Source organism: Triturus cristatus, chromosome 4_1 (assembly GCF_964204655.1).
Source record: "Triturus cristatus chromosome 4_1, aTriCri1.1, whole genome shotgun sequence".
Taxonomy (NCBI): domain Eukaryota; kingdom Metazoa; phylum Chordata; class Amphibia; order Caudata; family Salamandridae; genus Triturus; species Triturus cristatus.
Genome location: NC_140585.1, coordinates 94,067,913 through 95,105,048, shown reverse-complemented (window position 1 = coordinate 95,105,048; position 1,037,136 = coordinate 94,067,913). Strand labels below are relative to the sequence as shown.

At 46.2% G+C, this 1,037,136-nt stretch overlaps 1 protein-coding gene across 2 annotated transcripts; it reads right to left on the bottom strand.

The window, feature by feature from the left end:
- Positions 1 to 316,739: 316,739 nt before the first annotated feature.
- On the bottom strand, positions 316,740 to 906,910 carry LOC146839637 (uncharacterized). Of its 2 annotated transcripts, XM_085650371.1 has the most exons (13): positions 906,565 to 906,910; positions 819,537 to 819,566; positions 803,375 to 803,445; positions 746,652 to 746,747; positions 686,228 to 686,332; positions 671,460 to 671,555; positions 631,631 to 631,729; positions 597,482 to 597,580; positions 536,263 to 536,367; positions 499,844 to 499,876; positions 491,147 to 491,206; positions 464,449 to 464,512; positions 316,740 to 317,015 (listed from the first exon to the last, which is right to left on the bottom strand). In XM_085650371.1, the coding sequence occupies exons 1-13, from the start codon at positions 906,627 to 906,629 to the stop codon at positions 316,982 to 316,984; spliced, it is 957 nt and encodes a 318-aa protein (XP_085506497.1). In that variant the 5' UTR covers positions 906,630 to 906,910; the 3' UTR covers positions 316,740 to 316,981. The 2 variants fall into 2 exon arrangements, with proteins under 2 accessions (XP_085506497.1, XP_085506498.1); XM_085650372.1 differs by lacking the exon at positions 631,631 to 631,729.
- Positions 906,911 to 1,037,136: the final 130,226 nt, after the last annotated feature.

The window sequence follows — 1,037,136 nt, the reverse complement described above, 5'->3', positions numbered from 1 at the left end:
GTTTGGTGCTTGTGGTATCTTGGCTCTAAAGACGTCCCCTGCCAGCATGAATCTAGCTGAAGGGTTTGATGAGGGAGATGCTATTCGTGCCGCTTGTGGTAAAGTGATAGCGGGTACTGCTGGGTGACATTCCGCTCACAAATGACGGAGATAATCCCCTTTGTCGCCTAGGGTGCACCTAAAAACCATATTTCCGTGAGAGTCAATTAGTTATGCGGATTCTTTTCAGGGTGTTCCCAGACTCAAACATATCAGACACAATGTTGTTAAAGATTTCTAGTTTACACGAAACACATATTTAAATACACTCATTACTACCATGTACAGACAGATATAATGTGATTTAATTGAAACAAAATACTTATTATGTGTAGAATTGACTGTGCATCATATTAAAGAAAAAACTAATTTTAGCTGAATTAATTTTTTTGGTTGCTTTGGTTTATGGGTCCTTAATGGTTTTCCGGCTTTGTCTACCTCCAGGTTTCTTGAGTGGGGGTTATGTGTGCGTTGTGTGAAGAATGATGGCATACTCCACTAATAGAAGTTATTGTTGCGGCCTGGCTTGCTCCTGTTTGGTGAGATCAATCAATCATGGCATTTATATCGCGCACTACTCACCCAGAAGGGTCTCAAGGCGCTTGGGGAGGGGGGTCTGCTACTGCTCGAACAGCCAGGTCTTGAGCTGTTTCCTGAAGGCGAGGTGGTCCTGGGTCAGCCGCAGGTGGATGGGCAGGGAGTTCCATGTCTTAGCCGCTAGGTAGGAGAAGGATCTTCCTCCGGCAGTGGCTCTCTGGATGCGAGGCACGACGGCGAGGGCGAGGTTCGCCGATCGTAGCTGGCGGGTGGGCGTGTAGAAGGTCAGGCGGTCGTTGAGGTACCTTGGGCCCAGGTCGTGGAGGGATTTGTGTGCGTTGAGGAAATATGAATTTTGTGATCAGTTATGTCCCCTATCTTAGACCCCAACGGCTCCATGTATATGCTACAAGTACATGTATGTTCCCTCCAGTTCCAGTTATGAAGACGCAAACACATGTGCGTCCACCGTCAACATGTCCTCTTTCAGATCCGCCATGAATGGGCCGGATATTCCATTCCTAAGTATGAAAGGCCACCGACTTTATATGGTTCATTTACTCCATTTTGCAGTTCAGGCGAGTAGGCCCTGAATTCTGCCATCAAGCCTTTTCCTGCCTTTTACCTTCGACAGCTCCAGTCTGAGCTCGCATCTGTATCCATGAACTTTGTCCTACTCCCTGCGCGGCTAACGGTGCCTGACTCGGCCTGTTTGCCTGCCAAAAACTGTATTTCACCTTCAAGATTATCTGCTCCGCTCCTCATCCAATGCATTCCTGTCTAGTAGTTTAGGTAAACATTCTTCCAGCTACCGAGCAAGGGGCCCGGCTTCTCTGTCCTCATGCAAGTAATTCATAGCCCTGTTACCATGGAAGATTTCTGCTCCCCTCGCATCTCATGTAGACACTTAGACGCTTGTACACGCACTAACAGTCAGTATAGAATAGATTTCGTCTGAGAGACCTTTCCTTTTGGATAACACAGTTCTTTAAACATAAGATATTAGATATGATTTAGGATTTAGGTTGACTTGACCCCCCAGACTTCTGTCTCCACATGTAGAGCTAAATTTCAAGTTCCCTTCACCCTCTAGTTGCACGTCAATCACACGTCATGCGTCTGTGCGCGCATCTCTGCCAAGTATTTCTGCTGACATTGCAGGATTCTCTTATGGATCCGCCCACTTGTGACATCATGTATAATGACGTTTCTAGTTACGCCTATATGTCCGCCTTTTCTCATTACGTATGTATATTTTTATCTGTCTTATCAACTGTTACGCCTCCTGCATCTGTTTCACTGTAATGCATTTCTTATAAAAATGATTACCTGTCAATAATGTATTGCCTTCCCTTCCTGAACCCCCGTGGTGATGGAATATGATGCCTGCAGTTCGAACTGTAATTCCTTTGTAGAGGAATAAAGCCCTTTCAGAACCTCTAATACCACGGATTCTGCCTCTTATTTTACTGAGTTATTCTTACTAGATTTACCGCATCAAAAATAGTACAGGTAATTAAAATATTTACCACATAAATTGGCGCCCGAATAGGGACACTTTCTCATCTCACGCGCCGGAGGTGCGTTGCAGGCCCGGTCTCCTGCCACAGCTGGACGGACAACAACGCGTACCCGCAGGATTTCCTGTATCTCCCTCCTGCCAAGCGGGGGTGACTGAGGCTGCGATCAACACCCCGACGAGGCGGTGAGAAGTGCGAAGAATCCCGACCAGAGCCTAGCTGAGAGAGCAAGATCCGAGGTATACAGAGGCCCACCAGGTTCCGAAGTTCCGAGTCGAGTCCAGTCCAGTCCGGTCCAGTTCAGTTCAGTTCCGAGGCCTTCCGTTCCGAGCTACCCGGTGAGTACCGTTGCCGGGGAGGCATTTAAACGTGCACATAGTCTGTGCCGGTCAAGACGGGTTTGGGTACACAAATCCGGTCTGCACTGTTTCAGCAGTGTATCTGTACTGTTTAGCAGTATATCTAGTATGTCTTGTATATAATTCAGTATCATCTAGTGTTAAGTATTATGCCAGTAACCAGTTTCTTATTAGTTATCATTGTTCGTTAAATGTTAAATGTTAAATGTTTTAAATACGTTCTATACATTGTGGTGTGAATGATTGTTCATTATTGTGTTTATTGTATTAAGTGTGTTCAAGATTAAGTAACCAGATCTAAAAATGCCGCTCTTTTCGAAATTAAGACAGATCAAAACTAGAAAAGGGGTACTCGAAGAAGCTGTTCCCATTCCACCTAGGGACACTCCAGGGTACTTCATGTATCATAAACATGGCCTAGACGCCGTATTATTTCTTGATTTATGGGTGGACTACACCAAGGATTTACCAGAAAGTCAGAGGTGGCCCGCAGCTGGGACCTGGGATGCAGATTGCATCATGAGAGTAGAAGAAGAATTATGGAAAAAGAAAGCTAGACAGTCACAGAAAGATGCCATTGAATTATGGCGTAAAGAATCATATAGACGTACAGAAAAAGCACTAAGACAGGAGGAGAAAAGTAGGGAGAATTCAAATAAAGCACGAGAAAATATATTAATTGAGGAAGGTACCCGAGTAAAAACAGAACAAATAGATAGACAAAGAAGCACCCTTGTGAATGGTATGTATCCTCTTTTGGCCGAAGGGTTACCTAAGGCTACCCCGGAAATACCGAAAGACTTGCCACCTCCATTGCTCCCGATAAAAGCACATCCCAAAACAGCAAAAGACGTTTTCCTTTCCTCCTATTTAGATGACGTAGCTCCCGAGTATGCTAATACCATACCACACACACCGCTTGCCGATGGTGTTCAACACCAAGAGCATCCGTCTGTATCTCCGCAACAACAAACTCCTACACAAGTTCCAATAGGTCCGACCGTTTCTACCATTTTTCCCGCATCTACAATTTCTATCTTACGTCCAACAAATCCTTTCTTGCCCAGCACCTCAGATGGTGCTACAGGAGGTACAACAGACATTTTTGCCACGCCACCGCGAGGAAATAAATTGACCCTTAGAGAGTTAGCACTCCAACGTACACCCCAACTAGCGACACCCGACATGTTTAAAGAACATCTTGTGGATTGTAGATACGATCCAGTGCCAGGTAAGCAGGACAGACTGCTACTATCATCACTACGTATACGACGAGCTACATTGTATTTAATGACGATACCAGGAATGGTTGAACACCTAGACAATATATATCACTTTGTCCAAACAGGGCGAGGCCCTGAAAGTATTAACGAAGCTATGGAATACCAGAAAGTGGATGTACAAAGACAACTACTACGTTTTTTCATAAACTGCGTGATCAGGAACCAAGACAGGCCTGGGGCAGATCATGATACCATGCAAAAACTTGCCAAATGGGGTCAGAATATATCAGACGAGAAACATGATAGACAGGCGTGTATAATCGCCATGTACCGAAAGATCCGCAAGGAAGTAGAACGAATACATAAAGAAAGACGAGAAGCGGACAGAATTGAATCAGAGGGAGAGGAGGAGCAAGAATCAGAAATAGCCGCAGGACAATTAGAAACGATAGCTTATGTAGGTAGAGGAAGACCTCATAATAATACCAGATGCTTTAATGATCCGATACGTCCGATACGCCCAGAAAGTAACAGAAATATCCAGACCCCTATAATAAATATAAGGTCTCCTGAACACTTATTCCAAGCCGCTGATAAATTACTCCGAGACCGAAGGGGGTATCATATGCTCGATTCTATGGATGAACAAGAATTAGCCAGGTCAGCAGTCCTATGGGCTGACAGTCCTGGAAGATACAGTGATGATGTACTAGCACACACATTTTTAAACCTTACCCCAGACGAACAGCGTTTAGCTGGTATATACATGATTCAGCAACTCCTTATATTATATAAAAGCCAACACTCCGATCCTGGTCCCCTACCCGACATATTGACAGAATTACTGACGAATAGATGGAGAGGTTCAGGTACTGATTTAATTAAAGAAATTCTAGAATTTCGAAACCAGTATATTCTTTTCGTATGCCCAGAACATGTCTCAGTTCCCATCAAGGAAAGAACAACGTATTACATGGACAGACAGAATCCCTTACGCGAAGTGCACCCAATTAGAGGTGACGACAATAGTTTCCAACGAGTATTTGTGTACACACCTATAACTAAAATTGAATTATTAGAAATGAAGAAAGTAGTACCTAGCCATGACAAAGACCCAGCGGGTTTCCACCGTGAGATAAAAGACATGTTACTCATGGGAGAGTATACCTACCCTGACATTATGAAAATATTAAAAGTACTAATGCCTGCTGGTGTCTACGAAAAACTCAAAGAAAAAGATTGGGAGGTGGGAGACCAAAAGATAAATTGGACAGCATTAGAAACCGAAGAAAAAGCCCGAGCTGCAGGTTCAGGGCTTGGGGACAAGACTACAGTATTACCAGGATTACTAGTGCAGGTACTGCCACGTTTATTAAGCACGAAAAAGGAAGACTGGGGTGCAATCTCAGCCTGTAAACAAAAGCAAGATGAAGAAACTAGTGATTTCTATTCCCGATTTGAAAAATGTTTTGGTATAAATAGTGGTATAAAAGCAAGTAGCGAGTCATATCCACATCTGTTTGTGACAAAATTAGTTGAAAATTCCCTGCCCCAAGTCAAGAATAGAGTATTGAAATTCGAGAGTACCTGGCAAGGTAACACCCCGTCACAGATGTTACAAATGTTGCAATATCACCACAATAGAATTAGAGAGGAACAAGAACATGAACATAGACGTATGAAAGACACGAAAATGAAAATGCTTGTGGCTCAGTCAGTTCCAGCTGACGGCCATAAAAAGGGTGATTCCGCAGGTCCTGTAAAAGGGACATGCAACTATTGTAAACAGTCAGGTCATTATATACACGATTGTGCAGTTCTAAAACATAATATCGCCACAGGTAAAACACAGGAAAGACCATGTCCACCTAGACAGGATCAGAACCAACAACAAATTCCTCAGCATGCACAATCTAGGCCAGCTCCGCAACAGGCAGCTCCACAACAGATCGTAGTTACATCACAGCAGCAACCTATTGCTGCCACACAAGCAACAACGCAACAGATGTATCAGTATGCACAAGCAGATTATCCCGATTATCAGCGATACACATGAAATAGCCTAGAGAGGGAAGTTGGCTTACCCCTTATCGAGGTTCCTGTAGACCAAGAGGGACCTTATGTACATAGTGAACTATTAGGCCAAGACAGAAAGTTTTTACTTGATACAGGGGCAAGCAGAACAACCATACGACGCAGTGAAGTTCCAGGGGCACCCCTCTCAGGCTCACAGAATATTTCCCTTGGATTCTCAGGAAAGCCTATCATTAATGAAGTATCACAACCGCTTCCACTCACGGTTGGTCCATTGACACGAACTACAGATCTATTGCTTACCAAATCATGTCCAGAAAACCTGTTAGGTATAAAAACTTTGAAAGCTCTAGGAGCTATAATATGTTGTTCTCCGGAAGGAGTAAGATTATTTTTACGTGACTTCAAAGGTCACTACGTGTCCAGAGACATGGATCACCGGCTGCAGAATTTACCTACACATTTATGGGCACAAGGCCCCACTGATGTTGGTTGCATGAACATTACACCATATCGAGTCACACTAAAAGCAGGAGTGGTACTACCACGAATACGACAATACAAATTACCGCCAGATGCTGTAGTGGCTTTACTGCAAATCATTGACGAGCTCATTGCACAAGGAGTGGTTGTGGAAACCGACTCAAATGTATGTAATTCCCCGATAATTCCGATTCTTAAAAGAACAGATCCAAAAGCTCCGCCAGTATATCGATTAGTTATTGATCTGCGCGAATTAAATAAATGCATTGTACCACAATACCCTGTGGTCCCAGATATCTCTTCATTATTAACAGCTATTGATTCAAGAGCAACGTTCTTTACTGTAATTGATCTGAAGAATGCCTTCTTTAGCGTCCCAATAGATCCGGAAAGCCAATACTTGTTCGGATTCAGTTTAAATGGCCGAAGTTTTAAATTCACACGCGCACCTCAAGGATTCACAGAAAGCCCCAGCATCTATAGCCAAGCACTGAAACGAGAACTTGACAGTATCCACATGCCAGTTAACACTGCCCTGCTTCAATATGTCGATGATCTGCTGATCACCGCTCGAAGCGAGCCTGAATGTGAAAAAGCATCACTGACGGTTTTACAGTTTCTGGCCGAAAAGGGGCACAAGGTGTCCCCTTCTAAGCTGCAATTTTGTGTCCAGCAAGTTGTTTATCTTGGGCACTCGCTGTCCAAGGAGGGAAGACAGCTTACACCCGATCGCATCCAGTTAATTGCTAACATGCCACCACCCAAGACACAAAAGGAGGTGCGGGCTTTTATAGGCCTCACTTCATACTGTAGGCAGTGGATCCCTCAATATGCATTTCTAGCAAAACCACTCATTCAGTTGACAACACAGGAGGCAGCCACATCGACTGTCCTCCCTTGGACTCAAGAACATACACAAGCCTTTGAAAGCTTAAAGAAAGCTTTATGTCAAGCACCTGTTTTAGCAACACCATGTTACAGTAAACATTTTACACTTTTCGTCACAGAACGCGAAGGTACTGCCTTGTCAGTACTCACACAGGAACAAGCAGGATCACACAAACCATGTGCTTATTTCTCTAGTACATTAGATCCCGTAGCTCAGGCTCTTCCTGCGTGCCTGAAATCAGTGGCCGCAACAGCTTTAGCAATCAGACAAAGCGATGCCATAGTATTAGGACATCCATTGACAGTACAAGTACCACATGCAGTAGAGGTTCTTTTGAACCGAACGCAAACACAACACTTGACTATAGCAAGACTTACTGGGTACGAATTGACATTGTTCCAGCCACACATAGAAATTAGACGTTGTAATACATTAAATCCTGCCACACTTTTGCCAGTAAACGGAACAGACCCATTAGCACATGATTGTATTGAAGTTATTACTATCACGACGAAACCCAGACAAGACTTAACAGACGTCCCATTGTCAGATCCAGACCTGACGTTGTATGTAGATGGTTCATGCATGAGAACAAGTACAGGAGAGTTAGTGGCCGCTTATGCAGTCACAACAGACACTGAAGTCATTGAAATGAATTGTATTAACACTTTGTCAGCTCAAGCAGCAGAGCTCATCGCTCTGACACAAGCCTGTATTCAAGCCACAAATAAGAAAGTCAACATATACACAGATTCACGTTATGCATTCGGAGTCGTCCATGACTTCGGCGTGCTGTGGCGAGAGAGAGGTTATTTAACTTCTCACGGTGCCCACATCCAACACGGACCTCTCATTCACGCTTTATTAGATGCAATTCATCTACCCACGGCAATATCGATTATGAAATGCAAAGCCCATACGAAAGTTACCGATATCATTTCTCAAGGTAATGACCTAGCTGACAGAACAGCTAAACAGACTGCTCAAACTCACACAACTGACACGACAAAGACAATAGTCCCGACACCGACACATTGCATGACAGTTAAGGATCCCGCACTTGATGTAATTGACATACAGACACATGCTACACCAGAAGAAATAAAGAAATGGACTGAATTAGGAGGGATCCAAACGGATCAAGGATGGATGACGAAGGAAAAATCTATATGGTTTCTTCCTGACTCCATGGTTCAAGTTATCATTAACACAATACATAGTCCAGCGCACCTAGGAGAAAAAGCTATGCTAGACAGCATTCAACACATCTGGTTCAACAAACATTTACGAGCTGCAGCTAAACAAAAGGTTCGTACCTGTATGATATGTTGTCAGTTTAACCCAGGTAAAAGCATCCCCGTAGAACAGGGTGGATTTCAACCTCCTGATCACCCTTTTGAAGTCCTCCAGATGGATTATATCCAGATGGAACGATGTCGAGGATTCAAATATGTTCTCGTAGTTGTCTGTGCTCTTTCCCGTTGGACAGAAGCCTACCCGGTTTCAGATTACACTGCCCCGACTACTGCCAAACAGTTAGTTTGAGAATTCTTCCCACGGTACGGTTTACCACGTGTTGTCTACTCAGATAACGGCCAGCCGTTCTCATCCGAACTGATGAAACACGTTTCACTTTTGTTAGGTTACCAATGGAAATTCCACTGTGTCCGACATCCCGAGGCAGCAGGTCTTGTGGAACGCCATAATCAAACTCTGAAAATTAGATTGTCCAAAATATGTAGAGAAAAAGGTGTTGATTGGGTAGTAGCCTTACCAGTTGCACTCTTTTACATGAGAATGGTAGCACATTCTCGAACAGGGCTATCCCCGTATGAGGTGATCTTCGGTAGACCACCAAATATGTGGGGGACGCCTATACCTCGTAAAATAACTGATGTTGACTGTAATATGCTGACAGATTACCTGGCTTCCTTGATGTCTGCACTACAATCTTGTCGTTCACAGGTAGCTGCAGCTTTTCCCGATAACACAGAGGTAAAGCCCCATGACGTGGTTCCAGGTGACCTGGTTCTGGTGCGGAATTTCGACCGGAAGACCCAACTGGAGCCTAGGTGGCAATCGCCTAAACTCGTTCTGCTAACAACAAGGACAGCCGTGAAGATCGAGGGACGTAAAGGGTGGTTACACTCGAGTCATATCAAGAAATTTTATGGACTACCGTCCGATGTGAACACTCAGCCTTGCATTCCTTCACAGACTGATTCAAAGCTCCCCTTGGTTGAACCAACGGAAAAAGAACTTTATAAACTGAAATTAAGGTCTAGCAAGTCAGACAATTTGATTGTTTAAGTCCTCTCCAAGGTGAATCGGTTGAATTTGTCCCTGACATGTATCCTCTAGACCGGAATAGAGAAAGAAATCGACAGATGCAGCTTAAAAAGCATGCATATTGTAAATCACTTCGTAGTCATTGCACAGTAACATTATTAATTTTGTTTTTTCTAAGTCTTCTGATCATCATAACTAGTGTATTGCTTCATATGTATTACCCTATTTCTAAACGTGCTTACAATGTTACTGCTGAACATTCTTTTAGCGAATTACCCCCGCATGAGTTGTCCTATAGATTTGCGCTGCGCAATAACACTTTCATTAGTATGTTACATCATTCCCATCAGACCAGCAATGCTACCAATTGTTGGATATGTGGCCGACTCCCTCCCTATCAGAACTATAAGGGAGTTCTGCCTCTCTTTCCATATCCGTTTACACACAATGGCTCCTGTGGAGCATGGTTTAGTTTGATTAATTCCTTAGATTCAAATTCAGTAGTTTATCAAGACAATTGGGTATGGGGAAACCTGAACCTAGTTTTACTTAAAGTCTGCTACCCTAACAAGGAGGGACTTCCCAAAAGAACAGGAACTGATCTAGAAAATGAAGTATATGGATTAGGTAATTTTACACTTAACCTCATGATCCTGAATGTTGAATCCGAAGCTACACCAATCTTGCCCGCTATGTCAGTATTTCCAGTTAAAGGTGAACTATGTGTAAGAAAGAATGGTTCAATACATATGGGCCATAGTAAATGTACCACTGTAATAGAATTCAGTGATCAAGGCAAGTCTACATTTAGAGCTTCCCGTCATTCCTACTTTGTATGTGGTCAGACTGCATATATACGTTTGCCTCTAGATTGGGATGGTACCTGTTATATCGCATTCCTTCTGCCACCTGTTTTTCTAGCCCCTCCTGATTATCACAGAAATACCCATTTAGTACACAATAGAGAACGGAGAGATCTCCCAATTGTCGATTACACTGAAACGGCATGGGAAAAATATACAGATTTCAATAAAGGTTTCTTTCCCTATATAGGTACGGTCACTAATAGTAAGCTGATACGTAGATTAACTAGAACCCTTGAAGCAGTAGTAAATGAAACTACTTCCGCCTTAGGCAACTTAACAGAGGAGCAGTCTGCGATGCGGATTGTTGTTCTTCAAAATCGTCTTGTCCTTGACGTCATCCTGGCCGATAGGGGCGGAGCCTGTAGGGTCATCGGATCAAGTTGCTGTGTTTTCATACCAGAAAATTCGCCATCTGTATATAAAGCCATAACTCGTCTTCATAAGATTGTAAGCCAGATACACCAGAGTCCAGGCACCTGGACTTGGTCCGGTTGGTTCTGGAGCGTGTTGTCAGCCTGGGGATGGAGGATCCTATCCTTCCTAGGTATTGGCTTTCTCATACTATTCAGTTGCTGCTTATGTCTACAATGTGGGCCAGCGATTTGTGGTCTGTGTGCCACATCGTGTATTCCACATCCAAGTTTTCGCTCAAGATCCCGGAAGAAGAAAGAAGAACAAATGATGCTATATGAACAGATCGATGGATTGATGAAGATTGATATCTCCTGAGGGTCCGTAGGGGACAAGGAGGGAATGAGGAAATATGAATTTTGTGATCAGTTATGTCCCCTATCTTAGACCCCAACGGCTCCATGTATATGCTACAAGTACATGTATGTTCCCTCCAGTTCCAGTTATGAAGACGCAAACACATGTGCGTCCACCGTCAACATGTCCTCTTTCAGATCCGCCATGAATGGGCCGGATATTCCATTCCTAAGTATGAAAGGCCACCGACTTTATATGGTTCATTTACTCCATTTTGCAGTTCAGGCGAGTAGGCCCTGAATTCTGCCATCAAGCCTTTTCCTGCCTTTTACCTTCGACAGCTCCAGTCTGAGCTCGCATCTGTATCCATGAACTTTGTCCTACTCCCTGCGCGGCTAACGGTGCCTGACTCGGCCTGTTTGCCTGCCAAAAACTGTATTTCACCTTCAAGATTATCTGCTCCGCTCATCATCCAATGCATTCCTGTTGGACAGGCCACACGAAGGGCTTGCTCCCTCCCCGCACGACAGGGCCCGAGCTCCAGCCCACCAGGCATAACCCACGAAAAGCACCTGTACCCCGTCTCCCGACGGATCTTCTGCCCTCGGACCTCTACTCATCACGGGGCCCAGCCCCACCGGCTCCCCCGGCCAGTTCAAACCGCCATCTTGGGCCCTGCACCACGAGGCCGCGTGGCCTCGGCCCGACCCTAACCCCGGGCCTGGCCGGCCCCGACATCCCGGCACCACCCTCCACCCAGGAGGTGAGCGGACCACTTGGCAGGTCAATGGGAGAACGAAGTGTCAAGCGCTCTTCCCCCGCCAGGTGCCGATCGCCGCCAGCTCCCCCAGGCGCTGGCTCCAACCCCTGCTGGGTGTCTGGACACCTTCATCCCGGGCCCTCCGACCTCCAAGTGCGAGGGTCCGGACATCAAAGGGCGCCTGCCCTATAACTGGGGCAACTCCGGAGCAGGAAGGCAGTTGTATCCTGGAGTCGAGAGACACCGAGAGAACTCAGCCCTGACGGACTACTGGCGCTGCCGTAGCCCGCTCTTGTGAACCATCGTCCTGCCTGCTGGCGCTGCCGCGGCCTTCTGCAACATCCATCCTCGTCGGGACCTGCTGGCGCTGCCGCGGTCCGTTGTAACGACCATCCTCGTCGGGACCTGCTGGCGCTGCCGCGGCCCGTTGTAACGACCATCCTCACCGGGACCTGCTGGCGCTGCCGCGGACCGTACATCGACCATCTTTCCGGGACCTGCTGGCGCTGCCGCGGACCGTGTACCGACCATCTCAACCGGGACCTGCTGGCGCTGCCGCGGCCCATACCAACTAAACCACCAAGCTCGAGGATTGTGAGCTAGTCATCATCTCATCCGAACTACCTGACTGGTAGACAGACTGTCCCGCTACCCCTTACCCTGCTTTGAGAGACTTGAATCGAGGGGACCCCTGAGTCCAGACCTCCTTGTATCATTCAACCGTACCTTAAGAAGTGCTTATAAAGAACACTGAACCTTATCCGTGTGTGGTATCTGTCTGTGGGGGGGAAGTTACTTGTCTGTACGATCGCTGGAGACGGCTCTCCCCGGAGACCTCTCCTCCTGACCCCGGCCGACCCTCCCGGTCCGTCTACCCTTTCTAACATTGGTGGCCAGCGGCGCGATCCGAATCAACGCGTAATCGTACAGAGAGTAGCTCACCCCACGACAAAAACACGATGTCAGCCAAAGATAGCAGCTCCACCGAGAAATTCCAAATGGATAAATTAGAAGAATACAACCACCGCGAACTAAGACAATTCTGCATAGAACTTGGCATTGCTACCACCGGCCTGAGTACCAAGGAGGATCTAAAGCACGCCCTAGAGTCGTGGACAGAAACTGGGGTCGCCGGACCCTCCGACCAAAGCAGCATCACACCAGAGGGGAACGCCACGGCTCCCGAGGAGCGGGGAACGGGCCTCTCGCAGGAGGAGATCCGAGAAAGAGAAAGAACCAGATTGCACGAGTTGGAAATGGCACGACTCAAGATGGATGGGGAACTCAAGTTAGCTGAACAGAAACTCAACCTCGAGCATATGCGGCTCCGAGATGAACGAGAAGAGAAGCAGAGACAGAGAGAGCTTGAGGAAAAGAAAATAACACTCGAACACGAGCGCAAACTGGCGGAGATAGAACTTCGGAAACAGAATAAAGAACTGGGGGTGCCTGAGCGACCACACACCCCGGGGCCAATCGAGAAAAAAGTCCACATCCCCAAGGATGTTGTCCGCGAGTATGTCCGAGAAGACGACATACAACAGTGGTTTAAAGCCTACGAGGTCGCCATGACCTCCCACCGGATCGACCGGAGTGATTGGGGAGCCGGACTTTGGGGGAGGTTTATCAACGAGGGTCGCGATGCCCTACTGCAGCTCCCAGATCACCAAATGTCATCCTACGACCACATGAAGGCTGCCCTCCTCACCCGCTACGGCCTCACACCTGAGATGTACCGCCAGAGGTTCAGAGATTGCACCCGGATCCCGGGTACAACTTGGGTAGAATACGTGAACTATTTCAGCCGTGCCTTCGAGGGTTGGATAAAGGGGAGCCATGTCACCACCTACGAACAACTCTTTAACCTTATGGTATGGGAACACCTGTCGAACAACTGTTTCGTCGAGCTCAGGCAGCACCTCCTCGACAGTAAGCTGACTGACCCCCGGCAGCTCGCCGCCGAAGCTGACCGATGGGAAAGCACCCGAGTGGGCCGGAGGGGGCCACACGAACAGAACAGAAGCAACCAAGGCCAGCACCGTCCTCGGGGAGGAGGAGGGGGCCAGGGGCGAGGGAGAGACGCCTTGCCAGCAACACCCGTGGCCAGCACCCCGCCTCCGGCCGGCCGGGGCAACCCCCCGTGGCGTCCTGGGGTCCGAGCCAACGCCACGTGCCACCGATGCCAGCGAGTCGGCCACTACGCCAATGACCCGAGCTGCCCGCAGAACCAAACACCCAAGCCCCGCCAGGTAGCTGCCGCCGCCGTGGGGGAAGAGCGATCATCGGAGGAACCAGAGGAGTATGAGCCGGCCCAGCAAGAGTGGGAACCGGCCGCCATGGTCCTGGCGTGCTTAGGAGGAAGAGACATGGTCCCGCGGGCTCCCCTACCCGCTAACACCAGGAAATACGGTCAGTGGGTGACCATTAATGGACAGCGAGCCGAGGCCTTGTGGGACACAGGCGCCAGTGTGACGGCCGTCCGCTGTCACCTGGTGAAGCCCGAGCAGATCCTGCCGAACATTCTCTGCCCCGTCCGCTCGGCAGACAACTCTGAAAGTATGTGTCAAATGGCCTGCGTCCCATTCGAATGGGGAGGGGTCTCCGGCCTGTTGAAGGTGACGGTCCGGGACGATGCCCCCGTGGACTGCCTCCTGGGGAATGACCTCGAGAGTTCCCCGTGGGCCACCGTTGAGAGAAGAGAGCACCTGGGGATGCTGGGCCTCCTGGACTGGGCCTGCATAACCACCCGGTCCATGGCCGCCCGTGCCGTCCCTCGATCAGAAGAACCGGAATGGCCAGCACCTCCGCCCCCAGTCGCCCCAGTAGAAGACAACGACGAGGCCAGCCTCCCAGACCCGACGACCAAAGGGGACGCGCAACCCCAGGACCTTCCTGACCTGGCTCAGTGGCGTCAAGAAGGGGGGCCCACCCAAGAACAGTTCCGCCAGGAACAAAAGACCTGTCCCTCCCTCGAGGGACTCCGCCAACAAGCCAGCGCCCAGAACGCAGGGGACTCCACCGGAACTCACTGGGTCTACTGGGATAACGACCTGCTATACAGCGAGCAAAGAATCGCCGAGCTGGGGGCCGGTCGGGTACTGGTGGTACCTCTCCGCTTCAGAGACTTTCTGCTCAACCTGGCCCACGATGTCCCCCTGGCTGGACACCTGGGCCAGGACAAAACGTACAGCCGCCTAGTGACCCACTTTTTCTGGCCGAAAATGAGGAACGACGTCCTGAACCACTGCCGATCTTGCCCCACATGCCAAGCCAGCGGGAAGAGTGGTCGGAAGCTGAAAGCCCCTCTGCAACCCTTCCCTGTGGTCACCACCCTGTTCGAGAGGGTGGGGATAGACATTGTGGGGCCTCTGGACCCCCGCACGGCACAAGGACATAGGTTCATCTTAGTACTGGTGGACCATGCCACCCGCTACCCCGAGGCGGTGCCCCTACGGACCGTGACAGCTCCGGTGGTTGGCCGGGCCCTAATGGGGATCTTCTCCCGGGTAGGCTTCCCCCGAGAAGTCGTCAGCGACCGAGGCACGAACTTTATATCCAAATACATGAAGTCCCTCTGGCAACAATGCGGGGTCACCTACAGATTCACGACCCCCTATCACCCCCAAGGGAACGGACTAGTGGAGCGTTTTAACCGCACTCTCAAGGGGATGATTGGGGGATTGGAAGAGCCCCTCCGTCGCCAGTGGGATGTACTACTCCCGTGCCTCCTCTTCGCCTACCGAGAAGTTCCCCAGAAGTCCCTCGGTTTTAGCCCTTTCGAACTCCTGTACGGGCACCCTGTGCGAGGGCCCCTCAGCCTAGTAAAAGAAGGTTGGGAGATGGCCCCCCTAAAGACCCCTCCAGACGTCTTCAAATACATCCTGGCCCTACGCAATCAGACCCGGCGCTTCAGAGAGATGGCCAAGGCGAACCTCGAGGCCAGCCAGGAGGACATGAAGAGGTGGTATGATCACAATGCCTCCTCCGTTGAGTTCGAGCCTGGGCAACAAGTATGGGTGATGTCCCCCACCGAACCATGTGCCTTGCAAGATAAGTGGACGGGGCCCTTCAAAGTGGTCGAGCGCAAAAGCCCCGTCACTTACCTCATCGACCTGGGGACCTCCCGGAACCCCCTCCGGGTCCTCCACACCAACCGACTCAAACCACACTTTGTGCGCTCAGAACTCAGCCTCCTGATGGCTACGGACAGTGGGGCAGAGGAAGACTCCGAACCCCTCCCGGATCTTCTGAAGACTCAGGAGAATGACGGCTCCGTGGACGGGGTCCGGCTCTCTGACGCCCTCACTTCGGAGCAACGCCAGGGCTGCCGGAACCTCCTGCTGCAGTTCGCTACCCTGTTCTCCCTCACCCCCGGGGTCACCCCTTGGTGTTTGCACGACGTGGACACCGGGGACAGTCCCCCTGTCCGACACCGGGCCTACCGCGTACCAGATCGGGTACGGGCCTGCATACAGGAGGAAGTGGCCAAGATGCTCACAATCGGGGTCATCGAGCCCTCGGACAGTCCCTGGGCCAGTCCGGTTGTATTGGTTCCCAAAGCCGCTGCCCCCGGCACCGCACCTGAACTAAGATTCTGCGTCGACTACCGGGGCTTGAACGCTGTCACCCGGACCGACGCTCATCCGATTCCCCGAGCAGACGAGCTGATCGACCGGCTGGGGGCCGCCCGCTACCTTAGTATCTTCGACCTAACAGCGGGCTACTGGCAGATCGGCCTCACACCCAGGGCTCAGGAACGGTCAGCCTTCTCTACCCCCGATGGCCACTACCAATTCAAGGTCATGCCCTTCGGCATGAAGAATTCCCCCGCCACGTTTCAACGCCTCGTGAACCAGGTCTTGGCGGGGCTCGAAGAGTTCAGCGCTGCCTACCTGGACGATATCGCTGTATACAGCCGCCACTGGCCCGACCACCTCCGTCACCTCCAAGAGGTCCTACAGGCCCTCCAGCGGGCCGGCCTCACAATTAAGGCTGGCAAGTGCCAAATTGGCCAAGGGTCTGTGACCTACCTTGGGCACCAAGTGGGAAGCGGGCTGGTGGCCCCGATACAACTTAAGATTGCTGCCATCCAGTCCTGGCAGCCCCCCGTCACCCAGACCGAGGTCCGAGCCTTCTTGGGGCTCACCGGCTACTACCGGCGGTTCGTGAAAGACTACGGCAGCATCGTGGGGCCCCTCACGGGTCTCACGTCCAAGAACCAGCCGAAGCGGATTAACTGGACCCCCGATTGTCAAGCGGCCTTCGAGAAGCTGAAGGCCGCCCTGTGCACCGCCCCTGTGCTCCAGGCCCCCGATTACAGTCGGGAATTCGTGGTACAGACCGACGCCTCCGACCACGGCATCGGAGCCGTCCTTTCTCAGTTAAACCCCGAGGGTCATGACCAGCCGGTGGCCTTCATCAGTCGACGTCTCCTGGCCCGAGAACAGCGCTGGAGCACCATCGAGAGGGAGGCCTTCGCAGTGGTGTGGGCCCTCAAAAAGCTCCGGCCCTATCTCTTCGGTACCCACTTCGGTACCGTACAAACCGACCATCGACCCCTGCAGTGGCTGATGCAGATGCGGGGGGAGAACCCAAAACTCTTGCGCTGGTCCATTTCCCTGCAGGGAATGGACTTCACTGTGGAGCACCGACCAGGCCAAGACCACGCCAACGCGGATGGCCTGTCCCGCTTTTTCCGCCTCGACGAAGAGAGTCCCCAAGGAGATGGGTGACTCTCCCCGCCTTCAGCTGGGGGGGACGCATGTTGGACAGGCCACACGAAGGGCTTGCTCCCTCCCCGCACGACAGGGCCCGAGCTCCGGCCCACCAGGCATAACCCACGAAAAGCACCTGTACCCCGTCTCCCGACGGATCTTCTGCCCTCGGACCTCTACTCATCACGGGGCCCAGCCCCACCGGCTCCCCCGGCTGGTTCAAACCGCCATCTTGGGCCCTGCACCACGAGGCCGCGTGGCCTCGGCCCGACCCTAACCCCGGGCCTGGCCGGCCCGACATCCCGGCACCACCCTCCACCCAGGAGGTGAGCGGACCACTTGGCAGGTCAATGGGAGAACGAAGTGTCAAGCGCTCTTCCCCCGCCAGGTGCCGATCGCCGCCAGCTCCCCCAGGCGCTGGCTCCAACCCCTGCTGGGTGTCTGGACACCTTCATCCCGGGCCCTCCGACCTCCAAGTGCGAGGGTCCGGACATCAAAGGGCGCCTGCCCTATAACTGGGGCAACTCCGGAGCAGGAAGGCAGTTGTATCCTGGAGTCGAGAGACACCGAGAGAACTCAGCCCTGACGGACTACTGGCGCTGCCGTAGCCCGCTCTTGTGAACCATCGTCCTGCCTGCTGGCGCTGCCGCGGCCTTCTGCAACATCCATCCTCGTCGGGACCTGCTGGCGCTGCCGCGGTCCGTTGTAACGACCATCCTCACCGGGACCTGCTGGCGCTGCCGCGGACCGTACATCGACCATCTTTCCGGGACCTGCTGGCGCTGCCGCGGACCGTGTACCGACCATCTCAACCGGGACCTGCTGGCGCTGCCGCGGCCCGTACCAACTAAACCACCAAGCTCGAGGATTGTGAGCTAGTCATCATCTCATCCGAACTACCTGACTGGTAGACAGACTGTCCCGCTACCCCTTACCCTGCTTTGAGAGACTTGAATCGAGGGGACCCCTGAGTCCAGACCTCCTTGTATCATTCAACCGTACCTTAAGAAGTGCTTATAAAGAACACTGAACCTTATCCGTGTGTGGTATCTGTCTGTGGGGGGGAAGTTACTTGTCTGTACGATCGCTGGAGACGGCTCTCCCCGGAGACCTCTCCTCCTGACCCCGGCCGACCCTCCCGGTCCGTCTACCCTTTCTAACAATTCCTGTCTAGTAGTTTAGGTAAACATTCTTCCAGCTACCGAGCAAGGGGCCCGGCTTCTCTGTCCTCATGCAAGTAATTCATAGCCCTGTTACCATGGAAGATTTCTGCTCCCCTCGCATCTCATGTAGACACTTAGACGCTTGTACACGCACTAACAGTCAGTATAGAATAGATTTCGTCTGAGAGACCTTTCCTTTTGGATAACACAGTTCTTTAAACATAAGATATTAGATATGATTTAGGATTTAGGTTGACTTGACCCCCCAGACTTCTGTCTCCACATGTAGAGCTAAATGTCAAGTTCCCTTCACCCTCTAGTTGCACGTCAATCACACGTCATGCGTCTGTGCGCGCATCTCTGCCAAGTATTTCTGCTGACATTGCAGGATTCTCTTATGGATCCGCCCACTTGTGACATCATGTATAATGACGTTTCTAGTTACGCCTATATGTCCGCCTTTTCTCATTACGTATGTATATTTTTATCTGTCTTATCAACTGTTACGCCTCCTGCATCTGTTTCACTGTAATGCATTTCTTATAAAAATGATTACCTGTCAATAATGTATTGCCTTCCCTTCCTGAACCCCCGTGGTGATGGAATATGATGCCTGCAGTTCGAACTGTAATTCCTTTGTAGAGGAATAAAGCCCTTTCAGAACCTCTAATACCACGGATTCTGCCTCTTATTTTACTGAGTTATTCTTACTAGATTTACCGCATCAAAAATAGTACAGGTAATTAAAATATTTACCACAGCGTGGGTGAGGAGTCTGAACGTGATCCTCTGGTTGACAGGGAGCCAGTGTAGGTCTCTCAGGTGGCTCGAGATGTGGCTGCGTTGGGGGACGTCCAGGATGATTCGGGCGGAGGCGTTCTGGATGCGCTGGAGTCTCTTCTGAAGCTTGGCTGTTGTTCCGGCGTAGAGGGTGTTTCCATAGTCCAGTCTGCTGGTGATGAGGGCCTGGGTGACCGTCTTCCTCGTCTCGGTCGGAATCCATTGGAAGATCTTGCGGAGCATGCGGAGTGTGTGGAAGCAAGATGAGGAGACGGCGTTGACTTGTCTGGTCATCGATAGGGAGGAGTCCAGGATGACGCCCAAGTTGCGTGCGTGGTCTGTTGGCTTGGGTGCGGTGCCTAGGGCTGGGGGCCACCAGGAGTCGTCCCATGCGGAGGGCGATGGTCCCAGGATGAGGACTTCTGTCTTGTCCGTGTTCAACTTTAGGCGGCTGTTGTTCATCCATTCGGCGACGTCTTTCATCCCTTCGTGGAGGCTCGCTTTGGCGGTGTCGGGGTCTTTGTTGAGGGAGAGGATCAGCTGGGTGTCATCGGCGTAGGAAATGATGTTCAGGTTGTGATTGCGAGCGATGGCAGCTAGTGGTTTCATGTAGATGTTGAAGTGAGTGGGGCTGAGCGATGATCCTTGCGGAACGCCGCAGATGACTTCGGTGGCCTCCGAGCGGAACGGCGGGAGGCGTACTCTCTGTGTTCTTCCGGAGAGGTGATCCAGTCCAGGGCCTTCCCTTGGATGCCGGTGTCGTTGAGGCGTTGGACTAGGGTGCGGTGGCAGACAGTATTGAATGCAGCGGAGAGGTCTAGGAGGATGAGTGCCGCTGTTTCACCGTTGTCGAGCAGGGCTCGGATGTCGTCAGTGGCTGCGATGAGGGCGGTCTCGGTGCTGTGATTGGCTCTGAATCCGGACTGCGATGGGTCGAGGGATCCGTTTGTCTCGAGGAAGGCGGCCAGTTGCTTGTTGACGACCTTTTCGATGACTTTGGCCGGGAAGGGAAGGAGCGAGATGGGGCGGAAGTTCTTGAGGTCGGTCGGGTCCGCTGTTGGTTTCTTCAGTAGTGCGCTGAGCTCGGCGTGCTTCCAGCTCTCCGGGAAGGTGGCTGTGTTGAAGGAGGTGTTGATGATGTCTCGGAGGTGGGGTGCGATGGTGGGGGCCGCTTTGTTGAAGACGTGGTGGGAGCACGGGTCGGTCGGAGATCCGGAGTGGATGGTGTTCATCATGCTTGTCGTGTCTTCGGGGGTCACCTCGGTCCATGTCTGGAGGATGGCGGCTGGGTGCGTAGGTTCGATCGATGGGTGCGGGGGTTGAGCGCCGAAACTGTTGTGAATGTCGGCGATCTTGCGGTGGAGTACGAGGCGAGGGAGTCGTAGAGGTCCTGTGAGGGGGTGATGTCGTTGTTGCCGGTGCTGGGGTTGGAGAATTCCTTGACGATGTTGAAGAGCTCCTTGCTGTCATGGGCGTTCTTGTCCAGCCGTTCCTTCAGAGATTTCTTCTTTGTGGTGCGGATGAGCTGGTGATGTCTGCGGGTGGCGAGTTTGAGGGCGGTCATGTTGTCGGCGGTCTTGTCGAGGAGCCAGGCCTTCTCGAGGGTGCGGCAGGCCTTCTTGGAGACCTTGAGTTCGTCGGTGAACCAGGGAGCCTTCTTGCTTCTGGGCCTGGTGAGTGGGTCCTTCAGTGGGGCGAGGTCATCAGCACTTGTGGTCAGCCACTGCGTGAGGTTGCAGGCTGCTGTGTTAGGGTCCGTTGTCCAGACGGGTGGGTTCTGGCTGTGGGAGGTGGCGAGCTGGTCGGCGGTGATCTTGCTCCAGTTCCTGTGGGGAACCTGCTTCGGGTGGTGGTGGACCGTGTTCTTTGCGAAGCTGAAATGGATGCAGCTGTGGTCGGTCCAGTGGAGTCCGGTGGAGTGACTGAAGGAGACGTGCTTGCTGGAGGAGAAGATAGGATCGAGCGTGTGGCCGGCGTAGTGGGTGGGGGTGTTGACCAGCTGCTTGAGTCCGAGGTTGGCGAGGTTGTCCAGCAGGGCGGTGGTGTTGCGGTCGTTGTTGTTCTCCAGGTGGAAGTTGAGGTCCCCGAGGAGGATGTAGTCGGTGAAGGGGAGGGCGTGTGCGCTGATGAAGTCCGTGATGTCATCGCAGAACTGTGCGTGCGGTCCCGAGGGTCTGTAGATGAGGGTGCCTCTGAGGGTCGTCTTGGGGTCGGTGTGGATCTGGAAGTGGAGGTATTCGGCGGCGCTGAATGTGTTGATGGAGTGAGTCGAGATGCGAATGGTGCTCTTGTGTACGATGGCGATGCCTCCTCCGGTCTGGTTGATGCGGTCCCTCCTGATGATCTTGTAGCCGTCCGGGATGGCTATGGCGATGTCGGGGGCTGAGGAGGCGTTCATCCAGGTTTCCGTGAGGAAGGCGACGTCTGGGGATGCGGTGTCGAGGAGGTTCCAGAGTTCCACGGCGTGGCGATGGATGGAGCGGGTGTTGAGCATGATGCACTTGAGGTGGTTGTTGCTTCCAGTCTTGGCGGGTGCGGTGCAGGTTCGGAGGCAGGACAAGTTGCAGGATCGGCAGACGAAGGGTCCATGGATGCGTCGCGGGGATGCTCGGTAGCATCCGGGGGCTCGGGCGGTGTTGAGTGCGATGAGTGTGGCGAAGTTGTAGGTCCTGCGGGGGGGCTGGCGGGCGCGGGTGTTGAAAATTTAAACAGCGATGTGATTAAGCATTCACTAAAGACATGAATTCCCCTTAGGACCGAGTTTCTTCCCTTATGTTGACTAATGTTTGGACTCCATTTTGCATTGTCGTATCTCCACGTGCTCAGCACGAGACGAGTCCTATCTCTGTATCAGTTGCTCTTTATCAAATCTGCCCAGTAACAGTCTATAAATAGCTCCTTTGTCCGTCTGGTGCATGCCCAGACTTGACCACATCTGTTATCAGTTAGTCCTTGCTTGACCATGTTTTCGCGGGCTCAGGAAATTAGTTACTCCGCCCACATATTGATTCTGTATCGAAAATGCCCATAAAAGGTAATGAATTCTGCTTCATGTTGTATCCACCCACTTATGAGCCCCTCTTTTGTGTATAAAAGGGGACTGTTGGAAAACCACTCCCACACTAGAAAGGGTGGTGGTGGTCTTCCGGACACACTGTGGTAGCTTGGCTCGAGTGGTCAGGAAACAGGCGCAGTGCTAAGCATACAATATACCCATACAATAACCATGCGTGCATCCGTTCCAAAAACGACTCTACACCGTAAAAATTATGAAAATATTCTTCTTTATCTTTTTCTCTTAGTTGCTGATTGGAAAAATAAATAGGTCAATCACAATATACAAGTTTCAATTAGTGCAGGTCAAATAAATATGGGCTGTTTGATGAAATAAATAGGGGTGATCATAAATAACAGGGCATAAATACAAGTGCAATATATACAGACAATTAAATACTTTGAGGCAATAAATACTGTACCAATAAATAGTGTACACCAACAAGTCCTGTGGACCTATAAATATAGTGCAGCAATAAATAGATAAAAATTCAATAAATACAGTATCCCCAATAAATAATTACAAGTATACAGCACCCCTCATATAATCAGATGACACTTCACTTCTTAAGGGCTGATTTGGCCCAGGCACAGCTTGTAGGGTTGTGGAAGGCTTGAGGGGGGGAGGCTACTCCCTGGCTGGGACAAGGCTGAGGCCTAAACTGAGGTAGATCAAAAGGGGGGAAATACCAATGCCCTGGCTTTCCTTCTCCACACAACCTCTCTAGGTTAGTCCCAGTTCACCCCAGGCACAGTCAGATGGGTTTCAGCACCTCCCTAGCCCCTTAGAGCAGTCTCTCAGGTCTCCACAGGGCCTTAGGCGCCCTCTACTCCACTTACTGCCCTTTTTCTGATGTTCCGACGCCGCTGGAGTCGGGTCGACGCCGTGAGGCGGTTCCGGTTCGGTCTCGGCGGCCTCGGCACAATGTCAGTTCTTTGACGACGCCGGTAGGCGGTTCCGGTCCGATGTCGGCGGCCTCGGTTCGATCTCTACCTCCGATTTGACGACGTCGGGCAGTCTCTTCACGATGTCGACTTCGGGCGGCTCCGGTCCGATGGCGCTCTCGGCTCCGATGACGTCGGCCGGCCTGGCCTCGATGTCGACTTCCGGCGACTCCGGGGTGCGATCCTCACCCCCGACCTCCGGTGCTCCTCCTCACAGGCTCCGGGCGACTCCGGAGTGCGATCCTCACTCCCGACCTCCGGTGCTCCTCTACCTCGGTCTCCGACGACTCCGGAGGGCGGACTTCACTCCTCCGATGACGCCGCTCGCTCGACCTCGGTTCACTTCCTCCTCGACCTCTGGTATTCCTCACGACCTCCGTCGGCGCCCTCTCACGACCTCAGGCGGCTCCGGGTACGACGTCTGCTACTTCAGTCAGCGCCGCTTCTCCACCTCGGGCTCCAGGTCTTCAGGCTACTCGACGCCGGACTCCAGGGAAACCAGTTCTCAGGTCAGGATCTTGCTGCTTTCTGCTTCTAAGGCCTGTTCCTGCTGTTCAGGTCCTTAGGATGAGTTTTTCTGTCTTCTTCCCACACAGGGCTATAGGCTGGGATCCATCAGTAGGGACAAGTATCAAGGGTGGGTTTATGGACCCCACTCCAGGCACAAGTTTCCACCCCTGCTGCTTCACTCCTTCCTCCTTCACTGTTGTGCTCCTCTCTCTTCACCAGTCAGGTGCCAACTGCCAGCTCCAACTGCCAACTGCCTCTCTTATCCTCCCAACATTCTAAACGGTCTCCAACTGTCACAGAGTTCTGGAATCTCCTGGAATGTTCTGGAAGGTGCTGGTAGGTTCCAGTGGATGCTGGTGATGTCACAGGTGGCCACCATTTTGTGCTCCAGGCCCTCAGACAGAAGTTTCAGGGGTAGCTAAAATGGCTCCCTGAATCTGTAGCAACACGAAAAAGTCTGGTGGTTCCCAAAAAGGAAAAATTCAAACAGGGTTTGAGGCAAAAGTGGGACAAAATAAATAATGATGAGGAGGGACCACCCAAAGGGCTGACAGGTCTAACACGCGTCCCCCCCAGCTGAAAGTGGGGAGAGCTACCCAACCCCTTGGGAGTTCTCATCACTAAGGCGGAAATACCTTGAGAGACCGTCTGCATTGGCGTGGTCCACTCCAGGCCGATGTTCCACCTGAAAGTCCATCCCCTGTAGGGAAATAGACCACCTCAACAACTTGGGATTCTCCCCCTTCATTTGCATCAGCTAACGAAGGGGTCTGTGGTCGGTCTGAACTAGGAAGTGCGAGCCAAACAGGTATGGCCGCAACTTCTTCAGAGCCCATACCACTGCAAAGGCTTCACGCTCTATTGCACTCCACTTCTGTTCCCTGGGAAGTAGTCTCCTGGATAGGAAGACCACGGGTTGATCCAGACCCTCTTCGTTGAGTTGCGATAACACTGCCCCAATGCCATGTTCTGATGCATCTGTCTGGACAATGAACTTCTTGGAAAAGTCTGGGGCCCTTAAGACCGGGGCCTCGCACATGGCTTTCTTCAATTTCTCAAAGGCTTGCTGACAAGCCTCCGTCCAGACTACCCGTCGAGGTTGTTTCTTGGACGTGAGCTCCGTGAGAGGGGCTACGATGGTACCGTACCCCTTCACGAAGCGGCGATAGTATCCCGTGAGGCCCAAAAATGCTCGGACCTCAGTCTGTGTCTTGGGGGGTTCCCAGGCCATGATGGCCTCGATCTTCGCCTGAAGGGGTTGCACCGTTCCCCTACCCACCAAGTGTCCAAGGTACACTACCGACCCCTGCCCGATCTGGCACTTACTGGCCTTGATCGTCAATCCAGCTTGTCTCAGGGCCTGGAGAACAGCTTGCAGGTGACGCAAGTGATCCTCCCAGCTGTTACTGAAGACGGCTATGTCATCCAGATAAGCAGCAGAGAAACTCTCCATTCCGGTGAGGATCTGGTTTACCAGGCGCTGAAACGTGGCAGGTGCGTTCTTGAGCCCAAAGGGCATCACACAGAACTGGTAGTGGCCATTGGGCGTGGAGAAGGCTGACCTTTCCCTTGCTCCATCAGTCAAAGAGATCTGCCAGTACCCCGAAGTAAGGTCAAAGGTACTTAGATATTGGGCAGCTCCCAGCCGGTCAATTAATTCATCCGCCCTAGGGATCGGATGTGCATCAGTCTTTGTCACTGAATTCAGTCCCCGGTAGTCCACACAGAACCTCAGTTCTGGTTGGGCACCCGGTGGTGCAGCTTTCGGTACTAACACCACCGGACTAGACCAGGGGCTGCTAGAAGGTTCAATCACTCCTAGCTCCAGCATCTTAGTGACTTCACTATGAATGCTGGCCTTCACCTTGTCTGACATCCGGTAGATCTTGGACTTCACAGGTGGGCTGTCTCCTGTGTCCCCGTCATGGACGCACAGGTGAGTCCTACCCGGGACAAGGGAGAACAACGAAGAGTACTGCCCCAGGACCTGGCGACAGTCCTCCTGCTGTTCAGGAGTTAGAGATGGGGAGAGAATCACTCCCTCCACCGACCCATCCTTTTCTTGAGACGCAAACAGATCAGGGAGAGGCTCGCTTTCCACGTCCTCTCCTCCGTCAGTCACCATCATCAAGATGACTTCGGGCCTCTCGTGGTGGGGTTTGAGGCGGTTGGCATGCAGCACCCGCAGGGGCTGACGAGGGGTCTTCAGGTCCACCAAGTAGGTAGCCTTACCCTTCTTCTCCAACACCTCAAAGGGTCCTGACCAGCGATCCTGAAGGGCACTAAGCTCTCCTGGTTCGATCACCCACACCTTCTGGCCAGGCTCCAACTCCACCGGGTGAGCGTTGTGGTCATACCACGCCTTCATCACTGCTTGGCTGGCTTCCAAGTTGTCAGAAGCTTGCTTCCACAACTTAGCCATTTGGCTCCGGAAGGCCAGCATGTACCTCACCACATCCTGGGGAAGCTTTCTGGGAGTTCTTTCCCATCCGTCTCTCACCAGGTTAAGAGGTCCACGTACAGGGTGCCCATACAGAAGCTCGAAGGGGCTGAAGCCCACTCCCTTCTGTGGCACTTCCCTGTATGAAAAAAGTAAACAGGGTAGGAGGACGTCCCATTTCCTCCGCAGGCTTTCAGGCAGACTTCTGATCATGCCCTTCAAGGTTTTGTTAAACCTTTCCACCAGACCATTTGTCTGGGGGTGGTAAGGAGTGGTGAACCGGTATGTCACTCCACACTCCTTCCACATTGCCCGCATATACGCTGACATGAAGTTGGTCCCCCTGTCGGACACAACTTCCTTGGGAAAACCCACTCGGGTAAAGATTCCCATCAGGGCCCTTGCCACAACAGGTGCTGTTATGGTCCTCAGAGGTATTGCCTCTGGGTACCGTGTGGCATGATCCACCAGAACCAGGATAAACCTGTGACCAGCTGTAGTCGGTGGATCTAATGGACCCACAATGTCGATGCCCACCCTTTCAAAGGGGGTGCTAACGACAGGAAGTGGTTCCAGGGGAGCTTTCAGCTTCACCCCTGTTTTCCCACTGGCTTGGCAAGACACACATGTCCGGCAGTAGGTATCGGACGACACTTTCATCTGAGGCCAATAAAAGTGTGGGACAAGACGGGCGAAGGTCTTGTCTTGCCCCAGGTGTCCTGCCAATGGTATCTCGTGAGCCAACTCTAAAAGGAAGGCTCGATAACGTTGAGGAACTACCAAGGCTCGTGACGATCCATGTAGGGGTGCCTTGGGTTCACTGTAGAGGAGGCCATCCTCCCAATAAACACTGTAGTTCCCTTCAACGTTCCCTGCTGCCTGGGCTTCGGCCTGTCGCCTCAGCCCCTCAAGGGTAGGGCACTCCCTCTGGCCCTGGCAGAATTCCTCCCTGGACGGGCCTCCCTCCACGTGCCACTCGGCCGGGATGGGCAGGTCCTCCAGGTTGGTAACGTCCCCCTCCGCAGACTCCTGGTCCACCACCTCCGGTGGCCTATCCGTCCTACGGGGTGGAGACGCCGAGGCAGGCTCCTCCTGTCCTCGGTTCTTCCCTTGACTGGCAGCTGGCTGGGCCTTTGTTCCAGGCTCCAGCCGGAATGAACTCCCTCTTCGGGTAGTCTCGGACCTTGTGCTAACACAGGCCCAGTCAGGTGTACCCAGCATCTCGGTGTGAGTCCGGTATTCCACCTCCTTCCAAGCGTTGTGCTCCATGTCATTGCCCAGCAGACAATCGACTGGCACGGCAGGGCTTACGGCAACTCGAAGTGAACCTGCAACCCCCCCCCATTCAAAGGGAACCTCGGCCACTGGATAGTGACCTGTTCTGCCGTCAGCCATCGCGGCTGGGTGGAGTACATCGGGAATTACCTGCTCTGGAGACACCAGTTGACTACGCACCATAGTCATACTGGCTCCTGTGTCTCTCAGAGCCTCCCCTCTTTGGCCGTTGATGGTGATCCACTGCCCATACTTTGCGGTATTTGCGGGCACCTGGATCTTAGGAACCATCTCCCGTTCTCCCAGGGACACTAAAGTGACACCCGCCCACTCCCTTCCCTTAGTTAAGGGCATCTCCTCCCCGAGCACTACACTAGCTACTCCGGGGGGCTTTCCTCCAGTGGGAGGGGGTGATCGTTTCTGACACTTCGGATCTCCTTTATAGTGTCCAACGCCACCGCACTCGTAGCAATGGACAACCCTTGGCTGCTGACTCTGGCCAGGATTAGGGTTTCTGGGTGGGTTAGCCTTAGAGGTGAATCCTGTTCCCTTCCCTTGGAAGTTATTTTGGGGGCCTTTGGAGAACTCCTTTTTCTTTTCCCCTCCCTCTTTCTTCTGGGGGGCGCCCTGTCCGGCCTTTTGAGTATCCCCTCCAGTCCCCCTTGTGGACACCCGGGTACTAGCCCAAATGTCCGCCTCCTCAGCAAGCTTCCGGGGACTGGTCAGCTTGCTATCCACCAGGTGTTGCCGCAGTTCAGGGAAACATTTCTCGAGTAGGTGTTCCTTCAGTACTAGGTCAAACAGCTCCTCGTAGTTCCTTACTTCACTGCCCTGAATCCAACCTTCCAGTGCCTTCTTTGCATAGTCCAGGAAGTCCACCCAATTCTGTGTGCCCAGTTTGTGACTACCCCTGAACTTCTGTCTGTACTTTTCAGGTGTTAGTCCAAACTTTCTGATGAGCGCCAGTTTCATGGTGGGGTAGTGGGTCTGCTCATCCTCTTCGAGGGCCAATAAAGCATCCCTACCAGCTGGAGGCATGTACCTATACAATCCTCCTCCCCAATACTTCACTGGAACCCCATGGGCCCTCAACGAGACCTCATAGGCTGCTAGCCACTTGGCGATGTCGTCACCCGCCCCATAGCTAGCTACTATGTCCTTTGGCAGGTAAGGTTTGGATTCCCTGGTGATTTCTTGGTCTTGGCTGCCACCATTAGGAACAGTTGGTGCTCCAATTCTTAGGATCTGAAGCTCTATCTCTTTCAGTCTTATCTCATGAGCCATCCTCTCTTTCTCCGTCTCATGAGCCAACCTCTGTTCCTCCTTCTCCTTCTCCAGCTTTGCTAAATCCCATGTGAGCTGTCTTTTCTCTCTCCGATCTGCTAACTCCACGCTGGATAAGCCCCCGCTAGAGACAGTGCTGCCCTTCCTAGAAAGTGTCCTGGGCCCTGCTGACAGGTTCCCCACCTCAGGTTGGTACATCTCAGCCCCCTCGGGGTCAGGCTCTCCATCCCTGTCTTCCTCCTCAGCCTTGCTTTCTCGGCGTGCCTCCCCCCAAGCCCTTAAGCTGGTTTGGAGTGCACCCTTCTTTGCTCCTGGGGGACAGTACACCCCCTCCCGCTGGCAAAACTCCCTGAGTTGGGCCACAGTGTACGTTTCTAGATTCTCTAGTACAAACTCCATCTTGCCCACTCAGGTTAGAGGACAGGTTTTGTGCAGTAACAATGCAGGGGGGTACCTTTAATAATACCTCCTCCCACCACCAGAGTAAATTTGGAAAAAACAAAAACCCACAATTAGGAAGGCCGCTGTGAGAAAACTCCCGGTGTAGGCCTATGGACTACCCACAGTTATTGTTGAGTATATGTAGGCACAGCTCTATCCCACCACTGAACACCAATTTATGTTGGAAAACCACTCCCACACTAGAAAGGGTGGTGGTGGTCTTCCGGACACACTGTGGTAGCTTGGCTCGAGTGGTCAGGAAACAGGCGCAGTGCTAAGCATACAATATACCCATACAATAACCATGCGTGCATCCGTTCCAAAAACGACTCTACACCGTAAAAATTATGAAAATATTCTTCTTTATCTTTTTCTCTTAGTTGCTGATTGGAAAAATAAATAGGTCAATCACAATATACAAGTTTCAATTAGTGCAGGTCAAATAAATATGGGCTGTTTGATGAAATAAATAGGGGTGATCATAAATAACAGGGCATAAATACAAGTGCAATATATACAGACAATTAAATACTTTGAGGCAATAAATACTGTACCAATAAATAGTGTACACCAACAAGTCCTGTGGACCTATAAATATAGTGCAGCAATAAATAGATAAAAATTCAATAAATACAGTATCCTCAATAAATAATTACAAGTATACAGCACCCCTCATATAATCAGATGACACTTCACTTCTTAAGGGCTGATTTGGCCCAGGCACAGCTTGTAGGGTTGTGGAAGGCTTGAGGGGGGGAGGCTACTCCCTGGCTGGGACAAGGCTGAGGCCTAAACTGAGGTAGATCAAAAGGGGGGAAATACCAATGCCCTGGCTTTCCTTCTCCACACAACCTCTCTAGGTTAGTCCCAGTTCACCCCAGGCACAGTCAGATGGGTTTCAGCACCTCCCTAGCCCCTTAGAGCAGTCTCTCAGGTCTCCACAGGGCCTTAGGCGCCCTCTACTCCACTTACTGCCCTTTTTCTGATGTTCCGACGCCGCTGGAGTCGGGTCGACGCCGTGAGGCGGTTCCGGTTCGGTCTCGGCGGCCTCGGCACAATGTCAGTTCTTTGACGACGCCGGTAGGCGGTTCCGGTCCGATGTCGGCGGCCTCGGTTCGATCTCTACCTCCGATTTGACGACGTCGGGCAGTCTCTTCACGATGTCGACTTCGGGCGGCTCCGGTCCGATGGCGCTCTCGGCTCCGATGACGTCGGCCGGCCTGGCCTCGATGTCGACTTCCGGCGACTCCGGGGTGCGATCCTCACCCCCGACCTCCGGTGCTCCTCCTCACAGGCTCCGGGCGACTCCGGAGTGCGATCCTCACTCCCGACCTCCGGTGCTCCTCTACCTCGGTCTCCGACGACTCCGGAGGGCGGACTTCACTCCTCCGATGACGCCGCTCGCTCGACCTCGGTTCACTTCCTCCTCGACCTCTGGTATTCCTCACGACCTCCGTCGGCGCCCTCTCACGACCTCAGGCGGCTCCGGGTACGACGTCTGCTACTTCAGTCAGCGCCGCTTCTCCACCTCGGGCTCCAGGTCTTCAGGCTACTCGACGCCGGACTCCAGGGAAACCAGTTCTCAGGTCAGGATCTTGCTGCTTTCTGCTTCTAAGGCCTGTTCCTGCTGTTCAGGTCCTTAGGATGAGTTTTTCTGTCTTCTTCCCACACAGGGCTATAGGCTGGGATCCATCAGTAGGGACAAGTATCAAGGGTGGGTTTATGGACCCCACTCCAGGCACAAGTTTCCACCCCTGCTGCTTCACTCCTTCCTCCTTCACTGTTGTGCTCCTCTCTCTTCACCAGTCAGGTGCCAACTGCCAGCTCCAACTGCCAACTGCCTCTCTTATCCTCCCAACATTCTAAACGGTCTCCAACTGTCACAGAGTTCTGGAATCTCCTGGAATGTTCTGGAAGGTGCTGGTAGGTTCCAGTGGATGCTGGTGATGTCACAGGTGGCCACCATTTTGTGCTCCAGGCCCTCAGACAGAAGTTTCAGGGGTAGCTAAAATGGCTCCCTGAATCTGTAGCAACACGAAAAAGTCTGGTGGTTCCCAAAAAGGAAAAATTCAAACAGGGTTTGAGGCAAAAGTGGGACAAAATAAATAATGATGAGGAGGGACCACCCAAAGGGCTGACAGGTCTAACAGGGACTATGTACGCAAGTTCTTTGTGCTACTCTATGCAATACTGAAGAGTGTTGTATAGGTTGTAGGACCACCCTTAAGGGTTAATAAACTTTGTCTTTGTACTTTGCAGTTTCCGTGCCAACTTCCTTGTAGCTTCCATTACAGGAGAGCGAACCCTTGTATGCTGCGGGCCTAGCTAGGGCCTGTATTCATCAATTGGCGCCCGTCACGTGGGGCTCATCGGCGACTCGGATGCTCGAAGGACTGGTCGTGACGAAGGTGAGGAATTTGGCCGGGGATGTGATCACTGCCAGTGGCGTCTTTTAGCCCTGGCATCCCGAGGTTTTCTTCCTCCCCTTCCGAACTGACCTTCTGGGTGGCGCCGGTCCTCGACTGAGACCTCTTCTGTCGGTTTTACCGTGACAGCCGTTTGGGCGAATTTTGGAGCTTCGCAGTTGGAATCTGGACACTCTTGATTGGTAAGAACCATTGTACGGTACTTGCTCCGAGTTTTGAAGCCTGGGTTGGCTATTTGAGTTTGGTTTTGTGATGACCGGTCATGCTTTGTATTGATTACTGTGAGAATATATGCATTGCAACACATATAGGCAGGTAATGTGGAGATATTTCTCCGGAGCTGTGTAAATTTGAACGGCACAACGTTTAAGTGCCATTTTTGATAATACTGCATATTTTGCATTATTTTTGAGCATGCCTGCTTTTAGCGCACTCCGTAAGTGGTGCTGCTGCTTTGGAAACCGGTTAAACCTCGAGGAATCTGCTCCAGCCCCCCCAGAGGGGACTCCTAATAGGGATATGTATGTGAAGCATGGTCTTTATTCTATAATGTACAGCACAGTATGGAGGAAATATACCAAAAAGGATCCTGAGTTGCGCTGGCCTTTGTATGGATCATTTGATATGCGTAAGATTGAGTATGTGGAACAGTGTATGTGTAAACGGCGTGCTCGGCAAGACATGTTTGAATGTGTACGGTTATGGGTGAAGGAAGTGCGTGAGCGAGAGAAACGTGAGAAAGCGCTGTTTGATAAAGAGCAACGGAAGAATGATCATGTGCGAGCACAGGAAGCGAAGCGTCGGGAGGAAAGAGAACTGGCGGAGAGGCAAGAGAAAGAGCGTAGGTTGCAAGTCTCGGGTCAATATGCTGTCCGCCAGCCACTTTATCCTGTCCTTACTAATCTTGAAGATGATTTTTATTTATTAGATCGTTCTCCGCCTCCTTATGCTGGCGCGTCGGCCCCGAGATCACAGGATTCTGGATTGGGTTCGGATAAGGTAGACACGCGGTCCATGTTATCAGTTGACCGAATGGGTGAGCTTCGGAAAGTTTCTTTTCGTGCGCTTAAGGGCAAGTTATCCCTCACTGAATCGTTGGACTCTTGGGAAAAGTGGCAGGATAGAGAGAAGTTGTATTTTTTGGGACACTTTTCTGATGAAGTGATCACTGCCTTTCGGAAATATTCAGAAGTTTTTGAGCCTGATGATGTAGTTTTAGATGCTAAAGCATTGCGTAACGGTGTTTTTTCTCCCTCTAAGGCACCTGATGCGGTTCGACGGCTGTTTGCATTACGGGACGCGGCGAGTGACCTTAAGGAGAGAGCGCACCAAAAGGCAGGGGAACAGGAGCAGTCGAATCCACGTGTCGGCGATGACCAGTCATCTACCTCCCACTCAGATAAGAGCGAACTAGTGCATGCTAAACCGATGCGAGAGGCAGCACCTTTGTATGTTCCTCCTAAAGGAGCGGGAACTAGTTCGGATATTACTTCCGCCGATGCTAAGGGATATTTTGTGTATAATTGGGTCTATACTCCCTGGCATAGGGCTGATGTTATGGCATTAAAGAATGCTTTACCTGACCCCCGCAAAAACCCAGCGGCCTTTTATGAAGAGGTCGAAGGGGCCTTGAATTCTTGTACTATGACTTTAGCAGATATAGATTTGTTCTTTGGGCCCATATTACCACCGGATATGTGGAGATCTGTGCGGAAGGTGGATGATGTTCCCGCTTTTAAGGCTAGGTGGTCTGAAATTGAGGATGAGGATAGGGAGAGAAAACCCGCGCAAAAAACACCGCAGATTATTTTAGATCTTCCCGCTGCTATCTTGACTAAGTTGAAAACGATTATTCCCCCTAAAAAGATTGACTGGAATATGTTAGCATCGTGTAAACAGAAGGTTGATGAATCAGTCTCAGATTTCTTTACGCGTTTTGAGGAGACATTTCACGATTTTAGTGGTCAGTCACTTACGGATGATACGGGTAGACATATTTTTGTGGATAAATATGTGGCGAATTTATTACCGGGAATAGCAGCTCGTTTAAAAGCGAGTGAAAGTTCCTGGTCCACTTTGTCTCCGGCATCCCTCCTGACTATGGCTCAGTATTATGAGCGTCAGGAACAAGAAGCGAAGGGGCAGGAGGAGAAGAAATCGAAAGATTTGAAAACAAAGGTGATGTTAGCGCAAGTGTATGGTCCGCCTCGTCGGGGTGTCGATAGAGGTAGGGGAGGATTCTATGGTCCCCCTTCGGGTCCGTCAGATGTAAATAGGAATCAATGTGCATATTGTAAACAGTCGGGTCATTGGACCAGAGATTGTCCAGCGTTGTATGCATCTCATCAGGGACGTGGTCAAGGTCCAGCGAGAGGTAGAGGGGGTTTTTCGAATTTCAGAGGGAATTCTAATGATCGTGCTCGCTTTGAACCTAACGCGCAGCAGCGAGATAGACCCAATGTATTTGATCGACAGCACCAGTATCAAATGTCAGGGATTAACAGCTCTGGGTACCATGATTCGCGGCATGCATAGGAATGCGTTGGATGGGGGTTGGAATCAGTTGAAGTGCCGGTTGATCAGAAGGGTCCTTATGTTTCAGCAAAGGTTTTGGGTTCTACTGATCGGTTCCTAGTTGATACAGGAGCGACCCGCAGTGCGCTGTCCAAACAATTGGTTCCAAGGGCTCCCCCATCTGGCTTAATGGTTACATCGGTAGGGTTTGATGGTACACTCTCTCGAAGCCCTCTTTCCCGACCCCTTGCATTCCACGTTGATCCCTTTTCTGCACCCTGTCCGTTTCTGCTTGCCCCGAACACGCCTGACAACATTATGGGTCTTGATATGCTCAAGCACTTCCGAGCTACGATCCGCTGCTCCCCTGCTGGAGTGCGTGTGATATTAAATGATAATCACCCGATGGCAGACCGGATGTGTGTGGTCATGGAGGATTCTGTGTTAGCTTCCCTCCCTCATTCTTTGTGGGCTACTTCAGATACCGATGTGGGACGGATGGTGATTCCACCTGTCCATATTAGTGTCCAGGAGGGTGCGGTGTTACCGCGCCTCCCTCAGTATCGCATTTCCCAGGAGGGGGAGGAGGCACTTATTCAGATTGTGCAGGATTTGATTAAGGTGGGGGTAGTGGAAGAAGTTCCCTATAATGTTTGCAACAGTCCTATTTTACCCATCTTGAAGAAAGACACGGATGCTAAAGTTTATTGGTTTATCATTGATTTAAGAGAAGTGAACAAGATCGTGATACCTCAGTATCCGGTGGTTTCTGATATCACGACGTTGCTCACTTTGGTCCCGCCAACGGCGACCACGTTTTCAGTTATTGATTTGAAAAATGCCTTCTTCTCGATCCCTATTCATCCCGATAGCCGATACCTTTTTGGTTTTACTTTGAATAATAGGTCTTATAGATTTTGTAGAGTTCCTCAGGGCTACACAGAAAGCCCTAGCATTTACAGTCAAGCATTGAAAAGGCAATTGGATTCCTTTGTTCTGCCCGAGGGTGTCGCCCTTATACAATATGTCGATGACATCTTGTTGGCGGCTGACACTCCTGAGCTGTGTGAGAAGAGTACGTTGTCCTTGCTTTCCTTTTTGGCATCTCACAATTACAAAGTGTCGAAGAAGAAATTGCAATTCTGTAGACCAAAGGTGACTTATTTGGGTCACCTTTTGTCTAAGGAGGGGCGCGCACTCACACTAGATCGTATTCAAGCAATTTTGGACACGCCAGTGCCTTCCACACAGAAGGACGTGCATGCATTTTTGGGTCTTGTTTCTTTTTGTAGGCAATGGATATTGGGGTTTTCACACATAGCTAAACCATTGTTAGCCCTTTTGACAAAGGACACACCAATTCCTCTTCCCTGGTCAAACGAGTGTGAAATTGCATTTCAGCAATTGCGACAGGCCCTTTGTTCAGCACCAGTGTTAGGGACCCCTGATTATACGAAGCCCTTTTCACTGTATGTGCATGAGAAAGATGGATGTGCATTATCAGTTTTAGTGCAGATGCACGGCGACAAGCAGCGCCCTTGTGCATATTTTTCAGCCGTACTTGATCCTGTTGCCCGAGCATTGCCTGGTTGTTTTCGCTCGGTTGCGGCGACAGCTGTGTCAATACGTCAATGTGAGGGAATTGTGTTATCTCACAAACTGTTGGTATTAGTCCCCCATGCTGTTAATGCCCTGCTTAATCAGACAAAGACGCAGCATTTGACCAGTGCCCGTTTAACGGGATATGAGTTGACGCTTTTGGCTCCTCATATTACGTTAAAGAGGTGTGTAACGTTAAACCTGGCCACATTGTTGCCGTTCCTGGAAACTCAGTCTGAAGCACGGAAGGCACACGACTGTATTCTTGTGACTGAGGAACAGACAAAGGGTCGTGTTGATCTCCAGGATACGCCCTTTACAGATGTAGATGGAGAACTGTGGGTGGACGGATCATGCCTGAAGCTACCAGATGGTACGACTTCAGCAGCGTATGCAATCACCACACTGCAAACAATAGTGGAGACAGCACGCATACCACAGAAATCAGCTCAAGCAGCGGAACTGATAGCATTAACACGAGCATGTGAGCTCAGTGCAGGATTGTGTGTGAATGTTTATACAGATAGCCGCTATGCCTTCGGAGTAGCGCACGATTTCGGCCTACTCTGGAAGGAGAGAGGGTTTCTAACGTCACATGGAGCGCAGATAATGTACGGGGAGTTAGTCCACAACCTCTTGACTGCATTAACATATCCAAAGAAGATTGCTATAATTAAATGTAGTGCCCATAAGAAAGTGGTTGATAAAGTTGGAGAAGGGAATGCTTTGGCAGACCGGGTGGCACGAGAGACTGCGATGCAGCCTAGTGCTACTGCAATGTATGTTGTGAAGTCACAGGCAGAAAGATGGCACGATGCTAGGAGAGAGGTGCTGGAAATACAGAGGACCGCTTCCGATAAGGAACGGAGCAATGGTCCAATGATGGAGAATTAGATGACGAAGGATGTTGGAGAAATAAGCAGATGGATAAATGGAAGTTACCCACAGCCTTTGTACAACCGATGGTTCAGATGGCACATGGACTAGCGCATGTCGGAGCTTCCGCAATTGTTAAATTACTCACTCGAGTTTGGGAGCATCCGGAGATCGCTAGTACGGCAAAGAGGGTAGTGCCGACTTGCATGATTTGCTTGAGATATAACCCGGGAAAGGGTACCAGAACTCCAGCAGGAGGATTTGCGGTACCTACTGCACCTTTTGAGGTTTTTGCAGATGGATTACATCCAGCTTAAACGCTGTAACAATCTGAAGTATGTTCTAGTAGTGGTTTGTGCCTTCAGTAAATGGGTTGAGGCATACCCTACGAAAGACAATACTGCAATGACTACAGCCAAGATGCTATTGAAGGAGTTCTTCCCTCGATATGGTGTTTGCAGATTGTTGTGGAGTGATAACGGACCTCATTTTATAGCAGACGTTATAAAGTATGTCCTGAAGGGTCTGGGCATTACCCAGAAGTTCCATGCAGTATTTCACCCTCAGTCTGCAGGATTGGTTGAGAAGTATAACGGTACTCTGAAGCTCAAGATCGCTAAGATCCAAGCTTCGACTTCTTTGACTTGGCCAGACGCTTTGCCGCTGGCATTATTGTCAATTAGATCGATACCGCATTCTCGAACCGGTCTCACACCTTATGAGATCGTCTTTGGGCGCCCAATGAATATTTGGGGTCCACCAAAACCTAAGTCCGTGTATGATGTACCTTGTGTAATGATGAATGATTATCTGGCACAGTTAACGGATAATTTGGTTTCTATTCATCAACAGGTCCGAGAGGCGCTCCCTGATCGGTCCACAGGTGAAGGTCATAATCTCCGACCTGGAGACTATGTTATGCTGAAGATTTTTGAAAGGACGAACAGTTTGGAGCCGAGATGGGTTGGTCCTGAGCAAGTCTTACTTGCAACGAGGACGGCTGTGCGGGTTTCCAATCGAAAGAACTGGATCCATTCCTTGCACTGTCGCAAAGTGCCGCCCGGATTGGTGGAGCCTGCTGTATTGACCGACCATCGAGAAATTCTGACTGCGGAGAAAGGCCGTGCTGTGGAACTGAACGACACTGAGGAGCTCTTTCCGGACTAAGCGATTCCTGGAGGAAGAAGATATCACCTCAGACCGTGGAAGTGACTGCTGTATCCAAAGTTGTCAGAACGGCCCTTAGGTTAGTGAAACGGAGAACCAATGTGGCAAGGGGGGGGGATCAGCCCTGAATTAGTGTAGCGACACCCGTCTTGGCCCGCTGGTGAAGAAATCAACCGCTGCCTAAGGGGAAGAGTTCTGACAACCTTTTAGTTTCAGGAAGATATTGACTATTTACTCTAAGATGGAGAAGAAGAAGATTCTTTGCGCAACAGGTTTTATTATTACAGTAGCTATTGTTGGTATAACCACATGGTTTGTTGAGGATGTGACTCCTGCCCGGGAGTTGCTTGTTTTGACTACTCCAGTGCCTGAGGAGCACTACTTTTATACACTTCCGTATCAAGAACTGAAGCATCGTCAGTCTTATTTAAATAACACTTTCATCCAGATGTTGCATCATACCACGTTGCCACGAATGCTACGAACTGTTGGATATTTGGTATGATGCCAGCTCATCAGAAGAAAGGAGGAACGCCATTCATACCTCTTCCTTTTTCTCATCATGGCTCCTGTAGAGCATGGTACACTTTGCTGTTTGCCACACGGAAACCTACAGTGGGACGATTACTTTTCAGACTTAATAGGGAGTGTCATCAAGATAAGGATGGCTATCCACAAGCAAATGGGACAATATGGGAATGGGAAGAGTATCGACCGGACAATGAATCGATTCCCTACATCTTCACGAACACCAGAGACACTACAGGACAAGAGCGCTTTGTGATTCAGGTGGCACAAGCTCAAGCGGACCTGTGTGTCCAGAGTGTGGGTCATATTCCTGTCGGTGTTAGTGATTGTATCATCGTGCTGAATATAGACGGGCTAAATAACAGTACTTTCTTAGCCTCCCATAATACATACTTTGTGTGTGGGAATAAGGGTTATTATCGCTTACCGGCCGGTTGGTCCGGAGTATGTTATGTAGCATTCTTATTACCTCCTGTATTCTTGGCACCTGCATCTTATCATAAAGATTTGAAGTTGTTGAATAATGTGACTGTAAATAGGTATAAACGTACTCTATCTATTGATGACGTTGATCAAACTGATACTATCTTACAGCAGAATATTGATTTTAATTTAGGATTGTTTTTCTTTGTTGGGGCTGCTCTAAATAGTAGGAAAGTTCGAAGATTAACAAGAGTTGTAGAGGCTGTGACAAATCAGACCGCTGCTGCTCTTGGGAATCTCACGGAAGAATTACAAATTACTAGAATTGTTGCATTACAGAATCGTATGGTATTAGATGTAATGTTAGCTGACCGAGGTGGAGCATGTAAAATTATTGGAAGTAGTTGTTGTGTGTTTATTCCTGACCACACGCCATCAGTTTATAATGCTATCAATAAATTGCATAAAATTGCAGCTGAAATCCATACAGAAAATGGCACTTGGACCTTTTCTGGATGGTTTTGGGCATTGATCACTGCATGGGGATGGAAGGTTCTAACTGGTCTCTGTATTATCGTAGCAATTCTGTTTTCTTGTTGCATTTGTGTCCAATGTGGTCCTTTACTCTGTTCCCTATGTGTGTCATTCTGTATTCCTGATAAGAAAGCTATTGCCAATGTCACCTATCAGAAACATTTAACTAAGGAAGTAGAAGAAATGATGAAAATTGACATATATGATGATTATTCTAATAAACCGGATGTCTTCAGTAAATGCTGAAAGGGTCGTCTGTTGAAAATTGAAACAGCGATGTGATTAAGCATTCACTAAAGACATGAATTCCCCTTAGGACCGAGTTTCTTCCCTTATGTTGACTAATGTTTGGACTCCATTTTGCATTGTCGTATCTCCACGTGCTCAGCACGAGAAGAGTCCTATCTCTGTATCAGTTGCTCTTTATCAAATCTGCCCAGTAACAGTCTATAAATAGCTCCTTTGTCCGTCTGGTGCATGCCCAGACTTGACCACATCTGTTATCAGTTAGTCCTTGCTTGACCATGTTTTCGCGGGCTCAGGAAATTAGTTACTCCGCCCACATATTGATTCTGTATCGAAAATGCCCATAAAAGGTAATGAATTCTGCTTCATGTTGTATCCACCCACTTATGAGCCCCTCTTTTGTGTATAAAAGGGGACTATGTACGCAAGTTCTTTGTGCTACTCTATGCAATACTGAAGAGTGTTGTATAGGTTGTAGGACCACCCTTAAGGGTTAATAAACTTTGTCTTTGTACTTTGCAGTTCCCGTGCCAACTTCCTTAGCTTCCATTACAGGAGAGCGAACCCATGTATGCTGTGGGCCTAGCTGGGGCCTGTATTCATCACGGGGGCCAGGGGGTCTGGCGCTGGGCGCGGTCCAGGCACGGACGGGCGCAGACGGGCTTACCTTTGGCGCACCTTCGGCGCTCAATCGGCGCTCCCGCTGCGCGCGTCCGTTGCGCGGTCGCTGAGGGGGCGTCATAAATAAGGAGCTGGGAGGGAGGGTCAGCTGGGAGGCGGGAGCGGGGTGGCCAATGGGCAGGGAGGGGAGGCGGAAGCAGGAAGGAGGAGACCGGGGCAGCGGCGGCGGGAAAAACGGAGGGGAAGTGACCGGGACAGCGGCGGCGGTCAGTGGGCGAGGAAGGGGCAGCAGCGGCAGGCAAAGAGCGGCAGGCGGTACCTACGAGGCAGCAGGCAGAAGGCAGCGGCGTGGAGGAGGTAAGTGGCATCAGTCAGCAGTCACAGCGGTAGCCAGGCGCCAGGCAGCGGCAGGCAGGCAGGCGGCAGAGCAGTGGAGGAGGAGCGACCGGCTGTGGGGGCACAGGGGGTCACACTGACCAGCCCGCCACGGTCCCCTTAAATAAGGAGCCGGGAGGGAGGGTCAGCTGGGAGGCGGGAGCGGGGTGGCTAATGGGCAGGGAGGGGAGGCGGGACTGCAGGCAGAGGCGGGAGCAGGAAGGAGGAGACCGGGGCAGCGGCGGCGGGAAAAACAGAGGGGAAGTGACCGGGACAGCGGCGGCGGTCAGCGGGCGAGGAAGGGGCAGCAGCGGCAGGCAAAGAGCGTCAGGCGGTACCTACGAGGCAGCAGGCAGCAGGCAGAAGGCAGCGGCGTGGAGGAGGTAAGTGGCGTCAGTCAGCAGTCACAGCGGTAGGCAGGCGCCAGGCAGTGGCAGGCAGGCAGGCGGCAGAGCAGTGGAGGAGGAGCGACCGGATGTGGGGGCACAGGGGGTCACACTGACCAGCCCGCCACGGTCCCCTTAAATAAGGAGCCGGGAGGGAGGGTCAGCTGGGAGGCGGGAGCGGGGTGGCCAATGGGCAGGGAGGGGAGGCGGGACTGCAGGCGGAGGCGGGAGCAGGAAGGAGGAGACCAGGGCAGCGGCGGCGGGAAAAACGGAGGGGAAATGACCGGGACAGCGGCGGCAGTCAGTGGGCGAGGAAGGGGCAGCAGCGGCAGGCAAAGAGCGGCAGGCAGTACCTACGAGGCAGCAGGCAGCAGGCAGAAGGCAGCGGCGTGGAGGAGGTAAGTGGCGTCAGTCAGCAGTCACAGCGGTAGGCAGGCGCCAGGCAGCGGCAGGCAGGCAGGCGGCAGAGCAGTGGAGGAGGAGCGACCGGCTGTGGGGGCACAGGGGGTCACACTGACCAGCCTGCCACGGTCCCCTTAAATAAGGAGCCGGGAGGGAGGGTCAGCTGGGAGGCGGGAGCGGGGTGGCCAATGGGCAGGGAGGGGAGGTGGGACTGCAGGCGGAGGCGGGAGCAGGAAGGAGGAGACCGGGGCAGCGGCGGCGGGAAAAACGGAGGGGAAGTGACCGGGACAGCGGCGGCGGTCAGCGGGCGAGGAAGGGGCAGCAGCGGCAGGCAAAGAGCGGCAGGCGGTACCTACGAGGCAGCAGGCAGCAGGCAGAAGGCAGCGGCGTGGAGGAGGTAAGTGGCGTCAGTCAGCAGTCACAGCGGTAGGCAGGCGCCAGGCAGTGGCAGGCAGGCAGGCGGCAGAGCAGTGGAGGAGGAGCGACCGGATGTGGGGGCACAGGGGGTCACACTGACCAGCCCACCACGGTCCCCTTAAATAAGGAGCCGGGAGGGAGGGTCAGCTGGGAGGCGGAAGCGGGGTGGCCAATGGGCAGGGAGGGGAGGCGGGACTGCAGGCGGAGGCGGGAGCAGGAAGGAGGAGACCGGGGCAGCGGCGGCGGGAAAAACGGAGGGGAAGTGACCGGGACAGCGGCGGCGGTCAGCGGGCGAGGAAGGGGCAGCAGCGGCAGGCAAAGAGCGGCAGGCGGTACCTACGAGGCAGCAGGCAGCAGGCAGAAGGCAGCGGCGTGGAGGAGGTAAGTGGCGTCAGTCAGCAGTCACAGAGGTAGGCAGGCGCCAGGCAGCGGCAGGCAGGCAGGCGGCAGAGCAGTGGAGGAGGAGCGACCGGCTGTGGGGGCACAGGGGGTCACACTGACCAGCCCGCCACGGTATCCTCTTGGGCTGGTTGTTATTTTAAGCACTTGTGACTTCATTGTGACGATGTTTGAGCCTGTATCAGCTAAACTTGAAGCAGAACTTCACTGCCTGCCTACAGGACCTAATGCCTTTTTGTTTGAGGATAGGGTGGAGCAGTGCTCGCCTGACGTCCAGTAGGCTTGGGCAGATGCAGATTATATGCACAAGAACCTCACTTACATTTCTGCATAGGCTTGGGCAGATGCAGATTATATGCACAAGAACCGCCCTTCCATTTCCGCGTAGGCTTGGGCAGATGCAGATTGTATGCACAAGAACCGCCCTTCCATTTACGCGTAGGCTTGGGCAGATGCAGATTATATCTGCACAAGAACCACATTTCCATTTCCTCGTAGGCTTGGGCAGATGCAGATTATATGCACAAGAACCGCACCTCAATTTCCGCGTAGGCTTGGGCAGATGCAGATTATATGCACAAGAACCGCCCTTCCATTTCCACGTAGGTTTGGGCAGATGCAGATTATATGCACAAGAACCGCACTTCCATTTCCGCGTAGGCTTGGGCAGATGCAGATTATATGCACAAGAACCGCACTTCCATTTCCGCGTAGGCTTGGGCAGATGCAGATTATATGCACAAGAACCGCACTTCCATTTCCACGTAGGCTTGGGCAGATGCAGATTATATGCACAAGAACCGCACTTCCATTTCCGCGTAGGCTTGGGCAGATGCAGATTATATGCACAAGAAACGCACTTCCATTTCCGTGTAGGCTTGGGCAGATGCAGATTATATGCACAAGAACCTCACTTCCATTTCCGCGTAGGCTTGGGCAGATGCAGATTATATGCACAAGAACCACATTTACATTTCCACATAGGCGGCAGCTGTGCTCTTGGAGTTTCCTTTCCAAGGAGGTAGGTGCAGGAGTATCGAAAGGATGCCAAGGCGGTATCTTAAAAATGTCTCCTGCGTCATGAATTTGAATCCTGCGCTCAAGTATGGTTATGGTTTAAGGACTTTACAGAGGTTGAGAACAGATTAACTGTGTGCCATGTTCGCCAGAGTTTCTTTGTCTTCGATTATGGATTCCTCTTTTGTTGCTTTCATTACTGCGTTCTTGAAGTTCAGGATGATTGCAGGAGTGTCACACAAATTATTTAAATCTAGTTTCGATCGGCTACCCCGATTTTATGTCAGCATTTTATGAACGCCCCCCTTCTAGCCAAAGTCTTTTTCTGTAGACCAAATTCTAGCCGAATGTGGGCTGGGGAAGCATAGATCGGGAGGTGGAAGATCGCTCTTTCGGCACGGATGATGATTTTGTCCAAATGGATCTTGTCCCTTCCTTGCATTAACTTGCTTCTGTGAGTTAACATTGATTGTTGCTTGGCTTCTAAGACCTGTAGTAGTGGGTCTAAGGTCAGGCCTGGCAGTGCTTCCTTTAAGGCCACCTTTGATATTGTAGTGATGCCTTTCTGACCCACAACCTCCATCTGGGGTGTGTAAGTGCCTTTGAAGGCTTTTAAGACTCCAAGGTATTTGTATTCAGTTGCTGGTTCTCGGTGATGCCCGTCCAGATGCAAGTGCAGCGATTTCTTTCTAGTGTAGTTTATTGCCCTTGTGTTTATTTTGCTTAAATTGATGTGTAGAGCGTTTGCTTGAGAAAAGTCTTTGGTGGTATCCAGTAGGTGCTGTAATCCGATTGGCGTCCTGCTATTTAAGTCCAGGTTATCTGCATATAGGAGGTTGGAAAGGGACATATTTCCTAGTTTCCAGGTGTGTGATATGCTTTTGTCCAGTTTCACCAGAAGGTCAGCCATGAAGGGGTTGAGGAGGGAGGGAGCTAGGACACACCTGTGTTTTAGCCCTTTGGTTGTGTTAATGCACCTGGAGAGGTGCATCCCAGCTTGAGTTTGACCCAGGTGTCCATGTGTAGTAAGGTCAGCTGGTTAAACAGGGATGATTGAATACCCCGTTTTTCCAGTTTCTGCCATAGTTTTACATGATCGAAAGCTGAGCTATAGTCTATGAAGCATATAGATAGTGTTTGTTCTGCCTCTTTAACTGCGTCAATCAGCAGTGCCAGGGTCATGATGTTGGTGGTGATTCCCATTTGTCTACAGAAGCCTGTCTGGTTTACTGGAACAATGGATTTTGATGAGGCCCGGGATGTACGTTCTTCCAGGATCACTCCTGCATAGCATTCAGCCTCATAATTGATCAGGGCAACAAGACGATAGTTTGCGTTGGCCTTGTCGGTCAGCTTGCAGGTGGGAGAGATCGTGGATACCTTCCGTGATTCCGGGATGGTTTCTCTATCAAGTGCCTCATTGGAAACCGGTGCCAGGGCTTTACTTCAGTACTCTGGGTCATATTTTTCAAGGATGGATGGCATTCTGTTGGGGCCTGGAGCACCTTCTGACCTCCCTTTGGCTATGTGCCTCCTGATTTGTTGCACTGATATGCCTTGGGGTTCATCACTCATTTCAAGTGCTTCAAAGTCCACTACTCCTACTCCTGCATTGAATTGGGTGTCATTCAGTGTGGTGCCTGATTGAGTGCCCCCATCCGATTTGTCACAGAGCTCTTCCCCGGTCTTTCCCCACCTTGATTCAGGCTATTGAAGTAGTGGTGCTGTGTGGTACCTGGGTATATACCATCACCTGGTTTGGCACAGGGTTCTTCCCCGGTCTTTTCTTCCCCTTGGTCCCAGGTGATGAAAATGGTGGTGCAGGTGTTTTAACCAGTCTTCCTCTGAAATGTGGGAGTTTATTAATTGGGGGCCGGGCTGCTGGAGGGTGTTGATAGTCCACCAGAACCAGGTGAAGTTTTTGCTTTTTAAATCATGTAGCAGGCTTGCCCACAGTAATTATTTTCTTGCTTTTTTTGTCCCATTTTGTTCTTTTCAGGATTGCCTTTATTTTCCTCAATTCTCCTTGCAGAGTAGAGTTTTGAGGGTTCCTGCGTAGTTGCCTTAATATTTGATCTATGGAGTGTTTGAGTCTTCTGGCCTGGGCAGGGATTGTGTTTGAGGAGGGATTTCTTGCGGTTTCCCCCTTTTTCATTCATTCATGCCTTGGTGGCGAATGTATCCATGAGGGCCCTCGTGAAGTTCTGCCATGTGGTTAAGGGGTGTGTCATCGTGCCAAGTTCTTGGTGAAGGAGGCTTTTTGCAGATTCTGAGAACTTTTCTACTGAACTGATCTGCATCCTACCCACTTGTAGTCAGTGGTGTTTTCTGTGCCATATGTTTTTCTGGCCTAGTTTAAAGATTTGGCTTTTCCTTCGAGTGTCCCTTCTTGTTGTGGTGGTCGCTTCGCTTGTTGTCTCTCAATTGGTAAGTGGAGATTTTATGAAACAGAGAGAGTGTGACGAATTATAGTTAAGCTGAGAAGTAGTTGTTGAGTGAAACGTGGGTACTGGAGGATTATCCTCTATGAAGCGGCCATTCAGGGCCCTTAGATTGAGATGTTTAAGCTCTCGTGGTAAATGAGTTGGTGATCTGGTTTGCCTGTTTAGGTGAGTTGGACCCTGGCATGGAATTTTCCACTCCTCAGATAGTTCCCGAAGCAGGTCCTTGTTGCTTGAGGTGCCCAAAAGGTGAAGATTGAAATCTCAAGGTGGTGTAACATTCTCTGTGTGACTTTCTTCTGAGGTTCTTGTAAGTTCTTTGATCAGTTGTTTGCCACCTTTAAGCCTATGCCTTTAGTGTAAGTAGGTATTTATGATTATGATTGGCCATATTTCTTCATTGAAAGTGATTGTTCCTGCCTGCATTTCACTTGGGGCCGATTGTAGTAGTTAGTGTAACAGGCAATTCTTTGGCAGGTACTGTTCGGTACTGAGTACCTGTGCTTCTTTAATTTGACAGGAAGAGTACCTGCACTTCTCATTGCCATTACAATGCATTCAATTGAGAGCACCGGCACTTCTCAGGAGCATGAATGTACTCTAATTAGTAAGTGCCTGCACTAATATATTCACATTCAAAGCACTGGTAACAGGTACCAATCATTGTTCTCCCCTGATTTTAAATGCATCACAAACTGAGTTTCAATACCCTATATCGTGTTTACTTTGTCATCCATCTTGCTCCAACGTCACAGTAGATGACGTAATGATTCCTGTTGTTCTTCTTGTGCTAAATAAAGCATTACTAGGGTCCAGACTACTAAACAGAGAGGGCCCGATTCACAGAACTAACTTAAGACTACATCCTAAACTTACTACCATTTTGGTATTCACAGAAGGCACTTACTCATTTTGGTATTCACAGAACGAACTTACTCATTTCGGTATTCACAGAAGTTAGGAGTCCTAACTTTAGGACTCCTAAATGCCTTCTGTGAATACCGAAAGCCTTAAAATTAGGATTTTTCTCAGTTTAGTAGTAGTATAGTTAGGACTCCTAACTTTAGGACTCCTAAATGCCTTCTGTGAATACCAAAAGTCTCAAAATTAGGATTTTTCTCAATTTAGTAGTAGTAAAGTTAGGACTCCTAACTTTAGGACTCCTAAATTCCTTCTGTGAATACCGAAAGCCTTAAAATTAGGATTTTTCTCAGTTTAGTAGTAGTAAAGTTAGGAGTCCTAACTTTAGGACTCCTAAACTGAGAAAAATCCTAATTTTAAGACTTTCGGTATTCACAGAAGGCATTTAGGAGTCCTAAAGTTAGGACTCCTAACTTCTGTGAATACCGAAATAAGTAAGTGCCTTCTGTGAATACCAAAATGGTAGTAAGTTTAGGATTTTGTCTTAAGTTAGTTCTGTGAATCGGGCCCTCCGTGTTCCCAGAAACCTTCTCTCACTCTACCTAACCAAGAGCATTTCAATTGTCCTAGGCTGTCACTATACAATGCATCAATTGAACTGCTTGAGTGAATTGTGAGCATGACTAGAATCCATTGTGTTACTGCCATGAGAGAATCTTCTAATGTATTCTATAGTGAAATATTTCTTCCTGCTTGTTGTCGGTGTTTCAGTGCATATTCTGGGAACCATGTACTCATGTAGAATGTATGAATGTCTTTGTCTAAAGCCCTCTAAAAGGACATGTGGATTTCTGTATTCAAGAGATCCTTTCCCCCCACCTACTAGAATGTGAATATATGCCAGATTTCACTTAGACCTGTGCTGAGTTCTGTGCACTCATGATTTGTATGCTTTGCTGCTCAATTTACTTCTGGCATGTCCTATGTCACCTGCCAAAGTATTCTATATATAAATCTTTGAAATAGTTGCCCTTGTCTGTCATTCTTACGAGTATGTTTCAGCTCCTGCTATTGTACTTTATCTAATAGAAAAGGGATGGCTCAAGTCGAAGAGCACCAAAGCCTGTACCAAGTCTACGTGGCTCACAGTCCTAGCCGTTGGCATGGCCTAATGAGTTGGATTGTTTTGATAAATTTGCTCCAGCAAAAGTTTAGAAGCAGCAATTACATTGCTGAATAAAGTAATCTTCGACACCGATTTCATTTCTTTCATAACCAGCAAAAATCTCCAACCTCAAACCCCTTCCCTTTGCTTTTTACTAGAGACATCTCAAGTCCAGTTAATTTAGCTGATATCTGAAAACTGCTTATTTGTTTTTATCAAAGCATGTGATAACGGGTCAAAAGGAGCCAAGATAAAGGGTAAGAGAAAATGGCAGTGGAATTAAAAAGCAAAAGTGACTCTGGTGAGAATTCTTTGTTAGATGCAGATCTCTTTCACATGGAGAAATCTAATATGACCAGTTAACAGTATTTTTCCTTTATAAACTGCCTTCTAAAAGCTGGAAGTTTCCAAATGCACGTTATGGCCCAGTTGAAAGACATTCCATATTCCATAAATAAATGGAAAAAAGATAATCATTGAAACCGCACGGACAAGGTCAGATCTTTTCCTCATTTTTACCAGATTTGTAATTAAAAAAACGACCAGGCATTTTGCACAATGGCAGACAGGGCATTAACATGAATACAAATTACAATTCCAACCTGAATTCTTTCTTCATATTCTCCACATGTTTTGCACATAAAATGTACGTATAAATTAGGCTATCTGTGCTATTCCCGCCCCACCCCTCTGTGCACATCCTCTCCTCATAGGTTCTGCACAGCCAAAAGCAAGATTTAATGAATTTAGTTAATTTTTAATTGTTATTGTTCTGCTCAGAAATATCTTCTCCAGTTCAATTGTAATTTCTAACATGTCGCAAAGTCTTCTGCTTTTTCACTGAGACCTATTCATTCACATTAAGGGCCTTATTCCAATGAGGCTCGGAAAGCCTCTGACCACAAGTCCGAGGCTTTCTAAGCCTCATCGACGGTTTAACTTCCAACCACCTAATTACAACAAGGTGGTCGGGATTGAAACCGGCCAGTCTTTCTGGCTGGATTCCAAGGAGCCCATCGGCCAGTCAGAGACCGGCCCATAATCCCTATGGATGACATTTCTGCCATAGGCATTATAATGCTCGGTTTCTGACATGCTTTCCTTGCCGGTCTTTCCAACATGGAAAGCCTATCGGAAAGCGAGTTTGGGACCCCTTCTCCTTGCGCCTCCAGTTGGAGGTCGAGGGGGCACCTATGGTGTCCACCTGTCATCTCTGCACCCTTGAGATGCCTGCCACAGGTTGCAGGGATTAACACAATGTCTCATTTCTCTATGGGAGCTTGTGTTAAGGTCAGTTTAAGGCTGTAAAACAAGCTTTCATAGAGAAATGGGATTTTGGGACAGCACAGTGTTGGTACCGCCGACCGGACATCGGTCGGTCGCGAGACCATGACAGTGTCAGGTGGAGGAGACTCCGACCAATATCGTAATTGAGCCCTAAATGTTATGCTCCCACAGGAAAATGTAGGTATGCGACTGAACAGTGTTCCTAAAGAGGTCGGTCAGTCCCAGGACCGTAATTAGGCCCTAAATATTATAGTTAGTTTTCATATATTAGAGCATTTCTAGATGACATTAGCATAGAGTATGTTTAATAATCACTCATGTAGTGGGTTAGTGCTTAGGTGTTAAGGCACTATGACGTTTACATTTTATGTGCTCTTATTGCTAAAGAAATTATATATTTCCTCACACTCCCATGAATCTTAAGACATTTTGATTTTATATACAAGATATTGTATGAGATCCTTCTTTTTTTGGGGGCGGGGGGGAGAGCAGAAGACTTTTATGGAGACTTAGATGCTGCTAGGAATGCTGTCTGTGTTTCTATTGATTATGTTGCCCATTTCATCCTCAGAATAAATTCTGATCTTTGCATACTCTTTCTAACTCTCCATTGAAAGTCGATCTCTGTTTTATAATTTTGTAATTAAACCCTTTAACATTTTTTGATCCCTAACTCCATTATTGAGCTGTCCCAATAAATCTCAATTTAGAATTATTTAATCAATGAAATTGTTTTCTAATTCTGATGTTTTTGTTGGTGTTTTATTGCAGGGACAAATTGCCTCATGCACTTGAGGTTTAAACACTGTTTCTGTTCCAGTGAAATGTGGGACACTGAGGTACATTTTGGGGTGTTTTTATTGGGGGGGGGGGCACTGTGTTTAGCCTCCCTAAACCTTTGGTAGCACAAGATGGTTTCATGTTAAAATCTTTTCTGTGTATAATTTCTTTTCCTGCCCTATTTATATAAATAGTGCGGTTTCTATTGTGGATTATCCTGGTGGATTTTCTGAGAAACCTGGCTTGCAGTTCTGTTTTTGAGCACATTTTGTTGGAAGTATGAAGAGGGTGGAATAATTCTAATGATCTGAGCGTATGATGGAGGAGTTTCTGTACAGTTGAGATTTAGAAGGTTGTGCTGGGAGATGGATTTTTATAGTGCATATGAAGAGATGCTGATTCTGGGTTCAATTGGTGGTCCATGTGTGTTGTTTTGATGTATTGTTCGTGTTTGTGATTTATATTCAAGAGGATTTTGTTTTATTTTTGGTTGTTATTGGTTATTACATTCAGCAAAATTAAAGATCACAAGATACTGTGGTTTTACCTGCCTGCATATGCTACTGTATTTGCGAGGTGCCACATACACACATATTGGGTTTCTGAATTAATGAGTCTTCCTTCCACAAAACTGTGTCTAATCTGGGTTGGTTTCCTTGTTCCTAGTCAGACAGTGCGAATTGTGGTTTAAAAGGTGCTGGCAAAGAGTGCTCTTGTTTCTAAGGTTTGCAAGGCTTGTATTACTCTAACGTGCTGATATCTTTTCTCTTTAGTTTGAGCAGACAAGATAATTACGTATATTTTAGAGTAAGTGTATTGAGAAAGGCTTTTTAGTGTCTTTCCTTATCTTCTACCCTTGTCAAGTGGAACTTCCTGAGCGCTGGCCTTAGAATATTGAAAGTTAGAAATGACAGTTAGAGTTTGGTGATTGAAGGTTGGTCTTCCTACCAAGCTGTGGCTGGGGTGTCATCAATACAAATTGAAGCTTCCTGCATTTCAGCCTCTTGTGGTGTTTGGCCCATCTCTCACTAGCAACGAGGATGGGATGCACCGAAGGACACCCCAACACACTGTGAAGTGACCTTTACCTTGTAAGGAGTGTTGGGAAGTGGGGTACTGTGATATTGTTCTGTCAACCTCATCTTAGTGCCTGGTAAAAAACCTTGTTGGGAGAGAAAGTATTGTAATTTCAGCCGACTATGTGGATCGCAGGTGATATTGTATTTTAATTTTGAGATGAAGGGGATGTTTGAGCTTCAACTGCTGACCTACGTGTTAAGGTGATGAGTAGATTTTGCTCTGCTTATTGCTTCATTGCCCTGGGCGAGGGATTCATTTAAATGGTTGTATCCACCACTGATTTAGTTTTGGTGGCACAGTGGAAAGGAAGCTGTTCCCGACTAGGAGAAATAATTGCTAGATTTACACAATGAAAAGCCATTAAAAAGTGCAGCTCAGTTATTGACTATGGGCACCCTGAGTTCTTAGAAATCCCACAAACCCTATATCTACTCTCAACCAGTAGGGTCCAGCAGAGGTAATGGTATAAAGCTTTTGTGAATCAGCCATCGTGATAAAAAGTTACAAATAAAAATGTTGCCACAAACACCCATTTTTTTCCTATTACACATCTTGAACATTTATTTATTTTCACATTTGGTTCCCGATTATGAGTCTAGCGGCCCTAATATAACTAGAGCAGTCAACCACAATGGTACCGCCTTCTCTGTCAGGGAACCACCGTTCCCTGACATTGGCTCGGTGATGTAGAGGCAGCAATTTGGTTGGAGGGACCGCCATGGTCCTGCCAAACATATTACAAGTTGCATCTCAGCCACGGGTTTCGTAGCGGTTCCTCTTCCATGGAAACCGTTGCGTGGAGGAAACAAACATGTGCCTCTGGGACCTGGTGTGCATGCAGGAGGGGCATGCACCCCAGTTCCTGCACAGCATGTACTTCACAGTCCATGCCGTGCAGGAACAATTGTGGGCGTTCCCATTGCTGTGGCCATTTTCAGAAGCACCTCCAAGGGACCGCCAAAAAAAGCCTGCCAGACACGAGAAACACTCATGAGCTGGCAGGCCACCCAACCATGGTTTGACTGTGTGGGAACGGGCTGACTGCAATGCAGGCCTTTGGGAAAGCCTTGAATGATCTTCACAAATTACATCTTTCTGAATTCAGAATTTTGGCTAGTTTTTCAGAAATGTATCGTTTTCTGGGATCCACAATGGGTTTTATACCCATCTCACCACAAACTGGTAGACGGATAAAAGCACAAACAAAAGGAAAAATGCACTCTCTCCCAGTAAACTGCCCAAACGGTTTTTTGATCAAGGTTGCCAGTTCATGAAAGCTGGTTAGATGGCATTTTAGCAGTGCAAACCTTTCCTTAATGCCATTTACAGGAAATAAAGAGACACTTTGTGCTGCAGGATTTCTTTCAATTTTTTTCATAAAAAATCAAAATGTGCCTATGTTTGGGCTACTTTCTCAGTCACCTCTAGGAGAATCCAGAAACCCTGACTACTTTTAGAATACCTACCATATTTGAAAAGAAGGATGCAAATTCAGCATGGATACCTTAAGTGAACATAATGTTATAGAGACCTAAGAGCAAATTACCCCAAATAGCAAATAAATCGATGGATAATATATATATAGATATATATAACCAAAACATTCACTCTACTTCTAAATCTGGCCCATAGAGTTGATCAGCAGCCTAAGATTTACCACTTCTTCATGCCATTTTCCAAGAGATTGTGGAGGTGAATTGTTTAAAATGGTACAGCATGAGTAGATTGTAATATTCAGAGCATATTCCGAGTTTCAGTAAGCAATTTGGCCATCAGTGAGTTCAACCTTGATCTCATTTGTCATAGGCAAAGATAATCACAAATATATTTTACAACATAAGTACATCCTTTTATTAAATTGTGTGGATAAAGGGAATCACCTCCCCATCGGGCGACTGAACCCTGGTCTCCCGACTGACAGGCAGGGATACTGACCAATATTCTAACAAGGACATATTAGCATCAGTTTAACAATGCTCACCTCATTGAGGTTAGGGCATGTACTCTAGCAATTCACAGTATTGTAATGGGCAGCTTTGTTGCTTTTGATTAGGACATGTCATTTTTTTTCATAAATAATTATATTACAGAATTTCCTAGCCAATCAGCTGTATCAAGACATATTTTCATTGAAATAAATATCTATGACCCATAGGTTGTATAGCTGTGCAAATTTGCTTGTCTTTTCTTCAAGACTTTCATGAGTAATTTATATGACAAGGTTAGTTTAGAAGCTATTTTCGATGGTTACAGGGGTGTGGTTTAATAGGTTATGATTGATAGGGGTGCACAAGGATGGGAGAAAAAAATCAAGAGAACCAGTGAGGATGTAATGATTTTTGTGTATCTATTTTCAGATTGCTTATTAGTTTGTTTAACTGTTGGTATGGGTAGAATGTCTATCTGATCAATAAACATTGGTGGTCCTAACAACAAGGTAAAACGCCGCAGGGTTGGAGACGTATTAAGATCCCTGGGGTGTGACATAATATGTCAACAAGAAACCCACATTCTGTGGGATAGGAGAGGATCTATTTCAGTTCCAAGATATACACTGGTGGCCTGCTCTACTCAGACTTCCACAATCAGAGGGGTTGCAATCCGTGTGTCAAATAATCTGGCTCCATCCAGGTGAGTCCTGGAAGATAAATGAGGATGATGGGCAATAGTAACACTGTCTATAGGGCTGACGATATGTACTATTTATTGTTCTAATCAAGATGATCCCAGGGTACTGGAGGAACTCGAGATAGAATTAGCCTCCCGGTCAGATTCCCTAATTATATGCGGGGACTTGAACATTCATCTGGCTGTTAGCCGAACCCCTATCAATAAAGCCACAAGTGCATAAGGCATTAACAACTAGCCAATGTTTTGTGGATGTCTGGGCCATGAGGCATCCCTTGAATCCTGGCTACACATACTACTCATTTCCCCACAAGAAGTATGTGAGGCTAGACTACTTCTTCAAGTCCGCCACTACTTGATGGTGGAAACATCAGGAAATTGCCCAAAATACTCTCAGACTACAATCCTTTGGTTCTTGACATCATGGTACAAGGGCACTTGAAACTCCAATAGAAATGGACATTCGACAGGAAACATTTGCTACTGACCTCTTCATAGAGCTTATCAGGGGCTGGGCTCAACATTTCTTTGATACAAATATATACAGTGACTCGAGTGAAGTAGTCTGGGACACTTCTGAGGCAGGATTAAGGGGCGAGTTTGCTAGTTTCATAGGACACCACAGAAAAAAGCAGCAGGATGAGATGCACCAGCAGACTAAACAACTTACCGCACTCGAGGAGAAACACACCACTGCAATAGCCCACAGACAGGAAGAGCTACAGAAAGAATGTATTCGGATCAAAGCTGAGATTGATAATTATTATAATAAAAAAGTAGCTGAAGCCTACCAAGCCTATAATAGAAATAATTCTGAGTATGCACAGACCACTGGTAAACACTTAGGTTTGAGTATGAGACAGAATTCAAATAGAAATAACATTGCTAAGATTCGAAGAAAGCATGAGGCAAATGCAACTGACTCAAATGAGGTTCGTAGGGTCTTCACAGAGTTTTATGGGGAATTATACTGGGCAGAAACACAGGATACCGCCTCAGCGATAGGAGGACTAAGCACTGATGGGGGGAAAGTAGGAGCTGCTCCCGTTGTACTGCAAGAATTGGAGGCTAATATTGCAATGGGGAAGTTACAGAGGCAATCCAGATGACCGCCTAAGGGAAAGCCGCTGGCCCGGATAGAATCCCCATGGAAGTTTACAAGATGCTTCATACAGTGGGTGGGAAGTAAACTAATTTTGCATTTTTTATAATAAAATTATTCAACATATATTTTAATTTATTTACTTTTTAAAATTATTTTCATTTTGTTTGAGACATCCTATTTTCTTTTTATTTTGCGCTGACTGGAGTGGGAAAAATAAATGTGACCCCACCGTAATCTAACACTTTTCCTACTGTTGCACTGACTGGTGTGGAAATAGTAAATTTTACCCCTCCACAATCCAAAACTTTCTCTACCATAACACTGACTGGAGTTGTAATAGTACATTGTATCCCTCAATAATTCAACGCTCACCCTACTATTTTACTGACTGGACTGGGAATAGTAAATTTTGCCCCTTTGTGAACAAGACCCAAAATAGGGTATCAGAGCGCTTCCCAGAAATGAGAAAACAAATTCAAGACAGTTTAGTAGGGTCCTAATAGATGGAGATCAGGTATAAATGAAGGAAAGATAAGTGCAATTCGATAACAAACATGCTAAGTAGACATAGGTATTTCAGTTCGGTGCATTCGTATAAGTTTAAGTACAAACAAATCATATTTGGTAAGGCAGTCTTCATATGGTATCAAAGAGACGAGTTTGGAATAGCAGAATAGGTAAGATGTAAGCAGGGATGTAATCGAAGGTAGAACTTCCTCAGGAAACACGTTTAGTGATTGAAGAAGTGGGGAGAGTCACTCTAAGAGAGGGGCAAGTTGAACAATATCTGTTGAAGATTAATGAGGCAAGGTGGGTGAGGAATGGTGAGGATTTAAGGGAGAAATTTGCTCATCAGAAAGGTTTTAGCTGCGGTTTTGAAAATTGTCATTGAAGAGATTCTTCTGATGTTCGAGGGGAGAGAGTTCCAGCATCTTGGTGCAGCTCCAGAGAATGCTCTATCACTTGTTTTTTTCTTGCTGAAGCATGAACATTTTAGGAGCAGATTGTTAGAGCTCCTAGTGAGTCTGTTTCCTCCTGATTTTATAAGATTCTGGGCTAGGTATTGGGGGGTTTCGTAGTGTAAGGCTTTATGTGTGATGCAGACTATTTTCAGATGTATTCTCGCTTCGAAGGGCAGCCAGTTGAGTGCCTTCAGGTGTGGCGAGATGTGGTCAAATTTTCTAGAACCTGTTAAGAGTCCTCCGGCTGTGTGGAGGCAAGCTTTTAAAGGAGTTGTTGAGACCTTGGGAAGGCTCGATAATGTTGTACATCCGTATTCCAGCATCGTGATGACTAATGCCTGAACTGCAATTTTGAGGTCCGGATTCTCGATTAATGTTTTATTTTTCTGAGATAGCTGCAGTGAAAACGGGCATTTTTAGTTAGCATGTTGATGTGTGTTTGCATATTAAGGTTCTTGCCCAGTGTGATTCTAAGTGATTTGGTGGAGTCCACAAGGATCGGGGTACAGTTTAGAGCAGTGATCATCTTGTTTCAATCCTTTATCACAGAAGTGTTTTTAGGGGGGGAATGAGAGGGAATTCTGTTTTTTGCAAGTTTAGCTTAAGGTAGTTGGTGGTTAGCCAGTGGACGGTCTTTTAAAGAGCTTGACACATCAACTTGATCTCTTCAAGTGAGGTGACCTTAATGTACAACTGTGTGTCATCTGCGTACATATGGAAGGAGAAATTCACCTGCTGTAATAAATCTGTTAGGGGCTCAACATACCCCGGCACCCGAGATTCTTACTCACCTCGCCGTTCGCACAATGCTACTAAGGATTGTTTTTTACAATGGTTTTTACATTGTTTTATTCAAAATGTATTTTCTGTCTGTTGTTTTTTTCCCAAGCTTTCATTGTTTCGTAGGCCATATGTATCTCAGGCATGCATTAATTTTGTCCTGATGATGATCCTATTATTTCCATAAAAGGATCGAAACACCGTTGACTCACTTTACACCATAAACACAATTTTATTTTGAAATATAAGTGTAACGGTGTCTGTTCTTATTCTACTTGTTTCACTGCTTTCACCACATACAAGCTCATCTGCCTTGCCTGCATGTTTGTGTTTGTTTCCTTATGTTCAATGGAATGTGCAGGATGCAGGACTGTGTCCCACTTTATTTGTTCTCACAGATTCATAATTTATAATCATTACAATCTCACTGTCCGTCTGTACGGTACAAATATAGAACAGATTCAAGTCTATATTGGTTGTTTTCTTTGTACTAAGTTTCTGTCAAGGACCACTGTTCCTAAAAATATATATATTTTTTTTTAATGTCAATCTCTATGTGGCACCCCTGGCTAGGGTGATTAGATTGCATGGCTTCAATACAGTGTCGTACGCAGACGACACACAACTATTGCTCACTTGGACCAGATACAACTGACACTAAACTTAGATTCATAAACTGCATGACCTACATTAACATCTGGATGCAAACCAACCACCTTTAACTCAATGCCAGTAAGACGGAGATTATTTTCTTCTGGAAGGCCCAAGAACTCTGGTCCAGTGAATGGTGGCCTCCAAATCTTGGCTCTTGTCCTTCCCCTAAACTTGTGGCTCGTAACCTTGAAGTGAAGATCGATAAAAAATTGTCCATGAAAGATCATGTTAACCATGGGACGGGCATCTGCTATGGATTAATGCAAAGCCTAGATAAGATCTTCCAATGGATCACAGTCAAATCAAGAAAGCCGCTGGACCAGGGTCCAAATATCAGTCGGCTTGATTACGGAAACGCCCTGATGGCATCCATCAATTTATTTATTTATTTGTGTCTTTTGTAAAGCGCAACAGCTGCCCCAACGGGGCGTCCCGGCGCTGATAAATCATGGAACTTAGAAGCTAGGCACCAATGGGGCATTATATGGGGAAGAGATGTGTTTTCAGGGACTTTCGGAATGCTAATTCGGTTTGGCAGGCTCGTAATGCAACCGGGAGGTTATTCCAACACCGAGTGGCACAGACCTCGAATGTTTTCCCTCCGGCGCGAGTACGTTTAAATCTGGGGGTTTCCAGCAGAAGTAGGGAATTTGAACGTAATGTCCTGATGTTGACATACGGTTTCAGAGTGCTTCTCAGATGGGCCGAGCCTTTGCCCTTGGAGGCCCGGAAAGCCAAGGTCAGGGCCTTAAAAATACATCTCTTGGAAATGGGGAGCCAGTGGAGTTTACGGAGGTGTGGGGAGATGTGATGTCTGGCTGGAATTCTCTCCACCAGCCGAGCAGCAGCATTCTGGACAGTCTGTAGCTTGTGGCATAGGCCTGCTGTGATGCCAAGGTATAGTGCGTTGGCGTAGTCCAGGTGAGATATTATCAGGGCTTGTACCACAGTCTTACGGCAGTCCATCGGTAGGTAATTGATGAGCCGTCTAATTGTCTTGATCTAAGCAAAACAGGATGCTGCTACTGTTTGAACCTGGGCGTTAAAACTGAGATGATTATCCCAGCGCACTCCCAGGTTTCTCACCGAGTCTTTAGGCGTGGGGGCATGGCTGAGATCATCCGGCCACCATAAATTAGAATCAAGAGGGGATGATGAGTTAAAAAACAGAATCTCTGTCTTTCCAGCGTTGAGTCGGAGGGAATTGGAGTCCATCCAGCTAGAGATGTCTCTAAGACAGTTTTTCAATGGGTCGAAGGCAGAGGCAGTGGGGGTATCAAAAGTAAAGAGTAACTGAATGTCATCAGCGTAGGAGGTGGATTTAATCCCAGTTTGCGCAATCAGTTTAGCCAAGGGGGAGAAGTAAACATTGAACAAGAGCGGGCTCAGGGAGGAGCCCTGTGGAACTCCCCATTTTAGTGGTCTAGCGGTGGAGGTGTAGGGAGGGGTGTATACCTGCTGAGTACGGTCGCCCAGGTAGGAAGAGAGCCATCTCAACACTGTACCGCCGAAACCCAGGTCTCTCAGCCTTCTCAGCAGGATCTTATGAGAGACGGTGTCAAATGCTGCTGAGAGATCCAGCAGCACTAACACCGCCCTCGATCCTCGATCCAGCGTCCATCTCACAGAGTCAGCCATTTCGACAAGGGCCGACTCCGTGCTGTGGCCCGACCGAAAGCCGTGCTGAGAGTCATGCAGGAGCCCATGGGTTTCGATGTAATTGGCAAGCTGGGCGTGCACCAGTTTTTCCAGAATCTTAGCTGGGGCAGGCAGGAGAGAGATGGGCCTGTAGTTACTAGGGTTATCTGGGTCAAGATCAGGCTTCTTAAGGATGGGGACTAGGGACGCATGCTTCCATTTTGCGGGAAAAATGCCCGTTCTCATGGATTTGTTCCAGATATGGTTAAGGAATGGATTGAGCAGGGGTGCCAGTTTTTTATATTGTTTGGCTGGCAAAGGGTCCTTGGGGGAGCCAGATTTACAATTGAGTAATTCTACCAGTGTGTCAGCCTCAGAGATATCTGCAAATTCTAGCAATGAGGGGGACTGTAACGGGTCCGTAGTAGATTCCTCAACCGACCCTTCACTACTGGTGATGGGAAAGGATGAGTAAATAGCCTGGATTTTTTCCTCAAAGAATTGTGAAAGTTTATCACACAGAGACTGGGAGGCTGGTTGAGTTCGAGTCAGAGCGCTGGGGTCCGTGAAGGATCTGACTATGTTGAAGATCTCCCTGGCGCCATTACTGGCATGTTTAATTCTGGAAGCCAGGAAGTCCCTTTTATGATCCTCAATCATTCTGCGGTATTCTTTGAGAGCTGTTTTATAGGTGATTTTACTGACGAGGGAATACTTCTGCCTCCAGGAGCGTTCGAGGGCTTTGCATGATGCCTTTTTCTGGCGAAGCATGTCAGAGTACCAGGGTGCGGATGGTGTGGCCCTGTAGGTTTTGATGGGTTTGAGAGGGGCCAAAGCCTCTAGGGCTTGGCCGAACCAGGCGTCGAAATGGTCAATACCACCATCAGGATCAGATGATGGGGAGGGTAGAAAATTATTATGGTGTTCCTGGAGCGTTTCAAGGGTGATACGACTCCAGTTTCTGCCTGATACTTTGGGGGTGATGGTAGGTCTGATAGAGCGGGAGATGACGATCTCGAAAGGGATGAAAAAGTGGTCTGACCAGGTGACCGGGATGGGAGAGGCTACCAGAATGCTTGGTAGGTTGGAACAAATCAGGTCAAGGGTATGTCCCGCTTTGTGAGTGGGGGAATCTATTTTTTGCTCTAGATTGCAGGTCGCCAGTGTAGAAATAAAATTATTGCTGTGCGAACATGATTCATCGGTTACGTGAAGGTTAAAATCTCCTAAAGCAGTGAAATTGGTATAGCGAGTGCTGAGCTGAATGATGTAATCCGTCAAGGCCGGCAGGTAGGAGAGATTGGAATGGGGAGGGCGGTAGATAAGTATTCCAGAGCAGGAGGTGGACGAGGAAAAATGGATAGTAAAAGGTAGACCCTCTATGCAGTCAATAGGGTCATATGGAGAATATGGGTCAATGAAGAGCTTCTTACCAAACGACTGATATTAAATCTATCTTCACAGTCTCCACTGGCACCAAGTTTGAGAGCTCTCCATTGGCTCCCCATCAGGAAACAAATTTGCTTCAAGATCATCTGTCTTGTAGTCTTGTACATAAAACCATGCACAGGAACGGGTTATCTTGAGAAAACACCCATCTGGTACCCACCTAGTAGAACCCTTAGGTCATCTTCTCACTCCTCACATGATTTGTACTGCCAGGATTGGCGGTAGATCCTTTTCATATCTCGCCCCTACTTTGTGAAACTCGCTTCCATTGCAGCTGCATATGGTTACTGATCCTAGTCAGTTTCGGAAAAGGCTAAATACCTGGCTCTTCTGATCATTCTTTTTCCTGCTGTTGACTTTCCATCCCTTCTCTGGTTATGACTAGCTCTTTGAGAGCCTCAGGAGATATGTGCGCTTAATAAAATCCTATGACTATGAATATTTTTTCCTGTATTTTGATATTACTTGTTCTATTGATACATTGATCTTTTAAAATTTCTTCATGAACATCTCTAAACCTGGAGGTCTCTGCTGATGTTCTTAATATGAAAAATATCTGTGCCATTTTGTTACTAGTCTGTTTTTTTCCAAAGTTTTCCTCTAAGGCTTTCACTACTTCCATATATTCATCAGTACCATTTCCCCCGAGATCCTTGCCTTCTTTGCCTTTTTTTTACCCTTATGATTGGTAGAGTTTACATGTGTGGGTATAGGCGAGCTTTTCAAAACCTTCCTGCCTTCAATTCCTAAATTGTTTTAACAAAGCCACCTCATGAGATTCTATGAAATCTTCCCCACCAGTTCCCTCTTAATACATTTCGAAAGGTTCTCGCCAATCCCCCCACAGCACCCCAGGCACCCCAGGATCTTGCAAAAAGTTTGGGGAGCTATAATTGATGATACATGCCTTACCGTAGAATTAGCGAAAGAGGATTTTCAAAGCAGTTCACACTGTTACGACAAGAAAGTCATGTAATGCACAATAGTAAAACTTCAAGCAACAAAACAAGTTAAAACAAATCAGATAGTCACCACTGATCGGGTAATATGCAAAAAATATGGAAGAAATGCTCATCCCCAGCACGCCGCATCTTTGTGTTGCTAGCTGACACGGCTCAATGTCGGCTCAATGTCTGGCTGCTCGGCGGGATGTTGCATGCAGAGACAGCGTATGCCGCTTAAGCATGCTTGTGAGGCAAGGCAGTTGTCAAGGCAACAACTTCTGCACAACACTAGTCGGTCCTGCACGCGAGTTAGGGGGGACAATGGAATTCTCTGTGTGCGTCAGTTCCTGGAATTGACTCCTGCACATGCGTCAGAATGCTTTTACTCCAGTAAGCCGCACAGCCTTTCAAATCACAAAAAAGATGCACCTAAACTGTCGAGGTCTGACCCTGACCCCGAGCGGAAGTACTTTGGCCTTCAAGGTATCCCTAATAAAAACACCAAATTAAAGATCCTGTCCAAACGGCACAATTTAAAATGGGCTCAAATTGGCACTTGCCTCTATCCGACATTTATCTTGCATGACGGGGCCTTAATTTCTCCTGGCAAGCCAAATACTGATACCTTCGAGCATCAACGCATCGGGCTGATTCCACAGCTGCAACCACCTGTTGTTCGCTCCGCCGGCACTCTGTGGCTCACTGAAAACCAGGGGTTGTTTGGTTAACAAAACACAACACTTCTGCTCCAAACAAATGCAGTGTCCATGGAGCCTGATCCCATAGTTGGTGCTACTTTTAAGACACTTAGGGCCAGATGTAGGTAGAAAAATAGCGCTCGCAAACACAGAAAATTGCAGAATTCCCACATTTGCGATCACTAAATGCCCATGTGAAATGTTGAGGCAGAAACACGGAATCGCTAAATAAAGAATCGCTAAAACATAAAGGGAAAAAGTTAGCGATTCCTTAATTAACGAATATGCCTCACTATTTAGCGATTCGCTAAATAAGGAATCGCAAAATAAATTCGCAAAACAATGCACATAAAATTGCTAATACCAATCTCACAAAAAATCGCTAATTTAGAGTTGCAAATTAACACTAACTCAAATCAGGTGGTAACCAGGTGCACAGCGTATTATCAGCCCCAGAATGCATCTGCGTGAACACAATGACGGCCCTCTATGTCATTGCAAGGCGGCAGCACCAAGGATCTAGAGACGACAGGAACACGTATACAGATTGTGCATCACATTATTCCAACTCACAGAGGCAGACATCCATGAGAGGTACAGGCTTCACCCAACAACCATCCTTGACCTGATACATGACCTGCAGCCAATTCTGGGGCACCAGACACCAAGGGCGCACGCAATACCTACATATGTACAGGTCCTCTGTTGCCTGCACCTACTGGCATCCGGCAGTTACCAGGGGGCAATAGCTGTGTCTGGTGGTGTCTCACAGAGTTGCCTGTCACGCTTTTTCAACACATTCCTGGATGCCATGATGCAAAGAATGCACCACTATATCTGGTTCCCCAGCACACAGGCGGAACTGCATAAGACAAAGATGGACTTTTATCAGAAGGTCCAGTTCCCACATGTAATAGGGTGCATTGACAGGACACATATACCAATCTGCCCCCCCTCTGCTACTGAGTACATTTACTGGAACCGCAAATCGATACACTTAATCAATGTACAGGTCATATGTGATGCGTCTCACATCATTACCGACATCGTTGCGAAATTTCCTGGGAGCACGCATGATTCCTACATCTTCAGGAATAGTGGGATCTATACCCGTCTTGCTGGGGGTGAATTTGGAGAAGGATACCTGCTAGGTAAATCTATGTGACACACCCTGATGTATATCTTTGATGTATCTATTGCTTACTGCGAATAATCTTTCTTTCTTTAACACATAGGTGATAGCGCATATGCGGTGCGTGCATTTATCCTGACTCCATACCTCAACCCATCTACCCCAAGTGAAAGGAGATTTAATGTTGCCCATAAATCTACGGGGAATGTGGTGAAGCGTACATTCGGACTCCTGAAAATTAGGTTCCGCTGCCTCCACAAAAGTGGAGGTGCACAGCAGTACAGGCCTCTGATCTGCTGCAAAATAATAGCTACATGTGCCATGCTGCATAACCTAGTCGGCCACAAAAAAGGGAACACCTGTGGAACTCACTGAATTAGAGGATGAGGGTGAGGATTGTCCACAATCACAGCACAGCGCAGCAGGTGTTGCAGCAGCACCAGATGGGAGAAACAGACGGGCTGAGATCACACACAACTATTTCTAAATAAGTAATGAGACAAAGCCAGTAACTGCAATTGTGTTACGGTGTTTTATTGACCTTCAGTCCGGCAATAGGACAGCACACCGCCACACCATGATGACCTCACAGTGCTTCAACAAACCCAGCATAGCATAGATACTCCCCATGCAATATTCCAAATCCCATCATTTGGTCAAATGGGTTACTTCACCCATCGCCCAAAGTCAGGTGATGCCTGGTTTAATTTTCTGCGCCAACGTGCAGCATTGCTGCGTTCACTAGGCACACTGTTCTCCCTAGAGGTCTGTCCTGATGCTGGTCCGTGCCTTCCACTGCACCTCATAGACTCTTATATTGGGAGAGTGATACTGCTGTGGCTTGTTGCCTCCTTACTTTCAGCCCCATCCCCCGATCCTGTGGCAGCGATTTGTGTGGTCTGGAGCACTTCCAAGGCACTGGTGACTGTGACCAAAACCCTTGTGACGTCACGGCTGCAGTTGGCCATCTCTAACTGCATGGCCATTGAGCGCATGCTAAGGACATGGGTGGCATTGCATAGCCGGTTCACGACCTTAGTGTACCCATCCTTTCTCTGTCTGTCCCTGCGCCTTGCCACACGTTTGTTTTCCACCTTGCTGCATATGAGTCTTACAGCCTCTGACATGTCCTGCATGCCCTCAGCCACGGTGTTGTTAAGGCAGTTTATGTCCTCCTTCATGTCACGCATGTTTTTGTTGATGGCCACCATCTCGCATTGCATTGCCCTCATTGGTTTGCCTTGCAGACGCTGCACCTTCAGCATCTTCCCCTCCAGACCTGCAAAGACACTGGACTCCTCTACCTGTGCATCAGGACTGTGTGCCCGTAGTCGGCGTCGTCAGGCACCTGTGTGGCCAAGCTCCATGGAGGACTGTGTTCCTGCTGTGTGTACATCCTCTTCCTGCATGGTCTGTTGGGCTCCCATGCACTCCTCCTCTGACCCCTTCATCGCCTGGAGGCTACCCACTGTATACCTCCTGGCTCTCGGTGGTGGTGGTCGTGGTGAAGGTGGTGTGACCTCAGCAGGTGACAGGACCTCCTCATCCTGTGTGTTGATCTCCCTGGGTACTTCTTCTGTCTCCCCTTCTGCAGCCTGGCATGCTGGCTTGCCTGTGGATACAGAATGTCCATTTACTCACTTGTCTAGCAGCATTAGCCTTTCAATAAATTTCATGACTGCCAATCAAACTGAATGTCCCTCGCTTGCTTATTTACTGATGTGTGTGACATGCATTTTGGTTCAGTGGACTAACTGATATGCTATGTGTTAATTGGGACTACATCTCCCATGATGCATTGCTGTTTTTTTGCAAATCATGGACTGGAGTGGAATTCATACTGGGTCATTGGGGATTGGGGTTGGGGGGGCACATCATGCTGTGCGTGCATCTTGCCTTGTATGTTGGCTCCTCTGGCTGAGCTGTCTGCGTTTCCGATGCCAATCACGCTCTCCGGCTGGGAGTTGGTGCAGGCACAGTAGATGTCCCGCCACCTGTCTTTTTGGCTTGTTTGATCCGGTCAGCCACCCACTCATTGGCACATTTGCGGAGGTCGTACCAGTGCTTCTTCAGCTCGTCTATCGAGCGCTGGGTGACACCAATGAAATTAATTTTTTCCTGGATCACAAGCCAAATGTTTATTTTCTGTGATTCAGGAACGTGCAGGGATTTTTTGCCGAAGAGCTGGTCATGATCCTTCACCACCTCCTCAATTAGTAACTCCAACTCCCTCTCACAAAATTTGCATTTCCTCTTCCTCTCATTGGCCTCCTTTCCCTTCTCCTGTGTGTCCATGGTTGTTTTGGGGGTCTGCAAGGTGGTTGCTGTGCAGCTCCTGGGTGTTTGGTTCTGCTCCCTGCCTCTCCCACAGCTTCAGGCTCAGTGTAACAGCATTTGTCAGCCCACTTCCTGGTTGTGAGGTCATCAGAATGCAGCGGATTGGCTGATTCATTAATTACTGATTTTTTGAAATAGCGGATTCGTTTATACCGATTCGGTAATGCGAAATTGCTAATACCGATTCGGTAATGCAAATTCGGTATTTATTTTAGCGATTTTTACCGATATCCCAATCTTTTATCTACATCGGACTTTGCGAGTTCTTAATAGCGATTCGGTAAAAATAGCTATTAAAAACTCGCAATTGGGGTTTTACCTACATATGGCCCCTAGGGCCCTATTCCTATCTTGTGCAGAAAGCAAACCGTACGACTCGTGTCCCGATTGCTTTCTGTACAACTCGTGTCAGGGGAGTCCGACCAAACAAGTACAATGCATTTGAATGCATCCAGATGCGATTCGGTTGCACTCCCATTGACTTCAATTGGTGCATGTGTACTGAACGCGTACACAGGCTCCCATTGACAAAAGGGATGATTGGGGATCATCGTGCACCCTGTGGCAGGCACCCATTGGGTGCCACACTGTGCATGGTCTAAAAGGGGGTACCCATGGGTAGCCCCACAGGCACAAATCGGAGGGCCCTGGGTGAAGGTGGGACTGCTATGGGCCTCCCAAAGATAAATTCCGGAAGCTTTTCCGATCCTGGCAAAATAAATCATAAAGGCTGTCCAAATTGTTTAACATACTTGCTCGCTTGGAAAACCTACTCCATAAAGCTGTACGATTTGGCACCGGATGGATCTATATCTCCTTATGCCTTCCAGAAAAGATTCGGTCGGTGCTAAGGGTTTCCAGGCATCATACTTGGTCGTTCGGAATTAGGAATGAGTCGATTGGAAACAAGGTCTCAGAATCTGTTTAGGTAAAACCAAATCCGATTCGGAGCCCTTCCCGCCAAGATCGGAATTGGGCCTTAGGGTTGGAGATGCTGGAGTGTTTATTTAAAATAGTAGGAACAACCCCTGTACACGTCCTCTCTCTTCAGCAACTGATTCCAACTTCCCCACTGGAATAATCATTCTAGAATCCAGTGAGGTTAGCAACCAGTTGCTAAGACACGACACTCAGATTATGATGTCTTTCAATAAGCTGCCCGTATATGCATGTGTGTTCTCTAACTCAGTGGTTCCCAACCTTTTGACTTCTGCGGACCCCCACTTTATCGATATACGGAACCTGGGGACCTCCACTGAATCATTATTGGAATCCGTGGACCCCTCACTGACTCATTACTGGAAGCCAGGGACCCAGTCCTAAATGCACAAAAAATACAGAAAGAGGCATCCATCAACACGCGTGTGTGTTATCTTCCTTCTTACATTGCACGTGCTTCATTGACAATCAATCCTCCATTCTTCTATGTGCCTCCTTCCTTATTCATTTTTTCCGTAACATCTCTGCGCCCATCAGTGTTTTCTTCCCATTGGCCTCTTTTATTGTCCATTCCTGTAATCATTTTCCATCCTTCCTCTTGTTCAGCATGAGTTGTACAACTTCATTCCTTTCAGTTTCACTTGGTGTTTGCGTGCTTGTGGGATATTATCGCTGCAGACATCCCCTGCCAGCATGAAGCTAGCTGAAGGGCTCGATGACTAAAATGCTGTACGTGCAGCTTGAGGTGAAGTGATGGAAGTTAATGCCTAGTGACATCCTGCTCACATATGACAGAAATAATCTCCGCTGTCGCCTAGGGGGCACCTAAAAAACATATTTCAATGAGAGTCAGTAAAATTGTTACAAGTTCGTTTTCAGGGTGTTTTTATACTCAAATATCCCAGACATAATGTTGTTAAAGACTTTTATAAGTTTACGTTTTCGTGCATCATTATTAGCACAAAACAAATATTTAAATAGACAAATTATTTCTATGCGTAGACTGATATATTATGATTTTCGATTAAGCAAATTTGTTCGGATGTGTACAATTGACTGTGTTGCATAAAAAAACTATATCTTTGCTAAAAGATGCAGTTTTCCAGGCCTTTTTAAGTCTGCACCCTCATGCGCTGAATTGGGGGATATTGCCCACAATAATCCCATGAAACATAGAAAGTGCTCAATCTTCACTGTTTCTTATTTTTATTTCGGCCGATGGAAGCCGGAAGATAGTGTAACAGGCAGTGCTTTAACTGAGCAGGAACTGTCCTGTATTGAGTACCTGCACTGCTGCAGTTTAAAAGTGCACCTCTCAGCACCACTGCAATGCATTTAATGGGAGTGTACCTGCACGTCTCAAGAGCAAACAGGTGCTTGAACTAGTAAGTACTTGCACCTCTATATTTCCATTTAAGGCACTGGTAACTGGTATCGATCATTTTATTTCCCTCATTTTAAAAGCTACCCCAGATCATGTTTACTTTGTCGTCCATCTTGCTCTGATGTCACAGTAGATCACGTGATGACAACTGTTCTTCTTGTGCTAAATAAAGCATTGCTAGGGTCCACAATAGTAAACAGAGAGTGTTGCCAGAGACTTTCTCTCATTGTACCTGACTAAAGGCATATTCAATTGTTCCAGGCTGTCACTACACAATGTACTAGTGGAACTGCTTGAGTATACTGTGAGAATTACTTGATTCCAATGTATTACTCCCAAGAGAAAATCTTCAAGTGCATTCTATGGTAAAATGTATCTTCCTGCTTATTTCTTCTTGGTGCTTATTCATACTCATGTTGAATGAATGAATGTCTTTGTCTAAAGCCCTCTAAAAGGACATGTGGAGTTTTGTATTCAAGAGACCCTTTTTCTACGCCTATTAGAAGGCGAATCGATACTAGATTTTACTTAGAACTGTACTGAGTTCTCTGCACTTATGATTTGTATGCTTTGCTACTAAATTTACTTATGGCATGTTCAATGTCACCTGCCTATTAATTCTTGATAAAAGGCTTTGAAACAGCAACTCTTGTCTGTCATTCTTACGAGAATGTTTCAGCTCCTGCTATTGCGCTTAAACTAATAGAAAAGGGACGTCTCAAATCAGGGAGCCACAAAGTCTGTATCAAGACTACTCCACTCCCAGTCCTAGCAGATGGCGTGCTCCATGAGTTGAATTTTTTGGGATGTGTTTGGGTGCAAACAAAAGTTTAAATGCAACAATCACACTGTCCCATGGAGTTATCTTCGACACCAATGTCATTCCTTCCATATCCATCAAAACCCCCTCCCTTTGCTTGTTACCAGAGTCCTCTCAAATCCAGTATTTTAGATGACATGCTGATATCTGTTGTTTTTGCATTTGTCACCCCAAGTGGGACGGGTATGCCCAGACGTGGGTCCCTTGCTCACATTGTCACTGGATTCAAGCTAGCCTGGCTGATGACGGGTATTACCCAGAAACCGGTCACAGGATGCTTGGTTCCGGTTCACAGAAGACCTGGCTTAGCAGTTCAGGCTAGACTGTTCCCATGATGCACAGGGTCAAGACTGATTTGCATATAGCTGGGTCTGAACTGAGGTGGCGAAGTGAGCTAAAGATTGATGATGTATTCAACCCAGATCCTTGACTTGGGGTGAGAGTCTGAAAAGTTTCAGCACTCCATCCATCATCTCCTTGTGTTTGCTTTGAAGGATACGAGAACATGGCAGTGAAATAATAAAGCAAGAGTGACTGCTGGCATTCAGAATGCAAACCGGCTAGTGCAGGTAAGAGTGGTAGGGTGATGAGGCCGGGTGAGGGGGTATTTCAATGGACGATGACAAGGGAAAGTTAATTATTTCATTAATTTTCCCTGTCATTGTCTCTCGAAATTCCCCCCACCCGACCCCACCACTCTTACCTGTACGGGACATGGCTGCCGGCCAGTAATAATTCCGGCTGGTTTCCAATGGGCTCAAAAAGCACAATAGTAAGTCGGAACCAGCTTGTAATTCCAAAGGACGAGTCTTTCTGCCTTTGGGATTATAATGCACGGATACTGGCATGGTTTCAATGCCTGCCCTGTCTAACATGGAAACCATGTTGGAAAGCATGTTTGGGGGCCCCTTGGGTGTGCTTCCTCCATTTGGGGGCCAATGGTGTTACGACTGCCAGTCACCTGTGCTACAGGTTGTTCTGCTTTGGCGATGATGAGTCCCCAAGTCCTCTGTTGCAAATGGAAAGACAATAAGCAGACACACACCTCCAATCTGGGAGACCCCAGGGGGAAAGGGGATAGGAACGAGAAAGAGAGGGAAGAAAAGATGACGATACCATAGGCCACACTGTTCCGGATGTGCTCTGTTTGGGGGGCCTGGAGATGCAGTGGCTCTTGTGTAATCGGAATAGTATGATTTAGGTGTTCAATATTTGCGTGCAGAAAACAGCTCTTCAAATCGTCAATTCACTAAATGCAAACAGAGAGAAAACATATATAAGAGCAATTACAATTAAAGTAACAAGTATAGTTCTCGACTGCTCTGTATTCTTAATGCTTCATACCTAAACACCTCCAGTGTTCCAACTTAATTTTAATTGTTACTTTTTGAGTGAAATCTTTCTCAACATCAGTGAATATGTTTTCCTAGAAAATAAAATTTTGAACTTTAACTCCAACATACATTCCTGCCTTAAAAAGCAACTCTTGGTGTGTCAAAAAATGCAGTCCAATTTATAGTGTTATTTATCCTCTGCTCATCCACATTTACAAGTGTTCTAACACATGAGAGCAGCACACATATAAATATCTATGTAGTCTCCAGAACAAAGGTCCTTAACTAATGTCTCTTGTTTACAGACTCCAGTTCTGCTGCTGTTAACCTCACCGCAATCAATCCTTATATAAATGTTGCCAAACATGAGAATATAGTCTTAAATTCTTCAGGTTTATTGCCTAGCACGAAAACCGTTTTATTGCTTCTTTGGAATGCAGGTGCTCAGAAATCGAGCAATCTGATTTTTTTTTTCTAAAGTATTTTTTATTTGGAGATAGTTCTTAAATCGTAAATACAAAAGACATTAAAAGAAAAGAATACATTTATGCCACAAGCAGGATACCCACATAGTGAGAATCAATGTTTAAAACCATATAGAGTGGGGGTGTGGCCAACCGCCGAGAGACATGGCTGCTTCCTAAGGGAGCTCCAACCGAGCGCACCTGTTCCTGAGTAAATCCGACCAAATATCCGCTTCTCAACTGGTTTTCAAAATCCCTATACGGCACCGGAATGTGTCGCGGACCGATTGAGCCGAGAGACCACTGATTCCAGCTAGCGGCCCGACGACACACGCCACGGCCTGGCAGGGCTGCTGCTGGGACCACACACGAGAGTCATCCGTACTGCTGCTTGAGGCTCCATCCCGGGCAAACGTGCTAGTCGGGGACAGATGAGTTTCTGCTTCTGTGAGAAGGGGGCCGGGGACGAACTGAAGACTGAACGGTGGCCCCGAGATGAAAGTTGTGCCGAGCGGGGTCCGGCTGCATCCAGTGCCACACCGCTGCTTCGCTCGACATTGAGAGGGCCTCAGGGCTCCCGTTGCGCGACACCATTGACAAGGCCCAGTGCGGCGCTCACTTGCACGCCGAGTATAACGGACACCAGGTGGTGAGGGCGCTCGTGTACACGGAGGGAGCGTTGAAGCCTGCCACATAGGTGCTCTGGGGGAGCCCCGAGATCTACTGAGTTTTACATTGACTGCTCCGGGACGGCTTGAACCAGCACTACACACTACCTGCTGTTTGGAGCGGAAGCAGGGAAGAGGTACGCGGCCATGGTTGTCCTTCAGCACCTGGGCCCCACGGGCGGCCTGCCTGGCTGTTCGTGGCTCCTGCCTGGGGCTGCCATGAGACGCAGGTGCGGCCATTGGATGCTGCGCAGACAACGGGTTCGCCCCCCCGAGGCACCGAGGTAAGCAGCCAGAAAGCCTTGCAGACGATTTGGGTTCTGAATAGCTGGAGGGAACTCACGACAGAGCCATTGCGAGCTGTAGCCCGGCTGCCACCACTATTTCTGGGCAAGTGTCGCGCCCGGCTCCTTACGCACAGTCGGAGTGTTGTCCTGGGGACTGAAGGAGGACATACCATCTTGTCCCCAGGGGTCTGGTTTAGTGGCCTGGTAACATTGCCTGTTCCTCGACGGCACCCAGCTCACATCACTATCCATAGCCCAGCAGAAGGAGCTCCATTGATGTTTGGTAGTGCTTGCTGGAGGCGCTGAGCTGGTCCACTCCCCATTCTCCTGGATCACACTCGGACCAAGGAGGCATGGTCATCATGGCTGGGGGTCGTGGTACAAAAACGGCGGTCCAGGCCAAGCTGAATAAGTTTGCATGGGACAAGGCCCCTGGTGCGAGCCCGAAGGCGGGAGCAGCTGCAATGGAGAAGCAGCAGTCCGGAGAAGAGGTGAGAGAACCTACACTGCAGGACATTCTTACAGCTATCACTACTGTCCGTACTTCGTTGGAGTCACGGATTGACTCCGTGTCCTCTGAAGTCTCCCTCATTCAGGTGGATATGCGTTCCATGACCACAGGACTGAAGGAAGTGGAAGCCAAAGCGAGCTCCTTGGTCGAAGACACCTCTGAGCTGCAGCGCAGGATGGATGACCTTCAGGCCCACACTACCAAGCTAGAAGGGCAGCTGGATGATTATGAAGGATGCTCTAGATGCAACAATGTCCACCTATTGAGGGTCTCAGAGAGGGCCGAGGGGCCGGCAGCAGACCTGTTCGCAGAGGAATTGATCACCACTTACCTCAAACCAAGCCGTCTCTCCAACTTCCTCTCAATGGAAAGGGCGCATCGGGTGCCAGGCAGCAGGCCAAAGCCGGGTGCCCCTCCACGGTCTTTGCTGGCTAGGATTTTTAACTTCAGAGATAGGGACATCATCCTTCAAACTGCCAGATCTGCGCCCCCACTAAACTTCCAGAACAGTCAAGTTACCTTTTTTCCAGACTTCACCCTTAAAGTGCAACTTCCTTGACGTCAAAAAAGCACTTTGCGAGAAGGATCTGAAATATGCTATGCTCTTCCAAGCCAAGCTGCTTGGGTGGAATCGAACGGGAAAGCTTGGTTCTTCATTACCACTTGAGGAGGCCTGGGACTGGTTGGATGTATGGTACACTGTGGGCCGGAAGGGCAGTCGTGCTCGAGGAGCGAGGGGCGAGAAGGGCGCTGATGAATCCGACAGAGGCACCCTGCCTGGCGAACTGGAAGCGACGACTGGAGGGTCTTAATGACTGGTCTGTGTGCTATACTCTTTGTGGGTTGGGAAACTCTCCACTAACCGCTGGACTGAGCTGCGGTCAGGACCCTTTCAGTGACCTAACAAATACTGATCGGTGGTTACCAAACTCCACCATAATGTGTTTTGGTTATTGACTGGTGGTCTAATAATTATCTTTGCCTAAAATGTATGTTTACCAGTTGCTCAAGTCTCTGGGATGGGTGCCCGGTTGGTCTTACGCACCCATAAGTTTGAGGGGTGGGCTATAGGCACTCTGCAAGTTCGGGTGGGCAGAAGGTTCTGACACCGCCATGCAGGGAGGCAGGGGGGTTCCGTTTTATGTTTTCAGGGCTCTTGCAAGGGCTGGGGGGGATTGTTTTAGTTTGTGTTGTTGTCTCTTTGTGATTCAGGTATGAGATATATGATTGGCTTCGTGTAGTTACAGTTACAGGTTGCATGCTTTTGTTATATCCATTTGTGAAGGGGAAGTGGTCTACTGGAGTGTCCCCTCCTGAGGGCCCTTCTGGGTGGTTCCCCTCCGTGACTGAGTGCATTCATAATGAGGAGTGATGGGCACGATGACTAGACAAGGGCTTAAGCTACTGTCGTGGAATGTCAATGTACTGGGAGATAAGACTAAACGGGGCATAGTTCTCCAATTTTTAAAACGACACTCCCCGGATGTTGTCCTCTTATAGGAGACCCACCTGCTTGGGAATGCATGCAAGGTCCTGTCGCTCAGGGGTTTCCAGCTGGTGGCACACTCGACCTTTGGTTCTGGCGCTCGGGGAGTGGGTATACTGGTCCGAAAACCATTCCCCATGACTATTGACTCGATCCGCACTGATGTCCTGGGTGGATTTGTTGTTGCCTCCGAGACCTGCGAGGGGCACATACTCAATCTTCTTTCTGTCTACATACCGCCGGAACTACACACTCATAGATCTTGGAGATCTCCTTTTAGACTTGCCGGATGGCAGATTGTTGATTGGGGTGATTTCAATTCTATTGTCTCTGATTCCCTCGACCGCTGGCCCCAGAGGACCTTGCCGCCCTCCCGCAGGAGGATCAACAGCTTTCTGGGAGCGATGGGCCTAGTGGATGACTGGGGGTGACTGCACCTGGCCGAACTACAATACACCTACTTCATCGGCCCTCATCGCAGTATGTTCCGTATAGACTATGTGTTGACGCTAGCACATCACCTCCATACCGTCAAAGACATACAGCACCTGGCCAGGTGGATCTCCGACCATTCACCCATACAGTGTCGCCTAGAGCTGGGTGAGCCACAGCCGGCCGTATAGCCCCTATTAACTCCTGGTACCTCACGACTCCCCAAATCAGGGATAAGGTCTTGAGTGAGTAAGACCTTTACTTTCAGGAGAACGAAGGGTCGGTTGACCCGATGAATACGCTTTGGGAGGTCTACAAGGTTGTTATACAGGGGATGGTCTTGACCCAGATCGCGGGACAGCGTAGAGAGAAGGGGGCAGACATGACTCACAGAGGGGGAAATCTTAGACTTAGAGAATACAGTCCGGACACATTACTTGGCGCAAGTGCGTCAGAAAGTGCGTATTAAAATCAAGGAATTCACCGACCTGCCTACGGAGGCTGCCAAGACGCATTATAGGGCCATGCTCAGTAAAATCTACGACATAGGCGATAAGGCCAGCAAATTACTGGCTTGGCTAGATCGCAGGGATAGGGGTCATTGCGTCGTGGTTGAGATAGAAACAGACTCCCATTCCCACCTCACTGTGTCCCAAGATATAGCAGACGCATTGTGCAAACACTATCAGATGCTTTATACATCCCATACGCTGCATATGGAGGAAGAGGATTCCTCTCTTTTATGTGATATTTCGATGCCGTCAGTCAATCAATCAATCAATCAATCAATCAGTATACTTATAAAGCGCACTACTCACCCGTTAGGGTCTCAAGGTGCTGGGAGAGGGGATGCTACTGGTCGAAGAGCCATGTTTTGAGGCGTTTCCTGAAAGTTAGGAGGTCCTGGGTCTGGCGTAGCTGGAGTGGTAGAGAGTTCCAGGTTTTGGCAGCGAGGTGTGAGAAGGATCTTCCTCCGGCGGTGGTGCGGTGGATGCAGGGGATGGTGGCGAGAGCATGGTTGGCGGAGCGGAAATGGCGTGTGGGGGCGTGGAAGGAAAGTCTGTCGTTGAGGTAGGCTGGACCGGTGTTGTAGAGAGCCTTGTGTGCATGGGTCAGGAGCTTGAAGGTGATCCTTTTCGGTACGGGTAGCCAGTGTAGGTCTCTGAGGTGGGGGGAGATGTGGTTGCGGCGTGGGACGCCAAGGATGAGGCAGGCGGATGCGTTCTGGATACGTTGTAGCTTGGTTTGTAGCTTGGTCATTGTTCCTGCATATAGGGCGTTGCCGTAATCCAATCTGCTGCTGACCAGGGCATGGGTGACGGTTTTCCTGGTCTCGACGGGGATCCACTTGAAGATCTTGCAGAGCATGCGGAGAATGTTGTAGCAGGAGGAGGAGATTGCGTTGACCTGCTGAGTCATGCTGAGAGTGGAGTCCAAGATGAAGCCCAGGTTGCGAGCGTGGGTGGTGGGTGAGGGTGCGGTGCCTAAGGAGTTGAGCCACTAGGAGTCGTTCCATGCTGAGGAGTTGGAGCCGAAGATGACGATCTCTGTTTTATCGGTGTTTAGCTTGAAGCGGCTTGATTCCATCCAGTTGGAGATGGCGTGTAGTCCGTTGTGTAGGTTGTTTTTGGCATTAGTGGGGTCTTTCGTGAGGGAGAGGATCAGCTAGGTGTCATCTGCGTATGACTCTCTGGGTTCTGCCAGTGAGAAATGATGAGATCCAGTTGAGAGCCTTGTCGCGGATTCCGGCGTTGTGGAGTCGTGTGCGGAGGGTGTGATGGCATACCATGTCAAATGCGGCAGAGAGCTCCAGCAGGATGAGTGCTGCGGTTTCTCCTTTGTCGAGCATGATCCTTATGTCGTCTGTGGCAGCGATGAGTGCGGTCTCGGTGCTGTGATTTTTTCGGAATCCGGATTGGGAGGTATCGAGCGCCTTGCTGTCTTCTAGGAAGCGGGAGACCTGGGTGTTGACTACTTTTTCGATGACCTTGGCCGGGAAGGGGAGGAGGGAGATCGGCCGGTAGTTCTTTGGGTCGTCTGGGTCCGCCTTGGGTTTCTTCAGTAGTGCGTTGACTTCTGGGTGTTTCCAAATTTTCGGGAAGGTGGCTGACTCAAAGGAGCTGTTGATGGTGTTGCAGAGGTGGGGAGCGATGATGTTGCTAGCTTTATTGAAAATGTGGTGAGGGCAGGGGTCCGATGGGGATCCGGAGTGGATGGACGCCATGGTGTGAGTGACGTCTTCTTCGTTGACGAGGGTCCAGGTGTGGAGGAGGTTGGTGTTGCTCGGGGCGTCGGGTTCGTGGGTGTATGCGGTCTGTTTGGGGCTGAAGCTGTTGTGAATTTCTTCTATCTTGCTGCGGAAGTGGGTGGCGAGGGAGTTGCAGAGCTCTTGTGACGGAGGGGGTTTGTTGGAGCAGGTCCTGGGGTTTGGGAGTTCTTTGACGATGCCGAAGAGTTCTTTACTGTTGTGGGCGTTGTTGTCTAGGCGGTTTTTGAAGTGGGTTCTTTTGGTGGTGCAGATCAGTTGGTGATGCTTGCGGATAGACTCTTTGAGTGCGATGTGGTTGGGTTCGGTAGGATCCATGCGCCAGGCCTTCTCTCTTTTGAGGTGTTCTCGTTTGGAGTTCTGTAGATCAGGGGTGAACCAGCTGGCCTTGGTGCTGTGCAGGGTGTTTGAGGACTTTGAGTGGCGCGAGGGTGTTGGCGCATTCTGCTAACCAGTGATGCAGGTCGGTGGCGGCTGAGTCGGGGTCCAAGGTTCCTGGCGGTGGGGTCTGGGCGAGGGTGGAGATCAGTTGTTCTGTTGAGACTTTGCTCCAGTTGCATCGGGGGGGTTGTGTGCAGTGGTGGTGAGTAGGTGGTTTCTGGTAGGAGAAGTGGATGCAGTGATGGTCTGTCCAGTCAAGTTCAGGGGTGTGGCTGAAGGAGACGTGGCTGTTGGCAGCGAAGATGGGGTCGAGTGTGTGGTCTGCGGTGTGAGTGGGCAAAGTGACGAGTTGTTTGAAGCCGAAGTTAGCGAGGTTGTCCAGCAGGTGGTTGGTGTTGATGTCGTTGTTGTTTTCTAGGTGGAAGTTCAGATCGCAGAGGAGGATGTAATCCACTGAGGCAAGGGCCTGGGCGCTGACGTTGTCGGCGATGGTGTTGCAGAATTGTGCTCGGGGGCCTGGGGGTCTGTAGATCAGTGTTCCTTTGAGGGTGGTGTTGGCGTTGACGTAGATGTTGAAGTGGAGGTGTTCGGCGGAGTTGAGGGTGTCGTGGGTGCTGGTCGAGACTTTGATGGTGCTTTTGTGGACTATGGCGATTCCTCCTCCTGGTTTATTGGTGCGGTCTCTCCTCGTGATCTTGTAGCCTTCAGGGATGGCAATGGCAAAGTCGGGTTCAGAGGTCGAGCTTGTCCAGGTTTCGGTGAGGATGGCGATGTCTGGTGACGTGGAGGTCAGCTGGTCCCAAAGTTCGATGGCGTGTTTGTGGATGGAGCGGGTGTTGAGTAGAATGCAGCTCAGGTGGTTGTTGGCAGGTCTGTCGTGGTGCTTTAAGATGCAGGTGAAGTGGCAGGCTTGGCAGGCGAAGGGTCCTTTGGTGGTCCTGGGGGAGGACTGGAAACAGGTGGAAGAGTGTCCTGGGTTGAGGGCGTGGAGGTCGCTGGTGGTGTAATGGAGTCTTGGGGCGTGGGTGGCCACGGGCCAGGGGGACTGGCGCTGTGCGCGGTCCAGGCGTGGACGGGCGCAGATGGGCTTGCCTCTGGTGCGTCACTCTCGGAGGAGGAGTGTTCTGACCTCGATCTTGACATCACAGTCGCAGAGGTTGAAAAAGCCATCCAAGATTTGCGTGGGGAGGAAAGCATCGGGCCTTAATGGTCTGCCCATCGAGTTGTTCAAGCTTACGGCGGGTAGGACGGCACCCTATCTCACCGAAATGTTCCGCGAAAGTAAGAAAGAGGGTATCCTTGCTGAAGATCAGAGACTCGCCAATATTGTTGTCATTCATAAAGGGAGCAAACCGGCCAACTAGTGTTCATCCTATAGGCCCATTTTGTTGCTTAACTGCGAAGCGAAAATCCTAGCGAAGTTTCTTGCCACTCGACTGCTCAGGGTTCTTACCCGCTTGGTCCATCCGGACCAATCGGGATTTATGCCTGCTAGAAATACCTCCCTCAACTTGCGCAGGCTCCATGGAGTGCTGTGCCGGGTGGACACAATCAGGGAAGACGCCGTCATGGTATCCCTTGATGCCGCTTCAGCATTCGACACTATCGAATGGTCCTATATATTCGCAGTTCTTCATAAATTGGTTTTTGGCCTCGAATTTATCAACAGGGTGCAGCTTCTATACCATCAACTGCCTGCCCAAGTAGTCGTCAACAATAGGAAGTCTCCCGTTTTCATTCTTGGCAGGGGTACCAGACAGGATTGCCCCTTGTCTCCGCTTCTCTTCGCCTTGGCCCTCGAGCCTCTGGCAACGTTGGTCCGCCAGAACCCCGTCATAAGATGCCTTAAATGGATGTCCGGGTGGGAGGACCGCATCTCGCTATATGCGGATGATATGTTGCTCTACTTGGCCTCCCTGGCTGCATCCCTCAATGTTGTCCTGGACATATTTCATGTGTTTGGTAGGTTTGCGGGAAATTCGATAAATTGATCTAAATCAATGCTTTATGTCCTTTATGGCAAGTGGCCTTCGCTCCCTCGAGGCTGCCAATTGACGGAACCAACCGATGGTTTTAAATATCCGGGGATCAGGGTCTCTAAAGATCTATCTAGATTTTACAATTGTAATCTCCTGCCGCCTCTAGTGCGTCTTAAATCAGATATCCAACACTGAAAGATTGCTTCCGCTGTCCCTTTTGGGGCTCGCGGCCCTATTCAAAATGATGTCCCTTCCCAGATTCTTATATGCGCTACAGAACACTTCGCTTCCTGTCGCTCCTCGCATTTTAAGGAACTAGACGGTATTGTGAGGGACTTGCTGTGGGAGGGTAAGCCACCTCGTATTGCAATGCACAAACTCATGCTAGGGTGGTTTGATGGGGGCATCGGACTTCTGGATATCAGGAAGTACTACTGGGCATCGCAACTCACAGCAACCAACCAATGTCTGTACAGGCCGCAGGGTGACCCGGCCTTTCAGATCAACATATGGCTCCTCCTGGCTGGCAGATTTGAGGGTGCTCTATATGTACGTTCTTTGAAGCCTGCCCTGGCTGGTCCGACTGGGCATGCGATGCATGTGTGGAAAATAGCTACCAAAAGCTTGGGATGGGAAGGAAAACTCACACAGGCCACACCGATCTGGCATAGTGACAATTAGGTAGACTGATCCGCTCGAAGGGTTTCGATGGATGGGACCTCATAGGTATCTCCAAGGTGGGTGATTTATGGAAATCGGGTGAGGTGGTCCCTTTTTCCCGGTTACAGCAAGAATACGAACTAGCACAGTCAGATATCTCCAAATCAGGCACACCTTGCTTGCGGTTCTTCCCAAGGGTTGTGAACTCCCTGAATCCTCCCCACTCGAAGACAGAATTTTGGACGGTGACCTACCGGAGAAGGCCATATCACTCATTTATAGAAAGCTCATAAATACCTTGACAGATCCCCTGACCCGCTTGAGAGCCAATTGGGACCATGATGTGGCTGGTAGGATGATGAGGAGTGGCAGGCAGCAGTGGTCTCCCCCCAGGAGGTGGCCATCTCCTCCAGGCTCCATCTGGTGCAGGTAAAGCTTCTCTATAGATCCTACCTGTCAGGGCCCCTGATGGCTAGCATGGGTTACATTCCAGATGGTGGCTGTGTGCGGCAATGTAGGCAGGAGGGAACTTTCATTCATACTCTCTGGGAGTGCACAGTGATCCGGAGTTATGGGAGGCGGTTGTGCACCTGAAGGAGGAAGCGTTAGGGCAACAATATTAATTGGAATATTAAATGGGCTTTGTTGAACATATGGGACCCTACTGACTTGAACTCCAGGGAACGTACATGGGTTACCTTGGGGCTGATGGTTGCCAAAAGGAATATTGCCCGATTGTGGAGGGCTCATACCCCACCGAGTACAACAGAATGGGGCAAAGATATGGACTGGTGTATGGTCATGGAGAAGCCCATTTACGAAGCCAGGGGTGCCCGAACAAATGGGCGCAAATATGGGGGCAATGGAATGTCCACAGGGGGAGATCTGTGAACCTCCGAAGTCCAGAGAGGATATTATCAGTGGGACCTAAATCTGTACAATTGGAATTGTCACTTTCATTTTGAGACACTTATGATTCAATGAACCACTTGTAACCTAACATTTATTGCCAACTTGCATGTAACTGTATTATCTATGTGCCATGCCTTATTTTCAATAAAAAAGGAGTTAATAAAAAAATAAAACCATATACAGTAAAACCCACAATGATTATAACGTGCAATAATTCACATCCTTATTTATACAGTCTGATTTAACAGCATGGTAGCAACCCCAAACTGCTTTTACCCCGAGTTCTCCCAAAGAGCCCTAAACATTTTATAGGAGCCTGGTCTTAGAGCATACTTTCTTTTGTGCTCCTTAATCCTGACCAATTTACTTAATAACTGTGTAAATTTGGAATATCCACCAATCTCCACCTCTGCAGAATCAGCAACCGAGCAGCCAGGACCAAGATGAATATCTGTTTTTTTGTAGGATAGCTGCTGTTAAATCTGCAGAGTATCCCAAGACCATTGTCTGAGTATATAAAATCTGTGGGACTTGGCAATATTTGTTAATACTTTCCCAGAATCCATCTAATTTTGGGCACCCATAGATAATATGGGTCCAATTGCCCCCTCCCTCTAAGTTACATCGCAAACAATTTGATGAAATCTGGGGATTCATTTTCTGCTAAAAAATCCAGCGTACGGTACAACAGCCATTTAGTATAACATTGTGTCTGCTTAAAATTAGCTGCTTTCAACAAGAAGCTATTAAACGTATTGATCTGATGCCAATCTATACTAGAAATATATAGCCCTTCTTGATTTTACCACTTTCTCTGTGCCTTCTGACAAAGTTTATCTTCTCCTTGATTCCAAAATAGGGAGACCCAGCCACTTATTGAAATGCAGTGTGTATGGTTTACTAAACACCCTGCGAGATCACTAACATCTCCGATAAGTGTGGGGTTAAGTTCCAACAAAAAACCTTTAATCCTAATGAATGACTATTGCATAATAATTTGACTATGTTTAAGCAACGGTTCTATTTCAGACCAGGTTTTCCACTCTCCCTGCAAGAAGTCTCCTATTTTACTAAAACCCTGACAACCCTGACTTCTCCAGTTTGTCATAATTGCTGTGTCTAGTAATAAATCTTGACCTTTGTAAATGTCGGAAAGATAGGTTTCTGCATTAAACGAGGGGATCGAGAAATACCTAAACAGCAGTTTTTTCTGTTTAATGCTCCTTTGGAGGGTTTTATATCTTACTTTTGTTTTTTTTATTAAATGCATAAAATCTCAGATTAAATATTCCTTATAAATCAAATCTAAAATGAAATTATCATACCTCTTGATGTTTAAAACCTTCATTGATCTGTATATGGTGTGTGCAAAATTAGTATAATAATACTATTTTAAATCAGGAAGAGCTAGTCCGCCTTCTGATACTGGCCTGAGGAGCGTTTCCAGTGAAAGCCTTGACGCCTTATTTGCCCATATAAATGTGGAAAAGAGGCTTTGAACTTCCTTGAAAAAATTAATTTGGACCGCATTAGAATGGCCAAAAACAGAAAATTGCATAGTGGGAGAATCATCATGCGAATTATAGCTACATGGCCTATTATCAAAACTGGGAGTTCTTTCCATTTTAACAATTTATTCTTTCTTTTAATAATTAGGGGAATATAATTTAGGGCGTAAAGATCATTAATGTTTTCCATTACAGATATCCCTAAATACCTCTTAGGCCATGTATTAATTAATAAAAACTAAATCTGACAATAGTGATTCAGCTGTGCAATTGCAAAGCATGTCTTGGATTTATTGATTGTATAGCCCCCAATAGATTGAAATTCCTGGAACAAGTTAAAAATTTGCAATTGCACTTCTCTTTCAGGCTTTAAAAAAAGGGCAATATCATCCCCTTATTGTTTAATATTAGTCATGCAGAGCATTGGAGATGCTGTGCTACTTAAAGAATGGATGGCTATTGCTAGGGGTTCTATAAAACAGGGAAAGAGCAGGGAGGAGAGCGGGCAACCTTGTCTTGTCCCCCTAACTACTCATCAAGCACTGACCCTCTAAGCATTCACTATTATGTTAGCCATGGCCCCCTCGTAGAATTTTTAAATAACTGTGATCAGTTCGGAGGGAAAACCGAATTTAGCAATTGAGTAAAATAGGCTTTCCCAACAAACAAGGTCAAAGGTCTTTTCTGCATCTAAAAGCATGATCTGGGATGGTATGTTGTTCTGTTTAAAATAATCAAGAGCTTCAATTAGAAAAGTCGTGTTAAAAGGTAGTTGTAGCCCTGTAACAAAGCCACATTGATTCTTGTGGTTTAAAGACCCTATACAGTTGCTAATTCTTATAATTTGGTTATAATATTGTAATCTGAAGTCAGTAAACTGATGGGGCTGTAGAAGTTTATAGCTTCCTTATCTTTATCTTTTTTTAAATAGCTAACAACAACAGCTGTTCTAAAATATGATTGGCCAATAGCACAAGTTCCTTATTCACACTTGGACTAAACTTTTTTAGACCGTCTTACCCAAATGCTTTGCCATTGGCCATTGCTTGGACCACTCCTTCTATTTCTTGTATTGAGACGTCGGCCATTAAGCTTGTGGATTGACCTGTGGTTAAAAAAGAATCCCATTTCATAGTATCCACTTCTTGTCTAATGGAATAAGTAGACTCATAATATCTGACAAACTCGCTCTGTATTATGTTTTCATCTGAAATACAGTTCTTAGTGAGCTTATCGCTTAGTGCATGAACTCTATTCTGAGCTTGTTTATCTCTTGTTGGCCAGGCTAAAAACTTGCCTCTGAACTCGCTCTCTTCATAAACTTTCTGTAGATAGGCAGAATTAGCAGTATAAACTTTAGAGTAATAATAATCTTGCTTCTCATGGTGCGCCTGACCCAATGCCAGTTTATTCTTGTTGTTTTTATCGCACAGATACAGCTCATTTGTATGCTTAACCTTAGCCTCAAGGTGGTTTCTCTCTATAATCTGTGCCTTTCTCGTGACTATCTGCTTAGATGATATAACCATCATGTATTGTGGCTTTAAAAGCCTCCCAAACATTATCCAGTGAAGCTGTATCCCTGTTAATCTGAAAGAAGCCCTCTATCTCCCCATGAATTTTCTCACACCAGTCTTTGTCCTCCAAGATAGTTCTATTGAATATCCATTTCGAGGTATTTGGAATTCTGCCAATACTAACTAATTCTAGTTTAAGCAATGCATGGTCTAAAAAATATTTTGTATATATGCACCATTAGCCTGTGATAGTTCCCTAGGAATCAAGAAGTAATCCAGTCCGCAGCCCAGTTATATTTTGCTGAATAGCATGAATATTATTTTTTCTCTGGATATTTTGACTGCCACGGTTCTATCAAATTTAAATTTGTTATGTGATCCTTTAATGCTCCTCCTACCTGTGTTTTTTTTTGTTTCCTCAACCCTGGTGAAGAATCGAAACCTGGATTCTGCAAATAATTAGAATCCCCACCCAGAATGATTGAGCCAGGTAATAGCAGCAAGGGGCGTGGGATTATCCTCTATTGGGGCGTAGATCTTTGCTATAGTCATTACAGTGTTGTTAATTATGCCATTAACTAGTCCCCAGAAGAATGTGACCTGAAAGGGAAAGAATTTGCTGGAAAAAAATGCTACCCACTTCAAAGGTGATTGCCAATGCCAAAATTTGTTTAGGAAAGCTCTAAGGTACCTGAAATTGGAAGTTTCGTAGCCTTTTTTTAAAAAAAATAACAGAGCGCACGGGGCTCGAAGTCCATTAATGTGTTACACTAACGGACTGCCGAGGACAAGGGTTGCCCGCCGCTCGGTTATAGGAGGAATCAATCTTTCTTTAGTTCCAAAGGCGATTGTGGAGCCTTTGCAGTGAAGAAAATAGGCCTGGGGAGGCGAAGTGAAACCCCCGTGAGCCGCCTTCTCAAATCCACTTGTAGCCCCGTGCGCTTGACGCCGGAGGAATGCTTTACCTAAAATACCCATGAAGAATATATATGGCACATGAGTAGGATTGCAGTGCCCTTAAAACATCCCATAAAGGCAACACACAGATTTTTGCAGCCAGTCCCGAAGAAGACCCCACCACGACGGTTTAACTATCACGTTCGTTCAGCGGTCGAAACGTCGATGCTTTAATGACAAGTGTAGATGATCACCCAGGATACCAAATTAATTATTAGAGTAATCTCACACTGGGTTGATAATCCTTTTCCTTTCTTTTTGCAATGTGTTCAAATATAATTTTTCTATGTAATATATGTTTATGTATTCTGTGGAACGTTTTTGTGACATGTAAATATTTCAATGTATGTGCACTTTGTAGTCTTAAATGTAAGTCAAAAAAGAGATTCTGTGTGTATGAAAAATAAATGTAATGTGATAAATATCCACTATTCTTCTTAAAACAGATAAAATATCATTGGATATAACTTACGAGTACTGCGTTTTGTGGTTTGGACAAAAGGCCCTCCCTTTTTTCTCATTTGTTGATTGCTCTCATTTACTTAAAGAGACATAATTTCCAAAAATGTCCTTTGAATTTTAAGAGTGGCAGAACCACTGTTTCACTTATAGAATTATCGTCAGCAAGAATATAATTGTCAAGAATATCGATTTTAAGGTACGTGATATTGAGGTGCCGATCACGATCCTGTAAAAACCGGATACGAGCCGTCGGACGGAGCATATTCTCAGTCCGACGCGTACCCGGTCGTAACAATATACAAAAATGGAAGTACGATTCGCACGGAAATACTATTTCCGTACGAATCGTACAAAACCCCGACCGACGAAAATAAACATACAAATGTGATCCGGGAAAGCGCCGACGTGACGTCGGGACGCACGCGGCCTGCCATTCACGAACCAGGAAGTACGATTCGCACCGACGTCATCCCGCACGGACAATATTTTCCGACAGCCAAAAACTGCCGGGAAATCAGGACGACGCGAACAAGGAGTACCTGCACGCGACGGACAGACATGGATCCGAACCTACGTGTCATCCCGGCCCTCATAGCAGTCAACCTCCTCTACAGGTTACGACGCAGACACCGCAGAAGGTCAGAACAACAAAGGGAGGGGGGAAAGGGGGGGGGCAGGAGCTGGGGCAGGCCACAAAACCCCCACCAAAGTCACACAGCACACATGCCCTGGACATACCTGACTCCCAGGCCCTGGTCACTACGAGGGGGTGGGGGCGTGTCCAGCAAAGCCAGCGTCCGCCACAACGGAAGTGCTTGACGACGCGAACCGGCAACACAACAATACAGGTACGTCCCGTACCCACGCCTTAAGAGCGTGGGTACGAGTCGTACCACGCCCACACCTACGTCACCCCAACAATGGCGGGACGACTGTACCCACGTGGCAAAGGCCTGGGTACGGCCCGCACAAGCATTCCATAGCGTGGGTACGGATATGTACGGACCGTACCCCCACCCCCGTATGCATGGAGCGTACCCCCCACCCCAACAGTGTAAGTACGACCCGTACCCTCACCCGCATACGTATGGAGCGTACCCCCCACCCCAACAGTGTAAGTACGACCCGTACCCTCACCCGCGTACGTATGGAGCGTACCCCCCACCCCAACAGTGTAAGTACGACCCGTACCCTCACCCGCGTACGTATGGAGCGTACCCCCCACCCCAACAGTGTAAGTATGACCCGTACCCCCACCCGCGTACGTATGGAGCGTACCCCCCACCCCAACAGTGTAAGTACGACCCGTACCCCCACCCACGTACGTATGGAGCATACCCCCCACCCCAACAGTGTAAGTACGACCCGTACCCCCACCCGCGTACGTATGGAGCGTACCCCCCACCCCAACAGTGTAAGTACGACCCGTATCCCCCACCCGCGTACGTATGGAGCGTACCCCCCACCCCAACAGTGTAAGTACGACCCGTACCCCCACCCGCGTACGTATGGAGCGTACCCCCCACCCCAACAGTGTAAGTACGACCCGTACCCTCACCCGCGTACGTATGGAGCGTACCCCCCACCCCAACAGTGTAAGTACGACCCGTACCCCCACCCGCGTACGTATGGAGCGTACCCCCCACCCCAACAGTGTAAGTACGATCCCTACCCTCCCCCGCGTATGTATGGAGCGTACCCCCATGCCAACAGTGTACGTACGGACCGTACCCCCACCTCGTATGCATGGAGCGAACCCACACCCGTGTATGTTCTAAGCGTACATATCCTGATATATGAGGGTTGGGTGCAGAGTCCTCCCAGCAGTGCCCAGACACAGGAGGGGTGTGTGCAGAGTCCTCCCAGCAGTGCCCAGACACAGGAGGGGTGTGTGCAGAGTCCTCCCAGCAGTGCCCAGACACAGGAGGGGTGTGTGCAGAGTCCTCCCAGCAGTGCCCAGACACAGGAGGGGTGGGTGCCTAACACTCCCAGCAGTGCCCAGTCACAGGAGGGGTGTGTGCAGAGTCCTCCCAGCAGTGCCCAGACACAGGAGGGGTGGGTGCCTAACACTCCCAGCAGTGCCCAGTCACAGGAGGGGTGTGTGCAGAGTCCTCCCAGCAGTGCCCAGACACAGGAGGGGTGGGTGTCTAACACTCCCAGCAGTGCCCAGTCACAAGAGGGGTGTGTGCAGAGTCCTCCCAGCTGTGCCCAGACACAGGAGGGGTGGGTGCCTAACACTCCCAGCAGTGCCCAGTCACAGGAGGGGTGTGTGCAGAGTCCTCCCAGCAGCGCCCAGACACAGGAGGGGTGGGTGCCTAACACTCCCAGCAGTGCCCAGTCACAAGAGGGGTGTGTGCAGAGTCCTCCCAGCAGTGCACAGACACAGGAGGGGTGTGTGCAGAGTCCTCCCAGCAGTGCCCAGACACAGGAGGGGTGGATGCCTAACACTCCCAGCAGTGCCCAGTCACAGGAGGGGTGTGTGCAGAGTCCTCCCAGCAGTGCTCAGACACAGGAGGGGTGGGTGCAGAGTCCTCCCAGCAGTGCCCAGACACAGGAGGGCTGGGTGCCCAACACTCACAGCAGTGCCCCTGCAAAGTAAGGGGGGAGTACCCACAGATCCAATGCCCACAAATGTCAGTCAGGTGCACAAAGATCCTGCAGTACATGTACCACATGTGTGCGAGGCTGGGAGTATACACATGCATAGCGCCAAAAAGAAAACATGTACACATGAAGTCATGACAACAGTCTACATACACAAGTACAGTGACCACCAAGGACGCCACGAATGATGCAGGTGGAGACATCGCTCAGCATGCATGGCCCAAGTCTAACGAGTCCATCACACACCCAGCCAATGTAGACACAGCTCAGCACCACATATTGGAAAGACCCTGCAGGGAAGATGTCAGGTTACACAGAGGAAGGAACACACCTTGGGGCGATGTCACCATGCAGTAACTGCTTACATGAACAAAGTTATGTAGCCAACAGCTTGTGATGGCACACAGATACCAGGATCCACCCTATGACCAGCACAAGACTACAATTCCCACACACCCAACACATTATCACCACCCAAAATAATGGGGCAGGTCGACCAACAGCAGTACCAGACAGACAGTAGTGTACTAAGGAAAAATAAATTGCTTTATTCAGCATCCAAAAATCAGTTTGTCCCTTGAAAGTTCAAAATGTACAATGCCCATAGGGCAATCCAAAGTTCAAATCTAGGTGGGGGACACAGTGGGACGCGTGTCCCCTAGCTTGCCTGCACAGTCAGACTCCTTCGTCTTCCAGAGCGGGGAGGGCATCATGTGGGGGGGGGGGGAAGGACCAGGCACCGCAGGGACATGAGGGCGAAGGGTAGGCGTCGTGGGTGCAGGGATGGAGGACTCCACCACAGGGGGTGGGGCAGGGCCAAAGGCGGAGGCCAGGATGTCGCTGCACACCTTAGCAAGGTCCTCCAGCGACTCCCCTGCACCCGAAGGAACCACAGGCCCCAAGGAGGGGGGGGGGCAGAGGGATGGGTCGCAGCACCACTGGGGGAGGGTGTGGACAGGGGGGGGGACTCAACCACCCTGACCGGGGACTCCCTTGACCGCTTGCGGGGTGGTGTCACAGTGGGGCTCAGGGACAGAGCGGCCATGAAGGAGTCTTTTCCGGATATGTGGCCAGGAGAGCTGAGGGGAGGGGATTTGGAGGGAGTGGATTTGGTTGAATGCGGACTCCCACTCTGGCTGCGTGTCTTACGTTTGCCCCCCGACCCAGTGGGTGTGCCTACTTCACCCTGTGTGTGCGTGCCAGGAGATGTGCGTATGACCTTCCCTGCTGGTGTGGTGCCTGTGTCTGTTGTGGTGGGTGCATGCTGACGTCTGGGTGTACGTGGGACAGGCATGGGAGTGGGAAGTGTGGATGGGTCAGGGGTAGGGGGTTGGACGTAGCGCTGCAGGAGACCCACTGCTGCAGTCAGTGTCGAGTCAATGGACCTCAGCAAGTTGCGTTGGTCAGCCTGCGATGAGAAAATGCCCTCCAAGTATGCCTCCATGTTGTTCAGCACTTGGCTGTGGCCATGGAGGACATTAAGCATCGCAGCCTGACCAACCTGCAACTGCCGCTGGATGTCCACAGACTCGGCATTGGCGGCAGCAGTGGAGACAGGGGCAGGGGGTGCGGTGCCTGGCAGGAAGGAGAAATGTGGAGACCGGGCACGCTGGGAAGGGACACGAGCAAGTGGGAGGCGGCTGATGGCAATGGAGGGGGCGGGGAGAGATGTTGTGCCGCTGTCAGCTGCTGGTGCAGCCTCCGTCCACTCGGAGAGATCATCCTCGGACCCGTCAGCTTCATATTCTGTTGTGCCAGTGGACAGGTCCTCGGCCTCACTCTCCTCCGCCTCAGTTCCACTCGATGTGCCAGCCACGATGTCAATGCTGGCACTGGTGCTCGGTCCCTCCGCTCCGTCTGTGCTCATGTCTCCTTCCGTGTCCCCCGACGATGCTGTGGGCAAGGTGAAGAGACAGCATTTAATCATACATCTGTATACATATGTCACATGAGTCCAATCTACATAGGTTACAGTGCATAGCCTGAAAAGAAAGATCAGTAACATCTACAAAACAAGGTACAGATGTAGGGCATGCAACACACAGTTGGTTGACCCACCATGCCACTGAAAAACCATGGAGAGTATGACACAATAGCAAATGACATGAAATGGAGTTTGACAGAGGAGCCAGGCCCTGGGGACAATCCAGCACTGCATCTGCACCACAAAGCGTTGCCGAAAATAGGGATGAGCAGGGACCATATCCATGAACTTGAGGCACATGCTGCATAGGTAATACTGAAAACATGCCCACCATGACTGACTCACTGCACCTTCAGTGTATGTCCAGACAAACATCACACACTGGCCAGACCTAGCAAGGAGACATCAGGTTTTGACATGTAGGCTTTGCCCGCACCAACCACCCCCTACATGAGACAATATGTTGAGACACAGGAAGCACTGACATCTCTTAGTCTGGGTGAAACACACATGGGCTGCATAAATGCAAGATTGGACACCAAATACCCAAGGTGCGCCTGTCCAAATAATCATGTACAAATGGTCATCATCAGATGATTGTAACAAGAGACACAGGCACTGGCCACCGTGAGTATGAACAAGGAAAATCAGGTCAGGCTGTACAGTGGACACTTGTACTACATATTACGTCAATATACATGGTGCCAGGGGACAATGGCACAGAGCACAACCTATGCTGTAGACACTGAGAGTGTCCACATTTTGTGATGACACACATGACACCTAGGAAAATATGCCCCAGGGGACAGTAGTGGCCACACAACTCCATGGTCCTGAATGGGAATGACTGCAACACACGCCACCATCCCTGCACTATGCGTATCGCACACTCATGCACATCATGTCACAGGCCACAACATAGGACATGCGTGCTGTAAGGCATGACACTTGAGAGACTAACTCCCATGTCTGGACTCAGCATCAGTGCCAACTGACATGGAACCAACAAGTACCGAACTGGAGAGGGCACAGGCAAGGTCCCAAAACCTGTTACACACCACCCCCACACATGATGCTACAGGCATAGTTCACGTGGAGAAAGTGCCAGCCTACATAACCTTGTGAAGGAGTGACTACACACAGACCAGGGAACACATTGCAAGGAGGGGAAGGGAGGCAGGAGAGCACCGCTATACTGTGGGTAACAGGACCTGCACAGCACCTTTAAACCCTGGCAGTGTATCCATGCAACTGTGCACTTACAAATGCTGGTGACACACAACAAACACACATGTACCCACCCCCTTCCTGCTGCTTCTCCTGTAAGCGCCTCTCCAAGTCTGGAAATACCACCGCCAGCACACACTTGTGGATGTGGGTCAGACGGCGGCGCCCGCGGTTCTTATGGGTCTCAGGTGAGTCCCCCAGCAGGACCCATGCGATCCTCCGCGTCCAGCACCGGATATCCTGCCAGCGTTTCCTCACCTGGGCCAGGCGCCGCTTGCGACCCTCCGTCCTCCTCACGGCACTGACGGCATTAATCCAGATCTGCTTCTTGGCAGAGGCGCCTACCTGTGAAGATGAACAAGTGACACTACATCAATACACCTGGCACATGTTACAGAGACACATATTAGAACAAATGTTCTGTGTACAACAAGGCATTGTATGCATCCAACGCATTGCACCATTGTCATAGGGACATGATCCTCTGGGGAAGGGCAAAAGCAGTATGTGCCATTGAAAGTACACAGGTGGAATGAGGGCAACGACACAATCAATGATCCAGGCTCACACTGTGCATCACAAGCTACACCAGGATAATGTGCAGCACCTCTAAGCAGTCACATGCCACAGGCCACTGACGCTACCTCAGCAGAGTACACAGACACACACAGGCACAGGACATTCACCTGCCATTGCCAAATGCAGCGACAAACCTCACTCTGCACATGTGCCACTAGACGGGGGGGGCTCACAGGTGTGGGGCTGGCTCTGCATGTCAGACACACAGCACTGCTCGCTGCTCACATCACATGGGCAGGGTATATCTATCCCTCATGCAGCCCGGGTGCCACACTCCACATATGCACCCACCCACATGACAGGGGACTTACACACACACCGATGTCCAGGGTACGAACACATCATGTGGACACTCTCAGCACAGGTACACAGAACTAACACACATCTGTGGGTACAGTCACCTGTCACACTGGGCTGACCACATAATCACATGAGGACTGTAGAGGCTACATTCCCAGGAGGACAAGACAGGCAGAATGTGGCATGCACCATGCAGTGATTGTCACAGTAAACACAATGCAAGTGAGGACGGCAGACATGCACCACAGCATGCTCTGGCTGGGAGACATCAGGCATTCCCCCCCCCTGGTACCCCCCCTACAGTACATAGCATGTGTGTCACACATGGACACAATGCCAGAAGTCACAGTCACAAACAAGGGACACAATCTGTGCTAGTAGACTCTGCACTCACCTGATACCCTGGTCGCCTATACAGCAGGGGGTACTGTGGGAGGATCACATCCAGCAATGCCAGGTTCTCCTCCAGGGTGAAAGGCTGTGACCTCTCCACAGACCTTGACATGGTTCCAGGGAATCAGTAGCAGCAGCTGGGTCGTAGAATCCAAAGATGTGCAGGCAAGTGCTGCCTCATGGGACCTGGCTGCCTTATATCTGCCTTGCTGGCCTGTTTCATGCACAGGAGTACAGAGTGATTGGTCACTCACATTTGCATCCTATGTTTCCTCCAATCCCTTCAAACCCAGCACAGTCAGTGTGTTCTGATTGTGTTTTTTTCTTGAGCATGATGTCTACTCCAGAACCACATTGCAACAAAGTAGATTTATTCAAACTGACTTCTGCTGTGCACCTGCTGAAAAAAATTCAAACTTTAAACTTGGTCTCCATGACAACCAGCTTGCATGTAGGCCTTTATACTTGTCCCTCATGTGTCCCCTATGTAATTTGGAGTTTCACACACATGTACGGTGCGTACCGGGGCCCTAGGGCACCCCAAAAGCATAGCAACGGCCCGTACAGGCGTGTGTACGGTCCGTATCACTATGGGTGTGCTCGCGTATGCGTACCCATAGTGATAGTGAGCGTACAGGCGTGTGTACGGTCTGTATCACTATGGGTGTGCTCGCGTATGCGTACCCATAGTGATAGTGAGCGTACAGGCGTGTGTACGGTCCGTATCACTATGGGTGTGCTCGCGTATGCGTACCCATAGTGATAGTGAGCGTACAGGCGTGTGTACGGTCCCTATCAGTATGGGTGTGCTCGCGTATGCGTACCCATAGTGATAGTGAGCATACAGGCGTGTGTGCGGTCCGTATCACTATGGGTGTGCTCGCGTATGCGTACCCACAGTGATAGTGAGCGTACAGGCGTGTGTATGGTCCGTATCACTATGGGTGTGCTCGCGAATGCGTACCCATAGTGATAGTGAGCGTACAGGCGTGAGTACGGTCCGTATCACTATGGGTGTGCTCGCGTATGCGTACCCATAGTGATAGTGAGCGTACAGGCGTATGTACGGTCCGTATCACTATGGGTGTGCTCGCGTATGCGTACCCACGCATACGCGAGCACACCCATAGTGATAGGGAACGTACACAGGCCCTCTGAGCTAATGTACGGTGCCTTTCACACATCACAGTGGTGACAGGCAGCACGCAGGAAGGAATAGAGCTGAAGTACTTATCCATGGATGGACATCAAGGCATTGTCTGGCCATTACTACATGTGTGGGGCACAGGTCTGAAAGTCTGTGATGTAGCACATGACTCCTGAGTCGAGGATGCAACAGATGTATGATGAGATGTGTACAGATGTTATGTGTGACGGTGCAATGTGTGCCAGCCATGCCCTTAACTCCCTTGACATGTGTGCATGTCGTACTGCACACTTGGGATGAGCATCACTGGCATGGCACAGTCAACAACACACGCAAGTGTCCCCTGATGCCCGCTACAGGGGTTACCACACCAGACATGTCACTACCCACGGTGCACGATGTGTCTATGTCATGTATGTGTGGTGTGTTCCCATTAGCTTGATGTAGGTGCTCCCTCAAAAGCATCAGCTGTTGCAGCAACCAACATGTGTCTGTGTGTAGATGGACATGGCACACTGTTACGCACACCAGGCCACATGTGGTATCGGATGTGAGGTGCGTATGTATGCATGGAACACGGAGTAGCGTAACAAGGACATGTCTGCATCCTCTCAATGTATGTGTGGTGAGTCATTACATGTACACCTTATTGGCAAGGTGTGTGGGCTGTCCTAGTGTAATGTCATGTGACCTGTGGCTCCAGTGTTCCGCTACCTGTCTCTGAAATCGACATCATACTTCTGCTGATGTGTTGATGTCTGTCACTCCTGTGTTGCGTCTGGCTGTTCACTTACACTGGGACACAGCTAATCCCATGCCATGGGATGTGGAGGTTCACAATCTCCGTTTGTAGCTGGGTCTTGGTAGGAGTGTCACTTGGCAGCCATACGTGTCCAGGGCATGTGGCACATACCTGACTCCGTATGTAGCATATGTGTATTGACAGATTAACATGTGCTCAGTACAAATAAATTGTTGTTGTAGTGCACTCACTCTTCCTTGTCCCTTCCAAATTAATGCAGAGCGCCGCCTCTTCCCCGACCAATTCCGGACTTGGCTGACATGCGGGAGAATGACTGTATCCGGTGCTACCGCTTCCCCCCAACCGTTGATTGAGGAGTTGACGGCAAGGCTGGCACCACACCTGCAACCGCTGCACAGGTATCCTACGGCACTGACACCCAAGCTGAAGGTAATGGCAGCCCTACATTTTCTTGCCACGGGTACCTTTCAATATACCATAGCTCATGTTGGTGGCATGTCCCAGAGCATGTTCAGCCGTGTGCTGCATGATTTCTTAGAGGCCATGTTGCTTCACCTGGATGAGTTCATCCATTTCCCCACTCCTGAACTGTTGACTGGGGTCAAGCGTGGATTCTATGCCCTGGGAGGGATGCCCCATGTCATTGGGTCCATATATGGCACACATGTGGCTTTGGTACCACCACAGGCACAGGAGGTAGCGTACAGGAATCGCAAACACTACCACTCCATCAATGCCCTTGTGGTGTGTCTGTCCAACATGGTGATTTCACATGTCTGTGCTCGTTTTCTAGGATCAGCACACGATGCCTACATAATGAGGCGTAGCAGGGTGCCTGAAATGATGACGCAGCTGTGCATCGAACGAGCATGTGTTGTTGGTGGGTACACTCTGTCTGTCCTGTATTTTGTGTAGACTTCCAGCACGACCGCTTCTCCTGTCCTACTCATGTACATGTGGTTTCCATGTAGGGGACGCTGGCTATCCCAACATGCCATGGCTGATCACACCTCTCCGCAACCCCATCACGCCGGCCCAGCTCCGCTACAACACCGCCCATGGCCGGACAAGGCGAGTGATTGAGAGGACATTTGGCCTCCTGAAGAGCCGATTCAGATGCCTCCACAAGACAGGCGGCGCCCTCCCATATGCCCCGGCGAAGGTCTGCAAAATCTTCATGGTCTGCAGCATGCTGCACAACATGGCAGTTGAGAAAGCTGTGCCACTCATCCTGGATCAAGATGATCAGGACCATCCACCCGTGGAGGACAAATGGCTTGGCAATGGGGCTAGTGATGTGGAGGATGTGGTTCCGCAAGAGGGCATCCGGAGTCGGCTCATAAGCGACTTCTTTGCTTAGTGGTGAGTACCAGTGTCTGTGTGTGCACGCATTGGTCCCCGTGTGGCATGTGTTGCGATGTGTGTGTCCATCTGCATGTATGCCACGTGAGTCAGAGGTGTGTGTGGATGTGTCACTGGAGTGATGGTGCCAGTGATGAGTGTATTTCCCCAGTCATAATTGTGAGCTAGCATGTTGTCATCCTTACATGTGTCGAGTACATGCACATGCAAGTGGCTGTGCTTTTTGTGGCTGACTTCTTGTGTGTCTCTCATCCCCAGGTACTTGCGCATGCCGTCTGCTGGTTGCATTGTTGTGGCACAGCTATTCCTCATGGACACGTCATCGTGTGCTGACTCAGCATTACACGCACGGACAAGTTTGGAAGTCTCCTTACGGTAAGGGGTGTATTGGGTGTGGCTGTTGTTTCTGATGTGTGCACACTGCCCCTGTCGATGTTTGGTTCCTCTGCAGACATGTCGCATCACCATGGGACACATTACATGTAGCTGGGTACACCTGAATAGATGGTCAGACTTGTTGACAGTCATCTGTGATGGGATAGTGGATTGTGATGATGGCATCAATGTGTGTGACACTGCCCTCGGACACATACGGTTTGCATTGGCTTGACATGGTGTGGGACTTCCACATCAGAGGATCAATGGTGTATGGCAGCCTCTCCGTGAGCAGCAGGGGGTGTTTAGCTGTTGGCCGACACTTGTGTGCCCGTTCCATGGCTATCACGCATTTGTGCAGCAGAAGGGGGGTTCCAGTGTTGGACCCACATGTTACTCCACATGACCTGTTTATGTGTACTCTGAGTTGCCTCTGCATTCCGGAATACATGAATAATAAAGGTGTCCCTATGCCTCCAAGGTGCCTATTCTCAGTCAATGCTGGTGTGTTGCCACGGTGCATACAGCATGTCTGGCATGGTTTTCCGTGATAGTGGCTATGTGTCTATGTGTCGAGTAGCAAGATGCAAGCAGTTTGTGTGGGATTAGACTGTGTATTGTGCATGATGTCCATGACTGTGTGGGTATTGTGACATGTGCCATCCCCATGCATCCAACGTTGGCCAGGCCACCATTCTCTGCATCCACCTGACTCAAGCTTGCAGGACATGGTCCTGCCACCTGTCCACACGTACCTGGGTGCCCCCCAGGACACTCCACATGATCCCTGACCTCTGCGCATGGCTGTCGCTGTACTCAATATGTCTGTCGGCACGGTTGTGCGGCCACCCCCTCAGCTGGTTGGGCCCATCACGGGTGTGTATGGTGCTCCATGTGTGTCTTGCCTAATACATTGTGACCCATGTGTGTCCTGTGCCAGACTCAGGCCCTAGGGTGTGGATGGTTGGAGTCATATGAGAACTCTGGCATGGTTAGACTTAACAAGACACATGTAAGGTAATAATGCAAAATGAAGGCATCATCTCTTTATCGTGTAACTTTTATTTTTGTTGGGGTACGTGGGGGGGGTATGACATGAGGGGCTTTCCGGGTGTGTGGAATCCAAAGTTCACTAGGGGAGTTGGTGTCCTTGCCATTGGAAATCCTCAGAGTCCATGCCACAGTCTTTGTCAACATTGGTCAGACAGTGACCAGCAAGTCCATGTGGCAGAGAATGTCTTTTGCTGATGAGCTGCTGTTGGTCCAGTGGGCCAGGTGTCCTGGGAGATGGTGCTGTTGCGCCGACCCTCACGGTCTTTTCCGTGGACGACCCGCCCTCCTGTGGGAACCCTCAGAAGCAGGCCGTGACGATGTTTGGGATGCTCCGTCGGATGTCTCAACCTCCTCCTGATCCCTCCCTGTGGGTGGTGATGTTCTACGCCTGGCGGCACAGGGAGGGTTGCCCATGCTGTCGGCTATCCGACGGAGTGTACTGTGAATTCCCGTGAACACTGTCACGAGCTCAGCCTGTCTGTCCTCCATCCGCCCTTGGTGTCGCAGTAGACAGGCATGTTGCTCCGCATGTTGCTGGGCCTGCTGGGTCTTGATCTCCTCGAGGATGGACACAACCTGGGCCATGCCCGTGGTGTCCTGCCGGTATGTGTCCAGGATGTTTCTGACATGGGCATATACCGGTTCCGCAGCCAACTGGTTAGGCTCGTGCCTCCGCCGTCCTCCACTCCCACCACCCCTGCCCACTTGCACCTGGCCTGCCCTTGTGGGCACATCGGGTCTCCGGGACCCCTGAGGGGTGGCATTAGCGTTGTCGCCTGCCTCCTCCTGGGTGCCCGGTACACCGTGTCCCTCCTGGTGAGCCTGGCTGCATTGTGGTGTTGGGGCAGGGATCCTGGGTGTCTCCTGGGATGTGGCAGGAGTGGGGGTGGTGGTTGGCCCAGTTGTACGTGACGCAGGTGCTGCAGGTGGTTGGACACCAGAGGGGCCAGGTTGGTCGGGGTCATCCACAGAGTGGTGAGAGTCGTCGCTGCCGGTGGGATCGGCATCCTGCAGAGCCGGGTCCTGTGAGTCTTCCCCCCAGTGTTGGGGGGTGATCCACGACGTTGACCTGTGTGTGAGAGAGACAATGTTATTCATGTTCCATGCAACATCCATGTTTCATTCTTTTCAAAGTTGGCACATTTCCTCTGGGAATTTGGATATGTCTTGCATTCCATTCACAGTGCACTTGTGCATGGGTATGTCCCTTGGCCACAGCTTTTGAGACGTTACCTATGTGTGGCACAGTCTTACTTGCTTTGTCAATTGTGACTGCAGTCAGCAGTGGAGTGAGCAGGTGTGGCGAGCCATGCATTGGCGCCTTCCGTGTTGCACTATACGTGGGCACATGGAGTTGTTCCACACACTTATATTATGCAGGTAGCTGGCGTTGTGCTCGTGCACAGGTTGAGACAAGGCCCTGTGTTTGGCCATGGAGAAGAGAGGGGGATTGAGGCACTGGCCACCCTTGTCTACATGCACGCAGTCCACCTGCTGACGGGCAGACATTCCCACACCCCACAAGGCTGAATTGGTCTCCCTGTGTGTCCCTTTCTCACTCCCTCTCTGTCCCCCTCTCCCTCCCTCCCTGTGTCAGCCTCCTCCCTCTGTCCGTCTCCCTGTGTCTCCCTCCCTCTCTCTCCCCCTCTCCCTCCCTCTGTGTGTCACCCTCTGTCACCTCAGCCCAGCTTCCTAGGCACACACTTTTAGCAGATCTTTGAATGGCCCTTGGCTTGTTGATGTGAGTTTGTTTCTGATCTCCAGGCACTCATTGGGTGTAGTATGTGTGTCTGCGCTGCTGCTGTGGTGGTGTGTGCTGCCACTCTTTCACAGTGTTGGCTGTTCATTAGCTGCTGTCATGTGCAAAAAGTGCCTTGACCCCCATGTCTTAATGCAAGGCGTCCGCCATTTGCTGGCAAGTCTTTCCTGTGTGGGGACACACTGCTTGTCTGGCTGTGACCTAGGCCATATGGGCAGAGGGCATTGTTGTCTGCTTCTGAGTTGCACTATGTGATTTTTGGGGCCCACACTCCCGCCATCCGGCTTACCGTGTCTTGTGTTGCTGTTTTCTGTGGCCTGTGACTTGGCATTGTCCAGCTGGGTGCATGGGGCATGGTGGCGCTAGTGGCATGTGCGTGTTCATGGAGTGTGGTTGAGTCATGCGATAGCTTGGGGTGGTTGCGTGACTGATTGTGAGTTTGGTTGTGGATGACGTTCCCTCCATGTGAGGTGAGTTGTTTGTGTACTCACCCGGGTCTCGGAGTCCTTCTAATCCGTCCACTACCACCACCGGCAGTATGGCCATTACCCTCTCCTCCCAGGGATGGTATTGTATGGGTCTGCGGGGCGGCCCTCCTCCTGTGATGTTGGCCTGGTTGTGGTCGTCGGTCATTTTGGCTCGGACCCTCCTCCGCAGATCGTACCACCTGGCTTGGCATTCATGCCTGGTCCTTCTGGTGAACGCAACAGCATTGACAGCATCGACAATCCTCTGCCACATGGCTGTTTTGTCGGAAATGCTGGTCTGTCTGACCAATGTTCCAAAGAGGTGTGGCTCGACTCTGAGGATTTTGTCGACAAGGACCTCCAACTCTTGGCTAGTGAACTTTGGATTCTTGTTAGTGGGCATGGTGAGGGGTGTGGGTGTGGATGGTTGTGGGGGTGTGGGTGTGGATGGTTGTGGGTGTGGTTGTGCAGGTGTGTTTGAATGTGATGAGGGGGTGTTTGTGAAGGTGTGTGTGAAGGTGTGCAAGTGTAAGGTGTAGTAAAGGTTCAAGTATGGTGCTGTAGGTTGTCTGTGGGGTCTGGCAGCAGTGAGTCTGTGGCAAAGGCTCATGGTTTGTGTGTGTGGGCCCTTTTTATTGGTCCATTGGTGGGTGTGGCTGTGTTTGAACTTTGGGTGGGTGTGTTATAAGGAGTGGTTGTGTTTTGGGCCTCTGTTTGGGATTTTGGCAGTTGCAGGTCAGTGAATGTGTTGTATTTGTGCTTGTTGGACATGTTTTGTGGCTTTGTGCCATTCGAATAGTGTATTCTTGTGTTGTTGTGCTTTGTCCTGGTTGTGTACGTGCGTTTTTAGCGTGTGTACGGTGTGTACTTCGGCAATTTTGTTGTACAGTGCTGTCCTTGTGTCTGGCCTCGTACGACTCATACATGTGCGATGTTGGGTGAAGGTGCTGGCGTTGGGGCCTGAGGTGCGCTCCGTACTTAGAATGTTGGGGTGGGGGTACGCTCCATACATACGCGGGTGAGGGTACGGGTCGTACATACACGGTTGGGGTGGGGGTACGGGTCGGACATACACGGTTGGGGTTGGGGTACGCTCCATACATACGCGGGTGAGGGTTCCGGTCATACATCCACGGTTGGGGTGGGGGTACGCTCCATACATACGCGGGTGAGGGTACGGGTCGTACATACACGGTTGGGGTGGGGGTACGGTCCGTACATACACGGTTGGGGTGGGGGTACGCTCCATACATACGCGGGTGAGGGTACGGTCCGTACATACACGGTTGGGGTGGGGGTACGCTCCATACATACGCGGGTGAGGGTACGGTCCGTACATCCACGGTTGGGGTGGGGGTACGGTCCGTACATATATGGTTGGGGTGGGGATACGCTCCATACATACACGGGTGAGGGTACGGGCCGTAAATACACGGTTGGGGTGAGGGTACGCTCCATACATACGCGGGTGAGGGTACGGGTCGTACATACACGGTTGGGGTGGGGGTACGGTCCGTACATACATGGTTGGGGTGGGGGTACGCTCCATACATATGCGGGTGAGGGTACGGGTCGTACATCCACGGTTGGGGTGGGGGTACGCTCCATACATATGCGGGTGAGGGTACGGGTCGTACATCCACGGTTGGGGTGGGGGTACGGTCCGTACACACACGGTTGGGGTGGGGGTACGGTCCATACATACGCGGGTGAGGGTACGGTCCGTACATACACGGTTGGGGTGGGGGTACGCTCCATACATACGCGGGTGAGGGTACGGTCCATACATCCACGGTTAGGGTGGGGGTACGGTCCGTACATACACGGTTGGGGTGGGGGTACGGTCCGTACATACACGGTTGGGGTGGGGGTATGCTCCATACATACGCGGGTGAGGGTACGGGTCGTACATACACGGTTGGGGTGGGGGTACACTCCATACATACGCGGGGGAGGGTACGGGTCGTACATACACGGTTGGGGTGGGGGTACGGTCCGTACACACACGGTTGGGGTGGGGGTACGCTCCATACATACGTGTGTGAGGGTACGGGTCATACATCCACGGTTGGGGTGGGGGTACGGTCCGTACATACACGGTTGGGGTGGGGGTACGCTCCATACATACGCGGGTGAGGGTACGGGTCGTACATCCACGGTTGGGGTGGGGGTACGGTCCGTACAGACACAGTTGGGGTGGGGGTACGCTCCATACATACGCGGGTGAGGGTACGGGTCGTACATCCACGGTTGGGGTGGGGGTACGGTCCGTACATACACGGTTGGGGAGGGGGTACGCTCCATACATACACGGGTGAGGGTATGGGTCGTACATACACGGTTGGGGTGGAGGTACGCTCCATACATACGCGGGTGAGGGTACGGGTCGTACATCCACGGTTGGGGTGGGAGTACGGTCCTTACATACACGGATGGGGTGGGGGTACGATCCATACATCCGCGGGTGAGGGTATGGGTCGTACATCCACAGTTGGGGTGGGGGTACGGTCCGTACATACACGGTTGGGGTGGGGGTATGCTCCATACATACGCGGGTGAGGGTACCGGTCGTACATCCACGGTTGGGGTGGGGGTACGGTCCGTACATACACGGTTGGGGTGGGGGTACGCTCCATACATACGCAGGTGAGGGTACGGGTCGTACATCCACGGTTGGGGTGAGGGTACGGTCCGTACATACACAGTTGGGGTGGGGGTACGCTCCATACATACGCGGGTGAGGGTACGGTCCGCACATACACGGTTGGGGTGGGGGTACGCTCCATACATACGCGGGTGGGGGTACGTCTCATACATATACGGGTGTACATACACGGGTGTACATTCAGGGGTGGGGGTACGTCTCGTACATACACGGGTGTACATACACGGGTGGGGATTCGACTCGTACATAGGAGGGCTGGGGGGAGTGTTGAGCGCGTATGCGGGCACATGTCTCCATGGTTGCTATGGGAGTTCGGTGCGGACGGTGTTTTTTCCATCCGGTTGTAACATCGGACGCACGGAATGGATCGTACTAGCGCGGTCGGACTTCACTTTTCACATTTGTACGGTAAATCGTCTGAGGATGTGTCGGACACATTTTCCGACCCGAGGACGTGTGGGGAATAATTCCCAATGCGATTCGTATGGTCTTTTTCCCATGCGAATCGTACTTGGCAGTTTGTACGGCACTTGTACGATTCGTACGGTAAAAAGACCGGATACGAGTCGTACGGGGAATTTTTTTACAGGATCGTAATTGGCACCCGAGTGTTAAAAACATAACAATAATTAAAAAATGATACATTTTAAGTATATATTTTAAATGTATGTGATGTTATTTTTTGTTTAATGATTAGTTTGTTTCTTTCTATATTAGTTAAATTTTTAGTAGTTATGAAATGTAACTTAATTGTATTTTGTGTTGTTTAGCTCTATAGCTGGTTGTGGGTTTATAGGGAAATAGGGTGGGAAGTAATTTAATCATAATAAATTCATGATTGTTTTTATTCAATCACGTATTTAATTGATATATAATTATGTTAATTAAGTAATACTTTTTTTTAAGATAAATAGATTGTGCGGGCTATGGGGTTTATAAGGGTAAAGGGTAGGAAGTAATTTATCTTTAGTTAGTTTATAATTAGTTGTAGAATATTATGAATTAATTGATAATTAAGTATGTTAATTTTGAAATTACATTTTTAGTTGCGGGTTGTAGGGTTTTTAGGGGTAAAGTGTGGGAAGTAATTTATTTTTGAATACTTAACAATTAATTGTTAACTAATAAATCATTAATTGACAATTATTATGTTAATTTTTCAAAGAAATGTTTTTTTAGATTTGCGTTGTGGGGTTTATCGGAGTTAAGGGTGGGGCGTACATTATTTTTAATTAGTTAATAATTACTTGTTAAATACTATTAATCAGTTAATAGTAAATTATTTATATTAATTGTCTTATTAATTGTTCTTATTTTTTTAGATTATGTTTTGGTGAGGTTGTTGGGTTCATGTGGGTAAAGGGTCGAACGTTATTTCATTTTAATCAATTTATATTTTGTTTTTCATAAATAATATGTGTTTAATTGATAAAAACGTATGCTAATTGTGCTTGTGGTTTTTTTTATTTAGATGTGTGTTGTGGGTTTTGTAGGGGTTGGAAGTAAACTCATTTTACTTTTTTAAGATTAAATATATTTAGATTTTTTATTCAAATAATTTTTAATTTATTTACTTTTTTTAAATGATCTTCATTTTGTTTAAGAGAACTTATTTGTTTTTAATGTTGCACAGACTGGAGTGGGAATAGTATATTTTACCCCTCCACAATCCAACACTTTCCCTAGTGTTATTTTGAGTGTAGTTGGACTTGTAAATTTTACACCTCCTGAGTATGACACTTTGGGGCTCATTACAATGTCGGTCGGACTTATGTCCATAGGAAAATGGGAGGCTGTGTTCATCCCTGTGCCATTTGGCAGGCACCTCAGGGAACAATGATCAATAGTTAGGTTTCTTAAGCCACTCCCCTTTTATTGAACACAGTGTGATAATGTAACTATCAAAAGATGACTATGCACAGAGCTTTGTCCTTTACAAATAATATGACTGTATTGCAGGCTGTCAGGTGAAAAGGCTGGATTGACATCCTGGCCTCCAGCCTAGGCTAAGTCATGGACTCCTCGGTCAACAGCTTTGCATCTATTTATCTCATTGCCCATAACTCTCTATTTTATGAACTTGTGAGTAAATCAGGCCAGAGTTTGCCCTGCACTAAAATAAAGATTTCCTTTCAGTTTTTAAGAGGTCTTTTGATTTTTTCAAATGTTGTCTATGTGCAATTTACATGATATGCCTATCCAGCCTTTAAGAGGAAGGGTTTCCTCTGGATCTCAGATCCGGTAGTAATTACAAATGAACATTGAAACTGGTCCATATTGGCCAATGTATCCATGTCTTTGACTCTACTGGAGAAAACACAAATTGATTTCTGAACAATTAAAGCAACAAGCATTGGTAATGCCAATTGGTCAGGCTTATGAATGCACTATGAAGCCAGAAATACAAATCTTCTTAGGTCAATGAATGCCTTTCTCCCATCTGTGCTGCTGCCAGATAAAAATGGAATACATTATCTAGTTATCTAAGACACTTTAATAATTCGCAATGCTGGTGTGTGCCACTGAAAGTTCAAACTCAAGCAGTGGAATAAATAAACACAATGATCACAGCTGTGTGGAGAGCAAGCTCTTTTTTAATGGAAGTGCACAATGCCTGCCCAATATGAACATGTACTTCTGACTTCCAATATGTGGTTGGAGCCAAAGCACCTCTCCTAAGGATACTCACATAATTGCCTGGTGACAGCTACATTTCAAGCCAAGCCGTAAAAAACATTAAGTTAATCTATTTCAGCAATTGATATGCATTTCCTGTTTATATTTCACATGGCTCACTCTCTTAGAGAATTCAAGAGATAATTAGAGGATGTTGTGTTTCTGTAATCTTTTTAATCTAGCATATTACTCTTATATAGTTCATACTTTGAGCTGAGCTTCCACCGAGGGTTGAGAGCTCTGGAGTTGAGGCTGAAGGCAGAGTGAGTTTCTCACAGAATCTTGCAGTGAGTCAAAAAGATATTCAGAGTATATGGTCATCAATCCTTGGTCTATCGGCAGACCACATAAAGCAATAGTCACCTATTCTTGTAGCAATTGTGATTCTATGCAACTGTTTTTAAAGGAGCTACACAGTTGTATAAATATTGTCAAGATGCAGGAGAAAGATGAAGCAGTGTTTACAGGTGAGTGTTTAGTAATTATGTAGTGAAAGAGATGTCAAGAAGTACATTAAGCAGAGAGGGGAAACAGTGTGCTGAAGAGGAAAGAGATGAGGTGTAAGATCTGCAGATAGACGACATGTGGAAACAATAAGAGCATATATGTCTAACATGAGTGAACATAACAGGGGTGATTCCAAAACTCTGAAGGTCACTCTCCCTTCCACAGGCCTCAGTAATGCTTAATTCACGGTCTCAGTTTCAGTATTTAAATATTTTCAATGTTATTTACAACTAAGTCATTGTATGTCTGTCATTGTGTTATATATCTAGATGCAATAACAGAAATCTCATAAAGGCACCAAAATACCAATCTGGTAGCACACAATGGAAATCAAAGAAAAGTAGTTTGCACATTTCAGCCACGCTCCCAATTACTTGAGTCACGTACCATTTTTAGACCCCCACTAATTTACATTCCACTTAAAGCTCTCTGCCTATCAATAGCTTGTTTCCTGCCTCTTTGAGTGAGGAGAAACCAGGGGGTCAGCTCTGGCTTGGCTGTTCTCTTGCCTTAACCTCCTCTAGCTCACAGAAAGGAGATAATACCCCAACATTCCTGGTCAGAATAACCCCGGGCAGCAGGGAGGCTGATAATATCAGCAGGGCCACTGTAATTATGCAATTGAGCTTCTGTGGATTTTTTTCATGATTATGGATCCAACACATTTGGCACATTATCTGCTGCATAATGTGCAGATATTAACAGAAAAATAGTTTCTAGCTCAAATGGTACAAAGGTTCCTAAACCTGCATCAAGTTGTGTTCCCACACTGTGGAAGGCCGTAGTCACCTTTCTTTTGCCTAATGCTATGTTTGTGTGTTAAACTGGCTCTAATGAGGTGTAACCTATGCCCAGACAGTATTAGCAAAAAATAAAAAATCTAAATAATGTAGTAAAAATATGTTAAATATCTTAAAGTGTGCCATATGCTGCTTAAGTTGCCATTTCTTAGGCATAATTTAGTCGACCATGCTGCATAATTTGGCCCTTCGCTGCTGCATAATTCCAGTAGCCCTAAAAATCAGCAAGCAGAAGTAATTTAGCGTAAGCTCCCTGCACCGAGGTAAATGTGAAGCACAAGAGTTCTTTGGGCCTCATCTTATATAGTTATAGTTGTATCACACAATAGCGTCAGTAACACAAAGCAGGGAAGAAAGGTTCCTTGAATATCACACTCACCACAGTCCGGTGAGCATGAGGATTTAGCAGACACTTCCTGAAGGTGACAGCCAGTCCACATCCATATCAGTGTGTTGTGGTGTCTGTGTGTGCTTCTTTCACCCCCTGGGCAGATGCTTTCTCATTCCTCTGTGACTCTGTGTGTTCACAAAAGTCTGCGTGGTCCTCAGGGTATGATGTCTTTCTCTCATCTGCCTGTGTGTGCGCGTGTGTTCTCTAACTCAGTGGTTCCCAACATTTTGACTTCGGTGGACCCCCACTTTATCAATACTGGAACCCAAGGACCACCAATGAATCATTATTGGAATTCAGGGGCCCATCACTTAGTCATTACTGGAAGCCAGGGACCCCGACCTAAAGATTGTTGATGATTTGAAACGCAAAACAATACACAAAAAATACAGAAACAAGTATTCATCAACACATAGACAAATGATAATAAGTTTTATTTCATCTGCAATCAAAAAAAATCAACAACATCAAATATATATATATATATATATATATATGCAGTTCGGCGCAGCAATATGGCTTGAGGTACCGCGCTGCATAATTGTTTTGTAAATGAGGCCCTGTTTGTTTGCATGTTATCTTCCTTCTTTCATTCCTCGTGCTTCATTGACAATCAATCCTCCATTCTTTTATGTGCCTCCTTCCTTATTCTTTTTTTCTGTGACTTTTTGTTCAGTGTTTTGTTCCCATTAGCCTCTCTTATTGTGCATTATTGTAATTATTTTTTGCCCTTTCTCTTGTTCAGCATGAGTTGTACAACTTCATTCCTTTCTGCTTTATTTGGTGTTTGCGTGCTTGTGGTGTCTTAGTGCCAAAGTCGTTCCCTGCCATCATGAAGTTAGCTGAAGGGCTCGATGAGAAAGATGCTGTACGTTCAGCTTGTGGTAAACTGAAGGCAGTTCCTGCTGAGTGACATTCCGCGCACATATGTTAGAAATAATCCCCTTTGCTGCCAATGGGGCCCCTAAAAACATCTTTCCGTGAGAGTCAGTTTTTCAGGGTGTTCCTAGACTCAAATTTCCCAGACACAATGTTGTAAAAGAGGTTTATGTTTTTACCTTTTAGTGCATCATTACTAGCATAAAACACATATTTAAATATAAACATTATTAACATGTGCAGACTGATATAATATAATTTTCTATGAAACAAAAGTCTTATGATGTGAAGCAATGACTGTGGCACATTAAAGAAAGCCATATCTTTGATGAAAGACGCAGTTTTCCAGGACATTTTCGCTGGCACCTGTTGGGTCTTAACTTGGTAGCTTGGCAACATATCAGTATTCCTTCCATGGTAACCAGAATGCTTGGTTCTGAATTAACCAGGGAGTGAAGAGCTGACAGTTGCAGAGAGAGAGGACATATCTAGGGGTTGTTCCTGTGAACTTAATAAAGTTCTTCTTTACAATAAATTGTATGTGCCTCTTAAAAGTGGCAACAAGGATGGGATGTAAGTCTCCTGAGGACAGACTGAGAAGCATAAACCCCTAGATGAATATTGGCTAATTGGATTGTCACACGCAGGGCCGGCTTTAGCGCTGGTGGCGCCCAGTACGACAATGTTAGTTGGCGCCCCCCAGTGACCACCTCCACCACGGGTATCTCTCACTAGCACCCTTTAACAGTGACCAAGTCTCCATAACCACTCTCTTAGATTAATTGAATTAGTTATATAGCGCCACTCATACCAGTAAAGGGTGTCAGAGCTCTTTGCATCACACACACATTACACAAAAACAATTAAACAAAGGTTTGTAAATCAGCTTTTAGGAACTGTTACATAAGCCAAAGGACTAAAAGTGTAGGATTCACATGTCATCCATACTGGTAGGCCATATAATTTAGGAGTGCTTGGTGTGGAGAAGCACAAACTCAGAGTCGAAAAAGAAACAGCATAGTTGTGAGTTTTCTAAAAAGAATCGATTTCTACCAAAAGTAACCCTTTTTGCAACATCAATTGATGCTCTAATGTATACTTTGAAGTGTGTATGCAGCTCTATGATGAAAGTTAATAACTCATTGTGCTATATTAGGACTTTAAGTTATCAATTGCAAGGAACAAAATGATGTCTCTTTTAAAAGCAGTAACCTGCTGATCTATTTACATTATATGCACTCTTTAATCTACATGGTACATGTTTTTTGCAGCAGGCATATTAACCCTCTGCACTACCTACACAACAATCAAAACACCAACTATACCAAACTCGAATCTATCTCCACGAAGAACATTAATTACAAGTGTTAACTTTACATTTTTGTGAGGCCTGGTAATTGCCGAAGGAAAGGAACACGACAGCAGGCGCTTTAAAAACATAATAAACTTGAAAGCACGGCGCCCCCAGGAAGCCAGCACCTGATGCGGTGGCACCGGTCGCACCGCCATAAAGCCGGCCCTGGTCACACGACGTGGATTCATGATGAATTAGAGCTGGAAACATCCAAAGGATTCAAAGATAGAAAGGCTGGATTGGACAGTTCTATCGGCTCATATTCTTTGGTAAGAGTTAATTTACACTATTTCAACAACGTTACTCGTACCGTGATCTTAGGCCTGACTACATTAAAAAGAAATAAGAGTAATTGGCACTGTCAATGCATTTTCGTGAACTGAAGTTGCGAAATGAAGCTTGACTGCATTCAAAAGAAGTGAGATTAGCTGTGTACACAGGAATGGAGAGTAATTGACGTTATCCATATAGTGCCATGAATTGAAGATTTCCTGCATTCTAAGGAAGTGAGGGTAATTAGCGCTGTCCAGGATATGTTGTACCTGAATACATTCAAAGGAATTGAGGATAAATGACATTGTCCGTGTGACAGAATCGGTCTGTGTTGAAACTGATGAGGCGCTGCACATTAACAATATTCTAATTAATGAAGCTCTGAGTTAATTGCAAAGAAGTGAGCGTGTAATAGCATCAACGAGCTATAGTTACCGCATGAAAAAGTCTTAAATAAAAAAAAAAATCATTGAACTCTTGGCAACAACGGGTAATTTTCATCGTTACAACATCGCTGTGTTGACTTTCAAAAAGTTAATCTCACCGGCGAGCGCTCGAACCTCTCTGCACAGCGCGCCATCAAGATTCTGTGAAGAGATTCCAAGTTTGCCCCACGTCACAAGCGCAATGCAATATGGGAATGGCTTTGCGTGATGACGTGCAATGTGAAGGAGCCTGAATTGGTGTTTAGTTACCGTGGCAACGCAAGCGCACGAATAAATGGAGTGCAGAACATGATATCGCTCAATGCCTTTTAAATAGAGGAAAGTGAAGAGCGTGTCACCATCGTACTTCAATTTAGGAACAATTATACAAGTTGAAAGGAACAATTTACACAAGTGAGTGCAATTGTGAACTGTGTACAGATTGCTGCATATACACTGGAAGTGTTTAGCTTATTAAGTATTAACTTGTTTTCCTTTCAGATACCTTAACTGGTCATCATTAGTGTATGTTTCATCTTGGCATGTCTTCCATTACAGCTCCACCAAACTTTTTACAAAATCCAGGTGAAGCCCCCTTACCTTGGGAGGATTTGATAGAATCCTTTGAAACTTATTTAGAGGTTATTGGTGGGGAGGATTTTATTGCTTCGCGCAAAGTAGCCTTACTTAAACATAATATAGGTATAGAAGGTAGGAAGGTGCTAAAAACATTACCTATCAACATAATTAAGAGTCAAGATGTTATTAGCGAAAAAAACGAAGGATACTGAAAATAAAGATGAACGTGTAGATGTAGAGGAAGTAGTAGAGGTACACTATGACGAAATAGCTTCTACTGATGGGTACATTGAGGTAGTAAAGGCATTAGAAGAAAACTACGGCAAAAAGATTAGCATTGTAGTAGATAGACATACATTGTTTTCTCGTTCACAATTACCTGGGGAGTCAGTGGAGCAATATATTTCTGTATTGAGAACACTTGCCGCCACCTGTAAATTTAGAGACCTTCATGAAGAAATTATAAGAGATCAATTCATTAACAGAACAAAAAACACCAAAATTCAAGAGAGACTACTAGACATGAAGGATTCTTCCCTATTAAGAACCATACAAGTAGCAAGGCGAATTGAGAATACTTCCAAGTACGTCAAGGAGTTAAGTACAGAGAAACCTCTCACTAACAAAGTGTGTACTATAGAAAAAAATTATGTCAAAAAGAAGGAAAGTAATAGCAAAAATATTTCCAATTTCAAAAATAACAAAGCATGTTACAGATGTGGCAGCATAAGACACACAGCTGATTCTGACAAATGTTTCGCCGTCAAAGAGAAATGTTACAAATGTAAAAAGATTGGTCACTTAGCACGCATATGCAAGGCTGGGACTTTACCTAATACAAAATGGAAGCCACCCGTAAATACTATAAGAGAAAATAGTGAGGAAGATCATTTAGACAATGATGGAGAAGTTGAAGTAATGGTCATTTGGGATAATGCCATAAATGAGATATCTGAGGGTTACAATCCACCAAAATGTGACTTAGGTATCGATGGGATTAAAATAACAGTACGGGCAGATTCATGCTTCCCCTATACAATTATAAATAAGAATATGCGGGAGAAAGTAGGAAGTCACCAATTGAGTCCACCTGATGTAGAACCAGTGGGGCATTGCGGTGTTAAACTCCCATTGTTGGGTTTTTTCAAGTGCACCTTGACTCATAAAGGAAAGGTGGCTACCAGCAAAGTGTATGTTGTGGAAAAGGGCAGAGCATTACTTGGGTGGTGTGAACAAAAAATGTTGGGTATCACTCTTGACCCTAACCATCCACAACAAGTGTTATTTACTGATGAAGACGAAACAACTAAATGGAGTACTAAGTTTCCTAAATTGTTTGAAGGAAAGCTAGGTTGCTTAGAAAAATTTGAACGCCGCATTATTCTCAAACAAAATAATGTTCCATGTGTGCACAAAGCTAGAAATGTGCCTTTTACGCTTAGAGAGAAATTAAAATCAGAATTACAAAGGTTATGCAAGGCACAGGTTATAGAATCTATTGAATCGTCTGAATGGCTTAGTGTTACATCTTAGCTTGCGAGCCATTGCGTGTTGATGTTCGGTCTCGTGGGGGGAGCTCGTGGGGTTTGTGTGACGAGTGATAGATGCGTGATTCGAGTGTGGAAGGGCAGTTGGTGTGCGGTGGATGTTGGAGGAACAGACCGATGGGGCTTGTACATTGTACTTTCTTCTTCTGGAAATAAACATGAACTAATTCAAATGGATTGCTAAGCCGTCTTCTTTAACTACCACTCTTATAAAAGTGGCGACGATTAGATTTGAACTCGGCGTGCAGATTGTTACGGTTCATCTATTCTAAGGTACGTGGATACCTAATCGATTAACTCTTTAAATCGGGGGCAAAACATCGAGCCTCATTTAACTCTTTAAATCGGGGGCAAAACATCGAGCCTCATTTAACGCACCGCTAAATCAAACATTGAGTGCCCCATCGGACATTTATTTATATCGGTTTATTTTGAAGATTACTTGCCGTTGTTTCATCGTAAACCAAATTGTTACATGTGAGTCACAAACGGTTCCTTTTCATAGTAGGAAAAAGGAAATACCACCCGGTATACAAATTGTCGTACCGTTAACTTGGAGTCAAGGACTAGTTTCAAACAGGCACAGCGTTTCGTGAGCTTGACTGCGCGCGACGTCCATTCGTGCTCTTAAAGCAAACGTGCAGTGTTCTATGGTGAAACAGGAAGCAATTCTCGGAAGACAGCGTGAAACGCGCATCGTCATCACGTCACATTATTCTGTTCCCTAGCAACGGCATTTCACGGCATTTCACTCACGAAGGAGTTTTATGCGCTCAAACTAATCAAGAGTTCAAGAAGCTGGTATAACAAAGAAACGACAATGGAGACAGTGGATTTTATCATTTAATTTCAACACAGCAACAGTTAATAGAAACGCTTCTGGTGGTAAACATCTGACGACGGAGACTACTTTCTTTATGTTAATTTATTGTGTTTGTCTAAGTTGACTCATATTGACATTAGTTTTAATGTTCTTAATTCTCTTATTAAGATAGGAAGGTTATTATGGTAGAATCTCACGAGTACAGTTGACCATACCTTTGGAATTTTTTTTTTAATTTGCGTTTTTATGATTAATATAATTAACACAGTTGTTAGTCAATATGGAAACAAATGCAATATTAGCCCCTCCCAAATTTCTACAAAATCCAGGGTTACCTCCCATGGTTTGGGAAGATTGGAAAGAATCATTTGAGACCTATCTAGAAGCAATAGGTGGCGAAACCTTTTTATCTTCACGAAAGTTAGCTCTCTTAAAACATAATCTGGGAGTGGAAGGTAGAAAAGTATTAAAAACCTTACCTAAACAGACTGATATTAAAGCATCACTAAATAGTGTAGTATTGGGAGATGATGGTGGAAACTCCACCGATGAAGAAACAGTATTTGATAGTTCCAAAATACAATCTTTTGATATTGATGAGTACATTGTGGCATTAAATGCATTAGAGGAAAACTACGGGAAGAAAACTAGCATTGTAGTCGAAAGACACAAATTTTTTTCAAGGGTTCAGCTACCTGGAGAAACGGTAGAACAGTATTAAGGCCGTTTTAAGGACATTAGCAGCAACCTGTAAATTTAAAGATCTACACGAAGAAATCATTAGAGACCAATTTATTAACAGAACCAACAATCCGAAAATTCAAGAGAAATTACTAGATTTAAAAGATCCTAACCTACAGAAAACAATCAGTGTAGCTAAAAGAATTGAAAATACCTCACGGTATGTTAAGGAATTAAAAGGGGAAAATCCTAAGAGTGAAATCAATCTTTTAGACAACCGTGCATCCAAGACCACATTTAATACACCCAAAGATCACAACAACACGTACAAATTCAAACCAAAAACTAAGTCAGACGTAGAGAAACAAAATGAATCTCGCATGCACACTAACAAGGGAAAAGTACAAATGTCTGGGTTTAAACGTTTTTGTTTCAGATGCGGTAGCAACATGCACACAGCCAGCAATCCACGATGCCCAGCTATCAACGTCACTTGTTTTAAATGCAGTAAGACAGGTCATTTTTCCAAAATGTGCAAAACGGGAGATCGTGAATTTTGGAAACAATCCGTAAACACTGTTAATTACTCTAATGATTCTCCTTTAAGTGACAGGGACAGTGATATTGAGGTTATGGTAATTTGGGATTTGGTAGTAAACGAAGTGTCAGACATGTATCAACCACCCAAATGTACGGTTTTAATTAATCTAGTAGAGTTAACTATGTGGGCTGATTCATGTTCACCGTTCACCATCATAGACAAACACATGTGGTCATCCGTTGGCAGAATGGATCTGTTTCCACCTGATGTTGAACCTGTTGGATATGCGGGTAACAAACTCCCTGTTTTAGGATATTTTGTTAGCAACTTATCTTACAAAGACAGGAACACTCAAGCTAAAATTTATGTGGTCGATAAAGGTAGAGCTTTGTTAGGATGGAAAGAACAAAGGAGTTTGGGAATAATTCTTGATCCCAATCATCCAAACCAGGTTTTACTTACAAGTGATCCCCACATGTCATGTTGGGGAGTAAAATTTCCCGAATTATTTAAAGTCAAATTAGGCTGTTTAAATAAGTTTGAGCATCGCATTATACTGAAATCTGATGCAAAGCCTGTAGTCCACAAGGCTCGCAATGTTCCTATGATACTAAGACCACAATTGAAGTTAGAACTGGACAGATTATGTAAAGAAAAGATTATAGAACCTATTGAATCATCCGAATGGCTTAGTCCAGTGGTTTTGGCACGAAAACCCAATGGAAATTTGCGCATGTGTGTGGACTTAAGGGACTTAAATAAGAACATTTGGATAGATCGTCATCCTCTCCCACGCATCAATGAAATGATAGCTTGTGTTAAGAATGCGAAATATTTCTCGACAATCGATTTATCTAACGCGTATCACCAGATAAAATTGCACCATACATCGCGCCATCTCACATCTTTCATCACTCCCGAGGGGGCATTCCAGTTTCTTAGAATGCCTTTCGGTCTGGCTTCGGCAGCGGCAGTATTTCAAAGAATTATGTGTAATATTCTCAAAGGTATAAACAACATGTTGGTTTTTCAAGATGATGTGCTTGTATGGGGTAAGGATATGGCTGCTCATGATGCAATTTTAGATGATGTCTTATGTAAACTTCAACAAGCTGGTTTGACGCTTTCAGCTGAAAAATGTAAATTTGCCATGACCCAGATTGATTATTTGGGCCACACTTTGTCAGCTGATGGTGTCAAACCTAAGAAGAACCTTTTAGATGCCATTAATAATGCTCCTTCTCCTGTGGATAAAGAACAACTGCGCTCTTTTTTGGGTTTAGTAGAGTATTACTCTAAATTTGTAAAAAATTTTGCATCTAAAGTACATTGTTTGAGATTGTTAATGAAGAAAGGTGCAAACTTTGAGTGGAGTTCTGACTGTCAACTAGCTTTTGATGACCTCAAAAAAGACATCAGTCAAGCAGTTGCCCTTAAACCATATGATCCCCACAACAAATCCATTATTGTGGTTGACGCCAGTGCGTATGGATTGGGTGCTGTTCTAATGCAGAAAGATGGTACCAAAGAGTGGGTAGTTGCATTTGCTTCCCGCACTTTAAAGGGTGCGGAATCAACTTACTCTGTAATTGAAAAAGAAGCCCTTGCGTGTTTTTGGGGCATTAACCATTTCAGAGCTTATGTATGGGGCACACATTTTGAATTAAGAACAGATCACAAGCCCTTAATCGATATTTGCACAACCAAAGGAGCTGGGAAGGCCACCCCCAGAATTGCCAAGTGGTTGTACAAACTTCAAGAATATGACTTTCAAGCAGTATATGTACCAGGGCTTAAGAATGTGAATGCTGATTGCTTATCACGGTTACCTCTACCATTAGTTGCTGAGGAGGATTTTCCTGTTAAGGATCTTGATGATGATTTTTTGATAGCTTCAGTTGAGGAGGTGTGCAAGGGTGCAATCAGTTTAGAAGAATGGCAACAGGCAACCTTAACCGACCCGATTTTACAACGAATTGTATCATGTTTAGGTAAGAGTTGTAATCATCAGGATTTAGATAACATGGAATTATCTGATTACAAAATGGTTTGGCCAGAATTTTGTGTGGAATCATCAACTGGTATAGTAAGAAGATCTGATAAATTGGTAGTTCCTGAGAGTCTGCACCATAGATTACTGGAACTATTACATGAAGGACATCCTGGTATGTCCAGCATGAAAAAGAGGGCAAGATGTGATTTTTGGTGGTCTGGAATTGATAAGGACATTGACAGATTTGTAAGGAATTGTGTAGCCTGCATGTGTAGTGACAAATCTCACTTATCTCAAGACACTACTATTGCACCTACTGTTTTTCCGGATAGACCATGGCAAAAGCTTGCAATGGACATTTGTGGTCCGTTCAGTACAGGCTATATAACGGGCAAATTCGCTTTGGTGTTGATGGACTATTACAGCAAATGGCCTGAAGTTGCTTTTGTTAGGGAAATTAAGGCATCTAATGTCATGAATTTTTGTGAGGAAATATTTCTCAGAGAGGGTTACCCGGAAAGCATAATTACAGACAATGGTCCACAATTCATTGCCAATGAATTCCAGGAATATATGAAGGTGCATGGTATTAAACATATTACCACGGCAGTGTACAACCCTAGGAGTAATGGGATGGTAGAAAGATTTAACAGAGTATTGAAAGAATGTATACAGTTGGCTGAAACAGAGGGAGAGGATTGCAGAGTTTCGGTAAAGAGAATGTTGTGGAACTACCGCAACACTCCTCATTCAGCCACTATGGAGACTCCTTTCAGTCTTCTCAAGGGGAGATAAGCATGCAGCAAGATCACTCCTGCTTGGATGTTTAAGGGTAACGTGAGGGAGGTTCATAAGGAAACAATAAGGCAAAGAGTTGAAGATTATCAATACAAATATGCTTTGAGACATAACAGCAAAATCAAGGGACAAATTAGATCAATCAGTGTAGGTGATTGGGTGAGAACTTCTCTTGAGGGATTACCCAGAATAGGAATGTCCAGATGGTCTAAACCCAAGGTGGTTTTGGAAACTAGAGGTAATTGTATTAAATTGAGTGATTGAAGATGGTGGAATCTCAGGAAGGTAACGTTATGTAATGAGCTTGAATCTAGAGTTTGGACTAATAGGGAGGACTGTGCCCATTTGCCAAAGCTGGATTCTCCCAATTTGGTTCCCTCTAATGATGAGGGTAAGCCAAGTGTTGCACAGAAAACTGGTCTGAGGAGATTATCAGGACGAATCATTCATAAACCAATGTGGCAAAAGGATTATATGTGTTCCTAATATGGATGAGGATGTGTTAGTGGGTTTTGGAAACATTGTGTTTAGTATGAGTAGTTTGGCCATCACAACGAAAGCTTTCATATCATTTTAGTTTTATATTTTCTTTCATGTGTATTCTTTCATTTATGTCGTTAGTTTGCTATTGTTATTAATGTAAATAGTTGTGCACTTTTGTTTTGTTTTGAAGGAGGGAGATGTGTTACATCTTAGCTTGCGAGCCATTGCGTGTTGATGTTCGGTCTCGTGGGGGGAGCTCGTGGGGTTTGTGTGACGAGTGATAGATGCGTGATTCGAGTGTGGAAGGGCAGTTGGTGTGCGGTGGATGTTGGAGGAACAGACCGATGGGGCTTGTACATTGTACTTTCTTCTTCTGGAAATAAACATGAACTAATTCAAATGGATTGCTAAGCCGTCTTCTTTAACAACCACTCTTATAAAACTTAGTCCGGTGGTTTTGGCACAAAAACCGGACGGCAACCTATGCATGTGTATTGTCTTGAGAGACCTCAACCGAAATATTTTAGTTGACAGATGCTCACTACCCAACATCTGGTTCAGAAACCATTGGGTCGAAGTGGTCTCCTCTGTAAATAATGCTAAATACTTTTCCTTGATTGACCTGTCTAATGCATACCATCAGATCAAATTGCATTCATCCTCAAGACACCTGACTTCTTTCATCACACCGGAAGGGGCCTTCCAGTTCATCAGAATGCCATTTGGTCTGGCATCTGCGTCAGCGGTTTTCCAAAGAGTAATGAGTAGAATATTGGGAGAGCTATCTAATGTACTAGTGTTCCAAGACGATGTATTGGTGTGGGGATCTAATCTTGTCGAACATGATGCAATGTTAACAAAAACATTAGAGAAATTACAAATTGCAGGATTAACAGTTGGAGTTAAGAAGTGTAAATTTGGTGTTAAGCAAATTGATTATTTAGGGCACACATTATCCAAGGAGGGAGTTAAACCTAAGTAAAAATTACTTGATGCTATCACAAATGCTCCATCTCCGCAAGACACAGAACAATTACGCTCCTTCTTGGGTCTTGCGGAATCTTATTCCAAATTTGTTCAGCATTTTGCTGACAAAGTTCACAGGTTCAGAATTGTAATGAAAAAGGGAGTCAAATTTGACTGGACGGATGAATGTTAAAAGGATTTTAAGGCCATCAAGGAACACATTGTCAAGGCTGTTTCTTTGAAACCATACAATCCTTCACATCAAATCATAATAGTTGTGGATGCCAGTGCCTATGGTCTAGGAGCAGTGTTAATGCAGAAGCACTTGGGACATGAGAGGGTAGTGGCATTCGCATCTCGTACCCTTAAGGGTGCGGAGGCCTCATAGAAAAAGAAGCATTTGCATGCTGGTGGGGAGTAAACTATTTCAAGAATTACATATGGGGCACACGTTTTGAGATTATATCTGACCATAGACCACTTATAGACCACTTATAGAGTTGTTTACCACTAGAGGAGCTGCAAAGGCAACTCCTAGGATTGCCAAATGGTTATTCAGACTTCAGGGGTATAATTTCTCTCTACAACTCATCCCTGGCATTCGTAATGTTAATGCTGATTGCTTATCACGCATACCGTTAGATTGTGATGATGATGACGTAGAATCCAAGACGATTGTGTTGTAGCAAGTGTAATGGAGTCATGTAATGGTGCCATATAGTGATGAGTGGAAAGAAGCAGTAACAAATGACAAGGTGTTCAAGGAACTAATAATTGAGTTGGCCAATCCATCAGGATCTAATTTTATCATCAAGTGGAAATTTGGAGAATTTTGGACAGTATGGTCAGAACTTTCAGTTGTGGATGGTGTGTTACGTAGAAGTGGTAAACTGGTAGTTCCAGAAAGTTATTGCATGAAGGACACTGTGGTATGTCGGCTATGAAGAGGAAAGCTAGAGAAACTTTTTGGTGGCCAGGGATGGACAAAATTATAAAGGAACATGTACGTGAATGCATGGAGTGCATGTGCTTTGATAAAACGCATAGAGTAGAGGAATCACCTATTTCTTCAACCAAATTCCCCAGCGGACCATGGGAAAACGTAGCCATGGACATTTGTGGTTCATTTTCGGCTAAAGGAATTGTTAATAAGTATGCATTGGTGTTAATGGATTTCCACTCCAAATGGCCGGAAGTGGCATTTACAGGGGACATTAAAACTTACAACATTATTGAATTTTGTGACCAAATTTTTGGCAGAGAAGGCTGTCCAGATACATTAATTACAGACAATGGTCCACAGTTGATTTCTAATGAGTTTAAGACATATCTAACTAGAATGGGTATTATTCACCACACCACAGCTGTTTATAATCCCAGGGAAAACGGTCTTGTGGAGAGTTTTAACAGGGCATTAAAAGAATGTATACAATTGTCTGAACAATCTGGTGAAGATTGCAAAGAGACAGTGAAGGAAATGTTATGGAGTTATCGCACCACGCCTCATTCAGTTACTAAAGAATCCCCATTTAAACTTCTCAAAGGTAGGCAACCTGGCACGAAGGCTGCCCCGGTGTGGATGTTCAAGGACTTTTCACATTCTGTTTGCAAGAGGGGTGTAGAGAGTAGGGTAAAAGACTATCAAGACAAATATGTGCACAGACACAATGACAAATTAACAACAGTCGAAAATCTACTGTGGGAGATTGGATGAGGACATACAGCATGGGTTTACAGGAAAGAGGTCTATCAAATGTGTTGTGTCTTAACTTGGTAGCTTGGCAACATGTCAGTATTCCTTCCATGGTAACCAGGATACTTGGTTCTGAATTAACCAGGGAGTGAAGAGCTGACAGTTGCAGAGAGAGAGGACGTATCTAGGGGTTGTTCCTGTGAACTTAATGAAGTTATTCTTTACAATAAATTGTCTGTGCCTCTTAAAAGCATCCTCATGTGCAGAATGGGGGAATATTGTTCCCACAATCTCATGAAACATACAAGTGTGCAAGCTTCACTGTTTCTTTTTTTTATTTCGGCCTATGGAAGTAGGAAGATAGTGTAACAAGCAGTGCTTTAAATGGGCAGGTACTGTCTGGTACTGAGTACCGGTGCTGCTGCAATTGCACTTCACAGCACAGCTGCAATGCATTTTCCATTTAAAGCACTGGCTAGAGTTATCAATAATTGTATTCCCCTCATTTTAAAAGCTACCCTACAGTAGAAATGTGACTGTACCCGAGAGGGAGAAAGATTTGCTATTTTTACACAATGAAAACCATTGCAAGGTGCAGCTCGCTCAGTTATTAGCTGTTGGCACCCTGGGGTCTTAGAAAACCCACAAACCCTAAATATCCTCAACCAGAAGGGTCTAGCAGAGGTAATGGTATAAAGCTTTTGTGAATCGCCCATCGTGATGAGAAGTTTCAAATGAAAACGTTTTCACAAATAGCCATTTTTTTCTACTAATCTTCAATATTTTTTTAGTTTTACATTTGGGTCCCGATTAGAAGTCTGGAGGTCCACCCACCGCTGCACCGGCACTCCAACCACCCTATTACAACTAGAGCGGTCGACCGCAATGGTGCTGCCACCGCTGCAAGGGAAACGCTGTTCCCTGGCAATGGATTGGCAATGTAGAGGCAGCAATATGCTTGGCGTGACCGCCACGGTCCTGCAAACATATTACAAGTTTCCTCTTTGTCACAGTTTTCGTGGCGGTCCCCCCTCCAATGAAACCCTGGGAGAGAGGAAACAAAAGGTGCCCCACAGGACCCCCTTGTGCATCTGGGACCTGGAGTGCAGGCAGGGGGGCACAACATGTCCCATCCTATGTGCAGGTACCCCAGTTCATGCACAGCATGGACTGTGAAGCTTTTTTGGGCTTTCCCATTGCAGTGCCCATTACCAGAGGCCCCGCTGTGGGACCCCCAAAATAAGCCTGCCTTACACGAGAAACACTCATGAACTGGCAGGCGGCCCAACCATGGTATGGCGGTGTGGAAGCGGGCTGCGGGCAGTGCGGTCCTTTGGAAAAACTTTGAAGGATCGACACAAATGACATCTTTCTGAAATTAGAATTTTGTCTAGTTTTCAGAAAAGTTTAGCTTTTCACATCCACATTGTGTTTCATACCCAATTCCACCACAAAGTAGAAGTGAGGTTAAAAGCACAGAAATAGGGGAAATGGGTTAGCTCCAAGTAAAATGTCAAAACTGTGTTAGAAAATGTATTTTTTTAATCAAGGTTGCCAGTTCCTGAATGTTGGTTATATGGCGATTTTAGCACTGCAAACCTTTCCTTGATGCCTTTTGCAGGAAAGAAACAGACACTATGTGCTGCAGCGCCTTTTTCACATTTGTAAAAAAAAACTAAATTTACCCAATATTTGGGCTCTTTCCCTGTCCCCTCTAGGGGAATCCTCAAACCATGGGTACTTTTAGAATCCCTACCGTGTTTGAAAAGAAGAACTCAAATTTGGCATGGATAGCTTGTGTGGACAAAATGTTATAGAGGCCTACGTGTGAATTCCCCCAAAAAGCAAAAGAAAAGGCTTAGCACTGGGGGGGGGGTTGAGGGCTGACCTAGTAGCGAAAATGTTAACAAAATATCGAACAAGAAAGGGAAAGTATGTAAACTAGATTGCTGCCAGTTGCATTTGGCATTACCGCCTGGTAATCGGGGAGCAAACACTGTGCCACATACTCTGACCCTATGTATTTTGTTCTAAATATCCCCCCTGGTGCTTTGCAGCCAGACTCTTATCTATGTCTGGTTTAGACTGACAGGGGCCTGTTATATGCATTTACTTTAGACAGTCACAAAGGGAGCTGAGGTGTGCCCCACATATCCTGGTGGATCTTCCTGAGCTGGAGTTGTGGGAGGAGTTGTCACTGACACCTGAATAGGACGGTGCTTGTCCTTTAACAATGCTGTCTTCTCTTCCCTCTGGTGTGTCTAGAACCAGGGCTCAGGATTGAATGGGGGTGTTGTGCACTTCTAAGGCTTGTTTAAAGTTACTATCACATCAAAGACATTTTGAGTATAATTACAGGGGCTTTGACCCCATGATTTTAAGCACTGCTTGGCACTTGTAATCAGAACCTGCAGGCTCTATATACTGCACCAGAGACTTGCTGCACTTCAAGGTGGAACCCCCATATGGATTGCTTGCCTTGTTGGACCGGTCTGCTGCCTACTGATTGTTGGGCTGCAGAAGGGACTGCCATATTGCACTTGTTGCCTCATGTGCTGGCCTGCTGCCTGCCCTCTGCTTGTGCTCCCCATGTTCTCTGAGGGATTGCTTACTGTTTTCCCCCGGAGGTCTCATGGTTTACAAACGACCTTGTGACCCCATGATCTAAACTTTTGCTGTGGATCTAGTGCTGCTTGAGTTCTGTGGGCCATGCACACTCTATGTACTGCAGAAGAGTCCTCATGGTGTCTATTTGTATTGTTGAGGCCGTTTTTAAGTTTGGTGCTGAGTAGCGCCCCACAGCTGCACCCTAGGCTTGAGTGGTGGCAGAGTGGTAGCAATTCAACCTGTGCTGGAAATCTACTGGCATTTTTTTGCCTCTGTTCTCAGAACAGAACCCCCTCAGTGCGACCCCTGCAACAGCAAGGCTGCCAAGACAACACAAGCGAGTCCGAGTGCAACGTTGTGCCTGGTGCTTCACCCCTCGGCAACATCAAGCTCAACAACGCGGGCCAGTGACTGTAAACAGGGCCCTTGAGTGACATTGGTACTGAGCTCCTCAAGGTACTTAGAGTGGTGGAGGCCCACAGTGGGAATCGGGCCCTCATTCCACACTTTTCTCCCAGGCAGCCCCGGCCTAGTCATCAATAAGGGCTGCCCTGGGGGTATTTACCAGGTACACTGCACAATTGTGGATAGCTGAATGGGCCGCTGTATTTCCTCACATGCGGGGAGACTAAACAGGGTCTCTCCATGGATCACTGTGTGTGTGTGTGCCGTCCCACTTCTGCACATACTGTGGAGGCACTGAATCTTGTGGATGTATGACTGGTGAGTCCTCTGGTGATAATTTTGTCATTGGCATGTGCATCCTATCCAAGCTACTGCATTTCATGCATTGGTGCGTTTGATATATTGGTCTCGCCCTGCATTTGTAATAATTATCTGATGCATTACACGACCTGAATATATTGACATGACATTTTAATCCTTGCACTAAAAGGATAGTGAGCATTATTTCAGGAGTTACCTTTATATGCACAGTAATGGTGTTGTGATGACAATGTGCGACAGAAACCTCTCTTTTATTGCACTCATTGTGATGTTGTGACAATTGCCTAGCTGGCAAATTGATTATTGATTCATGTTGTTTTGGTCTATGTTCATATTCCATTCAGATACATATTTTTATATACTACTGTGTGTTGTCTCTTTTGTGGTGTATTATTGTGCCACTGGAGTGTGTGAGTGTTTCACAAAGCCTTTACTCATTGCCTGACTGCTCATGCCAAGCTACCAAGGGGTTGAGCAGGATATGTCTTGGGTGTGTAACTCTCTTACCCTGACTAGAGTTGTGGGTCCAGCCTGGCATAGGTGCATACCGTAGCCAACCAGAAAGCCTATTTCTAACAGTAACCCGTACTTCCAACATGTGAGCGGAGCCAAGGCCCCTCTCCTGGTGATACTTACACAATTGTCTGGCGAAAGCTACACTGTCAAGCCAAACCATAAAATCCATTAAAGTAATTTACCAGGATGTTGTGTAGCATATTACTCTTGCATAGTTTCTCCTTTGAACTCAGCCGCCTTTTTGGATTGAGAACTCTGGAGTTACGGCTAAAGGAAATTCAGGTTTCTCATAGTGCTTGTCAATGTCAAAAAGATATTCGGAATACAAGGTCATTCAATCCTTGGTCTATCTGTTGAGCACATATAGTAATGGTCACCTATTCTAGTTGCAATTGTGATTCTATGCAAATGTGTGTGAAGGAGCTACACACTTGTAGATATATTGACCAGATGAAGTAAAAAGTAGATGCAGTGCTCATAGGTGAGTGTTTAGTTAGTGTGTAGTGAAAGAGATGTGAGGAAGTACATTAAGGAACGAGGGGAAAAAAAGGTGCTGAGAAGAAAAAAAATGAGGTGTAATATGTGCAACACTCCGAAGGACACTACCCCTGTACATACACCAGTACTGTTTAATTCACCGTCTCATTTTCAGAATTTAAATATTTTCAACATTATTTACAAAAAAATAGTTATTAATTTAGCTAACAACCATTTTTGGTGCATTTAGCTATATGTGTGTTGTGTTATATATCTGAATGCAATAACAGAAAGGTCAGTAAATGCATCAAATTACTGATCTAGTGGCACACTATTGAATTCAAAGCAATTTAGTTTATATATTTAAGCCACGCTTCCCATTACTTGATTCACGTCCCATATACAGACCCCCACTTTTTTTCATCCCACTTAAAGTTCTGAGCCTCTCCGTAGCTCCACTCCTGTCTCTTTGCTTCATGAGAAACCAATTGCCGAGCTCTGGCTAGGCTATCCTCTTGTGTTCACTGCCTTTTTTGCATAATTATGACTGCTGTAAATGGCTGGGTCCAAACTGGGGCAGCGAAGTTAGCTAAAGAACGATGATAGATTCAACCCAGATCTGTGACTGAGGTGAGTGTCTGAAAAGTTTCAGCACTCTGTCCATCATCTCCTTGTGTTTGCTTTGTTCACCCTAAGTTGGCAGGGTATGACCAGACATGGGTCCCTTGCACACTTTGCCACTCAAACCAAGCTAGCCTGGCTGATGAGGGGTGTTACCTGAAACCGGTCCTAAATTGCTTGTTTCCAGTCCAGGGATGACCTGGCTTGGCAGTTTGGGCTGGACTGTTCCCATGAGGCAAAGGGTCAAGGCTGTTTTGCAGATGGCTGGGTTCAATCTGGGGTGGTGAAGTTAGGTTAAGTATGATGAGGGATTCAACCCAGATCTGTGACTGGGGGTTAGTTTCTTAAACGTTTCAGCACTCCGACCATCATCTCCTTTTGTTTGCTCTGCTGCATTTGCCACATAATCCATTCTCTAATGCACGATCAACAGATTATAACAAAACAAATTTGTTTCTAGCTTAAATGGTTCAAATGTTACTAAAACTGCAGCAGCGGAAGGCCGTTTGCTAAGTTTGAATATTCACCCTTCTATTGCTTATTGCCAGGTTTGGGTATTAAACTGGTACTAACGAGTTGTAACTTATGCCCAGACAGTGTTAACAAGTGGAAAAAATCAAAATAGTGATGTTAAGATTTGCCACATTAACCTCCACAATTTGCCTTTTCTAGCCACATAATTTAGTCAACCCTGCTGCATAATTTGGTCCTCTCATATCACATAATCCCAGTGGCCCTTACTAACAGCAAGCAGGAGTAACTTTGCTGTAAGCTTCCTGTGGCAAGGTAAAGGTGAGGTGTGAGAGTTCTTTGGGTTTCAACAGTAGTTCAGTAACAAGAAAAAGCTGGGAAAGGTAATTTGACAATCACACTCACCACAGACTGGCCAGCATGAGCATCCAGCTGGCCCTTCCTGAAGGTGACAGCCTGCCCATATCCGTATTGGTGTGTTGTGGTGTTTGTGATTGCTTCTTTCACCACCTGTGCGCACGTCTCCTCATTCCTGTGTGACACCCTCTTTGTGTTCACAATTGTATGTGTTTGCCTCTGGGGATCATGTCTTTCTCTCCATCTGCCTGTGTGTGCACATGTGTTCTCTAGCTCAGTGGTTCCCAAATGTTTTTCTTCTGTTTACCCCCAGTTTATTATTACTGGAACTTGGGGATCCCCACTGAATTATTATTGGAATCCGGGGACCCCTCATTGAGTCATTACTGGAAGCCAGGGACCTTGGCCTAAACATTGTTGATGATTTGAAATGCAAAACAATGCACATAAAGTACAGACACAAGCATTTATCAACACATACACAAAAGGTAACACATTTTATTTAATGTGCAAACAAATATAATTACAAAATAATAAAAAATGAATTTCAATAGACAGGTTGGAACTTTTCTGTTTCAATGGAAGCCACACATCATCCATTCTATTGTCTGTTTTTCTGGCACCTGCACTGCTCCCACGAATCAATCTAAGGATATTATTTTAATTTATAGCCTCCAATTTCAGTTCCTTGACATTTACAGTTTTGATATTAGAAAAATCAATGTCGATGTACACAATGACACACTCATGTATAAAAATAAAATCGCATCAGTTCAAATTCGCCTGTCATGAACATTCTATCAACCCGACTAAAAAATATGGGGCCAAACAAACTCTGATAGCTAGGCCTACAATCACAGATTGACAGGTCACAGGTAGGGCAGCAAGTAGCCAGTAGACAAATGCGCAAACAAGAAACTCAGATTTTTGCACAAATAGGTCCAGGCACATTAGCCCTATTAAAGCACACATGGCCGGAGGGATGCGCACATTCCCAAAACACCATAAAGTTAGATGCCACTTGTAGTTAGGGACACTGAGCTATTCAAAATGTAGCACACACAGTACACACAACAAATACGCACCCTTCATGCAGGACATCTGGACATTTCACCTACTGGCTAATATTGTGTCCACGTAAGGTCGAGCCCCACCTGAATTTGTTATTAGGAACAGTATTTCTGACTCCAAGAAAACTGCCCACATTCTTTTATCTAAAAAGGAATGCTCATCGTGTTTTATGATGTTTCTTGATGCTTTGGAAAATGTATAAAACCGTTTCCAAAATAATTGTACTTTGAGACAGCTGCAAACCCCGTTTCTGTAGTGGTCCCATGCTGCAGTGTTCAATTAAACCAAACTGTTCCTGTTTTGCCAAACTCCTCTTGTCTTTAATTTTTTCAATGTAAATTCTCATTTGAGCAGCAACAGGATGTTTTAAAATTTTCTATTGTACATTTTCCACTTTATTTCTGCACACTTTGTTAATCTGTTAATATTATTTAGTTTTTTAAACAGCCGTGGACTACTGAGGAGGCTTTGTGGGCCCACAGGGGTCCTCAGACCACAGGTTGGGTACACTGCTCTATCTTGTGCTGAAGAACCAGAACCTTTTGGGTCTGGCGGCGCAGGGCACGCCCTAGTCTCCTGAGTTCTCCTGCTTAGCTACACAGAGACACGGGACACTCTGTCGGCGTTAGAAGATCAGATTTATTTAGCTGCAGCCAGTACAGTTATCCTAGAAGTACACAAAGTAGGTTCTCATGAGACTGCCACTTCACTCTGTGGCGCATCAGGTTAAATACTATACAATGTTATAATCATTAATAAAAGGTACTCCCAGAGCATACAAGGAGCCAATAAGGATAGTTGGAAAACAAAGTGGAACCAATAAGAAAGATTTGAAAACAGAAGTGTCGGATAACTCGGAAAGACCTCTCCTCCAACTATGTTTGTCACCCCTCCCTCAAGCTAATTTATTAACAGATTCATAACTAACTTGCAGGTGGCGAGATACGTTTGTGTGTGTGGGAGGACAGTTGTGAAACGAGAGAATGCTAGCAGGAGACAGTGAAGACCAGTCGATAAGATAAGGTCAGGAAAGAATAGTGTGAGCCAACAGATAGTTGAGACGCGGATTAGAAGAGCCAGACAGGGATTAGTGTACTCGGCTAGTTCTAACACCAGCTTTGCAAATAGAGGCCGAAGGTGTATTTCGACACCAGGCTACAGAAAAGGCAGAAATAGACTTTGTTCGCCGTGCTGCCTGAGTGATGGCAACACAAAATGGCGGCGGGCCACAAAATGGCGGGTCGATTCGATCGTGATCGAAAATCGAAGTTCCTCAGTGCTGTGTCTCATGTCTCTAGTCAGCGTATGTGTGCATGTTATTTTTCTTATTTCATTCCTCGTGTTTCATTGACAGTCAATCCTCCATGTGCCTCCTGTCACCTTTTTGTACTGTATGAAACACAAATCTAAACACACAAAATATTAACGTTTATTAAGCATTAGTGGGTAAAAGACTTGTGATTCAGGTTCATGACGTTTTTAAGGAGTCGTGGTACAGGTCCGTCATTGTCAATGAGTCGTTGTACAGGGTGTTTCCCATTATCAACATATTCAGGAAGAGGTGAAAGAGGTGTGGTGCAGCGGCCAGGGTGACTGACTCCGGAACCGGGGGCTCATGGTTCGATCCCTGGAGCTGGCGGCAGATCAGCCCAGCACCATGTGATTCTGGGCAATAGCTTGCTTAATCTTCCAGACAGCCCCAACCCTTCCCACCTTCTGGTAATTGTTCGCGCTTTACAAATACTGGACATTTACAAACAGATATAGTGTGATTTGCTTTGAAATGATATACACATGATGTGTAAAGATGACTGTGCAACATATTAAAGAAAACCACACCTTTGCTGAAAGGCACATTTTTTCAGGGCTCTTTTGGCCTCCTCATGCACTGAATCCTGGGATATTGTCTGCACTGTTCCCATGAAACATACAAGTCTGAATGCTTCATAGTTTCTATTCAGGTCGACTCTAGACGGCGTGCATGCTGTACCTACATTGTGGGCTTCTGCCCACCTACAGGCTTGTCATTGGCTGGCAGCATCGTCGCTCCATTTTGCTTACTCCCCATGCATACGTTGTGCCTCTTCTGTTGTTTAGCCCTCCCCGAGATCACCGGCCAACCACCGCTAAACATGCGCAGCACCCACCATCAGGCTTGATTGAGGACTATTTTTTTCCTCCTCTCCCGAAACCCTTATGAACAACAGGTCATAAAGGCTAGCTGGCAGTACAGTCTGCCCTACCATCAGCTAAGCAGCATCATATTCTGAATGACTGCTTTTCTCACACCGGGGTTTGACACTCCGTCATCAGCAGCAACCTAAACATGGTTTCCATTTATATGCGGTTTTATGAGCACCATCGGCCCATGAAGCAGCATTCATAAACCTAGATTTATATGCACCATAGTTTCCCTTCTACAAACCACAGATTCCTGCTCCCCTACTGCTGACCAAATCCCTGGCTAGAAAACATTATTTCATATACAGAACTTGAACAGAAGACAAGATAGCAGAAATTCAGGGCTGCCTGGGGAACTGTGCCCCAAAGCCCTCTGAGCAGGGATGCTAGAAGATGCGCCATCTTAAGCTGCTGAGTCGATACCACAAGTAAGTATTTTGCCCAGGAACATGCAGAGAATGCAGCAAATGCTCCATTGTCTCTACTGGGGCAGTCTCTGTTTGTAATATCCAGTGAGTTGGAATTCTGAGAGCCCAGCAACCCCCCAATACTGGTAAAGTGGAATTCTGACAGCCCAGCAAAGTACTGCACGTAACTGTAACTACAAGCAGCTGCATGTGTTTGGACGACAGGTATATCTCATTCAATCACCCTGATGCAGGACGACAAGGGGGGCCTACAAATTTCATAAAGTGTAGAGTGAGGTAAATTATGCCAATCAAGCTGTAGTTAAAAACACAGTTGGAATTTAGTGTTCAAGGTTGGTCTTTCTACCAAGATGTAGCTGAGTTGCAATCAATAAAAATTGAAGCTTCCTACATTTCAGCCTCTTGTGGTGTTTCGCTCATCCCATACTACCAAGGAGGATAGAATGTGCAGCAGGACACCCCAACACACGATTGAGGGACTGTTTGGGTGTTAGGAGTTTGGGTAATTGAGGGACTATGATCTTGGCCTGTCAACACCGTCTTAGTACCTGGTAAATCCCTGTTGGAAAGGAAATTATCCTCATGTTAGCTGATTTTATGTATCACTGGCGATATGGCAATTTAATTTTTAGATGAAGGGGATTCTTGGGCTTCAACTGCTGATCTAAGTGTTAAGGTGCAGAGGAGATTTTCGTCTGCATATTGCTCTGTTGCCTTCAGCGAGTGATTCATTCAAGTGGTTGTATCAACAACAGTTTTAGTCTTGGTGACACAGTATAAAGGCAACTGTGCCCAACCAAGAAAAATATTTGCCAGGTTTACACATTGAAAAACCATTACAAGGCACAGCTCAGCTATTGGCGAAGGGTACCGTGAATTCTTGGAAAACCTACAAACCCTATATGTCCTCTTAACCAGAAGAGTCTAGCTGAGGTGATAGTATATATATATATTTTGTGAATCGGCCATTGTGATGAGAAGTTACACTTGAAAATGTTGTCATAAAAGCCTGTTTTTTCCCACTAATATTCAATATTTTTTTATTTCAACACTTAGGGTCTGATGACGATGGTTGTCAGAGAGCGGGGTCCTTGATTCTGTCGGAGGCGACAGTCCCACCGACAGTCAAATAAGGCCCGAAGTCTAAGAAAATGGAAACCTTGAAGGATCTACACAAATTAACGCTTTCTGATTTCAGAATTTTGTCTAGTTTTCAGAAATGTACAGCTTTCTGGGATCAACAATGGGTTTCATACCAGTTTCCACCACAAACAGGAAGGAGGTTGAAAGCACACATAATAGGAAAAAGGGGCTATCTCCTGGTAAAATGGCAAAACGTTCTTAGAAAATACATTTTTTTAATCAAGTCTACCAGTTCCTGAAAACGAGTAAGATGGTGATTTTAGCACTGCAAACCTGTCCTTGATTCCATTTGCAGAAACAATACAGACACTTTGTTCTGCAGCATTTTTTCTAAAAACACTTAATGTACCTATGTTTTGGTTAATTCCTCTGCCCCCTCCTAGGGAATCCACAAACCCTGGTTACCTTTCGAATCTCTACAATGTGGACAAAAAGTTATTGAGGCCTAAGTGTGGGCTGCCCCACATAGCCAAAAAAAGGCTTAACAGCAGAAGGGGGCGGCATAGCAGCAAAAGGGGCAACAAAATATAGAACAAGAAAGTGAAAGTATGTTAACCAGATTGCCTCCAGTTGCACTTGGCATCACCACTTGGTAATCTGAGAGCAAACATTGTGCCACATACTTTGACCCTCTGTATTTTCAGTCTAGGTTAATGTCTCTAATGAAGACAAGGACCTGTGAAATAATACATTATTGGGAGATTTAGCAAGCTGGATTTTAAGAGGGCTGGGTCTGACTTTGAAACGCATCCCAATCTGACCTTATGTTAATGTCCTTAAATTCATTGGCAAAACACTGATCTATTTCACAAAAGTGACTTTAAGATCTAATACCGTAATTCATGTCAGAGACGCTGTCCCTGTTTTTCACTTCATGCTTTATGTCATTTTGCATCCCATAAGAGTGTTTTTTCCAGAAGGTTGAGTTTCTGCAGTTTTTTTCCACGCAAAATAGGGCTCTTGTGTAGTGTATACCATGATCAGAGTTACCTACTCATATACGGGGAGGTTAGATCCAGGGTCGGTGCTTATGATGGGGCACTAGGAGTGTGATATTCTCAATAACTTTCAGTGAGCCATTAATTCATAGGACAGTGTGAAGGTGATACTCAGCTGCTGACCAACTACTCAAGAGAAAGGAAAAGAAAAAGCATGGCAGTGAGTGTGTTGTGTGTGTTTGGGGAGGATTGTGCAGTGAAGCAGATGAAAGTATGAATGTGCAGATGGAGAAAGTGTAAAGATGGCACTGAAGAGGAAAGAGGTGATGGCAGGTGGCTCACTGTATGAAGAACAGTATATTAGTTCATACATTATAAGTCATGCCTTTAATGACGTAAGCCAGTCCTCTTGGAAAGGATCAGTAGATACTCTTCTTAGGCCACTCTCCTTTGAAGGCTCCCCACCTTTTTTCATTCCACTTAAAGCACTATTATGATGCCGGGGCTCTTAGAAGGGGTGAAACAGTAAGGCCTCAATAACGTGCAAATGGGCTTTTAAATACCTCTGAAGTGCTCGGGTGAAGTCTCATTCCGGGCTGAGGGCCGACACACACAACGGGAGTACAATGGGTGTTACGCGACATTTATGTGAGGCCTAGTAATTGCCGGCGGAAAGAAACGCTGCAGCAGGTGCTTCTAATGTCTAAAAAGCATAAAAAACTTTCAAAAACGGACCCAGGAAGCCAGCGGCCGGTGGGCTTTAGGGCGGTGCGACCGGTGCCACCGCACCGGCCGCTGGCTTCCTGGGTCCGTGTTTGAAAGTTTATTATGCTTTTTAGATTAGAAGCACCTGCTGCAGCGTTTATTTCCGCCGGCAATTACCAGGCCTCACATAAATGTCAAGAAAACTCCTGTGATTAATTATCTTCCTGGAGAGAGATGAGCATTTTGTATAGTTGAGGTTTTGTCTTCTGTGAAGTTAGTGCAGACGAGGGTTAATATGCCTGCTGCAAAGAACGTGTGCCAAGTAGATTACAGAGTGGGTATGATAAACAGATCAAATATTACTGCTTTCAAAAGAGACATCCTTTTGTTACTTGCAATTTATAACTTAAATTCCTAACATAGAATAGTGAGCTTTTAACTTTCACCCTGCACTGCATACACACTGCAAAGTATACAATATTAGAACATTGATTAATGTTGCAAAAAGGGTTAATTTGGCTAGAAATCGATTCTTATTATTAAAGAAAACTCCCAACTATGCTGTTTATTTTTCGACTCTGAGTTTGTGCTTCTCCACACCAAGCACTCTTAAACTATACTGCCTACCAGTATGGATGACATGTGACTCCTACACTTTCAGTCCTTTGGCTCTTATGTAATATTTCCTATACACTGATTTACACACGTATGATTGATTGTCTCTGTGTAATGTGTGTGTGATGGAAAGTGCTCGGACACCCGGGCCTACACTCGTATTAATTCAATGCATCTGAGAGTGTGTGGTTATGGAGACTTGGTCACTGTTAAAGGGTGCTGGTGAGAGAATCCGTGGTGGAGGTGGTCATTGGGGGGGCGTCAACAAACATTGTCGCACAGGGCGCCACCAGCACTAAAGCCGGCCCTGTGCAGCTCCACTCTGCCGTTTGCTTAAACTAGATTCAGCCACCCCCCCCCCCCCAAATCAGCCCCACTCTGCCTATGTCGTGTGTGTCAGCCCTCAGCCCGGGATGAGACCGCAGCCGAGCACTTCACATGTCTTTAAAAGACCATTTGCACGTTAATGAGGCCTTACTGTTGTTTCACCCCTTCTAAGAGCCCCTGCAGCTCCACTCTGACTTTTGCTTAAACTAGATTCAGCCACCCCCAAATCAGCTCCACTCTGCCTATGTCCTGTGTGTGTCAGCCTGGGATGCGACAGCACCTGAGCACTTGACAGGTCTTTAAAAGACTATTTGCACGTTAATGAGGCCTTACTGTTGTTTCACCCCTTCTAATAGACCCTGCAGCTCCACTCTGCCTTTTGCTTAACATTCAGCCCCCCACCGAAATGTTTTCTTAGCCCCCTGCCCTCCACGAAATTTGGCTCCAGTTGCGCCTCTGTTATGTTGCCGATTTTATTGAACACAGTGTGATAAAGTAACTATCAAAAATAACTATGCCTAAAGCATTGTCCTTTACAAATAACATGACTGTCTTGCAGGCTGTGAGGTGAAAAGCCTGGATTGACATCCTGACTTTCAGCCAAGGTGGAATTATGCGCTCCAAGCTCCTAGCTTTGCGTCTATTTACCTCATTGCCCTTTACTGGCTACATTGTGAAATCCTAAGTAAATCCGGCCAGAGTTCATCCTGCACTGAAATAGATTTATATTCAAATTGTAAGAAGTCCTTGATATTTTAAAATACTGCTATGTACATTTTACATGATATGCCGATTCAGGGCTTTAAGAGGAAGGGTTCCCTCTAGTTTTCAGACATGGTAATAAATACAAATTTACATTGGAACGGGTCCATATTGGCCAATTTATCCATGCCCTTAGTTTTACTGGCGAAAACGCAAATCGATTTCTGAACAATGAATGAAACAAGCATTGGCAATGCCAGTGGGTTAGGTTTATGAACACACTGCGAAGCCAGACCGAAAAATCCACGAAGGTTATTGCGTACCTTCCTTGCATCTGTGCTGCTGCCAGAGAAAAATGTCATACATTATCTAGTTATCTAAGACACTTTAATAGTATTGCAATGGCAGGTGTGTGCACTGAAAGTTCAAACTCAATCAGCGGAAAAAATAAACAAAATTATCATAGCTGTGTGAAAGGGCAAGCACTTTGTTACTGGAAGTGCACAATGCCTGCCCAATCAAAACGTGTACTTCTGACTTTCAATATTCGGGAAGAGTCAGGCCCCCTGTCCTGGTGATACTCAAAAAATTGTCTGGCTACACTGTTAAGCCAAACCATAAAACCACTAAGGTAATCCATTTCAGCGATGTTTATATATTTCCTGTTTATATTTCTTATGGCTGATTCTCTTTGTAAAATCAAGAGTAAGTAAGCTATGTCCAGGATGTTGTGTTTTTGTATTTTTTTCATGTGGTATTCTACTCTTGCATAGTTCATACTTTGAACTGAGCCGCCTCTGGTTGTTTATAATGGGCCACGAATCAGAGCTCTGGAGTTGAGGCTGAAGGCAGTGCGAGTTTCTCACAGCGCCTGTCTGTGGGTCAAAAAGATCATCAGAATACATGGCCATCCAATCCTTGGTCTATCTGTAGAGCACATACAGCAAAGATCAACTATATAGTTGCAATTGTGATTGTGTGGGAAGGAGCTAGACAACTTTCAAAATAATGCTGAGGCAAAATAGAAAGAAAATGCAGTACCTACAGCTGAGTGTTTAGTAGGCGGTGAAATGTAGGAGATGCAAGTAAGTACATTATGGAGAGGGGGAGAAGGGGTGCTGAAGAGGAAAGCGATGAAGTGTGAGATATACAGGTAGACTAGATGTGGAGAGAAAAAAGGCATATATGACTAACATGGAGTGAATATAACAAGGGGGTGATTCCAACACCCTGAAGGCCTTCCACAGGCCCCAGTAATCTTTAATTCACTGCCTCAGTTTCAGAATTTTAATATTTTAAATGTTATACACAACAAAGTCATTGTTACTCATTTATCTTAAACAGATAACAGCCAAGTTGTGTTATAAATCTGAATGCAACAACAGAAACCTCAAAAAGGCACCAAAATACAGATTTGGTGGCACACTATGGAAAACAAGGTAATTTAGGGCCCTATTACAATGTTGAGCAGTTTCCTCCGCCCGACATCATCTCGGCTCAAGCTCCGAGCCTATCGGGCTCGGCTCCTCTCTCTTCGCGTTAGGAGAAAAAAGTGGCTCAGCTCTGGCTTGGCTGCCCTCTTGCATTCACCGACTCCTCCTCCAGCTCAAAGGAGGGAGAGAGTACTTCAGCATCCCTGGTCTGGGTGACCCTGGGCGGCAATGAGGCTGTACTATCAGCAAGCAGGAGTAAGGGTATTCTCAATAAACTCCCTGTGCTGAGTTAAAGGTGAGAGAGTTATTTGGGTCTCAGCTTGTAGTTCTATCACACAGTAGGGTCATTACCATGAAGCAGTGGAGAAAGGTCACTTGAAGGTCACACTCACCACAGTCTGGCCAGCACCAGGTTCCAAAAGGCCCTTCCTGAAGGTGAAAGCATGGCCACATCCATATTGGTGCGCTTTAGTGCTTGTGTGTGCTTCTTTGAGACACTGAGTGCACACTTCCTTGTTCCTCTGTATCAACGGTCTGCGTGTTCACAAATGTGTGCAGTATCATGTATTTCTTCCCTTTGGCCTCTGTGTGAGCGTGTGTTCTCTAGCTTGCGTCTGAGTCTGTTTTGTGTCTATTCTTAGTTTGTGCTTGTGTGTTACCTTCTTTCTTTCTTGTCTCCTTTGCCATTGACCGTCAATCCACCTGCTATGTGACTCTTCCCTCATATCTTCTTTCTTTCACATCTCTTTGCCTTTCAGTGTTTTGTTCCCACCAGTCTCTCTCAGCGCTTTAAATTGGAAAAAAAATGAGTTTAGGTACTCATTTTTGAACTAGGGGCATGGCTATTTGGGGGGAAGTTGAGTCAAGTGAGACATGATGTAAACATTTCTATTAAGTATTCATTTTGCCATTGATAGTTGTGTCAAACATTCCATATGTGTAGATTAACAGCCTCATATGGCAATAAAGTGTGCTGTCTCGGAATAATGAGAGGGGCTTCTAAACCCTGAATGCAGTCAATCCATCAACAGTACTATTAGCACTTTTAGGCTAATAATCAATGTGCCCTAAGACCAGAGAGAGACTCTGGCATTTACACCAGTTGTAGGACATACCATAACATGTGATAAATGTATCAATATAAACAAAATGTGTTAACTTGTTACACAAAATGAAGGCCAAATACCAAATATTAATGTTTTGTAATATTTGCAGATTCTTGCTGTCATACTGTTCCTACTTGATTGCAATTGGGCAATCCTTATATATTCATGAGTGCACACACATACACACAGAAAATAGCATTCCTCTCTGATTTTGTTTCTCTGTCATGGACAAACCGGCAAGCAAACACACAAACAAGCAAATAAACACTCTCTATCAGTCTTCACATCTATAACCTCTCGATCCCTCTCCCACTCACTTCTCCGATTTGTATCTATTTTTCTTACTGTCCTCATCATAGCTAAAATGAACATGGTATATTTAGAATCCATCACCCCATGTGACTGGACAGGCCATTATAGCATTCTCTTCTCCATCAATATCCTGGTAACTCCTAAAAGGGGTTAACCCACAAAAACAAAACAATGGAAAAGTAACATACAAAATATCAATCCCATCGATCTGGTAAACCGATGCAACTCCGCCCTGATCCCCTCGACAGACATGACTGACGTCCATGAACTTGCAGTCTTTTACAATTCCACAATGGTTGAAATTCTTGACTCTGCAGCGCCCTTCCAGGAAAAAAACGTTTCCTCCAAACTCTCCAAACCATGGTTCAATACGAACCTGAATTCGGATCAGCTAACGCTAAGATCAGCGGAGCTACTATGGAAATCGGCACCCTCCTTTGAACACTTATATCAACTCAGAGTGCTGAGGAATTCATACAATAGGAAGATCCTAAAGGCTAAAGCAGACTTTTTCAAATCCCAGCTGAACCAAACCATCAACCGTCCCAAAAAACTATTAGAAATAGTCAAACAACAAGCGCGCAACAAGCCAAACTCCCCGGAACCAAGCGACACTGTTACACCTAACTGCAATGAGCTAGCCAACTTCTTCCTAAAAAAACAAACCATAGAACTCAACATCCAATCTAAGGCCTTCACTGAAAACATGGCCCTTGATGATAAATCTCACTCTCAGAACAAGGTCCATTTTATTACTCAGCCGGAAATCCCCAAAAACAATGCCTCTTGGCACACCTTCTCGCCCATCCCTGAACAAGAAATCTATAACACTCTTCTAACGATTAACCCCTCAAATCACTTCTCAGACCCCTTACATCATTCTTTATTCAAAATGATAAAAACCTCTATTCTTCCCCTATGGTCAAAGATCGTAAACACCTCCCTGAGACAAGGGTCCATACCGGACTGTCTCAAAATAGAGCAGGTCACACCTATACTAAAGAAGTCTGACTCCCTCCCCACTGATCTCCAATACTACCACCCTATATCTAACATCCCCACTCTGGTGAAATTGCTGGTAAAATGTATTCAAATACAACTATGCAACCACATTGAGAATTACAACCTCCTAGACAAACACCAATCTGGCTTCCGCCATGGTCACAGCAAGGAATCTGCACTCACCCACATAATGCACAACATCCTAAAAATGCTTGACCACAATGAATCATGCCTATTGAAACTTCTTGACTTATCCTCCGCTTTTGATGCGGCTAAGCATGACAACCTACTGTCCTTACTGGAACGAAGGATGGGCCTAACTGGCCCAGTGCCACAATGGCTCACCTCCTTCCTAAATAACAGAACACAAAGAATTAAAACTAAGAATTCACCCCCTCAACCCTCCATGGTAACCATAGGGGTTTCACAGGGCTCAGCACTCTCACCCATCCTTTTCAATTTACTCATGGAACCCCTGACAAACGCACTGAACCCTGCGAACGTTCTATATCACCCATATGTGGACGACACCCAACTGTATATGAAAATCTCCCAACCAGAAGACTTCATCTCCCTCAACGCTATTCTACAGAATACTCAAAGTTAGCTCACTGACAACCACCACATGCTTAACATTTAAAAAATTGAATTCCTTCTCATCTCCCCTCCCAATCACACACCCAAGATAGACTTATGGTTAAAGCATCTTACTGCCTTTGACCGTGCTCCCCACATCATTGACTCTGCGAAATCCTTGCGAGTCACAATAGACAAACACTTGAACTTGCAGGCGCAAATCAATATTGCCACCAAGGGAGGTAATCATCAGATGAGCATAATAAGGAAACTCAAGCCCTTCCTCCCTGAGAACAATTTAAAAATGGCGGTAAAAGCCCCAGTGCTACCAAGATTGGACTATGGAAGCACCACCCCATGCGGTCTTCCCAAATATAAGCTTGCCCCTCTGAGGGCTTGGCTTAACGCTGCGGCCAGACTGGTCTCAGGAACAAAAAGAAATAATCACATTTCACCAACCTTGAAAGCTTTGAACTGGCTACCCTATGAGGCTAGAATACACCTAAAGATCACCTGCATGACCCACAAAGCCCTGCATAGCAATACCCCCAGCTGCTTAGCACAAAAGCTTGAGCATTCAGGAGGATCGCTCCGAAGATTTGGAACTCCCTATCTCCAGTGGTTCGCGGAATAACTTCCTTTACCTCTTTCAAAAAAGAAGTAAAAGCTGCTCCTAATGAACAAAATCACATCCTAATACTGTAATTCTATGATGACTACCAGAATCCTATGCTACCCTTATACCACTGTCTACCTCTTTTGTATTGTATGACGTATATCGAATGTATTGTAAAGCACTCTGATTCCCTCTTGGATCATTCCTTAATAACTACTACTCTCCTATATACTCCTATCTACCTCTTTTGTACTGTATGGTGCAACAACTGTATTTTGTAAAGCGCTCTGATACCCCCGTGGGTCATGTTCACGCTATATAAATCTTTATAAATAAATAATTAAATAAAATATCATTCTCTACTATCACTCTCTCTATTTATAATCTGTTGTGTCCGTGCCTCTCCTACTCTTTTCATAGCAGTCTCAATCTCTTTCCCATCTCTATCTGCGCTTAACCCTACTGTCTCTATCTTTTTTCCCTTTCAACTCTCCTCTGCCCCTTCTTTCTCCTGTTCTCTCAGCAGGAGGCCCCAGGGCCAGTAAGCTTTTAGTGGTAGACAGTGAGCATTGCAGGGTACTGAGCATTTGCAAAAGTTGCACGACACACCATAACAAGTCAGAAATGTATCAATTTAAACAAAATGTGTTAACCTGTTTTAAAAAATGAAGGCCAAACACCAAAGGGCCTATTATGATGAGGTGTGGAAAGGCTCCAAACGAAGTTTGGAGGCTTTATGCACCGCATCACGGCTTCAAGACCGACAGCATCATTTCAATGGAGGCTGTCGTTTTGAAAACAGCCGAACATTCTGGCTGGCTACCGATGGTATTAAGAAGCTGGATTGCAATGTCGGTTTGCGGTAGACTTTCCATGTTAGGCTTTCTGACATGGAATGCCTGTCGGAAAGCGACTTTTGCAGCTCCAGGTTTGGGGCCCTGTTCATCCCTGCACCGTGTGGCAGGCACCCTGAGGTGCCTGCTATGCGGTGCAAGGATGAAAACAAACTCCCTTTTTTCAAAGAGAGATTGTGTTGTGGGTAGTTTCCAACCACAGCACTTGCTCCCATTGAAAAAAGGGAGTTTGCGACTGAACCATGTGTGGTCGCATCAAAATGTTGCGGTTGGGATGCACAGCATTGTAATAAGGTCCCAAATGTTAATGTTTACTTGTTTTGTAATATTTGCAGCTTCTTAGTGTCATGCTGTTCCTACCTGCTTGCATTTGGCGCAGTTCTTATATATTAAGAGCGCACACACACACACAGAAACAAGCAATCCACTCTGATTTTGTTTCTCTCTCACACACAAAGATACACACAAGTAGGCAAGTGCACATGCACACACAAACAAGCAGACAAACACTCTCTAGCAGTCTTCACATCTCTAACCTCTCGATCCCTCTCCCACTCACTTCTCTCCCATTTGTATCTATTTTCCTCGCTGTCCCACTCTCTTTACCCAAATTGTATCATATCATTCTTTACTATCACTCTTTCTTTTTCTTCTCTGTCGTGTCCGTTCCTCTCTTACACTTTCCATAGCTGTCTCAATATCTTGCACATCTCTATCTGTGTTTACCCCTTCTTTCTATTTATCTTTTTCCCTTTCAACTCTCCTCTGTTCCTTCTATCTCTGCCCTCTCACACTTCATCTTATCTCACCCCATTCTCCCTCCTGTTCCCTCAGCAGCAGGCTCCAGGGCCAGTACGCTTTCAGTAGTAGACTGTGAGCACTGCAGGGATGTGAGCCAGTGCAGAGTCTAGCAGGGTGGAGGCCAGGGGAAGAACAATACTGGCCTCTGATGGGAAGGTCAGTAGAACTCCCCCACCTCACCTGGACTCCAGGAAGGCTGCTTAGGCCATCTCCACCACCTCATTCCCACCCTTCATGGACTCAATGTCCCAGCAGGTGGGCAGGGTGGGTATGTATTTGCACGAGCAAGTGAGTCAGGGAAAAGACAGTCAGACTGCGGTGGGAAGCCAAGGGATGAAAATGGCCCTTCTTATCTGGGCCTACATAGCTACTCATGCGGAGGCCCTCTCACCTCCCACTCATTCAGTCTGCACATGTGACTGTGCCCCAGGCAGCCAATGTCCCATACACTAGCAATAATCCCAGCATGGAGGCCCAGCCGGGGGCTATTGAGCACAATGAGAGTTTCCACATGGATGGGGAAGGGGCAAAGGGCCATTTGCCCCTGTGGCAAGCCTCCAGTAGGTAATTCAGCCCCATTGGGCTGCTTGCCACAGGTGAATGATATTGACAGATGTCAAAACGGCCTACATGTTGCCACAAACCATCACAGAAAGCTGAGCCTCGGGCACCAGCCCAGTACCCACCTTTTCAATCCAGCCCTAAGTACCAGTGCTCTCCTTGGCAGTGGAGAAGTGCCAGGAAGTGGTTTGGTAAAAATAATAAGTGTGGTGCTCAGTACCTGTGAGTACCAGCCCATTTAGAGCACTGGCCTCTCTGGTTTTCCATTCCCATCGTGTTGTGCCCTTCCTGCTGCTCAGCATTAATTGTACACGTTCATTTCTTTCTGAGCTTTGGACTCTTAATACTTACAACTACCTTTCACTCGAACGAAAATTCTTGTGACAATGAACAAACAAATGAAGCGCAAAGCCCCTGGCCCTGATACCGGCTTTAAAAATGTGATTCTGCCCTCGAAGAATATATGTCGTTACTACGCATTCCGTTGCAACGCATGCCTTTACCACGCATGCGTTACAACGGAATGTGTTTTCCACGCTTTCCCCTTACCCCGATTTTACCTGTACTCCGCTTTTTCTTTTTTGGGGGGGAGACCCCCCCAAGCCCCCTTTCTTCTTTTTTTTTCCTTTTTCCGCAGGTCTCCGCCGACACTGAAAACGGACTGATGCTTTTTTTTGGATTAGGATGACGTTGTTCCGGGATGACGTTGCTTGCGTGGTGAAGATGGTCGTTGAAGCATTACGCGTTGTGAAGACGTTTACGAGGTAAGTGTATCGTTGTAAACGTATTGCGTAGAAAATGCTTCGTGGTAAAGGCTGTTTCCCGCCCTCGAAGGACCGCACAACCTTTGTGAGTACCTCATACTGGGCAGGGCCCCAGGCTCTCATCTTGGCTTCACACGGAAATAATGCTAATTTATAGTAGGTGACAAATATGACCAGCCAACAATTGCCCAATTAGTTTGTTTGATAATCTAAGAATACATTTGCTTTAATAGTGCTGTCCTGACAAGGAGCCCAGGCGGACACTAATACAATTGTGTCCCTGAATCCTAGAAAATGTTGTTAGACTAAAGGAGTACATGTAGGTGATTTCTGTGGATCTGTGATACACATTCGACAACATACCAAGGCACAGGAAAACAGAGGAACAAAGGTAGAAAACAATAGAAGGGGGCAGAGTAGAAACACCCTGTCCCCCTAGGCCTGGTTAGGGGATCCCAGAAGGCCCCCAAAAATTATTATTATTATTTTTTTAAATCGGTGTAATTTGCGCTGGGGTCGCTGGTTCCCGTGTTTTATTTTAATGAGACCCAGGGGTGGGTAGGTCCCGGGGGGGCATTTCTTAAAAAATAATAGGGGTGTCTCACTGGGGCTGCGGGTGCCCGCTGTGGTCCCCGTAGTCTCGGGGCTTCACTCATGTTGGGACGGGGGTTGCACGGCCCCTCTCCTGGAGCTCTCCATCTGCTTATAACTTTGGCGTTGTTTGACGATTCTTTATGAAATTTCCAAAAAGTTTCTCCTTTTTGATCAGCTCCTATCTTGAAAGTTTAGGGGTGATTGGTCAAGGGGTGGCTGTGAAAAAAGGGGTGTGTGAAAACGTGTTTTATTAATGGACTTTACATAGGAAACTCTAGACAAGGCTACAGGTCAAAGTGCTGAATGTAATTACGCCAAAGTTGGCAGGGAGAAAGGTCTTGGTCCAGAAAGCGCGGTTTTGTTGAAATGGTATGAATCCGTTCAGTAGTTTTTGAGATATTAAAGGAAAAAATATATATATATCTGGTTGGTGCCTTACTCCTGAGCACAAGCTTGCCTCTGATTGGCTGCTTACTCTTCAAAGCAGGAAGTGTCCTCTGATTGGCTGCTAACACTTGAAACCAGCAAGTGTTAGCAGACATCTTGTGCCTAGCATCGAGTGAAAATTTAAAAGGAAGGTTCTGGGGGCATTTTAATATAGCGGAGCTCTGTGTAATGATGATTTGGACGCAGTGAAGGTTTAAGATGTATTAACAATAAAGGAGAAACAGGTGAGTGCCAGGCAGCACGACTTCAACTCTAGGACACTAATAGGAAGATATCCCTTTCACACTCCCTGTGCCTAACATCACCACTTCAGAGGTATGCCTTTAGAAGCCAATCCATCGGCTAGCATCTGTTTTTTGCGAGCTAGTACTCTGCTGTGCCTGTACCTCTGCGAGCTACTACGCTGCTATTTCTTTGGGAGCGGACGGCTCGTAGTTCTGCCTCTGTGAGTCAAGCGGACGGGCCGCAGTTGTCCCTCTGCGTGCCCGGGTATGAACTGTTCATAAGTCTTACTACATGAGCATTGAAAAGCCATTTTGTGATTCAGTCCATCAGCTGGCATCTGGATGGAGTTTTTTTTGGGGAGAATTTCGCAAAGATTCATCAAATGACTCCAAAGTTATTAGCAAATCAAAAAATGCTTTTCCTACGGAAACAGGGTTGTAACTATAACTACCTACTGGCAACCACCAGTAGGTAATATATATATATATTATCTACTGGCGGTCGTCAGTAGATAGTTTTAGTTAGGACCTAGTTTCCATAGGAAAAGCGTTTTTCTTTTCCCAATAACTTTGGCGCCGGTTGATGAATCTTCGCACATTTTTTAAAACTTGTGGCCCGCTACGGTCAGCTCCTATCCTGTTAGTTTCGGGGTCCCAAAACATGTTTTCTCCATGCTATTTTCCATAGGAAACTTTAGACATGGCTACAGCCTGAACTGCTGAACGGAATTACACCAAATTTGGCAAAAAGGTAGCCCTTGGTTAAGAATGAGAGCGTTTTGTTAAATGGTGTAAATCTGTACAGTAGTTTCTGAGAAATTAAAAAAAGAGGTCAGAAAATCCATTTCCCATAGGAAACTTTAGACAAGGCTACAGCTCGAACTGCTGAACGGATTTACACCAAATTTGGTAAAAGGGTACTGCTTGGTTCAGAAAGAGCCCTTTTTTAAATGGTGTAAATCCGTTCAGTAGTTGCTGAAAAAATCCCAAAATAAAAGTTTCGATATTTGGAGGCACGGAGGATCCGCGGATACGTGCGGTGGATCCGGGCACCCTCCCGACCATGAGCTTTATTCTAATTGGCTGTTAACACTCCAAACCAGGAAGTGTTGGCAGCCATCTTGTGACTTGGTAGAACCGAGTCAGAAGAAAACAGGGAAACAAAGGTGAGAAAGAAGAAAAGGGGGCAGGGTAGAAACACCCTGAACCCCTAGGCCTGCTCAGGGAGTCCCACAAGGATCCCCAGGGCCAAAAAAGCATTTTTTTAAACGGCGAGATTCGCACACCCACCGCGAATTTCGACCTAAAATTTTAAAAAATGAAGCGCGGGCGCGTTAATATTTAGCCCCCGGGTGGGCCAAGTCCCGGGGGCATGTAATATTGTAATTGCGGGGTCCCAGGGAGGCCCCGGCAGCCCTGGGGCCCGTCACCCCAGGGGATTTTCTTAAGTATTTGCGGGGGGCACCCGGACCCCCTTAGCCCTGGGGACCGCCACCCCCGGGGCTTTTCTTATGTAAAAATAAAAAACCTGTGCGGGGGGCTCGAGCTCCCCCACCTGCCTTGGGGTCCGCCACCTCCCTGGGGCACTAGGTACTTAAATTCGGGGGTCCGTAACGGACCCCCAAACCCCGGGGACCACCACCTCCCCGGGGCTTTGCCAATGTTGGGAGGGGGGCCGCGTGGCCCCCCCAAGAGCCCTTGATGGCCCTGAGGACCGCCACCCCCCACCAACACTGGGGTCCGCCAGCTCCCTGGGGCACTAAGTATTTGGATGCCGGGGTCCGTAATGGACCCCCGAGCCCTGGGGACCACCACCTCCCCGGGGCTTTGCCAATGTTGGGAGGGGGGCCGCGCGGGCCCCCAAGAGCCCTTGATGGCCCTGGGGACCGCCACCCCCCAGGGCTGGTTCCTGCAGTGTCCTGGGATGCCCATCCCCGGGACACTGCTGTTTGCAATGTCAGGGCGGGAGCCGCGCAGCAAAAATAAAGCAAAGCAGATTGCTTTTCCACACGGCAGCTGCATGTCAGCAGCTCCCCATGTGGAAAAGCAATGCCAGCTCCTGCAGGACGTGGGGAGCCGATGGGACCGTGGGGGCATTGGAACTCCCCCCACGGTCCTCAACCAAGTGTTTAGGCCCCGGGGATGGGGTCCCCGGGGCGAATGTAAATTAATGGTAGGGGCTGTTTTTTTTCCGTAAATTTTGGAGTCGCGACACTAGCACGGTGCTCAGGTCGGCCCCCTGGTGTGAACGCGAGAGGTGTGCAGTTCCCAGCACGGGCCCCTGGTGTGAACACAAGGGGTGTGCGGTTCCCAGTGTGGGTCCCTGGTGTGAATGTGAGGGGTGCGTGGTTCCCAGTGCGGCCACCTGGGGTGAATGCGGGGGTGAGCGGCTCCCAGCGCGGCCCCCTGGTGTGAACGCAAGGGGTGTGTGGCCCCCAGCACGACCCCTGGTGTGAACGCGATGGGTGCGTGGTTCCCAGCACGGCTCCCTGGTGTGAACACAAGGGGTGCGCGGCTTCCAGCGCGGCCCCCTGGTGTGAACTTGAGGGGTGCGTGGTTCCCAGCATGGCCCCCTGGTGTGAACGCAAGAGGTGCGCAGCTCCCAGCGCGGTCCCCTGGTGTGAACGCAATAGGTGCGCGACTCCTAGTCATGCTGGGTACGTGTCTCCCATCAAAAATATTTAAGATATTTTTATTATCAACTTAGGTTATATGTTAAGATATTGGGTGGCTCTAAAAAGAGCCCTTTTGTTTATTGGGAGATTAGTGTAGCTACATGTAAGTGCCGATGCAGAGGCTTAAGTTGTTGAGAAGGAGTCTGTTTCCCTCTTCTGTGAAATGTGCACCATCACTCCTGTAGATGCCATCCATATCAAAACGAAGATTGTTGTTGTATATGGAGCCTATTCTATGGTCTCTGAGATAAGCAGAAACAGCTTTATTGACATTTTTTCTAGCTTTCTCAATCTGTGGACAAAATTGATTGGACCATTTCCATTTCTGTCTTTGGCAAATGTTAGAGTAGACAAAGGCAGTTTGGGGGAAAAGCACCATCAATTCTGCAAAGGTGTCCTTTATTAGCATTTCCATACCTACCCCAGTCAATGTGCCTAGGTCATTGCCACCACAGTGCACAATCATGAGGTCAGGGGGTTGGAGATGCATAAAGGTTTTAACCAATGGCATCAATTGGTGCCACTTTAATACTCTCTGTCCAATCCATTTAATGTCTACGTTTTGCAAAGCTAGGTCTTTGTCAACACCTCTGCTTTCAGCATACCTTTTGCACCAGAAAACATAGATGTGCCCAACAATCCACCCTGAAAGCGTCTTAAAGGGATCTCTGTAGGTAATCAAAAGATGTCTGTAGCTTAGGTAGGCAGGTGGTAGAATGAAATCTATCTAAAATGGTGGACACCATGCTGTTTATAAGAAAGTAGAGATTTGATTGGCTGATTGAGAACACTCTACAATCAAATATAGGGTGCATTTTACTTAAGAAAGCATGTTTCTTATTGGTTAATAACAAATGTTGGAAAGGTACAGCATAAAAGGATAAGGGCATGTTTTGTAAAGCCAACCACACCAACTGTTGTCATTTGCAACATTGTGTGGTAAACTTGTGACCTAGCTGCTATTTTGAATGTTGCATGACCTGTTGCTATGGAAACTGACATTAAGGACAAGGGGTGAAGATGTCAGTTGAAAAGTATTATTCTCTATGACCAATGGAAATTCGTTTTTCAATTTGAAAAACTCTGGGAAGCAATGCCATTTGTGGCGTATGTGTATATGTATGGAACAATAGAGGGAAAGTTTGCCAATACTGGTTTGACTTTAAAAAGACTGGTGTTCTTCATTGACTGTGTGTTAAACAAAATCCTGTCTGAGTGTGTGGGATTTTTTAGTCAACAGATTTATTTCAAAAGTGAGTTCTATATTTTTGAGGTTTATTTAAAATAGAATTGACATGAATTGAAACGGTGTTGTTTGAATTAAAATGTACAGATGTATATTGGGATAAGTTATGTTGTATTTGGAGTTTGATTAACAAACAGCATGTACAGTAATATATATATTTACGTGTGTTGAAAGGTATAGTTGAATGATGCCTCTTATGTAATATTAATTGGTTAAATATGCCCTAAGAATGTGTATTTTGTCAAATGTGCATGTAAGGTGTTGTTTATTAGGCATGATTATTTCTTCTCTGTAAAAAGGTATAGTTTGATAGTATTAGATAGTTTGATAAAATGAGGTACAACTGTGCTGTTTCCAAGATGATCATAAAAGGTGTTAATAATTACGATTCTGTTATTAGTTTATGCAGTTTCTGCAGTTTCACAAATCCTCATAAAAAAGGTGTTGTTTATTACTCTTCTTCATTAAGTCTGTTGAGAGGTACAGTTTGATAATGTTGCATATTTCTAGATTTAATGGACAATATGTAGCTCAAAAGAAAAGCAGTACATTTTATTCTTTCTGGTATGTAGTAGTTATATACATAAGTAGATAATATGTTATGACTTATGTATTTGTTTAGATTGTGTTTAAATAGTTGTATGTATATTTACTGAATTAATGAGAGTTGCCTAACAGATTAGAGGACTGCAAAGGTAGTTATTATGTGATTTTATAAGTACATGAGAAGTGATTTACTGGTTCTATATTGTCCAATCTCGTAGTTAGGCATTAAGACACGCAGTGCTACAGTCAAATGTGCACATTCTATGTGGTTCCCTAACCCCCTGCAGAGTACTGATTCACTCATGCAGGGCCTCAATCACACTGTCAATCTCTGTTCACTCTTGCAATCACCCTGACAGAACCATGTCCTTATCTAATCTCTGTACCAAAACACAAGCACGTATAAACTCACCCTGCTATCAACTACCAGCACTCTAAGTATATAGTCACTATACATGCACTTGTACAATGACTCAGGCATTAAGACACGCAGTGCTATAGTCAAACGTGCACAATCTATGCAGTTCCCTAACCCCTTGCAGATTACTGATTCACTCCTGCAATAATCTAGGTAGTACTCATGCAGTGCCCCAATCACACTGTCACTCTCTGTCCACTCCTGGAAGCATCCCGTCAGAAGCTTGTCTTTATCGAATCACAATGCTGAAATACAAGCACTTATAAACTCACCGTGCTGTCAGCTATCAGCACTCTAACTATCCAGTCAGTATCCATGCACTTGTACAATGACTCAGGCATTAACACACGCAGTGCTACAGTCAAATGTGCACACTCTTTCCAGTCCCCTAACCCCCTGCAGATTACTGATTCACCCCTGCAATAACCCAGGTAGTATCCATGCAGTCCACCAATCACACTGTCACTCTCTGTCCACTCCTGGAATCATCCTGTCAGAAGCTTGTCTTTATCTAATCACTGTGCTGAAAAACAAACACTTATAAACTCACCCTGCTGTCAACTACCAGCATTCTAAATATCCAGTTCCTATGCATGCACTCAGGGGCGTGACACAGGCCCCCGCTGCCTCTGCGGTGCGAGGGGTCCCCCGAGCTGCAGGGGGCCCTCTCAGGTTGTGTGTGATCCGTCGCGCTGAGTAGAGTTGCGCTGCATGAGCCTGCACCCCAGTGGCCGGGCGGGCACACCTTCGCTGCTCTTATTTATCTTGTATTCGTGTTTGCATGAAGTAAATACTGCAGTTTGCACCTCTTTCCTGGAATGCACTCTGCACTGGCAAAGTTACGGAGTTTGCATAGGCACACGCCGCAAGACGTTACGTTACATGACGGATTTTACACCCAAACCCTGAATATTTACAGACTGAACGGTGGGACGTGCGCATTTCCACAGAGAACATGTATAGTTAGACAACAAAGTTAAGCTGATCAGCGTCATTGCTCTGTACGGAAAGCATTAAGCATTAGCTTCAAGCCCCTCCCACTGCTGTACAACATTTTGGAATTCTTAAATTGTTACCATCTGAATGGCAGCATATTTTTTTCCCTCTTTTTGTAAATTATTTAAATAGTCTAACGCTTGTTTTGCCCATGTTCAATGCCCGGGTAATCTAATCTGCATCATGGACAATCAAGAGTTTGCACTGAGCATGTCCCTTTCACCACAAAGTAAACTGGCTCCAGTACATGCCTACCTATAATGTTTTACATTTTATTTCTACTAGCCGGAGGTACTATTTAAAAATGGAAATATTGGAATTTTGCAACCTTTAAATGCCTTTTTAATAAACTTAAAAATAGTTTTGACGGATCTAACACAGATCTAACCTGTCACTAAAACAGCCATAAAAACTCCGTAGTTAGCCTGCCAACCCCCTTTTTCTCATTTTCTCCCACCCCATGCTGTCAGGGGTTACAAGAACCCAAGCTTCCCTACCACACCCACACTCTTTACTTCCCTCTCCATGCCATAGATGTTCTGCAGTGAGCTCAGGGGTTCTGCTAACTCAGACTGATCACAGCGCTGTCATAATATCTATAACTGCTCTCTTTTCTTTCTTTTGTGTCTGATGATAGTGCTTAGAATCAAGCACTCTGGGTCATATGCATTGTCCATGCTGCTCACTCTTTCCACAAGGGAGGTGGAATGCTTCTTTCTCACTCAGCATGCCCCGTGCCACCACTTTACTTCCTAAGTGCCCTTCCATTTTTGGTGCTTTGTAGCACTTTTAAAATCTTCTTACAGTTTCTCATGGCTCAAATGGGTGTAATTTCTGATATTTATATGTTTCCACTTCTTCATTGCCTGATTTTGCTCGTGAGAAAATGTCACTCATAGTCGTTCAAATGTCACTCATAATTACACTGAAATTATGAAAATGTCACACATCGCACTCTGAAACCTTGGCAGCTGTGTTTGCCTGGCCGCAAGATGGCCACTTTGAGAGGAGGCTCTATCTGTTGGAACGGACATCTGACATTTATTTGCAGCCGGATGCAACATTGGGGCACATATTTATTGCTGCCTCTACCAGATGCCCCGCTGAGCCTGGTGTGGCCACCCATTGGTAGTTTTGATGCTGGAGTGACCGAATTGTGGCCCACATCCTGGCGGACTGCAGCTGCTGCTAGGAGCGTTGGTGTGGGGAAAGAGACGCCTGCTGCTGAACCTCGCTCTGTGGATGCCCTTGAGCGGTGGGCCCACTGGTGGTGCCTCTGCAGAGGCAGGATACCTTTGCTGGCTTCTGAACTGCCCCGGGGCGCGATCTGAGGGAGAGAGGCTTTGTGTCGCCTGGGAATATGTCCTTCCCCCCACCCTCCCCGGACAACAATGAGCCGCAGTGACATACAGGGCCCCCCTCCCGCCCATTGTTGCCTGCCGTGCCTGGGCCCCCGTTGCCTCCTGCTGATTCCTGTGGTGCTGGGCCCAGCCACCCAGGACTTCAGCTGTAATTGTGGCTGGGCCTGATTCTTCCTTGGCATTGTCGGGCCCTCGGCTGGGCTATTTGAACTGGACTGTGTGGAGCTCTCTACTCCTACTAGATTGTTGACTGCCTGGGGCTGCTGTGGGCTTGCCTTCCTCTCCCGCGGGCCTCTGTGGTGCTGCTGGACACTTCCTGTTTACCTTTGGCTTCCCTATGGGGCTCGCTACCAGCCTTGTTGGAGAACTCTTGGATGTCGTGGCATGGACACTTGGGGCAGCGAGCTGGAGTGAGGTGATCCAGCATGCTGCCTCCACCCACCACCACTACCCCCACGGCCATCTCCACCTCGAGGATCCCTCCAGACCCAAGACCACCACCAAGAGTGCAACAGTACCTGAAGGCCAGACTGAACACGGCAAGAATATCATGCTCTGTAAATATGTAGTATATAATTGTCCAACTCTAATCTCTTTTTAAAATGTAATCTTGAGTGAATTTCCAACTTGTGTGTGTATATATATATATATATATATATATATATATATATATATATATATATATATATATATATATATATTGATTCCAATGGTGCCCTTCAGCTTTGAGAACGCACTCGGCAACTGCCTCCCGTGGGGTTTAAACATCAGCTTGTGTCAGCATTCCTGGAATTAAATCATCGCCCGACGCGTTTCAGGGTACTTCACCCCTTAATCATGGGCTGCTTAAACAAAGTTAGTACACGAATGTTCTCCTTTTAAAGACGTTGTTTAATTGGCTCATTATCCTCAGTGGGTTGTGCTTAGTGCTTAGAGCATGTTGGGACTCGTAGTCCTAAGGAGAAAAATAGTACCTTTCCCACAGTGGGTTCGTGCACTCTTTGTATAGTAAAAGTCCATTATTTTCCTCTTGTAGGCTCCCAAACACTGGCACAAGTTCTTTTCATCTGGCAGAATGCGCTGAAAGTGGTTTGAACACAGTTTTCAATCCTCAGCCTCTTAATATTGAAAGATGGTGCTGTTCTCCACGACGCAGGCCGCCGTGACATTAATTGATTCCAATGGTGCCCTTCAGCTTTGAGAACGCACTCGGCAACTGCCTCCCGTGGGGTTTAAACATCAGCTTGTGTCAGCATTCCTGGAATTAAATCATCGCCCGACGCGTTTCAGGGTACTTCACCCCTTAATCATGGGCTGCTTAAACAAAGTTAGTACACGAATGTTCTCCTTTTAAAGACGTTGTTTAATTGGCTCATTATCCTCAGTGGGTTGTGCTTAGTGCTTAGAGCATGTTGGGACTCGTAGTCCTAAGGAGAAAAATAGTACCTTTCCCACAGTGGGTTCGTGCACTCTTTGTATAGTAAAAGTCCATTATTTTCCTCTTGTAGGCTCCCAAACACTGGCACAAGTTCTTTTCATCTGGCAGAATGCGCTGAAAGTGGTTTGAACACAGTTTTCAATCCTCAGCCTCTTAATATTGAAAGATGGTGCTGTTCTCCACGACGCAGGCCGCCGTGACATTAATTGATTCCAATGGTGCCCTTCAGCTTTGAGAACGCACTCGGCAACTGCCTCCCGTGGGGTTTAAACATCAGCTTGTGTCAGCATTCCTGGAATTAAATCATCGCCCGACGCGTTTCAGGGTACTTCACCCCTTAATCATGGGCTGCTTAAACAAAGTTAGTACACGAATGTTCTCCTTTTAAAGACGTTGTTTAATTGGCTCATTATCCTCAGTGGGTTGTGCTTAGTGCTTAGAGCATGTTGGGACTCGTAGTCCTAAGGAGAAAAATAGTACCTTTCCCACAGTGGGTTCGTGCACTCTTTGTATAGTAAAAGTCCATTATTTTCCTCTTGTAGGCTCCCAAACACTGGCACAAGTTCTTTTCATCTGGCAGAATGCGCTGAAAGTGGTTTGAACACAGTTTTCAATCCTCAGCCTCTTAATATTGAAAGATGGTGCTGTTCTCCACGACGCAGGCCGCCGTGACATTAATTGATTCCAATGGTGCCCTTCAGCTTTGAGAACGCACTCGGCAACTGCCTCCCGTGGGGTTTAAACATCAGCTTGTGTCAGCATTCCTGGAATTAAATCATCGCCCGACGCGTTTCAGGGTACTTCACCCCTTAATCATGGGCTGCTTAAACAAAGTTAGTACACGAATGTTCTCCTTTTAAAGACGTTGTTTAATTGGCTCATTATCCTCAGTGGGTTGTGCTTAGTGCTTAGAGCATGTTGGGACTCGTAGTCCTAAGGAGAAAAATAGTACCTTTCCCACAGTGGGTTCGTGCACTCTTTGTATAGTAAAAGTCCATTATTTTCCTCTTGTAGGCTCCCAAACACTGGCACAAGTTCTTTTCATCTGGCAGAATGCGCTGAAAGTGGTTTGAACACAGTTTTCAATCCTCAGCCTCTTAATATTGAAAGATGGTGCTGTTCTCCACGACGCAGGCCGCCGTGACATTAATTGATTCCAATGGTGCCCTTCAGCTTTGAGAACGCACTCGGCAACTGCCTCCCGTGGGGTTTAAACATCAGCTTGTGTCAGCATTCCTGGAATTAAATCATCGCCCGACGCGTTTCAGGGTACTTCACCCCTTAATCATGGGCTGCTTAAACAAAGTTAGTACACGAATGTTCTCCTTTTAAAGACGTTGTTTAATTGGCTCATTATCCTCAGTGGGTTGTGCTTAGTGCTTAGAGCATGTTGGGACTCGTAGTCCTAAGGAGAAAAATAGTACCTTTCCCACAGTGGGTTCGTGCACTCTTTGTATAGTAAAAGTCCATTATTTTCCTCTTGTAGGCTCCCAAACACTGGCACAAGTTCTTTTCATCTGGCAGAATGCGCTGAAAGTGGTTTGAACACAGTTTTCAATCCTCAGCCTCTTAATATTGAAAGATGGTGCTGTTCTCCACGACGCAGGCCGCCGTGACATTAATTGATTCCAATGGTGCCCTTCAGCTTTGAGAACGCACTCGGCAACTGCCTCCCGTGGGGTTTAAACATCAGCTTGTGTCAGCATTCCTGGAATTAAATCATCGCCCGACGCGTTTCAGGGTACTTCACCCCTTAATCATGGGCTGCTTAAACAAAGTTAGTACACGAATGTTCTCCTTTTAAAGACGTTGTTTAATTGGCTCATTATCCTCAGTGGGTTGTGCTTAGTGCTTAGAGCATGTTGGGACTCGTAGTCCTAAGGAGAAAAATAGTACCTTTCCCACAGTGGGTTCGTGCACTCTTTGTATAGTAAAAGTCCATTATTTTCCTCTTGTAGGCTCCCAAACACTGGCACAAGTTCTTTTCATCTGGCAGAATGCGCTGAAAGTGGTTTGAACACAGTTTTCAATCCTCAGCCTCTTAATATTGAAAGATGGTGCTGTTCTCCACGACGCAGGCCGCCGTGACATTAATTGATTCCAATGGTGCCCTTCAGCTTTGAGAACGCACTCGGCAACTGCCTCCCGTGGGGTTTAAACATCAGCTTGTGTCAGCATTCCTGGAATTAAATCATCGCCCGACGCGTTTCAGGGTACTTCACCCCTTAATCATGGGCTGCTTAAACAAAGTTAGTACACGAATGTTCTCCTTTTAAAGACGTTGTTTAATTGGCTCATTATCCTCAGTGGGTTGTGCTTAGTGCTTAGAGCATGTTGGGACTCGTAGTCCTAAGGAGAAAAATAGTACCTTTCCCACAGTGGGTTCGTGCACTCTTTGTATAGTAAAAGTCCATTATTTTCCTCTTGTAGGCTCCCAAACACTGGCACAAGTTCTTTTCATCTGGCAGAATGCGCTGAAAGTGGTTTGAACACAGTTTTCAATCCTCAGCCTCTTAATATTGAAAGATGGTGCTGTTCTCCACGACGCAGGCCGCCGTGACATTAATTGATTCCAATGGTGCCCTTCAGCTTTGAGAACGCACTCGGCAACTGCCTCCCGTGGGGTTTAAACATCAGCTTGTGTCAGCATTCCTGGAATTAAATCATCGCCCGACGCGTTTCAGGGTACTTCACCCCTTAATCATGGGCTGCTTAAACAAAGTTAGTACACGAATGTTCTCCTTTTAAAGACGTTGTTTAATTGGCTCATTATCCTCAGTGGGTTGTGCTTAGTGCTTAGAGCATGTTGGGACTCGTAGTCCTAAGGAGAAAAATAGTACCTTTCCCACAGTGGGTTCGTGCACTCTTTGTATAGTAAAAGTCCATTATTTTCCTCTTGTAGGCTCCCAAACACTGGCACAAGTTCTTTTCATCTGGCAGAATGCGCTGAAAGTGGTTTGAACACAGTTTTCAATCCTCAGCCTCTTAATATTGAAAGATGGTGCTGTTCTCCACGACGCAGGCCGCCGTGACATTAATTGATTCCAATGGTGCCCTTCAGCTTTGAGAACGCACTCGGCAACTGCCTCCCGTGGGGTTTAAACATCAGCTTGTGTCAGCATTCCTGGAATTAAATCATCGCCCGACGCGTTTCAGGGTACTTCACCCCTTAATCATGGGCTGCTTAAACAAAGTTAGTACACGAATGTTCTCCTTTTAAAGACGTTGTTTAATTGGCTCATTATCCTCAGTGGGTTGTGCTTAGTGCTTAGAGCATGTTGGGACTCGTAGTCCTAAGGAGAAAAATAGTACCTTTCCCACAGTGGGTTCGTGCACTCTTTGTATAGTAAAAGTCCATTATTTTCCTCTTGTAGGCTCCCAAACACTGGCACAAGTTCTTTTCATCTGGCAGAATGCGCTGAAAGTGGTTTGAACACAGTTTTCAATCCTCAGCCTCTTAATATTGAAAGATGGTGCTGTTCTCCACGACGCAGGCCGCCGTGACATTAATTGATTCCAATGGTGCCCTTCAGCTTTGAGAACGCACTCGGCAACTGCCTCCCGTGGGGTTTAAACATCAGCTTGTGTCAGCATTCCTGGAATTAAATCATCGCCCGACGCGTTTCAGGGTACTTCACCCCTTAATCATGGGCTGCTTAAACAAAGTTAGTACACGAATGTTCTCCTTTTAAAGACGTTGTTTAATTGGCTCATTATCCTCAGTGGGTTGTGCTTAGTGCTTAGAGCATGTTGGGACTCGTAGTCCTAAGGAGAAAAATAGTACCTTTCCCACAGTGGGTTCGTGCACTCTTTGTATAGTAAAAGTCCATTATTTTCCTCTTGTAGGCTCCCAAACACTGGCACAAGTTCTTTTCATCTGGCAGAATGCGCTGAAAGTGGTTTGAACACAGTTTTCAATCCTCAGCCTCTTAATATTGAAAGATGGTGCTGTTCTCCACGACGCAGGCCGCCGTGACATTAATTGATTCCAATGGTGCCCTTCAGCTTTGAGAACGCACTCGGCAACTGCCTCCCGTGGGGTTTAAACATCAGCTTGTGTCAGCATTCCTGGAATTAAATCATCGCCCGACGCGTTTCAGGGTACTTCACCCCTTAATCATGGGCTGCTTAAACAAAGTTAGTACACGAATGTTCTCCTTTTAAAGACGTTGTTTAATTGGCTCATTATCCTCAGTGGGTTGTGCTTAGTGCTTAGAGCATGTTGGGACTCGTAGTCCTAAGGAGAAAAATAGTACCTTTCCCACAGTGGGTTCGTGCACTCTTTGTATAGTAAAAGTCCATTATTTTCCTCTTGTAGGCTCCCAAACACTGGCACAAGTTCTTTTCATCTGGCAGAATGCGCTGAAAGTGGTTTGAACACAGTTTTCAATCCTCAGCCTCTTAATATTGAAAGATGGTGCTGTTCTCCACGACGCAGGCCGCCGTGACATTAATTGATTCCAATGGTGCCCTTCAGCTTTGAGAACGCACTCGGCAACTGCCTCCCGTGGGGTTTAAACATCAGCTTGTGTCAGCATTCCTGGAATTAAATCATCGCCCGACGCGTTTCAGGGTACTTCACCCCTTAATCATGGGCTGCTTAAACAAAGTTAGTACACGAATGTTCTCCTTTTAAAGACGTTGTTTAATTGGCTCATTATCCTCAGTGGGTTGTGCTTAGTGCTTAGAGCATGTTGGGACTCGTAGTCCTAAGGAGAAAAATAGTACCTTTCCCACAGTGGGTTCGTGCACTCTTTGTATAGTAAAAGTCCATTATTTTCCTCTTGTAGGCTCCCAAACACTGGCACAAGTTCTTTTCATCTGGCAGAATGCGCTGAAAGTGGTTTGAACACAGTTTTCAATCCTCAGCCTCTTAATATTGAAAGATGGTGCTGTTCTCCACGACGCAGGCCGCCGTGACATTAATTGATTCCAATGGTGCCCTTCAGCTTTGAGAACGCACTCGGCAACTGCCTCCCGTGGGGTTTAAACATCAGCTTGTGTCAGCATTCCTGGAATTAAATCATCGCCCGACGCGTTTCAGGGTACTTCACCCCTTAATCATGGGCTGCTTAAACAAAGTTAGTACACGAATGTTCTCCTTTTAAAGACGTTGTTTAATTGGCTCATTATCCTCAGTGGGTTGTGCTTAGTGCTTAGAGCATGTTGGGACTCGTAGTCCTAAGGAGAAAAATAGTACCTTTCCCACAGTGGGTTCGTGCACTCTTTGTATAGTAAAAGTCCATTATTTTCCTCTTGTAGGCTCCCAAACACTGGCACAAGTTCTTTTCATCTGGCAGAATGCGCTGAAAGTGGTTTGAACACAGTTTTCAATCCTCAGCCTCTTAATATTGAAAGATGGTGCTGTTCTCCACGACGCAGGCCGCCGTGACATTAATTGATTCCAATGGTGCCCTTCAGCTTTGAGAACGCACTCGGCAACTGCCTCCCGTGGGGTTTAAACATCAGCTTGTGTCAGCATTCCTGGAATTAAATCATCGCCCGACGCGTTTCAGGGTACTTCACCCCTTAATCATGGGCTGCTTAAACAAAGTTAGTACACGAATGTTCTCCTTTTAAAGACGTTGTTTAATTGGCTCATTATCCTCAGTGGGTTGTGCTTAGTGCTTAGAGCATGTTGGGACTCGTAGTCCTAAGGAGAAAAATAGTACCTTTCCCACAGTGGGTTCGTGCACTCTTTGTATAGTAAAAGTCCATTATTTTCCTCTTGTAGGCTCCCAAACACTGGCACAAGTTCTTTTCATCTGGCAGAATGCGCTGAAAGTGGTTTGAACACAGTTTTCAATCCTCAGCCTCTTAATATTGAAAGATGGTGCTGTTCTCCACGACGCAGGCCGCCGTGACATTAATTGATTCCAATGGTGCCCTTCAGCTTTGAGAACGCACTCGGCAACTGCCTCCCGTGGGGTTTAAACATCAGCTTGTGTCAGCATTCCTGGAATTAAATCATCGCCCGACGCGTTTCAGGGTACTTCACCCCTTAATCATGGGCTGCTTAAACAAAGTTAGTACACGAATGTTCTCCTTTTAAAGACGTTGTTTAATTGGCTCATTATCCTCAGTGGGTTGTGCTTAGTGCTTAGAGCATGTTGGGACTCGTAGTCCTAAGGAGAAAAATAGTACCTTTCCCACAGTGGGTTCGTGCACTCTTTGTATAGTAAAAGTCCATTATTTTCCTCTTGTAGGCTCCCAAACACTGGCACAAGTTCTTTTCATCTGGCAGAATGCGCTGAAAGTGGTTTGAACACAGTTTTCAATCCTCAGCCTCTTAATATTGAAAGATGGTGCTGTTCTCCACGACGCAGGCCGCCGTGACATTAATTGATTCCAATGGTGCCCTTCAGCTTTGAGAACGCACTCGGCAACTGCCTCCCGTGGGGTTTAAACATCAGCTTGTGTCAGCATTCCTGGAATTAAATCATCGCCCGACGCGTTTCAGGGTACTTCACCCCTTAATCATGGGCTGCTTAAACAAAGTTAGTACACGAATGTTCTCCTTTTAAAGACGTTGTTTAATTGGCTCATTATCCTCAGTGGGTTGTGCTTAGTGCTTAGAGCATGTTGGGACTCGTAGTCCTAAGGAGAAAAATAGTACCTTTCCCACAGTGGGTTCGTGCACTCTTTGTATAGTAAAAGTCCATTATTTTCCTCTTGTAGGCTCCCAAACACTGGCACAAGTTCTTTTCATCTGGCAGAATGCGCTGAAAGTGGTTTGAACACAGTTTTCAATCCTCAGCCTCTTAATATTGAAAGATGGTGCTGTTCTCCACGACGCAGGCCGCCGTGACATTAATTGATTCCAATGGTGCCCTTCAGCTTTGAGAACGCACTCGGCAACTGCCTCCCGTGGGGTTTAAACATCAGCTTGTGTCAGCATTCCTGGAATTAAATCATCGCCCGACGCGTTTCAGGGTACTTCACCCCTTAATCATGGGCTGCTTAAACAAAGTTAGTACACGAATGTTCTCCTTTTAAAGACGTTGTTTAATTGGCTCATTATCCTCAGTGGGTTGTGCTTAGTGCTTAGAGCATGTTGGGACTCGTAGTCCTAAGGAGAAAAATAGTACCTTTCCCACAGTGGGTTCGTGCACTCTTTGTATAGTAAAAGTCCATTATTTTCCTCTTGTAGGCTCCCAAACACTGGCACAAGTTCTTTTCATCTGGCAGAATGCGCTGAAAGTGGTTTGAACACAGTTTTCAATCCTCAGCCTCTTAATATTGAAAGATGGTGCTGTTCTCCACGACGCAGGCCGCCGTGACATTAATTGATTCCAATGGTGCCCTTCAGCTTTGAGAACGCACTCGGCAACTGCCTCCCGTGGGGTTTAAACATCAGCTTGTGTCAGCATTCCTGGAATTAAATCATCGCCCGACGCGTTTCAGGGTACTTCACCCCTTAATCATGGGCTGCTTAAACAAAGTTAGTACACGAATGTTCTCCTTTTAAAGACGTTGTTTAATTGGCTCATTATCCTCAGTGGGTTGTGCTTAGTGCTTAGAGCATGTTGGGACTCGTAGTCCTAAGGAGAAAAATAGTACCTTTCCCACAGTGGGTTCGTGCACTCTTTGTATAGTAAAAGTCCATTATTTTCCTCTTGTAGGCTCCCAAACACTGGCACAAGTTCTTTTCATCTGGCAGAATGCGCTGAAAGTGGTTTGAACACAGTTTTCAATCCTCAGCCTCTTAATATTGAAAGATGGTGCTGTTCTCCACGACGCAGGCCGCCGTGACATTAATTGATTCCAATGGTGCCCTTCAGCTTTGAGAACGCACTCGGCAACTGCCTCCCGTGGGGTTTAAACATCAGCTTGTGTCAGCATTCCTGGAATTAAATCATCGCCCGACGCGTTTCAGGGTACTTCACCCCTTAATCATGGGCTGCTTAAACAAAGTTAGTACACGAATGTTCTCCTTTTAAAGACGTTGTTTAATTGGCTCATTATCCTCAGTGGGTTGTGCTTAGTGCTTAGAGCATGTTGGGACTCGTAGTCCTAAGGAGAAAAATAGTACCTTTCCCACAGTGGGTTCGTGCACTCTTTGTATAGTAAAAGTCCATTATTTTCCTCTTGTAGGCTCCCAAACACTGGCACAAGTTCTTTTCATCTGGCAGAATGCGCTGAAAGTGGTTTGAACACAGTTTTCAATCCTCAGCCTCTTAATATTGAAAGATGGTGCTGTTCTCCACGACGCAGGCCGCCGTGACATTAATTGATTCCAATGGTGCCCTTCAGCTTTGAGAACGCACTCGGCAACTGCCTCCCGTGGGGTTTAAACATCAGCTTGTGTCAGCATTCCTGGAATTAAATCATCGCCCGACGCGTTTCAGGGTACTTCACCCCTTAATCATGGGCTGCTTAAACAAAGTTAGTACACGAATGTTCTCCTTTTAAAGACGTTGTTTAATTGGCTCATTATCCTCAGTGGGTTGTGCTTAGTGCTTAGAGCATGTTGGGACTCGTAGTCCTAAGGAGAAAAATAGTACCTTTCCCACAGTGGGTTCGTGCACTCTTTGTATAGTAAAAGTCCATTATTTTCCTCTTGTAGGCTCCCAAACACTGGCACAAGTTCTTTTCATCTGGCAGAATGCGCTGAAAGTGGTTTGAACACAGTTTTCAATCCTCAGCCTCTTAATATTGAAAGATGGTGCTGTTCTCCACGACGCAGGCCGCCGTGACATTAATTGATTCCAATGGTGCCCTTCAGCTTTGAGAACGCACTCGGCAACTGCCTCCCGTGGGGTTTAAACATCAGCTTGTGTCAGCATTCCTGGAATTAAATCATCGCCCGACGCGTTTCAGGGTACTTCACCCCTTAATCATGGGCTGCTTAAACAAAGTTAGTACACGAATGTTCTCCTTTTAAAGACGTTGTTTAATTGGCTCATTATCCTCAGTGGGTTGTGCTTAGTGCTTAGAGCATGTTGGGACTCGTAGTCCTAAGGAGAAAAATAGTACCTTTCCCACAGTGGGTTCGTGCACTCTTTGTATAGTAAAAGTCCATTATTTTCCTCTTGTAGGCTCCCAAACACTGGCACAAGTTCTTTTCATCTGGCAGAATGCGCTGAAAGTGGTTTGAACACAGTTTTCAATCCTCAGCCTCTTAATATTGAAAGATGGTGCTGTTCTCCACGACGCAGGCCGCCGTGACATTAATTGATTCCAATGGTGCCCTTCAGCTTTGAGAACGCACTCGGCAACTGCCTCCCGTGGGGTTTAAACATCAGCTTGTGTCAGCATTCCTGGAATTAAATCATCGCCCGACGCGTTTCAGGGTACTTCACCCCTTAATCATGGGCTGCTTAAACAAAGTTAGTACACGAATGTTCTCCTTTTAAAGACGTTGTTTAATTGGCTCATTATCCTCAGTGGGTTGTGCTTAGTGCTTAGAGCATGTTGGGACTCGTAGTCCTAAGGAGAAAAATAGTACCTTTCCCACAGTGGGTTCGTGCACTCTTTGTATAGTAAAAGTCCATTATTTTCCTCTTGTAGGCTCCCAAACACTGGCACAAGTTCTTTTCATCTGGCAGAATGCGCTGAAAGTGGTTTGAACACAGTTTTCAATCCTCAGCCTCTTAATATTGAAAGATGGTGCTGTTCTCCACGACGCAGGCCGCCGTGACATTAATTGATTCCAATGGTGCCCTTCAGCTTTGAGAACGCACTCGGCAACTGCCTCCCGTGGGGTTTAAACATCAGCTTGTGTCAGCATTCCTGGAATTAAATCATCGCCCGACGCGTTTCAGGGTACTATATATATATATATACTGAAAAAAACATTGGTTTCAAGGATATTATATTTAGAAATTAGCATTTAAAAAACTTTAGAAATTCACTGAAAAAACCATCAGTTTCAGAGACGTTATAGTTATTTGGACATTTGACTCATATAAAACCAGAGAAATTTGCCTGTTATAGTTAGTTGAGCTAACTATAACTCACGTGCTCGCAATGCACTGCTGATGACGTCACATATTACATCACTCATGACATGGTCAGTGACATCACTCATGACATCACTGATGACATCTCAAATGACATCACTGATGACATCATACAGTGAATGTGTTTTTCTGGAAACTGTAAATATTTTTCTTATATATCTATGCCAAGGTCTATTGAAGAATGAGTCGATGTATAAGTGCGTGAATTGATTATTTAGTAGATGCATGACTGACTCTATAAGTCACTGATTGAAAGTATGTTACTGAATGCATGGATTAGTGACTAAACTGTGTGAATGTCTCTATTAGTCTCTCAGTTGGTGTATAAGCAGGTGCATGGATTGGTGAGTAGCTACATCAGTGTCTATATGGGTTATTTATTGTTTGTATGAGTATCTGTATGGATGTCTGAGTGTCTATCTGGGTGGAAGGGGGGTGTCTGACTCTGTGCATACATGTCTGAATAGCTGTTTCACTGGTTCTATACATTCAAAACTGCATCTCGGAAGGGCTGTAAGGGTAGCTAACTGTGTGCACAGGTGTTTGATTAGTAAATTGATGTCTCAGTTGTATATATTTGAGTAACTATATATGTTTTTAGACAGTATATGTGAGTGTTGGGGTGTATAATTGACAATACGTGAGAGAGAGTGATTGCAAGAGTGTCTACCTACACAAATGTGTACTTGCATTAGTGATTGTATAAGAGAGTAAGTATGTGATAGTATCTATATAAATAATGGAAGTGGTGTGTGTATAAATAAGTCAGGTGGTGTGTATATATCTGCATAGGTGAGTACATGGATGTGTGATTGATTTTTGGCATGACTGAGTAGATGTGTAAGTAACTCTATGGATCAGTAGCACTGTGTGAATGTAGATATAGGTGTATGAGTGGATATTATACTGATGTAATGATGAGTGACAGCATGTATGAGTGACTGTATCAGTGTATGTCCGGCTCACAATATATAGATAGGAATCAGTGGATGGTATCTAGTATCTGGTATTGGTGTATTTATGGTTTCGAAAATGGTAGTCTGTATTTTAGAGTGGTTGTATTAAAGGTTATATTAGAGTGTGAAGAGGTGTGTCAGACTATCACGTGGAAGATGTCATCAGTGATGTCATCAGTGATGTCATTTGAGATGTCATCAGTGATGTCATGAGTGATGTCACTGACCATGTCATGAGTGATGTAATATGTGAGGTCATCAGCAGTGCATTGCGAGCACACAAGTTATAGTTAGCTCAACTAACTATAGCAGGCAAATTTCTCTTGTTTTATACGAGTCAAATGTCCAACTAACTATAACGTCTCTGAAACCTATATTTTTTTCAGTGAATTTCTAAGGTTTTTTAAATGCTAATTTCTAACTATAATGTCCCTGAAACCTATGTTTTTTTTCAGAGAATTTCTAAGGTTGTTTAAATGCAAATTTCTAACTATAACTTCTGTAAAACCTATGTTTTTATCTGTGAATTTCAAAGGTTTTTTAAATATCGAACTACTATTGTGCTATTTGTCATCACTACTGTTTTTTCTAACTTTTCAACTACATAAAATAAACTGCAAAACTACTATGTAATGTAATATATTTTCCAAATTACAGTGAGTTTTTAAATAATACAAAATAATTTAACATTCAGAAATCATTTTTTCTTCCTTTTTTTGCTGTCATCAGCTACTACTTAACTTCACTATTCACAGTGATGTCAGAGTAGTTTCATCATAAACAGCATGGAAAAAAAAAATCAACTAGATTTCCTAATACACCAAATAATGTATCAAAAATTTTGCTTTGGAAGCATCCAGTATGGATTCCTTAAAGTATCTTTACACCTTCCCACAAAGCCGAATGGTGTATCTAAAATCTTTGTTTCAGAAATATCAAGTATGAATTGGGTATTTCATAAGGCAATCTTGGTTTCATTTCCAAGTGTGTATCGTTTTAGGGACACCAACCATTATTACACTGTAAATAAACTGCATATGTCCACTTGTGGTAGTACTTCCAGCATGGAAAACAATGGCAACTGTTGCAAAAGTTCTTCCAGAAATAGATTCTTGACTAGCAACAACATTTTTAATTTTGGTTTCCACTTTTCTTCCATTTGGTCTACAGCGTTGTAGCATTATAATCAAATATTTTCCATATCTTTGTAGGCATAATGTAGATAGCATTGTTGCTTTACAACGAGAACAGAACATCTCGTGATCTGCTTCTTTTAGTAATTTGAAAAATGGTACAGATTTGCAGTCAGGTATTGTGAAATATAGAAATCGTTCTCTGTCAACTATAGTGCTTGAAATTCACGAACACTGTTCACATTTATGGTCCCAGTTGTAACTGAGTCCAAATGAACTCTCACTCTGAATTCCTTCATCTTCTAGTACTTCAAGCATAACTACCAAAAATTCTTGTGAATCTTGTTGTATATTAGCACTGAAGGTTAAAGATCCAGTACATGTATCCAACAGTTGGCGAATACCAGAAGCAGAATGGCTCTTACTTCTATCAGTTCTCAATTCTTGAAATAAGGTATAAAGTGCCAAACATAATCTTTTTTCCTGACTTTCCATAATTTCACCATAAACATCTTCAAAATAAAATATAAAGGTTAGAATAACATTACCATAGCAGTTGACACCAGAAGCATTTTCTAATTGGAATTCGACAACATCATCACTTGTTTGTATTTTCTGCTTCTTTACATCTTTTCTTTTCTCTTGATTTTGTTTCTGCTTTCCAACCATAGTTGATTCTTCACCATGTTTGCGTTTTGAACACTCAACACATTTCTCATAATTAGGATATTCACCTAAACGTGGAGCATAAAGCCTTCTCAAATGATTATATTCTTTTACAAAATTAACATCAGCACTAACCTTGTTCTCATCAAAATCAATTAAATAAAAACCAGGCAACGTTCTAACTCAAGATAATGCAACATATGCCATTCCCTCTTTAAACACAGTTCTTCCTACATTTATCAAAGCATTATCTACACTTAAACCTTGAGATTTATGAATAGTTATTGCATATGCTAAACAGAAGGGAAACTGTTTTCTAAGAACATACAAGTCTTTTACAAGCAAAAAACGTACAGCACAACGCACAATCTGTATTACCTCTGTAATCTGATCAAATGTAACTTTCAAGAATTCAATTCCATTTCTATTTTGATATTTCACAAAATCAACAACTCTCCCCATTGCTCCATTCACTAAACTTTCTTCTACATTCAGATTACCCCTCAAAATTACCCGACAGTTTAAACATACATCTCATTTTTTTTCTAAGCCAGCAGTTTTTGATACAGACTTTTCCAAAGAATCTAATTTAGTCTGTAGTTTTTCTGAAAGAAGAATTGTTATTCCTTGATGCTCGATTTTATCAATAGCTTCAATATGAACTATTTCTTCATTTTCTAATTTCATAAGCTCTCTATTAAATGTAGAACACTCTTCCACTGTTGGCATTAAGCAAACTATAGACTTTTTTTCTTTAATTTTCTTGTACATTACTTCTGCTGGTGTGTTTTCATTTGTAAACAAGTTCTTTAGTAGACGACTTTGAAACGCTTCTTTACCATGGTTGCTTAGAACACCAATTCTTACATCTTTTAGAATATTTCCATAATCTTCATCTCTTGCTTGTTGCATATTCTGAGTGAGTTCTTTATATTCAAAATGTAACCACAGATTCACATTTCAAATACTTCCCAGAGATTTCTTTGTGTCTTCATGTAGAAGAGTTTTAAACACTGGTTCTCCTTTTACAGGTGTTAGTTGTAGTAGCTCTCGAAATACAATTAAATGTTTTCCTCTAAAGAGAACGTCATAATCTGTTTTAAATACCGGTTGCAATCTTAAGTGTACAAAAGCAAGCATTAAGTTTGAGACCATGCTCACCTCATCAATAATTAATAGTTTCATTTTCTTCAGCACTCTTGACACTTCATGAGAAGCTTCTCCAGACAACTTCTGATATTGTAATTTACTATCATGCTCAACTGGTAACATCAGTAATCTATGCAAAGTAACTCCTTTAACATTGTGTGCAGCTAATCCAGTTGGAGCTGTTACCATAGAACATTAATGTGGACCAGTAGTTTTTTTAAGATAACTTGTCCAAACTTTTATTAAAAAACTTTTACCTGTCCCAGCTTGACCACTGATGTACATCAGAAGAGGTTTAAAAGATGAACCCACACATTCTTTTTGTCATGCAACACACCATGTTCTATCTGTTCTCTCACTTGTACTTATATTTCTTTCTGTTCAACATTTAGTTGTTCTTCTAACTTTTCCAATGTAATATTCTCCTCGTGTGCTTGTTGCATTGCAATTTTGATTTCATGCATAGCAATCGCTGCTTCATTTTCCAGTATTGGTTGTCCAAGAGGATCTTGACTACATTGACACTACTTTGACTATCTTGAGAACTTTCTTTAGCTATTTCAGCTGTAATAGTCTTTCACTGTTCAACTTCATCATTCAACATTTTTAAATATGTAGGGAAAATTGTACATGCAATGCTATCTTTACATGCATTAAAAGAATCTTCATAGCAGTCAAACTCTCCAAATATTTCACTTTCGCTACGCCATGGTTTAAAGAGTTGGAGAAGCGCTAAATAGTAAAATTCTTGCTTATCTGGAGATCCACAACTGGGTTTCTTGTGGTTTATAAGATTACCCTTTGCATGTTTTACTAAACAACCATGACATCCAACTACTGCATATTTTCCTTCTTTTAAATTCTGTTTAAGATTTCTTTTGAAGCTGTAATGTTGAAGTACTTCATACAGATATAGCTGTACCAGATGTCGACTTTTTGGATAGTATGTGTCCAATATATTAGTTTTAAGAAATTCTGTACTGTCTGGTTCATTTGCTGCTAAGTATTCAATTTCTTCTAATGATTTCAACACTTTATTCTGTGAGCAGGTAAGACCTAAACTTACCCAAATGATTCCTCGAGACTTTGAATATAAACTTGAAGAGCACAAGTGGTCTGAACATTCATAGGATCCAATTTCTCGGTGGGAAAGCATTTTCAAAGTAAAACTGTACAATTTTTTGCTGACGCTTTTCTCTTGGGCAATTTCTTCCCACATTTGTTTCATCTCTGTTTTTTCTGATCTTGTTGTGTATGATGAAACATACCCTAAGTGGCTAAGGGTATGCCCAGATGTGGGTCCCTTGCTCGCTGTGCCACTGGATTCAAGCCAGCCTGGCTGATGAGGGGTGGTGCCCCGAAACCTGTCCCAGGATGCTTGTTTCTGGTCCAGGGGGGACCTGGCTTGGTAGTTTGGATTGGACTGTTTCCATGAGGAACAGGGTCAGAACTGATTTGCATATCGCTAGGTCCAAACTGGGGGGACAAGTGAGCAGAAGAACAATGGTTTAAATCCAGATGTTTTGACGAGGGGTGAGTGGTTGAAAGGTTTCAGCACTCCGTCCATCATCTTGTTGTATTTGCTACCTCCAGGGAGTTGGACACCATGCTGGAAGAGTTGACCTGCAAGAGGTGCAGGATGAGCGTGGCTCTGTGGAGGCTGCAGCTGCTGGTGTGAAACCCATGGCCTGCCCATCATGGGTGGAGGTACGAGACTGGTGACCTTGTGTTTTAATGACTTTGCACACACGAAGACTGACCTACTGTCACCCATTTGCTGGCTATGAGACACTGATATAGGACAAGCCCTCACTGCCACGTAATGGGAATGGCCTAGGCACTACTGTTGTACAGTATCTCGTGATGCAACTAACTTCAGTCCATTCAATTTGACATTCAGCACAGGACATGTCTCAGTTAGACCTGGGTGGTAAATTCTGTTCCGCTCACGGAATTTGCGGAGTTTGGGCAATTCTGCGTTCCGCGGAGAACACGGAATTGCCCAAAATTCCATGGTCTGCCGCGTTGTGGAATTTTTCCCTTGTTTGCGCTTTCAAAATGCGTTTTAGCGCACGTGGGAGCAACTGCATTCGCCGACGAGGTACGCCACGAGATTTTGGCAGCTGGCCGTGCGATCCCGCAAGAGTGTGCGTTCGCGAGCATGTCATTTGGACGTGCCCGTGCCCGCAAAAAAGAAACACACATCGAGAGCGGGCAGGACAAGTGAAAGAAGATGGCCACGCCAATTGGCTACCGGATTGGCAAGTTCGCGAGATATTTCCCCCCGAGCAAACAGCATTCATGAACAGGAAAAATGCATTGCGAATGGGCGGAACAAGCGTGCTCGCGGTGATTTTTCATAATTTCACTGAGATTTGCGTAGCGCGACTACGCAAATTCCGCCCACCCCTAGTCTCAACCCAGCTATCCTACCTAAAAAGTTTCTTTCCTATCCTCTGTGCCCACGATGTCATGCACCTAATTTAGATTTGATCCATGTGTTCTAGGAATGGCTGTATGCTGCACACTTGTGGTCCAGAGTCACATAAGTACTTGACCCATTCAAGGGGATGCTGCTGGGGATATTCAAGCAGATGAGGTTTTGAAAGGTATCCAATGAAAGGATGGATTGGTAATGCTCCTAGCACACCGTGCCATTAGTATCCATTGTTAGGCCACTGCACTCCAAACTATGCAACACTTGGTTGCAGCAATTCTGTAATGGGGTAGGGCTGAGGCAACTAGGTTGCTCAGGGATTAGGTTGTGTGCCCCCTCAGGATTGCAATAGCTAAGCTGTAGGACAACATGTTACAGGACTTACAGGATACACAAGAAGAGCCACTGGATGGGTGAAGGACTTTGAAGGGACAGGCTCGCGTATACGTGGTCATGGACCTATCAGAGGTGGTCCTGACATGGCTAGATGAAGCAGCTGCTCTGTCAAATGATTCCTCGAGACTTTGAATATAAACTTGAAGAGCACAAGTGGTCTGAACATTCATAGGATCCAATTTCTCGGTGGGAAAGCATTTTCAAAGTAAAACTGTACAATTTTTTGCTGACGCTTTTCTCTTGGGCAATTTCTTCCCACATTTGTTTCATCTCTGTTTTTTCTGATCTTGTTGTGTATGATGAAACATACCCTAAGTGGCTAAGGGTATGCCCAGATGTGGGTCCCTTGCTCGCTGTGCCACTGGATTCAAGCCAGCCTGGCTGATGAGGGGTGGTGCCCCGAAACCTGTCCCAGGATGCTTGTTTCTGGTCCAGGGGGGACCTGGCTTGGTAGTTTGGATTGGACTGTTTCCATGAGGAACAGGGTCAGAACTGATTTGCATATCGCTAGGTCCAAACTGGGGGGACAAGTGAGCAGAAGAACAATGGTTTAAATCCAGATGTTTTGACGAGGGGTGAGTGGTTGAAAGGTTTCAGCACTCCGTCCATCATCTTGTTGTATTTGCTACCTCCAGGGAGTTGGACACCATGCTGGAAGAGTTGACCTGCAAGAGGTGCAGGATGAGCGTGGCTCTGTGGAGGCTGCAGCTGCTGGTGTGAAACCCATGGCCTGCCCATCATGGGTGGAGGTACGAGACTGGTGACCTTGTGTTTTAATGACTTTGCACACACGAAGACTGACCTACTGTCACCCATTTGCTGGCTATGAGACACTGATATAGGACAAGCCCTCACTCCCACGTAATGGGAATGGCCTAGGCACTACTGTTGTACAGTATCTCGTGATGCAACTAACTTCAGTCCATTCAATTTGACATTCAGCACAGGACATGTCTCAGTTAGACCTGGGTGGTAAATTCTGTTCCGCTCACGGAATTTGCGGAGTTTGGGCAATTCTGCGTTCCGCGGAGAACACGGAATTGCCCAAAATTCCATGGTCTGCCGCGTTGTGGAATTTTTCCCTTGTTTGCGCTTTCAAAATGCGTTTTAGCGCACGTGGGAGCAACTGCATTCGCCGACGAGGTACGCCACGAGATTTTGGCAGCTGGCCGTGCGATCCCGCAAGAGTGTGCGTTCGCGAGCATGTCATTTGGACGTGCCCGTGTCCGCAAAAAAGAAACACACATCGAGAGCGGGCAGGACAAGTGAAAGAAGATGGCCACGCCAATTGGCTACCGGATTGGCAAGTTCGCGAGATATTTCCCCCCGAGCAAACAGCATTCATGAACAGGAAAAAATGCATTGCGAATGGGCGGAACAAGCGTGCTCGCGGTGATTTTTCATAATTTCACTGAGATTTGCGTAGCGCGACTACGCAAATTCCGCCCACCCCTAGTCTCAACCCAGCTATCCTACCTAAAAAGTTTCTTTCCTATCCTCTGTGCCCACGATGTCATGCACCTAATTTAGATTTGATCCATGTGTTCTAGGAATGGCTGTATGCTGCTCACTTGTGGTCCAGAGTCACATAAGTACTTGACCCATTCAAGGGGATGCTGCTGGGGATATTCAAGCAGATGAGGTTTTGAAAGGTGTCCAATGAAAGGATGGATTGGTAATGCTCCTAGCACACCGTGCCATTAGTATCCATTGTTAGGCCACTGCACTCCAAACTATGCAACACTTGGTTGCAGCAATTCTGTAATGGGGTAGGGCTGAGGCAACTAGGTTGCTCAGGGATTAGGTTGTGTGCCCCCTCAGGATTGCAATAGCTAAGCTGTAGGACAACATGTTACAGGACTTACAGGATACACAAGAAGAGCCACTGGATGGGTGAAGGACTTTGAAGGGCCAGGCTCGCGTACACGTGGTCATGGACCTATCAGAGGTGGTCCTGACATGGCTAGATGAAGCAGCTGCTCTGTCATGTGAGGCAGATTGGGTTCATGACATCTCCTCCTTCAATCACGTGGAAGGGGGTCTCTTAGAATCCACATATGTTATTATGTCAACTGTTAACAATGGCTGTTGTACTGGATGCCACGGTCTCACCCCTCATGTCTGGACTGGGAGGTATGTGGAATGCTGACCTCCAAAATCCCATGATCCATCTGTCCTCATCTATCTTGTTATTGTTATTGTGTTTTTGAAGTTGTTCAATATTGTACCATAGGCTCCTTTTGTGGTATACTTGACTCAAAGATGAAAGTTTGTTATGCACAGCTGGCCAGATCTGCACTGCCTGCTTAACGAAAGCTGATTTACATTCATCCCATTTTGCTCCCAAAACATGATCATGAGATGAAATTAAGAGATTTGTTTGAATGTTGAAATGTCTTGTGACTCGTGTGCAGCTACATGCATTGACCCATATGCCACCAAACGCCATTCCCTGTTATTTTATCTTGTATGTGTAAAATTGCCTGATTTTTTAGATGTGTGTCTTTCTTTCCAAGGTTTTGGATCATGAACCATCCTTTATGTGCCTGCAGATTTCAAAGGTTCTCTGTTGTGGACTCTTATGAGTCTAGACGTTTTTGATACATGCAGCACCAAGTGGGACATTTTAGGAACTTGCCCTGACTGTACAGATAGGGTCCGTGCTCATGCCCTGCTGGGTGGCCTCAGTGAGCAGTGGTAGAAGAATGCCACAGGTCCACCAGGGACATGTAACCTGGCCTGACAAAGCATAATGGGCCCCAGGATAGTTGCGGCCCAACGTATTGGAGTGAGTTGTGCATGTTGTGAATTGTTTGGAAGGAATTCATATGTCTGAGTCCTGTTCCGGGTAAGTGCTGCAACCTTCACATTTTGTTATTACTGACACATACAACATCCCATGCTGGTTGTGACTCCAAATAGTGAGCTGGCTACCAGCCCTGCGGTGAGGCTGGGATCATGGAGAGCGGAGGCTCTGGTGGATGCCTGCTCCGACAATGCTGTACTAATCAGAACACAGGATGTGGGACTGTGCGACTGGGTTGATGAGGGAGTGGCAGGCCAGGTTGCACTATATTCGTCAGTTTAGTGTTTAGAGTTATGCATTGATTTGTCAACATTTTGTGCATCAGGTTAGCTAAAATGTGAGGTTGGAAACGAGCTAGGCATAGCTTTTCTATCCAATTGGGTGGATGTACTGTATTGCAACTTGATAGATCAGCCATATATTTTGACATCATTTTACGGTGGGCTTTATACATATTGTTGGCTAATTTTTAGATATCCACACTGGATATAGTGCTTCTTGCAAAGCTGGTAAACAATGACAGGGTAATTATGGTATCTTGATGTCACTTCCTACAATGTGACTTCCTATGACATAACATCTTACAGTATTTATATTTGTTTCATATATTCTGGTACTGCCCTGGGAAATACTGTTTCTAGGAACGGGCCTGGTGCCACTAGATATGTTTCTGTGGACATACTTTTGTGAGTTCATTGATGTTCTGTTGCCATGTATTATTGCTTTTTGTGCTGTGGTGTAGTCACCCACACATTAGGTAAACATAAATGTATGTAGCTATAGCCGTTCCTGTTAAAACCTTAAATGTGTGTCTCTTTCTACCAGAATTTACTGGTCAGACTGTAGATGCCTGATGATGACATTATTTATTTTGCCTTGGTCAACATGCTATGGGACACTTTAAACTCTATTGACTTTCGCTTGGTAGTTGCATTAATGTGTAGAGGTAGGTGTCTCACTTACCGGGGGCGACGGTTCGGATTGTCATATTCATGGATGATGCATAGTAGAGGGTTGGCATGCGCGACGGACTCAATAGCTGCAAAGCAGAGGTCACAGGAAGCATGTTGTCACGAAATTTGGACTTAAAATACTCCCATTCCACCTGCTCTGACTAGGTGAATGGGCCGACAGAGATGTTGCATCGAAAATACGCATCGTACTGGGGCAGGCAGTTCTGGGGTCCGAATGGTTTCATTTGATGTTTCCGATGGCTTCACGTTCAGAATTTGCAATCGGAGACAGAAAAACTGAGTCGGTCGGTAAACAATGGGTTTTAGGCATCATAATACAGCAGTCGGAGCGAATGCATCCGAAGCTTGATTGGTCTGTCTGACCGTCTCGACAGGCACCTGGAGGCACTTCTGACCAACATCGTAATCGGCCTCTGAGACAGGGTTAGAGAGGTTGAAGAGTTTATTTAAGATAGTAGGAACAACCCCTGTACACGTCCTCTCTCTTCAGGAACTGACTCCAACTTCCCCACTGGAATCACCATTCTAAAATCTAGTGAGGTTAGCAACCAGTTGCCAAGACACAACACTCAGAGTATGATGTCTTTCTCTCAACTGTCTGTGTATGTACGTCTGTTCTCTAAGTCAGTGGTTCCCAACCTTTTGACTTCTATGGATTCCCACTTTATCAATATTGGAACCTGGAGACCCCACTGAATCATTGTTGGAACAATGAGTCAGTAATGGTAGCCAGGGACCCCGGCCTAAAGTTTTGAAAAGCAAATCAATACACCAAAAAAACAGAAACAAGCATTAATCAACATGTACACAAACAATAATACACTGTATTTCATTTGCAAACAAATATAAATAAAAAAATAGATATATATTTTGTAGGATGGATTAAGCCACGCCCTATTTACAACACTAAGTTAGCATAACCGAGATAATTGTTAGCAAGCCAGCTTGTCCTTTCTGCTGCGCTGCACACGACACTGTTGTTATGTGTTATTCATTTTAGAAATGCTGACTCGACTTTGCCTTACAGGATAACAAACTGTTGTTTCACATTCTTAACAGTGAAATGTGCCCTTGGTCTGTACATCATGTAAAGAACGAGTCTGGGTCACTAGAAGGTACAGAGTGTTGTGATTAGATTGATCGTACCACTTTTTAGACATATCATACATGCAGCTGCCAATATCTGAAGGACAAGCGTCTTTAATATTGCAGAACAGTTTGGGTTTGCACACATTCGAACAGAAGAGCTGATGCATGAGAGAGCTAGCTGATCCTTTGATGTGATTCTACTAAGCTGATCTATACGGTATGGGGTCCCCCCTGTTAACCTAAGAGACCTTCTAATAGTCTAATAATAATGTATTAGATTCTAGAGAAAGGAGTGTGGCTGTATACCACTGTCATTAATAGTATGATTGCTCCTTTCATTTTATATGGTATTGTAACAATGCTTATGGTTCTGATCTGTACTGTTAGTCTGCTAGTGATAGCCAAAGTACTGCATCTTAGGACGCGAGATTTATAAAATAAACTCTTTAAACTTTACCGTGTCTGTATTATTCTGTTGTGGACTAACAAATAGATACGAACAGGTATTTTGGATTCCCACCACTCCTGAGAAATATCTAAGTCGCTTGTTCTGGTTTGTCTATACATTGGGACCGCCTAGCTAGATCTAGGCTAACGAATGGCATACTAAGCTAGTCGGATAAGGGGTTCTTGGTTCTGAGGGGAGTTTCTGGTACACCACAATTCTCTGAGGTCCTGGTCTCCTGCGCATAGTTCTGTGCATAAGCAGAATCCCTGCAACATGGCGCACCTAACGTTTGGTCTTATGATCTGAGACGCTTTAGTAGTACTTGTGTTAGTCCACAACTACCCTCACTCTTGTTTCCGGATAACAGGAGTGACGGGTTAACCTACCTAGGTTTTGACTAAAGGTTCATTCAAGCTTGATAATTAAAAAGGTTACAACTTTTGAGCCCAAGTGCTACTGTAGATATCGTTGTTGCTCTTTAGTGTGTCCTTATGGCGGTTAATATTCCCGCTCATAGTAGGGTTCCTCTGCGCGCTCATTTGAGGGCTTATGGGGTACCTGATGACGGGATGGCCGTGGTCTTTGTGGTCAGTGCTGATGCCACCTACCCTTATGAGTTGTTTTACTCTTGGGTGACCTTTGAGGAGGTGGATACGGACGGTAATTTGTTCCATGAATATACAGCCACGCCTGTGCCTGCGGTTTATGCCCCATATAGGACGCTAGAAATACCTATTTCTGCTTGGCAGCATACTATTTGGTTTAATGGCGCCCCCCCCCATGAGGTCGTACCTGCGAGAATGGGCCCGTTGTCCATTGCAGAGGCCACTTGGCCGGTACTGGCCGGATATACTCCACACCCACGCTACCTGACGGTGGGAGTGGGTGAATTACGAACGCTACACACAGCCCTGATTACGGTCCATAGGGCTTTAGTGCAGTATGTGTCACGCGCAGTACAGGTGGGAGCACCTGCGGTTGCTGGGCACGGGACAGATCACCATCACGCGGTGGTGATAAGCCCTGTTATGGTTAATGCGGTTGTCGGCAAGCGCCCCCTCAGTGAGGATGAATTTCCTTACTGGCTTGCAGAAAAATTTGATCAATTGGAAGCCGTATTTCCAAACACTACACCTGTGGATAAACACAGGATACTCACCATTACTTTGCCGAAGGACCTGGTCCCTGATATTATTGATTGTGACAATTGGGGCAAAGTCTTTGCTGCAACCTATTCGAAGTGCTACGGCACTCCGTCTATGTCTGTACTACCCTCCGTCATCAAGAAAGTCCAGGACAGTCATGGTGCGGAGGCAGCTATTGAGTTAGGATTAAGGCTTGTCGACAGTTTCGATGTGGTTTGTTCCATGGTAATGGGCAACCTCAAAGGAGATGCCATGCAGTTCCAAGTTGGTAATATGCTGGAACTTGTGTATGATGCCGATAAACCCAGGGAGTTCGCAAAAATAATTGCAAAAGCCTACAGGATGGTTGGACGTAGTGCCTTAGGCGTGAAACCCACCATCAAAATTCCTGATGTAGTACAGCAAACTAAGGTGAGTTCGTCTACAAAAGACGAAAAGCCCAACTTTCCTAAACAAAGTTGGCGAGCCAAAAAACAAGAAAAACAGCAACAGAAACAGGTTTCTCGTTCTGCCTCACCCGTACAGTCGTATAGTGAGCGCACTTATGATTTGCGCGATCGTACTCGTATTAAGTCACCTGATAGGTTTCAGGTTTCTGAACAACGCTCTCCTCGTTCTTCACAGGAAACATCGACTTCGCACACTGGTGGTGGAGAGCGTGGGAGAGGACGGGGTGCTCAAGGTCGAGACCAGCCCCGCCAGACTGACGGTAAAGGCAAGCAGGAAGACACTGCCAGACAACGTCCACCGTTTCAGAAAAAAAAAGTTGCTGCTATCTCAGCGAGATATGCCTCAGATGGTACGGACACAGCTTCGGAACCTGACATGGGCACTAACGCTGCTAGACAGCGCGGCGGAAGTTACAGTAGTGCGGCAAGCATTGCGTCCATTTCTGGAGGCGACAGCAACTGACATTTATGTGACAGTTGAAACTGCTGCTACTCGCGTAGCTCCCCCAGAAAGATTATTTGAAATAGTCCTTAATATTGAGGGTGACATACAACGCAAAATTAAAGTGGTTTTTTGGGACAATCTTACGACCACCTATGATATTCTTTTGGCGGAGAAAGATTGGCCTCTGGCTTTCATTTTGGACGCTCCAAGGGGAGAGGAAGTCATTCTTCCTTCCTTTGGGCACGCGGTGCCCACGGATGAGTCTATTAGGTTAGCCGGGGAGTGGGCACAGGTGCTTGCACCTGCGTTATATCGTAATCAGGTTGGCTGGGATAAAAGTTCTCCCAATCATGAGATTCCATTGCGGTCCGATCCCCAGCCTCAACCCCAATACCCCATGTGTCGCGAGGCAAGATCTCATGTCGCGTCCATCCTTGAACAATTGGAATATCAAGGAGTGATTGAGACATGTGTGTCACCCATGAATAATCCTTTATTCACTGTGACGAAGCCTGACGGGTCGTACCGCCTAGTTTTGGATTACCGGCATTTAAACTCGCATTGCCGGACGTGTGCGGTACAAAATACTCATAGTTCGGCTCTCGTCGATAGTCTTGTGAGAAAACGTTTCAAAACCACGCTCGACTTATCAAATGGCTTTTATTGCCATAACCTAGCCCCTCATAGTTATGAGTGGACGGCATTTACCTCGGGTGGAAGACAAAAATTGTTTAAGGGGCTCCCGATGGGCTATAAAAACAGCCCTGGAGTTTTTTCTGCTCGAGTGGTCTCTCTCTTGGAGATGGTAGACCCGGAGGCATACTCGTATGTTGATGACATCTATCTGACTGACGACGAGTTGCTTCCACACCTTGCTCGTGTGGATAACATAGTGACTATGTTTGCATACTTCGGTTACAAGTTTAACTTTAAGAAGTCCCACATTGCTGAGTTCACAGTGTTGTTCTTGGGGTACGAACTCAATAATGAGGGTCGAGGCTTGGCACCGCACTTCCTTGAGAAATGTGCACGCCTTCGTATCCCTACGACACTGAAAAAACTACAATCATTACTGGGATTTCTGAATTTCGGTCGTTCCTACATTCCTGATTATGCCCAGCGTATCAAGACGCTTTATGCCGTGGTACAACCAACTTTTACCAGATCTTGCTGGCTGCCAGAGCATTCATCTGCATTGTATTCTTTGCAGACTGATCTTCTTACTGCTAAATATTTAAAAACTCGTGATAACCACACCAACCTGGTCATTAGAATTGTTCCAGGCGCGGAAGGTTTCACGTACTTAACGTTCAATGAGGGCGACACAGTCCCCATTGCTTTCAAATCTCATCTGTACACTTCGGCTGAGCTGCGATTTTCCACTGTTGAAAAAGTTTTGACAGCAGTTCAGATGGCGATCCTGAAAGAACGAGCGCTATCACAAGGAAAGCGCATGCTAGTGGTAACACCGTTTCCTGCTCTCGAAGCAGTCACTAAAGATAGTGTACCGAATTCTAAGGCTTTGCATCCAAGGTGGATACAATGGGCGACCTCCTTAGCTTCGCCTGACGTCGAACACATCTTTGACGCTGCGTTGCAGACTCAGGAGAGTTTGGAGTATGAATTTGTTCATCCTGCTCCTCTGTCATTGCGCCCTATCGAGGAATACCATTGTGTCATATACACTGACGGGTCGGCGCAACCCGCAACTGGATCAAGGCACGCTTATTCAGCGGCTTGCGCAATTGTAGTCGGTACTTTCGTAAATGGAGAATTCCAATCTGATGCAGTGCATACGGAGTCATTGGGTGATTGTACCGCGCAGTTGGCGGAGCTTCATGCTCTAGTGCTTGCACTTGAATTTGCTGATCACAGGGTCACTACTCTTATAGTGAGTGATTCATACTATTGTGTTCAATCTTACAACGACAATTTGCTTTTTTGGATTCTGAATGGTTTTAGTGATTCCAAAGGTGGCACAGTGAAGCATAAAACGCTTTGGGCTCGGGTGGCAGAACTTAAAGGGAGTCTGCCACTTGTGAATGTAATTCACACTCTTGGTCACCAACGAGTTGGTGTCCATGCTGTCAGTAACAGTTTGGCTGACGAGGCAGCTAAAACCGCAGTGGCGACATATTTAGTAGCAGCAGTTACAAGATCAAAATCTAAGATTGATGCTGACATCTTGGCAGCTATTGCTGCTTCTGAGACAGGGACAGGCTTCCCTAGAGGTTTCCCTTCTCGATACCATTATCACTTAAGTCCTGATAACGTCCCGTTAGTGAGGATTAACGACGTTGGTGATAGATTGATTCCCAACGCGGACTGCAGACCAAATTTGATAACGGCTGCCCACGAAGGTGTTGCGTCTGCGCATGCTGGAGTGTCAGCAACTGTGTCTCTTTTACAGCAACGTTACTGGTGGTACGGTTTGTATAAACAAGCGCGGGCTTATGTACTTAGTTGTGACATTTGCCAGCAGATTAAACCTTCTTCTGTTGCGCGTCCACCTCCAACGCAGCTGCATATATCTAATCAACCACTTGCGTGTGTTTATTTAGATCACTGCGGTCCTTTTACCTCTGATACTGCGTACAAGTACATCTTGGTTGCAGTGGATTCGTGCACACGTTTTCTGTGGGTGTGGCCACAAAGGAGTGCTGATGCCAGGACTGTCATCAAAGCATTGCGTGTCTTTATAGGGAGTTTTGCATGTGGTACCCTTCACTCTGATCAGGGCCCGGCGTTCGCCTCTAAGGCGTACAAAGAAGCAATGAGAAGTTTGGGGGTCCAAGTCAAATTTTCGTCTCCATACCGGCCTGAGGGCAATAGTGTTGTGGAACGGATGAACCGTGACCTAAAGCAATCGTTGACAGCCAAGGTGTTAGGTACAGGCCGGAACTGGCTTGCCCACTTGTATGACGTCCAACGTGCACTTAATAACCTCCCTAGAAGGTCTCTGGGTGGGAGGACCCCTTACATGATCCTCTTTGGAGTGAGAATGTTTGTTCCGGACCTTGACGGTCTAGACATGGCGGCGGCTGCCGCGCCTTTTGACCTAGATGACCACTGTGCTGTATTGCAGAATCTACAAGAAGCAAGAGACACTCTAGCAAAGGAACACGTGCCCTCTACATCCGAAGAAGCGCTCCAGATTCCGGTAGTCGGCTGGCTACCTCGAGTTGATGACCTGGTCCGTGAGAAGGTGGAGAACAAGAAGGAGTTTGGCCCCTCTTCTCGTGCACCAGTCCCGGTGCTTGGAGTATTGGGTACACGTACAGTTGTTTTACCCCCACTTCCTGGTCGCAAGCGTAACAGGTACATTTCAATTGAGAATGTCAAGCTACACAGGGTGGCCGATTCTCCATAGTATGACACCTTCGGTTTCCTGCCCTTCGATGCTGAGAAACTCTGTTGTGATGCCACCCTCTATCATCGTGCCTGAGGTTTCCATTGAGATGCTTACAGTTACTGATCCGCCTGTGCCACCTACTGCTGGTGGTTTGCCTGATGATCCTGAGTATGCTTATCCTGCAGAAGTCCCTTTGCCCCTATTACATACAACAACACTTACCCAGTCCCATTCTTCTTTGAAACTGAATCATTGACTTCCACTGCCCCTTCCAAAATTTCTATATTTTTTGCCTGGTTCAAGAGACATTTTTTGGTTGCACCTTGGACTTACATCTGGCTGGTGCTGATTTGTATTTTTTTATTCATGACAATTGGCTTTGTGGTAGTGTTTTTTAGACTTATCAATGGACACTACCTGAATGAGCGTTCTACAATTCAATTAATTGATGGAACTTTGGCCCCCCATTCCTCATCACACATCATGAAAAGAGACCAGACGTTTGTGAACATCACCGCCTGGCCTGTACGTGATGGGATTGCTTGGGATGCATTGAAGTTTCAAATTCATGGTCCCACCGAAGTTATTAATGTGCCAACTGTTTTTCGTGTTTCTATGGGTGATGTAGTTAAACAAAACATCCGCTCAGATGATTGGGATGTACAAGCAATAGAAGCACTGTTTTCTGATTTAAAATATTATGATGCATTTGATACTGAAGATCTGTATTTAAATACTGCAAACTACGATGAGCAATTTTGTTTTCAACATTATGGCACACATTTCCTACACAGAGCAAATACTTTTCGAAATTTTGTTAATTTCACTCAGTGGGAACATTGTCCTGTCCCTATGCCTGGCAGCTCTGCCACTTTATTGAGAAAATTCACATACTTTTCAGATTTTAGTGTGTCAGACCCTGCTTCTTTTTATTTTAAGGTGGCGATAGAACCCACTTCTAAGGTTAGATTGACACACACAAAATTATTATATTCCAAATCCTTTATGGATGAATTGGCTATTGGAGGTTATGACGTATGGAAAGCTACTATCAATCTTAAATCGGTATGGGGAACTATACCGTGGCAGGTACAAGGAACAGAAGCTTTGCATCGTGCCTGTCTTATCCCAAACCATATATTATTTTTGAATTTGTCTATTTTTCAGACCACTTGTTTTGGATCGGCTATATCTAAAAAATTAATTTCCCCCTCGATCCCGGATCTGGGTGCTTATCCTGGTTGGGAGAATCACTCAGATCTGTCCCTTACTATGTTGCAGTCCCTTGTTTCCAATGGCACCTTCAATATGTCAACATTGAATCCTGAGGGTTGGTTGGTATGGCAAACAAGCTCAGATTCCTGTCAACGTCGGTTTCTGGATTTGGCTCCAGGGTATACACAACTTAGGGTTGACCCTCGTTTTACATCTTCACACACAGTGACTACCTACTCTGTAGGTAAGTTATGTCAGTCGTGGCTGCAACATTCCACGTTAACTTCAGTTAAGCTTCATTTATCACGATTAAATGACAAAATAGATTTGAATGATTTTATTAAGGGTCCTGCAAATGGCAGGTCTAAACGATGGGCTTATGCTATTTACAATGAAATTTGGAAATTGTCGCAAATTGAAGCTGCTTCTAGACTACGTGCTATTGACCAGGCCAATATGGAAAAAGTATTGGCTGTGATAGATAATAGTATTAATACTTTGTCTTCTAGAATTTATACATTAGATAATATGGTTTCTTCTGTCGTAGACATTGTGCAAGATGATGTATCTGTGTTGTATCATGGTCAAAATCAGTTGCGTTCAATTATGCAGTTTGCATGGACATTACAAACGTTAAAGGCAGGGAAAGTCCCTTGGGACTACATGAATATTTCATCGTTGTTCCTTCCTTTTAATTTGACAGCAAAACAGCAGTTCATGTCCATGAAAGACGCAACTTACGCATTACTGCACATTGGAAAATTAGAACCTTTACCTTTTTCTGTTGCTGAGTTGAATTTAACCGTGTGGCTTATACACGGATTGGTCACTTTACCTTTTAGTCTGTTTAAATTTAGTTCGTGCATGAAGCATTATGCCATTGGCAGATATGAACAACTTGGTGATGCGTTCCTGCACGAAGTTTGGTCACTTCCGTTCACTTACAGATGCATAAGGGATGGCAAGGAGGTTTACTTAAAAGATGAAGAATGCACTTCCGCTCCTGATCATTCTGTGGTTTGTAGACATATACAATTACATGGCGCTTGCAATATACACGCTCATAATTTGGCTTGGGTCCTAAAGGGGATTCCAATGCCAGTTATAACGTCTTCTTTTAAGCTGCTTGCCAACGGTAGTTATTTGCTTTTAAATAGTGAAGCTTGCTGTGGGATGCTAGTGGGTATTCCTTACATAGTCACTGTTTCGCAAAAAGTGGTTTGCTGTAATAATGTCCTTTTCCCACCCCCGCAAAGCCGACTCGATATATCTATCTGGCTGGCGATTCCAACCTTGAACGCAGAGTTCAATAGGATGAGCAGAATAAGGGCTCTTTTGTCTAAGAAAGAAGTTGCGTTGACTTCGTCCCGTGAAACATTTCTTCTAAATGTGGCGAACACACGCACTGAGGTACAAGCTCTTTTAAATACTGACCTCCCCCTCCATTTTGGAACCTTGATTCAAACTATCTTTAATGCCTCGTCTTCGACTGGCCTTGTTCATTTTTTTAAGATTGTGGGCTCGGGCCTCGTGACATCTTTCCAGACTGTTTTTGGTGTGATCCCCGCATTTTTACATTCTATTTTTTCGAGTGTCTTCGGAGGGTTCCCCTTGCTCCTCGCTTTGGTGGCTGGGATCCTCTTGTTGATTTGCGCACTTCGATATGGTTGCACACCAGGAGTTGCAAGACAGCATGCTCCGCCTGCTCCATCTTCGTAGCCGGATGCTTGATTATTACGGCACTTTCCCTCTGGCGGTCTTAAGCATCAAGTATGGATTGTCTTTCCGGTTCCCCTATTTTACTTGTGTGCAACCCGTCTTTCATTGCCTAGATTGTCCCTTCCAGTGGGCTCTGGACTTGTGCCTGTCAAACTTGGCGTCACCTGACCCGGATTTTGATGAACTAATGTGTCCCTCAGTGGCTCATGATTTTGATTGTTCTGGTGTTGGGTTTATGGCTTTGGGTGCTGCACAAGGAGTCCTTGGTAACTGGGATATCGGAGAGGCGGCAATTGAATTCCTTGAAAGGAGTTATATCGAGGATGCTGACAGTTGTCCTATTGTGGTGTTGGATGCTCCGATAATTGATGAACACGTGTGTTCCTTTCCCTTGCTAAATTGGATGGCAGATACTTTTGCGGAACGCTCCAATGATTTCCTCTTGGAAGCTGTTGCAACTTACGGTGCATATACCTTTATAGATTGACTGATTGACATTGTCGCTCCAGGGTGCATCCAGGGCTGTTCATTTTTCATCGATACATTTTTTTAACTATTTTTTTAATTCTCGGACTTTACACTTACCTTATATGGACTTATAGTTCATGCCCTTGGTTCCGTTCTATATCACTTGAACTCTGCGTTCTTGATAAGTGTATCCCTATTGGTTCGTGCTCCGATCATGGGGGGGTGTAGGATGGATTAAGCCACGCCCTATTTACAACACTAAGTTAGCATAACTGAGATAGTTGTTAGCAAGCCAGCTTGTCGTTTCTGCTGCGCTGCACACGACACTGTTGTTATGTGTTATTCATTTTAGAAATGCTGACTCGACTTTGCCTTACAGGATAACAAACTGTTGTTTCACATTCTTAACAGTGAAATGTGCCCTTGGTCTGTACATCATGTAAAGAACGAGTCTGGGTCACTAGAAGGTACAGAGTGTTGTGATTAGATTGATTGTACCACTTTTTAGACATATCATACATGCAGCTGCCAATATCTGAAGGACAAGCGTCTTTCATATTGCAGAACAGTTTGGGTTTGCACACATTCGAACAGAAGAGCTGATGCATGAGATAGCTAGCTGATCCTTTGATGTGATTCTACTAAGCTGATCTATACGGTATGGGGTCCCCCCTGTTAACCTAAGCGACCTTCTAATAGTCTAATAATAATGTATTAGATTCTAGAGAAAGGAGTGTGGCTGTATACCACTGTCATTATTAGTATGATTGCTCCTTTAATTTTATATGGTATTGTAACAATGCTTATGGTTCTGATCTGTACTGTTAGTCTGCTAGTGTTAGCCAAAGTACTGCATCTTATAAAATAAACTCTTTAAACTTTACCGTGTCTGTATTATTCTGTTGTGGACTAACAAATAGATACGAACAGGTATTTTGGATTCCCACCACTCCTGAGAAATATCTAAGTCGCTTGTTCTGGTTTGTCTATACATTGGGACCGCCTAGCTAGATCTAGGCTAATGAATGGGATACTAAGCAAGTCGGATAAGGGGTTCTTGGTTCTGAGGGGAGTTTCTGGTACACCACAATTCTCTGAGGTCCTGGTCTCCTGCGCATAGTTCTGTGCATAAGCAGAATCCCTGCAACAATTTTAAAATGACAAAGCTCATTGCATTATTTTAAAATACATGGCTTGTGGTACTGCGTAGCATATTCTTTTTGTAAATGAGGCCCTCTGAATTTTTGTGTGTTATCTTCCTACTTTCATTCCTCATGCTTCATTGACAATCAATTCTCTATTCTTCTATGTGCCTCCTTCCTTATTCTTTTTTTCTGAGACTTCTCTGCGCCCCTCAGTGTTTTGTTCCCATTAGCCTCTTTCAACTGTCTGTGTGTGCACGTGTGTTCTCTAAGTCAGTGGTTCCCAACCTTTTGACTTCTATGGATTCCCACTTTATCAATACTGGAACACAGGGACACCCACTGAATCATTAATGGAATCCAGGGCCCCCACAATGAGTCAGTAATGGTAGCCAGGGACCCCGGCCTAAAGTTTTGAAACGCAAAACAATACAAAACAATACACACAAAAAACAGAAACAAGCATTCAGCAACACATACACAAACGATAATACATTTTATTTAATTTGCAAACAAATATAAATAAAAAAATAGATATATCTTTTAAAATGACAAAGCTCATCGCATAATTTTAAAATATATGGCTTGTGGTGCTGTGTAGCATATCTTTTATGTAAATGAGGCCCTGTGTGTTTGTGTGTTATTTTCCTACTTTCATTCTTTGTGCTTCATTGACAATCAATCCTCCATTCTTCAATGTGCCTCCTTCCTTATTCTTTTTTCTGTGGCTGGGGTATACTCAATAAAAATTGATGCTTCCTGCATTTCAGCCTCTTGTGGTGTTTCGCCCATCTCACACTAGCAAGGAGGATGGGATGCACCGAAGGACACCCCAACACGCTGTGAAGTGACCTTTTCATTGTTAGGAGTTTGGGGAAGTGAAGTACTGTGATATTGTTCTGTCAACCTCATCTTAATGTCTTGAAAAACACTGTCGGGAGAGAAAGTATTGTCGGTTCAGCTGACTATATGCATCGCAGGTGATATGGTAATTTAATTTTGTGATGAAGGGGATGTTTGAGCTTTAACTGCTGACCTAAGTGTTACTGTGATGAGTAGATTTTCGTCTGCATATTGCTCTAATGCCCTGGGGCAGTGATTCATTTAAATGGTTGTATCCACAACAGTTTTAGTCTTGGTAACACAGTGGAAAAGTGACTGTACCCAAGAGGGAGAAAGATTTGCTAGTTTACACAATGAAAAACCATTGTAAAGTGCAGCTCAGTTATTGTCTATGGGCACTCTGAGTTCTTAGACAACCCACAAATCCTATATATCTCCTCAACCAAAAGGGTCTAACAGAGGTAATGGTATAAAGCTTTTGTGAATCAGCCATCGTGATGAGAAGTTACAAATAAAAACATTGTCACAAATACCCATTTTTCCCTACTAATCTTCAATATTTTTTTATTTTCACATTTGTGTCCCGATTATGAGTCTGGTGGTCTAGCCACCACTGCACCTGCGCTCTGACCTCCCTATTACAACTAGAGCAGTTGACCGCAATGGGACAATCACCGCTGCCAGGGAACCACTGTTCCCAAGTGATGGCGCAGCGATGTAGTCAGCAATATTCTTGGCGGAACCACCATGGTTCTGCAAAACATATAACAAGTTGCCTCTCAGCCACAGTTTTCATGGCGGTTCCTCCTTCATGAAATCTGTGGCAGAGAGGAAACAAAGCCCTTTGTGCCTCTGGGACCTGGTGTGCATGCAGGGGGCATAACATGTGGCCCCCTGTGTAAATTAACCCCAGTTTGTGTAACGGGATGGACTTCACAGTCCATGCTGTGCAGGAACTTTTATTTGGCATTCCTATTGCAGTCACCATTTTCAGAGGCACCGCCGTTACACCGCCCAAAAATTCCCGACAGAAACGAGAAACACTCATAAGCTGGCAGGCAGCCCAACCACAGGTTTGGTGGTGTGGGAGCGGGCCACCGGCATTGCGGTCCACTCCCGCACTGCCCAACTCGTAATCAAGCGCTAAGTGTCTTACTTCACTCATAACTTCACTTTTAACTCCTCTAGAGTCACGTGCCCCGCCCTCTTGCACCTCCCAGCTTGCTCTGGCCTCTATTTTAACAGCCGGATGCAAGCGCGCATTGTGTAGGTAATGTACTTGTTACTTGCTTAAAGCCGCCCGTGTGTTGACTCTGTGTTGTTTTAAAAAAAATTACTGTTTAGCCTTTGTAGTTACTCGTGCTTTCGGAGTAATCTTCTTAACCTCTTAAACTTTTTAAACTATCTTGCTTACTTGCACATTAAAAAGGAAAAAATACCGGAACGCTTTGTTCCCGACTTTGACTGCTACTTTCTAATATTGCTATTTGCACATCACCTCTCCAATATGGCGCTCCCATAACTTCACTTTTAACTCCTCTAGAGTCACGTGCCCCGCCCTCTTGCACCTCCCAGCTTGCTCCGGCCTCTATTTTAACAGCCGGATGCAAGCGCGCATTTTGTAGGTAATGTACTTGTTACTTGCTTAAAGCCGCCCGTGTGTTGACTCTGTGTTGTTTTTTAAAAAAATTTTGTTTAGCCTTTGTAGTTACTCGTGCTTTCGGAGTAATCTTCTTAACCTCTTAAACTTTTTAAACTATCTTGCTTACTTGCACATTAAAAAGGAAAAAATACCGGAAAGCTTTGTTCCCGACTTTGGCTGCTACTTTCTAATATTGCTATTTGCACATCACCTCTCCAATATGGCGCTCTCATAACTTCACTTTTAACTCCTCTAGAGTCACATGCCCCGCCCTCTTGCACCTCCCAGCTTGCTCCGGCCTCTATTTTAACAGCCGGATGCAAGCCCTTCTGCGCCCTGACGCGCACTGACGCGCCCAGCACCCAGCAAGGTCTGTTCACTAGCTGCTCCTATTCCTAATTTTTTTAAATATTCAGCTGACGATCTGAGGTCCCTGCGAGGCTTGATCTCGCCTCTCTGTGTTGTAGCCAAACTTCAATCAGATAGGTTTGTTTGCCCTAATTGTCATTTTGCTTGGGGTCGGGGCTCTAGATCACATCGAAAGTCCTCTGACCTCCCCTGCCCAAAGGAGAAGTAACTTTCAGGAGCAGGCAATTCCCTCCATTTCTGGAGCCTTAACTGTCGTTCGCTCCCGAAAAAAACCCGATGCCTTATTTGTTACTGAAACTTGGCTTCATGCCAGCTCTGGTCCAGATATTGCTTGCGCTCTCCCCCCCGGCTATGTCATTGTTAGGTGTGACAGAAGCACGGGGAGGGGCGGCGGGATAGGGATCATTTTCAAATCAAAGTATTCCTGTAAGTTTGAACCCCAATCCTTTTTAGGCTGTGAGGCCGCTCTGTTCAAACTTACTATTTCATCTCAAATGACTATATCTGGAATGCTTATTTATCGCCCCCCTGGCCACGCGAAACATTGGTCCTCCTCTTTACCAGATCTAATTGCTCCTTTTATTCTACAAGCAGCTAATTTCATGATTCTGGGCGATCTAAACCTTCATTTGGAAGATCCTGTGAGCTTGGATAGCTCTTTCTTTTTAGCTGATTTAGAAGCCCTTGGCTTGACTCTTCATAACAAGGGATCGACTCATCAGGCAGGGCATCTACTGGACCCTATCTTTTCGAACCTCTCTTTAATCTGCAATCAGCCTGCCCTTCCCTTGGTCAGATCATTTTGCGGTCCATTTCCAACTCACTGTTCCCAGTTTCCCTCTATCTCTGCCTACTTACAGTACTGGGACTAAGAGATCTTGGCACAAGTTAAATCTAGATCAATTAAATAGCCTTCTTGAAGTAAACCCTCCGAATCTGGAACTTTCACTTAATTCTCTAAATTCAGCGGTGTTTCAGTGGTTATCTTCATCAATCAATTTTTGCTTGCCTTTCACACCGAAAATCTCCTCCTCCCACCGCACTCCGGTTCCGTGGTTTAACGACGATTTGAAGAGTTTGAAAACAAAATGTAAATCCTTGGAAAGAAAATGGCGCAAATCATACGCTCCCAGCTGCAAAATTGATTATAAGGCAGCTCTTCACATTTATCACTCTGCTTGTAAAGCAGCAAGGGTGTCATATGTCTCTAACACTATTAATAACTCATTGAATCATCCTCAAGTTCTGTTCTCAATGGTGAAAAAATTGGCTGGTGCAAATACTCTTCCCCTACCTCCTGCTCTTGATTCCACCAAATGTAACAACCTGGCCAATTTCTTCATCAATAAGGTGAAGACGATCCACAATAATCTAACTTCCACTGCCCCTAATGCTTCAAACAAGTTCTGTTCAGATACTACACATGTGGATTCTCTCTCTGATGTAGAAAACATTTCACAATGGCCCCTCTTCGATGAGATACCGTTTGAGAACTGCTTAACTAGGGTAAAATCAGGTTCCCCTTTGGATCCCCTACCGTCTAACATTCTAAAACAACTTTCCCCCATTGCGCTAGAAACCTGTAGAGGGCTCCTGAATTCCTCTTTATGTGAGTCCTCCGTTCCATCTGTCTGGAAACATGCGATGGTGGTTCCTTTAATGAAAAAGCCCAATGCCGACCCTTCGATCTTAGCTAACTACCGCCCAATTTCGCTTCTGCCAGTGTTTTCCAAAATTTTGGAAAAAAACACGTTAATTTCCATCTAACTACTCACATTGAAAATTCTGGATTTTTACACCCTTCTCAATCAGGTTTCAGAACACAGTTTTCAACTGAAACTACACTTTTGGGAGTTACTGAACAACTACGCTCCCGCCTTGATCAGGGTGAGACCATGGCACTCATCTTATTGGATTTGAGTGCAGCATTTGATACTGTGTCTCACCCTATCTTGTTGAAATCTCTTCAATTAGCAGGTGTAGAAGGTCCAGCCCTGTTGTGGCTGTGCTCTTTCCTTGGTGATCGTACATTTCAGGTTTTTTCCTCTGGCTCCTCATCCACTTCCCGTTGATCGGCATTTGGAGTCCCCCAGGGCTCCATCTTGAGCCCTATGCTTTTTAACATCTATGTACGACCCCTTGCTACCATCGTTGAGGACGCAGGCCTTACGTTATACTCCTATGCCGATGATACCCAAATCATCTTTTCTCTATCTTCTTCTAAAAACACTCCTGTATTTTCTTTACAGAGCGGCCTACGCCGAGTCTCGGAATGGATGAATGCCAACTGCCTGAAATTAAATGGGGACAAAACAGAGGTCATTATCTTGGGCAAAGATAAACATCTTTGGAATTCTTCGCACTGGCCTCAAGAAATGGGTCCGTTCCCTCAAGCTCGAAATCTGGGGTTTATCATTGACAGCCAACTCTCCATGCGGCAACAAGCAGCTAATACCGCTGGCACCTGTTTTTCCATATTGAGATGGCTGCGGAAGATACTTTGGATGCTCCCTCTTTCTACACAGAGAACCGTAGTCCAGTCCCTCGTCATCTCTCGTCTGGACTAAGGGAATGTACTTAATTTAGGAAGCAACAAGGAACTTCTGAATAAGCTCCAGGTGGTCCAAAATTCTGCGGCGCGCCTTCTTTGTCATGTCCCTAGAAAAACTTCCATCACTCCTTTTTTCTACAGTCTCCATTGGCTCCGTATTGGCAATCGAATTAAATTTAAGACCCTCTGCCACATTTTTGAAATAAAGCAAGGTGAAGCACCAACGTACTTACAGAAACGTATTTGCCCCTACACGCTGTTTCGCGTCCTACGTTCTTCTATACTAGGAAATATGGCACTTCCTAGATTTAAATTGACCAGAATGGGTGGACGCTCTTTTTCATTCCTTGGACCTAGACTCTGGAACTCCCTTCCTAATTGCTTGAAACAGGAATCCTCCTACCCTAAATTTCGACGTGACCTCAAGACCTGGCTCTTTACTCAGTAATTGGCTCAGTTACCTAGTCTAGTTTTGTCTTTTAGACTCTTTGCGCCGGGAAACCCTGAATAGGGTAGCTGTCCGCCTAATAAATTTAATGATAATAATAATAAGAATAAAGTGGGCACCTTGTACCAGTCCAAACAACCCCTTATGGTGATAGGTCAAAGACAACCTTTATTAAAAGCTATCCAGTTGTAGCTGTGGAGAGCAGCCTTCAGACTAAGTCTTGAAGGAATGTAAAGCAGCTTATTTTACCAGTCTATAATCTCTTGAATGACCAAATGAAAGGACAGCCACACCAGGTATATATTCAAAATATATGTATTTAAGATAAAACACACCCCTCTTGTCTCTTTATGAGGCTAGAGTTCGAAGTACTTAAGTTACAAGTCAGTATTCAAGAGTAAAAGCACAAATACACGTTTGAGCCCTAGGGGTGTACCAAACCATATACCAATAAAGTGGTAGTAGAACCACAACTGAGTTAGACACAAGGCCTAGAGCCTTTAGAAGTGCTTGGGCCCCAAGGAACCACCCAAGGTAGGGACGTAGGGGACCCACGGGGGACGCGTGCAGTGTTAGAACACAGGCGCGAATCGCCGTTAACTTCTAGGGGGAAAATCGCGGTTGGAAAATTACAAGTTAAAGACACTTAGAGGATGACTACAAGCAAACCCTTTTGGACTTAGAGGTGTCTAGGGCCAACACCCACGGGAACACCGGAGTACTCGAGTTACCTCACCCAGGGAAGACGGGTGCATAGGTGTCTTTTGGTGTCGGGTCACGGCGTCGTTTTCAATGGAAGCTGGCAAAGAAGTGCTGCTGCCGTGAAGAGGAGAAGTGTCCAAAGAGATCCAAGCCTGGATTGGAGATGGAAGGAATCTGAAAGCAGAGGGGACAGAGTCTGGGTCACTTACCAGTGACCAGGGTCACGATATTCCAATGTCCACCGATGTTGGGTGCTTCAGGTGAGTTGACAGGTGTCTTGACTCTTCAGCCACGAGATCCAGGAGGCATTGACAATGGCCAGGAGCTGGATTCGAGCTGTCCCACAAAGTCTGTCGAGTGCTGCGGTGTGGGCGACCAGAATGAACCCAACAAGCCTTGGCAATGGCAAGTCAAGTGGAAATAGAAGAAAGACGTTGGTGCAGACCAGCAAGGACTGGGGGACTCACCCAGCAAGGGTAAGTCTAGGCACGTCTAGAGCAACCTGGAATGCCCAAGCAGAAAAGGAGTTGCCTTCGTGGGGACCCACTAGCCAACGGGCTAGTGATCATGAAGGAGCCTCGAATGGTTGCACTTGAAACTGGCCCACGGGTCACTCATGGAGTGGAGGCCAGAGATCTTCGTTGCAGGAGGTGCCCAATGCTGGGGCTACTTGGAGCTCAAAGCACAACTTCAAGGAGGACCAGGAAGATGATGGAGCTGCAAAAGTTCACTGTGTCCAGGGGTCACGGTTCCACGTCACCCACGATAGCCACGGGCCTCAGCTTTGCTGTGGACTCAGGCTGGCCTCGGGGAAGTCTGGGAATGCACCTCTGGTGATGCAAAGACTTCAGCATCCGGCGGGAGCTTCAGAGTTGCAGACCGGACAGTTGCTTCTTTGGTACCTGCCAAGCAGGGGAGTCACTCCTTGACCCCAAGGGAGATTTCTTCAGTCAACTAGTGAAAATAGAAAGTCGGAGGTTCAGGATATATGTTGCAGAGTTCCGTCCAGGGTAATCTAAAGTCTCAAGGACTGGGTTCTCATACTTATACTAAGTTTGGGGGTTGGACATACTTTAGGGACCCACCTATGAAAGGGTTTGGAAAGAGGGGTGATTACACCCATTTCCTTTGTCCAGTTCCAAGCCAGAGCAGGGGCAGGTAGCCCCTGCAACCAGTTTGAACTGGACTATACACAAGGACACCAAGTGTGCCCCCAGTGCAGGACTTCAAAGCACCAGAGAGTGCTCCCGCCCAGCCCCAATACACATCTGCCTGTCTGGGGAGATGTGACAGGAAACCTATTGTGCAGGCCTCCCCTGCAGGAGTTTCGGTCAGCAGCAGGAGGCCAGACCCGTGTCTGTGGCACTGGACTTCATTTTGTGATGCCAGGGCTTTAGAAAGTCTTTACCGGGTAGACCAGTGTGAACATGTCTCTCCCTCTAGAAGGGTGGCATGCTACCCCCTCCGCCAGAACTGGCGGGGGGTAGTATTCCAAAATGTTTGACACCAAACACGACATGTTTCCATGCAGCCAGTCCAAAGTTAGCATTTACCGCGAGGTTATAATGCACTTAAGAGTATATGGTCCGGCTGCACCACAAACAGCATCAGAGGAGGTACTCTGAACGCTGCAGAGGGGCTCTGCTCATGCAGGGGCACCCTCTCACATAAAACCAAGCACTCTGCCTTCAGGATTGTTAAGGCCTGCCATAGGAGTGACTTGTAGGTTTTCTATTTGTGTGCAATGGTAGTGATATAGGTAGCCTATACCACAGTAAGGGGTGCAGGCACCACCTTACCCAGGCTGCAGTAGCAGACCTGTGGTGTCATTTTGGAGTGCATCCCAGGGGTGGCATAATACATGCTTCAGTCCCTAGTAGGCCTCTGAGGTACCTATGCCCTAGGTACATAGTATACCATATACTAGGGGCTAATAAGGCACTCCAGAATCCAATTAGAGATGTACCTAATGTACATGGAAACCATTTTAGAGAAGAAGCAGCTAGGCTGGGGTCCTGATTAGCAGGGACACAGCCAGACTAAGGTCGAAAAACAGTGAAACACCAGCAAAAAGTGGGGGTACCCATGTGAAGCAGATCCTACTCTCCTACAAAAGGCTTTACACAGTGACTCTGAGATACGCCTGACTACACGTCCCAAGCTACAAAGGGTGTGATCACGGGTTATCTCGGGTGTGTAACTCTCTTACCTGACTAGAGTGGTGAGTTCTGCTAGGCATTGGAGCATACCCTGACCAAGCTGAAAACCCATTTTTAGCAGTACCTCTGAATTCCCACATGTGACAGAAGTCAAGGCCCCTCTCCTGGTGATACTCACATCAATGTCTGGCGATCACTGCTATGTCAAGCCAAACCATAAAAACCAATAAGGTAAACTACTTTAGCTAGTTATATACAATTCCTGTTTATATTTCACTCTGATTGTCTTAGGGTATTCTAGAGATACTTCTAGGATGTTGGGTAGCACATTGCTCTTGTATAGTTTATACTTTGAACTAAGCCGCCTTTTGGGATTGGGAACTCTTTAGTTGAGGCTAAAGGAAGTGCAGGTTTCTCACAGTGGTTTGTGGTTTTTGATTTTGCTGTCCGCTGGACACGCCGGGGCTTTGCAGGAGCAGGTTCGAGGGGAGACAGGCCTGTAGGGCTGGGGCCAAGTCAGTGGGCGTCGTCCTCTTGTTAGCTCTGCATGACTTCTCGTCCTTCTTCTCCTCTTTTTCTTGCGGTTGCTGGATCTGAGGAAGGAAGGTTCAGGGTGCCCCTAAATACTAAATTTAGGGACGTTGCATCGAGGTAAAGGGCAGGGACCAATGGGTCCCTTCCCTGGGGTGGGTAGCCCCCTATTCTGTCACTCTCCGGTGGGAGGGGGGCAGGAGCCTGTCCCTGGTTGGCTGAGTCCCCCCATACTCAAGATGGCGGGGACACAAGGTTGTGCTTCACCTTGCCTCCCCCAACTGAGCGGTGGGGTTGGCAGAGGTGGGCACACCTCTTTTCCTCACTTGTTTTTTCCGCCGTTTCTCCCACCCAAAGTGGGGGGTAGAACCAGTGGGGACCAGTTGCTGAAAGCAGCAAATGGTCTGGAGAGGCTCACAAAGGGGGCATGCTTTTGAAGATTCCCCTTTGTGAACCCTGCCCATCCTGGGGGAGAAGGCTTGGCACCTTGTCCCAGGATGTGCATTGTTTCAGGCCCCCGAGAGCAGCAAGCTCTCAACCCAGGGATCCAGAAACATGTCTGGTGGTGGCAGCCTAAGCAGCCACTCAGTCAGGTCACTAGGAGTTGATCGAATTTCAGGGGGCATCTCTAAGATGCCCTCTGTTGTGCATTTTACATTAACTCCCACACTGGCATCAGTGTGAGTTTAATGATCTGAAAAGTTTGATACCAAACTTCCCAGTCTTCAGTGTAGCCATTATGGTGCTGTAGAGTTCGTAATGACAAACTCCCAGCACCAGATACGCTTAATGGCAGCACTGCACTTACAGTGCCCATGAATGGACTTGGGCACTGTAGGGGTACAGGGCTCATGCACCTGTACCCTCACCACTGGCATAGGGCACCCAGCTAGAGGGGTGACTGATGTATGCCAGGGCAGTTATTTGTGTGCATGGCACACAGGGATTTGTGCCATGTTGAATCTTCACTTTGTTCTGCACCAAGACACGCAGCCTGCAAAGGCAGTGTGTGAGTGTCAGGGTACAGGGCCTCTAAAGGTGGCACAATAAGCGCTGCAGCCCTTAGAGATCCTCCCTGGTCTCAGTACCCTGTGTACCTGTGGCACCATTTACCAGGGGCTGACCTGTGGCCAGAAATGCCAATTGGGTTAGTTTTGGGGAAAGAACACATGCCCTGGGAACCTGATTGGCAGGGACCCAGGACACACCAAGAAAAAGTGCTTCAGTAGTCTGGCAAAAAGTGTGGGGGGGGTTACTGCAACAGAAACCCACTTTCCTACAGGGGTTATTCCAACACTCTGAAGGCCATTAATCCTTTCACATAGTCCAGTAATGTTTAATTCACAGTCTCAGTTTCGGAATTTTAATATTTTAAATATTATTTACAAAAAAAACATTGCTTCTAATTCGTCTTAAACAGCTAACAACCATTTTAGGTACATTCAGGTGTATGTCTGTTGTTGTGTTATATATTTGAATGCAATAACAGAAAGCTCAGAAAGGCACCGAAATACCGATCATTAAAATCAAAGCAATTTAGTTTACATATTTGAGCCACGTTTCCCATTACTTGAGTCACATCCCATTTTTAGACCACCCAAAACTCTGGCCCTATCCGAAGCATGGCTCTTATCTCTTTGTTTAAGGAGAAACCAATGGCTGCGCCAAGGCTTGGCTGTCCTCTTGCATTCACTGCCTTTTTTTGCATAATTATGACTCTGCCGCATTTGACACATAATCGATTAAGTGCTGCATAATCAACAGATTTTAACAAAAAAGTGTGTTTCTAGCTTAAATGGTTCAAACGTTACTAAAATTGCAGCAACTCATGTTCCCGTGCAGTAGAAGGCCATTTGCTAAGTTTGACTGGTCACCTTTCTATTACTCATTGCTATGTCTGGGTATTAAACTGGTACTAATGAGGTGTACCCTATGCCCAGACAGTGTTAACAAATTCAAATTAATAAAGCCAAATAATCTTAAGGTTTGCCACATTAAGCTCCACAATTTGCCTTTTCTTAGCACATAATCCAGTCAACCCTGCTGCATAATTAGGCCCTCTCATGCCACATAATTCTAGTGGCCCCTACTATCAGCAAGCTGAAGTAACTTTGCCATTTGCTTCTTGTGACAAGGTAAAGGTGAGGTGCGAGAGTTATTTAGGTCTCAGCATGTAGTTCTATTACACAGTAGTTTAGTAACAAGAAAGGTCATTTGATGATCACACTCACCACAGACTGGCCAGCATGAGGATTTCTTGAGGAACAGGGTCAAGACTGATTTGCATATATGGCTGGGTCCAATCTGGGGCGGCATGGTGAGCAAAAGAACGAAAGATTTAACCCAGATCTCCTGGCTGTGGGTGAATGTTTGATTTGCTTTGCATTCCGTCCATCATATGTATGTCTTTTGCTTTCTCGCAACATGAGGATCCAGAAGGCCCTTCCTGAAGGAGCCTGCCCATATCCATATTGATTTGTTTTGGTGTCTGTCTGTGCTTCTTTCACCACCTGCGCGGCGAGCGCACGTCTCCTCGTTCCTCTGTGACACCTTCTGTGTGTTCACAAATGTATGTGTTTGCCTCTGGGTATAATGTTTTTCGCTCCATCTGCCTGTGTGTGCATGGGTACTCTAGCTCAGAGGATCCCAAACTTTTGACTTCTGTTGACCCCCATTACTGGAACTTGGGGATCTCCACTGAATTATTTTTGGAATTCGGGTACCCCTTCGTGAGTCATTGCTAGAAACCAGGGACCCCGGCCTAAATTGTTGTTGACAATTTGAAACGCAAAACAATACACGAAAAATACAGAAACAAGTATTCATCAACACTTACACAAATGGTAACACATTTTATTTAATTTGCAAACAAATATTTCAAAAATGAATTTCAATGGGAATGTTGGAGCTTTTCTATTTCAATGGAATCCGCACATCATCCATACTATATTCTGTTTGGTGGCCCTGCACTGCTCCCACGAATCAATCTAAAGATACTATTTTAAGTTTTTGCCGCCAAATTCAATTCCTTGGCATTTACAGTGTTGATATTAGAAAAATCAATGTCGATGTGCACAATGATACACTGATGTGTAAAAATGAAACCGCATCACTTCAAGTTTGCCCGTCATGACCTCTCCATAAAGCGACTCAGGGTCAAACAAGCTCTGAGACCTAGGCCTACGATTACAGATTGACAGGTCACAGGGTGGGCCGCACGTAGCCAGCAGACAAATGCGCAAACAGGAAACTCAGATCAGTCCCACAGATAGGCGCACCAACACCACAGTGTTCCGGGGAGATTAGCCCCAATAAAGCACACAGGGCCGGAGGGGTGGGCGTATTCCCAAAACACTATGACGTTAGATGCCACTTGTAGTTAGGGACGCTGAGCTATTCAGAACATAGCACACACAGGACATACAGCAAAGAACGCGCCCTTCATGCAGGACAACTGGACACTTTACCTACTGGCTAACATTGTGTCCACGCAAGGTTAAGCCCCACCTGCATTTGTTATCAGGAACGTATTTTTGAAACCAAGACAACTGCCCACATTCTTTTAGCTAAAAAGGAATGCTTCTATTGTTTTATGATGTTTCATGATTCCTTGGAAAATGTATAAAACAGTGTCCAAAATCATTGTAATTTAAGAGAGCTGCAAACCACGTTTCTGTAGTTGTCTCCTGACTGCAGTGTTAAATTAAACCGAACTGTTCCTCTTTTGCCAAACGCCTCTTGTCTTTAATTTTTTCAATGTAAATTCACATTTGAGCAACAGCAATACTTTTTAAAATTTTCTTTTGTACATTTTGCAATTTTATTTATGTACACTTTGTTACTCTGCTAATAATATTTAATTATTTAAGCTGGCGCAGATCCCCTGAGGAGGCTTTGCAGGCCCAAAGGGGTCCCCAGACCACAGGTTGGGTACACTGCTCTAGCCTGTGTCTGTGCTGTGTCTCATGTCTATAGTCAGTGTATGCGTGCGTGTCATTTTCAATATTTCATTCCTCTTGTTTCATAGTCAGTCAGTCCTCCACACATCTATGTGCTCTGTGTCACCTTTGTGTACCCCATGAAACACAAATTTAAACACACAAATTATTAGCATGTATAACCTAATATAATGTGATGTTCTTAGAAATGAAATACACATGATGTGTAGAAATGACTGTGCATCATATTAAAGAACATCACATCTTTGCTGAAAGGTGCGTTTTTCCACTGCTTTTTTGGCCTCCTCATGCACTGAATCCTGGGATATTGTCCACACAGCTCCCATGAAACATACAAGTGCGCATGCTTCACAGTTTATATTTCGGTGTCGGCTCTAGACTGCACGCATGAGTTGTCTCAAACCGAAACGTGCTGTACCTACATTGCTTCTGCCTGCCTCTGGGCTTGCTATTGGCTAGCACCATCGTCGCTCCATTTTACGTACTGCCCTTTTGTCAAGGTGTACTGAGGTAGTTGTTACTATGGGGTTATTTGGTATCACGCGCCAAGTTTAGATTGTTAGGCACGTGATACCTAGCATGTGTTTGCTTACCTGTATACCTTTGAATTGTGTCTCGGGGCATGGCGCTCTGTTGGAAGGACGTTTGAATGGCATTCCCCAGTTGGATCTAAACCATGCCACTTCATCAATGGGGTAGCAACCCAGGTCTAGTAACAGGGGTTTCAAGGGACTAGATTGGGGCAGGCCAATAAGATTACGTAAAATTTTATTTTGGACTTTAACCAGGGAAAACAAGTCTGAAGAGCCCCAAAGATCTGCACCATATAGGATTGCTGAGCTTATCTTAGCATTATAAATTCTTAACGCAGGGCCAATCCTTTTGGAGATGGAGGTTCTTTGTTCCTTGATTAAAGTACCAGATAGTTGGGCAAATTTCAGAGACAGGACATCAACCTGTGGTTTCCATCTTAACTTGTTTTCGAGTACAATCCCTAGATATATCATAACTTCCACCTGCTCTAGTTCAACGTCATTCATCCTGACATGACCCTTCTGTGGCTTATTTCTAGTAAACACCATACATTTTGTTTTGCTGACATTGACTTGAAGGTCGTTGACTTTACAAAACTCCTCAAACTTATTTATGGCGAGTTGAAGCCCCTTTTGAGTCTTAGATAGGATGAGGGTATCATCCGCAAAGATGAGAAGTGGAAAGTTAGTACCACCTAAAGTAGGGGCATCAGTAGGAGTGTCTACAAAGTACTGCACGACCCTGTTAATAAATAACAGAAACAGTGTCGGTGCAAGGACACATCCCTGGCGAACGCCGCGGGTGACTGGAAACCTCTTTGTTATCTGTCCTTGCCTGCCCCATCTCACCTGGGCAAAATTAGCCTCATGTAATCTTATTATTATATCCAGTAGTGCTGGCGGCATTCCCATGTTTCTTAGGGCAGCCCATAACTTTTCTCTTGGTACGAGATCGAATGCAGACTTTAAGTCTACAAATGCTGCGTAAATAATTCCTCCGCCCAATGTCACCACCTTCCAATAAATAAGAAGGAATCTGAACACCTGATCAATTGTACTGACACTAGGTCTAAACCCTGCCTGCATAGGAGAGAATATATTCTCAATCTCCATCCATTCAAGGATTTTAACCAACACCATCCTAGCTACAACTTTCTGTATTGAGTCTATTAGACTTATAGGTCGATAATTTTCCGGGGCCGAGCGTTCCCCCTTCTTAAATATAGGTAAAATTTCTGCCCCACGCCATGAATCCGGAATTTGTGCACCACTTGCAATGGCATTAGCCATAAAGGTGATGTAAGGGACCCAATTCATTAAATCAAATTGAAATAAGTCGGCCGGGATACAGTCTATACCAGGGGCTTTACCTGCTTTGATCAAACCCAGTGCAAACTCTGCATCTGTGTTCTCAAAAACTATAGGTTGACAGAACAGTGGTTCACTTAGAGGAAAAACAGATAAACCACACACAGTTTCTGGTTCACTACTCCTGAACTGGTGCTCAAAATATTCTACCCACACTACAGGAGAGACAAAATTCGTCGGGATCTGCCAGTCCTGGTTATTACCCCATTTGACTATCTGCCAAAACTTGGTCTGGTCCTTTAACTTACTGGCTTCACTCATTTCCAAGGGATTTGCAGGAATTCTAGGACATCTATTAATATTCAATGTATAGAAACAGAAGTCAATGCATGTTCCAATTCATTGAACAATGTCATTGTAACGTTGGATTGTGGAAGTTATTGTATCAAGGGTCCTTTATGTGCTGCTTCAATTGATAACAATACTTTACAGGTTATGGCTGATTCGGGGTCTCCAATAACCATATTAAGGGACACAACATTTTATGAATTTTGGAAGGATAAAAAGTTGTTTAAGTCTGACGTATACCCCAAAGCATTTGGTGAGAAAGACATGGATAAGTTAGGATATTTTTCAGGAGTTAAACAATGTCTCAAAGTTGAAGGAGACAATTACAAAAATGTACGCGGCAGAAAAAGGTAAAGACATAATTGGTTGGAAAGACCTAGCACTCATGGGGTTATACTTAGTCCCGGGGGATGAGAATCCAATTAAGCTGGGGGAATTACCCAGATTGAGACAAGGATAGGTTGAATGACGTCATGAATGAATTTAAACCTGTATTTAGTGAAAAGGTAGGAAAAGTTAAAGGGGTGGAGCATCACATTAAACTCATACCCGGAGCACATCCAACTTCTCATAAGGTTCGCACGGTTCCCATGAGTGTTCGTGAGGACCTTAAACTCACCTTAAAAAATGTATGTGAACAAGGGATTATAATACTACGAATTCTTCACAGTGGGTGGCCCACATTGTGGTCGCCCGGAAAAAATCCGCCGAGATCAGGCTTTGCACACTCAACAAGAACATAGTTGTGGATTGCCACCCACAGCCCAGAATTCACGAACTGCTGGCAAACCTAGGGGGGTCCAAATGGTTCTCTTTGATTGACCTAAGGTCAGCACACCACCAAGTTCCATTATTAAAGGAATCACAAGACTTAACTACATTTGTGACTCCATTTGGAGCGTATAAGTTTCTCCGCCTACCATTTGGGTTAGCATCAGCAGGGAGCGTGTTCCAAAAATGAATGGATACAGTTTTCGATGGAATTGTTGGGGTCCAGGCATATTTGGATGACATCCTAATATATGCTACATCTCTCGAAGAACACAATAAGATTTTAAAACGTGTCCTTAACATATTGAAGTCTAGAGAAATTACTGTGAGGACGGACAAGTGCAAGTTTGCGGTGCAGGAACTTGAATATTTAGGACATACTGTGTCCGAGAAAGGTATTAAACCGAAATTCTTGGTGATTAGAGTAATCAAAGAGGCAAAAGCCCCAATCAATAAGGACGGATTGCGTTCATTTCTCGGTTTGGTAGAATACTACACCAGGTTCGTACCTAATTACGCACAGTCCGTAGAACCTCTGCACGAACTGTTAAAAAACGGACATAGTTTCAAATGGAATGACGAGCTGGAGTCAGCATTTAAGAATGTCAAGTAGCTGATCGTATCCGCTCAAGCTTTATGTGCATTTAGAGATGACTGTATGTCCCTTATAACAGTAGATGCAAGTATGTCCGGTTGGGAGCAGTTCTGAGCCAAAGAGTGGATGGACGTGAACAGACTGTGGCATTTGCTTCCAGGTCCCTGAAACAATGTGAGAAACAGTACAGTACAATTGAGAGGGAAGCGCTAGCGTGTGTATGGGCCGTCCATAAATTCTGGATGTACATTTGGGTACGAAGGTTCGAGTTAGTAACGGCTTGTGTATATTTTTAACAATGTTAATACTACCAGTATGTCTGCTAGACTCATGCGCCTAGTTTCGAAAGTCCAAGAATTTAATTTTTCTGTGAGACACATTCCGGGAGGGAAGAATTTCAGAGCGGATTGCTTGTCTAGAATACTTATGGATAAGGACGACGTAGAAGATGCTATGATGGACGATATTGAATGTGTTGCGGTGGTGGATGCTGATCAGGTGTATGATTCAGTATTGTCAGAAAGCGATTGGAGAGACGCATGTAGCAAGGAGTGATAAAGAAGGTAATCGAGTATTCAACTAGCGTATGGCCCGAACCAAGGTGTTTAGATGGAGACCTAAGAATCTTTGCTCAAGTGGCAAGCGAATTGTCAGTCGAGAATGGGGTTGTCCGCCGGGGAGACAGGTTTATTCCCCCGGTCGGTTTACGCCCTGTAATTATAAACAATGCCCATTTAGGACCTCTAGGGTCCACTAAAACGGCAATAAAAATCAAGCTATATTATTGGTGGCCAGCGATAGATTTACAGGTTAAGTCCACTATTGACAATTGTCCGGAATGCCTATTGTCGGAAAAGCATTGGCGTACCTTGAAAACCCCCCTACATCCCACTGAATTTCCGAATACTCCATGGGAAAAAATTGGCCTGGATTTTTCCGGACCTTACTCTGTACTTAATCATGACAAAAGATTTATTATATTGGCTGTTGATTATTTTTCCAAATGGATGTACCACAGTTTCGTCAACTTTAACTTTCTTAGGAATTTTTTTTTCAATGGAAGGTGCCCCGAAGGTTATTGTGACTGACAATGGCACACATTTTGTCTCAGAAAAAATGTGTACATTTTTGAAACAGCCAGATGTGAAACATCTTAAGGTAGCATTGTACTCCCCAACTTCCAACGGGTTGGTAGAAAGAGGTAATAAAATTGTGAAGGAGGGCATTCAGACTGCTCTGGCTGCAGGTCTTGATGTGAACGCCTTCTTGGAAGAGAAATTGTGGAGCTATAATACCTCTCCTCACTGTACAACTGGAGTATCTCCCTTCACGTTATTAAGAGGTAGGGAAGCTCACACATCTTTGTTTCCATCTTGGTTAAAAGAAAAATCTAACGAAGTGAAAATTAACGTTAAAGATGTTTCTAATAGAGTTTGTTCTAAGCAATTACTCATGAAAGAAAATTGTGACAAGAAATGCCACGTTATGAAGGAAGATGTATTGGTGGGATATTGGGTTTTGATTAGAAAGACTGCAAAAGTAAGGAAAGGGGAATCGAAGTTTTTAATGCCAGAAAGAGTACGCAAAGTCAGCAAAGGGGCTGCTTTTGTTGGAAGTAGGGGATGGTGGAACAAAAGACAACTAGTTAAGGTTTCCGATGTTCAAGCTAAGATTTTATTACACAGACAGAAGAAAGTGTGTGATGAACTTCATTGGGGACATTAGTTGGAGATAGATGGGTCTGCTGATTTTTCAAGTCCACACACACAGAGTCCTGTACCGAATAAGTAACCTCTACATACAAGTGTTAATAAACCTTCATTACAGTATGATGGGAGCACGATCAGCGGCCACACTTCTAGAGGACGTACCTCTAAGGCTCCAAAAAGATTCAAAGATTTTGTTAGGTATTAAGGAAGTACTAATTTAAGTACAAACTCCGAATGTTGTTTTTAAAATGTTGCTTTATCGAATGTACATTGAATTTCATTTTTGCTTTCTGTAAGGGGGAAGGTGATGTAGTGAGGTAGTTGGTACTAGGGGGTTATTAGGTATCACGTGCCAAGTTTAGATTGTTAGGCGCGTGATACCTAGCATGTGTTTGCTTACCTGTATACCTTTGAATTGTGTCTCGGGGCATGGCACTCTGTTGGAAGGAAATTCGAATGGCATTCAACAGTTGCCGTTCGGACATCCGACCAGGAGGACGCTCTGTGCCGTGAGTGGAGTTAATTCAACTTTCTGAATAAACCAAGTTTAACTTACATTGGATGTTTCCATTCTTCATTTCACAAGGGCATGCACACGTCATGCAGTGGCATAGCAAGGGGGGGCGGCACTATTTTGGGGGCAGACAAAGGCATTCAGATAAGGCTCGGCTTGCTTTCGTGGACGTACAGGACAGGCAGAGAAGGAATAGGACTCGGGCAATGTCCTCTTCTTTTTTGTGCTGGCAGCTGTCCCCCCATCTTCCTATTATTCCCTCTCTTTCTGTCTTGCTCCTCACTTACTGAAGACCATAACTTGAAGAAACGGTTCACAACCTCTCTTTCCTTCTTTCATTTAGTTGGTTCTCTGTGAAATGGATCCAAAAAAGAAAAACACTCTTGCGGGAAATGCCCTTTTTCTGACATTTTTCTATTCCAAAGTGCAGCGGGATGGAGAGAAATAGAAGGTGTTAAATATGAAAAATAAATACATAACTAAATAAAGCAAGACAGAGTGGTTGCAAAGTGGCCAGATTGGTTTTATTCACATCCAAGTACATCAGCCTCACTTTACTGAGTTTGCCAGTGAAGCGCTACTTTTCTTTTCTAGTCCTTCTTTGAGCAGCATTGTTGTCCCCAGGTGGGAAAGTGTACCATTCCTGGAGGGACTGCAATACCTGGTTGATGGGTGGATTGGAAAACAAAATGTGTACCATGGCTCTGTGTTTATGGATGTGGTCTTTTTAAACCACACTGCTTACGTTTTGTAAGGATATAAGCAATGGACATTGAAACGGTTCCCTTCAGGGGCCTTTAGTCATGTCCTTAACTATTCAGTTAAAACCACTCGATGATTTCTGAATAGTGAGTGAGAGATCGTTAAGGTAACCATGTTGTTTCTGCTTACATTTCACATGCTTTACTTAATCTTGCATTCCCTATGAGTGTTTGCTTTTACTTTTTTTTTTAGGCAGCATATTACTCTTATCAAGTGCATAATTTGAATTGAGCCACATCCAAGTGTTTATAGCGGGCACAATGAGGTTGTAGCTGAATACAGTGCGAGTTTCTCTCAGTGGGGCAGTATGGTGTTCAGTGGGGGAGAGGATGTGGCACTATGGCCAGAGCTGTCGATTTTTGAACTGGGGAACTGGGTTCAGCCTTCATGACCAGTCCACCAGACCACTCTACTGAGGGAGCATATTCCCATGCTAGACCTTAGAAGGCCCCACTAGACCTTAGAAGGCTTGATGTCTTAGCACAAGCAGGTGTACCCTAGTGGTGTCAATTGTGAGTTAACCTTGAAGGCCTGTCCACCACAATCCATACTGAAGTTCATCTCCAGTCTTGCGGGCAGGCCTACGAAGCAGCACACCGTAGAGCAACAGTGATCCAGTCACTGTGACTCTGTCACTGAGGTCACATGAACCTTGAGCAGGATAGGGCGGTGCGAACGGTGTGACAGTGTCGTACTTTAATCTCTGTGACCGCGTAGGGGACAGGGCCCCACCCCTGTCTATCCTGGTATTAGCAAACCGCAAATGGTTAATGCGGTATGTACGAGTGCTTTATATATCGTTCTAGCTATGAATGCACTGTGTACACGTTATTCTGCTTCACTACGCGGGTTCCATTTTGGAGGCAGTGGCCATCTTGTGATTGCCCTCACATAGGCTATAATGAAGCAACTACGGGCCTTGCAATCCATGTGCCTTTCTATGACTCTTCTGTGACCTGGGCGGCTCGGTTCTACTGCCCCAGGTCAAACTGGTCTCACGAGCTCCCCTTCCTCCGGCCACCTGTGATTAGCATCAGGGCTCAGTGCACCATAAAGTCCTTTCATCACACACAAGCCTCCGGCTAATCGCTTTCGCACCTGCTTGTTCCTGCTTTATGGCTTGTTTCCCAAAACAGGAGATGCTCATGTTTATTGGGGCCTATCAATTATCTAATGTGGGATCTGAACCTTGCTGTGTAAATAATGGTGGGCTGGCTTAACTGGAATGTGGGATGGTCATCATGACTCTGCTCTTTCGTTTGAACTGTACACTTGTTTATTGCCGTATCATAAACCTAGGAATGTATGCCTGAGGCAGGGAAAACTGTATTTAAGATGAAGTCCGTTTCTATGATTTTCAGCAGTCTCCTGAGAACATACACGCTGTTGTACTTCTAGGATACCTGTAATTGGTCTGCAGCCAATAAATGAATCTTTGACTTCACCTAGAAGACTCTGTGTTTCTGTAGGTCTGGAACAGGGTGAACCCAGAAGTCATAGGGTGTGTGCCCCTGCACCGCTGGGTCTAAAATACCCAGTACTTCAGTTTGGCGCCCAACTCGGGACGATTTCAGCGGTACCAGTCCAAGCCAGAGGTTCGTGAGGAGCTTCGTGTGGAAATTCTGGAGGAAGGCCGCCACTTCATCGACCCCTGCATGTCGACGTGGTCCGAAAGTCTTTTCTGCGAGGTTCTCCGCGTCCCGACGGCTACGAAGGACTGCTGCCCTGATTAATCGACCTGTTTTGGACCCTTGACGAGTTTTGAGAGAGCGAAACAATCGAGAGAGTCTTCTGGTGACGCCATCGATCAGCAATATTCAGTTAAGTATAAGTGGAGCGTCTCCCATTTGTTTGGTATACCTCGGGATCGTTTTGATTTGGAAATTTGGAGTTTGCAAACGCCAAAGCCAGAGGACTCGTGTATTCACGAGACTATCGTAATCGATAATCCTCTGACGTTTAGATCTAGACTAGTGAGCGAAGATGCCTGGTTCTAGAATATTTGGTAGAATATTTTGTTTGGGTTGTGGAAGAGATTTCCAGCTGGAGGAATCATGTCCGGTTCCTCCGGTTGGAACTCCAACTTATGAGCTCTATGTAAAACATGGCGTAGGCCCTATTGCATATAACGAAGTGTGGATCCACTACACCAGAAAAGACGGTGTTTTAAAATGGCCCCAAAATGGTAGTTTCGATACCGATATTTTAGAATAATTTGGAAATTAAATTGTTTAAAAAGAAAGCCCGGCCGGCGATGTTTGATTCTTTCCGCTTGTGGCGAAAGGAAGCCAAACAGAAGGAAATTAAGCTAGCGAAAAAGAATAAAAGGGAGAGAGGTATGACAGTAATGCAAGCAGCTGTACAATTCAAAGACAATGAGGAGGAGCAGATGAATGAGCAATTGCACAGGCAGCGTAAGTTAGGGATCGACAAATGTTACCCAGCTTTACCGCACTCTAAACAGAATGAGTTAGAAGAAAAGGAGAAAGATCCCCTGATGTCGCATTTGTTGAGTTCGCCACCCCCGTATGCTCAAAATGCCACGCGCCTCCCCAGCTTGTGAATATGCCACCTCCAGTCAATATACTGCAAGCCTTGCCGCTACCGCCAGCTGCTTTGCAGCCGGCTCCTATCCCTATAGCGCAGCCTTCTCAAGGGCCGCCAGTTGTGTTTCCAACTGCCCCCGCGCTTCCTGCGACTTTGCCTAGCATATTGACTGCCTCCCCTGATACTCTTCCTTGCACCACTCCAGTACCTGTTTCTGCATCCTCTTTTCTCCCCTCTGTTTATCCCCCTGTTTTCGCCTCAGCTTCTCCTTCAGCGCGACAGCGCTTAGCTAATGTGGTTACTACATTAATGTCTCCTCTCTTTGAGTCATCTGGTGCGACTCCTGGTTTACAGCGTAAGCAATTGCGCAGTCAATTGCCTAACCCCGATGAGAAAAAGGTAATAGATCGCATGGCGCGTAGATGGATTGTTTTCCCTTCACTGTATGATGTGGAATCAGTTGTCAACGTTTTCCATCAATGGGATGCCCCAAAACAGAGATATGTGTTTGAGAAAATGTGCGAAATTCTCTGTGAAGAATTGGAGGATAGCGGTAAAGACCCGAGCCCGCAGGAGTTGTGTAGAGTGAGGTTTGATTTTGGAACTGGTACAATTGTGGATCGCGAGGTAGATAAAGCAGTTGCGGTTGTATTGTCCTTCAGGAATGATGATTGTCAACAGTCATTGTTTGAACAAGATGTCCTTGTGGGGAAAAAGGTAAAAGCGCGACAATACCCCATGAGAGAAGTTCCCCCGGTATGGAAGGAAGCAGTTGCAGCTGATGCCGGTGCCGGTATCGCTGCTGTGCCAGCGCATTTCCAGCGTGTTTGGGTGCATGTTCCATGGAAGCGTTCTGAGGTGCTAGCGCTTAAGCAGACATTGCCTGATCCCCGTAAAAACCCTGCAGGATATTATAAAGAGTTGTCACAGACGGCAGGGTCATGCGTTATGAATCTGGCCGACATAGACATGTTGTTCCACAGCCCCTATGGGGATCAATTCGTAATGCAGATCACGATGCAGAACTAGGTGCTACATGGGCTGACATTATTGCCGCTGACGCTAGACAAACTGGTGGCGCGAAACCTGAGCCATTAATAGCAGAACTCCCTGGTAGAATCATCACGTATATGTAGACAATAATGCCCGCGATGCGCGTAAATTGGGACAAGCTATCTGCATGCAAGCAGAAGAAAGATGAAACAGTGTCAGACTTCTTTACCAGGTTTGAAGAAACGTTTATTGATCACAGTGGGCAAGATATGAGTACTGAGGGTGGCCAACGGTTATTTGTGGATAAATTTGTGCAGAATTTACTTCCTGACCTGTGTAAAAAGTTAAAAGATTCAGAAAGTTCTTGGGCTGTTTCCTCTTCAGCGCAAATACTGGCTACTGCACAGTATTATGAAAACAGAGATAAAGATGAAAAAGATAGAACAGATAAGAAAACGAAGGAACTAAAGACAAAGGTCCTTTTGCAGCAGGCCTATCCGCCACGTGGAGGTCAGAATAATTATAGGCAACCCCAAGGTGTCTATCACCAACCCCAACAATTTCAGAACAATCAGCAAATGAATGGGTATTATCAACCACGTGTCCCTGTAGGTCCCAACCAATGTTCATACTGCAAAGAGGAAGGTCATTTTAAATATAGTTGCCCTAAATTAATGCAGCGGAACGGTAATGCGTATGGCGCAAGAGGTAGGGGTGGTCAGCAAGCTCCTAGAGACAGAGGGTGTGGAAATGCTCCCCAGAACGCGCGTCCTCTGCCGCCTCAAAATACCATCAATAGTTTTGACCAGCAAGCTAACACAACTAGTAATACAGCTCAGTATTACAATAATGATTATTACGCAGAGGACGGCGATGCAGAAAATAATGATTACTAGGACAGCCGTAGGCAGAGAGAGGGAGTTGTTTCAGTGCCAGTGGATCAGAGCGGACCGTATGTTGAGGTGACTACAGCAAATGTAACGGAGCCCTTTCTGCTAGACACTGGTGCTGCAAAGAGTTCAATCATGCATTCAAAACTCCCTGGCGCACCTTTGTCTGGCGATATAAATGTTTCAGTAGGTTTTTCTGGCGCCCCAGTTAGAAACCCGATTTCTAGTCCCATGTCACTTTCTATTGGACCTTGCGAGCTGAAAGCACCCCTGATTCTAACAACAGGTTGTGGTGAGAATTTGCTAGGGTTAGATTTGTTGAAAAGATTACATGCTACACTGTATTGTTCACCGTCAGGGGTACGACTTACATTAGGCAGGAAAGTGATTTCCCCGATGTACTTGTCTAAAAATACAATGCCGCCTGAATTGTCATCCCTTCCGGATGTTCTTTGGGCTACTGGTCCCAATGATGTGGGCCTCTTGGAGATACCGCCATACGTGGTAACTTTAAAGGCTAATGTCAGACTGCCACGTATTCCCCAGTACAAGATCTCTAATGAAGGCCAGAAAGCATTGTTAGACATTGTCAGCGATTTGATTAATAAGGGTGTAATTGAAGAGACAAGAGGCAACGTTTGCAACAGCCCCGATTTTACCTGTTTTAAAACGAACGGACCCTTCACAGCCACCTGTTTACAGATTTGTGATTGATCTTAGAGAGGTTAATAAGATTGTTGTGCCACAGTTTCCAGTTGTCCCTGATATAACTGCCTTGTTAACGATGATTCCAGCCTCTGCTGCATGGTTTTCAGTGATCGATTTAAAGAATGCTTTCTTTAGCATCCCAATTGCAGAAGAGAGCAGAGACATTTTTGGCTTTAGTCTGGGAGGCCGAAGCTTCCGCTTCAAACGCGCTCCCCAGGGCTACTGTGAGAGTCCATCCATATACAGTCAAGCTTTGAAAGCGCAGCTTGATGCACTTGTTTTACCTAGTGGCGCTATTCTGATTCAGTACGTGGACGATTTACTAATCGCCGCGGATACTGAAAAGATCTGCAAAGAAGCCACATTGTCATTGTTGCGCCATTTATCTGCTTTCCATCATAAAGTGTCTCTCTCCAAGCTGCAATATTGTCGACAAGAAGTGACCTACTTAGGTCATCTCTTATCGAAGGAGGGAAGGAAACTGACCCCAGAAAGAATTCAAGCCATTGCGCAGTTGAGTGTGCCAAGAACACAGAGAGAAGTGCGTGCTTTCTTGGGCATTACCTCATACTGTAGGCACTGGATCCCAAATTTTTCCTTGTTGGCAAAACCTTTGTTAGCCTTAACATGCAAAGACACACCGAATCCTATCCCATGGTCTGAAGAGTGCCAGAAAAGTTTTGTGGAATTGCGCAATGCATTGTGTTCAGCACCTGTGTTGGGTACTCCTGACTACAGCAAGCCTTTTACATTGTATGTTCACGAGAAAGATGGTTGCGCATTATCAGTGTTAACACAGCCTTTTGGTGACAGACCGCGCCCATGCGCATATTTTTCATCAACCTTGGACCCTGTAGCGAGGGCATTGCCAAGCTGTCTGAGAGCGACAGCTGCTGCAGCTATGTCTATCCGACAATCTGCTGGTTTGGTAATGGACAACACATTGATCGTTATGGTTCCACATGCTGTAGACACATTATTAAACAGAACCAAGACACAACACTTGACTAGTGCGCGATTATCAGGCTATGAGCTCACACTGTTAGCAAATCACATACACATAAAGAGATGCAACACGCTGAATCCAGCTACGTTATTGCCAAATCCAGCAGACCTAGATGAGAATGAGCAACATGACTGTCTGTTCAGAACAGAAGAAGAGACGAAAGGGAGAGTAGATCTAAAAGATACTCCCCTGGCTGAGTGTGATGGTACTTTATGGGTGGATGGTTCGTGTTTCAAGCTCCCTAATGGTGATACGACTGCTGCATATGCTATCACGACGTTACACACGGTCGTGGAAACTGCACGAGTGCCACATAATTCGGCCCAAGCAGCAGAATTAATCGCCCTCACGAGAGCGTGCGTGTTGTCTGAAGGAATGAGAGTGAATATATACACCGATAGCCAGTACGCCTTTGGCGTGGCTCACAATTTTGGACGACTGTGGAAAGAACGTGGGTTCCTGACGTCCCATGGAGCTAAAATTCAGAATGGCAAGTTGGTGAATGATCTCCTTGAATCACTGACCCTACCATTACAAGTTGCGATTATGAAATGCAGTGCGCACAGGAAAATCACAGATGATGTTGGACGTGGGAATGCGTTTGCTGATGAGATCGCGAAAGAAACAGCACAGAATGTAAAGACTAGAATGTATATTGCAGGCCCCACAAGATGGGTTGATGATGTTGGGATGTGTGAAAACACAATAGAGAGTGTGAAGTCGCTTCAAGCTGAAGCTACAGAGAAAGAATTAAGCAAGTGGAGAGAAAGTGTGGGTAAGTTAGATGAGAATGGTTGTTGGATTGATCTGACAGAACATAGGCGATGGTTGTTGCCCGATGCATATGTGCTTCCAGTAGTTACAATGGCACATGGGATGGCACATATCAGTACGAAAGGAATTTGTAAGTTGTTGGCTCCAGTATGGCAGAATGCTGGGATTCCCAAGTGTGCAGAGAATGTGGTCAAGAATTGCATGGTATGCTTGAAATACAACCCTGGTAGGGGAACCCCAACTCCAGCTGGTCATTTTGCACCCCCATCATACCCATTTGAAGTTTTGCAGCTGGACTTTATCCACATGGAAAGGTGCAACAACCTGAAATATGTACTGGTGGTTGTTTGTGCTTTCTCGAAGTGGATAGAGGCTTATCCTCTGAAAGATAACACTGCCCTGTCCACAGCCAAAGCTCTTGTGAAGGAGTTTTTTCCCAGGTTTGGAATGCCAAGAATGGTGTGGTGTGATAATGGAAGTGAGTTTGTGGGTAAAGTAATGAAGAATGTGTGTGAGGGTTTAGGCATCAAGCAAAAGTTCCACGCTGCAAATCACCCCCAATCAGCTGGATTAGTAGAGCGCTACAACGGTGCTCTAAAACTTAAGCTGGCCAAAATCCAGGCGAGCACCGGTCTTAAATTGCCTGATGCTCTGCCTTTAGCACTCCTGTCCACCAGAATGACCATACACTCACGAGTGGGACTTAGTCCCTATGAGGTCGTCTTTGGCCGCCCGGCTAATGTATGGGGCGTGCCAACACCGGCGAAATTCAGTGAGATCGAGCATCCAGTACTACTCGATTACTTGTATGATTTGACTGTTAAACTGCGTGTTTTACATCAACAGGTGCATGATACTCTTCCTCAAGCTTCTGAAACTCCTGGACACCCTATCGACCCTGGCACATGGGTGCTGATTAGAAACTTCCAGCGCAAGAGCAACGACGAGCCTCGCTGGATCGGCCCTCACCTTGTACTTTTATCAACAAGATCAGCGGTGCGAGTGAAGGGGAAGAAACACTGGATCCACGGCACCCACTGCAAGGTAGTTCCCTTGCCCCTGCCATATGACCGGTGGGTCCAGGAGGGTATCGCCGACTCTGAGACAGACACTGTACCTCGTTTTGTATCATTCAGTGATGCACGCATAAAAGGCACAGTTTCAGACCAAGAGAGTGACAATATTCTGCAAGAGGCTGTGCCACTGTCAAATCGATTGGACACCACAGAGCCTGAACTTTTGTTCCAAGACCAAACAGCACCTGGCCGTCTCCGCTATAATTTGAGACCAAGGCCTATGGACAAATAAAGATTTCCTTACTATTTCCTTTTTGACATTTTAGCTCTCCCATCTGAAGGACTTTCTTGATTTTTGTTTTTCGAACCACCATCCGGGTTCAGCCGCAGGGTCGCGGTGCCAAGACTCTGGGGTACAGGCCGAAGACGTTAGGTCAACGGTTCTGGTTGGTCTAGGGCGTTTCCCTGGACTGACAGGCATACTCCTTAGCAGAAGAAACTCATCCGCCGCGAGCGGCCCGATTAGAGGATGGAGTTTTTTAAGATGGAGAGACCCGTTGAGGAAATGAACTTTAAAGCAAAGATATGTAAAATTATGAGAAGTAAATGTTTTGTATTTCTGTGCCTATTCATACTGTGTAGTATGATAATGTTTACTGTGGGATTTGTGTTTTTCTCCTCCCAGGAGCCCATTGCACCCACTGTACAGCCTATACCTCTTTCTACTGCCTCCTCACACTCTTTTCACCCTCTGCCTGAACATGAACAAACCAGACGATCAGAATTTGTAAATAACTCGTTTATTCAGCTCTTGCACCAACACCAACTAGTAATGAATACAACCAATTGCTGGGTCTGTGGGTTAATGCCACATACCATTAACAAGGGTATTCCCTATTTGGTGCTGCCCTTTAGTTACAATGGATCGTCATGGGCATTCCAGACCATGTTCCTCTACGCTCTAGATGCCTACTCCCCGCGACAACCGCGTTACATCAGACACAGTACAAATAATAAAGCCTTACTGAGAGGAATTGCCGATATGAGTAGGGATATTGATGCATACTCATCCATTCCCAAAGAAGAGCTGAGAGCTTATGTAGGGTGGAACGCGACGGGGTATAGTATTAGTTTGGGTGAAAGACAGCGAAAAATCTCATCTCCAATCTGGGTCGTACCCCACATAGGTCGGTTCTGCTTACAGGGTAATGGTCAGAATCCTAGAGCCCAACTGGGAAGAAGTGACTGTACTGAGACGTACACTTTCCCGTCACAGTTTTCCCCTGCGTTTTTGGCTGCCAAGGGTACATATTTCATCTGCAATGACCGAGCATACACATGGTTGCCCCCTGATTTCTCGGGCACATGTTATATTGCGAACTTGCTACCGCCAACATTTACTGCTGCCGCTGAATATCACAAGACCAGAGTTGTGAGGGGCGTGATTAGTAAGGAGGATACTGCCGGTCAGGAAGCAGGAGACTTCTTCTTGGGTTTCCTGCCGTTTTGGGGACCTATGGTAAATAGTAGGAACCTGAGACAACTGACTCGTGTGGTTGAATCCACTGTCAATGTAACGGCTGGTGCCCTTGGTAATCTGACCGCTGAGCTCCAAGCGGATCGCCTTATGACTTTGCAGAACCGCATGGTTCTAGACGTTATTCTTGCAGACCGCGGTGGGGTATGTAAGGTTATCCAATCCAGTTGTTGCATTTTCATACCAGATAACGCTCCAACGGTCTATCAAGCCATCTCCAAACTCCATAAAATATCTGAATCCATACACGTGGATAAGGGAGACTGGTCACTGGTGGGGTGGTTCTGGGAACTGATATCTGCCTGGGGTTGGAAAGTTCTAATGGTCATTGGAATGATCTTAGCCATTCTTTTCCTGTTCTGTCTGTGCATACAGTGTGCTCCTGCGATATGTGGCCTCTGTGCTACCTTATGTGTAAGGAAACCTGTATCGAGGGACGAGCTAAGTAATAGGATGATGCTACAGCAACATCTCCATGACTTTGTGAACATTGACCTAGACTCGGATTAAGATGAGTATAGTGATTGCCTATGTAAGGGCAAAAGGAGGGTCTGTCGTACTTTAATCTCTGTGACCGCGTAGGGGACAGGGCCCCACCCCTGTCTATCCTGGTATTAGCAAACCGCAAATGGTTAATGCGGTATGTACGAGAGCTTTATATATCGTTCTAGCTATGAATGCACTGTGTACACGTTATTCTGCTTCACTACGCGGGTTCCATTTTGGAGGCAGTGGCCATCTTGTGATTGCCCTCACATAGGCTATAATGAAGCAACTACGGGCCTTGCAATCCATGTGCCTTTCCATGACTCTTCTGTGACCTGGGCGGCTCGGTTCTACTGCCCCAGGTCAAACTGGTCTCACGAGCTCCCCTTCCTCCGGCCACCTGTGATTAGCATCAGGGCTCAGCGCACCATAAAGTCCTTTCATCACACACAAGCCTCCGGCTAATCGCTTTCGCACCTGCTTGTTCCTGCTTTATGGCTTGTTTCCCAAAACAGGAGATGCTCATGTTTATTGGGGCCTATCAATTATCTAATGTGGGATCTGAACCTTGCTGTGTAAATAATGGTGGGCTGGCTTAACTGGAATGTGGGATGGTCATCATGACTCTGCTCTTTCGTTTGAACTGTACACTTGTTTATTGCCGTATCATAAACCTAGGAATGTATGCCTGAGGCAGGGAAAACTGTATTTAAGATGAAGTCCGTTTCTATGATTTTCAGCAGTCTCCTGAGAACATACACGCTGTTGTACTTCTAGGATACCTGTAATTGGTCTGCAGCCAATAAATGAATCTTTGACTTCACCTAGAAGACTCTGTGTTTCTGTAGGTCTGGAACAGGGTGAACCCAGAAGTCATAGGGTGTGTGCCCCTGCACCGCTGGGTCTAAAATACCCAGTACTTCAACAGCACTGGGTACCTATTTCGGGTGGGTGTGTAGTGTTTGCAAGTATCTTATGCCTCCTTCCTGGCCTCCAGCAATTTTCAGAAACAATAAAAATGTCATGATAACTTCAGTGATTAATGTTCTTCCTAGAGAGAGATCCGAGTTTTGTCTAGTGGAAGGGTTGACTCCTGGAAAGGGAGCACAGAGGCTTAATGTGCCTGCTGCAAAGAACATGTACCATGCAGATCACAAAGTGCACTGCTTTAATGGGGGGGCCATGATGAATGGTCATTTAATGTGAGCTCTAGATGATGGATCCCTGAACAGTGTCATGTATGTGCATGTTTGCATTGTGCTGAGGGGATTACCAGGTAATTGTTCACGCAGCTCTCTGATGGGTGTATTCAACTGTGTAGCCTTGGACTGTGTCATGTATGTGCATGTAACTTGCATGATTGAGGTAACTATTAGCGGTGATACCACGTGTCTCTCGGTCCCCTTTCAAGTGCTTGCCGTCCTTTTTCCCCAGCAAACCCCCCCCCAGGGGCGGCAATCTGAGGGATAGCCTCTGACATCATGCCCCCGGGTGCTCCAGCCAGCCACAGCTAAACATACGCAGCGGCCCTTATCATGCTTGGATTCTGGACTTTTTTTTGCCTCTCCCGAAACCCCCATGAACAACAGGTCGTAAAGACTAGCTGGCAGCACAGTCCGCCCTACCCTCAGCTAAGCAGTATCATACTCTGAAAGACTGCTTGTCTCCCACTGGGATCGACACTCCCTCATCAAAAGCAACCTAAACATTGTTTTCATTTCTTTACGGTTTTGTGAGCATGGGTGCATGAAGCAACATTCATAAACCTAGGTTTATTTGCACCATATTTTTCCTTCAGCAAACGACAGAGCCCTGCTTCCCTATGTCCGACCACAGCCCTGGCTAGAATTTTTTTTCTATGCACAGACCATGAACATAATACAAGATAGCAGAACGTCATGGCTCCTAGAGTTACTGTGCCCCAACGCCCTCTGAGCAGTCTGCTGGGTCTATGCCACAAGTGAGAACTTGCCCAGATCGCAGCAAATGTTTCACTTTCTCTTCTGGGGCAGTCACTGTTTGTAATAACCGGTTAAGTGGCATTCTGAGAGTCCAGCAAAGCCCTAGTACCGGTAAGGTGACTTTCTGACAGCCCAGCAATGTGCTGCACGTAACTACTCCCAAGCAGCGGCATGTTTTTGGATGACAACGTTTTAAGCTGTGAAACTTTGCTGAGCCTATTCTGCCACCTAGGCTGATATGTAAAAACTGCCAGACTGAGAATTTTTTGTCAGGTTAAAGTGGCTAAAGGAGCGCAAGGGAAGACGTTCTACCCACATCTAAATATAGTAGAAAATTAAGCAAAAAGGATGGAATCGTTGGTGCCTGCTGATCAGAGTCCTAAGATAATATTATTAATGAGTAAGGTTAGTTTGTTTTACACTTGTTGATTTTGTTTGTTAATATAGTTGTTGTAGTTTTTTAATGTTGTTAAATTATTCTATTGTGAAAATGACGCTTTACTCCACACGTGTTTACAACACATGCCGATACCCTGCATTTTTTACTCCGCAAAATATTTTACAGCGCAGGGCTTTACAACACTATCCATTACAATGCATTGTCCATTACAACGCAATTTACTATTCTAACTCCACCGGGGCATTGTAATGAGGAATGCGTTGTAATGGTTTGCGATGTAATGCCCTGCTTTGTCAAAGATTTCATAGGGTAAAAAATGCAGGCTAATGGACTGCGTTGTAACGTAGTCGTTGTAAAGAATGTTTACCTTTTATTGTACTAAAAATGTTTAATTCACTACTGATTTCTTTGCTTCTTAGTCATTTCAGACTTCAATATTATTATAGTATTGCAATGTTGCCTTACACTGTAGTTCCATCATCAGGGACTGTAAATGTGCTGCTGTATGTCTATGTATCTATACGGTACTATGTACATCTTCTATGCTGCAGAGACTTGGTAATGGAAAAGCCAATTATATGAATAGCCAACTATGGTGACTTGTCATGCAACAGTGAGGTTTCACTAGAGGATCAGTCCTTGTCCACACTGCAGTACAGAGACCTCTCATACAAGAGAGAGGTCTTGGCAGAGAGCCCAGTGGAACTTCACACTCTGCTACACACTGCTGTCAGCTGGTGGAGATGTGATAGTGGAGATTGAAGGTTTTTTGCACATCTTACTGTATATGTTTGTGATTCTGGAGATACATTTCAGTGGAGAGGTCTGTTTTTACACTCTACTACACACGCCTGTCTTCGTAGAGAGATGATTGAGGGAAAGAAGAGTGTGTTTTCAGATTCAAATATCGACACAAGTTGTCTAAGGCAACGTTGTCAACCGAGAGGATACTCCATTTTTTACCATAGCAATGGGTTTCTTTCTGTCTCTCGCACTTTGGCCGCACGCTGGGGAGCACTTCTCCCTAGTGCTGCTTCACAGTGGAAACAGACGTGTTCTCTCACTTATTTGAGACATGCTTTATCACGGCCCGGTTCCTGAGCAGATCTCCTCAAGTGGTAAAGAACACATTTACCTACCTGGCTTACCGTATCTTCTTTTTGGGTCTTTTTGGGTCCCTGCCGGACCTTCCTTCTGCATGTCTGCTGAGAACGGCTGCCCTTCACTCCAGTCGTTTTGAAGGAGACGTGGCCTATGTGTGGCCGTGCACTGCAAGCTGCTGGAGCGCTAACTGCTTGTCATTCTGGTATTCTTGGCGGCTCCATTGGGGATGTGTCTCTATTTCCAGCCTAACTGCAGTGATACACACACTTTCAAACTTCCTGGCATGTCCTTCAATTTACATATTTTCAGTGACATGCTCAATTTTCTCTCTTGTTCAATTGCAGTGACACGCTCACTTTTCACCCTTGTTCAATTGCAGTGGCACACACACTGTCCTGCTCAAGTGAAGGTTATGCGTGCTCTGCATTGCTTTTTATCGCAGTGACATGCATACTGGCGTTCCTGGTGTGTCCTGCAATTTGCGTATTTTCAGTGACAAGCTCACTTGTTTGATCTTATTTAATTGCGCTGATACGCTCATCTGTTTGGTCTGCACACTTCTACAATGTTCTGTGGGCATACGTATAATTTGCAGTAGTGTGTAATGCTACTGTTCTTGTGAGCAGTGGTACGCCTCTTCAGTGTGCAAATCTCCAGCCTGAGAGGCTGAATAAAGTACTCACAGACATGAGGTATGGTCAAATTCAATTAATTGAACTGGAGAAGAGAGGTACTTAAAAATATAGAAATGAACAGATTCACACTCCAGAGTACCACAGGGAAAACCCCTTTTTATCTATTGAAAGGGAGGCTTCTCAACACTACACTGGAACCTCCCTGGGAGTTTGTCCAGTACTGTAAAATATGTGTGAATGACACTTTGTGTCACGCCCGAGGCCTTTGCTGTTTTCTGGCGCTCGAGTTGACATTCTACTCAAGCGACAGCTTACTCAATGTAAATGACAGATTTCTCGACGCGAGCAGTTGCGACCTTCGCCGCTGCCAGAGTTCATAAATCTCGCAGCAGGTAGGTCTAGCATTTGATTTTTTCTCGTGAGCGCTCACCAACTTATTGTTGGCGAGCCATGCGAGAGAAAAAACTCCCTTCCACTTCACTTTGCGGAGTTTTTAGAACTCCGTGAGGAGTGTGGGGTGAGCAAAACTCAGTTGGTGGAGTGGAATTTTTCGCCCAACCCTAGTCTTATCTATGGACAGGGATCTATCAGGCCACCCATAAATTTACATCGTCTTACGATAAGACATTGGATTGGATTATGACACAGTGCTCATCATGTGTTCACATACAAGATCTGTGTGTGTGTGTTGCTAATGCAACAGGCCTTAGAGGGATTTTGTGTTCAAAATCATTTGCCCAATCAGTAGGTTTTTGGACTCATACACTGGGAAACTAACCGACTCCGCTACTTGTTTGTTTGCCGCCGCCGCCGCTGAGGGAAACGCCTGGACACCTTCACGCCAGTTGGCGCTATAGCCTGGGGCACTCTTCGCTGTTTGTCTCCCCCGCCGCCGCCATCATCACACTTGCGGCCGAGAGCAGGGGGGAGACTACAGCTCCCAAGCACCCCTGCGGCTGCTGACGCCGCCAATCGCGCCCGGAGGCGCTTCAAAAAGCCGCGCCTCCCATTGAGGAGCTGGGAAACTAACCGACTCCGCTACTTGTTTGTTTGCCGCCGCCGCCGCTGAGGGAAACGCCTGGACACCTTCACGCCAGTTGGCGCTATAGCCTGGGGCACTCTTCGCTGTTTGTCTCCCCCGCCGCCGCCATCATCACACTTGCGGCCGAGAGCGGGGGGAGACTACAGCTCCCAAGCACCCCTGCGGCTGCTGACGCCGCCAATCGCGCCCGGAGGCGCTTCAAAAAGCCGCGCCTTCCTCCGCGTCGCGGGACGCGCGCGGGCGGCGCCGGGCTGAGCCCGGGCAGAGGGCGGGCCGTCTGTGGCCGTCAGGGGCAGACAGAGGCAGGGCAGGGCCGCCTCCCCTTCGCTATTGATTGCACAGGTAAAAATATTCATAATGGGGAAACGCACGACCATGCCTGCTCATATAGACCCTGTCATACCGATTGAGCAGCCTACTTCGTTTGATACTTTGTTGGCTAATGCTTTAACCATGGTAACCAATGAAATTGCTGACACCGAAAGAAGGATGTCCATAGGATTACCAAATAGTACTCCCCTATGTTCTCAATCCCCTAAGATTGCACCAAATTCGGGGCTCCCGCTCTCCCCCACAGTAATGGTTATTAAACCCACACTTCAAACTGATATACTAACTTCTATTACTGGAGTCATTAGTTCGGTTACTAACCTTGTGACTGACCGTTTAGTGGAACCTGAAATGGATAAAGCACCATGCACTAACAAAACAACAAGGGAAAAACGCAAGAGAGGCCCTGTGAAAAGCGCTATAAACAAAAGAAAGCAACCAAGCCGTCGTATAAACCAACCTACTCCACAGAGTATGTGGAATAAAGTTAAAGACTGCGAAATAGTCGCACCAATTGTCATTGAGGATTTTCCGTCTCCACCATTACCAGTGAACGATGGTGTTGAGAAACTCTCTGTTTATACTTGCCGAACACAGTCTTCAGCTTTGGATAAAGCCACCTGTGAGGATTTTATGTTGCAACCTGAGGGCACTGATAATGCTACTAGTACACAGACTGAGTTCTTTGATAGAAATATTCAACCTAAACCCAATGGCAATTTGATCGAAACTATCGTGGACACAATTTTTAAACAAGTTGAAGTTCAAATAGCCAAACAATTTAATATCATTTTTAAGAGACTTGATAAAATCGAAAATCTTGTAAAAAAAGAGGAAACTAAAAGGAAAGGTATTATTAGTATAGACACCATCCGGGGAGAGAAACTCATGGATAAGCTAGAATCACTATGTAATGACCTGAGGGAGAGGGGTTCGGCAGTCATCACAGACCCTGGCCATAGTAAGTTTAAAGGCCCTATCATAGCTAAAACTGCGTCCTCCAATAGCAGCCTAGCCAATATCCCACCTGTACGGACTATTGCTCCAACACATGACCCCTCCGAGGTGGCAGGATCAGTAACGGCCAGAACTGTAAGTTCAAATGTTATGGCCACTACTGCTCCTTTAGCTACCCCATTGACTAGGACAGGTAATATCCTGGATGGTGTAACTAATAAAGGAGGCGTACTTGAAAGAAATAGAGCTATTAATAATTTAGGGCCGCCGCTCCACCTACCCCCAGAAGCCTGCCCATATGTTTTGGTTTTAGCAGGTGTCCCCGCCCTTAAAGAAGGTCAAAGTGAGTCATGGGCACAACTACACAACAAATGCATAGATTGGCTGACCAAACACAAAGGAGCAAGATGGGACATTTCTAATGAGATTATATCAACCCGTCGGGTGAGCTGGGTGGGCCAACAACACAAAAATATCAGTGGAGACTGTATTGTGATCAATTTTAGACATCCAAACTCTGTAAGATTCTTTATGGATACACATAATACTCACGCCAGCCTGTCCACTGCCATAACCCTTCTCCCATTGGGTTATTTTTATAGGCCCCCCCATAGACTACCCCAAATAGTTTCTACAACCTTTCCTCTATCTAATAGATTTTCCGCCCTATCTGATTTGGGAAGTCTAGATTGACCACCACCAACATCTCTCATTATACCGGATGAGGCCATTAGCACAGCCCCACTGGAAATGGCAAATCCTATTTGTATCCCAAAATTATGCCCAGGTAGATTAGTACCCCCACATGCAGAATGCCCCGACCATCCTGTAGCCCCCCTTTTTTCTGTCAATGTTCTACCGGCTGATACTTTAAGTGTCATTAGCTGGAATATTGCTGGGCTTACAGGCAAGATGAAAATTAAAGAATGGGTCACATGGATAAGTGATTTTGATGTGGTAATGTTGCAGGAAACATGGAGTACACGTGCTCAACTACTGGAGGGCTTTTTCTGTCATAATTTTACTGTACCACGCCCTGCCATGGGGCGCCCCAGTGGCGGTCTATCTATCTGGGCAAAAATTTCCAAGGATGTGAAAATCGAACCACTACATGTGGTTAGTAAATATTTGATAGCTGTAAAATATGTTGCAAGGTTAAAGATTTGTTTTATAAACTTTTATAATAATGATTTCGTTAAACATCCTAACCCCACATTTTTAGAATTGTTTAATTTTATTGATGAAATTGCGGATGGAGAAAAGTATGGCCGATTTGATGGTATTTGCGTAGGTGGAGATTTTAATGCTCACATTCATCCCACATCCCCACCCTGCAGACGAGGCTCTGAATTATTGGACTTACTTTATAGTAGGGATCTGGATGATGTAATGGGTTATAGTGGAATTCCTAAGGAAAATGCACCGGTTCCCACTTACATTGGCCGTGGTTGTTCTACAACTATTGACTATATGTTCACCTCTTCCCTCCTTAGTGGAGTGTTATTTAATTCTGAGGTTGTCAGTAGTCCATATAGTGACCATCTGCCAATTGTAATCTACCTTAAATCCATCAAAAGACCCATAGGCCCGCACGAGGTTGGAGCCTCAAACATTACTGTATCTACAGATAGGCTCAGGATCGTATGGAGAGGGATCGACAACAAAGAGATTTTAGCTAACGTGATTAGGAATAACCCTCTATTGATCTCTAATTGCCTAACACTCGATGGCCCCGATATAATTAAGTCCTTTTGTGATTTATGCGCAGCTATAAAAAGGGCAATTTCCAAACCTCTGAAGGAACAGAACATAAGCAACCATAGATGGTTTGACACTAACTGCTCAAGGGCTAATAGAGAACTTAGAAAGGCCTTGGAAGCCAAACCTCGAGATGTGCCCCTTGTCAGATCATTACGCCTCAGATATAAGCATGCATTAAAAGCAAGATCTGAGGAGCTATTAATAAGTCATTGGGACAATCTGACAAAAACTGCTGCCCTAAAAGACTCGACAGGGTTCTGGAGAGAAGTAAAGAATCTAAGAGCCCTGGGCAGCAACATTACCCCGATAAACTGCAACATCACAGGTGACCTATGGGTCACTCACTTTTCAAAGCTTTATGCTGCAGTCGGAGACCCAACTGAGGATATTTTTCCCGATGGTACTATAGCGATAACACTAGAGGAGGTGGAGGAGGCCATTGCCAATAGTGCTGGTAATAAGGCCCCTGGGCCGGACGGTCTGTCCATCGACCAGATTAAATCGAATACTTGCTTTTGGGCCCCCTTACTCTGCAATCTTTTTAATAACTTGAGTAAGAAGTCCATCCCCTCGACATGGTCTAGTAGTACCATTGTACCTATTTTTAAAAAAGGAAATAGGATGGATCCGGGGTGTTATCGACCAATATCACTGATCGATAACACCCTGAAGGTCCTCGGAAGGGTTTTATTTAATAAAATTAGCTCCTGGGCCGACGAGAACTCCATTATCCACCGTTGTCAGTTGGGTTTTAGGAGCAAACTAGGCACGGTGGAACAATGTCTGAACCTTAATCTCCTTATGGCCAAGTATACACGGGCTAAACAATCCCCTTTATATTTTGGCTTTATGGACTTAAGCTCAGCATTTGATTTTGTAAACCGTTCTCGCTTATGGTCCATCCTTTTAAATTATGGTTTGGATGAAGCCTTAGTCCATTTTTTGGCCAACCTCCATCGCAATTTGAAAGCCCGCGTACGAATAAACAATGAAGGCGAGGTCTCAAATGATATTTTAATTGGCAAGGGGGTGAGACAGGGCTGCGTCTTGGCCCCCCTGCTTTTTATATTATATATTAATGAACTGTCCAATTCTCTATGCAATCTGACCAAGGATGTTCCCATTATTAACAAGAAACTCATCCCGGCGTTACTCTACGCAGATGATGCGGTCCTTATGGGCCGCACCCCGAATGCTCTGCGTATTTTAATTTCGGGATTTGTTAACTATATGGCCGATTTAGGTTTGTGCACTAATTTTAATAAATCTTTTATTATGACCTGCGGCCCCAAGAATTATAAAATTTCAAAGATTACGATAGGTCAAAACACTCTAAAAAGCACTTGCACTTTCCCCTATTTGGGTCTGTTATTTTCTAATAGCGGCTCATGGCAACCCCATGTTGCAATGGGGAGAAATAAACTTTCTAAATCTATTAACTCTGTTACCTCTCTTCACCAACCCCGTCAGGCCGATGTTGTTTCAAGCTTATTACAAGTTTACCGGACTCAATGTCTCCCAACTGGAACGTATGGAGCAGAAGTCTGGGGATTTTCAAATTGCTCAGAATTACAAAGAGAAGAGAATAGATTTTGCCGGAAGATCCTGGGGGGAGTTATTAGTGCACCGACCTTCGTATGCCACAATGAATTAAAATTGCACTACATTGAGGATTTTATAAGAGCCAGACCTGCATTATTTTGGTTAAGGATTTGGCAAAACCCAGCAGCCTCCCTTTCCCGTGAGATCATTATGGATTGCCTGCAAAGTGAGAATTCGAGTCTAATCCCATGGATAAATGCGGTAGAAAGGAGCCTTGTGAGCATCAATTATGGTCATCTATTCTCAAACCCCGACCAGATTGACTGCTCCCATAAAAATTTAGTGAGAAGGGCACTCTACCAATATTTCCATAATGAGAGGGAAAGAGTGGACTCACTGAAACAATCCACAATAAATTACTTAATGATCCGGGAATTACATACTGAATCTCTGATGTTACCCCAGCCCTATTTACGAAAAAAAATGGGCAGGTGGAACAGGATCTTATTATTTAGATTCAGGGACAGGAGCATTGTAAATCTTATCTGCTTCCCACTGGGCTACACTAAAAATCTGTCAAAATTAAACTGCCCTTGTGACCTTGGTGGTACTCAGAGTATGCTCCATTTTATTTTTGGCTGCGGGTTTTACAAAAGTATTACCTAATCCCTTATTGCAGGAAATACAATCTGACTGATCACAATCATGCTTTTAGACACTTTTTAATGCTTGAATCAGATGAATTAATTTTTAGAGTTACTGGCTTCCTCAATGCAATTGTACGTTCACGCAGGTCTTTGAAAATCGAGTAATTTTATTTTGTATCTTGCACATAAAAACCTAATTTACACACATTTAATGCTTTGCATCTGTTTACATATGCATTTTTGCACTTTGAAGCCTAATTTGCACAAACTTAACGTACTATATTAGTTTACATATGCATTCTGCACTTTAAGGCCTAATATGTATAAACATAATGCAATATGTCTGCCTTGCTCCTATAAAACCAGAGGTTACATCTCAGCATATTTTTATATTTTGTATGTATATGCATAGCTTAGTAAGAAAGTATATTTGTATTTTATTTGTTGTTTTTGTAAGTCATATTTTTTGTTACCTATCATAAATAGTGGCCCGGAATTGAAATATCAAACTGTGTATTTTAATTTGGATCTTGTGCTTTTATGGATGATTTTTTGAAATCCGAATAAAGTCTATTTGAATTGAATTGACTCATACACTGACGGCTGCACCATACCCACTCACACTTACCCTGTATGCTTACTAGTAAGCATGGATGGAACCAGCACTTGTGGGGTGGCTTAATTCACCATTCACATTGACTGCATTACACTAGTTGAACCTAATGCTTGCAACCTTGAGTAAGCACTTACTAGTCATCACACAAATAGTGATTACGAAATATGTTACACTCTCACTGCCTAGCATTGCACCAGACTCCACAAAACACATGTTCCTTTGGCAAGTAGTTGATGTGGTTGCCTCTCAGAATGTAGAACAATATAAGGGGGTAGGTGCGGACCTACAGCCCCTAAAGGGTAGAGAGACCCTCTGGAGTTTAAGTTAATGTTAATTGGGATTTGTAACGCACCTAATCACCGGCAGGTCTCTAAGTGCTGAGTGAGGATGAAGAGATACAGCTTCCCTTTTGTGTCTCAGAATGGTCAATCGTCAACCTGGTCCTGACTCCTAAACACATGTAATTCACAGGTAGTTCTAAGAGCATTTATTAACATGTGCAAATTTTGAAGGGGCTCACAGGTAAAGTTCATTGGACAACAACCCCAAAGGATGTTTAGAGACAGGGAATGTCCAGCGAGAGTTCATGTGGGGAATGTGTCATGGGACACGTTGAGGAGAGGAGTGCTTCAGTCAGGAGGGTGACCACAATGTCATTAGGGAGGATATGCCACATTGAAAATCCACAACTGGTCATAGTGAACAGGCCGAAGTCAAAATGAGGACAGTGAGATCAGATGTTCCCTGGCATGTTAATCAGCACAGGGCTCAGGAGAAACTGCATATGTGGCACAGATTTATACTACCGCAGACTTCTTCATTGGAAAGATATACCGTCAACATCTTTCTCCTCTGATGTGTGCAGTGTCTTCCGTGAGGTTAGTGTTCTTGATGACGCAGCAGAGGGAGGCACACACATATATCTGGGGCAAAAGATGCCTGCAGCAGCATTCATCTGTGGCAATACATGAGTCAGCACAGCTGCGAGGATGCTCTGCTGGTTTTGCAACACAGCGGCAACATCGCAGTGGTAGGCAGCCATGGCAGCAAAGTGGGAGTCCTGCTTCCACTCCATGGTCTCCAAGATGGTTCTGATTGCCCTCCACCTGGTTGGCCAACTCACTGGTGCCACTTTGGCAGGGCAGTTGTTGATGCCTCTCCCTCATAACACCAGTGATGTCAGCCAGAGACTGCTGGAGGCCACTGAGCTGAGAGAAGGTGCCTCTGATGTTGGCAGTGTTGGACCTATTGGGACTGAGATACCCATCTCAGTCCGATACCTTGGGTGGCCGTCACGGTCTCCATCCCTGCCTGCACCTGCTCTGCCAACATTTGCTGCACTCCTATTACAGTATTTTGGAAGGTAATCTGTGGGTCTTTGGAGTGCAGGGGTCTGAGTGGGGTGGGAGGTAGTGCCTGTTGGTTGCTAGGCGGGTATGTGGAGACGCCACAACACTGCTGACCTTACCTGTGCCCGAAGATAGTGTCCCAATGGAGTACAGGAGGTCATCTGCATTTATGCTTTGTAGATTTAACAAGTATATTTGACCTGGTTAACAACACAAAACTGTGGCTGACATTGGATAAGATGGGTGCCCCTAGTGAGATTATTATTTACTTATCACAACTATATAATCACTTATCTGCCAGAGTGGGATATGGGTTTGATAGCAAGTGTGCTTCCCGCTTCAGAGTAACACGTGGGGTTAGACAAGGCTGTGTCCTTGCCCTGCTATTGTTCTCCCGCTACATTAATGAAGTTGACCAATTTCTACAAAATCTGAATGTCGAATCCCCCAAAAATCGGCAAACGCATAACCCCTGTATTATTGTATGCGGACGACGCAGTCTTGTTATCTACAACTGCAAATGTGGTCCAATGTCTGATTGAGAACTTCGCCCTGCATATGGAAGAAAGGGACCTAAAAGTAATCTTAAAAAGACTTTCACAATGGTATGCGGGAAGGGGGAAGCCTAAAACCAGAATACACCATGTAAAGGGGGCACCGACAGCTGAAACACCTACTTTCCTGTATCTTGGCATGTTATTTACATCTACTGGCCACTGGGGGCCACAGATCGAATTATGTAAATCAAAATTTCTACTTTCAACAGAGGTCATTTTACATTCTCTGCCAAGATAGGGAATAAACCAGTAAGAGAGATATTGACCCTTTACAAGAGTAAATGCATCACTTGGTCTTGCTACGGTGACACCTTATGGGTAATGATGATCAACTGTGCCCCACTTCAGACCCAGGAGAATATACTTCTATGGAGAATATTGTCTGTTCCTAATTCTACCCCTCCTATATAGTACATAAAGAGCTTTCAGTTTTTGATGATTATATTAGTATAGCCCCATTAATTGCCTGGCATGGGATATGGAGTAAAATTGTAACTAGATTTACTCAGGATATTATAACTGATTGCCTGGGTCTTGAATACAATAATAATATCCCAAGGCTGGCATATATTAACAAACTCCTAAAAGAGGTTGAGAAGGATCTTGACATCAATGATCTTGCAAAAATCCTATATTATAGTTAAAAAGAATTAAAAATGGGGCTTTTGGGGCCTAAGGAACTTTTGAGTGAATCTAGTGAGAATATAAAATCGACAATCAGGGAATACAGCGAGGGACCACGAGAAATATGTATACAACTATATCTGCTCTGGGTTCCAAATTTGCAACATAGATTCCATTTTACTGAATTAAGATTGGGTACCCTTCAGTTTTTGTTGGCCTTTCCTGACATGGGCAAATGGAAACAAAAACTACCATGTTGCCCCTGTGATGGATCAAAACAGACAACTTTGCACTTTATACTCTTTTGTAACTTTTATAAATAAATAAGGAAAAGTATTTTACGTCCCTTTTTCCATAGTAAAATATTATATTTCTATAACGCAGCCTAATATTTTATTCGCAGCCTGGAAAATGAGAGTGTGTGTTACGCTGTGGTTTCATATGTACAGTTAACGATCAAAAGAAGGAAGGTGAATTCATATCTTGAGGCCTTACAATATGAAACTATTTAGGACATACATTTCCAGGACGATTATAATATTGAATGGCCAACATTATTTCACGACCAATTTAAAAATATCATATGCACCTTATTATTTACACCATTATGGGAACCAAACTACTATAAAGCTGCTATTTCCCATGCACTTTATCGTTTAGTTTAGGGTAGACAACTATATACGTATAAAGCTGCTTCTAATTTGTTGAGAGAATACATTATGTTGTGTTGCCTCCCATATAACTACGACATGAAATTAAATATGTTACATATCTACAGGATGATTTAAATTTTGCTGCACCCTATATTATTTCTAGAATAACTTAAAAACATTATGCGCTTCTATCGATATGTACTTATCTGCTCACTTTTATTTCAAGTTATTGAAATTGTTTTAAAAATACTTTTGCGCTACTTTTAAATTTGATTGTTAGTTTTAATTATGACATTGAGAACTGTTGCTTTTATGGTTATATGTCAACTGAATAAAGCTGAATTGAATTGAGTCCATGAGTTCCTGGAGGGAGTCCTGGTCGATGGTTGTCATCATCACCATCATCACTGATGTCCAGGACAGGGTGCTGGCCAGGAGGTGAAGGTCCATCCTCTGAAATGAGATGGGGAAATGCTATTCTCTTCTACATGTTTACATGGGCAAAGCAGTTTACAAACAAAGTGCAACATATATCACTTTCGGTTCCTCATTGATGCACAGGACAGCTGTAAAGAAAGGGTGTGGATTGCAAATAACACTGTATTCCCCTTTCTGATGACTGGATCTCAGTATTGTTGTCACTACTACTGTGTGCCTACTCTGAGTGGATGGGCCCAGTCTTAGTAGTCAGATTCCAATCACTGACATGCATGCCATTTCATCATGACCATAGTAGGCTATCGGCAAGGTGTCACATCGTTCTCATTAGACCCATGCACTTATTTCTGTACATGGCTGCTCTGGCTATACAAAATTTGGCCCTGGCGGCTAACTTACTGCCACACAGTGATGGCACCTTGAGCATAGATTGACTCGCATTTGCCTACAACACTTACATTATTACATTATCCGTGACCATCTCCAATGGACTGAGATGGCAGGCTGTTCTAGAGTGTCACGCAGCACCCCAGATGGTATTAATGCTGGGAATGGTTACACGTACCTACCGAGGGGCATGTTCACAGAAAAATGGCACAACACAGTGGTACAAGCACTTTGGCTGTGCCACACTGCATCATACCAAATGTGGATTATTATACCAAAAACACAGGAAAGCACCATATTGACAGGACACAACACACCCCATGTCTTTTCCCTTGCACTGGCACCTATAAAAATAGCCAAGCACTAACACAGACACCATTGCATCATGGTTTAAGGGTGCCTGCATTGGCACATGGCTGTTCTTTTTGCAGCCGCGCAGAGGTGAGCAGAGGCGTGGCACATATTCCAGTAGATACAGCCCTTCCATGCCCTTGTGAAATGATGCAGCTTGGCACTGCAGATTTGTTTGCATCAACGCCCTGCATCTTTTCACATTAAATGTGGCCAATAGGCTGCTGGTGTACATAACTTGCATTTACCTCCACACCCAGTCATAAATATGTAGATGAAAAGAGGTAGGGGGTGGTCCCTACCATGGCAGCTGACACCTATGTGGTCTGAGCCAGCATGCAAGGACAGCTGCATATTATACAGTTTAATCTAGGCTAGTATGAATGTGACTCTTGAAATTTCTCTATGTGTAGGTAGTACCCATAGCCCATGTATCTACCATCCCAACCAGTTGTATGCTAGGGATTTGGAAGCTTGGTTAATGTGCATGGGCCCATGTGAGACAGAGGGGCATCTTTCATGTGGTGCAGCGCATCGCAAGAAACCATCTTGCTGCGCCAAGCTGTGTGAATAGGAAAGTGTAGGCGTGTACTATGTTTGGGATAGTAAAATGCATCCCTGTGCCTTTATGCTGGTGCACATTCAGCCGGCTAGCACAATGCAGATACCCTTGACCCATGTTGCAGGGGTGCCTGCTTTGGTGAACATCTGCAGTTCGTGTACCAACGTAGGCAGTTAAGACAGGAAATCGCCAAATCTTGTGGAAAAGGGACACTACTGCCCTTTCCTTTTGATGTAGGATAGCACAACTAGATGGCTTGTGACGCTGCACTACGCACATATGATCAAAAAATGCCTGTGAGCCTTCCATTGATGTCATTACTAACCATAGATGAGCCTGGTGCCTACCATTCGGCCTGCAGACAGTTCAGCAGAACACTGGGGCATAGCTGCCTGCACTGGATATCATTACGTAGTTCCCAACATTGGCCCTTGTTGGGACTTACCCTGTTGCTGACGTAGTTTGTTATAGGCAGCACTGTCCTGTCTCACAACTCCGACCACTGACTCCTCAGAGATGACTACGGACACCTGTTCCTCCAAGGGATCCAGCTCCTCCTGAAGCGCTGGACTATCACCTCTGGTCTGCATTGCTGCCTGGAGATTTGTTGCCAGTTTCTCCTTAGTTTTGTGCTTAGCTTCATCACTGTCCTCTTGACATCAACAACACTGTTCATCTTGTTTACTATGGACTGCCACATGGTCTTTTTCCTCTCCAATAACACTTTGGAGTTGATGAAGAGCTGGTGTTGGTGCTCAGTCACCTCCGCAATCAAGATCTCATTCTCATCCTGACTGAACTTCAGTGGCGGCTGGTGACCTTTGAAAGTGGTGCGGCATAAGATAATTTGGTACTGCACTGTGGCGAGCGAGCGTAGTGAGGGAGCCCGAACAACATACACAGGGTTCAGGGGTTCTCCACCCGAGAAAGTTTTGTAAAAAGAGTGGACAAATGGTGCATATTCAAGCAAATTTGAGGTCACAGAAACCCCCCTTGACTAATTTGCAAATGTCCACTTTCACCTCGCCTATGTTAATACCAATGAGTGGCTGAACAAAGTGCTGCGCCTGACCTGCACAATGACGCCATCAGAGCAGGCATCCTGTCTTCCGTGGTTTTACTGCTTCCATAAGCACAACATTTCAAGTGCTCAGTGACGAAGGCTTGCCAGAAGTGCTCCATCTTCTACAGATAAGTGTCTTATAAAGTAATCAGAAACACTCCACCTTGTGACTAACATAACTGAACATGTTGGTATTGTTACTAATTGCAACCTAACCGCACTGTCCAGTGTTTCACATACTGTTTTCAATAAACATTATTCTGCGGAAGACACGTACATTATTAAATCTAATAGCACCTAAAATAAACATGCAGTATAACAAATACAAAAAGCCGTCTTTGTGTACTTTGTCACCAGAACCCCTACCGTGACAGAGCTTACATATCATTGAAAAAATATAATTTCTCTCTCTCTCCACACTCTCACACACAGACACACAAGCAAACACACACACACCACACGCACAAACACCACACACACACACCCGAAAGATAATACAATAATCGGTTCTATTGAGGGTAGTGATGTAAGTGTACATAAATCGGGGGAAGGCACCCCTTGTACACAATTAACTATGTCGGTATGAAAGGCGACCACTGCGCACCACGCAGCCCAGCTGGCAGTGCTATCTTTTTTCATATGGTGTTTAAACAACAGAAGGAACAGAAAAATAATAACTATTAAACGCATATGGGGGAATGAATAATGCATACGTTCTTCCTGCATGACGTAAAAAGATATGGAAAAGATGTACTGCCTTTATGTGGAGAGGTGTGTGTGTGTGTGTGTGCACGGGGTGATGGAGGGATTCCAAACCTGGGGGGCTCTTGCTGAAATTAGGAGTTTTAGTGGTTTTGCAAAGGGGGGGCAGCCGGAGGTTGTCGACGGGTCTAACTCCCCAACAGGCGCTCATCGGTTCTTACTCTCCGAGGAGCTGCTTGCATTATAGCTCTCTGTATGCAAAACACAGAGACCTAGTTGCGTGGTATTAAGCGACAGTTTCTTTAATAAATGGGATGCTTCGCTCAAACCAGGGCGACGTGGAATTCATTTATGTCTGTGCCTAGGAGTAAAAGCACGTTCCCTTTCTAGAGGAGAAACACTGGTGACAGCGCCTGGTGGGATGGGATATTGGTCAACCTGGACTACGTCTGCTTCTCTGCCTGGTTCAGAGGGGGGGTTTTACTTGCCTAGCTGGAAAATGCCATATTCCCCCAGTGGCGGTAAGAGGGTGGTCGAGTTACAGGGGTTTGAGATTTAGTGTCCTGGCTGCGTCGAGTGGTGTTATTCTAAGTGTGGTTCACTTCCTGAGAGAGGACTGGTTGAGATGTCTAGGTGGGATGAGAGGTGGGGGTGAACTGGTTTCCAGCATGAGCAGAGTGTGTGGTTCTCTGCATGGGAGAAGAAGCACAAGTGGTTTGTTAAAACAAAGCTTTTTTATCGGGGAGGCATAAAAGTGTCTGTCTGGAAAAGATGCTCGGTTCTCAGACTGGAAGGGCGTGGTCCCTGCTGTCCTTCCGCGCAGGCCTTCCCCAATTCAGTATGGGGGCGCCGCTCTCCCTGAAGCAGCACTGCAGTTTCATGACTGGGGCAAAAAGTGGGCATTGAGCGGTCCTGGTAAAGAATACAACTCATAAACCAAACAGCTTCCGGTCTACGATAGAATCCTCAAAACCAGTGATGCAGTGAACTCAGCTAAAGCCGAATAGTCCTATTAATATCAGAATGAGCACTATAAAAATACGGGTAGTGAAACAGAAAATGACTTTGACCAAGGAGGAGGGGTTGCATTAACCAGGTTTTTAGGTGGCACCACTGACTGAACTGTTAAATGAATTGCAAAGCGTCAGTTTGCTCATTCACATGCAGCACACATACCAGGATGTACCGAGCACAACTTTCAAACAAAGTATTAATTTACACTTCACCTTAAAGAGCACAACAGATTCTGGGGCATATTATCAAAGGCCAGCGATAATTATCGCTGGCCGTGCTTAGCGATAATATTATTATCGCAGGCTATCTCTTGAATTTATCGCCCTGGTAGCGCGTTATTAACAACGCGTTTCTCCAGGGCGATAAAAATTCCAGAGATAGCGATGTCATCGCCCTTTTGCAGGGAACAACGCTGGTTTTCCAGCGATGTTCCCTGCAAAACGGCGATAGCCTTGCTGATACGACCCACGGGGTCGTATCAGCATAATCCACCCCCTATGTTAGGGATGGCTAAGTCAGGATTTTAGCAGACGTTAGATTTTGGCAAAAATGTCCGTTTTCACCAAAATGTTATGTCTGCTAAAATCATGTGGGCTGCCTTGTAAAATTTGTAAATATTGCGATGTAAACATCAGCGATATGTGCAAGGTACTCCATCCTCCCTTTGCATCTCATTGGAGATACAAAGGGAGGCGTTGGGAAAAAGGGTGCTAACATGTGATTATGCATGTTAGCACCCTCTTTTAAATAGGGCGCTGGTTTTATCTCCGCTTTTTTGGCTTTATAAAGCCCTTGTAAATATGCCCGCCGTACTTTAAAGTGTAATTAAGAAAAGTCACCAACTCATAAAGCACTGGAGTGTTCCTTATGTTACCTGTTTCCTTCCGAAGTTTTCCCCAAAGCAGAGACTTTCCGCATGCTGTGGGAGGGGCCTACCAAAGCACGTGCCATTCTCAAGTGCCACACTGCGCACAGCGCTGACTGGTTCAACAGGGTGTGCAACATTTTAATCGTTAGCTGCTCATAAGAAGAGTCAGGTTACTTGACAAACTGCCCATCCTGTCACAGGTCCTGTGTACTTGTAAAATCCAATAAGTGCAAAACGTAGTCTGCCTTCGCCCCGAGCATGCCTTATGGCCTGACAGCTGAGTAGTGCCCTGCCCAGAGACACTCATCACATAGGGGGTGGCATGCCTGCCACCCAACGTGCCTCATGAGGACTTTGAACTTTGTTTTGGATGAATACTTTGACAATAGACATTTTGTAGAATCTAAAGGATCTTGCTTAAACTACTCATTAAAAACATGCGATTTGTATATCAGTGTGCAAGTATTTACCAACTCTTTTTCTGTACATTGTGGTTTTTGCAGGGCTGGTCTCATAACTGTTCATGATCACTCGCCGCATTAACCTTGAAGCGTGACTCAGCACTTGGGGCCATATTATCAAGGAACGGCGATAACATTATCGCAGCTTTAGCGGCAGGAACCTGCCGCTAAAGCGGCGATAATGGGCTTGATAATATGCCCTTGTGAATTCGCATAGAAGCCCAGGTTCACACAAGAACATGGGCTTCTATAGGAGTTCTCAAGGGCATATTATCAAGCCCATTATCACCGCTTTAGCGGCAGTTTTCTGCCGCTAAAGCGGCGATAATGTTATCGCCTTTCCTTGATAATGTAGCCCTTGGTCTCATAGGGGCAGATTTATGTTAGACTTGCGCCACTTTTACGCCGCCGTTGCGTCACTTTTGTGACGCAGCGGGGGCGTAAACCCTGCGCCACGTTGCACCTCATTTACATTGTGACGCATCTATGGAGATGCGTCATGGTGTAAAGCCCTGCGCCACATTAAACCTGCGTCAGGTTTAATGTATGCAGGGTGGGCGTTCCATCGGAAAAAGCCTCGTAAAAGTGACGCAGTGAAATCTACAAGATTTCACTCAGCATGTTAGGTATGGGCAGCCCCTAAACATTGCTGGAGTTGCGTCGTGCTTGCGACATGACTCCAGCAATGCGCCGCCCTTACGCCATCAGATGCGTCACGCATCTGTTTATCCTTGCCGCCACGATGCGCTGCATTGTAAATGTGGCACATCTGTGGTGGCGCAAGGGTAAACTTGCGTGACACATCTCCTGGCGCATCCCTGCTGATTTGCAGGGATGCGCCAGGGAACATAAATCTGCCCCATAGTTCTTCATCATGGCTTGGGCAATAACCTCAAATGGTGGCACAAACCATGTCCCATGGTGCATAGGTAGTGCTTGAAAAGATCAGCACTTTATATGGATATCTGACGCGCACAGGGTCAAGGCCTGGAGTGCAGCTGAGATGTCTGTCCACGAGCGTCTGGATGGTGCAAACAGACATGTGCTATGAGCCCAGCTGGGAGCACTTGTCTGTGTGCTCAGTAGTAGTCCCAATGTATTCCATAATTAATTCATCTTGCTCCTAATGAAGATGTTGTGAAGACCTCATGATTTGTCTGCACCTGGCACTTTAATAGATGTGGACTCTGTCCCTGGGCTCCATACATGGGATGGAAGAGGGTTGTCACGAGCCTGAACTGGAGTGACCCCGGCAGGTCTAAATGTGGCCATGCGACATTGACATCCATCCCTCTGGGGTGATGAAGGGAAGTGACAGAGGCCTGTCTCTTCTCCAGCCGCTAGGCCAGGGTGATGCCTTGTCTGCCGACACTGGGTGAGCGATGGCTCCAGCAGTCTATCATTTATGACAGAAACCAAAGTGCCCGTCTCAAAAGTAAAAGCACGACTGAATAGGTTATCCGGGAAGCACGCTGGTGTCTTTCCAGGCCAGCATTTCATCCACAGATGTGAAAAGCCATTGCTGCGGAGGCTCATCGCATCCTGTTCAACTCGAGTCAGAACGACGGCACTGAGGGGCAGATTTACAATAACTGGCGCATCCCTGCAGGTCAGCAGGGATGCGGCAGGTATTTTGCGTGACGTTAGGGACCCCGTGCACCACCATGGCCCAAGGAGAGACAGATGTGTGATGTATATATATATAGGTGATGCAGTGCTGGAGTCGTGTCGCAAGCGGGACGCAACTCCAGCACTGCTCAGGGGCGGCACATACCCATAGTGCTGTGTCACTCCTTACGCCTGCTACAAGCAGGTGGAAGGCTTTCACGCAGCGAGGACGTAAAAGTGTCACTTTTACTAGGCTTTCTTGCGACGGAACGCTCACCCTGCATACATTATACCTGATGCAGGTATAAAGTAGCGCAGGTCTTTACAACGTGACGCATCTAGTGAGATGCGTCACGTTGTAAATCTGTCACATGGTGGCGCATTGTTTACGACGCCACTGCATCACAGAAGTGGCACAACGGTGTCGTAAACATTTTGCAAGGGCCTTGTGTATCTGCTCCTGAGTGCGTATGTGCGATAACTATAAAGAGGAGGGGCTTGTGCTTCTGCACTAAGCTGGGCTAATGGGGGGACTGGGAAGAGCAGATGGAGGGACTGATTCAATTTCTAAACTCTGAGGGACATGCCGCTTCCAGCAGAGGTAGCCCACCACCCAATCTGCCGCGACAGCACAGCCCTTACTTACCCAGGAGTGCTCTTCCTGTGCTAGCACCAACCTAGAACCTCTGGCTGCTTAGCACCAGATACATCAGTGCAAAGCATGGGAGGGGTCTCTGTAACAGATGGCAACTCCTGCTATTTGATGGGAACACACAGACGCACACAAACCCCCCTTCGCTCCCCTGCGAGAAGTACACATTGTCCATAGCCATGCGGTGTATGACGCCAAGTGAGGGAGCAGGAAACATTAAAGTAAAATGTTCACCGCCCACATTTAAATCTACGGTCTCAAAACACCATGAATAAGACGAAAGAGCAGAGGCGGGAGGGGTTTAATTAAATAAAATAATTATTTTCATCCTGGGACTCCGGCTGGTCGTGCTGGCTGGTGGTGGGGTTGGTGGAATTTTTGCCTGTGCTCACTCCGGATAAGTTAAAAAAATAAATTTCACTTAGCTGTGTATTTTTTCCCTGCTAGGCACACAAATGTGATGCTAGAACGGCTAGCGTGGATTTTCCAGGTTGCTAATAGGCCAAACAATCAAACATCACTTTTTCTATGTTACCTTGCATTTTGTCTGGTGCTGAGATCAGCATAGGTTTTTCCGACCCTGAGCTCCTCCTAACTCCATGGAGCACCATATTGTAAATACGACGCTAACATGGCATTTTAAACTGTTGTACTGCAGCACTAAAATATTTGACGCTCCGCTGGGCAAAACAACGGAGCTCCATTTCTTGTAAATATACCCCCCCTGTATGGGGGGTGTATCATCTCCTCCCCTACAGACCCTTTGTATGCTTTCCAGGGAGTCGTTTACTCTTCACCCCAGGAGGTCAGAAATCATTCTTGAGGACAGACCTTTGTGTGCAACAGTTAATGAGGCACTGGAAATGTTTGGCAACAAAATGGCAATTTACTAAAAGTTACATTTTGCCTACCAGTGACAATACATTTGATTTCACCATTAAATATGATTTACTGAACTGATTCTTTTGATACTTTGAAGTACCAACATTAGTAGTCCCATTCAGAAGTTAGCAGAGATGAGATGTCAGGCTGTAACTTAACAAATGGGGCTACTAGCCTTACAGCAGTAAAACTGACAATGTTTGTTTTTAATGTTTGGACCTTAAAATCATGAAACCACAGGTTTAGCCTTTTAATATAATGCTCCCTGCCTTTAGGGCTCAGTGGGTTAGGGTTGACTGACAAACATTAAAAAGGAAGGCTGGGGCTTTGTCATGGCATGCAATGGCAAAATATCGTTAGCAGTGTAAAGCTGCTTTGCCTGGTCACACTCGTGGTGGCACAGTGCCGTCAATGAGAGACACTTTAACTTACAGGCTCTAGGTACCCTTGGTACTATGAAACAGTGACTTACAAATAAGTCAAGTTATGCCAATTGGGAGCAGGTTAATGAAGCATGTACCTTTTTAAGGGTTGTCTACTTAATCCTGATTAGCAGGGCTCAGAGCATTTCAGAGCCATTTCACCAATGCCTATTAGTGAAAATGGGCATTAAGGATAATGGGGTAACCCAGTAGCCCTCAGAACCTGGGCACTATAGTGAAAGCAAAAAAACATTGGTTCTGTCGGGAAACAAGCAAACTTATTTGGATATGTACTTAATACAATGGGGAACAGCAGAGAACACACACAAAACCAGAATAACAGAAATGAATTCGTTTTACTGGATGGAATTATATCAAATATCATATAGAAACACCAAAGTGTTTACAGGGTGACCCAACCAGAAAACACATACAAAATTAAACAATTAGTGAAACACTGTGTACTTGAACAAACCAAAAAACATCACATGTCACAAGTATGTACAAAGGACAATACATAAAAATAAACAGTCAGATCCAGCTTGAAGTACATAAACCACAATAGGCTGTAATTTCCTAATTCTGTATGTGGATTTGCATGGAAGCATAGGACAAGTAACGTCGACGTTTCGACCCTATATGGTGGTGCCAATTAGTATGCATCAAAAGTGGGTCTTCATCAGGACAGAAGGTAGGTTGGGAACCTGTAAGCGCAAAGAATTAGGTGTCAGGGTAATGTGTGTGTCACATGTCAAGGAAATAATGTAAATTCCCTTGTGCGGCAAGGTAGCTCACCTGGGAAACAATTTAGTCTATTGGAAATAGATTCCTCGTGTCGCGTACGTAGTCAGCCGGCATCTATTTTGATAATGAATTCTGCAACAATTAGAGAGTAGGGGCTGCAGCAATATTAAAACAGACTCCGTATCAAAGTAATTAAGATATAACTGATTTTAAAAGGAGGGCACGTACCTGAAGAACGGTAATTTCATTTAGAAAAGGAGAGTGGTGCTGTCATAACAATCGCCACGTACTGCGAACAGAAAGGCACCATGATTAGGGTCGCCAGAGGATGTTGAATAAATTGAAATTAATTAACAAGAGCATAATTACCGCTCACGGGATATCAAAGAACATATGTATAGAATTATACAAGGAAAACGACAAAAACAGGCCAAAAGTGCACTGTTCCTAGGACATATAGGTAACTGTTAAGGAACCAATATTGCAACTTTTTAAAACAAGACGGGTGAAAGAAAGCACCTCACGGCGGTTGGACAATTGTAGCAAAGTCTTTTTCCAAACAAACAAATCAGAGGGAAACTAAGTGAAAAATGCCAATGCCGGTAGTGCAGCACCTTACATGGCAAGTGTGGCACGGCCGTTTTTCAGAATCGAAGGGAAACTAAGTGAAAAATATCCATGGCATTAGTGCAACAACTTACATAGTGTCCGTGTACTGGACGTCTTTATCCGTCAAAGCCCCAGCTGCTACTGACAGCGAGCGCGCGGCGAGGCTGCCTATATGACGTAGTCATTGAGGCCGTGTACGTGCGGAAACCTCGCTAGTAGGATGATCTGTAAAACCCGGGGTGGAATAATCCGGGATGTACTCGTGACGAGTGGAACACCTTTTTCATGTATACAGTGAAGAAATACCGGGATGTACTCGTAACAAATGTAGGACATTTTCCATGTATATTATAAAGTAATACCGGACAGTCTTTCACAAAATGAGCAAAGGCCCTCTTGATGATATCACAATCGTGCACTTATATGGGGATACAAATGTATCAATTATAAAAATTATTTTGCCAATCAATTGTAAATATATTCTCAAATCCAAACATTTCAAATGCAAAATTTTGACAGTGAGGATAAAATGCCATGAAGGTCAACGCGGAATTTCTTCCCAATGTGCAATGCGGCTTTAGAGTAACAATAGTGTCAAACAATACATATTACACGGATTAGTGTCAGATAACTCATGAACAGGTACTTTCACATGGAGGAAAGTGAATCATAATGGATCAAAACAGTATATATAATAGTTTCATGGTGTTGCCTATTTCTATTATATCAAGATGTTCATATCGTAGGACATATAAAACTCATACAATGTCACCATATTATGATATGTCAAGCGCACATACATACTGGAAACACATGGGGGAAAGGATCCATGTAATGCATTCTAAACCAAACGACAGACAAGATGGATGCAGAGGTTAGAATGTGTGACCTGCAGTAGTATTACAGTTTACTCATTTGTAAATAAGTCTCCTCATGTTCATTCAGGCCCGAATTGGTTGCATCAAGGAGATGAATCCAACGACACTCTTTATAGTTAAGAGAAGTGCCAACATTACCACCCCTCCTGTGCAATGTGATTTTATCCAAAACCCACCACTCCAGTTGTTCGTGTGTGTGTCGTGTGTTTGTGTAATGTTCAACTAATGGCGCTCCTAGTGACTTGCATTTGATTCTGCTCTGATGTTGCTGGATCCTATTCTTAACTTTCTGGGTAGTTTGGCCGACATATATCATTTGGCAAGGGCATCTGATGGCATAAATCACGTTTTGACTGTTACAGTTGGTAAAGTGATTAAGAGAATAGGTCTTTCCACAGTGACTGAAGCTGGTTCCAATCATGGTATATTGGCAAACCTTACAATGACTACATTTGTGATGTCCTAGGATCTGTGGTAAGTTTAGCAGTGATCTTATGTTTGGTGTTGGAGAAGGTTCTAGATATGAAGATACCACAAAGTCCTTGATATTGTTTGCACGCTTGAAAGCGAATAAAGGAGCTTCAGTGAAACTAATGTCAGATCCAACCAGATTCCAATATTTCTTAATAACATTTTTTATTTCGTTACTTCTGGTATTGAATGTTGTAACACATATAAGTTTTTCCATTCCTTGATCCTTAGGTTGTACTTCCAGTAAGGTTTCTCTTGGTCTGTACCAAGCCCTTTTACGGGATCTATTGAGGAGTCCCTTTGGGTATCCTCTCTCCCTTAGTTTGCCAATGAGTATATCTGTTTCCTTGAAGTAGTCTTTTCTTCTGGAACAGTTGCGCCGCAGTCTTAAAAACTGTCCATACGGCAGGTTGTCCCTGAGGTTTCTCAGGTGATGGGAATTATATTGGAGCAAGGTGTTTCGGTTCGTAGGTTTTTTGTATAAGGACATCAGAATACTTCCGTCATCCACTTCTAATGTAAGATCCAAAAAGGGAATGGATTTATCATTGTGTGCCATAGTGAATTGGATGTTCAAGTTGCGGGAATTCAACCACGCGACGAATGACATTAGTTGATCTTCTGAACCTGTCCATAGCATGAGGATATCATCAATGTATCTCTTCCACGCAGTGATGTTGTCAATGAAAGGGTTCAGGTCAGAGTAGATACTTCTGTCTTCAAAATAATCCATATACAAATTCGCTAGACTCGGCGCGAATCCGGCCCCTATGGCTACTCCTCTACATTGATAATAGAACGTGTTTTGGAAGATGAAGTAGTTTTTCTCCATTGCGATTTGTAATAGTTGTACGAGAAAATCTGTGGGAACCCATTGTGGTTTTGGACGGGAGTCTAGTACGTTCCTGATGACTTCTATGGCTTCATTTTGTGGTATACTGGTGTATAATGAGCATACATCCAGAGTAACAAACAATTGCAAAGTCCTGTCAAAGGGTTGGCCTTCAAACAATTGAATGGTGTGCATGGTATCTCTAATGAATGATCTAGTTTCCAAAACAAACGGCTGTAAAAAACTGTCGAGATATTGATTCAAAGGTTCCAGGATGGAACCGCAGCCTGATACTATTGGTCTTCCTGGAGGTTTCAGTAGGTTCTTATGCACTTTAGGGATGGTATAGATGGTAGGGATCCTAGGATTTGTTTTATTTAGGAACTTGCTTTCAGGTTCTGAGAGGAATCCTTGTTCTATACCAGAAGTGGTAAGGTCTCTAATCAGCTTCGCAATTTCCTTGGTTGGATCACATGGAATCTTGGTGTAACTCTCTGTAAAGCTGAGTTGTTGATTGATCTCATTTATATAGTCTTCTGTATCTTGTACCACTACGGCTCCACCCTTGTCTGCAGTCTTGATTATAATGGATTTGTTATTGTTCAATGTGGAAAGTGCAAGTCTTTCTTCTTTGGTGATGTTGTATTTAATATACTTGGTGTTACTCAGCAATTTCATAACTTCACTCATCACTATCTTCTCAAAGGCCAAGATCTTTTCATTCATCAAGTGAGAGGCCGGTGTAAAAGTAGACGGAGGGTGAAATTCTGTAGCTGTCATCTTTTTTTTGTAGCTCTCATTTTTCACAAAGAAGTATTTTAGGCGGATCTTTCTAAAGAAATTTTGCAATTCCAGCTTGATGTTGAAAGAGTTAGGAATGGAGGTGGGAACAAAGGACAGGCCTCTTGACAAGATATCGTGCTCAGCTTTATTCAAAGCATATTTCGAGATGTTCAATATAGGGTCCTTCATATTCATATCCATCTCTGTTATTCCTTGGCGTGTGGTTGGGACTTCCATATTCAGATTGGAGGTATTGTCTGGTATATAGGTTACCATCGGTACGTCTGGCGCCTGGTGCGAATTTCCCCATGGTTCTGTTGTGGTTGGGTTTGAAACCGCACCCTGGAGTGAAAATGGGGGCAAAAAGTGTGAGTGATCCTGAATGTTAGAAAGGGTAGATAGACCGGGAGGGTCGGCCGGGGTCAGGAGGAGAGGTCTCCGGGGAGAGCCGTCTCCAGCGATCGTACAGACAAGTAACTTCCCCCTCACAGACAGATACCACACACAGATAAGGTTCAGTGTTCTTTATAAGCACTTCTTAAGGTACGGTTGAATGGTACAAGGAGGTCTGGACTCAGGGGTCCCCTCGATTCAAGTCTCTCAAAGCAGGGTAAGGGGTAGCGGGACAGTCTGTCTACCAGTCAGGTAGTTCGGATGAGATGATGACTAGCTCACAATCCTCGAGCTTGGTGGCTTCGTTGGTACGGGCCGCGGCAGCGCCAGCAGGTCCCGGTTGAGATGGTCGGTACACGGTCCGCGGCAGCGCCAGCAGGTCCCGGAAAGATGGTCGATATACGGTCCGCGGCAGCGCCAGCAGGTCCCGGTGAGGATGGTCGTTACAACGGGCCGCGGCAGCGCCAGCAGGTCCCCACGAGGATGGTCGTTACAACGGGCCGCGGCAGCGCCAGCAGGTCCCGACGGGGATGGATGTTGCAGAAGGCCGCGGCAGCGCCAGCAGGCAGGACGATGGTTCACAAGAGCGGGCTACGGCAGCGCCAGTAGTCCGTCAAGGCTGAGTTCTCTCGGTGTCTCTCGACTCCAGGATACAACTGCCTTCCTGCTCCGGAGTTGCCCCAGTTATAGGGCAGGCGCCCTTTGATGTCCGGACCCTCGCACTTGGAGGTCGGAGGGCCCGGGATGAAGGTGTCCAGACACCCAGCAGGGGGTGGAGCCAGCGCCTGGGGGGAGCTGGAGGCGATCGGCACCTGGCGGGGGGAAGAGCTCTTGACACTTCGTTCTCCCATTGACCTGCCAAGTGGTCCGCTCACCTCCTGGGTGGAGGGTGGTGCCGGGATGTCGGGGCCGGCCAGGCCCGGGGTTAGGGTCGGGCCGAGGCCACGCGGCCTCGGGGTGCAGGGCCCAAGATGGCGGCTTGAACCGGCCGGGGGAGCCGGTGGGGCTGGGCCCCGTGATGAGTAGAGGTCCGAGGGCCGAAGATCCGTCGGGAGACGGGGTACAGGTGCTTTCCGTGGGTTATGCCTGGTGGGCCGGAGCTCGGGCCCTGTCGTGCGGGGAGGGAGCAAGCCCTTCGTGTGGCCTGTCCAACATGCGTCCCCCCCAGCTGAAGGCGGGGAGAGTCACCCATCTCCTTGGGGACTCTCTTCGTCGAGGCGGAAAAAGCGGGACAGGCCGTCCGCGTTGGCGTGGTCTTGACCTGGTCGGTGCTCCACAGTGAAGTCCATTCCCTGCAGGGAAATGGACCAGCGCAAGAGTTTTGGGTTCTCCCCCCGCATCTGCATCAGCCACTGCAGGGGTCGATGGTCGGTTTGTACCCGGAAGTGGGTACCGAAGAGATAGGGCCGGAGCTTTTTGAGGGCCCACACCACTGCGAATGCCTCCCTCTCGATGGTGCTCCAGCGCTGTTCTCGGGCCAGGAGACGTCGACTGATGAAGGCCACCGGCTGGTCATGACCCTCGGGGTTTAGCTGAGAAAGGACGGCCCCGATGCCGTGGTCGGAGGCGTCGGTCTGTACCACGAATTCCTGACTGTAATCGGGGGCCTGGAGCACAGGGGCGGTGCACAGGGCGGCCTTCAGTTTCTCGAAGGCCGCTTGACAATCGGGGGTCCAGTTAATCCGCTTCGGCTGGTTCTTGGACGTGAGACCCGTGAGGGGCCCCACGATGCTGCCGTAGTCTTTCACGAACCGCCGGTAGTAGCCGGTGAGCCCCAAGAAGGCTCGGACCTCGGTCTGGGTGACGGGGGGCTGCCAGGACTGGATGGCAGCAATCTTAAGTTGTAGCGGGGCCACCAGCCCGCTTCCCACTTGGTGCCCAAGGTAGGTCACAGACCCTTGGCCAATTTGGCACTTGCCGGCCTTAATTGTGAGACCGGCCCGCTGGAGGGCCTGTAGGACCTCTTGGAGGTGACGGAGGTGGTCGGGCCAGTGGCGGCTGTATACAGCTATATCGTCCAGGTAGGCAGCGCTGAACTCTTCGAGCCCCGCCAAGACCTGGTTCACGAGGCGTTGAAACGTGGCGGGGGCATTCTTCATGCCGAAGGGCATGACCTTGAATTGGTAGTGGCCATCGGGGGTAGAGAAGGCTGACCGTTCCTGAGCCCTGGGTGTGAGGCCGATCTGCCAGTAGCCCGCTGTTAGGTCGAAGATACTGAGGTAGCGGGCGGCCCCCAGCCGGTCGATCAGCTCGTCTGCTCGGGGAATCGGATGAGCGTCGGTCCGGGTGACAGCGTTCAAGCCCCGGTAGTCGACGCAGAATCTCAGTTCAGGTGCGGTGCCGGGGGCAGCGGCTTTGGGAACCAATACAACCGGACTGGCCCAGGGACTGTCCGAGGGCTCGATGACCCCGATTGTGAGCATCTTGGCCACTTCCTCCTGTATGCAGGCCCGTACCCGATCTGGTACGCGGTAGGCCCGGTGTCGGACAGGGGGACTGTCCCCGGTGTCCACGTCGTGCAGACACCAAGGGGTGACCCCGGGGGTGAGGGAGAACAGGGTAGCGAACCGCAGCAGGAGGTTCCGGCAGCCCTGGCGTTGCTCCGAAGTGAGGGCGTCAGAGAGCCGGACCCCGTCCACGGAGCCGTCATTCTCCTGAGTTTTCAGAAGATCCGGGAGGGGTTCGGAGTCTTCCTCTGCCCCACTGTCCGTAGCCATCAGGAGGCTGAGTTCTGAGCGCACAAAGTGTGGTTTGAGTCGGTTGGTGTGGAGGACCCGGAGGGGGTTCCGGGAGGTCCCCAGGTCGATGAGGTAAGTGACGGGGCTTTTGCGCTCGACCACTTTGAAGGGCCCCGTCCACTTATCTTGCAAGGCACATGGTTCGGTGGGGGACATCACCCATACTTGTTGTCCAGGCTCGAACTCAACGGAGGAGGCATTGTGATCATACCACCTCTTCATGTCCTCCTGGCTGGCCTCGAGGTTCGCCTTGGCCATCTGTCTGAAGCGCCGGGTCTGATTGCGTAGGGCCAGGAGGTATTTGAAGACGTCTGGAGGGGTCTTTAGGGGGGCCATCTCCCAACCTTCTTTTACTAGGCTGAGGGGCCCTCGCACAGGGTGCCCGTACAGGAGTTCGAAAGGGCTAAAACCGAGGGACTTCTGGGGAACTTCTCGGTAAGCGAAGAGGAGGCACGGGAGTAGTACATCCCACTGGCGACGGAGGGGCTCTTCCAATCCCCCAATCATCCCCTTGAGAGTGCGGTTAAACCGCTCCACTAGTCCGTTCCCTTGGGGGTGATAGGGGGTCGTGAATCTGTAGGTGACCCCGCATTGTTGCCAGAGGGACTTCATGTATTTGGATATAAAGTTCGTGCCTCGGTCGCTGACGACTTCTCGGGGGAAGCCTACCCGGGAGAAGATCCCCATTAGGGCCCGGCCAACCACCGGAGCTGTCACGGTCCGTAGAGGCACCGCCTCGGGGTAGCGGGTGGCATGGTCCACCAGTACTAAGATGAACCTGTGTCCTTGTGCCGTGCGGGGGTCCAGAGGCCCCACAATGTCTATCCCCACCCTCTCGAACGGGGTGGTGACCACAGGGAAGGGTTGCAGAGGGGCTTTCAGCTTCTGACCACTCTTCCCGCTGGCTTGGCATGTGGGGCAAGATCGGCAGTGGTTCAGGACGTCGTTCCTCATTTTCGGCCAGAAAAAGTGGGTCACTAGGCGGCTGTACGTTTTGTCCTGGCCCAGGTGTCCAGCCAGGGGGACATCGTGTGCCAGGTTGAGCAGAAAGTCTCTGAAGCGGAGAGGTACCACCAGTACTCGACCGGCCCCCAGCTCGGCGATTCTCTGCTCGCTGTATAGCAGGTCGTTATCCCAGTAGACCCAGTGAGTTCCGGTGGAGTCCCCTGCGTTCTGGGCGCTGGCTTGTTGGCGGAGTCCCTCGAGGGAGGGACAGGTCTTTTGTTCCTGGCGGAACTGTTCCTGGGTGGGCCCCCCTTCTTGACGCCACTGAGCCAGGTCAGGAAGGTCCTGGGATTGTGCGTCCCCTTCGGTCGTCGGGTCTGGGAGGCTGGCCTTGTCGTTGTCTTCTACTGGGGCGACCGGGGGCGGAGGTGCCGGCCATTCCGGTTCTTCTGATCGAGGGACGGCACGGGCGGCCATGGACCGGGTGGTTATGCAGGCCCAGTCCGGGAGGCCCAGCATCCCCAGGTGCTCCCTTCTCTCAACGGTGGCCCACGGGGAACTCTTGAGGTCATTCCCCAGGAGGCAGTCCACGGGGGCATCGTCCCGGACCGTCACCTTCAACAGGCCGGAGACCCCTCCCCATTCGAATGGGACGCAGGCCATTTGACACATACTTTCAGAGTTGTCTGCCGAGCGGACGGGGCAGAGAATGTTCGGCAGGATCTGCTCGGGCTTCACCAGGTGACAGTGGACGGCCGTCACACTGGCGCCTGTGTCACGCAAGGCCTCGGCTCGCTGTCCATTAATGGTCACCCACTGACCGTATTTCCTGGTGTTAGCGGGTAGGGGAGCCCGCGGGACCATGTCTCTTCCCCCTAAGCACGCCAGGACCATGGCGGCCGGCTCCCACTCTTGCTGGGCCGGCTCATACTCTTCTGGTTCCTCCGATGATCGCTCTTCCCCCAGGGCGGCGGCAGCTACCTGGCGGGGCTTGGGTGCTTGGTTCTGCGGGCAGCTCGGGTCATTGGCGTAGTGGCCGACTCGCTGGCATCGGTGGCACGTGACGTTGGCTCGGGCCCCAGGACGCCACGGGGGGTTGCCCTGGCCGGCCGGAGGCGGGGTGCTGGCCACGGGTGTTGTTGGCAAGGCGTCTCTCCCTCGCCCCTGGCCCCCTCCTCCTCCCCGAGGACGGTGCTGGCCTGGGTTGCTTCTGTTCTGTTCGTGTGGCCCCCTCCGGCCCACTCGGGTGCTTTCCCATCGGTCAGCTTCGGCGGCGAGCTGCCGGGGGTCAGTCAGCTTACTGTCGAGGAGGTGCTGCCTGAGCTCGACGAAACAGTTGTTCGACAGGTGCTCCCATACCATAAGGTTAAAGAGTTGTTCGTAAGTGGTGACATGGCTCCCCTTTATCCAACCCTCGAAGGCACGGCTGAAATAGTTCACGTATTCTACCCAAGTTGTACCTGGGATCCGGGTGCAATCTCTGAACCTCTGGCGGTACATCTCGGGTGTGAGGCCGTAGCGGGTGAGGAGGGCAGCCTTCATGTGGTCGTAGGACGACATTTGGTGATCTGGGAGCTGCAGTAGGGCATCGCGACCCTCGTTGATAAACCTCCCCCAAAGTCCGGCTCCCCAATCACTCCGGTCGATCCGGTGGGAGGTCATGGCGATCTCGTAGGCTTTAAACCACTGTTGTATGTCGTCTTCTCGGACATACTCGCGGACAACATCCTTGGGGATGTGGACTTTTTTCTCGATTGGCCCCGGGGTGTGTGGTCGCTCAGGCACCCCCAGTTCTTTATTTTGTTTCCGAAGTTCTATCTCCGCTAGTTGGCGCTCGTGCTCGAGCGTTATTTTTTTCTCCTCCAGCTCTCTCTGTCTCTGCTTCTCTTCTCGTTCGTCTCGGAGCCGCATATGCTCGAGGTTGAGTTTCTGTTCAGCTAACTTGAGTTCCCCATCCATCTTGAGTCGTGCCATTTCCAACTCGTGCAATCTGGTTCTTTCTCTTTCTCGGATCTCCTCCTGCGAGAGGCCCGTTCCCCGCTCCTCGGGAGCCGTGGCGTTCCCCTCTGGTGTGATGCTGCTTTGGTCGGAGGGTCCGGCGACCCCAGTTTCTGTCCACGACTCTAGGGCGTGCTTTAGATCATCCTTGGTACTCAGGCCGGTGGTAGCAATGCCAAGTTCTATGCAGAATTGTCTCAGTTCGCGGTGGTTGTATTCTTCTAATTTATCCATTTGGAAATTCTCGGTGGAGCTGCTATCTTTGGCTGACATCGTGTTTTTGTCGTGGGGTGAGCTACTCTCTGTACGATTACGCGTTGATTCGGATCGCGCCGCTGGCCACCAATGTTAGAAAGGGTAGATAGACCGGGAGGGTCGGCCGGGGTCAGGAGGAGAGGTCTCCGGGGAGAGCCGTCTCCAGCGATCGTACAGACAAGTAACTTCCCCCTCACAGACAGATACCACACACAGATAAGGTTCAGTGTTCTTTATAAGCACTTCTTAAGGTACGGTTGAATGGTACAAGGAGGTCTGGACTCAGGGGTCCCCTCGATTCAAGTCTCTCAAAGCAGGGTAAGGGGTAGCGGGACAGTCTGTCTACCAGTCAGGTAGTTCGGATGAGATGATGACTAGCTCACAATCCTCGAGCTTGGTGGCTTCGTTGGTACGGGCCGCGGCAGCGCCAGCAGGTCCCGGTTGAGATGGTCGGTACACGGTCCGCGGCAGCGCCAGCAGGTCCCGGAAAGATGGTCGATATACGGTCCGCGGCAGCGCCAGCAGGTCCCGGTGAGGATGGTCGTTACAACGGGCCGCGGCAGCGCCAGCAGGTCCCCACGAGGATGGTTGTTACAACGGGCCGCGGCAGCGCCAGCAGGTCCCGACGGGGATGGATGTTGCAGAAGGCCGCGGCAGCGCCAGCAGGCAGGACGATGGTTCACAAGAGCGGGCTACGGCAGCGCCAGTAGTCCGTCAAGGCTGAGTTCTCTCGGTGTCTCTCGACTCCAGGATACAACTGCCTTCCTGCTCCGGAGTTGCCCCAGTTATAGGGCAGGCGCCCTTTGATGTCCGGACCCTCGCACTTGGAGGTCGGAGGGCCCGGGATGAAGGTGTCCAGACACCCAGCAGGGGGTGGAGCCAGCGCCTGGGGGGAGCTGGAGGCGATCGGCACCTGGCGGGGGGAAGAGCTCTTGACACTTCGTTCTCCCATTGACCTGCCAAGTGGTCCGCTCACCTCCTGGGTGGAGGGTGGTGCCGGGATGTCGGGGCCGGCCAGGCCCGGGGTTAGGGTCGGGCCGAGGCCACGCGGCCTCGGGGTGCAGGGCCCAAGATGGCGGCTTGAACCGGCCGGGGGAGCCGGTGGGGCTGGGCCCCGTGATGAGTAGAGGTCCGAGGGCCGAAGATCCGTCGGGAGACGGGGTACAGGTGCTTTCCATGGGTTATGCCTGGTGGGCCGGAGCTCGGGCCCTGTCGTGCGGGGAGGGAGCAAGCCCTTCGTGTGGCCTGTCCAACACTGAAAAAAAGCCTATTTCCTTACACTTAGCGTGTCCCTCCTCTGAACTCAAGCATAGTTGCCCTCTAAGACTTCTGACAATCAAGAGAGTCTTCTTGGTGGCCATCACATCGGTCAGGAGGGTCAGCAAGCTATGGGTTTTTTCTATTCACCCTCTGGCAACAGTTTCTTCTCAGACACTGTGGTTCTCCGTATTCTTACCACTTTTCTGCTGAAGGTGTTGACACCTTCACAGATCAGCCGAAGCATCATGCTGCCACCTTCTTTGATTTCCCCCATCCCTCAAAGAGCAGGGGAGACTTGGAGCCCAAAAGAGTATTGCCATTGTATTGATCGCACCAAAGAACACTGAGTGAACTATCAGCTCTGTGTTGAGTTTACTTGAGTGAAGAAGGGGAAATCAGTTCAGAAACAGACCAGCTCCAGATGGATTGTCCTTAGCCTAAAAATAAGCTATGCATAAGCCAAAAAGCACCCCCGAGGACCTGCAGACTCATTTCACCATAGGCACAGCTGCATCTACTACATTAGCTCATGAAGTTCCTTTCCTGAACATCTGTCAGGCTGGTACGTGGGCATCCTTGCACATGTTCAACAAACACTATTGCCTTGACCGCCAAGACAGTTTGCCCGTTTTGTCTTCTAGGACATTTTTATATGAGCCAGTTCACTAGCCCACCTCCATGGACATATTGGTGTAGCCCCTATTCTAAGGTAAGGAATCTGCATCTAGGAGTCTCTTTAAGATGAACAACTTTCTTACTTTCGATAATGCCTAATCTGTTAGATACACTATTAAGCAGCAGATTTATTACTGACCATGGTGAGTAGACAAAATATCGGAAATGTAATATCGAAATACAGAAATATCGAAGTAAATATATCGATGGGATAAAATATCTCTGTTTTTAAATCGATGTAAAAAATGTCGATAATGTTATGTGTAGTAAAATATCGAGGTATAGTATATCGAAAGACATAATATCGTGTTGTGAAAATATCGAAAAAGGATAGTATTCTGTGATTTTGTTATTAGTTAAAATTTATTGTTTATAAGTGTTAGAAAATGTTTATTTAAGTGTATTAAAAATAATAATTTTGTTTATATTAATATTATTTTTTTAATTTTGATATATAATTTTAGGAGCAGGATGTTGGGTTTATAGGGGATAAGGGTGGGGAGTGTTTTAAAAATATATATTTTAAATAAAATATTTTAAGAAATATTTGTTGAATTCGAATTTAATTTGTGAACAAAATTGCTATATTTACATTATAATTAGGAAATACATTTTATTAGTGGGATGTTGTGTATATAGGGGATACGGGTGGGGAGTGTTTTAGAAATAAATATTGAATTTAATTTTTTATGAAATAATTTTAAAAATAAATGATGGAATAAAATTTAAATGAAAAAAAATTAATAATAAAATAAATTTAATAATTGGGATTTTGGGTTTATAGGGGATAAGGTTGTGGAGTGTTTTAGAAATATATATAAAATTTTATATTTAAAAAAAAAATATCCAAATTTCAAATTTGGTATTAAAATTGAAATTTTACAATTTTAATAAGAAAAAAAATGTAATAAGTGGGATTTTGTGTTTATAGGGGATAAGGGTGTGGAGTGTTTTAAAAATATATATAAAATGTAATATTTATGATGAAAAATTTACATTTATAATTGTTTTTTCAATTAAAATACAACATTTGTAAGAAGATAATTATTTTAATAAGAGGGATTTAGGATTTATAGGGCACAAGGGTGGGTAGTGTTTTGAAAAAATAGTAAAATAGTAAATTTAGGCAAAAATTCAAAAAAATTCAAATTTAATATTCAAAATTGATTATAATATTTTATTTTAGAAGTGTGATGGTGGGTTTATAGGGTTAAGGATGGGTAGCGTTTGTAAAGTTAGTTTTGAAAACAAAATAATAAGAAAAATTAATTAAAAAAGAGAAATTAATTGAAAATAAATACTACATTTATGTGGGTTGAGGGTGGAGAGCTATTAAAAATAAATATTTGTAGGGGCATATTATTGCTAATGTTGAGTAATGAGGTTTTCATGATTGCAATTTATATAGTAGTGGTAAAAGAAAAATATGTATGTTTAGGTGCCGATTACGATCCGGTAAAAATTTTCCCCGTACGACTCGTATCCGGTCGTTTTACCGTACGAATCGTACAAGTGCCGTACAAACTGCCAATTACGATTCGCATGGGAAAAAGACCATACGATTCGCATTCGGAATAGTTCCCCACACGTCCACGGGTCGGAAAATGTGTCCGACACGACCTCGGACGATTTACCGTACAAATGTGAAAAGTGAAGTCCGACCGCGGAATCACGATCCATCCCGTGCATCCGATGTTACAACCGTATGGAAAAAACACCGTCCGCACCGAACTCCCATAGCAACCATGGAGACATGTGCCCGCATACGCGCCCAACACTCCCCCCAGCCCCCGTACGTTCGAGTCGTACCCCCCGTGTATGTACACCCCCACCCATGTATGTACACCCATGTACGTGTCGTACCCCCTGTGTATGTACACCCGTGTACGTGTCGTACCCCCGTGTATGTACACCCGTGTACGTGTCGTACCCAAGTGCATGTACACCCGTTTACGTGTCGTACCCCCGTGTATGTACACCCATGTACGTGTCGTACCCCCCCTGTACGCCCGTGTCGTACCCCCCGTATTTACACCCATGTACGTTCGTGTCGTACCCCCGTGCATGTACACCCGTGTATGTGTCGTACCCCCCGTGTATGTACACCCGTGTACGTGTCGTACCCCCCGTGAATGTACACCCGTGTACGTGTCATACCCCCGTGCATGTACACCCGTGTACGTGTCGTACCCCCCGTGTATGTACACCCGTGTACGTGTCCTACCCCCCTGTATGTCCGTGTCGTACCCCCCGTATTTACACCCGTGTACGTTCATGTCGTACCCCCGTGCATGTACACCCGTGTACGTGTCATACCCCCGTGTATGTACACCCGTGTATGTGTCGTACCCCCCCCTGTACGTCCGTGTCGTACCCCCCCCGTATTTACACCCGTGTACGTTCGTGTCGTACCCCCGTGCATGTACACCCGTGTACGTGTCGTACCCCCGTGTATGTACACCCGTGTATGTGTCGTACCCCCCGTGTATGTACACCCGTGTACGTGTGGTACCCCCCGTGTATGTACACCCGTGTACGTGTCGTACCCCTGTGTATGTACACCCGTGTACGTGTCGTACCCCCCGTGTATGTACACCCGTGTACGTGTCGTACCCCCCGTGTATGTACACCCGTGTACGTGTCGTACCCCCCCTGTACGTCCGTGTCGTACCCCCCCGTATTTACACCCATGTACGTTCGTGTCGTACCCCCGTGCATGTACACCCGTGTATGTGTCGTACCCCCCCGTGTATGTACACCTGTGTACGTGTCGTACCCCCGTGTATGTACACCCGTGTACGTGTCATACCCCCGTGCATGTACACCCGTGTACGTGTCGTACCCCCCATGTATGTACACCCGTGTACGTGTCGTACCCCCCTGTATGTCCGTGTCATACCCCCCCGTATTTACACCCGTGTACGTTCGTGTCGTACCCCCGTGCATGTACACCCGTGTACGTGTCGTACCCCCCCGTGTATGTACACCAGTGTACGTGTCGTACCCCCCCCTGTACGTCCGTGTCGTACCCCCCGAATTTACACCTGTGTATGTTCATGTCGTACCCCCGTGCATGTACACCCGTGTACGTGTCGTACCCCCGTGTATGTACACCCGTGTATGTGTCGTACCCCCCGTGTATGTACACCCGTGTACGTGTGGTACCCCCCGTGTATGTACACCCGTGTACGTGTCGTACCCGCGTGTATGTACACCCATGTACGTGTCGTACCCCCGTGCATGTACACCCGTGTACGTGTCGTACCCCCGTGTATGTACATCCGTGTACGTGTCATACCCCCCGTGCATGTACACCCGTGTACGTATCGTACCCCCGTGTATGTACACCCGTGTACGTGTCGTACCCCCCGTGTATGTACACCCGTGTACGTGTCGTACCCCCCCTGTATGTACACCCGTGTACGTGACGTACCCCCGTGTATGTACACCCGTGTACGTGTCGTACCCCCCCGTGCATGTACACCCGTGTACGTGTCGTACCCCCGTGTATGTACACCCGTGTACGTGTCGTACCCCCCCTGTATGTACACCCGTGTACGTGTCATACCCCCCCGTGTATGTACACCCGTGTACATGTTGTACCCCCGTGTATGTACACCCGTGTACGTGTCCTACCCCCCCTACGTTCGTGTCGTACCCCCATGTATCTACACCCGTGTACGTTAGAGTCGTACCCCCACCCGCCTATGCATGGAGCGTACCCCCACCACAACATTCTAAGTACGGAGCGCACCCCAGGCCCCAACATCACAACCACATGTACGAGTCGTACCAAGCCACACACAAGGACAGCACTGTACAGCAAAATGGCCCATGTACACACCGTACACACGCAAAAAACGCACGTACACAACCAGGACTAACCAAAACGACACAAGAATACACCATTCGAATGGCACTAAGCCACAAAACATGTCCAACAACCACTAAAACAACACATTCACTGACCTGCAACTGCCAAAAACAAACAGAGGCCCAAAACACAACCACTCCTTTTAACACACCCACCCAAAGTTCAAACACAGCCACACCCACCAATGGACCAATAAAAAGGGCCCACAAACACAAACCATGAGCCTTTGCAACAGACTCACTGCTGCCAGACCCCACAGACAACCTACAGCACCATACTAGAAGCTTTACCACACCTTACACTTGCACACCTTCACACACACACCTTCACAAACACCCCCTCATCACATTCACACACACACCTGCACAACCACATCCACACACCCACAACCATCCACACACCCCCCCCACCATCCACACCCACACTCCTCACCATGCCCACTAACAAGAATCCAAAGTTCACTAGCCGAGAGTTGGAGGTCCTTGTCGATTAAATCCTCAGAGTCGAGCCACACCTCTTTGGAACATTGGTCAGACAGACCAGCCCTTCAGCAAAAACAGCCATGTGGCAGACCATCGTCGATGCTGTGAATGCTGTTGCGGACACCAGAAGGAACAAGCAGGAATGCCAAGCCAGGTGGTGCGATCTGCGGAGGAGGGTCCGAGCCAAGATGACGGATGAACACAACCAGGCCAACGTCACTGGAGGAGGGCCGTCCCGCAGACCCGTACACTACCATCCCTGGGAGGAGAGGGTGATGGCCATACTGCCGGTGGAGGCAGTCGAAGGATTAGGAGGACTCCGAGACCCGGGTGAGTACACAAACAACGCACCTCACATGGGGGGAACGTCATCCACAACCAAACTCACAAACAGGCACGCAACCACCCCAAGCTATCGCATGACTCAACCACACTCCATGAACACGCACATGCCACTGGCGCCACCATGCCCCATGCACCCAGCTGGACAATGTCAAGTCACAGGCCACAGAAGACACCAACACATGACACAGTAAGCCGGATGGCGGGAGGGTGGGCCCCAAAAATCACATAGTGCAACTCAGAAGCAGACAACAATGCCCTCTGCCCATATGGCCTAGGTCACAGCCAGACAAACAGTGTGTCCCCACACAGGAAAGACTTGCCAGCAAATGGCGGACGCCTTGCATTAAGACATGGGGGTGAAGGCACGTTTTTGCACATGACAGCAGCTAATGAACAGCCAACACTGTGAAAGAGTGGCAGCACACACCACCACAGCAGCAGTGCAGACACAGACACTACACCCAATGGGTGCCTGGAGATCAGAAACAAACTCACATCAACAATCCAAGGGCCATTCAAAGATCTGCTAACAGTGTGTGCCCAGGAAGCTGGGCTGAGGTGACAGAGGGAGGGAGAGGGGGACAGAGAGGGAGGGAGACACAGGGAGACGGACAGAGGGAGGAGGCCGACACACAAATCAGCCTTGTGGTGTGTGGGAATGTCTGCTCGTCAGCAGGTGGACTGCGTGAATGTAGACAAGGGTGGCCAGTGCCAGCACCCCCCCTCTCCTCCATGGCCAAACACAGGGCCATGTCACAACCTGTGCACGAGCACAACGACAGCTACCTGCATCATATAAGTGTGTGGAACAACTCCATGTGCCCACGTACAGTGCTACACGGAATGCGCCAATGCATGGCTCGCCACACCTGCCCACTCCACTGCTGACTGCAGTCACACTTGACGCAGCAAGTAAGACTGTGCCACACATAGGTAAAGTCGCAAAAGCTGTGCCCAAGGGACATACCCATGCACAAGTGCACTGTGAGTGGAATGCAAGACATATCCAAATTGCCAGAGGAAATGTGCCAACTTTGAAACGAATGAAACATGGATGTTGCATGGAACAAAATTAACATTGTCTCTCTCACACACAGGTCAACGTCGTGGATCACCCCCCAACACTGGGAGGGAAGACTCACAGGACCCGGCTCGGCGGGATGACGGACCCACCGGCAGCGACGACTCTCACCACTCTGTGGACGAACCCGACCCGACCAACCTGGCCCCTCTGGTGTCCAACGACCTGCAGCACCTGCGTCAGGTACAACTGGGCCAACCACCACCCCCACTCCTGCCACATCCCAGGAGACACCCAGGATCCCTGCCCCACCACCACAATGCAGCCAGGCTGGCCAGGAGGGACACGGTGTCCCGGGCACCCAGGAGGAGGCAGGCGACAACGACAATGCCACCCCTCAGGGGTCCCGGAGACCCGATGTGCCCACAAGGGCATGCCAGGTGCAAGTGGGCAGGGGTGGTGGGAGTGGAGGACGGCGGAGGCGCGAGCCTGACCAGTTGGCTGGGGAACCGGTATATTCCCATGTCCGAAACATCCTGGACACATACCGGCAGGACACCACGGGCACGGCCCAGGTTGTGTCCATCCTCGAGGGGATCAAGACCCAGCAGGCCCAGCAACATGCGGAGCAACATGCCTGTCTACTGCAACACCAACGGAGGATGGAGGACAGACAGGCTGAGCTCGTGACGGTGTTCACGGGAATTCACAGTACACTCCGTCGGATGGCCGACAACATGGGCAACCCTCCCTGTGCCAGAAGGCGTAGAACATCACCACCCACAGGGAGGGATCAGGAGGAGGAGGAGGAAACATCCGATGGAGCATCTCAAACATCGTCATGGCCTGCTTCTGAGGGTCCCCGCAGGAGGGCGGGTCGTCCACGTAAAAGAACGTGAGGGTCGGCGCTACAGCACCATCTCCCAGGACACCTGGCCTGGCACCTGGCCCACTGGAGCAACAGCAGCACAGCATCAAAAGACATTCTCTGCCACATGGCCTTGCTGGTCACTGTCTGACCAATGTTGACAAAGACTGTGGCATGGACTCTGAGGATTTCTAATGGCAAGGACACCAACTCCCCTAGTGAACTTTGGATTCCACACACCCGGAAAGCCCCTCATGTCAAACCACCCCCCCCACTAAAATAAAAAGTCAAACCATGAAGAGAAGATGCCTGCTGGTTGCATTATCACCTTACATGTGTCTTGTAAAGTCTAAACATGCCTGAGTTCTCATTTGACTTCAACCATCCACACCCTGGGGCCTGAGTCTGGCACAGGACACACGGGTCACAGTGTATTAGGCAAGACAGACATGGAGCACCATACACACCCGTGATGGGCCCAACCAGCTGAGGGGGTGGCCGCACAACCGTGCCGACAGACATATTGAGTACAGCAACAGTCATGCGCAGAGGTCAGGGATCATGTGGAGTGTCCTGGAGGGCACCCAGGAATGTGTAGACAGGTGGCAGAACCATGTCCTGCAAGCTTGAGTCAGGTGGATGCAGAGAATGGTGGCCTGGCCAACGTTGGATGCATGGGGATGGCACATGTCACAATACCCACACAGTAATGGACATCATGCACAATACACGGTCTAATCCCACACAAACAGCTTGCATCTTGCTACTCTACACATAGACACATAGCCACTATCACGGAAAACCATGCCAGACATGCTGGATGCACCGTGGCAACACACCAGCATTGACAGAGAAGAGGCACCTTGGAGGCATAGGGACACCTTTATTAGTCATGTATTTGGGATTGCAGAGGCAAGTCGGAGTACACATGAACGGGTCATGTGGACTAACATGTGGGTCCAACACTGGCACCCCCCTTCTGCAGCACAAATGCATGATATCCATGGAACTGGCACACAAGTGTCGGCTAACAGCTAAACACCCCCTGCTGCTCACGGAGAGCCTGCCATACACCATTGATCCGCTGATGTGGAAGTCCCACACCATGTCAAGCCAATGCAAACCGTATGTGTCCGAGGGCAGTGTTAAACACATTGATGCCATCATCACATTCCACAATCCCATCACTGATGACTGTCAACAAGTTTGACCATCTATTCAGGTGTACCCATCTGCATGTCATGTGTACCATGGTGATGCAACATGTCTGCAGAGGAACCAAACATTGACAGGGGCAGTGTGCATACATCGTGAACTACTGCCACACCCAATACACCCCTGATGCATCCCTTACCCTAAGGAGACTTCCAAACTTGTCCGTGCGTGTAACGCTGAGTCAGCACACGATGACGTGTCCATGAGGAATAGCAGTGCCACAACAATGCAAGCAGCAGACGGCATGCGCAAGTACCTGGGGAAGAGAGACACACAAGAAGTCAGCCACAAAAAGCACAGCCACTTGCATGTGCATGTACTCGACACATGTATCGATGACAACATGCTAGGTCACAATTATGACTGGGGAAATACACTCATCACTGGCACCATCACTCCAGTGACACATCCACACACACCTCTGACTCACGTGCCATACATGCAGATGGAGACACACATCGCAACACATGCCACACGGGGACCAATGCGTGCACACTCAGACACTGGTACTCACCACTAAGCAAAGAAGTCGCGTATGAGCCGAGTCCGGATGTCCTCTTGCGGCTCCACATCCTCCACCTCACTAGCCCCATTGCCAAGCCCTTCGTCCTCCACGGGTGGATGGTCCTGGTCATCTTGATCCAGGATGAGTGGCACAGCTTTCTCAACTGAGATGTTGTGCAGCATGCAGCAGACCATGAAGATTTTGCAAACATTCGCCGGGGCATATGGGAGGGCGCCGCCGGTCTTGTGGAGGCATCGGAATCGGCTCTTCAGGAGGCCAAACGTCCTCTCTATCACTCGTCTTGTCCGGCCATGGGTGGTGTTGTAGCGGAGCTGGGCCGGCGTGATGGGGTTGCGGAGAGGTGTGATCAGCCATGGCATGTTGGGATAGCCAGCGTCCCCTACATGGAAAGCACATGGACATAAGTAGGACAGGAGAAGCGGTCGTGCTGGAAGTCTACGCAAAATACAGGACAGACAGACTGTACCCACCAACAACATATGCTCGTTCGTTGCGCAGTTGCGTCATCATTTCAGGCACCCTGCTACGCCTCATGATGTAGGCATCGTGTGCTGATCCTGGAAATCGAGCACAGACATGTGAAATCACCATGTTGGACAGACACACCACAAGGGCATTGATGGAGTGGTAGTGCTTGCGATTCCTGTACGCTACCTCCTGTGCCTGTGGTGGTACCAAAGCCACATGTGTCCCATCTATGGACCCAATGACATGGGGCATCCCTCCCAGGGCATAGAATCCACGCTTGACCCCAGTCAACATTTCAGGGGTTGGGAAATGGATGAAGTCATCCAGGTGAATCAACATGGCCTCTAAGAAATCATGCAGCACACGGCAGAACATGCTCTGGGACATGCCACCAACATGAGCTATGGTATTTTGAAAGGTACCCGTGGCTAGAAAATGTAGGGCTGCCATTACCTTCAGCTTGGGTTTCAGTGCCGTAAGATACCTGTGCAGCGGTTGCTGGTGTGGTGCCAGCCTCGCCGTCAACTCCAGAATCAACCGTTGGGGGAAGCGGTAGCACCGGATACAGTCATTCTCCCGCATGGCAGCCAAGTCCGGAATTGGTCGGGGAACAGGCGGCGCTTTGCAGTAATTTGGAAGTGACAAGGAAGAGTGAGTGCACCACAACAACAAGTTATTTGTACTGAGCACATGTTAATCTGTCTATACGCATATGCTACATACGGAGTCAGGTATGTGCCACATGCCCTGGATACGTATGGCTGCCAGGTGACACTCCTACCAAGACCCAGCTACACACGGAGATTGTGAACCTCCACATGCCATGGCATGGGATTAGCTGTGTCCCAGTGTAATTGAACGGCCAGACGCAACACAGGAGTGACATACATCCACACATCAGCAGAAGTAGGATGTCGATTGCAGAGACTGGTAGCGGAACACTAGAGCCACAGGCCACATGACATTTCTCTAGGACAGCCCACACACCTTGCCATTAAGGTGTACATGTGATGACTCACCACACATTCATAGAGAGGATGCAGACATGTCCTTGTTACGCTACTCCGTGTCCCATGCATACATACGCACCTCACATCCGATACCACATGTGGCATGGTGTGCGGAACAGTGTGCCCTGTCCATCTACATACAGACACATGTTGGTTGCTGCAACAGCTGCAGCTTTTGAGGGAGCTCCAACATCAAGCTAATGGAAATCCCCCACACATACATGATATAGTCACATCGTGCACCGTGGGTAGTGACATGTCAGGTGTGGTAACCCCTGTACCGGGCCTCATGGGACACTTACGTGTGTTGTTGTCCGTGCCATGCCAGTGACGCTCATCCCAAGTGTGCAGTACGACATGCACACATGTCAAAGGAGTCAAGGGCATGCCTGGCACACATTGCACCGTCACACTTTACATGTGTACACATCTCATCATACATCTGGTGCCTTCTCGACTCTGGAGTAATGTGCCACATCACAGCCTTTCACACCTGTGCCCCACACATGTAGTACTGCCCAGACAATGCCTTGATGTCCATCCATGGACAAGTATGTCAGCCCTATTCCTTCCTGTGTGCTGCCTGTCACCACTGTGATGTGTGAAAACCACCGTGCTTTCGCTAAGAGGGCCTGTGTACGTTCCCGTATCACTATGGGAGTGCTGCCGTATGCGTACCCATAGTGATAGTGAGCGTACAGGCGTGTGTACGGTCCGTACCACCATGAGTACGCATACGCGAGCACACCCATAGTGGTACAGACTGTACACGCGTGCGTACGTTCACTGTCACTATGGGAGTGCTGCCGTATGCGTACCCATAGTGATAGTGAGCGTACAGGCGTGTGTATGGTCCGTACCACCATGAGTACGCATACGCGAGCACACCCATAGTGGTACGGACCGTACACGCATGCGTACGTTCACTGTCACTATGGGAGTGCTGCCGTATGCGTACCCATAGTGATAGTGAGCGTACAGGCTTGTGTACGGTCCGTACCACCATGAGTACGCATACGCGAGAACACCCATAGTGGTACTGCCCGTACACGCGTGCGTACGTTCACTATCACTATGGGTGTCCTCGCGTATGCGTACTCGTAGTGGTACGGCCCGTACACACGCCTGTACGTTCACTATCACTATGGGTGTCCTCGCGTATGCGTACTCGTAGTGGTACGGCCCGTACACACGCCTGTACGTTCACTATCACTATGGGTGTTCTTGCGTATGCATACTCGTAGTGATAGTGAACGTACAGGCGTGTGTACGGGCCGTACCACTACGAGTACGCATATGCGAGGACACCCATAGTGATAGTGAACTTACAGGCGTGTGTACGGGCCGTACCACTACGAGTACGCATACGCGAGGACACCCATAGTGATAGTGAACGTACGCACGCGTGTACGGTCCGTACCACTATGCGTGTTCTTGCGTATGCGTACTCATAGTGTTACGGCCCGTACACACGCCTGTACGGGCCGTTGCTATGCATTTGGGTTGCCCTAGGGCCCCGGAACGCACCGTACCTGTGTGTGAAGCTCAAAATTACATAGGGGACACATGAGGGACAAGTATTAAGGCCTACATGCTTGCTGGTTGTCATGGAGACCAAGTTTAAAGTTTGAATTTGTTCTGGAAGGTGCACAGCAGAAGTCAGTTGGAATGAATCTACTTTGTTGCAATGTGTTTGTGGGGTTGACATCATGCTGAAGAAAAAAACACAATAAGAACCCACTGACTGTGCTAGGTTTGAAGGGATTGGAGGAAACATAGGATGCAAATGTGAGTGACCAATCACTCTGTACTCCTGTGCATGAAACAGGCCAGCAAGGCAGATATAAGGCAGCCAGGTCCCATGAGGGAGCACTTGCCTGCACATCTCTGTATTCCACGACCCAGCTGCTGCTACTGATTCCCTGGAACCATGTCAAGGTCTGTGGAGAGGTCACAGCCCTTCACCCTGGAGGAGACCATGGCTTTTCTGGATGTGATCCTCCCACAGTACCCCATGCTGTATGGGCGATCAGGGTATCAGGTGAGTGCTGAGTCCACGAGCACAGACTGTGTCCCTTTTTTGTGACTGTGACTTCTGCCATTGTGTCCAGGTGTCTCACACATGCTAAGTACTGTAGGGGGGGTTCCAGGGGGGGGAATGTCTGATGTCTCCCAGCCAGAGCATGCAGTGGTGCATGTCTGCCGTCCTCACTTGCATCGTGTTTACTGTGACAATCACTGCATGGTGCATGCTACATTCTGCCTGTCTTATCCTCCTGGGAATGTTGCCTCTACAGTCCTCATGTGATTATGTGGTCAGCCCAGTATGACAGGTGACTGTACCCACAGATGTGTGTTAGTTCTGTGTACCTGTGCTGAGAGTGTCCACATGATGTGTTCGTACCCTGGACATGGGTGTGTGTGTAAGTCCCCTGTCATGTGGGTGGGTGCATATGTAGAGTGTAGCACCTCAGCTGCATGAGGGATGGATATACCCTGGCCATGTGATGTGAACAGGGAGCAGTGCTGTGTGTCTGACGTGCAGAGCCAGCCCCACACCTGTGAGCCCCCCGTCTAGTGGCACATGTGCAGAGTGAGGTTTGTCGCTGCATTTGGCAATGGCAGGTGAATGTCCTGTGCCTGTGTGTGTCTGTGTACTCTGCTGCGGTAGCATCAGTGGCCTGTGGCATGTGACTGCTCAGAGGTGCTGCACATTATCCTGGTGTACCTTATGATGCACAGTGTGAGCCTGGATCATTGATTGTGTAGTTGCCCTCATTCCACCTGTGTCCTTTCAATGGCACGTACTGCTTTTGCCCTTCCCCAGAGGATCATGTCCCTATGACAAAGGTGCAATGCGTAGGATGCATACTATGCCTTGATGTAAACAGCAAATGTGTTCTAATATGTGTCTCTGTGACATGTGCCAGGTGTATTGATGTAGTGTCACTTGTTCATCCTCACAGGTAGGCGCCTCTGCCAAGGAGCAGATATGGCTGACCGCCGTCAGCGCCGTGAGGAGTGCGGATGGTCGGAAGCGGCTCCTGTCCCAGGTGAGGTAACGCTGGCAGGATATCCGGTGCTGGACGTGGAGGATCGCACGGGTCCTGCTGGGGGACTCACCTGAGAGCCATAAGAACCGCGGGCGCCGCCAACTGAGCCACATCCACCAGCGTGTGCTGCCGGTGGTCTTTCCAGACTTGGAGAGGCGCTTACAGGAGATGCAGCAGCAGGAAGGGGGTAGGTACATGTGTGCTTGTTGTGTTTCACCAGCATTTGTAAGTGCACAGTTGCATGGATGTGATTAAGCATTTACTGAAAACATTAATGCTTCCCCTTTTTGATCATGTTTTCTTCGTTATGTTGACCGAAGTCCGGACTCCATTTTGTATTGGCATGCTGCCATGTGTTCACCACGAGGAGAGTCCGACCTCTGTGTTAGTTGCTCTTGTAATCTGCCTAGCAACAGTTTATAAATAGCTCTCTCTTGTCCGTCTGGCGCATGCCCAGACTTGACCACATCTGTTATAATTAGCTTTGCTTGACCATGTGTTTTCGCGGGCTCAAAGAGTGTGTTGGCTCCGCCCATGTATTGATTCAGTATCGAGAATGACCATAAATGGTAATGTTCTTCGGCCTCATGTTGTATCCACCCACTTATGAGCCCCTCTGTTGTGTATAAAAGGGGACTGTGTACGAATGTTTTGTGTGCTACTCCATGCAATACTGAAGAGTGTTGTGTGGATTGTAGGACCACCCTTAAGGGTTAATAAACGTTGTTTTGTACTTTGCAGTTTCCGTGCCAACTTCCTTATAGATTCCGTTACAGGAGAGCGAACCCTTGTGTCTTGCGGGCCTAGCTGGGGCCTGTATTCATCAATTGGCGCCCGTCACGTGGGGCTCATCGGCGACTCGGATGCTCGAAGGACTGGTCGCAACGAAGGTGAGGAGTTTGGCCGGGGACGTGATCACTGCCAGTGGCGTCTTAGCCCTGGCATCCCGAGGTTTTTCTCCCTTCCCTTCCGAGCTGACCGTCTGGGTGGCGCCGGTCATCGACTGAGACCTCTTCTGTCGGTCCTGCCGTGAGAGCCGTTTGGGCGATTGTGGAGCTTGGCAGTTGGAACCTGGACTCTTGATTGGTAAGAACCGTTGTACGGTACTTGCTCCGAGTTTTGAAGCCTGGGTTGGCTATTTGAGTTTTGATTGATGATGACTAGTCATATTTTGAATTTGTCTTTGTGAAAATATATGCGTTGCAACACATATAGGCAGGTAATGTGGAGAAATTTCTCCAGGAGCTGTGTAAACTTTGAACGGCGCAACGATTAAGTGCCATTTTTCCTTATAATATTGCATATTTTGCACTATTTCTGAGCATGCCTGCTTTTAGCGCACTCCGTAAGTGGTGCTGCTGTTTGGGTAACCGGTTGAACCTCGAGGAATCTGCTCCAGCTCCCCCAGAGGGGACTCCTAATAGGGATATGTATGTGAAGCATGGTCTTTCTTCCATAATGTACAGCACGCTATGGAGGAAATACACGAGGAAGGATCCTGAGTTGCGATGGCCTTTGTATGGATCGTTTGATATACGTAAGATTGAGTATGTGGAACAGTGTATGTGTAAGCGACGTGCTCGTCAGGATATGTTTGAGTGTGTGCGATTATGGGTGAAGGAAGTGCGTGAGCGAGAGAAACGTGAGAAAGCGCTGTTTGATAAAGAGCAACGGAAGAATGACCATGTGCGAGCGCAGGAAGCGAAGCGTCGGGAGGACAAAGAGCATACGGACAGACAAGAGAAAGAGCATAGGCTACAGGTCTCGGGTCAATATGTTGTTCGCCAGCCGCTTTATCCTGTCCTTAATAATCCTGATGATGATTTTTATTTACTAGATCGCTCTCCGCCCCCTTATGTTGGCGCATCTGCTCCGCGGCCGCAAGATTCTGGCCCGGCTCCGGGTAAGGTCGACACACGGTCCATGTTATCGGCCGAGCATATGGCTGAGCTTCGGAAACTTTCCCTCCGTGCACTTAAGGGCAAGATGTCTAAGGAGGAGTTGTTCCATACTTGGGGGTCGTGGCAAGATAGAGAGAGGGTGTATTTTCTGTCTCATTTCGCGGATGAAGTAATTGCTGCTTTCCGAAAATATTCTAGTGTCCTTGAGCCTGACGAAGTGTCTTCGGATGCCGGAGCATTACGTAATGGTGTTTTTTCTCCCCCTAAGGCTCCTGAGGCGGCTCGGCGGCTGTTCGCTTTACGGGACGAGGTGCTGGCCCTTAGAGAGAAAGCACGCCAACAAACGGAGGAGGGGAAGCAGTTGGATTCGTCTGCAGCAGGGGGCCACCCATCCGCCTCCCAGTCAGATAAGGATGACATAGTGCATGCTAAACCAATGCGAGAGGCGGCGCCTTTGTATGTTCCTCCTAAGGGAGCAGGGACTAGCTCGGATATTAACTCCGCCGATGCAAGGGGATATTTTGTATATAACTGGGTTTACACTCCATGGCATAGGGCCGATGTTATGGCACTAAAGAATGCGTTGCCTGACCCCCGCAAGAATCCAGCGGCCTTCTATGAAGAAGTCGAGGGGGCCTTGAATTCTTGCATTATGACCTTAGCGGATATAGACCTGTTCTTTGGCCTTATCCTACCGCCGGATACGTGGCGCTCTGTCCGAAAGGTAGATGATGCGGTTGCCTTCAAGGCCCGGTGGTCCGACCTCGAGGATGAGGATAGGGAACGGAAGCCTGCACAGAAACCACCCCAGAATATTTTAGATCTCCCTGCGGCTATTGTGGCTAAGTTGAAGACGATTATCCCCCCTAAAAAGATTGACTGGAATATGTTAACTGCATGTAAGCAGAAAGTTGACGAGTCAGTTGCGGACTTCTTTACGCGCTTTGAGGAGACGTTTCATGATTTTAGTGGCCAGTCGCTTACTGACGACACGGGCCGCCACCTTTTCGCGGACAAATATGTGGCTAATCTGCTACCGGCAGTTGCGGCCCGGTTAAAAGCGAGCGAGAGTTCCTGGTCCTCCGCGACGCCGACGGCCCTTCTGACTATCGCTCAGTATTATGAGCGTCAGGAGCACGAGGCGCAGGGCCAGGAGGAGAAGAAATCGAAAGATCTCAAAACCAAGGTGATGTTAGCACAAGTATATGGCCCGCCCCGACGGGGTAATAATAATAGAGGAAGGGGCGGATCTTATGGTCCCCCTTCGGGCCGATCTGATTTGAATAGGAACCAGTGTGCGTACTGCAAGCAGTTGGGCCATTGGGCCAGGGATTGCCCAGCGTTGCGTGCTTCGCGTCAGGGGCACACTCCGGGTGGCCCGAGAGGTAGAGGGGGCTTCTCGAACTTTCGAGGGAATTCTAACGATAATGTCCGTTTCGATACTGCCGGGCGGCACCGAGATGGCTCAAATGTTTTTGATCGCCAGCACCAGTATCATGTATCGGACATCGATCAATCGGGATATCATGATTCTCAGCATGCATAGGAATGCGTTGGATGGGGGTCCGAATCAGTTGAGGTGCCGGTCGATCAGACGGGTCCTTATGTATCGGCTGAGGTTTTAGGTTCTACTGATCAGTTCCTAGTGGATACAGGAGCGACACGTAGTGCATTGTCTAGGTACTTGGTTCCGGGGGCTCCCCCATCCGGCTCAATAGTTACATCGGTAGGGTTTGACGGTACACTCTCCCGAAGCCCTCTTTCACAGCCCCTTGCATTTAAAGTTGATTGTTTTTCTGCGCCCTGTCCGTTTCTGCTTGCTCCATATACACCGGATAACATTATGGGCCTTGATATGTTAAAGTACTTTAGGGCTACAATCCGCTGCTCCCCTGAGGGTGTGAGGGTGATCTTGAATGACAACTACCCCCGGTCTGGGAGGATGTGTACGATATCAGAGGATGCATTGTTGGCTACCCTCCCCCGAGCTTTATGGGCAACTTCGGACACAGATGTGGGACAAATGGTGATTCCTCCGGTCCACATTAGTGTCCAGGAGGGGGCGGTGCTACCACGCCTCCCGCAGTATCGTATTTCCCAGGAGGGCGAGGAGGCTCTCATACAGATTGTGCAAGACTTGATAGCAGTAGGGGTGGTGGAAGAAGTTCCCTATAATATCTGTAACAGTCCGATTCTCCCAATTTTGAAAAAGGACACGGATGCAAAGGTCTATCGGTTCATAATTGATTTGAGGGAGGTAAACAAGATCGTGATACCTCAGTACCCGGTGGTTTCCGATATCACGACGTTGCTTACCTTGGTCCCGCCTACGGCGACCATGTTCTCAGTGATTGATTTGAAAAATGCCTTCTTTTCTATTCCCATTCACCCTGATAGCCGATTTCTTTTTGGGTTCACATTAAACAATAGATCTTATCGTTTTTGTAGAATTCCCCAAGGCTATACAGAAAGCCCTAGTATTTACAGTCAGGCTTTGAAACGACAGTTGGATTCCTTTGTTCTACTCGAGGGGGTCGCCCTCATTCAATATGTCGACGACATCTTGTTGGCGGCTAACACCCTGGAGTTGTGTGAAAAGAGCACGTTATCCCTCCTTTCCTTTTTAGCCTCCCACAATCATAAAGTATCTAGGAAGAAATTGCAATTCTGTAGACCAAAGGTGACTTATTTAGGTCACCTTTTGTCTAAGGAGGGGCGTGCACTCACACCAGATCGTATCCAAGTAATTTTGGACACACCGAGACCATCCACGCAGAAGGATGTGCGTGCATTTTTGGGTCTTGTTTCTTTTTGTAGACAGTGGATATTGGGGTTTTCACACATAGCTAAGCCATTACTAGCTCTTTTGACAAAAGACACGCCCATTCCGATCCCCTGGTCAGATGAGTGTGATGCTGCGTTTCAGCAATTGAGACAGGCCCTTTGTTCAGCACCAGTGTTAGGGACCCCTGATTATGCAAAACCCTTTTCGTTGTATGTGCATGAGAAAGATGGATGTGCATTGTCAGTCTTAGTACAGATGCACGGCGACAAGCAGCGCCCTTGTGCATACTTTTCGGCTGTGCTTGATCCTGTCGCCCGAGCATTACCAGGGTGTTTTCGCTCGGTAGCGGCGACAGCTGTGTCAATACGCCAAAGTGAAGGAATTGTGTTGTCCCATAAATTGTTGGTGTTAGTTCCCCATGCTGTGGATGCCCTGCTTAATCAAACAAAGACGCAGCATTTGACCAGTGCCCGTTTAACGGGATATGAGCTGACGCTTTTGGCTCCTCATATTACGTTAAAGAGGTGCGTGACATTAAACCCGGCCACATTGTTGCCATACCCCGAGACCCAGCCTGAGGCGCAGAAAGCGCATGATTGTATTCTTGTGACTGAGGAACAAACAAAGGGTCGTATTGATCTCCAGGATACGCCCCTTTCAGAGGTAGATGGAGAGTTGTGGGTAGACGGATCATGCCTGAAGCTACCAGATGGTACGACTTCAGCAGCGTATGCAATTACCACATTACACACGATAGTGGAGACAGCACGCATACCACAGAAATCAGCTCAAGCAGCGGAACTGATAGCCTTAACACGAGCATGTGAGCTCAGTACAGGATTGTGTGTGAATGTTTACACAGATAGCCGCTATGCCTTCGGAGTAGCGCACGATTTCGGCCTACTCTGGAAGGAGAGAGGGTTCTTAACGTCACATGGGGTACAGATAATGCATGGGGAGTTAGTCCACAATCTCTTAACCGCATTGACATACCCGAAGAAAATTGCCATTGTTAAGTGTAGTGCCCATAGGAAAGTAGTTGATAAAGTTGGAGAAGGGAATGCGTTAGCAGACCGAGTAGCACGGGAGACTGCGATGCAGCCCGGCGCTACTGCCATGTATGTAGTAAAGTCACAGGTGGAAAGATGGCGTGATGCGAAGGAGGAAGTGCGAGAAATGCAAAGGACCGCTTCTGATAAAGAGCGGGAGCAATGGGCTAGCGAGGGAGAGTTGGATGATGAGGGCTGTTGGAGAAATAAGCAGATGGATAGATGGAAGTTACCCACGGCTTTCGTACAACCTATGGTTCAAATGGCACATGGGCTAGCACATATTGGAGCTTCCGCAATTGTGAAATTGCTTACCCAAGTCTGGGAGCATCCAGAGATTGCTAGCACAGCAAAGAGGGTGGTGCAGACCTGTATGATTTGTCTGAAGTATAACCCAGGGAAAGGCACTCGAACTCCAGCAGGAGGATTTGCGACGCCCACTGCACCCTTTGAGGTTCTGCAGATGGACTACATCCAGCTTGAGCGCTGTAACAATTTGAAGTATGTTCTAGTAGTGGTTTGCGCCTTCAGCAAATGGGTTGAGGCGTACCCTACGAAAGACAATACTGCAATGACCACGGCGAAGCTGCTGCTAAAAGAGTTTTTCCCTCGATACGGCGTCTGTAGACTTCTGTGGAGTGATAATGGCCCTCACTTTGTAGCGGATGTTATAAAGTATGTCTTGAAGGGTCTAGGCATCACTCAGAAGTTTCATGCCGTGTTCCACCCTCAGTCTGCAGGACTAGTCGAGAAGTATAATGGTACACTGAAGCTTAAGATCGCCAAAATCCAAGCTTCAACATCTTTGACTTGGCCAGACGCCCTGCCACTGGCGTTATTGTCAATTAGGTCGGTGCCACACTCTCGAACTGGCCTTACGCCATATGAAATCGTATTTGGACGCCCAATGAATATTTGGGGTCCACCAAGGCCTAAGGCTGTGTATGATGTACCTTGTGTAATGATGAGCGATTATCTGGCACAGTTAACGGATAATTTGGTTTCTATTCATCAACAGGTCCGAGAGGCGCTCCCTGATCGGTCTACCGGTGAAGGACATGGTCTCCGGCCTGGAGATCATGTTATGGTGAAGGTTTTCGACAGAACGAACAGTTTGGAGCCGAGATGGGTAGGACCTGAACAAGTCCTCCTTGCAACGAGGACGGCAGTGCGAGTCTCGAACAGGAAGAATTGGATCCATTCCTTGCACTGCCGAAAGGTACCGCCCGGATTGGTGGAGTCTGCCGTGCTGACCGATCAACGAGAAATCCTAGCAGCAGAGACAGGCCGTGCTGCGAAGCCGAATGACACTGAGGAGCTCTTTCCGGACCACACGACTTCTGGAGGAAGGCGATATCATCTTCGACCAAGGAAGTAAGGTTTCCAGTGCCGGGACATACTGTCAGAACGGCCCTTGGGTTAGTGAAACGGAGAGCCGATGAGGCAAGGGGGGGGGATCAGCCCTGCATTAGTGTAGTGACACCCGTCTTGGCCCGCTGGTGAAGAAATCAACCGCTGCCCAAGGGGAAGAGTTCTGACAGACTTTTTAGTTTCAGGAAGATATCAGGGTATTGTTTTTTTGACATGGAGAAGAAGAAAATCCTTTGTGCGTTGGGGTTCATGCTAACAGTAGCTATTGTTGGGATAACCACATGGTTTGTGGAGGAGGCAACTCCTGCTCGAAAGACACTTGTGTTGACGACTCCAGTGCCTGCGGAGCACTACTTTTATACATTACCGTATCAAGAGTTGAAGCATCGACAGTCCTATTTGAATAACACTTTCATTCAGATGCTGCATCACACCCACGTTGCTACGAACGCTACGAACTGTTGGATATGTGGGATGATGCCAGCCCATCAGAAGAAAGGAGGAACGCCATTCATACCACTTCCTTTCTCTCATAATGGCTCTTGTAGAGCATGGTACACTTTGCTGTTTGCCACTCGGAAACCGACAGTGGGACGATTGCTTTTTAGACTTAACAGAGAATGCCATCAAGACAAGAATGGGTATCCACAAGCGAATGGGACAATTTGGGAATGGGAAGAGTACCGGCCAGACAATGAATCCATTCCCTATATCTTCACGAACACAAGAGACACTGTGGGGAAGGACAAATTCGTAATCCAAGTAGCACAAGCTCAAGCGGATTTGTGTGTCCAGAGTGTGGGTTTTATCCCTGTTGGTGTCAGTGATTGTATAACTGTACTGAACATCGACGGGCTGAACAACAGTACCTTCCTAGCGTCCCATAATACCTATTTTGTATGTGGAAATAAAGGTTATTACCGTTTGCCGGCAGGGTGGTCCGGGGTATGCTATGTATCATTCCTATTACCTCCTGTATTCTTAGCACCTGCGTCATATCATAAGGATTTGAAACTGTTGAATAATGTGACTGTAAATAGATATAAACGTACTCTATCAATTGATGATGTGGATCAGACCGACACCAGCTTGCAACAGTATATTGATTTTAACTTAGGACTGTTCTTCTTTGTTGGAGCTGCTTTGAACAGTAGGAAGATCCGAAGATTGACAAGAGTGGTAGAAGCTGTGACAAATCAGACTGCTGCCGCTCTTGGGAATCTTACGGAAGAATTACAAATAACTAGGATTGTTGCATTGCAGAATCGTATGGTACTAGATGTAATGTTAGCTGATCGAGGTGGAGCCTGTAAAATTATTGGAAGTAGCTGCTGTGTGTTCATCCCTGATCATACGCCATCCGTTTATAACGCCATTAACAAGCTGCATAAAATAGCAGCTGAAATCCACACAGAAAACGGCACTTGGTCCTTTTCTGGATGGTTTTGGGCGTTGGTTACTGCCTGGGGATGGAAGGTCTTAACTGGTCTCTGCATTATTATAGCAGTTCTGTTCCTTTTCTGTATGTGTATTCAATGTGGACCATTGTGCTGTTCCGTATGCATTTCATTCTGCATTCCAGATAAGAAAGCTATTGCCGATGTTGCTCGACAGAAGGGTCTAGCTAAAGAGGTTAAGGGAATGATGATAATTGATATATATGATGATTATTCTTGGAAACCGGATGTCTTCAGTAAATGCTGAAAGGGTCGTCTGTTGTAAATTAAGGCAGAATGTGATTAAGCATTTACTGAAAACATTAATGCTTCCCCTTTTTGATCATGTTTTCTTCGTTATGTTGACCGAAGTCCGGACTCCATTTTGTATTGGCATGCTGCCATGTGTTCACCACGAGGAGAGTCCGACCTCTGTGTTAGTTGCTCTTGTAATCTGCCTAGCAACAGTTTATAAATAGCTCTCTCTTGTCCGTCTGGCGCATGCCCAGACTTGACCACATCTGTTATAATTAGCTTTGCTTGACCATGTGTTTTCGCGGGCTCAAAGAGTGTGTTGGCTCCGCCCATGTATTGATTCAGTATCGAGAATGACCATAAATGGTAATGTTCTTCGGCCTCATGTTGTATCCACCCACTTATGAGCCCCTCTGTTGTGTATAAAAGGGGACTGTGTACGAATGTTTTGTGTGCTACTCCATGCAATACTGAAGAGTGTTGTGTGGATTGTAGGACCACCCTTAAGGGTTAATAAACGTTGTTTTGTACTTTGCAGTTTCCGTGCCAACTTCCTTATAGATTCCGTTACAGGAGAGCGAACCCTTGTGTCTTGCGGGCCTAGCTGGGGCCTGTATTCATCACACTGCCAGGGTTTAAAGGTGCTGTGCAGATCCAGTTACCCACTGTATAGCTGTGCTCTCCTGCCTCCCTTCCCCTCCTTGCAATGTGTTCCCTGGTCTGTGTGTAGTCACTCCTTCACAAGGTTATCTAGGCTGGCACTTCCTCCACGTGAACTATGCCTGTAGCATCATGTGTGGGGGTGGTGTGTAACAGGTTTTGGGACCTTGCCTGTGCCCTGTCCAGTTCAGTACATGTGGGTTCCATGTCAGTTGGCACTGATGCAGAGTACAGACATGGGAGTTAGTCTCACAAGTGTCATGCCTTACAGTGCGCATGTCCTATGTTGTGGCCTGTGACATGATGTGCATGAGTGTGCGATATGCATAGTACAGGGATGGTGGCGTGTGTTGCAGTCATTCCCATTCAGGACCATGGAGCTGTGTTGCCACTACTGTCCCCTGGGTCATATTTTCCTAGGTGTCATGTGTGTCATCACAAAACGTGGACACTCTCAGTGTCTACAGCATAGGTTGTGCTCTGTGCCATTGTCCCCTGGCACCATGTATATTGACGTGAAATGTAGTACAAGTGTCCACTGTACAGCCTGACCTGATTTTCCTTGTTCATAGTCACAGTGGCCAGTGCCTGTGTGTCTTGTTACAATCATCTGATGCTGGCCATTTGTATAAGATTATTTGGACAGGCGCACCTCGGGTATTTGGCGTCCAATCTTGCATTTATGCAGCCCCTGTGTATTTCACCCAGACTAAGAGATGTAAGTGCCACCTGTGTCTCAACAAATTGTCTCATGTAGGGGGTGGTTGGTGCGGGGCAAGCCTACATGTCAAAACCTTAAATCTCCTTGCTAGTTCTGGCCAGTGTGTGATGTTTGGCTGGACATACACTGAAGGTGCAGTGAGCCAGTCATGTTGGGCATGTTCTGAGTATTACCTATGCAGCATGTGCCTCAAGCTCATGGATTTGGTCCCTCCTCATCCCTATTGTCGGCAACGCTGTGTGGTGCAGATGCAGTGCTGGATTGTCCCAAGGGCCTGGCTCCTATGTCAAACTCCATTTCATGTCATTTGCTATTGTGTCATGCTCTCCATGGATTTTCATTGGCATGGTGGGTCAACCAACTGTGTGTTGCATGCCCTACATCTGTACCTTGTTTTGTAGATGTTACTGATCTTTCTTTTCAGGCTATGCACTGTAACCTATGTAGATTGGACTCATGTGACATATGTACACAGGTGTGTGATTAATTGCTCTCTCTTCACCTTGCCCACAGCATCGTCGGGGGACACGGAGGGAGACATGAGCACAGACGGAGCGGAGGGACCGAGCACCAGTGCCAGCGTTGACATCGTGGCTGGCACATTGAGTGGTACAGAGGCGGAGGAGAGTGAGGCCGAGGACCTGTCCACTGGCACCACCGAATATGAAGCCGACGGGTCCGAGGATGATCTCTCCGAGTGGGCGGAGGCTGCACCACCAGCTGACAGCGGCACGACATCGCACCCCGCCCCCTCCATTGCCATCAGCCGCCTCCCACTTGCTCGTGTCCCTTCCCAATGTGCCCGGTCACCACATGTCTCCTTCCTGCCAGGCACCGCACCCCCTGCCCCTGTCTCCACTGCTGCCGCCAATGCCGACTCTGTGGACATCCAGCGGCAGTTGCAGATTGGTCAGGCTGCGATCCTTAATGTCCTCCATGGCCACAGCCAGGTCCTCAATAACATGGAGGCATACTTGTGGGGCATTCACTCATCGCAGGCTGACCAACGCAGCTTGCTGAGGTCGATAGACTCGACACTGACTGCAGCAGTGGGTCTCCAGCAGTGCTACGTCCAACCCCCTACCCCTGCCCCATCCACACCTCCCACTCCCATGCCTGTCCCACGTACACCCAGACGTCAGCATGCACCCACCACGACGGACACAGGCACCACACCAGCAGGGAAGGTCACCCGCACACCTCCTGGCACGCACACACAGGGTGAAGTAGGCACACCCACTGGGTCGGGGGGCAAACGTAAGACACGCAGCCAGAGTGGGAGTCCGCATTCCACCAAATCCACTCCCTCCAACTCCCCTCCCCTCAGCTCTCCTGGCCACATATCACACAAAGACTCCTTCATGGCCGCTCTGTCCCTGAGCCCCACAGTGACACCACCCCGCAAGCGGTCAAGGGAGTCCCCGGTCAGGGTGGTTGATTCCCCCCACCCTGTCTACACCCTCCCCCAGTGGCGCTGCGACCCATCCCTCTGACCCCCCCCCCTCCTTGGGGCCTGTGGTTCCTTCGGGTGCAGGGGATTCCCTGGAGGACCTTGCTAAGGTGTGCAGCGAGATCCTGGCCTCCGCCTTTGGCCCTGCCCCACCCCCTGTGGGGGAGTCCTCCATCCCTGCACCCACGACGCCTACCCTTCACCCTCCTGTCCCTGCGGTGCCTGGTTCTTCCCCCCCAAATGATGCCCTCACCCCTGTGGAAGACGACGGAATCTAACTGTGCAGGCAAGCTAGGGGACATGCATCCCACTGTGTCCCCCACCCAGCTGTGACTTCTGGACTGCCCTATGGGCTTTAAAAATATTGAACTTCCTACAAACTAGATTTTTTGGTTCATGCTGAATAAAGCAATTTATTTTTTTCCCCTTGGAACACTACTGCTTTGCTGGTATTGCTGTTGGTGGGGCTGCTACATGGTTTTGGGTGGTGTTCATGTGTTGGGTGTGTGGGAAATGTAGTAGTGTGCTGGTCATAGGGGGGACCCTGGGATCTGTGTGCCATCACACGGTATTAGCTAGGTTTCTCTGTTCATGTAAGCAGTTGCTGCATGGTGAAATTGTCCAAAGGTGTATTCCTTCCTCTGTGTACCCTGACATCTTCCCTGCAGGGTGTTCCCAATATTTAGCGCTGAGCTGTGTGTACATTAGCTGGGTGTGTGACGGACTCCTTCAACTTTGCACATGCATGCTGAGCGATGTCTCCACCTGCATCATTCGTGGCATCCTTGGTAGTCATTGTACTTGTGTATGTGGACTATTGACATGACTTCATGTGGACATGTTTTCTTTTCTGAGCTATGCATGCGTATACTCCCAGCCTCGCACACATATGGTACATGTACTGCAGGGTCTTTGTGCACCTGACTGAAATTTGTTGGCATGGTATCTGTGGCTACTCCACCCTTTGCATTCCATGGGCACTGCTGTGAGTGTTAGGCACACACCCCTCTTGTGACTGGGCACTGCTGGGAGGACTCTGCACACACCCCTCCTGTGTCTGGGCACTGCTGGGAGGACTCTGCACACACCCCTCCTGTCTCTGGGCACTGCTGGGAGTGATAGGCACACACCCCTCCTGCGTCTGGGCACTGCTGTGAGGACTCTGCACACACCCCTCCTATTTAACAATATGTATGCTTAGAACATACACATGTGTGGGTTCGCTCCATGGGGGTATGGGTCGTACTTACACTGTTGGGGTGGGAGTACGCTCCATACGTACGTGGGTGGGGTACGGTTCGTACTTACACTGTTGGGGTGGGGGTACGCTCCATACGTACGCGGGTGGGGTACGGTTTGTACTTACACTGTTGGGGTGGGGGGTACGCTCCATACGTCCGGGGGTGAGGGTACGGGTCGTTCTTACACTGTTGGGGTAGAAGTATGCTCCATACGTATGCGGGTGAGGGTACGGGTCGTACATACACGGTTGGGGTGGGGGTACGTGTCGTACATACACGGTTGGGGTGGGGGTACGCTCCATGCATATGCTGGTGAGGGTACGGGTCGTACTTACACTGTTGGGGTGGGGGGTACGCTCCATACGTACGCGGGTGGGGTACGGTTCGTACTTACACTGTTGGGGTGGAGGGTACGCTCCATACGTCCGCGGGTGAGGGTACGGGTCGTACTTACACTGTTGGGGTGGGAGTACGCTCCATACGTACGCGGGTGAGGGTATGGGTCGTACATACACGGTTGGGGTGGGGGTGCGCTCCATACATACGCGGGTGAGGGTACGGGTCGTACATACACGGTTGGGGTGGGGGTACGCTCCATGCATATGCGGGTGAGGGTACGGGTTGTACATACACTGTTGGGGTGGGGGTATGCTCCATACGTACACGGGTGAGGGTACGGGTCGTACATACACGGTTGGGGTGGGGGTACGGTACGTACATACACGGTTGGGGTGGGGGTACGCTCCATGCATACGCTGGTGAGGGTACGGGTCATACTCACACTGTTGGGGTGGGGGGTACGCTCCATACATCCGCAGGTGAGTGTACGGGTCATACTTACACTGTTGGGGTGGGAGTACGCTCCATACGTACGCGGGTGAGGGTACGGGTCGTACATACACGGTTGGGGTGGCGGTACGTGTCGTACATACACGGTTGGGGCGGGGGTACGCTCCATGCATACGCTGGTGAGGGTACGGGTCGTACTTACACTGTTGGGGTGGGAGGTACGCTCCATACGTACGCGGGTGGGGTACGGTTTGTACTTACACTGTTGGGGTGGGGGGGTACGCTCCATACGTACGCGGGTGAGGGTACGGGTCATACTTACACTGTTGGGGTGGGAGTACGCTCCATACGTACGCGGGTGAGGGTACAGGTCATACATACACGGTTGGGGTGGGGGTACGTGTCGTACATACACGGTTGGGGTGGGGGTACACTCCATGCATACGCTGGTGAGGGTACGGGTCATACTTACACTGTTGGGGTGGGGGGTACGCTCCATACGTACGCGGGTGGGGTACGGTTCGTACTTACACTGTTGGGGTGGGGGGTACGCTCCATACGTCCGCGGGTGAGGGTACGGGTCATACTTACACTGTTGGGGTGGGAGTACGCTCCATACGTACGTGGGTGGGGTATGGGTCGTACTTACACTGTTGGGGTGGGGGTACGGTACGTACATACACGGTTGGGGTGGGGGTACGCTCCATGCATACGCGGGTGGGGGTACGGTCCGTACATATCCGTACCCACACTGTGGAATGCTTGTGCGGGCCGTACCCAGGCCTTTGCCACGTGGGTACAGCCGTCCTGCCATTGTTGGGGTGACGTAGGTGTGGGCATGGTACAACTCGTACCCACGCTCTTAAGGCGTGGGTACGGGACATACCTGTATTGTTGTGTTGCCGGTTCGCGTCGTCAGGCACTTCCGTTGTGGCGGACGCTGGCTTTGCTGGACACGCCCCCACCCCCTCGTAGTGACCAGGGCCTGGGGGTTAGGTATGTCCAGGGCATGTGTGCTGTGTGTCTTTGGTGGGGGTTTTGTGGCCTGCCCCTGGTCCTGCCCCCCCCCTTCCCCCCTCCCTTAGTTGTTCTGACCTTCTGCGGCGTCTGCGTCCGAACCTGTAGAGGAGGTCGACTGCTATGAGGGCCGGGATGACACGTAGGTTCGGGTCCATGTCTGTCCATCGCGTACAGGTACTCCTTGTTCGCGTCGTCCTGATTTCCCGGCAGTTTTTGGCAGCCGGAAAATATTGTCCCTGCGGGATGACGTCAGTGCGAATCGTAATTCCTGGTTCGTGAATGGCAGGCTGCTTGCGTCCCGACGTCACGTCGGTGCTTTCCCGGTTCGCATTTGTATGTTTATTTTCGTCGGTCGGGGTTTTGTACGATTCGTACGGAAATGGAGTTTCCGTGCGAATCGTAATTCCATGTTTGTATATTTTGACGACCGGGTACGCGTCGGACGGAGAATATGCTCCGTCCGACGGTTCGTACCCAGTTTTTACAGGATCATAATCGGCACCAAAGTATTACCTATTTCCACTCTAATCTACAATAAATTGTAGTAGATAGATGCTGGACAGTAAACATAAATAATTTCCTATTCCCACTCCACTGTACAATAGGATACAATAGCTGCTGGTCAGTAAACGTAAACAATTTATTATTCCCACTCCCATCTATAATAAATTTAAGTAGATGCTGGACACTGACCATAAATAATTTACTATTCCCACTCCAGTCTATAATAAATTAGAGTAGGTGCTGGACAGTGACCATAAATAATTTACTATTCCCACTCTAGTCATGTGCCACTAGACGGGGGGCTCACAGGTGTGGGGCTGGCTCTGCACGTCAGATACACAGCACTGCTCCCTGCTCACATCACATGGGCAGGGCATATCCATCCCTCATGCAGCCCGGGTGCTACACTCCACATATGCACCCACCCACATGACAGGGGACTTACACACACACCGATGTCCAGGGTACGAACACATCATGTGGACACTCTCAGCACAGGTACACAGAACTAACACACATCTGTGGGTACAGTCACCTGTCACACTGGGCTGACCACATAAACACATGAGGACTGTAGAGGCTACATTCCCAGGAGGACAGGACAGGCAGAATGTGGCATGCACCATGCAGTGATTGTCACAGTAAACACAATGCAAGTGAGGACGGCAGACATGCACCACAGCATGCTCTGGCTGGGAGACATCAGGCATTCCCCCCCTGTGACCCCCCCTACAGTACATAGCATGTGTGTCACACCTGGACACAATGCCAGAAGTCACAGTCACAAAAAAGGGACACAGTCTGTGCTAGTAGACTCTGCACTCACCTGATACCATGGTCGCCCATACAGCAGGGGGTACTGTGGGAGGATCACATCCAGCAAAGCCAGGTTCTCCTCCAGGGTGAAAGGCTCTGACCTCTCCACAGACCTTGACATGGTTCCAGGGAATCAGTAGCAGCAGCTGGGTCATCGAATACAAAGATGTGCAGGCAAGTGCTCCCTCATTGGACCTGGCTGCCTTATATCTGCCTTGCTGGCCTGTTTCATGCACAGGAGTACAGAGTGATTGGTCGCTCACATTTGCATCCTATGTTTCCTCCAATCTCTTCAAACCTAGCACAGTCAGTGGGTTCTTATTGTGTTTTTTTCTTCAGCATGATGTCACCTCCAGAACCACATTGCAACAAAGTAGATTCATTCAAACTGACTACTGCTGTGCACCTGCTTAAAAAAATTCAAACTTTAAACTGGGTCTCCATGACAACCAGCATGCATGTAGGCCTTAATACTTGTCCCTCATGTGTCCCCTATGTAATTTGGAGCTGCACACACAGGTACGGTGCATCCCGGGGCCCTAGGGTCCCCAAATGCATATCAACGGCCCGTACAGGCGTGTGTACGGTCCGTCTCACTATGGGTGTGCTCGCGTATGCGTACTCATAGTGATAGTGAGCGTACAGGCGTGTGTACAGTCCGCACCACTATGAGTACGCATATGCGAGAACACCCATAGTGATAGTGAGCGTACAAGCGTGTGTACGGTCCGTCTCACTATGGGTGTGCTCACGTATGCGTACTCATAGTGATAGTGAGCGTACAGGCGTGTGTACGGTCCATACCACTATGAGTACGCATACACGAGAACACCCATAGTGATAGTGAGCTTACAGGCGTGTGTATGGTCCGTCTCACTATGGGTGTGCTCGCGTATGCGTACTCATAGTGATAGTGAGCGTACAGGCGTGTGTACGGTCCGTACCACTATGAGTACGCATACGCGAGAACACCCATAGTGATAGTGAGCGTACAGGCGTGTGTAAGGTCTGTACCACTATGGGTGTTCTCGCGTATGCGTACTCATAGTGGTACGGACCGTACACACGCCTGTACGCTCACTATCACTATGAGTACGCATACGCGAGCACACCCATAGTGAGACAGACCGTACACACGCCTGTACGCTCACTATCACTATGGGTGTTCTCGCGTATGCGTACTCATAGTGGTTCGGACCGTACACACGCCTGTACGCTCACTATTACTATGGGTACACATACGGCAGCACTCCCATAGTGATAGGGAACATACACAGGCCCTCTTAGCGAAAGTACGGTGCCTTTCACACATCACAGTGGTGACAGGCAGCACACAGGAACGAATAGGGCTGACATACTTGACCATGGATGGACATCAAGGCATTGTCTGGCCAGTACTACATGTGTGGGGCACAGGTGTGAAAGGCTGTGATGTGGCACATTACTCCTGAGTGGAGAAGGCACCAGATGTATGATGAGATGTGTACAGATGTTATGTGTGACGGTGCCATGTGTGCCAGGCATGCCCTTAACTCCTTTGACATGTGTGCATGTCGTACTGCACACTTGGGATGAGCGTCACTGGCATGGCACGGTCAACAACACACGCAAGTGTCCCCTGATGCCCGGTACAGGGGTTACCACATCAGACATGTCACTACGCACGGTGCACAATGTGACTATGTCATGTATGTGTGGGGGGTTCCCATTAGTTTGATGTTGGAGCTCCCTCAAAAGCATCAGCTGTTGCAGCAACCAACATGTGTCTGTGTGTAGATGGACATGGCACACTGTTCCGCACACCATGCCACATGTGGTATCGGATGTGAGGTGCGTATGTATGCATGGGACACGGAGTAGCTGTTCTGCTCGATTTTCCCGGCCTTCTTGTGTTAAAAAGTGATTGAATGTGACTTCCGTCTCTTACCATTCAAGCCTAAGGGTTAGAGTAGTGAATGGAGCCTATTTACTAGGCACTTCGATATGATTCTGTGCTCTTCCCCATAGATCAGGGCGTGCACACATAGCCTAGGGGATAGATTCGTTAGTATTAGGGATAACCTGTCCTGTAGTGAGGGTATTTCATGGAGCCGTGCTGAATTCAGGCCTGGTAGGCCTCAAACGGGAGAGACTCCATCTTTCTTTCTGCTCCGGCAGCTTGGGATGCTTCTAGGTCAAATGTAATGTTTTAGTTATGAGGTGTTATTCGCTTGGAGAGAACCGGTTCAGGCCGGCCCTTATCGAAGGATTGTATTTTTCTTCATGCCGAAGACACTACATCAGGCCGGCCGGCTGGGAACGTGTCCTTGGTACGGGGAGGTACAAGAATTTGGTGGGCGGCAGGTTACGGGCCGGAATTTTCCATGAGGAAACGCACCTCTATATTAGTGAAAGTCTGAGGCAGTTACATGTTCAGTCCGTAGGCGGCATCTAGCCGTTAGCAGTAAAGCTACTACTTATTCCAGGGAAGACAGACGCCATCTTGAAGGCAGAGAAGAACCGAGAGACAGATACTCTCCTAGCAGAATAGCCAGAGAGGAGAGAGTAGCCGATAAGGAAGAGGTCCCAGTGACTCGGAGAAGGGTGATCCGTGACTGCGGAGGTGTGACTTCCAGGCGAGCCGAGGCACAGACGAGAAGGGAACCTAGATGACCACTGAGTGCAGGCTACATACTACTAAGGTGATGTCGACCCTTTCTTATTAGAGTGTACAACTTAATCTTTCACTTTTCTTTGCAGGTTATGTGTTATATTGTAATGTTATGTGATTGCGTATGTAATGAGTAATAAAGTATCCAGTTTGTAGTGAACCAACATATGCTACGTGTTCTTGTATGAGAGGGTAGCCTATTCTTCTAGTCAGCTGCGGCTACATGAACAGATGTTAACCCTGATCAGGTAAGTGGTAACTGAATAAGGGAAAGAGGAGCCCCTCGAACCGGAGAACAGGCTATGCTCGAACTGGCAGTCCTTGTGTGATCTGATGAATAGTGAGACTGATTCCCTTTTTGTATGTTATGGTGATCATAGGATGAACTGTCGTGTGAGACTGCCGTCTGGGTAGAGAGGTCTGGATTCGTATGGGATCGCGAGGCCGCCACTTGTGATACTGCCGTCTGGGTAGAGAGGTCTGGATTCGTATGGGATCGCGAGGCCGCCACTTGTGATACTGTCGTATGGGCAGAGAGGTCTGGATTCGTATGGGATCGCGAGGCCGCCGATTGTGCTGAGACTGCCGTCTGGGTAGAGAGGTCTGGATTCGTATGGGATCGCGAGGCCGCCACTTGTGATACTGCCGTCTGGGTAGAGAGGTCCGGATTTGTATGGGATCGCGAGGCCGCCACTTGTGATACTGTCGTATGGGCAGAGAGGTCTGGATTCGTATGGGATCGCGAGGCCGCCGATTGTGCTGAGACTGCCGTCTGGGTAGAGAGGTCTGGATTCGTATGGGATCGCGAGGCCGCCACTTGTGATACTGCCGTCTGGGTAGAGAGGTCTGGATTCGTATGGGATCGCGAGGCCGCCACTTGTGATACTGTCGTATGGGCAGAGAGGTCTGGATTCGTATGGGATCGCGAGGCCGCCACTTGTGATACTGTCGTATGGGCAGAGAGGTCTGGATTCGTATGGGATCGCGAGGCCGCCACTTGTGATACTGTCGTATGGGCAGAGAGGTCTGGATCCGTATGGGATCGCGAGGCCGCCGATTGTGCTGAGACTGCCGTCTGGGTAGAGAGGTCTGGATTCGTATGGGATCGCGAGGCCGCCACTTGTGATACTGCCGTCTGGGTAGAGAGGTCTGGATTCGTATGGGATCGCGAGGCCGCCACTTGTGATACTGTCGCATGGGCAGAGAGGTCTGGATCCGTATGGGATCGCGAGGCCGCCGATTGTAAGAGGTCTTGGTATGTATAGTAGGAATTCCCTGTCCTTAGGTGGTAAGATATATGTGGTTACCTATTGTAGATAGGCCCTAGGGAGAGGGAGGGGGTAACGTTCTGGCTGGGTTAGTGAGGCTCTGCTGAGCGGGTTCTATCTGATCCGAAAACCCAAGCAGAACATTTGGCGTCACGAACCGTTTACGAAACCTGTGTGCGTTGTGGTTGTATCGTGTTTGCTTTTGGCGCGTGCGTGGTTTCGTTTGTATATTATTTGTATATACTTGTGTGTAGTTTTCTTTTCTCTTTCTTCTTTTTCTTTTTCTCTTTTTCTTTCTTTTCCGAGATGTTTTCTAGAAAGTCGAAATCTACCTTTAAGTTGCCCGTTGATATTCCCGGTTGGGATTCAACGCCTTATGAAGCCTTAGCCCGTGAGTGGGCTGATTCTACTGGTTTGAGTGAGAATTGGAATTCTTTTTTGGAGCTGGCGGAGCCGGCTAATGTGATTACTTGTTTACAGAAGGCGCCGGTATCTAAGGGTGATGAGCTTCCCGTTTTGGGACGCAGAGGTTGGATTGTTCTGTCTGCGTACAGAATTCTGCATGAGAGGTTGTTGAAGTTACAGAACTTGCATAAGGATTTGGAAGCGAACTTTGTTGAGATTCAGAATGCTCATACTTTGTTGCGGTGTCAAAATAAGTTGCTTGCTGACAAACTTGAGACGTACCAAACTATTGCCGAAAGGGCGGCTGTGCGAATTGCTCGTTATAAATACAAGAATCGGCGTGGTCGGGTTTCGACGCGAAAGGTGCGTCTGGTCGTGGCGAAAGCCGGACTGGATTGGAATCCTGATGAATGGGATGGTAATATCTGGAACTCGAGTGATTCTCCTTCCTCGGGTGAGGAGTCTGCCAAGCGCGAGTCCTCTCGCTCCGGCCGTGATTGTAAGTCTGCTTCTTGCGCCTCTGATGGTGCACCCCGTGATTGCACTCGTCCTTCGAGCGGAGTCGATGCTTCTTACACTGATTGTTCCTCTACGTGTCCTGGTCGAGCTCCTTGTGATGCTCGTCCCGCGGTCTCGGTGCATCCAGTTTTTCGGCGGAAGTTGCAGCAGGCTCCCGGTGCTCCGAATGGTATTGCTTTAGACTCTTTGGAGGATTTTACTCAACAAGAAATTAGTGATATTTTGCAGCGATTTCGGCAGCGAGCTGGTGAGACCTTACTCACATGGATGGTGCGCCTTTATGAACTGGGCGCTGCTGGCATTATGTTGGATGCTGGCGATTGTTTGAAGTTTTGTTCCTTGAGTTCGGATTCTACTGTACAGGATCATTCTCGTAACTTTAATGTTGGTGGTCAAATTTCTTTGCTTCAATTGGCGACTGAGGGTTGTAATCAAAAATATCCTACTGAGTCTGACTGGCCTGTGAATGACAAACCGTGGTATACTTTGCGCGATGCTGCACAACGTCTCAAAGAGGAGGTGATGAAAACGGCAATTTTTCTAAATACTGCTGACAGGTTGCTTGATGGTTTCTTGACATCTTCTGTGCGGAATCGTATTATTCGTTCTTCCCCTGTTGCTTATAAGCAGGTCAGGATGACTTTATTGATTAATCAGACTGGTAACATGTTATCTGTGGTGCTGGAATCGGTACGCCAACTCGGTGAGTTGGGTGAGTGGTTTAAACCTGAACGGCAGTCCCGGCCTGACACTCGTACTCCTGGTGACAATAAACTTACTAGACGTGATATGTTTTTTGGTCTTATGGCCGATGGTGTGCGGAAGGAGGACATTGACGGTGAGACTACTTCTCGTTTGTGGGAAATGTTTCGCAAACGTGGCTTGGATCGAAAGGAGGGTGCCCGGCGTGTTCGGACGACTGAGTGTGATCGTGGTTTTTCTGACGGTAGCGGTGATGACGACCGCCATGGGCGCTCTGATCGTCGTGATGATCGACGTTATGTACGTGATTTGTCCCCCCGTCGTGAGAGAGACAGGGAGAGAGAGGGGGAAAGAGAGAGGGGGAGAGATGATTATGTTAACAGCAGACGTAGAGATGATAGGGATCAATCCCCTGAGTTGAGAAGGAGAGAGGATCGACACAGATTGGCCGATCGAAACCCGCAGTACAATGCAGAGAACAGGAATCCATTTCGTAATGGAGATGGATATGAACAGGAGGTATCGATACCTGGGAAACGTGAGAGTCTTTATCCTGATTTATCCTGGTACACAGAACGCAGTAAAAATGACTAGGAAATAGGTCAAGCTCCAGTACACAGATGGGCTCACAGAGATAATAGACCCTATGTAGATATTGATATTTATTGGAGACATCGTAATGTCCAAAGGGCCCGAGCATTGGTAGATACAGGAGCGGAGGCCACTCTTATTCATGGAAAATCAAAGAAGTTTAAAGGTCAGCCTTTTACAATTACCGGATTAGGTGGAAAGGAAACTCCCGCAGTTGAAACTTTACTTGAAATGAGAATAGGTAGAATTCCTAGAAAAGAATACTCTGTATTAGTGGTGCCACTCTTAGAATTCATAATTGGAATTGATATTTTGAAAGGAATGACTTTGCACTTAGATGATGGATGTTACCAATTTGGAACTAAACATTATATATCGTCCAGGCCTGTACGGGTTGGTCGTTTAAGAATGCCCCCCATAAAAGTTCCCCAGGCGACAAAAGTGGTTCGTCAGAAGCAGTATCGTATTCCAGGTGGTCATGAAGAGATTAGTACCACTATTCAGGAGTTGGTGGATGCAGGAGTTATAACCCCAGTTACTTCTGCTTGGAATAATCCTGTTTGGCCTGTACGTAAGAGTGATAATTCTTGGCGCATGACTGTTGATTATCGAGAATTGAATAGACACACACCCTCTTTGACTGTTGCAGTACCGGATGTTATTACCCTAATTGAAAGAATCCAAAAACATCCAGGTACATGGTATGCGTCCATTGATATTGCTAATGCTTTCTTTTCGATTCCGATTGCCCCTGAGTGTCAGGAACAATTCAGTTTTACGTGGAACGGGCGTCAGATGACGTTTAGAAGTCTTCCCCAGGGCTATGTGCATAGTCCTACGATATGTCACCGGCTGGTGGCAGAGCATTTGGCTGAGGTACCGGTTCATCCGCAAATTCAGATATGTCACTATATTGATGATATTTTGATCCAAGGCGAACCACAAGAGGAAGTTCAGACCCAATTGGACAGAGTCATTGAGTGCCTGCGTGAGAAAGGTTGGGAAATCAACCCGGATAAGTTACAAGGTCCGTCCCAGGCTGTGAAATTTTTGGTTATTAATTGGCATGAGGGGCACCGAGAAGTGATCCCTCAGGTTAAACAGAAAATTCTTGATTTTGCAGTTCCGAGGAATAGGAAAGAAGCCCAAAGCTTCATTGGTTTATTTGGTTTTTGGCGCCAGCATATTCCTCATTTGAGTCAAATATTGGCCCCTTTGTACCAGGTCACTCGTAAAAAGAATGCATTTGAATGGGGTAAACCACAGCAAGATGCGTTCAGTCTGGCAAAAGAAGCAATTCAGCATGCTCTGGATTTATGGCCTGTATGTGATGGTGATGTGGATTTGAATGTGTCTGTACAAGGCCTTTATGCGAATTGGAGTTTGTGGCAGAAACAAGGCAAGAGTAGAGTACCGCTAGGTTTCTGGACCAAAAAGTTACCTGATGCTGGTGAGCGTTATACACCTTTTGAGAAACAGTTACTTGCATGTTATTGGGCTCTGGTGGATACCGAGCAATTGACTTTGGGACATGATATAGTTTTGCGACCTGAAATTCCTATCATGCAGTGGGTTATGAGTTCGCCGAAAACTCACCGAATTGGACACGCTCAAGAGGCGAGTGTGATTAAATGGAAATGGTATATACAAGACAGGGCACGTGTGGGACAAAAAGGAGTTGCATCTTTGCATGAGCAGGTGGCGCGGGTGCCATCGACTGAGACTGAGAGTGAATGTTCCGTACCTTTAGTACAGGAGTCTCCTGTTAAGTGGGGTAGACCTTTTGATGATTTGTCGGCGGAGGACAGAAACCATGTCTGATTTACGGATGGTTCAGCAAGGTTCATAGGGACGAAACGGCATTGGAAGGCGGTGTCCTATAATCCGATCACACAAAAATTGCTGAGCACAACTGGTGAGGGTAAGAGCAGTCAATTTGCTGAACTCTATACTGTTTATCAAGTTCTGAAACAAGAGTTACCTGGCACATGTCATATTTTCACCGATTCTTGGTCCACTGCCAATAGACTGGCAGTTTGGTTGCCGACTTGGCATTCCCATAGTTGGAAAATCCATTCAAAAGAACTGTGGGGAAAAGAATTATGGCAGGAGATTTGGGAAATGCTCCCACAGAGTACTGTTACAATCTTCCATGTGGATGCTCATACCCCGATAGACTCTCTTGACAAATTCTTTCATAATATTGCAGATGAGAAATCTAAAATTGCTGAGGCAGTGGTGGACAGGCAAGATTCTGATATTGCGGGATTGGCGAAATGGGCCCACCAGAAAGCAGGACACTTTGGAGAGAAAGCCACTAGCAGGTGGGCTGCTGATAGAGGAATTTATATTCCCCTAGATTTAATCAAAAATGTTATTCTACATTGTCCCATTTGTCAGCATATCAGGCAGCGCAAAGTGCCCCAAATTGTTAAAGGTCATTTACATCGCGGGAAATTGCCCGCTCAAAATCGGCAGATTGATTACATTGGTCCACTTCCTATGAGTAGGAATTGTCAATATGTTTGCACTATTGTTGATACATACAGTGGCCTGTTGGTGGCCCTTCCCTGTAAGCAAGCTACCCAATTGAATACTATTAAAACATTGGAAGTGATTATGATGTATTATGGTGTGCCATCCCAAATTCAATCTGATAATGCATCCCATTTTCGTGGAAGATTGGTACAGGAATTCTGTGTGGAAAACAATATTGAATGGGTGTTTCATATACCATATTATCCTCAGGCCTCGGGTCTTGTGGAGAGGTTGAATGGCCTGCTGAAAGATCAGTTACGCAAATTAACAGATGACAAGTATAAGAATTGGCGAGACTTTTTGCCTCAAGCGCTATTAATTTTGAATAACCGTCCTTTTCTAAATGCTGAATCCCCACTTATGCGTTTGTTTCCTCCGAATGTTGATGCTAAGCCCAATGAATTCAGAGAGACTGTGATGTACTGGGAAACTACTCCCGGAGCTTTAGCTCCATGTAGAGCGACCCCAGGGTCGGCAGGTTTAGACTTGCATGCCATGGATGACACCGTTATAAAAAGTAAGGATCGAGTCATCATTGAAACTGGTGTTGGTGTTCATATACCAACTGGGAATTTCGGATTAATTGCCCCTAGATCGGGGCTGGCTGTAAAAGGCATTCAGGTGCTTGGAGGAATCATTGATAGTGATTATCAGGGAGAGATTAAGGTGCTCCTGCTGAATAGCAGTGAGGTTGACTTACTGATACATCAAACTGACCGAGTGGCTCAATTGCTAATAATGCCTGTTTTCAGTGGTGAGATCACAAAAGGCACTGCCCCAACGTTGCTAACTGTACGAGGCCAGAAAGGTTTTGGCTCCACAGATAATCCTGGGGCCAGAGTTTGGGTGCAGTCGCCTAAGAATCCCCCGGAACAAGCAGAAGTCATTGCAACCGGTCAAGACAACACCATTTTAGTTATGAGACCAGGGAAAGATAGCTGGGAAGCAGTCCCGGCTGACAAATGTTACTTACGAGAATGAATAATGCCTGTATTTGATTCTCTTTCAGATCATTCTTTGGACTGTTGCTGCAGGATGTGTCGGCGTTGGACTCCTTTTGGGCTGGTACGATGAGAGAGGAGGGATCCCATCAACCCGGGCTGAGTTGAGAACCCGAGTGTCGCGTTCCTTCACTGCGTGGGATTCGTCGTCGAACTTTTGGACTACGTTAGCCAAACGAGTTACTAAAGCCCCTCATTTCTGCTTGACACCGATGAGATCGGTGACTGACATTCTAGCGACTTGTTTAGTTGCTGTCCCTGCTTCATTGGAGACTTTGACTCATATTTTCAATTTATCGTATGCTCGCCCCAATGTTCTTCTGGGCGATTTTGCTACCCACGAGTATTGCCCCTTGTGTACTGTACTGTCAGACCCGATACCCCCCATCCAGTCCCAAATAGTTACCTATAATATCACACAGGGTGATTTGTGTTTTTTCCTTACTTGTGATCCTAGTGCGATTTCTGAATGTATGCGTTTAAGATTGAAAGGTGCCACTTCATTCACCGCTCATGAACGAACTTTGTGCCTTCAAAGGACACCGAAAACATGTACTTCTGTTCAGAATGACATGACTTGCAAGAGTATGGTAGTTACCCCCAGTCACTATCGCACGATGTTACTACCTGCCGGATGGCTTTTCTCATGTGGTAATACTTCCTGGCCATATATCCCCGCAAATATTTCTGGAGGCCCTTGTGCCATTACTAGACTGAGCTTGTTAATGTTTTCATCACATCCGAATGCCAACTCTCGTGTGATTCGAGATACATTGAGGTTACAGGAGGATTGTGACTCATCTTTGCATTTATATTCCAAGTCTGAATACCTTAGCCTGGCTGTTTCAATTGTTGGTGTTCCTGCTTTGGCAGTTTATAATGCCAAATCTATTGGGAAAATGGCCTGCTGGATGGTAAAATCCATTAACCATACTTCTACAGTCCTGTCTGACATGCTATTAGACGCCCAGGGTGAACGTAGAGCTATCTTGCAAAATCGAGCGGCCATTGATTATCTTTTGCTTAAACATGGACACGATTGTTCTGATTTTGAGGGTCTTTGTTGTTTTAACTTGTCTGATCATACAAAATCCATTCAAGCTCACATTGATAAACTACATGACTTGACAGAAGAAGTTAGAAAACACATTGACCAGGGCTGGTTTGACTGGCTCTTTAATTGGTTACCTGATTTGCATATGTTGCGTCAGATATTAGGAGGTATTCTGATTACTATCGGCATTTTGATTTCTATCTGTTGCTTTATTCAGTGTATTCCTTCACTACTTCAATTCTGCACACCTGGTACTAGACATAGATCAGTTAGTCTTGTTTCATATTATTCTTCCACAGATATTAGTTCTGTTTAATGAATGTATAATAGACTGAAGTCAAGGGTGAAATGTTCTGCTCGATTTTCCCGGCCTTCTTGTGTTAAAAAGTGATTGAATGTGACTTCAGTCTCTTACCATTCAAGCCTAAGGGTTAGAGTAGTGAATGGAGCCTATTTACTAGGCACTTCGATATGATTCTGTGCTCTTCCCCATAGATCAGGGCTTGCACACATAGCCTAGGGGATAGATTCGTTAGTATTAGGGATAACCTGTCCTGTAGTGAGGGTATTTCATGGAGCCGTGCTGAATTCAGGCCTGGTAGGCCTCAAACGGGAGAGACTCCATCTTTCTTTCTGCTCCGGCAGCTTGGGATGCTTCTAGGTCAAATGTAATGTTTTAGTTATGAGGTGTTATTCGCTTGGAGAGAACCGGTTCAGGCCGGCCCTTATCGAAGGATTGTATTTTTCTTCATGCCGAAGACACTACATCAGGCTGGCCGGCTGGGAACGTGTCCTTGGTACGGGGAGGTACAAGAATTTGGTGGGCGGCAGGTTACGGGCCGGAATTTTCCATGAGGAAACGCACCTCTATATTAGTGAAAGTCTGAGGCAGTTACATGTTCAGTCCGTAGGCGGCATCTAGCCGTTAGCAGTAAAGCTACTACTTATTCCAGGGAAGACAGACGCCATCTTGAAGGCGGAGAAGAACCGAGAGACAGATACTCTCCTAGCAGAATAGCCAGAGAGGAGAGAGTAGCCGATAAGGAAGAGGTCCCAGTGACTCGGAGAAGGGTGATCCGTGACTGCGGAGGTGTGACTTCCAGGCGAGCCGAGGCACAGACGAGAAGGGAACCTAGATGACCACTGAGTGCAGGCTACATACTACTAAGGTGATGTCGACCCTTTCTTATTAGAGTGTACAACTTAATCTTTCACTTTTCTTTGCAGGTTATGTGTTATATTGTAATGTTATGTGATTGCGTATGTAATGAGTAATAAAGTATCCAGTTTGTAGTGAACCAACATGTGCTACGTGTTCTTGTATGAGAGGGTAGCCTATTCTTCTAGTCAGCTGCGGCTACATGAACAGATGTTAACACTGATCAGGTAAGTGGTAACTGAATAAGGGAAAGAGGAGCCCCTCGAACCGGAGAACAGGCTATGCTCGAACTGGCAGTCCTTGTGTGATCTGATGAATAGTGAGACTGATTCCCTTTTTGTATGTTATGGTGATCATAGGATGAACTGTCGTATGAGACTGCCGTCTGGGTAGAGAGGTCTGGATTCGTATGGGATCGCGAGGCCGCCACTTGTGATACTGCCGTCTGGGTAGAGAGGTCTGGATTCGTATGGGATCGTGAGGCCGCCACTTGTGATACTGTCGTATGGGCAGAGAGGTCTGGATTCGTATGGGATCGCGAGGCCGCCGATTGTGCTGAGACTGCCGTCTGGGTAGAAAGGTCTGGATTCGTATGGGATCGCGAGGCCGCCACTTGTGATACTGCCGTCTGGGTAGAGAGGTCTGGATTCGTATGGGATCGCGAGGCCGCCACTTGTGATACTGTCGTATGGGCAGAGAGGTCTGGATTCGTATGGGATCGCGAGGCCGCCGATTGTGCTGAGACTGCCGTCTGGGTAGAGAGGTCTGGATTCGTATGGGATCGCGAGGCCGCCACTTGTGATACTGCCGTCTGGGTAGAGAGGTCTGGATTCGTATGGGATCGCGAGGCCGCCACTTGTGATACTGTCGTATGGGCAGAGAGGTCTGGATTCGTATGGGATCGCGAGGCTGCCACTTGTGATACTGTCGTATGGGCAGAGAGGTCTGGATTCGTATGGGATCGCGAGGCCGCCACTTGTGATACTGTCGTATGGGCAGAGAGGTCTGGATCCGTATGGGATCGCGAGGCCGCCGATTGTGCTGAGACTGCTGTCTGGGTAGAGAGGTCTGGATTCGTATGGGATCGCGAGGCCGCCACTTGTGATACTGCCGTCTGGGTAGAGAGGTCTGGATTCGTATGGGATCGCGAGGCCGCCACTTGTGATACTGTCGTATGGGCAGAGAGGTCTGGATTCGTATGGGATCGCGAGGCCGCCGATTGTGCTGAGACTGCCGTCTGGGTAGAGAGGTCTGGATTCGTATGGGATCGCGAGGCCGCCACTTGTGATACTGCCGTCTGGGTAGAGAGGTCTGGATTCGTATGGGATCGCGAGGCCGCCACTTGTGATACTGTCGTATGGGCAGAGAGGTCTGGATTCGTATGGGATCGCGAGGCTGCCACTTGTGATACTGTCATATGGGCAGAGAGGTCTGGATTCGTATGGGATCGCGAGGCCGCCACTTGTGATACTGTCGTATGGGCAGAGAGGTCTGGATCCGTATGGGATCGCGAGGCCGCCGATTGTGCTGAGACTGCTGTCTGGGTAGAGAGGTCTGGATTCGTATGGGATCGCGAGGCCGCCACTTGTGATACTGCCGTCTGGGTAGAGAGGTCTGGATTCGTATGGGATCGCGAGGCCGCCACTTGTGATACTGTCGCATGGGCAGAGAGGTCTGGATCCGTATGGGATCGCGAGGCCGCCGATTGTAAGAGGTCTTGGTATGTATAGTAGGAATTCCCTGTCCTTAGGTGGTAAGATATATGTGGTTACCTATTGTAGATAGGCCCTAGGGAGAGGGAGGGGGTAACGTTCTGGCTGGGTTAGTGAGGCTCTGCTGAGCGGGTTCTATCTGATCCGAAAACCCAAGCAGAACAGTAGCCTAACAAGGACATGTCTGCATCCTCTCTATGAATGTGTGGTGAGTCATTACATGTACACCTTCATGGCAAGGTGTGTGGGCTGTCCTAGTGTAATGTCATGTGACCTGTGGCTCTAGTGTTCCGCTACCAGTCTCTGAAATTGACATCCTACTTCTGCTGATGTGTTGATGTATGTCACTCCTGTGTTGCGTCTGGCTGTTCACTTACACTGGGACACAGCTAATCCCATGCCATGGCATGTGGAGGTTCACAATCTCCATGTGTAGCTGGGTCTTGGTAGGAGTGTCACCTGGCAGCCATACGTGTCCAGGGCATGTGGCACATACCTGACTCCGTATGTCGCATATGTGTATTGACAGATTAACATGTGCTCAGCACCAAAACATTTTTGTTGTAGTGCACTCACTCTTCCTGGTCACTTCCAAATTACTGCAGGGCGCCGCCTCTTCCCCGAGCAATTCCGGACTTGGCTGACATGCGGGAGAATGACTGTATCCGGTGCTACCGCTTCCCCCAACCATTGATTCTGGAGTTGACGGCGAGGCTGGCACCACACCTGCAACCACTGCACAGGTATCCTACGGCACTGACACCCAAGCTGAAGGTAATGGCAGCCCTACATTTTCTTGCCACGGGTACCTTTAAAAATACCATAGCTCATGTTGGTGGCATGTCCCAGAGCATGTTCTGCTGTGTGCTGCATGATTTCTTAGAGGCCATGTTGCTTCACCTGGATGAGTTCATCCATTTCCCAACCCCTGAAATGTTGACTGGGGTCAAGCGTGGATTCTATGCCCTGGGAGGGATGCCCCATGTCATTGGGTCCATAGATGGGACACATGTGGCTTTGGTACCACCACAGGCACAGGAGGTAGCGTACAGGAATCGCAAGCACTACCACTCCATCAATGCCCTTGTGGTGTGTCTGTCCAACATGGTGATTTCACATGTCTGTGCTCGTTTTCTAGGATCAGCACACGATGCCTACATCATGAGGCGTAGCAGGGTGCCTGAAATGATGACGCAGCTGCGCAACGAACGAGCATGTGTTGTTGGTGGGTACACTCTGTCTGTCCAGTATTTTGCGTAGACTTCCAGCACGACCGCTTCTCCTGTCCTACTTATGTCCATGTGCTTTCCATGTAGGGGACGCTGGCTATCCCAACATGCCATGGCTGATCACACCTCTCCGCAACCCCATCACGCCGGCCCAGCTCCGCTACAACACCGCCCATGGCCGGACAAGGTGAGTGATAGAGAGGACATTTGGCCTCCTGAAGAGCCGATTCCGATGCCTCCACAAGACCGGCGGCGCCCTCCCATATGCCCCGGCAAAGGTCTGCAAAATCTTCATGGTCTGCTGCATGCTGCACAACATGGCAGTTGAGAAAGCTGTGCCACTCATCCTGGATCAAGATGATCAGGACCATCCACCCGTGGAGGACGAAGGTCTTGGCAATGGGGCTAGTGATGTGGAGGATGTGGTTCCGCAAGAGGACATCCGGACTCGGCTCATACGCGACTTCTTTGCTTAGTTGTGAGTACCAGTGTCTGTGTGTGCACGCATTGGTTCCCGTGTGGCATGTGTTGCGATGTGTGTGTCCATCTGCATGTATGCCATGTGAGTCAGAGGTGTGTGTGGATGTGTCACTGGAGTGATGGTGCCAGTGATGTGTATTTCCCCAGTCATAATTGTGACCTGGCATGTTGTCATCCTTACATGTGTCGAGTACATGCACATGCAAGTGGCTGTGCTTTTTGTGGCTGACTTCTTGTGTGTCTCTCATCCCCAGGTACTTGCACATGCCGTCTGCTAGTTGCATTGTTGTGGCACTGCTATTCCTCATGGACACGTCATCGTGTGCTGACTCAGCGTTACACGCACGGACAAGTTTGGAAGTCTCCTTAGGGTAAGGGATGCAAAAGGGGTGTATTGGGTGTGTCAGTTGTTTACGATGTATGCACACTGCCCCTGTCGATGTTTGGTTCCTCTGCAGACATGTCGCATCACCATGGTACACATGACATGCAGCTGGGTACACCTGAATAGATGGTCAGACTTGTTGACAGTCATCAGTGATGGGATTGTGGAATGTGATGATGGCATCAATGTGTGTTACACTGCCCTCGGACACATACGGTTTGCATTGGCTTGACATGGTGTGGGACTTCCACATCAGTGGATCAATGATGTATGGCAGTCTCTCCGTGAGCAGCAGGGGGTGTTTAGCTGTTACCCGACACTTGTGTGCCAGTTCCATGGCTATCACGCATTTGTGCTGCAGAAGGGGGGTGCCAGTGTTGGACCCACATGTTACTCCACATGACCCGTTCATGTGTACTCCGAGTTTCCTCTGCAATCCCGAATACATGACTAATAAAGGTGTCCCTATGCCTCCAAGGTGCCTCTTCTCAGTCAATGCTGGTGTGTTGCCACGGTGCATCCGGCATGTCTGGCATGGTTTTCCGTGATAGTGGCTATGTGTCTATGTGTAGAGTAGCAAGATGCAAGCTGTTTGTGTGGGATTAGACTGTGTATTGTGCATGATGTCCATGACTGTGTGGGTATTGTGACATGTGCCATCCCCATGCATCCAACGTTGGCCAGGCCACCATTCTCTGCATCCACCTGACTCAAGCTTGCAGGACATGGTTCTGCCACCTGTCCACACATACCTGGGTGCCCCCCAGGACACTCCACATGATCCCTGACCTCTGCGCATGGCTGTCGCTGTACTCAATATGTCTGTCGGCACGGTTTTGCGGCCACCCCCTCAGCTGGTTGGGCCCATCACGGGTGTGTATGGTGCTCCATGTCTGTCTTGCCTAATACAATGTGACTCATGTGTGTCCGGTGCCAGACTCAGGCCCCAGGGTGTGGATGGTTGAAGTCAAATGAGAACTCAGGCATGGTTAGACTTTACAAGACACATGTAAGGTAATAATGCAATCAGTAGGCATCTTCTCTTTATGGTGTGACTTTTTATTTTGGTTGGGGTGGGGTGGGGGTTTGACATGAGGGGCTTTCCGGGTGTGTGGAATCCAAAGTGCACTAGGGGAGTTGCTGTACCTTGCTATTTGAAATCCTCAGAGTCCATGCCACAGTCTTTGTCAACATTGGTCAGACAGTGACCAGCAAGTCCATGTGGCAGAAACTGTCTTTTGCTGCTGTGCTGCTGTTGCTCCAGTGGGCCAGGTGCCAGGCCAGGTGTCCTGGGAGATGGTGCTGTAGCGCCGACCCTCACGGTCTTTTACGTGGACGACCCGCCCTCCTGCGGGGACCCTCAGAAGCAGGCCGTGACGATGTTTGGGATGCTCCATCGGATGTCTCCTCCTCCTCCTCCTGATCCCTCCCTGTGGGTGGTGATATTCTATGCCTGATGGCACATGGAGGGTTGCCCATGTTGTCAGCCATCCGACGGAGTGTACTGTGAATTCCCGTGAACACCGTCACGAGCTCAGCCTGTCTGTCCTCCATCCGCCGTTGGTGTCGCAGTAGACAGGCATGTTGCTCCGCATGTTGCTGGGCCTGCTGGGTCTTGATCTCCTCGAGGATGGACACAACCTGGGCCATGCCCGTGGTGTCCTGCCGGTATGTGTCCAGGATGTTTCGGACATGGGAATATACCGGTTCCCCAGCCAACCGGTCAGGCTCGCGCCTCCGCCGTCCTCCACTCCGACCACCCCTGCCCACTTGCACCTGGCCTGCCCTTGTGGGCACATCGGGTCTCCGGGACCCCTGAGGGGTGGCATTGGCGTTGTCGCCTGCCTCCTCCTGGGTGCCCGGGACTAGGGGTGGGCGGAATTGGCGGAAGGCACTTCCGCCAATTCTCGCGAGAATGCAAGCAATTTCCGCGATCACGCGATATTTCCGTGATCGCGGAAATTGGTGCTTCCGGCCTGCCGCTGCCGCCCGCTACAGTTTGTGTACGTTGCCAGCCACGGCGCCGACGTCCCTGGGGTCCCTCGAGTCAGCTGTCCATCGTAGTGGGGGAAAGGGCGGAAGACGTTGCCCACCGCTGGTGTGTGGGGCGGGGCTTCCATGCAGTTCACATGCCGTGGGCCAGAGACGCCGCGGGCCAGAGACCGATCAGAGCAGCTGGTGTCAGGAACTACACGGGGATTGCGCGACAGGTAAGGACCACAGCTAGTTTTTGATGGTAGATATGGGGAGAACAGCACACCTGCCCAGCCTCGACCTAGCTCCCGAATGTATTGTGCCGATGAATGCGTTACTGAATTTGAGCTTCAACTCGGGCACCTGCTTTATTTATATCTGTAAGTGCTTGGCCAGGCAACAATTTCCGTTCCCTCCCGGAAATTGCGACAATTCGGCATTTCCGCGTTCCGGTCGGAACGCGGAAATGTCGAATTGTCGCAATTTCCGGGAGCGGAACGGAAATTGTCGCCCACCCCTACCCGGGACACCGTGTCCCTCCTGGCCAGCCTGGCTGCATTGTGGTGGTGGGGCAGGGATCCTGGGTGTCTCCTGGGATGTGGCAGGAGTGGGGGTGGTGGTTGGCCCAGTTGTACCTGACGCACGTGCTGCAGGTCGTTGGACACCAGAGGGGCCAGGTTGGTCGGGGTCGGCTTCGTCCACAGAGTGGTGGCTCCGTCATCCCGCCGAGCTGGGTCCTGTGAGTCTTCCCCCCCAGTGTTGGGGGGTGATCCACGACGTTGACCTGTGTGTGAGAGAGACAATGTTAATTTTGTTCCATGCAACATCCATGTTTCATTGGTTTCAAAGTTGGCACATTTCCTCTGGGAATTTGGATATGTCTTGCATTCCACTCACAGTGCACTTGTGCATGGGTATGTCCCTTGGGCACAGCTTTTGCGACTTTACCTATGTGTGGCACAGTCTTACTTGCTACGTCAATTGTGACTGCAGTCAGCAGTGGAGTGGGCAGGTGTGGCGAGCCATGCATTGGCGCCTTCCGTGTAGCACTGTACGTGGGCACATGGAGTTGTTCCACGCACTTATATGATGCAGGTAGCTGTCGTTGTGCTCATGCACAGGTTGTGACATGGCCCTGTATTTTGCCATGGAGAAGAGGGGGGGTTCAGGCACTGGCCACCCTTGTCTACATGCACGCAGTCCACCTGCTGACGAGCAGACATTCCCACACACCACAAGGCTGATTTGCTCTCCCTGTGTCTCCCTGTGTCTCCCTCCCTCTCTGTCCCCCTCTCCCTCCCTCTGTGTGTCAGCCTCCTCCCTCTGTCCGTCTCCCTGTGTCTCCCTCCCTCTCTGTCCCCCTCTCCCTCCCTCTGTGTGTCAGCCTCCTCCCTCTGTCCGTCTCCCTGTGTCTCCCTCCCTCTCTGTCCCCCTCTCCCTCCCTCTGTGTGTCAGCCTCCTCCCTCTGTCCGTCTCCCTGTGTCTCCCTCCCTCTCTGTCCTCCTCTCCCTCCCTCCGTGTGTCACCCTCTGTCACCTCAGCTCAGCTTCCTGGGCACACACTGTTAACAGATCTTTGAATGGCCCTTGGATTGTTGATGTGAGTTTGTTTCTGATCTCCAGGCACCCATTGGGTGTATTGTCTGTGTCTGCACTGCTGCTGTGGTGGTGTGTGCTGCCACTCTTTCACAGTGTTGGCTGTTCATTAGCTGCTGTCATGTGCAAGAACGTGCCGTCACCCCCATGTGTTGATGCAAGGCGTCCGCCATTTGCTGGCAAGTCATTCCTGTGTGGGGACACACTGTTTGTCTGGCTGTGACCTAGGCCATATGGGCAGGGGGCATTGTTGTCTGCTTCTGATTTGCACTATGTGATTTTTGTGGCCCACCCTCCCGCCATCCGGCTTACCGTGTCATGTGTTGGTGTTTTCTGTGGCCTGTGACTTGACATTGTCCAGCTGGGTGCATGGGGCATGGTGGCGCCAGTGGCATGTGCGTGTTCATGGAGTGTGGTTGAGTCATGCGATAGCTTGGGGTGGTTGCGTGCCTGTTTGTGAGTTTGGTTGTGGATGACATTCCCCCCATGTGAGGTGAGTTGTTTGTGTACTCACCCGGGTCTTGGAGTCCTTCTAATCCGTCGACTGCCACCACCGGCAGTATGGCCATCACCCTCTCCTCCCAGGGATGGTAGTGTACGGGTCTGCGGGGCGGCCCTCCTCCAGTGACGTTGGCCTGGTTGTGGTCGTCGGTCATTTTGGCTCGGACCCTTCTCCGCAGATCGTACCACCTGGCTTGGCATCCATGCCTGGTCCTCCTGGTGTCCGCAACAGCATTCACAGCATCGACGATCGTCTGCCACATGGCTGTTTTTTCTGAAATGCTGGTCTGTCTGACCAATGTTCCAAAGAGGTGTGGATCAACTCTGAGTATTTCATCGACAAGGACCTCCAACTCTCGGCTAGTGAACTTTGGATTCTTGTTAGTGGGCATGGTGAGGGGTGTGGGTGTGGATGGTGGGGGGGGTGTGTGGATGGTTGTGGGTGTGTGGGTGTGGTTGTGCAGGTGTGTGTGTGAATGTGATGAGGGGGTGTTTGTGAAGGTGTGTGTGTGAAGGTGTGCAAGTGTAAGGTGTAGTAAAGGTTCTAGTATGGTGCTGTAGGTTGTCTGTGGGGTCTGGCAGCAGTGAGTCTGTTGCAAAGGCTCATGGTTTGTGTGTGTGGGCCCTTTTTATTGGTCCATTGGTGGGTGTGGCTGTGTTTGAACTTTGGGTGTGTGTGTTATAAGGAGTGGTTGTGTTTTGGGCCTCTGTTTTGGATTTTGGCAGTTGCAGGTCAGTGAATGTGTTGTTTTTGTGGTTGTTGGACATGTTTTGTGGCTTTGTGCCATTCGAATGGTGTATTCTTGTGTTGTTTTGCTTTGTCCTGGTTGTGTACGTGCGTTTTTAGCGTGTGTACGGTGTGTACATGGGCCATTTTGTTGTACAGTGCTGTCCTTGTGTCTGGCTTGGTACGACTCGTACATGCGCGATGTTGTGTGAAGGTGGTGATGTTGGGGCCTGGGGTGCACTCCGTACTTAGAATGTTGGGGTGGGGGTACGCTCCATGCATACGCGGGTGGGGGTACGGGTCGTACATACACGGGTGGGGGTACGACTCTAACGTACACGGGTGTACATACACGGGGGGGGTATGACACGTACCCGGGTGTACATACACGGGTGGGAGTATGACTCGAACGTACACGGGGGGTACGACACGTACACGGGTGTACATACACGGGTGGGGGTACGACTCGTACGTACACGGGTGTACATACACGGGTGGGGGTGTACATACACGGGGGGTTCGACTCTAACGTACACGGGTGTACATACACGGGGGTACGACATGTACACGGGTGTACATGCACGGGTGGGGGTACGACTCTAACGTACACGGGTGTACATACACGGGGGGTACAACATGTACACGGGTGTACATACACAGGGGGGACGACTCTAACGTACACGGGTGTACATACACGGGGGTACGACACGTACACGGGTGTACATACACGGGTGGGGGTACGACTTGTACATACACGGGTGTACATACACGGGTGGGGGTGTACATACACGGGGGTTCGACTCTAACATACACGGGTGTACATACACGGGGGTACGACACGTACACGGGTGTACATACACGCGTGGGGGTATGACTCAAACGTACACGGGTGTACATACACGGGGGGGTACGACACGTACACGGGTGTACATACACGGGGGTACGACTCGAACGTACACGGGTGTACATACACGGGGGGTACGACTTGTACACGGGTGTACATACACGGGGGGACGACTCTAACGTACACGGGTGTACATACACGGGGGTACGACACGTACACGGGTGTACATACACGGGTGGGGGTACGACTCGTACGTACACGGGTGTACATACACGGGTGGGGGTGTACATACACGGGGCTACGACTCTAACGTACATGGGTGTACATACACGGGGGTACGACACGTACACGGGTGTACATACACGGGTGGGGGTACGACTCGAACATACACGGGTGTACATACACGGGGGTACGACACGTACACGGGTGTACATGCATGGGTGGGGGTACGACTCTAACGTACATGGGTGTACATACACGGGGGTACGACACGTACACGGGTGTACATACACGGGTGGGTGTACGAGTCTAACATACACGGGTGTACATACACGGGGGGTACGACCCGTACACGGGTGTACATACACGGGTGGGGGTGCGACTCTAACGTACACAGGTGTACATACACAGGGGGGTACGACACGTACACGGGTGTACATACACGGGGGGTACGACTCGTACGTACACGGGTGTACATACACGGGTGGGGGTGTACATACACGGGCGGTACGACTCGAACGTACGGGGACTGGGGGGGGTCGGCGCGTATGCGGGTACATGTCTCCATGGTTGCTATGGGAGTTCGGTGCGGACGGTGTTTTTTCCATACGGTTGTAACATCGGACGCACGGGATGGATCGTGATTCCGCGGTCGGACTTCACTTTTCACATTTGTATGGTAAATCGTCCGGGGACGTGTCGGACACATTTTCCGACCCGAGGACGTGTGGGGAATTATTCCCAATGCGATTCGTATGGTCTTTTTCCAATGCGAATCGTAATTGGCAGTTTGTACGGCACTTGTACGATTCGTACGGTAAAAAGACCGGATACGAGTCGTACGGGGAATTTTTTTACCGGATCGTAATCGGCACCTTTATGTTTATTTTTTAAAGTATTTATCATGTTTTGTTATAGTTTGTAGTGATAATAGTATGTAAATTGTGTATATTTGTTATTATTGATTTAATTAATTTAAATAGCATTGGAAGTGTAGAATTAGTTGTTTTTACTTTGGAACATCTAATGTAATTATTGTTAAGTGCAGTGGTTATAGTATATTTTGAGGTGTAATGTCTTGTATTTCATTAAATTAAATTAAATTGATATAGCAATAGTAAAAAATAATTTAAGTGTATATTAATTGTATTATATTATTATATATTGGATTTGTACTACTTAATTAAATATTTATAGTTTAGGATAATAAATACACTTAAAGTTTTAATGTGATATGTTTATTGATATATTTAATGTTATTAGTAGGAAAAAAATGTGAATATTTTGTATTGGAATAATGGGTAATGGTATTTTGTAATTTTATAATATTTATTATTTTTTTATTTTTGTAAAAACTATTTTTATATATGTTAAATATTGATAATAGAAGGTAAATATAAATAATCAGAGAACCACAATTAATAAGACAAGAACATGGTTTTTATAGTAGTTTTTGTAAATTTTTATTGTTTATTCATTTGAGTAGAATCATTCAGAAATATCATTATTTACATTGTAATTCAATTCAAACATATTGAATATAGGTCAGAAAAAATGTTATGTACATTTACTATATTTTGTACAATTTTTTAGTACATTCAAATTATTTATAATGTAGTACAATTGTGTGTTTTAAATTAAATTTAACATAGCAATAGGTTTTGTAAATATTTATACAAAACTTTTGGCAAATATGTTCATATATAAACATTTTTAACATTTTAATATTTGTAGTACAAACATGTTATAAGTTTTTTATTAATATTAATATGTAAAATATTAATATTTTTTTTACAATGTTTTCAAAACAAACACATTTTTAACATAATTTTTTTTTATAATTCATGCAAAATATTTGTAACAATTTTTCATACATTGTTTTGTTGTTTTTTCTTTTTAGAAATTATAATAATAAATATTTTATTTGTTGTAATATTTATTTTTATAATTTTATACATGATGAAAAGTTTTTGACAATTTTTAGGTACATGAAAAAAAGAGGTCTATTTTAGCTAAATAATAAATATTAGAAAATATTTGTGTGTGAATTTATATTTTACCTGATTTAATTAGGGTTTTTTTTTATAGTTAAATGTTTTATTATGTTTTGGGCGCTCTATTTTGTAACCCGGTAATGTTGTTTTGGGTCATTTGGGTTGAAGGGAAGCTCGCGGTTGGGAGTTACTTCGCGTCGTGAAAAGTAAGGTTTGTTTTGTATGTTTTACATGGTTAAAAATTTATTTTGAGCCTAGTTAGATACTGTTTAGTGTAGCTGTATATATATTAGTTATATTTGGAAATGTTATGTGTTAGAGTTGCGTGTTGTGTTATTACGTGTTTTTAACGTTGTGTAGGCATGTTTCGAGAATTAGGTTTAAGGTGTTTATTTAGAACTCTTTTAAATGTAGTACTATTGTTAATAAGTGTGTATGTGTTGTTTTATGTGGGTGGGAATGTATGTTGCTTTGTTTTTATACTTTCTTTTCTAGGTTCTTCGTTTCAGATGGAGTCGTTTTTGTTTTTTAAAGAAGTGTGTGTTCGTTTTATTGAACAATATGTTTTTTACACTTCTTTAAATGTTTCGGTTTTCATGGAGCGTTTTTTACTATTTTTATCTATTTTCGGGTTTTTTATGGTTTTCCGATGGATATTTGGTGCATGGATTATGGATTTAATCGACAGTTGTATTTTTGCATTTTTTTTTGGGAACCTTTTTTTTTTATGTTTGGATTGTGTAAGCAGGAAATGGATTTTTAAGAGTTTGGAATAAACTTGGTAAGTTAATTTATTATTATTTATTGTGGGTGGGTATTGTTTAATATTATTGTTTATTTTTATTTTATTACAAATATTATTAATGTGTGTTAATATATTTTTGACAATATGTATAAATATGTTACACACAGTAATTATTTTTGTGATAAGATAAATATATTTTATGTGTTTGATATGATTGAAAATGTGTAATCAGTTATTTATTTGTATTGGTCTTTTAAAGAAGTGTTTTAGCTATGATGTTTAGGTATTCTAGGCCTTTGGTAGTAGGGTACAATTTTACTTGTTGCTCTAGATATTTATACATTTGTGTAGTTTGTTTTGAGGTTTTTGGAGTTAGCTGAGTTATGGATTGTTCCATTCGGAACTCTTGATAACTCTGTTCTTTTTGTAGGCATGATATAAATCTTTCTAGTGTTGGTTTTGTTCTGCCTGTTGATTGCAGGAAGGCGTTATGCCATCCTTCAACTGCGTTATTAGTTTTTGATTCTCCATTTAATGTGCTTCTGTATACGTTCCACCAGGGAATTAAGAATTTAGGGTTTCTTCTGTGGCCAGATCTATGTAGTCTGCCGACCCATGTATCTTCGAAATAGTCCAATAGTGGACTTAGTTTTTCTTCATTTTGTTTGTAGAAGGCGCTGTCTATTAAAATGTTGTAATGTTCTGTTACGTCTGTGTCAGGTACATAAGCTAGTGCTATTAGTTTTTTTATTTGATATGCAAAAGCTGAATTAGTTGCATATTCAATGCTTAGGGCTGATTTTTGCATGTGTCTCCATAGGCACTGATTAAAATGATAGTAACAGCCTTGAATGGAGGTATGGGGGTGTGTTTTTAATATAGTATTAATCATTGCATGTTCAAAATCTAGGATGATTTTTTGTGGGGAAAAGTTATTTATTTTTTGTTTTATTGTATTTAATAGTTCAGTGTATGTGGAGTTATGTTTGTTTGGTAATAATGTGTAAATTAATGGTATATTGCAATTGTGATATAGGACGTGTATTGTATATAGTTGGAAAAAGGGTTTGGAACATATGGTAAAAGTCCCATCCATCATCCAGTTTTGTGATTCTTGTAGTTTACAGAGATTATTAGCTGTTCCAAATATTATTATTCTTTTGTCATTGTTTTTATTATCAAAAATGACAAATGGTTCTTTGTTTAAAGTTATACTTTGTTCTGGACTTAGAATAACTTCACTATATGTGTGAGGAATTGGGGTTGAAGTAGTAGTGGTTTTTTTAGTACGTGCTATAGTTCTTTTGAGTGAAGTTACAGATGGCATTTGTGTTGTAGCAGTTTTAGGAATTTTGGGAAGCTGCTCTTTTAAAATTACACTTGTAGGTTTTTGAGAACTTGTGCTAGCTTCCTTTATAGTTTCCAATGCAGATCTGACTTCTATTTCAGTAATGTTTGGTGGATGGTTATGTTCTCTAGTGTACAGTACTGTTGTTTGTCGTGTTGTAGCACGCCCATAGCACTTATTAGAGTAGTATTTAGTGCATTTCCAGTTAACGTTTAAACCATACACTTTTTCCTGTGTGTAAGTGTATCCCATATAGCATAGTAACATTTTTCCCTTCTGGCTTGTTATGAATTCTGCTCCTTCAGTCATTTTGATGTAGCTTTATCTATGAAAAATATATATTATAGTTATTATATATGCTCTTGTATGAATTTCAGTAGAAAAAAAACAAGATTTAGTTACAATATACTTACAAAGTTGGTTTTGATGTGTTTGATTAGAATTCTTTTTATTCTTTATTTGTGGAGTTTTCTTCCAGTATTTTCTTTCTCTGGAAAATAAAAGTACATTTGTTTTAAGATTTGTTTCTATATTTTTATAGGGAATGGTTAGGGGATTTGTATTTGGGATTTAATTTGGGTGGTTTTTAATCTATTAGTTGATTTTTGGTTGTGAAAAACGTACTTTGTTAGTTGTAGATTTTTTGGTGCTGTTCTGTATTTTCTTAGTTTCTTTTGGAGCTCCTGTAGTGAAAACATGAAATAGAAAGAATACATTTATTTATTTATAGTGTATGTATATTGTAATTACAATTAATTAGCTTTGAGTCTTAATGAATATAATATAGTTAACTTACTTGTGATAGTTTTAAATATTTGCTGTATGTTGATTTCCTTATATCTGCAGTTGCAATCCAGTAGACTTTCTTCTTCATTTAATTTCTTTTTTTTGGTTCTGGACTGTGAATGAAGTAGAACTTCTTTTTATAGTGCTTTGGAGGTTGTAATTTGTGTTTTATTGGTCAGTTTGAATTTGGAGTGTTTTTATTGGTTAGTTCGATTTTTTTTTACTTTAATTCTGGTAGTTAGTTTCCTAATAAGGAAAACGCTAATTAGTGGTTTTGTGGTGTATTATTCTATATGTATTTTTCTAAACATTATATTATGTATTGTATGCATGAATTGATAAAGTATAATTCAATAATATTGTTGTTTAATGTAGGAAGGTTGTTAATAATGTTTTAGTAAATAGTTACGTTTTGTAATATATTTTTAAATGTAGTAAATATATTATTGTTTAATATTAATTTGGTGTAGAGTTAAAAGACATTATTTGGTGTTTATGTTGTTTGATTTTAGTATTTAATTTAATTTTATATAGTCGATATTCGTAAAATGGAGATAGTTTAGTGGTCGATATTTTAGTTTACGATATTTTGTAATGAAGTATATGTGTATTAATGACCGTCGATATTTCAGGATTTCGATAACTGTGTTTGCGATATTTTGTGCATCTATATTTATGTAGTTCGATATTGCGTGTTTGATATTTTTGTAATGTTTTAAATAAGTATGTGATGTCGATAATAATGTGATAGATAATTTTGTATCGATATATTTGTACGTCGATTTTGTGTCTTTCGATATTTTGTCAGTGATTCCTGACCATCCCATACTCCCTGTTCTGCGAACTGGTTTCTCTACCTAAAAAAGGTCCCTATAGACCCGTATTATCTGCACAGTGGTCAATCAGCCTTATGACATAGCTCTGTGCTACTGACATGGAAATCGTTATGTAAAGAAACTAATTTCAGCGCGCAGGGGTGGTGTCTAGATAGACACTGTGCAAGTCACATATGATGTGGTCGATGCCTCGGACACCAGTGAAGAGTCATTCAATAACACCTATTGGTACAAAGGGATACCGCTCAGGATTTGCTGGTTCCTCTTAGCTGCAACTTCTGCTAAATGATGCTGTTCATTGGCTTGCACTCCAGCTGTCCCTGATGGGTATGGCACCAGTTGTACGTGCTACAAAATGCCCCTTACAAATTACCTCCAGACTTTTTCAGGGAAGTTGACAGTGAAGTGCGCAAATTTGTAAAGGACGGAGGTAGCTCTAAAATCGCCCTTGCTATGCTATGGAGAGGTGTGTTTGAGGAGGGACTGACAGTCCCAGGTGTGTGCAAGTACTACTGGGCTGCCCAGTTGGTCGCAATCAATTACTGGTTGTTTACAGACAGCTATGAACCATCATATAAAGTGGCCCAAATCCAACTCTGCTCTACGGGAAAAGACAGAAAGAGGTGCTGACGACCCATACTCAGATTGTGGTTAGGGTATGTGGGAGGCCACCAGGTTTCTGAGATAGGTGGGCAAGCTGACCAATCGGACTGTGCTATGGGATTGTGATCTCCTTTTTTAATTTTTTTATTGAGAGTACGATTAAATGTATGACATACATATCCAAAATAAAGTGCTTAGTGCTTACGGTGCTCAATTTCAATCTCGGTTAACATCTTTACCACATACATAATCCATTCTAGATCGCACCAGTGTCAAAACATTGATTAAAAATACATAGAACACAAAATAAAAAAAGGGAGTTGTAATTTAAACAATTTTTTTCCCCTTCCCTCCTCCTTTTCTTTTCCCTTTTTTTTTACCAAATCACAGATTAATGTCCTATGGAATTCCAGCGTTTCTCAAATTTTGTAAAAGACCCTGATCTTAAATCATAGTATCCAACTCTTTGACTTTATGCAGTTTAGCTCTCCGGGCTTGAAATGTGGGTATAATATCGCTGCACCAATTTTGCAGAATTAAAGATCTTGCTTCTAGGGCTACTAGGGCTGAGATAAATAAACATTCCTCATGTACTTTATCTATCAATAGTTAAAACTTGCCCTGTAGTCATTCTGAGGTATTTCTCAATTTCTTCCAATAGGTGCTTGATCTTTGGGCAATCCCAGACAATATGAGGCCAAGTACCTCTTCCCTCCCTACAACAGCGAAAACATATATTATGGAGAAACACTGGGGACTCATATATTAAACATTTTATGTAAAATTGCATTCTTCTAAAATTGGCGCCTCTGATTGTTGTTACATTGCATTTGTTCATTCTAACCCAGAATGCTCTAGAGATCTGAAGCCCTTCTTTTTTTCTGTCATTCATCTTGAGCTTTTTTATAAACAATGGAGAATTTCTTTTCATTAAAGATTTTCACCCAAGTGCTTACTGACCGCTTATCTGTTTTTTCATGTAATGCTTCGCTTAATTCTGTTCTTTTTCTTAGCGATCTAAGATTGATACTTTCTAAAAAATGCTTGATTTGGATAAATGACCACTTGAGCATATCCCTGGAATGAAGCAGCCAATTTCTATCACTGGCCACTTTTTCAAAGAATCTGGGTTAAGAAAGTCTCCCACTTGTCTGTTCCAATTCTCTTCCCATTTATTTAATACACCGGTTTGCAACAGCCTGTCCTCCCTAATGTATTGGTCGGCCAGTTTGTAGAGCTATTTATCCAAGGAATATCATAAAAGTTTAACAATTGTTTTTTTTGTTTTAAAACCCATTGAAGAACCTTGTACCACACTTTCTTCGGAGATTGTAGTTATCCTCATTGGGTCTGAGATTTTATATATGCATCTAATATTTTTTCCATAATTTTTTTTCCATATCTGGAGAGTTGAGCTGGGTATAAAATCTGTGACTATTATGCGCAAAGTTTGCGTGGTAGTACTCCCTTATGTTTGGGAGGGACAACTCTCCCTTCTCAGTCGGGTAGTATACAGAAGCTAGAGCTAGTCTTGGTACCTTGTTGGACCATAGAAAGGATGTAAAGAAGCTATCTAGCTCTCTAAAAAAAGATGTTTGTAGTGCACAGGGTGCTGCTGCAATTAGAAAGTTAAATAATGGAAAGCACCACCCGGTCTATTATTGATATAAGAAGTTGATTCCATTTTGCATGTAAAAGTTTAACTTTTTGCACCAGCGACACATAATTTAAACTATACAACTCCTTTACTCTTTCCGACACATGTATCCCCAGGTACCTCTTAGGCCGGGAGTTATATATTAGCCTAAAACTTGGTACTAGTGTATCAACCAAACATTTACAAAGCAAAATTTCTGTTTTGGCCCTATTTATTGTATAGCCACTTATCGCCTGAAACTCTGAAAAGATCCCTAATATTTTTTTCTGGATACTTTCCATGGGTTTTGGAAATAAAACAAAGTCATCAGCGTATGGTTTTATATTATTCATGCCCTGTAGGGGTAAAGTATATAGTGCTTTATGCCTAATGGCTATTGCCAGGGGTTCTATAAATACGGCAAAAACAATCGGGGATAAGGGGCACCCTTACCTTGTTCTCCTACTTATTCTGCAGGTACCCACATTTCTAAAATTAATTTTTATTTGTGCCTGTGAGCCCTTATATAAACTTCTTACTACTTGTATAAAACGTTCTGGAAAACCACATTTATCAAGAATTTAAAAAAGGCAGTCCCAGGACACCAGATCAAAAGCTTTTTCAGCATCTAAAAAACATACCTGTGCCGCTATATTTTTTAAATTAAAATAGTCCAATGCTTCTATTAAAATTTTGTGTTGGCTGATAGTTGTATACCAGCTACAAAACCACATTGGTCCATGTGAATCAAAGATCCCACAATTTTGTTGAGCCTATTGGTAAGAAACTTTGTAAAAATCTTATAGTCAACATTGATCTATTGTAGTTGATATTTTCCATATGATTATCCTTCTTCAGAATGCTAACTACCACCGCTGTATGAAAAGAGGACGGAGGTGTGCCCCCTTTTAGTATATAGTTAATTAGTTGGAGGAGTTGGACATTCAATATTGAGGCAAACCTTTTGTATAGTTCTACTGCCGATCCATCCTCCCCAGTCACTTTGCAGTTGGCCATTGAACTTATTGCTGTTTATAATTCTTCAACAGTTAATTTTGTCGTTGTTGATCCTTTATGTTCACTGCTCAGGGATGGAATGGTAACTTATCTAGTAAGCTTACAATATGGTCAGACTGTGTTTGTTTGTCTATCTGATATATTTTTTTATAGAGTCTATCAAAATTCTCCCCAGTGTCCGAGGACCTGGTTAATTGTGCCTTAGATTCCTCATCCATCAGGGATTCAATTCTGTTTTGACCCCGTTTCTCTTTTTCGTACCACGCTAGTAATCTCCCTGTGCATTCGCTCACCTCATATGTCTTTTGGAGGCATGCTATGTTAGCTGTATCACCTACGCGGTAATAATACTCCTCCATTTCTTGTTTTGCTTGAAACAGCTCTTGGTTGGTTGATGAGTTTCTAACTTTATTATACTCTCTATTTTCTTTTGCAAGCATTAACTCAATCTGTATTTTTTTTTACCTGTATGGCCCTTTGTTGGGGGATTACCTTAGATGTAATTATCCCTCGCAGTGCAGCCTTAAACGCGTCTCATACCGTGCCTATCAAGGCGTTATCTGTATTGTTAATAAAAAAGCTACTAATTTAATTTGCTACCTCTGTGCACCAGTTCTCTCTTTCTAAGTTGATTTTATTAAAATACCACCTCCTAGGCGTTTTTTCGGGCCCTGCCTCTGCTATTACCATTTTAACTAATGCATGGTCTGAGAACTCGTTGGGGATGTTATTGTGCATGTTCATTATGAGACCATGCAAAACCAGAAAGAAGTCTAACCTGGAGGCTGTGTTAGATTTTGTTGAGAAGCATGAAAAGGCATGTTACCATAGATTTCTGAGGTGCCACAGATCCACCATGTCTAAATCCTTTTTGCAACTTGCAACAGCAATGGCGAACTGAGGTTTATTTTGTTTTGGGCCACTCTTGGAAGAGTCAACTGGTGGATCCTGAATAAAGTTCAAATCAGCCTTCCATATGATAAGGCCAGGGATGCTAGTTTAAGCTTGTTTAAGCTGGAGATGGGGTAGAGGGTTATCGAGAACTGGTGCATAAATTGTAGGTAAGGTAAGCTTTGACTGATTCAGCTTTCTGTGTACGAAAACCCATCTCCCTCCTGGTTCTGTCTGCGTGGCTTTTGCTTGGAATTGTACATGTTTACCTACGTACATTTCCACCCTCTTCTGTGCACAACCTGCATTTGACGAACAACGGAAGCCAGCCCATTACTGGAGGATCTTACACGCATCCAATTGATTCCTAAAGTGGGTCTCTTGTAGGAATATAATGTCTGGGTAGTGACATCACAGCCAGCTTCCTATTGGCCTGGCTTTACGTTTATTACTCAATCTGTTGGCATTAAAATAGAGTACTGTGAGGTCTTTACTACTTATTACCTACTAGTAATTAAGCTTAAGAAAAGTGGCGCGCACTGTTCTAAAAACCAAATACTGTAAACATATACTCTCCGACCTCTCGAAAAGTGCAGTGTGCAAACACGGCTTCCTAGTATATCTAAAGTCTTTCAAGGTAGGTGTCAAATGACTTGAATGCATTAGAGCTCATATTAGCCAGAAATGTACCAAAAATGTATAAAGTGATTTATGTATAGCCATTTCCTTTAGGATACATTTCATTCAGTTGGATACCGTATCAACTTGGTAAGAGGGTTGTGCTAGCAAAAAAAGTGCATCAAAGTGTGTAAAGTGACACGTGCTCATAAAAAAGGGACAAAAATAGGCCTCCCATCTATTGAAAGATTGTTGCCCACATACCTCACATCTCAATATGATCAAAAAGATCCCTCCAATTGGAACCTTAGCAGCTGAGATTCTAAAGGGCATCTAAGGAGCATCCGAAGTGCATAAGTGCATAAAGTGACTTGTGTTATGTAAACACATACTGTAAAGAGAAAGTATGGCTAAAGTGCATAAAGAGGCTGGTACTTTCAAAAACAAATACCATTAACATAGAATATAGTCAATCAATCAATCAATCAATCAAAATCCTTTATTCGATCAATTACAAAATGATCATAAAAGTACATGTATAAAAAAAAACAATTTTCGATATTCAATTTCATTTAAGATCCAAAATACAATAGTTCATTTTAATCTTACAAAAAATGTTAAAATTAAACCTATAAAGGATTGTCCGTTTCCATGGTTTTAGTCCTATTACATACTTTTTATCTAGTGATTGGTTCTAGTGCTGGATTTTTCCTTTTTTTCATGCACGCCCATAGAAACGAAGATAATGTAAAACAAGTCAGAGGAACTGATAGACACTTTAAAAATATAGTGCCACCCTACATTGTTTAAAATTCATCTTCTGCAATATCGGTTTTAAGTAACTATTCCTCTCCTTCCTATACAATTTGCAGAATAAAACAAGGTGCAGATCAGTTTGTCTTGACAAGCCATCCCAGGGGCACAAAGTTAAATCAGCATGGTTATAAGCTTTACCAGGGTAACCTAACATAAGAGGGATCATATTCAGACGAAACCTAATCAATATGAATCTGTAATGTGCATTTGTAACGTCTGATAGATAAAAGAAATATCCTCTCTCTATCACTGGGGGGATGGATCTATAGTTCACCATTGCCTGCTTTTTACCATAAGGTCCCTTCTCTCAAACTCTACCCTCATCCTAAATACATTTTTGTTCTTTTCTTTGGAGATCTTTCTACATTCATCTGGATCTTGAAACAGTTCGGGTAACCCAATATTGTTTAGGAGTTTTTCTATGTAACACAACCATCTGGATCTCCTCCACTTATCCATATTTAAGCAATTCTTAATTATTGTGTGTGTCAGGGGGAGTGTGTCCCTTCTCCAGATTGCGTGCCACAAAAGGACAGGGGCCAATTGTATTGAGTCGATGATATAGGGGAGTCCCAGTTCTAATTGCAAAATGTAGTTAGGGGTTGAGGTGGGGAGGCCAACTATAGACTATAGTCATATATCCCTTGAGCTTTCCTAGCAGGCACTGTAAACAGACAATGTAAATGGAATATCCCATTGAATACCATAGCAGCTGGAGTCTGAAAGTATGGCTAATGTGCATAAAGAGGCTGATACCTTCCAAACAAATACCATTACCATAGACTATAGTCATATCCCCCAAGCTTTCCTAGCAGGCACTGTGCACAATCAAAACATCTTAATTGATTGCCTTTCATCAGTTTGCCTACTATATTAGTTAGGATATAGTCAATATGAAAAAAAAATGCATCTACTTTTTAAAATGGACATGACCCTCTTAATGTACTGACCCCCAAATGTATATGTCACCCCAAACTTGAGCCTATACATCCTAAAATGATCCATCCGGCAGGATTTTTGAGCACTTATAACTGAACTCTCTTTTTTGTGATCGCTTCACCCCCTCCACCTTCCCCTCTGCCCCCCCTGAAAGACAGAATTGCCCACCATTCCCTCTCCCCCTCCTTTTGGCTGGATGCCATTTTGTTGCATCCTTTTGCGTCCTTTGACTCTCCTACCTTCCCACCTCCTGTACAATATTAATTAGGCACACTTTTATGAGCTGAGATAGTGGTTGGGCTATTAAATTTACTATCCTGGCTTTTAGCCCCCTTCAGGGCAATAGCTGAGCCTCACTCCCCTCTATCCATCAGTTTTGATAGAAGTGTTTGAGCTTCCTGGATATCTGAAAAAACTTAAAATTTCCCTTTGGCTAATACCTTTAGTCTTGCTTGTTGAACTATCGAAGCCTGAGCTCCCTTCCCTTCAAACAAGTCAATCAACTTAACAAAATCCTTACGTCTCTGCGCGGAGGCTGCTGACATATCAGAGTATATTTTAAACTGAGGCATTTCTGTGGTAGAGAAGGATCTCTTCGCTATAGCACCACGTAATATTTTTTCCTTAACTATGAAATCTACGAAGTTAAGTAGTTTTGTCTGTGGAAATCTAATTTGATTGTCTCTGTGCTGGGACTCTATGGGCTCTAGTGATTGTAAGGCCCGCTTCCAGCTCCGGCATTACCTTCTTCAGCAGTGAGCCAGTCGATTTGACCACCTCCATACCTCCACTCCCTTCTGGGGTTCCTACTAGGTGAAGTTTTGAACGCCTATTATAATTTTCTAAATCCTAGAGCTTTAGTTCCATCTGTCTTCTACTTTTGTTTAGAACTAGCATATCCTGCTGTATGTCAGACAGTGTGTCCTCTAGGTCAGAGATGCGACTCTCTACCTCCTCTAGTCTGTGCGGTGCGCTAGACATGCTCTCTTCCAGTTCAGCCAGTCTTTCGTGCAATTGGGCAATTTCTATTGCCTGGGGCTTTTTTAAATCTCTAATTTCATTCAATATAGTTGAGAGCATTTTTTGAAGAGATGATTCTCCACTCTTCCCTCTCTCCAGAATTTTACCGGCTAATGCCATCGGGTTTACAATGATTTCTTAGTTTTCCCATGGGGTCCTGTCTAACCGCTGAGTGGCTTGGGAGGGGGGGGCGAACCTGCAATGAAATCTTGAGAGACGTTGACCTTTTCTTGCGAGTGTGTTAAACTGCCTTTTTCCCCTGCTTCCCCTTGAACGTGGTCTATAACTTTCATTGTAGTGGGTTCTTTTGGTGCTTTTGAAAGAGAGGCTATTGTTTAGTGCAAAGCGAAGCCTCCTCATTTGCGCTCAGCAACGCCTTGCTCAAGTCTTGCTCCATATCGTTCTTTGTTCCTGGTCGAGGATCAGGTGGAGGATTGCAGGCACCTTGCACAAATTCCAAATCTGATGCACTCTCAGCATCTGAGGGACTGTCTGGCTGAGCTTGCTCAGTCTGCTTTTCCTTTTCTGCTAGTGCTTTAGCTCTCAGTTCCATCCGTTGCTGTGCATTTCTTTGGCCTCTTCGTATCCATTTGGGAGCTGGGAAGAGGTAGACTGATCCGGCATCTCGAAGTTATCCTTTCTTGCTACTTTGGACTGCTTTGTACGCATTCACATACTCGCTCCGTGTAATGAAGGGAGAGGAAGAGCGACGGCTCCGTGATTATGCCCCGGTGCTTTCTGCCCTGGGCCTAGGGCCTTGTGACTGCGTAGCAGAACTCCTCCTCCTCCGCCATCTTCCCAGCTCTAGTCTCAATGTAATAGAGGACAGAGGCAAGGCTCAAGTCGGCGATACCAAACGTCTCAGGCCCACAGGCAACACGGGGAGACCTTTCGTACCCTGCCGCAATCAAGTAGCTCTCTTTGGGGATGCAAGTGGCCAATACTGGAAGAAAAAAGACCCCAGGGTCTAGGTCTGGGTGTAGCAGGGCCCTGATTCACCTGACCAGCATTGTCTTACTCCTGCGTTGCAGAGGCCTCCCGGTCTACAGGGTGGGGGGGGGAGGGTCATGTTGAACCTTCTGTAACTTTCTTTGTTCCATGGGGTTTTCTCCTGCAGTTGCTACCAAACGTTTCTTTTCCCGAGCTTACATTGCCCCCTACAGTCACCACCTGGCTTACTTGCATAAAGTTGCTGTTAGCCTCTTCTTTCCCCAGTTTGGCAAGACTTGCCGGGTGCCAGTCTCACACCCACTGTGTTTCGTCTGTATTTTGCCAGCAGCTGCACCTAGTGGTGCTACGTGGAGAGGAGTCAGCCGTAAATACCAGCCGCCGCTGCCGCCATCATCCTTTCATAAATATCTCCAGCAGCCTGTGTATTTTCAGTGGGGATCTGTCACTACTGACACCACTGCCAGCACCCCACAGGAAGGGAGAGAAGAGTTACAGAGTGCCTAACTCGGCAAAGGAGTCTCCATGCTCATTCGGCATTCATGCCACTTCCACCATTGCCACAGAGCTGGGTACAGGAAGAGGGTGGAGTAAGGAGAAGAGTCGGGGACGCGAGCGGCTACATGTGTGGGTCATGCCTGCCGCCATCCCCTCATAGGATTATGTAGCACTTCGACTGAGAGGGAATAGTGATCTCCTATGGGAGGTCAGAAAATGGGAGGGTTTCCAGAGATGGGGGCTCCTAGGCACTGATTAGCTGGGGGACACATGGAGAAGCCAGGCTCTGATTGCCTTTAAAGAGCTGCAGATGGAGTTTGAGATGGCAGAATTCAAAAGGTTCCAGTATCTACAGTTAGGGCACGCACTTGGACAACACATATTGGAGGGAGAGCAACTGCCTGAGTCAACTCTACTGGCGGATCGACTGGTATCAGATCCTCTCCCGCTAATGTGACCTTCATGATCTATCAGAAATGAATGAACAGTTCCCCTTACCCCTTTTGAAGCTAAGGGAAGTGTGGGAGAGAGAATTGGTATTGATTGAAGACGATGACTGGACTGAGGCAATCCAAAGCCCTAGGGAGGGGGCAAACCGTGCCCGCTTCTGTTTGGTGCAATTGAGGCTTTTGCATAGATCGTATCATTGTAGAGCCTTCCTGCACAGGTTGCAGAGATGCAATAGGGCACTGGGTACTGGAGACTGTGGCATGATGGTTTCCTTCTTTCATGTACTGTGGGAATGCTCCAAAATCCAGCGATACTAGAGCAGAGTGGAGCAGGTCATGTTTCAGGTTGTGGGCCGCAATGTACCGGCAGAGGCTAGGTGGCTTCTCCGACACATAACGGGGGTGGAAGTGTGCCCCAGGTACCTGAAAATATGGCGCATGTTGGCAGCCGGGGGTCAAAAAGAGATATAGTGAGAACCTTGCAGCAGAGTAGGCCACCACGCTTAGCGGACTGGGAAAATGACCTAGACTGGTGCCAGGTGGCGGAGGAGGTAGTGTACCTAAGTCAGGGCTGCCCCGGAAAATAGAGGAAGGTTTGGGACCACTGGCGCACATACACGAGATAACGCAAGTCACCAAGTAGAGGATGATTGCAGCTAGACTACTCAGATGCACGATGGGAAACAATATTTACAACGCAGTCATTACATCGCAGTACCTTTACAACGCAGTCATTACATCGCAACATCCTTTACATCGCATGTCATTAAAACGCAGCCATTACTTTGCATGTCACTACAACGCATATCATTGCAACACATGTCACTACAATGCAGGCATTACATCACTAGTCATTACAATGCATACCATTACAAAGTATAGCACCTTTACACTATCCAACACCTACCCCACTGTTGCACTCACTGGAGTTAGAATAGTAATTTTTACCCCTACACTATCCAACAGTTACCCTTCTGTTGCACTCACTGGAATTAGAATAATAATTTTTACCCCTACACCATCCAACACTTACCCTACTGTTGCACTCACTGGAGTTAGAATAGTAATTATTACCACTACACTATCAAACACTTACCTTAAATGCGATGTAATGGTATGCGTTGTAATAGCATGTGTGCTTAATGTATGCGTTGTGATGTCATACATTCATGTACGATATATATTAACCTGTCTGGTATGGTATTTATGATGTATATGGATAACACAGACCAATTCTGAAAACCTTCAACTGATTTTTATGCACTATGTCTTTCCATCTGTACTATTTCTCCAGCCAATGGTCCATCCCTGCCGTTATTGTGTACTAAGCGATTGTTTAATAAAAAAGAGTTGAAAAAAAAAAGATTTTCTGGATCCAGTCTGACCCCTGGGGAATATTCTAAGATAAGGAATCTGCAGCAACGCAAGACCTATATTTGATGTTACCTGTCACTCTTAGCCCACCTCCTAGATAAAAGCCCGCCTCCTAGATTCAAATTAGTAAGCACTGGCAACGCTAGAAGGTTAGGTCTAGGTTAATTTGCTAGTGCATGGCAAATATCATTTGTGCGTGCCTGTTATACATTTATTAACATAATAAAGTCAGACATGTTGGTATGACCAATGCTTGTTTCATAGGGAGCTGCATATAATTCTGAAAAGCTATTATACTTAGGCTACCTCTTTCCTGGGTAGCTCTTGTTAAATGATCCTGACTCAGATTACAGCAGGGTTTCCCAAACTGTGGGTCGCAACCCTTTGGGGATTTGCCAGCTGATATTTGGTGGATCAGGAAATTGGCAGTAATAAATAAAGATGCCTTTAAATTCCGTGTTTAACTTCAAAGACAGTGGTGCTTCAAAGACAGCGGTCAGATGTCAGGCTATATCTTCTGATAAATTGCTGCAGGATTGCTATTTACTTATTTCTCTGACTTCAAAGTGAGAGGAGTTTATAAAATGAATTATGTGACAACCCAGCTGGAGTCCATTGAATTTGAAGCAAAGGCTCTGTCTTCACTTGTTTTTGCAACACACAACAAAATGTAAATACCTGCAAATGAACTGTTTGCATTCAGCAGTTAGTAAAGGAAAATTTAAGCAAATGTTTATGTAATTCAGAAGTGTACTGGATGTAGAGATTTTAATAGGATCAAAACAAATTAGGGCACTTCTCTTGGTGATGCACAAATGATACATATTCACACCTCCACACGTCATTTGTGTGCTGTATAGTTTTCTCAGTAAGACTGTATGTCTGCGCAAAGTAAGTGTCTATTTCAATGGAAAATGTGCTGCACGTGAATGACAATGCACTACCACACAAAGCTTTCTTTATATAAAAAAAATCGCCTCTTCTCATGTCCATTAAAGGTAGGTGGGTTGAAAAAAAAGTCATTCTAAAAAGTAGGTCATGGTTCTGAAACGTTTAGGAACCACTGCATTACAATGAAAGATCCCTCTAAAGCTGGACTGACGGTCACTCAAGGGAGGAACAAGGTGCATAATTACAGGACTGCAAAAGACCTGTGTCTCAGAAACTAAAAACTCATTTGACCACATGCCATATTTAACAATATCTACAACTAAAGATACTAAGGTGGTGTAGGGCACCTGTGTACAAGAATATTATTTGATTTGCAGCCTCTTCCTGCTGACACATGGCAAGGAGATAAGTAGGAAAGGCAGCAAACGGAGGCAGCAGATCACTTGCTAATGAAGGCGAATGGGTCCATGGCTTTGTTCATTTATGCACAGAGAGATCCACATCGCTCTGAACTTGTACATTTCTAGGGGCATTGAAAAATGGAGCCATAAGGGATGCTCCAGCTCAAAAGTTCAAAGTTTACTTTAGTATGGATCACCCGGTAAATGATGTCATAATATACCCTTAGAGCCCGAAGTAGTGATATCTATCGGCCATTAACGGTTCGACTCGGGCCTTTATCAAGGGAGCAGGCCCTTTATGGCCAGTAGAGCCAGCCATGGAGGGCTCTAAGGCTATTGAAACATTCCTCCCCTAGAGGGCAGAAATTTGTAATTTGTAAAAGTACAGCCTCACAGAGTCCCAGGGGGTTGAACACACATTGGAATGTTTCTGCTCTGGGCTTCTACCAGCCATTAGAATCCTGGAGCACTCCATTGCACTCAACATTCTAATGTTCTAGTATGTATCGTAATATGTCTTCACACCCTCTCAGATCATATGACTGAACTTTCTATAATTCTTACTGGGTAAAGAGAACTCGCTTTTCACTGAATGCCCCTATAAAAGATGTAGGTGCGGTCCAGGTGGACTCCATTTTGCCGAGACCGGAACACAGTTATGGGAAAATGCCAAGTTTATTATCTGCCAAGCATTGTTTATTTGTTTGGCATGGAAAAAAGTGAGGGTTTGGAAATGTAGTAGCATTACAAAATGATTTAAAATAATCACAGAATCTTTGCATGAAAGTTATGAACATGCACTCAAGAATACAGATTATGGGTCACTGGTCCAGCTCCTGGGTTTTCTTCACCTCCCTTGTAAGTTTGTAGAACAGCATCTATTCATTCGTTCATCTGTGATTTCCTAGAACCATGTGTTGCTCGCACTCCTTGGGAACCTTTAAGGATAAATGACATGGAGAACATATTAACAGACACATTCATACACAGAACTGAGGAAATGAGCTTTGAGAGAAAGCTGCGAGGTTGTCAAGGCTCATAGGATGTCATCTTCTCCTAATTCACAAAACCTTAAGTTTGAACTTTGCTAATTTTTGCCTGATTGTGATTCAGAAAGCCTGTCGAGAGTACTCCTGGAGAGCTGAACTAAGACTTGAATAACCATGACAACTAAAATGTTCTTTTTGTAGAATCACAGTAAATGCACTTTTTTGCAGTTGGAACGTGACACAACTAGTGTTTTTTTACCCATGGTTCTTCCTTTTTTCTGTAAGATGAGGAACACATTATTCTCTGCGGAGAAGCATCTTCCTCTCCTATTTTGACCTTTTCAGTTTCAATCCTGAAAAACACTGCTGCCTTTGCCCTGAGAAAACATTTTTTTAAACATGCAGAAATTCCTGAAAACGAGTGTGGGTATCCACCATTTTTTGGACTGGTTTGACAGTGCAGCTGTCGCCTGACAATTATGTGAGAATCACCAGGAGAGGGGCTTTGGCTCGTGCAAATGTTGTGAGCCTGGAATACATGTTTGATGGGGCAGAATTTGTGAGCTTTCTTGAAAAAAATGTTTTGCTCTCCACAGAGGGGTTGTCATTTTGATCATTTATGCAACTGACAGATCTTGAACTTTCAGGGGCAAACACATGACACTGCAATGTTATTAAAGTGTTCTGGATAACTAGATGAATTATGGTGTTTTTCTCCGGCAGCAGCACAGATAGAAGAAGGGAAGTCATTTACTTGCATAGAGTTTCAGGTCTAGCATGACGGTGCAACTTTCACCTGTCATATGAACCTATACCAATTTATTCTACTGTTCCTTACTTACATACATGTCAATTCTGATACTAACTACGTGTAATGCTGCACACTACCATGCAAAATTCCTTTAAAACCTGTCCTACTGACTGATCAAATGCTTGTTAATGATGGGCCCACATGAGAGCACCAACAAAATCAGCCATTCTACATACATGCCTTCCTGATTCATTTCATACTACATACATGCCTTCCTGATTCAGGTGGGAGACTACCGATTTCAAGGCTGGTATCCTGCCTAATGATCAAGGCTAGTCTCCCGTCTCCCAAATCCTGCATGCAGAAACCCGATTTGGAGTTTTGTAAAACTGCCAAAAATAAAATGTTGATGCCTGTCACACACCTTCCAATATCCCCCTTCGAGAAATTACCTCTCCCAACAAATGTTAACATTTTGTCCTTAATACTTGGACAGGGTAAGAAGAACATAGAAAAGCCTTTACATTTTACTTCTGGCAGTCTTACATAGCACAAACAAAAATAGAATTTACAGCTCTACTTTTGTTTGGCAGATTATAGAACACTGTCTTTGTTTGCGCTATGGTATTACATTGCCAAAAATGAAATGCTGTTTGTCTGTCACCATACATACCAATAGACCTGATTCAGGTAGATTGCCACTGCATAAATACAAAGAGGGAAAAACGAGGAGAAATAATGTTGTTTCTCCCTGTTGCGCCTCCCCTATGCCACCCCTGTGAAGGCGGAGGCTTTTGAAACATTCACAGGTTTATGAAATCTCATAAATCTGAGAATGTGTCAAATGCCTTGGGTCTTACATGGGAACACTCACCTTAATGCCCATGGCATACCTCCCTATCACAGGGTGAGACAATGCAGCGGCTTGTGCTGCGTTGCCCCAGTCCATATTTACAAGGTCATGAAAAGTCAAGCAGGGTGGCTATATCTGGCCTTGTAGATATGGCCCTGCAGTGCACGCCTCTGGAATATCATGATGTTCCAGCGGCGCAGGGGTCTTGTAAATGAGGCCCATAGTGTGCTAAATTAAACCCCGGGATCCAGGCCCTGAAGAAAGCCCTAGACCGCACAGGGGCTAAGAAAATAGATGAAACAACTAAACCTATTTGGCAGCGGGATTAATAAATACCTTTTAAATCCCTTTATACATTTTTTTTTATTTCATCATAAAAACTTCTAACAAATGCTGCTTGGGCTATCTAGACAGATTTTAACTGTCCGTTGGATGCCAGGACCATAATCAGTAACTCCATCATAAGCAACCCCATAAACCTTTGGGAGCACAAATATCCACATAAAAATGCTGGATGGATTGGAGACAAACTCAATGATGTAGCATGCCACATCAGATTGGTTGGTGAGGGTTTGCCTCCAATTTATTTTCCGAAAATCCCACACCATATCTCTGTAAGCTCTCACTAGTTAACTCCAGTACCTCAGTAGTCACCTCTACCTTCAAATTGACATTTGTTGATTTTGTAGGTAGTGTTTTTGAAGCGCAGTCTGTACATACTGTTTTTGCATTCAGAAAGATTTTTCAAAGAAGCCTCTGTTGTGAATGGTCGGAGCACTCTCTGCTCACATCTGCTTCAGTTAAAACATTCAGATGTCAGCAAGTATGTATAGTTGCCATGGACTACAACCCTTGTATTACTCCTGGCTTGGAGACCCTGACACTAGCGCTTTGGGACACCTTTGACTGTTCTTGCTATGCTTGGTCTCAGTAGTCATGAAGGCAAAGCAAAATCAGGAAATTAATATTAATTACTCACTAAGCCCTGATTACATTCTGTAGTTTCTACTTTTTGCCCATTTCCCTTGCAACCTGTTAGAAATGGGGGACAATGGTTTGCACCTTTGTCCAAGTAGGGACCATTCTTCCGAGTCAAGGTAAGGGGGATACACTTCTTAAATAACCCCTGCTCACCCCATTGGTAGCTTGGCACGAGCAGACAGGTTTATCCCAGAGACATTTGTTCATGCATACAGTAACTCAATGAAAACACTACAAATGGACATCACACCAGTTTTAAAAAATAAGCAAAACTTTAAACCAACAAGACCAATCAAACATACAATACTGCAAAAATAGTTAATTTCAAAGATAACCTTAAAATTGTAGAAATATCTACAAAGCACACTTCTTCCGAGTCAGTAGCTCCGTCTGGGGCTACCGAGTTGCTGAAAACAACAGAGGCTAACAGTTCCAGATGAACTGCGTCAGTACGGGCCAGCTGAAGCGTTGACAGACTCTTGAACAGTACCTTTGTCATTGCAGCAGACGCGTTGGTGCGAGTCGGTCCGGGCAACCGTTGTGGTTAGGTTTCAAAATAGAAGAGGTGCAGGGTGCAGTACCCTCATGACACAGTGAAGGCTGCGGCTCCATGACGATTGTCCAGACGGCGTCGGTGAGACCAAGGCTTACGGTGCAGGGTGAGGCAATGCTCGATGCGGTGCTGGCAGGTTGCAGTGCAGGCGACGGAGCGGGTCGATGTTGGGGTCGTGCGACGGTGTCAGTGAGGTCCAGGCAGGGTGAGGCGAGGCGGTGCCCACAGGTTGTGGTGCAAGCAACAGCTCGGTGACGATTGTCCAGACGTCAATGAGGCCAAGGATGTGGTGAGAAGTGCATTGGGGCCTTCTGAGGTGCCTTCTTGCATGAAACCATGCAACGGACTCAGTGACAGAGTTGGCTGCTTCTTTCTTCTGCAGCGGCTGAAACCAGCGGTTCCAGAGACGGTGCCCAGAAGGATTGTGAGGTCTTTGCTGTTCAAGAGACCTCTTGAACAGAGTGCAAGCTCCACTTCCAAGCCCTTGGAAATACTTTTTCAAGCAGGATACACACACAGCTACTGCTGGCCAACTCCAGACAGCACACAGCAAAGGGGCAGTACTCCTCCTCCAGTGTCTTCCAGCTCTTCTCCTTGGCAGAGGTTCCTTCTTGAAGTACAAATGTGATTTAAAATTCAGGGATCTGGGCCCCACTTATTATAGCACACATGTCTTTGTTCTCTGGTGGCAGAGAAGCTCTTTGCCCAGCCAAAACCAGTTCTGTCCTCTCTGGTGCAGCTGACCGGCAGGAGGTGGAGACTACATTGTCCAAGGCAGACCAGGCCCATTCAGATGTGAAAGAAATCTCCTCCCCCTACTCTGAATGCATCCCAGGCCTGTTCAGCCCAGCCCTGACTCATTCAGGAAAGGCAGGAAACAACGACAACAACACCACCACCCTGCTGGACAACCTCGCCAACCTCGGACTCAAGCAACTGGTGAACACCCCCACCCACTACGCCGGACACACGCTTGACCCAGTCTTCTCCTCCAGCAAGTACATCTCCTTCAGCCACTCCACCGGACTCCATTGGACAGACCACAGCTGCGTCCACTTCAGCTTCAAAAAGACCACGACCCACCACCACCCGCAACAGGTTCCGCGCAGGAGCTGGAACAAGATCACCACCGACCAGCTCACCACATCACTGAGCCAGAACCCTCCCGCCAGCTCAACGGACCCCAACCAAGCAGCAAATAACCTCACACAGTGGATCACCAACTGCGCTGACGACCTCGCACCTCTGAAAAACCATCCCAGCAGGCCCGGCAGCAAGAAAGCCTCCTGGTTCAACGACGACCTCTAGAAATCCAAGAAGAACTGCCGTACCCTCAAGAAATCCTGGTGAAAAAACCCGACTACAGACAACATGACCGCCCTCAAGCACGCCACCCGCAGACACCACCAGCTGATCCACACCACCAAGAAGACAGCATTCTAGGAACGACTAGACAACAACGCACACAACAGCAAGGAACTCTTCAGCATCGTCAAAGAGCTCTCCAACCCCAGCGCCGGAAACAACAACATCACTCCCTCACAGGACCTCTGCGACTCACTCACCTCGTTCTTCCACAGGAAGATCGCCAACATACGCAACAGCTTCAGCGCACAGACCACGCACCCAACCACCGAGCCGAAGCCCCCCACCACCACCCTACGCCCCTGGACCCCGGTCAGCACCGAAGACACCATCCACACGATGAACACCATCCACTCCAGATCACCAACCGACCCATGCCCGCACCACGTCTTCAACAAGGCCGACTCTTCATCGCACCCCAACTCCGGGACATTATCAACTGCTCCTTCAACACCGCCACGTTCCCGGAGAGCTGGAAGCATGCCGAACTCAGCGCCCTCCTGAAGAAACCATTAGCAGACCCCACTGACCTCAAGAACTACCGCCCCATCTCGCTCCTCCCTTTTCCTGACAAAGTCATCGAGAAGACCGTCAACAGACAGCTTGCCGCCTTCCTCGAGACGAACGGATCCCTCGACCACTCGCAGTCCGGCTTCCGAGCCAACCACAGCACCGAGACTGCCCTCATCGCGGCCACTGACGGCATCCGAGCCTTGCTCGACAATGGGGAAACAGCGGCCCTCATCCTCCTGGACCTCTCCGCAGCGTTCGACACTGTCTGCCACCACACCCTAGTGCAGCGCCTCAGCAACATCGGAATCCAAGAGAAGGCACTAGAGTGGATCAGCTCGTTCCTCGCCGGAAGAACCCAGAGAGTCCGCCTCCCCCCGTTCAGATCCGAGGCCACCAAAGTCATCTGCGGCGTACCACAAGGATCATCACTCAGCCCCACCCTCTTCAACGTCTACATGAACCCCCTCGCACGCCAACACAACCTCAACATCATCTCATACGCCGACGACACCAAGCTGATCCTTTCCCTCACCAACGACCCAGCCACCGCCAGAACCAACCTACACGAAGGGATGAATGACGTAGCCGAGTGGATGATGAAGAGCCGCCTGAAACTGAACTCAGACAAGACAGAAGTCCTCATCCTTGGATCATCACCCTCCGCCTGGGAGGCCTCCTGGTGGCCCCCTGCCCTGGGCAGCGCACCCAAACCAATGGACCACGCACGCAACCTGGGCGTCATCCTGGACTCCTCCCTCTCGATGACCAGACAAGTCAACGCCGTCTCATCATCATGTTTCAACATCCTACGCATGCTCCGTAAGGTCTTCCGATGGATCCCCACCGAAACCAGGAAGACGGTCACCTAGGCACTCGTCACTAGCCGACTGGACTACGGAAACACCCTCTACACCGGAACCAAAGCCAAACTACAGAAAAGACTCCAATGCATCCAGAACGCCTCCGCACGACTCATCCTGGACATCCCCCGACACAGCCACATCTCCGGACACCTGAGAGACCTGCACTGGCTCCCAGTCAGCAAGAGAATCACGTTCCGACTCCTCACCCACGCACACAAGGCCCTCCACGACCTGGGCCCCAGGTACCTCAACAACCGCCTGACCTTCTACACTCCCACCCACCAGCTACGATTGACCAGCCACGCCCTCGCCGCCGTTCCACGCATTCGAAGAGCCACCATGGGAGGAAGATCTTTCTCCTACCTGGCAGCCAAGACGTGGAACACCATCCCCATCCACCTCCGTCTGACCCAAGACCACCTCTCCTTCAGGAAGCAACTCAAGACCTGGCTGTTCGAGCAGTAGCGGACCCCCCTCCCCCAAGCACCTTGAGACCCTCCGGGTGAGTAGCGCGCTATACAAATATCTTGATTGATTGATTGATTGACACACATGAACACCCCCCAGTGGCTGGCTGAGAGAATGCACATCCCCAGTCTCTGTCACACCAAAGCCGGACAGTCAATACACAAACCTAACAGAAGCACACTGGATGGCTAAGCAAGAAAATACCGCCTTTCTAAAAGTGGTATTTTCAAACCCAGAATGTAAAAATCATCATTACCAAAAAATGCATCTTAGATTCTGAGTTCAGGCATACTAAACTCCATTTTCCTATCTTCTTCCCATGGGAATTTATACTTATAAGATGTTATAATAAACTCACCATTCTATCCTATGGGATAGATGGCCTTTCAGTAGTGAAAACCAAAATTGGCAGTATTTCACTATCAGGACATGCCGCACACATCAGGGCATGTCCTACCTTTCCCATTTACTGCACCCTACTCACAGGGATACCTTGGACCTACCTTAGGGGTACTTTACATATAAGAAAGGGAAGGTTGGGCGTGGCAAATTAGTGCACTTGCCAAGTCGACATGGCAGTACCAGACTGAATGAATGAATGAATATAACATTTGTAGAGCGCGGACTTAGCCCAAGGGCGTCATGGCGTTGTATGCAGAAACTGGGGCTGCAGACAGAAAGACATGCTCATACCGAGGTGTGAGAAAAAAGCCAGGTCTTTAAGGCTTTGCGGAAAAGCAAATGGGACACCTGGCTCGAAAGCTCATCTAGGAGGGAGTTCCACAGTTTAGAAGCAGCCATGGCGAAGGCTCTCCCTCCCTATTTGGCCTTCTTGAACCTCGGTACTGTTAGCAGATTTTTGTCTGAGGACCAGAGCAGCCTACTGGGAACATAGTGATGGACAATAGCCTCAATCCCCTCTGGGCCTGAGCCATTATAGGCCTCATGAGTCAGGCACAGGGTCTTGAAGAGGATCCTACGGTCCACAGGAAGCCAGTGCAGCAGCTTAATAGAGGCTGTGACTGAGTGATATTTTGGAAGGTTCAGCACCAGCCTGAAAACTACACTAACAGAAGGTCTTAAGTCCAACAATAACGAACACAAAGTCACGTGATGCTGCAAACACCGTGCAAACCTCTTCAGATAGTTAATACATCACTGAGCCAGAAGATTAAGAGTCCATCAGCCCACCCTTGTTGGCGGAGCTTCGTCATCTGAGACTCTCAGGGGTCGAGGTCTGGGCCCCCAAATTCGAGCCAGCCGGCCCTATTGGGTGCCCTAGCCAAAGATCCCAAGATAGAAAAATCTCCTGCCACAGTGTGACATATAACTTTTGAAGACTCAAAAAAACATATGCAGTGCTCTAAAGTGAAAGTGCTTTAAAATGATTACGTGGTCAAAAAATATGCTTATTAGGAATTGACCAGGTGTCATATCTAAAAACCAAAATAGTCATAAACAACTCCGACTATTTCCTGACTTGGTCTCGTGAGGTCGACATGTTTCAGCCGATAAGGTCGACTGACCCGGATTTCTTCAGGACCTAATTTCGATAGTATTCAAGGCTACTGCAGGATATATTTTAGTGAAAATAGTGTAAAGAAACAGTGTAGAAAATAGTGTAAAAAGACAACGATTATCGAAGATAATTATGATATTATCATAAAATGAGTGTGTGGCTGGAGCCACCCTACCAGACTAGCAAAGTTTTTGCTTAGGTACTGTCACTTTATCTTCTTTCCCAGCTTTCTGTGGGAGGAAAGCCTCACCTCACCCGGCTGACTGCTCGGTGAAGGAGGCACAGCTCTGTCCGTCGATTCCTCGAGCTTGACAGCACCAGCCTGGCCACTGCATTCTGCACCAACTGCAGACGCCGCACTAGACCCTTATTAATGCCCAGATAAAGTGCATTACAATAGTCCAATCTGGATGTTACTGCACACAGACCCTGCAGTCACAGGTCTGAGTTACATTTACAGGCTGCTCATGTGGGTGGCACAATCAGTGCTGCAGGCCCAGTAGCAGCATTTGATTTACAGGCCCCGGGCACACACAGTGCACTGTACTAGGGACTTACCAGTAAATCATATATGTCAATCATAGAATCACCAATCCATAACAATAATTTACAGAGGGAACACTTGCACTTTGGCACTGAATTGCAGCGACAAAGTGCCCAAAGCATCTAGACCAGCAAAAACGAAGTCCAACACACAACAAAATAACAGGAGGCAAAGGCAAATAATACAGGGGAAACCCACCCCAATGATGCCAGGTCTAACACAACCATTAGATAATAGTAGGCCGATTAGGGGTTAACTACGGGATAAGGGGATTACCCTTATGTGATATCACTGTATGGTCAAAGGGCACGTGATGTCACTCGCAGTGCCCCTGGTATGTTTTTTTCTTAATCTGCTGCCATGATAGCTGCTGACAGGCCCAGCTCCTGAATGTAGTTTTGGGTGATGCTGAGAATGGACAATGTCTTGGCAGTGAGCTAAGTAAGCAAGATGATTGATTGATCAAACTTTAGTAGATTTGGTGAAGATGTTTTGGGGAATTGTTCCCCAAAGGGGTATGTGGCTCAAGTGGAGCATCCAAGGTTGAGGAACAGTGTAGCACATTGTTTTTTTTGTAATTTTCAAGCTTCAAGTAATTGGACGTTGGACAGGTTAGTGTTTATGAGAATTCAATAGAAGTGGGAAATGTTTAGATTGGATGTCCTTGCAAACAGGCTGAAGACGTAGGTTTGGAAAATCTTTGGTCAATTTTTGCATTAACAGGGATAAATGCATTTCTTGAGGTTTGGAGGGGTTGGAGGGTGTGGTTCATTAACCTTTCCTTCCATTTGCCGTTATATTAAGGATGATGTTAAGGGTTTGCTGATGGAGGAAACTGGCTGCAGTAGTCTCAGGTCTTTGGTGGTCTCAGGCATGGTTCAGAGTCATGATGAAGATGTGTTTGGATAGTCACCTTCTTCTGTCGTTCCCAGAGTTTTTCAAAAGAACTGCCTGCAAGGTGCATGAACTTGTGTCATTATGACAGTTGTTGGTCGCTTGGACAACTTTGCAAGAGGCGCTACTAAGCGATACTTAGATTTCTGGATTTTAGGACTAAAAGAGCATATAGGCTGGTTTTGCCAAAATGGTTATGCTGTGTATTTGAAAACAGACATTGATCCACTTTCCTTTGTATGTTGTTATTGTATAAATTGATTGATATGTACACATCTGCTATTGCAGTGGGGCACCAGGAAGCGAATGGAATGTTTGTAGGACAGAATGTTCTAGTGAGCAGATTGTTAAGAAGTGTGAGGGTTGCAGAGCCATGAACTTCAAGATGTACTTCTGTATCTGATGAAAATTGTATGTTGGATCTCTTAGAAAGTTAGAATATTAATGAGAGGTTATTATGTTGTTTGCCTTTGTTGAAGATTGCTATTTTGTTATATTTGGTATCATATAGGAAGGTGTTCGATATTGCAGTTTTGGGTATTTCTTGTAGTGTAGTGAAGGAGTCTGTTTTGCAAATAACTAACCGTTGTGTATGAATATTTTTATCCGATGTTTTAGTGGAATGAGAAGTTGTGTGTGATGGGCTATATGGGAGTACAAAAGATAGATGCAGAAAGTTAGCTATTTAGGAGTAATGACGTTGGAGATTCCCACAGCAGAGGGCTAAGAAATCAGGTTTTTTCTCTGCTTGGAGAAGGCAGATGGTTTTGCATTAATTGTTTTTATGGTATTGCTGAATTATTGCATAGTTCCAAGTCAATTATTTTGCTGTTGCTGTGAGTGGATCTATCGAGGAAGATTGTAAAATTTAACACACATGCTTTCAATAAAATCAAAATTTTCCCCGCATCTGGCTGTGCAAAATATACTTTAGCAAATGTTTATACCTACACTGTATACACAAAGAGATTATTGGCAGATGTAAACGCATTTACAAGGATGTAGTTCTGCACAACAAGTGGAAAAACACCCTTCTACCCCACTCAAAGGGAGACAGTTTAAAGCATGATTTTCCTTGAATGTTTGGGAACACCCTCATCTATGGTCGTTTCTCAGCATTATAACCAATGGGTGACAGCGGAAAAATCCACTGGCACCACAGGGGGTAAGAAAGGTAGATGTATGGATACCTCCTCCCAAGTATAGACTTCTCTTCAAACAATTGTATCCAAACCCAACATGTTATGTTATGTTATACCTGACTTATATAGCGCACGTACACCGGATTGGTTTCTTGGCGCTGCTCGGGTAGGTGATAGGTAATAAGTTTATTCAAGTGATTACTCGAATGCCTGTTTAAAGAGCCATGTTTTTTTAAGTTTGCGGAAGGTCGTGAGATCTGTACAGGATCTGATCTCTAGGGGCATAGAGTTCCAGTACCTAGGATCAAATGTGGCGAACCTGGATCCGCCAAATCGTTTCTGTTTAAAGGAGGGTGTTGCCAGGAGGTGCATGTGGGTGGATCTCGGGTTACGGGTTGGAATATATCTGTTAATCAGGCTGTTAATGAATTTGGGGTTTCTGCCATTCAGGGATTTAAAGATGATGCAGCCCATCTGAAGGCGCATCTCTGTGATATAGGGAGCCAGTGTAGTTTCTTCAGGAGGGGAGAGACGTGTTGGCCTCCTGTTGTTTTCCTGCAGAATCATTCTGGTCGCCTGGCTCTGTATCAGTTGGAGATGCTGGATAAGATAGGCCGGGATGCCAAAGTAGTTAGCATTGTCAATATGCAAGATCACCATGGCGAGGATTGCCTGCAATTTTGCTTCCTGAGTTAGGAACCTGCTGATTTTCTTTATTTTCCTCAATTTGAAAAAGCATGTAGAAGTTACAGATCCAATTTGGGTTTTCATGGTGAGGTCATTACTGACTGTGACTCCCAAGGTTTTGGCATGTTTGGATGGAGTCGGTGGTTGTCCCAGTTCTTTAGGCCAGAATTGGCAGCTCCAGGGGTTAAGTGAGCCTCCCGTGAGGATCAGTTCTGTTTTATCCGGGTTTAATTTCAGTTGGTTGCTGTTCATCCAGTCACGGATGAACAGCATTGTCGACTGGCATTCGTGGATGGAGGCCGGAGACTTATTGATAGGGAGTACCAGTTGGAAAGATGGCTCCTAAAGCCTCTAAAACTCCTACTGGTGGTATATGCCACAGTTGCGGAAAGGAAATAATTCCTTTTGTTGTTTAACCCTCACACACCCTATTGGTGTCATGCTTCATCATCGGGTTCACCCAGACTCCTAAAGGTCTGGGTGGGCTCAACCGTTTTTCAGGGAGCTCTTAGGAGATGTAGGCCAGGGGGATTTAAAGATTAAAAATCCTACTACTGCCCCAGGTATCCATTTAATAGGGGGGATGTAGTGGATATTTAAAATTATTAAAAGCGGGTCTTATCAGAGATTATGGTCCTAAGACCCTTCAGATTTGCCAACAAAAGTGCCACTTTTTTCAAATCTAGACTCAAGAAATATTTCCCAAACTGGATACTTCTTCCCTGAACCTCTTGTCTATTCCTAAATATAACAAGAAAGGAATGAGCAGCATTACATTTTCTGTACAGGCACCGACTACTTGGAACTCTTTCCCTCTTACTACTCGGCAGGGTCCTATTACCTGAAGTTTAGACAGGCATTAAAGACCTTGCTATTTCAGCAAGCATAGCAGTTAGTGTAATTTCCCATTATAGCTTCTAATTGTGCTACCTCTTTTGTAACCCAGCACCAAAAAAATACATAGGGTTTGTACGCGCTACAAATTATTTTTAACATAACATAGCAAGGTAAATTTCAGCAGGGCAAGGCAGCCAGCTGAATCTGAAAGGAGGAGGTGTCGTCATCTGGAAGCTGCTGGACAGAGTTGCGGTGAAGATTTCAACATTCAGGCTTAGGGCCAGATGTACGACCATAGCATTTTGCGACTCGCAAATTGCGATAAATTGCGAGTCGCAATTTGTGAGTCGCTAAATGCTATGTACAACAGTGTCTGAGACACTGTTTGTGATTCCCAATGGGGTCGCAAATAGCAGGCCTCATGAATACTAATGAGGCTGTCGCAATTTGCAACCCCATTGGGAATGGATAGCACTCCCAGGGATTGTGGCCTTCTGGGGTCAGCAGACCACCTAGTGTGGGATTGCTTTTAAATAAAGCAGGATTTTTTTTTTTAATGCAGCTTGTTTTCCAAGGAAAACAGGATCTTTTAAAAAAATTAAAATGAAACTTTTCAGTTGTAGTTTTTAAGGACAGGCAGTGGTCCCTCGGAACTTAAAAAATGTTGTGCATACATTCCCAGAGGGGATGGGGTCCCCTGTAGACCCTTTCCCGTTTGCAAGTGCTTTACCACCCTTCTAGGCTGTTTGTATTTTTTTTATGTATTTCATTGGGTTTCCAAAGTACAGGTGTTGCATTAACAATTACATCAGAATTTACAGTTCCGTTTCATTTATGCAAGTTTTGTATACAGTATTGTGCAATAAAACAGATCCGTCTACAGAGTTAAGGCAAAGTCAGATATTATATGCAAGTATGAACTGTTACAAAGTAAAAGAAACTTTCCAAAACAAGAAACCAACTCCTAACCTCCTTCCAGAAGCTAGCATAAGAGTACGTGTCCTGTTTAAGTGTGTACATGCGGTTGAGGGTGCACAAGGGACCTTGGAATGGCAATGCATTGGAAAGTGCACAATGTGCTTGACACTTAGGTGGAAAGAATAGGTGTTCCTTTATACCTTTCAGGCTAGGGTATGTGCACAGAATTGCTCCAGCAGGTGAGCCCAATCCAATGATTGGCTTCTTAGAGAGCCCTCTATATTCCTCTAGCCTCAGTGCCTCGCCATCCGCGGAGGCCCAACGAAAAACCTCCTCACCCCAGGTCCCCCTCCCTAGGAGCTCATTGTGACTTCCAGCATTGGGTTATCATTCTTTTCGCTAGTAGTAATGAAAGGTCGGTAAAGTGCCAGAGCACTTTAGTTGTTTTAGGCACCGGAGTCAGACCCAATATACAGGTGTCTAAGGATGAGCAGGAATGTAATCCAGATAGGTGAGAGAGGCTCTCTGAGACTTCGCCCCAAAATCTTGAAAGTGATGGGCATAATCAGTTGAATGTATGACATTACAACCCATACATTTACAACGCATGCTTTACAACACAGTTTTTACATCGCAACATCCTTTACAACACATTTGTTTACATCCAATGCCATTAAATTGCATTTTTAGAAAGCACCTTTACAACGCATTCCATTACATCGCATTATACCATTACAACTCATACCATTACAACACATACCATTACATCGTATTTAGGGTAAGTGTTGGATAGTGTAGGGGTAATAATTACTATTCTAACTCCAGTGAGTGCAACAGTTGGGTAAGTTTTGGATAGTGTAGGGGTAATAATTACTATTCAAACTCCAGTGAGTGCAACAGTAGGGTAAGTGTCGGATAGTGTAAGGGTACTATGCGTTGTAATGTTATGCGTTGTAATGACTTGCGATGTAACGCCAGCTTTGTAGTGACATGCGATGTAATGACATGCATTGTAGTGACATGCAATGTAATGGCTGCGCTGTAATGACATGCGATGTAAAGGATTTTGCGATGTAATGACTGCGTTGTAAAGGTTGTTTCCCTAATCAGATCATATGGATAAATTCCACATTGGGTGTGTGACAACATCAGCATTCTGAAGAGGCCGCATGGTACATAGTATGTAAGTTGTGGGAGTTAAATATGCTCTATGTAATATTGAAAACTGTACAAACTTAAACTGGGTGTTACATGAAATTTGTTTTGGGTATTCAAGAATAGTGGCAATTCCTTGTCAGACAGGTCCCTTGCCAAGTCAGAATCCCAATTCTGTTTGAGGGGAAGTAGTGAAATAAGAAGATGGTCTCTCAGCACACGACATAGCCAGAGTACTAAAAATGGGGTAAACAGCCATTCCAACGTGGCTGCTACCCTGCAAGTCATTACATCGCATGCGTTACAACGCCTGCGATATAATAACGTGTAGTCACTACTACGCATACCATTACATCGCATGCGCTTTTACAATGCATGCGATGTAATGGCTAGCCACATAATTGTGAGGAAACTGAGGCTGTTCCGTTTCCTCACAACAACGTGCACCGCCCCTCAGATGATGCTGGAACCAGGAGAGAGGAACCACGAGGAGAGAGAGGTAAGGGGGATTGCACTTGGGGTGGGGGGTACTTTTTTAGGGTTTAGGGTAGTGTCGAAGTAGTCTTGTGATGTTTGTGTAGTGTAGGGCTGTGTTTTAGGATTTAGGGTAGTGACGGGGGGTCGTGCACGGTAGTGTTAGTGTGTAGGGACCGGACTGGGGGTAGTGGGAGGGTTGTGCTGTGGGTAGTGTTTTAGGGCTTAAGGTAGTGTTATGTTGTTTGTGTAGTGTAGGGTAGTGTTTTAGGGTTTAGGGTAGTGTCAGGGTCATGCAGGGTAGTGATAGAGTGTAGGGACTGGACTGGGGGTAGTGGGAGGGTCGTGCTGTGGGTAGTGTTTTAGGGCTTAGAGTAGTGTTGTGATGTTTGTGTAGTGTAGGGTAGTGTTTTAGGGTTTAGGGTAGTGTCAGGGTCATGCAGGGTAGTGTTTGAGTGTAGGGACCAGACTGGGAGTAGGGGAGGTTCATGCTGGGGGTAAAGTTTTAAGTTTTAGGGTAGTGTTGTGGTGTTTGTGTAGTATAGCATAGTGTTTTAGGGTTTAGGGTAGTGTCGGGGGTGGTGCAGGGTAGTGTTTCAGTGTAGGGACCGGACTGTGGGTGGAGGAGGGTCATGCTGGAGGTAGAGTCGGGAGTCGTGCAGAGTAGTGTAGTATTATTGTAGGGAGAGGTCTAGGGGTCAGTGGAGGGTCGTGCAGTGGTACTACATTAGGGTTTAGGGTAGGGTAGGGTGGAGTCACTTACCTTGCAAACATTTACCATGAGTATACCTTTACCACGCATGCCTTTGAGTTGTAATGGCATGAGTGGTAAAGGCACAGTCATGGTAAAAGTTTGCCTTGTAATGGTATCTTGTAGTAATTGACATTGCGTAGTAATACCCGCGTTATAATGGCATGCGTGGTATTGCTATGCGATGTAATGAGTCATGTTCTAAAAATGGCTCCCATGACCTAATGTGTGAAGTGCATGAAGTAGTATATATGTGGGAGGTTCCTTGTTCTCTACTAACCAGTGTTGCGGACATAGTGGAGAATGCTAGCGTGGGTTAGAAATAATGTGTCAGGTACCCCGTCGGTGTGCACAAACTTAGCGTGAGGCATGACAGCTCCATCTGCAGACAGGGATACGACTGTCGTCTCTAAAGTCCGCTCCCAGGGGGCTAGTCTGTGAGTCGTCAATGTGCCTGTAGCTATTGGTAGCCCACAGAGTGGAATATTTGGTGCATATGGGGTGGACGTGTTAGTGTATTTTAGTGCCATTTTCCTGTAGTGTTTAGCGTTTCTTAACAACAGTGAGTCTATATGCGGTATTGTGGACTCGGGGCATTGTAATGTATATAATTTCCCTTGCTGTAGTTGCAAGGGTGTATAACCAATCTCAAATAAGTTGTGACCAGCCAGCCAGTGCGATAACCATTGTAGTAACCCAGCTATACAATACGCTTTAAAATCTGAGCCTGTTAGAACTGGGGGTCTCTAGTTGGCAGAGGTAGGTACCTTTGACCAAATAGGGACCCTTGCTTCTAGTTAGGGTAAGGGGGATCCACACTATAGATAACCCCTGCTCACACCCTTGGTAGCTTGGCATGAACAGACAACGTATCCCAAAGGCAATGTGTAAAGTATTTGTACCAACACTCACAGTAACACAGTGAAAACACCACAAATGGACATCACACAAGTTCAGAAAAATAAAGTATCTTTATTTAAACTAAACAAGACCAAAACAAACAAAAGTCCAACATACACAGTTTAAAAAATTAGTTCTAGAACTTGTACTATAGAAATCTATGGATGCGTGACTTTGCACCAAAGTACCTGTAGATGCGACAAAAGTTCCCAAGCCAAACAGCTGCAGTGTCGGAAACCAAAGAGATACAACACTCCTGAGACCCTGAGGAGGCGATGCGACAGCCCCGTTGTACGCAGTGAATGGGTTGCGCCGAGTCTGGTCTGTAGAGGGAGCGATGCGTCAAGTCTTCGTGCTAGTTCCGGTTTGCGTTATGCGTCAGGAAAGCGTCTCGCCCAGGTGGGATTCATAGGTCTTCAGGATACGACAGCGATCGGTGCAGTGGCGTTGCGCGGCGTCAGTCCTCTTCAGCCATGATCCCTCGATGCATCGGTTTTTGCAGCAGCGACAGGCGCTGCGACGATCTTCGCCTGCGGCATGGCGATCCGATGGAAATCTTCTCCCGCTGTCGAGATTCACCGGTGAAACGTGCTGCAAGAAGAGCGGTGCGACGGGTTCTGCAGTTCTTTTCACGCTTCTTCTTCTTCCAGCTGCCAAACAGCAGCAAACAACCTCCAGAGGCCCTACCACTGGGTCAGGCACTCTAGGCAGGTCAGAACTCACACAGCAGGGTACAGGGGAGCGGGGGTGAAGTCCTTTTGTTCCTGGGACTTCAAAACAGGAGGCCAGCTCTCCTCAGGCCCTTGGAGATCTTCTTCAAGCAGGGGACACAGCACACAGCAAAGTCCTTCTCCTTTCCTTGGCAGAATAGCACCTGCAGGTTAGCCCCAGAACACACAGCAAGGGCAGACCTTCTCTTCAGTTTCTCTAGCTCTTCTCCTCAGCAAAGGTTCCCCTTACATTCTAGAATGATCTAAAGTTCAGGGGTTTCAGCCCTCATATTTATACTCCAAAAGTCTTTGTTCTCTAGGTGTAAAGGGTTCTGGACCCAGTCCAAACCAGTTCTGGGTGCACTCTGCCAGTGACAACTTCTTCCTTTTTTAGTGTGGGCCAGGGTAATCAGACACACCGCAGGGGATGGAGCCAGCATTGTGGAAGGCAGGCACAGCCCTATTCAGACCCAGGTGCTACTCCTCCCACCACTCCAAATACAGATCAGCCTACTCAGCCTAGTGCTGAGTCACCCAGACTCCTGGAGCCACCCCAGCCCCTGTCACTCTGAAGCCAGACAGTCAATCCACAAACAGGCAGAGGCACACAGAAAGGTTGAACACGAAAATAGCCACTTTCTAAAAGTGCTATTTTCAAACACAGATATAAGAACCATCCTTCCTAAAAGATGTGTTATTAAATTATGAGTTCTGGGATACCAGACTCTAATTTCTTATCTTACTCCTATGGGAAGATATACTTGTAAAACTGTTACACAACATTCCTCACTCTGTCCGATGGGCAGGATAGCCTTTCAATAGTGAAAAACAAAATTGGCAGTATTTCACTATCAGGACATGTTACACACACCAGTACATGTCCTACCTTTCACATACACTGCACCTTGCCATGGGGGGTACCTTGGGCCTACCATAGGGGTGTCCTATGTGTAAGAAAAGGGAAGGGTAAGGCCTGGCAAGTGGGTGCACTGGCCAGGTCGACATGGCAGTTAACAAAGTGCACACAGGCACTGAGGTGGCAGGCCTGAGACCTCTTTTAGGGCTACTCATGTGGGTGTCACAATTAGTGCATTTGAGTTACCAGCCCTGGCACATTCAGTGCACTTTACTAGGGACATACTGGTAAGACAAATATGCCAATCATGGATAACCAATCACAATACCAATTTACTCAGGGGACACTTGCACTTTGGCACTGATCAGCAGTGGCAAAGTGCCCAAAGCATCTAAACTAGCAAAAAAATAAATCCAGCATAGTACCAAAAACACAGGAGGTAGAGGCGAAAACTCAGGGATAATCACGCAAAGGATGCCACGTCTAACAGGGCACCCTATTCCTCTTTGTTGGCAATTGGAGTTTAGACTGGCTAATCCTACGGCATCCTTCCCCCTAGATCAGGTGGGAGAAGGAGGAGGACGGATTAAAGGAGCCAGCATTATACCTGACCTATCTACTTTTGACTGTACCTGTTGTGCATAAGAACTCTGGTCAGTTAGCCACAATCACTCCAAGAGTTCTGCATTCCGAACTCTGGCCTCACTCAGCTCTGCCGCCATTGCTACATTATTCTGGTCTGCTACCTCTAGAGATTGCAATTTATTCTCCTGCTCTGCTACATTTCGGGTGACCTCCCGCCTGCTTCTCAGTACCGCGCTCTTTGAGACTCCGCGGATCACCACTTTAAAGGCCTCACATTCTATTGAATGTGGGGAGGCTGTGGCCACAATTTCAGACAAACAATAAGTGATTGTGGAGGACAAAGTATTCCTGAATACAGAGTCTTCTAGTAGTTGGGGCTGTATGCGCCCAATTGGAATCGGGAAGGAACACGACCCCAATTAAGCGTATTTTCAAGCAGGTTGTGGTCTGATATAGTTTTACCTAGAGCATGGGGATGCGGATAAAAAGAGTATTTTAGCATACCATTGTTATTGACTTACTATGCATTTACCAGGTCCCACCCAGACACCCATCGCCACAGTAATTTGGCTTTGTGTATTATAGCTGTGCTCGGGAGAGGCAGGTGAGAGCGGTCCAGGCTAATATCAAGTACTGCGTTAAAATCCCAACCCAGTAGCTAGGGATATTGTGCCCATCCCACCAATTCAATGGACAGGCGGGCTAAAAAGGCATCCTGGTCCAGGTTAGGTGTGTATATACATCCTAGTACAATTTGTCTCCCATTAACTGTGCCTCTGAGCAGCACATACCTTCCTTGTTGTCAATCTTTCATTCTAATACTGCAAACTGGACCCCAGCCCATATCTAGACTGCTGCGCCTCTTGACAATGCAGAATAGGAAGTGTAATGTAGTTGCCCTCTCCACCGTTTACTCAGTTTGAGGGCCTCAGTAGTCACCAAGTGGGTGTCCTGGAGGTCTACTATTTGTGTGCTGCATCTATGTAACTCTGCCAGTATTCTATGCCATTTGTGGATTGAGCCCAAACCCCGTACATTCCAGGTAATGAAGGTGTATGATTTAGTAACTGTCGACATGAGGAGACTGCAATAGTAGAAAATAATTGCACAAACCATCAGGAGGCCTACCCCTAATGTTACCATATTACATGACCACTACAAACACTAACAACCAAGCAAATCCCCAATACTCGGTCAAGCGATTCATCGGCGCTCGCCCAAACATTACAAAATCCAGGAACCATTTTAACTGTGATCTAAGAAGTGAATTCTCCTTAGGGGTGGGAAAAGAGCTCCTATGAAGCATGAGATTGTGAGTTTCATACAGGTGATGATGCTGTACAACACTGTCTAGACCCAGGGTTGCATACAATAAAGCCTTAAACACAATCTCTTAATCCAGATACATTATTAAAGTAGAAAGAGGGGACGCTGACATGACATGTAAGATAGGGAGCATTCAGCTGCAGTAACCTTTGTAACACTCGATTTACAACTGTAGTGTGTATTCATTCAAACACTAATTTCCACCAGGACTAACCAACCTTGACCCAAACAACTGGTGGTGGACGGTAGTAAAAGGATATCTCCGATATCATTAGTTCAGGGGATCATTACTTGGTTGAGGGGACTCCGAGGGGAACAGAGCCATGCTTCCCCAGTGCATTAGTTTATGAGGAACTGGAGCTGATGGGCGGGCGGGTGGAATGTAACATCGATGTAGAGCGGAGCTCTTCCTGTCGACCCTCCAGGGCCAGCCTTAGAGAGAGAACTCAGCTGACACTGTCCTGTGAAACAAGCCCTCTTCTACGTCTGCGCGGGGAATGTTGCGACATTGGTGGTGCCTGTGCGCGGCATCTGCCAACCCCCACCCTCAAGGAGTTGGGAAATTGCTGTTCCAACCAGTCCTAAGCACTCTCGGGAGTATCAAAGAAGTGGGAGTGTTGATCATGGAGTACTTTTAATTTAGCCAGGAAGAGAAGCTCAAGAGTGAGCCCTCCTGCCCGAAGGTGGGTTTTAATTTTCTGCGCTGCACCGCCATGGTGCAGTCAGGAAATATTGAAACTTTGATGTTGGTAACCATTTTGGGGCCTCTGTCACAGGCAGACTGTAAAAGCAGGTCTCAGTCTCTGAAGTTACACATTTTTGCTATGATTGGGTGTACATTTGTGCTGGGGATTGGTTTCCTAGAAAGGCTCACAGTGCGCCCTCTCCACTGTTAATAGATCCAAGAGTCCTGTATGGGCCACGCTGACTTAAGCCATTCTACCATGAAGAGTGGTGTGCGGGGGAGCCTCCAACCCCTCAGGGAGGCCCATTATGCGCAGGTTATTCTGTTGGGACCTCTCTTCTGCATCATCTGCACAGGCCTTTGGTAATTCCACCTGGTGGTGTAGCTGTGAGAGTTAGACAGAATGTTCTTTGGAGTAAGGGGTCACCTTATCCAATGCTGCTTCATTAGCCTTGACTCGATCTGATAACTTGCGACTGTCGTCCTTCAATAGGTTAAGCTCAGTAGTTATCACTCACAGCTGTTGTGCTATGGCTGTTCTGGACTCATGAATCTCTTGAAGGATCATATCCAATTTGTCCATAGTGGGGGAGGAGAGGCAGCTCCTTAAGGCATTGAGAGGGTGGAAGAACCCTCTGACGGGGAGGAGTGAGAGTGAGCTCTTGTCATGGGTGTACCCGTCCTGAGTTTTGTACGCCCCATGGTTGAGGTAAGGCTGACTTCAATGTGTAGACTCAGTGAAAGAAGACCATGAGAAAGGTGCAGAAGAGGGGATGGACTTGGTGAGCTGTTTTCTCAGGATGGTGCAGGCCAGCATAAGCTGCTAGCGTGGTGGCTCTGGTGGGAGAGATGAGATAGTAAGCGCTGATGATCGCTGCTGGGTCAAATCCCATGGTAGCGCTGTGGCAGGGTAGGAGGTCCCCCCTTTCGATCAGTGTCTTTGTCTGAAGGGCAATTTAACCTTGTGGTGGTGGTAATGAACAAGAGGCCACTCTGCTTAAAGTGGACCAAGTGGACCATCCCATTGAAGTCCAGTAAGTGGTGGCTTTCAAGAATGTCACAAGTTAGAGTTTCTATGGATATTGATAATGTTAAGCGGCCCGGTCTGGCACAGGCCTCTGGCTTGGAGTTTCTCCAGGCCTGTAGATTGAGCAACCCTGGGAGAGCCACCCTCAATGTCTGCAGGGATGTGGAGGTGTGCAGCAGAGTAGTGTAGGTTCCTCCTCTCGGGCAGCCCCCCTTCTGAGATGCAGATCACAGTCTTTCAATTTCGAAGCTGGGGCCTTCCAATGCGCCACAGGTCGAAGCAGTGCCTTTTCACTGCCTTTGTCTGAGGGCCTGGTACCCCCCTGGCTCCCAGGCCAGTCACTTCCCACAATCTCACTCAGTGTCCCAAGCTCTGCTTACACCACACCGCGGAGGGGGGCTCCCGACTCTCAGGCCGCCTTCTCCAGCAGCTCGTCGACATCGAAGCCGGAGGCCAGAGCCATGGATGTAATCCCAGGAGAGGGGGGGGCCTGTCACAGTACATGCATGGTGCGCTGGAAGGCGAAAGGTGGAACGCCCTCAGTCATCCTCCAAGTCTGCAGCCGGGGCCTCGGCTTTCGATCACTGTGGCTCAGCACTATCAGTTGGGTGGACCTCAGTAAGTTTGCTACGGCTTGAGCAGCACGCCCACCCACCCATAATATTGACAATGGCAGGGGTCATCGCCAGGTAGCTGCTCAAGACCGCAGAGAGCTGCCTACAGTTTTTAGCAGCAGTCGGATGCCGCAATGCGGGGGAATTGTTTCATAGGCCTCTGCATACCAGATGGCTTTTGGGCACCACAGCTTAGCTCTTCTTCTGTTGTCTGGCCTCGATCCAGTTCCTGGCTTGCACTTGCCAATGCCTCTATCCCTGGTGGACACTCCAGGGCGTTTTCCATGTCCTGATCACCCAGGATTACGTGGGAGTTGGACAGGATTTTGTTCCTGGGTCGGGGAGAGTGTTTCTAGGATAGTGTTGCTAATGCGAGCACCATGTTAAGCTTCCCGCCATGCCCCCGTCTAGGCTGTTTGTAAATGAGGCGAGCTGCTTGATTCTGAAATGTATGAAGTTTAGTGAGTAAATACTTCCTGATAGAATTGTGAATTTGGTTGGATGAGAGGCAATATATAGGAACAGGCACTTAGGTACACAAGAACACATAATAACAAGCATTTACAGATGAGTGTATTTTTGGTCTTTTTATTCTTTGTTGCGCTTCAAATGATACATTCAGCCAACACGTTTCGGCCAAACATGGGCTTCTTCAGGGCAGTATGATATTGCCACAGACGTGTTCTTTGACGCGTATGTCCAAGAAGATTAAAGTGAATCCTAGTGCAAATAGGCGAAGCTCACGGTAGAGCGAAGTTATACGGGTATTTTAGAGTTTGGTGTTCTTCTAAGCGGTATTAGCCGCAAATGAAACCCGGAACCATATCTGTAAACGATGTCCTCAGGCTAGCACGGTAGAAGCTTCTACCGTGCTGGCCTGAGGACGTCGTTTTAATCTTCTGTAAATGCTTGTTATTACTAGTTCTTGTGTACCTAAGTTCCTGTGCCTATATACAGGCTCTCATCCAATCCAAATTCACATAGTTATTTTTGTGATCTACAAGCAGCAGATCATTTGAGGTAGGCAATACGATACACAATTTGTGACTAGTTCTGGTGGTGCAGTCATCTATGACCCGTCTGCTTCCGAATCTTTCCCTTCACTCCCTGATAGACTAATACAGAGTGAGTTGGCATGATTAAATCGGGAGATAACCAATGCCATAACAACTTAGATCAGACCTTTGAGGGTGAGAAATCTGGCTATTTTTTTATCCTTCAAAAATGTAAAAAACAGAACGCAATTACTGACCCTAACTAAGGTCTTAAACAAATCTCATTGTTGATAATGACTCCCAGACTTTTAGTTATTTTATTAGCATCCTCTCCTATGTTGACAACACACAACTCATACTCTCAATCGCAGACAAGACCCCCAACACAAGGATCAAATTCACCACCTGCACGACGCAAGTTGCCTACAGGATGAAGTCCAACTGGCTGAAGCTCAACACCAATAAGATAGATGTAATGGCTTTCATTAAGAACACATCACCTTGGGACTCTGCCTTGTGGATATCTGGCCTTTGGTCTACCCCACCACCCAGACCAGGAACCTCAGGACCATTATGGATAGCAGACTGGACTGGACCAATCAAGGTAATACGGTCACAGCATCGTGCTTACACAACCTAAAGATGCTGAGGAAAATTGTTAAATTGCGCACTTACAAAACCCACAAAAACATCACACTCGCCTTCATAACAAGCAAGCTGAACTATAGGAATGCCCTCCATTACAGAATACGTTAGGCAAATTACCAGATGACTTTAAACCACAAAGAACGCTGCAACCAGACTCACCCTGATCCTCTGAAGAATAACACAACTCACAGCACACCTCAGGGAGCTCTGCTGGCTCCTGAAACACAAACGCACACAGTTCATACTTCTCAAGTAAATCTTCAAGGCACTACAAAACCTAGCCCAGGCGAACCTGAACAGTCACATCTGCTTCCACCATTCCCGTAAAACATCTGTTTTACTAGACTCCTACTCACACACATCCTGTGCAGACAGAGTCACAGACCCAGAGTTCAAGGCTTCCCCTATATTGCTCCTAATGTATGAATTAATCTCCCACTTCACATTAGAGCCCCCTTCTCTTTTCTACGGTTTCATAAGAAGCTGAAAACCTGGCTATTCCCTAGGTGGGTCTACACACACAGACAATCTCAGCGCCAGGATACCGTCTCAGCTGATAATGCACTCAACAAATATGCATAACATAAGATTACTGAATAGCTATTGGGGCAGGGGCAGAGGTTCCTTAAACTCAAAGTGAGGAACAAAGACATCAATATACCTCACTAACAAGTAGTGACGGAGGCCTACAAGTGTCCGAGTGAGGCCTTGAGTGTGTTCTCACCCAATGTGTGTGATGTCATATTTGTGATCAGGCTAGCCAGATAACCATGGTTATGTGGGTATTTTTGGATCGTGCTTCCCTGTAACTAATGGCTCAAATTTCAAGACGCCTCCTTATCCACTTGTATGTGAATAATGACCAGTCAGTATAAACAGTTTCTTGTAGTACGGCACACGTGGGGTTCCTGGTCCTGAAAAACCATACAACGTATTGTGTAAGGGCTGGGTGTCCCCAAAGAGAATAACCAGGTATATAAGGTGATTAAGTGTAGGAAAGCCAAAACAACAAGAAAAGGGCCACAAAGAACATAGCAAAACCTAGAAATTGAGAGGAAAATAGTGGTTGCAGAAGAGGGATTGGAACAAGGGGGAGCCTGTGAGGGGCATGTCCACTAATGAAAGAAGTGTGGTTATAATAATAATAATGCCTATTTTTGAAAAGCGCAAACATATCACCCATTAAGGTTTCAAGACGCTGGGGGCTGTCAGGGAGACTAAGTGAGCTACTGCCAAGAGTCACAAGATAATGAGCTGAGCTGCCGGCGGCACCAGGAATCGAACCACACTCTGAAGTCAGCCGCTCTGCCACACCTCTCCCAATGGTTAAGTGCAAAAAAATTAAAGCTGATAGAATTAAATGTATTCATTGAGACAGGTCAGGTAGCACATATTCTACTCAATTTAAACAGATATGGAGAGTGTGAAAATATGGAAGGTATGTGTATGTGCATGCGCACAAAAAATCATTTTCAGGAAAAAACCTCTTTCCTGGGTGTCTCAGTTAGGTTCGGAGGACAAAGTGAGAAGAACTGCGAGGTAGTTCTTTCTAGAGTATCAATTAAAGAAACAGAAACTGTAATATTGAAAGCACTTCAAAAGTTGGAGGCAGGGAAGACTGGCAGATATTATGCCTCCCAATTAAAGTGAACATCCAAGATGTGTAAAACTTAGAGACATTGGGCCCGATTCACAGAACTAACTTAAGACAAAATCCTAAACTTACTACCATTTTGATATTCACAGAAGGCACTTACTCATTTTGGTATTCACAGAAGGCACTTACTCATTTCAGTATTCACAGAAGTTAGGAATCCTAACATTAGGACTCCTAAATGCCTTCTGTGAATACCGAAAGTCTTAAAATTAGGATTTTTCTCAGTTTAGTAATAGTATAGTTAGGACTCCTAACTTTAGGACTCCTAAATGCCTTCTGTGAATACCGAAAGTCTTAAAATTAGGAATTTTCCCAATTTAGTAGTAGTATAGTTAGGACTCCTAACTTTAGGACTCCTAAATGCCTTCTGTGAATACCGAAAGTCTTAAAATTAGGAATTTTCCCAATTTAGTAGTAGTAAAGTTAGGACTCCTAACTTTATGACTCCTAAATGCCTTCTGTGAATACCGAAAGTCTTAAAATTAGGATTTTTCTCAGTTTAGTAATAGTATAGTTAGGACTCCTAACTTTAGGACTCCTAAATGCCTTCTGTGAATACCGAAAGTCTTAAAATTAGGAATTTTCCCAATTTAGTAGTAGTAAAGTTAGGACTCCTAACTTTATGACTCCTAAATGCCTTCTGTGAATACCGAAAGCCTTAAAATTAGGATTTTTCTCAGTTTAGTAGTAGTATAGTTAGGACTCCTAACTTTAGGACTCCTAAATGACTTCTGTGAATACCAAAAGTCTTAAAATTAGGATGTTTCTCAATTTAGTAGTAGTAAAGTTAGGACTCCTAACTTTAGGACTACTAAAGTGAGAAAAATCCTAATTTTCAGACTTTCGGTATTCACAGACGGTATTTAGGAGTCCTAAAGTTAGGACTCCTAACTTCTGTGAATACCGAAGTGAGTGTCTTCTGTGAATACCAAAATGAGTAAGTGTCTTCTGTGAATACGAAAATGGTAGTAAGTTTAGGATTTTGTCTTAAGTTAGTTCTGTGAATCGGGCCCTCGGAACCTGCAGCAAAAACTATGCCATCATACGTGTGTGCTGTCACTGTGGGATGCACGTGTATATCATACTGTATCTAAGATAGCGCTGGATCTGGCTCTCTCTGCAGGGTCACTCCAAAACCTTTTTTTGGCCTTAAAAACCTGTGCATTTTACCACCGCTAACTAATGCTAAAGTGGTTGTGCTCACTCTCTTAAACAACTTTTGATTGACTTATACCAGAGTGGCATATTTAGTTGACTTGTATGTTCCTTGTAGACTGGGATACCATAAACCCAGGGCCTGTAAATTACCAGTGGGCCTGCAGCACTTATTGTTTCACCAACTCAAGTAGAACCTAGTAGACAGTAACCGTGGATTGGAGTTGGGAAATTCCACTCATTTCAAAGAAACTTTCTAGAAGCTTCTCCCACCCTCCAGTGGAAGGGTATCAGGTATAAATATAGGACCCTCAGATCCACTCTTTAGTTCAGTTCTGGACCTGTGGAAAGGACTCTCAGAGGACTGCCTGCTGCTGTGACCTGCTGTGAACTCTGCAAGACTGTCTTGCTGTTGTTGGAAGGACTGCTGGTAGAACCTGGTTTTCTGGTTGGCAGAGGGATGCACCTTGTCCAAGCAGTAAGCACAATCCTAGCCAGAGTAAGTCATGTACACACTAAAGGATAACTGTGCTCACCCTCTGGTAGCTTGACACAGAGTAGTCAGGTTAAAATGAAGAGGCAATGCGTAAAGTATTTGTGCAACGCTTCAAATAGTAACACAGTCCCTGTGGCAATCACAAAAAGACTCCACACCAGTTTAGAAAAGCCCATAATGACAAACAACTACAGTAGAAGTCAAACTATTTGCATGGCTTACTTACCCTGTATACCCCCTCACGCCAGCTCAGATCAGCCTGGACCTATCTGGTCAAAGTCCCTAAGCTACATAAAGCCAGAATGGGGGCTCGGTCTTTCAGATATCTGGCAGCAAAGAATTGGAATGCTCTCCCACTTTCTCTTCGATCGGAATCTTCCGAGGCTTTCTTCCGGAGAAAATTGGAAACATGGCTGTTCCAGGTATAGGTCTTTTCTCTGCCCTCTCGCTATATAGAGTTCTGCTTAGCGTGGGGACACACTATTGTAGTGTAACCATGCACTTTATAAGTGTCATTATTATTATTATTATTAAGATCTGAAATTTAGAAGAATAAAAGTGCCAATAGTGCTTAGAAGCAATGAGCACTTATTGTGGGTTATCTATCCATGCTAGACCGGGGAAGTTAAAAGTACAGGCTGACCATGATGAAACTCAGGCCAGATGGAGGAGCCACGCAGGCTTGCTGAACAAAGTAACTTGGCTCTGGTCACAACAACAAGATGTTGGTGGCATATTGAGCCCGCAGAGGAGGTGATGCATCAATTTTCCTCATGCAGTGCCTGTGATGTATCAATTTCGAAGGTCAAACACCAAAGCCCAGAATCGTTTGCTCTGGGTGTGATGTGCGGGGTTTCTCAGCTCAATCAAGGGGATGATTTCATCATCCCACACTGCTTTGGCGGTCGTGCGTGGTGCTGATGCATCGGTTTCTGGAGGTGATGCTCTGGTTTTGAGTGCAGTGCACCATTTCTGCTCTCACACCAGAGTTAATGCACCCAGTTCTGTAACACACAGACTGGAGATGCGTTGATTTTTCTGGAGCAGGTATCTTGGTCCACTTCCAATGAACAAGGCACAGGATCAGGTTCAGAGACTTTGATATCCCTGAGCCTCAAGCAACAAGAGGCAAGCCAAGAAGCCCATGGAGGTCATTACAGGTTCAAGGCAGAGTCCAGCCGTCCCTTAGCAGGGTCAGAAAGCATTGGTCAGGAGGGGAGCACAGCAGAGAAGCAACCCTTCCAGGGCAGCAGTCCTGAAGTATTAAAGTCCTTGAAGCAGCTCAGCAGTCCCTCTGACAGAGGTTCGTTACAGGTCCAGAAGTGTCTGATTATGGTGGTTTCAGAGACCCAGTACTTATACCAGGTTTTGCCTTTAAAGTGGGGGTTATTTCAAAGAAGGGTCTTTGAAGTGTAAAGAAGTCCTTTATTCCCATCCCTGGCTTCAGACTATCTGAAAGAGATATTCAGTTCTTTACATGGTGACAGGACACTGCTTATTCAGGTGTAAATGTGAACTCTTCCCTCCCATCCGGCCGAGGATGAGCCATCATGATGCTGATGGGCACTCATGCACACCTACCCTCTCTTTGATTGTGGTTATCTAGAAGGAATGCACAAAGTCAAGATGTCATCCACCCCAGACCTGTACTGGAGATAGGCTGCAGGCATACAACGCATTAAGAGCAGGAAAATGCAAACTTTATAAAAAGTGGTATTTCTAAAATAGTAATGTTAAATTCAACTGTTCTAATAAAGAGGATTTATTATTACCATTCAAAGATATAAAGCATAATATAGCTATTCCTTCACAATCAGGAATTACAGCTTAAAAGTGTAATAAGGAATTTACAATGTTAACCTATGATAGGAGTACAGGTCACAGTAGTGGAAACGAATGTAAGTGTTTTTCACTGCTAGGACATGCAAAACTTAAAACTACATGTCCTATCTATTAATTACACAACATTACCCCTATGGGCTACAGAGGCCCTACCTTATGGGTGGCTTATGTGTAATAATGGCGGAGTTCAAGGCCTGTCAAGGGTTTTAACTGCCAAGTCGAAATGGCAGTAACTGCACACACGGGCCTTGCAGTGGCAGCACTGAGGCTTGTTTTAAGGTCTACTTGTGTGGGTGGCACAATCAGCACTTCAGGGCCACTAGTAGCATCTAATGTATAGGCCCTAGGTATATGGTATACCACTATATAATGGACTTACAAGTAAATTAAATATACCCTTGTGGATAAACCCATGTTACCATGATTGAGGGAGAAGCACATGCACGTTAACACTGGTCAGCAGTGATAACGTGCTCAGTGTCCTAAAACCAAAAAAAAATGACAGAAAAAGAGGAGGAGAAAGGCAAAAGGTTAGGGGTGACTCTTCAGAGAGGATCATTTTCCAATAACTGCTTTGCTGCCTGGAGCCTGCCTTAAACCCTCCTGCCTCTTCATCTGCACACAGGACTGCCAGAGTGAATCCATGGACTAGTTTTCTGGACTCTTGTTTAGAATTCTAGGGACACAAAAAGCTACCACCATCTCTAAACTGCACATGGACCCAGCTTGAGTGAGCCCTGTGCCCTCTAGTGGTGTCCTACCAGTTCTGGACCCTGGACTGTAGTGCTAAAGGTGCCCAGTTAGCCAAAATTTAAAACTGTGGGCTCAGAACATTTTTTGCTAAAAACTGCTCGGAGAACCAGGAGGAGACTGGGATCAAACTGCTCGTCTTTCTGCCTAAGGTTCTTGGGTGGTCAGACTGACTTTGAGGCTGCTCCCGCTACGTTCTTCTATGCAGCAGCAAATGCTGTTCAGCGGTCCTTCGCCAAAGGGGTATCCGGCCTTGTGGAATTGTCTTCAGATACAGACTTCTGCCTTATCCCACTTGAGATTTTCAACTCTCATTAAAACGACTATGTCAAAACATAAATATCTTCACCACAGCTTAGACCCAAGGCTCCAGAAAACAACACTCCCTCATGGGACACAGCCTAAAAGCTTGCTTCACTGAACTTTACCTGCTTAGAACATTTTTCTCAAAATGTTTTTTAAGCCCGAAAGTAAGTGCTGACAGGGCCCAATCTGCTTCTTGAATCCTACCCGCACATCATCGTGGTCGGAAATATTTTTTTACTGTGGCCTGGTCTTGCGTGAATAGATGTATGTGGTTGGTGCATTGATCTTTTAGTTGCTAGTGTTTACTAAAAATTCATTCCTCCAATTCTATTTGGATTTTTGTTATTTATTACAAATATTTTATTAAAATGTACTCTATCTTTCTAACTTGGTGTGGGATTTTCCTTGTGTTGTGTCTTCACTGTATTATTGTTTGTGTGCTGCATAAATACTTTACACATTGTTTCTAAGTTAAGCCTGACTGCTTTTGTGCTAAGCTACCCAGGGATAAGCACCGGTTAATGGAGTGACTTTTTGTGGTTCACCTTGCAAGGGACTGTGGCTGTTGCTTGATCTAAGTTCATACCCCACTCAGCCAACAACCTAATTTATCACAGATAGGAACACCAAAATAAGTCATGGTGGTCATGTTACTGCAGTCGTTCCGAGGTGGGACAAGGTGAGACAGGGTGCTGTCCGAACTCAACTGGTTTCATCAAGCGGACCAAGGGGGGTGCCTCTGTAGCCACTGTGGCAAAAGAAGATGCAGGGCACCCGTGGATTGTGGTCATCGGAGCACCGCCTGAGACCCATGGGACAGTTTTGCAGTAGCCTCGTTTCCCCACGCATCCAAGCCTCCTTGCTGTAAGTGTACGCCTCGGCTCGACTGACCCTCGACGTCCCCCGCCGCAACCACATCACCCCCCACCTGAGAGGCCTGCACTGGCTCCCCGTCAACAAGAGGATCATCTTCAAACTCCTCATCCACGCACACAAAGCACTACACAACACCGGACCCACCACCTCAACAACCGACTCAGCTTCCACACCCCCTCCCGAAACCTCCGCTCAGCCAACCTCGCCCTTGCCACAGTCCCTCGGATCCGGAAAACCACAGCCGGCGGAAGATCCTTCTCCTACCTCGCCGCCAAGACCTGGAACACTCTCCCAACCAACCTACGACAGACTCAGGACCTGCTGGCCTTCAGAAGACTCCTCAAGACCTGGCTCTTCGATCAGTAGCGCCCCCCCCCAGCGCCTTGAGACCCTCACGGGTATGTAGCGCGCTACATAAATTGTAATGATTGATTGATTGATTGATTGATTTTGGGCTGAGCAGAGAAGCACAGAGCAGCGTGTCAGTGAAGCACCAGCAAGGGGAGTCTCAGGCCCTGTGCACTCCGAGGGTAGAGTTTAAGCTCTGCCCTGAGCCTCAAGGGGTCTATAAGGGTGATACATAGGGCCCTCGACCACCTGTTAGGTCCAATGAAGTCTGTATAGGCCCCTGGTGTCTGGGGGCCTTTGCTTGTCTGTTACCTGCAGCTGTCTGTTGCGCTGGACACTGCAGGTGGGGACTTGGTCAGTTGTTGAGTGATAAAGAGGAGCTAATTAGAGGCCATAGGAGGCCAAAGGGGGGTCATTGGAGACTCACCAGCCCATGGGGCTGCTTTGACTATTTACTCACCTAAGCCACATCACCCTTGAAGCTAAATTGGAGGCTGAGGTCGTTCATGGCCTCCTCTAGCACCCAGGGTCCAGAAGCCTGCTGACAAATGTTCTGCGCCCCCAACCTGCCCCTGCCTGCTTTTCTCACTGCAGCTATTATGATGTCTAAGCACTGCTGCAGGAGAGTTGGCAGGTATTTGAGGTTAGCAGTGAGAGGTTAAATGCCAAGGGGAGAAGAGTGCCTGGCTAGGAGTGAAAACCGGCAGTGTGTAGATCACAGAGTGGGCTACAGATTAGAGGACAGTGGACAGAGGCCGAAGGGTGGCACTAGAACAGATGAACAGTCAGCAAGCGTGAGGTGAGCAATGGAGCTGGTGTGGTGGCCAGTAGGGCTACCGCTGCATGGGTATATATCAGTGTGTGGTGGAAGCAGCCACTATAGGGTGTGGTGCAGTTTGCTGTCCCACTACTCCCTGCGCGCTGCTGCTGCCACCTCCAGTCACCGGTTATCTGCTGTCTGTTGCAATTTTCTATTTGTCTCCTGTAACAACCATGTAACAGCCCTGCAATGGACTAGTCGTTTTCACACCTGAGGGGCGCCCGAGCAGAAAGAGTGTTCACGTAGTGTGTGTTGTTTATGGTAGCGCACAAAAGCGAATAAACCCCTAACTGGGAGGAACAGCAGATTGACAAAGCATACAACCCTCCTGGGCTCCTAAAACACCAGTACCATCTAGGTTCGTGCAAAGACCTCCTCGCAAACCATATATAAGAGAGAGGCAGAGACCATAGGATCTTGAAGTTCCTGAGAAGGACAATGACTGCGAAAGAGTTGCGATCTGGCCATCTGCTTCAGAGAAGGGCTTGTAAGAAAATCAAATTTGATCCACATCCACTACGATGTTGAAAGCAAAGAGCCAAATATTCACCCTCTGGGAAAAGGAAAAGCCTTGGAGTCATTTGGGGGTCAAATGGAAATGTGCGGCCCGAAAGCCCAGGCGGGCCTGTCTCCAAAGGGGATAGGTCATCCTTCATACAGCCTCAGAGGGCGATGTCAAGCTCAAGTCTTATGTGGTCCTCCTCAAAAGGATGTCTTAGAGTCATATAATGGTACGTCCACTTATGAGAGATAGTAGATACATCACAAAGCAAAAAGGGCACAACACATATTTCTCAATCAGTTCAACAAACTATGGATCCTGTCCATGGCTCCTCTGTTGTGTTGAGTGGGAGGACTGGAGCAGTCACAGCAGAGGCTCTCGCGACTCCACCTCTGTGAATACCAGTTTATCTGAATCCAATGGCTGGACCATTTATGGACTCTGGTTACAAAGGTGGGTCCTTTGAAGTCAGAAGGGAAAAGTACTTTACGGTGTAATGCAGACACTTGCATATTGGATTTTATTATTCTCTTTGATGTAGATTTAATTTTAAACAGGTCCTCGTTGCTCAAATGACTTTTGGAGAATGATAATTTGAAGCTAATTCAAAGTAGTGACATCAGTTTGGGTTCCCTAGTGCTCTTAGGGTCTAGTTTTAAATCAAGAGTGACTGTTTACTCTAAAGTCATGGTAAATATGTTGCAAAAAAATTCTGAATGGTTTCAATGTAGGGGGATTGATGTCATCCCAATATTAGAAGGGAATGGGAGGCGTGATGTTGGCATGGATTCCCACTGGAATGATGGTGTGGGCCGTAAGCAGCCCCCCACCTCTGTCTCCTAGCGGAGGGTCTCTGGTTGACTATAAGGGGATAAAAGTTAATCTAGGTAAATACGGTAGACAACCCTGTTTCCTCTGCCCAAGCAATACACGAGGGTGAGCTGTTCAGATGGAACTGGTTACGAAGTGCACTAACCAGTCCTTCCAAGAGTAGCCATCTGCAATGACTGTCAGGATTTAGACACTGTAGAGCCTGCAAAGTATGTGACAACACCTACGTTTATGTGAGAGTACCAGGAAAGTGACCACAAAAATACAATGGCCATTCTTTTGATTTATACTTTTAATGGCCCACGGGTCCCATAATGCCTGGAGCAAAGAGTGAAGGGTCATGACTTTTTAAGGTGGGGTCAACACACAGTTCAGCATGCGTAATTCCATTACCTGGGTCTGGCATTGGACTTGTACCATTTGGGGGGAGATGCTCTTGTCTCATTTTTGGTTCTGAGCGACTTCGGAACTTTGTATTTTGTCTTCGAGTCCCTCTGAGGTAGGAGCTTCCGGCTTTCAAAGATCGGAGACGGTTCTCACCGAGGACAGATTATGTCCCTGAGAGGAATACTGTGGTGCTTTTATTAACAAGCATTTACCATGCAATAGGTCTAGCAATGACATTCTTTTGAGCTATTGACATTGTAAATGATATTGCCATTTCTTTTTGCTTTTGTTTTTAAAAACATAAATAAAACGCATTGTCATTTACAATGCCAATAGCATTAGCGAGAGTTGAAGCTATTGGCATTATAAATTACAATGCCTTTTATCTATCTATTTTGATAATTAACACATAAATAAATGGCATTATGAATTACAATGACAATAGCTGAAAGTCTTGATCATTTCTTCAATTTCTGTCAGAAACACAGAACAACCTCGACCTTCAGTGAATAGTACTCAAGTCTTACTCCACTCTGCCAAGCACATCGATAGTAACTTGACTATTTTAAATTAGCCGATGTGGCCTCCTTACTCATAAACACACACATCTTTCCGTTCGCTGTGCAGGAGTGCACAACCCCGCGTGCAGAGGTGCACAGCCTCACGCTCGAACACCGTCTGCTGACGACCAATTGATATACACACTAAGCCATTCTTTATTCTGTTTTGGTAAAAATAAAGGAACATATAGGCGCTTAAATTCTGCCTCAAATTGGGCGAAAATGTGAAATCCTTCATAAGCACTATTTGTGCCTTGAAATTAGATACAACATAACGTGGTAGAACTGTTACCACAATTCATGCAAACACCAGGGCAAGCGACGACTGTACCTATGTCAGAGTTATTTTATTGCTGAAATAAGGAAATAAGACGTCCTCAATTAAGGCTGGTAGCTGTTTTTTTAAAAACTGAACATTTTTCTGAAAGGTGGGTGCGTAATATAAAAACACCCGTGTGTTTAGACAACAATACCAACGGCAGTGCTTTCATGGAAAACGTGGTTTAGTTGTCAATATTTGCTAAATACCTCTTGAATTTACAGAATACTCCAAATTTGGAGGACTGGGGTTGCAAATGTAATCTATAAAATGACATTTGTGTAATTATTTATTCAGGGCTGGCGATAAACTACACGCGCATATTTTGTTGAAAATAGATTTTGTGAAAGGCCGTCGAATGCTCTCCACAGGCTGTGATAAAGTTGGTCAATTGATGCACTTTCCCCTCCCCCTCCCTCGGACAGCCCACCGCTCCACTCCCCATTGGCATTCACACTGCCCGTCTAATTGTTTCACTAGCGACACCCCCAGCCTCATGTCTAAGCTGTGAAGATGATGGCTTGAATTCTGTGTACCATGTGCACAAACACAAGCACTTGTGTGGGGCGCTTCCTGCTCCGCCACCCCGCTCGAAGCACAGGGATGCCGGCCGCAGCCCAGGGCATGGAAGTGTAAGCCAACAAAGTCTGCTCCAGAAAATAATCCAGGGAGCAGAGGGTGTTGGGGGCCCTACCTTTAGGGGCTCCTGTTTGCACTGCGTCCCGAGCAGGCCCTGTGCACACTGCAAAGAGCTTCACAGCACTTCAGAGGCCGCTCACTGCTGGGGGGGGTGAGGGAAGGGGTGCGAGCCCTGCAACTACACACTCCTCATTGTCTGTGAAGGGAACACAGTAGGGACGTGCGCATGTGTGCGCGTACCCGCGTGCGTGTACACACTTGTGAGTAGTCGTTAACATAACGATATGTCCATGCCAATGTGTTCTTGTATAACATAATTGGTACTAATGTAAAGCGTTCGCATATATTCGGGTCGAGTTCGTGCTATATAAAATTTATATAAATACACACAGACAGCAGCCTGGTGTGTCTCAAAGCAAATGCACACACAGCAGCAAAGTGCTTCACAGTACTTCAGAGGCCGCTCACTGCTGGGGGTGGGGGAAGGGGTGCGAGCCCTGCAACCACACACTCCTCATTGTCTGTGAAGGGAACACAGTAGGGACGTGCGCATGTGTGCGCGTACCCGCCTGCGTGTACACACTTTTGAGTAGCTGTTAACATAACGATATATCCATGCCAATGTGTTCTTGTATAACGTAATCAGTGCTAATGTAAAGCGCTTGCATATATTTGGGTCGAGTTCGCGCTATATAAAATATATATAAATACACACACACAGCAGCCTGGCATGTCTCAAAACAAACGCACACACAGCAGCAAAGTGCTTCACAGCACTTCAGAGGCCGCTCACTGCTGAGGGGGTGGGGGGAGGGGTGCGAGCCCTGCAACCACACACTCCTTATTGTCTGTGAAGGGAACGCAGTAGGGGCAAGACCTAAAAATGTGTTTCTGTCTGCCCAGAAAGCACCCGATCACAAGGAGAAATAACAAGCATTTGCAATGCAATAGGTCTCGCATTTATAGGAGTTTGAGCTATTGACATTGCAAATAACAATGCCTATTGGCATTGTCATTTACAATGCCAATAGCTTTAACTCGTGTAACTGCGAGACCTATTGCATTGCAAATGCTTGTTGTTAACGGCTTCCCTCACAATGCTTTGTAGGTGACTCGTGCTTCCCGCACTCGGTAGATAATTACTGTGCAAGTTCCGGGCTCTGAAGGACGCACAGAGATTAGAGCTGCCTCAAAAGTTTCCAGAGGCGTCAGAAGCAGACATGCTGGCTGAGACCCTCTTGGTTACTTAGCGAGTCTGTTTCATTTTTGCAACATTTTGTCTTTCAGCCTGTTAATTCGTAAATGCATGAAGACAAGGGGGGAGGTAAGATTCTTCTTGTTTCTAATACCGTGGCCGGTTCTAACCCTCCCCCTCCTCCAATGTCCGGCCCATGGCTTACTAGAGAAACAGAAAGAATCTTACCTTCCCCCTGTCTTCATGCATTTACAAATTAACAGGCTGGCGGAAGAAATGTTTCAAAAATGAAACAGACTCCCTGAGTAACCAAGAGGATCTCAGCCAGCAGGTCTGCTTCTGACACCTAGAAAAAATGTACAGGACGGGGCTGCTTTCAGCTGCATGAAATCTCACAGAACAAGAGCCCCAAAGAACATTAAATACTATCCTCACGGGGGGGAGGAGCCAAGATGGCGACCGGAGCAGACGCTTGAGCGCCCGGCTCCGTCGGCCCTTGGCCTCAGACTATTATCCTGGTTTCTATCCTTGCTGATTTTCGAGGTGCACCGTGTGTGACGACGCGCTGACTACACCGCCGCTCTCCCGGAGTCTTAGCTCGCCCGGACGCCGGAGTTCTTGGTGCCTTTGTTCCCCGTGCGGGACCTCTGCTCCACTGTGGTCGCGGCCGGCCCCCTGGAAGCGTCGCAGTTACCGGACCCGCTGGTACAATTCTGAGCCCCCGCGGTCCCGATCCAGCCTCACGCCACGGACTGTCGCCAGAAGAGCCTGGGGAGAGACGTCCGGACACCTCCTGCACCCTGTACCTGGAGCTGGAGGGTAAGCCCCGGCGTGGCGGGTCTCCTACCCCGCTCCGTTGACCACGCTGTGGAGGGCTGCAGACCCCCTTCTTCTATGGCCTAGTCGGCCGCAGCGAGAGCCCGAGGGAGGGGAATCGACTGTTGGCTTTCACCTGTTGCGGCGCGGACCCAGTGGGAAATGCCTCCTGGTCACGACCCCCCCCCTGATCACGGTACCGTTCAGCGGTACAACATGGCGCTGTTTGCTTGCTCGCTGCTGGGGGGTCACGCTTCGGTCTCGCCCGCTGCCCGCTTCGCCCTCCCTCTACCAGGCTCCAGCTCCCCAGAGCCGTCCCGGATTGCCGCCGCTGGAGGGGCGCAGCCTCCGCTGACATACGGCTCCGTTCTGGCTGCCCTGCGGGACTTTCGGCTGCAATTGTGTGCCGGCTTGCAAACGCTAAGTGAGCGGTTCGACACCATGCTGTCTGCTGCGGGTCGTGTGCGCCCCGTTTGTGATCAACGAGAGGTGAGTCTGCCAGTGCTTTGGTCCTCCTGCGGGGAAGCGACGACTGGGTATAACGGTGCTACATTGGTGTCTGCATTTGGCTTTCCCGGCACCCAGGATCACTCGCCCTCCTGTTCAGTGGCGGATACTTTGTTTCCCCGGTTGTTGCTGCCTGCTTTGTTGTTGCCTGCCTCACCGTGCCCGCAGGAGTCTCCAGCTGAGCTACACCTGACGTCCACGAAGAAACGTGCACGGTGGCCTACGGCTCCTTTTATATGGAACTCATGTACTTTACAAGCCAGGTCTGGATTTCATATGGTGTGCAAGGGGACTTCATTAGAGGATCGGCGGCCATTTTGTGACTTTACTTCTCCTTCTTCTTCCACGCGGCCATATTGTCTTTGTTTGTTTGGGATGCGGGGCCTTCACGAGGGGGCGGGTCTACTCGTAAGCCCGCGAACGGGCCAGGGCTAGACTACTTGATATCACCATGGTTTCACGGACGGGCTGGACTGGGACTGGAATTGTTTGCACATGTTGTACGCATTGGTTGTGATTTGTCTGCCTTCATTTCCTCATTATCACATGCCATCATCATACGACCGCCTGTGGGGGTAGTGGGGTTTCAGTGTGTGGAGGCTTGGTTGGCCGGTGGTGTCGGGCGCTCCGAGATTACGTGGGCTCCTCCCCGCCTTCTTCCTTCTTTCTTCCCTTAGTTTCTTTACTCTATTCCTACTCTCTCTCTCGTCTATATTTCGGGTTCATTGGGCGACAGGCACTATGCTGGGGGGGGGGCAGGCCGTAGCCTCCGCATTGGTGTAGGGTGGGGGGGTAATTTACTGTTTTCTTTTAGTTCTATGGGCCTCTTTCTTCATCTCTCTGCGCTATACTTGTTTCGATTCGGGGTCCGGGTGTGGGGTGGATTGAGAGGGGGCGGCGTCTAGGGGGTGTGTATTCACTGATGTTATGATCCTGTTCTCTAACTACATTGCCTTACTGTATGTGATTTCTATGGCTGTTTTATCGATGCTGCTGCTTTCCAGTGTATGAAGATATCTCGCGGACTCGAATCTCCTTTTTTCTATCCTTTACTGACTTTGTTCTCGGAAAATTTTTGAAAACCTTAAAATTAACCTGCACTTCTCCTGCCCCTGGTGTCAAGGATCCCTCCAGTGTAATCCTGATTTGTTGCTAACCTTGACCATTGATGCACAGGGGATGTACCGATTGTTTCTGTGCTCCACGTATTGTGGCCGGCCTGATGGTTGTAGGCCCGTATTTGTTCCTTTACTGTGCACAAATAAAGGTTTTAAAAAAAAAAAAAAAAAAAAAAATACTATCCTCACGCCTGTTTTCCAGTGCACACGAGAAGGAGAGGCAGCAAAACAGTAACAAGAGTAATATGCTGCCTGACAAAAAATGAGCACACATTGTATGCTTTACAAATAAACACTCCTGTAGGGGAACTGCTTTCAGCCATGCACACAGAGACCATGCAGGGGTACGCAAAAATACATAATGCAATCCCCTAAAACAATCCCACTGAAGGAGCCTGAAAGGTACATGAATACTTAACACTTGGTAGACACACACCTTGAATTACTTTTGCTGTGAAATACACAAACTTAGAGGCAAGCACACCAACTACATTTCCTGAAAACACACACATAATAGCACATCAATCAACGTGTGTTGTCAATGAAGCATTTACACTGTGTGATCGTCCTTTGTATCAGGAACACAGACAAAGGATATTGTTGCTCAGAAATGTACACCAACTGTGTTAAAAGAGAATGCAACCCTGGTCCGCAATGTGATACGAACAGAAGAGCATTCCTTTTGAAATGCAAGTCCTACTTTTGTCCTCTCGTTGTGACAAGAAACACCTTGATGCGCTCTGGCAATAAATAATAGCGCTATCTGTTTGAAAAGTGATGGAAAAAAGTCCGCACAAATTTCCAGAACTGTAACTGAGCCACCATGGGAAAGTACGGAAGTGACGTACTCTGTATTATGGCAAAGCAATGATATGTGAGGTATTCTGCTAATTTCAGGAGCCCTCTTCTAGAAATGCTACTTTTAAACGTTTCTCCCAAGAAGTTGAAAAATCACCCATTAAAAATATAAAAAGGCATTTATTACACAATCACAAAAGGAAAACTGAGCTACAGCAGGTTTCCAGACAGTCTTATTCCGTGGAAAATAATTGCACTCACACTAATCAGTTGAAAATAATATAACAGAGAGGGAATACACACGTCTTCTGTCTAACCAGCACTCTCTAGTTCCATGATCTAAATGGCTGTGCTAACAAAGGCTGGGTAAGAACATACCACAACTATCAGAGCAAGAAATCTAAATCCCCAGGCTTAAAGTTTCTGAACAAATCTCATCCACCGAGAAGACGTGGTTCTTGTACCCTCCAAAACATCAGTGCTAAAATGAGTAATTATAACCTACTGGAATCCGGTTTAAAGTAAACAAATGCATTAATAAATGCATATAGAGCGGACAGTTCCCTGGCACTGTGAACTGATAAGCAGGAGAAATATTGAAAAAAATCCAAGAGTCGCTGATAAGACTTTACAAACACACGCAGCGCCCGACAGTGACATTTGTACATTATATTATACTGTAATTTGGTTATGCAGGCTACAGGATGTTGGTACGATCGGGCTGCAGTATATTCCGACTCCCTGTTCGTGCACTTAGTTAAAAGTAGGCAAAATCGTTGAACAAAACTGAAAATACTGTGAGCTGATACAAACGTAATGAAATGGAGAGCTTGGAACTGCAGCACCTCGCTAAACCATGCATCTGCATTCCTGGCCGCTGTGAAAAAGAACGTATGGGGGGGGGCAGGACAGGAAGCCACACTAGGAACGAGTGTTTGAGGGCTGCTGGGACCAACATTTGCATTGCCATATTTTATACATGAACATGAAATAAACCGAGGGACACTCAGATCGATAATGGCAAAATTATGAATAATGTAATTCATTTAATAATACAAGAACGTAAAATAAATCTGTATGTTCCAGCCACACTCGTCCCATGGAGCAGAAGTGCAGTCAAAGATACATACCTCATAGCAGTATTTCTCAAAAAAGAGAAATTAACTACTCTGATCGCTTGTACAATAAACAGCCGGAAGACATCCATCACCCCAGTGGATTGGAAAGGTTTGCTTCCTTCTGAAATGTGATTATCAGCCACACAAATATGTTCCCACGGTATTTTTTTATTTCATATAGCAAAAAGGATTCTGTATATTCAGAATTTAAACTGCTGTTCTGCAACACATAAAGAACGTATGGATTTTGTATTTTTAAGAAGGTGAATTTTATTATTTCGATCACAAACACACAAAGAATGACACATTCTGAAAAAATAGCCTTTTTTATTTGAGTCCTACGACAGAGGACCTGTGACTGTGCTTGAACCATGCAACAAACCTAATTAAATAATTTAACACGAAGCCAAGCCTAGCATGCGTTTTGAAAGTAACAAAGGCAAACATAGTCGGAGGGGAGCGCAACACAGAGCAGGCAGAGTAACAAGCAGAGGGAAGGGTAAAGCAGCACGAAGGAGCCAGAGGGCATGGAGAGTGTAAGCCCAAACAAGAGCGCACTGAAGCTGACGAGGAGGGAGCGGGAGGGGGGAGTGGGGGCGGGCACAGTGGTGCGGGCCGCAGTTGTAAAAGGCAGGGAGAGGGTGAGATTGAGAAAGGGAAAGATAGGGATCAAAGGAAAAGAAGGGGGTGGCAAATGGTGTGCACTTTGATGTCCTCAGTGGCCGCGCGACTCACTGAGGACATCAAAGCAAGTGCTTTTCAGGCTGCCAAATGGTGCGCGTGCCCAGCGCACATGCACTGTATTTGGAGGCCTGAAAAGCCACTGTTTGCACTTCCAAAACTCGCTTACTATAAGTCTTGCCAGTGCAGCGCTAAAGCGCTGTCTCAGGCGAGACCTAAAAACGCAAAACGAAAATAAAGTACTCAGTGCATCTTTAAAATAAGCTGTTGCCGTTGTTCCCCACATAGCACTTGAGAGAGGGGGAGGAACAGCAGAAAGAGTGGGGTGGCGGTGGAGAAGGGAGGGGAGGGAAAGAGAAAACACATGTGGCGGCCTGGAAAGCAGATGCCTTGCTGAACTCTCTCTGAACCTTCCCTTGACACGCCTCCTCAGATAACAGAACAACCATAAAACTGAGAGACGCCGTAGACTTGGTGTCCCAAGAGTGTGTACAAAAAAGCCACAGGGCGATAGCGAAAAACCCTGCAGAGCAATCAGAACACAGGGTTCTAAATAAATACTGACATTGCCCAATAGAAAGCATGGGCGCTTAAAATACTTTTACCCCAATATGTCACACTACGCGTGCAACTCATGCTCACTGCAACGCTAGGCGAGACCTAAAAAGGAGAAGGAATGGACTGAAGACCCGCCTGAAGAGAGAGGTGTGGGATAGGCTTTGGATTAATCTAAGGGAAGCTGCAGTAAAAGGTCAGACTAGGTCGTTTTGGACGCTGGTTGTAGAAGGATGTGGAACAAGAGTCAGATACTGTTGCTAGTCTATAGAGGAATCCAGATGGGTTAACGTCAGCAAAGGTCTATACGTAGCATATGAGGGAGAGGTTAATAGACCGATTGCAAAAGGCGGTATTCATCTGTATGGTCCCCCTTCTGAAAAACGGTTTGAGAGACTCATTTATGAAAAGTGACGCTTTGCTGGGCAAAAACAGTGATGCGTATTTACAATATGCCGCTCCATGGCGCAAAGATTTTCAAATGCAGCAGAAATTCTGACATATCTGGTGGTGCAAAAATGGAGTGAGTCTCATGTGGAAAGACCTGTGTCAATCCTTATGCTTGCTTGAAGCAGGCATAAGGATTTTGACGCTGTCAAGTCATTGGAATGGCATAGGGATTTTACATACATTTGACTGCACCTCTCCTACAAGGCTTTTTTACGGAGGGGAAAATCCACCCTACATACATTATACCTGAAGCAGGTATAATGCAGTGCAGGCCTTTACAAAGTGACGCATCTGCCTAGATGTATCACTTTGTAAAAAGGGAGCAGCGTGGTGCATTGATTATGCCGCCTCACTGTCCCAAAAAAGTGATGAAACGGTAGAGTACGTCCTTCATAAATAAAAGCATGAGTTAGCAATACGAGGAATGCGGGAAACAACCTTTACAACGCAGTAAATACATCGCACTACCTTTACAACGCAGTCATTACATAGTAACATCCTTTACATCGCATGTCACTACAATGTAGGCATTACATCGCAAGTCATTACAACGCATACCATTACAATGTATAGTACCCTTACACTATCCGACACTTACCCTACTGTTGCACTCACTGGAGTTAGAATAGTAATTTTTACCCCTACACTATCCAACACTTACCCTACTGTTGCACTCACTGGAGTTAGAATAGTAATTATTACCCCTACACTATCCAACACTTACCTTAAATGCGATGTAATGGTAGGCGTTGGTATGGTATACGTTGTAATGGTATGATGCGATGTAATGGAATGCGTTATAAAGGTGGTTTAAAAAAATGCGATTTAATGGCATGCGATGTAAAAGAATGCACTGTAAAGGGGGTTGCGATGTAAAAACTGCATTATAAAGGCATGCATTGTAAATGTATGCATTGTAACGTCATACATTCAAGGAATGCGCACCTCGGCTGCGATGGAGGCAGATGAAATTCCAATTTCTGTAATAAAACAAAAAATTACCCATTTGGAGTAAAATCCTTTGCCTGCTTTTTAAAAGTTGTTATGAAAACATAAAAAACCGCCCCTCGTGGAGGGGAAGTATCATAGTTCTGCTTTTTATGACGGGAGATCGTAATTTGCCAGAAAAGTACAGTCTGATCACCCTTCTAGATGCCGTCTTCCCCAATTGTTTAATAATCCAGATTAATGAATGGGTAGAAGGAAATGAAATCATCCCCATGGAGCAAGCAGGGTCTAGGAGTAAACATGGAACTATTGACAATAAAAGTGCTCTTCAGGTGTTTAATTAGAAATATGTTTTTATGAGAAGAGAAGTGATTTATGCAGCTTTTATAGAGATCTCCACAGCATTTGATAAAGTAGATCATCCTTTGGGCAGAGAGATGGGTCTTTCACATGCTAACCCGACTCTAAGGGCATCATTAGACTATCAGACGGGGGGCCTCTGAATGCTTGTCGGAGACCTATAGACTGACACCTTAGGTTTAGTCTGACCACCGAATTTTGATTTGAGTGTAAACGGGCCTGTCAATCCGATTAAGTTCAGAAACCTATCATAACTATGGGTGGGCGGAGCTGGCGTAGTGCCTCTACGCGTAGTTCCACAGAGTTTGGAAAAACTCAGTGGAACTACGATATGCTCCACTCCGTTCCCTCCCCCCTCCCAAATTAATTTAAAAAGAAGACACTTACCTGTGTGGCTGCCTCCTCCTCTGCCTGGCCGCTGTCCTTCTTGCTCCTCGCCGTCCTTCTTCAATGAAAAACTCCTACATTGTACGTCTTGCGCATGCGCAAGACGCACAACGTAGGTTTTTTTCAGTCTTATGCCTGCTGTGAATCAGGCGTAAGTTTGACACAGTGGCGTCCTAGAAGTGGCGCAGTGAAACCTGATAGATTTCACTGTGCCACTTCTGCGAGGCTTTTTGCTGAAGAATGCCCACCCTGCCTACATTATACCTGACACAGTATAATGTAGCTCATGGATTTACAAAGTGAAGCATCTCTTCGTAAATTTGTAAATAGGGCGCAATGTGGAACATTTCTTTCGCTGCAGGTACATCATAAAAAGTGACACAATGCAGCGTAAAGGGCTCATAAATAAGCCCCAAGTATTTTTTGTCTACCCCGCTTTTTCATTTTGTCACTGAAAATGGCTGAGGCCTATATGTTTGCAACAGCTTCAGTCACTCTACAGTCAATTTATGCCCACCAAATTAAATGTGTTGCTATAGAGTTTTGCTAAAGAGTTTTAAACTTTTTAAGTGCTTTTTAAAGTTTGATTAATCAGATCCTCCAGCATTTTGCGATTTGCAAAATAATAGTGAAATCAGCTGTTTGGCAGCATAAAAAGGTCAACGTCAGACAGGAATAAAATGGTGCCATCTTTTTGGCTGCAGCACACACACGTCAGTACATGACACGTAACAGCCATAATAGTTGCCTACTTCCTCCTGCCACTTTAGGGATTGCAGAAACAAACGATTGTGGACGTTCAGAAGTTTGAGTGTGACTAAAACAAATCTAGCCACTTTGCCGCTACTTTTTATAGTTTGAGCATTTTTTTCCCTTTCTTTTGTTTCTCTGTCCTGAGCCTGAACTTTGCAAGGGAAAAATATCTGAAAAAGACCACCTTTCTGCAATCGCTGTTTCTTGAAGTCACGGTTTTCAGCAGGTGAGGAGGAGTGAGATAAAGACAGAATGGGGAAAGAGAGTGAGAGAGGAGAGGAAAGAGCAGAGAGACAATGAGAGGGGAGAGAACCTGCAAAAATAAGCGAGCAGCGAGGTGCATTTTTAGGTTTTGTCTGCACAGCGCTTGTGCTGTGCTACAGAAATCTATTGTTTTTAATATAAACTAATAGGGGTTTACATCCTGCCTCTTCTCTTTCCTGGCTTCTCATTAGTTCCTGTGCGTGCCACTTACTTTTCCTCCATTTCTATTGGAGGTAGCATATTTTCCTGCATTTACTAATGCTGGTTCCTCCTCTGCCTCTCTTATCAGTTTCCCGTTGCCGAAATACTGTTAACATCCACTTTGGAACAACTTTTTCATAACTTTTTGCCTCTTTTTGCGAGTCAGCAGCTCTGGCAGCTGCGCCACATCTGCACTATTTGTCAAGGAGCTCTTTCCTTCGTCCCGGGCGATGACACAGACAACAGCCGAAATGCGTCTGTTTTTGCACGAGTTATTAATAAATACTCAAATGCAAAATGAACAATTGATGGACAGAATGCAGAACAATGTCATACATTCACCCCAGTACAGAGAACTGGGCCAAAATCCATCGTTTTGTTGCTCACCATGCCATTCCAGTTTGGACCCAGCCATATGCAAATCAGTCTTGACTCTGCACCCAATGGGAACAGTCCAGCCCGAACTGCCAGGCCATGTCCTACCTGGGCTGGAAACAAGCATCCTAGGACTGGTTTCGGGCTTTCAGCCCTCATCAGCGAGGATAGCTTGACTCCAGTGGAATAGAGAGCACAGGACCCACGTCCAGGCATACCCATCCCACTCTGGGTGACAAATGCAAAAAGAACAATTGATGGACAGAATGCAGAACAATGTCATACATTCACCCCAGTACAAAGATCTAGACCTAAATCCATAGATTTTTTGCTCACCATGCCATTCAAGGGTAATACCCAGAAACCAGTCCCAGGACGCTTGTTTCCGGTCCAGGGAGGACCTGGCTTTGCAGTTTTTGTCTGGCCTGTTCCCATGAGGCACAGGGTCAAGACTGACTTGCATATGGCTGGGTCTAAACTGGGGTGAACCAAGTCCTACACAATACTGACCAGCATACCAGAACAGCTGCTTTCACAGGCCTGCCAGACATCTATGCTCTGCCGCACACTCACTTGCACCCTCCCCAAATTCACTAAAGTAGAACAGGAGGCCTCTAATTCTCCTAAGTCACTCCCAAAACATGGAATGGCCTCCCTAAATCACATTCAAGTCTTCTTCTCAATTTTGTAGTTATTCAAGAGGCTGCATGCCTGGCTTTTCAATTAAACCTGCAGGGACTCACTACCTACAGAACTCCTGAAGCTCCTGGTTACCCTCCTGGGTTTTACTATATAAAACAACATAGCATTATGTAATGTAACATAATAGAACATAACATCAGACCAATTTTATCATGATCTTGAATAAATTGGAACATGATCCAAGTAAACTAGAATAACAAAGAAAAGAACTCCAGGTGGAGACCTGGGAGGTAGCAATCTCAGTAAATCAGTGTCATACTGTTCATACTGTTCAACTATCAGCACAAAACACACTATATTAGAGAAATGCATTATATGATGATACACAGTGATTCCCTGATTACCTGATGTTTTCTTCCGGGGGTGGGGTGGTTGGGGGTAACAAGATGTTGTGTATTTAGATTTGGGTCGCAGAGTTGTATGAAAATTCTGGAATTAAGGTACAGGGGTGCTGTCACGTGTTCTTGGTAGGCAATAATAAAATAGATCTAAATTAAAAAAAGATTTCAGGGTTGGCCCTTGGGTTGTTCAGTAAGGGAACGCTAGAGCTGGTTTCCAGGAGTTTGGGACCAATCCAGTAGACAGAAAAGAGTTACATTTTTCTGTAAACAAGAGGTCACCAATATGACTTACTGCTTTCAGATAAACAACTAGGCTTAGATGAGAAATCTTGTCACCAAACTTATAATGTCCTATGTCTCTCCAGCTGCTTACAGAGATGTTTAACACTAGCAAGATTAGAAGTAGACAAAGTAGAGAGCCCTCCACACCAGGAAGTGCTCATTTTCATAGAGATGAACGCATCTAAAGAATTGGCAAGCTAATTGTTAGCATTTCGGAACTAGGCTCAGGATCGTCGTGCTGCAGAGTTGGTGACTAATGAAGTACAGTACAATGGTCAGGGACTAACTTAGACTATGTTGCCTGTCTTATGGAGAACAAGTTTGCTGAAGTTATAAGAATAGAAAGAAGCAGCCAACTATTCAGTCAAACCAAATCAGCTTCCTTGTGGCCAGAATGCAGAAAAGTGGAAAATCAAGTTAGTTAAGTGACTAGCCCTGTGGGTGGGTCCGGTACTTAAAAGATCAAGATTTGATTTCTGGCCAATACTTTGAGTTACCAGGTCAGATGAGTTAGTAATGTGTAAGTTAAAATTTCCTAAGCCACCTCAGATAGAGATGTGGTAAACCTTTCACTGCCCCAGGAGACCTATAAGAATGCATTTAAAGAAAGTAGTGGCATTGATGTTGATTACTAAAGTTCAATTCAGCATCCTTAACCTTAATTACACCAGTAGAGTAAAGGGAAACTTTACTTTAGATATAAAAAATGCAGGCAGCCCCACCTCCCAACTGATGAGGCCTGACAATATGTTTAATAGAATAACTTTTTATAATTGCCGGAACTAGGAAAGGAGCCAAATATTCTCATAATTATGATATGGTAACTGAAGAAATTTTACCCAAGAGCCAGTTATTAGATTCCAAATTTCCACAGCACGATACGAGACTGCATGTTTAATATTATGCAGCTTAGAAATCCATTCCAACGAGCCTTAGCTCCTTAGTGGGAGCCAGAGTGTGAAAATGTAAATCATGCCTGTACCATGTTCATATACTCATATGAAGTATAGTGTTAATATTCACATGTAAAACCCAGAATCATATTCTGTTGTCCTTTTCCTTCTTCCTCCATGGCATGAGCTGCAGGGGCAAGGCTTGCTGACCCTTCCTCTGTTACTGATCGTGAGTGAACTATAAGGAATCGTGATGGGGCTGGAAAATGTATAAGTTGTAAGTCCCCATCCCAATGGGCTCCTGCTCATAATATGTACCAAAAATGATAAATATGTGTGCAAATATTTATGCGACTAGGTGAGAACTCACTAATGAGGCTGGGAAGAAGTCCTTTATTGAAACAGGATACCTTTTCTATCGAAAGATTAGCTAATCTAAGGAAGAAGCTGAAAATCCCCTAACTATAGAATATATAATATAATATAGATTGGCATGAGGAGGCACACAATCATGAGTACCAAGTGTGGAGTATATTAGATACTCAGGAGTAATTAAAATATCAAACTAGCCACCTTAGGGACAGACGTAGGCTGGTGCTCCAACTGTTATGCCTCCTCCCAATCAATTTCCCCAGATCACTGAACCATGAGAGAAAGAGAAGGACAGCGAAAGCACAGGGGGAGAAGAATTTGTTGCCCATGTTCCCTCTACAGGGTGATAGGCCTGGCGTTGCAACTGATAATGCACATAGAAATGGAGCCACGCCTGTGGAACCATCAGCTGCTGGAAGTCAAAGATGTAATGTATAAGCAAGCATTGCTATGTGATTGGCTGGCAAAAAAAGCAACACTGTCAGAGGATGATTAAACTACTGTAGATCAGTTTAAAGTATGCATGCAGTCCGCCCTGGGGTGTAGACAGTGATTAGAACAAATTCTTACAATCACTCTGAAAAGCTTGTCCCAGTTCGCAGGATGACTGTCAAAATGGCCTCTTTTCTAGTTCCATCCAAGTGAATCGGATGATGAAAATGCATCTCTTCCACCATTCGTCCTTCAAAGGACCACGCAGCGGCTGGGCTAGAGATGTGGTACATATTCATTGCACCCCATCCTGATATAATGAGCATAGAAAAATAATTCCATACAATTGAGAAAATCTAACCCAGTTTCAGGAAGAACTACTAAGTGTGTTTGAGGTATATAGACTCAACTACTGGGCAGACATGAATCAGATATTGCAAAGGAAGGTGCCAAGTGAGGTGAGGGAAAGACTGGTGGAGAAAGCTCTGTTACCGCGATGTGCTGTTCACTGTGATTCCATAGGTATGTCCTGGGAAAACTGATTTGACTAAGAATTTGAATTGCAAACAAAATATCAGAATAACGGTGAGGCACAAGATGATTATTTGGACAGGCTTAAGCATCTGCTTCAATTTTATTCTTGTACAACCCATCTGCTGGAGATGACTCCAGCAGCTGTCTGTGTTGCTTTTGTGCTGAGAATTGTTACCGAATGCTAAGAGTCAATTGACCACCATATGTATTTGAGTGCAATCTAAGACGCTAGCAGAATTAGTTGTGACCGTCGCCAACCAGTTTGTGTTTTCATAGAAGAAAAAAAAAGAGAATGTTGAATCTACATTCATGTCTTTGAAACTGCAAAATATGCAGTAAATGATTAAATGAATGGGACAAGCAGCCCTACAAGAAGGATAGAGAGGTGGAAGAATTGGAAGAAGAAACAGAAGTGGCAGAGTAGAGACCAAGATGTTAGGAGTTTCTTGATTTCTATGTTTACAGCTGGGACATTGGAAGTGAGATTGTCTCAATGTTGCCTTCAATGCAGTAGGTGTTCTGTACAGAAAAATTTCTCAGAGTTCCTACACCAAATTTTAGAACAACTCTATAGGTTACATCTGTGCTGTGTATACCCTAATACCAGTTGAAAAGAAGGGCCTTTATGTGAATTGTATCATTGATGCTAAATGCATCACTATCCATCTTGACATGGGCACAAGCCAATCGACTCTCAAAACCTCCAAATTCCCTTCTCTGCCTCTCTTGAGCATGCCCATAGACTCAGTCAGAATTTCTAGTCAGAAGGTTTCCCATCATAATACTGACCCAGTGAATATTTCTGTAGGGCTTATTAGTGATAAGCATTCCTTTATGCTTAGTCCAATTTCTAAACTTGTTATTGATAGTGTAGTGGTAGTGTAAATTGAACAGTTTTGCGCTTTTCCTGTACCTCAACAACAAGAAAGTAATGTACTTGCAATGCTATGTCAAAGTTTGAACTGTTCAGGTGAGGCAGACACAATTGCAACATCCCCCAATTTAGCAGATTAAGTTTCAAAGATACCGTCTGCATAGCGGTCCACAGGGGCAAATAGTGCGGGCTTCCTTTCATGGATGAAACTCAAAAGGTGAAGGTTGACCCTGCTGAAGAAGATATCCAGGACACCTCAGTGCCTGTCAAACCTCAAAGTAGTGGAAGAAATCCACCCTTTAATAACAGATTTGATTAATCAAGGGGTTGTAGTACCTATTGTTAGTAGATTTAATACCCCGATTCTCCTAGTAAATAATGCAGGGAAAGCCAACGTGTACAGGTTGGACTACGATCTTAGGGCTACTAATAATGCAGTGATCCCAAGTTTCACTGTGGTCCCCAAACCACCTGCCATTCTCTCCAGGCTCTCTGTTAGCGCCCAATAGTTTGTCATGGTTGATCTTTGTTTTGCCGTCTTTTCCATCATTATACAAGAGGAGAGTCAGTGTCTTTTCTTGTTGACATTCCGAGGGTCTTTGGTTTTGTGGACCCAACTCCTTCAGTGATTTACATGGGTCTCTCTCTTTCAATCTCTCAAGCCCTAAAGAAGGAATTGCACATGCTGGTTTTCCCCAGGCTGTCTACTTTAATGTAATATGTTGACAATTTATTGTTGAAATTCATTACTCTAGATCAGTCCACACTCTTCTCCAAATTCATTAAGAAAGAGCACAAGGCTTCACAAGAAAAATTGTAGTTCTGTCTTCCCCGAATGCAATATTTTGGCCAGGAATTTTCTGTGGGTAAGCATCAAATGTCCTCTAAATGATATGGAGCCATATGTATGTTGCCCTGCCCTGTAACAGACTTCCTAGTATACACCTTTTAGATCTGGCGGGGTATTGCAGTCCATAGATTCTGGGTTATGCTTCAATAGGCAAACCTTTACTAGAATATATTCAAAAAGATACCCTTGGACCTTTGAAGGGGTCTATTGAAGCCGAAAAAGCATTTGTAAAAATCAAACAGGAGGTCCCTTCTGCAGCCTCTTTAGGGATACCTGATTATATCACACCCTTTTCATTTTATTGTCATGAATGAAATGGATTTGCAATTAGGGTGTTGGTTCAAAAAATGGGGACCAGAAAAAGCTGATAGCTTATTATTCCTCAGTTTTGAGCTCCCACCACCTTTATGAACTAAGCCGGCTTCCGCAAATCTTGTTGAAGCTTTGAAAATATTGGGATAGATGTGTGAAACTATTTAGAGTACGCAAATAATGCGAATCGCAAAATTTGTCTGTTTGCAAATGCAAAATGGCCTTTTTTTATGTATGGATGGCTTTGCATTCACAATTTACGGAATCACAATGTTTTGCGATCACCTAAATAGGAATATATGATGTTATAACACAGTTTTTTCATCACAACTACCATTACATCACATGATTTTACAACGCAAGCCATTACAACACATAATACTTTTAGGACAACAGTAGGGTAAGTGTTGGATACTCTTTTCAACAGGGTACTATCCTGGCACTCCAAGTATCAAAATCAAGTATCACACAGTGAAGTGAAAGGTGAACCGTCTGGCCTGATTAGAAGATCGCACCTTGGATTCCATTGGTATCTTTCCTTTACTCACTCTACGGCTTATTGAATTCTTGGCTCATTTTACTTATCACGACGGGTGACATGGTGCTTTGGATCTATTTCTCCTGCTCCTTGGTTAAACCCTAGTATTAGGGCCTTTTGTGAACATTGCTGTAGCCATGCATGTTTGTTTATTTTACCACTCTTGGACTAATGGGCCCCTTTTTTTGAGACCAATTTTGGGACTTTGAATTAGAAAGATTACAAGGAGTGCTTATGCTTAAATGGTTTTCTGGTTTTACTTCAACAGCCTTGAAGAAGTTACATCAGTAACGAAACACGTGTCGAAATCACTACATTGATGTACTTTACATATGTGTATACCTACATGTGTTATTTGGGCTGTTCTGAAATCACTACATTGTTACACTTTACATATGTTTGTAACTTACATGTGTTATTTGAAGATTAATGGCACTATGTTTATTTCTTTTCTGCTCAAACAATTGTTATACGCTGTTACATGCTGACTTCAAAACGTGTATGTTGACTATATTTGCTAATTAAACTATGTATGTATTATGACTGAACTGTATTGGTGCGGCATTGCTTTTTTCCGGAATAACTGTGGGGAAAGTTGTAACTGCCAATTCTAATCAGGCCAGACGGTTCACCTTTCACTTCACTGTGTGATACTTGATTTTGATACTTGGAGTGCCAGGATAGTACCCTGTTGAAAAGATTGTTCTAGCCACTAGTACCATATCCTGGGCCTAGTGGACTTTCGCATCCTAGGTAGTGGGATGCTCTTCTATCCGGATGGGCACCTTGAATAAATTGTTCTAGCAACTAGGGAACAGATGTGCGACCTAATTCCATCACTACCTTGTTCTCAATTATTGTATAAGTGTTGGATACTGTAGGGGTACCAATTACTATTCCCACTTCAGTGAGTGCAACAGTAGAGAAAGTGTTGGATAGTGTAGGGGTAAAAATTACTATTACAGTTGTGGTGCGCCATTCACTAGTTGCCCTCCTCCTCCTCACTACAAAAACTCACCTCATCTCTACAGCTTGATCAGCTCAGTATAAAATACTGTTGTTGTTCGGCTCTCGTATTATTTTGATAGAGTTTTCTGCTTTGAACTCTGCTTCCTTAATGCCCACTAGTGAGGGTGGAAATCTACGTGAAAGTATTCTGGCCACTGCCCATGTTACTAAAGCCTTCCCTGATTTGCCTCTCAGTGACTATGGAGCAACCTGTGGAATCATATCTCAGGAATGATGAATGCACCCTAGTCGCTGGTAATGCTGTCTGCACTGTATGCCAAATTGTGGTTAGCTGTCATTTACCACTGCAGAATCAGCAGAAGTCACAGAGCTCATCACTGTCGCTTAATGTTATATCTTAGTCTAAGAAGACTCTTATTGTACACGGGCTGAGAGTTTGTATTTGAAGTGATGCGTGACCATGGTCTTTTATAGATGCAAAGCAGTTTCTTGACCTCAACAGTACTCCTATTAAGAATGTGCAATGTGTTCTGAACCTCTTAAATGCCTTGCAGTTACCAGACGGTAGCAGTGGTGAAATGTTCTGCTCTGTAGCACCCTAAAAAAGTTGTATGAAGGGGCAATGTCCAGGCAAATTCAACTGCCAAGAACATCACAATGCCTACAAATGTTTAGCTATGTAAGTTATAGGAATCAATTTCTATAACCCACTTTGAAGGATTTTTTGTAATTACAGGAGAAAACTCTGAAAATGGAAAAACAATTCTTGATCAAGGTAAAGAGACTCTCAGTGGGTGTGGAGACAGGGTTGGGCATGTGGTCAAATCACAATTTCGACTCCCCAACCTTGTCAGGTTGCATCATGAAGCAGCCCATATTGCTAGAGGCGGTAAGACATTGGCCTCTGCAAACTATTGTGTGCACCCTCTTTTACCTCTGCAGCCAAAAGCTATTGCCAATCCTGTGCCATATGCCTGTCACACAATATTGAAAAGGGATTTTGCCCACCCTTGGTGCTACCAATCCTACTTGTGGCCCCTTGGTGCCCAAATTTGTAAATTATTCCTACATCTTTGTATGTTTTAAGGTTGGGAAAAGTGTACTTGTACATAAGTGCCTTTTTTTTGCATGATCACCCCTAAGGTTTTAGACTTATGCTGCTGGTTTGACGACTCTGAGAATGCAAAGAGGTCTGCTAAGCCAGTGCCAGATCTAGATCTATGTATCAGTGCCAGTGCTCTGACCTTTAAAAGCTTATGTTTAATTGGTTTACACCCAATTGGCATAAGTCATCTTACTTATAAGTCCCTAGTATATGATACAAGGTGTAACCAGGGACCTTAAGTGTTCCCCAGTGACTAAAAAGTGTCTCTCAGCCTGGAAGAGCAGCTTTAACTTGACTTTGGAATATAAACCCATAACAATATCCAGCGCTCCCTTTTCATATATGTTGGAAACCGGGCAACCGGGTTAGCAGTCACCAGGTTCCCAGCACTGTGGTAGCTTGGCTCGAGCGGTTGGGGGTCAGGCACCGTGTTAAGCGTACGTCACACCCTCACAATAACCATGCGTTCATCCGTTCCAAAAACGACACTACACCGTAAAAATTATGGGAGACAAGTTGAAAATATATATGTCTTTATCTTATTTTCTCTTAGTTGCAGATTTCATAACATAAATACAATACAATAGGATTTTTCTACAAAAGAGCAGGTCAAATAAATAATGCTACATTGGAATTTCAATAAATAGGTTCAGGTCCTCATTAAGCAAAGAATAAATAGATGTGCAATAAATACAGACGGCAAATAAATACAGTCAGACAATAAATACAGTGCAAGAATAAATTAGTGGAAGACAATAAATAAAGCACCCTCAATAAATAAGGAAAAGCAATCAATGACAGTTACAGATCAGATCACTTTCATGAGGTAACTTGGTCTTACTTTGCCCATACACAGCTTGTGGTCATTTGGGTGGCATGGGGGTGTCCCACCTAGATTGGTCAAGGCTGGGGCCTAAGCTGAGGCAGAACAAGGGTAACCTAAAGATCTGGCCCTCCAAACTACACAGCCCCTCACAGATGTCACTGCACCAGTCTTAGTTCACCCCTGGCACTCCCAGGCTGGTTCTAACACCCCTCTAGCCCCTAGAATGGTCTTTTAGGGCTCCACGGGGCCTCAGACGTCCCCTCTACCACTTACTGCCCTTTTCACAATGATCGGCTCCGCTCGGCACCGTGTCGACGCCGTGAGGCGGCTCCGGATCGATGTCGCTGGGCGGCCTCGACTCGATGTCGCTGGGCAGTCTCGACTCGATGTCGCTGGGCGGTCTCGACTCGATGTCGCTGGACGGTCTCGACTCGATGTCGCTGGGCAGTCTCGACTCAATGTCGCCTTCCGGCGTCGCAGGGACACGGTCTCCCCGCTTCCGGGTGTCTCCAGAGTGTGATCTCCACTCCCGACCTCCGGCGCGCTTCACCTCAGTTTCCGGCGACTCCGGTGGGCGGACTTGAATCCCCCGTCGACGCCTCACCTCGACCTCGGGTGAATCTCCACTCGACCTCCGGCACCTCTCCACGACCTCCGTCGGCGCCCTCACCTCAACCTCGGGTGAATCTCCACTCGACCTCCGGCGCCTCTCCACGACCTCCGTCGGCGCCCTCACTCGACCTCTGGCGGCTCCGGGTACGACCTCTGCTTTCTGTCAGCGCCGCTTCTCGACCTCGGGCCCCAGGTCTCCAGGCTTCTCGACGTCAGGACTTCAGGAGGACACTGCTAAACAGGTCAGGAGCTTGCTGTTCTTCCTCTTTAAGGCCTGTTCCAAATATTCATGTCCTTAAGATGGTTCTTCTGGTCTTGGTCCCACACAGGGCTTTAGGCTGGGCTTGGTCAGTAGGGACTAGCATCAAGGGTGGGTTTCTGGACCCCACTCCAAGCACTGGTTTCCACCCCTGCTGCCTTACTCCGACCTCCTTCTATCTCTGTCTTCTCTCTTCTCCAGTCAGATGCCAACTGCCACTCTGAGATGGCCTCCCAACATTCTAAACTGCCTTCCACTGTCACAGGGTTCTAGAATGTTACAGAAGGTTCTAGAAACCTCCAGTGGGTTCTGGTGATGTCACAGGTGACAATGGGTGGCCACCATTTTGTGTCTCAGGCCCTCAGACAGAAGTTCCAGGGGTAGGGAAAATGGCTCCCTGACCCTGCATCAACACTAAAAAGTCTGGTGGTTCCCAAAAAGGAAAAATTATAACAGGGTTTGAGGCAAAAGTGGGACAAAATAAATAATGATGAGGAGGGACCACCCAAAGGACTGACAGGTCTAACACGCATCCCCCCCAGCTGAAAGTGGGGAGTGCTACCCAACCCCTTGGGAGTTCTCATCACTAAGGCGGAAATACCTTGAGAGACCGTCTGCATTGGCGTGGTCCACTCCAGGCCGATGTTCCACCTGAAAGTCCATTCCCTGTAGGGAGATAGACCACCTTAGCAACTTGGGATTCTCCCCCTTCATTTGCATCAGCCACCGAAGGGGTCTGTGGTCGGTCTGAACTAGGAAGTGCGAGCCAAACAGGTATGGCCGCAACTTCTTCAGAGCCCATACCACTGCGAAGGCTTCACGCTCTATTGCACTCCACTTCGTTTCCCTGGGAAGTAGTCTCCGGGATAGGAAGACCACGGGTTGATCCAGACCCTCTTCATTGAGTTGCGATAACACTGCCCCAATGCCATGTTCCGATGCATCCGTCTGGACAATGAACTCCTTGGAAAAGTCTGGGGCCCTTAAGACCGGGGCCTCGCACATGGCTTGCTTCAGTTTCACAAAGGCCTGCTGACAAGCCTCCGTCCAGACTACCCGTCGAGGTTGCTTCTTGGACGTAAGCTCCGTGAGGGGGGCCACAATGGTACCATACCCCTTCACGAAGCGGCGGTAATATCCGGTGAGGCCCAGAAAAGCTCGGACCTCAGTCTGAGTCTTGGGGGGTTCCCAGGCCATGATAGCCTCGATTTTCGCCTGGAGGGGTTGCACCGCTCCCCTACCCACCAAGTGTCCAAGGTACACTACCGACCCCTGCCCGATCTGGCATTTACTGGCCTTGATCGTTAACCCAGCTTGCTTCAGGGCCTGGAGAACAGTTTGCAGGTGACGCAAGTGATCCTCCCAGCTGTTACTGAAGATGGCAATGTCGTCCAGATAAGCAGCAGAGAAACTCTCCATTCCAGTGAGGATCTGGTTCACCAGACGCTGAAACGTGGCAGGTGCGTTCTTGAGCCCAAAGGGCATCACGCAGAACTGGTAGTGGCCCTTGGGCGTGGAGAAGGCTGACCTTTCCTTAGCTCCATCAGTCAGAGAGATCTGCCAGTACCCGGAAGTAAGGTCAAAGGTACTCAGATATTGGGCAGCTCCCAGCCAGTCAATCAGTTCATCCGCCCTTGGAATCGGATGAGCATCAGTCTTGGTTACTGAGTTCAGTCCCCGGTAGTCCACACAGAACCTCAGTTCCGGTTGGGCACCCGGTGGTACAGCTTTTGGTACTAATACCACCGGACTGGACCAGGGGCTGCTGGAAGGTTCAATCACTCCTAGCTCCAGCATCTTAGTGACTTCACTGTGAATGCTGGCCTTCACCTTGTCTGTCATCCGGTAGATCTTTGACTTCACAGGTGGGCTGTCTCCTGTGTCCACGTCATGGACGCACAGGTGAGTCCTACCCGGAACAAGGGAGAACAACGAAGAGTACTGCCCCAGGACCTGGCGGCAGTCCTCCTGCTGTTCAGGAGTTAGGGATGGGGAGAGAATCACTCCCTCCACCAACCCATCCTTCTCTTGAGACGCAAATAAGTCGGGGAGAGGCTCGCTTTCCACGTCCTCTGCTCCGTCAGTCACCATCAGCAATATGACTTCGGGCCTCTCATGGTGGGGTTTGAGGCGGTTGGCATGCAGCACCCGTAGGGGCTGGCGAGGGGTCTTCAGATCCACCAAGTAGGTAGCCTTACCCTTCTTCTCCAACACCTCAAATGGTCCTGACCAGCGATCCTGGAGGGCGCTAAGCTCTCCTGGTTCGATCACCCACACCTTCTGGCCAGGCTCCAATTCCACCGGGTGAGCATTGTGGTCATACCACGCCTTCATCACTGCTTGGCTGGCTTCCAAGTTGTCAGAAGCTTGCTTCCACAACTTAGCCATTTGGCTCCGGAAGGCCAGCATGTAGCTCACCACGTCCTGGGGAAGCTTTCTGGGAGTTCTTTCCCATCCGTCTCTCACCAGGCCGAGAGGTCCACGCACAGGGTGCCCATACAAAAGTTAGAAGGGGCTGAAGCCCACTCCCTTCTGTGGCACTTCCCTGTAAGAAAACAATAGACAGGGTAGGAGGACGTCCCATTTCCTCCGCAGGCTTTCAGGCAGACTTCTGATCATGCCTTTCAAGGTTTTATTGAACCTCTCCACCAGACCATTGGTCTGGGGGTGGTAAGGAGTGGTGAACCGGTAGGTCACTCCACACTCCTTCCACATGGCCCGCATGTATGCTGACATGAAGTTGGTCCCCCTGTCAGACACAACTTCCTTGGGAAAACCCACTCGGGTAAAGATTCCCATCAGGGCCCTAGCCACAACAGGTGCAGTAATGGTCCTCAGAGGTTTAGCCTCTGGGTACCGTGTGGCATGATCCACCAAAACCAGGATAAACCTGTGACCAGCTGTAGTAGGCAGATCTAACGGACCCACAATGTCGATGCCCACCCTTTCAAAGGGGGTGCTAACGACAGGAAGTGGTTCCAGGGGAGCTTTCAGCTTCACCCCTGTTTTCCCACTGGCTTGACAAGACACACACGTCCGGCAATAGGTGTCGGACGACACTTTCATTTGAGGCCAATAAAAGTGTGGGACAAGCCGGGCAAAGGTCTTGTCTTGCCCCAGGTGTCCTGCCAAGGGGATCTCATGAGCCAATTCCAGGAGAAAGGCTCGGTAACGTTGAGGGACAACCAAGGCTCGTGACGATCCGTGCATGGGTGCCTTGGGTTCACTGTAGAGGAGGCCATCCTCCCAGTAAATGTGGTAGTTCCCCTCAACGTTCCCTGCTGCCTGGGCTTCGGCCTGTCGCCTCAGTCCCTCAAGGGTAGGACACTCCCTCTGGCCCTTGTAGAATTCCTCCCTGGTCGGCCCTCCCTCCACGTGCCACTCGGCCGGGATGGGTAGGTTCTCCAGTTCGGTAACATCCCCCTCCGCGGACTCCTGGTCCACCACCTCCGGTGGCCTATCCGTCACACAGGGCGCGGATGCCGAGGCAGGCTCCTCCTGCCCTCGGTTCTTCCCTTGGTCGGCAGCCGGCGGTGCCTTTATTCCAGGCTCCCGCCTAAACGAACTCCCCCTCCGGGTAGTCGCAGACCCTGTGCTGACACAGGCCCAGTCAGGTGTACCCAGCATCTCAGCATGAGTCCGGTATTCCACCTCCTTCCAAGCATTATGCTCCATGTCATTCCCCAGCAGACAATCGACTGGCACGGCAGGGCTTACGGCAACTCGAAGCAAACCTGCAACCCCTTCCCATTCAAATGGAACCTCTGCCACCGGATCGTGGCCCATTCTGCCGTCAGCCATCGCGGCAGGGTGGAGCTCATCGGGAATCACCTGCTCTGGAGACACCAGTTGGCTACGTACCATAGTCATACTGGCTCCTGTGTCTCTCAGAGCCTCCCCTCTTTGGCCGTTGATGGTGACCCACTGCCCATACTTTGTGGTATTTGCGGGCACCTGGATCTTAGGAACCATCTCCCGTTCTCCCAGGGACACTAAAGTGACACCCGCCCACTCAAGTCCTTCCCTTATCTAAGGGCATCTCCTCCCCGAGCACTACACTAGCTACTCCGGGGGCCTTTCCTCCGATGGGAGGGGGTGGTCTTTTCGGGCACTTCACATCTCCCTTATAGTGTCCGACACCACCGCACTCATAGCAATGGACAACCCTTGGCTGCTGACTCTGGCCAGGATTAGGGTTTCTGGGTGGGTTAGCCCAAGGGGTGAATCCCGTTCCCTTCCCTTGGAAACTATTTTGGGGGCCTTTAGAGAACTCCGTTTTCTTTTCCCCTCCCTCTTTCTTCTGGGGGGCGCCCTGTCCGGTCTTTTGAGAGTCCCCTCCAGTCCCCCTTGTGGACACCCGGGTACTAGCCCAAATGTCCGCCTCCTCAGCAAGCTTCCGGGGTTTGGTCAGCTTGCTATCCACCAGGTGTTGACGCAGTTCGGGGAAACATTTTTCGAGCAGGTGTTCCTTCAACATCAAATCAAACAACCCCTCGTAGTCCCTCACCTCGCTGCCCTGTATCCAACCCTCTAATGCCTTCTTTGCATAGTCCAGGAAATCCACCCAATTCTGTGTGCCCAGTTTGTGGCTACCCCGGAACTTCTGTCTGTACTTCTCGGGTGTTAGTCCAAACTTCCTCACGAGCGCCACTTTCATGGTGGGGTAGTGGGTCTGCTCATCCTGCTCTAGGGCCAATAATGTATCCCTGCCAGCTGGAGGCATGTATTTGTACAATCCCCCTCCCCAATATTTCTCTGGAACCCCATGGACTCTTAAAGAGACCTCATAGGCCGCTAGCCACTTGGCGATGTCATCTCCCGCACTATAGCTGGCTACCATGTCTTTTGGCAAATAAGGTTTAGGTTCCCTGGTGATTTCTCTTTCTTCGCTGCCACCATTAGGAACAGTGTGTGCCCCGACCCGTAGGATCTGGAGATCTATCTCCCTGAGCCTCAACTCGTGAGCCATCCTCCGTTCCTCCTTTTCTTTCTCCAGCTTCGCCAACTCCCATGTGAGCTGTCTTTTCTCCCTCCGGTCAGTTAACTCTGCTTCTAATAAGCCGTTGCTAGAGACACTGCTGCCCTTTCTTGAAAGTGTTCTGGGCCCCGCTAATAGGTTCCCCACCTCAGTTTGGTACAAACCAGCCCCCTCGCTGTCAGGCTCTCCATCCCTGTCCTCCTTCTCAACCTTACTTTCTCGTCGTGCCTCCCCCCAAGCCCTCGAGCTGGTCTGGAGCTCACCCTTCTTTGCACCTTGGGGACAAAACACCCCCTCTCGCTGACAAAACTCTCTGAGTTGGGCCACAGTGTAAGTTTCCACATCCTCCAATACAAACTCCATTTTGCCCACTCAGGATAGAAGACAGTTGCTTGCAGAAGCTATAAAGGGGGGTACCTTTTGTAATACCTCCTCCCACCACCAGAAGTAAATTTTGAAAAAACAAAACTCAAAATTAGGAAGTCCGCTTGGAGAAAACTCCCGGTGTAGGCCTATGGACTACCCAAAGTTATTGTCGAGTAGACGCAAGCACAGCTCTATCCCACCGCTGAACACCAATTTTATGTTGGAAACCGGGCAACCGGGTTAGCAGTCACCAGGTTCCCAGCACCGTGGTAGCTTGGCTCGAGCGGTTGGGGGTCAGGCACTGTGTTAAGCGTACGTCACACCCTCACAATAACCATGCGTTCATCCGTTCCAAAAACGACACTACACCGTAAAAATTATGGGAGACAGGTTGAAAATATATATGTCTTTATCTTATTTTCTCTTAGTTGCAGATTTCATAACATAAATACAATACAATAGGATTTTTCTACAAAAGAGCAGGTCAAATAAATAATGCTACATTGGAATTTCAATAAATAGGTTCAAGTCCTCATTAAGCAAAGAATAAATAGATGTGCAATAAATACAGACGGCAAATAAATACAGTCAGACAATAAATACAGTGCAAGAATAAATTAGTGGAAGACAATAAATAAAGCACCCTCAATAAATAAGGAAAAGCAATCAATGACAGTTACAGATCAGATCACTTTCATGAGGTAACTTGGTCTTACTTTGCCCATACACAGCTTGTGGTCATTTGGGTGGCATGGGGGTGTCCCACCTAGATTGGTCAAGGCTGGGGCCTAAGCTGAGGCAGAACAAGGGTAACCTAAAGATCTGGCCCTCCAAACTACACAGCCCCTCACAGATGTCACTGCACCAGTCTTAGTTCACCCCTGGCACTCCCAGGCTGGTTCTAACACCCCTCTAGCCCCTAGAATGGTCTTTTAGGGCTCCACGGGGCCTCATACGCCCCCTCTACCACTTACTGCCCTTTTCACGATGATCGGCTCCGCTCGGCACCGTGGCGACGCCGTGAGGCGGCTCCGGATCGATGTCGCTGGGCGGCCTCGACTCGATGTCGCTGGGCGGTCTCGACTCGATGTCGCTGGGCGGTCTCGACTCAATGTCGCTGGACGGTCTCGACTCGATGTCGCTGGGCGGTCTCGACTCGATGTCGCCTTCCGGCGTCGCAGGGACACGGTCTCCCCGCTTCCGGGTGTCTCCGGAGTGCGATCTCCACTCCCGACCTCCGGCGCGCTTCACCTCAGTTTCCGGCGACTCCGGTGGACGGACTTCACTCCCCCGTCGACGCCTCACCTCGACCTCGGGTGAATCTCCACTCGACCTCCGGCGCCTCTCCACGACCTCCGTCGGCGCCCTCACCTCGACCTCGGGTGAATCTCCACTCGACCTCCGGCGCCTCTCCACGACCTCCGTCGGCGCCCTCACTCGACCTCTGGCGGCTCCGGGTACGACATCTGCTTTCTGTCAGCGCCGCTTCTCGACCTCGGGCCCCAGGTCTACAGGCTTCTCGACGTCAGGACTTCAGGAGGACACTGCTAAACAGGTCAGGAGCTTGCTGTTCTTCCTCTTTAAGGCCTGTTCCAAATATTCAGGTCCTTAAGATGGTTCTTCTGGTCTTGGTCCCACACAGGGCTTTAGGCTGGGCTTGGTCAGTAGGGACTAGCATCAAGGGTGGGTTTCTGGACCCCACTCCAAGCACTGGTTTCCACCCCTGCTGCCTTACTCCGACCTCCTTCTATCTCTGTCTTCTCTCTTCTCCAGTCAGATGCCAACTGCCACTCTGAGATGGCCTCCACACATTCTAATCTGCCTTCCACTGTCACAGGGTTCTAGAATGTTACAGAAGGTTCTAGAAACCTCCAGTGGGTTCTGGTGATGTCACAGGTGACAATGGGTGGCCACCATTTTGTGTCTCAGGCCCTCAGACAGAAGTTCCAGGGGTAGGGAAAATGGCTCCCTGACCCTACATCAACACTAAAAAGTCTGGTGGTTCCCAAAAAGGAAAAATTATAACAGGGTTTGAGGCAAAAGTGGGACAAAATAAATAATGATGAGGAGGGACCACCCAAAGGGCTGACAGGTCTAACAATATACATATAAGTCAGCCCTAAGGTACGCCTAGCAGGTCCTAATGCATAGTGCTGTATACTAAAAGCAGGATATTTTTATATGTCTTAAGAGTAAAGTCCCCAAATAGTTTTATTTTCACTTTTGAAAGCTAATAGCCCAATTGGCAAGGACAGGGTTGCATGCTGACAACTCAGCTGAACTAGCTTCTGAATGGGAACACTAAGACTAGGGGCAAATGAACAAAATATCATGCAGCGCAGCAAGCCATCTTACTGCAGTGCACTGCATGACAAGGAAAAGGCAGGAATGCACCATATTTACCATAATACTCTGCATTTCTGTCTTTACCCAGTGCTGGTGCACAATTTGCTGCCTAGAGCACCATCACAGACTCTCATGATGCTAGGGTACAGGCATTGTAAGCAGGATGGTTTTGTGTCCTGCACAAAAGCAATCCCCTGAGGAAAAGCGCGGAGAAATAAAGATATTTCTACTTGCTATGCCTCGCCTAGGGAAGCCAGCTTTTTAACACATTTGCAGGTCTACCAGAAATGGTAAATCTGGGAATGCACCAAAATCCATTGGTGGAACACTGACGCACCACCCATGGAATCCCTCCCTCGGTCAGAAATGCAGTGATTTGCACTGCCTTACATTACTCTAGATTTATCAAGCCACTCAGGGCCACACAAGGGAGCTTTGTGTGGCTTACTAATCTAAATTATGAGTTGTATTGCTCTTGTGCCGTGTTGCGTGGCTCAAGGGTGACACAACTCATTGAAAAATTTGTTCTTGGTATTTCAAGGGGTCAAATTACTTTAGTCATTGCATGAAATCCAACATGATCACCAAATTGAATTTAATGTAACTTTTGAGTATATGTTACTTTTAGAAAGTTGCCACTCTGTTGCCACGGGTATCTTGTATGTGTTGCTGCACTTTCTGATGGATATGAACAGGCATGCCTGTCGAGAGAGATAGCATTCCCTTGATTGGAGTACTCATCAGTTTTACTGACACTAGCCTTCATCTTTTCCACTTCGGGCACAGACTGCCATAGTGTGCTAGCATCTCCTTCTCTTCCTTCCTCTGCACTACAAAAGTATAACAGTCCTTCGACCGTTGACCATGGCCATGGCAGATATGTCTCAACTTGCAATGACTGAGTGATTATTTATTTGAAGCAGAAAGAGCAAATATGTCTATTGATTTTGTTGGACAAAGGAAATATGATTTAACAATGTAAAACCTTTTTTTTAAGTTACCTTCCATTGAATAGCACCTTCTCGATGGATTGTTGTTTCTCAAGAGCCACCCAGAATCATAAGCCAGCATATGGCTGACCTAAGATTGGAGTAGAACTTGGTATCCAAGGTAAATTGTTCGGGATATCAGACACTTCGAAGATCATGAAAAACAGATAGATGTACTGTTTCAACTACCTCTAACTTCTAATTCCAAGTATAAAATGACAAGGAGATGAGAAAAAATCTATAATCTTTAGAAGAAATATCAGATTCGAAAGCAAACTGATCCTAATGAAAATGGCTTTACATTATCTCTTATCAGCAGCAGAGGTGATATGTGCAATTGTAGGGACTAAATGTTGCACTCATCTTCCAAAACTTCTATTAGCATTCACAAGCAGATAGATAACATTAAGGAGAGTGTTAAGAAATGATACGAGATTCAGCGAATTGGCGCATCTGTATAGCGCCCTCCACCTTGTGACACTGGGCCCAAGATGGGCTCCATCAATGCTCGAAAGGTGCTTGGACTCGACAGCAGAGCTGAAGACGCCCCATTCCGGGACCATCAGATGCTGCTCCCACCGTTGAGTCCTCTGTGCAAGCGAGTGGTGCTGGGACCTGGCCGTGGAGTTGATAACACCCACTGCCTAAGGGCCGTCTGAATCTACTCCCGGAAGTCCAGCAGCACTCCAGAGCTAGAGGGCGTACTCCGGCTGCATCTGTGAACCCTCTTTGCATGCCGCATCGGCTCAGGAAAACACTGACGAGCTGCTAGAGCCTGCCTGCCTCGCATCTGCATAGCGGCCTCTACACCGTGACACCTGGCCCAAAACGGAAGGCGGAATGCGAGCTGAGCCCGCCCAGAAACCAGCCCCTGGTTGTTCTCTTTCTCAAGCTGGCTTCCTGCTGATCCGACCTCTCAGGAGTAGGAAGACGGACGCAGCACCCAGGCAGGTCAGTCCTGGGTCTAATTTCAATTTTAATTTGACACAAAGGAGACTGTTGATCAGCTGGATAAATCAATGGGCATTGAGGCGCAGTTATGGGACACGACACAGTGAGATACATTGTCCACATCAGGCTGGGGCTCAGATCATAGCGCCCAAAATGTAAAAATGATGGATTTAGTCCCAGGTCACTGAAATAGGGTGAATGCATGACATTGTTCTACATTCTTTCCATCAATTGTTCTTTTTACATTTGTCCCCCCAAGTGGGACAGGTATGCCCAGACGTTGGTCCCATGATCTTAATGCCACTGGAGTCAAGCTATCCTAGCTGAGTAGGGGGAAACTCCGAAACCGGTCCTAGGATGCTTGTTTCCAGTCCCGGGAAGACCTGGCCTGGCGGTTCCGGCTGGACTGTCCCATAGGGCTCAGGGTCAAGACTGATTTTCATATGGCTGGGTTCAAACTGGAGGGGCATGGTGAGCAACAAAACGATGGATTTAGGCCCAGATCAATGTAGTAGGGTGAATGCATGACAGTGTTCTGCATTCTGCCCTTCAATTGTTCTTTTTGCATTCAGTCAAGCTATCCTGGCTGAGGAGGGGTAAAACCCCAAAACCAGTCCTGGGATGCTTGTTTCCAGTCCAGGGAGGACCTGGCCTGGCAGTTCGGGCTGGACTGTTCCCATTGGGGGCAGTGTCAAGTCTGATTTGCATATGGCAGGTTTCAAACTGGAATGGCATGGGGAGCAAAAAAACTATGGATTCAGGGCCACATCACTGTACTGGGGTGAATGCATGACAGTGTTCTGTATTCTGTCCATAAATTGTTCTTTTTGAATCCCCTATTTGCTCCCTCAATCTGAGATGGAGGCCCTCTCAAACTAAAGCGAAAGAGGACTGGCCCATCCCACACCAGGAGGAGGACTTAAGCAGGAAAATAAGAAGGGAAATAGGACTGCCAGCACCCCACCTAAGCAGAAACTTCTTAGGCTAATGTGTCAGCCATCTTTGTAAGGTACTGACTGCTCCCACTCTGAATATACTATCTACAATAAACTTGTAAGCATGATGTACCCCCCTACAACAAAGTAGGTCCCAAATCGCAAACTAACTGCAACACATTTGAATCATACCTCCTTAAAAAAATCTAAAAAGATAGAAAAAGAGCTCCAAACAGCAAAGGAACAACTCATATTGTTACCTCCACCTTGCCTCCATGCGCTGCCGGCAGTACAAATCCCTGACCAACAAGGACTTACCCTCAAAAAGAAAGCATCTTGGAACACTTTCTAAAGTATTGACGAAAAATGACATCCTTAAGTTAGTAACAGCACTTAAACCATCAAATCAGTTCTGCAATCCTCTTCTAACCACCATCTTCATCAAGATCAAAGTGACTCTTATACACCTCTGGTTAAAGATAGTGAATGCATCACTACTGCAAGAAACCCTTCCGAACTGCCTACTAACAGGACAGGTAACACCCATTCTAAAAAACCTACAGCAGACCACACATATCCCAGATAACCACCGTCCAATCTCCACTACTCCTTCCCTAGCAAAACTACTTGAGAATTGCATCCATTTGCAACTATGCAACCATATAGCTCAATTCCACCCCAATGACCAGTACCAATCAGGCTTCAGGCAGAATCATAGCCTAGAAACTGCCCTGACACACACTGTTGATGATACGCTCAGAATTTTAGATCAAATCGAATCCTGCCTCCTAATCCTCCTAGACCTATCATCAGCCTTTGATGCGGTCAAACATAAGAGTCTCCGGGACTTACTTAAACACTGAATATGTTTATCCGGGGCTGTCCTAAAGAGGTTCACCTCTTTTCCAGACAACCGAACTCAAAGAATCAAGATTAACCAATCGCTGTCCATGGCCAAGCCGGTCACTCTGGGAGTCCTTCAAGGATCCTTGTTATCACCTACCATCTTCACTCTATTCATGGAACCCTTAACCGAAACTCTAAAACTCTCCAATGTTCATTACCACATGTATGTGAATGACACCCAACTACACCTAAAAATATCATCCCTGGATGATATCTGTCTACTCAACACAACTTTGCAAAAAACCCACAACCAACGGGAAAAAAACACCTCAAACTCAATGCACTAAAAATCGACTTTTTCTTCATTTCCGCAACAAAAGGACATGGCGACATAGAAAAATGGTTGAAACACTTATCAGCCTTCAACTGCACACCACACATCCTAGATTTCACAAAATCACTGGGAATAACACTCGACAAGAATCTAACTATGCAGCAACACTTCAGCACAGCCACGAGAAGAGCAAACATTCATATGAACATTCTTAAAAAACTAAAACCCTTAATCAACAACGATGACCTAAAAACAGCCGTACAAGCTCTAGTGAGACCCAGACTAGAGTTTGTCTATACAAACCTATGTGGTTTACTGGCATCCACTAAGAGCCTCACTCAACGGGGTTGCAAGACTCATCTCTGGGCCCAAAAAGTATAACCACTTCAACCCTGATCTAAAGGCACTGAACTGGCTCCCTTATGAGTCAAGATCACAGCAAAAAATTGCCTGCATGACACACAAAGCCCTGCACTTCAACACACCATCTAGCCAATAAACTGGAATTATCAGGAGGTAGCAGAACTATGAGAAAGCACCACCTTGCTACAGAAACCTCAAGAATTTTGAAAAAATAAAACCTATAACCCCACCTTTTCTGGCATAGCACCTAGGATCTGGAACACCCTGCCCCCGGCAATCAGAATGAACCCTTCAATCTCCTTCTTCAAGAAAGAAGTGAATCCACGTCTAATAAACACATCTCACCCCTGATCCCACTTCTGGAGCAAGCTGGGTACTAACCAGACTCAGCTCACCTACCAGGATCTGTGCTGAAATCTAAGCGAGAATGGCTAACGCACTCCTGAATACCTCCGACCTACAATGATTACTGTCAACATTTATGATCTCCTGTTAGCTACTCATATCTATGTTCCAAGCCTTCACTTTTCTTTTTCCTGTAACATTTGTAAAGTGCTCTGATACCCTCACTGGGTATAGTTTGTGCTGTATAAAACTTTATAATTAAATATTCAAATCTATTAATGGTATTGTTCGAATTGCGGTTCAGCAGCTGTTTGTGTGAAGCATTAATTAGTGCTATTTTTTTAAAAGGAAACTTGTCCTTATGTCAAAAAAGGAAGCAAGGACACATTTTGAGCTAAATGTCGGGTTTGCATACTTTTGCATACGTTCACATCACTTCACTGAAATGTCCCAGAATTACGCAAAAGGGAAAAAACTAAAATGTTGCATAATCCTACTTTAAAGCAGAGCTTCCATAGCTTTAATATGATGGCACCCCTGGACCTGGCCCACCTGGGGGTCATACAGTAAACAAGTGCGGCAACCCGATCTTGTGCTCGAATTCTGTTCACTCACATTACATCCATGCTCCCGGAATGAGATTTTTCCCAGAACAGACCGAAAATGACATGATATGGCATAATCAATTTACCATTTGAACCATAACACCTAATGGCACAAATTAAGCGAAATTATATTGGTGTTTCACCCACGCCTTCCTAAAAGAGGAAACATCCTTTACAATGTGGCGGTTACCACGTAATACCTTTACAATGCAGCCTTTATAAAGCATATGCCTTTACCCCGCATGTCTTTCTTTACCACCCAAAATTTTACCATGCATATGCCTTTACCACACATGTCTTTACAATGAAGATGTGCGTATTTCATTGGTAAGTGTATAATATACCACTAGGTAGTTATAGTTTGGACCAAGTTATCATAGCACTTTGGCGTCATTTGACTAATCTTTATGACTTTTCCCAAAAAAGTGTCAAAGTAGGTTCTGTGTGATCTGAGCAGTGAGGACCGAGATATAGGGGCATGAAATAAGGGTGCGTCTTGTAATGTTAAATCCTATAGGAACCCCTTTGCGAACCTACATCTCGAACTGCTGGATGGAATTACACCAAATTTGGCAGAAAGGTAGATATTGTTACGCAGAATGTGTTTTTTGTTATTTGGTGTAAATCCGTTCAGTTATTTTTCAGAAATGTAAATTAAAAATGATAGTGGTATCTCTGGTCGTGAAGCCTTCATGAAAAAGATGACCTTGTGCAGGGAAATGCACCACTCTGATTGGCTGCCAACACTTCAACCAGGAAGTGTTGGCATCCATCTTGTGACTCGGCTTCACTGAGTCCAAAAAACTGTGTAAATAAAGAAAAGGGGGCAGGGTAGGAATACCCTGATCCACAAGACATGGTTTTGGGGTCCCAGGCCGACATGGCATCTACGCATTTTTTCTTTTTAAATGATGCAAAATCATTTATTTGTGGATTTTTTTTTTAAAAGCAAGTGCCAGCTCCAGCGCTTGCTTTTAAATGTCTCCTGGGTGGGTCAGGTCATGGGGGTATATAATAAATATAGGAGGGAGGACACGGACCCCCGCCTTAGACTTTTCAAAGCCCTGGGGACCTCCACCTCACCGAGGCAGTATTTAATATGAATGTGGGCAGGCACACTGGGCCCAGCCACAGCCTTGGGGAACAGCCACCTCCCAAGAGCTATTTCCAATGATGTGTAGGCGCCTTGTGGACCCCCCTTGCCCCCGGGACCGCCACCTCCTTAGGGCTAATTTCAATATTATGGGCAGACCTATTGGACCCTCTCTGCCCTGGGGACTGCCACCACCTTGGGGTAATTCATGCATATGTGGGTGGCCACGTAGTCCCAGGGACCACTGCCCCCCAGGGCCGGCTTCAGAAATGTCGAAGGGTGCCCACCCCGGGGATATCGCAGTTTGCTATATCTTGGCAGGAGCATTGCTCCCGCCAAACCATAGCAAACACAGCTCCGCTCTCTGCTTCGTGGCCCCCATTCCTTTTTTAAAAAAAAAAACAATCTAACAAAAATGGGATTGCCCCGGTGGATTGGGACCCCTGGGCTGAAAATGGTCCGGGAGAGGGGTCACTCGCCCCCTCCCCAATGAACTACAAAAAAAACAAAAATAAAGGTTGGCCCCAGCCGATGGGGTCTCTAGGGCCCAAAATTGTGCAGGGAAGCCCCACCCTTCCTAAAAAAGTCCAGGGAAGCCCCCACCCTTCCTAAAAAAGAAAAAAAAGCACAAAGAAAGCCAGCAACTCACAGGAGGCCTAGCCCCCTTTCTCCACTACTCTGCAAATGCACCTTCTGTTGTGCTCCTGGCTGGAGGATGAAGTCCCCTTAGCTGCTGAGGGTCCTTAGGAGCCAACATGAACTCCTGTAATCTCAAGTATGCCCCTCAAAGTGGGATTGCTGAGAGGTGGTCAGAGGCCATGCCCCCTTTCTCTGCTCCCCCACAAACATGCTTCTCACCGCACTGCTGGTGGAGTGGTAAAAAGGTTCTTCCATTTTCCAGCTCTGCATGGATAGCACAGTGCTAATTCTATGCTTAAAAATGGCTGTAGAAATGGCAAAATCCTTTGTCCTTTTCTATTTCGGCTTAAAGTAATTTGAGGTGCCCATATTTAGAGTGTCACTGGTGTTAAGGGTGATCTATTCAAGAGCTGCTCTCCACCTAAACTTGGGAACTACCCAGAGTTCTCTGCATCTTTTTTGCATAATTTATGAGTTACTCTATGCCTGAAAGTGTATTGTTTTGCTATATATACATATGTATGAATATATATATTGACTGAAAAAAACAGAGGTTACAAGGACGTTCTAGTAAGGAAATGGAATTAAATACAAACTTAAAAATTCACTGAACAAACCAGAGGTTACAGAGACATTATAGTTAGGCTCAAGATTCACTTGTACAAAACTAGAGAAATTCAGCAATTATAGTTAGTGAGCTAACAATAACTTGTGTCCCTGCAATGTACTGCTTATGACCTCACATATCACATCACTCATGACATGGTCAGTGACATCACTGATGACATCAGACAGACATAGAATGGGGAAAATGCATTTTGGGACACCTTTTTATATATATTTATACATATATATATATATATATATATATATATATATATATATATATATATATATATAAAAACGCAAGTTGCCCACAAGAGAAGCCACACACTGCGGGGTTACAGCACTCCACTCAGCAGGCGGCAGTGAGGTCAACAGAGCGCACACAGTCCAAGCGCCAAACGCGTTTCGAGCTCCCTCGAGCTCTTGATCACTGGCAATACGGAGGCAGGAAACAGTGTTAAGAACAGCTGACTTTATTTAAATGCAGAGTCCCGCCCCAATGGGTGTTACATACCGTGGCATGCTGGTCCTGGTGGTCCAATAATGTAGCCACATTAAGACTCAAGAGTTCTTTAACCAAGTGGATACTGTCCCTGCCCCACATTAAAATAATACATCCATTTACGGTGGAGTGCGTGCAGATGCTATTTACCGCTGCCTGTACTTCTGAAAGCGAGGCCCCCGCTGTCCCAACGTGTGCTCGTGTTTGCCAGCACACAGGATCCGCCTTCAGGCGTCGGGGCTTCTCGCGGCCAGACCAGCCGCTATCATACAAAAACGCAAGTTGCCCAAAAGAGAAGCCACACACTGCGGGGTTACAGCACTCCACTCAGCAGGCGGCAGTGAGGTCAACAGAGCGCACACAGTCCAAGCGCCAAACGCGTTTCGAGCTCCCTCGAGCTCTTGATCATTGGCAATACGGAGGCAGGAAACAGTGTTAAGAACAGCTGACTTTATTTAAATGCAGAGTCCCGCCCCAATGGGCGTTACATACCGTGGCATGCTGGTCCTGGTAGTCCAATAATGTAGCCACATTAAGACTCAAGAGTTCCTTAACCAAGTGGATACTGTCCCTGCCCCACATTAAAATAATACATCCATTTACGGTGGAGTGCGTGCAGATGCTCTTTACCGCTGCCTGTACTTCTGCGAGCGAGGCCTCCGCTGTCCCAACGTGTGCTCGTGTTTGCCAGCACACAGGATCCGCCTTCAGGCGTCGGGGCTTCTCGCGGCCGGACCAGCCGCTATCATACAAAAACGCAAGTTGCCCACAAGAGAAGCCACACACTGCGGGGTTACAGCACTCCACTCAGCAGGCGGCAGTGAGGTCAACAGAGCGCACACAGTCCAAGCGCCAAACGCGTTTCGAGCTCCCTCGAGCTCTTGATCACTGGCAATATGGAGGAAGGAAACAGTGTTAAGAACAGCTGACTTTATTTAAATGCAGAGTCCCGCCCCAATGGGTGTTACATACCGTGGCATGCTGGTCCTGGTAGTCCAATAATGTAGCCACATTAAGACTCAAGAGTTCTTTAACCAAGTGGATACTGTCCCTGCCCCACATTTAAATAATACATCCATTTACGGTGGAGTGCGTGCAGATGCTATTTACCACTGCCTGTACTTCTGCGAGCGAGGCCCCCGCTGTCCCAACGTGTGCTCGTGTTTGCCAGCACACAGGATCCGCCTTCAGGCGTCGGGGCTTCTCGCGGCCGGACCAGCCGCTATCATACAAAAATGCAAGTTGCCCACAAGAGAAGCCACACACTGCGGGGTTACAGCACTCCACTCAGCAGGCGGCAGTGAGGTCAACAGAGCGCACACAGTCCAAGCGCCAAACGCGTTTCGAGCTCCCTCGAGCTCTTGATCACTGGCAATACGGAGGCAGGGAACAGTGTTAAGAACAGCTGACTTTATTTAAATGCAGAGTCCCGCCCCAATGGGCGTTACATACCGTGGCATGCTGGTCCTGGTAGTCCAATAATGTAGCCACATTAAGACTCAAGAGTTCTTTAACCAAGTGGATACTGTCCCTGCCCCACATTAAAATAATACATCCATTTACGGTGGAGTGCGTGCAGATGCTATTTACCGCTGCCTGTACTTCTGCGAGCGAGGCCCCCGCTGTCCCAACGTGTGCTCGTGTTTGCCAGCACACAGGATCCGCCTTCAGGCGTCGGGGCTTCTCGCGGCCGGACCAGCCGCTATCATACAAAAACGCAAGTTGCCCACAAGAGAAGCCACACACTGCGGGGTTACAGCACTCCACTCAGCAGGCGGCAGTGAGGTCAACAGAGCGCACACAGTCCAAGCGCCAAACGCGTTTCGAGCTCCCTCGAGCTCTTGATCACTGGCAATACGGAGGCAGGAAACAGTGTTGAGAGCAGCTGACTTTATTGGTGGTTAGCCAAAATATCGAGTTTTAAATTTCGACCTACAATAATATCGTGTTTTTAATATCGTAGGTACAGAATATCGAAGTCAAGAATATCGATGGACAGAATATCGATCCCAAGGTAAGTAATATCGAAGTAAATAATATCGAAGTAATTAATATCGATGTAAGTAATATCGTAAGTAAAAATTTCGATGTCAATAATATCGATATTTATTTAGTGTAATGTCATTTAATATGTATTTTATTTGTATGTGAAAGATTATTGTAATGTATTTTAATACATTTAAAAATAAATGTTTAGAGATTTATAATTATTTTACATTTAATTTAGCGTTTTAGTATCAGAGCGGGTTGTGGGTTTATAGGGGAATAGGGTGGGAAGTAATTTAATTATAATTAATGAATTAATATGTATTGTTTAATTGGTATTTATGATTAATTAATTGGTAATTAATTAATAATTGGTAATTAATTGATTAATTAATTGTTAATTAATTATTAATTGTACAATTATTTTATTAATTGGTTAATTATATACATTATAATTAGTTTATTATTAATATTTATTTATTGTTAATTAATTAATTGTTAATTAGTAATTAATTGGTGATTTAAATTTATTAAGTGATTAATTGATAATTAAATTAATTATGTGAATTTTAATGTGTAGTGGGTTGTGGGTTTATAGGGGAATAGGGTGGGAAGTAATGTAATTATAATTAATGAATTAATATGTATTGTTTCATTGGTATTTATGATTAATTAATTTGTAATCAATTAATAATTGGTAATTAATGTGATTAATAGATTAATTAATTTTTAATTAATTATTAATTGTAAAATTACTTTATTATTTTGTTAATTATATAAATTATAATTAGTTTATTAATAATATTTCTTTATTGTTATAGTTAATTATTAATTGTTAATTAGTAATTAATTGGTGATTTAATTTTATTAAGTGATTAATTCATAATTAAATTAATTATGTGAATTTTTATGTGTAGTGTGTTGTGTGTTAAAGGGGGAATAGTGTGGGATGTAATTAAAATTTATTTATTTAAATATTTATTTTACATAATTGGTATTTAATAATATATTTTTTTTTAAAACATTGTTAACATGCAATTTTTTTATAAGAAATTATTAAATTGGTTATAATGTTAATAGAATCACTATGCTATCTAGTGCTTTCCCAACTGTTTTACTATCTGGAGTGGGAATAGTAATTTTTACCCCTACGCTATCCAGCGCTTTCCCTACTGTTGCACTCTCTGGAGTTGGAATAGTAATTTTTACCCCTACGCTATCCAGCGCTTTCCCTACTGTTGCACTCTTTGGAGTTGGAATAGTAATTTTTACCCCTACGCTATCCAACCTTTTCTCTACTGTTGCACTGTCTGGAGTGGGAATAGTAATTTTTACCCTTACGCTATCCAACACTTTCCCTACTATTGCACTCTCTGGAGTGGGAATAGTAATTTTTACCCCTACGCTATCCAACGTTTTCCCTACTGTTGCACTCTCTGGAGTTGGAATAGTAATTTTTACCCTTACGCTATCCAACACTTTCCCTACTATTGCATTCTCTGGAGTGGGAATAGTAAATTTGACCCTTACGCTATCCAACACTTTCCCTACTATTGCACTCTCTGGAGTTGGAATAGTAATTTTTACCCCTACGCTATCCAATGTTTTCCCTACTGTTGCACTCTTTGGAGTTGGAATAGTTATTTTTACCCCTACGCTATCCAACGTTTTCTATACTGTTGCACTCTCTGGAGTGGGAATAGTAAATGTTACCCTTACGCTATCCAACACTTTCCCTACTATTGCACTCTCTGGAGTGGGAATAGTAAATTTTACGCTTACGCTATCCAACACTTTCCCTACTATTGCACTCTCTGGAGTTGGAATAGTAATTTTTACCCCTATGCTATCCAACGTTTTCCCTACTGTTGCACTCTTTGGAGTTGGAATAGTTATTTGTACCCCTACGCTATCCAACGTTTTCCCTACTGTTGCACTGTCTGGAGTGGGAATAGTAATTTTTACCCTTACGCTATCCAACACTTTCCCTACTATTGCACTCTCTGGAGTGGGAATAGTAATTTTTACCATTACGCTATCCAACATTTTCCCTACTATTGCACTCTCTGGAGTTGGAATAGTAATTTTTACCCCTACGCTATCCAACACTTTCCCTACTGTTGCACTCTTTGGAGTTGGAATAGTAATTTTTACTCCTACGCTATCCAATGTTTTCCCTACTGTTGCACTCTCGGGAGTTGGAATAGATATTTTTACCCCTACGCTATCCAACATTTTCCTTACTGTTGTTTTTGTTGAAGTTGGACTAGTAGTTTTATTGTGTCTGATATTAAATATGTTTTGTAATATTTTAGCTATTGTAATATATAATTAATAATAAAAATTATTCAAATTAAAATTATTGATTATTATTTGCTATATGTAATTATTTAATATTTATTAATGTTATTGTTTTATGTGTATAGATGTATTGGTAATTTAAATAAATATTTAATAATTTATATGTTATAGAAATTATTATTAAAAGTAATTATTAAGTAAGTGTATATATTATATATTATATATATGTTTAATTAAAGTTTCATTTAATTATATATATTTATTATAAATTTTACATATTATACAATATATTTAATTATGTTTCTTTGATTTATAAGTATTATTTGGTTTATTTTACATATATTTTTAAACTAAAAAAAAACCGATATTTTTGAATTACGATATTTTTGACATCGATATTAAATTATCGATATTTTTGTACTTACCATGTTGTAGATAGGATGTCGATATTCTTGACCACGATATTTTTGTTGCGATATTTTTGTAGGTCGAATTTTTGTCTTTCGAAATTATGTCATACAATCGACTTTATTTAAATGCAGAGTCCCGCCCCAATGGGCGTTACATGCCGTAGCATGCTGGTCCTGGTAGTCCAATAATGTAGCCACATTAAGACTCAAGAGTTCTTTAACCAAGTGGATACTGTCCCTGCCCCACATTAAAATAATACATCCATTTACGGTGGAGTGCGTGCAGATGCTATTTACCGCTGCCTATACTTCTGCGAGCGAGGCCCCCGCTGTCCCAACATGTGCTCGTGTTTGCCAGCACACAGGATCCGCCTTCAGGCGTCGGGGCTTCTCGCGGCCGGACCAGCCGCTATCATACAAAAACACAAGTTGCCCACAAGAGAAGCCACACACTGCGGGGTTACAGCACTCCACTCAGCAGGCGGCAGTGAGGTCAACAGAGCGCACACAGTCCAAGCGCCAAACGCGTTTCGAGCTCCCTCGAGCTCTTGATCACTGGCAATACGGAGGCAGGAAACAGTGTTAAGAACAGCTGACTTTATTTAAATGCAGAGTCCCGCCCCAATGGGCGTTACATACCGTGGCATGCTGGTCCTGGTAGTACAATAATGTAGCCACATTAAGACTCAAGAGTTCTTTAACCAAGTGGATATTGTCCCTGCCCCACATTAAAATAATACATCCATTTACGGTGGAGTGCGTGCAGATGCTATTTACCGCTGCCTGTACTTCTGCGAGCGAGGCCCCCGCTGTCCCAACGTGTGCTCGTGTTTGCCAGCACACAGGATCAGCCTTCAGGCGTCGGGGCTTCTCGCGGCCGGACCAGCCGCTATCATACAAAAACGCAAGTTGCCCACAAGAGAAGCCACACACTGCGGGGTTACAGCACTCCACTCAGCAGGCGGCAGTGAGGTCAACAGAGCGCACAAAGTCCAAGCGCCAAACGCGTTTCGAGCTCCCTCGAGCTCTTGATCACTGGCAATACGGAGGAAGGAAACAGTGTTAAGAACAGCTGACTTTATTTAAATGCAGAGTCCCGCCACAATGGGCGTTACATACCGTGGCATGCTGGTCCTGGTAGTCCAATAATGTAGCCACATTAAGACTCAAGAGTTCTTTAACCAAGTGGATACTGTCCCTGCCCCACATTTAAATAATACATCCATTTACGGTGGAGTGCGTGCAGATGCTATTTACCACTGCCTGTACTTCTGCGAGCGAGGCCCCCGCTGTCCCAACGTGTGCTCGTGTTTGCCAGCACACAGGATCCGCCTTCAGGCATCGGGGCTTCTCGCGGCCGGACCAGCCGCTATCATACAAAAATGCAAGTTGCCCACAAGAGAAGCCACACACTGCGGGGTTACAGCACTCCACTCAGCAGGCGGCAGTGAGGTCAACAGAGCGCACACAGTCCAAGCGCCAAACGCGTTTCGAGCTCCCTCGAGCTCTTGATCACTGGCAATACGGAGGCAGGAAACAGTGTTAAGAACAGCTGACTTTATTTAAATGCAGAGTCCCGCCCCAATGGGCGTTACATACCGTGGCATGCTGGTCCTGGTAGTCCAATAATGTAGCCACATTAAGACTCAAGAGTTCTTTAACCAAGTGGATACTGTCCCTGCCCCACATTAAAATAATACATCCATTTACGGTGGAGTGCGTGCAGATGCTATTTACCGCTGCCTGTACTTCTGCGAGCGAGGCCCCCGCTGTCCCAACGTGTGCTCGTGTTTGCCAGCACAAAGGATCCGCCTTCAGGCGTCGGGGCTTCTCGCGGCCGGACCAGCCGCTATCATACAAAAACGCAAGTTGCCCACAAGAGAAGCCACACACTGCGGGGTTACAGCACTCCACTCAGCAGGCGGCAGTGAGGTCAACAGAGCGCACACAGTCCAAGCGCCAAACGCGTTTCGAGCTCCCTCGAGCTCTTGATCACTGGCAATACGGAGGCAGGAAACAGTGTTGAGAACAGCTGACTTTATTTAAATGCAGAGTCCCGCCCCAATGGGCGTTACATACCGTAGCATGCTGGTCCTGGTAGTCCAATAATGTAGCCACATTAAGACTCAAGAGTTCTTTAACCAAGTGGATACTGTCCCTGCCCCACATTAAAATAATACATCCATTTACGGTGGAGTGCGTGCAGATGCTATTTACCGCTGCCTATACTTCTGCGAGCAAGGCCCCCGCTGTCCCAACGTGTGCTCGTGTTTGCCAGCACACAGGATCCGCCTTCAGGCGTCGGGGCTTCTCGCGGCCGGACCAGCCGCTATCATACAAAAACACAAGTTGCCCACAAGAGAAGCCACACACTGCGGGGTTACAGCACTCCACTCAGCAGGCGGCAGTGAGGTCAACAGAGCGCACACAGTCCAAGCGCCAAACGCGTTTCGAGCTCCCTCGAGCTCTTGATCACTGGCAATACGGAGGCAGGAAACAGTGTTAAGAACAGCTGACTTTATTTAAATGCAGAGTCCCGCCCCAATGGGCGTTACATACCGTGGCATGCTGGTCCTGGTAGTCCAATAATGTAGCCACATTAAGACTCAAGAGTTCTTTAACCAAGTGGATACTGTCCCTGCCCCACATTAAAATAATACATCCATTTACGGTGGAGTGCGTGCAGATGCTATTTACCGCTGCCTGTACTTCTGCGAGCGAGGCCCCCGCTGTCCCAACGTGTGCTCGTGTTTGCCAGCACACAGGATCCGCCTTCAGGCGTCGGGGCTTCTCGCGGCCGGACCAGCCGCTATCATACAAAAACGCAAGTTGCCCACAAGAGAAGCCACACACTGCGGGGTTACAGCACTCCACTCAGCAGGCGGCAGTGAGGTCAACAGAGCGCACACAGTCCAAGCGCCAAACGCGTTTCGAGCTCCCTCGAGCTCTTGATCACTGGCAATACGAAGGCAGGAAACAGTGTTAAGAACAGCTGATTTTATTTAAATGCAGAGTCCCGCCCCAATGGGCGTTACATACCGTGGCATGCTGGTCCTGGTAGTCCAATAATGTAGCCACATTAAGACTCAAGAGTTCTTTAACCAAGTGGATACTGTCCCTGCCCCACATTAAAATAATACATCCATTTACGGTGGAGTGCGTGCAGATGCTATTTACCGCTGCCTGTACTTCTGCGAGCGAGGCCCCCGCTGTCCCAACGTGTGCTCGTGTTTGCCAGCACACAGGATCCGCCTTCAGGCGTCGGGGCTTCTCGCGGCCGGACCAGCCGCTATCATACAAAAACGCAAGTTGCCCACAAGAGAAGCCACACACTGCGGGGTTACAGCACTCCACTCAGCAGGCGGCAGTGAGGTCAACAGAGCGCACACAGTCCAAGCGCCAAATGCGTTTCGAGCTCCCTCGAGCTCTTGATCACTGGCAATACGGAGGCAGGAAACAGTGTTAAGAACAGCTGACTTTATTTAAATGCAGAGTCCCGCCCCAATGGGCGTTACATACCGTGGCATGCTGGTCCTGGTAGTCCAATAATGTAGCCACATTAAGACTCAAGAGTTCTTTAACCAAGTGGATACTGTCCCTGCCCCACATTAAAATAATACATCCATTTACGGTGGAGTGCGTGCAGATGCTATTTACCACTGCCTGTACTTCTGCGAGCGAGGCCCCCGCTGTCCCAACGTGTGCTCGTGTTTGCCAGCACACAGGATCCGCCTTCAGGCGTCGGGGCTTCTCGCGGCCGGACCAGCCGCTATCATACAAAAACGCAAGTTGCCCACAAGAGAAGCCACACACTGCGGGGTTACAGCACTCCACTCAGCAGGCGGCAGTGAGGTCAACAGAGCGCACACAGTCCAAGCGCCAAACGCGTTTCGAGCTCCCTCGAGCTCTTGATCACTGGCAATACGAAGGCAGGAAACAGTGTTAAGAACAGCTGACTTTATTTAAATGCAGAGTCCCGCCCCAATGGGCGTTACATACCGTGGCATGCTGGTCCTGGTAGTCCAATAATGTAGCCACATTAAGACTCAAGAGTTCTTTAACCAAGTGGATACTGTCCCTGCCCCACATTAAAATAATACATCCATTTACGGTGGAGTGCGTGCAGATGCTATTTACCGCTGCCTGTACTTCTGCGAGCGAGGCCCCCGCTGTCCCAACGTGTGCTCGTGTTTGCCAGCACACAGGATCCGCCTTCAGGCGTCGGGGCTTCTCGCGGCCGGACCAGCCGCTATCATACAAAAACGCAAGTTGCCCACAAGAGAAGCCACACACTGCGGGGTTACAGCACTCCACTCAGCAGGCGGCAGTGAGGTCAACAGAGCGCACACAGTCCAAGCGCCAAACGCGTTTCGAGCTCCCTCGAGCTCTTGATCACTGGCAATACGAAGGCAGGAAACAGTGTTAAGAACAGCTGACTTTATTTAAATGCAGAGTCCCGCCCCAATGGGCGTTACATACCGTGGCATGCTGGTCCTGGTAGTCCAATAATGTAGCCACATTAAGACTCAAGAGTTCTTTAACCAAGTGGATACTGTCCCTGCCCCACATTAAAATAATACATCCATTTACGGTGGAGTGCGTTCAGATGCTATTTACCGCTGCCTGTACTTCTGAGAGCGAGGCCCCCGCTGTCCCAACGTGTGCTCGTGTTTGCCAGCACACAGGATCCGCCTTCAGGCGTCGGGGCTTCTCGCGGCCGGACCAGCCGCTATCATACAAAAACGCAAGTTGCCCACAAGAGAAGCCACACACTGCGGGGTTACAGCACTCCACTCAGCAGGCGGCAGTGAGGTCAATAGAGCGCACACAGTCCAAGCGCCAAACGCGTTTCGAGCTCCCTCGAGCTCTTGATCACTGGCAATACGGAGGCAGGAAACAGTGTTAAGCACACAAGCGGCTCGAAACGCGTATGGCTGATCGAGGAGCCTGCTGGAGTCATTGCTGCCTGTGGTGGTTTGTGTTTATACCTCTCCGTGTGAAGCGCTTCTTTGGGGACAACCTGGCGTATGGATATATATATATATATATATATATATATATATATATATATATATATATACATATTACCTGAAAAAAACAAAGGTTACAGGGCTGTTATAGTTAGGAAATTGGATTTAAAAAACCTTAGCTATTCACTGAAAAAAATCAAAGGTTAAAGGGACATTATAGTTAGGCTGATGTTTCACAAAACCAGAGAAATTCAGCAGTTATAGTTAGCCGAGCTAACTATAATTCTCGCCCCCCCAATGTACTGCTTATGACCTCACATATTAAATCACTCATGACATGGTCAGTGACAACACTCATGGCATCTCAGATAACATCACTGATGACATCACTGACAACATCATCTGGTCACTGTGAGTGTTCCTAAAAATTGTATGAGTGTTAAATATATATACACCAAGGTGTATGGATGAATCAGTGAGTGTATGAGTGCCTGTATGGATGATGTAGTGTAGGCGTGACTGACTGTACAAGTGAGTGATTATACATGTCTCAGTGAATGTATGGGTGAGTGACTAATTTGTGTGAATGTCTGTATCAGTCTGTCAGTATGGGTTGGTGAGTAGGTACATGAGTGGCTGTATGGGTTTTTGATTGGTTGTCTGAGTACCTGTTAGGGTGTATTAGTGTCTGTGTGGGTGGGTGAGGGTGTGTGCGACTCCCTGCATGGGTGAGTGAATGGGTGAGTGAGTGGATGACAGGATGCCAAGTTGCTGATCATGTCGTTGTCAAGAATATCAAACGCAATTAAACAAATCAATTTTGGACATAAAACTTGTGTTACCAACACCTCCATTTCTCAACTATGGGGTCAGAAAATCTCCACCTCAACCCCTTATGTGGGCTTTCACACAGACTTTCAGCCCCAGGAACCGTTTCCAACAAATAAAATGGTGGCTACAACTTTCTATTCAGGTTGCATCCAGCCAATCAGAGCATTTCCGTCAGCATGTGCATTCGTAATTCATCGCGAAATATCCACGGCCAGAGATATCATTATAAATTTAAACTTACATTTCTATAAAACTACCAAATGGATTTACACCAAATAAGCAAAAGGTACTTTCTTCAACCAACATCTACCTTCCTGCCTAATTTGGTGTAAGTACTTTCAGCAGTTCGGGCTGTAGAGGTGACTAAAGGTCCCTATGGGAATTAACATTTCAAACGCAACCTTATTTTGCATCCCAAATTATCGGTCCCCACTGCACAGATCACCCCCAAAAATCACCTATCAATAGTACCCGCCGTGACACTTTTTGGGCAAATTTCATGCGGATTGGACAAATGACGCCAAAATTAAAGTCAAGCCAAGAAATGATTTTCCTATGGAAACTAGGTCCTAACTATTACTACCTACTGGCAAATGGAAGTAGGATATATAAATATATATATATATATATATATATATATATATATATATATATGTATAGATAGATAGATAGATAGATAGATAGATAGATAGATAGATAGATAGATAGATAGATAGATAGATAGATAGATAGATAGATAGATAGATAGATAGATAGATAGATAGATAGATAGATAGATAGATAGATAGATAGATAGATAGATAGATAGATATATTCACTGAAAAAACCATAGGTTTCACACATGTTATAGTTAGCTGGACATTTCACTCGTAAAAAACCAATGATGAAATTCCCCCATTATAGTTAGTTCGGCTAACTATAACTCGCGCGCCCGCAATCCACTGCTGATGACGTCACATATTACATCACTCATGACATGGTCAGTGACATCACTCATGACATCACTGATGACATCTCAAATGACATCACTTTTCTCAGGAACTACTGAACAGATTGAAACCATACATGCAAAAGGCACATCCCTGACCTGAGGACTACCTCTTTGCCAAATTTTAAGTAATTCTGTTCAGCCGTTCGGGCTGTACCTTCGACTAAATGTCCTATGGGAAAATGCATGAGGAAAACGCGTTTTGGGACCCCCCTTTTTTGTCAGCCCCCGCTTGACGAATCACCCCGAGACTTCCAGGGTAGGAGCTGAGCGGAGCGCCCCATTAGTTTTGAAAATTTCGCGAGGATCCGTCAACCGGCGCCAAAGTTAATCAAAATAGAATTTTCAGATTTCCTATAGAAACACGGTCCTAACTATAACTATATATATATATATTCACTGAAAAAAACATAGGTTTCAGGGTGTTATAGTTAGCTGGACTTTTCACTCTTACAAAACCATTGAAATTCCCCCGTTATAGTTAGTTCAGCTAACTATAACTCGCGCGCCCACAATGCACTGCTGATGACGTCACATATTACATCACTCATGACATGGTCAGTGATATCACTCATGACATCACTGATGACATCTCAAATTACATCACTGATAACATCATCCAGTGAATGTGTGTTTTTCTGAAAATTACATATGTTTTATATATGTATATCTCAAGGTCGATGGAAGAATAAATGGGTATATAAGTGTCTAAATGGACGATTTGTTTTTGAAAAATTGATTGTATAACTGACTGATTAAGTGTATCTTAGTGAATAGATGGCTTAGTGAGTAATGTTTAAATATGTAAATATCTGTATCAGTCTTTCACTTTGTGTATAAGTGGCTGCATTGGTTGGTGAGTACCTACATGAGTGTCTATATAAGTTATTAGTTGGTTTTTTGAGTATCAGTATGAGTGTCTGAGTGGCTGTATGGTTCGGTGGGGGGTATTACGTAGTGCATAGGTGCATGAATGAGTGACTCACTGTTTGTATGTGTTGAAGACAGCATGTGTGCAGGACTGTATGGGTGGAGGAGTGTGTGCATGGGTGTGTTAGTGAGTGAATGACTGTCTCAATAGTGTCTTTATGAGTAACTACATATGTTTTAAACTAGTATATGTGACTATTGGTGTATATACGTGAGTAAATGTGAGAGTGAGAGATTGAAAGAGTTCCTGTATGAATAAGTATGTGTTTCTATAAGTGATTGTTTAAAAGACTGTGTAAGTATGTGTAAGTTTTTGTAGAAGTAAGTGTGGTGGTGTGTGTATAACTGTATATGCAAGTAAATTGATGTTTGATACTTTATTAGCATGAGTGACTATGTGGGTGAGTAAATCTATGGATGATTGGCATTGTGTAACAGGATGTATAGGTGTATGAGTACATATGATGAGTGAGTACATGTATGAGTGACTGTATAGGACTGTTGTTGAATGAGTGGATGTGTATGTGGATCTTCGAATTACTGAATAGGTTGTTGTAACTGGTATTGGTATGTCTATTGTTTTGAAAATGTTAGTTTCTATTTTTGAATGTGTGTATCAAAGGTTATATTAGGGCAGAGGTCTTCAAACTTTTGATGGCCGAGCCCCCCCATCTAAACCTTTTTACACGTCGAGCCCCCCCACCACCATCTGATAAAAAAGTTCTGGAAGCTGGTACTCTGCATCATTGATGGCCATTCCCTCCTGCAGAGACCAGGTTGTATAGGGCAAATAATATTAAATAAAGTAAGAGTGTTTAGTAAACTGAAGTTTTTGTAGTACATGTGCTTATTCTATAGTTCAAATAAAAAGAAAACAATTAGCACAAAAAATTTCATTGGTGCTTTATTTTAAACATAAAACACAAAATTTAGAATAGATTAGCAAAATACTCCCAAAACTCAGGTGTGGGAGTGCATGTTTTTCTCCACAGTGACAATGTGTGGATGGATTCTTGCTTCTGCCATCCTTAGGTTGTGCTCCACTTCCAGTCTTGAGCAGTGCCTGGAAACGGGAGTGCTCACAAAATGTTGTAATATATTTTTTTCAGTTTTATATAGCGTGAACATGACCCAAATGTATTGGAGCGCTTTGCAGGAGCATCTTTTACATTACACAAGCACACATTCATTTTTTGTAAGCACAGGGAGATTTAGTGATTTGCCCAGAATCACAGAATGTTGAGCAGACATCAAGAATTGAACCTGGCTCCCCAGCTCCACAGTCTTCCGCTCTGGCTGTTGCGCCACATCCTTGCCCCTATACAAGATATCAGAAAAAGAAGTTCCACAAAACATGCTTTCTGACACAATTAAAAAATCCATGATTATGTGGAGTATGGCCAGGTGTTGCCATGTCAGTAGGAGGCCAGCCACAGTTTTCCAAGAAGGCGTAGGGGACATTTACATCATACACAAGTGATATTAGTGATTCAAAAGGATATATACATCTTTATTCTCTAGCAGCATCAAGAGTCAATTTGTTAGCATAGTTGGGTTATAAAGAAGATCGCCTTCCAAAGCTTCAGAAATAGCTGCACAAGAAAGCATTTAAATTTGGTCTATGAAAGAAGCGAGGACAGATGGTAGGCATACTTGACAATATTTGTTATATTAGGCTTGTGGACTCCGCATAGGGATTGGAGCATGTTAAACAAGCACCAGTGACTTTAATCAAGGTCAAACTCATTTTTCGTAAGTCACTGGTCAATTAAGTGATTTTGCCCAGGATCACAAGATGTTGACCCGATACCAGGACTCGAACCCAGGTCCCCAGAACCAAAGTCAGCACCTATGGCATTAATGCCAAATCCGCTCCTCCTTGAAACATCCAACATTCCCACTAGTATTGGGACGAAGGGTAAAGGAGCAAGGCTTTAAAAAAATAATACAAAAAGCTCTTCACTCTTACCTGCCAGAGAATGGAATCTTCAGGAAGGTTCAAAAGCAGTAGCCCACTGACCTATTTACATTATGTGCACTTTGTGATCTGCATGGTACATGTTCTTTGCAGCAGGCACATTAACCCTCTGTGCTACCTATCCATGAGTCAAAACTTCCACTAGACAAAACTCTGATCTCTCTCTAGGAAGAACATTAAACACCAGAGTCATCATGACATTTTTATTGTTGCCGAAAATTGCTGGAGGCCAGGAAGGAGGCAGCAAGCACTTTTAAAAGCTTAATATACTTGCAAACATAATGCCTCCACCCAAAGTCAGCACCCGGTCACACCGGTTGCACTGCTCTAGAGCTGGCCCTTCTCAAGGGTCCTGTGACCTCAGTGACAGAGTCACTGTTGTTCTTGGCTGTGCTGCTTCATAGGCCTGCCCGCAAGACTGGAGGTGAACTTCAGTATGGATTGTGGTGGACAAACCTTGAAGGTTAACCCAGACTTGCCAGTGCTAGGGTCCACCTGCTGGTGCCAGGACATCAGTGCTTCTAAGGTCTTGCGAAGCCTTCTAAGGTCTAGCATGGGATTGTGCTCTCTCAGGAGAGTGGTCTGGTGGACTGGTTATTAAGGCTGAACCTGGTTCCCCAGTTCCAAATTCAGCAGCTCTGGCCATAGTGCCACATCCTCTCCCCCACTGAACACCATACTGTCCCACTGAGAAAAACTCACACTGCCTTCAACTACAACCCAATTGCTGCCAACTATAAACACCTGGATGAGGCTCAATTTAAATGACGCAATAGACAAGAGCAATATACGGCCTACAAAAAAAGTAACATCCTGGAAAAAGCAAGCACTCATAGGGAATGCAAAATTTAGCAAGCCATGTGAAATTTAAGCAGGAACAACATGGTTACCTTAACGCTTTTACACTCACTATTCAGAAATCAGTGAGTTCTTTTGCTCCAAAAGTTAAAGACAAGACTACAGGGCCCTGAATGGACCCATTTCAATGTCAATTGTTTATATCCTTACAAAACTTAAGCAGTATGGTAAAAAGACCACATCCCTGGACGCAGAGCCGCAGTACACATTTTGTTTTCCAATCCACACTTTGCAGTACCTCCAGGATTGGTGCACTAGTTGCAAGCCCAGGGAAAACAAAGACAAAAAAACAAAAATAGCGCTTCACCGGCAAACTCTGTAAAAGTGGCGCTAATGTGAAACAAAATCAATATGGCCAGTTTGCTACCACTCTGTCTTACTTTATTTAGTTATTTTTCATATTTTTAACCTTTTATTCAATTAAAATAGGACATTTCCAGCAAAAATTATTTTCTTTTTTGGATCCATTTCACAGGGGAGGGAGCAAATAAAAGAAAGGAGAGGAAAGAGAGTTGTTAGAACCCAATCTTGAAGTCACGTTTTCAGTAAGAGAAGAACTGCTAGACAGAAAGAGAGGGAAGAATGAAAGAGTGTGGGGGGGCAGCTGAAGCGGCAGAGCAGAAGTGGACACTGTATTTTTCTTCTCTGAGCAAGAAGGAAAAGTCATGTTACTTCTCTGCCGCCCGTCCTCGAACGCCAGGAAAGGCTGACCTTTATTTAAAGGTGATGGTGATTTCTTGTCCTGGGACGCATTTTCAGAATAAAAAAGTAGGCGAAACGAATCCTAAGAATTGAAGCAGGAGGGGCACGCTGTGCCCTTCCGCTCCCGCCCACTTCGACCACTGGGCTTCTGACTAAGACCCGGGGATACAATTGCCTTCACATCAGGTGCGCAACGCCCATAGGGCTCAAAGGGCTTCAGCGCCCTCACCCCCCTGGGCCCCAAACCCACCCGTAGTGTGTGTCAGCCCCGGCTGAGACAGCTTCTGGGGCAAACACGCACAGACAGTTTTGGTGCTGCCAGCCGCACCCGTTCTTCACAGGTCTTTAAAAGACCATTTACTCGTTAATGAGGCTTTGTGTTTTTCACCCCTTCTTAGAGCCCCTGCATCTCCACTCTTCCTATTGCTGGAAAAATTAGCCCCCTTCCACACCCCACCACCTCCGAAATCGTTGCGCCTCTGGCCTTTAAAGACCTGTGACTCCAGACACTCTCAGCCGAGCCCCCAGCAGCTGGAGCTGCAGCGGCCCGGGCTGAGTTACAGGACTGGCGCCTGACTGCAACAATAGAAGGTGAAGTGCGCGCCCCCCCTGGAGGGATGCTGCGCCCCCCCAGGTGGGCGCGCCCCACAGTTTGAAGACCTATGTATTAGGGGGAGAGGAGGTCTGCCACTCTATCACAAGGATGATGCTATCAGTGATGTCATCAGTGATGTTATTTGAGATGTCATCAGTGATGTTATTTGAGATGTCATCAGTGATGTCATGAGTGATGTCACTGACCATGTCATGAGTGATGTAATATGTGATGTCATCAGCAGTGCATTGCGGGCACGCGAGATATAGTTAGCTGAACTAACTATAACGGGGGAATTTCAATGGTTTTGTACGAGTGAAAAGTCCAGCTAACTATAACGCCCCTGAAACCTATGGTTTTTTCACTGAATTTCTAAGGCTTTTTAAATGCTAATTCCTAACTATAACGTGCCTGAAACCTATGGTTTTTCATTGAATTTCAAAGGTTTTTTAAATGCTAATTTCTAACTATGCCTACAGAGGTAGGACAAGTGAAGATAGAAGAAAAAACGCACAGAAAGAAAAAAAAGAAATGCAGAAAGAAGCAACAGAAGTCCTCAAAGATGAAGACAAGTGCAGGAAGAAGGATAATGTGCAGAAAGAACAAACAGAAGAGCAGAAAGAAGCCTTGTTGCAAAATCATCCTGTACCCTCAACTTTTTCAGATGGATACTGATGGTAAAGGAGTCTGACTAACCACTCCTAGAGACAGTGCTATGTTAAAAGACACTCAGAATACAGTGAAAACACCTACATACACTAGGGAACACTATGCGTTGGGGTCCCCCTGTGAATAGCATGACCTCCTCTGTAAGGCCCTAGTATATAATAGGGCAGGGGATTAAAACTACCTCTTAAAACGCGCCACAGGGCGTGTTTGCAGACGTCACCTCAGGCCCCGTCCCCTCCCTTCCCCACTGTGTAAACACGCCCTGTGGCCGTTCTAAGTTGGGAGATTAAGTCCCCTTGAATCCTGAGGGTCCCTAGGGTCCAACTAGACCACTAGGTACCTCCAGTAAGCGCCACAGAGCTGCGTTGCAGAGAGATGTAAAAAGGGGCACGGCCTAGACCACCTCTCTGCAACGCAGCACAGTGGCGCTTACCGGAAGCACCTGGTGGGCTAGTTGGCCCAAAGGGTTCCTCAGGATTGAAAGGGGATTATTTCCCCAACTTACAACTGGCCAGGGGGCGTGTTTGCAGAATGCTGCAAGGAGGGGGCGTGGCCTCCGGCGCGATGCCGATCTTTTATTTATTTTATTTTTTTAAGAAGGAGGGCTGTGTGGCCTGCTTCTTTTTCTAATTTATTGGCCCTGGGGACCGCATCCCCCAGGGCCTGCACCCTAATATATTTTGTTGAAAAAAATAAATTTGGCCCTCCCAAGGCCTTAATCGGCCCCGGGGACCCCAACCCCCGGCTCATGGCCTTTTTTTTAAAATTCTTTAGGAGGGGGGCTGCGTTGCCCCCCTCCTCAGGCCACTTATGGCCCCGGGTGGGTACTCTCCAAGTAGACACCCTTGTCGTTTATTTATACCAACATGGGTAGCTATTGACGGGCACATTTAATACACACGCACACCAAGCCATTCAAAGGGGATTCGACAAAAATTCAACTAAACTATGCAAGAAACCCCCCTCATGGTTAATAAAACACACATCCACCGCCGGATGCATAATACTTTTTATTTTACTATCCGGAAAGGAGAAGAACCTCACTTGAGAGTCACAGCGTGCTCCTGGCTGAGCCCAATGCTGTGTTACACCCACCAGTATCCGCCGAGTGCCACACACCTCTGTATTCCACCAGCTAGTGCGTAGGCTATGACACTCTCTAGCCCATGTACACTGTAATACCACCCCGTGAATATGTCATGCCACACTTGCCTTCGCACGAGTTATATTGCCCCATCTAACGTGCCTTGCTCAATGCCTATGTTATAACGCACAGCGCTATGCCATACATATTACAATCTGGTATCCATATCTTTGTCACAGTGCATATGCAACGTTACACTCCCCAGCACATATTTTATATTACAACTTTAGAGACTAGTTAGGTTACACAACTCTGCCCTGTGCATATTACACTCCAAGGCGCATATCGCATAGCACGCGCTAGTGCCTGTGCTATCTCGCGCTCTCCAATGAATCTGTCATTGCGCACAATGTATTGCATATTATATTTCACGCCCGGTTCATCTTATATCACACTTTTTGGTGCATAGTTTATACCATATACTATATCTAGTTTTCATTTTCAATCGTGCTCTCAGGACGATGTTCTATATAACACTGTGTCCACCTATCCTTTTCACGGGCATTACATTTTTAAATGGGGGGTGGAGGGTCACGGGGTGTTTCTGCCAAGTGAGCCCGGAGTCACAGTCACAAACATCCTCTTCCTGAATAAAAGTGAGATTATGCTGCATACTTGTTCATATTTTAAGTAGTTCGCACAGACACACATTTTAAAAACAATAAAGTTCCTAATACCCACCTTCTCGGAACAGTTAGCGTGCTGCCCCATCCACCTCCTCCCTATCCTCTGTTGTCTGAATCCATGGACTAGCCTCCTCCCTCCTGCCATGCATGGTCTGATGTGCTGCCACTGCCCTCCATTTAGCATGATGTACCAGTCCACTCCTCCGGCCCTCCATTGCCCAATTCTATGGCCCATCATTGACCTCCTGCTTAGCCTCTGTGCTTAGCTTGCTGCCCCTATTCTCCTTCCCCCTGCCCTCCGATGTCTTTTTGCATGCCCCTGCTCCATCCTTTTTGCCCACCATGTTCCATGGACCTGCCACTCCTATCTACTCTGAGTGTTCTGTTGAGCTGCCACTCCCCTCCCACCTGCCTAGCATTGTCAGATGACTGTAACCTGTCCCTGCCACCTCCACCCTGCCTGTCCACATGCCATGCCCCTATCCCCTTCCTCCTGTCCTCCATGGTCCATTTTACTGCTACACCCTTCTGCCCTCCCAGGTCTGTTGTGCTGCAACTGCTCCTCCTGCCTGTCCCGCGTGGTCTGTTGTGAGGCCCCCTTCCCCTGAACTCTCTTGTCTGTGCCCAGGGCCTGACCCTCCCTTCTACCCTCAATGGTCCTTTGTGCATGCCCCTACACCCTCCTTCTTGCCCATCATAGCCATTGTGCTGTCACTAACCCTCCAGCATGCCATGCATGGTCTTACGTGCTGTCATGGCCCCTCCCACCTTCCCTGTGTGGTCAGCTAGCTGCCCCTGACCCCCTCCCACCTTCCCTCCATGGTCTGTGTGTATGCCATCATAGTCTCATTGCTGCTCTCCATGGTGTGTCTTGTTTCTAGTGCCCATCCTGTCTGACCTCCATGGTCATCTTGCTGCTCCTGCCCTTCCCCCTTGCCCCCAGCCCTCTGTTTCCATGTACAGACCCCTATTCCCTCCCTCCTGGCTTGTCTGTTCCATTGTAATGCCCCTGATCCGTCCCTCCAGCCCTTTGTGGTCTGTTATGTTACAGCTTTCTCTCCTGTCTGTCCATTATGGTCAGCTAGCTACCATTGTCTCTTTCCCCTCTGTTCTCTGTTGTCCATGTGCATGGTCCTGTCCCCTCCCTATTGCTTTCTATGGATTGTTGTGCTGCACTCCCGTCCCGCATGCCCTGTGTGGTGTATTGTGCTGCTGCAAACCCTATACCTGCCCTTTAGGGTCAGTTTGGTGCACCTCTCCATGTCCCTCCTGTCCTCTGTTATCCGAGTCAATGTCCCTACCACAATTCCTCCTGCCTACCATGATCCAATGTACCATACTTGGAAACATTTTGAACTTGGTAAGAGGGTGATTTTGAAAAAAAACTGGGGTATTGATTTTTCCCTTTGAGTTACATTGAAAAAGAGGCGATTGTAGACAGGAGACAGATCAAATAAAGCCCATGTGAGCTTAAAAACATTGGACGTTTCCTGGCTGAAACGGGTCTGTTGGCATGTATGGTTGTACTACCACTGCCTCTTCCTTCTGCCCACAATGGTCTATTATATTGCCACAGCCTCTCTTGCCAGTCCTGTATAGTTGGTTTGTTGCCCCTGCCCCCCTTTCCACTGCCCTCCATAGTCTGTTGTGCTGCTACTGCCCTTCCTGCCTGTCCAGTGTGGTCAAATTGTTGCCTCTGCACTCTCCTACCTGCCTTCAATTTTCAGAGTCTGAGCCCCTGGCCTCTGCCTCTCAACAGTATCCCAATGAACAACTAGATTGCGAACCTTCTATATTTATTACAAAAGTGTGGAACGCCTGACGTCATCTTGATGTAATCAAAACTGTAATACCTAGAGCATTTCCTTTAGAAATTACATATATGAGAGGGTCTTATTGGCATCAAAATTATGGTTATTGCTCTAAAAAACTAAAATGAGGACATATTTTCTGAGTTTTCAAATAGCGACACAGAACTTTAAAATTATTTGTAATCTTTATGTTTTTTTATCCAGTTGACCACTTGATTAAATGTTGCACCTAGGGAAGAGGATGTGGTGTTACTTCCAGAGCTGCAGACTTTGCAACTGGGTAACCAGGTTGGAATTTCTGCTTCAGCTCAACATTCTGTGATTCTGGTCAAATCACTTAGGGGCATATGTATGAAAGGAAAAATTAGTCGCAAACTCTGCGAATCGCAAAAAACAGCGTTTGCGACTGATTTTTCGCTATTTCATATGTATGACACACTTCCACACAGAAAAATAAGAAATCGCTAAATTAGCGATTTCTTAGGCTGCGAAACATGAAAACAGCGAATTTCCTTGCGAATACTTAATTTGCGATTTATTAGCTTAGCGAAAATCGCTATCAAGAAATCGCAAGCTAAGAAATCGCAAACACATGAATGAAAAATTCGCAATTTGCGATATTACGAAAATTCGCAATTTAAGAAATCGCTATTAACACCAATTGCTTGCAGGTGGTAAACTGCAACAGACCCACCCACAATGGCAGCAATGTTCGTGATAGCCAGGAGGCTGCGTATTCTGGCCCTTGCTCAGAGGAGAAGGAGACAGGAACGTATATTCAGGCTGCGCATCACCCTGTTCCAGAACACTGAAGAGGACATCTATGACAAGTACAGACTGCACCCACAGACCATAATGGACCTGATTGAGGAGCTGAAACCCCACTTGGAGCACCCTACACGCAGGACACAAACAATTCCCACACATGTGCAGGTCCTGTGCTCCCTGCACCTCCTGGCGTCAGGGAGTTTTCAACGGGTCATAGCGGAGGTTGGTGGGGTGTCACAGAGTGCACTTTCGCGCTTCTTCCATGCCTTCCTAGATGCAATGCTACTGAGGCTCTCACATCACATTTACTTCCCCACCACCCAACAGGCATTACAGCAAACGATACTGGACTTCTACCAGATTGCAGGTTTCCCCCACGTCATTGGCTGCATTGACGGGACCCATGTGGCCATCACACCCCCAGCAGAAACTGAATATGTCTACAGGAATCGGAAATGCTACCATTCCCTCAACATACAGATTGTGTGCAACGCTAAGTATCACATCACAGACATCGTAGCCAAATACCCCGGCAGTACACATGACTCCTTCATCTTCAGACACAGTGGAATACACAGACGTCTGAGTGCTGGAGACTTTGGGGAGGGGTACCTGCTTGGTAAATACATTGCACACATCAATACATCCACTACATCACTTGAGGGGGGGGACATTGACTTACCTATTGTGTTTTTGTCCATGCAGGTGACAGTGCCTATGCAGTGCGCGACTTCATCCTGACCCCATACCTGGATCCTGCAAATGCTAGTGAGAGGAGCTACAACAGGGCACACAGATCTACACGCTGCGTCATTGAGCGAACCTTTGGAATCCTGAAGAGCCGCTTCCGGTGCCTGCATAAAAGTGGAGGCGCACTGCAATACAGCCCTGAGACCTGCTGTAAAATCGTGGCAAGCTGTGCAATGCTACATAACATGGCAATGAGGAAAGGCACCACAATTGATGTGACCGATACAGACACATCGGATGACGAGCGCCCTGCTCCCCCTGCCAGACCAGCACCAGGAGTTGGGGCAGCTGCTGGACGCCAGAGATGGACTGAGATCACACAAAACTACTTTTAGGTGAGTATGGATGAAATGAGACAACAAAGCCTGATGATGTGTCAAGGGTTTAATCACACTTCACATGCAAGAAATAGTAATTGTCCCCAGCACATGTTGTACACACAGTGCAGAGAAGGCACAAGTAATAGGGCAAACAGCCTTTTCGGGTTAATGCACCCGTGTTGCAGGCAGTGTCCCCGCAGATGATCACCTCCGTCGCTGCCGTCCAGGGTGAGTGCCCCCCATGGTGCTCCCTTGGCCTGCTACCTGTCTGCCACTGCGGCGTCTTTCACCTGGCAAGGTTGGAGTGATGCTGCTGCGACTTGATGTGTCCTCACTCTCAGAAGAGGCCATTAGTGCGCTGCCACCAGCATTGGCTGTCTGCAGCTGTTCCACAGCAGTGGTTACCTGCGCAAGCCCTCGTGCAATGTCCTGGCAGCAATGTGCCATGTCCACCTGCATTGTTACGCTTCTGCGTGTCAGTGCGCTGGTGGTGGTGCAGAGGCGGTTGACTGCCTTTGTATAATTGTGTAGGCGTGCATTGGCACGTCGTCCAGCCCTGTCATTGGCAGCTTGGGTGTGCCTCAAAGTGGCACAGAGCTCATGTATTGCCGCTACCATGTTCCTATTGTCCTGATGTATGCGGCATAGCTGGTGATTTATTGACCGCATTGCCTTGCTTTGCAGGCGCTGTTCCTGCAGCATGCACTGTTCCAAGCCGGAGAACACGGACCCTTCTCCTTCTGTTGCAGTGCTGCTCCTGGGCCTTGATCTGGATGTGGCCTGTGCCCTTTGCCTTGATGTTGGTGTGTCATGACAGGGCATTTCTGTCACACCCTGACTCCCCTCTCTCCTGTTGGTGTCATCGCCTGTTGCTGGGAATTCCTCGTCAAATGGAGGCAGTGGGGGCACATGTGCGCGCTTCCTGCGCTGAATTGGCTGCTGGTCTGTGTCATCGCTGGAGTCCGCAGGGTCTGCAGGCTCCTCTCCCTCAGTGTTGTCTTCTTGTGGCATGCCATGTGCTGTGGATGTACAGGGGACTACATGAGTTTGTGTTACTGTCTGCATGTGGCACTCAATAAAGTTACAATTCTTTGACGGCTAACCTCTGACACATTTTCATTCAATGATCCCCAAAACACATATGTTGCATTTAATTTTGATGGTGTCATGGACACACAGTCAGACACAGTACTACGAGTTCCATGATGCATTGCTGTGTGTGCTGTAAGACCTGGCCTGGATTGACATTTTGGGAGTTTACTATGCGCATTTGGGGGTGTGTGCAAGGGATGGGGAGGAGTGCAGGTTGATTTTGCATGCATCTTACCTTGTCTGCTGGATGAGGGGTCGGAGCTGTCTATTGCAGCCACACCACCAACGCTCTCAGGCAGGAGGGTAGACTCCACGAGCTCCTCATGGGGGGTTGGCTGCTCTGCAGTGGATGGTCCTCCTCCAGTCTGATTGGCATCCTTGAGTCTGGCTGCCACCCTCTCCTTGGACCTCTGGCGCATATCGTACCACCGCTTGCGCAGCTCCTCAATGGTACGTGTGGTTACTCCAACAGCATTCACCTTGCTCTGTATTTCCAGCCAGATTTTCCTCTTCCTGGCCTCTGGGACTTTGAGTGCCTTCTTCCCAAAGAGGAGCTCATGGCTGCAGACCATCTCCTCAATGAGGACCTCCTGTTCCTTTTCAGAAAACTTGTGTTTTCGCTTTCTTTTCTCAGCATCCTTGTCCTGCTGTTGTTGTTTGGGATCCATTGCTGGTTGCTGTCTCCAGGAAAGCCTCCTCACACTCCACAAGCAGCCTCTGGGTGTGGCTCAGGTGAGCAGGTGCAGACAATCACTCCAGTTTCCTGTTTGTGATGTCATCAGCCTGCACCAGGCTTGCAGATTCCCGTTTTTGCGATTTCTTAATTTGCGAATTTCGCTATTAAGAAATCGCAAAACGGGATTCTGCGATTTATTTGCGACTTTTAAGTAATCGCAAATGATTAGCGATTTATTTTTTACATCCCGTTTAGCGAATCTAAATTTGCGAATCGCAAAATTTCGCAAATTAGGATTCGCTAGAGGGGAGTTTGATACATATGTCCCTTAATCTCCCCATGTCTACAACCAAAATAAATTTGATCTTGTGTGATGTAACCAATGCTCATGTAAAGCACTGCAATACCTGACAAGTCTGCACTATATAAAACTGCAAATACACAAAAAATAAGTGTTTTGCACACTTCTGTCATTGGGCTACATGTGAGCTACATCTGGGTGATATTTGTGCTGCATTTGGGCTCTTTTGTCTCTGGTGGCCACCTATTTGTTATGAAGTTTCCTAATTTCCTCATTTACTGCAGTCTCCTCAGTAGGAAATGCTTTCAGTTTTTTACTTTGATTCCATCAAGAAGGTATTCAGATATGTCACACATTTGCCATAAATTCTGAATGTTAGCACTCTAGTTGCTCATTAGATCACTGTAGTAAAGCTACTGCTCACCACGGAAGTCTGCTGCTGGTATTAAAAGTGCATGTTTCAGTCTGCATATCGGAATGTTTTAATGAAATAGAAGAGGATTTGAGAAGTCACTCAAAATGTGCCCTAATTTTTTCTTCCTTCAGCACTAATCATAATTTCTATGGCAAAATGAACCCCCTCATTGTGTTCCTTTTTAAATTAAATGTTTTAAGTGTTACCAGTTTATTCCAATCAAGATGGCTTCAGGTGTGCCATACTTTTGTCATAAGTAAGACAGTAAGCGTTCTTGTTGTTCTTAAGAACACTCTGGGACATTCTGTCATTGTGCTATACTTGGGCTACATCTGGGTGAGATTTGGGCTACATTTGGGCTCTTTTGTCTCTGGTGGCCCTCTTGGGAGATTTATTTGTTATGAAGTTTCCTAATTTCTCCATTTACTGCAGTCTCCTTAGTAGGAAATACTTTCAGTTTTTTATTTTGGTTCCATCAAGAAGGCATTCAGATGTGTCACACATTTGCCATAAATTCTGAATGTTAGCACTCTAGTTGCTCATTAGATCACTGTAGTAAAGCTACTGCTCACCAGGGAAGTCTGCTGCTGGTATTCAAAGTGCATGTTTCAGTCTGCATGTCAGAATTTATTTATGAAATAGAAGAGGATTTGAGAAGTCAAAATGTGCCCTCATTTCTCTTTCTGCAGCACTAATCATAATTTCTATGGCAAAATGAACCTCCTCATTTTGTTCGTTTGTAAATTAAATGTTTTAAGTGTTAGCACTTTATTCCAATCAAGATGGCTTCAGGTGTGCAATACGTTTGTCATAAGTAAGACTGTTAGTGCTCTAGTTGTTCTTTAGAACACTCTGGGAAGCTGCAGTAGAACACAAAGGAATCAACTGACAGTCTCTGCCCTTGTTGGATGTACATGTTTTACTGAGAATGTCAGACTTCATTCTCACATGACTGAGAAAGATCATGTGAATTTACAGAAAATATGCTCACAGTTTAGCTTATAGATCACCTTCAAAACTTCTGTGGGAAAAGCATGAGAAAATAGTTCTTGTATTCACTGCAATGCTTTTTAATGAGGTGCTATCATGTATATTGGTCCCAAGATGGCTGCCAACACTTCTTGGATGAAATACTGACAGCCAATCAGATCTTACGATGAGATGTGTGGTTAGGCTCCGCCCAGATATATCTATCTTTTTATCTCAAATTTTCTCAGGAACTACTGAACGGATTTACACCATTTAAGCAAAAGGCATGAGTCTGAACCGAGGACTACCTCTTTGCCAAATTTGGTGTAATTCCATTCAGCAGTCCGGGCTGTAGCTGCGTCAACATGTCCTATGGGAAAATGTATGGGGAAAATGTGTTTGGGACCCCCCTTTTTTCTCAGCCCCCGCTTGACAAATCACAGTGAAATTTTTAGGATAGGAGCGGACCAGAGTTGGCCAAAAGTTTGGAAAATTTTGCGAAGATTCATCAATCGGCGCCAACGTTATTCCAAATAGAATGTTGCGGATTTCCTATGGAAAATAGGTCCTAACTATAACTACCTACTGCCAGTAGGAGATATATATATATATCTATATATATATATATATATATATATATATATATATATATATATATATATAGATCTCAAAGAAACTTCCCAAATTGTGCCGTCACGCACAACAGGAACGGACAACTTCAGTCGCCAATGCTGGAAAAAGGTATTTATTGAAATTAAATTTCGTGCCTAGTCCATGGCGCGTTTCGAGCCACTTGGCCCTTGCTCACATGACTGCGTTACGTGCATAACAGTGCATATAAATAGAACACAACACCCAGCACCTGTATACAATTAGATGGCATTGCAACAGAAATAGAAAAAATACTATTGCGTGCAAACTCATAATATATACATTAAATATCATAATCTCAACAGAATCATGGAGGACAATGTTATGACATCTCAGAATTGAAATTAAATTACCAAACACATCATTGTACAAGAATAATAGGCTCAATGGTCATCTACTTGACGATAAATATATTTGCAATATACATGGATTTAATCGGTCAATGGGTGTAAAACACCAAGAAACTTCTATGGTTGGTGTAAAGACACTAAGAGAGAATAAAAAAATGAAAAAATGAAAAAATTCTAGTCATATTTACGATGACTGAAAGTCTAAAATACTGGGTACAAATACCCGATTATCCAACTATTAGTCTGCCTCTACACAAAACTGCTATATAACCAAAGTATAATACATATGGAATAGTCAGCAAAATTAATATATTGCACATATTTCAAACTGGTAATGCAATTCACGTGTGGAAAAAATATGTCCTTGAGTGACATGCAAAGTATGACATCATGATTCAGGTGCTCAGTGCTGAAGTGTAAAAAAAAAGTGTGGAAAGTGCTGGTAATAAAATTGCAAAATTCTAAGTATCAGCCTAAAAGTCACCCACTCCAAAATGGAGAGGGACTGAAGAATACTGATTCAAATTGATAATGTACATATGTGAGGCTGATAATTAACCACAGGTATCCCCCTTAAAAACAAACCCAAAAGGTTATTAATGGAAACCTGACAATGAATGTACTGCTATATGGTGATAAATATACCATAACAGTAATGCTAAGGAAGACAATTCAATAGTAACTCAACATCCTGATGTTATTGGATATTGGATTAGTATAGATATTCTGCTAACAGGATGACCACAGGCATACAGCAAAGATAAAAAGATATCTATAGATCAGAGATATAAATTGTAACCCAAAAAATATATATGTATAGGGGCAAAGCGAATACCTGATTGTTTTACCTCGTGTATTGTACTAGAATAGTAATTATAGAAAGTGATGCATATCTTCACCTATATTGAGACCCTGAGGGTTCTTGGTATCAATCTCTATGATGTAGCGAGATTCTAATTGACGTAATCGCTTTTCGCGATTGCCTCCCCTTTTCTGGCTTGGTATAGAGTCAAGGACACAGTATTTAAGACAATTAAGATTGTTAGCATGGACCTTTTTGAAATGTAGGGCCACCGGATATGCGGGATCCGAATTAACGATAGCTCGCAAGTGCTGGAGAATGCGAGCATAGACCGGCAACTTAGTGCTGCCGATGTATTTCAATCCGCAGGTGCATTCTAACATATATACCGCATATTCGGTTCTGCAGGTGTAATGTCCTTTGATTGGAAAACTTTCCGTAGAGAAAGCAGTGGTATAGCTGTTAGTATTGATCCCAAATTTACAAGCGCGGCAAGAGCTGCACTTGTAAAAACCCAATTTGGGAGATAACCAACTGCCTTTAGATGTTAATTCTGGAATAGATTTAACTAAGTCATTATGCATAGAATATGCTTTGCGGAAAGTGATGGTGGGCCTGCTGGGAAGTACCTGCTTAAGGGTGGAATCCATCAAAACAATAGGCCATTGTTTGTTGATAATGGTCTTAATTTCTTTGGCCTGTTTGCTATATGTGGTGATGAGCCTGCAAGAAACTTGGTTATACTGAGAATCATCTATAGAGATAGATGTAGTAGTATTCATCGGGTCAGCATTGTTGCTTAATAAAGATAGTCTGTTTTTACTGTTGGCCTTGTCTTTAGCAGATTGAAGTTTATGAGGGTTGTAACCTCTCTCTAAGAACCTTAGTGTGGCCTCATTTTGATGGCGAACCAACTCATTGGAGTCACTACATGCTCGGCGTATGCGTAAATATTCGCCGTAGGGGAGACTAGTGATGGTGTGGATTGGATGGAAACTATTCGCATGTAAGATGCTGTTACCTGCTGAGGGTTTGCGATATAGACATGTCTCTATATGATTATTCTTAATGTACACTGTGACATCAAGAAAATTGCAGACTGAGTCATCTATATTGGCTGTGAAATGCAGATTAATGGTGTTCTTATTAATTCTGTTGACAAAGTCCTCAGCTTCCTCATGCGTACCATGCCAAATGACAAAAATATCGTCAATATAACGCCACCATCAGATGACATGTTTACTCCATAATGCCCCATGTTCATGCTGTAGGACATGCTCCTCCCACCAGCCCACGTGTAAACACGCGTAGCTGGGGGAGAAGCATGCCCCCATCGCTACTCCCTGTAGTTGTTGAAACAGTATACCATCAAAAGTGAATATGTTGTTGAAAAGGCACCAACGGATCATAGAAATTAACATCTTATTATGTGAATGGAATTTAATGGGTCTTTTGCTAAGAAAAAATTCAATAGCTTGAATTCCGTCTGCGTGCCGAATACTGGTGTAAAGTGAAGAAATGTCCAACGTTATAAAACAATAATCTGAAGACAAACTTTGATTGTTCAATTTACACAAAAAGTCTTTGCTATCACGTAGATATGTGGGCAACTTGGTTACAAAATCCTGTAAATAGTAGTCAATGTACCGAGAGGTATTTTCAAAAATGCTCTTGTTGGCAGAGATGATTGGTCTACCCTGTACAGGATTTGTACCTTTATGGACTTTGGGTATGAAATAAATAGTTGGAAGAACGGGGTGAAGATTGTAAAGGAAATTAAATTCATCCTTACTGATCAGATTGTCTCTTTTCCACATGGTAAGATCGTCTTTGTAATTTTTACTGATTTTATTGAACTCAGTTGTATTGGTTCTACGGTAGCATTCTTCATCATTCAAATGACGATAAGCTTCCAGCTTGTATTCAGTCTTGCCCCACAGTACTATGTTGCCACCTTTGTCGCTTTTGTTGATAATGATGTCATGATTGGTACTGAGTTTTTTCATCAGTTGAAAATATGCGCGTGGTTGATGTTTGGAATGAAATCCCCTGTTTTTCTGTCTGATACGTGTTACGTGGATTTTCTTTAGTTCCTCGATAATCCGATCATGAAAAATATCAACCGCGTCTCGGGGCATGATGGGAACAAACGTGGAGATGGGTTTGAAAGGACTTTGACCAGGAACGGAGAGATTAATACCTTCTATGTCAGTTAGTTCTTGTGTATCGATACTTCCAACATCATGGTCATCAGTGTTGGTACTCAAGGAGTGGAGAGTTTTCATCACTTCCAGATCACCGGCCGTTAGGTTCTCATACTGATTTGTGACTAAACTGGTTTGCTCTTGACGTTGCGATGGTTTGAGAGTACTTATGGTTGTTTGCTTGGTACCTAGAACATTTATTTCTTTTTGTTTTTCTTTTTTAGATTTTTCTTTATTGGCATCGTTGGTGTTGACTTGTTTTTTGATGGTGTAATATTTGGTTAGTTTAAGTTTTCGAATAAATTTGAAAACGTCGACTCTTGTTTCGCTGTAATTGAAATTGTTTTCAGGGCAGAAACTAAGCCCTAAAGCTAATAACTGTTTTTCTGCAGTATTGAGCTCGACGTCCGTTAAATTAATGATGGTACGGTCAGCAGATGTTAACGTTGTTGCCATCTCTTTCTCTGCTGCCCCCTTCCTCTGCCTCTTGATGCATTTGCGCCTTTCTCTTCTACGGCGATTTCTTTTCTGTTTGGTTGTGTAGTGGTGTTCCGAGATCTGAGTGATTTTTTCCGATCTTCTGCTAAAAAATCAATTTCCTCAGCATAAGTTAAATGACCTAAATCTTCTCTGTTGATACAGGAGGAATCACCGCTGGTATTAGAATCAGTATCGCTCAAATAGGTGCTGAGGTCAGACGTGGAGGCATTGGTATTAACTGTTGTGGCTTGTGCTGCATTAACATTGGATTCTTTACCGTTGTTTCTGGATTTTCTCAGGTAGTCGAATTTGCGCGCGAACGTGAACACTTGTCCCAGTTCGTAATCCCGTTTGTCGCGTGCAAATTTGAAAGCCTTTCTGTTTTTGATGATGGTCTCTTGTTTAGAGAGGCGAGTTTTCATTTCTTCGATGCCTTTATCAATGGTGTGGTTGGTGGATGTATTACGAATTTTCATTAATTCAGCATTCAGGCGTTCTATTTCCTTTAGATTTGCGTCGCGATCAATGCGGGCATATTTCACAAGTAAGCATACTAGACGCATAGAAGCCTCCAAATTGCTCTATGCCCATTCTTTTATTAGAAGCGGATTTGGACTATCAAAACTGGGAGCAAGCATAATTCGTAATCCGCGTGGTATCCTCCCCACTTCATGATATTTCTCCAACGATTTGATTTCCCACCATTTAGTTAATTCACTTTTGCTGTTTTTTTCTAGTGCTCTCAATAAAGTTTTAACATCGTTGCAGCTTTGGTTGGTGTCTTTGTTTGAATTGGGGTTTGTTTTGTCAGGGATTTGCGGTAGCTTAGTGAAAAGTTCTTCAGCTGCTTTTTCGCGTTCACGTAACGCGTCTTCAGACATGGCAAATATCGAGTATATCGTAACGCTAGATATAGTGAATAGGCGATGAAGGTATCTTTCCTCAACGCTCGAGTCAGCATATATAGCACCTCCCCACCTGCTGTGTTATACCCAATACACTTACTGCATACACGATTGAATCTCGAACGGTCCTCCGACTCTCCGACACTCACTAGAAGCAGCACGTACGGTAAACAGGTTACGCAGGGGGCTGATCAGTAGAGCTCCTCCAGGAGCGGAATACCCTGTAGCTTGTAGATACAACCAGCCACTTCCGGGTGAGGGGTCCGTCACTACGGGAACAAGCCAAATCCCTGTCGAAATCTAAAAGAAACTTCCCAAATTGTGCCGTCACGCACAACAACAGGAACGGACAACTTCAGTCGCCAATGCTGGAAAAAGGTATTTATTGAAATTAAATTTCGTGCCTAGTCCATGACGCGTTTCGAGCCACTTGGCCCTTGCTCACATGACTGCGTTACGTGCATAACAGTGCATATAAATAGAAAACAACACCCAGCACCTGTAAACAATTAGATGGCATTGCAACAGAAATAGAAAAAATACTATTGCGTGCAAACTCATAATATATACATTAAATATCATAATCTCAACAGAATCATGGAGGACAATGTTATGACATCTCAGAATTGAAATTAAATTACCAAACACATCATTGTACAAGAATAATAGGCTCAATGGTCATCTACTTGATGATAAATATATTTGCAATATACATGGATTTAATCGGTCAATGGGTGTAAAACACCAAGAAACTTCTATGGTTGGTGTAAAGACACTAATAGAGAATAAAAAAATGAAAAAATGAAAAAATTCTAGTCATATTTACGATGACTGAAAGTCTAAAATACTGGTAGATATATATATATAGCTTCAGACTTGTGAGAGCTCCGTCAGCTGAGGTCCGCTGCTGTCTTATTGAGGAGGCTGAGCTCATGGGGACATCCTGCATTCTCTGTCCTCCACCCCCGCTCAGGTTCTGACTCCGGGGCAAAGGGCAGGGGTGGACCCTGCTCCACACTCGCTGCAACCGACCCGGCACTAGGAGGGTTCCTGTCGTGCACGGTCCAACTGAGCTACCTCGCCACCTCTCGAAGGGGCCCGACCGCCTCTCTCTACATGTTGCTGACCGACTCAGTGAAAAGATTAGGGTGTGCCTTCGCCCTGCCCGTTGCAACTTAACAACTCAAATTGGGTTCCTCATGGGCCCAGCTCTTCAGAATTGCTGCGCAGCTTCTAGAAGAGGCCCAACTGCACTAAGGACCAAAGACCAGTCCTGACTTCATCACCTTATAGAGTCTAGATCTTGACTGGGCGGACAAACTCTGCCTCCACAGAGCCGATTCTGACTTGACACTTCTAACAGCTGCAAGTAAATCCTGAATATGGTTCATAACATATGACAATATGAGGTTAATTTAATCTAAATGGAGATGTCGTGTTCCTCAGAGAGGGCCAACTCTTTTTAATTGATTCCTGACCTTGCTCCCTACTCACTTTGTTCACTTAGCGCAGCCATCTTAGATTTCTGCTAAAGTTTCCACTCCTTTCCTTCCTCATATTGCTCTCATGCTGTGGCCATCTTAGATCTTTCCCTCTACTACTTAATCTCTCTTCGCAGCAGCTATCTTAGAACTACCTGTCTCACTGAACACTGTTTAGACTCATGCTCCTTACTTTCTTCATATTGCTTTCACAATGTGGCCATCTTAGATGGTCTACTCCTTACTTTCCTCACAGTGCTCTCTCATGTTGTGGCCATCTTAGACTTTCCCTAAGCTCCTCAATCCCCAACCATATGAGAACGACCTGGCACACTGCACACTGCTTACATTTTTGCTCTCTACCTTCCTCACATTGCTCACACTGTGTGGCTATATTAGAACGGCCTGACGCACTGCAGCCTACACACAAATCGCAATATTCATCCTGATCACTACTACTGTCCATGTGAGCTTGCTTTTCTGTTAACTCACTATGAAGTTCCATTATCTGAACATACTTCTTTAACCTCCTTTTGTTGTCCCCCACCCACAACTTGGGTTCCTCACACTGCAATTCACTAATCATTACTTCTGTCTCCTTGAACCACCTTATCCATCCGGGTAAGGGGTTCCTCTGTAAGTCTCCTCTTGCCTGCAGATCCATTAATTAGACAATATCAACATCCACATACGCCACTAAGGACAGACGCTAGACTCCCTAACATAGACCCTACGACATCTTAATAAACCATAGCCTCCTATGCACTGAGCAGTCCGGACTCCAGTCTTGAGAGGCTAGGTCAGAATAGCTACATAATTAACTACCCACCCAACCTATCTACAAATGTACCCAAATCTCCTAAACACAGACTTCTAAAATCTAACCCAGAAACCCTAATCTCTGACCTATATTTCTGCTCAAAAAAAGGGGTTTCACAAATGATCTGATCTTTTACAATAAAAGAAGGGCACAGTGGCAAAAGGCCATCTACTCATTACTCAACATCTCCTCTGCTAAGAAAGTTCCACATGGCCTAAGACTTTCTGTAGTCACTTCCCCGCATTCTAAGCTGCGGCTACCATATCCATTTATAGTAATGGGATTATCCTCATACAAGCTGCAAATCGTAACCTAGAAATCTTTGATGAATGTTTCTCCATCATTAAGAACTCCTTTAACAAAAGTGATCCTCTCAAAACTCCAAGGAACTCTAATACCCCACCCAATCCTCAGGACCACCATGAAGTCTACATTCTTAACCCCAAGCACCCTATTACTCCAACTGAGACCCTGAACAACACTCTCGTGCCCATTGCTGGCATAAACAATTCCCCCACTAACATTGTCCCTCTCATTTCATCTTGGGATTCTAGCCCTCCACCTACTCCTCAGGCCCCTTAAGGAATCTCCCTGTGTCACTTACTGACTTCTCCTGCTACCTTGTACAGCTCACACTCCCTGAAACTAACCCTTCTGCCTCCCAAGCTTCCTAACCACTCATAAACATCTGACCCCCCTCCCACCTGGCCAACACCGACAGACCTCTCCCTGCGGGATTGTCCCTTCTCCTTACCGTCTCTCTTATTTTCCTCAACTACTATCACACCTAGGACTGGCTCCTCTCACTCCCCCTCCATGATCACTGATACTCAGCCCTATGCAGCCTCTAGATTAAACAAAATCCACTACGAGCTCCAAAAACTCAAAACTGACATACAAAAGCTCATAATCATCACCTCAGAGCTGGCCTCGGACATATCGTCCAACATGGCTCCGCAGTCGAGCCTGCAAATGCCTAACCATTACCCTAAGACATACACTCCACCTTTTGAGAAGAGGAGGGACCCTAAGCAGACATTCCCCCGCCGGTCTAGAAATACTACTCCCTACCCTAATGCCCCGTCCAGACCCATTAGATTTAAGAACTACCTATCTGACCCAGACATTCTTTTCCTTCTTCTAGCTTACAACTGCACTCAACATGACATCCCAGTCACATCTAGGCCTATTCAAACTACGCCATTCTACCCTCTTAGAGATCCAAGACAAAAGACAGTCATTCCAGAGCCCATTCAAACCATTACACTAAACTTACATAGTACCCCCACACATAATTTGAATGCATTAAATACCGCTAACCTCATATAAGTTCACATTGCACAGTCTACTCCCACTGATTCCAAAACTCACCTGAAATGCATGCTTCTCAACTGCATATCCGCTGTGAAACATGTCTTGATCAGGAACTCCACCTCCTGATTCTCACAGAAATTTGGCTAAATGTCTCCTCTGGTCCTGTCCTGGACATCCTAGTACCTCCTAGTCACAATATTATCAGACTTGACGGAGCTAAGAGTACGGTGGAGGTGTTGCCTGTATTTACCATAACAGTCTCTCAGCGAAACAGTCTCCCTCTGCATCCCTCTCATCTTCTGAATACCTGAGCACCAACATCATCAGCAAACAAAGACCCCTATGCACCCTTCACATCTTCTACCGTCCACCAGGAGACAACCTCCTTCTGACCGAACAAACCATGGAAACCATCTCATCCAATCTAGGTCTCCATTGCCCCCAGATCTTCCTTTGAGACTTTAATCTACATTGGAATGACACGAATGACCTGGCAGCGAACAGTCTTAAAAAATTCCTATTTTACCTCAACCTGACTCAATTCTGAGACAGCCCAACACACAACTTGGGCTCGACCCTAGAGCTAATCATCTCCAACCCCAACACTATTCAGATTGAATCGATTGCCCCATGTGACTTTTCAGATCACCACTTTATTACCTTCCTCATCCTAAAACGATGGAGCACTCAAAGACTTCAACCCAAGAAACTGAAACATTGGAAAAGATTGCTGCAAAATGCAAACATGAACGACCTCATTTCACACAGCAATCTATCCCTGCCTCCGCCCACGTTCTTGGCAGACATCCAGGAACTCACGTAGCATTACAACAACTTCATGCTAAAAGTTCTGGATGCAATTGCCCCCGTTCAACTAAAAAGAAATTCCAACAAAGACTTCTAACCTTGGTTCAATGACTGCCTACACTCAGACAGGCGCAACTTGAGACTAGAAGAATGAGCAAGGAGATCCTATCCATCTACTGAACTCCTTAAACTTTTGAGATTAAGAAGGAGTCGGTATAACAAACACATTAGAACTGCAAAAGCGACCTTTTTCAGAAGCCAACTGCACAAATCCAGAAATTGCCCTAAAATGCTGTTTGAACTGAGCAAGCGTGAATCCAACAACACACTCACTCAATCGCCAATCACCGCCAGTCCCCAACCTAATTGCAAGGACTTTGCCACCTCCTTCCTTGGAAAATTGATCAAAATTGAATCTGATCCCTAAAAAAAATGCTCATTGGAATCAATTCTCGACCTTCAATGACACATCCAATGTCAACATTCGCTCTACCCTGAAACCCTAAATCACTTCAACAATCCCCTTTCCTCATATTTCTTTAAAGAAATGATAAGGCCTCCTGTTCCGCTCTGGACCAAGATTGTTAATGCCTCCCTACTTTAACGTGAGATCCCTGACTGCCTAAAGTCCTGGCTAGTTCTTGCCTTTTCAAAAAACCCATGGCTGACCCTGAGGATCTGAATAACTTCTGACCAATCACAAACACCCCTACTCTGGCAAAGCTCATTGAGAAATGTGTACACGTACAACTATGTAACCACATTGAGGAATTCCAGTTACTAGATCAATTCCAATAGGGCTTTCGACAAGGCCACAGCACCGAAACAGCCATCACTCATATAGTTGATGACGCTCTCACACTGCTCGGCCAGAACGAATCCTGCCTATTAATCCTACTCAACCTCTCATCAGCCTTTGATACGGTCAAACATGACAATCTCCTGAGCCTTCTAGAACATAGGATGGGGCTCTCTGGCTCAGTACTAAAACAGTTTGCCTCATTTCTCCCTAACAGAACACAGAGAATTAAATCCAATCAATCCCTCTCCCATCCCAGTCCTCGCACCCTGGGGGTGCCCCAAGGCTCCTCGCTTTTACCCACATTTTGTAACCTATTCATTGAACCCCTCACTGAAATCCTCAAAGCATCTAACATCCAATACCACAGGTATGCAGACGACACCCAGTTCTACATGAAAATCTACTCGCCTGACGATATCAAGACACTCAACTGAACCTTACAGAAAACCCTTCACTGGCCAACCTTCAACCATCTCAAACTGACCAGCCTCAAAATAGAATTCATCCTTACTTCCCCGCCAAAGCAAGCCCCCATCTTAGAGGAATATATGAAAAATCTTTCCACTTTCAACTGCACACCACCTATCAGAAACTCTGCGGAATCCCTGGGAACAGTGCCGGATAGGAGCTTGAACATGCAGGATCACATCAGCGCATCTACCAAAGGAGCGAACTTCAAACTGAGCATTCTAAGGAAACTAAAACCTTTCCTTCTCCCTGATGAATTCAAGTCCTCATTAGTCATCTCACGGCTGGAATATGGCAGTGCAACACTCTGCTGCCTTCCAAGGTACTAACTGGCTGCCCTCAGAGCCTCTTTGAATGCGGCCACCAGGTTCCAAAAAGAGCAATCACATCTTCCAGGACTTGAAATCCCTTAATCGGTTACCTTTCGAATCAAGGATACTCCTAAAACTTGCCTGCTTGACCGACAAAGCCATTCACTTCAACACTCCTCTCTACCTCGCAATAAAAGTTGAGTTGTCTGGTGGTGCCCATAGCTCCAGGAGCTCCAGCATCTGGTTACTTAAACTGAAACAATAAAAAACAAAAAATGAAACTTACATACGTTCCTTCTCTGAAATTGCCCCAAGAATTTGGAATTCCTTACCTACACAAATGAGCCTGATTCCATCAATAGTGTCCTCCAAAAAGGAAATTAAAGTGCTATTGATGAACACTTGCCTGTCCTGATGTTTAGCCGGGGTTCTGAGTCACTTCAATCGGATATGAGAGGGTCCTTCCTAGCCCATCGATCAGCTACTCCTCATCTACTGTCACGATGACTCTTTCACCCTATTTTATTGCCTAATTATTTTGCCCACTATTATGTTGTTATGTAACTCTTGTTATTTTTGTAGACTGCTATGTTCTGCCACAATTGCCGCCCATTATAGGTGTCGCGTCTTTCTGTAAAGCGCTTTGATACCCTCCTGAGTCATGTGTGCGCTATATAAAACTTTTTAGATAAATAAATAAAAAATAAAAATATATTCACTGAAAAAAACAAAAGTTACAGGGACCATATAGTTAGGCTGACATTTCACTCATACAAAACCTGTGAAATTCAGCTGTTATAGTTAGCTGACCTAACGATAATTTGCGCCCCTGCTAATGACGTCACATATTACATCATTCATGATATGGTCAATGACATCACTGATGACATCTAAAATGACATCACTGATGACATTATCCAGTAACTGTGAGTGTTTTTAAAATGTTTATGAGTGTTAAATATATATACTAAGGTGTTTTGATGAAACAGTGGGTGCATAAGTGCCTGTATTTATGGTTCAGTAGCTGCGTGACTGATTGTATAAGTGAGTGATTAGGTCCCTCAGTGAATTTATGGCTCACTGACTAGGTTGTCTTAATGTTTGTATCAGTCTGTCAGTTGGTGTCGAAGTGGGTGTATAGGCTGGTGTGTGGGTATGTGAGGTGCTGTATGGGTGATTGATTTGTTGTGGGAGTACTTGTATGGGTATATGAGTGTCTGTGTGGTTGTGTGACTGATGCATGGATGAGTGAGTATGTGAGTCAGTGGGTATATGGGTTAGTAAGTATAAGAGAAGGGTTGCATAAGTGATTGAGTGTGTCTATGGCTGTGTCGGTGAGTGAATGGATGTGTCAGTGGTATATGGGTGAGTAAGTAGATATATGAGCATAGGTAAGTGTTTGAGTATAGCAGTGACTGCATGTTTGAGTGATGGATTGTGATAGTGGCTGTATGGGTTAGTGAGTGCATGTGCGATGGTCTGTATGGTTCATTGATAATATATTAGCATCTGTATGAGTAAGTCAGTGGGTGTGTGTATAACTTTGTAGGTGAGTAAATTGACTCTATAGGTGAGTGAGCAGGTGTGTGAGTAGTTCTATAAGAAACTGAGGGTGTGAGGGGCGGTATGGCTATATTAGTGGATATACCAGTGGCTGTATTGGTGAGTGAGTTGCTGTATAAGTGGCTGTATGGGTGACGGAGTGGATGTGTGTGTAGACCTATTAATCAGTGAGTGGATATGTAAGTACTGGTATGGGAGTGTCAATGATTTCAAGAAAGGTAGTGTGGAAGTTGCAGTGGGTGTATGAATGGTTACATGGTTTTTTAAATACTAATACTTAACTATAACATCCCTGAAACCTGTGGTTTTTTTCATTGAATTTCTAATAAGTTTTAAATGCTAATTTTTAACCATAACGTTAATGAAACCTTGGCTTTTTCAGTGAATTTCAAAGGTTTTTTAACTAGCAGTTGTGTATGCAAACTGGTGAAGAAAGGGGGCTGGACCTCCAACCACTACTCAGGAATTCCACTGCGTAGGACTCACAGGAGCTACCAGGAAGGCTTCTTGGCCCTAAGACCCATCAGGAGTAAAGTGCACTTCATCCCCCGCCAAATAGTGCACCAGGAGGTGTATTTGCAGCATGATGGGGAAAAGGGGCATGACCTCCTGGTGCTTTCTTGGTCGTGGCATGAAGTCCCTTGCCATTTCTTTTATCATTTTTTTAAAATGGCCCAGGGACCCCATCCCCCAGGGATTTGTGGTTTCTTTTTATTAATATTTTTTTTTTGAGGGGGGCTATGTGGCCATTTTTGACCTGAAACCCTGGGGCTTGGCCTCTTGGTGGTGACCGCATTGCTTTTGGGCAGAGGGAGCTGCTAACATGCAGCTCCCTCTGCCAAAAAGCTTTGCAGCTTTGCTTCATAGAAGCAAGAGCATATTTCATGCTCTCACTTCCATGAAGCAAAGCAGAGTTTGCTATGGAATAGCAGTAGCAGTGCTCCTGCCATGCCATAGCAAACTGCAATGTCCCAGGGTGGGCACCCCGGGACTTTACTGGAGCCGGCCCTAGAGGGTGGCACTCCCCAGTGCCATTAAGGGCTCCTGGAGGGGAGCCGCGTGGGCCCTCCCATCTTCTTTGTAGCCCAGGGGTAGTGGTGATTCCCGGGACTGGGAGTCCGCAATGGACCCCTGCATTTAATTAATTAGTGCCACAGGGAGGTGGTAGACACCGGGGCAGTGTGGGGGGGCTCGAGTTCCCCCACACTTAATTTTTAAAGAAAGTCCTGGGGAGGTGGTGGTTCCTAGGGCTGGGGGGCCACTACGGGGCCCCTGGCTTTATTTATTTTGTGCCCTGGGGAGGTGGTGGTCCCGGGGGTTCTGTGGGGGAGCTGGAGCCTCCCAAGGATCATTTGAATATAGCGCCGGGGAAGTGGCAGTCCCTGGGGTTGTGGGGGTGGGCCCTGGTGCCCAATTTAACAAAATTAGCCCCGGGGAGGTGGCGGTCCCTGGGGCTGTGTGGGGGGCATCAGCCCCTCCACGCATTTGCTCTTAAAAGCCCCAGGGAGATGGGGGTCTCCGGTGCTGCTGGGGGCCAGTATGGCTCCCCGCATTTAATAAACATACCCTGGGGAGGTGTCGTCCCAGGGGCTGTGGGGGCTCTCTCGACCCCCGCATCAATTTATATAATTACCCCTTGGACTTGGCCCACCCGGAGGCTTAAAGAAAAAAAAAGCCCAGAAGACTGGGCTCTATATATTCACTGACAAAAACACATGTTTTAGGGACGTTATAGTTAGTTGGACATTTTACTCATACAAAACCAGAGAAATTTGCCTGTTATAGTTAGTTGACTTAACTGGAACTCGCCCCCCCGCAATGCAATCAGTAATGTCATCAGTGATGTCACTGACCATGTCATGAATGATGTAATATGTGACATCATCAGCAGTGCATTGTGGGGAGGCGATTTATAGTTAGCTCAACTAACTATAATGGCCGAATTCTCTTTTTTTGTACAGTGAAATGTTCAACTACTTATAATATCCCTGAAACCTGCGGGTTTTTTCAGTGAATTTCTAAGGTTTTTTAAAATTCTAATTTTTAACTATAACGTCCCTGAAACCTATGTTTTTTTCAGTGAATTTCAAAGGTTTTTTAAATGCTAATTCCTAACTATACCGTTCCTGAATCCTTCGTTTTTTTAAGTGAATTTCCAAGGTTTTTTTAATGCTAATTTCTTACTATGTCTACAGAGGTAGGACATGTGCAGAGAGGAAGGAAGGCGCAGAAAGAAGCAAGAGAAATGCAGAAAGAGGCAACAGAAGTCCAGAAAGAAGAAGAAAGGTACAGAAAGAAGAAAGAGATATGCAGAAAGAACCAACAGAGGTTCAGAAAGAGGCCTTGTTGCAAAGTCATTCTGTGCTGACTGGTACTGGTGGAAACTTACTCTGACTAACCAGGCCCTGAGCCAGTGCTATGCTGAAAGGCACTTAGAATACAGTGAAAACACCTACATACACTTGGGTACATTATGGATTGGGGTACCCCTGTGATTGGCATGACCTCCCCTGTAAGGCCCTTGTACATAATAGGGCAGGGGTATTAGCACTACCTCTAAGTCTGAGGTGCAGAAAGAGGAAAGAGAAGTGCAGAAAGTAGCAACAGAGGTGCCAAAACAGATAAGAGAGGTGCAGAAAGAGGCAAGAGAGGTGCACAAAGAGGCAGGAGGGGTGCAGAAAGAAGGAAGAGAAGTTCAGAAAGAGGTAAAAGAATTGCTCAAAGAAGCAACAGAGGTGCAGAAAGAGGCCTTGTTGCAAAGTCATCCTGTGCCCTTGGCACCCCACAACATTTTTGTGAATGGTACTGGTGGTAACTGACTCTGACTGACCCTGGGCACTGCCTAACCAGGCCCGGAGCAAGTGCTATGCTGAAAGACACGTAGAATTCAGTAAAATCACCAACATACACTCGGGAACACTATGGGTTGGGGTACCCCTGTGATTGGCAAAACCTCCCCTGTAAGGCCCTAGTACATGATAGGGCAGGGGGATTAAAACTACCTTTAAGTCCCTAGCATATAATAGGGCAGGGCAGTTTAGAGACCACCGGCCCTTTCACATTTGCATGTGTGCACTGCTGAGCCTGATATCAGTTTAAAAGTAGCCCTGTGTGTGCAGAAAGAGGCAAAAGAGAGGTGCAGAAATAAGCAAGAGAGAGGTGCAGAAATAAGCAAGAGAGATGCAGAAAGAAGCAACAGAAGTACATAAAAGAGCAACAGAGGTGCAGAAAGAGGGAGGAGAGGTGCAGAAAGAGGCAAGAGAAGTGCAGAAAGAAGCCACAGAGGTGCAGAAAGAGGCAAGGGAAGTTCAGAAAGAGGCAGCAGGGATGCAGGAAGAGACAAGAAAGGTGTAGAAAGAGGCAAGAGAGTTGCAGAAACAGGCAAAAGAGGTACACAAAGTGGGAACAGGGGAGCACACAGAGGTAAGAGAAGTACAGAAACAACCAACAGAGGTGCAGAAAAAGGCAAGAGGGGTGTAGAAAGAGGCAAGAGAGGAGCAGAAAGAGGTAAGAGAGGTGCACACAGAGGCACAAGGGGTGCAGAAATTTGCAATGGAGGTTCAGAAAGAAGCACGATAAGTGCAGAAAGGAGCAACAGAGTTACAGAAATAGGCAAGAGGGGTGCAGAAAGAAGCAAGAGAAGAGCAGAAAGAAGGAACAGAGGTGCAGAAAGAGGCAAGAAGGGTGCAGACAGAGCCAGAGAGAGGTGCAGAAAGAAGGAAGGGGGTGCAGAAAGAGTCAATAGTGTGCAGAAATTTGCAAGAGAGGTACAGAAAGAAACAAAAGCAGTACAGAAACTACCATGCGAGGTGCAGAAACAGGTAAGAGAGGTGCAGAAAGAGGCAAGAGGTGTGCAGAAATTTGCAAGAGAGGTGCAAAAAGAAGCAAGAGCAGTGCAAAAGAACCAACAGATGTGCAAAAAGAGGCATGTGAGGTACAGAAGGAGGCAAGAGAACTACAGAAAGAGGCAAGAGATTTGCAGAAAAAGGCAAAAAGGGTATACAAGGAGGGAACAGGTGGGCAGTCTGAGGCAAGAGAAGTGCAGAAAGAGGCAAGAGGGATGCAAAAAACGGAAGAAGGGTGCAGAAAAAACAAGTGCAGAAAGAAGGAACAGAGGTGCAAAAAGAGGGAAGAAGGGTGCAGAAAGAGGCATGAGGGGAGCAGAAAGAAGCAAGAGATGTGCAGAAAGAAACAAAAGAAGTGCAGAAAAAAGGAACAGAGGTGCAGAAAGAGGCAACAGGGTGCAGAATGAAGGAAAGGGGGCAGAAAGAAACACAAGGGGTACAGAAAGAAGCAAGAGAAGTACAGAAAGAAGCAACAGAGGTGCAAAAAGAGGGAAGAGGGGTGAAGAAGGGGCAAGAGAGGTGCATAAAGAAGCAACCGAGGTGTAGAAAGAGGTAAGGGGGATAGAGAAAGAGACAAGAGGGGTGCAGGAAGAAGCAAGAAAGTTGTAGAAAGCAACAAAAGAAGGAACAGATGTGCAGAAAGAGACAAGAGGGGAGCAGAGGGAGGGAAGAAGGGTGCAGAAAGAGGCACAAGTGTTGCAGAATGAAGGCACAGAGGTACAGAAAGAAGCAAGAGAAGTGCAGTAAGAAGCAACAGAGGAGCAGGAAGAGGGATGAGGGGTGCAGGAAGAAGCAAGAGATGTGCAGAAATAAACAAAAAAAGCAGAAAGAAGGAACAGGGCTGCAGAAAGAGGCAAGAGGGATGGAGAAAGAGGCAAGAGGGGTACACAAAGAAGCAAGAGAGGTGCAGAAAGTAACTGAAGAAGTGCAGAAAGAAAGAACATAGGTACAGAATGTCGCAAGAGGAGTGCAGAAAGAGAAGAGGGGTGCAGAAAGAGGTACATGAGGTGCAGAAAGAAGCAAGAGAGGTACTTAAAGATGCAAGATAAGTGCAGAAAGAAACAACAGAGATGCAGAAAGAGGCGAGAGGGGTGAAGAAAGAGGCAAGAGATATGCAGAAAGAAACAGAAGTAGTGCAGAAACAAGGAACAGAGGTGCAGAAAGATGCAGGATGGGTACAGAAAGAGGGAAGAGGGGTGCAGAAAGAAGTAAGAAAGGTGCAGAAAGAGGCAAGAGGGGTGCACAAAGAAGCAAGTGAGGTGCAGAAAGAGGCAACAGAGGTACAGAAAGAAGAAAAAGAGGTGCATAAAGAAGCGACAAAATGCAGAAAGAGGCACAGGAAGAAAAAAGAGTGGCTTGCACGAGTGGCTTGCACACCTTTATTTATTTATTTACTCATTTGGACAGCGAAACAAATCATCACCAGGGGGATCTCTCGGCTCCTGAGAGAGGAGCACACTATTGCAGAGGAATCATTAGAATAGCCAGGTCTTAAGAAGCTTTTTAAAACAGCAGAAATTAGTACAAGCGCGGATCTAACCAGGCATGGTATTCCAATGAGTGGGGGCTAGGTAAGAAAATGCCCGTCCACCCACCCTAGCCTTTCTGATTCTCCATACACAGAGCAGATTACGGCTGCTGGATCTCAGCAGTCGTGTGGGTTGATACCGTTCGATCTTCTTCATCAGGTAGGCTGGCCCCATCCCAGGAAGGGATTTAAAAAACAGACATAGTAGTTTAAAAATTGACCTCTTTTTGATGGGGAGCTAATGCAATTGGCGCAGGAGGGGTAAAGAGGTCCATGCCGGCTTGTTGAGGACAAGACGGGCTGCCGTGTTTTGGACCACTTGTAATTTAGAGGCCAAATCCTCCCTCATCCCGACCAGCAGTGAGTTGCCATAATCGATTAGTACCAATTTAACGCCCCCATTTATCAATGAGTAACAGGTGACCATTCTTGGTTTACAAAGGACCTTCCGCCACACTGTATCATTTGTCACTGCATTTTTCGCAACGTTTGAGCCGTTTGAGCTAGAAACAAGGCTTTTTTTGTTCAAAACTGCAGATGAGACAGCACATGATGGATTATGTGGCCAATGCAGAAAATGTATAATTGTGCAAACAATGGTTCAGCATAATTCCTGTGGCCCTGCTCATACCTCTGACTAGGTCTAAAAGTGCTCCTCATGGACTCCTTCTTTTTTTCTCATTGAGTTCTAGGTAAATGAAGAAGACTAAACCATGAGGTTACCACTCCACAACACAGACTACCATACCACATATTTACTCTCCATAAAACATAATCCCACTCTACATAATTCCTCTACAATAAATACCACATACTTTCTATCCACATAATTTCACTGCACAGCATACCACATAATTCCGCTACACAAAACGTACATCCACTTCACTCCAAAAAAACATTAGTAAAAAACGTTTACATTTAAAATGCCAATAGCTCTAATTCTTGCAAATGCAAGACCTATTAAATTACAAATAAATCTTTAACTGGTAGTCATGTTTGCAAAGTGGTAGATAAAGGGGGCTGGGCCTCCAACCAGCGCTCAGGAATTCTGATGTGTAGGACTTACAGGAGGTACCCAGAGGGCTTCTTGGCCCCCAAAGTCCCTCAAGAGTAAAGTGGACTTCATCCCCCAACCAGAACTGTGCCAGGAGGCATGTTTACAGAGTGGTGATGAAAGGGGGGTGTTGTCTCCGAAGAACTCTTAGCAATCCTACTGTGTTGGACTCAGTGGAGGTAACAGGAGGGGTAGTTGGCCCACAAGGACAACTTTGGGGGACAACTATTACTAGGTCTGGGCGGTAAATTCCGTTCTGCTCGTGGAATTTGGGTAATTTTGTGTTCCGCGGAGAATGCAGAATTGCCAAAAATGCTGCAATCCGCAGAATTTTTTGCGCTTTCAAAATGCGTGTTTGTGAAATATTTCCCCCTGAACACGCATAACCGTTCGCGAACAGGAAAAAAGCATTGTGAACGGGTGGAACAAGCAATTCCGCGTGTTTGCGGAATTCTGCGTTTTACCGTTTCACAGAGCTTTGCTAACTATTACCTCCAGTAAGTACCACTAAGCAGCATTGCTAATTTCTCATAGCAGGCCACGTCCCCTTTCCCCACCACTCTGCAAACGTGGTCCCTGGCATACTCTTAGATTGGGATTAAAGTCCCCTTCGCTGCTGGGGGTCCTTAGGGGCCAACTAGCCTACCTGTTACCAAGAGGCACGTTTGCAGAGTGGTGTAAAAAGGGGCGTGAGCTCTGACTACCTCTCAGCAATCCCACTGTGTGAGGATTACAGGAGGTACCTGGTGGCCTAGTTGGCCCCCAGGGACCCTCAGGATTCAAGGGGTCTTAATCCCCTAACTTGGAACATATCAGGAGGTGCATTTGCAGAGTGGTGCTGGGGCCTCCGGCGAGATGGAGGCTTTTTTTTGTTTTTTGCTAGAAGGGGGGCTGTGTGGCCCCCCTTCTTTTAATATTTTTGGAGCCCTGGGAACCCTAGCCCACAGGGCCTGCCCCCTAAAAGAAAAACAGGAAGAGGACTGCGTTCCCCCCTCCCTTGGCCGATTGCCCTCCCTTCCCAGGGCCACTTTGGCACCGGGAACCCCTTCCCCGGGGCTTGGCCTCATTTTTAAATAAATAAATTAATACATTTTATGGGTGGGGGGCCGTATTGCCTCCCTTCCCTGGGCCACTATTGGCCCTGAGGACCCCAAACCCTGGGGCTTGGCCATTTTAAAATATTTTAATATAAGGAGGGGGCCATGCGGCCCCTCTCCCCAGGCCTTTTTCGGCCCCGGGAACCCCATCCCCTGGGACCAGCCATTCTTCTTTTTCATTAAAGGGAGGTTACCACGAGGCCCACCTCCTGGGCCACTTCTGGCCCCAGGGACCCCTTCCCTGGGGCCAGCCCTCACATTGGGGACTGCGGGGGAGCCCCAATGCCCCGTGGTCCAAGCCAGCTTCCCGCCATCCGCTGGAGCCAGCATTGCTTTTGAGCAAGGGGAGCTGCTAACATGCAGATCCCCTTGCCCAAAAGCAATTCTGCTTTGCTTCATTGAAGCAAGAGCAGGTTTTCTGCTCTCGCTTCAATGAAGCAAAGGAGTGTTTGCTATGACAGTGCGGCAGCCGTGCTACCAGCCTTCCATAACAAAGGGCAATATCCGTGGGGTGGGCACCCCGGGATAGTGCAGGAGCTAGTCCTGGGGGAGGCGGTCTCCAGGGCCATCTAGGGCTCCAGAAGGGGCACCGTGCGGCCCCCTCACTGCAATTTTAAAGCCACGGATAGGTGGTGGTCCCTGGCGCCGGGTGTCCGCAACGGACCCCTGCCATTTATTTAAAGTTGCCCCAGGGAGGTGGTGGTCCCAGGGAAGGCAGGAGACCCCACACTTATGTATATATTAATTCAAGCCCCGGTGAGGTGGCAGACCCCGGGGAATGGGGTCACAGGCTCCCCGCACATGATTCACTAATGCCCCGGGGAGGTGGTGGTCCTCGTGGCAGCATGGGGGTAGGAGTCCCACATTCATTTTTTATCAAAAAGCCCCAGAAAGGTGGCAGTCCCCAGGGCTGCGGGGGTCCACATGCCCCCCGCATTAGATAAACAAAGCCCCAGGGAGGTGGCAGTCCCTGGGCTGTGGGGGCATGGACCCCCACACCATAATTAAGAATTGCCCCTAGGACCTGGCCCACCCTGGGGCTTGAAAGAAACGAAGCACAGGAGACAGTGCTTTGTTTTTTTAATTTCTGCCAGATTCGCGCACCCAGAGCAAATTTTGTCAGCATTATAAACAAATCTGTTGTTTTTGGCCCTGGGGGTCCTTGTGGGACCACCTGAGCAGGCCTAGGGGGTGAGGGTGTTTTTACCATGCCCCCTTTTCTTGTTTTTTAATATTTTTTCTACTGTTTTCTTGTGACTCGGTTACCGAGTTACAAGATGGCTGCCAACACATTCTGGTTTGGAGTGTTGGCAGCCAATCAGAATTAAGCTCGTGCTCAGGTGGATTCGCAAATCCTCCTCGGTGCTCAGACATCAATTTTTTTTTTTTTTATTTCTCAGGAACTACTGAATGGATTTACACCATTTTAAAAAAGAGTGCTTTCTGAACCAAGAGCTACCTTCGGCTGTAGCCTGTTCCAAAATTCATATGGAAATTAACATGGGAAAAATGTGTTTTGGGACACCCCTTTTTTCTCAGGGCCCGCTTGATGAATCACCCCAAAACTTTCAAGAGAGGAGCTGACCTGAACTGGTCAGTACTTTTGAAAATTTTGCAAGGATTCGTCAAACTGCACCAAAAATATTGGCAAGAGAAAAAATGCTTTTTGAATAGAAAAAAGGTCCTAATTAAAACTACATTCTGGCGACCGCCAGTAGGTAAAATATATATATATATCCAAAGAACTCCGCCTTGTAATCCCGTTTGACAGGGAGGACAAAAACGGACCCAATCTGCTGTGCAAAAGTGTTTATTATTCCGTTGGAATACCAAGCACCGCCATGACGCGTTTCGGCCTCAGAAAGGCCTTGATCACATGACGCTAAGAAAAAAGCCATTGAATTTAAAGTGAACGAAATGAGCATCACGTGACTATGGGGCCAATAGACATGGAAGACATACTAGTTTGTTACATGGCATGATGTAAACAATGGCAAAAAATACTATAAAATACATAGCGGTTGCTTAAGTGGCTCATACTGAAATATCAAATGTATTATCTACATAAAAAGCAACAATTCAATAAGATTTGTTGATGATGGACAATGCATAAAAACTGATATTACTTTTGTGCAAATCACACAATAGTTCAAACCGTGACATGTACGATTAGAGCAACATGGATTAAAGTGCAGTTAATTCAGCCCCACAGTGGGGCTAAAAGTATGGAAGACATATGGGTTTAGGGGACAATGAAAAAATGCAAAATACATATTTGAAATCCTGAACCCTACTAATAAAATAAATATAATCTATATTGCCATTAGTTATATATACTCTAAAACAACAACCCATAAATAAAACAATAAGACACAATATTATTAGCGCCATTGTCATCTTCAAGTAACACACACTGGATAATTCCAACAACAACCTAGATGTAACATTACTATGAACCTCCCAACCGCAATAGTATATCCAATTAGCTCCAGATGATTGTCGTTCAACAACAGTAGTTTGCCCCTTATAAACCATGGGATTGCCAATGTTAGCCTGAAAGTGTCCTAATCTGATTAAGCCGCTTAGTCAATGCCTGATCAGCTAATGAAAAGCCATGATTCCAAGTGGAAATAGGTAAAATGGAGTGCGAATATGCACAAACATTAAAAACCAATCCCGGTAGGATAACCTCTAAAATCACTCATAAATATTTATTAAATCATAAATATCTAAAAATCCACCCTATATGCAATATACCTTATGTATAGGTAGAGTAGGAAAAACAAGGATATACCTATCATGTAGAAAGGACTAAATATCCCTATCAAAAGGTTATACTGATTTATCTATATAAAAGAAGGGGAGTTATTTCTGTTCAGTGCCACTGAAAACTGTCACTTTGATACTCCCTACTAATCTGCCCTCTTAAGTCACAATTCATTGATAAGAATCAAAAATAAAAAACAAAAAAAAGAGAAAAGGAGTGAAATGTGAACGACAAAAAATACTCAGTTAATTAACATGATGCTAAAAAATACTAGTATTGCATAAAATACCAGCCACTAACCTATGCCCTATAGATGATCGAATGGTCCATTTCAGCAAGGGTCAGTAATATTTAAATTAGTGCTAGTGGCTGTAGTGAAAATGGCATAAGACCGGGAATTTTTCAGAAAAATTAAATGTTTTAAACCAAGTGAAGTAATCTTCACTTGAATTAAGACCGTTCGGGGTTTTGGAATCAAATTCAATGATATATTTAGTTTCTAATCTTCTGAGCAAAGCTTCACGGTCACCGCCACGGCAAAGTGGGGGGACTGCATCCACCACATAGTAACTCAGATGTTCTAGACAGCTATCATGGGTCTCTTGGAAATGTCTGGCAACAGGATAAGTTGCATCGTGGTTACTGATAGCTCTCATGTGCTGGAGTACACACTTGTGCACCTGCAATTTGGTGCTACCAATGTATTGCAGACCACACGTGCAGGTCCGTGCAGACCATTTGATATTAATTATGTTGACCTATACATCTAAAAAGGCTATACTTGTGTCACTGATGTCAAAAGTGAAATGCAGGTCCACATCATTATCATGCAACAAAATCATGGGCCTCCGTTTGTGTTCCTTGCCAAACAATAAACAAATTGTCTATCTATCTTAGCCAGCATACAACATTGTTCTTATATGTGTGTTCAAATGTCCTTTTGAGGACCAGCTCCTCCCACTAGCCCATGAAAAGGCAGGCATAGCTGGGGGAGAAGCTGGCCCCCATAGCAACACCTTGAATGTGTTGGAACATTTGATGCTTGAACATAAACATATTATTCTCCAAACAAAATAATAACATATCCATTAACATCTTGTTATGTTGTAAGTATTTGAGTGGCCTGTTTGCTAAGAAGTACTCAACAGCTTTTAATCCATCCTGATTCTTGAAGCACGTATAAAGCGTAGATACATCTAGGGCCAAAAGATGACAACCCTCTTGCCACTGTATGTCAGCAATTTTCCTAATAAAATCCCCAGTATCCTGCACAAATAAATTCAGTTTTTTAACATGTTCTTGAAGGAAAAAATCAATGTAGCGCGACATATTCTCTAGTAACCCATTGTTAGCCGCTATTCCAGGAGGTTTTTCAGTGTTTTTATGGACCTTAGGAATAAAGTACATAGATGGCGTTATCGGATGTTCCGTCTTTAGATATTTGTATTATTCCATATTAAGAAGGCCTATACTTTTCCATGCCAACAATTTTTAATAGAATTGATTCTGCACGGCTTTATATTTCAAAAGGGTACTTCTACGATAGCATTGGGCATCATTTAATTGAGAGTAAGCTTCCTCTAAGTACTCCTTTATTGGCCACAGCACGATGTTTCCCCCTTTATCGGAGTTTCTGATCACCACATTGTTCTCTTTTTTCAATTTCGTTATCAGCAGGTTGTACTTCCTTTCATGATTTATCATTTTCCTTTTTTGTTTGTTGATGGTTAAATTCAATTTCTTAATTTGTGCCACAACCTGTTCATTAAAAACATCAATGGAATCTCAAGGCATGATAGGAGTAAATTTAGATTTTGTCTTGAATGGAGTAGTCGGTTTAGCGCTGATATTAAGTTCTATTGACTGATCATTGTTGGCAAATTGTGAAAAAAGGCCGGGGCTGAGTTCTCTTATAGATGTATCTGACTCCTTTGCCAGTTCTTGCAAATTTAGTAAGGCCTCAAGATCTGCCACCAAGAGCTCACAGGTTTCCCTTGTACTTATTGCCATCCCACCCTTTTCATCTTTAGATGATCGGGATTTTAATTCATGAAACTTTTTTAATTTCATTTTACGAATAAACTTGTAAATATCCGCCCGAGTCATAGGATAATCGAAATTCGACTATGGACAATATGACAATCCTAAAGATAATAATTGCTCCTCAGCCTGTGTCAGATTTATATCAGCCAGATTGATTATAGTTTTTGGTGTTGTATGGCACACCTGAAGCTATCTTGATTGGAATAAAATGGTAACTCTTAAAACATTTAAATTAAAAAGGAACGAAATGAGGGGGTTCATTTTGCTATAGAAAGTATAATTAGTGCTGCAGAAAGAAAAAATGGGGCACATTTTGAGGGACTTCTCAAATCCTCTTCTATTTCATTAAAAAATTCTGACATGCAGACTGAAACATGCACATTGAATACCAGCAGCAGACTTCCCTGGTGAACTGTAGCTTTACTACAGTGATCTAATAAGCAACTAGAGTGCTAACATTCTGAATTTATGGCAAATGTGTGACATCTGAATGCCTTCTTGATGGAACCAAAGTAAACAAGCATTGAAAATGCAAGAGGTCTCACCCTTGTTTAAGTTAAAGCAATTCTGTTTGTAATTAGGTAGCTTTTTAGCTTTGGTTTTCTTAGTGTTTTTCAATCTTTCATGTACATAACATGCATATGTATGCATAATTTTATATGTATGCATGCATTTATATTTGTATTTATATAAATATGCAGATTATATATGTTTATATATGCATGTACATATATATATACACACATATATATAAATGCATATGCATATATATGTGCATATGTGTGCATGTAGAGAGAGGTAGAGAGAGGTAGAGAGGTAGAGGTGTAGAGGTAGAGGTGTAGCGGTAGAGAGATAGAGGTAGAGAGATAGAAGTGTAGAAAGGTAGAGGTGTAGAGAGGTAGAGAGTAGTAGATAGAGAAGTATAGAGAGGTAGAGAGGTAGAGAATAGAGAGTGAGTAGTAGAGAGTAGTAGAGAGAGTAGCAGAGAGTGAGTAGTAGAGAGTAGTAGATAGAGTAGCAGAGAGTGAGTAGTAGAGAGTGAGTAGTAGAGAGTAGTAGAGAGTGAGTAGTAGAGTGAGTAGTAGAGAGCGATTAGTAGAGAGTAGCAGAGAGTGAGTAGTAGAGTGTGAGTAGCAGAGAGAGAGTGAGAGAGTAGTAGAGTGAGTGGTAGAGAGTAGTAGAGAGAGGATAGTGGAGAGTAATAGAGAGAGAGTAGTAGAGTGAATAGTAGAGAGTGAGTAGTAGGGAGTAGTAGAGAGTGAGTAGTAGAGAGTTGTAGAGAGAGAGTAGTAGAGTGAGTAGTAGAGAGTAGCAGAGAGTAGTAGAGAGTGAGTAGTAAGAGAGTAGTAGAGGGTGAGAAGTAGACAGAGTAGTAGAGTAGTAGAGAGTGAGTAGTAGAGTGAGTAGTAGAGAGTAGTTGAGAGCGAGTAGTAGAGAGTGAGTAGTAGAGAGTGAGTAGTAGAGAGTGGTAGAGAGAGAGTAGTAGAGAGTGAGTAGTAGAGGGTAATAGAGTGAGTACTAGAGAGTGAGTAGTAGAGAGAGTAGTAGAGAGTGAGTAGTAGAGAGTGAGTGGAAGAGAGTAGTAGAGAGTGAGTAGTAGGGAGTAGTAGAGAAGTAGAAAGTGAGTAGTAGAGTAGTATAGAGTGAGTAGTAGAGAGTGAGTAGTAGAGAGAATAGTAGAGAGTAGTAGAGTAGTAGGGAGTGAGTAGTAGAGAGTGAGTAGTAGAGAGTGAGTAGTAGAGAGTGAGTAGTAGAGAGAGAGTAGTAGAGAGTAGTAGAGTGAGTAGTTGAGTAGTAGAGAGTAGTCAGTCAGTGTCAGTCAGTCAGTCAGTGTCAGTCAGTCATTCAGTGTCAGTCAGTCATTGTCAGTCAGTCAGTGTCAGTGTCAGTCAGTTAGTGTCAGTCAATCAGTGTCAGTCAGTGTCAGTCAGTCAGTCAGTGTCAGTCAGTCAGTGTCAGTCAGTCAGTGTCAGTCAATCAGTGTCAGTCAGTGTCAGTGTCAGTCAATCAGTGTCAGTCAATGTCAATCAGTCAGTGTCAGTCAGTGTCAGCTAGTCCAGCTCTGCTGACTTGGTTCTCTCGCTCTAAAGCAGCTTTGCTGACTTGGTTCTCTCCCTCTAAAGCAGCTCTGCTGACCTGGTTCTCTAGCTCTAGAGCAACCCTGGGCGTAGTGGGACCATGCGAAGCATCACGGAGTGGGGGGCAAATCTACGCACACCCACACATTCCATGTAGCCCCACTACACGCCACCCGCCTCCCTCTCGCCCACTTTTAAAATGCAGTGAGACTGTTCCAAATGTTTAAAAAAACAAGTTTAAAGTATTAAAATAACTTACCTGAGCTGTGGAGTCCCGGGGCTCCCTCTTCATTTTCTATAGCTGAGGAAGAAGTCGGCGAGAGAAGGAATAGGGAGCCCCGGAACGCCGCAGCTCAGGTAAGTTATTTGTTTTTTAAAGTTTTGGATCATTCTCACTGCATTTCAAAAGTGGGCGGGAGGGAGGCGGGTGGCGGGCAACTCGCTCCGTAATGAGTGTGCGTAGCCTGCCTGCCCTACGCCTACTTCACGGATCGCGAAGTAGGCAAACTACACACACTCCGCGGCCGGAGCATAGCACTGCGCCCAGGCTTACTCTAGAGCATCTCTGCTGACCTGGTCCCTTGGCTCTAAAGCAGCTCTGCTGACCTGGTTCTCTGCCTCTAGAGCAGCTCTGCTGACCTGGTTCTATGGCTCTAAAGCAGTTCTGCTGACCTGGTTCTCTGGCTCTAGAGCAGCTCTGCTGACCTGGTTCTCTGGCTCTAAAGCAGCTCTGCTGACCTGGTTCTCTCCCTCTAAAGCAGCTCTGCTTGCCTGGTTTCTCTGGCTCTAGAGCAGCTCTGCTGACCTGGTTCTCTGGCTCTAAAGCAGCTCTGCTGACCTGGTTCTCTCCCTCTAATGCAGCTCTGCTGACCTGGTTCTCTGTCTCTAGAGCAGCTCTGCTGACCTGGTTCTCTCCCTCCAAAGCAGCTCTGCTGACCTGGTTCTCTGCCTCTAGAGCAGCTCTGCTGACCTGGTTCTATGGCTCTAAAGCAGTTCTGCTGACCTGGTTCTCTGGCTCTAGAGCAGCTCTGCTGACCTGGTTCTCTGGCTCTAAAGCAGCTCTGCTGACCTGGTTCTCTCCCTCTAAAGCAGCTCTGCTTGCCTGGTTTCTCTGGCTCTAGAGCAGCTCTGCTGACCTGGTTCTCTGGCTCTAAAGCAGCTCTGCTGACCTGGTTCTCTCCCTCTAATGCAGCTCTGCTGACCTGGTTCTCTGTCTCTAGAGCAGCTCTGCTGACCTGGTTCTCTGGCTCTAAAGCAGCTCTGCTGGCCTGGTTCTAAGGCTCTAAAGCAGCTCTGCTGACCTGGTTCTCTGGCTCTAGAGCAGCTCTGCTGACCTGGTTCTCTGGCTCTAAAGCAGCTCTGCTGGCCTGGTTCTATGGCTCTAAAGCAGCTCTGCTGACCTGGTTCTCTGGCTCTAGAGCAGCTCTGCTGACCTGGTTCTCTGGCTCTAAAGCAGCTCTGCTGACCTGGTTCTCTCCCTCTAAAGAGCTCTGCTGACCTGGTTCTCTCCCTCTAAAGCAGCTCTACTGACCTGGTTTCTCTGGTTCTACAGCAGCTCTGTTGACCTGGTTCTCTGGCTCTAGAGCAGCTCTGCTGACCTGGTTCTCTGGCTCTAAAGCAGCTCTGCTGGCCTGGTTCTCTGGCTCTAAAGCAGCTCTGCTGACCTGGTTCTCTCCCTCTAAAGCAGCTCTGCTGACCTGGTTCTCTTGCTCTACAGCAGCTCTGCTGACCTGATTCTCTGGCTCTACAACAGTTCTGCTGACCTGGTTCTCTGGCTCTAAAGCAGCTCTGCTGATTCAGTTCTATGGCTCTAAAGCAGTTCTGCTGACCTGGTTCTCTGGCTCTAAAGCAGCTCTGCTGACCTGGTTCTCTCGCACTAAAGCAGCTCTACTGACCTGGTTTCTCTGGCTATACAGCAGCTCTGGTGACCTGGTTCTCTAGTTCTAGAGCTGCTCTGCTGACCTGGTTCTTAGGCACTAGAGCAGCTCTGCTGACCTAGTTCTCTGGCTCTAAAGCAGCTCTGCTGACCTGGTTCTCTCCCTCTAAAGCAGCTCTGCTGACCTGGTTCTCTCGCACTAAAGCAGCTCTACTGACCTGGTTTCTCTGGCTCTACAGCTGCTCTGGTGACCTGGCTCTCTGGTTCTAGAGCTGCTCTGCTGACCTGGTTCTTAGGCCCTAGAGCAGCTCTGCTGACCTAGTTCTCTGGCTCTAAAGCAGCTCTGCTGACCTGTTCTATGGCTCTAAAGCAGCTCTGCTGACCTGGTTATCTTGCTCTAGAGCAGCTCTGCTGACCTGGTTCTCTGACTCTAAAGCAGCTCTGCTGACCTGGTTCTCTCCCTCTAAATCAGTTCTGCCGACCTGGTTCTCTGCCTCTAGAGCCACTCTGCTGACCTGGTTCTATAGCTCTAAAGCAGCTCTGCTGACATGGTTCTCTGGCTCTAAAGCAGCTCTGCTGACCTGGTTCTCTCCCTCTAAAGCAGCTCTGCTGGCCTGGTTTCTCTGGCTCTACAGCAGCTCTGCTGACCGGGTTCTCTGGCTCTAAAGCAGCTCTGCTGACCTGGTTCACTCCCTCTAAAGCAGCTCTGCTGACCTGGTCCTCTGCCTTTAGAGCAGCTCTGCTGACCTGGTTCTCTGGCTCTAAAGCAGCTCTGCTGACCTGGTTCTATGGCTCTAAAGCAGCTCTGCTGACCTGGTTCTCTGGCTCTAGAGCAGCTCTGCTGACCTGGTTCTCTCCCTCTAAGGAGCTCTGCTGACCTGGCTCTCTGGCTCTAAAGCAGTTCTGCTGACCTGGTTCTCTGCCGCAAGAGCAGCTTTGCTGACCTGGTTCTATGGCTCTAAAGCAGCTCTGCTGACCTGGTTCTCTCCCTCTAAAGCAGCTCTTCTGACCTGGTTTCTCTGGCTCTACAGCAGCTCTGCTGACCTGGTTCTCGGCCTCTAGAGCAGCTCTGCTGACCTGAGTCTCTGGCTGTAGAGCAGCTCTACTGACCTGGGTCTCTGGTTTTAGAGCAGCTCTGCTGACCTGCATCTTAGGCTCTAGAGCAGCTCTGCTGCCCTGGTTCTCTGGCTCTACAACGGCACTGCTGACCTGGTTTCTCTGGCTCTACAGCAGCTCTGTTGACCTGGTTCTCTGCGCTCATGATGCACGCACCCGACTTCACGAAAATATATTTAAAAATAATATAAGTTTATTATAAGTACAAATATATTATTTTTATGAGTATCTTGGATAATCTTTTGCCCTAATATGTATATTAAAGACACATACATATCATTTTGGAACATAAGCGCGCCCCAGCATGTATATGACGTCACGCGGGACTCGCCACCGCGCAAGCATCCCATACTGTACTGTGCATGTGTCACAAATGTGCGGGAGCTGGAGTCGCGGACTGGTCGCATACCAATCGTGCACATCACGTAATATCAAATGTATATGATGTAACTGAAAAACATGCAGCCATCGCACACCATACGCGGATCCTTCACAACTTTCCTAAAATAGTGGCTAGAATCCGCGCACCCACTGTGATGTGTACGCTTTGAGTGCGCGGCTCCAAAAAATTTTTTTTTATTTTTTTTATTTTTTTTTAAAGAAAATAATATAAATATATTAAAATAAAAAAATGAATCAATATTTCAGTTTCAATGTTTTTAAACAAATATTTCGGGCTATTTTCAGAAAAATATATAATGTTATTTAATGAATAAAATATTTATAAACAGTTAACAAACTGTAGAAAATCAGTACAAAAAAATAAGTATAACTACTATCACACTTAAAAATGAGCATTTAAATAACCTTTGAAATTCACTGAAAAAAAACATAGGTTTCAGAGACGTTATAGTTAGAAATTAGCATTTAACTTAGAAATTCACAGAAAAAAACATAGGTTTCAGGGGTGTTATAGTTAGCTGGCCATTTCACTCCTACAAAACCATAGAAATTCCTCTGGTACAGTGATGTCAGTGTCCATGTCATGAATGATGCAATATGTGACATCATCAGCAGTGCATTGGGGGCGCGCGAGTTATAGTTAGCAGAACTAACTATAACGCAGGAATGTCTATGGTTTTGTATGAGTGAAATGGCCAGCTGAAACCTATGGTGTTTTTCTGTGAATATGTATGTATGTGTGTGTGTATATATGTATATGTATATATATATCAATCAAACGTTATGGGATGTCATAGTTAGGCACAGGTTTCACTCGAACAAAACTAGTGAAATTCAGCTGTTATAGTTAGTGAGCTAACTGTAACTCCCTCCCCCACAATATTACATCACTCATGACATGGTCAGTGACATTACTGATGATATCACTGATGACATCTCAAATGATATGACTGGCGACATAGCTGATGACACCATCCAGTGACTGAGAGTGTTTTTAGAAGGGTTAGGAGTCTAAAATCTATATACCAAGGTGTAGTAGTGAATCAGTGGGTATATGAGTGCCTGTATGAATGATTCAGTGGGTGAATGACTAACTGCATAAGTGAGTGATTAGGTGTCTCAGTAAACGTATGGGTGAGTGACTAGGTTGTATAAATAACTATCATTCTATCAGATGGTCTCTACTTGGCTGTATGTATGTGAGTGGGTACATGAGTTCCTGTATGGGTGAGTGATTCATTCTTTTAGTTCCTCTATGGGTGTCTGAGTGTCTGTGGGTGGGCGAGGGTGTGTGTGACTGCCTGTATGGATGAGAAATTGGGTGAGTCAGTGGTAGCTGTATGGATTAGTGATTGTATGTGTGAGGGGCTGCATGGTTGAGTGTGTATGTGAATGGCTGTGATTGTGAGTGAGTGCATGTGTCAGTGGTATATGGGTAAGTAACTGGGTATGTGATAGGCAGTATAGGTGAGTGAAGGGATATGTAGGTGACTGTATAGGTAAATGTGTAAGAGTGGCTTTATGGGTGAGTGTGTGCTTGTGTCATTGACTGTATAGGTGAGTGAGTATGTGTTAGCATCTGTTGAAGTGAGTGAGTGTGTATGTAACTATATGGGTGTGTACGTGGCTGTGTGATTGACTGTATGGGTGTGTGAGTAAGTGTGCAAGTAGCTCTATGGATGACTAACTCAGTGTATGAGTAGCTGTATGGATGTATGAGTAGATATGACAATGGTTGCATTAGTGAGTGACTGTGTGTATGAGTGGCTGTATGAATGAATGAGCGGATGTATGTTGATCTATGAATCAGTGGGTAGCTGTGTAAGAACTGATATGGGTGTGTGAATGGGTTTGAGAATTGTAGTATGGAAGTTGGAGAGGGTGAATGAAAGATTATATGGGGATGTGCATGGCGGCTTAAGAGATTCTGTAGATGATGTCATCAGTGATGTCATCTGTGATGTCATTTGAGATGACATCTGTGATGTCATCAGTGATGTTACTGCATGAGTGTTGTAATATGTGAGGTCATAAGCAGTGCATTCCAGGGGTGTGAATTATAGTAAGCTCACCGACTATAACAGCTGAATTTCACTGGTTTAGTATGAGTGAAACCTGAGCCTAACTATAACGTCACTGTAACCCTTGTTTTTTTCAGTTAGTTTCTAAGGTTTTTAAATTCTATTTCCTAACTATAACGTCCCTACAACCCTTTCTTTTTAAAGTAATTTCCTAAGGTTTTTTAACATAGCAAAGAGTTGATCCATAGTTGATTATATGCAAGAACAATGTGTTACTTTAAAAATCTTGTTCGACAATACTATGTCTATAACACTATTTGACAAATCTGAACGTTTTTTCTCTTAACAGTTTAGTATTGAATCATGATGCGCCTTCCAAGTTTGAGGCTGATCTGTGAAGGTGTGCTACTGAAAAATAGAACTGGGGAGAAATAATGGGTGTTTTTCTTTGTAAATTTTATTAGCATATATAAATATAGTTTCATAGTAAAACAAAAGTAATGTACGCAATTTTTGAAGCAAGGAATAAAGTAACATCATATTTTGAATTTTTAAAAAAGTTTTATTGTTTTGTAAATACTATTTTTACTAAAGTTTCTGTTTCCATGGCGCCGCCGGCATTTGCGATGTCTCTGTTAACCGCGTACTCTAAAAATTAAATATACAGTAATAATGTGGTGTAATGCAAACTTTGTACTAATTAACATATTCTCAAAAATGTATATATTTGTTTATTTTTTATTGGAAATTATTTTTTATTACCATTACCGATAATCGCGAAGACATCAGTTGTCACCAGGACAAACAGTAATGTGACTGGATGATATAATTTTCTAGTATCTTCACAGGAAGACCCACCCATATCTTTTTGTTGAAGTTATTTCACTTTCCAGCAGCATCCAGAGAAGTTGGTTGTGGTTTCTGCAAAGGGAGAGATATTTGTTTCCCAGTCCAGTCCGGAATGGCTTCAGAAGGAGAAGAGAACCAGGTCCTTCAAAATACAGAGGAAAATGTGGAGGTACTACATGGAGAAGGTTCAGTAGAAGATACCATCCCCAAAGAAAACAAGCATTACTTGGCAGTTTTTTTGTAATTCCATCTGTAGAATCCAAAACAGTAGAAAAACTTGTTAAGTGCTCTCTCTGTGATATAGTTTTGTCAGGATGTACCAAGAAAAAGAACAGCTGCGGGACAACTTCTATTACTCATCATTTCAGGAACTGCCACACAAATCAGCTAGAAAGAGCAATGTATAGTATTGTATTGAATCATGGTTCACATTCAAAGTTTGAGGCTGGTCCGTGAAGGTTTTCTATTGAAAAAGGCCCCCGCTGGACAGATCACCCTAAAACTTTCAACACCAACAAGGGAAAGTTTTTTTTTTAAATTTCATGAACATTTGTCAAGCAGTGCCAAACTTATTGGCAAAACAAGAAATGCTTTTCCGATGGAAACTTTGTCCTATCCATTACTTCATACATCTACATCACTTGAAGTAACATCAACAGCTGGATGGAAGATTCCCGATGTGGTGGAGAACCAAACCCAAAAAATTACTTCTAAATTATATATTTGAAGTGCCTCTGCCTTCTGGTTCAAACCTCTCCTTTTTTGACAATTTATTTTATCCTTTGATAGTTGGTATAATATTTTCTTTTGTGTTTACTTGTTTTTCCACTGTTTCTAGTTGTGCGCAAATGTTTTAAAGAAATGCCTGTATCCTGTTACCAGCAGTTGTTTATCTTTGGCCACCTTTTCTGCATTTTGCCCTTTTTGTTTCTCAGTTCTGAGGAGATGGTGTGTTTGCGCTGCTTCTTCTCTGAGTTGTTTTTGGCATTGTAACTCTATATACCTAAATACATATTGATGTCTGAAAACCAAAACAGAGAAGTACATTTACCAATTAATTTTGTAGTAAGAGATTACATTGTCTAACTATTTAAACAGAGGTTGGCTTATTTACAAGCCCCATGCGCTCCCAGTGTGTCACTTACATATGAGAAAAAGTGATGTTCCAGCAATGCAAGGGGCTTGTGAATGAGCCCCTTAGTTTGTATGAGTGCATATAGCTCAGAAAATCTTTAGACTATATGTGTTAAATTTTGAGCATATATCAACTTTTAATATAGTCGAGCTGCAGAGTACCTCAGTTGTAACATATACATGGTAGAAGACCACTTTATGCCTTCTTAGAAGTTTTAAATCAGACAGTTTGGCTAGCTGTAAAGCAACATGCAGTGGCTCAACTTTTGCAGGCCTGAAATTTGATGAAAGAGGATTTTCTCTGCATGTTAGAGTACATAATGTCAGTTTTTTAACCATATCCAAATGAGTGTCTCAGTCAATATATCGAGCTGCAATTATATCTGCATGTAAGTTTGTAAATATTTCACTGCCTATGTATTTTACCTCTCTGGCTCTTTAAAAGAGAATGGAGTGGAATGTAGTTTGCCTACTTGGTGATTTACTGAGTATTGGGTTTTTGAAGTGTGTGTGCAACTACATCCCTTAGCTCTAGATATATATTAGTGGTAACTGGCTCTATCAGTGAATGTTTAGGTGCTCCTATCACTATTTGACTGACAGTTTTTGTGTGTCTTCTTGCTTTTGTATTTATGTATGACAAATTAAATGGTGACTTGTATCTAGTAGAAGATGACTTGATTTCTTGTATACAAGTTTAAAATATGGCCTTGGCTTAAACTGTACAACACCCAAAATGTGATAGAATGGCTACTTCTCTGCATGTTAGACTTGTGCGTGTCAGTTATTTAGCATATATGTGAATGAATATTTCACTTTCTACCTGATGCTGCCATTGCATATGTATGTACGTTTCTCAGTAAAGGAATGCATCTCTTTCTAACCTCTACAGTTCTTTAAATGTATATCTAAGGAGCTGCATGTGTGTCTCCTGGGTGTGATAGTCAGTATTTGGGGTCTTACATGTGTGTGCAACTGCCTAAAAAAGGAAAATGTATATATAGTACAATAACACTTTACATGTTGTGTAGGACATTGAAATGTAATGCTTGGCCTAGCACTAAAACTGTATTCAAAGCCTAAACTATACAAGACCTAAAACACAATACAAGAGTACTTCTCTAGATGTTAAATTGAAAAGTGTCAGTTATTTAGTAGATATCCGAATTAGTGTCTCAGTGCCCATATAAAGGGTCTGCCACGTGTGTGTAACTTTAATGGTAAATAACTAAATGTTTTCATAACGTGTATGATTCTCAAACATTTGTCTGTAAGGTTTGCATGTTTTAACTCCTGGATATGCTAATGAGTATTAGGTTTTTGGCATGTGTGTGTGTGCAAATAACTTCATAGGCACTATGTAGATAACACTTGTGCTTCTCTATATAATTAATGGCTGGGTGACTATCACTATGTCAGTGGGAGTTTTACTACCAGTCCTCTTTCCTAATAAGCTGTCTCAAATTAAAGTCTGGTTGGAAGGGTGGATGTTTAATAGTACACATGAGTTTTTATGAGCCAATATAGCTCAGTCAATCAACAGACTTAATGTGTTATTTTGTAAGCAAATATCAGACTGCCCTATGGCCTAGATACATCATACCACAGTACTGACTGATATATAGTAAAAGATCGTTTATGCCTTGATGAGCAGTTTAAAATATGAAAGTTGGACTAGCAGGAAAACTGCATCCAGGTGCTAAACCATACAAGGCCCAAAACATGATGCAACAGCAACTTCTGAGAATGTTGCACTTGAAAGTGTCAGTTCATTAGTAGATATGTGAATGAGCATCTCCGTGATATCTGAGATTGTCATTGAATGTGTAAGTAAGTTTGTGGGCATATGACTGCCTCTGTTCATAACCTCTATGCTTTTCTAAATGTCTCTGTAAGGAACTCTCTGCATGGTTTGCCTTTTGGGTGTGTGAGTATTATGATTTTCAAGTCTGTGTGCAACTTCCTTCATTAGCGCTACATACATATCACTTGTGCCTGTCTATATCACTGAATGTTTAGGTTCTTCTGTCACTATGCTAGTGGGTGTTTCATGCTTGTCTCCTTTTCTACTAAAGTATGTCCGATTATAGTCTAGGTGACAAGATGGATGTTTAATAGGGCATGTCAGTTTTTATGAGGGCATATAGCTAACTGAATCTTCAGACTACATGTGTTACCTTTTAAGCACACACCAGCCTGTCAAATGGGTTAGCTATAGCCTATCTCGGTGGTGACTTATATATAATAAGAGATAAGTTTATACCTTGTGGAACAGTCTAAAATATGAAAGTTGAACTACCAGAATAACTGCATCCAGATGTTTAACTGTACAAGGTCCAAAACATGATACAACAGCAACCTACGTGGATGTTACACTTCAAAGTGTCAGTTCATTGGTAGATGAGTGAATGAGTGTCTCAGTGATATCTGGGGCTGTGATTACATGTGTATTTAAGTTTGTGGATAAATCACTAAGTATCCTTGCAAGCTCTAGCGTTATCTAAATGTATCTGTAGGGGACTGCATCGTTTCCCTCCTGAGCATCCTACAGAGTATTAGGTTTTGTAGCTGTGTCTGTAACTGCCTATATTGGTACTATAGAGATATCACTTATGCCTGTCTATATCAGTGAATGTTTAGCCCCTTTTATCACTATGTCAGTCCGTATTTTACTACCTGTCTGCTTTCCTAGTAAAGTGTGTCACATTAAACTCTGCTTGACAAAATAGATATTTAATAGGGCATATGAGTTTGTAAGTGTGCAGACAGCTCAGTAAATCTTCAGAGTACATGTATTACCTTTTAAGCACATACCAAGCTGCCTGTGGCCTAGCTTCAGCCTACCTCATTAGTAACTTATATGTAATAAAAGATTTCTTTATGACTTGAAAAGAGTTTAATATAGGAAGGTGAGCTAGCACTAAAAATGCATCCAGACGGTAAACAAAACAAAGCCCAAAACATGACACGACGCATACGTCTCTGCATGTTATACTTGAAAGTGTCATTCTTTTAGTAGATATATGAATATGTGTCTCACTCTCTATATGGGGTTGTGATCATATGTGCATGTAACATGTGGGTAAATCACTACCTGTCTTTATAACCTGGAAACGTATCTATGTTTGTCTGTAAGGAGCTGCATAGTTTGGCTCCTGGAGGAGTTAGTATTAGGTTTTTTAGCTGTGTCTGCAACTTTCTTTATTACCAGTATATAGATATCACTACTTATACCTCTCTGTATCAGTGAATGTTTCGCTGTTTTTATCACTATGTCAGTGGGTATTCTACTACCTGTGTGCTTTCCTAGTAAGGTGTATCACATTATACTCTGGTTGGCAAACTGGATATTTAAAATACATATGAGTTTGTAAGAGTGCATCTAGCTCACTAATTCTTTAGATTGCATGTATTACCTTTTAAGCACATACTAAGCTCCCTATGGACTAGCTACAGCCTACCTCAATAGTTACCTATATGTAATAAAACATTAAATCATGCCTTGTGAAAGAGTTTGAAATACGAAGGTGACGTTAGCACTAAACCTGCATCCAGATGATTCACCATAGAAGGGCCAAAACATGATGCAAGAACTACTTCTGTGCATGTTACAGTTGAACGTGTCAGTCCTTTAATAACATTCTGAGTACTCGTCTCAGTCCCCTTATGGGGCTGTGATCACATGTGTATGTACGTTTGTGGATAAATCACTGCCTTTCTTGATAACCTCTAAGGTTTCTATAAGGAGCTGCTTGGTTTGACTCCTGGATTAGTTAGTCTAAGTTTTTTTAGCTGTGTCTACAACTGCCTTTGTTACCACTTTATAGATATCACTTATTCCTGTGTAGATCATAGAATGTTTAGACACCTTTATCACTATGTCAGTGGGTGTTATACTGCCTGACTGGATTCCAAGAAAGCTGGTTCAGATTAAACTGTGCTTGGCAAGTTAGATGTTCAATGGGGCACATAAAAATCTACGAGTATCTGACTGTCTGTTTTCAAAGCTCTAGAAATTTGAACATACTTTATTAGGAATTAGAAATCTACCTGTTAGTGCCTTCGATACTGCAAGTTATACATCTACTTGGTGAGTATGTTAATGAGTGTATAGGTGATTCTATACATCCATAAATGGGTCAGGCACAGTCTAAATGCTATAGAAATAACTATGTCCCTTGTAGTTTGTATACTGCTTCACATAAGAGTGTGCACAAGATGACTAACTTTAAAAAAAATAAAAATAATACTGGGGCCCTTTTTAAATTTGTGAAAATAATTGGGTCCAAGCCAATTGAAGTGATAAAAAAGGTTTATGAGGCAAAAACATTATCTGCAGTGTCTTCTGGCGCAGCTGTCTGAGGCATTTCTGATACCTCTAAACTCCCGCGCATAGAGGATGGTTTCTTGAAAAACGTGGTATCTCTTCACAAATCATGCTCTTATTATAACTGTCACATGGAGCTGTGAGTTCCTTATATTTCTGATAGGATTGGTATAGCACTGATCTTGATGTGGCATTCAGTTTGGCGGAAAGTAACCCTTCCACTGACTAGAGATGTTATAAGCGACACCCTGAAACTAGATGGTGTAAGTAAAATAAGATGGCTAAGATATATTGAGTCTAACCTTCCAGCAACTGGGCTTCATAATCTCTATGAGGATCCGAAGGTGTGCCTCTCAATAATTTAGGAGGAGCTGAAAACTTGTTTATTGGCCCATTTACATACGAAGAGGTATGACTTATTTTAAACTGCCCAAAGTCAGACTGTATCATGCTGCACGTATTATACCTAAAATTAAATTTTCTTACTTGTCATTTGTTACAAATCTCCAACACAGATACATTTTCATGAGATTTCGGCTAAATTATATTCCTCTTATGTTTGGCCACCCGTCTGAAACCTGTGCGATTACTGCACTTCCACCTTGTCCTTGTGACAACTGATCCACTCACTGACCTGCACTTTGTATTTTTTTGTAAATTTTATATTAATGTAAGATACATTGTCCCCCTTATTCGGAAAATGAATTTTAGACAATGTTGTGTAGCCCTATATTATCTTCATTTACTGTCTCATCCTTTTATATGTTTTTCTATGGCCTTGTTTTTTCTATTTGTTTTAAGCAAAAGGAGATCAAATCATTATCCTGATATCTAAAATGTAATTCAAGATGCTGGCTTGGATAATATTTGTGTATATATGTATGAATCAATACCTTTTAGCTCATGAAAATTTAAAAAAAGAAATACTTTTTATCCCCTTCCCTCAAATCATGTTTTATTATATTTTAGTCTAAATTTTAATGATTGTTTTAACTGATGATGTGGAATGCTTTTTATGCTGATATTGAATCGGTGAAATAACGTTATTTTGACTGACTGCCTAACTTGTACAAACTCAAGAGGACAAGTGTCACTTTTTTAACTGGAAACAACCATGCATTATGGCATACCTACACCTTATGCCAGAGATAAATAATGTGTACTAAGACGCTCATTCAGTACTTGATGAACTAATTTTATATGCCGCTAGTGAGAGTCCAAAGCAACACTCTGCACTAGTAATCTGAATTCATATTCAAACACTACATGTTTAACCATACCTACCAGTGAAATATTACACGTCATTCAGAATACTTTTAAAGAACATATCTCACCATCTATGTGCATTCAAATCTGTCCTGTAATTTTCCAAAACAACACTAAACAGTATATAATACATACCTGTGGCCTCATATTCATATTTGATAAACATCGACAGTGCATGTTTTCCACTTTAAATTCTAAGATTTCTAATTCTTTTTTAGGATGGCACAAATAGGACTACAAATCCCACAATCCAAATAAAAACATTCTTAGTGACAAGCACATCATTTATACACATTTAAAAATTTCACATCTTATAGTACATTATTATATATAACTGTAACCATTAGTATGCAATATTTTCTTCTATCACTTACAGACTAGACTAAAGAAGCTTAACTGTAATATACAGCTCCATGGAAACACTTTGTAAACTAACTTCACACACACCTAATATTCACCCGAAACAAAATGCATCTTAGTCACCTATTATTAGATAAATAAACACACTTATACTATCAGTTTTAAGCCATCGTTTTTTTTACATTTCAAACTTTTTTTTTACAACATGACATACTAATATACCTTGTTAAATAATTTGTTTATTTATAAAAAATATATCATTGACCTACCAGAAAATTGAGTTCCTTGGTAAATGTGTTTCTTTTTTCTCTTATTAGATACATGCAATACTTTCAGAGTTTGTAAAAACCTAACACAACAATGGCACACCACTCTCATACAAAGCAACCATAAATGGCAATCTTCTGAACTTTGCATTGCCTAACACTGCAAAAGTCAGCGCATAAAAACATCGCTTTTATTTTTTATTGTTGTAACTGCATTTCTCATTGGTTACTGTCTGTTAACCTTTTCACTCCTTTTTACAGGTAGCCCAAAATGCATGCCTTGGTGTCAATAATCGCAATCATCGCGATGACTTTGTGAAAAAAAAACAGGTGTTGGAAAACCTACTTTCTTTTATAGTGTTTATTTTTAGCACTGTAGAACAGTTTAATGCAAAATGCTCACTAGCTAATTAATCTTACTTGCCCTTTCAAAAAAAACGAAACCTCGCCAAATTGTGAAAAAAAAGACATGTCTCTTTAACACCATTCCCTCAATACACCCTTAGCACAATCTCCATAGAAGCCCACTATAACCAGTAGGTCACAAGTTCACAGTACCTTCTCGAAGGGCCAAACTAGTTACAAAATGAACTACAGCAGATATTGAATGTTCGCAACGACCTCGCGGTCATCGCGCACACGTTGTAAAATCACAAAATAAAAGAAATCATTCAACAGACACCAGTGCAATAAAAAATTACTACAACATTTTTTCTATACATTACACTACATTCACTACCATCTACAGTATAAAAAACATCTTTCAAACTATTTTCCGTTATTGCCGTGATTCCGGGCGTCACGATGACTAACTGCGAAAATCCCGCCTTTTTCGTAAAGTGTAACACACATATATATATATATATACACATAATTTACAGTATTCTAGACACTAGGGGCCATATGTAGGTACCTCAATACCGGTCGGTAATGGCCGAAAATCGGTAAATATCCCGTTACCGACCGGTATTGAGGCACTTGAGATGTAGGTGGCTGATTTCTGGATTCGGTATTTACTGAATCGGAATTTTAAGAAATCGGTAAAATACCGATTCGGTAAATTACCGAATCCAGAAATGCTATGTAGGGGCCACTCAAGTGAGTGCATTATTGGTGTCTGGATTCCTTATTTACCACCAACTACAAGTTGATGGTAAATGACGAATACCTTTCAAAAAGCATTTTTGTGCTATTTGTAAAGTGCCATGTGGCAGACATACATGCCCTTAGGGCATGTATGTGCGCCACATGTGCACACATGCACAAATCAGGGGTGCAACAGGGTGTCAATGTGACACCCTGCCACCCATGATAATGCCTCCCGTATTACCGATTCAGTATTTACCGAATCGGTAATAGTGACTGGCTTCCCATTCATTCCTATGGGCCTCCAGGCCCATAGGAATGAATGGGAAGGGATGCATTATTACCGATTCGGTAAATACCGATTCATAAATACCGATATTTACCGAATCGGTAATAATTACCGATTATTTACCTACATACTATTTACCGATTCATAAATACCGAATCGGTAAAATTCGGTATTTATGAATCGTTAAATAGTATGTTACCTACATATGGCCCTTTGAGTTTATTATTGTACAGTTTAAATTGATGTTTTTCCAGTGAGTTTCCATAAAAACCATCTTTCAAACCAATTTCTTGTGATGATAACCGAGACGATCACAAATATTTCACGAAAATGCAAACCAAAAGCAGAAATTCAATTGCCACCAACACATTCAAAATGTATAACTACATAATTCATTCTTACCATCACACTAGATACATCACTATCTAAATAACTGTACACAAACATATGTCAGTCTCTGAATGTCTCTGAAACAGTGCATATGAATGATTGACTGGGTTATGTGACTGGCTGTATGAAGATCTCACTAAGTTTTTCAGTGGGTGCATAAGGGTCTAATTGGCTCTGTGACTGGATGAATGAGTGTCTGAGTGGATGTGTCAGTGCATGCATAACTATCTGAATGGGTCTGTGAGTAGGTGTATCAGACTCTTAGTGGGTCTTTGAGTGGGTGCATGACAGCAGGAGTACTGTGAAAGGATATATTAGTGTCTTACTAGGTCTGTCAGTGGGTATATGACCCTCTGAGTGGGTCGCTGATTGGCACTATGAGTCTCCTATTGGCTCTGTATTAGTCTGTTACTACATTCCTTAGTGGGTGTACGAGAATATAAGTGAGTGAGTGACTGCATGAGAATAAAATGATTCTGTGTGAGGGGGTCTGTGAGTGTTTGTATAACTCTCTGAATGGGTATGTGAGTAGGCACATGAATCTCTCTGTGAGTCTGTGAATGGGTGCATGACACTCTGAGTGGGTGTCTCACTGGGTGCACAACTCTCGGAGTGGCATCTGTGAATGGGTGCTTGAGTCTCTCTGTGGGTCTGTGACTGAGTGCGTGAGTGGCTGAGTGGTTCTGTGAATGGGGGAATCAATCTCTGAGTGGGTCTGTGACTGGGTGCAAACATGTCACAGTGGGTTTGTGAATGAGTGCATGGGTGTCTCACTGGATATGTGAATGGGTGCATGTGTCTCTGTGTGTCTGAGTGAGTCTCTGAGTGGGTGTGTCAGTGTCTGAGTGAGTCTCTGAGTGGGTGTATCAGTATGTGAGTGCATCTTTGAGTGGGTGTGTGAGTGTACAATTAAAACTGTTGGCAAGTGTGTGTGTATATATACATATATTGATATCATTTTTTATATGTTTCATCAATATTCGTGACGATTATGGTAATTGAAACATCTCCGCGATGGAACACGGGGGGCCACACTGGCAGGCATGGTGTCATTGCGAATATCGTGCATGTTTAAAAAACAATATTTGATGCATAAATTGTGTCATTAACACCCCCATTTCTCAAACATGGGGTCAGAGTTTCTCCGCCCTGACCCCTTATGTTAGCTTTCACAGAAATGTTCAGCTCTGAGAACAGTTTCCGATCAATAAAACGGCGGGCACAACTGTCTGTTTAGGTTGCGTCCAACGAATCAGATCATTCCTGTTGGCACGGGATTCGCATTAATCGCAGATTGTCACAAAATATCTGCAGCCAGATATCGCTAATTTTTTCTTCTTAAGCTTCTCAAAAACTACTGAACTGATTTGCACCATATAACAAAAAAGAAGTCTGCATAAAAACATCTACCATTCTGCCAAGTTTGGTGTAATTCCGTACAGTGATTCGGACTGTATGTTCGACTATGCATCTTATGGGAATTTAAATTGGGAAAATACACTTTTTTTGCTCCCTTTTTCTCATCACCTGCTTAACAGATCACCCTGAAACAACCCTTGTGGAACAGGAATTACTATGACACTTTTCTGAGAACATTTCTTGAGGATTTGTCAACAAGGTCCAAAGATATAGGCAAGTCAAAAAAAGCTTTACCTATGGAAACTAGGTCTTAACTATAACTACCTACTACTCCACTTGCAATGAGAAGTTTGGCAAAAGAACTCAGCTGACCACCGGCGGAGCGGAGTTTACCGGAGCACAACAGCTCAACCTTAATGCAGTCTACATGTCACTACCATGTGCATTCTATAGGCCTGTCACTGTGATGTTGTGAAAGGGAGGGAGAGGCAGAGTATGAACTACCCATTCTGTGGCATATCTTTAGTTCACCTGCGCGCTCTCCTTTCCCTCTGCAGCCCACCACCAGTGAAAATGCTTCGAACAGGCAGGAAGACCTACAAAATGTAGACTTTGGTGTCACTGATGCCGAGAGTTATGACGCCAAGCACGTGACAAATCCGCAGCCAATCATCAGGAAGGGAGGCCCTTTTAAACCCAGGAAATGTGAAGATGGGTTGTTGCCAGAAGGAACCCCTGAAGCCGACTATTCGGGAGCGTAGGACATTCGTGAAGAACGCAAGGAACAGCCATAACCCACCTACTTCCTCAGCAGCACCTGGAGGGTGAAAAATCTCCGAGGCTTTAATCATTCCACAACTGGGGGTGCCCAAGAGTTCTCCCCGGCAGAACCAGAGAGAGAGAGAGAGAGAGACCTGCTGCTGAGCCAGTGAAAAGCATGAAGTCTTATCTGACGGACAGCCTGTGGCAACACGGTGAAGCCAACACCCCACAACAGAGTCCGCGACAGGAGCACAGCCCCGCCACATTTCAGGATAAATGTGGATAAGCCAAGTACAGGGCCATATCTTTGGTAGGTGGGAGGGAAGAAGGGGGAGTCCAATGAGGATCTCTTCTGTGGCTTCCTGACTCACCTTGCTGACTAATTACTTGTGAAACCTGTTTGTAGCGCTGGCGCTTTTGCGAGCGTTGTATACTTGGAACTACTGGCCTTAGGCTTTTTAAAACTTCCTCGTTTTGTATCTCATTTAGATTTTAATTTTGAATCATTCCCTGATTTTATTCTCTAGGTCCCCTGCTTGCACTATAATTTGGATTGCTCACCGCTGTTGGGCGGGTCCATCTCCCGGTCTCATTGAAGACGATAGGGCGCCATCTTAGGAGTGCTACGAGGTGAGCGTGTAGCTTGGACGCTCTAGCTCTCCGTAGGGCGATAGACACTTGAAAAGGGAGGTAAACTGTCTGCTCTCCCTTGCTGACTAATTACTTGTGAAACCTGTTTGTAGCACTGGCGCTTTTGCGAGCGTTGTATACTTGGAACTACTGGCCTTAGGCTTTTTAAAACTTCCTCGTTTTGTATCTCATTTAGATTTTAATTTTGAATCATTCCCTGATTTTATTCTCTAGGTCCCCTGCTTGCACTATAATTTGGTTTGCTCACCGCTGTTGGGCGGGTCCATCTCCCGGTCTCATTGAAGACGATAGGGCGCCATCTTAGGAGTGCTACGTGGTGAGCGTGTAGCTTGGACGCTCTAGCTCTCCGTAGGGCGATAGACACTTGAAAAGGGAGGTAAACTGTCTGCTCTCCCTTGCTGACTAATTACTTGTGAAACCTGTTTGTAGCGCTGGCGCTTTTGCGAGCGTTGTATACTTGGAACTACTGGCCTTAGGCTTTTTAAAACTTCCTCGTTTTGTATCTCATTTAGATTTTAATTTTAAATCATTCCCTGATTTTATTCTCTAGGTCCCCTGCTTGCACTATAATTTGGATTGCTCACCGCTGTTGGGCGGGTCCATCTCCCGGTCTCATTGAAGACGATAGGGCACCATCTTAGGAGTGCTACGTGGTGAGCGTGTAGCTTGGACGCTCTAGCTCTCCGTAGGGCGATAGACACCTGAAAAGGGAGTCATGCCTTCGCGCAGCGGACTCGCGCAGCGGAATCGCCGGACTTCCGCCGGAGTTACGCCTGAGTTCAGCCCGTCTGCGCCCGTCCGCGCTGAGGACGTGCTGATGGGCGGGCTGGCCGACCGGATTCCTCATTGCCCACTACATATAGTGAGGAATTATTCATTAGGTGAGTTGCTTGCCCTCAGACCACGGCCTCTAGCGTGCCATTTCTCTCTCTCCCCTGAGGACCTGAGATTCTCATCTTCATGCCGCTTATGTGGGGTGGTGTTGTTCCCACCTAAAGCGGTTGGGGGAGGTTCTTCTAATTTTTTAGCTAGTCGGACTACTACACAATCTAGAAAGGGCTTCTTGATCAACGGCAGGTCGCTTATCAAGAATAATATTGCGTTCCATGAGTTCGTCACTGATAGGCAACCGGACTGGGTCTTTGTCTCCGAAACATGGGCTTCCGACTCTTCCGGACATGATTTATTACTGGCGATTACGGAGGGCTTTACGATTCATAGACAGGATAGAGTGGGACGGAGAGGGGGAGGGTTGGCAATTTTGTGTAGAGCCCCACTTTCCTGTGTGATAAAGACTCTTTCTGAGCCCTCGGACTCTTTTGAGGCTATGTACTTCTGTATCTCTTCTTCTCCTACAGCTTCCTTCAAGGGTATTCTCGTTTACAGACCGCCTGGTCCCAGAACGAGTTTCTGCTCCGATCTACTTCGAATTTTAGAGCCTTACTTTGGTAAATCGCAGCTTACTATTCTTGGGGATTTAAACTTCCATCTGGACGATCTGGGAGCAAGAGATACATCTCAGTTGATTAATTCGCTAGAAGCCTGTGAGCTTAGCCAGCTGGTGAAAGGCCCTACTCATCGAGCGGGCCATACACTAGACGGGGTTTTTACCAACGACTCTAGACTCTCAGCTGGCTCTCCCATTCCCTTGGCCTGGTCGGACCATCTGGCAGTACCCCTTGAACTCACAATCCCTGTTGAAGAGCCCCGTAGTTGTGCCACCAATAATAGAGTTTGGAAAAGAAGCTATAAAAATATTACCACTCAAGCCCTCGCTCCTCTTATAAGAGGCTCTGGGGCTTTGCCCTCGCGAGATGTTAACGTGGCGGCTCAGGAGTTTGCCGATTCCATTAGCAGAGCGGTTGATGTGCTTGCTCCCGCTTCTTTGCAGTATGTGGCTCATCGTAAACCCTCAGCGCCCTGGTTCACAGAGTCTCTAAGACTCCTTAGACAAACTTGTAGAGCCAAGGAGAGGAAATGGCGTAAGTCATGGGATCCTTCTGATAGAGATGATCAAAAACTGTTGCTACGAACTTATAAATTTAATGTGATCAAAGAAAAACAAGACTATTTTTCTAATTTGACGGTTTCCCTTACCTCGTCCAAAGAATTGTTTAAAATAGTTGACTCTCTGTGTTCTCTTCAGTTACCCGATCCAGTTGTGGACTGGCAGGAGTTATGCAACAATATTTCCGATTTCTTCTACAAGAAAATTTCGGATATTCATCAGGACTTAGAAACTCAGAGGAATCTATCAGATGATGGTTCCCTCCTTGTTGTTAAGGCCGCAGAGTCCTGGAGGAAGGACCCCAACAAGTTCCTTACCCTCTTTCCGCCGCTCTCCCTTGAGGGTCTCAATGTCCTACTCGATAGGACTAAGTCTGCCTCTCCTGCTGATCCCTGTCCTTTAAGAGTTTTAAAGGAGTGCAGGGAGATCTTTTTGCCTCCACTGTTGGAAGTTATGAATGAGGCCCTAGCCCAGGGTATTTTTCCCTCGGCTTGGAAAAAGGCTATAGTTAAACCTCTTCTTAAAAAGCCTTCCCTTGATCCTGGAGTATTGAAGAATTTTAGACCAATTTCTTTGTTACCTGCTCCTGCTAAGATGCTTGAAGCCCATCTCAATTTCCATCTATCCACCTTTCTTGACTCCTCTGAGTTTCTTGATAGTTCTCAGCATGGATTCAGGAAATTCCACAGCACTGAATCTGCTCTGACGATGGTGGTAAATAACATTCGTTGCAAGGTTGATGGGGGTCAGACAACCATTCTAGTCCTTTTGGATCTTACTGCAGCGTTTGATACCCTGTCTCCCTCTATCTTAACTTCTCGGTTAAGGGAGGCAGGGGTGGCTGGGTCGGCTCTAGGTCTCCTTGACTCTTTTTTACATCTGAGAGAGCAAAGAGTCATGCTTGGAGACTTCCTCTCCCCTGTTAAATCTTTGCAATGTGGGGTGCCTCAAGGGTCTGCTTTAAGCCCAACTTTATTCAACATCTATGTTGCCCCCCTTGCTAGGCTAGTAAGATCTCAGGGGATGGAGGTAGTTTCGTATGCCGACGACACACAAATTATGGTGTCCCTAGCCCACCCTGTTAGTGTCTCGGCATCCAGTTTTAGGTCTTGTATGCAGTTGGTGGCGGACTGGATGGTTTTGAACTCCTTAAAACTGAATGCCGACAAAACTGAGGTCCTTGTCTTTGGTAAAGACCAGGATATTTGGTCTAGTGATTGGTGGCCTACATCCTTAGGAACTTGCCCTTCCCCTGTCAAGTCTGCTAGGAATCTTGGAGTCATCTTTGACACTTCGTTGACTATGAATCTCCAGGTCAGCAGGACGGTTTCTACATGTTAGTGAGTCATTATGACCCTAAAAAAAATTCTTCATTATCTCTCACCACTGGCACGCAAGCAAACTGTGATTGCTCTTGTTGGCTCAAGGTTGGATTATTGTAATGCACTATATGCGGAGACCAATATACACCTCATCCAGTGCCTTCAGGTGGTGCAGAATGCTGCCGCTAAATTCGTCTTGGCCCTTCCAAAAGACTCCTCTGCAACAGCTGCTAGGAAGCACTTACATTGGCTCCCCATCCATTTCAGGATTTCTTTTAAACTTCTTTGTCTTACATACAGAGCCCTCTTTGCTGGCCCTTCGGATGCTCTGGGGTCTCTTTTGACCCGTTATATTCCCAGTAGATGTCTCCGCTCCTCAGAGGCTAATCAATTGGTAGTCCCCCGAACCAAGAAGGTGAGATGGGGTAGTAGAGTGTTTTCCATCGTTGCTCCGCGACTTTGGAATTCTCTCCCTTCAGAAATTAAGTCCCAACCCTCCTTGGTCCTTTTCAGGAAAGCACTTAAGACCTGGTATTTTATGAAGGCTTACCAGTAAGTTCCGTTTATTCTCTAGTCAGTATTGTTTGGTTAGGCGCCTTGACGCCCATTGGGCTTAGTTGCGCTATATAAATCCGTTTCATTCATTCATTCATTCACCTCCTCCCTTCTCTGGTGTAGGATTGTCTTTTTTTCCGATTGTTTTTTTTCGTTCTATCTTCCTCTCAATTATTTTTTTTGTGTGTGATTTTTATTTATTGGCTACAGTGTGTGAATCTTAAAGCACAGAGCAGAGCTGTCTTTCTTCTGAGCACTGATATGGAGGAGTACTAATTAGAATACTGGTGTTTTACTCAAAGCTCACTTACTAGCTACATTGCATGAATCTCAACGCCAGTAGTTGACCTATCCTTTCATTATATTAAATAGAGCATGGGTGTTTTGGCTCACTATAAAGACTACCATTTACTTTCTTTTCAAATGCTCTTAATAATTTGAGAACGAATATCTTACCTTGGCATCATCTGTGGTATGTGCGGGGGGCGTCCCAGAACTACGTTGTGGACTCTACCCGGATCTGGAAAAGAAAACGAAGAGACCAAAAATCAGTGATTAAGACGTTAAAGACTTTTTAGTTCTCCTCAAACCAAATAATTAAGAGCCAATTCAGTTCTCTGTTTCTTCACAACAATAAGTACTTGGAGGCCAATTAACTGACTTTTCCTAGTTCATCTAGTGTACTACTCGTCTTTACAGCCCGCAAAAGTGAAAGACATGCACATACATTCTTTATACAGCTTATGACAACGATGTGCACATGCACTCAAAATGTCAGTGACGAGGATATATTCAAGCACTGTGAAGACAGCTCACTACAATCTGCATGTGATTCTACAGGCATGTCCACATGCTGTCTGCAGCAGGAGAGCTTCGTCCCGACCCAGAGGCCTCAGTGCATTGTACACAGAAGAATGGGTATACTGTGTCACCAAAAAATGTATTGTCACAGAGAAAATGGGGTGCATCGATCCCTGGCAAGGGACATCCAAGAAGATGGGCCTTAAGACCTGTCTGTATGTACATCTTCCACCAACATGGACTTAAGCAGCGCTTTTCTACACTCAGTGTTCTTCAGGAGTGTTACTGTGACATCATCATACCTAGTACTGACACATGACAAGCAATCGCTTATGCAGGGTAAATTCATATTACAAAGAAACCTGTAAGTATTCTGTAGGGTCATCAATAAAATGTGTTTATACTTTTTTTGACCACCAAATGGATACACTTATACATGGTGGTACATCCATATCTCTGCGATGTAAGTGGGCAATCCTAGGACATTCAACAAGACTATACATATGCAGTGCATATGCGCATCACTAGGATGTGCACATTTCTTTGATGGTGTCCAAACGCACTGTATGCAGGTACTCGCTTTATAAAGGAGGGCTCCATTTATGAATCTGTCAAGCAAATGTACTAGGCACCTCCCTCAATGACCCAAACCGCATCTCTCACAAAGGGATCATGATGACACTTTGTAAGCAACGGCATCTTCAAAGACCTCCGCCTTTTTCCATCCCACTTAAAAGCCCTCCAGACCAAATGAAACACAGAATCCACAAATGTGTTAAAACCACCTTCCAAACTTTAGGGATATTTATGAAATAAAACCTCATAATTTCCTTTGCCCCACAACTCAGCCCCCACGCATAACGTGACAGCGGTCATATAGATACATTTCCTTTATTTCCAGGTCTAAACCATGACCGTGCAGATTTGGACGCTGTTAGACCTGTCAGCCCTTTGGCAGTTCCCTCCTCATTTTATTATTTTTGTCCCTGGCCCCCTTCTCATTTTTTTCTGTCTACTAAACTTTTTGGGGTGCTGATGTAGAGGTTCTGGGCGCCCTTTTCCTCATCACCTGAGGGAAAGGCGCAAGGTGCCCCTCTGAGGAAAATAGATGAGATAGGTGAAATCCACAAAATGGTGGCTCCAACTGTCACCTCAGCACCTGGGCAATGACTGTCCTGAGAGGTTCCGGAACCTTCCGGGTCCCTCTGGCAAGTCAGACCCAAGGTGATATATAGGGGTGACAGGAGGGCAGCCATTTTAGGTGAGAAGAGAATGCGTGGTAATCAGGAGTAAGGCGCCTGTGTGAGGAGGTGGTTGTGCTTGGGGAGGAAACGGACTGATCTACGGATCTGCACAAATTCCCAATCCTAGTGACATCATCCCTAACCTTGCGACTGGTCCCTGAGCGCAGTCAGTGATCTGGTTGAGCAGCGTTACTGGGGTTCTCACAATTGGCCAGAAACCCCCAAGGAGACCCAGGATTGCTGGCTGGGATCATTCCATCCCGCATACCTTCATGGTTGAAGCGGAAGAAGTAGACTGGCCATGGCAATGACCCTTCATCCCTAAATCAAGGAGGAGAGGTTCGCACCTGTAGCTAGAAGGGCCGTGACATCCCAGTCAACTGCACCAGAGAGCTCCCGGCGGCGTCTAGTACAGCCCCCCCCTACTGCTTCCCGTTATACTACTTGGCCGAGTTCCTACCGGGTATGGACTCCGCCACCACCCAGTGATCAGCAAGTGGCCAGTTATCCACTGGGAGGGCTCGCTGATGTCCCGAGTGTTGAAGGGGTGAGGAGCTGGGAGCCAGCGACACCGCCGATCGTCTGAGGAGAGTTACGCCAGGAAGGAAGGGGGCGTGACTGACCCTGAGGCTGCCGTCCTCCGATCACATGGAAAGGGGCTGAAGCGCCGCCCTTCCCTTTCCATAAAGTTGTGGAAAACCGCGCCCCCAGCCTGCGTCGGAAGGCGGTGAGCAGGCAACTTCCAGGTCCCCAGTTTGTATCGACACAGTGTCCGGCTGACAAGAGGCCGTAGAGGGGGAAAGCCGGTATTGTGGAGAGCGCTCGAGTGTGATCACCTTCCCGGAGGGGAACTCCCATTAGGTTACTCATCGGGGGTGGGGATTGGTGGAAATTACCTGATTCTCATCTCCGTGGGGAGCGATCACTTCATCGGCGTGAGGCCCGACTCTCACAACGTAAGAGAACTCAACTCCAATTCCGGCTGGACTCCGAGAACAGAGGACACCGGGACTGAACAGTAAGCTGGGCAATGAGTGAGGAGGGAAGGGGGAAGAAAGAGAGAGTCCAGAGTAACACGTAGCTAAGTTCAGTCGTTGTCGTGATTGACCCCTGTAATCTCTCACACGCAAAGTTCCCGGATAGACAACAGAGACATCTATGAGAGTAACGCCTAGGTAATGTGGAAATGAGATGTTGGTACTAATTGTAAACCTCCAGTTGCCAGGGTGATGGAAATGCCGATAATGTATGCCATGTTAGCGGGTGATGAAGTAAGTTGCTATAGTGCCTAGAGGTCATCTGCTAAAGACCGTGAACAAAGTAAACCTTGCATTCCCTGCCAACTATAGCAGTCATTGAGTAGAGGACAACCTTAAGGTCCAGAAAGGATAGTTAAGGGAGCCCGGTTCAGTAGAATGTGGTATAGACTGTGAACCATCTGATATACCGGGGAATGTAAATGCTTTGAGAAGCGTGTCTAGGTGGAATTAAATTGACGCTCCAAGAGCATAGAGTTGGGGTTGGGCAACAATGGTGGGGTGAAGATGAATGCTACATTGGGGCAACGAATATCAAACTAAATGTATTGTAATGTTTCATTCAGAGAAATGAGGTTGTTTTACCACAGTTAAAAAAAGAAAGGATAAAGACTCCTGGTAATCTTTAACATTAAACAGTGTAGTGTCTTTTTTTTAGTAGTGCTGCGCTAGATTGCGGACTGAGCAGGATGCAAGCACGAGACGCTATGTTGAGAGGTATGCCTGTTAACTTGAGCCAAGCTACCCCCCGGACCTAGGTCCAACAAGTTGGTGCTCAGCGGTGGGATTACTTATTCAGTGCTTGCATCCGCTTAGTGGCAGTTTAGCGCGCATTACCACCTACACTGGATTGTTTTGGCTGGAGTTTTCTCCAGATTGTTTTCTAATTGGAGGATTTTTGAAATTGTCCGGTGTATATTCCCTTTCTTGAGTAAAGTTCCTGTGTTGGGGTCCCATCTGGTAGGATGGAATTCGAATTGGGTAGGCTGGAGGAGTATACAGCGGCCCAATTGAAGGAGTTCTGCTAGGAACGGGGGGTATTCTTTAAGCAGGGGGCGAAGAAGACAGAGCTCCAGGCAAGCTTAAGAGCCTGGGTTATGGCCCACCCTAGCGGGAAACGGGAAGAAGAACCAGGACTAGATCCCCAAGAAGAACCGGAAGTCCTTCTTCCCCCTGGGAGCGGTAATATGGACATTGGGTCCAGGGCCCCATCAAGAGTGGGAAGTAGCGCCTCAGGGGGGAGCCTGTCCTCTGCTGACCTAGTTGATAGGAGGGAAGAGAGACAGCTTAGAATGGATCTGGCCCGGTTGGAAAAGGAGAGGGAGGAGAGGAGGTTCCTCCATGAGCTTCACTTAAAAGAGTTAGAGCTCAAAGCCCTTCAACTTGGAACCCCCAGCAGTCCTAATGGTGGCAGCATACCGAGAGAAGTCCCGAGAGAGTCCAGGCCCTACCTGCCCAAAGATGTGGTTGCTAGCTATGGTATAGGGGATGATATTGTAAAATGGCTGGCTGCCTATGAGGTCTCTCTAAGAGCCCATGGGGTCCCCGAAGCCCAGTGGGGGGGTGGCCTGTATAGGTATATGCCTCCGGTGGGGAGGGATGCCTTGTTAGCGCTAGAACAGCCAGACTAGACCCGGTACCCTGTTATGAAGGTAGCCCTAGTAAGGAAATTTGGACTGACCCCTGAAAAATTCAGGCAGAGGTTTCAGGGTAGTCAGAAGTTGTCCACTCAGAATTGGGTGGACTTCTTGGACTATGCCAGGAAGGCCTTGGAGGGCTGGGTGCAGGGTAGCGAAGTCAAGGACTATGAGGGACTGTACAATTTAATCTTAAAGGAGCATCTCCTCGAGAAAAGTTTTCCAGAGCTGCGTCAGCACCTAGTAGACAGCAAGCTCACTAATCCCAGGAAGCTTGCAGAGGAGGCGGATATCTGGGCGAGTACCCGGGTATCCTCAAAAGGGACTGGAGGGAATTTCCAAGGGGCTGGACAGGGCGCCCCCCAGAAGAAAGGGGGGGAAGACAAAAAGAGGGAGTTCTCTAAAGGCCCCCAAAAGAGTTCACCAGGGAAGGGAGTAGGATTCCCTCCTAAGGTTGGTCCCCACAAACCCCCTTATCCTGACCGTGGTCAGCAGCCTAGGGTTGTCCGATGTTACGAGTGTGGTGAGGTTGGGCACTATAAGGGGGATGCCAAGTGTCCCAAGAGACCACACCCTCCCATTGGAGGAAAGACCCCTGGGGTGGCGAGTCTAGTGCTCGAGGAGGAGTTGCCCCTAGATAAGGGAGGTGAGTGGGCAGGGCTAACCTTAGTGTCCTTAGGGGATTGTGAGATGGTTCCTAAGACCCAGATGCCCTCGAATACTACTAAGTACAGGCAATGGGTCACCATCAATGCCCAGAGGATGGAGGCTCTGAGGGACACAGGAGCCAGCATGACTATGGTAAGGAGTCAGCTGGTGTCCCCAGAGCAGGTGGTCCCCAATGTAGTCCACCCGGTTGTGATGGCTGACAACCGAGAGGGTCACTATCCGGTGGCCCAGGTTCCCTTTGAGTGGGGAGGGGTTGCGGGTCCTCTACGAGTTGCGATCAGCCCTGCCATGCCGGTCGACTGCCTGTTGGGAAATGACCTTGAACACTCGGCGTGGAAGGAGGTTGAGTTCAGGGCCCACATGGAAATGTTGGGGACCCCTGAGTGGACGTGTGCCCACACTCGGTCAGTGACCACCCGAAGAGGGGATTCACAGAGGTTGGAGCCTGGGACAAAGGCCCAACCAGCTGCCGGAAGGGGTAGACGGGGACGGGGAAAGCCTGCCCCGGCATCTGACCCTCCAAAGTTGGATGGGGCAACTAAGGTGGTCCCGGAGTCTACGGAGGGGGATGTAACGTCTCTGGAGGGCTTGCCTACCCCTGCAGACTGGCAGGTGGAGGGAGGACCTACTAGGGAAGAGTTTTGTCGGGCCCAGAAGGGGTGCCCTACCCTTGAGGGTTTACGGCGGCAGGCCGAAGCCCAGGCAGCGGGTAACGATTCGGGGAACTTCCACATATACTGGGAAGATGGACTCCTGTATAGCGAACCCAAGGCTCCGGTGCATGGTTCATCCCGGGCCTTGGTAGTTCCCCAGCATTACCGAGCCTTCCTATTAGGACTGGCTCACGAAATACCCTTGGCAGGACACTTGGGACAAGACAAGACCTTTGCTCGACTTGTCCCTCACTTTTACTGGCCTCAGATGAGGATTGCGTCAGATACTTTTTGTAGGACGTGTGTAACCTGCCAAGCTAGTGGGAAAACAGGGGTGAAGCTGAAGGCTCCCCTGGAACCACTGCCTGTCGTTGGTACCCCCTTTGAAAGGGTGGGCATCGACATTGTCGGGCCATTGGATCCACCAACGTCAGCCGGTCACAGGTTTATTCTGGTTCTGGTGGATCATGCCACACGGTACCCAGAGGCTATCCCTCTGAGGACCATTACTGCACCTGCGGTGGCACGGGCCCTTATGGGAATTTTTACCCGGATGGGATTCCCCAAGGAAGTGGTGTCGGACAGAGGTACCAACTTCATGTCGGCCTACATGCGGGCCATGTGGAAAGAGTGTGGAGTTACCTACCGGTTCTCCACTCCTTATCACCCCCAGACTAATGGTCTGGTGGAAAGGTTTAACAAAACCTTAAAGGGCATGATCCGGAGTCTGCCCGAGAGCCTGCGGAGGAAATGGGACGTCCTCCTACCTTGTTTGCTGTTTTCGTACAGGGAGGTACCACAGAAGGGAGTGGGCTTCAGCCCCTTCGAATTGTTGTACGGGCACCCTGTGCGTGGACCCCTCAGCCTGGTGAAGGATGGATGGGAAAAGACTCCCAGAAAACTTCCCCCGGATGTGGTGAGCTACATGCTGGCCTTTCGTAGCCAAATGGCTAGGTTGTGGAAGCAAGCTTCGGAAAACCTAGAAGCCAGCCAAACGGTCATGAAGGAATGGTATGACCGAAATGCTCACCCGGTGGAGCTGGAGCCTGGCCAGAAGGTGTGGGTGATGGAACCTGGAGAGCTTAGCGCCCTCCAGGATCGCTGGTCAGGTCCCTTTGAGGTGGTTGAGAAAAAGGGCAAGGTTACCTACGTGGTAGATCTTAAGACCCCCAGGCAGCCCCATCGGGTGCTCCATGTCAACCGCCTCAAGCCTCACCAAGAGAGACCCGAGGTCACGTTAATGATGGTGACTGATGGGTCAGAGGAAGAGGAAAGTGAACCTCTTCCCGATCTGTTTGCGTCCCGAGAGAAGGATGGATCGGTGGAGGGAGTGATCCTTTCACCGTCACTAACTCCTGAACAACGGAAGGACTGTCGCCAGGTACTGGAGCAGTTTGCTTCCTTGTTCTCCCTTATTCCGGGAAGGACTCATCTGTGTACCCATGATGTGGACACAGGGGACAGCCCACCTGTGAAGTCCAAGTCCTACCGACTGTCGGATAAGGTGAAGGCTAGCATCCATGAGGAAGTTACCAAGATGCTAGAGCTAGGAGTAATTGAGCCTTCAGGAAGTCCCTGGTCCAGTCCGGTGGTACTGGTACCCAAAGCTGCCCCACCGGGCACTACCCCAGAACTCCGGTTCTGTGTGGATTACAGGGGACTGAATTCAGTGACAAAGACAGATGCTCATCCTATCCCGAGAGCGGATGAGCTCATTGACCGGTTGGGAGCAGCCCAATATCTCAGTACCTTTGACCTCACATCTGGGTACTGGCAGATTTCCCTGACGGATGGAGCCAAGGAAAGGTCAGCCTTCTCCACACCCGAGGGTCACTACCAGTTCTGTGTGATGCCCTTCGGGCTCAAGAACGCCCCTGCTACGTTCCAGCGATTGGTGAACCAGGTCCTCTCTGGAATGGAAGCCTTTTCAGTTGCGTACCTGGATGACATCGCTGTCTTCAGCCGCAGCTGGGAGGACCATCTGAGTCACCTTCAGGCCGTTCTTCAGGCTTTGCAGCAGGCAGGTCTGACGATCAAGGCCAGTAAGTGCCAGATCGGGCAGGGGTCGGTAGTGTACCTCGGTCAATTGGTGGGTCGGGGCAAGGTGCAACCCCTGCAGGCCAAGATCGAAACCATCATGGCCTGGGAACCCCCCAAGACACAGACAGAGGTTCGGGCCTTCTTGGGCCTCACTGGTTACTACCGACGCTTTGTCAAGGGATACGTTACCATCGTAGCCCCCTTGACTGAGCTCACTTCCAAAAAGCACCCTCGACGGGTGATCTGGACCGAGGGATGTCAACAAGCTTTTGACACCTTGAAAAAGGCCATGTGTGCGGCACCTGTTCTCAGGGCCCCTGACTTCGCTAAGGAGTTCATCGTCCAGACAGATGCGTCGGAGCACGGTATTGGGGCAGTGCTGTCGCAACTCAATGATGAGGGTCTAGACCAACCGGTGGTTTTCCTATCTAGGAGACTGCTCCCCCGGGAACAGAGGTGGAGTGCAATTGAGAGGGAAGCTTTTGCGGTGGTGTGGGCTCTGAAGAAGCTGCGGCCATACTTGTTTGGCTCGCACTTCCTGGTTCAGACCGACCACCGGCCCCTCAGGTGGCTGATGCAAATGAGGGGCGAAAATCCCAAGCTGTTGAGGTGGTCCATTTCCCTACAGGGGATGGACTTTAGGGTGGAACATCGCCCGGGAGTGGACCACGCCAATGCTGACGGTCTCTCCAGGTATTTCCGCCTTAGTGAAGAGGACTCCCAAGGGGTTGGGTAGCTCTCCCCACTTTCAGCTGGGGTGGACGCGTGTTAGACCTGTCAGCCCTTTGGCAGTTCCCTCCTCATTTTATTATTTTTGTCCCTGGCCCCCTTCTCATTTTTTTCTGTCTACTAAACTTTTTGGGGTGCTGATGTAGAGGTTCTGGGCGCCCTTTTCCTCATCACCTGAGGGAAAGGCGCAAGGTGCCCCTCTGAGGAAAATAGATGAGGTAGGTGAAATCCACAAAATGGTGGCTCCAACTGTCACCTCAGCACCTGGGCAATGACTGTCCTGAGAGGTTCCGGAACCTTCCGGGTCCCTCTGGCAAGTCAGACCCAAGGTGATATATAGGGGTGACAGGAGGGCAGCCATTTTAGGTGAGAAGAGACTGCGTGGTAATCAGGAGTAAGGTGCCTGTGTGAGGAGGTGGTTGTGCTTGGGGAGGAAACGGACTGATCTACGGATCTGCACAAATTCCCAATCCTAGTGACATCATCCCTAACCTTGCGACTGGTCCCTGAGCGCAGTCAGTGATCTGGTTGAGCAGCGTTACTGGGGTTCTCACAATTGGCCAGAAACCCCCAAGGAGACCCAGGATTGCTGGCTGGGATCATTCCATCCCGCATACCTTCGTGGTTGAAGCGGAAGAAGTAGACTGGCCATGGCAATGACCCTTCATCCCTAAATCAAGGAGGAGAGGTTCGCACCTGTAGCTAGAAGGGCCGTGACATCCCAGTCAACTGCACCGGAGAGCTCCCGGCGGCGTCTAGTACAGCCCCCCCCTACTGCTTCCCGTTATACTACTTGGCCGAGTTCCTACCGGGTATGGACTCCGCCACCACCCAGTGATCAGCAAGTGGCCAGTTATCCACTGGGAGGGCTCGCTGATGTCCCGAGTGTTGAAGGGGTGAGGAGCTGGGAGCCAGCGACACCGCCGATCGTCTGAGGAGAGTTACGCCAGGAAGGAAGGGGGCGTGACTGACCCTGAGGCTGCCGTCCTCCGATCACATGGAAAGGGGCTGAAGCGCCGCCCTTCCCTTTCCATAAAGTTGTGGAAAACCGCGCCCCCAGCCTGCGTCGGAAGGCGGTGAGCAGGCAACTTCCAGGTCCCCGGTTTGTATCGACACAGTGTCCAGCTGACAAGAGGCCGTAGAGGGGGAAAGCCGGTATTGTGGAGAGCGCTCGAGTGTGATCACCTTCCCGGAGGGGAACTCCCATTAGGTTACTCATCGGGGGTGGGGATTGGTGGAAATTACCTGATTCTCATCTCCGTGGGGAGCGATCACTTCATCGGCGTGAGGCCCGACTCTCACAACGTAAGAGAACTCAACTCCAATTCCGGCTGGACTCCGAGAACAGAGGACACCGGGACTGAACAGTAAGCTGGGCAATGAGTGAGGAGGGAAGGGGGAAGAAAGAGAGAGTCCAGAGTAACACGTAGCTAAGTTCAGTCGTTGTCGTGATTGACCCCTGTAATCTCTCACATACAAAGTTCCCGGATAGACAACAGAGACATCTATGCGAGTAACGCCTAGGTAATGTGGAAATGAGATGTTGGTACTAATTGTAAACCTCCAGTTGCCAGGGTGATGGAAATGCCGATAATGTATGCCAGGTTAGCGGGTGATGAAGTAAGTTGCTATAGTGCCTAGAGGTCATCTGCTAAAGACCGTGAACAAAGTAAACCTTGCATTCCCTGCCAACTATAGCAGTCATTGAGTAGAGGACAACCTTAAGGTCCAGAAAGGATAGTTAAGGGAGCCTGGTTCAGTAGAATGTGGTATAGACTGTGAACCATCTGATATACCGGGGAATGTAAATGCTTTGAGAAGCGTGTCTAGGTGGAATTAAATTGACGCTCCAAGAGCATAGAGTTGGGGTTGGGCAACAATGGTGGGGTGAAGATGAATGCTACATTGGGGCAACGAATATCAAACTAAATGTATTGTAATGTTTCATTCAGAGAAATGAGGTTGTTTTACCACAGTTAAAAAAAGAAAGGATAAAGACTCCTGGTAATCTTTAACATTAAACAGTGTAGTGTCTTTTTTTTAGTAGTGCTGCGCTAGATTGCGGACTGAGCAGGATGCAAGCACGAGACGCTATGTTGAGAGGTATGCCTGTTAACTTGAGCCAAGCTACCCCCTGGACCTAGGTCCAACAGACGCATACTCTGTAGCGTCACAAAAGAATATCACTGCGCCCAGAGGTGCTCCTTGCATCAGACAGCACTGAGCCACCACAAACAACTACAGCATGCGGCTAGCATGGGAGCCTGGCCACAGAACAAAAATTGGCCATCTCCATTAGAGGGCAGCACCGCGTGTTCATCCGTACAGAGTAACGCTCGCTAGAACCGAGTACAGCATAGAACACTATTAGTAAGGGTGGGAACAGAACACATGTGTAGTAAGGATGGATACAGAATAAAGCATGCCCACCTCAGAAAAGTAATGCCAACAGTTAGTGATTGGTACAAAATAAAGATGAGCAGTCGCAGAGATAAAAACATTAGATTGTCAAATCTGCCATGCTGCGTGTGGTGTATGTTTGGATGGGCTCCAAGCTTGGGACATTCCAGTAGAACCCAACCAGCTTGTGCAATTTAATGCTGAGCCATCCCAAAGAGCTTCTTTCCATACGACATCTCGCATCAACGATATAGTCTCCATTGGACAGCTAAACCTCAATAACTAAAAATGTTTTTCTACACCAAGCAATAATACCCTCTGGAAATTAAAAGAATCTACAAGCCAATGAAACAAAGGCTTACTTCCATCCCAAAGGTATGACCAATGAGGAGTTAAGGACACTGAATACTGTCATGTCATAAAAAGTCTAGAAACTGATGCTCGTGTAAAGCACTCTGATACCCGATGTCTCGGGTCTAGTTCGCGCTATTTAAAACTCATTTAAAAAAAAAAAAAATTATTGAATCAGAAGAATTGCGGTGGCTGGTGGAGCAGAGAACATCGAAAACACAGTTACGTTGGTGGGCGAAGATAGCTTGGTGGCAGCATGGGGGCAGGAAGAACCACTAGGCGGGGGTTGGAGGGCTGGAACACAATAATGGAAGGCGCAATGGAAGAGGATGTAGGTTTGGTGGCAGAAGAGGTAGATCGAGACCGGAGATGCCATTCTGAAGGCACCACTAGTCTCTGTGGTGGCAGAGCAGAGCAAAGACCAGTAGGGAACTTCCCCCAGCGTTCAGATATTTAGAGGACAGGATGAGGTGAAACAAGGTAGGAAAACTGACCGACAGCTGGACTGTTGCTGTTCACAAGCCTGACAGTGGCAATGTGTGCACACAACTAGTATTTGACTCATGCTATCTCTGCTTGTGCTTCATGGAGTAAAGGATTTCTTTCTGGTTTCTGCAGGGCCACAGCTCTTAGTGAAGGTTGCTAGAGGCCTTGTTGGTAAACATTAGTTGGAAACAAGGTACTCTCAAATTCTTCTTTTGTGTAGTATGGGTAAACGGTATTGTTGCTTTGCTAACTCCGCCCACTCACGAAACTCCAGAGAATTCCTTGGAGTGAAACTCTGCGAGCTGAGCCCAGTCCCCAAGACCTACAAAAAAAGGTTTTTTTCAAAAAGATTTGTCAGGAATTTGCATTGGATCCATGGATCCTGCCAACTTTTTTTTTGTAAACGAAGCGCAGGCTCCCACACTTTGTTAGTAATCGGCCCCGGGTGGGCCACGTCCTGGAAAAATGTTGCAATTAAAGGATGGGGTCAAGTTGGCCTCCCCTTCTGGGGCTTATTATTGCCCCAGGGACTCCCACTTTCCCATTCATTTTAGAATAGGAGGACTCTTGGTCCCCGCAAGCCCTGAGGACCACCACCTCTCTGGGGCTACATGCCAAAAAGAAATCAGGAGGGGAGATCCAGATCTCAATTAAATCTCCCCAAATTTCCACAACTTACTTTATTCAACCTCTTTCTTGTATTTTAAAGGCAGTTCATCTAGCAGTTCAAGGTTATTTTTCAATAACTGTATCGCTGTCTACGAATCTAGGGCCCGATTCACAAAAGTAATCTGAGACAAAATCCTAACTTTACGACTTTCAGTATTCACAAAGTGCATTTAGGAATAGTAAAGTTAGGATTCCTAACTTTACTACTCCTGCAAGTCCTTTGTGAATACAAAAAGTCGTAGAGTTAGGATTTTGTCTCAGTTAAACTTAAGTTTTGGTCTTAAGCTTCAGATTATTTTTGTGAATCGGGCCCAAAATCCCTATTTGATGCCATCCCCAAAACAAGATCTTAAACTTCCTTTGTCAGTTATAGAATAGTTATAATGATTACATCAACTGAACATTTATATACCCATTACTGAAGAAGTACCTTCCTGTTTTCAAATAATAAGGTATTCAAGTCTGTTGGTATCCTGTAGTATTTGTGTTACAATATGTAGTTTTTGCCTTGAATGTCTCCCTAATGCTTATGTCAATTATTGTAAATCAGATTGTGATGGCAAAACTCCATGTGTCATAAATTACAAGTATAATCAACCCGTGATTTATGAATGTGGACTGCTCATTACGTTGCTGATGCTTTCAACAATCAATGACTTAAGGGTGCTAACTTTCAGCTCTTGACTTGTTTGAATGATTTTTGCGGGGTCTATCACTAAGATCAATTTTTAAGGAAACATGAAATTATGGTGAATTTAATAGAATAATGTAATATAAATTGGCTAAAAATCTGGAAGTGCCTAAGGAAATAGTGCAATATTATTGAGGTATTCCTGACAAGCCTTCTCCTCCTCTGGGGCATGTGGATCAACCTCACAAAAAAAACTTTGAACCAAACTTGGCAATTTAGTGAATTTTTCAGTACCATTATCCAAAATATAAATGAATATATAAATAAATGACGGAAATGTAAATCCGATCATGTTATGAAGTGTCACATGGCTCCTATTTCTTCTAAATTTATACAGCATCTTAACTTAATTTTTCCATCCTGCCTTGTCAGTAGACATTCTCAGCCCTATGTTTGGTGGTGTTTCTTCTTGAAAAGTGACGAATGGGAAACTGAATGGAATACAAAACTCAATGCACAAAGCCAACATATCTACATACTGATTTACAGCAATACATGAAGCTTACAGGATCAAGAAGGCTACATAATTGCACCCAACAGCAGTAATGAGAATATCAGAGAGAGCTTTGTCATGGAAGATGAAGAAATGCCTAAAAATAAGTAATAAAATAACTAGCAATTTGGTTTTGCATTTTATGTGAAGTGTGAAGAAAATACTGTGAAATAACATCAAATGCAAATCTATTAGTGCTATATTTTAGCATGAAATGAGTCATTACGTCAATTTTTTGACACAAGACTGCATTTTCTGGTAAAAAGCTTGACACCCACTCGGGTTCTGTTTGTTCTGTTTGTTCTGTTTGTTCGCTTTGTTCCCCTGCTACTAGGGTATAATTTTGCAATGAATAGCAGCTAATTATGCAATGTGATGTAATGGCGTAATTCTGGGAATTTCACCATACAAGCGTAATGTAAAATTCTCAAAATTATACAAACTATACTGCTGTAATTTAAAGTTAGCTCCGGCCTAGAAGTAACATCCATAGCAATAAGTGTCATGCAATGTCATGCAACCAAAATTAGCAGTAAGCCTCCCAAACTCAACAGCTCTTATCCATTAAATAGTAAGTAGCTTTAATATGTGTCACAACAAAGCCGCTCACTTAGTGCCTGTTCACGATTTTGGCGGATGGGATGCCCCTGTGTGACAATGTTTGTTGGCGCCCCCCGCAGGTGCTCCCCACAGACTCCATCACCACCACCCTTTAATAGTTCCCCATCAAGTCTCCATAACCACTCGCTCTCAGATGTATTTATTAGCGCCACTTCTACTAGTGTAGGGTGTCAGAGCACTTAACATGACAAACACAGCACAGAGACAATCAACCATAGGTGTGTAAATCAGTGTATAGGAAATGTTACATAAAATAGAGGACTACAAGGTGTAGGAGTTGCATATCATCCATACTGGCAGACAGTATAGTTTGAGTGCTTGGTCTGGAGAACCACAGACTCAGAATTTAATACATTACCCCATGGTTGGGGTTACATTTATTAAAAAGGATTTTTTGTTTACCGAAGAGAGCCCTTTTTGAAGCACTAGAATAATGAAAGACGGCGGAAAACATCATAATGTTCTAATCTATACCTTGCAGTTTGTATGGAGCTCTTTGATGACAGTTATTAGCTCACTGTTCCATGTTAGGATTTTAACACCTACACTGATAGCAACACAAGGATCTCTCTGACAAAAGCCTTGACCTATTTAAACTTTATGCACTTTGTGATCTGCATGGTACACATTCTTTGCAGCAGGCACATTAACCCTCTGTGCAACCATAACATGAGTTAAAACTTCCACTTGACAAAATCCCTTCTCTCTCCAGGGAGAACATGAATCACCTAGTTATCTTGACATTTTTATTTTTGTATTGAAATTGCGGAGGTCAACAATGCAGCAGCAGGTGGTTTTAAAACAATAAAATTACTTCCAAACACGGCGCCCCCTTGAAGAGTCAGCACCCGGTGCGGTTGCACCGGTCGCACCACCCTAGAGCCGGCCCTGGAAGGAGCAACCCTGCACCCCTCGATCGTAATCAGCCACTCCGTCTGCCGAGCATCACACTCTCATGATCAGAGCATCAAGGGACCACAACAGATTCAGTCGCATCAATTCACTGACATTTCTGGAAGCAAGGACAACATTTATTCTGACTATATTGCAGTGCCACACACACAACTCCTAACTTATTCCCACTTGTGTTAACTGTTTTAAATAATTGTAAAACTTTCAAACATAGTTTGTCCAGAGTTGTATCTGCAGTGACACTGCCACCTACACTGGTTTGGTTACGATTGCATACACACCTAGAGTAGTTTCTTCATAGCCTCATATCTTCATAGCCATGGAATATGCTCTTATAGCACATTTGTTCCTTTCACACAGTTATTAATCTTGACTTTCTCACTATATTGTGTGTCCACGACTTGCAATACAGGGACACACACTGTATTCACATTTTATTGTTTGAAATGATGTAATCTGAAAATCTGTTTTTAGACTCCCCTAGTCAACCACCCATTGTAAGGAAACAATAATTTGAGCTTTTTCAAATGTTATCTAGCCAGTATAAGCACTTCATATTTTAGGCCTGTAAGGAAAAAGCTTTTTAATTATATTCCCTAGGATTTGAATTAAGTGACATTTTCAAACAGTGGGGCGAATTTGAGGAGACAGTTAAAAAACTTGAGGCATGATATAATCTAGTTTCAAAAGACCACAGAATCAAGACTAGTTTGCTGACACTTCTGCGACAGCTCTTTATAAACATATCTCAGGTTCCCAGTTCAAAACTTCTCTGATCAATTGGCCAGAGACCAGTTTGTTAGTCATAGCAACAGACACTATTGACATTGGGCAATCTGTTACTCGAAGAAGTCATCAAGGTGGCTAAAAGCATAGAATTATCTCAAGCATCGGCGAAGGAGCTTACTGAGACTGAAAAATAGAACATGGCCGCAATTCAGTTGTCCACTAAGACCTATCATATAATTAAAAAAGATCACAAGGGATCAGGTAGTACATTTTAAATATCATAATATCACCTTCAGTTGTGGCAATTCTAGTCATTTTAGAAATGGCAAACAGTGCCCAGTACAAAATTTGACATGTGGACCATGTGGAAAAATTGGACATTTGGCCAAATTTTGTCAGGCATCCAGAATTAAAACCAATAATGTTGTCCAGGATTTGTTTGTAGATGAAATTACTCATCAAATTCAAATGTACTTCCAAGATATGGTATTAGTAGTCTCTAAAAGTGCTTTCACTGCAGGCTGCTCTCTTGAGTGCATAGGTCCTTCTATGACGAACATGGGGGGAGATAAGTGCTTGAATCTGAATGTTGACTCTGGAACAAGAATACCTACGATTGTGGTATTTTTTTTTCATGCCCCAATTTGTGTCAGAGAGCCTCTAAGTTGATGGCCTGGTTGTTCTGTTTCTGAATTTCGAATTTTACCATTAGCTTATTACACCATACTTTTTGTTCAAATTCTGCACTTTGGTACCGCAAGGCCTTGAGAAATCACCAAATCACAAGTGTAAGTGACTAACGGTTTCCATGCCTCATGCTAGGTTGCTATAGTTTGATGCCCATATATGCGCCCTCATTGCACTAGGGAGGCATGTAGGATGGACACCAAGGCCCTTCTCTGTTATTTGAACGTGAAAGGTTACAAGGGGTGTTTCTAAAGAAGCTACAATATTGTTCTCCCACTGTGACTTACTTGGGGCATATATTATCAGAAGGCAAAAAGGCAACTGGTGCCAGATCGAGTGACTACGATTGCGAAAATTCCCCACTCTAAAACACAAAAGGATGTTAGAGCGTCCCTTGGTGTTGCGGGCTATTGTCGTCACTGAATTCCACATTTTTCTTCGATAGCCCAGCCACACACAAGGGAGCACAAAGTATATTGTGAAAACAATACTGTTATACTGTTCGGGACACAACAGTGTGCTAATAACTAACTGCGTGATATGTATATTGATAATTATAGCTGGAGTGTCCTCTGCAAAGCACGCCTTACACTGTAAACATAAAGCAATGACTACATCAATGTTCACCGCCTATGAAAGATGTATAATGTGCTAAGTTTTGAAATTTGCGATGTAATTATTTATGAAAAAAGTACATTAATTGATTGATAGGCTTTATTTCGATACATAAAATATCTTGAAAGCAGTTCAACAGTTAAGGAAAACAACAAATAAAACACTTTCCCAGAAAAAAAGAAAGTAAAAAACAATAACTTAGTAAATACAATTAATACCGTTAAAATCAGGATTAAATTGATACGGAAAGCCTTTTTGCACGAATCAACCAAGTCCACTTTAAAAATTTAGACACACCACAAACCACCAAAGTGGATGTGTCGGACAATAAAATGCGTAGGGCCACAGTGTGATAGCGAGTTCCCAACTGTCTACAAAGTGGTTTGAGCCAGCGCCTCCTGGGAGAGAAATAGTCAGGGCATTCAAAAAGAATATGTGCCACCGTCTCGACCCGCGTGGAACAGAGGGCACAAAAGGGGGAGGGCTGGGGGGACAATTTCCACCGGGATATCAGGTCACCTACAGGTAGAATCCCTACTCTAAATTTAAAATATAAAGCCCTATCAAATGGAATGGAAATCATGTTGAGATAGGGTTCGTAAGCTACCACGTCTTTAATCCTCAAAAAGGCTACAGTTGACTTACATAGGCGTGGATCGACAGTGAGTTTGGACGAAACCCAATCCCAATGCAATTTCTTTAAAGTGGCTTTAGGAGGGGCAGATCGAGTAACCCAAGCTTCACCTAAGCCCAACTCCCCCAGAAGATGTTTAACGTCCCTCAACCATTTAATCCTATACCAGCCCCCCATTGACATCACCTCGGACAGTCTGTAGGAGAGTAGGGTCTGCTATCCTATGGTCACCCCAAATTTTTGCTTTTTGCTTCACTGGTTTTTGACATATTGAGGCTGTGGGCCTGCCAATCAGACCCCCAGCCTGCTGTTCTCTCTACTAAATTTACACTATGCACCTTAGGTGCATAACCAATTGGAAGTGGATCACCCTGTGAGCCCCTGTATCAGTGTACACTAGGTACCCAGGGCATTGGTGTATCTAAGGCCTACCAGGGGCTGAAGCATGTATTGTGCCACCCCTGGCCTGGCCTAACAAATTTGACACAACTGGCTGATCACTCAGCTGGGATAAGTTGGTGTAACCACCTCTTACTTAGGTGTAGTATACCTATACCTAACCTTAAATGGGACACATGTTAACCTATAAGTCACTCCTATGGCAGGCCTTAACAATCCTGAAGGCAGAGTGCTTGGTTCCATGTGAGATGGTGCTCTGGCATGAGCTGAGCCTGTCTGCAGTGGTCGGAACAACTTCCTTCTACGGTTTCCAGATATCGTCATACCATATACTCTTAAGTGCATTATGAACCTCGCGGTTAAATGCTATCTTTGGTTTGGCTTTATCAAAACATGTCGAGTAAGGTGTCATACGAATTGGAATACTAACCCCTCGCCAATTCTGGCGACGGGGTTAGCATTCCACCCTTCTAGAGGGACACGACATGTACAGTACCTGAAACCCGGGTAAAATCAGACATAGCCTCAGCTCCACAAAATGGATGCTGCCACCACAGACACAAGTCTGCCCTCCTACTGCTGGGAGTCCTTCCAGCTTGGGAGGTGTGGACAAAGGGTTTCCTGCCAGGGGAGGTGCGTGCACCACCCCAGACAGGATTTTGTGTATTGGTCAGGTAGGGCTTGAAAGGAACCAGACATGCCTGAGGCTCACAAGGAGCCTCGGTGCATATGCCAGTTCAAACCGGTCCTGGGGCACACCAGCCCTGGACCTGGGGCGAGCGGGACAAAGGATTGGGGGTGTAACCACACCCCCTTCCTGGTCCCACCCATAGGGAGGGACCTAGCAGGTAGTCCTTCCCCTAGAATCCGCTTAAAGGTAGGAGCTGTGTCCTAAGACTTCAGAGATCCTGGAATCAACTTGAAACTAAGAAGAAGACGGGAACTTCGACGCTCTGCCGCACAGAGGACTGAAGCCAATCTCCCCTGTGGTCAGGGAGTGACCACCTTGCTAACGCAAGCACCATCCAGCGAATCAACATCTGCTTTGCCGCCGCCTCCCGCCGGAGCCCAAGCCCAGAGACTGACAAGACCTGGACCTCCAGACCTCTCACCGCCCGATCCACACTCCCTGAAAAAGAGAGACCCGTGGAGGCAACGAGACACGTGGAGCCAGCCATCTTGAAACGACCACGACAAGCTGCAAGTGCAACAACCGAGGCTCCCTCCAAGTTGTGCTTTGAGATTTGAGAAGCCCAACCCTCGAGCAGCATCTGCACCAAAGGTGAGCCCTCCAGCATCTCCACGATCTGCGTGGGGCCCTTCTGCATTTTGCCACTTGACGCGCCTAACCGGTTGCTGGCCCACTGGCTAGTGGCCATCTTGGCAACGAACTTCAAGAAATACACCACTGGTCTGGTTGCTCTAGACTGGCCCTTGCTCCCCTCCAAAGGAGCAGTCCCTCTGACCGTGCTGGTCAGAACCATCAGCTTATTTTGTTTTCCACAACAATTGCTTTTGCCAAGGTTTGTTTGCTTCGATCAAGTCACCGACACCGCCGACAGCGAGAGCCTGCGTGGGACAGCTCGTGAACCGACTCCTGGACGTCGTCGACCTTCAGGGACCACGTGGCTGCAGAGACAAGCTACACCTTTCTTCCTGTTTGCACCCGACATCGCCTGGTACCCACCTGGTGCCACGCTGGTCACTGGCTAGTGACTGTGAACACTGTCCCCTCTGCTTACAGGTCTTCTACAACTCTGATCCACTCTGGGATCCACCGCATCTCTTCCGGACCGACCGCCTGCAGCATCTTTGTCTTCAGGCTCCAGTGAACAGATAGAAGAAACCCGACGCACTTCGAGACCTATGCACCCGCTTCCTGTGGGTGAGGTAAAGCTGGCACTCCGGTGCCCAAGTGTAGAGTATCATCTCTAGTGTCTGTGTTTCCAATCTTGAGTTCTTAGTCCATCCGGAAGATCCTCTTTGCAGTAACTTCGTAACTTTTACGCACCCATTGAAAACCTATGGGAACTCGCGTGTGACTATTTGCTCTGCACACGCAACCCGTGGACCTCCTGGTCACTAACTGAAGTTAGCTCCTTGTAGGCCCAGCGATTCTAGAGGCCCTAGGCCTTTTCCCTTTTCTGTCCGTGGTACTTATACCACTTTTTTAGTATATGGTTTGAGCGGCCACCAGGGCCTATCCATATAAAGTGCAACTTCTGTGTATTCTACTGTAATCTTGTTTGACGATTTGTGCTCCTGTGCTCATAAAGAGACTAGGGTTTACTCTGAGAAATAAATACATATATATTTTGAATATATATCTGTGTGGTGTCCTTTCATTGGTATAAAAGGGGGTTGCATTTGGTAAAACAGCCCGCTTAACACGCTTCACGAGTTTAGCCTCAAAGACTGCTTAGCCTACGCTACCACTAGGGCAGCTAGTCCGAAAAGGTTGACTTACAACCACACCATAAGGGTTGCTTGGCATGGTACAAGGTGGTCACTTTAACTAGTGAACATCATATACCAGGCCAACTTCTCACACAGTCCCTCCGCATAGGAGGCTAATTCAGGCACCCTCCACAAGCGGGCCCACAGGAGCAGGGGACGAAGTCGAGCTTGGTCCGCAATTGATCTGCAGCCTAGATCCAGCAACACTGGAACTGTGGGTGTGCTCAAAGGGAGAGCCATCAGATCTTTCAAGAATTTGCTCTCCGATTTTGCAAGTACATCGAGATTGCTTGTACCCCACAACTCCGCCCCATACAAGGCAGCACTAACCCCTCTAGCTTTATAAATCTCCACAGCTGGGGCAATAAATTGTTTTGTGGAAGAACGATGTTCCCTAAGCAACACACCACCCACCCTTTTGTGGTTAAGGAGCATCTTGTGAATGTGCGGAGTCCAACTCATAGAGTCGCTAAGGCGGATTCCCAGGTAGTCAAACTTTGATACCCTCTCCAGGTGAGCAGAGTTAAAGACCTGGAGGTGACCCAGTTTCCTAGGAGGATTCATGATCAAATATTTGGTCTTGTCAACATTGATCACCAATCCCCTAAGGGAACAGAACTCCTGGAAGCGGTTAAGAAGTTTTTGGAGGCCCTGGGGGGTCTTTGCAATGAGGAGGGTATCATCTGCAAAGAGCAGTGTGGGGATCCGAGTGCCCGCCAGGGAGGGTGCATCAGCAGGTTCTTGTAGCAGATACTCAACCACACCATTCACATAGAGAGAGAATAGGGTGGGAGCTAACACACATCCCTGGCGGACGCCCCTACTCACTGGAATTCTGTCAGTTTTCTCCCCATTCATACCCCACCGCACCTGCGCATAATTGCCTGTGTGTAGTTTTATCAGGAGTGATAGGATATAAGAAGGCACCCCCAAACCCTGCAAGACCCTCCACAGTTCCTCCCTAGGTACCAGGTCAAAGGCAGTCTTGAGGTCGATAAAGGCCAGATAAAGACTGCCCTTGCCCAGCACCACCACCTTCCAATGCAGGAGCGCCAGTCTGAAGGCTTGCTCAATGATCCCGGTTCCAGAGCGAAAACCAGCCTGGAAATCTGACAGGATCTTGTTATCATCCACCCATTGGAGGATCCTCCCCAGAATCACCTTCCCTGCCACCTTTTGGGATGAATCGATAAGGCTTATGGGCCTATAGTTAGCGGGGTTGTCCCGACATCCCTTCTTGAATATCGGGACAACCTCCGCCCCTTTCCAAGATTCAGGTACAGATGCTCCCCCCATAATAGCATTCAGTAGAGTGGAAACCAACTTCCCCATTGCTTGGGATTGGCACGTAACAAGTCACCGGGTATCCCGTCAGGCCCAGCAGCTTTTAGGGGGACCAGGGACTTGATTACGACCTCCACTTCTCTGTCAGTAAAGGCATCGGCCTCAGTGTCCCTTGCCTCGACCACCAGAGCAAAGGAGTCATTAAGGACCCCCTCGGCAGGGGTATAAAGGGACAAGAAGTGGCTAAACCATTTCTGATCTGGGATATTACATGTCAGCAATGTGCCAACAGGCCTACCCCTGGTTCTTACCAAACTCAAAATCCCCTAGCATTCCTGTCCAAGCTTGCAGCCAAGAGGTCCGCCCAGAACTTCTCCTCCCCCTCTGTTTTTGCTACCTTTAAGGTCTGGGAGTAATCTTTCCTTGCGAGCCTAATTGCAACCTGGGATTTAGATTTGACAGCCCCTACCAGCGCTTTTTTCTTGACTCTGCATTTTTTTGTAAACCAACCCTGCGTTTTGGGCAGCAACTTCCTGTTGTTAGCACGAGGAGCCATGCTAGGGAGAATAAACAGGTTGCTCAGCGCCCTAGTTAAGTCGCAGAAGGTCAGCGTGACCTCCTCTGGCGATCGGGTCAGCGACTCCAATTTGCACTGTGCTGCAGCCAGGAGTGCCCCTATATCTGCCACTTTCTCCTCGGACATGATAAGCTTAGCCCACTTCAGCTGTCTACCACAATTGGATGGGAAAACTTCGTGGGGGTTTGGAGCTATATAAGATGATAATCCCCCCTTATCAGTTAACCACTGGGGAAAGAGGGTGAGTGAGAGGAGATTATGATCACTCTCAGTTGTCGGTATGATCTCCATATCCTTCAGGATGCTCCATAGACTTACGTCAAAAAGAATATAATCTATTCTAGACGTATGATTCGGCCTATTATAAGTATGAGCTCCCACTACGTCAGACTTTGACCTCCCATTAACAGCCCTAAGGTCAAATTCCACGTTGAGGGAATTAATCTGTACTGCCACTTGGGTCCATCTCTTGATAGGAGGCAGCGCTAGGGCAGGAATCCCCCTCCTGGAGTCCTCCTCACCACTTCCCAATGTATCGTCCAAGCCCAAAGGCTCGAACGTACAATTCAGGTCTCCTGCCACCAAGATGCAAGATTTATTGGGGCGCTGCCTGAGCAGACCTTCTAATAGGGATATTGTGGCCGATTGTATACCACCCTTCGTGCCTCTGGCGTAGATGTTAAAGATGTCCAGGAGGAGGCCACCCCGTGCACCCTTTATAGTAATATTGAGGAGATCGGGAGAGTTGGTGGGGTGCCGAACCACCTGACAATCGAGAGCGACATCAACCCATATGAGGAGACCACCCGAAGGGCGTCCCTTCCCTAAAACAGGGGGGACAGCGGGAACAAAATATGTCGAATATCCTACCTTATGGCAGGGCTCCCTGCACCATGTTTCTTGAAAAATGCAAATAGAGTAACCTCCACAAGGGCGTTCCAGTCTGGTAGTCCCAGCTTCCTCGAGATACCCGCAATGTTCCAGCTAAAAATCTTAAAGTCTGGATCCGCCACAACCGGCTCCCTGCGGGGCTCGGTGTTTAGTGCCCCCTCAGATCTATAAAACTTAATCTACTGCCCCCACTTAGTCTTCCTGCGAGCGGGTTAATATCCTGTGGTGGGTTAGTGGCTTCGTCTAACTGAGAGGGAAGAATGGCATTGCTTTCACCCAACTCGTTTAGCACAGGAACATCACCTGGGCTTAGGACCCTGATGGCCACCCTATGGCAAGTGTCGGTTCAATATCCCGACGACCCCCCATAAGACCCGGGCCAGGCTGCCGGTTGGAATAGTTGAGGGATGACAGGATTCTCTGGATAAATAGGGTTATTGCTCCAACCCCCACCAAAATGTAAACCATTATAATTTGCTGCAGTTCTAGGGTAAAAATAGGTTAAATCTACTACACCAATGCTTGCCCCCCCAATTACATACTTTTGATTGCAAATAGTTTGAGCAACCCTATTGTCTTTGAAGTTTACCACCACACAATCTCCTTCTAGGTGCTTACAACCATAACCTACCCACCCTACCCTTCTCACTCCTAGGAACGACCCATCTAGACCCCTAGGAAGAGGTCTATTGGTCTTTAACCAGTGCATGGTTTTATTTTTCAAAGCCTGGTGGGATTCATAATGATCATCCTTCAAAGTGGGTACGTTAGTAAGTATGGCGACATACGGGTGGCACTCGGGGGGCAAATTCACCGGTGGAAAAGTTGGAGCCGCTTTGTGGGAAGATTCTTCTGGCTGGGTTTCTCTGGGGATGTTAGTACAAGTTCTGGTCGAGTGGGCTTGATCGGGACCATTGCCTTTGGCAATCCCATTCGAGGTTCCCTTATATTTAAGAGGTCCCTTCCTACCCGGCAGCTCAGCCCGAATAGGCTTCTTTACCGGGACTTTAAGAGGCTTAGGTACACTCGGTTGTGCTAGGCCTAATTGACTAGTATTGCCTGAGGTATCCGCAACCTGTGCAGCAGGTGCATTAGCCACAGCCAACATATTTACAGAGTTTGCTGTATTAGAGGCGGTAGGTGTGGCCTGTGTGGATGCAGGGAACATCCTGGTGCCACTATCCCCTCCCTGTCCATCCTCCCTGATTTTAGAGTGCAGTTTGATAAGGGTTTTTAGAGAGAAGAAATTATCCAAGGTTGCCTGTTCGAATCTGTCCAACCTCTCTCCCAACCCTTTTACTCTCTCTACAATCGAGGACAATAATGTTATCATCAGATCTTCAAATTGTGTAATTGTTACAGAGTCATTAGGTGGAGCTAAATGACAGTCTGATGTTGGATCTACACATGCTTCCTCAATCATATGACCTGAGTGATCACCCCCCTTTTCCATCCCGGGGTGTTTCGTGCCCAACCCCTCACCCGCTTTAGTTCCTATTCCCCTGGCACCATGCTTCCTTGGTCTCTTATAAAGTTTTGGGAAGCTGCCTTTACGTGGGCTAGCAATCCTTTTCCTTTTAGTATAAGTTACATTCTTGGATACCGTCAGTGGTAAGACAGGTGGCTGAGGGATATTAACTTGGATAGTAGGAATGATAGGGCGGGTTGTAAGGACGGGGAATTCACTGGAGCATGGGTCAAAACTACTACTATCAACAGGAGGGGGAATAGATATGGCTGCCAAGCTCTCCAACCTATCTATACTGGCCCTCAGAGATGCAACCCATAAATGCTCCAGTGGAGGGGGTGTAATTGAGAGGGGATCTGAACTACATACAGGCGGGGTAACAAATGCCAGGGAACCCAATGAGGACCGTTTCGACGGAGGAAGTTCTTGGGAGAGACGCCGCTCTGTCATTACAATCTCCTTCTCTATGACAGCACCTACCCGTGTAATGAACTGATCCATAGTGCCTATAATACAGTTGGCTCCACCCTCTCCTCCTCTCCTGAGGCTCTTCCCTGAACGGGTGGACATTAACACAGGCTATAGTGGTAACCAGATATTAATAATAATAATAGACCCCTATATGTCTAAAGATACAAGTGTTGTTGTCAGGGGGGTGGCCCGACCCGGCCCTGGACAGCCCCGGACTGCCACAGACTACCCGCCCTTTGCCCGGGCTTCACTCCGAGCTTCGACCTGCGCGCGACCCGCGTTCGCGGACATAAGCGTGATTAGGTACGTATACGCTGGGGGCGTGGCTTGCAGGGAGAGCGGGCCAGGTGTCAGCTATTGGCCAGGCAGGGACTTCTGGGAGATGGAGTCCCTGCAGTAACGCTCGCAGCCCTGCTGCACTGCCACAGACCTCCCCAGCTGCCGTAGAAACTACAGGTACTCCGCTGATTTTTTCCGTGAAGCGGGACCCGCGAAGCGGGTCCGGCGAACAGTGATGACAAATACAGCAATTAGGTCCAGGCACAAAATTCCTTGGGATGAGGGTCCACTTGCCCAGGGTCCGAGTAAAAGCGCACAGAGTCCCACCAGCACCGGGAAAAGAAGGTGTTCTTAAATGCAGCTGGTGCGCTGGGGGCGTGGCTTGCAGGGAGAGGGGGCCAGGTGTCAGCTATTGGCCAGGCAGGGACTCCTGGGAGATGGAGTCCCTGCAGTAACGCTCGCAGCCCTGCTGCACTGCCACAGACCTCCCCAGCTGCCGTAGAAACTACAGGTACTCCGCTGATTTTTTCCGTGAAGCGGGACCCGCGAAGCGGGTCCGGCGAACAGTGATGACAAATACAGCAATTAGGTCCAGGCACAAAATTCCTTGGGATGAGGGTCCACTTGCCCAGGGTCCGAGTAAAAGCGCACAGAGTCCCACCAGCACCGGGAAAAGAAGGTGTTCTTAAATACAGCCGGTGCGCTGGGGGCGTGGCTTGCAGGGAGAGCGGGCCAGGTGTCAGCTATTGGCCAGGCAGGGACTCCTGGGAGATGGAGTCCCTGCAGTAACGCTCGCAGCCCTGCTGCACTGCCCCAGACCTCCCCAGCTGCCGTAGAAACTACAGGTACTCCGCTGATTTTTTCCGTGAAGCGGGACCCGAGAAGCGGGTCCGGCGAACAGTGATGACAAATACAGCAATTAGGTCCAGGCACAAAATTCCTTGGGATGAGGGTCCACTTGCCCAGGGTCTAAGTAAAAGCGCACAGAGTCCCACCAAGTACTTTAAAAAAGTAAGCATTGTCAAAGCTACTAGGTCTGCCTTGGCAAGCCGATGATTTTATTTTTATTTGAGTTTTTTGTACATTTATATAATAGGCATTAAAAGTTTACAAGCAATTGAAAACTAAAAATGCGGCTATTTAAAAGTAGAGTGCATTGTATAGGATGACAAAGACAGCTTGGTCTTTTACAAAAAAGTTCAAATGATGAAGAAAAAATCATTTTCTTACCTCTATTGCAACAATTGCAACAATTGCAGCACATGCAACATTTGCACCAATTGGAAGAGCCTGAAAAGAACAAAATGAAAACTTATGAGCAAACATTTGCAAATGACTTTTATTTGCACCCTTTTTCTCTTTCAATAATGCTAAATTGACATGTTTCTCCATGAAAATGTCACAATGAAAGGTGACACTTGATCTTATTCAACAAATGAATGACATGTATGATACTATATCACATTAGGGGTTGTTTCATTAATCCATTACAGAGAAATAGAACTGAAACACAAACGATATAAAACCAAGAAGATTGACACTCCTTCTTCTAATTGTTTGGCAGAAGATAATTTCAAGGAACATGTTGTATTGAACAAGTTACTTACCTTCGGTAATGCCAGGCCTTCAAGATGTAGGTCATTTTCGACTTGCCTACTGTCCCGCCCCCACTGTTGCCAAATCATTCCCTCTTCTACTCCATCTCTCAGGATCATTGCTACCCTCTAGGTCGTTACTTTGGTCCATTCATGGTAAAAACCTATTACCAAAATATGAGAAGTGGCCCGCGTGTCAGGGGCTGATTGAGTGTCCAGCATGTCTGGATGAATGGACTCGTTGTGGACCTCCGTAACAATAGCAGTAGGCCGTGACTGTGTCTGCTCGGTACTGCATGTTTTGGGCTTTTTAAACATTGCAGGGATAAGTGTGGGGGCCTTGGGTTTGGAGCCACTTGGAGTTGCCTCTAAGGTACAAACTGGAGTGATCCCAGTAGGGGTTAGGATCTCCTCACATTCGACCAGAAGGTCATCAATACGATCCAGCACGCAATTGTTCCCAACAGTCTTGCGTGGGGATTAGCTTTACTTGTTTTTGCTCGTAGCTCTACCCCCACCACAGATTTTCTCTTCCCTATAGATAACTTACAGAGGAAAATAAGGAGGAGGAACAAGTACTAGGATGGATTATTGGCCCTTAACACGTTAACAAAGCGAATGGGCCCTTACTATCCAGAACACCCGCCCCACCTAGCTATGCTATAAGCTTACACGCTCAGGCTATACCACTATACCAATATACTATTAATGTTTACTTAACAAAAAAATAAGATCAAATTAAGACAATGTTAGAAAGTAGCCTTGTGGATATTTTAGGCTGAAGCATCAACGTCCGCTTGGCTGCGCAAGTAAGCATGCAGGTAAACAAACAAGAGTCACTTAACGTCCTGGACCAAGAAAATTTGAGTATGGATATGGTGTAGAGTATTGGTGTAGTGCAGACCAACTTCAGCAATGCCAGGCAAAGTAAAAGTGGGCACAACAACACAGTAGCTTCTTAAACCAGATTGGTCGCACACTGCTACACCTACCAGGCGTGTTCCCCCAATGAAAATGGTCCCTGAAGGTCAGCGTCGGCGGATACACCTATGCTCGAGTGTGAATGCAAGTATGCGTGGCGTGTGCCATCCCTGGACACGTGTTTCGAGGTAGTTGCCTCTCGTCAGCAGGGAGTAGGAAAATGTGTGGGGTTGCTGTGTAAGCTGCTAAAATCGTTATCAGGTCTAGTACCTCTCGTAGCGCGCAGGTGCGTAACCATGAGTCCGTCGACTCCACCGGCTCAAGGGAGCCTGAATATAAAGTTAAACCAGATTGGTCGCACAATGCTACACCTACCAGGCGTGTTCCCCCAATGAAAATGGTCCCTGAAGGTCAGCGTCGGCGGATACACCTATGCTCGAGTGTGAATGCAAGTATGCGTGGCGTGTGCCATCCCTGGACACGTGTTTCGAGGTAGTTGCCTCTCGTCAGCAGGGAGTAGGAAAATGTGTGGGGTTGCTGTGTAAGCTGCTAAAATCGTTATCAGGTCTAGTACCTCTCGTAGCGCGCAGGTGCGTAACCATGAGTCCGTCGACTCCACCGGCTCAAGGGAGCCTGAATATAAAGTTAAACCAGATTGGTCGCACACTGCTACACCTACCAGGCGTGTTCCCCCAATGAAAATGGTCCCTGAAGGTCAGCGTCGGCGGATACACCTATGCTCGAGTGTGAATGCAAGTATGCGTGGCGTGTGCCATCCCTGGACACGTGTTTCGAGGTAGTTGCCTCTCGTCAGCAGGGAGTAGGAAAATGTGTGGGGTTGCTGTGTAAGCTGCTAAAATCGTTATCAGGTCTAGTACCTCTCGTAGCGCGCAGGTGCGTAACCATGAGTCCGTCGACTCCACCGGCTCAAGGGAGCCTGAATATAAAGTTAAACCAGATTGGTCGCACACTGCTACACCTACCAGGCGTGTTCCCCCAATGAAAATGGTCCCTGAAGGTCAGCGTCGGCGGATACACCTATGCTCGAGTGTGAATGCAAGTATGCGTGGCGTGTGCCATCCCTGGACACGTGTTTCGAGGTAGTTGCCTCTCGTCAGCAGGGAGTAGGAAAATGTGTGGGGTTGCTGTGTAAGCTGCTAAAATCGTTATCAGGTCTAGTACCTCTCGTAGCGCGCAGGTGCGTAACCATGAGTCCGTCGACTCCACCGGCTCAAGGGAGCCTGAATATAAAGTTAAACCAGATTGGTCGCACACTACTACACCTACCAGGCGTGTTCCCCCAATGAAAATGGTCCCTGAAGGTCAGCGTCGGCGGATACACCTATGCTCGAGTGTGAATGCAAGTATGCGTGGCGTGTGCCATCCCTGGACACGTGTTTCGAGGTAGTTGCCTCTCGTCAGCAGGGAGTAGGAAAATGTGTGGGGTTGCTGTGTAAGCTGCTAAAATCGTTATCAGGTCTAGTACCTCTCGTAGCGCGCAGGTGCGTAACCATGAGTCCGTCGACTCCACCGGCTCAAGGGAGCCTGAATATAAAGTTAAACCAGATTGGTCGCACACTGCTACACCTACCAGGCGTGTTCCCCCAATGAAAATGGTCCCTGAAGGTCAGCGTCGGCGGATACACCTATGCTCGAGTGTGAATGCAAGTATGCGTGGCGTGTGCCATCCCTGGACACGTGTTTCGAGGTAGTTGCCTCTCGTCAGCAGGGAGTAGGAAAATGTGTGGGGTTGCTGTGTAAGCTGCTAAAATCGTTATCAGGTCTAGTACCTCTCGTAGCGCGCAGGTGCGTAACCATGAGTCCGTCGACTCCACCGGCTCAAGGGAGCCTGAATATAAAGTTAAACCAGATTGGTCGCACACTGCTACACCTACCAGGCGTGTTCCCCCAATGAAAATGGTCCCTGAAGGTCAGCGTCGGCGGATACACCTATGCTCGAGTGTGAATGCAAGTATGCGTGGCGTGTGCCATCCCTGGACACGTGTTTCGAGGTAGTTGCCTCTCGTCAGCAGGGAGTAGGAAAATGTGTGGGGTTGCTGTGTAAGCTGCTAAAATCGTTATCAGGTCTAGTACCTCTCGTAGCGCGCAGGTGCGTAACCATGAGTCCGTCGACTCCACCGGCTCAAGGGAGCCTGAATATAAAGTTAAACCAGATTGGTCGCACACTGCTACACCTACCAGGCGTGTTCCCCCAATGAAAATGGTCCCTGAAGGTCAGCGTCGGCGGATACACCTATGCTCGAGTGTGAATGCAAGTATGCGTGGCGTGTGCCATCCCTGGACACGTGTTTCGAGGTAGTTGCCTCTCGTCAGCAGGGAGTAGGAAAATGTGTGGGGTTGCTGTGTAAGCTGCTAAAATCGTTATCAGGTCTAGTACCTCTCGTAGCGCGCAGGTGCGTAACCATGAGTCCGTCGACTCCACCGGCTCAAGGGAGCCTGAATATAAAGTTAAACCAGATTGGTCGCACACTGCTACACCTACCAGGCGTGTTCCCCCAATGAAAATGGTCCCTGAAGGTCAGCGTCGGCGGATACACCTATGCTCGAGTGTGAATGCAAGTATGCGTGGCGTGTGCCATCCCTGGACACGTGTTTCGAGGTAGTTGCCTCTCGTCAGCAGGGAGTAGGAAAATGTGTGGGGTTGCTGTGTAAGCTGCTAAAATCGTTATCAGGTCTAGTACCTCTCGTAGCGCGCAGGTGCGTAACCATGAGTCCGTCGACTCCACCGGCTCAAGGGAGCCTGAATATAAAGTTAAACCAGATTGGTCGCACACTGCTACACCTACCAGGCGTGTTCCCCCAATGAAAATGGTCCCTGAAGGTCAGCGTCGGCGGATACACCTATGCTCGAGTGTGAATGCAAGTATGCGTGGCGTGTGCCATCCCTGGACACGTGTTTCGAGGTAGTTGCCTCTCGTCAGCAGTGAGTAGGAAAATGTGTGGGGTTGCTGTGTAAGCTGCTAAAATCGTTATCAGGTCTAGTACCTCTCGTAGCGCGCAGGTGCGTAACCATGAGTCCGTCGACTCCACCGGCTCAAGGGAGCCTGAATATAAAGTTAAACCAGATTGGTCGCACACTGCTACACCTACCAGGCGTGTTCCCCCAATGAAAATGGTCCCTGAAGGTCAGTGTCGGCGGATACACCTATGCTCGAGTGTGAATGCAAGTATGCGTGGCGTGTGCCATCCCTGGACACGTGTTTCGAGGTAGTTGCCTCTCGTCAGCAGGGAGTAGGAAAATGTGTGGGGTTGCTGTGTAAGCTGCTAAAATCGTTATCAGGTCTAATACCTCTCGTAGCGCGCAGGTGCGTAACCATGAGTCCATCGACTCCACCGGCTCAAGGGAGCCTGAATATAAAGTTAAACCAGATTGGTCGCACACTGCTACACCTACCAGGCGTGTTCCCCCAATGAAAATGGTCCCTGAAGGTCAGCGTCGGAGGATACACCTATGCTCGAGTGTGAATGCAAGTATGCGTGGCGTGTGCCATCCCTGGACACGTGTTTCGAGGTAGCTTCTGTTTAGGCCAACAGGATCCAGTAACCTTCAAATACAAATGTAAGGAGAGTGGTCCTGCCCTGCTTCTTCTTGCCAATGATGGGCCAGGACGGGCCTGTCCTTGGCCCGGGCGCGTTCTGCACAGCGGGTGTTGTGGCGTGCTTTTCAGTGCCTGGGCAGCAGCCCCGCCCTCTAAAAAAGGTGATCCTAGGACTTGGAGTTCCCGCCTGAGGTCCAGCTCGTCTCCCGCACAGCGGTAGTAGCAGCGTGCTGTTCAGCGCCTGGGCAGCCGCCCCGCCCTCTAAAAAAGGTGATCCTGGGACCTGGAGTCCCCACCTGAGGTGCAGTTCGTCTCCCGCACAGCGGTAGTAGCAGCGTGCTGTTCAGTGCCTGGACAGCAGCCCCACCCTCTGAAAAAGGTGATCCTGGGACTTGGAGTCCCCACCTGAGGTGCAGCTCGTCTCCCGCACAGCGGTAGTAGCAGCGTGCTGTTCAGCGCCTGGGCAGCCCCACCCTCTGAAAAAGGTGATCCTGGGACCTGGAGTTCCCGCCTAAGGTGCAGCTCGTCTCCTGCACCGCGGTAGTAGCAGCGTGCTGTTCAGCGCCTGGGCAGCAGCCCTGCCCTCTCAAAAAGGTGATCCTGGGACTTGGAGTCCCCGCCTGAGGTCCAGCTCGTCTCCCGCACAGCGGTAGTAGCAGCGTGCTGTTCAGTGCCTGGGCAGCAGCCCTGCCCTCTGAAAAAGGTGATCCTGGGACCTGGAGTTCCCGCCTAAGGTGCAGCTTGTCTCCCGCACAGCGGTAGTAGCAGCGTGCTGTTCAGTGCCTGGGCAGCAGCCCTGCCCTCTGAAAAAGGTGATCCTGGGACCTGGAGTTCCCGCCTAAGGTACAGCTCGTCTCCCGCACAGCAGTAGTAGCAGCGTTTGTTCAGTGCCTGGGCAGCAGCCCTGCCCTCTGAAAAAGGGGATCCTGGGACTTGGAGTCCCCGCCTGAGGTCCGCTTCGGTCCGGCTCGTGTCTCAGGCAGCAGGAGTTGTGGCACGCTTTTCAGCCCCTGGGCAGCAGCTTTGGTCCGGCTCATGTCATTTGGATGTGAAAGGTTACAAGGGGTGTCTGTAAAGAAGCTACAATGCTGTTCCCAAACTGTGACTTACTTGGGACATATATTATCAGAAGGCAAAAAGGCAACTGGTGCCAGATCGAGTGTCTGCTATTGGGAAAATTCCTGATTCTAAAACACAAAAGGATGTTAGAGCGTCCCTTGGTGTTGTGGGCTATTGTCGCCACTGAATTCCAAATTTTTCTTCGATAGCCCATCCACACACAAGGGAGCACAAAGTATATTGTGAAAACAATACTGTTATACTGTTCGGGACACAACAGTGTGGTAATAACTAACTGCGTGATATGTATATTCGTGAATATACCTGGCGTGTCCTCTGCAAAGCACGCCTTATACTGTAAACATAAAGCAACAAATACATCAATGTTCACCGCCTATGGAAGATGTATAATGTGCTAAGTTTTGAAATTTAAAAACAGAGTAGGTCGCACACTGCTCGTCATACTAGCAAATAGCCCCATAGAACTCTGGATACTGTAGTGGCAGCGGAGAGTACGCCTATGCCACGAGTGTAAAAAATAATGCCATCCCTGGACACGTGTTTCGAGGTAATTGCCTCTCGTCAGCAGGGAGCAGGTAGGTGTGAGGGGTGCCAATAGACTGCCAAAATATTAAAGGTAAAATACCTCTCACGGCGCGCAGGTGCGGTACCAAGGCTCGTCAGCCCAACGCGCTCCAAGGAGCTTAAATACAAAAACAGAGTAGGTCGCACACTGCTCGTCATACTAGCAAATAGCCCCATAGAACTCTGGATACTGTAGTGGCAGCGGAGAGTACGCCTATGCCACGAGTGTAAAAAATAATGCCATCCCTGGACACGTGTTTCGAGGTAATTGCCTCTCGTCAGCAGGGAGCAGGTAGGTGTGAGGGGTGCCAATAGACTGCCAAAATATTAAAGGTAAAATACCTCTCACGGCGCGCAGGTGCGGTACCAAGGCTCGTCAGCCCAACGCGCTCCAAGGAGCTTAAATACAAAAACAGAGTAGGTCGCACACTGCTCGTCATACTAGCAAATAGCCCCATAGAACTCTGGATACTGTAGTGGCAGCGGAGAGTACGCCTATGCCACGAGTGTAAAAAATAATGCCATCCCTGGACACGTGTTTCGAGGTAATTGCCTCTCGTCAGCAGGGAGCAGGTAGGTGTGAGGGGTGCCAATAGACTGCCAAAATATTAAAGGTAAAATACCTCTCACGGCGCGCAGGTGCGGTACCAAGGCTCGTCAGCCCAACGCGCTCCAAGGAGCTTAAATACAAAAACAGAGTAGGTCGCACACTGCTCGTCATACTAGCAAATAGCCCCATAGAACTCTGGATACTGTAGTGGCAGCGGAGAGTACGCCTATGCCACGAGTGTAAAAAATAATGCCATCCCTGGACACGTGTTTCGAGGTAATTGCCTCTCGTCAGCAGGGAGCAGGTAGGTGTGAGGGGTGCCAATAGACTGCCAAAATATTAAAGGTAAAATACCTCTCACGGCGCGCAGGTGCGGTACCAAGGCTAGTCAGCCCAACGCGCTCCAAGGAGCTTAAATACAAAAACAGAGTAGGTCGCACACTGCTCGTCATACTAGCAAATAGCCCCATAGAACTCTGGATACTGTAGTGGCAGCGGAGAGTACGCCTATGCCACGAGTGTACAAAATAATGCCATCCCTGGACACGTGTTTCGAGGTAATTGCCTCTCGTCAGCAGGGAGCAGGTAGGTGTGAGGGGTGCCAATAGACTGCCAAAATATTAAAGGTAAAATACCTCTCACGGCGCGCAGGTGCGGTACCAAGGCTCGTCAGCCCAACGCGCTCCAAGGAGCTTAAATACAAAAACAGAGTAGGTCGCACACTGCTCGTCATACTAGCAAATAGCCCCATAGAACTCTGGATACTGTAGTGGCAGCGGAGAGTACGCCTATGCCACGAGTGTAAAAAATAATGCCATCCCTGGACACGTGTTTCGAGGTAATTGCCTCTCGTCAGCAGGGAGCAGGTAGGTGTGAGGGGTGCCAATAGACTGCCAAAATATTAAAGGTAAAATACCTCTCACGGCGCGCAGGTGCGGTACCAAGGCTCGTCAGCCCAACGCGCTCCAAGGAGCTTAAATACAAAAACAGAGTAGGTCGCACACTGCTCGTCATACTAGCAAATAGCCCCATAGAACTCTGGATACTGTAGTGGCAGCGGAGAGTACGCCTATGCCACGAGTGTAAAAAATAATGCCATCCCTGGACACGTGTTTCGAGGTAATTGCCTCTCGTCAGCAGGGAGCAGGTAGGTGTGAGGGGTGCCAATAGACTGCCAAAATATTAAAGGTAAAATACCTCTCACGGCGCGCAGGTGCGGTACCAAGGCTCGTCAGCCCAACGCGCTCCAAGGAGCTTAAATACAAAAACAGAGTAGGTCGCACACTGCTCGTCATACTAGCAAATAGCCCCATAGAACTCTGGATACTGTAGTGGCAGCGGAGAGTACGCCTATGCCACGAGTGTAAAAAATAATGCCATCCCTGGACACGTTTTGAAATTTGTGATGTTATTACTTATGAAAAAAGTGCATTAAAAAAGTAAACATTGTCAAAGCTACTAGATCTGCCTTGGCAAGCCGATGATTTTATTTTCATGTGTGTTTTTTGCACATTTATGTAATAGGAATTAAAAGTTTACGAGCAATCGAAAACTAAAAATGCTGCTATTTAAAGTAGAGTGCATAGTATAGCATGACGAAGAAAGCTTGGTCCTCTACAAGCAAGTTCAAATGATTAGGACAAAATAATGTTCTTACCTGAATTGCAACAGTTGCACCCATTGTAAGGTCCTGGAAAGACCAGAATGAAAATTTATGAGCAAACTTTTGTATATTACCTTTATTGCACCCATTATCTCTTTCAATAATGCTAAATTGACATGCTTCTCTATGAACATGTCACAATCACAGGCGATACTTGATCTTATTCAACAAATGAATGACATGTATGATACTATATCATATTAGGGGCTGGTTTATTAATCCATTATAGAGGAACAGGACTGAAACACAAATTATATAAAAAATAATGAAGATTGACCCTCCTTCTTCTAATTGTTTGACAGAAGATAATTTCAAGGAACATGTTTTATCGAACAAGTTACTTACCTTCGGTAATGCCAGGCCTTCAAGATGTAAGTCATTTTCAACTTGCCTATTGTCCCGCCCCCACTGTTGTCAAATCATTCCCTCTCCTACTCAATCTCTCAGGATCATTCAAGGAACATGTTTAATTGAACAAGTTACTTACCTTCGGTAATGCATAATCCGGTAGAGACAATATGTAGCCGCAGATTTCTTACCTTTGAATTTCCCAGGCGTCAGAATGAATCCGGAAGATTATTGCTCAAACAATACCTCTACGAGCCTGTAGGTCACATCAGTCAGCTCTAGGTGCCACCTTGGCGCGCTGACGTCAGTTACTTTTCCATGACTTTCCACACCCGAAGTGCAGAGCCATTAAGTGAAATGACACTGGTGTATCAAAAACAAGGGCCCACGAAGGGATCAGTCCTGCCCCTAGAAATTTGTCAGCAGAGTGGGGAGGAAGGGTGGGTCTGTAAGGAATCTGCAGCTAGATATTGTCTCGGCCCGATAATGAGTTATCGAAGGTGAGTAATTTGTTTATCTGATAGAGACATCTAGCCACATATTCCTTAACTTTGAAGAGGTACCCAAGCAATACTGTCCCCAGTGGCGGGCTGCGGACAAATCCTCAACTCTGGACCTGAAAGTCCAGCAAGCAGTGTTTAGTGAATGTATGCAAGGATGCCCACATTGCTGCCTGGCAGATGTCCAGGATTGGGGCCACATGTTATAATGTAGTTGTATCAGCTTTAGCCCCCGTGGAATGAGCCCTTAAACCCACAGGAGGCTGCTTTTGGCCAGTGTGTAGCAGACTTTTACATAGCGAATGACCCAGCATGAAAAGCCTCATTACTGCACTCCCTGACCCCTCTTAGTTCCAACATAGCCCAGGAAGAGTTGGTCATCCACCCAGAACTCTCCTGTGTGGTAAAGGTAGAACAGCACCACTCTTTTTGGGTTCAGACGGTGGAGTCGCTCCTCCTCTTTTGAGGGATGTGGAGGAGCATAGAAGGTGGGCATTACAGACAAAACTTTAATTGCCTTAGAAATAGAGGTAACATTGTTATTTGCTCAGCTTTTGTAATATCTAATTTTAGTAGAAGTTTTTCCTTATATACCTCTGAGCAATAAGTGTGCTAATGAAATTACCATGTCTACATACACCAAAGAGGAGTAGTAATTATTTTGGGTAGACAAAATATATTAGACTAAATTAATAATGGGTGAGTTATTTGATCAAATGTCACCTGTAAAATTAAAATAAGTGTGATGATTTACAAATCATTTGAGGTATCATGATATGTTATCATCAAAGGGTGAGTTGATGTAGCCTAGATTTCACCTAGATTTAAGCATTGCTCTGTTTTAAGTTTCAGACAAACTGCATCTTAGAAAATGGCACGCACAATTTTGGCACACGTGAAAACATGAGATGAGACCTGATCAAATACTTTCAGTCTAAAGGGCTTTCATGTAAAACCAAGCTCAAATAATTAATCATGGTCATTTAATTGTGATTATTATAGATTTAACCTCATTATAGAATGTACATTTAATTTAAGAAATTATGGGCCATATGTATGAAGGCAATTTTGCGATCGCAAATGCCGAAATTCGCAGAATTTCGGCGCTTGCGATCGCAAAACAGCAGTGTCATATGTATGACACAAACCACCCCATGCAAAATAAGGAATCGCAAATTTTGCAATTCCCTATTTTGCGATTGCATTTAAGGAATCGCAAATTGCGATTCCTTAAATACAATGTAAAAAGGACAGAAAAAGTTCAATTTTGACTTAAGGAATCGTAAATTACCACCAACTTCAAGTTGGTGGTAATTTGCGATTTCTTTGAAAAAATGCACTTTTATGCATTTTTCAAAGTGCCATGTGACTCACATACATGCCCTTAGGGCATGTATGTGCGCCACATCTGTACCCATGCTCATTTCAGGGGTGCAACAGGGTGTCCTTTTGACACCCTGGCACCCTTGAAATTGCATTCCCAATTTTCGATTCTCTAATTGGGAATCACAAATTGAGAATGTCTTCCCATTCATCCCTATGGGCCTCTAGGCCCATAGGAATGAATGGGGAGGTATTCCTTAATTGCAAATCGCAATTTGCGATTCGCAATTAAGGAATATGTAGCATTCGCAAAATTTATTGGAAATCCTACATACATAGGGTTTTGCGATTCTCAAATAGCGATTCGCAAAAAATCGCTATTTGAGAATCGCAAATGGTCATTTTCATACATATGGCCCTATATTTTTGTTTACTTTCAAAGCAGCATATTTTCTGCTGAATTAACACGCATTTTACAGTGTAGAAAGGCTGAAATACACAGCTCAGTGGCAGGCCCAATGCAGCCTTTGGATTTTAAGATTAGAATGGAATGATTTCCTCCCGTCTCCTCTCCATGAAAGACCTTTGTTATAATTTACGCCTCTGTTTTAGTCTCTTCATGAAGGCTTGTTGCAAACTTTTATCAGTAACAGTTTTGTTTAAATAAAGCTTACTGCACTTAATACTATTGAGTGAAAAGAGCAACGCACACATCTTTCTTATATTGCGTACTCTCTGTTTCCGCATGATTAATACTTTTTGTTGCAGAAAATGATTGTTTTCACTTAGCACAAGACTCAAGAACTTGCCTGATTGATGACGTGTCCATTCAGCCCCTGGGGTGTCGACGTGTACTGAAGATCCTATTGGACAAGCTACAAAGACCACAAAATGAATTCGTGCTTGAAATATGGGTTGCTAAAGTGGGAGGAGCAGCCTTGCTCATATTTTTGAGAGAGAGAGGCGTAGGCAGGCAGCCTTGCTCATAATTGTTTTAGCAGGACTCGAGGCATATCACAGTCTTTTTTTTTTGTCCTGTGAAGGGAGGGCTCATTCAATGAGCAGCTTCTGTGTCAGACACAGACAGATGCAGAGACGCAGATGCAGAAGCAAAGATGCAGAGGCTGGGATGCTGATAGATGGATTCAGATATTGATGCTGATGCTGTTTAGTTGAAAACTGCAGAAGAATACTCGAGGAGGGAGAGAGCGATAAAGAGGGAAGCGACACAGTTCGCCGGTATTGTAGAGAGGTCCAACTGTCCTGTCCTATCCTGATCCTGTCCTATAGTCTTTGTCTCCTGAAATCTATCTCAGGGGATCCCTACCAGTCCTTTGGCCAGAGGGGTGGTTTTCCTGCATACTTTATTAAGTAAATATAAATTGAATTCGGATTTTGGATATTTCTCTTTGCAAATGAACCTTGTCTTTAGAACTCTTATGCCTCTTACCTATCCACTTTTTCGAAATGAATGTGATTTATTTCATGAGTCTGAATTACTGATTTGCATTTGCTAATTGATTTTTCTCCTCCATGTGGAATTAATGGTGTCTGCACTGTACTGAGAATGTTCACTTTTTGAATGAAATAATTCAGATAAAGCTTTGAATCTTACCCAGAGGTTGCGGTTATTTTATTAAGAACTGATGAAGTTGTTAAGTTAGTTATTAATATCACCATCAAATACTCCACTAATGGCCCATTGACCAGAAGAAAGAGTGTTTATTCATGAAAGATGAGTTAGGTATAAAATGAAAGAAAATAACTAATCTTTGCAGAAAATAAAATTGACCCGCAGCGGATTAACCAGGAAGATTGGAGTAATAAGGGTAAAAAGTGTATGGGCCCATGCTGTGTTATGATCTGTGAAATATTTTATTCCTGGCCTTGTGCTGCATCACTGAGGTGTGGCAGGGAATACGCCATGGTATATAGATGCACCAAGCTCTCAGGGCTGGGGTGTTTCATGAGGAAGTTTGGGTCCCCGGGTGCGGGTGATGGCAACATACAATTGTCCTGTTCACAAGAGCCCCTGTGCTGGGTTTGGACCAGGTTCTCAGTAGAACATTCGTAAGTGCTTCATTGAAGGAGAGCACTTCCATCAAAATACTGCAGTTGACAGCCACCAAGGGTAACTCAAGGTCCAAGTCCTCGGCCGCCCTCTTCACCACCATGGAATAGGATGCTCCCTGCTCTGTAGTCACATTAGGCGGAGAAAGCATAGCCGAATCTGGGCAGGTATCCAGATCACCTACCTTCCTGGTGGTCATCTTGTTCAAACTTCTTGCAGAAGTCCTTTAACAGGGCTACAGTGTATAGCTCCATGTCAGCCAGCTCAAATCCATTGCAGGTGTGGTTTCAGATCCACCAGACAGAGACTTGATTTTGGAAAGTCATAAAATGCCAGGGAGAATTAAATAAAATGAATTGGTCATAGGTATAGAATGGTAGTGTGCACTATATTACCGTATGACACTGCACAAACACAAGTCCTAATCTCACCACTGATCACCAATGTTATAAATTGGGTTTCTGGCTGCCTGTGGTGTGGTCAAGCAGTAACCACAATCCTAGTCAGGCTAAGGCACAAGCAAACCCTAAATTAACCTGTGCTCCCCCACTGGTAACTTAGAACAGAGCAGTCAGGCTCAACTATAAAGGCAACGTGTAAAGTATTTGAGCAACACTTTAAACACTAAAACAGTGAAAACACCACACAAAAAGATTCCACACCAGGTTACACAAAACTATAGCTTAATTTAATAAATAAAACAAGACTAAAATGACAAAAATCTTGGGGCATATCAGCAAGGGCCGGCGATAATTATCGCTCAGCGCTCTTAGCGTGAGGATAATTATCGCCGGCCAACTCTGAATTTTATCGCAGAGATAGCGAGCTATTAGCAACGCTTATCTCCAAAGCAATAAAATTCAGAGCGCAAGCTGCCAAATGTGCGATTATCGCTGGAAATCCAGCGATAATCACACGACTTTTGGCGATAGCTTGCTGATAGGGCCTCACATACTTAGCCATGATATCCACCTTCCATAGGATATCATGGCTAAGTCAGTTTCAAAGCAGGTGTAAGGAAAGTAGCGATAACAGAGGTTATCGCTACTTTTCTTGTCGCTAAGCTGCTTTGCGTGAGGCTTGATAATAGGAGAAATGTCGCTTAGCGACATCTCTCCCGTTATCCTGGGGAGGAACACCCACTTTGCATCTCATTAGAGGTGCAAAGATGGGCGTTAAGGGAAATGGCGATAAGGCTAGGTTTCACGCGATAGTGTGACCTTGCCGATAAGGCGATAAAATTATCGCCGCTTTTTGTCCAAAAACTGACGCAAAAGCGGCGATCATTTTTTATCACCCACTTGCTGATATGCCCCCCAATAAGTAAAATTTGTGTTATGAATTTTTAAATAATAAACTGTAAAATAGCCCTTAGAAACAGTAAGCCCCAACCTGGGCAATCTAGCCGCACCGGACTGGGACACAGTAAAATGTTCAGTCTGATTGCAATGGAGAACAGCCCAGCAACAGGGCAAAGGTATCTTGTTGAACCAAAGCACCTTAATTCCTTGTTACGGAGCGTTTGCGTGGATCTGCGTCAAATATGTGTCAAGTAGCAGAGGCAATGCATTGGTCCCGCAATGCAACGAGGCTGCAGTGCAAGGTCCTGATGTTTCAATGATCCTGCAGCAGTGCGTGTGATGTGATTATCGGTGTCTAGGATGCAAGGCGCAGTGGAGACAATGAGTCAGTTCTGATGATGGGGAAGGTGTGATACAAAGCTTTGGCTTCAAATTCGAGGTTGCCTGCGAAAAGGGATACGAGCAGCTTGCACCAGGAAAAGTGTTATGCTGTTCTGAAGGCGATGCATTGGTCCCAAGATGCAGGATGCAGTAACAATGAGAGTATTTTGTGACAGGTTCAATCGATGCAACAAAGGCAATGCATCAGGTATTCTCGAAAATGCACCGCTCAACCAAGGTGATTCGTCAGTTTTGCTCGGTTCTGCTAGAGATGCAACTTCGCCCCGTTTCCAAGGAGTCTAAAACAGGGGTGGCACCACAGAGCAGGACAGACTCGCAGATGGCAGAGTCGAAATTAAGAAGCAGGTTGGCTGGCAGTCTTTTATTTCCCTGAGGCTTCAGATCAGGAGGCCAGCCAAAAAGCCCTTGGAGTCTCTCTGGGTTCAAGTGACGCAGGTCCGGTATTCTTCACCCAGGCAAGAGGGCAGCAGGCAGCAGGTCAGCACAGCAAGGCAGGAGTTCAGCAAAATATCAGTCCAGCAGAGTGGCTGTCCTTAAAGCAGCACCACAATCCTCACAAGTCCAGAAGTGTACTGAGGTGGTAGTGTCTGAGGTCCAGTACTCATACCAAGTGGGTCCTTTGAGGTGAGAGAGACTTCAAAGACATGCCTTAGACGTATGCAGGGATCCTCCCTTCCTGCCCCGGTTCCAGATTCACTATATGGGGGTATGCAGCCCTTTGTGTGAGGACAGGACAGAGCCTAGTCAGGTGTAAGTAAGGGTGATCCTAGCTCCTCCCTCCCAACTTGCCAGGATAGGACTTCAAGTCACATCCATGCTCCCATTGTGTGTGGCTATCTGCTGTCCAGGGGGAACACACAAAGCCCAGCTGTCATCCACCCCAGACATGTGGTCAGAGAAAGGCAGCAAGCAGCAACACTAAAGTAAGAAAAAAAACGATTACTTTCCTTTAACTTCAGTTAGCCAGTATTGGTATCTTTCATAGATTCACATGCTTGAATCATCCCTGCCATTGAGGTAAATTTTAAAATCGCAGTAGTAAATGTTACCATAGGCAACAATGCATTGTACCATCACTGCATTAGCCCATCTGTTAGACTTGGCATCTTTTGGCGTGTTTCCCCTGAGTTTCGCACTGCTGATCAGTGGTAAAGTGCAGGCACTCTCTGTGTCAATTGTGTTTCCACGATTGAATACTTGATTTAGTTGTTAGTCCCTAGTAAAGTGCACTGAGTGTGCCAGGGCCTGTGAATCAAATGTTACTTGTGGGCCTGCAGCACTGATTGTGCAACGTACGTAGCCCTGAAAAGGTACCTCAGAGCTGCCATTGCAGAATCTGCGCACAGTTTGTAACTGCCATGTCGACTTGGCCAGTCCATACACTTGCCAGTCCCTAACCTTCCCTTTTCTTACATGTCAGACACCCCTAAGGTAGGCCCAAGGTATCCCTGTGGGCAGGGTGCAGTGGATGTGAAAGGGGGGACATGCCCGGGTGTGTGTGGCATGTCCCAATAGTGAATTACAGCCAATTTCGTTTTTCACTATTGCAAGGCTACTGGTTCCCCATAGGAGAGAATGGGAGGTTTTTTTATAACATCTTATAATCTTATAAACGTAACTGGCCCAGGGAATTAGGTAGGAAAATGAAGTATAGTATGCCTGAACTCAGAATCTAAAGATGCATCTTTTAGTGAAGGTGATTTTTACATTCTGGGTTTGAAAATACCACTTTTAGAAAGTAGGTATTTTCTTGCTCAGTCATCCTGTGTGCCTCTGCTGGAATGCGGATTGCCTGTCTGGGTTTTGGATGACAGAAGGCTGGGGAGCCAGAGGGGCTCCAGATATTCTAGGTAGGTCAGGAAAGGGCTGCATAGATATGGGATGCGATGGGGGAAGGGGGAGGAGATTTCCTTGCACCTCAAAGGGCCTGGTCTGCCTCTGGTCTGACAATGCCGCCTCCACCTCCTGCCAGGAAATCACACCAGAGATGGCCGAACTGGTTCTGGCCGGGCGCAGACACCCTCTGCCTGCCAGATCAAAGGATTTTTGTGTACAAATACTGGGACCCAGACCCCTGAACCTTAGAACTCATCGGGATCAAGAAGACTGACAAGAAGAAGAGCTGGAGAAACTGTGGAGGAACTACCAGGTTGCTGTGTGCTTTGCTGGGCTGACCTGCAGTGGCTGCTTCTATCTTGGGCAGTGAAAGGCCTGGACTGGACTTTCTGCAACCTAATTTGTGGGTCTCTCCAAGGGCTTGAAGTAGAGCTTGCCCCCTATTCACGAAGTCTCAGGAACAGGAAAGACTTCAAGCTCTACTGCCCTCAGCACTGGGGACTGTGTGTTTTGTGCTGAACCAGAGGAAAAGCAACTCGACTACGACACTGCTGCCGACTCCGTGTCCTGAAGACATCACAGAGGGCAACGCTGCAATGCCGCACCGCAAACTTGGTTTCACCGACGGCACCTGTTGCCACCGAGCCGCTGCTTGCACCGCGACCTGTGGCCACCGCACTCCACCCCGCCTTGCTTCACGAGGACACCTTGGCCTCCCTGAGGCTGCTGCTCAACGCCGAAACTGACGCCGCTGCTTGCACCGTGGTTCGAGGGCACTGCTCGTAAGTCACACGAAGCACAGCCCTCATCCCGCACCGCAGCCTTTGCCCACTGACACCGGCACTATCGACTCCCACACGTCAGCTGACAACAGCGCTTCAGCAACGACGACGCTGCTGCTTGCACTGTGACGTGCACCGCCTTCATCTCGCACCGTGACCCTGGTCTCACCGACACCGCCATCCGTAGCCGTCACCGAGCCGCTGCTCGCACCGCGACCTGGGGGCATCGCAATCCGCACCACTGCACTTCACACCGCAGTATCCAACGCCTGCCGACTCCAGCACTCCTGATTCCATCAGAGAGGGGCTTGACCTGCAACTCGAGTGACTTCAAGGGCCTCCTCGTCCTGCATTTTTCACAGGTACTGTTGGCAGGTCTTCCCGACACAGTAGCTGGCCCGCGACCAGCCAGAACTGTTGTATTTGTTGTTCACGACACCGTGGTAGCCCCGGTTGGAGCTATCGACATCAAGGAAACTTATTTTGATAACTACAGACTTTTTTTTACATATAGTATGGTGAATTTCTGTTGTTTTTGGTCTTGATTTAATTATATAAAAATATTGGATATTTTTCTAACATGGTGTGGTGTCCTTTTGTAATGCGTACACTGTATTACTGTGGGTTATGTGCAAATGCTTTACACACTGCCTCTAAGATAAGCCTGACTGCCCGTGCCAAGCTACCAAGGGGATGAGCATGGGTTGTTTTAGGAGTATAACTCCCGTACCCTGACTAGAGTGGAGATTTTTGCCTGGCTTCGGCCCTTGCCCCAGCCTACCAGAAATCCCATTTCTAACACCATCCATATCCTTTTGTAAAAGGAAACAAAGTTAAAACACAGCCAATCAGACATCAGAACCGCCTAGAACACTCCACAGAGAGGCACGTCCCTCAGATAGCACAAGTGACAAGAGTACTGATAATAATAAGGGAAGCATCTCCGGGGAGGAGGGTGGATTGCATGTGAATCTATGAAAGATATCAATACTGAATAACTGAAGTTACAGGTAAGTAACTCGTTTTCTTATCCAGTCTTGGATCTTTCGTACTTTCACATACTTGAATGAGAATAGAAAGCAGTAGTAAATAATATTTATTCAAATGTAATTTTGAGGATGGCGGCGCTCTTCGCGGGAGTGCCATTGGACAAAATTGGACATGCAGCAAAATGGAGAAGCATGCTTACATTTACGCAACATTACTGCCTGGATTTGGCTACAGATGCAGAAGCAAAGGTATGACAAGCAGTCTTATGCAACCTTTTCCAATTAAGTAAGGCTCTGTTCTGGAGGTGTTTAATTTCAATTCAATGTGTTTTTTCTGTTGACATGTTATTGCTATGTTTTTTATATGCTCCTTTGCAAAATGTGTTATGTGTATATATATATATATATATTATATATATATTCACTGAAAAAAACATAGGTTTCAGGCACGTTATAGTTAGGAATTAGCATTTAAAAAACTTTAGAAATTCACTGAAAAAACCATGGGTTTCAGGGGCCTTATAGTTAGCTGGACTTTTCACTCGTACAAAACCATTGAAATTCCCCCGTTATAGTTAGTTCAGCTAACTATAACTCACGTGCCCGCAATGCACTGCTGATGACGTCACATATTATATCACTCATGACATGGTCAGTGACATCACTGATGACATCACTGATGACATCTCAAATGACATCACTGATGCCTACAGAGATAGGACATGTGAAGAAAGAAGAATAAACGCACCGAAAGAAAAAAAGAGAAATGCAGAAAGAAGCAACAGAAGTCCTCAAAGATGAAGAAAAGTGCAGGAAGAAGGATAACGTGCAGAAAGAACAAACAGAAGAGCAGAAAGAAGCCTTGTTGCAAAATCATCCTGTACCCTCAACTTTTTCAGACGGATACTGGTGGTAACTGAGTCTGAGCAACCAGTCCTAGAGCCAGTGCTATGTTAAAAGACACTCAGAATACAGTGAAAACACTATGCGTTGGGGTCCCCCTGTGATTAGCATGACCTCCTCTGTAAGCCCCTAGTATATAATAGGGCAGGGGATTAAAACTACCTCTTAAAACGCGCCACAGGGCGTGTTTGCACACGTCACCTCAGGCCCCGTCCCCTCCCTTCTCCACTGTGTAAACACGCCCTGTGGCCGATTTAAGTTGGGAGATTAAGTCCCCTTGAATCCTGAGGGTCCCTAGGGTCCAACTAGACCACTAGGTACCTCCAGTAAGCGCCACAGAGCTGCGTTGCAGAGAGATGTAAAAAAGGGCACGGCCTGGACCAACTCTTTGCAACGCAGCGCAGTGGTGCTTACTGGAAGCACCTGGTGGGCTAGTTGGCCCCCAGGGTCCCTCAGGATCGAAGGGGAATTATTTCCCCAACTTAAAACGCGCCACAGGGCGTGATTGCACACGTTAACTCAGGCCCCGTCCCCTCGCTTCACCACTGTGTAAACACGCCCTGTGGCCGTTTTTAGTTGGGAGATTAAGCTCATTTGAATCCTGAGGGTCCCTAGGGTCCAACTAGCCCACTAGGTACCTCCAGTAAGCACCACAGAGCTGCGTTGCAGAGAGGTGTAAAAAGTGGCACGACCTGGGCCACCTCTCTGCAACGCAGCTCAGTGGCGCTTAGTGGAAGCACTTGGTGGGCTAGTTAGCCCCCAGTGGCCCTCAGGATTGAAGGGGAATTATTTCCCCAACTTAAAACGCGCCACAGGGCGTGTTTGCACACGTCACCTCAGGCCCCGTCCCCTCCCTTCACCACTGTGTAAACGCACCCTGTGGCCGTTCTAAGTTGAGAGATTAAGTCCCCTTGAATCCTAAGGGTACCTAGGGTCAAACTAGCCCACTAGGTACCTACAGTAAGCACCACAGAGCTGCGTTGCATAGAGCTGTAAAAAGGGGCGTGGCCTCAGAACACCTGTCTGCAACACAGCTCTCTGGCGCATACTGGAGATATCTGTTGGGCTGGTTGGCCCTCAGGAACCCTCAGTATTGAAGGGGAATTAATTCCCCAACTTACAACTGGCCAGGGGGCGCGTTTGCAGAGTGCTGCATGGAGGGGGCGTGGCCTCCGGCGCGATGCCTGTCTTTTCTTTATTTTATTTTTTTAAGAAGGAGGGCTGTGTGGCCCCCCTTCTTTTTCTAATTTATTGGCCCTGGGGACCCCATCCCCCAGGGCCTGCACCCTAATTTTTTTTGTTGAAAAAAATTAATTTAGCCCTCTCAAGGCCTTAATCGGCCTCGGGGACCCCAACCCCCGGGTCATGGCCTTTTTTTTTTTAATTCTTTGGGAGGGGGCTGCGTTGCCCCTCCTCAGGCCACTTATGGCCCCGGGGACCCCATCCCCCGGGGCCGGCCTTTGTTTTTTAGTATTTAAAAAATATATATATTTATAGAAACACCTAGGACATGCTGGACAAACCGCATGTACCTATCACCATGACGACTTGCGTGATATTCATTAAAAGGCAACTATGCATACAATTAATCCACGTGGAATGTATTTACACTGCTAGTGAAGCTCTGACGTGTCTGACGCCCTACCGTGCCTAATCCCGGCGCCCCCGCTGGTGGGTACTCCCCAAGTAGACACCCTTGTCGTTTAATTATACAAACATGGGTAGCTATTGACGGGCACATTTAATACACATGCACACCAAGCCATTCAAAGGGGATTCGACAAAAATTCAACCAAACTATGCAAGAAACCCCACTCACGGTTAATAAATCACACACCTACCGCCAGATGTGTAATACTTTTTATTTTACTCTCTGGAAAGGAGACGAACCTCCCACCTGTGCCCGCCGAGTGCCACACACCTCTGTGTTGTATTCCTCCAGCTAGTACGTATGCTATGACACTCTCTAGCCCATGTGCATTGTAACACCACCCCGTGAATGTCATCCCACACTTGCCTTCGCACAGGTTTTATCGCCCCATCTAATGTGCCTTCCTCAATGCCTATATTATAACGCACAGCGCTATGCCATACATATTACAATCTGGGATCCATATCTTTGTCACAGTGCATATGCAACGTTACACTTCCCAGCACATATTTTATATTACAACTTTAGAGACTAGTTAGGTTACACAACACTGCCCTGTGCATATTACACTCCAAGGCGCATATCGCATAGCACGCGCTAGTGTCTGTGCTATCTCGTGCTCTCCAATGAATCTGTCATTGCGCACAATGTATTGCATATTATATTTCATTCCCCGGTTCATCTGATATCACACTTTTTGGTGCATAGTTTATACCATATACTATATCTAGTTTTCATTTTCAATCGTGCTCTCAGGACTATATTCTATATAACACTGCGTCCACCTACCCTTTTCACGGGCATTACATTTTGCGATGGGGGTAGAGGGTCAGGGGATGTTTCTGCCAAGTGAGCCCAGAGTCACAGTCACAAACGTCCTCTTTTTCCTGAATAAAAGTGAGATTATGCTGCATACTTGTTCATATTTTAAGTAGTTTGCACAGACACACATTTTAAAAACAATAAAGTTCCTAATACCCACCTTCTCTGAACAGTTAGCTTGCTGCCCATCCACCTCCTCCCTATCCTCTGTTTTCTGAATCCATGAACAAGCCTCCTCCCTCCTGCCATGCATGGTCTGATGTGCTGCCACTGCCCTTCATTTAGCATGATGTACCAGTCCACTCCTCCTGCCCTCCATTGCCCAATTCTATGGCCCATCACTGACCTCCTGCTTAGCCTCTGTGCTCAGTTTGCTGCCCCTATTCTTCTTCCCCCTTCCCTCTGATGTCTTTGTGCATGCCCCTGCTCCATCCTTTTTGCCCACCATGTTCCATGGAACTACCACTCCTATCTACTCTGAGTGTTCTGTTGAGCTGCCACTCCCCTCCCACCTGCCTAGCCTTGTCAGATGACTGTAACTTGTCCCTGCCACCTCCACCCTGCCTGTCCACATGCCATGCCCCTATCCCCTTCCTCCTGTCCTCCATTGTCCATTTTACTGCCACACCCTTCTGCCCTCCCTGGTCTGTTGTGCTGCAACTGCTCCTCTTGCCTGCCCCGCGCGGTCTGTTGTGAGGCCCCTTCCCCTTGTTGCAGGGATTCTGCTCATACACAGAACTATGCACAGGAAACCAGGACCTCAGTGAATTGTGGTGTACCAAAAACTCACCTCAGAACCCAGAACCCCTTATCCGACCAGCATCAGTGTCCCATTCGTTATCCGTATTATCACGGCGGTCCCAATGAATAGACAACCAAGAACAAGCGACTTAGGGTACTCTCAGGAATGGTGGGAATCAGAAATACCTGTTCGTAATTATTCTCATATCAGTCCACAACAAGAGTAAACAAAGACACGGTAAAGTTTAAAGAGTTTATTGTATAAACCTCGTGTCCTAAGATGCAGTACTTTGGCTAACACAAGCAGACAAATGATTAATATCAAAACCATCAGCATTGTTACAATACCATAGAAAATAAAGGGAGAAATCATGTTATGAATGACAGTGGGTTTCAACCACCTTCCCTTCACTAATAAGCTAAAATTATTAGACTAATAAAAGGTCTCTAGGTTTGAATGGGGGACCCCATACCGTAAAGATCAGCTTAGTGAAATCACATCACAGGATCAGATGTAGTCTTCTCTCAGGAAAGCTCTTCTTCAGAATGTGTGTTAAACATGCAGCCTGCAATATTAAAAGCACTCGTCTTTCAGGTATTTGCAGCTGCGTGTGTGTTATGGCTAAATAGTGGGCCTATCAACCTGAACTCAAAAACATGCATTGTCTAGCGACCCAGACTGTTTCTTTACACAATGTTCAGACCAAGGTCACAGCTCACGGCTAGGGATGTGAACAACAGACAGTTCTCATGCGAAGAAAAAGGCGAGCAAGCAGTTTTCAAATAATAACATGTAACTGCAGTGTTGTGTGCAAAAGCAGCAAAAAGTGGCAAGATGGCTTTCTAGCATCTAACGCGGTTATGCTAACTTAGCAATGTATGTATGTAAAGGGCAGCCCTCACTACACCCCCCTTTGATCGGACCACTAGCCAATAGGGATACAACCATGGAACGCAGAGTTCAAGTACGATAGAACAGAACTAAGTGCACGTATTTGAAATCCACATAATAGGCAGTGAAAGTTCGAAGAGAAGAAAACCCAGAAAATTAGAAAAATTCGAATGGAATGATTAAAGGCAAGGCTCAGAGAGCCTCTAATTATGAAGAGAAAAAAAAAGGTAAAAATATAAAGTTAAAATATTTAAAAAAAAATAAAGAAATCCGTGCAACGAAAAGTTGGACGACCTCCAAGTTAGTCCATCAAGGTATATGCACAGTAAGTAGCAACAGCTTCCAACAGGAAATCGCTGGAGTGTCCTCTAAAAGTTTCTGCAATCCAGTTTAATAAAGGAAATGAACATACATGTTCTTCGTCAAGCGGAGCCTCTAGGACCATCAGAGGGCAACCGACATGTTCTTCGAGATAACTGTTTGCCAGAAAGACATATGCAGCCGTTCCGATGTCCCAATTCCCTAGGACTCCATGTGCCGCTCCACAGGCCATAATCCTGACACCAGAACAGTCCAACTCATGAGCCACTAAGGGACTCATCAGTCCATCATAATCCGGGGCGGGAGACACCGAGTTTGACAAGCACAAATCCAGAGCCCATTGGAAGGGACAATCTAGGCAATGAAAAACTGGCTGCACGCATGTAAAGTAGGAAAACCGGAAGGACAATCCATAGGCTATGCTTAAAGTCGCCTGTGGCAATGTACCATAGTACTCAAGCATCCGGTCACGGAGATGTAGCAGCCGAGGCAGGCTGACGTGAGACGCAAATTGTGCAGCCATTGCGCAGTAAGCAAACCAACAACAGCACTCCTGCTACGAGGGCCAGAATCAACGGGAGACCGCCAAAGACGCTGGAAAAAATAGAATGAAAAAAAGCCGGGATCACACCAAAAATAGTTTGGAAGGAGGTCACGAGGCCGGAGCCCACAATTTTGAAAAAATGAGCCAAGCCACTTGTTGACGAGGCATTAAAGATAGTTTGAATCAGAGCCCCAAAATGAAGTGGGAGGTCAGTATTCAAAAGCGCCTGCACCTCGGTGCGCGTATTTGCTACGTGAAGGACAAATGTTTCCCAGGAAGAAGTCAACGCGACTTCTTTTTGAGACAATAGAGCCCTTATTCTACTCATCTTATTGAACGTTGCTTTCAAGGTTGGAATGGAAGGCCAGATGGATACATCCAGCCGCCCATGCGGGGGTGGGAAAAGGACATTTTTACAGCAAACCACTCTCTGTGAAAAAGTCACTATGTAGGGAATTACCACTAGCATCCCACAGCAAGCTTCATTATTTAAAAGCAAATAACTGCCGTTAGCAAGCAGCGTGAACAATGGTGTAATAACTGGCACTGGAATCCCTTTCAGGACGCAAGCCAAATTGGGAGCATGCACATTGCATGCGCCATGCAATTGAATGTGTCTACATACTACTGAATGATCAGGCGTGGAGGTGCATTCCTCGCCTTTCAAGTATACTTCTTTACCATCTCTCGTACAACGGTATGTAAAAGGGAGTGACCAAACTTCATGCAGGAAGGCTGTACCCAGTTGTTTATATCTGCCTGGTGCATAATGTTTCATGCAAGAGCTGAACTTAAACAATGGAAAAGGTAAGGTGATTAATCCGTGGATAAGCCACACGGCTGAATTCAATTCGGCCACAGAGAAAGGTAAAGGTTTTAACTTTTCAATATGCAGTAATGAATAGGTTGCATCTTTCATGGACATAAATTGTTGTTTTGCGGTTAAGTTAAAGGGAAGAAACAAAGATGACGTATTCATATAGTCCCATGGGACTTTCCCTGCCTTCAACGTTTGCAACATCCATGCAAACTGCATAACAGAACGCAATTGATTTTGACCATGATACAACACAGACATATCATCCTGCACAATATCAACAATAGAAGAAACAATATTGTCTAATGTATAAATTCTGGAAGAAAGGGTGTTAATGCTATTATCTATAACGGCTAGTACTTTTTCCATATTGGCTTGATCAATAGCCCTCAAGCGGGAAGCAGCCTCAATTTGTGATCATTTCCACACCTCGTTATGAATGGCATACACCCATCTTTTGGACCTGCCACCCACAGGGCCCTTAACAAAATCATTCAAATCTATTTTGTCATGTAATTTTGATAAATGAAGTTTAACAGATGCCAAGGGGGAATGTTGCAGCCAAGATTGGCATAACTTCCCTACAGAGTAGGTAGTTACAGAATGAGAGGACTCAAAACGAGGATCTATGCGTACCTGCGTATACCCAGGTTTCAGACCCAGAAACCGATGTTGACAGGAATCGGAGCTCGTCTGCCATATTAACCATCCTTCTGGACTAATTTTGGAAATATTTAAGGACGTGTTAGAGATAGATGACTGCAACGCATCAAGTGATAGATCTGTTTGGTTATCCCAATTTGGATAAGCACCCAGATCCGGAATAGAGGGAAAATTTAGTTTTTTCGAAGTAGCCAATCCAAGACACGTGGTTTGGAAGATTGTTGAATTTAAATACAACAGGTGATTTGGTATAAGGCAGGCACGATGCAAAGCTTCTGTTCCATGGTTTGGAACCCCAAACCGATTTAAGATCAATAGTAGCCTTCCACAGATCATAACCTTTGGTTGACAACTCATCCATAAAGGACTTAGAATATAATAATTTTGTGTGTGTCAGCCTAACTTTAGAGGCAGGCTCGGCTGCCACTTAAAAATAAAAGGAGGCTGGATTGGAAACACTGAATTCAGTAAAATATGTGTATTTGTCTACCAATGTAGGTCACCTACCTAAAAGTGGTGTTGGACAATGTTCCCACTGGGTAAAATTTACAAAATTTTGAAACGTATTTGCTTTATGTAGGAAATGATTGCCATAATGTTGAAAACAATACTGTTCAGCATAATTAGCAGTATCTGAATACAAATCCTCAGCATCAAATGCGGCATAATATTTCAAATCAGAAAACAGTGCTTCTATGGCATGAACGTCCCAATCATCAGAACGGATGTTTTGCTTAACCACATCATCCATAGAAACACGAAATACATTCGGTACATTGATGACCTCAGTCGGACCATGAATTTGAAATTTAACGGCATCCCACGCACTCCCATCTAACACAGGCCAGGCAGTAATATTCACAAAAGTCTGGTCCCATTTCATGATGTGTGATGAGCAGTGGGGGGCCAAAGTTCCATCAATTAGTCTAATTGAAGCTCTTTCCTTTACGTAATGTCCATTTACAAGACGAAAAAATACCACCACGAATCCAATGGACATGAATAAAAAAACACTTACAAGTATCAACCAAATGTAAGTCCAAGGAGGAATCAAAACATGTTGTTTAAACCAGACAGCAAAAATAGAAACCCTGGATTGGGAATTGGAAGTCAATGAGTTAGTGTCAAATGAAGACTGTGACTGGTCAACCGCCGTGGTTTGTAAAACAGGCAATTGCACATCTGCAGGATAAGCATACTCAGCATCTTCAAGCAGACTACCAGCGGGTGGCAATAACAAAGGATCAGTAACTGTATGCATCTCGATGGCAACATCAGACAAGATGGTAGAAGTCGGAGCCAAAATAGAATTTCTCAGCATTGCAGGGCACGAAACCGCTAGAGTCATACTAAGAAGAATCGGCCACTCGTTGTAGTTTTACATTGTCAATTGAGATGTACCTATTATCCTTGCGACCAGGAAGTGGAGGTACCCTGCACGCCATGCACTGGAACCGGTGCACGATAAGAGGGGCTGAACTCTTTCTTGTTCTCCACCTTCTCACGGACCAGGTCACCAACTTGAGGTAGCCAGCCTGCTACCGAAATCTGAAGCGCAGCATCAGATGTGGAGGGTACATGTTCCTTCGCTAGACTGTCTCTGGCTTCTTGTAGATTCTGCAATACAGCACAGTGATCAACTACGTCAAAGGGTGCGGCTGACGCCGCCATGTCTAGACCATCAAGGTCTGGGACAAACATTCTTATGCCGAAGAGCATCATGTATGGGGTCCGCCCACCCAGAGACCGTCTAGGGAGATTATTAAGTGCACGTTGAACGTTATACAAATGGGCTAGCCAGTTCCGGCCAGTGCCTAAAACCCGTGCTGTCAAAGATTGCGTTAAGTCACGGTTCATTCGCTCCACTACACTATTACCCTCAGGCCGGTAGGGAGACGAAAATTTGACTTGGACCCCCAAATTTCTCATGGCTTCTTTGTATGTCTTAGAGGCGAACGCAGGGCCCTGATCAGAATGAAAGGTACCACATGCAAAACTTCCCACAAAGACACGCAAATCCCTGATGACAGTCCGGGAATCAGCACTCCTTTGTGGCCACACCCATAGAAAACATGTGCACGAATCCACTGCAACCAAGATGTACTTGTACGCAGTATCAGAGGAAAATGGACCACAGTGATCTAAATAAATGCACCCAAGCGGTTTATTAGATATGTACAACTGAGTTTGTGGTGGGCGCGCAACAGTTGAAGGTTTAATCTGTTGGCAAATATCACAATCAAGAACATAAGCGCGTGCTTGTTTATATAAACCGATCCGCCAGTAACGTTGTTGTAACAGAGATACAGTAGCTGCAACGCCGGCGTGGGCAGATGCCAACCCCTCGTGAGCTGCGTGTATCAAAGATGGTCTGCAGTCCGCGTTGGGAATCAATCTGTCACCAACGTCGTTAATCCTCACTAACGGGACGTTATCAGGACTTAAGTGATAATGGTAACGAGAAGGGAAACCTTTCGGGTAATTACTTCCCTTCTCTGTTGCAGCTATAGCTGCCAGAATGTCATCATCAATCTTACTTTGGATCTTGTAACTGCTGCTACTAAGTATGTTGCCACTGCTGTTTTTGCTGCCACGTCAGCTAAGTTGTTTCCGACAGCATGGACACCAAGTCGTTGGTGACCAAGAGTGTGAATAACATTCACGAGCGGCAGACGTTCTTTAAGTTTTGCCACTCGAACCCAAAGCGTTTTATACTTAATTGTGCTACCTTTGGAATCGCGATAATCATTTTGAGACCAAAAATGTAGATTGTCGTTGTAGGACTGAACACAATAAAAGGAGTCACTCACTATAAGAGTAGTGACTCGAGGGTCAGCAAACTCTAGTGCAAGCACCAGAGCCCGGAGTTCTGCCAACTGTGCGGTACAATCACCCAATGACTGCGTATGCACCACATCAGATTGGAAATCACCATTTACGAATGTTCCCACCACAATTGCGCAGGCCGCTGAATAAGCATGCTTCGATCCAATCGCCGGTTGCGCCGAACCGTCCGTGTAAATGACACAATGGTAATCCTCGAGCGGTCGCAAAGACAGAGGAGCCGGATGAACAAATTCATACTACAAGTACTCCTGAGTCTGTAATGAGGCATCAAAGATATAGGTGACATCCGGTGATGTCAAAGAAGTGGCCCATTGTATCCACCTTGGATGCAAAGCTTTAGAATTAGGTACACTTGCTTTCGTCACTGCCTCAAGGGCAGGATATGGTGTGACAACCAACATGCGCTTCCCTTGTGACAGCGCTCGTTCTTTGAGAATCGCCATCTGCACAGCCGTCAGCACTTTTTCGACAGAGGAAAAACGCAGTTCAGCAGAAGTGTACAAGTGTACTTTGTATGCAATGGGGATGGTGTCGCCCTCATTGAATGTTAAGTACGTGAAACCCACTGCCCTATGACCAGGTTTGTGTGGTTATCACGTGTCAGTAAGTATTTTGAAGCAAGAAGATCAGCTTGCAAAGATTGCAAAATAGCTGAATGCTCTAGCTGCCAGCATGATTTGGAAAAAGTAGGTTGTACCAAGGCATAAAGCGGCTTGATACGCTGGGCATAATCAGGAATGTACGTTCTGCCGAAATTCAGAAAGCCCAGTAAAGACTGTAATTTTTTCAGTGTTGTTGGAGCACGCAGACAAGCGCACTTCTCGAGAAATTGAGGAGCCAGACCTTCATTGTTGAGCTCGTAGCCCAAAAACAACACTGTAAGTTCTGCAATGTGAGACTTCCCAAAATTAAATTTGTTACCGACGTCTGCTAACATCACAATAATGCGATCAACGCGACACAGATGCGGCCACAACTTGTCGTCTGTGAGATAAATATCATCAACATACGAGTACGCATCCGGGTCTATGCTCTCTAAAAGAGAGACTATACGTGCGGCAAAGACGCCTGGACTGTTTTTGTAGCCCATGGCTAGTCTTGTAAACTGTTTTTGTTTGCCGCCTGAAGTAAATGCTGTCCACTGACTGCTAAGAGAGGACAGATTATGGCTATAAAAGCCATTGGAAATGTCAAGTGTGGTTTTAAACCTCTTTCTCAAGAGACTATCGACGAGAGCCGAACTGCGAGTATTCTGTACCACGCATGTCCGGCAATGAGAGTTCAAATGCCGGTAATCCAAAACCAGGCGGTATGACCCGTTAGGCTTCGTCACAGTGAATAAAGGATTATTCATCGGGGACACACAAGTTTCAATAACACCCTGATATTCCAATTGTTCAAGGATTGCCGCGACGTGAGGTCTTGCTTCACGCCGCATGGGATATTGGGGTTGTGGCTGGGGCATGGACCGCAACGGAATCTCATGGCCGGGGGACAGTTTATCCCAGCCTACTTGAGTACGATACAAGGCCGGCGCTAGCACCAGAGCCCACTCCTCAGCGAACCTTTTAGCGCGTTCCTTTGGCACTGTGTGCGCAAAGGACGGGAGGATTACTTCCTCCCCTCTAGGAGGGTCTAAAATGAAAGCTGGGGGCCAGTCTGCCTCCGCAAGGAGAATATCATAAGAAGTGGTCAGATTATCCCAAAAAATCCCTTGTATTGTGCGTTGTATGTCACCTTCGATTAGGAGGACTATGTTATATAGTCTGTCAGGGGGAGCCACTCTAGTGTCTGCAGTTTCTACAGTGACGAACGTGTCAGTTGCTGTCGCCTCCAGATATCGACGCAGTGCTTGTCGCACTATGGTAACTTCCGCTGCGCTGTCTAGCAGCGTTAGTGCCCATGTCAGGTTCCGAAGCTGCATACGCACTATCTGTGGCATACCTCGCTGTTAGCGCAGCAACTTTCTTCTTTTGAAACGGGGGTCGTTGACGTGCAAACTCGTCCTGCTTGCCTTTACCGTCAGTCTGGCGGGATTACTCACGTCCTTGTGGGGCACCCCGACCTTTGCCACCGCCTCCGCCACCGGACTGTTCAGCCGATGTTTCCTGTGAAGAACGAGGAGAACGTTGTTCAGAAACCTGAAATCAATCAGGTGACCTAATAGTAGATCGATCGTGCAGATCATATGTGCGTTCGCTACTGGACTGTACGGGAGAGGCAGGACGAGACCCCTGTTTCTGTTGCTGCTTTCCCTGTTTCTTGTTACGCCAATTTTGTTTTGGAAAACCTGGACGTTCGTCTTTACCAGATGAACCTGTCTTAGTCTGCTGTATCAAATCAGGAATTATCACAGTTGGTTTAACGCCTAAAGCGCTACGTCCAACCTGTTTATAGGCATTCACGATAATTCTCGCGAACTCCCTCAGCTTGTCGTCTTCGTCCACTGCGTCTAATTTATTAGCCACTTGGAACTGCATAGCATCTCCCTTGAGGTTGCCCATTATCATGGTCGCAACCACATCGAACACTCCGACAAGCCGCAAACCCAATTCTACACCTGCCTCCGCACCGTGATTCTCTTGAACACGTTTAATAACGGAGGGCAGCACAGACAGAGATGGAGTGCCGAAGCACTTCGAGTATGTTGCAGCAAAGACCTTGCCCCATTTGGCACAATCGGCCATATCAGGGACCAAGTCCTTCGGCAAACTAACCGTAAGTATCCTGTGCTTCTCTACAGGAGTTGTATTCGGAAAAACCGCTTCCAGCTGGTCAAATTTCTCAGCAAGCCAATAAGAGAAATCATCCCTATTTTGGGGGCGCTTGCCCATAACCGAATTAACTACAACAGGACTAATAACCACTGCGTGGTGGTCCGTGGGTTGTCCCGCAACAGCAGGTGCCCCCATCTGCACGTTGCGTGACACGTACTGCGCTAAAGCCCTATGTACAGTAATAAGGGCTGTGTGGAGTACACGACTCAGCCACCGTCACATGAAGATAGCGGGGATGAGGCGTATATCCGGCTAGTACCGGCCATGTGGCCCCTGCTATTGACAAAGGGCCCATTCTCGCCGGTATAACCGCATGGGGAAGGGCGCCATTAAACCAAATACTATGCTGCCAGGTAGAAATAGGAATCTCTTGTGTCCTATATGGCGTATAGTTGGCTGGTAGCTGCGTGGCAGTATAGGAGTGGAACGTATCATCGTCTTCACTCACCGCCGGCAAAGTAACCCAAGAGTAAAACAACTCATAAGGAAACAACGCATCGGCACTTACCACAAAAATCACAGCCATACCATCGTTCGGCACCCCATACTGCGTCAAATGACGTTTCAGAGGTGCACGGCTATGTGCCGGAATATCGACCGCCATTAGGAAATAGAGAGCAAATCTACAAAGAGTTTTATCAGTAGCACAAGGGTTCAGAAACCTTTATAATGATCAAGCTTGAAGGAACCTATCAGGTTAACAATAGGTAGGTTGAAACCATCACTCTCATTGTCCGGAAACAAGAGTGAGGGCTTGTGGACTTATAGGAGCACTACTAAGGCGTCTCAGATCAATAGACCAAACGTTAGGGGTGCCATGTTGCAGGGATTCTGCTCATACACAGAACTATGCGCAGGAAACCAGGACCTCAGTGAATTGTGGTGTACCAAAAACTCACCTCAGAACCCAGAACCCCTTATCCGACCAGCATCAGTGTCCCATTCGTTATCCGTATTATCACGGAGGTCCCAATGAATAGACAACCCAGAACAAGCGACTTAGGGTACTCTCAGGAATGGTGGGAATCAGAAATACCTGTTCGTAATTATTCTCATATCAGTCCACAACAAGAGTAAACAAAGACACGGTAAATTTTAAAGAGTTTCTTTTATAAACCTCGTGTCCTAAGATGCAGTACTTTGGCTAACACAAGCAGACAAATGATTAATATCAAAACCATGAGCATTGTTACAATACCATAGAAAATAAAGGGAGAAATCATGTTATAAATGACAGTGGGTTTCAACCACCTTCCCTTCACTAATAAGCTAAAATTATTAGACTAATAAAAGGTCTCTAGGTTTGAATGGGGGACCCCATACCGTAAAGATCAGCTTAGTGAAATCACATCACAGGATCAGATGTAGTCTTCTCTCAGGAAAGCTCTTCTTCAGAATGTGTGTTAAACATGCAGCCTGCAATATTAAAAGCACTCGTCTTTCAGGTATTTGCAGCTGCGTGTGTGTTATGGCTAAATAGTGGGCCGATCAACCTGAACTCAAAAACATGCATTGTCTAGCGACCCAGACTGTTTCTTTACACAATGTTTAGACCAAGGTCGCAGCTCACGGCTAGGGATGTGAACAACAGACAGTTCTCATGCGAAGAAAAAGGCGAGCAAGCATAACATGTAACTGCAGTGTCGTGCGCAAAAGCAGCAAAAAGTGGCAAGATGGCTTTCTAGTATCTAACGCGGTTATGCTAACTTAGCAATGTATGTATGTAAAGGGCAGCCCTCACTACACCCTGAACTCTCTTGTCTGTGCCCAGGTCCTGACCCTCCCTTCTATCCTCCATGGTCCTTTGTGCATGCCCCTGCACCCTCCTTCTTGCCCATCATAGCCATTGTGCTGCCACTAACCCTCCCGCTTGCCATGCATGGTCTTCTGTGCTGCCATGGCCCCTCCCACCTTTCCTGTGTGGTCAGCTAGCTGCCCCTGACCCCCTCCCACCTTCCCTCCATGGTCTGTGTGTATGCCATCATAGTCTCCCTGTTGCTCTCCATGGTGTGTCTTGTTTCTAGTGCCCATCCTGCCTGACCTCCATGGTCATCTTGCTGCTCCTGCCCTGCCCCCTTGCCCCAAGCCCTCTGTTTCCATGTGCAGACCCCTTTTCCCTCCCTCCTGGCTTGTCTGTTCCATTGTAATGCCCCTGATCCGTCCCTCCTGCCCTTTATGGTCTGTTATGCTGCAGCTTTCTCTCCTGTCTGTCCATTATGGTCAGCTAGCTACCATTGCCTCTTTCCCCTCTGTTCTCTGTTGTCCATGTGCATGGTCCTGTCCCCTCCCTATTGCTTTCTATGGATTGTTGTGCTGCACTCCCGTCCCGCATGCCCTGTTTGGTGTATTGTGCTGCTGCAAACCCTGATGCCTGCCCTGTAGGGTCAGTTTGGTGCACCTCTCCATGTCCCTCCTGTCCTATGTTATCCTAGTCCATGTCCCTACCCCAATTCCTCCTGCCTACCATGATCCAATGTACCATACTTGCGTACATTTTGAACTTGGTAAGAGGGAGATTTTGAAAAAATACTGGGGTATTGATTTTCCCCTTTGAGTTACATTGAAAAAGAGGAGATTGTAGACATAAAGCCCATTTGTGCTTAAAAACATTGGACGTTTCCTGTCTGAAACGGGTCTGTTGGCATGTATGGTTGTACTACCACTGCCTCTTCCTTCTGTCCACAATGGTCTATTATATTGCCACAGCCTCTCTTGCCAGTCCTGTATTGTTGGTTTGTTGCCCCTGCCCCCTTTCCACTGCCCTCCATAGTCTGTTGTGCTGCCACTGCCCTTCCTGCCTGCCCAGTGTGGTCAAATTGTTGCCTCTGCACTCTCCTACCTGCCTTCAATTTTCAGAGCCCGTGCCCCTGGCCTCTGCCTCTTAACAGTATCCCAATGAACAACTAGATTGCTAACATTCTATATTTATAACAAAAGTGTGGAACGCCTCACGTCATCTTGATGTAATCAGAACTGTAATACCTAGAGCATTTCCTTTAGAAATGACATATATGAGAGGGTCTTATTTGCATCAAAATTATGGTTAGTGCTCTAAAAAACTAAAATGAGGACATATTTTCTGAGTTTTCAAATAGCGACAAAGAACTTTTAAATTATTTGTAATCTTTATGTTTTTTTATCCAGTTGACCACTTGATTAAATGTTGCACCTAGGGGAGAGGATGTGGTGTTAATTCCAGAGCTGCAGACTTTGCAACTGGGGAACCAGGTTGGAGTTTCTGCTTCAGCTCAACATTCTGTGATTCTGGTCAAATCACTTAATCTCCCCATGTCTACAACCAAAATGAATTTGATCTTGTGTGATGTAACCAATGCTCATGTAAAGCACTGCAATACCTGACAAGTCTGCACTATATAAAACTGCAAATACACAAAAAATAAGTGTTTTGCACACTTCTGTCATTGGGCTACATGTGGGCTACATCTGGGTGATATTTGTGCTGCATTTGGGCTCTTTTGTCTCTGGTGGCCATCTTGGGAGATTTATTTGTTATGAAGTTTCCTAATTTCCTCATTTACTGCAGTCTCCTCAGTAGGAAATGCTTTCAGTTTTTTACTTTGATTCCATCAAGAAGGTATTCAGATATGTCACACATTTGCCCTAAATTCTGAATGTTAGCACTCTAGTTGCTCATTAGATCACTGTAGTAAAGCTACTGCTCACCACGGAAGTCTGCTGCTGGTATTAAAAGTGCATGTTTCAGTCTGCATATCAGAATTTTTAAATGAATTAGAAGAGGATTTGAGAAGTCACTCAAAATGTGCCCTAATTTTTCTTTCTTCAGCACTAATCATAATTTCTATGGCACAATGAACCCCCTCATTGTGTTCCTTTTTAAAATTAATGTTTTAAGTGTTACCACTTTATTCCAATCAAGATGGCTTCAGGTATGCCAACACGCAGCCCCACTGGAGTTTTTTTTCCGCTAAAGCGTAACAGATTTTAGCGCTCTAGTTGTTCGTTAGAACACTCTGGGACATTCTGTTATTGGGCTATACTTGGGCTACATCTGGGTGATATTTGAGCTACATTTGGGCTCTTTTGTCTCTGGTGGCCATCTTGGGAGATTTATTTGTTATGAAGTTTCCTAATTTCCTCATTTACTGCAGTCTCCTCAGTAGGAAATACTTTCAGTTTTTTACTTTGGTTCCATCAAGAAGGCATTCAGATGTGTCACACATTTGCCATAAATTCTGAATGTTAGCACTCTAGTTGCTCATTAGATCACTGTAGTAAAGCTACTGTTCACCAGGTAAGTCTGCTGCTGGTATTCAAAGTGCATGTTTCAGTCTGCATGTCAGAATTTTTTATGAAATAGAAGAGGATTTGAGAAGTCAAAATGTGCCCTAATTTTTCTTTCAGCAGCACTAATCATAATTTCTATGGAAAAATGAACCCCCTCATTTTGTTCCTTTTTAAATTAAATGTTTTAAGTGTTACCACTTTATTCCAATCAAGATGGCTTCAGGTATGCCAACACGCAGCCCCACTGGAGTTTTTTTTTCCGCTAAAGCGTAACAGATTTTAATATAAATGACAACCCATCGGGAGATGGCACGCTTTAGGCCAGCATGACCTTTCTTGACACCCAGATAGCCAACAAAGAGTTGATCACCCACCAAAACTCTTTGGTGCGGTCAAGGTAGAAGGATAGCGCACATTTAGGGTCCAGACGGTGGAGTCTCTCCTTCTCCTTGGAAGGGTCTGAAGGTGGGTAAAAGGTGGGCAAAGTGATTATTTGTCCTATGTGAAAAGCTGTAACCACTTTGGGAAGGAACAATGGTCTGTCCTAAGCACCACTTTTTCCGGATGCACAAAGAAGAAAGGAGGCTTAGAAGAAAGAGCCTGAGGCTCAATCACACCGCGAGCAGAGGTGATGGCAACAAGAAAACAGTTTATAGGGTAAGTAGCCTAAGAGGACAGTTGTAAAGATGCTCGAAGGGAGCACATAAGATAAGTTAAAATGAGATTCAAGTCCTTCTGGGGCATTGGGAAAAGAGATGGAGGAAAGAGATGAATAATGCCCTTAAATAATCTGTTTACAATAGGAGACTTGAATAAAGAGGGCTGATCTGGTAGCCGAAGGAAAGCAGAAATAGCTGCAAGATAGCCATTAAGAGTGCCCAGAGCAGAGCCCTGTCGTGCCAAAGAAAGGATCAACAAAAGAACCTCAGAAAGAGGGGCAGAGAGGGGATCCACAGCCTTTGCTGTGCAACATGCCACATACTTATTCCATCAACAGGCATATACTGTTTTCGTGGAGGGAAATACATCCAATGCGGATCTCAAACTGCTGTGGCCAACCTGTCTTGGACCTCCCCCGATCCCAAAGTCCAAGATAAAAACGTTGGGCGTGTGGCTTGATAAGTCACTTAAATTCGACCAACAAGCAGTGGAAGTGGCAGGTGCATGTTATGGCACCATTACAATGCTGCGGAAAGTTCTCCCCCAAATCCCTATGGAGGCTAGGAGAACTGTGGTCCAGGCCTTGGTTCATAAGGAAACTTCAAGTTGCCCAGAACTGCACCTCTCGACTGCTGCTGGGTTTTCCTAGAACACAGTCCGCCAAGCCTTGTATGAAGACCCTACACTGGCTGCCCACTGAGGAGAGGATCAAATTGAAATCCCTCTGCATAGCCCACAAGACCCTCATGGGAAAAAGGCCCTCTCATTAACTGTTCCCTTATCACACTCTATCGTCCGAGGAAGCTCTTCTGCTCTTTGAACCTAAGTCTAGCCGTCATCCCTAAAATCCAAAGGATGCAAAGTGGGGGTCGTTCCTTCCCTTACAATACAGCTAAGCTTTGTACTGCCCTTCCCCTGCATCTGCGCTCAGAGATACACCACCTCACTTTTCGGAAGTGTCTCAAACTTGGCTGTCCTAGAGCACCAACTGGTGAGCCACCTTTCTTTGCCTGTTTTTTTCTGTCGCTAGCGCTGGGATGCCTCAGGGTAGCTATGTGCTTAAGTAGTGTTAATTAATAATATTAATAATATTAAGGGACGCCTGGCTGCCAAGATGACATTACAAACTTCGGGCGGAAGGTCAAAAACTGTCAACTGTCGCCACTCAATCTCCACGCAAAGAGGTGGCGGCTGGACAGGTTTGTGTGGAGGACCGTCTCCTGCTGCTGCAAGAGAAGATCCTCCCAAAGGGGCAGCCTGATCAGAGGATTGATGGCCATGCTAAGGAGCTCAGGGTACCAGACTCTTCGTGCCCAGTCCGGAGCCACAAGAATGACTCGGGCCTGCCTACACTTGACCTTCTTCAGCACTCAGGGCAGAAGTGGTACGGGCAGAAAGGCGCACAAGAGGCTGCAACTCCACTCACACCAAAAAGCATTGCAGAGCAGATGCAGCTTTGGAAATTCCAATGCACAGAACTGCTGACATTGCGCGTTGCCTTCGTTGATAAACAGACCTACCCAAGGATCTCCCCACTGCAGAAAGAGACATTGCAACACCTTCAAGTGCAAATGCCATTCATGATCTACCAGGCACCAACGGCTGAGTTCATCCACCCTGGCGTTCAGGGAACCTGTCAGGTGTTCTTGAACCACCACGGTCATGCCCGGATGTTCCAGCCATGTCCAAAAGCAAAGAGCCTCTTAACATAGGGTCCACGACCCCCACCCGCCTTGTTTGTTGCAGTACCACATGGTGGTGGTGTTGTTTGTTAACACCTGCACTAACCTCCCCTTAAGGAGGGAAGAAATGCCTTCAGTGCCAGATCGCCCGAAGCTCCACCAGGTTGATGTGGAGCCCAGACTCCACTGGAGAGCAGACTCCTCTGATCTCCGCCTCTCCCAAATGGCCGCCCCATCCCAGGAGTGATGCATCGGTTATCACCATGAGTTCTGGTTGGGGAAGGGAGAGGGATCTGCCTCTGACTCAATCCTGGTCTGTTAACCACCACTGCAGTTGCTGTGCAGTTCCCTCCAAGATCTGGATGTAGTCGGAAAGATTCCCCTGATGCTGTGCCCATTGGAACTTCAGGTACCACTACAGAGCCAGCATATGCCACCTGGCATGATCCACTAGCAGGATGCAGGAAGCAATGAGGCCCAGCAGCCTCATGATCATTCTCACCGAAATCCAGGATAGAGGCTGAAAAATTGGTATCATAGCCCTAATATCCTGGACTCGCTGCTCAGGAGTATAGGCCTGAAACTGCATTGTGTCCAGAGCCGATGAAAGGGAGCTTCAGAGAGGAAGGCAGGTGAACCCCAGCGAGTGCTGGAGGTCCGACGTAGTCTGGAGGTGGTAGATGACTGCCTTGGGTGAAAACGCCTTCAACAGTCAGTTGTCGAGATAGAGGAAGGCTGGAAACCCTGATCTGCCCAGATGTGCTACGGCCACCGCCATCACTTCCGTGCACGCCCGAGGGGCACTGGTAAGGCCAAAGGGGAGCACGGTAAACCAAAAATGCTCGTGGCCTACCGTGAACTGCAGGTAGCGCCTGTGGGCTGGCAGGATGGGAATGTGGAATTAGGCGTCCTGCAAGTCCAATGCCACCATCCAGTCTCCAGGGCCAAGGGCAGATAACACCAGAGCGAACATGAACATTCTGAACTTCTCCTGAGGTCTATAATAGGACGCAAGCCTTTGTCCTTCTTAGGCACCAGAAAGTAGCGGGAATAGCAACCACGACCTACTACTAGTGCAGGAACCCTTTTGATAGCTCCCTTGGCCAATAGAGCTCAGACTCCCTGGCGGAGAAGTGCCAAATGATCCTCCATTCGATTGAAAGACAGTGACATGGAGGAAGGGGCAGTCTCGAAGGGGAGGGAGTAGCCCCTTCGGGCTATTTGCAAAACCCACCTGTCCGACATGATGGATTGCCAGTGGGGGAGGTAATGGGGAACCCTGCCACCCACTGACTGTTCATAGCCCTGAAGGGTCAGACTAGGAGGGTTTGGAGGCTGCTGCAGGGGTGGAAAGGGTGCACTGGTCTGCCCGTTGGCTCACAGACCCGCGAGGTTGCTGGGTCCCAAGTCTGCAGCCACGCAGGGGCTGGGCAGCTTGCATGGACTGGTGGCTGGACTGGGCCAGATGAAGTGGGTGCCCCTTCTGTAACCACGAAAGGGGTAGAAAAGCAGACTGGGGTGGATAGGAAGTGAGGTTCAAGAATCTTGCAGTAGCCCGAGTATCCTTAAAGTGCTCTAGCACCAAGTCTGCTTTATCTCCAAAAAGGCGATGGCCATCAAAGGGCATGTCCAGCACGGTTAACTGGACATCCCCCAAAAAGCCAGACATCCTTAACCAAGCGTAGAGCCCAAGGGCTACCAACTTGGCAATCGTTTTGCTCAGTGAGTCAGTGGTATCCAGTCCACATCTTATTGTGAATTTGGCTGCGTCTCTCCCATCCATCACTGCCTGGGAGAAAATGGCCCGGGCGTCCTCCGGGCACTGAGGCATCACTTGCGGACTGTATTCCAGATAGTATGTAGTATCGGCCCAAGAGGCATGCGGTATGCACGGACCGTAGTGGCAAGCTGAAGGAAGAGAGCATGTCCTTCCCAAGCTGATCCAGCTTCTTGGATTCCCTGTGTGGAGGAGCAGAAAGGAATGCACCCTTGAAAGAAGAGGCTTGGACCACCAAACACTGAGGGAAAGGGTGTTGGGTGAGGAAAACTGGGTAGCCTGGAGCCGGGCGGTGGAAGGGGACGATCGTCCTTTCCACAGGTACCCCTGTACTGAACTTGGACCAGGTGCCCAGAAGGATGTCAGTGATGGCTTTGCTGAAAAGAAGAAGGGGTTCCGAGGAGGTTGATGCAGGCTGAAGCACCTCTGTCAGGAGATTAGTCCTGAATGCCACTGAAGGGAGCTCCAGGTCCAAGGCCTCAACTGCCCTTCGCAACACCATAGCGCAGGACGCTCCCTCCTCCGTAGCCACGGTAGGGAGAGAAAGCATGCAAAGGTCTGGGCAAGTGCCCAGGCCACTGGTTTCATCCAGGTCCTCTCTCCAGTCTGGCTCTTCCAGCTGGTCTGCCAAAGGGTCCAGCAACCCCCCCAATCCTCATCACCACCTTCTGGGTGATAGGGAATACCGGGGATGAACAGGGGAACATAATTACCCTCTGGCATTGGATTCGACGTCGACCGACATCCGTCCGGTTCCGGGTCCATCTCAGGGGTTAGGATGGGGATGGCATTGGCTGACTTTGGATTCATTGCCCAACAGTCGGAGCACAAATTCGGGTCCTGGTTGGGCTCCAGACACAAAAAACACACGAGGTGCGGGTTCATCACAGACATCAGTTTGTGACATGCTTTGCGAACGATGTGGAGTCGACTGACACCACCTACCAACAAGCAGGACCTACAAAATCTGAGAATTATTAATGTATATTGTATACATATACACTGATCTGAGAATTATTAATGTATATTTTACACATGTACAATAATTTGAGAATTATTAATGTATATTGTATACATATCTTGTTTTGAAATTCATTATTAGTCCGTGATAAATATGGAGCAGTACCTATGAGTTTGGATATTTGTTATTAATTGGCAATAGTTTTTACCCATTCTTTTCTACTTATTGTATGAAATTTGGACATTCAGAGTCTGCTAGACTGACGGAATCACAACTCCGGCCTGTCATCGGTCAGAGGTTCTGACACAGCCCCCTTTGTGACGACAGCAGACTTCCGACTGGGACTGCAGCCAGCGTCTGTGCGATTAGACATGGGGCACGACAACAAATGTGACTTAGCTATGTGAGTCTGGGCTGACAGCCTCAGTCTGTTTAGAATTTTCACGGAAGAAGTCGGACAATGGAGGTATGTGTTCATCATTTCAAAAACAAAATCCCTTAGTTTTTTTTTAGCATACATTAACACACTACTTTCATACCCTAATCACCAGTAGTTGAATAGAAATCAAAAAATTATAATATAAAATGCATTTATTGACAGGATCCTTTCAGAATTCAGAGAATAAAAAAGTTTTTTTTTTAAAACATGTGTATCATCCAATGTTCATACAAGTTAAAAACAGCTCAATCAGAAAACATGGGAGAAAATCACAAGCAATAATGTCATTAAGACTTAAAAGTAGCATACCAAGTATAAATTACACAAGTTAATAGCCCTGGTTCAACACTTTAGAGAGTTCTTTTCTCCTTGTAGAACCGGTACTGCTTAGGTGCCCTTTCAACACAAAGCGACGCGTTTCGGTGGTATAGTCTGATCCACCACGTTCTTCTGGCTTACAAATATGAATTTAGTGTCTCCCAACACAATCATCAAGATAGATAAAATGTTGGGGGAATCTGTACTCTCCCCTGTGAAATCTTCAGTCTCACGATAGCCTCACAGTATCAATATACTTGCGGAAAGGGTTTTCATATGCTCTCTTTGTAAATTGTTCTTCTGTTAACTCCACAAGAATTAAAAGGATAGATAGAGGGGTAGAGACAATCCTTCCTTGTTATCCTTTTGTTAAAAATTCATCTAGGTGTGGCCACTAGAGCGATGGCACCAAAAGCGACGACCTCTTATTTTGGGTAAACTTCCCAATCACTGGTGCACAACTGTTAGGAGCGATTTAATATCCTGGTCAAACAGCCATTACCGGAACTGAAGAGTCTCCTGACGTGCTCCTAGCGTCCTCAAATTTCACAATAGAGGTATGTGTTCACTACCATTTAGTTTAGTTGGTGGGATTACATTGCACTATGTAGAAATCAAGATTAATGGCCACTTTTGTTACTTACAGAATGATTGAATCAGTATTTTTTGGCCCTTATTGACCTACAAGAAAGATTTTCTTTGGAATCTGGTAAATTTACGAGGGTAAGCACTTTTGGTACTTCATGCATTTACCAATTCTGTCTTGTCCATTGACCTACCCAGTAAGTTTTTTCTGAATACAATATATATTATCTTACAACATTCCTATGGTCGGGACCGACTCCCCCTTTCAGTATTTTGCGGAACATATCTGCCGCTACAGTGTATGTCAGTGTGTTGTACGAAGTACAGTTAGGTGAGTCCGCCTTATGGTCTATGCTCTTTGCTCTTAATTAGGCTTCCTTTGTATAATATGTGTGCTTTTAATTGTTTCTAGCACATCTATTGAGTAGATTCGATTGGACCATTTTAGACATTGTTACACAATATAGGATTAACCGACCGTCAGGAGCCTTTTCGGGCCCTGCATGTGAGGCCCTCCACTCTACCGGTGGGATTTAGGTGAGTTTCCCCACCTTTTCACTAGTACTCTGTACATACACTTTTTAGTTCTGGAAATTGTTTAGATCTTCCACCTCAACTGTTTTACAGGTTCCTTGTTTTGCTGTCCTGATGAAGACCTGTTTAAAAAATAAGTGGCCTGTTGTCCATTTGGGGTCAAAACGTCGATAAACATACATATTTACCTGTACCGGATATATACTATCCTCGACATAAACCCCCTTTTTTCATAATATAGATTGTTGTGTGGGACGTTGGATGTTAGTATTTCAAGGGAGTTCCGGCCAGGCTGATGCCCCTTCTTTCCTTTTTTTTGTAGGTATTTGTATATATTGATTGTATATATTGTATACTGACATTTTTCACAAGCCCTCCTTTCAATCACTTTCTTTTCCTTCACTATCTGAACAACTTTAGTGCAGATGAAATTAATTCATTATTTGTTTAAGTGATGATATAAATTAAAATCTTTCTTGCATTTCATGGTATGGTTGTCAATCACTGGGTACTAGAGAATAAGATATCCCCTTTCATAGCCAAGGGTAAGCTGCACAGTAAGATGTGGTTCCCTGGACCAAATGACATGGTGAAATGTAACGTCAAGCACTGTGATTTGTGCCAAGCAACAGGTGGCCAGCTGCTCTGCCTTCCATCGTTACCAAGTCGGTCCCGGGCACCCCATGGCACCGCGCAAGTATGGATTTTGACAGCCTTCCTGATGGTTGTAATTTGCTAGTCATCCCTGATGATTTTTTGAAGTACCCTGAAGTGTAATTTGTGCCATCCACATCTGCGGAGGAAACCATACTGAAGTTAAAATAGGTTATGGCCTCTCATGACCTGATCAGAATGCCAGAATGCCGTCAGCTATTTTCTGCCAAGAAACACAAATTGTCACAAACTTGCTCTGCGTTGGCCCCAGGCAAATGGAGAGGCTGAGCATTTTAGGAGAATCACCAACAAGGTAGTGTGGATTGCTCAAGCAGAACAGCATACAATGGAGACGGCTGTATATACATTTCTGAAAGACTACTGACTCACAACTCACCCCACCACTGGTTTGGCTCTCAGCATCCAATATTTCGGAAGGAAAGTTGAAGACGTAATACCCTACCACCCTTGTCTGGAGGAGATTCCAGTTGGCAACAGCCTTGCCACATCTAGGAGACAGTCAAAAAATCAAAAAATGTACCAGCTCTGGCGGGCCATGGTCCCTAAGGTCAAAAAGACGGAAATAAGGTCCTGGTACGAGATCGCCACCGTGGCAGAAGTTCCGTCTTTTGAGTGGTTCTTGTGGCAAGTCACAAGAATAAATGGAATGATGGCAACCGCTGCATGGGGGGATGAGACTAATAAAATGTGTTGTACATCGAGAGATTCCATGAGGCCTTGGTCAGCAATGTAATGAGAGACCTCTAAAGTTACAACTGGGCTGGACTCCCACAGACATACAAAGCAATTGGCCAATCCGAGAGATTCAAGCCCCTGAGAGGTTTGCGACTCTGCATACCAAAAGCTGCTGCTGATTTGCTGCGAAAATATAGCTATAAACATAGGGGCAGATTTACCAGCCCCATGCGCCACTTTTGAGCCGCCGTTGCGTCACTTCTGTTTTGCAGCGGCGGCGTAAAGCTAGCGCAATGCTGTGGGGGATTTACAACGTGATGCATCCAGGGAGATGCGTCACGTTGTAAAGCCCTGCACCACATGAAACCTGCGCCAGGTTTCATATTAGAGTTCCGGCGCAGGGTGTGCATTCCAGTGCAGGAACTCCTTGGAAAAGTGCCTGAGTGAAAGCTACAAGATTTCACTCAGTCATTTTTCCGACCCCGCTGCGTCAAAACCTTGCTTGAAGCAGGCGTAAGGTGTGATGCACCATGTGGAAGATAGGCCGGGTTGGCACAGTGCTGGAGTTGCGTCGCGCTCGGAACACAACTCCAGCACTGCACCAACCTTACGCCGGAAGATGCGACACTCATCTGCCTATCCTTGCACCATGGTGCCACATTGTAAATGCGGCACATCCGTGGTGGCGCAACGATGGCATTGCGTGTCGCACGTTTCTTGGCGCATCCCTACTCATTTGCAGGGATGCGCCAGGAAACGTAAATCTGCCCCAAAAATTGTAAAAAAAATTCATAAATGTAGATGTCAAAAATTAACCTCATATCTAACTTTAAAAATTACTTTCAATGGAAAATTTCAAAATGAATGTAAACTCACTTTATACTTTCAGACGATTTAGTAAATGTACTCTCCTCAGTCAGTGTTTGATGGTGCGACAAGATGCAGGCCAACCCATTTGTGGGTAGATATTTTTGTATGGTCTTCATTTTGATTAAGTATATTTTTATAGTCTTTCTTATGGTACTCTGTATGGGGCCTGCATTATGCCCCTCGATTGAATACAGTGGTGTCAGTGATTGTAAGAACCTGCAAGCGAGTGTGTGAAAACCAGTGTCTTTGGTAAGAATCAGTGTTTGGGTGAGTGTGCCAGGGTATGTGTGCCTACCTCAGTGATGTATACAATGAGTGCACCTGAGTGGTACAGGAAGTGATGTCTGAGGAGCAGACATTTGTGAATGAGCTACCTTATATCAGTGGCAGAAGAAAGGAATGAGCATTATTCACACACAAAGCACCAGGGCAGCAGATTACCTTTGCAGGCGTGGAGGCAGATAACAACAGAGATGAGTATCATAAGCCCGAGTGGTACAGCCACTGACACACCTATGATCCAATCTGATTTCCAAGTTGATGAGGCTGAAAAAACAGAAATACACATTTTATGTTACAACCAGTCTGCTCTGCTAATATGTGTGATTCAGATAATAAGCTTGCATTGGTACGAACGGCTGATTCTACGGCTGATTCTAAAATCTACTCTAAGATAATTAGCGACTTCATCCATGTACAATGTGGTTAGAATATATTCAAACATTGTGATTCAAAATGCATTTCAATCGGTAATTTAATAAGTTTAGTTTGTCCATACCAAACTAAAATCATGGGCTAGAGAACCTACTACAAGAAGATGATGCAAGGTTATTTCTCCAGAATTATGATATCATCTTGTCTCAGAAAACTTGGTGTTTAGAACCATTACACATCATAGGCTACGTAGGGTATCATGTTTAAGCTATGTCCCTGAAATGTGTAAACCCTAAAGGGGCCACTCCACCAAATTCAACTGGTACACAGAACAAATAGATCTCTGGGTAAACTGGTTGCAAGCAAATAAGAAGGCAAGTCCCATTCATACGGCAGTTCTCTTTATAACTGTATATATTCACCCCAGCAAAGCAACAAAAAAATGGGAAAACATGGAAACTCTGTTCAGAATAATAAAATCTCTCCAGAAGCAATATAATCATCAGTGGCGGCTGGTGACATTAGAAAGTGGTAGTGCGTAAAAGTTGGGATGAGTTAACCTGTGACAAGCGAGCAGGCACGACCGACAAAATTATGAAACAAGCATTGGCATAGCCAATAGGTCTCGCCTTTGGGACCTTATAAGTGTTTAGCCATGCAATGGTTGATATTGTTGCACCAAGGATATTGTGCTGCATAACTAAATAAGGTCCCTAAAGCGAGACCTATTGGCTATGCCAATGTTTGTTGAGTATAGAAGGCATTGTCTTCAGGACTACCAAGAAAAAAGCATGTTTGCCATGACAGGCACAATGAGTTGTCAACAACATTACCTTAAATTTTTCCTAAAATGACTACACTTTAACATACTTTGAATACCACAGTGTTTTGAATCAACCCCTACAACAGGAAAAATTATTACTGGCAATCATCCCCTAGTGGTTTCTAAATACCTCATGCCTAGTGCATCTAGTGTTAAAATGTGTAGAACCATGGTATACACCACGCTTCACTTAGAGGTTTTGCAACTAGTTTACGGTCTCGTGAAGCAAGTCGTTTCACCAATGTTTAACCCACTTGCAGATTGAGAGCTTCATTTAAGGGTGGTAATCCACAAACTGAAGTATGTCACCTCCTCCTGCTATCCATGGGGGAGCGCTGTGTTTATAGCTACCTGGACCTCTTTTTTTGTGAGAATGTGCAAGGTCTGCTTTTTATAATTTACATACCAAAGGCTCCCAGTTATGTTCTAACTCATGATTTGTTGTCATTGCAACTCTTATTGCATCTGTGTCTTTTGGGGAAAATTTGAGAGAAGGATCCCGCCTCTAAAAGCCAAAGCGAAGTAGGTGTCTCAGTGTACCCAAACACATAGTCCACTTCAGTACATCATGGTGGCGTTCTGTTTTGGTAAACAATGCTAAAGTAAAACATTCTTTACTACAAATCATATTTCCAAATGTGGACATGGGATAGTGTTGCTGAAGGCATTTAAATAATCAACCTGCTCTCCACTTGTGGTAATGCTAAGTAATGTCAATATGTGCATTGCAGCTTCTTTGGTAGTTTTCAAATGAATGAAATCAGCATTCATGCAATGTTATGCATCTTTGGTGTATTTTGGGGTTTTAGTTTTTTTTTGTTCCGCACACCCATTGTTTTCATTTGTTTCTAAGCACATTGGGTTATTCACGAATTATGCATTCAAACTCTGTTCGAAAAACATCATTCTGAGGATGAAACTCCAGGGAGGATCTTTAATTGCAAATTTGAGCAGCAGCGGCGAACAAAGGAGATGTGGGGAACAGAGAAACCAAAGGATGTAAATGTCCTAAGCGGGTGGGCAGCAGACTTGACTTTCAGGTCATTTCATCACCAAATGCCACACAGTTGGACATTAATGGAAACCTGTCAACGGTAGCCACAATTTAAGATTTAAATTTCATTCTTTACTTTAAGTATCCAATGTATTTTGTCTCAGAAACGTGTCCCTTTTTTGTATACGTGGGCGCAAACTTTCAATCCATCCTTTAAATACGGTGCCATTCCCTTTAGAAATAGGTTAAAACAAGCCGATAGGCTTTAATTCAAAGGAACAGCAACCACAAAGTTTCTAACATTTAGTGTGTGTTATAATTTGCAGTTGAAATTGGCCTTGACAAGAGAAGCTTGCTAATTAGCAGGAGGAGGGGACAGACTGCCAGGCTTCACATATCTTTATTCATTTCCTAGAAAATGACATTTCTCGTTAGATTGTTTTCATCTTGGTGTGATGTATGAATATGAGGAATCCGCTGTGAATCTCCAGCCCGCACAATGTGCGAACTCGGAGGACAGCAGGTTATTCATCAAAAATCATACTACAGCGTTCCCTCCAGTCGCGGCCGGCATGACGGGCGGGTGGGGGGAGAGGAGTTGGAAATGGTGTTGTGCCAGGGGGATGGGGGGAGGAGGGAGTGGTTTGTTTAATTAAAAAATATAATAAAACGTAACTTACCGTCCTCACCTCAGCTTCTAGGGTCCGACTCCCGCCATCTACCGTCCTGCTGCCTTTTCAAATTTCTGCAAGCAGCTCTCATCGCCGCGACGTCATCAGCCAGGAAAGCCAGCCTCCCTCCCCTCCCCTCCACCAATCACAAAGCGTGAGGCGAAGCGGAGCGCGCCCTACCAGGGCCATTTTCTCTATGTAGGCTGATGCGTGCAGCAGCATGCAGCAGCCTGCATGCTCACTGTTGGGCATACTGACTGTTTGGTCGGCACCCAGGCCGGCCAAACAGTCAGTATCCACAACAGTGGGCAAGCCACTCCCCCCCTGCCCTCGAGCAGGACCGCCCACCCCCAACCAGGCACTTCTGCTTTCTCGCCGTGCGAGAAGGCAGAAACATAAAATGGTAGTTATTACCATTTATGTTGCTGCCTTCTCGCACCGCGAGAAAGCAGTGGGGCAACGCCCCCACGCCCCAATGGGGGAGCCGCCACTGAGTCCCACACTGGCATCAGTGCGGTTTTATTGTGCTGAGAATTTTGCTACCAAACTTACCAGGTTTCAGTAAAGCCATTATGGATCTGTGGAGTTCATAATGACCAACTCCCAGACTATAGACCTGTTATGGCTTTACTGAACTTACAATGTCTAAGAATGGACTTAGACACTGTAGGGGTACATTGCTCATGCCTTCACCTGTGGTCTAGTTCACCCTGCTAGAGGGGTGACTAACCTAGGCCACATGCTGTGGATTGCAGGCATGGCACACAGGGATGTGTGCCATGGTGACTCTTCACTTTTCTCTGCACTTAAACACGTAGCCTGCAATGACAGGGTATGAGTGTTAAGGTGCTGGGTCTCTAAGGATGCAAAAGAACAATTGATGGACAGAATGCGGAACAATGTCATACTTTCACCCCAGTACAGAGATCTGGGCCTAAGTCCACTGTTTATTTGCTCCCCATGCCATTAGAGTCTCTAAGGGTGGCAAAATCGATGCTGCAGCCCTTAGAGGCCTTCCCTGGTCAGAGTGCCCTTGGTACCCATGGTACTCTTTACAAGGGGCTTACCTGTGGCCAGAGGTGTGACAATTGTGGCTACAAAGGTACAGTTTTGGGAAGGAACTGCGGACTTGGGAACCTGATTGGTATGGTACTAGGGCACACCAAGTCAAACTGCATCAAGTGTCAGGCAAAAAGTGGGGGGTAACCATGCAAAAAGGGGTACTTTCCTACACTGGTTTAAGTCATGCTCCTGGTTTTTAGAAAATAAAAGAGTGGCGGTAACCCGCACATACAAATATGTGGGATTGAACGTAGATCATCAAATGATGTTGAAACCTCAGCTAGTCACTAATTAGGCAAAAGCACAGTTGTTAACCTACGAGTTCAAATTATTTAAGCAGAAACTGAGTTGTCCATCACTTAGCCATCTGCTCTCTGTAATGTTAACTCTCTTGATGCCAATGGTGTCCTACAGTGTAGAAATTATGCGAGGATGTGAAACAGGTACTTTTAATAACATCCAAACAAACATTTATAAATCCATGCTTCACATTCCAAAATCAGCCTCATCACCAGGGACAACTACAGTTTGGTTAAAAAATTAAGTATTTCAACGCAACAGGGCTCACATAAAACTGTGCTGGAGACTGAGTGCTTCTAAAGGGGCTCCATTAACAACTTATGTTGGCTGGAAAACAAGGCACAACAACTCAGCAACTTTAAAGGCTCCTGAGACAACCATCTAAGCCAGGCCATTAACGATCTAGGCATACAAGAAGCCTGGGCCACAAGCATGGTAAAATCTGCATTTAATCTTGCAATCAATGTTTTAACTTGGATCTTGTCGCATATAACAGATCTTGTACAAAGACAACACGCCTGGAGAGCGATAAACTCATACAACAACCTTTGACCATAGGAGTATCTTTCAATTCACATCTCTCATGTTCTAAGGCACCACTTTATGCTATCTCATTTTGGTGCCATGGAGACTAAGGGGCAGATTTACAAGCCCCTTGCGTCACTTTTGCGCTGTTGTTGCGTCACTTTTGTGACGCATCGGCAGCCTAAAAGTTGCGGCCCATTTACAACGTGACGCATCTAGGGAGATGCGTCACGTTGTAAAGCCCTGCGTGACATTATACCTGTGTCAGGTATAATGTATGCAGGGTAGGCATTCCCACACAGGAAAGCCTCGTAAAAGTGACGCAGTGAAATCTCCAAGATTTCACTGCGTGACTTTTAGGACGCCAATGCGTCAAAACTTTTGCCTGCTTGAAGCAGGCGTAAGGAGTGACGCAGTGTATATGAACTAGGCTGCAACACGCATTGCTGGAGTTGTGCTGTGCTTGCGACACAACTCCAGCAATGCGTGACTTTTCCATTAACAGATGCATCAGAATTACTGACGCATGTCAATCTTTGCGCCATGGTGCGCCGTATTGTAAATACGGCGCATCCATGATGACGCAAGGGTTTTGCATAATGCCGCAGGGAAAGTGACGCATCTCCTCAGATGCGTCACTTTCTTGGAAATATGCCCCAAATGGTCTATTCCCCTATCTTTGCGGTTATAGGGCAGAGATACTGTTCCTTGTTTTTGTGCTTGTCCGGTGCCTTTTGAACAAAGGAAAGAACACCTGAACCAATTCTTAGAAACCTGAAAATTAGTTCTTGCAGACAAGCGGTAATTACCAGGGTAAGAGGCACTTCAATTCCCCTAGCTAGCAAGGGGGTAAAGTATTTACCGCCACTTTTTACAGAATTATCCCAAAAAAATGAGACAGGAGCACTCTCCAACTATAACATTTTACGACTAGGCATTGTCAGGGCCCTGAAATATTTTATGTTGGCGACCTTTGAGATCATGGTTCCCATACAAAACACAAACGGTTTGTCTGTGTTCTAGCAAGCCTGTAGACTTGTCTGGACAGCAAACCGCTTAGACTCCTACCTATCTTTAAGCTTATTTATTTGCTGCTATGGTGCAATCAAAACATTATGGACGGCAACATCGAAAAGTGTGGAACTGCATAAGGTAATTGTACTCTGGTCACAAACTATGCTGGATTCGTACCTCACTGATGATCCAAGTATTCAGGTTGTACCAGGCACGGGGGGCCCGATTCACAGAACTAACTTAAGACAAAATCCTAAACTTACCATTTTCGTATTCACAAAAGGCACTTGCTCATTTTGGTATTCACAGATGACACTTACTCATTTCGGTATTCACAGAAGTTAGTAGTCCTAACTTTAGGACTCCTAAATGCTTTCTGCGAATACCGAAAGTCTTACAATTAGGATTTTTCTCAATTTAGTAGTAGCACAGGAGTGCATGTGATCATAGGCACAGGATAGCATGGAGGAGAGCCCATAGCAGCAGCCGACTAGGAGAGGTGGCAGCTAATGGATACAACGACCATAAGGATGGGAGGGATGACATGGCTTTTCATAACAGTAACGACTTTGAGGAGGGCGCACAGAATAGGGGGAGAGGTGCAGTGAAGGGTAGCAAGGTTCAGGTGTGTAACAGATGGTCAACTGGTCACCCTTAAGGGTTGTCTTAATAGGACCCCATGGATACTAATGTCAACCTTATTCACCCAATCATCTCAGGTAGATCATGCCCACTCTGCCTGTGAAATACTCTCCTTAGGCTTTGTTGCAAATGGCCATGTTTTGCATGGTGTATCCCCCGGTTTTTGCCTTGACTGTTTTTTGCTAGTTGTGTACTTTACTCTGCAAACCATTGGTTAGGTGCCTGTGCCCTCCCACTTTCAATATGATGAAATTGGCATTCTCTTGATTGATTGATATCTTTAACTTATGTGTAAGTCTCTAGTACATGGTGCCCAAAGTGTACCCAGGGCCTTTAAGCTAAATGTCACAAGTGGACTGTAGGACCCATTGTGACATCCAATATAGTGACAGAGTAAACATGACTGCAGGCCTGCCACCAGTAGCCTCACTTTGCAGGATTAAAGTGCAAATTTGACGTGTCAAAATAACCACATTTTGAAAGGCCTTAAACCACCTTTTAAAGTAGGATATATATAGGTTTCTTGTTAAACATGACTTTACAGTGAAAAAACTATAAATGCTATTTTGACTGCAAAGCAGTAGGATACAATATTACATTTATTATTGCTTCCTCTGCTTAGGAGACAGCTAGATTTAATCCTTTGGCAATTGAAAAGATTTATTTCAAGCCCAATTGTGTGGGTAGTCGATTTTTTTCAGAAATATTTGTTGGGAAATACTTTCTTTTGTATGGTAGTCCCCCAGACATTTTCCATCTGTTGCTATACACATTTTTTTGGGCCATAAAACGCTGGGCACTTTACCCCTGCTAACCAGTGTTAAAGTACTTGTGTTCTCCTTTTTAAACATGGTAAGACTGAACCACGTAATAGGCAGATCTAGTTTACTTATTAGTCTCCCTTAGTATATGGTACAATCAGTGCCCATGGCTGATAAATTCAATTCTACGAGTGGGCTGAAACATTGTGCCACAAACTCCAGTAGACCTGGTTGTGCAGTTTTTAAACTCGCAAATCACCTTTTTGAAAGGCTAAAACCTTCCTTTTTGATATATACAAGTCACTCCTAAGGTAAAACTTACTGCCCAATAAAGCAGGATCATGATATTTAAAGATAGGCCATCTAGATATTTGGCCCTTCGCTGCCGGGCCTTTAACCCCAACCTGTGCTAAGCCTTTTTCTGGCTATTTGGGGTTGTTTCTGCTTAGGGCCCTGTAAGACCTGGGGTCTCCAGGCCCTAAAGGGGTAACGTGACACGAGCGGCTGGGCAGCCAAAGGCTTGTGTGTAAAGCGACCGTACAACACACGCATCCACTGAAGCAAGGAACGCACACAACAAGGGACGCCACACTGTAGAATTTTATGCAAATAACTCAAGTTTATCCAAGCAGTTCGAGGTAAATGCAGTTCATGAGATATAAATGCGATTCATGAGATATAAATGCGATTCATGAGATATAAATGCAATTCATGAGATATAAATGCAATTCATGAGATATAAATGCAATTCATGTGATATAAATGCAATTCATGAGATATAAATGCAATTCATGAGATATAAATGCAATTCATGAGATATAAATGCAATTCATGAGATGACACTGGCTATCTTCACTTATGTTAGCCTTTGATTCGCCAGCACAATATTCACCAGCATGGTATTCACCAGTATGATATTCACCAGTATTTTCCCCGGAGGCTCTGGGCCGCCCTTGTATATCTTGCTCCCCGTGGTAGGGTTTGGGGAGTGTAGCGCCACCCCTGGGGGCGAGCAGGGACCCAGGGCAGACCTCGCGGGCCTACCGCTACTTCGGGTACCTGTAGCGCCTCAGTGGCGATTACCGCGCTAAGCGGGCCTGGTACACCTCGGGACAAATCTGACGAACACAGCACTACTCGTAAGAACTGAGCATTGGACTCCTGAGGAGAGCCTACAATCATAACGCTCCTCGTAACCTTTAATCAGTGAATACTTCAGAGCAGAGCCTTCAGAACATAGCACCACTCGTAATCTTTAAGCAGGGAATACTTCAGAGCAGAGCATTAGAACATAGCGCCACTCGTAACCAGTAAGCAGTGAATACTTCAGGGCGGGGCATTAGAACATAACGCTACTCGTAATCAGTAACAAGGAATACTTCAGAGCAGAGCCGTGGTGAGCGGAGCATACAACCACAGCGCCGCTCGTAATGTACCGGCATCCGGCACTTCGGAGCAGTTCACGGCGCACAACGATGCTCTTAAGGAGCGAACTTCTCGTACTCCGGTGCAGTTCGTGGGGCACAACGCTCCTTGACAGTCTTGCAGAAAGGGGCAATCCCTCGGAGGGGTGTCACAGTTCTGGGCTAACGGGGGACTCCCACGGAGGGGAACCAGGGTCTCAGGGTGCGGTGCTGCTCCCGGTCGATAGGGGGCGCACCAGGGTCCATCCCAAGCCTCCCGGCTTACCTTGATCACGACGTCTTCGTCAGGACCAAGGTGACCGGCGACTCTGGAGGCACCCTAGGTTACCGCATTGGAACTTCCGGGGCAGATCTGTAGCCCCCGCCCCAGATGGTCATCACCCGGCACAGCTTGGACCCAGACTTTTGCGGGTTCGACGTCAAGGACACGAATAACCCGTGTTCCTTTTTTCCTTTGTTTTTGGGATTATAGGTTACTCCCCTCTTTTTCCTGAATCCCTCTCTCTTACTTTTTAATCACCACCTTGGTCCTGACGAAGCGCTAGGATCCACTAGGGACCGCGGGCAGCGCGAAACATGTTGACCACCCTTTCTACACCCTCTCTCTCATTTTAACCCTCACTCCAACGGGTCGAGAGCAGTGGGACGTATTTACATCCAGTTTCCCCTACTCAGAGTGTCAATCTAACACTATCCCCCGTTACTTTTTAGTAGATCCTTTGGACCCACCAATAAATTGTTAGGGTACCACAAGGTCTTTTTAGCTCCATCACGACACCGTCCTCCCCCCTTCCCCACACACCCGCACGCACAACTACGGCGACTCCATCAAAAGATCTCCAACAGAGAGCCCTCCCGAGGGCCCGTGAGGGACTGCAGCGCCACCCCCACGAGGAGCACCGCCCGATGATGATGCTTTGCACCCGCAAGGGTGTGTGAGGGCACTTCTAGTACCATCCAGGAGTATCTGGTCTCCATTACATTGTCATTCTCGAACCTCATCCACTACTTTCCCCCTGCCCTATCTCTCTCCCCCTTCTTACAGTAGACCATATTGGCACTGTTTTGTTTAAGAACTGTTACCTTATTTTGTACGTGCTCGACCTTATCATTGCAACTAGAATGAAAAATTTCCTAGCTATCATAACGGAAAGTTTAAATTCTATTAAGGACTCGGAGGCGAGGATTATGCCATTCTCTTTTCACTTTATTAATAGCAGCCAAAACTAACATATAACAACTACGTTTCCCAAAAACCTCTTGGAAAACAGTTGTGAGTAAAATTGTCCAATCAGCCACTGACTTGGGTCCTCCAATCAGGTGTGATGTAGTCCAACATATTCTGGCTCCACTGACTTCCCATCCTCTTTTGAAGCGCGAAGACAGCCGATAGCTCACATTCATGAGCACTGCTTGTTTGATTCCAAGCATACAAGAAAAAACAGGGAATTTTTCACTATCCAAACCAGGCAATAGTACAACCTGGAAATAAAGCAAGTGAGATATAATGACCACATAAATGTTGTGTCTCATACAGTATAGAAACCGTTTTACTCACTCACATACAAGGAGGGAAAGTTCATCCGAAAAACCCTAGGGTGGGATAATCCTCACCCCTGAGTCCTAAATATTGAAACTTTCCGATACGATAGCTAGGAAATTTTTCATTTTGTGTCAGGACTAGATGCGAGGATTATGCTAGTTCAAAGCTTGCTCACCACGAGGTGAGCCATATCCAAGACAGGTTTAAAGTAAAAACTTTTGAAGGCGGAGTCTGAAGACCAATCCACCGCATTGAGGATGTCCTCTAAATGGGCCACTAAACCAAAAGCCTTTGAAGCCATTGCTCCTTGAGTTGAGTGAGCTCCTAAACCCATTGTTAGACCTGGTACCATTGGCGTGAGTCTCCCTTCCATTTTTTCTGATTGCCTCCTCTGTTTTTGATATGTTTTGCTGGTTTAGATGCTTTGTGCACTGTACCACTGCCATTCAGTGCCACAGTGCAAGTGCTCCCTATGTTAAATTGATGTATTGATTAGTGACTCCATGATTGGGTTATTTGATTTACTTGTCAGACCCTAGTACAGTCCACATGTGTGCCCAGGGCTTGCAAATCAAATGCTGCCAGTGGGCTTGCAGCACTGGTTGTGCCACCCACAGAAGCAGCTTGTAAAGTGTGTCTCAGGTCTGCCATTGCAGAGCGTATGTGCAGTCTGGTACTGCCATTCTGACTGATCAAGTGTACCGACTTGCCAGTCCCTAAACCTTCCCTTATCTTCATATCAGACACCTCTATGGTAGGCCCAAGGGCAGGGTGCTTTGTAAGCATAAGGTAGGACATGCCCTGGTGTGTGTGGCATGTCCTAATAGTGAATTACAGCCATTTTTGTTTTTCACTATTGCAAGGCTACCTGTTCCCCATAGGCCAGAATGAGCAGCTTGATTATTACGTCTTATAATCCTAACTGACTCAGGGAACATGGTAGAAATTCGAGTTCAGTATTAAGCCTGGGCATTGAACTACGCTCCGTTCGCGGAGCTTGCGAAGTTTAGGCAACTTCACGATTCGCGTAGAGCGCGCGCGGTAACGTCTTACCGTGATTCTGCGTTCGCCAACTTGCTTTTCTGTCCGCTCGCGTGCGCCACGAGATTTGTAATATGGCTGCCCAAGCCCGCGAGAGTGTGCGAACGCGAACATGTCATTCGGGCACGCGAGCTGACTTCCGGCGGCTGTCTTGGTAAGATCGCGATCCCGAACATGCAAAAACTACAATCTGGCGAAGAATATCTCTCGAGCTTCATAAAACCTTTTCTAAAATGATCATTTTGCTCAGAAAAACTCCTCAGATTGCCCGCTCCGATCTTCCATTTCAACTACTTTCTCTCCCTGATATTGCCACCACAGAGTATCTCGCTATTCGAACCACGTCTACATCCCCCCCCTCACCTGTATTCTCATTTATCGTCCTCCCCAGTCGCCCCTACGATTTCTCTCGGATTTCCAGGAGGTGTTAGCCACCCTCTCTGTTAATAACTCTTCAGTGTTATTACTGGGTGATTTTAATTTTTGGCCCTCCGACCCAGCAGAGTGTTCTTCTTCTAGAGAGTTTTCAGACACACTGTCATCCCTTAATTTTGTTTCTCACGTATCTTCCCCAACTCACGTCAAGGGGCATATCTTGGACCAGATTTGGTCCTTGAACTGCCCTGTCGACTCCCTTCTTATTTCTCCTTGCACTTGGTCTGATCATCACCTTATTTCTTTTGTTCTTCCTATCAGTTCTCCAGTCAGGGCCCCCCTTCCTAATAATGTCTGGGTCCGCTCGTGGAGTAGAGTTGACCCGGCTAACTTATCAGCTCTTTTAAGTGCGTCCTATCCCGTCTTACACGGGCTTTCCACTTCGGCTCAGGTTAATAGCATTGAACAATGGCTTTCCTCAGCCAGCGAGTCCATTGCCCCCTTGAAACGTCTGACGTCCAAGCGAGAGAAAGATGCCAACCTATGGTTTACCGATGACTTGAAAACTATCAAGTTATCGGTACGCCGTGCTGAGAGGGCTTGGAGGAGAAACTATTGTCCCATCTTAAGAGCCGATTTTACCACCCTTTTAGCTCAATATAAGAATGCCATCTTGGCCGCTAAAACGGCCTATTTCTCCTCCAAGATCCTCACAGCCGAGAACCAATCTAGGGAAATTTTCTCGATTGTTCAGAACCTAGCCTTTTCAGATCGTACCACGCTTAAGCCCTCTCCTTCCCTTGCCCTCTGTCACTCTCTGAATAGCTTTTTCATTGACAAAATTGCCGCCATTAAAGCTAATATCCCTGCACCTTCCCCGTCTTTTGTTGATCCCCAGTGTCCTCCTTCCCAAGGACAACTAAACTCTCTCCCTCTTCTGACTAAGGAATCCTTCACATCCTTAATTCCCCTTGTAAAATCTGGCTCTCCCCTTGACACCTGTCCCGCTCATATACTACGTCACATTTACATCTCTTGCCCCGATCCTCCCCTTCACTTACTGAACAGTTCACTTTCTCAGGGGGTTGTTCCCAACCCCTTGAAATCGGCTATCATCTTACCCATCTTAAAAAAACCTGGCGCAGATCCCTCGATCCCAGCCAACTTTCGCCCCATTTCTCTCCTACCATTTTTGGCTAAGGTGCTCGAGCGCCATGTCACCAGGTCTCTGAGCACCTTTGTGGAAGAAAATGGGGTATTGGCTGCCCGCCAGGCTGGTTTTCGCCCCGCACACTCTACGGAGTCCGTAGTTCTTTCGGTCCTTGACAACCTCAGGGAGGGGAGGGACACCAATCAATTCCAGGCATTGGTCCTCCTCGATCTTTCTGCCGCCTTCGACACGGTGGACCATACCATCTTACTCTCCCGTGTCGCGGCGGCGGGGATCGGGGGTACGGCCCTGATTTGGTTGTCCTCCTTCCTGAGGGACCGCACCCAGGCAGTTTGCCTGGGTGACTTTACTGCGGACTCTCGGAAAGTTCTGTGCGGGGTCCCCCAAGGCTCCTCCCTTTCACCTCTTCTGTTTAATCTTTACATTTCTCCCCTCATTTTTTCTTTACAACAAATGGAGGTCTCCGTATATAACTATGCGGATGACCTCCAACTTGTCTTCAATCTGTCCTCTTCTTCTGATTCTATCTCTAATTTCCAGTCTATTATGATTTTCATCAGGGACTGGATGGATTTCAACCACCTGAAACTCAACCCTGATAAGACCGAGCTGGTGTTGACGGGTGGTTGTTCCAGTCCCTGGTCTTCACTTTTTTGGCCCCCTTCCCTTGGTCCCTCCCCGGCCCCCTCTACTTCGGTCAAAACCCTTGGTATTAAACTCAACTCTCACCTTACCCTTCACTCCCAGGTTAGTTCTGTGGTTTCTTCCTCTTTTCTGTCTCTTCGTACCATCTGCAGGGTCTCTCGATTTTTCACCTTTGAGGCCTTGAAGTTGATCGTCCTTGCGATGGTCATCTCCCGCCTAGATTATGGCAACGCCCTTTATGCAGGTATACCTGCATATAGTCTCAGGCGGTTGCAGATGATCCAAAACCAGGCGGCTCGGCTGGTCTTTAACCTTCCTAAATCCTCACATGTCACTCCCCTGCTGAAACTTTTACATTGGCTTCCAGTTCGGGAACGCATCCAATTCAAGCTTGCATCTATCACTTACCAGGCTCGATTGGGTACGGCCCCTGCATTCATTTCCTCGGAGATTATCCCCTACTTGCCAACTAGGGAGCTCCGATCTTCTTCCCAATCCCTCCTGACAGTTCCCCGGTTTTGCCGGAAAAAGTGGGGGGGCTCAAAATTTTCGACTCTTGCCCCAATCCTTTGGAACTCATTGCCCCTGGATCTCAGATCCCTAACCCTATACTCCCAGTTTCGAAAGAAACTTAAAGCCTACATCTTTAGCAAAATCTTCATTTAATCCTCTGTTACCCGACCTCCCTTCCTTGTCTAGAGGAGATCTGCCAGTTTACAGCGCCATGAAACCGCTGGTGTAAGAGCGCTATATAAGAATTTTTAAACTCAAACTCAAACTCAAACTCAGATTGTGATTTTGCTGTAGTCTTTTGGGTAAGGAGTCCTTTAATTTGTTTTACTCTTTTTTTCAAGAGGAAGGAAGTGCCCCTGAGTCTCCAACTTCCTGTTCCTGTCCGGCAGGCTCCTCCCAGTGCTTTGTCCATGTGCTGTTCACTTTCATTTGGATTTGGATCTGGAAGGATCACTTTTTGTGTCTGTCTGCTGCATCATACCATTGGATTGGATTTATTTGAGGACTTTTTGATTTGAGATTTAATTTACTACAAGTAAGTTGGAGAATTGGTGTGTTTGTTTCATTTGGGCTTGTTTTCTGGCATTTTCATTTTTTTTTTAAAATTATTGTTGTGGGTGGCCTGTACTTTCAATAGGGGCCTAGTTGTTTTCTCTGCAATTTCAGCCAGTAGGGTACCCATGAGTCCATGTTTCGTGGTGTCTGTTGAATTTTAACATCATGTAGGGCATGGATGGCATAGGATTGAAATGCTAAATGTGGCTGTGGTGTATTTCACTGTTTGTATATGTGTGTGAAATACCTTTGTTGGATGTGTGTGCTTGATGTGTAACTTCTTTCCAATCCTTTCGTAGCCCTGTTGATTTTCATTTTTGTATTAATGCTGTGTTGTTTAGCAGGCCTCCTTTGTCCATTCATATATAAGCCTGCTTCAGTTCATTGTTTTCCATGGCCTGTTGTGACTGTGAGTGGGCATGTGGCTTGTGGCAATTTTGTGGTGGTAGTTTAGTAGTGTGTGCTTCTTTTACCATAAAGGCCTGCATTTCTTATCTTTGTTCCCCTTGGCTTATGCTTGTTGTTGTTGTGTCCTGCCCATGTGTGTGGCGGCCATTTTGTGAAGGCAGGCATTGTGCTTTTGCCATAGGCTTACATTGTCTGTCTTCTATTTCTTGTTGTTACGGGTGTGTAGTGGCCATTTTGTGGAGCCATCCAAGCAGTGTGCTTGCTTTTGCCATTCATCTTAGTCTGCCAGTAGGCGCAGAGGTAGTCATCCTCAAATCTTTGGTGCATTATTTAAATTTACAGTTTGTGTTGTCTGTTGATTTTTTTTTTTACACCATGGATGGCTTTGGATTGAATTGCAAAAGGTGTTTTTTGGGGTGGAATAGCAGTTTTTGGGTGTGTGTTAAATAAATAGGGCTTTCAGCCAGTAGGTAACCCTAGGGATTCAGCTCGCGTACTTTCGGTAAAGCGCGACAACGCGGACTTACAGTTTTTGTCATTTTCGCGCTCTCAATATGCGTGTTCGCGCACGCGATAAAGCCTTTTTTGTACAGTTCGCGATCGCGAACACGCAGCATTTGCAATCTGGCAAACAATATATCGCGAGCAACATAAATCCTTCTCGAAAACGCTGATTTTGTGCATTTTGCTAAAAAAAACTCCTCAGGTTGTCATTCTGCGGTAGTTTTGGAGCACGGAGTCACTTTTATTTTTTTTTAAATATTTTTAGGAGAGGAAGTAAGTCCCACAGGGACTACAACTTCCTGTCCCTGTCCTTTGTAATCACTTTTTTGTTATTATTGTGGTGGGTGGCCTGAGCATGTGTGTGGCGGCCATTTTGTGGAGGCAGGCATTGTGCTTTTGCAATAGGCCTGCATTGTCTGTCTTGTATTCCTGACCTTTTCTTGTTTTTGTGAGTGGCCTGGCCATGTGGTGGCAGCCATTTTGTGGTACCAGCCACTGTGCTTTTTCCATAGGCCTCCAAGCTTGTGGCCTAGTCATACAGTAGGCCCAGGGGTACTACTCATCAATCATCATGGGTGCATGGAATTTAAACATGTGTTGTGCGTTAAATTTCAACATCATACAATTGTAAAATGTGGGCTTTACTTTTTTTCGGGGGTACATTTCACTTTTTGTGTGTTGTAAATAAATGCCTTTAGTTTTTATGTGTATATGTTTGTTGTTGTTGCTCTCTGATGCTACATCCATCCCATAAGATGCACAAATTTTTATTTAGGGCAAACAGGCTACACTACATTTATGTTTTTGTTCTTTGCTATTCTTCTTCCTGAGTGTACACAGTACAAGTACACCACGAGCCCTGGCCTTGTCAGTCTCATAAATGGCTATACTGTTGTTGTTCACTGACTTCATAAAATTTAATAATTGTGATCACCCACCAGACACTAAGAAGTTATATATTATATTATTGATCTTTTGACTGATGTTCTTCTGACTTTTTTGCTTTTAGGTGCACAAAAGACGGAGGAGGTGTGTCATCATCATCGACCGTTGTGGTGCCAGACCGACGTCCTGCTGCTGTACACGACGTGACGTGTCAGTGACCTGACCAGGCATCTCTGCAACTTGTGCAACTGATGCTGTTTTGACATCTGAAGAAGATGCCCCCAAAAAAAGCAGGTAGCAGGTCCTCCGGTACCAAGAAAGTTGCCATGGAGAAGAAGGAACAGAAGAAGAAGGAAGTGTCACTTAAGTCTGGTGTACCTCCCAAAACCTTTTTTGGGCCACCAAAAATGACGCCTGCAGCAGCGGTGTTGGGGGGCCAAGCTGGGGGCAGCACCTCCACATCAGTGGGCCCACCCCAACAACCCAGACTCAAGCAGATGAGTGTGGAAGAGGTAGCCAGCCTTATGGTGGAAAGCAGTGATGTTGAGCCTGAACTAAACTTATCGCTAGCTCAAAGTAGTACACAATCAACGCAGGAGGGAACACAGCAGATAAGTGGTCAACAGCCGCAACCACCGCCCGCAATAGTAGCTGTAGTTCCTCCTGAAGTAGGGGCAGTTCAGGAAATTGAGCCTCATGCAGAGGAAGAAGAGGAAGCCACTCCTTTAGAAGTTCCATTGGCTTCCAAATCCCCAGCAAGGAAAAGGAGGGTTAGTACATCAAGTTCTTCACCAAGCCCCCCTTCTGATGATCTAGATGCCACTTGGAAGCCACAAACAGGGTGAGAGGGAAACACGTCACAAGAGCCGGCATGGGAAAAGGAAGGTTCCAGAAAGCCTTACACTTATGGAGGTTGATGTAGAAGAGCAGGATGATGATGATGATGATGAGCCAGTCATCACGAACATCACTCCCGGGCCTGAGGAGATGGAGACCAACATTTTTACACTATCCAAAATGGCTGCGAGGGATGTAGCACGCATACCTCCAACACAGGTAACACCAACACGACCTCCAGCTTCCATATTTTCATTAGCAAAGGGCCGGCAGCGTCCTACATCCAGCACAAGCACCACCTCAGCAGAAGTAGGTAGTGGTACTGCACAGAGTCAAATTCAACACACACCCTCCAGTTCATCCGGCATTGGAGGTGGTACCTCCAGCAGGAGACAAAAGTTAAGCTCCCCAGTGTGGGACTTCTTTGCGGTTAGCGGAAAGGAGGAGAACATTGCTATATGCTCCGTTTGTCATACCTCTGTTAGTCGTGGTAAGCTTGGTACAAACTATGGTACCGGAGGCCAAATGACCCATCTGAAAAAACACCACGCAATCCAGTGGGAGGAGCACCTTAGTCGCATTAAAACTGGAACCATTGCTGTTGGGCATAAACGAGTAGAAAGTCCACTCACGGTGGAACAGGAAGAAGAGGGAGACATTCTCTGTAGTAGTGGTACACAAAGTAGCCCTGTCCCCAGCACTGCAGTGGTAACGCCCACATCCTCAGCCACATCTCATTGGCACAAGAGTAAGAGTCAGCCTGAGACACCAAAGAGTACTGCTGGCCCAAAAAGTGCGAAATTGAGCACAGGAAGGAATACCATGCAGCCTACCATTCTTAGCATGTTTACTAGGCCGGAGGGGCAGTACGAACGCAACCACCCAATAGCATGTTTGTACAATGCGAAGCTGGCTAAAATGTTAGCACTGGACCTTCTCCCTTTTTCTTTTGTTGAAGGAGTGGGTTTTCTTGAATTTGTGACCACCATCTGCCCAAAATGGAAAGTTCCCAGCCGCTACAATTTTGCAAGAGTTGCTGTTCCAGCACTACATCACGACGTGCTGGAATTGCTTGGAAAAGCCTTAAAACAGAGTGCTGTTCAGAGTATACACCTGACAACAGACATGTGGACCAGTTGCCAAGCCACTGATTACATGTGCATCACTGCACACTGGGTCTCTTTTTCGGATGTTAAAGATAAGATATCTGATGGTGTTGTTGACATCGCTGAGATTTTTAAAGACACTCGCAAACATGCAACTGTAGCCATGTTTGCTATGAAGTAATCTCATACTGCTGCAAACATTTTGGATGAGTTTAACAGCAAGGTGTTTGAGTGGCTGCGACCAAGAGGGCTTACCATTGGTTTTGTTGCCACGGACAATGGCAGTAATGTAGTTAGGGCCATGAAAGATGGTGGCTATTTCAGGGTCCCATGTTTGGCACACTGCATTAACATTGTTGTTCAAGACTTTCTGAAAAATGAAAGCAAAGTCAGCAGCTTACTGACCACCTGCAGAAGAATATGCACACATTTCAACCATTGTTTTAAAGCCCGGACGCAGCTGAGGGTCATTCAACGTGAGCATAAAATGCCAGTCAAAGCACTCATCCAGGAGGTGCCAACACGTTGGAACTCAACTTATTACATGCTTGAGCGTCTGTTTGAGCAGTACATACAACTTAATGCTTATGTCATGAAAAGGTCAGGAGATCCTACTGTGAAAGGCATGACCATTGTGATGGCCCAATGGGACCTCGTCAAATGCCTGACAGAGATGCTACTTCCTTTTGAGGTCTTCACAAGTGAAGTGAGCAGGGAGGACTGTACTATGGGCCAAGCTATCCCATTGTTGTACATGCTAGAGCAAGAGCTGAAGGAGGTGTCAGAAATGTACGCAGGTGTGGATGACAAAGTAGATGCATATTATTGGGCGGACACCTTAGCCGCTCGCTTATCTGACAATACAAGGATTCAAAATAACATTGTGTCACATCGACATTACATTACTGCCTCAATTTTGGATCCACGTTACAAATTATTTCTGATCAGTAATGAAGTAATTCCTTTTTCAGAAGTGGATGTTGCCAAGTACAAAACTTTTGATAGCTGAGGAAGCCACTGGCTTTGAAAATGAACGGATCTTAATTAGAGGCCCGCCACCCCAGGGCAGAAAAAGTACTGCAGGGCACCCAGAGTCAAGTTCTACTTCAGAGGCCGAGAGCAGTGCATTTGCCTCCCAGCAGTCAACAACACTGCCAGCAATAACATCAACAGCACCAACAGGATCATCAGCCACATTAAAAAAAATGACAGGTGATTGGTTTCTGCGGAAAGGGTTTTGTACGTCCATGACTGATGCAAAGGCAAAAGAGGCCAAGCAAATCGGAGCACCCCTGAACATTGAGCGGATGGTTCAGGCCTATCTAGATGACACAACAGAGGTCTTCATGGAGCAAATCCCATTGGTGTATTGGTATGGGAAAAGAAACCAATGGCCAGTGCTCAGCAGGCTGGCGATAAAGTATGTGGTTTGCCCTGTTGCAAGTGTCTCTTCAGAGCGTGTTTTCAGTGCTGCTGGTGCCATTGTTACTGTGAAAAGGACCAGTCTCTCGCCCAAAAGCGTGGAGAGGTTAACCATGATCAAAATGAATCAACACTTTATACCACCGGAGTACAAAATACGTGAATCACAGCAGGAAGAGGAGAGTGACATAAGTAGTGGGTTGTTAGACGTACTTCTGTCCGAACCACCAGAGTTTGAGGACGAGCTCCTCTTCCCTGACAACTAGGCTTTCAAATTGTTCTCCCTTCCTTTATTTGTGTGTGACTGTGTATCTGTTTTTCTGGTTCAAAATCTAATCACAACAAATCCATCAACAGTCTCCTCTTTTTATTTCCCTATTGGAGTTGCACGTCTGTGTCCACTCCACTCCTCAGGGTCCTGCTCCATCTTCCTTACTCTCCCTAAATACATTTCAAGCAAGCCAGACATTGGATGGAGATGGAGAATAGTACAATACATGTTGCCTCTAACAGTCCCTCCAAAAGAAGTGAAACGTGACTCCAGCTATATTCCGTTTTGTTTCCAAGCCAAAAGAAACTCATCACTGACTGTCAGAAGGCTAGGCAGGCATCAGATCTGACAGCCAAAGAGAACAGCAAGACAGGTAATGAGTGATTATTGTGAATGATGGCATGCATTGCATTGGATGCTGGCTGACTACGAATGAATGTGCATGAAGTAGAACTAAACTAGTTTATCGACAAAGTAAAAGTGACTCAGGTCAGGTGACAGTTAATGTTTCCTTGTTGTTCAATAACCACATTGTACTCCTACCACTGCAGGTGCCGGCCAATATCCATTGCAATTTTGTAATATGGTATATATTATAAACTTAATCAGTCACTACAGACTGAGTTGGTGTTGGAGAACACGTACCACACGGTCATCATGATGCTGCTGAGCAGCATACTATCTCTGCACACAGTCAGTCAGTTGGATCGGAGATAATTGATGGAATAACTGCGTTTCATGGACTGACTTAAAAGGTAAACAGTTTGAACAAGAACCACAGCAGACCTAGGTTAGATGTCCGTGTAGTGGTGTGGACTGGAGTAGAGTGTAGTGGTATGAGGGACAGTGGCGCATTGATTTAGTCACTTCATTTGGAAAATGCTAGGTTGCTGCAGTGCATATGCCATTTGTCTGGCTCGGTCAAAATGTAGGTAAGGGGTAGGGTGCCTGGCCTGTGCCACGGTTCTCCTGTTCTGTGGCTGTGCTGGCTCCTGAGTCCTGTCCCGTTGTTGTTGTAGCTTAATGCTGTAGAGTACACACTATGTATCCTATCCAAGCTGCCTCAGTCTGAAAGTCTTCTCTTCTTGCACTCCACTGTAATTGAGTTTATTGTTTTAAATGCAGTAATTTTTCAATACCCCTTTTGTTTTTCCATCTACACTTACAGGCCGGCCTTTAACCTGTGCTATAGTGGGAGAAACAACTCACACTTACCTTACCAATCTACATCAGGCAGGCAGTAGTACCCAAGATTGATGTGCGGAGTGTCCATGGAAGGGAGGACCAAGAGGAATGACGAGAATGATGCAACTCCACATTTGGACAAAGGATAATACAGTAACTTTAGTATCATTCATCATTCGTCTTTAAATTTATTTGATTCCTTTTTTCTCTTCAATCATTATGACTGTGTGTTGTGGTTTGTTTGGTAATTGTTCCCTACAACTATTTTTCATTTCCTTTGCTAGCTTGAAAAATAAGTAAGCCCGGTACAGCATGTAATTTGGTTCGGTCTGAGCTCTGAGGGCGGCAGACGGGCAAGGCAAATTTCATATTAATAATTTCTTCCCTGTACTGTCTCATTGGGTAGTAGTAGTTAGTAAGTACAACTCATTATCATTAACCATCAAGTTCTCTTCCTCAGCATGCATGCATTTCCTTTTTCTCACTTTATACTTTGATTTCTTTGATTATGGATCATGGTCGTCTTACAAGATTGTGTTTTACTTTTGTTGTGTCCATGCTGTAGGAGAGTAGGGTCTGCTATCCTATGGTCACCCCAAATTTTTGCTTTTTGCTTCACTGGTTTTTGACATATTGAGGCTGTGGGCCTGCCAATCAGACCCCCAGCCTGCTGCTCTCTCTACTAAATTTACACTATGCACCCTAGGTGCATAACCAATTGGAAGTGGATCACCCTGTGAGCCCCTGTACCAGTGTACACTAGGTACCCAGGGCATTGGTGTATCTAAGGCCTACCAGGGGCTGAAGCATGTATTGTGCCACCCCTGGCCTGGCCTAACAAATTTGACACAACTGGCTGATCACTCAGCTGGGGTAAGTTGGTGTAACCACCTCTTACTTAGGTGTAGTATACCTATACCTAACCTTAAATGGAACACATGGTAACCTATCAGCCACTCCTATAGCAGGCCTTGACAATCCTGAAGGCAGAGTGCTTGGTTCCATGTGAGATGGTGCTCTGGCATGAGCTGAGCATGTCTGCAGTGGTCGGAACCACTTCCTTCTACTGTTTCCAGATATCGTCATACCATATACTCTTAAGTGCATTATGAACCTCGCGGTTAAATGCTATCTTTGGTTTGGCTTTATCAAAACATGTCGAGTAAGGTGTCATACGAATTGCAATACTAACCCCTCGCCAATTCTGGCGACGGGGTTAGCATTCCACCCTTCTAGAGGGACACGACATGTACAGTACCTGAAACCCGGGTAAAATCAGACATAGCCTCAGCTCCACAAAATGGATGCTGCCACCACAGACACAAGTCTGCCCTCCTGCTGCTGGGAGTCCTTCCAGCTTGGGAGGTGTGGACAAAGGGTTTCCTGCCAGGGGAGGTGCGTGCACCACCCCAGACAGGATTTTGTGTATTGGTCAGGTAGGGCTTGAAAGAAACCAGACATGCCTGAGGCTCACAAGGAGCCTGGGTGCATATGCCAGTTCAAACCGGTCCTGGGGCACACCAGTCCCGGGCCTGGGGCGAGCTGGACAAAGGATTGGGGGTGTAACCACCCCCCTTCCTGGTCCCACCCTTAGGGAGGGACCTAGCAGGTAGTCCGGCCCCTAGAATCCGAATAAAGGTAGGAGCTGTGTCCTAAGACTTTAGACATCCTGGAATCAACTTAACTACAAGAAGAAGACGGGAACTTCGACGCTCTGCCGCACAGAGGACTGAAGCCAATCTCCCCTGTGGTCAGGGAGTGACCACCTTGCTAACGCAAGCACCATCCAGCGAATCAACGTCTGCTTTGCTGCCGCCTTCCACCGGAGCCCGAGCCCAGAGACTGACAAGACCTGGACCTCCAGACCTCTCACCGCCCGATCCACAGTCCCTGAAAAGAAGGAACCCGTGGAGGCACCGAGACACGTGGAGCCAGCCATCTTGAAAAGACCACGACAAGCTGCAAGCGCAACAACCGAGGCTCCCTCCAAGTTGTGCTTTGGGATCTGAGAAGCCCAACACCCGAGCAGCATCTGCACCAAAGGTGAGCCCTCCAGCATCTCCACAATCTGCGTGGGGCCCTTCTGCATTTTGCCACTCGACGCGCCTAACCGGTTGCTGGCCCGCTGGCTAGTGGCCATCTTGGCGACGAACTTCAAGAACTACAGTGCTGGTCTGGTTGCTCCAGACTGGCCCTTGCTCCCCTCCAAAGGAGCCGTCCCTCTGACCTTGCTGGTCAGAACCATCAGCTTATTTCGTTTTCCACAACAATTGCTTTTGCCAAGGCTTGTTTGCTTCGATCAAGTCGCCGACACTGCCGACAGCGAGAGCTTGCGTGGGACAGCTCGTGAACCGACTCCTGGATGTTGTCGACCTTCAGGGACCACGTGGCTGCAGAGACAAGCTACACCTTTCTTCCTGTTTGCACTCGACATCGCCTGGTACCCACCTGGTGCCACGCTGGTCACTGGCTAGTGACTGTGAACACTGTCCCCTCTGCTTACAGGTCTTCTAGAACTCCGATCCACTCTGGGATCCACCGCATCTCTTCCGGACCGATCGCCTGCAGCATCTTTGTCTTCAGGCTCCATTGAACAGATAGGAGAAACCCGACGCACTTCGAGACCTATGCACCCGCTTCCTGTGGGTGAGGTAAAGCTGTCACTCCGGTGCCCAAGTGTAGAGTATCATCTCTAGTGTCTGTGTTTCCAATCTTGAGTTCATAGTCCATGCGGAAGATCCTCTTTGCAGTAACTTTGTAACTTTTACGCACCCGTTGAAAACCTATGGGAGCTCGCGTGTGACTATTTGCTCTGCACACGCAACCCGTGGACCTCCTGGTCACTAACTAAAGTTAGCTCCTTGTAGGCCCAGCGATTCTAGAGGCCCTAGGCCTTTTCCCTTTTCTGTTCGTGGTACTTATACCACTATTTCAGTATATGGTTTGAGTGGCCACCAGGGCCTATCCATATAAAGTGCAACTTCTGTGTATTCTAACGTATTCTTGTTTAACGATTTGTGCTCCTGTGCTCATAAAGAGTCTAGGGGATACTTTGAGAAATAAATACATATATATTTTCAATATATATCTGTGTGGTGTCCTTTCATTGGTATAAAAGGGGGTTGCATTTGGTAAAACAGCTTGCTTAACACGTTTCACGAGTTTAGCCTCAAAGACTGCTTAGCCTACGCTACCACTAGGGCAGCTAGTCCGAAAAGGTTGACTTACAACCACACCATAAGGGTTGCTTGGCATGGTACAAGGTGGTCACTTTAACTAGTGAACATCATATACCAGGCCAACTTCTCACATTGGTGAGCAGCGGTTGGATTTGAGCTTGCTGTGTTTTACCATTGTAATCTCTTGGTTACCAATTGAAAGATCACATAGGTACCTGTAGGTACATATAAAACAAGATTAGATATACTTAAGTTCTACTGAACTTAGTGTTGTAGAGAAAAGGGAGTAGCACACCCTGACTACAACTACTAGATAGGTTTAGTAGGTAAACCCAAGTGTAGGTAGATTGCAACACATCCACCCACACTTAAGAGCAATGGCTGGGGCAGAGGGGTCCACTGTACCCATCTCTGTTGAGAGTGACCCCCAGAGGGCACCATCCATCTTTGCTACCCTTAATCAAAATGAGCTCAGGCAGTTGGCAAATATCAGGGGCCTTAAACAGCCCAAGAATCCTACTTCTGCTGAACTCAGAGAGCTTTTACAGGCTGATGAAGATCAGAAAGCTCTCAGGAAAGCCTCCCAGTTAGGCCCCTTAGGGACAGGAACAGGAGGCCCCCCTTCTGAAGATGCTACTGAAGTACCCCTTTCCAATAGTCATCCCTTAGATGAGAATCATACTACAGAGGAGGAAAGTGGTGGGGATACAGAAGGTAGTGAGGATGAAGGGAGAACTAGCCCAGTGCCAAGTGTTATACGTGGCCCAGCTAACTTAAGGCTATTGGGGACTGACAATGGGATCACCCCATTGGATCTCCCCAGTGGACTTAACCAGGGGTCTGGGAGGCAAAGGAATCACTCAGGTGAATCTAATGCTTCTCATACCTCTAGAGGCTCTCAAGGTCACTTCAGGAGAAGGATGACCACCCCTCAGAGGAGGGAGCATGAGGCCAGAATGCAAGAAGCCCAGCTGAGGATCAGGAAGCAGGAGCTAGAAGTAGCTCTGATGGAAGAGAAACTGAGCAAGGCTAGGCAGCATAAAGAGAGTGGGTCTATACCCACTGGTGGCAGCATTGTCCCTAAGGACAAAGATAGGGTCTTTGATAATAGGAACCTGTCTAAGGTTGTGCCTCCCTACAAAAGTGGGGATGACATCCACAAATGGATGACTGCTCTTGAGAGAGCCTGCAAAGTGCAGCAGGTTCCTGAAGACCAGTGGGCAGCAATCCTCTGGCTCTCCTTTGAAGGAAGAGGCAGAGACAGACTCCTCACTACTAGACAAGAGGATGTCAGAAATTACAGAGTCCTGAAGAGTGTCCTAGTTGATGGGTTAGGCTTAACCACTGAACAGTACAGGTTAATGTTCAGAGACACCCAGAAGACACAGACTCAGGACTGGTCTGAATACATTGAATGTGCCACTAAGGCTTTGGAGGGTTGGTTGCTGGGAAGTAAGGTATCTGATTATACAGGATTGTACAAATTGATGATGAGAGAACAGATTTTAAATAACTGTCAAAACCAGCAACTGCATCAACACTTGGTTGACTCTGATCTGACCTCTCCCCAAGAATTGGGAAAGAAGGCAGACAAATGGGTCAGAACCAGGGTTAAGCAAAAGAACCAGAACCAGGGCCAAGGGGGTGATCAGAAGAAAACAGACCAAAAGGGTGGAGATCAGAAATCTAAAGACCAGAAGTCTTCAACAGGGCCCCAAACTAGTACTAAAGAGGGTGGGTCCCAGCCTAAAGGGAAGAAGAAAGAAGGTCAAAAGAAACCCTGGTGCAATTCTTGCAAGAATACAACTCACTGGACTAGTGATTGTAAAAAGGGTGGAGCCCCCAACACTGTTGCCCCTTAGGCACCTGCTCCCAGTACTACTGTTAGCAGTGTTGGTCCCCAGACAAAGGGTGTAGTGGGAATCACTATGGGAACTGAAGGAGATTCTGACTTAGACAGAACCCTGACACAGGCAGTCCTGATCTGTGATGGGGACATAGATTTGTCCCTGACTGTGAGCCACAGTAACCTGGGCAAGTACAGACAGACTCCTTTAATTAATGAAAAAGTGGCTCAAGCCTACAGGGACACATGTGCCAGTGTCACTATGGTGACACCAGGCTTTGTGGACCCTGGACAGTACATACCAGGTGAGAATTACCTGGTGACCAATGCCAGCTTAACTTCTCATGGGGAGGGGTAACTGGCCTCAAAAGGGTTGTGGTTAGTGCAGACCTCCCAGTAGAATGTTTGTTGGGCAATGACCTAGAGAGTTCTCTATGGTCTGAAGTGGAGTACAGGACACATGCAGAGATGTTAGGTATATCACCACATGTCCTTGCTGTGACCAGGTCACAGGCCAAAAAGTGCCTTACTGAGCCACAGGTCTTGGATCCTGGAACAATGGACCAAGCACCTACCAAGAAGAAGAACAGGAGGGTTAAGGCTGTGCCTTCCCCCCTGCCTCAGAGTGATGATCCACCTTCCCAGGAAGCTGATCTAGAGAACCCTGAAGGAACTGTCCCTGAAGAGCTTGAACCTGATCAGGTTGAGTTTCTGGGGACAGGGGGACCTTCAAGGGCTGACTTGAGGCAGGTTCAGTTATCCTGTCCCTCTCTTGAACCCCTCAGACAGCTGGCTGCTGCTGAGGCTGCTGGGAATGCTCAAGGTACCCATAAAGTGTATTGGGATGAAGGGCTCCTTTATTCAGAGGCTAGAGACCCCAAGCCTGGTGCAACCAGGAGGTTGGTTATACCTCTGCAATTTAGGGGCTTCCTTCTTACCTTGGCCCATGATATTCCTTTAGCAGGACACTTAGGCCAGAACAAGACTTGGGACAGGCTTGTCCCTCACTTTCACTGGCCTCATATGAATGAAGATACAAAGGAGTTTTGTCGCTCCTGTGTGACCTGCCAAGCCAGTGGCAAATCAGGTGGCACAACAAAGGCCCCCCTAATACCACTACCTGTGGTGGGGGTCCCCTTTGAAAGAGTGGGAATAGATATAGTGGGTCCCATGGATCCTCCCACTGCATCTGGGCACAGATTTATACTGGTGGTAGTGGATCATGCCACCAGGTATCCAGAGGCAATTCCCCTTAGGACCACTACAGCACCTGTTGTGGCCAGGGCCCTGCTGGGAGTATTCTCCAGAGTGGGGTTTCCTAAGGAGGTAGTTTCTGACAGAGGTACCAACTTCATGTCAGGATACTTGACAGCTATGTGGAAGGAATGTGGTGTCAACTACAAGTTCACCACCCCTTATCACCCACAATGCAATGGGCTTGTTGAGAGATTCAACAAGACCCTAAAGGGTATGATCAAAGGATTACCTGAAAAGCTCAGGCAAAGATGGGACATCCTTCTACCCTGCCTTCTGTTTGCTTACAGAGAGGTCCCACAAAAGGGGGTTGGCTACAGCCCCTTTGAATTGTTGTTTGGGCACCCTGTAAGAGGCCCACTGTGTTTAGTGAAGGAAGGATGGGAGTTACCTCTCAAAAAGCCTAAACAAGACATAGTGGACTATGTACTTGGTCTCCGCTCCAGGATGGCTGAGTATATGGAGAAGGCATCCAAAAACCTTGAGGCAAGCCAGGCCTTACAGAAAGCTTGGCATGACCAAAAGGCTGTCTTGGTTGAGTTTCAGCCAGGACAGAAGGTATGGGTGTTGGAGCCAGTGGCCCCAGCAGCACTCCAAGACAAATGGTCTGGACCCCATACAATCCTGGAAAAGAAGGGAGAGGTCATCTACTTGGTGGACCTAGGAACTCCCAGGAGTCCCCACAGGGTACCCCATGTTAACAGGTTAAAAGCATATGTTGACAGGGCAGACATGGGCTTGCTCATGGCTACAGATGAGGGACAGGAGGAAGAGAGTGACCCTTTCCCAGACCTGTTGTCTCAGAACCCTGAAGATGGCTCAGTTGAAGGAGTGACCCTTGGAGGCAACCTCACTGCCCATCAGCAGACTGAATGTAGACAAGTTCTACAATCATTTCAACATCTGTTTTCCCTAATACCTAGCCAAACTGACTGGTGTACCCATGTGGTGGACACTGGTGACAGTCTGCCTGTAAAGAACAAGCTTTACAGACAACCTGACCACGTCAGGGACTGTATAAAGGCTGAGGTACACAAAATGCTGGAATTAGGTGTCATTGAACCCTCAGAGAGCCCCTGGGCTAGCCCAGTGGTTCTGGTCCCCAAACCTCACACCAAAGATGGCAAGAGAGAGATGAGGTTCTGTGTGGACTACAGGGGTCTCAATGCTGTCACCAGGACAGATGCACACCCTATTCCAAGGGCAGATGAGCTCATAGACAAACTAGCTTCTGCTAAGTTTTTGAGCACATTTGACTTGACAGCTGGCTCTTGGCAAATCAGATTAGCTGAGGAGTCTAAGGCCAAAACAGCATTCTCAACCCCAGGTTGGCACTACCAGTTTGTGGTGATGCCCTTTGGTCTGAAGAATGCACCTGTCACCTTCCAAAGGTTGGTGAATCAAGTCCTTACTGGGTTGGATGACTTTTGTGCAGCATATCTTGATGACATTGCTGTCTTTAGCTCCACCTGGGAGGATCACCTGATCCACCTGAAGAAGGCTCTTGAGGCTCTGCAAAGGGCAGGCCTCACTATCAAGGCTACTAAGTGCCAGATAGGGCAGAGTAAGGTTGTGTATTTGGGCCACCTTGTAGGTGGAGGCCAAGTTCAACCACTGGAGAGTAAGATACAATCCATCAAGGACTGGTCCCCTCCAACCACCCAGACTCAAGTTTGAGCTTACTTGGGCTTGACTGGGTACTACAGGAAGTTTGTTAAGAACTATGGGTCCATTGTGACTCCTCTTAATGATCTGACATCCAAGAAGATGCCCAAAAAGGTTCAGTGGACAGTAAGCTGTCAAAAGGCATTTGATGACCTGAAGGAGGCCATGTGCTCTGCACCTATCCTGAAAAGTCCTGACTACTCCAAAGAGTTTATTGTCCAAACAGATGCTTCTGAGTTGGGTGTGGGAGCTGTGCTGTCACAACTTAATGTAGATGGTCAAGACCAACCCATTGCTTTTATTAGCAGAAGGTTGACCCCCAGAGAGAAGAATTGGTCAGCTATTGAGAGGGAGGCCTTTGCTGTGGTGTGGGCCCTGAAGAAGCTGAGGCCATACTTGTTTGGCACTCACTTCAAGATTCAGACCGACCATAAGCCCCTCTTGTGGCTAAATCAGATGAAGGGTGAAAACCCCAAACTGCTTAGGTGGTCCATTTCCCTACAGGGGATGGACTTTACAGTGGAGCACCGGCCAGGTACTGACCATGGGAATGCAGATGGTCTCTCCAGGTACTTCCACTTAGGACATGAAGACGAGACTGGTAAAGGCTAGTTTAATGTCCCTGCGTTTGGGGGGGGGGGGTTGTGTAGGAGAGTAGGGTCTGCTATCCTATGGTCACCCCACATTTTTGCTTTTTGCTTCACTGCTTTTTGACATATTGAGGCTGTGGGCCTGCCAATCAGACCCCCAGCCTGCTGTTCTCTCTACTAAATTTACACTATGCACCCTAGGTGCATAACCAATTGGAAGTGGATCACCCTGTGAGCCCCTGTACCAGTGTACACTAGGTACCCAGGGCATTGGTGTATCTAAGGCCTACCAGGGGCTGAAGCATGTATTGTGCTACCCCTGGCCTGGTCTAACAAATTTGACACAACTGGCTGATCACTCAGCTGGGGTAAGTTGGTGTAACCACCTCTTACTTAGGTGTAGTATACCTATACCTAACCTTAAATGGAACACATGGTAACCTATCAGCCACTCCTATAGCAGGCCTTGACAATCCTGAAGGCAGAGTGCTTGGTTCCATGTGAGATGGTGCTCTGGCATGAGCTGAACCTGTCTGCAGTGGTCGGAACCACTTCCGTTCTACTGTTTCCAGATATCGTCATACCATATACTCTTAAGTGCATTATGAACCTCGCGGTTAAATGCTATCTTTGGTTTGGCTTTATCAAAACATGTCGAGTAAGGTGTCATACGAATTGGAATACTAACCCCTCGCCAATTCTGGCGACGGGGTTAGCATTCCACCCTTCTAGAGGGACACGACATGTACAGTACCTGAAACCCGGGTAAAATCAGACATAGCCTCAGCTCCACAAAATGGATGCTGCCACCACAGACACAAGTCTGCCCTCCTGCTGCTGGGAGTCCTTCCAGCTTGGGAGGTGTGGACGAAGGGTTTCCTGCCAGGGGAGGTACGTGCACCACCCCAGACAGGATTTTGTGTATTGGTCAGGTAGGGCTTGAAAGAAACCAGACATGCCTGAGGCTCACAAGGAGCCTGGGTGCATATGCCAGTTCAAACCGGTCCTGGGGCACACCAGTCCCGGGCCTGGGGCGAGCTGGACAAAGGATTGGGGGTGTAACCACCCCCCTTCCTGGTCCCACCCTTAGGGAGCGACCTAGCAGGTAGTCCGGCCCCTAGAATCCGAATAAAGGTAGGAGCTGTGTCCTAAGACTTTAGACATCCTGGAATCAACTTAACTACAAGAAGAAGACGGGAACTTCGACGCTCTGCCGCACAGAGGACTGAAGCCAATCTCCCCTGTGGTCAGGGAGTGACCACCTTGCTAACGCAAGCACCATCCAGCGAATCAACGTCTGCTTTGCCGCCGCCTCCCGCCGGAGCCCGAGCCCAGAGACTGACAAGACCTGGACCTCCAGACCTCTCACCGCCCGATCCACAGTCCCTGAAAAGAAGGAACCCGTGGAGGCACCGAGACACGTGGAGCCAGCCATCTTGAAAAGACCACAACAAGCTGCAAGCGCAACAACCGAGGCTCCCTCCAAGTTGTGCTTTGGGATCTGAGAAGCCCAACACCCGAGCAGCATCTGCACCAAAGGTGAGCTGTCCAGCATCTCCACGATCTGCGTGGGGCCCTTCTGCATTTTGCCACTCAACGCGCCTAACCGGTTGCTGGCCCGCTGGCTAGTGGCCATCTTGGCGACGAACTTCAAGAACTACACCACTGGTCTGGTTGCTCCAGACTGGCCCTTGCTCCCCTCCAAAGGAGCAGTCCCTCTGACCTTGCTGGTCAGAACCATCAGCTTATTTTGTTTTCCACAACAATTGCTTTTGCAAAGGCTTGTTTGCTTTGATCAAGTCGCCGACACCGCCGACAGCGAGAGCCTGCTTGGGACAGCTCGTGAACCGACTCCTGGACGTCGTCGACCTTCAGGGACCATGTGGCTGCAGAGACAAGCTACTCCTTTCTTCCTGTTTGCACCCAACATCGCCTGGTACCCACCTGGTGCCACACTGGTCACTGGCTAGTGACTGTGAACACTGTCCCCTCTGCTTACAGGTCTTCTACAACTCTGATCCACTCTGGGATCCACCGCATCTCTTCCGGACCGATCGCCTGCAGCATCTTTGTCTTCAGGCTCCATTGAACAGATAGGAGAAACCCGACGCACTTCGAGACCTATGCACCCGCTTCCTGTGGGTGAGGTAAAGCTGGCACTCCGGTGCCCAAGTGTAGAGTATCATCTCTAGAGTCTGTGTTTCCAATCTTGAGTTCATAGTCCATCCGGAAGATCCTCTTTGCAGTAACTTTGTAACTTTTACGCACCCATTGAAAACCTATGGGAGCTCGCGTGTGACTATTTGCTCTGCACACGCAACCCGTGGACCTCCTGGTCACTAACTAAAGTTAGCTCCTTGTAGGCCCAGCGATTCTAGAGGCCCTAGGCCTTTTCCCTTTTCTGTTCGTGGTACTTATACCACTATTTTAGTATATGGTTTGAGTGGCCACCAGGGCCTATCCATATAAAGTGCAACTTCTGTGTATTCTAACGTATTCTTGTTTAACGATTTGTGCTCCTGTGCTCATAAAGAGTCTAGGGGATACTTTGAGAAATAAATACATATATATTTTCAATATATATCTGTGTGGTGTCCTTTCATTGGTATAAAAGGGGGTTGCATTTAGTAAAACAGCTTGCTTAACACGTTTCACGAGTTTAGCCTCAAAGACTGCTTAGCCTACGCTACCACTAGGGCAGCTAGTCCGAAAAGGTTGACTTACAACCACACCATAAGGGTTGCTTGGCATGGTACAAGGTGGTCACTTTAACTAGTGAACATCATATACCAGGCCAACTTCTCACACATGCATACTGTCTGTTTTATTTCTCAAACCTTTCCCAAAACCCCACTTCCCATCCATTCATCAATCCCTAACCCTCTTCCCCTGGGCTGTGAGATTTATATTGAGGTGTGATGTGACTACATTAAATGTACACCAACAATTGATCACACGCTTGCTGGGGCAGATGTGGTGAAAGCAACACTAATTGAATTTCAACTAAGGCAGGGCAAGGATCTTCTTCTGCTTGCCCACTGTAACGCCCTGAACGTCTCAGGATCGTTTAACAGACACGACAATGAGGACGCAACCACTAGTGAAGGGTTAGTTGTTTTAATGAAGGCAAATATAACACAAAGAATAAACAAAAGTTATAGTCACTGGAATCCTCCAGGCTAAGTACGTTACCAGCCCACAGCACGGATGGTCCTAACCGTCCTCTGCATATACGCCGGTCCCGGCGTATGCCAACAGAGGGCAGAAATGAAATGGCCGACAATGCCAATCGGTAGGCTGTGAGGGGCACGAAGAGTGTTGGGGAGAATCGAGGAGTCAGGGAAACACCCAGCCGGGGTCTCTACCTGAAGGGAGCAGCTGCTCAACCTCTTCCTCAGACTGCACCGGGACGCGGAGTCACCTCCTGGTGATGCGTCACCGATACCCCAATCACAAGCAAGAAGACTGAACCGAGAGCAGCCGCTCGATCGATCCTGTGGACTTCCGAGTCTGTAACGCGGCAAACACCTCCTGGTGTGCGTTACAGCTGGCAGTCCCTGTGTCTCTGGTCGGGCTGGGAGTTACGACTCCAACCAGCAAAAGCGCCACTGCGCTTGGACTCAGCCGAGTCAAAAAGCGAAGCTCAATGGTTGACCGGTAGAGCTTCCGGGTCCTTCACAGGTGACGATGGGGCAAGACACGGCCCAGGGAGTAACGACTCGACCTACCTCCGTTCTTGCCTTACTGGAGCACCACTCCGGAACACTGCTCTTCACGAAGCAGGTACGTCGGTGTGAACACAATATCCGACAGCGTTGTACCTCCCGGTTCCTCCCTTTATAGGGAGTGTTTTCCTTGAGTTATGTAACAGCTCTCCTGTTTACATAAGGGCGTGTTTCCTTGAGTTATGTAACAGCTCTCCTGTTTACATAAGGGCGTGTTTCCCTTGAGTTATGTAACAGCTCTCCTGTTTACATAAGGGCGTGTTTTCCTTGAGTTATGTAACAGCTCTCCTGTTTACATAAGGGCGTGTTTCCCTTGAGTTATGTAACAGCTCTCCTGTTTACATAACCTCTCAACCGCTAAGCATCCTGGGAGATGTAGTCCATTTTCGCCGGTTACCGTTTTCCTCCCCTCGTATGACAGGAATTCTTGACACCCACCCATGCTGTAGTTTACTTTGTTCTACTACTCCTCCCACAGTCTCTCAGTCAAGTGACTTTCTCTTTCTTTTTTCAAATGCTATTGCCAGTGTCTACTACTACCACCACAATAATGGCATCTTCTCCGTTCATTTGGGAAACCAACCATGCAGCCATCAGTGTGCCGAACTTCATCATCAATCACAGGTGAGATACATTTGGTGGGAGGTATGGACTAAGAGGAGAGACTGACAGCACTATTATGACAATTAAAAATAACTCAGTGAGGGGTATTGCATCTACCGGTTTGTGTGTTACAAAATCAGCAGATCTTTTAAATCGAACACTGGCTGTGGGCATGCAGCAGCACGGAAACAAAGTAACAAACCATGTAACTTAGATTGAATTCAGAAAACAGTAACCCACCACAAAACATTAACATCGTATAAGTAAATAGTATAACATTTAATATCCCCTAACAAAAATAAACTATCCCACTCTGACCTAACCCAGCCCCCTGCTAACCCCATCCAATGTCCACAACGAAACGAAAGTCCAAGTCCCAATGTTCGAATGAATCCCCAACGCCCAAAAACCCACCCACCAACAAAAGGAATTAAAAAAGGGGCAAATGACAAGGTCCTCTATAGTCGGCGGGCCTGCAGGTGTTTATCCACCAGGATTTTTACCCGCTCCTCTAGGTTCTCCTCTAAGCGGGCCATCCGGCGGAGCAGCTGGCGGCGAAAAGCCCTGCAGTTACATGCAGGGTGGGGGCAGCAGTGGTTGAGATGGGGGCGCGGTGGCAGGCGGCTGCCGGACCACGGCGCCGTGAAACTGGAGGCAGGGCCTGACTGGGGCCCGGGGCATTGGAGGAGGCTGCAGCTCCAGCCGCCTCCTCCTCATCCGCCGCCTGAGCCACCAGCCGGTGATATTCTTCGCAAATGGCCTCCAGTTTACGGCACCGGGCCCTGGCGGCCAACTCCTTCCTAGATGGTTTTTTTGGTGTGGATGTGGAAGGAGTATCTATATCAAGAAAGAAAAAGAACATGTTGTAGCCAATACTCTTAGCAAAACAGAAACACTAAAATCATTCAACACATAGTGTCACAGTATCACTAGCAAGCACAGTACATAACATTTGTGACTTGGTGGTAAGTATCTCTACTCCAACTTCCTTGGGAGTTTCCGACATTATAATCGTACTATGTACTCCGGTACACCAGTCGTGTTGTTCTTATCTCTAGTTTAGCGCAATTACATAACCTTGTTGTAGCCGGCATGCCAGCTCAGTCAGCTAAGCTTGCACCCAAGAGAAACAGATATGAGCCACATGATGCAGACTCACGTTAGTTTTATTTACTACTACTGTCTGCAGGTGGGGAAGCTCATATTTTTGTATGACGCCTTACGGCCGGTGGCACTGGCCATACTCTGTCTGTTACATGAGGGCAAATGAACAATTTCACTTACACCCTGCCCTGGGTACTACAAAAAGGCTGATTATTTATGTGATCCAATGATCATTGCTTATATTCATATTATAGATGGTAATACGACATCAGGTCAGTAGCGGTCGGTGGTGGGAGTGCTGCCGGGCGGTGACGTGGGAAGGTGCAGGGTGGGGATAGTAAACTATGGATTAAGCACAATCACAGGTAATTAAACAATACATTAAAAAAAAAATTAAAAATTGTTGCACGCACTGCATCGCATTCGGCGGTGCAGTGTGCACAATGAAAATAATTTTATTTATTTTTATGTTGATTACCTGTATTTGGCCGTAATACATAATTTACTTGCCAGTGCCACCCACCCTGCCCCTCCCCATGTCACCGCCCGCCAGCACTCCCGCCACCAACCGCTATTGCAGATGGTACTTTGCTTTCATTGATTGTGTAACCATAAACAACAGATAGGCCACCCTTTGCACGCTGGCTGACCCAATCGAAAATATATTAATAGGTAGGGAGTGGTCCCCAGAGTGGGAGGAAGGGGCTTCCGCTTAATTATATATATATATATATATATATATTATCTACTGGCGGTCGCCAGTAGATAGTTATAGTTTCAACCTAGTTTCCATAGGAAATCTAAAAATTCTATTTTGAATAACTTTGGCGCCGGTTGACGAATCCTCGTGAAATTTTCCAAACAAATGGGGCGCTCCGTTCAGCTCCTACCCTGAAAGTCTCGGGGTGATTCGTCAAGCGGGGGCCGAGAAAAAGGGGGGGTCCCAAAACACGTTTTCCCCATGCATTTTTCCATAGGACCTTTAGTCGCAGCTACAGCCCGAACGGCTGAACAGAATTACGTGAAATTTGGCAGAGAGGTAGCCATAAGGTCAAGGAAGTGCCTTTTGCAGGTCTGGTGTAAATCTGTTCAGTATTTCCTGAGAAAATATCATTTAAAAGCATATCAATATCTATACGCGCGCACCGTACGCGCACTGTGCGCGCACCCTGCCGTGCGCGAGCGCAATTCTGATTGGTTGTTCGATGTCGGTAAACATTCGAATCGGTCGAAACCAGGAAGTGTCGGCTGCCATTTTGTCTCTCGCAGTCTGAGGGGGTCAAAAACAAAGGTGTAGATCGAGAAAAGGGGGCAGAGTGGACAGTTCCTGACCCCCTAGCCTTGGTCAGGGGGTCACAGAAGGACCCCCAAGGGAGAAAAAAACAATTTTAAATTTTTGTAAAAATCGCGAGGCGCGCGCACCGCGCGCGCACGACACGAACTGCGAACTGTGGGCGCTCAGAGCGCGAAGCGCACCGAGCACCCACAGCGCGCGCACGGTGCGCGCACGGTGAAAAACCTGGAAAAAAAAATAATAATAAATACATAACTTAGCATTTAAATAACCATACAAATTCACTGAAAAAACCATAGGTTTCACACACGTTATAGTTACGAATTAGCATTTAAAAAACCTTGCAAATTCACTTAAAAAACTATAACTATAACTCACGCGACCGCAATCCTCTGCTGATGACGTCAGATATTACATCACTGTATCTAGGGCCATATGTAGGAAGCCCAATACCGTTCGGTAACGGCCGATTTTCAGTAAATATCCCGTTACCGACCGGTATTCAGGCTTTTGGTATGTAGGGGGCACATTTCAGGATTCGGTAATTTACCGAATCGGTAAAATTACCGAATAGATAATTTTACCGATTCGGTAAATACCGAATCCTGAAATGATATGTAGGGGGGAGTGTGTGGTTGTTGTGGGGATTCGTTATTTACCACCAACTAAAAGTTGGTGGTAAATGATGAATAGCTGGAAAAAAGCATTTTTTTGCACTTTGAAGTGTGCAATGTGGCAGACATACATGCCCTTAGGGCATGTATGTGTGCCACATGTGCACACATGCAGGAATCAGGGGTGCAACAGGGTGTCACTGTGACACCCTGCCACCCTTGATTGTGCTCCCCCCATTACCGAATCGGTATTTACCGATTCGGTAATGGTAACTGGCTTCCCATTGATTCCTATGGGCCTCCTGGCCTATAGGAATCAATGGGAAGCCAGTTACCATTACCGAATCGGTAAATACCGATTCTAAATTGCCGACCCATTCCGAATCGGTAAATATTACCGATGGATTACCTACATATCATTTACCACTTCATAAACACCGAATCGGTAAAATTCGGTATTTATGAAGTGGTAAATGTTAGGCTACCTACATATGGCCCTTAGACACTTATTTACCCATGTCTTCTTCCATTAATCTTTAGCTATACATATATTACAAATATTTATTTTTCAGAAAGACACATATGTCATCAGTGATGTAATATCTGACGTCATCAGCAGAGGATTGCGGTCGCGTGAGTTATAGTTGCCTGCAGTAACTATAACGGGGGAATTTCATTGTTTTTTTACGAGTGAAATGTCCAGCTAACTATAACATGTGTGAAACCTATGGTTTTTTAAGTGAATTTGCAAGGTTTTTTAAATGCTAATTCGTAACTATAACGTGTGTGAAACCTATGGTTTTTTCAGTGAATATATATATGTATATTACCTACTGGCGGTCGCCAGTAGGTAGTTATAGTTAGGACCACGTTTCCATAGGAAATCTGCAACATTCTATTTGGAATAACTTTGGCGCCGGTCGACGAATCCTCGCGAAATTCTCAAAATAGGTGGGGCGCTACGCTCCGCTCCTACCCTGAAAGTCTTGGGGGGATTCGTCAAGCGGGGGCTGAGATAAAAGGGGGGTCCCAAAACGCGTTTTTCGAATGCATTTTTCCATAGGACCTTTAGACACAGCTACAGCCCGAACGGCTGAACAGAGTTACTTGAAATTTGGCAGAGAGGTAGTCCTCAGGTCAAGGAAGTGCCTTTTGTAGGTCTGGTGTAAATATGTTCAGTAGGTCCTGAGAAAATAGCATTTAAATCAATATATATATCTGTGGCAGCTTACGGTGCGCTTACGGTGCGCTTACGGTGCGCTTACGGTGCGCTTACCGTACGCGCACGCTGCCGTGCGCGATTCTGATTGGCTGTTAGATCTTAGTAAACATTCGAATCGGTCGAAACCAGGAAGTGGCGGCCGCCATTTTCTCTCTCGCAGTCTGAGGGGGTGGAAAACAAAGGGGGATAACGTGAAAAGGGGGCAGGCTGGACAGTTCCTGACCCCCTAGCCTTTGTCAGGGGGTCTCAGAAGGACCCCCAAGGGCAAAAAATGAAATTTTTTTTAAAAAAAATCGCCGAATGCGTGCACCGTACGCGCACGGCGTAAACGGAGAAATTCCGCGAAATTCCGCGTACCGTGCGCGGTAAAAAAAATTTTTCAAAAAGGAAAGCTTAAAAAAAAAAAAAAATTGTGAGGTAAGGTTGGCTCTTAAAAGAGCCGTTGGGTTCATAGAGGGATGGAGGAAAGAAAGAATGGGAATATTATGAGCGTCTACAAACGTGCTGGTCTATCTTATTGTTAATAAGGGGAACACTGGTCTCCCCAAAAAACAATAAGAGCAGAACACGTTATACACCTCATTACAACCCTCCCAAATCGAGGGTTGACGTCCAGAGGAGCAGAAGAAGGTGATGCTCCCACCTCAGAGGAAGGGCTCAGCTGAGCTGCCAATGATGTACTCGGCTGAGCTTCTGAGGCTGGGCTCTGGTGACTTACTGAAGAGTTTTCTCCAGTATGTCGAGCAAAGGTCCTGGGATGTCTATCCTGCAGGTGTCTCTTCATAGAGTGATTGCCAAAGGAATACTTTTTCTTTGGATTTCCTCTAGATAAAACACGGTCACAAAGTGTGCAAGTGACCAATGGAGCATTGACCTTTCTCTGCCCCTCTGGAAAAGTGAAATACTCCCATACAAAAGAAGTCTTCTGTTTCCTCCTTCTCTGGATGATGGTGGTGCTGCTAGCCTCACTCTCAGAAGAGGTCTGCTGTTCTGCCATTGTATCCCAAAGACAATTCAGCTCCTGCTCCTAGAGAATCACAAGCAGTAATGAGGGGAATGGGTGTGGTGTGGGAAGATTCTGGAAGTGAAAGTAGTTTCAACCAATGAAAAGTGTTCTTTCAAGCAGTAATGAGGGGAATGGGTGTGGTGTGGGAAGTTTCTGGAAGTGAAAGTAATTTCAACCAATGAAAAGTGTTCTTTGTGGATCACATGACCTACCGTGCGCGCACCGTAAGCTCACGGTACGCGCTCGTAAACAAGTGCGCATGCGCAAACGTGACGCTTACGGAGCGCTTACGGAGCGCGTACGTCAGATGCACTCGCGCATTACACGCCCCTGCGTAACCGCGACGTTGCTTCCGGGTGTACGCGTACGTCACGCACGTATCACATACGCGCACCGTACTTATGACGTACGAAGCGCGTACCGTCAGCTTACCGTACGCGCACGGAAAAAAATGCATACAAAAAAAAAAAAACCTTTCCATAATGCAGGATATAGTACATATATTATTTTATACAAAGGTTTACAAAAAATGTCAAAAAACAATTTGCATTTAAAAAACCGTACAAATTCACTGAAAAAACCATGGGTTTCACACACGTTATAGTTAGGAGTTAGCATTTAAAAAACCTTGCAAATTCACTGAAAAAACCATAGGTTTCACACATGTTATAGTTAGCTGGAAATTTTACTGATAAAAAACCAATGAAATTCCCCGTTATAGTTACTGTAGGCAACTATAACTCACGCGACCGTAATCCTCTGCTGATGACATATGTGTCTTTATGAAAAAAAAATATTTGTAATATATGTATAGCTAAAATTTAATGGAAGAAGACATGGGCAAATAAGTGTCTAAATACAGTATTAGCATCAGCAGAGGATTACGGTCGCGTGAGTTATAGTTGCCTACAGTAACTATAACAGGGAATTTCATTTGTTTTTTATCAGTAAAATTTCCAGCTAACTATAACATGTGTGAAACCTATGGTTTTTTCAGTGAATATATATATATATATATATATATATATATATATATATATATATATGAAATATGTTTCCCAATCGGTTATGATTAAGAATCAGGCACTCGTCATCGTGGGATTCTCCCATTTATTGTCTTGGTTCTGGTCGAAATGGCGGTGGTTTCGTGGGTCCCTTTCACGGATTGTCAAAGGCTGGCACTGGATACATGAACAGGAATCCGGAACAGTATACAGTCGCCACCGTAAGTTTCTCTCCTTTGTACTTGGATATTAACATTTTCAAAGCAAAGACTGTTTCCGAGCAAGGGAAAGGTCTACCGGTGCTAAACACATGCTTTAGGAAGAGACTTGTATGATAATGCGGTGGGCGACTGCATTCCAAGGATTCCTGTTTGGTCTGGCAGAAGTGCGGGACTATTGGTTTTAAATGAAAGGCGTTATTGCGATGCCTTTGTTTTTGATAAATTTAAGGACTCGTAAATGATCCAGTCCGGGTTTTACATGAGATACAGCATAGCATGATGGGAAGTGTAAGAACGTAATGAACTAAAAAGCATAACTCTAACAGTACAACTGGTGAATAAGCTTAAAAGTAATTTAAAAGATTTACACTAGTATGTTTCTTTTCGAGAATTTTAGAATTATGAAATGCTTTGAATAGTATTGATTCCCCCACATGCTGATGTAGACCCAACGTTTATTTTACAAAGTGCATCATCTATTTTTATTGTTGAAGGGTCAGCTTTAAAAGAAGAACCAATATGGCGCATTTTTAGGTCGAGAAAGGCAGCAAGACTGCCGAAACGCGTCCCTCTGTTTATGTATCCAGTGGAACCAAGACAATAAATGGGAGAATCCCACGATGACGAGTGCCTGATTCTTAATCAATCCCGATTGGGAAACATATTTCTTACATTTTTGGCGCTAGCGGTAGCGCTATGTTGTGTGCACCACCAGCGATCTGGCAGCACGCCAGTAAAACCGCAACTGCTTTTTTGTGTGTATATATATATTATATATATATATATATATATATATATATATATATATATATATATATATATGACGTGCTTGCAAACTACTGTGAGTCTACTGTATTCTGATAATACTACCTATATTCCCCTACGCTTTGCTACTGTGGCACAGTTTCTTTTACATTTTCTTCAAAGTAAGAATCTCCAGTGACACTTTCCACCTATACTGTCTATTGATGATAGTAGATCCAGATATACATCCATTAAAGTAAACGTTTATCCTTCTTTTTTATATATCTCATACTTAGTTGGTTTCACCAACAACCACGCATGCTTCCGCTCCTTCCTTGCTTGCCTTGGCTTTGAGTTTGAACCAAACACAGCTGATTCTTGCTATCTAGCACTATCCACCCATACTGTGTCGCCCACCCAGGCAGGCATTCTCTTTCACCTTCCACCCATCCTTCAACAACCCATGCATCTAATCTGATTACTATCAGCCACCTATGCATGCTTCCAACAACATCTCCTTCTCTGCCAGTCAGTCATATTATTTATCTCGCCCGTCCTTCCCACCCTTCTTTCCCTCTTTGTTCAACACATCCATCAAGGTCATCTGATCTGAGTTGTCTTCTCCATAAAACCTTCACAGCTGATTTTGGAGTCAAATAGAAGAGGCCATTCGTTACTCAACTCACGCTGCTAATGCTAAGTAAAGGGTCACTTCTTCAACCATTGTATAATGTTCACTACAACTTAATAAGTCGCACAGTACAGTGAAATAGTGAACACACTTCCATCTAGTAGTAATGTCAAGAAGTAATGAATATAACTTACCGCCGCCGGCCACTGCTGCTGGTGCCTCCAGTTCTCCTGCCCCCTCCGGAATGGCAGCATCGCCACTGGCCCTGCCGGCACTGGTGGATGGTAGTGTGCCTAGAAAAAAACATCACAAATTTTTAGATGCCTGGAAACCTCCCCCTATTTTATTAGTGTTCACTTGGAACATTGAAAAAAAAGTTAATACAACATACATCAGCACTAGACAGCAAGTACAGTCAGTAGACAGACACTAGTAGTCATATGGTTCCTAGGGTCATCTAGTCCTACTCTACTCTTTTGAAAGTTACCCTGAGCCATGTGTAACCCTTTTAGATTCATCATGTTGACTACTACTCTTTTGGCGCATAGTTAATTATACCTGCCAGCTTATTGACATGTGCAGTAGACGCCTTTGAGGCCACTTGACTGTTGCGTACAAGTGAAGAGGTCGAAAAACAACCCACTTATTGAGTTTGGTTAGTCCGTATTGCTTAACCATCACATACATGTTGCACTTTTTGCCATGACTGCAAAATGCTTGCATTCATCAGTATACTATCTAACGGCTAACGCGCAGCATTTTTCTCATATAATAGGCAGAAGATTCCCTTCTACAAACCAGAGATTTACAGAGCTTATTATGATGTATTATGTAACCAGTATTTCTACGTTCTACTGTGAGGGGTCTTCCAGAATTCAAAAGATCTTGTCTCTTGTTCTTGTTGTCATGCACTTGTAAATGTTTACTGTTTTAATCTTAGGCATTTTGCTGGCTTATTGACGATGGCTGTAGTAAATTAAATTTCATATTAACGATGTACAGAGTTGTTTCAAATAAACCTTTTGAACTTACACATAGACTCTGTGGTATTTGGTGTGGTGGGGTGGACTTACACAAGTGAGTGAGCAAAATGGTGTTATTATGTTCTGGGTTGTCTGTCTCAGTCATCATCAACATTGTGTATCTTCTTCGTGGGGGGGGTCGGGAGTGGGACCCTAATGTGAGACACTATAGCTAGTCGGTCAGGGGATCGTGGGTTCTTTGGACTGAGGTGTGATCAGTAAGGTCCAACCTCCCATCACCAACATCCTATTTTGTTGTGCATAGTTCTGTATGTGGCTCTGAAGAATAACTACAACAATAGTAGTATCATGTACTATCCGATCCAAAATACTAGTCAAATATCTGGTTGGCCATTTTGTTTGTGGTAATTGTCAAAGCCTCAATATTGAGAAGACTAGAAGAGGACAACCCAAAGGACAGGACACAGTTGCTAGAGCTATTGGTCAATCAGAGTTTTAATATTCCAAAGAAAACCTTCAATAAAGAGTGGGCGACTGTGCAAGCTTCGCTACAGACAGAGTAATAGTAATAGTACTAGTAGTAGTAGTAGTAGTACAGAGAGTCATAGCAGAGGCAGTTAGAAGGAACTTAGTTAGAGGCAGGGATGAACAGAATTTGGAAACAGATAGTCAAGGTCAAAGAAGCTTTTGTAAAAAATAGAATTAGAAAGTGGAACCATAATTTATAGTTCGGAAAACAAAGATACAGTAAAAGTTAGGGAAATATAAATGTCAATATAACCACTGGAGGACTTACTGGGGCCAGCAGCAAGAGCCTCGGTAGAGGAGCGGTCCCGTGGTTCCTCCGCCGACTCCGACCCCGTCTTCTTGCCCCTGGGTGGTGCTGATGATCATGTAAAATATAATAAAGAAAGAGACAAACATTAAGGAGTGCTGTGAAAGCAAATAATAATAAATCATTTGGAAAAATAAGTCAAACAACATTTTAGGAAACAACAATTGCAATAAAATTGACCTATCTAATCAGATGGATCGACTACTGGCTTCTTCCTGCATTCACGGATCGTCTACTTATTTATGAACACTCCAGTGTTCCATAATCATTCTGATTACAAATACTAACGAAACCTAGTAAGTACCTCCTGACCTACACCACCTATTCCAGACGGGCCAATTGTTCACTAAGTCTGCATTTCCATTTTTTTCAGCCATCAAATGCATAGATGAGATGGAGGACACATGCATACATTTGTGCATACATTCATACAACAAATTGTGGGTTGGTTGCATGATTCTGATCTAGTTCTGCTACTGACTGACCATGCTAAGCCTACCACTCACTGAACAAAGTACAAAAGGTTCTACGGAGGACTGGGGTAAGCAGCACTCAGTGACAGAGGAGGCGTCACGCAGACCGCATCAAACAATTACTAACTAATACTAACAAACTAAACCTAGTATCCAATATCCATCCACCACTATTTCACAGTAGGACAATGGAAGGACTGGAGTATCTCTAGCAAATCGCATTACCTAACTCTAAAATAAACTCTTACATAATCAGCACAAGCTAGCGCAATCTAAGTTGCAAACAAGTAAGAGTACCACCGAGCACCTGGGTCCTTAAATCAAAGACGATTTTGCTTTTTGGAACGTAATTTACCAGCAACGCGTAGCACGCTGCAGTAATCTTGTTGTTCGTCAAATTTAATTTATACACAATAAGTTACTCACCAAGCCCGACGACCTCGACACCTAGCAGGTCCAACAGGTCCTGCTCCCGGTCCAGGATGTCGGACCACCGGTGGGCCAGCTTTTTATGGGTGCGCCGGACCCCAGAGCACCGGAACACTGCACGGCGCACCTTCGCCCACCGACGGTGCCGCTCTTGGATAGCGTACCCGGAGTCGGGCCTGCCGCCCCTGCCAAGGTCAAGGGGAGGGGGCGCTGAATGAAAAAAACAAGGGCGGCCACCTCCTCCTCCCCAAACAGTTGCCGGGCCTGCACCCCTGCAGGACACATTCTGCCGCAGGTCCCTTGCCCTTGGCACTAGCTGTGCCCTTGGCCATGGTTCTGGGGTGGGTGGGAGGCGGAAAAGAAAAGTTAGAAGGGGAAAAAAGTTAGGGGGAAGAAGAAAGAAAGAACTTTATAAAAGTAAAAAAACACAGTAAAAGTAAAAAAAAAATGCAAAATATAAACTTAGGCAAAGAGAGAGATAGATGATAACTAAAAATTCAGAAAAAATGCTTTAAATACAAAGGATTACAAATATAAAGGGAGGATAGAAAAGTAGGCCCAGAACCATAGCATAGAGTGAAAAACAAGATGGCCGCGCCCATTCGCGACCGCGTGGGTATATTTGCGCGATATTTCTCGCGAACATGCACTATTCATCGCGAACAAGTAAAATGCGCTCCCGAACACGTCAATGCACCTCGCGAACACGCTATCGACGACCTGGAACTGGAAATAAGGCATCGTGAGCGGGCGGGGCAATTGAGAAAAAAGATGGCCGCGCCTATTGGCGACCGCATGGGTAAGATCGCGAGATATTATCCCCGAGCATGCAAACAGCTCCCCGAACACGCTCACAACGTTCCCGAACAAGATAAAGCCATCGCAAACGGGTGCCCCAAGCAACTACGTAAGCTCGCGAAGCTACGCGTAGCTCGCGTAGTGCAAGTACATCTTCGCGTAGCTTCGCGAAGCGCGACTACGCGAACTACGCCCAGGGTTAGTATGCCTGAACTCAGAATGATAAAATACATATTTTAGTGAAGTTGGTTTTAACATTCCGTGTTTGAAAATACCACTTTTATAAAGTAGATATTTTCTTGATTAACTGTCCAAGCCTGCCTCTGCTAGGTTGTGTATTGTGTGTCTGGTTCTGTGAGTGACAGAGGCTGGGGATTCCAGGGGAGATGGTGAGTCACTCAGCACAGGGCTGAATAGGAAGATCTGCATGCAGATGGGTGGGAGGAGTTGCACCTGGGACCTGAATAGGGCTGTGCCTTCCCTCCACAATGTTGGCTCCACCTCCTGTCGTGTGTCTGATGTTTCTGCCCTGCACTCTGAAAGGAAAGAAGGAGTCAGGTAAACAAAGTGCTCCAGGACTGACCAGAACTGGTTTGGACTAGGCAAAGGCCTCTCTGCCTTCAGAGAACAAAGAGAAAAGTAGTATAAATATGGAGACCCAGACCCCAAGACTTTAGTTCACTTCTGCAACAACAAGATGAACCTCTGCCAAGGGGAAGAACCAAAGGAAGCTGTAGGAGTAGACTGCCCCCCTGCCAGTGTGATGTGTTGCTGGGTTGGCCTACAGTGGTGTATTCAGTGCCAAGGATAGGAGAAGGAACTTTGTGTGTACTTCATCATCTTGCAGAATATTTCTCCAAGGGCTTGAACTTGTGCTTGCCTCCTGCTGAAGTCTCAGGGACAACAGACTTCACCACCAGGTCCCCTCTGAATTTCCTTGCTGGGATTTCTATCTGCAGAGGCCTATGTGTCGCTGGGAGCTGGAAGCACGGCGCAACTAGAAGTAGCGTGTCGCCGCCACAGCTGTAGTCATCACATCGCCGGAGAAGCGTGCCGCCGCATCTCCCAGAAGCGTGCCTTCGTCGCTGCTGTCTGCTGTCGCATCACCAGAGAAGCACGTCGCAACCGTGAGGGTCGCCGTCACATCATCAGAGAGGCGTGTCGTAGGGCCTGACACGGCTCCAAAGTACAGAGTCGCCGCAAGGATGCCAGGGCGTGTCGCATCGTCTCAACGTCGTCGCATCAAGGGCGCCATCTTATTGCATCGCACTGAATTGTCCCATCGCATCGAAACGCCATCTTGCCGCATAGTAACCGGGCTGCAACACGAGAATCTACGAATCACCTCCTCTCCGGTAAGGATCAAGATGCATCCCCTACTCTGCGCAAGCATTGAGGCGCGATGCATGGTCCAAGCAAGGAACCGACGCATCTCCAACGCTGCAAGACTTTTGTTTATTTTGCGTTGCGCATCCAGGTACTTTTGTGAGAACTGTGTCGCATTTACCAACAACTTGAACTAAGCTAATTCTACCATCTTTAAATCAATTTTGAGGAGAGTATTGTGGTTTTTCTTCGTTTGTGGTCTTGTGTTAAGTCTATATAAAGAATACTTATTTTTATAAAACCTGTGTGGTGTCCATCTGTAGTGTTTTCACTGTATTACTGTATGTGTTCACAAATGCTTAACATACTGCCTCTGAGATAAGCCTGTCTGCTCGTGACAAGCTACCAAGGGAGTGAGCAGGGGTTATCCAGTAGTGTAATCCCCTTTCCCCGACTTAGAAGGAAGGGTCCCTATTTGCTTAAAGGTACCTACCTCTGCCAACTAGAAACCCCCAGTTCTAACACACATCCAATCCATCTGGCTATTGTGGTTGACGAAACTGCCTTAAAACGTTTGCGTAATTCAATAAGGAGCTGGCGCTCCCCAGGGGGACGGAACTCCTCCGTTGCCTCCTCATATGCTTTCAAACAGCGAATAACACACAATTTCGGGGACTACGGGAATTCTGGGTAGCTGATGACTCTCATGTGGCACTTTGTTCTTCTGTCAATGTTGAAGGTAACTCCATTCGGAGTGAACATCCTGCCCGTGATATCCAATGCCCTCACGTCAGAGACGCGGCGACAGGAAACAAGGCAGAGTAACATGGCCAGTTTAGCCGACAACTCTTTCCCTGAGAGGAACCGATTAGGTTGCCAAGACAAAAACAGATTAAGAACTTGATTCACGTCCCAAAGGGCTGAGTACCTGGGTTCCGGAGGAAGGGACAATCTGATACCTCGTAGTAGCTTGCAAACAAGAGGGTGTTTGCCCACAGCCACGTTGTTCAGCGGAATATGACCAGACGAAATGGCGGACCGAAAGGTATTGACTGATCTGTTGGCCAGTCCCCTAGACACTAAATGGGCTAGAAAATTCTGAATATGAACTGCCCCTGCATCCACTCGATTTATACTCCATCGCATACATCAACGGGACCATCTACCCCATGCAGACCTATACCATTTTACAGTACCGTCCACCCACGCCTTGGAAATGAACTCTTCAGCTTTTTCTGAAAGGCCTGGGACTTCCCTGTGTCTCCTGAAATCCGCCATACCATGAGTCACAAGGGGTTTGCCAGAATCAGAGGATGAGGAGCTTGCTCAGTACTCAGGAGGAGAGACAGAAACTGGGAGAGTAGGATAGGAGAATCCCAAGAAAGTTCCAGAAGAACTGGAAACCAAACTTTGCGATCTCCACATGGGAGTGATTAGAACCATCTCCGCCCATTGCCTCCTGATCTGGGTCGTTGCTCTTGTTTCCATCGCAAACAGCGGGAAAGCATAAGCTTGTTCCAGACTCCAATCATGGAGGAAGGCATCCGTGGCCACTGCCACCGGATCCGCACTCTAACTGAAGAACCGATGAAGTTGATTGTCTAGTCTTGAGGCAAAAAGGTTACCGACACCTGATGATCCAGACAGTACTGCCAAAAACTGGCGGCCAAATCCCAGAGGGCCTCGGATCTCGTGCCCCCTAAATGGTTGATATATCGTACGGCCAAAATATTGTCCATCTTTAGAAGGACTGAGGATTGGACTGAGGATTGGACCGAGCGGCAAACGGTGAAGGAACCCGCGAGGATCTCTAAGCAGTTGATATGAAATCTCCGTTCTTGAGGAGACCACAAACCTTCTGGGGAATATTTGCCGCAGCTGGTGCCCCAGCCTTGTCTGCTGGCATCTGATTCTATCACAAGGTCTGGGGCGGAACCGAATATAGCTCACCGGTTCCAGGCTTCCATATGTTCCAACCACCATGTGATTTCTTCCCAGGCTTCCAGTGACAGAGGAACCTTGAAAGAGTGGGGACGTCCCCTCTGTAAATGTCTCGCCTTGAGACACTGAAGTGCTCGATAGTGTAGAGGGTCTGGAAAGATGGCCTGGATGGAGGCGGAGAGACCCACAATCCAAGCTATTTGTCGAAGGGAAATCTGAGGGTTGGTGGGCGAATGTCTTAGTTTGTGATGAATCTTTGAAATCTTTCTGGATGGGAGACTGGGTGTGGAAAAAACGGAGTCTATCACAAAACCCAGAAAAGAGAGGGACTGAGAGGGCGTTAGGACAGATTTGAACTTGTTGACCACAAGACTCAGACCCTGCAGGAGATCCACTGCTGTTTGGAGGTGGTGTGAGAGTTGGTGAGGGAATGCATCCATGAGGAGGATATCATCCAGATAAACAGTAATTCGGATTCCTCGCACCCTCAAGAACTCCACTGCTGGTCTGAGGACTTTGGTGAAGCACCAAGGGGCCTAGGAAAGACCAAAGAGAAGAGCGGTAAACTCGTAAGTCTGATTGCGGCAAACGAATTGGAGGAAGTGACGATGAGGAGGAAAAATTGGGATCACCAAGTAGGCGTCTTTTAATCCAGCCGTACCATCCAATCCCGAGGTCTCCGGACATGCCTAAGGAGATGAATCCCCTCCATTTTGAAGGGGTGGTAGACCAACCACCTGTTGAATTAGCTGAGATTTATGACTGGATGCTTTCCTCCATCCGTTTTGTCCACTAGAAAGATGTTGCTGATGAACCCTCGTGGGTGAGGGGTTGTTCGGCCAATAGCACCTTTAGATAGAAGAGAAGAAACCTCCAAGTCTATGAGACTGGACTCTTGGAGGGAGAACTGAATGGGACGTAGTCTTAACTCCTGATGGGGTTCGCCTACATAGTCTAAGTGGAAACCTTGAACTGTTTGAAGTACCCACGAGTCCCCTGTGGTGGAAATCCATGCCTGTATAAAACTCCTCAGCCTCCCCCTACCCTTAAGTGCGAAGAAGGGATTACACTCACCGGGACTAGAAGAGGCTGCTGCTCCACGATAACCATGGCCCTTGCCTCGCCGGCCTCTGGTGGGATAGAAATTCAAGAATCTTGTCTGGTCCTGGTATTGCTGTTGTCTAGGGCCTTGTCCCCTAGGGAGTTGGTTTGAAGAGCAGCCGGTAGAGCGGCCCCTAACTCAACCGGCCCCGGGGAAAACCTGGTCAAACACCTTTTTGATTGTTGTCTGAGCCATGTCAAGGGAGGTGAAAGTATTTACAAACTTTCCCAACTCCTTGACAAAAGGCTCACCAAAGAGTCCCCCCTGGGCTACCAACCCTGCCTCCAAATCAGCAAGATCCCCAAACTTGGGATCGACCTTAATAAGGACGCTCAGTGGAGAGGGCACAATTGGCATTGCCTAAAAATACTATGGCTCTTTTCGCCCAACATGAGAGTGGCTCGCGGTAAATAATGGACCCAGATTCTTTGGCCTCTTCGGCCATATCTAGAATTTTTATAAGGGGTCCTAGGTTATCCAATAACTTTTCCTGGCATGCCTGCCAGGACCTGTCAATGCCCTTTTTGGGGTCTATGATACATTTTTGGAGGAAAGTGGCCATTCTAGTGTCGATGTCAGGAGTAAGAAGCACTTTTCCCTCGAGAGATGATCTAGGGCACTCTGCTCTCAGGCAGTTACGCGCAGCCTTCCCTATGGGTTTACGAATACGCAAAGCCACATAATTGGCCACTTTATCCGGCGGATCCAGCATGTCAGAATTGTCCTGGGAATGGTCGGGAAGGGAGCCAGCGTCAGGATCAACTGCATTGTCAGGACTAGCGTTATCTGGGGTCACAGGGTTCTCTGATAGCGGCAGGGATGGTTGCATCGGTTGGGTAGCCATAAAGGCTTGCTTGAGCCTGTCAAATGCAGACAGGTCTACCCTTGCATCTCTAGGACGTTTAGGTGGGGGCGGAGCAAGATCAGTCGGGGAAGTAGTGTCTGAAGGTCTGGTCTGGGGGCAGGAGCCGTAGGTAAGGCAGTTAGTCGGGCTAGGGCCTAATCAATCTTCCTGGACAATCTGTCCTCGAGGGGGGTCATGGCTTCCCCTACTGCCCTATAGATTGATGCGGCTACCGCATCATAAAAATCTTTATCCCAAGGGAGATCTGCCAGGGTGTTATCTCCCCCTTGGGAATCATCCTTATACTCCATTTCCATCCTGAAATGAGGTGAACTGAGTATGTAAATATATTTGAGTCTGGGAGACAGACCTTACTTAGGTTGCTCAACATTGGCTGGTTGTCAGCCACTTGGTGAAGTGTGAGGAGAAACCCAACAGATTTATGGGTCACTGCCCTGGGGAGGAAGCCTGGACAGGAAAGATACTAATTTTTAACACCTGTGGCCTGGGTCTCATCCCCCAAGCGCAGCGCGCTAATTGTACAGACCCTGAATAGCTCAAGGCATGCAAAATGAAATACAGACTCTGCTCCTGAGCAATGTGTCCAAAATAGGGAGCAAAGCGTAGAGATAATTGAAAGGGAGCAACCGTTAGTGACAGTGGTATGATACTACACCGAAAACTGCATCTCTCCCAGGCCACACACGGCTCTGGAACTACGGTGCACTGCTCGATCCCCTCAGGGAATTTAAAAGCACACGCCGTGTCCCGCAAGGCCAGTGCTGCCTTGCGTCGGGAGGATGATGCCGAGTCAAAAGTCCAGGCAGAGACCGCGTAGGAGCGGAAACACTCCTGCAGTCAGTGAAAAAACAGAGAGAGAAACACTCTGAATCAATAGTAGCACAAAAACCAAGTAGGTGTTATGCACAAAGCAGAACAAATACCAGCAAGCAGATGAAGGCATTTAAACATGACGCGCGTAGCGCCGTGATATACAGAAACACTAGCAGACTAGCTAAAATATTTAAATAACCATACTCTAAGCAGTTAATAACACATAGCAAATGAAATTTTAGCAAGAGAAAAAAGGCACTTAGCTCGGCTGCGCAGCAGCGAAGAAAGAGGCTGCGAAGTCAGTGGAGCCAGAATGTGTTGTACCACATCGCAACTGATTGGAGGACCCATGTCGGTGGCTGAGTGGACATTTTTTCTTACTACTGTTTTCCCGGAGGTTCATGGGAAACATAGTTCTTATATGTTGGTTTTGGCTGCTATTATTAAAGTGAAGAGTGAATGGCATAATCCTCCTCTCCTGTCCTGACATAGAATGAAGGATCAGTCTTCATTTTGTAGAATAATCACACATGGCCATAAAAAGGGAGTAAAATGTAAATGTCTAGTATTTGTAAAGCACAAACATTTACCCGAAGGTGTCAAGGCGCTGGGGGCCCTCGGGAAGATTAAGCAAGCTATTGCCTGGAGTCACATGGTGCTGGGCTGATCTGCTGTCAGTACTGGGGATCGAACCATGAGCCCCCGGGTTTCAGCATCAGTAGCCCTGGCCGCTGCGCCACACCTCTTCCACTACTAATACAGAACATTGTTTAGATCCAAACACTTGGTACAAACACTTTTCTGATGTTTATGCAAGGACTTCTTTGCCTTGTGCAAACTTTGCTACACCACTCGAAGTCTCTTCCCAAACTAAACCAATGGCGACCCTCCAATTTAGTGAAAAAAGAGACCAGAATAGCCATAAATGCTATTCAACTAGGAAAAGCTCCAGAATCTGACAACATACTGGGGGATCTTTTGAAACATGACCCAGAAATATGGGTGCTGTACGTTAATCTCCTATACAATGCTGTACCAATACGGGCGCCCATCCCAGAATCATGGAAGGGGGCAGAAATTGTCCCTATCCACAAGAAGGGTAGTAAAAATGATCCGGCAAATTATAAGCCTATAAGCCTAATTGACACTAACAATAAAGTCTATGCAAAACAGGTTCTGAACAAATTAAATGAGTGGATAATAGAGAATTATATCATCTCACCATATTAGGCGGGCTCTGGAACAAAACGTAGTATGATTGACCAGGTCATCAGACTGTCATGTATAGCTTGGAAATATGTCAAATTAAAGATGGGACATTTGTACGTCGCATTCATAGATTTGCAGGCGGCATTGATTTAATACCCAGGGATCTCTTCTGGAAATCCCTGCAACAACAGGGAGTACCACAGGAGATCCTGACGCAGATAGTTAGACTCCATCAAGGAAACTTTGCTAAAGTATGCTGGGGTCCAGGGGAGAACTTACAGAGGCCATTCCAGTCAGATGGGAAGTGAGACAGGGTTATGTTTTGCCCATTTTCTAGTCCAGCACTTACTAAACTGTATTCGCTATTCACAGAAGCTAGGAGGGGCTCACATATATGCATTAACATTTGCGGACGACACGATTTTGTTGTCCCAGACTCTAAGGAGGTTACAAAATTATTAAATATTTTCAGTCTGTACTGTAGGTCAATGGGATTAGAAATAAATCCCAACAAGACTAAACAGATGGCCATCAGACCACAAAAATACTTCAAAAATTTATTAGACCATATACCACAAGAGCTTGTAACCAATTGCACCTACCTTGGCATGATAATTGACTCAAAAGTATCATGGAAACCACACATAAATAAGGCAAAGACAGTTCTAAAACGAAATACCATGCCAATTGTCAAGAAACAACAAGCCACTGAGACCAAGGCAATCTCCCCAGCACTTGTGGTCTATAGAAGTAGAGTCCAAACAGCAGTTGCTTATGGTTCTGAGTTATGGCACGGGGAAATATTTATTTTATGGGAAAAAAACGTGATGCAGATGTTCACATCTCCTTCCCAGAATACTCCTTTGATTCCTATGTATTATGACGTTGGCATTAAGCAACTTGAGCACCTAGCCATATTGAGACCCCAACTATATTGGATCAGAATTTGGGTCACGGAAGAGTTACAAATATATAAAAAGGGGTGAGAGAATTATTGGAACTTGATGGCCAACTTATATTTTCTTAGTTCAGTCACTTGAGAAACTGGTTGTTTAAGTTGGGTTTAAATAGATTCTGGACAGATCCTAGCTCGCTGACAGTGGACTCAAAAAATTAGTTAAAGAGTACTTATTGGAATTTTGTCTTGAACAAGGTGACATCAGATTCCGCAATGGGAAGACTTACTATGCAGTGCTTATCTTTTAAGGTTATCCTAACTTTTGATTTTTTTTCTGGATGAAATTCAACCTCAACTAGCTAAAACTCTTTTTTTTAAATTTCAATATGATTCTCTTCAGACCTATTTTTATTTTATGCTTAAGTGGTCACCCGAACAAGTAATAAGGAAGGAATCTAAATGCACTTTATGCTTGTTAGAAGCTGATTCAGATATTGCACATATTTTATTATTTTGCCCACAATATGCCAGCTTTAGAAGTAAATGGATAAAACCGTTGTGTTTGAGGTTGATGACCAGGAACTATTTGAAGGCCCTAAGAATATTGAAAACTGATAACTCACGAATAATTGGATTTGGCATCAGTAGATTTCCACTCACCATGAGTTATTTATTGAAAAAGAGAGGATTACAATTCTAGTGCTTTTAGATTACATGATGTTTTAGTGACGTTCAGACTCCTCACCCACGCACACAAGGCTCTCCACGACCTGGGCCCCAAGTCCCTCAACGACCGCATGACCTTCTACACGCCCACCCGCCAGCTACGATCGACCAGCCACACCCTCGCCACCGTTCCACGCATTCGCGGAGCCACCGCCGGAGGAAGATCCTTCTCCTACCTGGCAGCCAAGACTTGGAACTCCCTCCCCACCCACCTTCGGCGAACCCAGGACCATCTCTCCTTCAGAAAGCAGCTCAAGACCTGGCTGTTCGAGCAGTAACATACCCCCTCTACCAGCGCCTTGAGACCCTCCCGGGTGAGTAGCGCGCTTTATAAATGCCATTGATTGATTGATTGATTGATTGATTGATTGACTGTGAGTTATATTAATTTTACATTGCAATACGATATAATTGGTTTTTAAGAATAATCAAGATAAATTCTATCAATTGTATATGATAATATGTTTTCTAATAACCAAACTAAACAATTCTGACTGTTACATTTCTCTAAGCATTAGGCACTTCATGCAGACAATCTTTTGAATAGAGCTGAATAAGAACATATTGTTAGACACAGTGTCATTTACAGCGGCCTTTTATAGTTCGATATAAGATGCAAAAGCAGACAAAATAATTATGGTTAATATGAAATTATTTTAACAGGGAAATGAATTCTGCACTTTATATATTTCCTTTGTACATATTTTGTTTTATTGCTAATGTAAAGTTAGTTTTATAGACTTGCATTTTGCTTCTATTATGACGCTGTTACTATGTACCTTTATGGTTCTCTGAACTGAAATAAAGATGAATGATGATGATGACAGAGGGGACTGAAGGCCCAAACAAACCTGGCCCCCTGGAGTCCTGGCTGGGCTCGAGGAACAAATGAGCCCTCATCGGGTCTTCCAGGGCAGCCCAGCCATCTGGATTGCCATTGGAAAGCATTGAATGCCACCAAATGGCCAAGGGGCTCAATGCAACCAGATGGCTTGACTTGAGGGGCAGACATCTGCTACCACTGTGCCTTAAAGAAAGGGCTGCCACTTGTCCTTGAAGGGGTCAGGTACTCTGGAGCCCAAGGGCTCCAAGCCCCTGCTGGACCTCAGACATGGAACTGCGAGGGGAGCCCCAACGGAGCTCATATCCAGGGCCGGTCGTGACCTTAACATGCAGGAGAAGTAGGGGAAGCCTCCTAGGCCTCATACCCCCCCATACTGGTAGGAGGACCAAGCCCAGGGCAGGAGTGCGTAGCTTGGTGCCTCAGGTCCTGGTCGGAGCTCCTGGACCCAGACTCGCAGGTCAGGCTTCCCAGGTCCTGGGCACTTTGCCATGCAGTGAGGTGGAGGATGGAACCCGCGATTGGGGTTCTCCACCCCAGGCCCGTCGGGGTCAATGTCAGAGCACCTGGACCCGGCCAAGCAGGGGGTGAATACTTGGCCCCAATGGACCATCTGTACCAGGTGCTTGGCAGTGCCACAAGCCAGAGGACAGAGCTAAGGAAGGGAGGCCTCCCCGGGCATGACTGAGCCCAGTCGTCCTGAGCCGTTAGCAGTGTGACAGGCCAGCGGACAGAACCCAGGGTGCGAGCACCCACCCCAGGGCCCAGCGAGGCCCTGCTCATGGGCCATCTGCTCGCTGGCTGAGAACAGCCACACCACACAGGGTTTGGAGTACCCTGTCCCTAGTAGTCTGGGGAAAAGCTACCCCACTTTCTTGTAACCCGTGCTCATCGTGTGACAGAGGAGACCGAAGGCGAGAATGCATCTTACTTCCTGGAGACCTGGCTGTATTTGAAGAAGCAAATGATCCCACATCTGGTATTCCAGGGCAGCCTGGACATCTGTGGGAGCCATTGGAAAGCATTGCACACGACCAGATAACCAGGTGGATCGGAGCGACCAGATGGCCGGGTTTGAAGGATGGACATCTGGTAGCACTGTGCCTGAACAAAAAGGCTTCCGCTTGTCCTTTGAGTGGAAGGGTCTCAACCTGTGTATATACCACTGATTGAGCTTCTCTCTAAGCTTTGGGAAATTTGTTGTAAATACTAGGAGATCAGACCTGATCCAAGGCATATGCTCCTCCATGAACTTCTCACAAAGGGAATTCCTTCAAACCATTTCCATTTCAGGTTTATTTGCACTAAACTCACATTCTTTTCTGTAGCAATCTTTATGGATGCATGTTTTTAGAACAGGGGTTGCTGAAAAACAGTTATCCAGCAATCAGAAATTTCAACCAGCTTTCCCCTGCTGTGTTTTCTGACCGAATTTGTAATTTCTGGGTGTTAGACTTGGGGGTCTCTAGTTGGCACAGGTATGCACTTGTGACAAATAGGGACCCTCTCCTCTAGTCAGGGTAAGGGGGTATACTCCTAAAATAACCCCTGCTCACCCCCTGGGTAGCTTGGCACGAGCAGATAGGCTTATCTCAGAGGCAGAGTGTAAAGCATTTGTGAACACATACAGTAATCAAGTGACAACACTACAAATGGACACCACACAGGTTTTATATAAAAAATAAGTATTCTTTATATAGATTTACCACAAGACCATTAAACGACAAAAACACACAATACTGTTACTTTAGATGGCAGAATTTAGCTTAGTTCTTTTAAGTTCTTAGATGCGACACATTAAGTTAATGTACTTTTAGATGCGACATGCAGGGCAACGAAAGTGTTGCAACGATGTTGATGTGATGACGTTTTTGGTGCAAAGAAATAAAGATGTGAAGATCTTCCAGATGTGGCACGCTTCTCTGATGTTGCGAGAAGACTCAACTCGATGCTTCAGCTGCAGCGGCGACACACTTTACGCGATGCGATGACAGCAGCTCCGACGGCGGCACGCTTCTCCGTGGATGCGAGGCGCTTTCCTTGATGCGGTTCAATGCGACAACTATGATGGCTGCGATGGCGACACGCGTCTTCCTCGATGCGAGACTCTTCTCTTGATGCAGTGCAATGCGGCAGTTACGATGGCTGCGATGGCGACACGCTTCTTCTGCGTTGCGAGACACTTCCTGGATGGTGCGAGACGCTTCCGCTCAATGCGATGCTGCAGCGGCGACACACTTTACGAGATGCGATGACAACAGCTCAGACGGTGGCACTCTTCTCCTTCTTGAGTTGCGCTTCCAGCTCCTTGCGACACGCAGTCCCTCAGAAGGCCCAACAACAGCAGCAGGCACTTCCAAAGAACTCTGGGGAGCTGGGGGGTGAAGTCTGTTGTTCCTGAGACTTCAGTAGGAGGCAAGCTCTTTTCCAAGCCCTTTGAGATCCTTCACAAGTTGAGCAAAAGTACACACAAAGTTCCTTTCTCCTCTCTTTGGCAGTAGGCAACCAATGCAGGCCAATCCCCCAGTTTCAGGGATAGTTTCTCCTCAGCTTCTTCTTGGTTCCTCTCCTCAGCAGAGGTTTCTTCTTGTTTTCCCTAAGTGATCTAAATTCTTGGGATCAGGGTCCCAAAACTTATACCCCAAAATCCTTTGTCCTCTGAGGGCAGAGGGGCCTTTGCCCAGTCCAAACCAGTTCCTGAGCATTCTGTTTACCAGACTTCTCCTTTCCTTTCACAGTGTAGGGCAGAAACATCATACGCCCCACAGGAGATGGAGCCAGCATTGTGGAAGGCAAGTACAGCCCTGGAGCACTTTGTTGACAGGATTCCTTCTCTTCATTCACTGTGCAGGGCAGAGATATCAGCCGCTCCCCAGGAGGTGGAACCAGCATTGTGGAAGGCAGGCACAGCCCTATTCAGGTCCCAGGCACAACTCCTCCCTCCCATCTAGATGCAGATCTCTCTATTCACCACTGGGACACCTATCCCTGTCTCCTGGAATTCCCCAGCCCTGTCACTCAACCTCCAGACAGGGAATACACAGCCTAGCAGAGGTAGGTTTGAATGGTTAGACAAGAAAATGCCTACTTTCTAAAAGTGGCATTTTCAAACACAGAATGTTAAAACCAACTTCACTAAAAGATGTATTTTATCATTCTGAGTTCAGGCATACTGAATTCGAATTTCTACCATGTTCTCTGACTCAGTTAGGACTATAGGATGTAATAACCATACTGCCCATTCTGGCCTATGGAGAACAGGTAGCTTTGCAATAGTGGACAAAGAAAATGGCTGTAATTCACTATTAGAACATGCCACACACACCAGGGCATGTCCTGGCAGTTCCAGACTGCACGCAGGCTCTGCAATGACAGACCTTAGACACATGTTTACAGGCTGCTTCTGTGGGTGGCACAACCAGTGCTGCAAGCCCACCAGCAGTATTTGGATTTACAAGCCCTGGGCACTCCTGGTGCAGTGTACTAGGATCTGACAAGTAAACCAAACCAGCCAATCATGGAATCACTAATTCGTACAATAATTTACAATAGGGAGAGCATATGCACTTTAGCACTGGTCAGCAGTGGTAAAGTACCCAGAGTCATAAAACAGCCAACAACAGGTCAGAAAAAATATGGGAGGAAGGCAAAAAGTTCAGGGATGACCCTGCAAAAAGGGCCAAGTCCAAGAATAGCCCATGGGAATAAGAATATATCTGGGCCTGTAATACAAAATTAGCTCAGAGCATATGTTTGCACATATTCTACCAAGGACAACTAATGTGGTGCAAAATGGAGAAGTATGTATTATGTGTAATAAAAAGTGTGTTGTTCTGCCCAGAATTCCTTGTTTCACCACCACTCCACGAAGGTATGGAAATGGATTTCCTGGTGCTTGGGAGGTGCACTTCCCCATAAGGTAGGGACTATTACAAGTAGGACCAATTCTCGAAAGAGAACTCAGGACAAACTTTGAGTATGCATCGAAAAGACCATCAGTGCTCCTTAGCTGCACACGTGGCATTTGCCCAATTCACCAACTACGTCTCCGAATGAGGATGCATTGACCTATGACCAAAACCTGCACTTGTTCTCCCTTCCATGGACCTGGAGGTGATCCTTCTAAATTTATACAATAACTAGTGGAGCGTAGCATCTTATTGGATGCACAAGCTAAATTATTAGTACAAAAAGCAAAGTGCAGCCACTTGAGCAATACCAAATTGCACTAGGAGTGCTCACACGGATCCAGTCTCCCCTCATGCACTTGCCCCAAATCCAGAAATTTGGCTTGTGGGATCCAGAAAGGAGATAAACTAAAGAAAAACAAGGATATGAGATTTGTGATGGGGTAAACAGAATAGGGGACAGATGACAGATCCTGGAGACCCGTCGGATACCTGCCGGGTGGAAGGAGAGGAAGCATGAGGAATAGGGGATAAAAACAATATCAGAAAGGTAAATGAAAAATGAAATGAAAACTAATGAAAATTAATGCAGAATGAAAAATGAAAAATAATCTATACGGTATACTTTTTCCGAAGGTGTCAAAGCGCTAAATAAGGCAGCCTGTAGCAGTCTAAAATCACCCAAGACCTGAATATGAGGTCTGAGAGGAAAAAAAACTTCCTTAAGATGTTTTGAAAAAATGACAAGCAAGTCAGTTTCAAAAACATGAGCAGGCAAAGTGTTCATCTGTTTGGCAGCGGCCACCGAGATGTAACAGCCTCCCCATCTGGCCTTCCAAAATCTGGGAACAATCACCTTGTTACAGGATGTCTAAGAAACATGCTGGCAGTATACCAGCAGAGGAGTGAATTGAGTTGGCTAGGAACTATCTGATGCAAGGCTGAGAAAACCAAGCAGAGAGCTTTGAAGATAATTCTTCTTCTGACAGTGAGCCAGTGAAGGGAACAAATCCTGGCTCTGACCATTTTGACCGCTCTGGTCACAAGGCCCTTATTACCAGTGGTACCTGTTACAAGGGACTTACATGGGGGCCAGAGCAATGCCAATTACGAAAACAAAGGTACTGATTTGGAAAAGAACACATGCACTAGGAACCTAATTATCAGGGACTCAGTGCATTCTCAGTCAAAGTGCATCTGATATCAGGCAAAAGTGGGGGGTTACCATGCAAAAATGGGCACTTTCCTCCTAGTACCCTCTTTGCTGAAACAGCCAAAGGTGTGGCAGACAGAATGGCAATCAAATGCAGACGCGTTCAAAACAACAAACAGCGAGTAAACTCCCTCTCAAACAAACTAAGGGGCATATCAACAACAACAGGCGATAATTATCGCTGAGCGCACCTAGCGCCAGGATAATTATCGCCGGCTAGCACCGATTTTTATCGCTGAGATAGCGTGCTATTAGCAACGCTTATCTCATCAGCGATAAAAATCGTGACGCTAGCTGGCTAACGTGAGATTATCGCTGGAAACCCAGCAATATTCTCACGTTAGCTAGTTGATAGGGACTCACAAACTTAGCCATGATATCCACCTTCCATAGGATATCATGGCTAAGTCAGTCCTGAAGCAGGCGTAAGGAAAGTAGCGATAACAGGGGTTATCGCTACTTTTCCTGATGCTATGCTTCATAGCGTGGGGCTTGATGATAGGAGAAATGTCGCTTAGCGACATTTCTCCTGTCATGCCAGGTCAGGAACGCCCACTTTGCATCTCATTAGAGATGCAAAGCTGGGCGTTAGGAATCCTGACGCTAAAGCAAGGTTTCACTCGTTAACGTGACCGTGCTGATTAGGCGATAAGATTATCGCCGCTTTTCGGCCGAAAACGGCCGCAAAAGCGGCGATAATTTTTTATCGCCTGCTTGTTGATATCCCCATAGTTCCAAAAAAGTATTTAAAATATAAGAATGCAATGATTAAATGTGCTGCATGCGGGAAGCCTATTACCGGCCTGTTTGTTTGTAAAGTTAAAGGAATTAGCGTTTTTAATTTGATACAGAAATCATACTTTCTGAAGGAACCAGTGGAACACATAGCTTCATTGTACATGCTAAGAAAAGATGCTCCGTATTTCAGAGATTGGTACATGAACCACTGCTGATAAAGAAAGCGGTTGGGGCAGGAACAGATTTTCATACAAAGCAGCACAGATCAGTTTTTTGTGCTCCAGAAAGGCTCCCCACGCTCCATGTATTACAGGGATCACGGGGATCTGTGGCAGGTAGTCCGGTGGTAACGGTGTCTGCAGGATCATGTCAGATGAAAGGCTTGGCCCGCAGAGTCCACTTAGGGTGCAGCCAACTTGCAGCCAGCTAAACCACGCCCCCAACACAGATCAGTTTTTTGTGCAGTTTCAACTATCTTCTTTTCATTGCATTCACTGTGAATCTGTCCCACTCACACATTCCTTCTCACCTTCATTGCAGGTCGGTCCTTGGAATCCGTTGTCACATTTGCACGTGCCATCCGAAGTGCAAGAGCCATGAATGCAAGTACTTGATTTGCAAGATGCCACTGTAGAACAGAACATGTTAATTAGAAACAAGGAAAAATGCATAACGATCCATGCGAATTAAAGTTAAGAGATGAATTTTTACAAATGTCTATAGGGCTGTTTTAATGAGTTGCCTTTTCTCAACTTAGTGCATTCTGTATCTTTACTCATCTGGTCAAGGACTGGGCAGCAGCTGTTTCTGATGTATTATGTGGTCATAGAGTCCAACAAACACTTAACATAAGCACAATATGATATGTGTTGTTCTACTCAGAATTTCTTGTTTGATCACCACTCCACGAAGGTATGGGAATGGATTTCCTGGTGCTTGTGAGCTGTACTTTCACATAAGGTAGGAACTATTAGGTTAGTTAAGTCTTTCTTTCAATCACGCTGATCACAAAAGACACAATTAATATATAATATCACAACAAAATACACACATTGTCACCAATACTTAACAATAAACAGTTAAAAATGTTGCCAATAAATGATAAAACAGACAACTTAATATTTTATTAAAAGCTCATACAGTTTTAAAAAGTTTATAACCAATACTATCCTTTAGCAGTGATTTGTGTTGGTCACCTTACATTTTGTCTAGGTTCTAAGACCATTTAGAGCTTAATCACACTGTGCGCTAGAGACCCAATACAGGCTGTGAATTATAAGGCATGACAATGCGACAAGTACAGAATATATAAAAAATTATCGCTGTCGCCTACTACTTGCTTGCAATCTTAAGTCGAATTCTCCATACCCAACCTAAACATTTTGCTAAGGCAATAACAATGGAATCCAGAGTACTTGTTTTCAATATTCGTAATGCGGTAGAACTCGACCTGCTGCCCATGTTGGAGCAAATTGGTTTTAGCCATTTGCTCCGTGGAGAGCTATATGCTGGACATACAAATAAAATGTGAGGTAATGTCTCATCCAGGTTTTGACAAAATGAACATTTACTGTCTGGGGTATTATGCCAGTTTTTGGTGAGATGTTTGATCGGTAATGTGCCTATCCGGAACTGGAAGAAGTATTTTCTGTCAGTGGACTTCGTTATGAAGTCCCAGAAGTCTTCATACATTGGCTCCGAATTGTGCCCCAGGAATATACTGGTCAGTGATAAGGTGTTAATGGAATACAAATTGCCAGCTTTGATCATTGCCCAGGACGCCTCTTTAAAAGCTTTTTGGGTGGGAAACAAATTGTCGTTACTTAATCTACCAGAATTCCTGTTGGGAGGATCACTCGTTTTGGATATCTGAGCCCTAGTCTGAGCTTCAGTAACTGGATGGACAGAACTAGTGTGTGATTTAAGTGCTGTAGAGAATATGTCAATCATACCCTTGAGTAGACTTACTTCTTCTATAAGCTGTTTATTCTGGGCCTGTAAGTCAGCTATCTGGCCTGTAAATAGGTCAGTACGTAGATTTGTACACCTACTAATTGAACTATCATGTTTGAGGGATCCACCTTCCCTACCCAGAAGGTTACAGGATTCCTCAACGTGTTCCATTAGGGGTAGAAATCTATTTGAACTGTCAATGGCAGGCTCGAGAACACTTTTATTAGCTAAGCTGAGACTTAACAAAGGAGGGTTGTTATTCATTGCGTTCAAAGAACTTCCATGAGCAGTAGGAACTATTACAAGTAGGACCAATTTACAAGAGAGAACTCATGCCAAACTTTGAGTATGCATCAAAAAGATCATCAGTGGTCCTTAGCTGCACTGGTGGCATTTGCCAAATTCACAAACTGCGTCTCCGAATGAGGATGCATTGACCTATGACACCTGCACTTTTCTCCCTTCCATGGACCTGGAGGTGATCCTTCTAAGGTCAGATATTCTCAAGAATGTGTGATAACCATTGCCAAATTAGCTTAACGCAACTCTTCACATCGCAGTCTATCGCGGAAAAATAACTCTGTGCTAACGTGGAATTCTCAACACGGCGGTACCATGCGATAGACCCACGATAAAGCATCAAATGAACGTGTTAAAATCAACGCGATGCCACAAAAATGCAAAACACGAACGTGAAAATAGAAGCGATGATGCCAATCGCGATACAAAAATCAGTGAAAACCAGCCACAGGCCTGCGATACCCACGCGTCATGCGGGAAAATGCACTATAAAAGTAGAAAAAAATCATACATAGAAAAGCCAAGCAACAGCGAAGCACAATGGAGGTAGCCGTAGCAATTGCAGAGGACAACCAGAACCCCACAAGCCCCCCAATGGACCAGCCTGGGACCTTGGGGTCAGGGAAGGGCACGGACAAAAAGAGTAGGAAGAAGCGGTTCAGTCCACAGGAAAACAGGATCCTGATAATGGAGGTGGTAGAACACCATCAACTACTGTTCATCACCTCCACTGTGTCACTGGCAAATAAAAATGGAATATGGCAGACCATCGTGGACAACGTGAATGCAGTCGGAGTGCTGAAGAGGACAATGAAAGAGGTCAAGGGGCGCTGGAAAGATGTGAAGCGCAAAACCAAGTAGAAACTCGCAAACAACCGGAAGGCAGCAATGCAGACTGGAGGTGGGAGTCCTGCGCCAAAGGAGGAGCTGGACGAGATGGAGGAAATGGTGTTCACAGTCATCAGTGGGGAGACAGTGGCAGGAGTTGGGGGTCCGGACACTGCTCAACATGACCGAACACAACTGCAACAGGGTGAGTATGGACCAGGGCCTGGGGAGACAGGGGAGATTGGCCCAATGGCACACATGCACAAGTAAGCATAGCACATCTGTGGACAAACCATGCTCCCAGATCCCCAAATCACACCAAGAGGCCAATGCATCCAAGCATGCAACATCCCAGCACTGTATAAGCACAGAAGTTAGAGGCACACAGCATGTAAGGGATATGGGGCAGCCAAATCAGAGCAGCAGGGGTGACTTCCCCAAAATGCGGCACACACACATTACATGCAGAGCACATCAACATTGACAACGATGTGGCACAAACCGCAACATGTCCAGAACAGAGGACACAATTGGTGCCGCTTGAGTTTAGAAACTGGCCAATCACATATGGCATTGCAGGGAAATGTGAGTTGACAATGTACAAGTACAAACACACATCTGTGATGTTGTTGAAAGGTCCATGGTTCCGCATCAAATAGGCAGTTACCCCAAACACTCACAATGTACACTGTCATGCAGTCTGAATGTAAACATGTACAATGTGTCAACACACATGTAAACACAGTGTTAAACTGTATCTCCCCTTCACATTGCAGAGGAAGCCAACACCTCCTGCAGAGCAGGCTGAACTTCTCTTCTCTGATGATGAAGAGGACCCTCACACCTTCGACTCAGACTCCCTCCAACAGCTCGTTGAGAGCCTCGGCAGCCCACTTCCAGGAGCCGGGCAGTCCAGCTGCTAAGAGGAGAACCCACCCCCTTCACAGAACACACAGCAGGCAGCACCCACCACCACAGCTGCCTCCTAGGACCCCCAAGATGAACACATGGCTTTCCAGCACCGTGTGTTGGGGTGCCAGGAGAAGCTGGCCGAACAGGTGCCGGTGGGGTTCGACCGCATGGCAGCCAAATTAGACACCATATGTGGGTGTCTAAGTCCCATCAGGGACCACTCACAGTCCCTAACGGACACCCACAGACTGCCCCATGCTATCCAATGAACCATGGCTGACATCGCCAAAGTCCTGACTCTGAGACAAGAAAGACTGTCTAGTCAGAGTGGCTCCAGCAAGCTCGCCCGGGAGTTGGGACTCATGCTGACGCTCATGGAGAACATGGAGCGGATGCGGGTGTAAAGAGCGGCTGCCACGGCTGCACACCAGCGAGAGGTAGCTGGGTCCCTCAATGCCCTAAAGACCATCCTCAGGGCATTGCTGGCAAAGGGCCTGTTGCTGATGCATGCTGCTGCTACCACTCCAACCACATCTCCGGCCCTTGATGTGTCAGTGCCACGTAGTGCGGTGGACATTCCACCTCCGGCCCCTGAGTTGTCACTGCCACACAGTGCTGGAGACAGAACACCACCAACCACATGTGAGGCACATGCAACAGCAGAGGACGAAGATGTGGATGAATCTGTCTCTGTGGTCAGAAGGATGCAGTAGCGTCCATCTCCGCCATATGGCCTGTTTCTGCTTGGTTCTGCCCTTTGCATCATCACCTTCCACTGTCCCCAATGCACTCTGCTACACTCACCTTGGACCTCGACATGGACTGCCATATTCTGTTTGGTCACCAGTGACACAGCTATCAGACTGTGGACTGAACTCCTCCTCTTCTGATGTACCTCTCATTCCCTGAAGGACACTGGCTGGCCCACCAAGCGCAAACAATGTAAGGTGGGGTTTGCATGGCCCTGTATTGCTCCAGCTTCAAAACTCCACTGAATGTGTCTATGATTTTTCAAGTGTGGAAGTATGGATGAATGTAGGGTCAGTGATTCCCCCTTACTTCCATGTTGCTCATGTTGTGGGACCTGGGTCACAGGATGACACATTGCTGATTGCGGTCCGGGTGCCGTCAACACTACAATGGAGACACACGCATCAGTTACTTCCTTGTCCAGCCCAGGACGGAACGAAGCCCAGAGCCCTGGGGTCATTGTTCACAACCTTATGCTCACGAGGGGGACGACAACGCTACATGTCCCAGGTCTTCCCTGTAGGGATCTGCTGCTCACATGTCTAGTTGTCAGCATGCCACAGCCACTCCCTCACGGCCTGGCACACGTGCTGAAAGACATTTCCACTCTCTAACTGGGTGTCTCTGTGTGGGTATCATTTATGCATGAGGACCTAGGGCCCTGCCACCTCACATTGCCCAGTGCCGGGGGTGACATTATGGAGTCCGCACCACGAGACTCATTCATAAAGTGTCCATGGCTTGCGCTGCACAGACTTGGTGGTACCAGATACACTGCCGCAGGCACAGGCATACCGCCACGTGACTGCGTCTTTCGGTGCACTGAGGTAGGGGCACCTAAAATGCTGAGAGGGTGTGCAGCCTGCGATGATGCGCCGCCCAGGCAGTTCGGAATGGTAGGATTAGTGTGAGCCCTGCTGGACCACAGTGTAGGCCTGGCCATCTGGCAGTGCGGGCCTCCCGCAACGTGGCATTGTCTCGCGGTTCACAGAGTTAGTGGCACCTCAAGAGGTGAGCAGGTGTGCAGCCTGCGATGAGCCCGTGTGCACCGATGTGATCTCTGCCATTGCGAAATCAAGACCCAGAATCAAGTGTGTGACCTGGAGACCCGCGGTGCGGAGCTGCATGATGTGGAGGGTGCCATGGTCGCAGGCCCCAGGCTTGGAGCTAGCACCGGCACATGGTGGGCCTTCTTGGAGATACGCCGGTGGCAGAAGGTGAGCAGCGAGACCTGTTTGCACAGGGGCCGGCAATCACCGCTGGGAGGCGGAAGGGGCTGGGGTGCAGCAGCCTGTGTGCGCAGGGGCAGGTAAGCGATGATGGCATGTGCAACTGTATGGACTTTGCCATTTATGTCTCTGGCAACTGTTTCAGATGAGGGACCTGTGGGACTGCAGTATATACCGGCACGTGGTTGGAGACACACCGGTGGCAGCAGGTGAGCAGTGAGGCCTGGAACCGCAGTGTCGTCACTCTCTCTCCCTCTCTCTCTCTCTCTCTCTTTTTCTCTTTCTCTTTCACTCTCTCTCTCCCTCTCTCTCTCTCTCACTCTCCCTCTCTCTCTCTCTCTCTCTCTCTTTCATGACACACCTTCTTATCTAGATTTTGGTCTTGCAGGATGTGACTTACAGAATGTCTTGAGATGACCCGCCATGACTCTTCAGAATTGTTGTTTTGGGTTTATTCTGTAATAAAATAATTATTTGGATGTTCTAAGATGATGTATGATTCTCCTTTTTCTGTCCACACATGTATGTTAGGTGTTGTAATTGTGCGACTTCATGTGAATTGTTTGGTTCAGGATTTTGTAGAGGTGATGTGCAATATCTTTGTCCAGAGGGGGGGACAGAGGGGTGGTGCCTGGGGTATGGCCCGGGGGAGTGGGAGTTTGGGGTCCTGGGGGTAGTGGCGGTGGGTTTTGTTGACCTATTGCGGCTCCGGGCTGCATGTTCAGTTGCTCCACGGCATCTGTTGTTCTTCATGTGTGGCTTTGGACTGTGCTCCCTTGTCTGCTGCCGGTTGTCGTCCGACTCTACACCAGATAAGAGCAGGTGCTAAAAATCCGGCAGCTAACAAGACTAGTCGCATGTTATGTTTTGTCTTCTTACCGCCGATCTGGATGGTCGTTGAGAATGTTGCGGAGTGGTGTTGTCGCAGCTTTTGGCATATGAACGTCTACTCTGCATCTCATTAGTGTTAGTTGCCGGGGTCATCTGTGGCGATGTTTTTTGCGGATGCTTTCACAGGTAAACTGGTGATATGGGCTGGTAGCACCAGCTTGTGAATGAGGCGATACATTTATTGCTACTTTGGCTGCGTTAAGGTGCCGATAACTCGGCGATAGATCCTTGAGAATATGCCCCTAAATTTACACAACAAATAGGGGAGTGTAGCATCTCATTGGATGAACTAGTTCAAATATTAGTACAAAGTACAGCCACTTGAGCAATACCGAATTGCACTGGGAGTGCTCACACGGATCCAGTCTCCCCTCATGCACTTGCCTCAATTCTAGAAATATGACTTTTGGGATCCAGAAAGGAAATAAACTGAGGAAAAACAGGGAAATGAGATTTGTGATGGGGTAAACAGAATAGGGGAAAGATGACAGATCCTGGAGACCCGTCTTATGCCTGCCAGGTGAAAGGAGAGGAAACATGAGAAATAGGGGATAAAAACAATATCAGAAAGGTGAATAAAAAATGAAATGGAAATGAATTAATAAAATGAAAATTAATGAAGAATGAAAAGTGAAAAAAATGTCATACTGTGCACTTCATCCGAGGTGTCAAAGCGCTAAAGAAGGCATCCTGTAGCAGTCTAAAATTGCACAAGAGCTGAGTATGAGGTCTGAGAGGAAAAAAGCCATGTCTTAAGGTATTTTACAAAAATGACAAGCAAGTCAGCTTCAGAAACGTGAGCAGGCAAGGTGTTCCTCAGTTTAACAGCGGTTACGAGGATGTAACAGCCTCCCCATCTGGCCCCCCGAAATCTGGGAACCATCACCTTGTTACAGGATGTTTAAGATGCCTGCTGGGAGTTTACCAGTGGAGGAGTGTATTGAGTTGTCTTGGAACTTTCTGATGCAAGGTTGAGAAAACTAAGCAGAGAACTTTGAATATAATTCTTCTTCTGACAGTGAGCCAGTGAAGGGAACAAATCCCATCTCTGACCATTTTTTGCCACTTGAAGTTTGTTAAGGCACCGTCGACTAGGCTCCCCAAAGTCGGGGGCTGAGGATGCAAGGATGCCTTTTGGTGTTGGAGTTTCTATACTAGAGCCGGCCAAGAGAACCCTTCATGTGAAGGCTGCAGGTGACTTTGTTGGGTCCAGTAGAGGTCAGCCACCAATGGAGTTGAAGTATGGATCACTGGAGAGACACCATAAGCCACTCAGACACAGGCCATGGGTGTTGGGTGCAGTGTAGGCAGGGGTCGTGAATCCGTCTGGATCCAGAGTCCTTCAAGTTTTAATTTTATGGATAGGGCTGCTGTCCTCAGCAGATCTGGTCTTTGTTCAAGAGTGGCAGTCTTCCTGGGGTTCTTGGAAATTGCTGGCATCATCTTTAAGCAGAAGACAGGCCGGTAGGGCTGGGACCAGATCAGTAGTTGTCTTTCAGGCTCGGCTGCACAGCATCTTCTTTTTTGTTTTCATTCAGATCGCAGGAATCTGAGGATCAAGGTTCAGGGGTGCCCCTAAATACTAAATTTAGAGGCGTTACAGGTACTAACAGGTGTTAGCCAATGGGCTACTTGCCTTTAAGGTGACTACACCTGTTGAATATCCCCTCCCTTTGGGAAGGGGGCATTCCCCTAACATGATTGGGTAGAATACTTCAATTCAAGATGCAGAGAGGGGGTCACCTAGGTCCTGAGAACCTAGGGTGTGGTCCTGGCAGAGGAGGGACACTACTCTCCTGACTACTAATTTTCCCGCCAAACTTGCTGCCAAAAGTTGGGGCTTGGTCAGTGGGGGCAGGCATCTCCACTAGATGCAGAGGCTTTGGGCAGCATATCAAAGGGTAGTAAGCCCTTGAGGCTCACCACCCTGTATGCTGTTCCTGCTTGTGGGTAGGTGACAAGCACCTCCAAGCCAAGCAGGCTTTGTACTTGACCCACGAGGGAACAAGGACTCCAAATCCAGGGGGTCAGAAACATGTCTGTGTGTGGCAGGTTGGTGCAGACTAGTCATCTGCACACTAAAGAGTTGGTCATTTTTTACTGGGCATCTGTAAGATGCCCTCTGAGTGAATTTTGTAATAAATCCAACACGGGCAGCAGTGTGGGTTTATTATTCTAAGGAGTTTGATACCAAACTCCTTGGTATTCAGCAAAGCCATAAATGAGCTGTGGAGTTCGTAATGACAAACTCCCAGCTCATGTACTCAATATGGTTCCACTCCACTTACGTCTATGAATGGGCACAAACACTGTAGGGGCACGTTGCATGCACAGCTATGCCTTCATCTGTGTTAAAGTGCACAGGGCTGTGAAACCTGCTAGAGGGGTGACATATCTGTGCCACAGGCAGTGGTTGGTGGGCTTCGCACCGAATCTAAAGATCTGTCTGCACCAAATCACACAGTCTGCAATGGCATGGTGTATGTGTTCGGTGAGGGTTCTCTGAGGGTGGCACAAGACATGCTGCAGCCCTTGGAGACCCTCTCTGGCCACAAGGCCCTTATTACCAGTGGTACCTGTTACAAGGGACCTACATGGGGGGCAGAGGTGTGCCAATTGTGAAAACAAAGGTACAGTTGTGGGAAAGAACACTGGCACTGGGAACCTAATTGGCAGGGACCCAGTGCACTCCCAGTCAAAGTGCATCAGATATCAGGCAACAGTGGGGGGTAATCATACAGAAAGGGGCTCTTTCCTACTGGTACCCTCTCTGCTGAAACAGCCAAAGGTGTGGGAGACAGAAGGGCAATCAAATGCAGACGTGGTCAAAACAACAAAAAGTGAGTAAATCCCCCTCTCACCCAAACATAGTTCTAAAAAAGGATTTAAAATATATGAATGCTACAATTAAAAGTACTGCATGCGGGAAGCCTATTACTGGCCTGTTTGTTTGTGAAGAAAAGGGAAATAGAATTTTTAATTTGTCACAGAAATCACACTTTCTGAAGGATCTGAAGGAACCAGTGGAACACATAGCTTCATTGTACATGCTAAGAAAAATGTTCTGTATTTCAGAGATTGGTACATGAACCTTTGCTGACAAAGATAGCGGTCGGGGCAAGAACAGATTTTGATACAAAGCAACACAGATCAGTTTTTTTTGTGCGTTTTTTTTTTTTTCTCAAAAAACCTTTATTGAGGATTGAACACAGCAAAGTTGCAAAATTGCACCATGACAAGATGATATGCACAGATATACAACAAAGAGTAGCAAAGGTTACCACATACATGTCCCACTAAGAAGCGATATAAATGAAATTAGTCACGGAGACACCAAAACAATATGGGGGAACCACCGTGAGAGGCACCATGTGTGGAAAGGGGAGACACTAAGAGTATGGGTAGAGGGGGAGCAGTGAGTAGGAGATTTATTGACCTTCACCAGTGGCCGCCGTGGGCGGAGCAACTGCGGGGAGCGTGGGAGGGGTCTCTGAGTGCTGGGGATTGCAACTCAAAAGGTAGGATATAAGTGGACCCCAAATATCAAGTGGGTGGGATCTGGCAGGCATTAGGTCCCAGATTTTGGACAGGAGAGACTGGCAACGGGAAACATCCTCAAGCCAGAGGGCCACCTTCGGTGCAGGCCTGCGACCACAACATATGGTGACCCTCTGCCGCGCGAGGACGAGCAGCAAAGCAATCAGTCCGCGGGAGGCATCTGGACAGAATTTAACAAAGCCTAGCAGGCAAAGCAGAGGGTCAGGTTGGAACGGAGATGAGATAATCTCAGAAATTCCAACGCAGACCTCACGCCAGTAAGCGGAAACCTGGGGGCCCAGCCAGGCGAGGTGGGAGAAGTCAGCCGCAGGCGCAGAGCAACACAGGCATCTGTCATTGGCAATGAGTCCCATCTTGTGCAGCTGCGCAGGGGTCCTATAGAGCCTGTGTAGGTACTTAAAGTGGAAAAGGTGCAGACGATAATTTGGTGAGAGATGTTTAATCTGAGTGCAGCAATACAGCCATTCAGCCTGGGAGATTTCAACACCTAGGTCCTCCTCTTACGCTACGCGCGCCCTGTCAGTGGAGATGGAAGATGCCGCCAGCATGAGGGCGTAGATTGTAGTAATCAATTTCTTTGGGGAGGGGGACATGTAAAGGAGATGGAGAGCGGCAATCAAGAAAGGAGGTTGGGGGAACAAGGAATGAAGCTTCTTGCAGAGAGCCCTGAGCTGATAATAAAGCTAAGTGTCCATAGGGCCAGAGTCAGCAGCGAGTGTGAAGAATGTGTTTGGGTATAGATGGGACATAGTAGAAAGCCCGAGACGAGTGGCATGCTTCACCATCCTTGAAGATTGAAGAGGAAGAACAGCCGGTTGATGAGCGATAGGCATTGCATCTGCAGAAAGCTTGTCTGAACCTGAAATTTTCCGGAACCCCTCCCATGCCCAGCGCAGCGTCTCAACCGTGTCATTCTCTGCACGTTGGGGCTTCACCCGGACAAATAAAGTGGTAGTGAGCAGCCGTGGGGAGGCTAGGTCAGCCTCAACCATGACGTGGGGCTGAAACAGAGTGGGGTGAAGCCAGAAGTGAAGGAAACTGGCCTGGGCACTGAGGGCATAGAGTTTGAGGTCCGGGGCACCAAGTCCTTCGCACTACATGGGGGGTGCAAAATATTATATGCGATCCTGGGTTGCCGGCCGGCCCAGATCAGAGTGATCACCAAAAAGCGGATTTTGAGGAAAAAGTGAGCGTTGAGAGGGATGGGGATATTAATGAATAAATATAAAAACTTCGGAAGCACTGCCATCTTGGCAATGGCAATGCGACCAGCTCCAGAGGGGGATCTTGGACTCCATCCAGTCCACTGCGCCCAAAGTTGGCCCTCCAAAGTGCACCGACATCCCTACTCAGCCAAATCCCACGGTACCTCGTAGGCTCAAATGCCCACACAAAGTGATCGTCCGGATTGAAGGGCATCATGGCATCGGTGAGAGGAAACAGTACCGACTTGTTCCAGTTCACCTGAATGCCGGAGTGGCCACAAAAGCGTATCATCTCACGAACCAGAGGGCTGAAGTTCTCTTGAGGGTTGCGAAAGTAGAAGGTGACATCATCCGTTTACATAGAAACAAGTAGAGCACAAGTCACAAAGCCAATGCCCCTCTGGGTGTGATGTTGGAGCAGTCGAGCTGCAAGAGGCTCCAATGCGATGGCGAAGAGCATTGGTGGCAGTGGACACCCCTACCGAGTGCCACGCTCGATGGAGATGGGGTCAGAAATTTGGCCGTTGAGCTGGAGATGAGCAGTGGAAGGGGTATAAAGAAGCAAAACTTTATGTATGAAGACCGGACTGAAACCCAAGTGGGGGAGGAGATAAAACAGGAAAGGCCACTCTAAGGTATTGAAGGCTTTAGTGGCATCAAGCAAGGGCACCACTGCCGAGAGCGCTGGGTTTATTTGATGGAGAACGGAAAAAATGGTCCGAAGATTGTGGGAGGTAGCACGGCCAGGGATAAAACCATAAAACCAGACTGATCCGGGCCGGCGATGAGCGGCATGAGGGGAAGAAGGTGCGAAGTGAGCAGTTTAGCAAAAATGTTATTGTCCGTATTTATGAGTGACAGGGGGCGATAAGATTCTCGCAACTCGGGTGATTTGTCCGGCTTCAGGAGCAAAGTGAATAAGGCCTTGTGAAGCGATGGGGGGAGCTGTCCTGTCTCAAAAGACTCATTATACATGGCGGCTAGATGAGGAACTGTTAAAAATGGGATCTCTGGTTGGCTAAGGCTTGCACCAAAGCCAGGCAGAGACCACCACTCTAGTCAGGGCAAGGGAGTTACATGCCAAAGATAACCCCTGCTCACCCCCTTGGTAGCTTGGCACGAGCAGTCAGGCTTATCCCGGAGGCCATGTGTAAAGAATTTGTGCACGCACACAGCAACAACATCCCAGGCACACTAGAAAAGGAACTCCACACAAGGTTATATCAAAAAAAGCCTTTGTATTATCATAACACATTATAATAGTAATCACATAATATACATGGTGCCACCTAGCACTAGGTCATATTTACAAGGGATTATTTACACCTGACAGGGCCAACTGGACCACTGTCAGAACCATCACAAAGTGAACTTAGTAAATGCAGAACATATCATAAACCTAGAACACAACCAGTAACTACTGGCAGCCACTGTACTCAGCATGAGCCTGTAACATAAACCACATTATGCACAGCATCACATTAGGCATGAATACACTCTGCGCCAACCTCACCAGCATAAACACATTATGCAATTCTCTCATAAGTCTAAAACGCATTAGACCCTAACCTCCTAAGCATAACTAAATTAGGAAATAAATCTCATTAGCATAAACCATAATATGCAAAACAACCTAATAATCACAAGAACCACATTTAGAGGTATAAAACAGGGTGCGTAAATCATACTACCTACATTACATTTCCTTGCACCACATAATCACATTAGGGCCTGGCGCCCTATAATCTTAACAGTCCCCCTGGTCAACTGGCCATCTAAACAGGGGGCTCAAATGCCCTGAGTCCCAAAAGTCAGGGCGCGCTGCCAAAGCAGCGAAAGTCAAGGGTGCGCAATCTGCACAGGCCTAAATGTTGCAGCTGGCACTAAGTGCTGCGCAGCTGTGAGTGTCAGGGGCAAAGGAGTGCATCTCACTCCTAACTCAAAATGCCCCTGGAAGAAAACATAGCCTAAACGGTGCAGCTGCCCACTACTTGCTGGGCAGCTGTAAATATCAAATGAGGCTTGGGCTCTCAATGTGCCCTTATGCAAATGTGCCCCAAACGTGGCCGCTGCCATCTATCAGGCGGGGCAGTGGGCAAAAATGGCCTGAGCCCTCTTCTGGGGCTTTGAACAATAATGGCCACAACTAAACTTGCCCAATCGTTGCAGTTGCCCGCTACGGCGGAGCAACTGAGGAAGTCAAGAGGTACTGGCACCAGAATGCCCCTTGGGCCCCCACTAGGGCCCGGAAAACAATGTGCCCCCGTGGGAGCAGCCCGCTCCTCTGCGGGACCGCTCAGGTGCCTCAATATGCCCCCAAACACTACATGCCTCATTGGAGCGGCCCGCTGACAGACGGGCCACTCAGAATCTGAGGACAAGCCTGTGCCTCGACCGTCACCACCAAACAGTAGAGCCCCTACTCACCGGGCTCTTGTAGGCACTTCTCCACTCCTCCGATCTCCTGCGCTGCTCCTGGGTGCTCTCCTCTTTGCCCGTTCCCTCTCCTGGGATCGGGGCCTCAACTTCCAGCACACGGAGGTGGGGCAGGCTCCCGGCTCTTCCTCGCTTCACCCGGGCCCCCTCCTGGGTCCCGGGACTTTTTCTCTGGAGCCCGCGAGGCTCTGCCAGCACTCCCTTTCTGGCGCAGGGGCTCCCGACAGCTCATGGGAGCCCCGTGTCAGCCCACCACACTGGTGCCTCTTCCGGACCTGCTGCAGGCCCCGCTCACATCACAGGCAGACTTGCCTGACTTCCGGGCGGCCGTGGTTCGAGCAACAGCGGCTTCGGGCGCAATGAGGGGTAGGCTCCCTCGAAACAGGACATACATACCGGGGTGGGCACAGGATAAAAATCATAGAAATAAGCGGGATGGGCTCCCGCTAATCTGCATAAAAATAAGAATAAAGCAGGGTAGGCTCCCACTATCAAAGGCACCATAATGCGGGGTGGGCACCCGCTCCCGGCAGCATCATGGGGGAATCCCCACACTGGGGATTCCCCCTTAAAGAGCTGCAGTGCCACGGAGCAGACACGCTCCTCTTCTGGGAAAATAAAAAGGAACACAAGTACAGCGCTCCCATGGCGCTGAATCAGGAACAAGCTCCTCCAAGGTCCTGGAAAATTGAAGGGGCAGAGCTGGGCCCAGGGCCCAGCACACACGGCCCTCCAGCGGGGAGGTGTTGTAAATTGGCAGCGATTGGGTTAGCATTAGTGGAAGCCATCTACATTCTCTGTGATAGACTTGAAGAATGCTTTCTTTTCGATCCCTATTCATCCTGATAGCCGATATTTGTTCGGTTTCACTTTGAATAATCGATCGTATAGATTTTGTAGAGTTCCTCAAGGCTATACTGAGAGTCCTAGTATTTACAGTCAAGCATTAAAAAGACAACTTGATTCTTTCATTTTGCCTGAAGGTGTGGCTCTAATACAATATGTCGATGACATCTTGTTGGCAGCCGATACCCCTGAACAGTGTGAAAAATGTACTTTGTCCTTGCTTTCTTTTCTTGCTTCCCATCATCACAAAGTGTCACGAAAGAAATTGCAATATTGTAGACCGAAGGTAACCTACTTAGGTCACTTTCTGTCTAAGGAGGGACGTGCACTCACACCAGATCGCATTCAAGCTATTTTAGACACACCAGTGCCCCGTACTCAGAAAGATGTCCGTGCATTCATAGGTCTTACTTCTTTTTGTAGGCAATGGATATTAGGGTTTTCACATATTGTTAAACCCCTGTTGGCTATTCTGACTAAAGATATTCCAATGCCCCTTCCATGGACGACTGAATGCCAGAATGCTTTCCAACAATTGCAACAAGCCCTTTGTTCTGCACCAGTATTAGGTGCTCCGGATTACACCAAGGCTTTTACACTCTATGTACACAAAAGAGATGGTTGCGCACTTTCAGTTTTAGTGCAGACACACAGTGACAAACAGCGTCCCTGTGCATATTTTCCAGCAGTACTTGATCCTGTTGCTCGTGCATTGCCTGGATGCTTCCGTTCAGTTGCAGCAACAGCTGTGTCAATACGTCAGAGTGAAGGGATAGTTTTGTCACATAAGCTGTTGGTGCTAGTACCCCATGTGGTTGATGCCCTTTTAAATCAGACGAAGACACAGCATTTAACTAGTGCTCATCTGACAGGATACGAATTGACATTGTTGGCCCCTCTCATTACACTGAAGAGATGTGCGAGACTAAACCCAGCCACTTTGTTGCCATACCCGGTGACTCAGTCTCAGTCACAGGAGTCTCATGATTGTATATTCCTTACTGAGGAACAGACGAAGGTTTGTGTCGATTTGCAAGACGCGCCCCTTTCAAGTGTTGATGAGGAACTATGGGTTGATGGGTCCTGTTTGAAGTTACCAGATGGTACAACGTCAGCTGCATATGCAATTACAACACTTTAGACAGTAGTTGAGACAGCTTGTATTCCACAGAAGTCAGCTCAGGCAGCCGAGCTAATAGCTTTGACACGAGCGTGTGAACTTAGTACTGACTTATCTGTGAACATTTATACAGATAGCCGCTATGCTTTCGGAGTAGCACATGATTTTGGGCTACTCTGGAAGGAGAGGGACTTTCTTACATCCCACGGGATGCACATAATGCATGGAGAATTAGTACTCTCTTGACTGCTTTAACGTACCTGAAGAGAATATCAATTGTTAAATGTAGCGCACATAAGAAAGTAATTGATAAGATAGGACAAGGCAATGCTTTTGCAGACCAAACAACCCGAGAAACTGCCATGCAGCGAAGCACCACGTCTATGTACGTAGTGAAGTCACAGGCTGAACGCTGGCATGATACCAGACAGGAAGTGCTAGATATGCAGAGATCTGCTTCTGCAGAAGAAATTGAGCAATGGTCTAAGGAGGGAACATTGGACGATGAGGGCTGTTGGAGGAATAAAGAGATGAGCAAATGGAGATTGCCTACAGCCTATTTACAACCTATGATTCATATGGCACATGGGCCGGCACATGTTGGAGCCTCCTCGATAACGGAATTGCTCACGCAAGTTTGGGAGCATCCAGAAATTGCCGGCACAGCTAAAAAGATCCTGGTAAAGGGACATGAACTCCTACAGGAGGGTTTGCTACGCCAACCACACCTTTTGAAGTTTTGCAAATGGATTACATCCGGCTTGAGCGCTGTAACAACTTAAAGTATGTTTTGGTAGTGGTATGTGCCTTCAGTAAATGGATAGAGGCATACCCTACGAAGGACAATACAGCTCTCACTACAGCAAAAGTACTTTTGAAGGAATTGTTCCCTAGATTTGGTGTTTGTAAACTTTTATGGAGTGATAACAGACCCCATTTTATTGGGCAAGTTGTCGAATATGTCCTGTAGGGATTAGGGATCAAGCAGAAATTTCATGCAGCTTTCTATCCACAATCAGCAGGGCGAGTGGAAAGGTATAACGCCACACTTAAATTGAAACTGGCTAAAATACAGGCTTCCACGTCTTTGAAATGGCCTGATGCACTACCCTTAGCACTGTTGTCCATTAGATCAGTGCCACATTCGCGATCTGGTCTTACACCATATGAGGTGGTATTCGGAAGGCCTATGAACATTTGGGGAATTCCTAAACCACGTCCCATACATGATGTACCATGTGTATTGATGCGTAACTACCTATCACAATTGACTGACAGTTTGATTTCTATTCATCAACAGGTTCGAGAAGCTCTTCCTAATAGGTCTGCAGGTGAAGGCCATGGACTTCGACCTGGAGACCAGGTGATGATCCGATCATTCCAGAGGTCGAGCAGCTTGGAGCCGAGGTGGCGCGGCCCGGAGCAGGTGCTCCTTTCAACGAGAACTGCGGTCCGAGTGACGAACAGGAGGACTGGGTGCACTCCACCCACTGCAAGAAAGTACCGTCTACCTTGGTGGATCCTGCTGCCTTGATCGACTATCGGGACATTCTGGATAGAGAAAGAGGCCAAGCCATATCACCTGACAAACCTGAGGAAGTCTTCCCGGACCACACGATTCCTGGAGTATCCCGATACCAACTGAGACAACAGAAAGAGCCTGTATCCTCGAAATAGACTGGTTGAGCAACCGCCCTGGGTTAGTGAAACGGAATGCCGATGTGGCAAGGGGGGGGGATCAGTCCTGTATAGTGTAGCAACACCCGTCTTGACCCTTGGTTAAGAAACCAATGGCTGCCCAGGGATAAGAGCTACAACGGTTATTTCCAACGACAAGCTGATCATTTCCACAATGAGATCAACTGTTGCTAAGAGAAAGATCATTTGTGCTATAGGGTTTGTTGTTGCTATGGTGGCTGTAGCAGTAATAACCTGGTTTGTTGAGAAAGTAGCTCCTGCTCGAGAGCTTTTGATCGCCACTACTCCAGTATCAGTTGAACACCACTACTTTACGCTTCCCTACCATGAGCAGAAGCATCGAAAATCCTACTTAAATAATACCTTTATCCAGATGTTGCATCATACTCATAATGCCTCAAATGCTACCAACTGTTGGGTGTGTGGGATGATACCTGCACATCAAAAGAAAGGAGGAACACCTTTTATTCCTCTTCCCTTTTCTCATAATGGTTCTTGTCAAGCTTGGTATGCGCTTTTGTTTGCATCTGGAAGACGTACAGTAGGCGGGCTTCTTTTTCGCCTTAATAAAGTATGCTACCAAGATAAAGATGGTTATCCTCAAGCCAAAGGGACCAAAAGGGAATGGGAAGAGTATCAGCCGGACAATATTTCAACACCATATGTCTTCACAAATATGAGAACTTTGACCAGTAATGAACAATTTGTGATTTCTGTTACTAGAGCTAAAGCAGATCTATGTATAAGCAGTTGTGGGAGAATTCCAGTGGGGAAAAGCGAATGTACTGAAATTCTGACTATTGAAGGTGTAAATAACAGTAGTTTTATAGCCTCACATAATACTTACTTTAACTGTGGTAGCCAAGGATATTATCAACTACCTGCTGGGTGGTCAGGTGTGTGCTATGTGTCCTTTCTATTGCCCCCTGTGTTTCTGGCACCTGAATCATACCACTGGGACCTTAAAGTTTTCGACGATATCTCTAGAAATAGATACAAAAGGACAATAAGTGCTGATAAAGTAGACCAAACTGATACCACTCTGCAACAGTATGTCGATTTTAATTTAGGTTTGTTCTTCTTTGTGGGAGCTGCATTAAACAGTAGGAAAATAAGACGATTGACTAGAGTTGTTGAAGCTGTTACCAATCAGACAGCTATGGCACTTGGGAACATTACGGAGGAGCTGCAAATTGCAAGAATTGTAGCTCTCCAGAACCGAATGGTTCTAGATGTGGTTCTGGCTGATCGAGTTGGTGAATGTCACATTATCAGTAGCAGCTGTTGCGTATTCATACCGGATCACTCACCTTCAGTATATGACGCAATATCAAAACTGCATAAGATTGCTGCAGAAATTCATCCAGAGACTGGTACTTGGACTTTTGCTGGATGGTTTTGGACTCTTGTTTCTGCTTGGGGCTGGAAGCTACTGACTATCCTGGGTGTAATGGTTACGATACTTTTTACATGCTGTGTATGTATCCAATGTGGTCCAATCCTTTGCTCCATTTGCATCTCTGTCTGTATACCTGTCAAAAGGGATGTTGCAGAAACAAAGGCCCAACAAATGTTGAATAAAGAGGTGGCCGAAATAATGCTAATAGATGTACGGGATGCATATTTAGATTACCCCAGAGGAACAAATGTCTTCAGCTAATGCTAAAAGGGTCGTCTGTTGTTAATTGGCAGCGATTGGGTTAGCACTAGTGGAAGCCATCTTGTATTTAGAGGCTATCTTGTTCATTTTGTGGAATCCATTTTGTATTTCTGGCAGCCATTTTGTTTACCATGTGCTGCCACGTGCTCACCATGTGCTCTGTCCTCCCTCAGTGTTGACTGCTCTTGTAATCTGCCTAGAAACAAACTATATTTAGCATCTTCCACCTTCGCACATGCCCAGTTGAGTTTGCAGCGGTCCTTGCAGCTGTTAGTAGTATGTAACTGTCAGGATGTGTCTACTAGCATTGGCAAACTGTTAACTTCTCCTACTTGTCAACTGTGCATTTCTATATGACCTTATATGTACATAAAGCCTTCTTCTGTACTTGTACCGCCTTCTTTTGAGCCCCTGTGTGGCTATAAAAGGACCATGCTCCTTCTGTTCGGTGTGCTACTTCATTCATTACCGAACGGTGCTGTGTGAATGTAGTTCCACCTCATGAGGTTTATTAAACTTTGTATTTTCTATTTCAGTTTCTGTGCCAACTTCTTCCTATTGGTCTGAGGACTCTGTGCAGAGAATGGTGAACCCCTTGCACTGGTAGACCTAGCTGAGGTCCACTTCTACAGAGGTAGCCCCCATGGCGGTCCCTCCTGGGCCCCAGCAGCAGCAAGCCCCTCTCTCCGTCAAGTGAACAACTGAACAATTTCATGGGGTCACAGCCCCTATATTTATATGCCCTTTTCCTTTGTGACACAGCACAGGGCTTGGGATACCAGTCAGAACTGGTTCAGGGGAGCTTTGGAGCACTTTCTTGTACTCATCGCCTCTCTCCTTTGTTAGTTGGGGGCTAGGTACTCAGACGCACCACAGGGGGCTGAGCCAGCATTGTGGAGGGAAGGCTCAGCCCTATTCAGGTCCCAGGTGCAACTCCTCCCTCCCATCTGCATGCAGATCTCTCTATTCACCACTGGGCTGACTCACCCTGGCTCCTGGAATTCCCCACACCATCCAGCACCTCTCAATCACAAGCCAGACATGCACTCCACATCAGGCAGGCAGACACACAGCACACAGAAATGCCAACTTCTAGAAGTGGCACTTCTCCACCAGTCACCATAAATCTGTGCACACCTTTGCGCAGCATTTATCCTCACGAGTTCGCACATACCAAACTCGACGCTGCACTCCTCTCACACCAGGAATTATTACCATGGACACACATATCCCCCATGCATGCCTATGGGAGGGCATCTCACCACATGCACTCAGAGAGCGCACGCACTTTACACTGAACCACCAATACCAGGTCACAGGAAAGGCAAATAGTTTAGGGGTGAACCTGCCAAAAAGGGCCAAGTCCAACAGGAATCAAAATAGGGGCAAAGGCCTTGTAGAAGGAGACCGGTAGGCCGTCCATGCCAGGGGCCCTGTCACCAGCATGCCATTAATCGCAGCTAGAATCTCTTCTTTGGAGAAAGGTTCATCAAGAAACTCCCGGTGGGGGTTACCAAACCATAACAGTTGGAGGGTGTCAAAGTATTGGTCGAGGACCTTGTGCGAAGGCACTGAGCCGGCCATATAAAGTTGTGTATAGAATAATGTGTATAGAATAAAATAAAGCGCGCTTTGATTTCTTCGGGTGAGGTTGTCCGATCAGGACCGCCATCACGAAGGGTGTTAATATAGGATGCGGCCTGGGGCGGGCGGAGAAGGTTAGCCAGGGTTTTTCCAGGGCGATCACCCTCGCCAAAACGGTGCGCCTGGGCTTCTCTGCTGAGAAAGGGAAGTTCTCTGCTGGCCTCGTCAGCGAAATCAGTGAGTTTTCCCCGGATCTGGTGAAGCTTACCAAGGTCGGGGTCCCGAACATGAGCGGAAACAAGATCCTTGATCTCCTTTTCCAATTTGTCAATTTTCCATTTGCGGATGGAACGAAGGACACCGAACTGTTTAGAAATACATTCACCACATATAACGACTTTAAAACTATCCCATAGCATGGTCGGGGAATCCACAGAACCCTCATTGAGCTCAAAATAATTTGTGATTGCAGTCTGTATTTCATTGAGAATACCAAGTCCCGAAGAGCGTCAGAGGGGAGCTGCCAGGAGAAAGCACGGCAGGGGGAGTGTGGAAGGCACAAGCATAGGCGAACAGGAGCGTGGATGGAGAGGGTGCTTGCCATGTGGTCGACGGAGGTGAGCCAAGCTAGTGCGTCCGAGGTAGTAATCCAAAGGTCCAAGCGGGACCAGCAGCCGAGGGAGCCTGTGACACAAGTGCCCTCGCAAATGTCGGGGTTAGTGTGACGCCATGCGGCTTACAAAGAGTTATCGGTGAGAATGGGGCTGAGGAGGGCAGTGGCATGTGGGTGAGAGTTATGGGGACCGGACCGATCAAGGATAGAAGAGAGTGTTCTAATAAAATCCCCCCCCCCCCGAGGAGCGCAGCAGGGCCGAGAGCTGAAATGTGGTGCCAGACATGTGCGAAGAAGTCAGGGTCATCGCAGTTGGGCCCGTACAGAGCAGCAAGTATAAGGGGCTGGGCGTGAAGAGTACCATGAAGGATCACAAAGCGACTCCCAGTCTGCCAAGGAAGCCCCTTACGTAACAGGATTGACACCCCCCGAGAGAAGTTATAGTAATAGGAGGAGTACATTTCGCCCCAGTGTCGAGAACGAAGCCTAGAGGACGTGGCGGGCATGAGATGGGTGTCCTGCAAAAAACATACATCTACCCTATGACGAATAAGCTGGCCATGGACCATTCGTGCCTTTCGGTAGTCATTAAGCCCCCGGACATTCCAGATCCATAGGACAGTGTCCATCATAGTGCCATGACAGGGAGGGGGGTGAAATGCAAGTCGATAGGAGAGAAAAATGGTACGTGTAGATGCATTTGGTGCTGCCAAAAATGGGGCATTAATAAGTTCAGCGCAGTGAGCATGAGGTCGCAAAGTGGTAACATGATCCAAATTTCAGACAGAGCCTCACTCGGAGGCGCCGATACAATCTTCGAATTGCACTCAGCAGAGAGTCGAACTGTTAAGGTGCATAGAGAGAGCATGGCAATGAGCCCATTGGGTGCATAAGATGGACGTATAAAATAGGAATGGCGTGTCATTAAGGAGCCAGTGGCATGAAGCAGTGTAGAAATGAACAACAAAACCCCAATAGGCAACAGTTCCCAAATACCCCCAACCCAACCACCCGTCCGTCACCCCATGAAACAACCCCAAAAGAACCACCACACCCACACCAACCCCCCAAACAGGCTGAGATACCATCCATACCCACCACGGGAACCCACAACTGGGAAGGGGAAAGTCAAGGGTAAGCAAGGGAATTATCCCGTGGAGGCGTGGCGTCGCTCAGCATACACCCCCGCCGTGAACGCAGGGTGGCCAAATCATAAAGCATGGCAGACAACAAACAAAATATAACAAATGGCTGATAATCACAAGCACCAATGTATGGGCTGGGAACTTCACGTCTGAGGGGCTATAGCGACAAAGAGAGCCAACTCGGAGTAAGCATCGAAACTGTTGTAAATTGAAACAACGATGTGATTAAGCATTTACTAAAGACATTAATTCCCCTCTTATGGAGCATGTTTTCTCTGTAATGTTGACCGAAGTTTGGACTCCATTTTGTATTGTCATGCTTCCACGTGTTCCCCACGAGAAGAGTCCAACCTCTGTGTTAGTTGCTCTTGTAATCTGCCTAGTAACAGTCTATAAATAGCTCCTTTGTCCATCTGGCACATGCCCAGACTTGACCACATCTGTTATCAGTTAGCCTTGCTTGACCATGTTTTCGCGGGCTCAAGGAGTGTGTTAGCTCCGCCCACATATTGATTCAGTATCGAAAATGACCATAAATGGTAATGTTCTTCGGCTTCATGTTGTATCCACCCACTGATGAGCCCCTCTATTGTGTATAAAAGGGGACTGTGTACGCAAGTTCTTTGTGCTACTCTATGCAATACTGAAGAGTGTTGTGTGGATTGTAGGACCACCCTTAAGGGTTAATAAATGCTGTCTTTGTACTTTGCAGTTTCCGTGCCAACTTCCTTATAGATTCCGTTACAGGAGAGCGAACCCTTGTGTCCTGCGGGCCTAGCTGGGGCCTGTATTCATCAATTGGCGCCCGTCACGTGGGGCTCATCGGCGACTCGGATGCTCGAAGGACTGGTCGCGACGAAGGTGAGGAATTTGGCCGGGGACGTGATCACTGCCAGCGGCGTCTTAGCCCTGGCATCCCGAGGTTTTTCTTCCTTCCCTTCCGAGCTGACCGTCTGGGTGGCGCCGGTCCTCGACTGAGACCTCTTCTGTCGGTCTTGCCGTGAAAGCCGTTTGGGCGATTGTGGAGCTTGGCAGTTGGAATCTGGACTCTTGATTGGTAAGAACCGGTGTACGGTACTTGCTCCAAGTTTTTGAAGCCTGATCTGGCTATTTGAGTTTGATTTGTGATGACTAGTCATATTTTGTATTTGTCTTTGTGAATATATATGCGTTGCAACACATATAGGCAGGTAATGTGGAGAGATTTCTCCGGAGCTGTGTAACTTTGAACGGCGCAACGATTAAGTGCCATTTTTCTATAATATTGCATATTTTGCATTATTTCTGAGCATGCCTGCTTTCAGCGCACTCCGTAAGTGGTGTTGCTGTTTTGGGAACCGGTTGAACCTCGAGGAATCTGCTCCAGCTCCCCCAGAGGGGACTCCTAATAGGGATATGTATGTGAAGCATGGTCTTTCTTCCATAATGTACAGCACAGTATGGAGGAAATATACAAAAAAAGATCCTGAGTTGCGATGGCCTTTGTATGGATCGTTTGATATACGTAAGATTGAGTATGTGGAACAGTGTATGTGTAAGCGGCGTGCTCGTCAGGATATGTTTGAGTGTGTGCGGTTGTGGGTGAAGGAGGTGCGTGAGCGAGAGAAGCGTGAGGAAGCGCTGTTTGATAAAGAACAACGGAAGAATGATCATGTGCGAGCACAGGAAGCGAAGCGTCGGGAGGACAGAGAGCAGACGGACAGGCAAGAGAAGGAGCGTAGGCTACAAGTTTCGGGACAATACGCTGTTCGGCAGCCACTTTATCCTGTCCTTAATAATCTTGATGATGATTTTTATTTACTAGATCGCTCTCCGCCCCCTTATGTTGGCGCATCTGCTCCGAGGCCACAAGATTCCGTCCCGGGTACGGGTAAGGTAGATACGCGGTCCATGTTATCAGCCGAGCAAATGGCTGAGCTTCGGCAAATTTCCTTCCGTGCACTTAACGGCAAGATATCCATAGAGGAATTATTCCATACTTGGGGGCCGTGGCAGGAGAGAGATAAATTGTATTTTCTGGGTCATTTTGCGGAGGAAGTGATTGATGCTTTCCGGAAACGTTCTGGTGTTTTTGAGCCCGACGAAGTGTCATCGGATGCTAAAGCATTGCGTAATGGTGTTTTCTCTTTTTCTAAGGCTCCAGATACGGCTCGGTGGCTGTTCGCCTTGCGGGACGAGGTGCTGGTCTTTAAAGAGAAAGCGCGCCAGCGAGCAGGGGTGGAGAAGCAGTCGGATTCGTGCACAACAGAGGGCCACTCATCCACCTCCCAGTCAGATAAGGATGACATAGTGCATGTTAAACCAATGCGAGAGGCGGCGCCTTTGTATGTTCCTCCTAAAGGAGCGGGGACTAGCTCGGACATTACCTCCGCCGATGCTAAGGGATATTTTGTGTATAATTGGGTTTACACTCCATGGCATAGGGCTGATGTTATGGCATTGAAGAATGCGCTGCCCGACCCCCGCAAGAATCCAGCGGCCTTCTATGAAGAAGTCGAGGGGGCCTTGAATTCTTGCGTTATGACTCTAGCAGATATAGATTTGTTCTTTGGGCTTATTCTACCACCGGACATGTGGCGGTCTGTGCGAAAGGTAGATGATGTTGCCACTTTTAAGGCTCGATGGTCTGAACTGGAGGATGAGGATAGGGAGAGGAAGCCTGCGCAGAAACCGCCCCAGAATATTTTAGATCTCCCTGCTGCTATTGTGGCTAAGTTGAAGACAATTATCCCCCCTAAAAAGATTGACTGGAATATGTTAGCTGCATGTAAACAGAAAGTTGACGAGTCAGTTGCGGATTTCTTTACGCGCTTTGAGGAGACGTTTCACGATTTTAGTGGACAGTCGCTTACCGACGATACGGGACGCCACCTTTTCGCGGATAAATATGTGGCTAATCTGCTGCCGGCAGTTGCGGCCCGTCTAAAAGCGAGTGAAAGTTCTTGGTCTTCCGCTACACCGACGGCCCTCCTGACTATCGCCCAGTATTATGAGCGTCAGGAGCAAGAAGCGAAGGGCCAGGAGGAAAAGAAATCGAAAGATTTGAAAACAAAGGTGATGTTGGCACAAGTCTATGGCCCGCTTCGACGGGGTAGTAATAGAGGTAGGGGAGGATCTTATGGTCCTCCCTCGGGCCGGTCTGATTTGAATAGGAATCAATGTGCGTATTGTAAGCAATCGGGTCATTGGGCTAGGGACTGCCCGGTGTTGCATGCATCGCGTCAGGGGCATACCCCCGGTGGCCCGCGAGGTAGAGGGGGTTTCTCCAACTTCCGAGGGAATTCTAACGAACAGGCTCGTTTTGACTCTGCTGGGCAGCACCGAGATAGATCAAATGTTTTCGATCGCCAGCATCAGTATCAAGCGTCAGGGATTGACCGGTCGGGGTACCATGACTCTCAGCATGCATAGGAATGCGTTGGATGGGGGTTAGAATCAGTTGAGGTGCCAGTCGATCAGAAGGGCCCTTATGTATCGGCTGAGGTTTTGGGCTCTACTGATCAGTTCCTAGTGGATACAGGAGCGACACGTAGTGCACTGTCTAAGCAATTGGTTCCGGGGGCTCCCCCATCCGGCTTAATGGTCACATCGGTAGGGTTTGACGGTACACTCTCCCGAAGCCCTCTTTCACAGCCCCTCATGTTTAAGGTTGATTCTTTTTCTGCACCCTGTCCGTTTCTGCTTGCCCCGTACACACCGGACAACATTATGGGTCTTGATATGTTAAAGCATTTTAGGGCTACGATCCGTTGCTCCCCTGCTGGTGTACGGGTAATATTGAATGACAATTACCCCCGATCAGAACGGATGTGTACGATGTCAGAGGATGCGCTGTTAGCTACCCTCCCTCGTGCTTTGTGGGCAACTTCGGATACTGATGTAGGACAAATGGTGATTCCACCGGTCCACATTAGCGTCCAGGAGGGGGCGGTGTTACCACGCCTCCCACAGTACCGTATTTCCCAGGAGGGCGAGGAGGCTCTCACACAGATAGTGCAGGATTTGATAGCGGTAGGGGTAGTGGAGGAAGTCCCCTATAACATTTGTAACAGTCCGATTCTTCCCATACTGAAAAAGGATACGGATGCCAGAGTTTATCGATTCATAATTGATTTGAGAGAAGTGAACAAGATCGTGATCCCTCAGTACCCAGTGGTTTCCGATATCACGACGTTGCTTACCTTGGTCCCGCCTACGGCGACCATGTTCTCAGTGATTGATTTGAAGAATGCTTTCTTTTCCATTCCCATTCACCCTGATAGCCGATATCTTTTTGGGTTTACATTGAATAATAGATCTTATCGTTTCTGTAGGATTCCCCAGGGCTACACAGAAAGCCCTAGCATTTACAGTCAGGCTTTGAAACGACAATTGGATTCCTTTGCTCTGCTCGAGGGTGTCGCCCTCATTCAATATGTCGATGACATCTTGCTGGCGGCTGACACCCTGGAGTTGTGTGAGAAAAGTACGTTATCCTTACTTTCCTTTTTAGCATCCCACAATCATAAGGTATCTAGGAAGAAATTGCAATTTTGTAGACCAAAGGTGACTTATTTGGGTCACCTTTTGTCTAAGGAGGGACGTGCACTCACACCGGATCGTATCCAAGTAATTCTGGATACACCGAGACCGTCCACACAGAAGGATGTGCGTGCATTTCTGGGTCTTGTTTCTTTTTGTAGACAGTGGATATTGGGGTTTTCGCACATAGCTAAGCCATTATTAGCCCTCTTGACAAAGGACACGCCTATCCCAATCCCTTGGTCAGATGAGTGTGATACTGCTTTTCAGCAACTACGACAGGCCCTTTGTTCAGCACCAGTGTTAGGGACCCCTGATTATGCAAAACCCTTTTCGTTGTATGTGCATGAGAAAGATGGATGTGCATTGTCAGTTTTAGTGCAGATGCACGGCGATAAGCAGCGCCCTTGTGCATATTTTTCGGCTGTACTTGATCCTGTCGCCCGAGCATTGCCGGGGTGTTTTCGCTCGGTTGCGGCGACAGCTGTGTCAATACGCCAAAGTGAGGGAATTGTGTTATCTCATAAGTTGTTGGTATTAGTCCCCCATGCTGTCGATGCCCTACTCAATCAAACGAAGACGCAGCATTTGACCAGCGCCCGTTTAACGGGATATGAGTTGACGCTTTTGGCTCCTCATATTACGTGAAAAAGGTGCGTAACGTTAAACCCGGCAACATTGTTGCCATACCCCGAAACCCAGCCTGAGGCGCGGAAAGCGCATGATTGTATTCTCGTGACTGAGGAACAAACAAAGGGTCGTATTGATCTCCAGGATACGCCCTTTCCAGATGTAGATGGAGAACTGTGGGTGGATGGATCATGCCTGAAGCTACCAGATGGTACGACTTCAGCAGCGTATGCGATTACTACATTGCAAACGATAGTGGAGACAGCACGCATACCACAGAAATCAGCTCAAGCAGCGGAACTGATAGCATTAACACGAGCATGTGAGCTCAGTATAGGACTATGTGTGAATGTTTATACAGATAGCCGCTATGCTTTCGGAGTAGCGCACGGTTTCGGCCTACTCTGGAAGGAGAGAGGGTTTTTAACGTCACATGGAGTACAGATAATGCATGGAGAGTTAGTTCACAATCTTTTAACCGCATTGACATACCCAAAGAAAATTGCTATCGTTAAGTGTAGCGCCCATAGGAAAGTAGTTGACAAAGTTGGAGAAGGGAATGCGTTGGCAGATCGAGTAGCACGGGAAACTGCGATGCAGCCCGGTACTACTGCCGTGTATGTAGTAAAGTCACAGGTGGAAAGATGGCATGATGCGAAGGAGGAAGTGCGAGAAATGCAAAGGACCGCTTCTGACAAAGAGCGGGAACAATGGGCTAGCGAGGGAGAACTGGATGACGAGGGTTGCTGGAGAAATAAGCGGATGGATAGATGGAAATTACCCACGGCTTTTGTACAGCCTATGGTTCAGATGGCACATGGGCTAGCACATGTTGGAGCTTCCGCAATTGTGAAATTGCTTACCCAAGTCTGGGAGCATCCAGAGATTGCTAGCACAGCAAAGAGGGTGGTGCAGACCTGTATGATCTGCCTGAGGTACAACCCAGGAAAAGGTACTCGAACTCCAGCAGGAGGATTTGTGACACCCACTGCACCCTTTGAGGTTCTGCAGATGGATTATATCCAACTGGAGCGCTGTAATAATCTGAAGTATGTCCTAGTAGTGGTCTGCGCTTTCAGCAAATGGGTTGAAGCGTACCCTACGAAAGACAATACTGCAATGACTACTGCGAAGATGCTGCTGAAAGAGTTCTTCCCTCGATATGGCGTCTGTAGACTTCTGTGGAGTGATAACGGCCCTCACTTTGTAGCGGATGTTATAAAGTACGTCTTGAAGGGCCTGGGCATCACCCAGAAGTTCCACGCCGTGTTTCACCCTCAGTCTGCAGGCCTAGTTGAGAAGTATAATGGTACACTGAAGCTTAAGATCGCTAAAATTCAAGCTTCAACGTCTTTGACTTGGCCAGACGCTCTGCCACTGGCGTTATTGTCAATTAGATCGGTACCACACTCTCGAACTGGCCTTACACCTTACGAAATTGTCTTCGGACGCCCAATGAATATTTGGGGTCCGCCAAAACCTAAGGCTATGTATGATGTACCTTGTGTAATGATGAACGATTATCTAGCACAGTTAACGGATAACTTGGTTTCTATCCATCAACAGGTCCGAGAGGCGCTCCCTGATCGGTCTACCGGCGAAGGACATGGTCTCCGGCCCGGTGACCATGTCATGGTGAAAGTCTTCGACAGAACGAACAGTTTGGAGCCGAGATGGGTGGGCCCTGAACAGGTCCTCCTCGCAACGAGGACGGCTGTGCGAGTCTCCAACCGAAAGAATTGGATCCACTCTCTGCACTGTAGGAAGGTGCCGCCCGGATTGGTGGAACCTGCCGTGCTGACCGATCAACGAGAAATCTTGGCTGCAGAGACAGGCCGTGCTGCGGAGCCAAACGCCACTGAGGAGCTCTTTCCGGACCACGCGACTCCTGGAGAAAGGCGATATCATCTTCGACCAAGGAAGTGAGTTTTCCAGTACCGGGACATACTGTCAGAACGGCCCTTGGGTTAGTGAAACGGAGAGCCGATGAGGCAAGGGGGGGGGATCAGCCCTGCATTAGTGTAGCGACACCCGTCTTGGCCCGCTGGTGAAGAAATCAACCGCTGCCCAAGGGGAAGAGTTCTGACAGACTTTTTAGTTTCAGGAAGATATTGGTTTTATTCTTATCTTTACCTTGACATGGAGAAAAAGAAAATACTTTGTGCAGTAGGGTTCGTGTTGACAGTAGCTATTGTTGGGATAACCACATGGTTCGTGGAGGATGTAACTCCCGCTCGGAAAATTCTTGTGTTGACAACTGCGGTGCCTGAGGAGCACTACTTTTATACATTACCGTATCAAGAGTTGAAGCATCGACAATCTTACTTGAATAACACTTTCATCCAGATGCTGCATCATACCCACGTTGCTACGAATGCTACGAACTGTTGGATATGTGGGATGATGCCAGCTCATCAGAAGAAAGGAGGAACGCCATTTATACCACTTCCTTTCTCTCATAATGGCTCTTGTAGAGCATGGTATACCTTGCTTTTTGCTACTCGGAAACCAACAGTGGGACGATTGCTCTTCAGACTCAATAAAGAATGCCATCAAGACAAAAATGGGTATCCACAAGCGAATGGGACAATTTGGGAGTGGGAAGAGTACCGACCAGACAATGAATCCATTCCCTACATCTTTACGAACACAAGAGACACTGTGGGAAAGGACAAGTTTGTAATTCAAGTAGCACAAGCTCAAGCGGACCTGTGTGTCCAGAGTGTGGGTTTTATTCCAGTTGGTGTTAGTGATTGCATTACTGTTTTGAATATTGATGGGTTGAACAATAGTACCTTCTTGGCCTCCCATAATACGTATTTTGTGTGTGGAAATAAAGGTTACTACCGTCTGCCGGCTGGGTGGTCTGGGGTATGCTATGTATCATTTCTATTACCTCCTGTATTCCTAGCACCCGCATCTTATCATAAGGATCTGAAATTATTGAATAATGTGACTGTGAATAGGTATAAACGTACTTTATCAATTGATGATGTAGATCAGACTGATACCAGTCTGCAACAGTATATTGATTTTAACTTAGGACTGTTTTTCTTTGTTGGAGCTGCCCTGAACAGTAGGAAGATCCGAAGGTTAACAAGAGTGGTAGAAGCTGTGACAAATCAGACTGCTGCTGCTCTTGGGAATCTTACGGAGGAATTACAGATTACTAGAATTGTTGCATTGCAGAATCGTATGGTATTAGACGTTATGCTAGCTGACAGAGGAGGAGCATGTAAAATTATTGGAAGTAGCTGTTGTGTGTTTATCCCTGATCATACGCCATCAGTTTATAATGCCATCAATAAACTGCATAAAATTGCAGCTGAGATCCATACAGAAAACGGCACTTGGTCCTTTTCTGGATGGTTTTTGGCGTTAATTACTGCCTGGGGATGGAAGGTTCTAACTGGTCTCTGCATTATTGTAGCGGTTCTGTTTTCATGCTGTATCTGCGTTCAGTGTGGTCCTTTACTCTGCTCATTATGTGTATCATTTTGTATCCCCGATAAGAAAGCTATTGCCGATGTTGCTCACCAGAAACGTCTAGCTAAAGAAGTTGAAGAAATGATGACGATTGACATATATGATGATTATCTTAACAAACAGGATGTCTTCAGTAAATGCTGAAAGGGTCGTCTGTTGTAAATTGAAACAACGATGTGATTAAGCATTTACTAAAGACATTAATTCCCCTCTTATGGAGCATGTTTTCTCTGTAATGTTGACCGAAGTTTGGACTCCATTTTGTATTGTCATGCTTCCACGTGTTCCCCACGAGAAGAGTCCAACCTCTGTGTTAGTTGCTCTTGTAATCTGCCTAGTAACAGTCTATAAATAGCTCCTTTTTCCATCTGGCACATGCCCAGACTTGACCACATCTGTTATCAGTTAGCCTTGCTTGACCATGTTTTCGCGGGCTCAAGGAGTGTGTTAGCTCCGCCCACATATTGATTCAGTATCGAAAATGACCATAAATGGTAATGTTCTTCGGCTTCATGTTGTATCCACCCACTTATGAGCCCCTCTATTGTGTATAAAAGGGGACTGTGTACGCAAGTTCTTTGTGCTACTCTATGCAATACTGAAGAGTGTTTTGTGGATTGTAGGACCACCCTTAAGGGTTAATAAATGCTGTCTTTGTACTTTGCAGTTTCCGTGCCAACTTCCTTATAGATTCCGTTACAGGAGAGCGAACCCTTGTGTCCTGCGGGCCTAGCTGGGGCCTGTATTCATCAAAACCACATGGAATGCAATTAATAATCAAAAATGAGAGCACAACAAGTCAATCATTGTCACTAAGATGGTCAGCTGCGGTGGCCTGAGAGACAGTAGGTGAAGAGCGACGCAAACCGTCCAGAGTGGTCATCGTATGGCACCCCAAAACCAGCCAACAGTAACACAATATGCAGCATAAGGTACACAAAATAGTAGTGTCAGGTAACAGCCAAGAGGTTAATGCAGAGGAAGACAACCTGTGGGGTGGGCAGCTGCCCGACCCACCAACTAGCAATAAGGCAACAGCATTTGAAAGGTGGTGCTCAAAAAGCAAGGAGTTCAATCATTGTCACTCAGGTCTCCGTGGGCCGCAGACTGGGAGCCGTGGGGCGGGGAGCATGGACGCTTGTCCAGTTTTTTTGCAAAGGCCATAGCAGCCCTAGGTTCTGTGAAGACATGTGTCTGGGAGCCCTGTTAACACGTAGCTTGGCCGGATAGGCGAGGGAATAGGAAACATCAAGCTTCTGAAGGAGTCTCTTCGCTGGGAGGAATTCACGTCTGGCAGCCTGTACTACAAGGGTGTAGTCCGGATAGAAGGCGAGTGAATTTCCTTGGTGCTGTATCGCACCTTTCTCCCTGGCGGCACGCAAGATCGCATCCCGGTCCCGGAAATGGAAAATGTTGGCGATGATGGGGCGGGCTGGTAGACCCGGAGCGGGCCACGGCCCCACGGAGCGTTGGGTACGCTCGATGACGAAGACCGGAGACAGGACCTTGTCAAAGAAGTCACGGATTAGCTGTCCAATGTAATCCTCCATTTTGGGAATATTTTTAGATTCGGGTATGCCGATGATGCGGAGGTTGCTCCGATGGAAGCGGGCCTCCAAACCTGTTTTTATTTTTGATCAGCTCGAGCACTTTGACCATTTGTTGGAGCTTTTGGTGATCTTCTGTCACGGTGTCCTCGACATCCGATATTCTAGTTTCAGCCTGTGACATTTGCGTGTCGTGGGAGTCCACTCAGGCGATGACAGTGTCCAGGCGGGTGGCTAGCGAGTCCAGCTGCAAGGCGATACCAGAGACCGCTGTCTTCACCTCGAGCATGATGGCTTTAAGGTCCTTGTCTCAAGACGGCCCTACATCAGCCTGGGTGGTCCGCCCACCGGAGTCCACAGCGGCCCCATCCTGCTTGGTCATTCTAAGCTGGTCAAAGGCCAGCTTAGGCTGCTCAGGGTCAGCCTTCCCCATGAGCAGGCCACAGTGCGCACCCCCGCTCCCACCAACACAGCCAGGTGATGAGATCGGTGAAGATAGGTGTGGAGGATCCGGGAGCAATGGGGGGCGTCACGGCAGCAGGCGGGTCAGGATGCGAGAGGCAGGTCAGGTAGCGCAGCAGGGAGGGGGGAGCTAGGGAGACAGCCCACGTGCCTCCACCAGCAGTGAGAGAGGTCCCCTTCTGAGCGCAGCAGCAAATGGGACGTTCAGACGTTAGCACTATTCTGACAAGGGAGACAGGAAAAACAAGCAAGGTAATATGTATGGTGATCAGGCCGTCTGACGGGGCCCCCCAGCAGCCATGCAGCACAATGAGGGCAGCTCAGGCCCGCTGCTGGGTGTGAAGTGTGGGCCCGGCAGGCTGTCGGGCGGGATATCCAGGGCAGGCCTGATCAGTGCCCAGCAAAGTGTCCAGTTACTGGGCCCAGGATCACGCCAGGAGCAGCAAAGGGGCAGGCAGATGTCCCTTCCACGTCAGGGGGGTCAGCAGGACATACCAGCTGAAACAGCGGGGCCTCCCAGGCCATGCAGCAAACCACAAGCAGGTGCAGTTGGTTCCAAGGCTGGCCCGCCGGCTATGAGGCTGGGCCCAATTTACTCTTGTGGTCAGGGCGCTGAGCACGCACACCACCCGGCCCATCACTTGCCTGAACTGCAAGTAGCAAGGGTCCACAAAGGAAGAGAGGAGGCCGGCGGCAGCAGGGACAGCCATCGGCGTCGCGGGGCTCCAGGCAGGTAGGCAGAGGCAGGGAGACCGCCCGGCTGACGGGCGGGATATTGCGGGCATAATTAAGATCTGGGTCCCACAGTACGGCAACACACGCCCAATCCGGCCGCTGGTCACCCCCGCAGCAAGTGCACTCCTACCTGTATCAGCGGCGGTCAGCAAACAATGGGCAGTTTCAGTTCTACACCACGGATGCAGTCCGCTCAGTCCGCTCTTCACCTCCACCAGAGCCAGACCCCGCAAGCCAACAGCTGCCACCAGTGAGGCCCCACAGCCACGCGTGGAGTTGGGCGCCTGGCAGATCTCAGTATAGGAAGCTCGTTGCGGGCTCCAGAAAGGCTCCCCACGCTCCATGTATTACAGGGACCACAGGGATCTGTGGCAGGTAGTCCGGTGATAACGGTGTCTGCAGGATCATGTCGGATGAAAGGCTTGGCCCGCAGAGTCCACTTAGGGTGCAGCCAACTTGCAGCCGGCTAAACCACGCCCCCAACACAGATCAGTTTTTTGTGCAGTTTCAACCAGCTTCTTTTCATTGCATTCACTGTGAATCTGTCCCACTCACACATTCCTTCTCACCTTCATTACAGGTCGGTCCTTGGAATCCGTTGTCACATTTGCACGTGCCATCCGAAGCGCACGAGCCATGAATGCATGTACTTGAATTGCAAGATGCCACTGTAGAAGAGAACATATCAAATAGAAATAAGGAGAAATGCATCACAATCCGTGTGAATTGAAGGTAAAAGATTAATTTTTACAAATGTCTATAGGGCTGTTTTAATGAGTTGCCTTTTCTCAACTCAGTTCATGCTATATCTTTACTCATCTGGTCAAGGACTGGGCAGCAGCTGTTTCTGATGTACGTGGTCATAGTGTCCAACAAGCACTTAACATAAACATACAGAAGTTTCAAAATATGATCTTTTGTATGTTTTCCTAAAATGCCTTATGTAAGTTATAACATCAAAATACCTATTAAATGATGGTTTAATGATTTTTTAAGGTTATCATACAAAACTTGCCCGTAGGGAGCTGCGCTATGGTACTGGTGGTGCACAACACAATAGCAAAAAACAAGACACAGGAAATGGAATCATGATTTTCCAATGCCTACTTTAGAAGTACACAATGAGTTCGTCTGGTTGGCTGTGGCAGATAATTACATGTAGTTAGGAAATAAAAATGTATGGAGGGTAAAATAGGAAGATCGCAGGCACAGGTTTGATGTGTACTTTTGAGAAGGTCATGTTTCTTTTGGTAAAGGTGTCTATTAACCCTGTGCTGAGTTTTCCACAGATGAGAACTCATATACACATTTCTTTTATCTACCGGATGAAACATTTTTCCCTCATTAAATAAGCCTTCCCTTGCACCTCTACCAAATCTAGAGTTGTTTATTCCATTCCACACCTGGATAGTAGTTACTCCAGCCCTTTGCTCGACAAAATATTTGACCAAATCTAGGGTTGGGAGTGATCTGAGGAAAGTCTGAGAATGCCCAGAACCATATAAACTTCCAAGGAAAACCACAGTGAAATGCAAAGTTCCTGCCCCTTATGACAGATTTATTATTACAAAGTTCTCTGGTAAAAAAAAAAAATATTCATTAGTTAATCTATTTATGCCTGCCAGAAATTACATTTCTACAAATCTGTAAATGTAATTCTGTACTTATGTTTACAACCAATTTTAACTTTGTGAATAGGGCCATTTTATCCATATATTTAGGCACTTTCCATGGACTTGTCTTATTTATTTATTTTTGTTAATTGAGTTTTCAATATAGGAGAGTAACCAAAGGCAGTCACAGTGGAATCTCAGCATTTAACATACAGTGCAGTCATAGTAAGTATACACAATGGGCCATATTCTCAAGGAGCTATCGCTGAGTTATCGGCACTTTATCACTTCCAAATTCACAATAAATTCATCACCCCAATCACAAGCTGGTGCAAAAGCCTATATCGCCAGTTTTCCGGCAATAGCATCCTCAAAAAACATCGCCACAGATGACCCCGGCAACTATCGCTAATGAGATGCAGAGTAGGCGTTCCCGAGAAAAAAGCCGCTTCAACACCATTCCACAACCTTCTCAACGACCAGCCACATCGGCGATAACATCACAAAACAGGCGATAAGGTGAAACTAACACCTGCTCTGACCTGGTGTAAAGTCGGACGACAACCTGCACCAGACAAGGGAGCACAGCCCAAAGCCAAACATGAAGAACAACAGATGCACCCGGGCAACTGAACACGCAGCCCGGAGCCCCAATAGGGTAACAACACCCACCGCCACCACACCCAGGACCCCACCAAACCCCTTCCTGGACCACCACAGAGGCAGCACGGACAAAGACAGCGGACCCACAGGAAACAAACCACCCTCACAGACTCAACACCAGAGGATGTTATTGCCCACTACAGGCTCAAAAGGACAACCATCCTTTGCATACTGACCATCATCGCCCAACAGGCCGACGGCACCAACACAGCAGACAACCAACATCCCACCCGACACAAAGCTGCTGGCTGTGATGCACCTGTTGGTCTCTGGTATCCCCAACCAACACCTGCCATAGTCGGAGGAGTCTCACACCCAGCCGCATCCAAGTCCCTCACACATGTCCTGGATGCCATCATCAGCCTGGTACCCCAGTATCTATACGTCCACCACAATGCGCAGGATCCGCTGGAGACAAAGCAAGGACCATACACCATAGCTGGATGCACACACATGTTGGGGGCAATCCAAAGCACACATGTCCTACTTGTGCCCCCTGGTGACACAGCACACATTCACTGCACCAGAATGCACACGCATTCCATCAATGTGCAGGTAATAGTGGACCACCAGGGACTCTTCACCAATGTCGTCGTCAACTACCAAGTCAGTGTGCATGATTCCTTTATCCTCCGACAGTCCATCATCAACCAGCGCTACCGGGATGGCACCAAGGGAAATGCACAGCCCCTTGGCAAGTTCCAAATCAATACCCCACACGCCTCGACTCCACAACCATGCAACTCACAACTCTGGCAATACACATGTCACAAAATCACATACAACATGCAAAACAACATGCCCACCCACCAGACACGACAGAACAACTTGCAATGTTAACCTGGGCCTGCCGTGAACATGACTCATCAACGGCATGACACCCCAGCCACACAACAGCGGAATGTGGGGAGAGGTGGGAACCAGGCATTTGTGAAGGTGGCAGGAGAACCATGATTGGGAAAGTACACAATGCCAAGAGTGGCGGCGATGTGCTGGACTGACCGCTGTATGCAGAGCATACCCATATCCATGGCGACATACACCGCTGGTGTAAGGAGTGTAGTGGACAGTAGACGCAACCATGTCACTCCAGCCAGTGGGGTAGTAAGCAGAAAAATAGCTTGTTACATCCCCCCTGTAAGCGTGAGCAGAGTGGGCTGGCCTGGCGTACACCAGGCCAGCATAGGGGTGTGAATAAAAAGCATGTAGCCCTGGGCGTAGTCCTCTTCAGGAATGCCCAGGGCTGCGCTTTTCACCCCACCACGAGGCTGACGCCGTCCTCCTGAGCGGAGTTGCCTGCGATCCTGTGCGCCCGCTTGTTATATTTCATATCCGTACCCTGACATAGATTTAGAAAACATCGTACTCTTTCCCTACATCATCTCTCCTTCATTTCATATGAACGAGCCTTAAAAGGACATAACTCCAAATAAGGACAGAATGCCTTACAGGGAATGAATGCCTTATAAGGACTGTCACCTTTTTAGGACTAAACCTTTCACCTAGATCATGATGAGGGTGGGTTCTGCCCGATCGATATTGCTAAGACGTCATCCTTAGCACATATGAATAATTTATGAATACACTCTCCAGGGGGCCATACTTCACCTCTCCTATCTACACACAAAGGTTTAATCCCCCAACATCATCCTCATATTAAACAATGGGTAACACACGTACATAGACTATATAAATACAGCACCCTTTGCTATCAGTAAGCAGGAGGCAACCGAGTCTTGAAGGCCGACACACTGACCAAAGATGCTGCGGCTCCGGCATGCCATCGCTCCAACTGACAATGGTCTAACCATCCCTTGCGGAGTGTCCAACTCAAGTCCAGGACAAAGTCCCACACTCTCACTATTCAGATATGGGGGTTCGACTAAACCCTAGCGGGATTCTTGGCTCTTAGATTCTAGGCCATTAGTCTCTTAGGCTCATTAGCTCTTTGGCACCTAATCACATGCTAGGTACACTTAGGTACATCTAGACAGGCATCTTAGGCGTACGCAATTTATTTTATAAATGCATTTCATATTCATGTATAAGTTCGTGACTATTGCAAAATGGTAGAACAATACTATTCCTTTTTATTCGCTGTACTGCTGGTTCTATATCTCTGCTACTGTGTTACAGTTGTAACAGTGCACTTATTTTATATGAGATTCTTATTGTGAACACGCTCGACTGTTTCTTCTCTGTATCTCTCTGAGAGCAACACAAGCAAGCACGAGTGACTGAGTGAACAGTAGTATATTGTTTCCATGGGTGTGAGGTTATTGTGTTCTGAAGCTACCAAAAACAAATCTCTCTGATTGCAGGAGATTCTAGTGGCACCACGAGCTAGTTAATGCAAACCATAGGCTAACATATGCAGTGGGGGTGTACCGACTCAGTTTTCAGCCAATCCCACAGTATATGTTATCGGTAAATGGCGTAGGTCCTGCATAGCTGGGTACTATTAGGACTACACTACAGCTGGACCCGGAACCCGTCAGGCCCGCCCCTGGGCAGCCAGGCCACACTGATCACCTGCCGACACCGGCGTGTTGCAAGGAGGGCCCGCCACATGCCGGCGCAAGCTCCAAGCCTGAGGCCTGTGACCCTGGCAGCCTCCCAGACCATCACGGCCTCCATGACACAGGCACACTTTACTCCATTCTCGTTGACGTACTCTATTGCTGCACCCGGCCTACACTACGGTCAAGTAAATCACACATTTTGAACTGAGTCTTGATTACACAAGGGAAGAGTACATATGTTCCTTTCAGATCTTATGTCAGTGTACTCCCCTGGATGTGGTGCCACCAACTCTGTGCATGGCATTCCTACGACACATGTCTGTTGTTCCCTGCTGACTACAGCCTTCGGCCTACACTACGGACAAGCAGGTCACACATTTGGAACGGAGATTTGATTACACCATGGCAGTGAGCACTATTTAAGGCAGAGTTTATGTCACTATACTCTCTTCGATGTGGTGCCACCAAGTCTGTGCATAGCAGTACAACCACACGTGTCTGTGGGCCTATGCGGACCACTCCCCTCGGCCTACGCTACTCACAAGTGGGCCACTGAATTGAAACTGGACATTGATCATTCAAAGTCAGAACACATATCATTGCATGCAAGGAGAGGCGTAAGAGGATGACGTGTTGCAGTCTGGAGGGAATAGGATCATCGTTACGGATGTCACTAACTCTGTGCATTGCGAGCCAATGACATGTGGCTTTGGGCCACTGCTGACCACTGCCTCCGGCCTACACTGCCGTCCAGTAGGTCACGGAGTCTTCATTTAGCAATGTCGGAGTTCATATCAGTGTACCGGCATCATCCTACCAGCACCGGTGCCACTAAGTCTGTTCCCCGACATTCATGGACACTCTCTGGTTGAACTTTGGTGGCGTCTGAGTCCATGGACTAGGGATTAGTTTTCATCCTCATGTGGCTGATGCCTAATTGGTGTTGGCAACGAGGCTGACGCTTTCCACTCCCCCATTTGCTGCTTCCGGATAACATCAAACCTCTGCATCATGCCCTGGAGGACACCTTCCACTGTCCCCCGCAAACCTCCGCCATGTGTCTGTGGCCCTGCACTGTCCGCTGCCTCTGGCCTCAACTGTGGCACACCAGGGCCCACACGTCAAATTGAGTTCTGAGCGGCCTGGACGTCGCATCACCGCAGGAGGCACATGCCACCGCTGCCAGGACTAACTCCAAATGCCAACTGCCAGTGCCGAAATGGTTGTACTGGCAGACTGATGGAGTTGCTCGCACCTGTTGTGGATGCCATCTTCAGCCTGTTCCCCTGCTCAGCACTCCAGGTGCCATTATCTCAGTGCACCATGAATCATATTTCATTACTGTTTTGGTTATGTGATGTGGAGAGCTCACGCAGCAATGCCACCTCAGGCAGTGTGGGAGACCAGGTACGACGATGAGGAAGATGATGCAGGTGTGACACCCCTCCCTGCAGCTGCACCAGGAACAACCCGAAGGGACACAATTCTAGCAATTTCTTCACATGAGCGCGCTCATCTCTGGTGCCCCAACTTCAGTGCACTGCAACTCATGGGCACTTCTGTTTGCATGTTGAGTGACCTCCGTCCTTGCTCAGGCTCCCTCCATGTTGCTTAGCAGTTGACTCTTATTATGCAGGTGTTTTCTGTTTCCATTGCACTGGTGTCCACTGTTCAAGTTGTTGCCAGCACCAAGCACTCCGTGCAGGCTGGATTATACTTGCCCCACACACATCCAGCACAGGCATCACTGTACATGTGCCCCTGCCAATAAAGGGGCCGGGCAAACGTGCCCGTAGCTTCTACATGATATATGCGTGTGTCCCTGTGGTCTTGCTGTATGCATGAGGGCCCTACGACATTGCATTGTGCTGTGTACAGCGGACGCAGACATGTCACCGCAGGCAGCGGGTCGGAGCTTGGACACGTTGCTTTGTCGTTACCCACTCAATACGATAAGAGGGGTGTACTGGGCCGACTGATATGTGCATGGCCCTGGGTGTGGTTCTGTGCTGGGAATGTGCATCTGCATGTGTCTCTGTCGCAGTGTGGGTCTCCTTTTTGGGGTGTAGGTGGTCCCTGATGGGACTTGGACACCCACGTTTGTGGTCCAGTTCAGCTTCCATGAGCTCTGAGCCCACCCGCACCTGTTCCGCCACCTCCTTTTGGTATTCTGACACCTGGCATTGGAATGCGATGTGTGCCTAGGTGGAGTGTTGGGAGCCAGCCGTGGTGGCGGGTGCTTCCTGCTGTGTTGTCTGTGCAGTGGCTGGAGTCATCCCTATGTAGCTTGGCTGCCCTGCTCCTGGGGGTGGTTGCCTGTGATGTCCATGAGCTGGTGCAGGGTGTCGGTGTTGAAGGTGTGGTGGTCATCTCGGGCATCACTGCTGGGTTGTCTGGTCTGACCTGCTGGAGGTGTTTTTTGTCCTGCTGCAATGTGAAGGGGAGATGCATGTTGACTAGGCCTGGGCGGTAAATTCCGTTCCTCTCGTGGAATTTGCGGAATATGGGTAATTTTGCGTTTCGTGGAGAACGTGGAATTGCACAAAATTCTGTGTTCCACGGCTTCGCGAAATTTTTTGCTTTTTAACGTTCTCAAAATGCGTGTTTGCAAGATATTTCCCCCCGAGCACGCAAACAGCGATCGCAAACAGAAAAATGCATCGCGAACAAGCAATTCCGCGTGTTCGCGGAATTTCTGCGTGTTCGCAGAGATTTCTTACCGTTTCGCGAACATTTACATGACGCGACTAACTCAAATTCCGCCCACCCCTAATGTTGACATGTATTGTGGCGCATTGTTCTGGTTGACATGCAGACTGTGTGACAATGTACATTGTGACTGTTTGGGCGGGGTTTGCAATTTGAGGGGGGACCATGGACATTTGAGCTGCATGACTGATGTGAGGTTGTACATGTATATATGCATCTCACTCTTTCCTGCTCTGTTCAATGTGATTGGACTGTTTCTGAGCATGTGCAGACCCAGTTGTGTCCCCTGTTATGCAGTGTTGTTGTTGCACTTGGTACCACATTGTCATGGGATGTGCTGTGATTGCTATGTGTGTGTGCTGCAGTGTGCCACGGGATTCAGGGACATGATCCAGGTTTATTGTGGTTGTGCAGTGTGCTACACATCGATGTGCATGTGTGCCATTGTGCCCATCTCCCCCCGTCCCCCCCATCCCTGGTCGTTACTCACCCTGTTGTTGTTGTCAGGTCCTCTTGGCTGTGTCAGTACTCTCACCTCCTTGCACTGTCTCCACACTGATGACTGGCCTCCATTTCTTCCTGCTCATCCTGTGGCGCAGGACTCCCACCTCCTGTTGCCGTTGCTGCCTTCCTGTTGGTGGCGTCTTGGTGCCTGGTTTGGGTTTTCACATCATGCCAGCGCCTCTTGGCCTCCTCCATTGGCCTCCTCGACACTCCAGCTGCATTCCAATTGTTGTCAGTTGATGGTAGTGTCCTGTCACCTCAGCGACACTGGTCTTGTTTTCCTGCGGACTGCAACCTGTCTTCCTCTCCCTCTTCTCCCTGGCCTCCCCCAAACCCGTTGTACCTTGCTGGGGGTTTGTGGAGCTTGTGGGTTCCCGTTTGACTCTGCGCTCGGTCAGGGTGCATCCATGTTGCTGCACACTTTGGATTGTTTCTGGTGTGTTTTTCTTGTTCTGCTTTTATAGTGCATTTTCCTGCCAGACGCGTGGGATATGCGTGCCTGCCGCTGGTTTTCGCAGCTTTTTGTATCGCAATTGGCCTCATTGCAGCTTTTTTTGCATTTGTGTTTCGCATCTTTGCTGTGTGGTGTTGATTTTAACACGGCCATTTGACGCGTTATCTGGTGACTATCGCATGGTACCGCCATGTTCTGAATACTTGGTTAACACAGCGTAAATTTCCCGCAATAGACTGCGATATTGGAGGTTGCTTTAAGTAACTTTTTGATGGTTATCACACGTTCTTGAGAATATACCCCAATATCTCTACAAGATCCTGCAGGAGAATACATGGATGCAATCAGAGGCATATGTGATTTACAATTAAACAAGACTCAATTTTTGCTCAGCTGCGAACAGAATCAAACGAGTTTAGGATTTAAACACATGGGTTACCCTCAACACGAGATATAATGTAAGAACACGAATCCGATCTGCACAATCAAAGTGAGACCCCTTCTACAGGTGCTTTTGTTGTTAAATAACTCTGGTACAGGCTCCAAAAGACGATTCCGGGGGATGCGGGGGCAGCAATTAACTATATAATTCAGATTGTGTATTACAGTAAATCATATCTTTAGACCAATCAGCGACCATAGGTGCTGGCCCCAAGCCCGCCTCATCGCTACCCTGCACTTTGCTAGCAAGAAACCCATATCTGTCAAGCGCCACGCATCTTTATGCAATCGTTTCGTCCATCCTAATAAAGCCACTAGTGGGTCATATGACATCGCCAGCCCTGTAATATCACTCAGTGTATGGAAAAATAATTTACGGATCTGGCGACCACTGGGCATGACCAGGCAGTATGTAAGGACCTAGCCGGGCTGACTTTACAACCCTCACATTCTGCGGTGACTCGCAAACCATACTGACATAACCTATCAGGTGTGTAATACGCTCTGTTAAGGAACTTAAAATGTAGAAGACAATGCCTCCCATTTAATGATACATATTTTGTAACCTCGCAGCAATAGAGCCAGTTGATGTAATCTAGCACCATCCCAAGATCATTTTGTCATTCCAATCTAGCTTTAGTGTAGTGATTATTGCAGTAGTCCTTTGATATACTGTAGATGCTGGAAACTGTCTTACTTGGTGAGTCCGAGCATAATAGTAAAGAAAAGAAAGCTACCTCTGGGGGTTTGAGCATGTCTTCATCAAGCATCTAACCAAGTGCATGCCTCACTCTATAGAAGTGAAACCGAGCGAGCGGTGTGTGATTATGGCCATCTGCCTCAATCTCATCTCATTTTCAAACTGCGCCGTCTGAGAACAAGTCGCCTATTTTCATGATGTTAACTGAAGCCAGAGCTCGGACCACCACTTTCTCACAACATATCGGCAGCCAGTGGCACCATTCCACCGGGGTCAGGGGGAGAATAGGACAGTGCTCGCCTGTCGTCTTGGTAAATTTTGCCATGCGTGGTTGCAAGACTTAACGGAGTCTAATATTCCCGGTTGTCTTGAAGGAACATGGAACAGCAATAAGACGAGAGGGGAGGGCGCTGCTGCAAACTTTTCAATCTGTAAGTGCGGAAGACCGGCTTGCTCGTGTAGCCAGTGGTAAGAATCCAGGGCCCCAAGGCCTTCCATAGAGTAAGGCAGTGTAAGGGTATCCCACCTGACACGAGGGTGTTACCCGGCCCAGGCCAACTTCAACAGAAGTAAGTGAATTACCTTAAACATATGTGCAGGGAGCACCATCGGGATGTTCACAAACAGAAACAAAATCTAGGGAGCACCACCATCTTCATGAGAGATATGTGTCCCAAAAGGAACAGGGGAAGATGGATCCATCACTCCACATCATCTTCTAATTTAGTAATTGCTTTGCCATAGTCTTCGCGTAGCACCAGCTCAAAACATGTGTGCACCTGGACTCCTAAGTAACGCACAGGTTCAGTGGTCCATATTAGAGGGTAATCTAACTCAAGCGGCTCCATGGCTGCGGAGAGTTGGACAATAGTTGACTTAGTCTAATTCATTTTAAGGCCAGAGAGATCACCATATTTTACCACCTCATCGAGAACTGAGGAAAGATTGGACTCCGGGTCTCTAATATACAAAAGTGTGTCATCTGCATAGGCTGACACTATGAGGTTATATTTCGAGAAACGGATTCACCTGTGCCCATGGTACTCCCTCAGCACGCATGCCAACTAAGGCATATAACAAAGGCGATAAGGGGCATCCTTAGCGGGTGCCCATCAATATCTTAATGGGGGAAGTCTTTGTATCTCCAACTCCTATCCTGGCTGAGAGGTAATTGTATAGAACCGCCACTAACTGCAGGAATACCTCTCCCACCCCTAGTTGCCTCAACACTGCCTGCATACAGGACCATTACACAGGGTCTGAGGGCTTCTTTGCATCAAGGAAGACTGAAGCAACCTTGATTTCCAGTTTGATATGATTTATAGCTCCAAACACAGTTTGTAGGTTATATGACAAGTTAGGGCCACATACAAAGCCCGACTGTTCCGGGCCAACGAAGATCGGCCACAACGGAGCTAGTCAGTTAGCCAGCCTTTTTGCAAACAGCTTGGTGTCGATGTTAAAAAGGGACAGTGGCCTATAAGATGAGCATTCATTAGGGGATTTGTTTGGCTTTAACATTATAACTATCAGAGCTTCCCTCATTGAGGGGGGCATTCTCCTATCCTCCCACATCTCCTCGAATAGGTTGATAAGGAGCAAAATGAGCAATTCCTTGAATTCTTTATAAAAAACGACTGTGAGGCTGTCCTGCCCTGGAGCACTACCTGAACGCATTGAATTGAGCACCTCAAATACTTCTCCCACATCCAATGGCCTAATTAAATATCCCCTTTGCTCATCAGCCAAATACAGCAAACACAAGGAGATGATGGATGGACTGCTGAAACCTTTTAAACACTCACCCCCAGTCCCAGATCTGGGTTTAATCCATCACCGTTCTTTAGCTCAATTTGCCACCTCAGTTCAGACTCAGCTGCATGCAAATCACTTTTTTTTTTTTCTTTATTGTCCTCATCTCTATCATGACTGCAAGGCCAGACTGTACAAAAAAAGGCAGCAAGGACTTATTAGATAAAAGGCGTGCTGACTCAGAATTCAACTGGTATAGGTTGGCAACTTACCGAAGAGGACCCAACTCTACAGCAACAGCCAATATCATAGATAGCCCAGAGCCCAGTTGTTAAGTCGGCAACTGCTGACCATATGCCAATGAAGCCAATGCTGACCACTCAGGCAAATGAGAGCTACTTGAGGTGGCAAAAAGATTGTATCATGGCTAGATAATCATCGGACTGGGGGGAAAAAAAAAAAAAACCCCATCCGCTAAGCAATCCAATCTAGCAGCAACCAAAAAGCTCTTTTCCTTGGATTTCCAGACCTGGCCAGGTCGAGCTTCGAGATTTGGGAGATGGATAAACACCAATCAAATAGAGTTGGGGGATCAGGTTCTTTCCAACGCTTACAGATTTCCCTGCGTGCTGCCAGCATACAATAGAAAAGAAGATTATTTACTGGACTCCGAACCAAGTAAAAAATTCCGAAGACTACTAGTCTAAGATCAATAACGACAGGAAAACCCAAGGAAACAGTAAGATTCTTGGCGATGGCGTCCCAATAGGATGACAAGTTAGGGCATTCAAAAAACATATGAATGTCAGAAGCTGATATCAAGCCACATCGAGGGCAAGCAACCTGATTGTCACTAGAAAACTTGGACAGCCTCTGTGGGGAATAGTATGCCCTATGTATAGTAAATAGGTGGTTTCTTCGAAGCCAAGCTGGCTTAACTATATCCCACATAACTGTGCAGGATTTTATCCAAAAATCATGCACATTGCAGCTGGATACCACGGGGCCCTCTAAAGTTGCTCAGGTAGATTAAATTCCCCGTCAATCTCTTCAAGTATTAAATTATACCATAGGGAAATCTCTTTTGAGACAGGTGGTTTGTCCAATAGAAGAGATAACAGTTGACTGCTGCCCCCTACTAAAAAGTTCTTACGACGTGGATTTTGACTATGAAGAGCCTGTGCCCAGCTTGACATTTGGAGGAATTTAAACCTTGAAAAATTGGGACCTATTTTGTTACTTAAGAGATCCCAAGGAAGCATCACCCCTTCAGCAAATAGGTCTCCCCAGGTTGATATACCCGCCTCTTTCATTGGAGCAGATAGTGCATCCCTTGTCCAGGCCGGGGGTTCCGGTAGATCCCAAATAGGTGCTCTGTCCGAATGGTATCCCAGTTTGATAGATGATCTAATATTATATTTTAGCAAAACTCTGTAGTATCATGCAAATCACTCTTGACCTGTGCCCCATTGGAACAGTCCAGCCCGAACTGCCAAGCCAGGTCTTCCCTGAACCAGAAACATGCATCCTGGGACCGGTTTCAGGGTAACACCCCTCATCAGCCAGGATGGCTTGAATCCAGTGGCAAAATGAGCAAGGGACCAACGTCTGGGCATACCCTGCCAAAATAGGGCAAACAAAGCAATCACACAGAGATGATGGACGGACTGCTGAAACCTTTTAAACACTCACCACCTGTCACAGATCTGTGTTGAATCCATCATCTTTCTTTAGCTCACTTTGCCACCTCAGTTCAGACCTAGCAGTATGCAAATCAGTCTTGACCCGGTGCTGCATGGAAACAGTGCAGCCCGAACTGCCAAGCCAGGTCTTCTCTGAACTGAAAACAAGAATCCTGGGACCGGCTTTGGGGTAACACACCTGATCAGCCAGGCTAGCTTCAATCCAGTGGCAAAGTGGGCAAGGGACCCATGTCAGGGCATACCCAGACAACCTAGGGCGAACAAAGTAAACACAAGGAGATGATGGATGGGGTGCTGAAACTTTTCAATCAATCATTCCCAGTCACAGATCTGGGTTGAAGCCATCATCGTTCTATAGCTCACGTTGCCACCTCAGTTCAGACCCAGCTGTGTGCAAATCAGTCTCGACCATGTGCCTCATGGTAATAGTCCAGCCCGAGCTGCCAAGACAGATCTTCCCTGAACCAGAAATACGCATACTGAGTCTGGTTTTGGGGTAACACCCCTCATCAGCCAGGCTAGCTTGAATCCAGTGGCAAATTGAGCAAGGGACCCATGTCTGGGCATACCCTGCCAACTTAGGGCAAACAAAGAAACACAAGAAGATGATGGATGGAGTGCTGAAACTTTTCAAATGCTCAACCCCAGTCACAGGTCTGGTTTGAATCCATCATCTTTCTATAGCTCTCTTTGCCACCTCAGTTCAGACCTAGCTGTATGCAAACCAGTCTTGACCCAGTGCCGCATGGAAACAGTCCAGCCCGAACTGCCAAGCCAGGTCTTCCCTGAACCATAAACAAGCATCCTGGGACCAGTTTTGGGGTAACACCCCTCTTGAGCCAGCCTAGCTTCATTCCAGTGGCAAAGTGAGCAAGGGACCCACGCCGGGGAATACCCTGCCAACTTAAGGCGAACAAAGCAAACACAAGGAGATGATGGACGGAGTGCTGAAACTTTTCAAACACTCACACCCAGTCACAGATCTGGGTTGAATCCATCATCGTTTGTTAGCCCACTTTGCCACCTCAGTTGAGAGGCAGCTATATGCGAATCAGTCTTGACTCTCTGCCTCGCAGGAAGAGTCCAACCCAAACTGCCAAGTCAGGCCTTACCTAAACCGGAAACAAGCATCCTGGTACCAGTTTCAGGGTAACACTCCTCATCAGCCAGGCTAGCCTGAATCCAGTGGCAAAGTGAGCACGGGACCCACATCTGGGCATACCCAGGCAACTTAGGGTCTACAAAGCAAACACAAGGAGATGATGGATGGAGTGTTGAAACTTTTCAAACATTCACCCCCAGTCACAGATCTGGGTTGAGTCCATTATCATTCTTTAGCTAACTTTTTCACCTCCGTTCAGACCCAGCTGTATGCAAATTAGTCTCAACCCTGTGCCTTATGGGAATAGTCCAGCCCGAACTGCAAAAACAGGTCTTTCCTCAACCAGAAACAAGCATCCTGGGACCGGTTTCAGGGTAACACCCCTCATCAGCCAAGCTAGATTGAATCCGGCGGCAAAGTGAGCAAGGGACCCATATCTGGGCATACCCTGCCAACTTGGGGTGAACAAAGCAAACACAAGGAGATGATGGATGGAATATTGAAACTTTTCAAACACCCAACCCCAGTCACAGATCTTGGCTGAATCCATCAATTTTCTTTAGCTCACATGGCCACCTCAGTTCAGATCCAGCTATATGCAAATCAGTCTTGACCCTGTGGCTCACGGGGACAGTACAGCCCAAACTGCCAAGCCAGGTCTTCCCTGAACTGGAAACAAGCATCTTGGGACCGGTTTTGGGGTCACAACCCTCATGAGCGAGGCTAGCTTGAATCTAGAGGCAAAGTAAGCTAGGGACCCAAGTCTGGACATACCCTGCCAACTTAGGGCAAACAAAGCAAACACAATGAGATGATGGAAGGAGTGCTAAAACTTTTCAAACAATCACCCCAGTCAGATCTGAGTTGAATCCATCATCGTTCTTTAGCTCTCTTTGCCACCTCAGTTCAGATCCAGCTACATGCAAATCAGTCTTACCCCTGTGCCTCATGGGAACAGTCCAACCCGAACTGCCAAGCCAGGTCTTACCTGACCTTGAAACAAGCATCCTGGGACTGATTCCAGGGTAATACCCCTTATCAGCCAGGCTAGATTGAATCCAGTGGCAAAGTGAGCAAGCACCAACATATGGGCATACCCTGTCAACTTATGATGAACAAAGCAAACACAAAGAGTGATGGATGGAGTACTGAAACTTTTCAAACACTCACCCCCAGTCACAGATCTGGGTTAAAACCATCATCGTTCTTTAGCTCACTTTGCCACCTCAGTTTAGACCCAGCTGTATGCAAATCAGTCTTGACCCTGTGCCTCATAGGAACAGTCCAGCTCAAACTGCCAAGCCAGGTCTTTACTGAACTAGAAACAAGCATCCTGGGACCAGTTTCAGGGTAACATCCCTTATCAGCCAGGCTAGCTTGAATCCAGTGGCAAAGTGAGCAAGAGACCCACGTCTGGGCATACCCTGACAACCTATTGTGAACAAAGCAAACACAAGGAGATGATGGATGGACTGCTGAAACCTTTCAAACACTCATCCCTAGTCACAGATCTGAGTCGAATCCATCATCATTCTTTATCTCATCTTGCCACCTCAGTTCAGACCCAGCTGTATGCAAAACAGTCTTGACCCTGTGCCTCATGGGAACAGTCTAGCCCAAACTGCCAAGCCAGGTCTTTCCTGAACCAAAAAAAAGCATCCTGGGACTGGTTTTGGGGTACCACACCTCATCAGCAAGGCTAGCTTGAATCCAGTGTCAAAGTGAGCAAGGGACCCTCATCTGGGAATACTCAGATAACTTAGTGTGTACAAAGCAAACATGATGGATGGAGTGCTTAAACTTTTCAAACACCCAACCCTAGTCACAGATCTGGGCTGAATACATCAACGTTCTTTAGATCACTTTGCCACCTCAGTTCAGACCCAGCTATATGCAAATCAGTATCAACCCTGTTCCTCATGGGAACAGTCCAGCCCGAACGGCAAAGCCAGGTCTTCACTGAACCAAAAACAAGCATCCTGGGACCGGTTTCAGGGTAACACCCCTCATCAGCCAGGCTAGATTGAATCCGGTGGCAAAGTGAGTGAGGCACCGAAATCTGGGCATACCCTGCCAACTTAGGGCGAACAAAGCAAATACAAGGAAATGATGGATAGAGTACGGGTTAAATCCATCATCGTTCTTTAGCTCACTTTGCCACCGCAGTTCAGACCCAGCTGTATGCACATCAGTCTCAACCCTGTGCCTCATGGTAACAATCCAGCCCGAACATGCCAAGCCATGTAGGAAGGTGGAATCTGACTATATGGTTGCCCCCACTTTTTTCCTGGTGTTTTGCTGGTTTATGGCTTAGTTGGACTGGGATTGTGCTAATCAGGGCCCCAGTCTATCTGCTTTCTCTGTAAAATGGTTTCTGTGTACATTAGGTACATTTCTAATTGGATTGTGGAGTGCCTTATCAGCCCATAGTATATGGTATACTATGTACCTAGGGCATAGGTGCCTCAGAGGCCTACCAGGGGCTGAAGCATGTATTATGCGACCCCTGGGAAGCACTCCAAAATGACACCACAGGTCTGCTACTGCAGCCTGGGTAAGGTGGTGCTTGCATCCCTTACAGTGGTATAGGTTACCTATAGCCACTTATATATACAGACACATATCAACCTATAAGTCACTCCTATGGCAGGCCTTGACAATCCTGAAGGCAGAGTGCTTGGTTTTGTGTGAGAGGGTGCCCAAGTATGAGCTGAGCCCCTCTGCAGCTTTCGGAAATACTTCCTTATGGCTGTTCTGTGATACAGCCATGCCATATACTCTTAAGTGGATTATAACCTCACGGTAAATGCTAACTTTGGAATGGCTGCATCAAAACATGTTGTGTTTGGTGTCAAACATCTTGGAATACTACCCCCTGCCAGTCGTGGCGGCGGGGTTAGCATTCCACCCTTCCAGAGGGAGAGACATGTTGACACTGGTCTACCCGGCTAAAACTTTCCAAAGCCCTGGCATCAAAAAATGGATGCCACTGCCACAGACACGGGTCTGGCCTCCTGCTGCTGAGGGAAACTCCTGCAGGGGAGGCCTGGACAATAGGTTTCCTGTCACAGGGAGGTGTAACCACCTCTCCAGACAGGCAGATGTGTATTGGGGCAGGGTGGGTGCATTCAGAGAATGCTTTTGAGACATTGCCTGGGGCACACAAGGTGTCCCCATGCATAGCCCAGTTCAAACCTGTTGCAGGGGCACTCAGCCCCTGCTCTGGCATGAAACTGGACAAAGGGGAAGGGGTGTAACCACCCCCACCCCAGGTCCTCCCATAGGTGGGACCTTAGAGTTAGTCCAACCCCTAAACTTAGTATAAGTATAGGAACCCAGTCCCTAGGATGTGAGATTACCCTGGACTAAACTCTGCAACATATATCCTGGACCTTCGACTTTCTATCATGACTAGAAGATGGAAGAAATCTCCCTTGGGGTCAAGGAGTGACTCCCCTGCTTGGCAGGCACCAAAGAAGCAACTGACCGGTCTGCATCGTTGAAGCTCCTGCCGGATGCTGAAGTATTTGCATCACCAGAGGTGGATTTCCAGACATTCCTGAGGCTACCCTAAGTCCACAGCAAAGCTGAAGCCAGTGGGTATCATGGGTGACATGGAACAGTGACCCCTGGACACCGTGATCTTTTGCAGCAACAGCATCTTCCTGTTTCTTCTCGAAGTTGTGCGTTGGGCTCCGAGTAGCCCCAGCCGTGAGCACCTCCTGCACTGAAGATTGATGGCCTCCACTCCACGAGTGACCCGTGGGCCAGTTTCAAGTGCGACCGCTTGAGTCTCCATCGTGATCACTAGCCCGTTGGCAGGCAGGTCCCCACAAAGGTAACTCCTTTTCTGCTTGGGCTTTCCTGGTTGCTGCAGACTTGCCCTGACTTACCCTTACTGGGTGAGTCCCTCAGACCTTGCTGGTCTGCACCGCAGTCCTTTCTCTGAATTCCTGTGACTTGCCGTTGCCAAGGCCTGTTGGGTCCAATCTGGTCGCCGACTTCGTGGCACAGCTCAAATCCGTCTCATGGACTTCGTTGACGCCTCCTGGACCTCGTGGCTGAAGAGTCAAGACACCCATCAACTCACCTGATGCACACGACATCTGTGGGCATTGGTCCATCCTGCCCTTGGTCACTGGCTAGTGACCCAGACTCTGTCCCCTCTGCTGGGTGAGTCCCTCAGACCTTGCTGGTCTGCACCACAGTCCTTTCTCTGAATTACTGTGACTTGCCATTGCCAAGGCTTGTTGGGTCAAATCTGGTCGCCGATACCGCAACACTCGACAGACTTCATGGGACAGCTCGAATCCAGCTCATGGACTTCGTCGATGCCTCCTGGACCTCGTGGGCATTGGTCCATCCTGCCCTTGGTCACTGGCTAGTGACCCAGACTCTGTCCCCTCTGCTTTCAGGTTCCTTCCATCCCAGATCCAGGCTTGGATCTCTTCGGACACTTCTCCTCTTCACAGCAGCAGCAGTTCTTTGCAGGCTTCCATTGCAATCGACAACGGGACCCGTCACCAAAAGACGCCTATGCACCCGGCTTCCCTGGGTGAGGTAACTCGAGTACTCCGGTGCTCCAGTGGATGCTAGCCCTAGAACTTCTTAAGTCCAAAAGGGTTTGGTCCTGACTCGATTCTTAGTGTCCCTAATCTTTAAATTTCCAACCGCGACATTGCCCATAGAAGATAACGGGAACCGGCGGTTGTGTTTACAAACTGTATACAGTCCCTGTGGGTCCCCTGTGTCACTACCTTGTGTGGTTCCTTGGGGTCCCAGCAATTCTACAGGCTCTAGGCCTTGTGTCTAGTTCAGTCGTGGTTCTTATACCACTTTTTTGGTATATGGTGTGGTACGCCCCTAGGGCCCAAACGTTTATTTGTGCTATTACTGATAATTGCCAACTTGTAAACAAAGTACTTCGAACTCCTGTCTCATAAAGAGACTAGAGGGGTGTCTGTTAACCTAAATACATATATTTCAAATATGTACCTGGCGTGGTTGTCCTTTCATTTGATCATTCAAGAGATTATAGACTGGTAAAACAAGCTGCTTTACATTCCTTCAAGACTTAGCCTGAAGGCTGCTCTCCATAGCTACCACTAGGATAGCTTTCAATAAAGGTTGTCTTTAACCTATCACCATAAAGGGTTGTTTGGAATGATACAAGGTGCCCACTAGAACTAGTGGACAGCATATATCAGGCCACCTTCTCACATTGGTGTGCAGCATGTGGGATTCCAGCTTGTTATTGTTTTACCGGATAATCTCAATTGAATTGATCAACTGAAAACCACTAAAGGTACTCGAGGTACATGTAATATCAAGTTTAGCTACAGTATGTTCTACTGAACTTAGAGTTGTGTGTCAAGCGATAGCACGCCCTTTCTACAACTCAAGAGAGTTTAGTAGGCCATACTAGTGTAGGTAGTGCAATACACCACACCACATTAGTATTATCTAACCAGCCAGGAACCAGTGGGTCCCTACCAGGAACCAGTGAGCTCCTTCCCTATAAATATGAGGATCTCTCCTTTGCTCAGCTTAGTGCCTTATGTTCCATTAGGAAGCTGAAGACAGGCAAAAGTCCATCCACCCAGCATCTCATAAAGATACTTAAGCTGTATGATATCTCAGGGCCTAGTGGGTCTGATGGGGTAGGCAGTGTGGGTGGGGCAGTGCCTGAGGGTGGGCCTAGGGGTGGAAACTCCCCTGACCCCACCTCTGATGCTGACCAGACTGGTGACAATGACCAGACTCTGGTGAACCCAGATCTCCTGGATGAGGATGAGGAGGATGACAATAATGCTCCGGTCTATATTCCTCCAGGTAGACCTGACAGCAGGGCTAGAAGGGATAGATCTCTGTCAAGGGGATCTGTCCAGTCTAACTCCTCTAAAGGGACCTTTGTCTCTTCTCACAGAGGGAGGGAAATCTCCCAGGAGAGGGGGGAGAGACTGCTGAAGTATGAGCAAGACAGGTTCAACCTCAGAATGCAGCAGATGGCCTTAGATAGGGAAGCCCTAGAGCTCTACAGAGCTAGTAAAAAGGAGGGACTAGAGTCCCTTGGTGGCAGCAATTTCCCTAGAGATAGGGAAAGGCCTTATGACCATAAAAACCTAAATAAGATTGTCCCTCCCTACCAGATTGGGTATGACATCCAAACATGGATAACTGCCTTGGAGAGGGCCTGTAAAGAACAGAAGGTACCTCAAGGTCAGTGGGCAGCAATCTTATGGCTCTCCTTTGCAGACAAAGGTAGAGGTTAAGCTCCTCACTGTAAGGGAAGAGGATGCTGACAACTGCAAGGTCTTGAAGAGTGCTCTGATTGATGGGTTTGGCCTAACCACTGAACAGTATAGGTTGAAGTTCAGAGACACCCATAAAGCTCAGACTCAAGACTGGGTAGACTTTGTTGATTGTTCTGCTAAGCCTCTGGAAGGTTGGATACATGGCAGCAAAGTGCATGACTTTCAAGGATTGTACAATTTGATTATGAGGGAGCAGATCCTTAATATTTGTCAAAACCAGCTTCTACACCAGTACCTGGTGGATTTTGATCTGACCTCTCCCCAAGAATTGGGAAATAAGGCAGACAAATGGGTCAGAACCAGGGTAAAGCCTAAGAATCAGGGGATTGACCAGAAGAAAGATTCTACCAAGCCCCAAGAGAAAGGTGGGGATAAATCTAAAGATAAGTCCACTACAGGGCCCCAAAAGTCCTCTTCTGGGGGTGAGTCCCAAACTCCTTCCTCTCCTGAAAAGAAACCATATTGCTGTTCTTTGGTGTCACCTTACCTCATCTGCATTGCCAGCTCTTTGGGTCCGCGTTCGCTGCCTGGCTCCCTCCTGCCGCAGCCATTCCAACGCGGCCGCTGTTTGGAGGGGGACTACATCCCCCAGCATCCCTAGCGGCGGAAAGGAAGCTGCTTTCTGCAGTCTCGTGCCTGGAGGCGCATAAATATCAGCTGGGCAACCGGCAGAGCGGGCGACTCTTGTTCTTTGGTGTCACCTTACCTCATCTGCATTGCCAGCTCTTTGGGTCAGCGTTCGCTGCCTGTCTCCCTCCTGCCGCCGCCATTCCAACGCGGCCGCTGTTTGGAGGGGGAGTACATCACCCAGCATCCCTAGAGGCGGAAGAGGAAGCCGCTTCCTGCATTCTCGCGCCTGGAGGCGCATAAATATCAGCTGGGCAACCGGCAGAGCGGGCGACTCTTGTTCTTTGGTGTCACCTTACCTCATCTGCATTGCCAGCTCTTTGGGTCCGCGTTCGCTGCCTGTCTCCCTCCTGCCACCGCCATTCCAACGCGCCGCTGTTTGGAGGGGGACTACATCCCCCAGCATCCCTAGCGGCGGAAGAGGAAGCCGCTTCCTGCAGTCTCGCGCCTGGAGGCGCATAAATATCAGCTGGGCAACCAGCAGAGCGGGCGACTCTTGTTCTTTGGTGTCACCTTACCTCATCTGCATTGCCAGCTCCTTGGGTCCGCGTTCGCTGCCTGTCTCCCTCCTGCCGCCGCCATTCCAACGCGGCCGCTGTTTGGAGGGGGACTACATCTCCCAGCATCCCTAGCGGCGGAAAGGAAGCTGCTTTCTGCAGTCTCGTGCCTGGAGGCGCATAAATATCAGCTGGGCAACCGGCAGAGCGGGCGACTCTTGTTCTTTGGTGTCACCTTACCTCATCTGCATTGCCAGCTCTTTGGGTCCGCGTTCGCTGCCTGTCTCCCTCCTGCCGCCGCCATTCCAACGCGGCCGCTGTTTGGAGGGGGACTACATCACCCAGCATCCCTAGCGGCGGAAGAGGAAGCCGCTTCCTGCATTCCCGCGCCTGGAGGCGCATAAATATCAGCTGGGCAACCGGCAGAGCGGGCGACTCTTGTTCTTTGGTGTCACCTTACGTCATCTGCATTGCCAGCTCTTTGGGTCCGCGTTCGCTGCCTGTCTCCCTCCTGCCGCCGCCATTCCAACGCGCCGCTGTTTGGAGGGGGACTACATCCCCCAGCATCCCTAGCGGCGGAAGAGGAAGCCGCTTCCTGCAGTCTCGCGCCTGGAGGCGCATAAATATCAGCTGGGCAACCAGCAGAGCGGGCGACTCTTGTTCTTTGGTGTCACCTTACCTCATCTGCATTGCCAGCTCCTTGGGTCCGCGTTCGCTGCCTGTCTCCCTCCTGCCACCGCCATTCCAACGCGGCCGCTGTTTGGAGGGGTCTACATCCCCCAGCATCCCTAGCGGTGGAAGAGGAAGCCGCTTCCTGCAGTCTCGCGCCTGGAGGCGCATAAATATCAGCTGGGCTACCGCCTCGTGGGATCGCGCGCGGGCAGCGCCCGGGCAAAGCCCGGGCCAAGGGCGGGCCCGTTTAAGCCCATTAAAGACTGGGTAAGACTGGACTGGGCCCCCCCTCTTATATTTTCTTTAAGATTTACTGCCCTGCCACTTGCTATATTCCTTCCATCTGCTTAACTGTAATCTGCCAACTGTTTGGATTTGATTTCTGGCTGTCTACATTGTTGTATCTCTGATATGATGACTAGGGGTAGTAGGAGCAAAACTGTACATGGGGCAGTGTACACATGTGGCCCAATCGACCAATATATTACTAGGGCAAATGAAGCGATTAATCAAGGTATATCACTCTTGGAGCGTAGGGTATCCCAGGATTTGGCTTTAGCAAGGCGATCTTCTATAGGCCCTTTGGCATTAGCCAAGACACCCACAATCCCAAGGGATATTAGGCCTCTAATTGAAGTTCAGGCTGAAACTCATAGTGTGCCAAATATGGTTGATCTTTCGGCATCTCTGGCTTTCTCGGACATGCAATCAAGTTAGGCTCTTGAGAGGACGCCTGAACTTTTTACGAGTCCAAGGCAGGAGGTCCCCATTATTGATCACTCAAGGGGGAAGAGGGAGGGTGCTATCCCAAAACGGAAGAAGCCTAGGGAAGTGAAAAAATGTAAACGCTAACCCAATAAAAAAACCCTGACTACTCGGACGCAAAGCAAAAGTGCATTTACTCAGAGTGGCTCAACCAACATAGCTACTGATATAACAGCCCCCTCCTCGAATCCAATCGATCTCAGTGAGCTTGTTAGTTTGGGTGAGGGATGCAAAGTCTGTGAGGCTAAAAACCTACTTCTATGTAGATTAGGAGAACTTATTAAAGTTTATATGCAACCCATAGAACTATCCCTTTCTAATATTGAAAAACAGATAGCCTCCATGAATGCATCTCCTAAGGCACAGACGGGTGCTGGGTTGGCTAAATCTGGGGAGCCGAAAGCAACTATCACAACTTTAAGGACGGAGCAGATAGTGTCGAAAGCACCCTCTAATGAACTGAATACAAAATTAAAGCCACTGCCAGCTGCATTGAAGAAGTTTGTCGAGCCATCTAAATCCCCAGTCCCTGCTGAAATCACGAAAAATATACCACTCAAACCATCAGGGCCAGTGTATAATAATGACAAAATCAGGGGTGAGAGTGGGCACCACATACATTTACCAGTAGAAGCAGACCCATACATTGTGATTATGACCGGTGTTCCAGAGTTAAGGCCAAACACAGAGGAACCAACGTGGTCCTTAATAAATAAGGTCCAGCATTGGCTTACTACCAATAGACCGCTTCCACCTTTTTGCGGTAGTAGGATCCTAATGGTGCGTAGGGTGCCCTGGTTAGGAAGTGAGAAGAAAATGACTCGGGGGGGACTCTGTCATAGTTAATTTGGACGACCCGCGTACGGATGATTATATTTGCCGTCGTGGTACGTGGCCCAAGTATGATGGAATAAAGGTCAGAAGGCTCTCCTCCTTCTATCCCCTACAAATTGTTGTGCTGTTACCCCTGATAGGAGCATGCCACAAATAAGTAACTGGAATAAAAGAAGGGAGTGGGATGATTGGCCAGGCCACGAGGGTAGAGATACAGCTTCTTCTGTAGGTTGGAGAGGCATACCACTTGCTAATAGATTCAGCTGTCTAGAAGCAGTGGATTGACCATTATCGGGCACAGGACATGGTCCTGAGGGTACTGAACACACCAGTTCCAAACCATCTCAATCCTCAGATAGCTCTATGTCTGAAAAAAGCATAGCACTAACCATATTACTCCAACCCTGAAGATAATTGTTCAAGAAACTTTGCAGGCCCCAGCCCCAAGCCCATGCCCTACTCCTGTATCAGGGTTTAGGGTTGTACCGCCTATGCCCTCCACTGATCTCACGTCCCCTGTTGCATCCATGCCCTCTATTGAATGCCCAAGTTTCCCAAAAAATTATGCTCATGATTTTTTGGGCACTTTAAAGATTTTAAGCTGGAACCTAGCTGGCATCCATAGGAAATTATGTTTACCAGAGTGGAATGCCCTAGTGGAGGCACATATGATCTGTTTATTCCAGGAGACCTGGAGCTTAGAACCATTGTACCGGGTAGGATACATCACCTACTTTGTCGCTGCAGTACTTCCCAGAAATGGGAAGGGTCGTCCCTCGGGAGGCCTACGCATTTGGGAAGCATTGCCCTGAATTGCCGCATAGAACCAAAACAAATTAACTGCCCTGACATTTTAGGAATCTCCTTGAGAGGTCCCCAAAGGGGACCTACCCTTGACTTATTTAATGTATACGCCAGAGGCACTAAAGATGGCTCTATGTCCCCGACAGTGTCTACTCTTGAAACGGAATTGAGAGAAAACTCCGCTGGAGCCCAAGTCTTGGTTGCGGGAGACTTTAATTGCACTTATGAGCCCCTCACATCAGATGATATTCTTGACCCAGGTGAAGATGATGCTAGATGGGGTATCCCAATCCTAACCATTCCCCCGATTAAAAAATGGTCTCAAACTGCGATTCAGCTGAATGCCCTAACGTTGGAGTTCGGTCTAAGAGCTACCAACGGCCGTACAAGTTCAGACCCCACGGGAACGGCCACATTCAATAGAGCTAACCATACCTCAAGGATTGATTACATCATGCAAGATTTTTCCCTTTGGGGTTTGGTTCAGGATATGGTCTTGCCTACCGTCGAAAGCGACCATAATTCGCTCTCCTTGTCCCTCAGGAATCCTTGGCCCAAGGAAGTGATCAAAACATCTCCTAAGCTAGCTCATAAAATCTTTGTCTCCTCCTGTGGGAGACGATTGAAGTGGAATTTGGTCTCAGAGGACGAAACCAAACTTAACACTATCAATGCATTGCCTCACAAATGGAGTTGGATAACATCGACCCGGCCCCTCCAACTTCTGGATGGGTCACTTCCATCTTTGAGGGAACCCTTAGGACTATTGGGAATGTATTTTCGAAAAAGGAGCGTGTGGGCAAGAATATGGCAATTCGGAACCCTAGGGGTAAGCATGATTGGTATACATCTGCTTGTAGGCATGCACAATCTCTCTTGATTAGGGCCATCAAAAGTAAAACTCAAGTAGCGATACAGGGAGCTAGGAAAAATTATAAGGAAACCCTGGCAAGTGCAAGAAAGGCGTGGGAACAAGAGTATTGGTGTACCTTAAAAGAGGCAAGCTCTGGGAAAGATTCAAGGCGCTTCTGGGATACAATTAGAGCCAAAAGTAGACCTGATAGCGACCTTATAACATGTAATATCAGCAGTCAAGTGTGGGTTAAACATTTTTCCAAATTGTATACTCACCAAACTGGTGATATTCCTACAGCTATTTCTAATGATAAACAGGCCTGGGAGGTGGCTTTAGTAAACCCCGAGCTCCCAATAAGGAGAGTAGACCATGCAACCGGCACCTTATGTACAATCATGCCCTTTAAAGATTGGGCCCTTTAAAAATTGGGAGGTAGATTTGGCAGATCCCGTTTTTCTATTAAAGAAGTGGAGTATGCAATTAGTAACATCAGGCCCCAAAAAGCAGCCGGCCCAGATGGCATCCCCGGGGATCTGCTACGCTCAGATATTCCGAAATGGGGCAAATTTATCCATTGCCTGCTCAATGCTATCAGTAGGGGTGCACCTATTCCCGCATCTTGGAAAGGGGCGGAGGTTGTCCCTATTTTTAAAAAGGGGGCTAGGGACGACCCATCCAACTACAGACCTATAAGCCTACTGGATATAACTCAAAAGGTGGTCGGGAAGGTGTTGTTGGTCAGATTACTACAATGGATCGGTGAAAACCACATCCTTTCCGACTACCAGGCAGGCTTTAGAGTAGGCACTGGCACAATTGAACAAGCGTTTAGATTGTTGCTAGTGTACTGGAAGGTGGTGGTCCTGGGCAAAGGCGGTCTCTATCTCTCATTTATCGATTTAAAGACTGCCTTTGACCTAGTACCCAGGGAGACTCTTTGGAGAGTTCTTGCTGACATGGGGGTACCCCACTACATACTATTGTTAATCGTAAGGATGCATGAAAACACCTTTGCCCAGATTAGATGGGGTAGGGACAGAGAGAAAACTAGTAGAATCCCGGTAGAGAGAGGGGTTCGCCAGGGATGTGTTCTAGCTCCCACCCTCTTTTCTTTATATGTCAACGATGTGGTCGAGCATCTGCTGAAAGATCCTTCAGACGAACCATCCCTGGCGGGGGAACGTATCCCTACCCTTCTCTTCACGGATGATACACTCTTACTCTCTAAATCCCCAATGGGCCTCCAAAAATTACTAAACAACTTCCAGGATTTTTTGCGTAGAACGGGGCCTGGTAATCAACACTGATAAAATGAAATATCTTGTGATGAACCCCCATAAAAAACCTGTGCGCCCTCCGAGGCTGAATGCTGTACCTTTGGGGAGGGTGGATGTGTTTGATTACCTAGGGATCCGCTTATCGCATAATATGCAGAGGGCTCCTCATTTATGTAAGATGTTGCTAGCCCACAAGAGGGTAACAGGGGCTCTTGTGAAGGAGCAGCGCTCCTGTGCAATCAGACCTATAGCCCCTGTCATCGAAATCTATGCAGCAAGGGGAGTCAGCTCCGCTCTTTATGGGGCTGAGCTGTGGGGCTCATGCAATACTAGTGAGGTGTCAATATCTGAGAGGAAGTTCTGTAGGGCCATTATGTCACTTCCCCAAGGTACCCCTATGACCCCATTATGCTTGATTTAGGATGTCGTCCCATTGGTGATCTGGTGAAATTTCGCCCCCTACTGTTATGGACTCGGTTGTGGCGAGTCCCGGAGCTAGCTAAATATGCTAAAGGCCTCTCCGAAGTTATGTCACTTCCCGGGTGGCATAGGATAAAATGGTTGAGAGACATGAAAGCCCTCCTGTGCAATCTGGGGCTAAGTACAGCATGGGAAAATAGGTCTTCCCCTCCGAAAGCTACACTTAAGACTTTATACTGGAACTGGATTGCGACCCAACGGAACACTAACTGTACATTGGGCAATCTCACGGAGGACTTTCTGAAATTCAAGGACTTGCCGATCCGGGAATTATATCTCGATATCGTAGAGAGACCTTTTGACAGAACCCTTTACTTTAAATTTAGGACCGGGACTCTCCCACTTCATGCTTTTACATCTCGGTGGAAACCCCCAGCCCAGACCACAGAATTTTGCCCTTTTTGCATATCTAGACAAGAGTCTGTGGCGCATTTTTTATTTGAATGCCAGGAGTATGTACACCCAAGAAGAAGATGGCTTAAGCAATTGTGTCGCTCCTTAGGAACTAGGCACCACACCGAGGCGCTACGCATTTTAATGTCAGACTCTCGCCCTCTGTATGCTTGCGCCCTTTCAAAAATGTTATCATGGGCATGGTGTATCAGAAGCAAAAGGCTTAAAGAAATTGTTTAATTTGTTCTTAATACCTATTTATGATGTGCTTCTCTTTTTATTGTAAAAATTGGATTTTAAAGTTAAATGAAATCAAATTCTTTTTAATTGTGAAGCTTTTATGATATGTTTTTTATCGAAATAAAGCCTTTGACTTGACTTGATATTGCCATGTCTGTAAAAAGCCTGGTCACTGGAAGACTGATCCCAATTGCCCTAGGAATGGCAATAAAGAAAATGTTCCTCCAGATGATACTACCATTCCTCCTGGTACTACTAGTAGTAATCCTACAGGTGGTAGTATTGCACCCAAGAGGTTAGGTGCATTCTCATGGGGAACAGAGGTGGGTCCTAGTTTAGACAGGTCCCCCTCACTAGCATCCTTAGTCTGAGATGGTGGCATGGGATTTGCCACCTTTTCCATAGGACCCAATACTTTGGGCAGGTACAGACTGGAGCCCATTGTCAGAAAGCTGTGGCCTATAGGGACACTGGGGCTAGTGTCACCATGGTGGAGGGAAACAAGTTCCCCCTCAGCAGCTTTTACCTGACTTTAGTTATCAGATGACCAACATAGATGGTGTCAGCACAGATCCCCCCATGTCCATAGTCAATCTTAGCTGGGAAGAGAGTAGCAGTGTCCCCAAACTTACCTGTAGATTGCCTGATGGATAATTTTCTGGAAATTTCAGCCTGGGCTGAAGTTGAACACCAAGCCCATTTGAGAATGTTGGGCATACCTGAGAAGGTTAGTGGGGCTGTGATGGCCACAGCCCAAGCCCAGAAACATTTTGGAGTGATGGAGCCTGAAATAATGGCCCACTCTCTTCCACAAGAGGGCACAAAGGTTGAAGAAAAGTCTTCTTCCCCCCCAGACTCAGCTTCCTCAGGGAACTGATCCTACCCCTTGTGAAGGAACTGCCACAGAGGTAGACAGGTCTGGCCTGGCAGCACCCCTGATGGCAGTGGAACCTTCCAAGGTGGTACCCAGTCTGGAGCAGGTAACCTGCCCCTCTCTACCCTGCCTCAGTCAGCCCAAGGCTGTAGAGGTCAGGGAGGCCAGTGGACCCCCAAAGGGCCCTTATCCAGAGGAACCCCCCCCCATCAGCAGATTAGGGGCTCCCAGGCTAGTAGCCCTAGCCAGGTGAAAATTCCTCAACCCACTGAGGGATCCCCATTACCACTGTGTAGGGACCTCCCCCAGCAGGACACTGTTGGGCAAGGGCAAATATGGGACCAAAAGGCTCCAAACCTGCTCAGCCCCTCCAGTGTTCCACCCAAAGGGATCCAACCCGCAGCTGTAGGCAGCCAAAGGTTGACCCTTAGAGCAAAGTTAAACTCAGGCACGGAAAGAGAGGCATATATGGTGACAAGTGACCTGAGGAAGCTTGGGCCAACTTTATTAGGGCCTCACTTCTCTACTCAGACACCTCATCAGCCTTCTACTTTGCCAAAACACACCACAGGTAGTAATTCCCCATGGTGGTGAGGAATAGCTCAGAGGACCGTAAAACAGGGGGCAACCATGCTAGTGCAGGTGCTTCCTTATATGGCCACTTAGTCAATAAAGACTCAACTGGCCAAGGTTAGCCTTATCTCCTTTTGTTTGGGGGGGCGGTTATGTAGGAAGGTGGAATTTGACTATATGGTTGCCCCCACTTTTTACCTGGTGTTTTGCTGGTTTATGACTTAGTTGGACTGGGATCTTGCTATTCAGGGCCCCAGTCTATCTGCTTTCTCTGTAAAATGGTTTCCGTGTACATTAGGTACATTTCTAATTGGATTCTGGAGTGCCTTATAAGCCCCTAGTATATGGTATACTATGTACCTAGGGCATAGGTACCTCAGAGGCCTACCAGGGGCTGAACCATGTATTATGCCACACCTGGGAAGCACTCCAAAATGACACCACAGGTCTGCTACTGCAGCCTGGGTAATGTGGTGCTTGCATCCCTTACAGTGGTATAGGTTACCTATATCCACTTATGTATACAGACACATATGGACCTATAAGTCACTCCTATGGTAGGCCTTGACAATCCTGAAGACAGAGTGCTTGGTTTTGTGTGAGAGGGTGCCCAAGCATGAGCTGAGCCCCTCTGCAGCTTTCGGAAATACTTCCTTATTGCTGTTCTGCAATAGAGACATACCTTATACTCTTAAGTGCATTATAACCTCGCTGTAAATGCTAACTTTGGAATGGCTGCATCAAAACAAGTCGTGTTTGGTGTCAAACATCTTGGAATACTACCCCCCCCCCACTAGTCCTGGTGGCGGGGGGAGCATTCCACCCTTCTAGAGGGAAATACATGTTCACACTGCTCTACCCGGTTAAAATTTTCCAAAGCCCTGGCATCACAAAATGGATGCCACTGCCACAGACATGGGTCTGGCCTCCTGCTGCTGAGGGAAACTCCGGCAGGGGAGGCCTGGACAATAGGTTTCCTGTCACAGGGAGGTGTAACCACCTCCCTCAGACAGGCAGATGTGTATTGGGGCAGGGTGGGTGCATTCAGAGAATGCTTTTGAGACACTGCCTGGGGCACACAAGGTGTCCCTGTGCATAGCCCAGTTCAAACAGTTTGCAGGGGAACTCAGCCCCTGCTCTGGCACGAAACTGGACAAAGGGGAAGGGTTGTAACCACCCCCACACCAGGTCCTCCCATAGGTGTGACCTTAGAGTTAGTCGAACCCCTAAACTTAGTATAAGTATAGGAACCCAGTCCCAAGGACTTGAGATTACCCTGGACGAAACTCTGCAAAATATATCCTGGACCTTCGACTTTCTATCACGACTAGAAGATGGAAGAAATCTCCCTCGGGGTCAAGGAGTGACTCCCCTGCTTGGCAGGCACCAAAGAAGCAACTGACCGGTCTGCATCGCTGAAGCTCCCGCCGGACGCCGAATTCTTTGCATCACTGGAGGTAGATTTCCAGATTTCCCCAAGGCTACTCTGAGTCCACAGCAAAGCTGAGGCCTGTGGCTATCGTGGGTGATGTGGAACCGTGACCCCTGGACACCATGATCTTTTGCAGCAACAGCATCTTCCTGGTCCTCCTCAAAGTTGTGCTTTGGCCTCCGAGTAGTCCCAGCCTTGATCACCTCATGCACCGAAGATTGCTGAGCTCCACTCCACGAGTGACCCATGGGCCAGTTTCAAGTGCGACCACTTGAGGCTCCTTCGCGATCACAAGCCCGATGGCTAGCAGGTCCCCACGAAGGCAACTCCTTTTCTGCTTGGGCTTTCCTGGTTGCTCCAGACGTGCCATGTCTTACCTTCGCTGGGTGAGTCCCTCAGTCCTTGCTGGTCTGCACGGCAGTCCTTTCTCTGAATTCCTGTGACTTGCCGTTGCCAAGGCCTGTTGGGTCCAATCTGGTCGCCGACACTGCAGCACTCAACAGACTTCGTGGCACAGCTCAAATCCGGCTCATGGACTTCGTTGACACCTCCTGGACCTCGTGGCCACCTCCTGGACCTCGTGGCTGAAGAGTCAAGACACCCATCAACTCACCTGAAGCACACGACATCTGTGGGCATTGGTCCATCCTGCCCTTGGTCACTGGCTAATGACCCAGACTCTGTCCCCTCTGCTGGGTGAGTCCCTCAGACCTTGCTGGTCTGCACATCAGTCCTTTCTCTGAATTCCTGTGACTTGCCGTTGCCAAGGCTTGTTCGGTCCAACCTGGTCGCCGATACCGCAGCACTCGACAGACTTCATGGGGCAGCTCAATTCAGCTCATGGACTTCGTCGATGCCTCCTGGACCTCGTGGGCATTGGTCCATCCTGTCCTCGGTCACTGGCTAGTGACCCAGACTCTGTCCCCTCTGCTTTCAGGTTCCTTCCATCCCAGATCCAGGCTTGGATCTCTTCGGACACTTCTCCTCGTCACGGCAGCAGCAGTTTTTGCAGGCTTCCATTGCAATCGATGAAGCGACCCGACACCAAAAGACACCTATGCACCCGACTTCCCTGGGTGAGGTAACTCGAGTACTCAGGTGCTCCCGTGGGTGCTAGCCCTAGAACTTCTTAAGTCCAAAAGGGTTTGGTCGTGACTCATTTCTAAGTGTCCCTAATCTTTAAATTTCCAACCGCGACATTGCCCATCGAAGATAACGGGAACCAGGGGTTGTGTTTACACACTGCATACAGTCCTCGTGGGTCCCCTGTGTCACTAACTTGGGTGGTTCCTTGGGGTCCCAGCGATTCTACAGGCTCTAGGCCTTGTGTCTAGTTCAGTCGTGGTTCTTATACCACTTTTTTGGTATATGGTTTGGTACGCCCCTAAGGCCCAAATGTGTGTTTGTGCTATTGCTGATATTTGCTAACTTGTAAACAAAGTAATTCGAACTCCAGTCTCATAAAGAGACTAGAGGGGTGTGTGTTAACCTAAATACATATATTTTAAATATATACCTGGTGTGGTTGTCCTTTCATTTGATCATTCAAGGGATTATAGACTGGTAAAACAAGCTGCTTTACATTCTTCACGACTTAGACTGAAGGCTACACTCCATAGCTACCACTAGGATAGCTTTCAATAAAGGTTGTCTTTAACCTATCACCATAAGGGGTTGTTTGGACTGATACAAGGTGCCCACTAGAACTAGTGGACAGCAAATATCAGGCCACCTTCTCACAAGCCAGTTCTTCACTGAACCAGAAACATGCATCCTCAGACCAGTTTCAGGGTAACACCCCTCATCAGCCAGGCTAGATTTGATTCCGGTGGCAAAGTGAGCAGGGGACCGACGTCTGGGCATACCCTACCAACTTAGGGCGAACTAAGCAAACACAAGGAGATGATGGACAGAGTGCTGAAACGTTTCAAGCACTCAACCCCAGTCACAGATCCGTGCTGAATCCAACATCGTTCTTTAGCTCACTTTGCCACCTCAGTTCAGAACCAGCTGCATGCAAATCAGTCTTGAGCCTGTGCTTCATAGGAACAGTACAGCCTGAACTGCAAAGCCAGGTCTTCCCTGAACAAGAAAGAAGCATCCTGGGACCAGTTTTGGGGTAACACCCCTCATTAGCCAGGCTAGCTTGATTCCACTGTCAAAGTGAGCAAGACACCCACATCTAGGCATACCCTGCCAACTTAGGGCGAAAGAAGCAAACACAAGGAGATGATGGTCGGAGTGCTGAAACTTTTCAAACACTCACACTCAGTCACAGATCTGGGTTGAATCCATCATCTTTCTTTGGCTCACTTGGCCACCTCAGTTCAGACCCAGCTGTATGCAAATTAGTCTTGACCCAGTGCGGCATGGAAACAGTCCAGCCCGAACTGTCACGCAAGGTCTTCCCTGAACCAGAAACAAACATCCTGGGACCAGTTTTGGGGTAACAACCCTCATGAGCCTGGCTAGCTTGAATCCAGTGGTAAATTAAGCAAGGGACCCATGCCTGGGAATACCCTGGCAACTTACGGCGAACAAAGCAAACACAAGAAGATGATGGCCGGAGTGCTGAAACTTTTCAAATACTCACCCACAGTCACAGATCTGGGTTGAATCCATCATCGTTCGATAGCTCATTTTGCCACCTCAGTTCAGACCCAGCTATATGCAAATCAGTCTTGACCCTCTGCCTCGTAGGAACAGTCCAACCTAAACTGCCAAGTCAGGTCTTACCTAAACCGGAAACAAGCATCCTGGGACCGGTTTTGGGGTAACACACCTCATCAGCCAGGCTAGCTCAAATCCAGTGGCAAAGTGAGCAAGGGACCCAAGTATGGGAATACCCAGACAACTTATGGTGAACAAAGCAAACACAAGAAGATGATGGATGGAGTGCTGAAACTCTTCAAACACTCACCCCCAGTCACAGATCTGGGTTGAATCGATCATCGTTCTTTAGCTCACTTTGCCACCTCAGTTCAGACCCAGCTGTATGCAAATCAGTCTTGACCCGGTGCCTCATGGGAGCAGTGCAGCCCGAGCTGCCAAGCCAGGTCTTCTCTGAACAGGAAACAAGCATCCTGGGTCCAATTTTGGGGTAACATCCCTCATCAGCCAGTTTAGCTTGAAACCAGTGGCAAAGTGAGCAAGGGACCCACATCTAGGCATACCCTGCCAACTTAGGGCAAACATAGCAAACACAAGGAGATGATGGATGGCGGTCCAAAACTTTTGAAACACTCTCCCGCAGACACAGATCTGGGTTGAATGAACCATCATTCTTTAGCTCACTTGGCTTCCTCAGTTCAGTCTCAGCTGTTTGCAAATCAGTCTTGACCCTGTGTCTCAGGGGAACAGTCGAACCCAAACTGCCAAACCAGTTCTTTCCTGAATGCGAAACAAGCATACTGAGACCATTTTTGAGGTAACACACCTCATCAGCCAGGCTAGCTTGAATCCAGTGGCAAAGTGGGCAAGGAACCCAAGTATGGACATACCCAGACAACTTATGGCGAGCAAAGCAAATACAAGGAGATGCTGGATGGAGTGCTGAAACTCTTCAAACACTCACCCCCAGTCACAGATCTGGGTTTATCCATCATCTTTGTTTAAATCACTTTGCTACCTCAGTTCAGACTCAGCTGTTTACAAATCAGTCTTGACCCTGTGCCTCATGGGAACAGTGGAACCCGAAATGTCAAGCCAGGTCTTCCCTGAACCGGAGGCAAGCATCCTGGGACCAGTTTTGGGGTATCACCCCTTATTAGCCAGGCTATATTGAATCCAGTGCCATAGTGATCAAAGAACCCACGTCTGGGCATCTCTGCCAAATTAGGGCGAACAAAGCAAACACAAGGAGATGATGGACTGAGTACTGAAACTTTTCAAACACTCACCCCCAGTCACGGATTTGGGTTGAATCCATCATCGTTCTTTTGCTCACTTTGCCACCTCAGGTCAGACTCAGCTGTATGCAAATTAGTCTTGACCCATTACCGCATGGGAACACGCCAGCCCAAACTGCCAAGCCAGGTCTTCCCTGAACAAAAAACAAGCATCCTGGGACCGGTTTGGGGGTAACACCCCTCATCAGCCTGTTTAGCTTAAATCCAGTGGCAAAGTGAGCTAGGGATCCACATCTGGGCATACCCTGCCAACTTATGGCAAACAAAGCAAACACAAGGAGATGATGGATGGAGTGCTGAAACTTTTCAAACACTCACCCTCAGTCACAGATCTGGGTTAAATCCATCATCGTTCTTTAGCTCGCTTTGCCACCTCAGTTCAGACCCAGCTGTATGCAAATCAGTCTCGACCCTGTGGGAACAGTCCAAACCGAACTGCCAAGCCAGGTCTTTTCTGAACCAGTAGCAAGCATCCTGAGACCTAATTCAGGGTAACACCCCTCATCAGGCAGACAAGCTTGAATCCATTGGCAAAGTGAGCAAGGGAACCACGTATGGGCATACCCCGCCAACTTAGGGCAGACAAAGCAAACTCGCGGAGAAGATGGACGGAGCGGCAAAAATTTTCAGACACTCACTCCAGTCACAGATCTGGGTTGAATCCATCATTGTTCTTTATCTCACTTTGCCACCCCAGTTCAGACACAGCTATATGCAAATCAGTCTTTACCCTGTGGGAACAGTCCTACACAAACTGCCAAGCCAGGTCTTTTCTGAACCAGTAGCAAGCATCCTGAGACCTATTTCGGGGTAACACCCCTCATCAGCCAGTCTATCTTGAATCCAGTGGCAAAGTGAGGAAGGGACCCACGTCTGGGCATACCCTGCCAACTTAGGGCGAACAAAGCAAACGCAAGGAGATGATGGACGGAGTGCTGAAACTTTTCAAACACTCACACCCAGTCACCGATCTGGGTTGAATCCATCATCTTTCTTTGGCTCACTTGGCCACCTCAGTTCAGACCCAGCTGTATGCAAATTAGTCTTGACCCAGTGTGGCATGGAAACAGTCCAGCCCGAACTGTCAAGCCAGGTCTTCCCTGAACCAGAAACAAACATCCTGGGACCAGTTTTGGGGTAACAACCCTCATGAGCCTGGCTAGCTTGAATCCAGTGGTAAATTAAGCAAGGGACCCACGCCTGGGAATACCCTGGCAACTTACGGCGAACAAAGCAAACACAAGAAGATGATGGCCAGAGTGCTGAAACTTTTCAAATACTCACCCACAGTCACAGATCTGGGTTGAATCCATCATCGTTCGATAGCGCATTTTGCCACCTCAGTTCAGACCCAGCTATATGCAAATCAGTCTTGACCCTCTGCCTCGTAGGAACAGTCCAACCTGAACTGCCAAGTCAGGTCTTACCTAAACCGTAAACAAGCATCCTGGGACCGATTTTGGGGTAACACACCTCATCAGCCAGGCTAGCTCAAATCCAGTGGCAAAGTGAGCAAGGGACCCAAGTATGGGAATACCCAGACAACTTATGGTGAACCAAGCAAACACAAGAAGATGATGGATGGAGTGCTGAAACTCTTCAAACACTCACCCCCAGTCACAGATCTGGGTTGAATCGATCATCGTTCTTTAGCTCTCTTTGCCACCTCAGTTCAGACCCAGCTGTATGCAAATCAGTCTTGACCCGGTGCCTCATGGGAGCAGTGCAGCCCGAGCTGCCAAGCCAGGTCTTCTCTGAACAGGAAACAAGCATCCTGGGTCCAATTTTGGGGTAACATCCCTCATCAGCCAGTTTAGCTTGAATCCAGTGGCAAAGTGAGCAAGGGACCCACATCTAGGCATACCCTGCCAACTTAGGGCAAACATAGCAAACACAAGGAGATGATGGATGGCGGTCCAAAACTTTTGAAACACTCTCCCGCAGACACAGATCTGGGTTGAATGAATCATCATTCTTTAGCTCACTTGGCTTCCTCAGTTCAGTCTCAGCTGTTTGCAAATCAGTCTTGACCCTGTGTCTCAGGGGAACAGTCGAACCCAAACTGCCAAACCAGTTCTGTCCTGAATGGGAAGCAAGCCTACTGGGACCATTTTTGTTATTGTTATTGTTATTGTTATTTTGGATTTATATCGCGCCCAATCACCTGCAGGTCTCTAGGCGCTCAAAATCTCTAGTTACAACAATAAGCTTGGCAGACATTGCAAGAAAGACACTCCCTGGTCTAGCTAACACTCAGAATCCTTCTAAACAACAGTGTTTTTAGCATCTTCCTAAACCGCAGGAGGTTTAAGAGGTTTTTGAGGAAACACACCTCATCAGCCAGGCTAGCTTGAATCCAGTGGCAAAGTGGGCAAGGAACCCAAGTATGGACATACCCAGACAACTTATGGCGAGCAAAGCAAATACAAGGAGATGCTGGATGGAGTGCTGAAACTCTTCAAACACTCACCCCCAGTCACAGATCTGGGTTTATCCATCATCTTTGTTTAGATCACTTTGCTACCTCAGTTCAGACACAGCTGTTTACAAATCAGTCTTGACCCTGTGCCTCATGGGAACAGTGGAACCCAAAATGTCAAGCCAGGTCTTCCCGAACTGGAGGCAAGCATCCTGGGACCAGTTTCGGGGTATCACCCCTTATCAGCCAGGCTATATTGAATCCAGTGCCATAGTGATCAAAGAACCCACGTCTGGGCATCCCTGCCAAATTAGGGTGAACAAAGCAAACACAAGGAGATGATGGACTGAGTACTGAAACTTTTCAAACACTCACCCACAGTCACAGATTTGGGTTGAATCCATCATCGTTCTTTTGCTCACTTTGCCACCTCAGTTCAGACTCAGCTGTATGCAAATTAGTCTTGACCCATTACCGCATGGGAACACGCCAGCCCAAACTGCCAAGCCAGGTCTTCCCTGAACAAAAAACAAGCATCCTGGGACCGGTTTGGGTGTAACACCCCTCATCAGCCTGTTTAGCTTGAATCCAGTGGCAAAGTGAGCAAGGGATCCACATCTGGGCATACCCTGCCAACTTATGGCAAAAAAGCAAACACAAGGAGATGATGGATGGAGTGCTGAAACTTTTCAAACACTCACTCCCAGTCACAGATCTGGGTTAAATCCATCATCGTTCTTTAGCTCGCTTTGCTACCTCAGTTCAGACCCAGCTGTATGCAAATCAGTCTCGACCCTGTGGGAACAGTCCAACCCGAACTGCCAAGCCAGGTCTTTTCTGAACCAGTAGCAAGCATCCTGAGACCTATTTCGGGGTAACACCCCTCATCAGGCAGACTAGCTTGAATCCATTGGCAAAGTGAGCAATGGAACGACGTATGGGCATACCCCGCCAACTTAGGGCAGACAAAGCAAACACGTGGAGAAGATGGACGGAGCGGCAAAAATTTTCAGACACTCACCCCAGTCGCAGATCTGGGTTGAATCCATCATTGTTCTTTAGCTCACTTTGCCACCCCAGTTCAGACACAGCTATATGCAAATCAGTCTTTACCCTGTGGGAACAGTCCAACACGAACTGCCAAGCCAGGTCTTTTCTGAACCAGTAGCAAGCATCCTGAGACCTATTTCGGGGTAACACTCCTCATCAGCCAGTCTAGCTTGAATCCAGTGGCAAAGTGAGGAAGGGACCCACGTCTGGGCATACCCTGCCAACTTAGGGCGAACAAAGCAAACGCAAGGAGATGATGGACGGAGTGCTGAAACTTTTCAAACACTCACCCCTAGCACCCCCAGTAACAGATCTGGGATGAATCCATGATTGTTCTTTAGCTCACTTTGCGACCTCAGTTCAGACCCAGCTTTATGCAAATCAGGCTTGACCTTCTGCATCATTGGAACAGTCCAGCCCAAATTTGGGTGGTGTGGTGAGCAAAAGAATGATGGATTTAACCCAGATCCTTGTGACTGGGGGGTGGATGTGTGCATTGTCTGGCATTCCGTCCATCATTTATTTCTTTTGCATCAGCCAACCACGTCATTCTAATGTGTTCCAGAGAGTGCTGGATTGCTGCCTTCTCTGCAGTTGCTCTAGATCTATACAGATCTGAATAATACTAGCTAAACCTGTCCACTATTGCAGATGGGTCCCCCAACAGCTCACCACCCTCTACCTGCAGCTCAGTCACACACCCCAGCTCTTCTCTGGCTCTCAGCAATGCCGCCAAGACTGAACCCCATCTTTCCCCTTCCACATATGTTTTGGAGACTGTGTATTTCCCCATGTGCTTAATCTTGCTGTCCACTATCTCATGGTATTCCTCTAGTGTGCTTTTCAACACATCCTTCACCTGAAAATCCTCTCCTGCCATGGCCTCTCGCTCTAAATCGCTCAATCAGCTCTCTAAGTTAGTCAGCCTTCCTCTAAGAGACCGGAGGACCCCAGAGTGCTTGGACATGGCTATCCCCCATATATAAACTTTAAAGGACTCCCACATAATAGAAAACTGACCGACAGAACCAATATTAATATCAAAAAAGCTGTTTATGGCCTCTGCCATTTCGGAATTAATACGCTATCTAGTAACAAATATGGCGGGAACCGCCAATTGAAAGGGGCAGTTCTCTTCTGTGGGCTATCGATATCTAGCATTTTTGGGGAGTGGTCTCAAAAAGATCAGGGTGGATCACGCAGGCTCTAATCTGGGGATACATAGGTCTAGATACAAACCAGTAGTTGATTCGAGTGTGGAGGTCATGCAGTGCAGAATAATGGGCAAAGCCTTCATCAGTCGGTGTCCACATGCACCATACATCTAACATATTTAAGTGGGTTGCCGCATCCATAATAGCTCTGGCCACAGCAGAAGGGTGCTGATTAGGGCCCCCGGAGTGGTCCTATGCCAGATCCAGCACACAATTTAGATTGCCTCCCATATTTGCGGCAAAGAAGAAACCTTTTCCAGGTGCCCAAACAATTCCTGATAAAACGTTGGATTGTTAAAGTTATGTCTGTAAATACTAGCTATAATCAGGTCTACTCCCCTCCCCCAGCATGGCAGTATAAACTGCACACACAGGCTTTGCAATAGCAGGCCTGAGACATGTTTAAAGGACTACTTTAGTGGGTGGCACAATCAGTCCTGCAGGTTTATTAGTGGCATTAAATTAACAGACCCAGTGTACAGGGAGTACCACTCTACTAGGGACTTATAAGTAAATTAAATATTCCAAATCAGAGTAAACCACTATTACCATGTATAGGGGAGAAAGCACAAGCACTTTAGCACTGGTCAGCAGTGATAACGTGCACAGAGTCCTAATACAAGCAGAAAAGAGGTTGAAAAAGTGGAGGAGGCAGGCAAAATGTTGGGGGGAAGACCCCCCTAATGCTTTCAAGTCCGATACTGTATTGCAAATACATTGAAAGACAACTGGTTGCATGTCCCACACATACAGGCAGCCATGTTGTTAATGTTTATGTAATAAAGGTTTATAAACACATTAAAAACCATAGGAAAAGCCTGCTTCAAATGCTAGACCTATTTACTTTTCTCAATGATTGTTTAATCCATGTACTTTAATCTATACACAGATTTAATAGATAGATCTGCAGCAAAAACTATAATCAAGACTTTTGTACTGATGATCTATAATGCATCCTTTGATTATGGCCGTTGTGTGGTCCACAAATTTGCCCTTTCTTTCTCACCATCACAGGCGGGTCCTGTGTATCCATCGGCACAAACGCATTCTTGAGACGGGCAAATACCATGGACGCAGCTATTCACGGAGCAGGATGTGGCAACTGTAATGGAGGAAGAAACCATACGTGGGTAACTTTGAGTGGTAAAAGGGATTTTTTGAACATTATATATTGTAGCACGACTACCAAAGCTCATGTAGAACACACTGATAATTTATAGCCTTCAATTGACAATGTCACATGCCGGGACCTATCAATGATATTGTAGAATAACGTAACATGCAAACATTATTCTTGTAAAGGGTGCTAATGTAGCCAGATGTGCCAATAAAGGCCACAATAAAATTTAGAGAGTATGTGACTCACATATATCTCCATCTTTAGTCTGAGCAGGAGCCGGGGGTCATGAATCATGACCCGGTAGAAAGAGTGCAGTTGAGTACACATATCCTTAGGTCTAGAAGAGCTTCACACAATCATTACTCACACATGACCTCAAGCACCCACGCCCAACCCAGCAGCCACATGTGACTTTCTTGCAAGTATGAGGTTGCAGCATATTTCAGCACTGCCACAGGGACAGAAAAGAGAAGATATCTCAGCTCTGGCATTAAGTAAGCATGGACAGTGACTGAGAATGGAGCAGGTGATATTTGTTCCAGGAGTTGTTGGGTTATATAAGCGTTCTCAACAACAAGTGACAAATACTGCATTACCACAAGCCGCTGGCGGCTCAGTGCTCTCAATCTTACCTTTAGCATTATGTCATCAGGTGCAGATGCTCAAGAATTGTTGTTGGATCCACGGTAATTCCTGAAGTTAAATACATTTCAAAGACAACTCATGAAATGTTGGCCCAGTGATCATGGCTGCATTGTTCTTGCTGGTTACACCAGTGGAGAGTTGTGGCCAGATCTCCTGATGAATATAGTGACTCTCATCTTGCCACTCTGTCTCATGCTGTTTTTTTATCTTGCGGTCCATTCCTTTCATCATATTATGTGAGCTGGGGCCTGCCATTCGCAAAACAGCCCAACATGGTATTAGTAAGTGCTTAATTGGTAAACAAGTGCTGGTGTCCAATGTTTTGTTTAGAAGCCCACAACCGGCGTTATCAAAAGTCGGAGCACTAAAAATACCAAGAATGCACACTATTGATTCTACCCCATGCCTCTTTGATCCGCCACCAGGCACTCCCTCACCCTTATTTCACACTCTCTCCTTCTTTTTTAGGTCTCACCTAGACAGCACTTGCGCTGTCTCTCCGAGACATGCAGTATACACTTTAGTGTGGAAGCTTCATTGAAGCTCCACCCACTGTACGCCCATCTTTTCCATTGGCTTAGGTCAGTAAATGCTGCCTCACGATTGAATTAAGGCTTGTTAGTCCCGCCTCATGGCGATTATGTCGTCATTTGTATCCTTCCAAGGCTACTGGCCCCTTTACTCTCCGCACTTTGTTCTGGCTGGCGCCTAATCACAACGGTGCGCACGTGATGACGTGCTCTCTTCCTGTTTTTTTACCTCGCGGTAGGCGTGTGATGAAAGGATGCGTGTGTGCACGTGCGAGGTTGCAGGAGTGGAGGGATGGCGGATTCCACGATCCCCAGGCAACCCAGGCTGTTTTACTTTTCCGCTGCCTGGGGGTCAGATACCAGAGCCGGGAGCCATGACGTCAGCCAGAAATGAGGGAGATAGGCGGGGAGGGGGCAGTAAGTAGGGAACCTGGTTCGAGTCTCTCATCGGCTCACCATCTTGAAATCCTGGGCAAATCATTTAATATCCCCATGCCTAAAAATACACAAAAATTAATTTGTCCTTGTGTGATGAAAGCAACTAGTGCTCATATAAATAACTTCACATACTTCCAGGTCAAGTTCGCGCTACATAGCCTAGCCCTTCCTTCATTTCTTTAACCAATAAAATTTCTCTTCCCAGAACGAGGCTTGGAATGCACTTCTCCTCCCATGCGATGTTTCTGCCAGCTAGCTTAGAAAACCCCTGCCCACACAATTTAATCTGTGATAAAATGAAAAGAATTGTGAAATAATCCCACTGCAAAATGTGCTCCGTCACGCCGCATAATTTGACTTTCGTGCTGCATCGTTAAGTAAATGCTCAAGCACAATTTGGTGTTTCTTGGCTGTCTCATTGTAGTGCCTTGAACAGCTTACGGGAGTAAAGAGCGTCAAGCATCACTGCCCTTGGCGATGTGTGCAATGCAGTGGCGGCAGAGGAGGGCTGCGTGTATATGATCGTGAGTGGTGAGACGTCCGTTTCTTTTTTTGCCGCCATCCGAGGGGTGCCTTCTCTTGTCTCTCGCGCGCTGCTGCCCTGAGTCTCTGTGCAGCTCACCCGGCTTCAGCCTCCACGTTCCCCGGTAAGCAGGGTGTGGGCGAGCGTGAGCAGCGACCTGGCGGGCAATGCGTGCTGCCGTCTAACCCTGATCAATAACTGTTCACGGACCGCCAACATCCGGGGTGGTGGAATTTCGCGCCACTGGGCCTGACCAGGTGGCAGGGGAAAGGTGCTGTTGCCTGGCCTTTAGGAGGTGGGCCCTGGCTGGCCATGACTTTGATCAGGCAGAGGCTTTCCTTACAGAGGCAGAGGATAATGGATCTTCAGGGGGGATGGAGTGCCTGCAAGCCCATGTGTGATGGCATCTTCCCCCCCTCAGAGGCCCGAGGCGGGGCGCCCTTAGAGTTACTTGGAGCAGTGGCACTGTTGACAGGTAGCATCTGGTTGCGCACATGGTGGAAATAGGGGTGCTAGTTGTCAGGCTGCAGTGGGGATCATCTGCACGCATCGTATTGTCATGTTGCTCGTAATATGTTACAGAAGGTCTAACTGCCATAAGACTGAGGTGGGTACGGATGGGTGAGTTATCAGTAGAGTGGTGGCAAATGCGTCTTGTGCCACGGCAAAGGGGTGCTGACTATTTTTCTTTAGTGCACTGGGCCTCTGTTGCTGGTTATCCTTGTCTTCTTTGGTGCTTTCCTTTTCCTCCCGTGTTGCGCGTACCACGGGAGTGGGCGCTGCAAGAGAAGGGGTCCTCACTGCACGTGTTTGACGCCTGTGCCGCAAGGGTCGGCAGTACCCATTTGTTTCCAGGTCTCGATGCAAAGTAAGTGTAGGCCTTTGAAAGTTAAAATGCTCTGACTCCTCTGTAAGCTGGAGTCATTGCAACAGTTTTTGTGCGTTCACGGTATCAAGTGGAGTTTTGCTCACTATCGTGTAATTTTTAAATAAAAATGAATGAACTTTATTTTATCGATAGGGTACGTGGAAGCATAATTCTCACTCCCACCTTTGTTAGCAGTTGTATATTGTGTATTTTGCTGGATGGTCGTGTTGCTAGGAGCAAATCTGTTGGGGTACCTTTAGAAGTATTTGAAGGAACATTTAGATGAGTTTGTCTCTAGATTTCTTTTTTTAATTTTAATTTTCGTTTTTACATGGCAAACGTTGACTATATGATACCGGGTGCATACGCTGTGACAATGCAACACCAACCGTTGTATCAATAAGTTATGTCCTCGCTTGTGTTGCCAAGTAGCCTTCAGGCTTGGGTACACCTGCCTGCTGTAATTGTGCAACCCACTGAAGGGATAGTGCTAGACACTAAGGGCCTCATGTAGGTAGCCAAATACCGGTCGGTAACGGCCGAAATTCGGTAATTATACCGTTACCGACCGGTATTTTGGTCATTGGTATGTAGGGGGTCAATTTCTGGAATCGGAATTTACCGATTCGGTAAAACTACCGAATCGGTAAAATTACCGAATCGGTAACGTTACCGATGTGGTAATTTTACCGAATCGGTAATTTTACCGAATCGGTAAATTCCGATTCCAGAAATGATATGTAGGGGGGGGTGTGTGGGTGTGTTTAGGAGTCGGTATTTACCACCAACTTATAGTTGGTGGTAAATAATTAATGTATGTGTGTATGCATTTTGAAGCGCGTAGCAGTGTGCAATGTGGCATACATACATGCCCTTAGGGCATGTATGTGTGCCACATGTGCACACATGGCCGAATCAGGGGTGCAACAGGGTGTCAATGTGACACCCTGCCACCCTTGCATGTTCTCCAACATTATACCGATTCGGTAATGAGGCATACCTTCCCCTCAATGGGAAGGTATGCCTCATTACCGAATCGGTAAATACCGATTCGGTACTTACCGAATTGTAACGAATCGGTAAAAAATACCGACTCATTACCTACATACGAGTTACCACTTCTTAAATACCGATTCGGTAACGTTCGGTATTTTAGAAGTGGTAACTGGTATGCTACCTACATGAGGCCCTAACTGTGTTAACACCTCACTTCTGTTAGTCGTATGCTGAATGATGGTTTTTATGCATGGTGTGTGCATGAATAAACGTGATCATACATTGATTTGTCTTGACATTTATACATACATGTTTATCTTGAATGATTGCTGATACGTTCATCTTGTACTGGTGTGGAAGGGTCATTTGTATAGCACTTCACCTCGTCAGGCTGCTAAGAAATAACGACTTAGTGTAAAGTATTTTGTTTGAACGTATTAGGCCCTCGGTGGGCATAGCTCTCTAATCAGCCGTAAGAGTATCCATCTGCCATACTTTCTCATCTTGGATAAAGTGCCGACTTCAGATCTTGTCTGTCCCTTCCTATATGCATGCATAGCCTCTGCCCCCTTTTCTCTCTCTCTTGCGCTCTCTCTCTCTCCCTCTCTCCACACTATCTCTATTTCTCTTTCCCTATTGCTTTCTCTATGTCACACACTCTCACACTATCTCTATTTATCTTTCATTATTGCTTTGTCTCTCTGTCACACACTTTCTCACTCACACACAAACACGCACCCTTATTTCTCCTTCCTTCTGTCTCTGCATTCTGTCGGTTTTCACTTACACACTCACATTCGCAGAGCTTATTTCTCTCCATATGTTCTCATACCAGGCGTGTCACGCAGTTTGTTCCTCACTTTCCCTCCATAGTAAACATAGTAAATGTTTCAGCACCCAGGCTAATATGCTGCGTTATTAAATACATATAAGGTCCTAAAGGCGAGATCGATGCATTGCACATACTTATTATTCCTGCTTTCTCCCTTTATCAATGTTTTCCTGTCATTCTGTTCCTCCTACTTCCTCCTCTGTTCTCCCTTCTGTGTTTTTCTCTGATGAGGGAAGAAAAGTTGTGGTTCCTAAAAATTTGAGCGAGTCGGTCTATCTGGTACCTGCCTGTTGAACAAGACCGTCCTAGCAGGATATTTTGCTGTAGAACTGTGCAGTGTTTTCGTGGAGTCACTTACAACTTGTTGTAGTTTCAAAATCTTGACGATCATTGCTCTTTGACCAACTTCTTGAGTCCTAACGTGCCAGGTTCCATGATACTGATCACCTGGGGTCAAAGTTGCTTCATTTTCCTTTGAGTCACAAGGGGGTGCTCGAAGCATCCTGTAAGTTTGACAACACACAATGAGTGTCCTTTTTAGGTCTCGGCTAGCGAAGGCTGCGCTTGCGCCGTCTCGCTCGCGAGAGATAATGACTTGGGAGAAGAGGGGCTTGAACCCGCCCGTCTTCTGCCCTGTTCTCCATTGGCTGGCCTCGTAAATGCTGGCCAGCCATTGGAGAAGAGGTCCCGTCACTCCAATCATGCCCCGTCCTTTTCGGATCGGGAGACGTGTTTTTTAAAGAAAGTCTCATTCTCTCCTCCAGCCAATGGCTGGAGGAGAGAAAAGACAAACACGTCGCCGAATCCGAATCCGCCACTGCTTTTCTCCGAGGCATTTCTTCTTGACCTCGGAGAAAGGCGGTGGTGTGCTTGTCCTCTCCCTCTGCTGGTCGGATTTTTACCGTTCACTGAGATCTGCTTTGTGGGCCAATTCTAGCGCTCAGCTGCTTGTTCTGCAGCCTTCAGGGAGCTCTGCTGGTCGGTTCAGCACCTTTCACCGAGATCTGCTTTATGCGCCGGTTCTGGCGCTCAGCTGCTGGTTCTGCAGCCTTCACGGAGCTCTGCACCTTTCATTGGGATGTGCTCTGCGGGCAGGAGAGGTAGCGGGACTTTGTCCGGGGGAGCTTTGCCGGCATATGGCACCCGCTGCCCTGCGCGTGTTTGTGTGCCAAAGGGCTCTGAGAGGGAAGGTTACTCAGCTGTTTTGGGTAGCTGGCAGGGGGCCGGCAGGCAGCCCTGTGTGGCTGGACATCAGGGTGTGGGATGGGCGGGTCGCACACCGAGGCCTTTGTGGATTCTGGACGGCCTAATTCAAACAACAGACCGAGTTCTTAGAAATGCAGGCCCCACAGGAGGTCGACCCTAATCCCTGCACTCGGAGAGCTCGGTCACAGCCTGTGTGTTTATCAGACTGTTCTGCCAACCTGCCCCTCCTCTCTGATTTCTCTGCTCGGCGAAGTAAACAACCCCTCGTTCGCTTGGATGCTAACACACACACTACCACGTAGGAGTGTGAAACGTACCAGTAAGATACCTCAGTGGGTAATGCGGCTGTTGCAGAGATGTCCGTAAAACTGCAGGTTAGAATCACGGTTAGGTTGAAAACTGTGCTTAGCGCCTACTGAGGAGAGTGTTTGCGTGACTCGTGAGTCACAGGTTCCAATCCCAGCAGGCCTTTCCTCCGGCCGAGGCCAGGAGAAGCAGTGGTGTTTCTCTTCCCCTCAGCGCTCACCCGGGCACCGCAGGGCTGAGCTGGGCACTGCCCTCTGGGATACGCGGGAAGGACTCAAGGCAGGCACCGAGGCCTTCACAGCCCAACTCTCCCTGAGTCCGCCGGGTCTTCCTGCTAGTGCTGTACCCCCCAGATGCTGGTGATATAGTTCCGCAGGATAAAGCGCTTGCTGGGTGCTGAGATTTGTGTAACATTCAGTGGTCTGCAGGTTTGGTCACGGAGGGGTTGAGCAAACGCTCGCCCTTGCAAGTTGTTTGAAATTATTGCCGTTAAGTTGAGTAGCAATAACTTGTTACTTATAGCTCCTCAAACCACACGCGACGACAGTAAGCACTACACAAGCGCCGTGTTATTATTCAGCGGGTCACAAATGCATCAGCTTTTGCTCTGGAATGCAGCCAATACGATATTTTTCATCAGCACATGTACACGGTATTAATTAAGCAATAACAAAAAGATTCAGGTCTGAGTGCAGGGGTTTGAGCCTGTGAGCTTCAAAATCTAAACATACCCCACCATTAGGTGCATTGACCCACAGAGGTATCTCCATTTGAATTTAACACGTGTCTTGTAAATTGCAGTGTTCAAAGGCTCCCGTGACAGCTACACAAACTAATTCGCTAGCTCACTGGGATGGGTCCCTCCTCCTGTACATTAAACAAGTCTCGGCAGCAAGCACATTATCCCTCCGGGCTATATTAGAAGTGTCAATAGCAATTAAACATGGATTTTCCTAACTGGTGACTTTATCATTTGTGGACAATACATGACATAGAGGGCAGGAGGGTGGCGCAGCAGAGCAGCAGGCTGGGCAGGGGGCCCCGGGGCCACATGGTCGCCGGTCGTGAGCTGCCTGTCCGGGATTCCCGGTCCGGGCTCTGTCCCCGGGGTCCGCTGGAGGGTAGCCGGTGAATGCATTCCAGCGGGGGGCGCCCGGCCAGGGTCCGGGGGCTGGTGTGGGCTCCGCGGTGCCGGACACCTCTGGGACCCCGGATGCTGCAGAGCCGTGGGGCAGCACCTCCGCCGCAGTCAGGCAGGCAGCGAGCTGTCCACCTCAGCGCACTCCTATCTCCTTCTCTCTCACCCCTCCCGTCCACTCTCTCCTGCCCACTCACTCGCTGTTCATCTCATGCTCCCTCTCCTGGAGTCTGTGCCCCCTCTCTGCTCCCACCTCTCTACTCCTCCCCCCACCCCCTTTACTTCCTCATCTCCATCCCCAGGGACCGGGCGCGCAACACCAATTGGACTCAAAGGGCTTCATCCCCCCCCCGTGTGTGGCAGCCCGGGATGAGACAGCTTCCCTGTGCCCACACAGCCGCACCCGAGCACTTCGCAGGTCTTTGAAAGACCATTTGCATGTTAATGAGGCCTCGCTGGTGTTTCACCCCTTCTAAGAGCCCCTGCAGCTCCACTCTGCCTATTGCTTCAAGATTCAGGCCATCACCCCCCCCCCGCGAAAAAATGTCTTAGCCCCCCCCCCGAAATTGGGCTCTAGTTGCGCCTCTGTGTCCAACCAGACCTCTTGCACGGTCTGGGAGACACAACCTAACACATTGCTTTTATAAGTGTTCCCCTTAACTTAATTGTTTTGTTCGGTGTTGATTTTTTCTTCTCCCTGTCACATAATAATAAAATGCACGATACAACTGAAATGCTTGTGACAAAACATCACCAGTAAAACAGTCCGATGTTATTATTTTTAATTTCACAATATTTATTGCAAGCATATAGTGGATTGGTCAGGTAGCTGCCTGTTTTCTCTTTTTGTTTTTGTGCCGCTTGCAAAATATCCATTGCGACAGCTTGCCAAGTCCAGATACATTGGGTTTGCCAATGCTTGTTTGTAGTTACTGTGACATGCGCACAAAGCACTGCATAACAAGCATTTACAATGCAACGGTCTCGGCATTGTTAAAGTTAGAGCTATTGGCATTGCTCATGACATTATTTTTGTTTGTTTTTGTTTTTAACAATGCCGTTTCTTTAAATGTTTTAAAAACAAACACATAAACAAAAATAATGTCATGAGCAATGCCAATAGCTCTAACTTTACCAATGCCGAGACCATTGCATTGTAAATGCTTGTTGCTTTCTAGTTTGGGTGGAATTCCCCACGCTGCAGACATTTCATTGATAAAAGCAGTACCACAAAAGCTACCACAGATGTCAGCAGGCTTCCTGGCAGGACCCTGCCGTACGTACCTAGTCATGGTCGCCATTGGTGTTCTTCAGAGCCAAGGGGCCCAGAGACATTTGCGGCCAGATCATTAACATAGCTTCAAGTGCTTTAAACATTGTCACCGCTTCCTGGTGCCCAATCAATGGACAAAGATTGTTGCATTAGAGGAGTAAAAAGGTGGTTGTCATAGAAGTGTAAGAACACAGACCTATAAGACATCAGTAGCTCAACCACATCCTAGGTAGACATGACATTGCTTTTTGACATAACTGATCAGAAGTACATTGCATATAAGAACAGAGCACAGAGTAAGGAAGATATGGTATGAGCACAGAGCATGGAGTAACCAGGACATGTTATACATTCTGATATTGTATTTCCACAAAAGTAGCAGCATTTGTAATTTGTAATTTGTAACTGGGTTTTGTATCGCGCCAACTCACCGACAGGTCTCAAAGCGCTACTGACCAAGTACAGCGCCAAAGATGGGATAGGAATATAGAAGTGTCTGATCTAGTAACTGACTATTGAAATGGGAATGCGTCTTTAAAGAGTAAAGTTTTTAAGGACTTCCTAAAATGGAGAAGATTAGGTTCTCTGCGAAGTGCCTCCGGTAGCTTATTCCAGATGGTAGGAGCCTGAACTGAAAAAGATCTGCCTCCTTTAGTTATTAACTTGAAACGTGGACAGGATAGCAGAAAAGATCCGGACGATCGCAGGGCGCGCTTAGGTTCGTATATTTCGAGCCTTTCTTTTATGTAGGCTGGCGCCTGTCCGTGGATTGCTTTATGGCAGATACACATACTCTTAAATTCGACTCTCTGCGCCACAGGCAACCAATGTAGCCTGTGGAGCAGAGGGGAGGCATGAGTCCTCCTCGGCATTCCAAAAATCAGACGTGCTGCGTCATTCAGGATAATCTGAAGACGATTGATGGAGTTCTTTGGAAGGCCGAGGTACAACGCATTGCCATAGTCTATTCTAGACACTATTGTGGCTGAGACAATGGTTCGCAGCATATTCCTCGAGAGCAAGGGGGCGAGTTTACGTAGTTGCCTGATCAGATTGGTGCAGGAACCAACTACAGCAGATACTTGGTTGGCCATTGAGAGTTCCTGATCGATTTTCATCCCAAGACTCTTGACACTAGGGCATGGTTTTGGAGTAGGTCCTAGTTCTTGTGGCCAAAACAAATCGTTCCAGGGGGAAGTAGAGGTTGTCATTACGAGGACTTCCGTTTTGTCTGGATTGATTTTCAGCAAATTGGACGACATCCAGTTCACTGTAAAACGTAGTATGTCTTGGGCCATTAACTGAGCCGATGATGTATTATCGATACTCAGCAACAGCTGAGTATCGTCGGCATAGTTAAAAACTTTACAATTCATGTTTGCCAGGGACTCTATCAAAGGTTGTAAATAAAGATTAAACAGGAGCGGAGAGAGCGCTGATCCCTGTGGGACTCCACAGTCTAACATGCCCACCTCTGAGACCTGGTCTGCCAACTGGATCTTCTGCGTCCTTCTTGTTAAGAAGGCTGTTAACCATTTGAGGGCTTGCTCTCCTATCCCAAACCTAGCCAGTCTGTCCAGGAGCAGTGCATGGCTGACAGTATCAAACGCCGCTGATAGGTCTAATAATATCAGGGCGCTTGGCTTTTTACTGTCAGCCATGCATCTTAGCTCGTCCAGTACCGACAGCATTACTAGTTCTGTGCTATGGTGGGCACGAAAACCAGCTTGCCGCTCCTGGAGAAGATGGTGAGATTCCAGGATGGATGACAGGGATTTTAGTACGTGCTGTTCTAGTACCTTTGACAGAAATGGCAGCTGGGAGATTGGCCTGTAGTTCTTCAGGCTAGTTGGATCAGCTCCAGGCTTTTTTATCAGAGGTCTGACGCGTGCCTCTTTGAAGGTAGATGGTAGTGATCCAGTGGCTAGTGAGGTGTTTAAAAGGTCTAAAATCTGGTCTTCTAGAATCGGTATTGCTAGCCGAAGGATGTCGGGCGGGCAGGGATCAGCGGGGGAGCCTGATTTGGTGGATACTACAAGTTGTCTCAGAATGATGGAGTCAATTTCGGGAAAGCTGGTAAAGACAGGGATTAAAGAGTTTGAGAGAGGCAGTTGTTCGATGTAGGGGACTGGATGATCCTTCTTGATATCAGACAGGATGGTCGCTACTTTTCCGAGGAAATATCCTTGAAAGGTATCGCAGTCAATCAGGATATCTGCCTTTTCCTCCTTCTTACTCAGCTCTTTCAGAATTTGGAAGGTCTCTCTCTGAATGTTAGTAGCGTTGTTAATGCGTGTCTCATAATAATCCTTCTTGGCTGATATAATAAGCTTTTTATATAATTGAAACGATGATCTATATGATTCCCTGTCGGTATCCTTTTTAGATTTCCTCCAGCATCTTTCGAGATAGCAAAGCTTTCTTTTTTGTTCACGTAGACCTTCGGTGAACCAGGGGGCTCCTTTCTCTACACTTTTTATTTTTTGTATCTTTTCAGGAGCTAGCTCATCGATTGATTGCCTAAGGGTGGTTATTATCATATTATACTTTAAGTCTAGATCAGTACTATCAGAAGAAGTTGTAAAGTTCTGTTTGTATTTGGGCAGGGTTTTGGCTAGGGTTTCAGAATTTACTTTTTTCCATTGGCGCACTTTTTTTGTTTTTAACGGTAGTTTGGCCTGGTAGATATTTTGCGGTAAGTCAAATGAGATAAGATGGTGATCCGACCAAAGACAAGGTGAAATATTTGTGATGACCGCTTTTGGTGTCGAAGACCAAATGAGATCTAAAATATGGCCTTTTATGTGGGTTGGAGCTTCCACAAGTTGTGTCAATCCAAGGGCGGTCATGATGGTCTGTAATTTCTGGACTGACGGATCTTGATCACTTTTATCCCAATGGACATTGAAGTCACCAGTTACCAGGATATTTTTATAACGTGTGCATAGGTCTGATATAATGGGAAAAAAGAGATCATTGAACATGGGGGTACTTTGGGGTGGGCAATATACTGTTAAGATAGTCAGACAGGAATTGTTCATGGTAATTTTTATCCCCAGTAGGTCAACGGTATTTATGGTCTCTGATAAGATTTTGGTTACCATATATTGCCTTTTGAAGATCGTTGCTACACCCCCACCTCGGGCCCCCTCTGGTCGATTATACCAGATCATATCATACCCACTGGGAAGGGCGGCGATGATATCCGGGGAAGAGGCATCACTCAGCCAGGTTTCGGTGAGTGTCAGGATATCGATAGTCTCGTCCTGTAGAAGGGTGAAAATTTCCAAGTGGTGTTTCTGCAGTGACCTGGTATTGAGGGTAGCTAGCTTTAAGGGGGTTGAGCGGCTTAAGTTCTTACAGCTAGAGATGTGCAAGATGTGATTATCCTTGAGAGTGGTACATACAATAGGGGATAGGGTATACCTGTCAGATTTCAATGCTAGGAGATCCGCTGAGGTATAGCAGGTGCGTGTGCCAGAGTCCCTGAGCCCTGAGCCCGGTCGTGCGCGGACGGGCGCAGACGGGCAGGACTCTGGCACGACTCCGGCACAGGTCCGGCGCGTCCGCTGGTCGCGTCCGCTGCGCGGAGCCATCACTGTTTGTTTTTATAGCGCTGTCGATGGCCTCCCTAACCCAGCCCGACCCAAGATGGCCGCCAAAACCGGCGCCCAGTGCTCTCGGCATCAATACTCAGCCGAGAGCGGGACCGGAGCTGCAGAGAAGGGGTAAGAGTAAATTCTGGGCGCTGCTGGGCGCTGGGGGGTCTCAACACACCTCTGAGAATCAGGTGTGGAAATTTACAGGTAGCGAATGCCAAAACTGTTAAAAACACGATTTGAAATACAGAGAAAGACAGGAGACCTCCCGGCTTCCGCCTCAGGAGGGAAAAGGTGCGTGCAATGTCAGGATTACCAATTACCTGCACCTGGCGCCTTTTATAGCGCTGTCGATGGCCTCCCTAACCCAGCCCGACCCAAGATGGCTGCCAAAACCGGCGCCCAGTGCTCTCGGCGTCAATACTCAGCCGAGAGCGGGACCGGAGCTGCAGAGAAGGGGTAAGAGTAAATTCTGGGCGCTGCTGGGTGCTGGGGGGTCTCAACACACCTCTTAGAATCAGGTGTGGAAATTTACAGGTAGCGAATGCCAAAACTGTTAAAAACACGATTTGAAATACAGAGAAAGACAGGAGACCTCCCGGCTTCCGCCTCAGGAGGGAAAAGGTGCGTGCAATGTCAGGATTACCAATTACCTGCACCTGGCGCCTTTTATAGCGCTGTCGATGGCCTCCCTAACCCAGCCCGACCCAAGATGGCCACCAAAACCGGCGCCCAGTGCTCTCGGCGTCAATACTCAGCCGAGAGCGGGACCGGAGCTGCAGAGAAGGGGTAAGAGTAAATTCTGGGCGCTGCTGGGCGCTGGGGGGTCTCAACACACCTCTTAGAATCAGGTGTGGAAATTTACAGGTAGCGAATGCCAAAACTGTTAAAAACACGATTTGAAATACAGAGAAAGACAGGAGACCTCCCGGCTTCCGCCTCAGGAGGGAAAAGGTGCGTGCAATGTCAGGATTACCAATTACCTGCACCTGGCGCCTTTTATAGCGCTGTCGATGGCCTCCCTAACCCAGCCCGACCCAAGATGGCCGCCAAAACCGGCGCCCAGTGCTCTCGGCGTCAATACTCAGCCGAGAGCGGGACCGGAGCTGCAGAGAAGGGGTAAGAGTAAATTCTGGGCGCTGCTGGGCGCTGGGGGGTCTCAACACACCTCTTAGAATCAGGTGTGGAAATTTACAGGTAGCGAATGCCAAAACTGTTAAAAACACGATTTGAAATACAGAGAAAGACAGGAGACCTCCCGGCTTCCGCCTCAGGAGGGAAAAGGTGCGTGCAATGTCAGGATTACCAATTACCTGCACCTGGCGCCTTTTATAGCGCTGTCGATGGCCTCCCTAACCCAGCCCGACCCAAGATGGCCGCCAAAACCGGCGCCCAGCGCTCTCGGCGTCAATACTCCGCCGAGAGCGGGACCGGAGCTGCAGAGAAGGGGTAAGAGTAAATTCTGGGCGCTGCTGGGCGCTGGGGGGTCTCAACACACCTCTTAGAATCAGGTGTGGAAATTTACAGGTAGCGAATGCCAAAACTGTTAAAAACACGATTTGAAATACAGAGAAAGACAGGAGACCTCCCGGCTTCCGCCTCAGGAGGGAAAAGGTGAGTGCAATGTCAGGATTACCAATTACCTGCACCTGGCGACTTTTATAGCGCTGTCGATGGCCTCCCTAACCCAGCCCGACCCAAGATGGCCGCCAAAACCGGCGCCTAGTGCTCTCGGCGTCAATACTCAGCCGAGAGCGGGACCGGAGCTGCAGAGAAGGGGTAAGAGTAAATTCTGGGCGCTGCTGGGCGCTGGGGGGTCTCAACACACCTCTTAGAATCAGGTGTGGAAAGTTACAGGTAGCGAATGCCAAAACTGTTAAAAACACGATTTGAAATACAGAGAAAGACAGGAGACCTCCCGGCTTCCGCCTCAGGAGGGAAAAGGTGCGTGCAATGTCAGGAGCATTTCAATGCTATTAGTTACAATTACATAAAAAATGTTTTACACCCAGGATATTAAAACTTTTCTTAATGTTGCTGATCTTATTGTGTGAATTTAGAACATCTATATTAATAGCAAAAAGTAAATTGCTGTTTACCACATGCCGGTATTATATATTGGCTCTCTATAGTCTTAAACATGCACCATTCTTGCGGTTCTTCCTCCATTGATAGAATGTATCGCATGTGTTTCTGGGATGGCTGCCCAAAGAACTGGCATGAAGCTGCTGTCTGTAATCTTCAGTGAATCATTGACAGTGACCATTGTGCGGTTCTCCGAGCCATCTGTTTGCTTTTACCTTCTTTACACTCTGCTCCTGTGTATCCCAGCGAGCAAGCGCATTTGCCACCCGAGCACACACCACCATTTTTGCATGCCGCATCAGAACTGCAACTTGAGACCACTACAGAGGACGAGAAAAACAGAGAAAGGTAACATAAGGGAAAGCACATTAACAATATTTGGCGTGAAATTAGAAAAACACAGAGAGAGAAAGGAAGTTCAGCACTCAGTTTATTTATTTAAATCTTATTTTTTTTATTTTACTTTCAAGAACAGAGTAATAATTGATATTAATGAAGACGAATTGAAAATAATAATTAAGTGTCGTCAAACTACTGTCTTGCCTCCATGCATCGGTCTATATTACACAATACTTCAAAATCCATGATTTCAAGCAAGAAGACATAATTGGTACAATAAAGCTCCAGGCAGTCAAAGTGCTGTGCTCACAGAGGTGAGTAGATAAAGTGCATGAACAGGGCACAAAGTATCACAGCGCATAGTACATTATGTTATGCTTTGATATAAACAAGGAGCCCAGATTGTCAAAACCGTTTGCGTTGACCCAGCTTGTTTCGCATGGAGTTCTTCACACTGTCCCCACCCTGCGAACCATTCTGTGAAAATGGGGGTCACCACAGTTCTCCGGCATTGGAAAAATTAATGAGCGAGCTACCAACATTGCAATCCATATATCAGTTTTTAGGATCTGTGTTCTGCACCTTGCATAACATATTATCCGATCAATGGGATTCATGGATTATGCAAAATACGTATACTAATAATTTCTTGAGATACTTAAGGATTAGATTAAAAAAATAATTCACTGATCACAGGACCATATAATTTGGGACCAGTTTGCTTAGGTTACACTATTACATCTAAAGTTGGTAGCCAAACTATTTGGAATGACCAGGAGTGTAATTAGCCACTTAGACTTAGAATAAAATTGCATTTTGAGAAAGATTGCGCTTTTAAGCATTGAAAAGTTAATTCATTAGTTTTTTCTACTTGGCTTCTGATATATTTATATTTTCTTCCTTTAACCAGCTATCAGAGATTTTTCTATTGATGTTTAAAAAAAAATAGTTGCAGTAGTCAAACAAGTACTGCCATCTCCCTGCTTTTATAAGAATAGGATTCACAAAACAATTATACAGCAGTCCCTTCTGTTTATGCATCAGTGAAGAAGCTACCTTTAGGTACCTTCTTCGGGAGGTATCTTCTTGTATGTCAGTGAAGGAAGTATCTTCCGGTACCTTCTGTAGGAGGTATCTTCTTGTTTGTCAGTGAAGGAGGTTTCTTCCAGTACCTTCATCAGGAGAGATCTTCTTGTATGTCAGTGAAGGAGTGATCTTCCGGTACCTTCTTCAGGAGTATCTTCTGGTATGTCAGTGAAGGAGGCATCTTCCGGTACCTTCTTCAGGAGGTATCGTCTGGTATGTTAGTGAAGGAGGTATCTTCCGGTACCGTCTTCTGGAGGCTTCTTCTTGAATATCAGTGAAAGTGGTATCTTCCGGTACCTGCTTCAGGAGGCATCTTCTTGTATTTCAGTGAAGGACTTATCTTCAGGAACCTTCTACAGGAGGTATCTTCTATTGTATGTCAGTAGATCCTGTTATATGGCCACGCCATCCACTGTTTATCAATTCTAATTAACTCTTCTTTATCATCCCTGTTAGAAATGGGGGTCTCTAGTTGGCAGAGGTATGTACCTTTGTCCAAATAGGGACCCTTGCTTCTAAACAGGGTAAGGGGATAGACACTTTAGATAACCCATGCTCACCCCTTTGGTAGCTTGGCACGAGCAGACAGGCTTATCCCAAAGCCAATGTGTAAAGTATTTGTACCAACACTCACAGTAATACAGTGAAAACACCACAAATGAACACCACATCCGTTTAGAAAATAAAGTATCTTTATCTAAACCAAACAAGAGCAAAACAACAAAAATTCAACATTCATATATCAAGGACATCACTTGAGAGATTTACAAGCAACTTAGTCCATAGAAAACTGTGTATGTGTGTTTTTCACAAAGTACCTGTCAATGCGGCATAATTCACAAGGCCAAACAGCTGCAGAGATGGGAAGTGTCAAAAACACTGTTGTATCGTCTCCTTGGGGAGACGATACAACAATTCTGCTACACATAGAAGAAGTGATGAGTCAAATCCAGACTGTAGGGGGAAGTGAAGCGTCAGTTCTGAGGCAGTTCTAGTCTACGGGTGATGTGTCAGAAGTAAACCTGTCACACAGGTGCAATGCATGCAAATCCTGGATGAGCTGGCGGCAGCGGTAAGCAGACGCTGCGTCGACTTCAGCTGTGTTCCCTCAATGCCTTGGTTCTTGCAGTGCAGCCCTCCAAGATCGGTGGACCAGACTCAGCCGTGGCAGGCACTGTGTTGATTCTTCAGTGACGGCGATGTTCAGAAATTCTTCTTGTACCACGGTGTTGTGTCGGAAATGGGCGATATGTCAATTTATGCAGTTCTTGAGTTCTTTTCAGCTTCCAGAACAGAAATAACCTCCAGAGGCATAGAACTGGATTAGGCAACTCCTGGCAGGTCAGAATTCCCAGCAGTGGAGTTCAAGGAACCTGGTGGTGAAGTCTTTGTGTCTCAGAGACTTCATTACAGGAGGCCAGCAAGCACAAGCTCTTTGAGATTCTTCTTGAAGCAAGTTCACAGCAAAGTTCCAGTCTTTGTCCCTTTCCTTGGCAGAAGCAGCAACTGCAGACCAACCCCACACAGCAAAGGGGTAGTACTCCTCCTCACAACTCTCCCGCTCTTCTCCTTGGCAGAGGTTCCTCTACAAATTCCAGAAGCCTTCTGATTCTATGGGGTTTAACTGTGGCATCCCAAATGTAAAACAAAATTGTGCTTGCATACCTGGAACCAATTTAACACCTTTTAATGTACTTTTTGGTGAGATTTTGTTAAGCGCAGCATATCTTTGACATTATTAACCTTAAGCATAATTTCAATGAATTTCTCATCATAATAAGAATTCCATTGATGTCCCTCTTTAAATCTTGTCGAGAACTGCGTAAAAAAGGCATAATATTCAAAATCTACAATTGGGTAGGGCAAATCCCCCCTTCACGATTGGGCAGTATAAAGTGCTACTTGCTCATCTTGGGCTCAAAACTTGCCATATATAAAGAAGAAAACATTGATTCTAACTTATGAAAAAAGAATTTAAAAAATCCAAGGGGTGACACAAAAAAAAATATCAAGCATTAGCAAGATCATAATTTTTATCATTGCTCCCTACCCAAGCATCGTAAGTGGGAGCGGCATCCATTTGACTAGCAAAAATGTGATCTTATTCAGTAATAGTTTATAATGTAGATCATAATATTGGAAATGTTATGCCCCAGTATTTTTTTGGGTGTTCATTTAAATATCTTTATGGGTTTTGCAACAGATCTTCTGGTTTACTGATCACCTCATTTTCAGATTCATTAACTTTCTATTCCCATAGAGCGTGAAATAGAGAAAAAAAAGTCAAAAACCCTGACCAGGCATACCTTATCTGGCTTTAAAAACAGTCTGATATCATAATGATACAACAAACAAATGATGGACGGAATGCTGACAATGCAGACATTCTCCCCCAGTCAAGAGATCTGGGTTAAATCCATCGTTCTTTTGCCCACTACGCCACCCCAGTTCAGACATGGCCATATGCAAATCAGTCTTGACCCTGTGCCTCATGGGAACAGTCCAGCCCGAACTGCCAAGCCATGTCTTCCCTGGACCGGAATCAAGCATCCTAGGACCGGTTTCTGGCTATCAGCCGTCATCAGCCAGGATAGCTTGACTCCAGTGGCGTAGTGAGCACGGGACCCACGTCTGGGCATACCCATCCCACTTAGGGCGAAAAGCGTTACAACAAACAAATGATAGACGGATTGCTAACAATGCAGACATTCTCCCCCAGTCAAGAGATCTGGGTTAAATCCATCGTTCTTTTGCCCACTACGCCACCCCAGTTCAGACATGGCCATATGCAAATCAGTCTTGACCCTGTGCCTCATGGGAACAGTCCAGCCCGAACTGCCAAGCCATGTTTTCCCTGGACCGGAATCAAGCATCCTAGGACCGGTTTCTGGCTATCAGCCGTCATCAGCCAGGATAGCTTGACTCCAGTGGCGTAGTGAGCACGGGACCCATGTCTGGGAATACCCATCCCACTTAGGGCGAAAAGCGTTACAACAAACAAATGATGGACGGAATGCTGACAATGCAGACATTCTCCCCCAGTCAAGAGATCTGGGTTAAATCCATCGTTCTTTTGCCCACTACGCCACCCCAGTTCAGACATGGCCATATGCAAATCAGTCTTGACCCTGTGCCTCATGGGAACAGTCCAGCCCGAACTGCTAAGCCATGTCTTCCCTGGACCGGAATCAAGCATCCTAGGACCGGTTTCTGACTATCAGCCGTCATCAGCCAGGATAGCTTGACTCCAGTGGCGTAGTGAGCACGGGACCCACGTCTGGGCATACCCATCCCACTTAGGGCGAAAAGCGTTACAACAAACAAATGATGGACGGAATGCTGACAATGCAGACATTCTCCCCCAGTCAAGAGATCTGGGTTAAATCCATCGTTCTTTTGCCCACTACGCCACCCCAGTTCAGACATGGCCATATGCAAATCAGTCTTGACCCTGTGCCTCATGGGAACAGTCCAACCCGAACTGCCAAGCCATGTCTTCCCTGGACCGGAATCAAGCATCCTAGGACCGGTTTCTGGCTATCAGCCGTCATCAGCCAGGATAGCTTGACTCCAGTGGAGCAGTGAGCACGGGACCCACGTCTGGGCATACCCATCCCACTTAGGGCGAAAAGCGTTACAACAAACAAATGATGGACGGAATGCTGACAATGCAGACATTCTCCCCCAGTCAAGAGATCTGGGTTAAATCCATCGTTCCTTTGCCCACTACGCCACCGCAGTTCAGACATGGCCATATGCAAATCAGTCTTGACCCTGTGCCTCATGGGAACAGTCCAGCCCGAACTGCCAAGCCATGTCTTCCCTGGACCGGAATCAAGCATCCTAGGACCGGTTTCTGGCTATCAGCCGTCATCAGCCAGGATAGCTTGACTCCAGTGGCGTAGTGAGCACGGGACCCACGTCTGGGCATACCCATCCCACTTAGGGCGAAAAGCGTTACAACAAACAAATGATGGACGGAATGCTGACAATGCAGACATTCTCCCCCAGTCAAGAGATCTGGGTTAAATCCATCGTTCTTTTGCCCACTACACCACCCCAATTCAGACATGGCCATATGCAAATCAGTCTTGACCCTGTGCCTCATGGGAACAGTCCAGCCCGAACTGCCAAGCCATGTCTTCCTTGGACCAGAATCAAGCATCCTAGGACCGGTTTCTGGCTATCAGCCGTCATCAGCCAGGATAGCTTGACTCCAGTGGCGTAATGAGCACGGGACCCACGTCTGAGCATACCCATCCCACTTAGGGCGAAAAGCGTTACAACAAACAAATGATGGACGGAATGCTGACAATGCAGACATTCTCCCCCAGTCAAGAGATCTGGGTTTAATCCATCGTTCTTTTGCCCACTACGCCACCCCAGTTCAGACATGGCCATATGCAAATCAGTCTTGACCCTGTGCCTCATGGGAACAGTCCAGCCCGAACTGCCAAGCCATGTCTTCCCTGGACCGGAATCAAGCATCCTAGGACCGGTTTCTGGCAATCAGCCGTCATCAGCCAGGATAGCTTGACTCCAGTGGCGTAGTGAGCACGGGACCCACGTCTGGGCATACCCATCCCACTTAGGGCGAAAAGCGTTACAACAAACAAATGATGGACGGAATGCTGACAATGCAGACATTCTCCCCCAGTCAAGAGATCTGGGTTAAATCCATCGTTCTTTTGCCCACTACTCCACCCCAGTTCAGACATGGCCATATGCAAATCAGTCTTGACCCTGTGCCTCATGGGAACAGTCCAGCCCGAACTGCCAAGCCATGTCTTCCCTGGACCGGAATCAAGCATCCTAGGACCGGTTTCTGGCTATCAGCCGTCATCAGCCAGGATAGCTTTACTCCAGTGGCGTAGTGAGCACGGGACCCACGTCTGGGCATACCCATCCCACTTAGGGCGAAAAGCGTTACAACAAACAAATGATGGACGGAATGCTGACAATGCAGACATTCTCCCCCAGTCAAGAGATCTGGGTTAAATCCATCGTTCTTTTGCCCACTACGCCACCCCAGTTCAGACATGGCCATATGCAAATCAGTCTTGACCCTGTGCCTCATGGGAACAGTCCAGCCCGAACTGCCAAGCCATGTCTTCCCTGGACCGGAATCAAGCATCCTAGGACCGGTTTCTGGCTATCAGCCGTCATCAGCCAGGATAGCTTGACTCCAGTGGCGTAGTGAGCACGGGACCCACGTCTGGGCATACCCATCCCACTTAGGGCGAAAAGCGTTACAACAAACAAATGATGGACGGAATGCTGACAATGCAGACATTCTCCCCCAGTCAAGATATCTGGGTTAAATCCATCGTTCTTTTGCCCACTACGCCACCCCAGTTCAGACATGGCCATATGCAAATCAGTCTTGACCCTGTGCCTCATGGGAACAGTCCAGCCCGAACTGCCAAGCCATGTCTTCCCTGGACCGGAATCAAGCATCCTAGGACTGGTTTCTGGCTATCAGCCGTCATCAGCCAGGATAGCTTGACTCCAGTGGCGTAGTGAGCACGGGACCCACGTCTGGGCATACCCATCCCACTTAGGGCGAAAAGCGTTACAACAAACAAATGATGGACGGAATGCTGACAATGCAGACATTCTCCCCCAGTCAAGAGATCTGGGTTAAATCCATCGTTCTTTTGCCCACTACGCCACCCCAGTTCAGACATGGCCATATGCAAATCAGTCTTGACCCTGTGCCTCATGGGAACAGTCCAGCCCGAACTGCCAAGCCATGTCTTCCCTGGACCGGAATCAAGCATCCTAGGACCGGTTTCTGGCTATCAGCCGTCATCAGCCAGGATATCTTGACTCCAGCGGCGTAGTGAGCACGGGACCCACGTCTGGGCATACCCATCCCACTTAGGGCGAAAAGCGTTACAGCAAACAAATGATGGACAGAATGCTGACAATGCAGACATTCTCCCGCAGTCAAGAGATCTGGGTTAAATCCATCGTTCTTTTGCCCACTACGCCACCCCAGTTCAGACATGGCCATATGCAAATCAGTCTTCACCATGTGCCTCATGGGAACAGTCCAGCCCGAACTGCCAAGCTATGTCTTCCCTGGACCGGAATCAAGCATCCTAGGACCGGTTTCTGGCTATCAGCCGTCATCAGCCAGGATAGCTTGACTCCAGTGGCGTAGTGAGCACGGGACCCACGTCTGGGCATACCCATCCCACTTAGGGCGAAAAGCGTTACAACAAACAAATGATGGACGGAATGCTGACAATGCAGACATTCTCCCCCAGTCAAGAGATCTGGGTTAAATCCATCGTTCTTTTGCCCACTACTCCACCCCAGTTCAGACATGGCCATATGCAAATCAGTCTTGACCCTGTGCCTCATGGGAACAGTCCAGCCCGAACTGCCAAGCCATGTCTTCCCTGGACCGGAATCAAGCATCCTAGGACTGGTTTCTGGCTATCAGCCGTCATCAGCCAGGATAGCTTGACTCCAGTGGCGTAGTGAGCACGGGACCCACGTCTGGGCATACCCATCCCACTTAGGGCGAAAAGCGTTACAACAAACAAATGATGGACGGAATGCTGACAATGCAGACATTCTCCCCCAGTCAAGAGATCTGGGTTAAATCCATCGTTCTTTTGCCCACTACGCCACCCCAGTTCAGACATGGCCATATGCAAATCAGTCTTGACCCTGTGCCTCATGGGAACAGTCCAGCCCGAACTGCCAAGCCATGTCTTCCCTGGACCGGAATCAAGCATCCTAGGACCGGTTTCTGGCTATCAGCCGTCATCAGCCAGGATAGCTTGACTCCAGTGGCGTAGTGAGCACGGGACCCACGTCTGGGCATACCCATCCCACTTAGGGCGAAAAGCGTTACAGCAAACAAATGATGGACAGAATGCTGACAATGCAGACATTCTCCCCCAGTCAAGAGATCTGGGTTAAATCCATCGTTCTTTTGCCCACTACGCCACCCCAGTTCAGACATGGCCATATGCAAATCAGTCTTCACCATGTGCCTCATGGGAACAGTCCAGCCCGAACTGCCAAGCTATGTCTTCCCTGGACCGGAATGAAGCATCCTAGGACCGGTTTCTGGCTATCAGCCGTCATCAGCCAGGATAGCTTGACTCCAGTGGCGTAGTGAGCACGGGACCCACGTCTGGGCATACCCATCCCACTTAGGGCGAAAAGCGTTACAACAAACAAATGATGGACGGAATGCTGACAATGCAGACATTCTCCCCCAGTCAAGAGATCTGGGTTAAATCCATCGTTCTTTTGCCCCCACGCTACCCCAGTTCAGACATGGCCATATGCAAATCAGTCTTGACCCTGTGCCTCATGGGAACAGTTCAGCCCGAACTGCCAAGCCATGTCTTCCCTGGACCGGAATCAAGCATCCTAGGACCGGTTTCTGGCTATCAGCCGTCATCAGCCAGGATAGCTTGACTCCAGTGGCGTAGTGAGCACGGGACCCACGTCTGGGCATACCCATCCCACTTAGGGCGAAAAGCGTTACAACAAACAAATGATGGACGGAATGCTGACAATGCAGACATTCTCCCCCAGTCAAGAGATCTGACTTTTGTACCGCTTTGTTCGGATGTATGACGTTACAACGCACACTTTTACAACGCATGCACTTACAACGCATTTTTTACAACGCACAATCCATTACAACGCATGACATTACAACGCAGGACACTACAACGCATTTTTAAAAACTACCTTTACAACGCATTTCCATTACAACGCATACTACCTTTACAACGCATACCATTACAACGCATAATATTAAATTGCATTTAAGGTAAGTGTTGGATAGTATAGGGGTAAAAATTACTATTCTTACTCTAGGGGGTGCAACAGTAGGGTAAGTGTTGGATAGTATAGGGGTAAAAATTACTATTCTAACTCCAGGGGGTGCAACAGTAGGGTAAGTGTTGGATAGTATAGGGGTAAAAATTACTATTCTAACTCCAGGGGGTGCAACAGTAGGGTAAGTGTTGGATAGTATAGGGGTAAAAATTACTATTCTAACTCCAGGGGGTGCAACAGTAGGGTAAGTGTTGGATAGTATAGGGGTAAAAATTACTATTCTAACTCCAGGGGGTGCAACAGTAGGGTAAGTGTTGGATAGTATAGGGGTAAAAATTACTATTCTAACTCCAGGGGGTGCAACAGTAGGGTAAGTGTTGGATAGTATAGGGGTAAAAATTACTATTCTAACTCCAGGGGGTGCAACAGTAGGGTAAGTGTTGGATAGTATAGGGGTAAAAATTACTATTCTAACTCCAGGGGGTGCAACAGTAGGGTAAGTGTTGGATAGTATAGGGGTAAAAATTACTATTCTAACTCCAGGGGGTGCAACAGTAGGGTAAGTGTTGGATAGTATAGGGGTAAAAATTACTATTCTAACTCCAGGGGGTGCAACAGAAGGGTAAGTGTTGGATAGTATAGGGGTAAAAATTACTATTCTAACTCCAGGGGGTGCAACAGAAGGGTAAGTGTTGGATAGTATAGGGGTAAAAATTACTATTCTAACTCCAAGGGGTGCAACAGTAGGGTAAGTGTTGGATAGTATAGGGGTAAAAATTACTATTCTAACTCCAGGGGGTGCAACAGAAGGGTAAGAGTTGGATAGTATAGGGGTAAAAATTACTATTCTAACTCCAAGGGGTGCAACAGTAGGGTAAGTGTTGGATAGTATAGGGGTAAAAACTACTATATTATGCATTGTAATGGTATGCGTTGTAATGGTAGTATGCGTTGTAATGGAATGCGTTGTAAAGGTAGTTTTTAAAAATGCGTTGTAGTGTCCTGCGTTGTAATGTCATGCGTTGTAATGGATTGTGCGTTGTAAAAAATGCGTTGTAAGTGTAGTGCGTTGTAAAAGTTGCGTTGTAAAGGTTGTTCCCCGCTTTGTTCGCCATAAGTTGGCAGGGTATGCTCAGACGTGAGTCCCTTGCTCACTTTGCCACTGGATTCAATCAAGCCTGGCTGAAGACGGCTGAAATGCCAGAAACCGGTCCTAGGAAGCTTGTTTCCGGTCCAGGGAAGGCATGGCTCGGCAGTTCGGGCTGGACTGTTCCCATGAGGCACAGGGTCAGACTGATTTGCATATGGCCATGTCTGAACTGGGGTGGCAGAGTGGGCTAAAGAACGGTGATGGATCAAACCCAGATCTGTTGACTGGGTGTGAGTGTTTGATTGGTTCTGATGCTCCGTCCATCACCACCCCCTTTTGTACTGCTTTGTTCGCCATAAGTTGGCAGGGTATGCTCAGACGTGAGTCCCTTGCTCACTTTGCCACTGGATTCAAGCAAGCCTGGCTGAAGACGGCTGAAATGCCAGAAACCGGTCCTAGGAAGCTTGTTTCCGGTCCAGGGAAGGCATGGCTTGGCAGTTCGGGCTGGACTGTTCCCATGAGGCACAGAGTCAGACTGATTTGCATATGGCCATGTCTGAACTGGGGTGGCAGAGTGAGCTAAAGAACGGTGATGGATCAAACCCAGATCTGTTGACTGGGTGTGAGTGTTTGATTGGTTCTGATGCTCCGTCCATCACCACCCCCTTTTGTACCACTTTGTTCGCCATAAGTTGGCAGGGTATGCTCAGACGTGAGTCCCTTGCTCACTTTGCCACTGGATTCAAGCAAGCCTGGCTGAAGATGGCTGAAATGCCAGAAACCGGTCCTAGGAAACTTGTTTCCGGTCCAGGGAAGGCATGGCTTGGCAGTTCGGGCTGGACTGTTCCCATGAGGCACAGGGTCAGACTGATTTGCATATGGCCATGTCGGAACTGGGGTGGCAGAGTGGGCTAAAGAACGGTGATGGATCAAACCCAGATCTGTTGACTGGGTGTGAGTGTTTGATTGGTTCTGATGCTCCGTCCATCACCACCCCCTTTTGTAGCGCTTTGTTCGCCATAAGTTGGCAGGGTATGCTCAGACGTGAGTCTCTTGCTCACTTTGCCACTGGATTCAAGCAAGCCTGGCTGAAGACGGCTGAAATGCCAGAAACCGGTCCTAGGAAGCTTGTTTCCGGTCCAGGGAAGGCATGGCTTGGCAGTTCGGGCTGGACTGTTCCCATGAGGCACAGGGTCAGACTGATTTGCATATGGCCATGTCTGAACTGGGGTGGCAGAGTGGGCTAAAGAACGGTGATGGATCAAACCCAGATCTGTTGACTGGGTGTGAGTGTTTGATTGGTTCTGATGCTCCATCCATCACCACCCCCTTTTGTACCGCTTTGTTCGCCATAAGTTGGCAGGGTATGCTCAGACGTGAGTCCCTTGCTCACTTTGCCACTGGATTCAATCAAGCCTGGCTGAAGACGGCTGAAATGCCAGAAACGGGTCCTAGGAAGCTTGTTTCCGGTCCAGGGAAGGCATGGCTTGGCAGTTCGGGCTGGACTGTTCCCATGAGGCACAGGGTCAGACTGATTTGCATATGGCCATGTCTGAACTGGGGTGGCAGAGTGGGCTAAAGAATGATGATGGATCAAACCCAGATCTGTTGACTGGGTGTGAGTGTTTGATTGGTTCTGATGCTCCGTCCATCACCACCCCCTTTTGTACCGCTTTGTTCGCCATAAGTTGGCAGGGTATGCTCAGACGTGAGTCCCTTGCTCACTTTGCCACTGGATTCAAGCAAGCCTGGCTGAAGACGGCTGAAATGTCAGAAACCGGTCCTAGGAAGCTTGTTTCCGGTCCAGGGAAGGCATGGCTTGGCAGTTCGGGCTGGACTGTTCCCATGAGGCACAGGGTCAGACTGATTTGCATATGGCCATGTCTGAACTGGGGTGGCAGAGTGGGCTAAAGAACGGTGATGGATCGAACCCAGATCTATTGACTGGGTGTGAGTGTTTGATTGGTTCTGATGCTCCGTCCATCACCACCCCCTTTTGTACCGCTTTGATATCATAATGAAGCATACATTTTCGACAAGATTTACCTTAGTTATGCTAGCCAGAAATTCACAATGGGAGTACTGAGCTCTCTGCAACCATAAATCGTACTCAAGGGGTGAAATTGAGGGAGTTCAAGGACGCCCCAAGAAGTAGTCACATTTGTGAAAGTTTGTGAATTCCTTGAAATAGGTATGTTTCTGGGCATTCCCTTTCATGCTCGGAAAGGATTGGATTTTTACTTAAGCCAAGTACTTTTGTAAATCACTTTCTTTAGTGCGAATAGATGACCAAACATTTGACGATGGTGTAATGGAATGGATTTGTACCAGGGAAAAATAATTTCCCTGTGAAGAAAAAAGAAAAAGAATAATGTGTGTTTGCACGTAGAATTACGTTCCTAATGTATGTCATTTGCACCCATGGATTCCATGCATGAAAGTTGCCATTCGGGCATTGCGGTAAGCATTTTCTTTGCTACTACAATATATACGGTAGTACTTTGGACTATTGGAGCACACCTGGCTTTGTTGTTTCTAATTAGTCCCATAGGCTGTCCAATACCCCCCTTGTCCTAGTCCTGAAGTAGACCCACATCTGACGCGTATCAAGCTGCATTATTGTTAAAGGTCGAAACGTCGACGTTATTATTACTCTAGTCCATACAGTCTCCTTGACCCGAATTTAAAATCAGGCCTGGGTCTTGTACTCATGTGTAATTTAATGGGCAGAAAGTAATGAGCTTGTATATCCACTACACTTATGTCACTCATGTTTGTTACACCTGTATAGCACTTTTGACCACACGTATCACTACATGTCACTTGTCTTGCAACAGAGTCACTAATGTATTGCTAAAAAAATGTTTTTGACAGACATATTTATTATTTGTTATGATTAACAATTTAGTAAATAATTCAATTTCTGACAAATTGCCTTTATGGTGTTTTCTCCTTTTCTCTCCTTTTGTGAAAAACACGTATCTACTACATAGAATTGAAACCAAAATTGTATTATATGCATTGATCAAAGTAATTGTATTTTCCCAACAGAACCACTTGTTTTTTATATTAGTAGTGGGCTTACAGCACATGTTGTGGGACCCACTACGGTAGCCTTTTAAACATCCCAGTCCTACCTCTGCAGCCTGTGTGTCTAGTTTAAACTGTCATTTCGACCCTGTAAAACAAACCTTTTGTCAGACCTAAACCTTCCTTTTTAATACATACAAGTCACCACTAGGGTAGGCCATAAACAGGCCATAGAGCAGGGTGCAGTGTAAAAAGTTGGACATGTACTTTTATGTTTCACATGTCCTGATAGTGAAAAGCTCTTACATTTGATTTTCACTACTCTAAGGCCTATCTCTCTCATGTGATAACATTGGGCTAACTTATTCAGGGTTGGAAAAAACATAAACATGTGACTAGACCTGCAGGTCTAGTAACTTTAATTAATCTACTCGTCCTAACTGTAATGTACTTGACCCGTGAACTGGTCTCAATCTGTGTGATCCTAGGAAAATATTTTGTCTTATGGAGTCACCTTTTTCTTTATTATCACATAGGAGAGCACCTTCAAATATGCAAGTTCACTATTTCTGCTGTACAAAAAACTATTTTTATTTACTTGACTAAATGTTTGCTCCATGTATAACAAGAACCACGCCCATATATAGGGAACTCATGATACCTGGCTTACCTCTACTAGCATTTTCATCTGGGCAGAAGCAGTAATGATTCCCAGTTCATGTTTAAAAAATCCCTTTTCATAAATATATTACCAAGGCATGATGTGGCAGTGCACTCTTATTTACAGATAGCATATTTTCCATTAAATGGCCACAAACTTTGCTACTAACATGTAGTTTTACTGACAATGGTGCATAAACAATTTTTGTAAACTGGATTTCAGCAAAAATATTCAAAATTTGCACATCCCCAAGTAAAATGTTCTAATTTGTTTTGATCTTATAAAATATTGCTTTCTCCACAGAATTACAAAATTGTGTTTTCATAACCACTGAAATATATTTGAAATGCTTGAACAGTTCACTTTATTTCAGTGTTGTTTTAGAAAAAACCTGACATCTTACAGCCTTTCATTTAACATGCTTTCTACAGTTCAATTGTCACACAGTTAATTTTACAAAATCTTCTAACTTCAGTCACAGAAGGAGAAATAAATGTAGGAAGACAAACTGACTTTCCACCTCTGTCTCTGAAAGCCAGCAAATGTGACACGATTTAAATGCATTGTTATTTCTCTTTTAGTTTGTGAGCAATAAAGGGCCTTTAAATCATGTTATCTTGTCACATGTCACATGCTCTGCTTTCAGAGGCAGAGGTCAAAAGTCAGTACATCTTCCTACATTTCTTTTTGTTCTGTGACTGAAGTTAAAGGATTTTCAGCTTGCCAGAAAGGGTGAGTAGTCTCTAACAATAGCTCATTCTGAATAAATCTTGCTCGACAATGCGAGTGGGAGGTGGATTTTTCAAGCCTTGTGATTACATTTAATAAGTGATAGCCGTCAATTGGGAGCATGTTGGAATTTAGCCTTTCAAAAGTGGGCATTTTCTTTTCCCAACCATTTAATGCCTAAAGACTGTTCGCTGGGTCACACGAATAGATGTACAGCTGGCTACTGGTCTTTCCATATTGCTCCTATGCAACGAACAAAGGAGCATAGGTGTTGGCAGGATGGGCCATCTCTGACTTGATGCAGGGGAGGAGCTGTCATCATAATCATTTGACATTACAAAAGCTCTACCTAAGCACACTCACAAATGGTTGGACACTAGTCTATTGTGACCCCAGACAGTCTGGGGACAGGGAAGAGAGGCAGTAAATTCCAAGCTGGGGAGGAAACCTCCAGACCCATATATATAAATATCTGTATAAATATTGGACCTCCAGTCCCAACTCTTCAGTACACCTCAGGACCTGTGGAAGACTCAGAAGGACCGTTGTGCTGCTCTCCAAGGAGGAATGTTAGGCTGCTCCCTGCTACCTGAGTGAAAGGACTGGATCTACATCTTGTATTTCTCTCTGTGTGGGTTGGCCAAAGCCACCCATGGCTATTGGCTGTTAAATGCTGGTTTCCTATTGGTGCATTTCTGTAGACGTCCCTCCTTCATGTTTTTAGCTCTCTGTCCGGCGATTTCACTCTGAGAGCATTTTATTTGGCCATCTCACAGTAGACCTCCTAGGTCAGTTTCCCATTTGGCTGTGAGACTTTTTTTTTTTGCAGTTTTATTTAACATTAATTTGACCGGAAGGCATTTCGAGTGCTTTACATGAGCACCAGTGACGTTACACGAGGACACATTCATTTTCAGGTACGCATGGGGGGATTAAGTGATTTGCCCAAAATCACCGATGTTGAGCGGACGCCGAGGCACGAACTCGGTTTCCCAGCTTCAAAGTCTGCAGCGTTGGCCGTAAGGCCGCATTCACTCCCCTTGTTTTTGTTGCTCTATTGGGGTAAAACTCACCTTCACTTATTCTGTCCATCGCAGCATTCAGGATGCTTGCTACCTGAACTCCGATTTCAGCCAGTGCTTTTTACAGCTGCCCAACACCCACCCGCCACACCACTTTCGTGCTCGCAGCCTGGCCATGGACGAGGAGAAGGAGGAAGAGGAGGAATCCGTGAACCTCCCTGAGGCGTGGGTCGCAACGTGATTAAACTAAAAAGTACGCACTGAAGATTTTTGTATGCAAACCAGGTATTTTTTATTTAGATTGAATATATTGACCTATTTGCTTATGGCTACTTTAAGACCATTTTGTATATTTCAAACTATTTCTCCCACCCCCTCCACCCACTGCTGGGATTCCCCGCTTCATGGTTCACAGGCGCTCTGTCAATTAAAGAAGAAATAGGCAGGCGCTTTCTCCATTGCTCTCCCTCCTCCACCCTTCATGCCCTTCATGTGTCTTTAACACTGAAGAGTTTTGCATCCATATAGGGTTGGATTGGGGTCACAAATCAGCCTGGCATCCTAAAAAGGTGGCCCTCATTTGGGACAAGTCTAACATCAGACTGAAAACTTCTCAATTACAGTAATTCCATTTAATCTAGGGAGTTCATTGGTAGTGTTGTACACACCACAAGGGAAGCGTGCCTTCCTTTTTTCCAGCGCTGTAGCAAGAACGCAAAACAAGGAAAAAGAAAGTTTTGCCACGTGGGAGGTATACTTTACTCCAGTCGGGTTCCTAGGATATACCCAGAACTGAGAAGTTGTCAGTCGGATGTTAGACTTTATTGAATGCATTTTCCCATGGCTATAATTAGGTGTTGCAGCTGTCCGCATGCACTCCGGCCATCCTTTCACAGGCTCTTAACTGGGAGAAACTCAACTGCCAATTAAGGTGTTTCGTGGCAGAAGTAATAGAAGAGAAATTAATAGAGAGCTACTTAAATGGGCACACTGGCCATATTTTTGTCTCACACGTTCTATTCTTAATACATGTCAGTATAGTTTCTCTTCTTGCCCATGTGCTTTTTCCTCCTCTGTGCTCCCTCGTGAGCTGTCTCTGCCTCCCCTCTATTGCTCTTTGCTCTGCTTGCCTGTCAAGCCCCTGCTCAATGGCTTTCATGGTTTCTCACACACCCATGTTTTTTTTTCACAGTTTTAAGTAGGGCAAACCCAAAGGTATCGGAGCGCTTTTACATTAGCACCAGTCACATTAATTCTTTTTAGGCACGGGAGAGTCATTTGTTTGCCAAGAATCACTAGGTGTTCGCCCGACGCTTAGACTCCAACTTGGCTTCACAGTTGGTAGCTCAGAAGGGCCATATTTTGTCTCCTGATGTTTACACACGTTCTCTGTCCCCTCCGCAGGGTGTGTAATTAGATTAAAGGCATCAGCCATGAAAACAAAGCAATCGGGAAGCAAGCAATGACAAAGTTCATGGACATTTTGTGAATTACAAATGTAACGCAAAAAGAGAACTACTAAAGAACGAACAAACGTCCATAAATAAAAACTCAAGAGTACACAGCATCTTCGCGTTGATTGCAATGACCGGAAGTACTGCAGATTTGCTGCTAGCACATGGCAGCTGTTCGCAACACGTGTGGAAATTTTTTGCTTCAATTAAAATATCCCTCTTTAACACAGACATTTTAAGGATTTTGGGGGGCCCTGGGCCCCTGTTAGGAACTGCTTTGAATTTATGACCCAGTTTCAGCTCTTTTATGCCCTCTTTGGCCAGGACACTGACAGTGCACAGTCACACTCGTATTTTATTTGCAGTATTTATGTAGCAAAGATCTAACCATTTAAAACAGTGGGGTGCACAGCACAGTCAACGTGCAATATTATTGCATGTGCATTAAAAAATAATGATCAGATGTTTTTATTTCAACACTTTATTTATAACATTTTGATTTGCCACCGTCCTGTTTAAAAGCTTTTATCAGCACCGCTGCCTACCAACAGGGCCAGAGCAGAGTGCCTTTAAGAGGCTGCCTTAACTGTAAACCCACGTCACACACACATGGACTTCCTTGTATACTTCAGCTTTCCCAATATTTCCCCATTTCTCTTTGTACCTGTCTGTAAAAGACTCTGCCCTTGTCTCTCCTTTCACTTCTTTTTATACTACGCATATCTCAGTCTGTCCTTGCAACTGTCTCTCTTAATCTCAGTGCAAGTCTCGCTGTTAATTGCAATTGCAAGCAATTGCTAAAATCAAAACAAAAGTTCATTCCCTGAGCAATAATAAACAGTATCAGTCTCCATCAATGTTTCAATCAGAAATTCAGAAAAAGTAGAAGTGTCCAATATTCATTCAAGGTCTTTATTTTTCAATTCTCGTGGTTTCTCACGGAGGACTTGTTAACCCACAAGTTCCATTCTTGGATCATACAGCCATACAGCCAACACGTGTTTCGTCTATGGTTACAATTTTCTATAAAGACTTCCTCAGGGCTTAAGCAACTGTCAAAGTAAATTGTATCCTTGAGTCTTCAATGTCTACAAAGCGATTTATCTTTTTTAAAATTCATATGCAAACAATTTTTTTTCTCAATTTCCAAGGGTATTATTCACCATAAGCAATCTTTCCACGAACAGCGTATCCCCAACATCCTCTTATTTAATGTCACCTTGTGCAGCCTCTTCTCTGCTCGGGTGGTTGCGAAAGTGTCCTTTGTAGACATTGAAAACTCAAGAATACAATTTACTTTGACAGTTGCTTAAGCCCTGATTGAAACATTGATGGAGACTGATACTGTTTATTATTGCTCAGGGAATGAACTTTTGCTAGTGTAGGAAACAATGTTGAGTCCATGGCTTCTGACAATGACTGCGAGAGGAGCCATGTAGAGGTTGAAGAGGGTGGTGCCCAGGGAGGAGCTCTGGGGCACTCTGTAACTGATATCTGTAGGTTCTGAGATGAATAGGGTTAGTCTGACTTGCTGTGTTCTACCAGTCAGGAAGGAGTGGATCCATTCCAGGGCCTTGTCGCAGATGCCAGCGTCATGAATTCTCATGATTAGGGTGGGGTTGGAGATGCTGTTGAAGGCAGCCGAGAGATCCAGTAGGATGAGGGCTGTGGTTTTGCCCCAGTGGAGATGGGAACAAATGGCGAGGAGTTCTGTCTCGGTGCTGTGGTTGCTTCGGAAACTGGATTGGGAGGTGTCCAGGACATGATCCTCTTAGATGAACTGGGAGAGTTGGGCGTTGATGGCCTTCTCGATGACCTTGGCTGGGAAGGGGAGGAGGGAAATGGGTCTGAAGTTCTTGAGGTCTGTCTGGTCGGTGGATGGTTTCTTCAGCAGGGGGTTGATCTCAGCGTATTTCCAGTCATCAGGGAAGGTGGCAGTTTCAATGGAGCAGTTGATAGTACGGCAAAGCTGGGGGTGATGGAGGTGGCTGCTCTGTGCAAAATGTGGTACAGCTAAGGATCCAATGTGGCTCTTGAGTGGATGCTCTACATGGTCTTGAGTGCGTCTTCTGTGGTGAGTGGAGTCCAGTTGAGCACAATCTGTTGGGGTGTGGCGTGTTTTCGTGCAGTGGTGGCAGGTGTAGTGGCAGGGTCTTGGGTGTCGTAGCTGTTGTAGATCTGCCTGATCTTGCGGTGGAAGAAGGTGCTGAGTGTGTTGCAGAGGTCTTGGGAGGGTGGGATGTCTCTGGTCTTGCTGCTGGGCCTGGCAAACTCCTTGATGATGGCAAAGAGTTATTTGCTGTTGTGTGCGTTGACGTTGATTCTGTCTTGGAAGGCCTTTCTGTTTGTGGTTTTGAGGAGAAGGTGATGTGCGCTGATGGCGGATTTGAAGGTTGCGTGGATTTCCAGGGTTTTGTTGTTCATCCATCTCCTTTTGAGTCGTCAGCAGGTGTGTCTGGACTCGTGGAGGGTGGGAGTGAACCTGCTGGCTTTCTAGCAGTGTTGCTGTATAGTACTGTTTGCACATTTAATATTATTTATTTGCAGTATTTATTCATATAATATTTTTTAATTTCATGTTCGTATTTTTATTAGAATATATTATTTTTTCATTTTAATATATAATTATTTCCCTCTGTTGTAATTTTATAGAATTTCAATTTTTGCCTCTTTTCCACTAAAAGCCTTATTACGAGTTTGGCGGTCAGACTGCCCGAGAACCGCATCTGCACCCACCAGTAGCCCACAGTGAGGGTGGTCTTTAGCCCACCATATTATGAACTGACCACGATGCCGGCATTGTGGATGTGGAGATCTTGCATATATCTATTCCTGTGTGTGCATTTCGACTGCATATGTGTCGAATGCACACATATGCATGATACATGTGGAAAAATACCATCTACCCATTTCTGGAGTCAGGCCTATATGTGGGCAGTCCTGGCAATGGGTATATTGAAGAATACCCTTTGGCCTGATACCCAAAACTGGAAGCATGCCATGGTCAAGCGTCAAGCCCCTTCTTAAAAAACCTTTTTCTGAATCTGGCCTTACCGGAAAATGCCAGATCTATCTTGTTTGCCACTTTATTTACCAAAGCAGCCGAGAAACATTTCAATATCCAACTGACACGTTTTATAGAATATAACAACCTGCTTCATGAGTCCCAAGCTGGTTTTCAGGCCCAATACAGCACTGAGTCAGCATTGTTGCTGGCCTCTGAGTCTCTTAGATCTGCTGCGGACAAAGGTCACACTGCCGTTTTGATCCTGCAAGATTTAAGTGCAGCATTGGATACTGTTTCACACCGCCTGCTGTTACAACGGCTCCTAAATTGTGGGGTGTGCTCCTTGGCGCTAACGTCTCTGCCCTTTTATCTTCAAGACCAAACCTTCCAGGTGGTTCAGACTTCTTTTACTTCAGAATTGCTTTCCCTGTCCCAGGGGGTGCCCCATGGGGTGACCCAGGGTTCTACATTACGCCCCACGCTATTTAACAATAATATGCACAACCTGGCAGATGTCATTGGTAAACACAATGTCACCATGGTGTCTTGTGCTGATGACAGACAATTAATTATCACTCTCGCTCAGGATGAAGGAGGATATCCAACGTGTTTCAGATCCTGCTTGGAAGAACTGGCTCAGTGGATGAATTCTAGATGCCTAATACTTAATGCCAACAAAACGGAGGTGCTCATTGTTGGTAAACAACCTTCTGTGCGGTCTTCAGTATGCTGGCTGAGGACACTAGGCTCTATTCCTAGCCCAAAGCATAAGGTGAAAACCCTAGGTATGTGACTCGTTCTAAATCTCCCCTTCAAAAGGCAAATAGCTTGCTTGACTGGAAAATGCTTCACCTTGCCAAAAATGTTAGCCACGATTTCTGACTGGCTTCTCTTGATGGCAAAGAAGTCGGTTGTGAAGGTCTTGTGATCTCAAGACTGTATTATTGTAACAACCTCTATATAGGAGTCTCACAGGGCAGAATCCAGAAGCTCCAAAGAGTGCAAAACACAGTTGTCCAACTTCTATTGAAACTCCCTAGATGAGAACATGTTCCCTTAAACTTGTCTTAACTTCATTGTCTCCCACTAAATGCATCACATTTAAGGCTATGTGCCTTTGTCAAAAAATGTCAACAAAAGAGGGCAGCACTATCTGTGCGACTTGGTGAAACCCTATTCACCAGACCGTAGCCTCAGATCCTCAGGTACAGTACTTGCTATAATCCTGTGTGCTAAGAAAGCCTCGAAGCTGTGGAACACCCTTCCCTTGAGACTTGAACCTGCTGAGGATATCTTTAGGACAAAACTGAAAACCTGCCTGTTTAGACAGAGTTAATTTCTCTAGTTTACAATGTCCTTGGCATTCACTTCGTGCCTGGGTTGCCTTTTTTCTCCAGGGCTCTGTTAGCCTTTCTGCGCCGCTTTCCATTCTTTTCCTGCTCAGATAGGGAGTAATCCTAGCCTGGGGAGTCTCCAGCTGGAGTAGTCTGAGTGCTTTAAAAAAACCACTAACATAACAAAAGCACTCACCTATACATTGCAGCAAACAGGGTTGTATTCCTTGGAGTGAATATCCTGCTTTGAAGGGGGGACCTTGAGCAAAGGATTCACATCAGTCTCTGCCTGGAAGTTACAAGAAAGGTGTGAGTATGCACCCCAAATCCTTCTTTACTGCTAACTTGAAGCAGGCGATTGGACCGCTGCAGTGAGCTTGTAGAAAAGGCAACTCGTAATATCGACAGTGGTGCAACTCCACTGTACCACTCTATGGCAGCTGCCTTTTCCCAAACGCGAGCTTAACAGTCTGCTGGCGGTCTCGGCGGTTCAGCCGTAGTCTTCCCAAAGCAAATCTTCCCAACTCGTAATAGAGCGGTCGGACCACTGAGCTCTCCACAGTCAGACTACCACCGCCGGTACATAGGGTGGTCCATGGACCTCCAAACTAATAATAACGCAGTTAGTATATTTTGTAGTCTGTTATGTTCTTCAAACTTCACAAGTAGTTTTCCTGGATGGCAGGTCCTGGATGCAGTTGTTTGCTTTAGGAACAAAAGTCTTTTTTTCTAATTTCTCAGATATTTTAGTAGGTAGGGTGGGTTTCTTAGGACTCAGCTTCCGCTCTCACTCCTTTTGGAGCCTTTATTATTTGGATTTAAGGAAAAACTGAAAAATCTGGCTGTAATCACTGTGATCATTGTGCTCCATCTCTTCCTACAAGGTTATCTTCTGTGTATATTTAGTTTATGCGAGATCAGAGGGAATCTTGTGATCCTCACTGTTAGGCTTACTATACGTGTTTGCATAGTGTCAAGAGACTTCTAAAGAGTGTACGTTTTGTTAATAAATGAATAAATAAATAGTTAACCTACACAGTATGCAGGCCAAAATGTATTTGTAAACTCAAATCATACTTAATTCTTGGTGCTGGGAGACTAAATGGATTTCAATAATTGAGGTAACAAGTTAGGTTGCATGTTTCACATTTAAAACACATGGGGCATGTGTCCAGACTCCATCTAAAAAAATAAGACCTCTCCAAGTTTCCTCTCAACAAAAACTGACATCACTGTACTTCCTAATATTTATCTGTGCAGGAAGTAATATCAATGGTTTCCCGCCAAATCCATCTTTAAAGAAGAGACCAAGTAACAAGACTTCATTTTCCAGCGTTCAAGAACAAATCTCCAACTTTCCCTGCATTCATTTTATCAGCAATTTACATTACTGTTTCTCTCAGCATCCATCTGTACAGGAAGTGACATCAACATGAATATGTCAGGCAAGCATACTTCATTTCCCAGAATTCATCTCAGCAAGAAGATATCTCAAAATTTTCCAGCACTTATCTCCACAGGAAGTGACATCACTGCATTGTCTAGCATTTTTCTGTAGATGAAGTGCATTTCCTGCCCTCCTCAGACTTCAACAGCCTACTAACTACCCCAACAACCTCTCTCCCAGGGTGTCCCTTTGACAAGGCTCCCGAGACTGAAGTCAAAAAGACAATATCACCTGTTCATACCTAAAGGACCAAGAGCCAGAAGCTCTGCAAACCTACTCATTGCTATCTCACATCTAACACCAGCAACCTCATCCACATACCGCTCACTACAATACACACACCATCCACATTACACCATTCTAAACTCATGCTCATCAATGCACAATGCAATACATCACATGCCCCACATTGGCAACATCACGCACCACAACCTTGATGCACTTATTATTACAGAAATCTGGTTCACATGCTCCTCCACAGACATTCTTGACATATTCCACCCTTCCGAATACAGCATTCATCAAATAGACACATGCAAAACAGGAGGAGGATTCGTAGCCATACACAAGTCGACTTTTCAGATCATCTCTTACCCCGTTGATCGCTCAGCCTACAGAACAACCTACTTTTATCTCATCTACAGACCACCAGGAATACACAAGAACTTCATAGCAGAAATATCAAAATTCATCATCTCTGCCTCCATACAACACTCTCACTTAAACTTCCTTGGAGACCTCAATCTACCCATTTACCCCAACACCATTACAATGAAGGAAGTAATCAACTATCTCCTCAACAGCCTAGAAATAGAACAACACATCGTCAAGCCAACTCACTCAAAAGTAACACACTGGATCTCATAATTTCTGCAGCCCCCAGCATCTCCTGCCAGCCTCGTCATACTCTTGGACTGGACTGATCATCTTGCTGTCCCCTTCCTCATCACACATTTCAACCCCTCACATGAAAGACTGCAGAAAAGTAAGAATGGTATGTTCTTCTCCTTCAAGGTCTTCCATCTATAAGAACTTCACGAAGAATTAATGAACCTAGTTAGACAGCTCCAGCCGATCCTTGGCATGCCATTGTGTCATCGAGGGTGCCACAGTTTTTTTCCAAGGAGCCTCTAACGCTGACTTGGCTGCCCTGAGGCATAGCCATATAATTGAGTGATCACCTGAGGTTTGGCATTTAAGGGTCTCGACTCATTGTTCCAAAAGAGCAAAATGTTGCATAGAGGGGATCGGGTACCCTAATACGTCTTAAATTTCAGCAAAGATTTCAGACCAGAAAGGTCGGATTATGGGACAGTCCCATCAAATGTGCCAGAAATCGCCAAGCAACCCATACCCTCTCCAGCAGAGGTCAGGCGTGTTGGGGTAAATTCTTTTGAGTTTTTTGGGGTAAAGATACCAATCGTCCAATATTTTATAATGGCCGTCTCTCATCCCCATAGAATGATTGAATCTAGGTATGTTGCACCTTGTCTTTCTCTATTGCTCGTCAGAGAGCCTGTTCCCTAGTACATTGTTCCAAAAATCAATGTGACGTGGGTGAGCTATCAATTAAAAGTGACTAGAGGAAGGAGATACTACCTTTAGTCCCCCTAAATTTTCTTATGAATTTCTCAATTGGAGCAAGGTATCTAGTGGCTGCTACTTTCAAGTCTGGGTTTCAGTTGAGTGTAATAGCATCTCTCAGAATCAGGCAAGCTAAAGTCTTGTTGGCAATTTTCAAAGGAGAGAATATCCCATCCATGAAACAAGTCAGAAATGTAAGATGCCCTCTTTCCCTCCAAAGATCGAAAGGGCCTGGTTTAAATGTTGGTGGAAAAGCAGAGTTAAAATTAATAGGAGCGAATGGAGATGGGAACGTAGCCCATGCAACTTAGCGATTCACGTCATTCCATGCTTTAAGAGTCGTTTTCGTGAGGGTGCTAAATTATGCCTTTAGGTGGTTGGTCTGCTTTTGGATTCCATAAAATGCCCTAGATATACCAGCCTACCAGTGCCCCATCCATAGGGAGCCAGTATCTATGCGATTCTGTCATAGACCATTCGGATATCGTTCGTCGTTATGCCTCCTTACAGTATAAAGGAAAATCAGGAAGAGTGAACCCGCCTGCCTCCTTGGGTAAGAGCAACTCTTTATATGAAAGTCGGGCTCTGCAATCCTGCCAAATGAAGCTGGCTACCAGAGAGCAGTGTATTGAAAAAAGTCCTGGTCTATTTCAATTGGACGTCCCTGGAAAAGAAATAGAAACTGTGGTAAGACGGTTATTTTGATTTCATGAATACGACAAAGCCATGATAGATACATGGGAGAACATTTTTTAAGATCAGCTTCAAGTTGTTGAAGACTCAGGGGATGACTTCGAGTTTGCGGAGTTCCGCTAGGTGGAGCTCGGCGAAGTGGCAAAAAAAAAACGCCGTGCTACGCGGATTTCCGCAAGCGTCGAAGTGTATTAGGGTAATGCCGTTTGAGATGATTTTCAGCACAGGGTGTTTGTCCTGCACTGTAAACATATTGAGAACAGCACTATGCACAGCGCAAGGGGACACTGCTTCCTTTCTGCCGCTTGAGTAGATTTTCTATTCGAGCAGCAGCTTTCTCAACGTGAAGGCATTGAGAAATCTGTCCACCCGCATTGAGAAATCTCATCGGAATGTTGCTTTTCCCCGCTCGCCCAACTTGGCATTGATAAGAGCAAATTCTTGGAGTGCAGAGTGCTGAAAGCTCAGCGAACAGGGCGGAGTTCACTGCCCATGCCTACGTGATATAAGTCAGAAATCTTGGGAGCAATTTTAATCCCCAAATAAATAAGATCTTTTTTAACCAATTAAAAAGGGGTGGAGCCAGCCAATATGCCCTCTTGGAGGGGGCAGGGTCAAGTTCAGAAGGAAAGATTTATGAAGGTTAATACAATAACCTGCCACTATCTTATTAAGTGCCAATTCCCGCTGTGAAGTTGAAGGGAAAGTTAGAGACAGTAGTACATCATCTGCAAATAGCAACATTTTGTTGTCAATTGACACAAATGAAGGTCCCTGAATCACTTGCTCATCTCTCACCTTGGAGGCAAGTGGTTCTGTACCAAGGGCAAACAAAGGTGGTGAGAGCGGAAACCCCTGACGGGTACCCCACTCTAATTTAAAGAGGTCTGAACCCACTCTATCTACTAAAACGCACAATAATGGATTCACATAGCCTGGATCATGTAACTAGGTTGATTGCACATGCCAAACTGATGGAGAGTGTGAAAGAGGAAGGGTCATAAGGGGCCCGTATGCATTTTTTAGTTGCCTTTTTGACAAGGTGGACCATCCTCCTCAAATTATCATGTGTCTGTCTCCCCTTAATAAATTAGTTTTGATCTGGATGAGTTAGATCTGGAATAATGTCTTCCAGCCCTGTAGGTAGGATCTTAGCATATAATTTGACATCCAGATTTAGTAAGGCAATGGGTCTGTAGGAGGAACAATAGTGCAGGCCATGACCAGGTTTTGGAAGAACTAAATTCAGTTCTTCGCTCCTCGAGTGTGTGACCCCTCAATAGGTAGCTTTAGGATTGAACAGGGCAGTTAGTTTGGGTATCAAATCAGAAATGAACGTGTTAGAAAAATAGACTGTGAAACTATCAGACCCAGGTAAATTGTGTATTTTAAGGGCGGCAATAGCTGCTTGGACCTCATCTTTTTAAATCAATCTCCCTTAAGCTTCATTTTGATTGACAGTCAATTGAGGTAGGGTTACATTTTTTAGATACCTGCTGTTCAACTGCCTCCGAGGGATTGCTCTCTGAAAGATTTGCCTTCTGATGTTGCTACCCCTCCACCATCTAAATTGATATGACTAATGTTTCCTTCTTGTCTGGACCCCAAGTTGTTGTGCTGAGTGGAAGCCCCCATTGTTCCCTGTTTAAAGCATAGCAAAGTGAACTTTGCCCTATTCATGCATATCACTTTTAGCTTTATCCTAAGTTATGTGACCTTTTGTTGAAGTGTTACTGATGGATTGTTTTTGTTAGCCCGTTCTGCTACTTGCATTTCTGTTTCTAGTGCTAACCTGTCCTGGGTTTTCTGTTTCGTTAAAGTAGATAGGAGGGAAGTGCATTTCCCACTGATTAAAGCCTTAAAGGCATCCCACGTATTGCTAGGTTGGTATCCCGAAGGGGCATTTGTTTGAAAGAAGTTCTCACGGTCTCTCACAAGAGAGCCAGGTAAGAACCGTCTAAGCTATTTAGGCACTGGGTATCCCATTCTAATGTTAGAGCTACCAGGGAATGGTCTGCTATACGAAGCTCTGCAAAGTAACAAAAAAATCTGTTGTGCTATGCGGTGTTCCGCAAGCGGCGGAGTGCATTAGGGCCATGCTGTTCATGGTGATTTTCAGCGCCGGGTATTTGTCCTGTGCTGGAAAATAATTGGGAACTGCACCATGCACAGCACAAGAGGGCACTGCTTTCATTCTGCTGCATATGTAGATTTTCTACCCGAGCGGCAGCTTTCTCAATGCTAACGGACGGTTTTTAAAGGCGAACGGTGCAAGTGTGCGCGACCAGTCGCATTGAGAAATCTGACTGGAGGTTGATTTTCCTCCCTTGCGCTTGCCAACTAAACGTTGTGGAGCGTGAGAGAGGTAAAATCTCGCCAGGAATTGTATTTTCCTCGCTCAAGCTGACCAACTTGATGTTGACTAGCGCCTGCGAGGAAAAGCCTTTGCTGAGCGGAGTTTTTTAGAACGCCACGAGTTCCGCGAAAACTCAGCAAGCAGAGTGGAGTTCACCATGTAGGCCTCGTCTTGAAGAGCACTAGATGAACTTCGGGTGCCATAATTGAGTGTTGTATTGATTGGCTTATGAAAGTGTAGACAAGTCAGGAGTATGTATGATGCGAATGGGAAAAGAATGTATAATCCTGAATATCAGGATAATAGGTCCTTCAGGTGTCTATTAGCCCCATGGATCAGAACATTTGTTTCAGGCCTTCAGAAACTCTCCCGTGATGGAGCAAAGAAGATGGCTGCTGCCCTGCCCCAGATTTCATGTCATATTGAATTCCCCCATTAAAATAATCTCCCCCTCAGCAAACTCACCCAGAAGGGTGAGACTGGGCCTGGGTGGAGTTCCTGGAGTTCTGCATGCTGAACTCCGCGAAGTGCTTAAAAACTCTACAGAGTTCTGCAAGCATCGGAGTATGGTAAGTCGCGCTGCTCACGCTGACCTTTAGCACCAGGAGTTTGTCCTGCGTTGTAAAATCTGCCCAAACGGCAGCATGTGCAGCATGAGAAGGTGCTGCTTCTTTCTGCTGTTCAAGTAGATGTTGAGCGGCAGCTTCCACAACACATGTAACAGGTTTTCTCAACGCAAACTGTAGCAGCCTGCCTCAACTTCCAACATTGAGAAATCTCGTTGAGTGGTGGTCTAGCATACGATTTTCCGATGCTGACTTGACTTTGCGCAGAGTGGGAAAAGCTCTGCAAACTCTGCGAACGGAGCAGAAAATTGCGCCCAGGTCTAGGTGTGACATGAAAGAGGCCTGGGCAGCATTAGGAGCATGGACAGAATCTATAGTGCATATTTGACCCGCAGTGCTGTCCTTCGCCATCTGTATTATCCCTTCCGTGTCTGCTTTACTACCAGTTGGTTGACATTTTTAGAGAGGAGTGAAAGTGGAGGGTTACCCCATTATGCTTGTTGAGGGCAGAGGATCTGTAAATCGGGGTATGCTTTATTGCAAAATCAGTGATCGGTGCTTTGTTTAAGGTGTATCTCTTCTAAAGCTATCATATCATGCCTCTTATCTAGGATGTATTTCCGTAATTTATGACTTTGACTGCAGTGCTGAGCCCTCTGACATTCCAAGACAGCGTGTTTAACACCATAATAGCGTGAGGTCGATAGGTTCAAGCACTGGCCCTAGAGCCAGCTCCTCGAGCCATGCCTCCTCATCCTCTCTTCCCATCTTTTAGAAGATAGAACCCATTCCTGGCCTATCCGCCACTCCACCACCACAAATCAAAAGTGGCTCACTCACGGAAGGAAAACACAATTAGCAATCTAGACCAATTGGGATCCTAGTTCCCCAGCAATGGTATATATTGGCCATGAATCGCATAAATGCAGGTGTTTAGGTCATGTACCGCTGAAGAATTCTAACATTCAACATATCAGATCAAGGCAAATTGGTGTCAAATATGCACCATACTCTAACAGAAAGGCCCCTCTCCACAATAGGCCGTAAACTGTTTACACAGAGAGCTTTGGGGGATTGCACCTAGACGAGGCACACTGACACCAAAAGGAAGTCTATCTCATATTGTGAAACAAATACCTATACATTTCAAAGGATACTAAGGTCTGAGTCCCCCTGTAACATGACTTTGGTGGCCGGGGCTAGGGGCTCATTTTAACTCAGGGCCCAACTTTTCCCTTTCCGTTTCAGCCGTCGCTGCAAAAGCCATTGTCCTTTGTCTCTGCCTGTCAATAACCTTGTGGAATGTCTCTACATTTCAGAGTGGGTATGCCAAGTAGCTCTGCATACTCTGCCATGTCCGTGAAGTGATGTGACTTATTTTAGTGTTTAAAGTCAATCCCTTGCCATCACGCCTAGCTTTCCACAGAAACCTGACACACTGGAGGTCTTGCATTTCACACTCAAAATGTCCGGGCCCTCACATGCTGTGTCTCGCAGTTACCGAGCGGCGCTGCTGGAGAGACCGCGTGCCCTACCGGGTGCCAGAGTCGCTTGGGATCGGGATCTGGAATCCTCTATGACATATGAGCAATGGAAATTATGCTGTGAGCAGACTGCGGAAATTACAGCTAGTAGTAAGTTGCATATTATACATTTCAAATTACTACATCGACTCTACTATACAACTGCTCTCCTCCGCAAATACAAGCTGAAAGACTACGATCGCTGTGCGCGCTGCCAGCAAGATGGAGCTGTTTTTCTCCACTTGGCGTGGGCATGTCCTCAGGTCCTGGGGTACTGACGGGAGGTACTCTGAGATGATTGCATTCCCACTCCTGTGCTCTCCCTTGCTTACACTGCTCGGCTACAAAGCAGATGTTCCCAAGACTTATAGAAAATTTGCTGCCATGGGGTTACTCTTGGCCACACGGAGGGAGGACTGTAGATGCGGCAGGGGGCCAGCTCCTAACATTAAAGATTGGCTGCATAACCTTTTATATGGCAAAGACAAATTAACAGCTTATGCAGAATTGTTACCGACTGCTTCCCGCCCCAGGGATATTTGGGAACCACTGGTTACATACCTACAAGCACACAGCGAGGATACTGAGGGACCCCCCTGATAGTGGACTGGCAGAGTACCCCCTTCCTGAGGGGGAATATAGCAATGTGCTGCATGGACCCCTCTTGAGCATACAGTATGTCTAGCTGCAATGTGGACTGTGTGTGCGATGCTGGTTCGTTCTTGCTTCTCGCTAAACTTCCTCTTAGACCCTGGATGAACTATGCACTGTGGGGTATAAGCAAGTCAACTCTATGCTTTTGATGGTTGTGATTGTATTCTATGGGCCTGTTGTTGAGGTGGATTATTTTGTCTGCTTTTCTGTTCTACTCTCTGATGTGTAGCCACTTATGCTATCATATGGCACTGTACAAGTCTGAATCAAGCTGATACTGTGGTTTATTTTTGTTGTATGACAAACCTAATAAAAAAGGGATAGGGATAGGTCCACCTGTATTTGATGCAGTTGTGGCACAGTTTGTCTGCAACAGGCTGAAACTGCAGACACCGAGCCAAGGTGTAATATCTTGAAACACAGAATATGTCTTGAAAGGAGACTGTCTCCACTTTCTTCGCAGCTTGTAGGATCACTTCCTTTACCTTAAAGGAGTGCAATTTTACTAAAGCATCTTGGGGTTGTTTTCCTTCATCAGATGTTCGGGGGGCAACCCGCTGGACTTGTTCTAATTTGACCTAGGCCGGCTTGTCCCCCAGGACCTTGGAGAACATTCCCACCACAAATGCCTCCAAGTCCAGGCCCTCTACTCCTTCCTCCAGGTTCCATAGACAAATGTTATCCCGTCTAGAATGGTTTTCTAAGTGTTCGTAGTTCCAGAACGTAGCATATAGGTGAGCTTTCAGTTGTTTTAAAAACTCTTCAGTTGGCCCACTAGTTGTCAAGAGTCTGTCAGTCTATTCAATAGTGTATTTTTGAAGGCATGTAGGCTACTGGCACGTGCCTCGGCAACTGACTCAGGGAGAAAGGCATCAAAGCGTGTCCCCTGATAGGCTGCTGGGAATCAAGTACCTCATAGTATTACCTCCATCAGCTCATCTCGCTTTAAGCAGTGTAGCGCTGAGGTCAAACAGGATGCTGCAGACCTTGAGCCCCGTCCGGTTGATTTCTCGGTGCACTACAGGCCCCAGAAATTCTCTAATGCCAGGATATAGCTGGAGTTAACATGCATGGAACAGCTGAGCAGACAGGCCATGTCTTTTTAACCCCTTCAGTGCGATGGATGGACCAGTTCCATCCTCTGCCAGAGTAGGCATTTGCGGAGAATGGAACCATTCCATCCGGACACCCAGCCATTGGGTAAGTACTGGTGCTACCCCATGGTCGCCCATCTACATCCCCACACCAGGGATGGCTGCCAACATGCTGGCACAAATGCCTGTGACAGGGAAGGGCCAAAAACATGTAGGAGAAGCCAAAGTGGATCCAAAAGGGCAATGCTTTGTATATGTTTTAAGGCTGACTCTGCTTTGGGCACCCAAACAAGTGAAGTATAATTTTTAACGGGGAACCGAGTGGAGGACTGGGTGGTAGGACATTTTTGCCGGGGCGTAGATACCACATAGAAGTGTGAAGAAAATGTGACTTTACAACTAAATTTTGAGGTTTGCTGGGGATTCTGGGTAAGAAAACAATGGGAGATCCATGCAAGCCACCCCTCCTCGGACTCCCCCACATGTCTAGTTTTGAGAAATGTCTAAGTTTGGTAGGTGTCCCTAGATGGATGCCATCCCCGGGACCAAAAACTCATGTGCTGCCCTTGCAAAACCAGGTCGTCTTAAGATAGATAATTTTGATGTCTCCACAATACCTTTTCGGCTTTTTTCTGTCTCTGACACTTGGCTCACCCACACAAGTTAGGTACCATTTATAAAGAGAAACTTGGAGGAACGCTGGGTGGTAGGCAAATTGTGCTGGCAAAGTGATCTCACCACTTTCCCACACAGAAATGTGAAATTTGATTTATAACTAAGTTTGAGGTTTGCATGGGATTCTGGGTAAGAAAGCTTTGGGGGATCCACACAAGCGACACCTCCCTGGACTTCCCCAGGTGTCTACGTTTCTGAAATGTTTGGGTTTGGTAGGTTTGCTTAGATGGCTGCCGAGCCTGGGATCAAAAACGCAGGGGACCCCTTGCAAGAACCAGCTTGTTTTGTGATAAATAATTTTGATGACTCAGCAATTAGTTTTGGGTACCCCCTTGTCGCGGGTACTGGGCCTACAAACACAAGTGAGGAGCCATTTTTATTAGGAGACTTGGGGGAATACCATGTGGAAGGGCGTTTGTGGCACCCCGCAGATTCCAGAACTTTTCATCCGAGAAATGTGAGGAAAATGTATTTTTTAGTCAAAGTTTGAGGTGTGCAAGATATTCAGGGTAATAAAATGTGGTGAAAACCACACATATCAGACCAACCTGGATAGCCCTTGGTATCTACTTTTCAAAAGTGTACAGGTTCGTTACGTTTCCATATGTGCTGGCTGAGGTAGGGTCCAAAATCTAGAGCAACCCACATTGGAAAAAAAGGCTCAGTTTTCGGTGGAAAAAAGTGATGTGTCCATTTTGCATTATGAGCCATTTTCTGTCGTGGGCACTAGGCTCTCCCACACAAGTGAGGCACCATTCTTATTTGGAGACTTGGGGAATGCTAGGTAGAAAAATGTTTGTTCCTCCCCTCAGATTCCAGAACTTTCCATCAAAGAAATGTGAGGAAAACTACATTTTTAAGACAGATTTTGAGGATTTCCAAGGGGTTCTGTGTAACAGAACTTGGGCAGAGCCACACAAGTCACCCCATCCTAGATTAACCTAGGTGTCTAATTTAAAAAAGTGTACAGCTATACTCGGTTTCCCTAGGCGCGGATGAGTGAGGCTACAAAATCCACAGCCAGGCACAAGGCAAACAAATTGACAGTTTTCAGTGGAATAATGTGATGTGTCAATCGGGAGATGGAAGAAAAAGTGTTAATATCTTTCTCTGCATTTTCACCTTTGTGTAAGAAAGTTTTCATTTTGAGACATTCCCTCTAATTCACATGCTAGTATGGGAGCCCACAAATTCAAAGATGTGCAAATAACCACTGCTTCTAAACTTCATATTGTGTGCTTATTTCTGAAATACATAGATTCCCTTGATACCTATTTTTCACTTTTTTTATATTTTACCAAATGAATTGCTGTATACCCGGTACGCAATGAAAAACCATTGTAAGATTCAGCTCAGTTATTGGCTCTGGGTTCCTCTGGATTTTGGAGAACCTACAAGCCCTATATATTCCTCGCAGCCAAAATGGTCCATGGGACGTGATGGTAAATTGCTTTAAAAGATCAGCCATAGACACAAATGGCTTTAATTTAACTGAATTTCAATATTTTCTTCTTTCAACTGCTACTTTTTATATGAAACCCTTAAAGGATCTACACAAATGACCCCGTTGCTGAATTGAGAATTTTGCCATCGTTACTGAAATGTATAGCTTTCTTGGATCCCCCATGGGTTTCACACCCATTTCTTCTACTAACTCGAAGGAGGTTGAAAGCCAAAAAGATAGGAAAAATGGGCTATGTCCCAGTAAAATAGCAAAACTGTGTTGCAAATGTTGGCTTTCTGATTCAAGTCTGCCTGTTCCTGAAAGCTGTGAAGATTATGATTTAGCACCACAAATACTTCCTTGATGCCATTTGCAGGGAAAAAAATGCTTTCTTCTGCAACACTTTTTTCCAAGTTTTCTCAAAATCCTAAAATGTAGTTGTATGTTAGCTAATTTCTCTACCCACTCCAGGGTAATCGACAAACCCTGGGTACCTTTAAAATCCTAAGGATGTTGGAAAGAAGGGACGCAGATTTGGCGTGGATACCTTATGTGGACAACAAGTTATGGTGAGAAAGCAAAAGATACACAAATGATGGAGGGAATGAAAAACAAATCAAATCATTCAACCCCATTCAAGAGGTCTGGGTTAAATCCATCGATTTTTTGCTCACCATGTTACCCCAGTTTAGACTCAGCCATGTGCAAATCAGTTTTGACCCTCTGCCTCATGGGAGCAGTCTAGACCAAACTGCCAAGCCAGGTCCTCCCTGGACGGGAAACAAGCATCCTAGGACCGGTTTCAGGGTTTCACCCCTCATCAGCCTGGTAGCTTGAATCCAGTGGCACAGTACGGCCGGGACCCATGTATGGGCATACCCGGCGCACTTAAGGTGAGAAAGCAAAAGATACACAAATGATGGACGGAATGCAGAACAAATCAAAGCATTCACCCCCAGTCTAGTTATCTGAGTTAAATCCATTGTTCTTTTTCTCACCATGCCACCCCAGTTTTGACCCAGCCATATGCAAATCAGTCTTGACCCAGTTTTGTTTTGTTCTGCATTCCGTCCCTAAATTGTGTGTCTTCGGCCATATTACAGATATGGCAGTCCCCCTGCATCACTGCCACTGTTCCGTCCGCATGAAGACCTCCAAATCCGTTGTGCACCCGCCTGCCGGATTCAGAGGTAAATCTAGGTCAGTCGTGTAGTGCTGCAGTGGTCTCACAATGGTTGGTTGTTAGGCTCATAGGTGAGTCTAACATGCAGCTCACCATCTTGACACTACCTGTAGCACGTTTCTGCCTGGTGTGCATGAAAGGGGGTTCAATTATAGGGGAGCACAAAATATGCCCCCCCATGCACCTCCAGGCCCAGATCCGGCAAGGGTCCATGTTAGGGTCTCTTTAGTTGCCTCTCTGCCACCCTTTTCATGGTGGTTGAATAAGGTATCATATTAGTCAGTAAAAGTGATCCAGCAGCCACAAGATGAGTCACATGTATGGAAATGCTTGACACATCTGAGAAGAGTAAAAGTGGTTGAATCGCGTGTGTTGTGATCCAAATCCAGCAAGTTTGATGACTGGCAACTGTAAAGCATTACAGAATGCCTGAAGTAGTACAGCTGGTTGAATCAGCTTGCAGTAATCCACAGGAATGACAGCTTGGTGTCACATTACGAAAAACAAATGCAAAAACAATCACTCAAAAAAAGCAGATATAATTCTAAAAATAGTCTTAAATCCAGTTAACAATCAAGAGGCAACTGTTTCACAGACATGTGCAACACCGCTTGTGTTAAAACAATGAAAAACAGCAATAAAGACAGTGTAGGGAGTAAGAAGGCTAGTGTGCAAAGAACAGTGTATCTCAGCTGCAGTGCATGGTCTTTGAAAGTCAAAAAAACCTTTTTGGTTAAAACAGCAAACAGCTTATACAATTTATTGAATGACATTTTCAATATCATAATTTCTCCTTGGAGGATGGAAAGTAACCCCATAATACTTCAGTAGTCTCTGAACTGTTATGTGATAAAGGAATCACCTGGTCGGCGTGCAGCAAGACGAGCTTGTCAGAAACAAATAGCTGTACATCTATGATTTTGAATGTATTCATCAATATTTGCCTTTCACTCTTTATCATTCTTCCAGCAGCTTATCTTAATTGATAGCCTCTATTATCTTGAATAGCTGCATAAATCAATGTTAAATAGTTCCTTTTTGACAAGAAGGATCTATTAGAAAATCACTTAAGTCCATGTAATTGTTTACTTTTAACTTGTGCTGTTTCACAGAACTGAGACTTAAGTGTGACGGCCACCACTGGGACAGCTGCCTACACTATGGGTCTGAATTCAACTGTCTGACCACTGCGGTCATATCGGATTTACGGCTGCCAACTAGGTGGTCCACCCGCAGTATTACGAGATTGTCAGATTACTATTCAAAAAAAGGCTGGCACACCTCCGACTCCAATAGCTAATTGCAGACCACCGTGGCATTGGTCAGGGTAAAGCAGCGGTCAAAGGGTGGTATAGAGAAGTATGACTGCAATCGGAATTACAAGTTGGCTTTCTGATGAGCTGACCATGGTGGTGGGACCGCCTGCTTTGAGTCTACAGATTTGAAGGATTTGGGGTGCATTCTCACCCATTTATTTTTCTTCCCTTCAGTTTCTGCAGTGGATCCCTTCCTCCAGACCCCCCTTCACAGCAGCATCTTGATCTTGGAGAAAACAACCCTGTTGGTGCTGAAATCCAGGTAAGTATGTTTTGTACCATTTACCCATTGACTAGACCAGGTACACATGGTCCAGACTCCAGCAATGGGTAGTAGGTAGTTTTTCACATTTCTCATGCATATGTGTACATTCAACACTTGTACAGTCCAAATAAACACACATGCATCACCAAATTTGGAAAAACATTCACCAGCACCCGAAAGATTGCTGCCAGCCCATCTAAAACATCATAATTCGGCGGTCAAGCGGTCGGACTGTCAAACTCATAATCAGGGCCTATATGTGGTTAATATAATAGGTGATTAAGCAGAACGCTGAGGATTAGGGGTATAAACTAAAGGATCCACAGCTTCAGACAAGAACCTGTGCACGCTATAATCTAGAGTTGTATGATGAAACCATGCATGCAATTACCATCCATACCTTTACAACACAGAGTTTACAATGTGGGTACCGATACCACACATTACCTTTACCAGGCAGGATGTTACCTTGAATATGCCTTTACCATGCATGCCTTTACAATGAATTTAGATGTAAAGGCATGAATGATAAAGGCATATATGTGGTAAAGGTTTTACAACAAAATGTAAGCATTTTGTATGTAAATAGTACAGCCAGGGTGGCTCTCGTGACCGGTAGGGATAAAAAAAATACTGCAGTTTTTGAATGATGCGGAAGTCCTAGATTTTCTTCAGCTCCTCTATATTTAAACACTCTGGCCTAAGAACAATTAGACTGCTGGTACCGTAATTCCAAAGTTGCGAGTTTGCCTTTATTTTATCTTGCACTGTACAAACTGATATTGCATTCTGCATACCTTGTACAGCTTATTCTTTTTTTTCCCATCACTGAGTCTGGAGCACTGACTTGCAGCAAGTGGAAGCAGAAAAACAAAGCCAATAATTGGTGGCTCCATAGAGGGTTCTGACGCGCAGGCCTATCCCATCGCTGGATCCAGCTGCAGAGGGTCCTCTGGGATTCTGCCCTTGTGAAAGCATTGTCCTTATCCGCAACATACTTCATGGCGAGCCTGAGCTCAAACTGCACATGTGCCACAATGTGTACAGCACTTACAGTCTACACCCTCTGTTGCAGCTGAATGAGGAAACAATTATGTTGATTTTCACATCAACTTCAAAACACATCAAAAATAGAAATGAAATACTTCTTTTTAAACCTTTACTCTTCAGATTAAATACCTCTATATTTAGCAATTAAAAATGTTTTAGTTGCTCGAATTCCAGTACATTTGAATGATATGCTGATCAGTAAGACCTGCCATCATTGTTATAACAGATAAAAATGCATCTTTTAATGCTTTGAATTATCAATTGACAATACGTAGCAGTGTTCCACTGTGTCAAATCAGATATTTGACATAGACTTCTGTATGCAATAATAATGGAAACAGAACAAGTCCTAGTAGTTATTTGCATCTGAACAAGGATCTTCATTATCCAAAGACGCATAAGAAATGAGGTCATTTAACAATTGTTTGACCGCTTGAATGGCTAATGATTTGCACAAAGACAGCATCAGGCAATGTATATGTAATGATGTCAACAGCATGATAATCTCTTAGACTCTCTGTGATGAAAAATATGGTTGCAGCTTCTGTATCACAGCATTTCTTTGGATAGGGCCAATTACTTCAATTTAGCAGATTTCTTCTCAGGGTAACTCCAGAATAGAGAACCGATGGAATGTAATCTGGAGGCACTTTGAAGGTGAGCTGGCCCACTGATCAGAATCCCCCACTTGAATCTAATTGACAGTTTGCTATTTTTCTTTGCACCAGGCAGTGGTGGCAAGATGATGGTGGAAGTGTTGGCTACCCCAGGAACTGATCTGAAGTGATCTGCAGGATGGTCGAAATTGATTTTTATTAGGAATATCTTCCTAGACTAGTTCTCCTACTTTTGGGAGCCACCTGTCGCAGCAACTTTATCTTTGGTGGTGGAGTCTGGCATACCCTTTTTGTTTACAAGATTTTCTCTCACATCTTGAAAATAGTGCAACAGATAAATGTATGAGACAATTGGATCATTTTCAGGATTCCCCTTCCATGGAATTCTAAATTTGGGAGCATACATATGTACCCTATGGTGTGCGACAAATCAGTATCCAATGAGCAAGTTATTGAGTGTTTGCTGAGCCATGCACAGGTTATGTTACTTCAAACTCAATCTAATGCCCTAGAAGGTAGGATCTATTAACATATCTTTAGCTTACTCAAGGTTTTCATTAGTTTTGGGACAGAAGTAATGAGAGTATTAGGCCTGTGCGTGAAACTCTGCTCTGCTCGCAGAGTTTGTTGAGTTGGGCAACTTTGCATAGAATGCTGAGTTACAGATAAACTCTGCACTCCGCAATGGAGCAGAATGTTTTTTTGTTGCTGCACTCCAAATGTCCTTTAACGCACACAGGAACAACGTGGCGGGCGCTCGCAATCGGCCACAACATTTCCTAGCTGTTCGGGAGTGCCATGAGATTTGCTACCTGACCGCAACCACCCATGAGATTTTGCAGTTGCTAACACGTCATTCGGGTGTGCCAGTGACATCCGACAGATGTTTTGTGATGTACTGTTCATTTTCGATTTTGGCATTGCTGAATTAATGCTGTTTTCTCTGTATTACCACCATGCCATCTTTGTGTGGCCAGTGCGTAAGTGTATTTGCCATAGGCCACCATTTGCCTTTGTTACCCATACCATGTGACCAGGAGCCATTTTGTGTAGTCAGTGTCCATAGGTCTGCATGTGTTCTTTTTTTCCCAGGCCTTCTGCTTGTTGTTGTTGTGACCATGTGATTGGCAGGCATTTTGCCAGAGGCCTGCATGTGTTCTTCATTGTAGCTATTGTAGCTATCCCTCCTTGCTTGCTGTTTGACCATGTGGTTGGTAGCCATTTTTTGTAGGCAGCCAGTGTGCTTTTAGCCACAGGCCTGCATATCTTCATTGTTTTTTCCTCATTTGCCTAACATCCGACATCAACCCCATGTCTGCGATAGGCGCACAACAGCATTCATTGTCTGAGGAATATTCCATTGTCACCTGTATCTCCCGGAGTGCCACATCCCATTCCCAACTTGATGCATATAAACCACGCAGTTCCATCTGTATGTTGTTGTTGTTGCTCTTTTTTACCCTCCCTGGGTGTACACCATGAACGTTTATGTTGGTGTGGTTTGCAAACGGATACACTGTATTGGTAATTAATTATAATAACTTAGGTAATCAGTAGCCGCGGAAATTGATATTGTTTGTTTGTACTACTAATTAAACTTCAGAAATGCCACGTTTCACTGATGTTCTTCTTGCTTGTTCACTTTTAGGTTCAAAAGAAGCAACATCACCCACAGTACGGCCAGACAGAAGGTCTGTGCACGATGTGACACATGCCCATTGACTACACAACACAGACATCTCTTCAGCTTGTAAAGCTAAGTGCCACAGCATCAAGATGGCCCCAAAGAAAGATGCTGCCTAGAAAGCGGCCAGTGGAGAGGAGAATAAGAAGTTGATTTCTACCACTGGCATGCCGGGCAAGACATTTTCGGCAAATGTGTGCCTGCCACACCAGCCTCCAGGGAGCAAGCTGGAAGTGGCATCCTCTCATCAGCAGACTTATGCCGTACCAGGCCAGCGCCCATGTCTGTCACAGAGACAGCCAGACTATTCAAGGCAACGCCGAGGAGCAGTGACATTGAAATTGACTTATCTTCACAAAGTAGAACCCAAACCTTCCAGGAAACTCAGATAAGTGAACAACGTCAGCTGCAGCCAGCAATAGCAGTTCCTACCCGAAGTAGGAGCAGTTCAGGAAATTGAGCTTCGTGCCTAGAAGCCACTCTTTCAGAAGATCCAGAGTGAGACACGTCACTAGAGGCAAGGGAAAAAAAGGTTCCCAAAAGCCTTATACTTATGTTTGTAGAAGGAGGATGTCAATGAGCAAATCATCATGGCTGTTAGCTTAGCCCCAGTGGAGACCTGTGTTACCCTATCTCAAGCTGCTCTGCTGGTATATTTGTAAGGCCCCAGCAGTGACCTACACCCATAACCACCTTAGTAGAAGTAGGCACAGCAGAGAGGCAAACGTCAAATCGCCCACTTACCACCAGTTCATCTGACATTGGCAGTGCCACCAGAGTAAGAATATGGACCTCCCCAGCGTGGGACTTCTTTACGGTTAGCATAAAGGAGCAGAACATTGCCATATGCTCCATTTGCAGAACACGTATTGGTTCGGGTAAGCTTTGTACAAACTATGGTACTGGAGGCCAAACAACCCTTTGAAAAAACACCATACAATCCAGTAAGAGGAGCACCGAAGCGGCCACAAAAAACTACAAGTGGTAAAGGGGGTGAAAGGCTCAGCCGGGAACTTGATCCGATCATGGGGGAAGTTAAAGAAGAGGAAGACATTTTTGTAACGCAAAGCAGCCCTGTCCCCAGCAGTGCAGTGGTATCGCTTACATCAGCAAAATCGCAATGGCACAAGTACAATGATTGCCCCGCAAAAACCAACAATGAGCCTACCACAGCCTGCTCTCAAGAAGTGACCTGCATCACAGGCACCAGAAGAGAAAAAAAATCCAGGCTACTATTCTTGACATGTTAAGGCAGGAGGGGCAGTACAAACACAACCACCCAACAGCACATTTGTACAACATGAAGCTTGCTAAAAAGTTAGCACTGGACTTCCTCCCTTTTTTATTTGTAGAAGGGATGGGTTTTCTAGAAATTGTGGCAACCATTTGCCTGAAATAGAAGGTTCTCAACTGGCCATATGTGGACAGAGTTGCTTTTCCAGGGCTACATCATGATGGAATAGAATAGCTTGCACAAGCTTTGCAGCAGAGTCCTGTTCACACTATCCACCTGACGACAGACGTACCCGTTGCCAAGCCACTGATTACATGTGTATCACTGCAAAATTGGATCTCTTTTATGGGGGTTAGAGAAAAGATATCTGCAGGTGTTGACCTTGCTAATATTTTTAATCGTGCAAGGAAGAATGCGACAGTAGCTATGTTCGTAATGGAGAAATCCCATACTGCTGCAAACATATTGAAAGACTTTAACAACAAGGTCTTTGAATAGCTGTGACCAATAGAGCTTAACATTGGATTTGTTGCCATAGACAATGGCAGTAATAATGTTAAGGCCATGGCAGATGGTGGCTATTTCAGGGATTTGTGTTTGGCACACTGCATCAACATCATTGTACTGGACTTTCTAAAAAAAAAAGACTGAGTCAGCAACTTACTGTCCATTAAAGCATGATAATAGGAGGCCAGTTAAAGCACTTTTCCTGGAGATGCCAACATGTTGGAACTCTGCTTATTAAATGTTGCCACGTCTGTTTGAGTAGAACAGGCCGATAAATGAATATGTCATGCAAAAAGGGAATGCAACTGTGAAAGGTATGATCACTGAGCTGGACCAATAGGGCCTAGTCAAATGCCTGACAGAGATGCTTATTATTTGTTAGTTCTTCTCAAGGGAAGTCAGCAATGTGAACTGTACTATGGGCCACGCTATCAAATTGTTGCATATGCTACATGCACAGCTAAAGGAGGTGTCTGAAATGTACGCAGGTGTGGAGGAACAAAAGATGTATATGAGTTGGTGGGGAGCTTAATCCTTCATTTATCTGTTGGTGCAAGGGTGCAAAGAGAAATTGTTTCATCCAAACATTACATTTGTGCCACAATTCTTGATGCAAGGTACAAACCATTACTGTGGACTTTCATTTTTTTTGCAGATGGGGATGCTTCAAACTACAAAACATGGATTACTGAGCAAGCCAATGAACGAAAAAAAGAAGGTCCAGGAATTAGAGACCCACTCCTCCAGGTCACAAGGAATGTGGTGCAGCCTTCAACTTCAGAGCATGAGGGCAGTGTTGTTGGCTCACAGAGCCAGAACCAACATTAAGAGCACCAGCAAAAACAGAAACAGGAGAATCAGCCCTAAAATCTGCTTCTGATTGATTTCTACTAACAGTGCGGAGGTGAAGGCAAAAGAGGTTGAGCAAGGTGTAGCACCAATGACTGTTGAGCGGATGGTCCAGACCTATCTGGATGACCCAACAGAGGCCTAGCTTGATCAAATTCCATTGGTGTATTGGCATGGGAAGAGGCATCAATAGCCTGAGCTTAGCAGGCTGACAATAAACTATGTGGCTTGCCCGGTTTCCATTGTCTCTGCTGAGCGTGTGTTCAATGCTGCTGGTACTGTTGTCACAGTGAGAAGGACCATTCTCTTGCCTCAAAACATAGGGAGAATCACCATGATCAAAATGAATCAGCTGTGTATACCACCAAATTACTCCATACCTGAAGTACAACAGGAGGAAGATGAGGGTGATTGGTCAGACTCAGGTCGTGGAAGTAGTACATTAGCTGACCTACTTCTGGGGACAAACTTTACTTCCCTGACTACTAGGACTGTGCCACCATGGATATTCTTATATCCCTAGACAAAATTGTTCAAGCATAGTGGATATCTTCAAATGTGGCTAATTAGCCATGTCCAAAGTAAAGTGTTATTTTATCCTGACAGCTTTTGAAATCAGTCCAGTACAGTGAGCGTTTTGTACCATATCTCTATGAATGTAAGTTCAAATTCCTATAATTGAACACAATTCTATAGAAACTGTCTGGTTTCAAAATTGGAGAAAAGAGGAGTGCTTATGTTTAAGTCCCAAGATGCCATCATACCCTAATGCTGCAATTGACACAGAATGCCCTTTATATAGCACTTTGCCTCTTGATTAAGTGGATAATACGCCTGCACCTGTGTTTATCCCTGTTTGATTTCTGTATAACACAGGAGCTTCTTCCAAAGTCCATTCAGGTGGAGTGGTAAATGTTTCACGTAGCACCTTCTGTCCGTGAGGTGCATCCCATTCAAAGGGTCAAGGCTAATCATCCTCAGCAAGGATGATGTCATAGGCATTGGACAAATGTATCTGGAATACAGCTTTTATAATTTTATTGTGAGCAATATATCATTCTCTATTGTATTTCTACAATGTACACTTTACCAGGTAAGTTTATAATAAGTGGGTGTCTCTATCAGTCTTTTATCTGTTCTTCAATGTGTGCCATGACAGATGCTCTTTGAGAGTCTGGTGATTCATAGTTACTTCTACTGCGCTGTCTAAAAGCACTACTGTCCATGTCCCCACTCTGCAGAAATACCTGCAGCTTCTAATGTATGCTACTTTTTCATAGTCAAACAAGCCACTTTCTTCTTCTAATGAAGTTTTGAATCTGAATCTTTCTCCTTTTTTTACATTAGGCTTAATATCACATGGTTTCTCACTCTCCGGTCTTTCATACCCATCCTTCATACGATACTCAAAGCCACCTCCCCCTGAACGTTAATAAGAAGTATCGAAGTGACTGTTGCCTATCAATTTCATGCCCAAATCAACAACAGGAGCACTCCATGTTCATTTTGCATTTGAATTATAACATTGAGCTATACTGGTAAAGAAGGCATACCATGTGTAGTGGAATATATCCTAGCAATATATAATTCCCTTCATAGTACAATCCCCTACAGGTGGTAGCAAACGAAGGTGAACACACATAGGGAATATTTTAGGCTTCTATTAGGCTGATGTATGAGAATGGACTGTTTCTAATTGCTTATTTTTATGAGTCTCACTTGGTGGCCCATAACTGCATTTATAGTATGCAGACTGTCTGCATAGCAGATCCATGTAAAGGTGCTGAGGCCCTGAAATTAGTCCGTACCATCTACAGTATGTGCTGTTTGAATTGTCTACATGTAATTACCAAATTTATCTAGTCGGTACTGAATCTAAACTACCACCAAGTTTTGTGCATGTAGGCATGCAGTGTAACAGGATAATACTGGGCAAGTATATCCTGGTAAGCTTAAGAAACCCATCCTAACAGGTTTCACTACGTAAAGCAAGCAGTGTTGCTGTTCCAGCTTCCTTCCAAGTCGGACTGGTACAGGGTGATTTCACCTTGCAGTTCTGATTACATAGTGGAACTTCTCTGCTTTGTTAATGTGAATGGTGGTACTAAGGCGTGTCAGAATAAAACATAGTGATTGTGCACACATATGCACAACCCTATCCAGTTAACTGGTCTGACGACTCTCTTATCATTTAAAATGTTCCTGATACGGACCTGCCTGCCTGCTAAACCTACTGTGAGGAGGTAAATTACCTTCTTAGACACTGACTAGAATGTATGATTACCTCTGCTTCGATGGATGGACCTCCTGTACCTGACTTCCCTTGACTAATAAACTACTAAAGCAATGCTTCTGCTAAACACAAAAACCCTAAACATACCACAAAATGATTTGAAAAGGAAATCAATTCCAATTCAAAAAAGTCTTTATTTCGATTGTTCATCTTAAAAGACAGATATAAAAGAATAAAAAGACACATCCCAATTTACAAATAGAGAAGTAAAATAGCTTTTAAAAACAATACTAAATATATCAATCGAAAACACTTTACATGTGTACATGCGGCTGCTTAACTCATTACAATTCATCCCTAAAAATGACCTTAACTAATAATCATAACCCACCAACTTTTTCACGAATAGCCCAAGACCAGCTCAGAAACTTGGCAACCCCTGTTATTATAATGGCATTGCCCCCGCTTTTCAGTAATCTTTTGGCGGTCATTGCCGAGTTCGTGCCCAGATTTCTGCATAAGGGTTTAAGCCACATGCTTCTAGGTACACGGTAAGCAGGGCAAACGTATAATAGGTGATCAATGGTTTCAACGGATTCAGGACAAAATGGACACCTATCACCCTTACCGGTTGACCAGTTGGAAGTGAACTTCCTTAACGGGAGAGTTCCTACTCGAAACTGGTGGAACAACCTACGGTCTCTGGGTTTGGTGATAAGGTCCCAGTAACCTTCCAGCTGAGGGTTATCTTTAAAATCCAGAAAAGCTCTTGACAATGAAGAGCCTCCTGTGCTAGCATGCCTCCTGTAGTTAATTAAATCCCAGTAGGCTGCTCTGAATAAAACTTTTGATGGAAAAACAGCCGACTCTGGAGACGCCCATAAATCCCTCATCCCCATCTCCGTAAGTAAGGCTTTGATTCTGGATAGCCATGAGATCTTATTTGAGCGATCCAGACCCCTTATTTCAGCTAAAGCTTTGGCAAAAGGAATTAATTCTGGTACTGTCCAGAGCCTTCTCCAGAAGGCCAGCATTCTAAACTGGGCGATATCCTCGATTGTATTACAGCCTAAATCAAGAAGGAGGGGGGTGCGGGGGGTCGAACTGGGGAGGCCCACTATAGATCTTAGGAACTTATTTTGGGCCTTTGTTAGGTCTATTAGATTTCTGCAACCCCAGATCTCGGCACCGTATAGTATAGCCGGGATGATTTTCAGGGTGTATAATTTAACAACTGGGGCTATTGGCTTGGTCTGAGAGAGCCTGTGTTCCTTTATCAAAGCCCCTGCTAGCTGGGAATGTTTCAATGCAAGTAGCTTCACATGGGGTGACCAGCTCAGCCTTGCACCTAGGGTGATACCCAGGTAAGAAAATACGTTGGCCTGTTCCAAGAGCTTCCCGCTCATGAAAACTCTTTCAGAAACAGGCCTTGCCCCATGGAGTACCATGAATTTAGTTTTTCCCACATTGACAACCAGCTCATGATCACCACAAAACTCCTCAAAACGGGACAGTGCCAACTGAAGGCCCTGCCTTGTTTTTGAGAGAATCAGGTTGTCATCGGCGAACATGAGCAAAGGTATCCTTTGGCCTGCCAACATGGGCGCGTCTGTTGGAAAATTATCAAAATACTGCACCACCCCATTGATGAAGAGAGAAAAGAGGGTTGGGGCCAGGACACACCCCTGGCGAACACCCTTCCCAACGCTAAACTTCTCGGTGACCTCGCCCGGTTTCCCCCACCGAACCTGGGCATAGTTGGAAATGTGGAGTTTAACCACAACATCTGCCAATTCCTTGGGCAACCCTAGTCTCAACAAGACGTCCCACAATTTGGCTCTAGGAACAAGGTCGAACGCAGATTTCAGATCTACGAATGCTGCGAATATCAGGCCCTTACCTAAAAGGACCTCCTTCCAATAGAGCATAATGAATCTGAAAGCTTGGTCTAGTGTCCCCATATGAGCCCGGAAGCCTACTTGCAAGGAAGATAAGATGTTCTCTTTAGTCATCCAGCTTTGGATCCTGCCCAGGCGGACCCGAGCAGTAATTTTTTGGAGTGCATCGATAAGGCTGATGGGCCTATAGTTGTGGATCGGGATGATTTCCGCCCCGGACCAAGAAGTTGGGAATAGTGTGCCCCGCGCCAGTGAATTGATCAGTGTCGTGATGTAGGGAACCCACAAGTCACTATTCTGTTTAAAAAGATCTGGGGGGATACAATCAGGCCGTGGAGCCTTACCACTTGGAATGTTACTTAGGACCACCTCAACCTCCTTGGCACTAACCGTCAGTGGAGAGTCGACACTTATAACCGGAGCAGTCGTTTCACACTCCGTACCCTGGTGATATTGGGCTTCGAAAAAGGCAACCCAATGAAGTGGGTCCACATTGTTGATAGGGGTAATCAGCCTTTGCCCGTTCCCCCATTTTATTAAGTCCCAGAACCGAGTCATATTCCTCCCTTTGCAAGCGGACAACAGATCCTTCCATCGTTCCTCGTCCCAGTCCCTTTTTGCGTCTCTTTGGGTGGATTTGTAAAGTTCCCTAGACTGTTGGATAGTAGAATGGTTCCTGGATTTGATAGCTTTCACAGGGGCTTTGTGGGAGGACCTACAGCTGTCGTTATACCATGAAATGGGTTCTGACTTACATTTCACTCTTATCGGCTTAGAATTTAAAAAGAACCCTTTCAGACTACAAAAAAGCTCTTTATGGATTATAGGCAATTTGACTTTGAGAATCTCCTGTGAACCACAGTCATTTATTTCCTCTAAAGAGCCTGAGACTAGTGCCCGGATTTCTAGCATGTTCTTATTATCAAGTGCCACCTTGTCCCAGCGGACCCTTCTCAAGTCGTTACCCAATATTACGTGGTTAGGGCAACTGGCCAAATCTGTAGTTACTATAGGGCCAAAACTCAGCCCATTTAGTGTGAGCACCAGGGGGTTATGGTCACTTTCAGGGCGGGGATATACTTCCATGGTGCCAAAATTCTACTTTAACTAGGATGTAGTCTATCCTACTTTTATGGCGCCCGTTGTCGAAGGTTTCCTCCCCCATTACGTCAGACTTCGTCCTGCCATTGACAGCCCTGAGACCCCATTCCAAACACAGCCCTTTAACCTGAAGAGCTGCCTCAGTCCATTTTTTTATGGGTTGGAGATCCATTTGTGGCACACCCCAGAGGACATCCACCTCCTCACTAAGCCTGCCATTATCAAAGTCCAGCGGCTCAAAGCATGTGTTGAAATCGCCGGTTATAATCAAGTTGGTATTATGGACGCCCTCGACTAAAAGGGACTCAAGGGCTGCTATAACCGGAGAACACCTGCCCCCCTGTTGCCCTCTGGCGTAAACGTTATACAAGAATAGATCGAGTCCTCCTGAGGATCTTACTCTTATGGCTAAGATGTCGGGATTGTTGAGCGGTATCTCATCCACAGTTATCCCCTCTATTTGCCTGACCCAGCATGATAGACCTCCTACCGGCCTCCCCCTTAAGCCCTTATAAGCCGGTTTCGAGAAATTTAAGTAACCGACATGGAATACGTTATCCACAGACCAGGTTTCTTGAAATGCCCAGATGTCTACACCGTTGATAAAGGATGCCCAATCAGCTGACCCAACTTTGGATTCCAGGCCCGCTATATTCCACGGGGAAATGAGCATGGATACATCCTGTGAGGAAGGAAGGGGCTCAGTGGCAGCTACTAGGACCGTAGGGCAGCAGACCAGGATCGATGCGGCTGTGTTGGCAATGGTGGTAACAGAGGTCCGGACCAAAAGATCTGCTGGGCTAGTGTGGTTGGTGTTAGATAAGACCCCTCCAATCCCAAATACGTCTGTCAATGCTCTCCCCTTGGTTCCCACCCACTGTCAATCTATTTCTTCAAGTGGTGAGAGAACATCGAAGCGATTATTAAGCTGGATAGAAAAATCCGGCCTAAGATGGTTATGTCTTGCTGTATGGGCTTCCCAGTGGCCCTGGGACGGGTGCTGTTGATAAAAGAAACAAAGGGAGAGTATGGCAATAGAGGCCCCATTTACAGGTTTAAGACTAGCTGCCTCTAAAATATGACGAACGAGGCCTGGGGACCTAAAGCTTAGGACTACACAATCTCCTTTTAAAAATTTGGCAGAATGCCCAACCCATTCGATCCGTCTGGCCATTTTAAATTCCTCAAATAGGCCATCCCCAAAATTTGTCATTTTATTCAAGTAATGTAAGGCCTTATTTTTGAGGGAAGACCAATGTTCTTGAATGCCCTGGTGGAGAGTGGGAACATTCGCCAAGATGACCGTGTAAGGGGATGCTTCAGGGGGCAGATGAAGGAAGGGATGCCTCTCTTGGCAACCAAGATTGATGTTAGTGTTCAACCTCAGGGGGCTCTTAAGCGCTGATGACCTTTGGTTGGAGGTTGTCTCGACATTGCTGGGCCCACTTAGCTGGACGGTTCTTGTGCTTCCAACAGAGTCGGCCCCAGCCTTGTGTAATTTTGCTTGAACCATGTTGCCGCGCTGGTCCTTATGAATGTCCCCCCACCAGAGCTAGAGTGCTACTGGTAGAGACAACCTTGGGGGAGAGAGCCTGGTCCTCATGCAATAGGCTTGCCAAAACGTCCTCAATCCTTGCTAGCCTGGTGTCGACAGAGTCCAATCTTTTGCTGAGCGGCTCGAAAAAGACAGCTAGTTGCTCCTTTAGAACAGAAGAAAAGTCGCTTCTACTCAAGAAGTGGTTAAAGTCGGTAGATACTTTGGAAGAGTAATCAATGGGTGGAGGGGGTACTGCGCTTGAGCTACCAAACACGAATACCCCTTTCGTAGCGGTAGATGGCATAAGGGGTTTTTGTTTTGTGGTGCTGCGCCCCTTCCTTACTTTTTTTTGTGGCATTTTGTTAATTTTCCCTACCACTTTCATCCCTCTGGTGGTAACGCCGGTGGGGGTGCACAGAGTACTTGGAGGGGGGAGCGGGTGGTGCTCAGGACTAGATGTGACTGGGCTAGGTGTCCTGGGCCGCAGGCAATCATTGGAAGCAGCCAGTTCAGAAGTTGACCGGGAGACATTTAATAGTGTGCAAGGCTGTGACCCCCCCCCCCCTAAAACCCTGGGGTCTAAAGAAAGTCTTCGTTCGGTGGCCTCTATCTCATGGATTAAAACAGATTCCGCTCTTTTGAGGAAAGTGTCCAGAGTGCCGACCACCCTCCCGGCCGTTTTCCATTTGTTCATTGTGAGACTGCTTTAACAGAAGCACAGCCCTGCGGCAAGGATAAGGATTGATATCAAAACTGAATTGGAATTACACAGACCTGCTCCGAGTGCCGAGGGCGATGAATTGCACGGGAAAATGGGGTGGCCCAGCCCGGCCTCCTCCGGCCTCGGACGGCCGCAGACGGCCCCACCCTTGTCCCGGGCTTCTCCCGGTGCGTCCCGCGCGCGACCTCGTGGGGTGAGGGACCAGGAGTACCTTTAAGCGCCTCCTGGCGCGTGTGCTGCTGACATCGTGCCCCAGGGGATCGTGGATGGTGTGGTCCTCGGGTCCGGCGGAGCCAAGCCCAGCCGGTCCGTCGAAGTTGAGCGCGGGGGGGGCAGAGCCAAGCCCAGCTGCAGGAACAACAGAGCTACAGCGATCAGGTGGAGAGAGACTTGCAAGGCGTATGCCCAAGGAAATCAATAAATAGAGAAAGACTCTATGTGCTCGTAAAAGGAGATGGGGAAACCTCTTTGTGCTCACCACAAAATGAAAAGAAAGAGAATAAACAACTATTTTAGGCAAAATCATCCTCTTTCAAGAGTTTCCCACCCTTATGGTTGGAAATCATGAATTTGACTCTTGCACAAGGCTTTTTCCTCAAATCTACTAAAATATCTTACACAGACCCAAAATACCTGACCTTTACCAATCCACTACAGGGTTATATTTCTGTGGCAAAATGATGGAATATTGTATTGCATCTCAACCGGAAACATTACAACTGAAAATTAGTTATAGTGTTAAAATTAGGCCTGGGGTAAAATTCCGTTCCGCTCGCGGATATTGCAATAATTTGACATTTTCGCGTTCCGCGGACAGCGCGAAAATGTAAAAATTTACACAATCCGCATTTTACTGGAAATGTTTTGCTTGCTAGTGCTGTAAAATAATACATTCTCACGTGCGCACGATCGCCTTACCTGAATCCCCGTGTTCGCCAACAAGTTTTCCCGATCCGGTCGCGTTCTCCACGAGATGTTGGATTGTTGGTAGCCATTTGCGCTGTCTTGCGACAGTTCGCGCCCGCAGTAACGTCATTCGTCGCGCGATCACGTCTTTCTTCTTGCGATCATGCACCGCGAGACAAGTGAAAACAAGATGGCCGCGCCCGCGAACAACCGCATGGGTAAGTTGGCGAGCCTCAACCACGCAGAAAATACCGCGAACAGGCGGGAAAAAAACGTCCGCATCTTCACGATATTTCCGCGTGTTTGCAGAGATTTTTTACATTTTCGCGATAATTTGCGAAAGTGAATTTTGCAAATTCCGCCCACCTCTAGTTAAAATCCATCTGGATGGGGTGGGCAGAACTCATGAAGTTTCACTCAGCAGATTTCCACTGACTTACATAAAACTCTATGAGGTTCTTATGCAGTGGAATTTCAGTACGTTGCACTGCTCACACCGATTTTTAGCAGAAGAAGCTTGTCCCAAACTGTAAAATCAGAGAAAAATGGCACCATGCAGGCGCAAGAGGGTGCTGCTCTACTTTGCCACTTGCGTAGATTATCTACTCCAGCATTGAAAAATCATGCCGGGACTCATCCTAGCTCCTGATTTTCAAACTAGTGCCTCTTGTGAGAAAATCTCCACTATGTGGAAGTTGGTAGAGTTTTTCCCGAACTCAGCTATTGGTGAAGTGTATAGTGGGCAAAACTACGCCAGCAGAACAGAGTTTAAAAGCCACCCCTAATGTAGATCTACAAACAGTATGGAAACTTTCATGGTCAAAATCATAGATGTTTCTCTTTGGATCCTGGATGGCAGCTTGAACGCCTTGAACTCTCTGCTGTTTGTTACACCATTGTTCACACTATCCTCCGGCATTGATGGTACTGCACTTAACTGGTTCAAGTCACATCTCTCAAGTACAGATCATTACATCAAAGCAGGTAACTCCTTTTTTCAGGCCACATTCCTTCCCCCCTTACTGCCTGTTAAAGTATTGGGTAAACCTTTGCCATCAATGTTCACCAGCTGTGAAAATAATATGCAGCTAGCATTTGCAAACTAGCCCAGTATCTCTCTGATATCAGCTCCTGGATGTCTTGGATGAAGTTCAATCTTCATGAACAAATAATTAGCTTCTTCTGCAATCACTAAACACATCCAAGGTCCTCCCCAAATTGGATTGGCAATCTGCAGGCCCTAAAGACTCTATCTACGATTGGCAAATCAGCCAAATCACTAAGCTTCTTGCTCGTCAGACATCTCTGTCTTGCCATTCATATTTGTGAAATCATTAAAAGTTTCCCATTGAGGTAAACTAAAACAATTAAATTCCACCAACATTAGACCATCCATTCCCAGAAAAGATTTGGGCACTGGATTACCTAAATCCTGCCTCTAATAGTTATAACCCAATCTGCAGCCAGGCTGATCCCTCGAATGGGGAATCTGAAATAATTATGTCTACTAACAATACTACATGTCTCACATGTAAAGTTATACAACTAAATTCCCCACTCCACTCAAAAACAAGAGTTGACTCCAAAAACTGGACCTTAAGAAAAATACATCCGCTTCAAAAAGACTTCTACTCCTAAACATAGCCCCACAAGGAATACCTCACAATAAAAAATGAACTCTGAATTTATATAAGACTTCCTCCCTCAAGCCAATTTATGAGGACATGATCACATAACAGGGTAGTTCTATGAGTTTCAATGATTGTATTTTTTTAGTAACAAAACTGTTGTGAAACAATTGATTTAGATAAATCCCTTGTCATCCCTGCTGAGGATTTCTTGGCATTTCCATCCCGATCATTTTGAAAATGTACAAACACGACCATCCTGTACTTTGTTCATTCACCTCTCCAATAATACGAAGATGAAAGTATCAGACTTTTATTTGAAAAACAGTAGTTTTGCACTAGGTTTTGAATATTCACACTTTAGGGCTCCATAGATGGTACCTCACTCCTGTGCTTATGATGCAAAGTTCTTTAGTCTTATGTCCTACATTATACTCTATTAACACCTAAAGTGGCAAAGAAAACCTTTCGATGAAAGGAAGTGCTTCTTTAATCGTGCCAGTGGTCATTTCTAGTATCTTGATGAAAGGCAATGCCCAACTCTTTGAGATATGGATTTTACAATGAGAAATTGTGGCGTGTGACTCTCTTTCCCTTCAAGGTTCGAAGCCTTCTCAAAATAGTTGCTTCTGGCCATGGTACATCCTGCGAACTGTAGCAATGTGTACTGCACCATCTGGCATTTGGATCTTAAAAAGTATTTTACTGGTGGGACATCACCTCTTCCTTCCATCTGCATATGGTGTGGTTATTTCTTTTCTGATCTGTCTGTCAAGAGTCGCTGGTATTGTTTTGCCAATCATGCTTACTTTTCGTTTGTCCTCACCTTTTCTCGCTTCAACATTTCACTTTCGTCACTCTCACAACACACAAGGGTGAAGCTTATCTGGATCTAGACCAGAAATAACTATTCCTTCATTTACAGTCCATCGGGTGGAGTTCAGGTTTTCTCCCTGTAAGCTTGGAAATGGATTTCCTAGCTATTTTTCTTGTTCCTTTCATCCCTCTGCACATTCTTCTTAGTTACTTGATCCTATTCAGCTTGTTCCACTAAAGCTGCACCCTCCAAAAATACAGCTTTCTATACATGGCTACATTTTGTGTATTGTTGTTTTCCAAAATAAAACTAATTTGAAATTGGTTGTGTAATCCGAAGGTGATCTCCCACAAAAGTAATAACCTGTGTCTCATTTGTAGTTAGCTTCAACTGCCTCCTATGCATCCATCATCGTTTGTCCCATAGCAGGTCTGAGGTCTTTATATAGTCTTAGAATGTGTCAAATGTAATGTAATTTGTGTTTCATTAGAAAAGGATTGGAATTTGAGCTTGTCTCTCCTGTAGCATGACAGCAACAATTTACATACATATGAAATTTCTGATGTTAATGTACCACCACCTGCAAAAATTAATTTATGCATGCCTACATTTACATGTGTTAACTTAATGAATGTAGCCAGACCTAGCAGCTTTGCCAATACTTGTTCATATGGATTGGTAAGAATGTGAGAATGGATCAACAGTTGGCTGTATTAGAAAGTACATAGAGAGAGAGCTGAATGGTATCTTATGAAAATATTGAAAACAAAATACTGTTGTCAGATATATTATGACCAAGGTCACTTACAAAAATATTGTTCAACTGGAGTTAGTAATAGAAAATCTAGACACAATAATATTGTCCGACTGTAGTTCATAATGTAAAGTATACATTGAACACAATATCTATGTCAGGTGATATTTTTGCTAAAAATATTCTTCTGAGACACAGCAAGCTGAATTTATGGATGAATGGTTGAGCATGTGAGTTCATGGCTGGATGGGTGAGTGAATGGTTAAGCAATTGCACGGATGTATGATGACATGTAACAACAAACCTACAGGCTGATGTTCCAGACATGAACATTTGAGGAATATTAATATTTTGGCAGTGCAAGCATTAAACCTGAGCTGGGCCCTATTGTGCTAAGTCTATCTACCCTCAGACCCCATTGCCAATCTTCAACCACCCTAGCTGTTCTGCAGAGCTCTGAAGACAACCTTCACAGATCTTGGCCTCGTGTACCTTTTGTGCTCTTTTTCAGGTCATGAAATCTTCTCCCAGCCATTAGAGACCCTTCACATTCTTTCCGTATGCACATAGTGTCCTATTCCCTACATCCAGATTACACTGCCAAGAACCTTTTTGACAATTTTAGCCCATGTTGCAATCTTTTGTCCTCCAAGCCCTCAGATCTAAAAAAAAGCCTTCAGATCTCACACCTAAGCACACCTTCAGATTCAAACTGTCTCCACCTTATGTTACAGAGCTTGAGGCCCTCAGAGTCATTGTACTGCATTTCTTATTCCCCTTGCAGGAGTTCTTAACCCCTCTTCAGCCCCATATGCAGTTTGAGCTGACAGTTAGATCCCTTCTGTTGCCCTTGATTCCCCTTCCTACCGACTAACAGAATTCAATTGGATGGCTCAACTACAGCTCCTTAGATAATGTCATGATTACATGATATATCAATGATAAGAATTGTCCTGTTACGGGAAATAACAGGTCAGAATGGTGTTTGTTAAATGCTTACTGCAATTGAGGAGCGAGATATAAGGATTTGCAGATCCAGAGGGAAGTTGGTGTGTCTGGTGGTGAACACTGCGATCAATCAAATCCTCAAATCAGAATGTATGCAAGTAAAAACTTACTGTAATAAACGGATTGGTAAAACAGATCTTAAATTGAACACACTGGCCCAATGAAATACATAGGCATTTTGGAAACTGGAATTTTATGAGCTAAGGTCTGGATAGACAACGATCTAACACGGAATGGTCCCCAATATATATATATGTCCTGGTGAGGTTGAATAGAAGCAGCGAAGATGACTTTCCGCCTATTATCAACTATGTATCATGGGACCTCTGCATTTATTATGATCCTTCTTCAAGGAAATAAAGTACGAAAAGAAGAGGGGTGTTTTAGAGAATCGCAGATTTTAATTGTTTTAAAAAATCATTCAGTTAGCAAGAGCTGCATATTTGTTTTTAGACCTATGGAAGGAGTTTTTTGTCTCATGTAATGTCTGAAATAAATCTAATATTTTTTTAAAAATGCTAACTTTCGGAGCAATATAGTCATGGTTAGGAATGTTTGTTGACTCATTTGGCTAGTTACTTACTAATAATTCTTGCACTAAAAGCAATTAGGTGTAACTTGAAATCCATGCAAATTTGTCATCTCACACATACTGGGTGTGGATGTATGGAATTGTGATAAATTGTAAAATTATTTGTGTAATAGAGATCCAAAGAACTCAGTCCATTTTGGGGCGGAACTTGATGCCTATATTCAACAGGAGAACTCTCTATGTTGCTGGTGGTCCTTCAGTAAAACAATGACTCTGGATTCCAATATACCGAATTACTCTGTGTTGAGAAATTAACAAATAATGCCTTGAACCAAAACTAGGTCACGTTACCAAATATTGGATACGTGGTGTATTTTTACTCTATCTTAGCTTGTATTAGGTATTTTCCCCTCTCCTTGTCTAGATATATATTCTTCTTTTATCTTCTCCTTCATTTTCTCTTTTTCTACCTCCTATGATGTCATCTATGTTAATTATCTTCATGAGACAGAAGTCTAGCCATGTTATATTTAGTTAGAAATTATACCACCGAAGTCATACACAACATGGGGAGTGACATGATATACACATGCCTATATAACATAAAGAAAAAGATGCATAGTAATACTATTACTAATATTATTGGTCCCTTGCAATGCTTCCTTTTGTATTATGAAAATTCAGTAAAGAAGTTTAAACACAACTAGTCTGGGAAAAAAATTGATTTAGCTGACCATTTGCTAGCTGACCATAAACTTCATTCTGGAATATAAGACACTTGTCCCCCCTCACTTTAAATGCCTTCTTTTTCACAGAAAATGTTGCAATGTGAGCAATCACCAAAACAACCTCATTCTTATTTGAGAACTTAATCTCTGGTTTGAGCTGTTTACGGGATCACAGTTGAATTTTATAAAAAATTTGTCATTTTAAACTTAATATTGAGGAATCTTGAGACGACACATAACAGATCACTTGGTACACCACATCTTTTCCTCATACTATTTTATGTTCATTAATAAGCCCATTTCTAATAAGCACTGACCACTACGGGGTTCCTTTCGACATCAAGGTACCAAGATGCACACAAACCCAGAGATTTCCTTTAATTTCGAAAGTGAGGAATTGGAAGAACTTTACAGAGAATTGTTATGGGGTTCCAACCCTCCAAGTGTAACCCCTGACTATTTGGTACATAGATTCAAAATTACACCAAGGGCCTCATTACACTGTTGGGCGGAAAGGCTCCCAACGGCATTCGTGAGTCTGTATCTGTGTTGGAACCTGCCTTTCCAACCGCTTTGGAAACATTTCCGACCGATCAATTATGATGTTTGGAAACTGTTCAGACTTTCCGATTCAGTTCTGACTCGCTTCGGAATGGCATTCGGAGAAGCGAGTTGGTCGGAGCAGACTCGTACAGGTCTACAGACCGCGTTTCCGACCGATGTATTACTGTTGGATTCGGACAGCCTTTCCGACTCGGTGTGCCCAACATGGATCGGCGGTCAGAGACTGACTTTGGGGGCCCGTAGCAAGCCCCACTTCACCCAAAGTCCTCTGGTTGGATCCCCTCTTTCCAACCATGCACGGTGTGACAGGTACTATGGGGTGCCTGCACAGGGTGCGAGGTTTTCCACAGCCATCCCTTTCTTCAATGGGAGCATGTGTTGTCGGTCGGAACACAGACTCCCCTTGAAGTCATTAGGAATCTGACCGAAGGGTGTTCGGAAACATCGGAATCGGAGTCACCGAATCCGATTTGGTCAGAAAACATTCCGACACTGAGTCACGCGGAATGCTTTCTGACCAACATCATAATGATTCCCTAAGTTGTGTTTTCATTGCCACACTTCAGATCTGAAAGCAGAACTATCCTTACTTCTATACTGAAGTAAATAATGTCAATCCAGCTGCTTGTAGAGCAGAATAGAAGTGGAGAAAAAGGATTATGCTACTGAGGAAAGGTTCAGGTATTCAACATTAGCTGAGTTGTACAAGTATTGAATCGTTTAATCCAAAATGGTCTTGTCTTTTGAACAGATTAGATGTGTATCTAATACATGCAAGAAGCTTTTCCACTTTGTTATTGGGCCTCAGGGGTCGGACGCACATACATCTGAGGATATTACGCCACCTCCTAAGAAACTGTATGACAACATCCCCTGTTTTCTCAATGATATAAGTCAGAGGATTTGGAACACTATTGTTTCAGAAATGGTCCCCAAACTCACATCCAGCAGAGTAGCCAAACAGGAGCCACCATGATGGTCAAAGACGACCAAGTGAAAGCAAGGTATAACAATCAGTTGCCCGTGGTTCTCCCCCAGAGGCCCCTGCCTGGGTCACTTTATGCAGTGTATGCTGATGGCTAGCAGAGGCAACCTCCTCTCTATCAGCAGTTTACGAAACCAAGGGATTTTTCTGATCTGTAGAAATTATCACCTGTGAAGCCATTATTATAGAAGTCATCACCTAATCTACTCAGACTAAATCATTTCTGTCCTAATGTTTTACTTCCCTGTCTAGGAAAGCTGCTGAAAATTGTTGTGTTTCCCAACTGCAAAACCTTGCAGGAGAGAAAGGCCTATTCATTTTCAGCCTCATCATAGCACCAAATTGGTGGTATTATCTGCCTTGGTCAACCTGTGGCTGCTAATGGACAACGATGCTGATTCTATTAGATCAGTTAGCGGCCTTCAACACTATTGATTATAACATCTTGTATAACAGCTTGTCGAAGTCACAGATTCCATGGAAGGAACAGACGCTATGCTGCGCTGCTCCACAGGAGACCACATTTCTACCCTTTCTCTTCACCTTTTACATGTTGCCACTGCTCTACTCCCTCACCATGCAGGCCTGCTTTATACATACGATCATAGCTCTCAACTTATTTTATCATTCTTATATACAAAATCCCCCAAAACACCGACAACAGCACTGGCACTGTGACCGAAGTTTTATCACTCATCTAGTGCTGGATGGCCACATAACTTCCTAAAGGTAAGCCATCACAGAGAGATGTTCTGATAGATCACACTCTATCTGTGAAGACACAGCCATAAAGTCACTCACACCTGCTTCACTCAACTAGCCATCCTGTGGTTCACTGATCCCAACCTGCATATTCAGATGATCAAAGCTCTCATCCAATCCAGATATGACTACACTGACTCTATCTGTTGGACACTCACTCAGCCAGAAAAGCTCTTTTATCAGCTTCAGTGATCAAAAGAAAATTAAATTAGGCAACATTAGCGGGCTAATTTTGTATACAGGCAATTAGTGGAAGTAGGCTTTGGAACTACATTTACATACAAAATTACAGCATTTTTCTCAGAATGTTATAATTTTGTCAATCTATGAGACAATATCTCATCTGGTGATGAAATAAATTAAACTGTGAGTGTGTATAGTTGCCATTTTTTACGCATGATAAATAATGATACCATGGGGTACGTTGTTTAGTCGATAAATACCACCAATTTCAAGTTGTTGGGGAATAATTTGCAGATTTTGGTGTTTAACGGACCAAAACCCACATGATGTGGTAAATACAGTACGATTTTACACTGATCATTTTGGAAGGTTTGACTTGCCGAAATTCAACAAAAGTTGAGTTATTTAACTCATTTGATAATTATCCTATGTGTTAAACACCCAACAACCCATAATTTTAAACTGTGCATAAACAGAGGTTTGCACATGGATAGGAATTAACCACCCATCTTGTAATCAGGCCCCATGTGTTGTGCAAATGACAATAGAATATGGACTAAACATTGCATGTTATAATTTCAGTACAAATGGTGAAATTCTACAAATATGAATGAATTTGTTCCCTCGTTCTACAAAGAATGCAGTTGCTATAATTAGATTAAATGTTATGTTGCAGATAGCCCATTAAATAGTAGTTACATTAGTTGATCATATAGTATACATTGGCACCATCTATATTAATAGCCCTACAAGATAACATCGAAATGATAAGTAGTGTTGGAATGCATTCCATACTGGACAGGTTGTCACATTTGGTAGATGCCCAGTGAGTTAGTACCAAGCACTCTCTACAAAGATACTGGCACAAGTGTATAATATTTGTAAGGACAGAAGTTCATCATCATCATCAAGCAAGCTTTATTCGATTTAAAATAAATCATAAAATCACATAATAACATCATAAAACATTTAAAATACCTATATTAAAAAAGAAAATAACAGAGTTTTTCACATTAAGTATTCAAAGTTTGTTCAATACGATGAGGGCAAACACTTGTTTTGTTGGAGTGCACAATAAGATGCTGATGGAGTTCTACAGTATGGATTATTCTCAGCACTCGCTGGCTTTGGAATACCTTTCCAAAGTCCATTAGTTGTTTAAGATGCACTAAATGCAATCATGACATGCAAAGTAGAAAGCACTGCATTGTGCTTAGAGCTCACTACCTTAGTTATTTGAGCTAAAGATCATATCATTCCCGGGTTATGGTTCAATCTTAAAACCTATGGATCCAATGGGTTCCACTGATAGTAAGGAGAACCTGTTACACAAGTGGGCCCTGGTGGACTAATATGTGATGATAAATCACAATTATTTACCTACCAGCTTCCATACTCTGACAGACAATAAGATATACTTATAAACAGTGAAGCAGACGATGTCTGTTTATAATAGCTGTAGATATAATAGGGCAGGTCTACATTGCTATATCTTCAGAGACCTCAGAAAGGGGACGAGCAATGCCTTCCTAATCCTTTTATATATCCCACAAAAGAATGAAGAAAAATGCAGTCCGGATTTAACAGATACCAAGTCACAAGGGCAGGCTATGAGATCCAGTTCACATCTAGCTGTAGATCGATAAGCCACTAATAGATGTGCCAGACTGACCATGTAGTAATGGAGGTAAGTTGGAATAATGAGCAAATATGGTTTTATAGTTGTGGTTGTTACTAATATGTTATATGCTCTAACTGTCATTTGCTAAGATCCTGTTCCTCTCATTCTCATCATATAGTCCAAGCATTCTCTCTTGACCAACTTATGTTATATGTTAAAATGTGTTGCATTTTAATCTAGGTTTAGGCTTAAACGATGTCAACAAAAAGTGTGATAAAGACTAATGTCCTGATAACCCACAATGCATCGTTTATGCCTGGGCATGCAAGGCATATGAACAACCCTTTCCTCCTTACCGTCCTGGCAATTTACTCCAGTATATCCAGCGTCACATTCACATTGGTTAAGGGGACAATAGCCGTGCAGGCAGCTGGAAGGGGAGCAGGATGCGGCTGCAGAAGGGGAGGAGGCAAACCATAGAATGTTACCAAATTATTATGCGAGGTTCACAATCAGAAAATGATAAACAGAGACACAGCAATGGGGTTTAGTTTAACAACCTAATGTGTTATGGAAGTTGTAAACTTCTCTCACTTAAGCATCTTATTACACCACTTTAAATTGCTATGCATTCCAGGTTACAACATTCCGTTTTTGGTGACATAGAGTGATCTAGTAACATAATCTGCAGAACTTTTCAACTCTCTCACTGTGTAATCCAGTTAAGCACTGCTGTTGCATTCCCCCGGGCCAGCCAGCTAAGCAATGCTTATTTTTTCGCAATTTACTTCATTGTGAAATTAGCACTGATCTATTAATTCAAGTCTGCAGCGCTAACAGCTCATAAAACATGTAGGAGCACAGCACAAGAGCCCATTAACATATGTCTATACAACAGTCTAATTACAGCAGCCCTTCCTATGAGATAATTGATGTAAAGGAAACACAATCTGAAACAAGGCAGGGTATTTTTTACAACTCGTTTTCTGACAACTAAACAGGCGCACAAAAAACTAAGGATACTGTACAGTTTTAACCACATTTCTCTTATCTTTATTTCACTATAGTTCAAAAATACCCCAGCCAATGTAGCCTCTTCTCTCTTTTTACTGCAAAAGAGCACCTAAGAGCACAGAGTGTCCATCAATGTTTTCTGGTTGCGTTAGACTGGTCTAAGACAAAGGTTAAGGCTGACCATGATCTACTGCCATCAGAAACTGGGACCAGGTTCATCCCAGTAAGAAGTTTACCTTCTGACTGGTAAAAACATTTGGCAAAAAGTCCTTATTGGTGAGCCAACAAAGTGTCAGGGTGAAGGCCGGAATTGAAGAATGACTCTAAAATGGCAGCTAAATGAAGCGCAGGTTCTTGATGAGAACTTGCTCTGACGGGGAACTTGGTGCTATCTTCATTGTTGGCGGTCAAGCTCCAAGTGGGCAAAATCCGGAACCCATGCTCCAAAACGTCTCCTCAATGGATAAATGCTGTAGGACGTCAGCCTCGGTGAAATCCCTCTACATTCCCACTTTGAACCATTCTAGAACTTGGGATCCTTTTTTGCGGCCTCGACGTTGACCCTGATCTCTGTAAAGGGTGAAAATTAATTTATGTTTAATTAATTAATAATTAGTCGATCATTAATATTAATGAATTGATATTTAATTAGGGAAATTGTTTAAATTGTTTTGTGTGTGGTTTTCCTTTTATAGGCGGAAAGGGTGGTGAGTATATTAATTTTACTTACTTTATAATTAGTTGTTAGATACTATTAGTTTTTTCATTATAAATAAGTTATAATTGTGTAATACATTTTTACAGTTTAATTTTTGCTGTGGGTTGTGGGAGTTTTAGGGGTAAAGTGTGGGAAGTTAATTCATTTTTATGAGTTTAAATTGTTTTTTAATAATAATATTTCTTTAATTAATTATGTTAATTATGGAAGTACATTTTACATTTTTTTAGAATTGGGTTGTGAATTGTGTGGTGTTATAGGGTAGGACATAAAAAAAAGTACATTTATGTAATAATTAATGATATTCTTTTTAAATAATTTCTAATTAAAATATGTATTTGTTTGAAAAGTATTTTTATTACATTTATTATAATATTTGTAGGTATTTATCATGTTTTTAACATTTTAATATATATTTATTTTTTAATATTAGATATATTTGTATTTTGTTTGTTTTTAATTTTGTACTGACTGAAGTGAGAATATTAATTGTTACCCCTCCGCAATCCAACACTTTCCTTACTGTTGCACTCATTGGAGTTTGAACAGTAAATTCTATCCCTCCACTATCCAACACTTTCCCTATTGTTGCCCTCACTGGAGTGGGAATAGCATTTTTTACTCCTCTGCTATCCAACACTTTCCCTACCATTACACTCATTGGAGTGGGAATAGTAATGTTTACCCCTCCGATATCCAACACTTGCCCTACTTATGCACTCACATGAGTTGGAATAGTAATTTTTGATCCCTCCGCTAGCCAACACTTTCCCTGCTGTTGCAATGACTGCAGTGGAAAATTTAAGTTTCAAGATTTTTAAATAGTTTAATGTTTCAATTTATATTAGAATGTTTTTTAATTAGATGTTATGTTATTATGCATGTGTGTTTAACATATGTTAATTAAGTTTATTTCTAATACTTGTTAAAATGTATATTATACCTACTTTATTTTTATATTAATTGTATTACTTAACATATTATTTTATTTTATATAAATATATATATACAAATTGATAGTCTGTGCAGCTATATTTTTTACATCAATATTTTTGTTTCTGTATTTTTGAACCTACCTGTTTAAGTATAGGGAGTCGGTATATTTGCATCCTATATTTTCTCATCTATATTTTTTTCTTCAATATTTTTTACATCGATATTCTGTCAGTGAACCCTTTCTGACACCAGGTCCTGGACTTTGTGCAACCAGTTGGGGGTTAGGACTCACTCACCCAGAAGCCACCAGCAGGGTCCAGGCCAAATCCAATTGATACTGGTCAGCTGGGCTCATGAAGGAAGGAGGCGGCTTGCAGCTTTTATGGCCTTGTACCTTCACGAGTGGTAAAACAACTGATGCTTGGAGTCTATGCCTTTTTCCTGGGTAAAAGTGAGAGCAAATTTAGCCTTTGGGGTCTCTCCTTACAGGTTTAACTGCAGATGCAGCCCTTCTTCTGCCTTTCACAGGTCAAGAGGGTTTCTGAAAAAGGTATCCAGAGATGCTGCATTTATTCTCAGCACTAGATTGTGGGGGAAAAAGGTTCTCAGGGGTAACCGTACCCACTATAACATAATGTCCTTGGATATTGGCTTTAAACAATCCTACATTGCACAGCTATGCTAAAATCCAACATGTCAGGACATGTATCCCCCTTGGAAGAGCTCTGGGTAAACCCTGATGCGTGTTTAGGAAAATGACAATTTCCCTCTGCAAAACAGTACTGAAGCAGGTTTTCCCCCAACTGGAATTGGTACCATCCGTGCTTTCTGGAAAGTGGCAGTGAAAGGCGATGTGATTTCAAATCTTGTGCAGTCGGTATGCATATCCCTTTGGCCATCATGGCTGGAGGAGGTCACACCTCCTCCCAAAGCCGGCTCTTTTGTTCCTTGCCGGGAAGCCATTAACACATCCTGTAGGGGAGAATCAGGCTGATAAAAAGCGACAGGTGCAGATTAACTCTGTGTCTATGGTCTTTTTCTAGCTATTCCTTAACTGAAGTAAGCACTTATGAGGATTATAGCATAGCCTACTGTCAGTCAAAGGTACAGTCAGCCCTTCAGCAGTGTTTAACAACTTTAGAGAGTGCTAGGAAATGTAAAACCTAAAACATAATGTCCAGCTTGTTAATAATATGCACCCTGCTGTATGGGCACTTAAGGCCTATCTTAGGGGTGACTTATATACAATAAAAAGGAAAGTTCAGTTCTGGCAAAGGAGTGATTTCGACAGGCCAAAATGGCAGTTTGAAAACTTTTCAGCTATACTGCAGTGGCAGGCCTAGAGTCATGTTTTCACTTGTCACTTTACTGTTGGCGCAATAAGTGCTGCAGTCCACTAGTGACATTTAACCTACAGGCACTGAGTACACAGAGCACTATCTACAAGGGAATTATAGGCAAGTTAAATATGCCAATTCTACATGTTCTAAGGGGTCAGAGCACCTACCCTGGGCACTTGAACAGCAGTGCTTGTTCAGAGTGCATACACCAGCAATACAATGCAGCAAAAAGTAGGGGTGACCACATAAAAGGGATATTTTCTTATAGCATCCAAATATTTAATTCTGCTAAATGAGATGTGTGCTCCTTATGCCACATACATGCTGTTCATTTACTGAGTGGGAGTTTGCAACCTAATGGGATTTTGCAACTGTGAGAGAACAGTGCTTTTATGCTCCCATTTGTGACTAGTAGATGCTGTTTTTTTTTACTCTGGGAGTGCCCTGGACTCTGCAAATCAGACCAGGGCATGGATGTTTAGAGGCCCAATAGATTTCCTGCACTTGTGTGTGCACTGCTGTGGTGACTGCTGCCATTTTGAAAGGCAGATCAGCTTTTCAGGCTGTCTTTGCCTTAAAAGTATATGCAAATTTGATTTTTGATTTGCAGGACTTTCTAAAGTCTCAAATTACATTATTGTTACTTGTAAGTCACCTCTAAGGTCTACTCTAAGTGCCCCAGGTGTAGGTTGTCTTGTAACTATAAGCAGGGACATTATAAAAGATGTTTTATAAGCCATGATGAGTGAAAAACTGTCAATTTTGTTTTCCCCATTGTAGTGAATGGTTCCATGGGCTAACATTGCAGTAGTTTATTTACGTATAAATATTGATTGGAGCCATGTAAAAATATATACTTCAAGGTATCAAATTAATAGTTAAGATTAATCCAACAACTTGCCACTGTTAGAATTATAATAACTATGACAGAAACAAAGTTATTAATCTTTCCTTTCTGTGCACCAAAATCCAGCTTTGCAGCTGCCCTCTACTGATTGTTCTGCCTTTTCCCGTGCTGTGTCAGTGCTGCTAAATGAAGTGTAAGGTGTCCTGTCAGAGGACACAATGGATTTCCTGTGGTTGGGGAAGTACAGGCTATAGAGGTGAGAGCAGGAAAGGGGTGGGGGGGGGGTGGAGTGGTCAAACTGGTTTTCAAAGGGAGAATTACAGTTTGGGAAAGCCAAGGCTCACCTCTCATCCTGCCACCCCAGCCACACAGGATCCTCTGTGATTAGATTAGGGAGAGGTTGTGATTAGGAAAATTAGCAACACAAATAGATTGGATTAGCCTGATCCAGCTCCTTGGGAAAGACCTTTTCAATTTTGGATTTTGAAATATTAGTGCTTTCTCTGGCAAGAATGTGCTCCACCTGGGTGGTGTCCTGCATCTCATTGGTCAGGGGTCCCCCTCTGCTTGACACCTAGAGACTATGCATAAATATCTAAGAGCTGCAAAACTCATATCTTCAGATGTGCTGCCTGAAGAGAAGTGCCGGACTGGGAACACAAACCAGCTCTGGCAGTGCTGTCGGACCTACCCTCAGAGGTAGGGAGGGGGGGCGGGGGACAAGGGTTTAGCATGAAGTGCTGGTGTTGCTTTTGTAATAGGGGGCTGAGGTTGCAGTACTGTTTCAAAACCTGCTCCCTCTAACAAAAAACTGCCCCACTGCTCCAAAACCGGCACTCATCCCTCCTGCCCACCAGAAAAAAAGCCTGATGCCCTCTACAGCTAGTCTGGCCATGCTGAAGGGACAAGTAGAAGGGCTGACTCATTGGTCTGCACCAAAATGACTGCCCTCAGAAGTACTGCCACTGCTGGAAACTGTGGGACTCAGCACCAGAAGGACTATGCCTAGCTCTGAAAGTTTAAGGAGTGGACTCCCTGCAAGCTACAGGTTAACAGAGTCCACCTTTTTCATCTGCACCAAGAGTCTCCATCCTGGAGTTCGTCCAGTGGACTTTTAAGGATTTGTCCAGGTGTATTGTGGAGCTAGTAGACAAAAACATCCCGAGGCCATCTAGGAGATCCCAGACCTTTTGGATTGGTGTTTTGGACACTTTGAGATTTCAAGGATTCAGAAGTATGGTAAAGTTTTGAAAATTTGAGTGACAACAATCAATAAGCCGACTGGTTCGACGTCCAGAGTTTTTTTTTTTTTTTTTTTTTAAACCTTTATTGTTCCAATAGGGTGTACACTGCTATTCAGCCAACAACCCGGAGGCAGGCAGCATGTATACAGAGCGGTACACCGCCAGTGCGGATCCATGGTGTACACTAGATTGATACCAGGAGGGTTACAGATTACAATATGTAACAACAACAACTGGAAGCGTGAGTCAGCTGGGGGCGACACATCTCAAGAACCAATATCTCTGCCAACACCCCCCCATGTTCATCTATTGCAAAGACCGCACAAGCACAGGGCAAACCCGCCCAAGGACAAACACAAACCGCAGGCCACACGCAACGGTCCCATCACATAGCCCCACATCCTCAGCACCATAGCAAAAGTCAACCAGCTCAGTCGCTCAGTCGTCACCATTCGCCTCCGGCCCCGCCAGCCAGTCCACAAGGGGCTGCCATATATCAGCCGGTCGTGAGCGCTGCGGCATCTGGTCCCAGTAGGCTGTCAATTGTTCCCTACAGTATACCGCCGACCCTTTCCAGCCTGATAGTTTCGGGGGAGCCTTGCGCTTCCAGTGAATCGCTATTTGACGCTTAGCAAGCAATAATAGAATAGCCACAAGCCTACGTGATGTGTTAGGTATATGTTTCACGAATCCTAGAAGGGCCACAAGTGGATCGGGATCCAATGTCACACCCACCATCCGCCCCACGATACTGCAGACCTGTTCCCAAAAGCTATGTACCGGGCCACACATCCACGCCAGGTGAAAGAACGTAGCCTCACTCTCGCCGCATCGCCAGCATCTCGTGTCAGTCTGTAAACCCATCTTAAAGAGTTGAATAGGTGTACGGTACGTCCTATGCAGGTAGTTAAAGTGGACCAGCCGCAGTCTGTAATTAGGAGATAGGTTTTCAAGCTGGGTGCAACAATATTCCCATTGTTTTTCTGTGACAATTATGCCAGCTTCAACCTCCCACGACGCCCGGGAATCCACGTGCGCAACCGGTGTTGCGCCTTGAGTGGCCCTGTAGATGCGCGTGATCAGCTTGCGCGAGGAGGAGTTTGATAGGACATCCTCCAGTGCCGCCAGCGTCGGCGGAGCCTTCGGGAACGTAGGGTATCTACGTTTACATGCCGACCGCAACTGATAGTACAACAGGAGCTCCGACGCCGACGGTGCGGACGCCGCCACCATGGCCTGCATCGTGAGAAAAGTATCGTCTGGGTACAAATCGCCCGCCACCCTCAGACCGCATGCATGTGCCCGACGCGTCACCGCTGCATCAGTTAACAGACTTAATAATGGGTTTCCCTCCAGTTGCATGCTTGGGGCATATAAGTCAGAGGTGCTGGCGCGCTTTGCAATGTTCCACCAGGCCCACCGCACCATTTCAACAGTGTCGATGTCATCCCGGGGCCGCCTGTATCTCTGATACACCGCTGTCCGCAGTGGGCAAGGTGCAGCTACGTCCTTCTCAATCGCCACATGGGGCTGGTAAGGGAGCGGGTGATGCCAGTAGTGCAGGTATTGGGCCTGTGCACTATATGCATACAGCTCAAAGTCTGGGGCCGCCAGGCCCCCCTGGCGAAATGGGAGCGTGAGGAGATTCCAAGCTACACGGGGCTGCCTGCCCGCCCAGACCAGTTCAATCATGGCCGAACGGAGGCGGCGGAAGAACACCTTCGGTATAGGCAAGGGAATAGTCACGAATAAATAGAGAAATTTAGGCACTACTACCATCTTTGCGATGGCTATGCGGCCCGTTAATGATAGCGGCAGCGTTTTCCATCTCCTCACTTTGCTCTCCAGCCAGTCCATGGCCACCCCAAAATTGGACAGCCAAATGTCTGGAACTGAGCGGCCCACTCGTATTCCCAGGTATCTGACCTCGTTTGTAACCCAGGCGATCGGGAATTCCGAGGGGCACTCGAGTGTGCCATCCGTCAGTGGTAACATCACCGATTTCGACCAATTGACATCTATGCCGGTGAGGCCACTATAGCGCACCACCTCCCTCATCAGCGGGTCAAAGTTTTCCTGAGGGTTCAGCATATATATGGCGATGTCGTCAGCATATAGTGATATGAGCAGCCCGCGCGATGTGAAGCCGATACTACGATGGGTGTGGTGCTGTCGCATGCGAGCCGCCAACGGTTCCGTTGCAATAGCAAATAGCAACGGCGACAGTGGGCACCCCTGACGGGTCCCTCTGGTAATGGAGAAAGGGGCAGACGTCTGTCCATTTACCCGCACCTGGCCGTCGGATCATTGTAGAGTATGCCAATGCGCCTGGCAAATTGCGGGCTGAACCCCATGCGGGTGAAGAGCGTCCGGAGGAACTTCCACTCCAGAGAGTCAAACGCCTTAGTCGCGTCCAACAGCGCCGCCGCGTCCTGCACCCCTGGATCCAAATAATGCAAAAGGCCAAACAGCACACGGAGGTTGTGCGATGTGGAACGACCCATCACAAAACCCGACTGGTCGGATAATGCTATCTGTGGCAACATACATTTTAAGCGGTCGGCAAGCAACTTCGCGTAGATTTTGGCATCAAGATTGATGAGTGACAGTGGGCGATATGAGTCCGGATTTATGGGGTCTTTGCCAGGCTTTAGCAGTGTGATGATCAAAGCTTCACGCATCGACTGCGGGAGAACACCACTCTCCACTGCCTCCTCAAAAACCCTATGAAGTCTCGGGACCAAGATGTCAGCGTATTCTTTGTAGAAGGCCGCCGTCAGACCGTCAGGGCCCGGTGCTTTACAGGGCGGCAAGCCGGCTATTATCACTCTAATATCGTCGGGGGTGAATGGTAGGTCCATGTATTGCCTGGCTCTATCGTTGAACCATGCTAAAGCTATGGTGTCCAGGTATTCACTGAGCACAGTGTCCTCCGGCGTCACCCTGGAAGTGTACAAGGCCCTATAATAATCTGTCATGGTTGCCAGCACAGCCGGTGGCTCCCTCACTATGGCCCCCCCCGCACCCTGCAGTTCAAGGATGTGATCCGACCCACGAGGCGGCCGGAGCATGTACGCCAGTGTGCGCCCGGCGCGATCTCCTTCACCATATCGTCTGGCTTGGGAGTCCTTAGATAAGTACGCTACCTCCCTGTCTGCCTCTTCCTGATACCTAGTGAGCTTTGATCTGAATTCGGCACGCAGACCATCTGTCGGCGCAGTCATCAGGGCCGTCTCGAGCTGTGCCAGCTCGGATTCCAGTTTACTCAGTGTAGCTCGTATGGAGCGCAGCACTCCGGTTTTTAGCGACATACAGTAACCCCGCGTGACCACTTTACAGGCCTCCCAGAGCACGCCCGGCGAATCCACAGACCCCTCATTGATCTCGAAATACTCTACGAGTTTGTCGCGCAATTCCTGTTGGAATACCTGGTCACGCAGCGTGCGGGAGGGGAACCTCCAACTAAAGGGTTGAACATATTGTGGTGGTGTGGAAATGGACAGGTATACCGGTGCGTGATCAGATAGCGACCTCGGCAGGTGTGACACCTCCAGAACCGAGGTATGTAAGTCCCGGGACAGCAGCCAGTAGTCCAGTCTGGACCAGGCCGCCCTGTGTGCCGTTATGCACGTACCCGCGCGGACTCCGGGGTGCAGGAGCCGCCAGGAGTCCACCAGCTCCGCATCCTGGATAACACAACTGAGCGCCGCCGACGCTTTAGGATGATGCTCTCTAGATGCGCCCTGCCTGTCTAAAGTGTTGGAAAGAACCACATTATAGTCCCCACCCCATAAAATCGCCGCCGGGCCGCGCGCCTGCACCTTGTGCCACAGGTCCTCGTAGAAGACAGGGTTGTCATCATTCGGGCCATACACATTTACCAGCACCATTCTCATGCCACACAGCGTCCCCACCAACAGTATAAATCTGCCTTCCGGGTCCCTGATTTCCTCGTGTGTCTGCCAACAGAGCCCCCTTCTAATCAATACCGCCACCCCTCTGGAGTAATTAGAGTAGGAAGCGTGTACTATCTCTCCCCAGCGCGCGTGGCGAAGCAGCTGCGCAGATCCCGCGGTCAAGTGAGTCTCCTGCAGGATACACACGTCTACCTCTTTTCTGAGTAAGAAGGCCTGAATCAGCCGGGCCTTGCGTCTATCATTCATGCCTCTGACATTCCAAGTGAGAAATCTGATTTGCTGCATGGCGTCAGGGACCTAATATAAGCACATTCCAGTAGCGGATCAGTTCCAAACAGCACAGGCCGCAGCCAACAATAGTAGCAGAGCAAGTCGGGGACCAGTAGCCAAGCGGGCCACTGCGCCCGAGGGTGGACAGTGCATTGCGAGTAATGTGGCTTCCAACAGGGCGGTGAATGGTGTATAGCAAGCAGTGCATCGCAGAAGTACGCTCCCCCCAACTCAACGCTCCAGAACAAACAAAAAACCCCAACATCCCAAACCTCAAATTAACATATTCCCCACCCGCTCCAACCCCCCAATCAGGTTGTGCATTACCCCCCCAGGCCACCCACCCCATCCCACAAACTGTGCCTAAGGCCAGTGATAGTGACCAACAAATGGGAATCATCCCCTGAGGTACGCAGGTGGACTACCTAGTAACCCCGTTCTCGTGACAGGGTGATCGAGCGCTGGCCAGCATGTCGACTCTAAGACCCCCCTCCCCCGAAACTGTAAACACATTGTCACCATGTTCCATTCGAGCTGGGAGCCCCCGTGGCAGCAGGCAAGCATCAGGCCCCAGAACAATCAAAACAGGCAAGCCACCGCAACATAGCAGTCACCAAATAGTGTTTATCACTCAACATCACTTAGCCCGTCCTGCAGCTCCCGTCCCTCCGGTGTAGCTTGGTTCTTCTGGTCTCTGGCCAGTTGTTTCGCATATTGCAGAGCGGCTTTCGCATCTAGAAAGAATGATGGTTTACCGGGGCCCTGCACCCTTAGCTTCGCAGGGTAAATTAGAGAGTATTTCGTACCCGTTTGTTGAAAAACCTTTTTTGCCGGCAGGAATTCTCTGCGGGCGGCCTGGACCTGCATAGTATAGTCCGGATATATTGCTACGTGGTTGCCCTTATATTGCATGTCCTTAAGTTCTCTTGCCATGTGCAATATCGTGTCCCTGTCCCTGTAGTTTAGAACACGTGCAATTATGGGCCTACATGGCGCTCCCGGCTTAGGTCTCGGACCGAAAGTTCTGTGCGCCCTTTCCACGAGGAACATCGATGACAGTCCCGATCCAAACAAATCCTTCATCATTTGTTCTACATATTGTTCCATGCTCGTAATGTCCGTGGATTCCGCCACACCCGTGATGCGGACGTTGTTGCGCCTTGAGCGCGCTTCCAGGTCCTCGTTCTTTTGTTGGATTAGAGCTAGCACCTTATCCATTCCACGGAGTTGTTTGGCGAGGTCTGACTGGCTCTCCTCCGTGTCCGCCACACGTGTTTCCAGGGCCTCGACTCGGCCCTCTTGTTTGTCCATCCTCGTCGTAATGCCGTCCATGCGTGCCGCCAGGGCGTCCATTTTACTGTCTATGCCCTGCAGGCTCGTCTTCAGGTCTTGAAACATCGATTTGATGTCCGCGTCTTGAGAGCCCACGCGGTCCTCCCCAGCAGCGTCACCCTCATGGTGTTCGGGGTCCGGTGCCTTCTGCTTGGATTTGTCGAACGTGAGCCTCGATTGCCGCGCGTCGGATTTGCCCATGGCCGCGGCCCAGCCAACACCTCAGGGTGCGCTCACTCCACCAGGCACCCAAGGTCAGTCTACCGCAGCGACAATCAGACCAACTATGGCCCTCCACCGCCGGGGGGGATACGCTTTCTTCACCGGCACAGGGACCCCCGATATAAGGATCCGCTCGCTTAGAGGTCCCACTTCAGTCTCCCAGGGAGGGTCTCTCGCCACCTGATCCACAACAGCGCTACCGGCGGCAGCACAACCTCCTCAGCGTGTTCACCCGCAGGGGGGGACACCTAATCAGGCGTCGGCCCACTCCCCACGGACCAATCGGCAATGGTTGGCCGAGCACTTACACCTTTCGCTGACCCCCTACCTTGTCGGGGACTGCAGCACCTTCGTCCGCCGCCGATATCAGATCTCGCCAACTGGGCCCACAGTGCCAGTCGCCAGCCGCGCAGCGCCTCAAAGGAAAATGGCCGCCAGTCGTCTCCCTCCGCAGGGCTCAATCCAGGCACCAGCAGCACAAGGGTCCCGGGCGCCCCACAGGCGCGAGGCAGAATCGGACACCCCAGGTCAGGGCCCCAGCCGCAGCGACCCGGCAGTGCCCCTCGGCCGACAGCGCAGGCTCCGGCCGTGTCTCTCCGGAGCACCCTCCAAGGTCCGGTTCTCTCGGGCAGGCAGGGCTCTCACTTCGCTCAGCACGCTTACAGGGCTTCACGAGCCTCGCTGTCAATCCGGCTGTCCCCGCAGCACGGCTCCGCAATCAGGGCATGCGTCGATCATTCCGCGGCTCCAGGAGGGGTGGGAGGTCCTCGTGGTCCTGCCACACTCTAGTCCCCGGCTTGAGCAGATACCACAGGCCGCTGCGCCGCTCGCCGCCCGTCGGGTCAAAACACCGGCTCCACGCCAGGGGCGATACCAGGAGCTACATCGGGCAGGACATCCCCGCTGTGCGCCTCATGAGGGTCGAGGGGTCCGAGTCAAGACAGCTGAATAGCGGATAAATGTCGGATTGGTGTGCTCGATCAGCGGAGCTGCGGGTTCAGGCAGCCATTCCGCTCGGCAGCCAAGCCACGCCCCCCCCCGACGTCCAGAGTTAAGCTGGCGAATGTCATCCACAACCAGGTCTGGATTTTTAGTTTGTCCCATTTAAAGCTCCAGAATTTGAGGATTTGACCAAGGCCTTGAGGAGAAGCTATCCTATGAAGGTGCATCAAAATCGGGCTGCGGGAGGCAATCTCTCGAATTTGAGAGAAAATTCTCCCACAAAGTTTTTCTATGTCCGACGGTAACATTTTGCCCGAGGCCTCTCGCTTAGTCAATCCAATCAGGGCTCCATCACGGTCGGCCTCAAACTTTGACTTTGTCTCTGTCAAGTGCGATCAGGTGTGCCAGTGTGGCGCTATATGTTTTTAAGTACTAGAAAGTGTTTATTCATATAAAATCACATCTTTGGTTACCTACTTTTTGGTGTCTGTTCATAAAAAATATCATCTATTTTGATAAACTGATGTTGGATTTTTATTTTGTTTTGTGCCTTGCTATTTAGGGCCCGATTCTGCTGCGGGTTGGAAAAACTTCCCGACTGAATCGGTTGGGAAATAGTTTCCGACCCATTCAGATCGGGAGAGTCCGACCGGCGGAGTACGATATATCCGGATGCTTCCAGATACGATTTGGTTGGACTCCCATTGACTTCAATGGGAGCATATGTTCCTAAACGCATCAAAATTGGGTCCTCGGTTGGGAAAACACATTCCCAATCCAATTTGGAATGAGCAAATGCCGTTAGGAGGCCTTCCTAACTGCATCAGAATCAGGCTCATGGTGGGAATGCTTTCCTAACCGCATCAGAATCAGGCCCTTAATGTATTGGTCTTTTTAAATGCTTTAAACACCTGTCTTCTAAGTTAAGCATGACTGCTCGTTGCCAGGTACCAAGGGTTGAGCGAGAGATTAATTTATACCCTACCTGAACCTTTTTTTGTTTTTGTGGTCTTATTACTAGTAGTGAGTTACTACTTGTCACTACTAATAATCCACTTTTCAACATTTGGTGTTCAGCAGTGAGGATACGTACTTGTGTTTAAATTACACCATAAAGTGTATAATCCTATAAATTGTCTTTGAACAAAACTTTAGATTTGTGAATTTTTTTTATTTGAACTAAACTGTTTTAAATTAATTTTTGATTTTTCTAAAAGTGTTCTAATCCTCATTTGATAGTTGTTGTGACCCAAAATTTAGGAATACCATGGAGCTAGATCAGGATAACCCACTCAAAATCACTGTTAAGGAACTTAGGGGGTTGTGTAGGGCTAGGGAGTTACCAGCTACTAGAACGATGAGCAAAGCAGAGTTGATACAATCCCTAGGAGCCTGGGCAAAGGCCCAGCTTGTCAAAGTTACCTCTGTGGCAGAGGATGAGCTAGAAAAAGTTAGAAGATGAAGGATAGGTTGACCCCTCCAACAACAAACTCCGGGAGGATGATTATATGTTGTTCACTTCTACAACTATGTTAAAGATTACATTTAGCGAGAGTCTCACAGACAGGAACCACAACTGTCCCTTGCAGAGGCACAGCTAGCTGTAGAAGTATAGAAGAGAGGAAAATAGCCCTAGGTAAGGAGAAATGGGCAGATTAAAAAGCAAGAAGAAATCGAGGCAGCGAAAGAAGTTGAGGAAGAGGTTGAGATGTCCCAGGGAGGTGGGTTTGATTGCAGGCTATCTAAGGTAATTGCCCATAGGTACACAGAGGGGGGCAACATATAAAAATGACTTACTGCATTTGAAAGAGCCCTTGAGATGAGAAGAGTCCATTCCAAGTTGTTGTGTGGTGGAACAACATATGCCTCAACAACTCATGCCTGAAACACGCGGTCTTAACCATGATCATGTCTTTACCACACATGCCTTTACCACGCATGCCTTTACCACACACATTTATGGTAAAGACATGATCAGCCCAACTGCCCCCTCAACATGAAAATTGCCCTTTTCCTGTCCCCTGCCCTGAGCCCTAACACTCAACTCCCCAAAAACTATTCCAACCCCAACCCCCAACCTGATCTCTAAAACCAGCCTCACCCCCTAAAATATACCCCCAACTACCCTCTGCCCCAGCCAACTGTCCCCTTAGCCTGTAAACTGCCCCTTTCCTGTCCCTTGCCCTGAGCCCTAAAACTCCTGACTCCCATCCCTGAAAACTACCACATCCCCACAGCCTCCAAAACTACCCCCAACCCAAGCAAGCTACCCCCTACCTCTGTTCCCTGCCCTGAGCCCTAAAACTCCGACCCCCCAAACCTGAAAACTACCCAACCCCCAGCCCCAAAATTACCTCAACCCAAACAAACTTGAGGCCCTCCTCCCCCCGCAGGCTCCTCCCTGTGCCTCATCCCTGGTGGTCCAGTAGGAGAGCCTTGCTCTTCTGCTGGTCCTCTGTTGTCTGTCTTTGTTTTTTGTACCCTGTTTATGTTTTCTGTCTTTTGTTTCTTTTTTCTATCTTCTGTTATTGTGCCCTTATATTTTACTTCCACCTGTTTTTCTGTTCTTTTACCTGTGTCCTCCAAGCCGTTTCCACCGCTCTGCCCCCGTGGCCCCTCCCCTCTGCCATTTCCCGCCTCACAGCTGCACTTCCCTCCCCCTTCCCTATTTATTGGCAGCCGCTGCTCGGGTGTCTGAGCAAGACCTCTGACCTCCTGGTCAGAGTCCTGCTCTCTCCCCAGCAGCTCTGCTGGTGTGCCACTGCCACTGCCCTGTTAAGGTAGGTGTTTGAGGCCCTCCTCCACCCGCAGGCTCCTGCCTGCACCTCATCCCTGGTGGTCCAGTCGGAGAGGCTTGATCTTCTGCTGTTCTGCTGTTGTCTGTCTTTTGTTTCTGTTTTCTCTCTTCTGTTATTGTCCCTTTATTTTGTATTATATTGCAATTGCACCTGTATTTTCAGTCCTTGTACCTCTGGCCTCAGTGCCCGTTTTCGCTGCTGCTGCCCCCACTGCCCCCCCTGACATTTCCCGATCCCGCCTCCCAGCTGAGCTTCCCTCCCCTTTCCTATTTAATGGCGGCCGCTGTGCAGCTGCACCGCCATTACACTCTGCATAGAGGGACTTACCGAGAAGTCCGGTGGGTCTTCTTGGAGGGAGGAGGTTGCATGGGCCTGGGGACCATGGGTGCAAAGTTGGTTAGTCAGTGCTAGGGCCTGTGAGGTTGGGTGCAGAGCGAACAGGTCAGTTGGCATTGCGCATCTTGAGGACCTCGCGGTCAGAAGCAGGCAACTTGTAGAGGTGATCCAAGAAAAGATGGTCCGCTCAGGAAGTGGGTCTCAAGTGTCTCGATATCCCTTGATGGGTGCTTGCTTCTCATGCTTTGGGAGTCCGGTGTGGACTTGTCTTACCGGTGTTTGCCATTGGGGATCCGGTACCCCAGGTATTAGTATGCAGCAGCCCTGTTAGGTCCTGGTGTCTTCAAGCTTGGTGAGAAGATAGATCTGACCCACCAGAGTCAGTATCCCTTTTCTTGCTTTGGTGCTGCATCGAGGTTATCAGGGAACAGCAAGTCGAAAAACTGGACTTCATGGGTTCGGTGCCTGCGGGGAACAAGGGAGTGATACCTTATCTCCAAGGGAGCTTCTCTGCGATTATTTGAAGGCTGGAGGTTCTCCAGGGTTCTTGGAGTCCTTTCAGGTTCAGGACAACATGGCAGGCAACGATTGTCGAATCCTGGAGGCAGCAGGCAGGGTTTGGAACCTTTTTTTTCTTCTGCAGCAGTGCTCCAGTTCTCATGCAGCAGGTCTTCTTTGAACAGGTCTTCTCTTGTCCATTGAATCTGATGTACAGGTCTTGGGGTGCCACCTAAATACTGAATTTAGGGACATTTCAAGGAGAGACAGATAGTAGTCAAAGGGCTACCTACCTTTAGGGATTCTTTACCCATTAGTAACCACATTTCTGTGTGAAGAGACACAAGCCTAGCCCTTGTGGGTTGATTTTTCTCCATCCCAAGATGGTAGAATTTTAGGAGAGGGGTTCACCTTGACTGCCCTGTCCTAAGGGTGATGTAGACTAAGTGGGGACCCTCCTGCTAATCAAATTAATTTTCCAGTCTTTCCTCCCACCATAAGTGGAACAGGAAAGGCGGATTGGCCTCACCCACTACTTGGAGGTTTCTGGGTTAGATTTCAAAGTCGCCATCGCCTTTCAAGCTTCCCACTCAGGATGGCCATGCTGTCCTAGAGGAGGTGTGAAGCACCTCCATCCAGATCAGGCTTTGTCTCTGTCCTGTGAGAGCTCTGGCTCTCACCTCATGAGGTCAGAATAGGTCTGAGGGGTGGCAGACTGGCGGAAACAAGTCAGAGACCACACCAGTGCTTGATAGGTTTTCAAGGGACCCTCTAAAAGGGTCTATTGTGTAAATTGATTAATAAATCCGCCACTGGCACAAATGAGGATTTTTTAAGACAAGATTTTTGGCACCAAACACCTTAAGAATCAGTGAAGCCATCATGGAGCTATGGAACACGTGTTGACAGGCATCCAGCCCATGTACTCCTCATGGCTTCCCAGTGCACTTACAGTATCTCAGAATAGATTGAATATTGTGGATATACTACAACCTGCCTTAGGGCTAAAAGCCTGCAGGAGGGGTGACTTACCTATACCTTATGCAGTATCTGGGTGGCATGGCACACTGTGCTGTGGGTCATGTCAACTCTGGCACTGGAAACCTAGTTAGCAGGCACCCAGTGCACTTACAGTCAAAATCACATCAGTCATCAGGCAAAACGTGGGAGCTAACCATGTCAAAAGAGGCACTTTCGTACACAGCTGATGAGCGGGTAGGAACCCAGGTTCTCAGTCAGCACCAGGGGTGATATTCAAGAAAGGGACAGTTAGGCCCACAAAAACCTAAATAAGAAGGTGGTAAGCCCACCACAGAGACTCCCTCAGTACCCTAGAACCCTAGGAGGAGAAGAGCTACCACCCCACCTCTGAGAAGCAGAGACAGGGGAATTGAGGGCTGAAGAAGCAGTCAGGTCACTTCAGGGATGACCAGCCTGTTCCAAGAGGGTGGTTAGCACTGGGAAGTTCATGTTTCGTCATAGAGGACAACTCCTCAGATGAGTAGATCCTCCTAGCACTTTATTGGAAGTAAGCTGGTGATCCCTGAGGATGGGAGTGGGCACTTCCACTCCTTCCAGGTAAAAGTGATCCCTGCCATTGGCCTGCAAGACACCTGTGCCAGTCATCCTTAGTGAGTAACAGGTTTGTGTGCCCAGACATGTATGTGTCAGGAGAGGATCCCTTAGCAAGTATAAGGTGGTAGTCAGTGTAGACCTCCCCTTAGATTGCCTCCTGGGCAATGACCTCCCAGGCACACTTTGGCATCAACGGTCTTGTCCTCGAATGATTCTCGTCCTATCTCCAACACAGAACATAACAAATCAAAATCAAGGACTGACTCTCCAACCCCACTCCGGTCTCCCTAGGCATCCCCCAGGGCTCCATTCTCTCTCCCTCCCTCTTCAACCTCTTTATGGAACTCCTTACCCTCATTCTGAAAGAAGCAGGAATTAACTACCATCTCTATGCGGACAACACCCAACTGTACTACAAGATCAAATCCCATGCCGATATTATTCACCTAAACAACGCACTGAGTAAGATCAAATCCTGGTTCTTCTCTTTCCACCTCACACTTAACCGTAATAAAGCCAAAATCATTCTCTTCTCTCCCAAAAACAACAAGCTCCCCATCCAAGGCTGGCTCTCTGACCTCAATCCCCCTAACTGCTCGCTCTCCTTATCTAACTCAGCAAAATCACTTGGCTTCAATATCGACAACAAACTCACTCTTAATAACCACATCAAAAACTTGGCAAAAGAAGCTCTCTTCACTCTCCGACATCTCAAAAAACTTAAACCCTTCATTCCTTCCTATGACTTGAAACGGGTCATCCAATCCCTAGTCCTCTTGAAAATCGACTATGGTAATGCTATCCTCACCGGAACCCCCAAATCCCAACTTGCCCGTCTCAGATCGGTGCTCCATTCAGCTGCCAGGCTAATCACTGACTGCAAACATTTCGACAATATATCCCCAGCCCTCAAGGCCCTAAATTGGCTACCGGTCGAAGGAAGATCCGCATCCAAGACTGCTTGCATAACACACTAAGCCCTTCACCAACAAACCCGGTTATACCTCTCCAACAAACTCGAAAAAGCAGGCTGCTCCCATCAGATGAGAAGCTCAAATGCTTTTCTCCTCGTCTCCCCCTTCAAAAAGGAACACCATACAATCTTGCTCCTTCTCCGGAAATTCCAGAACATCTGGAATGCCCTCCCCAGAGACTTACGCTGCAACCCCTCTTACTTCAACTTTAAAAAAGACCTCAAATCCCACCGTCTCACCAAATATTCGGGCCCTTAACTTTGTTGTGGCCCTTTATCCAATCCCCCTGACACCTCTTCTACTTCCTTTTTGCCCGACTCTTCTTTCCTTCCCTCCATCTCTCTCCTTGATTCACTCTCCACTCTAACCAACTCCCCCCAGTTCCGACCCATACCCCTAGCTCCTCCTTAATCTCCCTCTAATTCATTACTTGCCTTCCCCTAAATTTTGTCCCCTCCCATCCTACATCACTCTACTTATTTCTTCCCAACTGAACAGCCCCGAATTCTTCCTCTCCCCCGCTTCTAAAAAGGAGCTGAACTTCGTGTCTCTCTCAATGTATAAAAGTGTATACTGTCTCGTGTAAATTACCTATCTTTTTGGTACTTTGCCAATTTATTAGTGTTTTTCATGATGACTGTTTGTCCTGACTATTTTCTTCTCATGGCAACAACTTTTAGTCTATATGTTTACTTAAGAATTGCTTGTAATCTGCCCTGTCTGTGCATCTCACCACATTGAATTAACTTTAACTGACTGGATTGATTAATGCTCATGTAAAGCGCTGTGATACCTCCGGGTCTTGCCAGCGCCATATAAAACTTTTCAAATAAATAAATAAGAGGTTTGTCTGGTCTCAATTGAGGTAGTCACCCAGGATGCCCCAACCCAAAGTTCCTGGGGTGCCAATGCCTACCGTCAGGAAACTGGGGTCCAAAAAGAAAGGGAAAGGGAAGAGGAAAGGTAAGCCACTCTTAAAGAGAGTTCCAGCTGGGCAAGAGTCTTCAGTCCCAGTAAGGGAGAACAAAGCAAACACAAGGAGATGATGGACGGAGCGCTGAAACTTTTCAGACACTCACCCCCAGTCACAGATCTGGGTTGAATCCATCATCATTCTTTAGCTCACTTCGCCACCTCAGTTCAGACCCAGCTATATGCAAATCAGACTGTGCCTCATGGGAACAGTCCAGCCCGAACTGCCAAGCCAGGTCTTCCCTGACCCGAAAAAAAGCATCCTGGTACCGGTTACTGGGTAACACCTTTCATCAGCCAGGCTAGCTTGAATCCAGTGGTAAAGTGAGCAAGGGACCCACGTCCGGGCATACCCTGCCAACTTAGGGCAAGCAAAGCAAACACAAGGAGATGATGGGCGGAGTGCTGAAACTTTTCATACACTCACCCCCCAGTCACAGATCTGGGTTGAATCCATCATCATTCTTTAGCTCACATCGCCACCTCAGTACAGACCCACCTATCTGTAAATCAGTCTTGACCCAGTGCCTCATGGTAACAGTCCAGCCCAAACTGCCAAGCCAGGTCTTCCCTGGACCAGTAACAAGCATCCTGAGACCTGTTTCCTGGTGACACCCCAAATCAGCCGGGCGAGCTTGAATCCAGTGGCAAAGTGAGCAAGGGACCCACTTCTGGGCATAATCTGCCAACTTAGGGTGAACAAAGCAAACACAAGGAGATGATGGACGGAATGCTGACATTTTTCAAACACTCACCCCCAGTCAAAGATCTGGGTTGAATCCATCATTTTTCTTTAGCTCACTTTCCCAACCAAGTTCAAACACAGCTATATGCAAATCAATCTTGACCCTATTTCTCATGGGAACAGTCCAGCCCAAACTGCCAAGCCATTTCTTCTCTGGTCCGGTTTTGGAGTAACACTCCTCATTAGCCTGGCTGGCTTGAATCCAGTGGCAAAGTGAGCAAGGGGCCCACGTCTGGTCATACCCTGCCAACGTAGGGCGAACAAAGCAAACACACAAAAAAGTATGTGAGAATTCGACTTTGGATTTAAAGGTACTTCCAAAGTGTCAAACTACCGTACTTATAAGTAACCCTAGGTGCCCCTGGGGTAGGATGTCTTGCAACTATAAGCGTGGAAATTATATAAAATGTTTTATAAGACCTTATGAGTGAAATCAATTTTGTTTTTCCTGATTGTAGTGAATAGCTTTATAGGCTAACATTGTAACATTTTATTTAAGTATAAATATTGATAGGAGCCATGTGAAAGGTATCAAATTAATAGTTACATTATTTATAGGAGCTATTACACAAAATAAGTTATTAGAATGTATTTTCTATGAGCGAAAATCCGACTTTCCAGCTGCCCTCTCCTGATCAGCCAGCCTGTTCTCAGGCTATGCAAGTGCTGCTAAATGAGATTTGATTTTTCCTGTCAGAGGACACAATTGATTTCCTGTGGGCGGCCGAGGAGTACAGGCTGCAGAGCAGAGAGCAGGAAGGGAGGCGGTGGAGTGGTCAAACTGGTCTTCATAGGGAGAATGACAGTTTGAGAAAGTGCACGCTTGCCCCCACATCCTGTCACCCCAGCCACGCAGGACCCTATGTCATTAGATTAAGGAAAGGGTTGGAAAGGAGGTGTTTAGGAAAATGTGCCACACCAGTAGATTGGGTAAGCCGGATTCAGCTATTTTGGGGAGACATTTTCCATTTTGGATTTTGAAAGAGTAGTGCTCTCTTGGTCAAGAATATGCTCCAGCTGGGTGGCACCCTGCATCCCATTGGTCAGGGGCACCTCAGATCTGCTGCCTGAAGAGACAAGAAGAAGAAGGACTACCCTGCTGGCTTACTGGCCTGCACCAAGAGCACTGTCTTTGCAGCACACTGTGGGAGTCAGCACCAGAAGGGCTTTGCCTATGCCTGACTCTGAGGGGTATATGTACAGGAACTGCCGATAACTAAGGCTAACACTAGTTAGCTGCAGTTTTTTTAACACGGTCTATCACCAAAACCTATCGCCCTGTGAGTGATGTATTTACAATACGTCGCTACATGGCAATAGTTTCAGTTAGCCACAGTGAAAACTGCCACTAACACTAGTGTGAAGGTGACACAAATTCTGACGTTAGCTGGGGAAAACTGATGAAAGGCCCATTAATGGCAAAAAAACTCACGATAGTCAGCCCAACGTGACTTTGTTTGCCTCTAGAGGGAAAACTGACCTATAAGTCCACCGCCAATAAAAAATAGGAAACAAAACCAATGGAATACAGAATGGAGCAGCCAGGGCCAAGTGCAGCATAGATTAGAAACCCCCCAGGTCCCCCAACAGCCAGGATGACCAGCCAGAGTCCCCCGGGGAAGAGGAAAGTCAGGGTCACAATCACGAAAAGAGGCGCATCACTGGGCAAAACCAGTGTTGCATCACTTATCATTGCGCACTCCTTGCAACATCATGGCATTCAACACCTTGAAAGCGCAGACAGTCCCCAGGCCTAGAGGCCTCGCTGGGACTGCCTCCGGGACCAGGAGTGGGATGCAGAGGTGCTATGGAGTTGCTGGGCCGTGGCGGTGAATATTGAGGCATCGGCGATTGCCCTTACCTGGTGGTGAAGTCTGCCAGTTCGCATGGAGACACGTTGCTGACCCATGTGAGAAGACCACCTGGTGCCCCTTGGAGCTGTGAATGGTAGAAGCTCTCCTGCGCACCAATGTAGGGAGGTCTGCATCACATACCACGCACCACCATTACACAGTGGTGCACGGAAGAGATCACCAATGGTGGGCCTCGCCTCTCTGCATCACAGGCTGGAGGATGTTGCGTTGTGGAGGGTGAGGCCCCTGAGTTGTGCCTAACTTGTGTGGTGGGAGCACTGCAACGCCTAAGGAGGCACTGTTGCATCACCTGCATCGGTAGGTTTCCCAGCAGACTTGGCGGTGACTGCTGAACTCAGACTTGTGACATCCCAACAGGCTAAGGCTCCTGCTGGCTGAGTCACAGAATTGGAGAGAGCATGGTGGATTGCGCCATGGTGTCAATGTCCAGGTGAGGAGAAGATGGTACGTGTAGCGGAGGAAGCCCAGAGGTCGAGTCGGGCTCAGGCCTAGCACCTGTGGTTGACGTACCCCAGTGGTGGCTCATCCGCTATGGCGGAGGAGCGGCACCCCAGTGCTTTCAAGCAGTGTAAGAAGAGGAAATATAATTTAATGATAACTTTCAGATGTACTCATGCTAGGTTTCATTTGCGGGCAGGAGGGTGAGTGGGGCTGCTCTACTCACAGAGCAGATGCAAAAACAACAATTGGTGGACAGAATGCAGAACAATGTCAAACATTCACCCCAGTACAGAGATCTGGGCCTAAAGCCATCGTTTTTTTGCTCACCATGCCATTCCAGTGTGGACCCAGCCATATGCAAATCAGTCTTGACCCTGCGCCCAATAGGAACAGTCCAGCCCGAACTGCCAGGCCAGGTCCTCCCTGGACTGGAAACAAGCATCCTAGGACTGGTTTCTGGCTTTCAGCCCTCATCAGCTAGGATTGCTTTACTCGAGTGGCATGGAGAGCACGGGACCCACATCTAGGCATACCCGTCCCACTCGGGGTGACAAATGCAAAAACAACAATTGATAGACACAATGCAGAACAATGTCATACATTCACCCCAGTACAGAGATCTGGGCCTAAATCCATCGTTTTTTTGCTCACCATGCCATTCCAGTTTGGACCCAACCATATGCAAATCAGTCTTGACCCTGCACCCAATGGGAACCGTCCAGACCGAACTGCCAGGCCAAGTCCTCCCTGGACTGGAAACAAGCATCCTGGGACCGGTTTCAGGGTATGTCACCCTTCTTCAGCCAAGCTAGCTTGAATCCAGTGGTACAGTGAGCAAGGGACCCATGTCTGGGCATACCCATCCCACTTAGGGCGAAAAGTGTTACAGCAAATAAATGATGAATGGAATGCGGACAATGCAAACATTCTTCCCCAGTCAAAAGATCTGGGTTAAATCCATAATTCTTTTGCCCACTACGCCACCCCAGTTTGGACCCAGCCATATGCAAATCAGTCTTGACCCTGTGCCTCACGGGAAAAGTCTAGACCGAACTGCCATGCCAGGTCCTCCCTGGACTAGAAACAAGCATCCTGGGAGCAGTTTCAGGGTATGTCACCCTTCTTCAGCCAGGCTAGCTTGAATCCAGTGGCACAGTGAGCAAGGGACCCACGTCTGGGCATACCCATCCCACTTAGGGCGAAAAGTGTTACAGCAAACAAATGATGGATGGAATGCTGACAATGCAAACTTTCTCCCCCACTCAAAGTTCTGGGTTAAATCCATTGTTTTTTTACCCACTACGCCACCCCAGTTTGGTCCCAGCCATATCCAAATCAGTCTTGATCCTGTGCCTCATGGGAACAGTCCAGACCGAACTGCCATGCCAGGTCCTCCCTGGACTGGAAACAAGCATCCTGGGACCGGTTTCAGGGTATGTCACCCTTCTTCAGCCAGGCTAGCTTGAATTCAGTGGCACAGTGAGCAAGGGACCCACGTCTGGGCATACCCATCCCACTTAGGGCGAAAAGTGTTACAGCAAACAAATGATTAACGGAATGCTGACAATGCAAACATTCTGCCCCAGTCAAAAGATCTGGGTTAAATCCATCATTCTTTTGCCCACTACGCCACCCCAGTTTAGACTCAGCCATATGCAAATCAGTCTTGACCATGTGCCTCATGGGAACAGTCCAGACCGAACTACCAGGCCAGGTCCTCCCTGGACCGGAAGCCACCATCCTGGGACCGGTTTCAGCCCCAACTCCCCAAACGTCTCCACCCCTTCCTGTGTCCTTTCCCAAGTTTCCCGCTTCCCAGCTGTCCAGTCCCCGCCGCAGCACTACATAATAGTGGCTGCAGGGGATTACCACTGGTGTGCCAATGGCAAGCCCTTCTGCGTCTGTCCACCCCTAGACCGCGCCCAGCACCAATAACCCTTCCTCTTGGACACTCCACCACTACGATGCCAGCACCCCTCTTGCCATCAACCCTGGGTGCCACACTGCCTGCCACCTAGCAACACTGTAGAATTCTACTGCACCCTGTGCCTGTTGAAACTGCAAACGCAACTTCTGCCACATCAGCACACCAGAGCCTTCTGCCGCCCAGCCGATCAACAATGCAGCCGACCAACTCAACTGGATCCTCCTCAACGTTTAGTCTCTCCACAAACATGCAACAGAAATCTGAGACCTCCTCCACGCCACCTCTTCAGGCATCGCCTTCTTCACGGAAACCTGGACCCACCTCTGCTCCGGACCGGACATCGCCATCACCATCCACAACCGCTACAAATTCACCGGCATGGACAACCCTGAGCAGCCAGGGGAGGCATTGTCACTGCCTGAAAAAGCACACTCCGACTGACCATGCACTCTAATGACCCGATGGTTACCATGGAACACCTCCACTTCCAGATACGGACCAACCCCAACACCACCCTCTGAGGCACCCTCATCTACAGGCCCCCGGGCCACGAACCCCCATTCACTGATGACATTGTCGACCTCATCGAAAACCAGGATCTCCCTTTCACCAACTACATCCTACTCGGAGACCTAAAGTTCTACCTGGGCAACCACAGTGACCAGAACACCACCCCCCTCCTGGGGAACCTCGTCAACATCAGACTCAAGCAGCTAGTCACCGCACCAACCCACATAGCCTGACACATGCTTGAGCTCCTCTTTTCAACCAGTGGGTACTTCAACTACAGCCACACCGCAGGCCTCTCCTGTACTGACCATCATTGTTTACATCATGCCTTCACCACGCCCACCGTACACCATTGCCATCATTGCCCCCCTCGTTGTAGCTGGATCAAGGCCAAAGAACTTCTCGTCGACTCCCTAAGCACCACCACTCTGCCCATGCTTACAGACACCAACACCGCAGCGTGCAACCTCCACTGATGGATCTCCAACTGCGCCATCACCCTGGCACTAGTCAAGAAAAGACCAGGCAAACAACACTCCAGGAAGGCCAACTGGTTCACTCCGGCCCTCCACTCGTCGAGCCCCACCAGCAGACATCTCTATAAGAGATGGAGCCACAACATCAATCAACTCTGCAACACAGTTACACTTGCACCAGGGTACAAGGGTGCCTGCGTTCGCGCATGGCAGCCATTGTGCACCAACATAGTGGAAAAAGACAAAGGGGCTTATTCTTGAGCCCCTTCTGACAGTTTCACCCCGCCGGTGCGTCATTTTCTTGACATACTTGCAGCGTAATTCTTGCACCACGTTCCGCCATATTTGCAAAGTGATGCCTCTAGGCATATGCATGACCTTGTGAAGCCCTGTGCCACATTATACCTCCTTAAGGTATGATGAATGCAGGGTGGCGTTCCCACACAACAAAGCCTCATAGGAGTGGCACAGTGAAATCCATCAGATTTCACTCCAACAATTGTAGGAGGCCACTGCGTCAGTACCTTACACCTGCTTCATGGCAGGAGTAAGGGTGACACAGTGTCACAGGGGCTGGCTGGCCCCCTGCATTGCTGGAGATGCGTCACGCTTGTGACACAACTGCAGCAATGCATGACTTTAACGCTGAGAGAAACGTCAGGATTACAGACGTATCTGTCATTAATTGGGACATGGAGCACCGTACAGTGAATTCAGTGCATCCATGGTGTCGCAAGAAGGGCGTAGTGAAAAGCATTGCAACGCTGTTTTGTCGCAGCGATGCAACACTTTTCATGAATAAGGCCCAGGAATGCGCCTTATCTTATTGATGGTGCACATATCTGCCCTGAAGTTTTGTTACAGCACTGTCCAGCACCAAAACCTTATGAAATGAGGCCCCAAGTGTATGCACCATTTTTAGGACCAGCTATTTTCTGTTCTTAAAAAACTGCCTCTAACTGGTGTTAGAGGCAGTTTTTTTGGTTTTGCACCATACAACGAATTTCTTGTAAATATTACAAATTGGGGTTAACAATGGTTTTTGCACGGGAACCCCTACCTTGCATTTCATTTTTCTTAAGTTCCGCTAACAGAAGTGGTGATCCTAAAAAGTCCTGTTTACGCTGAAAAACTGCTGCTAACTGCGGTTAGCGGCAACTTGTAAATACGGTGAGGAAAAAAAGCCAACATAGGGACCGATTCCGATCCTGGAAAAATTTCCCCCGTACGAATCGTATCCGGATTTTTTACCGTACGAATCGTACAAGTAGCGTACAAACTGCCAAGTACGATTCGCATGGGAAAAAGTCCATACGATTCGCAGTGGGAAATTTTCCCCACACGTCCTCGGGTCGGAAAATGTGTCCGACACATCCCCGGACGATTTACCGTACGAATCGGAAAAATGAAGTCCGACCGCGCAAGTACGATCAGTCCCGTCCTTTAGATTTCACAACCGTATGGAAAAAACACCGTATGGACCCAACACTCCCATAGCAACCATGGAGACATGTGAACGCATACGTGCAGAACACCCCACCCCAGACCCCGTATGTACGCGCAGAACACCCCCCAGCCCTCGTATGTACGCGCCAAACCCCCCCCAGCCCGCGCATGTACGTGCCAAACGCCCCCCGCCGTGGATGTACGCGCCGAACCCCCACCAGTGTATGTACGAAGCATACCCCCACCCGTGTATGAATGGAGCGTACCAACACCCCACCAGTGTATGTATGGAGCGTACCCCCACCCGTGTATGTATGGAGCGTACCCACACCCCACCAGTGTATGTACGGAGCATACCCCCACCCATGTATGAATGGAGTGTACCCCCACCCGTGTATGAATGGAGCATACCAACACCCCACCAGTGTATGTACGGAGCGTACCCCCACCCGTGTATGTATGGAGCGTACCCACACCCCACCAGTGTATGTACGGAGCGTACCCCCACCCGTGTATGTATGGAGCATACCCACACCCCACCAGTGTATATACGGAGCGTACCCCCACCCGTGTATGGATGGAGCGTACCCCCACCCGAGTATGAATGGAGCGTACCAACACCCCGCCAGTGTATGTACGGAGCGTACCCCCACCCTTGTATGTATGGAGCGTACCCACACCCCACCAGTGTATGTACGGAGCGTACCCCCACCCGTGTATGTACGGAGTGTACCCCCACCCGTGTATGTACGGAGTGTACCCCCACCCATGATTGAATGGAGCGTACCAACACCCCACCAGTGTATGTACGGAGCGTACCCCCACCCGTGTATGTACGGAGCATACACCCAGCCCCCCCTGTATGTACGGTGCGAAACACCACCACCAATGGACGGTGCGGACCAACACCCTGCCCGTGTCTGTACGCACCCTACCCGAGGCCCCTACACCAGCACCCTCACCCAACATTGCGCATGTACGAGTCGTACTAAGCCATAGCAAAGGACAGCACTGTACAACAACATGGCCCATGTACGCACCGTACAGACGCCAAAACACTCGTACTGAACCAGGACAAACCAAAACAACACAAGGAGAGTCAATTCGATGCACACAACACCACAAAACATGTCCAACAAGCCCAAATACATCCTATACACTGAACTGCAACTGCCAAACAGCTAAACAGAGGCCCAAAACACAACCACTCCTTATAACACACCCACCCAAAGTTCAAACACAGCAACACCCACAAATGGACCAATAAAAAGGCCCAACACACACAAACCATGATCCTTTGCAACAGATCCACTACTGCCAGACCACAGAGACAACGCACTGCACCATACTACATCCATCAATACACTTTACACTTGCACTCCTTCACACAACCACCATCACAAACACCCCCTCATCACATTCACACACACACACCTTCACAACCACACTCACACACCCACAAATATCCACACCAACACCCCCACAACCATCCACACCCACACCCCACACCATGCCCACTAACAAGAATCCAAAGTTCACAAAGTAGCAGGTGGAGGTCCTTGTCGACGAAATCATCAGAGTCGAGCCACAGCTCTTTGGAACATTGGTCAGACGGACCAGTATATCCGAAAAATCAGCCATGTGGGAGAGGATTGTCAATGCTGTGAATGCTGTTGGGTCCACCAGAAGGACCAGACATGAGTGCCAAGCCAGGTGGTACGATCTGCGGAGGACGGTCCGCCACAAAATGACGGACGATCACAACCAAGCTAACATCACTGGAGGAGGGCCGCCCCTCAGACGGGTACACTACCATCCCTGGGAGGAGAAGGTGATGGCCACGCTGCCGCCGGTGGGAGTAGACGGAGTAGAAGGAGTCCGAGAGCCTGGTGAGTACACAAACAACTCACCTCACATGGGGGGAACGCCATACACAACCAAAATACCAATCATGCACGCAACCCCCCCAAAGCCAGCACCAGACACAACCACACTCCAAAAACACACACATGACACTAGCGCCTCCATGCCCCATGCCCCAAGCAAGGCCATGCCAAGTCACAGGCCACACAAAACCCCAACACAAGACAGGATGTCCCCGATGCCGGCAGGGTGGGCCTCAAAACTAACATAGATCAACTCTGAAGCACACAACAATGCCCTCAGCCCATATGGCCTAGGGCACAGCCATACAAACAGTGTGTCCCCACACAGTACTGTGTTGCCTGCAAATGGAGGCCGCGTTGCAGGATGACATGCGTATGAAGGCACAATGTGCACATAACAGCAGGTAATGAAGACGCATCACTCTGAAAGAGTGTCAGCACACACCGCCACAGCAGCAGCGCAGACTCAGACACTCCGCCCAATGGGTGCCCGGAGATAAGAAACAAACCCACATGAACAAGCCAATGGTCTTTGAAAGACCTGCAAACTGTGTGTGCCCAGGAAGCTGGGCTGAGGTGACAGAGGGTGACACACAGAGGGAGGGAGAGGGGGAGAGAGAGGGAGGGAGACAGAGGTGGACACAGGGAGACAGACAGAGGGAGGGAGGAGGGTGACAGAGGGAGGGAGAAAGGGAGACAGAGGGAGACGGACAGAGGGAGGAGGTTGACAGAGGGAGACGGACAGAGGGAGGAGGTTGACAGAGGGAGACGGACAGAGGGAGGAGGCTGACAGAGGGAGGGAGAAAGGGAGACAGTGGTAGACGGACAGAAGGAGGAGGTTGACAGAGGGAGACGGACAGAGGGAGGAGGCTGACAGAGGGAGGGAGAAAGGGAGACAGAGGGAGACGGACAGAGGGAGGAGGTTGACAGAGGGAGACGGACAGAGGGAGGAGGCTGACAGAGGGAGGGAGAAAGGGAGACAGAGGGAGACGGACAGAGGGAGGAGTTTGACAGAGGGAGACGGACAGAGGGAGGAGGCTGACAGAGGGAGGGAGAAAGGGAGACAGAGGGAGACGGACAGAGGGAGGAGGTTGACAGAGGGAGGGAGAAAGGGAGACAGAGGGAGACGGACAGAGGGAGGAGGTTGACAGAGGGAAACGGTCAGAGGGAGGAGGCTGACAGAGGGAGGGAGAAAGGGAGACAGAGGGAGACGGACAGAGGGAGGAGGTTGACAGAGGGAGACGGACAGAGGGAGGAGGCTGACAGAGGGAGGGAGAAAGGGAGACAGAGGGAAACAGACAGAGGGAGGAGGTTGACAGAGGGAGACGGACAGAGGGAGGAGGCTGACAGAGGGAGGGAGAAAGGGAGACAGAGGGAGACCAAATCACCCCTGGGTGTTGTGGCCATGTCCGCTCGTCAGCAGGTGGACTGTGTGCATGTAGAAAATGTTTGGCAGTGCGTGAACCCCCCCTTCAACCTTTGATAAACACTGGGCCATGTGTCAATCTGTGTACAAGTACATCCGTGCTGCAGGCACAAACCTAACCTTACACCCAGTATACCCACCCACTGTGTTTGTCAGAACCCTGTCACAAATGCTTAAGTTACCTACCTGCATTCTCAAATAGCATGGAAAAAACACCATTTGGCCACGTACGTGCAACACGTAAGGCAGCTCTGCATGGCTTGCTACGCCCGCTCACTACACTGCTGACTGCGTTCCAAAAAGATGCATCAACTAAGATTGTGTCACACATAGGTCAAGTGTCGAAAGCTGTGGCCAAGGGACATACCCATGCATGAGTGCACTGTGAGAGGAATGCAAGCCAAATCCAACCACACAGAGGAACTGTGCCAACTCCAAAATGAATGAAACATGGATGTCGCATGTAACACAATTAACATTGTCTCTCTCACACACAGGTCAACGTCGTCGATCTCCCCCCAACACTGGGGGGAAGACTCACAGGACCAGGCTCTGCGTGAAGAGGACCCCACCGGCAGCGACGACTCTCACCACTCCGTGGATGACCCAGACCAACCTGGCCCCTCTGGTGTCCAACCACCTGCAGCACCTGCATCAGGTACAACTGTGCCAACCACCACCCCCATTCCTGCCACATCCCAGGAGACACCCAGGAGCCCTGCCCGCACACAACAACACAGCCAGTCTGTCCAGGAGGGACAAGGTTCTCCGGGCACCCAGGAGGAGGCAGGCGACACCGCAAATGCCATCCCTCAGGGGTCCCGGAGACCCGATGTGCCCACAACGGCAGGCCAGGCGCAAGTGGGCAGGGGTGGTGGGAGTGGAGGACGGCGGAGGCGCGAACCTGATCAGTTGGCTCAGGAACCGGTACTGTCACACGTCAGCAACATCCTGGACACATACCGGCGTGACGCCAGGGGCATGGTCCAGATTGCGTCCACCCTCACAGACATCAAGGGGACCCTCGAGGAGATGAAGACCCTGCAGGCCGAGCAACATGCCTGTCAACAGCGACACCAAGGAAGGATGGAGGCAAGACAGGCTGAGCTTGTGGCGGTGCAAACGGACATGGCCTGTGTACTCCGTCGGATTGCCGAAAACATGGGCAACCCTCCCTGTGCCACCAGGCGAAGAACATCACCACCCACAGGGAGGGATCAGGAGCATCACAAGCATCGTCACGGCCTGCTTCTGAGGGTCCCCGCAGGAAGGTGGGTCGTCCACGCAAAAGACCGTGAGAGTCAGTGGAACATCACCATCTCCCAGGTCACCTGGCCTGGCACCTGGCCCTCTGGCCCAACAGCAGCACATCAGCAAATGACATTCTCTGCCACATGGCCTTGCTGGTCACTGTCTGACCAATGTTGACAAAGACTGTGGCATAGACTCTGATGACTTTCAATGGCAAGGATACCAACTCCCCCTGTGAACTTTGGATTCCACACTCCCGCCAAGCACCTCTTGTCATCCACCCAAACACGTACCCCACCACAAATACAATTCATCACAATCACAAGATGATGCCGTCATTTTGTATTATTCCACTACATGTGTGTGTTGTAAAGTCAAACCATGCCTGATTCCAGAAGTAACTCCAAACATCCATACCCTGGGGTCTGAGTCTGGCACAGGACACACATGGGTCACAATGTATCATCCAAGACAGACATGGAGCACCATACTCACCCGTGATGGGCCCAACCAGCTGAGGGGGTGCCCGCACAACTGTGCCTACAGACCTATTTAGAAGAGCAACAGTCATGCGCAGAGGTCAGGGATCATGTGGAGTGTCCTGGGGTGCTACTCCCAGGTATGTGTAGACACGTGGCAGAACCATGTCCTGCATGCTTGAGTCAGGTGGATGTGGAGAATGATGGGCCGGCCAAGGTTGGATGCATGGAGATGGCACAATGGGGTGTTGGATCACAGTTCCACAAGGTTGTGTTGTGGTTGTGGGCTGCATCCTGAGTGTGTGCGTGGATTGAGAAGGTCATCCTGCAGCTGGCAGTGATTCATTCCCCCCATCTCTGTTGGACGTTGATGTGGCCTGGTCGCCGGATGTAGAAGCAGAGCTGTACAGATGCACCCTGGATGTGGACAAGTATCATGGGAGTTGTAACGCACACGTCCGTAGACTGCAGGGTAGGATTAGACACGGATGTCATAGTTGACCTGGGGGATGGTCTCTCTTGCCTTGAGGTGGATGGAACTGGGAATCTTGTGCATAATGCAGAGTGTGCTGCAGCATGAGGCACAGATGCTGCTGATCTGCATAGCACATGTCAGCAAGCAATCCATGATGAACACCAGCTCGTTTGCGTGGACACTGGGTGCCCTTGTTGCAGGGCCTGCAGCAGCATGCGCCATGTTAAGAAAACAATGCCACAAGTAGCACACAAAGACAAGGATCTCAGGAAGGAACCATGCAAAAGGTGTATGTCAAGGAAGGAATGTCTGGTTCAACATGGCACACACACACACACAATGGATGCACATGCAGCACAGTGGCTGTCGTGGAGACTGACATGCCACAATACCTACACAGCCATGGACATCATGCACAATCCAGATTCTAATCCCTGACAAACAGCTTGCATCTTGCTACTCTACACATAGACTCATATGCACCATCTCTGAGAACTATGCCAGACATGCCGCATGCACAGTGGCAACAGACCACCATTGACAGAGATGAGGCACCTTGGAGGCAGAGGGACACCTTTATTAGTCATGTGTGTCGGAATGCTAATGTAACTCTGTCAACACATACACAGGTCATGTGGATGAACACGTGGGACCAACACTGGCACCCCCCTTTGCACCACAGATGCTGGAAATCCATCGAACTGGCACACAAGTGACGGGTTACAGCTAAACACCCCCTGCTGCTCACGGAGAGGCTGCTATACACCATTGAGCCTCTAATGGGGAATTCACACACCATGTCAACCCGGAGCAACCCGTATATGTTTCCAAGGGCAGTGTTACACACATTGATGGCTTCATCACAATCCACAATCCCATTACAGATGACTGTCACCAAGTCTGACCATCAATTCAGGTGAATTCAGCTCCATGTCATGTGCCCCATGGTGGTTCTACATGTATGTAAAGTATCCAAACATGAACAGGAGCAGTGCAAACACATTCCAAACAAATACCACCCCCAAAAAGCCGTGCTGCATCCCTTACCCTAAGGAGATTTTCAAACTTGTCCGTGCATGTAACGCTGATTCAGCACATGTTGCTGTGTTCATGAGGAATAGCAGGAGCACAACAATGCCACCAGCAGACGGCATGCGCAAGTACCTATGGATGAGAGACACACCAGAAGTCAGCCAAAAGAAGCACATCCGCATGCATGTGCATGTACTCGACACGTATAAGGTTGTCAACATGCTAGGTGACAATGATGACTCTGGAAAAACATTCTTCTATTGCACCATCACTCGAGTGACACATCCAAACACACCTCTGACTCACTTGGCAGACATGCAGATGGACACACACATCGCAACACATGCCACACACGGCCCAATGCATGCACACTCAGACACTGGAACTCACCACTAAGCAAAGAAGTTCCGTATGAGCCGACTCCGGATGTCCTCTACCGCCTCCTCCTCCTCCACATCACTTGCCTCGTGACCAAGCCCTTCATCCTCCACGGGTGGATGGTCCTGCTCATCCGGATCCAGGATGAGTGGCACAGCTTTGTCCACTGCCATGTTGTGCAGCATGCAGCACACGAGGAAGATCTTGCAGACCTTCACCGGTGCATATGGGAGTGCGCCACCGGTCTTGTGGAGGCAACGGAATCGGCTCTTCAGGAGGCCAAACGTCCTCTCTATCACTCGCCTGGTCCGCCCATGGGCGTTGTTGTAGCGGTGCTGGCCAGCCGTGCTGGGGTTGAGGAGAGGCGTGATCAGCCATGGCATGTTGGGATAGCCAGCGTCCCCTACATGGAAACATCATGGACAAAAGTGGGTCAGGAGAAGCAGTAAGACAGGAAGATGACGTTAAATACAGGACTGCCAGAGTATACCCACCAACAATACATGCTCGTTCATTGCGCAGCTGCAGCATCATTTCAGGCACCCTGCTACGCCTCATGATGTAGGCATCGTGTGCTGATCCTGGAAAACGAGCACAGACATGTGAAATCACCATGTTGGCAAGACACACCACAAGGGCATTAATGGAGTGGTAATGCTTGCGGTTCCTATACGCTACCTCCTGTGCCTGTGGTGGTACCAAAGCCACATGTGTTCCATCTATGGACCCAATGACATGGGGCATCCCTCCCAGGGGAGAGAACTCACGCTTGACACCTGTCAACTGCTCAGGAGTTGGGAATTTAATGAACTCATCCAGGTGATCCAACATGGCCTCTAAAAAATCATGCAGAACACGGCTGAACATGGTTTGGGACATGCCACCAACATGAGCAATGGTATATTGAAAGGTACCCGTGGCAAAGAAATGTATGGCTGCCATCACCTTCATCTTGGGTGTCAGTGCAGTAGGATACCTGTGTAGCGGTTGGAGGTGTGGTGCCAGCCGTGTCGTCAAGTCCTCAATCAACTGTTGGGGGAAGCGGTAGCGGCGTATACAGTCATGTTCCCTCAGGTCAGCCAAGTCCAGAATTGGTCGATGGAGAGGCGGAGCCCTGCAGTGAATTTGAAGGGACAATGAAGAGTGAGTACAGTACACCACCAATGTCAATGTACTGAGCACATGTTCAACAGGCAATACACATATGCTACATACAGAGTCAGGTCTGTGCAATATGCCCTGGACACGTATGCCAGGCAGGTGACACTCTTACCAAGAGCCAGCCACAAATGTGGATTCTCAAGCTCAACATGACATGGCATTAAACTAGCGGTGGGCCAGTGTGAGTGAACAGGCAGACGCATCACAGGAGTGCCAGACATCCGCATATGTGCAGAATAAGTATGTTAATCATACAGACAGGTTGCGGAACACTAGAGGCACAGGTCACATGTCATGTAAAAAGGACAGACCACACACCCTGCCATCAAGGGGTACATGTCAAGACTGATCACACATACATTGAGAGTATGCAGATATGTCCTTGTTTTGAAACTCCGTGTCGATGCATACATACACACCTTACGTCGGATTACACATGGGGGCTGGTGTGCGTAACAATGTGCCATGCCCATCTACACACAGACACATGTTGATTGCAGCAACTGCAGATGCATTTGACCAAACACCTACAGCAAACCCATGGGAACACATGACACACACATGACATAGTTACAGCGTGCAACGCGGGCATTCACATCTCAGGTGTAACATTCCGTGTTACTGGCATCAGGGGACAGTTGCGGGTGTCGGTGACTGTGCCATGCCAGTGACGCATGGCTCAACAAGTCTGTACTACATGCACACATGTCAAAGGAGTGAAGGGGATGTGTGGCACATAGTGCACAATCACACATGACATGTGTACACAGCTCATCATACAGTCATTTGCCTCATACCTCAGGAGTAATTGAAGTACTGGGTATTTTAGACCCAGCGGTGCAGGGGCACACACCCTATGACTTCTGGGTTTCACCCTGTTCCGGACCTACAGAAACACAGAGTCTTCTGGGTGAAGTCAAAGAATCGTTTATTGGCTGCAGACCAATTACAGGTATCCTAGAAGTACACCAGCGTGTATGTTCTCAGGAGACTGCTGAAAATCATAGGAACGGACTTCTCCTTAAGTACAAAATATCATGCTCCAGGCACACATTCTTTGGTTTACGATATGGCCATATAAAGGTATACATTACAAACGAAAAAGCAGAGTCATGATGACCATCCCACATTCCAGTTCGGCCAGCCCACAATGATTTACACAATAAAGTTCAGATTCCATGTTTGATGTAAATAGACCCCCCAATAAACATGAGCATCTCCTGTTTTGGGAAACAAGTCATAAAGCAGGAACAGCCAGGTGCGGAAGAGATTAGCCAGGGGCTTGTGTAGAATGAAAGGGTTTTATGACGGGTCAAGCCCTGATACGAATCACAGGTGGAGAGAGGAAGGGGAGCTCGTGAGACCAGTTTGACCCGGGGCAGCAGAGCCAGCTGCCCAGGTCACAGAGAAGTCAGAGAAGAAGCCCATGTACTGTGAGGCCCGTATTTGCTCCATTATAGCCTATGTGAGGGCAATGACAAGATGGCCACTGCTTCCAAAATGGAACCCGCGTAGCGAAGCAGAATAACGTGTACACAGTGCGTTCATAGCTAGAACGATAAGTAAAGCACTCGTACATGCCGCATTTACCATTTGCGGTTCGCTAATACCAAGATAGACAGGGGTAGGGCCCTGTTCCCTACGCGGTCCCGAATATTAAAGTACGACAGACCCTCCTTTTGCCCTTACATAGGCAATCACTATACTCATCTTAATCCGAGTCTAGGTCAATGTTCACAAAGTCATGGAGATGTTGCTGTAGCATCATCCTATTACTTAGCTCGTCCCTCGATACAGGTTTCCGTACACATAAGGTAGCACAGAGGCCACATATCGCAGGAGCACACTGTATGCATAGACAGAACAGGAAAAGAATGGCTAAGATCATTCCAATGACCATTAGAACTTTCCAACCCCAGGCAGATATCAATTCCCAGAACCACCCCACCAGTGACCAATCTCCCTTATCCACGTGTATGGTTTCAGATATTTTATGGAGTTTGGAGATGGCTTGATACACTGTTGGAGCATTATCTGGTATGAAAATGCAGCAACTGGATTGGATAACCTTGCATACCCCACCGCGGTCTGCAAGAATAACGTCTAGGACCATGCGGTTCTGCAAAGTCATAAGGCGATCCGCTTGGAGCTCAGCCGTCAGATTACCAAGGGCACCAGCCGTTACATTAACGGTGGATTCAACCACACGAGTCAGCTGTCTCAGGTTCCTACTATTGACCATAGGTCCCCAAAACGGCAGGAAACCCAAGAAGAAGTCTTTTGCTTCCTGACCGGCAGTGTCCTCCTTACTAATCACGCCTCTCACAACTCTGGTCTTGTGATAGTCAGAGGCAGCAGTAAATGTAGGCGGTAGCAGATTCGCAATATAACATGTGCCCGAGAAATCAGGGGGCAACCATGTATATGCTCGATCATTACAGATGAAATATGTACCCTTGGCAGTCAAAAACGCAGGGGAAAACTGTGACGGAAAAGTGTACGTTTCAGTACAGTCACTTCTTCCCAGTTGAGCTCTAGGATTCTGACCATTACCCTGTAAGCAGAACCGACCCATGTGGGGTACGACCCAGATTGGAGATGAGATTTTTCGCTGTCTTTCACCCAGACTAATACTATACCCCGTCGCGTTCCATCCTACATAAGGTCTCAGCTCTTCTTTGGGAATGGATGAGTATGCATCAATATCCCTACTCATATCGGCAATTCCTCTCACTAAGGCTTTATTATTTGTACCAGGTCTGATGGAACGCGGTTGGCGAGGGGAGTACGTATCTAGAGCATAGAGAAACATGGTCTGGAATGCCCATGACGATCCATTGTAACTGTATGGCAGCACCAGGTAGGGAATACCCTTGTTAATGGTGTGTGGCATTAACCCACACACCCAGCAATTGGTCGTATTCACTACTAGTTGGTGCTGGTGCAAGAGCTGGATGAACGAGTTATTCACAAACTCTGATCGTCTGGTCTGTTCGTGTTCAGGCAAAGGGTGAAAAGAGTGAGAGGAGGCAGTAGAAAGGGGTATAGGCTGTTCAGTGGGTGCAATGGGCTTTTGAGCAGAGAAAAACACACATCCTACAATAAACATCATTATACTACACAGTGCAAAAAGGCACGGAAAGACAAAACATTTACTTTTTACAATTCTACACATTCTGGCTTTAAAGTTCATTTCCTCAATCGGTCTCTCCATCTTAAAAAACTCCATCCTCTACTTGGGCCGCTCGCGGCGGATGAGTTTCTTCTGCTAAGGAGTACGCCTGTCAGTCCAGGGAAACGCCCTAGACCAACCAGAACCGTCGACCTAACGTCTTCGGCCTGTACCCCAAAGTCTTGGCACCGCGACCCTGCGGCAGAACCCGGATGGTGGTTCGAAAAACAAAAATCAAGAAAGTCCTTCAGATGGGAGAGCAAAAAATGTCAAAAAGGAAAGAGTAAGGAAATCTTTATTTGTCCATGGGCCTTGGTCTCAAATTATAACGGAGACGGCCAGGTGCCGTTTGGTCTTGAAACAAAAGTTCAGGCTCAGTGGTGTCCAGTCGATTCGATGGCGGCACAGCTTCCTGCAGAATATTGTCACTCTCTTGGACTGAAGCTGTGTCTTTTAGGCGTGCGTCACTGAATGGTACAAAACGAGGTACAGTGTCTGTCTCAGTGTCGGCGATACCCTCCTTGACCCACTGGTCATATGGCAGAGGCAAGGGGACTACCTTGCAGTGGGTGCCATGTATCCAGTGCTTTCTTCCTTTTACTCGCACCGCTGATCTCGTCGACAAAAGCACAAGATGAGGGCCGATCCAGCGAGGCTCGTCGTTGCCCTTACGCTGGAAGTTCCGGACCAGGACCCACGAGCCAGGGTTGATAGGGTGTCCAGGAGGTTCAGAAGCTTGGGGAAGAGTATCATGTACCTGTTGGTGCAAAACACGCAGTTTAACAGTCAAATCATACAGGTAATCGAGCAGTACTGGATGCTCTATTTCACTGAACTTCGTAGGCCTTGGCACACCCCATACGTTGGCCGGGCGGCCAAAGACTACTTCATAAGGACTAAGTCCCACTCGTGAGTGTATCGTCATTCTGGTGGACAGGAGTGCTAAAGGCAGGGCGTCAGGCCATTTAAGACCGGTGCTCGCCTGGATTTTGGCCAGCTTGAGCTTCAAAGCTCCATTGTAGCGTTCAACTAGTCCAGCTGATTGGGGGTGATTTGCAGCGTGGAATTTCTGCCTTATGCCTAAACCTTCACATACATTCTTCATCACTTTACCCACAAACTCACTTCCATTATCACACCATACCATTCTCGGCATTCCAAACCTGGGGAAAAACTCCTTCACAAGGGCTTTGGCTGTGGATAGGGCAGTATTATCTTTCAGAGGATAAGCCTCTACCCATTTGGAGAAAGCACAAACAACCACCAGTACATATTTTAGGTTGTTGCATCTTTCCATGTGAATAAAGTCCAGCTGCAAAACTTCGAATGGACATGATGGGGGTGCAAAGTGACCGGCTGGAGTTGGGGTTCCCCTACCAGGGTTGTACTTCAAGCATACCATACAATTCTTGACCACATTCTCTGCACACTTGGGAATCCCAGCATTCTGCCATACTGGAGCCAACAACTTACAAATACCTTTCGTACTGATATGTGCCATTCCATGTGCCATAGTAACCACTGGAAGCACATATGCATCAGGCAACAACCATCGCTTATGTTCTGTCAGATCAATCCAACAACCATTCTCATCCAACTTACCCATACTCTCTCTCCACTTGCTTAACTCTTCCTCTGTGGCTTCAGCCTGAAGCGACTTCACACTCTCTATTGTGTTCTCACACATTCCCACATCATTAACCCATCCTGCGGGGCCTGCAACATACATTCTAGTCTTCACATTCTGTGCGGTTTCTTTCGCGGTCTCATCAGCAAACGCATTCCCACGTCCAACATCATCTGTAACTTTCCTGTGCGCACTGCATTTCATGATCGCAACTTGCAACGGTAGGGTCAGTGACTCAAGGAGATCATTCACCAACTTGCCATTCTGGATTTTAGCTCCATGTGACGTCAGGAACCCACGCTCTTTCCACAGTCGCCCGAAATTATGAGCCACGCCAAAGGCGTACTGGCTATCTGTGTATATATTCACTCTCATTCCTTCAGACAACACGCATGCTCTCGTGAGGGCAATTAATTCTGCTGCTTGGGCCGAATTATGTGGCACTCGTGCAGTTTCCACGACCGTGTGTAAAGTCGTGATAGCATATGCAGCAGTCGTGTCACCATTAGGGAGCTTAAAGCATGAACCATCTACCCACAAAGTACCATCACACTCAGTCAGGGGAGTATCTTTCAGATCCACTCTACCTTTCGTTTCTTCTTCCGTTCTGAACAGACAATCATGCTGCTCAATCTCATCTGAGTCTGCTGGAATTGGCAACAATGTAGCTGGATTCAGTGTATTGCATCTTTTTATGTGAATTTGATTCGCTAACAGTGTAAGTTCATAACCCGATAGGCGTGCACTAGTCAAGTGTTGTGTCTTAGTTCTATTCAATAATGTGTCTACAGCATGTGGAACCATAACGATCAATGTGTTGTCCATTACCAGACCAGCAGATTGTCGGATAGACATCGCTGCAGCAGCTGTCGCTCTCAGACAGCTTGGCAATGCCCTTGCTACAGGGTCCAAGGTGGATGAAAAATACGCGCACGGGCGCGGTCTGTCGCCAAAAGGCTGGGTTAACACTGACAACGCACATCCATCTTTCTCGTGAACATACAATGTAAAAGGTTTACTATAGTCAGGAGTACCCAACACAGGAGCCGAACACAATGCATTCCGCAATTCCACAAAACTTTTCTGGCACTCTTCAGACCATGGGATAGGATTCGGTGTGTCTTTGCATGTTAATGCTAACAAAGGCTTTGCCAACAAAGAAAAACTAGGGATCCAATGTCTACAGTATGAGGTAATGCCCAAGAAAGCACGTACTTCTCTCTGTGTTTTTGGCACACTCAACTGTGCAATGGCTTGAATTCTTTCTGGGGTCAGTCTCCTTCCCTCCTTCGATAAGAGATGACCTAAGTAGGTCACTTCTTGTCGACAATATTGCAGCTTAGAGAGAGACACCTTGTGATGAAAAGCAGATAAATGGCGCAACAATGACAATGTGGCTTCTTTACAGATCTTCTCAGTATCCGCGGCGATTAGTAAATCATCCACGTACTGAATCAGGATAGCGCCACTAGGTAAGACGAGTGCATCAAGCTGCGCTTTCAAAGCTTGACTGTATATGGATGGACTCTCGCAGTAGCCCTGGGGAGCGCGTTTGAAGCGGAAGCTTCGGCCTCCCAGACTAAAACCAAAAATGTCTCTGCTCTCTTCTGCAATTGGGATGCTAAAGAAAGCATTCTTTAGATCGATCACCGAAAACCATTCAGCAGAGGCTGGAATCATCGTTAACAAGGCAGTAATATCAGGGACAACTGGAAACTGTGGCACAACAATCTTATTAACCTCTCTAAGATCAATCACAAATCTGTAAACAGGTGGCTGTGAAGGGTCCGTTCGTTTTAAGACAGGTAAAATCGGACTATTGCAAACGTTGCCTCTTGTTTCTTCAATCACACCCTTATCAATGAAGTCGTGGACAATGTCTAACAATGCCTTCTGGCCTTCATTAGAGATTTTGTACTGTGGAATACGCGGCAGTCTGACATTAGCCTTTAAAGTCACCACGTATGGCGGTATCTCCAAGAGGCCCACATCATTGGGACCAGTAGCCCAAAGGGCATCCGGAAGGGATGACAATTCAGGCGGCATTGTATTTTTAGACAGGTACATAGGGGAAATCACTTTCTTGCCTAATGTAAGTTGTACTCCTGAAGGAGAACAATACAGTGTAGCGTGCAATCTTTTCAACAAATCCAATCCCAACAAATTCTCACCACAACCTGTTGTTAGAATCAGGGGTGCTTCCAGTTCGCAAGGTCCAACAGTAAGTGACATGGGACTAGAAATCGGGTTCCTAACTGGGGCGCCAGAAAAACCTACTGAAACGTTTATATCGCCAGACAAAGGTGCGCCAGGGAGTTTGGAATGCATTATTGAACTCTTTGCAGCACCAGTGTCTAGCAGAAAAGGCTCCGTTACATTTGCTGTAGTCACATCAACATACGGTCCACTCTGATCCACTGGCACTGAAACCACTCCCTCTCTCTGTCTATGGCTGTCCTAGTAATCATTACTTTCTGCATCGCCATCCTCCACATAATAATCATTATTGTAATACTGGGCCGTATTACTAGTCGCGTTGGCTTGCTGATCAAAACTATTAATGGCGCTTTGGGGCGGAAGAGGACGCGCGTTTTGGGGAACACTTCCACGCCCTCTGCCTCTAGGAGCTTGCTGACCACCTCTACCTCTGCCGCCATACGCATTACCGTTCCGTTGCATTAATTTAGGGCAACTATACTTATAGTGACCTTCCTCTTTGCAGTATGAACATTGGTTAGGACCCACAGGGACACGTGGTTGATAATACCCATTCATTTGCTGATTAGTCTGAAACTGTTGGGGTTGGTGATAAACACCTTGGGGTTGCTTATAATTATTCTGACCTCCACGTGGTGGATAGGCCTGCTGTAAAAGGACCTTTGTCTTTAATTCCTTCGTTTTCTTTTCTGTCCTATCTTTCTCGTCTTTATCTCTGTTTTCATAATACTGTGCAGTAGCCAGTATTTGCGCTGAGGAAGAAACAGCCCAAGAACTCTCTGAGTCCTTCAACTTTTTACACAGGTCAGGAAGTAAATTCTGCACAAACTTATCCACAAATAACCGTTGGCCACCCTCAGTACTCATATCCTGCCCACTGTGGTCAATAAATGTTTCCTCAAACCTAGTAAAGAAGTCTGACACTGTCTCATCTTTCTTCTGCTTACATGCAGATAACTTGTCCCAATTTACGCGCATTGCAGGCATTAGTGTCTTCATATACGTGATTATTCTACCAGGCAATTCAGCTACTAAAGGCTCAGGTTTCGCGCCACCAGTTTGTCTAGCATCAGCAGCAATAATGTTAGCCCATGTATCCCCTAGTTCTGCATCGTGATCTGCATTACGAATTGACCCCCATAGAGGCTGTGGAACAACATTACCAAACAACATGTCTATATCGGCCAGATTCATAACGCATGACCCTGCCGTCTGTGACAACTCTTTGTAATAACCTGCTGGGTTTTTACGGGGATCAGGCAATGTCTGCTTAAGTGCTAACACCTCAGAGCGCTTCCATGGAACATGCACCCAAACACGTTGGAAATGCGCTGGCACAGCGGGGTTATTACCGACAGCTGCAACTGCTTCCTTCCATACCGGGGGAACTTCTCTCATGGGATATTGTCGCGCTTTTACCTTTTTCCCCATAAGGACATCTTGTTCAAACAATGACTGTTGACAATCATCATTCCTAAAGGAAAATACGACCGCAACGGCTTTATCTATATCGCGGTCCACAATTACACCAGTCCCAAAATCAAACCTCACTCTACACAATTCCTGCGGGCTCGGATTTTTACCACTATCCTCCAATTCCTCACAGAGAAATTCGCACATTTTCTCAAACACATATCTTTGTTTTGGGGCATCCCACTGATGGAAAACGTTGACAACTGATTCCACATCATACAATGAAGGGAAAACAATCCATCTGCGCGCCATGCTATCTATTACCTTTTTCTCATCAGGGTTAGGCAACTGACTACGCAATTGCTTACGCCGTAAACCAGGAGTCGCACCCGATGACTCAAAGAGAGGCGACATTAACGTAGTAACCACATTAGCTAAGCGCTGTCGCGCTGAAGGAGAAGTTGAAGCGGAAACAGGGGGAAAAACAGAGGGAAGAAAAGAGGATGTAGAAACGGGTACTGGAGTGGTGCAAGGAAGAGTGTTAGGGGAGGCAGCTGCTGAATTAGGCAAAGTCGCAGGAAGTGCGGGGGCAGTTGGAAGCACAACTGGCATCCCTTGAGAGGATTGCGCTACAGGGATAAGAGCCGGCTGTAAAGCAGCTGGCGGTTGCGGCAAAGCTTGCAGCATATTGACTGGAGGAGGCATATTCACAAGCTGGGGAGGCGCCGTGGCATTTTGAGCATACGGAGGTGGTGAACTCAACAAATGTGACATCAGGGGATCTTTTTCCTTTTCTTCTAACTCATTCTGCTTAGAATGTGGTAAAGCTGGGTAACATTTGTCAATCCCTAACTTACGCTGCCTGTGCATTTGCTCATTCATTTGCTCCTCTTCATTGTCTTTAAATTGTGCAGCTGCTTGCATTACTGACATACCTCTCTCTCTTTTATTCTTCTTCGCTAGCTTAATTTCCTTCTGTTTGGCTTCCTTTCGCCATAAGCGGAAAGAGTCAAACATCGCCGGCCGGGCTTTCTTCTTAAACAATTTAATTTCCAAGTTATCTAAAATATCGGTATCGAAACTACCATTTTGGGGCCATTTTAAAACACCGTCTTTCCTGGTGTAGTGGATCCACACTTCATTATATGCAATAGGGCCTACGCCATGTTTCACATAGAGCTCATAAGTTGGAGTTCCAACCGGAGGAACCGGACATGATTCCTCCAGCTGGAAACCTTTTCCACAACCCAAACAGAGTAATCTACCAAATAGTCCAGAACCAGGCATCTTCGCTCACTAGTCTAGATCCAAACGTCAAAGGATTATCGATTACGATATTCTCGTGAATACACGAGTCCTCTGGCTTTGGGGTTTGCAAACACCAAATCACCAAATTACCAAATCAAACGATCCCGAGGGATACCAAAACAAATGGGAGACGCTCCACTTATACTTAACTGAATATTGCTGATCGATGACGTCACCAGAAGACTCTCTCGATTGTTTCGCTCTCTCAAACTCGTCAAGGGTCCAAAACAGGTCGATTAATCAGGGCAGCAGTCCTTCGTAGCCGTCGGGACGCGGAGAACCTCGCAGAAAAGACTTTCGGACCACGTCGACATGCAGGGGTCGATGAAGTGGCGGCCTTCCTCCGGAATTTCCACACGAAGCTCCTCACGAACCTCTGGCTTGGACTGGTACCGCTGAAATCGTCCCGAGTTGGGCGCCAAACTGAAGTACTGGGTATTTTAGACCCAGCGGTGCAGGGGCACACACCCTATGACTTCTGGGTTTCACCCTGTTCCGGACCTACAGAAACACAGAGTCTTCTGGGTGAAGTCAAAGAATCGTTTATTGGCTGCAGACCAATTACAGGTATCCTAGAAGTACACCAGCGTGTATGTTCTCAGGAGACTGCTGAAAATCATAGGAACGGACTTCTCCTTAAGTACAAAATATCATGCTCCAGGCACACATTCTTTGGTTTACGATATGGCCATATAAAGGTATACATTACAAACGAAAAAGCAGAGTCATGATGACCATCCCACATTCCAGTTCGGCCAGCCCACAATGATTTACACAATAAAGTTCAGATCCCATGTTTGATGTAAATAGACCCCCCAATAAACATGAGCATCTCCTGTTTTGGGAAACAAGTCATAAAGCAGGAACAGCCAGGTGCGGAAGAGATTAGCCAGGGGCTTGTGTAGAATGAAAGGGTTTTATGACGGGTCAAGCCCTGATACGAATCACAGGTGGAGAGAGGAAGGGGAGCTCGTGAGACCAGTTTGACCCGGGGCAGCAGAGCCAGCTGCCCAGGTCACAGAGAAGTCAGAGAAGAAGCCCATGTACTGTGAGGCCCGTATTTGCTCCATTATAGCCTATGTGAGGGCAATGACAAGATGGCCACTGCTTCCAAAATGGAACCCGCGTAGCGAAGCAGAATAACGTGTACACAGTGCGTTCATAGCTAGAACGATAAGTAAAGCACTCGTACATGCCGCATTTACCATTTGCGGTTCGCTAATACCAAGATAGACAGGGGTAGGGCCCTGTTCCCTACGCGGTCCCGAATATTAAAGTACGACATAATGTGCCACATCACAGCCTGACACACCTGTGCCCGACACAATTCCTTGATGTCCAGCCTTGGCCAAGTATGACAGCTCTATTCCTGTCTGTATACCGCCTGTCACCACTGTCAGGTGTGAAACGCACCGTAAATACGCACTGAGGGCATGTGTACGGTCCCTATCACAATGGGAGTGCTCGTGTATGCGTATGCCATAGTAATACGGACCGTACACGCGTGTGTACGGTCCCTATCACTATGGGAGTGCTGGCGTATGCGTACGCCATAGTAATATGGACTGTACACACGCGTGTACGGTCCCTATCACTATGGGAGTGCTGGCGTATGCGTACGCCACAGTAATACGGACCGTACACGCGTGTGTAGGGTCCCTATCACTATGGGAGTGCTGGCGTATGCGTACGCCATAGTAATACGGACCGTACACGCGCATGTACGGTCCCTATCACTATGAAAGTGCTGTCGTATGCATACGCCAGAGTAATACGGACCGTACACGCGCGTGTAGGGTCCCTATCACTATGGGAGTGCTGGCGTATGCGTACGCCACAGTAATACGGACCGTACACGCGTGTGTAGGGTCCCTATCACTATGGGAGTGCTGGTGTGTGCGTACGCCACAGTAATACGGACCGTACACGCGTGTGTAGGGTCCCTATCACTATGGGAGTGCTGGCGTGTGCGTACACCACAGTGATACGGAGCGTACACGCGTGTGTAGGGTCCCTATCACTATGGGAGTGCTGGCGTATGCGTACGCCACAGTAATACGGACCGTACACATGTGTGTACGGTCTGTATTACTATGGCGTACGCATACGCCAGCACTCCCATAGTGATAGGGACCCTACACACGCCTGTACGGTCCGTTTCACTGCATTTGAGGTGCCCTATGGCCGTGGAACGCACCGTACCTGTGTGTAAATATTGAAATAACATAGGGGACACATGAGGGACAAGTATAAGTGCCAAAATGCATGCTGGTTGTCATGGAGACCGAGTTTAAAGTTTGCATTTTTGCATCAGGTGGCCAGCAGAAGTCAGTTGGAAACAATATACTTTGTTGCAAAGTGGTTGTTGACTTGACATCATGCTCAATTTTTAAACCATGCAAAGCCACTAACTGTGGTAGGTTTGAAGGGATTGGAGGAAACGTAGGATGCTAATGTGACTGACCAATCACTCTGTACTCCTGTAAATGAAACAGCCCAGCAAGGCAGATATAAGGCAGCCAGGTCCCATGAGAGAGCACTTGCCTGCACATCCTTTCATTCCACAACACTGCTGCTGCTCGTGATTCCTCTGGCACCATGTCCAGGTCTGTGGAGAGGGCCCAGCCATTCACCATGGAGGAGAATTTGGCGTTGGTGGATGTGATCCTCCCACAGTACACCATGCTGCATGGTTGACCAGGGGAGCAGGTGGGTGCTGACTCCACTAGCTTAGACTGTGCCCCTTTTTTGTGACTGTGCCTTCTGGCATTGTGCCCATGTGTGACAGACATGCAATGTTGTTTAGAGTGGGTCCCAGGGTGGGGAATGCCTCATGACTCCCATGCAGAGCATGCTGTAGTTCCTGTGTGCACTCCTCACTTGCATAGTGCTTACTGTGACAATCAATGCATGATGCATGCCACATTCAGCCTGGCTACTCCTCCTGGGAATGTTGTTTCTACAGTCCTGATGTGATTCTGTGGTCCCCCCATTGTGACAGGTGACAGTACCCATAGATGTGTGTTTGTTTAGTATACCTGTGCTGAGAGTGTCCAAATGATGTGTTCGTCCCCTGGACATTGGTGTGTGTGTGTGAGTCCCCTGTCATGTGGGTGATTGCATATGTGGAGTGTTGCACGCCAGCTGCATGAGGGATGGATATACCCTGCCCATCTGATGGGAGCAGGGAGCAGTGCTGTGTGACTGCCGTGCAGAGCCAGCCCCACACCTGTGACACCCCCCAGTCTAGTGGCACATGGGCAGAGTGAGGTTTGTACCCGCAGTTGGCAATGGCAGATGATTGTCCTGTGCCTGTGTGTGTCTGTGTACTCTGCTGAGGTTGCGTCAGTGGGCTGGGGCATGTGACTGCTTTGAGGTGCTGTACATAATCCTGGTGTCGCTTGTGATGCACAGTGTGATCCAGGATCATTGGTTGTGTGGCACCCCTCACACCACCTGTGTACTTTCAATGCCATGTAGTGCATTTGGCCTTCCCCAGAGGATAATGTCCCTATGACAAACGTACAATGAGTTGCCTGCATACCATGGCCTGTTCAAACAAGACAAATTATTAATATGTGTGTCTCTGTGTCATTGCTCAGGTGTATTAAAGTATTCTCACTTTTGCATCCTCACAGGTAGGCGTCCATGCCAAGGGGGAGATATGGAAGCAAGCTGTCAGTGCCGTGAGGAAGACGGAGGGTCGGAAGTGGCGCCTAGCCCAGGTGAGGAAACGCTGGCAGGATATCCGGTGCTGGATGAGGAAGATCGCACGGGTCCTGCTGGGGGACTCACCTGAGAGCCACAAGAACCGTGGGCGCCGGCGTCTGACCCACATCCATAAGCGTGTGCTGGCGGTGGTCTTCTCCGACTTGGATAGGCGCTTACTGGAGAAGCAGCAGCAGGAAGGGGGTAGGTACATGTGTGTTTGTTGTGTGTCACCAGCTTTTGGAAGTGCGCTGTTGCATGGATACACTGCCAGGGTTTAAATGTGCAGTGCATGACCTGTTCCCCAAAGTGCTGTTCTTCCTCCCTTCCCCTCCTTGCCATGTGTTCCCTGGTCTGTGTGTAGTCACTCTTGCACAAGGTTATCTAGGCTGCCAGTTAATCCAAGTGCCCAATGCTTGCAGCATCATGTGTGGGGGTGGTGTGTAACAGGTTTTGGGACCTTGCCTGTGCCCTGGCCAGTTCCGTCATTGTGGGGTCCATGTCAGTTGGCACTGATGGTGAGTCCCGACATAGGAGTGTGTCTTAAAAGTGTACTGCCTTACAGCATGCATGTCCAATGTTGTGCCCTCTGACATGATGTGCATGAGTGGGAGTAATGCATAGTGCAGGGACGGTTGCTTCAGTTGCAGTCATATCCATCCAGGACCATGGAGGAGTGTGGCCACTACCGTGCCCTGGGGCACCTTTTCCTAGGTATCATGTGTGTTATCCAACAATGTGGACATTCTCTGTGTCTTCGGCATAGGTTGGGCTCTGTGGCATTGTACCCTGGCCTCATCTGTATTTACGTAAACTGTGCTACATGTGTCCACTGTACAGTGTGACCCAATTTTGCTTGTGCATACTCACAGTGGGCAGTGCCTGTGTGCCTTGGTACGACAATCTGATGATGGTTGATTGTCAATGATATATGTGGACAGGCGCACCAGGGGTAGTTTGTGTACAATCAGGATTTAGTGCAGGCCATGTGTTTTTATCCCAGAGTAAGAGGTGTAAGTACTTCCTCTGTCTCAATCACATTGTCTCAGGTAGGGGGTGGTTTGTGCGGGCAAGGCCTACATGTAAGAATCTGAAGTCTCCTTGCTTGGTCTGGGCTGTGTGTGATGTTTGTCTAGACATACACTCAAGGTGCAGTGACCCAGTCATGTTGGCCATGGTTTAATGTATTAGCTTTGCAGCATGTGCAAAAAGTTAATAGACATGGTTCCTGCTCATCCCTTTTTTGGCAACGCTGTGTGGTGCAGATGCTGTGCACGATTGTCCGCAGAGCCTGGCTCCTCTGTCCAATTTGATATCAAGTAATTTGCTGTTGTGTCATGCTCTCCATTGTTTCTCAGTGGCATGGTGGGTCAACCAACTGTGTGTTGCAGGGCCTACATATGTACCTTGTATTGTAGATGTTACTCATGTTGCTTTTCAGGCTATGCACTGTGACCTATGTAGATTTGACTCATGTGACATATGTATACAGGTGTCTGATTATTTCCTGTCTCTTCACCTTGCCCACAGCATCGTCGGGGGACTCCGAGGGAGACACTGGCACGGACCGTGAGGAGGGATCGAGCACCAGTGCTGTCTTGTCTGGCGCATCGAGTGGCACGGAGGCCGAGGGGAGTGAGGCGGAGGACCTGTCCAGTCCCACCACCGACTATGACGCTGACGGGTCCGAGGCTGAGCTCCCAGAGGGGGCGGAGGCAGCTCCCACAGCTGAAAGCAGCACTTCTAATCTCTGCCCGCCCCCTCCATTACCATCACCGGCCTCCCACTTGCTCGGGTCCCTTCCCGCCGTGCTAGGTCACCACGTGTCTCCTTCTTGCCAAGCACCGCACCCCCTTCCCCTGTCTCCACTGCTGCCGCGAATGCCGAGTCTGTGGACATCCTGCGCCAGTTGCAGGTTGGTCAGACTGCGATGCTTAATGTCCTCCATGGCCACACCCGTGTGCTCACCCAGATGGAGGCATACATGGAGGGCATCTCAGCTGCGCAGTCTGACCAACGCCAGTTGCTGAGGTCCATAGACTCGACACTGACTGCAGCAGTGGATCTTCTGCAGCGTTGCGTCCCCCCCCACCCCTGCACCATCCACACTTCCCACTCCCATACCTGTCCCCCACACACCCAGACGTCCCCATGCACGCACCCCACCAGACACAGGCACCACACCACCAGGGAAGGCCAAGCGCACACCTCCTCTCACGCGCACACAGGGTGAAGTAGGCACACCCACTGGGTCGGGGGGCAAACGGAAGACATGCAGCCACAGTGGGAGTCCACATTCCTCACAACCCACTCCCCCTGAATCCACTCCCCTCAGCTCTCCTGGCCAAGATTCCAACAAAGATTCCTTCATGGCCACTCTGTCCCTGAGCCCCAAAGTGACACCACCCTGCAAGCGGTCAAAGGAGTCCCCGGTCAGGGTGGATGAGTCCCCCCCTGTCCACACCCTCCCCCAGTAGCGCTGCGACCCATCCCTCCGACCCCCCCCCTCCTTGGGGCCTGTGGTTCCTTCTGGTGCAGGGGAGACGCTGGGGGACCTTGCAACCGTGTGCAGCGCCATTCTCACCACCACCTTTGGCGCTGCCCCACCCCCTGTGGTGGAGTCCTCCGTCCCTGCACCCACAACACCTACCCTTGCCCCTCCTGTCCCTGCGGTGCCTGGTCCTTCCCCCCCCACATGATGCCCCCCCCCTGTGGAAGCAAAGGAGGTATGAACTGTGCAGGCAAGCTAGGGGACACGCGTCCCTATGTGTCCCCCACCAGGAATTGGACTATGGACTGCCCTATGGGCCTTGTACATATTTAACTTTTATTAGCAATTTTTTCTTCTCATTCTGAATAAAGCAATGTTTTATTTTTCCTTTGTAAACTACTGCTTTTCTGGTATTGCTGTTGGTGGTGCTGCTCCATGATTTGGGGTGGTGATAATGTGTTAGGTGTCTGGGAAATGCTGTGGTGTGCTGCTCATGGGGTGGACCCTGGTATCTGTGTGCCATCACAAGGGCTCTGCAAATAATCTTTGGTCAGGTGTGTTCTTACTGTATGGTGAAATTGTCCCAAGGTGTGTTCCTTCCTCTGTGGACCCTGACATCTTCCCTGCAGGGTGTTTCGAATATGTTGTGCTCAGCTGTGTCTACATTTCATTGGTGTGTGACGGATCCGTTCAACTTTGGCCATGCATGCTGGGCAATGTCTCCACCTGCATCATTAGTGGCATCCTTGGTGGTCACTGTACTTGTGTATGGAGTTTATGGACATGACTTCATGTGGACATGTTCCCTTTTACACACTATGCACGTGTGTACTCCCAGCCTCGCACACATGTGTTACGTGTTCTGCAGGGTCTTTGGGCACCGGACTGACATTTGTGGCCATTGTATCTGTGGGTACTCCACCCTTTTCTTTCCATGGGCACTGCTGGGAGGACTCTGCACCCACCCCTCCTGTGTCTGGGCACTGCTGGGAGTGATGGGAACCCACCCCTCCTGTGTCTGGGCACTGCTGGGAGGACTCTGCACCCACCCCTCCTGTGTCTGGGCACTGCTGGGAGTGATGGGAACCCACCCCTCCTGTGTCTGGGCACTGCTGGGAGGACTCTGCACCCACCCCTCCTGTGTCTGGGCACTGCTGGGAGTACTCTGCACCCACCCCTCCTGTGTCTGGGCACTGCTGGGAGTGAAGGGAACCCACCCCTCCTATGTCTGGGCACTGCTGGGAGGACTCTGCACCCACCCCTCCTGTGTCTGGGCACTGCTGGGAGGACTCTGCACCCACCCCTCCTGTGTCTGGGCACTGCTGGGAGGACTCTGCACCCACCCCTCCTGTGTCTGGGCACTGCTGGGAGTGATGGGAACCCACCCCTCCTGTGTCTGGGCACTGCTGGGAGGACTCTGCACCCACCCCTCCTGTGTCTGGGCACTTCTGGGATTGATGGGAACCCACCCCTCCTGTGTCTGGGCACTGCTGGGAGGACTCTGCACCCACCCCTCCTGTGTCTGGGCACTGCTGGGAGTGATAGGCACCCACCCCTCCTACCCACCCCTCCTATGTCTGGGCACTGCTGGGAGTGATAGGCATCCACCCCTCCTATGTCTGGGCACTGCTGGGAGGACTCTGCATCCACCCCTCCTGTGTCTGGGCACTGCTGGGAGGACTCTGCACCCACCCCTCCTGTGTCTGGGCACTGCTGGGTGGACTCTGCACCCACTCCTCCTGTGTCTGGGCATGTACGCTCGGGACATACACGGGTGGGGGTATGCTCCATTCATACACGGGTGGGGGTACGGTCTGTACATACACTGGTGGGGTGTTGGTGTGCTCCATTCATACACGGGTGGGGGTATGCTCCATTCATACACGGGTGGGGGTACGCTCCGTACATACACTGGTGGGGTGTGGGTACGCTCCAATCATACACGGGTGGGGGTACGCTCCGTACATACACTGGTGGGGTATGGGTACGCTCCATACATACACGGGTGGGGGTACGCTCCGTACATACACTGGTGGGATGTGGGTATGCTCTATTAATACACGGGTGGGGGTACGCTCCATACATACACGGGTGGGGGTACGCTCTGTACATTCCCATACCCACAATCTGCAGGCCTGGGTACGGCCCGTACCCATGCCTTTGGAACGTGGGTACGGTGCGTACCACCATTGTTGCGGTCCCGTAGGGGTCTGTATCGTACCCAGGCCTTTAGAACGTGGGTACGGGCCATACCAGCATTGTTGGGGTGATGTAGGGGTACGCGTGATACGACCCGTACCCACGCTCTTAAGGCCTGGGTATGGTGCGGACCCCCAATGGGGTGCCGTAGGGGTACGCACCGTACCCAGGCCTTCAGAGCGTGGGTACGGGTCGTACCACGCGTACCCCTACATCACTCCAATAATGCTGGTACGGCCCGTACCCAGGCCTTTAGAATGTGGGTACGGGCCGTACCGCCATTGTTGGAGTGACGTAGGGGTGGGCAAGGTACGACCCGTACCCACGCTCTTAAGGCGTGGGTACGGTACGTACCGGAATTGTTGTGTTGCTGGTTCGCGTCAACATCCACTTCCGTTGTGGCGGACGCTTGTGTTTCTGGACACGCCTCCACCCCCTTGAGGTGACCAGGTCCTGCAGGTCAGGTATCCCCAGGGCATGTCTGATTTGGGACTTGGGTGGGGGTTATGTGTCCTGCCCCTGCCCCCCCCTTTGCCCCTGGGTGTTGTTCTGACCTTCTGCGGCGTCTGCGTCGGTTCCTGTAGAGCAGGTGGACTGCTATGAGGGCCGGGATGACGCGTAGGTTGGGGTCCATGGCTGTCTGTCGCATACAGGTGCTCCTTGTGCGCATCGTCCTGATTTCCTGGCAGTTTTTGGCAGCCGGAGAATATAATCCGTGCGGGGTGACGTCGGTGCGGATCGTACTTCCTGGTTCGTGAAACGCAGCCTGAATGCGTCCCGACATCACGTTGGCGCTTTCCCGGATCACATTTGTATGTATATTTTCGTCGGTCGGTGTTTTGTACGATTCGCACGGAAATAGTGTTTCCATGCGAATCGTACTAGCATTTTTGTAATGTTTTTTGGCCGGGTACGAGTTGGACGGAGAAAACGCTCCGTCCGACTGTTCGTACCCGGTTTCTCCAAGATCGGCACCATAATGTCAGAAAAATTACGCTACGGCAGCGTTAACTCCTTGTACATATGCCCCTGAAAGTCTAAGGAGTGCACTGCCTTCAAGCTATAGGTTCATAGAGCCCACCTGCATCTCCATCAAGAGTCCCCAGCCGGGTATGCATCCAGGGGACTTTTAAGGATTTGGCTAGGTGCATTGTGGGAATTATACTCCAGACATACCAAAGACCATCTAATAGATTCCAGACCCTTAGATTGGTGTTTTGGACACTTTGAGCTCTCAAGGAGACCTTCTGGAAGAAGATCCAGAAGTGTGGTGAAGTTTTGAGAGCTTATGTGAAAAAGCTACAAAGGTGTCCAAAGCTCTGTCGAGAGTCAAGCCGGTTAACATCGACCGCGACCCAGCCTGAATTTCATGTTCGTCCCGCTGAATGTTCCAGAGCTCCAGACTTCCAGGGTTTTATCGAGGCCTCGTAGAGAAGCTATCTGGCAACATCGCATCAAAATCAGCCTGCTGGAGGGGATACAAGTGAAGGGAAAAACCCAATACACCCTTGAGGGCTTGGGCAGATAAATTGAAAAGGTCAAAGTGCCAACAAGGGATTTTATTTGAAACAAACTAATTAGTTGTATATTTCGAAAAAAATTAATTGGTAGGTGTATTTCAAAATTAACACCAAAGAATTTATCAATCCACTGATCTAATCGTCAAATATAAAGAGAACACACACGGGAATTGATTTTTGTGAAATGAACACAAATCTTTTTATGTATAAATCGAGGTAAAAAGGAGTACAAGTAAACCATTGGTTTGAGCAATAAATCATGAAAAAAGGGGGTTACATTAAATCCACATTTCATCAAAAAACATCTATTTCAGTACAATTAGACAGAGATATATCTCATTCATGAGAAAATAATCAACTGTATATAGCAAAAATTGTAAAAATAGATGATGAAGTCGACGTTTCGGTCTTGGATGGCATCAGTCCGTTAGACCATCTTCAGGACAGTTATTATTGCATATGAAAGACCCTTCATAAATCATGGATGTCACATGATACTCGTTTTGTATCGTGGAATAAGCGTTTCTAGCTGATACAGATATTCTTCGAGATTTCTGACAGCAAAAATGTATACAGGAGAAAGTCCTTCCTCGTATGATTTCAAGAATGTTTTGTAGAGTGCTGGACGCGCAAAGGTCTGTCCAGGTCAGGAAAGCCTCAAAGTGAAGAGTAAATCCTAAAGAAATGTTTTCAAGTCCGAAGGGCAAATTTTGACCGAGGCCTCCCGCTTAGTGTATCCGAATAGGGCTTCATCATGGTAAGTCTCAAACTTCAACTTTTTTCGCAGTCATACGCAACCAGATGTCCCAGAGTGGCGCTCCATTTTTTTAAGCACTAGAGAGGGTTTATCCTTTAAAACTTCATATCTTTTGTTCCCTAGATTGGATTTTTTTTGTTTTGGTGTCCATTTGTTCATAAATATATAATCAATTTTTTATAGATTGGTGTTGTATTTTTATTGTGTTTTGAGTCTTACTTATTCAATTTATTGGTGTTTTTAAATACTTTACACACCTGTCAATGAAGTTAAGTCTGCCTAATCGTTGCCAGCTATCAAGGGTTGAGAAAGGGATTCATTTTTTGAGACCCTAACTTAACCTTTTATTGTGTTTGTAGCCTTATTAGTAGTGGTTAATCACTACTTATCACTTCTAATAATCCACTTACCAACATCAGCTAAATATGGTTTGGGCTGATGCTGCATAAAAGTGAGAATGGTATGCTGTCACACACTCCTCCTCAAGTCCTTGCAGTCCACAACCTACTACAACATTGCACCTTCCCTAGTCGCAATAAGTGATTTCTTGTGAACCTGATTTACATAAACACTGCATACTAATCTTTACCCATCTAAAATTGTATTGGTCAGACCCCTTCTTCATTACTTTCAAAATCTTGATCATAACACACCCTGTCCTTGCTAAAAATCTCCAGACCTCAAACATTTTACAACAAGGATTGATAAAGGAAAACGTTATAGTTTTAATGTGGTAACACATGCAAAGAGAGGCATGCATCATGCACCCATACTATTTGGTCTGTGTTTCTGTGCAATCTCTCTCTTTCTGTGCTTCCTATGTCTGTGTGTTGTTTTAATTCCCCAAGCTTGTGGTGGAGCTGCTTTTTGCTTCCTGAGCTTGTGGTGCTGGTGGCATGCATCAGGACAAACTTGAACAAAAAAGAAATATGGCACAGATAATGTGTGCTGGCATTTGCAAATTAAAACCAGATCTGTCAATGAGAGACTGATTCTCATTATGGAAGCTCAGCATTTAACTGTTTGTTACTAACATAACATGAGCCCTTCCCTTCAGTGAGGTGGGGATTACCATAATTTACATTAGACAAACACTTGTTAGGCCTGGGTTGGTATATTTCCATGGCTGGATTACATTGTTCTCTGGGTAGCAACAGAGTCTGGGGGAAGACAGGGTTGCATGAATGTATCACAGGTTTTAGGCGCTATGGTGGTGTTGTATTACCTTTCTCTTCAATTCTTTCAACTTCTCCTTGGCTCTCGTTGGGCTTCGATCCGTCAGGAAGGGAGATATTACTGGAAAATTAAAAAGATAAACTTAGGTTACATAATGTTAGAAGCATCAGGATGTAGGTCTGGGCTAGAGAGACCTTTGCAGGTTTCCCAGCAAGCACAGTTTGAAAGACCAGGGGGCAGATTTACAAGCCCCTTAAGCAACTTTTGCGTCACTTTTAACATGGGAAAAGTGACGCAAAAGTGGTGCAAGGGGCTTGTAAATCTGCCCCCAGAAGTTTATTTTGTCCACAGTCTGAGGAAGATGTGGTGAATCCATTCAAACACAACACGTTGTGCCTTTTCTGCACATGAAAAGCATTGATGCAGGCATCGACACTGATAATACCACGCAAGCAATTTCCAGTGCTTGGAGGTGAAATGCCAGACGTCATGTGTGCCTTGAGGAGACCCTTATGAATTGACAAGAGGATCGAAACGTGGACAATTTTAGTGGAAAATTAAACTGCTGACAGGAGCCTGTGAATGGATCTCGGACTGTTCCCAGTTTGCTGAAAATTCAAAGACATTCCAGTGTATATATTTCATTGTAAATACTGCACCTACTGCACCTTGTGAGCACTGCGGACGCCTGCACTTTTAACTGATTTTGATGACATTTATATGCATGTTTGTGAATAAACAGAGAAGTATTATTTGAAGACTTTAGATGGTGAGTGGCTTTGTATATGTATATATATACATGACAAAAGAGCCCCAGTGAACCACTGTTGTTTGTTTACATATTGTACCCCTGTTCTCCTACTGGGCGTAAGGGGTTGTTCCTGTGTATCATTCCTTAAGGGACTTTGAAGCCCCAAAGTGACAAGGAAACCTCTTATTGTCACTGTGCTCGTTAACAGATGTGATTTAAACTGGGAAATATATCCTACACCAGATTTTGGGCATGTGCTACAGGCACAAGGAATTTAAAGGAGTTCGGAGACATAGGGCCAGGCGTCCTAAGTCATTTCGTGCTTGCAAAATGCCTTAAAAAGAAATGAATTGAGGGACTCCCCTCCAACTTTTACTCTACTTTCCATTTTTATTCCCACCCTTTCCACAGGATATGCTGCAGGATAAGACCAGCAGATGCCTTCTTGTTTTTCATGTATGAGTGAAGAAAACAAATTTCTGAAACAGTGGGTGGGACTCACTAATGCGGATGGGAAGGAACCCTTTCCTGATAGTGATAATTTAATCATTTAAATAAAGAAATGAAAGGCTCCTATAAATAAACAGATGAAGAACAGTGGCCAGAACATTTGAATTGATAAAGCAAAGCAAACCAACATAGACTTGAATCCCAAGTCTCCAGCATGATACAGACTCAGGAGAGACTGGAATATGAAGTAAGCTCTTTGAGGGACAGAGTTGGCTACTGCCCTCCTACAACCTCTTTATTTACCCAGATCACTGACCCACAATACAAGGGGACAGACAGCGGACGATGGTGGGGGAGAATTTATGTCTGTTTTGAATGTCCATGTGGCAGCCACAGGAGCTGGGGCTGTGTCAGTGGATACATCTGGAAATGAGGCTGCACCAGCAGGACTGCCAGCAGTAGGAGCACAAGGAGGCATTGTGCAAAGGAGCAGTGCCAGGTGAGCTACTGACAGTAGGGCACTAGAAGAAAGGGTGCAAATAGTAAGACAGGATGCAAAGTCCACAACTATCGATTGGCCAAGACCTGGATTTCGGTAAGTTGCAGCTCTGCATTGGGATTCCAATGAGTGCAGCCTGAAACTGCATCACTCTTTGATCGTATAGAAACTCTGACTTCGTTGGACTTCTCCTGGAAACGAGACTGCATCACAGAAGACTCCTACTGCTCCTGGTCTTGCTGTTCTGAAGTCTCTACATTGTCTGTGCTCTATTCAGGTTATGCTCCAGACCTGTGGGCATCAAGGACACCCAAAGTAATCTCCCTTGGAGTGAAGGAGTCACTCCCCTGCATCTGCAGGCACAGCAACTCAGCTGACTGGTTTGCTGCTCCTGAACCGTTGGAACAGTACCGCATTGACTTGCCGTTGTCAACGCTTGTTGGCTGTGTACTCCAGAGATCTTCAAGCTACAAGAAGCTCCAGCCCCAGCATCTCTTCATCTCAAGATCTTCATCCTCACCACATCCTCTGCACCGTGGGCCTGCATCTTTGGTGAGCTGCTCTAGGTCCTCTTGCAAGTGCTGTTCCTTCAACCTGTGGGTCCTCTTGAGGGTCTTCTTTGGCTTCTGTGGCCTCTCCTACTTGCTTTGAGCCAGCTCTGACTCTCCTGCTCTTGGTGAGTCCCTTGGATCTTGCTGGTCCCAACGCTGCACCTTCTTTGTTTGCCACGTCTGTTGCAGCTGCCAAGGCTTGTTGGTCCTCCCAGCAGACACTGACCCCTGGTTCTCGACTTCTAGCATGGGGCAGCTCATGAGCAGCTCCTGGTCTTCCATGTCCTTGTCTAGTCCCCATAGCTGCAGCGACAAGGTCACCATCAGCACTCCTGCATCGCCCGATATTGGTGGACATTGCTCTTCCGTGCCTCCTAGTCACCTCCGGGAGGCATGGACTCTCTCCCTTCTGCTTTCAGGTTCTTCTTGTTGAGAATCCACCCTTGAATTCCACTGGACACTTCCAGAGACTCTTCCAGCAGCAGCTTTCCTGAAGTCCTCCATTGTGGTCTACAGCAGTTTCCGACGTCTCTTCACACCCATGCACCTTGTTTTTCTGGTGTAGGTTTCCTGGTTCCTAGGGTTTCCATGGGTTGAGTGACTCTCCAACCTTCCATTTTCCATGGGGTTTCTTCAGGGTCTGCTGTGAAGGGTCCTTTTCCTCCAAAACTGCAACCGCAACTGTCCCATTGACTTCTATTGAGTACGCGGCTGAGTCCCCTAGCTGCACACAGCCTCGAATGGGCTCCTGGGGTACTTACCTTGGGTGGTTCCTTGTGTCCCCAGCTCTCTTGAGTCCATTGGTCCCTGTACTGACTTCGGTTGCAGTTTGCATTCCACTGTCTTAGTATATAGTTTAGTCTCCCCCTGGAAACCACTGTGTAGTTGTGCTTACTTACCGAAGAATTGTGTGTATTGTGATGATATCTCCTGGTAGGAGATATATCAATGTGCTAGCTTCGGTTTTATAATAAATACATATTTTTATATCTACACTGTGTGGTTCTTTTTCATTTGACCTACACCCTGTGATTATTGCCGGTAAAATAAGCTGCTTAACACTCAATACGGAATAAGCCTGGAGGCTGCTCTCCACAGCTACCACTTAAAGAGCTTTCTAAGGTTGTAAAAGACCACTAAAATCACCATAAGGGTTGTCTGGATTAGTGCAGTGTGCACCATATACTAAGCCAGCCTCCTACAGTAATGTTCTAATTGTGGGCAGCTTGGACACTGGAAAAGAGATTGCCATAATGGGTGTTTTAAAGTTACCCGTTTCATCCAACCCACCTGAAATTACCCAGGTCACAAAGAATCTGCACTCTGCATACTCGGACAGCCCAAGATTTTCTGACTGTACAGTGAACACTTTCATTCTTACACCCACTACATGGTGGCACAAGCCAATCTGCCCTCAAAACCTCAGAATGTTCTTCACTACCTCTCTTTTTTTTGTTGTTTACAGTCAGAGAGAGCTTTTGCTTTTAGATTGCCTTATGTCTCCTGAGACAATCAACAAATCCACTCTGTAAATGAGTTTGTGTTGGTGACATGCCTTGTATGAGAGGGTGCAGAGACAGAATATCGAGTAAAAAAATATTGAGTTGCACAAATATCGAGTCATTAATATCGTGCATCAGGAATATCGACAGCAAGAATATCGACTTAAGGTAAGTAATATTGATTTTAAAAATATCGAAGTGTATTGTTGTTATGAATTTCGTTATTTATTATAGATATGTATTTTAGTATATATTTTATATGTATGTGTGTTTTTTTATAAGATTATTTTTATTTTTATTCATTTATTTTGAATAAATGTGTTACATTTTTAAATAGTTATGATTTTTTTTTATTTGATATTTTGCGCTTTTAGGTCAGTAGTGGGTTGCGGGTTTATAGGGGAATAGGATGGGAAGTAATCTAATTATATTACATGTATTCATTTTTTTATTTGAAAGTTTGCATTTTTAGCTCCGTAGCAGGCAGTGGCCTTATAGGGGAATAGGGTGGGAAGTAATTTAATTATATTTAAAAAAATATATATATTATATTAGTTTTGCATTTTTATTTCCATAGCTGGTTGTGGGTTTATAGGGGAATAGGGTGGGAAGTAATTTAATGATAATTAATGAATTGATTTTTTTTTATTTATTAATATTTGCTTACTTGAGATGTAATAGTGTTAAATGTGTGAAGTAATTTGCTATTAATTAATCAATAATTGGTTGTTAATTAATTATAATTAATTATTTGTAATCAATGATGGTAATTGTGTCATTAATTTTAGGTGTGTGTTGTGGTGTTGATAGGTGTAAATGGTGGGAAGAAATTTATTTTTTATTTATGAATTAATGATTGGTGGTTAATTAATTTTAATTATTTAATTTGTAATTGTGTAATTGAATATATTTGTATGTGTTTATAGGTGTAATGGGTGGGAAGTAAATCTTTAATTGATAATTTAACAATTAGTTATTAATTAATTTGAATTAATCAATTGGTAATTAATTATGATAATTGTGTAATTAATGCTATGTGTGTTGTGGTGTTTATAGGAGTAAAGGGTGGTAAGTAATTTGTGTATATTTTTTGTTAATTTTAATTATTTGATATTTACTATAGGGAAATGTGTTTTGTTTTTACTTTTAAAGGGGTAAATACAATGTTGTTATTAGTTAATAGTTATAGTGTTTCTTTTCAAATTAATATATAATTGTGGTATTTATTATTGTATAGTTTAATTTAGGTGTGTGTTGTGGATATTAGAAAGTTACAGCTTGTGTACTCAATAATGTATAATTTTTTATTAATAAGAAATGTTTAATCGATTATTCATTATGAAAATGAATGTAATTTAAAATGTTGAAGTTTTTTGTTATTGGTGTGGTGTTACAGGGTATGAACTAAAATAAATGCGTTTATGTTTTAAATATTTTTTTGTTTGTTAATACTTTTAAATAATTATTGTTTATACATTTATTTAATAATTTATTTTATGTATTATTTGCAGTTTTTTATATGTACCTAATATTATGTGTTCTTTTTATATGTTTTATATATGTATTTTTATATTTTTAACATACTCTTTTTTATTTTTATGATTCTTTACATTTTGTAATAATTTTTTTACCAACTGTTTAATTGCTATTAGTAATTGTTTTTTCTCTGCTATCCAACACTTTCCCTAATGTTGCACTCACTGGAGTGGGAATAGTAATTTTTACCGCTCTGCTATCCAACATTTTCCCTACTGCTGCACTCTTTGGAGTGGGAATAGTAATTTTTACCCCTCAGCTATCCAACACTTACATTACTTTTGCACACACTGGAGTGGGAATAGTAATTTTTACCCCTCCACTATCCTACACTTTCCCTACTGTTGCACTCACTGGAGTTGGAATAGTAACTTTATTAATTCTGCTATTCAAATCTTTCCCTACTTTGCACTTATTGTATTGGGAAATGTTAGTTAAATTTTTTAATTTATTATAGAATGTTTTTATTTTAAATTATTGATATATATATATATATATATATATATATATATATATATATATATATATATATATATATATATATATATATATATATATATATATATATATATATATATATATATATAATATATATTTATTACCTACTGGCGGTCGCCAGTAGGTAGTTATAGTTAGAACCTAGTTTCCATAGGAAAAGCATTTATTGATTTGCTAATAACTTTGGCGTCGTTTGACGAATCTTTGCGAAATTCTCCCAAAAAAAAGTCTATCCCGGTCAGCTCCTATACTGAAAGTTTGGCGGTGAATTTGCAAGCGGGGACTGAGAAAAAAGGGGGGTTCCAAAAAGTGTTTTCTCCATGTTCATTTCCATAGGAATCTTTAGCCAAGGCTACAGCCCCAACTGCTGAACGGAATTACACCAAATTTTGCAAATAGGTAGAGCTTGGTTCAGAAAGCGACCTTTTTTTAAATGGTGTAAATCCGTTCAGTAGTTGCTGAGAAATTAAAAAAATAAGAGTAAAAAAATCAATTTCCCATAGGAAACTTTAGCCATGGTTACAGCCCGAACTGCTGAACCTAATTAGACCAAATTTGGCAAAAAGGTACTGCCCGGCTCAGAAAGCGACCTTTTTAAAAATGGTGTGAATCCATTTATTAGTTGCTGAGAAATTCAACCCAAAAAAATATTGATATCTAGATAGTGTTGGCAGCCATCTTGTGACTCGGTAGAACCAAGTCACAAGAAAACAGTGAAACAAAAAAGCAAAAGCTATGTAGCAGGCTAACACACCCTGCACGTGTGAAACTATGCTAACTGTTCACACCAATCACAGCTCTGTTGTAAGGGCAGGTAGTGGTAAAAATCAGAGGAAGGGGGATGCCTGCAAATAAGAACACTGCTAATAGGTGAGTGTTGATACCTCCCTGCATGCGCGGTCCCTTAGGCTGCAAATGTTAGGCGGGCCCTTCAGAGGCCACGCTCCCGCAGAGCTAGTTTGAAGCAGCTCCCATCGCCAGGTAGGCACCTTACTAAGCAAGACCTGGGGATCTGAAAGGTTATGTAAACCCGGGAATTAAATGTTATAAAATGGGGAGTGCTGCATGATAACGCATCTCCAACACAAAGAAGCTCACCTTTCATATCCTGCTGAGCTAACGAAGGCCTAAAAATCTTGACGAGACTGGTCACTCGGATAAGAGTCGCAGGTGGGTTTATGTTCTTTTAAATGGTGAAGAGAAGCCATAATGCTGTTCCGGCGGCTCAGCCCCGGAGCCTTTATACTACAACTAAGCCGTCACAGTCCTTTCTACCTGAGGGAGCTCCGTCTATGCTACCCGACACAGTCACCGGCTAAACTGCTGCTGGCTGCCACACTGTTAAGTGCAGTGTGATTATCTATAAAGCATAGTGATAATGCACAGCACATTGTTGCAGAAAATTGAGCCAGATTGTCTCTAAATGGAAGGATGAGAGTACCTGCGAGCGCGCTGACTTTCCGCTGGTCAGCGCCTCCCACATGTTCATCATGACAACGGAGGAAGTTAATGCGAACGGGATTTAAAAAGGGTGGCAAAGACATCCCTTGTATATTATATTGAAAATGCCCCCCCGTTCTTATGGGAGGGATTGTGGCATCATTGGAACGTTTGATGTCACTTCTATATTATATTATACTTAGTTGGGCGACCAAGATAACAGGGCAGGATTGTGTAGCTGGCCAGACTACACTTCTCAGGCCATGCTGGCAGCATTACGTTACGTTACGATGATTAATCTGCCGTAGACTCCACTTTCCACATTCGGAATGATAACTGACCTGTGTTTTAAGAATGAGGGACAAAACATCTTGGTATGCCGGAGCGTTACCGGGGTATACTCCGTCTGCTCGAAGGCGGCAGACTTTCAGGAAAGTTACAGCAAGCAAGCTTAAACACGGAGGTAATATTTCAAAAAGTAAAAAAAAAGAATTTACCCAAATTGTGCCTTCTTCCATCGGACACAAGGAAACGGGTTTATGAACAGAGACCTCCTTCGTCTAGGCTAAAATAGAAAAATGGAGCAAGTCAGGCATGAAGCATAGTGGTAAACAGGGCCATGGATTTAAGCGCCTTAAGAATGCTCAAGCTAAAGACCAGTGCTGGGCATAGTATTCCACAAATCTGGTATTTGGGCAGCTTCCAGCTAGACAATAACAGTACACCTGCAACAAGCCAGGACTGTTGGCTTTGTCAATGGTTATTAATGGCATAAAATAAGTAAGCAACGGTGGCTCCATTGAACATTATATTTGACAGGAAGCTCATGTCAAGTTAACCTCAGGAATGTGCCCAGCGCTCATGTCACATTAATGAAAAGTGTGAGAAACCTGCTGCTTCGTTCTCTCCTAATTAATACCCAACAGCAAGTAATTTTTTGTTAAATAGCCCCAGGTCAGCCTGTTAAAACTGCCGGCAGGAAGAAAAGAAGACAGCCGTCCTTCCTGCGTGTCTGCACAGCGAGCTTGCGCCATGAGTAATCCCAGGAGGCAAGGCTTCTCAATTGGTTGAAGTTTGTTCTGATGAGTGGGTCCCATCTCAGGGGGAGTCAGTCATACAAGCAGCCAATGAGCAAAGTGTAATGCCTGATCTAGCCTGTCTTACGGAGCCATGCGATCCATCGCAGGGGGCTGTTAGCTTGCATTATGGCCTTTTGAACCATTTGCAACGACCACTAGTCCCGTAAACTAGACTGTAAGCCCGTCGTCCAATAGATAGTGCAAGAGAAGTTCGACATAGCCTCCTTCACAGCAAGAAACACATGTAAACAAGACAGGCAGCTTGACCTCACGCAAGTCATTTTCACACCCCAGATGGCAGTGTGGCTTGAACGTGCTAACAGAAGTGCTCCATAGAACCTTGTGCATTTCTGATGAGGTAATGACCGATGCAAAGGAGACCCAGGGATCCTCAGGACTCAAGGGGAATTAATCCCCCAATTTACAACGCGCCAGGGGGTGCATTTGCACAGTGGTGCATGGAGGGGGCGGGGCCTGAAATACCAAGTGTGCAAATGCACCCCCTGGCACATTGTAAATTGGGGAATTAAGTCCCTTCAATCCTGAGGGTCCCTGGGGGGCCAACTAGCCCACCAGGTTCCTCCAGTAAGCGCAAAAGTGCTGCGTTGCAGAGAGGTGTAAACAGGGGCGTGGCCTCTGAACACCTCTCTGCAACACAACTCTCTGGTGCATACTGGAGGTACCTGGTGGGCTAGTTGGCCCCCAGAGACCCTCAGGATTCAAGGGGATTTAATCCCCTAACCTAAAATGCACCACAGGGCGCATTTGCACACTTGTCACATCAGGTCCCATCCCCTCCCTGCACCGCTGTGCAAACGCGCCCTGTGGCCCATTTTAAGTTGGGGATTAAGTCCCCTTGAATCCTGAAGGTCCCTGGGGGCTAACTAGCCCACCAGTTACCTCTAGTAAGTACCAGGGAGCTGCCTTGCAGAGAGGTGGTCTAAGGCCACACCCCCTTTTTACACCACTCTGCAACGCAGCTCTGAGGTGCTCACTGGAGGTAGCTGGTGGGCTAGTTGGTCCCCAGGGACCCTCAGGACTCAAGGGGACCTAATCCCCCAATTTAAAATGCACCTTTGCACAGTGGTGCAAGGAAAGGAAGGGGCATGGCCTGATGTGACAAGTGTACAAACGCGCCCTGTGGCACATTTTAAGTTGGGGAATTAAGTCCCCTCGAATCTGAGGGTCGCTGGGGGCCAACTAGCCCACCAGGCATGTCCAGCAAGCACCACAGAGTAGTGTTGCAGAGAGGAGTAAAAATGGGCGTGGCCTCGGACCACCTCTCTGCAACGTAGCTCTATGGCGCTTACTGGAGGTACATGGTGGGGTAGTTGGCCCCCAGGGACCCTCAGGATTCAAGAGGAATTAATTCCCCAAATTAAAACCCGCCAGGGGGCACCTTTGCACAGTGGTGAAGGGAGGGTGCGGGGCCTGATGGGACATGTGTTTACTTATGCAATCACTCCACCAAAACCCAAGCACTTAAAAATTCATCATGCACTCTCTTTGCAGCACTCTAATCATCCAGTCACTACCCATGCACTCATGCAATGACCAATGCACTAACTCATGCACTGCTACAATACTCTGAGCAGTACCCATGCAGTCCAGTCATTGCCCTGTCACTACCCATGGACTCCTCCGATCAACCAGCGAGCACCATGTACTTATCCAATCACTCCACCAAAACCCAGGCACTTATAAATTCACCTTGCACTCTACTTGCAGTATTCTAATCTTCCAGTCAGTACCCATGTACTCATGGAGTGACCTGGGTACTAACACATTCACTGCTACAATCCCCTGTGCACTACCCATGCAGACCTCTAACCACCTACACAGTACTGATTCACTCTTCCAATTAACCAGGTTGTACCCATGTGCTCCAGAAATCCCTCTGTCACTACCCATGCACTCCTCCAATCAGCCATCCAGCATCATGTACTTATTCAATCACTCCGCCACAACCCAAGCAAATATAAAATCACCATGCACTGTCCTTTCAGCACTCTAATCATTCAGTCACTACCCATGTACTCATGCAATGACCCCGGTACTAACTCATGGCAAATACAGAGGAGGTCATGCTTATTACAGGGGTACCCCAACGCATAGTGTTCCATAGTGTATGTAGGTGTTTTCACTGTATTCTAAGTGTCTTTTAGCATAGCACTGGCTCTGGTCCTGGTTAGTCATAGTCAGTTACCACCAGTACCCGTCACTAAAAAGTTGGAGGCACAGGAGGACTTTCTGCTCCTCTGTTGGTTCTTTCTGCACATCTCTTGCTTCTTCCTGCACTTTTCTTCATCTTTCTCGACTTCTGTTGCCTCTTTCTGCATTTATCTTGCTTCTTGCTGTGCTTTTCTTCCTCTTTCTTCACATGTCCTAACTTTGTAGGCATAGTTAGAAATTAGCATTTAAAAAAACATTGAAATTCGCTGAAGAAACCATAGGTTTCAGGCATGTTATAGTTAGACATTAGCATTTAAAAAAACATTGAAATTCACTGAAAAAACCATAGGTTTTAGGCACGTTATAGTTAGAAATTAGCATTTAAAAAACCTTAGAAATTCACTGAAAAAAACATAGGTTTCAGGGACGTTATAGTTAATTGGACATTTCACTCGTACAAAACCGTAGAAATTCCCCCGTTATAGTTAGTTCAGCTAAATATAACTCACGCCCCCGCAATGCACTGCTGATGACGTCACATATTACATCATTCATGACATGGTCAGTGACATCACTGATGACATCACTGATGATATCTCAAGTGACATCACTGATGACATCACTGATGACATCATCCAGTGACTGTGTGTTTCTGTAAAGTTTAAATATGTTTTATATATATGCCAAGGTTTATTGAAGAATGAGTGGGTGTATAATTGTCTGGATAAAGGATTAAGTAGGTGCGTAACTGACTGTATAAGTGAGTGATTAAATGTGTCTTACTGAATGCATGGGTTAGTGACAAAACTGTGTGAATGTCTCTATCAGACTTTCTGTTGTTGTGTAAGCTTCTGCATGGGTTGGTCAGTAGCTACATGAGTGTCTATATGGGTTATTGATTGGTTGCCTGAGTATTTGTATGGGAGACTGAGTGTGTGGGTGGGTGGGAGGTATGTGACTGTGTGCATAGAATTCTGAGTGGTTGATTCACTGGGTGTATGGGTTCAAGAGTGCATGTGGAAACAGCTGTATGGGTGGTTGAGTGTGTGTATATGGGTGTGTTGGTGAGTGAACGGATGTCTCAGTGGTAAATGTCCAAGTAACTACATATGTAAAAGGCAGTGTATGTGAGAGTTGGAGTATATAAATGACTATCTGTGAGAGTCAGTGATTGGGTGAGTGGCTGTATGGATGAGTGTGTACTTGTATCAGTGATTGCATAAGAAAATAAGTATGTGTTAGTATATGTTTAAATAAGTGAGGTGGTGTGTGTATAACAGTATAGGTGAGGAAATGAGAGTGTGATTGATTCTTTGCAGGACTGACTAGGTGTGTGAGTAACTCCATGGATGAGTGGTGGTGTTTGAGTGTCTGTATAGGTGTATGAGTGCATACGATAGTGTTGTATTGATGAGTGACTGTATGTATGAGTGATTGTATTGGTATATGTGTGTGTAGACCTAGGAATCAGTGAGTGTGTATGTAGTAACTGGTATTGGTGTGTCGATGGTTTCGAAAATGGTAGTCTGTATTTTACAGTGAGTGTATCAAAGATTATATTAGAGTGTGAGGAGGTGCATCAGATTTTGACGTGGATGATGTCATCAGTGATGTCATTTGAGATGTCATCAGTGATGTCTTCAGTGATGTCACTGACCATGTCATGAATGATGTAATTTGTGACGTAATCAGCAGTGCATTGCGGGGGCGCAAGTTATAGTTAGCTGAACTAACTATAACGGGGTAATTTCTATGGTTTTGTACAAGTGAAATGTCCAACTAACTATAACGTCCCTGAAACCTATGGTTTTTTCAGTGAATTTCCAACGTTTTTTAAATGCTAATTTCTAACTATAATGTGCCTAAAACCTATGGTGTTTTCAGTGAAACTATATATATATTTATATATATATATATATATATATATATATGTTCCCAAAAGCCTCCGAGCTTTAAAGATGCACTCCGTGAGGAATTGTTCAACTTGAACTTTATTGACACAGCAGCGGCTCCACGGACCCGCAAATGATGTCCCTGAAATGGCCTGAGGCCCACCGGAGGGCTGTGAATTTAAAGTGACTGAAAATCGGCAGAAAAATCGCTGGCATATTAATGACTATACCTGAATAGAAGAATTGGGACCTCTACTCCCGGCATATCGCCTACCTGAAAGTGAGTGCCATAAGGGTAATAAACGTGGAAGTCCATCTCATGTTTTGCCAGCTGCCGCCCTATGATTACGGTGCTTGAAGCACTGAAACGCGTCAGGGAAAAGGATTAATTGGGCCATTTTCGCGCCGCTTTCATCAATAAAGGTTGTGTTCAACTTACCTTTGTGGAGTGCTGCTTTAAAGCTCGGAGCTTTTTTGGAACATATATATATATATATATATATATATATATATAGTGTTTGTATATAATTTTAAAGTTTAAAAATTAAAGAAAGATAATAGTTAATACATTCATTTTAAGTAAATATATGTATATGTATAAATTATGTTTATGTGTTTATGTTTTTTTATTAGGTTTATTTGTTATATTTAGTTAAAATGTATATTACATTTAATTTATTTTGTTAAAAATAATATTAGTATTTAATATATTTAATATATATACTATTTTATATATATTTTTACATTAATATTTTTTACATCTATGTTTTTTATCTCAATATTTTTGAGTACATAGTTTCGTACTTACCTGTTAAGGTTTGGGAGTCGATATTTTTTTGTCAATATTATTTCTTCAATATTTTTGACATTGATGTTTGTTACATCGATATTCTATAAGTGAACAGAATGTGAGGCAACAGGTTTTAAACTGTATCCTGGCCTCTACTGGGAGCCAATGGAGATCTCTCGTGCTGTGGTGTGTAAAACAGCTTTTGGTGGGGATAGTGTGGACACTGGAATACCAGTCACAACTGCATTGCCAGAATTGATTCTCGATACAACCAGACGATCAGTTGCAATTTTCTTTAATTGTTGGAAATAGAAGTTTACAGAGTGTGGCAATTTATTTACCTGAGAACACATAGTTAGAGAACCGTTGACTGTGTATCCTAGGGATTTGACAGTAGTGTTGGGGGATGAAATGAGTGTGAGATTTGTTAGTTGGGCAATCCATGGTGGGTTAATGCTCTTGTCTCATTTTGGACATTTAATTTTGTTCCAATTTTTTTAATTACATTTTCTAATGCAAGATAGGTCTACATTTTAAAATTGAATAAACAGTTTTGAATACAGGCCTGCCATGGCTGGTCCCAAGCCCAGCTGTGAAAGGAGCAGGATTATGGGTGGGGCTATCTATCCCACCATGTAAAAAATCCTAGCAACAAAAATGTCACCTTGTCCTGGAGAGAGAGAAGTTTTCTTCACGGAGATATTTGATCCCTTGAAGTGAAAACCAGTGATCCATTGAAGCCACAGACCATCACTATCAGGACATGGATTGTGAGGACCATGTATAAGACAGGGCAAGCCAGCCAAAGTGGCAGTGGATTTAAAAACAATAAAATTTACCCTGCTTGGCATCAGCAAGACCAAATGGATGCAGCCTGGCCACAAAAAAATGGCTCGAGGAAGAATGCTGCTGTATGGACACGAGGAACAGAACGCGCGCATACTCGTGGTAACGCCAGCACTTCTGATTTGATGGGTAGTCCATGCTTCCAGAATCACCACAGGGACATTCCACACTAAGAAAGAGAGGATAAACATGAATGTTATCCAGTGCTATGCATCCACAAATGACAGCACAGAAGAGAAAAAAGAACAGTTATACAACCGATTCCCGTCTATCCTGGAAAAATGTCTATAGCGGGACATCACTATACTGATGGGGGATCTCAATGCCAAAACTGGAAGCGAAAACACTGGGTACCAAGAAGTCATGGGCAGCCATGGCTTTAGCGACATGATTTAGAATCATGTATATCCTGCAGATCTCTATATCCTGAAGAGTCTGGTAATAGGCAGACACACAAAAGAATACACAAGGCAATGTGGGTGTCACCAGACCATTCAACAGAGAATCAGATCAACCATTTTTGCATTGCAAAGATGTTCCGGAACTCCACAGAGAATGTGAGAGTGATAAAAGGAGCAGACGTGGGTCAAGCCATCACCTAGTTGAGGCCAAGCTAAAGCTGAGGAGAGCATGGATGGAACAGACACACTGACACCAGTGATATAACACCACCCTCTTCAAAGACGCACAGAAACAGAGCGAATACTCAGTCACCCTTAGTAACAGGTCTCAAGTCCTGCATAAACTATATGACGACAGGGACCCAGTAAAAAATCAGTTGGAGAAGATTAAACAAAATGTGACATCAATCTTCCAGGAGGCACTGGATCCCAAGAAACACCAGCATAAAAATGGATCACCACTCAGACTCTCTTCAAAATCCAAGACAGAAAGTTAAAGAAAGCTACAGCCAACACCAGCCAAACATGAGCAGAAAAAGTGAATATTGAAATGAGCATACCAAAACCAACAAGGAAGCAAATAGAAGCTTAAGAGCGGGCAAGTGAAAATTCCTCAATGGTCTTGTCACTGAATCCCAGGAAGCAACAAGCCATGTAAACTTGAAAGAACTCTACAATTTAACGAGAAAACTCCCCAGCAGCTTCAGCAAGCCAGAAAGAACTATTAATGACAAAGCTGGGAAGATAATTATGGGTGTGAAGGCAAGACATCAAACCACTGAGAAATGGGAAGGTAGCAGGATCTGACAACATTTGTGCGGAGGCACTGACGGCAGACGTAGAAAAATCAATAGACATGCTCTACCCCTTTTTTTGGAAGGATCTTGGAAGATGAGCATATGCCTTTAGACTGGAAGAAGGGATATCTCATCAAGATCCCCAAGAAAGGTGAGTTGAGTAACTGTACAAACTATGGAGGGATATCTATTCTATCAGCAAGGCAAAGTGGTCAACAGAGTCATCCTGTACAGAAAAAGGTAAAAAGTTGACACTCAGTTGCAAAACCAGCCTAGTGTTTGGTGGTTGGGATGCGATGATTTAATGAAGCCAAGCAGGGGCACACAAATGGAAGTTTGATTTGACCCTGGACTTTGTCCTCACTGCTAAGGAGGAAGTTTGAGCCATGGTTAGGTCAGAATGATCTATTTGTAAACCTAACACTTCACTCAGCATTCAGAAACAAGTAGGTCATATCAAAGGACATGCCAGTGAGTTGCATGAAATTATAAGAGCCTTTGAAATGAACAATAGTACCATCCAATATTTGACATCTGGAATATTCGGTAATAAGGAATGAAGGCTTTTAAAATAACACTAGTCCATAATTCTAGATGTGATCTTTCAGATCAACTATGGAAAACTACAATTCAAAGCATTGGCAGAAATATAGGCTTTTCTTCAATGCCTTCTCACATTCTTCAGATGGGAAAAGTTAGGCACCTGCATGTTAGCTGCAATCTAGTGGTTCACATACCAACATGTGTCCTATTATCTGCTTGCAGCATTGTAGAAAAAGTATAAAAGTAGAGTGAAATTGAAGTGAATTTAGCATAATATGCTGCAATGGCCTTTTTTGTACATATGCCTGCTCCTTCCACAGTTGTAAGTTATACTTGTGTAGATAGGAAACATTTGTGAGTATCTACAATCAGGTAATCCTAGCATACATACATCATGAGTTAAGTCTGCCTCGAGAAAAGGTGCCTCACATTTTTCTAAAACAAATCTATATAGGCAAACGTACCTGGAAAAGCCGAGCTGCACCATGGGGAGCCTGGAGAGGGAAAAAAAATAATGACTGTTATCAGGAGGAGATGGGTGAGACAAAAATGGAGGTGGCTAACACTGATTATTGCTGAGAGACAAACCAGGAGAGGGAAGACTACAGGCAGCTGAAGAGAGATGTGCTAGAGAGAGCTGAGGAGAAAGAGGAGAGAATGGAGACAACTTTACATTAAGGGGTGAGATTGGAGACACAGATGAGGAAAGGGAGACTGCTGGGAAGAAAAGCAGGCATGGTTAGGAACAAAGGAAGAAATCAGGGACTGCTACAGGAACACAACAGTAATTAGGGAGAACTGAGGTTTTAACTAACTAGAGATCCTGGAGAAAATCCTGAGAGAAATCAGGAAGGAAGAGAGTAGAATTAAGGAAAGTTGAGATAGAAGAAAAATACTAGAGGAAACATAGGAGTTCCCGCACTTGCAGGAAATATCAGTAGAAGAGATTGGAGACAGTGAAGAAAAAAGAAGAGAACACTTTGATAGGTAAGGAATGATTACTAAAGAGATCTCTTTGGAAAGAAAAAAAGCACTGAAGGGCAGGATGGGAACAAGAAATTGTAATCACTGGAGGACAAACAGAGGAGAAATGAGTAATGATGAGAGACAGCTGTAAGAATGGAGACTGGAGAAATCTGTCGATTGAAAGTCCGACCCAGGAGCACCAAAAATGATGAAACAGCAGAGGAAGTACAGAAACTTAAGAAAATGTAATAAATGTAATAGAAAAAATTGAGACAGTTGGGAATCAGCAGCGAGAAAATTGGAATCTAAAAAGTGTAGCCTAGTTTGGACACTGAAATTATAGTTGTTGACTGGCTCAGAAAGCTAGGGGTGACTAGAAGCAATACAGAGTGCAATCAATGATACTGAAGGTTCTGAGGGTTCTCTGCTCTAGTGCTGGATGTGTGAGGAGTTAGTATGCCTCATCTCAGTGCTCAGAACCTCTGCGGCATAAGAGGTCTATTGGACCTGGCCCTCTCTGCAGGGGCATCTCTAAACTTTTTGTCTTCACCCCTCCTATTGTTGCTGAATTATTTTTTGTTGGCCGTAGGACTCTGTACACTTTACCACTGCAACACTGGGCTAAAGTGCTTGCGCCCCCTCCCCTAAACATGGTACAGTGGCTTACTCCTAGTTGGCACAGTGAATTTATACATCTCTTGTGGAGTGGGTATACCATATACCTATGGCCTCTACTGTAAATTAAATGCTAAAAGTGGACCCGCAGCACTTGTTGCAACACCCATTTAAGTAGCCCCTCGAACCATGTCCCAGGCATGTCATTGCCATTTGACTGAGGTTTTAGAATGGAAATTTGACTTTGCAATATGCACCCCTTTCCAAGCTTTAAACTCCCCTTTCACTACATATGCCAGGCCTAAGGTAGGTCCTTGGTAGCCAAAGGGCAGGTTACATTGTAATTAAAAGGTTGAACATGTACTCCTAAACTCATTTTTCACTACTGTCAAGCCTACTTGTCGCATAGTATAACATTGGGCTGCCTCATTATATTTAATGAGTGCTTCATTTTAATTGGCAAGAGGCACACATTTCATGTCTGGTGTTTATAAAATTGTCATTAAATCTTCTTTAACAGTAAACTCTGATTTCATATAACAATTTTGAAAATGCCACTTTTTGAAAGTTATTTGTGTTGCTATGAAAGGTATGCCCAGACGTGGGTCTCGTGCCACTGGATTCAAGCCAACCTAGATGATGAAGGGTGAAACCCCAACACTGGTCCCAGGATGCTTGTTTCAGTCCATGAAGGACCTTGTCTGGCAGTTCAGGCAGGACGGTTCCCATGATTGGTTTGGTGTTAGAGCATTTATTTGCACAGCTAATGGAGACCATTTCTTACTGAGGCATAGGGCCAAATCCAGAACACTCTAGTCCCTATCCTCTACCTGTGAAAGGTCATTGAGGCTGTCATCTAGGGGCTCAAATTGGGAGTTGAAATTACCATCCACTATTTTTATGCCTCCCCTGGTAAGGCGTGTCCACAGTTGGTGATTCCTGCCCATAACATGTTGGTCTAGAATAGACAGTGAATATGAAACATCCAATTTAGGGCCACATTATGATAGTGGGTGGATCGCCATCCCCCGGCCGATGGTGGTGATTCGCCCCCATCACAACCTCACTTACCCCCCGCCATATTAGCATGGCGGGGGGTACAGCGGCGGACGGAAAGTCCGTCCGCCGCTTTTCCAGCGGTCGGCAATCGTCATGATTGCTGACTGGGGGAACTCGGGCACAATATGGCACCGCCATCCATATTATGATGTCCTGTTTACAAGGCCTTTCCATGGCGGCGATGTGCCATGGAAATGCCAGCCGAAATTGCTTTGGGGGCCCATTGGTGCTGTCAGGAACCCCTCAAAGGTCTTCAATGGCTTTCACAAGAAATATGTGGCTACTCGTGTTAAATTGCCTGCTATAAAATATCCGCGTTGGAGAAGACTGACTCCTGGTTGGAGAGCCTCTCTTCGCTTGCTGTTGTTGGAATTAAGGCGTTCCGCCATTGAGGGACAAGACTGGATCGCGCCCACTTCCTGTAGTGGTGCGCAGTCTAGTTGCTCTCCCCAGAAACAGTGGTGAGCGACTATCGCGCCTGCGCGTCTGCCGCGTGGCGCACTTCAACTGCTGTGTAACTTCTGACAGGACGCTTCGTTAGTCGCGCTTCGTGTCAGCCTTGCAAAATCTCTCTGAGGAAATGTGCCTGTTGTTTTAAGGCCATTTTTGAGGGAAGTAAGAGAGTATTTTTCGTTTGAATTCAATAAACTGTGTTTTAATGAGATAACCTTCCTTCAGCAGAAAAAACTCACGGCGAGCAGCACAAGGAAAAGCGACGCTGCACAAGTTCCTTGATTCTTGGTGAGGTAGTGAAGGAGTGGGTATCCAGGGAGTAACTTCTGTCAAGAGAAGAACTCCACCTTTTCTCAAGTAAGAGTGTCCAGTTGTTTTGTTTGCCGCTCACAGTGCTAAAGGCTTCCGATATTGTGCAAGTGAAAATTTAACCTTGGAAATTGAAACCTTCACGAGAAAAGTGTTTTCAAACGACTAGTGACTGTATTTAGAGCTATGCTCTAAAAGAAAAGATACAAATAAAACTATCTGTATATCGAACTCTTGAACTGCATATCTACAGTGGAGTTGAAGCAGAGATAATATATTCATATCAGATTCTAGAATAAAGACTCACAATAAAGTCTAGGCAGAAGACTGATTAAAAACCAAACTCGCTAACTGTCAACTGAGCAGCGAGTCAGAAGTACAGGCGAAGTTCTGCCGGTCAATCAGATTGTTTAATTCAATTACAGACAAAACAATATAGAGAGAAGCTAGCCACTAATAAGACACAGGTAAAGAGGGTGGAGCTGGGTGAGAGTAGATAAAAGGAAGAATTGTACTAGGAGGAGTAATTGTTGTGTTTATCTTGCAGGATCTCCTTCCAGAAGAGAAGAGGAGTTAGTGTCCAGAGGCCTGTCTCTCTTGTTTTGTCTTCCACTTCCCCTTTCCCTCTGACTGAAGTTTAGTGACAGTTGCTATCACCTGTCGCAGGCATTGTTTGGAGGGATTTGGGACAAGGTCATCTGTTCCCGAGGGAATCGCACTTGAGTTCTAGCCGTTCTGACAGATTGAAGTGCCCGCCTCTTCATTGAGGATTACAGATTCCCTCCTGGGCAGTATGACGGAAGGTTTCGATTTAAAATCCTTAACCAATATTTTAAATAGCAAGCAGGAACAATTAAACAGCACCTTAGCAGAAAATAAATCTTTGAGGGAGGAGGTTAAAATATTCAGTCAAGAGTCCATTCAAACTAGACAGAGACTAGATGAGTTGGCAGCGTCAGGTTCTGTGTTAAAGGGGGCATCATCTTTTCCTAGTAACCCCACCTCGTCTGACATCTCCACTCAGGTCATTCACTCCATTTCACTTATTGTTCCTTTGGCGCCTCCAGAGAGATATGGCGGAGACCCTAACAAGGCTCAAATATTTATGACACAGTGCTCATTGCACTTTTTGTGTCGCCCAGTAATCTTTGCTGAACATCACGCAAAAGTGGCATTTATTCTGTCGTATCTGAATGGCGATGCTGCAGCCTGGTCAATGTCCTTGGTCACCCGAAATGGTCCTGTATTGTGCAATTTTGAAGCCTTTAAAGTAGAGTTTTCACGGGGATTCAATCGGCGCTCTGCCTCTCAAGCTACTGATAATGAACTGTTAGACCTTAAACAAGGGAATCGTGATTTGGTAGGATATTTGGCACATTTCAACAAATTAGTGGCAGAAACGAATTGGCCAGAAGAAAAAAGAGGCTCAATTTTTTACAGAGGGTTAAAAGATGAGCTTAAAGATGCCTTAGCTCAAATTCCTCAAAGGCCACAGAAATTTCCGAACTTATTGATTTAGTGTTGCAACTTGATCATCGTTTGGGTGAACGGCGCAATGAGAGGAGAAAAGATTTTCGACCTCCACCTCCTCGTTTTGACCGTTTGAAGAAAGAAGGTTCCAGGGTTCCAGAAGGTGCTTCCTCAGAAGAACCTATGCAGATAGGCTCTGTCAGGGGGCCTTTGACCAAGGAGGAAAAAGAGCGTCAAAGAAGTGCTCAGCTTTGTTTGTATTGTGGATTGGCGGGACACTTTGTGAAGGAGTGCCCAAAAAAGCCCAAGACTCCCCAGCAGGGAAAAGGACAGCTTCACCCGTAGATGGAGTTGCTCGGGTGGAAGCAACGATTAAGACAGGTCCAGAATCACAGCAGATAATGAATACGTTACAGTCTGCAGCTCCTCATTTGGCGGTTTCCCTTACCGCGGAGTTCCGTGGTCAGGAGATTAGGAAGGTTTCCGTGATGATTGATTCAGGGGCCACTGGGAACTTTTGTGACATCAAGTACGCCCGGCAGATTGGAATAAAATTTGTGGAAAAGCAACTTATAGAGGCAGTTCGCGCTGTGGACGGAACCAATTTATCATCTGGTCCGATCACTCATGAAACAGAATTGGTTCAGCTAACTGGGCTCGGAGGCCATTCAGAACTAATAACGTTTAATTTAATCGATGCACCACAATTTCAGTTGATCCTTGGCCTTCCTTGGTTGACAGAACACAACCCCCGAATTGATTGGAGTAGAAGAACTGTGGTAATGGACTCTTCTTATTGTAAGGAAAACTGTTTTGGAGAGCAGACAAGATCTATTGCTGACTCTCCAGTTCAAAATCTGGTTCATCATCAACCCGCTCAGATTTGCTTGGTGGACACCAAGGAAATTCCCTTGGAATATGAGGATTTGTCTTCAGTTTTTGATAAGAAGGAAGCAGAAAAACTGCCACCGCATCGCCCTTACGATTGCAAGATTGAGATTGAGACCGGAGCAGTTCTGCCTTGCAGTCGCATCTATGCACTCACGGAAACAGAGAATCGATTCTTAAAGGCTTATTTGGATAAACATTTAGCTAGTGGATTGATACGCCCTTCTCAATCCCCTGTTTCCTCTCCCCTATTTTTCATCCCTAAGAAAGATGGAGATCTTCGTGCTTGCATTGATTACAGGGCCTTGAACCAAGTGACTGTCAGGAACCGCTACCCGCTCCCTCTGATTTCCGTGTTGTTGGATCAAGTAAAAAATGCCAAGATCTATACAAAACTGGATTTGCGAGGAGCGTATCATTTAATCAGAGTGGCACCTGGTGATGAGTGGAAAACAGCATTTCGAACACAATAAGGATTGTTTGAATACCAGGTAATGCCATACGGGTTGTGTAACGCTCCTGCTGCTTTTCAGCATTTTGTAAATGACGTTTTGGGAGAATTTTTGGACAGAATAGCAGTTGTATACATAGATGACATTTTGATCTTCTCGGACAGTGTGGACGAACACCCGCTTCATGTGAGAGCTGTTCTGACAAAACTGTTAGAAAATCACCTATATGTTAAGTTGGAGAAATGCGCATTTCACGTGGAAAAAGTGGAATGCTTGGGTTTTGTACTATCACCAGAAGGAGTTAGTATGGATTCAGCTAAGGTTAAAGCGGTGGAAGAATGGCCCTCCCCAAGAAATGTAAAGGAGATCCAAAGTTTTATTGGTTTCTCAGATTTTTACAGAAGATTTATCCCAGACTTCTCCCACAAGGTAGCACCCATTACTCGATTGCTGAAAAAAGGAGCAAGGTTTGTCTGGGGAGTGGAGGTGGAAGAAGACTTCCAACTTTTGAAAAAATCTTTTACCCAGGCGCCTGTCCTGTTGCACCCAAGAACAGAAGATCCATTCTATGTCAAAGCAGACACCTCGGATGTAGCCTTAGGGGGAATACTTTCTCAGCGCCATCCAAGAACTGGCCAATTGCATCCAGTGGCATATTACTCCAGGAAGCTAACACCCCCTGAGTGCAACTATTCCATTGCTGATAAAGAGCTGTTGGCAGTGAAATGTGCTTTTTTAGAGTGGCGACATTATTTTTGGGGGGCCAAACACAAAGTCACTGTGTTTACAGACCATCGGAACTTGCAATTTCTTAAATCTGCTCGTACCTTGACTGCTCGTCAGTTAAGATGGTCTTTATTTTTTGCTGATTTTGATTTTGTGATAACCTTTCGTCCTGGAACAAGTAATACCAAAGCAGATGCACTTTCTAGAATCAGCTCAAATTCTCAGGAATACTCTAGAGAGGCTCAAGCTATCATTCCAGAGGGAAAGATTGTATTGGCCACCAACACCTTGGAATTCTCGACTGAGATCAAAAAGGCTATGACGACCTGTGAAATGATCAAATGGATTCAGGAAGCAGAAGGTAGAGAAATTAAAAATGGCCTTCCTTACAAAGATAGTCGTCTATTTCTTCCTACAGTAGAACTTCAAGAAAAGGCCCTGAGATCTTGCCATGATAATTTGCTTGCAGTACATAAAGGAATTCATAAAACGGAGGAATTGGTGGAAAGAAATTTTTGGTGGCCAGGGATGAGACCGCAGATACGACAGTTTGTGTCTACTTGTGAGAGATGTTTGAGAGGGAAGTCAGATCGGAGGGCACCACAGGGACAATTGATGCCAATGCCGACTCCACCACATCCGTGGCACACAGTTTCTATGGATCTAATAGTTGATCTTCCCCCAAGTCAAGGGTTTAATACCATTTTGGTTATGGTAGATGTATTTTCCAAGATGGCACATTTTGTCCCACTAAAAAAGATTCCAACTGCCTCTCAACTGGCTCAGTTATTTTCCCAGCATATAGTAATTTACATGGGGTACCGAAAGTTTTGATTTCGGACCGAGGCACTCAATTTGTTTCACATTTTTGGAGAGCATTCACAAAAAAGCTAGGGATAGATGCACGCTATTCCACTAGCTTCCATCCAGAAACTGGCGGCCAACCAGAAAGGGTTAACCAAGATTTAGAACAGTACCTTCGTCTCTATCTACTGGATCAAAGGTCAGAGTGGTCAGAGTTAGTTTGGGCAGCAGAATTTGCCTACAATAATGCAAAGCACTACTCCACAGGGAACACTCCTTTCTATTTAAACTACGGTAGGCACCCAAGTTTAATATTAGAGAAAGAGGAAAGTCCAGTTCCTGCTGTAGAAGAGTTTGTGTCAGAAGTGCAAGACTCTATTGCACGAGTTAAGGAGAATTTAACTAAGGCAAAGGCTTCTTATAAATTCCATACAGATAAGAAAAGAAGAGTAAGTCCAGTGTTTAGTCCAGGTGATCAGGTATGGCTATCTACAAATAACCTTAAATTAAAAGAAAATCGTAAGTTTCAACCCCAATTCATAGGTCCTTTCAAGGTTGAAAAGATGTTAAATCCAGTAACGGTGAAGATTCATCTACCTTAAGGTGCATCCAACATTTCATGTCTCTTTAATAAAGAAGAGCCCACCTAATTTAAGAACTCGTCCTGTACCCAAGACAGTTTTAGTAGATTCTGAAGAAGAATTCGAAGTACATCAAATCTTAGATTTTACCTTTAGGAAGGGTAAATTGTATTATCTGATTGACTGGAAGAACTTTGGTCCAGAGGAAAGGTCGTGGGAGCCTAATATCAACATTCATGCTCCACGACTTATTTGAGAATTTCATCAAGCCCATCCAACAAAACCTAGGTTGGGGGGACGTTTTTTGGTGGGGAGTACTGTCAGGAACCCCTCAAAGGTCTTCAATGGCTTTCACAAGAAATATGTGGCTACTCGTGTTAAATTGCCTGCTATAAAATATCCGCGTTGGAGAAGACTGACTCCTGGTTGGAGAGCCTCTCTTCGCTTGCTGTTGTTGGAATTAAGGCGTTCCGCCATTGAGGGACAAGACTGGATCGCGCCCACTTCCTGTAGTGGTGCGCGGTCTAGTTGCTCTCCCCAGAAATAGTGGTGAGCAACTAACACGACTGCGCGTCTGCCGCGCGGCACACTTCAACTGCTGTGTAACTTCCGACAGGACGCTTCGTTAGTCGCGCTTCATGTCAGCCCTGCAAAATCTCTCTGAGGAAATGTGCCTGTTGTTTTAAGGCCATTTTTGAGGGAAGTAAGAGAGTATTTTTCGTTTGAATTCAATAAACTGTGTTTTAACGAGATAACCTTCCTTCAGCAGAAAAAACTCACGGCGAGCAGCACAAGGAAAAGCGATGCTGCACAAGTTCCTTGATTCTTGGTGAGGTAGTGAAGGAGTGGGTATCCAGGGAGTAACTTCTGTCAAGAGAAGAACTCCACCTTTCTCAAATAAGCGTGTCCAGTTGTTTTGTTTGCCGCTCACAGTGCTAAAGGCTTCCGATATAGTGCAAGTGAAAATTTAACCTTGGAAATTGAAACCTTCACGAGAAAAGTGTTTTCAAACGACTAGTGACTGGATTTAGAGCTATGCTCTAAAAGAAAAGATACAAATAAAACTATCTGTATATCGAACTCTTGAACTGCATATCTACAGTGGAGTTGAAGCAGAGATAATATATTCATATCAGATTCTAGAATAAAGACTCACAATAAAGTCTAGGCAGAAGACTGGTTAAAAACCAAACTCGCTAACTGTCAACTGAGCAGCGAATCAGAAGTACAGGCGAAGTTCTGCCAGTCAATCAGATTGTTTAATTCAATTACAGATGAAACAATAAAGAGAGAAGCTAGCCACTAATAAGACACAGGTAAAAGGGGTGGAGCTGGGTGAGAGTAGATAAAAGGAAGAATAGTACTAGGAGGAGTAATTGTTGTGTTTATCTTGCAGGATCTCCTTCCAGAAGAGAAGAGGAGTTAGTGTCCAGAGGCCTGTCTCTCTTGTTTTGTCTTCCACTTCCCCTTTCCCCCTGACTGAAGTTTAGTGACAGCTGCTATAACCTGTCGCAGGCATATGTTGGAGGGAATTGGGGCAAGGTCATCTGTTCCCGAGGGAATCACACTTGAGTTCTAGCCGTTCTGACAGGTGCTCCGGGGGGTGGAGGGGTTGGAGGTGCACTTGGGGGGTACCTATGGTAGCCCCCTACATTGCCACGCACAAGGTGGCAGGCACCACGCGGTGCCTGCCACACTGTGCATGGCAAAGTGCAACATGCCATTTTGGTATTGCGGTGGGTGCTGCTGCAATGTTAGGTATATAGGATGGGACCGCCAGGGTGGCGGTCGTATCCTAATCAGTGGTGCGTGACTGCCGCACTGCTGGTGGTCGGTCCCAGCACCGCTAGGGTGGCTGCCATCCTAATGTGGCTCTTAGATGGAAACAGGAGGTTTATGCAATGGATATCTTCTGATGCAGTTTCTACTTCTTCATGGAACACCCAAGATGGGAGCCAATCCAGGTGACCAAACTTCCCAAAGGTCTGCCTGGCCCCTTACTATTACTTCTGTACTGTAAGCGCAAATGTCAGCTTGCTGTACTTTCTTAGTTAGCCTTGATTCTTAACAAAGACAAATATCGAGTTGGTCAATAAAGGAGGCTCAGTCTGTGCTGTCAATTTTAGAGCTATACCACTTACCTAAAATTGCATTGTAATGGTATGCATTGTCATACCTTCTGTGTTGTAAAGGCATGCATTGTAATAGCATGCATCGTAATGGCTTATGCGTTGTAATGGATTTGGTGGAAAGGCGTTCTAATGGTCGTTTCCAAATAGGGCTGCTTTCGGAACCAACTTAGTTATTTCTAGAGTTAGCATCTCTCCATGGACACTACCTTCAATAATGAGAGCCCTAACTATTACATATGAATTGATCAAACCACTAGCCACTGGACTTGATTGGCTACCTACAGTATTGGAATAAGGGTCTATTATAGTGATTGCATATAGGCTGTCTGTGTAGATGGTGGCTGACCCTAATTCATCAGATGAGTAATGTATTACAACTGAATTGATCACACCACTTGCCACTGAACTTGGTTGATTACCTACAGTATCAGAACGCAAGTCTTCTGTAGTTGTTACATATGGGCTGGCTCGAAGGTTAGAGGCTGACCCATTATGAAACTGGGTTTTGGGTCGTAACTTTATCATGTTTCTAGAAGGAAAAAAACATACTCCTGCTCTCTCAGCATGTAAGCCCGGCATTGTGAGTTACTTTAGTATCCCCCTATATGGTGATACTCTGAGTATCCACTTTGTCTGTGAGTCAATCATCAAACTGATTTGAAATGGGAATGTTGTAAAACCTGTTATGCCAATGTAGGCTATTGGGTATGTCAATACGTAAGGTGAGCACTAAGGTGGTGGAATAATTTCAATTCAATTTTATTTTATTATGTTTTGGCTCTCAAAAGAGGGCCACATAGAAGTTTACAATGATAAAAGCAGAAGACAAGTACATATCAAGATTATGACATTTAAGAAACATATTTAAGTACAAAAATAACATACAATGACAGATCTACAGCAGGAAGCAATGTCAAACATCTCCAGAGGCATGTTAATAAATAGCTAAAAAACCTTTAAAAAAGTTAAAAATATAGAAACAGAACATGTCATTAGGAGGCCAATAAAGTGCTTGGAGAAAGCCGTTCAAAGTGGAAATGCCCAGACGGATACAAATAGGTTTTAACCATCTGAGACGCAATATACGGAGCGCAGGGCAGATCAATAAAACATGCATACAATCCTGGGTACTCAATTTACATAAAGTGCACATAGGAGAAGAACCGTACCATTTGGATAAAAGTAGATTTAAAGGTACTAGGTCGTAACGTAAAAGAAACCAGAATCTACGAATACCATGCGGCAAGTTCCATGTGACATAGGGTTGGGCCAACTTCATCACATAAGAATTAAGGAGAAGGTCTACATCCCTTTTTTCACAGATTAACTTCTTATCAGACTGAAAACATAGTTCCCACGAGGCCTGTTTTAATATGAGTTTTAACTGTAAGGGAGAATACAAAAACAAAGTGTTTTCATCTAATTTTAGAAGGGTTACGGCTTTTCTAAAATTCCTTACAAGTTGTGAAAACTCTTTAAAATTACCCAGTAATTCACTTCTGAGGAGAGCTCTCATCGTCCCTAGTTCAGCTCTAGCCAGGCAGGCCACCCATTTTACTAGGGCACATAGTCCCTGTACCCAACTGCTCCTGAGACCGAAATCGAGCCTACAAGCGGCCAAAGAGCACGCAGTATTTAGAGAAGATAGGGATCTTAAGAGTTTCCCCTCAATCTTATGGCAAAAGTCCCAATATTTCACCTCTATAAGTTCTATACCATACAGTATCGTTGCGGGGATTTTAGACCTGTACACCTCCAGTAAACACGAAAAGTGCCTTTTCCCCGTAGCCTGATAGAGGGAGTTTAAACCTTTGCCATGGGCGAGGGCTTTGCGTGAACTATGCTCAATATGGGGCCTCTCACTCAAGTTAGCCGTGATAATTTTCCCCAGGAAGGTATAGGAGTTAACAACCTCCAGTTTTTGGCCGCCGATATACCATCCAAAATTTACAGATCGGCACTTCTTCTTACCGGCTATGCACATAACTTTACTTTTAGATATATTAATCTTCATGCAATGGGCAGCAGCAAAAACATGAAGGGCATGTAGCCGATTTGTAAGTCCTTTAGGAGTCAAGTCTAGAATAAGGACGTCATCGGCATACATCAAGCAGGATATTGGGGTCCCCCCCATCACCGGAGCAATACCCTCACTGGCAGACAAGGCGGCGGGTAGGTCTACAGTATATAAGGAGAACAAAAGGGGAGCCAATAAACAGCCTTGTTTAAGGCCATTCAAGGACGGAATTTGGTGGGAGAGCCCCCTTTCGCCCCCTTGCAAGACACTACACCAAGTCTCTGTATGGAGAGTCCGAACAAGCTCCAATAGATAAGCTGGAACACCAAGAGCTGCCAATTTTCTCCACAGCGTTCTACGATCTACTTTATCGAACGCTGTGGAGAAATCAATAAAAGCCGTATACACCACCCCCCCTCTCACCTGCACGTATTTATCAGTAACCACATGGAGAGCGGTGAGGTTATCTAGAGTACCATGCCCCCTACGGAAGCCAGTTTGTTCAAGTGGCAAGATATTATTCTCCTCGACCCAGTCGGAGAGGAAATTTAAAAGACATTTCGCAAAGACCTTTCCGATAGAGTCGAGGAGGGCTATCAAACGATAATTGCTGGGGCTATCCCTGGTTCCCTTCTTAAAAATAGGGACCAAGATACTTCCCCTCCAGGAGGCAGGTACCGTTTTAGACAAGAAACAGGCTTTAAACAATGGATACAGGATTTTACTCCACCTTAAAGGATCCTGCTTCAGGAATGTCATAGGGAGTTCGTCAGGACCCATTGCCCCAGAGGCACGCATATTTTTTATAGCCATCTCAATTGCTTCCTCTGTGGGATAATTAATGAGTCCTTCGGGCGTTGCATCTAGGACAATATCTTCACCTGTAATACCATTCCCTGCGTAGAGGTCCCGAATATAAGTGATCCATACCTCTTCAGCTATAGGGATGGGGCAAGGGCTTATTCTAGTACCACATCCCTTCCCAATTATTGCCCAAAATTCTCTAATCCTACCATGAACAACTGATTCCATCAAGTTGATCCAAACTGTATCTTCCTTCTCCTTTTTTATTTTCGCCTTTAGTCTGCATCTCTTTCTTTTTAGTCTAGAAATTTCTTTTTCTCGTTCCATAACTCTATCTAGATATTGCTCACGGACTAGTTTATTTATTTCCTTGTTGAGGATGCGTAGTATACTAGGCACCACTACCCCTTTTCTAGGGCGGGAAGTCTTTTTTACATGTAAAATAATGTTTCGCATGAGTTTTTCAAAATTAACTATTTCTAGACCACGCCACTCATTTAATTCTATTAAAGTTTCACATAATATATCCTGGACCCCATTAATGGCAGAAGGATTCCAAAAGCACCTTCCCGTGGAAGCGTGGAAAGCAGCGTCACTGCCGTTAAGGGACCATGGCGCAGTGGGCATGGGATTTAAAGAAATAGTTATGAGCATTACACTATGGTCGCTCAGAGATGTAGGAATAATCTTAAAATCCTGAATACACGGAAACAAGCCATAATCCGAGATTGCATAATCCAAGATAGAAGACCCAAAAGGAGACTTATGTGTAAATTTGGCAGGCACATCGGACGGGAATCTCCCATTTAATATAAGTCCCTCTACGGCCGCTAGTTCTTTTAGCAGAATCTTCCCTCTTTTGTTAGTCACTAACTTATCTGGGAAGAGGGGTTGGGGAACAAAATGCGCCTCTTCTTTAGATTTATTTCTAAAAAGTTTCAGACTAGCATTGGAAATTTTGCAGTTCAGATCTCCTACGAGAATAATTTCCGGAGGGGATGGAACATTTTTAATTTGATCAATATATCGAAATACCTGCTTCAATATGAGGTTAAAACGCTCTTCTGGAGGAATATACACATTAAGAATAACAATGGGTGACTTTTTAAAATTACTAAACAGATTTGCTATTGTTATAGCGTGAAAAAATTTACTTGGGTCGGTGTAATGGGAAAATCTCCACTGCAATTTATTTGATAATAGACAAGCGATTCCCCCCCTAGAGTGACCTTTCTTGGAAGGGGCAGCTGGCACTTCCAAAACATAGAAATCCTTCGAAACGTCCAGCATATTAATACACCAGGTTTCCTGTATACAAATCACATTTGCTCCTAAAGAGAATAAAAGGTCAAATTTCTCTGGGCTACTATGAATCCCTGCCGCATTCCAAGAAATAATTTTCAATGGGGTGTTAAAGATGGTGAAACAATTTGGGGTTATCTGTGGTCTTAGTAGATAAAGCACTGTGCAGCCAATTCCACCGATTATTATCCTCTATGAAGGAGGAATTCTGAGGCAGAGGTGGTGGAATAGGATAATCCCATCTTCCAACAGCCAGGGGTTTGTAAAAATCATCCAGGGGCAAGAGGACAATACTTGAGCACAGCTCTTGCCTGTGCCCATCATCAACTGACCAAATTAGCACGCGCATTCAGGAATCATCACAAATTAGTCATGAAATATTCATGCACCTAGATTTATAAATTGGTTTTTCCTTTCATATCTTTAAAACTATTGAATACATTTGCACCAAATAACAACAAGCATTTGCAATGCAATAGGTCTTGCATTTGCGAGAGTTAGAGTTATTGGTGTTGTGAATGACTATGTGTTTTGTTTTGGAGTGTAGTGGATATATGTAATGTGCAATGGAATAGCGTGGGTTGTATTGGATTTGTTAGTTGTGGAATTTTGTGGGGTGGAATTTTGTGGTGTGGAGTATATTTGTGTATTGGAATTATGTGGCATGGTTAATAAATAGTGGTGAGAGCTGCACAGAATAGAAAGAAAGTAAGGTAGAGAGGGACAGGTAGTTTATGAAAGACGTGGTGAATGAACTCGAGACAGAGGAGCAGAAAGTGTGTGAGAAAGAGAGAAGGGGAGAGCATTCAACAGATGCATAAAGAGGGAGCGTCTGAGTACGCAGAAGACACCCTAAGAAGAGGAAGAGAGTGTGGCTTTGAGGGACAGAAACCTTGTAAATGCATGGAAAATAAACTGTGCTTATAATGCGGGAGCAGGTAGTATAGAGAGGAGATAAAGTGTGTTAGGGAGGAATGAGAGGGGGAAGAGTGATTGCGAGATGAGAGGGACAGTGGGTGTGTGAGGGAGAATTGATAGTGTTGTTGGAAGGAAAAGGGAGAGACGCGTTGTATTGGAATTGTTTGTTGTGGAATTGTGTGGCATGGAATTGTGTGGTGTGGTGTGAGGTTGTGTAGTAAAAATAAGTGGTATATCAGAATTTTTTTTTAAACAGTGGTGACTTCCTTTCGGACTCAGCAGGGTACAGGGAAATCCACTGACACGTTATACAGCACCTCGAAGGGTTCCTGCATATAGCCACTTTGATCTTCATTTATTAATTCATTCATTTGCTCAATCCTTTGTTCTTTATACAAAATCGACCAATTGATATAGAAACAAAAGTGATTATGTGCAACAAAACAAAAACACACCACTTCGGAGATTTATACATTGGCAATCATCCAAATGAAACCGCTTTTCCTGTATGTCTATTCCTAATTTATTGCGATTGCAATGAAAAGCAGACTGTTATCAAGGCAACATTAACAAACGTGGATGTTCCTAAAACCTATCCCTTGCCCTTCACTTAGGTCCTGACAGCGTTAATAAGCCATATGCGGGGGTAGACATTCTGTTTATAAGCCCTACTGGCATAACTTAAAAGGACTGAACACTAATGGGAAAACATTCATTGGGTTAGATGCTTGCTGCTTAGATCTGGGTAGAACCTGTTTTTAAATACCAAGACTTGTGCACAGAAGCAACTAGGAAAATAGAGAGATTTGGGGTTTGGCCAGAGGATGAGCCAGCAATAGCTCGCCAAAACCTGATGGCATTTGTGGTGAAGGCGGCGTTGAATTACCATATCACGATGGTGACACCTGATACTAGGGTAAGTGTCCTGCACCCATTATATGAAATAAAACTCCAAATGGAGGGGGACAAACTCAGGAAAATGTAAGGTCCCTTTTGGGAGAACCTGAATTATAGATATGACATTATTTTGGCTGGAAGAGATTGGCTGCCTGAGATTGTTATGGAGTGCCCAAAGGGAGAATCAGTAATTTTACTTGTTCTATTAGCACTGAAACTTTAATACTTGAAGGAGTGGGCAGTAGCACTTGCTTCGGCATTATTCCGCAACCATGTTGGGTGGGGTGCGGAGTCAGCTCACCATATAATCCCAGTGAAAACTACTCTAACTCCACAGAGACAGTACCCAATAAAGCAAGAAGTGTAAAAACAACTCAGGGAGCTCCTAGATCAGCTTCAATACCAAGTGTAACAGAGAATTGTACCTCTACAATGAATAATCCTTTGTTTCCGGTAATGAAGCCTGATAATTCATACTGTCTAATTTTAGACCTCAGACATTTGAACGCAAGCACAAAGACTTTTGCAGTACAAAATGCACAAAGTACCACATTAATGAATAACATTGTTTGGAAGAAATACAAAACAACACTAGATATCTCAAATGGATGAATATAGCACCTGAAAGCAGATATTTGACAGCATTTTCAGCCCTAGGCTCTCAGCATCAATACTGTTGACTCCCCCAAAGTTCAAGGAATAGCCGCGGGTTGTTCTCAGTGAGGTTAACAAGGTTACTTCACAGTTTTGATGAGGAGGCATTGTCCTATGTGGATGATATTTATCTGATAGATGATGATTTATTGGAACATTTGACCAGGGTGAGCAACATAATTTTGGGTTTGCCTCTGAGGGCTACAAATTTAACTTTAAAAAATCAAAAATTGCCCACCGAAAAGTCCTATTTTTGGGATACGAGTTATCAAGTGAAGGGAAAAGTCTTGCTGCTAATTTTTGGGAAAAATGTGCGCTGCTCCAACTCCAAAGACTCTGTAAAATGTACAATCCATTTTAGGATTCATAAATTTTGGCTGAACATACATTTTGGATTATGCAGAAAAAGTGAAACATTTCTACTATTTAATCAGACCTGATTTTTCAATTTGATATTGGAGACAGGAACACACAGATATCCTTTGTTCCTTACAAGCTAACATGATAGCTTCCAAGCACTTACACATACGTGTAAATACCACAAATCTGGTGATCTGAGTAATTGCAGGTCAATCAGGCTTCACTTACCTAACTTTCAAAGAAGGCGAAATGGTACCCATAGGATACAAATCACACTTGTACACAAACGCTAAAATACGTTTTGCTTCCACAGAAAAAAGTCTGACAGCTGTATAGCCTGCTGTAGTGAGAGAAAGAGCACTGGCTCAGGGAAAATGAGTAATTGTTGTGACTCCAGTACCAGCCTTAGAGGCTGTTAGAAAAGCAAGTGTTCCAAATGCAAAAGCTTTAGATCCACGATGGAGACAATGGGCTAATTCTCTCACTGCTACAGATGTGGACAAAAATTCAATACATTAAAAACACAAGCATTTCTGCAATATAAACAAGAATACCCTCTTCCGAATGAACTAATGCATCTAGGTCAGTATGAGTAGGTTATTTACACTAACGTTTCTGCTCAGCCTGCCATAGGTAGTAAACAACAATGCAGCGCAGCTTGTGCAATTGTAAAAGGACGTATGCAGGAAGGCAAGTTCCATCCCAGCAAAATGAGAACAGTCTCCTGGAGACTGCGCAGCACAGCTTGCAGAATTAAAAGCTCTGTTATTGGCACTAATAAATACTGATCAGGAATTCCCCACACTAATAGTGTGTGATTCATTATATTGTGTTCAATCTTATAATGAATATCTTCACTACTGGAGTCAGAATGGGGTTAAAGACTCAAAAGGTTCCACAATAAAGCACAAATTGCTTTAGGAACCAGTAGCTAAGCTGAAAAAAGACTTACCACAGGCTCACTTGATTCATATGCTTAGTCAATCAATCATTCAGTCAATCAAAATAACGTTGTTGCAACTCAAAGAACCATAAAAGTTTGACAAATAAAAATTAGATTTAAAAAAATGTATGCACAAAACGCAATATACAGGAAGTAAAGAGGCACAACTCATATATTTCTACAATTTAGGAGTTCAATACCTTAAAAAGAAGGTCTATGATTGTCATACTGTTACAAAAGTCCTGGCTAAACAAGAATACCCTCTTCCGAATGAACTAATGCATCTAGGTCAGTATGAGTAGGTTATTTACACTAACGTTTCTGCTCAGCCTGCCATAGGTAGTAAACAACAATGCAGCGCAGCTTGTGCAATTGTAAAAGGACGTATGCAGGAAGGCAAGTTCCATCCCAGCAAAATGAGAACAGTCTCCTGGAGACTGCGCAGCACAGCTTGCAGAATTAAAAGCTCTGTTATTGGCACTAATAAATACTGATCAGGAATTCCCCACACTAATAGTGTGTGATTCATTATATTGTGTTCAATCTTATAATGAATATCTTCACTACTGGAGTCAGAATGGGGTTAAAGACTCAAAAGGTTCCACAATAAAGCACAAATTGCTTTAGGAACCAGTAGCTAAGCTGAAAAAAGACTTACCACAGGCTCACTTGATTCATATGCTTAGTCAATCAATCATTCAGTCAATCAAAATAACGTTGTTGCAACTCAAAGAACCATAAAAGTTTGACAAATAAAAATTAGATTTAAAAAAATGTATGCACAAAACGCAATATACAGGAAGTAAAGAGGCACAACTCATATATTTCTACAATTTAGGAGTTCAATACCTTAAAAAGAAGGTCTATGATTGTCATACTGTTACAAAAGTCCTACAAAAAATTCCAACAACATAGATTTGAATAACAGGAAATTGTGTCATTCTTGCACAGTCTCTATGTCTTGTAACGCTTTCTGATAGCCATCAACACTATAATATAATCCATCAATATATGTGCAAGGGCAAATCTTCGTTAAAAATAGGGCTAAAGATTTTCTCCTCGCCTCTTTATATAAATTGCAGAATAGAATAAAGTGCATAGTGCTCTGACTAGCTGAATTATCACATGGGCAGGGCGTGATCTTGTCAGCTGCCCTATTTGATGCCGAAATGCCACTAAAAAGTGCTTAAATGAAATCTAGATACAAGAAATCTCGTCTGCATATTAGAGTAAAAGTTAGATTAAATTGCTGTGGGACGGGGAGTAAGCATAAAGACCCATCTCCTAATATTGAGCGTGGCGCATAATAGCCCTAGAATGATGCGCCTCTTTAATAATAACTTTAGCGTTCATGGGAATGCTTGCAAGATTGTCATAAAAATGCCCCAAACTTATCTCTTGAAATTTGTCTCTCACAAATCGAATCCATGGGATTAGTGCGTTGTCCAGGTTGATACAATCTTTGATTACTTCCCTTGAGAACTTTTATTCATCTGCCAGACAGATATTTTCCCATAAGAGAAGGGGGGCGCTACCTATGCGGTCCTCTATGAGCTCTAATCCAAGATCTTGATGCCATAAGAGTGTGGGGGCACTGTTCGGAATCATCAGTAACCTTTTTAGAAATGTGTTTTCCAAAACTTGTAATTGGCGGTTTTATGGTGTCCCCACAAACCTGCCCCATAGGCTGCAACAGACAAGCATTTAGCTTTGTACAAAGTAACTAGCTCTCTCACGGGCTTGTGGCCTAATTTACATGCAAAGCGAAAAAGGCCCTCCACAGCCCCGCTTGTATGATGTACCCTTGCTATTATTAAATGTTCCCAATTCATCTTATTATTAAATAAGTTCCAAAATAAGTACAATTATTCAGCTTCTCTATTCTTTTGCCCCTTACAGCAAAGTTCCTGTTTTTTGTCGATTTGGGCCACATATCATTGTATTGATTTAATAAAATTGACTTTTAAGTCAAGCGACAACATAAAATCAGTGAAAGCATTAAGCGATTTTTGAAGGTCATTTGCTATCACTGCCATCAAAACTGTGTCGTCAGCATATGATAGTAGTGGGACTGGGTTCCACCAATGCTAGGAAAATCAATGTCCTTGTCTAACAAAAAAGTCTCTAGACCGTTTGTGTAGATTAGAAAGAGGAAGGGGGCTAAAATGCTCCCTTACTGAACACAATCTGTAAAAACAATCGGCTTGGTCTTTTCACCATGGGTACCATATCTTATAACGACTGTGGTATTTGCATGTAACCTGCAAATTAGGGATATCACTGCTTCTTCTACATCAATTCTTCCCATCAGGGCCCACAATTGGATAGAACCCTTCCCGGCCTTGATTTACTTGTTAATAATTAGGGAGACATTGAAGTATTGCTCAGTGGTGCTCAATCCTTTCCAGAAACCATTTTCTAATTTGGATATGACCCCTGAAATGGACACCCAGGTCTTTAGGCGGGTTAGGAGGACCCGCCCCAGTACCTTTGCTGTAGCATCGATGAGAGAAATTGGCCTATACCATACCGGGTCACACCTATTGCTATTTTATAAATGGGGACCACTATTGCCTCCTTCAAAGTCGTTGGTACAGGGCCAATAACTTCTGCTTTAAAAACGTTTGTCAATAGGGGTACCCACAGGGAAGAATTCCTTTTGAACAAATCAAGTATGCCCCGATCAGGGCCTGGAGCTTTCAGACAAGTTCCCTGCGCTAAAGCTTCCTCAACCTCCGCTACTGTAATAGATTAACTTAGTTGAGAAGCTGTGATTAAATCTACAGGCAGGTAGCATATGGTCTCTCTAATTGCTTGAACTGTGGGTTGAATATAGCAGTAAAGTGAGATTCCCAGCATCACCCAGGATCAGTAAGTCCATCTGTCTCACTTCTACCTTGAATAAGGGGCGGTTATTAATGTCCCAGAAGATTTTAGTATCTTTAGCATCAGATGTTCCCCCACTCTGCACATCTTCAGGAAGAGCCTCTTTTCGGCGGAACCAGAGCTGCTCGCCACCCCCCCCCCCAGCGTCTTGAGACCCTCGCGAGTAAGTAGCACATTTCACAAATTCCTGATTGATTTAAGGGAGCTTGCTCTCTCCAGATCTCCCCATGCCTGTCTTCTCAGTTCTTTTCTTTTCCCAATAATGGTTCTGAAGTTTACCTTGAATTTTTGATAACATTTCTATCTTGAGGAATAGCAAGGAGGGCCCTTTTAAGGTTCTTTTGGTACTGTGTACATTCAGTGTTAAACCACCGTACCTTCTGGGGTTCCCTATGATGAACAGGTCTGGTTAGACTCTTAGCCACATCCAAGCAAAGTAGTCAGAACTCTCGGACAACCTCAGCTGGGGGAAGATCTTGCTGCAAGCACCTCATACTTGAGTGATAGTTTACTATATAACTGTCTTCCTCAAATTTCGGAGGGTTTATCTTACCCCAGTTTAGTCTTACCCCTTTATTCAGATTATAGTGGATCAGGTGATCATCACCATCACACGCCTCAATCGATTTATTTAGTGAGACTATGAGGGGATTGTGGTCACTGGCACAATTAGGTTCTACCATAAAATCACACAAAAGCGGAGCAAATTTCCTAGTTAAATAACATTTAGTCAATAAAACTTTCCCTGCCACCACCAACATAGGTAGGGCACTGGGGTAGAGAGCTACAGACCAAATTATTAATAAAACCTAAATAATTCCCAACAAGAATAGAATTTAAAGCTTCTCCTTGGGGCGAATGAATAAAATGTGGCTAGGGCTGTCCCTCAGTATCCAACAACCTACAGACACATTGGGAACTATACTTACAAGTTGTGAAATTGAAATCCCCCACCCAATGTATAGTGGTTGTCACTTCCCAGTGATCTGAATGACTTCCACCTGCAGGGATTCAATAACGTGGTGGCTGTTTTGGTCAAAGATGGTTTAATACCAGTTCACTACTAGTATCTTAGCCTTTGTTAGGTTGGAAATCATATGTTAATTGATACCAGGGTGATAAGCTTGGACAGAGAGCTTTACAAAATCCACATTTAACCGAGATTAGCAGAACAATCCCTTCCTTTGGCCCTCCCTGCTGAAGAAGGTATTGCAGGAAAAGTGAAGGAGCAATAACCATCAAGGACAACAAGTTCCCTGGACCACTTTTCCTGGAGGCAGATGATATTGAAGCCCCTAATATACTCCAGCCATACATTGTTCCTAAATTTGGAACGAATTCCCGCGATATTCCAGGAAATAACTTTAAAGTGAGAGGTGGTTTATCCTTGGCTAAATGTACCATCGAATAAATGTTTGGGAATGAGCAACATGTCGTAAGCTAGTAATTCGGGCTCTTCAGTTACAAGTTCACCTTCAGCAATGTCCTTAAAAAGTGAGATAGTGTTTTCACAATATTCAAAACCGTTAGTGTACAGGCCCTATAGTTCCAGACGAACCTTTATAAGGGTCACTCCTTGGGTTGTTACAATGCTGTCCCAGCCCTCCCTTCTCAGCTGCCTACCTAAAATGAGTATGTAGTCAATCAATATCGGTAAGTCCAGAGAGTGGCTCAAAACGGTTCGGGTGGATAAATGAAGGAGGCTTTATGCCTATGTGTGTTTTCAAGGCTTAAGGGAGAGACCCTTGTCTTGGGCTAAATCCCTGATAAGAGGGACAGAAAAAATATAGCGGTTGCACCCTTATTGATTCATTCTCACTAAATGTGTCTTTAAGGTGCCTCAAGAGAAATTGCACAGAACTAGCTTCCCTAAAATTAAGGACCACACAGTCCCATTTGGCAGATTTAGCCGTATGTCCCAACCAGTTGACCCGCCTATTCATGATGATATGATCTAACCAGTTTATTTGGGAAAAAGTTTTACTATGGCACCAATGTGCTGATTTGTTAATAAGGCTTTGAGAGCTTCTTGGCGGCCAGGGGAGGGATGGGGATCTCCCGTCAAAATCAATGTGTAAGGAGTCAAATCTGGCTGTAAGTTTAATGTATCTTTTGGACCCTTCCTACTTAGAGAACTATGTGCTAGGGCATTAGTTCTTAGGTATCCTTGTTTGAAACTGCCCCTATTCAATGCCCCTAGAACCAGCTTTTGGTTGTTCCCAGGGGATACAAATTCCCAAGGGGTCTGAACCAGTCGATTTGCTATAGGGGCCTCTAGGGGGGGTCACCCTTACTTGAAATCAGTGTTATACTTTTGGGATCCATCCTATTAAGGGGAGCTTTATCTGTATCATTATGAATGAATGAATGATGACATTCATAAAGTGCTGGCTTTCATTCCAATGGAGCATCTTGGCGCTGGAAACGGGTAGACTGAGTGTCAGGGAGTGTAGTCTCTAATGTCACCGTGGTCAGATGAGAGATTGGGCCAGACTATCTGGAACAGTAAAAATCCAAGTTTTCAGTCTTTTCTTAAAGATGGACTCCGTCTGTGTAAGTCTCAATTGGGTGGGTAAATAGTTCCAGGCTTTTGTCCCTAGTACACCCATAGATTATTTCCTTATGTGTAGTAATCGGTTGGATGGCAATGTCCCTCTGCAGGTTGTTTACTAAATTTACTGAAATCTTACTTCGAACTTGCAACACACGGGAAAGCTGCTCTTCGATGTGTACTAATAGAACTGTTAGAGGGGCAAATACTTTTGATACTAATTCACTACTTGTATTTGGGGAAATATCTGATCTTTCAGATGTGGCCCATCTTCTAGCCCCCACTTGTTTTCTACAAGCGTTGTCCATTACATGGTCTTGTCTAGTTCTCTTGACCATAGGTGAATGGCCCTTCAGCTTTTGATCAGCTCCTGTCATCTCAATTTGTTTCCTCTTTCCCCCTGCTATTTACAAAGGTCCATTCTCCTTCGAAGTTCGGTTGAGAGCATGCTCCTTTCCATAGTGTGTGGCGCGTGCCTCAACCTGGTTCATAATTTTAACAATGGGTGAAAGTGAGGCTTGGGCCCTAGAGTCAGTATCTGTCTCAATCATGTCTATGCGACGGTCTTTATTAATGGGAGGTGATGGAGTAGGGGACGGGACTAGCAGGAGCCTATGCTCAGCCACTTCTATTTCTTTGTTAATGGCCCTGACTGCTTTTTGAAGTTAACCATCCAAGGTAGAATCTGCGCTTTTTAAGGTGGGCGTTATCTTGTGTTTCCCCATAGTTTTTTAAAACAGTCTGGGCTACAAGTAAAATATATAGCCCACAATTAAACCACGTTGAAGCAGGGGTCCAGCAGTAAAATTCCTGAGTTCCCAAAATCAAAAAACTAAAAGAATGGGCCCAGTCCAGTCTCCGACGGGCTGTGACGGGCATGGACAGGCCCGCCCTTGGACAGGGCTTTGCCCGGTCTCGTCTGCGCTCGTCTCACACTGTGGGACCTCGCAAGTGGCTTTAAGCTTCTCCAGGCACCTTGCGATGCGTCAACAGGAGCAAGAGAGCCTGGCGGATGTGGTCCATGACCCAGCTCACAACCAAACACCAGTAAAAGCTGAGTCATCAACGTGATGGCGCTCACGTCAAAGGAAATTCATTGGCTGATGAAGCCACAACGGGGGCAGTATGAACTGTATGAGAATTCTAGTACGAGAGTAGATGGTGACATAATGGTGGCTGTCATTACTTCACGCAAAACAGCAAAGCCTTGCCGAAAAGCTTTCCACTCAAGTACTCCTACAAGTTAGATACAAAGAATATTCTGTATGCTCAAATGCCAGGAGTGGGGAATAGAGTAATACCAAACATGAATTGCTGACTAGGTTAAATTCTAGCTGCACCCAACGGTTTGGGTTCTGCACACGCAGGGATTACTGCAACAGTTTCTTTACTGAAACAAAGGGCCCGATTCACAGAACTAACAAGACAAAATCCTAGACTTACTACTATTGGTATTAGCCGAAGGCATTTAGTAGTATTAAAGTTAGGATTTTGTCTTAAGTCGGTCTTAAGTATGTCCGAATTTTGTCTTAACTCTGTCTTAAGTCTATCTTAATTCTGTCTTAAGTCTGTCTTAAGTCTGTCCTAAGTTTGTCTTAAGCTTGTCTTAAGACTGTCTTAAGTCTGTCTTAAGTCTGTCCTAAGTTTGTCTTACATTTGTCTTACATTTGTCTTAAGTCTGTCTTAAGTCTGTCTTAAGTCTGTCTTAAGTCAAACTTAAGACAAAGTCCTAACTTTACTACTACTAAATGCCTTCTGTGAATACCAAAAGTAGTAGGACAGACTTAAGACAGACTTAAGACAGACTTAAGACAGACCTAAGACAGACTTAAGGCAGACTTAAGACAGACTTAAGACAAACTTAGGACTGACTTTAGACAGACTTAAGACAGACTTAAGACAAACTTAGAACAGACTTAAGACAGACTTAAGACAGACTTAAGACAAAATCCTAAACTTACTACTTTTGGTATTCACAGAAGGCATTTAGTAGTAGTAAAGTTCGGATTTTGTCTTAACTCTGTCTTAAGTATGTCTTAATTCTGTCTTAAGTCTGTCTTAAGTCTGTCTTAAGTCTGTCCTAAGTTTGTCTTAAGTTTGTCTTAAGACTGTCTTAAGTCTGTCTTAAGTCTGACTTAAGTCAGATGATATCTTTAGCTCGAACGCTGTGTGTTGAAGGCTATATACTGAAGCTGCTTCGCTTTGTTTGCTCTCATTAATATTGCGGCACCCTGGCCTCTCCTAATAACGAGGGAAGGTATCTGCGCGCACTACTCTTTTCTGCATTGAATCATTTTTAATGTATTTCAGTTGTTTTTAATAGATATTTTTCTGCCCACTCACCTGCACATAAAATTGGTTACACTCCTCGTGACTTAGCGAGCCTCATTAGATCTTTGGTGGTCATGCCAGTAAACGGCCGCCATTTTGGTTAGCGCTCTAGCGCTTCTGTAGCTGGGGTTATTTTAGACAGGACGATGCAAGCGCGCAGCGCAACAGAGGATATCTTTAGCGCAAACGCTGGGTGTTGAAGGCTATATACTGAAGCTGCTTCGCTTTGTTTGCTCTCATTAATATTGCGGCACCCTGCCCTCTCCTAATAACGAGGGAAGGTATCTGCGCGCACTACTCATTTCTGCATTGAAACATTTTTAATTTCTTTCAGTTGTTTTTAATAGATATTTTCCTGCCCACTCGCCTGCACATAACATTGGTTACACTCCTCGCGACTTAGCGAGCCTCATTAGATCTTTGGTGGTCTTGCCAGTAATGGGCCGCCATTTTGGTTAGCGCTCTAGCGCTTCTGTAGCTGGGGTTATTTTAAACAGGACGATGCAAGCGCGCAGTGCGCGTGCGCAGCGGGTGCGCCAGAGGCAAGCCCGTCTGCGCCCGTCCGCGCCAGTTGGCCGCCAGCAGCCAGGACCCCTGGTAGGTTGTTATCATCTACATTACCTACCCTTAATATACCCCGCAGATATTCGCGTGATTCTTTAGTAGATCTTAAGCCTGCCCCCTGCAAATTACCCTCTCACCTTTATCGTGTACTTGAGGGCCCCTTCTCATGTCGAGCTTGTAGATTCCAGTGCACTGAGTGTCTCTGTCCCTGTCTGATTGCTATTCAACAGCTTAATTTTAAAGACCCACCTCACTCTCTAAAGAATACCTTTCCTAATTTCCCATCTTCCCCAGGGAAAAATATCGAGTGGAACTGCTTTTTGGCTAATGTAAGGTCTCTCCCTAAACACGCCACAGATATATGGGATATCCTGACTTATCTAAAACCCGAGATGGGTTTCATTACTGAGACCTGGATTAAACCATCCTCCACTCCTGCCATTGCCTTGGCCATTCCAGAGGGTTATCGGATTTCGAGATTGGATAGAACAGGCAGAGCGGGCTGTGGTATAGCTATAATCTATAAAGAAGCCCTAGCAATTACCATTTTAGATCAAATGGGCACAGAGGCGTTTGTATGCCTTGTATTTAGATTAGATCTTTCTGCACGCTGTTGCTGGAAAGGTGCTTTGGTATATAGACCACCTGGCCCAATACTAGATTTTACCAGCCAATTGCAAGACTTCATTTCTCCTTACATAATTGCTACTCGTAAATTTCTTTACAGAGCAGACTTAAGACAGGCTTAAGACAAACTTAGGACAGAATTTAGACAGACTTAAGACAGACTTAAGAAAGACGTAATACAAACTTAAGACAGACTTAAGACAGAGTTAAGACAAACTTAAGACAAACTTAGGACAGACTTAAGACAGACTTAAGACAAAATCCTAATTTTACTACTACTAAATGCCTTCTGTGAATACCAAAAGTAGTACGTTTAGGATTTTGTCTTAAGTTAGTTCTGTGAATCGGGCCCAAAGCTATTGGTGGCCAGGTTTAACTAAGCAGACAAAAATATTTGTCCTTAAATGCGACATCTGTCAGCAGATGAAAGGTCAACCGCTGCACGCCCGCTGCAATTACCACTACTGATCTCAGACAGAACTCCTTCATGTGTCTATTTGGACCACTGCAGCCCCTTACAATCTAATGAGGCTTACAGGTACATCTTGGTGGCAGTGAATTCATGCTCCTGTGGGTTTGGCCCCAGTGCTCGGCTGACACTCAAACTGTTCTAAAAGATTTGCGAGTCTTCATAGGGGCATAAGCAGTTGGCACATCATATTCGGACCATGGCCCCGGGTTTAGCTCTGGGGCTTACAAGGAAGCCATGGGAAGTTTGGGTGTTGGATTGTAGTATTCCTCTCCGTACCATCCTGAGGGAAATTTGGTAGTGGAGAGGAAAAACCTGGACTTAAAGCAATCTTTAACAGCAAGGGTATTAGACTTTGGTGGTAGTTGGGTCAATCACCTATATGGGGTCCAGAGGGAACCTACTAACATGCCGAAGAAGGTCCCTAGAAGGTATCACCCCTTATAAAAGTCCTATTTGTTAAAAGAATGTAGGTACCTGACCTCGATCATGGCAGCACAGTGGCGGATGAAAAACCATTTGACATCAATAAACGTATGGCTGTTTTACAGGAACTCAATGAATTTCGGGCACTACAAAGCAACATCCAAGTAAGACGCACCGCCACTGGGGAAGTAAAATCAGTCAGAGCAAGGCCGGCCCTGGATCCCAAAAATCGGGGATCGGGTCAGAGAAAAGATTGTGGACAAGAAGGAATTTGGGCCATCTTATAGAACCCCTGTACCTGTCCTGTCTGCCGATGGAACACGAATAGTACTTCTTCTGCCTCTTGCTAGAAAAAAAGAAAAGAGATTAGCCTCCATTGATCTGATCAAACCGCAGTATGCGGCTGATCTTAGGCTGTGGTGGTAGTTGGGTCAATCACCTATATGGGGTCCAGAGGGAACTTACTAACATGCCAAGAAGGTCCCTAGAAGGTATCATCCCTTACAAAGTCCTAGTTGGTATGAGAATGTGGGTACCTGACCTCAATCATGGCAGCACAGTGGCAAATGAAAAACCATTTGACATCAATAAACATATGGCTGTTTTACTCAATGAATTACGGGCACTACAAAGCAACATCCAAGTAAAACGCAGCACCACTGGGAAAGTAAGACCGGCCTGGATCGCGAAAATCGGGGGTCTGGTCAGAGAAAAGATTGTGCACAATAAGGAATTTGGCCCATCTTATAGAATGCCTGTACCTGTCTGTCGAAGTAACAAGAACAGTACTTCTTCTGCCTCTTGTCGGAAAAAAAGAAAAGAGATTAGCCTCCATTGATCTGATCAAACAGCACTATGCGGCCGATCCTGAATAGCCTGCCGTGTGTACTCATAGGTAGCCGCCGCTCTCCTCTCGCTACCATACAGGAGGTTCAGACAGAAAGACTGTTAACTTTTGAATATTCTACTCCACAAAACAACAAAGTTGCCAACAAGGGAATGGAACTCGTGCCAATTGAAATAGATCAACATCAGAATTCAAATGAATTCAAATGAAACACAAAATGCCTCCTCAAGAGGCTTCTGCAAGCTCAACAAAACAGAGTGAGATACCAAAAATAGATCGAACTGCATCTGGCTACCTCATTGTTTTTGACACTTGTTCTCTGGATTCTAGTGAACATGAGAGACTGCCAGCTCCTGTTTCCCCTAAAAAACAACTTCAGGATTTCTAAATTTTTCTGAAAAGTCTCACCATGGCTACAGCTTTGTATCACCACTGGTATACTGTTCCAACTCTTCTGGATAGGTTTAGCAACTGTCTTTTCCTTACTTGTGAATGAACATTATCTCCCAGAATGCTCAGCAGTATCACATGTGAACTTGGAACTAAATCCTCATACGTCATCTCATTGTGAACAGAGAGACCTGTCCTATGTGAACATTACAGCAGTTAAAGTTCCTGATGTTTTTTTCTGCAGTGGCGTAGCGAAATTTGAGAGGGCCCCCCTGCAAGGTATACAGTGGGGCCCCCACCCCGGATTTAATCCGGAGCTCTCAATCCTGAATACTGTGCTGAGGGGGCCCCCTGGGATAGAGTTGTTGTTTTTGGTCCCACTGAACTTTTAAAAATAACACATGTAGTCAACATTTCTTTAAATGAAATCATCACCTTCAGTATATACTCTGACACTGTGCTTCCACAACACACGAAGGACAAGTCCGCTTTGAAATCTGATTGTTTCCGGAGGTCTTCGGAATGGGAGGAGCTCACGCATGGAGCACGGCGCACGGATCTCACGACCTGAGCAGGAGCCGGAGCTGAGCTTGGGCTTGAGCTCAAGCGGAGCAGGACCAGGCAGCACTGTCTCTGCAATTTTTGCTCGCTCCTGTCAGACTGCTGTCTGCCTGACAGCCTGCTGACCCTGCTGGCCCCGCTTTCTCTCCCAGCCAAGTGAACGTCATGAGCATGGTCTTGATCAGCTGATCAGTGGTTCCCCTGCCAGCAGCGCCCCCCACAGGTTTGCCAGAGGAGGAGGTGGTGAATGGTGGGACCTGGGAGTGTAACCTTGGGCACATGTTGCTGGGTGTGTAGCCCAGAGGAGAGCCTCCCGGCGGACTCAGGGGGAATACAGTGTGGATTCCTGATATTGATTGATAGTGACTGGCTGTAGAGGCAGGGGCGGCAAGAACAGTGGTTGGGACAGCTCAGTAGCCCAGCCTCCCTGACAGTACATTACTGCCCTGCGCCTCTAGCCTGTTGACTCGTGCCTTACCACTAGGATCGCACTGAGTGGCAGAGTGAGGCAAGTTGTAGCAAGTTGTAGCAAGAGCAAGAGAGTGGTTTGGCCCCCCCTGCAGTGCACTTCTATCAGGGAGGAAGTTGCACGTGTCTGGAGTATCCCCTGGTCAACAACAGCAGATATAGCAGACACATTATTAACAGCGGGAGTGGGGGCAAGAGAGTGCAGCCAGCATTAGAGGGTAGCAGCGGAATGTGTGCCTGGTCAGTCTGCGAAAGCGTCGCAACTAGGTTGGGGGCGGCTTGCAGACTCCTCTGAGTGCCCTGCTCTCTTCTCCCCGGCCTCAGGAGGCTGAACAGAAGCAAAGAAAAAGCTACAGGCTCACGGAAAAGAATCTGGAGTTGAGGAAGGGGGTCCCAGTAGGTTGGAAAAGACTAGAGGTCTAAAAGTAGTTGGACAATGGCACCTCAATTCAAAACAAATAAATATCATCAATTTTTTAGCCATGCAATCAGGCAGGGTGAGGAACGCATTGGGAGAAAAACTAGTAACTCATAAAAGACTCAACAAATGGAAAAAAGCGAGAAACCAGCAACAGAAAATGGTGGAAGTTACTGAAGAGCCCGCTAATCTCACCTATTGCGTCTATGATTGAAAAATCAGTGTTAAAGAGAAAAAAAATGCAAAACTCAAGATTTCACTAGTTGAAGGATCCTGGTTCATTCCTCTGTGCTACACCTGGAGAAACATCAGGTCTGATGACCCCGTTGGCACCCCAAAAAAATCGTACAACGGATACATCACAGGGGGAAAGAGCTGGTTCAAGGGAATTAACATCAAACTCAATTTTAAACGCTATTTTATTTTGTATTTATTTTATTTATGTGGCTTGTAGAGCACCCGAATCACCCCCAAAGGGGTATCTCCGTGCTATTGTAGTACATAGAGGTCGGCATCTGGTAGTTGAGGGGGATTACAGAGTCATCGAGGTAGGTTGAAAAAGCATGGTTTTGAGAAATCGTCGGAATTGCAGATAATTAGAACATTCACAAAGGTGAAGAGGGAGTTGATTCCAATATGAGGGGGCAAGGTAGTAAAATGCCTTCCCCCCAGAGCGTGATTTCTTAATCCGGAGAACAACAAGATGAGATTTCGATCCAGACCGGAGTGTTCTGGAAGGCTGATGGCGCGTAAGACTATCACTAAGATAACTGGGTACTTTGCCGTGGAGTGCCTTGTGTACTAGACAGCAGATTTTAAAGCGGATCTGTTTCCGAACAGGCTACCAATGGAGCCCTGAAGTAGAGGGAAGTAAGCGGTTCTAGCTGGGGAATTAGGCACTAGAAGTGCGGCAGTGTTTTGGACCACCTGAAGTCTATTGAGTGATGCTTCAGAGGCTGCAATCAGGAGGGCATTTGGAGTAGTCAAGACGACTTGCAACAAGGGCCTGTAGCAAGTTTTCCTGACTGTTAGAGGGAGAAAAGGAAAAGCCTTTCTCAAAAGACTTAAAGTAAAGAAGCGGGTTCCCACTGTGGGTGAAACTTATGTTTCCGTCGAGAGTTTCAAATCTAAATGCACGCCTAGATTTTTCACCACTGCCTTGGGAGTAGGAGCAGGACCCAAATTGGACCCAACTTGGACGCAAGAACGCAGCAAACAGATAGTGAAGCTAGAAACTCAAGACAAGAACAGTCTAGCCGGGGCAATCTCACCACATTGCGCCATAATAACAACCGCAACAGTACATGCTGCACTAAACGACATCAGAATCAATTTGGAACATCAACATAAAGAACCTCTACCTGCCTCAAGTAAAATCTGTGGGGAAAGCATGCCATGTAGTTTGGCTACAACACATAAGCCTTACGATCTGAATACATCAAGCAGCTGCTGCTTACACACTGCAGAGAATGGACAAGAAGTTAGCCTAAATTACTTGCATTCAAACATAGACGAACAAGCACAACTTTGGTTAAACCAAGGTCTAACATCAACAGACTCGGACGACTCAAGAGTGAGTAAATATGTGGAAGGTACACAGGAGATAAAGGGGGAAGAAAATGAAGAAGAGGAGTTGGTCACTTCATGGGCAAGCAAACCCGTGGATGACACACACGTGGTAAAGGTGGAGGCCCAAAGAAGAGATGAAGAGGACAAACAGATGTTCAGCTCAAACCACATGGAAGAAAAAGTTACTACATCTGATCTTAGAGCCAATTTTTATTCAAACCCAACGGAACAATCGCGAGATTCATCTGAAAAAGGGGCAAGTAACTTTAAAAGTAATAAAGATGGGCAAACAGAATGAATTCCATCAGTACTCCAAGCACTACAGATGTTGACAGCTACATTGAAAATGCAGATAAATTAGATATACAAATAGATCTCATGAATATCATCGCTTCATACATAGCTGGAATGAATACAAAACTTGAAGATCTAACAAACTTAATAAAAAGAGTACAACCGATTTACTCACCACCGGAATCAACCTGTACATGTGGACAGATAACAGACAACTTTGGTTTTCTTCCAACACTATTGGAACAGATACTTTGTTTGAATAAACACTTGATTTTGCCGGTTGCAAATTCAGAGACTGCCTATACAATAAAATCAGAGGGAATTGTAAGTCACAGCCATGCACTGGCTCCTACAAATACAACTCAAGAAAAGTTTAACTTCCTACGGCTGAGACGAAGAAGGTTATAAGAACTGATCAGAGTATCATAATAGAACAACCTGAAAAAATGAGGTCTCAATCTAGAAGGCAAAATAAGAAGGAAAAGAAAGCAAGAAACAGGACGAATGATCCTAAACTACAGCAAGGCAACAGAGTATATTCCTTCTTTTCTAAAATAACAACAGGTGAGTCTCAAGGAGAATATCGCCCTGGAACAACACAAGATAGTGTCATAAGTAACGCAAATATTTCTAGTGAAGGACCCAAAGGTACATATAAGGAAAAAGAGGTAGCCACCAGGAATAATATTAATATTTTTACTGTAATGGAAATCGAAGACTGTTCGTTAAAATCATTTAACAATCCCATGAAAGTTGAGTCAAAAGGTAAACTTGTAGCGGCCACAGTAAAGCATGAAGAAAGTAATAGAATATACAAAGAACAAGACAATGTAGCAAGCAAAAACAAGCTTGAAAAACACGACCTATCCTCACCAACGCAGGCACAGCCACAAAATAACAAGGAGGAAGAAGGAAAAGATAGAGTCATCACAGAGGGAAATTTAAATACCCAAAAAAGGCAGGCTGCAATGAAGTTAGACACTCTGTTAAGTACTCAAAATTTGAGAACGGATCTAGTGGTATGCAGGAAATCCACTCATACCAATAAATGGCAATCTGCTATCGGGGCAATTACATATGCTGAGAAAGTAGACACAACTTATTTACCTCGACATTCAGTAAAAGAAGTGGCAGATCAATGTACTGCAGTAGTATTTCAAAATCCTCTACAAACTAACCAGCAATGTCCCTCTTATGGTCATCTAAGCATCTGTATCCTCAATCAAATAAAATCACAGTCCAACAATATGGAAGACAAAGATATAAGAAGAGGAATTGTATCCAGCACCCAGGTAATTCACCAGTTATTATGGAACCCAGAATATGAAACACAAGGCGATTACGATATCTTAAATAGAGGCATTATTATGAAACATATGGCAGAAATTCAGGAACTAAAACACATACAATCGTCAGATCTTGTAGCAGTCCAATTTCTACCCAGAGATAACAATACAACAAAAGAGTGAACATTAACTACATGGCAGACGCCAGAGTTAGTACAGTTAATACTAAGTAGCTCAGATCGATTTTTAGCCTGGGGAATTCAAATAATAGTACCGGTAATACCTTGTGATCCTGTTCCACTGAAAGACTTTGAACAGCTGGATACCAAAAGGAAAACAAACCAAAAGGCAGTTTCCGCACAGGTTTATTCAAATCTATATAACGCAAAGGGTAGGAGTGGTACTGCCCAACCCACAGAAGGATTAGTCACAGAACTGGCTACCAAGCATATTAACCAACAAAAGCAGTGTCTGACATAAGAGAGTTAAGGTTACCAGCTCTGAAACAAGTGCCTTAAATATGTTATTTTGGAATAGAGCTGGAGCCAGGCGATTAATTGATGAAGGCCTTCCACTTAAGGAATGGGCAGACTGTGACATGATAGACCTGCAGGAGACTTGGTCGCAGGAAGAGATTCCAATAGTAGGTTACATCCACTACACAGTAGCTGCGGAAAAATGGATGATGGTCGCGCAATAGGCAGATTGATAGTATACGTGTCCACAGCTATAAAAATAACAACGAAACAGCTGAAATCTCCGGATCCCAGTATACAACCTGTAAAATTCTCAGATCAACACTCAATTACAGGTAATAAAATGTTATTAATTAATTACTACACACAACTGAAGGCTCAAATAAAAAGGAAAAAAATGAACTTCTAACTAAAACAATATCAAGAGTACGCTGTACTGAGCCCACGTGGAATCTAACAGGGACAGGAGATTTTAACTCCATTCTGATATTTACGCCAGATGAAGACAGAATCTCAAAAGCAGAAAATTCATTTTGGTGTGTTCCACAAGCAACATCATGCTAGGAATTGTCGTGTGGACCGCATTGGTCAGCAATTAGCAACAGATCTTGAGTTCTAAGGTATGCGTGTGCTTAATGGAAGAACGGGCGAAGATGGCCCGCCGGAAAAAACGTGTCACGACCCAAGGGCGCATTTGACATTAGATTTTCCACTTACCACACTTCCTCTGATGCCATTATTATCTCGCTTCTTCATAGAGTACACCACCTTGAGTGATCACTCAATGAATCACGTCATTTTAAATCTAAACACACAGAGATTTCATTCTACTAATACACCAGCGGGCAAAATTACTCTAAAACAGCTGAAATGGACAAATACAACTAAAACAGATTTGTTTCTACCAACAAAGGCTCTCCTGGCAGAACAAACAACAGAACCCACAAACAGAATACTAGCTTGGTCGCTTTTTCTAAATAAATTATCAAAAATAATTAAAGAACCAGAAACTAGGGATAAAAGATGCGATCAAACGAAAGATCTACCAAATGATCTACAAATGCTAAGGAGAGAACTAAGAAGAGCACAAAGGAATCTGCGCTTATACAAATCCGAGGGAACAATCTGGGAAACATTCCAACAAGTGAGAAAACAATTTAAAAAGAGAATGTAGGAATTAAAAAAAGTGAAATCAGAGAGCTTCTGGTCCAAACTAATTTACAACGTAAGACACTCAAAATCGAATACATTTTGGCAGACAATAAATAACTTGTCAAGACCTCGAAACACATTAACATCGTATATACAAGAGCAGAAATGGATTCATTTTCTAAGGGAGAAATTTAAACAGAAACAACCTCAAGACGGGGACGACTGCCAATCGTTGACTGCGACACAGATAACAGAGCATTAACTTATCTCACAGACAAATCAGTCATTTTATACAACAGAGGAGATAATAAATATAATAAACAAAGGCAAAAGTGATGGAGCTCCAGGCCCGAATGGCATTCTGCAAGCCACTTTCAAACATGACTCTAAGTATTGGAGCTCGCACCTACAAAAACTTTACACTGATGTAGAAATTAATAATCTAATTCCAGATAGTTGGCAGGGATCAATCATAACCCCTATTTATAAAGGAGGAGACAGATTAAACCCTACCATTTATAGTCTAATTGCCTTACAGGACATCAAAGCTAAGTACTTTGCCTCACTTATCCTTAAAGATCTGGTAGAATGGTCAAGAGAATGTAATTTAATTCCAAGAAATCAAACAGGATTTAGAAAGGGCATCGGAACTATCTCCGATATCCTGTCAATTTCACTGATTGCTGGAAAATGTAAAAAAAGAAACAGGATCTATATCTGTGCTATATAGATTTAAAGGCTGCTTTTGACAGCGTAGATCGGAAACTAATGTGGACCAAATTAAAATCCTGGAATATACCGGGGAGAATTCTTAGGGGTCTATTGCTGTTTTATACAGGCACCTGGGTTCGTGTGAAGCTTGAGAATGGAGCAAGAATTTCCAAAAAGGTGTACACAACCATGAGCCTAAAACAGGGGTGCGTGTTGGCCCCCGCACCTATTTAACTTATTCATCTCAGACCTATCTGGAAAGCTCGATGGAATTAACTCACATTCACAGAAGTTAGACAAACTACAATTGACGCATCTTGCCTACGCAGATGATATTGTTCTTTTGAGCTTAACCAAGGTGGGCTTGACAAGACTAAAACGAACACTCTGAATTCCTGTCTGTAAATAAATTGGAACTCAACTTATCCAAAACACAATCAATGCTCATCACAAACCGAATAGCCTATAATCATAACATCAGGCTAAAAGGCAACTCATTAGGAAAGGTATCATGTTATAAGTATTTCGGATTTTATGTAAAGGATAAGTTATCCTTTCAAGACCAGAATAAATATATGACGCAGCGAATGGGAAAGATTCAGAAACATTAAACAAGCTAATAACAAGTATTTATAAAAAGGTTGTACAGCTCCCCAAGACCGCCTAACCAGCACAAATGCGCTTAGAGTTTGCTACTGAATGAAACATTGGGAAGACTCTACACATACATAAAGGTGTAGTATCAGATAAAACAATGGGGTATATTCACAAGAACGTGTGATAACTACTGCAAGAGTAGCTTAACGCAACTCTCAACATCGCAGCCTATCATGGGAAAAGTACGCCGTGCCAACCAAGTATTCACAACGCGGCGGTAGCATGCGATAGTCAAATGGCCATGCAAAAATCAACACCCCGCCGCAGAAATGCAAAACGCGAAAGCAAAAAATCATGCGATGAGGTCAATCGCGGTACAAAAGTGGTGAAAGCCAGCCACAGGCCTGCAAATCCCACACGTCTGGTGGGAAAATGCACCGTAAAAACCACACAAACGAAACACCAGAAACAAGCCAAAGCATGTAGCAACATGGATGCACCCTGACCGAGCGCAGAGGCAAACGCGAACCCCACAACCCCCGCAGACCACCAGCAAGAAACAACAGGGACGGCCAAGGAGAAGAGGGAGAGGAAGACGGGGTGCAGTCCGCAGCAAAACCAGATCAGCGTCATGGAGGTGACAGAACACTACCATCAACTGACTCACAAGTAGACCACCTGGAATGCAGTCGGAGTGCTGAGGAGGCCAATCGAGGAGGCCAAGAGGTGCTGGCATGATGTGACAACCTAAACCAGTCACAAACCCACTGCCATCAGGAAGGCTGCAATGGTGACAGGAGGTGGCAGTCCTGCACCACAGGAGGAGCTGGAGGAAACCGAGGCCAGTCATCAGTGTGGAGACGGTTCAAGGAGTAGGGAGTACGGACACAGCTCGAGAGGACCTGACACAACATCAACAGGGTGAGTAACGATCTGGGACTGGGGGGCGGGGGAAGATGGGCACAATGGCACACATGCACAACGAGGTGTAGCACACTGCACACCCACAATTACCCAGTATCATGTCCCTCATCCCCTTGCCACACTGCAGCACACACACATAGTAAGAACAGCACACCCACATCGACGGCAACGTGGTAAAATACGCAAAGCCGACACTGCAGAATAGAGGACACAACTAGCCCCGCACATGCACTGAAACATGCCTACTACATCTGACAGAGCAGGAAACTGTGAAATGGAAATGTGCGAGTACAACCTCACATCCATCATGTAGTCCAAATGTATAGTGTCCCGCAACAGTATTCAGCACCTCCCAAACAGTCACAATGTACATTGTCATACAGTCTGCATGTAAACCAGAGCAATACACCAACATACATTCAACACAATGTCAACATGCATCACCCCTTCACATTGCAGAGGGGCACACAACACCTCCAGCAGAGCATAGAAGACAACACATCTGTGATGCCGGAGAGGACCACGACACCTTCGACACCGACGCCCTACAACAGCCCAGGGACATCCCACACAACCCACCACCAGGACCCGGGCAGCCAAGCTACTTAGAGGAGAACGAAAAGCCTGTAACAGACCACACAGCAGGAAGCACCCACAAGCACAGCTGGCTCACGACACTTCACCCACCTACACATGGCACCCCAATGCCATGTGTCAGCACGCCAATATGAGGTGGCCGAACAGGTGTGGGTTTGCTTTGAACCCATGGAAGGTGAACTAGATCACATACGTTTGGGTCTATTACCCTTCAGGGACCACCTACACCCCTCAAAGGAGACCCACACTTCCATAGAGACACATTCACAGTACAGAACTACTCCCAGGGGCATGCAAATAGCAGTCACACACCCACGTTGGCTCTGCGTACAACCGCCCAGGCCACTCCCCTTACAAATTGAGTGGGTGACGACAAAGCTACATGTCCAAGCTCTAACCCGCTGGCGGTGGTGGCATGTGTCTCCTGCGGTGATGCAACGCCCGGTCCGGTCAGGACTCGATTTGATGTGTGAGCCCTGGTGGACTGCAGTTGAGGCCGGAGGCAGCGGACAGCGCAGGGCCACAGACACATGGCGTTGATGACCCTAAGGCCATCGCCTCAGAGGCCATCCACTATCTCAGAAGAAGGGGTCCCGGACCTGACCAGCACACAGTTAGTGTCCCTGGATGCACCGCGGCTGGCACAGGCACCCAGCCACAGGACGGTGACTTGAGGTGCACTGAGGTAGGTCCACGCGCAGTGATCGGGTCCTCATCGATGTCGAAGGTGAATGTGGCAGAAGCTTGCAGGGGACAGAGGAAGGTGTCCTCCAGGGCATGATACGAGAGGACTGATGTTATCCGGAAGAAGCAAATGGTGGAGTGGAAAGCGACAGCCTCATTTTCACCACCAATTCGGTACCAGCTACATGAGGATGAAAACTAGCCCCTAGTCCATAGACTCAGACGCCACCAATGTACGACCGGAGAGTGTCCATGAATGTCGGGGAACAGACTTAGTGGCACGGGTGCTGAGAGGGGATGCAGTCTGCGATGATGCCGGTACACTGATATGAACTCCACCATCGCTAAATCAAGACTCAGTGACCTACTGGACCGCAGTGTAGGCAGGAGGCAGCGGTCAGCAGTGGCCCACACCCACCTGTCGTTGGCTCGCGATGCACAGAGTTAGTGACACCAGGGAAGTTGTCTGTAGTGTTCGATCACCTCTGTAATGATGATCCTATTCCCTCCGGACTGCAACGCGCCATCCTCTTACACCTCTCCTTGCATGCGATGATATGTATTCTGCCTTTGAATAATCAATGTTCAGTTCCAGTTCTCTGACTTACTTGTGCACAGCGTAGGCCGAAGGCAGTAGTCCGTGTAGGCCCACAGACATCTGTGGTTGTAGTGCTATGTTATATCAAAAAGGAGGGACAGAGAGCTGGGTTAGGAGGTCCTGCACATAGGCTCCCGGGGAAGGCTAAGAACTGGAAGGAGTGTGCAGTTCCTGTCAGGACGTGTAGGAAAAACAGGTCTTTCTTTGTGATGCCCTCACACACCCCAAGAGTTGTCATGCTTCATCATAGGGCATTTGCCCCTAGTCAGGCCGGCGCTGCAATGCCTGACGGGCTCCCAAAACTGGGGCTCTTTTGAAGAAGAAGCCATAAGGTGCATGCAGGTGTGGGGGCTAGGTAGTGCACAAGGGGGTGAAATAGTTAAAATAGGTATGGAGCAGTCCTATTGAATCAAATTTTAATAAACTAGGTAGCGCCACCCTGGCAGCGACGTTGGGCTTTCCGGAAGGGGACCACACCCAGGGCTATGTGCTTTTTAATCACACCCCTACGCTGGGCCATCCCACTCCACTCACATGTATGGGGGGCGCCACAGGCAACATTTCTGCAAACTCCCCAACGCTGGGGTGACATGGTTGCATCCACTGTCCACTACACTCCATACACCAGAGGTGTATGTTCTGCATACTGCGGTCTGTCCAGCACATATCTGCCACTCTTGGCATTGTGTACTTTCCCAATCATGGTTCTTCTGCATCCTTCACACATGCCTGGTTGCCACCTCTTCCCACATTCAGCTAGTGTGTGGCTGAGGTGCCATGCCGTTGATGGCTCATGTTCACGGCTTGCCCAGGTTACCATTGTGAGTTGTTCTGTCGTGTCTGGTGAGTGGGCATGTTGTTTTGCGAGTTGGTTTTGATTTTGTGACATGTGCATTGCCAGAGTTGTGAGTTGCAAGGTTGTGGAGTTGAGGTGAGTGGGGTGTTCATTTGGAACTTGCCAAGGGGCTGTGCATTTCCCTTGGTGCCATCCTGGGAACGCTTGTTGCTGATGGACTGTCGGAGGATGAAGGAATCATGCACACTGGCTGGGTATTTGAATGCGACATTGGTAGAGGTTCCACGGTGTTCAGATGTTGCCTGCACATTGATGGGAGACGTGTGCAGTCTGTTGCGGTGATTGTGTGCTGTGTCACCAGGGGGCACAGGTAGGACATGTGTGCTGTGGATTGCCCCAACACATGCTTGCATCCAGCTATGGCGTATGGTCCTTGCTTGGTCTCCAGTGAATCCTGCATTGTGTTGGACGTATAGGGACTGGGGTACCACGCTGATGGTGATCTCCAGGACAGGTGTGAGGGACTTGGACGTGGCTGGTTGTGAGACTCCTCCGACTCTGTCGGGTGTTGGTTGGGGGTACCAGGGGCCAACAGGTGCAGCACAGCCTGTAGCTTTGTGTGGGGTGGGATGCAGGTCATCCGCTGTGTTGGTGCCGTCAGCCTGTTGGGCGATGTTGGTCAGGATGCATACGATGGTTGTCCTTTTGAGCCTGTAGTGGACAATGACATTGTCAGGTGTTGGGTCTGTGAGGCTGGTGCGTTTCTTGGGGGTCCGCTGTCTTTGTCTGCGCTGCCTCTGTGGTGGTCCTGGGGGGCGTTCCGGGTGGGGGTTGGGGTCCTGGGGTTGTGGCGGTGGGTGTTGTGGCCCTTTTTGGTGTCTGCATGACCAGTGGCTCCATGGTATCTGTTGCCCTTCTGATGTGGCTGTGGGATGTGCTCCCTTTTGTGGTGCAGGCTGTCATCTGACTTTGCACCAGGTCTGAGCAGGTGTTAGTTTCCGGGTGCTAACGCACCTTATCACCTGTTTGATGTTCTGATCGCTGATCGGGCTGGTCATTGAGAATGTTGAGGTGTGGTGCTGTTGCAATTTTTCACACAGGAACGTCTACTCTGCATCTCATTAGCGATAGTTGCGGGGGTCATCTGTGGCGATGTTTTTTGCAGCTGCTATCGTGGGTATACTGGTGCTGTGGGCTCTTAACACTAGCTTGTGATTGGGGCGATAAGTTTATCGCAAGTTTGGCTGCTCTAATGTGCCGTTAACTCAGCGATAAATCCTTGTGAATATGCCCCAAAATGTAGTGGAAAACAGCCTCAACAAATCTTTAAGGCTGGAATTGGAACAGGATAAAAATTTGCCAGCCTATAAATACTTGGAACACGCGCTAAAGGTTACTTGTACTATTGATCTCTGGACAAAAAATATGCCCTACCCAACTTTCAAGGTAGCACTAAACAAAGCCGCAAAGTTCCATTCGTTGCTGGTTGACAAAGGCATATTTTCTAAAAGATCTCATTCTTGGACAGTCATCAATGGCTATAAAATACTGAAAAAAGCAGCCTATTTGGAATCCACTTTTTCTATTCATGTAAAAAGACAATTAATGGCATTACGGTTCAGAAAGTTCCCCACTCTTGAGGACGCTCCACACTGGAAGTATATGGAGAACCAAAAATGCCGGCTTTGTGGCAATATAAAGGAAGATTTGATTGATCTTGTATGCCACTGTAAGATACTGCAATCAGTGTGAATCACATTTTTACGGACAGCGTTCTTGGACAGAGGCATAAGACCATGTAGAACCGCCATTATAAGAGGACTGGACTCAACTGATTCCCAAATGAGCTGCAAATGAATAATGTTTTTACGCATTCATGAACAAGAACTGAAAGCAAAATTAGTTTATCGAGACAAGCTGGAGAATATTTTTTCAATTGTTTATATCTTATGATGTTTTTTTAGAATGCAATAATGTAATTTTTTAGGAGATATTGTAATCGTGAATATAATATTGTTATGGTTTTAACTAACTGAACAATAAACTATTATTATTTCTCTGACGATTGGACTTTTGAAACTGTTAATAATATGTTGTCTGATTTAGAACTGTCTGCAGCATTTGCAAAAAATTAAATGTTTGACGACTCGTCTGATTTTGGAACCATGTACTGTTACCAACATTATGTTCATCACTTTCTGCATAGAACAAGTTCACCACATTATGTTTTCACATACCACCGATGGGAACATTATCCAACACGACCGAAGGTAGCACACAAACGTTTGCACAAAAGTTTGCTTATTTTTCTGGGTTCAATACAAAAGATCTGCGCTCATATTATTATAAGCTTGCACCTAATCCTGCAAAGAAAAGTATGCTCACTAGCACAAAACATTTGGGCAATAAAGGATGCAGAGATATACTCTGCATCCTTTATTGCCCAACTGTCTGAACAGGGTTTTGATTTATGGAAAAACACAATAGCCGAAGGCCCCTTGCTTGCCGCAAATGGCGATGAGTTATTCAAGCTCAAAGATACTCGATTAATTAATTGGTACCTACGGATGTACCTTTCCTATTGTGCAGCAAGAGAGGGACCATCAGCACGTATTATGGAACAGAACTATGTATGATGAGCCATTCTAAGCACCAAATGAACATTTCAGTCCCTGTATGTTCCAAGGCCTATTGAGGAGAGACAAAGTATTGGGGCATTTAACTGCAAAACAAAAATATGTGGGGTGACGCATGGACTGTTAGCTCAAAAGTATTCCAATAACATCATGCTAACATGGCGCCCGAAGTTACGAACATTAAGTCACAACAGCTATAGTCCTTTACCATTGGTCAAGATGATAAATATCCTCCAATGAGAGTAAGATGTGACCTTTTTAAAGATCGTTGTCATAATGTGGCATATGTTTTAATCTACAAGTATTGGTGAAGACAGAATGACTAAAACGCATTTACCTGAATTAAAGGAATTTCACAGTATCCCCGTGAGTGCTCTGCAACTTTTTGTAGATAAATATGTTTCCTGAGCTTACCCTCACATAAGCAGAAGCACAAAGCACATGCTGCAAGTTCTGCACGCTTTTTGTGATACATATATATATATGACTTACTGGTGGTCGTCAGTAGGTAGTTATAGTTAGGACCTAGTTTCCATAGGAAAAGTATGTTTTGACTTGGCTATAACTTTGGTGTTGTTTGAGCAGTCTGCATGAAATTTTGCTAAAGAAGTATCACAGAAGGTACTATTGATTGGGAAAGTTTGGGGGTGATCCGTGCGATGGCGACCGAGAATTTGGGGTGCAAAATAGGGTTGCGTTTGTAATGTTAATCCCCATAGGAACCTTTAGCCACCTCTACAGCCCGAGCCGCTGAACGGACTTACACCAGATTTGGCAGGGTGGTAGATGTTGGTTCAAGGAAGTGCCTTGGTGTAAATCCATCCAGTAGTTTTTGAAAAATGTAAGTTTAAAATGAACGTGATATCTCTGGCCATGGATATCTAGCGCCAACGTGAATGCTCTGATTGTCTGGTCCCAACCTTAATAGAAAGCCCACATAAGGGGTCAGGGTGGAGATACTCTGACCCCATGGATGAGAAATGGAGGTGTTAGTGACACAAGTTGTGTCCAAAATGGATTTTTTTAATCACAGGTGGTATTCGCAAAGACGCCGCATCCGTCTTGTTTTATAGTGTATTTTATTTCATATAGTGAGTTATTTACTGTGACAGTTAGAATTAATTATTTAGTTATCATTTTTTTATGTTTTGGTGGCTATTGAGATCCTCCTTTTGTTTTCCGCTTTCGCAACGTAACTGCGGGGATCACGATTAGCGACGTCATCATGATCTGTGACCTCACCGCAAAAACGGAAAATAGGTTTTAGAGATGTTTGTTCTAGAAATACAATACAGTAGAAAAACATGTGTTTGAAATGTACAGTAATAAACCTCTAGTATGTAGAATAGTATAATATGTGTTTTCTCTTCATAGAAAAGGCAGGATTGTTGCGGTTAACAACATTGCTGAGATGCCCCGAATAACTGTGAAAAAGCAAAATAGGTCTGACAGATGGTTTTAAAAAATGTGGGTTTAAACACACTTTGAAAGAAGTATGTATATGGTAATATGTGTAGTGCAATGTTCAGAATGGAATTTTTTACATATTTTTTGGATATGATGGTGGCCATTGAAAGACTGCTTTTTTGTGAGCTAACGAGCTGATGAGCTCTGGTTGATGCACCTGCGCCCAGCGAGTGGTACTGAGACCTGAGAAGACTTTGGGCAGTATCCCCAGCACCCCCCCAAAAAAGTGTTGCTCTCTACTGAAGAAGGATAATTATCCTGAAACAGATGTCTAGAGATACACAGCATTGGCTGCACCAACAAGGGTGAAAAACTAAAGCCTGACACCGAATAAAGTGTTATCCTGCACTGCATTTATTATGATGCATCGGGGCAAACTAAGTGAGCCCACCCCTCTCCTAATTGAATGTCTGCTTTTGTTTTTTGTTTGCACCACATATTCGCAGGGATTGCGACATTGTCAATAAGAAAAAAAAACTTTAGAAAAACACTTCACAATATTTCGGGTACTAGGGTGGCTCTGACAAGAGCTGTTGTGTTGGTTGTGTGTATATGGCTGCTACACATAAGAGCGGATGCAGAAATTTAGGTTAGTTAGAAACATCCTGTTGCATTAATCTGTAAAGTGCCCCTCATCATATCTATAAATGTCATGCATGTCTAAATGCAGGTTGATGTTATAGATACAGATCAGGCGATGGTCTCTGAGGAATGCAGAAACAATGTTATTGGCTTTGTAAATCTGTGGATAGAATTGATTTGACAACTCCCATTTCTGTGTTTGGCATATATTAGACTGCACCAAGACAGTGTGAGGGAAAAGCGACATCAGTTCTGCAAAGTTTTCTTTCATTAGAATTTCCAGTCTTACCCCAGCCAGTGTTCCTAGGTCATTGCCACCACAATACACATTCTCTCAGACGCCATTTTGGCTGGAGCAGGTTGGGGACCGTGGGTATTGTCTATCTGGGATCGGTTTGAGCTGAGCCTATGACCCCCCTGCAGCCTCCCTCCAGTGACTGTTCTCCCTCCCACCCCTACCCTCCACATCTATCCCTGGAGCGGAGCCTCCCGAGCCCCGGTGCTTTTGAGTGTGCTGGAGCCCTAGGCTGTCTGCGGCTTCCCCTGCCAGCCAGCGGCTGCAGCTCCTGTGGGGCCGAGCGGCAGCCAGAAAAGTAGAGGCCAATATTCGTCCTGCCTCCTGGTGGCAACGATTGGTCAAAGCCCCCGCCAGTCTCTGGGAACACCCAGGATCCTTGGAAACAGCAGCTCCGACACAGCAACAGGAGTGCTGGCCACCTCCCTGCAGCAGCCACCGTGCGACACCGGCACCCGCAGGTAGGCGCCAGGCCCACTGGGAGTGAGGGTGGGTGAAGGAAGGGGTTGTGTCTGACAGTCTGATGCTACATCTAATCACGACTGCCTTCCTGTTACTTTTATGCTTGGGGACGCAGTGTTGGATGCTTCAGGAACTGTTAATGTGGTGGTCCGAGGGTTTGAAGAGTGGTGGTAGTGACACAAGATGCAGAGGTGGCTAGTTCTATCATACCGCCGATGGGATGCTAAGCCAAGCACCTGTAGGTTCAGATTGCAGTAATGAATGGGCTGCTGTCATCGAGGGGCTCAGCACCCTTTTTATGCAGTTTTTCGGAATAGATGAAGCCCTCCATACTGCCTAGTAACGTAAGGTGTTGAAGCACAGTGGCCCACCTCTGTCAATGATTCTTCTGACCCACCTGTGTACATCTCTCTGCTGGTGATGATGTGCACTGCGTCTCTTTTTTGATGCACAAGCCCTGATGCTGGCTGAGTGCACAGATCAAGGGGTGCACAGTAGATAGTTGCTGCGGTGTAGAAAGTGACATAGCTGGTAGATCGGATTCCCATAACTCATTTTAAAGTGACTTGCCCCACCTAAACTCCCCTTGCTCATCACACATAAGCCTTAAGGTGTAGTTCTGCTCTTCCAAGGCCCTACTTCTTCAATGGGTGCAGGAGGATGCCGGTAGGGATCTTTGATATATTTAATTCTCCGGTGATTGTGGGATTCTGGGCCTGCGATAAAACCTGCCACCTCCCCCTCCTTTTTTGTGTTGCAGTCTGCAAAAGCGGTGCAGCTCCATGCATGGACCTGTAGGGGGCGTGCTCTGGGCCTGGCTTCTACTAAGCACAGACTCTTTCCTTCAGGGTCTGTGCAGGCTGACCCCAGCTCGTCTGCTGCCCAATGAAGCCTGCAAACGACCATTTGACCATCTACCGGTCTGGGATCTCGGCGAACACTGCTTTGCTGCACTCGCATGTCCGTGGAGCTGCACCATACTTCAAACATCACTTAAGCCTGAACTCACCAAACTGCTGCACTGACACCCGAGTACTGATTGCATGTTGTCGCTACTCTCTATGAAGATGGACCCATAAATTCTATTTTGGTACTCAGACTTCACTTCACCATTACATAGAAAGTGACGTTTTTGACAGCTGAAGTCGAGTTTTTGACAGCTGAAGTACAGCACGTGTTTATTGATCAACATTTCAGGTGCACTCCTCTAGGGGAAGGATTTGATAGGATGCTACTGTTCTGAGTGCAAACTTGATTTTGCTGCTACACTGTCTTTATTAAATATCGTTTGTAGTGCAGAACCAGCAGGTGATATGCATATAAAGCTTAAGGCTCTTCTTTCATTTACTTTAGAACTGTCTGCAGCATTTGCGAAAAATTAAATGTTTGACGACTCGTCTGATTTTGGAACCATGTACTGTTACCAACATTATGGTCATCACTTTCTGCATAGAACAAGTTCACCACATTATGTTTTCACATACCACCGATGGGAACATTATCCAACACGACCGAAGGTAGCACACAAACGTTTGCACAAAAGTTTGCTTATTTTTCTGGGTTCAATACAAAAGATCTGCGCTCATATTATTATAAGCTTGCACCTAATCCTGCAAAGAAAAGTATGCTCACTAGCACAAAACAGTTGGGCAATAAAGGATGCAGAGATATACTCTGCATCCTTTATTGCCCAACTGTCTGAACAGGGTTTTGATTTATGGAAAAACACAATAGCCGAAGGCCCCTTGCTTGCCGCAAATGGCGATGAGTTATTCAAGCTCAAAGATACTCGATTAATTAATTGGTACCTACGGATGTACCTTTCCTATTGTGCAGCAAGCGAGGGACCATCAGCACGTATTATGGAACAGAACTATGTATGATGAGCCATTCTAAGCACCAAATGAACATTTCAGTCCCTGTATGTTCCAAGGCCTATTGAGGAGAGACAAAGTATTGGGGAATTTAACTGCAAAACAAAAATATGTGGGGTGACGCATGGACTGTTACCTCAAAAGTATTCCAATAACATCATGCTAACATGGCGCCCGAAGTTACGAACATTAAGTCACAACAGCTATAGTCCTTTACCATTGGTCAAGAGGATAAATATCCTCCAATGAGAGTAAGCTGTGACCTTTTTAAAGATCGTTGTCATAATGTGGCATATGTTTTAATCTACAAGTATTGGGGAAGACAGAATGACTAAAACACATTTACCTGAATTAAAGGAATTTCAAAGTATCCCCGTGAGTGCTCTGCAACTTTTTGTAGATAAATATGTTTCCTGAGCTTACCCTCACATAAGCAGAAGCACAAAGCACATGCTGCAAGTTCTGCACGCTTTTGGTGATACATATATATATATGACCTACTGGTGGTAGTCAGTAGGTAGTTATAGTTAGGACCTAGTTTCCATAGGAAAAGTATGTTTTGACTTGGCTATAACTTTGGTGTTGTTTGAGCAGTCTGCATGAAATTTAGCTAAAGAAGTATCACAGAAGGTACTATTGATTGGGAAAGTTTGGGGGTGATCCGTGCGGTGGCGACCGAGAATTTGGGGTGCAAAATAGGGTTGCGTTTGTAATGTTAATCCCCATAGGAACCTTTAGCCACCTCTACAGCCCGAGCCGCTGAACGGACTTACACCAGATTTGGCAGGGTGGTAGATGTTGGTTCAAGGAAGTGCCTTGGTGTAAATCCATCCAGTAGTTTTTGAAAAATGTAAGTTTAAAATGAAAGTGATATCTCTGGCCATGGATATCTAGCGCCAACGTGAATGCTCTGATTGCCTGGTCCCAACCTTAATAGAAAGCCCACATAAGGGGTCAGGGTGGAGATACTCTGACCCCATGGATGAGAAATGGAGGTGTTAGTGACACAAGTTGTGTCCAAAATAGATTTTTTTAATCACAGGTGGTATTCGCAAAGACGCCGCATCCGTCTTGTTTTATAGTGTATTTTATTTCATATAGTGAGTTATTTACTGTGACAGTTAGAATTAATTATTTAGTTATCATTTTTTTATGTTTTGGTGGCTATTGAGATCCTCCTTTTGTTTTCCGCTTTCGCAACGTAACTGCGGGGATCACGATTAGCGACGTCATCATGATCTGTGACCTCACCACAAAAACGGAAAATAGGTTTTAGAGATGTTTGTTCTAGAAATACAATACAGTAGAAAAACATGTGTTTGAAATGTACAGTAATAAACCTCTAGTATGTAGAATAGTATAATATGTGTTTTCTCTTTATAGGAAAGGCAGGATTGCTGCGGTTAACAACATTGCTGCGATGCCCCGAATAACTGTGAAAACGCAAAATAGGTCTGACAGATGGTTTTAAAAAATGTGGGTTTAAACACACTTTGAAAGTATGTATATGGTAATATGTGTAGTGCAATGTTCAGAATGGAATTTTTTACATATTTTTTGGATATGATGGTGGCCATTGAAAGACTGCTTTTTTGTGAGCTAAAGAGCTGACGAGCTCTGGTTGATGCACCTGCGCCCAGGGGGTGGTACTGAGACCTGAGAAGACTTTGGGCAGCATCTCCAGCACCCCCCCAAAAAAGTGTTGCTCTCTACTGAAGAAGGATAATTATCCTGAAACAGATGTCTAGAGATACACAGCATTGGCTGCCCCAACAAGGGTGAAATACTAAAGCCTGACACCAAATAAAGAGTTATCCTGCACTGCATTTATTATGATGCATCGGGGCAAACTAAGTGAGCCCACCCCTCTCCTAATTGAATGTCTGCTTTTGTTTTTTGTTTGCACCACATATTCGCAGGGATTGCGACATTGTCAATAAGAAAAAAAAACTTTAGAAAAACACTTCACAATATTTCGGGTACTAGGGTGGCTCTGACAAGAGCTGTTGTGTTGGTTGTGTGTATACGGCTGCTACACATAAGAGCGGATGCAGAAATTTAGGTTAGTTAGAAACATCCTGTTGCATTAATCTGTAAAGTGCCCCTCATCATATCTATAAATGTCATGTATGTCTAAATGCAGGTTGATGTTATAGATACAGCTCAGGCGATGGTCTCTGAGGAATGCAGAAACAATGTTATTGGCTTTGTAAATCTGTGGATAGAATTGATTTGACAACTCCCATTTCTGTGTTTGGCATATATTAGACTGCACCAAGACAGTGTGAGGGAAAAGCGACATCAGTTCTGCAAAGTTTTCTTTCATTAGAATTTCCAGTCTTACCCCAGCCAGTGTTCCTAGGTCATTGCCACCACAATACACAATCTCTCAGACGCCATTTTGGCTGGAGCAGGTTGGGGACCGTGGGTATTGTCTATCTGGGATCGGTTTGAGCTGAGCCTATGACCCCCCTGCAGCCTCCCTCCAGTGACTGTTCTCCCTCCCACCCCTACCCTCCACATCTATCTCTGGAGCGGAGCCTCCCGAGCCCCGGTGCTTTTGAGTGTGCTGGAGCCCTAGGCTGTCTGCGGCTTCCCCTGCCAGCCAGCGGCTGCAGCTCTTGTGGGGCCGAGCGGCAGCCAGAAAAGTAGAGGCCAATATTCGTCCTCCCTCCTGGTGGCAACGATTGGCCAAAGCCCCCGCCAGTCTCTGGAGACACCCAGGATCCTTGGAAACAGCAGCTCCGACACAGCAACAGGAGTGCTGGCCACCTCCCTGCAGCAGCCACCGTGCGACACCGGCACCCGCAGGTAGGCGCCAGGCCCACTTGGAGTGAGGGTGGGTGAAGGAAGGGGTTGTGTCTGACAGTCTGATGCTACATCTAATCATGACTGCCTTCCTGTTACTTTTATGCTTGGGGACGCAGTGTTGGATGCTTCAGGAACTGTTAATGTGGTGGTCCGAGGGTTTGAAGAGTGGTGGTAGTGACACAAGATGCAGAGGTGGCTAGTTCTTTCATACCGCCGATGGGATGCTAAGCCAAGCAGCTGTAGGTTCAGATTGCAGTAATGAACGGGCTGCTGTCATCGAGGGGCTCAGCACCCTTTTTATGCAGTTTTTCGGAATAGATGAAGCCCTCCATACTGCCTAGTAACGTAAGGTGTTGAAGCACAGTGGCCCACCTCTGTCAATGATTCTTCTGACCCACCTGTGTACAGCTCTCTGCTGGTGATGATGTGCACTGCGTCTCTTTTTTGATGCACAAGCCCTGATGCTGGCTGAGTATACAGATCAAGGGGTGCACAGTAGATAGTTGCTGCGGTGTAGAAAGTGACATAGCTGGTAGATCGGATTCCCACAACTCATTTTAAAGTGACTTGCCCCACCTAAACTCCCCTTGCTCATCACACATAAGCCTTAAGGTGTAGTTCTTCTCTTCCAAGGCCCTACTTCTTCAATGGGTGCAGGAGGATGCCGGTAGGGATCTTTGATATATTTAATTCTCCGGTGATTGTGGGATTCTGGGCCTGCGATAAAACCCGCCACCTCCCCCTCCTTTTTTGTGTTGCAGTCTGCAAAAGCGGTGCAGCTCCATGCATGGACCTGTAGGGGGCGTGCTCTGGCCCTGGCTTCTACTAAGCACACACTCTTTCCTTCAGGGTCTGTGCAGGCTGACCCCAGCTCGTCTGCTGCCCAATGAAGCCTGCAAACGACCATTTGACCATCTACCGGCCTGGGATCTCGGCGAACACTGCTTTGCTGCACTCGCATGTCCGTGGAGCTGCACCATACTTCAAACATCACTTAAGCCTGAACTCACCAAACTGATGCACTGACACCCGAGTACTGATTGCATGTTGCCGCTACCCTCTATGAAGATGGACCCATAAGTTCTATTTTGGTACTCAGACTTCACTTCACCATTACATAGAAAGTGACTTTTTTGACAGCTGAAGTCGAGTTTTTGACAGCTGAAGTACAGCACGTGTTTATTGATCAACATTTCAGGTGCACTCCTCTAGGGGAAGGATTTGATAGGATGCTACTGTTCTGAGTGCAAACTTGATTTTGCTGCTACACTGTCTTTATTAAATATTGTTTGTAGTGCAGAACCAGCAGGTGATATGCATATAAAGCTTAAGGCTCTTCTTTCATTTACTTGGTTATTTTAACAATTCGGCTGACACGCAGAGGTTGTTGCTGTCACAAGATCAGACTGTAATTGTTTTGTGTGTTTTGTTTTCTCAATTTAGAGTGTGCTGTGAAGCCATAGGCTTTCTATATGGGTTGCGCCATTAAACGTTTTAGTGCATCCAACAGTAACCAAAAAAAAGTAGTTTGAGGGACCAAAGGCACATTGCTCTTGTTTCCAGAAAGCAATGGGTGTCTATTTCTTGTGACCTTACTTTGGCTCTCATAAAACCATTTGTACTCACCTTTAAATTAATATTTTCTAGATGTCTGTTATTGCTCTTCCGAATGCAATGAATGTTAACAGAAAATATCCACTCATGTATCAGTAGTACATTTTATCAAATTAGTGACAATAATGCTTCATGGAAAACTGTGTTTTAGATTTTTTTGTTAGGCTCTTGGCAGTTAACTTTGGATTATTGTCCAACTAAAATTTATTTAGTTTTATTGAAACAATCTTGGGAGTTTCTCATTGTTATTAGTAGTATTTGATTTTGTCTGGGCAGTGTAATCCGGGATTGAACACTTTAGTCAACATGGTGTCAAGACATTGCAAGGGCTGTAAACGCAACTTTGAGAACATTTAGGATTCGCAGTTTCAAATTCGGAACGTCTTAGCTTCACTATCCTGTTATGTTCTTTATTACTACTAAATGCTCTCTGTGAATACCAAAAGTAGTAAGTTTAGGATTTTATCTAAGTTTAGTAGTAGTAAAGTTAGGAGTCCTAACTTTACCACTACTAAATGCCTTCTGTGAATACCAAAAGTAGTACGTTTAGGATGTTATCTAAGATTAGTTCAGTGAATCGGCCACTTGGTGACCAAAGCAACAATGCACAACTACGTACATGTTTATTTATGACCTTCTGCATGTGTAATCATCAAACTCCTCTTGCGTGTGGCTTGTTTTTATGCTGCTCAACTTTGGAGCCTTTACTTATAGTTATTTTGACTGAGAAGCATAATTTACATAATCTGTATATTAAATTCATCTTATGGCTTCAATCTACGATTACCTCTTGTTTTCATTTTTCGTCGATTAACTCCACCTTTTAATTGTCTTTGTTATGGGGAAATGTGTGTAATTTTAGTCCTGTTTCAAGAGTAGGGTGATTTGAATTAAAAGGGGATTCTGTCAGAGTTCAGTGAACCTTGCTCAGCTTACTTGCTGTGATGGGAAATCATGACGTCCTTCAGAAGATTATAACACTCTATTTATACCACAAGGGTGCAGTGGGTATTAAGTGCTGAACATACAGATTTAGTAAAGTTGCCTGCTTTTGTCGCCCATATTAGCTAAACGATTTAGATGACATTGGAAAAAAGAGTGAATTTTGCGTTAATGGTTTAAAAAAAAGAGTAACGTGGTTTCATAGTTATTACCTGATGCATGTGATTAAATATATAAATCGACAACCTCTATTGAAATGGAACAGGGGAACAGACGGGTATCAGGTGTGCACTTTATGGAGCAGGTTGAAAGACATGTAATATTGTATGGTCATGCGTAACAGTTTTCAGGTAATTTATTCCTCAGCAATGTTGTGCAAAAACAACAGTTGATGGACAGAATGCAGAAAAATGTCATACATGCACCCCAGTACAGAGATCTAGGCCTAAATACATTGTTGTATTGCTCACCATGCCATTCCAGTTTGTACCCAGCCATATGCAGATCAGTCTTGACCCTGTGCCTCTTGGGGACAGTCCAGCCCGAACTGCCTAGCCAGGTCCTCCCTGGACTGGAAACAAGCATCCTAGGACCGGTTTCGGGGTTTCACCCCTCTTCAGCCAGGATAGCTTGATTCCAGTGGCATGGAGAGCACGGAACCCAGGTCTGGGCATACCTGTCCCACTCAGGGTGACAAATGCAAAAACAACAGTTTTAGTGTGTTACTCTCTGAAAAGGTGCTTCAACACCCCATCGCGGGTAGCAAGTGCTATATAAATGCAAAAATGTTTCCCTCAAATTACTTTCATATTTCACTATACTAATTCACCACAAATTATTTATGAGTTCTGGAGTAGCGTGCTACTCGCTGAAAAAGCGCTTCGACACCTCGTCATGGGTAGTAAGCGCTATATAAATGCAATTACAATACATTCATGAAGTGAGGAGTTTGGGAATCCAGAATAGATTTACCAAAGGCAGCAATTGATGAAACTTTAAAACTCTCTGGCCATACTAAGTAATCTGCAAACCCAAGTCTCTGTCAATACCTCTCTTTTTTTCCAGCCTCTTTAGCCCAATAGATATAGCTGTGGCCCACAATCCATACTCTAAGCATTTTGAAGTGAAGTAGCAATAGTAGTCAGGAGAAGGCTGGAGCTGAATAAGGCAGTTTTCCAAATAAAATCGAGTTTTTTTTAAAAGATATATTTCATTGGATGCAGTCAGCATGAAAGTGAATAAAATTAGGTAGTGTCTTGGATGCCTTAGCAAGAAGTCTTATTATTGGCTGTTGTTCAAGGAAAGAAATGTAATACAGACATTGATATGCTTTTGAATCTGTGGAGTAATGCACACCTATATATGAAGCAGGGACAAACTCTTGGATGTAGTTGGAAGAATTAGTGAGGTATATGCTTGATAGACATTAACATGCAGATTGTTATATGCTCCATTTCCCTGAATTTCGATCTTATACATTTAGGTAGAACAGTACTGGGATAGTAAATAGAGCACTAACACAGTGGCAGAAAGGCATCCAATAGCGCGTATGTTGTGTTTTTGTTTTTATGGAGTTGAGACACTGTATGCACTTGTACACTTGGGGCTAACTTGAGAAGAAAGTAGTGCAGTGCGGAGTTGCAAGCCATTTGGCTGTGCCATGCTACATTACTTTCAAAGCACAGGGATGCATCATATTTACAACAATATGATGGATCCCTATGCTCTCCCCTGTGCTGGCACAGAACTGACTGCCTTGCACCAACGGAGGTACCCTTGCACCATGGTTCAAGGGTGCCTGTGTTGTGCGAAGGATTGTTTTTGTGCAGGAAAAGACACCTTCCTGTACAAAAACAATCAGAAGAGGTATTTTCTTCTTTGTATGTGTGCTGTAGAATGCAGCACACATCAAAGCAAGAAAAAACGAGGAGAAAGAAAATTATTTCTCCTCTTTGCATCTCCCTACACCTCCCCTGCAGAACACCACCCACAGCAACACCCATGCCATGCTTATTTTACGCATACTGCTGACTGAAAAGCACTTGTATTTATAAGGCCATGAAAAGTTACACAGAGTGGCTTTATGTGTCTTCTTAAATATAGAGCACCAGATTACAGGGCCGATCTGCCCAAAAAAGTGACGCATCCTAAAGTGCATGGGGCTTGTAAATATGCCTTAATGCATTGATGATCTTTTTTAAAATGTACTACGGAAGGGATAAACTGTTCTTACACCATGTATAAGTGAGAAGTAAGATATGATATAGCTGTGTTGTACAAGAGGGTGCTAAAATATTAAAAGGTAACTAATAAATAAAGTTTAGAGTTTTGCCCTGTGTTTGTTATATTGAAGTGAGTGCATGCAGTAATATTTGTAGGTTCAGCTGTAGATTTGAAATTGCAACTTAACATGAAAACTGTTTTTGTATTATGTATAAGTTAGTAGTACATTAGTTGGTAGATTAGCTAGAGTAAAAACTAAAATATACTTGTCTTTTTTTTACGAAACAATATCTGCATAACTACACACAATTACAATGCCTGCAAAAGTTCAGACAAAAAAGCATCAGAAGCAACTACAGTATAATTGCCAAATAGCATTACAAAAGGGGCAAAATGCAGAAAAAGTGGTGAAAGAAAAAAGAGCTACTGGTAAGAGGACAAAGTCATTTCTTAAAAGTATATGCACTTGCTTACAGAAAATACAAAATGAAGACAATAAAATTATGACTATGAGAAACAATAAGAGTGGACAAACTATACATTGCAAGAACAGAAAAGATTGTAAAAGACATGGACGCACCTTAACCAGGAGACAGGAGCAGTTTAAGGAAATCTGAGCCACAATGTTTCGTAGTAGAGTGGTTATAAATCTACAGAGAACTATGAAGAAGTATAGAAGAAGGAGAAAGGCACTAAAACAGAGAAGACACATTGAAAAAGTAGTTGATAAGGCCTTTGCTTTGAAGAGGAAACTTTTTGATTCTAAATAGAATGAAGATTCTATGACGAAATAGTGTTGTGCATGAAGAGTAAAAACCAGAAGAAAATATGTGAGAATAGAAGTAACTTCTATACAGTTTTCAGTGGAGAATGGATGCATACGTGTAGTACAGAGAATTTCCTTAATGAAGAAAGCTATCTCCAGGATAACAGATTAGTTGATGATTTTGATGAAAGCGGACAATATTGTGAAATGAAGAATGCCAGTCCTATAGGAAAAGAAGTGATTGCAACTGGAAATTTAGAAGCAGTTATTGCAGAAGAGGTACAAGGGAGGTGTGGTCAGGACCCTGTATACAAATGGAATTGTAGTAGTATTTGTAATATTAGGCAGCAATCCATTAATATATTAAGGAAATTCCTTCATATATTTCAAAGGTGAAGTTTAAAACACAAAATAAGTTATTTACAAGGTTTGGATCCTTGCAAGATAAGAAAGCATACAATTTGCAGGGACACTCCCTTTCTTGTTTATCAAAGAAAGTGTGCCAAAGCACATTTCATAATTTTATGATGTTAGCTTTACATCACTCAGCTATGCAAACTTTAGTTAGGAGGCTGTATTCTGTGAAAACTCCTGCTTTGTGTTTAGGAGAAATGAATAGGGCACTTTTGCATGGTTCTGTGGCAGAGGTAGAAAAGGTTTGTGATGATATGCAGTTTTGTTTCTTTGGTCCAGAACAGGACTGTAGGGAAATTGAAGAGTTAATAACAAGAAGAGCAGTTGTAGAACAGGACACATGTACTACAGTTGATAGTTTTGAAAAAGAGATTACAAAATTTAAGAAAATATGTACTGAAAAACCAGAGTATGTTTGTATATGCTGTTGACGCACTCACTACAAGAATCAAATGCGAACGGTTGACTTGTAATTAAAAAGTGCAATAGAGAATAATGATAACTGGCAAAAGTTTGCACTGCACTTGTTTGTAGAAGAAAGATTTCACTTGTCCACATGACAAGTTTTATGTAAGTACTGCTACAATAAATTAGCAGACAATAAAATGCCTGATGGAGCTGTGCATAACAAGTTAGAACTTGTTCCCATTCCAGAAGCACTTCAAGGTTTAAATATGTATGAGTCCATTCTTATCCAAACCATACATCCATTTCAGGCTATAGTATGTACGGAGCCAAAGACAGACAAGATACCCCCAGCAGAGCTGTACGGTCTAAAAGGTAGATTAGTGTATTTGCCATTAGATGTTAAGAAAACAGCTTTAGAGAAAAGACTAGTCATTCTAGTAAATGGTGTGCCTACCAAGAACAAGAAGATATGGCCGGAATTAGAAGACGGTACCAAAGTTTAAAAAACAACTTTATATCTGGTACAAAACAATGTTTACTATACAAATGTGGAAAGCCTGCAAGATATCTCGGATGTGGAGGATCAGATATTTCCATTAACAAGTCAGATTGAGAAGGTGGATCAGTCCAGGACAGAAAACATTTATGAACATTATAGCACCCACCCTCTGCATTCTAAAGAGGTTTTTGGTGATGCCATTGAATTGTTTCAAATGAAGAAAGCAAAAGTGTTCCTTAATTGTATGGGAAAAAAGTTTAGAAGCTCGTTGTTTACTAAATTTTTTTCCTACTGGAGTAGGTGGCAGGTATGAGGATCTGCCTGTGCAAATAAATGGAGCTGAGTATAGATCTAATAGACATTATTCAGAAGACCCTAGATTTTGTCAGTGTATTTGAACTTCACACCCTTTTGAGTGTCTTCTTTACAACAGTATTCCATATATATTTCAGCTAATATTTGAGAGTGACTTGTCTGGCCTCTCATGCTGTAAATCATATCCTAAAAACAGGAGTTTTGGAGAATGTTCAAAGAAAAGATGAGCACTTGGAATACAATGTCAGCGTGGGACTAATGAATATAATTATCGGTGTCATGGTGTCATGGTCAGCTTAAGTGCATGTTGAGGAACCTTGGAGCACCTACTTAGTTCCTGATGCTGAGTTGTGTTGAATATGCTTGTGATAACCTGCTAGAATTCATACAGGAGGCAAGTTCAAATATAAAAGACATTCATCTGAAGACCCCAGGAGAATTGTGATCACTGGACCCGGCAAATGTTTGCAGATATTTTTTTTATTGGCAGTACTAACAGGCATACAGTGCAAGATACATATGAAACATATTGGCACAATATGGACAGTTTAAGCAATCATGAGTATATCTTGATCATTGCACAACAAAAGCAATACACTCAGTTCTTTCTACATATACATATGCCCTATGTAGGGGACGAGTCGACCAGGGAATGCCAATATGAATACTGAATACTTTCACTAGTAAACGGAAGGCAGATTAATTGTCCACTATCGCCTCTCCGGAATAAGGTGTATCAGTTCCCGCTACTCGCAACCAATTCACAAATGGACCCCAAATATCCTTTGGCCTGGAAGCAACAGGCATTAACTCCCAGAAAGCAGCAAGCTGCTCTTGAGAAAATGTAACATCCAGAATCCAATCCTTTAGCAAAGGAGGGCGCGATCTGCCCCAAGGCATAGCAAATCTACGTTTTGCTACTAATAGCAGCATGGTGTAGTGGAGGCAGCGTTTTAGATACATACATTGGTATGTTAGAATAAGCGGGTTAGATGTTAGAAATGCCATCTTGCCACTTTTGCTGCTTTTGCACACAACACTGCAGATACATGCTATTATTTGAAAACTGCTTGCTTGCCTTTTCTTCACATGAGAGCTGTCTGTTGTTCAAATCCCTAGACGTGCACTGCGACCTTGGTCTGAACATTGTGTGCAGAAACAATCTGAGCCACCAAACAATGTATGTTTTTGAGTTCAGGTTGATCGGCCCACGCTCTAGCCATAACACGCACACAGCTGTCGAGAGCCTTTAATATTGCAGTTTGCATGCATTACACACACATTCTGGAGAAGAACCTTTCCAGGTGCAGAGCAAAGCTGATCCTGTGATGTGATTCACCTAAGCCGATCTTTACGGTATGGGGTTCCCCATTCAAACCTATAGACCTTCTATTAGTATAATAATACTAGCTCACTAGCGAAGGGAGGGTGGTTGTATTCAACTATCATTTGTAATATGATTTCTCCCTTCATTTTCTATGGTATTGTAACAATGCTGATGGTTTTGATTTTAATCATTTGTCTGCTTATGTTAGCCAAAGTACTGCATCTTAGGACACGTAGTTTATAAAATAAACATTTTAAACTTTACCGTGTCTCTGATTACTCTCGTTGTGGACTGATATGAGAATAATAACGAACAGGTATTTCTGATTCCCACCATTCCTGAGAGTACTCTAAGTCGCTTGTTCTGGGTTGTCTATACATTGGGAACTCCGAGAGAATACAGAGAACAAATGGGACACTGATGCTAGTTGGATTGGGGTTCTGGGTTCTGAGGTGAGTTTTTGGTACACCGCAATTCACTGAGGTCCTGGTTTCCTGCGCATAGTTCTGTGCATTAGCAGAATCCCTGCAACATGGCGCACCTAACGTTTGGTCTTCTGATTTGAAACGCCTTAGTAGTGCTTATATTAGTCCACGACGCCCTTACTCTTGTTTCCGGATAGCGGGAGTGACGGTCTTAACCTACCTGTTTGTACAATAGGCTCCCTCAAGCTTGTTAATTAAAAAGATTTCAATATTTCTGGACCCTTGTGCTACTGTAATATCCATTGTTGTTCTTCTCTGTGTCCTTATGGCGGTCGATATTCCAGAGCATAGCCGAACACCTCTGCGGCGTCATTTGACGCAGTTTGGGGTGCCGGACGATGGGATGGCTGTTATTTTTGTGGTGAGTGCCGATGCGGCATATCCCTAGGAGTTGTTCTACTCTTGGGTGACTATGCCGGCAGTGAATGCAGATGATGATACGTTTCACTCCTATACTCCCACGTGGCTCCCAGCAAACTATACGCCATATAGGATGCAGGAAATTCCTATTTCAGCTTGGCAGCATCACACTTGGTTTAATGGCACCCTCCCCCATGCGGTTACACCGGTAAGAATGGGCCCTTTGTCAATTCCAGGGGCCACTTGGCCGGTGCTGGCCGGATTTACACCTCATTCTCGTTATTTGAATGTTGCGGTGGATGAGTTACGTGTCCTCCACACAGCCCTGATTACTGTATATACGGCTTTGGTGCAATACGTTTCACGCAACATGCAGGTGGGGGCACCTGCGGTTGCGGGTCAGCCGGCTGGCCAGACCGGGGTTGTTATTAGTCCCGTCATGGTTAATTCAGTAATGGGCAAGCACCCCCAGAATAAGGACGATTTGCCTTATTGGCTTGCTGAAAAATTTGACCAGCTGGAAGCAGTATTTCCGCACTCTACTCCTGTGGAGAAACACAGGATCCTCACCATTAGTTTGCAGAAAGACTTAGTCACGGAGGTGTCCGATTGTGACAACTGGGGTAAGGTATTTGCAGCGGTATACTCGAAGTGCTTCGGCACCCCATCTATGGAAGTGCTTCCCTCCGTCATCAAAGGTGTTCAAGATCAACACGGTCCGGAGGCAGCAGTCGAGTTGGGAATGAGGCTTGTCGGTGTGTTCGATGTGGTTGCCACTCTCGCCCTTGGTAATCTCAAGGGAGATGCGGTACAATTTCAAGTGGCTAATGGCTTAGCCTGCGTCGATGAACTCGATAAGCCCCGAGAGTTGCCTAAAATTATTGCAGAGGCTTATAGGACTATTGGCCGCAGTAGTTTAGGGATTAAGCCAACTATTGTCATTCCAGATTTAATACAGAAAACTAAGGTGAGTTCGTCAAAGACGATCGTCCAACTTTTCGTAAACAAAATTGGCGGACAAAGAAACAGGGAAAGCAGCAACAGAAACACGGGTCTCGTCCTGCGTCTCCAGTACAGGCGACTGGTGAATGCACATACAATTTGCGCGATCGCACTAGTATTAGGTCACCTGATAGATTTCAGGTTACTGAACAACGTTCTCCTCGTTCTTCACAGGAAACATCGGTCTCACAGTCCGGTGGCGGAGAACGTGGCAAGGGTCGGGGTGCCCAACAAGGATGTGAGCAACCCCGTCAGCCTGACGGTAAAGGCAAGCAGGATGAGTTTGCACATCAACGCCCCCCGTTTCAGAAGAAGAAAGTTGCTGCGCTAACAGCGAGGTATGCCACAGATAGTGAGAACGCAGCTTCGGAACCTGACATGGGCACTAACGCTGCTCGACAGCGCAGCGTAGATTACAGTAGTGCGGCAAGCACTGCGTCCATATCTGGAGGCGACAGCAACTGACACGTTCATTACTGTAGAAACTGCTGACACTAGAGTGGCTCCCCCTGACAGACTATATGACATAGTCCTCTTAATTGAAGTTGACATACAACGTACGATACAAGGGATTTTTTGGGATAATCTGACCTCTTCCTATGATATCCTCTTAGCAGAGGCGGACTGGCCCCCGGCTTTCATTTTGGATGCTCCGAGGGGGGAGGAGGTAATCCTCCCGTCCTTTGCGCACACTGTGCCAAAGGAGCACGCTGAAAGGTTTGCCAAGGAGTGGGCTCAGGTGCTTGCTCCAGCGTTGTACCGGACTCAGGTTGGGTAGGATAAATTGTCTCCAAGCCATGAGATTCCTTTACGGTCCATGCCCCAGCCGCAGCCCCAATATCCCATGCGCTGCGAAGCTAGGTCCCACGTCGCGGAAATCCTTGAGCAATTGGAATATCAGGGTGTTATTGAAACATGTGTGTCACCGATGAATAATTCTTTATTCACTGTACCGAAGCCTGATGGGTCGTACCGCCTAGTTTTGGATTACCGGCATTTGAACTCTCAATGTCGGTAAAGTGCGGTACAGAATACCCACAGTTCTGCCCTCGTTGATAGTCTCATGAGAAAAAGGTTTAAAACCACACTTGACATATCCAATGGCTTTTACAGCCATAACCTGTCCTCTATTAGTAGTCAGTGGACAGCATTTACTTCTGGTGGCAAACAAAAGCAGTTTAAGAGATTAGCCATGGGCTATAAAAACAGCCCTGGCGTCTTTGCCGCGCGTGTTGTCTCTCTGTTGAGCATTGACCCCGATGCTTACTCGTATGTTGATGATATCTATCTCACAGACGACGAGTTGTGGCCGCATCTGTGTCGCGTTGATCGCATCATTGTTATGTTTGCAGACTTCGGTTACAAATTCAACTTTGCGAAGTCTCACATTGCAGAGTATACAGTGTTGTTTTTGGGCTACGAGCTCAACAATGAGGGTCGAGGGTTAGCTCCTCACTTTCTGGAGAAGTGCGCATGATTGCGTGCTCCAACAACACTGAAAAAATTACAGTCTTTGCTGGGTTTTCTGAATTTCGGTCGTACGTACATTCCCGATTATGCCCAGCGTATCAAGCCGCTATATGCCTTGGTACAACCTACTTTTTCCAAATCAAGCTGGCTGCCAGAGCATTCAGCTATTTTGCAATCTCTGCAAGCTGATTTACTTGCTTCGAAATACTTACTGACACGTGATAACCACACTAACCTGGTATTGAGACTTGTGCCGGGCGCAGTGGGTTTCACGTACTTAACGTTCGATGAGGGCGACACCGTCCCCATTGCATACAAATCACACTTGTACACTTCGGCTGAACTGCGCTTTTCCACGGTTGAAAAAGTTTTGACTGCTGTGCAGATGGCGATTCTTAAAGAACGAGCGCTGTCGCAAGGGAAACGCATGTTGGTGGTTACACCATATCCTGCCTTAGTAGCAGTGACGAAAGCCAGTGTGCCTAATTCTAAAGATTTGCATCCCCGCTGGATACAATGGGCCACTTCTTTGACATCGCCGGATGTCACCTATATCTTTGATGCCTCATTGCAGACTCAGTAGTACTTGCAGTATGAATTTGTTCATCAAGCTCCTCTGTCCTTGCGCCCGCTTGAAGATTACCATTGTGTCATTTACACTGACGGTTCGGCGCAACCGGCGACGGAATCGAAGCATGCCTATTCAGCGGCCTGCGCAATTGAAGCGGGTACTTTCGTAAATGGAGAATTCAAGTCTGATGTCGTGCATACACAGTCATTGGGTGATTGTACCGCACAGTTGGCAGAGCTCCGTGCTCTGGTGCTTGCACTGGAGTTTGCTGATCCTCGGGTTACTACTCTTATAGTGAGTGACTCGTTTTACTGTGTTCAGTCTTTTAACGACAATCTATTCTTTTGGTCTCAGAATGAATATCGCGATTCCAAAGGTAGCACAATTAAGCATAAAATGCTTTGGGTTTGAGTGGCAGAACTTAAACAGCATCTGCCGCTCGTCAATGCAATTCACACTCTTGGTCACCAGCGAGTTGGTGTCCACGCTGTCGGCAACAGCTTAGCTGACGAGGCAGCGAAAACAACAGTGGCGACATATCTAGTAGCAGCAGTTACAAGATCCAAAAGTAAGATCAATGATGACATCTTGGCAGCTATTGCTGCTACAGAGAAGGGAAGTAGTTATCCGGAGGTTTCCCTTCTCGGTACCATTATCACTTGAGTCCTGATAACGTCCCGTATGGGAGAATTAACGACGTTGGTGACAGATTGATTCCCAACGCGGACTGCAGACCTTCCTTGATAACAGCGGCTCACGAGGGTATGGCTTCTGCCCATGCCGGCGTGTTATCTACTGTTACTCAATTACAACAGCGTTACTGGTGGCGCGGTTGTATAAACAAGCTCGCACTTATGTTCTTGATTGTGACATTTGCCAGCAGATTAAACCTTTGACTGCTACACGCCCACCACAAACTCAGTTGTACATACTTAATAAACCACTTGGGTGTGTTAATTTAGATCACTGCGGTCCTTTCTCCTCTGATACTGCGTATAAGTACATCTTAGTTGCAGTGGATTCGTGCACATGTTTTATTTGGGTATGGCCTCAAAGGAGTGCTGATGCTCGTACTGTCATAAGGGATTTGCGTGCCTTTGTGGGAATTTTTGCGTGTGGTACCTTTCATTCTGATCAGGGCCCTGCGTTCGCCTCTAAGGCATACAAGGAAGCCATGAAATCTTTGGGGGTCCAAGTCAAATTTTCGTCTCCATACCGACCTGAGGGTAATAGTGTGGTGGAGCGAATGAACCGTGACTTAAAGCAATCCAGGGTTTTAGGCACTGGCCGAAACTGGTTAGCCCATCTGTATAATGTTCAACGTGCACTTAATAATCTCCCTAGAAGGTCTCTAGGTGGGCGGACCCCATACATGATGCTCTTTGGCATAAAAATGTTTGTTCCGGACCTTGATGGTCTAGACATGGCGGCGGCAGCCGCACTCTTTGACGTAGATGATCACTGTGCTGTATTACAGAGTCTACAAGAAACCAGAGACAGTCTCGCAAAAGAACACTTGCCCTCCACATCTGATGCTGCGCTTCAGATTCCGGTAGTTGGTTGGCTACCTCGAGTTGGAGACCTGGTCCGTGAGAAGGTGGAAAACAAGAAGGAGTTCGGCCCCTCTTATCGTGCCCCGGTTCCAGTGCTTGGCGTGCAGGGTACAAGAACAGTCATTTCACCTCCACTTCCTGGTCGCAAGGATAACAGGTACATCTCCATTGATAATGTCAAACTACAGCGAGTGGCCGATTCTTCTTAGTATGACTCCAGCAGTTTCTTGCCCTGCGATGCTGAGAAATTCTGTTTTGGCTCCGGCTTCTACCACCAGGCCTGATGTTGCCATCGAGATGCATACAGTTACTGATCCTTTCTTGCCACCACCGGCTGGTGGTCCACCTGAAGCTACTGAGTATGCTTATCCTGCAGATGTAACATTGCCTGTTTTACAATCAACCGCAGTTAACCAGTCACGTTTCTCCTTTGACAATAACTCTATGACTTCCAGTGCCCCATCAAAAGTTTCTATTTTTGCTGTTTGGTTTAAAAGACATTTTTTAATTCCCCCTTGGACATACATTTGGCTGGTGCTCATATGTGTTTTTTTGTTTATGTCCATTGGATTTGTGGTGGTATTTTTTCGTCTAGTGAATGGACACTACCTTAAAGAAAGATCTACAATTAGACTAATTGATGGAACTTTGGCCCCCCACTCCTCATCACACATCATGAAGAGGGACCAGACTTTTGTGAATATTACTGCCTGGCCTGTGTTAGATGGGATTGTGTGGGATGCTGTTAAATTTTAAATTCATGAGGTTATTAATGTTCCGAATGTTCTTTGTGTTTTTATGGGTGATGTGGTTAAACAAAACATCCGCTCTGATGATTGAGACATTCAGGCCATAGAGGCACTGTTTTCTGATTTGAAATATTATGCCGCATTTGATGCTGAAGATTTGTATTTAGACACTGCTAATTATGGGGAGTATTTTGCTATCAACATTATGGCAATCATTTCCTACATAAAGCCAATACGTATCTAAATTTTGTAAATTATACGCAATGGGAACATTGTCCAACGCCAATGCTAGGCAGCTCCAGTAAATTAGTGAACAAATGTGCCAATTTTCTGATTTCAGTGTTTCAAAACATGCCGCCTTTTATTTTAAGGTGGCAGCAGAGTCTGCCTCAAAGGTTAGGCTGACACACACTAAATTGTTGTATTCCAAGTCCTTTATGGATGATTTGGCGGTCAGGGGTTATGATCTGTGGAAAGCTACTATTGACCTTACATCTGTTTGGGGTTCTAAACCATGGCAGGTACAAGGAACAGAAGCTTTGCATCGTGCCTGCCTCATCCCAAAACACATATTATTTTTGAATTCCACTATTTTTCAGACCACTTGCCTTGGATTGGCTACCTCTAAAAAACTGAATTCCCCCTCTATTCCGGATCTGGGTGCTTCTCCAAATTGGGATAATCATACAGAGCTGTCCCTTGATGCGTTGCAGTCATAGGTTACTAATACATCCTTAAATATTTCCAAATTAAATCCGGAAGGATGGTTAACATGGCAGACGAGCTCTGATTCCTGTCAACATCGTTTTCTGGGTCTGAGACCTGGGTATACGCAGGTTCGCGTAGACCCCCGCTTTGAATCTTCTCATTCTGTTACAACCTACTCTGTGGGGAAGTTATGCCAATCTTGGCTGCAGCATTCCACTTTGGCATCTGTTAAACTTCATTTATCTAAATTACATGACAAAATAGATTTGAATGATTTTGTTAAGGGTCCTGTAGGTGGCAGGTCCAAAAGATGGGTGTATGCTGTGTATAACGAAGTTTGGAAATTATCTCAAATTGAAGCGGCTTCCAGATTGAGAGACATTGATCAAGCCAATTTGGAAAAAGTACTAGCTGTTATCGATAATAGCATTACACCCTTTCTTCCAGAATTTACACATTAGATAATATTGTTTCATCTGTTGATATTGTGCAGGATGATATGTCTGTTTTGTATCATGGTCAAAATCAATTACGTTCTATAATGCAGTTTGCATGGACTTTGCAAACGTTAAAGGCTGGGAAAGTGTCAAGAATTCCTGTCATGCGAGGGGAGGAAAACGGTAACCAGCGTAAACGGACTACATCTCCCAGGATGCTTAGCGGTTGAGAGGTTATGTAAACAGGAGAGCTGTTACATAACTCAAGGAAAACACGCCCTTATGTAAACAGGAGAGCTGTTACATAACTCAAGGAAAACACGCCCTATAAAGGGAGGAACCGGGAGGTACAAGGCTGTCGGATATTGTGTTTACACCGACGTACCTGCTTCGTGAAGAGCAGTGTTCCGGAGTGGTGCTCCAGTAAGGCAAGAACGGAGGTAGGTCGAGTCGTTACTCCCTGGGCCGTGTCTTGCCCCATCGTCACCTGTGAAGGACCCGGAAGCTCTACCGGTCAACCATTGAGCTTCGCTTTTTGACTCGGCTGAGTCAAAGCGCAGTGGCGCTTTTGCTGGTTGGAGTCGTAACTCCCAGCCCGACCAGAGATACAGGGACTGCCAGCTGTAACGCACACCAGGAGGTGTTTGCCGCGTTACAGACTCGGAAGTCCACAGGATCGATCGAGCGGCTGCTCTCGGTTCAGTCTTCTTGCTTTTGATTGGGGTATCGGTGACGCATCACCAGGAGGTGACTCCGCATCCCGGTGCAGTCGGAGGAAGAGGTTGAGCGGCTGCTCCCTTCAGGTAGAGACCCCGGCTGGGTGTTTCCCTGACTCCTCGATTCTCCCCAACACTCGTCGTGCCCCTCACAGCATACCGATTGGCATTGTCGGCCATTTCATTTCTGCCCTCTGTTGGCATACGCCGGGATCGGCGTATATGCAGAGGACGGTTAGGACCATCCGTGCTGTGGGCTGGTAACGTACTTAGCCTGGAGGATTCCAGTGACTATAACTTTTGTTTATTCGTTGTATTGTTTTTGCCTTCATTAAAATAACTAACCCTTCACAAGTGGTTGCGTCCTCATTATCGTGTCTGTTAAACGATCCTGAGACGTTCAGGGCGTTACAAAATATCCGACCGTAATAACACTAACTGTCTCCCGGTCGATAACAGACATGGCAACACTTGATGATGTGCTGGCCGCTTTAGCGACCGTGCAAGTTGAAGTGGCTGCCTCTAGGCAAGAAACAGCCGATGTAAAAGCCAGACTGGATGCTATCCGATTGGACCCGCTCACGCCCAGCACCTCCCTCACGAACCAGACCCCTGCGGTAGTAGTGGAAATGCCGGTAGCCATCCCCTTGGCAACACCAGAGAGGTACAGTGGGGATCCTAACACAGTGCAGGTATTCCTCACACAAGTGGCGCTACATTTATCGTGCAAACCAAAGGCGTTCCCCACGAGTCAGGCTCGTGTGGCTTTCCTTATTTCCTATTTGGCTGGAAACGCGGCACAATGGGCCGTACCTCTGGTGAGCAGGGACGACCCCATCTTATGTGATTGGGGTGCTTTTCGCGAGGAATTCCTGAAGGTATTCGACAGAAGGGCTGACTCGTACACGGCGGACCGTGAAATGCTTGAGTTGAGACAGGGATCCAACGACCTGGTGCAGTATCTCAACGCGTTCCGACGGCTAGTTGCGGAAACCAAGTGGCCTGTTGCTAAACAGACGGCGCTCTTCCATCACGGGCTGTGCGATGAGCTCAAAGACGCCGTGGCTCATATTGACCCTCAACCCAAGACATGTGAGGGCCTTATCAACCTGGTATTACGGCTGGAACATAGGCTGAGTGAAAGAAAAGGGGATCATGGGAGAAAAGGAAAATCCCTTCCATCCTATGTGACGGTGGGAAGTCCTGAAACTTCCACCGCATCCAAGGGAGAACCCATGGACATCGGCGCAATACGAGCGAGCCTCACAGCCACGGAGAAAGAGTCACGCCGTAAACAAGGATTGTGCCTATATTGTGGCAAAAAAGGCCACTACGTACGTGAATGCACTGCCAAACCGAAGACGTCACGTTATCGGGCCAACCGGTCGGTAACAGCCGTGGTGGACATACCGGCGGAAAACTAGAGGACTCCCAGACCAAAGAAGGGGCATCTCGGAGTCACTCATCCATCCCTTCACTCTCCAACTCGGTCACTAAGGGACACCGACACCTGTTTCTCACGGTGCACGTGGGAGTGCATGACCAGTGGATACCCGTTGTGGCCATGGTGGATTCAGGGGCCACTGGCATGTTTATGGACCACAACGAGGCATGCAGGCTAGGGCTAGTGCTTCTTCCCAAAGCTGTACCCGAAGACGTCTATGCTGTAGACGGAAGGCGATTGGTGACGGGGCCCATCGGGCAGCACACGGGGGTCCTTCCGATGAGATATGGGAGGAACCATTTGGAACAAATCGATTTTAACATCATCCGAGCGCCCCAATATGGCGTCATATTGGGATTGCCGTGGCTACAGAAACACAACCCCTCTGTGGATTGGCCAACACATCGCGTCGAAATGACGTCACCGTATTGCATCCTGCATTGTGGAAAAAGAACGGAATCCCTTGACGCAGATGAGAGCGGGAGTCAGACGGTGGCTACAGCGGCAGAAAAAGATGTGGCTCTCCCCCAGGCTTATCACAGTTTTGAGGATGTATTTGATGAGGTGAAGGCGGAAGTGCTACCACCACATAGACAGTTTGACTGCCAGATCGACCTGGTGCCAGGGGCCAGCGTTCCCAGCGGCAGGCTGTATGCCCTGACGGAGCCTGAAAACTTGCATCTCCGGGGGTACCTGGATAAACTCCTCAAGCTAGGATTCATCCGCCCGTCCAAGTCTCCGGCCGCCTCGCCACTCTTCTTCATCCCGAAAGCTAATGGGGAGCTGAGAGCCTGTGTGGACTTTAGGGCATTGAATGCGATAACCATAAAGAATCGGTACCCCTTGCCTCTCATCAGTGTACTGCTGGAACAGGTCAAGAAAGCTCGTATCTACACCAAGTTGGATTTGAAAGGGGCATACCATCTGGTGCGCATGAGGGACGGAGACGAGTGGAAGACCGCCTTTAAGACCAGGTTCGGCCTTTTTGAGTACCTCGTCATGCCGTTCGGTCTGTGCAACGCCCCGGCAGCCTTTCAGTACTTTTTGAATGAGGTATTCAGAGAGGAGTTGGATATCTACGTGGTCGTATATATCGACGACATCCTCATCTACTCGTCCAGTGTGGAGGAGCACGTACACCACGTCAATGCTGTGCTCCAAAAGCTGAGGGAAAACAAGCTGTTTTGTAAACTCAGCAAGTGTGACTTCCACGTCACGTCCGTGGAATTCCTCGGAGTGATGCTGAGTCCAGAGGGACAGGAGATGGCAGAACGAAAGATCAAGGCGGTGAAAGAATGGCCGGTGCCCCAAAGCGTGAAGGACGTCCAAAGTTTCATTGGGTTCGCCAACTTTTACAGGCGGTTTATAGATGGATTTTCAGGATTGGTGGCCCCAATCACACAGCTACTGAGGAAGTCCAAGGAGTTTGTCCGGTCCCCTGAAGCGAACACAGCCTTTGAGGCCCTGAAAAGCGCCTTTGGTAAGGCGCCAGTGTTGGCTCACCCCGATCCGGATCTCCCCTACGTGGTGGAAGCGGACGCTTCGGATGTGGCGCTGGGGGCTATCTTGTCCCAACGCAACCACGACACAGGGGTGCTTCATCCCGTTGCGTACATGTCCCGCAAACTCAACGACGCCGAACGCAACTACCATATTGCGGAGAAGGAGCTTCTCGCAATCAAGGACGCCTTCACCGAATGGAGGCATTGGTTGATGGGGGCAAGGCATGTGGTATCGGTGTACACGGACCATCGGAATCTACAGTTCATGACGGCCACAAGACACCTTTCTCCCAGGCAGCTGCGGTGGATGATCTTCTTTGCGGGGTTCAACTTCCGCATCACATATCGGCCGGGGACGGAAAACCGGAAGGCGGACGCCCTGTCCCGTCAATCTGCAGTTAAGGAACCATTGCCTGCGACCGAGCGTTCCATCATTTCCCCGAGGATGGTATTGGGGGTTATCCAACCGGATACTTTCCTGAGGGGAATAAAGAGAGGGATCAGGTCATTCGCATGGCGGAGGTGGCTCCTCAGTCACAGAGAATGGCAGCTGAAGGACGGGATACCCCTGAAGGGCAGGTGCCTGTTGATACCCACGCCTAGGCTAAGGAAACAAGCATTCATCTGGTGCCATGACTCTCCATGCGCAGGTCATTTGGGCTTTGAAAAAACGGTGGCTAGCATGGGACGGCATTTCTGGTGGCCAACCATGAGAGTGGATGTCAGGAGGTGGGGACAGGAGTGTCCTACGTGTGCTACCATGAAGACCGACCATGGCCGAACCCAAGGGCTCTTACATCCACTTCCGACCCCGGATAGACCATGGGATAGCATATCACTGGACTTCGTGGTGGGCCTACCGGTAGACCAGGGGATGACGGCAATACTGGTGGTGGTGGATTACTTGACGAAAATGGGGCACTTCATCCCCTGCAAGAGAGTCCCTACGGCCGGGGAATTGGCGTCACTACTCCTAAAGAATGTGGTACGACTGCATGGATTACCTGGGGTGATCGTGTCGGACCGGGGGTCGCAGTTTACTGCGCAATTCTGGAAGACTTGGTGCACTGCGCTGCATGTTAAGACCGCCCTGTCCACCAGCTACCACCCTCAAACGGACGGCCAAACCGAGCGCCTGAACCAAACGCTCAAACAGTATCTGCGATGTTTTGTGGACCAGGGCAGGGAAGAATGGGTCGACTTGCTATGGGTTGCAGAGATAGCCTATAACAACGCCACTCACAGCTCCACACAGTCATCTCCGTTCTATAGCAACTATGGCCAACATCCCAGGTTCTTGCCATTTCTACATCCGTTCAGAGAGGACAGGATTCCCGCCACAGCGGACAGGGTGGCACACATAAAAGACACGTTGATGCGCTCAAGGGCTGTCCTAATAGAGGCCAAGAGACGATACAAGGCTGCGGCCGACAGGAAGAGAAGGCCCGTGCCACTGTACCGCACTGGAGACTACGTCTGGATATCCACAAGAAACATGAGGTTTCGAAAGAACAGTGTGTTCCATCCCAAGTACATGGGCCCCTATCGCATTACCAAGTGTATGGGTCCCGTGAATGTGAAGGTGTGCTTGCCCCAGTCATTGCGGATACACCCTGTCTTTCATGTATCATTGCTCAAACCAGCACCCTCCAAGCCGTCTGGGACACCTAGGCCGGTATGCGTGGAGTCGGAGGTGGAGTATGAAGTGTCGGGCATACGGGCGTCCAAATGGCGCAGGGGGAAGCTGTGGTACCTGGTTGCGTGGAAAGGCTATGGCCCGGAGGAGCAATCATGGGAACCGGCTGAAGGGGTTCATGCTCCGCGCTTGGTCTCCTTGTTCCATCGGCGTTTTCCTGCCAGCGCTGGACCCGTGGGGAGCCGCTGAGAGGGAGGATGTACTGTCAAGAATTCCTGTCATGCGAGGGGAGGAAAACGGTAACCAGCGTAAACGGACTACATCTCCCAGGATGCTTAGCGGTTGAGAGGTTATGTAAACAGGAGAGCTGTTACATAACTCAAGGAAAACACGCCCTTATGTAAACAGGAGAGCTGTTACATAACTCAAGGGAAAACACGCCCTTATGTAAACAGGAGAGCTGTTACATAACTCAAGGGAAAACACGCCCTTATGTAAACAGGAGAGCTGTTACATAACTCAAGGAAAACACGCCCTATAAAGGGAGGAACCGGGAGGTACAAGGCTGTCGGATATTGTGTTTACACCGACGTACCTGCTTCGTGAAGAGCAGTGTTCCGGAGTGGTGCTCCAGTAAGGCAAGAACAGAGGTAGGTCGAGTCGTTACTCCCTGGGCCGTGTCTTGCCCCATCGTCACCTGTGAAGGACCCGGAAGCTCTACCGGTCAACCATTGAGCTTCGCTTTTTGACTCGGCTGAGTCAAAGCGCAGTGGCGCTTTTGCTGGTTGGAGTCGTAACTCCCAGCCCGACCAGAGATACAGGGACTGCCAGCTGTAACGCACACCAGGAGGTGTTTGCCGCGTTACAGACTCGGAAGTCCACAGGATCGATCGAGCGGCTGCTCTCGGTTCAGTCTTCTTGCTTTTGATTGGGGTATCGGTGACGCATCACCAGGAGGTGACTCCGCGTCCCGGTGCAGTCGGAGGAAGAGGCTGAGCGGCTGCTCCCTTCAGGTAGAGACCCCGGCTGGGTGTTTCCCTGACTCCTCGATTCTCCCCAACACTCGTCGTGCCCCTCACAGCATACCGATTGGCATTGTCGGCCATTTCATTTCTGCCCTCTGTTGGCATACGCCGGGATCGGCGTATATGCAGAGGACGGTTAGGACCATCCGTGCTGTGGGCTGGTAACGTACTTAGCCTGGAGGATTCCAGTGACTATAACTTTTGTTTATTCGTTGTATTGTTTTTGCCTTCATTAAAATAACTAACCCTTCACAAGTGGTTGCGTCCTCATTATCGTGTCTGTTAAACGATCCTGAGACGTTCAGGGCGTTACAGAAAGTCCCCTGGGACTGCATGAATACTTCGTCTTTATTCCTTCCCTTTAATCTAACTGTGAAACAACAATTCATGTCCATAAAAGATGCAACATACTCATTACTGCATATTGAAAAGTTAGAACCCTTGCCTTTCTTTGTGGCCGAATTGAACTCCGCTGTGTGGCTTATCCACGGGTTAATCACATGACCATTTCCTTTGTTTAAGTTCAGTTTGTGCATGAAACATTATGCCCTAGGTAGATATGAACCGCTGGGTACTGCTTTCCTGCATGATGTTTGGTCACTCCCATTTACATACAGATGCATGAGAGACGGCAAGGAAGTTTATTTGAAGGGTGAGGAGTGCACTTCCACACCTGATCACTCTGTAGTCTGTAGGCACATCCAATTGCATGGCGCGTGCAATGTGCAAGCACCTAATTTGGCATGCATCCTGAAAGGTATTCCAGTACCAGCTATTACGCCCTCTTTCACGTTCCTAGCTAATGGTAGTTATTTGCTTTTAAATAACGAGGCTTGCTGCGGGATGCTACTGGGAATTCCCTACATTGTGACTGTATCACAGAGAGTAGTCTGCTGTAAAAATGTCCTTTCCCCCCCCCGCATGGGCGGCTGGATGTATCCATCTGGCCTTCCATTCCAACCTTGAAAGCAGAGTTCAACAAAATGAGCAGAATAAGGGCTCTATTGTCTCAAAAAGAAGTCGCTCTGACTTCTTCCCGTGAAACATTTGTCCTTCACGTAGCAAACACCCGCACCGAGGTGCATGCGCTTTTAAATACTGATCTCCCACTGCATTTCGGTGCCCTGATTCAAACTATATTTAATGCCTCGTCCACAACTGGCTTGGCGCATTTTTTCAAAATTGTGGGCTCCGGCCTTGTGACCTCCTTCCAAACTATTTTTGGTGTGATACCGGCATTTTTTCATTCTATTTTTTCCAGCGTCTTTGGCGGGCTCCCGTTGATTCTCGCCCTCACGGCTGGTGTGCTGTTGGTCTGCTTACTATGTAATGGCTGCACAATTTGTATCACGCGACAGCCTGCCCCGGCTCCTCCATCTTCGTAACCGGATGCTTGAATATTATGGAACATAACCACTGGCAACCCTGAGCATAGCCTATGGATTGTCCTTCCGGTTTTCCTATTTTACTTGCGTACAACCTGTTTTTCATTGCCTTGATTGTCCTTTCGAATGGGCTCTGGATTTGTGCTTGACAAATTCGGTGTCTCCTGCCCCGGATTATGATCGACTGATGAGTCCCTTAGTGGCTCATGAGTTGGACTGTTCTGGTGTCAGGATTATGGCCTGTGGAGCGGCACATGGAGTCCTGACAAATTGGGACATCTGTACGGCAGCATATGACTTCTTGGCAAGAAGTTATCTTGAAGAACACGCCAGTTGTCCTCTGATTGTGCTAGAGGCCCCAGTGGTCGAGGAACATGTATGTTCGTTTGCCTTATTAGACTGGATGGCGGAAACTTTTACAGAACATTCTAATGACTTCCTCTTGGAAGCTGTCTCTACTTGCTGTGCTTACACGTTGATGGATTAACTTGGATGTCATCCAAATTTCCTTGTACGACTCACACATTTTTTTATTTTTTTTATTTTTTGATTCGACATTTGGGCTCATTGAGCCTTTGCAAGATGTTACGACTTTCCTTTTCCCTTTTTTTCCCCTTCATTTTGGTTTTTTTTAAACGTTTTTTTCTTCGAACTTTCACTCCCATTTATTTGGATTTCCAATACATGCCCTTGGTTCCGCTCTGTCGAACTTGAACTCTGTGTTCCTTGATTGTATCCCTAATAGTTCGTGGTCCGACCAAGGGGGGGAGTAGTGGAGGCAGCGGTTTAGATACATACATTGCTATGTTAGCATAAGCGCGTTAGATGTTAGAAACGCCATCTTGCCACTTTTGCTGCTTTTGCACACAACACTGCAGATACATGTTATTATTTAAAAACTGCTTGCTTGCCTTTTCTTCACATGAGAATTGTCTGTTGTTCACATCCCTAGACGTGCACTGCGACCTTGGTCTGAACATTGTGTGCAGAAACAGTCTGAGCCACCAAACAATGTATGTTTTTGAGTTCAGGTTGATCGTCCCACGCTCTAGCCATAACACGCACACAGCTGCAAGTATCTGAAAGTTGAGAGCCTTTAATATTGCAGTTTGCATGCATTACACACACATTCTGGAGAAGAACCTTTCCAGGGGCAGAGCAAAGCTGATCCTGTGAGGTGATTCACCTAAGCTGATCTTTACGGTATGGGGTTCCCCATTCAAACCTAGAGGCCTTCTATTAGTATAATAATACTAGCTCACTAGCGAAGGGAGGGTGGTTGTATTCCACTATCATTTGCAATATGATTTTTCCCTTCATTTTCTATGGTATTGTAACAATGCTGATGGTTTTGATTTTAATCATTTGTCTGCTTATGTTAGCCAAAGTACTGCATCTTAGGACACGTAGTTTATAAAATAAACATTTTAAACTTTACTGTGTCTCTGAATACTCTCGTTGTGGACTGATATGAGAATAATAACGAGCAGGTATTTTTGATTCCCACCATTCCTGAGAGTACTCTAAGTCGCTTGTTCTGGGTTGTCTATACATTGGGAACTCCGAGAGAATACAGAGGATGAATGGGACACTGATGCTAGTCGGATTGGGGTTCTGGGTTCTGAGGTGAGTTTTTGGTACACCGTAATTCACTGAGGTCCTGGTTTCCTGCTCATAGTTCTGTGCATGAGCAGAATCCCTGCAACAATGGCTAACAGTCGGCGCACCCCTACTGGGGTTTCCTTTACATATCCAAATATCCCAGTTAGTGCCGTGGGTTGAATAGGTATCATAAGAATATAACTTATATTTTTAAATATTTCTGTCCAATACGCCGCTATCTGGGGCAACTCCAGGCTAGGTGCAAAAATGTTGCCAGATCAGAGAGGCACTTCTAGCACTCTGCATTGGGCCTAAGACCCATACGGAACAAATGTTCTATAGTATTGGGCGAGAAATATAAAATGGATTAACCTAAGTTTGTAGTTGGGAGACAGTTGTTGAAGCTGCGAATAGCAGAAGTTCGATTCCTCTTCTGATATGTGTGGATGTAACTCAGTGTTCCATTGCTCTCTATACTTCGGAGTTATCACAGGATAATGTGTTTGCATAGAGGTGTAGAGTCTAGTGATGAGCTTTTGCGCTGATGGAGTGGTGAGGATATTTTCCAGTGCCTGCAGAGTAGGCGGAAGGTCTGGAAATGTATTGTGCCTCTGACGGAAAATCACACGTATACGATGATAGAGCAGGGTGTCCGAAAATTAGGGGGGTGGTGTGTCAGTCGGCATCGGCGGTCCAAGAAATCCCTGCTCCCGGTATAAATCCACAAAGCTACTAATACCCAATCTCCTAGCCCTTGCTATAGTGCCCTGGTCCTCCAGTGGGGGCATTTGTGGATTTTTGGCCAGGATTATCGAGGGGGCGTACAGCGTATGTGTATTAGCTCTATGTCAGAGATTGGCCCATACCCATCTCGGTGTTTCTGTGGTGTCAATGGTATGACGGGGCCGTTTATTTGGTTGGTGCAGTGTCACTTCTAGTGAAATAGGTGCAGCTATGTCACACTCAACCACCACATGTGGCTGGAAGGGGGTCGGGTGCATCCAGAAGTGTTAGAATTGTGCCTGGTTGCAAAATGCGTATAAGGCAAAGTCTGGTGCCCCAAACCGCCCTGACTCTGAGGAAGTATCTGTGTTTCCCAAGCGCCTCTGGCCTGTCCTCCTGCCCACACCAAAGAGATCAGCAACAAGCGGAGTTTGTTAAAGAAAGCCTGAGTGAGTATGAGTGGAACATTGACGAAAATATAAAGACATTTGGGAAGGATCTCCATTTTAGCAGCAGCTATCCCTCCCGAAAGGGACAGTGGAAGTGTGGACCATAGTTTATTTTCCCCTCTAAGCATGTAATGGTGCAACCCATGTTCATATTCCATAATTATTGGATGTCTCTGCTTAATCAGATTCCAATATATTTTACGGGACCCTCTGCCCAGCAGAGCGGGTAGTCTAATTCAAATGGGACAGTGTCCACAATCAAAGGAAATAGCGTATATTTCTTCCAATTTATCTGTATGCCTGACAGGCCACAAAGTTTGCAGATATTTTAATCACAAATTTTAAACAATGATGGCTTTTATCTTGAACAAAACAAAACCTTGTCTTGGTGAGGTGACTGAATTCTTTTGGCATAAAGAGTACCAAGCCTACTCACTCACTAATACAGCCTCTGATATATCCACTCATACAACCACTCATACACTGTCAGACAATCATAGAGCTACTCACATACCTAATCACTCACCCATAGAGTCAATCACACTGCCAATTATTCACGTAAACAGTTAAACACACACAAACTCACTTATTCATACAGATATTAACACATAGTTACTCACCTATACAGCCACTGACACAAGCACACACTCACCCATAAAGCCACTCTCACAATCACTCATTCACACATACCTCCACTTATATACTACAACACTCACATATACTGCCTTACACATATGAAGTTACTCATCGATATGCATCTGAGACATCCATTCACTCACCGATACAGCCATACACACTCACTCACCCATACAGTCCCTCTCAGACACACACATTAACCCATACAGCCAGTTATTCACCCACTCTCAAATCCATACAGAGAGTCACACGTATCCTCACCCACCCGCACAGATACTCAGGCACAAATACAGGTACTCAGACAACCAATCAATAACCCATATAGGCACACGTACCTACTCACCAACCCATGCAGACACTTACCCACCAACTGACAGACTGATAAAGACATTCACACAGATTAGTCACTCACCCATACATTCACTAAGACATGCATAATTACTCACTTATACAGTCAGTCACACACCCACTAAATCATCCATACTGGCACTCATACACCCACTCATTCATCAATACACCTTTGTGTGTATATATATTTAAGACTCATAAACCTTTTAGAAATACGCACAGTCACCGGATGATGTTATCAGTGGTTTCATCAGTGATGTAATTTGAGATGTCATCAGTAATGCTATCAGTGATGTCACTGACCATGCCTTGATTGATGTACATATATACACCATATTTGGCAAAAGACAGCCGTTTTCTCACATAATGCTTGGAGAAATGGTTTATTTCTGCTTATTCATAGTTATATAAGGTCATATGACACCATTATTGATCTGAACATACCAATCATACACATTTTCTTTTTAGATTAGTGTTCGTTCACACATATGTTCATGTTTAACAAGAGTACTCTAATCATAGAGTGTGACTTCCTAGAGATTTGCATTTGATTCATTATCTAATGATGTGAGTGGGATTATTTATTATGGACAGACATTAATGTCCGCACAATGTGGAGAGAGCTAATGGAGAGCTTATTTTCAGAGGCAATTTATACCACACGAAAGGTAGACATTGTAAAATGGCCGTCATAGTGAAAGTCCGGCATTCACTGTTTTAACTAACTGTCCTCACCTGAATTTTCTGATTAAATATGGCCACAATAGCACAAACTCTGTGGGTTTAAAGCCAATCATTATAATTATCGGCAAAAACTCATGATATATGTGAGAATATGTGAGTTTGTGATAAATGATCTCTTAATCAAAAACCATTTGTTACCTCAAAGATGAGTGGGCGACTGGCGCTGTGTAAATGCAAACTGTTTAAAGATGGCCGCTGAGTGAGGGATCTGTGTATGCAGACTGCCACACAATAATGTGGACATTGCAAAATGGCCGCCATATTAAAAGTCCAGCATTCATTGCTTTAACCAACTGTCCTTACCTGAATTTTTGGGTTAAATATGGCCGCATTAGCACAAACTCTGCGTGCTTACCCCAATAATTATGGTTATCTGCAAAACTCATGATACATTTGAGATGCTGTAAGTTTGTGACAAATGATTCGTTAAACCATTAACCATTTGTTCACTCAAAGATGAATGGGCAACTTGCGCTGTGCATAACTAAATTGTTCAAAGATGGCCGCCGAGTGAGGGCTCTATGTTTACGTATTACGCATGTGTAGTGACTCCTGACTCGCTTAAAAAGCCGTAAGGGGCAATGGTCTCCATTAGATACCATACACAGAGACCAAGCGTGGTGCTATCTCGTTTCTGCTGAATACCTCTGGCACCAGGTGAGCAATGAAATAGATCAAATATAGGGTCTAAACCACTGCGCTACTTGTTTGGTGTACTTATTTTTAGCTTAACAAAATGCGTAGTAACAATTGTTTGAGTCTATCCAATGTTGTTTTTAATGTAGCATAATCGGTATTACTCCATTTTACATGAGGTATATGACCATGTCACTTTGAATAGCACTTAGTATACTCTAATATGGGTGCACATACTGTCATCATGGAATCATGTCTATTATATGAGAACTCTCCTGACTCTTAGTAGTGCATTTTACCTATCTAAGATGGCGGCCATACCTGCATCTCCACTGGGTTTCGGAATTAATCCAAGATGGTAGTTAAAAATAGCACAGCATATACCAACTTCGAATCATGTGACCATTGTGGGTCACAATTGTCTAATGTGAATGGCCTTAGAGCCGTAACATTATTTGCCAACCGCTATAAAGTATCATATGCTGTTATAATGAGAGGGTTAATTTTGGCATCTGAACTCATTTTACTTGGAGCTTTTCAAGTAAAAAGATCATAGAAACTCGTGGTATCTCCACTAAGTTTCGTAACTTATCCAGGATGGTGGTGAATTTTATATAGCATGCCGCACACCCTTCATTCTAATAATGTGACTTCTGTGGGCCTCGCTGTTTCAAAGCATCGAATTTTAGAATAGGACATTTTTTGAAATTTTTTGTCACATGCATTGAAAATGCAGCATTACAAATTAATAGAATGAGGGGGTTGCAACTAGCCTTCTGAACTCTTCCCTCATAAAGACATGCATGTCATATATATATATATAGCGGACGCTTTTTGCCTCTGTACGAGCTTTAACATCTCATGATACCTTGGTAGCCAGTAAAACATCTTTTGAATCTTGTAAGCTCTGGCTTTTCTAGTGTGTCATTTCTAAAGTTTGTACGATAATTTTTGGGGCATGCTTTTATTCTATCACATGCTTACATTGCATGTCACAACGTGATGTGTGACACTATTTAGTAACTCTTAACATCATAATAAGCCTATGTCAATCACTATTTGTTGTGTCTTTGAATGCTGGACCTATACCTTATAATTTACTTAGAGATAATCGGTACGTGTTTAAATCACTCTGGCATTGCCAGTGTATCCCTGTTCTAATGTCTGCTCGATAATTATCAGAGCATGCTTTATTCTGTCACATGCTTATATTGCATGTTATTATGTGGTTGCGACACTATTTACTTTGTGATGGATGAACTTGATTAGATAATATTCCAGCTGCTGTGCCAATTTGTAAACCATTGTAATTAAATGTATAGTCTAAATCTGAATTAAACTAACATTTTCTAAATTGTTTAAACTTCCAATTCTAATTATGGATTATGATACCTTAGATGCAGTGGCCGACATTGGCTGGCTGAAACACTGTGATGAAAGTTTTTGAAATTCTGGAATTGACATCCTGTTGAGAAGGTATGTCAACCAGTACTCAATCCATCTCTCAATGTCTGTAAGGTGGCCAAAACTAACTAACTAAAGAGGGGATCACAGATTTTTATCATATTTCCTTACAGAGCAAGTGTTTTTATCCTTTTACACACCAGAGATGCTGCATCACATTTAGAAATCCACTTACGTGATTGAGGTAATTTACCCTTTGACCTTGGCATCAGAGTATTCGCGCAAACTGCCCCTGAACATAAGCTCTCCTTTCCCTCTCTCCCCATTGCACAGACATTAATGTCTGTACATAATAAATTATCCCACTCACATAATTAGATAATGAATCAAATGCAAACTTTTATGAAGTCACACTCTATGATTAGAGTGCTCTTGTTAAACATGAACATATGTGTCAAAGAAACGGTAATCTAAAAACAAAATGTGTCTGATTGGTATATTCAGATCAAGCATGGTGTCATATGACCTTATATAACTATGAATAAGCAGAAATAAACCATTTCTCCAAGCATTATGTGAGAACATTTCTGTCTTTTGTGAAATGATGTGTATATATATATATATAGCATTGTATATTGTAGTATATAGATGTGTACGTGTTTTTTATGGAGCATTGTAATGTATTGTGATTTTAAATGTATATATATATATATATTATCTGTGTTTTGTAGCCCTGAAGAAGTCACGAGATGGGACGAAACGTGTTGACTACATCTTGCAGATTTAAAAAGAATAAAGGATTTGAAAATTTAACAATATGTCTCCATGAAAGACACATTTTTAATACTCAACTTACATTTTTGGATACAGTGTGTGCTGATCATCCTGTCGTTAATGTGTGTGTGAATTGTATTCAATATTTGGGAAATAAGAGTTTTTTTCCCATGATCCTTGCACCACATAGACAACATCCCTACAAATGTAACAAGTGTGGTACTGTATGTCTAAGGTCTCCTTGTAAATCTTTTTCTGCATACAGAGTGCCTCTTTGTTATTAGACCTTCAGTCGGCATGGCAAGGAGAAGAGAGCTTTCAATTAGCAGAGTTCAGCTAAACATGGTTTCAGCACCATAAACCCAACCTTGGTCCAAGAAGGACAGCAGATGTTAATCTGGAATATAGCTTCATTCTGGACATCTAGAGAGACCTCTCAAAGCTAAATGGCCAAATTTCTGTTTTATATAATAAACTGACCACTGCATAATCTACCTGATTGTGAATGGCAAGCGAGGCAGGAGCACTTTCGAGAAATCCAGCCAGAACCAGCATTCTTTACATGCATCACTTCTGTTCACATATCATCGTTAAATCTCACATGGACAGGAAAACCCTGAGATGCGGATATTTAGGTAATAAACTAGCAAGCAAACAATGTAGTTCAAGTTCAATGTGCCTTTGGGTCAAGAAAACATGTAAAAAGCTAATCTAAGGCTGACATAGATAAATAATTAAAGTCAGGCTAACGCTAAATGCATTTAAACATGAAGTCTGGTTCAGGAATTTATATCAATGTTATGTGTCATTTTTATAGCTCCGTATCACCTGTGAGGATATCATGGTGCTCTTGCAGGTGTGTGAGGCTAGCCTGGAGGGAACTTACTCAAAAAGCCATGTCAGAGTCCATGGCGAAGCATTCTCTCTGAAGGACACTGATTTGTTTTGTAGATTAACACTTCTGTCTTGTCCGTTTTCGTCTTGCGGTAGTTGAACTTCGTCCAGGTGGCCACTTCCATCATGCAGGTGCTGAAGTTGTTCCTTGTGCTGGATGTTTTATCTGAGAGGGACAGTATCAGTTGCGTGCGCTGGCATATGTGAGTATGTTGATGTTGTGTACTCATATGATCGCTACCTCCACAGTGGTTATATTTCCTTATTGAAGAATTAGCTCTCTTACAACTGGTAATGTTCAGTCTAACATTTGTTGTAAAACTTTGCTTTGGTTTGCCAAGTTGTAAAGATATATTTTGTAAGCTCTGCCCCTTAATTATTGCTCATACAGAAAGTCCTAAATGTTCAGCTGCAAACAAAGGTTCATGGAGTTCCCATAAAGTTCATAAAGTACATAGAAGTATGAAGAAAATCCAGATCTCACAGAAGCATCACCATCCAGGAACATGGAAATTGGGTTCTATCAGTTGTGCCATAATCTTCCAAGTGACTGCACATTGAAGACCCATCCTTTTTGTCACTTGAAATCAATCTTTTTGCTAATAAAATCAAATTGATATAATCTCTTAAAAAAAACTACTATGGCTAAATACCCTTTAAACATGCGCACAATATGAATACTTCAATATCTACAAACCTATACCTGCAAGTATATGAAAAAATCTGTCCATAACTTTTCAGAAGGAGATCCTCAGGTGAGACTGGGTTAATCAAGGGATACTTGATTTCTTCAAACAGGATTATACAAATGTGTTCTTATTTGCTTCAAAGAACTAAGTAAACCCTACACCATAACCTTCAAAGAACCCTGCAATTACCCACCTCTTAAACGCCTCTCTCATCAATTACCCCCTCCAACTAGAAATCAATCAAAGACAAACACCTGGCTACTCTCTCGGATGCTTAGTGTGCCATACAAATCAACAAAACATTCATCATTTTTAACAGCAAGAAATCACAACTGACAATAAAAAAGGATGGAAGGGAAAGATCTCAATGAACGCTTACTGACTGCCAGCATATGCCTAGTAATTAACCTGCCATAAAGTACACAAATGGATAAATTCTGAAATGTCAGTGTTCTGCTTCCAGAGATATTGCAGTTTTAACAAAATGTAGAACAAGAAAGTGAAGGTATGTCAACCAGATTGCAGCCAGTTGCACTTGACATTACCAACTGGTAATCTGAGAGCAAACATTGTGCTACATACTCTGACCCTATGCATTGTTAGTCTAGATAAATGTCTTGCATGAAGACAGAGCCTGGTAAATAATAGATTATTAGGCGATTTAGGGCTAGATGTAGGTAACTTCAATTTAGCAAGTCCTTAATAGCGATTTTTTCCGAATCGCTATTAAAGACTCGCTAAAGGGAATGTAGGTAGGAATCGCAAAAATATTAGCGATTCCTTAACCCCTTCGCTGCCAGGCCTTTTCCCCCTCCTGTGCCAAGCCTTTTTTTGGCTATTTGGGGTAGTGCGCGATGAGGCCCCTGTAACTTTTTGACCACATAAGGTATCCACGCCAAATGTGCGTCCTTTTCTTCCAACATCATGGCGATTCTAAAGGTTCTCAGGGTTTGTGGATTCCCCTGGAGGGGTCACAGAAATTAGCCAAAATACAGCAAAATTTTGTTTTTTTTCGGAAAAATTGGAAAAACGGGCTGCAAATGAAAGCATCTGGGTTTTTCCCTCCAAACGTTATCAAAAAAGGGTTTGTGGGGTAAAATCACCATTTTCCCAGCTTTTCGGGGATACCAGACTTTTGTCAGAAACCCAACATTTTTTTCACAATTTTGGCATTTTTCTGGGACATAGCCTATTTTTGCTATTTTTTGTGCTTTTGACCTCCTTCCAGTTAATGGTAGAAATGGGTACAAAAGCAATAATGGATCCTGGAAAGCTATACATTTTAGAGAAGTAGACACAATTCTGAATTCAGCAAGGGGTCATTTGTGTAGATCCATTAAGGTTTCTTTATAGAAACTAACAGTTAAATATAGGATAAATTGAAAATTAGTTTAAAAAAACGGCCTTTTGTGTCAACGTTTTCACATGTAACTTCTTCTAATTTTGACAGCTCTTTGAAAGCAATATACCATTACATCCGCTGGACATTACTGGTTGAGGGGATATATAGGAATTGTAGGTTCACCAAGAACCTGACGAACCCAGAGCCAAAAACTGAGCAGCAACTTGCAATGGTTTTTTATTATGTACCGGGTATATAGTAATTATTCTGTAAAAATGTGTACATGGAAAAATCGGTATGAAAGACACCTATGTATTTCTGAAATGGGAACAAAATATAGAGTTTAGAAACAGTAGATATTTGCACATTTCTGAAATTGGGAATACTCATACTAGCATGAGAATTATCAGTAATTTTTTAGACTGACTTCTTTTTTACACAATATCTTTCATTTAGAAGGCAGAAATGCATCGAAAGTCAATAGATAATAATTCCTTTACAAATCTGAATTACCCTAAGTCTCCCGATAAAAATGGGACATCACTTGTGTGGATAGGTATAGTGCCCGCGACAGGAAACGGCGCAAAACGCAAGGTGGTCACAACTCAATATTGCAGTGAAAAATTACCCTTTTTTGGCAAAGTGCCTAGCTGTAGTTTTGAACCCTAGCTCTGCGGGCACCTTGGGAAACCTAGCAAACCTATACATTTTTGAAAGCTAGACACCCAGGGGAATCCAGGATGGGGTGACTTGACTGCCTGCCACCAGGGTCTGTTACCCAGAATCCCTTGCAAACCTAAAAAATTGTCAAAAAAAACACATTTTCCCCACATTTCTGTGGTGGAAAGATCCGGAATCTGCCTGGATCCACAAATTTCCACCCACCCCGCGTTCCTCAAAGTCTTACGAGAAAAACGGTACCTCACTTGTGTGGGTCGGCCTAGTGCCCGCGACAGGAAACGGCGCAAAACGCAACGTGGTCACACCTCAATTTCGCAGTGAAAAATTACCCTTTTTTGGCAAAATGTCTAGCTGTAGTTTTTGAACCCTAGCTCTGCGGGCACCTTGGGAAACCTAGCAATCCTATACATTTTTGAAAACTAGACACCCAGGGGAATCCAGGATGGGGTGACTTGACTGCCTCCCACCAGGGTCTGTTACCCAGAATCCCTTGCAAACCTAAAACATTGTAAAAAAAAACACATTTTCCCCACATTTCTGTCGTGGAAAGTTCCGGAATCTGCCTGGATCCACAAATTTCCACCCACCCCATGTTCCCCAAAGTCTTACGGTAATTGGGATTCGTTATAAGGAATACCTACCCATTCATTCCTATGGGCTAGGAGGCCCATAGGAATGAATGGGAAGATATTCACTATTAGCGATTCGGTATTACCGAGCTATTTCAAGGGTGCCAGGGTGTCCAAAGGACACCCTGTTGCACCCCTGAAATGTGCATGTGTGCACATGTGGCACACATGTGGGCCACATGGCACATTTAAAAAAGCAAAAAAGTGCTTTTGCAAAGGAAATCACTACTTACCACCAACTTGAATTTGATGGCAATTAGCGATTCCTTAAGGCTGAAGTGCACTATTTTTAGTGCTACGTACATTGCATTTAAGGAATCGGTGTGCCTTCATGCACATAAACAATCTGAAATGGTGTTTTGTAACTTCTATGTGTGCTGCTTAACCCGTTTGATGCGTCGGATGACCCCCGGCCATCCAACGTCATGGTTGGCGTGTGCGGAGGACGGCCGGGGGCGGTCCGAACCACGCCCACTCTTTATTTCGACCGCACCGTGTCGGAATTTGCGCCGCGGTAAAAGGGTTAATGTAGCACACACAGAAGTTTCAAACATCATTTTCTTTTTTAATGATTGATTATGTGCAGGTAGGAAACCTTCCTGCAAATAAACAATCACTGGTGTTTTGCTGTTTCTATGTGTGCTGCACAACGCAGCACACATGGAATCAGCATAAACAAGGAGAAATGAAGCATTTGGGGCAGTGTCAAATCAATATGTGTATCAGAGGAACACCCACCGCAACACCTATTGCTCTCCCCTTTCACAGTAAGTGTGGCGTGAAAAGGTGCCTTATTTACAAGGCAGGACTAAGCCTTGTAAATACGGCCAAGCTCGTATTGCCTCTGGATCGTCTTTAAAAGTGACGTTCCTGTGGCGATAGAGGCTTGTAAATATGCCTCTTTGTTTACATATTTAAGCCACGCTCCCATTTACTTGAATCATGTACCATATATAGCCCCCCACTTTTTTTCACCCCACTTAAAGCTCACTGCCTATTGGTGGCTCGGTTCTTGTCTCTCTGTGATGAGAAACCAGTCGCTCAGCTCTGGCTTGACTGTCCTCTTGCCTTTCATCCTCTAGCTCACAGGAGGGAGACAATACCTCGGCATTCCTGGTCAGAATAACCCCGGGCAGCAGGGAGGCCGGCACTATCAGCAGGGCCTCTGGAGTTACAGGATTGTGCGGCTGCAGCTTTTTTGGATAGTTATGGATTTGCTGTATTTGCCACAATATCCATTATCTGCTGCATAATCTGTAGATTTTACCAACAAAACTTGTTTCTAGCTCAAACGGTTCAAAAGTTACCAATAGTGCAGCAACATATGTTCACGCGCAGAAGGCCATTTGCTAACTTTGACTGGTCACCTTTCTGTTGCCTATTTCTTTGTTTGGGTGTTAAACTGGTACTAATGAGTTGTAATAACATATTAAATAATGAAGTAAAACTTAAAGTGTGCCGCATTATGAAGCATAATTTGGCTTTTCTTGCATCATTTAATCAACCCTGCTACATATTAAGGCCGTGCAGTGACGCTGACTATCAGCAAGCAGAAGTAACTTCACTGTAAGCTCCCTGAGACGAGGTAAAGGTGAGCGCGAGAATTATTTGGACATCAGGTTGGAATTCTACACACAGTAGCGTCAGTGACAGGAAGCAGCAAAGAAAGGTCACTTGGAGGTCACACTCACCACAGTCCGGCCAGCAGCAGGATCCAGAGGGCCCTTCTCGACGGTGACAGCCTGCACACGTCCATAGCGGTGTGTCGTGGTGTTGTGTATGCGTCTTTCACTCCGTGAGTGTGCCCTTCCTTCCTTGTTCCTCTGTGACAACGTCTGCGTTTTCACAAATGTGTTCTCTTCGCTTGTGTCTGTGCTGTGTCTCGTGTCTCTAGTCAGTCTGTGCTTGCGTGCTATCTTCCCCCTTTCATTCCTCGTGTTCATTCATAGTCAACCCTCCAGCCTCCTTTGCGCCCCTCAATGTTTCGTTCCCATCAGCCTCTCTGACTGTGCATTCCTCTAACCATTTTGCGCCCCTCCTGTTGTTCAGCGTGAGTTGTGCACCTTCATTCCTTTCTGCTTTGTTTGGTGTTTGGTGCTTGTGGTATCTTGGCTCTAAAGACGTCCCCTGCCAGCATGAATCTAGCTGAAGGGCTTGATGGTGAAGATGCTATTCGTGCCGCTTGTGGTAAAGTGATAGCCGGTACTGCTGGGTGACATTCCGCTCACAAATGACGGAGATAATCCCCTTTGTCGCCTAGGGGGCCCCTGAGACCATATTTCCGTGAGAGTCAGTTATGTTGATACGGATTCTTTTCAGGGTGTTCCCAGACTCAAAACATCTTAGAAACAATGTTATTAAATATTTTAATGTGTTTATGTGAATAACATATTTAAACAGGCTAATTATTTACCATGTACAGGCAGATATAATGTGATTTCATTGAAATGAAATACTTATTATGTGCAGAACTGACTGTGCATCATAATGAAAAAAAACATTTTTTTTTTGCTGAATGAAGTTTTTTTTGTTGCTTTGGTTTATGGGTCCTTAATGGTATTCCGGCTTTGTCTACCTCCAGGTTTCTTGAGTGGGGCTTCTGTGTGGGTTTTAAGAATGATTGCATACGCCACTATTAGAAGTTATAGTAGCGGCCTGGCTTGCTCCTGTTTGGTGGGTTCAGTATCCTCTTGGGCCGGTTGTTTTTTTATGCACTTGTGACTTCGTTGTGAGACGATGTTTGAGCCAGTCTCCCATCTGCTAGGCTTAGAAACCTTGTGAAGCGGCGGTTTAGTTGGGTAGCGGTTGGATTGAAGCAGAGTTTCACTGCCTGCCTACAGGACCCGGTGCCTTTTTTTTTGAGAATATGTTGGAGCAGTGCTCGCCTGATATCCAGTAGGCTTCTGTTTTCGGCAGGTGTGCTCTCCAGGTTTCCTCTCCAAGGAGGTAGGTGCAGGAGTATCGAAAGTATGCCAAGGCGGTATCTTAAAGATTTCTCCTTCATCATGAATTTGGATCCTACGCTCAAGTATGGTTGTGGTTTGAGGACTTTATAGTTTTTGAGAACAGATCAGCTGTGTGCCATTTTCCCCAGAGTTGCTATGTCTTCGATTATGGATATAGCTTTTGTTACCGCTTTCTCGAAGCTCCGCAGTGGCGTAACGAAAGTTTAAGGGGCCCCCCTGCAATGTACACAGAGGGGCACCCACTCCGCATTTTATCCGGAGGCCTCAGACCGTAGTTCTGTTCTGAGGGGGCCCCTGGAGCTGGGCCCTCCCGCACCGCGGGGGATGCGGGGGCCTGTGTTACGCCCCTGAAGCTCCGGTGGGCTGCAGGGGTGTCCCACAAATTAGTTAGGCCTAGTTTCGATAGTCTAGGAGGCACTCTCTGGCGGGTAAGTTTCCACGGTATGTCAGTTCAGCCCAGAGGTTTGAATTTAATAAACTTTGCTTGGCTCCCCTGTTCTTATGCCAGCTTTTTATAAACGTCCCCCTTCTAGCTACAGTCTGTTTCTGTAGACCAATTCCTGCTGAATTTAGCTGGGAAAGCGTAGATCGGGAGGTGAAAGATCGCTATTTAGGCTCAGATGATGATTTTGTCCAAATGGATCGCGCCCCTCCCTTGTATTGGCTTGCTTCTGTAGGTTGATATTGGTTGTAGCTTGGCCCATAAGACCTGTAACAGTGGGTCTAAGGTCAGGTCTGATAGTGCTTTTTTTAGGGACTTCATCGCTATTGTTGTTGTTATGCATTTCCGGCCCACGACTTCCATCTGGGGTTTGTAAGAGCCTTTGCTGGCTAGTAAGACTCCGAGGTATTTGCATTCAGTAGCTGGTTCTAGGCGATTCCCTTCCAGATGCCAGTGCAGCCTTTTCTTTCTAGTGTAGTTTATAGCCATTGTTTTTGTTTTGCTTAAGTTGATGCATAACGCGTTTGCTTGCAGAAAGTCTTTGGTGGTATCCTGTAGGTGCTGTAATCCGATTGGCGTTCTGCTTATTAAGTCCAGGTCAACCGCACATAACAAGTTGTAAAGGGACATATTTCCCTATTTCATAGTGGGTGATATGTTTTTGTCCAGTTTCACCAAGAGTTTAGCCGTGAAGATCTTAAATAGGGAGGGAGCTAGGACACACCGTTGTTTTAGCACTTTGGTGGTGTTAATGCACCTACAGAGGTGCGTCCCAGCTTGATTTTGACCCAGGTGTTCATGTGTAGTAAGTTCAGCGGTTAAAGAGGGCAGATGGAAAGCCTAATTTTTCCAGTTTCTGCCATAGTCTTACGCGGTCTACATGATCAAATGATGAGCTATAGTTTATGAAGCATAGAAATAGTGGTTGCTTTGCCTCTTTAACTTCGCCAATCAGCAGTGCCAGGGTCATGATGTTGGTGGTGGTTCCCATTTATCTGCAGAAGCCGGTCTAGATTATTGGGATGATAGATTTTGATGAGGCCCAGGAAGTAAGTACTTCCAAGATCGGCAAGACAATACTAAGTCAGAAGACCACAAGGAGATTGTGGTACTGAGTAATAGATACAGTTTCAACTTGGTAACATTACATCTCATGTGGGGACCATGAACGCTAGTCCCCCATAAAGTAGTGTAATTCGTGGTCTGTGTTTAGGCCCATTTCCACACTTCTTAATCGCATGATCCAAGTCACCTCCCTTCTCCTCAATGTTGCCACCTCTCACATCTCTGGGTATGGTGTCAAAGCCATAAAAGGAGAAGGTTTTGTGTCTACCCTGAGCAGGACATTCCAATATGTGCATGGCTATGGGGTACCTGGTGTCAGCCTGTTTAACCCCCCCGATGTGTTCTAAGATGCGATTTTTCAGAGATCTGATTGTGCTGCCAATGTAGCTATGTTGACATTTGCATACAACTGCATAGTTAGTATTTATCTTGTAAGATCGGCCATTCGGGCCAGAAAATTCCTTCTTTTTGTCAGAGGCCCATCTGCACACAGTGCCCCGTCCACATTTGATAAAAACAAGTCCGTGAGTCGAGAGCCAATGTACCTGATTGCCCATCCTAGGATAACTAGGGCTAAGTAAGTTTCTATGGCTCTTCCCCTTGCGAAATGTCGTTTCTGGTCTGGAAGAAATTAAAGGTTCCAGTGTCTTATCAGCACATTGTAAGTACCAATGTTTCCTCATGCTTTTTGTGAGTGTCATTCTAAGCACATTGTAGTCCATGACAAGCCGAGTATTATTGGGGTCCTCTTGCTTGCTTTTATCCTGAAGTGTCTATTGTCTCCCTACTTTTGAGATCCTGCTCAATGCATTGTTTACTGTCTTCTGACTGTAACCCCTGTGCTTGAATCTGTCCCCCATGCTTTTGAGGCAACTCACAAAGTCACCTTCAATACTGCAATTGCTTGGTGCACATACAAATTCCCTGTAGGGGATAGCATTAATCTGATGTCTCGGGTGAGTGGTTGTGGCATGTAATATACTATTACACGCCGTAGCCTTCCTGTAAAGTCTGATTTCATTTCTGTTATTTGAGACAAAGAGAGTTCCCCATCTTAAAAAAATAATTGAGCTCTTGCTATGTTGGTAGGTAAATCTAATATTAGCGTCTTTACTGTTAAGATATCTTACAAATTCGGTCAGCCTCTCAGTGTTGGCTGTCCAAATTAGGAGGCAGTCGTCAATATACCTGCCCTAGAAAAGAATGGAGTCGCTCCAATCACTGCCATTAGAGCCCCAAATCCAGCTCTCCTCCAACCACCCCATAAAAAGATTGGCGTATGATGGGGAGAATTTAGAGCCCATAGCTACTCCACGTATCTGTTTATACCATGCTCCTTTGAAGAGTAACACATTGTTTTCAAGAATCATTTGTGTCAAAGCTATTAACATGTCTATATGTCCCCAGAGGCTAGCCGGGCGAGAGATAAGTGTGCGTTTTAATGTCAATAGGCCCTGGTCATGTTGGATGCTCGTATACAGGGCAGTGACATCCAGAGTAATAGTGTCATAGTATTGTCCCAAGTAATGTCTGCCAGCGTACTGATGTAAGAGGGTAGGTTAGCCACCAATGGGTGGAGAAATAAATCCACATACTTAGTTTCTCTGTGGGTCCACCAATTCCAGACACAATGGGTCTGCCTGATGGGAAAGGGAGATTTGTATGCACTTTAGGTAGTGTGTACAGGCATGGGTGTGTAGGGTGCTCTACTTTGAGGTAAATGTATTCATTAAAGTCTAAGAGGCATACATTGTGCCATTCTTTAAGTTTCTGATTGATGAGAGTAGTCAGTGTCCAGATGGGATTCAAGGATAGTTCCTCAAAGCAATCTATGTCATTGAGTTGTGAGATGATCTCTCAATCATTGTCAACCTGGTTCATAAGCATCACATTACCCCCTTTGTCAGTCTCCTTTTATTGGAACACTGTCATCTGACATCAGTTGGTTTATAGCTTCCCATTCTGTATGGGTGAGGTTGTCTGTCCACTTGTGGTGTGAGTGTTTTGAATCTACATACTTGTCTAAGTCTGACATGACTAACTTATAAAAAATGTCAATGTTATTGCCAACCAGCATTGGGGGAGTCCATCTCGATTTGGATTTAAGTCCACCGCTAATATTCAGCTCTGTTTGTACATCAAGCATGTAGAGCAGTTTATCCATTGTCACTGGGTCCCCCGCACATTCAGAGATCGACATTAACAACTTAAGGGGTGATTAGGATGGCAGGCGGACTTCAGTCCGCCCGCCATCCCCGCGGTGTTGGGACCGGCCGCCAGACATGCGGCAGACCCGCACCATGAATTTGGATGTGACCGCCACCCTGGCAGTCGCATTCCGCAGTTTAACATTGCGGTGCGTGCTACTTACAGCAACACGCGCCGCAATGCCAAATTGCCATGTTGTGCATTTCCATGCACAACGTGGCAGGCACCGTGCGGTGACACTTGTCTCACTAGGGGACAGTGAGATGGTCCCAGGAAACCAGGTGCCCCCTAACACAAAGAAATATAGCACCTGGATGACCATTAATGGGAAAAGGGTAGAGGCTCTCAGAGATACTGGAGCCAGTGTGACCTCAGTCTGGTGTCACCTGGTCTCTGAGGAGCAGGTAGTCCCAGGGGCATTGCACCAAGTAGTTGCTGTGGACAACTCTGAGCACCAGTGTATGGTGGCGCAGGCTCCATTTGAATGGGGGGGTCTCAGGTCCTTTGAGGGTGGGTGTGAGCCCTACTATGCCTGTAGATTGTCTGCTAGGTAACGCCCTGGAGCAGTCCTTGTGGAAGGATGTTGAGCTCAGGTCACACTTGGAGATGCTTGGGTTGCCAGAGTGGGCATGCGTTTCTACTCGGTCAATGATGGCCAGAAAGGGTGATCAAGAGGACTTGGAGCCTGGAACAATGGCCCAAGTCCCTGCCAAGAGAAAGGGCAGCGGACGTGGGAAACCAACCCCGATGTTCTCACGGACCGGGAGGAGGCGAACCTCCAGGGGGAGCAGGTAGCCGAACTGGGAGACAGCTCTGAGCTGACCCATTGGCAGCAAGAAGGGGGTCCCACAAGGGAGGTGTTCTGCAGGGAGCAGAACGAGTGCCCTACTCTGGAGGGTCTGCGGCAGCTGGTAATTAGTCCGTATACATCTGATCTACTGGGAGAATGGTCTCCTATACAGTGAGCCTTAGGTTGCTGAGCCTGGGTCAGCCCGTGTGCTGGTGGTACCCCAGCACTTCAGGACCTTCCTACTGGGCTTGGCTAATGACGTGCCTTTGGCAGGACATTTGGGGCATGACAAGAACTTTGACAGGCTTGTCACCCCCTTCTTTTGGTCCCAAATGCAAAGGCAGTCAGATGCACACTGTAGGTCTTGCCAAACTTGCCAGGCAAGTGATAAGAGTGGGAGGAAGGTCAAAGCTCCTCTCCAACCTTTTCCTATTATAGGTACACCCTTTGAAAGGGTAGGGATGGATATTGTGGGGCCACTGAATCCCTCTCTGGACAACAACAGCGCCAGTGGTGGGCCGGGCGTTAATGGGGATCTTTTCCTGTGTGGGATTCCCCAGAGAGGTGGTTTCTGAGAGGGGGACCAATTTCATATCCAAGTATATGACATCCCTGTGGAAGGAGTGCGGTGTAACCTACAAATTCACCACTCCCTACCATCCCCAAGGAAACGGTCTGGTGGAGAGATTCAACCAGACCTTGATGGGCATGATCAAGGGTCTAACCAAACCCATGAGGTGTAAGTGGGATGTCCTCTTGCCATGCCTGCTCTTTGCTTACAGGGAGGTGCCTCAGAAGTCTCTTGGGTACAGCCCCTTTGAGCTCCTGTATGGCCACCCTGTCAGAGGACCTCTCAGTTAAGTAAAGTAAGGCTGGGAGGCAGCTCTCAGGAAAACTCCCCGGGATGTGTTTAGTTACATGCTGGCCTTTAGAAACCAAACTGCCCGCTTCAGAAAACTAGCTCAGGCGAACCTAGAAGCAAGCCAGGAAGAAATGAAGAAGTGGTATGACCAGAATGCCACTGTGGTTGAATTTCCACCTGGGCAAAAAGTGTGGGTCATGGCCCCAGTGGAACCTTGTGCCTTGCAGGACAAATGGACTGGGCCATATGAGGTGGTGGAGCGCAAAAGTAACGTCACCTACCTGGTGGATTTGCAGACTCCAAGGAACCCTTTGAGGGTCCTTCACGTGAACCGCCTCAAGCCCCACTTCGAGAGGTCCGAAGTAAGTATGCTCTTGGTGACAGATGATGGGGTGGAGGAGGAGAACGAGCCTCTCCCTGACCTCCTGTCTACCAAGGAGCATGATGGGTCAGTGGAGGGTGTGATTCTCTCCCCTACACTGACTCAATATATAAAAATATTGGATATTTTTCTAAAACTGGTGTGGTGTCCATTTGTAGTGCTTACATTGTATAACTGTTGGTTTTGTGCAAATGCTGTACACACTGCCTCTAAAATAAGCCTAACTGCTTATGCCAAGCTACCAAGGGGGTCAGCAGGGGTTATTTTAGGAGTGTAGCTCCCTTGTCCTGACTAGAGTGGTGATTTCTACCTTGCTTGGGTGCAACCTTAGCCAACCAGAAATCCCATTTCTAACACTTTGCTTTTGAATTTTGTAATAAAACCCTTTAAGATTTATTGATCTTCACCTCAATTACTGAGTGGGCCCAATCAATCGCTGTTGGAAAGTGGGTTATTAGTAGCAGTAAATATACATCTACCAATGGCAATAAGACCACCAACACAAAATAGGGCTCAGAATAGGTCTCAGAAAATTATTCCCATGCTCAACCCTTGGTAGCTTGGCTAGGAGCAGGCTGCTATTCTTCAGAGACAGGTATGTAAAGAATTTAAAAACACCCATTTAGTAAATAATTAAGCCACGTCATGCAATACAAATCAAGCACCAATTTACAATAACTGGAAATATGTTTATTTTTAAAATGACACCAAAACAAAAAATATCTAATGTAAGTGATGGAGCGGGTAGTACAACATTTTGTATACCCCCCCATTCTGCATGTTCATACTAATTAGAATAATCTATTAATTATAATACTATTAATGTGTTTGTGTGAAAATTTAATCAACATTACTAATGTACGAAAACATACGTGGGATTTGCATTTTGAATGGCTAAAATAATTTGTAATTAACATATGTACGCTTACTAATACTAGAAAAATAGTATTTTGCATGATAAATGTTGCTTTTGTGACGTTATCGTATGTTGCACCAGATGACATCACTGGGTGAATATGAACGCTTTAAATGTCGCCATATGCTAGATAATTACAAGCACATAGAGGAATTAGTGAGGGTTTAACATTTTATTCGTTAATTCCATGTTTTAATTACTTTTTGTGTTTGTTTTGCTTAAGTTATCCGTTGGGCCTAAATACAAGATGACCGCCTGACACACACAACGCGACGGCTACCATTCCACGAGGTTTCAGACCAAGTGCGCATGCGCCGAGCACCCGTACCAGTAGCCTCAGCCTGACCCCAAACACGATGAGCCTTAGCAAGGTCACGACGGGACACTTGCCAAATGTTCAAACAAAGGACTTATGCAAGAAACCGGATGGATCATGCCTGACAATATGACATCATGGACAGTGCGAAACTACACCGGACGATTCCAACCGACCAATGGGATTAGCCCAAATTCTCAATATTGTTACTTTGATCCTTATTTTTATTATATAAACGATGTTAGAATAGAGAGAAAAGGCTTGCTTGCTGTTCCGGTTCTACTTTGCTGACGGAGACGACGGTGACGGTACGTGACGGCTGTGTTCCTGAATCTTTGACAGACTGAATTGCTGCCCAATTTCTTGATGAACTACGAACTATTGAAAATTCTATGGGCACTGATCGATACTTGCACGACTCTGTTCTTTGACCCGATCTTTGGGACTGTAGCGTGCTGACGACTAAATTTGATGACTTAGAGGACGACCGATAGCCAGAATAGGTAAATATGGTGTTCTGTGATTTTCGTAATGATTAATAAATTTACTAGATGAAACTAAATTCTTGCATTATTTAGATAAACAAATTATTGATTAACAAGAAAATGTGTTTAGTCGTTTATTGAAGGGGAGTAGATCAGGAATTTTGGGTATTTTTAAACTGGACTAAATCATCAAACTCAATCCAACTAAATTGATCCGTCGATTTACGCGGGAGGAGTATCTTAATGATGTGCAGTAAAAAGGTATTAGTGTATAGAAGTGTAAATAAGTTTTCTCTCTATAGGTTATAAGGTATTCCTTTCATGTCAGCGCTTGGAAACAGTTATTCTTCCCGTAAGTGCAGGCCAGTGAGAAGCGAAGTGTGAATGTTGGTGTTATGGGCCCCACCAATGATTGTACGAGTGAATGTTGGTGTTATGGGCCCCACCAATGATTGTACGAGTGAATGTGTTAATGTGAATTTTGGTCTGTGACGAAGGGAGGATATATTAGGTACGGGGTTTTTTCCTGATTCCTGTTACCCAGGTTTCCGCGCTGCATCATAAGGAACCGGAGATATACATTTTTAAAGATTTAGCAATATATATCACACTGAAACCTATAGTGCCTTTTGGGACATCTGGTCGTGCTAGACCGGGAATAAGTCAAAGTTTCAGTCCGACTGGGATAAAGTTCAGCGCAGCTACGACTCGCAGTAGGCCTCGGTCGAAGTTTTTACCTTCTGACAAAAACTTTTCTGTAGCACTTTCTTCCGAGGGCCCCCACATCACTCCACCAGGACAAACCAGGATCCAGGCTTACTCGCGGTTGTAGGTGGGCGGCTTGACTTTCACGGTTGGTATGGTCAAATCCTTTACCTTCGGACTTAGAAAATGATACAGAGCTACTTCCTTAGGGGTTCCTCGATGCTCTTCACCAGGCAGGATTCTGTGAGGGTTTGCCGGCTTGGGTTTCGACCGGCTCCTGGTCAGACTCTGGAGGTCAGGCCTCTGAAGATTTTCAGCAGCGCGGACCTAGACAGCTGGATGGGGCACAGTTGAGGGTCGCCGGCTTGGATGGCCAGGTTGAATCAGTCCACTTAGGGAGGTTTTTTTCAAAGTTGATCCAAAGTTCTTCAAACTTCTGGAACTTCTTCTTGATGTTCCTCAGAGGGTCCCAAAGTTTCCAACCTTACTCCAAGGTCTGAAAGCTCCAAGATGGTGCTTGAAAGTTTGGGGCTTCAGTACTCTCAATCCACTTAGACAAAACCCTTACAAATCCACTGGTGTCACTCAAGGCTGGGGATTCTTGGTGGTGATGGTCCCGGTGATCTCTGTTAATCTGTAGCTTACAGGGAGTCTACTCTTTAGTCTTTTTGAAGCAAGTTAGGTCCATAGGGCTGTAGATCCAGATTGTGCAGCAGACGCAGTGTTTCAGAGTGGAGGGCCTGGTTGGTGCAAATCAAACTTCCAGCTTGGACCCTTTTTGTTTCCTTGGTTTCAAGCAGCAGATCTAAGAGTCCCTGACCCTCTCAGATACTTATTTAGTGTTCTCTGGGGCAAGCAGGAGGGCACTCCTGTCCAATGAGGTGTAGGGCAACACCCCTGGATATGACCATTTCTTCCAAAGTGTGGCACTATGGTCTCCAAGGAAGCACTATTCTTTCAATATTAACTATGGCTAAAGTCTCAGCAGAGAGGCAAGACCTAGCTAATCCAACCTCCAGGATTGCTCATTTCCATAGTCTTCCTACCTCGCATCTGTACATTCCTTCCTTAAGCCTTGAATCTGTCCGGGTTCAGATGGTAGTGGTGAAGGTGGCCCTAGCTTCTTCTGTCTATCCCCTCCTCACTTTGAAGATCATGGTTTATGACCCATCCCACTTGCTTTGGAATTCCTGTGGAGCAGAAACCTTTACTCCCCCCAGGATAGCTCCTCAACCCTAATCCCTAATCCACTTAACTCTGGCCTGTCAAGACAGAGCACAAGAAGGCAGAATTTTGGCTTAAAGACAAGAAAGTCTTATAGCTTCTTGTCTGTACATTTTAGGATAAATTCAACCAAAGCATATTGTTGGATTTATCAATACCATTTTACTAAGTCCTTGGATGATATTGTGCTGTATCTCCTAGTGTGATCTATTAATTAATAATAGCTGGGGAATACAATGGGAAAACTAACTGGGCAGTTTCTACAACACCAAGGCTTATAAAACATTGTTTTTTAAGGTCCCCACATATATCTTCATGACCCCCACCCGTGGAACACCTAGGGAAGATGTAAGGGGTTCTGAATATTAAACACTATAGTAGATCCTCACTCCAAAGTACTCCTAGCATCAAAGTCAATTTTGGTAAGCACTTTGCCACAATGACGGAAGTGAAATGTGCAATTTCCCTATCCCCAGGGCATATAAAACCTCTTTTATGAGGGTCCTCCTTTTAAATACCTGACCCGCTACCTCTGGGACACCTAGGGGAGACCCTTGGGGTACCTAATATATCAAAATATTGGAGATTATCAACTTTTTTGTGACCCAAACACCAAAGTTGAATTTGAGCACAATTTACATTTTAAAGGCAGTCCTGCAACACAGGGCTGCTTTAAAATTGACTTCAGGCTCACAGCAGTGCACACATGTAAGTGCAAAAAGGCTGCTTGCCTCTAAACCGCCATACCCTATTATATACTAGGGACTTAAAGGTAGTGTCAACCCCCCTCCCCTATTATGTACTAGGGCCTTATGGAGAGTTCATACCAATCATACGGGTACCCTAACCCTTAGTGTACCCTAGTGTATGTAGGTGTTTTCACTATATTCTAAGGGTTTTCAGCATAGTACTGGCCCTGTGCCTGGTTAGACAGTTCCTAGGAACAGCCAGAGTCAGTTACCACCAGTGCCAGTCAATAAAAAAACTAGAGATGCCCAGGGCACAGGATGACTTTGCAATAATCTCAATTTGGAATTATTTAATCAATTATATTTCTTTCTAATTCCAATGCCTTTGGGTGGGTGCCATAACACAGGGACACATGGCCTCATGCAATTGAGGTTTCAACACCCAGTGAAAGGTGGGACACTGAGGCACATTTTGGGGTGTTTTATTTTTGGGGTGTTCTCTTTTTCTGGGGTATATTGTGTTGTTTCCACAAAACTTTGGTAGCGGAAGATGGTTGCATGACAAAGAGCACCTTTTCTGCTTAGAAATTCTTTTCCTGCTCAGCCCATGTAAATAGTGGATTTTCCATCAGCAATTTGGTTTGTAAGTATAAAGAGGGGGGAATAATTCTAATGATCTAAAAGTATGCTGGAGGAGAATCTGATGTGCAGTTGAGATTTTGTAGCTTGCGCTGAGAGATGGATTTTTGGGGGGCAGATATGATATGTTTGGATACATGATGCTTTGGGTTCAATTGGTGGTCTATAGCTGTTGTTCTGATTCATTGTTTGTATTTGTGATTTATATTGAAGAGAACTTTGTTTCATTATTGGTTGGTATTGCTTTAATTCAAGATCTCAAGATGCTGTGCTGGCCTTAGAATGTTGGGAGTGAGAAATGACAGCTGGAGTTTGGTGATTGAAGGTTGGTCTTCCCACCAAGCCGTGGCTGGAGTGTCATCAATAAAACCTGAAGCTTCCTGCATTTCAGCCTCTTGTGGTGTTTCACCCATCTCAAACTAGCAGGGAGGATGAGATGCACAGAAGCACACCCCAACACCCTTTGAAGTGAAGTTTCAGTGTTAGGAGTTAGGGGAAGTGGGGTACTGTGATATTGTTCAGTCAACTTCGTCTTCATGCCTAGTAAACCCTGTTGGGAGGGAAAGTATCATCATTTCATCTGATTGTATGCATTGCGGGTCATATGGCAAATGAATTCTGAGATGAAGGAGATGCTTGAGCTTCAAGTGCTGACTTCAGTGTTAAGGTGCTGAGGAGCTTTTCATCTGCATATTGCTCCATTGCCCTGAGCGACTGATTAATACCAGTGGTTTTATCCACAACATCCTTAATCTTGGTGACACTCCGAGAGGGAGGAAGATTTGCTAGGTTTGCACAATGACAAAGCGTTGCAAGGTCCATTGCAAGGTCCAGCTTAGTTATTGTCGTTGGGCACCCTAAATTCTTGGAAAACCCACAAACCCTATATATCCCCTCAATGAGAAGAGTCTAGCGGAGATAATGGTATATAACTATTGTGAATTGGCCATCGTGATGACAAATTACAAATAAAAATGTTGTCACAAATGCCCATTTTTTCCTACTCATTTTCAATGTTTTTATATTTCAACACTTAGAGGCCAATTTTGACCTCGCTCGGAATGCCCTACGACTGACTCTGACCCGTAGAGCTTTCCGACTGACTCGTGCTCCGGGGCTCCAAGCGACAGAGTATGATGCGCTGCAGCGCTGACGGACTCGGGTCTCTCAGAGCCCCATTGAAGTCAATGGGAGCCTGTCGTACATCGCGTACATAGGTTCCATCGTGAAAAATTAACGTCTTGGAAAAGTGCGCCCCCTGTCGCGTGTTTGCGCCAGTGCCCCCTGCAACATACACACATGGATGAGGGGGACCCCTGGGTCCCCCCACTGTCTGAGTCGTAGGGCCCCGGGTGAAGGGGGGTCTGGCACAGACCCCCAAAGTACGCTTCCCGGAGATTTTTTGAGCCGCAGGCTCCGATTCGCACCAGCAGCTCATAACGTGCATCATACTTGGCTGGACGGAAATCAAACGCATTGTGCCGTACGTGTCAGACATCTTTGAGTCGCTCGGTAGGCATCGCTGATGGGTACGAGTCGGTCAGGCAGCGAGGCGATTATCACATTGTACTTGCTCGCTCGTACAGCTGTACGAGTCGCACGGAAATCACGCGTTCGACTCCGACTCGCTACTGGTGGATGCCGCTAGGAGCCCTTCCGAGCGAGATCGGAATCGGCCCCTTTGTGTCTATGGGAAAACCTTGAAGGTTCTACACAATGATTTACACAAGGATCTACACAAATGACGGGTTTCAGAATTTGGTGTAGTTTTCAGAAATGCAGAAATGCATAGAAATACATAGCTTTCAGGGATCCGCATTTGGTTTCATACCCGTTTCCACCACAAACTGGAATGAGGTTGAAAACACAAAATATAGGAATTGCCAACACTTTGCTAGAAATATGTTTTCTGAATCAAGTTCATGAAAGCTGGTAAAATTGTGATTGTAGCACTGCTAACCCTTTGATGATACCATCTGAAGGATATAAAAAACAGGCACTTTGTTCGGCAAAATGTACCTATATTTTGGCTAATTTCTCAGTCCCCTCCATAGGGATCCACAAACTCTGGGCACCTTTAGAATCTCTTGAATGTTTTAAAAAGAGGATACAAATATGGCGTGGCTAGCTTAGGTGGACAAAAAAATTATGAAGGCATACGTGCGAACCATATTACAGCCACTTGCACTTGGCATTACCACCTGGTAATCTGAGAGCAAACACTGAACCACATACTCTGACCATATGCATTGTTAGTCTACCTTAATGTCTCTAATGAAGAGAGGACCTGGGAATTAATTGATTATTATTAGTAGGTTCAGCAAGCTGGATATTAAGAGGGCTGGGTCTGACTTTGCAACAGATCCTGATTGGACGTATTTTAATCTCCTTAAGTTCATTTTCAAAACTCTGACCAATTTCACAGAAGTGACTGTAAGATCTCATGTCAGAGATGCAGTCCCTGGTTACACTTCATGCTTTATGTCATTGTGCATCCCATAAGAGTATTTTTCCCAGATGTTGCGTTTCTGCAGTTTTTTCCATGCAGGATAGTGTATACAATGATTAGAGTCACCTACACGTGTCTGGGGGAGTACAGATCCATGGCGGATGCTTATGACGGGGCGCAAAGAGTTTGATATTCTCAAATTCCACCAGTGGGCCATAAATGACTTCAGACTACATGCACATGCAATCCTTGACCTCTCTGCAGCACGCAAAGGGCAATTTGAAATTATGATTCTATAGAACAGTGTGAAGGTGATACACAGCTGTTGAAAACTGACCAAGCCAAAATAAAATAAATAGCATGGCAGTGAGTTTGTGGTGTGTGTTTGGGGGCTAGATTGTGTAGTGAAGGAAATGAAAAGAAGTATGTGCAGAAGGAGAAAATGTAAAGATGGCATTGAAGAGAAAAGAAGTGTTAGCAGGTGGCACAATGTATGAAAAATAGAATTTTAGTTCAGAAATTATAAGCCATGCATTTAATTACGTATGCCAGTCCTCTTGAAAAGGATCAGTAGTTAAGCTTCTTAGGCCACTCCCCTGTAAAGAATCCCCACAGAGAGCCTTTTCCTTTACACAGAATATGACCGTACTGTCAGGTGAAAAGTGTGGATTGACATCCTGGCCTCCAGCCTAGGCCAAATTATGCACTCCTCTGTCAACAGCTTTATGTCAATTTAACTCATTGCCCTTAACTGACTAATTTGTGAACTTCTAAGTAAATCCGTGCAGAGTTCAGGCTTATGAATGCACTGTGAAGGCAGACCTACAAATCCATGTAGGCCTTCCTCTCATCTGTGCTGCTGCCAGAGAAAAATGCCATACATTATCTAGTTATCTTAGACACTTTAATAGCTTTGCAACAGCAGGTGTGTACCACTGAAAGTTCAAACTTAAGCAGTGAACTAAAAATACAAAATGATCACAGCGGTGTGGCGGGCACACTCTTTGTTAGTGGAAATGTGCAATATCTGCCCAATCAAAACTTGTACTTCTGACTTCCAACATGTGGGTGGAGCCAATGCTCCTCTCCTGGTGATAATCACATAATTGGCAGGTCACAGCTACACTGTCAAGTCAAACCATAATAACTATTGAGGTAATTCATTTCAGAGATTTCAGTCAGTCAAAAGTACTTTATTCGGTTAACTAAAACTATAAAAGCATTCCATACACAAAATTTAAATTGATATAACAATAATTAGCAGCAAAGATATTACACTAATTATAAACATTGAATGATCAGGGACAGAAAATCTAAAATGTAACATTATAAAAAACCTTGATTCGTTAAAATCAATTAATATAAGCTAGATCATAAAAATCGCTCTCATTTTTTCCTCCTTATTCTAACTGCTGCAGTAAGAAAACTTGCTATGCTAAAAATCTCCCAGACATTGGACAGCAACTGTAAATACATAGGTGCTGGTTTAACTTGTAGAAAACCTTTGTCTTTTAGAATTGGGAGGATGAAACGCTTCCGAATGTGCAAAAAATGCTCACAAAATAAAATAAAATGCAATGTTTCCTGGGTGGAAAAATTGTCACATGAACATACACCCAAGTCCTCCACCCTTCTCCATCCCGGAGGATCAGCAAGGAGAAAATGTGGCTGATTAAGCCTGAATCTTTTATCTCACAAAAAGGTCCTTTAATGGAGTAATTATAACCAAAAGGAAATACCACTCCAACATAATAAACTCACAAAAGGTATCCTAATGGGAACTGAACAACTATGTGAATGATAAAGTGCACAAAAACTCAACAAGAGGTATTAGCTTTTAAAGACGAGAACCCTCACTCACCACTTGGATGACATGCTTCATCATTGGGTTCCCTCTTACACTCAGTGTCCGCAAGGTACACTGAGTGGGCTACAACTCTCCCTCTGGAGAGGAGCGTGAGGTGGTTTTCCACTCCAATGTTAGAGGTGAAGTGAGGGGCAGAGTGCAAAAATTATATCAAGAGTGTATTAAAACCATCTCATAAAGGGATTTTTTTTTTAAAAGCTATCCCCAATGGATGGAGTTAAAACCAGTGTGACGATAGGGGTATGGATTTTCCCTGTCTAACTAGGTCGACATGTTTCTGCCAAGGGGACCAAAAGTTCCAGGCATTCATCAGGACCATTTAGGTTGTCACTCTGCAGAAATTGTGAATAAAAATCATACTTATGTAAAATATATAAGCGTAGCCGAGACCGACACTTGTCTGGTCTTCTTGCTGTAAAGAATAAATGCACTTATTAATAATTCACATATTCTTTTAAGGTATTATCATTTCAACCACGTGTCACGTGAAAAAAGTGCCAAACATCACCACCAAAGTGAAAACCACATGAGTAAATCATTCTCCTCACCAATAGCAGCCAACAAGTCTGCCTCTATTGTACTGTATAGGTCCTTTATCTGTTTGCGGGTACCTATATATAAAAAATAAATCACACATAAAATGGCCAGTTTGGGACAGCTGTAATCAAAAATAATAATAAATAAAGAAAAAAGAATAAAAAAAAAAGCCTCAGACTATCTACTGTGCATGATCACAGAGACTGGTGTTCTATCATTCTCCTCTGTGTTGGGCATTCTCGTTTTAAAACTCACACCTTTTCATATAATATACTGTGCACACGGTCATATGATCCTTCCCATGTCTCACATTCTTCGTGTATCAGACATAAGATCTGGAACACATGACTCCTACAACAATGCGATGTCAAAATCCTACGATATCCATCGGACTAACTAATGATTTCGTTCCTACACCGATCTATCTCCCAATGTTTCACAACCCATGATTCAAATATTTATATGTGAGGACTCTACGCGCGGTTTAACTCACGCCTCCATGCCGCTAGCATTAAATTCTCACTCACCAAATAGCCCTGCATTATTCCCTCGTAATAGAGGCCACAAGAACGGGGGATATCGGCTAGTTCCACCCGTCTTTATTTGCTATTGTTGAGTTTTTGTGCACTTTATCATTCACATAGTTGTTTAGTTCCCATTAGGATACCTTTTGTAAGCCTGAATCTTACCAGGAGAAAACGGTGGTTAGGATTAGATACCACATTCAGATAGGGTCCAATTGCACAAGACGTTTTTAGCAATTGGTGGGTGTGTACAGTTGATTTTACCAACTCCCTTTCTTCTCTTTCCATAGAAGCCATATATAAATAAGATTGTTTCACCCACTGCATATCACCCTTTACTTGTTTGTTTGGGGAATTAAAGATGTATATATATATTTTCTATTTATATATCACATGGCTGACTCTATTGGAGAATTCATGAGATGCTTTCAGGATGTTGTGTTTCTGTGCCTTTTTCGTGTAGCATATTACTCTAGTATGGTTCATACTTTGAGCTGAGCCACCTTCAGAGGTTGAGAGCTCTGGATTTAAGGCTGAAGGAAGCGCAAGTTTCTCACAGTGTCAATCAGTGGATCAAAAGGAAATTCAGAATACATGGTCATCCACCCCTTGATCGAACTACAGAGTACACATAGCAATGGTCCCCTAATCTAGTTACAATTGTGATCCTATGCAAATATGTGTGAAGGACCTACACAATTGTAAAAATATTGACAAGGTGAAGTCTAAAGAAGATGCAGTGCTTATAGGTGAGTGTTTAGTTGGTGTGAATGTGGAGGCATTGTAAGGAAGTAAATTAAGGAGAGAGAGGAAAAAGGGGTGCTGAAGAGGAGAGAGATGATGTGTAAGATATGCCGATAGGAAACATGTGGAGACAAAAAGGGCATATATGTCTAACATATATTAAACATTACAAGGGGTAATTTTAACACTCTGAAAGCCACTACTCTTTGCACAGGCCCATGGAAAGCTTAATTCAGTGAATTAGTTTCAGAGTTTATAGATTTTCAATATTATTTGCAACAGAATAATTGTTACTAATTCATTGGAAACAGTTGTTAGGTGTCTTTCTGTTGTCCCATACATAGACCCCCAATTTTTCATCCCACTTACAGCTCTGAACCTATCGGTAGCTCAGCTTCTGTTTCTTTGTGTCTGGAGAAACCAGTGGCTGAGCTTTGTCTCGGCTCTCCTCTTGTCTTCACAGCCTTAACCTCCTCTAGCTCCCAGGAGGGAGAAAGTTACTCAGCATTTCTGGGTATAATAAACCTGGGTGGCAGGGAGCCCGGTACTACCAGCAGGGTCACTGGAATAATGCAATTGTGCTGCCGCATTTAACAAAAACTATTTATTTCTAGCTCAAACGGTTCAAAAGTTAATAAAATTGCAGCAATACATGTTCTCGCACAGTGGAAGGCCATTTGCTAAGTTTGTCTGGCCACCTTTCTGTTGCTTATTGCTATGTTTGTGTCATGCACCAAAGTCTTCACAGAGGCAGAATGCTGCAAGTTCCCAATGCCCACTCCCCAGAACACACTGCAGTTCACGCAGCTGCTCCAGAGAGGGGGAAAGGGGATTTGGACAGAGAAGAGACACTCCAACTACTCCTGGACTTCCTCCAACTTCGTCAGCCAAGTCGTCAGATCTCTACACTAACACCTGGGAATTGGAGAAACAGATAACCTGATGACTCTTTTGCATTTAGTACTAAATACTTTATCTTTCCATTAGCAATTTCATCCCTACCAGGTTCTTCTGGAGTCTAGCTTCTCTTCTTTTGATGTGGCTGCTTCAGCTCGCTCTCCAGGAGACTGAAGGTTTCTAATGCACACAAGGAAAGAGAATCTTTGATTAACACACTCCTTCCCCTCCCACATCAACTACTCACTTTACAAGACTGTTCCCACCTAAAGTATTCTTGTATACTCCTTGTAAGTATTGGTACTCAGTTGTATTAATTGGTTATTTACTCAAGGAGTCTTTCGCCTCCGCTGATTGTGCAGTTCCTCTCAGATGAGTCTGAAGAGATAGGTTCGAGAGTCTCAGGTTTTCAGGTGTGCGCGCAAAAAGGAACAAGGTAGGTAAAGTAGGAAGGAACAAAGAGGGAAGACGCAAGGAAGCAAGGGAACTTAGATCTTCAGAACAGTCTCCTTAGTGCAGTAGCATTAGATACTGAGGCAATGCATAAATACTGGAATTGTCTTACATCAATGTCGCTGCTTTACAGAATGTCCTCACTGGAATTTGTGTCGCAAACTCTTCACAGGAATTGGAGTCGCGTTCACTTCTCTGGAATTGAAGTCACGTTTTCTTCAGGATACTCAAGTAGTTGAACGTACTCACGAGGTTCAAGAATGCAGGGGAAAAACTCAGAGCTCTGAGTAAGTCTGTGCTAGAACACTTCCTCCTCAACCTGCTGCTTGAAATCTATAACATCCGCTAGGAAGCGTTCAAGGATTTTAGCCTCCAAGCGGTCGTCGAGAAATCAGATTAGCCAGTGAAGTCCGTCCACCTCAGTGACGAGACACAGCAATTTTTACCGCCGCTCGGAAGCATGCAAGGGTCGTAGGCTTCCCCAAACGGCTATGGAAAGCAGAGAATTACCAGACACCCCCTCGAATTGAGTTATTTTGCAGAGGGTTACTTTGACCAAACACTCGTCTCCTCAATCAAATTGAAGTGTGCAGATTAGCGCACAGTCTCGCGGCTCGAGACCTAAAGTCTCGCGAGATTTTAAGTTCTCCAATAGTCTCTATGCAGTCTGATGGCAAAGCAAGCGGCCATATTGGAACAGGCAAACACTCCTAAATGTTCAACCACAAATTGCACCAGGAAGGTTTCACAAAGACTCTAGAGCTCTTACTGAGTTTCCCACGAGTCACACAGATCTGATTCCTGACAGTTTGGGGTGTTAAACTGGTTCTAATGAGGTATAAACTATGCCAACACAGTGTTCACTCTTTAAAAAAAAAAATTAAAACTATCTTAAAGTGCGCTGTGTTATGCTGCAAATTTTGCCTTTTCATGCTGCATAATTTAGTCAACCATGCTGTATATTTTCACTGCATAAGTTCAGTGAAGCTGACTGTCAGCAAACAGAAGTAACTTCACTGTAATCTCCCTGTGACAAGGAAACAGTGAGTGCAAGAGTTATTTAGGCATCAACTTGCAAGTCACACAGTAGTGTCAGTAACACGAAGCAGGGGAGAAAGGTCACTTGAACATCATACTCACCACAGTCAGGCCAGCATGAGGATCCAGCCGACCCCTACTGAAGGTCAAGCGGTGTAACACAGGCCCCCACAGCCCTTGCAGAGCAGGGAGCCCTAAGCTGTATGGGACCCCCAAGCTGTAGGGTGCCCCCTCAGCACAGTACTCTGACCTGAGAGCTTCTGATTATACCTTGAGTGTGGGCCCCTCTTGTACATTACCAAGTTTCGTTAAGTCACTCCTGAAGGTGACAACCTGACCATTTCCATATTGTGTGCTGTGGTCTTGATAAGAGTCTCTTTCACTCTCAGGGTGCACGCTTCCTCTTTCCTCTGTGACACAAATGCGTGTTCACAAACATGTGCATGTGCATCTTTCTCTCCATCTGCCCGTTTATGCGCGTGTTCTGAGATTGCGTGTTATCTTCCTTCTTTCATTCCTCGTGTTTCATTGACAGTCCTCCACTCTTCTATGTGCCTCCTTCATTACCCTTTTTTTCTGTCACTTCTCTGCACCCCTCAGTGTTTTGTTCCCACCAGCCTCTCCTATTGTGCATTCCTGTAATCATTTTTCACTTTTCCTCTTCTTCACCACAAATTGTACACCTTTGTTCCTTTCTGTTTCATTTGGTGTTTGCGTGCTTGTGGTATCTTAGCTCTAAAGAAGTTACCTGACAGCATGAAGCCAGCCTAAAGGCTTGATGACAAAGATAATTTGTGTGCCTCTTGAGGTGAAGTGATGGTGATTATTGCTGAGTGACATTCCGCTCACATATGACATAAATAATCCCCTTTCTTTTCTAGGGTGCACCTAAAAAGCATATTTGCGTGACAGTCAGTTATGCTGTTCAGGTCCTTTTCAGGGTGTTCCTAGAGTCAAAAATCCCAGACACAATGGGCCTGATTTGGATGCCCATTGGAACACCGACCGACATCCAAGATTTAACCTCTGACCACCTTATTACAATAAAGGCAGTTGGAGGTTAAACTGGCCGATCTAACCAACTGGTTTAAGATGGGTTCAAGGAGCCCGACGGCCAGTCAGAGGCCGCACATAATCTCATACAGAAGGCGTTTTCAGAAACTCCCATTTCTCTATGGGAGCTTGTGCTGTAGCCGGTTTCCGACTGCAGCACAAGTCTCCCATAGAGAAATGGGAGTTTGCGAATGCAACATGTGCGGTCGCAACATAACAGGGGGTGCAGAACCGCTGAACTATCGGCGGTCAGTTCCCACTCAGCAACGGTGTCTGTAAACATTGTAATAAGGCCCAATGCAGTTAAAGATTTTTATGTATTTACGTAAAACACATATTTATACCTAAAAATTATTACAATGTACAGACAGATATGATGTAATGTTCTTTTAAACAAAATACTTAGCATGTGTAGAAATTACTATGAGTCACATCAAAGGAAACCACATCTTTGCTGGAAGGCAATGTTTTCGGAGACTTTCTTGGCCAGCACCCTAATGCGCTGAATTAGGGGATATTTTCCGCAGTGTTCCCATGAAAAATACAAGTGTGCATACTTCACTGTTTCTTTTTTTATTTTGGTCCATGGAAATAGGAAGCTAGTGTAACAGGCAGTGCTTTAAATGAGCAGGTACTGTCCAGTACTGAGTACCTGTACTTCTTTAGTTTGAAAGGGAAAATACCTGCACTACTCATCACAGTTGCAATAAATGTAATGGGAGAGTACCAGCACTTGTCAGGAGCAATCAGGTACTCTAAATAGCAACTACCTAAACTTCCATATTTCCATTTAAAGCACTGGTAAAAGGCATTCTGAGCAATCAAGACCTTTTTGCAGTGTCGACCCACTTTTGCCCCCATTTTGATCACTAGGTGCTAGTTTTCTGACTCTGACTGTGCGCTAGGCTCTGGTACCCAGACTCAGGGCCTGTACTCTCTGTAAAGTACATGGTCATTAGGATATAGTTACAGTTGGCACTGATAGACCCGGTAAGTCCCTAGTATATAAATGGGCAAGGGAGAAGCGGACTACCTATAAGTCCCTAGTATATAATAGGGATAAGAGAGTTTCGGGTCCCAGCAGATTCCCTGCATTGCTTTGGGCCTCCTGTCATTTCTAAAGGCAGCCTTGCTTTTCAGACTGCATTTAAAAATACATTACATGCACATTCGGCTTTGGTGGTACAGGTACTTCCAAGGTGGAAATCTACCTTATCCTTACATATTAGTCACGCCTAAGGTCTCATTGTAGACTATTAGCTCCATAAGTTAACATTGGAATATGTTATTAACTTATAAATATTGCTAGGAAGGAGCTACAAATATTGATTAAAGACATAAAAGGTTGGTAATGAAAAATCCAACAACTTGCCACTATTGAAGGTTGTATAGCAAATACAACAAAGAAGGTATAGTACTTTTTTCTGTGAGCCAAAATCCAACCTTCTAGTGGTTGCTCCTGATTGGTCAGCATCAACAGGCTTAGCCAAGCTGCTTTGATGAGGTGTTAAGTGGCCTCAAAGAGCAGATGCTATCTAATTGAGAGAGCTATGTAGCTGGAGAGCATGGGCCATAAAAGGGGGCTGGGCAAATCAAGCACGGCCTTCAAAGAGATAGCAAAGCCAGGCCCACCTATCCCTACATCCTGTACCCCCAGCCAGATGGCAAGGCCAGGAAAGAAATTTGCAGAAGGGCATGAGGAGCGAAAATGGAAATGAGCCTCATCAGTGGGTTGGTTTACCTGGTCTTACTGTCTTGGAGAGGATTCTTCATCTTGAATGTTAAAAGTGCAGAGCTTTTTGGGGGGTGCCACACTTCAGCTAGAATTTGCTGTCGGCAACTACAAGAAAAAGGATCCATGCTGGAACTCTGGTATACACCACACAGGATTGCTTCCTGAAGGACTGCTCCTATTTGCAAACTTGGAAATACATCCCTGAGGACATTGACTTGCTTCACAAAAGATTAATGAGTGTACTCCGTGAAAGAAAGAGGTTAAAAGAGCTGGCTGCACAATATCCTGCAAGAAGCCTGAAATGCATCTGGTGAACTTTTAAGGATTTGGCTATGTGCATTGCGGGAACTGTAGTCAAAACGTCCAAGGACCATCTCAGAGCTTCTAACCCTTGTATTTGTGTTTGGACCATTTGCACCTTCAATAGGAACCTCAGTAAGAAGTTCCAGAAGTTTAGAAAAGTTTTGTGGAACTTTCGGGAAAAGCTCCATAAGTGGTGTAGTATGATGTCGAGAGTCAAGCTGGCTACCTTCAACCGCAATCCGGATTTCATGTTCGTCCCACTGAAATCTCCCAGAGCTCCAGACACCCAGGATTTGACCGGGGCCTCTCTAAAAATCAATCTCCAGCTTAGTGTATTCGACCAGAGCTCCTTCACTGTTGACCTCAAACATCAGTCAGCTACCAAGGATTGACCCTTTTCTGGGCCTTATATTGCGTTGGGCTTATTGCTAGTGGTAGGTGGATACCTACATCTACCAGTAATCCATCCTCCAACATAATTGGTTTTCAGCTGTGTGGATAAGAACTTGTGTTTAAATTACACTATGCAACAAAGTGAAATAAGATCTTTGAAAATCCACTAAGTTGACTAATTTTATTGAACACAGTGTGATAATGTAACTATAAAAAGATAATTATGCACTAGGCATTGTCTTTTACTAACAATATGACTGTATTGCAGGCTGTCAGGTGAAAAGCATGGATTGACAACCTGGCCCCCAGCCTAGGCTAAATCATGCGCTTCTCGGTCAACAGCTTTGTGTCTATTTAACTACTTGCCATTAACTGGCTACTTTGTAAACGCCTAAGTAAATCAGGCCAGAGTTCGCCCTGCACTGAAATAGAGATTTCTTTTCAAATATCTTTTGCTTTTTTAAATGTTCTCTATGTGCATTTTACATGATATTCCTATCCAGGGCTTTCAGAGGAAGGGTTTCCACTGGATCTCAGATCCGGTAGCAATTAAAAATGGACACTGAAACGGGTCCATGTTGGCCTATTTAACTTTACTGGAGAAAACACAAATCGATTTCTGAACAAAGAATACAACAAGCACTGTCAATGCCAATAAGTCAGGCTTATGAATGCACTGTGAAGCCAGACCTAAAAATGCTCTTAGGTACATGAATGCCTTTCTCCCATCTGTGCTGCTGCCAGATACAAATGCCATACATTATCTAGGTATCTAGGACACATTAATAGTATTGCAATGGCAGGAGTGTACCACTGAAAGTTCAAATTCAAGCAGCTGAAGAAATAAACAAAATGATCAAAGCTGTGTGACAAGCAAGCTCTTTGTTAACAAAAGTGCACAATGCCTGCCCAATCAGAACATGTACTTCTGACTTCTAATATGTGGGTGGAGCAAAATTGCCTCTCCTGGTGATACTCACATAATTGTCTGGTGAAAGCTACACTGATAAGCCAAACCATTAAGTTAATCAATGTCACTGATTCATATGCAATTCCTGTTTATATTTTATATGGCTGACTCTCTTCAGGAATTCAAGAGATACTTCGAGGATGTTTTGTTTCTGTTTTTTTATTTTATTTAGCACATTACTCTTGTATAGTTCATACTTTGAACAGTGTCTGTCAGTGAGTCAAGTGGATATTCACAATACGTGGTCAATCCATCCTTAGTCTATCAGCAGAGCCCATAAAGCAATGGTCATCTATTCTTGTAGCATTTGTTATTCTCGGCATATGTGTGCGAAGGAGCTACACAGTTGTAAAACTATTGACAAGGCGCAATAAAAAGAAGACGCAGTGCTTATAGGTGAGTGTTTAGTGGGTGTGCAGTGAAAGAGATGTGAGGAAGTACGTTAAGGAGAGATGGGAAAAGGTCTGCTAAAGAGAAGACAAAAGAGGTGTAAGATCTGTAGATAGACGACATATGGAGACAATTAGGGCATATATGTCTAACAAGGAATAAATATAACAGGTGGTGATTAGAACACTCCGAAGGCTACTACCTCTTCCACATGCCTCAGTAATATTTAATTCACAGTCTCACTTTCAGTATTTACATATTTTCAATAATATTTACAACAACGTCATTGTTATTAATTCATCGTAAAGAGTTAACAACAATTGTAGGGGCTTACGGTGTATGTCTGTTGTTGTGTTATATATCTGTTTATGTTTAAGAGTTTTGTAGAGCGCATAGCTGCTCAAGGGCTTCCCAGAGCTATGGAGCAGGAGTCAGCGGGTAAGCCAGTGGAGAAGTGTGGCTCAATTATTAGAGCGGCAGACCCTGATGCAGAGATCTAGCCTGGGACCAGGGTTCAATTCCCCGCCTCGGCGGGTCTTGGGCTCAAAATTCCATGGACATGATAATTCTCGCCACGGTGCCTATTCCAATCATGGAGTCCCACTCTGCAACTCTGGGCAATAGCTTGCTTAATCTCCACAACAGCCCCCACAACACTAAGGATGCCTGGCCTCCACCTTGGGGGTCCCCAGGAGTGGATGCCTCACAGGGAAAGCCAGGATGGGTTCCACAGCGGTAATCGTACAAGTGCCTTGAGACCCTTGCGGGTGAGTAGTGCGCTATACAAGTATCAATTTACAATTTACATTTTACCAGTGACTCAACCTGAGAATAGCCATGTCTTCAGGTTCTTCCTGAAGGCAATCTCATCTGTAAGGAATCTTAGTTCTATGGGAATGGAGTTTGTTAGACTTGGGGGTCTCTAGTTGGCACAGGTAATCACCTGTGACAAATAGGGACCCTCTCCTCTAGTCAGGGTAAGGGGGTACACTCCTAAAATAACCCATGCTCACCCCTTGCTAGCTTGGTACTAGCAGACAGGCTTATCTCAGAGGCAGTATGTAAAGCATTTACATACAGTAACCAAGTGACAACACTACAGATGAACACCACACAGGTTTTATATCAAAAATAAGTATTCTTTATATAGATTTACCACAAGACCATTAAACGACAAAAACACACAATGCTATTACTTTAGATGGTAGAATTTTGCTTAGTTCTTAAATGCGACACTTTAAGTCAATGTACCTTTTAGATGCGACACGCAGGGCAATGAAAGTATTGCAATGATGTTGATACGATGAAGTTTTTGGTGCAAAGAAATAACGACGTGAAGATTCTCCTGATGCGGCACACTTCTCCGATGTTGCGAGAAGTCTCGACTCAATGCTTCAACTGCAGCGGCGACACACTTTACGCGATGCAACAACAGCGGCCTTGGCAGCGGCACTCTTCTTCGACGTTTGCGAGACACTTCCGCTCGATGCGATGTTGCAGCGGCGACACCCCTTTACGCGATGCAACGACATCAGCTCCAATGGTGGCACACTTCTCCGTGGATGCAAGGCGCTTTTCTTGATACGGTGCAACTACGATGGCTGCTATGGCGACACGCTTCTTCCTCGATGCAAGACTCTTCTCTTGATGCGGTGCAATGCGTCAGCTACGATGGCTGCGATGGCAACACGCTTCTTCGGCGTTGCGAAACACTTCCTGGATAATGCGAGATGCTTCCGCTCGATGCGATGCTGCAGCGGCGACACACTTTACGAGATGCAATGACAGCAGCTCCGACGAGTCGCTTCCAGCTCCTTGCGACACGCAGTCCCTCAGAAGGCCCAACAAAAGCAGCAGGCACTTCCAAAGAACTCTGGGGAGCTGGGGGTGAAGTCTGTTGCTCCTGAGACTTCAGCAGGTGGCAAGCTCTTTTCCAAGCCCTTGGAGATCCTTCACAAGTTGAGCAAAAGTACACACAAAGTTCCTGTCTCCTCTCTATGGCAGTAAGGCAACCACTGCAGGCCAATCCCCCAGGTTCAGGGATAGTTTCCTCCTCAGCTTCTTCAGGTTCCTCCCTCAGCAGAGGTTCTTCTTGTTTTCCCAAAGTGATCTAATTTCTTGGGATCAGGGTCCCAATATTTATACCCAGAAATCCTTTGTCCTCTGAAGGCAGAGGGGCCTTTGCCCAGTCCAAACCAGTTCCTGAGCACTCTGTTTACCAGACTTCTCTTTCCTTTCACAGTGCAGGGCCGAAACATTAGACGCCCCACAGGAGGTGGAGCCAGCATTGTGGAAGGCAAGTACAGCCCTGGAGCACTTTGTTGACAGGATTCCTTCTCTTCATTCACTGTGCAGGGCAGAGACATCAGCCGCTCCCCAGGGGGTGGAGCCAGCATTGTGGAGGGCATACACAGCTCTATTCAAGTCCCAGGTGCAACTCCTCCCACCCATCTAGATGCAGATCTCTCTATTCACCACTGGGGCACCTCACCCTGTCTCCTGGAATTCGCCAGCCCTGTCACTCAAACTCCAGACAAAGGAATACACAGCCTAGCAGAGGCAGGTTTGAATGGTTAGACAAGAAAAAGTGGCATTTTTAAACACAGAATGTTAAAACCAACTTCACTAAAAGATGTATTTTATCATACTGAGTTCAGGCATACTGAATTCGAATTTCTACAATGTTCCCTGAGTCAGTTAGGATTATAAAATGTAATAACCAAACTGCCCATCCTGGCCTATGGAGAACAGGTAGCCTTGCAATAGTGAAAAACGAAAATGGCTGTAATTCACAACTAGAGCATGCCACACACACCAGGGCATGTCCTACCTTATCCTTACAATGCACCCTGCCCAAGGGCTTACCATAGGGGTGTCTGATATGGAAAAAAGGGAAGGTTTAGGGACTGGCAAGTCAGCATGACAGTACCAGACTGCACGCATTCTCTGCAATGGCAGTCCTTAGACCCATGTTTAAAGTCTGTTTCTGTGGGTGGCACAACCAGTGCTGCAAGCCCACCAGCAGTATTTGGATTACAAGCCCTGGGCACTCCTGGTACTCCTAGGGTCTGACAGGTAAACCAAACCAACCAATCATGGAATCACAAGTTATACATTAATTTACAATAGGGAGCACTTGCACTGTGGCACTGGACAGCAGTGGCACAGTGCCTTGAGCAACTAACACCAGCAAAAACATATGAGGCAACAGCGAAAAATGGAAGGCAGACCCACGCCAATGTGTTAGGTCTAACACGTGTACCCTCCAGCTGAAATGTGGGGAGAACTACCCTACCTCCTGGGAGTTCTTATCACTAAGGCGGAAAAATATGGACAGACCATCAGCATTGACATGTTCTGTACCGGGACGCTGTTCCACCGTGAAATCCATCCCCTGTAGGGAAATGGACCACCTTAACAGCTTTGGATTCTCACCCCTCATCTGCATCAGCCATCTGAGGGGCCTGTGGTCTGTCTGAGCCCGGAAGTGATTCCCAAACAGGTAGGGTCTCAGCTTCTTCAGTGCCCAGACCACAAAAAAGCCTCATGCTCAATAGCACTCCACCTCTGTTCCCGTGGAAGTAACCTCCTACTGATGAAGGCTACAGGTTGATCTAGGCCCTCCTCATTCATCTGTGATAGAACAGCCCCCACACCATGATCTGAAGAGTCTGTTTGCACTATGACCTCCTTGGAGAAGTTGGGTGCCAAGAGCACGGGCGCTGTGCACATAGCAGTTTTTAAGGCCTCAAAAGCTTCCTGACAGGTGTCAGTCCAAATCACTTTCTTGGGCTGCTTCCTGGAAGTCAGCGCTATAAAGGGTGCAACAATGTTTATCATACCCCTTGACAAACCTCCTGTAGTAACCTGTGAGTCCTAAGAAGGCTCTCACCTCTGTCTGGGTTTTTGGGCGATTCCCAAGCCAGGATGTTTTCAATCTTGGGCTATAGGGGCGCCACCTGGCCGCTCCCTGCCTGGTGTCCCAAGTACACCACGGAACCCTGCCCGATCTGGCACTTACTCGCCTTGATCGTGAGGCCTGCCCTCCGCAGCGCCATCAACACTTCCCAGAGGTGGCGCAGATGTTCTTCCCAACTGCTGCTGAACACTGAGATGTCATCCAGTCCAGCCAACACCTGGTTAACAACCTCTGAAAGGTGGCAGGGGCATTCTTCATCCCAAAGGGCATAACCCGGAACTGGTAGTGCCCATCTGGGTGGAGAATGCTGACCTCTCCTTTGCCTCATCGGTCAAGGCGATCTGCCAGTACCCAGACGTTAATTCAAACGTGCTGAGGTACCGTGCAGCCCCTAGCCGATCTATGAGCTCATCAGCTCTGGGGATGGGGTGTGCATCAGTCCTGGTGACTGCATTGAGCCCTCGGTAGTCCACACAGAACCGGAGTTCGAGTGTGGCACCCGGTGCGGCAGCCTTTGGGACCAAGACCACTGGGCTGGCCCAAGGACTGCTAGAGGACTCAATTACCCCTAGCGCAAGCATCATGGAGACCTCCTCCTTGATGCAAGCTCTCACCCTGTCAGACACTCTGTAGGCCTTTTGCCTCACAGCTGTACTATCCCCAGTGTCCACCTCATGGATGCACCAATCAGGGACACCAGGAAACAGGGAGAACAGATCAGAAAACTGTCCCAGCAACTGGTGGCAGTCATTCTGTTGCTCAGGGGTCAGGGTGGAAGAGAGGTTGACACCATCCACTGACCCATCTTGCTCTCTGGCTGACAGGAGGTCAGGAAGAGTCTCCTCCTCCATCCCAGCATCTGTTGCCAAGAGCATGCACACTTGGGACCTCTTCAAGTGGGGCTTCAAGCGGTTAACATGCAGGACCCTCAAGGGGTTCCTGGGAGACCGCAAGTCCACCAAGTAGGTAACCAGACTCTTGAGCTCCACAACCTCAAAGGGGCCGGTCCACTTATCCTGGAGCACACAGGGCTCCACTGGGGCCATGACCCACACCTTGTGTCCAGGCTGAAGCTCAACCAGAGTGGCATTCTGGTTGTACCACCGCTTGATCTCCTCCTGGCTGGCTTCCAGATGCGCCTCAGCGAGTTGTCTGAAAGACCTAGTCTGGTTCCTAAAGGCCAGCATGTAGCTATATACATCCTGGGGAGGTTTCCCGGGAGACTGCTCCCAGCCTACTTTGACCAGACTTAGAGGTCCTCTTATGGGGTGTCCATAGAGAAGCTCAAAGGGAGTGAACCCTAGAGATTTCTGTGGCACCTCACGGTAAGCAAAGAGCAGGCATGGTAAGAGGACGTCCTACTTACGCCTCATGGGTTCCTCAAGACCCATTATCATGCCTTTAAGGGTTTGGTTGAATCTCTCAACCAACCCGTTTCTTGGGGGTGGTAAGGAGTGGTGAACGTAAGGGTTACACCACACTCCTGCCACAGGGACTTCATATACTCGGATATGAAGTTGGTTTCCCGGTCAGACACTACCTCGCGAGGGAATCCCACTCTGGAGAAAATTCCCATCAGTGCTCGTCCCACCACGGGGGCTGTCAGTGTCCTCAGAGGTATGGCTTCCGGGTACAGGGTGGCATGGTCCACCAAGACCAGGATGAACCTGTTGCCCATGGCTGTCTTGGAGTCCAGTGGCCTCACAATGTCAATACCCACCCGTTCAAAGGGTGTGCTGACTACAGGGAATGGCTGGAGAGGAGCCTTGCGCTTCCTCCCACTCTTACCACTTGCCTGGCAAGTCTGACATGTCCTGCAGTGAGTGTCCGAACTCCTGCGCATTTGGGGCCAATAAAAATGGGTGACAAGCCTTTCAAAGGTCTTGTCCTGCCCCAAATGTCCTGCCAATGGAACATCATGAGCCAGCCCCAGTAGGAAGGCTCTGAAGCGCTGGGGTACCACCAGCACACGGGCTGACCCAGGCTCAGCAACCTTAGGCTCTGTATACAGGAGATCATTCTCTCAGTAGATCCAATGTGATCCAGACTGATCACCTGCTGCCTGGCCTGCAGCCTGCTGCCACAGGCCACAAGAGAAATGCATTCTTTCTGCTCCTTGCAGAATTCCTCCCTGGAGGGGCCTCCCTCTTGCTGCCAATGGGTCAGCTCAGGAAGGTCCCCCAGTTCGGCTACCTGTTCCCCTGTAGGCTCCAGGGCATCCCCCTCAGGGTCTGCTCCCTCCTGAACCATGGGAACTTCGGGGGCCAGTTTCCCGCACCCCCTGCCTCTACTCTTGACAGCAGGTACCTGGGCCTCCCTCTCAGGCTCCAGGTCCTCTTGAGCACCTTTACTCACTGCCATTGACCCGGTGGTCACACACGCCCAGTCAGGCATACCCAACATTTCTAAATGTGCATTCCGCTCCACCTTCGCCCAAGGAGAGCTCTCCAAGTCATTCCCTAACAAACAGTCAACAGGCATGGCGGGCCTCACAGCTACCTGAAGAGTACCAGAGACCCTCCCCCCCACTCAAATGGAACCTGAGCCGCCTTGCAGTGACTCTCAGCATCGATGTTGTCAGCGGCAACAACTGGGTAGAATGCTCCAGGGACAACCTGCTCTTGAGACACCAGGTGACACTTGACAACTGTCACACTGGCCCCTGTGTCTCTCAGAGCCTTCACTCTATGGCCATTGATGGTCACCCACTGCCTGTATTTTTTTGTGTTATCAGGCAACTGGACCACCTCACAGTCTCCTAATGAGACAAGGGACATCTCTGCGGGACCCCACCCACCTTGGGCAACCATCTCCTCACCCAGGGCTACACTAGCCATCTGCCGGGGGCTGCACCAGTGGGTGCTGGTTTTCCAAACAGGCGACACTTGGGATCATTGGCAAAATGACCCAGTTCTCCACATGTGTAGCATCCCAGGGGCCCTCTTTGAACAGGTGGCCCTGACGGTTTCTGGGGGGGAGGCTGAGAACCTTTCCCTTGGTTCCCTTGGGGATTACTTTGGGGCTTCTTATGGAACTCCCTCTGTTTACCCTTGTCCCCCCCACTCTTCTGCTGGAGACTCTCCCCACTCTTAGCTGAGTCTCCCACGTGACCCTTGTGGACCCTGGTACTGACCCAGCGGTCCACCTAGGATTAGTCAGCCTACTATCAATCAGGTGCTGGCGTAGCTCAGGAAAACAGTTACTTGACAATTAAATCAAGAAGTCCCTGAAAATCATCAACTTTACTACCCTTCACCCAACCATCCAATGCTCTGCAGAAAAAAGTGACATATTCAACATAGGTACTGTTTGCTATCTTTGTGCAACCCCTGAACCTCTGTCTGTACATCTCAGGGGTCAAACCATATCTAGACATCAATGCATCTTTCATGTGGGGATAGGAATTATAGCCATCAGAAGGCAAGTCTAGCAGTGTGTCCCACCCCTCACTAAGGAACCGCCCCCACAACCCCACTCCCCAATCCTTCTCAGGGACCCGGTGGGAAGACATGGCTACCTCATAGGCCTTGAACCACTGCCCAATATCATCATTTAAAAAAAAAATCCCTTCACTACATCTTTAGGGATGTATACTCTAGATTCCACAGGCATTGACGGTGTGCTGTCACCAGAGGGAGTACTCCCTAAGCTCTGGACTTTCAACTCCAACTCCCTCAAAATCTGTTCATGTTCAAACTGTAGCTTCTTTTCTTCTAGGGCTAACTTTCTACTTTGCATTTAAAATTCTAACTGCCCACTTAACTTGAGCTTGGTCAGCTCCAATTTGTGCATCCTACACTCTTTGCTATCTGCCAACTCCTCTGGAGATAGACTTTTACCAGACACACTGCTACCGGCAGGGGAAGGGGTTCTCCTTCCTCTTGGACCCACTGGCCCATCCAGCTGCTCCTCTGCATTATCATTATCAGTGGCATTCCTTGCTTCTACCCAGGCCCTCAGCACCTTGTAGAACTCTGCCTTATTTTTGCATCCAGTAGTGCACACATTCAATTTCTTGCAAAAGAATTTCAGCTGTTGTATTTTGTAGCTTCCCAGTTTCTCTTCTTCCCCTTCCAACTCATTCTAAACAGAGACTATGGATGCTGCTTTCTCCACCATGGTTAAGCTTGGCAGTACTCAAAAATAGAAAATTCCCAAAAGAAATGTACCAACAAGTAGTGGTTGCGTTATGGTCTGCACTCACTAAATAGTGTTCACCAATCACTGTAAATGAGTCACAAATGCAAGTCCAGAATCCTCACCGCTGACCACCAATGTTAGACTTGGGGGTCTCTAGTTGGCACAGGTATGCACCTGTGACAAATAGGGACCCTCTCCTCTAGTCAGGGTAAGGGGGTACACTCCTAAATTAACCCCTGCTTAGTGTTCTTACTTACTGATTCTAAGCGTCTATGTCAAGATAATGATGTCAGCTGCTGTGGGGGTGTTCCTTTACAGAATGTTTTGCTAGTAGAATGTTATGGATTAAAGCTGTTGTCAGTTGTACTGGCTTGGTTGGAGGATGAGGTCTCAGGATTACTTCCTACATTAAAGAGCCCTCAAGCAATCTACCGTTTCCTGCCTCTTTCATCCATCATCCACACCACATTTTGGCGATGAGTGGAAACTAACATTGAAGAGGCCTCAACTCATCTGATTCCTTCTAATTCAGTCAAGCGTTCTTTCAAACTGCTTCTCTTCTGTCAGCAACGGTTTTCAAATTACTCACCTGTGCTTCCGAGACGGTTCCGTCTTCATTCCTGGGCTCCCTTCTGCTTTCAGCTCTCTTCGTGGGAACTTATCCAGCATCGGCAGTGTTGTGGCGCTGTTCAGCTGAAATCGAGCGGATCACCTCCGGTGTTTCAAGTGCCTTGCCTTGTTCTCAATTTTGTTCCTGTACGACTCTGTCAGGATTGCCATCTATGTCGACTTCGTAGGGAGGCGTCCCCTCATTGGTTGGTTTGAAGCTTGATCGATTGGGCCGGTGTACGCCTCGGGTGCTGTTGCGTAGCAACCCGTTTTGGCTGGCGTCGCCCTGCCAACCTCTTACGCCTCCCGCATCGGAGACGTCTTTACGTCACGTAAAGTGAATTTGGAACTGCTCGCTCCTCCACCCTGACTGCGAGCATATTTCGAGACACTGCAATGCTCAGAAAAGTATCACTTACTTGTACATTCAAGGTAAAGATTGTTACCTCTACTTTTCTGTCACCGTCTTACTAGCGGTAAACGTGCGCATCATTGGATGAAAGTACTTTGTCTCTATAGGTTTGCGCAAAAATGCACACTCTCATCTCCTTGGGGGAACCTCTTCTGCCAACGTGACTGTTTGCCTTGGGAATTTTTCAGACTAACAGTCATCGTTGATCTTTCCATCATTGTATTTGCATGAGCGTTCCATCGCTGATCTGCACAGTTGTTTTCCGGCTATACTGGTTCTTACAGATCACATTGAAATAAAAGGGAGAAGAGACAAACTTTCAATGAACACACCTACATACTGAATGTATGATTTATTCATTTTTTCTTTCATGTAAGGGTAACTCTTTTAGTACCAAAGTGTCATAGAAGTATCAGGCTGACATCGTTTTGAAGCTTATTTAATTTGTATTGTGAAATGTGTAATTTGAAATTTTGTCACAACAATTATTACTAAAAACTACTCTAAACTATTGGGTTAATTATCATCCACATTAACTTCAGCTTGCACTCAATCTTAATTCAGTGTTGTGACATCTTATATTCACATTATGCAAAATGTCACGTCTCCCCCGTTCTTTCTTTCTGCCCCAGGTGATCCTCCCATACCTTGGTTGAAATGGAAAAAAGTATTCTCTAATTATGCTAGGGTCTGTGGTACGTCCTTAAGTGCAGAAAGGAAGTCTGCATTGTTTCTACCCTGTCTAGGTTCAGAGGGACAGGAAGTATTCGAACATCTTCCTGATTTACCGGACAGTGAGGGTAACTCTCTTAATGAATATGAAATCTGCATTAGGAAAATGGATCTACATTACCTACCCAAGATGAGTATGATATTAGAACGCTATCACTTTGGAAAGAGAGTCCAGAAACATGAAGAGTCTGTAGAACAATATGTCACCTCTTTGCGCAAGCTTGCTTCCACTTGCTCCTTTGGGGGAGTTTAGATGAAAGACTCAGAGATCAACTCATGCTAGGTTCATCTATAAACAAAGCGAAAGATACACTCTGGCAAAAAGACAATCCTTCCCTTGAAGATGTCATCACCACTTTAAAGTTACATGAACATTCCAAAGCCTGCTCTGAAGCCATACGCAAAGTTGCAGACAACAATAAGAGTACTGATGCTGAAGTTAAAGAAATAAAAACAGATGTGTCTGTAGGGTCTGACAAAGTCTCCAAATTGTCCGCACAAGGCACTTCTGCCTCTTCAAAGGTTATGCGTCCAAACCTAAACGCCAAACATTTCTCTGTAAAATGTTTTCGATGTGGAAATACAGGGCATGTGGCTAATTTCAAAGACTGTCCTGGGTGGAAAGCAATTTGCTCAATTTGTAAAAAGAAAGGTAATTTTTCGAAATGTTGCAGATCCAATAGGAATCAAAAAAGTGTGAGAGAAGTGGATCTTTATGAACAAGATGAGGACAATTTGATTGTTTCTCAGATTTTCTGTCAAGTGAAAGATGGTCCTATGGAAGATATGTTGATTAATGACAAATGTGTTAAGATGTTGTTTGACTCTGGGGCAAAGATCACCTTAGTTCCCAAAATTTTTTATGAAAAATATTTACTCACGAATGTGAAGTTATTTAATCCGGACATAGTGCCGAGGGGTTATGGTGGACATATAATAAACCTTTTAGGATACTTTGAGGGAACAATTGACTATAAGGGTAGAGTCACTGCAGGCAAAATATATGTCTCTATGAAGGGAGATTCTTTAATAAGTTGGTCTCATCAAAGGGATCTTGGTGTTTATTTAGATCCAAATGAAACGCCTTCAGTGTGTTTGAGAGATCTTCCCACTATAGCCTCAGTTTCTGACCACAGTAATTGGATTAAACAATTTCCAAAAGTTTTCGATAAAAAACTTGGATGCCTAAAAAAGTACCTACATCTAATCAAATTAAAAGATAATTCTGTCCCTGTTATAGCCAAAGTCAGAAATGTTCCTCTGTTAGTCAGAGATAACATGAAAGAAGAATTAAATTAGTTGCTAGATAATGGTATCATCAAAGAAGTAGAAGCCACTGAGTGGGTTTCTCCGGTTGTTATGGCTCGGAAATCCAACGTACAGGCCAATGCTATTCATTAATTTGAGGGAACTAAACAAGGCAGTGGTTGTGGATCATTAACCTCTCCCGAATATAACAGAAATGTTATCCTCATTAGGTAGTGCCACACATTTTTCAACACTAGACTTGTCTTCCGCCTACCATCAAGTCAGACTACACCCTTCTTGCCAAGAATTGACTACCTTTATAACACCTTTTGGAACCTATAAATTTCTTAGGATGCTGTTTGGTCTAATATCAGCTGCGTCGGTCTTTCAAAGGGTTATGGAGAACATATTAAACGGGATTGGTGGAGTCAAAGTCTACCAAGATGATGTTCTTGTTTATGGTTCTAGCTTGCGAGAACATGATGAGAGGATGGGTCTAATACTCTCTAGATTCCAAGATCTTGGCCTTACTCTTAGATTAGATAAGTGTAAGTTTGATGTAAAAGAGCTAGAATATCTTGGTCATTTAATTTCTGGCTCGGGGATCAAACCCAAGCCTTCATTAGTTGAAACCATCTCTAATCTCAATTATCCGGTAAGCAAGGATGAACTTACAAAATTTTTGGGTATGGCAGAATTTTACAATAAATTTGTCCCTGGTTTTGCTAAAAAAACTGAGAAAATTAGGTCTTTGTTGAAAAAAGGGAACAAATTCATTTGGGATAAGTCATGTAGTGATGAATTTGATTTAATCAAGGACTGTCTAAACAAAGCACCCAATCTTTCTAGTTTTGATCGTAAAAAGGAGTCCTTCATCATGACAGATGCTAGTTGTAAGGGATTAGGTGCCATGCTGTTGCAACCAGGAGAAAAAGTAGACAATACGATTTTGTTCATTTTAAGACCACTTAGGGGTGCAGAATGCAACTACTCAGTTGTGGAAAAGGAAGCGTTGGCTGTGTATTGGGCAATTCGCAAACTCAAGAAATTCTTGTGGGGTAAAGCATTTTCAGTAATTTCTGATCATAAACCCTTGAAGGAAGTGTTTGGAAATAAAGGGATTGATCGGGTATCACATAGAATAAGGAGATGGGTGGTTGCTTTGCAAGATTTTGAGTTCACTGTCTCTTATTTGCCGGGGGCTAGTAACATTCTTGCAGACTGCTTGTCGAGACTTGGTAATTCATCTGGCTCTGACTGTGAAGATGATGGTTCTTTTCTTGGGGAAGATTCTGGAGAAGATATACAGGTATGTTTAGTCACTCAAGGTGTAATCACTGAAGAAGAATGGAGTGCAGCCATATGTAATGATTCTGTTCTGCAACAAGTTGTTTCCTATATTCGTGATGGATGGTGTGAGAAACGTCTGTGTGATGAGGAAGTTAAAGGGTTTTGGTCTATCAAGGAAGAATTATCGTTTCCAGTGATATTCTTTAAAGAGGAAGCAGACTGATTGTTCCTTTGGTTTTGCGTAAAAAATTGGTAGATAATGCACATGCTAGTCACATGGGCATTGCAAAAACCAAAGAGAGGCTTAGGGAGAACTATTGGTGGCCTGCGATGGATACTTTTGTAGAAAGATTGGTGCATGACTGTCCTCAGTGTGCCAGTAGTGATAAAGTTTTGAAATGCAGAACTCAACCTATGGTGGTGAGGAAGCAAGCTACTGGTCCATGGATCGATATTGCTATTGATATTCTAGGCCCTGTCAAAGTAAAATCGCAGGATCAGTATGTCCTAGTTTGTCTGGACATGTTTTCCAGGTGGCCAGCTATCAAGATTGTTAATTGTGTTGACTCCTCGTCTGTCATTAATTTTTTGGATGAACTTTTTGCAAGTGAAGGATTGCCAAATTCAGTTTTGACTGATAATGGGGTACAATTTGTCTCCAGAGGAGTCGAAGAATTTTTGAGTGAGAGAGGTATCACCCATAAACGTGCAGCCTTATATCATCCAGAATGCAATGGGGTAGTTGAAAGATTTGTGAGGGTTTTAAAGGAAGCCATGCAATTGGCCTTAATTTCTAATTACAACTGGGAGGAAGCTATCAAGAAGAAAGTGTTTGAGTATAGGTTTACTCCGCATTCTTCTACGGGTGTCACTCCTTTTACTTTATTTAAAGGAAGGGTTGCAAGCACACAAGTAAGTCCTCTTTGGGTGTCCTCGAAAAGGTTGGAAGTGGGTGGTGTGACTGATAAAAATGCAGATTGGAAGAACCAGGAGTTAAAAAAAATGATGAAGAGGAAACTAGTATTTGATACAAGAAAATCGGTCAAAAGAACTGTCATTCAAGTGGGTGACTTAGTCAGGATAAAACTCCCTGAAAGAAGGTTTGGTAAATCCAAGTTTAGCCAACCAATCAGAGTTACTAAACTTCTGGGAAATGCAGTGAGGACACAAGATCATAGAGTGTGGAATCTCAATAGAATTGTTAAATGTCCCTCTATGTGTGGCCAGGATGATATCTCTGGGATTCCTAATAACCCCTCACACTCTGAAGATATGAGACCAATCAGACTAAAGACAGTTTGTCTTCGACTTCAAGATTAATACCATCGTGTTGACTATTTGTTCTTTCTATTACTTATATATTTTTTTGTCTCTTAGTTTGGTTAATGAAAAGAGGAAGGTGATGTAGTGTTCTTACTTAATGATTCTAAGCGTCTATGTCAAGATAATTATGTCAGCTGCTGTGGGGGTGTTCCTTTACAGAATGTTTTGCTAGTAGAATGTTATGGATTAAAGCTGTTGTCAGTTCTACTGGCTTGGTTGGAGGATGAGGTCTCAGGATTACTTCCTACATTAAAGAGCCCACAAGCAATCTACCGTTTCCTGCCTCTTTCATCCATCATCCACACCACACCCTGCTCACCCCCTGGGTAGCTTGGCACGAGCAGGCAGGCTTATCTCAGAGGCAGTGTGTAAAGCATTTGTGAACACATACAGTAACCAAGTGACAACACTACAGATGGACACCACACAGGTTTTATGTAAAAAATAAGTATTCTTTATATGGATTTACCACAAGACCATTAAACACACAATACTATTACTTTAGATGGTAGAATTTTGCTTAGTTCTCTTTAGTTCTTCAATGCGACACTTTAAGTCAATGTACCTTTTAGATGCGACACGCAGGGCAACGAGAGTGTTGCAACGATGTTGATGCGATGAAGTTTTTGGTGCAAAGAAATAAAGACGTGAAGATCTTCCAGATGCAGCACGCTTCTCCGATGTTGAGAGAAGTCTCGACTCGATGCTTCAGCCGCAGCGGCGACACACTTTACGCGATGCGACGACAGCGGCCTCGGCAGCGTAACTCTCCTCCGACATTTGCGAGACGCTTCCTCTCGATGCGATGTTGCAGCGGCGACACCCCTTTACGCGTTGCAACGACAGCAGCGCTGACAGCGGCACGCTTCTCCGTGGATGCGAGGTGCTTTTCTTGATGCGGTGCAATGCGACAACTACGATGGCTGCAATGGCGACACGCTTCTTCCTCGATGTGAGACTCTTCTCTTGATGCGGTGCAATGCGTCAGCTACGATGGCTGCGATGGCGACATGCTTCTTCGGCCTTGCGAGACACTTCCGGGATGATGCGAGATGCTTCCGCTTGAAGCGATGCTGCAGCGGCGACACACTTTACGAGATGGGACGACAACAGCTCAGACGGCGGCACGCTTCTCCATCTTGAGTCGCGCTTTCAGCTCCTTGCGACACGCAGTCCCTCAGAAGGCCCAACAAAAGCAGCAGGCACTTCCAAAGAACTCTGGGCAGCTGGGGGGTGAAGTCTGTTGTTCCTGAGACTTCAGCAGGAGGCAAGCTCTTTTCCAAGCCCTTAGAGATCCTTCACAAGTTGAGCAAAAGTACACACAAAGTTCCTTTCTCCTCTCTATGGCAGTAAGGCAACCACTGCAGGCTAATCCCCCAGGTTCAGGGATAGTTTCCTCCTCAGCTTCTTCTGGTTCCTCCCTCAGCAGAGGTTATTCTTGTTTTCCCAAAGTGATCTAATTTCTTGGGATCAGGGTCCCAATATTTATACCCAGAAATCCTTTGTCCTCTGAAGGCAGAGGGGCCTTTGCCCAGTCCAAACCATTTTCTGAGCACTCTGTTTACCAGACTTCTCCTTTCCTTTCCTTAAGAGAGAAAAAGAGGGTGCCATTTTGTGATTGAGTCATTTAGTTTCTTAATAATACAATCAAAATTGTGTTTTAAAGTTTCCGAAATAGTTGGGGAGAACCATAATCCCAAATATTTTAACTTGGAGGATTGCCAGGAAAAACCAGTATGAGCAAAATAATGTTTGAGACACAAAACATTAAGGGGCAAAACTTCACATTTATCACGATTTAGGCGGTACCCTGATAGTTTCGAAAATGCATCTACCTGAGTGAGGAATGGGGGAAGAGAAGTATCTGGGTTGGAACAGTATAGAAGAATATCGTCTGCATAAACAGACATTTTGACTTGATGGGCGCCTAGATGAAATCCCGTAATTTGGGTATCTTGCCTAATTTTGGTAAGAAAGGGTTCTGATGCTACTACAAATAAAAGAGGGGATAGGGGGCAACCCTGCCGTACACCTCTAGAGAGAGAGAAATAATCAGAAACCTTGCCATTGGCAAAAATAGATGCTTTGGGACCTGAATATAATAGAGAAATTAGGGAAATTAATTTAGAAGGGAACCCTATCCACTTAAGAGCATGGAACATAAAGTCCCAGCCAATCCTATCAAAGGCTTTTTCAGCGTCTAAAGCTATAGCAGCAAGCGGGTACTCTTGGGAAGAGGCTTTGCTGAGAATATTGAAAAAGACTCTAGAATTATCAGAAGACAAACGACCTTTTACAAAGCCCGATTGCTCCGGTCCAAGAAGTTCAGGTAAGACTGGATCAATACGTAAGGCAAGAATTTTAGCAAAAATGTTGTAATCTGTATTCACTAAAGATATAGGGCGATAATTTTTACAAAAAGCAGGGTCTTTGCCTTCTTTAGGAATTAAGCAAATCATAGCATCTTGAAAGGTGCCTTGAGACGCTCCGCTTTTAATGAAGGAGGTAAATAAAAGAAGAAGTTGTGGGAGAAGAAGTTTCGAAAAATGCTCATAAAATTCAATGGTAAATCCATCAGGACCAGGGATCTTACCTCGTCTTAAGACCGACACGGCATGGGAAATTTCTGACAATGTAATGTCTGCCTGTAACGAATCAAAATCAACATGTTGCGAAGGGGGGGAGCCTATAGATTGAAAGTAAGAAGATAGATCCGAGTGAAGTGGTTGAGTTTCAGGAGTGTAAAGATGTTTATAAAAGGAGACAAACTCATTTAAAATGTTTTCATCTTTAAGAAGAATGTCACCATTAGAATTAGCCAGAGAGTCGATCCTAATTCTATCTCAACGTGTTTTTAGATAATTAGCCAATAGTTTCCCCATTTTATTCTGACCCCGTAGTAACGAGCACTACTCTTCAGAAGATAGGTAGAAGCCGCTTCCGTGGATAACTTGTTAAATGCAACCTTAGCAGTAACAAGTTCTTTCAAGGAAGTCTCAGAGTACGAATGATAATAAGCGTATTCCATTTTTTTAAATTTGGGCAAGAAGATGAGCCAGACCATAGCAGGAGAGGAATCATGAGTTGTGTTTATAATGAAGAATTCCGAAGCAAAAGAACTGAATTGGCTAGAGAAATTAGGATCCACAAGCAATGAATTCTTAAAGCGCCAACGTCCAGCAGATGGGGTATAACAAAGTAGATCAAAATCAACAGAAACCAGGGCATGGTCTGAAATTAGAATAGATCCTATTTCTGAATGGAGTACATGTTGCGTTAGAGATTTACTTAAAAAGAGGTAATCAATACGAGATTGTGATTTGTGTGGGGGGAGAAAAAGCTGTATTCTCGAAGATCAGGATGACACAGTCTCCAGATGTCAACTAAAGATATTTGATGAATGGTGGAAGTAAATTGTGAGTGCGTTTTATTGTGTACAAATCTAACTGGGGAGTTCCTATCGAAAATGGGATCACAAATTTGATTACAGTCACCACCAAAAACAATATAATCATCTTCAAATGAGAGTAATTTATCAGAAATTTGCAACCAAAAAAACATTATCTACTGAGACTGGAGCATAAACATTAAAGAAAACCAATGGTATTTTATCAATAAGTAATTTAACAATTACCCAGCGACCCTCGGAATCAGTTTCTTGAGAAGTCACCGAGACATTAAACTTTTTATGAGAAAGAATAAGAACACCGTTCTTCTTACCCAAAGCTGGGGAAGAGAACACATTGCCCACCCAACATTTCTTTGATTTAGCCGCTTCAACGTCAGATAGGTGGGTTTCTTGAAGAAAAGCAACATCAGTTTTCAATCTAGCTAAATGGGATAAAACTCGTTGTCTTTTAATGGGATTGTTCAATCCTTTAATGTTCCATGTGGTAACTCTGAATTTAACTGAATGAGACTAAAGTCGTAAAACCATGAACATACAATGCTTAAGGCAATTATGAGATTGAAAGAAGTAAATAAGTAAGAGCTCAGAAATATACTAACGAAAAGGTAAAAGAGGAAAAGATTAAAAACAATAATTACAAAAAGTTCAGTAGAGGAAAAGAACAATAAACAAAGAGTATGAAATTGCGAGTGATCAGATAAAGGGAAGAGAGAAAAAAAAGAAAAACATGAGGGAAGCGCAAGGGGCAAGAAAAGAAAAAGGAGAAAGAGGGAAAAGAAAAAAAGGGAGGAGAGGAACAGTAATAAAGAACAGCAAAAAAGGAGCAAAAAGAGAACGTGGACAGAAAACATATTTACATGAAGAAGATTCAAGGGAACAAGGGGGGGGTGAGGCCACACAAGACAGACAGCCCATCCAGGCTGACCAAACGGAAAACGAGGGGCAACACATCAAAAATATATAGGGTATCTACGGATGCAAAAGAGAACAAAAACATTAAGACCGTTAGCTACTAAATATTGAAAGACAGAGATTATAAAATAAAACAAAGCAAATAATACATATGGTAACAAGTTAAAATCACAGAAGCTTCAAAGCCAAGAGGAACAACAAAGGTCACATAATAGACGATAATGAAAAGAAGCAATGAACAAAAATCCAGAAGAGAAAACGCCATAACATCAAGTAACATTTGAAGACGAAGGTCCCGAGGCTTCCATGGCCTCTGTCTTGTGAAAGTTTATGAAGCTCTGTAATTGCTGCGGATCTTCGTAGGATGTCGTCTTGTTGTTAAACGTGACCTTAAATAAGCAGGGGTGAAAGAGCCCGTAGCGTGCACCCATGGAACGAAGAGTAGATCTCATATCAAGAAAGGCCTTACGTCTGTGAGGGGGAACAACCTTTACAACGCAACTTTTACAACGCACTACACTTACAACGCATTTTTTACAACGCAACATCCACTACAACGCATTCCATTACATCGCATGACACTACAACGCATTTTTAAAAACTAACTTTACAACGCATTCCATTACATCGCATACTACCTTTACAACGCATAGCATTACAACGCATAATATTACATTGCATTTAAGGTAAGTATGCACCCCCTGGAGTTAGAATAGTACATTTTACCCCTACACTATCCAACACTTACCCTACTGTTGCACCCCCTGGAGTTAGAATAGTAAATGTTACCCCTACAATATCCAACACTTACCCTACTGTTGCACCCCCTGGAGTTAGAATAGTAATTTTTACCCCTATACTATCCAACACTTACCCTACTGTTGCACCCCCTGGAGTTAGAATAGTAATTTTTACCCCTACACTATCCAACACTTACCCTACTGTTGCACCCCCTGGAGTGAGAATAGTAATTTTTACCCCTATACTATCCAACACTTACCCTACTGTTGCACCCCCTGGAGTTAGAATAGTAATTTTTACCCCTACACTATCCAACACTTACCCTACTGTTGCACCCCCTGGAGTTAGAATAGTAATTTTTACCCCTATACTATCCAACACTTACCCTACTGTTGCACCCCCTGGAGTTAGAATAGTATTTTTTACCCCTATACTATCCAACACTTACCCTACTGTTGCACCCCCTGGAGTTAGAATAGTAATTTTTACCCCTATACTATCCAACACTTACCCTACTGTTGCACCCCCTGGAGTGAGAATAGTAATTTTTACCCCTATACTATCCAACATTTACCTTAAATGCAATGTAATATAATGCGTTGTAATGGTATGCGTTGTAAAGGTAGTATGCGATGTAATGGAATGCGTTGTAAAGGTAGTTTTTAAAAATGCGTTGTAGTGTCATGCGATGTAATGGAATGCGTTGTAGTGGATGTTGCGTTGTAAAAATTGCGTTGTAAGTGCATGCGTTGTAAAAGTATGCGTTGTAACGTCATACATCCGTCTGTGAGCAGTAGACCTGGCGTAGTCTTTAGCGAAGAATAGGGTGGAGCCAGACCAGGTGATGCGTTGAGAGGATTTAGCTGCTGATAAAACCTTCAGTAAATCTGTATACTCCAAGAAATATAAAATGACACCTCTCGGTTTCTGTGGAGATGAAGTATTCGAGGAGGGACGACCCAGCCTATGGGCCCGTTGAATATTAAGGGCAGTGCCTTGTGGCATATGGAGAATCTTTGGTAGGAGAGTTTTAAAGAAGGCGGGAGGATCCGATCCTTCTGACCCCTCCACCAGACCATAAATGCGTAAATTATTCCGCCTATTACGATTTTCAAGGTCCTCGACTTGGCGCTGAAGTACAGATACTTGAGTTTGAAGGTGAGACACATTAGCAGTAGTATCCTTAAAAGAAGACATGTGACACTCAACTGCAGTAACACTCGTGTCAAGTTGAGACCAAGTATCAGTGAGGACTTGTAGGGCCCTAATCTCCTCTAGCAGTGTCTCCATGGAAACAGGCGAGGTCGCTTTAGGTGGGGAGGGCGGATTTTCCTTTAGGCGTTTGGTAACAGACTTTACAGAGGGTGCTGGTGGGGAAGAGGGATCCATAATTGTCGTGGAGACTGGCGATGATAACAAAGAATCCTGTAATTTGGAAAAGGCAGTAAAAACACTTGAATTTTTGATGAAAATACACTTAGGCGTGGGTTGTTTAGAGAGAGTGCCTTTTATTCTACCCATAGGGGTCAAATCCATCACCTTGTCAAAAAGGAGCAGAAACGTGGCCCAGAGATAAAATAACACTGGTCAGACATCCAGCATTGTTAGCAAATCCAGTAAGTATCAAGCTAATATTTTAGTGAAAAATATCAAAGTTAGATCAACAGGAAGGCACCAACTTCAAATCATAATGTTGAATGAGTGTTGCACAAAAGACGAAAAGGTAGCATCAATGAAGCAGGTTCATAGAGCAGAGTTGAGAGAAAAACAACTTATCCTAATGGAAATACTCAATAAAAATAGTCACAAGCAAAATGATAATTGTTTCCTTCAAATGGGCAACATGTGAAAACTCTTTTTGTGAGGAACATGAGGAAAATAGCGGTTGGTTCAGAGAGGAACGTTTCACGATTGTGAAGGTTTGTCAATAAGAAGAAAGACCGCGAACAGGCAACACCAGAAAAAACCATGAGAGTAAAAACCGCTTTTATAGCCCGTTTCTCTCACTTCGCAGCTCGCATTTTACCTCAGAATAAAAAACAAAATGGCGCCCGTTCCGAAAACGGGACCGCCGCGAAGATTAATTGAGGGAAAAATGCATCTTACGGGTTGAAGGAGGCAGAACGAAGCTTCCTTACGATGCTCCGAGTGTTTGCACAGCTTTTCCGCTCATTGAATCATCCGCTCACTTGCCATTACGCGAGAGAAATCCAGCGTTGTCCTCGGGATCCCGGGAGCGTCAGGGAGAAGCCGCCATCTCCGCCGGGCGCTAACCACGCCCCCCGTTGTTAAAGATTTTTATATGTTTACCATTTAGTGCATCATTACTAGCCTGAAACACATATTTCAATACATGAATTATTAACAAGTACTGACTGATATATTATGATTTTCTATGAAGCAAAATTCTTATGATGTGTAGAAATGACTGCGTCATATTAAAGAAAACAATATGTTTGCTGAAAGACGTGTTTTTTTAGGCCTGCACCCTTATGTGCTTAATTGTGGGATATTGTTCATACTAATCCCATGAAACATACAAGTGCGCAAGCTTCACTTTCTTTTTTTGATGTTGGCCCATGGACATAGGAAGATAGTGTAACAGGAAGTGCTTTAACCCCTTGTACCTGGGCTGCTGCAGTTTGAAAGTGAGAGTACCTGCACTTCCCAGCACCACTGCAGTGCATTTAATGGTAGAGTACCTGCACTTCTCAAGATCAAACAGGGACTCTAATTAGTAAGTACCTGCACTTCTATATTTCCATTTAAAGCACTTGTAACGGGTATCGATATTTTTATTCCCCTCATTTTAAAAGCTACCCTAGATCGTGTCTAGTCTGTCGTCAGTCTTGCTCTAATGTCACAGTAGATCACATGATGATAACTGTTGTTCTTCTTGTGCTAAAAAAAGCATTACTAGGGTCCATAATAGTAAACTGAGAGTGTTCTGAGAGGCATTCCCTCACTGGACCTCACCATGGGCATTTCAATTGTCCCAGGCTGTCACAATACAAGGTACCAGCTTCCCGAGTAAACTGTGAGAATGACTAGACTCCAATGTGTTACTCCCAAGAGAGAATCTTCAAATGTATTCTATAGTAAAATGTTTCTCCTCGTTTGTTTCCTATTGGTGCATATGCCGAGAATCATGTACTCATGTAGAATGTATCAATGTCTTTGTCTAAAGCCCTCTAAAAGGACGTGGATTTCTGAGTTCGAGAGGCCCTTTTCCACCACCTATTAGAAGGTGAATCTATACTAGATTTTACTTACAACTGTACTGAGTTCGGTGTACTTACAATTTGTATGCTTAACTAATAAATTTACTTATGGCATGTTCTGTGTCACCTGCCTATTAACTCTTTATAAAAGGCTTTGAAACAACAAACCTTTCTGCCATTCTTACACGAATGTTTCAGCTCCTGCTATTGCGGTAAAGCTAATGGAAAAGGGACGGCTCAAGTCCGGTAGAAGCAAAGTCTGTATCAAGACTCCTCTGCTCCCAGTCCTAGCAGATGGCGTGTCCCATGAGTTGGATTTTTTTGGATACGTTTGCGTGCCAAAAAAAAAGTTTAAATGCAACAATTAGATTGCCCCATGGAGTCATCTTTGACACCGATTTCATTCCTTCCATAACCAGCTGAACATCCCAGGCTCAATCCCTTTGCTTGATACTGGAGTCATCTCCAGTCCAGTAAATTACCCGATATCTGAAAACTGCTTATTTGCTTCTATCAAAGCATATGATAACTGGCCAGCAGGAGCTGAGTCGAAGGATAGGAGAAAATGGCAATGGAAAAATAAAGCTAAAGAGACTCTGATGAGGACTCCTTGTTAATGGCAGACATGTTTCCCAAGCTGAAATCCAATGACCAGTTAACAGCATTTCATTCTTTATAAACTGCCATCTAAAAGCAAGCAGTTTCTAAATGCGATCTATGGCCCAGTTGAAAGACATTCCATAATAAATAGGAAGAAGATAATGCATTGAAACTGTGTTGACAAGTTTAGATGTTTTCCTCATGTTTACCATATTTGTAAGTAAAAAAAAAAGACCACACTTTTCGCACAACGGCAGAAAGGGTATGAATATGAATAAAAATTGCAATTCCAACCTAAATGGTTTCCTCATATTCTCCAAATGTTTTGCACAAAAAATCAAAGAATAAATGAGGCTGTCAGTGCTTTCCCTGCTCCCCCCTGTGCACATCCTCTCCCCACAGGCTTGGCACAGCACAAGTAGGTTTTAATTTATTTAGTTATTTTTTAATTGTTATTGTCCTGCTTCAATTGTAACTTCTAACATGTTGCAAAGTCTTCCGCTTTTGTCACTGAAACCTATTCATTCACATTAAGGACCTGATTACAATGCAGCTAGGAATGGCTCCGACCCTAGGTCGGAGACATCCTATCCACATCGTAATTGCCTATTTGGATTCCCTTCCGACCAAGCCATTCTGATGGGCTCTGTCAGAAGGAAGTCTGACTCAGTTTTCCGGATGGCTTCCAACAGGCTCGCAGAGCCCGTCCGCCATCCGGAAATCCTGCAGTAATTCCCCAGCCGGCTCTCTCCGGCCGATGGATTACGATGGCAGTTTACTGCCTTTCTGTGCCAGCCTTTCCGACACAAAAAGGCATTGGGAAACTGTCTTTGGGGGCCCCCAGCAGGGGCCCCCATCGGTACAAGGTCACATAATGGCAGCCTAGGTAGCACCCATGGTGCCCCTCTGTTGATCCCTGCACACCGTGGCAGGCACCTTGAGGTAATTAACCTGGGGGTATTTAACAGCTACACCAAACGCTTGTGGGTAGCTGCGTGTGCCGTTTGATTTCCTTACATCCAGGGAGACCAAGCAGGGTTTCTCAATGGATCACTGTGTGTGTGTGTGTGTGCGTCCCGCTTCTGCTCATACCGTGGAGGCACTGAATCTTGTGGATGTATGACAGGTGAGTCATCAGATGATAATGGGTCATTGGCATGTGCATCCTATCCACGCTACTGCATTTCATGCCTTGGTGCTTTTGATGTATTTGTCTCGCCCTCTATTTTTACTCATTAACTGCTGCATTACATGACCTGAAAATCTTGATATGTCATTTTGATTGTTGCACTGACAGGATAGTGTGCATTATTTCAGGAGATGCCTTTATATGCACAATGGTGTTTTGGTGACGATGTGCAACATAAACCTCTCTTTTATTGAACTCATTGTGATGTTATGACAATTGCGTAGTTGGCAAAGTGAGTATTGATTCATGTTGTTTTCGTCTATGTTCATATGCCATACAGATATAATATTGTGTGGTGTCTCTTTTGTGGTGTAATATTGTGCCACTGGAGTGCGTGAGTTTTGCACAAAGGCTTTACACATTGCCTCTGGGATAAACCTGACTGCTCGTGCCAAGTTAGGGAGTGAGCAGGTGTTACCTTGGGTTTGTAACTCTCTTACCTGACTAGAGTAGTGGGTTCTGCCTGGCATAGCTGCATACCCTAGCCACCAGAAAGCCCATTTATAACAGCAACTCATACTTCCCACATGTGAGCGGAGCCAAGGCCCCTCTCCTGGTGATACTCACATAATTGTCTGGCGACTGCTACACTGTCAAGACAAACCACAAAAACATTTAAGGTAATGTATTTTAGCGAATTATGTACATTTCCTGTTTATATTTCACATGTCTCACTCTCTTAGGGAATTGGAGAGATACTTCCAGGATGTTGTGTAGCATATTTCTCTTGTATAGTTCATACTTTGAACTGAGACGCCTTCTGGGATTGAGAACTCTGAAGTCGAGGCTAAAGGAAGTGCATATTTATCATAGTGCTTGTCAGTGGGTCAAAAGGATATTCAGAATACATGGTCATCCAATCCTTGGTCTATCTGTAGAGCACATATAGTAATGGTCTCATATTCTAGTTCCAATTGTGATTCTAAGCAAATGCGTGTGAAGGAGACAAAGTAAAAAGTAGATGCAGTGCTTATAGGTGAGTGTTTAGTGGGTTTGTCGGTAGTGAAAGAGATGTGAGGAAGTACATTAAGAAAAGAGGGAAAAAGTGGTGCTGATGAGGAAAGAGATGAGGTGTAAGATATGCAGATAGATGACATGTGACAACAAAAAGGGCATATATGTCTAACATGGGGTGAGACGTATCCCAGTAATGTTTAATCCACTGTCTTCCACATTTAAATATTGTCAATATTATTTACAAAACAAGCATTGTTACTAATTCATCCTAAACAGCTAACAACCCTTTTAGATGCATTACATGAGTTTGTCTGTCTCTTTGCTTCAGGAGAAACCAATGGAGAAACCAATGGCTGTGCTCTGGCTTGGCTGTCTTCTTGCTTTCACTGCCTTTTTTGCATAATTATGACTCTGCCACATTTTCCACATAATCCATTATCCGCTGCATAATCAATAGATTTTAGCAAAAAAATGTGTTTCTAGCTTAAACTTTTCAAAAGTTACTAAAATTGCAGCAACACATGTTCCCATGCAGTGGAAGGCCATTTGCTAAGTTTGACTGGTCACCTTTCTATTTCTTATTTCTATGTTTGGGTATTAAACTGGTACTAGTGAGGTGTAACCAATGCCCAGACAGTGTTACCATGTGAAAAAAATCAAAATAATGAAGTAAAATCATCTCAAGGTTTTCCACATAATGCTCCACAATTTTCCTTTTCTTGCCACATAATTTAGTCAACCCCGCTGCATAATTTGGCCCTCTCATGCAACATAGTTCCAGTGGCCCTTACTATCAGCAAGCAGAAGTAACTTCGCCGTAAGCTTCCTGTTGCAAGGTAAAGGTGAAATGCAAGAGTTATTTGGGTCTCAGCATGTAGTTCTATCACACAGTAGTTAAGTAACAATAAATAGCGGAGAAAGGTCATTTGAAGATCACACTCACCACAGACTGGGCAGCATGAGGATCCAGCACACCCTTCCTGAAGGTGACAGCCTGCCCATATCCATATTGGTGTGTTGTGGTGTCCGTGTGTGCTTCTTTCACCTCCTGAGCGCACTTCTCCTCGTTTCTCTGTGACACCCTCTGTGTGTTCACAAATGTATGCATTTGCCTCTGGGTATCATGTCTTTCTCTCCATCTGCCTGTGTGCGCACATGTGTTCTCAAGCTCAGTGGTTCCCAACCTTTTGACTTCTGTTGACCCCCACTTTATCATTACTGGAACCTGGGGATCCCCACTGAATTTTTATTGGAAACCGCAGACCCCTCACTGAGTCATCACATGTGGTCAAGGACCCCGCCTAAACAATGTTGATGATTTGAAACACAAAACAATACACCAAAAAACAGAAACAAGCATCCATCAGCACATACACAAATGGTAAAACATTTTATTTAATTTGCAAACAAATATAAATAAAAAATAATAAAATAATGAATTTCAATAGGAAGGTTGGAGCTTTTCTATTTCAATGGAAGCAACAGATCATCCATACTATAGTCTGTTCGGTGCAACTGCACTGCTTCCATGAATCAATCTGAGGACACTATTTTAATTTTTTTGCCTCCAGTTTCAATGTATTGACATTTATATGAACATGAAACCGCATCACTTCAAATTTGCCTGTCATGAACTCTCCATCAACCCGACTCAGAAATACTGGGTCAAACAAGCTCTGAGACCTAGGCCTACGATTACAGATTGACAGGTCACAGGTGGGGCCGCAGGTATCCAGCAGACAAATGCGTGAGCAGGTAACTCAGATCAGTCCCACAGATATGCACAGTTACACCACAATGGTCCGGGGAGATGAGCCCCAATAAATGTGTGCTTTAATGAACAGATTCAAGACTTTTCCTGTTAAATAAAGTCACATCTAGAACCTCGTGTGATCCAGTATATAGCCCCAAAGTCCCTAACCTACTTCTGTGCTAGTAGGAGGAAGTACCCTAGTATGCGCGCGTGTTATTTTCATTGTTTCATTCCTCGTGTTTTATTGACAGTCAATCCTCCACCCACCTTTGTGCTTTCTGTCACCTTTTTGTACAGCATGAAACACAAATTTATAAACACAAATTGTTAACACGTACAAGCAGATATGATGTGATCCTCTTTGAAATGAAATACACATGATGTGTAGAAATGACTGTGCTCATATTAAGGAACATCACATCTTTGCTGAAAGGCATGGTTTTTTGGCTTTTTTTGGCCTCCGCATGCACTGAATCCTGGATATTATCCACACTGTTCCCATGAAACATACAAGTGCACATGCTTCACAGTTTCTATTTAGATCTTGACTCAAGACGGCGCACATGCGCTTTTCTCAAACCGAGATGTGCTGGCACCATCGTTGTTACATTTTGTGTACTCCCCTTTTGTCAAGGGTATGTACAAATCATGCTTCTTCCATTGTTTAGCCCTCCCCAAGAGCACCGGCCAACCACCGCTAAACATACACAGCGGCCATTATCATTCTTGGATTCTGGACTTTTTTTTAAGCCTCTCCCGAAACCCCCATGAACAACAGGTCGTAAAGGCTAGCTGAAAAGCACAGTCTGCCCTCCCCTCAGCTAAGCAGTATCATACTCTGAATGGCTTCTTGTCTCGCACCAGGATCAACACTCTCTCATCAACAGCAACCTAAACATGGTTTCTATTTCTTTACTCTTTTGTGAGCATCCTTCGGCGCATGAAGCAGCATTCAGAAACCTAGGTTTATATGCACCATATTTTTCATTCTGCAAACCACAGAGCCCCACTCCCCTAATCTCGACCAAAGCCCTGGATAGAGAACAAGATTTTATATACAGAACTGAACAGATAGCAAAAAGTTAAGGCTGCCAGGGTTACTGTGCCCCAGCGCCCACTGAGCAGCAACAACAGAAGACGCGCCATCTCAGGCTACTGGGTCTGCGCCACAAGTGAGCCCAGGAATTTGCAGAGAACTCCCTCTTCTCTGTAATAACCTGTGAGGCGGCATTCTGAGAGCCCAGCAATGCCCCAGTACTGGTAAGTTGGCATTCTGACGCCCAGCATTGTACTTCATGTAACTTCTCACAAGCAGCTGCATGTTTTTGGATGTCGGGTCTATTTCATTCCATCGCCCCCTGTAACCGTGCATTGCAGGATGACAAGGGGGACTCTAGGAAAACTTTTGCAGTCTCTACCTAGACTAAAGCCGTCTTTTATTCAGCCAAAGATAAACTCAGAACTATAACTCCACTCAGGTTATCAAGGTTTCTGAGGAGAAGTGCAATGTCTTCGCAGATTTTTTAATTGACATATGTAGGTAGGCTGTGTTTTGCGATTCTCTAATTGCAATTTTTAGGGAATCGCAATTAGAGAATAGCAAAACGCTATGTAGGTAGGATTAGCAATTTTGTTTGCGAATCCCACCTATTCCTTATTTGCGATTCTCTAATTGAGAATCGCAAATAAGGAATACCTTGCCATTCATTCCTATGGGCTAAAAGGCCCATAGGAATGAATAGGAAGACATTCTCAATTTGCGATTCTCAATTACAGAATCGCAAATTGAGAATGCAATATCAAGGGTGCAAGGGTGTCAACATGACACCCTTTTGCACCCCTGTAATGAGCATGGGTGCACATGTGGCGCACATACATGCCCTAAGGGCATGTATGTGTGCCACATGGCACTTTGAATAATGCAAAAAACTGCATTATTGAAAGAAATCGCAAATTACCATCAACCTGAAGTTGGTGGTAATTTGCGATTCCTTAAGCCAAAATAGCACAACTTGGGTGCTTTCTACATTGCATTTAAGGAATCGCTATGTGGGATTCCTTAAATGCATTTGCAAAATAAGGAATCGCAAATTTTGCGATTCCTTATTTTGCATGCAGATTTGCCTTCCTACCTCCCACTTAGCAAAATTGCGATCGCAAACGCCGAAATTCGGCGAATTTCGGTGTTTGCGATCGCAATTTTGCTTTCTACATATGGCCCATAATGTCTGCAATTTCACAGGCTGTCAAGCGTTGCATGATTCTGCCTCCAGAGCGATGTTTTACTTGCTTTATTATAGTATGTTATAGGTGCCACAATTTTCCGAAGTGATAGGCTCGGTCAACAGTGTCATTCCTGTTAGGTAGTGGGGTTTTCAGTAGAATGCTCCATGTTTCGCCCTCCTTTCTGGACCGCCATTGCCATGCCCCAGCCCGACAGACTGGCATAAGTTCAATAGAGCATGCCCTGGAGTAATTCAAGGCAGAGCACCAGTCACGGCAAAGTGAAAGTGAGCACATACGAACAACAGCGGCTGGGGTCAGGATGGGCACGATCATTGCTACCGGGTGTCCTGAGCAAAAGAAGGCTTTGTCCCCTTGGCAGGGGGTGAAGCAGCTCCACCTCTTTACTAGTGTCATGTGCCCAAGTGAAACAGGACTAAGCGTGTGCCCCCTCCATCTCCACATTGCATTAGTAGTGTGCACATCCATTTCTTTTGAATAAACAGTGTACTGCTGAAGCCACCTCTGAGTCTGATCAATTGCTTTATTGCACTCTCTGTCTTTTAGTCTTTTGCACTCTCATTGTCCTGTTCTGACTGATAGTGAATACAGTATTTTTCTTTCCTTCTTGTCACTCTTTTATTTTTACTCTCTTCCTCTAGAATTACCGGCCTGACTTTCCTGGCACTTTCTGCTGATTTTACTTGTTGTCTTTCACTCTTGTTCTTTCTGTTTATCAGCCTTTGCATCTCTATCACCAACTCTCCATCACTGTTTCTTTGTCTTTCAATGGTCCCGTCCTCTGCTGCAGGAAACATCCATTACAACACTGGCAATGCCTTTAGAACGCAACTATTATAATGCAAATACCTTTATAATGCATGTCTTTACTTCACATGATTTTACAACGCATATACTTTCACATCGCAAGCTATTACAACGCATGGTAAGTATTGGATGGTAAGTGTTTCTTTTATTGCAATTGGTTTTGATGATTTAATACTTACGTACTAGTATTAATACTTATCTTTTATATTATATATAGGTTTTTATATAGTTATTTTTGTGCTCATTATAATATCCAAATAGATTTTATATAATAACTGCAAGTAATTTTGAGAAATTAATACTCAGATATTAATATGTAAAATTAATTATGCAATGTTAAATGTATTGGCTAAAGGATGTAAGAGGGAATTATTGTGCCCATTACAATATTAAAAAAGATTATATGTAATAACTTCTAGTTATAATAAAATTGAGGGAAAATTAATACACGGGTATTAATATGTAAACATAAATAAGAAATGTTATATGTAATGGTTAATAGGATGTAAAAGTCTAATACATTAATTAGGTAATTATTTGGCACATTATATTATTAAAATGGATTTTATATTATAATTTAAAGAAATAATTAATCTGAGGACAAATTAATACTCGGGTATTAATATTTAAAATTAATTAAGCAATGTAATGATAAAAGGATGTAAGTGTATAATTTAATAATTAGGAATATTCTTCAAAAATTAAAATATATAAAAAGATAATTACTAAGGGGCCCATTAGGATGGTGGGTGGACTACAGTACGCCTGCCACCCTAGCAGTGTTGGGACCGGCCGCCAGTGGTGCGGCGGTCCCGCACTGGCAATTAGGATGCAACCACCACCGTTCCGGTTGTATTCCTTATATACCACAATGTTGTAAATGCATGTTGTGCATTGGCATGCACAACGTGACAGGCACCATGCGGCGCCTGCCACCTTGTGCATGCCAATTTAGGGGGGTACCCCCCAAGTGTAGCCCCCCACCTCTTAGCCCCCCCGGGGGCCCACAATGGGCCCCCAAAGTGAAAACCACATGCCTTTCCATTGCGGAGTCCCCGCTATGGAAAGGCATTGCACCGCACCCATCATAATATGGATGGCGGTGCCTGCAAGGCACCACCACCATATTATGGGCCTTTTCCGCCCAGTAGGCAATCGTGACGATTGCCTACCGGCAGAAAAGTAACAGACGGTCTTTCCGTCTGCCGCGGTACCCCCTGCCATGCTAATGTGGCAGGGGGTAAAATGCCGTCCGGCGGGGTGTTTTGGTGGGCAGATCACCACCGCCAGTTGGGCGGTGGCGATCCGCCCACCATCCTAATGGGCCCCTAAATGACTAGAAAAATATTAGATTTAATAAAAAAAAATGATCAGGTATTAATATTGATACTTTGTTTTTAGTATTAATTAAAAATGGTAGTTACAAATTAATAATGTGTTAGAGTATAATGAAAAAAAAGGAATTTTAAATTGTTTTAGTTTTAAAGAAAAAATATAGATTAAAAAAATTGCAACATAAATACCATAGGGGTAAAGTAATATATTAAAAAAAATATAGATACATTTGATGGAAAAATATTAAATAATGTGAATATTATTAAAAAAGATATTTAGTAAAATAAAACATATTAGATGGCAAATTCATGTGTCATCAAAATAATTTAGAATAAGTGCCAATTTTGCACTCAAAAATTCAGATTCTGTATTGAAAGTGTAGTACTCGTCTACACTGTTAGGAGGAACAAAGCAAAGGGTAGTTAGTTTTTTAAGTTCAAACTGTAGTTTGCTATCTGACATATAAACCTCAATTAAGGATTTTTAATTTTGTTTTGCCAATATGCCTGTGAAAACTGAAAAAAAAATCCTTGAATTTGGGTATCTGTGTACAATTTGGTAAAAGTTTTAATCAGAGGTAATTCAAAGTCAATTAGTACTTTTCTAGGACTTTTGTGTGTTGTTTTCGATTTTATCACTGACAAAAATCAAGTGTACTTTAAGATTGCTTCTCAGGTAGTAAACTGTGAACTAAGGGAACTACTGTTTTGTTAATATATGCGTGAATGGTGTATATATGGGTAAATGGATGGGGCGTGCATTTAAACGTAATATTCATCATTCAAATATCACTGTTCTCCAACCTTACAAGATTATGGGGTATGCTAAACATTAGAATTCTCTTTTGAGGGTTTTTGTTGTCATGCAAAAGGAAAGGTTCATTAGAAACAGTAACAGAGAGTTCAGGAGGAATGATTATATCAGCATGGGTTGGGGTGTTACTCTTTGTGGGTTATTTGCCTGTTTTTGGCATTGAAAAATGCATCTCAAATTAGGAATTGTGGGCATACTACTTGCAACATGTGGAGGAATGTGTTGGGCTACCTCCCTCAAAACTGCACCACAGGGTTCATTGGAGGTAGATGCAATAACTTTAATTTCATTTAGGTGCCGATTTGGATCCTGGAAAAAATTTCCCCGTACAAACTGCCAAGTACGATTCGCATGGGAAAAAGTCCATACGAATCGCATTGGGAATAATTCCCCACACGTCCTCGGGTCGGAAAATGTGTCCGACACGTCCCCGGACGATTTACCGTACAAATGTGAAAAGTGAAGTCCGACCGCGCAAGTACGATCCATCCCGTGCGTCCGATGTTACAACCGTATGGAAAAAACACCGTCCGCACCGAACTCCCATAGCAACCATGGAGACATGTGCCCACATACGTGCCGAACACCCCCCCAGCCCCCGTATGTACGTGCCGAACCACCCCCCCAGCCCTCGTATGTATGCGCCGAACCCCCACCCGTGCATGTACACCCCCGTACGTACGGACCGCACACCCACCCGTGTATATATACCCGTGTACGTACGGCCCGTACTCCCACCCATGTATGTATGGAGCGTACCCCCACCCCAACAGTGGATGTACGGACCGTACCCCCACCCGCGTATGTATGGAGTGTACCCCCACCCAAACAGTGTATGTACGGACCGTACCCCCACCCGCGTATGTATGGAGCGTACACCCACCCCAACAGTGTATGTACGGACCGTACCCCCACCCGTGTATGTATGGAGCGTACCCCCACCCCAACAGTGTATGTACGGACCGTACCCCCACCCGTGAATGTATGGAGCGTACCCCCACCCCAACAGTGTATGTACGGACCGTACCCCCACCCGTGTATGTACACCAGTGTATGTACGAACTGTACCCCCACCCGCGTATGTATGGAGCGTACCCCCACCCCAACAGTGTATGTACAGACCGTACCCACACCCGCGTATGTATGGAGCGTAGCCCCCACCCCAACAGTGTATGTACGGACCGTACCCCCACCCGCGTATGTATGGAGCGTACCCCCACCCCAACAGTGTATGTATGGACCGTACCCCCACCCGCGTATGTATGGAGCGTACCCCCACCCCAACAGTGTATGTACGGACCGTACCCCCACCCGCGTATGTATGGAGCGTACCCCCACCCCAACAGTGTATGTACAGACCGTACCCCCACCCGTGTATGTACGGAGCGAACACACACCCCATCAGTCTAAGTACGGAGCGCACCCCAGGCCCCAACACCAGCACCCTCACCCAACATCGCGCATGTACGAGTCGTACCAAGCCAGAGACAAGGACAGCACTGTACAACAAAATGGCCGATGTACGCACCGTACAGACGCTAAAAACACACGTACACAACCAGGACAAAGCAAAACAACATAAGAAGACTCCATTCGAATCGCACAAAGCCACAAAACATGTCCAACAAGCACAAATACAACCTTTTCACTGACCTGCATCTGCCAAACTCCCAAACAGAGGCCCAAAACACAACCACTCCTTATAACACACCCACCCAAAGTTCAAACACAGCCACACCCACCAATGGACCAATAAAAAGGCCCAACACACACAAACCATGATCCTTTGCAACAGACCCACTGCTGCCAGACCACACAGAGAAACAACTGCACCATACTACAACCTCCACTACACCTTACCTCTGCACACCTTCACACAACCACCTTCACAAACACCCCCTCATCACATTCACACACACACCTGCACAACCACACCCACACACTCACAACCATCCACACCCACACCCCCCACAACCATCCACACCCACACCCCTCACCATGCCCACTAACAAGAATCCAAAGTTCACTAGCCGAGAGTTGGAGGTCCTTGTCGACGAAATCATCAGAGTCGAGCGACACCTCTTTGGAACATTGGTCAGACAGACCAGCATTTCCGAAAAATCAGCCATGTGGCAGACGATTGTCGATGCTGTGAATGCTGTTGGGTCCACTAGAAGGACCAGGCATGAATGCCAAGCCAGGTGGTACGATCTGCGGAGGACGGTCCGCCGCAAAATGACCGACGACCAAAACCAGGCCAACACCACTGGAGGAGGGCCGCCCCGCAGATGCGCACAATACCATCCCTGGGAGGAGAAGGTGATGGCCATGCTGCCGGTGGTGGGAGTGGAGGGAGTAGAAGGACACCGAGAGCCTGGTGAGTACACAAACAACTCACCTCACATGGGGGGAACGTCATCCACAACCAAACTCACAATCATGCACGCAACCACCCCAAAGCTATCGCATGACTCAACCACACTCCATAAACACGCACATGCCACTAGCGCCACCATGCCCCATGCACCCAGCTAGACAATGCCAAGTCACAGGCCACAGAAAACACCAACACAAGACACGGTAACCCGGAAGGCGGGAGTGTGGGCCTCAAAAATCACATAGTGCAACTCAGAAGCAGACAACAATGCCCTCAGCCCATATGGCCTAGGTCACAGCCAGACAAACAGTGTGTCCCCACACAGGAAAGACTTGCCTGCAAATGGCGGACGCCTTGCATGAAGACATGGGGGTGAAGGCACTTTTTGCACATGACAGCAGCTAATGAACAGCCAACACTGTGAAAGAGTGGCAGCACACACCACCACAGCAGCAGCGCAGACACAGACACTACACCCAATGGGTGCCTGGAGATCAGAAACAAACTCACATGAACAAGCCAAGGGCCATTCAAAGATCTGCAAACAGTGTGTGCCTAGGAAGCTGGACTGAGGTGACAGAGGGTGACACACAGAGGGAGGGAGAGGGGAGAGAGAGGAAGGGAGACACAGGGAGACGGACAGAGGGAGGAGGCTGACACAGGGAGGGAGGGAGAGGGGGACAGAGAGGGAGTGAGAAAGGGAGACACAGGGAGACCAATTCAGCCTTGGGTGGTGTGGGAATGTCTGCTCGTCAGCAGGTGGACTGCGTGCATGTAGACAAGGGTGGCCAGTGCCTGAATCCCCCTCTCTTCTCCATGGCAAAACACTGGGCCATGTGTCAACCTGTGCACGAGCACAACGCCAGCTACCTGCATTATATAAGTGTGTGGAACAACTCCATTTGCCCACGTACAGTGCAACACGGAAGGCGCCAATGCATGGCTCGCCACACCTGCTCACTCCACTGCTGACTGCAGTCACAATTGACGCAGCAAGTAAGACTGTGTCTCACATAGGTAAAGTCTCAACAGCTGTGGCCAAGGGACATACCCATGCACAAGTGCACTGTGAGTGGAATGCAAGACATATCCAAATACCCAGAGGAAATGTGCCAACTTTGAAAACAAAAATAACATTGTCTCTCTCACACACAGGTCAACGTCGTGGATCACCCCCCAACACTGGGGGGGAAGACTCACAGGACCTGTCTCTGCGGGATGACGATCCCACCGGCAGCGACGACTCTCACCACTCTGTGGACGACCCCGACCAACCTGGCCCCTCTGGTGTCCAACCACCTGCAGCACCTGCGTCAGGTACAACTGGGCCAATCACCACCCCCACTCCTGCCACATCCCAGGAGACACCCAGGATCCCTGCCCCACCACCACAACGCAGCCAGGCTGACCAGGAGGGACACGGTGTACAGGGCACCCAGGAGGAGGCAGGCGACAACGCAAATGCCACCCCTCAGGGGTCCCGGAGACCCGATGTGCCCAGAAGGGCAGGCCAGGCGCAAGTGGGCAGGGGTGGTGGGAGTGGAGGACGGCGGAGGCGCAAGCCTGACCAGTTGGCTGCGGAACCGGTATATTCCCATGTAAGAAACATCCTGGACACATACCGGCAGGACACCACGGGCATGAGCCAGGTTGTGTCCACCCTTAACGAGATGAAGGGGACCCTCGAGGAGATCAAGACCCAGCAGGCCCAGCAACATGCGGAGCAACATGCCTGTCAACAGCGACACCAAGGACGGATGGGGGACAGACAGGCTGAGCTCGTGACGGTGCTCACGGGAATTAACCGTTCACTCCGTCGGATAGCCGACAACATGGGCAACCCTCCCTGTGCCACCAGGCGAAGAACATCACCACCCACAGGGAGGGATCAGGAGGAGGAGGATACATCCATCGCAGCATCCCAAGCATCGTCACGGCCTGCTTCTGAGGGTTCCCGCAGGAGGGCGGGTCGTCCACGGAAAAGACCGTGAGGGTCGGCGCAACAGCACCATATCCCAGGACACCTGGCCTGGCACCTGGCCCACTGGCCCAACAGCAGCACATCAGCAAATGACATTCTCTGCCACATGGACTTGCTGGTCACTGTCTGACCAATGTTGACGAACACTGTGGCATGGACTCTGATGATTTCCAATGGCAAGGATACCAACTCCCCCAGTGAACTTTGGATGCCACACACCCGGAAAGCCCCTCTTGTCATACCCCCCCCAACACGTACCCCAACACAAATAAAAACTTACACGATCAAGAGATGATGCCTGCATTTTGCATTATTACATTACATGTGTCTTGTAAAGTCTAACCATGCCTGAGTTCTCATATGACTTCCACCATCCATACCCTGGGGCCTGAGTCTGGCACAGGACACACATGGGTCACAATGTATTAGGCAAGACAGACATGGAGCACCATACACACCCGTGATGGGCCCAACCAGCTGAGGGGGTGGCCGCACAACCGTGCCGACAGACATATTGAGTACAGCAACAGTCATGCGCAGAGGTCAGGGATCATGTGGAGTGTCCTGGGGGGCACCCAGGTATGTGTAGACAGGTATCAGAACCATGTGCTGCAAGCTTGAGTCAGGTGGATGCAGAGAATGGTGGCCTGGCCAACGTTGGATGCATGGGGATGGCACATGTCACAATACCCACACAGTCATGGACATCATGCACAATACAGAGTCTAATCCCAGATAAACAGCTTGCATCTTGCTACTCTACACATAGACACATAGCCACTATCACTGAGAAACATGCCAGACATGCCGTATGCACCGTGGCAACACACCAGCATTGACTGAGAAGAGGCACCTTGGAGGCATAGGGACACCTTTATTAGTCATGTATTCCAGATTGCAGAGGCAACTCGGAGTACACATACACAGGTCATGTGGAGTAACATGTGGGTCCAACACTGGCACCCCCCTTCTGCACCACAAATGCTTGATATCCATGGAACTGGCACACATGTGTCGGGTAACAGCTAAACACCCCCTGCTGCTCACGGAGAGGCTGCCATACACCATTGATCCTCTGATGTGGAAGTCCCACACCATGTCAAGCCAATGCAAACCGTATGTGTCCGAGGGCAGTGTTACACACATTGATGCCTTCATCACAATCCACTATCCCATTACAGATGACTGTCAACAAGTCTGACCATCTATTCAGGTGAATCCAGCTACATGTCATGTGTCCCATGGTGATACGACATGTCTGCAGAGGAACCAAACATCGACAGGGGCAGTGTGCACACATCGTAAACAACTGCCACACCCAATACACCCCTGATGCATCCCTTACCTTAAGGAGACTTCCAAACTTGTCCGTGCGTGTAACGCTGAGTCAGCACACGATGACGTGTCCATGAGGAATAGCAGTGCCACAACAATGCAACCAGCAGACGGCATGCGCAAGTACCTGGGGATGAGAGACACACAAGAAGTCAGCCACAAAAAGCTCATCCACTTGCATGTGCATGTACTCGACACATATAAGGATGACAACATGCTAGGTCACAATTATGACTGCGGAAATACACTCATCACTGGCACCATCACTCGAGTGACACATCCACACACACCACTGACTCACGTGGCATACATGCAGATGGACACACACATCGCAACACATGCCACACGGGGACCAATGCGTGCACACACAGACACTGGTACTCACCACTAAGCAAAGAAGTCGCGTATGAGCCGACTCCGGATGTCCTCTGTGGAAATATGGATTTTTATGATCAGTTATGTCCCCTATCTTGGACCCCAACGGTTCTATGTGCATGTCACAAGTACATGTATGTTCCCTCCAGTTCCAGTTATGAAGACGCAAATACATGTGCGTCCACCGTCAACATGTCCTCTTTCAGATCAGCCATGAATGGGCTGAATATTCGATTCCTAAGTACGAAAGGCCACCGACTTTATATGGCTCAGTTACTCCATTTTGCGGTTCAGGCGAGTAGGCCCTGATTCTGCCATCGAGCCTTTCCCTGCTTTCTGCCTCTGACAGCTTCAGTTTGAGCTCGCATCTGTATCCATGAACTTTGTCCTACTCCCTGTGCGGCTAACGGTGCCTGCCTCGGCCGGTCTGCCTGCCTGCCAAAAAAACTGTATTTCACCTTCGAGTTATCTGCTTCGCTCCTCAGCCGATGCATTCCTGTCTAGTAGTTTAGGTAAACATTTCCTTCAGCTACTAAGCAAAGGGCCCGACTTCTTTGTCCTCATGCAAGTAATTCATAGCCCTGTTACCATGGAAAGATTTCTGCCCCTTACATTTCATGTAGACACTTAGACGCTTGTACACGCACACACAGTCAGTATAGAATAGATTTTGTCCAAGAGTCCTTCCTTTGTGGATAACATAGTTCTTTAAACATAGGATGTTAGATATGATTTGGGATTAGGTTGACTTGACCCCTCAGACTTCTTGTCTCCACATGTAGAGCTAAATGTCAAGTCCCCTTCACCCCCTAATTGCACGTCAATTACACGTCATGCTGCTGCGCGCGCATCTCTGCCAAGTATTTCTGCTGACATTGCGAAATTATTTCATAGGTCCACCCATATGTGACATCACAACCAATGACGTTTCTTTGTTACTCCCAATTACGCCTCTTTTCATTACGCATGTGAAATGTTATCTTCCCTACCAATTGTTACGCCTCCTGCATTTGTTTCATTGTAATGTATGTTCTATAAAAACGATTACTTATCAATAAAATATTGTACTTCACTTCCTGAACCCCCGTGGTGACGGAACATGGAGCCCACGATTCGAATCGTCCATTTGGAATAAAGCCCATTCTGAAACCTCTTATACCACGGATTCTGCCTCTTATTTTTCTGAGCTATGTTTACTAAGATTCCGTATCAAATTCAGTTCCGGTAATTAAATTATTTACCACATGATTGGCGCCCGAACAGGGACACTTTCTCATCTCACGCGCCGGTGGTGCGTTGCAGGCCCGGTCTCCTGCCACAGCTGGACGGACAACAACGCGTACCAGCAGGATTTCCTGTATCTCCCTCCGGTCAAGCGGGGGCGACTGAGGCTGCGATCAACCCAGACGAGGCGGTGAGAAGTGCGAAGTATCCCGACCAGAGCCTAGCTGAGAGAGCAAGATCCGAGGTATACAGAGGCCCACCAGGTTTCCGAAGTCCCGAAGTCCCGAAGTTTCCGATGCTCCGAATTTCCGAAGTCTTTCGAGTCAAGTTCCGTTCAGTTCCGTTCTGAGGCCTTCCGTTCCGAGCTACCCGGTGAGTACCATTGCTGGGGAGGCGTTCTGACGTGCACATAGGTTGTGCCGGTCAAGACGGGTTTGGGTACACAAATCCGGTCTGCACTGTTTTAGCAGTGTATATGTACTGTTTAGCAGTATATCAAGTATTCCGAAGTATCTAGTTATTATCGAGAATTATGCTTAGTGACTAGTGTTCATTTAAATGTTAAATGTTTAATGTGTTAAAACGTTCTGCATATTGTGGTATGAATGATTGTTCACTATTGTGCTTTTGTATTAAGTGTGTTCAAGATTAAGTATCAGATCAGTTGTCAATATGCCGCTCTTTTCGAAATTAAGACAGATCACGACTAGAAAAGGGGTACTCGAAGAAGCTGTTCCTATTCCTCCTAGGGACACTCCAGGGCACTTCATGTATCACAAACATGGCTTAGACGCCATATTGTTTCTTGATTTATGGGCGGACTACACCAAGGAATTACCAGAAAGTCAGAGGTGGCCCGCAGCTGGGACCTGGGATGCAGAGTGCATCATGAAAGTAGAATAAGAGTTATGGAAAAGGAAAGCTAGACAGTCACAGAAAGACGCCGTTGAGTTATGGCGTAAAGAATCGCATAGACGTACCGAAAAAGCACTAAGACAGGAAGAGAAAAGTAAGGAAAATTCAAATAAAGTTCGAGAAAATCTGTTAATAGACGAGGGTACACGAGTAAAATCAGAACAAGTAGATAGACAAAGACATGCCCTCATGAATGGTATGTATCCCCTTCTGACCGAAGGATTACCTAAGGCTACTCCGGAGATACCAAAAGACTTGCCACCCCCATTGTTTCCGATAAAAGCACATCCAAAGGGGCATCCCAGAACCGCAGAAGATGTTTTTCTTTCCTCATATTTAGATGACGCAGCTCCCGAGTATGCTAACCCCGCACCACATAGACCGTCTGCTGGGGGGGTTCAACGTCAAGACCATGTGTCTATATCTGTGCAACATCATACTCCGACACTAGTTCCGGCAAGCACATCTGTTTCTACATCTGTTCCCACAACCGTTTCTACAGCTGTGTCCACACCTGTAGTTGCTGTAGCACGTTCAACGAATCCTTTCGCGCCCAGTACCCCAGATGGGGCTACCGGAGGTGCTACCAGCGTATATTCTACGCCACCCAGAATAAATAAGCTTACTTTTCAAGAATCAGCACACCCGCGTACGCCCAAACTCATAAATACCCGCACGCTTAAGGAACTTCTAGTAGATTGTAGATATGATCCTGTGCCCGGCAAAGAGGACGAAATGGTCCTGGCATCATTACGTATCAGACGAGCTGCGATGTTTCTAGGGAAGCTGCCAGGAATGACTATGCATCTAGATAATATATATCATTTTGTCCAAACAGGGAGAGATTCTGAAAGTATTAACAGAGCTATGGAATACCAGAAAGTGGAGATTCAGGGGGAATTGTCACGTTTCCTCATAAATTGTGTGATCAGAAATCAAGACCGACCGGGGGTAAACCCGGAAGTAATGCAAATTCTTACGAGATGGAGTCAGAATATATCAGACGGGAAACATGATAAGCAAGCATGTATAGTAGCTATGTGCCGAAAGATCAGAAAAGAAATAGAACGAATACATGAAGAGAGATTGGAGGTAGACGAGTTTGAGCAAGACGAGGGGGGAGAATCAGAATTATCCGCAAGACAGTCAGAAACTATAGCCTATGTAGGTAGAGGAAGATCTTGTATTAATACTAGATGTTTTACTGATCCGATACGTCCGATATGTCCAGATAATAACAGAACTGATCCCACACCTATAATAAATATGAGGTCTCCCGAACATTCGTTCCAAGCCGCTGACAAAGTACTCCGAGAACGAAGGGGTTATCACCTACTTGATTCTATGGATGAACAAGAATTAGCTAGGTCAGCCGTTCACTGGATTGACAGTCCCGGAAAATATGGTGATGAAACAGTAGCACGCACGTTTTTGAACCTCAGCCCAGATGAACAGCGTTTAGCTGGAATTTATATGATTCAACAACTTCTTATATTATATAAGCACCAACATTCCGATCCTGGTCCCTTGCCTGATATATTAACTGAATTACTCACGAATAGATGGAGAGGTTCAGGTACTAAGTTAATTAGAGAAATACTAGAATACAGAAAGCAGTACATTCTTTTTGTATGCCCAGAACCTGTCTCACTACCCATCAAGGAAAGAACGCCGTACTATATGGATAGACAGAATCCCTTGCGGGAAGTGCACCCAATAAAAGGCGATGACAATGAGTTTAAACGTGTATTTGTATATACACCCATATCTAAAATAGAATTGTTAGAAATGAAGAAAGTAGTACCCAGTCATGACAAAGACCCAGCGGGTTTTCACCGAGAAATTAAAGACATGTTACTCATGGGAGAATATACCTATCCTGACATTATGACAATATTAAAGGTATTAATGCCTGCTGGCATTTATGAAAAACTTAAGGAAAAAGAGTGGGAAGTGGGAGACCAAAAGATAGACTGGACAGCATTAGAAGCAGAAGAAAAGGCCCGAACTGCAGGTTCAGGGCTTGGGGAGAAAGTTAAAGCACTACCAGGTTTACTAGTACAGGTACTGCCACGTTTATTAACTACGAAAAAGGAAGACTGGGGTGCAATCTCAGCCTGTAAGCAAAAACAAGATGAAGACACTAGTGATTTCTATGCCCGATTTGAAAAATGCTTTGGTATAAATAGTGGTATAAAAGCAAGTAGTGAATCATATCCGCATCTGTTTGTGACAAAGTTAGTTGAAAATTCCTTGCCCCAAGTGAAGAATAGAGTATTGAAATTCGAAAGTACCTGGCAAGGTAACACCCCGTCACAAATGTTGCAAATGTTACAGTATCATCACAATAGAATTAGAGAAGAACAAGAACATGAACAAAGACGTATGAAAGACACGAAAATGAAAATGTTAGTTTCCCAGACAGTTCCAGCGGATGGTCACAAAAAGGGTGTGACACATTCCGGAGATTCAACAGTTCCTGTAAAAGGGACATGCAATTATTGTAAACAACCTGGTCATTATGTACACGATTGTCCAGTTCTGAAACGTAATATCGCCGTAGGTCTTGCAAAGGAAAGACCACGACCACCTAGACAGGATCAGAATGAACAAGGAGCTCCGCAGCATGCACAGTCCATAACAGCTCCGCAGCAGTCCATGTCAGCTCCGCAACAGTCTATACAGTTTGTGCCAGCTGCACCAGCGCTGCCTGTTGCTGCCACACAAACCACGACACGACAAATGTATCAGACCGCACAGTATGAATATCCTGAGTATCAACGATACGCATGAAGCAGCCTAGAGAGGGAAGTTGACTTACCCCTTATCGAGGTCCCTGTAGATCAAGAAGGACCTTATGTGCACAGTGAATTATTGGGTCAAGATAGAAAATTTTTACTTGATACAGGGGCAAGTCGAACAACAATAAAACGTAGTGAAGTTCCAGGGGCACCCCTCTCAGGCTCACAGAATATTTCCCTTGGTTTTTCAGGAAAACCTATTGTTAATGAAGTATCACAGCCTCTTCCACTTACGATTGGACCCTTGACACGAACTACAGATTTATTGCTTACTAAATCATGTCCAGAAAACTTGTTAGGTATAAAGACATTGAAAGCTCTAGGAGCGATAATATGTTGTTCTCCGGAAGGAGTAAGATTGTTTTTACGAGATTTCAAAGGTCACTATGTATCCCGAGACATGGATCCCCGACTACAGACTTTACCCACACATTTATGGGCACAAGGCCCTACTGATGTTGGTTGCATGAACATTACACCATATCGAGTTACACTAAAGACAGGAGTGGTACTACCACGAATACGACAATACAAGTTACCACCAGATGCTGTAGTGGCCTTACTGCAAATCATTGACGAGCTTATTGCCCAAGGAGTGGTTGTGGAAGCCGACTCCAATGTATGTAATTCCCCGATAATTCCGATTCTTAAACGAACTGATCCAAAGGCCCCGCCAGTATATCGATTGGTTATTGATCTGCGCGAATTAAACAAATGCATTGTGCCACAATTTCCTGTGGTCCCCGATATCTCATCATTACTGACAGCCATTGATTCACAAGCAACGTTCTTTACTGTAATTGATCTCAAGAATGCCTTTTTCAGCGTCCCCATAGATCCGGAAAGCCAATACTTGTTCGGATTTAGTTTAAATGGACGAAGTTTTAAATTCACACGCGCACCTCAAGGATTTACAGAAAGCCCCAGCATCTATAGCCAAGCACTGAAACGAGAACTTGACAGTATACACATGCCAGTTAACACTGCTTTGCTTCAGTATGTCGATGATCTGCTGATCACTGCCCGAAGCGAACCTGAATGTGAGAAAGCATCACTGACGGTTTTACAATTTCTAGCCGAAAAGGGGCACAAGGTGTCCCCTTCTAAGCTGCAATTCTGTGTCCAGCGAGTTGTTTATCTTGGACACTCGCTGTCCAAGGAGGGAAGGCAGCTTACACCCGACCGCATTCAGTTAATTGCTAACATGCCAATACCCAAGACACAAAAGGAGGTGCGGGCTTTTATAGGCCTCACTTCATACTGTAGGCAGTGGATCCCTCAATATGCATTTTTAGCAAAACCACTCATTCAGTTGACAACACAGGAGGCGGCCACATCGACTGTTCTCCCTTGGACTCAGGAACACACACTAGCTTTTGAAAGCTTAAAGAAAGCCCTATGTCAAGCACCTGTGTTAGCGACACCATGTTACCATAAACATTTTACACTCTTTGTTACAGAACGAGAAGGTACTGCCTTGTCAGTACTCACTCAGGAGCAAGCAGGATCACGCAAGCCATGTGCTTATTTCTCTAGTACATTAGATCCCGTAGGTCAGGCTTTACCTGCGTGCCTGAAATCAGTGGCAGCAACAGCTTTAGCAATCAGACAAAGCGATGCCATAGTGTTAGGACATCCGTTGACAGTACAAGTACCGCATGCAGTAGAGGTTCTTGTGAACCGAACGCAAACACAACACTTGACCATAGCAAGACTTACAGGGTACGAATTAACATTGTTTCAGCCACATATAGAAATCAGACGTTGTAATACATTGAATCCTGCCACACTTTTACCTGTAATCGGAACAGACCCACTAGCTCATGATTGTGTTGAAGTTATTACAATAACGACGAAACCCAGACAAGACTTGACAGACGTCCCATTGTTAGATCCAGACCTGACGTTGTATGTAGATGGTTCATGTAGGAGAACAAGTACAGGAGATTTAGTGGCCGCATATGCAGTCACAACAGACACTGAAGTCATTGAAACAAACTGTATAAATACCTTGTCAGCCCAAGCAGCAGAGCTTATTGCTCTGACACAAGCCTGTATTCAAGCCGCAAATAAGAAGGTCAACATATACACTGATTCACGTTATGCATTCGGAGTTGTACACGACTTCGGCGTGCTGTGGCGAGAGAGAGGTTATTTAACTTCTCACGGTACCCACATTCAGCACGGATCCCTCATTCACGCTCTGTTAGACGCAATTCATCTGCCCACTGCTATATCGATTATGAAATGCAAAGCGCATACGAAAGTTACTGATATCATTTCTCAAGGCAATGATTTAGCTGACAGAACAGCTAAACAGACTGCTCAGACTCGCACATCCGACATGACAAAGACAATAGTTCCGACACCAACACATTGTATGACGATTAAGGATCCCGCTCTTGATATAATTGACATACAGACACATGCCACACCAGACGAAATAAAGAAATGGACTGAATTAGGAGGGATCCAAACGGACCAGGGATGGATGACGAAGGAGAAATCTGTATGGTTTCTTCCTGACTCTATGGTCCAAGCTATCATAACTACAATACACAGTCCAGCGCATCTAGGAGAGAAAGCTATGCTAGACAGCATACAACACATTTGGTTCAACAAACATTTACGAGCAGCAGCTAAGCAAAAAGTCCGTACCTGTATGATATGTTGTCAGTTTAACCCAGGTAAAAGCATCCCCGTAGAGCAGGGTGGATTTCAGCCTCCTGATCACCCTTTTGAAGTCCTCCAGATGGATTATATCCAGATGGAACGATGTCGAGGATTCAAATATGTTCTCGTAGTTGTCTGCGCTCTTTCCCGCTGGACCGAAGCTTACCCAGTATCAGATTACACTGCCCCGACTACTGCCAAGCAGCTAGTTCGAGAATTCTTCCCACGGTACGGTTTACCACGTGTTGTCTATTCCGATAACGGCCAGCCGTTCTCATCCGAACTGATGAAACATGTTTCACTTCTGCTAGGATATCAGTGGAAGTTTCATTGTGTCCGACACCCCGAGGCAGCAGGTCTCGTGGAACGACATAATCAAGCTTTGAAAATCAGATTGTCCAAAATATGTAGAGAGAAAGGTGTTGATTGGGTAGTAGCTTTACCAGTTGCACTGTTTTACATGAGAATGGTAGCACACTCTCGAACAGGGCTATCCCCTTATGAGGTGATCTTTGGCAGACCACCGAATATGTGGGGGACGCCTATACCCCGTAAAATAACTGATGTTGACTGTAATATGCTGACAGATTACCTGGCTTCCTTGATGTCTGCACTACAATCTTGTCGTTCACAGGTAGCTGCAGCCTTTCCTGACAACACTGAGGTGAAACCCCATGACGTAGTTCCGGGAGACCTAGTGTTGGTGAGGAACTTTGACCGAAAGACTCAGCTGGAGCCTAGGTGGAAGTCGCCACAACTCGTTTTGCTTACCACAAGGACAGCCGTGAAGATCGAGGGCAGAAAAGGCTGGGTGCATTCAAGTCATATCAAGAAATTTCATGGACTACCATCTGATGTAAATACCACACTTCGTGTGCCTTCACCCATTGACTCAAAGCTACCTTTGGTTGAAACCAGTAGCCAGGAACAATATAAACTAAAACTCAGGTCTAAAAAGTCGGGCAATTTGATTGTTTAAGTCCTCTCCAAGGTGAAGCGGTTGAATTTGTCTCTGACATGTATCCCTTAGACCTGAATAGAGGAAAAACCCGAAAAATGTTGAAACGACATGCGTACTGTAAATCACTGCGTAGTCATTGTATAGTGACGTTATTAATTTTGTTTTTCTTGAGTCTTATAATAATCACTGCAAGTATATTGTTGCACATATATTATCCAATTTCTAAACATGTTTACAATGTTACTGCTGAACATTCTTTTAGTGACCTACCCCCGCATGAATTGTCCTATAGATTTGCGCTGCGCAATAACACTTTTATTAGTATGTTACATCATTCCCATCAGACTAGTAACGCTACCAATTGTTGGGTATGTGGCCGACTCCCTCCCTATCAGAATTATAAGGGAGTTCTGCCCCTCTTTCCATATCCGTTTACACACAATGGCTCCTGTGGAGCATGGTTTAGTTTGATCAATTCCTTAGATTCAAACACAGCAGTTTATCAAGACAATTGGGTATGGGGAAATCTGAACTTAGTTTTACTCAAAGTCTGCTACCCTGACAAGGAGGGTCGTCCCAAGAGAACAGGAACTGATCTAGAAAATGAAGTATATGGATTAGGTAATTTTACACTTAATCTCATGATCCTGAATGTCGAATCCGAAGTTGCACCAATTTTGCCTGCCATGTCAGTATTTCCAGCTAAGGGTGAATTGTGTGTAAGAAATAATGGTTCCATACATATGGGCCATAGTAAATGCACTACTGTAGTAGAATTCAGTGATCAAGGCAAGTCTTCATTTAGGGCTTCTCGCCATTCCTACTTCATATGTGGTCAGACTGCATATATGCGTTTGCCTCTAGATTGGGATGGTACCTGTTACATTGCATTTCTTTTGCCACCTGTTTTCCTAGCTCCTCCTGATTACCACAGAAATATTCATTTAGTACACAATAGAGAACGGAGAGATCTCCCAATTGTCGATTACACTGAAACGGCATGGGAAAAGTATGTAGATTTTAATAAAGGCCTTTTTCCTTATATAGGTACAGTTACCAATAGTAAGCTAATACGTAGATTAACTAGGACTCTTGAAGCCGTAGTGAATGAAACTATTGCCGCCCTAGGCAACTTGACAGAGGAGCAGTCTGCGATGAGGATTGTTGTTCTTCAAAATCGTCTTGTCCTTGACGTCATCCTGGCCGATAGGGGCGGAGCTTGTAGGGTCATCGGATCAAGCTGCTGCGTATTCATACCAGAAAATTCGCCATCTGTATATAAAGCTATAACCCGCCTTCATAAGATTGTGAGCCAGATACACCAGAATGCAGGCACTTGGACTTGGTCCGGGTGGTTTTGGAGCGTGTTATCAGCCTGGGGATGGAGAGTTCTATCCTTCCTAGGTATTGGCCTTCTTATACTATTCAGTTGCTGCTTATGCCTGCAATGTGGACCAGCGATTTGTGGTCTGTGTGCCACATCGTGTATCCCACATCAAGGTTTTCATTCAAGATCCCGGAAGAAGAAAGAAGAACAAATGATGCTATATGAACAGATCAATGGATTGATGAAGATTGATATCTCTTGAAGGGCAAGAGGGGACAAGGAGGGAATGTGGAAATATGGATTTTTATGATCAGTTATGTCCCCTATCTTGGACCCCAACGGTTCTATGTGCATGTCACAAGTACATGTATGTTCCCTCCAGTTCCAGTTATGAAGACGCAAATACATGTGCGTCCACCGTCAACATGTCCTCTTTCAGATCAGCCATGAATGGGCTGAATATTCGATTCCTAAGTACGAAAGGCCACCAACTTTATATGGCTCAGTTACTCCATTTTGCGGTTCAGGCGAGTAGGCCCTGATTCTGCCATCGAGCCTTTCCCTGCTTTCTGCCTCTGACAGCTTCAGTTTGAGCTCGCATCTGTATCCATGAACTTTGTCTTACTCCCTGTGCGGCTAACGGTGCCTGCCTCGGCCGGTCTGCCTGCCTGCCAAAAAAACTGTATTTCACCTTCGAGTTATCTGCTTCGCTCCTCAGCCGATGCATTCCTGTCTAGTAGTTTAGGTAAACATTTCCTTCAGCTACTGAGCAAAGGGCCCGACTTCTTTGTCCTCATGCAAGTAATTCATAGCCCTGTTACCATGGAAAGATTTCTGCCCCTTACATTTCATGTAGACACTTAGACGCTTGTACACGCACACACAGTCAGTATAGAATAGATTTTGTCCAAGAGTCCTTCCTTTGTGGATAACATAGTTCTTTAAACATAGGATGTTAGATATGATTTGGGATTAGGTTGACTTGACCCCTCAGACTTCTTGTCTCCACATGTAGAGCTAAATGTCAAGTCCCCTTCACCCCCTAGTTGCACGTCAATTACACGTCATGCTGCTGCGCGCGCATCTCTGCCAAGTATTTCTGCTGACATTGCGAAATTATTTCATAGGTCCACCCATATGTGACATCACAACCAATGACGTTTCTTTGTTACTCCCAATTACGCCTCTTTTCATTACGCATGTGAAATGTTATCTTCCCTACCAATTGTTACGCCTCCTGCATTTGTTTCATTGTAATGTATGTTCTATAAAAACGATTACTTATCAATAAAATATTGTACTTCACTTCCTGAACCCCCGTGGTGACGGAACATGGAGCCCACGATTCGAATCGTCCATTTGGAATAAAGCCCATTCTGAAACCTCTTATACCACGGATTCTGCCTCTTATTTTTCTGAGCTATGTTTACTAAGATTCCGTATCAAATTCAGTTCCGGTAATTAAATTATTTACCACACCTCTTGCGGAACCACATCCTCCACATCACTAGCCCCATTGCCAAGACCTTGGTCTTCCACGGGTGGATGGTCCTGATCATCTTGATCCAGGATGAGTGGCACAGCTTTCTCAACTGCCATGTTGTGCAGCATGCAGCAGACCATGAAGATTTTGCAGACCTTCACCGGGGCATATGGGAGGGCGCCGCCGGTCTTGTGTAAGCACCTGAATCGGCTCTTCAGGAGGCGAAATGTCCTCTCTATCACTCGCCTTGTCCGGCCATGGGCGGTGTTGTAGCGGAGCTGGGCCGGCGTGCTGGGGTTGCGGAGAGGTGTGATCAGCCATGGCATGTTGGGATAGCCAGCGTCCCCTACATGGAAACCACATGGACAAAAGTAGGACAGGAGAAGCAGTCGGGCAGGAAGTCTACGCAAAATACAGGACAGACAGAGTGTACCCACCAACAACACATGCTCGTTCGTTGCGCAGCTGCGTCATCATTTCAGGCACCCTGCTACGCCTCATGATGTAGGCATCGTGTGCTGATCCTGGAAAACGAGCACAGACATGTGAAATCACCATGTTGGACAGACACACCACAAGGGCATTGATGGAGTGGTAGTGCTTGCGATTCCTGTACGCTACCTCCGGTGCCTGTGGTGGTACCAAAGCCACATGTTTCCCATCTATGGACCCAATGACATGGGGCATCCCTCCCAGGGCATAGAATCCACGCTTGACACCTGTCAACTGTTCAGGAGCTGGGAAATGGATAAACTCATCCAGGTGAAGCAACATGGCCTCTAAAAATCATGCAGCACACGGCTGAACATGGTCTGAGACATGCCACCAACATGAGCTATGGTATATTGAAAGGTACCCGTGGCAAAAAAATGTAGGGCTGCCATTACATTCAGCTTGGGTGTCAGTGCCGTAGGATACCTGTGCAGCGGTTGCAGGTGTGGTGCCAGCCTTGCCGTCAACTCCTCAATCAACGGTTGGGGGAAGCGGTAGCAGTGTATACAGTCATTCTCCCGCATGTCAGCCAAGTCCGGAATTGGTCGGGGAAGAGGCGGCGCTCTGCAGTAATTTGGAAGTGACAAGGAAGAGTGAGTGCACCACAACAACAATTTATATGTACTGAGCACATGTTAATCTGTTAATACACATATGCTACATACGGAGTCAGGTATGTGCTACATGCCCTGGACACGTATGGCTGCCAGGTGACACTCCTACCAAGACCCAGCTACACATGGGGATTGTGAACCTCCACATCCCATGGCATGGGACTAGCTGTGTCCCAGTGTAAGTGAACAGCCAGACGCAATACAGGAGTGACATACATCAACATATCAGCAGATGGAGGATGTTGATTGCAGAGACAGGTAGCGGAACACTAGAGCCACAGGTCACATGACATAACACTAGGACAGCCCACACACCTTGCCATGAAGGTGTACATGTCATGACTGATCACACATACATTGTGAGTATGCAGACAGGTCCTTGTTACGCTACTCCGTGTCCCATGCATACATACACACCTTACATCCGATACCACATGTGGCCTGGTGTGCGTAACAGTGTGCCATGGCCATCTACACACAGACACATGTTGGTTGCAGCAACTGCAGATGCATTTGAGGGAACACCAACATCAAGCTAATGGGAACACACCACACATACATGACATAGTCACATCGTGCAACGTGGGTAGTCACATGTCAGGTGTGGTAACCCCTGTAGCGGGCATCAGGGGACACTTGCGTGTGTTGTTGACTGTGCCATGCCAGTGACGCTTATCTCAAGTGTTCTGTACGACATGCACACATGTCAAAGGAGTGAAGGGCATGTCTGGCACATAGTGCACCATCACACATAACATCTGTACACATCTCATCATACATCTATTGCCTTCACAACTCAGGAGTAATGTGCCACATCACAGCCTTTCACACCTGTGCCCCACACATGTAGTACTGCACAGACAATGCCTTGATGTCCATCCATGGACAAGTATGTCAGCTCTATTCCTTTCTGTGTGCTGCCTGTCACCACTGTTATGTGTGAAAGGCACCGTACATTCGCTCTGAGGGCGTGTGTACGTTCCCTATCACTATGGGAGTGCGGCCGTAGGCCTACCCATAGTGATAGTGAGCGTACACGCGTGTGTACGGTCCGTATCACTATGGGTACGCATACGCGAGCACACCCATAGTGATTGTGAGCGTACACGCGTGTGTACGGTCCGTATCACTATGGGTACGCATACGCAAGCACACCCATAGTGATAGTGAGCGTACACGCGTGTGTATGGTCCGTATCACTATGGGTACGCATACGCGAGCACACCCATAGTGATAGTGAGCGTACACGCGTGTGTACCGTCCGTATCACTATGGGTACACATACGCGAGCAAACCCATAGTGATAGTGAGCGTACACGCGTGTGTATGGTCCGTATCACTATGGGTACGCATACGCGAGCACACCCATAGTGATAGTGAGCGTACACGCGTGTGTACGGTCCATATCACTATGGGTACGCATACGCGAGCAAACCCATAGTGATACGGACCGTACACACGCGTGTACGCTCACTATCACTATGGGTGTGCTCGCGTATGCGTGCCCATAGTGATACAGACCGTACACACGCGTGTACGCTCACTATCACTATGGGTGTGCTCGCGTATGCGTACCCATAGTGATACGGACCGTACACACCCGTGTACGGCCCGTTGCTATGCATTTGGGGTGCCCTAGGGACCCAGAACGCACCGTACCTGTGTGTGAATCTCCAAATTACATAGGGGACACATGAGGGACAAGTATGAAGCCAGAGATGCATGCTGGTTGCCATGGAGACCGAGTTTAAACTTTGAATTTGTTGAATGAGGTGGCCTGCAAAAGTCGGTTTGAAATAATCTACTTTGTTGCAAAGTTGTTGTTGAAATGACATCATGCTGAATTCTAAAAAAATCTAACCCCCTCACAGGGGTAGGTTTAAATGGATTGGAGGAAACATAGGATGCAAATGTGAGTGACCAATCACTCTGTACTCCTGTGCATGAAACAGGCCAGCAAGGCAGATATAAGGCAGCCAGGTCCCATGAGAGAGCACTTGCCTGCACATCTTTTGATTCAACAACACTGCTGCTGCTCGTGATTCCCTGGTACCATGTCAAGGTCTGTGGAGAGGGCCCAGCCTTTCACCCTGGAGGAGAATCTGGCATTGCTGGATGTGATCCTCCCACAGTACCCCATGCTGTATGGCCGACCAGGATTTCAGGTGAGTGCTGAGTCCACTAGCACAGACTGTGTCCCTTTTTTGTGACTGGGACTTCTGGCATTGTGTCCAGGTGTGACACACATGCATTGTACTGTAGAGTGGGTCCCAGGGGGGAATGCCTGATGTCTCCCAGCCAGAGCATGCTGTGGTGCATGTCTGCCGTCCTCACTTGCATTGTGTTTACTGTGACAATCACTGCATGGTGCATGCCACATTCTGCCTGTCTAATCCTCCTGGGAATGTTGCTTCTACAGTCCTCATGTGATTCTGTGGTCACCCCAGTGTGACAGGTGACTGTACCCACAGATGTGTGTTTGTTCAGTGTACCTGTGCTGAGAGTGTCCACATGATGTGTTCGTACCCTGGACATCGGTGTGTGTGTAAGTCCCCTGTGATGTGGGTGGGTGCATATGTGGAGTGTAGCACCCCAGCTGCATGAGGGATGGATATACCCTGCCCATCTGATGTGAGCAGGGAGCAGTGCTGTGTGTCTGACGTGCAGAGCCTGCCCCACACCTGTGGGCCCCCCCAGTCTAGTGGCACATGTGCAGAGTGAGGTTTGTAGCTGCATTTGGCAATGGCAGGTGAATGTCCTGTGCCTGTGTGTGTCTGTGTACTCTGCTGAGGTAGCGTCAGTGGCCTGCGGCATGTGACTGCTTTGAGGTGCTGCACATAATCCTGGTGTACCTTCTGATGCACAGTGTGAGTCTGGATCATTTATTGTGTTGTACCCCTCATGCCACCTGTGTACTTTCAATGGCACGTGGTGCATTTGCCCTTACACAGAGAAAAATGTCCCTATGACAAAGGTGCAATGCTTTGGCTGCATACTATGCCTTGTTGAAACCAGCAAAATTGTTCTAATGTGTGTCTCTGTGACATGTGGCAGGTGTATTGATGTAGTCTCACTTTTTCAACCCCACAGGTAGGCGCCTCTGCCAAGGAGCAGATCTGGAGGGACGCCGTCAGTGCCGTGAGGAGGACGGATGGTCGCAAGCGGCGCCTGGCCCAGGTGAGAAAACGCTGGCAGGATATCCGGTGCTGGACGCGGAGGATCGCATGGGTCCTGCTGGGGGACTCACCTGTGGGCCCTAAGAACCATGGGCGTCGCCGTCTGACCCACATCCACAAGCGTGTGCTGGCGGTGGTCTTTCCTGACATGGACAGGCGCTTACGGGAGAAGCAGCAGCAGGAAGGGGGTAGGTACATGTGTGTTTGTTGTGTGTCACCAGGATTTGTAAGTGCGCAGTTGCATGGATACACTGCCAGTGTTTAAATGTGCGGTGCAGGTCCTGTCACCCACAGTATGGCGGTGCTGTCCTTCCTCCCTTCCCCTCCTTGCCATGTGTTCCCTGGTCTGTGTGTAGTCACTCTTTCACAAGGTCATCTGGGCTGGCAGTTTATCCACGTGACCAATGCTTGCAGCATCATGTGTGGGGGTGGTGTGTAACAGGTTTTGGGACCTTGCCTGTGCCCTGTCCAGTTCAGTACTTGTGGGGTCCATGTCAATTGGCACTGATGCTGAGTCCAGACATAGGAGTATGTCTCTGAAGTGTAATGCCTTACAGCAAGCATGTCCTATGTTGTGGCCTGTGGCCTGTGACATGATGTGCATGAGTGTGCGATACGCAGAGTGCAGGGATGGTGGCCTGTGTTGCAGTCATTACCATTCAGGACCATGGAAGATTGTGGCCACTACTGTCCCCTGGGGCATATTTTGCTAGGTATCATGTGTGTCATCACAATATGTGGACACTCTCAGTGTCTACAGCATAGGATGTGCTCTGTGCCATTTTCCCCTGGCACCATGTATATTTACGTATCATGTTCTACAAGTGTCCACTGTACAGCCTAACCTAATTTTCCTCGTTCATACTCACGGTGGCCAGTGCCTGTGTGTCTTGTTACAATTATCTGATGATGGCCATTTGTAAATGAGATCGTTGTACAGGCGCACATGGGGTATTTTGGGTCCAATATGGGTTTCTGGCAGCCTATGTGTATTTCTCCCAGACTAAGAGATGCAAGTGCTTCCTGTGTCTCATCAAATTGTCTCATGTAGGGGGTGGTTGGTGCGGGCAAGGCCTACATGTCGACACCTGAAATCTCATTGCTCGGTCTGGCCAGTGTGTGATGTTTGTCTGGACATACACTCAAGGTGCAGTGACCCATTCATGTTGGGCATGTCTTTAAGTATTACCTTTGCAGCATGTGCCTCAAGTTCATGGAGATGGTCCCCGCTCATCCCTAGTTACGGCAACGCTGTGTGGTGCAGATGCAGTGCTGGATTGTCCCCAGAGCCTGGCTCCTCTGTCCAAATCCATATCATGTCATTTGCAAATGTGTCATGCTCTCCATAGTTTCTCAGTGGCATGGTGGGTGAACCAACTGTGTGTTGCAGGGCCTATATATGTACCTTGTATTGTAGATGTTACTCATCTTTCTTTTCAGGCTATGCACTGTAACCTATGTAGATTTGACTCATGTGACATATGTATACAGGTGTCTGATTAATTCCTGTTTATTCACCTTGCCTACAGCATCGTCGGGGGACACGGATGGAGACACCGGCACGGACCGTGCGGAGGGACCGAGCACCAGTGCCAGCAGTGACATCTTAGCTGGCACATCGAGTGGAACTGAGGCCGAGGGGAGTGAGCCGGAGGACCAGTCCACTGCCACCACAGAATATGAAGCTGACGGGTCCGAGGCTGAGCTCTCCGAGGGGGCGGAGGCTGTTCCAACAGCTGACAGCAGCACAACATCTCTCCCCGCTCCCTCCATTGCCATCACCGGCCTCCCACTTGCTCGTGTCCCTTCCTGGCGTGCTAGGTCACCACGTGTCTCCTTCCTGCCAGGCACCGCACCCCCTGCCCCTGTCTCCACTGCTGCCGCCAATGCCGAGTCTTTGGACATCCTGCGGCAGTTGCAGGTTGGTCAGGCTGCGATGCTTAATGTCCTCCATGGCCACAGCCAAGTGCTCAACAACATGGAGGCATACTTGGAGGGCATTTCAGCATCGCAGGCTGACCAACGCAACTTGCTGAGGTCCATTGACTCGAAACTGACTGCAGCAGTGGGTCTCCTGCAGCGCTACGTCCAACCCCCTACCCCTGACCCATCCACACTTCCCACTCCCATGCCTGTCCCACGTACACCCAGACGTCAGCATGCACACACCCCACCAGACACAGGCACCACACCAGCAGGGAAGGACAAGCGCACACCTCCTGGCACGCACACACAGGGTGAAGTAGGCACACCCACTGGGTCGGGGGGCAAACGTAAGACACGCAGCCAGAGTGGTAGTCCGCATTCTGCAAAATCCACTCCCTCCAAATCCACTCCCCTCAGTTCTCCTGGCCACAAATCCAGCAAGGACTCCTTCATGGCCGCTCTGTCCCTGAGCCCCACAGTGACACCACCCCGCAAGCGGTCAAAGGAGTCCCCGGTCAGGCTGGTTGAGTCCCCCCCTGTCCACACCCTCCCCGGGTAGCGCTGCGACCCATCCCTGTGACCACCCCCCTCCTTGGGGCCTGTGGTTCCTTCGGGTGCAGGGGAGACGCTGGGTAACCTGGCAGTAGTGTGCAGCGCCGTGCTCCAATCCACCTTTGGCGCTGCCCCACCCCCTGTGTTGGAGTCGTCCGTCCCTGCACCCACAACACCTACCCTTGCCCCTCCTGTCCCTGCGGTGCCTGGTCCTTCCCCCCAACATGATCCCCGCCCCCCTGTGGAAGACAAAGGAGTCTGACTGTACAGGCAAGCTAGGGGACACACGTACCACTGTGTCCCCCATCCGGATTTGAGTCATGGACTGCCCTATGGGCCTTGTATATATTGACATTTATGATGATTATTACTTACATCCTGCTGAATAAAGCAATTTGTTTTTTCCATGGAACACTACTGTTTATCTGGTATTGCTGTTGGTGGACCTGCTCCATGATTTTGGGTGGTGATAATGTGTTGGGTGTGTGGGAAATGTAGTCTTGTGCTGGTCATAGGGTGGACCCTGGTATCTGTGTGCCATCACAAGCTGTTGGCTAAATTACTTTGTTCATGTAAGCAGTTACTGCATGGTGACATCGTCCCAAGGTGTGTTCCTTCCTCTGTGTAACCTGACATCTTCCCTGCAGGATGTTTCCAATATGTGGTGCTGAGCTGTGTCTACATCAGCTGGGTGTGTGACGGACTCCTTCAACTTTGCACATGCATGCTGAGCGATGTCTCCACCTGCATCATTCGTGGCATCCTTGGTGGTCACTGCACTTGTGTATGTAGACTGTTGACATGACTTCATGTGGACATGTTCTCTTTTAGGCGCTATGCATGTGTGTACTCCTAGCCTCGCACACATGTGGTACATGTACTGCAGGGTCTTTGTGCACCTGACTGACATTTGTGGGCATTGTATCTGTGGCTACTCCACCCTTTGCGTTCCATGGGCACTGCTGGGAGGACTCTACACCCACCCCTCCTGTTTCTGGGCACTGCTGGGAGGACTCTGCACACACCCCTCCTGTGTCTGGGCACTGCTGGGAGTGATAGGCACCCACCCCTCCTGCGTCTGGGCACTGCTGGGAGGACTCTGCACACACCCCTCTCATGTCTGGGCACTGCTGGGAGGACACTACACACACCCCTCCTGCATCTGGGCACTGCTGGGAGGACTCTGCACACACCCCTCCTGTGTCTGGGCACTGCTGGGAGGACTCTGCACCCACCCCTCCTGTGTCTGGGCACTGCTGGGAGGACTCTGCACCCACCCCTCCTGTGTCTGGGCACTGCTGGGAGGACTCTGCACCCACCCCTCCTGCGTCTGGGCACTGCTGGGAGGACTCTGCACCCACCCCTCCTGTGTCTGGGCACTGCTGGGAGGACTCTGCACCCACCCCTCCTGTGTCTGGGCACTGCTGGGAGTGATAGGCACCCACCCCTCCTGCGTCTGGGGTGGGGGTACGCTCCATACATACGCAGGTGGGGGTACGGTCTGTACATACACTGTTGGGGTGGGGGTACGCTCCATACATACGCGGGTGGGTGTACGGTCCGTACATACACTGTTGGGGTGGGGGTACGCTCCATACATACAAGGGTGGGGGTACGGTCCGTACGTACCTGTGCCCACGCTGTGGAATGCTTGTGCGGCCCGTACCCAGGCCTTTGGCACATGTGTACGGGCCGTACCGCCATTTTTGGGGTGACGTGGGTGTGGGCGTGGTACGACTCGTACCCACGCTCTTAAGGCGTGGGTACGGTACGTACCTGTATTGTAGTGTTGCCGGTTCGCGTCGTCGCCCGCTTCCGTTGTAGCGGACGCTGGCGTTGCTGGACACGCCCCCACCCCCTCGAAGTGACCAGGGCCTGGAGGTCAGGTATGTTCAGGGCATGTGTACTGTGTGACTTGGGTGGGGGTTTTGTGTCCTGCCCCTGCCCCCCCCCTTTGCCCCTGGGTGTTGTTCTGACCTTCTGCGGCGTCTGCGTCGGTACCTGTAGAGGAGGTCGACTGCTATGAGGGCCGGGATGACACGTAGGTTCGGGTCCATGTCTGTCCGTCACGTACAGGTGCTCCTTGTGCGCGTCGTCCTGATTTCCAAAAACTGCCGGAAAATATTCTCCGTGCAGGATGACGTCGGTGCGAATCGTACTTCCTGGTTCGTGGAACGCAGGCTGTTTGCGTCCCGACGTCACGTCGGCGCTTTTCTGGATGTCATTTGTATCTTTATTTTCCTCGGTTGGTGTTTTGTACGAATCGTACGGAAATAGTGTTTCCGTGCGAATCGTACTTGCATGTTTGTAAAGTTTTACAACTGGGTACGAGTCGGACGGAGAAAACCCTCCGACCGACGGTTCGTACCCGGTTTCTCCAGGATCCGAATCGGCACCTTCATGTCTGTCTTACTTCAATCTCCATTGCAGAGGCAGAGTGGTTATGATCTATGATTCTTAAAACAGAGTCACCAAGAGTAACCGCTCTGCCTGTGCAAGGGGATGAGTAGTTTTGCACACACCTCCAATGACACCTGGGCTCAGAATGTCTCTGCTTACAAAAAACTTACCCACTATGATTAAGCAAACAGTTTTCCCTGTTGGAAGTTATGTAATTTGCTTGAATTTATGACATTTTCTGTAAAGGATAAAAAAAGAAAAAAAGAAAGGAAAAATATTTTAGTACATTATTAATGATTATGTTAACTGTTGATTTGGAAAAATAGATAGTTAGAAATATGCAATTAAGACAACATTTTAAATGGTGCAATTTTTTTAAGTTTTATATAATGCTTTCAATGTGTTACATTGATATATAGGAAGCAAAAGTAATACTAAAAAACTTTCTTAAGAGAGAAAAATTGTTAAGTTGTATTATTGAGAAATATTTATAGTGGTTTACCTTTTGAAGAGGTGTAGCTTGATGCTTTTAAATTGGTGAGTGGATTTTTGTCGGTTAATTCTGAAAGGAGAAATTGAAAATGTGATGGGTTATTTGTTCTATACCAATACAGTTTACTAAGGAGAGACATTTTGTTAATTTATATTATTGACAACTGGTTTGTGTTCTCTTACTTTTTTTAAAAGGTTGATGTTGTGGTTTCTGGATCTTCACCAATTTAATTGAAGACTGTAAAAGAAGAAAAAAATAAATTGTTAGGATTTTTGGTATATTTAAACATGTTTACCTGTTTAAAAATAATTCATTTATTATTTATACATTTATAATTTGCGTTATTTTGCAAGATTTTATATGTGAAGATTAACATGTGCATTTCACTTAGACAAGTACATTGAAAAAGAAAAGGACAAATTAATTAATTCAATATATTATCACTTTTTGTATGGTTTGCGAACTGTATTTATATTTGAAAAAAATAATATTTACCCTTTGATGTCGTTTCTTTTGTTTGTGGCAGATTATTAATGTTTTGTAGTTAAAAGATGTAAAATCTACAAGAAAATATATATTTTAAAAATATTTTTAATATTTACAATGTAAGTTTAAGTATCTTGCAGTAAGAAAGTTTAATATAATAGCATTTCTTTACATTTTTTATGTACATTTCTCATTAAATTAATTTTTAACAAAATTAACAGAAGTTGATCTACTGAGTAGCAAATCTTCAAAACATATTCCTCCTCAATAGTTGAATGATGCAGTTTTTATCTGTGGAAAAATTACAACAAATAAAAATACATTAAAAGTTTAGAAAGAACAATATGAACCTTTAAAAAAAAAAGTAAATGAGTTTCACAAAGCAAAAGACATGGTGGATTAGTATTATACATTCTTTAACACTTCTATCCAGCATTTTCCATGATGTAAGCACCCATTCAAATTGGAATATTACGTTTAAACCCCGTTCTATCCAGCTTTTTCCCTGAGGCAAGCACACCATAGAGTAGGAATAGTAAATTATACACCACCACTATTCAGGATTTTCTGCAAGTTAAGCACCTCTTGGACTAGGAATAGTAATGTATACCCCACCACTATCCAGCATTTTCCCTGAGGCAAGCACCCCTTGGAGTTTGAAAAGTAATGCAAACCCCACCATTATCCAGCATTTTCCCTGAAGCAAGCACCCCTTGGAGTTGGAATAGTAATTTAAACCCCACCACTATCCACCATTTTCTATGAGGTAAGCACTACTTGAAGTAGGAATAGTAATTTAAACCCCACCACTATCCAGCATTTTTCCTGAGAAGCACCCCTTGGAGTTGGAATAGTAATATAAACCCCACCACTATACAGTATTTTCCCTGAGTCAACCACCCCTTAGAGTAGGAATAGTAATTTATACCCCACCACTATCCAGCATTTGCGAACAGGCAAGCACCCGTTAGAGTGGGAATAGTAATTTAAACTCCACCACTATCCAGCATTTTCCCTGAGGCAAGCAACTCTTGGAGTAGGAATAGTAATCTATACCACACCACTTTTTATATATTAATGACCTACATTATTCACTAGTAACACTCACCCTGGATGTCCCGAGAATAAACGGTAATATACTCCCTGTCTTATTGTACGCGGATGACGCAGTTTTAATCGCACGCACCCCAAACGCCCTACTAATTTAAGTACGAGGTTTGTAAATTTTATGGATGTTTTACACCTAAAGACCAATTTAAAAAATCGTTTTTAATGGCTTGCAGTCTGAAAAAGCGCCCCATTAATAAAATCACCGTCAATTCGGATAGTCTACAAAGCACTTGCACTTTTTCTTATCTTGGGCTAGTCTACGCTACAAATGGCTCTTGGTCTGACCACGTGGCACATAGAAGAAGTAAATTGTCATAAAGTGTTTAACACAATTCGGGGCTTACCCCAATCCAAAAGATCTGAAGTAGTTCTAGCCCTTAAGAAAAGTTTTACATGACAGTGTGCCCCCACTGCAACTTATGGAGCAGACATTTGGAGCTTTACCAATTGTAGTAGCATCCAAAGTGAAGAAAATAGACTATGCAGGAAACTTTTGTGAGCCCCGATTTCCTCCTCTGTATATGTGTGCCACAAAGAACTGAAACTCCCTTACAATGAAGATTACATTAGGGCACGCCCAGCACTGTTCTGGGTTGCAGTTTGGAAGAACAGTGTGGCAACCCTCTCCAGAGACATAATAATTGATTGCCTCAGATATGAGAGGGATGGGGACATACCATGGCTCGGTGATGTAAAAAAGAGCCTTTAGAGCGTGAACCACCTGCGTATCTTTTTAAACCCAACTCTATCCGAGTTAATCAATAAAAAGGTGATCCAAGAGGCACTGTATAAAAAGTATAGTGATGAAAGGTATCAGAGAGAGATCAAGAAAAGCTCAGTTGCAAAGTACATGCCCTTAGAGGAATGCTCTCACTTGCTTCCCAGATACCTCTTAAAACCTATAGGGCACTGGGTAAGAGGGCTGCTATTTCGTCTACGGGCAGGCACTGTGAAATACTTACTATGTTTCCCTTTGGGCTATACTGCTGATCTCGATGCACTGTCCTGCCCATGCAATGCACATAGTAATCAAACAATGTTGCATTTTTTATTCTCTTGTAGTTTTTATTCTAAATTCACAAAAGGCTTTTTGGTAACTTTTTTTAAAAAACGTGCTATTTTCGACTTCACGGTAGTCTACACGGAAGTGTATAAACAGGAGGATGATGAACTAATCTTCCGCGTTGGTTCATTCCTGAAGTCAGCTGTACGGTCACGCAAAACTATGTGTGACCAATGAAGTTTGCCAGAACTGTATATCATTGTAATGTTGTTAAACGCACCCTATCGATTCTGAATATATGATACATCCCGTAAATTGTGGTCCATTATAGTCACTGTTATAAATGAATTGTACTTTTCTGCCTTGTTATGCTTCTATTTATGGGTTGTTTTTATTTTTCTTATTGTGCTTTTATGGATATTTTTTATTCAAATAAAGATATTTTGAATTGAATTGAAAATACCACACCACTATCCAGCGTTTTCAATGAGGTAAGCACCCGTTGGAGTTTGAAGAGTAATTTTAACATCACCACTATCCAGCATTTTCTTGGAGGCAAGCAGCCCTTGGAGTTGGAATAGTAATTTAAACCCCACCAATATCTAGCATTTACCCTGAGGCAATCACCCCTTAGAGTAGAAATAGTAATTTAAACTCAACCACTATACAGCATTTTCCCTGAGGCAAGCACCCCTTAGAGTAGGAATAGTAATTTATACCCCACCACTATCCAGCATTTTTTCTCAGTTCAGCAGCCGTTTGAATAGGAATAGTACATTTAACCCCACCACTATCCAGCATTTTCTGTGAGGCAAGCAGTGTTTGTATTTGGCATAGTAAGTTTATTCCATAACTATCAAGCATTATCCATGAATCAAGCACACCCAGGAGTAGGTATAGTAATTTTAACCACACCTCTATTTAGAACTTTCCCCCATGGCAAGCACCCCTTGGAGTAGGAATACTAATTTTAATCACATCACCATCCAGCATTTTTACTGAGGGAAGCACACTTTGGAGTAGTAATAGTTATTTTTTCCCCACTATTATTAACATTTTAACCTGAGGCAAATGCCATTTTTTGTACTTTGTTTTGAATGAAAATTAATGTTATATTTATTTTAAGATGCTAAATAAAAAAGTATATAATTTTATTAACTCACTTTATATATTTTCACAGAGAATTTGTTTTCAAATCAGTATTATAGAGCGTTGACATTTTCTGAAGAGAAGCTGAAAATTTTTTAAATGCGTTATTCTACTATATTTGTATTTTGTTTACTTTGTAAATATTTAACAATTCCTATAGATTTCACTCACTTGGTATTTTCGATCGGATAGATTTTTGTTGGAAATTCATGGGCAGCAAAACACGTGTGGCATGTCTATTAGTCAGGTGACCTCTGTTTTTAAAATGGTGGATGGCTTCTTTATACATTTGGGTGCCGATTACGATCCGGTAAAACCCGGGTACAAATGGTCGTACGGAGCGTTTTTTCCGTCCGACTCGTACCCGGAAAAAACACCTTACAAACTCGCAAGTACGATTCGCACAGAAATACCATTTCCGTACGAGTCGTAAAAAACACCGACCGGCAAAAAAATACATACAAATCTGATTCTGGACGGCGCATACGCGACGTCCGGACGGAGTCAGGCAGCGTTTTACGGACCAGCTAGTACGGATCGTGCCGACGTCACTCCGCACGTAGCATTTTTTATGGTAGCCAAAAACTGCCTGGAAATTGAGGACGACTTGAACAAGGAGCACCGGTACGCGACGGACAGCGATTGACCCCAACCTACGCGTCATCCCGGCCCTCATAGCCTACGACCTCGTGTTAAGAAACCAACGCAGACGCCGCAGAAGGTCAGAACAACCCCCAGGGGCCAAGGGGGGGGGGGGGGTGCAAGGGGCAGGAAACATAACCCACACCCCACAAAATACTAATACATCCTGCACATTAATTACCTCCATGGTCTGGTCACTTCTGGGGGAATGTCCACCAATCCCACGTCCCGCCACAACGGAAGTAGACGTGGACGCGTACCCGTCGCCACCACAATGGTGGTACGGGACGTACCCAGGCCCCTCAGAGCGTGGGTACGGCCCGTACCACCATTGTAGTGGTGATGTAGGGGTACGCGTGTACGGACCGTACCCACGCCCCCAGAGCGTGGGTACGGCCGTACCACCATTGTAGTGGTGATGTAGGGGTACGCGTGTACGGACCATACCCACGCCCCCAGAGTGTGGGTACGGTCCATACACGCGTACCCCTACATCACCACTACAATGGTGGTACAGACTGTACCCACGCCCCCAGAGCGTGGGTACGGTCCGTACCCCTACATCACCAAAACTATGGTGGTACGGACCGTACCCACGCTCTGAGGGCGTGGGTACGGGCCATACCACGCGTACCCCTACGTAACTGCCACAATGGTGGTACGGCCCGTACCCACGCTCTCCAGAGCGTGGGTACGGGGCGTACCACCATTGCAGTGGTGATGTAGGGGTACGCGTGTACGGACCGTACCCACGCCCCCAGAGCGTGGGTACGGTCCGTACACGCATACCCCTACATCACCACTACAATGGTGGTACGGCCCGTACCCATGCTCCCCAGAGCGTGGATACGGGCCGTACCACGCGTACCCCTACGTCACCGCCACAATGGTGGTACGGCCCGTACCCACGCTCTCCAGAGCGTGGGTACGGGCCGTACCACCATTGCAGTGGTGATGTAGGGGTACGCGTGTACGGACCATACCCACGCCCCCAGAGCGTGGGTACGGTCCGTACACGCGTACCCCTACAGCCCCAATACATGATGGATACAAAGCGTACACACACCACGGATGTAGGTGTACGGCTTGGTGCACCACACCAGCTGTAAATTGGGGGTGGTGTATGCCCAGGACAGCAGTGTACCACAGCAAGGGCGCAAGTGGGTGGGTGGGTGTGTGGGTGCAGAGGACCCCGAGCAGTGCCCAGACATATGAGGGGTGGGTAGCTATCACTCCCAGCAGTGCCCTGACATATGATGGGTGGGTGCCTATCACTCCAAGCAGTGCCCAGACATATGAGGGGTGTGTGTCTATCACTCCCAGCAGTGCCCAGACATATGAGGGGTGGGTGCCTATCACTCCCAGCAGTGCCCAGACATATGAGGGGTGGGTGCCTATCACTCCCAGCAGTGCCCAGACATATGAGGGGTGGGTGCAGATGACTCCCAGCAGTGCCCAGACATATGAGGGGTGGGTGCCTATCACTCCCAGCAGTGGACAGACATATGAGGGGTGGGTGCCTATCACTCCCAGCAGTGCCCAGACATATGAGGGGTGGGTGCCTATCACTCCCAGCAGTGCCCAGACATATGAGGGGTGGGTGAAGAGGACCCCCAGCAGTGCCCAGACATATGAGGGGTGGGTGCCTATCACTCCCAGCAGTGCCCAGACATATGAGGGGTGGGTGCCTAGCACTCCCAGCAGTGCCCAGACATATGAGGGGTGGGTGCAGAGGACCCCCAGCAGTGGACAGAGACATGGGGGGTGTACATCATTATCAGATGACCACAGCTCCATGGTTGAATGTACGTATCCCTAACTTAGGACAATGATGATAGTGCCATAACAACACATCACTGACAGCAGTGTCCCACTCCCAGGAGGAAGGAGGTCTTACCCCCACTGCATGACACACCACATGTGGGTGTGAGGACAAATAACACATGCATACCCACCCCTGGCAGATGCAGCACAATACACACACTGAGATCATGCCACAAGACTGTATAGTCATGTCACTGCCTAACAAACTAAGAGAGCCAAAGAGAACACACACTGTCACGCACATCCCAGGACTGATAGGAATGTTCAGGTGCTGGGCTAGCCACCAAGATGTTGACTGTCATGGAAGGAATAGGGTGGAGTTCACACAGATACAATGGCCACAATTGTGAGTCAGGTGTTCAAATACCCAGCAGAACAAGTACCATATGTGTACTAGGCTGGGATTACACACATGCATTGTGCGGAAAAGGGACCATTTATCCATGAAGGCATGGCAAAACACTCTATACACAAGTACAGTGAGTACCAAGGATGGCACAGACGATGCAGCCGGACACATTGCTGAGCAGGCATGGCCAGAGTTGAAGGGATCCATCACCAACAAAGGACATGTAGACACAGGGCAACACAACAATTGTTCAACTCTCTGCAGGGGAGATGTCAGGTGCCACAGAGGAAGGAACACACCTTGGGACAATGTCTCCAAACACAAAGAGCAGACACGACAAAGAATCTTTGCAGAGATCGTGTGATGGCACGCAGATACCAGGTTCCACCCCATGAGCAGCAGTGTTAGAAAAGGTAGACGGACCGGGAGGGTCGGCCGGGGTCAGGAGGAGAGGTCTCCGGGGAGAGCCGTCTCCAGCGATCGTACAGACAAGTAACTTCCCCCCCACAGACAAGTATCACACACGGAGAAGGTTCAATGATCTTTATAGGTACTTAGGTAAGGTACGGTCAAATGGTACAAGGAGGTCTGGACTCAGGGGTCCCCTCGATTAGAGTCTCGCAAGGTAGGAAAGGGGGTAGCGGGACAGTCTATTTACCAATCAGGTAATGGTGATGAGCTCACAATCCTCGAGCTTTGGTGGTTAGGTGGTATGGGCCGCGGCAGCGCCAGCAGGTCCCGGTGCGGATGGTCGATACAACGGGCCGCGGCAGCGCCAGCAGGTCCCGGGAAGATGAACGGTCCGCGGCAGCGCCAGCAGGTCCCGGTGAGGATGGTCGTTACAACGGGCCGCGGCAGCGCCAGCAGGTCCCAGGAAGATGAACGGTCCGCGGCAGCGCCAGCAGGTCCCGGTGAGGATGGTCGTTACAACGGGCCGCGGCAGCGCCAGCAGGTCCCAGGAAGATGAAGGTTGCAGAGGGCCGCGGCAGCGCCAGCAGGTCCCAGGAAGATGACTGTTGCAGAAGGCCGCGGCAGCGCCAGCAGGCAGGACGATGGTTCACAAGAGCGGGCTACGGCAGCGCCAGTAGTCCGTCAGGGTTGAGTTCACTCGGTGTCTCTCGACTCCAGGATACAACTGCCTTCCTGCTCCGGAGCTGCCTCAGTTATAGGGCTGGTGCCCTTTGATGTCCGGACCCTCGCACTTGGAGGTCGGAGGGTCCGGGATGAAGGTGTCCAGACACCCAGCGGGGGGTGGAGCCAGTGCCCGGGGAAGCGGGGAGCGATCGGCACCTGGCGGGGGAGAGCCCTTGACACTTCGGTCTCCCATTGACCTGCCAAGTGGTCCGCTCACCTCCTGGGTGGATAGTGGTGCCGGGATGTCGGGGCCGGCCAGGCCCGGGGTTAGGGTCGAGGGGAGGCCAGGCGGCCGCGTGGTACAGGGTCCAAGATGGCGGCTGGACCCGGCCGGGAAAGCCGGTGGGGCCGGACCCCGTGATGAGTGGGGGTCCGAGGGCAGAGGGTCCGTCGGGGGACGGGGTGCAGGTGCTCGTTGCGGGGTTATGCCAGGTGGTCCGGAGTCCGGGCCTTGTCGAGCGGGGAGGGCGCGGGCCGTCTGTGAGGCCTGTCCAACATGCGTCCCCCCCAGCTGAAGGCGGGGAGAGTCACCCATCCCCTTGGGGACTCTCTTCGTCGAGGCGGAAAAAGCGGGACAGGCCATCCGCGTTGGCGTGGTCTTGGCCCGGTCGGTGCTCCACGGTGAAGTCCATTCCCTGCAGGGAAATGGACCAGCGCAAGAGTTTTGGGTTCTCCCCCCGCATCTGCATCAGCCATTGCAGGGGTCGATGGTCGGTCTGTACCCGGAAGTGGGTACCAAAGAGGTAGGGCCGGAGCTTTTTGAGGGCCCACACCACTGCAAATGCTTCCCTCTCGATGGTGCTCCAACGCTGTTCTCGGGTCAGGAGACGTCGGCTGATGAAGGCCACCGGCTGGTCATGACCTTCGGGGTTCAGCTGAGAGAGGACGGCTCCGATGCCGTGGTCGGAGGCGTCGGTCTGCACCACAAACTCCCGACTGTAATCGGGGGCCTGGAGCACCGGGGCGGTGCACAGGGCGGCCTTCAGCTCCTCGAAGGCCGCTTGACAGTCAGGAGTCCAATTGATCCGCTTTGGCTGGTTCTTGGATGTGAGACCCGTGAGGGGCCCCACGATGCTGCCGTAGTCCTTCACGAACCGCCGGTAGTAGCCGGTGAGCCCCAAGAAGGCTCGGACCTCGGTCTGGGTGACGGGGGGCTGCCAGGACTGGATGGCAGCGATCTTAAGTTGTAGTGGGGCCACCAGCCCGCTCCCCACTTGGTGCCCAAGGTAGGTCACGGACCCTTGGCCAATCTGGCACTTGCCGGCCTTAATGGTGAGGCCGGCCCGCTGGAGGGCTTGTAGGACCTCTTGGAGGTGACGAAGGTGGTCGGACCAGTGGCGGCTGTACACAGCGATATCGTCCAGGTAGGCAGCGCTGAATTCTTCAAGCCCCGCCAAGACCTGGTTCACAAGGCGTTGGAACGTGGCGGGGGCGTTCTTCATGCCAAAGGGCATGACCTTAAATTGATAGTGGCCATCGGGGGTGGAGAAGGCTGACCGTTCCTGAGCCCTGGGTGTGAGGCCGATTTGCCAGTAGCCCGCCGTTAGGTCGAAGATACTAAGGTAGCGGGCGGCCCCCAGCCGGTCGATCAGTTCGTCTGCTCGGGGGATGGGGTGAGCGTCGGCCCGGGTGACAGCGTTCAAGCCCCGGTAGTCGACGCAGAATCTCAGTTCAGGTGCGGTGCCGGGGGCAGCAGCTTTGGGAACTAGTACGACTGGACTGGCCCAGGGACTGTCCGAGGGCTCGATGACCCCGATCGTGAGCATCTTGGCCACCTCCTCCTGTATGCAGGCCCGTACCCGATCTGGTACGCGGTAGGCCCGGTGCCGGACAGGGGGACTGTCCCCGGTGTCTACGTCGTGCAAACACCAGGGGGTGACCCCGGGGGTGAGGGAGAACAGGGCAGCGAACTGCAGCAGGAGGTCCCGGCAGTCCTGTCGTTGCTCCGTAGTGAGGGCGTCAGAGAGCCGGACCCCGTCCACGGAGCCGTCCTTCTCTTGAGTCTTCAGGAGATCCGGGAGGGGCTCGGAGTCTTCTTCGGTGCCACTGTCCGTAGCCATCAAGAGGCTTAGTTCGGAGCGCACAAAGTGCGGTTTGAGCCGGTTGGTGTGGAGGACCCGAAGGGGGTTCCGGGAGGTCCCCATGTCGATGAGGTAAGTGACGGGGCTTTTGCGCTCGACCACCTTGAAGGGCCCCGTCCACTTATCTTGCAGGGCACACGGTTCGGTGGGGGACATCACCCATACTTGCTGCCCCGGCTCGAATTCCACGGAGGAGGCATTGTGGTCATACCACCTCTTCATGTCTTCCTGGCTGGCCTCGAGGTTCGCCTTGGCCATCTCCCTGAAGCGCCGGGTCTGGTTTCGCAAGGCCAGGAGGTATTTGAAGACGTCTGGAGGGGTCGTTAGGGGGGTTTGCTCCCAGCCTTCCTTCACTAGGCTGAGGGGCCCTCGCACAGGGTGTCCGTATAGGAGTTCAAAGGGGCTAAAGCCGAGGGACTTCTGGGGTACTTCTCGGTAGGCAAAGAGGAGGCACGGGAGCAGTACATCCCACTGGCGACGGAGAGGCTCTTCTAATCCCCCAATCATCCCTTTGAGAGTGCGGTTGAACCGCTCCACTAGTCCGTTTCCTTGGGGGTGATAGGGGGTCGTGAATCTGTATGTGACCCCGCATTGTTGCCAGAGGGACTTCATGTACTTCGATATGAAGTTCGTACCTCGGTCGCTGACGACTTCTCGGGGGAAGCCTACCCGGGAGAAGATCCCCATCAGAGCCCGGCCAACCACTGGAGCGGTCACGGTCCGTAGGGGCACCGCCTCGGGATAGCGGGTGGCATGGTCCACTAGTACCAAGATGAACCTGTGTCCTTGAGCCGTGCGAGGATCCAGCGGTCCCACAATGTCTATCCCCACCCTCTCGAACGGGGTGGTGACCACCGGGAAGGGTTGTAGAGGAGCCTTCAGCTTCCGGCCACTCTTCCCGCTTGCTTGGCATGTGGGGCACGATCGGCAGTGGTTCAGAACGTCATTCCTCATTTTTGGCCAAAAAAAGTGGGTCACCAGTCGACTGTACGTTTTATCTTGGCCCAGGTGCCCAGCCAGGGGGACATCGTGGGCTAGGTTGAGCAGAAAGTCTCGGAAGCGGAGCGGTACCACCAGAACTCGACTGGCCCCCAGCTCGGCGATTCTTTGCTCGCTGTAGAGCAGGTCGTTATCCCAGTAGACCCAGTGGGTTCCGGTGGTGTCCCCGGCGGCTTGGGTGCTGGCTTGTTGGCGGAGTCCCTCGAGGGAGGGACAGGTCTTTTGCTCTTGGCGGAACTGTTCTTGGGTGGGCCCCCCTTCTTGCCGCCACTGAGCCAGACCCGGAAGGTCCTGGGGTTGCGCATTTTCTTAGGGGGCCTGGTCTGGGAGGTCGGACTCGCCGTTGTCTTCTACGGGGGCCACCGGGGGCGGAGGTGCCGGCCATTCAGTTTCTTCGGATCGGGGGGCGGCCCGGCCGGCCATGGATCGGGTGGTTACGCAGGCCCAGTCCGGGAGGCCCAGCATCCCCAGGTGCTCTCTCCTCTCGACGGTGGCCCACGGGGAACTCTCGAGGTCATTCCCCAGGAGGCAGTCCACGGGGGCATCGTCCCGGACCGTCACTTTCAGTAGGCCGGAGACCCCTCCCCATTCAAACGGGACGCAGGCCATCTTGCACATGCTTTCGGAGTTATCTGCCGAGCGGACGGGGCAGAGAATGTTCGGCAGGATCTGCTCGGGCTTCACCAGGTGACAGCGGACGGCCGTCACGCTGGCGCCGGTGTCGCGCAAGGCCTCAGCTCTCTGTCCATTAATGGTCACCCACTGACCGTACTTTCTGGTGTTGGCGGGTAGGGGAGCCCGCGGAACCATGTCTCTTCCCCCTAAGCATGCCAGGACCATGGCGGCCGGTTCCCACCCTTGCTGATCCGGCTCACACTCCTCGGGTCCCTCCGACAACTGCTCCTCCCCCAGGGCAGCGGCAGCTACCTGGCGGGGCTTGGGCGTTTGGTTCAACGGGCAGCTCGGATCGTTGGCGTAGTGGCCTAGTCGCTGGCACCGGTGGCACGTGACGTTGGCTCGGTACCCCGGCCGCAACGGGGGGTTGCCCCGGCCGGCCGGCGGCGGGGTGCTGGCCACGGTAGTTGCTGGTAAGGCGTCTCTCCCACGCCCCTGGCCTCCTCCTCCTCCTCGAGGTCGGTGTTGGCCTTGGTTGCCTCTGTTCTGGTCGTGTGGCCCTTTCCGGCCCACTCGGGTGCTTTCCCACCGGTCAGCTTCGGCGGCGAGCTGCCGGGGGTCAGTCAGCTTACTGTCGAGCAGGTGCTGCCTGAGCTCGACGAAACAGTTGTTCGACAGGTGTTCCCATACTATAAGGTTGAAGAGTTGTTCGTATGTGGTGACCTGACTTCCCTTGATCCACCCCTCGAAGGCCCGGCTGAAATAGTTCACGTATTCCACCCAAGTTGTACCTGGGATCCGGGTGCAATCCCTGAACCTCTGGCGGTACATCTCGGGGGTGAGGCCGTAGCGGGTGAGGAGGGCAGCCTTCATGTGGTCGTAGGACGACATTTGGTGATCGGGGAGCTGCAGCAGGGCATCGCGACCCTCGTTGATAAATCTCCCCCAAAGTCCGGCTCCCCAATCACTCCGGTCGATCCGGTGGGAGGTCATTGCGATCTCATAGGCCTTAAACCACTGTTGTATGTCGTCTTCTCGGACATACTCGCGGACCACATCCTTGGGGATGTGCACTTTTTTCTCAGTTGGTCCCGGGGTGTGTGGTCTTTCAGGCACCCCCAAGTCCTTCTGCTGTTTGCGCAGTTCTATCTCTGCCAATTGGCGCTCGTGCTCGAGCGTTATCTTTTTCTCTTCCAGCTCTCTCTGCCTCTGTTTCTCTTCCCGTTCCTCTCGAATCCGCATATGCTCGAGGTTGAGTTTTTGTTCAGCTAGCTTGAGCTCTCCATCCATCTTGAGTCGTGCCATCTCCAATTCGTGCAGTCTGACTCTGTCTCTTTCTCGTATCTCTTCCGGTGAGAGGCCCGTTCCCCGCTCCTCGGGAGTCGTGGCGTTCCCCTCTGGTGTAACGCTGTTTTGGTCTGGTGTGATGCTGCTTGGGTCGGAGGGTCTTGTGACCCCCGTTTCTGTCCACGACTCAAGGGCGCGCTTTAGATCATCCTTGGTACTCAGGCCGGTGGTAGCAATGCCAAGTTCTATACAAAATTGTCTCAGTTCGCGGTGGTTGTATTCGTCTAGTTTCTCCATTTGGAACTTCTCGGTGGAGCTGCTATCTTTGGTCGACATCGTGCTTTGTCGTGGGGTGAGCTACTCTCTGTACGATTACGCGTTGATTCGGATCGCGCCGCTGGCCACCAATGTTAGAAAAGGTAGACGGACCGGGAGGGTCGGCCGGGGTCAGGAGGAGAGGTCTCCGGGGAGAGCCGTCTCCAGCGATCGTACAGACAAGTAACTTCCCCCCCACAGACAAGTATCACACACGGAGAAGGTTCAATGATCTTTATAGGTACTTAGGTAAGGTACGGTCAAATGGTACAAGGAGGTCTGGACTCAGGGGTCCCCTCGATTAGAGTCTCGCAAGGTAGGAAAGGGGGTAGCGGGACAGTCTATTTACCAATCAGGTAATGGTGATGAGCTCACAATCCTCGAGCTTTGGTGGTTAGGTGGTATGGGCCGCGGCAGCGCCAGCAGGTCCCGGTGCGGATGGTCGATACAACGGGCCGCGGCAGCGCCAGCAGGTCCCGGGAAGATGAACGGTCCGCGGCAGCGCCAGCAGGTCCCGGTGAGGATGGTCGTTACAACGGGCCGCGGCAGCGCCAGCAGGTCCCAGGAAGATGAACGGTCCGCGGCAGCGCCAGCAGGTCCCGGTGAGGATGGTCGTTACAACGGGCCGCGGCAGCGCCAGCAGGTCCCAGGAAGATGAAGGTTGCAGAGGGCCGCGGCAGCGCCAGCAGGTCCCAGGAAGATGACTGTTGCAGAAGGCCGCGGCAGCGCCAGCAGGCAGGACGATGGTTCACAAGAGCGGGCTACGGCAGCGCCAGTAGTCCGTCAGGGTTGAGTTCACTCGGTGTCTCTCGACTCCAGGATACAACTGCCTTCCTGCTCCGGAGCTGCCTCAGTTATAGGGCTGGTGCCCTTTGATGTCCGGACCCTCGCACTTGGAGGTCGGAGGGTCCGGGATGAAGGTGTCCAGACACCCAGCGGGGGGTGGAGCCAGTGCCCGGGGAAGCGGGGAGCGATCGGCACCTGGCGGGGGAGAGCCCTTGACACTTCGGTCTCCCATTGACCTGCCAAGTGGTCCGCTCACCTCCTGGGTGGATAGTGGTGCCGGGATGTCGGGGCCGGCCAGGCCCGGGGTTAGGGTCGAGGGGAGGCCAGGCGGCCGCGTGGTACAGGGTCCAAGATGGCGGCTGGACCCGGCCGGGAAAGCCGGTGGGGCCGGACCCCGTGATGAGTGGGGGTCCGAGGGCAGAGGGTCCGTCGGGGGACGGGGTGCAGGTGCTCGTTGCGGGGTTATGCCAGGTGGTCCGGAGTCCGGGCCTTGTCGAGCGGGGAGGGCGCGGGCCGTCTGTGAGGCCTGTCCAACAAGCAGACTACAACATTTTCCTGAAACATAACACATGCCCACAACCCCAACTCTTGTAGCATCAGCATCAACATCAATACCTGAAATGCAAGACTTTTCCAACGAAAAAGAAAATGCTTTATTCAGCATGAAAATAATAATGTGTAAACAAGACTATTCACAAAGGCCAATGGCCAGTCCATATCATCAGTCCTTGGGAGGGCACACATGGCCATGCGTCTCCCCTAGCTTGCCTGCACATCACAAGACTGTGTCGTCGACTGGGGGGGGGGGGCATCATGTGGGGAAGGACCAGGCACCGCAGGGACAGGAGGGGGAAGGGTAGGTGTTGTGGGTGCAGGGACGGACGACTCCACCACAGGGGGTGGGGCAGCGCCAAAGGTGGAGGCGAGCTCGGCGCTGCACACTTCTGCCAGTTCTTCAAGCGTCTCCCCTGCACCCGGAGAAACAACAGGCCCCAAGGAGGGGGGGTGTCGGAGGGATGGGTCGCAGCGCTACTGGGGGAGGTGGTGGATGGGCTGGGGGACTTAACTCCCCTACCGGTGGAGTGCCGTGACCGTTTGCGTCCAGGTGAACTAGTGGGGCTGAGGCCCAGCCCAGCAAAGTAGGCCTCCTTCTCCGAATCTGGGGCAGGGGAGCCAAGGGGAGTGACATCGGAAGGACTGGGGAGTGAGTCATGTGGATGAGGCCTGTGGCTGTGTGCCTGCCTGTGTGCCCCAGACCCAGTGAGTGTGCCTGCTACCCCCTGAGTGTGCGTGTCAGGAGGTGTGCGCTTGCCCTTACGTGGTGGTGTGCTGCTTGTGTCTGGTGGAGTGCGTGTGTGTGGATGTCTGGGTGTGCTTGGGACAGGCATGGGTGGAGGCAGCGCTGCAGGTGACTCACTACTGAGTCCAGGGACCTCAGCAACATCCGTTGGTCAGACATCGCTGATGACATGCCCTCCATGTACGACACCATCTGGGTCAGCAGTCTGGTGTGGCCATGGAGGACAGTCAGGATCGATGTCTGCCCAACTTGCAACTGCCGCTGAATGTCCACATACTGGGCAGTGAGGGCAGCAGGGGGGACAGGGGCAGGGGGTGCGGTGCCTGGCACGAAGGAGACACGGTGTGGCCTAGCACAGACAGAAGGGACCCGAGCAAGTGGGAGGGCGGTGATGGGAATGGAGGGGACGGCGAGAGATGTACTGCTGCTTGTAGCTGTGGGAGCAGCCTCCGCCCCCTCTGGGAGCTCAGCCTCGAACCCGTCTGCCTCGTAGTCTGTGTTGGTACTGGGCAGGTCCTCCGCCTCACTCCCCTCGCCCTCAGTGCCACTAGATTCCACCGACTCCACAGCAGTGGTGGCACCACTGCTCGATCCCTCATCCACGTTCGTGCCGGTGTCTCCCTCGGTGTCCTCTGATGATGCTGTGGGCAAGGTGAAGAGACAGGACAAAATCAGTCACCTGTATACATCTGACATATGAGTCCAAACAAAATAGGCAACAGTGCATATCAGGAAAGGCATCAGGAGTAACATCTAGGATACTCCCCACATATGTAAGCCCTGCACTCCCCAGTTGGTTGACGCACCATGCCACTTGCAAACAATGAAAATTAGGACACAACAGCAAATAACTTGAAATCACAAGATCATGAGAAGCTAGTGTCTGGGATAAGTTGAGCACAGCAAGACTATGAAGGCATGCCACCTCTTGTTCACTGGGAAACAAACAGTATTGTCGCACCCAAGGCCAAATACCACATGCCAATGCAGAAGGTGTCCCCACACTCAGAGACCTGTGAGTACTTTTGACACCCCAAATAAATACATTGTGACTCCTGGAGAATCACAACCCTTTACAAAATGGACATGTCTAGCATGTGTGAATGTGGCACTCTGTCAACACAACACACATGTGTCTGTATAGCAGAAGTCACACAAGGAGGTGCACACCAAACTACATGTACACAGTCATTGTCTGAGCTGCCAGACTCATTCAAATCACTTCAGCCACTGTTAGGCAGAAATGGCGTAGCACTAAGTGCATTTACATGGCACCAGGGTGGCTGGATGACTTGACACTCGTAAGTTGGTATCAGCAACAACCAAGGACTAACCCAAATGCTAGCACACTGTGGGAACATGTATATGTATGAACTCCAAACAAGTGTTGTTCAAACTGTGCCTTACTTTAAAATGTAAAAACAACAATTGATGGACAGAATGCAGAACAATGTCATACATTCACCCCAGTACAGAGATCTGGGCCTAAATCCATCGTTTTTTTGCTGTTCCTTTGGTTTTTACTTTAAAATGTGCCAGCGTGTCCCTGGAAAGTGTAAAGGTGGTGTCTTGTGCACTTCCTTGGGAGACATCTGTCATGCAGGCACATCATTGTCCTTCACAACCAAACAACAAGGTCAAGCATATGAAACATTGAGACATGTTGACAGGTGTAGTGAGTGCCAATGGACATTTTCCCAGAGTAACAACTTGAATAATGTCATTTGTCACATGGCTATCCGTCACCTCATCACACAGTTGGCTACACATAGGACCTACTGACTGTCATCTGGAGTGGCACACATGTCCACACCCAGGACAATGCATAAGCTAATGGGCCTTCAATTGTTTAGCAAAAAAGCCTAGCTGTACTGTGTGTTAGCCCTCATGGCAAGGCAGAATGTACCCACAGATGTCAGCACACAAAGTCACAACTGTGTAGCATCTGAACCACACACAGGTGCCAAAAATGTCAAAGCAGGATACATGATTGCCAAGAACTGACACAGGCAATGAAGCACCAACAGCAAGCACTGGCCAACATCACGGGGGCACTGCACGATGACTTTCTGTACTGCGAATCATCACACACAAGTCAGAACTGGCAATGAAACATCAGGGTTGAACATGTACGCCCCTCCCGCGCACACCCACCCATACCTGAGTCAATGTGACTGATACCAATCAAGAAGTGAAAGCTCTTATTCAGGGTTACAATAACTGTGCTTAAAAACTAGCTTCATTAACACAACATCACCTTGAAGGGCTGCCAAAACATATTGGTCACAAACAATCAACAGATTGTTGTGAATAGCCACACAGGCACTGCCCAGTGTGAGTATGCACAAGCAAACTGCTGTATCCCTGTCCAGTGGGCAAATGTATCACACATGTGAAAACTACTACCTAGGCCAGGGAACAATGCCACAGAGGCAGAGCCATGATGAACCCACAGTGAATGTGCACAGTGTTGGATGACACACAGGAGTAGGAGGGCAGGCTGTGACAGGGGACTGAAGTGGGCACACTGCTCCATTGTCCTGGAATGAGCTGACTGTTACAGGAGCAACCGTCCCGGCACTATGCATATATCCCACTCATGCACATCATGTCCAAGGCCACAACATTGGTAATGAATGCAGCAAGTCTGTTCATTTGAAACCTCACACTCCTATGTTGGGACTCAGCATCAGTGGCAAAAAATATGCACCCCCTAATGACTGTACAGGACAGGGCACAGGCAGACCACCCCCACAAATGATGCTGAAAGCAGTGTGCACCTTGATAAACTGGCAGCCTGGATGACCATGTGCAATAGTGATAACACACAGACCAGGTAACACATGTCAAGGAGGGGAAGGGAGGAAGAACAGCACAGGTTAACTGTGGGGGAATAGGATATGCACTGCACATATATACCCTGGCAGTGTCTCCAGGCGACTGAGCAGCAACAAAAGCTGGCGACACACAACAAACACACACGTACCTACCCCCTTCCTGCTGCTGTAACTCCTGTATCCGCCTATCCAGGTCAGGGAAGACCACCGCCAGGATACGCCGCATCTGGTGGGTCAGGCGCCGGCGCCCGTCATGCTTGCGAGGAACCTCCTCCTTCAGCATGACCCGGGCGATCCTCCGGGTCCAGCACCGGATGTCCTGCCATCTCTTCCTCACTTGTGGCAGGCGCCGACTGCGACCCTCCGCTGATTGCACGGCCTTGACGGCATCCTTTCAGATCTTCCCCTTGTGGTAGGGGGATACCTGTGTGGATGACAAAGTGGGACAACATCACTACACCTGCACCATGTCACAGAGACACACAGTTGAACATCTTAGATTTGTAGAACAGGGCATAGTATGCTGGCAAGTAATAGCACCTTAGTCATAGGGACTTTTTCCACTGGGGACGCACCAATGCACTACATGGCATAGTAAGTACACAGGTGGCATGAGGGGTGCGAAACAATCCCTGATCATGGCACACACTGTGCATCCCAAGCAACACAAGGCGGATGGACAGCACCGCAAAGCAGTCACATGCCCCAGGCCGGTTGTATGATGATGCCTCGCAAACCGGAACAACGCACGCTATCTCCCCGCTGTTTTTACATCGCAAAAGGGATTACCTCGCACGCATTTACTGTGCATGCTGTTGCCACGCGATTGTAGTGTCTCAGCTGTGTTTTGCCATTGCAACGCAGTTGATTAAATCGTCTCCTGTTACAACGTTTTTTTAAAGTCAATTAACTCCTTAGGACGGGATGTTTGTAAACCTTGGGTTTTAGGGTGCAATGTATACCTGTGAGATATTCTCCGTGGCCCCTCGTCATATTCTGAAGGGGGAGCCCCATCATCTTGCTACACCATTGCATGTTTGCCCACGTGTTTGGAAGGGCACGGAAGGGGGCAATTGTTGTGAACGCTTTCTGAGGGCCAGTCTAAAGTATTCATATTGAGTGTGCGTGATCACTTCTTATCAGGAGTGTACTCCGTATTCCGTTCTCGAAAATTGTATACCAGCACTTCTCAGAAGAACTGATATCTTTGTACCAGCACTTCAGACTAAGTTTGCTATTTTAATCATGCATACTACCAGCACTTCTCAGCAGGGATACTGTCTTTATAATGCAGTGACACTTCCGGCCAGGTTTGCTATATTAATCATACATTATACCAGCACTTCTCAACCAAACAAATATTCTTGCATTGCACAGTAGCAGCACTTCTGACCAATTATGCTGTATTAATCAAACATACTACCCGCACTTGTCAGCAGGGCTACTATCCGTATAATGCATAGGACCCGCACTTAGACCAGGTTTGCTACATTGATCATAGATAATGTCAGCACTTCTCAGGAGAACGGATATATTTGTACTGCACAGTAGCAGCACTTCAGACCAAGTATGATATACTAATCACGCATACTACCAGCACTTCTCAGCAGAACAGATGTTCTTGTACTGCACAGTAGCAGCACTTCTGACCATGTATGCCATATTTATCAAGCATACTAGCAGCACTTCTCAGGAGGGCTACTATCCTTATAATGCACAGTACCAGCACTTCAGACCAAGTATGGTATATTAATCACGCATACTACCAGCAATTCTTAGCAGGGCTACTATTGTTAGAATGCACAGTAGCAGCACTTCAGACCAAGTATTCAATATTAATCATACATAATGCCAGCACTTCTCAGCAGAACTGATATCTTTGCACTGCACAGTAGGATCACTTCAGACCAAGTATGCTGTATTAATCAGGCATACTAGCAGCACTTCTCAGCAGGGCTGTGATCCTTATAATGCACAGTACCAGCACTTCAGACAAATATGGTATATGAAACATGCATACTACCAGCCCTTCTTAGCAGGACTACTCTCCTTCTAATACACAGTACCCGCACTTCAGTCCAAGTATGGTATGTTAATCATGTATACTACCAGCACATCTCAGCAGGATCCATACATCCATCCTTCATCCATCCACTCTTTCATCCTTCCATCCAAACATCCATCCTTCATCCATCACTCTTTAGTGCCATCCACCCATCAAAATCCTCGATGCGTCATTGTGCATCTGTCATAATTCATCATCTTGCACACGCGTTGTCATTGCTAGCGATGTAAAAGTCAATGCACAGTTGTAGCATGCGTTCTAAAAACATGCGATGTAAAGCCTCCTGCGATGTTAAAGTCGCGTTGCGATGGCAGCGCGTGAAAAGACCGTCGTTGTAATGGGTGTTTCCCCCCAGGCCACTGACGAAACCTCAGCAGAGCACACAGACACACACAGGCACACATCAATCACCTGCCATTGGCAACAGGGGATGCAAACCTCACTCTGCACATGTGCCACATGTGCCACTTGCCAGGGGGGGGGTCACAGGTGTGGGGCTAGCTCAGCAAGTCAGACACACAGCACTTACTTCACACATCAGATGGATTGAGCAGTTGCCTCCTCCATGCAGCTGTGGTGCAACTCTCCACATAGACACTCATCCACATGACAACAAACATTCACACACATCAATGTCCAGGGGGCGTACACATCATTTGGACACTCTCACCACTCTCACCACAGCTCCACTCAACTCTCACACACATCTGTGGGTGCAGTCACCTGTCACACCGGGGTGACCACTGAATCACCGCAGGACAAAAGAACAAGAATGCCCAAGAGGATTTGACTGGCGGAATGTGCCATGCACTATGCAGTGAATGTCACAGTGATCACAATGCAAGTGAGGAGTGCACACATGAACTACATCAAGCCCTGCATGAGAGACATAAGCCATCCCCCCCCCCCTGGGACCCACTCCACACAACATTGCATGTCTGTCACACCTGGCCACAATGCCAGAAGTGACAGACATAAAGGTGCACAGGCAAAGGTACTGGAGTCAGCACTCACCTGCTCCGCTGGTCAACCATACAGCATGGGGTACTGTGGGAGGGTCACATCCAGCAGGGCCTCGTTCTCCTCCTGGGTGAAAGGCTGGGCCCTCTCCACAGTCCTTGACATGGTGCCAGAGGGAGACAATACAGCAGCAGTGGTATCGACTGACATGTTGTGCAGGCAAGTGCCCTCTCATGGGTTCAGCCTGCCTTATATCTGCCTTGCTGGCCTATTTCATTTACAGGAGTACAGAGTGATTGGTCAGACTCATTTGCATCCTACGTTTCCTCCAATCCCTTTAAACATACACCAGTGACAGCCTTTGCATCTTTCGATTTTGCAGCATCATGAACTTGAAACTCGGTATCCATGACAACCAGCATGCATTTAGGCCCTAATACTTGTCCCTCATGTGTCGCCATTGTAATTCTTAAATCCCCACACAGGTACGGCGCTTTTCACATACCCCTAGGGCACCATCACTACAGTGATACAGGCCGTACTCACGCGTGTACGGCCCGTACACGCGTGAGTACGGCCCGTATCACTATCGTTGGGGGTACCGTAGGGCCTAGTGATAGGCACGTACTCACGCGTGTATGGCCCGTACACGTGTGAGTACTGCCCGTATCACTATTGCTGGGGGTACCGTAGGGCCTGGTGATAGGCACGTACTCACGCGTGTACAGGCCGTACACGCGTGAGTACGACCCGTATCACTATCGTTGGGGGTACCGTAGAGCCTAGTGATAGGCACGTACTCACGTGTGTACGGCCCGTACACGTGTGAGTACGTGCCTATCATTAGGCCCTACGGTACCCCCAACGATAGTGATACGGGCCGTACACACGCGTGTACGGCCCGTACACGCATGAGTACGTGCCTATCACTAGGCTCTACGGTACCCCCAACGATAGTGAACGGCACAAACTCACGCATGTACGGCCCGTACACGCGTGAGTACGGGCCCTACACACGCCCTCAGAGCGTGTGTACTGCTTTTCACTGCTTACACTGGTGATAGGAGGCGCACACGAAAGGAATGGAGGTGTCAGACTCGCACAAGGCTGTACACCAAGTCATTGTCAGTGCAGTCTTTCATGTGCAGGGCCTAGGTGTGTTAGGCAGTGATGTGGCACATGTCTCCTCATGTTGTGGCACAATAGATGTGTGATGAGCTGTTTACACATGTCATGTGTGATGGGGCACTACGTGGCACACTTCCCCTTCACACTTTGCACATGTGTGCATGTGCGACACATGTGTCAAGCACTGCATCACTGGTATGGCACAGTCAGCAACACCCGCAACTGTCCCCTGATGGCAGGTACATGGATAATTACACCTCACATGTGACTCCCAGTGTGCCACGATGTGACTAAGTCATGTGTGTGTCATGTGTTCCCATGAGCTTTCCGTTGGTGTTCCGTCAACTCCATCTGCTGTTGCAGCATCCAACATGTGTCTGTGTGCATATGTGCATGACACACATATACGCACACCATGCCACATGTGGACTCACACGTTACATGTGTCATGATGGTTCAAAGATGACTTCCTGACATGAGGCAATATCTGCTTTGTCTCAATGTCTGTGACATCACTTTTTGACATGGACCCCTTAATGGAAATGTGTGTCATCTGTCCATTTCCAGATAACATGTGACCTGTGCGTCTAGACTCCCGCCAGCTGTCTGTATGAGATGACATCCTTCAAATGCTGATATGTGGATGTCTGTCACTCATGTAATGTGTCTGGCTTGTCACTTACACTGGCCAACAGCCATTTCATGGCATGTCACGTCAACATTGCCATGCAACTATTGTGGCTGGCTCTTGGTAGGAGTATCACCTGGCTGGCCCACATGTCCTGGATGTATTGCACAGCACAGACTCTGTATTAAGCAGATGTGTATTCGCTGTTGAACATGTGCTCACCTCAGTGACATTGGTGTGGTAATGTACTCACTCTTCGTTATTCCCTCCAAATCTCTGCAGGGCACCGCCTCTCCCCAGACGAATGCCAGACCTGGATGCCATGCGTGAACATGACTGCATACGCATATACCGCTTCTCGCAAGAGTTGATAGAGGACTTGACCCGCCGGCTTGCACCACACCTCCAACCACAACACAGGTATCCTACAGCTCTGACCCCCAAGGTGAAGGTGATGGCAGCCCTACATTTTTTTGCCACCGGCACGTTTCAATTGACCATAGCTGATGTCGGTGGCATGTCCCAGACAATGTTCAGCCGTGTCCTGCATGATGTTATAGAAGCCATGTTGGTGTGATGAATACAGGCCCCAGCTAGGCCCGCAAGACACAAGGGTTCGCTCTCCTGTAACGGAATCTATAAGGAAGTTGGCACGGAAACTGCAAAGTACAAAAACAGCATTTATTAACCCTTAAGGGTGGTCCTACAATCCACACAACACTCTTCAGTATTGCGTAGAGTAGCACAAAGAACTTGCGTACAAGGTCCCCTTTTATACACAATAGAGGGGCTCATAAGTGGGTGGATACAACATGAGGCCGAAGAACATTACCATTTATGGTCATTTTCGATACTGAATCAATACATGGGCGGAGCTAACACACTCCTTGAGCCCGCGAACACATGGTCAAGCAAGGCTAACTGATAACAGATGTGGTCAAGTCTGGGCATGCGCCAGATGGACAAAAGAGCTATTTATAGACTGTTACTAGGCAGATTACAAGAGCAACTAAAACAGAGGTTGGACTCTTCTCGTGGAGAACACGTGGCGGCATGACAATACAAAATGGAGTCCGAACTTCGGTCAACATAACGGAGAAAACATGACCTGAAGGGAAGGGATTAATGTCTTTAGTAAATGCTTAATCACATTGCTGTTTCAATTTACAACAGACGACCCTTTCAGCATTTACTGAAGACATCCGGCTTACCAGGATAATCATCATATATGTCAATTGTCATCATTCCTTCGACTTCTTTAGCTAAACGCTTCTGGTGAGCAACATCAGCAATAGCTTTCTTATCTGGGATGCAGAAGGAAATGCATACGGAACAGAGCAATGGACCACATTGAACACACATACAGAAAAGGAACAGAATTGCTATAATGATACAGAGACCAGTTAAGACCTTCCATCCCCAGGCAGTAACCAATGCCCAAAACCATCCAGAAAAGGACCAAGTGCCGTTTTCTGTGTGGATTTCAGCTGCTATTTTATGTAGCTTATTAATAGCGTTATAAACTGATGGCGTATGATCAGGGATGAACACACAGCAGCTACTTCCAATAATTTTACAAGCTCCACCTCGATCAGCTAACATGACATCTAATACCATACAATTCTGCAATGCAACAATTCTAGTGATTTGCAACTCTTCCGTAAGATTCCCAAGAGCAGCAGCAGTTTGGTTTGTCACAGCTTCTACCACTCTTGTTAATCTCCGGATCTTCCTACTGTTCAAAGCGGCTCCGACAAAGAAAAACAGTCCTAAGTTAAAATCAATATACTGCTGCAAGCTGGTATCAGTCTGATCCACATCATCAATCGATAGAGTACGTTTATACCTATTTACAGTCACATTATTCAACAATTTCAAATCTTTATGATAAGATGCGGGCGCTAGGAATACAGGAGGTAATAGGAATGATACATAGCATACCCCAGACCACCCAGCCGGCAAACGGTAATAACCTTTATTTCCACACACAAAGTAGGTGTTATGGGACGCTAGGAAGGTACTATTATTCAATCCATCAATGTTCAAGACAGTGATGCAATCACTGACACCAACGGGAATAAAACCCACACTCTGGACACACAGGTCCGCTTGAGCTTGTGCCACTTGGATCACAAATTTGTCCTTCCCCACAGTGTCTCTGGTGTTCGTGAAGATATAGGGAATGGATTCATTGTCTGGCCGGTACTCTTCCCATTCCCAAATTGTCCCATTCGCTTGCGGATACCCATTTTTATCCTGATGACATTCTTTATTGAGTCTGAAAAGCAATCGTCCCACTGTCGGTTTCCGAGTGGCAAACAGCAAAGTCCCAGTGGAAGTTTTAACTTTTGAGAAGGCAGTATTAAAAGATCTAGCCTTAATACCTCTTCCTTCTCCCTTCCACAACCTTTCTAACATTGAAATACAGACTGCCAATGCACTTGCTGCAGATCTATCGATAACCATCAAACAAGCAGACAAGGGTGGGGCAACTGTAATACAATCCACAGTTGACTACGATACAGAATGTAGACGTCAACTCAACAATGACAGATACTACGCTCCAATCCAAATTGATCCAACACCACGCCTCGCGAGTTCCATCTCCACAATAGTACATGAGGCTGTTACTAATGGTTGGATCAGTCAACGCGAATCAGCTTTTCTGATTGCAAAAGAACCAAAAATACCATATTTCTATACTTTACCCAAGATACACAAGGGTACAGTTCCGGTTCCTGGACGTCCCATAGTCTCTGGAATTGGCTCTATACTGGAACCCTTGTCTAAATTTGTTGACCATTTCTTGCAGCCCCTAGTCAGTAACACACCATCTTTCGTGAGGGACACGACTGACATCCTCAGAATCATCGAATCTATAGAGGACCTAAGAGACATTGATTTTTTGATTACCCTAGACGTAGAGGCCCTCTACACTAATATCCCCCAGAGGGAGACTCTGACAGTTGTAGAGGCCGCCCTCAACTCCCTAGATTGGGACTCACCCACTCCAATCTCGTTCATCATGGAGTGTGCATCCCTGGCTTTGACTGAAAACTTCTTTGAGTTTAAAGGCCAACTATATCATCAAAGCCAGGGAACTTCGATGGGGAGTACTTTTGCTCCCAGCTTGGCCTGTCTATACATGGCGGCCTTCGAAACAAATGTCATCAACAACACTAATAATCCATATGTCCACCACCTGAAACTGTGGAAACGGTTTATCGATGACATTTTAATCTTTTGGCATGGTACCATTGACACATGTATGGCTTTTATAGGTTGGATCAATCAACAAAACATCTTTCTGAATTTCTCCCACACCATTTCAGAAACCAATGTTGCATTCCTTGACCTTAATATTAGACTATCTGAGGGGGAGCTCTCCACGAGTCTATATAGGAAACCCACCGATCGGAATAGTCTACTCTTATACCAGAGCCATCATCCTAAGGCTCTCAAAGATAATCTACCGTTCGGACAGTTCTTGCGTATCAGACGCAACTGTACATCCACCACTGACTACAAGAAAGAGTCTACCATTCTAGCTACTAATCTTATGACTAGAGGTTACCCTACCAGAGTGATTAAAGACTCTATGAAGAGAGCCAGAAATAACCCTAGGGAAGCACTATTAGAAGTCCACTCCAAACCACCAGTAGACTCGATCACCTGTGTCACCTCCTACACAGCTACCTCAGCTCCAACTAAGAGGGTCATTTTGAAACATTGGAACATCTTGAACACAGGAGACCTAAGGATATCCAAACCCAGATTTGCCTACACCAGAACCCGTAATCTACGAGACATTTTGATCAATACAAGACCCAGGAGCCCCACTGATAAGACACAAACCACTCTATGGGGTTTACCACCTGTTAAGGGACATTATCCCTGCGGCACTTGCACAGCTTGCAAGTACACATCACCAACCAAAGAAGTGACATTACGACCTAACTTTAAGTGGTGCATCCAGACACACACCAACTGCAACACTAGACAGTGTATCTATCTGATCACCTGTCCGTGTGGTCTACAATATATAGGGATGACCATGCGTCCAGTCAAAGTTCGCATTACCGAACATAGAAGCAACATCCGTTGCCAACGCGCCACCACGAGGATATACAGACACTTCACAGAGACTCAACATTCCCCAGATTCATTACATTGGATTGTACTGGAAGCACACCAACATATTTCCAAACAATCTTTATTTAGGATTGAACAGAGATGGGTACACAGATTAGCAAGCCACACCGAGGGTTTGAATGATGATATCCCATGGAGCTCCATCTCTTAATCATCTTAGTCATTAATTCCATCATATAGTTGGCTCACAGGTTGGCATTACAATCTTGGCACTGCCCTTTCTCTTTCCCTCTTTGATTTAATGCTAATATTTGCCCAACCATTGGCGACATTGCGACATTGGGGTACTCCTCCTAGCCTGCGTTGTTTTTCTATCTGAGTACCGATCCTACAACTAACCTTAACCAAGTGGTTTTACTTGTTAATCCTTGACACTACTCACCCACCGTTAAGGCACAATTTACGTTAATTGTACAACAACGTGTCCACACATGACTCTATCCACCTTGGTTGCCTAATAGTCGACACACATAGAATAATATTCTTCCCTGTCCAACATGTCCGCCATGTTCCTTATAGCCTACGTTGTTTTTTAATCTGAGTACCGACCCTACAACTAACCTTAACAAGTGTTGTCACTTTTTAATCCCTGACACTATTCACCCACTGTAAAGGCATACTTTACGATAATTGTACAATCACTCTATCTATCTTGGTTGCCTAACATTCGGCACACAAAGAAGAATATTCCTCCCTATCCAACATGTCCGCCATAGTAGTTGACGATACCATGTGACCTAACGTCTTGCGTGATTACCACGGTAACGCGTCACGCCCACATCACACCCCCGCTGACGTCAGGCAGCAGAAACCGCAAGTATATCTTTCCGGGTTTCCCACTCACACCTACCACCCCGGTTCCTGGCGGTTTGGGTAGGTCCACAGCATAGCGTGATTCGACGCGGGTGAGTAACCCTTGTACTCCGTACTCTTGACTATTTCCATTGCTCTCGTGAGCTGCTCTGGGCTCGCATGGTGAGCCTCTCCTCCGCTTGTAATCCGGCCGAATCCTCGGCTCCGATCAGACCGCCCAATATACTTTCCACCGTGCGGTTCTCTTCTGGTACCAAGGGATCGCGCCATACGCGGTTGAGTGACCACTCGGCACCCTGTCAGTGCCACTGACTACCCTGTCATCTTTGTTTGATTAACTTATTATTATTGAGGTTGACTGATTGCCTGTCTCTCCTGTGTCTTGTCCCCATCTCGCTTTCTTGACGCTGCCCATTCCCATAGGACCCAATCGGTGTCCTCTAGTCACCGCCAGGACTGTTGCTAGCATATTCTAGCAGCCTACTAGGTGAGTCCGCAGCTACAATCCCTTGTCCATGAGTATTTTTAATTGTTTTTAAACCTCAATATTTCTATTGCATACTCCTTTTGTGCACTATACATTGGGTGTTAATATACACCAACTGGTAATATGATTAATAAATTGTTATATGCTTATATTTACAAACCTTAAATCGGTGGTTTTCAACTTTGTGATTACCCTTGTGGTTAATTAGAAGAGAACTGTTCAGAGTGTCATCTGGAATATTATTATTATTTTTTCTCACCCGTGTCCGCAGGCAATGCACCTGAAGACGTGGTAGGTAGCACACACATCTCCACGTAGTGTAGATAGTCGCTCATGATCCTGAAGAAGTGCCAAGATCCTCCTGACACACGAGGCACGAAACATGTCGATCTATAGAGTAGAGCTTCATGATTAGACACTTTTTCTAATACACCAGCCACTCTACACATTTTTTAACCGGGTAGTTTACCTTCCGAATAAATTATTGACAAGGACTAACTGACCCTTTTTAACCTCACTATCTCACACATCTACACATTTCAGGCCCCCTTACCCCCATGCACCAACCGGCAGGAACAGAAGATCCCCGATAAAGAGCCCCGGTTCGGGTGCCCGTCAAGGATTGCAGCGCCGCCTTGACGAGGGGCAGAGCTCATATGATGAAGCATGACACCCAGCTTGCTGGGTGTGTGAGAGCTCTAGTTCAAACTAAGGGAATTCCCCAAGTTATCACTAGGCCGTTTCTGATGGCATTTTCTTTCTGAACCAACTCTTCTATGTACCAGAGGAACTTTGTACCCTTTTTTGTTCTTGATTACTGGGGCTTGTACACTGGACCTCATTAAAGAAGCCCATCTGCCTTGTCCCTCTCCTTGCATTACTGTACTAGCACGGGTTCTCACCCGCGGGACATTGATCTATAGGTTACCAGCGGATTTTAATTAATCCAGACTGGACCGTCTATCCTATCTTCTGGTCCGACCTACTGACCACTTATCTTTATTCTCATGGATACCCAGGGGCTTAGCTTCGGCGACGATGCCATCTCAGATATACTTGAGAGAACACCGTCCCTCCTATTAAATGATGGCAACACGGCCTCTGGCTCACAATCTGACGATTGGAATGCTTTGATGCAACTAAAAAGAGAGTGGTTAAAAATAACTCTCCATGGAGCGCTGATGACAGAATATCTGCGTGCCAACATCGCACCCACTGGGCTCATCATTAACAACTTTCCTAGATTATTTCTAGATGATGCGACATTCAAAAAGGAGTGGTCCCTGGTTGCGTGGAAATGCACCAGGGATTTATTAGTACTGATCATTAATACAGCTAGACGCCTAGCTGATGCCCTCCTAGTCAGAATACAAATTGCTGAGGGAGCACTCAAAACCACTATCCAGATCTCAGCCTACAAGAGTAGACTTGCTGAGATCAATGCAGAGATTACCGACAACAAAGAATATCTGATGAAACAAAAAATAGCGAAACTTCAGAAAGATATCCTTAAATTTGACAAAGAGAAAGTGTTCCCTTATTTGAAGGCCGACTACACCTCGGTCAAGAATAGTTACTCATCTGATGAGAACTCCGATAGAAGAGACTCCTCTGACAGCAATTCCAGTACAGGGAGCTGGGGCAGTAATAACGCACGGAGAAACCAACACTCTAACTACCATTACAATGCCCAGACTTTCCAGGGCCCTCCCCTGTTTCCAGGCCATCCTCCACCACCACCATATTGGCAATATCCACCATTCCAACCAGGACCTCCTCAGTTCTTCAATAATGGCCCCCCTTTTTTAGACAGAGGTTGGGGCAGAGGAAGAGGGCGCAACAGAAGAAACTCTCAAAAACGGGTACAATGGCAGGACCAACCAACAACAGGGATGGACACACGCAGCAAAACGGTGAACAAGAGAAACTAGTGGTGAACCTGTCATCACGCATTCTCACTGAATCAGAGACCTCAATACTGCAAAAGGGGTTAGGGTTTGTCCCCACCCCGAAAGTAGACAAATTTAGAGACCTTTGTGAAGTGCAGAAATTGTTTCGCAAGATACGACTGCAGTCCTTCTTTCAGGACAAACCCATAAGCACAGAGGATGACTCTGGTTTGAGGAATCCCTCTACCTTTACCCCTCTCAATGCCATGGTCCCAGTGGAAGTTTTAACTTTTGAGAAGGCAGTATTAAAAGATCTAGCCTTAATACCTCTTCCTTCTCCCTTCCACAACCTTTCTAACATTGAAATACAGACTGCCAATGCACTTGCTGCAGATCTATCGATAACCATCAAACAAGCAGACAAGGGTGGGGCAACTGTAATACAATCCACAGTTGACTACGATACAGAATGTAGACGTCAACTCAACAATGACAGATACTACGCTCCAATCCAAATTGATCCAACACCACGCCTCGCGAGTTCCATCTCCACAATAGTACATGAGGCTGTTACTAATGGTTGGATCAGTCAACGCGAATCAGCTTTTCTGATTGCAAAAGAACCAAAAATACCATATTTCTATACTTTACCCAAGATACACAAGGGTACAGTTCCGGTTCCTGGACGTCCCATAGTCTCTGGAATTGGCTCTATACTGGAACCCTTGTCTAAATTTGTTGACCATTTCTTGCAGCCCCTAGTCAGTAACACACCATCTTTCGTGAGGGACACGACTGACATCCTCAGAATCATCGAATCTATAGAGGACCTAAGAGACATTGATTTTTTGATTACCCTAGACGTAGAGGCCCTCTACACTAATATCCCCCAGAGGGAGACTCTGACAGTTGTAGAGGCCGCCCTCAACTCCCTAGATTGGGACTCACCCACTCCAATCTCGTTCATCATGGAGTGTGCATCCCTGGCTTTGACTGAAAACTTCTTTGAGTTTAAAGGCCAACTATATCATCAAAGCCAGGGAACTTCGATGGGGAGTACTTTTGCTCCCAGCTTGGCCTGTCTATACATGGCGGCCTTCGAAACAAATGTCATCAACAACACTAATAATCCATATGTCCACCACCTGAAACTGTGGAAACGGTTTATCGATGACATTTTAATCTTTTGGCATGGTACCATTGACACATGTATGGCTTTTATAGGTTGGATCAATCAACAAAACATCTTTCTGAATTTCTCCCACACCATTTCAGAAACCAATGTTGCATTCCTTGACCTTAATATTAGACTATCTGAGGGGGAGCTCTCCACGAGTCTATATAGGAAACCCACCGATCGGAATAGTCTACTCTTATACCAGAGCCATCATCCTAAGGCTCTCAAAGATAATCTACCGTTCGGACAGTTCTTGCGTATCAGACGCAACTGTACATCCACCACTGACTACAAGAAAGAGTCTACCATTCTAGCTACTAATCTTATGACTAGAGGTTACCCTACCAGAGTGATTAAAGACTCTATGAAGAGAGCCAGAAATAACCCTAGGGAAGCACTATTAGAAGTCCACTCCAAACCACCAGTAGACTCGATCACCTGTGTCACCTCCTACACAGCTACCTCAGCTCCAACTAAGAGGGTCATTTTGAAACATTGGAACATCTTGAACACAGGAGACCTAAGGATATCCAAACCCAGATTTGCCTACACCAGAACCCGTAATCTACGAGACATTTTGATCAATACAAGACCCAGGAGCCCCACTGATAAGACACAAACCACTCTATGGGGTTTACCACCTGTTAAGGGACATTATCCCTGCGGCACTTGCACAGCTTGCAAGTACACATCACCAACCAAAGAAGTGACATTACGACCTAACTTTAAGTGGTGCATCCAGACACACACCAACTGCAACACTAGACAGTGTATCTATCTGATCACCTGTCCGTGTGGTCTACAATATATAGGGATGACCATGCGTCCAGTCAAAGTTCGCATTACCGAACATAGAAGCAACATCCGTTGCCAACGCGCCACCACGAGGATATACAGACACTTCACAGAGACTCAACATTCCCCAGATTCATTACATTGGATTGTACTGGAAGCACACCAACATATTTCCAAACAATCTTTATTTAGGATTGAACAGAGATGGGTACACAGATTAGCAAGCCACACCGAGGGTTTGAATGATGATATCCCATGGAGCTCCATCTCTTAATCATCTTAGTCATTAATTCCATCATATAGTTGGCTCACAGGTTGGCATTACAATCTTGGCACTGCCCTTTCTCTTTCCCTCTTTGATTTAATGCTAATATTTGCCCAACCATTGGCGACATTGCGACATTGGGGTACTCCTCCTAGCCTGCGTTGTTTTTCTATCTGAGTACCGATCCTACAACTAACCTTAACCAAGTGGTTTTACTTGTTAATCCTTGACACTACTCACCCACCGTTAAGGCACAATTTACGTTAATTGTACAACAACGTGTCCACACATGACTCTATCCACCTTGGTTGCCTAATAGTCGACACACATAGAATAATATTCTTCCCTGTCCAACATGTCCGCCATGTTCCTTATAGCCTACGTTGTTTTTTAATCTGAGTACCGACCCTACAACTAACCTTAACAAGTGTTGTCACTTTTTAATCCCTGACACTATTCACCCACTGTAAAGGCATACTTTACGATAATTGTACAATCACTCTATCTATCTTGGTTGCCTAACATTCGGCACACAAAGAAGAATATTCCTCCCTATCCAACATGTCCGCCATAGTAGTTGACGATACCATGTGACCTAACGTCTTGCGTGATTACCACGGTAACGCGTCACGCCCACATCACACCCCCGCTGACGTCAGGCAGCAGAAACCGCAAGTATATCTTTCCGGGTTTCCCACTCACACCTACCACCCCGGTTCCTGGCGGTTTGGGTAGGTCCACAGCATAGCGTGATTCGACGCGGGTGAGTAACCCTTGTACTCCGTACTCTTGACTATTTCCATTGCTCTCGTGAGCTGCTCTGGGCTCGCATGGTGAGCCTCTCCTCCGCTTGTAATCCGGCCGAATCCTCGGCTCCGATCAGACCGCCCAATATACTTTCCACCGTGCGGTTCTCTTCTGGTACCAAGGGATCGCGCCATACGCGGTTGAGTGACCACTCGGCACCCTGTCAGTGCCACTGACTACCCTGTCATCTTTGTTTGATTAACTTATTATTATTGAGGTTGACTGATTGCCTGTCTCTCCTGTGTCTTGTCCCCATCTCGCTTTCTTGACGCTGCCCATTCCCATAGGACCCAATCGGTGTCCTCTAGTCACCGCCAGGACTGTTGCTAGCATATTCTAGCAGCCTACTAGGTGAGTCCGCAGCTACAATCCCTTGTCCATGAGTATTTTTAATTGTTTTTAAACCTCAATATTTCTATTGCATACTCCTTTTGTGCACTATACATTGGGTGTTAATATACACCAACTGGTAATATGATTAATAAATTGTTATATGCTTATATTTACAAACCTTAAATCGGTGGTTTTCAACTTTGTGATTACCCTTGTGGTTAATTAGAAGAGAACTGTTCAGAGTGTCATCTGGAATATTATTATTATTTTTTCTCACCCGTGTCCGCAGGCAATGCACCTGAAGACGTGGTAGGTAGCACACACATCTCCACGTAGTGTAGATAGTCGCTCATGATCCTGAAGAAGTGCCAAGATCCTCCTGACACACGAGGCACGAAACATGTCGATCTATAGAGTAGAGCTTCATGATTAGACACTTTTTCTAATACACCAGCCACTCTACACATTTTTTAACCGGGTAGTTTACCTTCCGAATAAATTATTGACAAGGACTAACTGACCCTTTTTAACCTCACTATCTCACACATCTACACATTTCAGGCCCCCTTACCCCCATGCACCAACCGGCAGGAACAGAAGATCCCCGATAAAGAGCCCCGGTTCGGGTGCCCGTCAAGGATTGCAGCGCCGCCTTGACGAGGGGCAGAGCTCATATGATGAAGCATGACACCCAGCTTGCTGGGTGTGTGAGAGCTCTAGTTCAAACTAAGGGAATTCCCCAAGTTATCACTAGGCCGTTTCTGATGGCATTTTCTTTCTGAACCAACTCTTCTATGTACCAGAGGAACTTTGTACCCTTTTTTGTTCTTGAAACAGCAAAGTGTACCATGCTCTACAAGAGCCATTATGAGAGAAAGGAAGTGGTATGAATGGCGTTCCTCCTTTCTTCTGATGGGCTGGCATCATCCCACATATCCAACAGTTCGTAGCGTTCGTAGCAACGTGGGTATGATGCAGCATCTGAATGAAAGTGTTATTCAAATAAGACTGTCGATGCTTCAACTCTTGATACGGTAATGTATAAAAGTAGTGCTCCGCAGGCACCGGAGTCGTCAACACAAGTGTTTCCCGAGCAGGAGTTACCTCCTCCACAAACCATGTGGTTATCCCAACAATAGCTACTGTTAGCATGAACCCCGATGCGCAAAGGATTTTCTTCTTCTCCATGTCAAAAAAAGCAATACCCTAATATCTTCCTGAAACTAAAAGGTCTGTCAGAACTCTTCCCCTTGGGCAGCGGTCGATTTCTTCACCAGCGGGCCAAGACGGGTGTCACTACACTAATGCAGGGCTGATCCCCCCCCTTGCCTCATCGGCTCTCCGTTTCACTAACCCAAGGGCCGTTCTGACAGTATGTCCCGGTACTGGAAAACTCACTTCCTTGGTCGAAGATGATATCGCTTTCCTCCAGGAGTCGCGTGGTCCGGAAAGAACTCCTCAGTGACGTTTGGCTCCGCAGCACGGCCTGTCTCTGCAGCCAGTATTTCTCGTTGATCGGTCAGCACGGCAGGCTCCACCAATCCGGGCGGTACCTTTCGACAGTGCAAGGAATGGATCCAATTCTTCCTGTTCGAGACTCGCACAGCCGTCCTCGTCGCGAGGAGGACCTGCTCAGGGCCCACCCATCTCGGGTCCAAACTGTTCGTTCTGTCGAAGACTTTCACCATGACATGGTCACCAGGCCGGAGACCATGTCCTTCACCGGTAGACCGATCAGGGAGCGCCTCTCGGACCTGTTGATGAATAGAAACCAAGTTATCCGTTAACTGTGCCAGATAATCGCTCATCATTACACAAGGTACATCATACACAGCCTTAGGCCTTGGTGGACCCCAAATGTTCATTGGGCGTCCGAAGACGATTTCATATGGTGTAAGGCCAGTTCGAGAGTGCGGTACTGATCTAATTGACAGTAACGCCAGTGGCAGAGCGTCTGGCCAAGTCAAAGACGTCGAAGCTTGAATTTTAGCGATCTTAAGCTTCAGTGTACCATTATACTTCTCGACTAGTCCTGCAGACTGAGGGTGAAACACGGCGTGGAACTTCTGAGTGATGCCTAGGCCCTTCAAGACATACTTTATAACATCCGCTACAAAGTGAGGCCCATTATCACTCCACAGAAGTCTACAGACGCCGTATCGAGGGAAAAACTCTTTCAGCAGTAGCTTCGCTGTAGTCATTGCAGTATTGTCTTTCGTAGGGTACGCCTCAACCCATTTACTGAAGGCGCAAACCACTACTAGAACATACTTCAAATTGTTACAGCGCTCAAGCTGGATGTAATCCATCTGCAGAACCTCAAAGGGTGCAGTGGGTGTCGCAAATCCTCCTGCTGGAGTTCGAGTACCCTTTCCTGGGTTATACCTCAAGCAGATCATACAGGTCTGCACCACCCTCTTTGCCGTGCTCGCAATCTCTGGATGCTCCCAGACTTGGGTAAGCAATTTCACAATTGCGGAAGCTCCAACATGTGCTAGCCCATGTGCCATCTGAACCATAGGTTGTACAAAAGCCGTAGGCAATTTCCATATATCCATCTGCTTATTTCTCCAGCAGCCTTCATCATCCAATTCCCCCTCTCTAGCCCATTGCTCCCGCTCTTTGTCAGAAGCGGTCCTTTGCATTTCTCGCACTTCCTCCTTCGCATCGTGCCATCTTTCCACTTGTGACTTTACTACATACATGGCAGTAGCACCGGGCTGCATCGCAGTCTCCCGTGCTACTCGGTCTGCTAACGCATTCCCTTCTCCAACTTTATCAACTACTTTCCTATGGGCGCTACACTTAACGATGGCAATTTTCTTTGGGTATGTCAATGCAGTTAAAAGATTGTGAACTAACTCTCCATGCATTATCTGTACCCCATGTGACGTTAAAAACCCTCTCTCCTTCCAGAGTAGGCCGAAGTCGTGCGCTACTCCGAAGGCATAGCGACTATCTGTATAAACATTCACACACAATCCTGTACTGAGCTCACATGCTCGTGTTAATGCTATAAGTTCCGCTGCTTGAGCTGACTTCTGTGGTATGCGTGCTGTCTCCACTATCGTTTGTAACGTGGTAATTGCATATGCTGCTGAAGTCGTACCATCTGGTAGCTTCAGGCATGATCCGTCTACCCACAGTTCTCCATCTACATCTGGAAAGGGCGTATCCTGGAGATCAATACGACCCTTTGTTTGTTCCTCAGTCACAAGAATACAATCATGCGCTTTCCGCGCCTCAGGCTGGGTCTCGGGGTATGGCAACAATGTGGCCGGGTTTAACGTTACGCACCTTTTCAACGTAATATGAGGAGCCAAGAGCGTCAACTCATATCCCGTTAAACGGGCACTGGTCAAATGCTGCGTCTTTGTTTGATTAAGCAGGGCATCAACAGCATGGGGAACTAACACCAACAGCTTATGGGATAACACAATTCCTTCACTTTGGCGTATTGACACAGCTGTCGCCGCAACCGAGCGAAAACACCCTGGTAATGCTCGGGCGACAGGATCAAGTACAGCCGAAAAGTATGCACAAGGGCGCTGCTTATCGCCGTGCATCTGCACTAAGACTGATAATGCACATCCATCTTTCTCATGCACATACAACGAAAAGGGTTTTGCATAATCAGGGGTCCCTAACACTGGTGCTGAACAAAGGGCCTGTCGTAGTTGCTGAAAAGCAGCGTCACACTCATCTGACCAAGGGATCGGGATGGGCGTGTCTTTTGTCAAGAGAGCTAACAATGGCTTAGCTATGTGTGAAAACCCCAATATCCACTGTCTACAAAAAGAAACGAGACCCAAAAATGCACGCACATCGTTCTGCATGGATGGTCTCGGTGTGTCCAGAATTACTTGAATACGATCCGGTGTGAGTGCACGCCCCTCCTTAGACAAAAGGTGACCCAAATAAGTCACCTTTGGTCTACAGAATTGCAATTTCTTCCTAGATACCTTATGATTGTGAGATGCTAAAAAGGAAAGTAAGGATAACGTGCTTTTTTCACACAACTCCAGGGTGTCAGCCGCCAACAAGATGTCATCGACATATTGAATGAGGGCGACCCCCTCGAGCAAAACAAAGGAATCCAACTGTCGTTTCAAAGCCTGACTGTAAATACTAGGGCTTTCTGTGTAGCCCTGGGGGATCCTACAAAAACGATAAGATCTATTATTTAGTGTAAACCCAAAAAGATATCGGCTATCGGGGTGAATGGGAATGGAAAAGAAGGCATTTTTCAAATCAATCACTGAGAACATGGTCGCCGTAGGCGGGACCAATGTAAGCAACGTCGTGATATCGGAAACCACTGGGTACTGAGGTATCACGATCTTGTTTACTTCTCTCAAATCAATTATGAACCGATAGACCTTAGCATCCGTGTCCTTTTTCAGAATGGGGAGAATCGGACTGTTACAGATATTATAGGGAACTTCCTCCACTACTCCTACTGCAATCAAATCTTGCACAATCTGTATGAGAGCCTCCTCGCCCTCCTGGGAAATACGGTACTGCGGGAGGCGTGGTAACACCGCCCCCTCCTGGACACTAATGTGGACCGGAGGAATCACCATTTGTCCCACATCTGTGTCCGAAGTTGCCCACAAAGCACGAGGGAGGGTAGCTAACAACGCATCCTCTGATATCGCACACATCCGCTCAGACCGGGGGTAGTTGTCATTTAATATCACCCGCACACCATCAGGGGAGCAGCGGATCGTAGCCCTAAAATGCTTTAACATATCAAGGCCCATAATGTTGTCCGGTGTGTACGGGGCAAGCAGAAACGGACAGGGCGCAGAAAAAGAATCAACCTTAAATGTAAGGGGCTGTGAAAGAGGGCTTCGGGAGAGTGTACCGTCAAACCCTACCGATGTAACCATTAAGCCGGATGGGGGAGCCCCCGGAACCAATTGCCTAGACAACGCACTACGTGTCGCTCCTGTATCCACTAGGAACTGATCGGTAGAGCCTAAAACCTCAGCCGATACATAAGGACCCGTCTGATCGACCGGCACCTCAACTGATTCGAACCCCCATCCAACGCATTCCTATGCATGCTGAGAATCATGATATCCCGATCGGTCAATCTCCGGCACGTGATACTGATGCTGGCGATCGAAAACATTTGATCTATCTCGGTGCTGTCGAAACGGACATTATCATTAGAATTCCCTCTAAAGCTCGAGAAACCCCCTCTACCTCTCGGGCCACCCGGAGCATGCCCCTGACGCGAAGCACGCAACACTGGGCAATCCCTGGCCCAATGGCCCGACTGCTTACAATACGCACACTGGTTCCTATTCAAATCGGATCGTCCCGAAGGGGGACCATAAGATCCTCCCCTTCCTCTATTATTACCCCGTCGGGGCGGGCCATATACTTGCGCCAACATCACCTTGGTTTTTAGATCTTTCGATTTCTTCTCCTCCTGGCCCTTCGCTTCGTGCTCCTGACGCTCATAATACTGAGCGATAGTCAGGAGGGCCGTCGGGGTCGCGGAGGACCAAGAACTCTCACTCGCTTTTAGACGGGCCGCAACTGCCGGCAGCAGATTGGCCACATATTTATCCGCGAAAAGGTGGCGGCCCGTTTCGTCAGTAAGCGACTGGCCACTAAAGTCATGAAACGTTTCCTCGAAGCGCGTAAAGAAGTCTGCAACTGACTCGTCAGCTGTCTGTTTACATGCAGTTAACATATTCCAGTCAATCTTTTTAGGGGGGATAATTGTTTTCAACTTAGCCACAATAGCAGCAGGGAGATCTAAAATACTCTGGGGTGGTTTCTGTGCGGGCTTCCGTTCCCTATCCTCATCCTCAAGCTCAGACCACCGGGCCTTAAAGGCAACTGTATCATCTACCTTTCGGACAGATCGCCACGTATCCGGTGGTAGAATAAGGCCAAAGAACAGGTCTATATCCGCTAAGGTCATAATGCAAGAATTCAAGGCCCCCTCTACTTCTTCGTAGAAGGCCGCTGGATTCTTGCGGGGGTCAGGCAATGCATTCTTTAATGCCATAACATCAGCCCTATGCCACGGAGTATAAACCCAATTATACACAAAATATCCCTTAGCATCGGCGAAGTTAATGTCCGAGCTAGTCCCCGCTCCTTAAGGAGGAACATACAAAGGCGCCGCCTCTCGCATTGGTTTAACATGCACTACGTCATCCTTATCTGACTGGGAGGTGGATGGGTGGCCCTCTGCTGCACACAAATCCGACTGCTTCTCCTCCTCTGTTTGTTGGCGCGCTTTTTCTCTAAGGGCCAGCACTGTGTCCCGCAAGGCGAACAGCCGCCGAGCCGCATCAGGAGCCTTAGGGGGAGAAAAAACACCATCATGCAATGCTTTAGCATCCGATGTCACATCGTCAGGCTCAAAGACACTAGAATATTTTCGGAAAGCAGCAATCACTTCCTCAGCGAAATGATCCAGAAAATACACCCTCTCTCTATCCTGCCACGACCCCCAAGTATGGAGCAAGTCCTCCACGGACATCTTGCCCTTAAGTGCACGGAAGGAAAGTTTCCGAAGCTCAGCCATATGCTCGGCCGATAACATGGACCGCGTATCCACCTTACCCGGACCCGGGACAGAATCTTGCGGCCTCGGAGCAGATGCGCCGACATAAGGGGGCGGAGAGCGATCTAGTAAATAAAAATCATCATCAACATTATTAAGGACAGGATAAAGTGGCTGTCGAACAACATATTGACCCGAAACTTGTAGCCTACGCTCTTTCTCTTGTCTGTCCGTCTGCTCTCTGTCCTCCCGACGCTTCGCTTCCTGCGCTCGCACATGATCATTCTTCCGCTGTTCTTTATCAAACAGCGCTTTCTCACGCTTCTCTCGCTCACGCACTTCCTTCACCTATAACCGCACACACTCAAACATATCCTGACGAGCCCGTCGCTTACACATACACTGTTCCACATACTCAATCTTACGTATATCAAACGATCCATACAAAGGCCATCGCAACTCAGGATCTTTTTTTGTATATTTCCTCCATACTGTGCTGTACATTATGGAAGAAAGACCATGCTTCACATACATATCCCTATTAGGAGTCCCCTCCGGGGGAGCTGGAGCAGATTCCTCGAGGTTCAACCGGTTTCCAAAGCAGCAACACCACTTACGGAGTGCGCTAAAAGCAGGCATGCTCAGGAATAATGCAAAATATGCAATATTATAGAGAAAATGGCACTTAATCGTTGCGCCGTTCAAAGTCACACAGCTCCGGAGAAATCTCTCCACATTACCTGCCTATATGTGTTGCAACGCATATATTTTCACAAAGACAAATACAAAATATGACTAGTCATCACAAATCAAACTCAAATAGCCAAACCAGGCTTCAAAAACTCGGAGCAAGTACCGTACAACGGTTCTTACCAATCAAGAGTCCAGATTCCAACTGCCAAGCTCCAAAATCGCCCAAACGGCTCTCACGGCAGGACCGACAGAAGAGGTCTCAGTCGATGACCGGCGCCACCCAGACGGTCAGCTCGGAAGGGAAGGAAGAAAAACCTCGGGATGCCAGGGCTAAGACGCCGCTGGCAGTGATCACGTCCCCGGCCAAACTCCTCACCTTCGTCGCGACCAGTCCTTCGAGCATCCGAGTCGCCGATGAGCCCCACGTTGGGCGCCAATTGATGAATACAGGCCCCAGCTAGGCCCGCAAGACACAAGGGTTCGCTCTCCTGTAACGGAATCTATAAGGAAGTTGGCACGGAAACTGCAAAGTACAAAAACAGCATTTATTAACCCTTAAGGGTGGTCCTACAATCCACACAACACTCTTCAGTATTGCGTAGAGTAGCACAAAGAACTTGCGTACAAGGTCCCCTTTTATATACAATAGAGGGGCTCATAAGTGGGTGGATACAACATGAGGCCGAAGAACATTACCATTTATGGTCATTTTCGATACTGAATCAATACATGGGCGGAGCTAACACACTCCTTGAGCCCGCGAACACATGGTCAAGCAAGGCTAACTGATAACAGATGTGGTCAAGTCTGGGCATGCGCCAGATAGACAAAAGAGCTATTTATAGACTGTTACTAGGCAGATTACAAGAGCAACTAACACAGAGGTTGGACTCTTCTCGTGGAGAACACGTGGCGGCATGACAATACAAAATGGAGTCCGAACTTCGGTCAACATAACGGAGAAAACATGACCTGAAGGGAAGGGATTAATGTCTTTAGTAAATGCTTAATCACATTGCTGTTTCAATTTACAACAGGTGCACCTGGATGAATTCATCCATTTTCCCACTCGTGAGCAGTTGACAGGTGTCAAGGGTAAGTTCTATGCCCTGGGAGGGATGCCTCATGTAATTGGGGCCATTGATGGGACAGATGTGGCTTTGGTACCACCACAGGCACAGGAGGTAGCCTATAGAAACAGAAAACATTACCACTCCATTAATGCCCTTGTGGTGTGTCTTGCTAACATGCTGATTTCCCATGTCTGTGCACGTTTTCCAGGGTCCGCACACGATGCATACATCATGAGGCGTAGCAGGGTGCCAGAAATGATGCTGCAGCTGCACGCGGAACGAGCATGTCTTGTTGGTGGGTATACTCTGTTAGTCCTGTGTTCAGCGCTATCTTTGTATCTTATGGCATCTCCTGACCCACTTCTTCACATGATGTTTCCATGTAGGGGACTCTGGCTATCCCAACATGCCATGGCTGATGACGCCTCTCCGCAACCCCAGAACAGCTGCAGAACACCGGTACAACGACACCCATGGGCAGACGAGAGGCGTGATTGAGAGGACGTTTGGACTCCTGAAGAGCAGATTCCGGTGCCTCCACAAGACCGGCGGCGCCCTCCCATATGCCCCGGTGAAGATCTGCAAAATCTTCATTGTGTGCTGCATGCTGCACAACATGGCAGTGGAGAAGGGCAGGCTATGTATTACCTCCGCTAGTTCTATTAGTGAAAAGTGTCTATTTATCAAACTATCTAAATCTAAAAGAGTTGGTATAGGAAGAGAGTATAGAGTAGTTTATTTCAAACAGATTAACCTCCAGCTGAACATTATAAATATTACTAAAATGTTCTAAAAAGCAGGCTTAATATCATCCTCCGACATGCAGAGTCTCCCTGTTCTAGGACACAACTCTCTTATTGTGCTTCACGTAGCTTGCTTTCATGACTGCCAAGCATTGAACTGTCCTGCAAAATTACTTTCTTTGTAAACCTTTTGGCCACAGATAGAGTTTTGTATATAATTTCTGGCATAATAGTGATCTCGAAGGGCCTCCTTTGCTCTCTCTAGCACATTTGAGTTAATATTTGGGGTATTCTGCAGAAACCTTCTATACGCATGATTAAACATATTCTCCAATCCTATCTCTTTATCCCTCAAGGCTTTATACTGATCTAGATCCCTAAATAATAAAGGCACGCTGGGAAGCTTTCATGGCATACCAAGCTATACCAGCCATAGAAGACCTCTTGTTTTGTATGAAGAAGCTCTCTATCTCAATTTTACAGGACCTTACTCAGTCCTCATCCTTTAAATAAAATGTATTGATCACCCATCTCGGGTTTCTGAAGCCTGACTTCTTAGTGGTTATTTCTAACACCAGAGTAGATTTGTCCAAAAAAGCATTAGGCAGCATACCCATGCTTTTAATCCCCACCGTGGCTGAAGTTAAAAAGTAGTCTAAGCGAGCTGCTGTCTTATACCTAAAAAATCTTATAATTGTATGCACTTTGCACCAAAAACTCCATCCTTTAATTGCCTTGTCCAAAATTCTCTCCTTCACCCTATGATCTGAGAAATTGACCAAGATGGTGGGAGGGTGGCTCGAATTCCATGCGATCTGGGAAGATACTCTGTGAGCTCACATAATAGTCAGGTCCTCTGCGGCATCAGGTAGGACAAGAAAACATATTAATGAGACGACAAAGGCCACCAATGCCTGAACTTTACTCTTTTCCTTCAGGCACCTTGACTAGACTTAGATTTCATCACCTTGAATGATTTTCCAAATATTCCTGCCTTTCACGCAGGCACTTTAACTCCTGATCCAATCTTGCACTTAGTGAGGAAGCTCACAATTAGATACCCGCTGTTAAAGTTCCTCACAGTAATCTGCAAATTTAGTAAATTTATCCTCAAATTGGGCCAAGCACTGCATCATCACATTTACAAAATCCATTTGCTGGAGCTGCAGGCCTTTACCTTCAAACAAAGTCTCCTTAAGCAGCATTACCAAGGGCTCAAAGCATCTGTCCCCCTGCGTCCTGACTCATTTAGATCATTGCTGCTAACAGGGCTAGATCACTCCAAAATCAAGGCCCAGCCTTTTCAATGATCTGTGCAAGTCGCGTAGTGAAATCTAAGCCCAAACCCAGAGTGCACATATCTAGCGGAGGAGCAGCTGTCCCCATAACCCCCCATAGAATCCGCTGTGAAAAAATACTTTGAGCGGACTAAAAGATAACAGCGTATGATTGCGTCTCATGCTTCAGACCACTTTTAATTCTTTAGGAAGCACAGTTGAACCAAAACCTTTCTGGGGCACAGACAAGCAGAGTGGACTCATCATTAGATTTGTGTCCTGCACCAGAGACGATCCCTTCCCCTTCAGTCATATTTAATTTGCTGTATTTTACCTTGCAGAGCATGTAATTACTAATGTGGTCTGCTTCATGAACTACAAGAATGATCAACAGATGAATCCTCTACAGACATTTCGCCTGAACCAAGCAGGATAGCAGCCAAAAGTTATTGGAGTTTCAAAGTTTTTAGTGGTGCCCAGGAAATTATTGTACAAGCATTCACCCACTATGTCTTTAACCCCTTGTGTGCCCATGACGAGCTGGACTCGTCATGGAGCACAGTCGCGCTGTGCCCATGACGAGTCCAGCTCGTCATGAGGCATTCCCTGGGGAATCCCTCTGGTGCGGGCACCAGAGGGATTCCCTTTTACTGCAAATAGCCTCGGGAGCTGGGGAAGAGCTTCCCCAGCTCCCGAGGCCCCCCCCCCCTTTCACTGTAATGACGATCGGCACGCACGTCGCGCTGACATCATTACAGTGAAAGTAATACTGAAATGAGCCAAGAGGCTCATTTCAGGTTTCACTTTGTACGTGCTAAGGGGGCTATCCCAGCCCCCTGAGCACGTAGAAAGACGGGAGAGGTATCGTTGGAAAGGGGAGAATCTCCCCTTTCCAATGGTACCCATCCCCACACGAGTGAGGCACCGTTTTTATCCGGAGACCCGGGGGAATGCTGGGTGGTAGGAAATTTGTGTCAGCCCGGTTATGCCACAACTTTCCCTCACAAAAATGTGTGAAAAAGGGGATTTTTTCAGCTAAATTTGAGATTTGCAGGGCATTCTGGTTAAGGAAACGTTGGGGGATCCACGCAAACCATACCTCCCTGGAATCCCCCGGGTGTCTAGTTTTCAGAAATGTGTGGGTTTGGGAGGTTCCCGTAGGTGGCCATCGAGCACCGGGCCAAAAACCCAGGTGACCCCTCTTGCAAAACCAGGTCGTTTTGATGTAGGCAATTTTCATGTCGCCTCAATACGTTTTGGGCCCTTGCCTGTCGCGGGTACTTGGGCCTCCCACACGAGTGAGGCACCGTTTTTATCGGGAGACCCGGGGGAACGCTGGGTGGTAGGAAATTTGTGTCAGCCCGCTGATGCCACAACTTTCCCACACAAAAATGTGTGAAAAAGGTGAATTTTTGGGCAAAATTTGAGGTTTGCAGGGCATTCTGGGTAAGGAAACGTTGGGGGATCCACGCAAGCCATACCTCCCTGAAATTCCCCGGGTGTCTAGTTTTCAGAAATGTGTGGGTTTGGTAGGTTCCCCTAGGTGGCCGCCGAGCACCGGGCCAAAAACCCAGGTGACCCCCCTTGCAAAACCAGGTCGTTTTGAGGTAGGCAATTTTCATGTCACCTCAATACGTTTTGGGCCCTTGCCTGTCGCGGGTACTTGTGCCTCCCACACGAGTGAGGCACCGTTTTTATTGGGAGACCTGGGGGAACGCTGGGTGGTAGGAAATTTGTGTCAGCCCGGTGATGCCACAACTTTCCCACTCAAAAATGTGTGAAAAAGGTGATTTTTTTCAGCTAAATTTGAGGTTTGCAGGGCATTCTGGGTAAGGAAATGTTGGGGGATCCACGCAAGCCATACCTCCATGGAATCCCCCGGGTGTCTAGTTTTCAGAAATGTGTGGGTTTGGTAGGTTTCCCTAGGTGCCGGCAGAGCTAGGGTTCAAAAACTAAGCTAGGCACTTTGCCAAAAAAGGTTCATTTTTCACTGCGAAATTGAGGTGTGTCCACGATGCGTTTAGCGCCGTTTCCTGTCGCGGGCACTAGGCCAACCCACACAAGTGAGGTACCAATTTTATCAGAAGACTTTGGGGAACACGGGGTGGGTGGAAATTTGTGGATCCACGCAGATTCCAGAACTTTCCACCACAGAAATGTGGGGATAATGTGTTTTTTTTGGCAATTTTTTAGGTTTGCAAGGGATTCTTGGTAGCAGAACCTGATGGGAGGCAGTCAAGTCACCCCATCCTGGATTCCTCTGGGTGTCTAGTTTTCAAAAATGTATAGGTTTGCTAGGTTTCCCTAGGTGCCGGCAGAGCTATGGTTCAAAAACTACAGCTAGGCACTTTGCCAAAAAAGGGTCATTTTTCACAGCGAAATTGAGGTGTTTCCACGTTGCGTTTTGCGCCGTTTCCTGTCACGGGCACTAGGTCGACCCACACAAGTGAGGTACCATTTTTCTCGGAAGACTTTGGGGAACACGGGGTGGGTGGGAATTTGTGGATCCACGCAGATTCCAGAACTTTCAACCAGAGAAATGTGGAGAAAATGTGTTTTTTTTGCCAATTCTTTAGGTTTACAAGGGATTCTGGGTAACAGAACCTGGTGGGAGGCAGTCAAGTCACCCCATCCTGGATTCCCCTGTGTGTCTAGTTTTCAAAAATGTATAGGTTTGCTAGGTTTCCTTAAGTGCCGGCAGAGCTAGGGTTAAAAAACTACAGCTAGG

Excerpts from the sequence above, each read along its gene's own strand:
- LOC146839637 (XM_085650371.1), bottom strand. The coding sequence starts at position 906,629 with ATGGACGTGTGCAGGCTGTCACCGTCGAGAAGGGCCCTCTGGATCCTG. Across the intron at positions 464,513-491,146 it reads TTGCAATTGTTGCAATAGAG|ATCCGGGTAGAGTCCACAAC; the intron begins GTAAGAAAATGA and ends TTTCTTTTCCAG. Across the intron at positions 317,016-464,448 it reads ATACCACAGATGATGCCAAG|GTTCCCAAGGAGTGCGAGCA; the intron begins GTAAGATATTCG and ends TTATCCTTAAAG.